Source organism: Mobula birostris, chromosome 7, assembly GCF_030028105.1.
Source record: "Mobula birostris isolate sMobBir1 chromosome 7, sMobBir1.hap1, whole genome shotgun sequence".
Taxonomy (NCBI): Eukaryota; Metazoa; Chordata; class Chondrichthyes; order Myliobatiformes; family Myliobatidae; genus Mobula; species Mobula birostris.
Genome location: NC_092376.1, coordinates 42437701 through 43591133, shown reverse-complemented (window position 1 = coordinate 43591133; position 1153433 = coordinate 42437701). Strand labels below are relative to the sequence as shown.

The 1153433-nt window shown below is 40.5% G+C and overlaps 7 protein-coding genes across 34 annotated transcripts; 4 read left to right on the top strand and 3 right to left on the bottom strand.

Annotated features, from left to right (window-relative positions):
* Positions 1–48266: 48266 nt before the first annotated feature.
* On the bottom strand, positions 48267–85221 carry mtmr6 (myotubularin related protein 6). Of its 4 annotated transcripts, XM_072263021.1 has the most exons (14): positions 85100–85221; positions 82173–82295; positions 79951–80113; positions 76655–76812; positions 75353–75481; positions 71508–71642; positions 71275–71407; positions 69917–70026; positions 66290–66415; positions 59399–59448; positions 55650–55850; positions 54442–54576; positions 54228–54354; positions 48267–52852 (listed from the first exon to the last, which is right to left on the bottom strand). In XM_072263021.1, the coding sequence occupies exons 1-14, from the start codon at positions 85121–85123 to the stop codon at positions 52592–52594; spliced, it is 1875 nt and encodes a 624-aa protein (XP_072119122.1). In that variant the 5' UTR covers positions 85124–85221; the 3' UTR covers positions 48267–52591. The 4 variants fall into 4 exon arrangements, with proteins under 4 accessions (XP_072119122.1, XP_072119125.1, XP_072119123.1 ...); XM_072263023.1 differs by lacking the exon at positions 48267–52852 and having other exon boundaries at positions 54228–54373; XM_072263024.1 differs by lacking the exons at positions 79951–80113; positions 82173–82295; positions 85100–85221 and adding an exon at positions 78314–78429.
* Positions 85222–97140: 11919 nt separating this feature from the next.
* On the top strand, positions 97141–167385 carry nup58 (nucleoporin 58). Of its 4 annotated transcripts, none has more exons than XM_072263017.1 (16): positions 97141–97479; positions 102162–102310; positions 105767–105802; positions 105982–106125; positions 113298–113432; positions 115132–115242; positions 116091–116121; positions 118376–118441; positions 118538–118712; positions 119721–119800; positions 122145–122263; positions 130890–130972; positions 133102–133300; positions 136479–136526; positions 149368–149463; positions 166580–167385. In XM_072263017.1, the coding sequence occupies exons 1-16, from the start codon at positions 97409–97411 to the stop codon at positions 166753–166755; spliced, it is 1719 nt and encodes a 572-aa protein (XP_072119118.1). In that variant the 5' UTR covers positions 97141–97408; the 3' UTR covers positions 166756–167385. The 4 variants fall into 4 exon arrangements, with proteins under 4 accessions (XP_072119118.1, XP_072119117.1, XP_072119121.1 ...); XM_072263016.1 differs by having other exon boundaries at positions 136479–136577; XM_072263020.1 differs by lacking the exon at positions 149368–149463.
* A 27056-nt stretch (positions 167386–194441) lies between these two features.
* On the top strand, positions 194442–220950 carry LOC140200721 (protein shisa-2 homolog). Its single transcript, XM_072264301.1, has 2 exons — positions 194442–195001; positions 218422–220950. The coding sequence occupies exons 1-2, from the start codon at positions 194680–194682 to the stop codon at positions 218982–218984; spliced, it is 885 nt and encodes a 294-aa protein (XP_072120402.1). The 5' UTR covers positions 194442–194679; the 3' UTR covers positions 218985–220950.
* A 21068-nt stretch (positions 220951–242018) lies between these two features.
* Positions 242019–752457, bottom strand: atp8a2 (ATPase phospholipid transporting 8A2). Of its 6 annotated transcripts, XR_011886570.1 has the most exons (40): positions 752271–752457; positions 751677–751722; positions 741654–741713; positions 635704–635836; positions 611908–612007; positions 608050–608148; positions 585006–585051; positions 582238–582278; positions 574233–574306; positions 569539–569608; positions 566946–567073; positions 565378–565489; positions 556256–556421; positions 551825–551952; positions 551409–551486; positions 547038–547126; positions 546279–546323; positions 540595–540667; positions 537161–537266; positions 532269–532351; positions 531522–531571; positions 530724–530793; positions 524373–524457; positions 521932–522071; positions 512749–512887; positions 505722–505786; positions 430967–431139; positions 364452–364635; positions 358983–359093; positions 333007–333081; positions 329320–329442; positions 318118–318196; positions 311353–311414; positions 308037–308093; positions 307454–307561; positions 269578–269666; positions 265931–266035; positions 250123–250211; positions 243886–244028; positions 243338–243409 (listed from the first exon to the last, which is right to left on the bottom strand). XR_011886570.1 is itself a non-coding variant. In XM_072263012.1 (39 exons), exons 2-39 carry the CDS (start codon positions 751714–751716, stop codon positions 243312–243314), a joined length of 3573 nt encoding a protein of 1190 aa, XP_072119113.1. In that variant the 5' UTR covers positions 751717–751722; positions 752206–752457; the 3' UTR covers positions 242019–243311. The 6 variants fall into 6 exon arrangements, 5 of the variants coding, with proteins under 5 accessions (XP_072119113.1, XP_072119112.1, XP_072119114.1 ...); XM_072263012.1 differs by lacking the exon at positions 243886–244028 and having other exon boundaries at positions 242019–243409; positions 752206–752457; XM_072263011.1 differs by lacking the exon at positions 243886–244028 and having other exon boundaries at positions 242019–243409.
* Positions 752458–775594: 23137 nt separating this feature from the next.
* On the bottom strand, positions 775595–827901 carry rnf6 (ring finger protein (C3H2C3 type) 6). Of its 6 annotated transcripts, XM_072263008.1 has the most exons (7): positions 827819–827885; positions 808331–808459; positions 808002–808087; positions 804540–804633; positions 791016–791229; positions 786906–787016; positions 775596–777909 (listed from the first exon to the last, which is right to left on the bottom strand). In XM_072263008.1, the coding sequence occupies exons 5-7, from the start codon at positions 791206–791208 to the stop codon at positions 776078–776080; spliced, it is 2136 nt and encodes a 711-aa protein (XP_072119109.1). In that variant the 5' UTR covers positions 791209–791229; positions 804540–804633; positions 808002–808087; positions 808331–808459; positions 827819–827885; the 3' UTR covers positions 775596–776077. The 6 variants fall into 6 exon arrangements, with proteins under 6 accessions (XP_072119106.1, XP_072119105.1, XP_072119108.1 ...); XM_072263005.1 differs by lacking the exon at positions 804540–804633 and having other exon boundaries at positions 775595–777909; positions 808331–808456; positions 827819–827888; XM_072263004.1 differs by lacking the exon at positions 804540–804633 and having other exon boundaries at positions 775595–777909.
* A 26544-nt stretch (positions 827902–854445) lies between these two features.
* cdk8 (cyclin dependent kinase 8) lies at positions 854446–970707 on the top strand. Of its 5 annotated transcripts, none has more exons than XM_072262998.1 (13): positions 854446–854826; positions 885957–886032; positions 891401–891511; positions 898927–899067; positions 938917–938974; positions 941822–941953; positions 946324–946467; positions 952791–952860; positions 962447–962519; positions 964348–964445; positions 965957–966035; positions 966385–966543; positions 968334–970707. In XM_072262998.1, exons 1-13 carry the CDS (start codon positions 854699–854701, stop codon positions 968457–968459), a joined length of 1395 nt encoding a protein of 464 aa, XP_072119099.1. In that variant the 5' UTR covers positions 854446–854698; the 3' UTR covers positions 968460–970707. The 5 variants fall into 5 exon arrangements, with proteins under 5 accessions (XP_072119099.1, XP_072119102.1, XP_072119101.1 ...); XM_072263000.1 differs by having other exon boundaries at positions 854447–854826; positions 966388–966543; XM_072263001.1 differs by lacking the exon at positions 898927–899067.
* A 48413-nt stretch (positions 970708–1019120) lies between these two features.
* On the top strand, positions 1019121–1131160 carry LOC140200147 (actin-binding protein WASF3-like). Of its 8 annotated transcripts, none has more exons than XM_072262992.1 (10): positions 1019121–1019220; positions 1043968–1044126; positions 1045391–1045549; positions 1082696–1082830; positions 1085397–1085556; positions 1090498–1090615; positions 1109672–1109838; positions 1115470–1115736; positions 1118544–1118905; positions 1129607–1131160. In XM_072262992.1, the coding sequence occupies exons 3-10, from the start codon at positions 1045417–1045419 to the stop codon at positions 1129762–1129764; spliced, it is 1500 nt and encodes a 499-aa protein (XP_072119093.1). In that variant the 5' UTR covers positions 1019121–1019220; positions 1043968–1044126; positions 1045391–1045416; the 3' UTR covers positions 1129765–1131160. The 8 variants fall into 8 exon arrangements, with proteins under 8 accessions (XP_072119093.1, XP_072119094.1, XP_072119092.1 ...); XM_072262993.1 differs by having other exon boundaries at positions 1045388–1045549; XM_072262991.1 differs by lacking the exon at positions 1043968–1044126.
* The last annotated feature ends 22273 nt before the right edge of the window (positions 1131161–1153433 follow it).

Here is a 1153433-nt window from a genome sequence, read left to right as displayed (position 1 = left end):
ATTTTTGCATGGTTTCCCCTGATGAGTTCTTTCTAGTTGCTTGGGTCCTTGAGCCAAAGGTCTTGACAGCTCAGAAGAATCTAAAGATTGTCACAACATACCCACTCTCTTTCCATTTGCCATCTGTTATTTATTGTCATGAGCTTTTGTTCGATGTTGATCTTTGGATACCTATGGATATGTTTTTCCCCACTGTGAGACTTGCTAATGTTTCCACTTCAAGACCACATGATTGCTGGTGAGATCACTCTGTTACCGAGAGAGAAAGGCCTGCCGCTGGGCCCGAAGAATGAAAACCCAGGTTTTCCGCATTTTCGATATGGACTTGGACTATAAGCTTTTTTTTCCAGTCTTACAGTTTTTTATATTCTGTGTTTTTCACCCAGTTTTTCTCATTTTTGTGCATGGGGGAGGGGGATTTGGTGTTCAATGTGCCTGTTCTGTTTTTGTTTGGTTTTTGAGCTGAAAGGATGGATTAGGGGGTTGATGATTTCGCTGTCATTCTTTTCCTTCTTGGTTTCATGACATCTGGAGAAGTAGAATTTCAGAGTTGTATACTTTAATAATAAAATTAACCTTGTACCTCGAGTTTACAATTAATTAATTCCAGGTTCATTCTCATCAAAACAGAAAGCTAGTTATGTTTGCATATAATAACACTTTTGCATGAAAATTGGGCTTAATTCTTATAAGGTCCAAATTCCAATCAGAGTAGGAACTTGCAGAGTAAACTCAGACTGGAAAGAGATTGAAAATTACACCAGATTCTAGCAATTCAGAATTGAGGAGGAGGCAATACTGACTTTTCTCCAGTTGAGCAAATGGGAAGTACACGCTACACACATGAGCTTTAATCAAAGAAGGAATTAATTGACCTGTGACATTCTTTATACATCAATAGCCTGTGCACATTTCATTGTTCAGGTTGCACAGAAATAATGAACATTTGGACAAGGAACAAGATGCTTGCTGGAGCCTGGAGCCTGGGATTGTGTCATCTAAAAGGCATGAAAAATTTAAAAAATGGGAAACACTGCCCCATTATTGGCTGTTAACAAATGTGAACACTGAAGAACATTCAAAAGGTTAATTCGTGCTTTTCCATTTCCTTATGAAGTACTAGTGAAAAAGAAATTGCAATTAAAATTTACAAAACCAGAGAAGTTTACAACACAGAATATTACTGATAAAATAAAGATAAGCATAGAATCTCAGTGCATAAATGATGTCCATTTATTACCACTTCTTTAAAGGAATTGTTTCACTGCACCTCCTTTCCACCCCCCACACTCCTGAAAACAATATCCATTCAAATTTAAAGCTGGTTCTCCTTAGAAGTTACTGTAGAAATGGATTTTACAACCCATTTCAGCAGTACATTTCAGATCATAACTCGTTGCATAAAAACACTTTCCTTCCCTGTGGTTATTTTGTTAAATCCATAATTCTTTTGGTGTTCTGTGGGATGTATGCACATTTCACTGGCAACGTCAGCTTTTATTGCCTCTGCCCGACTATTCTTGGAGGTGGTGGCGTTCGACTACCTTCTTCAACTACCAGTGAATTATGACCTGCTATTCCACGAGTTGAAGCTGCTCACTCTTCGTTTAATGAGTAGGGAGATCCAGGATGTTAGCCAACTGATAATATGAGATGGGTGATAAATTTTTGAGCTAAGAAGATGTTTTATTTAGAGCGGAATGTGTAGATGTGCCTTTTACCTTCCTCATGATAGAGAATCACAGAAATGGGAAGGACTGTAGAAGAAATCCAAGCGCTACTTTTAATTGTCTATTTTATTCTTACAGAAACATCTGCATGATGCTAAACTAGGGCACATCATCAGTGATGTTACCTGGGGTTGTCAGGTGTTTCAGGTCTTTCAACATCATACACCCTCGCCCAGGCGACCCGACCGGGGTTGATCAGACCCCAGCCTGTGCCTTAGCAGCAACCCATGGATCTGCCCTCTTTATCCAGAGCCATCCTGACGCTTTCTCTGCTGCATCTGTGGTGGTAGAAATGGCTCTCCTTCTTCTCTCTCCCGTGATTCCAAGTGCAGTGTATACTTTGCAGAGCGACTGGCCTCCAAAGCCACGACACCTGACCTCCACGGGCCAACACTTTGCTCTCCAGCCTCTTCTTTGGCTGTTGTTCTTCAGATCTTCATACTTGGCTCTTTTCCGCTCGTAGGCCTCCTCCATGCATTCTTCCCACGGCACGGTAAGCTCAAGCATAAGAACGTGCTTCAATGAGTCGGACTACAACACAATGTTGGGCCACAACGTAGTCTCTATTGTGGGGAGGAAACTGCAGCTGTTTTCCCAGGTCTGCTTTTAGCTTCCAGTTCCGCGCAATGAAGATCAACCCGGCTGGTCTTTCCCCCTCTTTGACAAAGCAGATGGTGTTCTTGACCGGACTTGTTTTCCGGCAGATGTTAACGGTGCTGCAGATTGTCTCAGCAATTGTCCGGAGGACCTGGTCATTCCGTCACCGATAACAGCCATCGGCAAGAGCTCTGGGGCAGCAGCTCAGAATATGCTCTAGTGTACCAGTCTTCTCACACAGGGGGCAAGCTGGTCGTTCTGCCTGCCTGATGGTAGGAATGTCTTCTCTGTGATGGTAGGAATTGGAATGTCCTCAATAGAGAAGTGAAATGTCTCCTGTACTCTCCCCTTCTTCAGCACGACAGATCTTGATTTTGAATGAAAGCCACGATGCAGAGTGGTGGAAAGAGTGTCAGTCAAAGGGCTGCTTTGTCCTTGATGATGCTGAGCTTCAAGAGTGTTATTACAGCTGTAGTCATCCAGACACGAAGAACAGTTAATGCCTTGTAAGTGGTGGAAAGACTTTGGAAACCTGAGATTTATATTTTTTTTAACTGACACTTTTCTGGTTATAGAGGCCAACTAGACTGGTCCACAACATGACATTCTACAGTTCAAGGAGAGGGCGGGTAGGTGACCCTACTTTTGATTGGGGTTAACTCTAAATTTTCTGAATCCAGGTCGTTTTCTTAACTTACTAGTCAAATCCATCGTTGCTGCAGAACATCCAGCCTCTGACTGACTTTACTGTGGCTGCTCCAGAAGTTAATGATGGCACTCCAGAACTTTCATCAAATTTCTCCCCGACATCTGTACGAAAGAGGGTAACCCCAGGTTCTTTAATCTCGCCACATAAATGGTATTCTGTACTCTCACTGAGGTCCTCATCTCATCTGTAAAGTGTGATGCACAAAACCTGACATAATTCACCAGATGAGGTCAATTATACCAGTGGATTAGCAAACCTCATAAATAGGAATGCAGTGCTCATGAAAAAAACATTGACTTGAAACACTAACTTTGTTTCTGATCAGAGGTGAAGCATGCTTGATTACTGAAATTCAGCAACTAATCATGGAACCATTCCTGCTCATTGAGTCACAGGGTGTGGAAACAGCCTTCGGTCTACCATGTCAATGCCAATATGAGATCCACCTAACTAGTTCTTTCTGAATGGATATAGCACCCACCTACACCAATACCAATTATCAGCACTTGGCCTATAGCCCTCTATCCTTGGCAATTCAAATGATCATCCAGGTACGTAATAATCAGAATCAGTTTTAATGTCACTGGCATAGGTCGTGAAATTTGTTGTTTTGCAGCACCAGTACAGTGTAACACATAATAAACAAAACCTATAAATTACAATAAGAAACCTATATATAAAATGGAATTAAAATAGTGCAGATAGCAAAATAAAATAGTGAGGTAGAGTACATAGATTCAATGTCCATTCAGAAATCTAATGGCAGAGGGGAAGAAGCAGTTCCTAAAAACGTTGAGTGTGTGCTGTCAGGCTCTTGTACCTGCTCCTTGGTAGTAGCAATGAGAAGACAGCATGTCCAGGGTGAGGGGCCTTAATGATGGACTGTTCTAGCTCCATGACCCCATTCCATTTTTAGTAGTGTTGCGAAGGAAGTTTTTTTTCACTGTTTAGATGCACGGCCAACAACAAGCAGTCTCCTGTCAGGCAATGATGGTTGAAATACCATTCAATCTCTTTTATTCAGGGATTTTGTAAAATGGTGAGTTGTTCGGTTTTGTAGTCACCCACCATCTTCTTTGCATGTTGCTTCACATGATGATGCACCATCATTTATAGAAAAGGCAAACTCAGTCAGCTCCATCATGGGCACTAGCCTCCTCATCATCGAGGACATCTTCCAGTTTTAGTAATTTACACATATAACAGATAAAGTAATATTGCCACAAATAATAGATGATACAGGTTTAGAAGTAAGCAGTATAGTGCTACTGGCTCTTCATATGTGATGAGACCTGGGTGGTCGCAGGGAGTCTCTTAGTCTTATGTTCTAGGGGAATAAATTATTTCCCATCCTAACAGTTCTTACCGTAATACCACGGTACCTTCTGCCTGATGGTAGGGATCAAAAGGTGATGCCTCAAAAAGGCAGTATCCATCATTAAGGACCCCTACCACCCAGGCCATGCCCTCTTCTCATTACTACCATCAGAGAGGAGGTACAGGAGCCTGCGAACACACACTCAACATTTTAGAAACAGCCTCTTCCCCTCTGCCATCAGATTTCTGAATGGACAATGAACACTTGAACACTGCCTGGCTAGTTTTGCTCTTTATGCAGCACTTATTTAATTTTTTTATATATTTCTTATTGTAATTTATAGTATATGTATTGCACTGTACTGCTGCTGCAAAACAACAAAGTTCACAACTTATGTCAGTGATGATAACCTAATCCCAATTCTGCTCTCTGTGCATTGTGACTTATCCATTGCTATTGTTTCTATAGCAAAAGGCCAACTGCCCATGAATAAAGTCGTTGCTATTGTGTCACTGATGGAATGTCTGGATGTGCTCAACTGTAGAGCAACTGCACTTACGCAAAGCTGAGTACTTAATATACTGCTCCCCACAATGACTGCTTCTTTTCCAGAAGGAAAGTGATCAAAGTATTTTAACTAACAAACAGTGCAACCTGGAGTACCCGTCACTTAAGTCAGGAGGTTCCCACATGTTCACCTTACAATGCAGTAAACTCAGGGACAGAATTTAGAAGTCTTTTAAGAAGCATACTAGAATATGTTGCATTTTTCAGTTTAATCAATTATGTGTTTATATCCCACGCAAAAACTAGCTATCTTTTACATTCCTATAGTGTGGTATTCACATTTAAAATAGGTGTTTCTGTGGTTTCCTGCTTAGGCTTTCAGAAATTTTATTCTCAACAAGTTAATCATGTTTTGCATTTACTGAAGATTGTTCATTATAGTCTGCTGCCCTTGTTGCTATATTTCTGTGATGAACTTTATTTTCTTTCTTTTACCATGCACGGTTGTTGCCGATAATAGGTTTGTTGCTAGCAGGCACAACTGGCATTCAGGAAGCCAATAACAGCATGTCATATGTAAAAAGAAGATGAGCTCATGGACAGAAAAAAATTAATTTCAGGCAAAGGAAAACACAACTGCATGCCCTCCTCCGACTCCAGCGACTTTTTTTTTGTGATTTGATTTGCTCTACCTTTTGCGGGAATGCTCCAGCTACTACAGAACTATGGAACTTCCCCTTAAGGCTATTCATCAGTTCTAATATACTGTTGACTCATTAATCCACAATCTTGATATTGTTTGTCGCTCAGCTGTCTGACCCAAATATTTTTAGCATTTTATTTTGATTTTGTTACCTCCTTATGAGAGACAGAAAAATATATAATAATGAGACTTGCAAAATGCCTTGGGAAATTTTACTTTCCTCAGATATCTTAAGTTATACTTATTTCTGTATTCTTGTGAAATATCAAAATGGAATTGTTCAAACTTTGCTAAAAGGATATGATAGTTAAAATAAAGAAAATATTGAACTTGACTGAAGCCAAATGGAAGAATCATAAATAATAACTTGAGATGAAAACAAAACAACCTTCATATAAAAATCATTTAAAACATTCAAATGTGATTTCCTTGAAAGCATTCATTAGGCTTACTACATTCACAACATAGAGGTTTTAAAAAGGTCAGTGATCTTAAAGTATGTTATGAAAGCTGATTCATACGATATTTCTATGATGCAAAGTATTTGATCCCCTGTTCTGGTGCATCCTTAATTTACTCATAATACTTTAGAACATTTCTTTTCTCTGGAGATACTAATTTAGATTTAAGAATGTTATTTGTTTGTTTTTTGTTTGAATGCTTTGTTATGTCAGGAGCCATCATACAGTCACAGCCCTAATAAGCAACAACAGGGTGCAGACAAAGAAGCTGCTTTGATTGCATTTCTCAGAAGTATAATTTCAATTTATTTTAGGATTAAAATGATTAAAATTATTGTTAGAATACAATATGTATATATAGTCATAGTCATACTTTATTGATCCCGGGGGAAATTGGTTTTCATTACAGTTGCTCCATAAATAATAAATAGTAATAGAACCATAAATAGTTAAGTAGTAATATGTAAATTATGCCAGTAAATTATGAAATAAGTCCAGGACCAGCCTATTGGCTCAGGATGTCTGACCCTCCAAGGGAGGAGTTGTAAAGTTTGATGGCCACAGGCAGGAATGACTTCCTATGATGCTCAGTGCTGCATCTCGGTGGAATGAGTCTCTGGCTGAATGTACTCCTGTGCCCAACCAGTACATTATGTAGTGGATGGGAGACATTGTCCAAGATGGCATGAAACTCAGACAGCATCCTCTTTTCAGACATCACCATGAGAGAGTCCAGTTCCATCCCCACAACATCACTGGCCTTACAAATGAGTTGTTGATTCTGTTGGTGTCTGCCACCCTCAGCCTGCTGCCCCAGCACACAACAGCAAACACGATAGCACTGGCCACCACAGACTTGTAGAACATCCTCAGCGTCGTCCAACAGATGTTAAAGGACCTCAGTCTCTTCAGGAAATAGAGATGGCTCTGACCCTTCTTGTAGACAGCCACAGTGTTCTTTGACCAGTCCAGTTTATTGTCACTTCGTATCCCCAGGTATTTGTAATCCTCCACCATGTCCACACTGACCCCCTGGATGGAAACAGGGGTCACAGGTACCTTAGCTCTCCTCAGGTCTACCACCAGCTCCTTAGTCTTTTTCACATTAAGCTCACACCATGTGACAAAGTTTCCTACCGTAGCCCTGTACTCAACCTCATCTCCCTTGCTGATGCATCCAACTATGGCAGAGTCATCCGAAAACTTCTGAAGATGACAAGACTCTGTGCAGTAGTTGAAGTCCGAGGTGTAAATGGTGAAGAGAAAGGGAGACAAGACAGTCCCCTGTGGAGCCCCAGTGCTGCTGATCACTCTGTCGGACACACAGTGTTGCAAGCACACGTCCTGTGGTCTGCCAGTCAGGTAATCAAGAATCCATGATACCAGGGAAGCATCCACCTGCATCGCTGTCAGCTTCTCCCCCAGCAGAGCAGGGCGGATGGTGTTGAATGCACTGGAGAAGTCAAAAAACATGACCCTCACAGTGCTCGCTGGCTTGTCCAGGTGGGCGTAGACACGGTTCAGCAGGAAGTCGATGGCATCCTCAACTCCTAGTCAGGGCTGGTAGGCGAACTGGAGGGGATCTAAGTTTGGCCTGACCATAGGCCGGAGCAGCTCCAGAACAAGCCTCTCCAGGGTCTTCATGATGTGGGAGGTCAATGCCACCAGTCTGTAGTCATTGAGGCCGCTGGGGCGCGGCGTCTTCGGCACAGGGTCGAGGCAGGACGTCTTCCACAATACAGGAACCCTCCGGAGCCTCAGGCTCAGGTTGAATACATGGCAAAATACTCCACATAGCTGAGGGGCACAGGCTTTGAGCACCCTGGTACTGACACCATTCGGTCCTGCAGCCTTGCTTGGGTTGAGACGTTTCAGCTGTCTTCTCACCTGGAGAGCTGTGAAGCCCACCGTGGTGGTTTCGTGGTGGTTTATATCAATATAAAGGTAACATTAAACAAATGTGCATACACAGTAATAACACAACTTGACATATTCATTCTGTTCTCACTTATTTATGTCAAAACTAGATTTGCAAAGAGTTACTTATAAGGATTGTATTGGTGAAATTTACAAAATTAATGAAAAAATCAGGACACTGATTTCTATTGATAAAAACAAATCTCATAAACAAGGAATTTCACTTCCCTTCAAGAAAATTGGATCAAACATGTAACAAATTATGGGAGGTTTGGTATGAAGGCAAAAGATTATTTCCATAAGATGTTCTGAAGATGAAAGTAATGCTAAGGAGGTTAGTTGAACATCAATTATATTGGAGTAATTTATCTAGCAAATTGCATGCATATTTGGGATTAAAGTGTGTTTGGGAAGCACAGACAGCCTTTGGCCTATGAGCACTTCATAATCTCATCATTCACCAGCACTTACTCCTAACAATTGTATTAAATAGAAGCAAAATTCAGTGCTGTATTATGTGATATCTCTGTTCTAAATCCTCAATTCAGTTTTAAAAATACATATCTGAAGAGAAAATGTCAAATTAAATGGCAATAGTTAGGGGGAGGAGAAGATGGCGGCGCGACGCAGCGCGCGCAGCCTCTCCAGTGAATGATATCTGTATTTGTTAAGTAGGGGCCGTGCACAATCCTGACTTGATAGGGACAGACGTGAGAAGCATGGAGGAACATCGGGAGAAACTTCTGAAATGCCTGCTTCGCTGCCGCTGCTACTGTGCAATTGAGAATCTCCGGAGGGGAAGGCCCCAAATCCTCGGCTTTGCCAGTTGCTTGGTGGTCAGGGTTGGGGTCGAAGCGCTCGGCAGAGATGGTGCTCGGTGCTTGGTGTTGGAGGGCTGGTCGGAGGCTCAAAGTTTTCAGACGGACTCAAGAGTCGGCTGTGGTCAGGTGCTTCCAGGGTGCTGCATCGGCAAGTTTGCGGCGCTGGAGATTCATGGCAGGAAGAGTTTTCTTCCTTCTACCATCTGCGTGAGATGATGGGACTTTCGAGACTTTGAGACTTTTTTTTACCGTGCCCATGGTCAGTTCTTTATCAAATTACGGTATTGCTTTGCACTGTTGTAACTATATGTTATAATTATGTGGTTTTTGTCAGTTTTTTAGTCTTGGTCTGTCTTGTGCTTCTGTGATATCATACTGGAGAACATTATATCATTTCTTAATGCATGCATTACTAAATGACAATAAACGAGGACTGCGTGTCCTCATAATCTAATCTAATCTAATCTAAATAGTCAAACCTACTTACAAAAGGATTATCAGATTGATATAATTATTGAGCACCTCAACACGATTATCCTGTTAACCTGATTTCATACTAAAGTATTAACAGCTCAGTCCAGACCCACATGTACTTTGCGTCAATTTAAGAAGTAAAAACTGTAATAAATTAAACTTTTTTTTAAACCAATGATGCTATTCTGAGAAGGAAAACAGAGCATTCTGCAACTTAGCTCAAAATATTACAGGTAGGTACATTTATTGAAATAAGAGTATGAGAACTAGAATAGTTATAACAACTAGAACTAGAATAGTTTCATAACTCTTACTCGAATAGTCCAGTCTGAAAGTAGAAACTTTAAGAATCAAAGATGCTGTTCTGGATACAGTCAGAGATCATTAGGCAGAAAAATTAGCAACGAATTGACAGTGAAAGATTTTTAATTCCAGACTAATTTAAAATGGGTGCATTCGGGTAAGATAAAAGAAGTTGAATCTTATTACTTGGATAAGTCCTAACAATAGTAAAGGGAGATAATAGTAAAACACATGGAAAGAAATGAATAATTAAAGTGGACACAGCTGTCCTGAATGGAGGGAAACACAGCTGCAGAATATGACAACAAGGCAACAATGTGGCAGTCAATATTTTGCATTTAATTTTTAAATGATTGTGGAAATGAAATGTAACTGTATCAGAGAATAACTTGGAAAAATTGTTAGTGACGTCTATAAAAACAAAGTTAATTTAAAAAATATTTACAGATTTGAAATGTAAAGTCATCATTCTCTGATGGTGGCCATTCCAACAAGTTGATGGACACAAACAACAGGAATTCTGCAGATGCTGGAAATTCAAGCAACACACATCAAAGTTGCTGGTGAACACAGCAGGCCAGGCAGCATCTGTAGGAAGAGGTACAGTCGACGTTTCAGGCTGAGACCCTTCGTCAGGACTAACTGAAGAAATTTTTACTAGCTCTTTCTTCAGTTAGTCCTGAGGAAGGGTCTTGGCCTGAAACGTCGACTGTACCTCTTCCTAGAGATGCTGCCTGGCCTGCTGCGTTCACCAGCAACTTTGATGTGTGTTGATGGACACGAGATGGAGGTTTATAAAATCAGGAGGAGTTTAGGTAATGTGGATGGTCACAGTCTATTTCCGAGAATAGGGAGTCTAAAACGAGAGGACGTAGGTTTAAAGTAAGATGAAGAAAATGATAAATGAACTGAGGGATAACCTTTCCCCAACACAGAGGGTGATGGGTATACAGAAGACGCTGTGGAGATGCATGCTATTACAATGTTTACACTCAAAAGATACACCTGGACGAAATCTGTTTAAGAGGGAGCTGCAATGCATGACAACAGCTTCCACTGCACTGCAGAGAACAAATGGCAGCTGCGAAAGGAGAGATTGAAAAACCAAAGACTCAACCGCTAACCACAGCTCACACTGCACCAGAATAAGTGGATCCCAGATCAGCCTCTGCATCCACCTGGGAACCCAGCAATAGACAACCCCTTAGGACAAAATCACACACAACTCAAGTGATCATGCTATTCCTACACTGTTTATTTTATACAGATACATGGATTAAAAAAAAATTAGAAAAATATATGGGCCAAATGCAGGTAAATGAGACTAGCTCAGCTGGACATCTTGGTCGGTAATGAGGAGTTGGGCCACAGACCTGTTTCCATGCTGTCTCTGCCAGCATCTTTTAATAAAGCAATTCTTCAAAAAAGTAGAGAGTGTAATGTACAAATCTATTTCTTTTAGCGCATCGACCCCCTCCCCCCTTAGCGCTACGTATTGATCTGTAGTCTGTGCATGCGCTGTTGCCGATGCATTATTCTCTCTCCCGCTGCAGTGTGAATATACCATTTAAAGCCATCTGCCATGTGCATGCTTTTATTTAATTGATATGTAGTTGTGCACAAGCACGACAAGTTGCCGAGGAGTATGAACATAAATGTCAGAAAATATCACAAACTGCACCAACAGTTGTAGGACGAAGCAGTGGGAGTTAGACAAGAAGGCCATCACAGACGCTAAAATAGGTGTGAGTACAGCATAATAACAGTGAAAGCCATGCTGAATTTAACACGAAAATAACGTGGTGATGGCTTCAATCAGGAAAGCTAATTTTTTTAAATTTCAAAATATACTTTATTCAAAAATAAAATTATATACAATAAACCATTCAACAACTTTCCATCCTTTACATACGTTTCCATTATACTCTGTACATATCCATACTTATGGCCACCCACGTGGCCCTCCAGTTGTTCACCTTACCACATCATTGTTGAGGGGTATACGCCCCGCCCACCGACCCCTCCCATTCCCATGGGTGGAGAAACCTATACTGTGGTCCTTCCCCACCGGGCCCTTGTGGAGGCTGCACCGAGTTTCAGTGCGTCCCTCAGCACGTACTCCTGCAGCCGAGAATGTGCCAGTTGGCAGCATTCTCCCACGGACATCTCCATGTGCTGGTAGATCATCAGGTTTCGGGCCGACCAAAGAGCGTCTTTCACCGAGTTGATGATCTGCCAGCAGCACCGGATGTTGGTCTCCGTGTGCGTCCCCGGGAACAGCCCGTAGATCAGAGAGTTCTCTGTTATGCAGCTGCTGGGGATGAAACGTGACACTAGCCCGTCCATCCTCCTCCTCTGCGAACTGAGAGTGTGCAAAGAGGTGGGTCACAGACTCCTCCTCACTGCAGTCCTCCCGTGGGCAGTGGGGTGCGGAGACGACTTTCCGGGTGTACAGGAGGGCTCTGACTGGGAGGGCCCCTCTCACCACCAGCCAGGCGAGGTCTTGGTGCCTGTTGGTGAGATCTGGAAAGCTAATGAATTTGATAGTGCTAATGAAGGCTGAGCTGAGAGGGTTGAGCTGTACGAATAACGTGGAGGAGCAAAAGAAAGCCCCTGCACTTCTTAGCTTAATGGGTGCAAGGACATACGGTCTCTTACACAACTTAGTAACCCCTGAAAAGCCTGCAGGCAAGACATTGGACAAAATTGTTAACAATTTTACATAATTACTTGAGCCCTAAACCGCTGGTAATAGCTGAGAGATATAGATTTTACAAGAGGAACCAATCAAAGGGAAGTGTCACAGACAAGGTCACATAGAGAGAATGTGCAGGGCAGACAAAAAGCACAACTGAGTGAAGAGTCTCAAACACAAAACTAAGCAAATGCATAAAGCTACTGGATGTAAAACAGAATCAGACAACATAGAGTCTGACAAAGGTGAACTGTCATGCTTAGAACTGCATAGTATAACTGAAGCAGATCACAAAATCATCTGGGTCACAATAGATCTGAATATGGAGATGGATATAGGGTCAGGTTTGTCCATAATTCCAGAGGCTGACTACAACAGACTGTTTTCTAAGATGCCATGAGAGAAGACCTTAGCGCTGCTAAAGACTTACACAGGTGAAAAAGTGTCTCCCAAAGGCAAGCTGAAAATAAATGTGATGTATGGAGGCCAAACACAACAGTTAGAGCTTTATGTATTGAAAAATGGAGAGCTAGCACTTTTTGGATGTGAATGGTTGGGAAAAATCCAACTAGACTAGCACTCAGTCAAAGCTCTCAGTATGACTTCAACAGACAAAGGCAGCTCGAGTGGTAGCACTAGCCAGAGACTGGTACAGCTGCTTAATGCTAATGAGGAAGTGTTTGAGAAGAGAATAGATAAACAGATTGAAAATTTGTCCAGAAGCTGTTCAGGATGCGTAAAAGTTCAAAATGCACCCCCACAGGGACTGTTACACCCCTGGGAGTGGCCGTCTTCACCATGGCAAGGAATACATATTGACTTTGCTGGGCCATTCATGGACTCCATGTTTCTGATTGCTGTGGATGCTCATTCAGTGGCCAGAGGTTATACCAATGAAGTCAACCACCTCAGCACAGACTGTCTCTGCTCTGAGGATTACCTTCGCCAGGAATGGCTTACCAGAACAAATTGTGGGTGACAATGGACCACAATACACGTCAGAAGAATTTAGACTGTTTACGAAGAAAAATGGCATGAAGCGTTTCAAGCCAGCTCCTCACCAGCCAGCAATGAATTGCTTAGATGAAAGGTTCATCCAAACCTTCAAGAAGTCCATTAAAACAATGGACAAAGAGCACATTCCTCTACAGCACAAGGTGGACAACTTACTTTTTGTGTATTGGAACTTTGTTCATGCGACAATAAATCAAACACCTGAAATGTTGTTCAAGAGCAGGAATCTGAGATCTCGCATAGACATCCTGAAACCAGATCTACAGAGGGAAGTGCAGAATAAACAGTTCAGCCAGTGGCCAAGTGAAGCAGCAAGGAGCTTCACAATTGGACAGGAAGTCCTGGTGTGTGATTACCAAGGAAACAAGTGGACATCCGGTAGGATAGCTACAAGAACTGGACCACTGATGTACACAGTGAATGTTGGAGATCAGACATGGAGACGTCATGTGGACCAGATACTGGATGCTCAACCGAAGAACACACCTGAGTCAACAGCATCCAACAAGACTGACACATTACAGTCACCAGACTTACCACTCGGTGATGATGTCATTGACAGCAACATGACACTGGAAACCAAGAACGTTATTGTTGACAAGACACCTAACAAATCTGATGCCACTCCATTGCTCTAAAAGAAATAGATCCATACATTACACTTCCTCCCCCTTTAGATTAATGCAACATAAAACTGTTTATGCACAAAACATTCAAGGTCTAGGGGCGCGATGAGAACATTATCGTTGACAAGAAACCTATCAAACCTGATGATACTCCACAGGTCCAGAGACATTATCCTCAAAGAAACAGAGCACCACCCAAAAGACTGAATCTTTAGAACTGTGAGCTTAATGATAGACTGTTACTGTGAAAGCGTGTTTATTTGGACTATGGGTTTATGAAAGGGAAATTGAATGTTTTGTGCATAAACAGTTTTATGTTGCATTAATCTAAAGGGGGAGGAAGTGTAATGTATGGATCTATTTCTTTTAGAGCAATGACCCCTCCCCCTTAGTATTACATATTGATCTGTTGTCTGTGCATGGGCATATCTCTCTCTCTCTCTCTCCCCCTCTCCCCCTCCCTCTCCCCCCATGTGAAAGCCATCTCCCGCATGCGTGCTTTCACTTAACTGATATGTAGTTGTGCACAGACAAAACAGAGACTTGAGAGGTTGTTTATGTCGGAATCTGGAGCAAACATTGTGGGCTGTGCAACATTTCTGGTGGAAAAATTGACTGTCTTGGGAGTTAAGTTTACATTAATTGTGCGTCAAATTAGAGACATTTCAAATTTATAAAACAATTATATTTGTTAAATTGAACTGGCAGTTTGAAGAAATTCTCCTTAGATATGCATTTATGTAGAACCCTAATCTCAAAGGGACTTGGGAGTCCTCATGCAGGATTCCCTAAAGGTTAACTTGCAGTTTGAGTTGGTGATAAGGAAGACAACTGGAATGATATTGCAGGGTAATGTAATGGGTGACAGATGACGCAAATTGTTCAGAATAGAAATTGTTTGATATAATTCACAAACACCGTCATTGAGTTCTTGTGTCACTTTAAGAGACAGTGTCTGACGTAATGTTGTCAGTGTAAGGCAACTGGTTTTGGTTTGTTCATAATGGAAGTAAAGGATTGCAGCTTTTGTTAAGCACGTAAAATGACTCTTGCATGCTTTATTTGCAAAATCCTACCTTAAAGACCCCAATGTTCTCGAATGATTCCTGAGTTACTCAATGACGTCACCTTGGAAGCTGCTGGGATTTTTGGAGCAGCACACTATCCCATGGTTTGGACAGATCAAAGCCCAGTTCATGCTGCAAGAAATCAGTGTGGACAATACCAAATTTTACTATGTTGTAGCATCACTAAGTGGCTCCACTGCAGCCAAAGTGGTGAGTCTACCTGCATGTGATAAATACCTCACTATGAAAACTCACCTATTGCAGACTGTTGGACTGTCTGAGTCTGAGCACGCCTAACAGTTGTTCTCCATGCCCGGCCTGCGTGATGCTAGGCCTTCAGAACTGATGGGCCAGATACTATCTCCCCTGGACAATCACCATCCTTGTTTTATTTTTAAGGAACTCTTTCTGCAACCAATGCCTGATCAAGTTTGCACATCCCTCCCTCATACACTTGTGAAGGACTATAGAGAGCTTGCTAAAATGGCTGACAGTCTACACTCAGCCAAGCAGAGGTGTATCATTCCTCATCCATTCATAGCCTCAATACGTCCTATCAGCAGAGCCGCCAGCAGACTCACACCCACAAATCCAAACCAGGCAATGTCGAGTCTATGATTTTACAACACACAGTTTGGCACAAACACCATCCGCCATGCAGTTTCAACAGCGCCAGCTCACTGGGACATTGGAGGTCTGTAAACACCATGGATTTCAGCTGCCAGGGTTGTCCATTGTTCGTTAGGGACACACCTTTAGGGTAACAGACCCTCACTGACTCTCAGTGGTAAAGAGATCTGGACTTATGGGACATGATGCGTAATGCTCTATTTCAGTGGACAATGCTACATGTGGGACTTTGTCTTGGCTAAAGTTGCTGGACCTCTTTTTGCCACAGATTTCCTGAGTGTCAAAGGTGTGATAGTAGATCTTAAGAGCAGCTGGCTTGCAGAAGCAAAGGTCTTTAGGTCATGACTCTGTGCCCCCAGTAATTTCCCCATGATGACTTTGTCTAGTGCATGCACCACCACGCGTGAACTCGCTCGCCTGGATGAATTCCCAAACCACACTAAGCTCACGTTTTTCACTACAGTCACAAAGCATGTGGTCAAGCAGCACGGTCCCACACCTGGCTCGCTGGTCCACGCCTGTGCGTGTAGACTGGACTCAGAAAAGCTGGCCAGTGCAAAGTCTGAGTTTGCTAACATGGGAATGCTTGGCATTGTACAAGGGTCAAATAGCCCTTGGGCATCACCTCTCCACATGGTCCTAAGCTCGATGGAGGTTACTATCCATGCAGAGGTTACTGCTACCTTAACACTCTACCACCCAAATCATTACCCAGTTCCACATAATCAAAACTTTTCAGCATATTTAGCCGGAAGGATAATTTTTTTCTAACGTGGACTTGGTCAGGGACTACCAGCAGGTGCCTGTGTGTGCTGAGGACATTCCCAAAACTGCTGTTAAAACCCCATTTGGCCTATCTGAGTTTCTGCACATACTATCTGGGCTGAAAAACACAGCACAGATTTTTCAGCAACTAATGGACCCTGCGTTAAAATACTTGGATTTTCTTTTAGTCAAGGCAGTAAGGCAGTGGGCCTGACATCAGTAGTGGAAAAATTATTGGAAGTACCTCAGCACAAGTAAAGATAAATAAAATTACCTTTATGACCAACAGTGGGTTGATGCTCTCCAAGTGCCAACAACGGCCATTTTCCTTCAGGAAGATGCAGAAAGTTCAGGTCCAACCACCAATTCTCCAGACATTTTATAAATGCTTCATTGAATCAATATTATTCTACAACAGCACAACATGGTTCAGAGCAAAGAGCACTACCAACCTCAACCCACTCAACAGAATTGTCAGAATAAGTAGTAAAATGATTGGCCAGGAACCAGAATCACTCAGCAGCTCCATAGGAGATGGACAATAAAGAAGGCTCGACAGTTAGTGGGGGATTTCACACATACTAGACTCTCATGCCATCCTGACGCTGCTACAGGTCCCTGCCCATCAGCACCAGCAGAGTCTTATCCAGTTTTGTGTCTTCCTCCATTCACCTCCTCAACATCCAATTTTGAATATATAGTATGCATAGCACCCTTTGGCAGTAAAAACAGTCCATTCTATTATGTACATTTGTATTTTAAATCACACATATTAATTCTTAGTATTTATTACCTATTGTGAGTATTTTATATTGTCTCTAATTATATGCTGTGTGGTGTTGTTTATCTTACACAAGATACACAAGAGGGGCAAGAGGGGGAGGTGTTGCATTGCTTGTCAGAGAAAATATAACAGTGGTGCTCTGGCAGGATAGATCAGTGGACTCATCTAGGGAGGCTATTTGGGTGGAATTGAGGAATGGGAAAGGTGTAGTGACACTTATAGGGGTGTATTATAGACCACCTAATGGGGACCGAGAACTGGAGGAGCAAATTTGTAAGGAGATAGCAGATATTTGTAGTAAGCACAAGGTTTTGATTGTGGGAGATTTTAATTTTCCACACATAGACTGGGAAGCCCATTCTGTAAAAGGGCTGGATGGTTTGGAGTTTGTCAAGTGTGTGCAAGATAGTTTTTTTGCAGCAATACATAGAGGTACCAACTAGCGAAGGGGCAGTGTTGGAGCTCCTGTTAGGGAATGAGATAGGTCAGGTGACGAAGGTTTATGTTGGGGTGCACTTCGGGTCCAGTGATCACAATACCATTAGTTTCAATATAATTATGGAGAAGGATAGGACTGGACCCAGGGTTGAGATTTTTGATTGGAGAAAGGCTAACTTTGAGGAGATGCGAAAGGATTTAGAAGGAATGGATTGGGACAATTTGTTTCAAGGGAAGGATGTAATAGAGAAATGGAGGTCATTTAAAGGTGAAATTTTGAGGGTACAGGATCTTCACGTTCCTGTTAGGTTGAAAGGAAAGGTTAAAAGTTTGAGAGAGCCATGGTTTTCAAGGGATATTGGAAACCTGGTTTGAAAAAAGAGAGGGATCTACAATAAATATAGGCAGCTTGGAGTTAATGAGGTGCTCAAGGAATATAAAGAATGTAAAAAGAATCTTAAGAAGATATGAGGCTGCTTTGGCAAGTAAGGTGAAAATGAATCCCAAGGGTTTCTACAGTATATTAATAGCAAAAGGATAGTGAGGGATAAAATTGGTCCCTTAGAGAAGCAGAGTGGACAGTTATGTGTGGAGCCAAAAGAGATGGGGGAGATTTTGAACAATTTCTTTTCTTTGGTATTCACTAAGGAGAAGGATATTGAATTGTGTAAGGTAAAGGAAACAAGAATGGTAGTTATGGAAAGTATGATGATTAAAGAGGAAATACTGGTGCTTTTAAGGAATATAAAAGTGGTTAAGTCTCTGGGTCCGGACAAGATATTCCCTAGGACCTTGAAGGAAGTTAGTTTGGAAATAGCAGGGGCTCTGACAGAAATATTTCAAATATCATTAGAAACAGGGATGGTGCTGGAGGATTGGTGTATTGTTCATGTGGTTCCATTGTTTAAAAAGGGTTCTAAGAGTAAACCTAGCAATTATCGGCCTGTGAGTTTGACATCAGTGGTGGGTAAATTGATGGAAAGTATTCTTAGAGATGGTATATATAATTATCTGGATAGACAGGGTCTGATTAGGAACAGTCAACATGGATTTGTGCATGGAAGTTCATGTTTGACAAACCTAATTGAATTTGTTGATGAGGTTACTAGGAAAGTTGACGAGGGTAAAGCGGTGGATGTTGTCTATATGGACTTCAGTAAGACCTTTGACAAGGTTCCACACGGAAGGTTAGTTAGGAAGGTTCAATCATTAGGCATTAATATCGAAGTAGTAAAATGGATTCAGCAGTGGCTGGATGGGAGACTCCAGAGAGTAGTGGTGGATAACTGCGTGTCAGATTGGAGGACATCGTGTAGCGGTGTGCCTCAGGGATCTGTACTGGGTCCAATGTTGTTTGTCATATATATTAATGATCTGGATGATGGGGTGATAAATTGGATGAGTAAGTATGCAGATGATACTAAGATAGGTGGTGTTGTGGATAATGAAGTAGGTTTTCAAAGCTTGCAGAGAGATTTAGACCAGTTAGAAGAGTGGGATGAAAGATGGCAGATGGAGTTTAATGCTGAAAAATGTGAGGTGCTACATTTTGGTAGAACTAATCAAAATAGGACGTACATGATAAATGGTAGGGCATTGAAGAATGCAGTAGAACAGAGGGATCTAGGAATAATGGTGCATAGTTCCCTGAAGGTGGAATCTCATGTGGATAGGGTGGTGAAGAAAGCTTTTGGTATGCTGTCCTTTATTAATCAGAGCATTGAGTATAGGAGTTGGGATGTAATGTTGAAATTGTGTAAGGCATTGGTAAGGCCAAATTTGGAGTATTGTGTACTGTTCTGGTCACCGAATTATAGGAAAGATGTCAATAAAATTGAGAGAGTACAGAGGAGATTTACTAAAATGTTGCCTGGGTTTCATCTCCTAAGTTACAGAGAAAGGTTGAACAAGTTAGGTCTTTATTCTATGGAGCGTAGAAGGTTGAGGGGGGACTTGATAGAGGTGTTTAAATTTATGAGGGGGATTGATAGAGTTGATGTGGATAGGCTTTTTCCTTTGAGAATGGGGGAGATTCAAACAAGAGGATTTGAGTTGAGAGTTAAAAGGCAAAAGTTTAGAGGTAACATGAGGGGGAACTTCTTTACTCAGAGAGTGGTAGCTGTGTGGAACGAGCTTCCAGCAGAAGTGGTTGAGGCAGGTTCGATGTCGTCGTTTAAAGTTAAATTGGACAGCTATATGGACAGGAAAGGAATGGAGAGTTATGGGCTGAGTGCAGGTCGGTGGGACTAGATGAGAGTAAAAGTTCGGCACGGACTAGAAGGGCCAAGATGGCCTGTTTCCGTGCTGTGATTGTTATATGGTTATATGGTTAGGTTCTGTGATGTTGTCCTTACCACCGCAGAAACAAAGTTCCTCTTGGAAAATAAAGTGAATTGTATTGGATTGAATTGAACGTATTCTAAGGAACTAGATTTTTGAGTAGTTGGATAGACATAGACTGATTAAGGGTAGTCAGCATGGCTTTGTGCATGGTGGGTCATGTCTAACCAATCTTATAGAGTTTTTCGATGAAGTTACCAGGAAAGTTGATGAAGGCAAGGCAGTGGATGTTAACTACATGGGCTTTAGCATGGAATGTTGGTCAAGGATATCCATTAGTGGTGGACCAATTGTTTCAAAGAGAGAGAGAACTTCACACAGGTTGGAGAGAAGAGTTTTAAAAAGGAGTATCTTGAAGGGGTTGGCACAGTAGAATAGTGGATGCGACTGCGAGGCCAGTTTTCTGTTCTGAGTGTCAGATGTGGGATGTCCAGGAGACTTTCAGCTTCCCTGATGGCCACATCTGCGCCAGGTGCAGCTCCTTAAAGACCGTGTTAGGGAACTGGAGCTGCAGCTCGATGACCTTCGGCTTGTCAGGGAGAGTGAGGAGTTAATAGACAGGAGGTACAGACAGGTAGTCACCCTGGGGCCACAGGACACAGCTAAGTGGGTGACCGTCAGGAGAGGGTAGGGAGGGTGTCAGGTAGTGGAGAGCACCCCCGTGGCTGTCCCCCTCAACAATAACTGCTCCAAAGGTAGTAATCTCAGGATTGCTGCCTGTGCCGTGTGACAGTGAGTATAGGAATAGAATGAGGTGGAATGTGCGGCTGAAGGATTGGAGCAGGGGGCAGGGATTGAGATTTTTTCATCATTAGGATCTCTTCTGGGGCAGGTGTGACCTGTGCAAAAAGGATGGGTTGCACTTGAATCTGAGTGGGACCAATATCCTGGTGGGGAGGCTTGCTAATGCTTTTGGGGAAGGTTTAAACTAGATTTGCAGTGGAGTGGGAAACGAAGTGAAGAGGCAGAGGATAGGGAGGTTGGAGCACAAGCAGAGACAGCTTGTAGGGAGTTTGTGAGGAAGGATAGGCAGATGTTAGAGCAAAGATGCACTCAGCCTGATGGTCTGAGATGTGTCTATTTTAATGCAAGGAGTATCATAAACAAGGTGGATGAACTTAGAGCGTGGATCAATATGTGGAACTATGACTTTGTGGCCATTACAGAGACTTGGGTGTCTCAGGAGCAGGAATGGGTGCTGAGTGTGCCAGGCTTTAGATGCTTCAAAAAGAACAGAGAAAGAGACAAAAGAGATGGGGCGTGGCATTGCTAATTAGGGATAGTGTCACGGCTGCAGAAAAGGAGGAAGTCATGTAGGAATGGTCTACTGAGTCAGTGTGGGTGGAAGTCAGAAACAGGAAAGAGGCAATAACTTTGCTGGGTGTTTTTTTATAGATCCTCCATAGTAACAGAGATATCGAGGAGCAGATAGGGTGGCAGATCCTGGAATGGTGCAATAATAAGGGTTGTTACAATGGGAGATTTTAACTTTCCTAATATTGATCGGCATCTCCTTAGAGCAAAGGGTTTAGCTGGAGTGGTGTTTGTTAGGTATATTCAGGAAGATTTATTGATGCTATATGGAGATAAGCCAACTAGAGGAGAGGCTATACTTGATCTGGTATTGGGAAATGAACCTGGTCAGGTGTCAGATCACTCAGTGGGAGAGCATTTTGGAGGTAGTGACCACAACTCTATCTCCTTCACCATAGCGCTGGAGAGGGATAGGAGCAGACAATTTGGGAAAACATTTAATTGGGGTGGGGGAAATATAATACTATTAGGCAGGAACTTGGGAGCATAAATTGGGAGCAGATGTTCTTAGGGAAATGCATGGCAGAAATGTGGAGTTCTGCATAGGCATGTTCCATTGAGGCAAGGAAAGAATGGTAGAGTTAAAGAAGCATGGCGTACAAAGTATGTAGAAAATCTAGTTAAGAAGAAAAGAAAATCATATGAAAGACTCAAGAAACTAGGTACTGCTAGAGCTCTAAAAAATTGCAAGGTTGCTAGGAAGGAGCATAAGAATGGATTTAGGACAGCCAGAAGAGACCATGAGAAGGCATTGGTGAGCAGGATTAAGGAAAACCCCAAGACATTGTACAAGTATGTGAAGAGCAAGAGGATGAGCCGTGTGAGAATAGGACCAATCAGGTGCAGTAATGGAAACATGTGCATGGAGTTGGAGGAGGTAGCAGAGGTACTTAATGAATACTTTGCTTCAGTATTCACCAGGGAAAAAGACGTTGGCAATTGTGGGGATGACTTACATGGACTGAAATGCTTGAACATACATTAAGAAAGAGGATCTGCTGAAGCTTTTGAAAAGCTTTAAATTAGATGTCACCGGGACCGGATGAGATGTACCCCAGGCTACTGTGGGAAGCGAGGGAGGAGATTGCTGAGTCTCTTGCGATGATCTTTGCGTCATCAATAGGGACAAGAGAAGTACTGGAAGATTGGAGGGTTGCAAATGTTTTTCCCTTGTTCAAGAAAGGGAGTAAAGATAATTCAGGAAATGATAGACCAATGAGTCTGACTTCAGTGGTAGGCAGGTTGTTGGAGAAGATCCTGAGAGACAGGATTTATGAGCATTTGGAGAGATATAACCTGATTAGGGATAGTCAGAATGGCTTTGTCAAAGGCAGGTCATGTCTTACTGGCCTGATTCAATTCTTTGAGGATGTAACAAAACACATTGATGAAGGTAGAGCAATGGATGTAGTATATGTGGATTTCAGTGGGACATTTGATAAGGTTCCCCATGCGAGGCTCCTTCAGAAAGTAAGGAGGCATTGGATCCAAGGAGACTTTGCTTTGTGGGTGCAGAACTGACTTGACCACAGAAGGCAAAGGGTGGTTGTATATGGTTCATATTCTGCATGGAGGTCGGTGAACAGTGGTGTTCCGCAGGGATCTGTTCTGGGACCCCTCGTCTTTGTGATTTTTATAAATGACCTGGATGAAGTAGAAGGGTGGGTTAGTAAGTTTGCTGATGACACAAAGGTTGGGGATTTTGTGGATAGTCTGGAGGGTTGTCAGAGGTTACAGTGGGACATCAATAGAATGCAGAACTGGGCTGAGAAGTGGCAGGTGGACTTCAACCCAGATAAGTGTGAAATGGTTCATTTTGGTAGGTCCAATTTAAAGACAGAATATAATATAAATGGTAAGACTCTTGGCAGTGTGGAGGATCTGAGAGATCTTTGGGTCCATGTGGATAGGATACTCAAAGCTGCTGCGCAGATTGACAGTGTTGTTAAGAGGCGTATGGTGTGTTGGCATTCATCAACCGTGGGATTGAGTTCAAGAGCCGTGAGTTAATGTTACAGCTATATAAGACCTTGGTCAGACCCCACTTGGAATACTGTGTTCAGTTCTGGTCACCTCACTACAGGAAGGATGTGGATACTATAGAGAGAGTGCAGAGGAGACTTACAAGGATATTTCCTGGATTGGAGGGCGTACCTTATGACAATAGGTTGATTGTACTAGGCCTTTTCTCCTTGGAGCAACGGAAGATGAGAGGGTACCTGATGAGGTGTATGAGATGATAAGGGGCATTGATTGTGTGGATAGCCAGAGGCTTTTCCCAGGGCTGAAATGGCCTACACGAGGGGGCATAGTTTTAAGGTGCTTGGAAATAGGTACCGAGGGAATGTCAGGGGTAAGTTTTTCACACAGATAGTGGTGGGTGCGTGAAATGCACTGCCGGTGGCGGTGGTGGAAGAGGATACAATAGGGTCTTTTAAGAGCCTCTTAGATAGGTACATGGAGCTCAGAAAAATAGAGGGCTAGGGAAATTCTTAGCAGTCTCTAGAGTAGGTTACATGGTCGGCACAACATAGTGGGCTGAAGAGCCTGTAATGTGCTGTAAATTTCCATGTTCTATGTAAGAAGGTTCAGTGATTCGGTGATGAGGTAGAAATATTGGATTAGACTTTGGCTTTGTCTGGGAGAAGGCAGAGAGTGGTAGTAGATGGTTGCCTCTCTTCCTGCAGTGCTATAGGGCTTGGTGTTGGCTCAGTTGTTGTTTGTCATCTCTATCAATGATCTGGATGATAATGTGGTTAACTGTATCAGCGACTTTGCAGATAACACCAAGAATGTGTGTCTAGTGGACAGTGAGGAAGACTATTGTGGCTTGCAGAGGGATCTGGACCAGCTGGAAAAATGGACTGAAAAATGTTAGATGGAATTTAATGCAGGCAAGTGTGAGGTGTTGCACTTTTGTTGGACCAACCAGAATAAGTCTTACACGGTGAACGGTAGGGCACTATTGAGTGCAGTTGAACAAAGGGATCTGGAAACACAGGCCCATAATTCATTGCAAGTGGTATCACAGGTAGAGTGGGTCTTAAAGAAAGCTTTTGGCACATTGGCCTTCATAACTCCAAGTACTGAGTAGAGGAAATGGGATGTTATGTTGAAGTTGTATAAGACGTTGGTGAGGCCTAATTTGGAGTAATGCTTGCAGTTTTAGTCACCTACCTATAGAAAAGATGTAAATAAGGTTGAAAGAGCTCAGAAAAAATTTACAAGGATATTGCCAGGTCTGGAGGACCAGAGTTAGAAGGGAGGATTGAATAGATTAGGACTTTATTCGTAGGAACATAGAAGATTGATAAAGGTATATAGAATTATGAGATAGGGGAAATGCAAGCAGGCTTTTTCCACTGAGGTTGGGTGGGACTACAACTAGAGGTCATGGGTTAAGGGTGAAAGGTGAGAAGTTTAAGGTGTACATGAGGGGAAACTTCTTCACTGTGAGAGTGTGTAATGAGCTACCAGCGCTGGAAGTGCACATGAGAACGATTTCAATGTTTACGAGAAGTTTGAATAGGTATATCGATGGTAAAAGTATGGAGGGCTACAGCATGGACTAGATGGGCTGAAATGCCTGTTTCTGTGCTATACTTTTCTATGGCTGTAGCTGGATGATATACTTGTCACCAGCACATCCAAAACCGCACACTTATCACATCCCCACACACTTTTCAAGTGCTTAAGCCAACATGGGCTAATTATTAATCCCACTAAATGCCATTTTGGGTTGTATTTCCTTTCTTGGCCACTGCATCTCCGCAAAAGGTGTAGCACCCCTTCTTTCAGAAGTCACTGCTATTATGGACTTCCCACTGCTAGAGTTTTACGGTATGGTGAATTTGTATCGCTGTTTCATTCTGTGAGCTGCTGAACTTATACTCCCCTGGTATAGTGTGCTTAATGTCGGTACCCCTAATCGCACACTTGAGTGGTCAGCAGACATGACCAGAGCATTTGTTGACACCAAATGAGCTCTAGCAAGTGTGGCCCTGCAGGTGCCACCTCTCCCCAGTGCACCTATAGCCGTCGCCACTGGTGCCCCCTCTCCCCAGTGCACCTACAGCCGTCGCCACTGGTGCCCGCTCTCCCCAGTGCACCTATAGCCGTCACCACTGGCCCGCCCCCTCCCCAATGCACCTTTAGCCGTCACCACAGGTGCCCCCTCTCCCCAGTGCACCTATAGCCGTCACCACTGGCCCGCCCCCTCCCCAATGCACCTTTAGCTGTCACCGCAGGTGCCCCCTCTCTCCAGTGCACCTATAGCCATCACCACTGGTGCCCCTCTCCCCAGTGCACCTATAGCCATCACCACTGGTGCCCCCTCTCCCCAGTGCACCTATAGCCGTCACCACTGGCCCGCCCCCTCCCCAGTGCACCTATAGCCGTCGCCACTGGTGCCCCCTCTCCCCAGTGCACCTATAGCCGTCACCACAGGTGCCCCCTCTCCCCAGTGCACCTATAGCCGTCACCACTGGTGCCCGCTCTCCCCAGTGCACCTATAGCCGTCGCCACTGGTGCCCCCTCTCCCCAGTGCACCTACAGCCGTCGCCACTGGTGCCCCCTCTCCCCAGTGCACCTATAGCCGTCACCACAGGTGCCCCCTCTCCCCAGAGCACCTATAGCCGTCGCCACTGGCCCCACCCTCCCCAGTGCACCTTTAGCTGTCACCACAGGTGCCCCCTCTCCCCAGTGCACCTATAGCCGTCACCACCGGTTCCCCCTCTCCCCAGTGCACCTATAGCCGTCACTACTGATGCCTCAGTTTATCCTGTGGGAGTTGGGAATGGGCAGTTGTTTGGAGGTGTGTGACTGCCACCTGCTTTCTTCAGCCAGCAGCTCTTCCCTCCCCGCACCCCCCCCCCCGAGAGGAAGTACAGCATGTTTGACCACAAGCTTCTCAGTCTCCACATGGCTGTCTGCAAATTGTATTTTCTACTGGAGAGATACCATTTCACGGCGTTCGTTGACCGCAAACCCCTCATGCATGCAAAGGCCGAAGCGTTAGACCCTTGGCCTGCATGGCAGCAGCACTACCTGGTCTGCATTTCGGAATTCACCACTGACGTACAAGACCTCGAAGGGAAAATAATAATGCTGCAGCTGATTGCCTCTCATGGCCTGCCACTGATGCCATGTATATCGGTGTTGTCTATGCCAGAATGGCATCTGCATGATATTCACAAGCGGCTCCTGGCCAGACTGGAGCAAGACCCCGATATGACTCTACAAGCTGTCACTGAAGAACGACAGTGTTTGATCAGCCTGAAACACCATTCCAATCTGGTCTAACAGATTCATGTCGATGCAGTTTCCAATAGCGCAGATATCATCATTCAGCAAGTCTCCAAGCAGCCTGTTGGAACTGTGGTGCGTGGCATTATACAAGAAACTGCCAATACAAGAAACACATTTGCAGCAAGTGCCAACGTCGTGGATGCAAAGAAGGCTTTAGCCATCCTTCATTGAATTCTAGGCCAGTGAAACACAAGGACAAGAAGTTTCAAAAGCCATCAAAATCTGGAAGAAATTTAATGGTCATGTTCGTTCAAAGTTGACTTCAGCCTCAGGAGAAAGTACGTCAACTTATTTATCAACCATTAGCTGGTCAAGCTGTAACTCAATGTGGCATTAGGCATCACCATTATCTCCAAATGCACACAGTGGGCACTTGGGTCCCTACCAGTCAAATCAGCTCATCATTCCCCCTGCAGTATATTGGGTGAAATATTCCAACTGATTGGCAAAACGCACTCCATGGTGAAGCTGAAAGGTAACCAAGTCAATAGTGAGTTACCTAACACACCAGCCAGATCTGAATGTCCTTAGCATTGACTGGATAGATAAGCTTGATCTCTGGAGCATCCCTCTGGACCAGGTCTATACAAGGACATTGGCCATTCAAATCATGGCAGTAGATGGCATACCGCCACCAGTACGTGAGTCTTTACAACAACGACCGAAACAATGCTATGCAACAGTGTTTCAAGAAGGTGTAGGCTGCTGGTACCGAACAGCAAGCAGAACTTCATCTCTGTCAGGATGCTAAGCAAGTCTTCCACAACCAAAAGACAGTACCACACACTACCTTGCCAGTCACGTAGAGAGAGCTAGATTATCTGCGACAAGTTAGTTGGCTCAACGCAGTTAACTACTCATTGTGGACACCTCCAAGACTAGTTATCAAGAAAGCCAACGGTACAGTGAGGTTGTGTGCTGACCTCTCGACTGGTCTCAACGTGACTCTGGAGGCACACCAGTACCCATTACTGGTACCAGCAGATGTCTTTGCAAAATTGAATGATGAAGGCTACCTTGCAAAGTTGGATTTGGCTGAAACCTCCATCCAAGGAGAACTGGTGGAAAATTCACAGCAGCTGTTTTCCTTCTTCTGCCTACCTTTCAGGGAAAAGGTGGCTCCTTCAATTTCCCAACAACTCTTGGATGCCATGCTGAGTGGTATTGATGATGTTGCTGCCTAGCTTGATGACATCATTGTGATGGGCACAGATCAGACAGAGCTCTACCAATGCCTGGACCATGTCTTGACAAACCACAAGACTTTGAATTGTGACTTCAGGCAGAAAGTGCAGCCTCCTGATGTCTTCAATCAAGTATCTGGGATCCATCACAGACGAGCATGGTTGTCGCCCAAATCTTGAAAAAATCATTACTACTGTCTTAAAGATGGCTCCACCATCAGATGTCAGCTCTTTATGATAATTTTTGAGCATGTTCAGTTATTATCCAGCATTTCTCCCAGTAATGCCCTGACAGAGGGAGCCAATCAAGGCCTTGCTCAACAAGGGTGCTGTGTGGAAATGGTCTAAGCAATGCCAAGATCAGCTGAAGAAAATGCTGTCATCCGACCTTCTTTTGACGCATTTCAACCCAGAGTGCCAATTGTCATCATGACAGATGCATCCAACTACTGAGTGGGAGTTGTCAGATTCCATATCTTCCCTGTTGGTTCCAAAAAAGCTGTCATGCATGTAACCAGCTTGTGAAGGTGCCTCCATGTTTTGACAGACAAAGTAAGCATAAAAGGCATTGTGCTCATTGGGGAACAAAATCTATGTCACTTGGTTTCATCTTGTAGGAGCTGATAGCATTCAAACCCCGTCACAGCTGTCGAGCATCCTTCAGTGATTCAAGTTTGGTCTGGAACTGTCACTTCACACGTAGGATGGCTTTCCGGAGGTCGTACCTGGACCTCTTGTACGATTGCCACTGATCGTGCCCTCATCAGATTGCAGATCTCTTGGTTCATCCAGAGCTTCTGGTTGGGGAAGGCTCTAGATGAATTTGTGAGGACACATTGGTCTACAACAGTTTTTATAAAGTCCGTGACAACTATGGTGTATTTGTTCAGATCCTTTGATAAGTCCTTGAATATGGCCCAGTCCACTGACTCGAAGCGATCCTGTAGCTGCTCTTCTGCATCCCACGTTCACCTTTTTGTTATCCTTATCCCTGGAGTCCTGCTCTTTAGCCTCAGCCTATATGCAGGTAGGAGGAGGACAGCCAGATGAGCAGATTTCTGGGAATGTGGACTAGATATGCAATGGTAGGGATTCCTAATCATAGTATAACAGTGGCCAAGTGTGTTGGAAACCATTGTGCTTCAGGCGATATGTTGATGATAATTGGACAGAAATGAAAGAGGAGCATTTTGATGGCTCTGTGCCTGTACTCACTGACATTTAAGAGAATGTGGGGGGAAGACTAATTGAAATGTATAGAGTATTGAAAGGACATGGAGAGAGTGTTTCCTGCAGCAGGAGAGTCTAGAACTGTATGGCACAACCTCAGATTAGAAGGACATCCCTTTAGAATAGAGATGAGGAGGAATTTCTTTAGCCTGAGGGTGGTGGATCTGTGCAATTTATGGCCACAAACAGCTGTGGCGTCCAAGTCACTAGGTGCATTTAAAGTGGAGGTTGACAGGTTCTTGATTAACAAGAGAGTCAAAGGCAGGAGAATGGGATTAAGAAGGATAATAAATCAGCCAATGAGATTAAGAGGGGTAATAAATCAGCCGATGGGATTAAGAGGGATAATAAATCAGCCAATGTTGGAGCAGACTAGATAGGCCACATGGCCTAATTCTGCTCCTATGCTCTATGGTGGGGTTCCTAGCCTTTTTTATGCCATGGACCAATACCATTAAGCAAGATGGATCCCAGGTTGGGAACCCCTGCCTTGTCTAAAATTTTGTTTCAAGCTGCTTTACTGCAACACATTATTTTATTTTATTTATTTAGAAATATGGCGTGGAACAGACCTTTCCAGCCCAATGAGCCTTATTGGCCAGTAATCCACCAATTTAACCCTGTCCTAATAATGGGACAACTTAAAATGACCAATTAGACTACTAGCCAGTACATCTTTGGACTGTGGGAAGAAACTGGAGCACGTGAAGGAAACCCACACACTCACTGGGAGAATGTACAAACTTCAACAGACGGCATTGAAATTGAACTCCGAGTTCCAGCTCGTACTAACCGCTGCACTGCCCTGGCACCCCGCTGCATCACGCAAACCACGACTGGTATACTGAAAGGGGCAACGAACACCCAGGGTTTAAATTGGTTTTTAATTTACAATTGCTAGTTGGAAGCTTTGATTTTAATTGCTTGGAATTCATAGCCAAGTCGCCTGGTTTCAATCTTCAGTAAGCTTTCAACTATCAAAGTCGAAGTTCAGTGACTTCTTGCTTTAATAATTTTAAATGCATTTGACTGTAATTTGAAACTGTGTTCAAAATTCCCTCAACCATGATTCTGGAATGAAGATGCTGCCAACTATTTAGTTCTCAATTTTGGTCAGCAACCTCTGAATCTGATTAACTGTGTTTCATCAAGAAATTAAAAGAGCATTAGGGACCAAACTGGAATTCAGAGTGATTGGCTGTAAGTTTTGATTGCTCTGTACAGTAAAAGCTCTATTTATTATCCAACATTTTACTAATCAGTTCTCTCCAGAAAAGGGTGCAGGGGAAGCTGGTTGGAAGGAGCTTGAACTTGAGCTGCCAATGTTTTGGGTTAAAACCAGGCACTAGGACTGAGAAAACTTAAAGCAGAGAGAAATGGTGAGACAGGGGCAGAGGTAATTGGACTGGGAAAGATGAAGGTTAATAAGCATATCAGCTAGAAAGGGAAGGGGGAAAAGTGGAATTGGGGTTAGAAATCAGATCTGAATTTTAGGATTCTGCCAAATTCCCTGAAATTCAAAGAAAAAAATTAGAAAAGAAATGGGCACCTTCCAATAGTTTTGATGAAAACAGGAGATACGGAACTCCAACTTAAAATAAAAAACAAAAGATGTTTAAAATCAGGTGGGAATAAAGTTTCAGATCAAAGCCCCTTCTTTAGAATGGGGAAAATGAGAAAACAAGTTTCTTTCAGGTTGTTGAAAATGTGGGTAAAGAATGGATAACACAAAGGGAAGACAGGGTGATGCCATGTGTACATCGAAACACATAGTGATGTGTCATTTGTGTTAACAACCAACACATCCAAGGGTGTGCCTAGGGCAGCCTACAAGTGTCGGCACCAACATAGCATCCAGTCCATGCTTGGCGGAACAAAACAGAACCTACCAAATGTCAGAGCTACAACAGGAAAATAAGCCCGTTCCTCCCACCCACCCACCCACGCACACACACAGTCCTCTAACGCTAGACAGGCTGTCTTCAGTCTCCAGCCTCCGGTTTACTCGTGGATTCAGATATTGGGCATGCAACTTCCCAGTACACTCAGAAGCTTCACAGACTTGGGGCTCCAGCTACTGGGCCTCGACTTCCAGACTTCCGATCAATCTTCGGTATTGACCCAGGATTCTCCAATGACGATAAACGAGGTCCCTGGATGTGGACCTGAACTCTAGGCCTCAAGCTCCAGACTTGCTGATGACAGGACACAGAACACTAGGCCTTGAACTCTGGTCTCACCAACTCACGTACTTAGGGGTCACTCGCCGTCATGTCTCCTGCCCGCATGGAAATTCGATCCTGGAAAATGCCAACGATTTGCTGACCTGGGAGCCCACCAACATCCTCGCCAGTCTGCGGGGCCAACATCCAACTGATCACTGGTTTTTGAATGTGGAGTGGTGGCTGAGACTCTATCTTGTCCTCTGATTCCCCCACATCCCTGTCCCTAAATCCTAACTCCCCTCTCTGTCCCCAAAACCATCCCTATAAGCCTAAAAAGAAACTATAAAAAGCAACTAAATTTGAGCTGCAACCTTGACAGAGACCGCATCATATTGATATCAACCTGGCTAATTGATTATTGAAGGCAGGTGCAAAGAGCTAGAAAACAGAAAAGGAACATGTAAAAGGTATGAAATGTAGATCAGAGATATAGAGAACTGAAAATAAAAGGAGAGTGTTTGAAATGCCCAGGAGATCAAGCTATATCTGAGAAGGGATAAAATCTGAGTTGATATCACAGATGGATAATCCTATCTATCAGTTCTTATACAGACAACAAACACGAGTTACAAGAAATTGTTGAGTTTGATATTGAGTCCTGGAGGTTGTAATGTGCCAAGACGGAGGATGATGGACCATGCCTTAAACTTACATTGGAACCCAGCTGGAAACCACTGACAGCTAGGTCAGATTGAGAGCAGGGCGATCTGCCCAAAATCAAAACCTGCCAATTTATACTTGTTACTATGGAGACACATTCAGGGAAGAGGTGGTAAAGAAACAGCTGAATTCTTTTTTCAAGAGGAACCTCTCTCCCCGGTCTGGCAGGGGGAACCTGCTGTCACATTGTTTTGAAGAAAAGAGGATCAGCTGGTGATTTTTTACATAATGAGCCACCAAATGGTAATCCAACTATTAAGCAGGGCAAGCTGGGGCCATGACGTCTACCACCTACAGAGACCTCTAATATTTCAGAAAAAGTTTCAGGAGTATAGTTTGTATTACCAATAAAATAACTGTGTTGTGCTTAAAAACAGATAAATGTCCCAATTACCTTATTTTGATTTGGGAGCTTTATCCCATCACTGTCTTGGACTGCCAGGCACCTAGTACAGCCAACAAACAAGCAAGTACCTTGTAGAGATGTAAAGTGGGGAGATAGACAAACACAGATCTTTGAATTACTATGCTTCAAAATACTTATTTAAGTATTGGGTAGATTTTTAAAAATAGCACAATAATATTTTACAATAATAAAAATGAATAATGAAACTCCTCCAATTAAAGAATGTTCCCACTCAAAAGGATTTCATTTGGATATAATGCATGGAAAAACATCAACTTGTTTTCTTCTGCCCTGTTACTGGGCAGTATTCAGAAACCTACATCCAATTCTTTTCTGAGTATACCTCGCATTATGAATTAACCAAAGATTCAAAAGTCAGAATGAAGTTTTCAAACGAATTCAAACACACAGTGAATAGTTTTTAAGAAGCTCACCACAAGCCCATATTAAATATATAGAAATATGCTTTCAATTTTCTGATTGGTAGCAATAATGAATATTAGTTTTCCTTTCTCTCTGTGTTTCTGTAGGTAATAGTGTAATGAGTCTTATTTGTGCAGAATTATACTCAGCATAACAATGTTAACAGGGGTGGCTAACATAAGACCAATTTACCATAATTATCATAAATCTATAAAAGACTCCTCTCCATCTGCAAGACAGCAAAATCAGGCATCAGCAATTGCTTTTATACTACAGCTGACACTACATGTATAGAACACAGTTGAATAGTTCTTTCATGTCTGGTATTCCTCTTGGAGAACTTGTGCACACAGGATTTGCTAATTACATCTTCACATTGGATTGAACTTTGACAGAGAGCGCCATGAATCAATAAGGATTAACGCCTAAACCTGCACGGTTTGAGTTTTGGAAGGAATGTTTGTTGCTATATTTCTATTGTAGCATCTTGGCAATGCAGTACTAATACTCAAAAGTTTTCAATACTGGTTGTTTGAGATTATGAACAATTTCTCAAAAATTGCTGCAATTTTTTTAGTTGCTTCCCTGTAAAGTCCAAAGTGTATGCTGCAGAAATACAGTGTAATGGCTGGGTTCATTGTGCAACTTTCTGGGTGGGAAACTGAACACTTTCTCAGACCCAGGAATTCAGCACAACATTCTAAGGACCTCTCCAGACAATTCACACAACACAGGGGTCAGTCAATTATATGACTTTGTACTTAAGGTCATAACCTTAAAGCCACAGTCATCCATTTTAAACACCCTGTACTAAATACAGAAGAATACAAGAGCAAATAAAGTAGCTCTCTTCTGCTTGTTCAGTATTCAATTAAATCACTGCTGAACTTCAGTGCCGCTGATCTTACTAAATCCCTGTCCTTTCCTTCCCTTTATATCTAGGAACAACTATGCCTCCACAGCCAAAGATTCTTCAACACTTATTTTGAGACTGTGACCTCTGGTTTTAGACATCAATTTTGCATTTATCCTTTCAGGCTTCTTCAATATATTGTATGTTTCAGGGAATCACACCTCATTCTTCCAGTTCAGCTAAAGCTCAGATAAGCTCTTCTTGGGCTTCCAGCCAGCTACAGATATCGATTATAACCAACGTTTCGAGGACAACCTCTGCCATCTTCATCGGGGATAATGCCTGGGCATATCTAGTCCAATTGTATTTATACCCCCATATTCCATCCCTCCTGATTGGTTAGTCCTCATCCAATCAGGTCTCCGATCTCCCACTTGCTTACAATCAAATTCCAGTTCTTAGTTAGAGTGAGACCTTCATCTTTGTTAAAATTCTTTTCCTCTAGTTTTATTTCAACAGCTTGCTTTACCGGGTGGCCCCAAAAGCCATTGGCGTGGCACAGTAGTTTTGTGCCAAAGTCATTCTATGGTCATTGCAAATGCAGTGTTCTGCTATCACCAATTTCTCCAGGAAACCCAAATGGATACTTCTCCTATGCTCCTTGAAACAGACCGTGCATCCCGTCTGGCCAATACACGCTGCTCCACATTCACAGGGAATCCTGTAAATGCCAGCCAACCTGAGTCCCAGGTCATCATTGACCCCCATAAGCTGTGACTTGAGCTTCCTTAGATGGGAGATCAGAAAGCTGATTGGTTGAGGAATAACCAATCAGGAGGGACGGAATATGAGAATATAAATACCACAGGACTAGATATGCCCAAGCACCATCCCTGAAGAAGGTGGCAGAGTTTGTCATCGAAACCTTGGTTATAATCGACACTTGTACCCAGCTGGAAGCCAGAGAAGAGCTTATTCGTGCCAGGAAAGCACTAGATCCTTTTTCCCATCAGAAAGTGTTTCAATGTATATGCGACAAATAAAGCCAAACTTTAGACAACAAACAGGCTAACCCAGGACTCAATCATAGGCAGGAAGACCTGAATTCCAAAGAATATTCCAAATATGATCTCATGTGGGGTCTATTTGGGGCAAGGCATTGCTAATCTTTTTTTCAAATCCACTTGTAGTAAAGGTCGACATACTTCTTGGTTTCCGAATTGCTGCTGAATTAACTTTTCAGTGATTTGGATACAAGGATACCCTGATCTCTCTAAATACCAACACCTTTCAATCTCATTGAAAACCTTCACTTTTTCTTTCCACCAAACTAGGTAACCTCATATTTTCCACATTATATTCCACCTATGATGTCCTTGTCCCTTCATTCAATCTACCTAAATCACCTCAAGTGTTCTCCTGGCATCCAACAATACCATCAAGTTTTATATCATCAACAAACGTCTACATTACACATAGCTATATCAGTAAGGATAGTGAACTGTTGAGGTCTCAGCACCAAACTCTGCTGAACCCCTCTGTTCACAGCCTCCCAACTCCAAATTGTCCTGTTCTTTCCTATTGTTTTTTGTTTGGTAATCAGTCCTCAATTCACACTGTGTATTTATTCAGGATATTCAGATGTCTCATTTTGTTTGATAATCTTCTCTGTAATGTCTAATCCAGAAAACCCAAATACAGCACATCCATTGGTTCCATTCATCTGTTCTGTCTGGTTCAACCAGTTATCCAAATGACTTCTGTATCTTATGTCAAGGTTGAATTTGCTCATTCCAGTTAACATTTTCTATATGTGCTTTTGCCACTTCTTCAGTTGCCTGTTGCCCTTAAGGCATTTATTTGTCTTTGTTGGGTCTATGTTTTAAATGATTTGTTTGTAACTAATTTCTAGTTAAAGTTAAAGGTTGATAATTAAGTTACAGTATAACAAAGGTAAATTCATTGTCTATGGTATATCGCGGCATGTGATGACATCACCCCCAGCTTCCCCGCATCTTGTGTGTAACCTCCGGTTCGGGAAGGTGCGAAGGTGGGTGCCATGCGTGCAGCATGATCATGAAGAGCTCTGTTTCTACCCACAAAGAAACATTATAGAAGAAACGCCTTACGTTCATGAGAAAGTATTTGGAGTAAAAATGTTAATGCGGTTTCTGTTAAGGAAGCGACGGTTCGGGCGGTGCGCGTGCCGGCTTTTCAATTTCAAATGCGGGGTGGGCTCAAGCCCGATGGTGGTTTGACAGGACCCCCCTCGCCCACTACTAGGGGCGGCTGGAGACACTCGCTAAAAGAAGAGAGAACGTGTGGTCTCCAGAATGAAACAGACGCTGTATATGTTTGTATTTTTTTATCAACAGTTTTCACCATACAATGTTAATGTGGAAGAGTGAACAGTAAATGGTTAACCTTACTACGACTCCGTCTTCATTGGCTCTGATTTAACTTGGTGTTCAGTCAGAGTTTCAACACACTGCACAAGAACACTACAAGTTGTTTCCAGCTTTTTCTCTGCTACAGACATCAGACCAACTGGGAATTTATTTCCAGTTTTTGCCTTCCTTTTCTCTTACATATTGGGACCTGTGCGCCCAACATATCATTATTTGCAACTTCCACAAACTCCAATAGGATTTTACCACCAGGTATACTTTCCCTCCCTTGCAACACACACACAAAATGCTGGAGGAACTCAGCAGGCCAGGCAATATCTATGGAAAAAAGCACAATCGATGTTTTGAAACATAGAAACATAGAATACCTACAGCACAATACAGGCCCTTCAGCCCACAAAGCTGTGCCGAACATGTCCTTACCTTAGAACTACCTAGGCTCTATTTTTCTAAGTTCCATGTACCTATCCAGGAGTATCTTAAAAGACCCTATCGTATCCGCCTCCACCAACGTCGCCGGCAGCCCATTCCACTCACTCACCACTCTCTGCGTAAAAAACTTACGCCTGACATCTCCTCTGTACCTACTTCCAAGCACCTTAAAACTGTGCGCTCTCATGCTAGCCATTTCAGCCCTGGGGAAAAGCCTCTAACTAGCCACACGATCAATGCCTCTCATTATCTTGTACACCTTTATCAGGTCACCTCTCATCCTCCATCACTCCAAGGAGAAAAGGCCGAGTTCACTCAACCTATTCTCATAAGGCATGCTGTCCAATTCCAGGCAACATCCTTGTAAGTCTCCTCTGCACCCTTCCTATGGTTTCCACATCCCTTCCTGTAGTGAGGCGACCAGAATTGAGTACAGTACTCCAAGTGGGGTCTGATCAGGGTCCTATATAGCTGCAGCATTACCTCTCAGCTCTTAAACTCAATTCCACGGTTGATGAAGGCCAATGCACCGTATGCCTTCTTAACCACAGAGTCAACCTGCGTAGCAGCTTTGAGTGTCCTATGGACTCAGACCCCAAGATCTCTCTGATCCTCCACACTGCCAAGAGTTTTACCATTAGTACTATATTCTGCCATCATATTTGACCACCAAAATGAACCACCTCACACTTATCTGGGTTGAACTTCATCTGCCCCTTCTCAGCCCAGTTTTGCATTCTATCAATGTCCCGCTATAACCTCTGACAGCCCTCCACACTATCCACAACACCCCCATCCTTTGTGTCATCAGCAATTTTACTAATCCAACCCTCCACTTTTTCATCCATGTCATTTATAAAAATCACGAAGAGTAGGGGTCCAAGAACAGATCCCTGAGGCACACCACTGGTCACCGACCTTCATGAAGAATATGACCCATCTACAACCACTCTTTGCCTTCTGTGGGCAAGCCAGTTCTGGGTCCACAAAGCAATTTCCCCTTGGATCCCATGCCTCCTTACTTTCTCAATAAGCCTTGCATGGGGTACCTTATCAAATGCCTTGCTGAAATCCATATACAGATTGCCCCCGCTACCCGAAGGTAGAGCGTTCCTATGAAACAGTTTTGTAAGTCGGAATGTTGTAAAGTGAATAAGCAATTACCATTTATTAATATGCGAAAAAATTTTGAGCATTCCCTGACCCAAAAAATAACCTACCAAATCATGCCAAATAACACATAAAACCTAAAATAACAGTAACATATAGTAAAGGCAGGAATGATATGATAAATTCACAGCCTATATAAACAGCAAAAATCTCACGGCAGTACTCTTGACGGAAGCGCTCTCAGCAGAAACACGGCGCAAGCGCTCTCAGCAGAAACACTCTCTCCAGTAACCTTTCAGCTATGAAGCTGCCAAATCATACCAAATAATGCATAAAAATACACAGCCTATATAAAGTAGAAATAATGTATGTACAGTAGCCAAACTCACAATTGCCATATTTACTGTTGATGGTTCGAAGCCTTTAAAATCGTTCACTGCCTCGGGACATAGTTTCCTCCAAACGCCATTTCTCATCGAGACTGTTAACTTATCGAGAGCATCTCCAACGTTGGCGATTGCCAATTTCATATTGTATTCTTTCCAGATCTCTCGCAAAGACACTTCGGCATTGCCCTCTCTGTCAAGGATACTTACAATAAAATGCATCACATTTTGCGTATAGTAAGCCTTTTGGATCGGGACAAGAAGAGCGGCGAGAGAGCTGAATTCTGAAGGAAGGTAGTTTTTTAAAAAACTTCTTTGATGAAAGAAGGACAAGACTGTGCAGGCGCGTGACGTAGACAGGACAGCGTGGAGAGTTTAAAAAGGAGACCACCCTATACAGCGGGCAGCAGAGTGAGTGGCAGCAGAGTGCAGGGCTTTGGCTCAACGGGCTTAGGCAGTAACGGGAAGAGGCAAGAGTGAGGCCCCAACTCTTTTTTCTCCCCCTTGGTGAATTGGCCCAGACAAACAGAGGAATAGCAGGGCTCACACAGCTAATGGTTGAAAAAGTTTGTGTCTTTGGCGAGGTAAGTGGGTAAGCAGACTTATTTTTCCTGTTTCATTCCTGTAGAATTAGGTAGCATGCCTGCAGGGTTAGTGTTTTGTTCAGGGTGTCAGATGTGGGAATCCTGGGAGACCTCCAGCCTCCCTGATGGCCACATCTGCGCCAGGTGCACCGAGATGCAGCTCCTCAGAGACCGTGTTAGGGATCTGGAGCTGCAGCTTGATGACCTACAGCTTAATAGAAAAAGTGAAGAGGTGATAAACAGGAGCTACAGGGAGGTAGTCATCCCTAGGCTAGAGGGGTCACAAAGCTGGGTGACTGTCAGGAGAGGGAAGGGAAATGCCCGGATAGTGGAGACCACCCCTGTGGCTGCCCCCTCAGCAACAAGTATCTTGTTTTGGATGCTGTTGAGGTGCATGATCTGACAGGGGACGCCCACGGTGACTGGGTCTCTGGCACTGAGCCTGGCGCTGTTGTGCAGGAGTGAAGGAGGGAGAAGAGAAATGTGGTAGTCATAGGGGATTCCATAGTCAGGGGAATGGACAGGAGACTCTGTGAGCCTGATAGAGATACCCACGTGATGTGTTGCCTCCCAGGTGCCAGGGTACAGGATGTCTCGGATCAGGTCCAAAATATTCTGAAGGGAGAGGGCGAGCAGCCAGATGTCTTGGTACAATGACATAGGTTGTCTTGTCAATGACATAGATAGGAAAAGGGAGGAGGTCCTGAAGAGAGATTTCCAGGAGTTAGGAAGGAAGCTGAGAAGCAGGACCTCCAGGGTAGTAATCTCGGGATTGCTACCTGTGCCACGTGCTAGCGAGGGCAAGAATAGTAGGATCAGGCGGATGAATGCGTGGCTGAGAGACTGGTGTAGGGGGCAGGGCTTCAGATTTTTGGATCATTGGGATCTCTTCTGGGGGAAGAATGACCTCTTCAAAAAGGATGGGTTACACCTGAACCCGAAGGGGACCAATATCCTGGCGGGAAGGTTTAATAGAGCTGTTAGGGAGGGTTTAAACTAACTTGGCAGGGGGATGGGAACCGGAATAAATCTAAGATAGTGAGCAGTAAAGATGTCAGGAAAGACAGGCAGGTGATGGGGCAAATTTGTAGCCATTGGGATGAGTTGCAGTGCAATAAAGTTGCAGTGAAATCAAAGCGAAAAGTACCAAGTACTGGTCTTAAGATGTTATACTTAAATGCACGCAGCATAAGGAATAAGGTGGATGATCTTGTCGTACAGCTACAGATTGGCAGGTATGATATTGTGGCCATCATTGAGACGTGGCTAAAGGATGCATGTCTCTGGGAGCTGAACGTCCAAGGATACACAGTGTATTAGACCGATAGGCAGGTAGGCAGAGGGGGTGGCATGGCTTTATTGGTAAGAAATGATATTAAATCATTAGAAAGAGGTGACATAGGATCAGAAGGCGCAGAATCTTTATGGGTTGAGCTAAGGAATAGCAGGGGTAAAAGGACCCTGATGGCAGTTATATACAGGCCTCCTAACAGCTGCAGTGATGTGGACTACAAATTACAACTGGAAATAGAAAAGGCTTGTCAGAAGGGCAGTGTTATGATAATTGTGGGGGATTTTAACATGCGAGTGGATTGGAAAAATCAGGTCGGCACTGGATCTCAAGAGAGAGAATTCGTAGAATGTCTGCGAGATGGCTTTTTAGAACAGCTTGTTGTTGAGCCCACTAGGGGATCGGCTGTACTGGATTGGGTATTGTGTAATGAACCGGAGATGATTAGAGAGAGATTGAGGTGAAGGAACCCTTAGGAGACAGTGATCATAACATGATTGAGTTCATTGAGAAATTCGAAAAAGAGAAGCCGAAATCTGATGTGTCAGTATTTCAGTGGAATAAAGGAAATTACAGTGGCATGAGAGAGGAACTGGCCAAAGTTGACTGGAAAGGGACACTGGTGGGAAGGACGGCAGAGCAGCAGTGGCTGGAGTTTATGTGAGAAGTGAGGAAGGTGCAAGACAGGTATATTCCAAAAAAGAAGAAATTTTCGAATGGAAAAAGGATGCAACCATGGCTGACAAGAGAAGTCAAAGCCAAAGTTAAAGCAAAGGAGAGGGCATACAAGGAGGCAAAAATTATTGGGAAGACAGAGGATTGGGAAGTTTTTAAAAGCTTACAAAAGGAAACCAAGAAGGTTATTAAGAGGGAAAAGATGAACTATGAAAGGAAGCTAGCAAATAATATAAAAGAGGATACTAAAAGCTTTTTCAAGTATATAAAGAGCAAAAGACAGGTGAGAGTAGATATAGGACTGATAGAAAATGATGCTGGAGAAATTGTAATGGGAGATAAGGAGATGGCAGAGGAACTGAACAAGTATTTTGCATCAGTCTTCACTGAGGAAGACATCAGCAGTATACTGGACACTCAAGGGTGGCAGGGAAGAGAACTGTGCGCAGTCACAATTACAACAGAGGAAGTACTCAGGAAGCTGAATAGTCTAAGGATAGATAAGTCTCCCGGACCAGATGGAATGCACCCGCGTGTTCTGAAGGAAGTAGCTGTGGAGATTGCAGAGGCATTAGCAATGATATTTCAAAAGTCAATAGATTCTGGCATGGTTCCAGACGACTGGAGGATTGCAAATGTCACTCTGCTATTTAAGAAGGGGGCAAGGAAACGAAAAGGAAATTATAGACCTGTTAGCTTGACATCGGTGGTTGGGAAGTTGTTGGAGTCGATTGTCAAGAATGAGGTTACAGAGTATCTGGAGGCATATGACAAGATAGGCAGAACTCAGCATGGATTCCTTAAAGGAAATTCCTGCCTGACAAACCTATTACAATTTTTTGAGGAAATTACAAGTAGGCTAGATAAGGGAGATGCAGTGGATGTTGTATATTTGGATTTTCAGAAAGGCCTTTGACAAGGTGCCACACATGAGGTTGCTTAACAATATAAGAGTCCATAGAATTACGGGAAAGTTACATACGTGGATAGAGCATTGGCCGATTGGCAGGAAACAGAGAGTGAGAATAAAGGGATCCTATTCTGGTTGGCTGCCGGTTAGCAGTGGTGTTCCACAGGGGTCTGTGTTGGGGGCACTTCTTTTTACATTGTACATCAATGATTTGGATTATGGAATAGATGGCTTTGTGGCTAAGTTTGCTGATGATACAAAGATAGATGGAGGAAACAGAGAGTCTGCAGAGAGACTTGGATAGCTTGGGAGAATGGGCAAAGAAGTGGCAAATGAAATACAATGTTGGAAAGTGTATGGTTATGCACTTTGGCAGAAGAAATAAACGGGCAGACTATTATTTAAATGGGGAGAGAATTCAAAGTTCTGAGATGCAACGGGACTTGGGAGTCCTCGTACAGGATATCCTTAACGTTAACCTCCAGGTTGAATCTGTGGTGAAGAAGGCGAACGCAATGTTGACATTCATTTCTAGAGTATAGGAGCAGGGATGTGACGTTGAGGCTCTATAAGGCACTGGTAAGACCTCACTTGGAGTACTGTGGGCAGTTTTGGGCTCCTTATTTAAGAAAGGATGTGCTGACGTTGGAAAGGGTTCAGAGAAGATTCACTAGAATGATTGCAGGAATGAGAGGGTTAACCAATGAGGAACGTTTGTTCGCTCTTGGACTGTATTCCTTGGAGTTTAGAAGAATGAAACATTCTCATAGAAACATTTCAAATATTGAAAGGTATGGACAGAGTGGATGTGGCAAAGTTGTTTCCCATGGTGGGGGAGTCTAGTACCAGAGGGCATGGATTAAGGATGAAGGGTGCCCATTCAGAACAGAGATGCGAAGAAATTTTTTTAGTCAGAGGGTGGTGAATCTACGGAATTTGTTGCCATGGGCGGCAGTGGAGGCCAAGTCATTGGGTGTATTTAAGGCAGAGATTGATAGGTATCTGAGTAGCCAGGGCATCAAAGGTTATGGTGAGAAGGCCGGGGAGTGGGACTAAATGGGCGAATGGATCAGCTCATGATAAAGTGGCAGAGCAGACTCAATGGGCCAAATGGCCGACTTCTGCTCCTTTGTCTTATGGTCTTAATTGTGGCTATTAGGCCTTCGTCGCACGGCTGCAGCAATGATGTCGTATTCGGCGGTAAGAACGAAACACAAATGTTACCGCCATACTCGGTAATGTCAGGTGGATGAGCAGCACAATTATCGACAATCACAAGACACCTATTATCAAGGTTATTTTCTCTACGGTATTTTTCAACAAAAGGACTAACGTATCCACTCATGTACTCAGAAAAAAACACTTTAGTATTCCAACCACTTGGATGTGAACAGAACACAACCGGAAGTGTTTTCTTATCAACGCCTTTAAGTGCCCTCGGATTTTCTGAATGGTACACTAGTAGAGGCTTAAGGTCAGTATCACCAGTGGTGTTAATAATAGGCATTAGGGTAAACCTGTCCTTCGATGCCTTGTGTCCCTTAGCCTGCTTTTCTTCTATCAAAATAAATGCCTTGCTCGGCAATTTTTTCCAATAAATTGCAGTTTCATCACAGTTAAACACTTGCTTATACGAATAACCACTTTCTGTAATTATTTTCTTCAGTTTTGCTGGGAACTTTTCGGCAGCTTCAGTATCAGCCGAAGCACTCTCTCCGGTAAATGTTAAACTATGAAGCTGCCCTCACCTCAGAAACTGATCAAACCACCCATGACTACCTTTAAATTTCACTTTCACTACACTTTCATCACCATCGTCCAGTGCTTTCCGTTTCAGCTTATTAAACAGACTGACTGATTTCTCCTTAAGTACAAGAAAACTTAATGGAACACCACGCTTTGTACACCCATCAATCCACTCAAGCAATAGACTTTCCATTTTATCCATTATTGGATGCTGACTAAGAGAGACCACTTTGCTACGAGCAGAACTAACAGTAACATCGGCAGCTTTCAAAATTCTTTCTCTCTGCGTATAAATAGTGTGAATGGTGGACGCAGGTAAGTTTTCGCACGGACAATGTCCTTACTTAGTGCACCAAGATCGAAACGCTTAATTATGTCTAGTTTTACACTAAGCGTAACACCCTTATGAGCTCTTTTAGGCTTTTCCAATACTTTAGAACTCATCTTGCTAATTGAAGCACAAAATAAATTGAGATAAAGCAAGTGTTTAAGCAATGGCGGCTAGAATGCAGTTCCTGGGGAGGAGCTTGACTGTTCAGGCGCATGCTGCCTTTTTTCATGCGCTGCCTTTTTTCATAAACACCTTCTGTTAGCGAAAACAGGTAACTAATGTAGGTCTTTCGTAACAGTGAGGTGTCGTAAAGTGAACATTCGGAAAACGCGGGCCACCTGTACACTACATCTACGGCTCTACCTTCATCAATATGTTTAGTCACATCCTCAAAAAATTCAATCAGGCTCATAAGGCATGACCTGTCTTTGAGAAAGCCATGTTGTCTATTCCCAATCATATTATGCCTCTCCAAATGCTCATAAATCCTGCCTCTTGGGATCTTGTCCATCAACTTACCAACCACTGAAGTAAGACTCACTGGTCTATAATTTCCTTTCTTGAATAAGGGAACAACATCTGCAACCCTCCAATCCTCCGGAACCTCTGCCGTCCTCATTGATGATGCAAAGATCATCGCTAGAGGCTCAGTAATGACCTCCCTCGCTTCCCACAGTTGCCTGGGGTACATCCCATCTGGTCCCAGTGACTTATCCAACTTGATGTTTTCCAAAATCACCAGCACCTCCTCTTCCGTAATATCTACATGCTCAAGCTTTTCAGTCCGCTGCAAGTCATCCCTACAATCACCAAGATCCTTTTCCATAGTGAATACTGAATACTGGGCCGAAACCCTTTGACAGGATTGGGGAAAAAAAGCTGAGGAGTAGATTTGAAAGGTGTGGGGAGGGAAGACAGAAACAACAGGCAATAGATGAAACTTGGAGGGGGAGAGATGAAACAATGAGCTAGGAAGTTGATTGGCAAAAGAGACAGAATGCCATGGAAGCAAGAGAAAAGGGGGGGAGGAGCACCAGATGGAGAGATGGAGGCAATGGACAGGCAAGGAGATGACATGAGAGGAGGAAAAGAGGATGGGAAATGGTGAGGGGGGAGGCATTACTGGAAGTTTGAGAAATCAACGTTCATGCCATCAGGTTGGAGGCTATCCAAATGGAATATAAGGTGTTGTTCCTCAAACCTAAGTGTGGCCTCATCGCAACAGTGGAGGAGATCACGGATGGACATACCAGAATAGGAATGGGAAGTGGAATTAAAATGGGTGGACATCGGGAGATTCCACTTGATCCCCAGCCCTCACTACTTCCCACATAAATCACACTCCAACAACTTTCTCGTCTGCTTATCCTCCCCAGTGACCCCTTTTCAGGTACTTTCCCCTATTTCTTCTTCACCTTTCCTGCCCATCACCTCCCAGCTTCCCCTCCCCCCCCCTTTATCTTTCCCCTTACTGGTTTTTCACCTAGCACCTACCAGCCTTCTCCTTCCCATCCTCCCCCACCTTCTTTATAGGGCCTCTGCCCCCTCCCTTTTCAGTCCTGACGAAGGGCTCCAGCCCGAAACATCGACCGATCATTTCCACGGATGCTGCCCGACCTGCTGAGTTCCTCCAGCGTGTTGTGAGTGTTGCTTTGACCCCACCATCTGCAGATTATTTTGTGTTTACCAGAGTGCTCTGGCTTCTTCACACGACACAATGACTTGTAGCTCAGTATGTTAATTAGATCCTGCGAATTAGTTTATGAGGAGGATATAGATTGATGGATTGATTGATTGACTGGCAACTCAGAGTTTAATGTAGGAAAGTACATGGTCATGCCTTTTTTTTTGTTGGAGGAATCTAAAAGCAGATTATTTAAATAGAGATAAGAGAAAATCTGCAGATGCTGGAATCCAAGCCCCACACACAAAATGCTGGAGGAGCTTGCTTCGAAGGGTCTCGGCCTGAAACGTCGACTGTTCTTTTTCCCCATAGATGCTACCTGGCCTCCTGAATTCCTCCAGAATTTTGTGTGTGTTGCTTAATTAAAAAAGAGAAAAGCTGCAAATAAGCAACATATGGACAGATCTTGGTGTTCTTGGTAACATATCACATAAAGTAGCAAGCTGGTGCAGGAAGTGGTTAGGAAAGCAAATGGCATATTGGGCTTTATTGCATTTTGAGAGTAATAAAAGTTTTCTTACAATTGTATGGAGAATTGAATTAAATTGATTTAAATCTTACATCCATCCCACAACGCGAGGGAGTAAAAATATTTGCGTCACAGACATATGAATTTATAGGTCTAATGGCTTGTAGAAAGAAGCTGTCCCATAGCCTGTTGGTCCTGGCTTTAATGCTGTGGTACCGTTTGCCAGACAGAAGCAGCTGAAACAGTTTATGATTGAAGTGACTGGTGTCCCTGATGATCTTCCAGGCCTTCTTTCTGCACCTACTGCTGTAATTGTCCTCAGTGGAGGGAAGTTCACATCCACAGATGTGCTGGGTTGTCGGTACCACTCTCTGCAGTGCCCAGCGATCAAGGGTGCCCCTTGAACCAGGTGGTGACACAGCCAGTCAGGATACTCTCAATGGTGCCCCTGTGGAAGGTCTTGAGGATTTCCGTGCTTATGCCGAACTTTTCCAGCCACCTGAGGTGGAAGAGACACTGTTTGCTTATTTTTGTCACAAAGCTGGTGTGTACATTCTAGGTGAGATCTTTGGTGAGGAACTTGAAACTACTCACCCTCTCAACTGCAGACCCGTTGATGTTGATCGGCTGAGCCTGTCTCCGTTCCTCCTGTAGTCCACAATCAGCTCTTTTGTTTTTTCACACATCGAGGGGGAGGTCGTTAGCTTGGCACCACTGTGTCAGGGTGTTAATCTCTCCTCTGTAGGCTGTCTCATCACCGCTAGAAATAAGGCCGATCAAAGTCGTGTCATCTGCGAATTTGATCAGCAGATTGGAGCTGTGTGTGGCAGCACAGTCATTGGTGTCAAAGGAGTAGAGGAGGGGACCCAGGACACTGACCCTGATACTAATGCATCATCAGTAGACCAGTTCTGTCGGTACGCGAATTGTAGGGGGTCCAGTATGGATGGTAGCACAGAAACATAGAAAACCTACAGCACAATACAGGCCCTTCGGCCCACAAAGCTGTGCCGAACATGTCCTTACCTTAGAAATTACCTAGGGTTACCCATAGCCCTCTACTTTTCTGAGCTCCATGTACCTGTCCAGGAGTCTCTTAAAAGACCCTATCGTATTCGCCTCCACCACCGTCGCCAGCAGCCCACTCCACATACTCACCACTCTCTGCGTAAAAAAACTTATCCCTGACATCTCCTCTGTACCTACTTCCAAGCACCTTAAAACTGTGTCCTCTAGTCATTTTAGCCCTGGGAAAAAGTCTCTGACTAACCACACGATCAATGCCTCTCATCCTCTGTCGCTCCAAAGAAAAAAGGCCGAGGTTGAGTTCACTCAAACTATTCTTGTAAGGCATGCTCCCCAGTCCGGGCAATATCCTTGTAAATCTCCTCTGCCCCCTTTCTATGGTTTCCACATGCTGCAGATGTCGTGTTTAACCAGCTTCTCAAAGCATTTGTTTATAATTGAGGGGAGTGCGATGAGGTATCACCCAGTTACTGCAGTTTTGGACTCCGCTAAGAAAGGATATATAGCAGGGGTTCCAACCTGGTGTCCATCGACCCCTCAGTTAATGATAGAAGTCCATAATATAAATAAGGTTGGGGACCCTGAGATATTGGCATTGGAGACAATCCAAATACACCATTTAATACCTGGGATGAGAGGGTCATCCTATCAAAAGCAGTTTATGTCATCTATATTACATTTAGATGAATAAGAAGTGATTTTATTGAGAAGTCAAAGATTCTCTAGCGGCACAATATGATATTAAGCTGTATTGATGACTTGGACAAAACTGAGGTACACAGGAATTTCACAAAGGCGGCCGTAAATCTTTGGAATTCTCTAACCTGGATGACTGGAGGCTATATCACAGAGTATTCGAGGAGAGAAATTACATTTTTGAAATGTCAGAGCAGAGAGCTATGAGAGAAGGCAAAGAGGTAAAGCCAATGGCAGATCAGCCTAGGGCAGGTTTCTGTGGGTGAGTGACCTCCTCATATTTCCTTACCTTATGAAAGTGGTACAACCTAAGAGGTATTGATCAATGTGGGGAGATTACGGACTGGCGTAAATGGGTGTTTGATGTCAATAAGGGCTCAGTGTGGCCCAAGTGCTTGTTATCTGAATATTGGATGCACAACATGCAAAAGTAATGGAATGAAGATCCCATTAGAACTTTCAAACACTTTAACACAATTTTTTGCAGAGTAATAAAGGCCCATGAAACAAATGGCTAATCTATTTGATAAAGAATTGTGACAGTGGAGCGGGTACAATGATTCATAATTATACCTGAAAAGTGAGGATGACAATAGAATTTTCTAAAGTCATGAAATGTTTGAATAGAGGATATGGAGAAATGATTGCACTTGTGGATAAGGTTATAGCTAGAAGCCATACATAATAAAGGCACCAAGAATTCCACATGAATATAGACGAATCTATCCCAAAAAATGCTGGGAATTCAGAACTTGCAATGATAAGGAATGGCTGAGGCAGGAAGTATGGGCACATTCAAGAGATGCTCAAGAATGGAATATTATGCTGAGAGATTTGATGAGCAGACAGAACATACTCTGAATGGAGTATTAACCCTTTTTCTGTGCCACATATACTTTGCAATTCTTGGGGAAGAGCAGCTGCTGAACCACTAACAGCTCTTTCAAAGAACTAGCATAGACAGAATGAGTAGAAAGATCTATTTACTATGAATCATAGCAAGATGCTATGATTCTATATTTTATTGTTTTTTTTAGAAATACAAGCAATACAAGGAAAATGACAGATTATTTTAATAGCTCAACATTTTGAGCCTTATTTTACAGAAAGTTTAAACAAAATAACATTCCAAATATATTTTGCTTGTTTTTAGACTTAAGGCAACAGTGTCCAGATTATGTAAAAGCCTGGAGTTTCTTTAGCTACAATGAATACTCAGACCACCTCACATTAAGCATTTCAAACAGCAATACAAAGGACTCCACCCCACACTATGAACTCACAGCAAGACTAGAGTTAATGATTAATCCTTGGGTCTAACAGTAAAACATCAAAGCTGAAATTTTAGTGCACTTTAAAAAATTAAAGGCAGTTGCTTCAAGCATTCCTACTGGCTTTAAGTGTTGTCAGCTCTCCCACCAGCCCTACCCTTTTGTACCTACCAACATTCATTATGTCCCAACCACCACACCTTTTACACACTCCCAAATAATCAGATGTATTTATGAACCAGGACAATCAGCAAAACTCTGTACAGCAGTACAGGTACACACAGTTGTACAGCATTTCTCCACAACTACAATTGGAACCATAATTTATTGATCAATATAGCAAACACAGATAGATACGCAATACCTAATTAGAGGTAGGATGATTATTTAGACTAAAAAGACACTTAAAAATGTATTTGATCCCAAGCTTTTGGATCTGTGTAATTTATTTTCTGAATATTACTTGGCATTCACCAAGTTCACTTCCAATCTTTTAACAAGATTTTTGTGTAAAAACTAGACTCTGACTTTGAAAACAGACTTGTGATGATACTATTTAAGCACGCTTCCATTAATATTTTTATTTCCACGTTAGGTCCCTGCAATACGTTACACCACATGGTGCCTTAAAATTTTTTAGAAATGTTTGTGTTTAAAACACAGGCAAGAAATATGAAATATTTTTAATAACTAAACTTTAACATATATAAAATACGACCAGAAAAAGAACACCACTAATGATTACTCACCATTGCCATTAAATGACCTGCACCAGTAGCTATAAAATCCAAAAGCTCAAACATGTCTTTTTGACCATTTTACTTTAACAGAAATATTTCCTACAATTTAAATGTCAGGTCATCTGTGCAAGCAGTTCTCTCATTACAGAACATAAGTTAGTGTAATGCAGTTATCAACTTCAAATCAGCAGCACTAAATGCCGGTCTGCATCTTGAAGGGATCATGGAGCAAAAGCAAAACCACATTTCATAATATTCAAATTAAAAACATAAAATAAAGCACCAAATCTTATTAAAGGCCATTATAGATCATAGTTGAACAAAAGATTTGAAGGCACCCACAGTGGGAAAACTTATCCCTTCTCAGTGACTATCCTAACTCCCCAAAGGAAAGTGGAATGCTTCCATAGGAAGGGTACTAGTGCATGCAAATATTTATGTACAAAAACACATTTATCAAACAGTTTTTCCTGTCCCTGGTGCACTAGATTTTATAAATTTATACATGAATTAATGAGTGAATGTTATTTAAACGAACAGTTGAATTAGTTTGTGAACCTTCAAGATTGCTTCCCCTTTGTTTAAAGCATCATTCTTGCCCAATGTTATTTTGAGCTTCTTCCCCATTACTCTGTCAATCAAGTCCTACTTAGTGATGGCCATCAATGTGTCAAAAGATAGAGAGGCAATGTTGGAGAGAACTCCAGAATTCTTTGCCTCAGATGGAATGGGGGCTGATTTAAATTAACTTAGTCTTCTCTCATTTCTCGTTCTCACATGACTATCCATGGGTAGTACCCATTAAAATCAAGGTCCCCTATTAACTCTGAAAATGCAACTTTCTACATTTTGTCACAACTTTTGTAACAAGTTTAGGTTGAAAGTAAATAATTTTCGGAATGTCTGTCAACACTGCAATGAAAGACAAAGAACTTGCATTTATCTTGTAAGTTAAAGTGCTGTACACACATTTGTCTTAAACATTCATCCCTTTGTAAGCTTAACTTGAAAAATCTACATTATTCGAAATAGAATTCACATAACTTTACCCGTTAGTGGCATGTTAACCATTTTAAAAAGAGAATCAAGCAGGTCGCTTTTGGGCTTCAGAAAGTACTAATAAGGCCAATTTTCTAAATGCTCACTTCCAATATGAAGCCCAGCTGCCCAAGTATGCATATTAAAAAGCTGCAGGCACAATCTACATAATTTAGTATCAATACAAGAAAACTGTATAGTGTCACCTGGATGAGAACTTCCTGTAAGATCCCTATTTAAGATTACATCTGAAAGAATGTATCCTGGTACACGTGTTAGTAAATTATTACAGTGAGTTCTCTCATGAATTGTAATTATTCTAAATTGTTAAATTAAATCTTCTACCATAATAAAGTGCAGATACCACATTAACAGAAAACACACAACAGAAATTCTAACACATCTCTCCAAGTTCTTTGTTACGGATTCTAACAAACTTCTATGCAGCACAGCTCTGCAGCCTCACCCCACATTGCAAAGTTTGTAATTTTGATAGAATTACTTCAGATTTCGATCAATAGATTTAAAATAATGACTTTTAAAGAGGCTTAAAGGTTGGTGGTCAATATTTTTAGTATTTGCACAGTGATCATATACAATAAAAAGCAATTTGAATAGCTTTCTAATTTTTCAAAACCTGTAACCTTCAAATGACACTTTCTGAAGATTGTGTTCAACTTCTGTAAACATATCAAGATCAATATTATTAGTGCAAGGAACAGCCATAAACCCTGAGGAATATGGAGATATTCTACTATGGAGATGATTTCCAAGAACAGTCTGCACATTTCATGAAGTTGAACTGCTATTCTGTTTTTGTATCTTATTTATAAGCTAAGTAAAAGGAAGTGTTTGTTGGACCTCAAAACTACACCATATAATCAAGTCCAAAATATTGCAAATAAATCAAACATTTTAGCTACGGTGAAGGAGCAGAAGAGAAATACTTTTATGCTGATTCTAGCTGTATGGAGCTCCTATGGCGGACAAAATTATTTTCAATGATTCAGCAGGCTTCAACCTAATAGGGAGCATGATGAGCTCAGCATTCAGTACATAGTTTCAATCCTTACAAGTAAATTTACCCCACCTACCAAAACATATTTACATATCATTTGCTTACAAGGGTCTTGGAATCCCAAGAGCCATTTTAAGAATGATGATTTTTTTTTTCTCCCGTTACACATTTATATGCCTCAGGCTAGGTAAGAGACAGAACAGTAACCAAGCTTATCCCTGAACTACATTACTAACAGTCAAGGTTGGTTAATACAGTTCACACATAGTTCCAATATTAAATTTACCCAATCTAGACAACAAATACAAGGAACAAAAGAAGTGGGTGACATTCAAAGAACAATCTGTCAAAGCCAGATCAATGCAAGTTTCCCTCTCACCCCCAGGGTCTAGATACCACAAAATACTGACTTAATTCTCAGATATCCTTGCTCAAGAATAAATAGCCTATGAGACAATATGGACAATGCAAAGTCAGCCTCCCGGAATGCATTACATAAAGTATTTGTTTTAAATATCAACGTAATAATCAACTCCAGAAGATTCAGGTTAATTCCCTTTTTCAAAAATCTGCTTTTCCAGGATGTCATCAAGTTTTCTGCAAGAATAGTGGATGAGACAAATGCAGGCCATTTTCTACAGTTGGTTCCATGGCCATGATTTGAAGAACACTATTGCTACACCTGCCACATTGGATCTAATACAATGCTAGTCTCACGGTTTTCATACTTTGGTAGCTGAACAGTAGCTGCACCATAACAGGATTGTTCTGCTGTATTTACAATATTATTCATTATATTCTAATAAACAATTATTTTCCCCATTATGTTGCAGAGATGCTAAAGTTTCACAAATTACTAACTTTCAAAGAACCAAGACTATTAATTGCACTACTCAAATTATTAAAGGTAATTTCTTTAGTAAACACACTGCAAAACATTTAGACTACAACAGTTGAATGAAAATTTTCTACAACTACTATATTCACAATTTTTAAGCAATGCAACCTCACTGATTTAGATCGGAATTAGATGAAAGATGGTATATATTTTAGATTGAAATTTTCAGATTTAGTCCATTCAAATTTTACATATCAGATAATGACGAGACATTTATACTTTTTGAAACAAAATCAAATAGTGCGTAATTGTGCCATTAACCACAGAACTGAAGGGTTTGTAGGCCAAGCATCTTTTTCCATACTACAGCACATTTCAGTTAACATTTTCTGAAAGCACTTCCCAAGATCGGTAAGTGAAGACTGTCTCTTTCTGACTTAGCAGGTCATCTTTGCCATGCCAAGTTCCAAATTAACCAATATGGGCTCAGCTTTGGAGAAACCAGACTTGAGTTCTTTACAACCATCTTCAGGAGCATTACCACCTTCCACTGTTCTAATCGGGTTATTTTCCATCATTGTTTGCTTTTCTTTACAAACATTTTCAGCCGTCTTTAGCATCCGTGATAATTGGCTAACTGAATGAAAATGTTCCCTTTTGATAACTGTACGTGGTTTTTCCCCCAAATTTATTATTTTCTGTAAAAGAACAAAGTAAACAAAAAACTCATCAATTAATTGGAATAACCTTTGGCTTCAACTAAACACTGGACAAAATACTATGGTCAAATGTCACACATTTAAAATAAGATATGCAGTAAGAGTATCATACATCCAGAATTCCTTTCATATCAGCAAACAGTGGATTCCGGATAATTGGGACAACTCTTAAAGAACAAAAACTAATCGAGGAGATTGCCAGAATTCCCCTTATTTATTTGAGATACTTTGCTGCTTAATTGGGACAGGAGACTGTTGCCGGACAAATTCTAACTAGTGTCAGTTGCATACACTTGTGTGGCTGTTAGACGCTACACTGCACTTCGAGCAAAGTTTTCAAATAGCGTCAGTAGTGCATGCTTGTGTTCAAAAAGCAGTGATTTTTGTCATTGATAGTAGGAGAGAAATAAGCAGTAAGACAATTCTGAACTTTGCTTACTGCAGTTTCAAGCTTTTAGGCTTGGAGATGCCAGAAATGATTGGGATCATGGATAGCATGTATGAAGGCAATCCATTATCTCTTCTAGGTGCCTGTGCTGATGTTGTTCATTGCATACACTGGATGAATTCCTCTGTTGATGACCATTAAGAATTAATATGCAGTTTTATAGTACTGTCATACTATTGGCAGCATTCTCATTTATTCTGTATTTTATTTAAATACATAAATTGTTACTTAAACTGTAGTTTATCATTTTTTTAATACCCTTTCAACAATTTCCATGAAACTTCACCTAATTGAGGTAGCTGATTAATTGGGCCAGAATGTACTGATCATGATGTGTCCCAATTAACTGAAATCTACTGTAGTTAAGACTAATCTCCTAGATATGATGGAGTAGCTCAGAAGTGAAACCAAAGTGGCATTAAAATAAGAGGTCTGACATTTGAATTACCTTTAAACAATTTTAGTGATAAAGGGACTGTGAGAACAAAATATTGTTCAGCTGGGCAGGAGGTCATGTGATAAAATCTCCAAGAGTATATTGGATTCCAGCTGGAAGCCCTAACATGCATTAATTTCTTTCCTCCTACTGGGCTTGGGATGACTTTTGTATATCAGGTGCCAGATAGGAAGATAAAGGTATAAAACTATCCTGTATTAATTTCATGCAAGACTGTACTTGCAGCAATAAGGAAAACCTTTGATTATGAGAAATTGTTGGGAACCTTCTTTTGCACCAATACCCCTGCTATCTTATTGTTAATTTTATTACTGCAAAGTAGAAGCCAATTTGTTCCTGGTCACTAAGTGAAATATGCAACATATTAATTTATGCAAATACATCATGCAAAGCACCAAGTGGAGCTACACTGTGGACCTTTGTGCCTAAGGCAGCTGGTATTAACTCACTTCCTCCAGCTTTTTGGCTTCAATCTCCAGTTGTTTATTCTGTTCACTGAGAGACAGAACTAGTCCAAGTTGTGATTGCCTGGGATGCATAACTTTATCAAACTGATGATACATACAGCGCCAAAACCTGTAAACATAATTGAGAACTGGAAATTAAAGAAATAAACAAAGTTGCATATTTTTGTACAGAATTTTAACAAATATTTAAGCTTACTTGAAGTTGAAGGAGACAGTGCTTGGTTCAAGCACCTCATGTACACAAGGAAGATTTGGATCATAGAGTGGGTTCAAATACTTATGTTGATCTTCCAAAAGATGTGACCATAAGGAATGGGTTTTGTGTTGAATTCTATGACAAAAAAAAACAATTATTACAAATATTGCTTCTCTAAGAAGTGTTTAAAAACCTTATCACACTCATAAAAATTCCATTAATATTTATCAAATTTTAAAGTTCTTATGTACATACCATCAATTCTCAATAACACTTAAAATGGAGCATGTTAATTGCATCCAGGATTAAATCACAGAACTTTAAGTAGCCACAATGAATTTATTGGTAATACTCCCATTACTAACATCAAGATACATGTCGTAAGGAAAGGGATCCATGGGAACTTGGTTGCCTGGATTCAGAACTGGCATGCCCACAGAGAGCAGAGGATGGTAATACATGGAGAGTATTCTGCCTGGAGGTCAGTAACTAGTGGTGTTCCACAGGGATCTGTTCTGTGACCCCTGGTATTTGTGATTTTTATAAATGACGTGGATGAGAAAGCGGTGCGGGATGCATTAGTAAGTTTGCAGATGATATGAAGATTGGTGGTGTTGTAGATGGTGTAAAAGGTTGACATAGGTTACAATGGAGTACAGATAGGATGCAAAGCCGGGCAGAGAAGTGGCAAATGGAGTTCAATCTGGATAACATGAAGTGATTCAATTTGGTAGATCGAACTTGAAGGCAGTACACAAGGTCAATGGCAGGATTCTATAATTTTCTAAGGCAATGTTTATGTCATAGATCTTCTGTTAAAGGTTCTGAAAAATTTGTTAAGGCAAGTCAAACATTTGTAAGAATTCATCATGCCTCAGGTATCCTTCTTTCATCACCAATTAATTAAAATGGTTCAAGCCTGTTCCAAACATTATTGATTTGCATTGTATACTTTGGGAAGTTGATTTGGGTAGTTATTCACTCTACTGTGTGATCATACCTCAATGTTCATAGCACAATTTCCCATTATGAATCCAATTACATTATACCATCTGTTAATTTGCAAATAAGAATTAACTATGCAATGTGCATACCATTTTGAATCTCAGATTTGCTTCATTAATCAGCACATTCCATGTGAATTGCAGACAACCATACGCTTCTGATACTTTACCAAATCTACCATACAGATGTGTAATAACACTTACTTCATGTCTTCTCGTTCTCTTTGGCAGTTTCCAATGAAGTTCCCAAACTGGCAGGAATGAATGTGTTCATGGATCTCAAGCAGGAAAGCTTCACTGTACTCAAAAGCGCGAGGAAACTGTTCCGTCAGATGCCAAACGCACTCAATAAACTGTGTAAACACCGGAGATATTTCTTTGGGGTCCCCATCGAGTTGGCCACATCTATAAAGTAAAAAAGGGTCAAGAAGGAAAAGCAGCATTAATATAATTCCCCGTTCTTAAACTTCTTGTTTTCTCACTAAAAACACTTTTCTGGTCTACAAGACGACGTGGTAGTACATGAGAGACGGGTCCTATAAAAGCAATAGTGAAATGAAAACTCTCAAAATGGTTAATATAACTTAGTGCGCCTGGCAGATTGAAGGGTCTGTGAGCTCATCCCCAACAAATCATGAGCACAAACACTGCAGAACTGCAAGGTACAGTTGCAGATAAAGTTTGTGAACTCTTTGCAGTTACCTAGTTTTTTACCTTAATTACTCTTTAAGATGTAATCTGATCTTCATCTAAGTCACAGTAACAGACAAATGTAATCTGCCTAAACTAATAACACACAATAATACTCTTCATGTCTTTAATTATTCACAATCAAAGCAGAAAAAATGTGAACCCTTGTATTTAATAACTGGTAAAATCTCTTTTAGCAGCGATAACCTCCACTAAATGTTTCCTGTAGCTGCTGATCAGACTTGCACAATGGCAAGAAGGAATGTTAGGCCATTCCTCCATATAAAACTGTTTCAGCCCATCAATATTTCTGGGATACCTTGCATGAACAGCCCTCTTCAGGTCATGCCATGGTATCTCAAATGGGTTAAGGTCTGAACTCTGACCCAGCCATTCCAAAATAGGAATTTTCTTCTTTTTAAACCATTCTGTTGTTGATTTATTCTTTTCTTGTTGCATCAACCAACTTCTATTAAGCTTCAGGTGACAGACCGCCACCCTGACATTCTCCTGTAAAATGTCTTGATATAATTTTGAATTCATTGTTCCCTTAACGATAGTAGATCCTGAGGCAGTAAAGCAGCCCCAAACCATGATGCTTCTTCCAACATGCCTCACAGATGGGATGAGGTTTTGGTGTTGGTGTGCATTTCTTTTCCTCCAAACATAGCGGTATGCATTTCTGTCAAAAAGTTCAACTTTTTTCTCATCTGTCCACAGAATTTTGTCCCAGAAGTGTTGTGGAACATGCAGGTGGTCTTTTGCAAACTTGAGACGTGCAGCATTTTTTTTGGCGAGCAATGGTTTCCCTCATAGTGTCCTTTCATGAACACTGTTCTTGTTCAGTGTTTTTCTTATAGTGGACTCATGAACAGAGACTTTAGAAAGTTCTAGAGATTTCTGCAGGTCTCTTGCTGTTACCCTTAGGTTCTTTTTCACCTCCTTCAGCATTGCACAAGGTTGTCAAGCTCCCACTACCTAAAAGTGCTCCTCACGGCATGTGCCTCAAATAGCCTCTGACAACCAAGTCCAACTCCTGGCCTTCTCATGTGGCTTCGCCTCTAAACCCAGCGGAACTGTTTCTACTAACAGGAGAAGGGGCGAAGGCGGGTCCTGCCACCTTAAAACCAGTGATTTGGGTAGATTGAGCTCGTCAGCCTGGGAAGGCAGTCCATCTAAGAGAGGGGAAACTCTGATTTCAAACCTCCGCTGCCTTGCGGCCATGCCCACTCATAAGAAAGGCTTCGGGAGTAAACTCTGAGGACAAATCCGGAGCTGGAGTCCCTAAGGCAGTCCAACGTTGCCTTCACCCTCGTTCTGGCAACTCCTGCGATGACACTGGTGCCAAGCAGTATTGGCCTTTGCCCTTCCCTTGGACAACAAAGGTGTCATGGAGAAGGGAGACTTGCAGCATGGGCAACTGCCAGTTTTCCATACATCCTTGCCCAAATCTGTGCCCTGGACAGGACACCCCAGTAGACTTTCCAGGCGCAGATCCATGGTCTCGCGAGACTAACGGATGCCACCACCAGCATTGCACAATGTGCTTTTGGTGTAATCTTTGCAGGACACCCACTCCTAGGGAAGAGCAGCGACAGTACTGAACTTCCTCCATTAATAGACAATATCTCTTACTGTTGTCTGATGAACACTCAGGTCTTTAGAAATGCTTTTATAGCACTTCCTGGCGTCATGCATCTCTACAATTCTTCTAAAGGTGCTCCGAAAGTTGTTTTGATCAAAGCACGTGAAATAAACAGATCTTTCTTGAGAAGAGCAGGCTCTATCAGTAACGTGACCTTGTGTGTCTCTTTTTTTTAAATATATAGGGCAGGGCACCTTTACAACCCACACCTCCAATCTCATTTCATTGATTGGAACACCTGACTCCAAGTAGCTTTTGTAGAAGGCATTACCCCAGAGTTTCACACACTTCTTTGAACCTAGACTGATTGTTTAAATGGTGTACTCAGTATTGACAAGAAGAAATGCAATTATTTGTGTGTTATTAGTGTACACATATTGTGTTTGCCTATTATTGTGACTTAGATATAGATCAGACCACATTTAATGAGCAATTAATGCAGAAAACCAGGTAACTGCAAAGGGTTCACAAACCTTTTCTTGCAATTTTGTTTCCACTGGGGTATAATGATACTATTCAACGCAATATATGCTCTCTGTGCATTAGTAAACTCTTACAAAATTGGATTTAATAGGATTCTTGCTCAATGTTGAAATAGTAATAAAATAGCTGGTAATTATATAGACTAGATAATATCTAAAAGATAAATGGGGCATTAGTTTTACAATTAGACATCATTTCTAAAATTAAAGTATTATGTATACATAGTTTTAAGAACAAATTAAGCATACTGAAAACTCAAAGTCTACAGGTAACATAAGGTGCCATTAGTAGAACATTGACTACAACACAAGTTTTTACCAACCAATATTACTTTTTGAGTAAATAAGCCATATGGTGTACAGCCCATACCCTTTCCAAAAACTTTGCTTTTAGTTGTTCAGCTTTTGGAATCTCGATAAAATATGTCAGATTGGTCACATTTTGGAAATTATACCCGTGCGTTATAAAATTCACTTACGATTCTGATTAAGTTTAATACAATGATTATGTTATGATGTCAGCATGCGATATCATACAAAATAAAACCTGAGCCTGTTCAAATGGACATAAAATATCCCAAAGCAGAGCAGAAAATTACAGTTCAACATTGGGAGCAAGATATTGATTTCTTATTTCTCCAACATTATTTTACAAGATGCTTGGATTCGATTATTTTCAAAGCTGTGGCATAAATCCAATGGCCAAACATTTCATATGAATAAAAAGTTTGTACGTGTCCTCAGGTCCCTGTATATTTTTAAAAGGACTATCTTCTATGTACCTCACCAAGTAATGTAGATCAAAGAACAGCAAAGGCAGTGAATCAGATTCTGCCATTGTTGGCCAAGGGGACACTGGGATATTATAATTGTCCGCTCCTCCTTGGGATACTGTATTTCTATTTGAAAGGCATGAGGGGGTATGGATAAAGTGAACGGTTATTTGGTTAGGTACATGGAGATGAGAGACTTGGAGGGTTGTGAGCCAAACATGGGTAACTGGGACCAGCAAGGTAGATGCTGTGGTCAGCAAGGACCAGTTGGGCTGAAGGGTCTGTTTCTGTGCCGTCACCCTATGACATTACACATTTTCCATTTGGTTAAAATCAATTTTCACACAAGTACTACTTGCTTACCTTTCAGCAAATTTATGACCAAATGAAATCCAGTCTTTTTCTATCAAAACCTAACAATAGAAAACAGATCAATTATGATTTCATGAAATATTTACTTAATACTTCATATTTACAGCACTATAGATAACCCATCAATAAGAGAAGCTATGTTTTAATGCTGGTGTAATATAATGAACTGAGTCACTATATTGATTACTAAGCTTTGCATTTGTTTTGTTTGGAAAACCGCCTTTACCACAATGTGCCCCAGGGATAGCAGCCAAGCTGGACTGAAGAAGCTGACATGATTAAGAGACAAGCTGCTCAGATCAAGGGCAGAGTCATGGCTGAGGAAATCTTTGAAGTAATCCTTCCAAGGGATGTTGACCTTGAAAAATTGAACTTTATTCTGAGTTCTCTATCAAAAGGGACTATGTAGAAGGCCTGACAGCACTGAAGAACCCATGCACATCATGGCTGTCAGCTTGTTACTGGGCCTTCTTCATTCTTTCCAAAGACCATCAGTTATTTAGGTCATGAGTTTCTGCTGGACCTTGGCATTCAGGTGCCCGCAGAGCTGTTTCGGTTCTCTCAACGCATGATGGAGATTTCAATCCAGTATTGGAAGCCTTGAGAGCAGAAATCATCCCTGATGAAGTTCTAAAATATAGTTGGGAGTATTTAATACAGGTCTCCCCCACTTTTCGAACGTTCGCTTTACAAAACCTCCCTGTTACGAAAGACCTACATTAGTTCCCTGTTTTCGCTAACAGAAGGTGTTTTCACTGTTACAAAAAAAAGCAGCGCGCGCCCCGAGCAGCCGCTCTCTCCCGGATTCCAAACTGCATTTTAGCCGGCATTGCTTAAACACGTGCCTGTGAGCAGCCGTTTGCAAGATGAGTTCTAAGGTATCGGAAAAGCCTAAAAGAGCTCGTAAGAGTGTTACACTTAGTGTAAAACTAGACATAATTAAGCATTTTGATCATGGTGAACGAAGTAAGGACAAAGTGAGTTTGGCTTGTGGAAGTTGCCGAAGATGATGTTGAAGAGGTTTAGACATCCCATGACCAAGAACTGATAGATGAAGAGCTGATAACAATCGAAACCGAATGCAGTAGCGAATGGACCGAAAGTGAAGTCGTCGAGGAACTGAATGTGAAGCAACTGCATGAGATTTTCGCTGCAATGATTGCAGAAAAGAACAACTTCAATTTTGAAAGGGTATGTCGGTTTAGGACATATTTGCAAGATGGTTTGAGTCCTTACAAAGAACTGTATGATAGAAAAATGCTCGAGGCTAAGCAGTCAAACATACTGTCGTTTTTCAAGCCTTCCACATCAGCCACAGCAGACAACGAACCTCAACCTTCGACATCGAGGCAGGCAGACATAGAAGATGACCTACCTGCCCTGATGGAAACAGACGGCGAGATGACACCCCAGACTGCCGATTGCGTCGCCTCTGATCTGGGCCAACATTTACGTGCCGGGCAGCACCTAATTAATTAGCTTGTTTATTTCAGCATTGTTCTTAAAGATGTGATGGGCGCGTTCCGGCCACCGCTGAACCGCTGCATACTTCACGGATCGGTATCGGTTCGCTGCCCGGAGGGTAGGGGCCACTGCACCACCCCAACCTCTGAAGACTCAGCCTAACACACCATCATCAGTGTGCTCGATGTCTTCCAGATTCCCGTGCTACTACATTGTACATACATTATTTCTACTTTATATAGGCTGTGTATTTTTATGTGTTATTTGGTATGATTTGGCAGCTTCATAGCTTAAAGATTACTGGAGAGAGAGTTTTTGCCGAGAGCGCTTGCGTGAGATTTTCACTACGAAGAACAGTGCGGCAATGATTGTAGGGAACCTACTTCTACTTTATATAGGCTGTGAATTTATCATATCATTCCTGTTTTTACTATATGTTACTGTTATTTTAGGTTTTATGTGTTACTTGGCATGATTTGGTAGGTTATTTTTTGGGTCTGCAAATGCTCACAAATTTTTCCCATATAAATAAATGGTAATTGCTTCTTGGCAATGGTAATTGCTTGGACATTCCGGCTTACGAACCGTTTCATAGGAACGCTCTACCTTCAGGATGGCGGGGGAAAACCTGTATACATCACAGGAGGCTATGCCAATGGATCTGAGAGACACAACAATTATAACCTTCAAGAAGGACAAAACCAGCTGTATTAGAGAGAGCTCTCCCTGCTGTCTACCACAGGAAGGATTATTGCCAGAGTCCTCCTCAACCACCTCCGCCCATTGTGCGCACAATTGCGCTTAGAGACACCACAGACCATACAACAAGTGAAAAGTAGGGAATATCACAACCACCATGCTTAGCAGTTTCAACCTTGCTAAAGCCTTCGACTCCATCAACCCTTCTCAAATCCTGCTGTCAGATGATTACCTTTCAACTTACATTTCATTCATGTTTGTATACAAGTGATAGTCCCAACAAATGAGTCCATAGCACAGGCAATCTTAGCAAAGACCAAAATTAATACTTGCACTCAGAACTGCAAAATTAAAGCCCAATTTGCCTCTGCAGCACCACAATCCTCACCAAAATAAATGTTTATGCCAGGACCTAGGAAAGCAACAACCAATTTCCTTACCTTAGCAGCCATTCTGCAAAGCCGTTGAAAATCACCAATACCTGCAATGTGCCCACAAAACCTTTGCTTAACTCAGGGAACAGGTATGTATGATCAGGAGCTCAGAACTGTCACAAATTTCTCCTGAGATCTGAACTAACTACAGCAGGCATCTCAAGGAATTCAAGGAAAAAAATAACAATCATGCCGTTTCCTCAAAATCCACCAAATTTATTGGCAAGACAAGTGAACCACTATCAGCACCATCTCTCAGAAGAACATCCCCAGCTGTGAGACCCTAATGACATTCTGTTAGCTATGTTGAGCAAACCTCATTCCACACATGGCTGGTGCCAGTCTCCCTCGACAAACAGTATTTTAAACTCTGTTACAGGAAGAGATTACAGCTGGACAGAGGAGATTTGCAAATGTACTTATAGCCTCCTTGAAAAAATGCAACAATCTGACTACTGGGAAACTCTGGCTCATCACTGCTCAAAATGGAAAAGAACCACTTAAGATGTTATGGAGAGCCTAAAGGTCACGAATCAGGTGAACACAGAGGCTCAGCATAAGTGACAAACCACTAACTCTTTCTCCTTGCAAGTCATCACATATCTCATCTGTGAAAGAGTTTGTGCTTCCCCACATCTTATTTGCCATCTCAGAAAGCAGAAAAGTGCACTGCACCTCCAGAAAAATACAAAAGCATATTGAAAAACCTGCTCAGTAACCTGTCACCAAAACCTATGCAACTACCATGCCAAACAGGCAAATTATCAGTAATTACTAACTTTTTTTTTATGCGGATGACATGTTCTGTTTGCGCAATGACAGGTCCCTTTCAATAGCCCTGTTCTGCCACCATTATTTCTAAGCAGACCTAGAAAGATTTATTAATTTTCCTTCTATCCAAATTCACTCAGCTTTTTACTGCCCATGTCCATTCTTATATGCTGCAATCATTTTAATGCATCATTTATTTTCATTAATGTGCTGTGGATATCACTGGCACATGCAGGATTTACTGCCCATGAAGAGTAGTTTGCAAGGCTATGCTAGATCTAGATAAAATAAACATATTATCCACCATTAATAGATTTTTATGGCAATATATTAATTTTGTTATTAGCATCAGCAATTAATAAGTTTATCTGTATTGAGAATTATTACATTTACAGTACATTTCCTAAACTGGGATTGGACTACTAGACCCATCACAAATTCATGATAAGCAGCACTCTCGTTTCATTCAAGTGGTTATTAATATGAACCTGGAGAATAAAATGTTGACAAGATATTAAACTGTGATGCAACTTTCCAGCTCTATCATATATTCTCTGACTCTTACCAACGCAGCTAATGGTCGATTCAGGAGTACACAGAGGCTCGGCATTAGCTCTGTCTGGATGCTTATGGCTCAGTATGCCAAATTGCTTTTCAAGTGACCTCAAGAAACTGCAAAGATGTGGACGCAGCTGAGCACATCACAGGAACCAGCCCGTCTCTACTTCTCACTATCACAGCAAAGGAGCTAGCATAATCAAAGACCCCACCCACCCACCCCATCCTCTCTTCTCCCCTCAGACATCAGACAAAAGCCAGGCTCAAGGACAGCTGCTATCCCACTGTTAAAAGACTATTGAACAGACTTCTTGTAGAATAAGATGGACACTTGTGATTTTGCACTTTATTATTTACTTGCATTGCATTCTTCTGGTAGCTTTCACACTTTAGAACATCGAACATTACAACACAGTACAGGCCATTTGGCCACGATGTGCTGACATTTCAACCTTCTCTAAAACCAATTGACCATTCCTACCTACATAACAATCTATTTTTCTGCCATTCATGTGAATATCCAAGAGGTTCTTAATTGCCCCTAATGCATCTGCCTCTGTCACTAGCCCTGGCAGGATATTCCACCCACTCACCATTCTCTGTAAAGAATATACTTCTAACATCCATACTTTCCTCCAATCACTTAAAACTATGACCCTTCTATTAGCCATTTCCACCCTGAGAAAATGTTTTTGGCTATCCACACTATCTATGCCCCTTATCATCTTGTACACCTCTATCAATTCAACTGTAATCATCCTTCACTCCAAAGAGAAAACCCAAGCTTTCTCAATCCATCTTCAATAGGTACATCCTCTAATCTAGGCAGCATCCTAGTAAATCTCTGCACCCTCTCTAAACTTCCTCACTCTTCCTATAATGAGGTGACCAGAACAATATCCAAGTCTGGTCTAACCAGGGTTTTATGGAGCTGCAAAATTACCTTGCGATTCTTGAACTCAATCCTGACTTTATTCTGCATTGCTATTGTTTTAACTCATTTTAGCTTAATGCACTGTATAATGAATAATTTGATCTGCATAAAAAATATGCAAGTCAAACTTTTCACTGCATGTTGGTCCATAACAATAATAAATCAATACCAATACTCCTTTAGTTACCTTGAGTACATTTCCCTCCATCTTACTTCCTCCAGGATTATTCCACTTTGAGTTCCTCCGTCTGATTCAATATAATCTAACAATATAATCCTCCACATCAATGCTTTAGACACCCACCAATTTCTCCAAACATTTCTCTACACAGTCACCGGATAGGCTCTTTTCAGTAGCTCTGTTCTCATCCTATTCCCTCTTTTCCAGGATGGTGACCCACCTTATGCTTCTCTTGTCACCTTTTCAGCTGCACCACAGTAAGGCAACATAGTTATTCTCTTACCTAATATAGACTTTTTGTTCTTTCCTCCCCACAAAAACAAATTCATGTGGTGCCTCTGAACTTAATCATTATTTTAGATCAAAATTTCTCTTTCTAATAAAAGGTATTTCACCTTAAATATCATCTGTTTCTCTCTCCAAAAATTCAGCATAACTTCAGTAAAATTATAAGCATTCTCACCAGAGTCAAAAGTGTAGCAGTGAAGGCCACTTTTACTCTCTCAAGCTTCACAGGACTTTCCAAAGTCGCCCTGCTTGCTTTCAAAGGAAACTGTATTTTGTATAATACATACAAAGAGGTACAATTGTTTGTTACATACAAAGGAGAAATATGCGCATGTACTGTAACAAAAAGTCAACAAAGGGAGGGTATCTCAGATGATAAGGCTTTTCATAATACACAAAGGTACATTGTCTTAAAAAATTTATCCGGCTCCTTCAACAATCTCCGGTATGGGCCTCCTGGTACTTAGGTAAATAGTGGTGAGATCAATCTGGGTCAGCAAAGAATTGCATCAACAAATGGCAACCAAATATAGAAAAGCATATTTGTGGGTGGAGTTGCAATCCTTTCTCCTTCAGTGAGCAACAATATCACTGAAATTTCCCCAAATCTGATAATCAATGGGATCAAAGGTGGCCTCTGTGACAAGGAAAAATAATTGACAATTGGTTTATTATTGTCATATGATCAGAGCTATAGTTAAAAGCTTTGTTGGCATGTCATACAGACAGATCATTTCAGGCACAAGTATGTTGAGGTAGCACAAAAAGAATAACAATGGAATTGAATAAAACACCCGAGATTTTGCAGATGCTGGAAATCTTAAGCCACACACACAAATCACTGGAGGAATTCAGCAAGTCAGGCAGCATCTATGGGAGGGAATAATAGTTGATGTTTCAAGTCCTGATGGCCTGATGGGTCAACTTGTTTATTCTCTTCCATTGTTGCTGCCTGACTTGCTGAGTTCCTCCATCATTATGAGTCAAAATACTAACTGCTATCTTAGGTGGGCAAGGCAAAATGACAAGACTAATTTAGTTTGCAGAGACGGGGTTAGATTTACTCCTTTCTAATCTGTTGTGAAATTATAGACTATGACAAATTAATTGCAATTGCCAGGTTGTCCCCGTATCTTCAATTATTTTGGATGAATCATAATTCAGCCTGGTGTTATGCATGAACTGCACTTGCCAAAGTGTTGGATGATAGCAATCAAAAAAGTGAAACACTTGCATTTAAATATCCTTTTCAGTGATAAGATCATGAATTTGAACCAAGTTAGAAATAAACTAATTTGTGGACTATACAAGAACAAATGGTATAAACTGTAATGCATTTTAGCCCCATCATTCAAGCAGCAGCAGGCACAGCAAGTACATTTAACAGGAATCTAAACAATTTGGTTGCCTACAAGGTGTACATTTGAGTGACTAATTAAAGCCACTTCAATTTATTAATCACTGTCAAATGGAAAAATAAACTCTGAATTCTTATTCATCAAATTGAATTCAATCTGCAGAGAGCTAAGATGATGAAGATTAGCCTTTCTTACCATAAATCCTTTCATTGTTCTGTAATATGGATCCAACAGCAAAGAACCCAAAGAACAGACCTGTGCTGTACGATCCCAACCATCAGAGCAATGGACTAAGACACTGGCACCATCATATCCAACAGCCTGCACAAATTAGAGAGATAGTCAGATCATGAAACCATTCAGGCAAACATTTCTTTATGATATAAAATGCAAAGGTTTATATATTTATTATTTTGCAAAGCCTTCGACTTTAATCATTTTAGCATTATTGGTATCAAAATTTTCGGGCTATTTCATGGAAGAGAGTAGTAATTTGATATCACAATTAAACCAAGAGCATGAGTATTCAGTTGCAGGGGCTTTTTACTCAAAAATGATACATAAAATCTCTAAGCACATGCCACCAAACCCACAAAAGCTAATAAAATAATAATATTCTGATTTTAAGATTTTATCTTTAAAACTTAACTCTTCTAACATCAAGTTTACCATCGTTTTCATCAACACCACTGGAGCCTATGCTAGTTCTTAAGTATTGATAGAGTGTTATGAACCCAAAACATCCAATTTCACACTGAAAACTTGCTCTACGTGAGTCACCTTGCTCTGAAGGCAGATAATGATGGTGAAATTCACTATCTTAGTGCTCACTATCCTTGACTGTCTGACAAAAAGGTAGTTTGAGGAACAAGAATCAAAAACAAAATTCATGGTATCGTTGCTGATAATAAAATAACTAAATAACCAGAGTCAGAACACACACACTCTTACAATCTCATGCATTCTTTTTATTTTACTTGTGCACAAGGAGAACTGCACGGGCTCCTATCATCCACATAGTTCTGAAGTCTGAACAAAAAATTGCTATTTTTATACTGAATTATCAGTTATGGATAATAATCACTGTAAATTGTATATGTTTGAATTCCTAACTAGCAAGAAAATTGCCATTCACAATAGAGGTATCAAAGTCAATTGAAACTTGAAGTAGACAGCAGATGATATTTTGAAGTAAGTAAAGACAATAGTCTTAGTTGTTAGTAGATATGTTTCACATCCTTCTGTTATTCTTTTCTCATCTGTCTCTCCAGCACCCCCTATTGTGTAAAGGGATGCAATGTTTTAAGAAGACCTTTCTGGAAAAGTCTCAGGGGACCCACTTGTCTGGCTTGAGCTCACAATGCAGCAGTCACCCCACCCTATCTTGTCTGTAGTAAGCAGAGGTGTCATTCACGGTCTCACTTCAAAAGCCTCACTTGACCACAACTGCCCCAGGCTATCTTTCTTTTATCCCTTGCGTTACCACAGCTTCCACATTGGTTTACTGGCTAACTGTGAGTGAATCTTTCCCTATGTGATCCCAAGGCTTAGCTTACTTGCAGCGGATACCTTAAGGCACTGGAGAGATACCACCAAAGATATCTTTATAAAATCCTAAACAACAGGAATTCTGCAGATGCTGGAAATTCAAGCAACACACATCAAAGTTGCTGGTAAACGCAGCAGGCCAAGCAGCATCTGTAGAAAGAGGTGCAGTCAACGTTTCAGGCCGAGACCCTTCGTCAGGACTAACTGAAGGAAGAGTGAGGAAGGGATTTGAAAGTTGGAGGGGGAGGGGGAGATCCAAAATGATAGGAGAAGACAGGAGGGGGAGGGATAGAGCCAAGAGCTGGACAGGTGATTGGCAAAAGGGGATACGAGAGGATCATGGGACAGGAAGTCCGGGAAGAAAGACGGGGTGGGGGGAGGGACCCAGAGGATGGGCAAGAGGTATATTCAGAGGGACAGAGGGAGAAAAAGGAGAGTGAGAGAAAGAATGTATGCATAAAAATGAGTAACAGATGGGGTACGAGGGGGAGGTGAGGCCTTAGTGGAAGTTAAGAGAAGTCAATGTTCATGCCATCAGGTTGGAGGCTTTATAAAATCCTCCTACTTCATGGGATGATAAACAAAACAGTATCAGTGCCTTCTCCCAGGCCATTTAAAAGAAAGAGGACTCCAGGGAAAAAAAAAAAACGGGAAGGTGGTGAAATCTGGGGAAATCTGCACAACTAATCTGTGCGAGACTTACTCCAACTATATAAAGGTTCAAAATCAATAAAATATTTCAGTTATGGCGGAAAACTTCTTTCTCACAATTATATTGAGTGGTTCTAAGCAGTTTCCCATTAAATTGATCCTTTCTTAAGGCAAATTACATGTAACATGAGAAACAAAGTAGGTACCCGATTAGAACAAATACTAAAAATCTGAAACACTCCAAAATATTAAACACCCAGTAGGTTAAGATGTGCATTTGAGTTGCACAAACAAGTTAACAATAAACTTCAAGGACCTGGATCTGAAGTATTTATTGTGTATATTCCTTGAGATCTGCTGGAAGTGTATTTCAACAAGTTTGCACCAGGGGACTTATTTATCTAGTTATAATTTTGTTGTAAAGCTGATTATTTTGCATCAACTTGGCTTGATAATATCTTTGTTCAAGAATTGTTTTTTTTAAAAACAGTACAGAATGGCTATGCAGCTTTTACTATCTTGTTTCAACAGTAATGATTCAAATTTAGAACTGGTTATTCCCGGCAGATTACTTTCAAAATCCATTAGAAACTCTATACAAAATAGAATGTGGTTTATTCTCATGCAGTTAATGGTAACGTCAAAGAATTAAAGCACTTACTTGGGCGTTTATAACCCTTATATGAATATCGACACGTAAACTGAGAGAGCACCTACCATATCATCCGTCTTTGTTCTGCAGAGATATTCTTTTCCAGAGATCAAATTTTAATCCATACTAAAGTGCATGCTTCAGAGAAGAAACCAAATGAATTGCAGAACTGATGGTTTGTCACATAAACCAAGTTTAGGGTGAGGCTCTAGTCTAAACAACCTTATGCTTCCTTAGGTCACTAATCATGGAAAGCAATAGCTCAGCCAAGATGCCAGAATCATTCAACATCCTATGCTGGGTCTCTTGACCTTTTCAAGAGTGGGGATGAGAGAAGGATGATACAAGTTCTTGCTCCTAATATTATTTTGTATATAGAAGTGTGGGAACAATTAGGGTAGGCTTCCTTGTGATGTTGCTACAGAAGCATGGTCCACCAACTTTCATGCGAAGCTTATTTTGTCAGCAGTGAGATGGGCAAAATCAATAAGGAAAGAAAAGTTTTAAGTCCACCGTGAACAGTCCCAAGCCCAGCTGCAAAAGGAGGAGGGTTGGGACTGGGACTCGCAACCCCATCCCATAAAAAAACCTAGAGCTACATAAACACCAACAGAAGCTCCAAGACCTCATTCCTGGAAGAGGAAAAATCTTTGCCTAGAAGACGTATAAAGTTGTGTAGTGAAAGCAGAAGCCACAGAGCGGATCAAATTTCTATCAGTCCATGACAGAGGACTCTGGCAAGCAACAGTTGGCAGCCTCTGCCTCAGTAGGGGTGATAGGCTTAAGAAGAAGAAGACAAAGAGGAAAAGATTTAAAATAGGAGAGAACTATTTTAGCTTTGGAAACTTTTGTGCACCCATTTACATTTTATCAGGTATTAGTTTTCCCTTTCACGCTAAATTAAAAGATTAAATTATTTCCTTTCTGCAAGAAAAATTGAAGTTAAAAATGTATAATGAAATAACACATACTTTAGCAAGCTGTACACCAGCATCCAATATAGCTTTTATGTGACGAAGCCATCCGGAGCTCTCCAAACCACTCAGGAAGTCACTTGAAGTTAAAGCTTTGGTTCCACACACTAAAAAAAAGTTTATATTCAGTACAATTCAGAATTTTCTTTTAAGCTTGCGCATTTGATAATAGCAACACATTTTTTGCTTTTTCAACTATAAGCTTTGCTTTATCCTTCACAACGCAACATAAGAGAATCTCCCTCAACATAAACTCTGCATTATATCAAGCTTACAAATCACTCTGCCTAAAATCTCATCCTAATCACTAATATACATGACAACACAGGACTGATGCCTGTGGCCAGTCACAGGTCTACAATGTGAAAAACAACCCTCCACCACTACCCTTTGCCTTTTACCACCAAGAAAATGTATCCAACTTACTAAATTGGTCTGGATCCCAAATGTTCTAACCTTTTGGACCAGCCTACAACCTCGTCAAATCCCTTGCTAAAATCTATGAGATAACGATTTCTCATGCACATTTCTCACGCTGACTACTCCTCATCAGTCTTTGCTTTGTCAAATGTAAATAAATCCCATTGTCCATAATGCCTTCCAACACTGATGAAGTGCTAAGTAACTTGGATGCAAAGATGACAAATATGCAGGAGCATCAAATGAGAAGATGTAGATGCAATACCTCATTCTATTTAGTACCAAGTCAAAGTTACACTAAAATGAACAAAGCTGAAGTTGTAACCGACTGGAGGAAAACTGAAAGAAAATATTCCGTCAGGGGAGTATCACATACTTTCCTGCATCTCCCTCAAATGACCAATTAACCAATGGCTTGAGGAAGAGCAGGTCATCCAAATAACAATGCAACAGCAAACTTATGAATATGATTCCCTGGAAAAGGAGAAATTTCGAGGAGAATTTAACATTACCTGAAATACCCAGTGGTGTTATTTTAAGGTGAGCAACTTTGTCATTCACAACCATGTCCCAGGTTGAGCTCAGCAAGAAAAACAGAATTTTTTTTTCAGATTGCCTAAGATTGGTTATGAAATTCAAAATATTGAACAAATAATTATGGTAAGCTCCAGAATGATGTCTGGTGGCCTTTGTTGGAAAACTAAATAGGTTGAATTCAAATAGCCTGCAGTTTGAATTCAACCTTGAATGAGTTTTTCAAGAAAATTTGAATTTGCCATTTTGTCTTGCCAGAAAGAATACTGAAAAACTTCAATGCTTTTGGAATAAAACTGCATAATTCATTATCTTCAAATGTAGAAGATAGGGGAAAAAAGTACGTACACTTACAGGATTCCATTTTGTCATGTTGATATGAGAAAGTTACTAAAACTTACCTTCACTGACTTTCTGCAAGCTCGCTCTCATTACATGAATATTCTCAATCCCAAAAAACTGGAACCTGATATTGGAATAATTATCTTCATTTTCATATCCTTTACCTGCAGCTCGATTTGCCATTGCATTCAGCTGTAAAATAAAATGTGACAGTTCATAAAACCTGCTGTAGATCTATGATAAACAAGGTCGTGCAACAAATGAGAAATGAAATTGTAAAATTGACACACACCTTTGGCCTTGTATCCATTACATACATGAAGTGACTGTTGGGGTTGGCTTTACTTATAGCTTGCAGCATGTTTTCATCTTCCAGACACCTAGCACTGAAGCCAGATAATGGCTGGCTGCATCTGCATATAGCAGCCTGAAAGAGAAAAAAAATGTATTATCAACTTGTTTAACATCTAACAATGTAGAAGACAAATTCAGACACTACTCTGTTAAGTGTCCCATCTCATTTACATACAGTATGTGACAAGTTTAGCAGATATAAGATGACTATTTTACTCGTAAAAGTCCTCCTCCAGTTCCGAACACCCGACTTATGGAAACCCATACATATGAACTAGCATTTTGGAGGGGGGGGAAGGTGGATCGGGATGGTTTTGCCAGTTGTTGCAAGGCATTTCCGCAGGACTTCTCACCCCACAGCTACTTCTGTGATTCCTTCCCGCACATTCATTTGTTTTCTGACTTATGAATAGTTCAGGTTACAAACAGTTCTCAAAGAACCTTCTTGTAAACCTGGACTTTGAATCAAACCTTGCTTCTAACAGTATCAATCTCTATTGCGTAAAGAAGTTTAAGAAAGCCCTTTATGTTGTGAACTTGAATGGATAACTAGTGGATAAGTTTATCATTTCTGTGAAAACTACTATAGAAACAGAAACAAGCTGTTTATTATGCTTCACTGGTGCAAAAGGGAAAGAATGGTAACCTAGAAGCTGTCAGATAAATTTATTTAATCCAATGTAAAAAGCAGCATGTCTGCCTTCCCACTGGGGAACGAACGACCTAAATCTGGGACATTCTTCAGGCAAAGCCATGGCCACGTGACTCTGTTTTAATTCTCAACCTGCTTTCCTGTTTCAAATTTGCTGAGAGACTAAGCCGAGGAGCTTGTATGCTATACAGTACATAGAATGAATTACTTTTTAAATACACAACTTCAAGAGCGACATGAGAACCAATTTGTACAGATGTCAGATGAGTTTACTAACTGATTTTTTTTGTGCTGTTTAAACAATAAATGCTATCAGGATACTACAGAATGACCCTTCTCCCCTTGGAAAAAGCATCATGCAATTCTGAAGACTGCCTTTTTAACATGGCAACAACAATATGCATTTATATGGCACTCTTAATGTAGCAAAAAATCTTAAATTAAAATGCAATTCTCCCCTCCCAAATATTCTAACAGCCTCACACAATGGATTTACTAGATCGCCGATAGTGCCAACGACCTTCTGCAAACAGCTCATGAAACTATTTCTCTGCTACTACTTCTAAATATGCTTCATCCCCTGAACAGCGATCAATTGTAACCTATAATGGTAATTTTGTTGATTTATTTTTGGACCAACTGAGTGATCTGGCACTTTTGCTATATCCTGGAGAATTTGGCAAGGTTGAGTTTAGACTGTGCAGCCATCGTTTCCATGATTGAATCCATTACTCCTCGCCGACTAAAACATTGAGAAAGATTGAAATTGACGAGGAGGAGATCTGAGGATGAGAGGGGTTCAGTGACATATGTCTGCGTTTGACCAGTCTTCCTTTTGCTGCTGCCAGAGGAAGGTGTAAGTTTGATTGACTTGGCAACCTGGCTTGTGGTTGAAGGACTTTTTTTTTCCTGGGGACTTCATGGTTTGATGTTTAATGTCCTCCAGCGCTGAACATGCTCTGTGGTTGTGAATTCATTTTTGGAAGACGCTGCATCTAATGTTCAATGTGTTTCTGGTTACCCCATTTTGCAGTTTGCAAAATTTAATCAAGGAGCTTCAGTGAAGAACTAACTCTGTGGCTGAGACATGCAGTCAATGACATAGCATTAAATTGAATTAACTTGATGGCTGTGGTTCTTGGAATGTTTTGGCGACTGTTTGGTTTGATGTTTAATATTCTGTGTGTATTTACACTCTTTTTGCTGTTTGCACAATTTATTCTTTTGTTTCTGTGCTTGTTGGCTGATTTGTTTATTTTAAATGGGTTCCATGGTGTTTCTTTGTTTTGTGGCTGCCCGGGAGACAATCTCAGGGTTGTATACATACTTTGATAATACATGTACATTGAATCTTTGATTTAGCTGAAAATACAAAATATCATCCGTTTGTTGATGATACTAAGCTATTTGGTTTGTAAATATGGAGTAGGGAAGATGGAAGCTTCAGGAGATACAGACAAGCTGTTGAATAGACAAAAACATGGCAGACTGCAACATAATTGAAAGACGTGAGATCATCTATTTGCTTCATAAACTAACATAGCAGAGGATTGTGTTAAAAAGGTGCGTGACCAAATAGGGTTTGTAGTTCATTGAGACCTCATAGTGCTTAAAACAAGTCAGTAGAAGCCAAAACATAGAGACCATAAATGATAAGCAAAGTAAATAGTAAGTTATTCCTTATTACAAAGGGATCTGAATATACAAGTAAGCAAGTTTTGCTGCAATTTTGTAAGGCCTTGATATGACAATACTAGGAAGTACTATATACCATTTTACCTAAAAAAGAACAAACATCCCATAGATTGAAACAAAGATTCATCAGCTGGTTTCAAGGATACCAGGTCTGTTGCAGGACAAGTGTTTGAATAGCTTCAGCTTGTACTCCCTTGAGATTAGAATGAGAAATCTCAGTGTAAATTACAAAATTCAAAAAGGCTGGATCCTTCCCCTGGCTGAAAGGTCTAGCATCAGTGATTAGTCACAGAATAGGGGATAAGGCAAGTGCAGAGAAATTCCTTTATGCAAACAGTGATAAATTCACTACCCTAGAAGAATGTGGAGGCTCAGCTGCTGTTGAATTTGTCCCAAAAAGATCAAAAGATTTCAGAATATAAAAAGAATTAAAGAAAATAGGGAGAAATGGTGTAGGACCAACAAGGATCTAAATGAATGGCAGATAATTGCTGTGGATAGATGGCCTGCTCTTGTTCTGGTTTTAAACATTCTCAAGTGGTCCTCTCATACCCTCTTTAGTAAGTACACTCAATTATTATTCGAAAGCCTCCTGTTCACATATAGAAACATAGAAACATAGAAAATAGGTGCAGGAGTAGGCCATTCGGCCCTTCGAGCCTGCACCGCCATTTATTATGATCATGGCTGATCATCCAACTCAGAACCCCGCCCCAGCCTTCCCTCCATACCCCCTGATCCCCATAGCCACAAGGGCCATATCTAACTCCTTCTTAAATATAGCCAATGTACTGGCCTCAACTGCTTCCTGCGGCAGAGAATTCCACAGATTCACCACTCTCTGAGTGAAGAAGTTTTTCCTAATCTCGGTCCTAAAAGGCTTCCCCTTTATCCTCAAACTGTGACCCCTTGTTCTGGACTTCCCCAACATCGGGAACAATCTTCCTGCATCTAGCCTGTCCAATCCCTTTAGGATTTTATACGTTTCAATCAGATCCCCCCTCAATCTTCTAAATTCCAACGAGTACAAGCCCAGTTCATCCAGTCTTTCTTCATATGAAAGTCCTGCCATCCCAGGAATCAATCTGGTGAACCTTCTTTGTACTCCCTCTATGGCAAGGATGTCTTTCCTCAGATTAGGGGACCAAAACTGCACACAATACTCCAGATGTTTTTAAATTCTTATTTGTCAACTATAGCTAAAGTTATTACTTTGTTCTTGCTAGTTTATTATTTTTTAGAGAAAAATAACTCCTGCAACACTAGTAATCATTTCATTCAATGTTCATTATCCTTTCTTGCTTTATTTTGTTATATAGCTTTGTCAATCTAATTTAAAACAGGTTCATTACCAAGGGAGAAAATATAAACAATGGGATCCTCCAATAAGTCTAACCTGAATGTGAATACACACCTCAATGTATTATAAATCATACCTGCTTTTGCTGGTAAAAATAGGACAATGTAGGGAATCTTCCTTTGCTCCTGAACTTGGAACTTCCAACTATAACAGGCTTGGTGACACTTTTGGGAACATACAGGTCTGTTGGGTATGTGTCACAAATCTATTGATGGGAAAACAAAGGCAATCATGAAACAAATTTTTTAAAAAAAATAACATTCAAGTTACTTTATAGTTTTGCCAACAATGGCTTTATGGTATAACATAAACATTAATTTGATGAGCAAATTGTAATAAACTAGAAAGAATGCTACTTCAGAGCAATTTTTAAATAATTCATTTTCGTCACACATTGCTATGCAAGCAATCGGGAAGGCAAACATTATTATGGAAGGATTGTGAGCATAGAAGTAAAGATGTTTTGTTGTATTTACATTAGACACTAAATCTCCATCAGAATAAGGCATCTGTTAGTCTTGCGAGACCATGGATCTGCGCCTGGAAAGTCTTCACTCTCCAGGGCACAGGCCTGGGCAAAGTTGTATGGAAGTTGCCCATGCTGCAAGTCTCCCCTCTCCACGACACCGATGTTGTCTAAGGGAAGGGCATTAGGACCCATACAGCTTGGCACCAGTGTTGTCGCAGAGCAATGTGTGATTAAGTGCCTTGCTCAAGGACACAACACGTTCCCTCAGCTGGGGCTCGAACTCACGACCTTCAGGTAGCTAGTCCAATGCCTTAACCACACATCAGAATATTGGGCATACTTTTGATTTCCTTACCCTAAAAATATGTGTATGCAGTGAGGGAAGATAGTAAAGATTCATGAACTGATTCTAAGAATGTTTGGTTTGCCATACCAGGAGAAATTTAACAGACTAAGCCCATATTCTCTAGAGCAGGGGTTCCCAATCTTTTTCATGCCACGGACCCCTACCATTAATCAACAGGTCCATGGATCCCAGGTTGGGAACCCCTACTCTAGAGTTTAGTAAAATGAAACATCTCATTGAATCTTATAAAATTGTTCTAGGGCTTCACAGGCAGCAAACACAGAAGACAATTCCCCTGCCCAAGTTGTCTAGAACCAGGGATCACTGTATCAATTTCTACAGACTGAGTAGTGAATCTTTGGAATCCTCTATCCAGAAGACTGTGGAGGTTCAGGCATTAAGTTTATTCGAAATAGAGATAGATTTCTGGATATAGGGAATCAAGAGAAATGATGATGGTGAAAGACAATGGCTAAAATTCCTGTTCCTATTCAAAGTTCTTATTAACACATGACTAAATATTCTTATTTAATAATTATTTTAAACTTTCAGTTCCCCTTTACCTTGTAACTCCGGTTTACATCTGTTAACTGCCAGATATCATTTGGAATCCCCATACGACGATATTCATCATTTAAGTTAATGACCTTCCAGCCTACTTCTCTTTCGTATTCAGTCTTCTTAGGATTGAACGAGAATGCATATAGGTCTTCATACCTTACTGAAATTGAAGAATATATTTAAATGCTTCAAGAACATTCTTGAAGATTTTTTGAAACAATGGGATTTTCTAACAAGCCTAACCTTAATTATCCTTCACAAAATAATGTTGAGCTAACTGCTGGGCTTCCATTTGGTAATAATTCCCATATTTAAACTCAAAGAAATAGCTATAGATATTCTTCCAAGCAACGGAGAAGAATTTACCATAAATTCCGGTGTATAAGCCGAGAATTTAGCCCTAAATTTTGGTCCTAAAATTAGGGGGTCGGCTTATACAGAGGGTGCCAATTTTGGAAAAACGAATACATGGAAGATAGGTCGCATTTATTGGTGGGTTTTTCAAATAAAATGGTGAAATAAGAGATGCTGCCTGGCCTGCTGCGTTCACCAGCAACTTTGATGTGTGTTGCAGGTCGTATTTATTGGCTGTTTTGAGTCAAAATTCGTTCCACTGTCGACGCATGAATTCTTTGAATGGTTTGTTTAAACTCACATCAGTGGCTGGAGCACGTACATCAAACCACCGGGGATGACTGCAATGTCCATATTTTCAGCTTTCAATGATGCTTTTGTCTCACCTGACAAGTGCGCTTTGAACACGACCCAGACAAGTGGCAACTTTTCATTCCTGAAACCTTCGGGACGTCGGCGCCACACTCCTTTAACCCACTTCAAGCAACCCGCTTCGTCCATCCAGCAGCGTTTTTGGATGTAAACAACACCTCGTGGGAATTTTCTGAGCAATCTTTGTTTTTTGGTCTCAATGCAAGATCACGTCTATTCATAAATCAGGCGCACCAACTTTGCATAGCTTTGAAATTTTCATTGACCTCCCGGTGTTTTTGGTCCCATTTCAATGCTTGAACTCGAATCATTTCTCTGGTAACAATGTATCCAGACGATCGCTGGTGATTCAGCCACTCTAAAACTTTTTCTTCCAGTTCTGGCCACTGGCACATTTTCCCAGTTTGCACATTTCGTCTTTGGCATTTCCTTCAGCGTGCCCTCTGCCTTTCTCCACTCTCTCACCTGTTTCTCATTTACACTAAACTTCTTAGCAGCTGCAGAATTATTCATTCCTTTAGCACAATCAACAACCTTCAGCTTGAAGCCAGCATCATATCGCATTCCTTTTAATCTTTTGTACATGGTGGTCGTAAACTCAATATTGAGTACACGTACTGATCCCGCCACCCCGTGTTATGTTTTAACAAGATTACAACGGGCGCTAAATGGTTTCACAGGGATTACATTCCAGAGGATTCTTTACCATTGGAGACCTAATCCAAAATTTCCCTCCCTAATTCGCTTATAACACCCTATAATGTGTAGGCCTGCTTTCTTAGCAGGTACTGGTTCACAAAATTTCCAGGTTCTGGATCTGGCAAAGCTGAGAACCGGCATGTGAGATCTTGATCTTTTCTGGTTAAATCAAAAACGTCTAAAAAAAAAAGAGGGTGGCTTATACAAAGGTAACATGAAAAAGTCACTTTTTTAACCTTGAAAATGGGTGGTCGGCTTATACTCTGGAATATACGGTATACTTGGAGGTCTGCTGCCTTCCTCTGTTTCAGTAGGAGTGATTGAGGGTTTGAGAAGAAGCCTTGACAGGATGCAGCAGTGCTTCTTTCAGTTGGTCTACTCAGCAGCCTTGCTGATCTGGGCGTGAGACTTAATGTTTAAGGTGACAGACTGGGTGTCTATCAGAGCCTGCTTTGACCTGCATGTTGTTGAGCTTCAAGAGTTGTTGGAGTTGCACCCATCCAGTATTCTATAACATTCTCAACATGACTTCCAGCTGAACAGAGCTGAACAAATTTAGTTGCTGGGAAAGATTGGAGGCTGATCTTGTTTTTGTTTGGATAACAAGAGTCTTGTCAGATAAAAGTCTGTAGAGGAAACATACCAGATGTTGGTTAGGACATAGTTGTTTAATTTTGAGGAGAGGCTGAGTTAGGTTTTCTTGGAATAGAGGAAGCCTAACCCAACCCAATACAGCAATACAAAATTTTGGGAGCTATCGATGGGCTGGATAGAAATAAACTTTCTTCCTTAACAGAAATATCTGATATCAATGGGCATAGGTTTAATGAGAGGAGATGGAAGGTTAAAGAGGATCTGAAGAAGGTTTCTTTCACCCAGAGGGTGGTTGTGGTTGCAATCTGGAACTCACTGCCTGAGAAGGTGATGAAGGCAAGTACTCCCACAACATTTAAAAAAATTATCTAGATGAACACTTGAAACACCAAGTCACAGAAGACTGTGGATCACGTACTGGGATTGGTACAAATGAATTCTTGAAGTTTGACATGGATCTGCTGGGCTTAAGTACCTCTTTTACTGCTGTATGTTTTCATCAAATGGAACCAAAATAGACAGAGAAAACCAGGATAAAACAATGACTAACTTTACAATGCTGTTTCAGATATAACTGGCGATGGTGCAAGTTCAGGCACAGAAGGGTAAGTTCTTATGTGCTCTTTGAGATGAGTGACTTTATAGATCTTCATTAAAATTCATGAGATAGGAAGATTTTCTCAGTGAACAGTGCATTTTTGAATTTAGAAACATGAATGACTGCAGTTCACTGAGTACCTATTCAGGCATGATCTTTTTTAGCTGGATCCCTTGTATTAACCTTATCCTTTTTTGGTTTGGACTTGCTTATTCAAAGCAGTCACTAAATTCAAATTACAAAATTATTATTCCAACCTATAAGGTTTATCACAATTAGCATACGAACCTTATATTGCGCAATGCCAAATTTAAAACTTAACACAACATATCCCCCAAATGGATATGTCTAATAAATAACAAGACTTATTTAACTTTAATAACTTTAAATGCTTTCCGAGTTTTAATTTTCAAACATTCATTCCTGAAAAATATCACAAAAATGTTGGAAATATTTTGCAGGTCAGGCAGTACTTATGAAGAGAGCAAAAAGAGTTACGTTTCAGGTCAATGACCTTATAGTTCTAATGAAAAGATATCAGCCCAAAGCATTAAGACAAAAGACACATTAATCCATCTTTCCACCCACTGATGCTACACGACGATGGCTATTTCATTTGCTTTCTCCTTTAATTCAAAGCTTTAGCATCTGAAGCAATTTGCTTTTGGGAAACATACATACCCGGTCGTGAGAGCTTAAGTAGAGAGTTGTAAATATCATGACAGTCCCTTTCTCTCGGAATGACGAAATAAATGACACGAAAATTCTTACACCGAATTGCCAGCGGGCACCCAACTGTTGTCAGAGGGAGTTTCTCCACTACAGCAATGTGATGATGCATTATCTGAAGAATAGAAATGAAAAGTAGAAATAAGAACACAAGAGAAGAGAAGCAGTGGTATGCCATCTGGCCCTTCAAGCCCTTCCCAATGCTTAGTATGTTCATGATTGACCTATGCTGGCCTTAACCCTTCTTCTGTGCCCCTCTATTCCTAAATTTATCAAGTATTTACCTGGTTCCACTTTAGAAACTTTGAACAATCCAGTTTCCTCCACCTCCCAAGATTGAGAGTTCCAAAGTTACCATCCCCAGCAAGAAGAAATTTCTACGCACCACTCTTTTAAGTAACTGCTCCTTATCTGTATTATGTCTCTTGTTCACGATTCCCTTGCATACTCTGTTCCTGAGAGCTATTCATGAAGGAGTGGGAGAAGAGCACAAGACTGGGAAAGACGTGGGAATGGTGGGAGCAGTGCTAGTTGAAATAATAGCAGTAGTGACCGTGAAAGGGGACAATGAGCAAAGGGGTTGGCCTCCAGGATTGTATCAAAGTCAGCAACTGCCGGTGGGTTGGAAAATTGTGAACACGGCAGACTGCCTGCAGGGGTTTTGGTAGAAGGTCAAGGCAGTTAATGGCACTTGTTCCAGGAATGGATTAAGCACCAGGATAGTCTATTCCCCCAGCCTGGATCTGCAAGTGACCAATGCAACCTCATTCTATAAATGTCACCCATTCACTCTGCAGTCCTGGATGATGGCCAAGGAGCCACGAGATATAATATAACATTTTTGGAAGCTTTAATAAAGTTTGCTCTTGTTCCTCCCAAAAACAAAGCTGCAGACTTGTGTCAATTACCATTACACTATTTACAAAAAGTCGAGGCAAGATTGCAAATTGGATCCAAAATTAGCTTTGCGACAGAAAGCAGAGGATAATGGAGGAGTATTGTTTCGTGATTAGAAGCCTATGACCAGTAACGGCTCACAGGTATCAGTTCGAGGATCCTTACAAAGTCATACATATTATTGATTTAGTTATAAATGATTATTAAGCACACAGATGTCGTGAAAGTAATGAGGCAAGCTTTAGGTTACAGAAAGATATTGATCGGTTGATCAAATATGCAAGCAATGGCAAATAGTACATATCCTGACAAATTCAAGATAATGCAAAATGGGGAGGACTAATAAGGGAAAGACATACACAACGAATTGTGGGCCCCGAGAGCGTATTGAGAAACTTCATCCTACAGGCCGAAGAAGCTTGTGAAAGTGGCAGCATAGATCACATGGTGAAGACATTGTACTGCATATAATGGAGGTTAAGAGTCAGCTTTATAAAACATTGGTTAGGGCAATGGAGTACTGCATGCTCTTCCGGTTATCACACTATAGTAAGGATATGGTTGCACTGGAGAAGGTGCAGATAAGATTTACAAGGATGTTGCCTGAGATGGGGTATTTCATTTATGAAGACAGACCACATATATTGGATTTGTTTTTCTTAAGAGTGGAACAGACCAATAGAGGACTTGTTGGGTTACAAAAATCATAGGGAACATAGATATAGTGGGAAACATCCCAATTATCAAAAACTAAGAAGAGGGTGGGGAGAAGATGTTTAGAAGTGACTCAAGGAAGAATTGTGTCATTCCGAGGATGGTTGCAATCTGAAAGCATTGCTGCCCAGAACATTTAAGGAGCATCAGGACAGGGCATGAAAGGTTACAAACCAAGAAAAAGAGATTAATATTGATGGGTACTTGAGAGCCGACATGAACACTGTGGACCAAAGGCCTTGTTTCTGTGCCATAACTCTGATTCAGTGAAACAGTCTATTGCATGGCACCCTAAAGGAGGGAGTGAAAAATTACGCAATGACAGACACATTGTTCAAAGAAAATTGTCTAAAAATATTTTTTTTTACAATACTGTGTTTACGCAAAATGTATTTCATCAGCTTACACTAACAAAAAGTGAAAAAATGTAGACTTATCATGTCACTTTGTACATATCTTCTACTTTACTCCACTGTTGCAATTTTCCTTAAAGTTTTAAAAAATTAGAAATTTTCTGACAAAAGTTAAAAACATCAAGCATATGCACATTTTAAGAACCATACCCAAATTTCCTTTGGATTGACTGTAGTTGACTCTCTATAAATTAAATGGCTTGCAGTCAGATACAAAGTTCCAATAACTGACTTATTACTTCCAAAGCGATCCAATAACTTCACCTGTTCCACCTAAAAAAAAATGCAAGAAAAAAAAATCTGACAAATAAAAGCAGTAATAGGTGAAGAATAAAAGGCATTGAATTCGTTGCATCTTTCTGGACACAGTATTTTATAGCCAATTAAACTATCATTAGGTAAAGTCACTGTTACAATGCTCTGCTGCAGGATAACGTAATGGACTTCAGAGATGTGAATACTTCTAACTTACAATGCAGACAAAAACACAATTACTCAATTAACAGGAGTGGCACCACTGGTATAATAGGGCAACTGAATGTTCTCAACAGCTTTTTCTAGAAGTGGCAACATTACAGTATGTAAATTTATATGCAAGGGGAAAAACAAGAATAAAAACTTTTGCTAGGTTGTAGCAGCAAGAAATGATGGAGCGTCAAGAATAGCCGCAGTTGAACGAGACTACACCAAGACTATGCACAAGCAATCCAGCCGGTCCCACTTCTCCCCCAGAGTTGTAGCAGCCAGGGTGGAAATCAGGATTGCTGCCATGAAATAAGGGAAGCCACGTATTCCAGGTGTGAGGAGTGACCTTTTGCTATTCATCACTGAGATTATTTTAAAATATCTAGTTCACTCCCATATTATGCAAAAAATATATTTTATTCAAATCACAATTGGTGCATTTGTTGTGAAATCCTTTTTAAGATTATTAGATCCACTGACATCCCAATAATTCCTATGCTGTGAACTAACTATAGACAACTCTGCCTACAGCCTGTAATGCCAGTTCCCCTTGCTCAAGCATTTTCTGCCTCTAACCTGCTAATATTAAAAAAAACAATGGTGCTAGGGTAGGGGTAACTTGGCAAAAGGAATCTAATTACAGCATAATCCTATATAACATAGATGCTCAGTCAGTGATTATTTCTATGTATTAATTGACAACTATGTTAAAAAATTAGCCCTTTGCACCCTCTTCATCAAATGTTTGGACAATCAGAAGACCGCCTGAGCCCAAGCCCAAATACCATCTATAAATTTGCTGCTGATACAACCTTTGTTGGTAGAATCTCAGATGGAGATGAAAGGGTGTACAGGCGTAAGATATACCAGCTACTTGAGTGGTGACACAGCAACAACCCTGCCCTCAATGTCAGTAAGACCAAAAAAGCTGATTGTGGACTTCAGAGAAGGTAGGATGAGGGAAGACAAACCAATCCTCATAAGTGGATCAGAAGTGGAGAAAGAGCAAACAATTTCAAGTTCCTGGGTGTCAAGATCTCTGAGGATCTAACCTGGTCCCAACATATCGATGCAGCTATAAAAAAGGCAAGTCAGCGGCTATATTTCATCAAGAGTTTGAGGAGATTTAGTTTGTCACCTAAAACACTTGGAAACTTCTACAGATGTACCATGGAGAGCATTCTGACAGGCTGCATCACTGTCTGGTGTGGGGGGGGGGGTGGCTACTGCACAAGATTGAAAGCAGCAACGAAAAGTTGTAAAATTAGACAGCTCCACTTTTAATTTTGATTATTTAATATACATATATACTGACTGTAATTGATTTATTTTTCTCTATATTTATCATGTATTGTGTTGTACTGCTGTCGCTAAGTTAACAAACTTCACAACATATGCTGGTGTTATTACACCTGATTCTGATAACGGCTCAAGGAGAGAATGATGCCCTTCAACAAGTTCTCAAATATGCCTAGTTCTACAGCCGTAGATATCCTCATTGTGCAGTGACCTCATAAAAAGGCTTGGTTCTTGATCACTGCTGCAAATCAGTGAATAAACATGATTTTCCTACATCACTATGAACACGATCTATAGCCACATTAGACTGATACTGCTGCCTTTTAGAAATCTAAAAGCAGTTTGTGCACTTCCAGTGCCAGGAATTTAATTTCGTTTTAATTTAATTTAATATCGTTTACAAACAAGAATATTGGTTTCTTTCCCAGCAAGTACTTTCTTTTTATAAAAAGGCAGGCTCATGACTATTGACTCTAATAAGGCTCTAAAGAGATTTATAGAAAAAAAATGTGGAATTAAAAGGTCTGTGACAGGTATGGAAGGCAATGTTCAAATTGCCTTTATGCACTCTGCTCATTTCATAACAGAACTAAACAGCTATTTGGAAGCAATTAACATATCAAATCTAACTAATAAATTACTGAGACCACTGAATTAAGCACAAAAATCTCGCCTTTTAGCAATTAATCAAAAGTGGAGTTAAAATGCCTGCGTCAATTTTCTTGCGACACGTTCTCAATATAAGTAGAATTGACCTGTCAAATCTAACTTCGATTTAACAAATAATAAAAGCTTAAGATATTTTAATAGGAGAATTGGAGCAGAATAAAAAAAATAGCTTCTCCCTTCTAAGAAGCAACGCAATTCTCATTGCGAAAATCCGGCTAGCCACACAAACCACCTGATTTCTGGTTTCTAAACGCTCCACTTTCCAATCTGGTAAAGATAACTTGAGCGACGCCTCGTTTTTGTGGAGTTTGTCACAGACCGATTAATAAATGTATGCCTAAAAATTCTTTATCTAGAATTACCCAGAGTGAAGGAACAGCCAGCGGTCTGGATGTAGTTTAGCATTTGACATAGCGAACCTGATAACCTCGAATCACGAAGTTGTAAGAACATGAAAGGTATTTATACTGAAGGATGTTTTACTTAAATGCTTCGCCCATCTAGGCACACATTTATAGCAGGTAGTTCTAGTACCGACCTAATTACCGATGCCTTGAGATTCAGCGGCTCTGCTAAGGCCCGAAATAACCATTAAATGAGAAAACAAATCCACACCAAAAAAAGTTTAGATTGATAACACCGACCTTCGGAGTTCTAATATGCTCCATATTCACTGAGGGAAATTACACACAACGAGGAAACGGATGTTATTTTCAATCCAACCTTCCCTGCACAAGGAACTGATAAGCCACCACTCCCACTGCACTGTCCCCACCTCCCAGAGCCGGAACTTCCCGCCTTCGCTTCCGGCTTCCTGCTGGCAGCCCCGGTTGTTCATACAGCGCCTCCTGTCCCGGAGGACCTTTCAGTTCCGACCCCATAAACTGAGGCTCCATCACTATGGAGACAGCGAGCAGGTTGGACAGCCACCTCAAGTCTACCTTCTTTCCCGTACTGATTCTGCGGTGGGGAAACAATCTTAAAATATTTTAGCAATTGTATTCAATTACTGAGCGGGTTTTTAAGCTACAAGTACGTGGTGAACACGATCTCACTAATTACAATTTTAGATAAGTGCGAATCATTGCACTTAACATAAAAATTGGATGATATAATAAAGAAATTGTTAGAATTCTTTAAAGTATATGAAAAGAAATTTATAGATACCACCAATCTTAGTATGTGAGGTTTCATATATTTTTTCCATATGACATAAAAGTTCAAAGCAAATTTATTATCGGGGATGTATATGTTACCTCGAGATCCATTTTCTTGCAAGTATTTACAGGGGAAAAGAAATACAACAGAATCCACAAAAACCTATACATAAGCAGACAAAAGACTGACAACCTATGTGAAAAAGACAAACTGTGCAAATAAAATTAATACTGAGCACGTGAGTTGTAAAGAGTCTTGACAGTGAGTCTGAAGGTCATAGAATCAGTTCAGTGTGTTGGTGATTGAAATTATTCACATCAGTTCAGGAGCCTGATGGTTGTAGGGTAATAACTGTTACTGAACCTGGTGATGGGGGCTCCAAGGCCACATACCTCCTGCCTGATGGTGGTAGTGAGAAGAGGGCATTACCTGCATGGTGATGGTCTTTGATGATGAATGCTGTTTTTTCATGGAAGTTCATCATTTAAACGTATTCAATAGTGGGCAGGGTTTTGCCTGTGATAGCTTAGGCAATGTCCACCACTTTCTATATAAATTCTATAAAAATTTGTCAAGATTTTGGGTGACATCTACACAAACTTGTAAGAAAGTAGAGGCACCCAGCACAATAAAATGAAGCCCTAGTGGCATTGATAAGGAATGATTTCCTCGGTTTAGAGGATTAAATATTAGAAAAAATGGGAAAATAAACTTTTAATCTTATGAAACAACCATAGAGATAACATTTATACCAAATGGTAGATAAAAATAAATCCCAATGAGAACCACACTTAAATTTTAAGATGGTACTTGGCTATGAGACCATAAGTCCAAAGTAATGTAAAACATATTCTGGATAATGACATTAAATTCTTAACCCAAAAATGATTAAAACTACAGATGAATTTCTTGACGAAGGGTCCCGGCCTGAAACGTCGACTGTACCTCTTCCTAGAGATGCTGCCTGGCCTGCTGCGTTCACCAGCAACTTTGATATGTGTTAGATGAATTTCTTGCTAGAATAATAGAAGTAAAACCCCATACACCATTGAAAAAAAATCAATACTGTTAAGCAGGAAGTTGTATGCATTCTAGATTCTTATTCTAATCCATAATTGCGTTGCCATAAAAGTAACACACTAATGCAAAATTTTGTTAGAGGTAGAAAGTCAGTGTGGAAATTGCAGACTTGTTTTGTTGCTTATTATAATTTATTTTTGTTGCTTCCTTTCCTCTAAAGGTTATACTTACTGTTGAGAGAAAACTTAGGTATGCAAACATCATGTTCTCATCAAATTAATTAAAATAATGGTTTAACTTTAATTAAGTTTTATAACATTGTGGACTATTTATGTCAATTCACAAACTTGAGAACAGTCAATCTTACAGTCAAACTACACCCCTCACAGTGTGGATATAGAAAGCTATGCACTAAGTTAAATACCTTCTGGAAAATCACCCGAGATGGAATGTTTCTTCAGGGTTTTTATTGAGATCGTACTTGTGAAAAGGTATTGCTGTTTCAAGGGCAAATAAAGAGTGAATGGAGATGGATGGCATTCCACTGTGTGCTTCAAGTTGAAATCCAGATTAGTCCACATGGGAAATAATATAAAAACAGCTTATATATAGGAAGTAGTGCTCATGCAAAACCAACTGCAGAGAAAATAAATTGCACCTCCAGAGACCAGAACACTCCTTGAGTGGCATTCATAGGATGTCAAACTTGACTACTGAAACTAAATGTCAAATGATCATCATTAAGTCATTGGCAAAAGAAGGATAGTCTCAGAGGCTAGTCTTGAAAGCAGGCTTACTACACTATCTTTAACTGTTCTCACTTTGAAAATGTGATCCTTGATGACAAACTTGCTCAAGGCAATGTCTAATTCAGGGGTTCCCAACCCCTCGTTTAATGGTAGCGATCTATGGCGTGAGAAAGGTTGGGAACCCCTGACCCTAATGAGGAGAGGTGAGATCTGGTTTCTGAGTAAGCTTTACCATGTCCAGGAAGAATCCAACTTCACTATGTCCAACAGCATCTGTTGCCTTCAGATACCTCTATGCTTCAGTCCTAAATTCCTTTTCTCCCTTGATAGTTGTCCTCGTAAGGCCATAGGTTACCACTGCTGGCAAGAGACAGTTACCAAATATATGAACTCTCATGCAGTACTCCAGAATCTCATTGCCCAGTTGATAGTCATGAAACTACAAGAATCTGAGGTAGTTTTGATGATTGTCTTCACTAGAAAGCTATGGGACATCTGTTCAGTGTCCACCATCACTGCAAAGGTCTCAGTTCTGAAGGACATGAGGACCCTGAGCAGACTGTTGTTGAGGTCTGGACGCTGAAAGAGCACATTGTTCAGTGAACTGCACACTTGAATCAAAAACAATTCGTATTTGTGCAGGTTTCTGAGGGTGGTTATACACTGAAGTTGGGCAAATACCAATTTTCTTTGTTGGGATCTGGTAGAGGCGCTAACTCAGCATGATTACTCCTGAAAAGTGTCTCCATGAACTCTACATAATAATCTTTTTTTTCTGATGTCCTTTTCAATAAGCTTCTGAGGGAAATGAGTTGACTAAGGGCCTGTCCTCTGTTATTTGGTAGGAGTTGTCATGGAGAGTGTAAAGTAAGTGGAGCTACCCAATTGTTTGACTCTTCTTTGCTAAACTGTTAGTTCACGATTCAAAGGAAGACCTCTTCTTCTATGGACGGTGCCAGTTTATAATCATCTTCTGTGTGACAGAAGATCAGCTTGCCTAAGTCTGGTTGAGCAGAGTTATGTATGTCAGTGTGCTTGGTTTGCTTACCTACAATCTTCTCTTTCACGTAGATTCTGTTCCCACAGGGTCTGAAACGGCTTGGGCACCCATTCTCTAGGACATTCGTCTTAAACTTGCTGACATTGTGCTGAGGAGCACCATTGAGGCAGACTTCATCCATTATGACCCAACCCAGGTTGAGTCATTGGGCATAAGGTGTGTCGTGCCAACCATTGCGCTGTTCATATATCTTATGTGTACGATGATGTCTCTGCCAACCCACAGGAGAACCTCAGCAGAAGAGTCAAGCGGGGGAACCTTATCTGCTATTTCCTTAGGATGTGAGCAATCGCATGCAGCTTCAGGAGTTGAGATTTCATCCCTGTTGTTGGAAATATGGTTGCACTTAATGAGGGTTGGCAAGGGGAGGAGACTGCCCCTCCTATTAACTCCACAACAAATCCGTTGGATTTTCTTCTGGCAATTTCTGATGTTCCAGAACATGTCTTTAGCGTGTCCAGGAAACAGAATCCTGAATACTGAATGTGTCCAAGAATGTTGACTTTGCCAATTACATAGTTCTCTGATCATCCAATATCACACATCCCTCTATTTCTTGATCAAGATGTCCTTTCGGGTAGATGCTGGCTAGCACGATTTGCACGATTTTAGAGCACAATTTTCCTTGGAAGCCTTTCCTGCATGCCTCTGTGCATGAGGAAGTAGCCATGTCTGATGAATGCTCAGCTGGCTCCCTGCTATGCTCTGCTGTAGGTTTACTGGAATTAGTTGTAGACTGAGATGGTGGCTCTGTATGAAGTACTGATGTGTGCTGGTCACTATTGCACTCAATGCAGTGAATGATAGCTCTTCAATCTTTTGCTTGGTGTGCTGTTAAAGTACAACATTTGAAACATATTAAGTGTTCTTTTAGAAAATGTCTCTGGTCTGCAAGAAGTTTTTCTCTGAATCCTCTGCATTTCCTTGAAGGGTGAGGTTTCTTATGGACAGGGCATTGTTTATCATGGCTCATGACAGAGTTTTCTACTTCAGTTTCATTGACTGTGATAGGCATTTTGTTGTTTGCTTTTGTTGGAGACCTCCCAGAAGCTGAGGGCATAAAACCGGGGTCATTTTGCATTTCTGCATGGTGGCAGACAAATTCCATAAAGAATGAAAATAACAATTAGTAGGCATGATGCTTCATTTTATGCCTAGGGCCTTTGGTTATCCCCTGTTCTTACATGTTGTTTGGCAGTTTCTCCACTATAGGGTTTATCCCACTGCTGTGTCCAAGAAACTCAGTTCTGCTAGGTAACCCTAGTTTTTTTTTTTGGTTTGTAGTTCCGACAACATATCTGCAAGGTCCAGTAGCTTCTGCAGTTCTTTGTGCGAGAGCTTTGGAAAGATTGAGTCTGCTGAAGAGATTCCTTGATTGCCTCTGGAGAGCCATAGCGTTTGTCTAGCCTCTTCCACAACATTTGTAACCCTGTTGCTGGATCATTAATATGAACTGCCCTAAGCCTTGCTGCGTGTTGCAGTGACTCCCCACTAAGTCACTTATAGAGAAGGTTTGTGACTTACTCCTTCAACTGCATTGTGAAAACTTGATTTCCAGGTCAGGTAACTGGCAGACTGGTTGTCAAACACTTTTAGTCCTGTTGTGACTAGGTCTCGACGAGTCAAATACCAAGCTAAATCTAATGCATCTGCACTCCTGAAGGAGGCATTGCAGAGGCTAGTTTGCCAAACATGTGTCCTGGGATGGATGGAAGTCCAGCCTGTGCAGATGGGGTTGGTATTGGTAGCAACTCTTGACTGAGGTTTTTGCTGTAATGAAACTGCAGAAGGGGTGTTGTGGGTCTTTGATGCCTATAGACCTTGACTGTCAATACCTGGACTATCTGAAGTCACGTTGGTTGTGTGGTGTGGACGGCTTCTCCCTGCAGAGCAAGAGTACTGTCTTTTTCCTAGCCAAAGTACGTTTGGACATATTCTTTAGTAAGCTGCATTGGCTGTTGTGATGGCAAAATGTGATTGATTCTGGTTGTAGACTTGCCACTGTATAAGTCCGCTGCTGTTCCATATACCTTTGCCTCTGCTAAGGCAGCTTTACACTCTTCCTTGAGTACACTTAGAGTAGCATTTACACACATTCTCTCCATGTCAACGTGAGCTCTCTCCATGTCTCTGAGAGCTTTCTCTGTATGCATCTCAACTTCTCGTTTCGCATAAGCTGCTCTCATTCTTGGGGCTTCAGCTCCTGTGTGGATTCATGCTGCAGCTATGCTAATCACAGATTTGTTCAAGCATAGTGAAAACATGATTGATGCATCACATTCTGACCTCACTTCCAGGTTTCAGCAATCGACATTGCTCGGATCAGAAACTGACATTGTCATGTTAAGATGTGTCTCTAGTCTGCAGACAATGCCTTTGAAGATGATTTACCTTTTCACTCTGTTGCCCTCGCAATGCAGTAATACAAAGCAATGGAGTTAAATACCTTATCAAAAATCACCTGAGATGGAAGCTTCCTTCAGGGTTTTTAGCGAGATCTTACTTGTGAAAATATATTGCGGTTTCAGGGGCAAATAAAGAGTGGATGAAGATAGATGTCTTTCCACTGTGTGCTTCAAGTTGAAATCCAAATTAATCCATACAGGACATAAAAAAACAGCTTATATATAGGAAGTGATGTTCATGTAAAACAAACTGTATAGAAAATAAACTGTACCTCCAGAGGTCACAACAGTGAAGAAAACAGAATTCTACATATCTCTGCTCTGTTCAGAATTTCCATAATGAAAATATGTATTTTAAATTTTTTTCACAATTGATTTGAGTCATGCAGAATGAACAGTGATGATTTTATGAAGGTTATTGTGATGAGAATCCATCACACACTTTGATGTGTAAATGAAGGGGAGGCTTTGGTGCATAGGGAGTACCCAATACTCACTGAGCTTCTTAGTTCATAGAAAGTAATTCTAGGACTAATCAGGATAAGCTGTGGTCAATGATACAGTTGATGGCAAGTGTTTCAACAATGATTGTGATGCTTTGGAAGGTTAGTAGAAAGTGGTTGTTTCATGATATGTAGGTTTATTAATTGGCACATACAGAATAAATATTACATCACTTCTCCAAGTCGTCTAGCCCATATCATTTCACTGTCAGAGGATGCATGGAGTTGAAACTAATTGTAATATAATATCAATAATAAATAATAAAACAACTGAAAAATATTGGGATATGGGTGCCAGGAACTTCATCATGAAGAAAGTTGGGTATGATTTCTACTAGTAGAGTTTGCATTTTATTATGTCCTTCAACATCAAAGCCTGTGAAAATATTGCATCTTTTCATATGTGAAGCAGGCTCTGATGAAAGCTGACACATGGACTTGATGGAACTAAACATATGTGAAATTATTGCTGAAGATATAAGAGACTGTAGATATCAGGAGGAACAAACAAGCTGTTAATGAAATTGACGAGCTCAATGTGAGAGCAGCATTTGTCAGGAAATGTAGATTAAGCTTGGCCCAAAAGTGGAGCAGTGGAGTCAATTTAGCAGTGAGCAATAACTTCAATAATGCACTGCAAAATAACAAGCTAAGGGGGCCACAAAACAAGAGAGAACAGATACTCAACAGGATGAGTCAACAAGGTAACTGAAGCCTAGGAGCAACTGGCTGAGGCCTGACAGGACCCCCCACCACCCTCCATGGCCAGCACCTTACTGCCCAGACCATCGGCATGAGTCCGATGGAACTCTGTGATCAGCGATGGATCCAAGATGTAATTGAGCATACCCAGGACCTCTCTTTCTGGCTGCGCCCTTCCCAGTTGACCAGGTACTGCACACCCCGTCTATGATGGTGTGAATCCATCGACTGGCAAACTGTGTACACTGGATCACCTTCCACCATCCTTGCTTCATAAGATGCAGGCTCAGGTAGGCTGTGTGGTCCATGGACAATGGGCTTGAGGCAGGACATGTGGAAACGGGCTGTGATCCTGAGAGACAATGGCAGCTGGGGCTGGTAAGTGGGTTGATGTTCTGGGTAATTCAAGTTCAAATTTAATTATCATTCAACCATACATGAATACCCATGAATACAAACAAACAAAACAGCATTAGTCTGGGCCAAGGTGCAAAATCACACTACCAACAGTCATACACAGCACAAAGCACATATTGTGAGAAATATATCAATAAAATAGATTTGCACAAAAGTATCATCTAAGACCTTGAGCCCATGAATGTTGCAGCAGTCTGTAGTCAAGCACAATACAACTTGTTTTCTAGTGAGTGAACACTGGGGGCAGCAGTGACTCCAACTTGGACTTTACACCACACCGCTTCTGGTGGAGTGTACCAACTCTGATGTCTCCTCCTGGGCAGTTGTGAACAGGCAACACTGCGGCTTGAGGCCTAGTCCTTGCTACCACTAAGGCTACACAGCTTCTCAGCCGTACATCAATAAACTAGTGAATCGGACTTGCAGCATTCCACATTAACAATGTCCAACAGGTCTTGCAATCACAAGAAAAGCAACTAAGACAATCACTCGTTGTTAGACTGCACACTGCTCCTCCAACACCTTTCTGATGCAGCCATGAGCATGATCTACACCAAGACCAGCTCCTTCAGTTTCTTCTACCAATGAGCAACTCGCTGATGGGGCAGACCTGCAGTACTCTAAGTTCTTAATGTCCAGCAGGGTCTTGCAATCATGAAAGAAACATTTAAAAAAGACAGTATCACCTTTAGTTGGCCCCATAGAAACCACTGTGACCAATCATGCTACCATCTTACCATGAAACAAGAACTTAAAGGGATCTTCTTAAAGGTCCCTTTAAAGAAATCTGAAAGGGACCAATGAACTGAGGTAAGAGTTTGAGGGACTTGGTGCATAGAGGCAGATCGGATGGACAGCCCGGCACAGTCTCTGGGCCAGAGTAGTCTGGCTAGGTGCCAATAGTGGTTAGCCTGGCGGCAGTAGGCACGGGTGGTAGCTAGGATGGCCCTCTGTGTCCTCTTCCAAGCATTCTGGCATCAGTGAACCAGGGCCCTGGCAGACAGGATCTCCACTGTTGACTCCTTTGTGGGGGACAACAGGAGTTGGTCGTCATGAAGCCCTTCAAAGGGTGACATACCGGTATCTGTGGTAGAGGATGTGTGTAGATTGTGCGACAGTTCAGCCAGATCAGATACTTCTTCAATGTGGTAGAGTTAAGAGTTGGCGAAGCAACGTAGAAACTTTTCCACTTGCTGACTGGCTCTTTCTAATTGACCACTGGTCTGTGGATGATATCCAGAGGACAAACTCACTGAGATGAGGAAGAGGGAGAAGCTGGCTCATTAGAAGCGGGAGAAGAATTGGGGGCCCCAGTCTGACACAATGTTCTTAGGGAAATCATGCGGGCAAACTGCATATTGCAGAACAAGGTCCATTGTCTCTGCCGGTGACAGAAGTTTGGTTAGGGCAGTGAAGTGGGTCACCTTGGAGAACCAGTCCACCACTGTCATGATCACTGTGGCCCCATTGGAAGGTGGCAAACCCCTGATGAAATCCATGGTAATGTGGGACAACGGGCTTGGGGTACTGGCAAAAGCCCAGGAAACCACTGGATGGAGGAATTGGGCTGTGCCCATTGAGGGCAGGCAGCAAAGAACTGATATCCATCTGTAATCATGGGGATCCACCAGAACCAGCGTTGCAGAAAATTGAGTGTCTGTCGAGTGCGTTAATGGCCAGGGCGGGGTGTGGAGAGGGCCCAATGGATAACGTTAATAATAAATTATAAAATAACAAGCCATGAGAGGCCACTGAGCAAGAGAGAACACATGCTTAACATGACAAGGTAACTGAAGACTATGAACAACTGGCTGAGGCTGGCTGGTTCGACGGTGAACAAGGGACTGTAGATGAGAGCTGGGTTTAAATAGGTTGCAGGTGATGAATTGGAAACAAGTGGCAGGTGACTCCAGTTAGCTGGGTTGATTGAGACTGGGAGGTGCCTGTCTGTGCTGGCCTGACAGCACCAATGCAATTGTCAGTCGAGCAGAGGAAAAGTTGGAGAGCAATACCAATATGATTTGGAATCTAGCCAATGAAAAGGCAGGCATAGTGGAAGGAGCCAAAAGACGAATTGTTGAGGGTTAACAACCCATGGACTCACTTTCAAGGACTCTACAACTCAGGTTCTCTATCTATCTATTTAGTATTTGCACAGTTTGGCTTCTTTTGCACGTTGGTTATCCATCTTTGTGTGTAGTTTTCATTGATTTTATTGTATTACTTTTTATCTACTGTGAATGCCCATGAGAAAATGAATTTATGGGTAGTATACAGTGACATGTACCTACTTTGAACTTTTTTCTCTGATGTATTCTTCTGAAAAGGGTGTATGTGGGTTAATTTGTGGAGCAGTAAGAAAGAAATGAAGCAAAAAATAAATTAAGGGTTGCAGGGAAGATAGAAAGTGGTGATTATTCTTGAATGAAAACTTGTAAATCCTTGTGATATTTTAGATATTCAAGGTTGCCTGCCTATGCCCCAGTATCAGCCATCTTTGACTGACCCTCCACAATCCAGCCTGATCCCTCTCAGGTACAACAATAAACCCCTATTATTCACCCTGTGAGCTTGTGTGCAAGCAATTAATTTCAGTGCGCACAGGTGTACATAACAATGATTAATCTAACAGTCTGTCTGGATTGGAAATAACATTTCCTCCTTGCTGACAATCGACACTGGTGCTTGTCAAGGATATGTGCTTAGCTCACTGCTTTATTCTCTCTAAATCCAAGACACTGTGGTTATGCAGAGCTCAAAAACCATCAACAAATTTGCCAATGACACATCTATTGTTGGCAGAATTTGAGATCATGATGAGGAGGCATACAGGAGTGAGATAGATCAGCTGGTTAAGTTGTGTTGCAACAACAACCTTGCAAACAACATCAGTAATACCAAGGGATTGATTGTGGATTTCAGGAAATGGAAATCAAGGGTACACACACTAGACTGCATTGAGATCAACAGTGGAAAGGGTGAGCATTTTCAAGTTCCTGTGTGTCAACATCTCTGAAGTTCTATCCTGGGTCCAACACATTGATGCAATTACAAAGAAAGCACAACAGTGGCTATATTCTAACTGGTTGCATCTCCATCTAGTACGGAGGGGCCACTATACAGGATTAGAATAAACTGCAGGAAGTTGAAAATCAGAGCACTAGCCTCCCCAGCATCGAGGACTTCAAAAGGTGATGCCTCAAAAAAAAAGCGGCTTCCAACATCGATGTCATGCCCTCTCTTCCCATTGCTCCCATTAAGGAGGAGGTATAGGAGCTTGAGGAGACACACTCAATGTTCAGGAACAGTTTCTTCCCCATCACCATCAGATTTCTGAACGTACAATGACAGACATCCCACCTCTCCTGGAAGTTCCGGGAGTCTCCCACATATTGATAGCGGCTACCTGATGCCCGCAAATTATATACAATATCCCAGAAATCGACTTTTTGAGAGCGAGAGAGGGGGAGAGCATCCTGATTGGGCTCTCTTTGTGCTACTTTACAGTCGACCTCTCTCTCTTTCATTGTCCATCAGTTCAGTTTAGTGTCCTGCAGCACCATGGCAGAGTGTTACAAAAAAAATATCAAAAATAATGAGAGTGTTGCTCACTGCACTGTTTGCAACAGTGACTTTTCTATTGCCCATGGTGGGTTAGGTACGTCGCATCCAGAGTCTCTCCGGTTAGCGGATGATTTCCCTCCTCCGATGTAGTGGGAAATTGCGTACGAGGTAAGTTTCAGCAGTGGTTTGCCATTGCCTTCTGCCGGGTGAGTTTCCAAAGAGATCACCAGCTTGTAACCCAGCACAGATGGAAAGCGCAGGGGAGCCGCCTGGCTGGATTTGAACCTGGAACCTTTCGTCCCGAAGTCCAATGCTCGTGCCACAACGCCACCAGCCCGGTCCCATGGTGGGTTAAATGACTGTAAAATACATGTTGAGGTGAGTTTAACGAATGTCATTTGTTCATTGGCGTAGCTAATGTTATTTAAACTAGCTGGCTGTAGACTTGCTTAAAGTTGTAATAGAATAAAAAAACGACTCCATGATAATATAATAAAACATAATTGTGAATCTTGTGAATCTGATGTCTTGCAAAATTAACAAGTTCATTGACGACTGCTATGAGGTTGAGTCTTCTGGCAAAATGCTCAAATCTGCCATGCAAGCCACATCACAGTAAAAGTAAAGTTTACAAAAGAAATAGGAAAGCTACTTGCATTAGCATTTAGCTATCAGCATTGAGACTGCCAACAAAATAGTCAACAAGGAACGTGTGTGTGTGTGTGTAAATAGTTTAAATACGTGATCAAGTAAATTTTTGTGTTCTTTCATAATCAAATGTCCTGTATCCATACACTCTTGGAGGTCGACCGGGTGGGAGGTGGTGCTGCTACCTCCCTGAACTTTGTTTTTGCAGGGTGGGATGTCTGCAATGAACCCATGAATACTACCTCACTATGCTTGCTCTCTTTTTGCACTATTTTAATTTATTGTTTAAAAAATTAATATTATGTAGTGCAATATACCGCTACGGCAAAATAACAAATTTCACTACATATGTCAGTGATTGTAAACCTGATTCTGACTCAAATCCAATCTTAAACCCACCTCCCAACTCTAACCAATTTGGTCCTCCAGTATCCCAGCAAACCCCATCGAAAGGACGGCGATTTCCGGAATTTTCTCCGCCTGTTCAGGCGAACGGCAGGAAACCCGCTGCATCAATGATTAATTTAAAAATAAACAACGGTAACTTGTATAGTAGATTCATTTCTCCTGAATCGAACCGGTTTTTTTGCAGACGTTTTACCCCTGGTCACGTCAGTTGTACTTTGTTCTCCATCTGCCGGTGGAAGGTTTGCGGAGAAAGCAGCGCCGTCCGATTTGCGCCGGACCGGCCGACGCAGTTGGGTTGTAAACCACCAGCAGATACAGAATGACAACTGGATTCGGATTCGGCACGGCGGGCACCACCACTGGTGGTGGCTTCAGCCTCGGAGCTTCCAGGTACCGCTCACCGCATGGTTCCGGTCTACGACTTGGGCCTCTCTTTCTCTTTAAGCGGCATCAGTTATTCTTAGTGATTAGCGGGTCAGACGTGTGGACAACTGTCTAAGGTGTGCATGAGTTAGTAAAAGATCACAGATAATTCCGGCCAATAAATACGTTTGTGCATTTAAGCAAGAAATGTTGGAAATATATAACACATCAGGCAACATCACTGGATGTTGAAACCGATTATCTTTTCAGGTCGTTGACCATTCTTTTTCTCTTTCCATAAATGTTGCCTGGCTTGCCGCAGTATTTCTTTTTGGTATAACACAAAAGTTATTGATGGCTGATTTGAAAACTATCTTCAAATGAAAAGTAAACATTTTAAAGTTCTTAGATCCTTTATGAATTAATACATCAAATATTCTGGCATGTTAAATCAGATTTTTCTAATTCGGTTGAAATGCAAATGATGGAACAAATATTATTTTAAATGAATAGATTTGTCATTTAAAGTTAATATATTCAGTTGTGCTTTTGTCAAAGTTGAAGTTATTGTCATAAGTACATAGAAACATAGAAAACCTACAGCACAATACAAGCCCTTCGGCTTACAATGCTGTGCCGAACATGTACTTACTTTAGAAATTACCTAGGGTTACCCATATGGAGATCGACCGATTATGAGTGAATTGACTTTGACTTGATATGTTTCTAAAACTTACAGTAATAATGTTTCGAAGGTATTCATTAATGACCGTATACAGTGTACTTTCCAGTAGTTTAATTATGGGTAGTGTTGACCCAAAATTACCTGCATCCAAGGGATTTAAAGGAAATAGAAGCAGAAAAAGCAGGATACTTCGATGAAAATTTTTGTAAGTAACCGAATTCCAGGAAGATATTAATGATTGAACTCCCTTGATCACAAAAGGAGAGAGACAAAAATTAGAAAATTATGAGGCATTTGGCATACCATCTGTTGTTCACAAGATAATTGAATTTACTATCAGGGAAAAAGTTAGTTATTTAGAAAAGCTGAATGTAATCAGACCAAGACAATATAATTTTATAAAAGGAAAATCACAAAATGGAGAAAATCTGTAGATGCTGGAAATCCAAGCAAAACACAGAAAAGCTGGAGGAACTCAGCAGACCAGGCAGCATCTATGGAAAAAAGTACAGTCAATGTTTTGGGCTGAGGGGTCCTGCTGAAGGTTCTCAGCCGGAAATGTCGACTGCACATTTTTTCCCATAGATGCTGCCTCGTCTGCTGAGTTCCTCAAGCATTTTGTGTGTGTTGCTTTTTTACGAAAGGAAAATCTTCTTTGACAGATTTGCTGGAATTCATTAAAAATGTAAGAAGCAGAGTCAATGGAAGGGAACCTGTAGTTATAGTACAGTTGAAAAGGTACCACCTAAACAGCTAGAACACAAGATAAGACCTTGTGATACTTGGAGAAGTGCGTTAACATTGCTTATCACTTAAATGACGAGTCAGAATAAATTGAATTTTTTTCACACAGGCTGGATGGATAGGAAGGCAAGGTGGCCCTACTAATAAAGCTGTTGCTTCACAGTTTTAGTGACCCCCCCCCCCCCCGGTCATTTCTGATTTTGTGTGCTGTCTGTGTGGAGGTTGTACGTTTTCACTGTGACAACATGGATTTCCCCGGATGCACTGGCTTCTTCTCATGTCCTGATGATGTGTGGGTTGATTGGTTCATTGTCAGTAGTAAATTGCCCCTATTTTACCTGAATGGTAGAATCTGGATGGGAAGAATAAAATGAATTAGTAAATAACTCATATTTTTGAGTTGTATTGCTATAGTATAATTAGTTGAGTGCCAAAATGATCAGTTCTTGGCCAATAAGTAATTTTTGAGGCCCTCTGTTGGTTAGGGTTGACGGTGAATGTTGCATCCTAGCTATCTACGTAATATGCAAGCCAGGACAGTACAATATGGAGAGCAGGCTCCCCCTCTTCACACAGCTAGTGAATTCAAAGGAACAGTAGAGTCTGATACAGTTTGAGATCAGTAGTCTCACAGGCGTTGCAAGTCAGCATTGAACTCTATGTCTTAGGGGCTCCAGCTCCAGGATTTTCCTCAGGGTTTACTCTTGAAGCCTTTCCCTTGTGTAGGTATAAGGCAGCAGAAATTTGAGATAAGAAGTTTCATTCTCCTAGATGAGCTGCCAACTATGGCTGACAAGCCCCATCTGCCCAAAGTGACTGGTTTAAAGATGCCAGTAACCTGCCTTTGCCCCTTCTCCTGTCAGTAGAAATGGGTTTTAATATCAAAGCCACACATGAAAGCCAGGAGCTGGACTTGGTTGTCAGAGGTTGTTTGAAACATGTGCCATTGGGAGCATTTAATAGGTAATGGGAGCTTATCCCCACTATCTCCCTTTAAAAATCCTGGAGGAACTCAGCATCTGTGAAGGGAATTGAACAGTGCTGACACCCTTCACTAGGACTGGAAAGAAAGAGGGCAGAAACCAGAATAAAATGGTGGGGGAGGGTGAAGAGCAAACTGGTGGGTGATGAGATGAATCCAGGTGAGGGGAATAAGGGGAATGTTGGGTAGGTGGGATAGGAATGATATGAAAAGCTGGGAGGTGATGGGCGGAACAGGATGAAGTCTGATGGGAGACCGTGTAATAAAAGGAAGGAGTTGAAAATTGAGGGAGTGCAGCGTAGGTTCACAAGGTTAATTTCTGGGATGGCAGGGCTGTCATATGTTGAAAGATTGGAGCAACTGGGGTTGTATACACTGGAATTTAGAAGGATGAGAGGGGATCTGATTGAAACATATAAGATTATTAAGAGATTGGACACGCTAGAGGCAGGAAACATGTTCCGGATGTTGGGGGAGTCCAGAACCAGAGGCCACAGTTTAAGAATAAAGGGTAGACAATTTAGAACGGAGTTGAGGAAAAACTTTTTCACACAGAGGGTTGTGGTTCTGTGGAATGCTCTGCCTGTGAAGGCAGTGGAGGCCAATTCTCTGGATTCTTTCAAGAAAGAGTTAGATGGAGGGATATGGGGAGAAGGCAGGAAAAGGGTACTGATTGTGGATGATCAGCCATGATCACAGTGAATGGTGGTGCTGGCTCGAAGGGCTGAATGACCTACTCCTGCACCTATTGTCTATTAAAACCAGAGGAAGGGTCGTGTGGGTAATGGGTAGGTCATGAAGGCGGGGAGGGAAAAGGGAAGGGCCCAGAGGAATAAGAAGACAAAGGAGAGTGATTATCAGAAGTTAGACAAAGGTGTTGTTCTTCTAATCTGAGTCTAGCTACAATTTGGCAGTGTTACTTCAGATTTCTAGCATCTGCACTCTTGTGTCTTCACTTGGTTGACTGGTTTGTAGTACTTTTGGGATACTTGGGTGGAATAAGGCTGTTCAAAGTCCATATGTAGATTGGTCGTTTGATTTCAGAGATGCTCTGCCACTTATGTGGTGTAATATTTATTTGTCATAAGGCAGTTTTAGATTGATTATTGTTAGGTCCTCTGCAATTATCGATAAATAGTCTCTCTTTTGATGTTATAAAAGTCAGTAATTTATATTTCTAATTTGTTTTGCAAAGTGCAAACCAGCAACTGATTTTTCTGAAGAAAAAATAACATTTTTAAAATAATTTAATGGATTTATCAGCAAGCTGATTGTATTCATTATATAATCACAGAAAAAGTAATTGTATTACTCATAGCTACTGGGAAGAGCATGTTAGGTTTTTCCAAACTACTTTTGAATGTATTTTCTGAGTTCTGTTAGGTGAAGGAATTTTCTTTTTTCACAAACAGAATGATCAAAGCAAACCTATGATGCCTAGATCCAGTCTGTCATTAGTCGCAAATGTTTAAGCATTTTTTGGTAGCATCTCTATGCTGGAACAGGTGTGACAAACGATGGGATGTTGTTTAGATGTAACGATGTTAAGAGAATGCACTAAATTACATTTCATTTTAGTGAAGAATTGGTGGTAGTGTACTTGATTAGAATGTGCTGTAGTTTCCTTGACTTACCCCAACCTTCATTTATACAACCACTGATTTTGTTCTGTGGTCACAGGTATGAGAGATTTTGCTTCTGGTGGAAATGATTTAAGGATTTAGACTTTATAATGTAGCTTTGTAAATTATTGTTATTAATGACTAAGACAAACAATGTTCATTTCTTTTTTAATTGATTCTAAGTTTTTAGTGCTTTTCCTGTTTGTAAGTGCTTATTATCTTACCTTTTCCCTAATTTGTTTTTCATATTTTCCTGCTGAGTACAGTAAAAGATTATTTTGCTTTTTAACAATGTGCTGATCAACTATTGATTTAATTTGTCTGGAACATCAGTTGGTTCTTACCTTTATTCTTGTACTTGTTTTTTTATTCTGCGGAAGTGTTCTCTTGAAATTAAACTTTCTTTTGAAATAGTGGTGAATTTCTAACATTTTTTCTATTTATTCCCAAAAATTGCAGATATTTGTAAATGCATGGTATTTTTCTTAAGTGCTCTATATCATCTGTATGAGGGACTAATGATTGTAGAATACATTCTCAGCAGCCATGTAGATTCTTGTTTCACTCAGAGTGTTCGTAAGATACAATGATGATTTTGGAGCAAGGTATGAATCAATGTTTGCAAAATAAATTTAGCCTTATGATTGCCAACCATTTGCCCTCAATTTTATTACAGTAATACTAGTGGTACTGGATTTAATTTTGGAAATCTCGGTACTACTGCTGCAACCACAACCACAACAGCATCTGCATTTGGAGGCCTTGGTGGTGGACTGTTTGGACAGAAGCAAACTACTGGATTCTCGTTTGGTGCCACCTCAACAGGTAGGCTATATTTCTAAATGCAGAGTTTACTTATTCTCTAAATTTATGTTCCTCTACACGTCTGCTTTTGTAGATGTGTGTTATAGAGCACAGTTTGTTCCTAATATAGGTGTTTTCATTCCCAATCATTCTGACCATCTTTTGTGGTTATGTTAACTCATTTATATTTATCTTTTTGGTTTGTCCATATTTGGCTTTCCACACTTGCTCACCTCGACCTGAAATTTGCTCAAATTCCATCATGATCCAACGAAGAATCTATGAAGATAGGATGTTGATCTTGCATGAGAATCCAGTAATGGAATAACAAAAGATTCTGATTTTCCGTGGTCCACAGAGAAATCTGGAGCAAAGATCTATTTGAAGACAGTCCCATTACTGTGATCCTAGAAGGAAAAGACTATTTGTTTTACCCCCCCCCCAACCCAACCCCTTCTGTGTCATTTTTCAACCATTTACAATAGCAGGTATTAGAATTCTGAAATAAAACAAAAATTGCTAAAAAAAAATTGTTAAATTAGGATTCATCTACTGTCATGAAAACTGCCACATGCACATTTTAAACTATTATTGTGGACTACTATGAGTGGTTACGTTCTGGGCAGTAGAATGGGAAGAAACGAAAGAGCAGGTTTTGTATTTCCTAGCATTGTATTGGATAGTAAGGAGATTACATGATAAAGGAAGTGATTATAGGATCACTTCATTCAGACTATAGGAGGAAAAGGGAGAGATGTACAGTAGGAATAATCAAGGTCCACAGTGGAGAAGAATGAAAACTGTGGGATAAGATGCACATTTCTGAAGTGTCGGTGTGATTGGTGTGGGCACGTGGCCAAGTGGTTAAGGCATTGGACTAGCAACCTGAAGGTTGTGAGTTTGAGCCCCAGCCAAGGCAGTGTGTTGTGTTCTTGAGCAAGGCACTTAATCCCACATTGCTCTGCGAATGACACTGGTGCCAAGCTGTATGGATCTTTATGCCCTTCCCTTGGACAACATTGTTGTCGCAGAGAGGGGAGACTTGCAGCATGGGCAACTACTGGTCTTCCATACAACCTTGCCCAGGCCTGCGCCTTGGAGAGTGAAGACTTTCCAGGCGCAGATCCATGGTCTTGCAAGACTAACGGATGCCTTTAAGGTGTGATTGGTGATTTTGTAAGAGTAGATACAACAGAACTAGAAACTAGTAGAAAGAAATGGCTCTGCATGTTCAAATGGAAAAATTCAGGTATGATATTATATCACTACATAGATCCACAAAGCACCCCTAAAACAAGTAGAAATACTTAGAAACCACTGTCAGGTATGTCCAGAGAAAGTTAGGGAAGATCTAAAAAAGTAAACTGAACAAATGACTGCAACAATTAATGAATACTCAGTAGCCTTTCATACAAGCGGACCTCCTACCAGTACTTTGCTACTGGTATCAGATTTGGATATTGTGCAGAGAAATTAGTGGCATCTGGATGAGGAGCGTGTTGAGAGTGACGGGGGATAAAAAAAAGCATTAGCAATGTTATTAGATAATACAAAATTGGAAGCCTTTCTGGATAAGTCTCAATTGGCTTTGCACAACATAATGGAGCACGATTTTCTCATTTGCTCAAGCTGTGCCAGGTTAGTTGGAGAACAGCGGTGGACAGCAATCTTGGTCATGCCAGAGATGTTCGATTGGGTTAAGTTCAGGACTCTGATTGGGCCACTCAAGAACATCAATTTTCTTCATTTGAAGCCACTCCGTGGTTACAGTGGCAGTATGCTTTGGGTCATTGTCTTGCTGAAAGACAATCTTCCTCCCCAGTTTTAGCTTTCTTCCAGAGGTTAGCAGTTTTTTTATTCAGGATCTCTCTGTTTTAAATAGAGTTCATCTTTCCATAAATCCTGTCTCCTGTTTGAGCCAAATTTTTAAAATTTTGATTTGTCAGTCCGGAGGACTTGCTGCTATTGTTCAGCACCCCAGTCCTTGTGATTTTTGTACATAGGTGAGTCTCTTGGCTTTGTTTCCAATTTGAAGGAACGTCTTTTTAGCAGCAACTCTTCCATGAAGACCATTTCTGAAAAGACTTCTCCGAACTGCAGAGGGGTGTACTTGGGTTCCAATGCGTTCAGAGCTGAATGCATTGGCTTCTGATTTAGAAGCGTCGCCAACTTGACGTATCTCGTCTGCTGCATTCAGTTTCCATGGCCGACCACTGCACTTCTGGTCCTCAACCTTGTCCACTTCTTCAGAAGAACTTGGACAGCATATCTTGAAATTCCTGTCTGTTGTGCAATTTCTGTTTGGGAGATACCTTGCTGATGTAGGATGACCACCTTGCGCCTTGCTGCTATGCTCACTCTTGCCATGGTGTAAGATGATTTAGATAGATATACTTTATTGATCCCGAGGGAAATTGGGTTTCGTTACAGCCGCACCAACCAAGAATAGAGCGTAAATATAGCAATACAAAAACCACAAACAATCAAACAACAAAATGCAAACTATGCCGAATGGAAATAAGTCCAGGACCAGCCTATTGGCTCAGGGTGTCTGACCCTCCACGAGAGAACCTGCAAAGTTCGATGGTCACAGGCAGGAACAACCTCCCGTGACGCCCAGTGTTGTATTTCGGTGGAATATGACCGGAGTTCAACAGCAAAAAGTTCAGTTTTTTTTTGCTGTTGGACTCCAGCTGTATTCCACCGAGATACAACACTGGACATCACAGGAGGTTGTTGTCACATCTGCCACACCTTCACCTTTTAGTTTAGTTGTTCTTTGCCCAGTTTGATTCTTTCTACACGCATTAGTGAAATGTTATAGTCAGAAGGTCTTATAGTGCAACAAGCAACTGTAAGGTAGGAGCACTGCAAAAGAGCAGTTTGACATATTGGACCAGTCTATTTGCATGGTGGTTAACACAGACAGGTCATTTGTCGATCAGCAATTAACGGTTTAAGTTCTGAAATCAGTTTGGGACTCTGATGGTGGAAGAGGGTTAGGAGCCAGATAAAACCCTGGCCTTAAAAATGATAGGTCATACTGCATGAACATTGAATTCTAAAATCTTTCATATGAGAATGAAAATCTTTAAAATCAAACTATTAAAATGAATAAACTAAAATAAAAAGAGTTTTGAGACTTATTTTTAAAATGTTGAATGAGATTGCTAAATCTGCAGGCAAGTATTTTAATACAATTTAGCCAACATATTGTAGAATATTCTCTTGTTTTGCATTTAGTGCCTATCTGTAGAAACATTTCTGTGAATTATTGTGTCTTGGAATTACAAGAAAAAAATAGCAAGTTCAGTCTTACTGATTGGTACTTGAAGACTTTGCATTTCATTCCTGACTTCTTGTGGATTATTGACTCTGGCCGTATAAAGATGTACTGATAATAATATGCTAAGATTTAGGAAAGAGAAGAATGCCTTTTTCTACTTGATTACTTCTGTCTTTTTCCCCTAAATACAGGAACTACAACAGCAGCAACTACAGGATTAACCTTGGGTAAGTCTGATTAAGTGGGAAAAAGTTTGACAATCTAATCAGTAAAGTGTAAGAAATACAATTCTTAAGTACATTTCATTATTTTATTCAAATATAGTTTGTCTATAAAATTATCAAGTCATCATTTATGTTGTAAATTATTATTTGTTCAATTTGACCAAACTAATTTCATTTCCTAGGAGCACCCACAACTACAACTTCAACTGGTTTTGGTTTAGGATTCAATAAACCAGCTGGTTCAGCAACACCTTTTGCAATGCCTGTTGTGCCTTCTGCAGCAGGAGGACTCTGCCTTTCATCTGCATTGCCAGCATCTACAGCAGGTAAAGGTTGGCAGGCTTTGTCCTTGTTTTCATCAGTTGTTCACACTCCATTTAAAAAAAACTTGTCTGTATTATGTATCTTGTTTGGCCATCTCAGAACGAGAGCTTTTTGTACTATCAATCTATCATGCTGAATCATAAGGCAGTGTTTTCCTGGAGTCAGGATATGCATCATGCATATTTTTTAAAAAAAAACAGAAATTGCTGGAATATTTAGGTCTGGCAACATCTGTTTTGGATTGTAAACCTTGTGACTTTGAACTGCAACTCTTCTGGTTTTCACAGATGATAATTCATCTGTGTGTTTTCAGCATTCTACTGAACATTGTGGGCATGCTATGTTGGCGCTGAAACGTGTAACAACACTTCTGGGACTCTCCCCAGCATACTGTTAGGTGTATTGGCTGTAAATGCAACCAACACATTTCACTATGTTTCACATATGATAAATAAATCTGAATCTGAATGATACCTATAATGCACATTTTTAAATATGTGAAAATGTTTCATATCAGGTTATCATGTTAAGATTTATTTCAGCATGAAAAAATACTTGACCGTAGAGGTTTAGTTTGAAGAGAAATTATAGGATCTCTTGTTGAACATTTCAGCTAATTTATTATGATTAGCTGAAATCTTGTGCTTTATAAATTAAGATATAATAGCAGCAAGCAATATTAACTTGAAGTAAGTCATTTTCAATATATGTTAATGAATTTTGCAGTGAGAAGGGTGTAACTTACAGAAATAAGCAATTCCACGACTTAATTAATTCACTTACTTGTGTACAAATTTTTTCACCGGTTTCAAAGAGACATGGTACTTTTCAACAGTATAAACACAGCACAAAATAAACTGATTTTGATTGTCTAGTACATAAGGTCATAAAATGATTTACGCAGCTGGTTTATGTGCATGGAATTCTTTCATCCTTAACAATCCAGCCATTCCAACTGGTGACCTCTTTTGCTGGGTAACTAGAAAACTACCAATAACTAGTCTGGTATCTTGCATAATTGTTGGATAGCAACTGGAGCAAGACAGATGGGGGAGTTTTCTATCACGATTCATGATTTTGTGCTGCTTTGAGTGGGATTCGTACATGCTTGTAGCTTGTCTTTAGGTAAGTACAAAGTATACTGTTTAGCCTGACATAAAAATGGGTGCAGCTGTGATGCATATTGCATGTACATTTAACTTAATTAAGGAAGCAAGGATTGTGGAAACCCTTTAAAATTAATTTACTTTGGGGTCATCAAGGGAATGGCGGCATAAGGAAAAGGTCTCTCGACAAAAAAGAAGGTAATCGAATTTAGACAAATACTTAATATTGCATAACTATATTAATAAAAGGGGCAAGGATGATGTCTAAGAACAAGATTAAAAAGTCCACTCCGAAGGCTGATAAACATAAAGAGACGCAGCAAGGCGACGGGCCTAGCTCCCCCACGGCAAGCCAGGATGGAGATAATGAGGGGGAATCGGTGACTCTGTCCTTGATTCTCGGAGAGATTCGCGAGTTCCGACAAGATAACAGCAAACAGCTGGAAGATATTAAAGGAGAAATAGTAAAAACTAACTCGCGGATAGATGAAGCTGAAGTGAGGATTGTTGGAATTGAAGAGAAGCTACAAAACGCAGAGGAGGTGATAGCAGAAATGCTGAAGCTGCAAGACCAGCTCCAGTGGAAACTAATAGATCAAGAAGGCCGCTCGAGAAGGGAAAATGTGAGGATTTACGGAGTTCCCGAAGGAACTGAAGGTAAACCCGGATTGATGATTCCCTTCGTGGAGAAGCTACTTAGAGAGAACTTTGATATACCGGCCGCAAAAGACCTACAGATAGAAAGAGCTCACTGCGCGTTGGCACCACAGCCTCCAGCAGGCGCCCAGCCCAGATCGATTCTGGTCAGATTTCTCAGTTACAGAACGAAGGAAGAGGTGCTTAAAAGGGCATGGCAAAAGAAAAGTTTCATGTGGAACAACTATAAAATCAGTTTAGACCACGACTACGCACTGGGGATTCTCGCCAGACGGAAGGAATATATGGAAACATGGAGAGTCCTGAAGGAAAACAACATCAGATTCCAGACCCTGTATCCAGCTCGGCTGAGAGTCTTTTACGATGAAGGGACAAAAACTTACGCTACGGTGGAGGAGGCAACATTGGACCTGGCGGACCGGGGACTACCTATTAAAGTTATCACCCAACCGGAGTCGCTACTGGAGAGGATTCGGCAGAAGTCGTGGCAGTTAGTGGGGCGAGGACGCTCCACTCGAACCAGAGTGTCAAACTACAAGGAAAAGCTGCAAATATTCAGACGCGAATGTACAGAGAACACAGATTAATTAAGAGAAATGACTGAAAAGAGTAAATCGGACTTAAAGGTAAAATGAAAACTGGTAACTGAAAATAAACTAGACGGAATAACTTGAATGATAGCAATATGGTCGAGACATAAATAGGAGAAAATTCTCTATGATTATTCAAACTGCTGAGGGCCCTCTAACACAGGGTGAAGATAGAGGTCGGTGCTCAGGCCTCACTGTGGGAAGTCGGGAAAGATTTTCAAATGTTGCACGTTCAAAAATGTCTAGGGTGTGGTTATATGTTTTGGTATACTGTTGAGAAGGGATTGCTTACTGTTTGGTTAGAAAAGGAGAGTTTTTTTTTCTACTAGAGAAAAATGCAAACTGAATTGGTAAAAATAATTTCCTATAATGTTAATGGGGTTTTGAATCCAATTAAAAGAAATAAGATTATGTCTAAATTGAAAAAAGAGAGGGCACAAATAGCTTTCCTCCAGGAAACACATATGAGCCAATCTGAACATGGAAAATTAAATAGAATGGGCTTTAAGCATGTATTTTATTCATCATATAAATTGAGTCACAAAAGAGGGGTAGCTACTTTAATATCAAGTACTCTTAATTATGAACATATCTCAGAGACTAGAGACAAAGAAGGACGGTTCATAAAAATCACAGGAAGAATAGAAGGTACAGAAATAACATTGCTGAATGTTTATACTCCTCCAGGTTGTGAATGGTCATTTTATAGACACATTTTTGACCTAATGGTCAGTTCTCAAGGGGTAGTAATTTGTGGAGGGGTTTTAATATTAGATTAAATCCTATATTAGATTCTTCAAGAATAGTTACTCAGAATAAACCTCTGACTCGGAAAGTGAATTCATTGATGGAGGAGTTGGGAATTATAGATGTCTGGAGGGAATTACACCCTACTAGTAAAGATTATACATATTACTCTTTCCCTCATTCAGCCTATTCAAGGATAGACTATTTCTTTATCTTTAATACAGATAGACTCAGGATAAAAAACTGTAATATTGCAACAATTGATCTGTCGGATCATAGCCCAGTCTCTATGTCTCTAATCCTGGAAAGGAAAATGAGGAAAACACTATGGAGGCTAAACTCACATATACACAATAACCCAAAAGTAATGGAGAGATTAAGGGGAGAAATCAAAGAATATCTAGACCTTAATGACGCGGGAGAAACATCACCAGTGATCTTATGGGATACATTGAAAGCTGTACTGAGAGGGAAAATTATTTCCATTACCACTCACATGAAAAAAATCAATGCACAAAAATTAGCAGACCTTCAAGGAAAATTAAAACAACTTCAAGTTGTAGATAGCAACAAAAGTAATTCAAATCGAAAACAGGAAATTAGGAAATTGCAAAGTGAAATTGACGATATTTATACGTTGGAAACTCAAAGAAATTTTCTTTACCGGAGACAAAAGAATTATGAAGTAGGAGGTAAATCAGCTAGATTATTAGCATATAAATTACGAAAACAACAAGCAGACAATACAATTCATAAAATAAAGAATCCAAACACAAAGCTTGTGGAGAGTACAATAGGGAAAATTCAAGAGAGTTTTGAAACATATTATCAAGAGCTGTACTCCCAACCCCGGGCCCCCAATGAGCCCTATATAGACTGTGTATTGAATTTTTTAGATCTACCTAAACTTACAGATTTACAAAATGAAAGTTTATTAGAACCAGTAACTGTCAAAGAACTGAACGTGGCCATCTCTAGGTTAAAGGCTGGAAAGTCCCCGGGTTCTGATGGGTTTACCTCAGAGTGGTACAAGTTCCTGAAGACACAGTTAGCCCCATTACTACTTAACACATTTAATTGGATCTTGCAGAGAGGAGAAATTCCACCTTCCTGGAGAGAAGCGATTATTTCAGTTTTTCCTAAAGAGGGTAAAGATAAACTAGAATGTGGCAATTATCGGCCAATTAGTGTTCTTAATTTAGATTACAAACTATTTACATCTATATTAGCGCGCAGATTGGAAAAGCTTTTACCTGGCCTAATCCACTTAGACCAGACTGGATTTATTCAACAAAGACAAACACAGGACAACATAAGGAGAACTCTGCACATATTAGAACAGGTTAATAAGAACGAGACAGAGACAATGGTAGTAGGATTGGACGCTGAGAAAGCTTTTGATTCGGTTAGTTGGGCATTCCTATACAGAGTGTTAGGAAGATTCGGCTTTCAAGAAAAGTTTATTAAAGTAATTCAGACTCTATATGACAGCCCTACAGCCCGAATTAAGATAAATGGGGACCTCTCTGACTCCTTCATCTTAGAGAGAGGCACTAGACAGGGATGCCCAATTTCTCCTCTCCTTTTTGCGCTATATATTGAACCGCTTGCCCAACGAATAAGACAGAGCGAAATCGTGAAAGGTATCAAGGTGGCAGGGATTGAACAGAAAGTGGCGTTATTCGCAGATGATGTTTTGGTCTATCTGAGTGAACCAGAAAAATCATTTATAGGATTGTTTACACTGTTGGATGACTTTGGGAAAATACCAGGTTATAAAATAAATGTAAAGAAAATGCAGGTTATGTCCCTAAATTATACACCATCCAAAAAATTGCAGGATACATATGATCTTAAGTGGGAAGCTAAATCATTAAAATATTTAGGAATAACCCTGCCAAAGGATCTTTCAACACTGTCACAGGTAAATTATGGGCCATTCATCTCAGAGATAAAAGCAGATATGCATAGATGGAATCTTATCCCCTTTTTAAGTTTAAATTCAAGGATAAATACTGTAAAAATGAATATTCTTCCTCGGTTATTGTATCTTTTCTGTACTTTACCGGTTGAGGTGGATGATAATCAATTCAGGGAATGGGACAAATGGATTCCCCGCTTCATTTGGCAAGGAAAGAAACCTAGAATTCGATATAACACCTTACAGTTAGGGAAGGAAGGAGGAGGTATGGTTCTTCCTTGCCTGAGAAATTATCTTTATGCCTCACAGATAACCCCTCTGTTATATTGGTGTAATAGGGAATATAAGGCTAGATGGAAGGAAATAGAATTTGGATTAGTTGACAGTTTTCCTCTTCAGGCCTCAATAGCTGACAAAGGATTGATGGCCCAGTTGGAAAAATTTAAAAACGCTTGGATAAATCTTACATTAAGAGTATGGCAGAAGGTGGTTAATTCATGTGGAATTAATAACATGTTAAAACTCTTTAGATGGTGTGCATATGATACCGAATTCCTTCCCAACAGAGGAGACAAAAGATTTGAGCTATGGATAAAGAAAGGTCTTACAACCTACCTCTCATTTATAGATAAAAGAGTATTACAAAGGTTCCAAATCCTGCAGGACAAACATGGCCTAGAACATAATGACTTTTTTAGGTACCTTCAAGTACGAAACTATCTTAACCAGAGTTGTAGATATACAGACCTATCAACAGTAGAATTAGAATTTTTCAAGATTCTGAATTCGGCTTGCGGTTCAATACCTAGTAAATCAGTTTCTCGATTATATAATGCACTCTCCCATGCTAAAAATGTAAATACACTATATATTAAAGAGAAGTGGGAGAAAGAAGCGGGGTTGGTACTTTCAGAGGAGGCTTGGGGGAAAATCTGCAGCTTTCAATGGTCCTCGGCTAATTCTTTGACTTGGAGAGAACATTGTTGGAAAAACATTATAAGATACTTCAAGACCCCATATCAGGAAAAATATAAAGATACAAATGTGATGTGTTGGAGAAGGTGCGGCTCCAAGGAGGCAAATCATTTTCATATTTTTTGGGATTGCCCTAAATTAAGTCTATTTTGGGAAGGTATTCATAGAACATTAGTTAAGGTACTTAGGTCCCAGATACCTCTGAACTTTGAGATGCTCTATTTGGGACATGTATTGTTTCTTGAACAGAAGGAAGATATAAAGTTGCTGCAGGCCCTCTTAGCGGCAAGTAAGAAATCAATCACTAGAAAATGGCTAAATCCAATACCACCTACATTAGAAGATTGGTACGAAATTATCTTGGAAATATTTAAAATGGAAAAGTTGACTTACTCCCTGAGAACTCAAAAAGAAAAATTTTATCAAATCTGGAATAAATGGATTGAATATATAACCCCAATGCGAGCAGACTTTAGATGACTCTCCTAATGATTTATACTGCTCTTCTCATCAACACAGTAATATTGCTAACGTAAGCACCCCTAGTCTAAATGTTTGTTTTTTTTGTTTTCTTTTGGAAAATAGAGAATTAATACAAGTAAAGGGAAAGATTTGGGAAAGGGATAAAAAAATGAAAAAATTAAGTAAATAAGTACATAGGGATTGGATAATTATGTCTGCGGGCAGGAGCAAGCATGAACAAATTAGGATATAAGCACCTACAATGGTTGATACATAGGCTTATATACAACATTTTGGACCAGTGGAAATGGTCCAGAAGGGTTATATGGAAACTATTATTACCATTTTTCTTAACAACTAATTCCATTACTTAGCCTAATAGGTTAGATTTACCACAGTACATAATTATCTATTTAAATGTTTATCTTCCTTTTATATCATCTCAATGGGTACTTAAGAATGTATAAATAATTGTAGTTTTATACATATAAAAAAATGGAAAAGGTTATATGTGTGAAAAAAGTACATGATATTTGTGAATTCCTTATCCAAATAAAAATAAAATTAAAAAAAAAATTAATTTACTTTATAGTTATCACATATGCTTGGATCAGGAATATACAGTATGGTGATGTTATCGGGTAAGACTTGTGAAAACCAAATGATTTATTTTTGAGATGGCTTTCTTCATAATTTATTTGCTTGGTTAAATGCAGGTTCGACAGCATTTGCATTAAATTTAGGCGGAACCCCTGCTTCCACTGCATCGGTACCCACAGGCCTGACTTTGGGAGGGGCGTTAACTGGTTTAGGTGGCAACCTCTTTCAGGGTACAAGTGCCTCAACTGCAGGTAGGTAAGGTGTTATTGACCGATGGCGTTCTTGTAATTTTGTTTATGCCCATCTATGTACGGAGATGTATATTAGCATGAAGATATGAGCGGTTTCCAGATCTGATTAGATACTGGCCATATTTATTATAACCTCCGAAAGATAGCAATGAAGAGTGATGTGATTTTAAAACTAATTTGATTGCACAATTTGGGATTCCATTTCTTTATAAAAAGTGAAATTTCAATGCTGTTATTTACTGACGCATCTTAATTACTGAAAATTTCATGTATCTCACTGGAGGTTCACTTTCCTCATGCTTCGCTTGGTAATATTCTTTTACCCTAAGAGAAGACTTGTTCCAGAACTTCATTCATTTGGGCACTAGCCTCCTCCATTGAGATTTCCATTTATTAGACAAAAGCCCTCAGGAACATTACAAGTGCACTGGGTGCAGCCTTTCCTCCACTGTTCATCTGGGTGCAACTGACCTTTCTTCATTTCATTTTTTGCTTAAGAAACATCAACAATGGTTTACTTTCCCATTGTCTTGTCTTATACATCCATATGCTTACTCTCTGACTGCATTAAAAACAATGTGTGATTTAATTTGCCAGCAGAACCAAATTTTTATTCATATCTCCATTGTCTGATACATTTCATCCATTTTTGGATTTGCAGAAATTTCCTGCAGTTAAGTATTGGGTGGATATTGTAATTGATACTGCTCTTCATCACTATTTTCTCAACTGAAAACTGAAAAAGAACTGCAGATGCCAGAAATAGAAAATAAAAGCAAAAAGTGCCTATAATACTCAATAGGAAAGGCTGGATCTTTGGAATGAGAAAAAGCTATCATTTCCAGACAAAGATCCTTCATCAAAGCTGGGAAGGACACAAATGCTTGTTAAGCTGAAGGGAAGGTGGGGAAGAGTAGGAAACAGTTTACAGGAGGGAACTTTTCCCCATAGCAGAAGTATTAAAAACTTCAGGACATTGGTTTAAGGTGAGGTGTAAGAGTTTCGAAGGAGATCTATGGAAGAACTTTCTCATCCAAAGGATGACTCAAATCTAGAAAATCCTGCTTGAGTGGGTGGTGGAGTCAGGTGTGCTCGGAACATTTAAGAAATAACAAAATGAGCACTTGAAATACAAACAATCTACTGGAGGAATTCAGTGAGTTGAGCAGCATCTGTTGGAAAAGGAAATGTTGAAATTTTGGTTTGAAGTGCACATGAATATGTAGGCATAAAAGTAATTGGACCAAGTGCTAATTAACAGTAGTTTAGGTACGTCTTGATGGTCAGCATAGATATGGTAGGCCAAAGCGTGTTTCTGTGCTGTATGATCCCGTGACTAATTTTTATATTTTCAATTCCCTTCTAATCCTACCAATTAACTGAAATCTGTTTTCTCTTGGTTACCAAGAGAAGCAAAAAAGTATGATCATGGTGGCTTTGAATGGGAGAGAAAAAGAGCATGTCTAGGGACAAAGATATTCAAAACAAGGGTTTGTTTGAAATTGAGTATTCTTTCTATATTTACTTCTTCATTGTGTTCAGTATTCTCATGGCTTTTTAATTATTGGAGTAATAGAAAGCAAACTATTTCATATTTTAATTTGTATATAATTAGTTTTATGCAGTTCATAGTTTGTGCAATGATTACAAATAAAATGAGTGCTTTATGATTATTAATTTTTTTTTCTCTCAACTTTAGGACTTGGACAGCCACTAGGTTTAAATCTTGGTGTATCTACAGTTGCTCCCACCACTACAGCTAGTGAAGGACTTGGTGGAATAGACTTCGGTGGATCTTCTGATAAGAAAAGTGAGTGTCTCAGAATTTCTTTGCATGAGCTTCCTGCTGAAGTAACAATTCCTATTCTAACGTACACATTTCATATTGTTTCTTGGACATCAGATCAAAGTTCCTCCACTTGGGTTATATTATATTGCTATGAAGTAAACTTTTGGAAAGGGGCTGTCAGTAACTTGCTGTCAAATTCTAACAAGATAAATTGAATACAATACAGTGGAATATTAAAAGAAGTTCTGTTTTCTATGAGACTAACCCTTAATCTGAGATTAAGCCAGAGGAAGCAATCTGTCATTCATGCTCAAAATTGTTTAATTAAGATTACTTACTTTTCTGCAATCCAGTAAGTATGGGTGATTCTGGTATCATTTGTATGAAAGTTTCCTCATTTTAGGAATCCAGCTGCCAAATCTGCACTGCCTGCAAAACAGATATGTTCTGCTTTGGTGCAATGATCAGAGCTACACAAAGTTGTCTCAGAGTAAACACCAAAGATCAGTACAATAGCAGTGAGACTTGTTACTGTTGTAGTTAATACAGCTATACAGTGAGAGAGAATGTATGATTTGCTTTGCCAGCTGCTTGCTGTATGTTCGGGATAACATTCTGCATTTCACATACTGGTGTATGAACTATTACTAATTTCTCAATAATCATGACTTTTCTAATTAGCTATTCAATCGAGCAAAATAAATAAATAACCGTATATTTTCACATGCTTAATATTCTACGCTATAGTTGATTCTTTTGTTGCGGTTCTTTTTGTTTTCCCTGACAATTTTGTAATTATTATTCATGTATAGCATTCATTTTTAAAATAGTATTGAGGCATTAATCTTTACCATATTTGTCCTTCACAGATGATAAATGTTCAACTGGAAATAGAACTGAGTAAGTAAGTGTTTAGGTTTATGTGTGTATTTTTAAGCAAAAATCTGGGGAGCTTTGGTTAGTTTTTAAGGACTATCAGTGCTTTTGATATTACAGTGGATTTTGGTTAATTGGGATACCTCAGGACCAGTACATTTTGGCTCAATTAAGTGGCTGTCCCAATTAGCTGAAGTTTCACAGAAATAATTAGAAAGCTATAAAAAAAGACAGACTACCATTTAACTGAGTAACAAATTGTGTATTTAAATGAATTACAGAACAAATTAGAATATTACTGGTGTTACTATAGTACTGTACAACTGTATTAGTTCCTAATAGTTATTGATAGAGGAATTCGTGCAGTGTATGTGCCATGTTCTTTCGATTAAATGAATAAGATCAGTGCAGACGCCTAGTGCAGGTAAAGGTCTGCCTTCACACGATGCATCCTCCTAACCTTCATTTTCATTGTAGCAGTCAAGATGATTGTTGATGCCTTCTTTATAGTTCCTAACTTATTGAAGTAGTGAAATTGTTTCATTTTCACTGCCAGCTATTTCTAGGTTCTCCAAGCCTGAATGCTTGAAATCACAATGATCAAAACTGTGGGGCATTGTCTTGCTGCTTATTTCACACCAACTATCAATGACTAAAATCGCTGTGTTTTGAACACAAACACAGCAACTGGCACTATTTAAAACCCGTTCACTCGAAGCACAATGCAGTGTCTAACTTCCATGCAAGTGTACGTGACTGATGCTAGTTAGAAACTGTTCAGCATTAGTCTCTTGTCCCAATTAGACGGCATAGTGTCTCAAATAAATGAAGAGAATCCCAGCTATTTTCAGGATTACTTTTTGTTCTTTAAGAGTTGTCCCAAATAAGCAACTGCCCTGACTAACTAATAGCTCAATTAACTAGAATTCACTGTATTAAGTTTTGGAAAAAGATTTCATTAAGCTAGTTTTTTCTTTCATTGTCTGTTATTAAGGTAATTAAAAAGTAGAGTTTTCTTGGAGTTAAAGCATTAATTAAAAGAGTACGGGTGCAGAGTTGTGAATATTTCCTGTAAATACAGCTATTATAGATGTCCATTTGCCTTGGTAAGCCAATGTTAAAAATAATAAGGAACTGAACTAAGGAGAAGATTTCACAAGAGTAAATGAAAGAGAATCAAAACTATTTTGACAGAAGTAGAACAAAGGATATGGTGAGTCTTTGCTGTTGAATTTTCAGAAACAAAATAAACATTCTGCATTAAAAGGCAGTGAGCATTACAACCTCAACCCAGTCCACAAAAGTAGTTTCTAATGTACCTGACTCCACATTATCATCAGCCGTTGTCTAAAGCCTGACTGTTTGTTACTAATTGAAGAGATCTTTATGTGGTTTGTATAGTGTGCGTGCACAATCTGCCACTTGAATCCAGTGGCATTGGAAGAATTCAAACCAACATCTAATAGATTGCTGTTATTATTGAGCTGCTATTATTATTCAGCCATGCAATTCAGTCGTGAATTGCCATATGCAAACATTCCATTAGACCTTGTAGCGGAAATTCCTCACCCATTGCTTATGTCCTATACAAAGCACAACCTTCTCCCTTCTTCAAGTTTGCCGTTACCAGTTCTTTGAGCCTGCTACCAAGTCTGCATCTTACTTAAATTGCAACTTAGCGATCTTCCTACTACTTTGAGTCCTGTTGGACTGTATCAATGTAAGTTGTCCCATTTGCACATCTTGAGAAGGCGGTGTGTCAAGAAGGCAGCATCCATCATTAAGGATCCTCGCCATCAAGAACATGCTGTCTTTTCATTACTGTAGTCAGGGAAGAGGAACAAGAGCCCCAAGACGCACGCTCGACATTTCAGGAAGAGCTTCTTGCCCTCCACCATCGGATTTCAGAATTGTTTGTGAACTCATGAATACTACTTTACTATTTCCCTTTTGCACTCTATTTATTTCATTTTTTATTGTAACTTATTTCTTATGTATTGCACTGTACTGCTGACATAAATAAGCACATTTCACAACATGTCAGAGACAATAAACCTGAGACATATAAGAAACACATTTAATACAGCAAAAAAATACAGCTGGTAAAAATATTGCAGATTTGTGAGAATCTGACATTTTAAAAAAAGGAAATTAAGTTTCAGTATTCATAATGTTAGATGATGATATTCAAATATTAATGCAAATATGTTCATAAATTGCAGTCATTGCAAAGGAGTTCTTGCAGCTGTGTTAATATTTTTCTTTTTTTGTCTTGCAGTGAAAGCAAAGCTCTTAAGGATGAAAACTTACCACCTGTTATCTGTCAAGATGTGGAAAACTTTCAGTGAGTTTGCTTCCTTAGGCTTACAAACAATCATTGACTCATTGTTTTATAGCATGAGAGCATTTAAAATTATGAATTTTCTTCACATGCCTACAGGAAATTTGTAAAAGAACAAAAACAGGTACAAGAAGAGATCAGCCGAATGTCTTTTAAAGCTATGCTGAAAGTACAAGAAGATATCAAAGCATTGAAACAGTTGCTGGCTGTTGTTGCCAGTGGACTTCAGAGGGATTCACTTGCCATTGACAAACTCAAGATAGAATCTGCACAGGTAATTTAAAAGTCCCAGTAGTTTCTAGCATTGAGTTGAAATAAGTACAGTGCGATCATGTATGTTATTTCACTTCAAACCCAACACATTTGTGACTTCAGATGTAAAAATTAGAGATTCATAATGCTTAACTTATATTGTAGAAAAAGTTTTAACTGATTTTTCTTGCAAAATATGGAAGAAATTGGAATGCAAGGAGAGAGGACAGTGTACTTCAAATCAATAAACTAAACATTTTTTCTATCTATTGATGACAATTTAGGGATTGAGATAGTATCATAAAATAATACCACATAAATGAAAATCATTATGCTCTCAACAGAAGTTGCATTTTTTTTCCCTCTTGAGTTGTGTTGGTTGTCTGAATAGGCTTTGGCTTCAAGGCCTTATTCATATCCTCCCAATAGATTCTACTCATTCACAGGATATGGATGCTGGTGGCAAGGCTGACATTTACTGTTCCTGTCTAATTATCCCTGACTTGAAGAATCAGTTAAGATTCAGCCATGTTGGCAGATCTGGAATCACACGTGACCAAACTGGGTGAGGGTATTTGATAATCTAAATGTTTATCCCAGGAAAATAATTGAATGGGAAATTCACAAATTGCATTTCTTTGTTCGCATTGGGAAGGAGCAGAAATCAGATACCTCATCCTGCTCCGGAATAAAAACTATCCCACTAAGCTGCTCTTTGAAGAATGGAAACCTTGCCAATGGAGTTCCCCCGATCCCTCTTCCACTTCTCTCCCCTTGAAAAATGGCCTAAAATAGCAGAACTTTTTTTGTGACACACACACACGAAATGCTGGGGGAACTCTGCAGGTCAGGCAGCATCTATGGAGAGGAATAAAGAAATGTTTCTGGTGCTTTTTAGGTGGGTGAAAGCTTCGGAGTTATCAGGCAGAGAAAAAATGGAGAAATAAAAACAGCTGACACTGACAAAATATTGGAGCAGTCTCAAAAGAAAGGCCCATTTAAATCTGATAATATTTTGCTTTTCACATAGGAGCTTAAAAATGCTGAAATAGCACTAAGAACGCAAAAGATTCCACCAGGACTTCAGCATGAAAATACAGCACCAACTGAGTAAGTCAGTGAATTTCTCTTAAACAGTTTATTTGCCAAATCATTCAATATATGAATGAAAGTTTTAAACTAAAATCATACTCTTCGTTAAAAAATGTTAGTGATACACTTGCATGTTTCCCGCACGAATTAAAAAATAAGATTTATTACAAAACAGGTACTTTGCAGACGAATCAGATGCTCAAATTGAAATTTGGCATTTTTATTATTGCTGTGTCTAGTTTCACAGTCGGTGGAAGGAATTGGTGCTATAATGTTAGCTGACCAGAAAGCAGAATGCCATTTATGAGAAATAGTATGACATAGTTTTCTGATTGTTGCATGCCTCCATCAAGGCTGGTACTACATCTGCATGGAGACACTTCAAGTAACCTTCTTCCTTTACATGCCCATACGGTATCTCACGTATACCACATATGACATGGCATAGTGTACTCGTGTAGATCTGGTGTCAGAAACCATCTCCTGGAGGAAGCACAAACCACTATGGGGAAAGAAAATCCATCCCTACGATGACATTGTATTATTCCTGACAAACCTGAATGATTTTGTTTTGATGTGGCAATTATATGTTGACAGAGAGATGTCATTGCTATTTATATAGCCACCTAGAAGCCTTTTAATGAACCTTTTAGCTGAAATTCGTGGAATTAAATACCAATTATTAAATTCATTAGAGGTACTTATGAATTAGAAGATGAGAGCTAATTGGTGGACACTTCGCAAGATGTGATCAGTTGTTATGCCTATAAAGGACTTGGATGATAGGATAGAAAACAATATCCAAGTTTGGCCTTAATTCAAAGATAGGTGGAGTAAGTAGAGTAGTTGGAAGCATTAAACTAAAGAAGTAGTAAGTGAATGGGCAGAACTGTGATAAATTGATTTCAGACACCCAACCTGAAAGGAGAGTTTAACCAAAATTTTGTACAGTTTTGTATATCTTCCCTCTTTTTCAATTCTACCCCTCTAGAAAAAATACATGGTGTTTAATTTTTCTTTTTATTTTATAACCTTAGTGACCAGAGTCACAACTCCTAGTGATATTTCCAGTAGCATGGCACTGTTCTGTTCTTCCTACCAAAATGGACTACCTTGCTCTTGTCTGTGTTGAACTTAGGTAGTTATTCATCCTTTCCAAAAGTTCACTTATATCCTCTTATGATCGGTTGTGCTCCTCGGAAATGGCAAACCAACACCTCTCAAATTTGGTATCATTACTGTGTTGAAATTTGGTGTTTTTTTATTTCAGAGTTCCTATTGCTGATCTTTGTAGAACACCATTTTGAACCTTTTCCCACTTATATTTGAATTATAGCAAATAACTACAATTTGCTCCCGCTGTATGCTTCTGAAAGATTAATGGAATGATAAAATTACGTGTATGATGTGACTAGGTGATGTCTGTAATTTTTCCAGTTAGCTTAATTTCACAAGTAGTCAACAGGATAAAATTAGCTTTCTTGTTTTTCTTTTGTTAGATTATGCATCTGTTTCACTGTCCATTATTAATGTCACAAAAATTGATCTTTAAATGTACTTAAATCAAAATTTTTACAATTTTTGTGTGAAGCATTGTGTATAAAAACAATAAATTCTGAATTTTGCTCTTAGTTTTTATATCTAGAGGTGAATTTGTGTGAATTGTTTTCAGAACTTTACAACATTATATTCAGTACAACGTACTAGATAACAAATGTAGTTATTGTTTAATATTATAAATTTGGTCAGTTGACATTAAGCAGCTAATCCTATTGACAAATAATTGATGTTTGATACTTTGATTTATATTAGTACTCTTATGGGATATAGTTATTTGAATTTTTATTTGTTGGTGATTTTGTTTTGGACGTGCAGGTATATAATGTAATGTTTAAGGTACTACTTACCAAATTTTGAAATTACAATATAAATGTGGTAGAAAGCTGTTTCACACCTTCAGTCTACATTATCTGGATATGTTGCAATGGCTCTGTGGGAATGAGGAATGAAGCTGGATCATGGCCTTGCCAAGGTCACCCACATTAAAAAGAAAAGTAAACCTCAACCTTATTAATAATTTTCTATGTACAGTTAATTATTTTTTGAAAAATTCTGAACATTCACCTTCCCTGTTCCCTCACCTTGTTTTACCTCTTTTCATTCTTAAATGACTCGGGAAGAGAGAGAGAGAGTTGGTGAAATCAACCATGGTTCTTCTTCATTTGCCACCTAAATAGTAATTTGGCATAGTTGACAAATCTGTCTTTCAAACTTCATTTAAAATGTTATGGCTATAATATTTATAGATGTTTATGAAATATTTAATTATCCTGCTCAGCTAGTTCTAATGTGTATTTGACAGCTATTTCAGGCAGCTGGTGGAACAGTTTGAGGTTCAGTTACAACAGTATCGACAGCAAATAGAGGAGCTGGAAAATCACCTTGCGACACAGGCTAACAGCTCTCATATGACTCCACAAGGTTCGTACTTCTAAGCAAAAGCTCAGGTGTTTTCTATTTGAAGTACCTAGGAAACAGACTAAAGTCATCTTTTATGAAATATGGGCTTCACTGATGAGTCCAGCAATTATTATCCATCACTAATTGACACCTTGAACTTTATTTCTAAGCCTGGATGTTGTATGATTTGTGGAGACAGAGTAGGGAGGGAAACCTTAATGGTAGCATTGCTATTTGCCTTCTGTCCTTATTGCTTTTGGGTATTGAGAGGTAATGGTTTGCAATGTACCTTTGGTAAATAACTGCAGCTTACTTGGTTCCTTGAATCCATACTACTATTCAGTGAGATCAGGATGATCTGTAACCTGACTATATCCTCCTTTTTATCCTGTTCATTAGCATCTATTGTTACTGAAATTCTATCAATTTTAAATATAATGTTTTGCGTTACTTCATTTGCCATTTTTTTTAGTGAATTCCAAATTTCTAATGTCTTTAGTGTGCAGAAATATTTAATAATGTATTCAGTCTAAATTTAGACTGTTGCCTAGATTTTGTGGGAAATTGCCTATGGGATCAATGGTGCTGCTCACTGACAGCAATCTCTGAATTTTGTCCAGAAGTTGATATAAGCAGTGCTTTTTACAACTGTGCACCAACCACTCTCTGCACTTATGTTGGAAAATCTGCTTGAGTAACTTGTAGCTGTTTGCTTCGAGCATAAAGAGCTTGTCATGGATTTTGTATAGCTATTAGAATAGATTCTATCCTTGGTGCATTAGTCATCTACATATAAAGACCAATATTCCATTAGCTACTTCAATTATTCTACTTAACTCTCCATGGCATGTATTGATCCTTATTAGTTTTGTCCAAACTTTAATTGATGTATCGTTTTCAGATCTGAACTTTATTTTTAGCATATTGAAATAAATTGTCATAGTTCACTCCATTTACTGTATCTCTTGTTGAATGTCCCATCTACAAAGATGTAACTCCCCAGCCAGTTACTTATGGCAATTGTAAATATGTGTGAACCAATCTTGTAGGTTATCACCAGCACACCTGCTAATTTGAATAGCTTCTCCTAAAGCATTCAATCACTTCTTGGCCAACTCTTGCCGTTTTAAACCCATCAGCATAGCATTTTGTTCATCTGCATTATTTTTAACTGTAACAGCCATAAATTCTTGACACAGTTGTTTAACATGTTAACTGTGATAATTTTCCATATTTTCTTTCACACTATTTTAAAAATTTTTCAAGTGTTAGGGAATGTTTACTAAATCACAAAATATTTTGAAAATTACATGAAAGACACTTCTACCTAGAGTACTGTGCGGAAGTCTTAGGCACGTTAGCTTTTTTAATGTAAATTTTGTTTTAGCTGTATATTTTTTTGCCTTCTACATTAGTGTGTCAGTAGAAAAGAGTAAATTTAGGTTTCCGAAAAAAATTGAATATCACAGGGAAAGTAACATTTTAAATAATAGACATGCTTTCAAATAAAAACTGGATTACTTTGTAGGTATATAACCCAGTGCATGATTAAACAAAGACAATAAACAGGATGCTAATGTTCAGTGACATGAGCTGAATGAACATCAGTTGCAAGAAAATGATAGTGAACCCTTTGCAATTACCTGGTTTTCTGCACTAATTACTCATAAAATGTGGTCTGATCAACTAAGTCACAATAATGGACTGATAAGCACTCAGGTCTTTAGAAATATTTTTGTAGCTTTTACCAGCTTCATGCATTTCTCAGTTCTCTTCTAAGGTCCTCTGAAAGTTGATTGAGGCATGGTGCACATCAATATATCTTTCTTGAGAAGAGCAGGCTCTGTCAGTAACCTGACTTTGTGTGTCTTTTTTGTAGGGTGGAAAACCTCTACAACCTACACCTCCAATCTCATCTCTTTGGTTGGAACACCTGACTCCAAATAGTTTTTGTAGATGGCAGTGCCCCAGAGATTCACATACTTTTTTTCAATTTAGATTGTGATTGTATACTCAGTCTTGACGAGAAGTACAATTGTTTGCTATTAGTTTAGGCAGATTGTTTGTCTTTTACTTTGACTTAGATGAAGATCACATTTTATGATTAATTAATACAGAAGACCAGGTAATTGCAAAGGGTTCACAAACTCTTCCTTGCAACTGTAAACTGATTAACTGAAACAAAAGCCAGTGTAGAAGGAATCAAACTGGGCGAGGGACAACCAAACTAAAGAGTGAGGGTCAGGCTGATGTGACAATTTAAATTATCAACTCTTACACCATGGCAAGAGTGAGCACAGCAACAAGACACAAGGTAGTCATCCTGCATCAGAAATTGCATGGCAGACAGGAGTTGCAAGATATGCTGAACAATTTCTTCTGAAGAAGTACAAAGAAATGGGCAAGGTTGAGGATCAGAAACACAGTGGTTCTGCAGATGAGAGATACATCAATCTGACGTCCCTTCTAAACTGGAAGAAGTCCAGCACTGTTCTCAGCTCTGAGCTCACAGAAACCACTGGAACCCAGATACACCACTCTGCAGTGCAGAGAAGTCTTGTCAGAAGTGGTCTTCATGGAAGAGTTTCTGCCAAAAAGCAATTCCTTCAAAGTGGAAATAAAGCCAAGAGACTCACCTGTGCACAACAACACAAGGATAGAAGCACTGAGTAATGGCAGCAAGAGCTCCAGACTGACAAGTCAAAATGTGAATTTCTTTGGGTCAAACAGGAGGCAGGTTGACCGTAGAGGAGCTGGAGAGTGCCATATTGAATAGTGTCTAGTCAACAGTGAAGCACGGCGGAGGCTTGGGGCTGAATCTCTGCAAATGGATTTGGTGATCTGTTGAGAATTGATGGAATCCTTAGTGCTCAGAAGTACATGCAGATCCTCATCCATTATGGAATGCCATCGAGGAAGCACCTGATTGTTCCCTACTTCATTCTGCAGCAAGGCAATGACCCCAAATATGTGGCCAAGGTCATAAAGAGCTATCTTCAGCGTAAAGAAGAATAAGGAGTTCTACAACAAATGGTTTGATCTCCACAGAGCCCTGATTTCAACAGCATTGAGGCTGTCTGGGATTGCCTGGAGAGAGAAGCAAGCGAGACAGCCAATGTCTGCAGAAGAACTGTAGCATGTTCTCCAAAATGCTTGGAGCGATCTACCAGCCAATTTTCTTATAAAATTGTACGACAGTGTACCTAAGAGAATTGATGCAGTTTTAAAGGTGGTCACACTAAATATTGATTTGATTTAATTTTTTTACTGTTTACTGCTCTTTGTAGTAATTTTTTTGATATTTAGTAACTTCATTTTTGAAAGCATCTTCACTCTACAGAATTTTTTTTACCTGTGCCTAGGACTTTTGCATGGTTCTGTACTTTATTTAAAATCTAAAGAAGGAAAGATTTGGCTCTAGATTTGTCAGTCTGCTGTTTTTTGGTGTTAATTTTGATGAGCTTCTACAGTTTGAACACAAGCAACCCCTGTGTTAGAACAATTTGGATTACAGAAATTTTCCCTTATGGAGTTCACATCACTATCCAAAAATTTGACATATAGGATATGATTCACTCTATTGGAATACATTGGGGTGTGTGTGAAGGGAAATAAATGTGAAAGAAATAATAGATTTTGTCAGTTTTTATTTTTCACCGATGAATATCATGGGGGCAAAAGGATTTAGATATGCCAACACTGTGTCAATTGGATAGCCATCATAGTCAAGTCCCTCCTTTAGGATGCAGAGCTACCGCATTCCTCGTCTGTGAGGCCTTTTTTCTGATAACCTGCATTTTGGGGAACCATAGTAGCCATGGTGTAATTCCTGGACTTTACACCACTTATACTGTCACCATATGTGAACACATTGCCTCCGGAATTTATTCTACACCTTTCTCCCAGTAATTCTGGTTCTCGAATCCAATTTCTTTCCCTGATATCCCCAGTTCTCAACCCTTTCCTAATTCACTAGCCATCTGAATCTGAAAAAATTGCCTTGTAGATAGAGAGCGCAATAGTACTGTACTCTGAGAAGTCTCTTCGCACATCCTTAGACTGGAGAGAGTGTACTGATAATTTTCTGGGAATGCGGCCCCTCTGATGTAGGGATCGCCTGTGTGTTAGGTTACCTTGGGATGTGTTGACTTCTTTTCCTCACTCATGTAAATACTGACGCAATGTAGTTTGAATGGTATAAAGGTGGAAGTAATAACTTACAAATGACAAATTCTAGGTTTAGCCACTTAGTACCTTAATAGGAAGTGCATTTTATAATATCGTCAATACTCATTTTTGTAAGGGACTCTAGTTTGTGCCTGGCTGTTTTGGTATTGGTTTATTATTGTCACATGTAGCAAGCACAAATAATTGCACAGCGCATTGATGTAGAATAAGGTAAACAATAACAAAGCAGAATGAAGTGTAAAAGCTACTGAAAAAGTGTAGTTAAACGGTGAAGTACAAGATTATATCAAGGTAGATTGTGAGGCCAAGAGTCCATCTTATTATGTAAGAGGTCTGATAACAGTAGGATAGAAGCTGTTTTCTAGCATGGTGTATTGATATGTGCTTTCAGGCTTCTGTATCTTCTGCCTGATGGGAAAGGGGAGAAGGGAATGTCTGCGGGGGAGGGGGGACGGGGTGGTGGTGAGACCTTTGATTATGCTGGCTGCTTTACTGAGGTATTGAATCGCATAGGCAGAGTCTGCAGAGGGAAGGCTGATTTCTGTGCTCAGCTGTGTCCACAAGTCTTTGTAGTTTCATGCAAAGCAGTTGCCATACCAAGCTGTTACACATCCAGACAATGCTTTCTATGCTGCATTAATAATAATTGACAAGTATCGACAAGGACATACTGAATTTCTTTAGCTATCTGTGGAAGTAGAGACATATACAACAGCATGCATGACGACCTTTTCACTGTATCTTGGTACATGTGGCAATAATAAACAAATAGCAATAATTAATGATACCTTTTTATTAGGTAATGGGGCACCAGAAGATACCTGATCACCCATGGTCTACTTGTACATTAGAGATTTGAAAAACTGAAGAGGTTATTTTGTTCATTTTTGACACATACCAACAGTTACATTAAAGTTTTTGTAGCATTTTTCAAAATCTCTGTGATCTCCTTTGGGTACCAAGTTGGATGGAGGATTTTCTGGATGTAGAAGTTACTTAGAAAAGATGTTTAATGAGAAACTTAGGAATAAATGAAAATCAACAGACTGCATGTGTGAAGAGAAACAGAGTTAGCATTTCCAGTCTGATGTCTTTGACTTGAAACATGAGCATTTTCAACATTTTATGTTACATATTACCTATAAGTAAATACAGGTTGAGTACCCCTTGTCTGAAATTCCAAAATCTGAAAAACCTTCAAAATCTAAACTGACAGACATGACGTCACAAATGGGAAATTCCACAAGGTGATGGGAAAGGTTCCCAGGCACTGCGCAGGTCTCTGTGCACCACAGAGTGTTCTGAGAAGTGACCTCACATATGCAATGAACAGATGTTAATGAAAAAATAGAAAAACACTGAATAAAGTGAATCTATAATGTATTGAAAGAATGGATCTGTCAACATTGGAGTGAACATATGCCGCTAAACTGTATGCTGCTTATGAAGCAAGCAAAGATCTATCATGATGAACTGAAAATTGAAGTTAATTGTAAATATTTTTCAGGCTGATTGCAGAAGTTTAAGAAAATGCATGGCATTAAATTTTTTAAGATTTGTGGTGATAAAGTGTCTGCTGATCACAAAGTTGCAGGGAAATTCATTGATGAGTTTGCCAGCATCGTCATTGATGAAAATCCAGCATGCTGAACGGCTGCATCAATGCAAATGTGTGATGAACAGGTGTCAGACGATCAGCATCAGGTTTAATATCACCAGCAAATATCATGAAATCTGTTGTCTTTGTAGCACGAGTACAACGCAATATATAATAATAAAACTGAATTACAGTTTCTATATACAAACGTATGTATATATTAAATAGATTAAATAATTAGTACAACAACAGAAATAAAAAGCATTGAGGTAATGTTCATGGGTTCATTGTCCATTGAGAAATTGGATAGCAGAGAGGAAGAAGCTGTTCCTGAATCATTGAGTGTGTGCCTTCAAGCTTCTGTTCCTCTTTCCTGATGGTACCAATGAGAACAAGGCATGACCTGGGTGATGGGGGTCCTTAATAATGGACACTGCCTTCTTGAGGCATTGCTCCTTGAAGATATCCTGATTACTACAGAGGCTGATGCCCATGATGGAGCTGACTAAGTTTACAACTCTCTGCAGCTTATTTCAATTCTGTGCAGTAGCCCCCCCATACCAGACAGTGATGCATACAGTTAGAATGCTCTTCACAGTACATCTGTAGAAATTTGCGAGTCTCTGGTGACATAACATTTCTCAAACTCCACATGAAATATAGCTGCTGCTGCCTTTGTTGCTGCATTGATATGTTGGATCCAGGTTAGATCCTCAGAGATATTGACACCCAGGAACTTGAAATTGTTCACTTTTTCACTTCTCATCTCCCTATGAGAACTGGTGTGTGTTCTCTCGTCTTACCCTTTCTGAAGTCCACAATCAGTTCTTTGGTCTTATTGACATTGAGTGCAAGGCTGTTGCTGCGACACCACTCAACTAGCTGATATATCTCACTCCTGTACGCCCTCTTGTCACTATCTGAAGTTCTGCCAACCATAGTGGTATCGTCAGCAAACTTATAGATGGCATTTGAGCTGTGCATAGCCACACGAGCATGGGTGTAGAGAGATTAGAGCAGTGGCATACACACACATCCTGAGGTGCACCAGTGTTGACTGTTACTAAGATGGTGATGTTATTTCCGATCTATACAGATTGTGGTCGTCTTGTTAGGAAGTTGAGAATCCAGTTGCAGAGGAAAGTACAAAGGCCTGGGTTCTAGAGCTTTTTGATCAGAAGTGTAGAAATGATTGTGTTAACTGCTGGGCTGTAGTCAATAAACAGCATCCTGCCATAGGCATTTGTATGTCCAGATGATCCAAGGCCACATGAAGAGACAATGAGATCCTATCCACCATAGACCTATTGCAGTGGTCTAGGTCCTTGCTGAGACAGGAGTTAATTCTAGCCATAACCAACTTCTCTCAGCACCTCACTGTAGATGTGAGTGATACTGGACGATAGTCACTAAAGCAGCTCACTCTGCTCTTCTTGGGCACTGCTATAATTGTTGCCCCTTTGAAACAGGTGGGAGCTTCTGACAATGGCATTGAGAGATTGAAAATGTCTTTGAACATCCTGGCCAGTTGGTTGGCACAGGTTTTCAGAGCCCTACCAAGTACTCCATCAGGACCTGCTTTCTGGCCAAGACTGCTTACCGGTAGCACATTAATTCCGAGTCGGGAATGATGGCGATTCCAAGCTAACTCATTATATATTCCAAAATCCAAAAAAACTTCCAGAGCATTCCAGTCCCAAGCATTTTGGATAAAGGGTACCCAACCTGTATCTGTAAAAATTAATTTAAAAAATTTTTGAAAACACGATGCATGTGATTGACTTTGGTGAAGAAATACTGTTTTTGATCGGTTTCGTCTCTCTGTATAACTATTAATATTATCAAGATGGGTCCAAAATGCATTTTGTACATTTTGGCAGGAACAGCAGAACTTGATTTTGTCTTCAGAAAAGTAATACTAAAGAAAAAGCTAGCATCCTGAACAGGACGATCTTGCTTATAGCTTAATTCACAAAGTAATATTATGTGACTTTCAAAGGAAAAGGCTCCCTTTTTGAAGGGAGTATGCGTAAGATGCTGGAGGATCTCAGCAAGTCAGGCAGCATATATGGAGAGGAGTAAGCAAATGATGTCTCAGGCCAAGACCTTCCATCAGGAATGGAAAAGGAAGGGGGAAGAAACTAGAATAAGAAGGTGGGGAGAGGTGCAGGGGAAGGTGGGTGGCAGAGGAGAGGTGAAGTACAAAACTAGGAGAGAATAGATGAAAAAACTAAAAGGTTGAAGAAGGAGGAATCTGATAAGAGAAAACAGTGGATTTCCCCCTTTATCCATTTACATTCTGCTTCACGTCTCACCCTTCCTCATTGGTTTATCACCTCCCTCTCGTTCTCTTCCTCTTTCCTTTTCTCCCATGGTCCATTGTCCTCTCCTAACAGTTTCCTCCTTCGGCCCGTCACTTCCTCTACACATCACTTCCCAGATTCTTACTACAGCCTCCCACCCACCCACCTTACCCTCCACCCCCATCTGATTTCACCTATCACCTTTCCAGTTTGTACTTCTACCTTTCCCCACCCATTTTATTCTAGCTTCTCCTCCCTTCCTTTCCAGTCTTGATGAAAGGGCTCAGCCCGAAACATTGACTGTTTATTTCTCTCCGTAGTTGCAGCCTGTCTTGTTGAGTTCCTTCAATGTTTTGTGTGTGTTGCTCAAGATTTCCAGCATCTGCAAAATCTCTTGTTTTTATGTTTTGAAGGGAATTATTGGAGCATATCCATTGGTCTATACCTCATGTAGAAATTGGCACAAAGGAGAGTGATAGGGAGAATGTGTAACAAAAACACTGCAGAATGGTAACAGAATTGTTATTTGCTATTCATTTATTTTTTATCATTTCTACAGACTTGTCTCTTGCAATGCAGAAAGTATACCAGACATTTGTAGCTCTGGCTGCTCAACTTCAGTCAATACATGAAAGTGCAAAGGTATGATAGAATCTCGTGTTTGCTTATTATCAAAAAATCCTTCAATTTAGTACATTGAATATTGTGTTTAATATTCAGTTCTCTGCATTCATGAATATAAAGAGGCAAGATTTAATACGAAATAACAGATTTTAAACACGTGAACAGTATCTCCACAGAAAATGCAACTAGGATTTTGTTTAATCATATTTTTATTTTAAAATCAAAAGTCCAATCAGTTTTTAATGCGTAAAATTGGTCCTGTAATGGTAGCAAAACACAAACTGTTAAGAGGAATTAAGCTGGTCAGGCAGCATCTGTGGAGGCAACTCGATAGCATTTTCTGTCGAGACTGCATCAGGTAGTTTTCATTAAGCTGCTAACAATATGCTCTAAAAGCAGGTTTTGTTTCAATTCTGCGGCAATAGTTTTTACTCCTTTTTCTGAGTATGATCTGATGTGTAAGCTATTTCAGAATTATTGTTTAGCGTTACCAGGGTTCCAGTCTTCTTAAAAAAAATAAATCCAGGCTCTTTCATTATGTGAAAGATGTTCTAACCTTTTTTCTCTTTAAAGGTCTGGATCTCCTATTAGCCTTTGGGAAAAATAAACTTTGTTGTGTAACACATCAAAGTCCCTCTATCCTTTCTAAGGCCTTATTAAAGCCAAATAATATTTCTAAAAAGCAATTATCAGAAACTTTCATTGCCAAGGATTTCCTTGCCATCTCAGAATAGGCATCTCAGTTATTTTGAATCGTGCTTGCCTTAAAGAAATAAATAATGTTATCAGCATGAGAAAGATGAGCAGTCAGAGAGATTTATGACTTGTTAGAAGAATCAGAAGTAATAGGAAGAAAATAATTATATACCCCAAGTTGTATTGCAGCAGTGTATAAAACTGGTCTACACTGCATTCAATTCATGAGATAATCAACTTCCTGTAAACTTGTACCTGACCAGTCAATATCAAATCAACAGGCTAACTATTTTGGTTGTGGTGAGATTGGCAGAAGAGAAGAGCAGTAAATGTGGGATGGCGGGAAAGAAGAAGTATTAAGTAGATAAGACAGAGCAAGATAAATAATTTCATCTCCTTTGCATCATGCTATTGCCTTCTGTTGCCCTCTTTTTTTCCAGTTGTCCTCTCTCCCTCTTCTCACCTCCTGTCTCTCACACTCTCTCACCTCTCTCCCTCTCTCTCGCAAACCTCTCTCTCGCGCACCCCACCTCTCTCCCACACCACTCTCTCTCTCACACCCTCTCCCCCCACCTTTTTCCTGCACCCCTCTCCCTCACACTCTCTCTCACCCCAGTCTCCCTCTATCTCACACCTCTCGCTCTCTTACACACAGCATTCTCTGTCTCTCACACCACCCTCTCTCTCACACCACCCTCTCTCTCTCACCCCTCTCTCCCCCTCTCTCTCACCCACCAGTCTCTCTCTCTCTCTCTCCCCACTCTCTCTCATACCTCCCCCTCCTCTCTCTCGCTCTCCTCTCTCTCACCTCTTCTCTCTTTTCTGCCACAGCATTGTTCCCTCTGCACTTTTAACTTTGCTAAATCCGCAGACACAATATTTTGCACTGGATGCTAAATTCAAAACCTCTACTGCGCTGTAAGAAAAGGTATTGAAAAGACTGATGTCTAAACTTAGGTGGAAAGTAAATCCTCAAGTTTCCTTTGAAGTTTTCTGCAGTTGGTATTCAGAAGTAATGTTCAGTAATGATTGTAAAATTATCTCAAGTGTTACAGGTGGCGTAATCTGTTTAAGATGAGAAAAAAGCTTTGATACACTTGTCCCTAATTCAATGCCAGTCTAGATGGGGGAAGGGTGAAAGCACTCAAATGTTGAAGCATAGGTAGCAACAACCTAAAATTGATTATTGTATGGAGTTTTTTCAAAGTCCACTGGTATTGGAAATAATTGATTTAGAATTGAATGAATTTTTAAACATATGTTTAAAAGTGATGTACAATACTTTTTGTTTGTGGGTACTTGCAACTTAATGGTGATTAAGTGAGTTGCATTCAGTGATTTAAAAGTATTTAACAGTTTTCATGGATATAGTTCATGTTATTAGCTTTTTACTTATTTTGGCTGTCATAGTTTGCCATTCTGCATAATGAAACTTGACTTTTTCTCTTCAGATTCTAAAAGAGCAGTATCTTAGCTATCGTAAGACATACTTTGGTGATACCACTGATGCCTTTGAAGCAAGGCGTGCTGAAGCTAAGAAGTGGCAGAATACTCCACGTATCACAACTGGACCAACTCCCTTCAGCATACCAAATGCAGCGGCAGTTGCCATGGCTGCAACATTAACACAGCAGCAACAGCCTGCTACAGGTCTGAATGTCTTCAAGTTATAGATGAATAGTGCTGAGACAAATATATGATTACGTTGGTCATATGTTAAAACCTATAAAGTATTCACAAATATTTCTCTCTTAATTTTGTCTTCCTAAATACATCTCAGTGGTCATACTGCTGTATTAGAAAGCAACCAAGACTTCCTTGTACCTTTTTGTCATTTTTTAAAATTAATGATACCTGCATAGAAAAGTACTTTCATGGTTATGCAGGATCCACATAGCAATAATCTTAAAGCTGTAAGATACCTAATTTCTTAAATTGGTAATTTAGAAAATGTGAAGTGACTTTTTATACTATGGTAAAGGTGACTAAGATTCTAGATAGAAGTGACCTTGTAAGGCTTTGAATGTTGTTGAATCACTAAATTCTGATAACTTGCAGAAAATGTGAAATATTTGTTAAAATTGATATGTTTTTGTTTAAAAAAAAGTTAAAAATTTTAAGAATGGATAATTGGGTAAATTTTAGGTGCACATAACCCTAAATATTGTTTTAGGTGAGGTTGCTTACAAACGATAACTACTGATGGATGATATAGATACCATATCCTTTATTCAGTGAGGTGTTTTTTCTTCATTTTATCATGGAAAACAGTATTGTATAATACACTGGTATAATAAAATGCGCTGCAAGAAATTGATTTATGCTAAGGTACCCAATGTGGCACATTCCTGATCTGAGTTAAAAGGTGAATAACAGGAGCTAGTCAGTTTTCCTGCAAGAATATAATTTAAAAAATCACTTAGTCCAAGTCATCTGTTTTTTCAACTCCTAGTATCTTTGAGAATTTGTTATAAGGCATGACCGATCATATATAACCTATCAGTCGCAGACTAGATTGACAGGGAAATTTTAAAATGACTTCTTATTTGAATAAAAACCCCCGCATTAAACAATAGCAGCTTTTTATCGTAGTTGCAATTCTCAATAAAGACAGGATGCCAGGGGTATAAATTTATTTTATAATTGAAGTTTCAGGGATATAAACAAATGTAATGAATTAAAATACCTTGATATATTTATGAAGGTATAATAAAGTTTACATTAAGGAAGTACTGCAACATTAATATGTGGTCGATTTTTTAAAATGAAATTTGACACAAAAGAAATTGTTTACAAGGAGTAGTTAATAAGTGTTAGCAAGCTGGAATTTCTTATACTTGCTCCATAATATTATATTTTACATATTCATGAACAGCATTTAGAATGCATGTCTTAATTAACATGTTCCAGAGCAGCGTTTATAATCTGAATCTTATTTGCTGATCTCAGCCACGAAACATTTCTGTTTTACACAGTAAATATTTATTGATGGCTTGCCTCTTAACTCTCCCACCCTTCCACCAGTATAACTGGTTCCAGTTAGGATGTGTAGAATTAAAAAGACATTTTAAAAGAATTTGAAATAAATGCCAGAGTATTTGCTATTATTAATCAATTAATAGCAGTGTAAACACTTAATTAAATTAAAGTTTGTAAGATATTCTCAAAACAAGGCTGCTAGAAAAAAAGTGCAGGTAAGTTTGTGCACTTTTCATGTGCTATATTTTATCTTTATAAAACAAATTTTCTAACTTTGCTTTCTGAAAGAGCAGCAATAGTATTGTTCCCTGAAAACAATTGCCAAAAAGTTTTATTATATCCCAATATTGTAAAATTCCAAATGCACTACACAAAATTATTTCTTTGAGTATACATAAATGTGCAGTGCCACAGTTGCCTTCCTTATTAACACTAGGTTACAACACTAGTTTGGTTGTGAAATCAATCTTTGTAAACTATATATTATATAATACTGCATTATCTGTAAAACTCATGTTACACTTATTTATGTATCTGTCTCTTTTCATTGTTCATTGAAATCTATGATAAAAAGGGACAGTGTCAATTAATTGGCCTACATGGGCTGAATTTTTCCATATGAATATTATCAAATATATTCAAAATTTTCTACTTAAACCATCTTTTAGTAAATGCTCCAACTAGATTTGCAAATTTTGCAATATCATACGCTAGCATTCCTTAATGCTATAAACTTTTGTGTATTCAAAAGTTAATAGCATTTTTTTAGTTCTTAATATTGTCTATAGTTGTGTGAGAATTGTGGAAAGTTTTGAAATGAAGCCTACGTAGGCGCACAAAATGGTACTGTCTCTTCAGGATTTGATCCATAATTTGATTAGATGTTTTTGGCATTTCGTTGGCATAATTATAATACTTTGCTTCCACCTTCCAAATTCCCTTTTGACAGTTAAGTCATCTATAACATCAGACTACCATAAGCAATAGCAAAATAAGTGGTGTGTTTGAACTGTGAAAGGATGGATGTGTTTAACCGACATTTGAAGTGTAAATTTAGTGGTGCCTTTTTAAAACTGCACACGCAAAGAAATTCACTTCTGGTTGTAACTGCCTTTAGAATTTGGATGATTTTTTTCCCTCCGTTTATTTAAAACGTTGCCTAATATCAAACTGTAGTGCACTAAAATCAAGAATATAGCATTTATGAACTAACAAAAATGAAAATTTTATTGTTGTGTTGACATGTAATTGAGATGTTTCAAAACTAAACAATAAATTGAGATGTGAAAGATCTTATTGTCTTCTTATGTATTTTTGTTCTTTAAGTATTACTAAATTGACTCATTTGAGCATGATGTACGTATAAAGTTTAAACATAAATCTGAGGCTTTGTAACAGGACGTAAGCTATTTGCTGACTTTTAAAAAGCAAAATTAGGGGCATGACATTGTGCTGGTTGTACAAATCATAGTGTGAGTTTATTTTCTGAAATTGAAGAAGAAAATACTGACCGAAGTAACAGTAAAGAAGGGATTTTGTAGGATTTTGCTCTGGGCGACTTTAGTGTTCTCCAATTGCTATTGAGTGGCTGAATTGGCAAAAAAAAAAGTGTTAAAAAAAGATTAAATAAATGTGGATCAATTATATTGTTAAGTTTTTTTTAAATGCTAAATTCTTTTTGGATCAGTTTAAGTCTAAATACGTACACTTGATGTCTTTGTCCATTATTTCAAGTGTAGTTGAAATAAAATTCTCATTGGAGAGTCATTTAATTAAAATATATACTTAAAGATATTTCTAAGTGTAATGGAAATTTTGTCTTTTTTTTTCTCAATTATTTCTATATCAGGACCACAACCAGCTTTGGGAGTTAACTTTGGAGCACCATTCGTCTCAGGTATTGGCACTGGCTTGCAGTCAAGTGGCTTAGGTTCTTCAACACTTGGAGGTACCATTTTATAAAAACCTTTTTCTAATGGCCAAGTTTTCATGGTTGATGCTTTATAAATAGTATTCAAATGTATTGTCAGTTAAAGTGACTATAAAATCAATCCAAAAATAATTGCAGGCTATTCCCCAATTCAAAATTTCCTTACATGTAATGTTTTATATTTTTAAATAGTTCTGTAAGGAAGATTTTTTGCTTGTGATTAGTAAGTTATTGTAATATTGACTTAAACCTGTCTAGACGCTTTGAAAATTTAGCAAATGCCATGCACCCTCAAGAAATATATCCTCAAATCTAGTATTTGGGTATGATACCTTTTTAAAAAAAAAATCTTATTGAGTCTTAATTATTTTCCCTAAACCCCTGACAGGTAGTGTTTCCTCTATAATGTGCATAAGCTAGTAAGGAAATGGCACCTTCACCCTTGTAGAACTTCCATATGTGAACACTTCACCTCAATTTACAAAATCTTTTTGTGTAACTTTTTGTTTTAGTTTCCAAGTTATAGCACAACTTCACATTTTTTTCAATTGATTTATGTGCTCTTCCACTACCAACCCTCTCACCCTCTCTTTCACCTGCCAGCCTATTACCCCTCTACTTGCTCTTGTAAAAACAAGAAACAGTAGAAACGTACAGTGGGTCTATCAGAATATAATTAGGTCTGCCAGAATCTAAAGTACAACAATTGTTGAGGTGCAGGCACAATTACTCCCTAGTGTATTAGCATTAATTAACATTGTTCATGCATCTACAGTGCGTCTCCAGTTGTCTGCTATCTGCAGCAAAATCGGAATAAGTAAAGCTGATAATTCGCTATCTGATTATTCTGAAATTCCAATAGCTTAGTATCTGGTTTATCAGATAATGTTTGTTTCACTCCCATACACTCACTGGGGCCACCTGGTTCCTGTGCTCCCTATAAATTTACCAGGGTCACTGGAAAATTTATTGTTCACCATGTAACATCTCAAAAGAGTGAATTGTGTTGGAATATTAATAGAATAACATTGAATAATTCAAAAATATTCTTGTCTAACACCATCAAAATACCTAGCATGTCAGATTAACGCAATTTTACTATACGTTCATCAGAAGATCTAGCATAAATGTTAGAACAGCAGAACACTGGGGATGCTGGAAATCAGAAACAAAAGAAAATGCTGGAACTACCAATAGGTTAGGCAACATTGATGTTTCAAGTTGATGATCTTTGATTTGAACTGGAACAGAGATTAAACAAATTTTAACTATGAAGACAGCAAAGAAAAAGGAATGTCTGGGATATTTATGAAATTAAATAATAGACAATGATAACAAAGGGAAATGATAATAAATGAAGCGAGAAGCAAAGAACATGGAAGTAGCAGACCCATTATCTGTAACATGAGAAAATCTGCAATGCTGGAAATCCAAAGCAATACACATAAAATGCTAGAGAATCTCAGCAGTCCAGGTAGCATCGATGGAAAAGAGTCATCAGTCGACGTTTTGGGCCAAAACCCTCCTTCAGGACTTGAGTCCTGATGTCTCAGCTCAAAACGTCGACTGTTCACTCTTTTCCACGGTTCTGCTGGCCTGCTGAGTTCCATGTGTGTGACCCGTTATCTATAATTGCTGAACACAATATTAAGTGGAAGGTTGTAGTGTGCCATAATGGAAACTGGGGTTCTTCTTCATAAGCCTTGAATTTCATTGGAACGAACAGTCTAGAATACAGATATGTGTTGGGGAATTTGACTGACAGACAACTAAATAAGCACATGTACTTCAAGACTGCATCCAAAGTGGAAATAGGGTGTGCTAAATTAAAATTGGTATAAATAAATCACACGTTCATTTGGAAGCTGTGCAGGATCCTGGATAATGGGAAGGTGAAGATAAAAAGGAAGGTGTTATATCATTTGGCAAAGGAAAATGTCATGGATAAAGGGAGGTGGCATTGATGAGGTGACCTAGGACATCTGAGAGGAATTGTTCCCCTGGGGAAAGAAAAATATTTGGTGGTGGTATTAAGAATAGGAAGTTGAGGAGACCCTGCTGACTAAGCTTTCTCTGCCATTCATCAAAATTACTGATCTACTTCATCACCGTTTTCCTGCACTATCCCCATATGCCTTCATTCCGTCAATAAACATATCCTCTTGACCTCTGTGTGGAATAAACTTAATGAATGGGTCTCCTGAGCCATCTGGGTACAGAACTTCAAAGGCTTGAAATGAAAATATTTCTCTTAATATCAGTTCTAAATGGCCTGTCTCTTATTCTGAGACTGACTCTAGACTCCTAAACCAGAGAAAATATACTTCCTAATCTAGCCTATTGAGTCTTGAATGGTTCGTATAGGGTTTGATGAGATGTAAACTCTGAAGAATGCAGGTCTATGCTGTACATACTACAAGGCTGCCTTCTCTGAAACTAGCTTCGCATATCTTTGTTGCATTTTGTCTATGGCAAGCACATCTTTCTTTCTAGGTAAGGAAAACTAATATGTACACATTCTATTTTCAGCGAGGCCCTATACATTTGTAAAACCTTTGCTGCTGTTTTCACTTACTCTCATAATAAAGGCCAGCATATTGTTTATCTTCATTTACGTTTGCTACACCTGCATCTGGCTTTCATTGACTTGCCTACAAATCTTCAGTCATCCTTGTAAATCAACATTTCCCAGTTTTGCTATTTTAAAAAGTACACCCTTTTCTGAATAGTGCACTAAAGTGGATAACTTCACATTTTTCTGCAGTACTTTGCATCCACTGTGTTCTTGCCCAATCATTCAGCTTGTCTTTGTACTGCTGAAGTCTCTTGAGATCCTCCTTACCACTGGAAATGGCAGAGATGAGCTGTTGAATATGGGAGGTGAGGACAGGAACAATCCTTTTCTAGGTCAGGGAGGGACACAGTAAATAAGGGCAAGAATATGAGCGGTGAAGACAATTTGTTTTGGGATATTGTCAGTCATGGTGGAAGGAAGTAATTGAGGAAATGGGATGATAGTAACATGGAGGATGATGGAATCAGAACAGATTAAACAAATATGCAGAAACTGGGAGTGTAGATTTAGAGTTGTTGTATTGGCTGGGGAGGGGTGCTCTTTTCCTTCAGTAGGAGTTACGGCCTGAGTACTGGAAAAACGAGATTTGTATAGGTACTTGACGGCTGCCAAGGGTAAAGTTTCCACAATTAGGGTAAAGTTTCTACAATTTAGTAAAGGTATGAGTTCCATGGGAGAGAAGCAGACCAAAACAAGACATACAAATGCAGACTTACTTGTGGATTATACTGTGGTGGCTGTATAAAATTTGGGGATTCAGGAAATGAGTTTTAAACCTTGGAGGCGATGAAGTCACTGATGATTTAGGAAAGAATGGATGGATGCTTAGTTGTGGAATTATGTTCTGCAAGGTATAGACTTATTCCACACACCATGTCCATTTACATACAAGTAGTGCAGTTTGAATTTGGTCATTGGTTTCAAATTTGTTTTTGTCCTTCCTACCTGAATCCATACCTTGTCCCTACCATCTAACTGACTATATTCCCTCAAAAAAAATAATCTAAATGTTCGAAATCTTGTACTTAATGTCTTGATTTTTCAGTTATTAACAATGCAATAGAATTTGCTGTTGGTATCAAAGAAAACTGCCCATAAAGATTTAGTGATCTCTGTGGTGTGAAACTTCCACTCATGTCATTTTTTTTAACCAACATTATAAGGAACACAAGCTTTTTAATTCTAATGACACTGCTAGTACGTTAAAATCCAAAATATTCTGAAGTATTTTTCTGCAGACAGGAAGTGTTTCTGCAGATATATAATACAATTTCTTGGTTATTCAGTATTTGAAGCAGTAATTAAAACTTGGTATGTCATTTAAAAATTCATTTTTACTGATGCAAGAAAGTTATCATCAGATTACTGATTTCTGAAGGTTGCACAGCAGTTTCCATAAGACCATAAGATATAGGAACAAAATTAGGCTATTTGGCCCATTAAGTGTGCTCTGTCATTTTATCATGGGTGATCCATTTTACGTCTGCGCTCCAATCTTCTGCTGCCTTCTCCTCATATGTCTTCATGCCCTGACTAATAAAGAATCTATCAGGCTTTACCTTAAAGGCTTGGCTTCCACAGACACACATGACAATGAATTCCACACGTTCACCACTCTGGCTAAAGAAATTCCTCCTCATCTCTGTTCTAAAGTGACATCCCCCTATTCTCAGGCTGTGTCCCCTGCTCTTAAAACTCCCCCACCATAACAAACATTCTCTCTATATCCACTCTAGCTTTCAATGAAATCACCCCTCATTCTTCTGAATTCTAGTGATTAGAAATGCAGAGCCATCAAACACTCCTCATATGACAAGCCTTTCAATTTTGGAATGATTTTTGTGAACGTCCTTTGAAATCTTTACAATGTCAGCACATCCTTCCTTAGATAAGGGACCCAAAACTGCTCACAATATTCCAAGTGAGGCCTCACCAGTGCTTTATAAAGCCTTGACATTACACCTTTGCTTTTATATTCTCGTCCTCTTGAAATTAATGCTAACATCACATTTGCCTTCCTCATCACCAACTCAACCTACAAATTAACCTTTAGGGAATCCTGCACCAGGACTCCCAAATCCCTTTGCACCTCGGATTTTCATATTTTCTCCATTTAGAAAATAGTCTGTGCTTTTACTTCTTCTACCAAACTGTATTACCATACACTTTCTGCCACTGTATTCTATCTGCCACTTATTTGCCCATTCTCTGAATCTGTCTAAATCCTTTTGTAGCCTCACTGCTTCCTTAAAAACTACTGGCCCTCCACCTATCTTTGTATCGTCTGCAAACCTGGCTACAAAGTCATCAATTCCGTCATCCAAGTCATTGACATATAATGTAAAAAGAAGCAGTCACAACACAGACTTTTGTGGAACACCACTAGTCACTGGCAACCAACCAGAAAAGGCTCCCTTTATTCCCACTCTTTACCTCCTGCCATTAGCCAATGCTCTATCCATGCTGGTATCTTCCCTGCAATATCATGGGGTCTTAACTTGTTAAGCAGCCTCGTGTGGCATCTTGTAAGAGACACTCTGAAAATCCAGGTACACAGCATTCATTGATTCTCCTTTGTTTATCCTGCTTTTTATTTCTTCAAAGAATTCCAACAGATTTGTCAGGCAAGATTTTCTCTTAGGAAACTATGCTGACTTTGGCCTCCAAGTACCCCAAAACCTCATTCTTAATAGTTGACATTTTCCAACCACTGAGGTCAGGCTAACTGTCATTTCCTTTCTTCTGCCTTTCCCGTCTTGAATAGTGGAGTGATATTTTTGATTTTACAGTCCTTCAGAACCAGGCCAGAGGCAATTGATTCTTGATAGATCATCACTAATGCCTCCACAGCTCTTCAGCCACCTCTTTCAAAATCCTTGTGTGCAAACCATCTGGTCCAGTTGACTTATCTACCTTCAGACCTTTCTGTTTGCCAAGAATTTGTCTCAAGTAAATGGCAATTTTACACACTGCTGCCCCCTGACATCCTCAAACTTCCAGCATACTGCTGGTGTCTTCCACAGTAAAAGATTTATTCAGTTGTCTGCTGTTTCCTTATCCACCATTACTATCTCTCCAGCATCATTTTCCAACAGTCCAGTATGTACTCTCACCTCTCTTTTACTCTTTGTATAGCTGAAGAAACTTTTAGTATCCTCTTTAATATTGGCAGGCTTTCATATTCCATCTTTTCCTTCATTATGACTTCTTTAGTTGCCTTCTGTTAATTTTTATAAGCTTCCCAATCCTCTAACTTCCCACTAATTTTTGCTCTATTTTATGCCCTGTCTTTGGCATTTATGTTGGCTTTGACTTTTCTTGTCAGGCACAGTTGCATAATCCTGCCTTTAGAATATTACTTCTTTGAGAGCAATATATCCTGCGTCTTCCGAATTGCTCCCAGAAATACCAGTCATTGCTATTCCGCCTTCATCCTTGCTAGTATTCCCTTCCAATCAACTATGGCCTCCTCTTTTCTCATGTCTCTGTGATTCCCTTTACTCGGCTATAATACTGATACGTCTAACTTTAGCTTCTATCATTTTATGATTACTGACCCCTAAGGGTTCCTTTACCTTAAGTTCTCTAATCAATTCTGGTTCATTGCACAACACCCAATCCAGAATAGCTGATCTCCTAGTGGGCTCAACCACAAGCTGCTCTAAAAAGCCATCTTGTAGGTATTCTAGAGGTTCCCTCTCTTGGGATCCAGCACCAACCTAATTTTCTCAATCTACCTGCGTATTGAAATCCCTCATGACTATTGTAACATTGCCGTTTTGACATGCATTTTCTAGCTCCTGTTGCAATTTGTAGACCACATTTTTACTGCTGTGGGGGGTCTATGTGACTCCTATCAGGTTCTTTTTACTCTTGCATTTTCTTAATTTTACCCATAATGATTCGACATCTTCCGATCCTATATCACCTCTTTCTAATGATTTGGTTTCATTTTTACCAAAGAGCCTCCCACCTCTTCTGCCTACCTGCTTGTCCTTTCAATGCAATGTGTATCCTTGGACGTTAAGTTCCCAGCTATATTCTTCTTTCAGCCACGATTCAGTGATGCCCACAATGTCATACATGTCAATCTGTAACAGTGCTACAAGTTCATCTACCTTTTCCGTATGCTGCACGAATTCAGATATAATATGTTCAATCCTGTATTCAACCTTTTCGATTTGTCCACTTTTTACATTGCAACTCATCCCATTGACAGCAATTTCGCCCTAGCATCAGTCTCTTCTTGCTAGCAGTCTCACTACATACTACCTCTGTAAACCAACTACCCCATCCTTAGCACTATCACTCTGGTTCCCATTCTCCTGCCAAATTAGTTTAAACCCTCTCGAGCAGCTCTAATAAACCTGCCTGCAAGGATATCGACCCCCCTTGGGTTCAGGTGTAACCCATCCCTTTTGTACAGGTCGTACCTTCCCCAGAAGAGATCCCAATGGTCCATAAATCTGAAACCCTGTCCCCAGCCACACATTCATCTGCGAAACCATCATATTCTTGCCTTCACTGGCACATGGCACAGGCAGCAATCCAGAGATTACTACCCTGTAGGCTCTGTTTTTTAGCTTTCAAACTAGCTCCCTAAAGCCTATCTTCAGGGCCTCATCACCTTTCCTACATGTTTTATTGGTGCCAATATGTACCAAGACTTCTGGCTGCTCATCCTCCCCTTGAGAATGCTGTGGACCTGAGCCGGGCACTTGGGAGGCAACGTACCATCCAGGTGTCTCTATCGTGCTGACAATCTCGTCTCTATTCCTCTGATTATGGAATCTCCAATCACCACTGCAATCTTCTTCACCTCTGTTCACTTCTGAGCCACAGCGCAGGACTCAGAGACCCAGTCGCTGCAGCTACCCCCACCCCGATAGGTCATTCCCTCAACAGTATAGTGGTATATTTATTATTGACAAGAATGGCCACAAGCGTACTCTGCACTGGCTGCCCATTTCCCTTCCTTTTCCTGACAGTCATCCAGTTACCTGCCTCCTGCAACCTAGGTGTGACTACCTCTCTGTAGCTCCTATCTATCACTTTCTCAGTCTCCCATGTGAGCTGAAGGTCATCAACCTGCTGTTCCAGTTCATTAACATGTTCTCTGAGGAGCTGACAAGGTGCACCTGATATAGATGTGGGTTTCCAGGAGGCTGGAGGTCTCCCAGAATTCGAATTCTCACACACACAACAAAACACAGCCCCAGGATCCGTTCTCACTGCACTTTGCCCTAACAGACATGGAATGAGAATACCAGATACCCACCATGCCAAAGCCTAATGAGCCAAAACCTCCACACTCTAACCCTGGTCCACTCACAACAATGGCCTCTCCACTTGCTGCCGCCTTATTTTTATTCGCTCTTTCTAATGAATCATGCTCACTGTCTGGGCACAGTCCAAATCTGAAAAACTGCTGCAAAGCACTTCCTTTTTGATCTTGAATGCAAACCTAAGTGAAAACGTAGCTCTCTTCTCTTGCTGCTGCTCACTGATTCGGTGCAGTCCAAATCTGAAAAACTGCCGCAAAACATTGCCTTTACAATCCTGAGTACAGAACTAAGTGAAAATGTAGCTTTCTTCTCATACTCCTGTTCACTATTGGGTGCAGTCCAAATCCGAAAAACTGCCACAAAATGCTGCCTTTGTAATCTTGAGTGCAAATCTAAGTGAAAGCATAGCTCTCTTCTCGTTCTCCTGCTCATTGACTGGGCACAGTCTAGCCTAATTTTCTTTTTGGAAGAGCAGGGTATCTCCGAGAGGAGCATCTACATTTTTGCAATTAACTATGCATATCTATATCCCAGAATTTCTTTTTAGTTCGCTGCTATAATGATGACAAATATTGATAGATTTGCTATCCCTTTTTTTGATAGCAAAATTCATTTCATGTGTGAGCCATCTATAGGCGTACAGAACATTTGCAAGGTGTTAAAAAATATTAATTTCAGATTAATTAAGCATTAAACTTTGTTTCATTTGTTATCATGCATTTCTCTAGGAAACTGATAATTCAAGATTCCTGAACTTTGAGAACAGTAAATTGTATACAGAATTAGATTGTTAGGATATAGAACAATACAGCACAGTGTGGGCAGATACTGTGCCGTCCTGTATAAACTGATCAATCTAACCCTTCCCTCCTATATAGCCCATGAAAACGTCATGTACCTGTCTAAAGGCTGATTTATACTTGTGTGTCAAATGTACGCCGTAGGTACTGCGTACCCTACACTGTAGGGTAACGTGCACCTCCCCAAAAATATAACTCATGCGTCACGGCGACGCAGACCGCAGCAACTGTGATTTTCCATTTGGTAGCATCGCATTTCCTCATACGCATTTCGGGTTGCTTTCCTCCGCCATGTCTGTACACTGATGTGAAATAAATGGTTGGAGACGATGAGCCAAATCGTCAAATCTACCTGCCGACATCTGAAAATATTTGAAGTACATTTTCTCGTCCATGTCTCTCACGAAGAAACTTAACACAGTGGCATAGAAACCACACCGTCAACTAGCGTTTTGGCGGTGAATTGCAGAGCGACGCAGACACAACTACGCATGCTCGCTACAGCGTAGGGCTACGCAAAAGTATAAATCAGGCCTACGGTGTAACCCATAAGCACAAGTATAAATCAGCCTTTAGGGTCTCTTAAATGTCCCTATTGTACCAGCCTCTATCACTCCCAGCTGTGCATTCCAAGCACTTATCACTTTATGTGGAAGAAAAACTACCTCTGAGATCTGCGCTAAACTTTCCTCCACTCACAAAACCCCCTCTGGTGCCTCTCATAATCTTATATACCTTTCGTCCTCCATCACATCAAAGAGAAAAGCACTGGCATGCTCAACCTTTCTCATAATTATTCTGTGGCAATTTTCCTATTTATCTAACTGTTGATATTCAATCTACTTTCAATTAAAAACCCTTAAATGCAATGTCGGTAATTTGATTTTCTACGTTATTATTCAGGTTGTTTAATTCGTATTCAGATCACGAGATAATCGTATAATATAGTTGTGAATATCAGTAGTAAACTTTATTTTATTAAAAACTACATATGATGACGTACTGTAGTCAACCTTCCTCACTCTATTTGGTGACCACACTACAGCAAATGCTGACTGACTCTAATTTTTGTTCAAACAATTTTGAGCAACTTTCTTTTCTTTGGAGAAGTAATCCTGGCTTTACCAGGAGAGGTTGTTGTAGTGTGTTTCTTCTGTTCTTGAAATAGACTGTTCTGTATTCTTACTTTAATTTTCTATGATAGTGTCTTCTGTATTTCTGCAATCAACTATGCATATCTATATCCCAGAAGTTTCTTTCAGTTCCATGCTATAATGATGCCAAGCACCAATAGTTTCACTCTCAGATTTCTCACTAAAGCTCTCAGGCAATATGTATAGAGAGACCTTTCATTAGAGCTGAGTAAAAGCTACAGAATTGACATATTGCTGCCAATTGTGCCCTATCTCCAATTCTTTGCCTGACACATTATTGTCAATAAATACTCTGCATTGAGTGCTAATGCTATTTCCACCAAGATGAATGATAAAGTGAATCCTTACTCAAGCATGAGTTTTTTAAACAGAATTTATACTGTTCTCCACTCATTGAGTTTATTTTTGGAGAAATTATTGTTCTCATTGGTGGAAGTTACTGTAGATAATGTTTGCTTCATTTTTTAAATAGATTCTTGAGTAAATTGAAATAAAAACACAAATTGTTAGAAATGCTTCGTAGCACAGGCAGTATTTGTGGAGTAAAAATAGTTAATATTTACAAGTCAATTAAGTTCTGTCAGACCGAGTTGCTAGATGACAGTATCCTGCATTTTCTGATTTTGTTTTACAAATTAGATTTCCAGCATCTACAGTGTTATGTCTTGATTAAATTAACTCTGTTGCTTTATTACTTGTGAGCCATAGACCCACTTCCAATTCTCTGGCTGACATAGTATTTTCAATTAATGCTATAGTAAAAATACCCCTGACCATACAAGATGTTCATCCTTTTTGTTTTTCTTCTTTTCATGGGAAGAATTATTAATAGCAAAGTAATTGTTCCTAATATCTATGTTATGAGATAACCTATTATTTTAAGTTTGCAATTGTAATCTTCTAATGAACTTATGAGCATGACTTTGCATAGTCAACTTATTTTGCTGCCTGAATGTGCTTGGATTGTTAGCCAGATTGTTACCTCTGAATATTAATATATGTGTTGGTAGTTAAATTAGCTATAAATACTATCAGAATAGTTTAAGAGATGATAAGAGGTGTCACCAGCACAAATATAAATTATCCTTGTTGAATTGTTGGCATGGAGTCATTTTTGGTTTCTCTTCTCCATGAGTACTTTAACAATGTGTGCAGCACTTCAGTCAGCAAGTTCCGTTTTGAAGTTTAATCTTGACCATTATCTGAATCATGTAGCTAGATGCATGAGCTGGAATGGATTAGTTAGCCTGTTACTGCCCAGCATTCTTGTATGGTCATAGTAGTCTTTTTCTGTAGCATGTGCCCAAAACCTCAGGCAGGTAAAGTGTAACATAGCTGTATAGCAGCAGCAGCAGCAGCAGCAGCAGCTGCTGCTGCTGCTGCTGCTGCTGCTGCTGCTGCTGCTGCTGCTGCTGCTGCTGCTGCTGCTGCTGCTGCTCCTCCTCCTCCTCCTCCTCCTCCTCCTCCTCCTCCTCCTCCTCCTCCTCCTCCTCCTCCTCCTCCTCCTCCTCCTCCTCCTCCTCCTCCTCCTCCTCCTCCTCCTCCTCCTCCTCCTCCTCCTCCTCCTCCTCCTCCTCCTCCTCCTCCTCCTCCTCCTCCTCCTCCTCCTCCTCCTCCTCCTCCTCCTCCTCCTCCTCCTCCTCCTCCTCCTCCTCCTCCTCCTCCTCCTCCCCCTCCTCCCCCTCCTCCCCCTCCTCCCCCTCCCCCCCTCCCCCCCCTCCCCCCCCTCCCCCCCTCCCCCCCTCCCCCCCCTCCCCCCCCTCCCCTCTCCCCCCCTCCTCCCCCTCCCCCTCCCCCTCCCCCTCCCCCTCCCCTCCCCCTCCCCCTCCCCCTCCCCCTCCCCCTCCCCCTCCCCCTCCCCCTCCCCTCCCCCTCCCCTCCCCCTCCCCCTCCCCTCCCCCTCCCCCTCCCCCTCCCCCTCCCCCTCTCTCTCTCTCTCTCTCTCTCTCTCTCTCTCTCTCTCTCTCTCTCCTCTCCCTCTCCTCTCCCTCTCCCTCTCCCTCTCCCTCTCCCTCTCCCTCTCCCTCTCTCTCTCTCTCTCTCTCTCTCTCTCTCTCCTCTCCCCTCTCCCCCTCCCCCCCCCCCCCCCTAGTTCACTGCTTATTATTTCCATTATTTAACACCAAGTGAAAATAGGACTAATGGATGTTTGAATGTCTGGATCTTTTTATCTCCCTATTTAAATATGGGCATCATATTATGTTAATTGATATTTCCTTGGAAGCTGAATAGCAATTACCAGTGATTCATATCAAACTAATTCCTCATGTCTACCCAGGGCTTTCATATGATTGTTTGTTTTCAGAAAGAATATTGTTTAGTGGTCTTTTTGAAAGAGTACTTGGAGAGGGTAATCTTTCACAGTATTTATATGATGTGCCAAATTCTGTTTCAAAGTTATTTGCATTTTTGCACCCACTCAAATCCATGATAGAAAAAAGTTATCACATTGAGAAAAAATACTTAATTACATTTTCTGTTCTTAATTCATCATCACATTGTCTGACAACATTAAAAGTGAAAATGGGGTATAAATTTAAAATTAAAATTATTCTTTCCAGTTTGAATTCCTGCTATGTTGTGCTATCATAACTTAATCTTTTTGATAGATTAAGTTTATTAAATTTGTATTGTTCTCTCTCACTTACTCTTCTCTGTTTCAGTAGAGCTCATGTTGTAATTCTTAAAGGTACAAATGCTTCATTAAGGCAATCAAATACCTAGTTCGTTTTGACCTACATTTTAGTGAATGTTGTGGTGTAGCAGATTTGTTGTGTATTGTGTTATAGGAGACTCCAAAGAAACTTACTGATCCTCTTTTTTTTCATTTTACTGGAAATTTTGCGATGAAAGATGTTGTTTGTTTGTGGCTGCAATTTTTAATGGAATCTTGAAGCAGAATTGATTCCCATTTAGTTGTATGATGGATTTTTTTTAAGGCTATAAAAATTTATAGCACACTGTATATTAAGTGTGCAGTACTTATTCTTGTAGGATTTGGAAGTACTTCTGGCTTTGGAAGTAATACTTCAGGCAACAGCTCATTTGGATTTGGATCAGCCACTAAACCCTCAGGAAGCCTCAGTGCAGGTTTGTTTGTAATTTTGTTTCTGTAAGTGGTTGTGCTGGTAAAGAAGTGATTTCAGATAACTGATTCTTACCTGGCATAACAGAAAGCATTTAGATTTACAGGTGTTTTAATGAAAGATGTCAAAATAAATACCTGAGATTCTCCTCTGATGTTCATCTGCAATTTTACTCTGCATTTTGAATTGTATTGTGTGTAGTTTGGAGTTACAAAACATATCAAAAGAAAAACACGGGAGCAATTTGTCTACTTTGTTTTCTTTAGTAAGCGTACACTTGTGGCATAATGACATATGTCATTCATATATTTCGTACAAATAAACCGTAATGATTTATGTAAGTAACAAAAAATGCTTAATCAAACAATATATTTTAAAAAATTACTCAAATATTAAATATGTAACACAACTATAAATTTCAACTCAATATAGAATACATCTCAACTTGTATATACACACACATATATATAGTAGACTACATAGTACAACTACTATATAGACACACACAACATAGTAAATTTTAAATTGTCCAATTTAAAGATTTAATTGCTATGGAGGATTTCTTACCCCTGACAAGGGAGGTCACTCTGCTTGGCAGGAGAGAATTGTGACTGTTGATTCTGAGGTTCTAACAGGTCTGAACACCTTCCTTCTCTAACAATTGTTATAGTAATGACAAATCCTTAAAAGGACCTCAACTGTGGCACGTTCTTTGGCCTTGGGGTATCCACCACTGCTTGAATTTTCTCAGCACGTTTGTGTAATCCTTGTGCACCAATGGTGTGACCACAGTAAGTTCAGAGATTTATTTACTATCAAAGCATGTATCCATATACAACTCTGAAATTTGTATTCTCCAGATAGCCACGAAACAAAGAAAAAACATGAAAGACGTTCAGAGAGAACATCAAACCTCCCATACAAAAAAAATGGCATCCCAATCATCAACTCCCCCTGCACAAAACGGAACAGAAATATTGACCCCCCCAAAAAAAAGACCGTCAGCCCCCAAACACCCTTCCCTTGTACAACAAAACAGAAAAGGAACGAGCGATTTTAAAAAAAAACACAATATAGAAACCATGTCTGAAAAAGCCCAGTACATAAATGCAATAGTCCAATCCATAAATGCAGAACCATGATACCATCCTACGATATCACTGCCATTCATCGAAAGAGAGGGATACCACATGAAGCAGAGGGGCCTACCCACCTGCCACAGTGAGCCACACCAATAGGCTGCTCACAGATTCCTCCTCTGGCAGCGATGAAAAGGCAGGCGTTCAGCACTGAAACTCTGACTCGCCTTCCAAGTGATGTTGGGTTTAAAGAATTCACACTTGTTGCATCATGCTCTGAGCCCATAATCTTCTAATCTTTTTAACACTGTCTTAGGAGTTTGGAGTTGTTCTTTGTCATCCTAAAATTGCTTCTAGGTAACACTGAATGCCTGGGCAGCCTTGCAGCACCTAGTCCATAGCTTTCTGCCAGAGTGCAGGTGCAGACGCTACTTCAAAAATAAGCCTATTATAGCGATAAGGCTTATGGTGAGAAACACTTTGGATGATTCTTCCATTTGTATCTGTAGATTGGGCTCAGCTAAGTCCACTTTGCTGAAGTAGTTTCCTCTAGTAAGTTTTGGAAAGATATCCTGTATCCTGGGCAGAAGGTATTGATCTACTTCAGTACTGGGTTGATGATGACCTTAGAATCAACACAGATCCTGACAGCCGATTCTTCTTGTCTTCTGGAACCACTGGCATTGCCCATGGGCTCCAGTCAGCCTTGGGAAGAATTCCTTCAGCCTCCATGCGATCTAGCTCACTGGCTACTCTATCATGGATGGTCTTTGCAAAATGTGGTTGTGGCATTTTTATTTAACATGATCTCATCCTTGATATGTTTGAGTTTACCAATACCATCCTTGAACATTGCGGTGGGACCATCCAGTACTTTTCTTAGTTCGCTTTCAGCTGACTCTCTATTGCAGGGGTTGTGGCATGCAAATGGTGGATGGATCTCCAATCAAGTTGTGGTTGTCTCAGCAATAAGCCCTACAATGCAGTCCCTCCTGTTTTTACCACATACAGGTCCAAAGTGGCCTGTTGGCTGTTGTGTTTCACTTATGAATATCATTCCCACAGGAGTTACCTTTTTTCCATTATAATTTCTTAGTTAGATATCTGCAGGCTTCAGTTTAATATCTTTGAAATGCCATTCTGTGGCATTCTGTAAAACAACTGAGCCAGTGCCCAATTCCATTTTAATTGATTTGCTGTTGTGACGAAAAACCAAGTTATCAGAAGATTGATGCTAATGAGAGAGAAAGAGAGAGATAAGGGAGACAATGGAGAAATGTTCAAAATGTTAATGAGAGAGGAGAGAGATTAACAAAAAGAGACACAATTCAGAATATTGACAGACCAGTTGCTTTGAACCTGAACTGTTTGAAATTGGATGGACAAGCGATACCCCAGCAGGGGGGATAAAAAGAACAGGTTCGCTAAGGCACGACACACACCACGAGATCATGAGATAACGAGACCCTGGAAGAGCGGTGTGCCCCACAAGTTGGTGGGAGTTTGGAGGTCTGGTTGGAGGGAACCGACCATAGACTCACAGGGTGAAAAGATACGATCGGCGGGAACCTGGTGTGTGTGTGTCTGCCCTTGCCTGGGTGCTGGGTTCACCGCGGAAGAACGGTCGTATCCGGAACGGAGGGGTCATAGTTGGTGACCACAGCGGGATAGAAGACATAAAAGGGTCCGCCCGAAAGCCAACTGCAAAGAACATAAAGGTCTGCTTGAATCAAAATTTGCATCTCTCTCTCTCTCTCTCTCTCTCTCTCTCTCTCTCTCTCTCTCTCTCTCTCTCTCTAACGGCACAACAGCGAACTGTACTAAGCTGAACTGAACTCTGCGTCACTTGAGACTTTTACCCCTAGACTGCAATAGAGCTTGATTGATTCCTATTACCCTAGTTCTGTGTACATGTGTGTTTTATCATTGCTAACCTGTTGCATTTATATCCTTACGATTAGAGTACTGTGTTACTTATTTCTTTAATAAAACTTTATTAGTTTCTAGTAATCCAGACTCCAACTAGTGGTCCATTTCTGCTGGTTTGGCAACCCAGTTACGGGGTACGTAACGCTGTCATTTCTGTCTGAGCCGTATTACTTGTTTCTAGTTAGTTTTCACATTGTAACTCTCAAGGTTACCGAGTTCTGTGTCACTCTCATCATTATCAGAATTTTCATCAACAGCATGCAGATTAGTGCTCTTTTTCAAAGTTTCAAAGTACCGTTATTATCAAAGAATGTATAAATTATACATCCGTGATTTGTTTACTTACAGGTAGCCACAAGGCAAGAAATCCAAAGAGCCCAATTAAAAAAAATAAAGACCAACACCCGACGTGCAAGGGAAATGGGGAAAATAAACAACAAATCATGCAAACAATAAAAACAACAACCATTCCAAACCAAAATGAGTCCTTAAATCTGAAACCCAGAGTAGGCCCAAAGCCTCGGTATTAGTCATCATATTAGCAGAGCATAGCAGCCAGGGCAGTCTTCATAGCCTCATGGAGAGAAGAGTGAACAAAATTCTGACACCCTGTCTTTCCAGTATATATGGTCAGCATTTAAATTGTCAAAATAGCGTATAGTACCTTGCACTAGGACCCAGGCACCACTGCGACGAAATACACTGGGCCTAGACCATGCTGGCCAACAACTTGCTCCGGGCCCAGATCTTGCCACCCAGCCCGAAGCTACTCTCGATTTCTCCAAATCGCTTGGCACTCTGGGTGTTCCAACCTTGCACCCCAGTCACAATTGACTTCATATTAGGTGTTAGTAGTGTTTTAGTCTATTTTCTTGCCTTTTGAACTACCAGTGAGCTGTTGCATATGTTCAGTAGCAGCATCTTAAACCAGAAGTTTTTGAAACTGCAACTTTTTCTTTTTTTCTCTTCCCTGTGCAGTCTGCTGAACATGCTTTTTGTATGTGTCCTACTTTGTTGCATTTTCTGCAAGTTTCTGCTTTAAACCTCCTTTGGTCCAGTGCATGTGAGCCCCCTCCGTAAGGGTAACACAATTTGATTGGCCAGGCAGGTTTCTGTTTGGAGGTTGCAATTTTTGTTCATGCTCACTCATTCCTGACTGCAACTCAATTGCATCTCTGTTGTTTCCATTGATACAGCAATTTAAACTGGTCTTTTAAATGTGAGTTGTGCTTCAGTTAGGAGCTGTTTTTTAATGCTTTCTTATCTTAACAATCACTTAGTGCATCTTCAAGCCTATTACTGAACTGACAGTGGTCAGACAATCTATTCAGTTCAGCAACATACACTGAAATGGACTCCCCTTCTTTTTGATTCTGCTTATGGGAAATAATTTACAAAAAAAAAAGCTTATCTTGGCACAAAATCATTCTGCTTATGGAACCTGAAAAATTCTGCAATCAACAATGGTTTAGCAAAGCTCATTTCGGCTGATCTGTTTGGAGCAGTCAAGCTTGTAAGCACACTGTATGCTCTTTCACCGATTACACGCAGCAAAGCTGGCGCTTATTTCTCATTGGCTATTCTATTTACTTCAAAGTACTGCTCAATTTATTCAGTATACATAACCCGATATCTGTTGCATGATCAAATGTGTCTATCTTTCCAATGTAGCTTGTCTTTTCTGCTTTTTAAAAATTTATTGTTATTATTATCACTCGGTACTCACTGTTTAAGAATCCACGGATTTCGTGCATTTTCTGCCTTTTTTTAAACTTGGAACATCTTTCAAGATGTTATTAAGAGGGGGAGGAGGAGTGATAAGAACTCCAACACCTTAACCAAAAGACCAATGGCAACTTACATTTGCTAAACCAGCATGACTACCCTGAAGCCTCCTTGAATTTCTTCCTTGTTTTATGTATTGTTGAACAGTGGTTAAGCAATGGCTTTTGGCAATCTAAGCATGAATATTCTGGGTTTAGGTAAATAATGTTTGTGTATATATATGTGTGTGTGTTTAAATTTGTGTATACAGTATATATGCCTCTCTCCCTCCCCTCCCCCTTCCTCTCATCAGTAATTCCACTTAATTAAGAATGTAAAAAACCCTTACTTACTTTGTATTAGAGAGTTACCTGGAATGTAATCATTATCCTGAGGTTATTTTTAAGTTTATTTTCATCTCATAATACGAGGGGTGATTGATAAGTTCGTGGCCCAAGGTAGAAGGAGTCAATTTTAGGAAACCTAGCACATTTATTTTTCAACATAGGCCTTTCCTACATGTACACACTTAGTCCAGTGGTCATGGAACATATGGATCCCTTCTTTGTAGAAGTGGTCCACAGCAGGGGTGATTGATAAGTTGGTGGCCTAAGGTAGAAGGAGATGAGTTATACAGCTCTCGTCACATGCAGTTCTACTCTTTGAGTGAAAATGCAGAAAGTTTGAAGTTTCTCCTCATCTCCTTCTACTTTAGGCCACAAACTTATCAATCACCCCTGCTGTGAACCACTTCTGGAGGTCCAAGACGCCAACTTCTACAAAGAAGGCATCCGTATGCTCCACGACCGCTGGACTAAGTGTGTAAATGTAGGGAAAATAAATGTAAACAACAGGAATTCTGCAGGTGCTGGAAATTCAAGCAACACATCAAAGTTGCTGGTGAATGCAGCAGGCCAGGCAGCATCTGTAGGAAGAGGTAGAAAAATAAGTAACAGATGGGGTACGAGGGGGAGGTGGGGCCTTAGTGGAAGTTAGAGAAGTCGATGTTCATGCCATCAGGTTGGAGGCTACCCAGACGGAATATGAGGTATTGTTCCTCCAACCTGAGTGTGGCTTCATCTTTACAGTAGAGGAGGCCGTGGATAGACATGTCAGAATGGGAATGGGACGTGGAATTAAAATGTGTGGCCACTGGGAGATCCTGCTTTCTCTGGCAGACAGAGTGTAGATGTTCAGCAAAGCGGTCTCCCAGTCTGCGTCAGGTCTCGCCAATATATAAAAGGCCACATCGGGAGCACCAGACGCAGTATATCACCCCAGCCGACTCACAGGTGAAGTGTTGCCTCACCTGGAAGGACTTTTTGGGGCCATGAATAGTGGTAAGGGAGGAAGTGTAAGGGCATGTGTAGCACTTGTTCCACTTACACAGATACCTCCTCTTATTTACCCCTCGATCGTGACCCCACTAAGGAGCACCAGGCCATTGTCTCCCACACCATCACCGACTTTATCCGCTCAGGGGCTCTCCCATCCACTGCTACCAACCTTATAGTTCCCACACCCCGCACTTCCCGTTTCTACCTCCGACCCAAGATCCACAAACCTGCCTGGCCTGGCCTGGCCGACCTATTGTCTCAGCTTGCTCCTGCCCCACCGAACTCGTTTCTGCATACCTCGACACGGTTTTATCACTCCTTGTGCAATCCCTTCCGACCTCTGTTCGTGACACTTCTCACGCTCTTAAACTTTTCAATGATTTTAAGTTCCCTGGCCCCCACCGCTTTATTTTCACCATGGATGTCCAGTCCTTATATACTTCCATCCCCCATCAGGAAGGTCTCAAAGCTCTACGCTTCTTTTTGGATTCCAGACCTAATCAGTTCCCCTCTACCACCACTCTGCTCCGTCTAGCGGAATTAGTCCTTACTCTTAATAATTTCTCCTTTGGCTCCTCCCACTTCCTCCAAACTAAAGGTGTAGCTATGGGCATCCGTATGGGTCCTAGCTATGCCTGCCTTTTTGTTGGGTTTGTGGAACAATCTATGTTCCGTGCCTATTCTGGTATCTGTCCCCCACTTTTCCTTCGCTACATCGACGACTGCATTGGCGCTGCTTCCTGCACGCGTGCAGAACTTGTTGACTTCATTAACTTTGCCTCCAACTTTCACCCTGCCCTCAAGTTTACCTGGTCCATTTCCGACACCTCCCTCCCCTTTCTAGATCTTTCTGTCTCTGTCTCTGGAGACAGCTTATCCACTGATGTCTACTATAAGCCTACTGACTCTCACAGCTATCTGGACTATTCCTCTTCTCACCCTGTCTCTTGCAAAAACGCCATCCCCTTCTCGCAATTCCTCCGTCTCCGCTGCATCTGCTCTCAGGATGAGGCTTTTCATTCTAGGATGAGGGAGATGTCTTCCTTCTTTAAAGAAAGGGGCTTCCCTTCCTCCACTATCAACTCTGCTCTTAAATGCATCTCCCCCATTTCACGTACATCTGCTCTCACTCCATCCTCCTGCCACCCCACTAGGAATAGGGTTCCCCTGGTCCTCACCTACCACCCCACCAGCCTCCGGGTCCAACATATTATTCTCCGTAACTTCCGCCACCTCCAACGGGATCCCACCACTAAGCACATCTTTCCCTCCCCCCCCCCCGCATTCCGCAGGGATCGCTCCCTACGCAACTCCCGTGTCCATTCGTCCCCCCCATCCCTCCCCACTGATCTCCCTCCTGGCACTTATCTGTGTAAGCGGAACAAGTGCTACACATGCCCTTACCACCATTCAGGGCCCCAAACAGTCCTTCCAGGTGAGGCAACACTTCACCTGTGAGTCGACTGGGGTGATATACTGCGTCCGGTGCTCCTGATGTGGCCTTTTATATATTGGCGAGACCCGATGCAGACTGGGAGACCGCTTTGCTGAACATCTACGCTCTGTCTGCCAGAAAAAGCAGGATCTCCCAGTGGCCACACATTTTAATTCCACATCCCATTCCCATTCTGACATGTCTATCCACGGCCTCCTCTACTGTAAAGATGAAGCCACACTCAGATTGGAGGAACAACACCTTATATTCTGTCTGGGTAGCCTCCAACCTGATGGCATGAACATCGACTTCTCTAACTTCCGCTAAGGCCCCACCTCCCCCTCGTACCCCATCTGTTACTTATTTTTATGCACACATTCTTTCTCTCACTCTCCTTTTTCTCCCTCTGTCCCTCTGAATATACCTCTTGCCCATCCTTTGGGTCCCCCTCCCCCCTTGTCTTTCTTCCCGGACCTCCTGTCCCATGATCCTCTCGTATCCCCTTTTGCCTATCACCTGTCCAGCTCTTGGCTCTATCCCTCCCCCTCCTGTCTTCTCCTATCATTTTGGATCTCCCCCTCCCCCTCCAACTTTCAAATCCCTTACTCACTCTTCCTTCAGTTAGTCCTGACGAAGGGTCTCGGCCTGAAACGTCGACTGCACCTCTTCCTACAGATGCTGCCTGGCCTGCTGCGTTCACCAGCAACTTTGATGTGTGTTGCTGGGAAAATAAATGTGCTAGGTTTTCTAAAATTGGCTCCTTATACCTTAGGCCACGAACTTATTAATCACCACTTGTACAAGTCTGAATCAAATGACAAATGTTGAAACAATGAAGTTGTCAAATGTTAGAAGTACCTATGTTGCTCTTCTATAACTCAGCTACCAACTATTCAAAATACAAATGGTGGTAATTCCTTAAATTCCATTTTTAACTATTTGCCTTCTTCTTGTATGCTCCCATTTAAGATGGGAAATAATTTACAAAAAAAAGCTTATCTTGACACAAAATCATCATTATGGCTGCTTCTAATTAATGAGAACTAAATTAAAGCTGTTAGACAATGAAGAATCAAGAACCGTTAAAATTTCTGTGTATTTTTAGGATAAAATTACTTGGTAGCTCCAATAAAAGCCAAGAAAAGTAGTGAAAAATAGTGCATTAAGTGCTAATTATAAATACGTGTGATGCTAGTGGTGTCGAAGGAAGAGTAAGAGGGGGAGATAAAGAGAACACATAAGAAAATTGTGTACTGCTTTATGTTGATGTTTATATGAGTGATCTGTGGCCCTTTATATTTTACCAGATTCACTTTTTCTTATTACTTCACCAGACCTTTTTTCTGTAAGGGGAGTAAGGGGCGACCGTGGATGACAAGGGAGGTCAAGGACAGTATAAAAATAAAAGTATAACATAGCAAGGATGAGTGGGAAGCCAGAGGATTGGGAGACTTTTAAGGAGCAACAGAAGATAACTAAAAAGACAATACGGGGAGAAAGATGAGGTACGAAGGTAAGTCAGCCAAAAATATAAAGGAGAATAGTAAAAGCTTCTTTTGGTATGTGAAGAGGAAAAAATTAGTTAAGACCAAAGTTGGGCCCTTGAAGACAGAAACGGGTGAAATTACTATGAGGAACAAGGAAATGGCAGACAAGCTGAACAGGTACTTTGGATATGTCTTCACTAGGGAAGACGTAAACAATCTCCCAGATGTAATAGTGGCCAGAGGACCTAGGGTAACAGAGGAACTGAAGGAAATTTGCATCAGGCACAAAATGGTGTTGGGTAAACTGATGAGACTGAAGGCTGATAAATCCCCAGTGCCTGATGGTCTGCATCTCAGGGTACTTAAGGAGGTGGCTCTAGAAATCGTGGACGCATTGGTAATAATTTTCCAATGTTCTATAGATTCAGGATCAGTTCCTGTGGATTGGAGGGTAGCTAATGTTATCCCACTTTTTAAGAAAGGAGGGAGAGAGAAAACAGGCAATTATAGACCAGTTAGTGGTGGGGAAGATGCTGGAATCAATTATAAAAGATGTAATAGCGGCATATTTGGATAGCAGTGGCAGGACAGGTCTGAGTCAGCATGGATTTACGAAGGGGAAATCATGCTTGACTAATCTTCTGGAATTTTTTGAGAATGTAACTATGAAAATGGACATGGGAAAGCCAGTGGATGTAGTGTACCTGGACCTTCAGAAAGTCTTTGATAAGTCCCACATAGGAGGTTAGTGTGCAAGATTAGAGCAAATGGTTTTGGGGGTAGGGTACTGATATGGATAGAAAATTGACTGGCAGACAGGAAACAAAGAGTAGGGATTAATGAGTCCTTTTCCGAATGGCAGACAGTGACTAGTGGGGTACCGCAAGGCTCGGTGCTGGGACCGCAGCTATTTACAATATACATTAATGATTTAGATGAAGGGATTAAAAGTAACTTTAGCACATTTGCAGATGACACAAAGCTGGGTGGCAGTGTGAAATGTGAGGAGGATGTTATGCGAATGCAGGGTGACTTGGACGGGTTGGGTGAGTGGGCAGATGCATAGCAGATGCAGTTTAATGTAGATAAATGTGAGGTTATCCACTTTGGTGACAAGAAAAGGAATGTAGATTACTATCTGAATGGTGTCAAGTTAGGAAAAGGGGAGTACAACGAGATCTAGGTGTCCTTGTTCATCAGTCACTGAAAGTAAGCATGTAGGTACAGCAGGCAGTGAAGAAAGCTAATGGCATGCTGGCCTTCATAACAAGGGGAATTGAGTATAGGAGCAAAGAGGTCCTCCTGCAGTTGTACAGGGCTCTGGTGAGACCACACCTGTAATACTATGTACAGTTTTGGTCTCCAAATTTGAGGAAGGACATTCTAGCTATTGAGGGAGTGCAGCGTAGATTCACGAAGTTAATTCCCGGGATGGCGGGACTGTCATATCTTGGAAGATTGGAGCGACTGGGGTTGTATACACTGGAATTTAGAAGGATGAGAGGAGATCTGATTGAAACATACAAGATTATTAAGGAATTGGACACGCTAGAGGCAGGAAACATGTTCCCGATGTTGGGGGAGTCCAGAACCAGAGGCCATAGTTTAAGAGTAAGGGGTAGACAATTTAGAATGGAGTTGAGGAAAAACTTTTTCACACAGAGGGTTGTGGTTCTGTGGAATGCTCTGCCTCAGAAGGCAGTGGAGGCCAATTCTCTGGATTCTTTCAAAAAAGAGTTAGATAGAGCTCTTAAAGATAGAGGAGTGAAGGGATATGGGGAGAAGGCAGGAAAAGGGTACTGATTGTGGATGATCAGTCATGATCACAGTGAATGGTGGTGCTGGCTCAAAGGGCTGAATGGCTTACTCCTACACCTATTGTCTATTGTTTTCATCTATAGAATTTTATGCATTAGCACCTGTTTGGGTTTCATATATTATTCAGCAATTTTCATGTTTTATTTCCTTTATTCTGCACATTATTCTTGATCACGTACCCAAGGAACATTTTAGCCACATACCTTTAGGCTAAAAAAAAATACATTATTTTTCAGATATATTTGTCAAATTAGCTCCATTTATTAGATAATTTTGATTTCACTTTCACTTTCACTATTTGTCAGATGTTATTAAGTGTACAGCATAATTTCTGGCACTAGAGATGTCTCTTTTGAGGTGCAGAACATGCTGTGGAAACATTTGTGTTCTATGTGGACCATTCATTGGAGTGCTTCAGGCTTTAAGAGCCATATCTCAGTGAATATAACTTATTGTTAAAACAGTACTTTTTTATGGGGTGGGAACACAATATTTGACATTGTGTTTGTGGTTAAGATCATACACTTTTTAATGGAAAACGTTTTCCTAGACACTTTGCCTATTGGCACAAAATTAAACCTTAGTTTCATGAGAGCCGTAAGATTACACCCTTAGAATTTAGGAAACGGAACTATTTATGACAGTTTTAACATTAGGGCCCCTTATGAAATTCAATAAATTCTTATTTATGACCAGCTTTTTCCCCCCATATAGAAGCAAAGCATTGTAGATGCTCAACTTGAGTTAAATCAGGTGGTTTTAGAAGTACTGCAGCACAACAGGAGTATCCCTGCATGTTAAAAATGTTTTGTTTATTTGGCAAATGTTAATCATATTCAAAAAACAGATTTTAAGACCAATTGAAGGAAATTGAATTTGCATTCATAATTCCTATTTGCTTTATTGTACCAAGAGACACTGGGTAAACTTTGTTTTACATACTATCCATTCAGATAATTCTGAACCATTAATACTGCTGGGTGGTGGAAAGGCAATAATAGAATGCAGAATATAGTGTCATCGTTCCTGTTACAAAGAACCTGTAGTGCAGGTAGACAAATAAGGTGCAAGGGCCATGACAAGGTAAAAATGAGTTCCTGATCTCTCATTCTACCATCCAAGAGGTCTGTTCAAGAGTCTTATCATAATGGAATAGAAGATTTACTTGAGCATGGTGGCAACACACACAAAATGATGGAGGATCTCAGCGGATCAGGTAGAATCTATGGAAAGGAATAAACAGTCAACATTTTGGGCCGAGACCCTTCATCAGAACTGGAAATGAGGTGGGGGAGGAGAAGAGGCCAGAATAAGAAGGTAGGGGTGTGTGAGAGAAAGGAGGACATGTTAGTAGGTGATAAGTGAAGCTAGGTGGGTTGGGTTGGGGAGATGAAGTAATAAGCTGGGCGGTGATGGATGGAAAAGAAGAAATCTGATAGGAGAGGAGTGTGGATCATGGGAGAAAGGGAAGGAGGATGGGCACCGTTGATAGGCAAGTGAGGAGAAGTGGTAAGAGGGGACCAAGAGCGGGAATGGAAGAAGAGGGAAGAGGAAGGAGGAAAATTATTGGAAGTTAGAGGAATCATTCATGCTCTCAAGTTGGAGGCTACTCATACAGATGTGGTGCTGCGTGCTTTCAAACTTTTGTATCTTCTATTCGATAAAAGGGGTTGGGGGAGTCTTTGAATTATGTTGGCTGCTTTCCTGAGTTGGGGAAGAGTGGACAGAATCCATGGAAGGGAGGCTTGATTTGGGATAGATTGAGCTGTGTGCTCAACACTTTGCAACTCCTTATGGTCTTGGGCAGAGTAATTACCATACAAAACTGTGATGCGTCTGGATGGGATGTTTTCTGTGGTGGTCTTATAATGAAGGATGTTGATGCTAAATTAAGAGATGAACAAGGAGGCTTCTGCAAGAACAGATCATGTAACTGACAAAATAGCCACACTGCACATTATAGTTGAGCAATCATTTGAGTGGAATTCATCTCTATACATCACCTTCATCAATTATGAAAAAGCTTTTGGTAGTGTACACAGAGACTCGGTAGAGAATCCCTGTGGCACTATGGAGTACCAAGCAAGATAGTCAGATCAAGAATTCATACAAGAGAAGGTCCTACAGCGTCAACTATGATGGGCAGCTCACCAGCAATTTTAAGGTGAAGAAAGGAGTCAGACAAGGGTGCCTGATGTCCCCTTTCCTGTTCTTTCTGGTCATAGACTGGATCATCAAGATAACTACAGCACAGAAAAGAAATGGGAGCCAGTCAAACCCAATGGAAACATCTGGACACCCAGGATTTTGTGCTGATATATCTGTCCTGTTCCATATCCACAGGCAGATGCAAGAAAAGGCAACACACCTGGCAACTACAGCATCACAAGTGGGCCTTACCATCCACAATGAGAAAACTAAAGACTTCAAGAGCAACTCAACCTGTATTGACCCAGTCATTCTCAAGGGACGTCCACTTGAGGAGATAGAAGTCTTCACCTACCAAGATGCAGGATGTTGGAGATCTTTTACCAGTCTGTTGTAGCAAGTGCAGTCTTCTTTGCAGCTTTATACTTGGGGAACAGCATCGGTGCTGGTGATGCAAAAAAAAAACCTAACTAAACTCATCAAAAAGGTTGCATCCATCCTTGGCTACAACCCAGACTCTTTTGAGTTAGTGGTGGAGAGGAGGCCACTAAACAAACTGTTATCCATTATGGACAATCTGGCACATCTTCTCCATGACCTATTGCATAAGCAGCGGGAGCATCCTTTCGAACAGACTCATTCAGCTCCTTTGTCACAAGAATCGTCACAGAAAATCCTTCTTACCAAATGCAATAAGCATATACAACACTTCATCTCTGTGTGTCAGGAGAACACACATTATAATACAATTGTCTCTTTTATTATTTCGTACATTATTGCACATTGGTAAATTGTTATTGTGTATATTATTATTCTGTACTTTATTAGTTAATGGTATTGTATTTATTATTATTGCTAGGTGTGTTTTTAAATGCTGCCAAAACAAAATAATTTCCGACTCTGGATCAATAAAGTACTTATTATTATTATTAATATTACCTAGCAGTGTCACTGACAGACAGGGTGGAACCGATCTGGATGTCAAGGATCGGCAAAGTTAGGGTAACCTTCATCCATTTCAAGAGCATCTGGCCTTCCAGGGAGCTGTCACAGGGCACTAAGATGAGGCTGTTCAACTCCATTGTGAAGTCAGTTCTTCTGTATGGGGCAGAGACTTGGAGGAGAACAAAGATTATAATTAGGAAATTGCAGCCCTATATTAATAGCAGTCTGAGAAAATCTGCCAGACCCGCTGGCCAGAAGTCATCAGCAACACCAATCTATGGCAGAGAACATACCAGCTAGCAGCAGAAGAATTAAGGGAAAGAAGATGGAGATGGATAGGACACACCATGTACCAACGTCACCAGGCAAGCGCTAACGTGAAATCCTCAGGGGAAAGCAGAAGAGAGGCCAGCCTAAGAACACCTAGCAACGTAACTTAAAGCTTGAAGTACTCTTATATTTGCACAGTTTTTGTCTTTTCTACATTAGTTGTTTGTCTGCGCTGTTGGGTGTGATCTTTATTTGATTCTGTTATGGTTCTTGGATTTATTGAGTATGCCTGTAAGTAAAGAAATCTCCAGGTTGTATATGCTGGCACACATGTACTTTGATAATAAATTTACTTTGAACTTCGAATTTTGAACTTTGAAGAGTGGGAATAAAGGGGTCCTTTTCTGGCGTGTTGCAGTGATGAGTAGTGTTCCACAGGGTCAGTATTGGGACCTCTTCTTTTCACATTATATGTCAATGATTTGGATGATGTAACTGGTGACTTTGTGGCTAAATTAGCAGAATATACAAAGATAGGTGGAGGGGCAGCTAGTATTACAGCAGGGAGTTTCAGAGAATGGGCAAATAAGCAGCATATGGAATATAGTGTAGGGAAGTGTATGGTCATACACTTTGGTAGAAGAAATAAAGGCATAGACTATTTTCCAAATAGGGAGAAAATTCAAAAATTAGAGCTGCAAAGGGACTTGGGAGTCCTTGTGCAGGATTCCCAAAAGGTTAACTTGCAGATTGAGTCAATGGTAAGGAAGGCAAATGCAATGTTAGCATTCATTTCAAGAGCACTCTAATATAAGAGCAAGGATGTAATGTTGAGGGTTTATAATACATTGGTCAGACCGCACTTGGAGGATTGTGAGCAGTTTTGGGCCCCTTATCTAAGAAAAGACGTGTTGTCATTAGAGAGGGTCAGAGGAGGTTCACGAAAATTATTCTGGAATGCAAGGATTAATGCACGAGGAGTGTTTGAAGGCCCTGGGCCTGTACTCGCTGGAATTTAGAAGAAATAGTGAAAATCTCATTGAAAACTATCAAATATTGAAAGGCCTAGATAGAATGGATGTGGAGAGCATGTTTCCTATAGTGGGTGAGTCTAGGACTAGAGGGCACAATCTCAAAATAGAGTGATTTGGATTTAGAACAGAGATGAGGTGGAATTTCTTTAGCCAAGAGGTGGTGAATCTGTTGAATTCTTTGCCATGGAAGTCATTGAGTATATTTAACGTGGAGTTTGATAGGTTCTCCATTAGTCAGGGTGTCAAAGGTTATGGGGAGAAGGCAGGAGATTGGGGTTGAGGGATATCCACTATGATGAAATGGTGGAGCAGATTCAATCAGCTGAATTGACTAATTCTGCTCCTATCTCTTATGATTTCATCGTCTCTTCATTTCTGTGGACTTTAGTCCATGTGGCTTTTATTAACATGTGAAACACCCAGCAATCTCTTTTGATTCTGAGATTCACAGATTCAAGTATTCTGTGGAGGGAACCTTAGCTAGTTGTCACCTCCTCAATGTGTGGATGTTGCATCCACTATGCTGTCCTTTCATGTAGATATAGTAATAGCATTATCCCAGTGCGCAAATTTGGGATGTCTGATCTGAATAAACAGTTGGATTGAGAAGGTGGTGATCTGAGGGGGGCAGGATACGTTTAATATTCTGGGAAGATGCAGCAGCATCTTTGGCATCTGTAAAGCGATCCTATCAGATCTTTGTGGCTTAGCTCTCTTTGTTAATGGATACAGTTTATCTGAAGCTGACTAGATACTACTAATGTTTTGATTTTAATTAGGATGTTTTTTGCATAATTTTATTTCTTACTACCTGTTGTACTTATTGGTCTCATTTTGAGGAGGCTTGCATGAACAGCATGAGCAATGAAATGTGAAAATTAACATGCAGGTATGCTTGTTTTGTAAGAATGATACACAACTCAAATGCATCAAATACTTCAACCTCAGTGTCATGGCTAAATCCTACTAAATGTCTTGTGAGCCATCTCTTTTACAGAAATGTCACTGATTATTTGCTGGTTTTAATTTTCATTTTTTAAAATACAATTATTTTTATTTAGGAAACTGCCATTGTGTATATTTTGATATTTATTTTTGTAAATTGATATAATGATTCCTAGAATAGTGTGCAATTTGATTGTCTGTTAGTTAGCTCTCTTCCCAAGCATTATCATCATAGTACTTGAAAATATTATTTTGCAGTACCAGTGCCATCCATTAATTATATTCATACATAACCTGATGAAACAGAACATTTAATTGCATAGTTAAATATTACTTTTGAAATATAATGCTTGAAATGGTACAAAATATTTGTTTTCTTACCATTTTAATACATATATTTAACCTATTTATATTTTGGGTGGATTTGAAAAAAAAAGGATAAATGCATTTAAATTCCTCAGCTTTTATTTGTAAATAAATGATTGGAAATTCAATCTTGAGTTTTGGTTCTAAATTTACCGTGTTGGGACATATCCAGTTTGCGATCTTCTGCTAAAAATATTTGATTCATATAATTAAACTGGACAAGATTGGATCATTTAAAGCTATATGATATTGTTTTGAAAACTACACAATTTATGTGTGCACAATTTGAACTGTTTGCAGTTCAAAAATGCCATTTTAGAGATTTAAACTCTGTAGTGTTCTTATGTTCTTATAATTAATTCTTATATTCTGTGCATTGAATGTAGAAAGAAAATATATGTCTTTCTTCTTGTTAAAAGAGTCTCACTAATTTGTAGTCCTAAACCAAGAGTCCATTCAACACAGTGATTTGCTTTTGCTACTTAACAAATGACTGCATTTTGAAAAAACAGAATGGATAGAAGAAAGTTCATGAGTTATTTTTGGTTTTTTTCATGTGCAAGGCTTTGGCAGCTCAACCACATCTGGATTTAACTTCAATAATCCTGGGATCACAGCGTCTGCTGGCCTGACCTTTGGTGCATCCAATCCTTCAACATCAGGCCTTAGCAGTAATCCTGGGGGACAGCTACTTCAATTGAAGAAACCACCAGCTGGCAACAAACGAGGCAAAAGATAGAGAATTATCAGTTTGGACAGGGGCACATATTTCTTAAAATAGGCATGACTCATGGTTCTGTGTCCCAAATATGTTTTTTTTAATAGCTGTAGATAGAAAACTACCAACAAATAGAATGTTTATATTTGACCAGGTGAGCTTTAATCAGAAATTCCTCATTTTCCAGAAGGAATCTGATATCAATGAGTTTTCACAGTGAAGATTATATTTTTGAAAGTAAGTTTGAGTTATCAAGGTACTTTGGGTGAGAGCTTTGGTAGTGGTGACTTTCCTTTAATATATAATGTCTATTTTTGTAATGTTAAAGGATACTCCAATTGTATGCCTTTATTAGTAAGGGAGGAAGTGAGATATGTTGAGTTGGATGAGATTGCAAGTGAATGTCATTGATGTCCTGAATTTCACCATGTGCATGAGGAGCTGCTTCGTGCAGACTTAATTTGGTATTCACTTTTCTGTAACTTTTCAAGGCCAGTTTTGTTTTCAAAATAATTTTCTTTGTGACTTCCAAGTTATTTATGTATGTTTGTTCCAAAACTGTAGTTAAATGGTCACATATGTGACAACGTATTTGAAAATTGTTGTGAAGTCTTGTATTTGGGGGGAAATTGTTAATTTTGTTAAAATAAAGCAACTTCTGCAAGTTTTGTTGTGCTGTATATTTCTATAAAAACCTACTTCTATGATTTGGATGCTGGTACCACTCCCTGACTATAGTAACATAACAATGGACTTGTGGAAATTGGCTATGTACTATTTTCTTTTTAAGGAAAAATAAATTTGGGTTATTTGTGTGTCAAAACTACAGTACATTTTCCAGTTTTGGAGAATGCCTTTAAAATGCTTGAGGATCAAATAATTGTCCTACAGAAAATTTCAATATTATTTCAGTTCTGTAAAATTAATCCTAGTTCAGTTCTAACTGCAAGACTATTTTTAACATGGAAATCCATTAAAATGTTGATATTTAAGATTTTTACTTTACAGAACTAGCACTAAGACTATTAAAGTTTCTGATTATAGTACTGCATTTGGATTTGAAATTTCAGTACAGAGGTTTACAAATGCTGTTGCTTCTAGTTTTCACAAGAATTTGAACACCATCTCATTTATACCATAAGATTTAGAAATGTTTGTATTTATGCAACTGAACAGAGTGCACCAAACTAAATACAGTGTAAGGACTGAGGAAGAGAAACTTCAAGTGTCATTACTGTATTTGTTCCACTGTTCAAAACCATCATAAGTTTTTCTCCAGCTGTAGCGTTATACTGTTGTGAGAAAGCAAAAGAAGCATTAAAGGTGGGGAAATTCAGTATTGTTATCATGGTTGCTATCAGTCATGTATTTATTGTAGTTGATAGTATAATGGAGAGGAGAAAAAAAAGGATTTGCACCAGCAGGAAATACTTGAAAATTTTAGACTTTGAGGTGAAATGTAATGTCACCAGAATAGAGATCTAGGGATCTAGATCTAGGGAATGTAGATCTAGGGATATGCCTTCTATGGAAGAGAAATCTCAACAAATTCCTAAAGAACTGGAAAGTCACACCACTTAGAAATTCTGAGATCCTTGCCCAAAAGTAGAGATGCCAGGATTGATCACTGTGGTATTCTGTTCTTTTGCGGATGGCACCTACTCTTAATTCCATTCATTTCTACATAAAATCTGTGATTTTCTAGGAGGCTTCTTATTACTTTGACTGTGGTTTTATTCTTTAACATTTTAGATAATTTCACTAGAAGGCCTCTGTGATTCACAGTGTCGTATGCTGCTGTTAAGTCAACAAATACTGCCCCTGTAATTTGTTGCATTTCAAAGAAATACTGAGTTAAGTTCAGGACTTGACCGCAGCAAGAGTGGCCTGGCCTGAACCCGGCTTGGTCTGGTGCTAGAAGATCTTTGACTAAGGGGGATATTCTTTTCAGTATGAGTCTCTCGTAGAGTTTATAGAAGGTGCAGAGCAAAGAAATCGGTCTGTAATTTTTAGCAATGTTGGGTTCTTTATTGGGTTTTAGGAGAGCAACAACTTTGGCTCTTCTCCACTTTTTAGGTACTTTTAATGCTCTTAGGCAACAGTTAAAAAGGGACAGAAGCCAGTGGAGTGCTTTAGGTCCATGATGTTTAAGGAATTCATTAAGAATCCCATCTATGCCAGCAGCTTTGTTGGATTTTAGCTGTGATACTTCATCCTTTAATTCTTCTAGAGTGAGAGGTGGGAAGTTGTTATTCCCGTTTGAGAAAGCTGACTCCATCTCCTGATGTTGCTTTTTCTTTTGCCTCTGTTCCTTGTTATTTGGTCGACCATTTAGTATTAGTTGGTGGGCAACCTGGATGGGTGTTACTGCAGCAATTCTCTGTGGTGGGCTATTGTCTGAGTTGAGTTTATGAACAGTTGCCCATGCCTTCTTACTGTTCTTGGTCATGTCTGTATTTTCTATCAGTTCCTGCAAATGCTGTTGTCTCTCTTGGCTCAGTAGGGATGGAACTGACTCTCCCATTTCAATTGTGTCTTGACCAAATGGGTCTTGGTCGTATAAGTTGACATACTCATCATAATTTTGCTTGATATCACTAGTCAATCCCTGAATATATTTGATTCTGCAGCCTCTAGGTATGTTCTGCTGTGCTACTTCCCAGATTAGTCGGACAAATTCATCATAATGATCAGGTTCTGGTGGTATGGTATCGATAAGTGATCAAGGGATTTTGCAAAAGATGTCCCATTCACTTTTCTCAGGTTAAATCTTGGTAGGTACTTTGATGGTACAGGTCTCAGAACTGGAAGGGATTCTACCTGGACTGGATGGTGTTGGGATTTGGGTATATGTTGGAGGACTGTTCGTGTGACGAGTTGGAGCTTGCCGAGGTAACAAAGGCAAGATCTAGGTTGTATCCTTTTCTACATCTGGCACTTCTGAAGGTAGGGGTGTCATTTGGCTCGTATAGTAGCTCAAGGCTGTTGTTTAGAGCCCATGGTACAACTTCTCCATTTGCATCGTCATCTTCGTATCCCCAGTTGGTGCAATGGCTATTAAAGTCACCAATAATGAGGTGCATTTTGTCCTGGAGATCTAGGTTAGGTGGCCACAAAAAAAGAAGACCGCCATATCCAGCGGGCAGCGGAGTGAGAGGCAGCAGAGTGATAGGGCTTTGGCTCAACGGGCTTAGGCAGTAACGGGACGAGGTGAGGTAGGTTTACCTCTGTTATTTGTGGAAAGGAGGAAGTATGTGTGTGTGGCCAGTTTTCTGTGCTCGTTGTCGGATGTGGGAAGTCCTGGAGTCTCCCAGCCTCTCGGACGGCCATATCTGCACCAGGTGTGTCGAGCTGCAGCTTCCTGGGGACCAAAGTTAGGGAACTAGATATGCAGCTTGATGACCTTCGCCTGGTCAGGGAGAGCGAGGAGGTGATAGACAGGAGTTACAGGCAGGTGGTCACACCGGGGCCATGGGAGACAGACAAGTGGGTCACAGTCAGGAGGGGGAAGCAGAAGAGTCAGGTACTAGAGAGTACCCCTGTGGCTGTACCCCTTGAAAATAAGTACTCCTGTTTGAGTACTGTTGGGGGGACAGCCTACCTGGGGGAAGTGACAGTGGCTGCACCTCTGGCCCAGAGTCTGGCCCTGTGGCTCAAAAGGGTAGGGAAAGGAAGAGGAAGGCAGTAGTGATAGATGACTCTATAGTTAGGGGGTCAGACAGGTGATTCTGTGGATGCAGGAAAGAAACTCATGGTAGTTTGCCTCCCAGGTGCCAGGGTCCGGGATGTTTCAGATCGCGTGCAAGATCGCCTCCCTGCAGTGGGAGGGAGAACAGCCAGAGGTCGTGGTTATATGGTTATATATATTGGTACCAATGACATAGGTAGGAAAAGGGAAGAGGTCCTGAAAAAAGACTACAGGGAGTTAGGAAGGAAGTTGAGAAGCAGGACCACAAAGGTAGTAATCTTGGGATTCCTGCCTGTGCCATGCAACAGTGAGGATAGGAATAGAATGAGGTGGAGGAGAAATGCGTGGCTGAGGGATTGGAGCAGGGGGAAGGGATTCAGATTTCTGGATCATTGGGACCTCTTTTGGGGGAGGTGTGACCTGTACTAAAAGAACGGGTTGCACTTGAATCCCAGGGGGACCAATATCCTGGTGGGGAGGTTTGCAAAGGCTACTGGGGAGAGTTTAAATTAGAATTGTTGGGGGGTGGGAACCGAACTGAAGAGACTGGGGAAGAGGAAGTCGGCTCACAAACAGAGAAAGCTTGTAGACAGTGCGAGAGGGAAGATAGGCAGGTGATAGAGAAGGGATGCTGTCAGATCGAAGGTTTGAGATGTGTCTATTTTAACGCAAGAAGTGTTGTGAACAAAACGTATGAGCTTAGAACGTGGATCAGTACTTGGGAGATATGATGTGGTGGCCATTACAGAGACTTGGATGGCTCAGGGACAGGAATGGTTACTTCAAGTGCCGGGTATTAGATGTTTTAGAAAGGACAGGGAGGGAGGCAAAAGAGATGGGTCGTGGCACTGTTGATCAGAGGTAGTGTCAGGGCTGCAGAAAAGGTGGATGCCATGGAGGGATTGTATATGGAGTCTTTGTGGGTGGAGGTTAGGAACAGGAAGGGGTCAATAACTTTACTGGGTGTTTTTTATAGGCTGCCCAATAGTAACAGGGATATCGAGGAGCAGATAGGGAAACAGATCCTGGAAAGGTGTAATAATAACAGGGTTGTGGTGATGGGAGATGTTAATTTCCCGAATATGGATTGGCATCCCAAAAGCGAGGGGTTTAGATGGGGTGGAGTTTGTTAGGTGTGTTCAGGAAGGTTTCTTGACACAATATGTAGATAAGCCTACAAGAGGAGAGGCTGTACTTGATTTGGTATTGGGAAATGAACCTGCTCAGGTGTCAGATCTCTCAGTGGGAGAGCATTTTGGAGATAGTGATCATAATTCTATCTCCTTTACAATAGCATTGGAGAGATAGGAACAGACAGATTAGAAAGGAAAGCGTTTAATTGGAGTAAGGGGAATTATGAGGCTATCAGGCAGGAAATTGGTAGCTTAAATTGGAAACAGATGTTCTCAGAGAAAAGTATGGAAGAAATGTGGCAAATGTGCAGGGGATATTTGTGTGGAGTTCTGCATGGGTACATTCCAATGAGACAGGGAAGTTATGGTAGGGTACAGGAACCGTGGTGTACCAAAGCTGTAATATATCTAGTCAAGAAGAAAAGAAAAGCTTACAAAAAGTTCAGAGACCTAGGTAATGTTAGAGATCTAGAAGATTATAAGGCTAATAGGAAGGAGCTTAAGAAGGAAATTAGGAGAGCCAGAAATTGCCATGAGAAGGCCTTGGTGGGCTGGATTAAAGAAAACCCCAAGGCATTCTACAAGTATGTGAAGAGCAAGAGGATAAGACGTGAAAGAATAGGGCCTATCAAGTGTGACAGTGGGAAAGTATGTATGGAACCAGAGGAAATAGTAGAGGTACTTAATGAATACTTTGTTTCAGTATTCACTGTGGAAAAGGATCTTGGTGATTGTAGTGATGACTTGGAGCAGACTGAAAAGCTTGAGCATGTAGATATTAAGAAAGAGGATGTGCTGGAGCTTTTGGAAGGCATCAGGTTGGATGAGATGTACCCCAGGCTACTGTGGAAGGTGAGGGAAGAGATTGCTGAGCCTCTGGCGATGATCTTTGCATCATCAATGGGGATGGGAGAGGTTCTGGAGGATTGGAGGGTTGCGGATGTTGTTCCTCTATTCAAGAAAGGGAGTAGAGATAGCCCAGGAAATATAAACCAGTGAGTCTTACTTCAGTGGTTGGTAAGTTGATGGAGAAGATCCTGTGAGACAGGATTTATGAACATTTGGAGAGGTATAATATGATTAGGAATAGTCAGCATGGCTTTGTCAAGGGCAGATCATGCCTTACGAGCCTGATCGATGTTTTTGAGGACATGATTAAACACATTGATGAAGGAAGAGGGGACATTGCTTTGTGGATCCAGAGCTGGCTTGCCCACAGAAGGCAAAGAGTGATTGTAGACGTATCATATTCTGCATGGAGGTCGTTCTCCAGTGGAGTGTCTCAGGGATCTGTCCTAGGACCCTTACTCTTCGTTCATTTTGGTAGGTCAAATATGATGGCAGAATATAGTATTAATGGTAAGACTCTTGGCAGTTTGGAGGATCAGAGGAATCTTGGGGTCCGAGTCCATAGGACGCTCAAAGCAGCTCCGCAGGTTGACTCTGTGGTTAAGAAGGCATACGGTGTATTGGCCTTCATCAATCGTGGAATTGAATTTAGGAGCCGAGAGGTAATGTTGCAGCTTATATAGACTCTGTTCAGACCCCACTTGGAGTACTTTTCTCAGTTCTGGTCACCTCACTACAGCAAGGATGTGGCAGCTATAGAAAGGGTGCAGAGGAGATTTACAAGGATGTTGCCTGGATTGGGGAGCATGCCTTATGAGAATAGGTTGACTGAACTCAGCCTTTTCTCCTTGGAGCGATGGAAGATGAGAGGTGACCTGATAGAGGTGTACAAGATGATGAGAGGCATTGATCATGTGGATAGTCAGAGGCTTTTTTCCAGGACTGAAATGGTTGCCACAAGAGGACACAGGTTTAAGGTGCTGGGGAGTAGGTACAGAGGAGATGTCAGGGGTAAGTTTTTTACTCAGAAAGTGGTGAGTGCGTGGAATGGGTTGCCGGCAACGGTTGTGGAGACGGACACGATAGGGTCTTTCAAGAGACTCCTGGATAGGTACATGGAGCTTAGAAAAATAGAGGGCTATAGGTAAGCCTAGTAATTTATAAGATAGGGACATGTTCGGCACAACTTTGTGGGCCGAAGGGCCTGTATTGTGCTGTAGGTTTTCTATGTTTCTATGAATGGTTCATTAGAGGGTTTACAGATATTTATGTGTTCTGTTTCAACTTTCAGAAGTTCCATTGAGCCAGCTTGGATGTTTGCTGTGCTCATTTCTATAGATTTATCTTTAACAAAGATTGCACTTCCATAAGTTTGGCTAGGGATGTCAAAGTCAAGTGCGTTCCTGCCACATAGGGCTGGTTGTTCAGCCTATGAGTTTCTTGCATGCACAAGATGTCCGGTTTTAAGTTTGCCAGGATTTCTGCTTTACTGTGGCTGAAGCCTTCGATGTTGTGGCTAATGATTTTCATGATTTCCAGTGAGCCAAGGTTTTATCCTTTTACCACCCACTGGATCACTTGGTCTGGCGCGTAACATCAGGATTGGTCTCCTTTCGGATTAACAGGGTCACGGCATGAATGTTCCTGACTCGACCCCATGAGAGCAGATGAAAGTTAGAATAGGTCTTGGGGGTGGGGGGGTGGGTACAAATGAAATTTATACATAAAACCATACCTTGGTTTAAGGTCAGTGTTTATTAAAGTACTTCATCTTTACTGGATTGCATTCTTGGTTCTGACCCATGCCAGGAAGAAGAAAGAAGTGTTGGAAATCTTTCAGGGCTCAAATCATGATTCAGGACCTTTATATATTAAATGAACATTTAGTGAATATTCAGATATAGAAACATAGAAAACCTACAGCACAATACAGGCCCTTCGGCCCACAAAGCTGTGCCGAACATGTCCTTACCTTAGAAATTACCTCGGGTTACTCATAGCCCTCTATTTTTCTGAGTTCCATGTATTGCATCCACCTCCACCACTGTCACCGGCAGCCCATTCCTCACACTCACCACTCTGCATAAAAAAACTTAACCCTGACATCTCCTCTGTACCTACTTCCAAGCACCTTAAAACTATACCCTCTCATGCTAGCCATTCCAGCCCTGGGAAAAAGCCTCTGACTATCCACACGATCAATGCCTGTCATCACCTTATATACCTCTATCAGGTCACCTCTCATCCTCTGTCGCTCCAACCTATTCTCATAAGGCATGCTCCCCAATCCAGACAACATCCTTGTACATCTCCTCTGCACCCTTTCTATGGTTTCCACATCCTTCATATAGTGAGGTGACCAGAACTGAGAACAGTACTTCAGGTGGGGTCTGACCAGGGTCCTATATAGCTGCAACGTTACTTTCGGCTCCTAAACTCAGTCCCACGATTGATGAAGGCCAATGTGCCATATGCTTTCTTAACCATAGAGTTAACCTGCGCAGCTGCTTTGAGTGTCCTAAGGACTCGGACCCCAAGATCCCTCTGATCCTCCACACTGCCAAGAGTCTTACCATTAATACTATATTCAGCCATCATATTTGACCTACCAAAATGAACCACCTCACACTTTTCTGGGTTGAACTCCATCTGCCACTTCTCAGCCCAGTTTTGCATCCCATCAATGTCCTGCTGTAACCTCTGACAGCCCTCCACACTATCCACAACACCCCAACCTTTGTGTCATCAGCAACTCTTCTTACCCATCCCTCCACTTCCTCATCCAGGTCATTTATAAAAATCACAAAGAGAAGGGGTCCCAGAACGGATCCCTGAGGCACACCACTGGTCACCAGCCTCCATGAAGAACATGACCCATCTACAACCACTGTTTGCCTTCTGTGGGCAAGCCAGTTCTGGATCCACAAAACAATGTCCCCTCAGATCCCATGCCTCCTTACTTTCTCAATGAGCCTTGCATGGGATACCTTATCAAATGCCTTGCTTAAATCCACATACACTACATCTACTGCTCCACTTTCATCAACGTGCTTAGTCGCATTCTCAAAAAATTCAATCGGGCTCGTAAGGCACGACCTGCCTTTGACAAAGCCATGCTGACTTTTCCTAATCATATTATGTCTCTCCAAATGTTCATAAATTCTGCTTCTCAGGATCTTCTCCATCAGCTTACCAACCACTGAAGTAAGACTCACTGGTCTATAATTTCCTGAGCTATCTCTACTCCCTTTCTTGAATAATGCAATAACATCTGCAACCCTCCAATCCTCTGGAACCTTTCCTGTCCCCATTGATGATGCAAAGATCATCGTCAGAGGCTCAGCAATCTCCTCCCTCTCCTCCCACAGTAGCCTGGGGTACATCTTATCCAGTCCCGGTACCCCAGATAATAATTGTCATTCAGATTGGTTCACAAAAATAAAGTTAATGTGTGTATTAGCATGTTACGATTAATAAAGACAATTAGTTCTGTGCTCTTCCTAATAGGACTAAGTCCCCAATAAGAAGTCTTTGATGTTTTCCATAAATGTCCTCTCGCAGAGGGTGAAACCACCTACCTGACTGACATCTGGCATGTAATACAGAAGCATCTTCCCCTTCTAAAGCATATTGCTTTGTTTCATATTCATAAAAGGACAATTTAAAGTTAATTATGCCTACTTTTAAAAGAGCCAAGATCCTGAATTTTAAATAATAGGTTCTGTACATTTCCTCTGTTAATTGTGGCTTTTGTATTAACAGCAGTAACCATGGATATTAGTAGCTTGTTTTTACTTTCTTGTTCAGGAACTGGATGATTGTGATTCAAACTACACAGTGGATTTGAATACTTAATGAAGACTGACATTTCACTGTGGTCAGGGAAAATTGTATTATCAAAAGAAGCTGCCTTTGGGTTACGCAGGAACTAAGTCTTTCTGCTCAAGGGGCTGTGAAAGAGTCCATCATACTGCTCTGACGCAGAGGCTGCTATAACGTATAGTTCCTGAAACTATACGTATTACTAAACTCTGTGCTGTTTATCATGCCATTATTATCTCTGTATGGTAAGTAAGATTAATTCAAGGCTTTATAATATTTTGACAGATGTCTTTAAACAGCAAACAGGGGTTGGGAGAATGTGGGCATTGGATGGCACATAAGAAAGGCCTATGATGAGGTTACCTAAGGCAGTTGGATTGACAAGACTAGTTGGCAATTATACTCACTTATCTGCGGGATGTGCTGCAATTTGCCCAGCTGGTCAGACTTACTAATGTATAGGGCCAAAATCATGTGTGGATAACTTGCAATGGCTGGTTCTGATTCAGACAAACCAAGTTATTTATAATAGAGTGTTATGGTATTGAATCCAGAAGCTACACCATTTCCCATAAAAGATTAAGTGTTTTCTTCAAGCTTAAATTGGGCCTAATTATAACAGTTCAGGAAGCCACAGATAGACTGGAGTTGGAGTAAGATGGAGAATTGAAGTGGCAGGCAACAGAAGTTGAAGATTGCTTCTACAAAGTGCTGGTGTCGTGCAAAGCAATTACCCAATCTATATTTGGTTTCTCCAATGTAGAGGGGACCTCAAGAAGAGAATTACAGATTCTCACCAGTTTAAAGTTTATCACCAATTCACTCCTTACATTCAATGCCACTTTATTATCTGACTCAAATTAATTCTCGCCATTCACCCTGACTGAAAATTTCATTTATACATTTTGGTTAAATCTGCTGTTGGCCTCCTTTGTCCTAGAGAGAACAACCTGACTGGAGAAAGCCTCCCCATAACTAAAACCCTCTAGCTCTAACTGCACTGTTCTATCTGCCAGTATTATTCAATTCACATAATTTAGTGCTGAACTAGCTGGAGCTTTGTACTCTCTTGCACAACCTTTCCTGTTCTAATGTCCAGTGCCTCAATCAGTAAGTGCAAATATCCCCCATTCCTTCTTAATCATCTTAACTGCCTGCTCTTCTACTTTAAGGACGTGTGCTCTTCGTCCCGCTACATTTCTGTGTAGCTTGTTCATATTTCCTAAATACATTAACTTGCACCGCTCAGAGTTGAATTCTATATGTCAACGTTTTGTACAGCTATTCAGTTTATTTTAATTTGGTATTAACCACACAGCTCATTTGATAGCACTGGCAGATGCCTTGGTTGCGGCTGTTGCATTCAGGTCCAATTTATGGAGAACCATCACAAAAAGCCAGGAACCTGTTGGTAAATTCCACAGTATCCACCTGCCTTCTTATTAGAGAAACATTGTCCTCGGCTTTCAACTTAGCCAATCCCTTTGATTCCAAGTTTTACTTTTTTGTATTAGTCTACCATTTGGGATATTGATTTTAAGATCTACATAGATTATTTCACATAAGCTAACCTCACCATGCATACTGAACGTTTGGTTGTACAAGACATTAATGAGGCCATTCTTTGAGTAATGTGTTCCATTTGGTTATTCTGCCGTAGCAAAGCTATCATTAAAAATATGGAAAGTGTGCAGATGATATTTGTAAAGATGTTGTTAGGACTCAAGATTGGGTTACAGAAAGAGGTTCTGCCGGCTCGCAGTTATTGCTTGAAGCATGGGTGACGGAGGGATGATTTCAGAGAGGTGTATAAAATAATGAAGGGCATAGAGAGCTTGAACGCACAGTCTTTTCCAAGGGTTAGGGAACCAAGAACTAGAGGGTATGGGTTTAAAATGAGGGGGAATATTTAAGCAGAACCTGAGGGGCAACTGCTTCACACAGAGGGTGGTAAGTGTATGGAATGAACAGCCAGATGAGGTGGTTGAGGCAAGTGCCTTTAACAACATTTACAAGACACATGGGCAAGTACATGAATAGGAAGGGTTTAGATGGATAAGGGTCAAATGCAGGCAAATGGGACTAGCTTAGATGGACATCTCAGTTGGCATAGACAAATTGGACAGATGGGCCTGTTTTTGTACTATATGACTCTATAAACCTTCTTACCGCCTCAAAATGTAAATGTCAAATAGATTTAGACATAAGACATTGGAGCAGAATTAGGTTATTCAGCCCATCAAATCTGTTCCACCATTTGATCATGTTAATCAATCTCCCTCTCATCCTCATTCTCTTGCCTTCTCCCCTTAACCTTTCACACACTGACTTATCAAGAATCTATCAACCACTGTCATAAATACTCTCAATGACCTGGCCTTCACAGCCGCCTCTGGCAATGATTTCCACAGATTCACCCACTGGAGAAAGAAATTCCTCTTCATCTTCATTCTAAGCGGATCTCTTTATTCTGAGGTTGTACCCTCAGGTCCTAGACTCCCCCACTACGGGAAACATCCACGCTTTCTAAGCCTTTCAACGTTTGATGCGTTTCAATGAGATACCCCCCACCGCCCCATTCTTCTAAATTCCAGCAAGTATAGGCTCAGAGCCATCAAACGTTCCTTATATGATAGCCTTTCAATCTCAGAATCATTTTTATGAACCTCATTTGAACCCTCTCTAATGTCAGCACATTCTTTCATAGATAAGAGGCCCAAAGCTGTTCACAATACTCCAAGTGAGGCCTCACCAGCACCTTAAAACCTCAGACTTTAGATTTAACACTGAGTCAGGTCATCTGCAGAAATTCTCTGATGCCTCAGCAATAGTTGGGTGTATAAAGGGAGGAAAGGAGGATGAATACAGGGTCAACTGGTGAGAGCTGAATCATGATCTGTTATAGGAGTCAAACTGGACACACTGGAGGCTGTGGGAGAACAAAGGACCCTACGGAACATCCTGGCGATTCTGGACAATGTTTCTCACCCTCTGCATGCCACCTTGGCTGAACAGAGCAGCACTTTAGTTATAAACTAAGACAACAGTGCTGCTCCAAAGAGCGCTATATGAGGTCATTCTTACCCTCGGCCATTAGGCTCTATAATGAGTCAATCTATAGCTGGGGAAGTGATGACCCCCTCCTGTTAAACTATTTAAGGTAACTTATTTTTTATTCTTTCTTACTTCTCTTCTAATATTTGTATATCTGTGCACTTGTAATGCTACTGTGACACTGTAATTTCCTTTGCGATCATTAAAGTATCTCATTTATTCTGCTTTTACATTCTAGTCTTCTCAAAATGAATGTGTACATTGCATTTGCCTTCCTCACCACCGACTCACCCTGCAAGTTAACTTTTAGGGAACTCTGCGCAAGGCCTCCCAAGTCCTTTTGCACCTCAGATTTTTTAATCTTCTTCCCGTTTAGAAAATAGCTTGCACCTTTATTTCTTCTACCAAAGTGCATGAACATACATTTCCACCTACCACTTTTTTGCCCACTCTTCTAATCTAAGTCCTGCAACCTCCCAGCTTCCTCAACATTACCTGCTCCTCCACCTATCTCCGTAGCGTCCGCAAACTTGGCCACAAAGCCATTAATTCCATCATGTAAATCATTGACCAACAATGTAAAAATGAAAGGTTCCAGCCCCTGTGGAACACCACTAGTCACCAGTAGCCAATCAGAAAAGGCTCCCTTTATTCCCACCCTTTGCCTCCTGCCAATCAGCCAATTTTCTACCCATGTGATACCATGGGCTCTTATCTTGATAAGCAGCCTCGTGTGTGGCAGCTTGTCAAGTGCCTTGTGAAAATCCAAGTACGCAACATCCATCAATTCTCCTTTGTCCTTCCTGCTTGTTATTTCCTCGAGGAATTCCAACAGATTTGTCAGGCAAATTTTTTTCTTAAGGAAACCATGCTGACTTTGGCCCATTTTCTCTAAGTCTTTGCCTCTAAGTATCCTGAAATCTCAGTGTTAACAATCGACTCCAACAGCTTCAAACCACTGGGGTCAGGCTAACTGCCCTATCATTTCCTTTCTTCTGCCTCTTTTCCTCTTTGAAGAATGGAGTGACATTTGCAATTTTCCATTCCTATGGAACTGTGCTAGGATCTATTGATTCTTGAAAAATCACTACCAATGTCTGCACAATCTCCCCAGCCAACTTTTTCAGAACTCTGGGGTGTAGTCCATCTGGTCCAGGTGACTTACCTTCAGACCTTTCAGCTTCTCAAGAACCTTCCCCCTAATGATGGCAACTTCATTCACTTCTGCCCCCTGGTACTCTCAAACTTCAAGTATACTGCTAGCATCTTCCACAGTGAAGATTGATGCAAAATACTTATTCAGTTTGTCTGCCATTTCTTTGTCCTCCATCACTACCCCTCCAGCATCATTTTCCAGTGGTCCGATACCACTCTCACCTCTGAAAAAACTTTTTGTATTCTCTTATATATTACCTAAGGGTGCATTATGTTATATACTATATTATAAATGCTCTTTCATTGAAGATGATTCCAGTGAGGTACTAAAATACCCTGGTTCTAAAATACATTCTCAACTTTTTCAGCAGTTGTAATGCCAAGGCATTATTCTTGCTTGAAATCCTGTGTCCAAACCCAACCTGTATTTGTCCATAAGGGGGCGAGCCTGTCATATACAATCACAGACAAGTTGCTTGAAGCAGATGGGGAAAAAACATTACCAGCTTCTTTCCTACACTAAAATTCTTTTGACAATAATTGCAAATCAGTATAGGTGTTGGAATTGGGGACTAATTTGATTGGAATTGATGAGAATTAAATGTTGAAATTAAGGGAAGGAGAAAATTCTAATTACAACATTCTTGTACAGTATTTCGTTTTGTCTCAGTGAAAGGACAAATTCCCACAGCCATCAAACAAAAAAAATACATTATTCACTTCAAAAGAAAGAAGGGATTTTGCTTAGCTACAAAATTAAGGCTTACCCAAGAAGTTTTGATTCAATAAAAGGCTTCAAGTGAGAAAAGTGCCAATGTATCACTCACTTAGTCTGCAAGGTAGCATTTCTCTTACAGAAGAGTCAAGTGAAATATGTGAGGGAGGTTGGAACAAAGGGGTGTGTGTGTGTGTGTGTGTGTGTGTGTGTGTGTGTGTATGTGTATGTGTGTGTGTCAAACCAAAAATTGTAGATGAGGTAAAACGTTGACATCCCAATGGAAAATGCTGCTATTGTTAAATTTAAATAAAATCAGATATAAAACCATCAGTCACAATATATCTGTGTATCAAAAACAAGCAAATAAAGTTTAATCTGCAATATAAAGCCACCTGTAATGATGTGCCTACAATACAAGTTTGCAAAATTCCAAGGTCACAACCAAAGCACAAAATTTAGTCAGTGTGATACAAAGTATGTCGATCCTATTTGAGATACCATCTTCCAGTTAACATTTTAAACCAACACACATCAAAGTTGCTGGTGAACGCAGCAGGCCAGGCAGCATCTCTAGGAAGAGGTGCAGTCGACGTTTCAGGCTGAGACCCTTCGTCAGGACTAACTGAAGGAAGAGTGAGTAAGAGATTTGAAAGTTGGAGGGGGAGGGGGAGATCCAAAATGATAGGAGAAGACAGGAGGGGAGGGATGGAGCCAAGAGCTGGACAGGTGATTGGCAAAAGGGGATACGAGAGGATCATGGGACAGGAGGTCCGGGAAGAAAGACAAGGGGGGGGGGGTCCCAGAGGATGGGCAAGAGGTATATTCAGAGGGACAGTGGGAGAAAAAGGAGAGTGAGAGAAAGAATGTGTGCATAAAAATAAGTAACAGATGGGGTACGAGGGGGAGGTGGGGCCTAGCGGAAGTTAGAGAAATCGATGTTCATGCCATCAAGTTGGAGGCTACCCAGACGGAATATAACATGTTGTGCCTCCAACCTGAGTGTGGCTTCATCTTTACAGTAGAGGAGGCCGTGCATAGACATGTCAGAATGGGAATGGGATGTGGAATTAAAATGTGTGGCCACTGGGAGATCCTGCTTTCTCTGGCAGACAGAGCGTAGATGTTCAGCAAAGCGGTCTCCCAGTCTGCGTCGGGTCTCGCCAATATATAAAAGGCCACATCGGGAGCACCACCGAACTCATTTCTGCATACCTCGACACTGTTTTATCACCCCTTGTTCAATCCCTTCCGACCTATGTTCGTGACACTTCTCACGCTCTTAAACTTTTCGATGATTTTAAGTTCCCTGGCCCTCACCGCTTTATTTTCACCATGGATGTCCAGTCCTTATATACTTCCATCCCCCATCAGGAAGGTCTCAAAGCTCTACGCTTCTTTTTGGATTCCAGACCTAATCAGTTCCCCTCTACCACCACTCTGCTCCGTCTAGCGGAATTAGTCCTTACTCTTAATAATTTCTCCTTTGGCTCCTCCCACTTCCTCCAAACTAAAGGTGTAGCTATGGGCACCCGTATGGGTCCTAGCTATGCCTGCCTTTTTGTTGGGTTTGTGGAACAATCTATGTTCCGTGCCTATTCTGGTATCTGTCCCCCACTTTTCCTTCGCTACATCGACGACTGCATTGGCGCTGCTTCCTGCACGCATGCAGAACTCGTTGACTTTATTAATTTTGCCTCCAACTTTCACCCTGCCCTCAAGTTTACCTGGTCCATTTCCGACACTTCCCTCCCCTTTCTAGATCTTTCTGTCTCTGTCTCTGGAGGCAACTGATGTCTACTATAAGCCTACTGACTCTCACAGCTATCTGGACTATTCCTCTTCTCACCCTGTCTCTTGCAAAAACGCCATCCCCTTCTCGCAATTCCTCCGTCTCCGCCGCATCTGCTCTCAGGATGAGGCTTTTCATTCTAGGACGAGGGAGATGTCTTCATTTTTTAAAGAAAGGGGCTTCCCTTCCTCCACTATCAACTCTGCTCTTAAACGCATCTCCCCCATTTCACGTACATCTGCTCTCACTCCATCCTCCCGCCACCCCACTAGGAATAGGGTTCCCCTGGTCCTCACCCACCACCCCACCAGCCTCCGGGTCCAACATATTATTCTCCGTAACTTCTGCCACCTCCAATGGGATCCCACCACTAAGCACATCTTTCCCTCCCCCCCTCTCTCTGCATTCCGCAGGGATCGCTCCCTACACAACTCCCTTGTCCATTCGTCCCCCCCATCCCTCCCCACTGATCTCCCTCCTGGCACTTATCCGTGTAAGTGGAACAAGTGCTACACATGCCCTTACACTTCCTCCCTTACCACCATTCAGGGCCCCAAACAGTCCTTCCAGGTGAGGCAACACTTCACCTGTGAGTCGACTGGGGTGATATACTGCGTCCGGTGCTCCCGATGTGGCCTTTTATATATTGGCGAGACCCGACGCAGACTGGGAGACCGCTTTGCTGAACATCTACGCTCTGTCCGCCAGAGAAAGCAGGATCTCCCAGTGGCCACACATTTTAATTCCACATCCCATTCCCATTCTGACATGTCTATGCACGGCCTCCTCTACTGTAAAGATGAAGCCACACTCAGGTTGGAGGAACAACACCTTATATTCCGTCTGGGTAGCCTCCAACCTGATGGCATGAACATCGACTTCTCTAACTTCCGCTAGGCCCCACCTCCCCCTCGTACCCCATCTGTTACTTATTTTTATGCACACATTCTTTCTCTCACTCTCCTTTTTCTCCCTCTGTCCCTCTGAATATACCTCTTGCCCATCCTCTGGGTCACCCTCCCCCCTTGTCTTTCTTCCCGGACCTCCTGTCCCATGATCCTCTCGTATCCCTTTTGCCAATCACCTGTCCAGCTCTTGGCTCCATCCCTCCCCCTCCTGTATTCTCCTATCATTTTAGATCTCCCCCTCCCCCTCCAACTTTCAAATCCCCTACTCACTCTTCCATCAGTTAGTCCTGACGAAGGGTCTCGGCCTGAAACGTCGACTGCACCTCTTCCTATAGATGCTGCCTGGCCTGCTGCGTTCACCAGCAACTTTGATGTGTGTTGCTTGAATTTCCAGCATCTGCAGAATTCCTGTTGTTAACATTTTAAACCAGTGCTTTGCTTACAGTTCATGGACGCAAAAGATCCCATGGCACAACTTGGAGCTGGCCAGGTATCTAGACCAGCATTTGTATCTCAATCATCATTATTGAAATGGTTTAACTGATCATTTACCTTATTACTATTTACATGACCTTGCTTTGCATAAGTTTGCTCCTGTTTCCTTACATTAAAATAATGGCAGCACTTGAAAACTAGTTAATTGGTTATGAAGTACTTTGGTTTGTCCAATAAATGTCAGGGTGCCCTTATAACAGTTCTAAGCTGTTTGGGAGAAGAAGGAAAGAGGCCACATTTACCACTTCTCAAATGCACTTGGACCTCAAAGTGTGTGTGAAAATTTCTGTTTGAAATGTTGCCTTTTACAGAAGTGAGTTTCACAATTTGAAAACGAATTTGAAGAAATACAGTCAATACTGAAATGTAACAGAACACTTAGAATGATAAAATCATTAATCTTTGTGATGTAGAGTGGTCCTTTTAAGCCGTCACTCTTTTGTTATTCTTTGAACGAGGTTGAACATTTTTCCCTCTCCAACTTTTCTATTTCTAAACTATTTTTCATAAATCCTCTGTTGACTTGTTTCAGGAATTGATGTTAGCAAACAAAATTAAACTTATTTATTAATTAGATGAACGCTTAGCTGTTTCAGGTAACATTGACTGAAGGAGGAGTACAAGGCAAGTAAAGGGGAGAGTTTTCTCCAATTTATACCAGGAGGCTTCTTTTTTAAAACATTTTCTTAAACCACAGATTTTTGAAGGTGATACTTCAGTTTGTTGCTTTATGAAAAGGACGGATCCTCCAGCACTCCAGTCCTCTCTCAGGGCTTGCAGATAAGCTTGCAAATGTGCTGAAATTTTAACATGTTGTTTGGAACAGCAACTTATGAACTCAGAAACAAGTGAACCAACTGAATCAAAACCTGAAATATGTACAGTATGCCTACAAATATCAATGTCTATCAAACTGGGGGAATCCCTTAAAATTTGTTATCGATTAAGAGTCTAACCAAATATTAAACAATTCCTGGGCTTCTTGTTCAAAATTCCTATCTTCCTGAAGAGGAGCTAAATAATGCATTAATGTGTCAAATGGTTATACAGGTTAAATTAATGACTAAAACAATCTGACCACAACTGAAGTTAATTTATCCAATTTACTCCTATTACAGGTAAATTAATGTGCTTTTAACCATACAAATTTATCACAAAAACTAAGGGTTTTGAGCTATAATTCTTGATCTTGTTATTCGTTCTTGAGCAAACCAAAATAAGAACACTTATCTTTTTTTCCCCTTATTACCACAGCTATCATTTTAGTATGCTTTAAATCAGGTGTCAAATGTGGATATTTTTCAAGATGCACAAAATACAGGAATAATCTGTTTTTCTAGGATTGACTTGAGACTTGAGCCCTCTGTATACATGTGTGTGCTGCCTTTTAGGGCAGAAAGTCAGCATCCTTATTTTTGATCTTTTTCACCTATATCTTCTCAAAGTGAGTCGACAGGCGCAGAAAAGCTTAAGTGTTTTGAAACATATCACTACTCTGTGTTTTATGTATGTACTCTCCTGTGGAATCTGTAACAAGAGAATAGTAAATGTTTTTAAGCAATAATTTAGGTTTAATACCAATTTCTTAATTGAGGTGTGATTAGGTTTAATTGCATTCTGAAATAAAGGGAAACAAGCACAACGTGGCATTACGTTCCCCTCACACTGTAGGAAATCCATAGGTGCTAGTGACACAGTTTCTCAAAATCTAACAGCAGCCAAGATGGTTTTGTATTGGATGTGCTAAAGAAAAACAAAATATTTTATTCACAATTTTTAATTCACAGCGGATTGGAAGGGTGAAAGCAGACTTTAATTATTGTTTTATTTTGTATTCAGATATCATTGCAAATATTTGGTAATTGTGCCAAAGAGCAACTCCCCTTTTAATGCACAATCTATTGAAGCAATAATGTTGATGGTGTTAATTTGCTGATACTGCAGGAAAGATCAAATAGCTGTGGGAATACAGGTTTTCAGTTCATTAGTGATGAGACACTCAGCAAATCATTCAGCAGGGCTCAATCCATGGCTGAATGGATCTTGCATGGTAGACAGTTTGTGAGTTCTTCCAGATGAGATCTATGAGCCATTGATCTCTGCCATGTTGGTCTGTCAAATGTCTTGTGTGAAGAAGATGATAAAAATTGAGATGACAACTAGGGAATTTGGTTCTTTGAACTCTGACACCTTCTAGATTATTATTCAACCTGAATGGGCCATTAATGCAAGTCAATTAATTGAATTACGTGAGGTAAGCTCTAAAGCTCATACAGAAGTGAAATAGTTCTCTTCTATGGAAAACAAAGACAGTATGAAACTTCAGTAAGCAGATTAATTGTAGCACTAAAAGCATGAATGATCAAACACATTATGTAAGAAATTCCACAAAAACTAAAAATATACTAATTAGAACATAATATATAAACTTTGCAAGTACCTGGGAGAGTACAATTCCATAAGAATTAGAAGAAATCACTGTAACAAATTTTGTCCAGAGGATTAAACCAGTCAAGAGTTTGAGATGTTGAATGTGATCTTTAATTTGAAAATATGTATTATTACAGTCTAAAATTCATATTCCTAAGAGGTATTTGTCAAAAAAATATTGTAATTTGCTGACTAATTTGAGAATACTGATCTCTATGTGGGAGGTTCAATGAATGTTCGGGATTTGGGATTAACATGGTTCATCAGCCAAAGCATTCTTTGAAGCCTTTACAAATGAAGTACTCAGTATGGTATAGTTTATTTTGACTTTCAGAGAGCTTTTGATAAAATTCAAGGTGGAAGTATTTTAACTAAAATAAATACAATCAGAATAATGCAAAAATAGAAATCTATTTAACATAATAGAATAATTATAAATAATACAACACATTGATTAGACTACACTGATGTGTAAAGTTCTAATTACAATGTGAGAAAAGCATTGATAGGAGTTGGAGCAGAGTAACTGTTCTGGAAAGGCAATGAGCTATTATACAATTATTGATCAGTTCCATGTGAAAATAAATATTATATAGTCAGTTAGCCAAGAGGCAAACATTAAATTAGTTTAAGTACTACCAAAGTAAATAAACTTAAATTGATGTAAAGCAAATTTAAACAAATAAAGCTATATGTCTGCTTAAGCATACAGGAAAAATGTTTATGCTTTTAGGCATAAGCTAACTTTTTCTATGTGTTTTGTAATAAGTGACTCCTACAATGTAGTACTAATATAAATTTTAACATTAGCAAAATTTTCAACTATCACATAAAGCCATTATTTACTGAAATTCAGAAATCTAGATTAAGTAATTTAGATTATATATTCTATACGTATCAATAACCTGGTGTAATTTCAACACTATCATTTGATAGACAAAGATTTTCTTTCCATTTTTGAACTCTGCAAATCATTACTCAGCTTGCACAGGAAATGATGTGAATGGGAAAATAGTATCTGACATAATAGTAGCATTTGTGGAAAGAAAAAAAAATTGATTTTCATTTTTCTCCTCTTGGAAGTTCATATGTTGTTAATATATAGTAAAATAATTTGCTGTTACATGTTCAGTTTATTAAAATGTCTTTTGTAAAATGCAATGTAGAACTACAATAAACTAATCATTGTTAATTAAACTAAATAAAACAAATCTTTATTAAAGAGTTGCATGTTTTTAAAATCTTAAATGTACAAATAAGCCGAAACTAGTGATTTACAAGGTGGAGGGTTTAATGACTTCTAATTCACGTTTTATTTGCTGGATGGCAAAATCATTAAAAGTTTTTCACAACTTGTGTGATCAAGGCAACACAGTACTAATTACGAAACTTTGAGGCTGATATCAAATTACTCAAGGTATGTGTTTTTTCAGCTTATGGGCTCTCCCTTTTAAGGTACTGCCACACAAAAAACTAGCAGGCATTGTGACCCCATGACTGTGGAGGTCAGACATGTTCTGTAAATAAGCAAGAAGCTAGTGTCTTGGGAACATGGAAGCCATAATCATTCAAGAATCTTGCTGGTGAAGTGTGGTTGTTGAAATCTGTTGTTGCATTTTGTTGAAATTCAACAGTTCTGATGTTACATTCTCTCTGTATTCCCAGAAAAAATTAACTGATATCATGCAACATCGGGTAGCAGCTACAGATCACTTCTTTAACATGCTAGTCTCAGTTAGGAATTTCATTTTTCATGTAGACAAAATCTTCTCCAACAAACTATGGCTTTCGTGCTTTCTCTGGTACTCCTAAGAATTATCTGTATATATATATTAAAGAATTGGTGTACACATTGTATCCTATTAATAATTTTCTGTTCAGTTGGTAAAGAACTAGTTACAACATGTAAAAAAAATCACCAACAACACAAATCATTTCAATGACAATAGGAAAATGATGTTGCACTTAAATAAGTGCAGGCTGAAAAATAGAAATTACTGGGAAGTTCCACCTAGTCTGATTTTCTACCCTGGTAGTCACATGATAAAATGATAGCATTTTTGATAATGATAGTAGTGATTAATCTCATTTAATTGCTAATTACAGTAGTTAGTTTCTATTAATTAGCCAAAAGCAGATCCATTTGAGTGCTGAATAAATTCCCAATGTTAGAGAGCTTTCACTGCTGAAAATGCAACATACAGGCTGGCAATAGCACAACAAGAAAATAGAAAAGAGTGATACTAATTGAACAAATAATAAATCAACCTGAGTTGAAATGCCCATACAGTAGTACTTTGAGTGGTCTTAGACGTGCAATATTCATTAAAATCACAGATGGTTAACTGTGAATTCAGCACATTCTTTGCATCCACTATCCGCTGAACAAACAAATATTATTTCAAAGATGTTTTGTAGTATATAAATTGAATGAGGAAAAATAGGTAAAATTCAGCAATACAAAACATTATTGTAACTTTGACACCGCCTTTGGCATTGAAGATGAGGTAGTAAACTGGATTAGACATTGGCTTCATGGGAGAAGCCAGAGAACTGTAGCAGATGCTTTCATTTCTGGCTGGAGGCCAGTGACTTTTAGTGTGCTGCAGGGATCAGCACTGGGTCAATTGTTGTCATCTATATCAACAATCTGGGTGATGATGTAGAAAACTGGATCTGCAGATTTGTGAATGACATCAAGATTGGGCATGTAGCAGACATCAAGGAAGACTATCAAAACTTGCAGCAGAATCTGGACCAGCTGGAAAAATGGGATGAAAATTGGCAGATGGGATTTAATGAAGACAAGTGTGAAGTGTTGCCTTTTGGAAGCACAAACCAAGGTATGACTTACACAGTGAGCGGTAGGGCACTGAGGAGTGCGGTAGAACAGAGGAATACAGATTCATAATTCCTTGAAAGTGGCATCACAGGTAGATAGGATTATAAAGAGATCTTTTGGCACAATGGCCTTCATAAATTAAAGTACTGAGTACAGGAGCTGAGATGTTATACTGAAGTTGTATAAGTCATTGTTGAGGCCTAATTTGGAACATTGTGTGCAGTTTTGGTCACCTACCTACAGAAAAGATGTTAATAAGATTAAATGAGTGTAGAGAACATTTAAAAGGAAGTTGCCAGGACTTGAGGACCTGAATTATAGGTAAGAGTTGAATAGATTAGGCCTTAATTCCCTAGAGCATAGAAGAATGAGGGGCGATTTGATAAAAATATATAAAATTATGAGAGATATAGATAGGCTAAATGCAAGGAGGCTTTTTCTACTGAAGTTGCATAAGTCTAGAACTAGAGGTCATGGGTTAAAGGTGAAAGGTGAAATGTTTAAAGGAACATGAGGGGGAACTTCACTCAGAGGGTGGTGAGAGTGGAATGAGCTGTCAGTGGAAGTAGTGAATGCGGGTTCAATTTCATCACTTATGAGTCATTTGGATAGGTACAGGAATGGGAGGGGTATGGAGGACTATAGCCAGGTGAAGGTTGATGGGGTTAGGCAGATTAATAGTTTGACATGGACTAGATGGGCCAAAGGGCCTGTTTCTGGGCTGTACTTTTCTATGACTCTGACCTCCAAATCCACGACTACTAAATGCCACACAAAAGATAAACACAAGAGATTCTGCAGATGTTCAAAATCTTGAACACAAAATGCTGGAGAAACTCAGCAAGTCAGGCAGCATCTATGGTGGGGAATAAACAGAATATTTCAAGCCAAGATCCTTCATCAGGGTCTTGGCCAGATACATTAGAATACAACATTCTGAGTTGGCAATGTAACACCATTTCCTCACTGGTCAAAATCCTAGACCTACTTATCCTAATGGCTCTGCAGGAATACTCTCACCATATGGAATGTGTCAATTCAAGAAGCAGCTCACTGCCAGCTTTTCAAAGGCAAGTAGGAAATGGCAATCGATTCTGGTTTTACCAGAGACTACAGCTGATGCACAAATAAAAATAATCACTTCTAACCCATTCATTCCTTGGAATGCAATTTTACAAGGGAACACTTGAAAATTTTGGTCTAGTTATTTTATTAAATATAATGTACAAAGACAAATTGGAAACATTAGTCTTAAGAGATGAAGTTTTTTCTCTCTCTCAGAAGGAGATGAAGCTTTGGAACTCTTCCTCAAAGAGCAGTGGAAACAAAAAATATTGAACATTTTTGAGGTGGGGATAAACAGATTCTTAACCAGCAAAAGAAGTTGAAAGGATACTAAGGAATGGTGGCTACGTGGTGTGAATGTCATTCAGCCATGGTTCTTACAGACTGGCAGAGCAGGATCAAGCGGCTGAGTCGTGCACCCTTGCTCTGAATTTGTATATTTACAACCGCATTATCCTTTTGTGAGTGCCTGCTTATCAGTGTGCTTGGGAAATCTCATATCTTTTTAAAATTATAGAGCTGTAGGCTTTGAATCCATGCTCCACCACAATGTAACACAGCATCAAAGTATTTCAGCATCACAACTCTTCTGACTAGAGCGAAAGGAAGGTTTTATTTTTTTTTATCAGGAAATAATCATTCTCCACTGTCTTGACTAATTGGCTATTCATTAAGTGGAAAATTTAAAAAAAAAATTCACATCTCCCGGTGCATGCTGTAAAAACACACTGGATATTATGCCCTAATACCACCAAGGTCGAGGCTTCCTGTCAGTTTCAATTACTAGGTGAAGTATGTCTGGTGAGAACTTAGGATAATCTTGGAAGGCTGCATGCACTGATCATAAATCAGGTATCTTAACTTAACCCAGACAACAGTTTATGTCATAAACATTTTAGAGAAAGTCAAGAAACCACTAAAACTGATACAGGAATAAAGGGTATTTTCTCAACAGAAATGTGTTTTCTTCTCTTCAGAGGGTATTATTATTTTAATCATGAATGAGGATTTTTTTAGTAGTTTGTCTAGCACACCTCAGCTCAGCTGGTCCCAACTCCCTATAGATTAGTTAGGATGACAGATGCAGGAGTGAATGTAATGTCTTTTTTCACTGTATGATCTCAGTGGAATATGCAAGTATAATCTTCTCTGTATGTAAATTCAAAATGCCAGCAGAATAGCAGCAATGTAATCTTGCTTAAATTACATAGGTGATAATGTCAGCTCTGGCTTAGCTGGGAGTACCCTCATTTATAAATTATAAAGTTTCACATTTAAGTCCCATCTCAGAATCTTGTGCACATAAATCCAGCCTGGTATTCCAAAGTGTGGGAGTCATGAACTCCATGGAGGTGCTTCCAATGACTTTGTTAAATGAGACCCTGTCAACTCCCTTCAGTGAATAAAAGATCCCATCAAAGAGGTAGGAGGCAGTTATCTCTCGATGTCCTGGGGAATTTATCCATCAATCAACACCTCTGAAGAAATTTGTAAACTTTCAGATTTCGTAAAGAAATCTGCTGAAGGCAAAAATGAGACTCAATGATTTAATCAGAGGGTAAAAGAAGCTTAATCAACAATTAGTTACATTTGTAATTATAATTATTAGGTCTAACTTTTTGTTGTGTTTATTGGGCAATTAACATGCAAGTCCAGCAAGTGAAAAAAAAACTCTGTTTCTACCACAACCCTCTACCTTCGCACCCCCTGCCTGGCTCTATCTGGCCCTTTTTTCTCTCATCTCTTTCTATCATCCTCCAGCCTATCTTCCAACTCCACTCCTCCACATTTGGCTCCATACGACCATCATCTACCAGCCCCTACCTCATCCATCCCTCTCACCTCTTTATGCTGGCCACCTCTCCTCTATGCTCCCAGTCCTGATGCAACCCAAATTTTTGACTATCCATAAGCACAAGAGATTCTGCATTTGTTGGAAATCCAGAGAAACACATACAAAATGCTGGATGAACTCAGCAGGTCAGGCAGCAGCTATGAAGACAAATTGATTATGGAGTCAATGTTTCAGCCTAAGACCAAGATCCCTTTCTCCCATATGCTGCCCACTGAGTTCCTCCAGCAGAAAGTTATTTGCTCCAGATTACAATATCTGCTGTCTCTAGCATCTCCATCAGTTCCAGAATAGAGAAACTGTTTCATAGATCTGCTAAAATGTCATCCACGGCACATTTTGCTGACCCGCTGAATAAGGATGGGCACTCCCAAGAAAGTTTCATTGAGAAGAAATTTGATCTTTCAATTTAATAAGTCATCAGTAAAATATAATTCTTGCAGAGAGCTACCTGTACGCCAGTTATGGTAATTCTGGAAAATTAACTCATTTTAAATCATTTTCACATTTGTGCATAAACAGTGAAAGGATCCGCCTGTCTACTCGGTCTGACTGATTTGATTGGTCTCGGAGGAGTTGTACAGTTTTTGATTTGATTGTCTCGAACCAATACCTTCCAACTTCATTGGGGAAAATCCGAGTTTTCTGGTGTGTGGCTGTCGCGCGGGCTCTGCTGCGACGTCATTCTAACAGAACACTGAGGTAATAACACTTCTCCAAGTGCATTATGTTATGAAATTAATCAGAAAGCAGGTCCTGTAGTCAGCATGACGGAGAAGTCTCCACTTTTTTGCTCAACAGGGATGTTGCCATAGCAACAAGGAAACGTACACCTGGGTCACATGTTTTGTAGGATTTCTTTAATTTCCAGCTTTGGTTCTCTGAAGCTTTAATTATTCCCACTGTGAGCATGTCCTCGTGATTATTTTTGTTAAATGTGTGTTCTAATGCTCTGTAAAGACCTAAATCGATCCTACACTGTGGAGAGAGTACTTACACTCCAGAGGCATAACCATGTTAAAGCGACACGGATTCGGTATTAGGATGGTTTGAGGACCTCAGATCAGCTCGACCATCCCGGTGGGTACAATCTGCAATGAAGGGACCCTCCACCAGGGCACCTCTGTAAAGGTGGAGCAAAGTTTGAGCCCTACCTGCCCATTCTGCAAGAGTTTAAAACTTTACACGTGTTTCTAGCGGATCCTTTGTTAGAAAGGTTTTCTACTTAATGAACACTAATCCCGCTGTGTGTATGGTTTAATTCGCGAGCAGCTGAGTTTGGCCATTGAATAGACTGCACTTCCCACGGGACGGGTGCGGGTTTTATCGCGCAGACTCAGAGCCCAGTACGAGTCTCCAGTATTATGGAGCGGAGGCGGCCGGAGGGGCAGTGAGCGGGAGTTCGGGAGCGGAGGTTTGGCGAGGGAGGGACAGGGAACGGGATTACTTGGTTGCAACAGCTGAGAAATTGACACTCCTCCCGCAGCGGCAGCTGTGCTACGCCAGTCAGCCTTGGCCAAACCCATGGACCGAAGAGACGCGAGAACCTCCCAGACTCCGGAGTACTGGACAGCCTTTTGTGGAGCAAAATAATATCGGCGTAGTTCAGAGACCCCGTGTAGAAGTGCACCGGTAATGTCGTCAGGTTTATAAGTTTGAGGATTGGGAAGGGGAAGAGTTGAAGACAAAAGTGCACGGAGCTCCCCAGAGGGAGAGAGAGAAGCAGCCACCGGGCGGGCGCCCGTGCTTGGAGAAGTGGATTGGAAGCTCGGTTAGTAAATGAAGCTGCTCACTTTGATGCTTCTTACTGCAATGGATTGATAAGAGCCAGGGAAATGTTTTCAAGGGGAAACATTTCACCTTGTTCTATGAAAACAAGAAACGATTGAACTCCTTTGCGAAATATGCGATCCCCGGTGTATAAGGATGGGGAGTGAAGTTGGTCTACCTGTTGTTTGGCTCGGTCTTTAAAGTCTTGTTTCTGACCAGGTTGTCTCTGCTCATCCCTGACGGATCTCAGAACTTTTGATGAAAATATTTCGGAAGCCGCCAGTCTGTGGTTTGGAGCTTTGTGCCTGTTTGCCGTCTCCCTGCATTTGCTTCCCTGTCCATTGTTTGGGCTGAGCTGGTAGCGTGGGACTGAACATGGAGAGGTGTGGGCTATCCGGCAGCGGCCTCCTCCTGGTCCTTGGCGCTTTCGTGTCGGCTCCAGCCCCCGCCAGTGCCAGCGGTGAGTATTGCCACGGATGGCTGGACTCCCAGGGGAGCTGGCACGGGGGCTTCCAGTGTCCGGAGCGCTTCGATTCCAGCTCGGCTACCATCTGCTGCGGCTCTTGTTCCTTGCGCTACTGCTGCTCCAGCACCGAAGCCAGGCTTGACCAGGGCCACTGTGACAACGACCAGCCGGTGGGCGGCCGCGATGACCAAAGTGGCAGTGAGGGCAGAGACAGCAGCAACTCCTCGGCAGGTAAGGGGCTGAAGGGAGGGCTCTATTACCACACGCAGGGGAAAGCGCTAGTGACACCGACTGAAGGTCGCTAAAGCGTCTAAGAGCAATTGGGCAAATGCACGAGGGAAATGGGATTTGAAGGAAATACTGGCAGGGTTTAATGGGAGCGTCAAAAGCAGTGTGGGGTTTTGTTTGGACCAAATGGCAATCCCTGTGGTATATATAGCGTTTGGTAGATCAGTATAGCGGGACAGATCTCCGAGTTTCCCAATTCCGCCTGTTCTCCAGGGTTGTAGCTGAACCAGGTCAGCTTTCAGCTTTCCCCCAAGAGCTGTTCTGCTACCCAGAAAATGCGGCACGGGTCGGACAATTATACTACGCGATGAGCGGGGACTGGGCACTGCTTCTACAGAAACTCCGAAAAAACTCAACCAGTCAAGCAGCGTCTGTGGAAGGAGAAAGCAGTTAACGTTTCGGGTCGGGGACCCGTCCACAGCACGGCGTTGCAGTTACATCAAGAGTGGACGCTCTCGGAAAAGTGCACCTTTGCAGTCTTTCGTTCGGACCCAGGCTCTGGAATAGCTTCCGAATTGCCCACATAGATTTTAACTCGAGCACGTGTGACATGCGGTTGCGTCCCCGGGTGCATCATCCCGTTTGTCAATCATCTGAACGGCATGCGGGGAGGTGCGGTGGGCCAGCCCGCGCGGAGGCTCGGTAATCGAGTGCGGCATTCACCTGACCCCTCTAAAGGGTGACTGAGGGTAGGATCAGAATTGATGCAAGTCATACCTCCGTATCGCGGTCACTAAGTCCTAGCTAAGTTAGTCAGCAAATTCCTATTTGTCAATATAGTTTTGTGGCAACTAATGAGAATTTTTGTGTTTGAGACAGATTCCGGTGTGTGATCTTAGGGTGTTAACGATATCCACATGTTTTTCTAAACCTTCTCGGTTTGAACTAATTTCAAACGTTTATAATCGGAAAGTAGGCGTTGCTCACCCATGCTAAAAGTGGCAATTATAAATATAATTACGTGTTTTTGGAAGTATTTAATGGTGCATTGCGATAAACTTAAAGACCACACAAGTGACTGAAAGCTAGCCGACCCTCAAAAACATCCAGACGAAAATACAACAAATAAAACAGACAAAATAAATAAGTTTCCCAGTGCTTCCAGCCCCAGTGGAGCGAAACAGTTGGATCAGTTTAACTCATTCGGGATCTGTTGTCCTCATTCCTTCCGCCTTAAACAGTGAACGAATGCGCCCAAATGACGCCGATTTCTATTTAATTCCGAGGGCTTGTTCCAGTATTATATTCATTCATTATATTAACCCCGCAGAGCCAGATGAGGTTCCTACTTTTGATATATGTACTAGGTGCTTGGGTTCTGTGCTTTCATTAATTTTCCCACTGTAATCCACCTGGTTTTCAATGGCTGAGGGCGCCAGAGACCTTACCTCGCACAGCTCTCAGTATTTCACTTGATTTAATATGAAGAAGGAGACTTTCGTTGTTATATTTTAGTCATTAAATATTGCTGTATATATTTACCCAGCACCTGCTGGTGTCTGAAAAGAGGAGTCTTTTGGGGACACTTTTACTGGATGGTGGGCGCGGGAAAAGCAAGAGAAGCCAATCGCTAATTAAATAATAAACATTATTATAACAGATAGGGATTACATTTCATTCTGGATTCAACTAGCAAGAATAACATGATTACATACCTTAATCTTTCTGGGATCCATTAGCTGTGGGATGATCCTCATCAAAACCTTTGCCGTCTGCTTGGAGACTACCAAGGTCCGGTGTGGCCTCATCTACATCGCTGAGTTGGGATCACTTCGTCTAGCACCTTCGCTTCACCAGCTGCAAGAGTCAGGATCTCCCGCTTTCCAGCCATTTTAATTCCACTTCCCAATCCCATACCGATATGTCTGTTCACGGCCTCTTCAATTGTCAAATTGGGGTTAAAAGCAGATTAGAGGAATAGCACCTCGTATTGTTTTGCTAGTCTCCAAGTTGTGAGCATCAACGTTGATTTCCCTAACTTCCTGTCACCACTGCCCTCTGTTCCCCCCCCACTACCTGCCCATCATCCAACGCCCATCATCCAACACCCCTCCCCCAGTTTTCAAAATCCTTTCCTCAATTCCTTAGTCTACTGTCCTCTCTTCAAATTTCATCTTGTCAGCCCTCTGTCTCTTTCACCTATCCCCTTCCAGCTTCTCACATCATCTCCACTTCCCCCTGCCCCAGCTATTTACCTTCTCCTTCTCACCTGGATTCACTGATCATCTGCTATTTCATTCACCTTCTCCTCCCTCCAGCCTTTTATTCTGGTTTCTGCCCTCTTTCTTTCCAGTACTGATGAAGGGTCCAAAGACACTGCCTGACCTGTTGAGTTTCTCTTGCATTCTATATGTGTTGATACAATTTTAACTGAATTCTTTTTAACTAAGTTCTAAGTAATTTTAAAAGAGATTAAGAATAATTTAATTAAGGTAATAGTAAAAGGATTGGACAATGAATCATGTTTATATTTTTACTTGTTGAGAACTGGTTCCAAGACCAGACCGACAAGTGGAATGAAAAGGCATTTCATCACTCACACTTTGCTAGGTTGAGATCATGCCAATTACCCATGTTGACTTGTTTAAAAAGACCCACCAACTGAAAAGAAGACTATGAAAAGTTTCTTTACCACTGAGGGAAGTACAAATCTGCCAATCGAATATGATTTGAACTAAATTAAATTCACGAGATGATAAAACCATAAGATATAGGAGCAGAATTAGGCCATTCAGCCCGTCGTGTCTGCTTTGCATTCCATCAAAAGAACATAAGTAATAGGAGCAGGAGTAGGCTATCTGACCTGCCGAGTTTGCTCCACCATTGAATAAGATCATGGCTGACCTGACTATGGACTTGCCTCCACCTACCTGCCTTTCCCCCGAAACCCTTAATTCCCCTACTATACAAAAATGTATCCAACCTTGTCTTAAATACAGACAAGGTAGCCTCCACTGCTTCATTGGGCAGAGAATTCCACAGATAATAACTCATGACTGATTTATTATCCCTGTCAATCCCATTCACCTGCCTTCTCCCCATAACCTTTGACTTCCTGGCTAATCAAGAACCTATCAACCTCCACTTTACGTATACCTAATGACTTCACAACCATCTGTGACAATGAATTCCACAGATTCACTACCCTATGGCTAAAGCAAATCATCCTCATCTGAGTTCTAAGTGGATGTTGCTCTATTCTGAGGCTGTGCCCTCTGGTCCTAAACTCTGACACTACAGGAAACATCCTGTCCACATCTACTCTATCCAGACCTTTCAATATTTGATAGGTTTTCAATAAAATCCCACCTCATTCTTCTAAACACCAGCAAGTACAGGCCCAGGACTATCAAATACTCCTTTCGTTCCTGGAATCATTCTTGTGAATCTCCTCTGGACCATCTCCAATGCCACTGTATCTTTTCTTAGATAAAGGGCCCAAAACTGCTCCTAGTCCTCCAAGTGTTGTCTAAAGCATAGGCGTTACATCCCCACTCTTATATTAGAATGCTCTTGAAATGAATGCTAACATTGCATTCCTTCCCAGTATGCATGTTAATCTTCAGGAAATTCTGCATGAAGATGCCCAAGTCACTTTGCACCTCTGATTTTTTAAAATTTCTCCCCATTTAGAAAGTAGTCTACGTCTTTATTTCTTCTACCATGAATGAAACACTTCCCTACACTATACTACATCTACCATTTCATTTCCCATTCTCCCATTCTAAGTCCTTTTGCAGACTCCCTGCTTCCTCAACAGTACCACCAAAATATATTGCTGATAAACTTGACCATGAAACCATCAAATCTTTTGTGCAAATCATTGACATATAATGTGGAAAGAAGTGGCTCCAATGCCAGTCCTTGTAGAACACCACTAGTTACTGGTAGCCAACCAGAAAAGGCTCCCTATATTCCCACTCTTTGCCTCCTGCCAGTTACCCAGTCTTCTATCCATGCTAGTAGTTTTCCTGTAATACCATGGGGTCTTGTCCATCCTGCCTGGTATTTCCTCAAAGAATTCCAACAGATTGTCAGGCAAGAAAACCATGCTGACCTTGGCCTATTTTATCATGTGCCTCCAAGTATCCCAAAACCACATCCTTAATACCAAAACTACTTCTGTTAAGATGGTGGAGCGCTTGAACACAGTAGCTTCTATGGGGTCAACCAAAGGTGTTACTGTATTCTTTATAAATATTTTTTATGATTACAAGACATTGCTTGACATTAAGAACTGTAGGTCTACCCTGTCAGTAAGTTGCTTGTTGGTGGAGAAACTGAAAGAGCTGGACTTGGTGCAGATCATGCTGCTGCCTGTGACAGAGGGGTCAGTGCATGGAAGAGGTGTGCGGCCAAACAGCGAGTGATGGCCTCAGTCACCTTCCTTGTGACTCTGTTGGACGTTGTTAATATGGAATGCTGCAAGTCTGATTCATTGGCGAAAGGCAGAGGAGCTGTGTTGCCTTGTTCATAGTGCGGACTGGGCCTCAAGCCTGGGTGTCACCTGTTTGCAGCTGCCCAAAGGAGAGGCATCAGAGTCAGTGCCAGAGGTGGTGTGGCACGGCATCCATGCTGGAGTCATTGCAGCCCTCCTGTGTTCGCTTGGCAGAAGACAAGATGTGTTGTGTTCAACTGCAGACTCCTGCAACATTCATGGACTCAGGGACTTTGACTGTATTATTTTTTGTGTGATTATATTTTACTGCTGTCTTGTATATGTTTGACTTGTGCTGTGTATGACTGTTCGTCCTGTGTTTTGTACCTTGGCCCCAGAGTAAAGCTTTTTTGTTTGGCTGTATTCATGGGTATTCATGTATGGTTGAATGACAATTAAACTTGAACTTAGTTAGTAATGGACTCCAACATCTTCCCAACCATTGAAGTCAGGCTAACTTGTCTATAGTTTCCTTTCTTTTGCCTTCCTCCCTTTTTAAAGAGTGGAGTGACATTTGCAATTTTTCAGTCCTCCTGAACCATTCCAGAATCTAATGATTCTTGAAAGAACATTACAAATGCCTCCACATTATCTCTTCAGCTACCTCGTTCAGAGCCCTGGGGTGCAGTCCATCTGGTCCAGGTGGCGGTTCTATCTTCAGACCTTTCAGATTCCCAAGCACCTTCTTAGTAATAGCAGTTACACTCAGTTCTTCCCCCTGACACCGTTGAATGTCTGGCATTCTACTAGTGTGTTCCACAGTGAAGACAGGCACAAAGTAATTAGTTAAGTTCATCTGTTATTTCTTTGTCTCTCATTACTACCTCTCCAGCATCTTTTTCCAGTGAGCGTGGTCCAATATCTAAACTAACTTCTCTCCTACACTTTAGATACAAGGAGTATCTAAAAAAAACTTTGCTATCCTCTTTGATATTATTGACTAGCTTATCTTCATATTTCATCTTTTTAGTTGGCTTCAGTTGGTTTTTAAAAGCTTCCCAATCCTCTTATGTTCCTCTAAGTTTTGCTATATGTTCTCTCTTTTCCTTTTATGCTGTCTTTGACTTCCCTTGTCAGCCACAGTTGTGTCATCCTCCCTTTAGAATACTTCTTTGGGATATATCAATTCTGCACTTCCCCAGTTGCTCCCAGAAACTCTAGTCACTGCATTTCTGCTCTTCATTTTCATTTCTCTATTGGTTATGATAGGCGAACCAACTTTGTTACAGAAACCTGTTCTTCAGCTTTATGGATGTTCTGTTAATGTTGAGCAGAGGCACAAACATCTCCAACGAAGCGGCATCACCCGGAGTATCTTGTAGCTTGTATATTCCTGTCACAAACCAGCTTATATTGACCAAAGGAGGAGTTTAATATTCACCATTCTTCTTTATAGGTAGTTGTTCAGAGTACTTCCTCATTTTTTTCTTTCTAGCAATGTAGCTTCATTGGCAAAATTGATCAAATTGTGCTTGAATTGTGATTGAGTGTTTAGATGAATAGACGTGAAAGTGAAATTAATGCCCATGGGATGAAAGACCTTATAGATACAGAATTGGTTAAGGAACAGAAGGTGGAGAGTAGTAGCTGAAATATAAATGCAAAGCATGCTGAAAATGCACAGCATGCCAGGAACCATTTGTGGAGGGAGAAAAGGGGTGTGCCAGGAATGGGATAGTTCTAGACATAGGCCTAGGAAATGGGGCTGGGCAAATGAGGAAATATCAATGGGTGAGCACCTGGGGGGTAATGACCGTGACTTTGCAAGTTTCAAATTAGTTATGAAGAGGGGTAGGCATAGTATAGAACTTGCATGTGAATTGGGGGAGGTCTATTTCAGACAGGACCTGACAAACAACAGAATGGGAGCAGCTACTTGTAAATATTGAGAATTGAGGGCCAATGTGTTCCTTGTAGAGTGAAGGGTAAGGGCAGCAAGTCTGCAGAACTGTGGATGTCAAGGAACACAGAGGAGTTGAATAAGAAATGAAGAACATATGATTGGAGTAGAACACTGAAAACAGGGGAGGCTCTTCAGAATTAGAGAGGGTATAAAGGACAGTTAAAAATAAATTAGGAGGGCAAAGAGGAGGCACAAACAGGTTTAGGAAAAACCCCAAGACATTCTATAAGTTTACTAAGGGCAAGATAGTAGCCGGGTAAACTATTAGGAGTCAAAGGGGTCACCTATGCATGGTGTCAGAATATATGGGTGTGGTCTTCAATGAATACTTTTCATCAGTATTCATCATAAAGAAAGACATTGTAGTTAGAAATTTCATTTGAGATTCTAAAGTATGTTAGGATGAAAAAGGAGAAAGCATATTGTGATCATAACAGAGAATAAATTCTCTGGGCCTGATGTGTATTCCAGACCTCTATGGGAGGCAAGGGAGGGGAATGCTGGGCCTTAATGATATTTATATCTTTGGTGGTCACAGGTAAGGTGCTCGGTGGGCAGCAGGAATAAGTTAGGTAATTATAAGCCGGTTTGTCTAAGGCATAGTCTACCGACCAAGTGCTAGTGATTGGAATTTGTAGGGACAGTGCTTGGTGGTCAGCATAGGCAGAGTGGGCCAAAGTACTAGCTGACCCCATGACTGCTCTGACTATGAAGAGTCAGTAGATTGTATTTATAAAGTTATAATGATGTAATGCCACTGAAACTATCAATGTTCAGATACCTTCAATCTGACTGAAATCAAGACGTTCCTGCCAGAGATTCCTTTCTCCTCCAGAGTGCATTGCTTTGCAGCTTTCTATAGAATAATGACCAGAAATCAGTGATGAAGATGTCACAGATTATGAACTATTCTCCTTACAACAGATCCTAAAAAATATTGTGTATTTTAAGTTTAAGTTCAGGTCAAGTTTAATTGTTATTCAACCATATATAAATACTCATGAATACAGGCAAACAAAACAGTGTTACTCCGGGACAAGGTGCAAAACAGAATACCAACAGTCATACACAACACAAGGCACATATAGCATATATAAGATAGAAAGTGCTTGAAAGTCACACAGAAAACATAATTCAAGACCGAGTGCAAGCATGTCGCAGCAGTGTGCAGATGAACACAATACATCTTGTCTTCTGCTGAGTGAACACTTGGGAGCAGCAGCTACTCCAGCTTGGACGCCACACCACACTGCCCCAGGCACTCCGGTGGAGTGCACCGACTCCAATGCCTTTCTCCTGGGCGGCTGCAAACAGGCGACACCGCAGCCCGGGGCCACACAGCTCCTCCGCCATCCTCCAATAAATCAATACATCAGACTTGCAGCATTCCACATCAACAATGTCCAACAGGGGCTTGCGATCACAGCAAAAGCCAGTAAGACAATTACCCACTGTTAGACTGCACACCACCTTTGTGCACTGACTGCTCCGTCGCCTTTCTGCTTTGTTTCCTGAGGTGAAGGGTTTTAGTGATTCCCTAGGAAACTATTTAAAAAAAATAAAACACCCTAATTACATTTTTGTTTTTAAGATTTAGGACATTTCAATTTCTTTCTTAATTTTATATGTGCTTTAATCCTTACAATCTGAAATTTTTTTGATTATTGGGTAAAACTTGTGCTTAATACTGCCTGTTGTAACTGATTGATGACACATGAGAGTTCAGCTTCAAAATGCTCTGATCCCTGGAGTGTGGTTTGTATTGCTGGGAAACTAGTGGGACAAACTGGGGAGATTGGTCATGCTTCAAGTGGAGGATTGCAGGTTTAGTTTGATGCAATACCTGTATTTTATTTATTTAGAGAAATAGCACAGTAAAAAGCATTTCTGGCCCAGTGAGCCCTTACTGCCCAATTACACCCATGTGAGCAATTAACCCTGTACTTCTTTGGAATGTGAGAAGAAACAAGGACCCAGAGGAAACCTATGCAGTCATGTGGAGAACGTACAAACTCCTTGCAGACAGCGGCAGAATTGAACCTGGGTTGCTAACGCTGTCATTTCCCATCAACCTCCTCTGCTTCAGAGAAAACAAATCTAGTCTCTTCTCATAAGAGAAGCACTCCATCCCAGGCAACATCCTGGTGAATTACTCTCCAGCACTTCTATCCTGTAATGTGGTGACCAGAACAGGATGCAGTGTTCTTGCTGAGGTATAAACAAAAGTTTATAAAGTTGGAATATAACTACCCTGCTCTTGTACTCAGTGCTGTGATTATTGAAATCCAGTATCCTATATGCCTTCTTAATCATGTTATCTACCTTCAAGGATCTTTGACCTTCCATAACAAAGTTCCTCTGATGGTCAGTGCTCCTCGGACCCTAGCATTTATGGTATATGTCCTAACCCTATTAGTACTCCCAAGATGTATCACCTCACATTTATCAGTATCAAACTCCATGTGTCATTGCTTAGCCCATTTCACCAACACATCTGTATCGCCCTGTACCTTGACTGCCCTCCATAATGTCAACAACTCTGCCAACCTTAGTGTCATCTTTAAACTTACTGATAATGCTTCTGGCATGCTTATCCAAATCATTCACGTATATTACAGAAAGGGTCACAGCACTAATCTCTAGTTACAGGTATGTCAAATTTAAAAAAATGCCTTTTACCTGCTCTGTCACCCTTTGCTTCTTAACACCAAGGCAATTGTAGATCCAATTTGTCAAGTAGTCTTGGACTCCAGGATTGCAAGGATTTTTGAAGGCATTAATGAAGTCCATGTAAACTGCATCTACTGCATTGCCTCCAATGATACACATTGTTACCTCCTCATAAAGTTCAGTTATATTGATCAGACAAGAGCTGCTCCTGACAAAGACATGTTGGCCTTTCCTGATTGGTTCCTGCCTTTCTAAGTTAATTATGTTAGTTCTGCACCAGAACATTTTTCCCCAATCGCTTCTCTCTTATCAACGTTAGACTCACTGATCTGTAATTCCCAGATGTTTTCCCTTTGCCTTCTTTAAAAGTGATCACATTAGTTCATGAATTGATCAGTCTAGATGCTATTCCTAAATTGAATCAAGAAAAATCAATGCATTTATGTAAATAAAATTTTAACTTAAGAACTCACCTCACCACAGCCATCTTGACTATGCTTCTGTAATCTGAAGCATGACATATGAGGGGCAAGGCTTAGAGGGATATGGGCTGAACACAGGAAATTTGGACCAGCTGTTTGGGCACCTTGGTCAACATGGACTTGTTGGGCCAAAGGGCTTGTATATGTGCTATATTGCTGTATGACTCTGAGGCTGCTGGATGCTGCATACAAGGTATTAACGGCAGAAAGACCATTTGATTAAAGTTTTGCAAACCCCTGTGATGCGTACCTAGTTTATATTTGAGTGTTGTAGGTCCAACAGAAAAATCCAATTTATGTGGGCAAAAGAGGAAATTGGTGCTGTGCAACCTGCAACATTGTGAGGAGAAGTAAGGGGAAAGCTCTACGCTACCCTGGTTAGTCATGGAGGGAGCAACTTAAATCAACTTACTAATTGGCAGGATTTCACCAGCAAATAGTTGCTTGTGTGCTAACCTGGCCAAAATAGCTTTTCTGTGTGAATTTTGCATGGAAAAGAATCTGCAAATTTATCCAATTTTGGTTGCTTCTCTTATCGAATTGTGGCAAGCTTATTGTTAGATGAACAGATTGTCTCATCTGTTTGTGGACCGTAGTATCAACAGTCCCTAGACGTACATTTTATTATGTGTGCAGTGCCAGATATGTCAATGTCATAAGATACTGAGTAAATGTAAGATAAGGAATTACTTGCAATGCATTTTGAAGACTGGACTTTGAGGGCATTTCCATTCCATTGTTTACGAGGAATTCTGATGGATGCATGAGAACTTGCATGAACTTCACTACCAACCTAGAACCGCTTTACTAATGGAGCATGAATATCTGGATTATAAAATGTTAAATCTAGTTTTTACAGTTTGATATGAACTAACTTCAAGGATTGAAGTTCATTGCTCCATAACTCCTGGAATTAACTTTATGTTAGAGAGATTAGGGCATCACTCAGTATAATAAATAAGTATATTATCTAAGTGAGAGGAAGCTCTTCTCTTCATTTGTGTGAAAGTCCTAGGTATTTCATAGAGACCTTTCTCACTCAAACATGCCATAATCTACAGCAGTAATAAAATGCTCTTCTTTATTTACAAACATTTGGCAATTAAGAACTGTACTATATCAGGGAGATGTGGGCCCAGAGTGAAGAATTGCATTTTAAAATTATCTATCTGAAAACTTGCTGGCTGTGACTTTTCTAAGCAGGCAAATAACAAATGACATTTTGTTGCACAGCAACAGAAACTTAGGTAACAGATTTCCTCACTTGCATAGCCCAGTGAGTTCTGATTGGCAACAACATCTCCTCCACAATGTCCGTCAGCAGAGGTGCACCACAAGGCTGTGTGCTTAGCCCCTGCTCTACTCACTTTACACTTAGGACTATGAGGTTAAGCACAGCTCCAATATCATATTCAAGTTTGCTGAAGACACCACTGTCATAGGCCAAATCAAATTTGGTATGAGTTAGCATATAAGTGGGAGATTGAAAATCTGGCTGAGTGGTGGAACAACAGCCTCTTACTCAACATCAGCAAGACCAACAAACTGATTATTGACGAGAGGAGGTGGAAACCAGAGGTCCCTGAGCCAGTCCTCATCAGGGGATCAGAACTGAAGAAGGTCAGCAACTTTAAATTCCTTGGTGTTATCACTTCAGAGGATTTTTTCCAGGGCCGAACACGTAATTACAATTATGAAGAGAGTTTGCAAAGATTCAGCATGACATCTATAACTTTGATAAACTGCTATAGATATGTGGTGGAGAGTATATTGACTGGCTGCATCACAGTCTGGTATGGAAACACTAATGCCCTTAAACAGAAAATCATAAGATATAGGAGCAGAAGTAGGCCATTCGGCCCATCAAGTCTGCTCCGCCATTCAATCATGGGCTGATCCCATTCTTCCAGTATTCCCCACTCCCCTGCCTTCACTCCATACCCTTTGGTGCCCTGGCTAATCAAGAACCTATCTATCTCTGCCTTAAATACACCCAATGACGTGGCCTCCACAGCCGCTCATGGCAACAAATTCCACAGATTTACCACCCCCTGACTAAAGTAATTTCTCCGCATCTCAGTTCTAAAAGGATGTCCTTCAATCCTGAAGTCATGCTTTCTTGTCCTAGAATCCCCTACCATGGGAAATAACTTTGCCATATCTAATCTGTTCAGGCCTTTTAACATTTGAAATGTTTCAATGAGATTTTCCTCATTCTCCTGAACTCCAGGGAATACAGCCTAAGAGCTGCCAGACGTTCCTCATACGATAACCCTTTCATTCCTGGAATCATTCTCATGAATCCTCTCTGAACCCTCTCCAATGTCAGCTTAACCCTTCTAAAATAAGGAACCCATAACTGCACACAATACTCCAAGTGTTGTCTCACGAGTGCCTTATAGAGCCTCAACATCACATCCCTGCTCTTATATTCTATATCTCTAGAAACAAATGCCAACATTGCATTTGCCTTCTTCACAATGGACTCAACCTGGAAGTTAACCTTTAGGGTATCTTGCAAAAGGACTCCCAAATCCATTTGCATTTCTGCATTTTGAATTCTCTCCCCATCTAAATAATAGTCTGCCCGTTTATTTCTTCCACCAAAGTGCATGACCATACACTTTCCAATATTGTATTTCATTTGCCACTTCTTTGCCCACTCCCCTAAACTATCTAAGTCTCTCTGCAGGCTCTCTGTTTCCTCAACACTACCGGTCCCTCCACCTATCTCTGTATCATCAGCAAATTTAGCCACAAATCCATTAATACCATAGTCCAAATCAGTGACATACATCATAAAAAGCAGCGGTCCCAACACCGACCCCTGTGGAACTCCACTGGTAACCAGCAGCCAGCCAGAATAGGATCAAAAAGCCCTGCAAAAAGTAGTGAATGCGGCCCAGTATGTAAACGGGTAAAGCCCTCCCCATCACTGAGCCCACCTTCACAGAGCGGTGTCGCAGAAAAGCAGCACACATCATCAGGGACCCCACCACCCAGCTCATGTTCTCCTGCTGCTGCCATCAGGAAGTGGTACAGGAGCCTCAGGACTCACACCAACAGGTCCAGGAACAGTTATTACTCCTCAGCCAACAGGCTCTCAAACCAGCAGTGGTCACTTCACTCACCCCATCACTGAACTGTTCCCACAACTTAAGGACTCACTTTCAAGGACTCTTCATCTCATGTTCTTAACATTTATTGCTTATTTATTATTATTATTAATTTTCTCTCTTTTTGTATTTGCACAGTTTCTTGTCTTTTGCATACTGGTTGTCCATCCAGTTGGTGCAGTCTTCATTGATTCATTATGGTTATTGGATTTATTGAGTAAACTCGCAAGAAAATTAATCTCAGGGTTGTATATGGAGACGTATATGTACTTTGATTATAAATTTACTTTGCACTTTGAACCACACGAAGAGATAGAAGGAGTACCAAGCATTTTCCCATTTTGTCTTTGTTTCTATAATGGACTGGACCCTGCCAGGGGAGTAGGTTTGCACAAACCTGTCAGATAGGCTCAACCATACCTTGGCTGATCTGTATGTACATCACCTGTTCCTTTTGTCGCCTGGTGGAAATTCCATATGGCTGATTCTTTACAACAGAGTTTGTGCTGTAATGTCAAACTGTTGATCAATTTACTGGTTCCAAAAAGACCAGTTCATTTGATCGCATTTGACAAAGTTTATCTTGTATGGCTGGCTGGGCCATACCTCTTTCTAAACTATCATTCCATGTTGCTAGGGGGAGTTCTTCCAGACTTTGTAATTACAATCAATCACAAGTTTTGTCTCTAAGCTATTTTGTCGTGTTAAAAATTAAAACCTTCAATTAGCTATGCCAGGAGGTCATTATGTGCAACAGCTTAGTGCATGATTTATAATAGTCTGTTTCTACACCACTGTCTAATGTAGCCTGAGGGTTTCTGTGATTTATCCCACTGCAAGGAGAGCACATCGTCTGTCCACTGGAGGTACCCCCAAACAACGTGTCCAACTGCAGGGAACCAGGCCTGAGTCTAAAAGTTACAATAATTTATTTTCCTTAAATAGACAGTGCCTCCAACATTAAACCATATGTGTAAGTACATTATCCATATGAGTAAATGTAATTATGATGTTAATTAGTTTATTAAATTCTAGAATTGCATGTGGCTTGGAAATATTGAACACCTTGAGCTTAAATATTAATGGATTATAGGAAGTGGTAGTTACTTTGTTAACGTTAAATGGTAGCCTGGAATACTCAATGACAAGAGGATGAGTGTTTTCATACCAAAGAACTAAGAGTTGACAGGGCCATATAAGTAATGCTAAATCTGTACAAGTCATTGTTACATTCTAGGTGAAATGTTTTATGTTCCACATTAAAATTATTCTAATTTATTTGTGGGATGTATGTGTCATAGGCAAGTCCATTACTTATTATGCATCTGCAATTACTCTTAGTCTGGTGGTGAGATGTCATCTTGTTTTTAGGTAGAATGTTCCAACACTTGTATCCAGTGACAAAGGTAGATTGATGGGATTGATGTGATTTGAAGTGGAATAGAGATGTCTCCCTGTACCCACTGGCCTGAGTTACAAAGATTACGCATTAATAATAATGATCAATTAGTCACGGAGAAGCTGTTTTTTGGCAAGTACCTTTATTGACCCAGTTCACAAACATGTGAATTTACACAACTGAATACCTGTGTGCACATCCACTCATTCTCCCTGATCCTTCATGAACAGTCAAAGAAGAGAAAATATAATAGGGGAAAAAGAGCCCATGTGACCTCCATGTGTCTGACATGGGGTCACCCACTTACACAATGGTTGGTCTCCGGACAGATATTGCTGTCTGTGGTCCTAAAATCCTTCATCCTTATTCCTTCCCTTATCAGATCAATCCCTTATGTTTTAATTTCATTGGTAATCTGACTGATTTGTGTCAGTGTCAGGTTGGATGTAGCCCAGGGCTACAAGCAGTATTGCTTTATGGCTGTCACTTTAGTATTGTGCCTTAGGTGATTTATTTTGTTCTGTCCAACTCAGAATGGTCTCAGATTTATCAGATCATTAGCACAAACTCCTTGTATCAATGTTCAACTGCCCTGATTAAGTTATCCCTGAGCAAGAGCTAGTTCACTAAACAGTTCACAAAAAGGCAGCTACCAGGACAGCCTTACAAAATGGCTGTCTCCATCCTGTCCACTGATTCATAGATTGCAGTTCCTTCTGGCCAAGACCTTGTTCTAAACTGTGGAGTTTATGCTTTTGAGAGGTTCTGTGAAAGAGTTGGAAGTTGCTGTGATGCAGCATGGTATCCATGGTATGATTCTGATTGTGGAAGTGAGTATTTAAAGTGCTCAACAGAAGTTGATTTGACCTGGATGTTTGAATTTCTGGACAGTTATTGAAACTGCTTCATTCCAGCAAGGAGAGTACTGCATTACATTCCTGAATCGTGCTTCATAGATAGTGGAAAGATTTGGGCAGTAAAGAGATGAATGGCTTGTGGAACATACTCAATCTCCAAAGTATTCTTATGGAGGGATTCAAAGGGCTGAAAGGTAATCTAACCTGATGAGTTTCAGGTCATTGCTGAATACCAAAATGCTGATGGTGAAGGACACAATGGGTTTTGCTATTTATGTTCTTTAGGTCTGGTTATTGTCTTATGAAACCATGACTTGCCCCTGATCAGTCAGCATTGAGTATTGTCTAGTATTGGTAAATGTGGGTACTGTTGTGTCTGTGCACAACATATATATTAAATTAAACTTATTCAATAAAATTCATCAAACACATCGATGAAGGTAGAGCAGTAGATGTAGTGTATATGGATTTCAGTAAGGCATTTGATAAGGTTCCCCATGCAAAGCTCATTCAGAAAGTAAGGAGGCATGGGATCCAAGGAGACCTTGCTTTGTGGATGCAGAATTGGCTTGCCCACAGAAGGCAAAGGGTGGTTGTAGATTGTTTGTATTCTGCAAGGAGGTCGGTGACCAGTGGTGTTCCGCAGGGATCTGGAACTCCACCTCTTTGTGATTTTTATAAATGACCTGGCTGGAGAAGTAGAAAGGTGGGCTAGTAAGTTTGCTGATGACACAAAGGTTGGGGGTGTTGTGGAATATCTGGAGGGTTGCCAGAGGTTGCAGTGGGACATCAATAGTATGCCGAACTGGGCTGAGAACTGGCAGATCGAGTTCACCACAGATACGTGTGAAGTGGTTCATTTTGGTAGGTCAAATTCGAAGACAGAATATGGTATTAATGGTAATGTGGAGTATGGAGGATCAGAGAGATCTTGGGGTCCATATCCATAGGACACTCAAAGCTACTGCACAGGTTGACGGGGTTGTTAAGAAGGTGTATTCACCAAGTTGGCATTCATCGACCATGGGATTGAGTTCAAGAGCAGTGAGGTAATGTTACAGCTGTATAAGACCTTGGTCAGACCCCACTTGGAGTACTGTGTTCAGTTCTGGTCACCTCACTACAGGAAGGACGTGGATAACGTGGAAAGAGTGCAGAGGATATTTTTAAGGATGTTGCCTAGATTGGAGAGAGTGCCTTATGAGAATAGGTTGAGTGAACTCGGCCTTTTCTCCTTGGAGCAACGGAGGATGAGAGGTGACCTGATAGAGGTGTACAAGATGATGAGAGGCATTGATTGTGTGAATAGCCAGAGGCTTTTTCCCGGGGCTGAAATGGCTAACGCAAGGGGGCATAGTTTTAAGGTGCTTGGAAGTAGGTACAGAGGGGATGTCAGGGGTAAGTTTTTCACACACAGTGTGGTGGGTGCGTGGAATGCACTGCCAGCAAAGGTGGTAGAGGCGGATACAATCGGGTTTTTCAAGAGACTCTCAGGTGGGTACATGGAGCTTAGAAAAATAGAGGGCAATGTGGTAGGCTAATTCTAGATAGTTCTTGAGTAGGTTGCATGGTTGGCACAATATTGTGGGCTGAAGGGCCTGTAATGTGCTGTAGATTCCTATGTTCTATGTTCCATATACTCATGTACAAACTGCTTTATTATTTAAGTGTAACCCTCTCACTGGGGCTCGTAAACAGACTTGATCTGTTATCTAACTGCTAACAGCCACATGACTCAGCGGTGAAAAGACCACCTTTCATAAACAATATACAGCGGGTCTGTGTGATTTGGAGTTCAACCGAACAGGAACGCTGTGACATTCTGATTAAAGGAACCTTGATTTGAAAAAAAATACTGTGTAAGTACTACCCACACAGAGTTATCGGTAGCCCAGAAATGAAAGATCGCACACCAGCAGAAGGTTATAAAGGAAGTATATTTACAAATTTTCAACTTTAACAAACAGTTACAGAAAAAAAGAAAAGGGCCCAGTACAGTTAAACCAGTCCAATGTGCACAAAATGTTGGAGTTCATACTGGAGTAGTCTGAGGTGTATCTCTTCACTCACACGCTGGACCTGCGGTCTGTGTGAAAGCACCCACCACTTTCTGAACCCCCCTCAAAGACCATCTCAAATGAACAGGCTCTCTCTCTCCCAGGAGTATTGGCCCTTCCTCCTTGGAGCCATTCGTCTGCACAAAGCACTTCTTGCAATGGGGACTCTCCTTCCAACAGCATTCTGCGGCATCTTCCCTTGTCCTCTGCTCCACAGTTCCCGCTAAAAAGACCCCAAAGTAGACTACTTCCTTCAGAAAACTCTTCTGCTCAGCTCTCCAGAACCTTCTCTCACATCCTGCAATCCTGATTGGCTGACACACATTTCTAAGTTGGACAACATGGCTCTTTTTCAAGGCTGAAGCCAAAACACACTTTCCAGCACGGCACACTCCTTTTTACAGAAAACTGTTAATATAAACTACCTCGCAGCATAGCAGTAGAAATCCTAACCAGGGTGTTATATAAGGAGATTAACACAGATATTTTCTGTGAGCATTTCCACTTGTGATCTTACAATGAGGGAATTATTGCCAAGGCAACTGAAAGTGGTTGAACTTAGGACTCTTGATTTGGGCTAAGATGATTGACCTCAGACAATCACTAACTTTTATTCTAGGGCTAATTCCAGAATTTCAGCTGATTTCTATTTTGCTAGTACTGTATTACCAACTCAATACAGTACACAACACGTACTTGTGTAATGTATTGATAATGACTTCGCTTAAAAACAGTACTTCTATTAATCACAACTGATTCAAACAACTGAAAGATTCAGCACGTAGTTTCAAACAATCACTTTACTCTTTAACTACTTTAGTTACTTGCAATTAGTTAATTCTCAGACTTACAAAATCCACTGCTTGTATTCAGATGTTACCTGTTATTGATGAACTTGGCCGGGGTTTGATCTGAGAGAGTTCTTCTCTGAATCTGAGTTGTCTTCTTTAGTGGTTGGATCCTAGAGTCACAGCTCCTGATCATCTCATAAGGCAAATTCTTATATATATCTCCCATACTTTGCTTCATTCTTTATTGTCTTTGCACAGCCCTAATTCTATGCCGTATGCATTGAGTACGTGTTTCCTTAACCTCTTCAAATTGTTGTTGGCTCCATCCTTCGATAATTTCAATCATTTTTTCCCTGATTTACTGGAGTATGTATCTGAGATTTGTAATGTATCTAATAGTATTTAACTACAAGCTGTCAGAGGTCCCAAATATCTTCATTTCCACTTGTCAAAATCAGGTGTAATATCACGGGCATATGTCATGAAATTTGTTGTTTTGTGGCAGCAGTACATTGCAATACATAACAAAAACTGTAAATTACAGTAAGTAGAGTTATATATATTTAAATTATTTAAGTTGTGCAGAAAGAGAGAAGAAGGACTGAGGTAGTGTTCCTGGGCTCATGGTTCATTCATAAATCTGATGGTGGAGTGGAAGAAGTTGTTCCTAAAGTGTTGAGTGTGGTTCTTCAGGCTCCTGTACCTCCTCGGTGAGAAGAGAACATGTCCTGGGTGATGGGTGTCTTAATGATGAATGCCACATTTTTGAGGTGTCACCTTTTGAAGGTGTGCTGGATGTTGGGGAGGCTAGTGCCCATGACATAGGGGGCTGAGTTTACAGTTTACTACAGTTTTTTCCAATCTTGTGCAGTGGCCCCCTCATACCAAACAGTGATGCAACTAGTTAGAACCACTAGAAATTTGTGAGTGTCTTTGGTGACATACCAATTCTCCTCAAACTCCTAATGAAATATTGCTGCTGTTGTGCCTTCTTTGTAACTGCATCAATATGTTAGGCCCAGGATAGATCCTCAGAGATGTTGACACCCAGGAACTTGAAACTGCTCACCCTTTCCACTTCTGATCCCTTGATTAGGATTGGTGTGTGTTCCCTTGGCTTCCCCTTCCTGAAGTCCACAATGACTTCCTTGGTCTTACTGGTGTTGAGTGCCAGGTTGTTGCTGCGACACCACTCACCCAGCTGATCTATCTGGTTCCTGTATGTCTCCTCATCACCATCTGAAATTCTGCCAGCAATGGTTGTGTCATTGAGCTGCACCTATCCACACAATCATGGATGTAGAGAGAGAACAGTGGGTTAGTGCGCATCCTTGAGGTGATGCTAGTGATGATTGTCAGTGAGGAGGAGATGTTACTTCCAATCCACACAGACTGTGGTCTCCTGGTGACAAAGTCAAGGATCCAGTTGCAGAGGGAGGTACAGAGGCCCAGGTTTTGGAGCTTGTTGATTGAAACTGAGGGTATGATTGTGTTGTATGCTGAACAGTAGTCAATAAACAGCAGCCTGACTTAGGTATTACTATTGTCCAGGTGATACAGGGCTGAGCAGAGAGCCAATGGGATTACATCCGTGGGTAAACCTATTTTGACGATAGTAAATTGCAGTGAATTCAGAAACTTGCTTAGGCAGGAGTTGATTCTAGCCATGACCAACCTTTCAGTGCACTTCATCAGAGTAGATGTGAATGCAGCTGGATGATAGTTATTGAAACAGCTCACCCTGCTCTTCTTGGGTACTGGTATGATTGTCACCCTTTTAAAGCAGTCGGGAACCTTCAGCTGCAGCAGTGAAAGATTGAAGATGTCTGTGAACAGCTCGCCGGTTGGTTGGCATGGGTTCTCAGAGCTCTGCCAGGTACAGCATCAGGGCCTGACGCCTTATGAAGGTTTAACCTCTCGAAAAATGTTCTGACATTGGTCTCCGAGACAGAGGTCACAGGGTTACCAGATACTGCAGGGATTTGCACAGGTGTAGTTTTATTCTCCTTTTCAAAGCATGCATAAAAGGCAATGAGTTCAGATAGCTCACGGTGGGATAGTCCACAGGGCTGTAAATTTGTCTCAGTAATATTCTGACATAAGACTGATGAGGTGTCCATGGCATGAACTTCCTTTACCAAAAATATTTCTTCCTCAGCAGCATAGTGTCCTCCCGAAATAGAATCGGATTTGTGTCATTGCTGTGGCTGCCGCGCAAGTCTATGGCTTAAAGATAGAGGCTTACTAAGGTGGTCGGAGGGATAAAGGCCTTAAGCTCTTTGAGGATGGAGTAATTAAGGAGCTGCGCTAGAGATTGAAGCTATTTAGGACACGGAGCCATTCAGAAATACGAGGGGTGATTGATAAGTTTGTGGCCTATGGTATAAGGAGATGAGTTATACAGCTCTCGTTATATGCATGTGCAGTTCAACTCTGTGAGTGATTATGCAGAAAGTTTGAAGTTAACAACTCATCTCCTTCTACCTTAGGCCATGAACTTATCAATCACCCCTGCTGTGGACCACTTTCTGGAGGTCCAAGACGCCAACTTCTACAAAGAAGGGATCCGTATGCTCCACGACTGCTGGACTAAATGTGTAAATGTAGGAAAAATAAATGTGCTAGGTTTTCTCAAATTGACTCCTTCTAACCTTAGACCACGAACTTATCAATCACCCCTTGTACAGCTTCAGGAGGAAAGAATCACTGGAATGGGCTCAGGGCATTGTGCAAAATGAAAATTGAGGAGTAAGAAATAAAATTTTTTGAGGAGAAAAAGGTGATGGAAGGAAGCATGTGTGTCTGAGGAGTAGACTTGCCACTAACTAATCATTTTTTAGGACTATGGTGAAAATATCGAAATAAGAAACCTTCAGTCGGGCTTAGGCTGCCACAGTGTATATGCCAAATTTCATTTAAAGTTAGCATGTTAGATCATTGTGTTGGCACGTGGCCAAGTGGTTAAGGCCTTCGTCTAGTGATTTGAAGGTCGCTAGTTCAAGCCTTGGTGTGTGTGTCCTTGAGCAAGGCACTTAACCACACATTGCTCTGCAACAACACCGGTGCCAAGCTGTATGGGTCCTAGTGCCCTTCCCTTGCACAACAGCGGTGGCGTGGAGAGGAGAGACTTGCAGCATGGGCAACTGCTGATCTTCCATACAACCTTGCCCAGGCCTGCTTCCTGGAAACCTTCCAAGGTGCAAATCCATGGTCTCACGAGACTAATGGATGCCTATATAGGTAAGGTGATCATTTACAGTGAAGGCAAGATCCACTGGGTGAAGAAAACCACATAATGGATTGGTTCAACTATGGCCATGGCGATGCTGAAGTGAGACGAGCAACAATGAAGGAGAACGCAACAGCTTGTGGTTGCAGCTTATTCGTAACCTCTATGGTCCCTTTAGCCTCATGTCAAAGAGACCTTTGGGTTCTTTGGTGTCATGGAGGAATTCCATTTGTGGGTTGACAGAAGGCTGTTAAATGGTGAGTATTTGCATCAAACGTGGAGGGAGTACACGGTATCATGAGGTAGAGAAGGGATGGGGTGGAGGGGGGCGTGACAGCAGAGAAAAGGTGGCAAGGCCAAGAGAGTACGGAAAGCAGTGGAGGAAAAAAAGGTCAAAATAATGGTTGCACTCTAAAGCACCATCTGCAATCAGCACAGAAATGAGCTCAAAGTTACAGATATCAGAGTGAATTTAATATCATCATCAGATCAAAGAATTCAAATGTAACCAGTGAAATGCATCCTCTACAGTGAAGTGCTGAAGTGGGACCAGTGTACACGTTACTTGCAGTGCACTGATATGATAGAGCCAGTTAATACATCCCTTGCAGCATAATGATTCAATGAATTAATGTAATGCGTTCTCCGCAGTACAATGATGCAATGGAACCAGTGCAGTGCATTATCGGCAGTGTAGTAATGCAATGTGCAGACCTTTTAAAAAACTTCTCATCAAACTTCTCACCACAGAGCTGTACATCCAGTTTTTCTTCAGTTTGGGCATTTGAATAATAACACTGTATAATTTTGAAATGATTCTTTTTGTAAAATCATTTTCATTTCTATGTTAACAAACCAGGCATAAAATGACAAGAAATATCACATCATCAATAAGCCTTTTATGTTATTGCATGTTTCAGATTTTAGATATATACAGGATATTTAGTTAACCAACATCTGGATGAATCTCCCCTTTCCCTTCCATCACCAGAACTATGGTAGCCAGTACTCTTTTCAGGAACTCGAGAGATGTTGTTTATGATGCCGAATCTGACACTATAAGGAAAGCTATGATAAACAACATAGATGTCGATGGAGGATTCCAGACAAACAACTCAGCATGAGAATCATAGGATTGGGTAGACAATGAGAGTAGGGGGAATGTTTGGAGCACCATCAGTATAGATTTGCTGGGCTCTTTTTGTGTTGTTTGCTGCCTGTATTGTGCGGTCTGTCAACAGAATGTCATGGCGTAAAACCACACTGTTCCGGGAGATGTCTCTCTCCCTGAGAACACTTCTGTTCCAGTGGGTGTCAGCAGGCCACTACATGCTGAATTTTGAGACCTCTCTTCTATCCCTGTGCTGGTCTTGGTGGATCCAATGTTATTTTCATAGTTGCTGCAGAGGTCATTGTTGTGTTTTGACTTTCCACTACTCCACTGTAATATTTTACAATGTTTTTAATCATCTGTATCCATATTGCTAGTTCTTTCACAAGTTCTTTTTGTTGATAAGCATTTAAATATGTGCCAGTAAAAGTTTCTGTTGATTTGCCTCCGTGTTGGCTATGTTACTAGCTCTATCCTGCCCAATGTTCTCATTCGCTCTCAGGAGCTGAACCGCACTCATTGCCACCTTAGTGTGATACTTGCCCTAAGATGAGTTTTGACCAACCATAATTTTCTAGACTCCTTCCACCTCTGCAACGTTGCCTGACTCATTTCCCCTGCGCCCAAGCCTCCCTTCTTTATCTTTGCACCCTCTGGCCTCAACTATTCCAACGCATACCTGCCCTGCCTCCTGAACTCTATCCATTGACCCACCCACCTACCTCCTCGCCTGGTCTCACCTCTCGCCTGTATACTTGTACTGCCTCCCTTGCCCCCATCCTCTTATTCTGGCTTCTGTCTCCTTTCTTTCCAGTCTTGATAAAGGCCTTGGCCTGAGAAGTTGACTGCTTCATTCCTTCTGCAGATGCTGCCTGACTTGCTGAGTTCCTCCAGCATTCTGGATGTGTTGCTGAAGATCTCCAGCAGTTGCAGAATCTCTTGTGCATCCGAAGCTCTGCTGCCTGATGTACAAATTCGGAATTAGCAGTCCCTCTATTGTCATGCCCCTTCCTCCGTTGTTCGTGCCCTCGGATCTTAGTCTCACATTATTCTAGTTCTCGTCCTTGATTTTAATGGCCGTTATGTTTTTGTCTGTGCCCTCAGCTCCAGGGTCCTACAGTTCAGTGGCTTCTCTACCTTCTATAATTTGCCATTGACCAAGATTTTGGACATTTGCCCTGACATTTCTTTTTATGATTCCCTTGAACTAGGGTGTGTATGCCATTGTGTTGAAGGCACAATTTAAAATGCAAGTTGTTTTTTACCTTTCTCATTAATAACCTGGTGTGTTTCTTTTCCTCTCTCTCCAGTGCCGATCTACGTGCCTTTCCTCATTGTTGGCTCTGTGTTTGTGGCCTTTATCATCATAGGCTCGTTCGTGGCAGCCTGCTGCTGCAAGTGCCTGAAACCCAAACAGGAGCCACAGCAGAGCCGAGCCCCGGCAGGAAGCCGCCTGATGGAATCTATCCCAATGATCTCAAGCTCTGGCAATCCCAGAGGCTCCTCATCCCGGCAATCCAGCACTGCTGCCAGCTCCAGCTCCAGTGCCAACTCTGGGGCCCGCGGTCCCCCTCCGAGAACGCAGACAAACTGCTGTCCACCAGCAGAAGGGGCAATGAATAACGTATACTTGAACATGCCACCCAATTTCTCAGTGATAAGTTGCCAGCAGGCTCCGCAGATGATGCCTCACCAAGCTCAGTTTTTACACCCTCAGTACCTGGGCTTTGCAGTTCAACATGACTCTTTAGCAATGACCCCCACACCTCCTTTCATGGATGGGCTGCAGAACAGTTACCGTCAAATGCAGACGCCCTTCCCTCATGGCAGCACTAATGCGGAACAGATGGTGTATACAACAGTAACTGTATAGAAAGATACTAATGTATTTTTTATATATACCTGCAATGTGGATGTTATCTATTTGAAATAGAACACGGGTTGAGACTTTTGTAAGCAATTTGTTTTATTCTCTCAGTTGAGACCTTAAAAAAATTCTTAAGAAGTGTGTGTGATAAAGGTGTTGTCGATTCCTCTTGATTCTCCTGGGTGCTTAAGGCAGCTAATTTGATACTTCTCACATTACCTGGTTGTTAGAGCTGCGACAGGCAATGATCCTTTAAGCTATCGATGGTTTCTGTTGCTCAAATGTCATTGTTGGAAGTAGTGGATGACCAGGACTATAGAATGCACCACATGTTGTGAATACAGACATATTGCCCACTGATAACTTCTATCCCACTGGAAATTGTAGATGTACATGGTCAATACTGTCTCATTGATAGTTACATAAGTTTATGTAGTCAATCCTGTTCCATTGATTTCTGCTGCGAGAATATGTGGCAGCTAGTGTTACTGCTTTGTTGATCACTAGGTAGAGTTTGGATTGTGTTTGGTCTGTAAGATATTATTCTGATGGGCATTACGTTAGGCAAGTGCTATGATAGATGCCCACTAAATGAAAACAAGTCTGTATCATAAAATTATGCACTTCTCATTTAGGATCTCCTACACAATCTGGTTACAACTGTGTTCTACTCAAAAATGAAGAAAAAACTATTCCTAATAAGAATAAAAATACAGCCAGGGTTCACTACATTTGTTGAACAGAAGCATGATTAATTCCAAAAAAACTGCAGGCAAAATTCAACGAATTGTGAGATGCCACAATTTTTACTGGGTAGTTTGTCAAAAGGTGGTCTCATAATTTATAAAATGGGGTCTTTGTTACAACAAAGGAAAATCACAGTAGTTATCGGGCAAATTTTGATAAATGCTATCTGTCTAGTGACAGTGGAAATTCCCATTATCTTTCATCAAAGTCCTCACCTAATAATCAGCGTAGTTTTTGAGGGTTCACAACTTTTCATTACATAAATATAGTCCAAAATTCTCATCAAATTATTTAGAACAATTCTAAAATCACCATCACAAATTTAAAAGAATTTGGAACTGCACTATAAGGGTTGTAACATGCATACACTTTGATGTTTGAGGGACATGTACAGTCTCTGTGAAGGAATATCTTGTTTGTTGCTTTGCCGTGCCATATAAATCGGAGGGTTGCTGGGCAGCACGGTTCCCGGGACCAGAAGGGCCCATTCCACACTGTACCTCAATAAATAAATAAACGATAACACATGCATATCTTCAAATTTGCAATTTCTTCCAGATTTTGCAACAAAATATTATTTAAATTTATTTAATGCTGAACCAATGTAGACTGTAGCTCAGTTCATAGCACTCTGTCCTGTGATTTAAAAGATTGTCAGCTCAAATCTTCCTCTAGAGACTTGAGCATATTTCACAGTCACAGTCCAGTGAGGCAACGCTGTTGTAAATGTTATCTTTTAGATGAGGCGAAGTGAAAGTATATATGGCATTATTTTAAAGTGCAGGGTAGTAATCTCCAGTGACTTGTTCAATATCTATTCCTCAATCAATATCTTGCTGATTTTAGGAACTTGCTGTGAGAAAATTGGCTGCTGAATTTCAAATGTTACAATGGTGACTATACATCAAAGTCAGAGTCAGAGCACAGACACAGGCCCTTCATCCCGATGAGTGCATGGTTCCAATGTCCTTCCTTCATCCTGATGGATCTGTGGTTCCTATTTCCTCCTTTCAGCCCGATGAATCCGTGGTTCCAATTTCCTCCCTTCAGCCCATGTCCCACTGAGTTCTGCACCTCCATCTATCCATCTAAGTGCTTCATAAATGAGCATTAGCTCATTGGTTTTCAATAGTTAATTGTTTTGAAAGACATTGGGACATCTGGAAATCCATACAACATTAGGCATCTTTTAGTTCCTTGAAGGATTGCATTTAGATATTAATGTCATTGATCAAAAGTTTTTTTTTAATAAAATTAATTCAGGGTTGTGAGATCAACTGTTGCTGTTTATGAAGGTGTATAATAAAATTCTTTTATACCCAAAAAGAATTCATAATTTTCATTGAAAGTGTGTGCACAGCAAGTAAAATCCATTCATAGCTACAAAAAGATGACCAAGTGAACATTGGAATATAACTGAATTTGTATACCTGAGTACATTGGTTCTCATTTAGATAAGGTTATATCACAAGTATTTGAGAATCAGTATTTGCTCAATACAGCTACTCTTTTATTGCATTTGATGGTGTACATAAATAGAGGGTTCTACTTCATGGCCAACATACACAAAATGCTGGGAACTCTCAGATCAGGCAGCAATTAAAAAGGGGAATAAACAGTCAATTTTTTGGGAAGGGTCTCGGCCTGAAACGTTGACTGTTTATTCCTCTCCATAGATGCAGCCTGACCTGCTGAGTTTTGTTTTGCCCAAGGTTTACAACACCCGCAGAATCTCTTGTGTCAGCTCACATGGTCATCTGTTTGAATGTGATAAGCCAAGACAGCCTACAGGTTGGTACTACCTTCCAAATGAAGCTGGTAAAATACCTCCCTAAAGCGGAAATGTCAGCAGAGAACATGAATTGGCACTCAAACTTAAAGAATCTCAGAAGATGCCCTTTTAAGTTTTTCTCAGGGTTATGTATTGTACTTCCTTCTCCCTGTGCATATACTGCATACAGTCAAGGCATTTATTAGCTCTGTCCTTTTGACAGTATTACATGAGCAGCTGCTGCAACGTGAACTGGGGAGGGGAGAGTGGAAGCCTTACTGTCTCACTTGGGTGGTGCGAGTCTGCAGCAATATTCCATCACACTGTAGAAATTGGGCTCTTTCTTGTGGGAACTTAAAAATTGACAGAAAAGTTAATGCTTAGCATGTTTCCTCCCAGGTGCCAGGGTTAGGGATGTCTGAACGCTGGTTGTGGTTGGGAGTTGACTGTCCAAGGTTACACATTGTATCAGAGGGATAGGAAGGTAGGTAGAGTGGGTGACATGGCACTACTGGTAAAGAATGGCATATCAGTAGAAAGATGTGACATATGACTGAAAGATGTTGGAACCTTGTGGGTTGAGTTGAGGCCAGTTCATTGGCTATATTTAAGAGGGAGTTAGATATGGCCCTTGTGGCTAAAGGGATCAGGGAGTATGGAGGAAGGCTGGTACAGGGTTCTGAGTTGGATGATCAGCCATGATCATACTGAATGGCGGTGCAGGCTCGAAGGGCCGAATGGCTACTCCTGCACCTATTTTTTATGTTTCTATGAGTTAAGAAACTGCAAGGGTAGAAGGACTCTGATTGCAGTTATGTACATGCCTCCGAACAATAGCTAGGATGTGGACTACAGATTACTATGGATATAGAAAAGGTGGGTCAAAAGGGCATAGGAGATAGTCATATGAGATTTTAACATGCAGATAGATTGGGAAAATCAAGTTGGTAATGGATCTCAAGAGAGGGAGTTTGTTGAATGAATATGAGATGGCTTTTTAAAGCAGATTGTCATTGAGCCTACTCGGGAATCAGCTATACTGGATTGGTTGTTATGTAATGAACCAGAGGTGATTAGGGAGCTTAAGGTAAAATAACCCTTAGGAGGCAGTGATCACAATATGATAGAGCTCAACTTGAAATTTGATAGGGAGAAAGTAAAGTCTGCTGTATCGGTATTTCAGTGGAGTAAAGGAAATTACAGTGGTATGAGAGAGGAGGTGGCCAAAGTAAACTGGGAGGAAATGCTGGCAGGAATGACAACAGAGCAGCAAATGGCTTGAGTTAATGGGAAAAATAAGGAAGGTGCAGGATAGATGTATTCCAAATACAAAGAAATACTCAAATGGCAAAATAGTACAACTGTGGCTGACAAGGGAAGTCAAAGCTAATGTGAAAACAAAAGAGAGGGCATACAACAAAGCAAACATTAGCGGGAAGATAGGGAGGGAATTGGGAAGCTTTTAAAAATCTACAGCAAACAACTGAAAGAGTCATTAGGAGAGAAAGGATTAGATATGAAAGCAAGCTAGGAAACAATATCAAGGTGGGTAGAAAAGGTGTTTTCAAGTATATAAAAGAAAGAGATTTGAGAGTAGATACAGGACCACTAGAAAATGAGGCCAGAGAAATAATAATGGGGAACAAGGAGATGGCAGAGGAATTAAATGAGTATTTTGCTTCAGTGTTTACTGTGGAAGACACTAGCTGTGTGCCAGGTGTTGAAGGGTGTGAGGAAAGGGAAGTGAGTGCAGTTGCTATTACAAGGGAGAAGATGCTCAAAAAGCTGAAAGACCTAAAGGTACGTAAGTCATCCAGATCAGATGAACTGCACCCTACAAACTGAAAGAGGTGGCAACAGAGATGGTGGAGTTATTAGTAATGATCTTTCAAGAATCATTGGATTCTGCCATGGTGCCAGAGGACTGGAAAATTGCAAATGTCACTCCACTCTTTAAGAAAGAAGGAAGGCAGCAGAACGGAAATTATAGACCAGTTAACCTGACTTCAGTGGTTGGGAAGATGTTGGAGTCAATTGTTAAGGATAAGGTTATGGAGTACTTGGTGACACAGGATAAGATCGGACAAAGTCAGCATGGTTTCCTTCAGGGAAAATCCTGCCTGACAAACCTGTTGGAATTCTTTGAGGAGATTACAAGTAGGATAGATAAAGGGGATGCAGTGGATGTTCTATATTTGGATTTTCAGAAGGCCTTTAACAAGGCGCCACACATGAGGCTGCTTACCAAGTTAAGAGCCCATAGTATTACAGGAAAGTTACTGGCATGATTAGAACATTAGCTGATTGGTAGGAGGCAGCAAGTGGGAATAAAATGATTCTTGTCTGGTTGGCTGCCAGTGACTAGTGGTTTTCCACAGGGATCGGTGTTGGGACCACTTCTTTATATGCTGTATATCAATGATTTAGATGATAGAATAGGTGGCTTTGCAGCCAGGTTTGCAGATGATACAAAGATTGGTGAAGGGGCAGGCGGTGTCGAAGAAGCACAAAGGATGCAGAAGGACTTGGACAGATTAGGAGAATGGGCAAGAAAGTGGCAAATGAAATGCAATGTTGGAAAATGCATGGTCATGCACTTTGGTAGAAGAAATAAATGTGTAGTGTATTTTCTAATCAGGGAGAAAATCCAAAAATCTGAGATGCAAAGGGACTTGTGAGTCCTTGTGCAGAACACCTTGGAGGTAAACTTGCAGATAGAGTCGGTGGTGAGGAAGACAAATGCAATGTTAGCATTCATTTCAAGAGGTCTAGAATAAGCACAGAGATGTAATGGTGAGACTTTATAAGGCACTGGTGAGGCCTCACCTTGAGTATTGTGAACAGTTTTGGGCTCCTCATCTAAGGAAAGATGTGCTGACATTGGAGAGGGTTCAGAGGAGGTTAACAAGGATGATTCTGGTAATGAATGGGTTATCATATGAGGAACATTTGATTGATTTGGGCCTGTGCTTGTTGGAATTTGGAAGGATGGTGGGATTTCACTGAAACCTTTTGGATGTTGAAAGGCCTAGACATAGTACATGTGGAAAGGATGTTTCCCATGGTGGGGGAGTCCAGGACAAGAGGGCACAGCCTCACTGTAGAGGGGCATCCATCTAAGACCAAGATGCAGACAAATTTCTTTAGCCAGAGGGTGGTGAATTTGTAGGAATTTATTACCACAGGCAGCTGTGGAGGCCAGGTCATTGGGTGTATTTAAGATGGAGATTGATAGGTTCTTGATTGGCCATGGCATCAGAGGTTATGGGGAGAAGGCTGGGGAGTGGGCTGAGAAGGGGGGAAAAAAAATCAGCCACGATTGAATGGTGGAGCAGACTTGATGGCCAAATGGCCTAATTCTGTTCTCATGTCTTATGGTCTTATTTTAGTGCAAGAATATCATCCTCTCATACTGTATGTTAATATACAGTGACTAAAATAGCTTGATTTAAACCAAATAGAACAGGAAATTCTTGGTATTGGAGACTGTAAACCTCCTGTTAGTCTTTGGAACTGTAACAACTGTCCTGGCTTTGAACCAACTTTCTGTTCAGAAGAGAAAATCAAATTTCATATGTACTTGCTGCAAAAGTAATGGGCCTCATGAACTATAGCGGTCAGTGTTCGTTTACACTATGGACAATAATTTCTCTGTGTACCCCTCCTCTCAGCTGAAGGGTTAGAAAACACGAAACTAAATGGTACAGATCAGTGATACACAGAGTGGTCGATATCGCCTCCCGCCCTCCAGGGAAGATGAGAGTTTCTAAGGGGGCGATAAAGGGGTTGGTGGGGGAGTGGTTGGTAGCAGTGGTAGAAACTGAGGGATTAGAGGCTTAATACAAGAAATTAATTACTTATAAATACACTTTTGATCCTCAGTGCCTCGTAATTAATTACAATGATCATGTAAACACCTCAAAGTGCTTTATAGTTGTTGAAAAGCAATGTGACACTTCTGTGTCTGGCATATCATGAGAAATCTGGTTTGAAGAAATTGTGTTATTTACCAGCCTGGTCCACGCACTATTGTGCTTCTCTACTCTTGTACAGTGCTGGCTAGTAAGATGCAATGATACAATTGCTATGAAAAAGGTATGGCATTCAAAGAATCTGCCCTTTGACTGGTCTTGACAATATAACTGAGATATCACTCCCCCACTTATGTACCTTCAGAAGTTCAGGTTTTTCCTATGATGACATTATAATTTTCCCTTTTATTGTTTGGGTTTAGCTAATAGTTGATTGACCATGTTCATTAATTCAGAACAGAAAAGGCCGAAGCAAACCAAATGAAAATGAAGTGTAGTCAGTCTGGTGTGGAGTATCTGAAATATGGATTTATACCAGCACCAAGCAACCAACAGCAGCCAATGTGTCTGCTGTGTTAAGAAGTTTTTCCAAATGAGCCAATGAAGCTGTCCAGTCTCCGTGAACACTTGAAGAGAATGGACTCTGATAAAGCAAACAACTACTTGGCTTGTTTTCAGACACTTAATAAAACTTTTAGAAAAAGAAAACACTTCAAAATGTTTCCCAGCACTTCACAACAAAACAGTGGTAGTTTGCGTGCTTCATACAACAATTCAATGCTCATTGATAAATCTGGAAAGCCCCATACAACTGGAGAAGAACTGATTCTGCCAACAGTAAGTGAGGTTCTGATTATGGTTTTGCATAAGTCACCAGACCAAATAATTAAAGAAACTCCATTCAACAACAACTCTGTTCAAAGATGAATAGATGAAATGTTTGAGAATGTGGAAAACACATTGTTCAACATAGAACATTAAAAAATGCTCTGCAGTTTGGTATGTTCACTTATAAAAGATGAAAGCATGGTTTAAGATTGTTATTTGCAAGAGTTCTAGAAATAGGTACGAAGGGCAAGTCAATATTTTAGGTTGTTGAGCAACTTTTCAAAGAGAAGGATATTCTGTCCACCAACATTCTTGCTTATGTAACACAAACACTCTTCTTTCTGTTAGTCCTGATGAAGGGTCTGGGCCCGAAACGTCGACTGTACCTCTTCCTATAGATGCTACCTGGCCTGCTGCGTTCCACCAGCATTTTTTTTTTGTGTGTGTTGCTTATGTAACAGATGGGACACCATCAATGACAGGACACCATCACAGGGTTTATTATTACTTCCTTGGGAAAAAAAGTGTGCGAACATATTTACCATTCTTTGTGCAATTCACAGATGACATCTTGTTGCATGAAAACCTAAATGATTGGCTGCACAAATCACTTTATCACAGCTGTAAATAAAACCAATTCCCATGCTCTTGATTCTCAACTATTTTGAGAGCTTTGTATTGAGAATGATGGACAATTTGAACGCTTGATGTTGCACACAGAAGTCAGCTGGCTCTCAAAAGGAAACTGCCTGAGATGTTTTATGGACTTCTTGAAACTATGATAAAATTCTTTGAAAACTAGAATTCTTCATTCAGTAACCAACTCAAGAATATTAGACATGACATCGCTTATTTGCAGAATTATTCACAAAGTTTAATGAAATCAATCTTCATTTGCAAGAAAATGATGTGAATCTTATCAGTAAAATCAGTCATCTCCAAATTTCTGTCCATGTTAACCCTATTTAAGTCCAACGTTGGCCATTACAAACTTTTCTGATTTCCAAGTCTCTCTAAGTTGGAAGAGAAAGAAAGAATACCAGATGATGATCTTCGAGTTTACTGTGTCCACCTGGTGAACTGCATAAAGACATGTCAGAGAGATTTCTCGATCCTAATTCTAGGTTGGGTAATAAATCCATTCCTGCACACTTGTAATGAGGAATTAACAGGAAAGATAGAGGAATAACTGATCTTGCAACAAAATGACTTTGAGCTGAAGCCGAAGTTCAAAACATCATATCAAGACTCTTGGTTGTAGAAATAAATCTCTGAATGCTATCCTTCACTATGGTAAATGATCAAGATGTTCGTTATTGTTTTTCCAACATTATAGTTAGTAGGGCGCAGTTTCAGTGCAGTTGTCCAACTTCTTTCAAAGTAATGAAACAGACTGCAAATTTGAACGTGAAGATCTGAGACTTCTGAGTGACATTCAGCCTGATGTTTAGAAGCTGATATTGCAGGAATTTGTGAATAAAACATCGGAAAGCCATTTTATGTGCGTAACTAAAGCCGCAGCCCTTGACTTCCATTAGGAACGACGTCATTATGTCAGACACCTCTTAAAATGAACACAACAACACAATGATGGTGTTTGTGAATTATGTAGAACAGTTTCTATTATGAACAATATGTTTCATCCGTCACCCAATATATTACCGTACACAGCTCCCCTACCCCCCAGCCCCCCAGAAACCATGTAACTGGCATTGTGAGTCTGTTTGGAGCTCGTATGAGCTGTCTGGCTTGTACCTTGGTTGGAGTAACAGCCATTACCTCTGGCTCATTCAGGGGCGCGCTGACACAAATATGGTCATGTCGCTTTTGCAGGGGATATAGTAGTGGAACAATCCAGCTCTTAGTGGGCCGGTTTAAATCTACAGAAATACATTCAGGTTTACCCTTCCTATCTACAATAAAAGTCTTTTTGCCCTGTCCAAAAATGCAGAATGGGCCACTGTAAGGGGGTTTATGGGGGTGTTGACGTCCATCATGGCGGACAAAAATAAATGACGTAGAACGTAGGACACCTGGAACCTGAGAGTGCATGATGGGAGGTAGGAGTAGCTGTAAAAGAATTAAGTTTACTGAGGAAGATGGAATGCTGTTGAGAAACTGAACTGAACTGAAAACTGAAACTGAATTTGGTCACGGCATCAGGAATAAAATCACACAGACCTGTAGTGGCTGCCCGTACACCAACTAAGCTGTGGGGGACTGCAGGTCCTCTTGGAGCCATTCTGAGCCCCAGCGGTACCTACAGGAGATTATTGTGCCAACTTTCATCCATCAGGGAGGCCCTCAGAGCAGCCTTCAAGGAATGCTGACAACACTCGCGCCAGCCTTGGACAGCGGTTGATATGCTGTGCTGTGGTGCAATTTAGTGCCCAGGTTCTGGGCCATTACTTTGGATTTCCAGAATCTGCAAGTTTTCTCGCATTTGTCCTAAAAACTCCTTCAGGGCTTTGCTAGTTTGAGGCAGTGGAAAGTCCAAAATAGCAGTGACTTTTGAAGCCTCTGCTGCTGCACCTTCTGCCGAGATGTGGAGGCTGAGAAAGGCAGTAGTAGAGAACCCGAGCCGGCATTAAGCAGCGTCAGTAATCAGCCCATGTTGGCTTAAGTCCTGAAGCGTGTGTGGAGATGTGATAAGTGATCAGCTCTGGATGCACTGGCAACAAGTATGTCATCCAAATCAACAAAAAGACACTCTTAAGTCCTTTAGCACAGAGTTCATTTGTGACAGGAAAACTTGTGCTGCGTTTTTCAGCCCAAACGGCATGGGCAGAAATTCAAATAAGCCAAATGGGGTTAAAACAGCAGCTTTGGGAATGTCCTCAGTGCATCCAGGCACCCGACGATAGACCCTGACAAAGTCCACTTCAGAAAAAATTATCTTTCTGGCTAAATGTGCTGAAAAGTCTTTAATATGTGGTGGTGCATGTACTAGACAAAGTCATCCTGGAGAACATACTGGGGGTACAGAGTCGTGACCATAATGGGGGTACAGGGTCTTTTGTATCCAGATGCTGGTAGTTCTTAAAACCTATTAACATTCCTTTGGCGCACAGGAAGTAGGCACAGAGCAGCGGTCTAGCAACTTCAGCCAAGACAAAGTCCCAGGTGTAGTGTCCTCCACTGAAGCAGAGTGTCACGCATCCTGTCCCGTAAATCCAGATTCTGCTGCTGTTTGTGGCCTCCAGTGAGGGTCCGTCCCTCTCAGCCTTATAATCGATGGGCAATGTTGACAGTACACTCACTTGAGTACCTGTGTCACAAAGGAAGTGTCACTCTGGAAAATTGTCCCTAATGAACAATGGACAACCCTGACAGCTGGAACACACTGTGTTCTCAGACCTCTGATATCCCAATGCGCTAGCCCTGTTCAAGCTGCATGGCAGTCAGCACTCTTGGCGATCGTGCCAAAGCGTGTGTGGTAAATCATAGGCTCGACATTGTCTGGTTTGGATTTGTGGGTGTGAGTCTGCTGGCGGCTCTGCTGATAGGACGTATTGAGGCTATGAATGGATGAGGAATGATGCACCTCTGCTTGGCTGAGTGTAGACTGTCGGCCATTTTAGCAAGCTCCCTATAGTTCTCCACGGGTGTATGAGGGAGGGATGTGCAAACTTGATCAGGCATTGGTTGCAGAAAGAGTTCCTTAAAAATAAAACAAGGATGGTGATCGTCCAGGGGAGATAGTTTGTGGCCCATCAGTTCTGAAGGCCTAGCATCATGCAGTCCAGGCAAGGACAGCAACTGTTAGGCGTGCTCAGACTCAGACAGTCCAACAGTCTGCAATAGGTGAGTTTTCATAGTGGCGTATTTATCACATGCAGGTAGACTCACCACTCTGGCTGCAGTGGAACTACTTAGTGTTGCTACGACATAGTAAAATTTGGTATTGTCCACGGTGATTTCTTGCAGCATGAACTGGGCTTCTGTCCGTGCAAACCATGGGTTACCACGCTGCTCCCAACACTCTAGCAACTTCAAAGCGACTGTGTTGGTCAACATGTTGAGTTTCTCTGGAATTGTCCGAGAGCGTTGGGGTCACCAATGTAGGATTTTGTGAATAAAACATGCAAGAGTTGTTTTACGTGTTTGACAAAAGCCGCAGCCTTTTACTTCCATTACAAGCAAACCGAAAGCAGTCGCCTTACACTCATGACATTACATCAGACGTTATCTCTTCAAGCGAACACAACAACTCAATGAGGTTGTTTGTGAATTATGTAGAACAGTTTCTATTATGAACAATATGTGTCATCCGTCACCCGTTACATTACCCTGCAATATCATTGCACCAAGCCCACCCATCTCATTGAAAATAATGGTGAATATTTGGACTACTACCCTATGCTCTAAAATTGTTGATGAAAATTGTTTTTACTGTAATTAAATAAAAAAATAACTTTATTTGTTGCTTTAAATGGATTTGAATAATTTTTGCAAGTACTTGTCACTGCTTTGAATTTGCAGCTCCTATTTTCTTTCACTGTGCACCGTAAATCAAAGTTCTTTATAGATTTAAGTAATGGCTGGAAAGGGAAAGAATCACTGGTGATGTGCTCTGGGAGCTGGGGGACAGTAAACCAAAAAAGTTTGGGAACCACAAGCTAATGTATGCATTTTGTATTTGAAAAATACATCAGAAACATCAATGATCTGTAATATTCTTTATATAAATGTTTTCATTTGTGGTGCATTTCCTGCCATCTGAATCACAAGGTTAGTCATCAGTGAAGATACATTAGAGAAAGTGCTGGAACCAAGAAAACAAAATGTGCGTAGTCAGGGTCCCATAAATGATATAATATGCAATGCTGCTCCTCATGAACTAGGCCTAGTACAACCTGCTTCATGAAATTACAGTTTCATCACTTCACAGTAATTTGAAAATAGCTTAAATTAAAAAGCCACTTCAGTTTAAACCTACCTGCCATGCATTTCCAGATTTTGACAGTATGCTTCAATAATTAAGGTGACAGACTTGTCTCTGCTAGCATTTACCAGTATTTTTTTTAGACTAAATTGAAAAGTTATTCACCAACTTATTGAATGCTACCTCCTTTCTGAATAAAAATGTTGACTAGTGAAATACTTAGTTTGTTTTTTGGACTCAGGATCAATCAAATACCTTAAACACATTGTTATCATCAGGTTCTCAGTGGGCCAGCTTTTCTAATGGCAGACATTGATATTTTCCACTGGGCATTCCTATTAGCCAACCATCCAAAAGGCACAACAACTGGTTGAAACAACTAGAGCAGTAGAGGCAAGGCTTGTTAGAACAGCTCCAGCATCCCAGATTCAATCCTGACCACTGGTGGTACCTGTGTGGAGATTTGTCCCTGTGACGGTGGAACAGGTGCTTCAGTTTCCTCCAGCGTATTAAAAATGAGATGGTTGAAAATGTACTCATCTTTTTTTCTCCAGTCCTGCAGAAGGGTCTCGGCCTGAAACATTGACTGTACCTTTTTCCATAGATGTTGCCTGGCCTGCTGAGTTCCTCCAGCATTTTGTGTGTGTAGGTTGGGAGGAGAATTGGCTTCTGTAAGTTAGATGAATGATAGAATCTGGCAGTGGTGTGATGGGGTCTCACTGGTGATATGGAAAGAAGAAAGTGGTTTGGGGTAATATTGATGTTAATAAACACACATCTTCAACAGCATGGATTCGATGGGCATCTTACATCCTAAGCTCTCTAAGTTTCAGGTAAACCATAAAATTTGTGAAATATTCTACACAAAACAAACATTGACTGTTGTAATAACATGGGCTGATCAAGAAGTTAAATAAATCTAAACTGACTGATTTAGTAAATATAATTAACTTGATACAGGAGTGAAATGTCATTTGAGTACATGACCTCAATGTTGGTGATGGGCCATAGGATTCAAAGTTTCAAGTTTGTGTCGTCCAGTGTCATATAATGACATGCTATTCTCTACATGAAATAGGGAGATTATGAAATTCTAACAAGTTTTATTTTCATCGATCCCTTCAGGCGGCATCAAATGTTTTATAAATTGTATTAAAAATTAATTTCAGAAACAATGTGGAATTTGTCACTGCTGCAACATGAGCACTGGATGAATTTCTAGTCATGTATTATGTAAATTTGCCTTTGACCAAAATATTAGAGTTTGTTCTGAACATTCACCTGGTTTCAATCACTTAAAAAGATACTGAACTCTGTGGCATTGAGTGAATGAGAATATTTAAAGGATTTCTTTGTGAGAACAAAAGCAGCAATGGTATGGATTTCAAGTGGTTTAGTTCTGCTGTTGGTTGAATGAAATGTGCAGTGTAGAGCTAACTAGGTACAGATCTCATTTCAGTAGTATTCTTAATTGACTTCAAAAAGAGAGTGCGGTAGGCATTTGGCTGAGAAACTCAGTGATAAAAGGAATCAGTGTATCTGTATCTCAGCAAATGGACACACCAAACTGGTGGCTAGGGATAACAGAGGGATGCACTTGTGGTGTAAAGAAGCGTCAGAGAAAATTGGTAAAGGTGAGAAATGGACTATTTGATGTGAATTAGGATCTGCCAGATTTTCCAGTACAGCACATTGCCCTGAGCAGCTTCTCATAGAATGCAAGTCCGTGGCCTCACATCACTAGTGTTTCCCTGGTCATAATGTTAAGCAGGAGGGGGTGAGGACAGGTATTTCTCTATAGTCACAAGAAATTTAGACACTGGCCACCTTCTCTTTCCCAGCACAGTCATTTGAAACAGTACAACTGAAGGAGTGATGAATCAGAAAGTGCAGCCACAATACACCTTGTGCATATGTTATAAATGGTGGCAACTGTAAACTGCAACAATCATTTATATTAATAATTCAATAAATACTCAAGAGTTAATAGTTGAATGGATTTTTAAAAAGTATGTTAAAGAACAAGCAGAATAGAATGCTGCAGCCATTTTATCAGAAGACTCTGGTGAGAAATTTTACTGCTCATGGATCCCAAAATAATCAGTCAGGTACATGATCAAAGGCCAGTCATCATTTGCACAGGGTATTGGAGATCAATAGCCACTGAGGACTGATGGTTAGACAGACAGGCTATTGGAGATTAATAACGCAAACAACAGGAATTCTGCAGATGCTGGAAATTCAAGCAACACACATCAAAGTTGCTGGTGAACGCAGCAGGCCAGGCAGCATCTCTAGGAAGAGGTACAGTCGATGTTTCAGGCCGAGACCCTTCGTCAGGACTAACTGAAGGAAGAGTGAGTAAGGGATTTGAAAATTGGAGGGGGAGGAGGAGATCCAAAATGATAGGAGAAGACAGGAGGGGGAGAGATGGACCCAAGAGCTGGACAGTTGATTGGCAAAAGGGATACGAGAGGATCATGGGACAGGAGGTCCGGGAAAAAAGACAAGTGGGGGGGGGGGGGGGGGGACCCAGAGGATGGGCAAGGGGTATATTCAGAGGGACAGAGGGAGAAAAAGGAGAGTGAGAGAAAGAATGTGTGTATAAAAATAAGTAACAGATGGGGTACGAGGTGGAGGTAGGGCATTAGCGGAAGTTAGAGAAGTCGATGTTCATGCCATCAGGTTGGAGGCTACCCAGACGGAATATAAGGTGTTGTTCCTCCAACCTGAGTATGGCTTCATCTTTACAGTAGAGGAGGCCGTGGATAGACATGTCAGAATGGGAATGGGATGTGGAATTAAAATGTGTGGCCACTGGGAGACCCTGCTTTCTCTGGCGGACAGAGCGTAGGTGTTCAGCAAAGTGGTCTCCCAGTCTGCGTCGGGTCTCGCCAATATATAAAAGGCCACATCGGGAGCACCGGACGCAGTATACCACCCCAGCCGACTCACAGGTGAAGTGTCACCTCACTTGGAAGGACTGTTTGGGGCCCTGAATGGTGGTAAGGGAGGAAGTGTAAGGGCATGTGTAGTACTTGTTCCGCTTACAAGGATAAGTGCCAGGAGGGAGATCAGTGGGGAGGGATGGGGGGGACGAATGGACAATGGAGTCGCGTATGGAGCGATCCCTGCGGAAAGCAGTGAGGGTGGGGAGGAAAAGATGTGCTTAGTGGTGGGATCCCGTTGGAGGTGGCGGAAGTTACGGAGAATAATATGTTGGACCCGGAGGCTGGTGGGGTGTTGGTGAGGACCAGGGGAACCCTATTCCTAGTGGGGTGGCGGGAGGATGGAGTGAGAGCAGATGTACGTGAAATGGGGGAGATGCGTTTGAGAGCAGAGTTGATGGTGGAGGAAGGGAAGCCCCTTTCTTTAAAAAAGGAGGTCATCTCCCTCGTCCTAGAATGAAAAGCCTCATCCTGAGAGCAGATGCGGCGGAGACGGAGGAATCGCGAGAAGGGGATGGCGTTTTTTGCAAGAGACAGGGTGAGAAGAGGAATAGTCCAGATAGCTGTGAGAGCTAGTAGGCTTATAGTAGACATCAGTGGATAAGCTGTCTCCAGAGACAGAGACAGAAAGATCTAGAAAGGGGAGGGAGGTGTCGGAAATGGACCAAGTAAACTTGAGGGCAGGGTGAAAGTTGGAGGCAAAGTTAATAAAGTCAACGAGTTCTGCCTGCGTGCAGGAAGCAGCGCCAATGCAGTCGTCGATGTAGCGAAGGAAAAGTGGGGGACAGATACCAGAATAGGCACGGAACATAGATTGTTCCACAAACCCAACAAAAAGGCAGGCATAGCCAGGACCCATACGGGTGCCCATAGCTACACCTTTAGTTTGGAGGAAGTGGGAGGAGCCAAATGAGAAATTATTAAGAGTAAGGACTAATTCCGCTAGACGGAGCAGAGTGGTGGTAGAGGGGAACTGATTAGGTCTGGAATCCAAAAAGAAGCGTAGAGCTTTGAGACCTTCCTGATGGGGGATGGAAGTATATAGGGACTGGACATCCATGGTGAAAATAAAGCGGTGGGGGCCAGGGAACTTAAAATCATCGAAAAGTTTAAGAGCGTGAGAAGTGTCACGAACATCGGTCGGAAGGGATTGAACAAGGGGGGATAAAACCGTGTCGAGGTATGCAGAAACGAGTTCGGTGGGGCAGAAGCAAGCTGAGACAATAGGTCGGCCAGGACAGGCAGGTTTGTGGATCTTGGGTAGGAGGTAGAAACGGGAAGTGCGGGGTGTGGGAACTATAAGGTTGGTAGCAGTAGATGGGAGATCCCCTGAGCGGATAAAGTCGGTGATGGTGTGGGAGACAATGGCCTGGTGCTCCTTAGTGGGGTCACGATCGAGGGGTAAATAAGAGGAGGTATCCGCGAGTTGTCGCTGTGCCTCGGCAAGGTAGAGGTCAGTACGCCAGACTACAACAGCACCCCCCTTATCGGGGGGTTTAATAATAAGGTTAGGATTAGTGCGGAGGGAGTGGAGAGCAGAGCGTTCCGAAGGAGTGAGGTTGGAATGGGAACAAGGTGCGGTGAAGTCAAGACGGTTGATGTCCCGTCGGCAGTTAGCAATAAAGAGATCCAGAGTGGGCAGAAGACCAGAGCGGGGTGTCCATGAAGAAGAGGAGGGTTGAAGACGGGAGAAGGGGTCATCGGTGGGGGTGGAAGAGCCCTTGCCGAAGAAGTAGGCTCCGAGATGGAGACGACGGAAGAAAAGTTCCGCATCGTGGCGAATGCGGAACTCGCTGAGGTGTGGGCGAAGGGGGACAAAGGTGAGGCCCTTACTCGCAATTCCTCCGTCTCCGCCGCATCTGCTCTCAGGATGAGGCTTTTCATTCTAGGACGAGGGAAATGTCCTTTTTTAAAGAAAGGGGCTTCCCTTCCTCCACTATCAACTCTGCTCTTAAACGCATCTCCCCCATTTCACGTACATCTGCTCTCACTCCATCCTCCCGCCACCCCACTAGGAATAGGGTTCCCCTGGTCCTCACCTACCACCCCACCAGCCTCCGGGTCCAACATATTATTCTCCGTAACTTCCGCCACCTCCAACGGGATCCCACCACTAAGCACATCTTTCCCTCCCCCCCTCTGCATTCCGCAGGGATCGCTCCCTACGCAACTCCCTTGTCCATTCGTCCCCCCCCCCCATCCCTCCCCACTGATCTCCCTCCTGGCACTTATCCGTGTAAGCGGAACAGGTGCTACACATGCCCTTACACTTCCTCCCTTACCACCATTCATGGCCCCAAACAGTCCTTCCAGGTGAGGCGACACTTCACCTGTGAGTCGGCTGGGGTGGTATACTGCGTCCGGTGCTCCCGATGTGGCCTTTTATATATTGGCGAGACCCGACGCAAACTGGGAGACCGCTTTGCTGAACAGTTACGCTCTGTCCGCCAGAGAAAGCAGGATCTCCCAGTGGCCACACATTTTAATTCCACATCCTATTCCCATTCCGACATGTCTATCCACGGTCTCCTCTACTGTAAAGATGAAGCCACACTCAGGTTGGGGGAACAACACCTTATATTCCGTCTGGGTAGCCTCCCACCTGATGGCATGAACATCGACTTCTCTAACTTCCGCTAATGCCCTACCTCCACCTCGTACCCCATCTGTTACTTATTTTTATACACACATTCTTTCTCTCACTCTCCTTTTTCTCCCTCTGTCCCTCTGAATATACCTCTTGCCCATCCTCTGGGTCCCCCCCCCTTTGTCTTTCTTCCCGGACCTCCTGTCCCATGATCCTCTCATATCCCTTTTGCTAATCACCTGTCCAGCTCTTGGCTCCATCCCTCCCCCTCCTGTCTTCTCCTACCATTTTAGATCTCCCCCTCCCCCTCCAACTTTCAAATCTCTTACTCACTCTTCCTTCAGTTAGTCCTGACGAAGGGTCTCGGCCTGAAACGTCGACTGCACCTCTTCCTAGAGATGCTGCCTGGCCTGCTGCATTCACCAGCAACTTTGATGTGTGTTGATTGGAGATTAATAGGTTGGTCATATAGCCCTTTGGAAATTGTTGGTTAGTGGACAAATCATTGAAGACCACTGAGGATGCGGAGGTTTGATCATTGAAGCAATTGCATGATGGGGTTAATTGGTCAGGTCAAAAGTGATGATAAGAAAATGGTTTAAAGGATGATCTACCTGGAAAATGATGAAACCTTTGGATCGCCACACAGTAAGTGAGATTATGTTGAGCCCACATTTACCAATACTGATGAAGATCGCAGCTTTCCTGTCAGCCCTTACTTTGTTGTGAAATTCCAGCTCTTCATGGGTCTTCTGAACACAGGATTTTGAATAAATGATTTTAAAATGTGCTGACTATACTGTTACATCACATGCATGAGCCTAGAAGCCTCTCCATGTACAACATGTATACTCAAGCCCTGGAACAAAAGTCCAGTTAAGTAGCCAATCGAAAGTTCAATCCCTAGCCCATGAAAGTGTTGTGCGACCCAACAGATTTTGTTATGACTCTCTATTTCTCACTAAGCAAAAATTCTCTTCAGTCCCCGTTTGAGAATTGATGAAAACTAGGTTAGGGATAGATATTATATTTATTTTGCAGCTTTTTATCCATGTAAGCAGATACCATAATACTGTACTTTGGAAGTGCTTAATTTGTTATCTATTATAATTAACACAGTCCCAAGCACCTAATAGCCAACAGGACCTTTTCCCCCCAAGAGTCAAAAGTATCTGTTGCTATTAATTAAAGTATTAAAAGGAAAAGAAAAGTTTATTAGCCAATGTAAACTGTAAAAATGCTGGATATGTTAGCAGGCCTACTGAAACCCAGCTGCTCTGCAGGGAGTAAATTAAATGTAGTTCCAAAGCATTCTTTCATTCTCTCTAGGGAACTGGTTGCACATACCAAAATGTTCTGAGATATGCCTCAGGATGGCATGAAGGTATTTCCTAAATATGTTCTTGCACTCTCCACTGACTTGTTCTCATTTACTGTTTGGTCGTACTGTGGCCATCTGGTAGTGAGGGGATACCCTCCTCTCTTAGTAGGAGTAATTCTATGTCGGAATTCTCTCCTTTTACAATCAAAGAACTGGTTGAAAGGTAGACCTGAGCAACAGGATGGTCACAGACTATCAAGTTGCCTTTCACTGTGGTCTGGCAGTCTGGCCACCTCTGTGAAATGTGTACGTGGAAAAAAGTGGTTGCAGGTCCACTTTGAGTATCTACTCTTCAAATTGTGGTTGCACTTTAGGGCATACTGTGGGCATCTAATGTGGTGGGGGGGGGGTGGTTAGCTCAGTTGATAGACATTCTCACTAGACATCTACGCTTGGCTAAGACAGCCATTCAATATCCAGATAGGAGCTGTTTGGACAGCTGAGGGTGAGCTGGGACATCTGCTCATGCTGACTATCTGACCCTCTTCCAAGGTTATATTAACGTCTGAAGAGGCAGCATGCAATGTCTGGGGCCAGCAGGTACTGCAAGGATTGAAGTGCATCCCAAATCCTGAGAAAAGCATTTAAAATGAAGTCATATAAAGAACAATGGGGCCTGTGAAATAAAGACAAAGAAAAGAAAGTGTCTCCAGAGTAAGATTACAAATTGGTGTCTTATGCAGCTCTAAATGACACAATGCAGTTCCACCTACTGATAAGCAGCAGACCCGGATGCTGCCCGTGGAACAGCTCCCAAATGTCTCCCATGTGCAGAATTTTAGGAAACTTTATTGAAGACAATTCTAAAAGATTATTCCGGTTTAAGATGTGTTGGGTGAAACACAGCAACGCCCTGCTGGCAGCAAACAAGATTATTAACCACTCTAGGAAGAGGTGCAGTCGACGTTTCAGGCCGAGACCCTCCTGACGAAGGGTCTCAGCCTGAAACGTTGACTGCACCTCTTCCTAGAGATGCTGCCTGGCCTGCTGCGTTCACCAGCAACTTTGATGTGTGTTGCTTGAATTTCCAGCATCTGCAGAATTCCTGTTGTTTACTAACCGCTCTATTAATCACACTTTTTATTGAAAACCATCACTGTAAGTAACTTGCTTTTTGGAGTTCAGCTTTTGAACTGCCCATACGACCTGGGATCTTTGCAGTGTAAACTGAAGTCTCAAAGGTGCAAGACGGTTGCGGTGTCGTGTGTGTGGCTCAAATCGAGGTGTTGGGGCCAGGACCTGGGCCTGGGCCTGAGAGCGGGGAACGAGCCAATGTTTGCCCAGTGCTGGAGTGGACCTGGAGCTGATTTGAAATGACAGATCTGAGGTGAGGCAAGGTGAGGCCAGCTGAGGCTAGGTAGAGGTGAGGCGATGGGGCCTGTGCCCCAGAGGGAGGAATGAGCTGACGTTTGACTGATTTAAGTGCCGGGCCAGATTGAAAAGTTAGGGTATGGGCAAAATCAAAGCAGCAGGGCCTGGGTCTGAGACCAAGGAACAAGCTAAGGTTTGGCTAATCTAAGCAGCAGGCACTGGCGCACCTGAGGGGTGTGTGCTTAGCCCACTGCCCTACCCTCTATATACACATGACTGTGTGGCTAGGCATAGGTCAAATACCATCTATAAATTTGCTGATGATGTAACCATTGTTGGTAGAATCTCAGGTGGTGCGAGAGAGCGTACAGGAGTGAGATATGCCAACTAGTGGAGTGGTGCCACAGCAACAACCTGGCACTCAACGTCAGTAAGACGAAAGAGCTGATTGTGGACTTCAGGAAGGGTAAGACGAAGGAACACATACCAATCCTCATAGAGGGATCAGAAGTAGAGAGAGTGAGCAGTTTCAAGTTCCTGGGTGTCAAGATCTCTGAGGATCTAACCTGGTCCCAACATATCGTTGCAGTTATAAAGAAGGCAAGACAGTGGCTATACTTCATAGGTCCTGGACTTATTTCCTGGCATAATTTACATATTACTATTTAACTATTTATGGTTTTATTACTATTTATTATTCATGGTGCAACTGTAATGAAAACCAATTTCCCCCGGGATCAATAAAGTATGACTATGACTATGATTAGGAATTTGAAGAGATTTGGCATATCAACAATAATACTCAAAAGCTTCTATAGATGTACCATGGAGAGCATTCTATCAGGCTGCATCATTGTCTGGTATGGCCGGGGGGGCGGGGGAACTACTGCACAGGACCAAAAGAAGCTGCAGAGGGTTGTAATTTGGTTGGCTACATCTTGGGTACTAGCCTACAAAGTACCCAGGGCATCTTCAAAGAGCCGTGTCTCAGAAAGGCAGCGTCCATTTTTAAGGACCTCCAGCACCCAGGACATGCCCTTTTCTCACTGTTACCATCAGGTAGGAGATACAGAAGCCTGAAGGTACACACTCAGTGATTCAGGAACAGCTTCTTCCCCTTTGCCATCCAATTCCTAACTGGACTTTGAAGCTTTGGATACCACCTCGCTTTTTTTTAATATACAGTATTTCTGTTTTTGCATATTTTTTAATAATCTATTCCAGTGGTCCCCAATCTCCGGGCCGCGAAGCATGCAGGGGTGCAGTGGTAGCCGGGATGCACCCAGCACATCTTTTTAAAAAAAGCCAAAATAAACAAGCTAATTAATTAGGTGCCGGGCAGCACCTAATTAATCAGCTTGTTTATTTCGGCTTTTTTCTTAAAGATGTGCTGGGTGCATCCCAGCTACCGCTGCACCACTGCATGCTTCGCAGTAATGTATCTGTCTGCAGCCCGGAGGTTGGGGACCACTGATCTATTCAATAGACGTAATTGATTTACTTGTTTATTTATTATGTTTTATTTTATTTTTTTTCCCTCTCTCTGCTAGATTATGTATTATATTGAACTGCTGCTGCTAAGTTAACAAATTTCACGTCACATGCCGGTGATAATAAACCTGATTCTGATGCTAGATTGAAAACCTCTGTGTTCGGGCTGGAGATGAGGAACCGGCCAGAGTTCATCTCACTGCTCAGCAAGATTTACTTGTCTTGGTGCTGAACTGAGGTTGTGGTCTGCAAGTAATGGACTCCAGGACTGGCTGCAACGATGACCGGCTTTGTGGCTGTGAATTCACTTTTTTGTTCTGAATGTTATTTGCTTACTTTTTATTGTTTATATGATTTGATTTTTTTTGCACATTGGGTGTTTGACGGTCTGTTTTAATGGGCTCTATTGGTTTTCTTTGTTTTGTGGCTGTAAGGAGACTAATCTCAAGGTAGTATATCGTATACATATTTTGATATCAATATACTTTAAACTTTGAGATACATAAAAGATCATTAACATCAAGAATATTCAACTAAGCGCACGCGCGGCCTCTCTAGTGAATGATATCTGTAATCTGTCAAGTAGGGGACCGTACACAATTCTGATTTGATGGAGACGGACGTCAGAGCACGGAGGAACATCTGGAAAACTTCTGAAATGCCCGCTTCACTGCCGCTGCAACTGTGTGGTAACCGGAATCTCCGGAGCAGAAGGCCCCGAATCCTCGGTTTTGCTCGTTTCAGCGGCCGGGGCTAGGTCGAAGGCGCTCGGGAGGCTGTATCGGAGGGGCTGGTCGGAGGCTCAAGGTTTTCGGATGGATGGACTCAGTGTCGGCTGTGGTCGGCTGCTTCCAAGGTATCAGCAAGTTGATGGTGCCTGGAGATTTATGGCAGGGAGTTTCTCCCTTTTGCCGCCTGCTATCGGGGACTTGGGAGTTGATCGACTCAGGGACTTTGAGACATTTTTTTACCGTGCCCATGGTTTGTTCTTCATCAAATTATGGTATTACTTTGCACTGCTGTAACTATATGTTATAATTATGTAATTCTGTCAGTGTTAGTATTTGGTGTGTCCTGTTTTCTGTGATATCACTCTGGAGAAACATTGTATCATTTCTTAATGCATGCATGTATTTCTAAATGACAATAAAAGAGGACTGAGTGTTCTCATAATCTAAACAAAAGTGCAATCATAACATTACTACATCTTAAATATTAAAAAGTGGTGAGAAGAAAACAACATTTAGCAGACAATGCAAGTGAAGTAATTTTTGTTGCTTTAATTCAATATTTATATATGGTAATTCTTATAGAAGGTACTGTATATTTAAAAAATGTAACTTGACTCTATGTCTGAATGCCCTTAGAATTAATTTAAAAAAGTAACTCTAACCATCAGCTGTGGCTCAGACAGGATTTATCATTGGACTTCAGTTGACTTCCAAACTATAAACATATTTAGTTTTTAAATGCATACTGGGGATAAATAATGGGGCATTAATTTTCTCCAGATATTCGTGAGCTACAGATTCAGCTCTGTTGAAATAGCAGCTACTGCAGTCTATTGCAAGATACCTAGCAAGGGGATAGAGGCCAGTAATAAGATGGGAACAACAGTTTCGGTTGGTGCTCATATCATACGGGAAAATCAGTTAGTTATTCCTTAGAAGGGGAGTCCAAGTCAGTTGTTCAGTAAGTTAGAGGCAGTGCGTATTGACTTTCATTATGCCTCACTATCTCAACAACCGAGCACACACGGATTAAGTCACATATGTGTGCCAAACCATCAAAGATTATATTTTCCCAAAAAGGCTAACATACCATGTATGATTTCTCTGCATTTGGTAATTAGATTGCTGCACAAAACATTGTTTGGGAATATTATAGTACATCAGAATATCACAAAAGCATTAAGCAGATCATCAGAAATCCCAGTGGTTTAAGTAGCAAGTCTGGGATATGAGCTCATTCTGATTGTCTATAGTTTTTTTTGAGATACAGCTAGGTTGCTCATATGTTACTATTGTATGACAAGTTGAACAGCTGTGTATGTACTTTTTATAACAAATACGAGATCTCAAAGGCATTCACCAACTTCCAATGGCAGGGCCAATGTGTCCCCATCCTCCCACTACCAAGAAATTGCAGTCAAAATTCAGATATTGTGGGCCAAGTGAATTAAATATACAAATACCTCACCCACTCCATCCTTCAGTTCCAGTACAGATAAAAGATGTTTTGAACCTGTGAGATTTTGAGGGGTTGGGAGGGAGGGTGCGGGGTAAGGAGTGGCAGTTTTGTTCCATTCCACCTAAAGGCACAGCACTCTTTTCAACAGTTACTTTTTATAAGCAGCTATATTTCATATATATAACATTATTTCAGTCTGACCAAAACAGCAACACAAAATACAGGATTAAATTTCAGAGAACCTACATAAATCCATCTTTTTGGCTAAGGCCACAAGTAAAAGGATTTTTTTCTCTTAGGTGTCACTGATTACGAACAGTACTGATGACCAGCACGCTCGGGAATTGCCAATCAGTCCAACACTTGAAGAAGGTAACTCTGATCAGTCTGCAGTTAATTTCACTTTGCGGGTCTCATATGAACGGATTAAGTCTCTTTGTGAAACCACACCATTTTCATCTTGAGAAAAAGCATATCCATCTGAAACAGAGAAAAATCACTACATATTACTAATGGCATATTGGTTCTGCTTCCACATCCTGTTAAACGAAGATTCTTACATTAAATATACTGTAACTCGTGGCAATCCAACACATGTGGTCATACTTGTTGCAGCTTGCTCCCCAGACTCGCTACTCAGAACTTCCACTCATCCAGACATAGTTATTCCAGATGCCAAGAGCTAACCCTATTCACCTGACTGGATCATGGGATGCCCAGCAAGTCCCAAGTACCAGTCTGAATCATGTGACGCATCCTGAGCTTCAACTGGCCCAGATTATTTTTGAAAGCTCACCCCAAAGGTTGTGAAACATTTTTAAGTGTCTGATAGAGAGAAGCATCTTACAAACTAGTCAAATAGGTACTACAAAAAAATGCAAAAATCAATAAAATTGTAAACACCAAAAGATGTCAATAAATAATTAAAATATTTTAAAAATAAATGGAACACTTACCTTTTGCCATAAAGTCAAAGAATTAGTAAGGCACCCTTCTACCAGTGTTCTGTGGTGTGAAACTAAGACTCAGATGTGAAGTTCACTGGGCCCTATGCTCACCATGTCTGTGCTCAGTGATAAGTACCGTTCATCTGAAACTCCTGTATTTGGTGGAACATGCAGAGAAGTCTGAGACAAACTTCGTTACAAAAGACTGATGACTATCAGCCAGCTTGACCCTGCCCAAATTAATACACAAGCTAGGAGAGTATGCTTTAACTATACAGGATAGTGGTGAGGCCACATCTGGAGTACTGCACACAATACGAGTCTCTTTCCTTCTTGATAGAGTGTTAACATGTTAGTTATCACTCAGAGGTTTACTAAAATAATACCCCACCTTATAACATAAGGTTCGATGGACTGTGCTTGTATCTGTCAGAGGATAATTGAGTGCTTGGGGACTTGATTGAAATGAACAAGATTGGTGGGAATGAGGGAGGGGGAGATATAAAAACTAGGGGTTAAATAGGAATAAATGTTTGGAACTCTTTTCTCCAAAAAGCAGCAACTATTTTTGAGGTAGAATTAGATAGCTTTTTGATAACAGAAGGCTGAAAGGTTACTGAGAACAGGCAGGAAACCTGAAAGGTTACGACCATATTGATTGGTGGAAAAGATTCTAAGTGCCTGCTCCTAATTAGTATAATGTCTGAGGTGGGGAAAACCACAAGGGAAAAGATGCTTTATGATATCAAAAATTTAAAATAAGTTAATGTATTTCTTTTCCGTCATGGTGGGGTCTGGAAGTGATCCATTTGAAACTTTCCAGATTAGTAAAAGGGAACTGCCAGTGACTAGTGGTGTTCTGCAAGAGTCGGTGTTGGGACGGCCTCTTTTCACATTATACGTCAGTGATCTGGATGACAGAATTGGTGGCTTTATGGTCAAGTTTGCAGACAATATAAAGATAGGTGGAAGGGCAGGTAGTGTTGAGGAAGCAGGGAGTTTGCAGAAAGATTTGGACAGATTATGAGAATGGACAAAGTAGCAGTTGAAATATAGTGTAGGGAAATTTATGGTCATGCACTTTGGTAGACAGAATAAAGGCATAGACTATTTTCTAAATGGGAAGAAAATTCAAAAATTAAAGCTGCAAAGGGACTTGGGAGTCCTTGTGCAGGAATCCCTGAAAGTTCTGACGATGGGTCTCGGCCTGAAACGTCGACTGTACCTCTTGCTATAGATGCTGCCTGGCTTGCTGCATTCACCAGCAATTTTTGTGTGTGTTGCTTGAGGTTAATTTACAAGTTGAGTTAGCAGTAAGGAAGGCAAATGCAATATTAGCATTAATCTCAAGAGGCCTAGAATATAAAAAGGATGTAATGCTGAGGCTTCACAAAGCATTGGTCAGACTGCTCTTGGATGGAGTACTGAGAGCAGATTTGGGGTCCTTATCTAAGAAAAGATGTGCTGATATTGGAGAGGCTCCAGAGGAGGTTCACTTGATAGTTCTGGGCCTGTACGTGCTTAAGTTTTGAAGAATGAAGGAAGAACTTATTGAAACCTATCAAAGGCCTAGATGAAGGGTTCTCAACCTGGAGTCCATGGACCCCTCGGTTAAATAGTAGGGATCCATGGCATAAAAAAGGTTGGGAACCCTTGGTCTAGGTAGAGTGGATGTGGAGAGGATGTGCTCTATAGTGTGGGAATTTAGGACCAGAGACCACTGCAACAGAATAGAGAGATGTCCCTTTACAACAGAGATGAGGAGGAATTTCTTTAGCCAGAGGGTGGTGAATTGGTGGAATTCATTGCCACAGATGGCCAACTCATTGGGTACATCTAAAGCAAAGACTGATAGGTTCTTGATTGGAAAGGGCATCAAAGATTATGGGGAGAAGACAAGAGAATGGCATTGAGAGGGTTAATAAATCACCCATCGTGGAATAGAGGAGCAGATTTGATGGGTTGAATAGCCTAATTCTGCTCCTGTGTCTTGTGGAATTGCCTGAATTGCACTGGACAATATTTGCTATGAGGAGGGATTCAGTTAACTAGGACACAAGTTAAATCTTAGGAAGATTAGAATTAGAAGCAGTCAGGCTGAACTATGAAAATGATTCATTTAAATATGTTCAACTAAATACAAGGTATTCAAGGAAAGGGGACAGATACTATTAGAAGCATCCTGCAATTTCAGTTCTCATGATGAAACTACCCAGTAGATACCAGTTCTATTCTTCTCACTGACCACTGCCTGAGGCTGAACATGACTGTTTGTAATCTTGGTATCCTCTCTGACCAAACTGATCTGTCAGCGTCCATTTCCTTCACCAACACTGCGTCCACTCACCTCTGAAACACTGCAACTCTCTGCCTCAACTTATCTGTGACTTCATTACCTCTGTCATTCTCCCTTCAAATACTCACCTGGCCATCTTCCAACCTGCACCCCAAAGTCTGCTGCCTATATCCTGATTCACAACATCCAGCTCTTCCATCTGGTCTGTATACTGGCATCCTGCAAATGCCTACATCTTTCAGTTTTCAAATTGACCCCTCCTTCTCCTTGCAATGATGCCTGATTTCCACACCACCACATGTATTCATTTCCTTAGACCCTACGTTTCAAGTTTTCCATCCCTCATCATACTCTCTCTTCCTTGTGCATCTTAAAACTTAGCTCTTTGACCAAGCTTTTTGACCTGTTCTAATAGCACTACTTTGTTGTTCTGAACAAAACTGTTGATAAACCTCTAGATGACAAGCCACGAGTCATTTTACTGTTTAAAAACTGTTTTATTCATGCAAATTGTTGCTGTGACATGGCACTGAAATCCAGCAGAGTGGGAAACTGTACCTTCTCCCTCTATACCCAAATTAGAGCTGCTGAATTAACCTAGCATTCATACTAAATGGCTAGGTGTCTGCAGACTTGGTGCCATGCCTAGAAACTTACTGATTTGAAAACCAAGTCTGAAATAAAAACAGAAAACACTGGAAACACTCAACCGGTCCAACAGCATCTGTGGTGTGGAGGATCTATTTCCGTTTTTATATCTGCTGCTGAGCCTGCCATTTTCTGTTTTATTCATAACTCTCTGAAGTTACTGGGTTAGTTCTGTACCACAAATACTTCTCCTCACTTTCTTCTTTAGGTTTTATGCAATTTACCTAAAGTGAACTAAGAACGGAGATAATATCGTCACAAGCTCCCACTTGTGAATAGCAATGCTATTCGTTCATTATGTACCATGTTGTATGGCATGGACAATCATTGTGTCTCCAGGACCGGCAAATTTTTGACAGCAGTGATTTGCCATTGCCTTCTGCTAGGCAGTGCCTTTACAAGATGGGTGCCCCCAGCCATTATCAATACTCTTCAGAGATTGTCTGTCTGTTTTTTGAGGTCTCATAACCAGTTGCTCATACGACCATCCACCACCTGCTCCCATGGCTTCAGGTGACCCTGATCGGCTAAGCAGGTGCTACACCTTGCCCAAGGGTAACCTGCAGACTAGCAGAGTGCCTTACATCTCCTTTGGTAGAGACGCATTTTCAACCTTGCCATCCAAACAACACCGGGTAATACAAAAGTGCAGCAAGGAATGTAGTACTATGCTGTATGTTTGATACCAGCTTCTCCATGAGCTGCATAAATTGAGATGTATGAAGTATCAAAGAGAAGGTACCCACCTCACAGTCCTTTGTACCCTATTGATAGTAGTCCCAGTTTTTCCACAATGTCATTCTATACATATGAAGACAATGAATGATCCATAATACATACACAACACCCCATATAACAAAACTAGGGAAAGGTCAGAGGGCAGACCTCACAGTGTGAATGCTAATCCCCAGTATGAAAATACAAGAAGATTTAAGAAAAACCTAAACATCAATGAAAAACCCATTCACACTCTTGGAAAAAAATAATTCATGCTTACAGTCAGTTTTTCTTCATTTTCATGAAATGTACTCATAAGAAACAAATATTGTTACACTTTGTATATAAAGGCTGCATTCTGTCAGTTCCAATACAGGGGATGTGATTGGGTAATTTTAATCTCAAGTATTCCTGATGACCAAACTTCTGTAACTGGCTAAAATTAAATTGAAATTAATAATTTGTGCATGATTTTGTATGAGAGTTAATAGTTCACTGAAGCAGTGTAAATGTAAAGATACATTCTGGAGAAATAATTTTTCTGATTATTTTATCAATTTCCATTTTTCTGACACAAAGGTTGTACCAAAATATAAATAATGTAAACACAGATGCTGCAAGGTAGTGAGGTTCTAATATCCACAACTCAGGATAACAAGGTTTCTGAGTAGCGAGATTTCATTCAAGTTTTAAAGTACAATTAAACTCCTCCCCTCTTTTTCCCCTTCCCTACACTATTTAACGTCCTTAACCAGTCAAAGAAAATCCTCAATTGATTTTAACTCTCATAAATCACACAGCACTCCCAGGCAAACATCAATCATTATCAGCAGGAACATGAGTGGATCAAAATAGTGACCCAAATACTCAGTTCCCTCATGCAAGTGGAGAATGCACTGTTTATATTAACATAACAGAATATTTGCATTTGTTTTATTCAAGTATTTATCTCTCCTTTGACCAGCAGCTATTTAGTAGTGTCAGTTTTACAGGTTAGGAACTTGCTAAAGTTTGGATTGGCCTGGCTCCTTGCCCTTAGACCTAACCAGGATGTAAACTGATATGCGCCATGCTGAGGTGCTACGGGTTACTTGCAATGGATATCCTGTATAGATGTGGAAGAAAGGGACATTATGCTACTTTAGCCTAGCGCTCATTACTTCAATGAAGTTAACCTCCAAACATCAGTAGTGAAGTCAGCAGGGAAAATCCATAAGAGCTACGGATTCCTTAGAAACCTTTATAGCGGAACTATGCAACTCTCTTCCCTTCCTGTATCCTGAATAACACGGTGCAAGCTTACAGCATTTAATATTTTATAATCAAGGATGAAGATAAATATCTAAATGGGCTGTATGCAAACAATTCTTGGTCCTGAATAGAAAGCGAGACCATTAAATGAAATAGAGGAAAAATAGAATAATTAACAGAAAGGCTACATTGGCAGTGTAATGGTACAGCTAATGAAGCTGCCGACTCACAGCTCCAGTAACCTGGGTTCAATCCTGACCATTGGTGTAGTTTGTGTGATATTTGGATGTTCTCTCTGTGATTGTGTGGGTTTCCTCAGATAATCTGCTTCCTCTTGCATCTCAAAGATGAAAGATGGGAGGTTAATGGACACTAAATCACCCCTGGTTTACAGTTATGTAGTAGAATTTAGAGGCGTCTGATAGGAATGTGGAGGGAACAGGTTACAGGGAAACTTGGCAGGAGATTGTGATTTCTCTGAGAGTTGATACTGACTTGAAGAGCTGAAACAGGCTCTTACTCTGTTGTAGGGAAAAAAATGGAAGAAAACCACATATATATACACAAACACACACATGATCACTTGTTAAGACTACAGAAAATATTGTATCTCAAAGGAGAAAAACACACCACAGACAAAGTTTTAGAGTGTTTAAACATATGATGAATGCGGCTGAAAGGACCTGTACAAAAAGGTTACACATCAAATAAACTAATATGACTGTGATGCATAAATTAAATATGATTGAAGTTTGCAGACTGGGAAGACAAAGGGGAGGGAGAAGGCTGATAATTTGGAAAATGTATGAATTGTTGGCCAAGGAACTGTGAAACAGCATGCTTGCTGCTGTCCTAAAGGGTCGTCCACAAAATCCTGAAAACACAAGAGATTGCAGATGCTGGAATCTGGAACCATAGACAATCTGCTGGAGGAACGCAGCATTTGCGGGAGGGAGAAAGCAATTGTTGACGTTTCAGGTTAGAACGGTTGATCAGTTATGCATAGTTTATCATTGAGGGCTGAGCAGGTAATCAAACTGAAGAATTCTCAGAGAAACAGGTTTTCTCATTTACTTTCTCCAGTTTTGCAGAGAGCAAAAAAAGTATAGGAAAACGCATTTAATTCAGTACACTTTTAACAATGATGTGCATACTTGACAGCAGTGAAAAATGTAACTTCTTAAGCACTGTGCAAAAGTAAACAAAATATTGATTAGGTAAGACATGTGATGAAAATTCTGTAAAATATTGCCAATACACATTCATAAAAAGGCCAAACATTTCTTTAGATGTAAAAATGTAAGTGCAAGAGTCTGAAGCAGAGGAATACCTACGTGACACACGATAACTGGGCTGGGCCCGAGCAAGGCTTGAAGAACTTCTCTTAAACACCCTCTTCAGCAAATAGGCACGCTCATTCAGGCTGTGGACAGAAACACACCATATGGAAGTGCAATGCTTTTAAATGGTAAGCCAGGTTTCTGGCATGTTTTGATATGTGCAGTGAAACAGGTTGTAAGCATTTGGCAAACGCATAGCATAAAATTCAGAACAATTAGTCATTTAACTGCAAGATCCAGTGACTCATTAGGATAGCAATTAAATAGAGGCAATTTCCTCAACCAATAATTAATATACCAAAAATGCTAATTGCAACTTGTTAACAATGAACAGGCTTGACTTAAAAACCAAACAAAACCTCTTAATTGCTTGGTGAGAGGCAAACTAAATCTTTAATTTAAAGACTCCTGAATACAGGTTTTGTAAGCGTCCTGGTGTTTGATTTAATTTGCTGCTAGAAAACAATTAAGGAAGTTTGCCATCTTTGTAGATTACTTATTAGAGAGGATATGTTTACAGTTACATATACTGAAAAAGAGGTATTTCAGATTTCAAGCAGTTTCTGCTTCATTCTATCAAAATATCATAATTATCGCTGCCTCTTACTCGTTTCTTTTGAAGATCAGTATTATCCCAACTGTACACATCACTCCCATGGTAGGAGTCGGATGGGGGGGGGGGGAAGAAGTGAAATGAGAGTGGGGAACAGTGGGGGTCAAGGTGGGGAAGAACCAAAGAAGGCAAGGGCAATGGAGTTCATGGGGGAGCAGGAAAGGTGAGTAGGTGTGAGGTATGAGGTACTGTACGTCAATAAAAATAGTGGAGGGGACAAAAATAGTTGTGGGCAGAAGAGGGAGGAGATAGAAAGGAAGGAGGTGAAAGGGTGGAAAAATGATATATGGCTCCTACTGCTGATTGCTAACCAGCAACTCATATTAGTAAATGTCCACGTATGACCTGAAGAATGCTGATAGAATTAGCAGCATTAGGCATAGCTATGTCTGCCTTAGTCTCATAGTCCTTTATCAAGGCTCAAAATGCATTACAACTGCTAGGATTAGACTGAAATGCACTTTGTAGATTTTCCATTGTGGACTACTACTTTCAGCTGAAGGCGAGAGAAAATTAGGAGGAAATAACAAAAATATACATGAGGCAGTGTTGTGATTTTTTTTTCTCCAAGGAAATTCCAGTTCACCAGGCATGGGACAGGGGCTGTATAATTAAGAATCACAGCTGCAGACCTGCATCTTGTCATTCTGTATAGGCTCCTGCCATATCAACACCATTGTCCTCTTGTTTCGTTAAAATTCATTTTGTGGCACTGGGTTTTGGTGTCTCAGATTGCACTGGAGAGGTCAAGTATAAATTGTTCAAAAACTGTGCTTCAGCATTAGAATTATTACCAATTTCCTGTTGCCAAATTCCATCAATTGTCTAATATTACAAGGAGAATTAAAAAAGTAATTGTATCTTGAGCAACCTAAATTCTTCAAAGTAAGTTTTTAATCTATATGCAGTGTCTAATAAGAATTTAGTCAGAACACAAAATTAGTCGTGGAGGGAGCAGGCTTTTTCATTGCAGCTTGTTAAAGCTAAGTAAAGGAGATAACTAGTATTTTTATTTTAATCTGAAGGTGATACCTCAAGAAAATGGCATTCATCAGCAAGAGCTCTCACCATCCAAGACATTCTCTCCTCTTGTAATTAGCATGGGGGGCGGTGGGAGGTACAGGAGCTTGAAGACTCACACTTAATGATTCAGAAACAGTTTCTTCCCCTTCCACCATTAGATCTCTGAACTGTCTGTGAATCCCTGAACACTGCCTCATTATTCCCATTTTTGTACTTCATATTGCAATTTATAGTCATTTTATGTGGGAATAAACGGGACCTTTTCAGAATGGCAGGCAGTGACTAGTGGGGTACTGCAAGGCTCAGTGCTGGGACCCCAGTTGTTTACAATATATATTAATGACTTAGATGAGGGAATTAAATGCAGCATCTCCAAGTTTGTGGATGACACGAAGCTGGACGGCAGTGTTAGCTGTGAGGAGGATGCTAAAAGGATGCAGGGTGACTTGGATAGGTTAGGTGATGGGCAAATTCATGGCAGATACAATTTAATGTGGATAAATGTGAGGTTATCCACTTTGGTGGCAAAAACAAGAAAACAGATTGTTATCTGAGAAGTGACAGATTAGGAAAAGGGGAGGTGCAACGAGACCTGGGTGTCATTATACACCAGTCATTGAAAGTGGGCATGCAGATACAGCAGGCGGTGAAAAAGGTGAATGGTATGCTAGCATTCATAGCAAGAGGATTCGAGTACAGGAGCAGGGAGGTACTACACAGTTGTACAAGGCCTTGGTGAGACCACACCTGGAGTATTGTGTGCAGTTTTAGTCCCCTAATCTGAGGAAAGACATTTTTGCCATAGAGGGAGTACAAAGAGGATTCACCAGATTGATTCCTGGGATGGCAGGACTTTCATATGATGAAAGATTGGATCGACTAGGCTGATACTCGCTGGAATTTAGAAGATTGAGGGGGGAGCTTATTGAAACGTATAAAATCCTAAAGGGATTGGACAGGCTAGATGCAGGAAGATTGTTCCCGATGTTGGGGAAGTCCAGCATGAGGGGTCACAGTTTGAGGATAAAAGGGAAGCCTTTTAGGACCGAGATTAGGAAAAACAACTTCACACAGAGAGTGGTGAATCTGTGGAATTCTCTGCCACAGGAAACCGTTGAGGCCAGTTCAATGGTTATATATAAGAGGGAGTTAGATAGGGCCCTTGTGGCTAAAGGGATCGGGGGGTATGTAGGGAAGGCTGGTACAGGGTTCTGAGTTGGATGATCAGCCATGATCATACTGAATGGTGGTGCAGGCTCGAAGGGCCGAATGGCCTACTCCTGCACCTATTTTCTATGTCTCTATGTTTCTATTTGTGTTGTACTGATGCAGCAATTCAACAAATTTCACTTTACATAAGAAAGTGATAATATATCTGAATCTGATTCTTGTGTCGGGGCTTGACCATAATTTTATTGTTATTTAGCAACACAGTGTGGAGCAGGGCTTCCGGTCCTGTGAGCCACACTGCCCCAGCAACCCCCAACAACCCCGATTAACCCTAACCTAATCATGAGGCAGTTTACAGTGACCAATTAACCTACTGAGGATATCTTTGGACTGTGGGAGGAAACCCTCGCAGCCCAGGAAAACCCATGGGTAGGACGTACAGATGACTCCTTACAGATGGCGCTGAAATTGAACTCCCTTTAATAGCATTGTGCTAACCCATGACACTACTGCGGTGCCCATTATTAATAATTGTTTATTTACATCACTTCATGAAGAATGTGCCCCCCTTCATTGAGAAAATTGCAGCCCTGAAACTTTGAACGAAAGAGAATTTCAAGAGTGGTATCAAAACCACTGCTTTGCATTGGCCTTGAGAAAAATGCTTGTGTAGTCAGTCCCCTATGCTCACAATGATGGCTTTGAGAAAATAGCACTTCGAGGGTATTCACAGTTGTGAATAGGTCATGGCTGGGGGTCAACCACTGAAATGGTGAGATACTGTTTTGGCATTCGTGAGAAGACTGACCAAGATTTATTTTCAGACCAGGAAGATTGGCATTTTTCATGGATTTGAAATGACAAAGCCCTAAACATGTACAAATTAAATTATTTAGAACTATCCAGTCTTAAGCAATGATGTTTTGAAAACACTAAAAACATATTAATGTTACTCAATGAGAATCTAATATTTTAAGTTACCACATTCTTTTAATGTTACAGAACCTGAGAAGATGAAATCAAACAACCCAGTTTCCAAGTGTTTGTGGAATGACTTAACTGATTAAAAACAAGTGAATTACAGTGACATACCATCAGAGAGAATACAATACACACAAAGTATCACAGCCAGCGGGGATACCCTGTAAGAGTATCGAGGGAAAAGAGGGCTGCATGTGGGACACGCACACAACACAAAACCAGACAATGCAGCCCATGTCCTTCCCTGACCACTGTGTCACTTAGAATTCAGATAATCTTCTAAATGAGGGCAAGAGAAAGCCCACAGAAGCCTATTTGAATTCTCCTTTAGCAGAGTATAAGCATGTGTGATGGAATTTTAGAAGAACAAAAGAAAGCGACATCACAATGATTAGAACCAGTTGGAGACCACTGAAGTACAAGTGAGAAAAAAAGACTTGAAAATCTTTGACAGATTTAGTCACACTATTATCTAGTTCACAGCTGGACCACCCAGAAAATTTGCAAGCAATTAGTGATATAAAAACAATACAGGGCAAAGCAGGGTATTAGAGGTGCAAATCTTACATGATCTTCATTTTGATTGTGAAGCACGTCTGTGCAGAAATATGCAGATGAAAACTTTTTAAAATGAATACATAACATAGCAATTAAAATATATCTATCTCCAACAGATGCAAGGAGTTGTCTTCAAACGTTCGTGAACATAAGAGGGATAAATTCTGCTTTTGACAACCGGTTTTCAATGTTCCGTTATTTCCTATTCCTGTGTTCACCATTCTCAGCATCAAATCAAAGCAAATGTCATCATAAAGAACAGTGAACATGTGCACCAGGGGTGGGATTTTTTCTTTGTTCCTGGAACTAATGGTCACTCATCCTGTTGCCCACTTTAGATATCAGCCGACTCCCCCTCATTAGTGCTACAGGCTCCCATTCAGTGTACATGTTGTAATTAGGTTTGATATTTTCTTTACCAACAATGCTTAGTTCTCTTCACCCAGTGTCAGAAATGATACTCTATTAGAATCTACATATTTGCATAAGGGAAATAAACAAATTGTAATGAGAAACTATCAGGTTCCAAAGAACACACAATTAACACTTTTTGAATGAACCATTGCAGAGACAAATTTGCTTTTATTTCATCTACAAGGTTATAAAATAACCTTCAAAATGGAGCTTTTCCACTTTACCTGATTTACTGTTTGATAATCTTTTATCGGCAAATGATTATGTCAACTTTATTCCTATTTAGAAGTCTGTAATTTCTAGGATTCTTGATTCCCCCTTTCTCAGTAAAATACAACGTACCAACAAAACATCTACAAACGTTTGTAATTCCAATTTAATCATTAGAAAACATTTTAAATGGAATTAATTCATGAAGCTTCCCCACACGTGTTCAGTTTCACATATATTATATAAAAATCACTTAACACTTTTGAGCATAGAAGGGAGATATTCTCCAAAATTACTACATTAATACTGTAACAATTACGACTTAATCTTTCACTTCTGATAATAATCTCTGAAGTCTCTTTAATTTTTAAAATTGTTGTAAAGAAGCTGACTTAGAAGCTGACCAAGGCACTTACACCATGCTTGCTTTCAAAAAGCAGACATAATCCCTATGATTGAAAATACTTGTGTGCGTGTCTGTTACATATCCTGCTGACCCCTCTGTTGGGCTATGTCCCACCTCAGAGACTGGGGGGATTATATTTTGTAGCTTTTAATGTCTGAGAAGGCTATTGAGTCATTAAAAAAATCAGACTGAAATACAAGTTAGAAAATTCATGGATGATTTCATCATTCATGGTACCATTAATTTCTTTTAATGTTGGAAGCTCCTCTCATGAAGGTTAAATGTTATCACTAATGATGATGGAAAAATCATTGATTAGCTTATGATAACTAAATATAATAAATTTGTTCAACAGCAGCAGCCATATCAATAACTTAACCTTGTTTAGTACCTTCAACAGGTTCATAGAAGATTATGTGATACCAGTAAATATTGTGATCAAGACTGACGGACATAAAATTACACAGATCTAGAGTTACTGAACTGTTAAAGAAATACATCAAAGCCAACCAACACTTTCAAGGGCTAGGCCCAATACTTCTAAGTCAGAAACTTGTCTAGCCACTGGGAAAAAGTAATCAGATGAGGATAACCGATGAACAATTCTTGTCTAGCCACGGGAAAAAAGTAATCAGATGAGGATAATCATCAGACTGTTACAACTATGGCACTGCCAATGAACAATTCTTGTGTCAGCATAGTTTTTGGTTGATCGGGGCAAGCACATTTGAAGATCACGACCTTAAACTTTCCAAGACCTGCACCAGACATGTTAAGGCACTGGACAAGTATTGTCCAAACAAAATTCTCCAAATTCGTTGGAACAATAAGTGTGCTAACACCATTGTCCTGTCCCAGGCCAACATCCTCAACACTGAGGCCCTAATTACTCTGAGTCACTTACACTGGCTTTGGTATGTTATTTGCATGCCACATTCCAAATTCCCGAAACAGACATTATATCCCAAGTTCTGTTCTGGAAGATAATTGCAAGCAGACACAAAAAAAGATTTTAAAGTACATTTAAAGTCTCCTTGAAGTAGTACAGCATCCACACTGACTCTAGGCAATGGCTGGCCCACAAGCACTTAAAGCAAAGAACATTTAGAACAGTATTGTCAACCCTCAGTTTGTGCAAAGGGAGCACAAAACACAGGAGTGTACAACCTCACAAACTACCCTCTGCCCACCTACTCCTGCCTTATCTGTAGAGGAATTGTAATACCTACACTGGGCACCACAACATCCTCAATACCTGAAGCAAGTCATTCTTGATCCTTCAATACCCTTGATGGACTATCGAAAAGGCAAGGATCACCTTAGTGCATGCCCTTCAAAGGCTCCTTCAGAAGTATCAAGACGCAAGTCTTTGTCAGCCCACATATGGAGTATTGTGAGCAATTTTGGGCCCCATATCTAAGAAAGGATAGAAACATAGAAACATAGAAAATAGGTGCAGGAGTAGGCCATTCGGCCCTTCGAGCCTGCACCACCATTTATTATGATCATGGCTGATCATCCAACTCAGAACCCCGCCCCAGCCTTCCCTCCATACCCCCTGACCCCCGTAGCCACAAGGGCCATATCTAACTCCCTCTTAAATATAGCCAATGAACTGGCCTCAACTGTTTCCTGTGGCAGAGAATTCCACAGATTCGCCACTCTCTGTGTGAAGAAGTTTTTCCTAATCTCGGTCCTAAAAGGCTTCCCCTCTATCCTCAAACTGTGGCCCCTCGTTCTGGACCTCCCCAACATCGGGAACAATCTTCCTGCATCTAGCCTGTCCAATCCCTTTAGGATCTTATACGTTTCAATCAGATCCCCCCTCAATCTTCTAAATTCCAAAGAGTACAAGCCCAGTTCATCCAGTCTTTCTTCATATGAAAGTCCTGCCATCCCAGGAATCAATCTGGTGAACCTTCTTTGTACTCGCTCTATGGCAAGAATGTCTTTCCTCAGATTAGGGGACCAAAACTGCACACAATACTCCAGGTGTGGTCTCACCAAGGCCTTGTACAACTGCAGTAGTACCTCCCTGCTCCTGTACTCGAATCCTCTTGCTATAAATGCCAGCATACCATTCGCCTTTTTCACCGCCTGCTGTACCTGCATGCCCACTTTCAATGACTGGTGTATAATGACACCCAGGTCTCGTTGCACCTCCCCTTTTCCTAATCAGCCACCATTCAGATAATAATCTGTTTTCCTATTTTTGCCACCAAAGTGGATAACTTCACATTTATCCACATTAATTTGCATCTGCCATGAATTTGCACACTCACCCAACCTATCCAAGTCACCCTGCATCCTCTTAGCATCCTCCTCACAGCTAACACTGCCACCCAGCTTCGTGTCATCCGCAAACTTGGAGATGCTGCATTTAATTCCCTCATCCAAGTCATTAATATATATTGTAAACAACTGGGGTCCCAGCACTGAGCCTTGCGGTACCCCACTAGTCACCGCCTGCCATTCTGAAAAGGTCCCGTTTATTCCCACGCTTTGCTTCCTGTCTGCTAACCAACTCTCCACCCACACCAATACCTTACCCCCAATACCGTGTGCTTTAAGTTTGCAAACTAATCTCCTGTGTGGGACCTTGTCAAAAGCCTTCTGAAAATCCAAATATACCACATCCACTGGCTCTCCCCTATCCACTCTACTAGTTACATCCTCAAAAAATTCTATGAGATTCGTCAGACATGATTTTCCTTTCACAAATCCATGCTGACTTTGTCCGATCATTTCACCGCTTTCCAAATGTGCTGTTATCACATCCTTGATAACTGACTCCAGCAGTTTCCCCACCACCGACGTTAGGCTAACCGGTCTATAATTCCCCGGTTTCTCTCTCCCTCCTTTTTTAAAAAGTGGAGTTACATTAGCCACCCTCCAATCCTCAGGAACTAGTCCAGAATCTAACGAGTTTTGAAAAATTATCACTAATGCATCCACTATTTCTTGGGCTACTTCCTTAAGCACTCTGGGATGCAGACCATCTGGCCCTGGGGATTTATCTGCCTTCAATCCCTTCAATTTACCTAACACTACTTCCCCACTAACATGTATTTCGCTCAGTTCCTCCATCTCACTGGACCCTCTGTCCCCTACTATTTCTGGAAGATTATTTATGTCCTCCTTAGTGAAGACAGAACCAAAGTAATTATTCAATTGGTCTGCCATGTCCTTGCTCCCCATAATCAATTCACCTGTTTCTGTCTGCAGGGGACCTACATTTGTCTTTACCAGTCTTTTCCTTTTTACATATCTATAAAAGCTTTTACAGTCCGTTTTTATGTTCCCTGCCAGTTTTCTCTCATAATCTTTTTTCCCCTTCCTAATTAAGCCCTTTGTCCTCCTCTGCTGAACTCTGAATTTCTCCCAGTCCTCAGGTGAGCCACTTTCTCTGGCTAATTTGTATGCTTCTTCTTTGGAATTGATACTATCCCTAATTTCTCTTGTCAGCCACAGGTGCACTACCTTCCTTGATTTATTCTTTTGCCAAACTGAGATGAACAATTGTTGTAGTTCATCCATGCAACCTTTAAATGCTTGCCATTGCATATCCACCGTCAATCCTTTAAGTGTCATTTGCCAGTCTATCTTAGCTAATTCACGTCTCATACCTTCAAAGTTACCCCTCTTTAAGTTCAGAACCTTTGTTTCTGAATTAACTATGTCACTCTCCATCTTAATGAAGAATTCCACCATATTATGGTCACTCTTACCCAAGGGGCCTCTCACGACAAGATTGCTAATTAACCCTTCCTCATTGCTCAAAACCCAGTCCAGAATAGCCTGCTCTCTAGTTGGTTCCTTGACATGTTGGTTCAAAAAACCATCCCGCATACATTCCAAGAAATCCTCTTCCTCAGCACTTTTACCAATTTGGTTCACCCAATCTACATGTAGATTGAAGTCACCCATTATAACTGCTGTTCCTTTATTGCACACATTTCTAATTTCCTGTTTAATACCATCTCCGACCTCACTACTACTGTTAGGTGGCCTGTACACAACTCCCACCAGCGTCTTCTGCCCCTTAGTGTTACGCAGCTCTACCCATATCGATTCTACATCTTCCCGGCTTATGTCCTTCCTTTCTATTGCGTTAATCTCTTCTTTAACCAGCAACGCCACCCCACCTCCCCTTCCTTCATGTCTATCCCTCCTGAATATTGAATATCCCTGAACGTTGAGCTCCCATCCCTGGTCACCCTGAAGCCATGTCTCTGTGATCCCAACTATATCATAATCATTAATAACAATCTGCACTTTCAATTCATCCACCTTATTACTGTCACTGGAGAGAGCACTGGATATGCTGTCACTGGAGAGAGTCCAGAGAAGGTTCACTGGAATAATATCGGGAATTAATGGGTTAATGTCTGAGAAGTGTTTGATGGCTCTGGGTCTGTAGACATTGCAGTTTAGAAGAACGAGAGGGGATCTTATTGAAACCTACTAAATACTGAGAGGCCTAAATAGAGTGGACATGCAGAGGATGTTTCCAAGAGTGACAGAGTCTGGGACCACAGTGCACAGCCTCAGAATAGAAGGAAGTCCCTTTAGAACAGAGAAGAGGAGGAATCTCTTTAGTCAGAGGGTGGTAAATCTGTGGAATCCATTGCCATAGGCAGCTATGGAGGTCAAGTCACTGGGCACATTTAAAGTGGAGGTTAATACGTTCTTGATTAGTATATCAAAGGTTACGGGGAGAAGGCAGGAGAATGGGTTTAAGAGGGAAATAAATTAGCCATATCGAATGGCAGAAGAGACTCATCAGAACAGATGAATGGCCGAATTCTGTTTCTATGTCTTTTGGTTTAAGAGTTACTTATCACTAAATGGTATACTCATCCATTGCCACTTGATACCATTGTGCTGATAATAACTGGTGACCATTTTGCTTATCAAGGTACAGCAACAGAGATGTATCTATTACACTGCTGGTCTGTTTAGCTTTTACTTGATGGTTACAAGAAATCTATGCAATGAAAGTTGCATTGGAACTTTAAAATAACACTAAAGCACTGCTGCATTTACTTCTGACGCTGAAAAATTCTAAATTGGGCTATGAAGGTCCAACAGCAAGGTCAGTCTATATCTGATGAATGAACAGCTGTTTTTGGTAAATAGCCCACAAACCTATGAAGTGTATTTATACATGTTTAAATTTAAAAAACACCAAAATTATAGCAATTTTCATATATCCCCAAATGTGACATCTTAAATTACTTAAAAAGAAAAAGGTTATTTACATTTTAAGTAAAATATTTCAACTATTAACCAATTTAATATAAACAAACCATACAAAAAGATATTTTATGTAGGGCAGGATGGTCTTTATAGTAAAATTGTCAATATCAGAAAACATGAAAATAACAAAATACTTGGATTTAGCAAGAAAATTTTAAAGAAAAAAAACATAATTTGTTTCAATTGTTATAAATTCAATTACTCAAACTCCCTTACTGAAACAAAAGTTAATTCCCCAAATCCTGGACTAATGTTCTGTCAAAATGAGTCTAAATTCTATCACAGAGGCTGGGGAATTTACACCCAGTTAATTAACTAAATCTTGGATTAAATTGAGGAAGAAACTATTGCATTGTCACAGAAAACACCTTAGGTTCACTAATATTTTCCATCTTTATCTAGTTTATTCTATATTTAACAGGTAAAAGATGTGGGGCTGTTGGAAAACATCCACATCAACAGCTGTACTGGCCAATATTTGATTTTAGACCGACCATAATTTGAATGCCTCTTAATTAGCTCCTGACATAGCCTAGCACAGTGCAAACAATCTATTAAAATATATGCATTGAATTATCCTTCCTAAATATTTTAACATTTACCTTTCAACTGCATATCTTGTTTCCTTCGATAGTGTTGGAATAAAATTAAGATTTTTCCCCCCTGACTGACAGAACTGAATTCTCCAACTAGACCACTTTGCAACTTAAAACCTGCTTGGTTTCTCCCTTTCCAGTTCCGATAAAGGGTTTTTGATCTGAAACGTTGACTCTTTTTATCCCCCACAGATGTTGTCTGACCTGCTGAGTAATTTCAGCAAATTTTTATTTTAGCTTTCCAGATCTGTACTTTTTTTTAAAATACACACTCCAAAAATGATGTTTTTTAAATTTATTTTTCTATGATTTTCAACAGGAATTTGTAATTTACTTTTAAGTATTTTGAATGTCTCAGAACTGATGCTTTCTTTTTCAAAGACTTAAGACTAGCAATTTCATCTTAAGTCGATGTAGCAGACTGCTGTTTTTCCCTCATTTTAAGTGCAGGAGCAGTTAAGGCCACCCAGCTGATACCGTTTGATTGCATGATGTGAAAAGCTTCACTACAGAGAATTCTTCCACGGTTTCCACGATTTACTGCTGCGAGATCACAAAATAACTATTTTGTGCTAATTTGCCTCCAAAATCCACACCATGAGGTCTCTCATAGTTTAAAAACTGCAGATGCAATTTATACTACACAACCTACATGAAATCCAATCAAAATCTGTAGCATTTCTTTATTTCCTTCTAATCCTTTTGCACATGCACAATGGTTTGCTGCAGGAGTATCTCATTAACATTCAGTTACTTGTTTAGCTACTTAAATGTTGAGTTGACTATTAACATTAAGCATTTAATTTAATGATGACCAGCCAGAATAAAACCTTCTGGAACTCAATTAAATCACATCTGTTTCATTAATTTAATCTCCTCTTTTCATCTTGAGCAGACTGGCTGAAGAGATTCAATTTCTGCCGCAGCTAATTCCTTACTTGCCCCCACACGACAGCTCTCTTAGCAAATCAATTGATGTGATCAATAAGCAACCTGACTTTGATTTTTTTAATAGGAAACACCACATATTCCTAAATATATAAAATACACTCTTCATTTGCAAAATTTAATTTAATTTTCACCTGGTTAGCAAGGACTGAAACCCTAATCAGCCAGTCTCTGTAAAAAAGCAACCATCCACAATTATTCTATGTTGCATAAATCCAGCTTAATTTTTTCAACTGTAGGGTAGTAAGACAATTCAGAAAAGTAATCATTTAACTCTAACAATGGAAATTATGCAGTAGTACCCAGACTTCAAATGATCTGCCTGTGCAGTGAGAAAGCTGACGATACCCGCGATAAAAATGGTATCAGCCATGCTGCTGTCAAACATTCTGCATTTACAATTGATTTATAATGCATCTGAGGATAGAAATGCCTTAGAGTTTGGAAGTACAAAGGTTAATAATTACTTTATAATCGATAAAGAGAAATGTATTAAAATACAAACTAAAAATTCCTGCTTAGAACAGTTAAGAGAACCTGAAATAAAGGAAGGAGTACAAAGCTATATCTCTTCCAAATTCTTAATGTGTCTTTTGTGTCATAAAACAGTTTGTTTTACCATTATCCAGAAATTTAGCAAGGAAACCTTTTGAATTATGGGATTATTCAGCACAAAAAAACAGCTCTTTCAATCCACTTCATCCATGCTAATGGTGATGCCTATGTGAATTAATCCCATTTGCCTGTATGAGGCATGTATCCCTCTATGCCTTTCCTAACCAAGTACCTGTCCAACATTGTAACTACATCTGCCTCCACCATCTCCTGTGGCAGTACATTCCAGAGATTCAGCATCCTCTGCATGAAAAACGTAACCCTCGGATCTCCTTCATTTTTTTCCCCCTCTCAACTTAAACCTATGCCGTCTTTTTCCAAATCCTCTACCCTGGGAAAATTATCCTGACTACCTTTCCTATCTATACCCCTCATAATTTTATAAAGCTACATAAAGTCAACCCTCAGCCTCCTATATTCTAGTGGGAATAAAACCAGCCTATCCAATTTCTCCTTATAACTATAGCCCTCCATTCCAGGCAACATAGGATGATTCTGTTTCTGCACTCTCCCTGTTGCTACTAAATCCTTCCTGCAATGTGGTGACGAGAGTTGTGCACAATACTCTAACCAATGTAGCTGATTTTCTCATCACGTTTGTGTGTAGCTATCTGGGTGCACCTGGTACAAAACAGTGTTCTGACACTCCATACAACAGTGGACTCAGTCAATTTTGACACAATATTCTTGAAACATTGTGAATTGTGAACAAAAAATTGTCTGAAGTGTAATTTTATGATGTGTGTAATAATGTACACACAGTGGCCACTTTATTAGGTACATTAATGTAAATATCTATTCAGCCAATCATGTAGCAGTAACTCAATACACAAAATCATGAAGACATAGTCAGGAGGTTCAGTTGTCGTTCAGACCAAACATAAGAATGGGGAAGAAATGTGATCTGAGTGACTTAGACCAAGGAATAATTGTTGGTGCTAGACAGGTCATTTGAGTACTTCAGAAACTGCTGATCTCCTGGAATTTTCACACACAACAGTCTGTAGAGTTTACAGAGATAGTGTGGGGGAAAAAAAAAATCGAGTGAGTGGCGCTTCTGTGGGTGAAAATGCCCTGTTAATGAGAGAGGTCAGAGCAGAATGGCAAGTCTAGTTCAAGCTGACAGGAAGGCGACGGTAACTCAAACAACACTGGTGGGCAGAAGAGTATCTCTGAATGCACATCACATTGAACCCTGAAGTGGATGGGCTACAGCAGCAGAAGACCACGAACGTACACTCAGTCATCACTGTATTAGGTACAGGAGATAATAAGTGTATAGTATAAGGAAACTCTCATTTATACACTCACAAAAACACCAATGTATGCAGATTTCTGCACATCACTACGTATAGCACATCACTACATTTATATTGAACAGGAACTCCTGACATGAAAAAATGCTATGGGAAGGAAAAGTAAAGCCTGATTTATACTTCTGCGTCAAATCTACGCCACAGGTACAGCATACCCTACAGTGTACCTACGCCGTAGGGTGACGTGCACCTCCCCAAAAAAGTAATTCATGCATCACGGTGACGCACACCGCAACAACTGTGATTGGTCCGCTTGGTAGCATCGCATTTCCTCCTACGCATTTCCGGTTGCTTTTCTCCGCCATGTCTGTACACTGATGCGAAATAAATGGTTGGAGACAATGAACCAAATGGTCAAATCTACCTGCCGACATCAGAAAATATTTGAAATGCACTTCCTTGTCCGTGTCTCTCACAAAGAAACTCAACACAGTGGCATAGAAACCCCACCACCAACTAGCGTCTTGGTGGTGAATTGCAGAGCGATGCAGACACAACACATGCTCACTACGGCATAGAGCTACGCATTAGTATAAATCGGCCTACGGCGTAGCCCGTATGCAGAAGTATAAATCAGGCTTAAAATAATGCAATGGCGTGTATACCTCAGATATATATTATGCGGAAATTTGTGACAAATATGGCTATATGATATATATGCAGACATCCCACCTCTCCCAGAAGTTCCGGGAGTCTCCCGCATATTAACAGTGGCTCCCTGATGCAATGTCCCGGAAATTGATTTTTTTGAGAGCAAGCGTGAGAGAACGCACGAGAAAGAGCGAGAGAGCGAGCGCAAGAGCAAGAAAGCGAGCGCGCGCGCAACAGAGAGAGCAAGAGCAAGAGCGAGAGTGTTCCAAAAAAAGAAAATATGAAATGTACATCACCCCAGACTACACTAAAATGTACCCCTGCCTAATACAGGTCAAAAATAATGACAGTGTTGCTCGCTGCACTGTTTGCAACAGTGACTTTTCTATTGCCTATGGTGGGTTAAGACTGTAAAAGACATATTGAGGTGAGTTTAACAGGTGTCATTCGTTCATTAGCACAGCTAACGTTATTTAAACTAGCTGGCTAGCTGCTAAGGAGCTACTCTATTGCAGACATCCCGCCTCTCCCGGAAGTCTCCCGCAAGTTGATGGTGCTACCTCCCTGAAATGAGTTTTTGCAGGGTGGGATGTCTGTATATGTACAGTATCTGAAATACATCTTATGGAAATGTTTGATGATGAATAAAAAATAAGTTACAAAAAAAAAGAAAAAAAAGGAAAGGGCATCTTGAAATTCAGGTATATACTGAACAAATTGATAATATTTAAGGATACCACACACAGGACCAAAGAATGTTCTAATTAAATGGGTGTAGAATGTGACAGAAAGACGGATTCTCCAATCTAAAGACTGAAGGTTGGGTTGTCCCAAGGAAGGCTATGGAGAAATATAGCACAAGATCTATGCAGTGCCATGCTTTCAGTATCATTGTTCATGCACAGTTCCCTTGTTTTCTTTTGGTGAAGGGATTGTTGCTAAGGAGAGCAGGGAATAAAATAGGGATAATTTTTGTGCCCTAAAGAGTCACAACAGAAGATTTTTAATCTACAATATCCACATTTTTCCTCTGAACAAACCTTTCACACAGAAGTGTTTATTCAACAACAGAGACAATATCACTTATTTACACTTGTCTTACCTCTTTGCACTGAAATCACGCAATACAGCCTTCGAAGGATCTTGGGATCGAGCCTCTAGCTCCTGAACCTCCTCCAACAAAGTCTTACGGTAATTATGCCAGCCTCTGGGTGATAGAAAATGATTTTCTCATTAACCAATTGATCAAAACTTTGAATATCCTGAACTTAATTAGAACAGCTTACCAGAAAATTGCACAACATTTATGCATTTTTTAAGAATTGTACACAATGAATAGATTTGAATACGGGAATGATGAAAGCTCATTGTTATTGAAGCAGATTTTAGTATCTGAAATCACATTTGGTGAATGCAATAACATGCAATACCGAAACAGCAGCATTCATAACAGTCTGCAGCTTTGTAGCAGTGCACATCGCCTTCTTGTGCAGTTAGGGATAGTCAGCAAGTGCTGGGATTGAAGGGAAACTTGCATCCTATGAAAATAATTTTATAACTTTCATGCACTGCCCTTGCACCTGATTCTAACTTCCCTCACCTGGCTTAAACTGGGCAAAGGTCAGTAAAAACAGAAAGGGTCAGCCACTCACAATAATCACACACTCATCTCCCACTGTATTGCTTTATTATGTCAATCTTTTGAGTGGATGAACTGGATACTCAAAAAGAAGCAGGTTCCTGCTTTATTCATGTTGAATAGAACCAAAGTTATCGTTCTGAAATAAATTTTCAACCTGAGGTTTGAGCAGTGCTGCAGGGATCACTTCCTCTGCTGACATGGTCTTCCAGGAAGGCCGTCCCCTCTTACCTCAGGCACAGTCAGTGCCCCACCTCACCATCTTCTAAACTAGGGGTTGCCAACCCGTCGATCGCGATCGACTGGTCGATCTTTGAGACTTTCCCAGTCGATCCCCAAGAAAAATCAAAAATAAATACACAAATACTGTTGTAATGTGAGCATTATAAAAGTAAGTAATACTAATTAGGATAATTGTAATATAGCAATATTTTCACTAAAAAGCTGTTTGTAAAGAGAGATTGTTTCCGGGTTGCGGGGGTTTAGTTCTATTCTTACTGCCCAGTGCTCATGCGTGTAGTTCCCCCACCATGCACCGCTTTTTTAGCGTAGCCTGTGCTGCATCAAAGTGACCGATCAGATTAGGTTACAGTACAGACTGTCGCAAACATCAATATACGGCAGTGTCCCCAACCTCCGGGCCGCGAGGCATGCAGGGGTGCAGCGGTAGTCAGGATGCACACAGCACATCTTTAAGAAAAAAAGCCAAACAAGCTAATTAATTAAGTGAACGTCGGCTCAGATCAGAGGCGACGCAATTGGCAATTGCTCATGATAGCCTGATAGCGTGGCGGAGGCTCCACAAAAGAAGGCGAAAACATACAAATTCCATCCAGAATGGGAAGAGGAATTTCTGTTTACCTTGGTGAGAGTCAAGTGTGTATGTATGTTGTGCCACCAAACACAAGCACTGACTAAAAGAGGGAATCTGGAGTGGCACCACAACACCAACCACCAGGAATTTAAAGACACCTATCCCCCAAAGAGCGCAATTCATGCCTGGAAAGTTGAGCTGAAATTGGGGTTGAAGGCCCAGCAATCGTTTTCCACAAAACGTGCTGCTCAAAATAAGAAAAACGCAAACAACAGGAATTCTGCAGATGCTGGAAATTCAAGCAACACACATCAAAGTTGCTGCTGAACGCAGCAGGCCAGACAGCACCTCTTCCTACAGATGCTGCCTGGCCTGCTGCGTTCACCAGCAACTTTGATGTGTGTTGCTCAAAATAAGGCTGCTACAGATGGTGATTTATTCAAGAAAGCAATGGTCATTACCGCAGAGACTGTTTTTAATGACTTTAAAAACAAAAACGGCATCACAACCGCAATACATAATATACTGCTTGGCTCTGCAACAGTGATAAGCAGGGTAGAATCACTGTCAGAGGACGTGGATCGACTTGTCACCCTGTGAATATTTTTTCACTACAGTTCGATGAATCCCTGGATGTAATGCAAACAGCTCAGCATGTTGTATTTGTCAGAATGGCTTTCCAGGATTTTACAACAAAGGAGGGCTTCCTCACCCTTTTGCAATTAAAGGAGAAAACGAGAGGTGAGGATATTTACAATGAGCTTAAAAAATATGTCCGTGAAAATGACATCCCTATTCATAAACTGGTGGCAATTACTACTGATGGGGCCGAGCAATGAGCGGTGTGTGCATTGGTTTTATACCAGTAAAAGTCAGTGCCTACTTCGGGTCAACTTATCTGTATGAAATTGCATTTTCACAGATGAAAATTATTAAATCTAAGTACAGGAGCTGACTTACTGACCGACACCTCTCTAGGATTGCCAACTTTCTCACTCCCAAATAACGGACAAAAGTAGCAGTCAAATCCCGAGACATTTGTGTTTACCCCGAGAAAGACTACAATGACCATGAAGCCTTGCGTGGGCACCTGTGTGCGCATGCGTGATGTGCCTATTTTTTTTACCCCATGAATCGGTTTTGGCTTAATTTTCATTATTTTATATGGGCTGTCTATTTATCATATCATTCCTGCTTTTACTATATGTTACTGTTATTTTAGGTTTTATGTGTTATTTGGTACGATTTGGTAGGTTTTTTTTTGGGTCTGGGAACGTTCAAAATTTTTTTCCATATAAATTAATGGTAATTGCTTCTTCGGCGTAAAGCATTTCGGCACGAACGGTTTCACAGGAACGTTCTACCTTATTGGGGGGAATACGGGACAGTTGGCAACCTTACACCTCACAGACTGTCTCAGACTGGCTGTCTGTAGTTATGAGCCAAATTTCAGGGAACTAGCAGGAAGTATTCAGCCACAGTCATCACACTGAGCGTAACGGTCAATTTTTATTCATTTATTTTTCGTGTTGAAATAAAATTAAATAATGAAACTTAGAATTAAAGGTGTGAAGTATTGTAATATTCTTAAAGAAGGACAGGTATGGCTTGTTTGATATGCTAGTTACAGTGTTTTCTTGTTTGAATTAATTTGAAAGTTTGACATGTATTTTGTGTAATTCAAATACAATTTGCCCAATTAAAAGGCCTCAAATTGGAAGTACAATCTGAGTTGTGTTTTCTCTAAATGATTTAGTAGGTAGATCTTGCCTTTGACTAAGGTCGAGGTAGATGATCTTGGGCTTAAAAAGGTTGGTGACCACTATAAACCAAGACCTGTGCTCCTTCTCCACGCCTTCAGCCACCGCCAATGTCGGATTACCCCTTCTCTGTGCCCATGACCTGCACTTTCCCCTTCCCATGCTCCATGCTTCCCCAATCCCCTCAACTAACCTAATCATGACCAGTTAACCTACCTGCTAGGTCTTTGGACTGTGGGAGGTTTGATTAGGTTAGGGTTAAATCGGGTTTGTTGGGAGTTGTGGGGATAGTGCGGCTTGAAGGGCTCAGAGGACCTATTCTTCACTGTGTCTGTAAATAAGTTTAAAAATTACCTGTAAACTGGCTCAAAACAACCATAGCCCTACTCACCAGCAAATCTTCAACACAAGAAACAAACTTAATAAAACATTATTTCCAACATTCGATGAATTTTAAGTTCGAACAAATCTGATATTTACACTCAAGATGTTGTAACAAAGACAAGTTTTTGCTATTGTGGTTCAGTTATACTTACGCTTTCCAAAATACATCTTTTAACAAACAGGCAATGGGCATAAGAATCAGTCCAAACCAGAATGCTGCACATTTCATGATCATCTCAGCCTACAAAACAGAATATAAAAGATATGCTTATCACCCACTATCAGAGAAATGTTCATTGGGAAGAATGGGGTATCACTGGAGTTAATAATGGGACTGATCACGCATAATGAGGGTGGCTGAGTTCAGCACTGTAAAATTAAACCATCTTATTTTGGTCTTCACAGAATGAGGTCATTGAACCTATCTGCTCTAAGCAAGAGAAACCTGGCAAATCCTGTTCCTCCGCCTTCTCTCCACTGGCCTGCAAATTGTTTCAAGTATTTATCTCCCTTTTGAAAGCCATAATTGAATTTTCTTTCACTATGACCCTGGCATTGTAGTCCAGACAACATTATTGTCATATAAATACAGTTTCTCCTCACAATTTCACACATACAGAAAAATAGGAGTCTTAAAACAAAACATATTAAGAATAAAACTAGACTGACCCCCTGACAGCAACGTAGGCCCTGGATTCAGTCATGACAAAGTCATATCCTTCTCAGTCAATTGTTAACAAACATAAGCGTATGATGCAAAAATGCCATTTCCTATGTCATAAGGTAAGAAATTGAATTGTTCTGGGTTGGGATGAATGTATTTGTTAGTCCTTAAGCTCTCATTTGTAGTATCTTCTGAACTAACTGTAGTGATCAAGTTTGATAAGAACTTAACCATTGCACCATTCATATACAAATGCTTCTTTTGCCAACAAACAGAAATGACAAGATATGGATAAGATAACTTGGTCACTGTCCTTAACAGGTTAATGTATGCCAAAGGAAAAAAAAACACACATCAAATTCAGTAGTCCTACCTCTGAAAAAGCCTTACATTAAAAATGTGACAATGTTGGCAGCTCAACAGTGTTCCCTTTGGGAGATTAAAGGTTTTAATAATAATGGTTGAATGGTGAACTTTGAGTACTTTTGCCCTCATTCTGTATCCTTTTAAATGCAAAGTGTTAAGTAATGTTGATTCTTCTGTGCTGCGCAATAATTTTCACTCTTCCATGCACAAAATAGGTATAAGTTTAATTTCAAATAGAAGAATATTGAAAAACACATCGGGTATTCAGTGTGTGGACACAAGAAGAATGTAGATGTCTCCACCCACAACTCCGTCTCTGCTGTAACTGTTCGCATGATGAGACTACCCATTGCAGGAAATACGAAATGTACTCTCTTTTCAGAAAATCAAATTTCCTCATGACTCCTGTCAAAGCAGTCCTCACCCACATCTCCTCCATTTGCTGCATGTCTGCCCTCACTCCATCACTCCCTTGACATAACAGGGTTAGGGATAATCCTGCCCTTACCACCACCTCATAAACCTCGGCATCCAATGTATCATTCTCTGCTAATTCCAATGGGGTCTCACCATCAGGCACATCATCCTCTCCTCTCCCCACAGGGATCGCTCTCTCCATGACTCCCTTGACTGCTCATCCCTTCTCACCAATGCCTCTCCTGGCACTTATCCTTGAAACTATGCTAAGTGTTAGATGCAGATTAAAGGAACAACAGCTCATATTCTCTCTTGGTAATCTTCAATTTAACAGCATCAACATTGAGTTTTTTTTACCTTCTGGTAACTACTGCCTTTTGTCCCCCTCTTTTTGTTTTCCCTCATTTCTCTGGCCCCCTCACCTCCATTCATGACCTGCCTATCACCCGCACATTCCTCCCCCTCCTTTCCTTTTCCATTGCTCACTGTTCTTTCCTATCATTTTTCATCGTTTCAGCCCTTTGCCTCTTCCTCATATTACCTCCCTGTTTTTCATATCATTCTCACCTCCTCCTCCTCCCTAACTTTCCTGCCTTCTCCTTCTCACCTAGATTAACCGATCATGCTCCTCCCCCTTCTCCCTTCATCCTATTTATTCTGGCTTCTGCCTTCTTTCTTTCCAGTCCTAATGAAGGGTCTTGGTCCAAAATGTTGACAGTTCATTCCCGCCCCCATAGATACTGTTTGACCTACTGAGCTCCTCCTGCAATTTGTGCATGTTGGTCCAGGTATTTACTATGTACTTTAATATTCTTAATACTTCACCAATCTGAATAATCCACCTTCTCTGCTGATTAAAATAGAACTGTGCATTTCTAAAATATGCATTATATTTTTGGTCTTCAAAACCTATTGGGAAGTAAGTTAGAATAACTTGGTCTAGTTAGGTTTTCTTTAAAAATATTTTTAAAAAATAGGTTCCAAAATAAACTTGATGATACAATTTGATGTTGTTATTACCCTGTCATTTTCTATTTTTTCTCATCCTACCCCATGTTATACATTTCATTTGTTTTAAATAGTTTTGTTCTGTAGAGCATCACGTAACTTCTGTGAATATAATTAAGGATAAAACCAAGAGTCATAGTATGGAAACAGGCCCTTAAGTCCACTAAGTCTGCATTGATCATCCAGGATCCACTTATACTAATCCTACACTAACCCATTGTTTTCTTCCACATTTGCCTCGAATCCCACCACTCACCTACAGATACAGAGCAAACAGAGAATGGCCAATTGACCTATCAATCGATACATTTGTGAAACATGGGAGGAATCCAGACCACTTGGAGAAAACCCACAGGATCACAGAGAGAATGTGTAAGCTCCACACAGATGGCACTAAAGGTCAGGACTAAACCCAAGCTGCTGGAACCATGAGGCTACTAGCAGCACCACCCTCTAGTTATTGGGTATAGATTTCAGTGGAAGGATTGTGCTATAATAAGAACAATCCAGATCTGCACTTATTGACTAACACTTGGACGCAAAATGTGGCAAACTATATTGTTGGACTGTCATTGTGGACCCTAATGATCTTTATTTCTGAATCCAGGGATGTTGGAGATAATTGTACATAAGATGCTAAATCCAAAGATTAAGTCTGAATCATTCTTGATCCATGGACCCAAGCACAGCACAATGCATAATTCAGATGCATTCTTCTTCAATTTCAAGAGTTAGGAAATGGTCATCTGAAAGTGCATATCTGGATATCCTCCAGGGCCACAAAGCAAGCAGCTTAAAAAATAATATATCAGTCAGTAAATGCGTTCTTCATATAATCTATAGGTGCGACTGACTAGACTAGTCTAGAATCTAAATCAACTGTTAGCATTAAACTTATGACACAAAACATGATAGGACCAGGAAGTAAAATAATGCTGGGGTACCATAGAGGTCTTACTAAATTTGAAAAAATAGACTATTCAATGTTTTAATTCCATTCTCACATGTCCAAAAAAACTCTTCCACCAATTAAGTACTGAAGTAGAATTCCCTGCCGTAGCTTAATATTACTGATTTCCAGTAATTACATTTCCAGCAATGCAACTGGAAATAAATAGATATACCATTATTCTACAATACTAGAGGAATGATGCGAAATAGTCCTGACGAAACATCCACTGTACTCTTATCCATAGGTGCTTCCTGGCCTGCTGAGTTCTTCCAGCATTTTGTGTGTGTTGCTTGAAACAGAGTTTTTTCTTTTCATTAAGGAATTATCAGAGTATGGTCAATTTTTAAGAACCCAGTTTGGATAATGTTACTTAATAATGTCTGGTCATTACTTGTTAAGGAACGGAAGAGATAACTGATAAAACTGAGAGAAGTAAGTAATATTACAAAAGCTAGTCTTTTAGCAAGTAATTGGTGCTTATTCCTCATGTTATCCAGTACCCTCAAATTTTAGTCTCCATTGGGATGATGTGCCTTCCGTCATTCATTTGGTACAGAATCAGATTACCTTCAATTTCCAATTAAATAATTACTGTAAGGTAAGGCAGTATTAGGAAAGCAGCATTCAAGGATTACATTCTGAACCAACAATTTTGACCATGCCCCAAGACAAACAATGAACTGTTTCAATATTGCCAGGCATCTCTGGGCAGTACCGGTGACCATTGTCAAGAAGTATGTGTGTGTGCAGCGATGGGATCAAATTGTGTCATTACATACTTTACAAAATGGTGAAGAATTAATTCTGGATGTTTTTTAAAACTATATCCATGAATAAAGCAAAATAAAATTCCAGAGAAGGTTACCTTCTACAAGAATAGTGCCTTCCAATTGTGCATTATAACGTAATTCTTTACTGGCAGTTGGTGTGTGCAAAGGAGATTAATGGATTTTTAAGAGTAAAATAATCTTTGATAGTTCTGATGAAACTGCTCTTGAAATATCAATTAGTAACAATATTGTTCCAAAGAAAAATCTCATTACAGATATTACGCAGTTTATATACGAATTATTCCTTCCCTGCAAAACTGGACATCCCTGAACTGTGAAGGTGGTCCTTCCCCAGGTCTCCTCTAAATCTCCTATCATTTACCCTAAAGGCAAAAGAATACACTCTAAATCTATATTCTCTAGATTTATCTATTTATGTCCCCTCAAACTCATCTACTCTGGGAAAGCAGATCCAGTCTCTCCTGATAACTAAAGTGATGCATGCTAACAACATCCTGGCAAATCTCCCTTGCACCCTTACCAGTACTATCACATCTATGCATTGGGATTAAAAGGTAAAGATTGGAAAGAATACCAAAAATAAAACCTGTCAGTAATCAGACAACATACTGGACCTTTTCCTCTTTGAACACTCACAAACAACATTAATACTCAAACTGCTCTTACATATATTGTGCTTTTGCTTTTTTAAGCTATATCAGAAATATTTTGATACTATTAAATGCTCGCTTTTTAAAATAGCTATACTTGAGATAGTTCTCACTTTTAAGACATTAAGAAAGAAGATGTGCTGGAGCTTTTGGAAAGCATCAAGTTGGATAAGTCACCAGGACCGGACAAGATATATCACAGGTTACTGTGGGAAGTGAGGGAGGAGATTGCTGAGCCTCTGGCAATGATCCTTGCATCACCAGTGGGGATGGGACAGGTTCCGGAGGATTGGAGGGTTGCAGATATTGTTCCCTTATTCAAGAAAGGGAGTAGAGATAGCCCAGGAAATTATATACCAGTGAGTCTTACTTCAGTGGTTGGTAAGGTGATGGAGAAGATGCTGAGAGGCAGGATTTATGAACATTTGGAGAGGTATAATATGATTAGGAACAGTCAGCATGGCTTTGTCAAAGGCAGGTCATGCCTTATGAGCCTGATTGAATTTTTTGAGGATGTGACTAACACATTGATGACGGTACAGCAGTAGATATAGTGTATATGGATTTCAGCAAGGCATTTGATAAGATACCCCATGCAGGCTTATTGAGAAAATAAGGAGGCATGGGATCCAAGGGCACACTGCTTTGTGGATCCAGAATTGGCTTGCACACAGAAGGTAAAGAGTGGTTGTAGATGGGCCATATTCTGCATGGAGATCGGTGACCAGTGGTGTGCCTCAGGGATCTGTTCTGGGACCCCTTCTCTTCGCGATTTTTATAAATGACCTGGATGAGGAAGTGGAGGGATGGGTTAGTAAATTTACTGATGACACAAAGGTTGGGGGTGTTGTGGATAGTGTGGAGAGCTGTCAGAGGTTACAGTGGGACATCGATAGGATGCAAAACTGGGCTGAGAAGTGGCAGATGGAGTTCAACCCAGATAAGTGTGAGGTGGTTCATTTTGGCAGGTCAAATATGATGACAGAATATAGTATTAATGGTAAGACTCTTGGCAGTGTGGAGGATCAGAGGGATCTTGGGGTCCGAGTCCATAGGACACTCAAAGCTGCTGTGCAGGTTGACTGTGTGGTTAAGAAGGCATACGGTGTATTGACCTTCATCAACCATGGGATTGAGTTCAAGAGCCAAGAAGTAATGTTACAGCTATATAAGAACCTGGTCAGACCCCACTTGGAGTACTGTGCTCAGTTCTGGTCACCTCACTGCAGGAAGGATGTGAAACCCATAGAAAGGGTGCAAATAGGTTGAACGAACTTGGCCTTTTCTCCTTGGAGCGACTGAGGATGAGAGGTGATCTGATAGAGGTATATAAGATGATGAGAGGCATTGATCATGTGGATAGTCAGAGGCTTTTTCCCAGGGACGAAATGGCTAACACAAGAGGACACAGTTTTAAGGTGCTTGGAAGTAGGTACAGAAGAGATGTCAGGGGTAGGTTTGTTTTTAAAAACACAGAGAGTGGTGAGTGTGTGGAATGGGCTGTCGGTGACAGTGGTGGAGGCAGATACAATAGGGTCTTTTAAGAGACTCCTGGATAGGTACATGGAGCTTAGAAAAATAGAGGGCTATGGGTAATCCGAGGTAATTTCTAAAGTAAGTACATGTTCATCACAGCATTGTGGGCCGATGGGCCAGTATTGTGTTGTAGGTTTTCTATGTTTTATGTTTCTGTCAGCTTTTTTGATTATTGGCAATATTTTCAAGTTATCAATGCTAAGAAATACAAGCCAAACTAGAAAAACATCAATATTTACAGATTGAAAAATACAGATGAGGATGATTTCAATCTGATGAGATATAAGTTTTTAAAAAGGAAATATCAATTTGTGGGAGAATGATGGCAGAATAATGGGAGGTGCTCAAAGGGATAATTAAAATATATAAACCATTGATAACTCTAGAAAGTGATTAAAGATCTGCCAAAAATAATCGTGCAACACTGCCGAAGTATGAGGCTACATATATATGTATAATCCATTCAAAATCATGATTGGGAGAAGTGTATATTACAAAAAGTGATAAAACATTAAGTATTTCTAATATAGCAGTAGTGTCTTAATCTGAAACATTAATCTCCAACAACCCTCACCCTGCCACACCCCAACCCGTTTATACTGTCTGACCCAATGGTTTACTACAGCAGTCCGGAATTCGCTGCACAGCATTAAGTACAAAAGACAGAATGGAAAAAAAAATTGCAAGGGATATCTGAAATAACAAAGATAATTCCTAATATATTACAGGGTCTTATATCTTTAAAAGTGTATAAGTTGCAAAAAGCCCAAATTATAAGTATTCCAGGCTCTCTAAAGCAGAAAGAAATAGTGGAAGCTCAGATAATAGTTTTCCATTCCTCTGCAGCAGTGATGTTAGAGATCTATGTGGTTTGTCTGTTTGAAAAGAAGTGCAAGGGCCAAGACCTAATAAATTCAGGCAGTCAGCCTAACATCAATCATGGAACTGTTGAAGGAAGTCTTTGTTCATCTAAGTTGATTCAGTTTTTTTTGAGGAGTTACCAGGGAAGGTGGATGAGATTGGTGCATTTCACGTAGCCTACATGGATTTCAGCAAGATACATGGTACTATCCCTGAGGGCCAAAGGATACAATGGAAAGCTGAAAGTTCGATCAGAATTATCCCAGTTGCATGAAGCGAAGGGTAATGATTGACTGAAGTTTTAGTGACAGAAAGACTGAAAGTAACATAAAGCAAAATCTTCTTTTTCCATTTATATCAGCGAGCTGTGCTTAAGTATATGCTGTGATTTTGTAGTTTGCCAATTAAATAAAAATTAGCTATGCAGTTGGAAGTGAAGAAGGGAATTGTGGACTATGAGAAGATATCAATGGACTGGACCAATGAACACTGAGCTAGAGAAATGGAAGGCAATGTAATTACAGTGGGCAAACAAAGCAAAAGAATACAGAAAGGTATCTATACAAATTCTACGGATTCCTGATGTTACCATGGATATCATCTGGTTTGTATAATTTCTTTTAATGGTTTTCTATAATTTAATACATTTTCTGTTTTTTACTGTGGATAACCTGGTTACAATGGTATCAAAGATATACACCTCTATGAAGAGATGGAATACAAGAGCTAAAGTACCAAGTACAATTATGGACATCACTTTGATAAAAGGCATTATAGAACCACAAAGAATGTAGAAAAGATTTATAACGCTCTTGCCTAGTTTGGTAAATTTTAGATATACGATTGGCAAGGATGGAGATACTTTCTTAGCAGTAGGGTGTGTTTTCATTGAGATGAATATGGTAATGACAGCACCAGATAGGGTGAAAAAGAAATGTCAATTTCTTTGGCAGAATTGTCAGTAACTAGAGAATATAGATTTAAGGTAACTAGTAGAAGAATTAGAAGGAATTGAGGAAATACTCATTGACCTACAGTAGTAAAGGTCTAAAACTTGTTGGTTGAAAGGATGATGGACCCAGAAGTTGTCATCACATTTAAAATGGATATGTACTTGAGATGCATACTTTATCAGTCCAGGCTAAGAGTCAAGAAATGTCATTTACCCAGGTAGTTCTTCTTGCCTGAGCTGAATGTTCTTTTTCAGAGCTTTCATGATTGGGAAGTCATCAACTGCACTAACTGAACAAGCATCTTACATCAGTCTTCACTCTGGAAGACACCAGGAACATTCCAGAAATTTGAGTGTGTCAGGGGGGATAAGTGAGTGTAGTCACTATTACAAAGAAGGTCACTGGGATGCTGAAAGGTCTGAAGGTAGATAAGTCACCTGGACCACATGGATTACACCCCAAGGTTCTGAAAGGGGTAGCTGAAAAGAATGTGGAGGTATTAGTAGTGATCTTTTAATAATAATTAAATTCTGGTGTGGTTCTGGAGGACTGGAAAATGTCACTCCATTCTTCAAGAAGGGAGGGAGGCAAAAGACAGGAATTTATAAGCCTGTTAGCCTGACTTCAGTGATTGGCAAGATGCTACAGGTTTGCAGATACTTGGAGACACATGATAAAAGAAGCTGAAGTCAGCATGGCTTCCTAAAGGACAATCTTGCCTGGCAAATATATTGGAATTCTTTGAGGAAGTAACAGGTAGGAAAGACAAAATGTTGACTGTTTATGGAAATGTTCATGCCATCAGATTGGAGGCTACTGATAATTCCCACCCAACCCAATCTCGCTTTTTCCATTCCCCTTCTCCTTTTTGGTCTACTCTTCTCTTCACCTGCCCATCACCTCCTTCTGGTACTCACTCTCTCCTCTGCCTTTCAACTCACAAGTGAGCACAGGCCATCAACAACCTCTTTTCAGATCAACCTGTCTTGTGCATACCTCCCCAGCTGTGATCATGTCATTCCTACTCTCCTGGCGTCGGTTAGCACTTCCCTCTTCCATGTGGACTTGGGCCTACCTCCATTTCGCTTGCCCTGAGGATTCCATGTGAGAGCTTGTCTGGTGATACTATTCGGGGGCTTCCCCAACGTGTGTCCTATCCAGCACCACTTCCTTCTCTCAATCTCTGCCTCAATTAGTGTCGGGTTGGTCCTTCGCCATAATTCTGTATTGTTCACATAATCTGTCCATGTTAGCCCCAAAATCTGACGCAAGCATTTGTTGATGAAGGTCTGAATTTTTCTGATTATTTTTGATGTCAGTCTCCAAGATTCAGAGCCATATAGGAGGACAGATTTGACATTTGAGTTGAAGATTCTCAATTTGGTTCTTTTGCCGTCCAAACTGGATGTAGTATTATGAAAGCTCCTCTGGATTTTTGGATATTGGTCTTTACATCCTCGTCTGTACCTCCTTTCTTGTTGACAATTCTTCCCAGATAGACAAATGACTCAACTTCTTCTAGAGGAGCATTTCTCAGGATAACTGTGTTGTTTCCTGCATTTACTTTTAGTAATTTTATTTTCCCTACATGGATGTGTAGCCCTATTTTCTGCGATGTGAAGTCTAGAAGATCTGTTTTTTCTTGATCTGGGCATGGCTGTGTGACAGTAGTGCCAAATCATCAGCAAAGTCAAGATCATCTAGCTGTCTGAACCATGTCCACTATATTCCATTCTTCTTGCCATCTGTTGTTTGCTTCATAATCCAGCCCACCGCTAGCAGGAAGAGAAAAGGGGACCGTAGGTATCCCTGTCGTACCCCAGTGTTCACCTTGAAAGTATCTGACAACTGACCTATATGGATTACTCTGCATTCCATATCTTCATAGATCTTCTTTACCGAGTTAGTTAACTTCTCTGGAATCCCAAAATACTTAATTAGTTTCCACAATGTCTCTCTGTCCAGGCTGTCAAATGCTTTTTCATAATCTACAAAATTAATATACAATGATGTGTTCCATTCCAGCGACTATTCAATGATAATCCTAAGAGTTGTAATCTGATCAGTGCAAGACCTGTTCTGTCGAAATCCTGCTTGTTCATCTCTAAGCTTCTCATCTACTGCATTTTTCAATCTAAAATGATTCTGCTCAGAACTTTCCTTGGCACTGAAAGCAACATTATTCTTCTGTAGTTTTTGCATTTCTGGAGATCTCCTTTCTCAGGGATTTTAACTGGATGTCCTGTTCTCCAGTCCTTGGGTACTTCTTCAGCTTCCCAGACCTTTTTTATGATGTTGAGCATCATTTCAATAGATATGTCTATACTGCTCTTGAGTGCCTCTGGAGGTATACCATCAGGTCCTGCAGCTTTACCATCCTTTAGGAGCTTGATTGCCATTCTGATCTCCTCTTTGGTAGGAGTGCCACAGTCTATCACTAAGTCGTTCTCTGCTTGTGGAATGACAGGTGGTTCTGGTGGTGATGGTCTGTTTAGAAGCTGTTCAAAGTGTTTGGCCCATCTTTTGGTCTGCTCCTCAACTCCTGTCAGAAGTTGTCCTCCTTTATCCTTAACTGGTCTTTCCACTGGTTGAAATTTGCCAGAGAGGTTCTTGGTTGTGTCGCACAGTCCTTTCATGTTCCCTTTTGATGCTTCCTGCTCTGTTTCTTTTGCTAGGTCTTCAATATGGTTTCTTTTGTCCATTCTGATGCTTGCTTTCACTTTCTTATTTGCTTCTGCATAGTTTTTCTGTGCAACAGTCTTTGGTGCTCTTGTTTTACTTGTGTTAAGTGCATCCTTTTTTGCTTTTCTTTGCTCTATTTTTCTGAGTGTTTCAGCAGAAATCCATGGTTTGTGTTGGTGGTCTTTCTTGCCTAAAACTTCTTCACATGTACTGGTCCAGACATCTTTGGCTTGTTCCCAGATCCCCTCTATACTTGATTCTTCATTTAGGTTCTCCAAGGCTTGAAATCTGTTCTGCAATACTAAGTTGAATTGTTGTCTTTTCCCCTGGTCCTTCAGAATTGTGTTGCACAGCTTTTCATTTTGCTTGTTGCAGCATAGTTCCTTTTAAGTTTGAGCTGAAGCTTACCAATAACAAGATGATGATCTAATGCCACATCCACACCTCTAAGGACTCTGACATCCTGCATGGATCTTCTGAACTTCTTACTAATATGGATATGGTCGATCTGGTTTCCTGTTCGATGATCTGGTGAAATCCATGTTGCCTTGTGAATCCGCTTGTGAGGGAATATGTTGCCACCGATTACCATTTTGTTGAATGCACAGAAGTCTACAAATAGCTCTCCATTTTCATTTTTGTTTTCAAGTCCATGCTGCCCCATTAATTCTTCAAATCCTGTGTTGTCATTTCCAATTTTAGCATTAAAGTATCCCATGAGGATGACGATGTCTCTTCTTTTCAGCTTCTCCAGGAGTACTTGCAGTCTGTTGTAGAGATCTTCCTTGACACTGGTATCCTTGTCATTTGTAGGGGCATAGGCTAACACAATGTTTAGCTTTATTCTCCTATTACTGGTGCGGAAGGATGCAGACATGATCCTGGGTCCTGATGTTCCCCAAGCCAAAAGTGATCCCTTTGCTTGTTTTGATAACATTAATCCTGCTCCCTCAGAGTGCGATGCATTCTCTTCCATGCATCCTGAATAGATGACAGTTTCCCCTGAAGTGAGTTGTACTTGCCCTGAATTTGTCCATCTAGTTTCACAGCGTCCCAAAATATCTAATTTATTGTTCTGGAATTTTTTTGCCACTTGTAGGGTTTTCCCAGCTTCATACATGGTCCTCACATTCCAGGTGCCAATTCTGGAGGTCTTCTTGGTTGACAGTAGGTTTTTCGGTGAAGGAGCTTCCTTTCGGCTTTCACCTCTCCACGTCATAAAGCTTTCCAAAAGAGGCCCTACCTCTCCCAAGACTGGCTGGCTTGGTTTTGATGCAGCTGGTGTTTCTGTAGCAATAATTATTTTTACAGGATAGGGCTGCTAACCCTATGCCCAACCCTCCTTAGTCACCTTTACAACATGCGCGGCAGGGTACAGCAGTTCTATTCTTTTAAAGTACCCGGAGACCACACGGCCTCTGGTACTAGGAAACTGAAAGTAATTGAAGTGTTGGAGAGCATGTGAAGTGTGATTACCTTGTCCACATCCTATTAGATTCATTCTTCTTTAGCCCTTTACCTCTTCCACCTATCCTCCCTTGGCTTTATACTTCATCCCCCTTCTCCCACCAACCCTCCTCCCCCATCACCTGGTCTAACCCATCATCTAACAGCTCATACTCCCACCACCCCCTCACCATCTTATTCTGGCTTCTTCCCCTTTCCTTTTCAATCCTGATGAAGAGTCTTGGCCTGAAACGTTGACTGTTTATTCCTCTCCATTGATGCTGCCCGACCTGCTGAGCTCCTCCAACATTTTGTGTGTGTACTCAGAATTTCCAGCATCAGCCGAATTTCTTGTACTTAAGAAAACTTTACCTAAAAAATGAAACACAAGGAACTGAAGGCAAAATATTGATTTGGAACAGGAGAAGCTGGGGAGTGGCATTGTCAGCCTGTGCTTTTTGACAGCAACAATTAACAAGGCATAAATGAGCGGAGGCTAAGCAAATGACACAAAGATGGGTGGAATTGTAAGCATTATGGATACATAAATTCTATTATAAAGTGATCACCAAATTAGTTGATAGAGCAAAACTATGGTAAACGTAATTTACTGAATATAAGCGAGGTTATCTACTTTGGGCCAATTAAAAGAAAGGGTAATTTTGAAAAGCAGAAGTACTACCAGTCTTTTCATTGAATGAAAGAACCTATACATATATAACAAAAATATATTAATTGATTCTCACACCGTGTTCTCTGTCAGGAAGGACACACAGTAGTGCCTTTCATTGCCTCAACAAATCTTGAATGCCAGAACAGGTTTGAAGGGCTACATGAACTTTTGAGGTCCTTATGAATTATATATTTAGCTAACCATTGGTGACTATTCTTTAAGATGAATGGGGTTCAGACCCTGGAATTTGTAAATCTCTTCAGTTCTTTGGTATTTGCTGCCCCTTTATGGCCCATTCTTCAGAGTTCTTTCTTTGTTCAATTTTTCAGTGTCTTCTAACTTCCTTCTCTGGTTTTGCACCTATATATATCTGATCAAGCCTCTGCAAATCATATTAGAGTATTTTATCCAATGAAATGTTCCATATCTACAAGTTACAAGTTAAAGAACTGAACAGATTCTAGAGTGTGTGTCCCACAGCCTCAAAATAGAAGGACATCCCTTCAGAACAGAGGTGAGGAGCAATTTCTTTAGACAGACGGTGATGAATCTGTGGAATTCATTATCACAGAAGGCTGTGGAGGCTAAGTCATTTAGTATATTTAAAGTAGAGGTTGATAGGTTCTTGATTAGTAAGGGTGTCAAAGGTTACTGGGAGAATGGGGTTGAGAGGGATAATAAATCAGTCATAATGGAGTCACAGTGCAGCAGACTCCATGAGCCGAATGGCCTACTTCTCCTCCTATTTTTTAAATTCTTATGGTCTGTGGTCGTATATTGCTACAGTGCTTTTTGTTATTAAGATAAATGTTCAGTATCTCTCGGCACTACTCAATGCAAAGTAAAGAAGTTCTCCCAGTGCCATAAAACATATGTTTTAGAAACCTTATTGTGTACAAATTTGGTACTGTGTTTTCTTATAATGCAATAATCCTAAAATAGACTTTAAACTATTTAATTGGCTAAAACACAGAATTAAACTATTTAATTTTAAAACATTTTAGATTTTTAAAATCCTAAGTACACTAATAAATAAAATGTATTTCTCTTTTAAAGATAAAACAAATTCAATTTGTATTTCTATGTACTTAGTTTCTGCTGCAAAGTACCTTATTGCATGAGCCATAAAATAATTTTATCAAAACTCCTCTAACGGGCCTGCTGCTATCACTTTCATGATTTTAAATGTTGTTAATATTTTTAAAGAAAATAGTTTGTGTCTCAATTGATCAGTTGTTGTTGATACCAAGAAGGGAAATGTCTGAGATCAACTTATCTAATGAAACCTGTACAGTTTATGACCCTCACACTCATTTAAACATCAGAAAGATCTTTCCCTGACATAAGAATGAATTACTTCCACAGCCATGGACCTAAAGCCTTCACAAATCAGCCCAATAATCCCTGCATCTGTTCTATGTCCAATGCTGGCAAACTGTGGGAATTTACAAATGCCTGCTGTCAGCATTCTCACAGATGAGTAAACATGCAATAGCCAGTATCCGTGTCTCAAGTGATTTCAGCTGGAAACTATGGACAGGAACCGTGCTCTGACTGGTAGGCCCCAGAATGTAGAGAAAGCAGCTGTTTCACGCCTGTTTGGCATAACCTGGCATAAATTCAAAAAAGTCTCTCCCTAGGCCAATTCTCTTTCTGTTACATTTTAGTATTTTGATTTTTCTTTTAGTTCTGACTCAATAATGGCCTAAGCTCTTATTCACAGTGAGGCTGCTGTTGTGCAATTTGCAAGATCATTCACAAACTGCTTTTTATTTGAATTGGACAGGATTTATTCCATCAGTCTTTTTCTCTCTTTAAGATCAAAGAATCTTTTACTCTAACTACTCTACATTCAACAGCTCTTGCCAGAAATTGGCAACACTCACTTTATCAATGAAGGCAACTGAAGACAACAGATGTCAAAGCTAGAAGAATTTATATCGTCATAGTTGAAACAGCACACTGCAATAAACTGGGCTGCCTGACTTCAGGATGTTCATTGATAGTTGTAATTTTTACTTGTTAAATGCTTACCTTATCAATATAGCAACAACTGCAATGCAAAATAAATATTCATAATAAAGAGCAAATTCTTGTATGTAAACTCTTGTATGCAAAAACTGTCATTCTTTACAAACACATAGCCTCACAACACAGTCACCTTGCTTAACAAGCAGCTGTTGTCTGATTCAATGTTTTTCTAAAGCTTGTCTATTCAGTAATGAGCACTCTGGGGGTAAAATTCAGGAAAAAACTGTAAGTAATAATCACCATCATTTTTTGTTTGCAGTTTCATTTTTCACAAGAATTTTAACTATCCGACATCAGAAAAAGAGGTGTACCACTAATCATTCTGGAGAATCTCATTGTGAATTATTATCGTTGATCAAATCACCCAATTACTTCAAAAGATTTGTCAGACTAGGTTTAAAAAAAAGGATTTTACTCAAAATAAAGGTCAGAGTCAAAGTGCTCATTGTGGATAACTGGATCAACAATAAAGATGAATAGGAACACATTGTAGTTGTGCGTTACAAAGAAAAAATGTTCTATTGAAAACTTTCAATAGACAGTAATTTCCAAAAACAAAGCACAAACTGTCAATGAAATCAGGTTCCAGGTGAAAACTGAAACATTTAATAAGCAAATTTGTTTTTGGTATAACACTTAGAAAGAAAATACTGTGGTATTACACTCTCGGTAGTTATTGAGCTTAATTATTATGCTGAGCAAAAGCTATGGAAATTTAGTGTGGGAAATTGGGATTTGGAATTGGTTATTCAAAGTGTTTCCCTTCAACATATCTTTCAATGTGACTGCCTAGCTGTCTGTCATGGACATATTCGAACCCCAAACAGCAATCCCCAGAACCCTAATATTCCTCAGCAGACAATCTTCCTGTTAAAATTTAGACTAATGGCAAATATGCTTTGTGTTAATGTGACTGCGATTCAACTAATTAATTTAATCAAGTGGCAGAAAAGTAGTCAAATATTTAACAATGAAAATTATTACATTATAGAATAAATAAATAAATGGCTAATGGCACTCAGCTAAAATATTTCCTTAAAAAAAATCAAAACACAATGTAATCTCCCAGACTAACTTAAAAAAGGAATTCCAGTAAATAGGTTGATCCAAAACTTCAAATGTACTTCATCTTTCCATATGCCTAATTTTCATCTTCAGTCTAGTTGGGAGCAATAACTTGATTGACAGGACTAGCTCTGATAATCTACCCCACTGGGATCACACCCATCTGCCAGCATTGGGTAGAAGTCACTTTGAATGTCTACAATATGCTAAACACTAATGAAAGCAATAGTTCCAACTGTACAGAAGGATTCTGCTTAACACAAAGGATTAGATGAAAACTTCTGCAAGATACTTCAGAGTAAAAGCTGCCAAACTAAATTACTTTGAAGAGTTATATACCGTACAAGGTGCTCAGAGTCTAACAACAAGGTTATAAAAATAGGGAGAATAAAGGGCTCTTCAAAAATGTTGTTCACTGGAGGTTTTTCCCCTACAGGTTGAAGAGAAATTCTAATTATTTGCAATGCCATATTTTTGATTGAAGCCCATTTTATCAGAACTTTCCCACTTTTTATGTGTACATCATTTTCCAAGTTATTTATCCCCCAAGTTCCTCCTCTCTCACACAAGGTGGTGGTGACTGCATGCCCATAAAGTTCTTTGGCTCATTTCACTGAGCAAGTACAAGCAAAAGGAAGATTTTGAATCTCCAACTTTCTGAAAATAACTTGGCTGAAAGAGGCTCTGGCACAGATGGACCACCAGTGTCAGCTTTCTCCATATTTGATGCTGTGAGGTGTCTTGGTGAAGACCAAGGATTCATCATTTGAAGAATGGTAGAGGAAGAACTCACATCCTATGAGTGAAATGGCACTGTTGATTGCATTACCTTTCAAGCATTCCAGCTGTGCAAAAGCAGAGCATACTGACATGCAGTTTTCAGTGTCATAACTTTAGTTCATATAATATAAAATATTACATGAACATTTATGAAAAATGAACATTTGTATTTTTCTACAGTGAAAACCCATTAGTATAGCCTCTAGAAAAGTTTATGAAAAGAAAATGTCCTAAATAAAAATTACTTAAACCACTGAAAACAAAAACAGAGATAACAATATATTATGAGCAGAAACATTACAGCTTACAAACTGTGAAGTTTTTTGTTCTTTTAATGAGATCCAAGGAAAAGCTAGCCAGAAATGCAAACTCTGCAAGGCTCTTTGGAACAATGCTCAAAAACCTAGAACAAGTCATCATACACTGCATAGATAACAAGCAGTGTGGATAACTGTCAAATCACAATGGTGGCAGGTGTCCCAACAGTAGTAAGTAGACTAATCATATGGTAACTATGTATACTCCCTGAAGGTGCTTCAGAGTCACAGAATGAGGACATAATCATATCATCAGTGATGTCAGATATAGCTGCTAGCTTTTGCCAGCCTCAGCTCATTGGTACTCCACTACTCAAAGTCTCCAAATTAAAAGCACCAGAATCCAGAGGATGTAATGCTAGCTGAGAAGTCAATGCTGGGCTAAGTGAGAGCTCCACCAAGGGGAATGTTTTTCAGAGGGATTGTTAAACTGAGGCATTCTGCATCCTTCTGTGAATGTAAAGATCCTGTAAAGATATCAGAAGAGAATGAGAGATCTTTAGTCTTCTTGCTAACCAACATCATTAAAACAGTTTATCTGTTCAGAAGATTGGCTGTCACAACTGCCCATTGTCATAACTATGACCTTGATAGTTATTTGATGTCAAGAAGCACAAAGTATGAGTGTTTGGGATGTCCTGTGCAAATTAACTACAGCATTCAGTTTTCAACTGTTTCCTTGCTCAAGAACCAAGCTATCTTTAGGGCAGGAAATCCTTCAAGCATCAGATGCCAGGAATGGTAGATGGAGCAGATGGATCAGAAATCACCGTACAATTGACTTTTGGGCTTGAGGCTAATACTTCTCCTCCTTGCCTATAAACAGTAAAATGAAGACACTGACCTCAAAGATTTCTTCAACTTCCCATAACTTAGGAATTCCATTTTCCACAAGTTAAAAATAAAAAAAAATCCAACTAAGATGAAAGCATGTCCATCTTAATAGATATCTCAGTGACTGATCTGGAAAATGAGCAAATTGGGTATGACCAACTTATTAAAGTAAATTCTTAAATAGGTGGGTTGGAGAAAATTTTTAAAAACTTCTCACTTGTCACACACAACCTCCTTGTGAAAGTTAAAACTCCCTCATAATATTCAAAAATGTTTAATTAAATAGAATTAAGAATATAAAATAATATATAATTGCAAACACAATAGAAACCCCCTAACAGAACAAAAGTACTTGGTGAATTTCATTTTGTTACATATAGGTTACAAGACCAAGTATCATTTTAGTTGAAGAATGCAAAAGGTTAGTAGCAAATGAAACTGTATAAAGAACAGCATAAGAAAGCAACAGAAATCATTAAAGGGATTGAAAATCAAAAAAAAGCAGATGTTGGAAGTCTGAAATAAAAAATCAGAAGGTCAGGCAGGACGTGTTGTATGACTGCACTGAAGTGCTTGCAGAGGGGATTCGCCAGGGAGTTGCTTTGCAGAGCATGAGATTCTGATTCAAATTCAAATTTATTTATCACCTGTAAAGTGAACATACAATGAAATGTGCTGTTTTCTTTAACACCCAGGGGAAACCTGCAAGTGTTGCCACACATTCCAGTGTTAACATAGCATGCTCATGATACTCTCAAAGATTAAAAGTTCAAAGTACATTTATTATCAAAATATGTGTATATATACACATATACAGTGCCTATAAAAAGTATTCACCCCCCTGGAGGTTTTCATGTTTAATTGTTTTACAACATTGAATCACAGTGGATCTAATTTGGCTTTTATTGACACTGATCAACAGAAAAAGACTCCTTCGTGTCAAAATGAAAACAGATCTCTACAAAGTGATCTAATTTAATTTCAAATACAGAACACCAAATAATTAATTGCATAATTACTCACCCCCTTCAAGTCAGTATTTAGTAAATGCACCTTTGACAGCAATTACAGCCTTGAGTCTGTGTGGATAGGTCTCTATCAGCTTTGCACAACAGGATACTGCAATTTTTCTCTATTCTTCTCTACAAACTGCTCAAACTCTGTCAGATTACATGGGAATCGTGAGTGAACAGCCCTTTTCAAGTCGAGCCACAAATTCTCAATTGGATTGAGGTCTGGACGCCAATTTGGCTACTCCAGGACATTAACTTTGTTGTTTTAAGCCATTCCTGTGAAGTTTAGGCTTTATGCTTGAGGCCATTTTCTTGCAGGAAAACAAATCTTCTCCCAAGTCGCAGATCTCTTGCAGACTGCTTCAGGTTTTCCTCCTGGATTTCCCTGCATTTTGCTGCACTCATTTTACCCTCTACCTTCACAAGCCTCTCAGGGCCTGCTGCAGTGAAGCATTCCCACAGCATGATGCAGCCACCACCATGCTTCATGGTAAGGATGGTGTGGTTTTGATTATGTGCATTTAGTCTGATGGCCAGAAAGCTCAATTTTGGAGCTTTTTTCCAGCTAACTTCAGAGTCTCCCACATGCCTTCTGGAAAACCCTAGCTGAGATTTCATATGCATTTGTTAAAACAATGGCTTTTCTCTTTGGCACTCTCCCGTAAAGCTGTGACTGGTGAAGCACCTGGGCAACAGTTGTATGCACAGTCTCTCCCATCTCAGCCACTGAAGCTTGTAACTCCTTCAGAGTAGTCACAGGTCATAGGGAATTGGGGGTGCAGGAATTCACATTAAAAGGGTTGCTGGGCATGGGTGAGAAAGCACAGGTCAGAGTATTTTTTAGCTTTCTTAAGGGGTACAGGGATATGATGAATAAGCAGGAATAGGGTACTAGGATGGCCAAAGATGGGAGGATAAAATGTAGGTTAGGGTATATATGTGTGTACGATTGGGTGAAGGAATTTGGAATCTAAGTCTATTGCACACTGCGGAGCAGAACGTGGCGGTAATGCACCATTAAGCTGGGTGCCAACCGCCGAAGAAGTCGTCATAGGTCTCTTGGTGGCCACCCTCACTAGTCCCTTCCATGCACAGTCACTCAGTTTTTGAGGACGGCCTGCTCTAGGCAGATTTTACAGCAGTGCCGTATTCTTTCAATTTCTTGATGATTGACTTAACAGTACTCCGAAGGATATTCAGTGACTTGGAAATTTTCTTTGTATCCATCTCCGGACTTAGGCTTTTCAATAACTTTTACGCAGAGTTGCATGGAGTGTTCTTTTGTCTTCATGGTGTAGTTTTTGCCAGGATACTGACTCACCAGCAATTGAACCTTCCAGATACAGATGTATTTTTACTACAATCAATTGAAGCACCTTGGCTGTTTGTCCAGGTTGCTGATCAGTCAGGACATCAAAGGTGATGGCGAGAAGGCAGGTGCATGGGGCTGAGAAGGATCCAGGAGCAGCTATGATGAATAGCAGAGCAGACTCGATGGGCTGAATGGCTTAACGTTGCTCTTTTGTCTTATGGTCTTATGGACTGCACACAATGGTGATCTCTATTTAAGTGACTATGTGACTTCTAAAATCAACTGGCTGCACCACTGATGATATGGTGCGCCATATTAAAGGTTTATGCAATCAATTACTTGGTGTTTTATATGTGTAATTAATTTAGATCACTTTGTAGAGATCTGTTTTCACGTTGGCACATGAGTCTTTTTATGTTGATCAGTGTTTTTAAAAAAGCCAAATTAAATCCACTGTGATTCAATGTCATAAAAAAATAAAACATGAACATTTCGGGGTGGGGGGGGAAGTGAATAATTTTTACAGGCACTGTATGTGACTATATACAACCCTGAGATTCATTTTCTTGCAGGCATACTCAATAAATCCATAACAGAATCCATGAAAGACCGCATCAACATGGGTGTCCAACCAGTGTGCAAAAGACAAATTGTGCAAAAACAGAATGAAATAATAATAATAAGCAATATACATTAGAGTCCTCGGAAGTGAGGCCATAGGTTATGGGAACATTTCAGTGATGGCCTGAATGCAACAGATATGAGGGGAGACTGGATAGGCTGCCCTTCTTTCTCTTGCAGTAAAGGCAGCCAAGGGAGAAACTGACTGAGGAACCAGGAACACAGTTAGCATAGATTTCCCTCAAAAGAGCTCTCAATAAAGAGGGAGCACAGATTTAAGGTAAGGGGGTAGGAGATTTAAGAGGGGATTTGTAGAACATTTTTTTCATCGATTAGATATCTGAAATTTGACACACAGCTTTAGGAAGTGCACTCATAACATTCAAGCAGTATTTGACTGAGCATTTGAAACACTAAGCCAAAAAGGACTTGGGCTGCTAGCTGGGAATTGGAGTTAGTATAGATAGGCACCCAATCACCAGCACAGAGAGAGTGGGCTGAAAGGCCCGTTTCTGTACCGTGAGTACGGAGAATTAAAGAACCAACTTTTGTTTAACACTCGTGTCAATGCTTTAAAATAGCCATTTGAAAATTGTATTCCTTAAGACAAAGTTTGCCTTTTTTTTTACAAAGTAATACATCTGTTGTTGCTTTCTGTGCTTCACTACTATAGCCATAGTAACAATTGGTTTTCGTTACAGTTACACCATAAATAATAAATAGTAATAAAACCATAAGTAGTTAAATAGTAATATGTAAATTATGCCAGTAAATTATGAAATAAGTCCAGGACCACCAGCCTATTGGCTCAGGGTGTCTGACTCTCCAAGGGAGGAGTTGTACAGTTTGATGACCATAGGCAGGAATGACTTCCTATGACGCTCAGTGCTGCATCTCAGTGGAATGAGCCTCTGGCTGAATGTACTCCTGTGCCCACCCAGTACATTATGTAGCGGATGGGAGACATTGACCAAGATGGCATGCAACTTAGACAGCATCCTCTTTTCAGACACCACCATGAGAGAGTCCAGTTCTATCCCCACAACATCACTGGCTTTACGAATGAGTTTGTTGATTCTGTTGGTGTCTGCTACCCTCAGCCTGCTGCCCCAGCACACAACAGCAAACATGATAGCACTGGCCACCACAGACTCGTAGAACATCCTCAGCATCGTCCGGCAGAAGTTAAAGGACCTCAGTCTCCTCAGGAAATAGAGACGGCTCTGGCCCTTCTTGTAGACAGCCTCAGTGTTCTTTGACCAGTCCAGTTTATTGTCAATTCGTATCCCCAGGTATTTGTAATCCTCCACCATGTCCACACTGACCCCCTGGATGGAAACAGGGGTCGCCGGTACCTTAGCTCTCCTCAGGTCTACCACCAGTTCCTTAGTCTTTTTCACATTAAGCTGCAGATAATTCTGCTCACACCATGTGACAATGTTTCCTACCGTAGCCCTGTACTCAGCCTCATCTCCCTTGCTGATGCATCCAACTATGGCAGAGTCATCCGAAAACTTCTGAAGATGACAAGACTCTGTGCAGTAGTTGAAGTCTGAGGTGTAAATGGTGAAGAGAAAGGGAGACAAGACAGTCCCCTGTAGAGCCCCAGTGCTGCTGATCACTCTGTCGGACACACAGTGTTGCAAGCACACGTACTGTGGTCTGCCAGTGAGGTAATCAAGAATCCATGACACCAGGGAAGCATCCACCTGCATCGTTGTCAGCTTCTCCCCCAACAGAGCAGGGCGGATGGTGTTGAACGCACTGGAGAAGCCAAAAAACATGACCCTCACAGTGCTCACTGGCTTGTCCAGGTGGGCGTAGACACGGTTTAGCAGGTAGACGATGGCATCCTCAACTCCTAGTCAGGGCTGGTAGGCGAACTGGAGGTTTAATCCAAGGAATTAACTGAATTTCTTCTCATTTAAAATCAGATCGTATTTTCTGAGTTAGGCACACAGTTTTGCAACAAGTTAAAACAAAGGTGATGATGCTAACTATTACAACTACCTTCCAGCAATACACAAAATGCTGGAGGAACTCTGCATCTGGTAGATTCTTTGAAGGGAAATGGACAGTCGATATTTCAGGTGACAACAAGTATAAAAGCTCGAGCTCCTCCCCCTTCCCCCACCCTCATGCCAGCTATCTGTCCTCTTTCTTTCTAGTCCTGAAGAAGGGTCTCAGCTCGAAACATTAACCATCCATTTCCCTCCTTAGAAACTACACAATCTATTGAGTTGCTCCAGCGTTTTTGTGTGCTGCTTCAGATTTCCAGCACTTGCAGTCTCTCTGGTGTCTCCAAATCACCTTATATTATACATGCTCCTTTAGCAGCCTGGTGTTGTTATTATTTTAACAATGCACTCCCTCTGCTTTGGGTCATTTAAAGCATTGTCTTCATCTTATGGTAATTGCAGTAATTATACATGGTACTTCCACAAGTTTTGCCTGGTGTTGAATGACACATTAGTCCTTTCGTTACATTAGGCAGATTTATTGTTCTTGACTAGGTTTAGCCAATTAGTTTTTTTTGCCAATTTCTGTCAGCTGGTACCCTTAAAGAATGAAAAGAGGTCAGTTAGATACTAATTTAGAAACCATTCTGATAGGGAATTTATGTATAAGTTCCTTAAAAACAGCAGCACGATTTAATGAAGGTAACAGCTTGGGCCTTGGCAGACCTACAGCAGTAATTAGAAAGCCAGATGTATGTTTCTAAACTAATTAGTTGAACGTCCAGGCAATCCCCTCCACTAGGATTGTTTGGGATTGAACAAATGTACGCACTAAAAAAAACAAAGAGGATCTCTAGACCCACCCTCAGCAATGAAAGGCTGACAAACCAGATCTAATGAGTGGCATTGTTTCATTCAGATAATATTGTAGATTTAATTTTTACACAAAGCTCTCACGTCAGTGTTTCTAATGGTTTCAATTCATATCTCATATAGCAAACTGCATCTGCTTGTGTACTAATTCATTAAAGGGGGAAAAAATTTTCCTAAAATTTCTAAATAATCTCATGCATTTTTCAAAATACATACAAGCTATCTCTAGCGCACTCATCTCTGCAGGTATAAACCCTGCTCCAGCACCCCTATTCTGGATTATCATTTGGGAATGCTAATCTGCCAGAGGTGCCGTTGTTAAAGTAATGCATTAAACTGAAGTTCTGAGCCTAATCACTTGATTGTAAAAACAAATCTCAAAAACTGTGTCAGCTTTTCTCCCCAAACCAAAATGGGTGCAGGTTAATTAATTATACTTCTTACTATTCTTTTCAGCTTCCTGTGCACATTGACCATTCCGACAGTGATTATGTTGTCAGTGGTTACAAACATACTGTATAAAAGCCTTTTCTTAAGTTATAAATTAACTAACTTGTTTGATAACATCAATGAAAAAGACTGAGCTTCAAAAATAATTAATTGCTTTGAAAGTGTATTGAAGCTTCTTAAAGACATGAAAGGGACTATTTTTTTCAGAGGAAATATGAATATCATTTTTAGTAGACCTAGAACGTTATGTGCCGACCTGGGGCTGATTTTGGAATTTGAGTAGAGAGAGGTGCGTAGAAAGTAGCATCTGTTATGACAGTCAAACCCTAAACACTCAGAAATCCTTATCTTCTCGATGCTGAGTACACCTCCCTCAGCTCTACAACTGGTTCTCTGGATCCCTATGCCCTCCCATTTCCCAGACACTGTTTCCAGCTGCAGCCTTCAGCTGCCGATTTTCACACCTGGCAGCTTGCCAACTGCTAGGAAGGAAAGCAGATAAGGATTACAATGAGATCTTGTCAGACTGTCCATAATCGAGACAAGTTTTCCCATGCTCCCACTTTCCATTCTCTTTTGACATATTAGAATCTGATTGGTCAAAAGAAAACTATTGATTTTCACTGCAGAGCAGATTTTAGCAAATTGGAAATTTATTAAGGAATACAACATAATCCATCTGGTTCACAATTTTGCTTTGCTCCTTGACAAAATGTGTGGAGGACTTCTGCAACTTTCCTCCGGCAAAGTAGTGTTTTCTGCTGCTGATCCACCCCCCAAAACTTCTGCCATTGATTCCTTTAGCTGGTTGCTTCTCCAGTCACTGCACTACTCATAAAACCAAGCAGTCACCAAGTACAGAAGTTAAATATTATATTTCTTTTATTTACTTACTTTCTCAGCTTTTTTTTGTTCTTTTTACACAGGTTAAGTTCCCTAACCAAGCTGCTCCACAGAATGCTTCACTGACCTTTGAGAGGTAGAATAGACACTGCATTCAGGTTCCAACGTTAGTTTGGATGGCTCAGTAATTAAACATATTTATTATTCCTTATAGCAATTGTGTACATTCTTTTCCTGCAAAATCTAAGCCCTCTGTTTTTGTTGCATTACACGTTCAGGTGCTATGAATATCAACACTGAAAAATGAGAGTATCAACTTTTTAGATTTTGTTACAAACTGTAGCATCTCTGATCATTGTCAGTACTGGTGTCCATCCCAGTTACCTATATCCTCTCAACCACATTTTTCTTCAGCACTAAGCATCGGAAAAAAAAGGCTTCACATGCTTCTGCAGTTTCTAAATTCCATCTGTCATGGGTTGGCCTTGTATTCAATACATTTTTGCAACCTTCAATCCGCTCAACTGCACTCTTACTTCTAACTTTGATGCTCAAATTCCCAATAAATTAGTGCTCCCTTACCCTGGCAGTATACCTGGTATGACCTTCATCTTCTCGTAAGTAATGCCTCTTGGAGTCACACAAATAGAAATGCACACAAGTGGTTTTGCCGGCCGGTGGGGTAGTGGAATCCGCATCAGACTTCAAGGCAAGTGGTCCCAGCTCCAAATCTGGCTGGCTCCTTACATGCTTTCCATCCGAGCTGGGTTGAACATTGAGCTGGCAACTCGGTCTCATCAAAAAAAAAAGATTAAAATGTTCTGGTCGCCTCACTATAGGAAGGATGTGGAAAACATAGAAAGGGTGCAGAGGAGGTTTACAAGGATGTTGCCAGGATTGGGGAGCATGCTTTATGAGAATAGGTTGAGTGAACTAGGCCTTTTCTCCTTGGAGCGATGGAGGATGAGAGGTGACCTGATAGAGGTGTACAAGATGATGAGAGGCATTGATTGTGTGGATAATCAGAGGCTTTTCCCCAGGGCTGGAATGACTAGCATGAGAGGGCACAGTTTTAAGGTGCTTGGAAGTAGGTACAGAGGAGATGTCAGAGGTAAGTTTTTTTATGCCAAGAGTGATGAGTGCATGGAATGGGCTGCCAGCGACGGTGGTGGAGGCGGATATGATAGGGTCTTTTAAGAGACTCCTGGACAGGTACATGGAGCTCAGAAAAATAGAGGGCTATGGGTAACCCTAGGTAATTTCTACAGTAAGGACATGTTCAGCACAGGTTTGTGGGCCGGAGGGCCTGTATTGCGCTGTAGGGTTTCAATGTTTCTATGAAAGAAATGGCAATGGTGCTGCCTGATGTACCACAATGTGAGGAAAGGAACAACAAGTGGTTTAGACATTCATTCCCAAACTTGTCTGATCCATACAGAAGCAATGACCACCATCAGGCATGTCCTTATCTGTAAATAAAAACTCATTATTTCAGGATCATTCTTGAATGCAAACATCACTCTCGACTTCTCAATTCTACTGTAAATTGCTTCCCTACCATTTTCTTTAGTTTCATCTCCAATAGAGGTCTAAGGAACACATATACATTGTACTGAATATTGAGATAACTTGACTAGTGGCCTCTCCTGCTTCTCTCTCTTCCATGTTCACCGACCAAACTACCTCTAAAGTTCCCCCAAAACAACTAACTTTGTTAACAATTTTCTTTCATCCATTCTTAAAGGCAGTGTTATTCTGTTAAAAATGATTTGTTAATAGCTCAAATATTTCTGAATGCCAGGGATGGCCAGAAATATTTGAAGTCCCTGACAAATTTGGCATTCTATGTCAAGCTGAAGGTGGGTCACTGCCGTTATAAAATCTGAAAGGAAAGGTTCAGGGGCAGGCTGCTCTAAAGCATCAGTAAAAGCCCCCACCACCAGTTAGGCCTTGCTTTTGACATCCAAGATTACTCTGGCAGCAAGAAAAGCTGTCCACAGGATAACCAGGTAAATTTTGATGTGGAGTCACCAGAGGTTCATTTAGATTTGCTCTGCGTAACAAATTAGTGTGAATGTTACAACTGAAAATTAGGAAGTCAATTCATTGGAAAAAATTGGGTATTCATTTTGTGTTATATATGTAATCAGCAATCTAAAATTTATGGGGATTAGGGATGCTCTTTAAAGATGACTCTCATTGTTCATCACTGCAAAGTTTCCTATTGGTTCATGTGAAAATCTGTGATAAGCCATCACTAAACAATTACAAGATGTTAAGTAACCTTGCTGTGATTGGCCTCTTGCGAACTTAGCCCTGATGTTCAATACCAGAGCAGTGTATGCACAACTCTTAAGATCATGCTTTAGAATTTTGATATGAGAAAATTGCGAACTTTATTCAATGTTATCTGATTTAGACTTTTTGGATCCGATTTACTTTACATGCCAATTGATACCATCACAGGAGAAGGAATAACAACAAAAATATTGGCATTTTGTTTACATTTGTATACCGTTGATACTGGAGTTTTAAAATCCTAACTGATCAGGTTCAGAAGCTTACTTAAGCTAATTTAAATTTCAAGAATTCTGTACAGGAATATTGAGAACATTTGGTCTCCTTAGTGGCAGCACAAGAAACAATATGCTACTTAAAACAAAATTCTCAGAAGTCTTGCAGCCAACAGACTCCAAACTTCACTACTCAGTAACTGTATTAGGCATGGGCTAGCTAGAATTTGTAACATGCAGTCAAGCTTTAATATGTGCCAGCTGTTCAGCATATCTCCTGACATGACACCAGCTTTTATTCAGGAGCAGGAAAGATTCTTGGAGCAAGCACCAGAGTTTCAATCCAGCAAGTCACCAGAAATTAATATTCCACTTTAGTAAATATATTTTTCTCCCTGTCTGTATAGCCAACGGGCAGTTCTGCATTATACAGTCAAATTTTACAATCTACTAGCCTCAATTCTTCTGTCAAAACCTTTTCACAATAAAACCAGCACAGCTGTCAGGATGCATTTATGTAGGTCACTGACAGAAACTGAATTAAGATCAGAAGAAATAGAAGCAGTAGTAGCTCATTTGGATTCACTTTGTGATCCAGTGTTTGTGCACTAACCCCATTTTCCGTAATTCTCCTAATATACAAAATTCTACCAATCTCCACCTTGAATGAGAATAATTTGATCTGGGAACGTTCCTTGCATCTGACGGTTTTTTGTTTTTATTCCATGTGGTAATTCCATCATCAGCCAAATAACTGATAATGAAACCGGGGAAGTGACTGGAAGTGGGAAAGACTTGCTGCAGTTTTATGGAATGCAGTAAAAGAAACAAGTCCGCTTCATAAGCCTACAAATGACTCGGTAAACTATCCCTAAGACAGAACAGCTGTCCTGGGGTGGGTAACTGAAGACAGGTGCACCGAATGTCTAAAATCTCAGCTGCATACATTTCACATTGTGAGCTGGCTCCTTCACCATTTTATGTCGCATGAGAGCATGCAGCAGCCAGAAGCAAACGGAAACTCGGACAGCAAAGATTTGCTTGAGGTAGTATTATAAGGTAGTGGAAAGTAGTTTTGTGAAGTTGACATACAAGGTTCCAAAAAGTGGGTAGGATAATCAGCAAGGATATGGCAAATGGTGTGAAATACAGGAAATGGAACTGTTCATTTCATTAGTTAAACTAAAGAAATAGCATAGCATTTAAATGAGATATCGTAGAGCTCTGAGATGCAGAGGGATCAAAATGTCCTAGTGCTTATTTGCAAATAATAATATGAAATAGCAAGTCATTACCAGTGCAGGATTTGTACTATGAATACTAGCGATTGTAATGAAACAGAGGGACCTAGGAGTGTAAGTATATGATTTGTTGTCAGGGTGGTGAAAAAGGCAGTTAGCACTCTGGCCTGCATCAGTCAGGGCACTGAATGTTGGAGTGGGGACATTATGTTGCAGTTGTACAAGTTGTTGGTGAGGCCACATTTTTGGAGTAGTGTGTACAGTTTCGGTCATGCTGTAACAGGAAAACTGTGGTTTAGCTGGAAGGACTCCAGAAAAGATGTAGAAGGATGTTGCTGGGTTTAGAGGGCCTGAAATACAGGGAGAAATTAGCCAGTCTGGAGGCTAGGTCTTGCGAGAAGGGGCAACTGAAATACAAGATCTTGATGAGTGTCAAGGGTGGATGTGAAGAGGAAGTTTCCTCTCATGGAAGAATCTAGAATGAGACACCACAGTTTGAAAATAAAGGGTCACTCATTTAAGCCAGATGATATTTTTCTCTTTCTCCAGGGATGAAAATGTTTGGAACTTTCTTCCTTAAGGGCAGTGGAAGCAAATTCAGTGATTCAGGAAAAGATGGATAGATTCTTGAAAAGCAAGAAAGTGAAAAGTAGGTATGAATTAATATAGTAAGTAAATAAATTGCAGAACAGGTTCAAAGGGCTGAGTGGCTCCTATTTAAAATGTTTTAATGTTTTATTTTTTGAAGGTTAATGACGACAGCTCCAGGATATCACTGTGGAAATTCTCAATGGAGGTGATCTAGGCTTGAACATCTTCAGCTGATTATCAATGACATTGCTAAAGTTTTAAACAAATTAAACATTTACTCATTCTATCACTCATGTACTTTGCTGTAGTGCGTACTAAATTCAAAATATACTGTAATTATTTGTCAAGGCTACAGTGATAGCAATTTCCAAACTTCAATCTACCACTAAGAACAACCACTGCAAGTAAAATAGAAATGCCATCATAAACATAAGAGATTCTGCAGATGCTGAATATCCAGATTAACACACACAAAATGCTGAAGGAACTCAACAGGTTAGGTAGCATCTATGGAAAGGAATAGACATATCCTGTCTAATCAGGACCAACCAGTACATGCCAATTCTTGTCCAAACTGCACACTTTCTAAATGAGAAAAACACTGTTGCAAGATTTAAACCCCGGATCTTCCTACCCAACAACAGCACAAAAGAACTGTGGGATATCAGGAAGGTGATGCATCACCTTTTCAAATGTACTTAGAAAAAGTCAATAACTGCTTTCTTGAAAATGGTAATCCTATTCCACAACAAAGTATAGTTTAAGCAATTTTTAGAAAATATTGTAGGCATTCATTTAAAAGCAAGAGACTCCATATTTATTGCACACCCAAATGTGTGGTGTTCAAAATTCACCCAATTTTGCTTTCATAATGGCAACATTCTCCAAATAAGATATATAATATTGGCTCAATACTTGGCTTTGGTTTCCTCTAAATAATCAGGCTAAGTTTTGGAAAAGAGACAGCTTCCTCTGCCTAGTTTAGACCACCTGCCTTGATGGTAACAGCTGCAAATAAAGTTAAGTGTCTGTGCGCCTGTTAGGGTGGGGAAGAAATGGGCATAGAAAGTGCCATCTGCAGCCAGCAGAGATCCCACAGCAGTTCTGTGGAACCTAGACTACTTCAGAGTATCAGACTAACATTAAAATGAGTTCTGTCTGACTTTATTTGGGACATGTCACCAGAAACTCGATTTGGTTTCTCCTCTGCCACTGAAGCCCAATGATCCCAATGATGATCTCAGTATAAATACCACCCCAAGGAAAGAACCTGGTTTAAGCAGCAAACATTAAGCCTGATAAAATGTCTGCTCCATATCAGAAGCAACTTTGTGATGCCTTTGGAACATTAGACACTCAACATAGCTTTAACACTTATGAATATTAGCAATGAGATATAACTCTAGAGTATAATTTAACTCAAGATTTGCTGACATGATTTTGTGCATGATTAGATGAACGGCACAGGAGACTCAAAAGCAGGTAAATCCTCTCCTTGGCTATTATATCAAGATAGCTTCAGCAAGAATTACAAAATCACTGTGGAAATGAGAACAATATAATCCAAAATAATTGAGAGAATAGATAAATGATGTTAAAAATTCTGAAAATCATATATTAAAATAAATAATTATGTGAAGTGACCGGATGTGCTGATATTTACCTGCCAGTTCCATAGTCTATGCACTACAGTATGTGGATCAACTCCTCTCTGACTTCTACACCTGTGAGTAAAGTCATAGAAGTGTTGAAGTTCAGATACCAGTGCCATTGGAGGCAAATGGTATGTTGATCTTCGTTGCAAGAGCTGTTGAATACAGGCATAATGGAGTCTTCCTACAACAGGACTTGGGAGTATTGTGAGTGGTGGTTATGGTCTCTTTACCCAAGAAAGAACATGCCGAAACATGCAGGATGTTATCCCGTGAAAGATTTAGCAGACTGACTCCTGGAATGCAGGGACTGCCCTACAATGTGAGATTAAGGTGACAGGGTTTAGAAGAATAAGAGGAGATGATCTTCAGAGGTACAGCAAGATGACAGGCCCTCCTGGCCCAACGAGTCAGTGGCGTGCAATTAACCGTGTGATCAGTTAACCTAACCTATACGTCTTTGGAGTGTGGTAGGAGTGCAACGCACCCAGAGAAAACCCATATGATCACAGGGAGGACGTACAAACTCCTTATAGACAGTAGTATAAATTTAACACAGGGTGCTGGCATTGTAACAGAGTTGCGCTAACCACTGCACGACTGTGCTGCCCGTTCAAAGAATTCAAAGATTCTTTAAAACACACAGAATTCTTATAGGACTAGGAATGCCAGATATTGGGAGGAGCTGAGGGATGTAGAACCAGGGATCTAAGTCTCAAGATACAACAGGGTGAAATGTTCAGGACTGAGAGAAGGAGAAATTTCTTCATTCAGTCTATGGAATTCACTGCCACAGAATGTTGGAGACCAAGGCAAAGAGGGAAATAGATTTTTAGATATAAAATGCATCAAGAAATAACGAGAAGAATCAATATATGATATTGCCATAGAAGATCAGCCATGTTCATACCAAATGGTGGAGAAGGATCAAAGGCTTGAATGGTCTACTCATGCTATTCACAATTAGTTGTTAAACTGTGATAGGAGATTCATATTGAAAACTACTTTCCGGCCTCTGGACTGCACATAAGGATACTGTTCATAAGTAGTAAAACGTATGCTGGATCAAAGTTTTTGGAGATAATTTACATCTCAACTAGGTAGAAATGTATACCATGTGATGTGGGTATTTGATATTGGTTAGTTTCTGGTTACTTTGTACTCTTGATGATAGGTTTAAGTACCATTCTGAGAGGCTGTGTTACAGCAGCAAATATATATTTAACCAAGGTCAGTAAGACTTGGTGAAAACTGATTTTCATTTTTTACAAACTAAGAACCCATGATACACAATAAATGTCTTAGGTGCAGTACATCTTTTTGTTTAAAATCACCATGCTCCACCTTCAGATTGTGTTTAAAAGAAACATGTACTGAACAGCAAAGGAAGGACTCCTCAGTGGTACGGATGCTGTTGTAAACTTGCTTTTCCAAGAACCATTCTTCATGCTATCCTACTCAAGGTAAGGACATTTGCCTAAACACATCTAGTAATGGACATGACATTAGTGACTCTTTAAAATGGACAGCAGCAAAATGCAATCCTTCGCTTATTCCTTGTTACATTTTGGCACTTAACACAGGCCTCCACTCCAACATGCTAATTAGGCAGGTTTACAGTTACCCTCTCATACAAGTTGTGAAGGAGAATGTGACACAGTTTTATTCATCCTGCCTAATTTTATATTTCCTTTGCTTACGTCAGTGTAAGATACAGTTCTAGATCTTCCTCACAGATGCACGTTGTGGGTACAGCAGGCTGTTCAGCCTTTAAAGAACTTTACAGTTGACTCCACTATTGTCCTCCTCTGACATCCACATTTCCCAATGAAGCTCACTGGATTGTATCCAAAAGGAAACCCTGACTTATTTTATAACTTTGTGATACAGAGGCATCATACCATTGGTGCTGCAGTTCTAGTCAGTTTACTTAGGCTGAGGACAAAACATGAAAAGTTCCTCATTTGTGTGGTAGAACATCCCATCAGACTGTGCATTAATGTATGAAACATTAGGGACTTGATAAACTTTTCTTTAATATCTAACATCTGTTTATTGATGTTTCAACTAGATGATAAGTTTGGCCCTAGGTATCACTGATAAGTTAAACTAAAGATGCACTTAAGAGGATCTGATATAGTATCCTCCTTATGATACTGCTGATAGGTACAGAATGAAATGACATTTATCAAGCATTCATTCCATATAGCCCCCCACCCAAAAAAAATTGAAAACGTTTCATTTTCAACCTGAAAATCACTGCTATGCCTGGAAAAGGACATTGCAAAATTGCACTGTAGTCCACTATGCCTGAAGGATATCTGCCATTATCAGCTTTTGTTTCATCAACGTTCTTATAGTGTATTTTAAGGCATTGTATTATGTCAAAGGCAAAGTTGTTGATAAAATGCTGGCAAATGGTGGTCTCTGTGGCCCAGTGATCTGAACTGCTGAAATATTTGTGAAGGAGAATTGTTTAATACTTCTGCTATGAAACATGATCAACACTCCTTGCATATTGTGAAGGCTGTACTGTAGTTAGTGACTCTTTAGTGGAATTTTCGAAACTTAGCTTCTTTTGTGCGGATATTTATTGTGGTGAAGCTCTGTGTAAATTGCTTCCAGCAGCTGTTTGAATTTGCTGGCAATAACTCACTTCTTCTGGTAGTTCTATGCAGAAAGGGATTAAAAGGTATCAAGAATGAAATGTTAATCTACTAATAAAAACAATCCATGGACTGTTGCTCCAGTTTTGTTCTTCTTTAAAAAGAAATATTTTGCACTACAACAAAATACATACTTGAAATCCTGAAGATGTTCAATTCTACACTGGGATTATTAAATAGGTGCAGGGTGCACAAAGTATTCAGCAGTGCTCGGTATGATTTATAATTTAGTTATTTAATTATGCCCCATAAAAGTATCTCTGCAACCAACGTGCCAAACCACTAGAAAATACTTTTTAGCTACAGTCCTAATCATGATAAATTTGTCAGTGTAATTTGCAAGTACTGTACAGAATATTACTTAGCATTTCAAAGACCCTGAGGCAATAGTTCTTGCCAGACTCCACAGTGGTATCAGAATCTGTATGACCCTGAAACCTTGTCACATTTCCAAAAATGACATGAATATATTTGATAGTTTCCACTCACTTAATTACTTGCTCCCAGTACTTTGCCAAATATACAGCTTCCACCATAAGAATTTTGTCAATGAGGATTAAAAGATAACCAGTGATTTTATAACAAGAATGATGGTTCAAATTTTGTGGTCGGCAATGTCTGAAAGTAATTTATGATTCACTATGCTTACAACTGTTGACAACATTTCTGCAGTTTTTAATCATTATGATTCTGATGAAGTATGGTGCCTATAAAACTGGAGAGTATTGGAGATATGTGACCAGGGTAGTAACGCCAAGGCTTAGATGTTCACTGAGACCTGCTGGTGTGTTTGTTGGTCATGGTACAACGATGGTTTTGGTTGTGCATTTTCCACTTGCATATTCAGTTAGTAGCCGAGGCTTTATCCACCGTTGAACTGGCCTAAAACACAAAGACAGGCCTTTCCTTTAGCGTATGCTGCACCACTGCAGAACATATTAAAGACAACACTTCTCCAAGGAGTCTTGACAGAGAGGTGCAGCATTTTGCAGAAGATGGTGAGATAGTGGGGGTGGGAGAGCAGTGGGAAAGGATGTCTGGCAAGTGGTGCGCTGGTCCTTGTGCAGAGAAGAGGAACTGTGAGGTAGGAATCTGCAATCACAGGTGATGAGCTGAGGCTGGCAACCTGTAGTGATTTATGCTGAGGTTGCTGACCGAACCCTGGGAGTCTGCAGATTGGTTGGTATGGGAGCTGCCAGACACTTCAAAGAGGCAAATGGAGTCAATACTGCAGGGACTGAGTAAATAAATTAAAAGAAGATTTTCCCAAATTGGGTTGCCAGGCTGGGACCTGTTCAGGGATGTCTCCAACATGTTGGTTCATGATCTCCTCACCTGCCAAGATGATGCCACACTCAGGATGGAGGAGTAACACCTCATATTCCGTCTAGGTAGCCTCCAATCTAATATCATGAACACTAATTTCTCTAGCTTCTGGTAATTCCCCCCACCTCTTTCATCCCCCATTCTGGCTGCCTCTTGCCTTTTCTGTTCTCCTCACCTGCCTACTACCTCTTTCTGATACCCCTTCTCTTTCTCCTTTTCCCCATCATCCTCTCTCCTCTCCTATCAGATTCCCTCTTCCTCAATCCTTCACCTTTTCCACTTATCACCTCTTATCTTCTTACTTCATCTCCACCCCCCCCCCCCCAAATACCTGGTCTCACCTACAGAACCACTTTCCAGCTGATACTCCTTCATCCTATTCTGACTTTTGCCCCCTTCCTTTCCAGTCCTGATCAAAGGTCTCAGCCCAAAATATTGACTATTTATTTCCCTCCACAGATTCTGCCTGACCTGCAGAGTTTCTCTAGCACTTTGTGTTGCTCAAGATTTTCAGCATCAGATTTCCTCCTCTATTAAACAATGTTGCGTGTTCAGCAACAGCACATTGAACTAAGAGTATTCCTATAGGCATGCCTCAGTATCATATGAACTGATTTTTCTCATCAGAGCTCCAAATGAGCACTTCATGGTGATTGACATCATTACTCGTGTAACCAACATGGAAGAGTTGATCAGTATGAACTTCTTAAAATGCTGTCATTCAACTTGAAAACCAGTGTAATCATTTTCTACTCTGGATAAAGAAAAGCACTTTTCATAAATATGGCTGAGTAAGACAAACAAATTTCTTGGTAAATGTCTTAAACCAGATTGAAAAATTCTTACAGAGGTATGTAGAGCCTAAACTAGGAAGTATGTTTGAAATAACAAAAGCATTGGAAATACCCTGTAGGTCAAGCAACCTGAAACTAAAAATCTTCTTACACTTGAGTAGATAAGCTCTGAACATTCTGATACTGTACGTTCTGTGGGTATTTTATTTTATCGAATCATCCAGGGGACCACCTCAAGTTCCAGGCAAATCTTCATATATCTCCTGATAGGATGCCACTGGACAAACCTGTGGAGGAGCTGGGCCGCTCTGAACTGGGACACCTGACGCCTACACACATGGATACCACAGACTGTTCACTGTACCTCTAACCTAATAAGTGTGAGTGCCATCAACTTCACTGTTACTGGAAACTCTGGACCATCATGCCAAAATAAATCACCTTTATTAAAACTCTTATATCATTGCCTTGAAGAGGAATTCATTAAAAAAATAATGTGAAGGTAAAAAATAGTTTTTCAATTTGCTAATCAGTCAACTGCCTCTTACTTTGTTGCGTATTTTATTGGGGTAAGAAGGTGAATCCATTCAAATAAATATTCATAAAGCAATATTATGTCTTGTTTCAGTATTCTGAATGGAAGAGAAGGATCAAAGGCCCCAAGTTCAGTTTCATCATCAACGATAAAAATTCCATTCTGGTTGTATATTAAATATTCTTCCACTATGATCCAGAGAGTTTGCTTGTGGGGTTTCCCCATTACACTTGCTGATGACAATAAAATTGTCACAACTTTTTTTTTGAACGACAAAGTAACAGCTTTGATAGAGGGATAATAGAGGGACTCATTCAATTTTCCAAGCTGAAATGTATGCCACCATCTTCTTCGTTCTGCAGGAAAGTCTCTGTATTGGTTCTAATGCTAATGATCAGGATTGAAATCACTGGTGCATGTAGAATGGAGATTGGGAAAGCAGGAGAATCGATGGCAATGAAAGAGGAAGAAGATATCAAAGGGAAGAAGGAATGAAGAATTAGAGAAAGGGAATGAAGAAGAAGCTACCTTTGGAAGAAAAGAGGAAAGAAGTAGAGAATCACACCCAAGGAAGAGACAAGAACTGAAAGAAAATTTTGGTATGTATGTGGTTGGAGATGAGAACTAGTGTTAACAGAGAGTTGGTATGAAGACAACAAGAAAACCAATAAAAAACAGAAAAAGTACAACTGGCAAGTGGATGGGGAATTGGATAGTGTTTTCACAGTACTCTAGCATTAAATGGGTACAGTATTCTCTATGAATTACATTTAGAGATCATTGTGTTGCATTGTATGGACTGGATTGTTGAATTAAAACTCGGATACATGATAGTCCAGTTATTTTGCCAGTCTTCAATGGCTCAATGTAAACTATCAATTGTGAAATATAAAACTGTTTAAAATGAACAAAAACATTTTAAGAAAAAAGCTAGAGAACATCTCCCTGATCTTCATAATCATCTGACAAAGTTATTCTCCAACATTAGGTGGTCATAAATTAGACTGCATATACAAGTGTTTCTAATGATGAGGAGAGTTATTTGATGGCTGGGTAAGGGAAGTTGCAGTGGTGCGTTCTCAGTCTAGTGGTCTGCACCTTCATGTTGACTGGCCTTTCCCTTCATGATCTTCTACTTTGCCAGTTCAACATGTTTCACATCACCAACTTAGCTAAAGAAGTAATTTATGCACAATGGATGTATGGATTATGAAAATTCACACTTACTGAATTCACAAATTGCTCCAAGAGTTTGAGATATGGAAAACATGCACTCTTACAGAATTTATGTGAAAAAAAATAATCACAACATTTACTTCTTTTCAACTTGTGTTTCTTGACTTGTGCAGATGACACACCTCTGCATTATGAAAAACCACGTTATGTACTATATTATAGGAATGCTGCTCCCTCACTCTCCTGTAACACAGGGTTTGCCTGTATTAGCACAGCAGTAACCTTTTAAAAATCTCCTAATAACTTTATAGCTCTTTGCTTTTCCGTTTTGCCTAAGTGGTTTATTGGCAAAAGTCTCCCTTTCAACAACTTTACAGTGTTTAAAGATTATCATATTTCATCAGCTAGAACAATTTTAGATGAAAAGACAAATCCTACCTGTCCAAGCATGTCTGGTGCTAGAGGTATGGTGGGCCAGAAAACAGAGTAGATAGCCAGAAAGATCAACCACAACAATATGCTGCCCCACACTGCCAAGTGACTGAACTAGATAAAAGAAATATATTAAAAAATAACATTACTGCACACTGCCTGGAGACATTTCTAGGTCTCAGTAAAGCACAACATTTATTTTTCCATCATTTGAGGCCAAATTAATTAGTGTACGTCCTGCCTGCAAAACGGTCAGTTGGAATTAAGCAATTTAGTTAAAAAAAGTACATTACCCACCTATTTTATCTAAATTGTTTTGTTGATGTACCAACATTTCAGTATAAACGTAGATACAGTAAAAGGCAAAACTATTTTTATGTATGTTTTGTACTTAATTGTCAATATTATTTCATATGGTATTCCAGTCAGAATAATTGTAAAACTTGATGAAGGAAAAGATTTACAACTACAGGACTCAGAATCCCTTGCATCCCCAAAGAGTTAAACTTCGGTAGAAGAGATTAACTGATATTTCCAACATGTACTTTATTATATGGGTTTTAAAATTTATAATAGTAATTATGCCTACCGTTGTCCATGCAGTTGTCTCAAAGCCAGCTTTCAAACATACAGTTACAACGACATACTGCAGAAAGAGATGGAAATATGTTAATAAATCACAATAGATGATAGTGATGCAATTTAGGAAATAAGGATGTAATAAATTTCAAAATTTAATGGACTTCAGCTGCTAAATTTGATTAAGTCTATGCATTGGTGGTTTTACAGAAGGGCTTATTACATTTTTAAAATAAAATCATAGTAATGAGGAATTTATGACTCGGAGAAAACCATTGTGTTCAGCCCCCGGACAAAGTAAGATCTCTGGTTAATTCAGCATTCTGGTTGTTCACTTGCAGCCTTGTAGGTTATAACTGGAAGTACTCGTTGGGGTAGTTCTTAAGCTACGAGATGATCCAAGACTCAAGATTGTTTAATATCATTCGTCATTACTCAAGTGGAAAGGAGAACAAATGATTGTTACTCTGGATTTAATGCAGCATTAAAAAACACGATTAGCATAAAGAACATAATAAATACATAAGATTAGCTTACATACATAAATCGATTGTATGTACATAAGGTGATGCTAGGTACAGAAGTATCTGTACATAAAATGATATAGTAGTGGTGGTGGTGGGTGGGTTAATAGGTGGAGATGTTGATCAGCCTGATGGCAAGGGGGAAGTAACTGTTTTTGAGTCTGGTGGTCCTGACATGGATGCCGTGTGGAAGAAACAGTCCATAAACAGGGTGAATGATATCCTTCATGATATTGCTGGCCTTTTTCCGGCACTATTCTGTACCTGTATCCTCAATGGTGGGTAGGGTGATCACAATGATGCACTGGGCAGTCTTAACTACCCATTGTAGAGCCCTCCTGTCCGCCCTAGTGCAATTTCTGCACTACATGGTGACGCAGCATGTCAGGATGTAGAAGGTTGTGAGTATGGATGTGCATAGTCCAGCTCTCTTCAGCCTCCTCGGGAAGTATAGACATTGTATGAAATGTACACTTCCAGGAGTTTGAAACTGCTCGCAGTTCCCATTGCTGTGAAGAGGGGTGTGAGTGATGCAAAATTAAATGGAGGCTTTAGCCTGCATCACTCTTTGGGCAGTAGGGCCCAGATCAACAGCACTCTGAAGGAACTCCCAACAATTATCTCAAATTACATTACTGGGCTCAATTAAGTTAACTTAATAACCAAGCCTTTTATAATTTTATTCACTTAACTGTATTTTCCTTAAGCTGCTGCTGTTTTCCAACAACAGCCAATCTCTGATCCTTGGTGAAGTTCATCAGCCTTGTAAATGTCTTTTACGCCAAGTCCTCACATAGTTTTCTGCTCTAGTCTAAATTACATTTTATACAGTTCCCACAGGAGCCCCATGCTTTTACATTCTATAACTTAGCCAAAAAAAACTCAATTTGTATTCTCACATCCAGTGAGGTCAAGGAATTTTTTTTTTGCATTGGTCCAGTGTCTTGATAGCATCACTTCTAATAGATTATCAGTGAACACTTCCTACTAGGTCCTGCCTGGAAAATGGCACAATTCACCTTCCTTCCTCTTTTCCACCTCTGATACAATGACGGAGATTGTGGTCTGAGTAATGGAAAGTGGAGAGGTCGTGTGTGGGGGATGTAGAGGAGCTGGGAGGCATCTTCATCTGCCATTTTGGCTACAAACATTTGCAAGTGCGGTGTAAACTTATGGAACCCTAACAAGATTTAACAGTGCAAAGTGCTGCTAGCCAAGTTCCACCATCTCCAATGGGATCCCACCACCAATTACATCTTTCCCACCCACCTACTTTCCACTTTCTGCAGGGATCACTCCCTATGCGAGTCCCTTGTCCATTCATCCCTCCCCACTGATCTCCCTCCTGGTACTTACCCTTGCAAGTGGAACGAGTTCCATACCTGCCCCTACACCACCTCCCTCACTACCATTCAGGGCCTCAAACAGTCCTTCCAGGTGAGGCAACACTTCACCTCTGAACCTGTTGGGGCCATCTACTGTATCCGGTGCTCCCTGTGTGGCTTCATGTATATCGGTGAGACCCGATGTAGATTGAGAGATCACTTTGTCGAGCAGCTACGTTCCGCCTGCCGAAAAAGTGGGATATCCTGTTGGCCACCCACTTCAATTCTACTTCCCATTCCCATTCCAACATGTCGGTCCATGGCCTCCTTTACTGTTGTGATAAGACCACACTCAGGCTGGAGGAGCAGCACACCTTATATTCCTTCTGGGTAGCCTCCTACCTAATGGCATGAACGCTGATTTCTTGAATTTCCGTTAATCCTCCCCTTCACCATTCCCATTCTCCTCTCACTTAACTCCTTTCCTGCCCATCACCTCCCTCTGATGCTCCTTCCCTTCCCTTTCTGGCATTATCTTCTACCCTGGCCTATCAGATTCCCCCTTCTCCAGTTCTTTATCTCTTTCATCTATTAGCTTCCCAGCCCTTTACTTCACCCCTTCCCCCCCTCCCAGATTCACCTATCACCTACCACCTAGTATTTCTTCCTCCCCTCCTCCCCACCTTCTTGCACTAATTTCTCATCTTTATTCCCAGTCCTGAAGAAGGGTCTTGGCCTGAAACATCGACTATTTACTCTTTTCCACAGATGCCACCTGGCCTGTTGAGTTCCTCCAGCATTTTGTGTGTTATCAGCCAAGTTAGATTTAATTATCTAGAAGGTATTTGCCCTTTTACACAATTGCCACCTAAAACCATATCTAAACTTCACCCACGTGAACACATGTAGATGAACTGCACAATGCTATATCAGTGCTCCAATTCAGGAGTAGCTAAAATTCTCAGGCAGATATCTTTTCTCTTCCAGATGTAAAAAGATTAGTTCTGGATTGACACAATTTTCTGCTTTGTTTTCAAAGAAGAGCCATTCTATATGGAACAAAGTTAGCCAGCTGAAGAATAACCTGACTGCTGTTCAAACTAAAAAAAAATACTGGCTCCAAAATTTATGTACAGATGTTGGATCGTAATGGCTATTTTAAGTACACCATTACTGGATAACAGGACAACTCTAGTTGAAATAGCAATGGCAACTTTAACGCTAGATGTATAAAGAGTAAAGGGCACCTTGTGGACTGATATTTATGATACTAGCTTAGGTTCAGCTAAAAAGGTCCATGTAAAACTTATAATTTACACTTGTCTTTTAAAAAGATAAGCATGTCACTATTTAATAAGATGTACTTCATCTAGAAATATTTGCCAACAGAAACAAACTTAATATATTATCAGACAATTGACAACATTGAAATTTTTAGCATTGCTTTTCATGATATTATGGGGATTGCTAAACTTACTGTATAAACAATGTTCCCAAGAACTAAGTAGTCCATAGCATATCCACTCATAAAAATTGTATCTGGAAAAAAAGGGATAGAAATATGACTACATTTATATACAGAAATTACTTTGTGGATTCTGCAATGATTGCTCTGTATATCACCACCATTTAAAAAATATTCATAATCATGTGTGGAACCATCTACTGTATATTCCTGAACTTAAAATATTGGAATTATTTCATATTACAATTTAAGCAATGCATACCTTACTTGGAAAAATGATACCTTAGAAGCTTCATGATTCTCCCAAACAGATTATTTTAGTACTGCAGTGTTGCAAATTGGGCCATTCAATGAGGAGCTTCAGGAGAAATAGTGGAAATTCAGCAGGTGCCTGGTCTTAAAATTTCAGTCATGAGGTTGCTTCTCAGGTACATTGCTGGAACTTTTGGAGAGGTTTTTGTTCTTTTGTATAAATGAGGGAATTTTGTTTAGTTCGGTCCAATTGAGATATTTTTCTCTTGCTGGGAATAATAATAATGACAGCAGCTCCTTCTTTAATACCTTAGTCTGGAACAAGTAGGATTCCGTAGGTATTGTGCAGAAGAACAAAATGTATAACGCACATTTGAAGGATTTATAGTTTAACCTTTTGATTACATGGGAAAAAGGAACTGATCTCTGATCTGCTTCACAGTGATATCAAAGGCCAGTCATTTGAACCAAGTAGCATCAGGCATAAGAACATAAAAAAATAGAAGCAGGGCTAGATTACTTGATCTCTTACACCCATAAGACAAAGGAGCAGAAGTAGGCCATTCGGCCCATCGAGTCTGCTCCGCCATTTTATCATGAGCTGATCCATTTTATCCTATTTAGTCCCACTGCCCTGCCTGCTCACCATAACCTTTGATGCCCTGGCTACTCAGATACCTATCAATCTCTGCCTTAAATGCACCCAATGACTTGACCTCCACTGCCGCCCGTGGCAACAAATTCCATAGATTCACCACCCTCTGACTAAAAAAATTTTTTCGCATTTCTGTTCTGAAAGGGCGCCCTTCAATCCTGAAGTCATGCCCTCTCGTACTAGACTCCCCCATCACGGGAAACAACTTTGCCACATCCACTCTGTCCATGCCTTTTAACATTCGAAATGTTTCTATGAGGTCTCCCCTCATTCTTCTAAACTCCAAGGAATACAGTCCAAGAGCGGACAAACGTTCCTCATATGTTAACCCTCTCATTCCCGGAATCATTCTAGTGAATCTTCTCTGTACCCTCTCCAACGTCAGCACATCCTTTCTTAAATAAGGAGACCAAAACTGCCCACAGTGCTCCGAGTGAGGTCTCACCAGCGCCTTATAGAGCCTCAACATCACATCCCTGCTCCTATACTCTATTCCTCTAGAAATGAATGCCAACATTGCATTCGCCTTCTTCACTACCGACTCAACCTGGAGGTTAACTTTAAGGGAATCCTGTACGAGGACTCCCAAGTCCCGTTGCATCTCAGAACCTTGAATTCTTTCCCAATTTAAATAATAGTCTGCCATTTATTTTTTCTGCCAAAGTGCATAACCATGCACTTTCCAACATTGTACTTCATTTGCCACTTCTCTGCCCATTCTTCCAATCTATCCAAGTCTCTCTGCAGACTCTCCGTTTCCTCAGCACTACCGGCCCCTCCACCTATCTTCGTATCGTCAGCAAACTTAGCCACAAAGCCATCTATTCCATAATCCAAATCATTGATGTACAATGTAAAAAGAAGCGGCCCCAACACTGATCCCTGCGGAACACCACTGGTAACCGGCAGCCAACCAGAATAGGATCCCTTTATTCCCACTCTCTGTCTCCTGCCAATCAGCCAACGCTCTATCCACGTATGTAACTTTCCTGTAATTCCATGGGCTCTTATCTTGTTAAGTAGCCTCATGTGTGGCACCTTGTCAAAGGCCTTCTGAAAATCCAAATATACAACATCCACTGCATCTCCCTTGTCTAGCCTACTGGTAATTTCCTCAAAAAATTGTAATAGGTTTGTCAGGCAGGATTTTCCTTTAAGGAATCCATGCTGAGTTCTGCCTATCTTGTCATATGCCTCCAGGTACTCTGTAACCTCATCCTTGACAATCGACTCCAACAACTTCCCAACCACCGACGTCAAGCTAACAGGTCTATAATTTCCTTTTTGCTTCCTTGCCCCCTTCTTAAATAGCGGAGTGACATTTGCAATCTTCCAGTCTTCCGGAACCATGCCAAAATCTATGGACTTTTGAAAGATCATCGCTAATGCCTCCGCAATCTCCACAGCTACTTCCTTCCGAACACGAGGGTGCATTCCATCTGGTCCAGGAGATTTATCGACCTTTAGCCTATTCAGCTTCCTGAGTACTTTCTCTGTCGTAATTGTGACTGCGCGCACTTCTCTTCCCTGCCACCCTTGAGTGTCCGGTATCCTGCTGTCTTCCTCAGTAAAGACTGATGCAAAATACTTGTTCAGTTCCTCTGCCATCTCCTCATCTCCCATTACAATTTCTCCAGCATCATTTTCTATCGGTCCTATATCTACTCTCACCTGTCTTTTACTCTTTATATACTTGAAAAAGCTTTTAGTATCCTCTTTGATATTATTTGCTAGTTTCCTTTCATAGTTAATCTTTTCTCTCTTAATGACCTTCTTGGTTTCCTTTTGTAAGGTTTTAAAGACTTCCCAATCCTCTGTCTTCCCACTAATTTTTGCTTCCTTGTATGCCCTCTCCTTAGCTTTCACTGTGGCTTTGACTTCTCTTGTCAGCCACGGTTGCATCCTTTTTCCACTCGAAAACTTCTTTTCTGGAATATACCTGTCTTGCACATTCCCATTGTACTATTCAGTAAGGTCATGGCAGATGTTGCTTTCATCATCCTGCACTGACCAAGGAATCTCATTTTGATCAAAACCTTCTCACACCTAACCTATTTCGCTGAGAAAGTTGCAAGTTACCTTACTTTATGTTTTAGTTTAGAGATAAATGGTAATGGGCTCTTCTGGCCCAACAAGCCCATGCTGCCCAGTTACACCCATGTGACCAATTAGTATGCTAACCCCTACACCTTTGGAACATGGGAGGAAACTGGAGCATCCAGAAGTAATGCATGTGCTTATGGGGGAACGTACAAACCTGACAGTCAGTGGCGGAACCGAACTTGGGTTGCTGGCGCTGTAATAGGATTACGCTAACTGCTACACTACCATGCTGCCCCAATGACTCGCTGCTTGCCCTCAAACATCACTGCTGCTACCACAAGGTAACACAAGTAATATTAGCCACAAGAATGGCACCTGTAGTTCAGATGGTAACACTCCAGACATTTGAGCACAGAAATAAAGACCAACTCTCCAGAGGAACTGCTCCACAATCAGTGGTATCAATATTTGGTAAGCTGTTAAGTTGAGAGTCTGACTGCTCTCCCATGTGTACTAATAAGACCATAACACTATTTCTAAGAAGAGAATGAGTGTTCAGGCAAATATTTATCTATCATTCAACATGAGTGAAAACAGGATATTTTCACACAGCTGTTTGTGGGATCTGTGTTTCCTGTACTATAATAGCAATTTAACTTCAAAATGTTTTTAATTAAGACCCAAAAAGGATGTGAAAGACTCCAAGAAAAATAAACATTTTATAATTTCCTATTGGATTACTCTAAAGGTTTAATGTTATTTTTATTGAAGGACACAATAGCCCAAATTAATACTCTGTTTATGCAAGTGGCTGGGTGAGAATTCCTCAAATTTCTCTTTTTGCAGAGGGTCAGAAACATCCAGAAGTGAGACCCAGAGGAAGAATCTGCAGGGGAGGGGTGGTAGTGAAGAATGAGACTTTGTTGGGTATTCAAGATCCAAAGCAACAACCATAATATTAAAAAAATTGATTCTTTTGAGCACCTCTATGTCCACTAAACATCAGCGTATAACTTTTGAAGGTGTTTCTTCTGTTGAAGATGAAGAAAATGGGATACATCTAAAAACCTAATTTACTAATAATGATTTTCCATCAGAACCCACAGAAATACTGATCAGTTCTAATCACGCATACTGAAATACTTAGGTAAGTTCAAGGTTCCAAAGGTGAACAGTAATGGGAAGAATAATTTAACACAAGAAGGAACTTAGTTGGAGCGTAAGTGTCTCCACAAGCAGTTGCTAGCAAAATGTTTCCTGATATATTGAATACTTAGAAGCACCAAGGACTTCAGTAGTCATCGAAGGCAGAACTAGCAAGTTTGAACATATGACTTCAGCTTGGGAGACGTTTACACAATGACATTAGATTAAAAGGAACAGGAGCCATTCATCCAGCATCTTGAACTTGATTTATTATTCAAAAAGATCACGGCTGATCATCTACAAATTACACCAGATCTCTAGTTCCCTTGCTACCTTTGGAATTCAAAACTAATGAATTATTATTATGATAATTTTAAGATCCATTTATTAATTAGGATTTGTAAGTGCTGACAAAGACAGCTTTATTGCCCATTCCTTATTTCCACTGAAAAAATGGAGGTGAGCCCACCCAGCTGTTAGTAGGGAGTTCCAACATTTAGACCTAGTGAAGGAATACTGATATATTTCTACATCAGGATAATGTGTGACTTAGAGAGCAGCCTGTTTCCATGACGTGTGGATCTTGGTGATGGATATGATGGGTTTGTGAGATGCTGTAGGAATAGCTAGGTGACTAATTGAGCTGCATTTGTAGATGGTATACACTGCAGCCATGGAAGGAACATAACACTGGGGCGGATGGCCTGAACAGTCTCAACTTTCTATTACTGGAGTTACACTCATCAGCTGGGTACAGATTATTTCATGACTGCACTAATATACCCTTAGAGACGGTGGAGAGATTTTATAATGTCAGGAGGGGAGTTATTTTCCACAAGTTTGACCTGTTCTTGGGGCAATAACATTTATGTGGCTGATTCACATGAGTTTCTGGTCAATGGGGAATCTTGGACTGCTCAATAATTCACACACATAAACCTCTTGGGCAGAGAACTAGAAGATTGTGATTCATTTTGGTGGAAATTTCTTCTCATCTTAGTCATAAATGGGCTGTCATGAAATTCAGAAATCTGAAAGGTATCAAGGCTTGAGATTCTCTGTTAATATTTCTAGCTTATAATACTGGAGTTCTACTCCTGAGTCAAACAATTCTTTAAAAAGCAGAGGTGGGCATTTTCTACAGCAAAGGGATTTCCTCAACATCACCATGCTGATCTACCCTAGGGAGTATTTCCAACAGCTTCTCCTTGACGACTATTGTCTTCTTCCCTACTCCACTAATCAAAGCAAATCCAGCAGTTAGATAGTGTTCAGGGTTATTGACTGGTTAATTCTAGGTTCATAGTTCCTTTGCATACTCGAACCATCCTGATCCTATCACAATGATTTCATCCACACCAATTTATTATTTCCATGATAAATTCTGCCCACATCAAATCTGTAGCATATATATATATAGTGATCTTTGTTCTCTGCATAGCCAAGTTTATAGTATTTGGATTACAAGAAGTTTAACAGTAATTAGAGAACAGGAGTGCTGAGAGCTGAGTGTACATGGAAAATTTTGGCTAAGGCATAGGAGACAGTTAGGTAGATTATATTTATGAAATTCAGGAATAGAATATTTTATATACTAATAAAATTTGTGGGTTGCATGCTTCCTTCTTCTCTCATTGAAGACAGGTAGACAACTAAAAAGTGCCTCCTGCATTCCAACTTCCTTTTTAAAAAATCGCTGATATAATAGTGGAGCATTTTCCTCCAATACGAAAATCTGCAGGTTTTATTTCTGCAGCACTGTCATGTCATTTACTAGCTGCAAGTATAATAGGATCCAAAATGTCAAATTACAGCTGAAATTTACATACACACAGTGGGAAGGCTATAGTCCTTATGAATTCCAAACTAACCAGGGGAATGCAGCAAAATAACATTTCTTTATTAACCACTCTAAGTTATTGCTTGATTTGTAATTTTTTGAGCAGTTTGGCATTTTTAAAAAAATCTCAGAACTTGGAAATAGAATATATTTTCTTCCTTCTTGCATCTAGTTTTGCACAAGATACCTCGAGCTCAAGTACTGCATAGGTTAGTCACAGTTAAAGCTGTTTCTACTATCCCCCAATGGCATGCCTTAACCTTAGTCTAAGATGCCAATACTTACTGTTCCTGTGTGACAGTTCCATTTCCCACATTAGCTATTCTTACAAACATATAAAAATGATACAGCCAATTCTGTGCAGACTGTTCACATCCACTGGGAGCTGAGACAGTCTAACTTACACCATTCTTTCAAGAAGACTTTCATCGTTTCAGGCTGGCTTGAATTTAAACCTATGTCTCAGAAGATAAATAGGAGATCTCCATCCCTCTGTATCAGCCCATCCCCTTTGAGTTATTTTCTTAATTGAAGGTGTTGACAATCAGGAGTATTTATGTAATTAGTGTACAGTGAAGCTTGTATCAAGTTAATGTTCTATAACATACTTTCACATAGCAACTTTAATAGCAACTTATTTCCAGCAGCAAAAACATAAAGTAAAAAATTTCAACCAAAAACTAAAATCTCCATTTCAAAAATACTATGCAACTTAAGAGTTCGTTTTTCTCATGCAAACTTTAAATGATACTCTGTTTAACTAACGCACTATATGTAAACGACATATTTTTATGACAGTATTTGCAACAGTTCCTAAAATCAATAATAATAGATTGACTACCTTGTTCAAGTGTTTTTAGTGGAATCCAGAAGAGAATGATGGAATGGATCAAAGCATTTATGCAGTGACCCCAGAAAACCTGTGGGGAAAACAAATTTCCAGTCAGCACTTAGTCTATTTACTCGTTTGCTTCCAGACACCCACACACAAAACATAAATCTACTCAACTTGTCTACAACTACTGTCTCAGCTAGTAGAAACATTTCAAAATATTCCAACATTACCAAGATCTAGCTGGCTGTGGCTAAATGCATCTCGAGAGAATGAACTTGAGTCAACATTAATTTTAATCTCAGTGTATTTCGCCATATCTTTACAAATAAGAATAATGAAAAGCTTCTATACCAAGAAAATGCAATCCACCTTTAAGTGAGTCACAAATATGCATGAGCAGTAGTATTATTGTTTAACATTATTGTTTTAAATTCACAATGTAATTATCTATTGGATGAGACTTGGCTCAAAATTTCCACTGGATCCCAGTAACTAAAATGTATGAAATGTTTTTTCAATGTATCTAATGTTAACTTAACCATAAAAACAAAACTGTAGTATTGCAGTGACTGAACAATGCTTTGGTAGGGCCACAGTTGCAGTACTACGCAGACATTCTAGCCTGGAGGCTGTGTATGAGGATTGATTTCTGCAATGATGGGACAACCTACAAGAAAAGATTGAGCAGATTTGGCCTTGCACTCAGGTTTAGAAGAAGCAGAGGTGATCTCAGTGAAACACACAAGATTAAGAATGGCTTGACTAAGTAGATTCTGTGAGAGTGCTTCCCCAGTGAGGGATACCAGAATTAGAAGAGACAGATCATCGGGTTTAGAGGTCACTTGTTGAGATGAAGAGGAAGTTCTTCTCCGAACGGACGTGCATCTTTGGAATACATATAGAGTAGACTTAAAGAGTTGGACATTTGGGCCACAGGGAATTTAAAGTTATGCACACTGGCAAAGATGCAGAGACGACAAGCAGAAACAGAAACAGGTTTATTATCACTGACATCTGTCACGAAAATTGTTGTTTTGTGGCAGCAGCACACTGCAAGACGCAAGAAAAATAAGTTACAATAATAAATAAATAAACAGGGCAAAAGAAGAATAGCAAGGTAGTGTTCATGAAACATTAAAAAATCAGACGGCAGCAGAGAAGAAGCTGTTCCGAAAACGTTGAGTGTGGGTCTTCAGGTTCCTCTGCCTGTGAGATAAAAGAGATCAGGAAGGCTAATGTCATGTTCGCCTTTATTACAAGAGCATACATGTACGTGTTTTATCACAATTAAGTAGAACTTGGTTACACTCCCGGCATTAGGAGGATATACTTACAATAGACACAGATTTGTCTATCTGTGACATAGATGACATAGGTGGTGCATTTGGCATAAAAGGGAAGACTGAACTGGAGTTCAGAAGAATGAGAAGGTATCTTATCAAAACTTAAAATATTCTCAAAAAGTCTAATAGTCTGGTTTCAGAGAGAACATTTTTTCAGAATGGAAGTGTAGAACCCTGAGTCAGATTCTTAGAATTAGGAATGAAATAGGGAGATACAACTTCACACTGATTTTGGTGAATTTTTAGAGTTCTCTATTTTGGAGGATATTCGGGCACTGAGTTAATTCAAAACAAAGATATTAATTTTTTTTGGATATGAAGGAAAATGGCACTGAGATAGATTAGCCTTGATCTTGATGAACAACAGAGAAGTCTCAAATAGACAAAAAGCCTTCTCTTCTTGCTGTTTCTTATATAGTGCAAGAGATATATAATCCATTAACTTTGTTTTTTTTTGTTCCATCCAAACAAATGAACTAGCTACCATCAAGAAATGCATGTACTCCTTCATGTGGCCATGCTGATTTTGCAGATCACTATAAATATCTCCACAAGTATAGTTATTAAAATAATCATCTTGTGGTAGCGGAGGAAAATCCTCCAGGAGAACCACAACCTTGTCATGGTTTGGAGGCTTGCGTGTCTGAATGACCCGGAGTGCTAGTGTACTGTGCAAAAGTCTTGGCCACATATATATAGCTAGGGTGCCTAAGACATTTGCACAGTACTGAAGCAATTTTATGCATTGCACTGTACTGCTTCTGCAAAAAAAACACGTGAGTAATGGCATACCTGATTCTGATATTGTAAACTGAGAGTGGGAAGAAGACAGGAAGAGGAGATGGTTTGGAAAAGAGGACGGGAGAAGAGAGGGAGCAGGAAGCACCATAAGGCATTTTGTAATGATCAATAAACCAACTGTTTGGAATTAAATGACCTTGCCTGGTGTCTCAGTGCGGTGCGTGTCTGCACCCACACCACAACCCGCCCCAGTACTCTTTCTCAGCCATCTGTCCCACACCCCTCCCAGAACACTCCAACTTTTCCATTCCCGACATCTTTTGCTCCCACTAGATTTACAAACTTGCTCTCTGCTCCACATTGACAAATACAGTACTAGGCACCCTAACTATATATATGAGCCTGAGACTCTCGCACAGTACTGAATGCTGGCTGGAGTCAGGGCCATAATCTTGTAGGGTCACATATTCCACCTAGGTCAAAGGGTAGAGGTCAGGTTAAGTGCGGTCCACTGGTCTGCCATGTTTGGGGGTTCAGCTCAGGGCTAACAAACCTGACCGGTCGAACAAACTGTTATGGAAATAGCAATGAAGAATCCTTCTACATCTGTGGGCAACAGTAACCAGAGGTCCATGAGCTGGTCTTCATTGGAGGATTGGAGGTGGAGAGGATTAGGAACATTAAAATCCTTGTTTTTTAAAAAATTTCGGAGGACCTGTCCTGGGCCCAGCTTGCAAGTGCAATTATGAAGAAAGCACGGCAGTACCCCTACTTCCTAAGGAATTTGCGAAGATTCGGCATGATATCTAAAACTTTGACAAGCTTCTATAGATGTGTAGTAGAGACTACATCGACTGGCTGCATCATTGTCTGGTATGGAAACAACAATGCCATTGAATGGAAAATCCTTCAAAAAGTTGTGGATATGACCTGTCCATCATGGGTAAAGCCCTTCCCACCATTGTGCACATCTACATGAAGTGTTGTTGCAGGAAAACGGCATCCATCATTGGAGACCTCACCATCCAGGACATGCAGGCTTCTCATTGTTACCGTCAAGAAGAAAGTACAGGAGCCTCAGGACTCAAACAACCAGGTTCAGGAACAGTTATTGCCCCTCAACCATCAGGCTCTTGAACCAAAGGGAATAACTTCACTCAATGTCACTTGCTGTTTCATTCTGAGCAAGACTCAGAATCATGAGGTTCAATATTCCTGCCCTGGACACTCGACACCATTAAAATGGCAACTAATGCAAACATCTTGCACTCATGGCAAATTTATATAGTGGTATCATAGTTTACATTCTTTCTTAAACACATGGATTGTATTTCAACCCAACATAAGATGAAAAAGTATTTTGAAAAGCATTTTTGTACACAGTAGTTTCAAAATTAATTGACTAAAGTACTGGGAAGGCCAGTAACTAGGACTGCCATTGATAACTTTGATCATGGTCTGTGGTTATCTGGGCATGAATCCAATTTGGGATCACTGTTATTGTAGGGTTAACTTCAATCGTGAGCCATGGTTGCTGAAGGAATGTTGGTTTCTAGACATTTGCATTATCCATCATTTAGTCCTACTACCACTTTATTGGGTTTCATTCTAGGAACTGGTAGAATACATTTTTAAAACCTTTCAGAAACCCAGAAGCAGTGATGCAGATTTTAGATCCTTATTAGGATGGAATGTGTAAACCTTTCCAATATTGGAGTTACCATGGTTACTGCTGGCATTCTCCCCTGCATGTTTTGTTGATGAATACCATCACTTCCCTCCGTTCAGCTAATTCTGCCACTTTCCCTCACTTCAACAGTGAAGTATTATTTCCAGCTTAATTATAGAGAACGACAACAGATGTGCCTGTCTATTATACAGTTCTTTTTTAGTCAGTGTCTTCAGAGACTCTGCTTAGAATGACCAAACTGTTCTCTTTGAAATATTGGACAAACATAATTTTAACTACCAAACTATAATCCTTCAAATTTACACGTTATTTCTCATCTACTTATGGTGCTGATTTGTGCTGTACTACGCCCATACGAATTCTGATAACTCTCAGTACCTCATCAAAAACATCATGGATGTTGATAAATTATATTTGTGTGGTGGAAGTTGGTAGTATGCTTGAAATGATAATCTACCTAAAGACTACATCAGCGAATACCTGCACAGCAATCAGGAGTAGGAATATTATTTCTTCTTCATCCTTGGGGGGGGGGGGGAGTTGAAACAGTTGCTTTGTATTAAAGTTGACCAAAAATTCTATTCTATATGATCTAGTTATATGATTTATATCACATATTACATTTGGTTTCCAGACAATGAGCAATTTAGGTAATCACCTGTCCTAATGCCATTGTAGCTTCGGCTTTTGCATAACCTGGGCAGAAATCTTTTAGCTAGCCCTACAAGTGAACTGATCTGATTCAGGAGAAATTCAGCATACAAGTAGGTATGCTAATGTGGAAAGAAGGATGGAATGAGAAAGATTCAGTAATGAAGGCAAAGGTCTTCCGGTCAAAGGTGAGTGAGGGAAGGAAATGACACCTCAGTACTGAGGTGGGAGGAAAACACCTGACTTAACTGAAAGGGAGGGAAATTACTGATATTCATCTCAGTAAGTGCAATAAAGTATGCCAGCATAGATGATAAGCGGATAAGACTTCCAACCTTTGATCAAAAGGGAGAAGGAAGGCTCAAGGAGTGTCAAATAGAACTAAAAAAAAGATTACTTCTGATTGTGGGGCACGGAAGTTATGTATCACCCTCATCAAGGTTAGAGCAGATTATTTTAGAACATGAGGTGGTATCTTCATGAACTAGAACTGTAGAGGACATAAAGTGAGTCTGTGTGAGCTGGGAGTGGTAGTTAAAAATAAGACCATAAGACACAGGAGCAGAATTAGGCCATTTGCCTATTGAATCTGCTCCGCCATTTGATCAAGGCTGATCCATTTCCCTCTCAACCCCATTCTCCCTATAATCTTTCATGCCCTGACTTATCAAGAATCCTCCGCCTTAAATACACCCAATGACCTTGCCTCCATAACCCCCTGTGGAAACGAATTCTACAGATTCAGTACCCTCTGGCAAAAGAAATTCCTTCTCATCTCCATTCTAAATACATCCCTCTATTCTGAGGCTATACCCTTTGGTCCTAGACTCCCCCACAGTAGGAAACATCCTCTCTACTTCCACTCCATCTAGGCCTTTCAATATTCAATAGGTTTCTATGAGATGAGATCCCCCCTCGTTCATCCAAATTCCAGCGAATACAGGTCCAGAGCCATCAAATACCTCTCATATGATAAGCCTTTCATTCCCTCCAATGTCAGCACAAATTGGTCCAAAACTGCTCACAATACTCCAACTGAGTCCTCACCAGGGCCTTATAAAGCCTCAGCATTACATTCCTGTCCTCTCAAAAAGATTGCTAACACTGCATTTGCCCTCCTCACTGCAGACTCAATCTTTAGGGAATCCTGCATGAGGACCTCCAAGTCCCTTTGCACCTCGGATTTTTGAAATTTTCTACCTGTTTAAAAATGTAGTCTAAACTTTTATTCCTTCTACCAAAGTGCATGACCATACATTACCAATACTATATTCAATCACCACTTCTTTGCCCATTCTCTTAATCTAAGTCCTTCTGCAGCCTCCCTGCTTCCTCAACATGACCTGCCCCTCCATCTATCTTCGTATCATCTGCAAACTTGGCCGCAAAACTATTAATTCATTGATGTACAACGTAAAAAGAAGCGGTCCTAACACTGACCCCTGTAGAACACCACTAGTCACCGGCAGCCAAACAGAAAGGCTCCCTTTATTCCCACTCTTTGCCTCCTTCCAATCAGCCACTGCTTTATCCATGCTAGAATCTTTCCTGTAATACCAAGGGCTCTTATCTTGCTAAGCAGCCTTGTACGGCACCTTGTCAAAGGCCTTCTGAAAATCCAAATACACATCATCTACCAATGCCCCTTTGTCTATCCTGCTTGTTATTTCCTCAAAGAATTCCAACAGATTTGTCAGGCAAGATTTTGGCCTATTTTGCCATGTACATCCAAATACCCCAAAATCTCACCTTTAACAATCGACTCCAACATCTTCCTAATCACCAAGCCTAGCCTAACTGGCCTATCACTTCTTATCTTCTGTCTCCCTCACCCCTTGAAGAGTGGAACTGCATTTTCAATTTTCCAGTTCTCCGGAACCATGCCAGAATCCAGTGATTCCTGAAAGATCATTACTAATGCCTCCTCAATCTCTTCAGCCACCTCATTCAGATCCATGGGGGTTAGTCTATCTGGTCCAGACCTTTCAGCTTTCCAAGCACCTTTTCCCCAGTAACAGTATCTATGCTTACTTCTGCCTCCTAAAAACCTTGAACTTCTGGCATACTGCTAGTGTCTTCCGCAGTGAAAACTGATGCAAAATACTTATTCAGTTCATCTGCAATTTCCGTGTCCCCCATTATGACCTCTCCAGCACCATTTTCCAGTGGTTCCATATCTACTCTCACTTCTCTTTTACTCCTGGTATATCTGGAAAAACTTTTGATATCCCCTTTGATATTATGGCTAGCTTACCTTCATATTTCATCTTTTCCCTCCTTATGGCTTTTGTAGTTGACTTTTGTTGGTTTTTAATAGCTTCCCAATCCTCTAACTTCCCATTAATATTTACTCTATTATATTCCTTCTCTTTTGCTTTTATGTTGGTTTTAACTTCTCTCGTCAGCCACCGTTGTGTCGTCCTGCCTTTAGAATACATCTTCTTCTTTGGGATGTTTCTGTCCTGTGCCTTCTGAATTGCTCCAGTCATTGCTGCTCTGCCACCATTCTTGCTAATGTCCCCTTCCAATCTTCTCTCATGCCTCAGCAATTCCCTTTACTCCACTGTAATACTGATACATTCGACTTCAGCTTCTCTCTCTCTCTCTCAAATTGCAGGGTGAATTCTATCATATTATGATTACTGCCTCCTAAGGGTTCCTTTACTTTAAGCTCCCTCATCCAATCCAGTTCATTACTCAACACCCAGTCCAGAATTGCCATTTCCCTAGTGGGCTCAACCACAAGATGCTATAAAAATCATCTCATAGGCATGCTACAAATTCTCTCTCTTGGGATCCAAAATTAGCACCAACCTGATTTTCCCATATCTACCTGCATATTGAGATCCCCCATGACTACTGTAACATTGTCTTTTTGATATGCATTTTCTACTTCCCACTGTAATTTGTGGCTCACTTCCTGGCTACTGTTTGGAGGCTGTATATACCGTATCAGAGTCTTTTTACCCTTGCAGTTCCTTAACTCTACCCACAACAATTCTACATCTTCTGATCCTATGTCACCTCTTTCTAATGATTTGATTTCATTTTTTACCTACACAGCCACACCACTGTTGGCCAGAAAGAACTATGATATGCAAATCAGTGAATTTGAATAAATCAAGAACAGTGGAAGCAGGCAGCCCAATTGCCTTTATTCTTGCCATCAGCGAGGAGATATTGGGTGCCGTTTTATGAAAAGACTGTTCTCCATTCGATCCTGCGCAGTGCTCCTCCACACCCATACCAGATGTTGATGCAGTCTGTTAGAATGACCTCCATGGTACATCTGAAGAAATTTGCGATGGTCTTTGGAGACATACCAAATCTCTTCAAACTTCTAATGAAATATAGCCATTGTCATGCCTTCTTTGTAATTGCATCAATATGTTGGGGCCAAGAAAGATCCTCAGAGATGTTGCTCACCCTTTCCACTTCTGATCCTTCAGTGAGGACTGGTATGTGTTCCCTTGTCTTATCCTTTCTAAAGTCCATAATCAATTCTTTGGTCTTACTGACGTTAAAAGAAAGATTGTGGGTGTGACACCACTCAACCAGTTGATCTATCTTGCTCCTGTATGCCTTCATGTCACCGTCTGAAATTCTGCCAACAATATTTGTATCATTGGCAAATTGATAGACGGCATTTGAGCTGTGCCTAGCCACATAGTCATGGCTGTAGAGAGAGTAGAGCAGTGGGCTAAGCACACATCCTTGAGGTGTGCCAGTGTTGATTATCAGCGAGGTAAAGATGTTATTTCCAATCAACACAGACTGGTCTTCCAGTGAGGAAGTCAGGGATCAAGTTGCAGAGGGAGGTATAGAGGCTTAGGTTTGGAGCTTTTTGATCAGAACTGTAGGAATGACTGTGTTATATGTCGAGCTGTAGTGAAAAAACAGCAGCCTGATGTAAGTATTAGTATTGTCTAGGTAATCCAGGGCTGTGTGAAGAGCCAATGAGACCACATCTGCTATAGACCTATTGTGGCTATAGACCAATTGCAATGGGTCCAGGTCTTCACAGGAGTTGGTTCTAGCCATAACTAACCTCTCAAAGCACTTCAATACTGTAGATGTGAATGCCACTGGACAATAGTTGTTAAGTCATCTCATCCTGCTCTTCTTGGGCATTGGTGTGATTGTTGCCCTTTTGAAGCAGATGGGAACTGAGCAGAGTCGATGGCTGGATCAGCCACAATCTTATTGAATGGTGGAGCAGGCTCAAGAGGACAGATGACCTACTCCTACTCCTTTTTCTTATCTTCTTACCACACAAACATGTCAAAACTGTTACACGCCAAGCAACAACTTTACAAACTCCCATCTGTGTAACCATGCACCTCTGTAATACTCCCCTTCTTAAGCTTTGTACAAATGTACATTCCTCTAGGTTTGCTTTCATCCTGTCTTATAAATCTCTAAAACTTGAAGAGTTTTGAGTATTATCCACAACTTACATCATGAAACCCGTAGCTAATTACATTATACAAGGATTGTTCCTGAATTGCCAACAATAGCAGGGAAGGCAGTTATTTTGAGTGGTTGATTGCCTTTCTCTAAGCAACTTTATTTTTCTAAAAGAGTCTTAAGATCAATGGTTTTGAGTTAACTATCACTGAAATCTGCGCTACAATGTGAGAATGAGAAGTGCAAGATTTTCTGAGCATTGCTTTAATAATTTGAAGATCAGTTTTCCAAGGCAACTGCATAATCATTCTAACCAGATTGACAATAAATACGTATTAAAGGATCAGTGTCTGAAGGCATCTGCATAACCATTCTAACCACAATGATGATATACAAGATAATAATTTAATAGGAAGGATGAGGGGAGGCCTTTTTAGGAATACAGTACTTGGTCAAAATTGAAACCACAGGAATTAGTAATATATTCATTCCTATTTGTTGATCATACCCATCCAATCAAATGAATTTTTAACATACTATTATGCAAGTCTCATGATTTTACAAATCAATCTTTTCACTTCTAATTTGTAAACTGTGAAGCTGTCTCCAGTCCATGTAATTGGTCGTCAGTCTTTTTTGGTTTACTGTACCTTCAAAGAAATGTCAAGATAGAATGGATGTGGAGAGGATGTTTCTTATAGTGGAATGTCTTGGACCTGAGGACACAGCCTCAGAATACAAAGATGTATCTTTAGAACAGAGATAAGGTGGAACTTCTTTAGCTAGAGGGTAGTGATTCTGTGGAATTCATTTCAACAGATGGCTGTGAAGGCCAATTAAATGGTTATCTTTCAAGCAGATGTTGATAGGTTCTTGATTAGTATGAGCACCAAAGGTTACAAGAGAATGTGGTTGAGAGGGATAAAAAATCAGCCATGATGGAATGGTGGAGCAAACTCAGTGAGAAGAATGCCCTAATTCTGCTCCTATATTATATGGTCTTTTGCCAGTATTGCAATCAAGTTGGTTGGAAGTGCAGCTTGTTTTAAAGAGCAAATACTATTAGGACAAATTTGTCACATTTCATCACCTTTGCTTTCATACCAGTGGGCTCAACCCTCTTTTGATATCACACAGAGTGGATAGGAGTGGCTACAGACTATATTTGAGGATGATGAAATCACAGGAAGAAGCAGAGGTGGATCACCTAATTGCCACTTTCAGCTAAATATAGTAGCAAATGATCTACCTTTCCTTCAACATTCAAATACTGGGCTCTGCTACTGTTGAGGATATGGATGCCCTTGGAACCCCTTTCTCCCATTAATTGATAAGCTGTTAATCGACTTTCACAAATAGATGCGGTAGGATTACAGAGCTTTGATCTTACATTTGAATGTGAGATCAAGCTAAGACTGATTGATTAAGTGTGATTGGTTGTGGAGGCCAAGTCATTGAATATATTTAAAGCAGAGGTTGAGAGGTTCTCGATTAGATGGAGCATCAAAGGTCACAGGGAGAAGGCAGGAGAATGGGGTTGAGAGGGATAATAAATCAGCCATAATGGAATGGCAGAACAGCCTAATCTTTCTCCTGTGTCTTCTGGTCTTACCACCTAGCTCTGACTTTTACTTGTTACTTCAATTGTTCTGCATGCAAATGTTCTTGTATAGTCCTTTCATTTGGACTGGAGTTTTGCAATACCTGGACTGGAGTTACAGAAGAAGGGTCTGAGAAGGGCCAGAGCTAAGTGATAAGACCAGAAGACACAGGAGCAGAAATAGACCATTTGGCCCATCTAGTCATTGTTGAGTTGCCCATGTTAAGCACTATGTTAATGCAAGTTACTGTTGAAAAGTTAGAGGTCAAGTCTCAAGGTTGGCTAAGTATTAAAGAGTTGGGCCAGAAGGGCCTGTTGCCTTCTGAATCTTTAAAGATAAAATAATAAGAGCCAGGGTTAGTAATAAGGAACAAAATGGTATGTGAAACATCTATGCAATAAGGCTGTCTCCTTAAATATAGATGGTGAGCTTTGCTATTTTACACATTATTAGGGGTTACACAAAAATAAGTTTCTCAAATATTTATCTTGCTTGCTTATACACAAAAAAAATCAGTTGTTGATTCATATTTGCCTACATGTCACTCAATCTATAAGTTTAGAAAGTGAGAGAAACAAACACTGAAATTGGAATTGGAATTGTTTTATACATGATGCACATTTTGGTTTCAGGAATTCATTTCACATCACAAGAGACTCTGAACCCAAAACAAATAGGAAGCCAACCCAAAATTTCTAAATAATCTTTTATTCTTTCCAATTACGGAAGTTGGCCTTTTGCAAATTATTTGTCACAGAGAAGCTATAACACTTACCTTTGTGTTGAAGCAATCAGCATTCTGGGAAATCTTGTAAAGTTGTGGGAATCGCAGCATGTTGTCTTGGCTACAAGTCCTTTCAAAAATGCCCATTGTGAAGGGAGGTAAGGCAGTGAAAATCTGGAAAGATTTAAATGAAAATTACTTTAATGAATAATTAAAAAAATATTCCTGCAATGGTGTTCAGTGACTTCTTAAATTATTATACCACACACTGCGCAGTAAAATAAATGAAAGATTTAAAAACTTTTACAATGAAATATGCATCTGAACGCTATAATATGCAATGGTGCACTACACATACTCCATTAAAGCCAAGTTGAAATCTAAGTCATATGTATGAAGTACTTATGATGTCATTGGATATCTAAGTACTTCATGAAGAAGTGGGATACAATCCAGGATGAGACCAACTAGGAAAAACATCCGAAAATAAAGTTGCAAACAAGTGACTGAGAATGTTTTTGTCGTTGAAGAGGTAGTGCTTCAGAGAAAATAGCAAACATCAATATTTGCAATAATAAAAATTTGAATGCACACAGTATACAGAATAAGGTAGATGATTCATGCAACACAATTAGCAATTGGCAACAATGAGTCATGGCTCATAACCGGAAGCTTAACATCCAAGGATGCCCATTGTATTAAAAGGAGGCAGGCAGAGGACATGATTGGTAAAAAATGAAATCAAGTGCTCCGAAAGAGGTGACCTAGGATTGGAAGATGCAGAATGCGGGTAGAGTTAAGAAACTGTAAGGGAAGTATATATAGGGATCCAAATAGTAGCCAGGATGTATGGAGATAAAAGAGGCAATAAAAAAAGGGCAATGGTATGATAATCATGGGGGATTTCAATATGCAGGCGGATTGGGAAAATTAGCTTGGAGTTGGATCCCAAGAGAAGGAAATTGTAGAATGCCTACAAGATGGATTTTTAGAGCACCTTGTGGTTGAGCCTACCAGCAAAAAGGCAATTCTAGATTGGGTGTTGTATAATGAACCAGATTTGAATAGAGAACTTAGGGTAAAGGTACATTTAGGAGACAGTGATCATAATATGACTGTATTCATCTTGCACTCTAGGAGGGAGAAACTAAAATTGGATGGACAGTAGTGCTAGTCAGTTTGTGAATCTTGTAGAATTTTCTCTATTTCTGCATAAATATGACCTAAAATGTGATCATGGAAGAGGTGACCCTATGTCACCTCTTTCTAAAGATGCATTTCCATCTCTTACCAACAGTGTCACACCACCATTTATGCCTTCCTGCCTGTCCTTTTGATATAAAGTATATACTTTGATGTTAAGCTCCTAACTATGGCCTTCTTTCAGCCACGACACAGTGATGCCCACAATGTCGTACCGGCCAATCTCTAATTGCGCCATGAGTTTGTCCACCTTATTCTGGATGCTAAGCGTATTTAAATACAGCACCTTCAGTCCTGCATCTTTTGTCCTTTTAAGTGTTGTCTCTGTGGTTCATTTTAACTCTTTGCTCTGTTTGGATTTGTACCCAATTACTGGCTTGACCTTCCTTACATTTATGTTACTCCCATCATCTACTTGTTGGCTGCTAGCACATCCTCAGCTCTATCATACTGGTTCCCATCCACCAGTCATATTAATTTAAATCCCTCCCAACATCTGGGATACAATGTTGGCATTTATTTCAAGGGGAATAGAATATAAAAACAAGGAGATAATGCTGAGCCTTTATGAGACACTGGTCAGGCTGCACTTGGAGAATTGTCAACAGTTTGGGCCCCATATCTTAGGAAGGATATGTTGTCATTGGAGAGAGTCCAGAGGAGGTTCACGGGGATGGTTCTAGGAATGAAGGAGTTAACATATAAGAAACTTTTGGCAGCTTACTGGAATTGAGAGGGACATGGGGGGATCTCATTGAAACCTACCGAATGTTGAAAGGACTAGATAGGGTGGATGTGGAGAGGATGCTTCTTATGATGATGGTATCCACAACTAGAAGGCACAGCCTCAAAATTTAGGGGTGGCCCTTTAGAACAGAGGTAAGGAGGAATTTTTTTTAGCCAAAGAGTAGTGAATCTGTGGAATGCTCTGCCACAGACTGCAGTGGAGGCCAAGTCCGTGGGTATATTTAAGGCGAAAGTTGATATAGTTTCCTGATCTGTCAAGACATCAAAGGATATGGCGAGAAGGCAGGTGTAAGCAGTTGAATGGGAAATGGAATCAGCCATGATGAAATGGCAGAGCAAACTCGATCGGCTGAATGGCCTAATTCTGCTCCATGTCTTATGGTCTTATAGACTCCACCCCAGGGTTCTGAAAGAAAAAGCTTACTCTGACTCCCATTTCTTATGGAGGTCCAGAGTGCTTCTTTCATTCCACTAGATAAATGTTATTTCAGGGTTGCTACACCCACTTCTTCAAATTTAAGTTTAAACACGCAAGTTATGTAAGTCTGATAAAGCAGAAGCTGCTTTTTCAGATTCTAATTCATTTATTTATGACATAAATATTGAAACATGCAGTGAAATGCTTCCTTTGTGTTAACAACCTAAAGATGTGCTGAGGTCAGCCGCAAATGTCACCACACTTTCCTAAGCCAACCTAGTATGCCCACAAGCAATAGCAACAAAATTAAACAAAAAAAACCTAGCAAAATATGCCACTTTCCTCTCTCCCACCCACCCATCCTCTCACATAGAAGACAGGCTTCTGCATCAGGACAGGCTACCTCTGGACCTCTAACCTCTGGACACAACAGCCCATGGGCTTCAACCATTAGGTTTTCACTTTAGAACTGGCCAACTTTGGTCTTCAACCTTCAGGGTTTGATGTTTGGCATTGACTTCTTCACACAGAGAGTGGTGAATCTGTGGAATTCTCTGCCACAGGAAACAGTTGAGGCCAGTTCATTGGCTACATTTAAGAGGGAGTTAGATATGGCCCTTGTGGCTACGGGGATCAGGGGGTATGGAGGGAAGGCTGGGGCAGGGGTCTGATTTGGATGATCAGCCATGATCATAATAAATGGCGGTGCAGGCTCGAAGGGCCGAATGGCCTACTCCTGCACCTATTTTCTATGTTTCTATGTTTCTATGACTGTAGGACTTCCCGATAACAGAACTTTGAAGTCTGGGCCTTTAACTCCAGAATACCATGGGCCTCCAACCCCGGGACTCACCAACCTGGGGGGGATTATCTATGGCCTGGACTTGCAAACATGGGGCTTCTGACTTCCAGACATGCCAACATTGGGCTTCAGTTTCTGGGCTCACCAACTTTGGTCTTTGACCTTCAGTATTGACCCCAAAACTTGCCAATGACAGGGCCTCAAACAATGGACTTGCATGGACCTTTAATCCCAGAACTCGTCACCCTCAGGGTGGGGGGTGGAGGTCACGGGGGGGTTAGATGGTCTTCATCTTCAGTGCTTGCCAACCCGACATCCATCCATGGGGTTCACTGGCTTTCTACTGTGGAGAGCTCCAACCTGCATTCTAGGTCCTTTCCCTGACTTTCCTTGATATCTAACTCGCCTTATCCCTGCTGCTAGCTCCCTGCACTACCACCCAAACCATCCCTACGAACCCAAGAAGCAACGACCTTGATGGACATCATAGCTCAGCGCTATCTTGACTGGAAATTTTTGAAACGATCCATAGTGAAGAAATAGGAATACTGAGTTCATATGTACTTACTACATTATAGAGGCTGATACACCATCGCTCAAAGAGAATCTGTCCTGAAAATCCATTGACAAATGCAAACCAAAGCTATAACATAAAAAGAAAGTCAACAGTTTATTCCTGAATGAACCATTCAGCATGAATGAGTTAACAGATGCGTACAAACAGAAACTTAGAAAACAGGACACGCTATTAGTTAAAACCTTCTTACCCATTGTTCGATAAAAGATTTCAATCCCAACTAAACACATGCACTTCCTTCTCTTTTTTTTTGTTTAAAAAGGAAAGTCACTAGCTACAGCAGGCATCTTTTCCTTTGTTGAAGAAAGGTAATAGGGATAATCTTGGTATTTATAGACCAGAGAGTCTTACATTACTGGTGGGCAAACTATTGGAGAGGATTTTTATCAACAGGATTTCTGAATATTTGGAGAAGGATAATCTGATTAAGGATAGTCAACAAGGCTCTGGTCAGATCTCACAAGCCTGTCGGAACTCTTTGAGGAAGTGATAAACATATTGATGAAGGCAGAGCAGTGATGTGGCGCACAGTACAAATTAAAACTGCAATTAATTTACTTGTACTCTGGAAAGCAGTGCAAACAAACAATTTTTTTTAATATCACTATTATGAATCCTGGATTGACGAGTGCAATCAGTGTTACATTTAATCCATTTAGTGTTGTGTATGTTAATAGCAGGATCTCCTTTAACATCCCTCATGTTGCATTGGTGTTGGTGCCATGTTTTGCATTTTCATTTTTAATTTAGCAAGTTCTGGGTACGAACTCATAGAAACATAGAAAACCTACAGCACAATACAGGGCTTTCAGCCCACAAAGTTGTGCCGAACATGTCCCTACCTTAGAAATTACTAGGCTTACCCATAGCCCTCTATTTCTCCAAGCACCATGTACCTATCCAAAATTCTCTTAAAAGACCTTCTCATATCCACCTCCACCACCGTTGCCTGCAGCCCATTCCACGGACTCACCACTCTCTGCGTAAAAAACTTACCCCTGACATCTCCTCTGTACTTACTCCCCAGCACCTTGTGTCCTCTTGTGGCAACCATTTCAGCCCTGGGAAAAAGCCTCTGACTATTCTCACTATCAATGCCTCTCATCATCTAAAACACCTCCATTAGGTCACTTCTCATCCTTCGTTGCTCCAAGGAGAAAAGGCCGAGTTCGCTCAACCTGTTTCCATAAGGCAAGCTCCCCAATCCAGGCAACATCCTTGTAAATCTCCTCTGCACCCTTTCTATGGCTGCCACATCCTTCCTGTAGTGAGGCGACCAGAACTGAGCACAGTATTCCAAGTGGGGTCTGACCGGGGTCCTATATAGCTGCAACATTACCTCTCAGCTCCTAAATTCAATTCCGCAATTAATGAAGCCCAATACACCATATGCCTACTTAACCACAGAGTCAACCTGCGCAGCTGTTTTGAGCATCCTATGGACTCAGACCCCAAGATCCCTCTGATCCTCCACACTGCCAAGAGTCTTACTATTAATAGTATATTCTGCCATCATACTTGACCTACCAAAATTAACCACTTCACACTTATCTGGGTTGAACTCCATCTGCCACTTCTCAGCCCAGTTTTGCATCCTATCAATGTCCCGCTGTAACCTCTGACAGCCCTCCACACTATCCACAACACCCCCAACCTTTGTGTCATCAGCAAACTTACTAACCAATCCCTCCATTTCCTCATCCAGGTCATTTATAAAAATCACGAAGAGTAAGGGTCCCAGAACAGATCCCTGAGGCACACCACTGGTCACCGACCTTCATGAAGAATATGACCCGTCTACAACCACTCTTTGCCTTCTGTGGGCAAGCCAGTTCTGGATCCACAAAGCAATGTCCCCTTGGATCCCATGCCTCCTTATTTTCTCAATAAGCCTTGCATGGGGTACCTTATCAAATGCCTTGCTGAAATCCATATACACTACATCTACTGCTCCACCTTCATCAATGTGTTTAGTTACATCCTCAAAAAATTCAATCAGGCTTGTAAGGCATGACCTGCCCTTGACAAAGTCATGCTGACTATTCCTAATCATATTATACCTCTCCAAATGTTCATAAATCCTGTCTCTCAGGATCTTCTCCATCAACTTACCAACCACTGAGCTAAGACTCACTGGTCTATAATTTCCAGGGCTATCTCTACTCCCTTTCTTGAATAAAGTAACAATATCCACAACCCTCCAATCCTCCGGAACCTCTCCTGTTCCCATTGATGATTCAAAGATCATTTGCCACATTTCTTCCATACTTTTCCCTGAGAACATCTGTTCCCAATTTAAGCTTCCAATTTCCTGCCTGATAGCCTCATAATTCCCCTTACTCCAATTAAACGCTTTTCTAACTTGTCTGTTCCTATCTCTCTCCAATGCTATTTGTAAAGGAGATAGAATTATGATCGCTATTGTAAAGGAGATAGAATTATGATCACTATCTCCAAAATGCTCTCCCTCTGAGAGATCTGACACCTGACCAGGTTCATTTCCCAGAACCAAATCAAGTATAGACTCTCTTCTTGTCGGCTTATCTACATATTGTGTCAAGAAACCTTCCTGAACACATCTAACAAACTCCACCCCATCTAAACCCCTTGCTCTAGGGAGATGCCAATCAATATTTGGGAAATTAAAATCTCCCATCACGACAACTCTGTTATTATTACACCTTTCCAGGCTCTGTTTCCCTAGCTGCTTCTCGATATCCCTGTTACTATTAGGCGGCCTATAAAGAACACCAAGTTTATTCACCCCTCTCTGTTCCTAACCTCCACTCACAGAGACTGTGTAGACAACTCCTCCATGGCGTCCACCTTTTCTGCAGCCATGACACTATCTCTGATCAACAGTGCCACGCCCCCACCTCTTTTGCTTCCCTCCTTGTCCTTTCTGAAACATCCAAGACCCGGCACTTGAAGTAACCATTCCTGTCCCTGAGCCATCCAAGTCTCTGTAATGGCCACCACATCATAGCTCCAAGTACTGATCCATGCTCAAAGCTCATCCGCTTTGTTCACAACACCCCTTGCGTTAAAATAGACACATCTCAAACCGTCCGTCTGAGCACATCCCTTCTCTATCACCTGCCTATCCCTCTCTCACTGTCTCCAAGTTTTCTCTATTTGTGAGCCGACCGCCTCTTCCCCAGTCTCTTCAGTTCTGTTCCACCCCCAACAACCCCCCACCTCCCCGATATTTCCTGCCTTAGCTCAAAGTAATCTCGTGGTTTAGTAGGGCTGCAAGGAATAGTTGCAGTGGCAGCAATACCAATACATTCATTCTATCATGGAGAGTGAATATCCCTTGACATAATCTGAAGAACACGACAAAAATTTTCCAGGGACTTGGTTAATGCTATTCCATCAATGAAAAACTATAAATTAATAAATGAACTCATGATTCATCACATAATTGATTGGTGAACACTACTATTGCAAAATGGCCACCATTTCTACCTTCACAAACACAGCCATAGGTCTTTAAGGCTTACGTGCAAGATTTGTGCTTCAATGTAACTGACCTCTATATCAATATAAGCAAAAACAATATCAATGTAAATATACAATGAACTCAAGACTCAAACTTCTGTATGAGTCTCAAGGTTAATATAGATGCCAATGAATGCATTTCAGAATCAGAATCAGGTTTATTAACACTGGCATGTGACATGAAATTTGTTTACTTAGGAGCAGCAGTTCAATGCAATAAATAATCTAGCAGAGAGAGAGAGAGAAAAAATAATAATAAAATAAAATAAAATATAATAAATAAACAAGTAAATAAATTACATATATTAAATAGATTATTAAAAAATGTGCAAAAACAGAAATACTGTATATTAAAATAAGTGAGGTAGTGTGCAAAGCTTCAAAGTCCATTTAGGAACCGGATGGCAGAGGGGAAGAAGCTGTTCCTGAATCGCCGAGTGTGTGCCTTCAGGCTTCTGTATCTCCTACCTGATGGTAACAGTGAGAAAAGGGCATGCCCTGGATGCTGGAGGTCTTTAATAATGGACACTGCCTTTCTGAGACACTGCTTCCTAAAGATGTCCTGGATACTTTTTAGGCTAGTACCCAAGATGGAGCTGACTAGATTTACAACCTTCTGCAGCTTCTTTCGGTCCTGTGCAGTACCAGACAGTTATGCAGCCTGTCAGAATGCTCTCCACAATGCAACCACAGAAGTTCTTGAGCGTACTTGTTGATATACCAAATCGCTTCAAACTTCTAATGAAGTATAGCTGCTGTCTTGCCTGCTTTATGACTACATCAATATGCTGGGACCAGGTTAGATCCTCAGAGATCTTGACACCCAGGAACTTGAAACTGCTCACTCTCTCTACTTCTGATCCCTCTATGAGGATTGGTATGTGTTCTTTCGTCTTACCCTTCCTGAAGTCCACAATCAGCTCTTTCGTCTTACTGACGTTGAGTGCCAGGTTGTTGCTGCGGCACCATTCCACTAGTTGGCATATCTCACTCCTGTACGTCTTCTCGTCACCACCTGAGATTCTACCAACAATGGTTGTATCGCCAGCAAATTTGTAGAAAATTTCACTTCTTAGGGTTACCATTAGTTCCTCTGCCCTTTTAATGGACCTCAAAAGGATTAAATCTGCTATGGAAATCTCAGAATGATATTTAAAGTCTGCTAAAATTAGCTACTTTGGACATAAGTTAAATAGTAATTTGGTCAGGGTGTATTTTTTCTATAAACCATATTTTTCAGTAATGGCAGGGTACAAGGAGAATTCCCTGTCCTGGAATTTTAAGGTTTACATTTTTGTACATTCACTTCAATTCAGCCAAGTAATTTGAACTGTTTTTATACACACTGGAAACAGTCTGCATGATCAGTACAAACTCACCATAACTCTATAAATAATGAGCAACAGATTTGACAGCTTGGGAAAAATCTAGCCAGCAGCTACTGCCTTTTGATTAATGCTGTTATTGGCATGCTTGACAGTGGACATCAGTTATATAGATGGGAGCTTTCACTCTGCTATATGTCACAAAATAGACTTGTCAAACATGCACATATTACTACAGAACAAAGAATCGCATCAGCCACTTCGAGGGTGAGAAACAAAAACAGGCAACAGCAATCAATCCTTAACAGTGAACTCAATTCATAGTAGCCAGGTTTTATGTAGCAGCCATCACCTCCAGCAAGTGACACATCTTTATGGGACTCCTGAAACTTAACTGTTGCAGAAGATTGAGAAAAGAGCCACCATATTCCCTTCCTCCAGCTCATTTCAATCTAAAGGCAGGTTTTTTGACTAAGCCAAGGTTGTGGCAAAGTTTATGCCATGTCCCCACTCAATATAATCTATGCAAAGTGCTCAGTGCATTAATGGGGCGTTAAAATTAGGCTGTTTCAGGTATGCAGATTGAAAAGAAATGATTCATGGCAGTATGTAGAGTTCACCTGTCAAATATTTCTGCTTCAATTTGTAGCTTTAAAAACTAATTAATTTACTCATCTGCAATTTACAAAGCATGTCAAATTGAAAATTATTGATTGTATATGCTGATCCAACATCAATGATCATATTTGAAACATTTTGTTGTAACTTGATTCTCTGTTGTGCAAAAATTACTCAGGTCAGATGGCATAAGAGAGTGAGCTCATATACAGAAAAGAGTTTTCATTTGTATTGTGTCTTAACTTACTGTCCATTATGCCACTGGCGTTTAGAATAGCAATGAAGGTCCTCCATCTCTGGTAGTGTTCAGGGATACCTTCATCATGTCAGTAGCTTCCTCTAAGTTTTCACTACTGTCAGTCATCCAAGTCCCAGGTGGAGACTCAGGAATACAATCACAAACAAATGTAGAGGATTCTTCATTGCTGTTTCTGTAACAGTTTTGTTTTACCAGTCAAGGTTGTTAGCCCTGAGCTGCACCCCTGAATCTGGAGACTGGTGGACACCAAATATTTTGACTTGAAATATAATTATTATTTTATGGTCAGCAGATGCATGAAACCCCAGCAAAACAGGACACTGCCATTGGATTCAATGCAAAGTTCAATGTCGTGCAGAATAAAAGTTGCATCAGTCACTCAGCAGTCACTGGTTTTAGAACAATGGGACTGTTCTACAGTCTAAGAGTGGCTTAATGCTGCCAGTTCAGCTCAGAAGCACAACCACATCCAGTGTAATTTAGCCCAATATAGAACATTTTCTGGGAGATGTTAATCCCAACAAAAATGAATGAGAGATCTCAAGACAATATGACTGCAAGATTAAGAACATGTGTGTATGGATTATATTGCGTGGATCGTTAGAGAGAAAGTCAAGGCATGGAAGAGAAGGGAGTAAGGGGAATGTTCAGATAGAGCCTTTGACTTTTGAGAGATGAGGAATTGCTCATCGCTGAAGTTGAAAGTGTTGGGACTAAGATGATGATGCTTGGAAGAGATCAAGATGGAAGTCATGATAGAGGATGAGTAAACATGAGGATAAGCAAACTGAGTGCACATGTCGGGCACTTTTATTTTGAGATCCTATTATATTTTGAAGTTTCCAACAATGAACATACTGAATGCATCACAATTAAAAGCAAGTATTTTTCACTTGAAATCCAATGAATGTTATATACTAATCATTTGTTAAAAAATCCATAAAACAATTAATTTTAAAAAAAGAGAAATGGAACTGCAAGGGAAAAGATAAAAGATGGAGGAAGTTACAAGTTCATCAAAGCTCATATGAATAAAGTAAAGTGTAACCATCTGACCTGATAGAAGCTTACATTCAATTCTTCCAAGCCCACCACTACTTTAAAAATTCGAACTTTAAAGTAAATACAAATTTAACTGGTGTAATCATGCCATGTTTTGACTGTTCCTTTGAATTCTGCAGCTCTGTTTGTTATTCACTGCTGCTAAAATATAAAATCAGAGGAGCAACATTTTAATATGGTGAAAGGAGATGGTTGGGTAGATTATTCAAAAAACCTTCAAAATGTCACAAGATCATGCATTTACTGTAGGTACTAAGTGCTTCTAGTAAAATAAATTCAAATTGCTCTTGTGGAAAATTAAGTGGTTATCCTTCAAAGTACAGAAATGCGATGCATTTTTTTTCTTACTAAGAAAGGTAAGTGAAGTCACAGTCAAGATCTAATGATGCAAACAATCCTGCCAAAGATTTGTAAACTTAACCTTGACCATTACTTCATTGACATTAAGTCTTCAGATAGCAGCTGAAAAATAATCCTAGTCTAACTACAGAGAAGCTTAAATACATCCGACATTAGACTTACTTCTGAAATGTGCTTTTAAATTTTTGTGGCTTATTTTTGGCCAAAGCAGACAAAATTACGATTTTTGTTTCTGGAATTTATAAAGGTGGATAAATGGGGAAAATATATGGTCTTAGTTTATGGAAAATGCTGACAAGGGAACATTTATTGCTCCTGTTCTGTTGTCATAAGGCATCAAGAGTCAATAGACCACAGTGTGGTACCGAAGCTCCATGTAGGCTACACTAATTGGGAGTGTGCTTGTTTCAATATCAAATGGGCATTGATGAAGCAGTTGGATTTTATGACAATCCACTAAATTTCATATTAGTAAAGCCCACTGCCTACCAGATTTATTAAATTCAAATCTGCAATTAACTTACGAATATAGCTAACAATAATTGATATTTTAACTTCTAGCAAAATCTGAACTTGAATATTGGAACGTACAATTTTTAAATTAGTATATTAGGACTGTGCCAAGATATAGGACTATATTAATAAACTTGCAGAATTGGTGCATTATAGACAAATTAACATCAACAAAAATAAGCTTCATAATTTTGATAAGTACAAGGTTGTCCTTAATAAGGGGCCAAATTTAAGCCCCAGAAATCGGTGGGATTGAGCAAGATGATTTACAAAATAAAAACCTAAGCTATCAATCAAACCCCTTCACATACTTCCAGTTTTAATGGAGGGAAGGCAATCGGCTTAGTCTCAGAAGATTATCCACAGAGTTTTTAAAATCAGCCTGCGTAGTACAAACTTGTATCATTGTCCAAATCTAATCCTAACCAACTCTGCTTCCAAGCCTTAGCATCTAAAGTGCAATGGTGAAAGCTGCTTCCTCAAAGTTCCTCAATCTAATCTGCTTCCCTTTCCGTGATCCGATTCCTCAAGATGTCACTGACTGTTCCCATAATCCAGCAATAAGCAACTACCTTCACGTCCTCCTATCACCCACACCAATCTCCTTTGTCTGACCTCAATGATAGGATGTACAGAGGCTTCCACAGGTGCTGCTGGGTGGTGGGGACAAAAAAAAAAACAATATATATCCAATAATATATCCAAGAGGTACAAGAAACTGCAGATACTGAAATCTGGAGCAAACAAAAACTGCTGGAGGAAGTCAGTGGCTCAAGCAACATCTGTTGGGGCAAAGAAACAGTCTACATTCTGGGTCAGAAATCTGTATTAGGGCACTGCATCAGGAGTAACATCTCCAAAGCCACTATGGAGAAATTCTCATCTCTTGAGATGTGGTTAAAGTGTGGAATCCTTAAGAAGAAGTTGAGATGAATAGCTCAATGTACTTAAGTGCAAGTTGGATAATCAATTGAGAGGGAACTAGGTAGAAGGCAACATTTCTTTGGGTGAAAATGAGGAGAAGCAGAAACAGGTTGGGACAGGTCACAAATACTGGCATAGACTTGTTAAACAAAATATCTTGTTTCCATTCCATAAAAAACAATGTATTATTTTGTAATTCTGGTTAAATGCAAAGCAGCCTTAGGACAGATCATAATTGCAGCTATACAACTCTGAAGTAAGTTTGACTCTATTTCTCAATTCTAGTCCTTTTGCTCATATCAAAAATGTCAATGCTACTGAGATATGATATCTATAAAGGGTTAGATTTAGATAATTTTCAACGTGCAAAGCAACAAGATGATTTTAACCAGATTATAGGTCTTCAATGATGCAATTTATCATCAATTGTCCTGTCAAAAGCTTTTCTTGATAGAGACAGCACATGTGAAACACTTTTTTTGGATGCATAATTGCATGAAAATCATTTTCAGAGACTTTCCTTTGACAAACATATTTCATACATGTGGGTATGACCAAAAGATTGCCTGACACACACTAAATAAGAAAAAATTGTCCATAAAAAGCATAAACTCTTGTCAAAGCATCAGAGCATCACAATCATCTGGACCTGCAGAACCATGAAAAGACAGTATTGTTTCATGAGGATAAATACGAGGTGAAAACAACGTTGAAGCCAATCCCACCCATTAAGAGCAAAGTAGGAATTCAAAATTGCACTGCACCAATGATCTTTAATGGGGAATAGTTCTTCATATGTTTTTTTTTAAAAAATGTGGAAAACAATAGCAGATGTAAGCATTAGCAAATTGTTTTCTGAATAAAACATTCCATAAGAATATTTTCAAGTAATAAAATCCAAAATACATGTCCTACAGCCTTTGTGACATGGTGGCAAAGTTTTCACTATTCCCTCTAAAATTCAAACTTCAGCGAATTCAATTACACTGAACAACAAAGGTTTTGCTCACTGAATACATTTGGGTGTACCTTATGCATTTTGGGCTGCTGATCATGAAAATCACAATGAAATTTCCCTATCATACACATTTTTTTTTAGAATTGCCTATAGTTGTTATTTTCATTCATAATTCAAGTCAATTAAAATGTTGCCCACAATGTAAGCTGAAAAGTTTTCTATTTTGTCCAGGCATGCCTGGGCAAGCTTTTGCAGGATGGATACGGAATAGCAGGACAGGTTTTAGAAAGGCTGTAAAAGCATCACGCACACACTGTTCTATGCATTGCATTTACACGTTTACAATCATGATGGTGTGCATGCTCTACATGCATAGCATATTGTGTGTACTCATAATTGTATTTTCATGAGTATTTGTGATAGCAAAATGTCTCAGCAATGTTGCAACAGACACGATATTTTCAGTTATATTTGTGGTGAGTATATGCTTAAATCTCAAAGACAGAGTATGACTCCTCTTATCAAGAAAGCCTATGAGCTTTATTTTGTGTGTAAAATTGGCAACCAAGACAAAGCCTGGGGTCCTCACAATTGTTGCACAATGTGCACTGTCAATCTTAGAGTTTGACTCAGACGTCAATGCCGTTCGCTGTCCTGATGATATGGCGAGAGTAGGAGGATCATGTGACAGACTGCCTGTCCTGATGAAGGGTCTCGGCCTGAAACGTCGGCTGTACCTCTTCCAATAGATGCTGCCTGGCCTGCTGCGTTCCACCAGCATTTGTGTGTGTTGCTACTTAGATTAGTATCTGGTTTCTCTGCTAAAACAAGAAACCATTGAATACCCCAATCTCCCTTCAATCACGAGACCTGTGCCACATGACGATAGTCTTCCAGTACTGAAGCCACCAGAGACATGGAGCCGAGAGGAGGCAGACAAAATTGCTATGATGAACGAGCCAGGAATGGAAAACAACACCAATAGTGATACAGCTTTCGAACCCTTTAAGCCTCACCTGATAACTCAATCTGAGTTAAATGACCTGGTCAGAGACTTGGGTTTGTCAAAAGCAAAAGCAGAATTACTAGGTTCAAGACTGCAAGGATGGAATCTACTGCCATCTGGTTAAAAAAAATTCCATGAAGGATTTTGATATTTGAGACTGATGTTTCCCAGCATAATTGATGCCAAGGTTAATGTAAGCATTTTTGTTGGTCCACAAATCAGACAGGTCATTAGAGGCAAGTTGAAGAACTTCTAGTGGGACTGGAGAAAATAGCATGAAAGTCATTCAAGGAAAATTTTCTTGGCAACTACAGAATACCAAGCTATGTGTAGCTGGTTGACAACATGTTTCAAGTACACAAAACCATGAAGTGCAACTTGCAACTAAAGATTCATTTTCTGCATTCCCATTTAGACTTTCTCCCTGCAAATCTTGGTGCTGTCAGTGACAAGCATGCTGAAAGGTTTCACCAGGACATTGCGGTCATGAAGAAACAGTATCAGGACAACTGGAATCCATCAGTGCTGGCTGATTATTGTTAGACACTTAAACAGTGAGCTGAATACAAACAAAAATCATCAACAAAACATTTCTGACTTAGTTAAACTTAGGCAAAGTGCCAGCAACATTATGCAATTAAATGCATTATATTCAATAAAAGCTAATTTTGTGTTCCTCCAAATTCCTACGTGATACAAGTAGTCTGAAATTATATTTGTGTTCAGCTTCAAGTGGTCTATCATAATCACAAAATATTAAAAAAATTAAAAGAATATTAAAAAAAATACAGCAGGATATAGATCAATTGGAAATTTAAGTGGAGAAAGAAGGGATAGGGAATGCTTGCAATCATTACTCACCAAGTAGAAAAGTTATTTCGCCAAAAACTGTGTATAAAACAGTTGATTAGGCCACATTTGTTGAATTATGTGCAGTTTTGGTCTCTGCACTATGGGAAGGAAGTAGAGTTTCTGAAGAGGATGCAGAAGAGATTCAACCAGGATGTTGCCTTACTTAGAGAATATTAACTACAAGGAATGGATTGTTTTCTCTGAAGCATCTAATTAACAGTTTATCTGCTGATAGAGGAACTATCACAAAAACGGGGCCATTTAAGAGAACAAAATTATACTAACAGCCATCTAACCAACCTGTTTAGAAATGCATTGCACTAAATTGTCAAAATATTTGAAAGTTCAGAAAGTAAGCAGAGAAATGACAGGAGTGTTGTAACATTTAACACAATCTCTAGGGAAAAGGTCCTACTAAAAATCATACCAATGAACATTAGACCTCTATTTCTGGGAGGGCACATCCTGCATTCTGAAAAATTATATCATTCAATCATTATATTTGCAGTGGTATGAATGAACAACCAATGTCCTTTGAAATATTTCACAAGAGTAGTGCGTTACCACAAAATACTTTTTCCTCCCTGTTGCATGCTACAGGGGCACAACACTGATTCAAGTTATTTTGAATGGAACCTGTAAACATCAACACTTAGAAGTGTAATTACTAGAGGACTACAGTATTTAATCTGCTCAAGACAAACAAAAACATGCTTGGATGATTAATAGGAGACTGAATTGCAATCAGCAGAGTTCTGTATAACATATTTTTAATAGTTTTGAAGTCATATTATGTTAAGCATCAAAAGCAGATGCTGCTGATTACTGAACTTTCACAAAGCATATAAATGTTTTATCTGTTTGTTTGCTGCAACACCTGAATTGGAGATTATCTGTTTCATCAGATCAATGCAATTTAAACTCCAAAGGCGTCAGGAGCATGAATTTACCATCAGACAAGGAACCAGACCATTATTTTCTTGGCAATGCTCTTACCTCAATCCATTGCTCACTTAAATTTCCTCTGATGAAATCAGGATTATATATTTGCAAAGTGCATACTGAGATAAAGGAAGGCCATAGACACTACGTATGCAAGTACAGATTTTTAATATGTACCAAACATTTTAAAGTGCATGCGACAGCGTCAATGTTATAAGATCATAGATCAGTACAGCACTAAACAGGCCCTTCAGTTCACAGTATTGTGTCAACATTTTAACGTACTCCATAATCAATGTAACACTTCTCTCTCACATAGTCCTTCATTTTTCTTTCATCCATGTGCCTATCTCTTAAATGTCAAAGTAGAATTCATTATCAAAGTACATATACCGCGTAAGATAAAGAAGCAGAATTAGGCCATTTGGCCCATCGAGTCTGCTCTGCCATTTCATCATGGTTGATCCAATTTTCCTCTCAGTACCAATCTCCTGCTTTCTCCCAGTACCCCTTCGTGCCCTGACCAATCAAGAACCTATCAACCTCTGCCTTAAGCATACATACAAACTTGGCCTCCACAGCTGCCTGTGGCACGAGTTCCACAGATTCACCACTCTCTGGCTAAAGAAATTCCTCCTCATCTCTGTTCTAAAAGGACATGCCTCTATCCTGAGGCTGTCCCCTCTGGTCTTAGATTCTTCTGCAAAAGGAAATATCCTCTCCACATTCACTCTATCAAGGCCTTTCACCGTTCGATAGGTTTCAATGATGTTACCCCTCATTCTTCTGAATTCTAGCAAATACAGGCTACAGTCATCAAAAGTTCACCATATGACAAGCCACTCAATCCGGGAATCATGTTCGTGAAGCTTCTTTAGATCCTCTCCAGTTTCAGCATACCCTTTCTCAGATAAGGGGCTCAAAACAGCTCACAATACACGAAGTGAGTCCTCACCAGTGCTTTATAAAGTCCCAACATTACATCCTCGCTTTTATATTCTAGTCCTCTTGAAATGAATGCTAACATTGCATTTGCCTTCCTCACCACAGACTCAACCTGCACATTAACCTTTAGGGAATCCTGCACAAGGACTCCAAGTCTCTTTGCACCTCAGTTTTTTTTTGTACGTTCTCTCCATTTAGAAAATAGTCAACCCTTTCATTTCTTCTATCAAAGTGCATGATCATACACTTCCTTACACAATATTCCATCTGCCATTTCTTTAGCCGTTCTCCTATTCTGTCTAAGTCCTTCATAATCCTCTCTAATCCTCAAAACTACCAGCCCCTCCACCGATCTTCATATTTTCTGCAAACTTTGCAACAAAGCCATCAATTCCATCATCCAAATCAACGACATATAACATAAAAAGAATCGATCCCAACACAAAACACCATTAGTCATCAGTAACCAAACAGAAAAGCCTCCCTTTATTCCCACTCTTCGCTTCCTGCCAATCTGCGACTGCTTTATCCATGCTAGAATCTTTCCTGTAACTCCAAGGGCTTGTAGCTTTCCTTTCGTTTGTCTCTCTGTCTTCTTGAAGAGGGGAGAGACATTCACAATTTTTCAGTCTTCTGGAAGCATTCCAGAACCTAGTGATTTCTGAAAGATTGTTTCTAATGCCTCCGCAATTTCTTCAGCCACATCTTTCAGAATTCTGGGGTGTACACACCATCTGGTCCAGGTGACTTATATACCTTCAGACCTTTCAGTTTCCCAAGAACATTCTCTCTAGTTACGGTAACTTCACACACTTCATGAACCCTGACACCTGGAACTTCCACCATACTGCTAAGTGTCTTCCACCATGAGGATTGATACAAAGTACTTTGTCAGTTTGTCCGCCATTTTGTTGTCCCCCATTACTACCTCTCCAGCCTCATTTTCCAGCAGTCCGATATCCACTCTCGCCTCTCTTTTACACTTTCGGTATCCTCCTTAATATAATTGGCCAGCCTACTTTCGTATTCCATCTTTACCTTCTGACTTTTTTAGTTGCCTTCTGTTGGTTTTTAAAAGCTTCTCAATCCTCTAACTTCCCACTGATTTTTGCTCTATTACATTTCCTCTCTTTGGCTTTTATGTTGGCTTTGACTTCTCTTGTTAGCCACAGTTGTGTCATCTTTCCTTTAAAATACTTTTTCCTCTTTTGGATGTATATATCCTGTGTCTTTCAAATTGCTTCCAGAAATTTCAGCCATTGCTGCCAGTGTTTTTATTTCCAATCATTTCTGGCCAACTCCTCTCTTGTGCCTAATTCCCTTTACTCCACTGTAATACTGATACATCTGACTTCAGCTTTTCCTTCTCAGATTTCAGGGTGAATTCAATCAAATTTTCTTTTTGTAAGCCACATCCTTACTACTGTTTGGGGATCTGTATACAACTTCCATCGAGGTCTTTTTACCCTTGCAGCTCCTTAGCTCTATCCACCGTACAAACCTATGTCACCACTAATGATTTGATTTCTTTTTTTTAACCAACTGAGCAACGCTGCCCCCTCTGCCTTCCTGCCTGTACTTTCGATACAATGTCTCCTTGGACATTAAGCTCCCAGCTGTAATCTTCTTTCAGCCATGATTCAGTGATGCCTACATCATATCTGCCAATCTGTAACTGTACTGCAAGTTCATCTACCCTATTCTGTAAACTGTCTACATTCAAATACAACACCTTCAGTCCTGTACACACTCTTTTCGATTTTGTCCACCTTTTACATTGCAACTCATCTTGTTGACTGCAATGTTACCCATCAACAGCCTCTCTCCCTCCACCTCGCCTCTGTTTGCAAACTAGCTACCTCATCTTCAGCACTATTATCCGTCTTTCCTACGATACTTCTTGCATTGAAATACACGTAACTCAAGACACTAGTCGCACCATGCTCAACCTTTTGATTCCTAACTTTGTCTGAAGTCTTTCTAACATCTGTCTCCACTAGCTGTTCATGCACTCTGGTTCCCATCCTCTTGCAGCTCTAGTTTAAACCCCACCTTGCAGCATAACATACCTTCCCGCTAGAATATTCGTCCCCCTTCAGCTCAGGTGTAAACCGTATCTTTTGTACAGGTCCCACTTTCCCGGGAAGGGAGATCTCCCTTCTACACCAATTCCTTAGCCACGTATTAAATGGTATAATTTTCTTAGTTTTGGCCTCACTAGCACATGACATAGGCAGCAATGCTGAGATCACAACCCTGGAGGTCCTGCACCTAACTCCCTGAACTCACTATGCAGAATCTCGTTACTCATCCTACCCATGTCATTGGTACCTACATGGACCACGACTTCTGGCTGTTCACCCTCCCACTTAGGAATGCTGAGGACTCGATCTGAGATATCCTGGACCCTGGCACCTGGGAGGCAACATAACATCCGGGAATCTCGTTCTCGCCCACAGAACCTGCTGTCTGTTCCCCTAACTAACGAATCCCCTATAACCACAGTGTGCTTCTTCTTCCTCCCTTCCCTTCTAAGCCACAGAGGCACACTCAGTGCCAGAGACCTGACCACTGCAACATTCCTCTGTTAGTTCGCACCCCCACCCTGACAGTATTGTTGTTGAGGGGGATGGCCACAGGGGTACTCTGCACTGGCTCCTTAACTCCTTTCCCCTTCCTGTCACTCAGTTTCCTGTGTCCTGCACGGGTGTAATTACCTCTCTATAAATCCTATCTATTACCCATTCAGCCTCCCGAGTGATCCAGAGTTCATCCAGTTCCAGCTCCAAACCCTTAACATGATTTGTTAGAGGCTGTAGCTGGATGCACTTCCGACAATTGCAGTTGTCAAGGACACTGGAGATCCCCCTGCCTTCCCACATCCCACACGAGGAGCATTTCAGTATCCTGCCTGTCATCCCTACAGTTCCAGCTGAGCAGATATACAGAAGAGAATGAAAAAAAAGCTTTCCTTTGCTTTCTCTGTGTGAAGCCTCTCTTTGCGGAAGCCTCGAAGAGCTAAAACCTTAAGATTACTACTCTGACTATGTTCACTCAAACAACAGCAGTTACGCTTCCCCCTGCCTTCCTTTAATTTGCTCACACTAATCAATCCCAAATGCCGAATGGTCACCAGTCAAAGCTCTATCATGCTGCTGTGACCCACTCCTGCCTTTTATCCTTGGACAGCGGACCTGATTGCTGTCTCTTCCTCTCCAAGCTTCTGATGTCCGGATTGGCTGCTGGTCAAAGCTCTATATGTTACCATATACTACCTCGAGATTAATTTTCTTACAGGCATTTATAGAAAAATGAAGAAATACAAAAGAATTTATGAGAAACTATACATAAAGACTAAAATTAACCAATGAGTGGCAAATTGTGCAAAAAAAATCCAATGACATGAGTTGCAGAGATATTGAAAGCAAGTCTTAAGATTCCAGAATCCATTCAGACTTGTCTAAGTTTACCTCCTTCCCTGTCCCTTTTGAAATGTCTAAATTCTGGAACATCCAGCAACCATTGCAGGTTGAGTCAGTGGTGAGGAAGGCAAATGCAATGTTAGCATTCATTTCGAGAGGACTAGAATATAAATCAAGGATGCAAGGTTGAGGCTTTATAAAGCACTGGTGATGCCTCACTTGATGGTGCTGAGATTGGAGAGGGTTCAAAGGAGGCTCACGACAATTATTCCAGGGTTGAAAGGCTTGTCATATGAGGACTGTTTGATGGTATTGGACCTCTACTCACTGGAATTCAGAAGAATGACGGGTGACCTCATTAAAATTGATTGAATGTTGAAATGTCTCAATAAACTGGATGTGAAGAGGATGTTTCCTGTGGTGTGGGAGTCCAAGACCAAAGAGGGCAGCCTCAGACTGGAGGGCCATCCTTTTAGAAAGGAGATGAGGAGGAATTTCTTCAGCCAGAGAGTGGAGAATTTGTGGAATTCTTTGCCACAGGTGGCTGTGGAGGCCGAGTCACTGGGTATATCTAAGGAAGAGGTTGATAGGTTCTTGATTAGTCAGGGCATGTAGAGCTACGGAGAAAAGGCAGGAGATTGGAGCTGCGAGGGAAAATAGGTCAGCCATGACAAAATAGCAGAGCAGTTTCAATGGGCCAACAGCCTAATTCTGCTCCAATGTCTTATGGTCTGCCCTTGTGACAGCCAAGGAAGGTTCTGTAATTGCTGCACTGTCATAGTTCCACATACTGATACATGTTTTACATTCATCACTGTTGTTCCTGATGCTTCATGTATTAAACCCTTCTAACTGACTGCATTTATGGACTATTCACTGTCTATCCTTCCTTACAGTCTCTCTACACAATAAACCTAGCTTTATACTAACTGTTCCATCCCCTGACCTAGTTCTCTGGTTCCCACCCCCCCCTACCAACATAGTCCAAACTCTCCCCTACAGCTCTCACAAACCTGCTCAAAAGGACATTGGCCTCTTGAGTTCAGATGTAACAATTTCCTTTTGTTCAGGCCACACCTTCTCCAGAAGAGATCACAATGATCCAGAAATCTGAAACCCTGCCCTCTGCATCATTTCATCAGCCATACAGTCACCTGCAAATCATTCTATTCTTATCCTCACTGGCACGTGGCACAGGCAGCAAGCCAGAGATTACTACCCTTGAGGTGCTGTTTCCTTCTTAATTCCCTATACTTGCTCTTTGGGAACTCATCCCTTTTCCAAACTATGTCTTTGGTACCACTATGTACCATGACTGCTGATTGCTCACCCTCAAGAATGCTGTGGACCCATTCTGAGAGGTCCCTGACCCTTGCTCCTGGGAGAGAGACAACATACCATCTTGGTGTCCTTTTCACACCCACAGAATCTCCTGTCTGTTCCCCTAACTACTGAATCCCCTATCATTACTTCTCTCCTCTTCAGCCCCTCCCCTTCTAAGCCATAGAGTCAGACTCAGTGCCAGAGACCCAGTCACTAGTAGGCCATTCTGCCCGCCCCCCCCCCCAACTGTATCAAAAGCCCTATACTTATACACTGTCAATGCCACAGGTATACTCTGCACTGTTCGTCCATTCCCTTTCCCTCACTGGGCAGTCACCTAACTAACTGCTTCCTGCAGCTTGGATGTGACTGCCTCCCTGTAGTCCGTCTATCAACCTCTCATTCTCTTGAATGATCCATACGTAGGTCATCCAGCTCCTGTTCCCAAACATGATCTACAAGGAGCTGCAGCCAGATGCACTTCTTCCACGTGTAGTCTCGGGAAGTCTGAAGGTCTTTATGCTTTTCATTTCGGGTTGGCTGCCAGTAACTAGAGATGTTTCACAGGGATCAGTGTTGGGATTGCTTCCCTCCCCCCCACATTATATGTCAATGATTTAGATGACTGAATTGATGGTTTTGTGGCTGTGTTTGCTGACAAAATGAAGATAGGTAGAGGGGCAGGTAATGCTGAGGAAGTAGGGAGTCTGCAGAAGGATTTAGATAGATTGGGAGAATGGGCAAAGAAGTGGCATGTGGAATATAGTGTAGGGAAGTGCATGGTCATGCATTTTGGTAGAAGGAATAAAGGTGTAAACTATTTTCTAAGTGGGGAGAAAATTCAAAAATCAGAAGTGAAAACATGTAGTACTGAGGCTTTATATGCACTTGAAATATTGTGAGCAGTTTTGGGTTCCTAATCTACGAAAAAGATGTGCTGGCATTGGAGAGGGTCAGGAAGGGGTTCACAGGAATGATTCTGGGAATGAAAGGTTTAATGTATAAGGAGTATTTATGTCTCTGGGTCTGTACTCGCTGGAGTTTAGAAGAATGGGGGTGGGGGGAAGGTCTCAATGAAATCTATCGAATATTGAAAGGCCTAGATAGAGTGGGCATAGACAGGATGGTTCCAGTAGTGGGGGAGGTTAGGACCAGATGGCACAACTTTAGAACACAAGGACGTCTCTTAAGAACATAGATGAGGAGGAATTTCAAATACAAGAAAATCTATAGATGCTGAAAATCCAAACAAAACACAGGAAATGCTGCAGGAACTCAGCAGGCCAGGCAACATCTGTGCAAAAGAGTAAACAGTCAATGTTTCATGCTGAGACCCTTCATCAGGACTGGAAAAAATGATGAGAACTCAGAGTAAGAAGGTGGGGTGAGGGGAGGGAGTAGTGCAAGGCGGCAGGTGATGGGTGAAACCAGGAGAAGGGAAGGGGTGAAGTAGATAAAGGGCTGGAGAAGGGGAAATCTGATAGAAGGTGGAAGATCATGGAAGAAAAGGAAAGGGAAGGTGCACCACAAGGAGGTGATGGGCAGATAGGGAGATAAGGTGAGAGAGGGAAACGAATGGAGGAACAGTGAGTGGGGAGGGCAATTACTGGAAGATTGACAGATTGCTGTTCATGACATCAGGTTGGAGGCTACCCAGATGGAATACCAGATGTTGTTCCTCCAATCTGAGTGTGGTCTATTTGTAGCAGTAGAGGAGGTCATGGACTGGCATATTGGAATGGGAATGGGAAGTAGAATTGTAATGGGTGGCCGCCGGGGGGATCCCGCTTTTTCTGCTTGGTGAAGCATTCTCCCAATCTATGCCAGGTCTCACCAATATTCAGGAGGCCACACCAGGAGCACCGGATACAGTATATGACCCCAACAGACTCACAGGTGAAGTGTCACCTCACCTAGAAGGACAGTTTGGGGCCCTGATTGGTAGTGAGAGCAGGTGTGGCACTTGTTCTGCTTGTAAGGATAAGTACCAGAAGGGAGATCCCTGGTGGGGTGGTGGGATGATGGGGTGAGGGCAGACATTCACAAAATGGAAGAGATGCAGGTGAGGGCAGCATCGATGGTGAAGGAAGGAAAGCCCCTGTCTTTGAAGGAGGAGGACATCACATTAGTTTTGGAGATGAAAAGTCTCATCCTGAGAGCTGTTGTGGTGGAGACAGAGGAACTGAGAGAAGGGGACGATGTTTTTACAAGTGACTTGGTGGGAAGGGTTATAGTCCAGGTAGTTGTGAGAATCACAGGGGGAATTTCTTAAGCCAGAGGATGGTGAGTCTTTGGTCATAGATGCTTGTGCAGGCCTAATTATTGGGTATATTTAAAGTGGAGATTGATAGGCTCATGATAAGCCAGAACATCAAAGGTTATGGGGAGAAGGGAGGAGAATGGGATTGAGAAGGATAATAAATCTTCCATGATGGAATGGGGGCACTGATTCGATGGACTGAATGGCCTAATTCTGCCCCTAAGTCTTATCATGCAAGAGGAGCACACCATTGCTCTGGGATCCATTCTCGTGACGAAAGGAAATAAAATGATAGAAACCAGACAGTATTCTCTGCTTCTCTCGCTGAAGCCTCTTGAGCCAAAGCCTCAGTTCCACACTCTAAACCTGTCAGCTCCTACAATGGCTGTTAACTTCTTTTTATAGGCACTTGCTAATTGCCTAATTACCTCATCAATTTACAACTGAACAAAAAGTCTGTTTTTGAATTTCCCACTTTGCACGACAAGTAATAGCTCCTGCTACCCAAAGCTAAACACTGACTGATTTTCCCAACCCCGCATATCATAACCACACACACAGGATGCTAGAGGATCCCAGCGGGTCAAGGCAACATCTATGAAGGCTTATTGAGGTTAATGAAGATTGCAACCAAATTATAGTTGGTGTCCTTTTCGTTCTCAGTGTTACTTCCAAATGGTGTTCATCATAAAGGAATGGAATAAATACAACAAAACAATTAAACAGAGAGATGAGATACTCCCTCCTCATGGACTGTACCCACTGCATTACCACCTCTGGTGGGGCTGTTTGTTAGTGATATTATGACATGGAAGTTTAAAAGTTTCTGTGATCATGACAATTCCAGGCTGCAGCCTAAATAATGTGGAGGGTAACTCATAAATTCTTGCTATGCTCCCAAATATGGGTAAGGAGGACTTCTCCAAGTAAATGTATATGATGCCTATATTAATTCTTGGTAATTCCTTTAGTTTTATTCTTTGTCAGAGCAATGGGTTCAACTGAGCGGCTTGTATCACTGGTGCATGTCAATCATAAATGTTTTGAGTCTGGAGTCAGGTTAGGATTGCACAGATGCACTCAGCACAAGGTGTTACTATATCATATAAGTTTTCACAATAATCTGGTGGCTTTGTGGTCAGCATTATCAACAACAGTTTTTCGTTCCAGTTTTTGCATTTTTGGTTGTTATTCCGAGACTTGCATCCATATTTCTAGATAAGCACTCCAGACCTCTGGAAAACAAGCCCAGTAATGTGACTAGAAAATTACCATACCATGCTAAAGTCAACCTGCTGTATTCAGTGAGACAAGTACAGTCATGTCAAATTAATTATAAGGTATTCAGGAATGAAAGAAACAAGATAATAACTTAGTGCAATCATCAGGTATCAGATTTCCGATCTAGGCCACAGATTGAACCAATGTTTGAGAAAGTGGAAATGAGCTGTGACAAGCTTTAAATTTATAGCCAAATTCCAGAAATCCTGACTATTTGACAGAGCAAGATATTTGGTATACAGTATATGGTAGGATTGAGGGAAGAGGAAGATGCAGTAGCCTCACTTCTGGAATGGTGAGTACCCCACAACAGGAGACCAGGGGGAGTATGTAGGGGTATTAAGAAAAGGACGTGTAGTGAAATGAATCAGTGAAGGGAGAGAGCAATGAGAACAGCAGAACAGAAACAGAGACTGGGAAGGCAGGGTGTCAGAGATCCCACTGTCAAGACCAAATAGTGGTACCTTGTGTTTATAGAATTAATACACAAATCTTCCACTCATCAAAACTGATGTGGAAACAAACTTCAGACCAAGAAATGGTATAAGAAGGTGCAAGAAGAGAGAGGAATCATTTTATAGAAGGATGCCACGCTCATATTTGACGATTGCCTCCACGAAAAAATGCAACATCACTGTTGATTCCTGTGCATTCTTGACCCATGACTAATTCAAGTGGAGAAGCCGCACTGGGGCAGTACTGAGTCCATGCTGCAAGACCACATAGAAACCCAAGGAGCAATGCACCATCTCAGTGTAGGCAACGTTCCACCGAGTCTAATCCATCACTTCAGAACCACAGTGGATGCAAGTCATCCTCAGTCTTGAGGAAGAGTAAGAGGTAGAAGACAAGGAGGATGGAGATTACAGGGATGATGTGGGGAGCACCTAATAATTGAAGTGTATTGTCCCACCTAACCCTGCACCCCAAACCCCTACTGCATTAGAGATATCTGTTCAATGCTGACACTAATCTAGAAATGTTTACTTAATTTGCACAGATTTTACAGCTGGTGGCAATAAAAAGGTGCTTAAAGACTCGGGTAAGTCTAATCAGAGCGCATAAATATCGAACAGTACAGCACAATACAGGCACTTTGGCCCTCTATGTAGTGCTGACCTACTCCATCATTAACTTAATGACTCACTCCTACACAGCACACAGCCTTCCATTTTTCTTACAACCATGTGCCTATCAAAGAGTCTCTTATTTGTCCCTATTGTATCAGACTCTATCACATGTCGTTCTTCTGTCAAAGCAGAAGTCAAACAGTCTGTATCGTTGCACCCACCCCATTTGCCATCTTTATTGTTGACAAGTTCACCTCATTAGCCAAGACCTGCCACAGGGAATCCTAATGGTATATAAAATGAACAACAGGCTTTTAAACTTCAGCTGGTTCAAGGCCAAGAACAAGGTCAGCACGATCACTATCATGGAGCTTCGGTATTTGGATGACATCATTGCAGCACACTCTAAAGAAGACCTCCAGTGTATCTTGAACTCCTTTGCCAAGGCGTATAGGACCTTGGGTCTTGTTTTGAATATAAAAAAAGACACAGGTCCTGTATCAGCCACAATCCAACCAGCCATGTATTCAGCCCTCCATAAAAGTTGACAATATCATCCCTGAAAAATTTCCCTACCTTGGCAGCATTCTCTCCTCAAAAGCAGACACTGATCCAGAGATCAACCACTGTCTGAGTAGTGCCAATGAAGCCTGTGCAAGACTAAGGAAAAGTGTCTTTGAAGACCACAAGTTACAGGTCCAAACGAAGCTTTTGGTCTATAGAGCAGTTCCTACATTACTCTATGGGGCTGAATCTTGGACCACTTACAGAAGGCAACTGAAAGCCCTGGAACAACACCACCAAAGAGCCTTTCAAAAGATTTAGAGGATCAGCTGGAAGGCTAGGTTCACTAAAACCAGTGTACAGAGAAGCATCTCATCTAAAGTCATTCAGATGCCAAACTTACGTCTACCCAAACAGATCCTTTACTCCCAGTTGAAGGGAGGTGAGCAAGCCCCTGTTGAGCAAAGGAAATGTTTCAAGAACAACATCAAAATTAGCCTGAAGAAATTCAACATTCCATCTAAAAACTGGGAAACTTTGCACTCAATAGATACACCTGGAGGAAATCTGTTCAAGAAGGAGTTGTGCTACATGACAGCGATCTCCACTGTGCTGCAGAGAACAAGCAGCAGCTATTAAAGGAGAGACTGAAACAACCAAGAGACCCAACCACTAAGCACAGCCATCACTTACTCTTGCCCACACTGCACCAGAATATGTGGATCCAGATCAGCCTCTGAAGGCCCGAAGGCCCACAAAAAGACAACACCTAAGGAGAACATTATATTTGACTCAAGAGATCGCACTATTACCAGTACCCCCGGCAGTATGTTCCAGTTACTCACCGATCTCTATGCAAGAAATCTACCTCTGACATCTCCCTTAAACTTTCCTCTACTCATTCCATATAGCCTTCCACTGGTACTGGCCACTGCCATCCTGGGAAAAGGTGTTTACCATACACTCTGTTTATGTCTCTCACAATCCTACATGCCTCTATCAAGTCACCCCTCAACTTTCTTCAATCCAAAGAAAAAAGCCCTAGCTTGATCAACCTATCCTCATAAAACATGCTCACTAATCCAGGCAGCATCTTGGTAAATCTCCTCTGCACCCTCTCTAAAGCTTCCACATCCTTCCTATAATGAGACAAACAGATCAGAACACAAGTGTGGTCTAACCAGAGAATTATAGAACGGTGAAATTGTCTTACGTCTCTTGAACTCAATATTCTGCTACGTCACATGTCTTCTTAACACCCTATCAACTTGCACAGCAGTTTTGAGGGATCGATGGACTTGATATAAAGTTGAGAAAATTACAGCTAATTTCAATCTCTTATTAAAGAAGTGGATGGCTGTTTTGTTAACTTGATGTTTTAAAGAAGATTAGCTTTATTTATCACAGTGAAAGGCACCATTTGTATCAATGATAAGCATAGGCTGAGGGTGTGCTGGGAGCAGACCACAAGTATCACCATGTTTCCGGTGGTGACACAGCATACCCACAACTTACCCGCATATCTTTTGGAAAGTGTGAGGAAATCAGAGCACCTGAGGAGTCACACGCGGTTATGGGGAAAATGTACAAACTCCTTACAGAGGGCGGGGGAAATTAAACCCCAATCACTGATCGCTGGCATTGTAAAGCATTACACTAACTGCAATGTTACCAACTGCCCTATATATCCATATCAACAGGTATCCGGATCCAAAGGATATCAGTCTTTGCACTTCTCTTCAATGCACACATAGGTTTATGACTCAATTAGGGGTTTGGTTTTACTTTGAATTAACTAATGTCTATCTGACTGAAAAATGCTGAGATATATAACTTAACTACCAAGAAATTTATCAATTGACCTGCTATCACACTACCTGCCTTTCCAGTCTCCATAACACACAGGACAAATGACCGTTAGACTTTGGTGTTGGTCCAGATACTGGACTGGCTGCAGCACAAAAGACAGTGAAAAAGATGAAACATGTTTATATCGTGGCTACAGCAACAGCTAGACTGCAGATTTAATCAGAACACCAACCTAATGATACACAGCTGGTCTATTAGTCGCTAATGATGCATGATTTAATGCTAGCTTAATACTTCAAACTAGGTAAAGTTTGAATTCAGTCACTAGTAAACAAGCCAAAGCCCCTGTCATGAATCCTTTGACCTTCACGTTTTAAACATAACAAAAAAGTAAATTATTGTGATCTTTTCCAGATGTTGAAATTTATTTCAATCAAAAGGAAATGTACAGTCCATCTGTACAATAATATAATTTCCACTTATGAATGTGGTGTGGATGGCTGGGAATAGTGATGATAATTCAGTGCAGTTATAATCCAATTAGAAAAGAAAATGAGAACACCAGATGGGACTTGGACAGGTTTTTAGCAAAATAACCAACTTATCCACGAAAGGAGGAAGCAGAGATTTGTAGCATAGCTGTACAGTCATGTCACATTTACCAAGAGGAAATATAAGGTTAATACAGAGATAAAGAACAATTCCACAAAATATCAAATAAAATCTTAGTCTTCACTAAAGAAGATATTCTAGAATATACAGATGGTTGACTTACTAATTTACAGAGGGTTGGACAATAACCTATATAATATGCATTTTTTAAAAAAAGACAGACAAAAACTAATCTGGATAATTGCAAATCAGGCTACTAAATAAATGTTTCCTTCTATTCTCATGTCACATGGGGAAAAAATCAATTTCTTCAATTCTATTCCTTCTTTTGAATCTTAGCAACAATTTCCAAATCATCATTCAATTCAATGATCCATTTAACATGAAATTACTAATATGAGGCATAGTTGATATTCCTTACCTCAATTATATATAGCACCACATTTTTGTAAAAACAGTAGAGGATGCACTTTGTCACTCGAATGTAACTCCAGGCTCCATGGACCAGTAAAAGTTTTTCTAAATACGAAAACTAAAATGAAAAGGAAAAAAGGCTTCAATAGTATCATGAGTATTTTTTAAACCACACAACAAGACAGTAAATTCAATTTGTAATCCAAGTTGCAAGAAAAGTTTCCTAAGTCAACATATAGAGGCCCCTGCTAGGGAGGGTGAAGTATTGGACCTCCTCTTAGGGAACGAGGCTGGGCAAATAACTGAAGTGGCAGTCAGGGAGCCTTTTGCCTTTAGTGTCCGTAATTGATTAGAAAAGTTTAAGTCAGATCCACAGGTTAAAGAAAATCCAAGTGGTTCTACAATTATACTAAGGGAAAAAGGGTGGCGAGGGAAGAGTACATCCTCCTGGAGATCAGCAGGCTTGCCTGTATTTTGAGCCACAGGAGATGGATGAGAGTTTTAACAAATACTCCTCCTCAGTATTTCCTGGTGAAAATCATGGTTGTTCAAGAGATAAGAAAAACAAGTGGAGGGGTTTTGGAGTACATTTATATTACCAGGAAGGGGGTTTTGCTGCCTTACAACACAATAAGGTGGAAAAATCTACAGGGCCTGACCAAGTGCTTTGTGAGAGACTAAGGAGCAAACTGTAGAAACCCTGCAAAGATATTTGCTGCATCGTTAGCCACTGAAGTCCTGAAGACTATATGGTGGCTAATGTTGTTCTGTTGTTTAAGAAAGACAAGCTATGGAACTATGGGCCAGTCAGCCTGACATCAGTAGTAGGGAAGTTACTGGAGGGAATTCTGAGGGACAGGATCTACCAGTATTTAGACAGAAAGGCTCTGATTAGAAGGAATCAGTTGAACAACTAACCATAAGGGTAGATGAACTTAGGGCAGTCAATGTTGTCTATTCGGACTTTAGCAAGACCTTCAGCAAGGCCCCTCATGGTAGGCTGGCTGGGAAGGTTAGGCCCCATGGGATCCAGCGAGGGCTAATTAAGTAGATTCAAAAGGAAGCAAAGGGTGGTGGTTGATGAAACCAAAATCAAGCTTTTTGGCTATTAGACTAAACGCTACGTTTTGCATAAGCCAAAAAAACACACCATCCTTACTGAGAAGCATGGTGGTGGATGCATCAAGCTTTGGGGATGCTTCACTGCAGCAGACCCTGAACGGCTTGTGAAGTTAGAGAGTAAAATGAATACAGCAAAAATATCAGGAAATCCTGAAGCAGTCTGCAAGAGAACTGCAACTTGGGGGGAGATTTGTTTTCCAGCACCACAATGACCCCAAGCAGAAAGCCAAAGCTACACTGGAATGGCTTAAAAACAGCAATGTTAATGTCGAGGAATGCTCAAGTCAGGGCCCAGACCTCAATCCAATTGAGAACTTGTGGCTGGACTTGAAAAGGGCTATACACTCATGATCTTCATGCAATCTGACAGAGCTTCAGCAGTTTTGTAAAGAAGAGTGGGGAAAAACTGCAGTGCCCAGATGTGCAAAGCTGATAGAGACCTATCTACACAGACTTCAGGTCGTAACTGCTGCCAAAGGTGCATCTACTAAATACTGACTTGCAAGGGGTGAATACTAATGCAATCAATTATTTTGTGCTTTATATTTGTAATTAATTTAGATCACTTTGTAGAGATCTGTTTTCACTTTGACATGAAAGAGTCATTTTCGGTTGAACAGTGTCAAAAAACTCAAATAAAATCCACTGTGATACAATGTTGTAAAACAATAAAATATGAAAACTTCCAGGGATGGGGGTAGGAGGGTGAATACTTTTTATAGGCACTGTAAGAGCCTTGTATTTGACACTCACCATAACTGAGAACTAGGATCTGCTGCTTCTTGGTTTTCTCATTCCTGTGGCAAAACTATTTACAACTGGATGTTGTGGAGTTGCATAAATGCATCGTTTGTCAACACTGTTTACAGGAACATGTTGTTCAGTAGCACAGACATTCTTCTCATAATGTGTCATCTCATATTTAGGAGCATTCTTTCTAGAGGTCCTCATGACAAAAAGTAGCTTTGACAGAGGTGGCTGAGCAACTACAAATTACACAGCTAAAATTACCTTACATTATACCACTTGCCACGTCTTCACTATATCAGAAAAACTGGCCTCGGTTTTCACCACAATTCTGCTGGTACCTCAATCAACTTCTATCTCTTTCTCAGGTCCTTCATGTCCCTTCAGGACCTGAAAAGTCCCTCATCTGAAATATTAGCTTTCCACATTTGGTGCTTGACCTCCTTACTTTCTGCAAAATTTTCCATTTTCTGTTTTTGGATCATTTTTTATCCTACTCACGCAAGTCTGGCCTTCTAAGCCAGTCCCGGTCCCACTCCCTTACCATTAACAACTCAGTACTTAAACCAAGAAGCCTAATGTGCTGGTAATTCCTGCCATTAAACTCACCCACATTTTGACTCAGTCTACCTCACACCTATGCTTTGTTCTGCACATCCGACCCCCAACTTCTCTCCTACTGGAAACCAACTTGCATATCTCTTTCTCATTCTCATACCCAGCCAGAGACGTGAAGTATTGTCTATTTCTCCTTCCACAGGTACTGCCTGATCTGTTGAGTTTTTCCAGCATTTTCTGTTTTTATTAACCTGAGTATTCATTTTAAATAGGAATAGGTTAATTGTTTTTTTAGCTTCGCCCTAAATTATCTTAGCAGGATAAAGGCCTCAGACTCATAAGATGACATTGTTATAAATATCCTCAGGTTTAGTAAGATTGGTACTATCGAAGTAGTTTTTGGTTCTGAGGGAGGATGTTGGTCAGTATTGAGAGTAAAGAATATAGTGGCATCTTCTGGCATTGGAAGGTAAAGATGCCTGGGCCGGCTGGTGGCACAATGACATTGGCGCCGGACCTGGGAGCGGAGGTTCCTGGGTTCGAAACCAATCGAGTCCGTTCCCGAGTACGCTATCCATCTGTGCCGGGTTGAGTGTCGAGATCGCAACTCGACCTCGTAAAATGGACGGGAAAATACTGCGAAAATGTCTGTGTGAGGAGTGGCGCACCACACAGCCTCTCTCTCGCTCGGTGTCTTGTAAAAAAAAAAAGCCATGAAAAAGACATCATCACGCACGCACACACACAGACTCGCACGCACGCAGGCACATACCAAAAAAAAAAGGAAGGTAAAGATGCCACAGTAGTGACGCGATTACAGCTCAGGCTCCTCCGGAGTTCGGAGTTCAATTTCATCGCCGTTTGTCCTCCCCATGGAATGCATGGATTTTCCCTGGGTACTCCGGTTTCATCCAATACACCAAAGGTGTACTGGATGGGTTAACTGGTCATTGTAAATTATCCCATGATTAGGTTAAAGTTAATCGGGGTTGTGGGGTTGCAGGGGCAGCATGGCTTGAAGGGTGCGAAGGGCCTACTCTGTGCTGTATCATTAAATAAATAAATAGAACTAAGTCACTGTGGTACAAGTCTTCTGGAATTAATCAAGTGGAATATATCTTAATAAGGAAGAGGCTGTACTATAATCAAGCAGCGATTACATAAATAGATTAATAAGGTATACAGGTGTCTCCCGCTTTTCGAACGTTCGCTTTACGAAACCTCACTGTTACAAAAGACCTACATTAGTACCCTGTTTTCGCTTTCAGAAGGTGTTTTCACTGTTACGGAAAAAAAGCAGCGTGCGCCCCAAGCAGCCGCTCTCCCCTGGATTCGGAATGGCATTCTCGTCGGCATTGCTTAAACACGTGTCTGTGAGCAGCCGTTTGCAAGATGAGTTTTATGGTGTCGGAAAAGCCTAAAAGAGCTCGTAAGGGTGTTACACTTAGCGTAAAACTAGACATAATTAAGCGTTTCGATCGTGGTGAACGAAGTAAGGACTAAGTGAGTTTGGCTTGTGGAAGCTGACGAACATGATGTTGAAGAGGTTTTGGCATCCCATGACCAAGAACTGATAGATGAAGAGCTGATGCAATTGGAAGAGGAAAGGATAACAATCAAAACTGAATGCAGTAGCGAAAGTGAAGCAACTACATGAGATTTTCGCTGCAATGATAAAGTACGACTTTAATTTTGAAAGGGTACGTAGGTTTAGGGGATATTTGCAGGATGGCTTGAGTCCTTACAAAGAACTGTATGATAGAAAAATGCGCGAGGTTCAGCAGTCAAGCAAGCCTTCCACATCAGCCACAGCAGACGCTGAACCTCGACCTTCGACATCCAGGCGGGCAGTCATAGGAGAAGATGAGCTGCCTGCTCTAATGGAAACAGACGACGAGATGACACCCCAGTGTCCCACCACCCCAACACCCAGGCCACAGACAGATACTGTACCGATTCATGGAGGATGCAGCAGTAGCTGGGAGGCACACAGCACATCTTTAAGGAAAAAGCCGAAATAAACAAGCTAATTAATTAGGTGCTGCCCGACACGTAATTGTCGGCCCAGATCATAGACGACGCAGTCGGAAATCGGCACTAATCTGGGCCGACAATTACGTGCCGGGCGGCACCTAATTAATTAGCATGTTTATTTCGACTTTTTTCTTAAAGATGTGCTGTGTGCCTCCCAGCAATCGCTGGACCCCTGCGTGCTTCGCGGCAATGTATAGGTCGGCGGCCTGGAGGGTGGGGACCACTGTACCAGCCAACCTGTGACGACTCAGTCTAACACAAATCAGTGTGCTCTGCGCTGTTTTCCCAATTCCAGTAAGTGATACTACACTGTACAAACATTATTTCTACTTTATATAGGCTGTGTATTTTTACATGTTACTTGGTATGATTTGGCAGCTTCATAGTTTAAAGGTTACTGGAGAGAGTGTTTCTGCCAACAGCGCTTGTGTGAGATTTTCTGCCGACAGCACTTGCGTGAGATTTTCGCTTTGGCGAACACTGCAGTAATGATTGTGGAAAAGTATTTCTAATTTATATAGGCTGTGTATTTATCATATCATTCCTGCTTTTCCTATGTGTTACTGTTATTTTAGGTTTTATGTGTTATTTGGCATGATTTGGTCGGTTATTTTTGGGTCTGTGAACGCTCACAAATTTTTCCCATCCAGATAAATGGTAATTGCTTCTTTGCTTTATGACATTTTGGCTTACGAACCGTTTCATAGGAATACTCTACCTTCGGATGGCGGGGGAAACCTGTACGTAGTGGATAGTGAACCATGGTAATGGGAATCAATTCCCTTAAACATCATTGTGAAGTGACAAGATGCACACGTTTCAAAATAAATTACAATTCCTTCTGCACTCAGAGCTCTCCACATGAACAAAACTTGTTTTGGCTTTCCTTTGTTTATGCGACTTGCTGTTAATAGATAGAAATAATTCCAAATCACCCTTTGAGCATTTGTGTTGCATATATTGGGAGAATTTCTGATCATTGTACAAAGACAAAGTGATGCTAAGTGCTTCCAACCTGTGCTATGGAGTAATCAGAGGAGTTGGTGGCTTGCAAGCCTTCGTTGCCATTAATTCCTATTCCAACATGCGCAGTCTGAATCATCCCCACATCATTGGCTCCATCTCCAACCGCTAGAGTGATGGCATTAACATTCTTTTTAACCATTTGCACAATTTCTGATTTCTGGAGAGGTGAGACTCTGAAAGAAGAAATAAGATGTTAATCAGTTTAATAGCTTTGGAATCTGAAAGTTCTTCTGTGTTAGAGTCCTGTGTTATAAAACAAACACCAACAGACTTCAACCTTTAACAGATGAATATTGTCATTGTATTGAACATCCAGTGATCAGCAGTTTAAGAGGCTAATATCCCAAAAGAGGTTGTTCTTGTATTGTGCATCGTTGATCTTTTCAGATGTAAATTGCTCATTTAATCTTTGTGTGATGTATTATTTGTGGGATAGGAGACAGCAGGAGAAGTAATTGGTGGTAGAAACAAATGAAAATCAAATGTCAGATTGAATATTTTATTAAAATTAGATTTGAGCTGGATTGCTTTAAAATTGACACACTGTAGAACAAAATGATGTTGTTGACCGTAAGTTTGATTAATTGTGGTCAAAAGAATCATAGGTGTCATTTAAAAATGCAGCAAATTTCTACAAAAACAATAGCTATCAATGTATAATATCTGATTTCTCCTAATCATCTTAAATTAGATTGAAATCCAAATTCCAGGTTGGGATTATCTTTGGTCTTCATAATGCCAAAGATACATCTGCATGGCAGTCCCAGAGTCCCCAGAATGAGATGTGCAATCATGGTCCTGTTAACAGACAGCAGGACCTACAACATGAGCATCAGACAGAAGACAATTTAAACTGGTTATAGCCATTGCAGTTAGCGTAAAGCTATTACAGTGCCAGTGACCCAGATTCAATTCTGCTGCTGTCTCTGAGGAGTTTCCTCCCGTGACCACTTAGGTTTCCTCCAACATTCCAAAGACACATGGGTTGGTAGGTTAATTGGTCATGAGTGCAATAGGGCAGTGCAGGCAGGTACATTGAGCTGGAAGGGCCTGGCACCAAGCTCTAAATAAAGAGAAATAAGAAGATATTCTTATCCCAAATGCATGTTTTAACATATTCAGATAGGATATCCTTTAACTGTCTCTGTTATCCCAGCATTAACAAACTGAAATAACTGTAAAAATCAGTTTAACCAAGTTAACTGTCATTGTGCATTCAGTACTTAGTAGGAAGGTGAAAAGTTATTTAACCAGTTTGAATTTTAGATCTGCTACAAAAATGTTAAAATGAGCCCAGGCTCACTTGTATACCCGTGTATAGAAATTGCTGGAACAATTCCGATGCAAGTTGAACCATGTAAAACATATAAAAGGGCATAACATTCAAATTATAAGAAGAAACAACAACTGGTCATTGCTTATTCCTTACTAACATCTCATCCTTGCCCTCCTCTACTACCAACTAAAAACAGCCCCCCACCCTTTCCACTCCCTCCCCACTAACTGCAAAATGGGCATGGGCAAAATACAGAAACAATCCACTCTGACTTAGTCCATAAATTATTGAGTTTCAGGACACCCTTCTTATCAAAAGACATTTTGCATAACATCCTGGTACTAATATTTAATAGAGCTTTGAACAGTGGCCAATTGGTGTTTGGGATTAATTAGGAGGAGCAAATTAAACCAAGGCAGGGACAAGCGCAGGGGCTGTCATCCGAGTGGATGCAGCCAGAGTAGTGATCTTAAGGCTTTAGCGCTTCGAGGCTTCAGTGAAGAGAGGCATCACTCAAAGAAAGCAAAGGAAAGAAAAGCTCAAGCTTTTTTTCCTTCTCTTCTTTATATCTGCTCACCAAGGTAGAGATGACAGGCAGGATAGTGAAATGCTCCTCTTATGGGATGTGGGAAGTCAGGGAGACCTCCAATGTCCCTGACCACTACAACTGCAAAAAGTGCATCCAGTTGCAGCTTCTAACAAACTGCATTAAGGAGTTGGAGCTGGAACTGGGTGAACTCCAGATCATTCAGGAGGCTTTAAGGGTGATAGATTGGACATATAGAAAGGTAGTTACACCCAAGGTGCAGGACACAGTAAACTAGATGACAGTCAGGAAAGGGAAAGGGTTTAAGGAGTCAGTGCAGACTACCCCTGTGGCTATCGTCCTCAACAACAGGTATATCACTTTGGACACTTGAATTCCCGGATGGGATGTTGCCTCACAGGTGCCAGGGTCCAGGATATCTTGGAATGAGTTCTCAGCGTTCTTAAGTGGGAGGGTGAACAGCCAGAAGTTATGGTCTGTGTAGCTACCAATGACATGGCTAAAACGAGTGATGAGGTTCTGCATTGGGACTTCAGGGAGTTAGATGCTAGGTTAAAGGGCAGGACCTCAAAGGTTGTGATCTCGGGATCGCTATCCATGACACATGCTAGAAAGATCAGAACTAGGAACATTATACAGTTTAATACGTAGTGAAGGAGTTGGTGTAGGAGGGAGGGCATAAGATTTTTGGATCATTGGGCTCTCTTTCAAGGAAGGTGGGATCTGTACAGAAGGGATAGTTTGCACCTGAACTGGAGAGGGACTAATATCCTAGTGGGAAGATTTGTTAATGCTGCAAGGTGGGGTTTAAACTAGAGTTACAGAGGAATGGGAAGCAGAATACCAGAACAGTTAGTGGAGAGGCTGTGGAGATAGCTGTTGGTAAGACCTCAGACAAATGTTGAGCATGGTACGACACAATCAAAAAGGGTGAATACAGGACTGGAGGCATTATATCTGAATGCACACAATATATGGAATAAGGTAGCTGAACTTGCAGCACAGTTCAGGTTGGCATGTATAATGTTGTAGGCATCAAGGAATCATGGCTGAAAGATTACAGCTGGGAGCTTAATGTCTAAGGATACACATTGTATCGGAAGGATAGGCAGGAAGGAAGAGGGGGCAGCATTGCTTTGTTGCTGAAAAATGAACTCAAATCATTAGAAAGGGGTGACATAGGGCTGGAAGGTGTTGAATCATTGGGGATAGAGGTAAGGAACTGCAAGGGTAAAAGGACCCTGACGGGAGTTGTATACACACTCCCAAACAGTAGTAAGGGTGTGGCCTACAATTTACAACGGGAGATAGAAAACACATGCCAAAAGGGCAACGTTACTATAGTCATAGATTACTTCAATATGCAGGTAAATTGGGAAATTAGGCTGGAGCCGGATTATAGGAGGGGGGATTCCTAGAGTGCCTATGAGATGACTTTTAGAGCAGCTTGTGACTGAGCCCACTAGAGGACTAGGCATGAGAGAGGAGTTAGCCAGATGGTGGCAGAGCAGTAATTGGCTGGAATTTCTGGAAGCAATTCAGAAAGCCCAGGATATATACATCCCAAAATGGAAGGACTATTCTAAAGGAAAGCTGACACATCCATGACTAACAAGAGAAATCAAAGTCAAAATAAAAGCCAAAGAGAGGACATATTATAGAGCAAAAATTAGAATCAGAATCAGGTTTATTATCACCAGCATGTGTCATGAAATTTGTTAACTTAGCAGCAGCAGTTTAATGCAATACATGATATAGAAGAAATAAATAAGTAAATCAATTACAGTATATGTATATTGAATAGATCAAAGATCGTGCAAAACAGAAATATAATATTAAAAAGTGAGGTATTGTTCACAGGTTCAATGTCCATTTAGGAATCGGATGGCAGAGAGGAAGAAGCTGTTCCTGAATCGCTGAGTGTGTGCCTTCAGGCTTCTGTACCTCCTGCCTGATGGTAACAGTGAGAAAAGGGCATGCTCTGGGTGCTGGAGGTCCTTAATAATGGATGCTGCCTTTCTGAGACACCGCTCCTTGAAGATGTCCTGGGTACTTTGCAGGCTAGTACCCAAGATGGAGCCGACTAAATTTACAACCTTCTGCAGCTTCTTTCGGTCCTGTGTAGTAGCCCCCACCTTACCAGACAGAATGCTCTCCACTGTACATCCATAGAAGTTTTTAAGTGTTTTTGTTGACATACCAAATCTCTTTAAACTCCTGATGAAGTATAGTCGCCTTCTTTATAGCTGCATCGATATGTCGAGATCCTCAGAGATCTTGACACCCAGGAACTTGAAACTGTTCACTCTCTCTACTTCTGATCCCTCTATGAGAATTGGTATGTGTTCCTTTTTTACCCTTCCTCAAGTCCACAATCAGCTTTTTCGTCTAACTGACATCGAGTGCCAGGTTGTTGCTGTGACACCACTCCACTAGCTTGTGTATCTCGCCCCTGTACGCCCTCTCGTCTCCACCTGAGATTCTACCAACAATGGTTGCATCATCAGCAAATTTACAGAAGACATTAGTGGAAAGTTAGAGGATTGGGAAGTTTTTAAAAATCAACGCAAGGCAATGACAAAAGTCGTTAAGGATCAAATACGAATATAAACTAGCCAATAATACAGGTTTCCTCCGCCATCCGAAGGTAGAGCATTCCTATGAAACGGTTCGTAAGCCGAAATGTCGTAAAGCGAAGAAGCAATTACCATTTATTTATATGGGAAAAATTTGTGAGCGTTCACAGACCCAAAAATAATCTACCAAATCATGCCAAATAACACATAAAACCTAAAATAACAGTAAAATATAGAAAAAGCAGGAATGATATGATAAATACACAGCCTATATAAAGTAGAAATACTTTTCCACAATCATTACTGAACTGTTCTCCGTAGCGAAAATCTCATGCAAGGCTGTTGGGAAAAACACTCTCTCCAGTAACCTTTAAGCTATGAAGCTGCCAAATCATACCAAATAACACGTAAAAATACACAGCCTATATGAAATAGAAATAATGTACGTACGGTGTAGTATCACTTACGGGAATCGGGAAGACAGCACCGAGCACACTGATGATGGTGTGTTAGACTGAGTCGTCACAGGTTAGGTGGTGCAGTGGCCCCCACCCTCCAGGCCGCCAACAGACATCGAACTGTGAAGCACGCAGGGGTCCAGTGGTAGCCGGGAGGCACACAGCACATCTTTAAGAAAAAAGCCGAAATAAACATGCTAATTAATTAGGTGTCTGGCAGCACCTAATGAATTAGCATGTTTATTTCAGCTTTTTTTCTTAAAGATGTACTGTGTGCCTCCCAGCTACCGCTGCATTCTCCGCGAATCACGGGGTAGTGGGACACTGGGGTGTCATCTCGTCGTCTGTTTCCATTACAGCAGGCAGCTCATCTTCTCCTATGACTGCTCGCCTCGATGTCGAAGGTCGAGGTTCGTCGTCTGCTGTGGCTGATGTGGAAGGCTGGCTTGACTGCTGAGCCTCGCACATTTTCTATCATACAGTTCTTTGTAAGGACTCAAACCATCCTGCAAATATCCCCTAAACCTACGTACCCTTTCAAAATTAAAGTCATACTTTATCATTGCAGTGGTTTCACGTTCATTTCCTGGATGGCTTCACGTTCATTTCCTGGACGACTTCACTTTCATTTCCTGGACGACTTCACTTTCATTTCCTGGACGACTTCACTTTCAGTCCGTTCGCTATCAATTCCGTCCGTTCAGTTTCAATTGTTATCCTTTCCTCTTCCAATTGCATCAGCTCTTCATTTATCAGTTCTTGGTCATGGGATGCCAAAACCTCTTCAACATCTTCGTCAGCTTCCACAAGCCAAACGCAGTTTGCCCTTACTTCGTTTACCACGATTGAAATGCTTCATTATGTCTAGTTTTACGCTAAGTGTAACACCCTTATGAGCTCTTTTAGGCTTTTCCAATACTTTGGAACTCACCTTACAAATGGCTGCTCACAGGCTCGTGTTTAAGCAATGCCGGTGAGAATCTGGGGGACAGCGGTTGCTCGGGGCGCGTGCTGCCTTTTATCACGTGCTGATTTTTTTTGTAACAGTGAAAACACCTTCTGAAAGTGAAAACAGGGTACTAATGTAGGTCTTTCGTAACAGTGAGGTTTCGTAAAGCGAACATTCGAAAAGCGGGGGACACCTGTATTGACAAGGATACCAAAAGTTTCTTGAGATACATAAAGTATAAAAGAGAGGCGAGAGTGGATATCAGACCACTGGAAAATGATGCTGGAGAGGTAGTGATGGGGGGAACAATGAAATAGCAGATGAACTGAATAAGTATTTTGCATCAGTATTCTGTGGAAGACATTAGCCGTATGGTGGAAGTTCCAGGTGTCAGTTGTCATGGAGTGTGTAAAATTACTATAACCAGAGAGAAGGTTTTTGGGAAATTGAAAGGGCTTAAGGTAGACAAGTCACCTGAACCAGATGGTGTACACCCCAGGGTTCTGAAAGAGGTGGCTAAAGAGATTGTGGAAGCATTAGAAATGATCTTTCAAGAATCACTAGATTCTGGAATGGTTCTGGAAAACTGGAAGATTGTAAATGTCACTCCACTCTTTAAGAAGGGAGGGAGACAGAAGAAAGGAAACCATAGGCCAGTTAGTCTGACCTCAGTGGTTGGAAAGATGTTGATGCCAGGGTACTGGGAGACATGATAGAATAGGCTGTAGCATGGTTTTCTCAAGGGAAAATCTTGCCTCACAAATCTGTTGGAATTCTTTGAGGATAGACAAAGGAGAATCTGTTGATGTTGTGAATTTGGATTTTCAGAAGGCCTTTGACAAGGTGCCATGCATGAGGCTGCTTACAAGTTATAAGCCCATAATATTACAGGAAAGATTTGAGCATGGACAAAGTAGTGGCTGATTGGCAGGAGGCAAAGAGTGGTAATAAAGGGAGCCTTTTCTGGTTGGCTGCCAGTGACTAATGGTGTTCCACATGGGTCTGTGTTGGGACTGATTTTTTAAAAATGTTATATGTCAATTATTCGGTCAACGGAATTGATGGCTTTGTCACAAAGTTTGCAGATGATATGAAGATAGGTGGAGGAACGGTAGTTTTGAGGAAGTAGAGAGGCTACAGAAGAATGTAGACAGATTACGAGAATGGACAAAGAAGTAGCAGACAGCATACAGTGTTGGGAAGTGTATGGTCATGCATTTCGGTAATAGAAACGAAAAAGCTGACCATTTTCTAAATGAGAAAAAATACAAAAAACTGAGATGCAAGGGGACTTGGGAGTCCTTGTGCAGAATTCCCTAAAGGTTAATCTGCAGGTTGATTCTGCGGTGAGGAAGGCAAATGCAATGTTAGTATTCATTACAAGAGGACTGGAATATAAAAGCAAGGATGTAAGGTTGAAACTTTATAAAGCACTGGTGATGCCTCACTTGGAGTATTGTGAGCAAGTTTGGGCACCTCATCTTTGAAAGAATTTACTGAAACTGGAGAGGGCTTAAAGGAGGTTCACAAAAATGATTCCAGGATTGGATAGCTTATCATATGAAGAATGTCAGAAGGCTCCGTACCTGCATTCATCAGAACTCAGAAGAACGAAGGGTGACCTCATTGAAACCTATGGAATAGTGAAAGGCCTTGATAGAGTGGATGTGGAGAGGATGTTTCCTATGGTGGGAGAGTCTAAGATGAGAGGACACAGCCTCAGAATAGAGAGGTGTCCTTTTAGAACAGAGATAAGGAGGAATTCCTTTATCCAGAGGGTGGTGAATCTGTGGAATTCTTTGCCACAGGCAGCTGTGGAGTCTTTATGTATATTTAAGGCAGAGATTGATAGATCCTTGATTGGTCAGGGCATGAAGGGATAAGGGGAGAAGGCAGGAGATTGGGGCAGAGAGGAAAATTGGATCAGCCACGATGAAATGATGGAGCAGACTTGATGGGCCAAAATGCCTAATTCTGCTCCTGTACCTTGTATCTGATCTTAAATGGGACTTCCAATGTAATTATAACCTGGTGCATCTAAAACCCTGCTATGTGCCTCTGGTGAAGAGCAAAACCTGCAACCTTGAGGACAGTGAGAAAATGGTCGGAGGAGGCTTGTGAGGCACTCCAGGGTTGTTTTGAGGTGACAGGCTGGCAGGCACTCTGTGAGCCACATGGAGAGGATATTGATGGGCTCACAGAGTGCATCACTGATTACATCAACTTCTGTGTGGACTGCAATGTTCCCACAAGAACTGTCCTTTGTTATTCAAATAACAAGCCACGGGTGACAAAGGACATTAAGGACATCCCCAACGCTAAAAAGATTTCAGAGATGGAAATAGGGAGGAGCTGAGGTCATTACAGAGGGACCTGAAAGCCAGAATCAGGGAGGCTAAAGACAGATACAGGAGGAAGCTTGAGTGGAAATTCCAGCAGAACAACATGAGAGAAGTCTGGAGGGGGATGAGGACCATCATCGGGTTCTGGCAAACTAGCAACAGAGGAGCAGAAGGCAGTGTGGATGGGGCCAATGAACTTAACCTGTTCTTTAACAGATTTGACAGTGTGGCCCCTGCCCATCCCTCACATGAGCCATCTGTTGTCGGCCCCCAACCAACACATATTCCACTCTCCCCTCCTACCCCTCCTCACAGTCCCCCACCCTGCTCTCATGACTATACCCCTTCCCCACACGAAACCACCACAGTGGGCTTCACAGCTGAACAGGTGAGAAGGCAGCTGAAACGTCTCAACCCAAGCAAGGCTGCAGGACCGGATGGTGTCAGTACCAGGGTGCTCAAAGCCTGTGCCCCTCAGCTATGTGGAGTACTTCGCCATGTATTCAATCTGAGCCTGAGACTCCGAAGGGTTCCTGTACTGTGGAAGATGTCCTGCCTCGTACCTGTGCCGAAGACGCCGCGCCTCAGCGGCCTCAATGACTACAGACCGGTGGCATCGACCTCTCACATCATGAAGACCCTGGAGAGACTTGTTCTGGAGCTGCTCCGGCCCATGGTCAGGCCACACTTAGATCCCCTCCAGTTCGCCTACCAGCCCCGACTAGGAGTTGAGGATGCCATCGTCTACCTGCTGAACCGTGTCTACGTCCACCTGGACAAGCCAGCGAGCACTGTGAGGGTCATGTTTTTTGACTTCTCCAGTGAGTTCAACACCATCCGCCCTGCTCTGCTGGGGCAGAAGCTGACAGCGATGCAGGTGGATGCTTCCCTGGTGTCATGGATTCTTGATTACCTGACTGGCAGACAACAGTACGTGTGCTTGCAACACTGTGTGTCCGACAGAGTGATCAGCAGCACTGAGGCTCCACAGGGGCCTGTCTTGTCTCCCTTTCTCTTCACCATTTACACCTCGGACTTCAACTACTGCACAGAGTCTTGTCATCTTCAGAAGTTTTCGGATGACTCTGCCATAGTTGGATGCATCAGCAAGGGAGATGAGGCTGAGTACGAGGTTACGGTAGGAAACTTTGTCACATGGTGTGAGCAGAATTATCTGCAGCTTAATGTGAAAAAGACTAAGGAGCTGGTGGTAGACCTGAGGAGAGCTAGGGTACCGGCGACCCCTGTTTCCATCCAGGGGGTCAGTGTGGACATGGTGGAGGATTACAAATACCTGGAGATACGAGTTGACAATAAACTGGACTTGTCAAAGAATACTGAGGTTGTCTACAAGAAGGGTCAGAGCCGTCTCTACTTCCTGAGGAGAATGAGGTCTTTTAACATCTGCCGGACAATGCTGAGGATGTTCTACGAGTCTGTGGTGGCCAGTGCTATCATGTTTGCTGTTGTGTGCTGGGACAGCAGGCTGAGGGTGGCAGACACCAACAAACTCATTCGTAAGGCCAGTGATGTTGTGGGGATGGAACTGGACTCTCTGACGGTGGTGTCTGAAAAGAGGATGCTGTCTAAGTTGCATGCCATCTTGGACAATGTCTCCCATCCACTACATAATGTACTGGGTGGGCACAGGAGTACATTCAGCCAGAGACTCATTCCACCGAGATGCAACACAGAGCGTCATAGGAAGTCATTCCTGCCTGTAGCCATCAAACTTTACAACTCTTCCCTTGGAGGGTCAGACTCCCTGAGCCAATAGGCTGGTCCTGGACGTATTTCCTGGCATAATTTACATATTACTATTTAACTATTTATGGTTTTATTACTATTTATTATTTATGGTGCAACTGTAACGAAAACCAATTTCCCCCGGGATCAATAAACTATGACTATGACTATAGTATCTACAAAAGAAAATGAGTTTGTTTTTGTGGGAATTTTTAAATGTGTCTATTGCCTGAATATTTGGGAATTATTTGATACCACTGTATTCTGTTAGACAGAAAATATAGAAAGCTTGAGGAAATACAATACCAGGCACAGGGAATGGTTCTATCCCACTGATATCAGACGCTTGAAAGGAATTTTCATACACCAGAACATAGAGTCATTGAGTCACAGAAAACTATAGCACAGAAACGGCCCTTCAGCCTATCTAGTCCGTGCCAAACAATTTGAAATGCCTAGTCCTATTGACCTCTACATGAACCATAGCACTCCATACTCCTCCCATCTCCATGTACCTATCCAAAACTCTCTTAAACGTTGAAGTCAAAATCACATCCACCACTTCTGCTGGCAATTCGCTCCACACTCACAACACCGTCTGTAAAGAAGTTTCCCCTCATGTTGCCCTTTACCCTCTAGCTGTAGTCTCACTCAGTGGGAAAAAAAAAACTGTTTGCAATCACCCTATCTATACCAGGCATAATCTTGTATGCCTCTATCAAATCTCCTTTCAATCTTCTACATTCTAGGGAATAAAGTTCTAACCTATTCAATCTTTTCTTATAACTCAGGTACTCCAGCCCTGGCAACATCCTTGTAAATTTTCTCTGTACTCTTTCAATTTATTTACATCTTTCCAAATGTAGGTGATTAAAACTGCACACAATACTCACAGTTAGGCATCACCAACATCTTATTCTAACTCCCATACTCAGTATTTTGATCAATGAGGGCCAAATGTACCAAAAGCTTTCTTTATGACGTTATCTATCTGTGATGTCACTTTCAATGAATTATGGACTTTTACTCCCAGATCCCTCTTTTCTGAACACTTATTCTTCAAATCTACTTTGTTGTGGCCCTTGCACTTTGTTGTTGATTTGCCTTCACCCCAAAACCTTTGACACTCTTACCAACCAAGAAATATCAAACTCCACTTTAAACACACCAAATGACTTGGCCTCAACAGCCACCAGTGGCAATGAATTCTACAGATTCACCACCTCTGGCTACAGAAATTACTTCTCACCTGCCTTCTGAAGGGACATTTTTTTCATTCTGAGTTTGTGCCTCTAGTCCTGGACTCTCCCACTATTAGAAACACCATCTCTACTTCTGCTCTAATTAGGCCTTTCAATATTTGGTAGGTTTTAATGAAATCCCCATTCATCCTTCCAAGCTGCGGTGAGTCCAGGCCTAGTGCCATCAAATGCTCCTCATACATTAACTATTCATGGCCAGGGCTATTTTCATATAACTACCCTGGATCCTCTCCTACGCCAGCACATTTGTCCTTAGATATGGGGCCCAAAACAGGCCGACTAGGGTGAATGCCATACTAGATCTAGAACTAGGTAATGAACCGGGTCAGGTCACAGATCTCTCAGTGGGTGAGCATCTGGGGGACAGTGACCACCGCTCCCTGGCCTTTAGCATTATCATGGAAAAGGATAGAATCAGAGAGGACAGGAAAATTTTTAATTGGGGAAGGGCAAATTATGAGGCTATAAGGCGAGAACTTGTGGGTGTGAATTGGGATGCTGTTTTTGCAGGGAAATGTACTATGGACATGTGGTCGATGTTTAGAGATCTCTTGCAGGATGTTAGGGATAAATTTGTCCCAGTGAGGAAGATAAAGAATGGTAGGGTGAAGGAACCATGGGTGACAAGTGAGGTGGAAAATCTAGTCAGGTGGAAGAAGGCAGCATACATGAGGTTTAGGAAGCAGGGATTAGGTGGGTCTATTGAGGAATATAGGGAAGCAAGAAAGGAGCTTAAGAAGGGGCTGACAAGAGCAAGAAGGGGGCATGAGAAGGCATTGGCGAGTAGGGTAAAGGAAAACCCCAAGGCATTCTTCAGTTATGTGAAGAACAAAAGGATGACAGGAGTGAAGATAGGACCGATTAGAGATAAAGGTGGGAAGATGTGCCTGGAGGCTGTGGAAGTGAGCGAGGTCCTCAAAGAATACTTCTCTTCGGTATTCACCAATGAGAGGGAACTTGATGAAGGTGAGGACAATATGAGTGAGGTTGATGTTCTGGAGCATGTTGATATTGAGGGACAGGATGTGTTGGAGTTGTTAAAATACATTAGGACGGATAAGTCCCCAGGGCCTGACGGAATATTCCCCAAGCTGCTCCACGAGGGGAGGGAAGAGATTCCTGAGCCTCTGGCTAGGATCTTTATGTCCTCGTTGTCCATGGGAATGGTACCGGAGGATTAGAGGGAGGTGAATGTTGTCCCCTTGTTCAAAAAAGGGTAGTAGGGATAGTCCAGGTAATTATAGACCAGTAAGCCTTACGTCTGTGGTGGGAAAGCTGTTGGAAAAGATTCTTAGAGATAGGATCTCTGGACATTTAGAGAATCATGGTCTGATCAGGGACAGTCAGCATGGCTTTGTGAAGGGCAGATCGTGTCTAACAAGCCTGATAGAGTTCTTTGAGGAGGTGACCAGGCATATAGATGAGGGTAGTGCAGTGGATGTGATCTATATGCATTTTAGTAAGGAATTTGACAAGGTTCCACACAGTAGGCTTATTCAGAAAGTCAGAAGGCATGGGATCCAGGGAAGTTTGGCCAGGTGGATTCAGAATTGGCTTGCCTGCAAAAGGCAGAGGGTCGTGGTGGAGGGGGTACATTCAGATTGGAGGATTGTGACTAGTGGTGTCCCACAAGGATCTGTTCTGGGACCTCTACTTTATGTGATTTTTATTAACAAACTGGATGTGGGGGTAGAGGGGTGGGTTGGCAAGTTTGCAGATGACACAAAGGTTGATGGTGTTGTAGATAGTGTAGAGGATTGTCAAAGATTGCAGAGAGACATCAATAGGATGCAGATGTGGGCTGAGAAGTGGCAGATGGAGTTCAACCCAGAGAAGTGTGAGGTGGTACATTTTGGAAGGATAAACTCCAAGGCAGAGTACAAAGTAAATGGCAGGATACTTGGTAGTGTGGAGGAGCAGAGGGATCTGGGGGTACATGTTCACAGATCCCTGAAAGTTGCCTTACAGGTGGATAGGGTAGTTAAGAAAGCTTATGGGGTGTTAGCTTTCATAAGTCGAGGGATAGAGTTTAAGAGTCATGATGTAATAATGCAGCTCTATAAAACTCTGGTTAGGCCACACTTGGAGTACTGTGTCCATTTCTGGTTGCCTCACTATAGGAAGGATGTGGAAGCATTGGAAAGGGTACAGAGGAGATTTACCAGGATGCTGCCTGGTTTAGAGAGTATGCATTATGATCAGAGATTAAGGGAGCTAGGGCTTTACTCTTTGGAGAGAAGGAGGATGAGAGGAGACATGATAGAGGTGTACAAGATAATAAGAGGAATAGATAGAGTGGTTAGCCAGCGCCTCTTCCCCAGGGCACCACTGCTCAATACAAGAGGACATTGCTTTAAGGTAAGGGGTGGAAAGTTCAAGGGGGATATTAGAGGAAGGTTTTTTCCTCAGAGAGTGGTTGGTGCTTGGAATGCACTGCCTGAGTCAGTGGTGGAGGCAGATACACTAGTGAAATTTAAGAGACTACTAGACAGGTATATGGAGGAATTTAAGGTGGGGGCTTATATGGGAGGCAGGGTTTGAGGGTCAGCACAACATTGTGGGCTGAAGGGCCTGTACTGTGCTGTACTATTCTATGTTCTATGTTAAATCTACTCGTAACACTCCAAAAATGGTCTGACTAATGGCTGATAAAGCTTCAATATTACATTCTTACTTTTATATTCTAGCCCTCTTGTAACGAATGCTGACTCAACCTGCAAGTTAACCTTCAGAGAATTGGTATTAACGTATTATTGTCACATGTACACAGTGGAAGTTTTTGTTACCATGCCATTCAGACAGATCAATACTATGTCACAGAGGAAAAATGAAACCAGAATGCAGAATATACAGTTGCGTTATATTTACAGAGAAAGCGGGAAAGTGAAAGGTTCTTGATAGGTAAGAGTATCAAAAGTTATGCGGAGAATGGAGTTGAGAAGGAATAATAACTTAGCCATGACCCCATCATCCAGGACATGTCCTTTTCTCAATGCTACTATCAGGAAGTAGGCACAGAATCCTGAAGGCACACACTCAATGATTCAGGAACAGCTTCTTCCCCTCTACCAGCCAATTTCTGAATGAACATTCAACCCATGAACAGTACCTCACTACTTTTTTTTGTACTATTATTATTTTTGTACTCTCTCTGACACAGTGGTGTCAAGAAAACAACCTCTCCTCAATGTCGCAAAAAGGAGCTGGTTGTGGATTACAGGAGGAATGGAGATGGGCTAACCCCTATTGACATCAATGGATCTGGGGTTGAGAGGGTAAACAGCTTCAAGTTCCTTGGCATCCACATCACGTGGTCTGTGCACACCAGCTGTGTGGTAAGAAAGGCACAATAGTGCCTCTTTCACCTCAGATGGTTGAGGAAGTTTGGTATGGGCCCCCAAATCCTAAGAACTTTCTACAGGGGCACAATTGAGAGCATCCTGACTGGCTGCATCACTGCCTGGTATGGGAACTGTACTTCCCTCAATCACAGGACTCTGCAGAGAGTGGTGTGGACAGCCCAGCCCAGCCCATCTGTAGTTGTGAACTTCCCATGATTCAGGACATTTACAAGGACAGGTGTGTAAAAAGGGTGCATAGGGACATTGGGGATCCAAGTCATCCCAACTACAATCTATTTCAGCTGTTACCATCCGGGAACTGGTACCGCAGCATAAAAGCCAGGACCAACAGGCTCTGGGACAGTTTCTTCCACCAGGCCATCAGACTGATGAACTCACGCTGATGTGAGTGTATTCTATATTACAGTGACTGTTCTATTTATTATAAATTAGTATAAATTACTGTGATTGCACATGGCACATTTAGATGGAGACGTAACACAAAGATTTTTACTCCTCATGTATGTGAAGGATGTAAGAAATAAGTCAATTCAATTAACTATTTATACATATTTTTTATACACACGCACACTTAGTGCAATTCAGTTTTTTTCCTCTATTATTATGTATTGCATTGTACTGCTGCAATGGTGGATCAGACTTGATGGACTGGATGGCCTAATTCTGCCTCTATGATTTATTGTCTTATAATTATTACACATAGTTGAATACACAAAATTGGTCTTTTCTGCACCCATAGCTGCAAGGTGAATTACTTTATAACAGGATTAATAACCTCTAACTTGAAAGGAGGATTCAAAACTAATTTGAATTGATCCCCAAAAAATTATAATTGCCCAAATGACAAGTTAAAAACTTTCTGTAAAGGTCAAATGTACGATAACTCTGGCAGGGTTTGCAAGACATTACTTCCTACAAAGCGAAACCTAAAAGCATGAATGACAGCAATGCTTCACTACCAGATGAACTCAATGCCTTCTATGCCCACTTTGAAAGGGAGAATATAACTACAACTGTGAATATTCCCGCTGCACCTGGTGACCCTGTGATCTCTGTCTCGGAGGCAGATACTAGGCTGTCTTTAAAGAGGGTGTACCCTCGCAAGGCGGATTGACCCGACGGAGTACCTGGTAAGGCTGTGAAAACTTGTGCCATCCAACTGTCGAGAGTATTCAAGGAAATTTTCAACCTCTCACTGCTATGGGCAACAATTATACCAGTGCCTAAGAAGAATAATGTGAATTGCTTTAATGACTACTGTATCGCCTAGTAGCACTTACATCTACAATGATAAAAAGCTTTGAGAGGTTGGTCATGACTAGACTGAAATCCTGCCTGCCTCAGCAAGGAGCTGGACCCACTGCTATTTGCCTTTTGCCACAATAGGTCAATGGCAGATGAAATCTCAATGGCTGTTCACATGGTCTTAGACCATATGGACAATACAAACACCCATGTCAGAACGCTGTTCATCTAATATAGCTCAGAATTTAACACCATCATTCCCACAATCCTGATTGATAAGTTACAGAACCTGAGTCTCTCTACTTTCCTCTGCAATTGGATCCCTGACTTCCTAACCTAAAGACCACAATCTGTGTGGATTGGTGATAATATCTCCTCCTCCTCACTGACAATCAACACTGGCGCACCTCAGGGGTATGGCCTAGCCCACCACTCTACTCTCTCTATACCTATGACTGTGTGGCCAGGTATAGCTCAAATACCATCTATAAATTTGCTAATGATACAACCATTGTTAGTAGAATCTCAAATGGAGTCGAGAGGGCATACAGGAGCGATATATAATAACTAGTGGAGCGGTGTCACAGCAACAACCTTGCACTCAATATCAGTAAGACAAAAGAGCTGATTGTGGACTTCAGGAAGGGTAAGATGAAGAAACACATACTGATCCTCATTGGGGGATCAGAAGTGGAGAGAGTGAGCAGTTTCAAGTTCCTGGGTGTCAAGATCTCTGATAACCTAACCTGGTCCCAACATATCAAAGCAGCTATAAAGAAGGCAAGACAGCGGCTATACTTCATCAGGAGTTTGAAGAGACTAGGTATGTCAAAAAATACACTCAAAAACTTCTATAGGTGTACCGTGGAAAGCATTCTGACAGGCTGCATCATTGTGTGGTATGGAGGGGCTACGGCACAGGACCGAAAGAAGCTGCAGAAGGTTGTAAATCTAGTCAGCTCCATCCTGGGTACTAGCCTACAAAGTACCCAGGACATCTTCAGGGAGCAGTGTCTCAGAAAGGCAGCATCCATTATTAAGGACCCCCAGTACCCAGGGCATGCCCTTTTCTCACTGTTACCATCAGGTAGGAGGTACAGAAGCCTGAAGATACACACTCAGTGATTCAGGAACAGCTTCTTCCACTCTGCCATCTGATTCCTAAATCGACATTGAATCCATGAATACCACCTCACTTTTTAAATATATATCATTTCTGTTTTTGCATGACTTTTAATCTATTCAACATACATATTTTTTAATTTATTTATTTTTTAATTTTTATTTTACTTCCTCTTCTATATCATGTATTGCATTGAACTGCTGCTGCTAAGTTAACAAATTTTATGACACATGCCAGTGATTGGTGCGTGGAATGCACTGCCTGAGTCAGTGGTGGAGACAGATACACTAGTGAAATTTAAGAGACTGCTAGACAGGTATATGGAGGAATTTAAGGTGGGGGGGGCGGTTATATGGGAGGTAGGGTTAAGGGTCGGCACAACATTGTGGGCTGAAGGGCCTGTACTGTGCTGTACTATTCTATGTTCTATAATAAACCTGATTATGATAATACATATTTACTTATGTAATGGATTATTTAAAAATATTGTTAAGAGTGCCTGATGCTGCATTCTTTCAATTAAGACAAAGATAAAAAACTAAGGACATGTATGTGAGTTTAGGATATAACATAGCTTACTCTTTCTGTTACTGAATTATAGAAAACTCACTATTCCCCAAAATTATAGAATGAGAATCAAGAGGCTTCAGTATGTGAATGAAAAGCTGGTCTGGTCATAAATTACGTAGATCATCTACCCCAGATATCGTTTGTACATATTGGCCGCTAGCCATAGTTGCTTAAAGTATTCTTGACTGGGCATGGCGGGAAGGTTGTGATGGAAAGAATAAAAACATTAATGATGACTTTTTGATTCCTGAACATAAACAGTACATTGACCTCTTTTTTATTTGTATCGTTTGTTGCCTTTTGCACATTGGTTATTTGTCTATCTTGTGTGTAGTTTTTCATTGATTCTATTGTGTTTCTTTGTATTTATTGTGAATACCCATAAGAAAATGAATCTCAGGGTTGTATGTGGTGACATATATGTACTTTGATAATAAATTTATTTTGAACCTTTAACTTAAGTTACACCAAGAAGATAAACAGTCACATTTGCATGAAGTACTGGAGGACAGCTGCACTTCAGCACGTAATAATAAAGAAAATGAAGAAAGTAAAGTTCTAAAATCAGCAACAAATGGAATAGATCAAATAATATCATAAAATGGTTTTCAAAAGGGTTTTATGATATTACACAATCATTGTTTTTTACAACTACCAGTATCGTTAGGTTGTTAAGGATTATAGCACAATCTTTATAAAGTTTAAGCATCAGTTATGCAGTTAAATGGTCTAATAAGCTGCATGTATGAAGTCAGATTTCATCAACAGTTGTTCTCCTAAAGACAAAAATAAAATGAAAACTGGCTCTGGCGCTGTAGTAAACCTATCTTTTATCTCACACCAAGTGCTGAGACGAAGGAATGATTGATTAGTACTGGTAACATAATATGTAATGGTAACATTTCATAATTTTTTTTCTCTTTCTATCTTTGAAGGTGGGAATTTGATGTGAAGAGGATCAGCTTCCCTTCAGAGCCACAGTTTTGCATTCCCACAACAGTGATAACTGCTGACTACCTGCCTTAGAATGCCAACAGAGACTTCAATTCAATATTTTACAGAAATGATTTCTATCAATGAAAGAATAGGGCACACTTTCTTGTGTATTTTTAGCTGATTTAACACCATTTTTGCATTTGTATCCTCTTTTTTTTTGTACTATTTTCGGTTGATATGACTCCATTTTTCCCAAAATCCTCCTCTCTTTTGACTAAAGCTTTATCAAAATGTACTTCTTTGTCCTAGACTTGTGGATAGATGCATTTCAGAATGGATAAATTCTGCGAATTTTTAATCCCAAAAGCCAGATATTTCTAATGGGAGAGAGGAGATTCAATGATTCGTAAATTGTTAATACAATTGTTATTTATGTAACCAGTGCAGGCTTCCTAGTTAAGATAGAAAACATGGAACATAGAAAAATAGAAAACCTACAGCACAATACAGGCCCTTTGGCCCACAAAGCTGTGCTGAACATGTCCCTACCTTAGAACTACCTGGGCTTACTCACAGCCCTCTGTTTTTCTAAACTCCATGTATCCATCCAGGAGTCTCTTAAAAGACTTTATCCTTTCCGCCTCCACCGCTGGCAGCCCATTCCACACACTCACCACTCTCTGTGTAAAAAAACTTAACCCCTGACATCTCCTCTGTACACAGACTAGGAACCAAACCTAAAAGTTAATGAATCAGTTACATGGAGCTTTGTAGGTCTGGTGTAAATACATCGCATAAATTCACTGACAATTAATTTACCATAATTTTTGTCAAGGACACCCTCTGTCCCAAATATATTAAAATTCACTTAAATATTAGTAATACCAAACATATTTTAAACCTGACTATATGCTAATCATTTTATAGCACATACAAAATTAAGCACACAAATTTTTAAAAAATTTACAGTTACAGCGCAGAAAAGGCCATTCCAGCCCTTTGAGCCACGCTGCTAGCAACCCACTCGATTTAACCCTAATCATGGGACAATTTATAGTGACCAATTAACCTACCAGCTGATATGTCTTTGGACTGTGGGAGGAAACTGGAGCACACAGAGAAAACCCACACATTCCAAATTAGTTCACTTGACTTAGACTTCATGATCCTTAGGTTATTCATGAAGCACCAACACCATGAATCTGTGCCTTCATACAATAAAAATTAAATGTTACGCACTGCAATAACTATTGATTTGTATACTTCCGTATACAATGGCACAAAGCTTTGGTCTCATTTCATCCTTAATACTTTAGTCATCGACTCTTCTTCATTCATTCAATAAAGTATGACTATGACTATGACTACGAATGTTTCCCAAGCTTTCAGTCAACTCAAACTGGTAGCCAATTTCCAAGATACAAATGTTTTGATTATTTTAATACAATTTTCACTTTTACACTATGTAAAACTGTAAGGTGTATAAAAAAAAAGAAACATGGATTTTTATTTTCTTCCACTCATGGTTTTAATTTAGTTATTTTATGTCATCATAGCACCAGAAAAGTTCAAGTGTCATTTTAGAGATTGGAGCACAAGATCCACATTCACAATGCTGCAAAGCACCAAGGGAATGAAGCGCTGTGGGAGGCTCCATCCTCCAGATGAGGCACTGAGCTAAGGTCCCACCTGGCCAGCAAAGAGAAAATCAAAGATCCCTTGGTGGTATTTCAAAGAATAGGAGACTTATCCATTGTGCACTGACGAACATTTATCCTTCAACCATTACCACTTGGAGATAATATCTGGCCCTGATTGTTTTGCACAAATTAGCTGGTCTGTACCATCGTAACAATGATTCATTTCATAATGTACTCCATTAGCTGAATAGCACTTTTTGCTGTGTTGTCTAGACAGGTGCTTTATAATTACCCGTCCTTCTTTCTGAGGGACATCCTCTCTCACCTTTGTACACTGATCACATAAACAGATATAACAGTTTCACAGGAAAGTAATTCTTGCTCCTAACATTCCACTTATTTAAACAATGTTTAAATCTGCAATGTCATCATTTAAAAAAAATAATACAGTTTTCCCTGTTTTGTACAAACATATGACACAATGCCTGTATAAATTATGCCTGTAAAAAATATATCAGATGTACATGATTTGCAGAATATGTTTTCACAAAAGCATAAACTTTAACTATTCTGGACAAGTAACCAAATGACCACTTTACTTTAAACTTTGTGGAAAGGGCATTAGTAAGAAGAAAGATACACATTTAAATCTACTATTCAGATGGACTCAGCCAAATCTTGGAAATATTTGGCTATTTTTGGTTATAAGCATTACCTCCATTTCTTGCAAATTAAGTAATGACTATTCATTTGCAATTTATTCTTAGGATTTTGTGCCTATAGGCATGAATATACACCTTTTTTGACAGTGTAGTTAATATACACAGCAAGAAAAAAGTGCTATATCTTCAAACTGGCACCACAGGAGTATTAATGCTGGAGAGCAAGAACTATTTATCTCTATTCTTATAGCACCTTAGAAATATATATGCAGGCGGAGTGCAATTATAATTGGCTCAGGGGCCAGTGACTAACAGAGACTGAAGCTTCAGATTGAAAATATGTGCTATAGACTCACAGGGTGAGTAGCACTGGGAGCAGAGGTAGCATTGAAACTATTATTCAAAGCAGCATTTTGTGACCTGTGAGAGCAAAAGCAAATGGAAAAATCTAGTTATGTACAAACTGGATTATAATTTTTAGTACCCTGTGGTCATGCATAATGCAAGACAGCATCATTAATTTATCGCAGTAAAAGCGAAATCTAAACAGCATGCGGTGCTATGCACATTTCATATGTACAAAAGGCATCTTAATATTAGATTTCAAAATGTAAAATAACTGCAAAATCCTCTTCTCAAAAAACAATTATTACAAGATATTGATGGCACACAAAGGAGCAACATTTAGGCTGGAGAATGAACTATTATCCCTTTTTATCCCAATGTAAACACCCATTTTTCAAAACTTAAAACTAGCACTATGAATAAAAGCATAAAATGAATATGAGTTTAAAGAGAATTACAGACTCCAAGTAATTTCCTATAACCACTAGATTTTGAACCTTATATTACATCCATCAATGGCTCAAAATTTGTTGGCATTCATGATGTGCTGGCACCCTGCATTGTGCCGTGCAATAGGTCAGTCCTAGTCCAAGCCCTGTATGAAGGGAGCTTCATCTGTTATGGCAAGACTCCATAGATTGATTGGATTTTTCCCATGACACAACACCATCATGTAGACTTTAAGCTTGGGCAAGCCCTGCCCAGGAAACAAATAAAAACCTGGATAGCAAGCAAAGCCATGTCCCTGTTCTAGGCATTTGTCAATGTTTCTAAATGTCAGTGAAATCTAGAAACAATCAAAATGCTCAAATAATGAAAATATCAAGTCTACAAAAATGTATTGAAACTATGAAACACTTAAAACTCCACACCTTACAAAACAAACACAAGGGATGTTACTATAGGTGGCAGAAGGCTATTATTCTTCAAAACATACTGTAGCTCAAAGTGCCCAAATCTAAGCAGGACACTATTGCAGCAACTTATTAATTATCAGCAGTATATAAAAACAAGCGTTTTAATGCCTCTTTGAGGTTTAGCTGTTAACCTTGAAAACCTGTAAGTTCACTAAGAGTCAAAGTAAACTGTCAATTTCACATGTGAACAATGAGACTTTACGTTGTTAATAATGAGGTAAGAGCACAAGAAAAAGAATCAAGAGGCAACCACCTGGTTCTTCGAGCCTGCTCTGCCAATCAATAAGATTGTGGCTTATCATGTGAATCACGGCCATATTCATGGCCAATCTCCGTATCCATCAATTCCTTAGTGTCCAAAAATCTATGCAGCACAGTTTTTAAAGACTCAATATCTGAATCCCCTGTGGCAGAGAAAGCAAAGCATTTGAAAAATCTCTGCAAGATATTTTCCCTCATCATCTCCATCATAAATTGCCTTTCAAGAGAATATATCCCTCAGCTTGACTCTCCAAATTTAAAAATAATCAGACTCTCAGCATCAAACCTATCAAACCTTCTTAGAATCTTAAATCTTTCCCAATAATATCTTCCCTCATTTATCTAAGGTTCAGTGACTATTCAAATTGCTTTCAATGGACAACCCACTCATTGCAGTGAATCATGTGACTGACAACATTGGAAAGGTAGCCAACATCAATGGCAGGGCAGATATTTAAAGAGCATTAGCACAAGGTTAACTGTTCTGACAATGTTAAAAAGTCTTATTAGTTTTGCCCAAAAAAGCATTAAAATGCTTAGAGAAAGAGACAAAAAAGCAATTCTAAAACTGAACTTCAGGTGTCAGTGATCAGAATTAAAGGCAAAAATAACTTAGTCGTATTTATCTCGTCAGTGGGGTTGGAGATGGGAATGGTGATTTTGTAGTTGGTTTACGTGGAAGAACAACAGTCCGTCAGTTCTTTGTTTCTGTTTCTAACCACTGAAAAGTTTCTAAATATCAAAAAAATAGAAAGAGCAGTAAACAGTAAAGTACTAAATCAAATCAATATTTGGAGTGATTGCCCTTTGCCGTTACAACTGCAACAGCAGCTGGCCAGAGGGAAACGCTCCAGGCTAGCTTGCTGTTGGGCAGATTTAGCATCAGCATCAGAATACAATTAGGACCCAGAGAGAAAGGAGAGAAGCACCGGAAAGATCAGTGATTGATACCTATATCCAAGGGACATCGGAAACTATTGTAAATGACTGGCAGCAAAGAATACAGGCTGAAGAAAACTGAAAGCTGAGGTTAGGAAAAACTAAAGGTGACAGGACATGATAAAAATGACCAGAGTACTGTGCTGTGCAAAATTCTTAGGCAAACATAAAAAACCTGTAAAGTGAAAATGCATGCAAAAATAATAAAATGAAGTTTCTAAATAACAAAAAATTACTATAAAGAGCAGTAAACAATAAAATACTAAATCAAATCAGTATTTGGTGTGTCCACCCTTTGCCTTTAAAACCATATCAATTCTTTTAGGTACACTGTTGTGCAGTTTTGTAAGAAAATCAGCTGGTGGGTTGCTCCAAGCACCTTGGAAAACTTGCTTCAGTTCTTCTGCAGATATTGGCAGTCTCACTTGCTTCTGTCTCTCCAGGTAATCCTAGACAGCCTTGATGATGTTGAGATCAGGGCTCTGGAGGCCATACCATCTGAAACCATATAAAAAACCTTGCGTGCCTAAGACTTTTGCACAGTTTTGTAAGTAACTCAGTCTCTCAAGCATGCCCTGCCAGTCAATATGATCATGGCTAATGTACATCAGGTTTCAACTCATCTTCTGTGCCAGTTCCCAAAGCCTTCAATTCCCTGATCTTTCAAAAATTTATCTTCTTCTTCTTTAAAACTGCCAATGATATGGGCTTCACAGCCCTTGGGAATAGAAAGAACTAAGGCAGTGGCCTCCAACCACCGGGCCGCAAAGCATGTGCCACCAGGCCGTGAGGAAACGATATGATTTGGCGATATGAGTCAGCTGCACCTTTCCTCATTCCCTGTCACGCACTGTTGAACTTGAACACCAACCCCCATTGCGCGGTCCGCAAGAATAATGTCAATATTAAACCGGTCCGCGGTGCAAAAAAGGTTGGGGACACCTGCGCAAAGAGATTAGAGAACATCAGAAAGTTCCAAAACAGGTGATCACAGGGAGGTAGGAGCTGAAAATCAGCTGTGGGTTATCAAGGAAGTGGAAAAAAAACTACTTCTGGAAGCAATAATTATTGCCCCCATTTATCTGCCAGACATACTGAGGCCCAGAGATTTCATCGCACCGGATTAAATCTAAGCTGTGGTTAAATAAGGTACAAGATGAAAATTAGAATAGTCACATGGAAAACTGGCTTGGCCACCTTTCCATAACTCTCCTTTGGTGAAAAACAGAAGCATGCAGATTTTAGACTTTTACATCTTTGTCTTAGACAAAGGGTCCCCAGCCATGGGTCTATGGACCTCTTGATTAATGGTAGGGGTCTATGGCATAAAAAAGTTTGGGAACTCCCATCTTAGACAGTCCTTTGTTGAGGATGTTCTTCTATGATTACAGTTCTGTGGGTTCCAAGGTAGTTGAGGGATCTACAGACCCTGCCATGTTGGATAGGATGAAGGCTGCTTGAAACACTGTATGCTCCTTTTGCTATTTCTCCATGCATTCCTCATAGCCATCAGTGTTAGAGTGAGTTTTTTTGGGTAGATGATTTGTTTACACTTAAATGACTTTGGCCACCAGACTTCTATTTGACAAAGTACTGTGGATTGAGTCCATAACAATGCGCTTCCTAAAAAGGTGTGAATACCAGATGCTTCTGGCGCCATAGTTTGACCTGATGCTGTAGTTTCGAAGACAGTATTATCTATAATAAATATTAATATTAATTGTCTTCTATGTTAGCACGTAAAATGCCAAATAAATGTATTGTGGATTTAATTGCATTCCTAAAGGCTGTGGATACCAACCCAAACATGTTGGCGTCGGAAGGAAAGGATGGAGTTAGGTGGTGTGATATTTTGTATGTAGCTTCAATAGGTAGCATTGTCTACGCATTGTCTATAACTTTTAAAGTAGCAATTGCCTTTGTGTTTAGCATGTAAATATCGAGCCCACATTGGGCTAGCAGACCTTTCTGCGGAAAGCGTCTCCATCCGTATGATGCCTGCTGTACTTTGTTGTGCCGAATAAAGAAGCTGCTTTGTATCTACCAGTGACTCTGTCTCTCCGGTGATTTCATCCATGCTACAACAATCAGCACCCAGCTGGATCCCTTTCCTCCATCTTAAGCAGCAATTCTAATGACTTGGTGACAATGGTCAAACATTTTCCAAGGAAATTAAGAATATTCTAAAGCCTCTTCTCAATCCCAAGCTTGTGGCAGTGTGTGGTTTAGAAGACTGGTGTCAGGTATGTGGATGGTGTCTCCCACCAAGCTACGCTCATTGAGCTTGACCAGAACATCAATGCTAGGAATACCAGCCTGAGAGGGGCCACAGATAAAGGATTGCCAACCACTTTTAGCTCAGAATATTTCATTTCATTGCACTTCTAAGGTACATTTAATCAAATAACTGGAAACATAAAGAAAAAATAAGATCAGTGGAAGAAAGTTAACTATGATGCATTTCCTACACTCATTGGCTCTGCAGCTTGAGGCTCAAAACTGATCAGAATTCAGTGAAAAGCCAAGATCAGCACGATGAGCAGGCTAAATATTCTGGAATGTGATTTCTACATGAGAGTATCAGATAAGCGGCTGAGAGTAACAGGGAAATGTGATTACGTATTTAAATGAAATACAGAATAACTCAGAACACCAACTAAACTACAGCAATACTAAAAAACCGTGTATTAGTTCCTCAAAGTTATTAACGGAGGAAGTAATCCAGTGTATGTTGCTGTGTTCTTTTGACTGACTGTAAACAAACAAAATCAATGCAGATACTGGACTGCCTTCAAACAATGCTTTTGATGATTGCATCCTCCAAATCTTCATTTCTATTGCAACATTCAAGATTATTGTCAATGCCATCAAATTCTTTGTAGTTCCTATCTTGAAGTAGTGAAATTGCCATTCCCGGGCCATTTCTGGCATCTCCAAGCTCGAATGATGCTTGAAACTGACAAAACAGTTCTTAAGTGTCTTACTGCCAATTATCAGTGATAAAAATCACTGATCTTTTAACACAAATGCAACTAATGCTATTTAAAAACTGTTCACTTCAAACATGAGTAGTGCCTAATGGCCACACGACATGCACGAGAAGGACGCTAGTTAGAAACTGTTTGTCAATAGTTTCCTGCCCCAATTAAGTTGCTTAGTGTCCCAAATTATCCAAGTAAATGCCATCTTTTTCTTGATTTGTTTTTGTTCTTTAAGAGTTGTCCCAAATAAGTGGTTGCCCCACTGTATTTTCTGGTTAAATTGGATTTGTCACATAGGAAAAGCATTTAGACAAGTCGCAGCAAGAAGTAGTAATACACAAGAATTTTGGTTCTAGTGTCATTTGGTAGCTGGCTGACAAAGTGAAGTATACACTACAAGTGTGGCATCAGTAACTTAACTGAGGTAACAGGATGTCATGACTATTTTAATCTCATTAAAAAAAAATTCAAGACTGGATCCCACATCTGAAAAAGGCTCTGATTACTGACAGCCAACACAAACAGTTGGGTCCAGAAGTCACCAGATACCTGATGTTATTTATTAACTTAGTCTTGTTCTGCAGGTAATACTTCAGGGAATGGCAACCTTAACACTTGCAGTTCAGACCCAGCGTTTTTCTTCTTTTACTCAAAAGGATCTATTTTAGCGTCCACTGTATGCCTTGAACATCCAAGTACCATGTATTTGCAAAGAACTCATGGATAAGATTTCACACAAGGTCAATCAGCAGATATTTCTACCATGTACTTCACTTTTGTTAAACTTTTATTTTCTTAAGTACAAAAAGCAAGGAGAGAAACAGTACATTTGGCAAAAGCAAGCTAGTACTTAGGATACATTTTCAATTTTCATACTTCATGTTAAATAAATCTGATTTGCACTGGGTTTTATAGATCTAAAAACCTGTGCAAATATGGGGATTAATATTACATTTTGAGCAAATGGAGGAATACACCACAGTTCTGTCTGCACTTTAGAGCCTTTTTGAAGCATATATATCTTTTAAGGGACCCAGACGATCTGAAATGACAGCCCCAAAACACACCATTAAATCAGGAAGTTCAGTGAGTGGAGACAACAATGACATTAATAACGCAAACACAAGGAAACCTGCAGATGCTGGAATTTCAAGTAACACACATAAAAGTTGCTGGTGAGCGCAGCAGGCCAGGCAGCATCACTAGGAAGAGGTACAGTCGACGTTTCGGGCCAAGACCCCTCGTCAGGACTAACTGAAAGAAGAGCTAGTAAGAGATTTGAAAGTGGGAGGGGGAGAGGGAGATCCAAAATGCTGTGAAAGCGAGTGTGAGTCAAAATGTGGTTGAAAAGTTGAAGAGCCGAAGAAATTACAGATGGGGAGCAGTGAGAGATGGTTTCACTGAACTCCCGTCAAAGAGAATATTTAAACTTCTTCAGTGTAGGCATCACCAGAACAGGCTTCGCAGTAGAGAATTTAAAAATGCAAACACAAGGAAATCTGCAGATGCTGGAATTTCAAACAACACACATAAAAGTTGCTGGTGAACGCAGCAGGCCAGGCAGAATCTCTAGGAAGAGGTACAGTCAACGTTTTGGGCCAAGACCCTTCGTCAGGACTAACTGAAAGAAGAGCTAGTAAGAGATTTGAAAGTGGGAGGGGGAGGGGGAGATCCAAAATGCTGTGATAGCGAGTCTGACATTAATATCTTAGATTATGTTACTGGTCTTGATTGTACATGGTATAAGTCACCAGGTGCTTCAATTATTCAGCAATAGACTTTCATAAGATGGTCGGAAACAGAGTGCTGTTATCTATGAGGCATTACAATCTGTTCTAAAAAAAAAATCCAAGAAAGGAGCTTCAACTTTAAACATTAACTCTGTTTCCCTTTTCACAGATGCTGCCAGACCGGCTGAACGTTTCCAGCATTTTTGAATTTTATGTTAAATGAATTGTTTCAACCAATCACAGAAGCTTGTCAAGTTCAAGTTGTTAAAAAGCAACAGAGCCAGTTTCCACCCTGCAACTCCCCCTCTCATCACACCCTTCTCTTTCAAGATATTTATTCAGTTACTCTTTAAATACTTCAAATGAAACTGTCTCTACTACCAACCCTACCATAATCAGTAGATAGTTGTTGAGATTAATTCTTTCTAAATAAAAATAAAAAATTAAGCTTTAACACCTTCAATTCTGAAGAATTTTAGCAATTTTAAGCTATTAAGCAACAATACTCTGGAGCTTCTAATTTCCATGACTACTTTTATTAGGATTTAGAGCCTGCTGCCGGATACTGAGTAGATAACTCAACGTAGGTAATATAACTAAATGTATTTAGTTGCCTGAAAAGAAGTTTAAGCTCGGAATAGGAACTTGTCACCTTTAGATCAGTTTTGCTGACTAATGATCCTACTGTTTGGCTGCACAGTACGCCAGAGAACTGACAAAGACTAATACCGAACAAAGTGATAAGATTAATATAAAAAGCAGCCATTACATTTCAGCAACTACTTCAAATAGAAATCGACAATAATCTTTCTTTTGAGGAAAAAAACATCAAATCAAAACCAATTCAGATAAAAGTTTCCTCATTTCATAGTGAAGTTACTTACAGATCTTTACCATGGTTTATTAGCAAGAGTAACAATGGCAACAACTCCCAAATAACTTAATTACATAGTGGCCTGTCACATTACATTTAGACCATTGAAGTTTTAATATTAATGTCATAATTACAAATACAGTTGAGTTACTTTATAATACATTGAACAATGCAAACAACAAATCAAGTCAAACTTCTATGCTCGGTTTGAGGTGGATAATGACGTGGCGGCGAGGAAGACCACCCTTCCTCCAAATGACCAGGTGCTATGTCTTACCGTGGCCGATGTGAGGAGAACCCTGCGCAGGGTCAACCCATGGAAGGCTGCTGGACCCGACAATATTCCTGGCAGAGTGCTCAGAGGATGTGCAGATCAGCTAGCTGAGATTCTCACTGACATCTTCAACATTTCCCTGAGCAGCGCCAACATTCCTACGTGCTTCAAGGCCGCCACCATCGTCCCCGTCCTGAAGAAGTCTTCAGTGTCATGCCTCAATGACTACCGTCCGGTCGCATTCACATACATCATCATGAAGTGTTTCGAGTGGCTCGTCATAAGGCACATCAAGACCCTGCTGCCCCCCTCACTGGACCCCCTGCAGATCGCGTACCATTCCAACCGTTCAACAGATGATGCCATTGCCATCACCCTCCACCTGGCCCTAACCCACCTGGACAAAAAAGATACGTACGTTTGAATGCTGCTCATAGACTTCAGTTCAGCATTCAACACAATCATTCCTCAGAAACTGATTGGAAAGTTGAGCCTACTGGGCCTCAACATCTCCCTCTGCAACTGGATCCTAGACTTCCTGACTGGGAGACCTCAGTCAGTCCGGATTGGAAGCAGCATCTCCAACACCATCACACTGAGCATGGGGGCCCCCCAGGGCTGTGTGCTCAGTCCACTGCTGTTCACTCTGCTGACCCACGACTGTGCTGCAACACACAGCTCGAACCACATCAAGCTCGCCGGTGGGTCTCATCAGCAAGAGTGATGAGTCAGCATACAGGGAGGAGGTACAGTGGCTAACCGACTGGTGCAGAGCCAACAACCTGTCTCTGAATGTGAACAAAACAAAGGAGATGATTGTTGACTTCAGGAGGACACGGAGCTACCACTCTCCACTGAACATCAACGACTCCTCTGTAGAGATCGTTAAGAGCACCAAATTTCTTAATTTCTTGGTGTCCACCTGGCGGAGAATCTCACCTGGTCCCTCAACACCAGCTCCATAGCAAAGAAAGGTCAGCAGCGTCTCTACTTTCTGCGAAGGCTGAGAAAAGTCCGTCTCCCACCCCCCAATCCTCACCACATTCTACAGAGGTTGTATTGAGAGCATCCTGAGCAGCTGCATCACGGCCTGGTTTGGAAATTGTACCATCTCAGATCGCAGGACCCTGCAGCGGATAGTCAATACCCAGAGCCTGGCTTGACACCAACCTACTATACCCTCTACTGTGCCTACTATCTTGTTTATTATTTATTGTAGTGCCTGCACTGTTTTGTGCACTTTATGCAGTCCTGGATAGGTCTGTAGTCTAGTGTAGTTTTTGTGTTTTTTCTTACGCAGTTCAGTGACGTTTTTGTATTGTTTCATGTAGCACCATGGTCCTAGAAAACGTTGTCTCATTTTTACTATGTTCTGTACCAGCAGTTATGGTTGAAATGACGATAAAAAGTGACCTGACTTGACTTGACTTGACTTGACAAATCAAAAGCTTTTAAATGCTACCACACTCTATAGGGATCAGGTGCTTAAAACATTTTCTGAATAGAACAGTTAATGAATAAATTGAATTACTCATTTCTTCAGTTCTATAGCTTTCACAGAACAGATGATTTGATTCTTATATTTATCACATTGTAATAAGATTGGACAATGGAAAGGAAATGCATGTGAAGATTCAAGATCAAGCACTGTACTTCAGGTTTAGTGGGTTTAGAGGGCAGATAAAAAATGGATGACAGATTGAGTCAAGATTTCCGATGTCACATCAAGCTGAAATTACAGAAAAATTTTTAAGTTTAAATCCCTTACAAAAGAGTGTAATAGCAACTATCTGCGACTTGATCATGAAAATCCCTTCAGGTATATCTGATAAAATAAAGAATGAATGGGAACGAGAACTTCAAGTAAGTATATCCATAGAAGAATGGGAAAAGATTCTTAAATTAGGTAATACTTCTTCAATGTGTGCTAGACATACTTTATACAATTTAAAGTGGTTCATAGAACATATGTCAAAAGACAAACTAGCCCGTTTTTATTCCCATATAAACCCTACGTGTGACAGATGTAACTCTGAGGTTGTTTCTTTAACCCATATGTTTTGGTCCTGTCCTCTTTTGAGAAAATACTGGAAAGACACCTTTGATATTGTTTCTAGGAAGAGGTACAGTTGACGTCTCGGCCTGAAATGTCGACTGTATCTCTTCCTAGAGATGCTGCCTGGTCTGCTGTGTTCACCAGCAACTTTTGAGTGTGTTGTTTGAAATTCCAGCAACTGCAGATTTCTTCGTGTTTGATATCGTTTCAGCAGTTTTACATATTGATTTACAACTCCATTCTATTACTGCAATTTTTGGATTACCAGTGATTGATTCTAGTTATTTATCATCCTCAGCCTGCTGTTTGATATTATTTGTTACGCTGATGGCCAGAAGATCCGTTTTATTTAAATGGAAAGATTCTGATCCCCCTACTGCACTTCAATAGTTTTCTCAGACTATAGCTTGTTTAAACCTAGAAAAAAATTAGGAGTGGCATGGGTAATTCCTCGATTAAGTTTGAGGAAACTTGGGAGTCTTTTATTCAATATTTCCATACATATGACTTAAGTTGATTTTCTAAAAATCCTTTTTCCTAATACTTAATCGTTTATGGAAAGAGGAACGGAGTCAAGGACTGAATAATTATAATTGACAAATTATGGCAGCCCAGTTTTTTTTGTTTTGTTTTGCTTTCTGTTTAGTTTAGGGGATTTTTGTTTTTTATTGTTCTTTTTCCTGGACAAATCCTTTGAATTTTTTCCTGTTTCAATTATCAAGAGATCGGGTGGACTTGTCTGGATATGATATTTGGAACTTACGTTTGTATGTATTATTGTTATTATTGTAATCCTGTTCTCTTGGTATTGCTATTATTGATGTTTTCATTTAACTGATTATAATGCAATAAAAAGGTTTGAAAAGAAAGATTGAGTCAAGATTCATAACGAATAGCACACCTGACTTGTGGTGAGGGCTGCATACCATCACAGACTTCAAAGCCAAACGTTGTGGTGCCACCAACATCATGGCTCAGTTCAATATCGCTAACTCTGAGCCTCTGAGAAAAGCCACCGCTACAACCTGCAACCTGGTCATCTCTGAGGCTGAGGTACACAGATGTTTCCAACGAGTGGACAGTCGCTAGGCTGCGGGACTGGACGGCATCCCAGGGCGAGTACTCAGGATGTGTGCAGTACAACTAGCAGGTGTGTTTACTGATATTTTTAATACCTCCCTCTCCCAGTATAGAGTGCCCTCCTGCTTCAAATTATCCACCATTATCCCTGTACCAAAAAAGACCAAGGTAACATGCCTGAACGACTGGCGTCCTGTCGCACTCACCTCAATAATAAGTAAAAGCTTTGAGAGGCTGGTCAAGGACTACATCTGCAGCTTACTGCCACCCAAACTGGACCCCCTACAATTCACCTACCGACACAACCAATCAACAGATGATACAATAGCCACAGCTCTACACACTGTCCTTACACATCTGGAGAAGAAGGATGCTTATGTGAGAATGCTATTTTTGGACTACAGTTCAGCATTCAACACTATAGTTCCATCCAGACTTGACAGGAAGCTCAGAGACCTCGGCCTTCACCCTGCCTTGTGCAGCCTAATCCAGGACTTACTGTCAGATTGCCAGCAGGTTGTAAGAGAGGGCTCCCTCACGTCCAACCCTCTGACTCTCAACACAGGAGCCCCTCAGGGCTGTGTACTGAGTCCCTTCCTTTACTCCCTGTATACCCATGACTGTATCGCCACCCACAACTCCAATCTGCTGAGTAAATTTGCTGATGACACTACATTGATTGGCCTTATCTCAAACAATAATGAGGTGGCCTACAGGGAAGAAGTCATCTCTCTGACACAGTGGTGTCAAAAAAACAACCCCTCCCTCAGTGTTGCAAAAACAAAGGAGCTGGTTGTGGATTACGGGAGAAATGGAGACAGGTTAACCCCTATTGACATCAATGGATCTGGGGTTGAGAGGGTAAACGGCTTCAAGTTCCTCAGCATACACATTACCAAGCACCTCACGTGGTCTGTACACACCAGCTGTGTGGTGAAAAAGGCACAACAGCACCTCTTTCACCTCAGACGGTTGAGGAAGTTTAGTATGGGCCCCCAAATCCTAAGAACTTTCTACAGGGGCACAATTGAGAGCATCCTGACTGGCTGCATCACTGCCTGGTATGGGAACTGTAGCTCCCTTAATTGCAGGACTCTGCAGAGAGTGGTGCAGACAGCCCAGCGCATCTGTAGTTGTGAACTTCCCATGATTCAGGACATTTACAAGGACAGGTGTGTAAAAAGGGCATGTAGGATCATTGGGGACCCAAGTCATCCCAATTATGATCTATTCCAGCTGTTACCATCCGGGAAACAGTACCGCAGCATAAAAGCCAGGACCAACAGGCTCCAGAACAGCTTCTTTCACCAGGCCATCAGACTGATGAGCTCACGCTGATTTGAGTGTACTCTGTATTACATTGACTGTTCTATTTATTATAAATTATTATAAATTACTATGACTGCACATGGCACATTTAGATGGAGACAAAGCAAAGATTTTTACTCCTCATGTATGTGAAGGATGTAAGAAATAAAGTCAATTCAATTCGATCTGCTATAGACCTGTTGCTTCAGTAGGGGAACTGGAGGTGATCCAAGTTGCCACTCAGTCAAGAGCTGATATGATTCAGCACCAGCCTTTCAAAGCACTTCATTACTGTGGATGTAGGTGCCACTCATTTATAATACAACTATTCATTTATAACACAATATTCTTCTTCTTCTTAAGCCCATCACCCCCACTGGGGCATAGGCTGCCAACAGAAGCTTGCCAGGGTCCTTTGTTCTGGGCCAGTCTTCAAATTGTCCCCAGAAGAAGCCCATCTTTGAAGATCCTTCCTCTCCCAGGGATGAGATATTTGGAGCTTCTGTTGGCATTTCTGTAGCTCTGGGTTTTTATGGGATGGGGCTGCTCATCCCATGCCCAATTCTCTTCCTTTCACAGTTGGGCTGGGACCATCCATTGTGGAGTTTTTATAATACAATCAGCCTATGTAAATATTTGATACTGCCTAGCTTCTAGAGATATTGTACCATCAATAAAAAACATTTAAATGATGTTTCAGTCGCTTGGAAGAAATATTAACTAAAAATGGATTTCTATGAAAGATTCCCTGAAAGCCCTTATAATTCTGGGTGGCAACTTCCAGTCCATAATATTATCTCTAGTGTAAATTTAGGCTGAATACTAATCAGAGCAAAGCCCAAATACCATTGCCATCCTAAATCCATATCCCAGTCAGGTCACAGAATAACAATCTGGAGCTGGAATTCCAATTATAATTCCCTCATCTCCTGGAGTTGAGGGCAGTTGTAGCTAATTAAATGTCACTTCAGCTCAAATCAGTCAACCCAACACTGGTCAGAAAGCAAACATTAAAAATCCCTGGCTTGGATTGCTCACAGGGTCATCAGAGTGCGAATTTAAGAATTAGGAATGACATTTAAAAGCATGTAGTAACTTGAAAGATTAAGAAAACACATTGATGTTACAATACTCAAAAGCTCAGAGGATGGATGTGAATCTAATTCAACTTAACAAACAAAGCATTAATACCTTAAGTAAAATAAAAAGCAAGTTATCATACTGTGCAATGTGTGCAAGTGATTTATAGTCTGCAGTTAATCCGTGCCAAAACAAATATTTTTCTAAATACTCCTGTGCAAAAGTTGGAACAGTTGATTCTAAGCAGAAGAAACTGTGGGCTATTGAAATTCTTTTCAGAATAAATTTACATTTCTCTGGGTTTCTATAGGTTAGAAGAATGGGACACTAGAGTAATTTTCTCAAAAGGTTCAATGTCTGTTAGGATGCGTGTGTGTATGTACATTTGTCTGTGTGTGTGAGGGAGGGAGGGAGGGGAGAGAGAGAGAAAGAGAGAGAGAGAAAGAAAGAAAATGTGTAAGAGAAAGAGTGAAAGAAGCAAGACAGCGAGTCTTCAGTAACTTTGGGATACACTTTACTTCCAGCAAAAACTACAGGGGCATGCACTGATTTTCTAAATATGCAGTGCGAAAATGTGGCTCTACCTGATTCAAGTATCCACAGAATCTCATTCGCATTGGCCTTACAATTAAAATCATTTTGAAGCAATCCCAGTGGATGAAATGAAGAAATCTCCAACTACCAGTTAGGCTATGAATTTCCACCTAGGGCATCAATGCCAACTGCAGGATAGGGCATTGCCAGAAACAAAAGAAATCAAAAGAAATATAATTCAGTTTTGGCTTGATGTAAAACTTGCATTGAAATCTACAAAAACTCCGTTACATTCTGAGACATCATCAATTGAATGGTACATGCTGCTATACCTAAACTAGATGGAATCTAGGAGAGAGCTAAGATAAAGTTGACCTTAGGGAAGAGAGGCAGGGTGGCTGAGTGGAGATCAAGGTTTGGATAAGACTGCTTGTGCTCATTTCAGTATGTAGATGACCAGAGTGCATTTGTGTGCCCCAATATACAGTACATAGATGCTAAGAGTCTGCAGCAGAACCTGCCTGTAGTCACCTTGGATCTCCTTGCCACTGAACCCCTCATTATCCAGTCTGTGCAGCAGCCATTGTATCATAACAACCTACATTAAAAGAATTCACACACAGGCATCTTCCATTCCTCAGGAACAGAATGGAAGCAAACATCTGATGAAAAGGAAGAATAATACAGCAAACTTGTTTTTAAAATGATTGTCATATTAACAACCCATTTTTCTTACCCATTTGTATCTGTCTTCATTTTGGAATCCTTTTTGCCTTCAAAGCAATAGATGGCTTTCTAATGAACCCTTTAATACATTTGGTTTCATTGGTATTTTCTGGTACAGGTTTCCCCCGCCATCCGAAGGCAGAGCGTTCCTATGAAATGGTTCATAAGCCGAAATGTTGTAAAGCGAAGAAGCAATTACCATTTATTTACATGGGAAAATTTTGTGAGCGTTTGCAGACTCAAAAATAACCTACCAAATCATGACAAATAACACATAAAACCTAAAATAACAGTAACATATAGTAAAAGCAGGAATCATATGATAAACACACAGTCTACATAAAGTAGAAATACTTTTCCACAATCATTGCCTGAACTGTTCTCCGTAGTGAAAATCTCATGCAAGCGCCGTCGGCAGAAAATCTCACGCAAGCGCTGTTGGCAGAAACACTCTCTCCAGTAACCTTTAAACTATGAAGCTGCCTAATCATACCAAATAACACGTAAAAATACACAGCCGATATAAAGTAGAAATAATGTATGTACAGTGTAGTATCACTTACTGGAATTGGGAAGGCAGCGCCAAGCACACTGATGATGGTGTGTTAGGCTGTGTCGTTGGAGGTTGGGTGGTGCAGTGGCCCCCACCCTCCAGGCTGCCGACAGATACATTGCCGCGAGGCACACAGGGGTCTAGCGGTAGCCGGGAGGCACACAGCACATCTTTAAGAAAAAAGCCGAAATATACATGCTAATTAATTAGGTGCCGCCTAGCATGTAACTGTCGGCCCAGATCAGTGCCGATTTCCGACTGCGTCATCTATGATCTGGGCCGACAATTACATGTCGGGCGGCACCTAATTAATTGCATGTTTATTTCGGCTTTTTTCTTAAAGATGTGCTGTGTGCCTCCTGGCTACTGCTGCATTCTCCGCGAATCGGTACAGTATCCGTCCGCCGCCTGGGTGTTGGGGTGGTGGGACACTGGGGTGTCATCTCGTCATCTGTTTCCATTAGAGCAGGCAGCTCATCTTCTCCTATGACTGCCCGGCTCGATGCCAAAGGTTGAGGTTCGTCGTCTGCTGTGGCTGATGTGGAAGGCTTGCTTGACTGCTGAGCCTCGTGCATTTTTCTATCATACAGTTCTTTGTAAGCACTCAAACCATCCTGCAAATATTCCCTAAACCGACGTACCCTTTCAAAATTAAATTCGTACTTTATCATTGCAGCGAAAATCTCATGTAGTTGCTTCACTTTCGCTACTGCATTCAGTTTCGATTGTTATCCTTTCCTCTTCCAATTGCATCAGCTCTTCATTTATCAGTTCTTGGTCATGGGATGCCAAAACCTCTTCAACATCATCTTCGTCAGCTTCCACAAGCTGAACTCACTTAGTCCTTACTTCATTCACCACGATCGAAATGCTTAATTATGTCTTGTTTTACGCTAAGTGTAACACCCTTACGAGCTCTTTTAGGCTTTTCTGACACCTTAGAACTCATCTTGCAAACGGCTGCTCACAGACACGTGTTTAAGCAATGCCGGCGAGAATGCAGTTCCGAATCCGGGGAATAGTGGCTGCTCTACTGATTTTTTTCACGCGCTGAATTTTTTTTTATCGCGCGCTGCTTTTTTTTCGTAACAGTGAAAACACCTTCTGAAAGTGAAAACAGGGTACTAATGTAGGTCCTTTGTAAAGCGAACATTCGAAAAGCAGGGGACACCTATAATTTATTTCAGTAATGCATTCCCCTATTGGGTGCAAAAAATGACTTTGCATACCAATCCTTCCAACTTAAAACTATATGAATTTAGTTTTTTTTGGTATTTTTGCAACTATTTATTAGGATACCAACTCACTTTGAATTAAATGTCATAAAGAGTTTTTGAAAATTTGAAAATACTCAATAAGAATTTAATAGCATGAATAAAAACAAAATCCCAATCTGTGAAGTCAAAAACTAAAATTAACATTTCAAGCCAATCACCGCTCATCAAAGAGATGTTGATTCATCTGCAGAGGGGTCATGGGTTTGAAACATAAACTGTTTTCATTCTCCACAGATGCTCAGCACAGAGTGCAGCTTTCATCAAACAGAAGACACAGCAATACAAGGGTAATTTCATCACAAAATTTAAATAACGTTTTACTTTTAGAAATGCTGAACTGAAGTCTGTTGTTACATTTGCTGTATGAGTAAACAAACTCATACCCATTACCACAACTAGTTAGGTGGTTGGCTGGAATTGTGTACTTGAAATTACAATCAGCAGAGTCAGAACTTGAGATCCAGGTAATAGAAGTCTATGTGAGTTCTGCTAAGGCAGAGTGCAGTTTCCATGGATTTGCAATGTCTATTGAGAGTATGAAGGTGGAGAAGGGTGCTATTTCATATTTTAGATAAGTATATAGATAGGGAAGGTTTAGAGAGATACGGACTAAATGCAGGGAAATGGGACTAAAACAAGTAGACAACTTGGTTGGCATGGACGAGTTGGGATGAAGGGCCTATTTTCCTGCTGTATAGCTCTGTGATTCGAAAAGGTTAAAAAGATTTTTTTTAAAAAAGTGATCACTTAAACCAGAGAAATAGTCCAGACTTAAGTAAATGTTGACTGGAGGATCTTAAAACATAATTACTTTTAACGTGCTTTGTTACAACATTAACAATTAAAAAAGCATCCATTACGTAAAATAGCATTAAGCACCACACCGAGTTTACAGATGTTTTCAAAATAATGTCATGAACAGAGGAAACACAAAATCTGAACTGCCCCCATCCTTTCACAGTTTAAGTTCTGTTAATAGTTTGGTTGAAAAGGACTGCAACTTCATTCATACAGATAACAATAATTTTTCAATGGCCATTGCTTAAGGAACATATATCATGGCCAGTGTTTTTCTGTTGCTTGTTGCTGCTGCATTTGTATGCATGCTGGTTGAGAATAAAAGATACTGAAGATCTGAAACTCTGCACACAAGCTGTGGGTGCATATCACTTGGAATATTTAATACTGTGATAGATAAGATGTTAGTATAAACAAAATGCTGCAGGAATCATGAAATAACAGTAGAAAATGTTGAAATTTCTGGGGCAAAAATTAAACCAGGTCAATAAGTTTTCCTCACAAATACATAGATTTCCGTTCAGCAAAGACAGTGGAGATAAGGCAAATAAGTTGATCTGCAACAGTGATCAATCATGATTTGATGTAGATATGGAAAACAGAAATGAAAGGTCAACTCCTGATTCCAAGGACAGATACAGTATTGAAAGTTATCTGGTGTTACTTGTGCAGCACAAAAACAAGAAGCCGAAGGGTTTATAAGAAAAAAAATGGAGGAAATTAGTTTTAGTGGAGGTTGCTGGAACATTTCTTTAAAAAAAAATACAAGAAAATGCAAGGAAATTTTTATGATAAATGAAAAAGTCAAAGATGCTTAATTGCTTCATGAAGACACTATTTCCACACATCCTCCTTAAGTTATAAATGGCAACAATTCAAGTTAAAGCTGCTTCAGCAAAGTTGCACTCACCATCCAACACAGAACTTGAAAAGAAAACATAACTTATGGAGCATGGATCTCATTTTAATAATTGGAATAACTTTTTGTACTGTTTATACACTACCAAAGTGAAATTGGAAGAAATCTAATACATTCCACTGATTCATAGTCATACATATGAATCTGTCATTAATCAGGAAATTATAGGCCTCATTACTCTGTACTACATCGCTGAACTTACTCTTCTAATTCAAATATGTTCCAACACTACTAATTACTATTTAATTCTAAAGGCACTTATGGCTAACATATTGCCTCTCTGATGAACTGAAAAATGCATCACTCTGGGCAACTGAATGAACTACAGGTCGACCTTCAGTAATCCGGCACCATTGGGACCTGAGGAGTGCTGGATTATTGAAGGAAATGGATTACAGGTAGTCGGATTAGTGAAGGTTGACCTGCATTAATCTTATACTTCACTTTTTTCCATTTAAGACATGAAAACTGAACAACTTTGAAAGATACAAGCATTGTGTTAAAAGTAAACTTGAATTTTATCCGCAAGTAGCTTACTATCACAGAAGAATAAAACACATTTCAAGTAACACAAATTGGTCATTGTAAATTGTCCTGTAAAGAGGCTAGGATTACACTGGGGGTCGCTGGGCAGCATGGTTCGAAGAATCGGAAGGGCCTATTCTGCACAGTATCTCAAATTAATCAATCAATAAATAAATATTTCGAAGTTTCCAAGATGTATTTTTCACTGGGCAGATAGTCCCCCACCCCCACACTTTGCAAAGACTATCAACCACTAATAATGGAGATCAGAATCAGAATCACAGTAAGTGGTGCAAAAACAAAAACAAAAACTTTTTAAGTAGTAGTGAGGTAGTGTTCAAAATCTAATGGCAGAGGGGAAGGAGCTGTTCCTGAATCACTGAGTGTGTGCTTTCAGGCTCCTGTACATCCTTCCTGATGGTAGCAATGAGAACAGGACATGTACTGGGTGATGGGGGTCCTTATTGATGGACACTGCCTTTTTGAGGCATCATTCCTTGAAGATACCCTGGGTATGACGGAGGGTGGTACTCATGATGGAGCCCACTAAGTTTACAAGTCTCTGCAGCTTATTTCCATCTTGTGCAACAGCACCCCCCCCCCCCCCATACCGGATGGTGATGTAGCCAGTTTTAAAACGCAGATTATGAATTTATTTCCTGATGAATGTTAACTGTGCAGAGAGCAGAAATAAAATCCAGCAAAGTGGTTTGTATGTTGGTAGCAGAACATATCTAACCTTCCTCCCACTGAAACCAATAGATCAAATAAATTCAGTGGCTTCAACAAAAGGTCTGCAATCTATAATGCTTTATTTTTCTTTCTCATGTTCTACTCATTCCCTATACTAGCAATACTTAAAGTACAGGCAGTAAAAACTAATCTTAAACAGCCTATTATTGTTCTAAATAGACAGAAAGTTTCATTTTGGTTTGATATATAGTCACTTAGCATCCATTTGTCACTCTTGTCTTGCACTTCCCCTATCCATTCCCCTGCCCTGCCCACTGAACTCTGAAAAATAATTCTTCTTTTTCTTCAGCTGTCCATCAATTTCAATGTTGACTGTGCTGAGTGTTTAGTCTCTGCAGGCACGTTTATGGGCCACAAGACCAGCATTGGATCGGCAATGTCTGCCACATCGGTTGCATTTATGATTTGACTGGTCTAGCACCGAATGTCTGCGTTCATAACCTGCCTCTTACTTCTTCTGCATTTTCTCCTTGATAGCTGGGATTGACTTCTTGACAATGCAGTGCCAACTTCTTCTGTCCAAGGCATCTCTCTCCCAGGTGTTGACATTCATGTTAGTGTTCTTCATATGGCGCCTGAGCACATCTTTGTAGTGCAGCTTCTGACCACCATGCTTCCTCGTTCCTTCATGTAGCTCGCCATAGAAAACAGCTTTGGGTAAACGATCATCGCTCATTCTTGTGACACGACCAGTCCAATGCAGGCCTGTCAATTAGTGCGAACACCTTCTTAGATATCAGGCTATACACTTAATTACCCTGAGCAATGCAGGCATGACTTTCAAGGTGCAGCATTCCACAGGGAGTATTTTGTTTAGTTGCTTGAAGGCTAGCTCAGTTTACTATTTCACAGATAAAATCCAATACCTTTGGGAATCTTCCAAAAAACATAGAATGCAAGCTCGAACCGGAGGATTGCAAATGGTCATTATTTTAGAAATGGAGACTTTGTTACATGAATTTGAAAGTCCTCACGTGTTGCCAATCAATATGCAAATAACTTTACTTGGAGTACTGTGCTCAGTTCTGGTCGCCTCACTACAGGAAGGACATGGAAACCATAGAAAGGGTGCAGAGGAGATTTACAAGGATTTTTTCTGGATTGGGGAGCATGCCTTATGAGAATAGGTTGAGTGAACTCGGCCTTTTCTCCTTGGAGCGATGGAGGATGAGAGGTGACTTGTTGATCGCGTGGATGGTCAGAGGCTTTTCCCCAGGACTGAAATTGCTAGCACGAGAGGGCATAGTTTTAAGGTGCTTGGAAGTAGGTACAGAGGAGATGTCAGAGGTAAGTTTTTTATGCAGAGATGGTGAGTGTGTGGAATGGGCTGCCAGCGGTGGTGGTGGAGGTGGAAATGATAGGGTCTTTTAAGAGACTCCTGGATGGCTACATGGAGCTTAAAAAAATAGAGGGCTATGGGTAAAGCTTAGGTAGTTCTAAGGTAGGGACTTGTTTGGCACAGCTTTGTGCTGTAGTTTTTCTATGTTTCTAAAATCAAGTTTTCTTCTACTGAATTAACTTTTCAGAATATTAAAAGGGAACTACTAGGGTGCACAGGGAGGAATCCAATTCTAAATTGAGGAGCTTAGCATTATGAGGATGTTCTAAAAATTAAAACTTGGTCTTTCAAGAATTGTTTGAAATATCTTTTCCACAAGCAGGGCATTGTAGAAACACAATTAATTTCATTCTGCACACAGCATTTAGTCTGATGTCAATTGTTAATTTTAGACTTGAAATTAAGAAGTACTTTGATAATCAAAGGAATTGAGGTCTTGCTGAATAACAGAACAGGTTCAAACAGCAGAAATGTTCAAAATTCTATTAAACTATCTGATTGGTCAACATCTAGTCCCAGATGTGCAGAGATATTTTCTCATACAATATAGTGGGTAAGCCAAATACAAATGCTTAAACTCAGTGCCTTAAACGGGACTCCAATCTACTCCCTGCCAACTGAATGAAATTGAACCAAATTATTCAAAAATTTACCATAACAATTATGACTTCAAGAAACATGAAGTGCTCTAGTGCCTGGTAATGGATCCTATGAATTTCCACCCTCCAGCTACATTAGACACTTTTTTACAGTTCACCTACCGCTCAAACTGATCCCACTGATGATGGATTGCCTCAGCCCTCCACTCTGACCTATCCCACCTAGAAAATAATGCTCATATGGCAAGATGTTGTTCATTGACTTCAGCTCAGTGTTTAACACGATCACCTCTCAGAGGCTGATGGGTAAACTGTCCCCACTAGGACTCAACACCCCTCTCTGTAACTGAAACTTGAACTTCTTGATGGAAAGCCCCTAGTCTGTCAGAGTTGATAGCAATATTTTAAGCTCCATCACACTGAGCACTGGGTCCTCCCAGAGCTGTGTGCTCAATCTGTTGCTGTTCATGCTGCTTACTCATGAATGCACTAGCAGATCAAGCTCATACAGCATCAAGTGGTGGTTAGCCTCATCAGCAACAATTATGTGTCGGCATACAGAGAGGAGGTGGAGAGGCAAGTCAAATGGTGTGAGAAGAACAACCCAAATCTCAATGTGGACAAGACAAAAGAGAGGAAAGTGAAGGTCAACCCCTCTTCATTGCTCACCAACAACTCTGCTATGGAGAGAGTGAAGAGCACAAAGTTTCATGGTGTAACGGACAGTCTAATCTGGACCCAAATACCTCCTCATAGTCAAGAAAACACATCAGCGCCTATACGAGGGGTGATTGATAAGTTCGTGGCTGAAGGTAGAAGAAGTCAATTTTAGAAAACCTAGCACATTTATTTTTCAACATAGTCCCCTCCTACATGTACACACTTAGTCCAGCGGTCATGGAGCATACAGATCCCTTCTTTGTAGAAGTGGTCCACAGAAGGGGTAATTGATAAGTTTGTGGCCTAAGGTAGAAGGAGATGAGTTATACAGCTCTTGTTACATGTACGTGCAGTTCAACTCTTTAAGTGAAAATGCAGAAAGTTTGAAGTTAATAACTCATCTCCTTCTACCTTAGGCCACAAACTTATCAATCACCCCTGCTGTGGACCACTTTCTGGAGGTCCAAGACACCAACTTCTACAAAGAAGGGATCCGTATGCTCCACGACCGCTGGTCTAAGTGTGTAAATGTAGGAAAAATAAATGTGCTAGGTTTTCTAAAATTGACTCATTCTACCTTAGGTCACAAACTTATCAATCACCCTTCCTACTTTCTGAGGAGATTGAGACGTGCAAGGCTGTCTGTCCCCATTCTACAACTTTCTACAGAAGCACCATTGAGAATGCCCTGTCTGGCTGCATCACTGTGTGGTACAGAATTTGCAAGGCATCAACTACAAGACCCTACAGAAGACAGTAAAAACCGGCAACAGGATCAATGGTGTCTCCCTCCTCCTTATTTGTGACATCTATTGATAGCATTGTATAAGAAGGGCCAAAGACTTTGTTGAAGATCCTTACCACAAATCCCACAGTCCCTTTGACCCACTACTGTCAGGAAGGAGATACAGAAGCATCTGGACTAGGATTGCAACAATGGAGAACAGCTTCTTCCCCCAGGCTGTGAGACTAATGAATACCCTGCCACCACTGAGGTCTTGTCACCTGGACAGCAAGCTGGTTACTGTTGCCCTGTGCTGTGCACTTCCCATGCAGTTAGCCTTATATGTTGTAAGATTGTTTTATGTATTGTGTGGGATGTATGTATTGTGGGTGCACTGAGGTCCATTTGGTTGTACATATGTACAGTCAGATGACAAAAAACTTGAACATTTGACCCTAACATGAAATTTTATTTCAATACAAGACTGGCTGACTTTCTACCTCCTATCTTACACAAAATAAGGTCAACCAAATGAGCTAAGTTTCAGCCACCCATAACCTCTGTTCCGGTTGAAATACCTTGGATCCCATTTAAGCAGCATGCCAACTTTAAAATTCTCACCCACATTTATATATCTCTTTTATGGTTTTGTTCCTAAACTTATTCAAATTTTTCCAGCTCCTCAGCTCTCAAGAGATGCACAAATCTGGCATTCTGTAAATGCCAGATTTTACTTATTCCACAAAATATTCTGCAGATGCTGGGGTCAAAGCTGTGGTAAACTATATAATGTTGTAACTGGGTTAACTGTCTGGACACTCCCCTCTGCTGACTGCCCCTGTGGCTCCTCCCACAGACTCCTGAATAAAGGTGATTTCGCCTTGCTCCTCCTCCTCAGTCCAGGGGCAGACACTCAGCATGCTGGAAGTCATATTTTACTGCGAATAAAATCCTTTCAGTATTTACCCTACTTCAGTCTTTTGGAGTAATTGAAGGTGCATCAATTTTATTCGCAGTAATTTTAAAGCATGGAACACACCCTCAGAGCCCTCAAAAGATGCCTGGGCTTCTTTTCATACTACGCCCAATGGGTCTCTAACTACGCAGCCAAGGCCCGCCCCCAGTCAAGTCCACCACATTCCCCCTCTCAACAGAGGCCCATGCGGCCTTCAGCCGCATAAAAGGGGACACTGCCAAAGCAACAATGCATGTGGTGGATGAGGCCATTCCCTTCCAAGTAGAGAGTGACGCCTCCAACTTTGCACTGGCTGTTACCCTTAATGAGGCGGGAAGACCGGTGGCGTTCTTCTCCCGTACCCTTCAAGGTCCTGAACTTCGGCACTCCGCGGTGCAGAAAGAGGCCCAGGCCATAGTAGAAGCTTTTAGGCACTGGAGGCACTATCTCGCCAGCAAAAAGTTCACTCTGCTGATTGACCAGCGCTCAGTCGCATTCATGTTTAGCAACCAACAGCGGGGCAAAATCAAAAATGATAAAATTCTGAGGTGGAGAATCGAACTCTCTACCTTCAACTATGACATCATGTACAGGCCTGAGAAGCTCAACGAGCCCTCCAATGCCCTATCCCGGGGAACGTGCACCAGCGCGCAGATAGACCGGCTATACGCCCTACATGTAGATCTTTGCCACCCGGGGGTCTCCCGGCTTTTCCACTTCATGAAAGCCTGGAACCTGCCTTACTCTCTTGAGGAGATCAGGACGATGACCAGGGACTGCCAAGTCTGTGCAGAGTGCAAACCGCACTACTACTGACCCGCAAAGGCACAACTAATCAAGGCCACCCGCCCCTTTGAGCGACTGAGTGTTGACTTTAAGGGCCCCCTTCCCTCCACCCACTGCAATGTGTACTTTCTTAACATTATCGACGAGTACTCGCGGTTCTCCTTCTCCATCCCCTGCCCCGACACCACTACCACGTTAGTTATAAAAGCCCTGCGCAAGTTCTTCACTCTGTTCGGATACCCATACTACATCCACAGTGACAGAGGGTCCTCGTTTATGAGTGACGAGCTGCGTCAATACCTGCTGGCTAGGGGAATTGCAACTAGTAGGACCACGAGCTATAATCCCCGGGGGAATGGACAGGTGGAGAAGGAGAATGCCACAGTGTGGAAGGCCACACTCTTAGCCCTCAGGTCAAAGGGACTGCCGGTCTCCCGCTGGCAGGAGGTCCTTCCCGAGGCACTCCACTCCATCCGCTCCCTGTTATGCATGTCCAACAATGCCACCCCTCATAAGCGACTCTTTTCTTTTCCCAGAAAGTTGACCACTGGGACCACCCTACCAACTTGGCTGACGTCCCCAGGGCCAGTGCTGCTCCAGAAACATGCGAGGAGTAATAAATACTCCCCGATGGTCGACAGGGTTCACTTCATACGAACCCCCAGTATGCCTATGTGGTTTTACCTGATGGGCGGGAGGACACAGTCTCCATCTGCGACTTGGCGCCTGCAGGAGCACCGGGCCCCTACCCTGAACACTCCGTGGTGACTATTAACCCCGTATCCACCGATATATATGCCCACCAGACACCGTGCACTCCAAGCCCTACACAGACACCACACGACACTTCCATACCGGGTGTGATGCACCCTCACGAGAAATTACTGACGCCTAATGTGCTGGCACCTCAAGTCAGGCCGGAGCCAGCACAACCACTGTCGCCAGTGCAATCACCACTGGTGCTATGTAGATCACAGCGACGGACTTGACCGCCTGATAGACTTGACCTGTAAATATTCTTGTTTTAAATATTGTCAGTTACTTCACCCCGTGAGACTCTTTGAAAAAAAAAGGAGGGGTGAGTGTGGTAAACCATATATATACGTTGTAACTGGGTTAACTGTCTGGACACGCCCCTCTGCTGACTGCCCCTATGGTTCCTCCCACAAAGCCCTGAATAAAGGTGATTTCGCCTTGCTCCTCCTCCTCAGTCCAGGGGCAGACACTCAGCATGCTGGAAGTTATACTTTACTGTGAATAAAAGCCTTTCAGTATTTACCCTACTTCAGTCTTTTGGAGTAATTGACGGTACATCAAAAGCAACATGCACAAAATGCTGGAGGAGCTCAGCAGGTTGGGCAGCATCTGTGGAAACCAGGATGAAGGGTCTCAGCCCAAAACTTTTGACTGTTCGTTTCCATGGATGCTGCCCAACCTGCTGAGTTCCTCCAGCGTTTTGTGCATGTTGCTTTACTTATTCCACCACTGATAGCCATGATTTCAGGATTTTCTGCCTTACATCTCTGAATTCCATGAAAATTGTGACCATTTCCCATAAAAATTAGAGGACAGACCGACTTTTGTCATTTGACCAGAATGACTTTGCTGTTGGGAACACCTTTGACAAAATCTAAGTACACATTGCCTGACCACAATCTGAACCTGGCAAATAATACTGAACTGACTGCAGGGAGCCGCCACAATGGCTTGACATCCTTGCAACATTTTTTTTAAAATCAGCATGAGCATTATTCTCTACTGTAGATATGTTATGAAGTTCTTTTTAAGTGCATAGAGCAAATAATGCATGAAATTTATGGACAAATGAAAAAATTTGTGCTGTCTTATCAAACAATCAGCAACAAAGTCAGGCCCCCTGTAATAAATAATTTTAAAATGCTAATTTTGGATCAAACTTAAAAAGATCTCAAGAAAGCACAAACCCCATTCCTGTAAAAGAAATTATGAATGGAAATCGAGGAAGCCTGCAATAAAAAAGCAAAACGAACACCTTTGCTGAACCACTCAACTACACAGATGTTTTTCTAATTTTAAAGAACTTGCGGCCTTTTTTTAATCAAGTATTGAAGCCAACCCATGCATCATTTACAAGCAGCACAAACCCAGCTTCCATGTAAATACTGACTTCCTGAACTTCAGGTTTCCAGCATCGCAAACGCAGAGACATCAAAAGCTGTTGAGTACCTCATCCGAGGAATGAATGTGCATTTGGGACAAGCAAGCAGGCATGCAGGTAACCAAGCTGCCAGATGTCAGAAACACCACCGAGGCCCCCAACTTCCACTTTTTTTGACAGATGCCAATCTGCATTGAACAATCAATGCTTGTGAGACTGGGACTCCAAAGTTTGCATGGAGTCATTACAACTGCTTTTTGCTTGAGATGGTGTTACATTTGCCATGAAAAATTGAAAAAAAAATTTCATAACATCCATACTTTTTAAATTACTTTACTTTATTGTCGCCAAACAATTGATACTAGAGCAATCATCACAGCGATATTTGATTCTGTGCTTCATGCTCCCTGGAGTACAAATCGATAGTAAATATTAAAAATTTAAATTATAAATCATAAATAGAAAATAGAAAAGGGAAAGTAAGGTAGTGCAAAAAAAAACGGAGAGGCAGGTCCGGATATTTGGAAGGTACAGCCCAGATCCGGGTCAGGATCCGTTCAGCAGTCTTATCAGAGTTGGAAAGAAGCTGTTCCCAAATCTGGCCGTACGAGTTTCAAGCTCCTGAGCCTTCTCCCAGAGGGAAGAGGGACGAAAAGTGTGTTGGCTGGGTGGGTCGTGTCCTTGATTATCCTGGCTGCACTCCTCCGACAGTGTACGATGTAAAGTGAGTCCAAGGACAGAAGATTGGTTTGTGTATTATAATAGATAAAATTATAATATATAATTATAATAGATAAAATCTTAACTTGGAAGAAACACTGAGCTACATATATATTTTTTAAACAATCTTTCTTCAAACAATATCTTTTTTCTGTGGCTTGTATTGATTTCAAACACAGTACAATTTCTTGGTCTACAACTGCATAAGTAGGACTGCAACTTGGTGACTCTTGATGTGAAAAAAATCTGGAAGTTCTAAAGTGCCTCCCCTCCATTGCTTTTGCTGATGACCACAACCTCATTTTTAAGATGTGTTCATCTATTCAGGGGAAACTAGAAAGACTTGCCTTTCTTCTGGGAAAGGTCTGACCTGTACAAAAAGGATGGATTACACCTGAACCCGATGGGGACCAATATCCTTGCAGGAAGGTTTGGTAGAGCTGTTGGGGAAGAATTAAACCAAGTTGGCAAGAGGATGGAAACCAGATTGATTGGGCTGAGGATGGGGCAGTTGGTATAAACGTTGATGCAGTGTGTAGTGAGACTGTGAGGAAGGACAGGCAGATGACAGGGCAAAATTCCTAAGTAATCTAGCAAGATAGGAAAATTGCTAAGATGGGACTTCCAGCCAGGATGACACCAGCAAACAACAGTTCCTCCAGATAATAAATCATTTAACTTATTCCAGTTTTTCTACAGCTTCTGTTTGTTCTTTTCGTATTGCTTGTGCTTTAGAAACTGTTGGTGCCCGTGGCGTACAGTTTGGATCTCAGTCGAATGACCCAGCGCTATGCTATGTCTGAAGAGCTGCCCTGTAGAGATCAGGTGATAAAGTTTAAGGGAATGGGGGATTCTCAGATCCCTGTAAACAATGAATTAAGTACTGACTATGTCTGTGACTGCAGTGTGTTTGAATAATGTCTCACAGCTGCTTTCTTTGGAGCAAGATAAGGATTAAAGTTCGCTCAGATCCACATAAGATGTCTCTCTGAGCTTTTCATACTTTTTGATTTTGACAAAAAGCAGTACCTGATGGAAATTAGATAGAACATTCCTTTCTTAATTCAAGCATAAATTTGACGGATGTTCTCATCTTTGTAATTAAGTTGTGGCTCCAGCAAACCAGGTAGGGCATTCCCTTTTTATTTAAGGTGGCTGGAGTGTCTAACAAATTGATTGTACTTCTGTACCAATAGCCCATTGACTTGGCTGGAATGGTTATCAAACTGATTGTTCTTTTGTATCGGTGGTCTTATAACTTCTGACAATTCTGACATCAGGCAGTGAACTTGTAGAACCGCCGGGGAGATGAGGAAGATTCTCTCCCTGATGTCGAGTCCAAGTTCACTTGCCGGCTGAGCTCGAAGAAATAAACAGGTGAAAAGATAAGTAACAATCTTTTTGTGCTGTCGTTATTTGATCCAGCAAAGTTACGTTTACACAGAGACAGAAGCAAAAAGGTATCAAGAACACAAGCTGACCTGTGGGAAAAAACAAAGACAAAAACAAAGCAGGGTCATGAGTGACTCCATCTTGAAGCGGTGAGGAAGATTGAAGCATCGAGGTGAAGGTGTTCGGACACAGTTAGCGATCACTTCCAACTGGCCAGAGGGTCAGTGATTACTTCCAAGGGAGGCTACCATCCAGACCAGGCACCAGCTCGGAGTCATAGAAGGACCATTCGATGCTCTGAGACTATCCAGGCCAGGCACCAGTTCTGAGTCACAGAAGGACCATTTGATATTCTGAGACCATCTGGACCAGGCATGAGTTCTGAGTCACAGAAGGACCATTTGATGTTCTGAGACCATCTGGATCAGGCACGAGTTCTGAGTCACAGAAGGACCATTTGATATTCTAAGACCATCTGGACCAGGCACGAGTTCTGAGTTGCAGAAGGACCATTCAATGTTCTGAGACCATTTGGCATTTTCTTTCTTGTGGCCAATTGGTGGGTGGGTGATCTGTAAGTTCTTTCCACATGGGTTGGGGGGTTGGGGAGTTAGGGGGTTAGGGGGTTTTTGGTGCTACTATCGCTGATCATTTTTTGTGAGTGAGGGGGTTGGTCACTTTTTTTCTGTGGGGAGGGGTTCAGAATGTGTTGCTACTGACACTATTTTTTTCTGTGGGAGAGGGGGGAGGGGATAGTTATTGTTGCTATTTTTTCCTATGGGGAGAGGTTGAGGATTGTTATCGTTGCTGGTCTTTTTATGAAGGGAAGGGAGGGGGATTCTGGGGTCTGCAAGATTTGCTTTTTTTACTTTTTCATATGTATTGCATGGCTATCTGGAGAAGACAAGTATCAGCGTTGTACTGTATATGCATACCTTGACAATAAAATGAGCATTGTACCTTGAAAATTACAAAGTTCAAAGTAAACTTTATTACCACAGTACATACATGCCACCATATACAACCCTGATATTCTTTCTCTGTTGATACTTAGCAAATCTATAGAATAGTAATTGTAAACTGTAAACATCAACTGTTACAGTAAACAAACTGTAAAACTGCAGATATAAATAACTAGCAATAAATAACAAGCATGAAATAATATAACATTTATCAATATAACAGGGTCATTAAATGAGTGCAATTTTCCCCTTTTGTTCAAGAGCCTGATGGTTGAGGGGTAGTAATTGTTCTTGAACCTGGTGGTGTGAGTCCTGAGGCACCTGCATCTTCTACCTGATGGTAGCAGCGAGAAAAGAAAATGGCCTGGGTGGTGAGGATCTTTGATTGTGGATTCTGCTTTTCTACCACAATGTTTCATGTAGGTGTACACAATGGTTGGGAGGGCTTTACTCGTGATATACTGGACTGAATCCACTACCTTATGTAGAATTTTCCAAAGGCATTGGTGTTTCCATACCAGGCCGTAATGCAGATAGTCAGCACACTTTCCACCACACATCTATAGAAGCTTGCCAAGGTTTTCAATGACATGTCAGAGCTCTGCAGAATCTGAGGAAGTACAGCCACTGTTGTGGTTTCTTCACAATTATATTTATATGATAGGTCCAGGATAGGTACTCTGAGATAGCAACACCTGGGAATTTAAAGTTAATGACCCTTTCCACCTCAGATCCTCTGATGATTACTGGCTGATGGACCTCTGGCTTCCCTCTCCTGAAGTCTACAATCAGTTCCTTGGTCTTATTGACACTGGGTGAGAGGTTGTTGTTATTACATCATTCAGCTAAGTTTTCAATGTCCCTCCTATATGCTGATTCATCACCCCCTTTGATACAGCCCACAACAGCGGTGTCAGTGGGATGAGGTGAAGTGTAACAAAGGGCAAAAATCGAGAAGGGTGATGCATAGAGGACTGAAGATTTTGTACTTGAATGTACGCAGTATACGGAATGAAATAAATGATCTTGTAGCGTAGTTAGAGATTCGCAGGTATGATGTTCAAGTCATCACTGAGACATGAGTGAAAGAAGATCATAGTTGGGAGTGTAACATCCAAGGATACACTTAGTGACAAAAAGACAGATAAGTAGGCAGAGGGGGTGGCGTAGCTCTGTTGGTAAAAAATGAAACTGGATCAGAAGATGTAGAATCCTTGTGGTGGGCAGAGTTAATAAACTACAAGGGTAAAAAGTCTCTAAAGGGAGTTATATGCTTCCAAACAGCAGCCAGGATGTGGGATATAAATTTTCAATGGGAAACAGGAAAAGTATGTAATAAGGACATTGCTATGATAGTGATAGGGGATTTGAATATGCAGGTAGTTTGGGAAAATCAGGATGGAGCTAGATCCCAAAAGAAGGAATTTGTAGAATGCCTACCTGTTGGGTTTTTTAAAAAATACCAGCTTGTGGATGACCCCACTAGAAAATAGACAGGAAAGGTTCAAAGAGATACTGGTTGAATGCAAGAAAACGGGACTAAATCAATTAGACAGCTTGGCTACCTGATAGACCAAAATCAGCACGGTTACATTGAGGGGTCATGTTGCCTGACAAACCTGTTGGAATTCTTTAAGGAAATAACAGGCAGGATAAACAAAGGAGAGTCAGTGGACGTTGTTTACTTGGATTTTCAATACGCTTTTGACAAGGCGCCGCACATGAGACTGCATAACAAGATAAGAGATAAGAGTCCAAGGGTTTATAGAAAAGATACTAGCATGGATAGAAGACTGGCTGATGCGAAGGAGGCGAAGTGTCAGAATAAAGGGGGCCTATTCTGATTAGCTGCCAGTGAAAAGTTCAAGTTCAGTTATCATTCAACCATACATGAATACAGCTAAATGAAGCAGTTCTCCTCTGGGGCCAAGGTGCAAATGTACACAGCACATTCAAGAGAGCAAGCAAACATACAGTCACACACACAAAATATGTAGCATCAACTCTGATGCTTTCAATGCTTTTATGTCGCAGGCAGCAACACGGTCTGCATCAAGACCAGTTCTTCCAGCTCCTCTGTCAACGAACAGCTTGCTGATGGGGTAAACTGCAGTACCTGAATTTCCTAAAGACCAGCATTGTTTTGTGATCATAAAAAGACATTTTAAAAAAGACAAAAACACCTTTGGTTTGCCCCAAAGAGGCCACTACGTCCGAGCTCACTGCCATCTTACAGGAAGTCCTGTTCCGCAGGGATTGGTACTGGGACCACTTCTTTTCACGTTATATGTCATCGATTTGGATGATGGAATTGACAGCTTCGTGCCAGGTTTACAGATAATACAAAGATAGTAGGAGAGGCAGGTTGTGCTGAGGAAGCAGGGAGTCTGCAGAAGAACTTGCACTGATTCAAAGATTGAGCAAGGAAGTGGTAGATGGAATATAGTGTAGGGAAGTGTACGGTCATGCTCTTTGGTAGACAGGATAAAGGCATAGACTATTTTCTAAACAAGGAGAAAATTCAAACGCAAGAGGTGCAAGGTGATTTGGGAATACTTGAGCAGAATTCCCTTAACGTTAACTTGCAGGTTGAGTCAGTGGTTAGGTAGGGTTGAGAAGGCTCGAATATAAGAGCAAGGATATAGAAGGATATACACTGAGGCTTTAGAAGGCAATGGTCAGACCACACTTGGAGGATTGTAAGCAGTTTTCGGCCCCTTTTCCTAGCCAGATCCATGTTTGGCAATCATTAGCAGAATTTTGGCAAAGAAAGGTAGTTCATCTTACTTGAATGAATGAAACAATTTTCTCTCTCAAAAGAATTTAGGAAAAAAGAAAAAGGTTTAAACAATTTAGTTGATTGAACCTTCAGAAGTTTAGTTTAACCCATGTAATTCCAGCAGCTCATTTTAATCCCCATTTCTTGCTCTATATCCATAGTGTTATATGTCTGCAGGCCTAAGACAAGACGGTGAAGGAATGGATTTCATTAGATTTCTCTAGCATAGAGTTGGCACAAACCTGATGGGTTGAATAATTAAATGCTGTAGTCTTTGTGCAATTCAGCATTCTTCCTTTAGAGAGACTAGCTTTATTTGTCACAAATACATCAGAGTGTACAGTGAAATGCATTGTTTTGCATCAATAAAATCAGCAAAGCAAGCGTCGCCTCACTTTCCCTCACTTTCCCTGCCAACAGTGTATGCCCAGAACTTACTAACCATAACTGCATATGTTTGGAACATGGGAGGAAACCACAGCACCCAGAAGAAACCCATATGGTTACGGGGAAAACATACAAACTCCTTATATACAGCAGCAGGAATTGAACCCCAATCTTACAGCTGGCTGCTGTAAAACATTGTACTAATTGCTATGCTACCATGCCGCATAGCTTTGCTGTTTAGAAACACATCACTCTTATATCCACGACCTCCTGAGGCAGCACATTTCACTTTGCTGCAAGGCCTAATGTGAAAAGCTATTTCCTGACTTTACTTTTAACCAGGTTGTCCAAGTTTGAAATGCAGTTATCTTACTCGAGAGTCTCCCGACTGAGAGGAAAAAATGTTCCCAATTTACCCTGTCAATACTTTGGCTATTTCAGCACCTTATAATCTGCTCATCTCTAGATATTGCTCTCACACAACCACAAAGAGTTGACAAAGGACCGCAGGCACGGTCTGGTATTCTGTCAATCTGCCGAGTAACACTGAAATAGCATCATATTGTTATAAATGGAAGACTGGACTTTGCACACATGCTGCAGGCTAGAGGTCACTGAATGTATGAAGACAAGAATATCAAATATCTAATTTTGTCTTCAGCCTCAGAAATAATGTTATGTGAACACACTGGGTTCTTCCAACATAAAACTCTGCTCTGGTTTGTCTGAAATGGTAAAATTCCATGAAACTCTAGCTTTTTTAAAAAACACATTCTTGCTTTATCCTTTACAGCAAACATTTGTCTTACAGTTTACTACTCAAAATAGAATTAGTAAATGTTAATGGAAAAACATGTATTAAATTCAATTAAAAACAGCACGATCAGGTTTGAAATGATGAATAAAATATTAAGCACTTATATATAAACAAAAAGATTTAGCGACACCACTGCATGCAGTCAAGGTGAAGTTACAGTGAAGATCTTTTCTGTACCTTAACTTAGTTGCAACTGCATTTCTCCAGAAGTCTAAGAAGTTTTACCAATTCTAGTGAATTATTAAAAACTACAAAGTGACTTCCTGGAGAATTAAGCAGGCTATATTTTACATAGAAAAGCCTCCGCACTGTCAACAGCTGTGTTATTTCAGACTGAGAATGAAGTAGCTTTCTGGGGCTAAACAGCAGGCCTCCCTGCTGAGAACTAGCAGCTGCAGTCATCACTGACAGAGCCAAAGTCTTCCTGGTGAATTAGGGGAATCACAGACAGAGGCAAAAGCCAGCTAGCTGAACAGGAATAGCTAGAAATACTGTTAGGTTTTCTAAATAACTGTTGCGATATCAGTTACATTGCCATGGAAGCAGGAATGTAAATGTATAATGTATCTACTATCTAAAAGCTCACATTTCACTTCTCCAGCAATTCCAAATTCACTAATGCAAATTATTTCAAGAATTGTATACACCTTTTACATATGTACTTAGTAGAAATTATAATAGATGGGATTTACAAAATAGGTTCTGAAATTATCTGTATATCCATTATGCTATCTTTCCCTCTTCTGAAGATACTAATTCCTTTCCAACTTCATGAGTCCCAGGAACCTTCCTTTATTATTTTCATAAAATACTGGTGGAACGCAGCAGGTCAGGTAGCATCTATAGGAAGAGGTACAGTCGACGTTTCGGGCCAAGACCCTTTCTCAGTCCTGACAAAGGGTCTCGGCCCGAAATGTCGACTGTACTTCTTCCTATAGATGCTGCCTGACCTGCTGCGTTCCACCAGTATTTTGTGTGTGTTGCTTTAATTTCCAGCATCTGCAGATTTCCTCGTGTTTGCATTTATTATTTTCACGCTTTTTTGTGAGAAGGAAGATCTTTATGATCCTGTGCTTAACTAATGTGTACGTAAATGTACATTCTAAAAAAGATCTCTATATGATTACCAAAATTACAGCCATTGGTGACTATTTCCCATTCTCAGTTAACGGGTACTGAATTAATTGCAATTCCCTATACTATCATCCTAGCTTAAATGAAGGTCAGCTGTAATGTGTGGCACAGTCAAACAGGTTCCTGCCAACCGCTGAATGTCCAAGATCACATTAGCTTAAAAGTACATCAGACGCAGAGCCAACCTTGCCAGTAGAAATTATAAATACGTTTCCCATCAAGTTTATTAGGAAGAGAGAAAAAATGAGAATGAAACTACTCAAAAACAAAATCTGTGTATGTCTTATAAGTGATGCAAATAATAACAAAAACTTTTCTAGGGAAGAGTCAGAGATATGTTTATAAATATAAAAGGTTCCAAACAGCAGAGACATACAGTACACTCAGTGGTCACTTTAATAGGTACCTCCTGCACCTAATTACGTGGCCACTGACTGTGTGTTCATGGTCTTCTGCTGCTGCAGCCAACCATTTCAAGGTTTGACGTGTTGTGCTTTCAGAGTTGCTCTTCTGCACACCACTGTAGTAACACACGGTTATTTGAGATACTGTCACCTTCCTGTCAGTTTGAACCAGCCTGGCCGTTCTCTCATTCTCTGACCTCTCTCATTAACAAGGCGTTTTCACCTGCAGAACTGCCGTTCACAGGATGATTTTTGTTTTTCGCACCATTCCCTGTAAACTCTAGAGATGGTTGTGTGTGACAATCGCAGGAGATCAGCACTTTCTGAGATGACCAAACCACCCCGTCTGACAACATCAATCATTCCACAAACAAAGTCAGTCAGATCACATTTCTTCCCCGTTCTAGCGTTTGGTCTGAACAACTGGAGACCTCAACCATGTTTGCATGCTTTTATACATTTTGCTGCTACTTGATTGGCTGAATAGATATTTGCATTAATGAGCAAGGGTATCTATTAAAGTGGCCACAGAGTGTAAAACAGGAGATAATGCCCAGGAAGAAAAGGAGCAGGAGAGAAAGAAAATAGTTAAAATGGGATAATAGGCATGTTTTCTTCTGCTATTTTGATATTTTAAAATGTCTAGGGGACAGTAAAATGTGCAAAATTCTTCCAAAATCTCCATAATCTAATCTAGCTTTATTTATATCACATCAGAAGATATCTGGTTGTCCTCTCAAGGTTACTGGTTCATTTACCGTTTTCACATTGACTTACACCACAAGCAGAAGTTCAGTTCAAAGACAAAGTATGCTCTCTCGCTACAGCTCTACTTATTTATTAAGATATATTTTCAGTCTCAGAAGTCAGGAAGATAAAATTAACTAATAAACTTAAATAACACAGCTCTCAAAGGAAAGGGAAACAAAATCCTCAAAAAAGCTTAACAACCAACACACCCAAGGATGGTCTGGGGACAGCCAGCACATGTTGCCACCCATTCTAGCATCAACATAATAACATGGTCATCGCATTCAGCAGAACACAAACAGCAACAACAAAAACAAAACTTAACTCACAGACTCGCAGATACTGGCTTCCAACCTCCATTCTCTGGCCAGGACGTGCAGACATCAGGCCTCTGACCACCAGACAAGTCAATCCAGGTACTTCGACCTTCGGGTCTCTATCTCTGGATTTGCTAACTTTAGTCTTAAGACATTCAGGCTTGTAGCTTTTGACTTACCAAGTTCTGGACTTTGACCTTTGGCACTGTCCTTTGAACTTCACTGATCTCTTGATATCGACCTCAGATCTTGTCAGTCATAGATCTGACCTTTAGGACTCGACCCCAGGGTTGACCTTTGGACCTCGACTTCCACACTCATATTGACTTCCAACTCTGGTTACTGGGAGGGGCACCATCCATCGCGATTCTCGCCTATGTAGACCACCGACCTTGGATTGTTGGCCTTCTCAGCGCTTGCAAACTGACCTCCAAGATTATTGATCTTCAATCGCAGAACGCTCAGACATGGACTCCGAACACTGGCTCCTGCCCTTGACTCTTCATTTATCGGCCCGATCTCTAAACCTCATCCTCATCCCTAAACACTAAACTGACTCCTAATTCCTCACTATGTCCCTAAAACCACCAGTACAAACCTAAAAGAAAATGAAGTCTGAGTCACTACATCAACAGAAATCACAGGTCTTTGCCATTATTTTACAATACATTGGGTCAACTTGTCTCAATTATTACAATTATGTGTTTAATTCTCAATTGCTAAACCGGCGCTCAATTATTCCAAAAATTATAGCACCAAACTCAGAGTGAAGCTATATTAGTATCACCTGTACACCAGTAATTCAGAACAACTAGCTGCTGAGATAAATCTGAGAAGCAAGGAGAAACAACAATGTGCAATATCAATATTGGTATGCATTACAATAAAAGTAATAAGACTCATTGCCCAAAGTTGCACCCAGTAAAATGAATGAAGAGGATGAAATGAGGAATATTAAAATATTGATAGGAGTAGGTCTTGAAACAGAAGTATGCTTTTGTTCTAAAAAACTGTATTCTTTGAGATACAGCATACATGAAAGAACATTGGAAAAACAAATCAGAAAGTCTCAACAAAAAGTAGTGAGGTTAAAACATGTACTGTTATTTATGATAAGCTGCACAAGAGTAGACAGGATGTAAAAAAGTGGAAATTGTCTGAAATGCTCTATCCTTGCAAAACTAGCATCACATTGCCCTATAATTCTATTGCACTTAAAGCATACTTACATATAGATAATAAACAGAAGCACCAGAAATGATTTGTTCATTTTTGTTACTTGTACTTTATTTTCACCCTGTATCACTTATACTAATCAGTGAAAGCAACATTAAAGGCGGGAGGAGAAGATGGCGGCGCGTCTGCGTGTGCGCAGCCCTCCGGTGAAAAATGATATCATATCTGTTAAATAGGAGCCGTGGACAATTCTAATTTGATGGAGAATGGACATGAAAGCACAGAGGAACATCTGGAGAAATTTCTGAAATGCCCATTCGCTGCTGTCGTTACTGTGTGGTTGGGAATCTTTCGGAGGGTAGGCCTCAAAATCCCTGGCCTTGTCTGCTTTTGGCGACCGAGAAGGAGGTCAAATCACTCAGGCAGAGATGGTGCTCAGTACTCGGTGTCGGAGAGCTGATCAGAGCTCAAAGTTTTTGGATGACTCAGAGTCGGATTGTGGTCGGCATGGCAGGCAGAGTTTTTCTTCCTTCTCCCGTCTGCGTGAGATGTGGGACATTTGAGAAACTTTGAACTTTACTGTGCTCATGGACCTCTTCATCAAGTTATGGTATTGTTGCACTGTTGTAACTATATGTTATAATTAGGTGGTTTTGTCAGTTTTTTCAGTCTTGGTCTGTCCTGTGTTTTGTGATATCACATCGGAGGAAATAATGTATCATTTCTTAATGCATGCATTACTAAATGATAATAAAAGAGGACTACGTGTCTTCATAATCTAAAGTCATACTTTAAAAATATTTCAGATGACCTAATATATTTTGAACTTTCTTAGAATTACAAAGTCACAGTGTTAAGTAGTGTCTAGTGGTATAAATACAGAAATTTCAATTGATTCAGACATGGAAAATGAGGGTTTAGAGAACACAATGAATTCAAATCAGAGGAACCCTGCCAATAATTGAAAAACAAATCACATCAGCTCCAACTGCATTATGACAATGGGAACAATGACAGCAAAGGAGCATGGCTTGAATTTCATCACTGAAAGAGCACCATCTACTGTTCCAAATAAAAACGGTATTACACATAATTAATACAGTTCTTTTATAAAAAGTTGAGTAGCAGATGAAATGCAGGGTATTAGTGTTATAAAATTAAGGCAAGAGTAGATAAAATGATAGTTTCTCTTTTCAACAACGCTGAAATTTTAGTTTATGCTACTAATAGGTCATAACATGTTATGAATATCTCACATAAGAGCAATTAATCAGAACAGTCAATATATTAAGATCATCTTATGGCTAAGACTTGCCCACTAGGATGGCATTTTCACAGGTTAAATATAGTTATAGAACAACTTTAGTTTGTACATGGAAATTGGTTTTTTAACCCAGCAATCTGTTGCTAGGGAAATTTTTTCCTTCACCCTAATTCCAGCCATTTCCCACATCCTTTGATAGTTGTTTCACCTCAACCATAACCCTAATATAAATTACGTTAAACAAATACATTTTCAACTCAAGAGCCACTAAAAAAAAACTCAATTGAAAAAGCTCTTCAACTTCCTGATTTTATTCTTGGTGTGATAGCCCTCATTTTACAGTACATCCCTCCAATGAATAGCAGAGTAAATCCTTCAAAGATCTACCCATTTGGTCAAATTCACTTCATGATGATCCAAAAATCAATATAGCTGCTGACACCAATTTGAAATAATAATTTCAAATGTGGCAATGATTAAATGTACCAAGTCTTGCGACACAAGGTCTTTTAAAACGTTTTGTGTCATCGTTATTTTCTACCATGGAAGAAAATATCATCTCATCATTATATCACTCCATGATCTTCAGTCAGTTCATCTCTAGCAATTACTTTTTCTATTTAGGTCCTTGGAGCTTGTTATGGCCTCAAATATAATCTCAGCTTTTCACTTTGTGTTTCTAATTTTATACCTCTCCCCAGTCCACAAATTGCCTCATAACCCTTGGATCTCAGAGGGTCAGGAAGAATCTACAGAGGAAATGAACAGTTGACATTTTAGGCCAAGATCTTTCATTTGGACTGAAGAGGAGCAGACACCAGAATCCGCATCTTTCCTTTCCAGACCTGATGAAGTGTTTTGGCTCAAAATGTTGACTCTTCACTTCCTCCTAAAGATGCTGCCTGATCTGCTGAGTTCCTTCAGCATTTTGCGTGTGTTGCTCAAGTTTTCCAGCATCTGCAGAACCTCGTGTATCTCATAACCTTTTCTTGGCAATCACCTTCTCCTCTCTATGCTGGCCATCTTGCCTCTCCACTCAGACTTGATGCAAGATTTCAACCAAAACTTTGACAATTCCTTGACTCCCACACATTCTACTTGACCTCCAGCAGATTGTTTGTTACTCCTTTCCCCCTAGTACTTGTGCAGCTGAAGTTTCGTCAGAAAACAACATTTTGGGTAACAGTGAATAAACATCTTAAGACATAATGCATCTTAATTAATCAAAGTGAGGCAAAAGTACTGTTTTTGGCTGGATGATTCCTACTAGAAAAAATAGTTTCATTTACATAGTAACTTTATTGTCTCTGGATACCACAAAGTGCTTAAAAGCCAGCGAAGAACAAACATTGTCTGGCTACTTCTGCAAACTACCGGTCTATCTTAATTCTCACTTTCTCCCAAAGCCCTTGATCATTTCACAACACCCCAAATACATGCCATTTTGCACCTCTGAAAGACAAAAGCAAATACAAGATGGAGTGGGACTTATGGGATTTTGCTGCTGCAAGCCTGCATGGGCTGAATGGCTCACATCCTCCCTGTAATAATCACTGGCATCAGTTTTACCTGCAAGCTGACTGCACTCAGCTCTTCTTCACTAGCATATCAAACCTCTACAGTCACTGGTGATGAACAAACAGCCAGCTGAAGGGATTGGGTGCCTCCATTCAGTGATGACTGAAGAGTGAGATAAGGCTGAAGCATTTGTGAGCACCTTCATTCAGAGGTGCTGTATAAATGATTCATCTGTACTTCTTCCTGAGGTTTACACCAGAAAGCAGCTTCCAATAATTCAAACACGAGGAAACCTGCAGATGCTAGAAATTCAAGCAACGCACATCAAAGTTGCTGGTGAATGCAGCAGGCCAGGCAGCATCTCTAGGATGAGGTACAGTCGACGTTTTGGGCCGAGACCCTTCAAGTCCTGACGAAGGGTCTCAGCCCAAAACATCGACTGTACCTCTTCCTAGAGATGCTGCCTGGCCTGCTGTGTTCACCAGCAACTTTGATGTGTGTTGTTCCAATAATTCAATTAATTCAACATGATATTAAGTAATGTCTGGGAGACTTCTGCTGCAGAATTAGCTATGATTCCAGCTACAATTACGGAACTGGCATCCACTTTACAATGTGGGAAAATTATCCAAACAGCCTGTCCACAAAATGCAGTACAAATCCAACCTGGCTGTGTATGACACAGTGAATCTGCAGTCAATAATCAGCCAAGTAAGGGAAAATTGCACTAAAAATGCTGTTTAGCAGAACTTACTAATTATCAGTTAATGATGCTTGGGTTTCACCTGGACCTCTTAGCTCCAGAACTCAAAACAACTTTAGCTCAGACACAAACAAAACAGCCAAACTCCAGATGTGAGGAGGGAATACAGCATCTGATTAAGTATCACTTCAAGGAGCTCTGATAAAACTGAAATCATTGGGAACCAAGGGGAAAGCTCCTCAAAGTCTGTAGTTATAGCCTCACACAAAGTAACAGGACAATGGGTGTTAGAGGTCATCAATACAGCCCCAGGACAAAGCTTCAAGAGCTCACAAGAACAGTGCTCTAAGCATTTCAGAGAATTATGGAAATAGGGTCTGTAGTCGAAAGCAGGACTCGGAAAAAATTACCACAATGAATAACAGAGCAGGAATGAATAGTAGTAGAGACACTTGTCGATGAATACAATATATTTTATTCTTTCAGGAGTTTCTCAGCATAACTTTAGATAACCTTCACATGGGGGCTGATGAATTGCAGGCAATATCTGTGTTGCACTGAGTCAGGCTATGATCTCACCATCTGAACAGGGAACTCAATAGCAAGTATGCCAACATTTAATATTCTGTTGATCACCACTGAAGAGAAACTCAAATGCAGCAACCACATAAATACTACGGCTCCAACAGCAGGTCAATAGCTGAGTATCATCTCGTGAATGGTTAATCAAATTCTTTCCACTATCCTGCAGACCATGTCACAACTGGGCTGGACCATTCTTCACTTAGCTTCATATTCAGAGCTCAACAACTATCCAAGATTAAGCAGCCCATTTGATGGGTATTCAATCCATCATCCTAAATGCTGGGCTGGTTTGAGGTCCAATGCAGACAGTAGCTCTATTGGAAACTGCTGCCCATTAGCCCACCCCACCCCCGTGCCCTCAAAGTTCTGAGCTCCAGACTTCCATAGCTGCATTCCAGTATTCTACAATAAGGAAATCAGAGACATTCTTAAGGCCAAATGCCAATTCATCTGAATTTCTGCTTCACCCAGTCCAGTGAAGCATACTGTCAGCGATGGCTGACATGTACTTTACTATAAATTATGTCAAACAAATAAAGTGATGCCTGATTTTGAATCTTTATTTATTCAATGCCAGTAACATTCAAAAGCAGAAAAGCACCAAATGACACAAATGAACTGTTAAAAGTTATCAGAATGTCATTGAGGCAGGGACTCAGGAGACATCCGTTCACAGGTGAGGAGTGGCATGACAACAGAGGCTGTTAATCTCATCAAGACTCCCATTAGACATCTACAGTTTTTAAAAAATTAACCATTATTTAATCCGTGCAATTTTGATATAAAAGTTACAAGGTACGTAGATACCGAAGATGTTCTATAACGTTTAACTATAATCTTCGGGAAATTTGGAAAATCAGAACAAACCCACGAAAGAAAATAATCTTATCAAACAGGTTTACTGCTGACCAATATCTCTGAAAGACTGACAGGGCTAAGTGGAGCTGCAAAATTGAGTTTTAAAAGCAAAGTATTAAAAGAAAGAATTGTTGGTCTCAACAACAAAAAGGTAATGAGCCATAATTCTATAAACTCACTCAACACAGCAAACGTCTCCTCCATCAGCAAATGGAGTAGCTAATACTTATTCAAACATTGCTAACAGCAAATGATAATGTTCCCAAAGACTAATGGGATTAGATTGGCTATGTCACTATGTCTACATTAGTATAATTAAAATGTTCATATACATGTGTAAAGGTAAATGAGAACTTTTGGATCATTATCACTTACTGCTGAATGCAAGCATATTGAATTACCAACTACTATGTACATAGGAGTTCAGCTTGTTTGCACTGAAAAATCCCAGTTAATCCTATCAATTCAAAGAATTGCACTGAAATGTCATATTAAAGGTAACTTATGCTAATAGGATATTAATTTGATGACGTTATTAAGTATAATAGAAAAAGTAATCTTTGGCCCTCATATTATTTAAATATTATTCATGTCCTTCTATATTTGCCACAGAATCAGTGCGCAAAACTTTGGGAACTGAACCTGGCAGTTACCTGGAAGCTCCCTTACATCTGAAAACTAAGAAATCAAAGTTCAACCCAATGTGCCCATTCAGACACCAGAATGATTTTCATATAATATAGATATATAAATAGACATGCAAATGTACAAATGTAGATATACAAAATCCCTTAGATATACAAACTTAGACCTGTGCCATAACTCAAAGCATTATTGGACTAATTGATTTAGATAATAAATGTACTTTCAATCTTTGAATGATACAGGTTCAATATCTTTTTAATATTGAAAGCATCTCTCTAGTCAACACTTGATATTGTGGAAATTTCATCTTGCAACCAATAAGGTTACAAGATATAATTACTTTGTACACAAGAATTTGCTCATCTTTCATTAATAAATGAGGAGAGCATGAAACTTCGATGAGTAATTCATTTTCTTGAAAAATACTGTGTAGAAATAGAAACATAGAAAATAGGTGCAGGAGTAGGCCATTCGGCCCTTTGAGCCTGCACCGCCATTCAGTATGATCATGGCTGATCATCCAACTCAGAACCCTATACCAGCCTTCCCTCCATACCCCCCGATCCCTTTGGCCACAAGGGCCATATCTAACTCTCTCTTAAATATAGCCAATGAACTGGCCTCAACTGTTTCCTGTGGCAGAGAATTCTACAGATTCACCACTCTCTGTGTGAAGAAGTTTTTCCTCATCTCGGTCCTAAAAGGCTTCCCCTTTTTCCTCAAACTGTGACCCCTCGTTCTGGACTTCCCCAACATCGGGAACAAACTTCCTGCATCTAGCCTGTCCAATCCCTTTAGGATTTTATACGCTTCAATAAGATCCCCCCTCAGTCTTCTAAATTCCAATGAGTATAAGCCTAGTCGATCCAGTCTTTCATCATATGAAAGTCCTGCCATCCCAGGAATCAATCTGGTGAACCTTCTTTGTACTCCTTCTATGGCAAGAATGTCTTTCCTCAGATTAGGGGACCAAAACTGCACACAATACTCCAGGTGTGCTCTCACCAAGGCCTTGTACGACTGCAGTAGTACCTCCCTGCTCCTGTACTCGAATCCTCTTGCTATGAATGCCAGCATACCATTCGCCTTTTTCACCGCCTGCTGTACCTGCATGCCCACTTTCAATGACTGGTGTATAATGACACCCAGGTCTCATTGCACCTCCCCTTTTCCTAATCAGCCACCATTCAGATAATAATCTGTTTTCCTGTTTTTGCCACCAAAGTGGATAACCTCACGTCTGTCCACATTAAATTGCATCTGCCATGAATTTGCCCACTCACCTAACCTATCCAAGTCACCCTGCATCCTTTTAGCATCCTCCTCACAGCTAACACTGCCGCCCAGCTTCGTGTCATCCGCAAACTTGGAGATGCTGCATTTAATTCCCTCATCTAAGTCATTAATATATATTGTAAACAACTGGGGTCCCAGCACTGAGCCTTGCGGTACCCCACTAGTCACTGCCTGCCATTCTGAAAAGGTCCCGTTTATTCCCACTCTTTGCTTCCTGTCTGCCAACCAATTCTCTATCCACATCAATACCTTACCCCCAATACCGTGTGCTTTAAGTTGGCACACTAATCTCCTGTGTGGGACCTTGTCAAAAGCCTTGAAAATCCAAATATACCACATCCACTGGTTCTCCCCTGTCCACTCTACTAGTTACATCCTCAAAAAATTCTATGAGATTCGTCAGACATGATTTTCCTTTCACAAATCCATGCTGACTTTGTCCGATGATTTCACCGCTTTCCAAATGTGCTGTTATCACATCTTTGGTAACTGACTCCAGCATTTTCCCCACCACCGATGTTAGGCTAACCGGTCTATAATTCCCTGGTTTCTCTCTCCCTCCTTTTTTAAAAAGTGGGGTTACATTAGCCACCCTGCAATCCTCAGGAACTAGTCCAGAATCTAAAGAGTTTTGAAAAATTATCACTAATGCATCCACTATTTCTTTTGCTACTTCCTAGGTGAATAAACAGGTGAGAACTTGCTTTTGAGAGAGAATCAGGAAGGAACAATGCCATGCTCATCGTAATATGGTCCAGTGCAAATGACATAACATAAACCATATAAACTTATTAGAACATGCACATGCTTGGAAGTGACAATTCAATCACTGAAGGTGAGACTTCCCTTACCATGCACTTTGTCCATTGATTCTTAATGGCTGAAGGAATCCACAATAAATATTGCTTTGCTGACAATTTTTTAAAAACTTACATCTAAGCAGCATCTTACCAATGTAGTCAATGTTCCTTACCTGCAGCAGATAACAGCTTTACAAGATAAAGCCAGATCTAAAAATGAATTTTGAACTTCATATGAAAGAGCATAGTTCAATGTATTTCCATCCAAGATAAGGGCAAGTTCATTCTCTTGCTTCAAGGATTCACCCAGGTCTTCACAGTGACGATTAATTGTGTCCCTAGTTTCCTGAAAACAAATAAACAAACAATTTTGAATAATGGTTTGCTGATGTTATTCTTGCTGCCACTTTCCAAAATGCAAGCAAGCTTCAAAACGTTAATGTTCCAGTACAAATTTCAGTCAGCCACTACCTGGAGATTTAATGTGCATTTAACAGTAAAAAGAGTGTACTAAATGTGTTGACTGAAGCAGTTCTTAAACACCAAATTTTCCAAATCTCCAAATCTCTGAATCATGTTCACTGTATAATCAAAAGTAGCTTGCATACTAATTTTTGTACTTTTGCTCCAATGCCATTTATTCTCAGGATCTTTTTGTTGCCAGGCAACAAAGGTAACAGAAGTGAGATGGAATGTATGGGTTAAACATTTCTGTTTTACTGGTTTTCATAAAAATTTGGCTTGATTGCATCATATTAATCTATATTCAGTAAAGACAGGTAGAATATTTGAAGTACTCGAAAAAAGAATCAGATTTTCAGCTAAAAAATGAAAAATTTAATTAACGATATCATCTTGTACCAGGACTATAAATTCTTAAATCTTGTCAAACAACTTATTCATATAGTGTCCAGAAAGATTTGGATCACATGTCTATTGCCAGGACCATATTACATGAAATTAGTCCAATACTCTAACAAAACACCAAACTATCACTGCATCAATCACTGATAGTAAAATAAAAAAGAAATACAAAATCTGTAAAACTGAAATAAAAGCAGAAAATATTGAAAACACTCAGAAGATCAGGCAGTTAACTTTCCAATTCAAACAACTTTATATGAATTGGTAGCTAAGTCATGGGGCTCCAACTGGAAGCTCAATGTCACTCGGATTCGCCGTCACTCCCTTATTCTGACTTTTGTCTGTGGCTTCGTGTACTGTTGCAACAAAACCCAATGCAAACTCACCTTATCTTTTATCTGGACACACAACACTGAATTCTCCAACATTTCATTACCTGTCCTTTGTTTACAAGGACTGGTCATCTTGAGTGCCATTCCTCTCTCCTTTTTCCTTTCATATGTATATTATATGTTGTATAACTATACATTTCTTAGGCTTCACATCAGCAACACAATATATAGACAAAGGAGCTGAACAACCTATTCTATGAACATTTTTTTCAACATTAAGACAAAAAATTTCACTTCATCTATCCACTGCTGTCAACCAATCTTCTCTGCTAGTAAACCTTAATCATTCCTTTTTTATTTGAAGACTCTTCAATTTGAAATATTAACCACTTCTCTTTCCACATGTACTGCCTAACCTGCTGAGTCTCTCCTGCATTTTCTGTTTCAACTGCATTATAAACTATGCCCAGGTTTCAGGCTATTGGTATGAACACTCAGAAAAAGATAGAAATCGGGTTCAGGGTGCCTCAGTGCCATTGAGTTCAACGTTCAAAATTCAAAGTAAATATTTTATCACAGTACACATTTTTGTCACCATATACTATCCTGAGATTCATTTTCTTGCAGACATTCACAGTAAATATAAAGAAACACAATAGAATTAATGTTGGGAGGAGAAGATAGCGGCGCGATACAGCTCGCAGCGGCCACTCCGGTGGTGATGTCTGTTATTTGTCAAGTAGGGTGCTGTGCACAATCCTGATTTGCTGGAGACGGACGTGAGAGCACGGAGGAACACCTGGTGAAACTTCTGAAATGCCTGCTTCGCTGCTTGCTGCTACTGCTACTGTTACTGTGTGGTCTGGAATCTCCAGAGAAGGCCCCGAGTCCTTGGCTTTGCTTGTTGCTCGGCGGCCAGGGTGGGGTCGAAGCTCTCGCAGAGGATGGTGCTCGGTGAGGCTGTATCGGAGGGGCTGGGCAGAGGTCGGTTTTCGGACGGACTCAAGAGTCGGCTGTGGTCGGGTGCTTCCAATGCATCGGCAAGTTTTCGGTGCTTGGAGGTTCATGGCAGGGAGTGTTTCTCCCTTCTGCTGCCTGCGTTAGATGATGAGTCAATCGGGACTTTGAGACTTTTTTTTTTTACCATGCCTATGATCTGCTCTTTATCAAATTACAGTATTGCTTTGCATTGTTGTAACTATATGCTATAATTATGTGGTTTTGTCAGTTTTAGTCTTGGTTTGTCCTTTTTTTTGTGATATCATTCTGGAGGAACATTGTATCACTCTTTAATGCATGTATTTCGAAATGACGATAAACAAGGACTGAGTGTCCTCATAATCTAAAAAAATCACACACAACAAGTAAGGACAAACAACCAGTATGCAGAAGACAACGAACTGTGCAAATACAAAAAAAAGAGAAAAAACGTAATTATAGTAATAAATAAGCAATACATATCAACAGCGTAGGTGGTTGAGCGGTAATAATTGTTCCTAAACCTGAACCTGGTGGTGTGGGAATTGAGGCCCCTTTGCCTCTTTCCTGATGGTAACAGTGAGAAAAGAGCATGCGTGGATGGTAGGGATCGTTCATGATGGATGCTGCTTTCCAGTCACAGTACTCCTTGTAGATGTGCTCAACAGTGGGGAACTGTGATGGACACTCCTTTTTGTAGGCTTTTCCATTTAAGGGCATTGGTATTCCCATACCAGGCTGTGATGCAACCAGTCAGTATACTTGCCATTCTGCATCTATAGAAATTTGTCAAAGTTTGAGGTGACATGTCAAATCTGCGCAAATTTCTAAGAAAGTGGAGGCACTGTTGTGCCTTCTTTGTATTGGCACTTACATGCTGGACCCTGGACAGAACCTTTGAAATTATAATGCTGCAAAATTTAAAGTTGCTGACCCTTTCCACTTCTGATCCCCTTATGAGGAGTGACTCATGGACTTCAAGTTTCCTCCACCTGTAGCCTATAATCAGCCTTTAGTTTTGCTGATATTATGAGGTTGTTGTTGTAGCACCATTCTGCCAGATTTTCAGTCTTCCTCCTAAATTGTGATTCGTCACCACCTTTCACTCAGCCAACAATAGCGGGTGTCATCAGCAAACTTAAATATGGTATTGGGAGCTGTAGTTAGCTCACAGCTGTAAGTATAAAGCAAGTAGTGCAGGGAGCTTTGTGGTGTATCTGTGCTGATGGAGATTGTGGAGGAAAGATGCTGATGCCAATCTGAAATAACTAGGGTCTGCAAATGAGGAAATTGAGGATCTGGTTGCTCAAGGAGATAATAGACAATAGGTGCAGGAGTAGGCCATTCGGCCCTTCAAGCCAGCACCACCATTCACTGTGATCATGACTGATCATCCACAATCAGCATCCAGTCCCTGCCTTATCCCCATAACCTTTGATTCCACTATCTTTAAGAGCTCTATCCATCTCTTTTTTGGAAGAATCCAGAGACTTGGCCTCCACAGCCTTCTGGGGTAGAGCATTCCATACATCCACCACTCTCTGGGTGAAAAAGTTTTTCCTCAACTCCGTTCTAAATGGCCTACCCCTTATTCTTAAACTGTGGCCTCTGGTTCTGGACTCACCCATCAGCGGGAACATGCTTCCTACCTGCAGCGTGTCCAATCCCTTAATAATCTTATATGTTTCAATAAGATCCCCTCTCAGCCTTCTAAACTCCAGAGTATACAAGCCCAGTCGCTCCAATCTTTCAACATATGACAGTCCTGCCATCCCGGGAATTAACCTTGTGAACCTACGCTGCACTCCCTCAATAGCAAGAATATCCTTCCTCAATTTTGGAGACCAAAACTGCACACAGTACTCCAGGTGTGGTCTCACCAGGGCCCTGTACAGCTGCAGAAGGACCTCTTTGCTCTTATACTCAATTCCCCTTGTTATGAAGGCCAGCATGCCATTAGCTTTCTTCACTGCCTGCTGTACTTGCATGCTTGCTTTCAGTGACTGATGTACAAGAACACCTAGATCTCATTGTGCTTCCCCTTTTCCTAACTTGACTCCATTTAGATAATAATCTGCCTTCCTGTTCTTACCACCAAAGTGGATAACCTCACAGTTATCCACATTAAACTGCATCTGCCCACTCACCCAGCCTGTCCAAGTCACCCTGCATTCCCATAACATCCTCCTCACATTTCACACTGCCACCCAGCTTTGTGTCATCGGCTAATTTGCTAATGTTACTTTTAATTCCCTCATCTAAATCATCAATATATATTGTAAACAGCTGCGGTCCCAGCACTGAACCCTGCAGTACCCCACTGGTCACCGCCTGCCATTCCGAAAGGGACCCGTTAATCGCTACTCTTTGTTTTCTGTCAGCCAGCCAATTTTCAATCCATGTCAGTACTCTGCCCCCAATACCATGTGCCCTAATTTTGCCCACTAATCTCCTATGTGGGACTTTATCAAAGGCTTTCTGAAAGTCCAGGTACACTACATCCACTGGCTCTCCCTTGTCCATTTTCATAGTTACATCCTCAAGAAATTCCAGAAGATTAGTCAAGCACGAATTCCCCTTCATAAATCCCTGCTGACTCGGACCGATCCTGTTACTACTATCCAGATGTGTCGTAATTTTATCTTTTATAATTGACTCCAGCATCTTTCCCACCACCAACGTCAGGCTAACCGGTCTATAATTCCCTGTTTTCTCTTTTCCTCTCTTCTTGAAGAGAGGGACAACAGTAGCCACCCTCCAATCCCCAGGAACTGATCCTGAATCTATAGAACATTGGAAAATGATTACCAATGCGTCCACGATTTCTAAAGCCACCTCCTTAAGTACCCTGGGATGCAGACCATCAGGTCCCGGGGACTTATCAGCCTTCAGATCCAACAGCCTATCCAACACCATTTCCTGCCTAATATAAATTTCCTTCTATTCATCCATTACCCTAGGTCCTTTGGCCATTATTACATCTGGGAGATTGTATGTGTCTTCCCTAGTGAAGACAGATCCAAAGTACCTGTTCAACTCATCTGCCATTTTCTTGTTCCCCATAATAAGTTCACCCGCTTCTGTCTTCAAGGGCCCAATTTTGGTCTTAACTATTTTTTTTTCCTTTTCACATACCTAAAGAAGCTTTTACTATCCTCCTTTATATTCTTGGCTAGTTTACCTTTGTACTCCATTTTTTCTCCACGTATTGCCCTTTTAGTTACCTTCTGTTGCTCTTTAAAAGTTTCCCAATCCTCCGGCTTCCCACTCGTCTTTGCTATGTTATACTTCTCTTTTATTTTTATATTGTCCATTACTTCCCTTTTCAGCCACGGCCTCCCCTTACTCCCCTTAGGATCTTTCTTCCTCTTTGGAACAAACTGATCCTGCACCTTCCGCATTATTCCCAGAAACACTTGCCATTGCTGTTCCACTGTCATCTCTGCTAGGGTATTGTTCCCTTGAACTTTGGCCAGCTCCTGCCTCATAGCACCATAGTTCCCTTTGTTCAACTGTAATACTGACACTTCCGAGTTTCCCTTCTCCCTCTCAAATTGTAGATTAAAACTTATCATATTATGGTCACTACCTCCTAATGGCTCCTTTACCTCAAGGTCCCTGATCAAATCTGGTTCATTGCACAACACTAAATCTAGAATTGCATTCTCTCTGGTAGGCTCCAGTACAAGCTCTTCTAAGAATCCATCTCGGAGGGACTCCACAAACTCCCTTTCTTGGGGTCCAGTACCAACCTGATTCCTCCAGTCTATCTGCATGTTGAAGTCCCCCATAACAACTGCAGCATTACCTTTGCAACATGCCAATTTTAACTCTTGATTCAACTTACACCCTACATCCAGACTACTGTTTGGGGGCCTGTAGATAACTCCCATTAGGGTCTTTCTACCCTTAGAATTTCTCAGTTCTATCCATACTGACTCTACGTCTCCTGATTCTATGTCCCCCCCCTCACAAGGGACTGAATATCATTCCTCACCAACTGGGCCACCCCACCCCCTCTGTCCATCAGTCCATCCTTTCAATAGGACGTATACCCTTGAATATTCATTTCCCAGGTCCTGTCCACTTGAAGCCATGTCTCTGTTATTCCCACAACATCATACTTACCAATTTCCAACTGTGCCTCAAGCTCATCCACTTTATTTCTTATACTCCGAGATATTGAGGTCCAAGCCTTGGAGCTTATTGATTAGTTATGAGAGAATGATAGTATTAAATGCCAAGCTGTAGTCAATGAAGAACATCTTGATGTCTGCAACTTGACTTTCCAGATATCCCAGGGTTAGACCATAAGACATAGGAGCAGAATTAGGCCACTCAGCCTATAGAGTCTGCTCTGCCATTCGATCACGGCTCATCCTGGATCCCACTCAACCCCAAACATCTACCTTCTTGCCAAATCCTTTGATGCCATGACCAATCAGGAAACTATCAACTTCCACCTTGAATATACACATGGACTTGGCCTCCACCACAGTCCATGGCAAAGCATTCCACAGATTTACTACTCTCTGGATGAAAAAAAAATTACTCCTTACCTCTGTGCTCAAGGGTCACCCCTCAATTTTGAGGCTATGCCCTTGAGTTCTGGATACCCCCACCATCCACCCTGTCTAGTCCTTTCAACAATCGGTAGGTTTCAATGAGATCCCCATGCATTCTTCTAAATTCCAGTGAGTACAGGTCCAAAGCTGCCAAACGCGCCTCATATGTTAACCCTTTCATTCCTGGATTCATCCTTGTGAACCTCCTCTGGACTCCAACGACATCACATCCTTTCTGAGATGTGGGGCCCAAAACTGTTGACAATACTTTAAGTGCGGCCTGACTAGTGTCTTATAAAGGCTCAGCATTAACTCCTTGCTTTTATATTCTATTCCCCTTGAAATAAATGCCAATGTTGCCTTTACCTTCTTTAGCACAGACTCAACCTGTAACTTAACCTTCTGGGAGTCGTGCATGAGGACTCCTAAGCCCTCTGCACCTCTGATGTTTGAACCATCCCCCCATTTAGATAATAGTCCGCACCATTGGTCCTTTTATCAAAATATATTATCATACATTTCCCAACACTGTATTCCATCTGCCACATTTTTGCCCATTCTTCCAATTAGCCTAAGTCCTGCTGCAATCGAATTACTTCCTCAGCATTACCTATCTATCTCCACCTACCTTCGAATCATCAGCAAACTTTGCCACAAAGCTATCAATTCCATTATCTAAGTCACTGATGAACCATGTGAAAAGCAGTGGTCCCAATCCTGACCACAGAGGAACACCAGTAGTCACTGGCAACCAACCAGAAAAGGCCCCATTTAATCCCACTTGGTGCCTTCTGCCTGTTAGCCATTCTGCTATCCATGCCAGCATCTTACCTGTAATGCCGTAGGATTTTGTCTTGTTAAGCAGCCTCATGCATGGCACCTTATCAAACACCTTCTGAAAATCCAAGTAAATGACATCCAGTGCCTCTCCCTTGTCTACCCTGCTTGTTACTTCCTCGAAGAACTCTAACTGATTCATCAGGCAAGATTTCCCTTTACAGAAACCATGCTGACTTTGACTTACTTTATCATTAGTCTCCAAGTACCTCGAAACCTCATCCAATCGATTCCCGCGGGACACGTCCACCTACCTCAAAGAGCTGACAACAACACACTGCATCGATGGAGACCTGGAAAGATACACTATTTACTGAGGAAGCGTGGGAAAAGAACTGGGCTGCTGGTCAGATTGAAGCTGAGGGATTTCAGGGTCCCTATGCCCACCATCCTACTAGCTAATGAGCAAGCCATAGAGAATAAGGTGGATGATCTTAAAGGGAGACTCACCTACTGCAGGGAGATGCAGAACTGCTGTGTACTCTGTTTCACCGAGACCTGGCTCTCCCCTGCCACCCCCGACTGTGCCATCCGACTGGAGGGATTTTCGATCCATCGGATGGAGCGCACAGCGTCTTCGGGCAAGACGAGGGGAGGTGGTGTCTGCCTACTGATCAACACTGGGTGGTGCTCGGACACAGTGGCACTGACAAGCTCCTGCAGCCCGGGCCTGGAACACCTGTCGGTGAAGTGTTGTCCCTACTATCTGCCATGGGAATTCACCTGGGTCATACTGACAGCAGTCTACATTCCTCCCCAGGCGGATGTGGAGTGTGCTCTGAACATACTGTATGCAAACATCAGTGAACTTGAGACCAGGTATCCGGAGGCTTTGCTCATTACAGCCGGAAACTTTAACCAGGCCAACCTCAGAAAGGCGCTGCCAAAGTTATACCAACATGTTTCCTGCCCCACTAGAGGCCCGAATATACTTGACCACTGCTACACAGCAGTCAAGGATGCCTACTGTTCCGTCCCACGACCTCACTTTGGAAAATGGGACCATCAGCCACTCCTCCTCCCGGCTTACAAACAGAAACTAAAGCAGGAGGTCACGGTGACAAAAGTAGTGTCGCATTGGATGGAGGAAACGGATGAGGTCCTCCATGACTGCTTTGAATCAGTGGACTGGTTAGTATTCAAGGACTCGGCAGCTAACCTCGATGAGTATGCCTCAGCTGTCACGGACTTTATTTGGAAATGCACGGAGGACTGTGTGTCTCACAAGACGATCCGGGTATTCCCTAACCAGAAACCTTGGATGAATTATGAGGTCAAGTCCCTTTTGAAGGCTAGGGCTGCGGCTTTTAGGTCCGGGGATACCAGTCGCTACACGGAATCCAGGCGTGAACTCCGGAAAGCCATTAAGGGTGCCAAGAGGTAATATTGAGCCAAGTTGGAAGCTAACCAAAGGGATGCCAGTAGACTATGGCAGGGTCTAAATGAGATCACTGGGCGCAAAGAAAAGGCTGGGAATATCAATAACTGTGGTGCTTCTCTTCCCGACGAACTTAACATATTCTACACAAGATTTGAACAGAAGAGAAGCGTCCCGCTCCCTCCGGATGAGTTGGACCTGCTGGCATCGAGGTTCATCATCACCAAGGAGGATGTTAGAAGGGCCTTCCTGAAGATAAATCCAACGAAGGCGACGGGCCCAGATGGCGTCCCAGGATGGGTTCTCCGAGCCTGTGCAAGCGAGCTAGCTGGAGTGTTTGCTGACATCTTCAACTGCTCCTTGCTTCAGTCTAAGATCCCCTTAAGAAGGCAACGATAATCCCAGTGCCGAAGAAGAGCAAGGTGGCATGCCCGAATGACTATCGACCTGTGGCTCTGACATCAATTGCTATGAAGTGCTTCAAGAGATTGGTTATGGCACACATCAACCACAGCCTACCGGTCAACCTCGATGCTTTGCAATTCGCCTACCGGAGCAACAGGTCAACGGCAGATGCCATCTCTCTGGCCCTACATTCCTCCTTAGAACACCTGGAGAATAAAGACGCATACATAAGGCTCCTTTTCATTGACTACAGCTCTGCCTTTAATACCATCACTCCAAATAAACTGATTCCTAAGCTCCAGAACTTGGGCCTTAGCACTCAGATCTGTAGTTGGATCTTCAACTTCCTCACAGACAGAACCCAGGCTGTAAAAATAGGGGAAAAGCTCTCCTCTACAGTCACTCTGAGCACCGGTGCCCCACAAGGCTGTGTACTCAGCGCCCTGCTGTACTCACTGTACACCCATGATTGTGTAGCCAAGTTTCCATCAAACTCAATATACAAGTTTGCTGATGACACAACAATTGTAGGCCGTATCTCGGGTAATGATGAGTTTGAGTACAGAGAGGAAATTAAGAACCTGGTGGCATGGTGCAAAGACAATACCTTATTCCTCAACGTCAGCAAGACGAAGGAATTGGATGTTGACTTTAGAAGGAGTAGCGGACCGCACAACCCAATTTACATCGGTGGTGTGCAAGTGGAACAGGTCAAAAGCTTTAAGTTCCTCGGGGTCAATATCACAAATGACCTGACTTGGTCCAACCCAAGAAGGCCCAGCAGAGCCTTTACTTCCTGAGAAAACTAAAGAAACTTGGCCTGTCCCCTAAAACCTTCACTAATTTTTATAGATGCACCGTAGAAAGCATTTTACTAGGGTGCATCACAACCTGTCCAAGGCTGAAAGAAGCTGCAGAAGATCGTGAACACGGCACAGCACATCACACAAATCAATCTTCCATCCGTGGACTCACTTTACACCGCACGCTGTCAGAGCAGTGCTGCCAGATAATCAAGGACACGACTCACCCAGCCAACACACTTTTCGTCCCTTTTCCCTCCGGGAGAAGGTTCAGGAGCTTGAAGACTTGTACGGCCAGATTTGGGAACAGCTTCTTTCCAACTGTGATAAGACTGCTGAATGGATCCTGACCCGGATCTGGGCCGTACCCTCCAAATATCCGGACCTGCCTCTTGGTTTTTTTGCACTACCTTACTTCCTATTTTTCTGTTTTCTATTTATGGTTTATAATTTAAATTTTTAATATTTACTAATTTTAACTATTTTTAATATTTAATATTTGTAATCCAGGGAGTGTGAAGCGCAGAATCAAATATCGCTGTGATGATTGTACGTTCTAGTACCAATTATTTGGCAACAATAAAGTATAAAGTATAATAATAGTCTCCAACATTTTCCCAACCACTGAGGTTAGGCGAACTGGCCTATAATTTCTTTTGTTTTGCCTTACTCCCTTCTTAAAGAGTGGAGTGACATTTTCAATCTTCCAGTCCTCCGGGATCATGCCAGAACCAAGTGATTCCTGAAAGATTATGACCAATGCATGCATTATCTCTTCAGCAACCTCTCTCCGGACTCTGGGATGCAGTCTAACTGGTCCAGGTGACTGATCCACGTTAAGACCTTTGAGTTTGCCTTGCACTCTTTCCTTTGTAATAGCAATGGTACTCACCCCTACTCCCTGATACTCGTGGACCACTAGCACACTGCTAGTGTCTTCCACAGTGAAGATAGATGCAAAGTACTCATTAAATTCATCTGCTTTTTCTTTGTCCCCCATTACTTGATCACCAGTATCATTTTACAGTGGTCCAATACCAACTCTCACCTCCCTTTTACTCTTTATATAACTGAGAAAACTTCTAGTATCCTGCTTTATATTATTGGTCAATTTACCCTCATAGTTCATCTTTTCCCTTCTTATAGCTTTTTTAGTTGCCTTTTGTTGGATTTTAAAAGCTTCCCAATCACCCAACTTCCCATTCACTTTAGCTACCTTATTTGCCCTGTCCATGGCTTTTATGTAGTCCTTAACTCCCTTTGTCAGCCATGGTTGCTTACGCCTGCCATTTGAGAACTTCTTCCTCTGTGAGACATACCTATCCTTTGCCTTGTGAACTATTCCCAGAAACTTCAGCCATCTCTGCCCTGTTGTCATCTCCAACAGAATCCTCCTCCAATCCACCTGGGCAAGCTCTTATCTTATGCCTCTGTAATTCCCTTTATTCCACTGTGATATAGATACATGTGAGTTCTGCTTCTCCCTCTCAAATTGCAGTGTGAATTTGAGTGAAAAGCCAATGAAATGGCATCCAACCTGTTGTGGTGGTAGGCAAACTAGAGCGGATCCAGGTCGCTCCTCAAACAGGATTTGATATATTTCATCACCAACCTCTCACAGCATTTCATCATAGTATATTTAAGTGCTACTGGACAATAGTCATCAAGGCAGGTTACCACGTTCTTCTTGGACACCGGTATAATTGAGGCCTACTTGAAGGATAAAGATATCAGTGAACACTTCAGCCAGTTGATCCGCTCAAGCCAGCTATGACCTCAGTGCCAGATGCTTTCCACAGGTTCACCCTTCTGAAGGAAGCTCTCACATCGGCCTCAGAAATTGAAATCACAGGGTTGTCGGGGGCTGTTGGAGTTTGTGAATGTGCCTCCATGTTTTGTCAGTAAAGGATATTGAGCTCATCTGGGAGTGAAACCCTGTTGTCACACACTGTATGTATGTTGCTTGGTTTCATTTTGTAAGAGGTGATAGTATGCAAGCCTTACCACAGCAGTCGAACATCCTTCTGCAATTCCATTTTGGTCCAGAATTGCCACTCCAGATGTGAGATGACTTCCCAGTGGTTATTCCTGGACCACTTGATCGTCAGACCTGAATGCCACTGATGTGGCCCTCAGCATAACGTGGATCCCTTGGTTCATCCATTTCTGGTCGCGGTAGATCTGAATGAATTTTTTGGGACGTACTTTTCCACAACTGTCTTTATAAAGTCTGTGACAACTGTGGCGTATTCGTTCAGGTCCTCTGATGAGTCCTTGAATATGGCCCAGTCCACCAACTTGAAGCAATCCTGTAGCCACTCCAAGACTCCCACAACCACCTCTTTGTTGTCCTACCTTCTGCCTGTATGCAGGTAGTAGGAGGACAGACAGATGATCAGATTTCCTGAAACAGAAGCCATACTATTACCACAGAATAACAGTGGTCAAGGGTGTTTGGACCCCTGGTGCTGCAGGTGGTACCTTGATGATAATTGAGCAGAGATATCTTCAGCAAACCTGAATGAAGGCTCCATTAATGATTTGAAAGGTGTCAGGTTAGGCTGTTTATTGTTTGCTAATTGTGACACTAAATACATTGAGTGCTTGCTTAACATCTGCCTTTGGCAGTATGTAAACTGCGGTCAGAATCATGGAAGAGTACTCGCTTGCTAAGCACAACAGACGGCACTTAATCAGCAGATGTTCAGGTCAGGGCAACAAGAGTGCAACAAGACCACTACGTCTCAGCACCACAGCTTATCATGAAACACAGATCCCCAACCTTTTGCCCTCTTCAAATTGCTGTCTGATCCATCTTGTGTGTTGAAAACTCCTCAGGCTTGACTGCCGTATCTGACTTGTCAGGGGTGAGCCATGTCTCTGTGAAAGAGGACATGGCGAACCCTCCGTTACCTCCAATAAAACAACCTTGCTTTCAGGTCCTTTATCTTGTTCTTCAGTGACTGTACATTTGCTAACAAGATACTGAGTAGAGGAACTTCAACACCCCATTGTTTTAGTCGAGCTTTAATGGTTGCAATCAGGGAGCTCTGTCAGAAGATTCTGTCCTTTATCAGTGTGGTTTTTCGAGGTGTTGATGAGAACTAGAGGCAAAGAAAATCCAAAAACAAGAGGTCATGTAGCCAGTTAAAGCAAGTCTCATTGAGGGTGAGTCAAGCTTTGAGTAGTCAGTTTGAGAGCAAGATCTTTGCAGAGCAGGAGCCATTTAAAAACAATGTCTTGATGGGAGTGAATTTTATTTGAGCCAAAAAAAGAAGCGAGGTACAAGCAGAGTGGCTATTAGTTGAGTGGGCAGTATTGGAGTGGTCAGATTTCAGCTCAAGAGGCTTAGACAAGAAGGGGCAAAGGATCTGGGTAAGTATCTGGTAGTTTTTAAAAATTTTTCTTCAGCGATTTGTAGAAAGCTAGTGCAATTAGAATGAGTCCGTGGTCGATGATACATTCTTCATGTGAGATGTGGGAAATCTGTGAGACCCCTTGGCTTGCTGATAACATCTGCAGAAGGTGCTTTCCGCCGCAGCTCCTTACAAACTGTGTGAAAGAACTGGGGCTGGATAACCTTCGACTCATATGGGAGAATGAGGTGGCGACAGATGGGGGCTATTGGGATATAGTCACCCCTAAGTTGCATGAGGCAGGTAGTTGGGTGACTGTCAGGAGAGGAGAAGGGAATAGGCAGCCAGTGTAGAGTACCTCTGTGGCCATTCTCCTAAATAAGAAATATACTGCTTTGGATAAACTCAATCAGTTTCTCTCTGCAAGGCTTCCCAATTATATACTCACAACATCAGGGTTCATCAATTTGTTAGGTAAAGGCACACTTCTGCCACTGATCAGATCTTAAAAGGCCAAAAGAATAGCACTACTTTGAAGGTAGAGGCAAGAACATGTGTAACTGAACATTCCAAGGTTTTCATGTGAACTCCCAGACTGGGATAAAAATGCATAAAATTCAATACATACAACATATACCTGGTACCAAATCCCAATTGCTCCTTATTAGGAAAAACACTAACAATATGTCAAAGTGCCAGCATAGCACAGTACGTGAGATGGAATTAATGGAAACAACTTCACTTTTTGTCTTCTCTAAGGTATGACTGCTTTTGCCCAGAACCTCTGTTAGTACTCAAGGACCTTTAGCTGCTAAAACAAGGAAAATCCCACATAAAACAACAAATATAAACCACTTTTTCATTGTTTCAGTTGCTGATTACTTTACACCTCCTTTTGTTAACTGAATTTAATAATTACAGTTTTTTAAAGCAATCATTGCAAATAAAATTGGCCCTTATATGTTAGGTAACTCATTTATTGAAGCATGATGTTATTGATCTACTGGTATTCTAGTGAAATAACTGGTTTCTTTACACACAGAATTTTAACAGCAGCATAACATCATGAGAAATGCTAATGGTTGCAAAACTTTCATTAGTTATAAAAGGAAGATGGAGAAATTAATTGAATTTCCATCAAGAACTGTCAGAAGCATGTTATTTCTTCAGTACATCTATTCAATTATAAACTTACAATAACTGAAAATATTTATAATCTGACAGAGCGAGCAAATGCAACTACTCTTTTATTTTTGGGGAGGTAGTGGGCATGTCATCAGTGGCAAGGCCAGTATTCATTGTCTATTACTATTGCCCCTTGTGAAAATGGGGTGAGGCACCTTCATGAACCACTGCTATCCTTCAGGACAGAATATGCTTACATTTTAGTTCAGGATTTGAAGTTTATGATAATAAAAGGATGAGAAGAATACTTAAACAAGAGAAAATCTGTAGATGCTGGAAATCAAAGTAATACACACAAAATGCTGGAGGAACTCAGCAGGCCAGGCAGCGTTTATGGAAGACAGTAAACAGTCAAAGCTTTGGGCCAAGACCCTTCATCAGGACTACAAAAAACAGATTGGAAGTCAGCATAGGACGGTGGGAGGGAGACGGGAGGGGGGGAAGAGAGGGAGACGTAGGTGATAGGTGAAACCGGGAGAGGGAGAGGGGAGGAAGCAAAGAGTGGGGGGCAAATAGTGGAAGTTCGAGAGTCGAATGTTCATGCCATCAGGTTGGAGGTCACCCAGATGGAATGTAAGCTGTTGGCCTTCCAATCTGTGCGTGGCAGTAGAGGACGCCATGGACTCACACGTAGAAATAGGAATGGGAATGGGCACTTACCCTTGCAAATGGAAAAAGTGCCACACCTGTCCCTACACCTCCTCCCTCACTACCATTCAGGGTCCCAAACAGTCCTTCCAGATGAGGCAACACATCACCTGTGAGTCGGTTAGAGTCATCTACTGTACCTGGTGCTCCTGGTGTGCTTTCCTGTATATTGGTGTAGAGAAGAATACTTCCAAGTCAGGATGGTGTGCGATTTTAGGTGGACATACAGAGGGTGTTCTCTTGTGGCTATTGGACCTGCCTTTCTTGATGGTAGCTGTGTTGAGTCTGAAAGACCTGCTGAGAATCCAGCTTGACTGATGGGTGTTTTATTTGGCTTCAAATTTGCCCGCAGTTTATTTTTTCTTAGTCATTAAATCACATTTGTAGCTCACCTTTAACACAATGAAGGGCTTTGAAACTGTGAGCTTTACAAGAAAGTGGAAGAAAGCTTTGGGGAGATGGGTCAAAGGTTGGGTCAAAGTGGATTTGTTTTGAAGCAGGTGTTAAAAGGTTAGACTTCAGAGAAGAGAGTGCGTGCAAGATGGTTAATAGGTCTAGTAGAGACAGAAAATGCAAGCGAGAGAAGGGCAGGAGACAAAACTTGAAAAATCAGAAACGAACAGCATGATTATATACTCAGTGACCACTTTATTAGAAATTCATTTACACCTGCTCGTTAATGCGAGTATCTAATCAGTCAATCATGTGGCAGCAGCTCAATGCACAAAAGCATGCAGACATGGTCAAGAGGTTCATTTGTTGTTCAGACCAAGCATCAGAATGCGATCGAAGCGAGTTTGACTGTGGAATGATTATTGGTGCCAGACAGGATGGTTTGAGTATCTCAGAAATTGCTGATCTCCAAGGTTTTCACACACAACAATCACTAGAGTTTACAGAGAATGGTGATAAAAACAAGAAGCATACAGTTCTGTGAGTGAAAATGCCTTGTTAACAAGAGAGAGAACAGACAGACTGATTCGAGCTGACAGGGAGGTGACAGTAAGTCAGATAACCACTCATTACAACAGTGTGGTGCTGAAGAGCATCTCTGATCATATAACACATCGAACCTTGAAGTGGATAGCAGAAGACCACACCAGGTTCCACTCCTGTACCTAATAAAGTGGCCTGTGTGTATTTCATATATTGTGTTCACACTGAAATATTTAGGCAGATTGACATTTGAAGCCCTGGTTTATACACCTGCAGATTAAGGCAATTGAAGTATTCATTCAGTAATCTGTACATGTAATGAGGGTTTCCACCTCCAACACCTCTGTTGTCATGCCCTAGTACATACAGATTATGTACAATTTAATCCAACGGAGCCAATTTGTAAAAGATAGAACTTCCAGTTCTATTTCCCTTTGACCTTTAAGTCATAGGCAGTGGTCTATGGTGAAGTGCCCTTGACTTCCTATTTTTCTGCTAATTGACATTTCTTAAATTATGGTCAAGTACTGCTCTAATGGGACAGAGGAGCAAAGCTGAATTTGAAGTACAATCTCACTCTGCCTGAAGCCATCTATTCGGGAGCACTATTGAGACTCATTTGGAAACAGATTAACCTGTCACTTTAGTTAACTTATGCAAGGAAAAGAGTCTAAACAGGAATGAAATACTTTTCACAAGTAATAAAATTAAAAAGTCAAATGACCAATTTAAAACGACGGTAACTATTCACTACCTCACATATCAATTTAATGATTTACATTTGAGACAAATAGTACAGATGTGGGGAATGGCATATCACTGTTAAAAAATGCATGGAGGACACATCTCATCACATCAATTCAAAAATAAACAAAGTCTTTTGTCAGCTTTATTAAATTATCTCAAAGGGCATTTCAGCAATTCAGTGAAACAGCTTTTCTTAAATCATAACAGCTGCCAGAAGTATTCACACGTTCAAGTCCTGTAAATCTCTACGTACTGTTCAAATAAATCAAATCCTTGTAGACAAGGTAGAAAGAAAAGACACAATAGAAACCATTGTGCATCTGCCCATTGGAACATGGCCCCGTAGCAAGAAAGCAGGGCTAATCAGTGCAGGCTACAGGCTCAGTGCCATGTGTGGTCTTAGCTGCAGGCTGCATCCTGAAGCTCTGTAAGAAGTCATGTAATGACATGCAGTTTACATTTTCTCACTTTCAAATCCCCTGGTTAAGGCAATCCTAGATTATCATAATTACAGTGTTTTACCATTGCTGTATATTAGCACCTACACATTGCCCTGACCATGAAAAAAAGTCCAGTGGTGGATGTCGGGATTAGTAACAATCAAACATCCTGTATATCTAGCACTTTTGCTTAATCTGTTCAGGGATTAAAGACCAGCTATTGTTGGCAGAATTTCAGATGGTGACAAGGAGTCGTACAGAGTGAAATAGATCAGCTGGTGAAGTGGTGTTGCAGTAACAACCTTACATTCAACACCAGTAAGCCCAAGGAACTGATTGTAGACTTCAGGAAGGGAAAGTTAAGGGAACACACACCAGTCCTCATAGAGGCATCAGAAGTGGAAAGGGTGAGCAGTTTCATGTTCCTGGGTGTCAACATCTCTGAGGATCTCTCCTGGGCCTAACATATTGATGCAATTACAAAGAAGGCACAAGAGTTTGAGAAGAATTGGTATGTCACCAAAGATACTCACAAATTTCTATAGATGTACCGTGGAGAGCATTCTAACTGACTGCATCACTGTCTGGTATGGAGGAGCCACTGCACAGGCCAGCTACATCATGGGCACTAGCCTCCCCAGCATCAACGACATCTTCAAAAGGCAATATCCATGATTAAGGATACCCATCACCCAGGACATGCCCCCATCTCATTGCTACCATCAACAGATTCAACATTCCAGGAACAGCTTCTTCCCCTCCACCATCAGATTTCCTAACGGACAATGAAACTACAAACACAATAATACCTCCTCAGCAAAATTTGTCTTAGTCTCTTTTTGCATTACTTATTCAATTTAATTTTTTTATACATACTTCTTATTGTGATTAACAGTTTTTATTATCTATTGCAATGCACTGCTGATACAAAACAAATTTCACAACATATGCCAGTGATATTAAGCCTGATTCTGATTCTAAATTTTAAAGTGGAAATTAATCTAGCAACTCTGCAATTTGCCACTTAGTAGTTTTGCGCTGTACAGTATCTGCATGCAGTGAGAACTGATGGACAAATTAATCTCAGTCCTGTGGCTGGTTCTGTTCATGAATGTAAAATTATGTTAATATCAAAATGTATATCCTGTATGAAGATCAGTGCTGGCTACAGCAGTGTCAAAATGTTTCACAATAATAATTAAAATGGGGTAAGGCACTGCCAGTTTAACATTCAAAATATTTAAACTATTTTCATATTGCTATCCTTTAACAAGTTGGAATAAATCAAAACAACAAATGCAATTTACTTTTCCTCTCTGCTGTCCTGCCAGTTCTGGCACTTAGATTAAGTTCCACAAGGCAAAATGGTGTCAAAAACAAAGGCCTAGAGCAAACTGAAATATTTACAGACAGTAAGCCATCAGCAAAGTTTAAAGCTTACATATTTCGTGAACCACTATTCACCCTGAATACTTGACTTTTGCAATTATTATCTATTTTTGAGTTATTTCTCCTAATGCAAATGTACAATCCATAAGCTAAATAAACAGAGTGCAATTTTTCTGAACAATTTACTGTCTTCCCACACTAACAAAAATGACATGCATTAAGTTCAATAGAACACACACAAGTTCAAATGGGTTTACCATCACTCTTGCACAGTTGACAGAATATCACTCATGAATTGGACAGCCGATTCCTTTAACTATCAATCAAACCAATGCACATCTGTGACATCAAAACAGAGAATCTCTGGCATTTTGAAAGCCACACCATTAATACCTTTTGTTTTATTTTTGACAACTGAAATGTAAACAATGTGCTAAACTCCTCAGAATATTGTCAAATGTCACAAACTACAGCAAGAATAAAAAATGATTACACTGAATTATACCAGAACTTAAAAAAACTGACTACTTATGCTGAATTATCAATACAAAACATAGTACATAGAACATAGAATAGTACAGCACAGTACAGGCCCTTCGGCCCACAATGTTGTGCCAACCCTCAAATCCTGCCTCCCATATAACCCCCCCACCTTAAATTCCTCCATATACCTGTCTAGTAGTCTCTTAGGTTTCACTAGTGTATCTGCCTCCACCACTGACTCAGGCAGTGTGTTCCACGCACCAACCACTCACTGAGTAAAAAACCTTCCTCTAATATCCCCCTTGAACTTCCCACCTCTTACCTTAAAGCCATGTCCTCTTGTATTGAGCAGTGGTGCCCTGGGGAAGAGGTGCTGGCTATCCACTCTATCTATTCCTCGTATTATCATGTACACCTCTATCATGTCTCCTCTCATCCTCCTTCTCTCCAAAGAGTAAAGCCCTAGTTTCCTTAATCTCTGATCATAATGCATACTCTCTAAACCAGGCAGCATCCTGGTAAATCTCCTCTGTACCCTTTCCAATGCTTCCACATCCTTCCTATAGTGAGGCGACCAGAACTGGACACAGTACTTCAAGTGTGGCCTAACCAGAGTTTTATAGAGCTGCATCATTACATCGCGATTCTTAAACTCTATTCCTCGACTTATTAAAGCTAACACCCCATAAGCTTTCTTAACTACCCTATCCACCTGTGAGGCAACTTTCAGGGATCTGTGGATATGTACCCCCAGATCCTTCTGCTCTTCCACACTACTAAATATCCTGCCATTTACTTTGTACTCTGCCTTGGAGTTCGTCCTTCCAAAGTGTATCACCTCACACTTCTCTGGGTCGAACTCCATCTGCCACTTCTCAGCCCACTTCTGCATCCTATCAATTTCTCTCTGTAATCTTTGACAATCCTCTACACTATCTACAACACCACCAACCTTTGTGTCATTTGCAAACTTGCCAACCCACCCTTCTACCCCAACATCCAGGCCGTTAATAAAAATCATGAAAAGTAGAGGTCCCAGAACAGATCCTTGTGGGACACCACTAGTCACAATCCTCCAATCTGAATGTACTGCTTCCGCAGGCAAGCCAATTCTGAATCCGCCTGGTCAAACTTCCCTGGATCCCATGCCTTCTGACTTTCTGAATAAGCCTACCGTGTGGAATCTTGTCAAATGCCTTACTAAAACCCATATAGATCACATCCACTGCACTACCCTCATCTATATGCCTTGTCACCTCCTCAAAGAACTCTATCTGGCTTGTTAGACACGATCTGCCCTTCATAAAGCCATGCTGACTGTCCCTGATCAGACCATGATTCTCGAAATGCCCAGAGATCTTATCTCTAAGAATCTTTTCCAACAGGTTTCCCACCACAGACGTAAGGCTGACATGTCTTACTTGAACTAAAAAAACTTGAAATAGCTAACGGAAGATGATCACCAGCACTGGACGCCTCAGTTTATCTCTGGTACACTGGTTCAATTTGTTAAAAAGTTATTAATTAGGGATAGTCAGTTGAGAACTTTGGTTGTAGTGTGATGAGGATAGGGTGCCATTTCAAGCAGAATATGGAAAGTAATGAAAGAAAGTGGGTGTGCAGATGTTAAAACAAGTAAATCTTGAGTGTAGTATTTAACTTATTGTAGTTCTAACTGAAAAAGGCTACCACAAGGAATTAATTTCATCACATACAAAATGGGATATAACTGAAAACAAGTTCTATTAACAGCTATGCTATTTGCCTATAAGGATCCCATTTAGCTTTCTACTTTAAAAACTTAATTTGTAGCTTCCATAAATGGCAATAACTGCAGATGTAACTTTCAAACTGTAATACTAAATCCTTAAAGTTTTTTTTTCTGTTACTTCAACAGTAGCAGTGCAGATCTATGACCTTTAGATGACAAATTTAGATGGCTGCTTTTTAGCTAGCTATATAATGCAAATTCTATGTATATTAGTCATGTGCATTAACGTCAGTCTCTTCTGCTGGCCACGCAAAGTCACGTCATGCTGATTCTTAGACAGAAAAGATGAGTAATTTCAAGTTATTGCTTTGGAGGTACCGAATTTCTTGCTAAGTATCAACATTGCATTTAAAGACACATGCTGCCGGAGCTTTAGTTTGACATTTTCAACTTGGTCACTGAAGGATAGTGGTATCATCCTGAAGGTTAACTTGAAAGTTGAGTTGGTGGTGAGGAAGGCAAATGCCATGTTAGCATTCATTTCAAGAGCAAAGATGTGATGCTGAGGCCTTTATAAGGAACTGGTGAGGCCTCACCTTGAGTATTGTGAATAGTTTTGGGCCCCTCAGCTTAGAAAAGATGTGCTGGCATTGGAGAGGGTCCACAGGATGTTCACAAGGATGATTCCAGGAATGAAAGGGTTATCATACGAGGAATGTTTGATGGCTCTGGGTCTGTATTCGCTGGAATTCAAAAGGTTGAGGGGGGATCTCACTGAAACCTTATGAATGTTGAGAGGCCTAGACAGAGGAGATGTGAAAAGGATGTTTCCCATAGTGGGAGAGTCTAGGACAAGAGGGCACAGCCTCAGGATAGAGGGGCACCCTTTCAAAACAGAGACACGGAGAAATTTCTTTAGCCAAAGGGTGGTGAATTTATGGAATTTGATGCCACGTGCAGCTGTGAAGGCCAGGTCATTGTGTGTATTTAAGGCAGAGATTGATAGGTTCTTGATTGGACATGGCATCAAAGGTTATCGGGAGAAGGCCGAGAACTGGGGTTGAGGAGGAGATAGAAAAAAGGATTAGCCATGATTGAATGGCGAAGCAGACTCGATGGGCCAAATGGTCTGAATCTGCTCCTATGTCTTATGGTCTTATCATAATCTCAGTTAACAATGAATCTGCAGTTCCACTGAATTAACCTAGTTAGGCAAAATTAGTTACCATCAATCCTTGATCACCAGTTTCAAAGAAGTAAGATCTTCCAGTTCCTAGTTTTTAACTTCAATTTCTTTTCCTTGTCTATCTTTCCTTCCTACCATCACAATTCCATGACTATAATGCATTAAAACAGAATAGTACGCAAAGCAATTATGATCAGCAACAATCAGTGAAATACTGACAGAAAATACTTGTCCAGTCAAAATATAAACTTCAGTTGAAAATAAGCAAACTTTTAAATAAATTACATTCCTCATCTTGAGATTTGTTAACCATTATTCATTACAGCTTCTCATATGTGGAATTAAGTTTAATTAAAAAGAACACGATTTTTGAAGAGAATTTACTCACTACTTCCTCCTCACAGATTAAGATTTAGACATTAGGCTTGGAAAATTCTTGCCGCTCTGCAAGATGGAGCACAGAAAATCTCAAACCATGATTAAAACAGGTTGAAATGTAAAGTTTGGAGAGAGAATTAGACTGCAGATGCTGGAATCTGGAGCAATTTACAAATTGCTACCTGACCTGTGGGAGGAATTCAGAAATGGACACGTTAGGTCTCTAACCAAAAGTTATGTCATTCTCATTGGAAATATGATTTCTCTTTTATGGTTCTTAACTTACTGTATCAACGTATGTGAACAATTACTTGCATCTGTCAGCTATTGTCTTATTTCTATATTTCACACTACAAAGCACCAATCTAGAAATTTTAATCATTATTATTAAAAGCCAGGAAAAAATGCAACACGATTCCTTTACAGAGAGGTTCAACAGGAATACATCAATACCTGTGAAGAATTTTTTGAGGATGATAATGTGAAATGGACTATATACACTCAATGGCTACTTTGTTCGATACACCTGCATTAACCTGTATCATTAACACAAATATCTGATCAGCCAATCATGTAAAAGCAACTCAATGCATAAAAGCATGCAGACATCGTCAAGAGGTTCAGACAATAGCGAAGACATCTGATCTAAGTGACACTGACTGTGGAAGGATTACTGGTGCCAGATAGGGTGGTTTAAGTATCTCAAAAACTGGTGATCTCCTGGTATTTTCATGCACAACACTCTCATCCACAGAATCTCCATTCTGTACCCCTAACTAACGAATCTCCTATCACCACAGCTCGCTTCTGCTCCTCTCTTCCCTTCTGAGTCACAGAGCCAGACTCAGTGTGGAGACAGGGAGAAATTGATTTTCCCAGAGAGCAGTGAATCTGACAAAGCAAGCAGTAGAAGTTACCTCAATAAATATATTTAAAGCACAGCTATTTCTGGGAATAATTTGATTGATTTGTAGGTATTAAGCATTATGGGGAAATGGCAGGAAGGTGAAACTGAATCCACAAGATCAATTATGATCTTATTGACTGGTGGAGCAGACTTGATGACCAAATGGCTTCCTCCTGCTTCTATTTCTCATGTTCTTATGTTCTGAAGATGAAGCGAACAAAGTAGTACAGGGGATTCCAGTTGATTAGACTAGATTATGAGGACACACAGTCCCCATTTATTGTCATTTAGTAATGCATGCATTAAGAAATGATACAATGTTTTTCCAGAATGAGATCACGGAAACACATGACAAACCAACTTAAAAACTAACAAAAACCACATAATTATAACATATAGTTACAACAGTGCAAACAATACTGTAATTTGATAAGAACAGACCATGGCACGGTAATAGTCTCAAAGTCTCTCGAAAGTCCCATCATCTCATGCAGACGGTAAACCCCCAGTGCTAACTTGCCGATGCAGCATACTGGAAGCATCCGACCACAGTCCGACTCTGAGTCCATCCGAAAACTCCGAGCCTCCGACCACCTTTCTGACACCAAGCACGGAGCACCATCTCTGCCAAACATTCCGACCCCGGCCCCGCCAACAGGCAATAGGCAAAGCCGAGGATTTGGGGCCTTCGTCTCCGGAGATTCTCGATCGCGCAGTAGCAGCGGCAGCGAAGCAGGCATTTCAGAAATTACTCCAGAAGTTACTCCAGGTGTTCCTCTGCGCTTCTCACGGCTGTCTCCATCAAATCCAGATTGTGCACGGCCCCTAGTTACATATAATCGATATCATTCGGAACGGCCATCTTCTCCTCCCTCCTCACCTTGGTTAAGCCATTGGTTAATCAGGGCACCTACTATTTGGGACAACTCTTAAAAAACAAAAAGCTAATCAAGAAAGTTGCCAGGATTCCCTTCATTTATTTGGGATATTATGCCACTTAATTAGGACAGGAAACTTGCTGAATAGGTTCTAACTAACGTCAGTCCTGTGCACATGTGTGGCCATTAGACACTACATCGTACATAAAGCCAAGTTTTTAAAATATTGTCAGTTACTGTAGATGTGTTTGTGTTCAAAAAGCAGTGATTTTTGTCACTGACAGTTGGTTAGAAATACGCAGTAACAATTCAGAACTGAGTTGCTCATGGCGGTTTGAAGAGATTTGGCATGTCAACAAATACACTCAAAAACTTCTATAGTGGTACTGTGGAGAACATTCTGACAGGCTGTGTCACTGTCTGGTATGGAGGGGTTACTGAACAGGACTGAAAGAAGCTGCAGAAGGTTGTAAATCTAGTTGACTCTATCTTGGGTACTAGCCTACAAAGCACCCAGGACATCTTTGGGGAGCGGTGTCTCAGAAAGGCAGTGACCATTATTAAAGTCCTCCAGCACCCAGGGTATGCCCTTTCCTCACTGTTACCATCAGGTGGGAGGTACAGAAGCCTGAAGGCACACACTCAGCGACTCAGGAACAGCTTCTTCCCCTCTGCCATCTGATTCCTAAATGGACTTTGAATCTTTGGACCCTATCTCACTTTTTAAAAAAAATATACAGTATTTCTGTTTTTGCACATTTTTAAAAATCTATTCAATAAATGTAATTGATTTACTTGTTTACTTATTATTTTTTATCTTATTTATTATTCTTTTCTCTGCTAGATTATGTATTGCATTGAACTGCTGCTGCTAAGTTAACAAATTTCACATCACATGCCCATGATAATAAACCTGATTCTGAAGCATTCAGGCTTAGAGATGACAAAACAGCTGGGAGTGAAAATGAAACAATATCACAATTTCAACAAGTTAGAAACTGTATAGACACACATCTTGAATACAACAATGCAAATAAAAATTTGAAAGATGCAATCATCAATAGAATTGTATAAAGGCATGTCATTATCTGCACTAGGTGTCTTCCCTGATCTTATTCATATGCCGTCAATCTGAAGAACACAGTGCATACACTGGATGTATCGCTCTGTTGATAACTATTACGAATTAATACCCAGCTTTGTAGTATTGGCTATGTTCTACCTTTTTAATTATTTGCATGAAATAATGGATAACTGAGGCAGCCGCTTAATTGGGCCAAAATGTACAGCTCCCAATATGTCCCAATTAATTGAAATCTATTGTACTTGAGGTAATACCTGATGTAACAAAATTATTGCCGATCCCAGGAAAAGATGAACCTTTCAGAAATCTGTTTTGGTAACTGGCAATGACAGTGTTGGCACGTGGCCAAGCGGTTGAGGCGTCAGTCTAGCGATCTGAAGGTCGCTAGTTCAAGCCTCAGCTGAGACTGCATGTTGTGTCCTTGAGCAAGGCACTTAACTACACATTGCTCTGCAATGACACCGATGCCAAGCTTTATCGGCCCTACCGCCCTTTCCTTGGACAACATTGGTGGCATGGAGAGGGGAGACTTGCAGCATGGGCAACTGCCGGTCTTCCATACAACCTTGCCCAGGCCTGCATCCTGGAAACCTTCCAAGGTGCAAATCCATGGTCTCATGAGACTAACGGATGCCTATAATACAAGCGTTTGTACAATGATAACATTGTTCATCTCAAAGATTTGCAAATACTTTTGGTTCGAAAGATGTTCTATTATGTTATTCTCCATTACTTCCGCCATCTCCAATGGGATCACACCCCCACCTCCCACTTTCTGCTTTCGCACAGGTCATTCCCCACACAACTCCCTTGTCCATTCATTCCTCCCCACTGACCTCCCTTCTAACACTATCCTTGCAGGTGGAACAAGTGCTACACCTGCCCCTATACCTCCTCCCTCACTACCATCCAGAGCCCCAAACAGTCCTTCCAGGTGATGTGACACTTCACCTGAGAGTCTGTTGGGGTCATCTACTGTATCTGGTGCTCCCCAAGGTGGCCTCCTGTATATCAGGGAGACCGTGTTGCCAGGCACCTATGCTCTGTTCACTAGAAAAATCACAATCTCCCAGTGGCCACCCATTTTAATAATTCCCATTCCAGCATGTCAGTCCATGGCCTCCTCTACTGCCATGCTCAGGATGAAGGAGTAACACCTTATATTCTGTCTGGGTAGCTCCAACCTGATAGCATGAACATCGATTTCTCAAAATTCCATTAATGACTCCCCAACTTCACCATTCCCCGTTCCCCCTCTCACCTTATTTCATTACCTGCCCATCACCTCCCTCTGGTGCTCTTCCCCCTTCCCTTTCTTCTATGGCCTTCTGTCCTCTCCTATCAGATTCCCCTTTCTTCAGCCCTTTATCTCTTTCACCCATCGATTTCCCAGCACCCCTCCCCCAGTTTCACCTTTCACCTAACACCATGTATTTCATCTTCCCCTCCTGCTCCTCCTAACACTGACTTCTCATTCTTTTTCTCCAGTCCAGATGAAGGGTCTTGGACTGAAACATCAACTGCTTACTTTTTTCCGTAGATGCAGCCTGGCCTACTGAGTTCTTCCTGCATTTTGCGTGTGTTGCTTGGATTTCCAGCATCTGCAGATTTTCTCATTTATTATTGATAAGGCAGTTATGATGCAGAGGCTGCTATATTGTTCTAGAAGTTCCAAGCTCCTGAACATAAAACACTGAACAATCAGAGCTCCAAGGAGGTAAGGTTTTCAACCTAGGTTTGAGTATGTGGTTGGATTTAGTTCTTGACGAACAAGTTCTGTAAATATACACTACAGAAACTCTCTAACCTTCCATCCTCTTCTTGCCAGTTTATGGTTAATTTAACAATGTCCATTACAATACTTCAAAATTACTAGAGGTTGCTGGGCGAGACAAAGACAATAAATTAAAGAGAAAGAAGGTCTCTGGACAGTGTACTGGGAAACTCAGTGCCTGGCTTAACAGCTTGGTTTCCCAGAGCTTTTTCTGTAACTAGAATACAAGGCCAAGCAGCATTCATATCAAGAGAAATGGAGTAATCATTTCAGGTTGATGACATTTCATCAGTAGAATTTTCATGCTCAGTTTTATTGGCAGTAGCAGCTCACTTTATTACAGATTGGGAGTTTCATTTAGTTGAACCGTAAATATAATAAGATACCAGAAAACAGTCATTAATCTTTTTACAAGCTCACCATACACATAGAACTTTAATCAAAAGCTTAATATGGAACCTGCCACATGATCATTCAACATTCAGCTCAAGTCAGAATACCCTGGAGTGCATCCTTGCAGCCTTTCCAACATTCATAATACACAAATCAGCAGTGAGCTGGATACTGCCCATTTAGTTGCACGAACACAGTGCTAACGAACTGAAGCTCCTTAATACAACTGAGACCTGAGCACTCAGTTCTCCAACCCAGCATGCACCACTTCCAGTGTGGCACACTGCCATTGCAGTGAATACCACCCATGGTTCCTTCAGCAGAATCACCCAAACTTGCAGTCTCTGTCTGGAGTGGCAAGACAAATGGAATCATTACCACCTGCATCTCCCCTCAGACCTGCTACTCCTTTGTCAATGCACTGGGCAAATTGCCACTTCCTCAAAGGCAATTAGAGATGGTTGTTGGCTGAGCAACCTACACTCCTAAAAGTTATTTTTTCTTTAAACTATGCCCAGAAATACTCTGGAGCCAGATAATTTTCCTTTTAAATTGCAGTCATCTGTCAGCATAAATCATTGAGGGAGCAACTGAGAGGAAAATCCAGCTGTTGACATTTTCAAGAATGAGAAAGAAATTTTTGAGCACTCCCAGGACACATACTGTACGTATGTAACCTTCTCCCCAGGCTTGGATGCAAACTTGGTTCGTTAGCTACCTCTCTTAACAGCCGTGACCCAGCAGTGAGAAGGCCACCTTTCATAAACGATACATGTCTAGGGTCGGTACGATTTGGGCTTCAACCAGACAGGAACATTGTGATGTTCCAATTAAATAAACCTCGATTTGAGCAAATGCTGTGTAAATACTGCCTGTACACAATTATCACATAAGATTAGAAAGTATACTTGCTAATTTTGGCTTTATTGAACAGTTATTAGGAAAAAGAAAATAAAAGGGCCCATTACAGCTAAACCAGTCCAATGTGCACATAACCGCTGGAGCTTAACTCTTCCAAAACTAGGTATTCAGGGGCATATCTCTTACTCATGCACTGGACCCATGGTCTGCATGAAAACATCAAGCATATTTTTGAGCTTCCCTCAAAGACCATCTTGAGCAAGTGTCAGTCTCTCTCTTCCTCCCCCTCTCTCTTACTGCCCTTCCTCCTAGGAGCCATTCATCTGCACAAAGCACTTCTTGCAATGAGGACTCTCCTTCCAAGGGCATTCTGCAGCATCTTCCCTTCTATCTCACTCTGCAGCTCCCACCAAAAGACCCCAAACCGGATGACTGCCTGTTATAAAACTCTCTCCGCTCCACTCTCTTTGGAACTTTCTCCAGATCCAACTATCCTGACTGGTTGACACCACATTCCTAAGTTGAACAGCAAGGCTTTTATCTTTAGCTGAAATTAAAACATTCTAACCAGCAGGACACACAGATTTTGCTGAAAACTGTTTAATCTGGGGGTGGGGCAAAGTCAAGATGATGCTAAATAGCGACTCCTTCGCTTGCATCTTCGGAAACAGCTCTATTTCTATCTTTGGTATCTCTTTTTTTCCTTTATAAGGTTCTTTTGAAAACCCTGATCTGGAGTACCCTCTGACTTTGGTTCTTTGCGTTAATGGGACCTGCTTCCAGGGCCTCATGATCGCCGCTTTTTGATATCCCAAGGACGTGGCCTGGAAGACGAGCGCATCTTCAGGGTTCTGGAATTTCGTGGCTCTGGGAATGTTCTGATTCTAGGCCGGTGCCCCTGACTGAAGTGTCGCGGGAACATCGGGAGTAGCGGGTTAGCTGCCAGGGTTGCGTGTCCGGACAGCTGCGCCTTTTTGGTGCCAGCCCTCTGGGCACAGAGCTCGGTAAAAGCACCGCAACAGACTTTTAACATCATAAATTAGTGAAATGTTTGTTTTCCCTCTCTCTTGCTGTGAAACAGGGACACCTCTTTTTCCCTTATTAGGGAGAGAGAGAGCCTGTAGTAAGTCAAATTACCAGGTGAACGAGTAGTTTTTTGGGTACTGCAAGTCTGTGTCTTTATTGATGCTTTGATGTATGGTTGAGTGCTCGGTGGAGGGTGCTGATGCTTTTTTTGCCAGTGGAGGTGGAGGGAGTCATTGTATTGCTGCTGCTTGTGCGTGGGAGGTGAGAGCTGGGGGAGGGCTTTGGGGTTCTAAAATTTTAACTGTCGTTCATTTTTTGGGGCACTTCTTTGCTTTTGTGGATGTCTGTGAAGTAAAAGAATTTCAGCATGTATATTGTATACATTTCTCTGACAATAAATGTACCTACTGAAACCTAATGAAATGAAATACCTACAGTAGCAGTAGAAATCTTAACAAGGACATTACATATGTGTAGAATAAAGCTTGACGAATAGCCATGATCTCTTTGAGTGACAGTATCTTGGAGATGCTGTCTGATTTAGTCCCACTCTTGCTTTTACCTTGGAAAGAACAATGCTCATTAGGTTTCAATATGTTGTTTGAGGCATACATGTTGATCAATGACTACTCCATAATACTGCTGTCTCCCAAATAGTCCCATGGCATGCTTAAGATCAGGCTGGTGTCCTGAGTAAACTATCTAGATTCTCTACATCCTTCCTTACAAGCCAACATTCTTCCAACTTGCATTCATGTTTGGTCAGAAAAAAAAATCTCAAGGCCTGCAAAGATCCTACATAGTACTGTCAAACATACACAGCACTATCTGCCAAATCTTAGTTTATGTATAACTTGCTAGTTTTTTTAAAAAAGGAGAGTAACATTTATTTGACCACTAAAACAGGAGACAAATCTTTATTGGGACAAATTTACTTGAACAAGCACCGTGGATAAGCACTGCCTGATAGCACCACCTCCTCCTGTACCAAAATCCTGGTTTTTAACCTCAATTCCGCTTTCAGATTGGGAAAGCATGCTAACTTTGACAAGGGGTCAGAGTTAAGCTGGTCAAATCTTTATCTTAATAAGACCATAAAACCATACGATATAGGAGCAGAATTAGTCCATTTGGCCCATCAAGTCTGCACTGCCACTTCATCATGGCTGAGCTCATTCTCCTGTCTTTCCACCATAACCTTTCAAGCCCCAACTTATCAAGAACCTATCAACTTCTAGCTTAAATACACCCAGTGACCTGGCTTCCACTGCTGCCTGTGAGAACAAATTCCATAGATTCACCACCATCTGGCTAAAGAAATTCCTTCTCATCTCCTTTCTAAATGAATGCTGCTCTATTCTTACCCTGTGCCCTCTGGTCTTAGACTCCCCCAACATAGGAAACATCCTCTTCACATTCATTCTAAGTTGTTCAACATTTGATAGACTTCAATGAGATCTCCCCTCAATCTTCTGAATTCCAGTGAGTACAGGCCCAGACCTATCAAATGCTCCTCATATGATAACTCTTTCATTCCCGGGATCATTCTCATGAACCTCTTATGAACTCTCTCCCGTATCAGCACATCCTTTATTAGATAAGGGGCCCAAAACTGCTCACAATACTCCAAGTGATGCCTCGACTGTGCCTTATGAAGCTTTAGCACTACATCCTTGCTTTTATATTCTAGTCCCCTTGAAATGAAGGCTAACATTGCATTTGCCTTCCTCACCACTGACTCAACCTGCAAGTTAACCATTAAAGAATCCTGCAAGAGGATTCCCAAGTCCTTTTACACCTCAGATTTTTAAATTTTCTCCTTGTATACAAAATAGTCTACGCTTTTATTCCTTCTGCCAAAGTACATGATGATACACTTCCTGACACTGTATTCCATCTGCCACTTCTTCGCCCATTCTGCTATTCTGTCTAAGTCCTTCTACAGCCTCCCTGCTTCCACAACACTGCTTGCCCCTCCACCTATTTTCATCCGCAAGCTTGGACACAAAGCTATCAATTTTGTCATCCAAATCATTGAATTACACCGTAAAAAGCAGCAATCCCAACACCGACCTCTGTAGAACATCACCAGTCTCCAGCAGCCAATCAGAAAAGGCTCCCCTTATTCCCACTTTGCCTCCTGTCAATCAGCCACTGCATTATCCATGTTAGTATGTTACGTGTCCACAGTTTCGTTTTCCTGGGGGTCCATAGTTTTGTTTACTGTGGGCGTCACGTGTCCCCAGTTTTGTTTCTGTGAGCGTTACCTTATGACATATGCTGACGGTATAAAAGAAATGTGGGCATAGGGCTGAGAGGGAGTCAAAGGAAAGAAAGAGAGTGAAGACTGCACTTCGAGCTATCCAGGAACAGTTCAAGATCAAGAAGGGCAAGGTCTAATGCTTACCCAAACCCAAAGGATTGGGTTAATCAGCGGCACACTGTGCATTGTGGAGATGTGTCAGTCCTTCGTATGATCCATGGGCGTGGTTTTCGTGAAATCGCTCTTTGTGGACTTCAGAACAGTATTCCTCGGCTGGGATCTTTGGTAACCGTTTCTTCGTTCGCTAGCCGTGGAATCTTTGGAATTCGTCATGATCGCCTTGTCGCTGCATTGTGAACCCACAAGTCTCTCTTCTCACCTATTTTGTGAATTACTGGGCTCTCTGAACTGTCACTTTAAGACTGTGCTTGAGTAAGATTGGTTAAGAACAGGTTCTAAGTTTGACTGTAAGGGAGCTATAGACCCATAACACTGTTAACTTCTGTTTAAGAAAGTAGTTTATTTTATTTTCTATATTTTTGAGTAGATGTAAATAAATATAGTGGTTTTAATATTAAAACCTGACTCAATTTGTCATCTCTTGCTGCTGGTACGTTACGAAATCGTAACAAGTATATTTCCTGTAATACCATGGGCTCGTATCTTGCTGAGCAGACTCGTGCGCAGTACCTTGTTGAAGGTCTTTTGAAAATCAAAGCACACAGCATCCACCAATTCTACTTTGTCTATCCTGCCTGTTATTTCCTCAAAGAATTCCAACAGATTGATCAGGAAGGGTTTTTCCTTAGGGAAACCAAGCTGACTTTGGCCTATTTTATCACATGCCCTCAAGTACCCTGAAACCTCATACTTAATAATTGATTCCAACATCTTCCCAACCACGGAGGTCAGGCTAACTGGCCTAGAATTTCCTTTCTCCTGCCTTCCTCCCTTCTTGAAGAGTGGAGCGACGTTTGCAATTTTCCAGTCTTCTGTAATCTATTGATTCTGAAAGATCATTACTAATGCCTCCACAATCCCTTCAGCCACCTCTTTCAGGACCCTAGGGTGTAGTCCACCCAGTCCAGATGACTTATCTATCTTCAGACTTTTCAGCTTCCCAAGCACCTCTGTATATCAATAGCAGCTGGACTCACTTCTGATCCCTGACACTCTTGAACGTCTGGTATACTACTAGTGTCTTCCACAGTGAAGACTGATCCATAACACTTATTCAGTTCTTCCGCCATTTCCTTCTTCCCTATTACTATCTCTCCGGCATCATTTTCCAGCAGTCCAATATCTACTCTCATGTCTCATTTACTCTTTATATATCTTAAAAGTCTTTTGGTATTGTCTTTGATATTACTGGCTGGCTTACCTTCTGTTAAACATCAAAGATCATCAACTCCACATATAATTGTGTCTAAATACTCGTTCAACAACAATTGCAAGTTCAATGAGATAACTTGTTCTTTGTTGCATTGCTAAAGCTAATCACAATGGAAACTTTGCAAGTGCAGAAATGAAGATGGTTACAGCCAAAATAACTACTTATGGGTTGAATAAATAAACAATAACTGAACCAGTGCCCAGATGTGAAAATAATATTCAAAATGTGGTCTCATCTGTCAGTTACATCAAGCTAACAAAAACACCTCTATGCTGGAATACTTTTCTTCAGTACACTGCCTTGTCTCCCAACACCCTGCCCTGCCACTCATATCCTTGTGAATTCCACAATGCTTCATCTGTTCCAGATTCCTTGTAAGTACTTCATGCTTTGATTTCCTTTACAACACGTGTTTTACTGACCTCTACATCTGTTGTATCTGTTGCCTGGATATGGAAATTTGCCCAAGGCCTTTATCTGCAAAGACTGAACTGCAGCATTTATTAAACACATTTGACATTTCCTGATCCTCTAGATTTCTGCCCATCCTGAATTCACCTTCAATCACAAGCTAATATTCTTTATACTTTCCAACACTTGATGCTGTGTTTTCTATTTCAGCTTTAGTACAATATTTAAAGCCCACAATTTTAAGTTTATTTTATCACTTAACAATCTAATGTAATGCATATAATTGGACCACTCAAACAAAATTTTTTTCAAAGTCCGATTAGATTGATCTTTAATAGAACAGTTTAATAGTTCTGATTGCTGCTTACTCAGTGACCAAAAGTGTTTCATTATTGAGGCCACTGAATTTTACATCAGTTATCAATAGTAGTGAGTACTCGATAGAGTAAGAGAACCTATCAAGTACTTTGTACTGAAAGCATTAATTTTTAATGCTGATAAATTATTTTAATTCACCTCTTCTAAATCAATCATGATATTCATCAGTAACATGCCCTTTGTATACACAAGGAAATTCACATGTTGTTTATAAATAACCGTTAACAAAACCCACCAGGTGTACTTCTATCATCCAAAAAGATATTGACCATCAGGACTAATGTGGTTGACTCCTAACAGCCCTCTGAACACTGAATAAATGAAGGAAAAAATACTACAAAAATTATCACTTAGAAAGAGTTGAAACAAAGCTGCTAGAATTATATTCATACCAACAGACCAGGGTTTCCCCAACTTTTTTTTAATGCCATGGAGCAATGCCATTAAGCAAGGGGTCCGTGGATCCCAGGCAGGGAACCCCTGAAGTCTGTGATTCAATAATTTCACATTTTTTTGATTAACGAACCTGCTGTATATGCTGCACCCAGGGATGCACACTGAGACAAATATCAACTACAATGGGAAAACCATTAAAATATGCCCTCTGATAAGCCTTAAATTTATCCAAATCAACATGCTGTCCACAATCAAGTGCTGCAGACTTGCATACTCTCAAGTAACAATCTATGTACTAAGATTCACACCGATGCTGTGTACAGTGTAATTCAAAACTTCTATGAGGAAGGGTCTCAGTTTACAGCCCTCCTGTAATACGTGGAGTATATGTAAAAGTCCCAGGAACTACTTACTCAAGGGTTTTATATAAATACTAATTAATGACATGTAAACATTATATATTGAAATGGGATGATTTGTGACAAAGGTGTCAATGGGAATACCCTGTATTATACAATTCTTTCATAAAATATATTTTGACGTTTAAAAAAAAGACAACTATCAGCTGACTACATAACCTGTAAACCACATTTGTTCTGCAGATGTTTGATGCAAAGCTCATTTTCCATACACATCAGTGAATGAGTCAACAAAGTTGGAGCTCAGTCTCATTACCAACACTAGAATGACCTTGGTTTTGGCGTGGAAGGTCACAGATTACCAGGTTTCCCACTTCCCTGTAGGTCAGCTGCACTCCGATAGGACACAAGCTTTGGTGTTGAGGCAAGAAAAGTCAGTAAAGTGTCAAGATGATGATGTAGACCTGCACATTGAGCTCTGGATAAGGCCACAGCTTGCATGCTATCAAGTAGCTAGTGCAGGATGCAGCCACATTAGATAGTACAATCCATAACCCCTCCTCGCCGACAGAGCCAAAATGGTCACACATTAGTTGAAACTGCTTTCTTGTAGTTGTCAAGTAGTGACCATGTCTATTCTGACTCTAGATGGATGAAATCTAGACTGCAATTCAGGAAGCAATTCTTGAACCACCTGGTTGAAGAGGACACCTGCGATGAAGTTCCCTGACATTCGGAATTTGTGGCATTAAATCTTTCCCACCGAGTCTTAGAACATCAACAGGGATAGTATCTGCTCCCAAAGCCTTGTTTTTACAATCACCATGTGCCTTTATTAAATTCTTGCTGTCGTTGGAGACAAGAATATTAATGTCAAGAAAGACTGATAGTTAATGAGGTTTTCTCAAAATGCTTCCTGCCGATTTTGACCTTGCAATCATTGGATGTCACTGGATGGGCTCTTGTATGTTTTGGCCACAATTAGTCATCAGATTTCTGAAGAATCTGTGCACAGTTATCTGCAAATTGTGGGGCCATGTGCACTCTTTCCACCCACCATCTATTCGTCAGATCATATGACTTCTATGGTATCTTTACTTTCAGACAGTTGTACAGTTGTTTATGAAGTATGGAGTTTCTAATCTAGGCACAACTTATGCTTGTGTTTTATCATCTTCAGCATCTCCTGGTTATTCTCATTCAATCAATCATGGTGTTCTCTGGTAGGGAACCCTCAGGACTGCTCACAGGTACTATTAAAGCAAACTTCAGAGTAGACAAGATTCTGTGAACACAGTCACTTGTGTTGATTGGGATTTATTAGATTTTCTGTGAAGTGCTTGCTGTCTGCACAGAGCTTTCGTTGGTAAGTCCATGATACCTTCAACATTGATTTTCTTGCTGAGTATTTCTATTTAAAGCACTGATTTTTTTAGCCAGGTCAATGAAAGGTATATATCTGCAATATCAAAACCACCTTTTTCTCTTTACAGATGCTGACTAACCTGGTTGTATTTCCACCATTTTGATTTTACTACTGACATCTTTTGGTTTCAGCTACAAAACAGAAACTACACAATAAATATTTCAGAGGGCACTGATATCTCACACATTAACCTTGACTAAAATGATACCCACAAGGTTCGCGTTTCAATCTGTAGCATTGCGTAAAATGCTTGAGTATTAAATGTGAAACAAAAGTAGCTGAATTTTTTTTATTTGGAAGCAAAATCTTCTACAATGTAAAACTCATTTAAACAGCTAAGAGATGTTGGCATCAGGATTTAAATGACCAATTTTTATTTTGTAATTCAAATCCAATTCAAAATATTACCATGAAGTTTTATTTTTATAAAACTTTTAACACAACAAAACACTCCAAGGCACTTCATAATAATTTTCAAACATAGTTTGGTCACATTAGGACATAGTAGGACCGGTGATTAAAAATGTCAGTCAAAAAGGATGCTTTGAAATATATCTTAAGGGAAGAAAAGCAAACTAATTTTAAGAAGGGATTTGGAAGTTTATATCCTTGGCATCAGTATGTAATAGAGGTGTAATTTTAGGAGGGCATTCTTAAAACTCACTTTTGGAGAGCATACAGAAGTTGGGACTGGAGAAGGTTATAATTACTGATATTGGAAGGGGCAATGTGTGCAGGGATTTGAAAATTTGAGGTCAAGATTTTACATGACAAACTTTTAGTTTGTTTTCTGCTCCCACACTCTGTTTGTATTTTCATTTCTTCTAGCACATTTAGTTGAACCAGTAAAAACTTTAGTTATCAGATTACCTTCTCCATTCTTCCCATCAATACAAAAGCAGAAATTGTAAATAGATTCAACAATTCTATTAACAGACTGCCAAGGGCTAATTGATAATAACAGAGTAAGATTCCACACAGTTCTTCCGGCTTCTGACCACCATCCAATTTCATTGAGGGTGAGGTTAGCCGACATATTGAAAGGATGGGAACAATGAGGATTGAATGGTGCGGTGAGGTTAGCCAGTGGACAAGATGAAGAGGGGGGAAAAGAACATTTTATTTTCCTGGCGTTTGAAAAGTTGGCTTTTTATTGGGTTGGGTCTCTGAAGTCCCTTTCATTCATGCAAGAGAGCAACTATTTCCAATTTAGAATTCTAATTTAAAAAAGCATTCCAAAAAAAATTAAAAAAACAAAGAACTTTGGGAGTGTTCACCCAACCAAAAACAAGCCAACTGTTAAAGCTCAATCAAAATTAAATGTCCCTTATCCCAGCAGGCCAGGCAGCATCTATGGAAAAAAGAACAGATGACGTTTTGGGCCGAAACCCTTTGGCAGGACTGGAGAGAAAATAAAAACAGCCGAGGAGTAGATTTGAAAGGTGGTCCCTGCCTTTCAAATCTACTCCTCAGCTGTTTTTTTCCCCCTGCAGTTCTGCCAAAGAGTCTCGGCCCAAAACGCCGACTGTGCCTTTTTCCATTGATGCTGCCTGGCCTGCTGAGTTCCTCCAGCATTTTGTGTGTGTTGCTTGGTTTTCCAGCATCTACAGATTTCTTTTGCTTGTCCCTTATCCCCCTCTTCATCTTACCCACTGACTAACCTCATTTCTCCACCCAAGCTTCACTCTTCCCACTCCTTTAAACCCAACTATCCACACAGGCTAACCTCCCTTTCATTTAGGTTTTTGCATGACGGTAGGAAAAGGAAAGTCATAGGAAGAAATGTGTGAAATCTTACACTGTTCTTATCAATTAGCACTTGGCAATTGATGTTCATAGATTTCATGGCATGAAATATGCTGTTTTGCATCAGCAGTACAATGCAGACAAAAAAATTACCAGAAATTACAAAATAAATAAATAGTCCAAAAGTAAAAAGCAATATTGAGTTAGTGTTCACAACAGAATAATAGAATAAGGGAAGACTCAATAGAAGTGTTCAAAAGGGTTTTGTTAGAATATTTATAAAGAAACTAGTTTCCAGTGTCAGAAACATTACCAGAATAAGCAGCTTAAAATTAAAAGGCTGAAGAAGCAAAGCAGAGTTCAACTTTTTTTCTTGATGCTCTGTGTTGTTTTAATCTGGAATGCACTGCTGAAAGTATGCTGGAAATACTTTCAATAGCAAGTTTCAAATGGGAATTGCAAATCCCTGAGCTGACAATTCAGAAAGAATAGATTCGGCACTTGGAATTATGAAATTAAACAGCACTGACTGACATAGCTGTTCTTCCCACTATATATTTCTCTTACACTGCAACATGGACTAGGTATCTACAATTTTAACAGTGTTCTGAAATGCATTAGGTCTCCTATCAGTACATACTCCTTACATTTGACCTTTCTATATATTAAATTGGTTCCATAATAAAGAGATAATTCACTGGCATAAATACTGAAAAAACACTCAGAAAAGCCAGCTTTACTCAACTCCACAAAATGACTGCAACAGTTCACTCAGCACTCTCTCAACAGAGTAGAGGACCCACAAAATATTTTTAAGATATTCCAACTTCAGTGTCCAATAATCCATTGTCAGTCATACAGCGGCTATAGTCAAGCACTCACTGCTGACTCCTATAACATTATAATCATTTCCAGATGCCCTTTAGGTGAATTGTGAGAGTGGGTGCACTAGTCTAATCAAAGGGCAACACCAGTAAGCCCATTATCACCCATTTTATTGTATTCAAATTTGTTTTAGTAAGGAAGCCCCATTTCATCTGGGCACAGAGCAAGGTAGTATCAATTCACTTACACCACTTCCATTTCCTTCATATTTTGTGCAGCTGTTTTCTGTAGCCTTCTGAACACTGCCTCTCTCTACATCTCAAATACCCAAGGGAATCCAAAGTGCTATTCTAATGTTTCCAAACTTAACATTTTCATTCCACATTTTACTGAACTGCCAATAAAGAGCTCGCTGGGAGTCAGCCTCCGCACCTTCTCAAACTTGAACCAATTTGTGTGTTAATTCAATGTGAAAATTTGCGACAGACCACACTCCCCAATATTTGGTTGATTATTATAAAGCTTCCGAACTGAAATATGTATTTAGTAACTTCTTCCTAATAAGCTTGGATGGCCTGATTTATTCCTTTGGTAGAAAGGAATATGCATCAAAACCTCTCGCCCTTTAGCTGGAAATTTTCTAACTTTTGTTTTTGTTTTTTGTTTTGATCCGTCTTTTCTGTTTTCTTTCAGCCTCTTTCCTGTGAACTGCTTTATTATTTAATAGCTGTGACAAGACTTGATTATGCTCTCTCCCCTCCTCATAATAGGTACTGCTCAAGGATTACCACTAGCTCTCCGATTAAATACCAAGAAGCCACAACTCTGTAGGTGGCCTCAACTGAATCCAGAAGTACTGTATACAAGTACCTCAAGCTAGCTACATCATAATTCAATTGATATTTAAAGTTCAAATTTCCTTTTACAACAGAGGCTAACAGGAGATAATTTGAGAGAAAAATGTCAAGTCAATAAGTTAAGCACATTCTAATTTCCAAATGCATCAAGGGAAAAAAACAGCTTTCTCCAAAGTAATGATATTCTCATGGGCCTCCCACATTCTCCCTACATAAACTTCAAAATGTCCAAAACAATGATCTCCTAATCCCCATTCATCCATCATTCCAGTCTTTGTTAAGTAACTCCATCTTAAATTTAGTGTGCTTATTTTGAAAGCCCTCTAGGGCAATTCCGAATTTTCTACAGCCTCCACGGGCACATAACTCACTTTGCTTTAACTCTAGCAAATTTGCATCATTTCTCAGTCTTTCATGAGGCATCCCTGCATCTGCAGAACTCCACATCCCGAGCTCTTTAGATTAATTTAAATTCTTCAAAACAACTAAAATTCTGATCAGCTTCTTAATCCCTCCCTTTCTGAATTTATGAACACTGATTGGAAATAGCTCCTGTGAAATGCAAGAATAAACCAGCTGTCAATCAACTTGTGGAACATCCCCTGGCAATTACACCAGGCAGTCTTGTTCAGTTGCATAAAGAAAATATTCACAGAAGATGATGGATATGCATGGGTTGTGGAAACCTTCAGGTGCTTTTCAGCCACAATGTGATTTCTACTCATGACAAATTTCAGAGAATTGGAGCAACTGAAAATCTGCAATTCTGATGTGAACACACATCAATTATTTTAAAATTAAAATGAAGAGAATCGCTGTCCAATATTTTATTTACAAGCATCAAAAGACAAAGGAGCAGAATTAGGCTATTTGACTCATTGAATCCTTCTACCATTCGATCATGATTGAATTATTATCCATCTCAACCCATTTTCTTGCTTTCTTCCCATAACTTTCGATGCCCATACTAACCAAGAACCTATCAAACTCCACTTTAAATAACCCCAGTGACTTAACCTTCACAGCTGTCCATAGCAATGAATTCCACAGATTCACTATCCACTGGCTCAATAAATTCCTTCTCATCTGTTCTAAAGGGATAACCACCATGAGGAAAATTACACCTACAGGGGGAAGGGAGAGAGTCAACTACAGGCGCTCCAGGCAGTTAGCTTTCTCTGCCCTCAAGCTCTTCTATCGCCACATAATCTAACGGTATACACCTTTGATCAGCTAGGGAGTGTGCTCATATCTGACAATGAAAACAAATTAACCTATTCATTTCATTGTTCATAGTCATAGTCAGACTTTATTAATCCCGGGGGAAATTGGTTTTCGTTACAGTTGCCCCATAAATAATAAATAGTAATAAAACCATAAATAGTTAAATAGTAATATGTAAATTATGCCAGGAAATAAGTCCAGGACCAGCCTATTGGCTCAGGGTGTCTGACCCTCCAAGGGAAGAGTTGTAAAGTTTGATGGCCACAGGCAGGAATGACTTCCTATGACACTCTGTGTTGCATCTCGGTGGAATGAGTCTCTGGCTGAATGTACTCCTGTGCCCACCCAGTACATTATGTAGTGGATGGGAGACATTGTCCAAGATGGCATGCAACTTGGACAGCATCCTCTTTTCAGACACCACCGTAAGAGAGTCCAGTTCCATCCCCACAACATCACTGGCCTTACGAATGAGTTTGCTGATTCTGTTGGTGTCTGCTACCCTCAGCCTGCTGTCCCAGCACACAACAGCAAACATGATAGCACTGGCCACCACAGGCTCGTAGGAGTTCTGATAGGAGTAAAGCATAGCAAACAGATATTGTACGATATATGCTCGTCAAAACCAAAGTTGACTTCAAGATATACGACACAATACAAAGTCCAAGAGAAGCACTGTGTACAGTATATAGACGAAGCACAGCTTGTGATTCATTCCCAAATAGTAGTTCAATTTATGGTCAGGTCATTTCTGAATACTATGCGACTGTCCCTTAAAGCAGTAATTCCCAATGGGGCGGTTACATGTCCTAAGGGGGCATTAGGCGAAATGGAAGTTGTCGGGGGTGCACTCAAGATTCTCTGGGGAGTGGTGGTAAGTGGCTCCCTAACTTGGCGGTGAAGCCTTGAGCTGTAACCCTGATTAAAAACAGAAATTACAGAAAGTGCTTCAATACAACGTTACATACCTGGAGTACGGTTTTATTCTGTTCCCGTCAGATCAGCAACGCCCCAAGTGTCTCGTTTGTAATACTGTACTGTCTAATGAAGCCATGAAACAATCAAGATTGCAGGAACACTTCCATAAAAGACAACCTGAAAAGGCTACTTATGGTATTACTCAGTTCCAGGAGATGAAAGAAGCATTTGAAAAGTGTTCCACACCCGAATCATTTGCCAAGGAAGCTAAAAAATAATCTTGATAGTGATTTCATTGCTTTTTATAACATTTCCAAAATAATAGCAAAGTGTGGAAAATGTCATACAATTGGTGAAATATGAATAAAGCTTGCTGTATCAGAAGTGCTCAGCAGTTATCAAAATGGACACCAGAATCTTAAAATCAATTCCTCTGAGTAATAACTCTGTAGCTCATTATATTGACAAAATGATTGAAGACATTGAGTATCAATTATGCACAGAGTTACAAAAATCAGAACTTGGGATACAACTGGATGACTCAACTATGCGAGACAATGAGGCATTGCTAATGGCATATGTATAGTTTATTAGAAATGGAAAAGTTTATGAAGAGATTCTCTTTCGTAAAAAGTTAAAAACAATTTTCAATGGGGAATCAATCTATAATGAGCTCAAAATATATACTGAGGATAAAAGTATTCCATTAGGAACATGATTTTTTGTGCAACAGATGGAGTTCCATGTATGACAGGTCACCATGCTGGTTTAGTGGCATTTATGAAAAAAGAAATTCCAAGTCTGTTTACAATCTATTGTGTAATTCATCATCAACAACTCGAGCCTAAAACCTCAGCCAGTGACATTTTTCAAGCATGACTCTTCTAATATCTGCTATGAACAAAGTTAAAGGTCATCCATTAAATAGCATAATATTTCACCAGTAGTGCCAAGGTAATGATGAAGAGTTAGAACACTTGCTTCTTCACACTGAAGTGCATTGGCTGTTTAAAAGCTACTGCTTAAAACATCCCTTTGATCTTTTTAACACCGTGGTTGAAGTTTTGCTCAAAATCGACAACAGCTTGGGTAACAAGATTGAGCTTCTATGTGGAGATGTGGCATACCTAACCGATCTGTATGACAAAAAGAACATTCTAAATATGAAACTGCAGAGTGAGAATTTCAATTTAATCCAGGCAAAAAGTGCAGAGTCCACTTTTATCAGAAAATTAGAAATCATATAGGAAAAACATTGGGAGAAGAATGTTCTCACAATTTCCCTGCATGGAAAATATGGCACACTCTGTCACAGACTGTGATTTGCAAGAGTACTGCTTATACTTGCAGTCACTAAAGAAGGAATTTCAGAATCAATTCAAGGATTTGAACAATTTGGAAATTCCAGACTGGGTAATTAATCCATTTCTTTGGAAGGTGGAAGAGTAGGAAGAGAGCTTGCAAGAAGAAATTATGAAAATTCAGAATGATGAAGAAGCAAAAATGCTTTTCAAAAATGTCTGATTTTGTGGTACGTGGTTACATAGTCATACAAAGTTTCCTGGACTTTGGAGAAGGTCCAAACTGCTCTTCGTTGCATTTCCATCCTCCTACCTTGTTGAAAGAGGCTTCAGTGCAGTGAACCACATATGCACAAAAAACAGAAACCACTTGGACATTGTTACATGTGGGGACTTAAGGCTTTTGCTGTCACAACTTGAACCAGATATTTCAACTCTTGCTGAAAATCATAAAGCTCAAGGACCACATTGATATCAAAACTGCTGTACAATGCACAGGTACTGTCCACATCAAAGACAAATAAAACTTAAAGCAGAATTATTTTTCTCATGTTAGCATATGGTAGACATGTTTTTACACTATGGGGTCGCTGGGAAGTATATTGTGCCTAACAGGGGTGTTGGCAAGTATGAAGGTGCTTGGGGGGGGGGGGCCGGGGGGAAGAGGTTGGGCTGAAAAAGAGGTTGGGAAACAATGCCTTAAAGTATTCCAGAATGCATACATATTTTCTTGAAATTATTGGCCTGGATACACAGACTGCAGCTGATAACAAATCAGAATTTTTCTTTCATATTTCAAAGAATAATATTCAGCATAAGTAGCATCAGCAATCATGAACTAGACTGCTATTAGTTCCTTCTGCTTGTTTTCAAACACTAGAAGCAGGAGGTGTGGGTGAACCTAAGAAGTGATGGAGCAAAGGTAAATGAGGCAATTAATGCCATAAAAGCTGCAGAAAGGGCAGAAACAAGAGCAAAATTCTGAAAATCTAAAATAAACAAAATACTAGAAATAGAAACTTTAAAATACAAAATTGATCCACAAGATCTGCATATAGCAAACTCCACCCACAATCTGGGCCTTAAACTTGGCATACAAAATAGGCATCCATTCTTTGGAGTGTGTGTAGTGAGTCAATCATCACAAATAGCCACGAGTTTCTTCTGCAGTGTCAGTATTTATGTTGAGAATGTTGGAGCACAAAAGTGATGAAAAGATGCTTCCATTACACACAATCCATTTGGAGAACTGTGTTTAATTTTGGACACCAAAACTCAGGGAAGTTAATGGGCCCGGAGTATGGGGTGAATAGCAAAGATATGTGTGGCATGACCGCTGAGCTCTAATTATGGTAAAACAGCATTAAAAATTACTTGGCCCTCATGGAGCCAAACTGGAGATACTCAGGGTAGGCAAGTGTGAGAGTGGTTCTTAAATGTGAATTATCCATGTTAATTTAAACATTTTCATTTGATTTCAAATGTGCTCACATTAAGTATTAAACTAGCACTTGAATTGACAAGGCATAGAATGCAATGGACGAAATGCAGTAAATGGAACTCGTACAGTATTCAGAAGAGGTATAGTATATTCAGCAGAGCCTATTTCTGTGCTGTATGATTCTATGACTCTCAATGAATCCATGACATACGTTTAAGAATATAGAATAGCACAGTATCACATCTAGCAGTGCAGCTACTTCACATCACCAGTGACCCAGGTTTTATGCTGAACAAGACATTGGTGGGACCAAACCTGGAAAATCTGTGTACAATTCTGGTTGCCAAACTATAGGAAGAATGTGATAGGACTAGAAAGGGCGTAGTAAAGATTTACAAGGAGGTAGCTGGGACTAAGGGGTGCCCTTACAAAGGTTTACAGAAGTGCTGAGAGACATAGAGAAGGAGAATGGTCAATCTTTTTCTTAGGGTGGGGAGCTTAAATCTAGAGAGGATACAGTACTGTGCAAAAGTATTAGGCACATATATAGAGCTAGGGTTACTAAGACTTTTCAACAGTACAGTGGTAATTTTATGTATTGCACTGTACTGCTGCCACTAAATAAAAACAGATTTCATGGCATACATGAGTGATGATAAACTTGAAGGGGGCAGGGAGCGGGGAATCGTGGTTAGGAAAAGGGGAAGGAATAGAGGAGGGAGCGGAAAGCACCGTAGAGTTATTCTGTAATGATCAATAAACCAATTGTTGGGAATCAAATGACCTTGCCTGGTGTCTGCACCCACGCTACCCCCCTCTGCTGGCACTCCTTCTCTGCCACTTGTCCCACATGCCTCCCCAGGAACTTCACCATTCCCAATATAATTACTAAATGACAATAAAAGAGGACTACGTGCCTTCATAATCATAATATCCTTTGATCCTGCCAAATTTACAAACTCACTCTTTACTCAACGTTGATAAATATTGTACTGTGCAAAAGTGTTAGACACCCTACTTATGTGCCTAAGACTTTTGCAGGGTACTGTAGGTTTTAGGTGAGAGGGCAAAGATTTAAAGAGACCAAAGGCAAGTTTCTCCACACAGAGGCTGGCCAGTTTATGGAACAAACTGCCAGAGGAAATGATAGACGAGGGTACAGTTACAATTTTTAAAAAGCATTTGGACAAGTACATGGATTGGAAAGGATTAGGTGGATATGGGTCAAATGCAGGAAAATGGGTCCAGCTCAGGAAGGCACCTTGGTTGGCACGGAAACATTGGGCCAAAGGGCCTCTTTCCATGGCGTATAACTCTATGACTAATCTTGACCTCTAGTTCTGCCTGTGTGGAGCTTACACATTCTCCAGTGATCAGGTAGCTTTCTTTCATATGCTCTTGTCTCCTCCTTCATCCCAGAAATGTTCAGGCTGGCAGATGAATTAGCCACTGGGAGTTACCCCAAGTGTCTGGATGAACACGAGAACCTAAGGGAGTTGATTGGAATACAATGGTCAGGGTAAGATGAGTATTAAAATGGTTGTTTGATAGTCAGTACAGCCTCAGTGAATCAAACTGCCTGTCTCCATAGGTTAAAGGATTTGTTTCCATGCTGTAACATTACAACTCGAGGCAAATATGACACCTGGTGCAGAAGTAAATTATGAGAAAAAGCTGCAGAAATGTGTTTTGCCTTTAGTTGTAAAGGTCAAGTTCAGAGCTAATTAGTTGAAATAATATAGCAAGTGATTATTACAAGACACCCAGTATAAGATTATTTCAAAACATTTCAAATTTATTTTTTTTTACAAAAATGTGGCTCAAGTAGAGATTCACACAATTTCCCAGTTTAGTTATATACACTTGCATTACTCACTCCCAAATATGCATAGATACTTACTGCTCGATATCTGTTAATGTCACCATGATATCAATAAGTATTAACTTTGCTAAAATGGGCGCTGTTTAATGGCTATTTAAAATGGTTGTTTCATCGAAAAATTATCTCCACTCCTTCTCAAAGGATTGTCTGCAAATATAAGGACATTTTTTTTCTAAATGAGAACTATAAACTATGTTACTTAGACTTTAGTATATCTCCAAATTTTAATGAGCTTCTTACTTAGAATATTTTGCAGGATAGAAAATAATCAATATAAGCAAGCTCATAATTTAATATAACCAAAGAAAGTCAACAATACCTTGACAGAATTGACAGGAGTCCAAAACCACATAACTCAACATTTCAGGAACAAATTCTTCCTCTCCTCTACCAGATTTCTGAATGGATAGTGAACCCGTGGATACTTCCTCAGTATTCATTGCCCTCTTTTTTGCACTACTTAATTTATTTTTATATATTTCTTATTGTAATTTATTGTTTTCATTACTATGTTTTGCCATATACTGCTGCCGCAAAACAAACTTTGCAACATATGCCAGCGATATTAACCCTGATTCTGATTTAAGTGCTACACTACTAAATGATTTGCAATTGGGGTCTTGTGTGTTGAAAGCACTTATATATTTTTCACAAAAGAAAAATGGAAAGTGACGAATTGTTCATTAAATTCTGCTTTCCACAGACCATGCATGATTTACTAAAGCTGTCATCAGTTTACTAATGTATCCACAGAGGAAGAATTCAACATTTTCATTTTAAATGTGAACTATTATCTACCCTATACTAAAATCTTCAGTGATAATTTAGCCCAATACCTAAAGAATGCTAACATGAGAAAATCTGCAGATGCTGGAAATTCAAGCAACACACACAAAATGCTGGTGAACGCAGCAGGCCAGGCAGCATCTCTAGGAAGAGGTACAGTCGACGTTTCGGGCTGAGACTCTTCGTCAGGACCAACTGAAGGAAGAGTTAGTAAGAGATTTGAAAGTGGGAGGGGGAGGGGGAGATCCGAAATGATAGGAGAAGACGGGAGGGGGAGGGATGAAGCCAAGAGCTGGGACATTGATTGGCAAAAGGGATACGAGGCTGAAGAAGGGGGAGTATCGTGGGATAGAACGCCTTGGAAGAAAGAAAGGGGGAGAGCAGCACCAGAGGAAGATGGAGAATAGGCAAGGAGTTATTGTGAGAGGGAAAAGGAAAAAATAAATAAATAAATTAGGGATGGGGTAAGAAGGGGAGGAGGGGCATTAATGCAAGTTACAGAAATCAATATTCATGCCATCAGGTTGCAGGCTACCCAGACGGAATATAAGATGGTGTTCCTCCAACCTGAGTGTGGCTTCATTTCAACAGTAGAGGAGGTCATGGATTGACCTAAAGAATGCTGTTTGTTTTCTGTATTCTCATTTATACATTTATAAATTTCATGCATTCTAATTATAACCAATAAATAGTTAAAAGAGAATCAGATGTTACATCAATCTTCAGAACCAAACCATGACATTACATTTCTTCATATGCAAACCACACATTTGGAAACTGCATCACAAAATACTGTATACATAAAAGTGAACAGTGGACTTCACTATCCCTTCAAATTAGCAGCTTAACATTGCACCCAAAAGAGCTACACACATTTGTGAAAACCTAGGTAGTTGCTATCTTTCTTTCTTTTCTTGGAATAATAGGCCATTGCTATGGTTTCCTGATGAGTTCGATTACAGTATTTGCAATCAATTTTCATTTTTAAGACTCTGGAAACTAGAAATCAAGCTGACAGCACAAAAATGTTTCAAGCTCTGAGAAATTGGTTCTCTACAAGTATCAGTAACTTGCAATCCCTTCAATTAAACCCATGCAGTTAGAATAAGTATATTTGAGTTGGCTCTAATGATTTTATCACACTGTCGTCTCCCTGCCACATATTTTTTATTATATTCATTCACTTGCACTGTATTATCCTATTCTTAAACATTAATTACATCCATTCCCACATAAGGACCCAATCGTAGCTCCCCATCTTTCTATAAAGATCTGCCAAAATAGTATGTATACCAAAGCCTTGTGAAATTCACCCAGCCAGTGTTTAGCTGTAGCTTCTTAAAGAGTTGTACAGCATGGAATTAGGACTTCAACCCAATTCATTCATCAGAGTTGGTCCCATTTACTAGTATTTGGCCCATATCACTACAAACCTTTTCTATCCATGAACACATCCAAATGTATTTTGTAGCCATGCAAGCCTCATTCCATTTACCCAGCATTCTCGGTGAGAAAAAGCTGTCTCTTAAACCTAGCTTTTAAATTTAGTTTAAATCTTTCCCCCCTCATTTTAAATCTATGACCTCTAAAAGCCTGAGATGAAGAATGTGACCATCCATCTTACTTATATCCCTTGTGTTTTTATATACATCTATAAAGTTACCCCTCAGCCTCCTATGAGCCAGAGGAAAAAAGCCACAGCCTATCCAAACTCTCCTTGTAGTTTAAACCCTTTAGTCCCAGTCACATCATTATGAATCGCTTTTGCACCCCTTCCAGCTTAACGACATCCTTCCTATAGCTGGGCAACTAGAACTGTGCACAATATTCCAAGTGTGGTCTCAACAACAACTTGTACAGTTGCAGCATGCATCCAAAATCCTGTAGTCAATGCATTGACAGACGAAGGCAAGCATGCCAACATCCTCTTCACCAACCTGTCTACAAGTGTCTCCACTTTCAGGAAACTGTGTACCTGCATGCCTAGAACTATTTTGCAAGAAGTTGTGTTCAAAAGGATTTAACTCAAAATCAGCTTGAAGTTCACTAATAATAAGTTTACATTGTTTTAAACACACAGAGTTCTGAACTAATATATATATAATATATAAGAGAGAGCAAGATAATAAATTCACTTTGAACTGTGATTTCTGAAAAACAGATACTGTCATATAAAAAAAATTCCAAAGTCCTTGAGTGGCATATCTGTAGATTGTCCTGGTCTAGCTTGTTCTTCCACCAAACAAACACTGGAGGGCAGCACTGAGTGAACACTGGAAGGCAACACTAAGACTACGTCCACACTAGACTGGATAAATCCGTAACCGAAGCTTTTTTTCTTCGTTTTGACCCTCCGTCCACACTGAAATGGCGTTTTCCTCCCCTGAAAACAGAGCTTTTCTAAAACGCTCGCCAGAGTGTGTAAATCTGAAAACGGCAGTTGGGTGGTGTAGTGGTACGGGGTAACCGGAGCTTTTTAAAAACGCTGTCATGATGTGCCAGAACAGATGGTGGCGGCAGCGTGGCATTTCATCGTTTTCTTGTAGTTGGTTTGGCACGACTCCCAGTCCATGTTCTCCACCGTTTTGCCGACTTTATAGTCGTTTGTAACTCACAGAAGCAGCTTGACTTCATCGTCTGTCCAAACGAAGAAGTCCGGTCTGTTTTTTCCAGCGGAGGTTTGCTTTGTATTCCTTGAAGACATGGTTGAAAACTTTCTTTCGCTGTTGTTGTAGGTACTCTAGTTTTTGACCAATGGAAATAGCACAACCCCGCTGCAGAAATGGAAATAGTATACCATTTCCTCTTTGCTTGTTTTCTGTAGATATGTCCTGCACATGCCCAATTGTAGGAGATTTGCCCAAATACCTGTTTTAATGTGGACGGAGGTATTTTTAAAAACACCTGGTGTGGTTGCCTATTGTTTTTATGTGAAACTGGCGTTTTCAAAATTATCCAGTCTAGTGTGGACGCAGTCTAAGTGAACACCACAGGGAAGCACGGACAGAAGGCCCCGATCCAGTATGGATTTCAGTATGGATTTCAGCCTGGCCAACAGAGGCCTCTACTGTCTCCTACAATGCCTCAGCTCTCCTCCCCTGGGCAACTAGAACAGGCCACTATGCCTGAGGTAACCCCATGGCCTGGCTCTAGTCCTCGCCAAAACCGAGGCAATGCAGCTCCTCCACCACCAGTCTTTCCAATGAACCAGTGAACCGGACTTGCAGTGTTCCATGTTACCAATATCCAACAGAGTCTTATGATCACAATAAAAACACCCAAGACAATCACTTGTTCAGGCAACATATAACCACAGTACGCAACAAGTTCAGCTCGATCATTATTAAGCAACTGATAGGATAGTCCTGTAGTATCCAGCAGTGACTTGTGATAATATAAAGAATGTACAATATGAACAAATGCACCTTTGATTGATTTCATCAGAGTGGCAGCTACGTCTGAGTGCACCACCATCCTACCAGAAGTATTTGCCATGTTCTCACGGGAAAACAAAATCTTTTAGCAAGGAACTGTCACTGCACCCATAAACTCTAAGCCAGCAGAAATCAGCTTTTCCTTTGGTGTTGGCATCAATCTTATATAACGGCATTAGCTTCCCACGGTTCACTGATATTCATTTATCATTCAGCATCATGTTTTCCTCATTAAATATCAAGATTAAGAAAAAGTGTGGTGCAAAAACATTGAATTATTTTTCTCACACATATCGAATGAATTTGTGGCTCCATTTCGTAAGCTTTATTGACAAACAAACGTCTTGCAAGACTTTAGTTGCAAATATGGTACCCTTAGCTACTTTTATTGCTAAGAAAGCAAATGATCAGCAAAAGGAAGGCAAACTGATCAGGCCTTTTAAGGGCCCATTGTTTAAAAAGTCTGTCAGCTGAATGGAAGGTAAACACACTGGATAGATAAACAGGGTTTTGCCCTATTGTTTTGAGGGAGGACAGCTGATGATGGATGCTGAAGGAATGCCAGTATTTCATTGCAAGTTAATGCTGTAAGGGCAAAACCCAAAGGAAAAGCCAAAAGCAACAAAATACACTTCCCTATAAATGTACGGAAGCAAGTGCAGAGCTCATTGATGTGACAGCAGATGAAAGCCTGAGCAACATTATTAATCATTCATGTGTTCCATTTTTCAAACTGTCTTCCCATAACAGGTCACTTACTGCCAATACAAACAAATGTCTAACTCAGCTGCTCAGATGCTTTTGGTACCTTCTCTGATCTTACACCACCTTGGTGGTAAGGTCAAAGATGTGCTATCTGGCTTGCAGATGTATGCCCACTTGTTTCATATTGATACAAAGTTGTCTTAACATAATCCTGTACAGGAATTAAAAAAAACTCAGCTGATGTGGTCACTTCGCCCACCAGCAGGCCCTAACCTACAGTTTGGTCAACACACAACAGCATTTCAGAAAACAGAATGTACTGTAGAACTTCATATTTTGTGTATTTAAACTAACAAATATTTAGTTTTTGTCACAAATAGTTCTTCAGAGAAGTATGTGGAGTACTCCAGGGTTCCAGATGAGGCCAACACTGTTCCTCATCTGCATATAAGTTTTGTATTCAGAAAGTCAAAATGCTATGATGATTTTTGGAGGCAATATCAGAAGTTAGGAATTAGGAGTAACTTTAGAATCAACTATTAAAACTGTAAAATGTCTGGAAGTTTGTATGGTAAAAATAAAAAATTAAAATGTAGACATTACAACTATTGCATGCAGGAAATTAATAAAAAGATTTACTCTTGGAATATCAGCTTGTTGTTGTTGTTCGTCCTTCGTAGTCGAAGATGACCATGGCTTCAAAGTCAAATGGGAGATTGGTGGCTGTGGGTCCAGAGGTGACTGATGAGGCCAATCCGGGTCCTGAAGGCTCGCCCACATGTGGGACACAAGTGGGTGGGTGCTGTCGTGGCAGTGGATGCTGCTCAGACCTTGCGCACAGCACGCTTTCGTTGCGCCTCGATGATGCGCCTGACTTCAGCTGCACGGGCTCCTGTGGTGATCTTGCTGCACCAAGCTGGACGGTCGAGGGCAAGCATCTCCCATATGTTGATGTCGACACCCAGGCCTTTGAGGGACGTTTTGAGGCAGTCTTTGTAACGTTTCTTCTGCCCCCCGACTGAGCGCTTGCCCTGACACAGTTCTCCGTACAGCAGCTGCTTAGGCAATTGGCTGTCTGGCATTCTGACCAGATGTCCAGCCCACCTGGCTTGGGCTTTCAGCAGGAGGGTGTAGACGCTGCAGAGCCCAGCTCGTTCCAGGATTTCCGTGTCGGGGACTTTGTCCTGCCACCTGATGTGGAGGAGTCTGCGGAGACAGCTCAGGTGAAAGTGGTTGAGCTGTTTGGCGTGTCTGCTGTAGACAGTCCAGGTCTCGCTGGCGTAAAGGAGGGTGGTAAGGACCACTGCACAGTAGACCTTCAGCTTGGTGGTAAGGCTGAGTCCTCTCCACTCCCAGACGTTCTCACGGAGTCTCCCAAGGGCGGGGCTGGCTTTGGCAATCTTGTTGTTGACCTCGGCGACTATGTTCACTGCGCGAGAGAGTATGCTGCCCAGGTAGGTGAAGTTGTCGACTGCCTGGAGGTTCTGGCCCTTCACCGTGATGCGCGGCTCCTGGTATGGCTTTCCTGGGGCAGGCTGGTACATAACTTCGGTCTTTTTGGTGCTGATAGTGAGACCGAAGTTGTCGCAGGCTTGTGAGAAGCAGTCCATTTCACGCTGCATCTCCTGCTCTGTGCTGGCGTTGAGTGCGCAGTCATCAGCAAACAACAAGTCTCTGATGACAGTCTCTCGCACCTTTGTAACTGCCTGCAGGCACCTAAGGTTGAACAACCTGCTGTCAGTCCTGTACCTGACGTGGATTCCTTCTTCGTAGTTACGGAAGGCATCTGTCAGCATGGCAGGGAATACCATACTGAACAGAGTCGGGGCAAGAACGCAGCCTTGTTTGACGCCATTTGTCACTGGGAAGGCCTCCGACTCGTCGCCGTCATCCAGAACTTTCACCATCATACCGTCGTGGAACTGCCGGACGATTGTGATGAACTTGCTGGGGCAGCCAAACTTCTCCATGATCTTCCACAAGCCTTCTCTGCTGACCGTATCGAAAGCCTTGGTTAGATCAACAAAGGTCATGAAGAGGTTGCTGTGTTGCTCCTGGCATTTTTCCTGGAGTTGGCGCGCAGCAAAAATCATGTCTGCGGTCCCACGTTCAGCACGGAAGCCGCACTGGCTTTCTGGGAGCAGACCTTGCTCAAGATGTTGGAGAAGGCGGTTGAGAAGGCGGTTGAGCAGGACGCGGGCCAGAATCTTCCCCGCAATGGACAAGAGGGAGATGCCTCGGTGGTTGTCGCAAGACTGGCGGTTGCCTTTCCTCTTGTAGATGTGGACTATGCTGGCATCTTTCAGCTGTTGCAGGACCTGTCCCTTTTTCCACATGGACTGGAAGAGTACAGTCAGCTTTTACATCATGACAGGGCCTCCTGCTTTGTATACCTCAGCAGGGATTGCATCGGGTCCTGGCGCTTTGCCACGGGAAAGTTGCTTCACTGCCTTCCTGACTTCATCTACTGTGGGGAGGGTGTCGAGGTTCTTGTTGATCTCTACCTGGGGCAGGCGCGCAATGCCCTCGTCGTTGATGTCGGCAGGGCGGTTAAGGATGTTGTTAAAGTGCTCAGCCCACCGATCCAGAATCTGCTTCTTCTGTCAGCAGCTGCGTCTCATCTGCGTTGAGGAGGGGTGAGGAGCCGGAGGACTGGGGTCCGTCTACAGCCTTAAGCGCATCGTAGCTTTATGTCGTGGCTGTCTGCATAGCCCTGGATTTCATCGGCCTTCTTGCTGAACCAGCTGTCCTGCATCTCACGAAGTTTTTTCTGCACCTTTCTTCTTGCGTTGGTAAAGGCAGCTTTCTTGGCTAGCGACATGGGGTCGTTCTGATGCGCTCTGTAATGTTGATGTTTCTCCGTTAGTAGCGTCTGCATTTCTTCATCATTCTCATCGAACCAGTCTTGGTTTCTTCGGGTTGCTGGTCCGAGATGTTCGAGGGCGGTAGTGTAGACAGCGTCTCTGAAGGCCGTCCACTGGTCCCGTCTTCCTGTGGTGTGTCTGGCAGTCTGCCTTCAAGATCATCGACGAATTCTTCTGCAACCCTGCTGCTTTTCAGCTTGGAGACATTCAGCCTCTTTGCAGTCTTCTGCCCTTGGGGTCTTCTCATGGGCAGAATGCAAAGCCTGAACTTGGACACAATGAGGCGGTGGTCAGTCCAGCAGTCGGCACCACACATAGCTCTCGTCACTCTGACATCCATCCTGTCCCTCTTCCTGGTGATGATGTAGTCAATCAGATGCCAGTGCTTCGAGCGTGGGTGCATCCATGACGTCTTCTCACGGGTGGGTAAGCGGAACAGGGTGTTGGTGATGACAAGGTCGTGTGTGGCACATGTCTTGAGGAGCAGAAGGCCGTTGCTGTTACACTTGCCAGTGCCGTGTCTTCCAATGATCCCTTTCCAGGTTTGGTAGTCTGTCCCTACTCTGGCATTGAAGTCCCCGAGAACGATGAGCTTCTCTGACTGTGGGATTGCTGAGATGAGGGCGTCGAGTTCTTCATAGAACTTGTCTTTAATGTCATCTGGGTTGGTCATGGTGGGAGTGTAGGCACTAATCAGCGTAGCACTCTTCTTGTTTGCAAGTGGGAGCTGAAGTGTCATCAGGCGGTCATTGATGCTCTCTGGGTGCTTGGTGAGTTTACGGGCGAGGTTAGAATTGATGGCAAATCCCACGCCTGTTTCTCGTCGTTCAGCGCTGCTGCGACCGCTCCAGAAGAACGTGTATCCACCACTACGTTCTGTCAGCTGGCCCTTGTCTGCTAGGTGCGTTTCGCTGAGAGCTGCTATGTCCATGTTGTAGCGAGCTAGCTCTTTTGCAACCAGTGCAGTTCTTCTCTCTGGTCTGTCAGCCTTGATGTTATCTCACAGAGTTCTCACGTTCCATGTGCCAAGGTTGAGCACCATCACTTTCTTCCGCGTTGGGTTTGAAGTCATGACTTGCGCTTGACTTGGATTAAAGTGAGGGAGAGTTGCGCAGGTCGTCAGCCTCACTCTCTCGTCCCGGCCTATCTGGACTCAGTGGCAAGACATAGTCGAGACGGCTGGAGATAGGTCAGGATGCAGTGGATGGCCAGCAGTGTTCTGTGTGTCTCACTGTGCCCTCTTAGCGCTCCACGACGCATTGCTGAGAATCGCCTTTCTGCCCGTTGAACCAGTAATGGTTTCTTCCACACAGTCCGCCGAATCCAGGCTTCACATGCTAGGTAGACAAGCCCTGAGTGTTGTGGATCTACGGCAGTTCTTGCGGCGTGCTCGCAAGCCTCCCTACCCATTGTTGGGCATCCTCATCCGCCTTTGCAGCCGTTGGGAGATGTCTCCTCTTCCGCCTGCTCCGCCGTTGGGATGATCACCTAGTGATGTAGTAATGACACCACCCCATAGGAAGCTTTTAAAATCCAACTAAAGGCAACTGGGCCAGACCCGGATAGACTTCATCCCAGAGTAAACTTAACACTCAACAAGTGAAGAAGTCCTCTTCAAGGTATCAAAAGTGGAAAGGGTAAACAGTTTCAAGTTTCTGAGTATTAACATCTCTGAAAACCTATCCTGGGCCCAACAAATTAGTGCAATTACAAAGAAGGCAAGGCAGTAGCTATATTGCGTTCGGAGTTTGAGAATTGTTATGTCACCAAAGACACTCGCAAATTTCTACAAGAGTACTGTGGATAATATTCTAACTGATTGCATCACCACCTGGGAACAAGAGGCAACTGTACAGGATCAGAAAAAGCTGCAAAGGGTTGCAAACTCAGCCAGCTCCATCACGGGCACTAGCCTCCCTGGAATCGAGGGCATCTTCAAAAGATGATGCCCCAAAAAGGTGGCATCCATCATTGAGGACATTATCACTCAGAACATGCCCTCTTCTCAATGCTCTCATGAGGGAGGAGGTACAGGAGCCTGAAAAAAATACATACACACATACACACACTTCTTATTGTAATTTATAGATTTTGTTTGTATTGCACTATACTGCTATTATAAAACAAATCAAACACATATCAGTGATATTAAACCTGATTCTGATTCTGAGTGCAATGAATGCACAAGATTAATCAACGAACAAATCTGATGAATTATATAGTCAAAACAATAAAATTCAAATCAGTCCAAGCCAATAATTGACAGCCAGGTCAGACAGCATCTGTGAAGACATTCAAATCCATGAACTTTCATGAAATATTAAATTAATTTTCCCTCTGTGCAGATGCTGCTCAATCTTGCGAGTTTCCAGCAATTTCTGTGTTAATTTCATAGTTTCAGTATATACTGTTTAAGACATGATAAAACTAAACAGTATTCTAGTTACTTTTAACCCCGAGTACAATGTTTAAGCCTGGCTATTAAATTACAAATTGCGACTATGTCAGACAACAGAGTAAAGGACCAAGGACTAATCTCTGAAGATCTTGAATATAAAAAAATCATGAAAAAGAGTATTTTTCAATTCTGTAAAAGTCATTAGCTCATCTTGTCAATCAAGAAATTTCCTTCACCAGTGAACAATACATGATACCAATTTCCAAGGTTAGTTGAGGCAAAAACCGTATTATCTCAGATGTCAGGATCCTTCTGGATATACTAAGATATTTATCATTCATTTTTTGATCAATAAATAAACCCTATGAATGACAACCAGAACTCAATGATCTAGAAACTGGTTCACAAAACTCCCGGAAAGGCTTCAGTTCAAAAACGAAACTCCTTGCTCATGGTGTGGTCTAATCTACATTGGAGAAATCAAGCAGATTATTGAATTTGAAAGAGTGAACCTGAAATTCCAATAGTCTGTTATGTTAATTCTTCATTTCACTCCCACTTTGACCTCTGTGGCTTTGGCCTGCTTCATTGATCCAACAATACCGAAACTGGAGAAACAGTACCTCATCTTCCTTTGGGGATGTTGAAGCCTTTGGAAACTAAACTTGAATTTAACAAATTCTGGTAACGGTTGCAATTTTTTCTTCTCTCCACGGATATGGTTATACATATCTGTTTCAAAGTGTTTTTCTTTTTCCTTTTCCATCTCCAATTACCAGATTTTAAAATAATTGTTACCTTCACAGATTTGGTTTGCACACTACCACAGGCATTCCTAATATGCTCTCCACCCTTTTTTCTCTCTGCAACCTGACACACCTGAAATAGAAACTCAGTCTCTCTGCCCACTGATATTGCATGACCTACTATGCGCTAACAGTATGTTCTGATTTTGTTCCAAAGAAAAATTTGTACAGTTGAATGTTAACTGAACATGTTGTACAGCAATGTTGCACATATTTCTGGGTACTTTAGCACCCAATGGAAAACTCATCTCCCTAGGTTTTGAATGGATTTTTTTCCTCGCATCTTTTCTTTGTGTAGAAGTTCCACAAACACTATCAGCAAGAGAGTAATATTCAAAGATTCTCTTCTTCTTGAAACACCACAGCGTTTATTTATCCTCCGAACAACTGAAAGGGTCAACATTCAAACTGCATTCTTTCTCCTCACTCAGATGTATCATCTCCTGTGGCCTTGAATGTCATCTCATACCCGTGCCTGGACTGCTTAGTTGCAGTCATTGTGTCAGGCTTATCCTCAGGATAACTAATCACTGCTGCATCCCAGTTTGCTGCTTACTCAAATAGAAGAGGCTTCATCTACTTTTTCCTTCCGTTAACATGAGAAGGGAGAACAAGCAGAAACATTTGTCAGCATGGCGCCACTAAACGCCTGAAATGAGAAACTATGCTCCAATCCTTACTGACATCATTCTAGCAACTTCTGTTGTGGGAGCACCAGGCTGTAGCTTCGAGAATGCACTAGCCACATGCATAGCGAATTTTTCTTCTTCAGGCATGGTGCCTCACCAGCTTGTCGAAGTGGCTTAAGCAAGGTTTCTATCCTACTGCGATGACTCTGGAACAGACCTCTTGTACATTGAAGATGAACTCTGAACCTCAATTTACCTAGTCATGGCTCTTGCAATGCACTTTCTCCACAAATGTAACACCATATCCTGCACAAATAAACCCTTCTCAAGCTTCCAGTCAAGTACAGGTATCAATTATAATCGACGCTTCAATGACAAACTCTGCCATCTCCATGCTGATGAAGATGGCACAGCTTATCATGGAAATGTCGGTTACCCGGGGGAAGCCCGAGTAGAGTTTATTCATCATGTAAGCTGGGAAAGCTCTGATCCTTTTTCACCCTATGCTGCATTCTGCTATTGCTTTTCCTTTGTATTACCTGAATATTTAAGATTGATCTGTACAGAAGTCCTGCAAAGCGGTGGCTGCATGGTACTATAGTGGTTAGCATAACGCATAACAGTACAGGTGGCCCAGGTTCATCTCCTGCTGTTCCCTGTCAGGAGTTTGTACATTCTCCCTGTAGGTTTCCTTCAGATTCTCTGGTTTCCTCCCACATTCCAAAGATGCACCGGTTGAAAGGTAAAATTGTAAACTGTCCCGTAATTAGGCTAGCGTTAAATCAGGCGCCATGGTTTGAAGGGTCATAACAGCCTATACTGCACTGTATCTCAATAAATTTTTCCACTATATCTTAGTACATGTGAGAATAATAAACCAATTCCAATGTCCTTCAAAGATCTTTGCCACCCCTTTCTCTTCGTTACAGCATGCATTCATTTAATAGCAGTTTCTCTGTGCAGAATGACAGTGGCTTGTAGTGCAGCCTACCTCTTTAACAACTACCTGCAAAATTCACATTTTTGGTCACTGCAAGAACCTACAACACATCAATAGGGAATTCTTCTGCTACAGATGGTATCAGTTTCAGTGAAGCTTTACAAATGAAAACTCGTCATGGTAATTTTTACTTTTTAAGGGATTTGAAAGTGAAGAATATTCAAATATTGAAGTTGCTCAAATCACTATTTTGGGATGTATTGCTTCTTTCAGAATAATGTCACCCATTATATTGGTTCTGATTTTTGCAGTATTCCAAACTAGAAGGACACTACAAATGAGAGAGAATAAGTTTTACCCATTAAACTGTTGCATCATGCAATTGGCTTGCCCATTGTTTAAGTTAACTCAACAATGAAAGTTTTGTATATTTCTGAAATGTGAAAACATGTAAAAACATTTTCAAATATTAAACAAATATAAATATTTAATATTCAAATAATTAAAAACAAATCAAACTGAAAAAGTTATAAAAATGAAAAAACAAAGTGCTTAAATGTTAAATTAAATAGGTAATTAAAATATAAATTAAACAAGACTTACTTTATCCATCACAGCATTGAAATTAATTGAGGTAACACATCAGCACCAGCTCTGGACTGATGTAGATTATCCAGAAAAATTCCCCTTGGCAAGTGTTGGGGAAAAGCAGCAATTACACAATCTGTCACTAGATTATATGAGGAATTCAACACTGGAAAATATCAGGAAAATATGAGCAAACAGCCATTGACAAGTTCAAGACTTCTGCATTCTTACACATAAATGCAGGGGTTTTGAATTTGTTGACACACAAATGGGAAAATTCCTGCAGTTACTTACAAAACTTGGTCAATTGGTGGTTGCAATTCCTAACAGCTCTGATTACATAAAAAAGAATGCTTCATGGAGCTCTTATTGGCAGGTGTCATTTAATCATCACTGTGGGGATATGGGGTAACAAAAGGCCAAAATTAATACTGCTTAGTTACTGGCTAGTTCTGGTGCATTGACTTTTGTGAGCTCATTTAACAGTTGCTTCCTCGTATTATTTGCAGGATGTATTTCCACAGGGCACAGTGCTGCAGGAGAGTACCTGACATGGCATACCTGCAGCACACTGCCTTAAGTCAGCATACCTCCTGATTTAACATTAGCAACAGCACGGATGATTCATCAGTTTAATCAGATCAAATTACCCTATAACTGTAGGCCTTTAGGCCCAAATGCATCCTTCCACATGTTGATATGTTCACCCTGATATTACTTTCATTATCATTTGTTTCGTTTTAATCAACCTTTAAGAAAGATGCATTTATTGTATGCATCTTCAACTATTCCATGTGATAGCCTGTTCTACATTCCAAATACTCCCCAATGAATGGAGTTTATCTTCATTTCCCTAATTGACCATTAGGTCCTTCGTTTTTGGATTCTTTTACTACAAACTGACAAATCAAATAACGAAACAATGAGCAAGTGCCACACCTGCCCCTACAACAACTCCCTCACTACCATTCAGGGCACCAAACAGTCCTTCTAGGTGAGGCAACACTTCATCTGTGAGCCTGCTGGAGTCATATACTATGTCCGGTAGGGCCTCCTATATATCGGTGAGACCCAATGTAGATTGGGAGACTGCTCCATTGAGTACCTTTGCTCCATCTGTCACAAAAAGCGAGTTTTCCCCATGGCCACTCAATTCAAGAAGTGAAAACAAGAGGTTGTACTGCTTTGAAGGGAAGCTACTTACAGTACATCAAATGGCATAAGAGTGTGAGAGTTCAGTGGGAAACGGGCCAAGGAAAACTTGGAAGCAACAAAGACAAGACACAAGCGGGTAGGGGGAGCTGCATACCTACAAACTTGTCTGTAATGTGAAAATGTGCTATCTGTACATGTGTCGAGAAGCACTAATTGTAAAAAGTAAATTTTGATTTTATTTACTTTTTGTTTCCACATTAATTCTATGAGGATAGACTTTATTCCATACCTCAAAATTCTGGGTAGTGATTTGTGAATTCTGTAAGGGGAAATTTCCATTACCTGAATGAACATTACAAGGGTGTACTGAGAGGATGGGTGGGGGGGGGGGTGGTCACTTGTAATAGCTTACCACAATCTCAGGCAACAAAGGAGGTTAGGAATCCCTTGCAATTATTTTAGCGATGAAGATCATGGCAGAAAATGGAGGAAGGAAACCAAGTTTTCTTTCCTGCCCAAGATAATCTCGGTAATGTAGGTGAGTTTGCAGGGTGAAGCTTGTCAGTGTTTTGTCCATTCTGCTAAAGTACACACAACTTTGACGATTCTATGGTTTTATTTGTTTTTTCAATTCCAATGTTGTTCCACTGTTTAAAAAAGGCTGTAAACATAAACCAGAAAATTATAGGCCGGTGAATCCGACATCAGTTGTGGGAAAGTTTTTGAAAGGAATTCTAAGGAACTGGATATATAAGTACTTGGATAGTCATGGACTAATTAAGGACAGTCAGCACGGCAGGAGGTCACGTCTAACCAATGTTATAAAGTTCTTCGAGGAAGTTATCAGGAAACCGGATGAAAACAAGGCACTGGATGTTGTTTATGTGGACTTTAGGGAGGCATTTGACAAGGTCCTGCATGGGAGGCTTGTCAAAAAGGTTCAGTTTCTCAGCATTTAGGATGAAGTAGTAAACTGGATTAGACATTGGCTTTGTGGGAGAAGTCAAAGAGTGGTAGTAGAGGTTACTGCTTTGACTAGAGGCCTGTGACTAGTGATGTGCCACAGGGATTGGTGCTGGGCTCTTTATTGTTTGCCATCTAAATCAATGATCTGGATGATAATATCGTTAACTGGATTAACAAATTTACGGACGACACCTAGACTCGGGGTATAATGGACAGAGAGGAAGACTGTCATGGCTTGCAGAGGGATCTGCATGAATTGGAAAAATGGCAAATGGAATTTAATGCAATCAAGTGCGAGGTTTTGCACTTCGGTAGGACCAACCAGGGTAGGTCTTACACAGTGAATGACAGGGCACTGAGGAGTGTGGTAGGACAAAGGGATCTGGAAATACAGGTCTATAATTCATTGAAAGAGGTGTCACAGGTAGATAGGGTCGCACATTAGCTTCATAAATCAATGTATTTTGTACAGGAAATAGGATGTCATGTTGAAGTTGTACAAGATGTTGGTGAGGCCTAATTTGGAGTATTGTGTGATTGTGTGCAGCTTTGGTTACCTACCTAAAGGAAAGATTTAATTAAGGTTGAAATATTACAGAGAAAATTTACAGGTCTGGAAGACCTGAATTATAAGGAAAGATTGAATAGTTTAGGACTGTATTCTTTAGAACATAGAAGATTGAGAGGAGATTTGATAGAGGTATACAAAATTATGAGGGGTATAGATAAGGTAAATGCAAGAAGACTTTTTCCATTGAGGTAGGGTGGGACTACAACTAGAGGTCATTGGTTAAGTGTGAAAGGTGAGACATTCAAGGGGAAAATGAGGGGAAACTTCTTCACTCAGAGGGTTGTAAGCACGTGGAATGAGCTGCCAGCACAAGTGGTGCATGCTAGCTCAGTTTCAATGTTTAAGAGAAGTTTGGATGGTAGGGGTATGGAGGTCTATGGTCTCAGTGCAGGTTGATGGAGTATGAATGGATTAGATAGGCCGAAGGGCCTGTTTCTATGCTGCACTTCCCCAAGACCCTATATCAGCAGCAAATGTGGCACTGGAGATATTAAAGATTTTTCTGTGGACAAGACCAAGTTGGATGCAAAGGAATTGCCAATCATTTGAACAAAATAATATTGCCTTATTGCAAACGAGAAGGCCATTGTTTACTCCCTTCATTCCCCTTCCAGCACTGAAGGGAAGTTACAGTGACAATTAACCAACTAACCAGCACACACACTTAGTAGCCACTTTATTAGGTACACCTGTACCCTAAATGAACATTGAACCCTTGAACACTACCTCACTTTTTAAATATATATTATTTTGGTTTTTGCATGATTTTTAGTCTTTGCAATATACATATACTGTAATTGATTTACTTATTATTTTATTTTTTTCTTCCATATTATGTGTTGCATTGAACTGCTCCTGCTAAGTTAACAAATATCACGACACACGCCAGTGATAATAAACCTGATTCTGCTTGTTAATCAGCCAATCATGTGGCACCAACTCAATCATGGTCAAAAGATTCAGTTGTTGTCCAGACCAAAGATGAGAATGGGGAAGAAATGTGATCTAAGTGATTTGGTGCCAGATAGGGTGGTTTGAATATCCCAGAAACTGTTGATCTGCTAGGATTTTCACACACAACAGACTCTAAAGTTTACAGAGAATGGTGCAAAAAAACCAAAAAAAAAATCCAGTAAGCAGCAGTTCTGTGGGCGTAAATGCCTTGTTAATGAGAGAAGTCAGAGGAGAATGGCCAGACTGGTTCAAGCTCACAAGAAGGTAACAGCAACTCAAATAACCACAAACTATAACCGTGGTGTGCAGAAGAACATCTCTGAATGCACAACACGTTGAACCTTGAAGCCAATGAACTACAGCAGCAGAAGACTATGACCATACACTGAGTGTATTTGGGATGTGGAACAAAACCCAAGCAGAATACATTAACACTGACAGCGCCTGCACAATCTGTCATGCCACTGTGTCATCCAAAAGTAGGGGAAATTATCACCTTCTGTTATAGGAAATGAAAATCCAAAGACAAGGTAATTGGTTTTGCAAGGGCATTTGCAAGCAGGAGGCACTTCTAGCAGTGGATGCAGAAAAAAAAAACTTACTACATGGAGCTGAGTGAAGGACCACCTACAGCAGACCCTGAAAGCCCTAGAACAATATCACCAAAGAACCTCATGAAAGATTTTGAAGATCATCTGGAAAGACAAACTCATGAACACCAGCATACTGGAAGAGACCAACATGAACAGCATTTCCACCGTGATAAAGCAACACCAACTCTGATGGATAGATCACGTCATTCAGATGGCTACCTCACATCTGCCCAAACAGATCCCTTACTCCCAGCTGAAGGAAGTTCAGTGACCCCTGACAGGCAAAGGAAACACTTCAAAGGTAACACTAAAATCAGCCCGAAGAAATTCAACATTACATTTTAAAAAATGAGAAGATATTGCACCTGGAGGAAATCTGTTCTAGAGGGAGCTGCACTAGATGAAAGCAACCTCCACTGTGCCGCAGAGAACAAATGGCAGCTGCGAAAGGAGAGAATGAAGAACCAAAAGACCCAACCACCAACAAATTACTCAAGTCCACACTGAACCAGAATATGTGGATCCCGGATCGGCCTCTAGGGTCACCTGGAGACCGACCAAGGTCACCAGCCCTTTAGGAGAACATCGAACTCGACTCAAGTGATCACTTCAACAATAATTGCCTTGGTATGGTATAGGGGACTTGATTTATAAGGAATAAAAAGAAATTAGAGATCACTTTATGCATCATTACATAAATCAAGAAGAACATGGGACAAATACAAATACAAGAGGAATGTTTAATACCTAGAGATGGAGACACAGAATCAGAGGTGAGAAACTGAAATTACTGTGTTTGGAAAACAAAGGAACAAAGATACCTCCTACAGATTAGAAACAGGTTAGAGATTAAAATACAAACAGAGGCACAAAAAATAGTCCTGGGAGCCAATTCAAAGAATTTAGAATACAACTGCACCACAAGTGCACATTATTAGCATTTAAAAATATTTGCATCACTATTCCATGGATTCTATGCAATGCATTCTATTCTTTTCTTTCTCAAAGTAGGTATGCTGCTTGTACTGTTAATTAGGATCTAAGTGTTCCAGCTGTTCAAATGCCACAATACTTTAAAAAAAACTTTAATTGGTGGTTAAGCTAGAGGTGCAGAAAGGTAGTGAAATTCTAGCCACCAGCCTCTCTGTGCACTGATCTGACAGAAACGTGTTCTCAAGCAGACTCAAATAAAGCTTACAAGAGATGAATGTAGAGGATTTGGATGTCAGAATCAATTCATGGTGGGATAATGGAAAGTCGTTAGTCAAACTACATGTCTGTATCCCTCTCATTCCAAGTAGCAGGAGGACTCATTAAATGTCAGCTGTAGAACCAACTATTCTCTGGGCAACAGGTGCAGCACCCATATTTCAAACTCCACTGAGCCATCTAATCAAATAATGCAGGTTTATAGGAGGATAAATCAGTTTTGTTAGACAACATGAAATGTGAACAATACAGCAGATAACTTACTAGAAAACCTAACACCATATCTATTTAACTCTGTGTGATTTTAACCTTACTGAATAACATGAAAATTACCTGAGTGCCCAAAGAAGTCAAATGCATTGCATCAATTTATCAATATGATAGAAACATTATCTGCAATTGCATGTAATTTCTGTAATATTAGAAGGTGGAAGGAAATTTTCATGTTAAGTATATACTTCAATTACAATATGACACTACTGGACACAATAGGTTTTCATGTTATTATACATTCTCTAATTGATATTATGAAGGGTTATCCAATTTCCTAAGTGGGCAGGGTAAAGTAAAGCAAATCCTGATTTCAGTTGGAAATCAAGTAATTGGCTTGGCTTCAATTTACAATGGAAAAGCACTACGGGTGTTTAAACGGGTGATTCCTTACAAAGGGGTTCATCAGTTATTATTTTACAACCATTATCAAATTCAAAAGCAATTTATTTTCTTATGTCATTTGTGAGATCTTATGGTGCTCATGGTGGCTGAATCTAATCTCAAACAGAAGTGACCACACTTTGAAAATCATCCATTAGTTATGAACTAGTTGGCAATGTACATGTAACACATTATACACACCAAGTTTTTCCTCATGACCAACAAATAAATATTTATAATATCCTTTACAATCAAAGTAAAATGCAAATTCTGAATGACTGTGTGAAATTATCATCAAATCCTAGATCATTTACGAGGATGTCGCCAGGACTTGAGGGCCTCACTTATAGGGCCAGTCTTCATTCCTTGAAACGGAGCAGAATGAGAGGCGATCTTGTATAACTTTGGATAAGGTAGATGGTAATTCATTCCACAGGGCAGGGGAGTTCAAAACTAGGGAGTATAGATTTAGAGTAAGAGGGGAACGATTTAAATGGGACCTGAGGGGTAATATTTTTTCCATGCAGAGGGAGATGAGTACATGGCACGAGGGGGAGGGGGAGAAGGAGAGGGGGTGGGAGGGAGGGAGAGAGGAAGGTTGTTTTGCTGTTGTTGCTGCGTGTGTACTGCAAACATGGTGGGCATGCTATGTTGGTACTGGAATGTGTGGTGACACTTGTGGACTGCACCAGGCACATCTTCAGGCTGTGTTGGCTATTAATGCAAAAACACATTTCACTGTATGTTTCGATGCACATGTGATAAATAAATTAATCTGAATCAATATGGCAATTGTCAAGCTACGGAACTATCTGAGAACTTTACCACCAGCTGGTCTGTCCAAATCTTACAAATAATCCCGCACTTCTATAATGCAGTTCTAGAAGTAATTCAAAGCAGAATAGATTCACTGTAATATCTTTGTGGCCAACAAGAAATGCAGGGCTTCAGACCTTTCTCCTGGAGCATACGAGCTGATGAAAGTAAATATAGGAAAGACCAAACAATATATACAATTCAAACATCCGTCATAGAAATAAAACACCCCATCTTTTTGCTATGTTCAAATGATGATTACCTCATATTTCTAGCAATAATTACCTCATATTTCTGGTATTCCATCCCTAAGAAGATACCATAATGGTTTAAGCATACCACATTTGAAACTAAGCATATATTCCCCAAGGGAAACCTGTCTGAAAATGTAGGAGAAACCATTAATTACCAGAGGCTCACTTCTCACATCCATGAAAATAGTTCAAGTCATTTCACAGCTCCTGGAAAGGCAAATGCTGAACAGTGAAAGATTCTAAAGTGTTTCCAGACTGTCTTCAAACTTGTGCACATTAATCAACATAAATTTGGCTACAATTCCTTTTGTAAGTAGAATTACCAGTAGTTTGAACCTGATGGCCTGTACATTTTAAAAAATCCATCATACCCAAAACTTTTTAAATCACTAAATAACTAAGATTCAAGTAATGTTTACCCAGATTAAAATGTCAGGATTACATTGATGGTTCATAATCAGTTGTCCCTGAAGGCACGATACATTACTGACTGCAGGTTGTATTCTCTTTCCAAGATGTTATTTTGTTGGTTTAAATGGAACCAAATTTCAGAAGTTAGGTACCTTGTGCAAACTCTATATACGTCTTTAGTGTCACAACCAGGTCAAATTTCTGAGCAACAACATCCCTCAAGGCTGAGCCTATATGAACAAGCACTGACTACCGCCCCCCCCCCCCCCCAAACAGGCGAGGTAAGCTGTACTTCTCATTTAACTCAAAGATCCCTGAAAATACAGGAAATAGGTGATGCTATAGGGAAATTTCTACTGAAATTCTATACTTAAATTTAGTCCCCATTTTTGATAATTTGTGGAATATTTCAAACGAGGAAATCCCTTTCTACTCATGCTTTCCAAATCTTAAGACTGAGGACCTCTGCTCTTATTCAAAAAATCCAACTTTAATTTTCTCTATTTTTTTTTTGCCCAGTTCATTGGGATCAAGGATGTTTTGATTCACCTCCAGATTTGTGGATGGACAATGATGATGTGGGGACCACAGATTTCTCCACACACATAAGGAAGGAAGTAATGCTGAGGCTTTATAAAGCACTGGTGAGGCCTCACTTGGAGTATTATGAGCAGTTTTATCTAAGAAAGCATGTGCTAACATCGGAGAAGGTACAAAAGAGATGCATGAAAACGATTCCGGGATTGAAGGGTTTGTCATGTAATGAGCACTGGATGGTTCTGGGCTTGTAATCACTGGAATTCAGAAGAATAAGGGGTGACCTTATTAAAAACTACTGAATAGTGAAAGGACTCAATAGAGTGGATGCGGAGAGGATGGTTCCTATGGTGGGAGAGTGCAGGACCAAAGGACACAGCCGCAGAATAGTGGGGCATCCTTTAGAATGGAGGTGAGGAGGAATTTGTTCAACTAGAGATTGGTGAATCTATGGAATTTATTGCCACAGATGGCTGTGGAGGCCACGTCACTGGGTACATTTAGGGCGGAAGTTGATAGATTTTTGATTGGTCAGAGCATGAAGGGATATGGGGAGAAGGCAGGAGATTGGGGCTGAGAGGGAAAATGGATCAGCCATGATGAAACGGCAGAGCAGATTCAATGGGCCAAACAGCCTAATTCTGCTCCTATATCTTTTGGTCTAATGGAAGTGCGTGACAGAGCAAGTGAGTCAACAGTATGTGGGGGTGATTCTTTCCCATCCTATTTTCAGGGCAATAAGACATAGGAACAGAACTAGGTCATTCAGTCCATTGAGTCTGCTCTGCCATCCCATCACGGCTAATTTATCATCCCTCTCAACCCCATTCTCCTGCCTTCTCCCTGTAACCGCTGATGCCCTGACTGATCATGAACCTATCAACCACTGTTATAAATATATTCAATGACATGGCCTCCAGAAACGTCAATGGCAATGAATTCCACAGATTCAGCACCCTCTGGCTAAAGAAATTTCTCACCTCTGTTCTAAGTGGACATCCCTCTGTTCTGCGGCTGTGCCCTTTGGTCCTGGACTCACCCACTTTAGGAAACATCGTCCCGATATCCACTCTGGCTAGGCCTTTCAATATCTGATAGGTTTTAATGAAACAACCCCCACCCCCAATTCTCATCAAATGCTCATCATACATTAACCCTTTCATTCCTGGAATCATTCTTGTGAAACTGCTCTAGACCCTCTCCAATGCCAGCACATCTTTTCTTACATAAGGACCTAAGGCTGCTCACAATATTCCGTGCGGTCTGACCAACTCCTTATATAGTCTCATCATTACATCATTGCTCCTATATTCTGGTCCTCTTGAAATGAATGCTAACATTGCATTTACCTTACTTACCACTGACCCAATCTGCAGGTTAACCTTTTGGGAATCCTGTACAAGAACTCCTAAGCTCCTTTGTACCTCTGACTTTAAAATGTTCTCCCTGTTTAGAGAATAATCTACCCCTTTATTCTTTCTACCAAAGTGCATCACTATACAATTCCCTACACTATGTTCCATCTGCCATTTTGCCCAATCTAAGTCCTTCTGCAGACTCTCTGCTTCCCAGATACAACCTGTCCCTCCATCTATCGTTGTATCTTCTGCATACTTGGCCACAAAGCCATCAATTAATGTGTAAAGAAGGGGAAACAACACTGACCCCTGCGTAATACACCACTAGTCAATGGCAGCCAATCAGAAAAAGCTCCCTTAGTTCCCATCCTTTGTCTTCTGCCAGTCAGCCAATCTTCTATCCATACTAGTATTTTTCCTGTAATATCATGGGGTCTTATCTTGTTAAGCAGCCTCATGCGCAGCATCTTGTCAAAGATCTGCTCAAAATCCAAGTAAACAATATCTACTGACTCTCCTTTGCCTGTTATTTCCTCAAAGAATTCCAACAGATTTGTCAGACAAGATGTCCCCATTAAGGAAAACCACGCTGACTACATCTACTTTATCATGTGCATCCAAGTAACCCAAACCCTCTCCCTTAATAATGGACTCCAACATTTTCCCAGCCACCAACTCATGCTAATTGACCTTTAATTTCCTTTCTTCTGCCTCCATCCCTTCTTAAAGAGTGGAATGACATTTGCAATTTTCCAGTCCCCCAGAACCATTCCAGAATCTCTTGTGATTGTTGAAAGATCATTACTAATGCCTCCACAATCTCTTCAGCTACCTCTTCCAGCACCTAGGGTTAGTCCATCTGGTCCAGGTGTCCCATCTACCTTCAGACCGTTCAGCTTCCCAAACACTTTCTCCTTAGAAATAAAAACTGCATTCACTTCTGCCCTGACACACTCAAATTTTCGGCATACTGCTCGAGTCTTCCAGTGAAGGCTGATGCAAAATACTTATTAGGTTTGACTGTCATTTCTTTGTCTCACATTACTACCTCTTCAGCATCATTTTCCAGCAGTCCAGTCTTACCCTTCTTTTACTCTTTATAAAACTGGAAAAAAAACTTTTGATATCTCCTTTTACATATTGGCTAGCTTACCTTCATATTTCATCTTTTCTCTCCTTATGTTTTCTGTAGTTGCCTTCTGTTGGTATCCCCCAACTCTGTACTAAATTTTGCTATTTCATATGCCCTCTCTTTTGCTTTTATGCTGTCTTTATTTTCCCTTGTCAGCCGTGGTCGTTTCATCCTCCCTTTAGAATAACTCTTCATCTTTGGAATGTATCTATCCTGTGCCTTCTGAATTACCCACAGAAATTCCAGCCATTCTTCTTCTGCCATCATCCCTGCTAATGTCCCTTTCCAATCAACTTTGGCCAGCTTCTCTCTCATGCCTCTGTAACTCACTTTACTCCACCGTATTACCGATATATCTGATTTTAGCCTTTCATTTACAAATTGCAGGGTGAATTCTATTATATTATGATCACTGCCTCCTAAGAGTTATTTACCTTAAACTCCCTCATCAAATCTGGTTCATTAAAAAACACTCAATCTAGAAATGCCTATCTGCCAATGGGGTCAACCATAAACTGCTCTAAAAAGACATCTGATAAGCATTCTGCAAATTCCCTTTTGGGATCCAGCGTCAATTTAATTTTCCCAATCTATCTGCATACTGAAATCACCCATGACTACCATAACAGTACTCTGTTTACATGCCTTTTCTATCTCTTATTGTAATTTATATCCCCCCATCCTAGCTACTATTCGGAGGCCTGCATATACTTTCCAATGGCGTCTTTTTACCCTTGCAGTTTCTTAATTCTACCTACGTAACTCTGCATCTTCCGATCCTGTGTGACCTCTTTCTAAGGATTTGATTCCAATTTTTACTAACACAGGAACTCCACCACCCCCCTTGCCCCCCTGCCTGTCCTGGGATGGGAACAGTGACTAATTGTTTGCCAGTTTACTTCATCTTTTCCCTTCATGTTCCTAGTTTATGAGATTGTGCAACAAACCTTGTTCTTCCCAGTTTTTGACTGTGCAAATAGGAAGCCATAATTCACATGAACAACATACATTGAATTATTAGTTCTGACATGTCACCCTTTTCAAACCCTCCAATATACACTCAGTAGCCACCTTATTAGGTACCTCCTGACACTGAGTGTACATTCGTGGTCTTCTGCTGCTGTAGCCCATCCACTTCAAGGTTCAATGTATTGTGCATTCAGAGATGCTCTTCTGCACACCATTGTTGTAACATGCGGTTGAGTAAGTGTCAGCTTGAACCACTCTGGCAATTCTCTTCTAACCTCTCTCATGTTATTCGAAAGAGAATATAATGTGATTTATCAAACAAATGTATAAGGAATTAAAGGCTTGAAGTATTACAAGTACATTTTTACATCTTTAGAAGATATTAAAACGTCAACTTTGTTACCACCATAATCAAATAGTAAAACAATTATATTGTATATATCACATAAATAATACAAAAAATACCTGAAAGTAGCTTGACTGTCAAAGTGCAAGAAGAAACTGGAGTGGTTTAGCATCATCCACAGAACTGTCATTCAGAACTCAAGAAATGACTTCCCAGTTTCTTAAAAACCTTTCAATTCTTAGCTCAATGATGAAGCACTGACTTGGAGAAATATTGATTCTGAAACTGGTGGAAGAGGAGTTGCAACCTCTCACCTTAATGAGTCCAAAAGTAAGTAATATTATAAGAAAAACTCAACAATTGACTCAGCAGCAAGGGTACAGATCCTATCTAATAGACCCAGGGAAAGAAAGTGAATGGGTGGCAAGTTCTAGGAACAGCCAACATGGAGAGCAAAAGACCTGGGATTGATGCGATAGAGGCCACATGGAAGACTGAAAACCTTGGGAATAAGTTAGTTATCTGACTCACTGCAATAGAGGTCTGATACTACAAAATATCCAATATTATAATTTAGCTAGAGTCTTAATGATCCATCAAAATGCGTTTTTTTCCAGAAATGGATTTACATTTTCTCTACAGTTGCAAAATGATAACAGTATAATTTACTGTTGAACGTATATATGCAGCTTATTTCTTTATTTCTCACCATTTCACCCACCAACAGAACACAAAGCCATATAACTTCAGAGTATAACTGCTTGCAATCTATCATTTCAATGTCATTTTTTGAGACGAATAAACAGGTGTCTTTTTTTTTTGCTCAGTCTTATTGCAACTCCTGACTGAAATAATCAATTTTCCTTTTAAAAAGGCCACTAGTTTATTTGAAAGACTCAACCATTTCCACGATTGGAAACCTTTTGTGGAAATATGGCTTCCATTCGCTCTTCTCACAGTGATGATTTTAACGATGAGCTCCAGCAATCAACTCCCCATCCAATATTTACAACCTATGCCAAATCCTCTATTATGTTAAATATTTGTCATGTCCAAGTTTGCTCTAATTTAGCCAAAATGTTCAGTGTCTTAAGTTTCTTCTAATACTTGTGCTTTATAAGACTTCGCCTAAATTCTGTTTTGGCAGAAATTGTGGATTCAAACTCCGCTCTAGATGTCCAGTATAGACAGCACAGAAAGAGACAATGGCAGTGGAGCAAAAGTATCAATGTGATTGGCTCTGGGTCAGCAACTGTTACCTATTTGGTTTATGTGATGGATTGCCTGCAGATGTTTTGGACAGCCAGTTTGCCCCACTAGTCAGTGGGATTTGCTTCTAGGGCTGTATTGGTCCAAGTCACGGAGCTGTGCATCCCCAAGCCTGGCTGCAAGAAGGAGCTCTGTAGGCGATAAGTGCTGTCCTACTCACTCCCTCAATTTTTATTTTGCAGAAGAATGAAGAGGGATGATAAACAACGATAGCAGATGGTTCCAGACAAGCGTAAAACAAAAGCACCCAGTAAAATGTTAAAAACAGGTATAAAGTTCAAATGTCTTCACCTTGAAAGATTAAGTTTCTTTTCATACATGCTCTCTAAATCTGAGTATTTCCAGCTTTTTCTGTTATTTTAATTTTAGATTTCCAACATCTGCAGTTGTTTTTTTTAATCACTTTCCAATTATGAAATATTTTTTGCTAAGAATAAAAAGCATTTCTGTTTTCTCAAACAAGTATATTTACTAATTATAGAAAATTGCCACTATTAATAAAATACATTACCTGTCCACAAAGCGAAGGTTATCCTGCAACTGAGATGGGGGTGGGGGGCTACTATATTTCCCATCGTTGATATCATCTAATCTATACTTAATTCCACTAAATCCAAAGTCCTCAGGACAAAGATGTTTCAAAAAAGCACATAATTGTAAACAAAGACTAACATATATACTGTATTAATTTAACAATTTTGCTTTAAGCATGCATCCTTTGCCATTTAGATATCACTTACATTTCCATATTACAAAACTCAGAAGTCAGCTAGGCTGATATTGGTTTAGTCTGCCTGCCTCTTTACTCATAACTGAACAAAACCTGTGGACAAGTTTTTCTACTGCTTCATTTTAAGCTCCTGCACAGAGTATTTCAATATATACTGCAACCTCAATGCCACATAGAACACTTTATCTTGAGAGGTATAGTTATAAATCAGAAACTATTAAGACTTGTGGTTGTGATATCCGTATTTCACACTATGGCATTTAATATGTTTTTCTTCAATCACTTAACTAGTATCAAAAAAACACCCAATATACAAGGAATTTACAATTTTGAAGTTGCTTTGTTTTAATCAGCATGTTTATGGGATAAGTCCTCTTTTCTTGTTCTTACCCACCAAAATCAAATGAAGTCTAGGTGACACTAAGGTATCTCCAATCTGCTGTAGTCTTCTGTTTGCCTGTTAGCAAAGGTAATCCAAAGGGAGATCTGGCTAAAGATGAAAGATAAAACTTTGGTTTTTGAACTAGCTTAAGTGTGGAAGCTTAGAAGGTTGTTTTTCCAGAAGAGACCCAATCAAGGTGTTGCAGCACTAGCTCCTAGTATTGTATTACCTGATGCCTAACTGGAAAAACTCTGATACATAATACCCTCATCCCTTTTCATCATTGAACCCCCCCCCCCCCCATTATTCTAACTCTCCAAGATCTTTGGACTCCTCCAGTTCTGATCTATTGTACAATCACATTTTTAATTGATCTATCCTTGGCAAGCATACTTTCAAATGTCCAGTGCCTAAGCACTCGAAATTCTTCCTTTCTTAAATGTGATTCTTAAAAACTGCCCCTCTGACCAATCTGTGTCTTTTCCTTTATCACAGTGTGAAATATTGATTAACAATGTTCTTACTAAGCTATCAAAGAAATATATGTCAGATTCAAATACTAAGCCAGAATCAGGCAGAATACTCAGCCACAAGTCTTTAAGGATGTTGATTGAGAGAGCGACTGATCATTTTAAGTGTTGATACTGTACTAAAGTCCATGATTAAAATAACTCTAAAGATGCTTTCATTGGTCATCTATAACTAAAAGAAAGTTCATCAAAAAAGATCATCACACAATCCAAACACCGATTTTATCAAGTAAATCCATGTGGAATCTGCATATCAAATCTTTATCAGCACCTGCCCTATCACTGCATGCTCACAGACAGCAATTATGCTAGTCAATTGCACAGGCTAGCGTGGTAGACAAAACATCATGATTGCATAGTGACACTTCAACCAACATTACAAAATAAGCAATTACAAAAACCAACTGGCAACTCCAGTTTTAATATTTCTGCTGGTACTTCGACGAGTGAGAAATGCTGTCATGACTGGATGATGGAAAGCATTTAGATGCCGAATGAAAGATTTCAGAGTTTGCACAAAGATAAATATTTAAAGGGTTATAACATATAGATGGTTTGGAAGGAATGGAATGACTTACATCCGAAGAATCTTCATTCACTATTAGCAGTGTCATACTTTGGCTTAAAAGCTTGCATGAATAACCTATCAAAAGAATAGAAAGAAGTGGCTGTTATGAAAAATAACAAAACTTCTTCTGAAACACAATACTGACAAACACAATGCCCACAGAATAATGCCTGGATTGGATTTCTTTTTAGCTCTAATTCTAGACATGGGGGATAATATTTTGAAGGCAGCTGAGGAAGGGAACTTTTCACCTTAGGGTCGTATAAAACACTTCTGGACAAGGTAAATGCAGGTCACCAAGATGTGAGAATTGATTATTCTGATCTTTCACAAATTTGGAAGACTTCAGACTCAGTATTGAAATCATTCTGAATAAAGTCATATTATTATGCTTGGGTGGTATGGTAAGGAAGAAGTAGTGATGAAAGAAAGGAAGGCCCAAACTTGAAATTCCTATTCCATTTTAATTCAAGGTTCAAAGTAAAGTAAATTTATTATTGAAGTACATATATGTCACCATATACAATCCTGAGATTCTTTTTTCTGAGGGCATACACAGTAAATCCAAGAAACATAATTGAATCAATGAAAGACCACACCCAGCTAATATGCAAAATACAACAAAATGTAAAAGTTAAAAAAAAATTAACAAATAAATAAGCATTAAGTATCAAGACCATGAGATAAGAGTCCTTGAACTGTTCCTGAACCTGGTGGTGTGGGTCCTGAGGCTCCCGTACCTTCTTCCTGAAGGCAGCAGTGAGAAGAGAGCATGGCCTGGGTGGTGGTGGGGGGGTTTCTGATGGTGGATGCTGCTTTCTTGCAACAATGCTCTGTGTAGATGCACTCAATGATGGGGAGAGCTTTACCTATGATAGACTAGGCCGTATCCACTACTTTTTGAAGGATTTTCCATTCAAGGGCATTGGTATTTCCATACCAGACTATGTTGTGATCAGTCCATATAGTGTCCACCACACATCAAAAGAAGTTTGTCGAAGTTTTAGATGTCATGACTCCTAAGGGCACTGCCATGCTTTCTTTGTAATTGCACTTACATGCTGGGCCAGGACAGATCCTCCGAAGAATCTAAAATTGCTGAGCTTCTCCACTTTTGATCCCCTGATGAGGACTGGCTCATGGACCTCCTCATTCCTCCTCCTAAAGTCAACAATTACCACCAAGGTCTTGCTGACATTGAGGTGATGTTGTTGTTCTGGCATCACCGAGCCAGATTTTGAATCTCCCTCCTATATGCTGATTCATCACCACCTTTGATTCGGCCAACGACAGTGGTGTCATCAGCAAACTTAAATATGACATTGGAGCTGTACTTAGCCTCACAGTCAGAAGTATGGAGTTAGTGTAAAAGTGTAAAATTGGGCATGATATAAGGATAGCATGTTCTGACATCTACCAAAGATATCTTCCAAATCCAAGCATCCAACAATCAAATTCACAAAGCAAACTTCGTTACTCTTTTAAAGTAAATGCCATCTTATTTTCCTTTAATTCAGCAACTAATCTTGATCTTCTCTCTTAACTATGAAAGTAATTTCTTTCCTCTTTCTAATCCATTCAAAAATGACACTCCATTATTCCAAAGAGTTCAAGATGATATTTCTCTCTCTCATTTCACGCTAGCACTGTTCTTCCAGTTTGGTTATATTCCTTATTCCCATCTCAATACATTGCTCCCAGAACCCTGTCAAAGTTCTCTGCATTATCATTCACCTTGACCCGTTACTAGCCTTCATTATAATTCATGCCTCTCACCAACACATGCTCCTTGTGGTTAATGCATAGGGTCAACATCTCATCCACCATCTATGTTACAATAGTCATGGGGGATTTCAATATGCAGATAGATTGGGAAAATCAGGTTGGTGCTGGATTCCAAGAGTGGGGATTTTTATAATGCCTACAAGATAGCTTTTTAGAGCAGCTTGTGGTTGAGCCCACTAGGGAATCAGCTATTCTGGATTGGCCGTTATGCAATGAACCAGAACTGATTAGAGAGTTTAAGGGAAAAGAACTCTTAGGGACATGTGATCATATGATTGAACTTGCCCTGAAATTTGAGAAGGAGAAGCTAAAATCAGATGCTCCAGTATTACAGCGGGTAAAGGGAATTACAGAGGCATGAGAGAGGAGTTGGCCAGAATTGATTGGAAAAGAACACTAGCAGAAATGATGGCAGAGTAGCAATGGCCGCAATACAGAAGGCACAGGCTAGATACATCCCAAGGAGGAAGAATTATTCTAAAAAGATGACACAAACATGGCTAACAAGAGGAGTCAAACTCAACACAGCCAAAAAAGCCAAAGAGAGGGCATATAATAGAGCAAAAAGTTAAAGGATTGGGAAGCATTCAAATACCAACAGAAGACAACTAAAAATGTCATTAAGGTAAAGATGGAATATGAAAGTAAGCTAACTAATAACATTAAAGAGGATACAAAACCCAAAAGTTTCTTCAGATATATAAAGTGTAAAAGAGAGAGGAGAGTGGATATTGGACTGGAAAATGATGCTAGAGAGGTAGTAATGGGGGATAAAGAAATAGCAGATGAACTGAATAAGTATTTTGCATCAGTCTTCACTGTGGAAGACACTAGCAGTATGGTGGAAGTTTCGGGTGTCAAGGGTCATGAAGTGTGTGAAATTACCATTACTAGGGAGAAGGTTCTTGTGAACCTGAAAGGTCTGAAGGGAGATAAGTCACCTGGACCAGATGGTGTACACCCCAGAGTTATGAAACAGGTGGCTGAAGAGATTGTGGAGGCATTAGTAATGATCTTTCAAGACTCACTAGATTCTGGAGTGGCTCTGGAAGACTGGAAGATTGCAAATGTCACTCCTCTCTTCAAGAAGAGAGAGAGGCAGAAGAAAGGAAATTATAGCCCAGTTAGTCTGACCTCAGTGGCTGAGAATCATTGTTAAGGATGTGGTTTTGGGGTACTTGGAGACACATGACAAAACAGGCCATAGTCATCATGGCTTCCTTGAGGGAAAATCTTGCCTTTTATAAAGACAAGTGTGTAAAAAGGGCCCAACTGATCATTGGGGACATGAGTCACCCCAATTACAATCTGTTCCAGCTGCTACCATCCGGGAAATGGTACTGCAGCATAAAAGCCAGGACCAGCAGGCTCCGGGACAGCTTCTTCCACTAGGCCATCAGACTGATTAACTCATGCTGATTGGAGTGTATTTCTATGTTACATTGACTGTTCTATTTATTGTAAATTATTATAAGTTACTATGATTGCACATTGCACATTTAGACAGAGGCATAACGTAAAGATTTTTACTCCTCACGTATGTGAAGGATGTAAGAAATAAAGTCAATTCAATTCAAAGACTGACAAATTTATTGGAATTCTTTGAAGAAATAAAAAGCAGGACAGACAAAGGAGAATCTGTTGATGTTGTGTACTTGAATTTTTCAAAAGCCTTTGACAAGGTGCCACATAGGAGGCTGCTCAACAAGCTAAGAGTATTACAGGGATGACTCTAGCAAGGATAAAGCAGTGGATGACTGGCAGGAGGCAAAGAGTGGGAATAAAGGGAGGCTTTTCTGGTTGGCTACCAGTGACTAGTGGTGTTCCACAGGGTCTGTGTTGGGACCAATTCTTTTTATGTTATATGTTAATGACTTGGATGATGGAATTGATGGATTTGTTGCAAAGTTTGCAGATAATATGAAGATAGGTGAGGAAGTTTTGATAGTTTTGAGGAAGTAGATAGTTTTGAGGAAGTAGAGAGGCTACAGAGGGCTCAGAAAGATTAGAAGAATGGGCAAAGAAGTGGCAGATGAAATACAGTGTCAGGAAGTACATGTTCATGCACTTCAGTAGAAGAAATGAAAGAGTTGGCTGTTTTCTCAAAAGAGAGAAAATTAAAAAAACTGAGACGTAAACCGAATTGGGAGCCCTCGTGCAGGATTCCCTAAAGATTCATTTGCAAGTTGAGTCTGCAGTGAGGAAGGCAAATGTGATGTTAGCATTCATTTCGAGAGGACTAGAATATAAAAGCAAGAATGTAATGTTGAAACTTTCTAAAAGACAGGTGAGGCCTCACTTGGAGTATTGTAAGCAGTTTTGACCCTTTACCTTAGAAAGGATGTGCTGAAACTGGAGAGGGTTCAAAGCAGGCTCATTAAAATGATTACAGATTTGAACGGCTTGTCATATGAAGTGCGTTTGATGGCTCTGGGCTTATATTCACTGGAATTCAGAAGAATGAAGGGTGACCTAATTGAAACCTATGGAATGGTGAAAGAACTTGATAGAGTGGACATGGAGAGGATGTTTCCTATGGTGGGAAAGTCTAAGACTGGAAGACACAGCCTCAGAATAGAGATGCCCTTTTAGAACGGAGATTAGTACTTCCCGACACTGTACTAGCCAGGTGGTGATGAATCTGTGGAATTCTTTGCCGCAGGCAGCTGTGGAAGCCAAGTCTGCATGTATATTTAAGGCAGAGGTTGACAGATTCTTGACTGGTCAGGGTATGAAGGGATACGAGGAGAAAGCAGGAGATTGAGGCTGAGCAGAAAAATCGATCAGCCATAATGAAATAGTGGAGCAGACTCAATGGGCCAAATGGCCTAATTCTGCTCCTATGTCTTATGGATCTCTGGAAAATTCTTGGCTACTTTAAAAGGAAACCATAATTCTGTTGTGTTGGATGTGAATGATGGCAAGAACTCGCATATCACCCATTTGACTCAGAACCGAAATATATATAGGGGTTCGTGGCATCGCTAATTTTTTTCAGTAATATGACTGGTATTTGAAACACTGACAGTATATAGTAGTATGATGCAGCATCATATTGTGATGTTGTGGGTGGTTGAAATCCAAAATATAAACATAAAATTCTAGAAATGTTCTGCATTTCAGACAGCAACTACCTAAATGAATCAAATATTTCAATGTCGATATTTCAAAATTCACACTAGAACGATGCAACAGCTCCTTCTTTTATTTTCTCAAAACACAGCTTAATAAAAAGAGGCTGAACAAATGTAGTTTCCATTCTGTTTAAGAAAGCTATACTATTTAGGCTGAAAACTAAGAACAATTCCATTGTCACGGAGAATTAACCCGCAAAATCAGAAGTCTTAATTTAGAATCAGATTTATAACCACTGAAATTTGTTTTGCAGCAGCAGTACAATCTTATGCACAAAAATTTTTGTAAGTTACAATAAGAAATATTTAATAAATTAATAAGTAGTGCAAAAAGTGGGCAAAATAATGTGCAACTCAAACAAAATGCTAGAGAAACTCAACAAGCAGAATTTCCTGGTGGCCAACAATTTTAATTCCAATTCCATTCCCATTCCAACATGTCGGCACATGGCTTCCTTCACTGCCACAATAAGGCCACTCTCGGGTGACAGAGCAACACTTTTTAATGAACCAGATTTGATTAATGAGCTTAAGGTAAAGAACCCTTTGGAGGCAATGACTATAATATGATAGTCACCCTGCAATCTGAAAGGGAAAAGCTAGACTCAGATGTATCAGTATTTCAGCGGAGTAAAGGAAATTACAGAAGCATGAGAGGGGAGCTAGCCAAAGTTAATTGAAGGCGACACTAGCAAGAATGACAGCAGAGCAGCAATGGCTGGAGTTTCTGGGGATAATTCAGAAGGCACAAAATAGATATATCCCAAAGACGAAAAAGTATTCTAAAAGGAGGGTGAAGCAACCATGGCAGATGAAGGAAGTCAAAGACTGCATAAAAGCAAAACAGAGGGCATATAATATAGCAAAAATTAGTGGGCGGTTAGAGGATTGAGAAGCTTTTAAAAATCAAAGGAGGCAACTAAAAAGCCATAAGGAAAGAAAAGATGAAATATGAAATAAGTTAGCCAATAATATAAAAGAGGATACCAAAAGTATTTTTCAGATATATAAAGAGTAAAAGAGATAAGAGAGTTAATATTGGACTGCTGGAAAATGATGCTGAAGAGGACAATGAGGACAAAGTAATGGCGCATGGATTTAATGAGTATTTTGCATCAGCCTTCACTATAGAAGACGTGAGCAGTATGCCAGAAATTCAACAGTGTCGGGGGCAGAATTGAGTGCAATTGTTATACTAAGGAGAAGTAGCGTAGAAAGCTGAAAGGTCTGAAGTAGATAGCCACCTGAACCACCAGAAGGAATACACCCCAGCTTATCCAACTTTCCTTCATTATAACTTCGCAGCAACAATGAAGTAACAACTTAGCAGTTTCTCTGCTGCAATCACATCTACTCTGAAAAGTGGTGACCAGAGCCATATGCACTTTACAAACAGAGATCTAACTAGTATTGGAATAGCACCACATATATTTTTGTAGATCATCTTATTTACCCATCTTGTTTCCATTAATGATCATTACAACATAAACTCGAGTCTCCCAGCTCCTTTACATAATATTCTTCCAACATTTTCATATTCCTTTGTTTAGTTGAATCTCCATGTGTATCACCTTGTACTTCTCCAGATTATATTCCATCACCACCTTTCTGCTGAAGTCACGAATATCCACAGCAGTCCAAAACTGTCCCCCTTATTGTCTACCAAGTCACTGTTTGTAACATCTCTAAATGCTGTTACTGTAACCCCTTCATTGGACTAAATACTTTTTATTACAAAAAATGTACTGACTACTGTGAAGCTCCACAGGTAACAGATCTTTAGTTAGGAATGTACCAATGTGTCACTGCTCTCTGATGACTGCCACGAAGCTAAATTTTTGATCCAGTGTGAAACTCTCCTTTGTATCACTGGGGCTTTTAAGTTTTTGACCCTGGAGACCCTGCTAAAGCCAAGCAAGAATCTATGTTAATGACAACTTAGGCTTCCCTCATTGAGCCTCATGCAAGTCAGAAAGGCCCTTACATTTAAGCTCAAATTTATGGATTTTCAAATAACAACTGCAGAAGATACAAGAATGCATATTTATTACAAATTTTACTGTTTACAAATTTTACTGTATACCAAGAAATGAAGTGCGCTGCAGTGCACAGACAGACCTATATTAATTGCAGTCTCTTGCTTATCACCAGTAAGGACCCATATTTTAATTCCAGCTTTCATTAACGTTGAGATGGTTTCAGGGACTCCATTCTGAAGACGATCTTCAATGGCAGTTGCTCCAAGTAGCAACATGTTCTGAAAAAAAAATCATATAATAAGAGTTGTGCCGACATTCAAGTTCACTTAATGTAAGCAATTTCCTTTCATGTTATTGAATGGAACAGAGATTAATGGGACTAGTTTTGTCGATGGTTATTTAATTACCCTCTATGCTTTGCTATGTTAAAAGTCTAGTTGAAGTGCAGAATGCTACCATCAGAGGAAACTGAGGCCAACTGATTTGTTACTACAGGCAATAATGAAACTGCTGGACAAACTCAGAGGTTCAGGCAGCATCTGCAGAGCAGAGAGATGGCTGACATTTTGGGGTGAGCTCCTGCATGAGGACTACCACTAATTCTGACCACTGAAATCAAACAACAACAGTGATGAAGGACCAAACCAAGATTCCACATTTCCAGCATTTACTGCTGTGCCAGCTAATGCAATTTCACAAGAAGGAACAGTATTCACAGCTCAAGTTTTAAACTTAATTATAGGTGGAGTCTAATTGTGAAGATGCTCTGCTATTTATTTATTTTGTTTATTTATCATAGAGTATTTCCCTTTTATTTGGCTTTCATACAGTTAAAAGTTATATATATTTTTAAAAAAACACAAATAATGATGGCTTTCAGTTTGAAATGTTTAACAGTGCTGCACTCTACTGGATATAATGCAGTTGCTTCATATTAAAATCACAGTGGGAAAGCAGATTATTTATCAACCACTGCATTTTGTCTTAATACTCTTACGTTTAACTTTACATCTATGTCTCTTCATTCCAGTCCCCCTATGTATTGGGAATTGCTAGCTTCATCCCATTATTCCTCTCTTTCATTTATTTCCTTGTTTTTGGTTTAAAAAACAGGCAAAATTATTCATCATTTTTGACTTTTTTTCCATAATACTCAAAAGTCTAGTGAACCCACTCAGGTCCCATCTCCCTAACTAACATTCTTTTCAATACAGAATTCAAAACTGCAAAACTTTCCATTTGCAATTTTAATATTCCATCAGCATACCAATACACCCTGTCAAGCATCATACAATGTTTTTCACCCTCATTTATGGAATGCACATCTCATCTCCATTTGGCTGTCCATTACATCCACAATTTTTGAGCAAAGAGCTTTTTTAAATTATTCAAACTACCAGATTGTTATAAGAACAGATAATGCTGCATTTCTGGGAAGAAAAACAAAGTTAACATTAGAGGTCAAAGACCCTTCATCAGAACTGTAAGTTAAGAGGAACTTGTTAATCTTCAGAGAAGGTGGAGGAGTGGGATGTCTCCAATATGGTTAAGTGAATGTATCACAGAAGTTAGAGAATGAGAACATAGACAAAAGAACATAAAAGAGCACACACAAAATACTGGAGGAACTCAGCAGATCAGACAGCATCTATGAAAATGAATAAACAATCTATGTTTTTGGCCGAGACCCTTCTTCAGGACAGGAAAGGAAAGGGGAAGACACCAGAATAAAAAGGCAGGGGGAGGGAAAGGAGGACAACCAGAAGGTATTAGATGAAGCCAGGTAGCCAGGAAGCAAAGCGCTGGAGAGGAAGGAATCTGATAGGAGAGGAGAGTGGAGTGAGCTACAGGAGAAAGGGAAGTGGGAGGAGACACAGAGGAGGTGATAGGCAAGTGAGAAGAGGTAAGAGGCCAGAATGGGGAATAGAGGGGAGGGGGAGGGAAAATTATTTTTACCAGAAGGAGAAATTGATATTCATGCCATGAGGTTGCAGCTTATCTCTCCCAACGGAATATAAGGTGTTGCTCCTTACCCTGAGGGTGTCCTCATCTTGGCACAAGAGGTCATGGGAATGGGAATCGGAATTAAAATGTTTGGTCACTGGGAAGTTCTGCTTTTGGCAGATGGAGCAGAGCTGCTCGACGAAGCAGTCCCCCAACTAACAACAGGTCTTGCCAATGTAAAGGAGTCTGCATCAGAAGCACCACAACAGACAACCCCAGGAGATTCTCAGGTTGTCTCACCTGGGAAGGCTATTTGGGGCTCTGAATGAAGGTGAGGGAGGAGGTGAATAGGCAGGTGTAGCACTTTGGCCACTTGGAGGGATAGGTGGTGGGAGGGAGATTCGTGGGGACGGATGAATGGATGAAGGAATCTAGAAGGGCAATCCCAGCAGAAAGCAGAGAGAGGGGAGGTAAAGATATGTTTGGTGGTTGGATCCCTTTGGAGATGACAGAAATTGTGGAGGATGATGTGTTGAATGCTGAGGCTCGTGGGGTGGTAGGTAAGAACAAGAGGAGCTCTATCACTGCTGAAGACGGTGGGAAGATGGGGTGAACACGGATGTCTGGGAAATGGAAGAGGTGAGAGTGAGGGCAGCATCAATGGTGTAGGAAGGGAAACCCCATTCTTAGAAAAAGGAGAACATCTCTGATGTCTTCGAAAGGAAAGCTGCATCCTGGGAACAGATGTGGCGGAGATGAAGGAACTGAGAAAAGGGAATAGTATTTTTATCGGAGACAGGGTGGGGAGACGTATAGTCAAGAAAGCTGTGGGAATTGGTAGGTTTATAAAAGATGTTAATCAACAGTTTGTCTCTAGAGATGGAGACAGAGATCGAGAAAGGGGAGAGAGGTGTCAGAAATAGACCAAGCGAACTTAAGGGCAGGGTGGAAGTTGGAGGCAAGGTTGATGAAATTGACAAGCTCAGCATGGGTGCATGAAGCTGCACCAATGCAGTAGTCAATGTAGTGGGGTAAGAGTAGGGAAGGCTTGGAATGTAGACTGTTCTACTTAGCCAATGAAAAGGCAGGCATAGCTGGGGTCCATGCAGGTTCCCAAAAGAACGTAGGAGAAGCGAAATGCAAAGTAGGGTTTCCTCCCACGCACAGGTTAGTAGGTTATTTGGTCACATGCGTGTAATTAGACAACGTGGGCTTGTTGTGCCAGAGAGGCCTGTTACTGTGGGGTATCTCTAAATTAAAAGAGATAAAAAGACAATTATCACAGATACAGACATAGAAATCAAGTCATTTGAACTTGTAGAATTTGATATTGAACCTAGAAAGCTGTAACGTGCCCAGATGAGATCCTGTTCCTGCAACTTGTATTGGGCTTCATTGTCACACTGCAGGAGGCCTCAAAAGATAGGTCATAAAATCCTTTGGTTCTCCAATGATCTTTAGGAAACGAAATTTGCCACCCTTTTCCAGTCTTGCCCATGTGCAACTCAAGATTCATTCTTAAAGACACAGAGAACAGAAACAGACCCTTCTGCCCATCTGGTTCGTGCTAAGATGCCCAACTAAACTAGTCCAATTTTTCAGGGTTTAGCCCATAACCCTCTAAACCTTTCCTGTTCCTGTACCTGTCCCTGTCCAACTATTTCTTTGTTAAAAACTTGTTATTGAACCTGCCTGAACCACATCCACTAGCAGCTGATTCCGCTTACATACGACTCTTCATGCAAAAAACATTGCTCCTTGAATTCCTATTTAATCTTTCTCTCCTCACCTTAAACCTTTGACCTCTGAAGGGCATAGACAGGAAGAATGGATTGTTTTAGAAAAAAAAGTCTATGCCTCTCATGATTATATACAACGCTATAAAATCACCCCTCAGTCTTAGTTTGTCTAACCTCTCCTTATAACTCAGTCCCTCAAGTCCTGGCAACATCCTCATAAAATCTGCAGCAATTCCAGTTTAATAGCATCTTTCCTACAGTAGGTGACTAAAACTGAACACAATACTTCCGGTCAAGTTGGCATCTGCCTACAACACTCCTTTGGTCAACATCTTCTGGATAGATATGAAACCATATATTTAACCTCTTATCTTATAGGTTTGTTTTTCATCATGGATGTGATTCTGAAACTGCTGGAGCCTGTGATATACAGTTTAGAGATCGTTTGGGTGTTCCAGCAGTCTGCAGTCTCCGAGAGGATTCTGTGTGGCAGAGGTGGTGAGCGCGAGCCGATGTTCGACTCCATTTCATTGATTAAAGCACCAAGGGAGAATGAAGCATTGAGGGGAGTGTGGAAGGTGAGTGCCGGCTGCCTGCCTGCCTTCTGATCTTTCTGCTACACACAGGGAAAGGTCTGCCACTGGGCCCGGAGAGTGTTTGCCCAGGTTTTCTGCGTTGTGTGGACTTGGACTATAGGCTTTTTTTCATTCTTAAAAGTTTTTTTATATTTTGTGTTTGCACCCGATCTTTCTTTTTTTTTGTGTGGGAAGGGGATTTAGGGTTCGAAGTGCCCATTCCTGTTTGTTTGTTTTTTTGTGCGAGGAGGGATTTGGGGGCTGATGTGCCTGTTACATTTTGTTTGTTTTTTTTGTGCAGAAGGGATTGGGGTTGATACGCCTGCTCCATGTTTGTCTGTCTTTTGTGCAGGGAGGGGGATTTGGGGGTTGATGATCATGCTGCCTTTTCTTTTCTTTCTTGGTTTCATGGCTACCCGGAGGATAATTCTAAGTTGTATGCTTTGATAATAAATGAACCTTTGAACAATACTCCAAGTGCAACCTCACCAGCATCCCGTAGAACCGCACTATGACCTCTCAACATTTACACAGTCCCCTGACTGATGAAGCTTCTTCACCATCCTGTCTACCTGTGACTCCACTTTCAGGGAACATGAACTAAGAGTCACTTTGCCCTGCAACACTCCCAAAGGCCTTACCTTGATTTGACTTTTCAAAATGCAACATCTTGTACTTAACTGAATTGAACATTTGTTATTCCTTGGCCCTCTTACTCAGCTGATCAAGATCCCCAAATGATTTTTGATAGCCTTCTTCATTGTTCACTATACCAACTATTCCATCATCTGCAAATTGTTAACTGTCCTTTATACATTCTGAGCCAAATCATTAACAAAGAACAATGGGCCCAGCACCAACCCAAGATACTACAAGTCATGGGCCTCCAATCCAAGTATTAACTTTCCATCATCACCCCTATCACCCTTTGATTCCTACCATGAAGCCAACCAGCCAATTAGCCAGATCTCTCTGGATTCCATGAACTCTAGCCTTCTAGAGCATCCTACCACAAGGGACCTTATCAAAACTCTTGCTAAAGTCCATGTAGACCACATCTATTCAACTTTCTTGGTGATATCATCAAAAAACACAAGAAAAGTCAAGTTTCTAAGCCATGATCTCCCACTCACAAAATCATGCTCGCTATCCATAATCAACCCATGTCTTTTCGGATGCATGTATAACTTACCCTCAGTATCCTTTCCTGCAATTTTTTCCTATCACTGAAGTTACACCTAATGGTCCATAGACCCCAGGATTTTCTTTGCAAACTTTTTAAAATAAAGGCACAACATTTGCTATCCTGCAGTATATCAGCATCTCAACAGTGGTCAACAATGCAAATATTTCAGCCAGGGCTTCTGCAATTTTTTCTCTAACCTCCACAGTGTTCTTAGATATATCTGGCCAGGCCTTGGAAACGCGTCTACCTTCATATATTTAAGATGTCCAGTACCGCCTCTATGATAATGTGGACTAAGTTCTCCTCAATAACTTTAACTTGCTCCAAAATATTCATCTATTTATCCCTGGTAAAAACAGAGTAGAAATATTAATTAAGGACCTTGCCCATCTCCTGAAGTTCCATACAAAGACATTCATTTTGGTCATGGAGGCTCTTTATGCTCTCTTTTTCCCCCAGAGTAAACTTACAAAATTTCTCTGGATTTTTCTTAATCTCTCTGCCAAAGCTGTCTCGTGCTCCTTTTTTGCCATCCTGATTTCCTTTTTGAGTATGTTACGTAAGCGTAACTGGGTTGCCAAACCAGCAGAAATGGACCACTCGTTGGAGTCTGGATTACTAGGAACTAATAAAGTACCTAATAAAGTTTTATTAAAGAAATAAGTAACACAGTACTCTAATCGTAAGGATATAAATGCTACAGGTTACCAATGATAATACACACATGTACACAGAACTAGGGTAATAGGAATCAAACCAAGCTGTATCGCAGTCTAGGGGTAAAATGATCAGTCTTAAGTGATGCAGGGTTCAGTTCAGCTTAGTACAGTTCGCAGTAATCGCTGTTGTGCCGTGGGGTGGGGAGGGGAGGGGAGAGAGGGGAGAGAGGGGAGAGAGGGGAGAGAGGGGAGAGAGGGGAGAGAGGGGAGAGAGGGGAGAGAGGGGAGAGAGGGGAGAGAGGGGAGAGAGGGGAGAGAGGGGAGAGAGGGGAGAGAGGGGAGAGAGGGGAGAGAGGGGAGAGAGGGGAGAGAGGGGAGAGAGGGGAGAGAGGGGAGAGAGGATGAATGCAGTTTGTATCAGGCAGACCTTTGATGTCTTCTATCCCGCTGTGGTCACCGACTGTGACCCCTCCATTCTGGATACCACTGTTCTTCCGCGGTGAACCTGGCACCCAGGCAAGGGCGGACACACACACCAGGTTCCCACCGATTGTACCTTTACACCTATGGTTGGTTCCCGCGAACCGGACCTCCAAACTCCCACCAACTTGTGGGGGCACACCGCTCTTTCCAGGGTCTCGTTATCTCGTGATCTCGTGGTGTGTCGCGTGCCTAGCGAACCTGCTCTTTTTATCCCCCTGCTGGGGTATTGCCTGTCCATCAAACTTCAAGCAGTTCAGGTTCAAAGCAACCGGTCTGTCAATATTCTGAATTGTGTTTCTTTTCCGTTAATCTTTCTCTTCTCTCATTAGCATTTTGAACGTTTCTCCATTGTCTCTCTTATCTCTCTCATTTGCATCAATCACCCGATAACTTGGTTTGGCGTCACAAGTACATTCCTGCATGTCCAAAACTCCATCATTTGATCGCAGCTGCCTGAACCTGACCAATGCCTCCATCTTTTTCCCCCCGAATAGAGCGTCAATATGTTTTGTCATTCAGGGCTAACTACTTCTACCAGCCTTGCCCTTCACTCTAACAGGAGCATGCAGATCTTTAGCTCTCATTATCTCAGCTTTAAAGGCCCCCACTTTTGCCACAGGCCCCTTTGCCTGCAAATAACCGACTCCAATCAACTTTTGCATGTCAAAATTCGCCTTGTCCTAATTTAGAACACAAACCCATTGCCCAGTTCTGTCCCGTTCCACAACTATTTAAAAAAATTAATATAACTGTGGTCACAATTACAAAAGTGCCCCACCACTGACATCTCAGTCACTTATCCTGTCAAACAGTACATCAAACTTCGCCCTCTCCCTAGCAGGGCCCTCTGTATATTGTCCAGGGAACCTTTCCTGAACAATCTTAAGTTCCATCCTTTATCACACTTTAACAACACAGCTGCTCCAGTATATGTTAGGAAAGTTAAAATTCTCACCATGACAACCTTCCTTTCCTTGTAACTCTCCAATCTTCCTCCGTATTAGTTCTTCTAACTCCCTTTGTCCATTTGAAGGCTTATACCACAAGCCCAGCAAGATGATCATCCCCTTATTTCCAGCTCCAATCAATGATCCTTCAGTAATTTCACATCGCGCTGCCATGATGTTCACCTTGATCAAAAATGTAACACTCCCCCCACCTCTACCCCACCTAAGGCACCTGTACTGCATAACATTAAGCTGCCAGTCCCCTTAGCCATGTTTCTGTAATAGTTATAGCATCCCAGTCTCATATAGCTATCCACGCCCTGAGTTTATCTGCCATACTTGTCAGATCTCCTGCACGGTAAGAAATGAAATTTAATCTGATAGGCATTCCTCGCCCCCTGCCCAGCTCTTGCTGTCTTGTCTTTTCTATTTGCTGTCACTGACTTCTGTATCACTTTCCAGCCTCTCATTTTCCTCCCTGCCACTGAAAATTCTACCTTGTCTGCAATTCCAAAGCAGATATTGATATTGAAGAGGGTAGAGAATGACAGACAGAATTTACGATGCATTTTTGGAAATGCACGGTTAGGACAAACACAATGAATCCCTTCAACCGAAGGGTGTTTGGAATCTGAATGCATGGTAAAGGGAAATATTCTCACATTTCTGATAGAACTGAATTCCCAAAGTATTTATGGCTGTGAATGTGATGATAAATAGGATTAGTATGGATGAGTCTGCTGGTCAGTATGAATATGGAAGACATGAGGGTCTGTTTCTATGCTGTGCAAGTCTAATCTTTTGTCTGAGGTACAATTCTAGCTGGTGCAGTTTTCTTCTTAATTTCCACTGTCTTTTACAAGACCATAAGACATAGGAGCAGATGAGGGTTCCATGATGCCATGCTTAGCCAAATACCGTTTTGATGACTTTTACCAGGTTTCTGGGATGTAGATCTGCTCTGTTTTTGGACCAAAGCTATAGTAAGCTCAGAAACTAAATGCTTTGGTAAAATCTAGATAATTGTCTACCACAACCCCACATAATAGCATTGTTCACAGTTGAAAGTAGAAAGACAGATGGCAATTCTGGATTTATCCTACACTTTGTGGGATGGGTATAACTACACAATTATACTGTAGAATAGATACCATGAGTTGCAGCTGCACTATCCAGCTCACGTGGTGGCATGGACAGTTTTAGAGCATCTCCAGCTATACACCTAGCATTAAGAGCTTGATGCAGATTGGTTATTTAAATATGGATATGATACAATGAATACACAATGAAATGTAGCAGTAAATGCTGACAAAATAATTCTTATATGTATTGTTTTTCCTCTCTAAGAATGAAAACCTCCACTCTAAGCCTCCTTTTTTCTCCAGTAAGAAAAATAGTGAGCCAGTCTTCCCTCAGGCTACTTACCTTCTTCTATTCTACTGCATTGAAAAACTATTTCAGCCACAGTAGCCCCCGAGGTCAGATTCAAATTGAAAGTAAACTCATTACCATTTGTCCATAAGTACCTACAACTGGAATAAAAGTACATTTCCCTGTGGCTGGTTAAAAACCTGGCAAACTTACGAAGTAGATTCAGCCAACAAAGCATGACAGGCCTATTGAGGCCTAGTGAAAGACTCCAGATAACAAATAAAAATCCCTGTGGGGATTACAGCAGGGCAGTATTAAGACAAATTCTTTTATGGCATCCCTACTTCCCTGTGTGGAAATACCATTGCTGCTACAACACAGGGCTAATTGCACAAATACAACAAAAGTCACCTCTCACCTTTTCAATGAGTTCATAGCATTCCTCAAGCTTGCTGGCTCTGTTCCGAAGAGATGTGCTGGCTTCATGATAAATTTGTGCCCACTGCTTATAATCATGAAATTCCAGGTCAGTATATGCAAAACACAATGTCCTTAAACCTGAAAAGTAGTTAAAGTTTCTTCAGCAAAAGAATCAGAATCAGGTTTATTATCACCGGCATATGTAATGAAATTTATTAATTTAGCAGCAGCAGTTCAATGCAATACATAATATAGAAAAAAATAATAAATCAATTACAGTACAGGGTATACATATAGTGAATAGATTAAAAAAATCATGCAAAAACAGAAATAATATATATTAAAAAGTGAGGTAGTGTTCATGGGTTCAATGTCCATTTAGGAATCAGATGGCAGAGGGGAAGAAGCTGTTCCTGAATCGCTGAGTGTGTGCCTTCAGGCTTCTGTACCTCCTACTTGATGGTAACAGTGAGAAAATGGCCCCCTGGGTGCTGGAGGTCCTTAATAATGGACGCTGCCTTTCTGAGACACTGCTTCTGGAAGGTGCCCTGGGTACTTTGTAGGTTAGTATCCAAGATGGAGCTGACTAAATTTACAACCCTCTGCAGCTTCTTTCAGTCTCGTGTCCCCCCCCCCCCACCCCCCATACCAGACCGTGATGCAGCCTGTCAGAATGCTCTCCACGGATACCATCTCCAGAATACATAAACCATGACCAGGAATCTCCTTACACTCATTCAAAGGGAGTGGATGAACAAGAACTTGAGGGTGTGAGAGTATGGGGTGGGGTGGGAGAGAGAGAGAGCAAGGGAGTGCAGTGAACAATCATATACAGGCTTGGCTTCCCGAAGAAAGGACAGAACTGTCGTATGAGGATTGTACTAAAGGCTCACTGGATTGATTCTTTTGAAAGGGGCACAGGGAGATGGGAGTTAATTAACCTATGAGGAGCAGTTAAGCATTAAGCAGTTTAGGTCATACAGTCCAGAATTGAGAGGTGAGCTCAGAATCAGAATCAGGTTTATTATCACTGGCATGTGACATGACATTTGTTAACATACCAGCAGCAGTTCAATGCAATAAATAATCTAGCAGAGAAAAAAAAGTTAAAAAAAATAATAAACAAATCAATTATGTATATTGAATATTTTTAAAATGTGCAAAAATAGAAATATTGTATATTAAAAAAGTGAGGTAGTGTCCAAAGATTCAATGTCCATTTAGGAATCAGACAGCAGAGGGGAAGAAGCTGTTCCTGAAACGCTGAGTGTGTGCCTTCAGGCTTCTGTATCTCCTACCTGATGGTAACAGTGAAAACAAAGCATGACCTGGGTGATGGAGGTCCTTAATAATGGATGCTGCCTTTCTGAGACACCACTCCCTGAAGTTGTCCTAGGTACTTTGTAGGCTACTACCAAGATGGAGCTGACTAGATCATTAAAATTAATATAATTCTTATAGATCTTGACACTGTGGATAGACGATTAATGTTTTCCCCTAGCTGTGAAGTTTAAAACCAGGGGTCACAGATTTGAAATTTGTGTTTAGCCATTCAGTATGACTAAGAATACTGTGGGTAATGAACTGAGTAAAGTTAAGAGAGAGGTTAGTAGGTTTTTGGATAGTAAGAGTATCAAGGGATATAGGGCTAGTGCCAACAATGAACATCCATATTTTCTTTGAATGGTAGAATAGTGTGGGAGGTCAAAATGACCTGCTGCTGTTACGATGTTATGCTCTTATATCTTAACCATGAGAGGGCTATGGTAAATATCAGAGAATACAATTAAATAAAGTGAAAGAGGAAAACGTTCCAAGAGGAAAGTTTTCACAACTTTGCATATCAGCATCTAATTGACAGACTCCACTTAGGTAATGACCTGATTAGTTAAGAGAAAATTATTGTTGACTTCCAGAATGGGGAAGGGTGAAGAAATCAGTTTTGTTTCGTTCCTTTACTTTTTCTGAATTGTAGCTTTTACACTCACACTCTCCACTCAGGGTATGTTGGAAAGGTCAAACTTGGAGCAAAACAATATATGGCAATTCCTCTCCCCTCTGTTTCCACTGTTTCTCAAAGCTCACCATATTACTTGGGCAAGAGCTTACAAAACATATGCTATAAAAAATTAAGAAAAGGTGAGAGGCAGGCAGCTTATTTAAGCAGTGCAATAGATTATCTGCTCAAATTAATGTTCTCTTACACCACAGATGTACAGCAAACATCAGAGAATGATAATGAGCAACATATCAATTCACTGAAGTTTGAAAGTTAAATACACTGATACTACTATTCATTTTTTAGCCTTGGTAAAAGGGGATGCACGTGGTGGCATGTGTTTTGCTGGCTATAGTAAGATTACTATAATTGTATTCATAGCAAGTTTCGATCTAAGTATCATCCATATCATAAAGTGCATCTTATTTCAGTTTCCTCACCTTCTGCAGCAAACTGATCAAGATGATTCAATGTCTGAACTCTGTAATTTGACAATTCAGAAAGTCTTTCAAAAATGACATTGTCCTGTTAATAGCAAGAAATTCATTAGTTCACCTTTCAAATACCTCGTACAAATTCTCAATTATGGTAAGATGATATTCTTTGAAAATTAAAATTTAATTGAGAACTATTATGTTATTAGATTGATAATTGGCATCATTGGAATATTAATCAAAAAGATTGTTCAAAATAAGGCCCAATGCAATGTCTTTTAATTAAAACATTCTTGCCAATAAAAGAGAACGGTATTTTCTCTGTGCAGCTTTCAGCTCTAACAGACAACAATTAACCCATTAGCTCCAAAGTTCTGAACATGTTGTATGGCCACCTGTGAACTTCTGACATTGAAGTCTGCATTTTCAGTACCAATATTCAGAGGTTCAAAGAAATAATAGAAACTATATGGCTCTCAGTTAGGAAGCCTTAGTCTAAACTATTTCTTTAAATCTTGCTTCTGATTAGAAGCTATTTTGATAAATAAAAATAAATGAAAGGAACTGAAATGAAGCAATCAGAAGTTGAATGAATTCTGTCTCCAATGCAAATTGAGACCAACCATCCATCTCACTACAACCATGGATGAAATATAAGGAGTTTCTGGATCTAAAAGTCTCAGGATGCCTGTGTTGAATGGAAATTCCTAGGGTCTGAAGTGATATCTGTCAGAGTGAACAGTGGAGCAGACTCGAAGGGCCAAATGGCCTAATTCTGCTCCTAAGTCATCTGGTCTATATTTGGAAGATATTTTTGGTCTCAGGAGTCAGACAGAATAGAAACTGTCTCTGAAGCCACTACGCTCAGTCTTAGCCACTGAAGCTCTCAACTCCTCTGGGGTTGTCATAGGCCTCTTGGTGACCTCCCTCACTAGGCCCCTTCTTGCAAGGTCACTCAATTTTTGAGGACAGCCTGCTCCAGGCAGATTTACAGCTGTGCTATCTTTCCATTTCTTGATCATTGACTTAACTACATTCCAAGGGATATTCAATGACTTGGAAATTTTCTTGTATTCAGACAGATGGTTTGAAATGTGTCTATTTTAATGCGAGGAGTATTATGAATATAGCGGATGAGCTTACAGCGTGGATCAGCACTTGGACCTATGATGTTGTGGTCATTACAGAGACTTGGATGGTGCAGGGGCAGGAATGGCTACTTCAAGTGCCAGGCTATAGATGTTTCAGAAAGGACAGGGAAGGAAGCAAAAGAGGTGGGGGCGTGGCACTGTTGATCAGAGATAGTGTCGCGGCTACAGAAAGGGAGGAAGTCATGCATGGATTGTCTATGGAGTCTCTGTGGGTGTTTTTTTTAATAGACCACTCAATAGTAACAGAGACATCAAGGAGCAGATAGAGAGACAGATTCTGGAAAGGAGTAACAATAATAGGGTTGTTGTGGTGGAGATTTTAATTTCCAAAATATTGATTGGCATTTCCCTAGAGTGAGGGGTTTAGATGGGGTGGAGTTTGTTAGTTGTGTTCAGGAAGGTTTCTTGACACAAGATGTAGATAAGCCTACAAGAGGAGAGGCTGTACTTGATCTGGTATTGGGAAATGAACTTGGTCAGTTGTCAGGTCTCTCAGTGGGACAGCATTTTGGAGATAGTGATCACAATTCTATCTCCTTTACCACGGCATCAGAGAGGGACAGGAACAGACAAGTTAGGGAAACATTTAATTGGAGTAAGGGGAAATATGAGACTATCAGGCAGGAACTTGGAAGCATAAACTGGAAACAGATGTTCTCAGGGAAACATATGGAAGAAATGTGGCAAATGTTCAGGGGATATTTGCATGGGGTTCTGTGTAGGTACGTTCCAATAAGACAGGGAAAGGATGGTAGGGTACAGGAACTGTGGTGTACAAAGGCTGCTGCAAATCTAGTCAAGAAGAGGAGCTTACAAAAAATTCAAAAAACTAGGTAAAGGTAGAGATCTGGAAGATTATAAGGCTAGCAGGAAGGAGCTTAAGAATGAAATTTGGAGAGCCAGAAGGGGCCATGAGAAGGGCTTGGCAGACAGGATTAAGGAAAACCCCAAAGCATTCTACAGGTATGTGAAGAGCAAGGCATGAGAGAATAGGACCAATCAAGTGTGACCGTGGAAAAGTGTGTATGGAACCAGAGGAGGTGGCAGAGGTACTTAATGAATACTTTGCATCAGTATTCATTACAGAAAAGGATATTGGTGACTGTAGGGATAACTTACAGTGGACTGAAAAGCTTGAGCATGTAGATATTAAGGAAGAGGATATGCTGGAGCTTTTGGAAAGCATCAAGTTGGATAAGTCACCAGGATCGGATGGGATGTACCCCAGGCTACTGTGGGAATCGAGGGAGAAGATTGCTGAGCCTCTGGAGATGATCTTTGCATCATCAATGAGGACAGGAGAGGTTCCGGAGGATTGGAGGGTTGTGGATGTTGTTCCCTTATTCAAGAAAGGGAGTAGAGAGAGCCCAGGAATATAGACCAGTGAGTCTCACTTCAGTGGTTGGTAAGTTGATGGAGAAGATCCTGAGAGGCAGTATTTATGAACATTTGGAGAGGCATAATATGATTAGGAATAGTCAAGCACGGCTTTGTCAAAGGCAGGTCATGCCTTATGAGCCTGAATGAATGTTTTGAGGATATGACTAAACACAATAATGAGGGTAGAGCCATAGATGTAGTGTATATGGATTTTAACAAGGTATTTGATAAGGTATCCCATGCAAGGCTTATTGAGAAAGTAAGGATGCATGGGATCCAAGGGGACATTGTTTTGTGGATCCAGAACTGGTTTGCCCACAGAAGGCAAAGAGTGGTTATAGACGGGTCATATTCTGCATGGAGGCCGGTGACCAAAGGTGTACCTCAAGGGACCCCTACTCTTCATGATTTTTATAAATGAAGCGGAGGGATGAGTTAGTAAATTTGCTGATGACGCAAAGGTCGGGGGTGCTGTGTATAGTGTGGAGGGCTGTCAGAGGTTACAGCGGAACACTGATAGGATGCAAAAAATGGGCTGAGAAGTGGCAGATGGAGTTCAACCCAGATAAGTGTGAGGTGGTTCATTTTGGTAGGTCAAATATGATGGCAGTATATAGTATTAATGGTAAGACTCTCGGCAGCTTGGAGGATCAGAGGGATCTTGGAGTCTGAGTCCATAGGATACTCAAAGCTGCTACACAGGTTGACTCTTTGTTAAGAAGGCATACAGAGCATTGGCCTTCATCAATCGTGGGATTGAGTTTAAGAGCCAAGAGGTAATGTTGCACCTATACAGGACCCTGGTCAGACCCCACCTGGAATACTGTACTCAATTCTGGTCGCCTCACTGCAGGAAGGACGTGGAAACCATAGAAAGTGTGCAGAGGAGATTTACAAGGATGTTGCCTGGATTAGGGCCATGCCTTATGAGAATAGGTTGAGTGACCTCGGCCTTTTCTCCTTGGAGCGGCGGAGGATGAGAGGTGGCCTAATAGAGGTGTACAAGATAATGAGAAGCACTGATTGTGTAGATAGCCAGAGAATTTTTCCCAGGGTTGAAATGGCTAGCATGAGAGGGCACAGTTTTAAGGTGCTTGGAAGTAAGTACAGAGGAGATGTCAGGGGTAAGTTTTTTTTATGCAGAGAGTGGTGAGTAATTGGAATGGGCTGCTGGCGGAGGCGGAAATGATAGGGTCTTCTAAGAGACTCCTGGATGGATACATGGAGCTTAGAAAAATAGAGGGCTATGAGTAAGCCTAGGTAGTTCTAAGGTAAGGACATGTTCAGCACAGCCTTGTGGGCCGAAGGGCCTGTATTGTGCCATAGGTTTTCTATGTTTCTACGTATTCATCTCCTGACTTGTGCTTTTCAATAACCTTTTCGCAGAGTTGCTTGGAGTGTTCCTTTGTCTTCATGGTGTAGTTTTTGCCAGGATACTGACTCACGAGCAGTTGGACTGTCCAGATACAGGTGTTTTTTACTACAATCAATTGAGCCAGCCTGACTGCACACAGGTGATCTCCATTTAACTAATTATGTGACTTCTAAAACCAATTGGCTGCACCAATGATGATTTGGTGTGTCAAATTAAAAGGGGTGAATAATTATGTAATCAATTCTTTTTTTGTTTTATATTTGTAAATAATTTAGATCACTTTGTAGAGATCTGTTTTCACTTTGACATGAAAGTGTTTTTTTCTGTTAGTGTCAAAAAAGCCAAATTAGATCCACTGTGATTCAATGTTGTAAAACAATAAAACATGACAACTTCTGGGGGGGGGGGCAATACCTTTTAAGTTCTATGAGTAGCAGCAGCTAGTTAATTCAACAGAAAGTTAGTCTCAAAAAAAAAACAACTCATCAATAAGTAACCTCCCATCAATAATTAAACAGATACATTGTGTTTAAGGATGTAGCTGGCAGTTCACAGTGGGAGAACACTGAAGCCATTTGCTTTGGAAACTGCCTAGGCAAGTCTCTTCCCTTGACTCTTGTAAAATCATTTAATCAAACAATGAAACATCTATTGATACTGAGAGGCTGTCAAACCAGCTAGTGGATGAGGGACATTCTGATTCTGTACCATCATAAGGGAAGCAATAAATAAATGTTCATGTTAATCAACTGTAATTGTTTATTTCTGCCACATAGGAACACAACATCAGTTTATGGACAGTAACCCAGGGACTGGCTGCACTCCTTAAATGATGCAAGTGTAACTGCTTCAGGCAGAGCGTTCCAGATTTAACACTCCTCTGGATGAAAGTGTTCTTTCTTCTCTCAACTGGGGCCTCTCATCTCTTATGCTAAACATCTGCCCTCTAGTTTAGATTCCTCTGCCATGGGGGGGGGGGGACCTCCTGCCATCTACTCTAGCCAAGCCACTCACAATTTTGTATATTTCTTGAAGGTCCTTGCTCCATCTGCTCTACTTCAAGGAAAACAAACACAGCATATTTCCACACGACACAGAAGCAGAATTAGGCCATTCAGCCCATCGAGCAGCCCATCGAGTCTGCTTCACCATTCTGTCATCACTGTTTTATTATCCCTGTCAATCTCATTCTCCTGCCTTCTTCCTGTTACCTTTGATGCCCTTAATACCATTAGGTGCCACAGTAACATAGCAGTTAGCATGACGCTATCACAGCTCAGGGCACTGCAGTTCGGAGTTCAATTTTGACGTCCCCTGTAAGAAAGTCTGTAGGTTTTTCCCGTGTGTGTGTGGGTGTCTTTCAAGTGCTCTGGTTTCCTCCCACATTCCAAAAATGTACCGGTTAATAGGTTAATTGGTTATTGTAAATTGTTCTGTGATTAGGCTAGGGTTAAAAAAAAAGTAAGTTGCTGGGTGGTGTAGTTCAGTTGGGCCAGAAGGGCCTGTTCCAAGCTGTATCTCTAAATAATCACTTTAAATATACCCAATGTCTTGGCTTCCACAGCCGTCTGTGGCAGTAAGTTCTACAGATTCACCACCCTCTGACTAAAAATATTCCTGCTCATCTCCATTCTAAATGGACATTCCCCTATTCTGAGGTTGTGCCCTCTGGTCCTAGACTCCCCCATTATAGGAAACATCCTCTCCACATCCAGTCTATCTACGTCTTTCAACATTCAATAGATTTCAAAGAGATTCCCCCTTCATTCTTCTAAATTCCAGTAGGTACAGGCCCATGGTCATCAAACGCTCCTCATACATTAACCCTTTTATTCCCAGAATCATTCTCATGAACCTCCTCTGGACCCTCTCCAACGTCAGCACATCTTTTTTCTTAGATAAGAGGCCCAAAACTGCTCACAATACTCCAAGTGCAGTCTGTCTTGCTTCATAATTGAATGTCCATTACAGGCATTAAATATTCTTGGCCTCTCCAGTATAATTGTACCCCTTCTATAGTATGGTGGCCAGAATTATACATGGTTGTACCATAACTTCTCCATCTTCCACTTGTTCACATTTAGAGTTGGGCAGCATGAATAGTAGCAGAGTTGGCTTGCTTTTTAAAAAATATGCATAAAAATAAATCAGATAAGCAAGGTTCTAGGAACATTTTGAACTTTAGTGGATTTAATCATTGGCTGTACTTACAAAGCAGTGATTGATGTTTCAGATTAGATTACATTGAACATAAACCAGAATTAAATCTAGGGTATAACTGGATCCACATAAAACATTGATAAAATGAGCTTCAGGTCCTGCATTTAAATTAGCCACAAATCCCTTAAAATCATTGTACATCAAATATTTTGAAATAAACTAACTTCTAAATATGTGTAATCAGGTTTGTGCTATTTGGTGCACCAGTGAAAACATTGTCCAGGTACTTACTGCTCCTTTACAGTATAGTCGGATCTTTCCAGATGGTATCCTAACAATCACTGACATTCGCTTCCTGTTGCTAGTGGACAGAAAGGAAATTCACAACAAGATTATGAATAATAAAAAATTACAACAGCTGAGCAATGTTATTTTATTTTTATATCAATGTACCTAGTTGCTGTGGATTACTTTTACTATTTCAAAGTTCAAGTGTTTTTAGGGAATTATTTATTTTCACACTACGCATCATCAGCCAGAGCTTACTCTGAGCAAGCTGTTGTTACCTGTACTCAAGCATCTAATCCAATTAACTGGACCATATTAAACCTATCTGCAGTTTTAAATAAAACCATCTTTAACAAACCAATACTTCTTTCATAAAAGAAATAAACAGAACATAAAACAAACATTTTCCTCAACTAATCCACACAATTTTACTGTTTACAAGTCACATATTTGATCATAACTTTGAATAGAGGATAGGTGACATGGAGGAGAACAGGACAGGAAAGGGAAGACACAAGGAGCGGCTGGGTCAGGAGGATGGGCGAGAATGTGGAGAGGGAGGGAGGAATGCAGCAGGGTTGATGGCAAGCTGCAACAGGGAAATAAGAAGATGAAGAACTGAGGTATGAAAGGAGGGACACAAGGTGGCAGAGGGTGGTGGTAGAGAATGGGGATTATGGTGGTGAGGGGGGCAGGGTGGTGGGATAGAAGAGAAGCAATAGAGAGGACATAAGGCACATATGATTTTTTTTTTTACTTTGTGACTGGACCTTTTAATGAATGAAATGATGGAAGCAGTACCTGGAAAATTCCAGAACATTCAAAAGCTCATATATCTGCTCCTTTCCCATCTGGTAAATAAGAAATAAAACAATCATTTTATCTGGATTACCTCTCATGCACTTATGGATTACATAGACTTCCCTCAGCAAATAATGCATACTCAAAAGAGGAACTATCAATACAAAATAACATTTTCCATGGATAGTTATAGAAAGCATATTTTTTGGGGAAAAAAAAAGCAAATTCTGAGCTGTTACCTGGAATCACTGCCTAATCTTTGTGACTGCAAACATTCACCTACACTGGGGCATTAGTGAGGTATCAGCAGTGATGTGCCCTCAGAGAGTGGAGCCACTTCTCCATAACAGCATAATGCTGAGGAATTCCACCAAGACTGGGCTTTGCTGTTGACTACACATTGGGTCCAGCAACATTGTGACAAATGTGACAGCATCTATCATAAAGTTTAGGGTCATACCGCAGCTCTGCACATATGCAAGTCTTCTTACACATAAAATGATTGAACACATGTAGTTTCTTTTAAGGCGACCGAGTGTTGTCATCAAGATTTTCCAGAATTAACATTTCAATGCCCAAAATAAAATGCCCCAAAAATAATTAAGAGGTACATGAATGCAGACAAGTCCAACCAGCATCAAACCTAACTACTGCTGGTATGGTTCCATCAAACTACCTCTACCCTTCCATACCCTACCCTCCTCTTTTACACCACCTCCAAAAGTAAAGATAAACAGGTTTACTCACAACATCTACAACGACAGAATCTGGCGTTCTTGCAGTGAAAACAAATCCGAGCTTCTTTGCCGCTTTTACCAATGAATTTTCATCTGCACAAAATTACATCTGTCAGCAACTACCCAAATAAATAGGAGGACCACTACCTCATGTAATTAAAAAAAAGCACTATCTAGTGACCGGTCACTGCTAGCCGCAATGCACCCTTGTCAACTGGATGCAGATGCTGAACAAGACATATTTGGATTGATGTCATTTCCCACGCAATACTCCTTCTGCTTTTGGAACATTACAGGCTGAATTAGAATAAAGTTTCAAAACCTTTCGCTTCACAACATAGTCCTTTGGAGCTTGTGAGGACTTGTTCACACAGCAACTCCACATGATACACCTCTGTCTTTTCTGGCCATAATAGATTCATTCTTAGGCTTGACAATTTCTGGTGGGCATCCCTGGGATTTTGAAGGGACCAAGAGGATTTCTGTGGATAACAGAGATCATGGGCAAGATCCTTTCTCTATTTGTCTCCTGCTATCAGCAGACAAATGACCTCCACTGACCTCCATCTGTGAAACATACCCTGCCTCAGTCTCAACTTCAAATTCACCCATATCCACACTTTAATCCTCATTTGTGTCTGCCTTGCCTCGTATGGCATTCTGACATCCACACAAAAGGCAGCATTTTACAGATCTGTTCCTGAAGCACAATCCAGCATGAAATTTCTGTGGATTCCTTTATTTGAAGATAACTTGACATACTATCTTAGTTCTCTTTCAGGTGAATATAAACAGAGCTGGAGAGATTTCCTGAAGTCTTGATGCATATTTATCTCACAATCAACACAAAAATAAATTCGTCTGGTAACCTAGATCATTACAGTCTGCTATACACCAGCTGGCTGCCCCTTTTTGCCTGCATCAGAACAATATACTACTGCTCATGTACAACACCAGACAAGTGTGAGGTGTTTTACTTTGGGAGGTTAATTGCAAAAGGAAAGTATAGAATAAATGGAAGGACCCTAAGTGGCAATGACACACAGAGGGATCTTGGGTGTAAGTCCATGGCTCTGTGAAAGTGGTAACACACAAGTAGATAAGGTGATAAAGAAGCGACGCAGTCAGTGTTGAGTCTAAATATCAGGAAGTAACTTTGCAGTTAGATGATGTTTCGGTTAGCCCACATTTGAAAAACTATGTGTAGTTCTGCTTGTCAATTTGCAAGAGGGATGTAAAAGCTTTAGAGTTATGCAAAAGAGGTTTACCAAACTATTGTATAGTTTTGAGAGTAATAATTATAAGCAGAGGTTATAACCTGGACTGGTTTTCTCTGAGCACTGGAAACTGAGGGACAAAATTACAGAAATATATAAAATTATGGGGGTGGGGGGGGGGCGTAGATAGGGTAGAAAATCAGAACTGTTTCCCCCCTGCCCCCAACATGGAAAGTCAAATACTGGAGAGCATAGCTTTAAGATGAGAGGGAGAAAGTTTAAAGGTGATTTACGAATCAAGTTATTTTTAATTTCTATTTCTTTATTTCATAGAGTGGTAGGTTCCTGCAATGCACTGAGAGAGGAAGTGGATACAATAGCAACTGTTAAGCGGCATTTAGACAGGCACATGGTCAGGGAATAGAGGGATATTGGCCATGTGTAGGCAGATGGGATTTGTTGGATTGGCATCATGGTCAGCACAGATATTGTGGGTCAAAGGGCCTCTTTGGGTGCCATACAGTTCCAATGTTAGAAACACAGAAAACTTACAGCACAATACAGGCCCTTTGGACCACAATGCTGTGCCGAACATGTACTTACTTTAATAATTACCTAGGGTTACCCATAGGCCTCTATTTTTTTAAGCTCCATGTATCTACTCAGGAGTCTCTTAAAAGATCCTATTGTATCCACCTCCACCACCGTCGCCAGCTACCCATTCCACGCACTCACCACCCTCTGCGTAAAAAACTTACCCCTGACATCTCCTCTGTACCTACTCCCAAGCACCTTAAAACTGTGCCCTCTTGTGTTAACCATTTCAGCCCTGGGAAAAAGCCTCTGACTATCCACACGATCAATGCCTCTCATCATCTTATACTGTACAGCTCTATCAGGTCACCTCTCATCCTCCGTCGCTCCAAGGAGAAAAGGCCGAGTTCACTCAACCTATTCCCAAAAGGCATCCAGGCAACATCCTTGTATATCTCCTCTGCACCCTTTCTATAGTTTCCATACCTTTCTTGTAGTAAGGTGACCAGCAGTGAGCACAGTACTCCAAGTGGGGTCTGACCAGGGTCCTATATAGCTGTAACATTACCTCTCGGCTCTTAAACTCAATCCTATGGTTCCATGCATATAAACCTAGAAATTTTAGTGCACGCTAAGAAATATCATAATCATAGCAGCACTTCCAATCATTTTGACCAGGTATTGCTGCTGAAAACATTATTAGTATCTGAGAAATTTAGGTAGTTGAAGATTAGCAATAAGAGTCAATCTACATAAGAGAAAGCTGGCAGCCATGGCAAGATCTATCAGGTAAGGTGGCCCCTGCAAGGCTGGACTGGGTTGTGTTGCAAACAGGGTGGAGGCCACTAATACTGAACCAGGCCTGACATGGTCTTTGCTCCCAGGCAAAGTGGGTGGGCCCCAAGGACTCAGACAGTCGGAAGGTGAAGAGTAGGGAGGAAGAATTGAAACTCACTTCCATTCTCTGGCCACAGTGCATCTGTTCCCTACATGCTTCTTCCACTTACAGCTATTTGAGAAGGCCTAGAAAGTATTGGCAAATAGCAAGGAGACACAAAGACTCCTATGAGGCTGTTGTGATAGCAAAGCCAAACAAGTCAGAAAGAACTAGCACAGTACCTGGCCCAATCACATTATGTTTGCAACTAAGTTCTAATTTTACCTGCAATGTGGCAAAAGCAGAATAGAAGCATTGCATGGGGAATCATATCATCCTAAGTCTGATTTGCATAGAAATCACATATAGCACACACAGAAAAATAACAAATGGAAACACTTCATTAATTTCAGAGAGAATCAATTCAATGTGGAAATAGTTACCATCAAATTTTGGGCAAGCTCTGATCAGAGGAGTCTCTACAAAATGCAGTTCTTTCTTCCTCTGGTGTGATGATTCTAACCATTCTTTATTACCCAGCCAAACCCAAACTTTTGCTGCCAGTAATATTTTTGATACTCCTTCAAAATTACATGGCTTTGTAAATGTATCACTGTGTACATACATCTATTGATGCTTCTGGACACATCTTCAGTGATGTTCCTGGAATCATCGGGTGTTTCGGGTCTTTCAACATCATATAACCTCCTCCAGGTGACCCAGTCGGGGCTGATCAGACCCCAGCTTGTGTCCAGATGGCTAGCTACTTATGACTCCATGGCTCCCCTCTTTTGAGCCACAGCCATCTTGAGGCCCTCTCTGCCGCATCAGTGGTACTGCGGATGGCTCTCCTCTTCCTCTCTCCCTCGATGCCCAAAATGCTGAAGGCCCTAACTAAAGAACGGGCTATGAATCCCCTACAACCAGCCTCCACTGGGAGACACCTCGCTCTATCATATTCTATTTTCCTATTCTTATTGTCTAGTCTACAAAATTCACATCATTTCCTGACCATTGCCCCTGCTGCTGCTGCATTAGCCAGAGACCTTCCAGCTCCAATGACATAATATTTTAGTTTCAAGTTTTTGCTAGAGCCCTCCATGTTTCCACAAAGTATTTTATTTTCCATTCTTTTCACCTTAACTTTGGATTTTTTTTTAGTCCACCTCCAATTCTCCTGTAAGTAGGACAAGCTCTTAAAAGATCCAGCCAAATACCATACAATGTAATTACACGTTAATTTTTTATTTATTCATTTTATTTCCTTACGAGATAGGAGGCCATTCAGCTAATCAGTCTACAATGGTTCTTAGAGCATTCTATTAATCTCATTCTCCTCTCATCTCCACTTATGTTCCTGTAGCTTATTCTTTTTCATAATCCTGATTATTTTGCCATGCATATAGAGAGTAATTTACAGCAGCCAATTAACCCACTAATCAGTACATCATCAGGATAAAGGAAGAAACCAGAGCACCTGAGTCACAGGGATAATGTGCAAACTCAATACTGGAGGCCAGGATTGACCATGATAACAGCCTCCCTCCCCCCCCACCCACACAACCTATCAATTAATACAAATTACAAATGTGGATGCTTTAACATGAGCACACATGGTCTGTAATGTAGTAACCAATGATGCAAAATTAAATGAAAATAGATACAACTGATATCAATGCCTTTTTCTATATAGGCATCAATATTCAACCACTGTTGTGTTTGCACTGGTGCCCAAATGAATGATAAACATCAGTATTCTTAACTTGGATATTATGCCTCACAATCAACTGACAATCAAAGATTTGTCAGAGCAACAAATTACAGAGAAATAGCAATCCTTTTAGCCCATCCTCTTCTAATTTGCAATTTGAACAGATCTACTTACCTGGAAATTTATCACCAACTATTTAAATTTATGCACAAGATCTAGACAAACACTACATTCAATTGAATTGATGGTTTCAACAAGCTTTTTATACATGAAAGTGATCTTAAAGGTTATAAATTATATATGCAACAAAGATATCAGGGTTTAAAATCAACCGAATAATCAATGAATGCACAAATGTAAGGACTATTTTCTGCAGCAGATGTGATAATGGTTGCTTGTTCCTCAGCAATTCTTGCCCAATAAGAACCAAATACTCTGAATCCAAGTTCAGTCCAATAACATATCTTACATCTGTGAGAAAGGAATCTGGTGCTTAAGAAATGTATATATGGGCTTAATTGTGCATTAATCCCAATTCTACAATTGCTTTTAAGTTATTTTACCTGGTGATGAGCCCTGGTACTTAACATCATTGCCATCTGTTTCAGGAACGACTGTATGACAAATTGCCATCATAATGAGAAATTCCTGGATTTCATTGGCAGTTGGCTGAAAAGAAGCATAGAGTGTGGAAATGAAGTGGTAATGGTAACAGATATTAAGTACTTTGACAAATGAGGTACCAGAAATGTAATCAGGTTTAATATCACTGACACATACAGTGAAATTTGTTGTTTTGTGGTGGCAGTACAGTACGGGTCACATCCACATTCACAAAATCTGATGCCGGGGGGCGGGGGGGCATGGGAACTGTTCCTAGAATGTTGAGGGAATATCTTTAGGCTCCTGTACCTCCTCCCTGCTAGCAGTAACGAGATGAAGTGTGACGATTGTCCTTATCAGAAATACACTAAGGTCTCATTATCATTAGGTACTCAAATTGCCTTTCAGCTAGAAGAAAATGGTGGATAGCATTACATTCTTCAATCAACATGAATGTGTTCTATAATGTTCTGAAGACATTAACAAGCACTAATAAACACAGGTGCCAAAAAATATTAACTAATAAATCACTTTTATTCAATTGACTGAGAGTTATGAACAATGATAGATTGTGAAATCACAAGCTGCAGCGGTCTCTATCAGAAAAGTACACCGCAGGGAGCCATGTGATAACTGGTCTGTAGCTCGGTAATCAAATTTATAGAGATAACAATTGATTCTTCAACTCATAGATAAGTATGTTATAAAATTCCAATAATCTGGCATGCTGGGGACTTTGGTCGTGCTGGACCTGCAACTTTACTAGACTATTGGATGAAATTCATATTAATATGCTTTCACAAATTTTAATTCACTTTGATATATTATTCAGTATTATAATAAATTTTCCAATGAACCTGGAAAGCCTAAAAGGAGCAAAGGAGAAAAGGCTCCAGTGAGCAGGACGGGTCTGCGGAAAACATCTCCTGCGAGACTAGATCCCGAACTATTAAGATTTCTAAATAGTTAGATAGCAGATTATGGGAGTCTTCCTGTGTGTTTGGGAAAATATTATGGAGTCTGACCTTAACCATGGGAATACATGGATCTGAGGATTACAGAGTGCAATGCAGAATTACAAACTATTGAAACAGATTCACATTTGGCCATCAATGTGGGCAATGTATATTAACCGCTTCGTTCTACATAACTAAACAGCACAATACAGAAGTGAAAATGGAATGGGTTTATTACTGTCACATGTACAAGGTACAGTGAAAAGCTTCTCCTCCATATAGTTCACACCGATCAAATTTTTGCACATTGAATTAAGATAGTACAAGGTAAAACAATAACAGGATTCAGAATAAAATGCAACAGCTATACAGAAAGTGTAGTCCAGATAGACAATAAAGTGCAAAATCATAACAATGTAGATTGTGAGGTCGAGTTTTTCTTATTATTATACTAGGATATTACAACAGAGGGTACAAGCTGTCCATGAGCCAGGTGGAGCATGCTTTCAGGTTTTTGTATCTTCTACCAAAAAGAAGAAAGTGAGAATGAGTGGAGTGGGAGGGGTATTTGATTATACTGCTGCATTACTGAGGCAGCAGGAAGTATAGACAAACTCCATAGAGGAGAGGCTAGTTTCCATAGTGTGCTAGACTGTGTCACAGACAGAGCATTTACCGCACCAACCTGTGATGCATCCGGATAGGATGCTTTCTATAGTTCATTAATAAAAATTGTTTAAAGGTCGACAGGGATATACACTAAATTTTTTCAGTCTTCTAGAGGATTTGGAGGTTTTGGTGAGCTTTCTTGGCCATGAAATGTATGTGGTTCGACCAGGACAGGGTATTGGTGATGTTCAGAGTATTGCTTTCTCAATCCCAGCACCGTGAATGAAGTCAGGAGCATGTGAACCATCTTCCTTACTGAGTTCTTTCATTTTGCAGATATTGAGGGAAAAGTTGGTGCCTTGACATCATGTTACTAAACTCACTGTTCCGTTTCTGCAAAAGCTTTTTGCCTTTGTCTGAACTTTCTTGCCATGTATTAAATGGTGCAATATTTAATGGTGTATATTTTTCAGCTAGAGAATAAAACTCAAACAGGAATGTTCAAGAGAAAGCAAGTACTGATTCTTGAGAACCTGGCTGTTAGAAATGCAATGTATTTCTCACTTATGATTACACTGAACAAGGTATAGATTTTAGAACACATTAGGTGCGTGCAAGTTTTTATCAAGTCCATGCAAGTTGGATTACTAATATGGTGTTGACAGGATAAGATTAACTCAATGTTCTTCAAACATAGTACTATCAGAGCAATATGAAGTGAACCATCAACCTGGCCCAGGTTCTATCCAAGAAATCGAGCATATTTTGAGGAGATCAGTAGGTCATTAAATATTCTTACACGTTTCTATTGATGGGAAGAGTATTGTGACTAGCTCCATCACAAGATCCTGCAGAGAGCTGTAGACTCAGTCAGCTCCATCACAGGCGCAACCCTTACCTTTAAGAGAAGTGCTTCAAGAAGATGGCATCCATCATTAAGGACCGTCAACCACCTGGTACATGCCCTCTTCTCATTACTTCCATGAAAGAGTTGGTAAGGGGTCTGAAGACACATTCAGTGGTTCAGAAACAGCTTCTTCCTCTCTGCCATCAAGCTTCTGAACGATCCATGAACGCTAGCTTGTTATTCTTTTATTTTGTTCTATTTTTGTACTTTATAGTAATTTTATGCGTTTGTACTGTACAGCTGCCACAAATAATAAACTTCCTGCATTAAAATCAGTGATAATAGATCCGATTCCATTTCTGCAGTTGGGCAATTTCATGATGCAGTGAAAACATTTTACCTAATTTAGTGAGGCAATGGAACACTACCATATGTCAACCCACTTTGCAAGTGCTGGGTAGTTATGGACATCAATCAAAATTATTATTGAACATAGAATTTTTCCCACATCACCTCAGAGGAAATACGTTAGTACCCAAGACAAATGGCTTCATAATCCATGTTCTACTACTACCAAATGAAAAGGACTTAATGATAAATTTTCCAAAGTCAAGAAAGAAACTTTTATTTGAAAATATGAAGTATATTCTACACAAAATGTAGAGTAACATTAAATACAATCAAACTGTCTCAAGAAGATAATTTCCCTTCAACACCAAAAAGATCTTCAAATGTTAATCAAAGTACTCAAATACCAATAATTCAGGAGTGATTAAGTGGCTGAGCCCAGAGAATTCTCTGATCGTAACATGCTATTTTGTAAAATCCAATTATTTAATCACTATTTACCACTTTTATTATTGACATACCAACCCATAGTTCAGTTTTACATTATTCATTTTAGATACTTGAGAAGGCTTCTCAGGATCAGATTAAATTATTGCATAAGTACACCTTAAGACATAGAATAACAAAAACTCACATGCCCATTGACAATGTTATCTATTAATGTTGGATCATCAAATTCAGCTGATTCTTTGGAAGTAAACATGTGTCTGCAAATCAAAAATATGGAAAATATAATCAAAAATCTTTTTCTTACTTAACACAAAATTGAATACTGTTCCCTCTATTTCATTCTTCCTCCAATCTAACTCTGTGATCATAAAGAATATTAAAAGCTCAAGTTTGCCTGACATGGAAATAACTTTTGATCTTTTATCACCTTAGTCCACAATACCTGCATCATTCAAAACTTGGGCGTCATTGAAATCGGTATTTCCAGCACATTATTAAATATCCTCAAATAGGTGGTAGCCAGTTGCCTCACTGGATTAACAAAAGCAATTTCAGAATCAGATTCAGAATTAACATCACTGGCATATGTCCTGAAACTTCTTGTTTGGCGGCAACAGTACTTTGTAATATATAATAATAATAATAATAATAAAAATCTCTAACTGACAATAAGAAATATAAAATTAAGTTAAACAAGTAGTGCAAAAACAGAACATACAAGAAATAGTGAGCTAGTGAAAGTGGGTTAATTGTCCATTCAGAAATCTGATAGTGCAGGTGAAGAAGCTGTTGAGTGTCTCTTCAGGCTCCTATACCTCCCCGTTGATGGTAGCAATGAGATTAGATTATGAGGCCACGCAGTCCTCTTTTATTGTCATTTAGTAATGCATGCATTAAGAAATGATACAATATTCCTCTGGTGTGATATCACAGAAACACAGGACAGACCAAGACTGAAAATCTAACAAAACCACATAACTATAACATAGAGTTATAGAAGAGGGTACGTTCTAGGTAATGAGGGCCCTTAATAAGATTCCACCCTTTTCAAGCATTGTTGTTGAAGGTGTCTTCAGTTCTGGTTATGATGGAGTTGGCTGTAGAAATTTGCTAGCATCTTTGATAACCAAGTCTCCTCAAACGCTTAATGCAATATAGCCATAGTCATGCTTTCTTTGTAATTATATCAATATGTTGGGCCCAGGACAGATCTTCCAAGGCTTTGACCACTAGGAACATGAAACTGCTCACCCTTTCCACTGCTGATCCCTCGATGAGGACTGGTGTGTGCTCCCTCACGTCAACAATCTATTCCTTCATCTTACTGACGTTGAGTGCAAGTTTGTTGTTGCAACACCACTCACCCAGCTGATCTATCTTGCTCCTGTATGCCTCATCAGCATCTGAAATTCTGCCAATAGTTGTGTCATTGGCAGATTTATAGAAGACTTTAAGTTATGCCCAGCCACACAGTCGTGGGTGTAGAGAGAGTAGAGCAGAGGGCTAAGTACACATACTTGAGGTGTGCCAGTGTTGAATGTCAGCGAGGAAGAGATGTTATTTCTGATAGCATTGACTGTGCTCCACTGATGAGGAACTCAAGGATCCAAAATTGCAGAGAGAGGTATTGAGGCCCAAGTTTTGGAGCTTGTTGATTAGAACGGAGGGTATGATTGTATTGAATGCTGAGCTGTAGTTAATAAAGAGCAGCTTGACGTAGGCATTGCTGTTGCCAGATGACCCAGTGAGATTGCATCCACTGTAGATGTGGACTTCTTGTGAAGCTCTGGATCAGCAGTCCTAAATGTCGCTGATCTAGCACTCAGCAGACTACAAATCTCCATAGCTTTTGATTTGGGTATGTCCAGTACATTCTCAGAGGCACACACTCATCCACACAGGTCTTGACTGAGTCAGTGACCAATGTGGTGTATTCATTCAGATTCAAAAATGAATCCCTGAATATTGCCCTATTCAGCAGTCCTGTAAGCATTCCTCTGCCTCCCATGACAAAACTTTCTTTGTCCTCACCACTGGTGCTGCAGCCTTTAGTCTCCACCTATACACTGGGAGTAAATGTGCAGCCAGATGATCAGACTTTCTGAAGTATAGACATAGGGGCAGCACGGTAAGCATTCTTGATGGTGGTATAATGGTGGTCAAGTGTGTTGACTCCTCAGGTTCCACAGGTGAAATGTTAGCAGTAACACTGGACAACAAAGATTTTGCTTCCTGAATACCTTTAGGTGTATCTTATGTATTTTGGGCTACTGATCATGAAAATCACCATGAAATTTCCCTATCACGCACCATTTTTTGAAATCACTTATGTTTATTATTTCAATTCATAATTCAAGTCAATTAAAATGTTGCCTACAATGTAAGCTGTTAAGTTTCTGATCTTGTCCAGGCATGCTTGGGCATGCTTAGGCGGCATGGCTGCTGCATGGCAGGACAGGTTTTAGTAATAATTATTGGGTTCAGGACTGTAAGGATGGAATTTGCTGTCACCAGGCACAAAAATTTCTATGAAGGATTTTGATATTTGAGACAGATGCTTCCCAGAATAACTGATGCCAAGATTAAGGAAAGCAATTTTGTTGGTCCACAAATCAAACAGGTCATCAATAACAGGCAATTTGAAGAGTTTCTAGTGGGACTGGAGAAAATCACATGTAAGGCATTCAAGGAAGCTGTTGAAATTTTTCTCAGTATCTACAGAGCACCAAACTACATGCAGCTGGTTGAAAGCATGTTTCAAGCATAGAAAACCATGAAATGCAACATGTCACTAAAGATTCATTTTCTGCATTCCCATTTAGACTTCTTCCCTGCAAATCTTGGCGCTGTTAGTGACGAGCATGGTGAAAGGTTTCATCAGGACATTGCGGTCATGGAGAAAAGATAGCAGGGGAACTGGAATCCATCAATGTTGGCGAATTATTGTTGGATACTTAAGCGAGAAGCCTCAGACACTGAGTACAAATGAAAATCATTAACAAAGTATTTTTAACTAAGTTGAACTATTGCATAGCATCAGCACCATTATGCAATTAAACACATTATGTTCAATAAAAGTTAATTTGTTTCTCCAAATTCCTATGTGATACAAGTAGTCTGAAATTATATTTGTGTTCATCTTCAAGCAGTCTATCATAAACAAAAAAAATTCTGAGGAAGCAACACTTTTGAAAAAATTTGTTGTCCAGTGTAATTGTTCAGAGACTTCAAGCTGGCCTGAGTGAAATCTCCCACAATGACGGGGGAGGCATCCAGGTGCGCTGTTTCATGAAATCGCGGGAGATCTACCTTGCACCCAACACATTGATGTAATCACACGGCAGTATGCCAGTGCCTCTACTCCATTAGGAGTCTGAGAAGATTCAGTATGTCACCGAAGGCTGTTGCAAATTTCTATAGACGTATCATGGACAGTACTCTGACTAGCTGCATCATTGCCTGGTTTCGAGGTTCCAATGTGCAGGATTGCAAGAAAGTGAAAAGGATTGTAGACTTAGCCAGCTCCATCACAGATACAACCTCCCCACTGCTGAGGGCATCTTCAAGAGGCGCTGCCTCGAAGAGACAATATCCATTAATGACCTTCACCACCAGGGACATGCCCTCTTCATTTTACAGCAGCCTGAATAGCTATACTCAATGCTTTAGGAACAGTCCCTGTCCTCCCCCATCAGATTTCTGAATGGTCCACAACATTTCCTTGTTATTTTTCTTTTGCACTATTTAGTTTTGGAACTTACAGAGTTCTTTATGTCTTTCACTGTACTGCTGCCACAAAATTAACAAGTTTCATGATACACATTAGTGATAATAATCCTAATTCTGATTTATCTGGGACAACCCCAATAGCTCAGCTTCCCACAGCACCAGAGATCCAAGTTCAACCCTGATCTCAGGTGCTGTCTGTGTGGACTTTGCAGATTTACCCTGTGATTGTGTGAACTTCCTCCAGGTGCTCCCAAACATATGTAAGTTGGGAGGTTAACATCCAAGGTAAATTGCCCAGAATTTGCAGCTGAGTGGTAGAACATGGAGCAGGGGATGAAAGAGTACATTAGGGAGTTGATGAGAATGGAAGGAGAATAAAAATAAATAGGACTCTTGAAGGATTAGTCTAACCAGGTGGCTGTTGGTCTCAAAATTTGGCAGGTCAAAGGACCTATTTCCATGCTGTATGACTCAGATTCTATCTGTATCCTCTTGCAGAAACGTAATATTAACACTACCTACCCTTCCACCTATTTTATATCTTTGGAAACTTGGAAACTTTGTACTTCATTCTCGTCTTCATTAAGGTAAATATAAACAATTGAATGCCCCAAGGATAGTCTATTGGCTACAACTATATCCATGATTTATGACTGCATAATTCACATAATTCTTGTATGTTGTGAGCTGAGAGATAGAAAATTGTTGTCCAAACACCAGCAGTTGATTTTTCATTCTTCTTCAAAATACAGTAAAACTACAATGTCCATAAATCCCAATGGTTCAGCATCTAGCTCACCAGCAGATGTTACCCTCTCTCTTTAAACTCAGCAGGACCAGTTTCTAGCATTCCATTTGAACTAGGGTCCAATTTCCCATTCTTCCTTTAAAATCACCAGGGCTCAAATCTGACACTCCCTTTAATGAGTTAATTGGAAAGCTTCTTAACCTTTGTGCTAGTTATGCAAGTGAAGTGATTTATTCATCCAACCTCTCCCCTATATTCCCATTGACCAGATTTAATGCCACTCTTGATCAAATGTTGTCTGGGGTCAGTTAAGTCATTCTCAACTTACCTCTGGAACTCATGACTTCCATTCATACCCGAACCAAGTTTCTAAAGAGGTCTGGAGCCAAGAGGAATTGATGAAATCCAAACTGAGCACTAATAAGATTTAATGGAAAGTAGGTGCTTCATGATACTACTGTCAATGATAATTTCCATCACTTTGATGGAAAGTGGTAATAAATAATTAGGATTGGAGCTACCCTGATTTTTGTCAATACAACATACTTGAACAATGGTCGACATTGTTGGGAAATTGCCAGTGTTTTTACAGCGCTGAGCAGCATCCTAACCAATTATGTATTTCCAAATTTATGGTACTAACTTCAAGATCCTAAAAAAATCATCAGTCCAATTGCAGTAGAATGCTAGATAAGCTAGAACATGAAGTTACAGAATGGTCTGGATCTTCGAAGTCTCTGCCTGTGGTCATCAATGCAACTGCTGGTATTTTCATTCTCAGAATGACGACTGTCAGTTTGTCAAAACCCTATTAAAATCTGTGAGACATCTAATGAGCCACATCTTGGCAAGCAAAACTCCTCACTGGTCCCTCACCACACTGCTGGGCATTTAATTTACCGGAATATGCTTTGGCAAGTGGTCAACCCTTACAGTGATCCAAAATTTTCTAGTGCAAATGGATGCCTGATAGGGGAGAAGGCTCTGTCTGAGGGAGATCCTGGGAAGGAACATAACCTCCACACAAAGGATAGGGAGAATTCCAAAGACAGTGGTGGGAGAGATTTTAATATCATAAAAAACTATTTTAAATTGCCCTTGATTATTTACTTTGGTCCATTAAGGATTGGGCAGATTGCTAAGTAAGCAACATTGAGCTCTGTGAATCCTCCATTAGGATTAGCGTTTACTCTAAGTGTAACCTTGCTCTCCTCAATAGTTCAATAGTTAACATGATGCTCAACATACAAAAAAACCTTCAACTTCTGCAGGATTGAATGTAGAGCAAAACTCCTTTTACTGTGGCAAATACAGCTACAATTTGAGAAGTACTATACACGCATAAAAATAAAATTCTCACATGAGCAGAGGTTACTAACAAAAAATCTTACCCCAAATCATCTGAAGACCGTTCTGCATCAGAGTCCACGATGTGACTGAGTAAAAAGAATCCCATTTTAAATTTAAAATACAAACTCCAGAAGCATAAGTAGTAAACAACTACAGTACATTCACAACGAAAATAATTAATTATATTAAGAGGCCTCTCATTCACAAAAAAATTCTAAGCATCTTTAGCTGGCAGAAAAGTAAAGACAATTAAACAAATCAGAAAATAAAAGAATAAAGATGACAGAGAGCTAACTTTTCCCTAATGCATTTTCTCTCACATTAAAGAGTATCCCATTTTAATATTATGATGGGAATACCATTATGGTCTACAGATCTTCAATATTACCAACCTGTATAAAATCCAAAATACTTCATTATTTCCCAATGCTATAACTAAATTTTCCTATTTTTCTGAACAATACATTTTAAATTTTGAGCACTTTCCAGATCACAGTATTGTTTTGTTATTTTGAAGTTAGTTGCATTGCAGGCACTTCCTTTTCACTGACACGAGTGACTAGTAATAATGATTGTATAAGGCAGCAAATGAGCAAGGCATGGACCAAATACAACAATAAACTGAGCATTTTCCAAGCACCTTTTCTACGATGTGGAAAAATTTGTGAACCATATTGGCATACTTCATCGTTGCTTTCCTCTCTCATCTCCAGGAAATGCTTTCCCTTTTCCACGATAATTAATTATAAATAAAAGTCTAAAATTAAGCACCTATCTCGACTACTCAGTTAGGTGCTTACCCATATGCAATTCCAGCAATGGAACATTTCTTAAATGCCATGACGTTGCAAGTTAATGTGCCAGTTTTATCTGAAAATAAGTATTTTACCTGGAAGAGAAAATTAAAAACAATTAAATCTAGTTATTTAAAATAACACAAGTGGCTATTTCACCTTTTGTTGCAAGAAATGGTTGCATATTAATTCCAAAGCATTGCAAATCTTGCCCTTTAGACTGAACTACAGTTATCAATGATTAGATAATGATAACCAATGCTTCTAGATTGAACAACAGGATTATATCGTGCTCTATCAAAGTGCAATTTGAGCCAATCATGTTAGACTTAATGCACAATATACATAATTCTGATCACCAAATACAGTGGGTTCCCGTTAATTAGGCTATCAGTCAATTGGGGCCGCTGCTTATTTCTGACGACTCTCAAAGAACAGCAACTGATCAAGAAAGTAGTTGAGAATCCCTTTGTTTATTTGGGACAGTATGCCATTAATTGGGACAGGACATTGTTGCCGAACAATTTCTAACTAGATCAGTTGTGTGGCCATTAGGTACTACACTGTGCTTAGAGTGAACAGTTTTTAAATAGTGTCAGTTGTGAATGTTTGTCTTCAAAAAGCAGTGATTTTTGCCACTGATAGTTGGTGAGAAAGAAGCAGTAAAACGATTCAGAACTGTTTTGCTCACTGCAGTTCCAAACATTCAGGCTTGGAGATGCTAGAATTGACCAGGAGTGACAATGAAATGATTTCACTACTTCAACAAGTTAAGAACTATGACAAATTTGAAAGTATTGACAATCATCTTCAATGTTACAATGAAAATGAAGATTTGGGGGATGCAATCATCTAAATTATGTACGAAAGCAGTCCATTTTCTGCAATAGGTGTCTGCGCTGATTTTGTTCATTTACACTGGATGAATTCCTCTGTCAATGGTGGTGGTTGTCTGTTGTATCCGACGATGACAGGAAACCTGTGCCAGAGTGCTTTTTTTTTTTAACGGAAGAGCCACTACACTGGGGCAGTTCCACTCCCTCGACCTAGGAAGTCCAGATCCAGTGGCATGAGTAGTCGTCACACCTAGGGTCTTCCTAGGTTGCAGTGACTTTATTTGTGCTTTGTCATGTCCTTCGCTCTCCAGCAAGCATTGCAGAACTGCCTTCCTAACCATTGGATCTCACTGTAGATTTCATCCACCCAGACCACTGGAGCTAGCTTCACATGATAGGACAGGTATGTATGTATGAATCTCACTGGGGTATGAGACCAGCTGGTTGTGCTTACTTGGTTTACCCTGCCTGTCAAAGTGGTGTACCAGGGTCTGGCTGCCATTGCATGCAAACAGCTATTTGGAGCAACAGGTGAGAGTTGAGTGTCCAATGGTGACCAAAGGTGAGTGAACTGCTCAGACTGGATATGAAAAGCCCTTCATCAAAGGCACTATCCCTCCCTGGGCACCCCATACACCCTCCATTGATAACTATGAGGAACTAATACACAGTTTTATAGTACTATAATAGCATCTAATATGCTAATATTTTCTGAATTTCATTTAAATATGTAATTTGTTACTCAGTTCAATGTTAGTTTGTCTTTTTTCTACCCTCTTAACTATTTACATGAAACTTCCGTTAACTAGGGCAACCACTTCTTTGGGCTTGGGCAAAATGTACTGGCCCTGATGTATCCCAATTAACTGGAATCCACTATATCCTTAATCACTGTATCTGACAGGCTAAATTCTAATCTCTGCAAATTGACTAGAAGCAGCAACATTTCATTTTCTTTCTCAAGTTATGCAAAACCAATGAGAACACATTTTTTTTTAAATGGGTGAAAGGTGGAAGTATTACCAAAAACAAAATACCTGACATTAAGCTAATTATGCACTTGCTATGGCAAATAACAAAAAGCCTGGTTATGTGATACATTCTGAGAAGTTGCAAGAGAAATAGATTGAGGAGGGTGGGTTTATTCGCTGAAATTTAGAGCATCAGATCTTGGTATTTAAATGCATAACTTCCAATGATGTAGACATTAAATTTGGGGATACTTATGAGACCAAAATTAAAGAAGGATATTACAGAGGAGGAAGGAAACACTCATGGTTTGAAAAGGGTGAGAATTTTAAAGTAAAGTTTCTGCACAAGCAAGAAGCAAAACAGATCACACCTATAAGAAAGGACATGAGCAGTAAAGCTTTGGATAACTGCAAGATGACGTGCAAGTGGAATTAGAGAAGCCAGAGAACAATATGTTGAAACAGGCAAACTGAAAAAGAATACAGTAAGAAATTAGGGGCTAAAACAGTTGAGGCACAGAAGATGCCTGGTATTAATGACAGATCAAATAAATAGTCTTAAATGTATCTTAGTGTCACATATGAAACAAGAATCATGAACAGCCCAGTTCACTTTCAGACATAGAGAAGGCAGAGAATCAATGGTTTAAGAATGAACCAACAAAGCGATATGTTTGGTCATTTCAGTATCTAACTCTAGAAGACTATTGGATATCCACTGATGCATGTCAGACAAATAACCTGATAATTTAGTGACAATAGAAATGTGTACAGTGGTGTTGTCAACATAAATCAGAATCAGGTTTATTATCACTGTTTTGTATGATGTGAAATTTGTTGTTTTGCAGTAACAGTACAATGCTAACGTGTTTCACAAGAATACTGGCAAACAAAATACATATGGAGCATTATAAAGAAATATCATGGCAGATGATCAAGGTTATAGAGATGGCTTTGAGAAGCATCTTAAAGAAGAAAGCAGATTCAGCGAAATACTGGGAAGTCCAGAGCTCAAGGCTTTGGATGCCAAATCTAATTATGCCAATGGTAGTATGATTAAATTTAGGGAACATCACTGTAATTTGTAAAAGTTTGGAGGTTTGCAGAGAAATGGAGGAATAAAAAAATGGACACTTTTGAATACAAGGATGCGAGTTTTAAAATGAAGGTTTGAATAACCAGAAATGCAGTAAATGCAGACCAGTAAGAAAAAGATAATAGTGAATGAAACTTAGTGCAAGACACATTCGCAACATTTCAGATGACTTTGTTAATAGAAAATTAGAATGAGGATCACTGTCCAAGAATTGATCTGAAGTGTACACTCTGACTATGCAGCCTACAGTATATCACTACTAAGTACTTTGGGTGTTCAGGCGGGGGTTGAACCCAAAGCCTTCCAACCTGGTGGCAAAAGTCCAACTAACTGCTTGTTGACAGTCACCATGAAGCATCATAAAGAATTAAGAAACATCAAACCACATCAACTAGAAATCAACACACACAAAATGCTGGAGGAACTCAGCAGGCCGGGCAGTATCTATGGAAAAAAATACAGTCGACGTTTCAGACTGTGACCCTTTGAAGGGTCTGGTTCGTCCAGCATTTTGTGTGTGTTGCTTGGATTTCCAGCATCTTCAGATTTTCTCTCGTTTAACAACTAGAAAACAACAAGTAGACACAAAATAATCTGCAGATGCTGGGATCAAAGCAACACTCACAACACGCTGGAGGAACTCAGCAGGTCAGGCAGCATCAGTGGAAACGTCAACTCATCATTTCCACTGATGCTGCCCCACTTGCTGAGTTCTTCCAGCTTGTTGTGAGTGTTGCAAACAACCACCTGGGTAGAGAAAACTAGAATTTAAAACTTTTGAGACTCAGGTGCTAAATTAGACAACAAAATGACAAATAATGGGTTGTGATAATGAGATTAACCCACTTTAGCCTCTGCAGGATGCATACAAAACGCCTGCTTTAATTTTTTACTATTACTTCAGTGACCACCCAGCATTAACCATGCTACAGTTTACAAGAGTGTAATCAAGGTGCCAGATCCTTTTGTTATCAACACTTAAAGCCAGTTAGCCTTCAGCTCTTAAACTTAATTAAACTTATTTATTCAGTAGACTTTTAAATTGTTTTAATTCATTTTTTCCCAAAAAAAATCACGAAGGTTTCACTGATCTTTTTAACCAGGGATTGAACATTTGTGAAAATCAAAAGAAAGTTTTTCTATCATCTTGATGATCACATGCCAGAACAGAGCCTGAGTGCCATTTGAGGAACCTGGGATTGCATTTGCAAATGATACAGCCTGCCCATCTAAGTGAGTGAAAATAAGGCCTTGATTTTAGGGTGGTTAGGTTGTTGATATTGTTTTACATATCCTCTTAAAGAACGCAGGAGATTTTATGGCGACAACATTGGTGACATCATAACAGATCTTTGACATTTTCATGGAAAAATACAAAGTAAATTACTTCTAATATTTGCAAAGCAATTTTGGAAATTCAATAATAATAATTTTGCCTAATATTGATTCTGTAAATTTTGTAGATGTTTCCCACCTGGCCAAGCTCCTCATTCAGATTAGAAGTTCTGGCCATTGCTGGTGTATCTGTTTCTGACAAATACATATCCATATCCTGTAATATCAGAGAAAATGAAACACAAACTTTATCTGTTGCTTTCACTGTGTTTAACAGAAACTTTAACACTGAATACTCAAAAAATAACATTTTGCTTTTATGCCCAAAACATTTTAATTTTCTCAAGTGACTATCAAACATTACATTACACAATTTTCAAGTCCAAGCAAAATATAGACAAATGTTAAATGATCCAAATGTACAATAAAAAAATTCAGATGTAATTACTTTACACTGGCTAGTCTGTGATTCTGTGATGTTTTAAATAAGCTCAGAGAATCATTAAGAGTGCTGGTATCACAATTTGAATGTATAGCAATACAACAAATACATACCCAGTTAATGAAAAGAGCCTGTGTAAACTTAACTACTTCCAAGGTTACCAACAAACTGATTGGAATAAGGTTGTTGTATAGAATGATGAAGGTGAGAAGGTTGTACCCAAAATTCGGTGTGGTACCACCTATGTAAAGAAAGGAAGATACATATAATTAAAAGCACAACCCTACCAACGGGGACCAGAACAAGCAAGATTTACATCACCTACTAATATGGGTTCCAGATTAAATTCAAATCTCTGGATTGTAATGCAAATTTAATTTTTTCAAAATGTTGATTTATGTCTCTAGCCCTTTGGTGAGCCACTGAATATATTGCAGTTAGTTTGCGTAATTTCAATTAAATTATTTTGGGGTACTACACTGATCAAGCAAGCTCTTATGCTATTATGTTACATTAGTTCACTGATAATTCCAAATCTACCAGTGCCCGTTTATTATGGGAACATTTACAAGAAGAGACTAATTTTAGACCCTTTTAAACATCAGCTGGATAATCAGGAGAACATTGACAAAGAGAATTTTAATATAAATACGCTTTTAAAAGTCTAAGAATAGTAGTTATTATTTAAATAGTCATTCTTTGAAACTGGCAAATGATACACGCTACATCACAATGACCTTCGACATGGTTCAAATTTTGCTATTATATAGACACAGACCAATCAATTATTTGAGAAACTAAAGACAAATCTTAAAATGGTATAATAATAAGTAAACACTCCACTTCTGACTTTACAATTAATGAAGGTCACTGATGAAACAACTGATATTGCCTTGAAGGACATTTTTAGAAATGTGCCAGAATTGAGGTAATTTTCCTGTCTTCTGGTATGATTCCAGTCTTCAGAGTTTTTTCTCTGACTAATGGTAATTTCTATTTCATCTTATGCCGCACTCCAACAAATGTACAAAAATGGTAAAGCCGCATCACCCCTCCAGAAGTCAGCTGTTTTCAGTATTACCTTGGTTTAAACATGAACTGAGTTAAATCTGTTATTTGTTAACTTTGAGATTATGTAAATTTCTCCAAAACTAAAAATTTCAAAGGTTTTCTTCTTTGTGTAAATATATAATAATTTATAAAAAATGTGTAATTTGTCTTCTTCTGAATCTGTTTTAATCCTTATGAATGTCAAGTGTGTAAGTTTTTCAGCTGACTGAATTTAACCAGCCGTCAAAGATCATGGTAAAGATAGTTCTGGCTACCCGGCCCACTAGGTGGTTTTAGTGTGCAGTTAATGCTCCTGTTGAACAAGGTCTTGCCATTTAGGTTCCAACAGCATTAGAGCATAACTCATTGCCAATGGAATCACACAATCAAAGAGCAGATTTCTGTTGCAAACTGTGTCTACTGCCCTCACAGTGCATTATGTATAAAACTATGCAGGGAGTTAAACACCTTTTTAAAAATCACCTGGGATGGAAGCTTCCTTCAGGGTTTTTAATGAGATCTTACTTGTGAAACTGCATAAACTTAAGTAAAATACATATTACACCTAATACAGAATTGTCACATGTCTGAATATACTAATACTGTTAATTATTCTTGCAATCGTTAAGCAAGGTAACACACAAACAAAACTATGGCGTGTAAACAAGGGTAAACGCGTGGTGCAATGATACTTAAAAATAAACATATTACTTCCTTCAAAATATATCTGCAAAATGTTTCCCAATATTGACAAAACTTAAGACTCACAGATACTGCTGTTTCAGAGGCAAATAAAGAAAGGATAGAGATGGATGTCTTTCCGCTATGTGCTTCAAATTGAATCCAAATTAACCCACACAGGAAATGATATAAAAAAGCAGCTTACATACATGAAGTGATGCTCATACAAGACGAACTGCATACAAAGCAAAGTGTGCCTCTAGAGACAAGAAGGTTGCGAACATCCCCACTTCTGACCACCTGCTGATGGAGGTCAGAAGTGAATGACGAAGCACGTGAAGAAGTTTAGGCCAGGACAATGTCCTAGAGAACTCCTACTATTATAGCCTGAGATTGGGATGATCGACAGCCATCTTTCTTTGTGCAAGGTACAATAGCAGTCGATGAACAATTTACCTCTTGATTCCCATCATCTTCAAGTTTATCAGAACACCTCAATGCCAAGCTCATACAACTGCTGCAGTTGAAAGGCAGTTGCTCTCAGCTCAGCTCTGGAAATCAGCATTTCATCTCGTGATTTGACAAAGGTTGCTGAATTGTTCATCATTATTCCCTATTAAATGAGACAGAGCATTGATCTGGTCTAGTGGTTACTGGATCACTTGGCTCTATCTACTATAATTTGCATTTACTGGAAACAAATGATCCTGCTAAAACCTAAACTGAGCATCAGTGAGCAGGTTTGCTTTATTGTTGATTGAAAGCTGATCATCAGAGCAGGATTCAGCCAGCGTGAATTTAAGTTGATCTTTAGAAAAACATACATGCTGAATTTTCCATACTGTTTGTGCTCTAACTATATTCAAACAGCTTAGCTAGAGACATAGATCATTCCAAGGCACCTGGGATAAACATACGTGGTTCACAGGGAGAACGTACCAGTTCCTAACAGGCAGCAACAAAAACTGAACCCCAATCGCTGTGGCGGGAATTAAACCTCATTTCACTGATCACTGTTGTTGTGAAGCATGCTTACCAGTACGCTTCTGTGCTGCCCTTTCAGAGCATTTATATAAAAGTTCTAAAGCTATTACAATAACATAAAATGTTTTAACAAAGCTAAACACTGCTTTAGTATATTAAAAACATTTAAATTAACAGTTACTCAATTGCATTTCACACAGCTATCTTCCTCCACTCAGAACACTTTCTACTCCTCTCTTTGGCCATAAAACTTCTGTTGAATTTTCCTTCTAAGTGACGGGGAATCAACACAGCTTTTCATTTTTACAATAGTCCCCTGTATCAGAGCAGAAATTATTGATTCGAACTTTTTAGGGCTTCTATTTAAGGGATTCACATAGCTAATATCAATTAAGAAAGCTACAAAGATTCTTCCACTTTGCCATCATTCTCCTGCAAATCCAGGCCTTAATTTCAGATTCATTATTTTCCATCAGAACAGATCATAGACCTGAAATGTTACCTTTGTTTCTTTCACCACTGATATGTCCAACTGCATGTGCCTAACATTTTCTTTATATTGTTATTCAGTTTCTGTATAGATTTGCTAAATGCTGGAAACCAGTTAATAATTCAACTTCTAATTTATAATGAATAATTAAAATACCCTACAGATTAATTATTCCTTATCCAAAATGCTTGGGGCTGGAAGTGTTTTGGATTTCACACTTTTTTTTGGATTTTGGAATATATAATAAGATACCTTAGGATTGCTATCATTTCTGACTCTGAATTTATGTGAATTTATGCAAACAGTCTTTGTCTTAAGCTTGTTCATCACTCATATATACTGATGGAGCCATTCAGTGGGTTAGAGTTTCCATCAGTGATGATCTTGACAAACTCATGAATAAATTCCTCTGCTCCTTCGTGATCAGCAGGTGCTTTAACACCACAAGTCTTTAAAAATTTAATGCTGTTCATTTTCTTAAATTTCTACAACCAGCCCGCAGAATATTCACAATTACCTTCAATTCTCAGTTCGCTGTGATAGATCTTTGCTTATTTCATGATCAGCATAACATTAAGCAGCATATGTTCACTCCAATGCTGACAATCCACCCTTTCAATACACATTCGAGATCTTCATTTTTTTGTTTTATGCAGTTTTTTCTATTTTTCATTAACACACGTGAAGTCACTTCTCAGAACTGTCTGTGGTACGCAGAGAGCTGCGCATCGCCTAGGAATCTTCCCAGCACCTTGTGGAATTTTCCATTTGTGTCGTCTTATCAGAGCTCAAACAACCTAAGATTTCAGAGTCTTTCGGATTTAGGAATTTCGGATGAGTATCAAGCTTTAAAAATCTAGAGTTACTGTGGTCTTTTGTTCACATTTGAAATAGAGGAAGCATTTATTGTGTGTGAGTGAAGTGCATTTAATGATATTGAAAGATTATGTTAGAATCAGAATCAAGTTTATTATCACTGGCATGTGATGTGAAATTTGTTAACTTAGCAGCAGCAGTTCAATGCAATACATAATCTAGTAGAGACAGAAACAAATAATAATAAATAAAATAAAACGTAATAATAAATAAGCAAATCAATTACACGTATTGAATAGATTTTTTTTAAATGTGCAAAAACAGAAATACTGTATATTAAAAAAAGTGAGGTGGTGTCCAAAGCTTCAATGCTCATTTAGGAATAGGATGGCATAGGGGAAGAAGCTGTTCCTGAATCACTGAGTGTGTAACTTCAGGCTTCTGTATCTTTAACAAATAATCATGAGCTTTCAAACAAATGCTTAAACAGTGGATGAAAATGTTGATAATTAATAATCCTTACTGCTCATGTTCAGGTACCAGTCAGAAGTATTGTGTTGTTTGTTCCAAATCTCAGCGCCCACAGCGCTCACCAGGGACATAACCAGTAAAATACAGAACAGAATCAGAATCTGCATATTTGTAACCTTTTCAACGTTGGATCTCTTCAATGGTGCCTTAGTTGAATTCTGTATATTAAGAAAACAAAGAGTCTGTTATCAAACTCTATAAGGCATTTTAGAATTCACACTCTGTGAATGACATATTACAAAAAAAGTTAGAAAGTTATTTAACCCCATATCATGTAATATCTAAGGAGTTAAACTGTTCAAAATAAACTTCAACCAACAGAAGTACTTAGTTTCTCTTGTTTAGATCGTTCAAATTAAATTTCTATAAATTTTCCAATACATTTCTGACATTATAAATTGATGATGTATGTTCCCATGCTATGATGCATTTGGTACCAAAAAAAATCATTCCTGAAGGATTTTATACTAAACTACAAAAATGGCTAATGGATTGAATATTTTGTGAATCCCAACCTTGCACATGATCAATAAAACTCAGGAGTTCAAAATTATAATAAAAATTCAGCACCATGTACACCGACATCTGCAACATGAACTTTTATTTTTTTTCTTTTTAAATCAGAATTTTGTTGTGGCAAGCTACTGGACTGAAAATAAATGTTGAAGATCCAAAATTGAAATGTTAAACCATATTAATATTTTCCGTGATTCCAGTTATACAACCACCATACTAAATAAAACGCCTTTAACTAAAAAGCTACATTTAAGTAACATCATGAATCATGATGTTTTTGAAATATTTTCATTTCAAGTCAGTGCTTATAAGACCTTTTCTCCAGTATTCTTTTTTTAAGGAAAGTGCCACATTAGTAATAACTCTGGCACCTAATGATAGTTAAAAGTATGTTCCATACATCATCACACATGAAGATGTTTAAAGGTCGACAACACTAGGTGTAGTTTTGTCTTAGGTTTTGACAACCAGAGAAACAAATCTGTACAGATTTTAAATCTCAATTTTCTATCATCAGTGATAAATTTCAAAAATAATATCCAAAGTGAACATGATACAATACCTATCTTTAAAACAGCTCTTTTAGCTAAACAAAGAAACATGGAATATCATATGAACAAATACTCATCCTAGTAACCAATATATAAACAAACATAAAATGCACTTTTTTGAAGCTATCAGCACATTTAGAAATTGTTAAGGTAATACTTCTTAAACTAAAGTGACAAGGAATTCTAGGACTTTACTTGGGCATAAATTTCCCCAAGACAGATTTGGGGTATTTTGTTTTGCAGCAAAGTAATAGATGTTTTCATAATTCCCCATTAATTAAACATATCAACAATAGAATACATTCCAATTACTGTTAGATCCTTCAAGATTTAGCCCAAGCTTGGACAAAAGGTTTATCCCAATTCAATTTACTTACATATGACATCAGAAAGATATATTATGTGACCTTCTACAAATTGTCTTTAAGTAGAATAATTTGCATGTCTCAACCCTTACATCAATCTAAGATCAAAATAAAAGCAAGATTTCCAAATGACTAAGTGATAATAGTAATGCAGATATTTTTAAAATCTTATACATAATAAGAATATTGTAATAGAATAATGTCAACCTTTGATGCCACAACATGAAATGACAAAATAACACTGCAAGCTTTTTCAGACCTATGATAGAAATTTATTCTGTTGGATAACATTAACAGCACTATTTATTTAATTTTTGCACTACTAATTTATTTTTATTTATATATGTTTATTATAATTTATGTTTTTTTATTATTATGTATTGCTTGGGTGGTGGGGTAGGAAACATGTCTCTACCAAAGGAGCTGTAAAGCGCTGCTTCCCTCTGCTAGCCTGCAGGTCATCCAGGCAAACAATCTCTGAAGAGTACTGACAATGACATGTGTCACCCATCTTATAAAGAAACTGCCTAGGAGGCAATGTCAAACCAATTCTGTGGAAAAATTTGCCAAGAACAGTCATGGTCATGGAAAGAGCATGATCGCCCATGATCCATCAAGCATGATTCTGATGGATGCTGATAATATGGTCTGGAATGATTGTAAGTTCTATAGTTAATGACAAAGGAAACACATTTTAAGTTGTTAACTATAATAGAATGAAAACTGGTTTATGAATATTACAAACTGCTATAATTATGATTTGGTAAGTGCATAAATTGATAAACTATCTCTCTCTCTCTCTCAGCAGAACAGCAGGTTTAAAAGCCAAAAATTTGAAAAGAGAAAATTAAAATTATGTATAATTAATGACTACTCTGCCATCAAAGGAGCCTCTCATCAGCATGGATATTCAAAACAAAACAAAAGGCAACTCTTTCAACTAGACCTTAATTAGAGAGAAAAAAATTTGAAAAAAAACCAAGAGTTTGAGTGAAATGACATGCTTAACCAAATTCAATGGTCAAACAGAAGGAAACAGTCAGAGAAGTTTCTTTGCATTAGAGATGAAACGTGATCAAGAAGATTGGTAACAGTACTATGAACATAAAACAGTGGACAGATATCAGAATTCTCAGGATATAATGTACAAACTTACAGAGAAGAGACAATATGATGTAGTTCATACTTTTCAGATTCATATCTAAAATGGCACCACAGTAAACAAAATGACTTGCTTGAGATATTTAGTACTATTACCATACTTTTAACCATGAAAACATGCATTTAATTACCACTTGTTCAGAAACTACTTGACATGTACCATTGTCTCACAGGATAGCATTACCACTGTGTACAAAATGGTACCCAACAATGTACCATAATTAAATATACCTTGATAGTGGAAAAAAACTTTACATGGGAATCTTGAACTTAATTAGTTTAGGTTAAGTGTGCAGAGGATTCAGGATTAAAGATTCTACATGGATATGTGATTAATTATCATTACATTTTAATGAAATATTTCATAAAGTCAGAATATTCATTCTTCCATTATCTGAGAACTATGGGGACGTAAGATTACGTGCTCAACTATCTTAATACAATGCTTCTGTTACTGCATGTACAGTGAAGCCATTCTTACATACTCAGTTGCTTAGGGCAGAATGATTAGAAGTCTAATTAATACTACAGTGCCACGCACAGTAAAGCAAAGAAGCGCCAATTCCATACAGAATATCCGAAAAATTAATCTATGTTCAAAACACAATTTTGGAAGCATTATTGCAGCCATCATTTGTTTCATAAAAGTAATCTGTTCATTTCAACTTTCTCAGATTAGTAATATTAGAATAATATGTAATTACTTGTCAGAGTTTAATTACGATATTGACTTCACAAAATGCTTTTATTTTCCACAATATGTTCAATAGATCTGTGTACTCTTATAGCATAATTTTTTCCTCATGTAGTAAATATCCTCTGAATATCTTGAAAACTGCAATCAAACTGGGTGCAGCAGAAGGCAAGCAGAGCACCACCAAATGTGGTGAGTTCTTTTTCCTTGCATAGGTGTTTTCTTATTTTTTTTAAACCCTAAAAGAGAGATAGGGTCTAGGGAACAGCCATTATTGGAGCAGCCATCGTCAAAGTGGGGGCTAGAGTCAGAGTGGGAACTTCAGAGGCTTTGACAAGAAGAGGCTGAGGCCAAAGAAACAGATAAGAAGGGTAGGTTTTAACTTTCGTTATTGTTGATTTGGTCTTGATTGTCCATAGTACAGTGCAAGCAAGATGGCAGATATTGGCAGTGGAATGGTCCTCCCGTAGGATGTGGGAGTTCATGGAACCTGGTGGTCTCCTTGTTGACTACACCTACAGGGGGTGCAGCCAACTCCAGGTCCTGAAAAACTGCATTAAAGAGCCGGATGAATTGAGGACCATCTGGGAGGCAGAGCAATTGATAGATAAGACTTTTAAGCAGATGGTTACACCCAGAGTGCAGAATTCAGGGAGTAGATGGGTGAACGCTGAGAGGTAAAGGGAAAAAGAAGACAGTACAGGGTCCCCCTGTGGCCACTCCCCTCAGCAACAAGTACACCCCTTTGGATACCGATGAGAAGGATGACTTATCTGGAGAAGAGAACAAAAACCAGACCAATAGCACTGTGGTTGGCTCTGAGTCTCAGAAGAGTAGGGTGAAGTCAGGTGGAGCAATAGTCATAGGGGACTCGATAGTTAGGGGGACAGACAGGAGATTCTGCGGCAGCAAAATAGATGAGAGGATATTGTGCTGCCTCAAGGGTGCCCAGGGCCCAGGATGTCTCTGAGCAGTTGCAGAATATTCTTGAAGGGAAGGGTGAGCAGCCAGAAGTCATGGTACATATTGGTACCAATGACATAGGCAGGAGAGGGGTAGAGGTCCTGTGCAGTAAATTTAGGGAGTTATGAAGGAGACTGAAGAGCAGGACCTCCAAGATGGTAATCTCCGGATTACTCTGTGTCACGAGCTAGGGAAGGTCAGAACAGGAAGATAGTACAGACAAATGAGTGGCTGAGAAGATGGTGCAGGGCACAGAGTTTCAAGTTCTTAGATCATTGGAATCTTCTCTGATAAGTGGTGACCTGTACAAGTGGGATGGGTTGCACCTGAACTGGAGGGGAACCACTAGCCTGGGAGGGAGGGAGGGAGGTTTGCTAATGCTGTTGGAGAGGGTTTAATCTAGATTTGCGGGGGGGGGGTTGTGGGAACCAAAGTGAAGAGGCAAAGGATGGCGTGGTAGGCGCACAAGTAGAGACAGCTTGTAGGGAGTTTCTGAGGAAGGATAGGCAGATGATAGAGTAAAGATGCACTCAGCCAGGTGATTTAAGATGTGTCTATTTTAATGTAAGGTATATCATAAACAAGGTGGATAAACTTAGAGCACGGATCAATCAATGGAACTATGACTTTGTGGCCATTACAGAGACTTGGATGTCTCAGGGACAGGAATGGCTGCTGAGTGTGCCAGGCTTTAGATGTTTCAAAAAGGACAGGGAGGGAGGTGAAAGAGATTTGAGTGTGGCATTGCTAATCAGGGATATAGCCCGTGAGCCAGGACCCCAAATTTGGGCCACAGGTACCATCTGGGGGGAATAATTCTTATAGTGAGTTTTGGCAAGGTATACATCCCTAGTGCTAGAAAATATGTGATAGCATTGCAGCGGTGGTAGCTTTCTGTGATGGGGACTGGGAGTTGCACCTCCATGCTATAAGAACCATGATCCCATGGTGCTTTGCCTATGATAAGATGAATTATGCCAGGTATCTATCCCCTTACCTTGCTCAGATGATGAACCTCCCAGAGAAGAATCCTTCTGTGTATGAGGTCTTCAAGACAGGCCAATTCTCAGTGCAGCTGTCAAGTAACAACTCCTTTGGGCAGATCCCTGTGGACCAGGCTATTAAAGCCACAGTGAACAAAGACACACAGACTCCTGGATGCACATCATGGCTCAGCCTGAATACTGGAGCTATCAAGTGTTACTACATAACAGCTGAGCACTGCAGTGCATTCCTGGGACAGTCAAGGGAGATGGTTCAAGGCAACAAATCAGAGCTTTGTCATGCAGAGCTACAGCTGCTAAGAATCCAGAAAGATGAGGAAGCAGTTTCAGCAGTGATTAGCCTCATACATGAATGGGTCAACCCATTTGCAGGGAAGCGGGACCTCATTAGCATCTCTACAGCAAAGGCAGCCCCCAAGGGCATTGCCTCCGACCTGATGAAGGCATATGAGATTGGTGAGCAATGTTATGCAACCTTCAAGGACAAGAGACTAGGGAAAGACCCACCAGCAAAGAAACTCCATGACCCAATGAAAACCAACAAGCTGAAAACATTCAGTGATATGTGCAAGAAGAGAGAAGTGAAATCAAATGGGAGGGTGATCATCTTGAAAGCAGACAGGTCTCTGTCTAGATGTATCATAGTGATGGCTCAAAGGCGCAGTCTACGTATGGAGGATATCCTTTCTCATCACCTTGGACCATTGCCCTGAGCCCTGTCCGTACCAGAAGGATTGCTGAGAAAGACAAACAAAGCTACTTTAGCCACAACCTTGCAGAAAATTGTAGCAGTAGAAGAACAACTCCCAGGAAACTCTGCTACAGTGGTTGATGAAATGAATTGGGTCCAAAAAGTGAAAGGTGATCAAGTTACTTTCAGAAACGTTGCCACAACAATTCTGGGTATCACAACTACAGAAAAGAAGGAAGTCGTAGAAGGATTGTCAGTGTGGGTGGAAGTCAAAAACAGAAAGGGACAATAGCTCTACTGGATGATTTTTATAGATTCCCCCCCCCCCCCACCCCATAGTAACAGAGACATTGAGGAGCAGATAGGGAGGCAGATTCTGGAACAATGCAATAATAATAGGGTTGTTATGATGGATGATTTTAATTTTCTAATATTGACTGGCATCTCCGTAGAGCAAGGGGTTTGGATGGGATGGAGTTTGTTAGGTGTGTTCAGGAAGGTTTCCCGACACAATATGTAGATAAGACAACTGGAGGAGAAGCTGTACTTGATCAAGTATTGAGAAATGAACCTGGTCAGGTGTCAGATCTCTCGGTGGGAGAGCACTTTGGAGGTAGTGATCACCACTCTATCTCCTTTCTGCAGTGCTGGAGAGGGATAGGAGCAGAAAATTTGGAAAAAAAACATTTAATTGGGGTAGGGAGAAATATGATGCTACTAGGCAGAAATTTGGGAGCAGTAGTTCTCAGCAAAATGCACAACAAAAATGTGGCAAATATTCAGGGAACATTTGCCTGGCATTCTGCATAGGTAAGTCCCATTGATGCAGGGAAAGGATGGTAGGGTAAAAGAACCATGATGCACAAAGAATGTGGAAAATCTAGTTAAAAAGAAAAGAAAAGCTTACGAAAGGTTCAAGAAACCAGGAACTGTTAGAGCTCTAGAAAATTACAAGGTTGCCAGGAAGGAGTTTAAAAATGAAATTGGGAGAGCCAGAAGGGGCCATGAGAAGGCCTCGGTGAGCAGGATTAAGGAAAACCTCAAGGCATTCTACAAGTATGTAAAGAGCAAGAGGATGAGCCGTGTGAGAATAGGACCAATCAGGTGCAGTAATGGAAACATGTGCATGGAGTCAGAGGAGGTAACGGAGGTACTTAATGAATACTTTGCTTCAGTATTCACCCAGGGAAAAGGACCTTGGCAATTATGGGGATGACTTACAGCAGACTGAAACACTTGAGCATATAGAAATTAAGAAAGAGGATGTGCTGGTGCTCATGAAAAACATTAAGTTAGATCAGTTGATGGGTCCAGATGAGATGTACCCCAGGCTACTGTGGGAAATGAGAGGGGAGATTTCTGAACCTCTGGCAATGATCTTTGCAATATCAATAGGGACGGGAGAAGTACCAGAGGATTGCAGGATTGCAAATGCTGTTCCCTTGTACAAGAAATTATAGACCAGTGAGCCTTACTTCAGTGGTGGGCAAGTCGTCGGAGATCCTGAAGGGCAAGATTTATGAGCAAATGGAGAGACATAATCTGATTAGGGACAGTCAGCATGACTTTGTCAAGGGCAGGTCTTGCCTTACGAGCCTGATTGAATTCTTTGATGATGTAACAAAACACATTGATAAAGGTAGAGCAGTGGATGTAGTGTATACAGATTTCAATAAGGCAATTGGTAAGGTTCCCCATGCAAGGCTCATTCAGAAAGCAAGGATGTATGGATCCAAGGAGAACTTGCTTTGTGGATCCAGAATTGGCTTGCTCATGAAAGGCAAAGGGTGGTTGTAGATGGTTCATATTCTGCATGGAGGTCAGTGACCAGTGGTGTTCCACAGGGATCTTTTCTGGGACCCCTCCTCTTTGTGATTTTTATAAATGATCTGGACGACGAAGTAGAAGCATGTGCTAGTAAGTTTGTTGATTAACACAAAAGTTGGGGGTGTTGTGGATAGTCTGGAGGGTTGTCAGAGGTTACAGCGGGTCATAGATAGGATGCAGAACTGGGCTGAGAAGTGGCAGATGGAATTCAGCCCAGATAAGTGTGAAGTGGTTCATTTTAGTAGGTCAAATCTGAAGACAGAATATATTAATGGTAAGGCTCTTGGCAGTGTGGAGGATCCGAGAGACCTTGGGGTCTGTGTCCATAGGACACTCAAAGCTGCTGCACGGGTTGACAGAGTTAAGGAGGTGTATAGAGTGTTGGCCTTCATCAACTATTGGATTGAGTTCAAAAGCTGTGAGATAATGTTACAGCGATATCAGACATTGGTCAGACCCCACTTGGAGTACTGTGTTCAGTTCTGGTCACCTCACTGCAGGAAGAATGGACATACTATAGAGAGAGTAGAGAGAGTGCAGAGGAGATTTACAAGGAGGTTGCCTGGATTGGACAGCATGCCTTATGAGAGTAAGTTGAGTGAACTTGGCCTTTTCTCCTTGGAGCAACAGAGGATGAAAGGTGACCTGATCGAGATGTATAAGATGATGAGAGGTATTGATCATGTGGATAGCCAGAGGCCTTTTTCCCCCGGGGCTGAAATGGCTAACATGAGCGGGTATCGTTTTAAGGTGGTTGGAAGTAGGTACAGGAGGCATGTCAAAGCTAAGTTTTTCACACAGAGTGGTGGTTGCATGAAATGCACTGCTGGCAACTGTGGTGGAGGCAGATAAAACAAGGCCTCTTAGATAAGTACACAGAGCTCAGAAAAATAGAGGGATATGCAGTAGGGAAATTCTAGGCAGCTTCCAGAGTAGGTTACGTGGTCAGCACAACATTGTGGGCCAAAATGCCTGTAACGTGCTGTAGATTTCTATGTTCCATACTCTATGTTCTAAATCCTGCTTTAACATTTAGGTTTAAGGAAACATAACCCTAGTTTCTGTAATCACCTTGTAATTTAATTCTTGAAGTCCAGACTGGTAAATCTACATTGGGTGTCCACAAAGGTCAATAATGATTTCCAAAATACAGTGCTGAAAACTATGCTTAGTATTCCAGCAGCAATCTTACTGAATTACTATAGCTGCGGCAAACATGAAAAGTACTGATTAGCTTTGGACAGATAATGCCAGCACTAAACCTATTATTAATTGAGGTATACAGTATAAACTAAGCAATTGAATGATTACCAAGATAAGGACAAGAAATTTCAATAACAACCTGCATCAGCTTTGTATCATGTCCGGTATATACTACAAGCCCATAAATCCACTGCGTGTTCTTCAGTTGCGCACCTCGCAACAAAATTTGGTCGGGTCCTACAGGAACAGGGCTGCAGGAGCATAATGACAAAATTAAAACCCATATCTGAACTGTGCATAATTAACACTGATCCTCTGATTCAAACAGCTGCAACAATACAAGTTCTTAGCCTCATGTTGTGAGAGGAAATTTGAAAAATAATACAAATGGATAGTCCTAAGCACATTATAAAATTAAACTACCCTGTAGACACTGTGGACAAATTCATGGCTTTGGAAAATGTTACCATAGAATTCCGGGTGAATTTTGTAGATAGGATGCACTACAGTCCCAGTATGCCAGTGTTGGAGGGAGTGGTACTTTAGTTGACAGACAAGGTGGTAATAAACCATACTTTGGTGGCACTAACATAAGCAAAGAAGAGCAGAACAGGGAAGGGCAAGACAAATATAAAAAAAAACATTTAGGGTATCATTTAAATTTACTTAAATTTATTTATGCATGAACTGGGAGAAATGAAGAAAGACAAATAGTATTCTTGTTCTTTACAACAGGTCTTGCAATATCTGACAGAATAAAAATTTCTTTCTATCACAAGATTACACAATTAACAATACAAAATTGAAGCCAAATATAAAAGACTATTTCTGTGGATGGCAACCACAATGCTTATTATTGTGATTAGCATGATTTATGGTATCGTAGCTAATAACATAAAACCTCAAAAAACTCAAATTAAGGCAACCCACCCAAGTAATTCTTTGTTGTTTAGGTTCTAAATAACACATTAGATTAGTACAATGGCACCCATCATTAAGGACAGCCACCATCTGAGCCATGCCCTCCTCTCATTGCTGCCATCTGGCAGTAGGTACAGATATCTGAAGGTCCACACCTCAAAGTTCAACAACAGCTTCTTCCCCATTGCCATAAGGCTCTTCAACCAGCCTAAAAGAACTAATATTACCTCAGACTATATTTTCCTCATTAAATAATTTATGTTAATTTAAAATTGCATAATTTTTCTGCAAGTGTACTGTGCTGTTGCTGAAAAAAAAACTAATTGCCATGGCTTTTATACCTGGCTAAGTATGCCCATGAAAATAAACAAAATGGATTTATTTAAGAGCTGGAGAATCTCAACAGACTCACAAATCAGGATACGTTTGAAGGAGAGCACCTTATATAAAACTAAGAATGAATGGTTCTGATTTTGTCTTTAAGGAAATTTCATAAATTACATTTGTTTCAACTAGTGAGTTGTTGTCCAATAATATCTGTTCCATTAACATACACTTCCAATGAATGGTCAGTAAAGAGTCTCATCCATTTCAGTTGAACCATCTGCTTATGGGGGCAGAAGGTAAAAAATTTAATTTAAATTGGTGAGCATTTCCTTGTGGCCAAGTCAAAAGTGATACTTGCATAATCCTATCAATCATACTTCTGCAGGCCTTCGAGAACAGGATCAGAAATGCTTAACCAAGAATATGGAGCAAAACAATGATTTTTTAAAAATACAATACCGATGGTCCCCAATTCGGAGATTGCCAGTGAAGTCATAGAGATGTCGATTGGGAGCATCACATTCCAAATTCCCAGACATTTTCATTAAATCCGCAGTGGATTGCACATTTGCAGTCGATGGCAAACCCTAACAGGAAAGGAAATTGGGAGTCAGAGAATATTATTTTGAAAAAACTCTAGAAGCACTGAAAATACTTATCACAACCTTAATCATCCAAACAAATTAGGCACACAAAAGGCCAAGTTATAATTTAGTGACCACAATTGCTTGTAGTGTGTTAGAATTGATTGCTGGTGCCAAGTAAAAGCATCATCTCTCTCCCTAAAACTCAAACATTACAAATAATAAAAGATTTCACTCTTCTGAGTTACAAATTATACCACAGAAGACAATGAATTTATGAGATAACCTTCAAGGGCAACCTCTTATGAAGCTCTCACTGGGTGTTCTTGTTCCCTATAGATCACTGCTTTGCTATTCTGCAGTTAACAAGCTCTGCTTTTGGTAGACTGCGCTCCACTGTATGGGAACGTCGAGGAATCAGTCCAGCAACAAAACTGAAGGTCTACAAAGCCGTGGTACTCACTGCCCTCCTGTATGCCTGTGAAACGTGGACTGTGTATCGAGGAGATGATCGTCGATTTCAGATGGTCTCAGCCTGAGCACACACCCCTCAGCATCAGCGGCTCCACAGTGGAGAGAGTGGAAAACATCAAGTTCCTTGGGGTGCAGATCTCGGACAATCTCACCTGGTCCAGGAACACCACTGGGATTGTGAAACGGGCCCAGCAGAGATTGCACTTTCTGAGGAAGCTTAAACAAGCATCACTCCCCACTAACATCTTAACTACATTCTATGGAGGTGTGGTTGAGAGTGTGCTGACCTTTTGCATCACAACCTGGTACTCCAGCTGCAGTGCTGTCGACAAAAAAGCCTTGCAGAGGGTGGTTAGGGGAGCAGAGAGGATTATTGGGGTCTCCCTACCTTCTGTCCAAGACCTCTTTCAGACTCGAGGCCTCCAGAAGACACGGTACATCATTAAAGATCCCTCGCACCCGCTCCATGAACTGTTCGTTCTTCTGCCATCAGGCAAACGTTACAGGAGCACCAAAACTAAAACCACAAGGCTACTAAACAGCTTCCTCCCACCGGCAGTCAGACTGCTAAATAGCTGCTCTACCTGACTCTGCTTTGGACACTTTTAACTTGCACTGGACACTTATAACTGATTTTAACTGACATGTGGCTGTTGTGTTTTACTATTTATTGTTATGTTTATTATTTAGTGTTGCATTTGTTATGTTATGATAGCACTGCTCCTGGGAAACACTGTCTCATTCTGCCCTGCAGAGCTGATGTACGGTTAGAATGACAATAAAGTTTTTGGAATCTTTTTTGGATCTTTGAAGGCATGCAAGGCAGCTCAACCATTTCCATCTGATGCCTAATATCCTGTGTCTTCGCAGCATATTAGGCATCAGATGGCAAGACAAAGTACCAGACACTGAAGTTCTCTCTAGAGCAAGTCTACCATCAGTCCACACACTGCTGATGAGAGCACGGACCTGATGGGCAGGTCATGTCATCCGCATGCCAGACGAGCGCATACCCAAGCAGCTCCTTTTTGGGGAACTCTCTGCTGGAAGATGCTCACATGGAGGGCAGAAAAAAACGTTACAAAGACACACTAAAGGCCTCCCTGAAGTCATTTGACATCGACACGACCTCCTGGGAAACGCTGGCACAAAACCACCCTACCTGGCACGGCCTCATCCACAAGGGCTGTCAAGCTTACGAAGCAAGGCACATTGCTGAAGCACAACATAAGCGCAAGCTGCGCAAGTCCAGACCCACCAGCACAACAACTGCAGTGCCTACACGTCTGCCCAACATGTGCCAGGACATTCCATGCCTGAATTGGCCTGACCAGTCATCTTCGGACACACCGCATCCAGTCTCAAAGTGACTAATGGTGTCGAGGTCTTCATCAATGACGATGGACGAACCACAAATCACTGCTTCAACAATCAGATCTTGTACTAATGTGGCAAAACAGCATTTAAAGTTGATACTGTAATCTGGAGGTTTAAGATAAAGAGGCAGCACTGGAAAATTTCCACTTTATTAGGGACTTAAGCTGTTTTAGGAGAATTCAATGAACTTTCTCTCTAAACCACTAAATTTAACAATTTCAGATAACTAGACTCTCAGATTTGTATCAGAACTGAATCAGTGTTTTGCTTTTCAGACTTATTTCTCAGACTGCCATTCCCTCCTCTGAATATAAAACACGTTTGATTTTTAAACATTTGCTCATTTTGATTAAAGGTACAGAACTGAAACAACTATTCCTGTTCCTCTCTCCACAGATGCTAACTGACAAGATGCTATTTCTTGCATTATTTTTATTGAATTTAACTTCCACAAGTTGAGGATATAATTGGTTTACAAATCTTACACATATTAACATTAGAAAAATATATCTCCAACTATCAAATCCATGCTTTCATTGTGCAAAACAATTGATCCCTATCAGAATAAAAATGCTGAAGCACTGCCGTAACTTGATTATATAATGAACCCCGTTCACCTGTCTTATTTTGAGGTTGGTTTCACCATCCAGATTTGACGTTTCAATGTAGCACATTGCCTGTGGCTCACTATATAGAAAGAATGAGAAAACAATCATTTATATATAAATGTATCAGAAACACCTTTACACTCTTTACTTAAAATTTTAGTATGCTAACAGACCATCTGGTCTGGGATGGTTCTACGAAGAGGAATTCAGTTGGTCCCTACTTCTCCACCCTCTCTCTTTTGTTCACGAGTTTTTTTTTATCCAGAATGCTTGAATATTACAACATGGAAGTGTTCAAGTTCCAGGTTTTGAGTAGTAGCAGGTGTTACTACAAGGCTCTGCATTTCATAGATAGCCTGATGCAGGAAGTAACCACCCCATAGTTCAAAAGAATACAGACAGACAGCAAGGAATGACTCTCAGAAAGACAAAGAAAAACAGGCAGATACTTCTGAAGAACCCCCGAGGGTTTCTTTTTCTCTAACCAGCAATCAATTCTAAGTATAGAAAGAGGATAATATTGACTTGGCATGTGTATTCAGAGCACCAGTTGTACAGCAGAAAAGGATAAAGGTCAATAGATTAATAATTATATGGGGTTCTCAGTCGGTGGAAATGACAGGTGTTTCCCCAGCCACGGATGTGATTCCAGGATGGAATGTTATCTGCCTCCTGCTAGAACCATGATATGACCAAGCAGCTTAAAAAAAAACGACTTGGGGAGGATGAATAACCAGAGTTTATGGTCTAGTTGGTACTATCAACATCTGCTAAGAGAATGACATCTGACAGAAAAATTTTTAAGGGCTAACAAAAGATTCAAGCAAATATTCTCTGAAGATATTAAATGAATACTTTACAGCAGCCTTTTTGAATCAGGATGATAAGAGATAGGCCATCTGGTGATTTGAGCATACTTCAGCATTCATCAATATCATGACTACATGTATACCACTTTGCCATTCGCCATTCGCCAGGGCTACCCCAATATCCCTCTATTTCTCTAATATCCAGAAATCCATCCATTCCTTTCCCCCCCACTAATCACCACATCAAAGCCTCAAAAGCCTCCCAGAATGACACTCAAACATCTCCCAATTTCTCCTCATCTCATTCCTAGAAGTCTAGCCCCTAATCCTCAAAACATGCTCCCCTGGTCTTCGACTCTGCATCAGAGAAAACGTCATATCGGCATCTCATCTGTCAAGGTTTAATGTTGGCTTTTATCCAACGTTGTATTTCCCCACCCTTTTCTATCTTGATGTACTTCTATCTATGGAGTGATCTCTCTGAATGGCATGCAAACGAAAGTAACAATAATAAACAATCACTAATTATAACAAGGCAGTGAGGCATTAAAAACAGGGCAGTTTTCATGAAATTTTACAGGGAAATGGTGTAACTGCGCCCAGAGTACTGCATAATGTTTTTTTGCCTCCACTTTTAAGCAAAGTTGTGCTTGCATTTTAAGTAGTCAGGAGCTTGATATCTTGGGCTAAAGGGTGAAGAAGGGCAATGATAAACTAACATATCCTTCCATGATCTTGATGTCCTCTATGTGTTTGGTAAATAGCAACACAAAGAATTAATTTAGTACCTTGCCCACTTCTTCTAGCTCTCAGCATAAATCTCCTTACATGGCCCTACCCTCTTCCTTGTTACCCTTGTTTTAAATATACATGCAAAATGTCATAGGATTTTATTTAATCTTACTCACCAAACACATTTCATAGCTCCCTTTAGCCTTCCTGATTCCATGTTTTAGATTCTGCTCCAATTCTTTTATATTCCTCAAAGGTCCTATCTGACCCTTTCAACTGAATTTGAAATTTATTTTACCCTTTCAACAAAATTTACAATATCTCACATCACCCAAGGTTTCTGAATTTTGCCATCCTTGTCTTTCTTCTTCACAGGAAGATGCTGATCCTGATTTCTGACCAGTTGACCTTTAACTAACTTCCACACATCAGATGTAGCCATAGACAGGCTAATCTATTCTCCCCAGCTCTTGCCTAATACCATTGTAATTAGCCTTTCCCCAATACCCAGTCTTATCCATAACTTAAAGAGTTTGATTTTTCTAGCCTAGACATTGTTTCAAGTCCCCCATGAATTTATTTTACTCATTACATGCATTTTTATTGTTAAGGTACAAAGAGGGAGAGAAGATTGGCTTATATTTATTGGCCTTTAGAAAGATGAGATAATCAAACTGAAACCTGAAAGACTCTTGAGGGGTATGTCAGAGTAGATGCTGAGAGCATGTTTCCCCAAGGAAAAGGAAGTGTCAAAATCTAAGCGGCATAGTTTGAGAAGTCAACTTCCACTAATGCCCCACCTCCCCCTCGTACCCCATCCGTTATTTATTTATATACACACACACACATTCTTTTTCTCTCTCTCCTTTTTCTCCCTCTGTCCCTCTGACTATACCCCTTGCCCATCCTCTGGGTTTTCCCCCCCTCCTCCTTTTCTTTCTCCCTAGGCCTACTGTCCCATGATCCTCTCATATCCCTTTTGCCAATCAACTATCCAGCTCTTGGCTCCATCCCTCCCCCTCCTGTCTTCTCCTATCATTTTGGATCTCCCCCTCCCCTTCCCACTTTCAAATCTCTTACTAGCTCTTCTTTCAGTTAGTCCTGACAAAGGGTCTCGGCCTGAAACATCGACTGTACCTCTTCCTAGAGATGCTGCCTGGCCTGCTGCGTTCACCAGCAACTTTGATGTGTGTTGCTTGAATTTCCAGCACCTGCAGATTTCCTCGTGTTTGCGTCTTCCACAGTAGTGGTTTTCTAGCCTTCCTACCTAATTTGTTGCTAAAATCCTCCACTCAAAAGGCAAGATAAAATCACAGCGGAAAGGCCATTACCTACCATTTTACTTTCAAAAGGAGTTTCTATGTGCTTTCTATGCTTCGATTGTTGCAAATGGTAAAATGTAGGAAGCCTTATAGCCTGGCCATTGTCATTTCCCATGCACCATCTCTCTGACAGGTGTAAATTTCCAGATGGTGTAATTTGACATAAGAAAGGAACACCAATGTCTTTTGCCTCCCCACGCCCTGCCTGAGATTGCCTAGATCAACAAAGAGCAAGGGCTGTACCTGGCATCTTCCCAGATCAGTTCGCCCTGAGTATGCCATGATGCTGAGCTGAGTCTGTAGAACCTTAATATTTTTTGCTTAGTGCCTTTCCTTCCTCAATTTTTATTCACATTTCTCATTTCCTGCTGTCCATTTGTCAGTTTTGCTGAAATCATAACCAACACCTCAACTCCCTCACAACATCAGTAAATCTCGCTGAACTACATACCATCATGGAGCTCAGGCAAATCTGTCTCGTACAGATTCCAACTCTCCCAGAACTGGCCCAAATACCCAGCAATATATCATGCACCGCACAAAAAAACTGAGCTACTTTGGTGTCACAGCTTAAATCATTAGTTTATAATAATGACCGAATATAGATTTTAGACAGCTAATGTAATATATCCTTTCAAATTTAATTCTTAATATTTAAATCTTTGCCTTAAGGTCAAAAGCCTGAACCAATCCAGGCAGCATCCTGGTAAACCTCTTTTGCATCCTTTCTAAAGCCTCCACATCCTTGCTGTAATAGGGCGAAAATTACAAAATATTTCTTAAAACAATTCACTATTCACATAATTTTCCAAAACGCTGCTCAATTTGCCCCTCACACCAACATAACTGGCTTCTTATTTAAAAGTTCAAGTCACATGATTCCAGTTTCAAAGCATTCAAAGTACATTTATCATCAAACTATGTATACAGTATACCATCCTGAGATTCCTCTTCCCACAGACAGCTATGAAACAAGGAAGAACCATGGAACCCGTTCAAAGAAAAAACATCCAGTAACCAGAAACTAGAACATATCATAAATGTAAATCAGAGTCCACAATCCACAAACCGTGTCAATTAAACCTTGCTCCAGCATGATCCTCTGACAGCATTGAGGAAGACAAATCACTTAACACAAGGATCTTCCTTTAGCAGCTTTGCTTTCAAACTAATTTTAATTCAGCTTTAAAACAGTCTGCTCCACTTTGCTCCCTCTGCAAAGTCCACTTATCTTCCTTTGCAGCCTCTGTCCTATGTTTCTCATTTTGTCCTCTCACTCTTTTCCATCACAAGGGGAAGAATTACTTCTTAAAACATGTTCCTTCCAAATTTGAAGCCAACTTTCATCACCCTGGGCACTATGCATCAGTTTCTCTTTCTGCAGAAGTCTTGGGATGTATATGAATACGTTGTTGCTACAGCTGTAGCCAGTTATATCTCACTCTGTACAATAGGTGGTGCTCATTCACAGGTAACATGCAAGTGAGGAGATTTTGACCAATGCATTATATGTGACTCAACATTCAACACTGTACCTGAGTGACAATGGTGTCCATTTTATCTCTAACAGTAGTACTACTCAAAATGACAAGCTCAAATCCAGAAGTATCATAATCCTCTCTGGTTAAATTCAAAGCCAGAAATGTTTGAAAGTGGTTCAGAGCTATTTTGTACCCTTTAAAAGGTTCTATTTTATGGCAGAAATTCTGCTTAGTTCCACTTTGTGCTGCTGAAAAAAATTCATTTAATAATAATGCCCAAAATAATTACAGCATTTGAATTGTTGCTTTTTAAAACTCCATTTTAAATAATCTATGATCAACCTCAAAAAATGCCCAACCTGGTGGAGACAATGAGAATGTCAGCTGGAAGACGTTGTCCACTGGTGACCATTACAAAATCCCCCACCACAACCTGCAAAAAAAGTTAAAGAAATTGGCCATTTGTAAAAGTAGCTGGCAGTAGAAAACAACCAGGCCACAGATATCAATGGTGTTGCCATTAACAGCAGGCTTTATCTTAGTACTTCATATTGTCCAGTGATTTAGACATTTATGAAAGACCAATCAGAACCTTCAATAGTTGCTTAAAATACTATATTTCCCAATTTTGCATTTCCTAAAATATATATAACATCAAAATTAATGGTGCTCAATGTTTGGGAGATCGTAACATTTAAAGCTCAACAATATTTCCAAACCAATTAAGTGCATTCAAAAAGTTGTGAAGACTGATGGCCTCATTAGTTATGTTATAATGAAGTTTAACAACATGATGCTGTTTGTGATTGCTATATCATATCTCTGCCAACTCACTTCCATTGTGAAGTATTAGAACACTAGTTACTTTTCACATTATTCATCTAGAATGAAATTAATTTTCAGCTATACTGGCAAAAATTTTCTTGACAGCTTTTAAAGACAACTTTAAAATTTGGCCTGACGGTGATATTTCAAAATGAAAGACAATGTTTTGTTTTAACCCAAATGAACCCCAAATCAATAATCATTTTTTTTTCTCTTTCCCAGAACCAATTTTGGAAAGAATTGTCTCTAAGAAACTAAATTGTTTACTGGTCTTCATTTCCACATCACTCTCTAGATCATCCAGGATTTCTCTGAACCCTAGAGTTTCGCGACAGGTCATGGATTAAAAAAATAAGCATTTTTTGAACTTTGCACGCATGTGAGCAAGCTTCTTCTTGTTTAACAAGCATCAAGAACAAGGATAGAAATCATCTCATTTCAGTTGAAGGTAATATCCATGTGTGCTTATCTCAGGTTCAACCCAGAATTGAGTATTTGCACAGAAAACAAACAAGCACAGGTTTCACATGCTAGGCCCGTATTTGAGCCTGATCATGTCACTTAGTACGAAAATGTTTTTTTCAAAGTCTTGTATAAAATTGTGTCTTAGGCTATATTTTTATTCATATTGTTCTGGCTTATGGTTTTTAGTAACTCTACTATTCAACATTGTTAAAAATTTTCATGTTGTAAATAGCATTAATTAAATCAATATACAACCTTCATTTAAATTAATCTACCAAGCCTACCATTTGAAAAATTAAATCCCAGTTATTTATCAAAAATTTATTATGTTTCCCTTATGAGTTCTTAAAATTTATGAAAGGGGAAAAAAAAGATTAATTTCAAGAAAAGCAAGCTAAGCTTAACTACCTGTTCCTTTTCAAGAAAGGTTGGCTAAAAATTCATTCTCAACTCAAAAGAGCATTGAAACTTCTTTTTGGATTACATCTACAACTTACTGATCATGTTAATGTACCGTGCGCTGTAGATATAATACTTTTTTACATAGGGTATCCCTAAGACCTGAAAATTATTTCAAGGGTTCCTCCAAGGCAAAAAGATTGAGGAAGGCTGATCTAGATAGACTGAATGTTGAATAGTTTCGAATATTTTCTGTGTTAAGTCTTATTTGCAGATTCTGCCACATTTCTTGCTCTTTGCCACTCCTTTCTTTTGCCACCACTGCAAAGATGTTATTTACGGACAGCATTTTCTTCAGTGGCAATTTCTTGCATAAGTTTGATTCTTTATTACAAGTAAACTAAGCCAACCGCTGGTATAGTGGCATCCGCACCAGACTTTGAGATATGTCTTAGCGCTCATCGCCCTCAGTAGGAGAGAGAGACAAGGGCTGTCAGTAGTTCACACTGGACAAGTATGGAACTACTATTGTGTTTTTTGTAGATACCATTTTGTAAATATTGGCATTTTTCTTTTCACTAATTTTCATAAGTTTAATCTTTGATGCACCTAATAAACACCCTTATACTAAAGTGCTAGGCGACTCCAGCCATTTACGTGGTCGTAACCCACATATTTAACAATTGTCCTACACTATATTCTATCTGACCCTTCTTTGCCCATTCTCCTAAACTGTCCAAGTCATTCTGCAGACTCCCTGCTTCTTCAACACTACCAGCCCCTGCACCTATCTTCACATCGCCTGCAAAGCTAGGCACAAAATTATTAATTCTATCATCCAAATCATTGACATAACATGATAAAAACTGGTCCCAACACCAACCCCTGCAGAACACCAGTAATCACCGGCAGCCAACTAGAATAGGCCCCCTTTATTCCCATTCTTTGCCTCCTGTTAGACAGCTAATCTTCTATCCATGCTTGTATCTTTCTTATAATACCATGGGCTCTTAGCTTGTTAAGCAGCTTCATGTATGGAATCTTATCAAAAGCATTCTGACAATCCAACTACAGAACATCTATCAATTCTCCTTTGTCTATCCTGCTTGTTATTTCTTCAAAGAGTTCCAACAGATTAGTCACGCAAGATTTTCACTTAAGGAAACGATGCTAACATTGGCCTATTTTATCAAGTGCTTCCAAGTACCCCAAAAGCACATACTTATCAATCGATTCCAACGTCTTCCCAACCACTGAGGTCAGTCTAAATGGTCTACGATCTTCCTTCTTCTTCCTCCCTCCCTCCCTTCTTAAAGAGTGGAATGACATTTGCAATTTCCAGTCCTCTGGAATCATTCCAAAATCTATTGGAAGGTCATTACTAATGCCTCCACCGTGTCTGCAACTACCTCTTTCAAAACCCTGGAGTGCATTCCATCTGGCCCAGGTGACTTATCTACATTCAGACCTTTCAGCTTCCTAAGCATCTTCTCCTTATTAATAGCAACTACATTCACTTCTGCCATCTGACACACTCAAATTTCTGGCTTACTGCTTGTGTCTTCCACAATGAAGATTGATGCAAAATACTTATCAAGTTTATCCGCTATTTCTTTGTTCCCCCATTTCTACCTCCCCAGCATCATTTTCGAGTCATCCAATATCCACTCTTGCATCTACTGTACTCTTTACCATATCTGAAAAAACCTTTGGTACTCTCCTTTATTTATACTATACCCTGTGAAAAATTCTGGCAATCCTGGACAATGTTTCTCACCCGCTACATGCCACCTAGGCTGAACAGAGGAGCACTTTTTGTAATAAACTAAGACAACTGTGCTGCTCCAAAGAGCGCTATATGAGGTCATTTTTACCCTCAGCCATCAGGCTCTATATTGAGTCAACCTATAGCCAGGGAAGTGATGACCCCCTCCTGTTAGACTGCTTGTGGTAACTTGTTTTTTCATTCTTTCTACTTCTCTTCTAATATTCATATCTGTGCACTTATAATGCTACTATAACACTAATTTCCTTTGGAATCAATAAAGTACCTATCTATTGAATAGCTTATCTTCATATTTCATCTTTTCTCTCCTTATGATTTTTTTTTTTTAGTTGCCTTCTCGTGTTTTAAAAGTTTCCGAATCCTCAAATTTTCAACTAATTTTTGCTATATTATATACCCTCTCTTTTGCTTTTATGCTGTTTTTGACTTCCCTTGTCAGCCACAGTTGCCTTATCCTCCCTTTAGAATACTTCTTCAACTTCGGCATGTATCAGTCTGGCACCCTCCAAATTGCCCCCGAAAACTCCAGCCATTGCTGTTCTGCCATCATCCTTGCTAATGTTTTCTTCCAATCAGCTTTGGCCATTTCCCCTCCCATGCCTCTGTAATTCCCTTTACTCCACTGTAATACTGATGCATTTGACTTTATCTTCTCCCTCTCAAACTTCAGGTTAAATTCTATCATATTATGATTACTGCATCTTAAGGATCCCTTTACCTTAAAGCTCCCTAGTCAAATCTGGTTCATTACACATCACTCAATCCAGAATTCCCCTTCCCCTGGTGGGCTCAAGCACAATCCACTCTAAAAAGCTATCTCAGGGACTCTACAAATTCCCTCTCTTAGGATCCAGCACCGACCTGATTTTTCCAATCTACCTGCATTTGAAATCCCCTATGGCTATTGTAACATTGCCCTTATTACATGCCTTTTCTATTTCCCATTGTAATTTATATCCTATATCCTGCCTACTGTTCACAGCCCTGTGTACAACTCTCATCAGGGTCTTTCTATCCTTGCAGTTTCTTAAGTCTACCCAAAAGGATTCTTCACCTTCCAATCTTATACCACCTCTTCCAAAGGATTTAATTTCATTTTTTACCAACACAGAGACCCCATCCCCTCGGCCTACCTGCTTGACCTTTTGATCAGAGTCATCAAACACCTTTCATGTTAACCATTTAATCCCCAGAATTATTCTCGTAAACCTCTTCTGGACCCTCTCCCATGCCAGTATATATTTTCTTAGATAAGAGGCCCAAAACTGATCACAATACTCCAAATATGGTCTGACCAATGCATTATAAAGTCTCAGCATTACATCTTTGCTCTTAAATTCTAGCAATGAATGTCAACATTGCATTTGCCTTCCTTACTTCCAACTCAACCTGTAAGTTAACCCTCAGGGAATCCTGCACTAGGACTCCCAAGTCCCCTTGAACCTCTGATTTCTGAATCCAATCACTTTTAAAAATTGTCTACACATTTATTAGTTCTATTAAAGTGCATGACCAGACAGTACACTTCCCTGCACTGAATTCCATCTGCCACTTCTTTGTCCATTCTCCTAATCTGTCCAAGTCCTTCTGCACACTCCCTGCCTCCTCAACATTACCTGTCTTTCTATCATCCCATCACTATTCTATCACTCTCACTCCACCTGTCTTCTTATGATCCACAAACTTGGTCACAAAACCATCAATTCCAAGTCATTAAAATAAAATGTGGAAACTCAGCAGCAGGAAACCACTGGTCACAGACAACAGACCAGAAAAGACCCCTTTTATTCCCACTCTTTGCCTTCTGTCCATTCTAGTTAACCAATCTTCTGTCCATACTATACCTTTCCTGTAATACCATGGGCTCTTTTCTTGTATAGCATCCTCACATATGGCACATGTCAAAGGTCTTCTGAAAATCCAAGTTAACAACACCTCCTTTGTCCATCATGGCTCAAAGAATTGGAACAGATTTTTCCAGCCAAGATCTCCCCTTAAGGAAACCATACTGACTTCCGCCTATTTTATCCTGTACCTCCAAGTACCCTGAAACTTCATCCTTAATATTGACATAACTTTTTTTCTCCCACACTTCTTGACGAGTAGAGTAGTATCTGCAGTTTCCAGTGTTCCAGAACCATTCCAGAATGTAGTGATTCTTGAAGAACACTAATAATGTTTCCACAATCTCTACAGCTATCCCTTTCAAAACCCTGGGATGTTGTCCATGAGGTCCAGCTGGATTATCTACTTTTGCTCCTTTCGGCTGGGTTCCAACCATGTTCTCCTTAGAACAACTATACTCATTTCTGCACCCTTACACTCTTGAATTTCTGGCTTACTGTTGGTGTCCTCCACAGTGAAGACAAAATATGTTTTCAGTTCATCCACCATATCCTTGATCCTCATTACTACCTCTGCAGTGTCAATTTCCAGTGGTCTGATGTCCACTCTTCCATCTCTTTATATATCTGAAATCTTTATATGTGAAAAAACTTTTGGTATCCTCTTTTACATTATTGAACAGCTTACCTTCATATTTCAGGTTTTCTCTTCTCATTGCTTTTTTATTTGCCTTCTGTTGGTTTTTAAGAGCTTCCCAATTTTCTGGCTTCCCACTAATTTTTGCCAAATATATGGTCTCTCTTTGGTTTTTATGCTATCTTTGACTTCTTGTCAGCCACAGCTGCCTCATCCTCCCTTTGGAATGCTTCTTTTTGTTTAGGATGAACTAATCCCATGTCTACCAACCATCAACTGTTGTTAAGCATTGCATAACTGATCTACCCAAACAACTAGGTCTTTTATACTTTTTCTTAGAAATGCCAGTATTTGTAAAGGGCTGCAAAGCAAAAACTGTATACTAATATATTACTTACAGTGCCTTGTATTCAGTCCCCAACCCTCTGTTCACATAAATGAGTATTACAATTAGCAATTTTTGATCAATTTAACTGAGTATTTTTATTTGCGAATCACATGTTCTTTCTTCATAGCAGAGCCCCAAAACAGGGAAAATTGTACAGCATGAAACAGTAGAAAATTCAGAAACTGAAATATCAGTAGCTCAGAAGTACTCATGCCCCCTTTGCGTAATGCTTAGTTGAACCACCTCTCAAAGCTATTATAGTCTTTTTGGACAAGTCTCTATTAGCTTTCCACAATATGATGGAGCAAAATTTGCCCATTCCTCCTTGCAAAATTGTTCAAGCTGTGCCAGGAAAGTTAGAGAATGGTGGTGGACAGCAATCTTGAGGTCTTGCCAGAGATATTCAATCGGGTTAAGGTCAGGACTCCAACTGAGCCACTCAAGGACATCAATTTTCTTCATTTGAAGCCACTCCATGGTTGCTCTGACAGTGTGCTTTGTATCATTGTTCTGCTGAAAGACAAACTTCCTCCCCAGTTTAAACTTTCTGGGAGAGGGTAGCAGGTGTTCATCCAGGATCTCTGTGTTCATCAGCATTCATCTTCTCAACAATCCTGACCAAATTTCCAGTCCATGCTGCTGAAAAGCATCCCATAGCATGATGCTACCTCCACTATACTTTACAGTAGGGATGGTGTTACCTGGCTAGATTTACAGTACTAGATTTATACCACATGCACCACTGTGTTGAGGCTAAAATGTTCCACTGTAGTCTCATCCAACCACAACACCTTCCACATCTTTACAGTGATACTTTGTCTAGTCTTTACAGGCAAGGATATGCTCCTTTTTTCCAGTGAGGGCTTCTTCCTTGCCACTCTTCCATAAATGCCCTTTTTTTTTGTAAGGCCTTAGAGATTGTACAGCCATGAACTTCACCTCCAGTTGCAGCCATTAACTTCTGCAGCTCATTCAGAGTGACTGTTGGCATCACAGTGGCCAGTTTTACAAGTGACATTCTTCTCCAGCAACTATGTTTAGAGGGGTGGTCTGGCCTAAGCAATGTGGCTGTGGTTTCATATTTTTTCCACCTTCTAACAATGGACTACACAGAACTCCAAGGCATGTTCAGTTCCTTTGAGGTGGTCTCGTACCCTTCCCCAGCTTTGTCCTTCTCTATTATCTTCCTTAACTGGTCTTGAATGCTCTTTTACCATCATTTTGGTTTGGTCTGTTGAAAATCTACCATACTGTCGGACCTTGCAGAGACAGGGGTACTTATTAAGGAGATCCTCCAATTTTCTACATCAACAGACTGGGTTAGTCGGTAAGATAATGTAGAGTATTGCACCTGAGGAAGGTTAGCATAGTATTTACAAAGGGGATGGATACTTTTTTCAGCCTCAATTTTGGTTTTTAACTGTCAGTAAACTGTTGACAAGTTTTGGAAAATTTCTTTAGATTTGATATGATGCACAATGTTTTGTAGATTCGCTCAAAAAATCCTACTTCAATATATCTTACATTTTGAAAATGAGACAGTAAAATATGGAAATATTTGTGGTGGCTGAATACTTTTTCATGGCACTGTATAATCTTGACACAGGCTGACAGTATCCTAGTCAACTGTTGCAATATGATTAAATTTCTCCAAGTAGAATATTATGAAGTAGAAAAGTTAGTTACAAGTTAAATAATACTGGCTTGTAATGTAGCCTTAAGCTGAACCTTGGGTCTGACTTCATGTTCAATTAATCTGACTGATAATCATTTGAAATTTCTATTGCACTTATGAAGAAATCAATCACTAACCAGCAGACCAACCTCCTTCTCAATATAAAAAATAATATTAGGCAATAACTGCTTTAAATATTGGTGAGATGACGACAAAAGTCACAATACTTTGTATAAATTCTGAAATAATTTAATTGCCAGGTCTGAAAGTCCAAATTAAAATTATAAGATAAATCAGATTTCTGTAACAATCTTTGAGAATATTTTGCACATCTGATACACATACCTCTTTCCAAATAACCGTCTCCCACTTGCCATCTTTTAAAACTGGAAAAAGAAATCATCCGTGTAATAGCAACTCAGGTAGAAAACTTAAAACTTTACTTCTTGTTTTATCTATTTAAACATTCACATTTTGTTACAATTCACATGAAATCTTGCAAGATAACTTTTCAACTAAAAGTACATTTTAAAAAGTAAATAGAATAATGGATTTCTATTAGGGTATTGGGAATATTTTCGTCAGTTCACTTATGATCGAGCTGCAAAATTATCTCTATTAGAATGATTTTTATCCAACATTATCTAGTCAAAGTGGGAGGAATGACTGGTTGCTGATACTTCAACAGATTATGTGCCTCCCTGCCTGCTTTCCATTATTAGTGATCAAAGTTTTCTACACATTTTGAAGATAATAATAGCTTAGGAGATACACCAATTCTAACTCAAGTTAGTTTAATTACTCTAAATGCAAGTACAATAACAGTTGGCTAAAGGACATCCTGATGAAAGGTCTCAGCCCAAAACATTAAAATTAATTTCCTCCCACATATAGTGCGTGATCTGGTGAGTTCCTCCAGCATTTTGTGTGTCGCTCAAAGTTCCCAACATCTGCAGAATCTTTTATGAAGGTGGAATAACAGGAAACACATTAGCTTTTAAGTTAATGATTTTTTCACATCAAGTCAAAAATGATCAGATAAAAATTCAAACTTTCTGCTCTGAGTGTATAGAACAGTGGAATTATGCATCATCTAGTTCAGTCAATGATACCATGATATCTTGGTACTATTTACAGGAAGTTATTGTCACCAATGGTGAAAAATTATCCTTTATGTTATTCACTACACTTGAAGCAATCCTCTCGTGCAGACAAATTTGCAAATACAAAAAAAAATTGGGCTCATCCTTTCTTTTTATCCTAAAGCTAGCAGCAAAAGGTCTTGAAAGTCATCTGTTTAATTAGGGCATTCAATTTAATTCTCACCCAAAGGACACATCTCCCTAAATTCATGACTAAGTTATTTTTTCATATTATCAAAACAAATGGAAAATTAGTAAACAGAGAATACTTCAATTGGCCAGTCATTGTTTGAGTTCTCTCATTGTCTACTCCAATAAAAATCTGAAAACAAGAATATTCTCCACTAGACAGTTTTCTTCTAATTAAAAATAAAATTTAGGGCAGGATAGCACACGCAGGCAGTCCACATAACAGAAACTTTTAACAGTTTCATTCAAAAAAATATTTGTTCATCAGACTGCACAACGTATTAAGTGCAATTTTTGTATTGACTTTAACTTCGGTATTGACTTCAGTAAGGCCTTTGACAAGGTCCCGCTTGGGAGGTTAGTAAGGAAAATTCAGTCGCTAGGTATACATGGAGAGGTGGTTAATTGGATCAGACATTGGCTCAATGGAAGAAGCCAAAGAGTGGTAGTAGAGAATTGCTTCTCTGAGTGGAGGCCTGTGACTAGTGGTGTGCCACAGGGATCAGTGCTGGGTCCATTGTTATTTGTCATCTATATCAATGATCTGGATGATAATGTGGTAAATTGGATCGGCAAATTTGCTGATGATACGAAGATTGGAGGTGTAGTAGACAGCGAGGAAGGTTTTCAGAGCCTGCAGAGGGACTTGGACCAGCTGGAAAAATGGGCTGAAAAATGGCAGATGGAGTTTAATGCAGACAAGTGTGAGGTATTGCACGTTGGAAGGACAAACCAAGGTAGAACATACAGGGTTAATGGTAAGGCACTGAGGAGTGCAGTGGAACAGAGGGATCTGGGAATACAGATACAAAATTCCCTAAAAGTGGCGTCACAGGTAGATAGGGTCGTAAAGAGAGCTTTTGGTACATTGGCCTTTATTAATCGAAGTATTGAGTATAAGAGCTGGAATGTTATGATGAGGCATTGGTGAGGCCGAATCTGGAGTATTGTGTTCAGTTTTGGTCACCAAATTACAGGAAGGATATAAATAAGGTTGAAAGAGTGCAGAGAAGATTTACAAGGATGTTGCCGGGACTTGAGAAACTCAGTTACAGAGAAAGGTTGAATAGGTTAGGACTTTATTCCCTGGAGCGTAGAAGAATGAGGGGAGATTTGATAGAGGTATATAAAATTATGATGGGTATAGATAGAGTGAATGCAAGCAGGCTTTTTCCACTTGAGGCAAGGGGAGAAAAAAACCAGAGGACATGGGTTAAGGGTGAGGGGGGAAAAGTTTAAAGGGAACATTAGAGGGGGCTTCTTCACACAGAGAGTGGTGGGAGTATGGAATGAGCTGCCAGACGAGGTGGTAAATGCGGGTTCCTTTTTAACATTTAAGAATAAATTGGACAGATACATGGATGGGAGGTGTATGGAGGGATATGGTCCGTGTGCAGGTCAGTGGGAGTAGGCAGAATATGGTTCGGCACTGCCAAGAAGGGCCAAAAGGCCTGTTTCTGTGCTGTAGGTTCTATGGCTCTATGACTGTTAGCTATATCTCAAAATTTATTATGGAATAAATAGAATAAATTTTCATGGTTCATCGCCATGCTATATGGTTTATAGTTGAACTTTAAATTGAAAACAAAAACCTCTTGGTAAATACTCCATAGTGTCAGACATCCAAATTGACTGAATCTGACGATGATGATCTTTGTGATCTGCATTATCTATTCATTTTGTTTAAATGAGAATTTCATGTTTGGCCTGACAATATAACATAAATAAGAACAGTGTTCCTCCAGCATTCTGATTCCAGTGTTTGACTACATAGGCACTCACCTTTTATTTTCTTCTTGTTGACATGATTATCAGCTTTATGTCTTTTCTATAACAAAGCAAATAGAATTCAATGTTTCAAAAGTTATATAAAGAATTGTAACCAAGACTCTCTTGTGACATCAGACTGCTCATGAAATAACTATATCTAGTTATTTACACAATGAACATGGAAGAGTACAACACAGGAACAGGTCACCTGGCCGAAGATATCTATGCCAAACATGATGCCAAATTAATTTAACATTCCCTACATACTCAGGTGCCTACCTAAAAACACCACTATCATACTCCTGACAGAATTAAGAATTCTGGGCACTTACTACTCTGTATAAAGGAAAATTTGTCCTTCACATCTCCTTTAAACTTACCCATTCTCACCCTAAACCAATGTCCTCCAGTATTTCACATCCCTACCATAGGAAACCAATTTTGACCATCTAACTACCATTCCTCTCAGAAGTTCATATATTTCTATCCCGTTAGCTCTTAGCCTCCAAAAATAAAGGTTCAACTCCAAGCATCAAGGCCAAGCCCAAAATTATAACCCCTCAGATCGTTTCCTGATCGCTTCCTGAGTAACTAGTCATCACTGCTCCACATGATACCATCTGAAGTAGACAGGTACAAAGTTTATGGAAAAACATGCCAGCATTTTGCCCCAAGTTAACTATGGCCAATGGTGAAGGCAGATCTGTAATTCTTAAAATCAAGTAGTATGTATGTTGCTAGCTCATCACTAAACACAAAATCTGAACCAGTGGAAAAGAGATACGAACTAAAAAATGTAAGTTAAAAATAAGTCAAACACTAAGTAACACACATAAAAGTTGCTGGTGAACGCAGCAGGTCAGGTAGCATCTCTAGGAAGAGGTACAGTCGATGTTTCGGGCTGAGACCCTTTGTCAGGACTAAATGAAATAAGAACTAGTAACAGATTTGAAAGTGGAAGGGGGAGGGGGAGATCCAAAATGATAGGAGAAGACAGGAGGGGGAGGGATGGAGTCAAGAGCTGGACAGTTGATTGGCAAAAGGGATATGAGAGGATCATGGGACAGGAGGCCTAGGGAGACAGAAAGGGGGAGGGGGGAAGCCCAGATGATGGGCAAGGGGTATAGTGAGAGGGTCAGAGGGAGAAAAGGAGAGAGAGAAAAAAAATGTGTGTATATAAATAAATAACAGATGGGGTACGAGGGGGAGGTGGGGCATTAGCGGAAGTTTGAGAAGTCAATGTTCATGCCATCAAGTTGGAGGCTACCCAGACGGAATATAAGCTGTTGTTCCTCCAACCTGAGTGTGAATTCACCTTTACAGTAGAGGAGGCCGTGCATAGACATATCAAGAATGGGAATGGGACGAGGAATTAAAATGTGTGGCCGCTGGGAGATCCAGTTTTCTCTGGCGGACAGAGCGTAGGTGTTCAGCGAAATGATCTCCCAGTCTGCGTCGGGTCTCGCCAATATATAGAAGGCCACATCGGGAGCATCGGATGCAGTATATCACCCCAGCCGACTCACGGTGAAGTGTCGTCTCACCTGAAAGGACTGTCTGGGGCCTGAATGGTAGTGAGGGAGGAAGTGTAAGGGCATGTGTAGCATTTGTCTGCTTACAAGGATAAGTGCCAGGAGGGAGATCAGTGGGGAGGGATTTGGGGGGGGGGGGGAACGAATGGACAAGAGAGTCGCGTAGGGAGCGATTCCTGCGGAAAGCAGGGGGAGGGAAAGATGTGCTTGGTGGAGGGATCCCGTTGGAGGTGGCGGAAGTTACGGAGAATTATATGTTGGACCCGGAGGCTGGTCGGGTGGTAGGTGAGGACAAGAGGAACCCTATTCCTAGTGGGGCGGCGGAAGGATGGAGTGAGAGCAGATGTACGTGAAATGGGGGAGATGTGTTTGAGAGCAGAGTTGATGGTGGAAGAAGGAAAGCCCCTTTCTTTAAAAAAGGACATCTCCCTCGTCCTGGAATGAAAAACCTCATTCTGAGAACAGATGCAGCAGAGACGGAGGAATTGCAAAAAAGGGATGGCATTTTTGCAAGAGACAGGGTGAGAAGAGGAATAGTCCAGATAGCTGAGAGAGTCAGTAGGCTTATAGTAGACATCAGTGTATAAGCTGTCTCCAGAGACAGAAAGATCTAGAAAGGGGAGGGAGGTGTCGGAAATGGACCAGGTAAACTTGAGGGCAGGGTGAAAGTTGGAGGCAAAATTACTGAAGTCAACGAGCTCAGCATGCGTGCAGGAAGCAGCGCCAATGCAGTCGTCGATGTAGTGAAGGAAAAGTGGGGGCAGATATCAGAATAGGTTTGGAACGTAGATTGTTCCACAAAGTCAACAAAAAGGCAGGCATACCTGGGACCCATACAGGTGCCCACGGCTACATCTTTGATTTGGAAGAAGTGGGAGGAGCCAAAGGAGAAATTATTAAGAGTAAGGACTAATTCCGCTAGACGGAGCAGAGGGGTGGTAGAGGGGAACTGGTTAGGTCTGAAATCCAAAAAGAAGCGGAGAGCTTTGAGACCTTCCTGATGGGGGTGTGGAAGTATATAGGGACTGAACATCCATGGTGAAAATAAAGCAGTTGAGGCCAGGGAACTTAAGATCATCAAAAAGTTTCAGAGCGTGAGAAGGGGATCCCACCACTAAACACATATTTCCCTCCCCTCCCTCTGCTTTCCGCAGGAATTGCTCCCTATGCAACTCCCTTGTCAATTTGACCCCCCCATCCCTCCCCACTGATCTCCCTCCTGGCACTTATCCTTGTAAGCGGAACAAGTGCTACACATGCCCTTACACTTCCTCCCTCACTACCATTCAGGGCCCCAGACAGTACTTCCAGGTGAGGCAACACTTCACCTGTGAGTTGCCTGGGGTGATATACTGCATCCGGTGCTCCCGATGCGGCCTTCTATATATTGGTGAGACCCGATGCAGACTGGGAGATCACTTCGCTGAACACCTACACTCTGTCCGCCAGAGAAGGCAGGATCTCCCAGCGGCCACATATTTTAATTCCACATCCCATTCCCATTCTGATACGTCTATCCACGGCCTCCTCTACTGTAAAGATGAAGCCACACTCAGGTTGGAGGAACAACAGCTTATATTCCGTCTGCGTAGCCTCCAACCTGATGGCATGGACATCGACTTCTCAAACTTCTGCTAATGCCCCACCTCATCCGTTACTTATTTATTTATATACACACATTCTTTCTCTCTCTCTCCTTTTTCTCCCTCTGTCCCTGTCACTACACCCCTTGCCCATCCTCTGGGCTTCTCCCTCCCTCTTTTTGTCTCCCTAGGCCTCCTGTCCCATGATCCTCTCATATCCCTTTTGCCAGTCAACTGTCCAGCTCTTGGCTCCATTCCTCCCCCTCCTGTCTTCTCCTATCATTTTGGATCTCCCCCTCCCACTTTCAAATCTCTTACTAGCTTTTCTTTCCGTTAGTCGACGAAGGGTCTTGGCCCAAAACATCGACTGTACCTCTTCCTAGAGATGCTGCCTGACCTGCTGCGTTCACCAGCAACTTTTATGTGTGTTGCTTGAAATTCCAGCATCTGCAGATTTCCTCGTGTTTGCATTTTCACACACTAAGTAAATGGTTTTCGATAGATATTGAAGCCCTGGTTAAGGAAAAAAGGTGTATAGCTGGTATAAACAGACAACCAACTTGGAGAATAAGAAATGAAAGAAAACACTTAAAGAAATCAGGAGGGCTAAAAGGCGTGACATTGCTATAGCAAACAAGGTGAAGGAGAATCCTAAGGGGTTGTACAGATGTTAAGAGCAAAAGGATTGCAAAGAGGAAGAGCAGAATGGTAATATATGCATGGAGCCAAAAGAGATGGGGGAGATCTTAAAGTTATTTTTTCCATCTGCATTTACTCAGGAGATGACTGAGTCTACAGAAGTGAGGCATAGCAGCAGCGAGATCATGGACCTAAACAGATTACAGAGGAGGCCAAAGGGCCTGTTTTTGTGCAGTAGTTTTTTATAACTCTATAACTGTGTGACCAGAGTTCAAGCTTTTCAGCTTCTTTCATCACATTTAGTTCTGTAGAATAAAAACTGAAAATGTTCTCAGCTTTCAGGAGGCCAAGCAGCCTACATGAATAGAGAAACGCTTAATGTTTTGGGTTGACGAAAGAGGGAAAAATGTTAGATTCAAGTTATAGAGATGGAAGGGGAGGAATGAATATGTCAAAGGGAATATTTTTGAAAAGATAAAGATATGGTTTCTAAGGTGATCATACTACTTAGGGGGTCCTCCTAGGGCGGTAGGGTGGAGATACATTTCTATCAAAGGAGATGTAAGGCGTTCCTTCCCTCTGCTAGTTTGCAGATCACCCTTGGGCAAGGTGTAGCACCCCAATCAGAGTCACATGAAGCCATGGGAGTAGGTGGCGGATGGTCGTATGAGCAGCTGGTGCATATCACAAGTCCTGGTTATGTGACCACTGACACCAGGCAGACAATCTATGAAGAGTATTGATAATGGCTCGGTCACCTGTCTTGTAAAGATACTGACCAGAAGAAAGCCATGACAAACCACTTCTGTAGAAAAATTTGCCAAGAACAATTATTGTCATGGAAAGACCATGATCGCCCACATCATACGACACAGCACATAACGAACTTGCAATCCCCTTTCAACATTAAAGACTATTCCCTTTGTGAATTCCTGGTTCCTCTTCCACTTCCACAATTGTAGAAAATGCAAATATCTGCTCTATTAATTCTTCCCTCCACCTCCTAAGAACTCAAACAGGCTTATCAGGTGATGTGGAAACTCGTGTACATTTCCTCAAATCTAGTATATTGCATTCAGTGCTTACAACACAGTCTTCACGGCTTGGAAGAACCCAAATGCATATTGGTTGAGTACATTGCAGAGCACTTCCCATCAGTATATTGAACTCTCTGTTATTTTAACTTGCCATCACGCTTTAAATATGACCGGTTCTCTCTGGCACTGTTCAAACACAACCTAGTACAGGCTTGAGGAACAGCACCCCCGCTCCATCTGACTCTAAGATCATTATAGAATTCAATAATTTCAAAGATTATGATTATTTCCCTTTACATCAGAACTGCCTAGTTCTGCTATATGTGCATCCCTCTGTTATTTCAATTTTTTTTCCCTCTCCACAGGCACTGCTCACATACTCACTACATTATCACCCTTACACCCCCACTACTACCCCTAACCCACCTCCTGCCCAAACACACACAGATGGCTTCACACACAGTGGAAGTACCTCAGGAAGCCTGCTCCCCCTCCAAAGATATTCTGTATCTCCCAACACCCTCACTCATCTTCTATGTAAAACCAACCTGTTTTCTCATTTTCCCAGTTCTGATGAGAGATTTTGCGCCTGCAACGTTAACTCCCTTTTCTTTCCATAAATGCTGCCCAACCTGCTCAGTGTTTCATCATTTTTTCCCTGCTTCTATTTCAGATCTCTAACATCTGCAGTGAGTTAGAACTACTCACTATGGCCTAATGCTGAAACAGTGAAATACGAACCGAATAACATATTACATCCAACACAAAATTACCAAAAATCTTTGGTCTCAAGCAACTTCCCATAGCATTTACATTGCTTTAAATTTTCATGTAGAAACAGATTCAGACATGTGAAACATAGTACACCAGTTCTCTTCTAACATTTCAAAGTCTGTCATCTTCCAGGTTTGGGAAATATCTTTCACATTTTATTCCAGTCTCTATCTTATCTCCTGATGAAGTGTCTTGTCCCAACACATTACTGTTAATTTCTCTCCATACTGTAGATGCTGCCTGACCTGCAAAGGTCCACCAGCATTTTGTATGTGTTGCTCTGGAATTCTAGCATTTATAGACTCACATATGTCTATCTTATCTCTTCTTTTTCTCTGCTTGGGTCTTTAAAAGGACGCTGAAGAATTAAATTTCTTTCTCTCTCAAATCCCAATTAATTACTACACAATTCAAGTTGAATATCATTGAATAGTGGTTAATAGGCATGCATCATTAATCTCTGATGCATTAAAAAAATTCTTGGCATGTCAAAGATAAACAAGTTAGGAAAGTGTTTAATTGGAGTAAGGATAAATATGAGGCTATCAGGCAGGAACTTGGAAGCATAAATTGGAAACAGATGTTTTCAGGGAAACGTACAGAAGAAATGTGGCAAACGTTCCAATGAGACAGGGAAAGGATGGTAGGGTACAGGAACTGTGGTATACAAAGGCTGTTGTAAATCTAGTCAAGAAAAGAAGAGCTTACAAAAAGTTCAAAAAACTAGGTAATGATAGAGATCTAGAAGATTATAAGGTTAGCAGGAAGGAGCTTAAAGAATGAAAACACAAGGAAATCTGCAGACGCTGGAAATTCAAGCAACACACACAAAATGCTGGTGGAACGCAGCAGGCCAGGCACCTATAGGAAGAAGTATAGTCGATGTTTCTCGGCCTGAAATGGGTTCTCTGCACACAGAAGGTTAAGTCGCTTGACATTCAATATGAAGTAATCAACTGGATTCAATACTGGCTCAGTGGGTGAAGCCAGAGAACAGTAGTAGATGGCTGTTTCTCTGACTGGAGGCCTGTGACTATTGATGTGAACAAGGTCCATTATTGTATGTCATCTATATTAATGATTTGGATGACAATGTGGTAAACTGGATCAGCAAGTTTACCGATGACACTAAGAATGAAGGCACAGTAGACCGTGAGGAAGGCTATCTAAGTTTGCAAAGTCATGTGGACCAGCTGGGAAAATGGGCTGAAAAATAGGAGATAGGACTTAATGCAGGCAAGGTGCAAGATACTCCACTTTTGGAGAACAAACCAGGGTAAAACATATACAGTGAACGGTTAATGGACTGAGGTGGAACCAAGTACGTGGTAGCACTGTGCAATAGAACAAAGGGATCTGAGAATCCAGATCTATTATTCCTTGAAAGTGGTATTACATAAAGACAAGGTTGTAAAGAGAGCTTTTGCCACATTGGCCTTCATAAATCAGGGCAACGAGTACAAGAGTTTGGATGTTATATTAAAGTTGTGTCAGATGTTGGTGAGACCAAATTTGAAGCATTGTATGCTGTTCTGGTCACCTATCTGTAGGAAAGGTAACAATACACCTGAAAAAAAATCAGCCAGAACTTACAAGGGCATTGCCAGGACTTCAGCACCTGAGTTATAGGCTGACTAGGTTAGGATTTACTTCCCTGGGTAAAAGCACACAGACTTTTACCCCCACAAGTTGGGTGAGACTAGAACTAGAGATCATATGTTTAGGGTGAAAGGTAAAACATTTAAGGGGAATCTAAGGAGGAATTTCTTCATTTAGACAGCATTTTGACTGTGGAACAAGTTGCCTGCGGAAGTGGTAGATATAGTTTTAATTGCAACATTTAAGAGAAGTTTTGGATAGGCAGATGGATGACAGAGGTATGGAGGGCTATGATCCGGGTGCAGGTACATGGGACTGGGCAGAAGAACAGGCTGCTAAAAACTAAATGAACCAAAGGGGCTTTTTTTCTGTGCTGTAATCCAATGTAATTATGCAGAGTTAGCAGGAATACAGTATTCCCGTAAAGTAGTTTACAATGCAGATGATCTTTATCTTTACAAGACTTTAAGAAACAAATTTGGGAAAAGCTGCACCGCAATAAGACAAAACTAATGATACTATATCAAAATGCAAGCAGCAGTCGCAAAAGGAATATGACTAACATGATTACTGGTAAAGCAGGCTTGGAGGGACAAGTGGTCTCCTTCTGCTCTAATTCTTACATTTATATCTTTCTGCATCTCACTTAACCCTCTTCCAAAAAAATCCCCTACAAAATCTTCCAATGTACAAGACATAAATACATATGTACCACTTATGCCTTCTCTCCTGCAGTATAATTCCAGGAAAGAGAATCAGAGTTTCAAATTTGTAAATACTTCTACATATAGGGTAAACACATGAAAACATATCGTAATTTATTGTGAAACAATTTAAAGTTTAAAGTTCAAAGTAAATTTATTATGAAAGTGGATATATGTCACCATATACAACCCTAAATTAATTTTCTTGTTGGCATTCCAGTAAATACAAGAAACACAATAGAATGAAAGTCCGCACCCAGCAGGAGGGACAAACAACCAATGTGCAAAAGACAACAAATGATGAAAATACAAAAAGAAAACAATAATAAAAATAATAATAATAGATGGATAAGCAATAAATCTGGCTGAGTGAGACACGAGGTGAAGAGTCCTTGAAAGTGAGTCCATAGATGGTGAGAACAGTTCAGTGACGGAAAGAGTGAAGTTGAGTGAAGTTATCCCCTCTGCTTCAAAAATCTGGTAGTTGAGGGGTTAATAACTGTTCCTGAACCTAGTGGTGTTGGTCCTAATGCTCCTGTACCTTCTGCCTGATGGCAGCAACAAGAACAGAGCATAGCCTAGATGGTGGGGGTCCTTGATGATGGATGCTACTTTCCTATGACAGCGCTCCATGCAGATGTGGTCAGTGGTGTGGAGGGTTTTATCTGCGATGGACTGGGCTGTCTCCACTACTTTATGTGGGCTTTTCCATTTAACAGTTTTGGTGCTTCCACACCAGGCTGCGATGCAACCAATCAAAATACCCTTAATCACACATCTATGGAAGTTTGTCAGAGTTTTAGATGACATGCCAAATCTTTGCAAACTTCTAAATAGAAGTGCTGTTGTGCTGTCTTCATAATGGCACTTATGTGCTGGACCCAGAACAGACCCTCTGAAATGATAATGGCAAGAAATTTAAAATTGCTGACCTCTCCACTTCTGATCCCCTGATGAAGACTGGCTCATGGACTTCCTGCTTCCTCCTTCTGAAGTCAATAATCATCTCCTTGGTCTTGCTGACACTCAGTGAGAGGTTGTTGTTGTGGCACCACTCAGCCAGATTTGTGATCTCCTTCCTACATGCTGCTTCATCACCACCTTTCATTCTGCCAACTACAGCGGTGTCATCAGCAAACTTAAATTTAAAGCTCCCAGTGTGATTTTTTTTTCCCAAACACTGGACAACAAATATTTTTGCTTCCTACATATTTTTGGGTGTATCTGATGGATTTTGGGCTGTTAATCATGAAAATTACCATGACATTTCCTTATCACGCACCATTATTTTGAAATAGCCTGTATTTGTTATTTCAATTCATAATCCAAGTGTATTAAAATGTTTTCCACAATGTAAGCTGAATAGTTTTCTATTCTTGTCCAGGTATGCCTGGGCATGCTTAGGGAGGGTGGATGAGTTTACGAAAGGTAATAAAAGCACACACACTGTTCTATGCCTTGTGTTTACATGTATATCAGATTGCAATTACATTGATGCACATGCTTTACACGTATAGCATATTGTGTGTCCTTATTATAATAAAGTAAATATATTTTCAGGAGTACTTGTGACAGCAAAGTACCTTGCCACTATTGCAAACCCCTTGATATTTTCTGTTATATTTGTGGCGAGTATATGCTTAAATCTCAAAGACAGAGCAGGACTCCTCTCATTAAGAAGGCCTATAAGCTCTACAATGGGTGTACATTTGGCAACCAACACAAAGCCTCAGCTCCTCACATTTGTTGAGCAACATGCACTGTCGATCTTAGAGCTTGGCTCAGAGGTACTCAGAGGTTTATGCCATTCACTATCCCAATGATTTGGTGAGAGTAGAAGGATCATGTGACAGACTGCTACTTATGTCTGACCAGTGTATGTGGTTTCTCTGCGAAAAACAAGAAATCGCTCTTCACCTGTGCTACATGACGATAGTCTTCCAGTACTGAAGCCACCAGAAACAGAGTCTAGAGGCAGATGAAGATGCCATGATGCATGAACCAAGAGTGGAAAATGTCGCTGATACTGTTACAGATTTTGAACCCTTTACGTCGAGTGAGCCTCATCTGATAACTCAATCTGAGTTAAATGATCTGGTCAGAGACTTGGATTTGTCAAAGGTAAAAACAGAATTACTAGGTTCAAGACTACAAGGATAGAATCTGCTGTCACTGTGCTAAAGAAGCTTAATACATTAAAAAAGATTGGCCACTCCATAAGCAGTTAGTTGCAGGGAACAAAGGAGTGGCATGTAAGCCACCTGCAGTCTCAGAGATACTTTTGCCTCCTCTTTATACAAAACTGGGTCTTGTGAAAAATGTTGTGCAAGGTGAACAAGGTGAAAGATTCTGATATTTGTGACAGATGTTTCCCAAAATAACTGATGCCAAGGTTGAGGAAAGCATTTTATTGCTCCACAAATCAAACAGGCCATCAATGACAGGACGTTCGAAGAACTTCTTGTGGAACCGAAGAAAATAACATGGAAGGCATTCAAGGATGCTGCTGAAAATTTTCATGGCAACTACAGAGCACCAAACTACATGCAGCTGGTTGACAAATGCTTTAAGCATACAAAACCATGAAGTGCAATATGTCACCAAAGATTTACTTTCTACATTCTCATTTAGACTTCTTCCCTGCGAACCTTGGTGCTGACAGTGACAATCATGGTGTAAGGTTTCACTAGGACATTGCAGGGAGAAACTGTACCAGGGCAACCGGAACCCATGAATGCTAGCTGATTATTGTTGGACATTTAAGTGAGAAGCCTCAGACAGCAAGTACAAATGGAAATCGTCAACAAAACATTTATAGCTTAATTAAACTACTGCTAAGCACCAGCAATGTTATGCAATTAAATGCATTATATTCAATAAAAGTTAATTTCTTGTTTCTCCAAATTCCTACGTGACACGAGTAGTCTGAAGTTATATTCACGTTCGACTTCAAGCATTCTATCAAAACCACAATTCCTGAAGGAACACATTTGAAGATAATTGCTGTCCAGTGAAACAATTTAAAGAATCAACACACATAAACATATTGATATTCAATTTGAAAATGTGAAAAAGCTTAGACTACTCTTCATTGTGCTATTTCTAGTATTTGTTGTTAAATCCATGGGTAAACATTCATTTCCATCATGAGACCATGCCTGATCTCAGCTATTCAAATTACTATCCTGTGCAGAAGATAATATCTCCAGGGTCAGCAAATGGCTCTCAATTATGGTAAATCATTTGCTAATGCACAGGAAGTCTGACATGCTCCACTATAAATTTTGAAGCTATATATTGTCAATACAAGGAAGAATACAACTACTCTTGTATAGACAAGTGGAAGTAGCACACCAAGATATTAAGGAGCACATAATTTGAAATTATAACAAGACGACAGTATACCAGTGTTTTTACTGAAAACATTTGGTCAATACTCCAAATCTGGCTCTCCATACACCTCAGCCTGCAGTTCCCTCCACTTACATAAGCTGCAGATAGAAAGTCAATCTCACTGTCCCACTGGATCCTGGCATTCAAAGATTAGACAGTGATATGGGCACACATGGCTCAGCAAGGTAGCTTTCTCCCTATTGTCAATTGTAAAAAATAAACATATGATTTTTTAAAAACACACTTATTTTAATAGCTGTTTAAAAGAAAACTAAAACCACATGATTTTCAAAAAAAAACCTATCCTCTTTGCGTCTGGAATCTTAGCCTGACCACTCCACTGAAATCAGTGAGGTCTCTAATACAGATCCAGATCCAGAAAAACAATTGGCTCCACTGATAGTTAAACAGCAGTGAACTAATAGACTCAGTCCTCTGAATCTGCAAGTCCTGGAACCACTGGCAATAGTCAGCAGGATCCAGCCCAAAATCTGGATTCAGTTGCTGACATGAACTTTGTTTTTTTCCCCTGCATGCTCTTCAACAACCAGAGCACTTCTGGCATTTTTCATTTTAACTTTAAGCTTTCTTGCAACTGTAGAGTTTTGCTTTTGGAAAAAATACACTTTAATGTTTGCTGTTGGTCCAAGTTAAAATTCAAATATTCATAAAAGAACCCAAAAAAATCCTATGATTCTCTTACTGAGATAATGATGTCAATGAACAGTTGAGCAGGGACATTAACAGAAAGTGCTAATGGACAATTACTCATAACATAATCTAATTTCTGAATGCCCACTAATGTCAGATTGTGTACAATTCAATTTATAACTGTCATAATTTATATTTATTATTTTAATGGTTTTCCAAATCCAAGAATCTTGTTTGGTTTCCTTATGCAAGCTGCTTTCAGTCACTTACTTTGGACCCTGCAGGATGGCTACTTCCACTTTAACTGTTTAAAAAGAAACCAAGAAATAAGGAGTGAGATTTCCTATTGATCACTAAAACAGATATTCCTAATTTACAGTCCTGTAGGTATACACAGACTGAGATTGCAGAATAAAATTAATAAGTAGATGAGAATATTTCTGGCACTGAAAATGAGAAAGAAATGGACATAATCAATTAACTGCTTTGCAGTGTCTATGAAACATGAATTATCTCTCAAGGTTTCTAAACGGTGGCAAGAAAAGCTGGTGAATGCAGAAGTCACAAAACTTTTAATGCTAGCAGGCATCAAATACCTTTGACAAATCTATTCGAAATCCTTATAGCCCCCTCATAAATTTGGAAATTAATTTAATAAATCCTGATTCACCACAATGAAACAGCAGACAGAATCTGGCGTTAATTGTGCTTAGGCAGCATTAGTATGGGATTTTTAAAAAACAGTTTGTGCAATAACCTTAGTCAGATTAAAATCCACTTTTACAATGACGATTATCTTTCATGGTAAAATCCAGATGAGGAGCTTGCACTGAATGTGGTAGAGAGCATTCAATGTCATAGGCCAATGTAGCAAATCAACATACAGGTGACCACCACTTATGACCATTTTGGTAGGAGAAATTCCCCATTAATAAATTCACTTTTGACAGATCTATTCAAAATCCCTAAAGCCTGCTCAAATCACTGGTTAAAAATCTGTGATAACAAATAAAATTTACTCTTGTGGAACGTGTGTTAATTTTGAATCTACTTTCAGTTCACGTTTCTTGGCTCATGCAGATGATGGAAAATCATCATATTGATGGTTTTCTTGGAAACAAAACTATCCCCCCCCAACTAACACAAAGGTCAACTGCATGTGACAGCTAATACTACAGAAGAATTGCAGTCACAATAAAATGAGAAATGCTTTGATAAACACATTCTCATTACATTGTTTAGTTTCCTATTCTAATATCCATCCACCTAACCCATAACTAAGATTTAACTCAATTTATATCGTACTTTAGTAAAGCAGATCATGGATGTTAGATTCAATGCGTACGGCTTTTGAACCAGTTACACATGACATTTAAGTTCCATTTCTATTTTCTTTATCCTATTTTTTGTCATCTGAATTAAAGATTTGGATAATCATGGAGTAACTGGATTAGCAAATGCAGACAACATCAAGATTGGGGGCACAGCGGACAGTGAGGAAGACTATCAAGGCTTGCGGCTGAATCTGGACCAGCTGAGGAAAAAGAATCGTCTGGAAAATAGTCAATAAAATGTAATGCAGATCAATGAGAGGTGTTGCACTTTGGGAGGACAAACCAGGGTAGGACTTCGCAATGAACAATAAGGCACTGAGGAGTGCAGTGGAACAAAGGGATCTGGGAAAACAGGTCCAAACTTCCTTGTTTGGAATATAGGTGGATAGGGTATAATAAGAGCTGTTGGCACATTTGCCTTCGTAAATCGGATTACTGAGTACAGGAGTTGGGATATTAAGTTGAAGTTGTACAAGATGTTGATGAGGCCTAATGAATCAGAATCAGGTTTATTATCACTGGCATGTGTCGTGACTTTTGTTAACTTAGCAGCAGCAGTATAATGCAATACATGATAAATATAGAAAAAATTATATCAATTACAGTAAGTATATGTATATTAAAGTTAGATTACAATAGAGCAAAACAGAAATAATATTAAAGTGAAGGAGTGTTCACGGGTTCAATTTCGAATTTGGATGGCAGAGGGGAAGAAGCTCTTTCTGAATCGCTGAATGTATGTCTTCAGGCTTCTGTAACTCCTTCCTGATGGTAATAATGAGAAGAGAGCATGTCCTGGGTGATGGGGTTCTTAATAATAATGGGCGCTACCTTTCTGAGGCACTGCTCCTTGAAGATGTCTTCTACGAAGCTAGTAGCCATGATGGAGCTGACTAATTTTACAACTTTCTGTAACTTCTTTTGGTCCTGTGCAGTAGCCCACCCACCCCCATAACAAGCAGTGATGCAGCCTGTCAGAATGTTCTCTATGGTACAACTACAGAAGTTTGAGTGCAGATTTAGCAACACTCATGAAGATTGACACCATCAAGAACAACACGGCCCAGTTGCCTAGTATTAGACTTACACGGTACAGAAAAATGCACTTTGACCCAAATAGACCATAACTTGCTTTTGTAGTTACTTTTACTCAACTGTAATACAGGTACATCTGATTTTAGCTTCTCCCACTCAAACTACAAGGTGACTTCTATCAAATCACAATCACTGGAGCTGCACTGTGAATATATTTTGCTTGTCCAAAGATTTGTAGAGAGCCATACTTAGTGTATCCACCATTTGCTTTTCAAGATTTTGCAGTTCTTCTGCATAAAGATCTTGTGGATTTTCCTTTACTTTCTACCATTGTACACTGCTATTATTCTTGTGGCTAATCCCCGGATCCTCTATAATGATTTATGAATGAATATATAACTGTGACCCACTGGTAGCTCTCAGTGCCATCTTCCACTATCTTTGTGTTCTATCTTTTAATTTTTTGTAATTTATTTTTCATTGAAGTTCATCATCAAACAAAACTTTCCATAAGCGGTATTTCAGATACTGTACATATATAATCATATAGTCATATTTGCCACAAATCTCCACATAATATTTATCTGAGGTAAACACTTATAGAATGGAGAGGAAAGAAAGAACAATCAAAAGAAGAAAACTATGTATAAAGTAGGGAGTGATTTTTTTTTACAACATATTCATTGACTTGTGAGGATAAAATCAGGCCTATGAGGTGTTATGTAGTTAAACCATTTTTCCCAGTTTGAATCACGTTGTTCCAACTTATGATTAACAGATGCTGTTATCTTCTCCATTTTGTAAATGTCCATTGTAATTTCCATCCATACATTTAAAGTTGGGCTCTCCTGTGATAACCACTTCCTGATAAGGGTCTTTTTACCAGCCACCAGCAGTATATTCATTAAATATTTATCTCTTTTCAACCATTTTTGAGGTATATATACCCAAAATATATGGTCTTACTTTCTAAGGGTATTTCACATTTAAAGATGTCTTGTAGGGCAATGTGTATCCCACTCCAATAGTCTTTGATAATGGGACATTCCCAGAAAATACGATAATGGTTTGCATTTTGATTTCCACAATTTCTCCAGCAAACAGGGAGGTTACTATCATAATGGGATTTCTGAGAGGGTGTAATAAAATATCTTATCAAGTTTTTCCCACCTGAACTCCCTCCATTTCTGTGAACTGGTACACTTCCATTGGATACCTCAATATTATTGTCCATTCTTCCTCAGATATTATTATCCCTCCTTCCTTCTTCTATGTTGTTTTAATGTATGAAGTAGAATGTGTTTTAAGATTTGACAAACCCTTACACACGCTTGAAATTATTCTACTACCATTGTCTGAATAGTATGCTTTTCTAAATAGTTCTATCAAACATGGACTTGCCTTTGTTACATTTTTAACCATCCTATTAACATACTGTAGCTTCTGTAAATATTGATAAAAGTCGTGTTTCTCTTTGAGAATTTCAAAACTGAACAGTGTTCCTTCTTTCATTACATTGCAAATAGCTGTAATTCCTTTAGCTGTCCAGTCCTTAATTCTAGCGTCCAGTTTGTTCGGCGTAAAATCTGAGTTATATGCACACCATTTAAGAATAATGCCTTTCCCCAGCTTATATTCTTTTGTAATAATTTTCCATATTTTAAGAGTCCATTTCACCCATGGATTATCAATAGTATTTATGTAACTTCGTAGGTTGTTATCAGCCAAAATTGCCTGTATGGGGATGGAAAGTATCCTTTCCTCAATGTTTTTCCATTGAGCATCATACAATGGATTGCACCAGCGTATCACAGCTCTCAACTGTGCTGCAAAATAGTAATTGCTAAGGGAAGACAGGTCCCATCCCCCCTTTTCCTTGGCTAATTGCAAAGTTTTGAGACGAACTCTAGGCCTTTTTACCTTGCCATATATATCTTGATAGCATCTTGTTCTATTCATTGAATTGATTTTGGTTAGTCTCTACTGGTAGGGTCTGAAAGAGATATAGTAGTCTGGGCAGTATATTCATTTTAATAGATTCAATCCTTCAACTGAGACAAAGAAAAGAAATCAGGTTCCATCTTGTTAGATCTTGATTAATTTTTTTTAATATATAGGCTGATAATTGTACTCTGATAATTTTGCCAAATCTTTTGGCATAATGATGCCCAAATATTTGACAGACTCTGTTTGCCATGCCCAAGGATATCTACTTTCAATTTCTCTTGGTGGGTTATAGTTATATGAAAGTAGATGAGTTTTATCTGTGTTAATCTTGTATCCTGATAATTGGCCATATTGTTCAAAGGATTGCATCAATTTAGGTAAAGAGTATGTTGGTTGCCCTAGATAGATCAAAATGTCATCCGCATAACAGGCCAATTTATGTTCTGTCCCTTTAAGAGTAATTCCCCTGATATCTTCATTTTGTCTGATGTGTTGAGCTAATGGTTCCAGATATAATGTGAAGAGTAGAGCTGACTATGCACAACCCTGTCTCATGCCCCTTTCTAGGGTAAAACTATTAGATAAATATCCATTGATTTTAATCCTAGTAGTAGGATTGTCATATAGTGCCTGTATAGTTTTAATAATTGTGTCATGTAGACCAAATCTATGTAAAACTCTGTAAAGAAAATTCCAATTAACCGAATCAAATGCCTTTTCAGCATCCACACTTATCTCTATTGCTTCAATTTCATTTTTTTTATATGATCCATAATGTGAAGTGTCCTTTGTATATTGCCTTGTGTTTGGCGTTGTTTTATAAAACCTGTCTGATCATTATGTATCAGTATGGGTAGAAACTCTTCTAATCGTTTGGCCATGATGGAGGTAAATAATCAATAATCCACATTAAGAACAGATATTGGTCTAAATGACCCACATTCCATTTTATCCTTGCCTTCTTTCGGTATAGCTGAGATTATCACCTCCTTCCAGCTGGGTGGCATTTGCGCCCTTCTTAGAGCCCAGTTCAGTGTGTGAAGCAAAACAGGAATTAACTCATTTCTAAGTTCCTTATACCACTCTGCTGTATATCCATCTGATCCTGGTGACTTGCTTAATTTAAGCCTACTAATTGCAGTTTTTAGTTCAGCTTCAGTTATGTCAGCAGTCATTGTTCTATTTGTTCTTTGCTTAAAGTGGGTAACTCTAAAGAATTCAGAAAGGTGTCAATCTGGGCTATACTTCCCCCTGGAGCTTTGGAATATAGAGTTTTGTAAAACATTTCAAAAGCTTCTTGAATTTCACTTAGCTTATTTTTTTAAATCACTTTTGTTCTTGGATCCCTAATTCTATGAATTGTATTTTCTGCTATCTTTTTTTTTGTTCTATCTTTAGTCTCCGTCCACCACCTAACAGTAAAAGAGAACTGTTTCAGCATTTTGTCTATTATCATTCACGGCCAGAGACAGTAAAGAATGCAGGAACACTAAACTCTTTGCATTCTTTACTAAAAATCACTAATTCGGCTTTCCAAACCCATCTTTCTGGTTTTGTTTTGAATTTTATTGTATTGCTCATGATATAACAATTGGAGAATGTGTTCACATACTAAACCAAAATACAAGATCCGAAATAAGATGGCACCGGTAACTGGCGACTCTGCGCGTGCTCTCCTGAGCAAACTGCCCTTTACTCCATCCTATACCCAAGAAACCCTTCTAAACCTTCAATCTGCTACATCTAGCAAGATCAACAACACCCTGGCAAAGCTACTGACCCAGCTGGAGACCACCACGCCAGGACTGCTTCTTAAACTCCGGACTGCACCTGGACCCCATCAGTGAGGCCTGGTCCAAGGCCCACCACATTCCCGGAGACCCACGGTCTGCTACCGTGCCAGAGTGCTTGGAGACACGGCCCATTCCGACCAGCACCTCTCCGGAGCAGACGACCACAAAGAAGTGATGTCGGAGACCTCAAGGTGCCCCAGATGCTTCCCCGGAGCGACCACCGTAAAGCCCCATTGGTGGACATCCACAGCTGCCGGAAATGAGGCCTCTGCCGCTGACCTCGGAAATCAAGCCCAAGGCTCGGCTGGAGCGGAGGCCTCCGCAACTGTGACTCAGTTTACGGACTTATTTCAGCCAGGAGCCCGGCCCTCCGGGATTAAGTGTCGGCTTCGGGGCCCGACCCAATCGACAGCCCGGGCCCCCGGCAGCTGGAAGTGGCAGCGGAGCCTCCCCTGTCACTTGGCCTGATCCGGAGCGCCCGACGACGCGACCCACTGATCGATCCCCGCGGGACACGTCCACCAACCTCAAAGAGCTGACAACAACACACTGCATCGATGGAAACCCGGAAAGATGCACTATTTACTGAGGAAGCATGGGAAAAGAGCTGGGCTGCTGGTCAGATTGAAGCTGAGGGGCTTCAGGGTCTCTATGCCCACCATCCTACTAGCTAATGTGCAAGCCATAGAGCAGAGGTCCCCAAGCTTTCATGCACTGCGACCCAGTTTAATATTGACAATATTCTTGCGGACTGGCCGACCTGGGGGTGGGGGGGGGGGGGTAGGGTTGCCAACGGACAAGTGTAGCAGTCAAATATGTTGTGTTTACCCCAAGAAAGATTGCAATGACCATGAAGCCTTGCGCAGGCACCAGTACGCATGCATGTACGTGCCAATTTTTTCTCTACAAATCATTTTTGGCGATTCTGTTCGGGGGGGAGGGGCTAATCAAGACCGGATATAGGTGGTAAGTAGCTAATACACTCAATTTCGTTTCTAAAAGGGTTTATCTAACGAATTTAATATTAAACACACAGTGCATATTTTCCTCACATGAATATAGTGATAAGTCAATTATCAGCGGAGGACAGGGGAGCTTGAAATAAGTGTTGAACGAACTTCCAGTAGAAGTGGTGGAGGCAGGTTCAATATTATCATTTAAAGAAAAATTAGATAGTTATACGGACAGGAAAGGAGTGGAGGGTAATGGGCTGAGTGCAGGTCGGTGGGACTAGGTGAGAGGAGCGTTCGTCACGGACTAGAAGAGCAGAGATGGCCTGTTTCCTTGTTATAATTGTTATATGGTTATATAAGTCAATAGCATCATAACATTTTAAGTAACGTTTCGAGATTAAACACACAGCACATATTTTCCCCGTATGAACATATAAAATCATTGTAACGCACCAATATCACTGAATCAGTGGGAGCCCTGGGCTGAATACTTATTTTCCTGCAACAAGACGGTACCATCCAGGGGTGATAGGAAACAGCGATTCTCGAAGGGGGTTCCTTATGTCCAGTCTATTCCGCAATTTAGTTTTCGTTGCATTCATTGCAGAGATATGTTGGAAATGGAAGCAACGTTTTCAGTGCTTCCGTGGCTATCTAAGGATATTTAGCCTTGACTTTGATCCAGAATGCCAGCAGAGATGTTATGTCAAACGTACTTTTCAGCCCGCCGTCATTTGCAAGCTCGAGGAGTTGATCTCCTTCCTGCGCTGACATGGATGACGCGCGGGTAATGACCTTGCGTGCGTTCAAGCTCAACAGTGGGCGTGACAGGGAATGAGGAAAGATGCAGCTGACTCGTATCGCCAAATCATATTGTTTGCTCACGGCCCGGTAGCACATGCTTTGCAGCCCGGTACTGGTCCACAGCCCAGTGGTTGGGGACCGCTGCCATAGAGAACAAGGTGGATGATCTTAAAGGGAGACTCATCTACTGCAGGGAGATGCAGAACTGCTGTGTATTCTGTTTCACCGAGACCTGGCTCTCCCCTGCCACCCCCAACTGTGCCATCCGACTGGAGGGATTTTCGATCCATCGGGTGGACTGCATGGCGTCTTCGGGCAAGACGAGGGGAGGTGGTGTCTGCCTACTGATCAACACTGAGTGGTGCTCGGACACAGTGGCACTGACAAGCTCCTGCAGCCTGGACCTGGAACACCTGTCGCTGAAGTGTTGTCCCTACTATCTGCCATGGGAATTCACCTCGGTCATATTGACAGTGGTCTACATTCCCACACCCCGCCCCCCCACCCCCCAGGCGGACGTGGAGTGTGCTCTGAACATACTGAATGCCAACATCAGTGAACTTGAGACCAGGTATCTGGAGGCTTTGCTCATTACAGCCAGGGACTTTAACCAGGCCAACCTCAGAAAGGTGCTGCCAAAGTTATACCAACATGTCTCCTGCCCCACTAGAGGCCCGAATATACTTGACCACTGCTACACAGCAGTCAAGGATGCCTACCGTTCCGTCCCATGACCTCACTTCAGAAAATCGGACCATCACACCGTACTCCTCCTCCTGACTTACAAACAGAAACTGAAGCGGGAGGTCACGGTGTCAAAAGTAGTGTCGCGTTGGATGGAGGAAATGGATGAGGTCCTCCGTGACTGCTTTGAATCGGTGGACTGGTAAGTATTCAAGGACTTGGCAGCTAACATCGATGAGTATGCCTCAGCTGTCACAGACTTCATTTGGAAATGCATGGAGGATTGTGTGTCTCGCAAGACGATCCAGGTATTCCCTAACCAGAAACCTTGGATGAATTATGAGGTCAAGTCCCTTTTGTAGGCTAGAGCTGCAGCTTTTAGGCCCGGGGATACCAGTCGCTACACGGAATCCAGGCGTGAACTCCGGAAAGCCATTAAGGGCGCCAAGAGGCAATATCGAGCCAAGTTGGAAGCTCAGGCTAACCAGAGGGATGCCAGTAGACTATGGCAGGGTCTAAATGAAATCACTGGGCACAAAGAAAAGGCTGGGAATATCAATAACTGTGGCGCTTCTCTTCCTGACGAACTTAACATATCTACGCAGGATTCCAACAGAAGAGGAGCGTCCCGCTCCCTCCGGATGAACCGGACCTGGTGGCATCCAGATTCATCGTCACCAAGGAGGACGTTAGAAGGGCCTTCCTGAAGATAAATCTAACGAAGGCGACAGGCCCAGATGGTGTTCCAGGACGGGTTCTCTGGGCCTGTGCACGCAAGCTAGCTGGGGTGTTTGCTGATATCCTCAACTGCTCCTTGCTTCAGTCTAAGATCCCTTTGTGTTTTAAGAAGGCAACGATAATCCCAGTGCCAAAGAAGAGCAAGGTGGCATGCCTGAATGACTATCGACCTGTGGCTCTGACATCAATTGCTATGAAGTGCTTCGAGCAATTGGTTATGGCACGCATCAACCACAGCCTACCGGTCAACCTCGACGCTTTGCAATTCGCCTACCAGAGCAACAGGTCAACGGCAGATGCCATCCCTCTGGCCCTACATTCCTCCTTAGAACACCTGGAGAATAAAGACACATACATAAGGCTCCTTTTCATTGACTACAGTTCTGCCTTTAATACCATCACTCCAAATAAACTGATTCCTAAGCTCCAGAACCTGGGCCTTAGCACTCAGATCTGCAGTTGGATCTTCAACTTCCTCACAGATAGGGCCCATGCTGTAAAAATAGGGGACAAGCTCTCCTCTACAATCACTCTGAGCACTGATGCCCCATAAGGCTGTGTACTCACTGTACACCCATGATTGTGTAGCCAAGTTTCCATCAAACTCAATATATAAGTTTGCTGATGATACAATTGTAGGCCGTATCTTGGGTAATGATGAGTTTGAGTACAGAGAGGAAATTAAGAACCTGGTGGCATGGTGCGAAGACAATTACCTATCCCTCAACATCAGCAAGACGAAGGAATTGGTTGTTGACTTCAGAAGGAGTAGCGGACCGCACGACCCCATCTACATCAGTGGTGCGCAAGTGGAACAGGTCAAAAGCTTTAAGTTCCTCGGGGTCAATATCACAAATGACCTGACTTGGTCCAACCAAGCAGAGTCCACTGCCAAGAAGACCCACCAGGACCTTTACTTCCTGAGAAAACTAAAGAAATTTGGCCTGTCCCCTAAAACCCTCACTAATTTTTATAGATGCACCATAGAAAACATTCTTCTAGGGTGCATCACAACCTAGTATGAAAGTTGTCCTGTCCAAGACCGGAAGAAGCTGCAGAAGATCGTGAACACGGTGCAGCACATCACACAAACCAATATTCCGTCCTTGGACTCACTTTACACCGCACGCTGTCAGAGCAATGCTGCCAGGATAATTAAGGACACGACCCACCCAACCAACACACTTCTCGTCCCTCTTCCCTCCAGGAGAAGGCTCAGGAGCTTGAAGACTCATACAGCCAGATTTGGGAACAGCTTCTTTCCAACTGTGATAAGACTGCTGAATGGATCCTGACCCAGATCTGGGCCGTACCCTCCAAATATCCGGACCTGCCTCTCGGTTTTTTTGTACTACCTTACTTTCCATTTTTCTAATTTTTCTATTTATGATTTATAATTTAAATTTTTAATATTTACTATTGATTTGTAATCCAGGGAGTGGGAAGCGCAGAAGCAAATATCACTATGATGATTGTACATTCTAGTATCAATTGTTTGGCGACAATAAAGTATAAAGATCTTCCTTAGCATTATATAGCTCAAGTACAGATTCTGTTATATTCAGATTCTAACAAGCACTGGATTTTTAAATTGTATTACAATTCATGAAAAATCATGCAAATTACATTTACAGCACAACTGAGGAAACCACCGCTGAGATTCATTCATTACTTTCCAGAATTGAACAGCAGCGTTATTTTTATGCAGTAATGTAATTAATATAAGTCTCAAAAAATCACAGACTAGTGGATTCCAGTCATCTCAAATAATGGATTTCCTTTCAGTATTCAAAAAAAGAGGTCATCTGATAGATATTGTCTCACATAAATAAATGTGACATGTCTATTGTACTTACATAATCTTCAATGATTTCTTTGATGGCAGCAACTGAGAGAATGAAGATAAGTGGCATCAAAGTTGTATATCTTCCTGTGGGAGACACATCTGGAATTTGCTAAAACAAAAGAATTCTTTACTTTAAAATATTTTATTCATTGTTTTATAAATATTTATATAAGCTACTTAGGAAGAACACGAACAATAACAAGAATGAGATATGACCTAATTGACCTGGTTGTTCTCATCACTCTCCTTGGCCTTGGTTTTTCCAGCCTCAGTTATTTTTAAAGCCCTATCAAAGACTTAGACAAAGGGAGATTCCACATTGGCTAACTATACAAATGATGGCAGAATAAGCAGAGTGGGGCAGTCTTAGCCATTGACTTGGGTCAGGTCATCAGTCAAAACACTAAAACAAGGAGAAATGTCTTTACTTATTTCATATATTTTAACTTACTATTTAATAGACTTACATAATTCAGTTTTTTCCTCTATGATGTAATTCATTGTACTGTTACAGTAAAGTTAACAAATTTCATGACATATGCTGGTGATATTAAACTTGACTTGAATGGTGAATTTTTGGAAATGGTAGCATTTGAGCCAATAAAGTATATTCAGTACCAGAAAAAGCCCATCCTCATTTGAAGATTGGAGGTGGAGGAGGTCAGAAACTTTAAATTCCCTGGTGTTATCAGTTCAGAGGATCTGTCCTGGGACCAGCGTGCAAGTGCCATTACAAAGAAGGCACGGCAACACCTCTGATTTCTTAGAATTTTGTGCATTTTGAACTTTAAGATCCTTTAACTAAGAAAATCCAAGAATCTGGGAAAGTTGAAGTGGTGAAGAAGCCATAGTCATGCTGAATGGCAGAGCAGATGAGTGAACATGACATTCTCCTGTTCCTTTTTTTCATGCTTTTACACCAACTTTCATCATGGCTGACCTAAAACAACTAAAGTCCCTTTCTATTACACTATGCAAACACATTTACCAGACAGAGTGTAATGTGAATAAGTGGTTCGTCACCCATCAACAGATTTTTTTTTTTTTTTGCAAGAAATTCCCTATCCTGGAACTAATGTAATCTTTCTAAAAAAAAATCTCAGATTCAGTTTCATTTATTTATCTCATAACATTGAAATATACAGTGAAATATATGCAGAGAACACAGCCTCAGAATAGAGGGGCGTCCTTTTAGAATGGAGATGAGGAATTTCTTTAGCCAGAGAGTAATGAATCTGTGGAATTCGTCAGTGCAGACAGCTGTAGAGGTCAAGTCTGTACTTAAAGCAGAGGTTGCTCGATTCTTGATTGACATGAAGGGATACGGGGTGGGGGAGGAGCAAGGCAGGAGATTGGGGCTGAGACGCAAAATTGGATCAGCCACGATGAAAAGGCAGAGCAGACATGACGGGCCAAACAACCAACACAGCCTAAGGATGTGCTTGTGACAGGGGCAGCTTGGAGGTGTTGCCAACATAGCACTAGTATACAAGAAAGTGACACTTCAGAGAGAAAAAGGGCACTGGGTGAGTAATATACCTATTTGGTTAATTATATAACTGAAAGAACTACCAAAATCTCTCCCAGAAAATGAACATCATAACTGTAGCATTTAAACAGACTAATGGAATACCAAGGGTAAGCAAAAGAGAACCTATTAATATTAAAATCCATGGTACATCTATATTGGGTCTTGTAAGATGATCAACTACTTTGATTTCCAAATTTGGGGTTATAGAGATTGATAAATTATTTTAAAGCAGTGAACTCATTGGCCCACATTATTCATTAACAAGGGACTGGGGTCTTATTAAAATATATTTATCATTGAAAAGATCAATGTATTTAACCATCCATTTAAATAATTTTTTATTTAAGCCAGGAACCAACATTTCATGATTACAAACTGTGACACAAACAACACGCTTAGAAGTGTGAAATTATTCGCCAATTATGAGACAGAAAATCTGAGGGGCCCAGCATTAAGTTTCAGTGGACATCATGGGATAGTCATACAAAAAATATTTTCTCCACTAACAATTCTGGCTTAGATAACAAGACAGATAGGTAAAGATAGGTATAGATTTGAAAAGAGTGGGGTTAGGAAAAAAAAAGGATAGGAAAAGGAACATGTCCAGGAAACAACTTGCTAAAAGATAGCACTTTTACCAGTTATCTTCGAAATCATAATGGAAAGATGAGGCGTAATGAGATTTGTTTTCAGTTTTGCTAAGAAACAGATGGGCACTTCAACAAATCATCATTGAAGCCATCAGAAGGGAGACTACAGTTTGAAAGGTGCTTCAATGACAAAAAACAAAATTCTGCTGAGTATACTGTAATGTTGAAGACAATAACTCAAAGCAACAATAATAAAATCAAGAGCAAATTTTTGTTAAAAGGCAATTCAAGGCAGTATCAGGAACAAATTAGGTTATCAAGAAATTCTATCATAAATTGATAAATTAAATGACAAGAGTTCATGCGGGAAATCAGCACAGAAAAAAATTATAAAACAAGGAACACACATCAAAGTTGCTGGTGAATGCAGCAGGCCAGGCAGCATCTCTAGGAAGAGGTACAGTCGACGTTTCAGGCCGAGACCCTTCCTCAGAACTAACTGAAGGAAGAGTGAGTAAGAGATTTGAAAGTGGGAGGGGGAGGGGGAGATCCAAAATGATAGGAGAAGACAGGAGGGGGAGGGATGGAGCCAAGAGCTGGACAGGTGATAGGCAAAAGGGGATATGAGAGGATCATGGGACAGGAGGCCTAGGGAGAAAGACAAGGGGAGGGAGGAAAACCTAGAGGATGGGCAAGGGGTATAGTCAGAGGGACAGAAGGAGAAAAAGGAGAGAGAGAGAAAGAATGTGTGTATATAAATAAATAACAGATGGGGTACGAGGGGGAGGTGGGGCATTAGCAGAAGTTAGAGAAATCAATGTTCATGCTATCAGGTTGGAGGCTACCCAGACGGAATATAAGGTGTTGTTCCTCCAACCTGAGTGTGGCTTCATCTTTACAGTAGAGGAGGCCGTGGAAAGACATATCAGAATGGGAATGGGATGTGGAATTAAAATGTGTGGCCACTGGGAGATCCTGCTTTCTCTGGCGGACAGAGCGTAGGTGTTCAGCAAAACGACCTCCCAGCCTGCGTCGGGTCTTGCCAATACATAAAAGGCCACATCGGGAGCACCGGACACAGTATACCACCCCAGCCGACTCACAGGTGAAGTGTCGCCTCACCTGGAGGGACTGTCTGGGGCCCTGAATGGTGGTAAGGGAGGAAGTATAAGGGCATGTGTAGCACTTGTTCCGCTTACAAGGATAACAAGGTGAAGCTCATTCAAGCTCATGAATCATTAGTCTGGACTTCTATCCATTTATCCTATAACTTAACTCCTAAATTACTTTCTCCTACAAATGCAACTTCAAATGTTGTTCTTATTGAAAAAAGAAAAATGAAAACTGGTCTATCAGTACACACAATTACTATAGCTAATAAATTCACCTCAATTTTTATTCCTTCTTTGAGTATTTTAAATTCTACCCTCTAATGCATCATTGATCTCAGGTAGAGAGAAGATAGGATGTCCCATTATTTGCCTCAATCTTAGGGCTGCTGCAGAGAGGTGTATGGTAATTGGGGCAGGACTGATTTGGGAAGAATCTTGAAGGTGCCCTAAGCTAACCCGTATGGATAAATAATAAATATAAAAGTAATCATAAATGGAAAGTTGACAGCACTATTTCACAAACATCACTTGTTGTAACCATTAATACAAAAGTAGGAGGATAAGCCCAAAAATACCAGAGAAATAGTTTAAAATTAGAATGGAATCTCACCCAAACACATCCAAGTTAAACTTACTTGTAATAAGGCTATAAAGAGAAAGAATGCATTTGCAGCTCTTCTGATCTGTTCATACAAGAAGCGAGGCAGGAATGTTATCACGCTGTATTTTGCTGTGCTGTTAATATGAAAAGTGAACATTATTACTTAAGAGTAAAAACAACATCAAATCAAAAAATATCTCTAACAATCATTTCCCAAGAAAGGAAACAATTCTACAACTAAAGATTCATTGCTTTCGAAACAGAAGTACTTTAACAGTAAGTAGAAATCAGGAAGGCAATAGGTGAAGCCAGATGAGGGGGAAGGTAGGTAGGTGAGATAAAGTGGAACTTTGGAGGAGATGGTGTGTACCTGGGCATGGTATTTAAGAACCATGCAGAAATCAAGGCCTTTAGCAGCAGGTAAAGCTGGGGAAGAGTTTATTTATTTAATTTTAATTTAGAGATTCAGCACGGAATAGGCTTTCCGCCACCCAACAACCTCTGACTTAACCCCAGCCTAATCATGGGGCAATTTACAACGACCAATTTAACCTACTAACCGGTACATCTTTGGACTGTGGGCGGAAGCCAGAGCACTCAGAGAAAATCCACGCATTACATGGGGAGGACATGTAGAAGACGCCAGGATTGAACTGTGAATTTCAACGCCCAGTTCCTGCTAATTGTATGAAGAGTATTTGATGACTCTGGGCCAATACTTGCTGGAAATTAGAAGAATGAGGCGGGATCCTATTGAAACTTATCAAATGTTGAAAGGACTTGACAGAGTGAATGTGGAGAGGATGTTCCCTATAGTGGAGGAGCCTAGGATCAGAAGGCATAGCCTCAGAATAGAGGGATGTCCATTGAGAATGGAGATGAGGAGGAATTTCTTTAACCAGAGGGTGGTGAATCTGCATAATTTGTTGCAGTTTGTTGCCATTTGTTGCCTGAGGATGCCTGGTCTTTCGGTGTTTTTAAGGCAGTGGTTGATAGATTCTTGATTTATCAGGCATGAAAGGTTATGAGGAGAAGATAGGAGAATGGGGTTGAGAGGGAAAATGGATCAGCCATGATGAAATAGCAGAGCAGACTCAATGGGCCCAATGGCCCAATTCTGTTCCTACCTCTTATGGTCTAATATTGATGTAGTCGTATCAAACACACAGTCAATTACATGTTTGCAGAATACCACTGACAGTTTATAAAACAAATGTAAATTTCAGAACATACAGTAATCTCTCTTGATCTCCAACACTTATCCTTACGATTATGAACTTTACAGCCAGCTCTTAAAGCAGCATGCTGCTACACAACCAACATTCCTGAACCTAGCCGCAGAGGTGTTGCCACTGAATGACTGGGTGAGTGGAGGAGGGAGGCAGCAAAGTGCTCTCATGGGTCAGAGAGACCTGTTCAAGCCAGTGAAGAAAATGGCAAAAGGCATTGTTTTGCACAAGAGGACTCCAGGGATAAAACTAAGTCCTCCAAGATGGAGAGTGCAAAGAGTTGTCAAGGACTTGCGCATTGCCTTAATGACTGAACTTTGCGCAGTCTCTAGAGGCAATAAACCAGCAGTACTGGCAAATCTCCATGTCTATTCCTGAGGAATGAAAAAAAAATGAGCTAAAGCCTTTCCTCGCAGATGCGCAAAACACAGCCAGCTGAATGTTTATCTTTTTGTTTATCCCACTATGTTCTGAATTGAAACCTGTAGATCTGCTCTGGGCTCTGTTATGTTCTAAATGCTATTTTCTTACTTTTATTGTTTGCATAAATTTATTTTTTTCCTCCCTATCTCTGCACATTTGGTGTTTATCGTTTTTCTTTTTAAGTGGGTTCTTTCGGGCTTCTTATTTTGTGGCTGCACACAAGGAAATGAATCTCAAGGTTGCATAATGTGTACGTACTTTGATAATAAATGCATGTTGAATAACCATGATTTTCTTTGCAAAGTACCAAACTTTGAAAGCTTGTAAATACTTAAAAATTTAAAATAGGATCAAAAGCACTAAATTATTGAGCCTTGGGGACAGCTAAGGCTATAAAAGCAAGTTTCAAGTAAATATGCTGTCAAATCATTAACACCCAATTTTAATGTGGCCACTATCTCTGATATTGTTGTTTGATAGAAATCTGAATATAAACTAGATCATTAGTCAAGTTTATTTATTATTTAGAGATACAATGCCACACTGTCCCACCTATAAATGGACAATTAGCCTAATCACAGGACAATTTAAAAAGACTTACTAACCTTAACATTTTTGGAACGTAGAAGGAAACTGGAGCACTTAGTGGAAACCCACAAGCTCAAGGGAAGGACGTACAAACTTCTTACAGACGGCATCAGAATTAAACTCTGAATTCCAACACCCCAAGCAGTAACAGCAACTGCTTTCAGTCTTTCAGCAGAATCACGTTACCAGTGGTTAATGTAATAAACTGTTGCATACAAATGCCCACTCTCATTTTACCCCTAATCCTGCAACAGAAAGATTTGTTTAACACTGGCATGAAATTTGGGCAAGTTCCCTCATGCAGCAATGAGCAGCAAATTAGGAGATGTGGCAGAGATCAGCTACAGTAGATTGTAAAGACACTGGGGATAGCAAGACAGGTTAGTAACTTGGCTTCCACAGGCAAAGCAGACTGGACAGAAGCTGCATTGTGTCTTGTATCTGTGAGCACAGGAAATTACCAATCAGAGTGAAGGCAAAATATGAGGTCTAAGTGTTGACTTTTCAGAAAGCACAATTTCAATGGCCAAAATTTTACAAGAGCTACCATCTTATTGAACAGTGAGGCTGAAAATCTCACTGGAAATAAGTCTCACATACTCATATGCTTCAATTCAGTTGATGAGCTCTGGGGGAGTCTCTAATCAAGAAAAAAAGTTCCAGCGTAAAAGAAATTTCCATCTTAAACCAAAAGTCCAAATTTCAAGGCCATTATCTTCTGAATTTGTTGAATTCAATGCAGAAATAGTCCATAGTAAACTGTATCCCCAAGTTTCAATCCAAATATCTAGCAGTCCAAATGTAGCACCCAGAATACTGTACTGCACTTTGAAAGATGTTCCCATGTGAAGAAGATCTTAAACCAATGTCACGTTTCAGATCAAAAAAGTTCAATAGCACTATTCAGAAGAAAAGCAGCAACTAATTTATTCAAAGGAAGGGGCTTCCTTTCCTCCACCATCAATGCTGCCCTCACCTGCCTCTCTTCCATTTCGTGCACATCTGCCCTCACCCTATCCTCCCGCCGCCACACCAGGGATAGGGATCCTCTTGTCCTCACCTACCACCCCACTAGCCTTTGTATCCATTGCATAATTCACCGTAACTGCCACCTCCAATGGAATTCCACCACCAAGCACATCTTTCACTCCTCCCCTGCCCAACATGGATCACTCCCAGTGCAGCCTCTGGCATATCGGTGAGACCCAACGTAGACTGGGGGACTGCTTCATTGAGCACCTTCACTCCGTCCCCCACAAAAAGTGGGATGTCCCGGAGGCCACCCATTTCAATTCTAATTCACATTCTGACATGTTAGTCCACGGCCTCTTCCACTGCCATGATGAGATGATGACGCTACATTCAGGTTGGAGGAGCAACACCTTATATTCTGTCTGGGCAGCTCCAACCTGATAGCATGAACATCGATTCCTCAAACTTCTAGTGATTGCCCCCCCTTCACCATTCCCCATTCCTATTTCCTTCTCTCGCCTCATCTCCTTACCTGCCCATTACCTCCCTCTGGTGCGCTCCCCCCTTCCCTTTCTTCCGAGGTCTTCTGTTCTCTCTTATCAGATTCCCCCTTCTCCAGCGCTTTATCTCTTTCACCAATCAACTTCCCAGCTCTTTACTTCATCCCCTTCCCCAAATTTCACCTATCAATTACCACCTTGTTCTTCTTCCTCCCCTCCCCTGCCCTCTTTCTCTGACTTCTCCTCTTTCCTTCCCAAAACGTCAACTGTTTACTCTTTTCTATAAATGCTAGCTGACTGGCCCGCTGAGTTTCTCCAGCATTTTGCGTGTGTTGCAATGTGAAAAAAATCTTAAACCAAGGTCACATTTCAGATTTTTGAAAATCCAGCAGTATTATTCAGAAGAAAAGTAGCAACTGATTTAGTTAATACTTGATCTCAATCATGATCACTAAAACCGATTATCTGGTCATTGCTGTAGGTGTGAAGCAGCTATTTCAGAAATAAGTTGCCACATTATCTATGTTACAACAATGGTTACATTTTAGGAGTTTCCAAGTACTTTACAAAATTTGAGGGTGCCAAAAGGCATTTTATAAATGCAAATCTTCTGATATCACACCGCCCCCCCCCACCGAAACTCTTTTCAATAAAATAACATTCAGCCCCTCATAACTGAATAATGAAATTCCTTTACAACTGTCAATGGGACATAGTCACTAATTTTAATAAATAGACCATAAGACAAAGGAGCAGAAGTAGGCCATTTGGCCCGTCAAGTCTGCTCCTCCATTTTATCATGAGCTGATCCATTTTATCCTATTTAGTCCCACTGCCCCGCCTTCTCACCATAACCTTTGATGCCCTGGCTACTCAGATACCTATCAATCTCTGCCTTAAATACACCCAATGACTTGGCCTCCACTGCTGCCCGTAGCAACAAATTCCATAGATTCACCACCCTCTGACTAAAAAAATTTCTTCGCATTTCTGTTCTGAAAGGGTGCCCTTCATTCCTGAAGTCATGCCCTCTTGTACTAGACTCCCCCATCACGGGAAACAACTTTGCCACATCCACTCTGTCCATGCCTTTTAACATTCGAAATGTTTCTATGAGGTCTCCCCTCATAAATGTCATGGTTATGACAACACATCACAGCAGAAACAGCAGGCAGGACAACATATTATTTTGATAACAATTACTATTACAAGGCAACATGCAGGAAGTCTCTAAAGAGCAATACAAAACCTTCAGCATATAAATAACTCAAGACTGTGTCGTCATCAGGATACCATTACCAGTAAGTTGGCACTAACATATCTGTTCTTTCCTTCCCTTCTTAGCCTCCCCTGACATTTGATACACAAATTGAACTGTAAACAGAGATCTCACTTCTACATTCACATGCATCTTCTTTGTCCTCAGGAGCAGGTGCGAGTGAGCTCACTGTTGTAACACGGCACAGATATAATCCATACCTCATTCTCATACTGCAACATTCACCCAGGTCAAAAATGTATAAACACAAACAACTTTGAGAAAAATAGTAGGGGAAATGCTCCCAAAGTGGTTCACCCAGATGGAGTGGGTGGGGTGGTTTCTGGAGGTGTGAGAAAGTTTCACGCCATGCATCAAACTCAGATTCACAAAAAGGAAAAAGATGATGATCTTAAACCCATCTTAGTTGCCTCATGAGTCACATGTGGTGGTGCTGAGACACCATTCTTTGAGCAGCATCTAAAGGAAAGGCTGAGGTCTTATCTGTCTCCAGTATAAGGAGCTGTCTACAAACAAATTCTGCACTTATAGGCTTCAATTAGAGTCAAAGAGCAAAAAAATTGTGAAGCTGTTGACAGCAGGGAAAATAGTCTTAGGCTACAGATAAAATTTACTCTTCATGAGTGCAACCTGATGCACTCTAGGATAAGCATAGGGCATACAGAGGGATGTGTTGGCGCGTGGCCAAGTGGTTAAGGCGTCGGTCTAATGATCTGAAGGTCGTTAGTTCGAGATTCAGCTGAGGCAGCGTGTTGTGTCCTTGAGCAAGGCACTTAACCACATATTGCCCTGCGACGACACCAGTGCCAAGCCGTATCGGCCCTAGTGCCCTTCCCTTGGACAACATCAGTGGCACGGAGAGGGGAGACTTGCAGCATGGGCAACTGCTGGTCTTCCATACAACCTTGCCCAGGTCTGCGCCCTGGAAACCTTCCAAGGCGCAAACCCATAGTTTCATGAGACTAACGGATGCCTATTATTATTATACATAGGAATAAAAGAGCCTTGATATACAAGTTCAAGATGCCTGAATAGAGCGGCACAGCTAGCGAAGATGGTGAAGGCAACACAGTGCTTCCATTAGCCAGAGCATGGATGCCAAGCACAAGAATGTCATAAAATGTCATAAACAACAGGAATTCTGCAGATGCTGGAAATTCAAGCAACACACATCAAAGTTGCTGGTGAACGCAGCAGGCCAGCAGCATCTGTAGGAAGAGGTGCAGTCGACGTTTCAGGCCGAGACCCTTCGTCAGGACTAACTGAAGGAAGAGTGAGTAAGGGATTTGAAAGTTGGAGGGGGAGGGGGAGATCCAAAATGATAGGAGAAGACAGGAGGGGGAGGGATGGAGCCAAGAGCTGGACAGGTGATAGGCAAAAGGGGATACGAGAGGATCATGGGACAGGAGGTCCGGGAAGAAAGACAAAGGGGGGGGGACCCAGAGGATGGGCAAGAGGTATACTCAGAGGGACAGAGGGAAAAAAAGGAGAGGGAAAAAAAGGAGAGGGAGAAAAAGGAGAGTGAGAGAAAGAATGTGTGCATAAAAATAAGTAACAGATGGGGTACGAGGGGGAGGTGGGGCCTTAGCGGAAGTTAGAGGAGTCGAACAGGTTAGGCACACAGCTTGAATCAGAATCAGGTTTAGTATTACTGACACATTTGTCAAATGTGTTGTTTTGCAATAGATCAAAATATTATAAAATATTAAAAGTAAATTAACTTTTGCAAATAGTGAGGTAGTGTCTATGCATTGGTTCACTGCCTGTTCAGAAATCTGATGGCAGAGGGGAAGAAGCTGCTCCTAAAATGTTGAGTGTGTGTCTTCTGGCTCCTATACCTCCTCCCTTATAGTAGTAGTAAGAAGAAAGCACATCCTGTGTTGAACGCTGAGCTGGACTCAATAAACAGCAGCCTGACATAAGTATTGCTACTGTCCAGGTGATCCAAGGCCGAGTGGAGAGCCAGTGAGATTGCATCCGTTGTAAACCTATTGTGTTGCTAGGCAAATTGCAGCGGATCCAGGTCCTTGCTTAGGCAGGAGTTGATTCAAGCCACGACCAATCTCTCAAAGCATTTCATCATAGTAGAAAGTGGAGCAACTGAGCAACCGTCATTGAGGCAACTCATCCACGTAGTTCTGATGGTCACACCAGAGCAGGCGTTCCTAACCATTTTTTAATGCAATGGACCAATACCATTAAGCAAGGGGTTCGTGAACCACAGGCTGGGACCCCATGCACAAGAGGAAGAATGAAATAGCGCTGGAAAGGGTGCTGAGGCGACTGACCAGGCTGAAAAGTTTCAGTCATGAGGAGAAATTTTCCTCAGAATGGAGAGGCAGAGGGGTAACCTAATTGAATTATACAAAGTTATGAGGGGCACAGATAGGCTAGGTAGTAGGCATCTTTACCCCAGAGCAGAGGTGTGAACACTAGAGAAAGATAAGTATTTAGGAAGGATCCAAGAAACGTATTTTTCCCCAATCCAGAGGGAGTTGGAATCTGGAACACACTGCCTAAGGAGGCAGTGGAGGCCAGTAGTCTCACAACAAATCTAGAGTTCAGATAAACACTTAAATTGCCAAACATGGAAAGCAGTGGACAATCTGCAGGCAAACTGGATTGACTGAGATCATTACTCGATGGTCAGCACAGACATAATAGGTACTAAGCTGACCACTCCTCCACATACAATGCTCCTCCATGCAGAAAGTTGGGAGCACCAAGTTTCTAGGAGCTCACATAATTTTAACTGCACTCTCAGAAGCACCACTTCCTTGGTCAAAAAAATACAGCAGCACCTCCATTTCCTAAGGAGACTGAGGCAAGTAAGGTTCCCCCCCACCCCCAGTATGAGAATTGCAAGGCATCTGACCACAAGTCCTTACAAGGGATTATGAAGACTGCTGAGAGGATCGTCAGAGTCTCCCTCCCACCCATTAGAGATACTTATCAGGAGTGTTGCATATGCACAACCCTCAGCATTGTCAATAATCCTTCACCTATCCAACAATCTTTTTGACCCCCCCCCCCCCCCCATCCTCAGGCAGGAGGTACTGTAGTGTTAAAACAAGAACTGTTAGAATGGGAAGGTTTCTTCATCCAAGCTGTAAACCTACTGAACTTCCTGTCACCACCCAGGTCTCACCACACATGAAGCGCCAGTAGTGTATTACTGATCATTTTTTAAACTTGTATCGTATATGCACCTTATTATTTGTTAATTTATTTGTGGTAATATTACTTTGTATGTTATGTGTGCGAGTTATATGTACTGTGTTATGCACCTTGATCCACAGAACCCTTATTTTGTTTGACGGTATTCATATGTACAATTGAATGGCAATAAACTTGAAACTGAACTTGAAAAGATCAGTATCTGAGATACATGACTTAACAACATGTTACAAATTGGCACATTTCATATTACAGGAGTTTGAGCTCAGAAACACTGGGTCATAAGAAAGCCACCACATAGAGAAACACCACATTTTACAACCTCCTACTACTGCATACTGGAGGTGCAGGAATCCATGTAAAAAATCTCCTTGATTTGTCAGTCATAAGCAAATACATCATCTTCTTCGGTTGTCCATCGAAATCCAATGACGATGTCCACTCCTTTAACGGTGAGACCTTTGATGATTATACAGTTCTATCCTGGATCCACAAGCTCTATTGTAGGTGGGACATGTATATGTAGTAGTGGTGGTGGTACTGGTGGCAACCATGGCTACATTTCTCCTGGCTCTCTTCTGCTGTCTTCTGATGGTTCTTTTCATCTCCAGAATATGAACCCTGTCCCTACACAGCTGTCACCAAGTGACATGGTCAGCAGCAACCTCCTCCAGGTCCTCAGGTCTGATCTTGCACTTGCTTAAAGCATTCTTCATGTGATCCTTATAGCGCTTCTTCGGCCTTCCAGCTGAGCTTCAACCATGATGTAGCTGGCTGTATAACACTCTGCGGGGTAGCTGACATGGGGGCATCCTTATCACGTGTCCCAGCCACTGCAGCTGACGCTGGGTGATCATGGCCTCAATACTCCTGCAGTTAGTCTTTACAAGTACTTCAGTGTGAGGCACCCGCTCACGCCAGGTGATTCCCAGGGTGCGCTGGAGGCAGCTTATGTGGAAGTGCTCCAAGGACTCGATGTGACGGCTGTAGGTTACCCAAGCTTCACAGCTATAAAGGAGGATGGAGACACAGACCACTTGGTATATGGCGACCTTTGTGGAGGGACAAAGGCTCCTGTTCTGAAAGACTCAACGCCGATGTCTCCCAAAGGCAGATGATGCCTGTTTAATGCGGCTCTGGATGTCGTTGTCAATGCCGCTATCCTCAGAGAATGCTCCCCAGATATTTGAAAGATGGCACTACTGACAGCTTTTCATCACCAACAGTGAAGGCAGAGTAGATGGGACACTGGTACTCCACTGGCAAACCACTTCTGTCTTGGTGGTATTGATAGTCAGCCCCCTCCTGCTGTACACTCTCACCGCCACAGCAAGGACAGTCTGAAGATCCTCCGGAGTATGGGCCACAAGAGCACAGTCGTCTGCATACTGCAGCTCCAGGACCCGCTCTCTGCGGAGTTTGGTGGTTGTGTGGAGCCTCTTGATGTCAAAGAGGTTGCCATCTAATCTGACGTCCACTGCCACACTGCTGCAGTCTTCAATCTCGTTGTGGAGAAGCTTGGTAACACACAAGAGGAAGATGTTAAAGAGCACTGGCGCTGGCACACACCCCTGCCTCACTCCTGTGCATAGAAGGAAGGGCTCGGACTCTTGTTCTCCTAAGGTCACCCGAGCAGTCATCCCATCGTGGAATATTGTATACTTAGAATGACAACATATGAATGCCATATTTTCAAAATTTATAAATGTATACTCTAGAAAACACAAAGTGACTTGCATAATTCCTTAACAATCAAAGCCATCAGTTATCAACACAGAACAGCAATTTAATTGAAATCATTCATATACTGTATAACTGAAATTGTTCCTAGAAAGCTGAAATCAGGAATACCTATATAATATTTTACTTCCTTCAGTCAGTCCCTTTGACAGATTTATTTACATCTGCACCACACTGCAACATTTACAAGTGTGTCAAATATGACGAGGATATTCAATATGCAGATCTATTACATATATGCTACCTATCAAATCATTCACGATGCTATCAGTTATTTTAAGATGCTGTATTGTATGCATTTCCGCCCTCAATGATTGCCCTTTATCAAAAGGGTAACAGCAGGACGAGATTGAGCATGATATAAAAATAATAAAAGAGAAAGGGGAGGGAGAGGAAAAAATATCAGCAATGGAGGGGGAAGATGTATACAGAGACATATAGGAAAAGTAACATGATCTGAATGAAGACAGAGAATAACCAAAGGGAAGCCAAACAAGAAATAATGACAAGCTTCAATAAAGCCAGGAGGAGTTGTGTGGCGGGTAGATAGATGCCACAGAAATGTCTGAAGACTAGAAAATCTCTTCCACTGTCGTCAAGTTATCCACTGACCTCCTTTCAGAAAAATAGCTCACCATGGGATTTTACTGATCAAATGTTACCAATATCATTACAAAAATAATTCACATGCTGCCCAATTCATGCCTCCTGTTGAAACTATTTTTTGATATGCTGCATTACAAGAAACTGTGCTGTACTTGCCATCGGAGACTGCCAGCACGCAAGAGGAAAGCAAGAAAATAGAAGTGAAATGAATTTTCAGTCAAAGAACTGAAACAAATTTAAAAGCACATCTCTTTCAGGTAACTGCAAGCAAGAGCTTTGTCTATTTTTCTTTTCTCTTAATATTTATTATTTTCATACTTTTAATTCATTTTGAATGTCTCCATTTGCTGCAATGAATTGTCAAAAAGTCTTCAATGAATTCCAGAGTGGGACCTCAGGATCCAACACCTGTGGCTTAGCTGCTACCTGCAGTTTGCTCAGCTGAAGCTGCCAGGATGAACCCATTGATTGTGAATGCCAACATGAGAAAAAGGTTGGAGATTAATTGTTGAGGACAAGTCAGGTCCATTATATGCCAAGATGATCCTACATCACACTGAAGTTAATATTAACACCAAAAGCCACCTTCATTTTATCAAAGGAATGAAGCGAATAAATGCAATCTAGAGCAGAAAGTGAGGGTAGTGAAAGTATATTGACCATCACAGAAATATATGATGTAATTGGTAGCTATTCAGCCCAGTGTTTCAGTGCTGGTGAAAGAAAAATTCTAGTGCACCCTAATTAGTACCTCAGACTACTGCAGCAGCGGTATGGTAAAATTTTGATCATTTTGATAAATGATCATCAGCGCTTTAGTGAAATCAGTAAAGGGGAAGAACCTAGATGAGATAGCCTATATCCTGTGGCATACACAGGTTAAGTACCTATTATCCGAAATGCTTGGGGCCAGAAGTATTTTTATTTCAGGTTTTTCCAGATTTTGGTATATAGAACGAGATAGCTTGGGATCACCATCATTTCCGACTATGAGTTTACAGTATGTGCTACTAGTAAGCAGTCTTTGTCTTAACAGTAAAAATGATTATTTTCTATAAATGTACTGAAAATAGAATGTGTGCAGGGTAACAAAAACAGCACAGCAGCACTGGGAGAATACCTGAATCAGCTGTTGAACAACAATAGGCTTTCACTCTCCACCTACAATTGAATTCAAATTTAATTGTCATTCAACCATACACGAATACTTATGAATACCTCCAAACAAGACAGCATTACTCCAGGGTCAAGGTGCAAAACACACAACCAACAGTCATACACAGCACAAAGCACACACAAGATAGCAAGCACAAACGGTATCACAATAGTGCAATAAAAGAATCCCAAACACACACCATCAAGAGAGTCCATCTCCTGCCGGGTGAACACTGAGGGGGCAACACCAGCCTGGATACCGTGCCACACCAACCTCGACACCCCTCCCAGGTGAAACCATGGCTTGAGGCTCAGTCCACGCAAATACAAGACAACAAGCACACGTAGAACATCAATAAAATACAACAACATAGAATATATAAATGCATATGGTTCAGAAGCCCCAGCCCATTGAAATCATCAGTCGACCACAATAGCACTTCCAGCCTAGATGCTGTGCTATGCCACCCCCAGTGGAGCACACCAGTCCAGATGCCCCCCAGGCGACACCTCGGCTTGAGACTCAGTCCTCGCATATACAAGCACACATATAGAATATTAATAAAATACAACCACGTAAAAGATATATATCTATACAGTCCAGACCTTTCAGTTGACCACAACAGTGCCACACCATCCCTGGTGGAGTGCACCGGCTCAGACACCTCTCGCTCCGTGGCTGAAAAGCAGGCAACCCTACACTTGAGGCCCTAAGCCCATGGACAGCTGATAAAATCTGCAGTCTTTCACAACAAAGATTGTCTTCTGCCAAGCGAAACTCTGGGAGGGCAGCACCAACTCCGTCCTGGACACTGCACCGCACTGCCCCCAGTGGAGCACAGTGGCTTCGTCTCCTCACTCCTCGTGGCTGCATAAAGGCAACACCGTGGCAATGTCATGTTTTGATTACAAAGTTGCAGTACATTGTATTTGTATTCTACTTCTTTTTAGTTTTTATGTAAGGTATAAAAGCAATCAGCATTGTAGACTTATTCTGGTGTTAGATTTTCATCAGCGATAATCTTGGCAAACACATCAGCAAATTTCTCTGCTACTTCCAGATCAGCAGGTGTTTTAAAAAATTTAAAGCCATGCCTGTTCTTAAATTTCTGCAACCAGTCTGCTGAATATTCACAATTACTTTTCGATTTTCAGTTTGTCACAATAGATCTTTGCTTGTTGCACGATCAGCATACTGTTAAGTGGCATAAATCCACTGACACTGACAAATCCACTCTTTCAATTTGCATTCAAGATCTTTATTTTTCCACTTTATGCAGTGTTTTTCTATTTTACATCAAGTTCTGTTGATTAGATATGCAAGGTCACTTCTCACAACTGTCTGTGCCACAGGGACCTGCACATCACCAGGGAACCTTCCCAGCAGCTTGTGGAATTTTTCATTTGTGACGTCATGTCAGCACTCAAAAGAATTTTGGATTTCCGAGGTTTTCAATTTTCTGATATGCAATAGACAACTTTTCCAAAAAAAATGGCTGCTGAGACATCAGATACCTTTCTGTTTGTTGATGTAACTAGTGTTGTAAATGAAAGGAACCAGTGGATGAATATAAACATTGAGTGAGAAAGGGAGCAATGCTAGTGAGGGAAAGATCCAAAAACACAAATGTGGGGTGAGGGGGTTGAATTCTCTTACTGTTAATAATTCTGTTGTAAAAGGTAATGAAATTGTGCACCAACTTTATAGGATTATGTTAATCACATTTTTGTTGAATCATCGCAAATTACTCAAAGTCAATAGAATCACAAGTGGTTTATTATTTTAACCTTCGTCCTGTATTTTTTGTTTGATGCATAAATGTTTTTCATCTCACTATAAAACAAAAGTTCAGTATTTTACTTGGCAATGAAAATTAGGTATCGTGTTATTTGTAAATTGTAACGATCATTTGTACTCATCCCTCACAAGTAATGTCATCTGATTGAATAAATCAAATGACAAATACCAAATACAGTGGCATGCAAAAGTTTGGGCATCTGTGGTCAAAATTTCTGTTACTGTGAATAGCTAAGTGGGTAAAAGATGAACTGATTTCCAAAAGGCATAAAGTTAAAGATGACACATTTCTTTAATATTTTAAGCAAGAAAACTTTTACGTTTCCATCTTTTACAGTTTCAAAATAACAAAAAAGGAAAAGGGCCTGAAGAAAAAGTTTGGGCACCCTGCATGGCAGTACTTCATAACACCCCTTTTGGCAAGTATCACAGCTTGTAAACGCTTTTTGTAGCCAGCTAAGGGTCTTTCATTTCTTGTCTGGGGGATTTTCGCCGATTCTTCCTGCAAAAGCTTCTAGTTCTGTGAGATTCTTGGGCCAGCTTGCATACACTGCTCTTTTGAGGTCTATTCACAGATTCTTGATGATGTTTAGGTCAGGGGACTGTGAGGGCCATGGAAAAACCTTCAGCTTGTGCCTCTTGAGGTAGTCCATTGTGGATTTTGAGGTGTGTTTAGGTTCATTATCCTGTTGTAGAAGCCATTCTCTTTTCATTTGCGGCTTTTTTTAAAAACAGATGGTGTGATGTTTGCTTCCAGAATTTGCTGGTATTTAATTGAATTCATTCTACCCTCTACCAGTGAAATGTTCCCCGTGCCACTGGCTGCAACACAAGCCCAAAGCATGATCGATCCACCCCCGTGCTTAACAGTTGGAGAGGGGTTCTTTTCATGAAATTCTGCACCCTTTTTTCTCCAAACATACCTTTGCTCATTGCGGCCAAAAAGTTCTATTCAAAAGGTTCAAAGGAACGTCTAAACAAACCTGATGTATTTTGGAAACAAGTCCTGTGGACTGCTGAAGTTAAAATAGAACTTTCTGGCCGTCTGTTTGGAGAAAAAATTCTCAAATTCAGAGCTGCTTTGACAGCCTTATCAGATTCTCAGAACAAGAAGTAGAAAATTAAAACTATTTAGAAAGAAATATAAAAAATATTTATTCTGGAGCAGGTATAGTCAAAGGCAAAACTTTACAAGAATTCATCATCTACATATATCATACAAAAACATTAAATTTCAGATATGTGCTCATAACCATCAATCCTATTACTTTGAAGATCTCTGTTGTCGCAGTAATTCGCCATGGATAAACTGCTCTAAGCCCTCGGAAGATCAAATCATTAGCATTGGGTCCTCATACCTCATCTTTCTCTGGCAACCCAAACACCATCTCCACTCACTGAGGTTGGTTTGCAGGTGCACAGGCTATCAAGAAGGCAAATGAAATGTTGGCCTTCATTGTTAGAGGGATTGAATTTAAGAGCAAATACAAACGTACATAGTTGGGTTATGGTGAGGCCACACCTGGAGTGCTCCATGCAGTTCTGGTCTCCTTACTTGAGGAAGGATATACTGGCCTTGGAGGCGATGCAGAGGAGGCTCACCAGGTTGATTTCAGAGATAAGGGGGTTAGACTATATGGAGAAGTTGAGTTGCCTGGGACTATACCTGCTGGGATTCAGAAGGATGAGAGGAGATCTTATAGAACCATAAAATTATGAAAGGAATAGATAAGATCGAAGCAGGAAAGTTGTTTCCACTGTAGGTGAGACTCAAATTAGGGGCCATAGCCTCAAGATTTGGGGGAGTAAATTTAGGATGGAGATGAGGAGAAACTGCTTTTCCCCCAAAAAGTATGGAATTCTCTGCCCAATGAAGCAGTGGAAGCAACCTCAGTAAATATAGTTAAGACTATAGCGAGCACTGTGAGGGTCATGTTTTTTGTCTTCTCCAGTGCATTCAACACCATCCGCCCTGCTCTGCTGGGGGAGAAGCTGACAGCGATGCAGGTAGATGCTTCCCTGATATCATAGATTCTTGATTACCTGACTGGCAGACCACAGTACCTGTGCTTGCAACACTGTGTGTCCGACAGAGTGATCAGCAGCACTGGGGCTCCACAGGGGACTGTGTTGTCTCCCTTTCTCTTCACCATTTACACCTCGGACTTCAACTACTGCATCGAGTCTTGTCATCTTAATAAGTTTTCGGATGACTCTGCCATAGTTGGATGCATCAGCAAGGGAGATGAGGTTGAGTACAGGGCTACGGTAGGAAACTTTGTCACACGGTGTGAGCAGAATTATCAGCAGCTTAATGTGAAAAAGATTAAGGAGCTGGTGGTAGACCTGAGGAGAGCTAAGGTACCGGTGACCTGTTTCCATCCAGGGGGTCAGTGTGGACATGGTGAGGATTACAAATACCTGGGGATATGAATTGACAATAAATTGGACTGGTCAAAGAACACTGAGGCTGTCTACAAGAAGAGTCAGAGCCGTCTCTATTTCCTGAGGAGACTGAGGTCCTTTAACATCTGCCAGACGATGCTGAGGATGTTCTATGAGTCTGTGGTGGCCAGTGCTATCGTATTTGCTGTTGTGTGCTGGGGCAACAGGCTGAGGGTAGCAGACACCAACAGAATCAACAAACTCATTCGTAAGGCCAGTGATGTTGTAGGGATGGAACTGGACTCTCTCATGGTGGTGCCTGAAAAGAGGATGCTGTCTGAGTTGCATGCCATCTTGGTCAATGTCTCCCATCCACTACATAATGTACTGGGTGGGCACAGGAGTACATTCAGCCAGAGACTCATTCCACCGAGATGCAGCACAGAGCAGCATAGGAAGTCATTCCTGCCTGTGGCCATCAAACTTTACAACTCTTCCCTTGGAGGGTCAGACACCCTGAGCCAATAGGCTGGTCCTGGACTAATTTCATAATTTACTGGCATAATTTACATATTGCTATTTAACTCTTTATGGTTCTATTACTATTTATTATTTATGGTGCAATTGTAACGAAAACCAGTTTCCCCCGGGATCAATAACGTATGACTATGACTAGGTTGGATAGATTTTTGCACAGTAAGTGAATTAAGAGTTATGGGGAAAAGCAGGTAGGTGGAGATGAGCCCATGGTCAGATCAGCCATGATCTGACTGAATGGCAGGATAGGCTCAACAGGCCAGATTGCCTACTCCTGCTCCTATTTCTTATGTTCTTTTGAGCCCCGTCTCAGATTAATCTAGACTGCTTCCAATCTTGAAATCTATACAAATACCCAAGAGGGCTTCCCACTCCAGCAACATCACAAAAGCAGCATTCTTCCACCTCATTAACATCACATCCTTTCACTGCACCTTAAACCCAAACCAATATTCAGTCACACAATCCCTCACCTGGCTAGCCCCTAGCTCAATCTTTAATAAACTTCTAACTCATCTCTTTGCCTCAACTGAACATTAGTTAAGAATTTCCCTACTGTGAATCCTGCTCACTCAGTCCACCTCATTCCCATTAAACCACTTGCTGTCTACTTCTTTCCCCCCTTCAAGACCATAAATATAGCTTAAGGTGGTCTTTCTGGTGGAAAGAAGCAAGTGGGGAGGAGCGAAATATGTGCCTGGTGGTGGAATCCCGTTGGAGATACTGGAAGTTTTGGAGAACTAGATGCTGGATACAGAACCTATTAGGTTGAGGACAAGAGGAACCCTATCCCTGCTGTGGCAGTGGGAGGATGGGGTGAGGACAGATGTGCATGAAATGGGAGCGATGCGGGTGAGGGCAGCATTGATGGTGGAGGAAGGGAAGCCAATTTCTTTGAGGAAGTAGGACATCTCAGTAGTTCTGGAATGAATAGCCTCATCCTGAGAGCAGATGCAGTGGAGAGAGGTGTGGCTGAGAGAAGGGTGGGAAGAGCTATAGTCCAGATAGTTGTGATAGTCAGTGAATTTATTAAAGATATCAGTAGATAGTCCGTCTCCGGAGATGAAGAAAGAGAGATCAATGAAGGGATAATAATAAATCAATTTCCACACTCTGTAACACTAAAGATGAAAAAACATAGAAAACTGGAATTCCTAGTTGATGTTAATACAATCCCTTGAAAAAGTATTTAAACCCACAACTACTTTCACACTTTACTGTCTCATTTTCTAAATATAAAATATATTGAAGTAGGATTTTTTAGCCAAACTACAAAACATTGTGTATCATGTCGAATCATGGCCTTTAGCATTATCATGGAAGAGGATAGAATCAAGAGAGGACAGGAAAATTTTTAATTGGGGAAGGGCAAATTATGAGGCAATAAGGCTAGAACTTGCAGCTGTGAATTGGGATGATGTTTTTGCAAGGAAATGTACTATGGACATGTGGTCAATGTTTAGGGATCTCTTGCAGGATGTTAGGGATAAATTTGTCCCAGTGAGGAAGATAAAGAATGGTAGGGTGAAGGAACCATGGGTGACAAGTGAGGTGGAAAATCTAGTCAAGTGGAAGAAGGCAGCATACATGAGGTTTAGGAAGCAAGGATCAGATGGGTCTATTGAGGAATATAGGGAAGCAAGAAAGGAGTTTAAGAAGGGGCTGAGAAGAGCAAGAAGGGGGCATGAGAAGGCCTTGGCGAGTAGGGTAAAGGAAAACCCCAAGGCATTCTTCAGTTATGTGAAGAACAAAAGGATGACAGGAGTGAAGGTAGGACAGATTAGAGATAAAGGTGGGAAGATGTGCCTGGAGGCTGTGGAAGTGAGCAAGGTCCTCAATGAATACTCCTCTTCGGTATTCACCAATGAGAGGGAACTTGACGATGGTGAGGACAATATGGGTGCCGTTGATGTTCTGGAGCATGTTGATATTAAGGGAGAGGAGGTGTTGGAGTTATTAAAATACATTAGGACAGATAAGTCCCCAGGGCCTGATGGAATATTCCCCAGGCTGCTCCATGAGGCGAGGGAAGAGATTATTGAGCCTCTGGCTAGGATCTTTATGTCCTCATTGTCCACTGGAATGGTACCGGAGGATTGGAGGGAAGCGAATGTTGTCCCCTTGTTCAAAAAAGGTAGTAGGGATAGTCCGGGTAATTATAGACCAGTAAGCCTTACGTCTGTGGTGGGAAAGCTGTTGGAAAAGATTCTTAGAGATAGGATCTATGGGCATTTAGAGAATCATGGTCTGAGCAGGGACAGACAGCATGGCTCTGTGAAGGGCAGATCACGTCTAACAAGCCTGATAGAATTCTTTGAGGAGGTGACCAGGCATATAGATGAGGGTAGTGCAGTGGATGTGATCTATATGGATTTTAGTAAGGCATTTGACAAGGTTCCACATGGTAGGCTTATTCAGAAAGTCAGAAGGCATGGGATCCAGGGAAGTTTGGCCAGGTGGGTTCAGAATTGGCTTGCCTGCAGAAGGTAGAGGGTTGTGGTGGAGGGAGTACATTCAGACTAGAGGATTGTGACTAGTGGTGTCCCACAAGGATCTGTTCTGGGACCTCTACTTTTCGTGATTTTTATTAACGACTGGATGTTGGGGTAGAAGGGTGGGTTGGCAAGTTTGCAGACGACACAAAGGTTGGTGGTGTTGTAGATGGTGTAGAGGATTGTTAAAGATTGCAGAGAGACATTGATAGGATGCAGAAGTAGGCTGAGAAGTGGCAGATGGAGTTCAACACGGAGAAGTGTGAGGTGGTACACTTTGGAAGGACAAACTCCAAGGCAGAGTACAAAGTAAATGGCAGGATACTTGGTTGTGTGGAGGAGCAGAGGGATCTGGGGGTACATGTCCACAGATCCCTGAAAGTTCCCTCACAGGTAGATAGGGTAGTTAAGAAAGCTTATGGGGTGCTAGCTTTCATAAGTCGAGGGATAGAGTTTAAGAGTCGCGAGGTAATGATGCAGCTCTATAAAACTCTGGTTAGGCCACACTTGGAGTACTGTGTCCAGTTCTAGTCGCCTCACTATAGGAAGGATGTGGAAAGATTTACCAGGATGTTGCCTGGTTTAGAGAGTATGCATTATGATCAGAGATTAAGGGAGCTAGGGCTTTACTCTTTGGAGAGGAGGAGGATGAGAGGAGACATGATAGAGGTGTACAAGATAATAAGAGGAATAGATAGGGTGGATAGCCAGCGCCTCTTCCCCAGGGCACCACTGCTCAATACAAGAGGACACGGTGGGAAGTTCAAGGGGGATATTACAAGAAGGATTTTTACTCAGGGAGTGGTTGGTGCGTGGAATGCACTGCCTGAGTCAGAGGTGGAGACAAGTACACTAGTGAAGTTTAAGAGACTACTAGACAGGTCTATGGAGGAAATTAAGGTAGGGGGTTATATGGGAGGCAGGGTTTGAGGGTCAGCACAGCATTGTGGGTCGAAGGGCCTGTAATGTGCTGTACTATTCTATGATTCTATGAAAAGAAAATTTCCAACCTGTCAACAATTTACCAAAAATTTAAAACCAAAATTGAGAGGCTGAAGTATTCATCCCCTTTGTATGTACTATATTAACTTTCCACAGTTGCAATTACCTTAACCAACTCACCCAATTCATTTGAGATTGGAAGATCGCCTGAATAAATACCCTTCTCTCTGTATAGTCCAACAGTATGGTAGATTTTCAACAGACCAAAGCAAACTGAAGACAAAAGAACATTCCCGACAAATCAGGGAATTCATAATAGAGAAGCACAAATCAGTGGAAGGGTACATCTCAAAGGTACTTAACATACCTCAGAGCTCAGTGCAGTCCATCATGAAGACGTGGAAAAAAATGAAACTGCAGCCAGACTGCCTAGGTAAACTTAATCACCGGAGAAGAATGGCACTTGTAAGAGAAACTACTGTGTTGCCAACAGTGACTCTGAATGAGCTGCAGAAGCTAGTGGATACAACTGGAGACGAAGTTCACCCAAGTACTGAGCAAACGGGATGAATACTTTTGAACTGCCGACGTATCTGTTTTGGAATTTTTAGCTCTTCATGCTTTACAATTTTCCCTGGCTTTTGGGCTCTACTGTGAAAAAATGACCATGCAATTTACAAATACAAATTCTAAGCTAGATTAATCAAACTTCCTGGTTGTAATACTCATTTATGTGAACAAAAGTGATGCAATAGCCATAGCTCTACACGCCATCTTTACACAACTGGAGAAGAGTGCTGCTAGTTTGAGAATGCTGGTCTTCGACTACAGTTCAGCATCCAACACCACAATTCCCTCCAGGCTTGACAAGAAGCTCAGCGACCTTGGCCTTGACCCTGCCTTGTGCAGCTGGATCCTGGACTTCCTATCAGATCGCCGGCACCCTCACCTCTACCCCTCAACACGGGTGCCCCTCGGAACTGCGTACTGAGCCCCCTCCTTTGCCCTCTGTATACCCATGACTGTGTTGCCACCCACAGTGCCAATCTACTAATTAAATTTACCGACAACACTACACTGATTGGCCTAATCTCAAACCTACAGAAAGGAAGTCATCACCCTGACACAGTGGCGTCGAGAAAACAACCTCTCCCTCAATGTCGCAAAAACAAAGGAGTTGGTTGTGGATTACAGGAGGAATGGAGACGGACTAACCCCTATTGACACGAATGGATCTGGGGTTGAGAGGGTGAACAGCTTCAAGCTCCTTGGCATAAACATCACTGAGGATCTCATGTGGTCTGTATATACCGGCTGTGTGGTGAAAAAGGCACAACAGGGCTTCTTTCACCTCAGACAGTTGAAGACGTTTGGTATGTGCCCCCAAATTCTAAGAACTTTCTATAGGAGCACAATTGAGAGCACCTGACCAGCTGCATCACTGCCTGGTATGGGAACTGTACTTTCCTCAATCACAGGACACAGCAGAGTGTGGTGTGGACAACCCAGCATTCAGGACATTTACAAAGACAGGTGTGTAAAAAGGGCCTGAAAGGTCATTGGGGACTTGAGTCACCCCAACCACAAACTGTTCCAGCTGCTATAATCCGGGAAATGATACTGCAGCATAAAAGCCAGGACTAACTGGCTCCAAGACAGCTTCTTCCACCAGGCCATCAGACTGATTAATTCATGCAGATGCAACTGTTGTTCTATGTTACATTGACTATCCTGTTGTACATAATATCTATTATAAAACACTATAATTGCACATTGCATATTTAGACAGAGATGTAACAAAGATTTTTACTCCTCATGTATATGAGGGATGTAAGTAATAAAGTCAAATCAATTCAAAGAGTTGTGGGTCGAATACTTTAATAAGGCACTGTAAATGGTGGCTTTAGTTTTCTCATTCATTGTCCACTGTTGTTAAGTTACATTTTTAAGAATTTTTTTCCAGATCTTACGTTTTGATATTTCTGCTACTTCTCATTACGACAACATTGATAAATATAAATCAGTACATTATCCAAATCCTGACTCCATTTTATCTACCCTCAGGAAATAAAACTAACCCTGGTATGCCACTCACTGTGGGTTGCTCTTGCCACCTCAGCAATCAGCACACCACCTCTTCCACATCAAGCTTCTCTCAATGTTTGATCTACTGTTACTGCAGAAAATTAGAGATACACTTCCTGATCTTTTAGTTACTCATTTTACAAGACTTCAAGATATTTTGTAGTTTAGACAGAAGTCATCTCTAGTGCTAGGACCAACAGTGTCATGGACCAGCTTTGTAACTATACCAACAGGATAATGTGTTCATTACAGTATGGAAACTACACAGGGTCTGCCTGCTGAACTTGAATTTTGGCAATGCTTGTGTACTTAAGCCAAAAAGGTTTTTAAGTTCTAGTGTTCAATGTTTAGTCTTATTTCCACCAGATAATTATCAGCTTCATTTTCAAAGCTGTGTTGCAATTCCTTTAAAAAGGAACAAAAATCTTGACAATGCTACTACTAAATAAACAAGTTTCATTGGCATCCTGAGAGATTCGTAGAGCTTTGCAGGGTACTAATAACAAAATATTCGACCATTGGAAATTACAGGAATCTTTCATACTGATTTCAACTACTTTGCATTTGCAGAATCTTTCAGTCATTGCAAGAAAACCAGGTAACATTTCTCACATTACAAACTGCACAAGAATCACAGTTTGCTGAAGATATCAAGCAATAGTAGGTGGTTTGGCTTATAATGAAAGATTGCACACACTAGATTTGTATTTCCCAGGATTTATACGAGTATGATTAGTTGAAACATCTGAGATTGAGGGGTCCTGAATAGCTGGATGTGAAGGGGATGCTTCCTCTTATGGGAGAATCTAGAACTTGGGGGTCACTGTTTAAAAATCAATCATAACTCTTTGCACGGCAAAGTAAGATCAAAGGGCTAAGTACTCCTGTTCCTCATTCATAATCAGATATAAGCATTGATACAATTTGTAAACAGTGGTGTATTTCAAATGGTGATATACACCATTAACTGTACTTTCCTACTTATGAGTTTAGAAGCTACAAATGTCACCAACTAACACACATAAATGTTGCTGGCGAACGCAGCAGGCCAGGCAGCATCTCTAGGAAGAGGTACAGTTGACGTTTCGGGCTGAGACCCTTTGTCAGGACTAACTGAAAGAAGAGCTAGTAAGAGATTTGAAAGTGGATGGGGAGGGGGAGATCCAAAATCACCAACTGTCACCAACTTGTAATTTCAGATACCCTAAGTAGCCCGATGTCCTCATGTCCTCATTTAGCAAATTTAATGCTAAAATATCTCCTTCATAATTTAGGCATAATTATACATCCTGAGCTATACAACAGAAACTGCCATTCTAAAATAATCTTCCATAATCGATTTATAATAAAAGTACCATCCTAATAATTAAGACAATTCTCAAAAATGGATGCGTATAGTACATTTTGCTCTGAAAAGAACCTCCTGATACAATTCAAACCCTGCAGTCTAAATAAAGAGTAACACACCCCTTTTTTCCCCCCACATAAATGCTGCAAGTTCTAGCAAAAATTAATTGAATCCAAAGTGCAGCACCACTGATCTGAAATATCTGATTTTTAGGGACTTTATGGATTTGGACCACTATTTAAAGATCACAGGCTAGCAAGAGAATTGCTAATACAAAAAATCTCTATCTTTCAAAACAGTGCAAACTCTGAGCAGATATTTCATCAGTTACCATGAAATATATTTACTCAGTTTTGAGTTTCATTTATTAAGGCTAATAAACCGTTTTTTTGAAGAAATTTCCTACAAATTGTTTTATTTCTTTCTATGAACAAGGCATTTTGAAACAAGTGACGCAAACATAAATAAATAATTCGAAGCATACATTCGTGTAAAAAAAACCTTCCTCAACAATACATTTTGATAAACATTCCAGCCCACAAATAAATGTTACAAATTTGCAAGGCTTTCTTACCTGATATGATTATCACAAAATTTAGTTATCTGAGGTAGGTTAATGTTAATAACTCTGGCTGCTTGATCCGACTCTGTATTTGCAGTGTTAGACATCTCATCATCAGCTTTCTCGTAGTCCAAGGATGAACAGCCTGGTGTTCAAATAAGAAAGAACCTGCTCAGTAATTTGAAGTGAACAGAGTCTTTTTCACTGATACCACATGATAAAAGTTTGATAAAAGATCAGGGCTGTACTTGCAGTAAATTAAGCTGCTGAGAGCACCACAATGCTCAGTGCACAATGAGTGATCGGCATGTATTGTTTATTGCTTCTGGGCACCCACACATAGCTATCAGCAGTCTTTCAGGTTTACAAAATAAATAACCTTCAGAGCAACAAAATGACTATTAGTACAGAGAGAATTATTTTTTAGACCAATGAGAAGACACGGACATGCATTGATGGAAGTGCAAGCTGCTCCAGTGAATTGCCAATATCCCTGACAGATAAATGACTGCAATGTAAGCGCATGGCTGACCAAGTACTTTTCCATTCAACCAGTGTTATAAATTATGCAAGCTGATAAGGGATACTTAAGTGGAAACTAATGTAATATTAAGGATTTCCCTTTCCAATATGCTGGGATCCACCAATCTTTGTTGCAGTATATGCAATAAGCCCATTTGTCAGTGTATTAGCAAGTTATGGATTAGTTTTGTTATTCATTTTTACTGTCTGACAATGTGACGGATCTGCACCTTCAACTGTAAACACTTCAACATATCTCAGTAGTCAAGCTATTGCAATTCTATTCAAAATGTTACCCAAGTATTGCTTCAAGCAAAACTGCTTTTCAAAAAGAAAACGGTAAAGGTGTCATTGAGACTATTCTATATCAATTCCTAGCATCAAAGCTCAGCTCAGCTGAGAGTGGGAAAACTTAGTGCAGAGGAAATGCGTGGAGAAATCTGAAGAGAGTCAACACAGGTAATTGCTCCATTACTTTATGTGAAGTGGGCATAGCTGAAACTCAGTACTGTAATAGTTTGAATTCTCTTGATTAGAGATGCCGCATGGTATCAGGGAAAAAAATGTTTTGGTTGTGCATCCTACAATTTTGGAAGGGTTGAGAGGGAAATTGCAGGGGTCCGACAATTAGCAGAGTATGTTGATTCTCCATTACTTAGAGAAAAAAAAGAGTCACAGATATTGATAATACTATGTTAAATGCTGCAACAAGTAGCCTGGATGGGAGGAAGAAAGTTTACTGAAGAAATATATTAATGGAAGTTTCATCCACTTCTACCCAGAGTATTTAAGCCAGGAGGTGTAACTGGGAGAGACACAAAGTCTAATATTGCTGATATCTCAAGCATTTGATCAAGTTGATCTAAGCAAAATCTGATTAGACCACATCCGTTGGAGTGAAGTAAATTAAAAGCTTCAACACCAACCGATAAATAGGTTTCTGCTATTATTATTATTGAGAGATCATGCAGCACGAGCAGTATTTAATTTTTATATAATTCTCTATAACTGTTGAATATTGTTTTATGTTGCACGGTGCACCACAGCAAATTCCTGATACATGTAAATGTATATGGTGAATAAAGTTGATCCTTTGTTACCGCTTGACACAGATAAACAGGTGAGCATGCGAAGCAGGTTCCAGGCACAGTCGTAAATAGAATGTCCAATCTTCGTCACATTGGATGTGAAATAACATTTTTTTCAAGTTAATTCAAGTCTGATTGTTACAGAATCTGTATCAGTGGAGAATGTCTGATGAATCTTAATAAACTTAAGAATATGCATGTAATGCCAAAACAGAAAATTTCTTCTCATTTTCAGAGTTTTGTTAAGGCATCCAAATCATATGCATATACAAGTTTCTGACAAAAAGTGCATTTACTTATCTGAAGCAGAAAGATTTGCTGCTACAGCAGTTTTTATTTTGACTCGAACTACACATACGTTCAAAATAATGTCATAACATATCACATATGCCCATCAAAATTTCCAAAACAATGGCCAGACAGTTTATGCCCCTTGAGTTTCCAAGATACAATCAGGATCTGAGTTCCATAGGTCTGTGTTAAATATATTCATACACGCTTTGTATATTGCAACCACAGTTTCCATTCACGTGGCACACTGCTTCATGTTCTCACAATACACTGATACCTCACTTCACTATCAGACTGTCAGGAAGTAAAAGTAAAAGCTCTACTACCTCTCTACTTCTCAGTACTGCTGTAACAAGAATCTGGAAATTAGTGTGCAGCCCTATTTGCTGTACGTTGTTGTAATTGGAACCTGAGGGCAAGGAACCTAGTGCGAGTGTCTACTGCCTTGCTGCTCCTGCAGTAACAAATTGCCCAGTGTGGAGAGAGTACTTGGGAGAACTGATATTAGGCTGGCTATGCTGAGTGAAATGTAGGGCTTGGGATGGTACCCTGACCAAAATGACACGTGGAAGAAAATAAAAGAGACTAGATTGCTGGAATCTAGAAGAAAAGCAAAAAGCTAGAAGAATGCAGTGAGTCAGACATCATATGAAAGCAAAAAAAGTGGAGGCTGATACTTCAGATCAAGACCCTGCAAATTAGTGAGGACACTGCTAGAACTCTACAGCAGCTTTTCATGTGTTGACCGACAACCTAGATGTTAGTTTCTTTCATTGCCCCCTATTGGATATGATGGAAGTTCCTCTCTCCTGCTCAGCCAGAAGATTTCTCCATGGTAATGAATTCAATGGCCAGTAAACTGTTGTGAAGCTTTGCTAAGGCATTCATTCCAACATTTGTGTTACTTTTATCATGAAATAAAATTATCAAATCTTGGCAATAGGTCCCTTTCCCCCTAGATTCCATAGACTAATTCCCCAAATTACACAGTTGCAATTTAAGTTTTTTTCCCCCAGGACATTCCCTACATAACTCTACTGAAAACCACAAGTGGGGGGAGAGAAAAAGGAAACTAAACCATGTATTGTCAACAATTTTTCTTTAGATATCTCTCAGGTAGAAAGTGATGATTACTGAAATATGTGTATTACAAAGGAGCAAGATTTAAGGTGGGTTAATTTAAAGGGGGACAAAAACTACAGTAATCTTGCAAACAATGGTTACATATAAACATGTCCTAGAAGTAACTTCTAGATAGGCTAATCCCGTCCTACTTTTTTTCTAATCAATTCTATATAATAATATGTAGAGCTACAGCTAGAAGTTTTTCTGTATTTTTCTCTTAAATGCTATTAGCACCACTAATCAGAACATAATTGTGCTGTAGTTGATTTCATAAATCAGGAATCTGATATCAGAACTACAGGAAAATGTGCCAACTATAATCCTAATTGAATACCTTCCCTCTTAAGCGGTTCACATGGTTGTTAATGACATGCTTCCATTCCAATCTGAAGCCAACAGGAATGTGCAAATTCTGTCTTGTGGCACAGGAGCTGCTTCATGGGTGAGTAGGTAATTTGGGAGGTGATGGGTCTCTTCTGCCATCTTCCTTGGGCCCCTCTGTGCTCTCAATAAATAAACTCAAGGTTCCCAATTCTATTCCTAATCCTTCTCCTCTGCATTGCTGAGACATGAATTGGGTATTCTCAATGTCAGTGTAGATGTTAGTTTGTAAATGACACTTTCAAAACATCCTTTAATCTTTTGTAATTTGATAGCGGTCAGCAAGGGCCAAGTGGTCAACATGGCACCAACAACACAACCAGTGACGTCCTGTTAGTTCTTCACAAAACCACTTCTTTTACTACTTCTTTCAAATATGATTCTTCTACTAAGCTGCGTGTGATTGGAACCTGTGGTTTACATTTCGATGGTGTACTTTGCTTTCTCCAAAGGAGTTCAGTGAGATCTGGAAGCCAGGAGATAGGGCTCACGATTAATTCCAATGCTTCTTTCTGACTGAGGCATCAAGGGCACGAGGCCATGATCAACTCCATTGCTTCTCTTCACATGAGGTGTTGAGCAAGGTTGAAGTTGACAAGGACCAGAGCGAAGGACTGGTGGGTATTTGGTGCCATTTGCCTGCGTCTAAGCAATCTGCCTCTTCCTCTCGCTAGTCCTATTGAAAGGACAGATTGATGGGCAGAGGGGGTGGGGTGGCTCTGTTGGTGAGTAATGATAGTCCCTTGCGAGGGGGGACATAGAATCATGAGACATAGAGTCAGTATGGATAAAACTGAGAAATTGTAAGGGTAGGAAGACCCTAATGGGAGTTATCTACAGGCCCCCAAACAGTAGTCTGGATATAGGGTGTAAGTTGAATCAAGAGTTAAAATTGGCATGTCACAAAGGTAATGCTACAGTTGTTATGGGGGATTTCAACATGCAGGTAGACTGGAGGAATCAGGTTGGTACTGGACTCCAAGAAAGAGTTTGTGGAGTCCCTCCGAGATGGATTCTTAGAACAGCTTGTACTGGAGCCTACCAGAGAGAATGCAATTCTAGATTTAGTGTTGTGCAATGAACCAGATTTGATCAGGGACCTCGAGGTGAAGGAGCCATTAGGAGGTAGTGACCATAGTATGATAAGTGTTAATCTCCAATTTGAGAGGGAGAAGGGAAACTCAGAAGTGTCATTATTACAGTTGAACAAAGGGAACTATGGTGCTATGAGGGAGGGGCTGGCCAGAGTTCAATGGAACAATACCCTAGCAGGGATGATAGTTGAACAGCAATGGCAAGTGTTTCTGTGAATAATGCGGAAGGTGCAGGATCAGTTCGTTCCAAAGAGGAAGAAAGATCCTAAGGGGAGTAAGGGGAGGCCATGGCTGACAAGGGAGGTAATGGACAGTATAAAAATAAAAGAGAAGTATAACATAGCAAAGACGAGTGGGAAGCCAGAGGATTGGGAAACTTTTAAAGAGCAACAGAAGGTAACTAAAAAGGCAATACGCAGAGAAAAAATGAGGTACACAGGTAAACTAGCCAAGAATATAAAGGAGGATAGTAAAAGCTTCTTTAGGTATGGGAAAAAGGAAAAAAAAATAGTTAAGACCAAAATTGGGCCCTTGAAGACAGAAATGGGTGAATCTATTATGGGGAACAAGGAAATGGCAGACGAGTTGAACAGGTACTTTGGATCTGTCCTCACTAGGGAAGACACAAACAATCTCCCAGATATAATAGTGGCCAAAGGACCTAGGGTAATGGATGAACTGAAGGAAATTTATATTAGGCAGGAAATGGTGATGGATAGACTGTTGGGGCTGAAGGCTGGTAAGTCCCCGGGACCTGATGGTCTGCATCCCAGGGTACTTAAGGAGGTGGCTTTAGAAATCGTGGACACATTGGTAATCATTTTCCAATGTTCTATAGATCCAGGATCTGTTCCTGTGGATTGGAGGGTGGCTAATGTTGTAACTCTCTTCAAGAAGGGAGGAAGAGAGAAAACAGGGAATTATAGACCGGTTAGCCTGACGTTGGTGGTGGGAAAGATGCTGGAGTCAATTATAAAAGATGAAATTACGACACATCTGGATAGCAGTAACAGGATTGGTCCACGTCAGCATGGATTTACGAAGGGGAAATCATGCTTGACTAATCTTCTGGAATTTTTTTTGAGTATGTAACTATGAAAATGGACAAGGGAGAGCCAGTGGATGTAGTGTACCTGGACTTTCAGAAAGCCTTTGATAAAGTCCCACATAGGAGATTAGTGGGCAAAATTAGGGCACATGGTATTGGGGGCAGAGTACTGACATGGATTGAAAATTGGCTGGCTGACAGAAAACAAAGAGTAGCGATTAACGGGTCCCTTTCGGAATGGCAGGCGGTGACCAGTGGGGTACCGCAGGGTTCAGTGCTGGGACCGCAGCTGTTTACAATATATATTAATGATTTAGATGAGGGAATTAAAAGTAACATTAGCAAATTAGCCGATGACACAAAGCTGGGTGGCAGTGTGAAATGTGAGGAGGATGTTACGAGAATGCAGGGTGACTTGGACAGGCTGGGTGAGTGGGCAGATGCATGGCAGATGCAGTTTAATGTGGATAAATGTGAGGTTATCCACTTTGGTGGTAAGAACAGGAAGGCAGTCTATTTTCTAAATGGAGTCAAGTTAGAAAAAGGGGAAGCACAACGAGATCTAGGTGTTCTTGTACATCAGTCACTGAAAGTAAGCATGCAAGTACAGCAGGCAGTGAAGAAAGCTAATGGCATGCTGGCCTTCATAACAAGGGGAATTGAGTATAAGAGCAAAGAGGTCTTCCTGCAGCTGTAGAGGGCCCTGGTGAGACCACACCTGGAGTACTGTGTGCAGTTTTGGTCTCCAAATTTGAGGAAGGATATTCTTGCTATTGAGGGAGTGCAGCGTAGGTTCACAAGGTTAATTCCCGGGATGGCGGGACTGTCATATGTTGAAAGATTGGAGCGACTGGGCTTGTATACTCTGGAATTTAGAAGGCTGAGAGGGGATCTTATTGAAACATATAAGATTATTAAGGGATTAGACATGCTGCAGGCAGGAAGCATGTTCCCGCTGATGGGCGAGTCCAGAACCAGAGGCCACAGTTTAAGTATTAGGGGTAGGTCATTTAGAACGGAGTTGAGGAAAAACTTTTTCACCCAGAGAGTGGTGGATATATAGAATGCTCTGCCCCAGAAGGCTGTGGAGGCCAAGTCTCTGGATGCTTTCAAGAAAGAGATGGATAGAGCTCTTAAAGATAGCAGAATCAAAGGTTATGGGGATAAGGCAGGAACTGGATACTGATTGTGGATGATCAGCCATGATCACAGTGAATGGCGGTGCTGGCTCAAAGGGCCGAACGACCTACTCCTGCACCTATTGTCTATTGAATAAACTTTTGTTTCTGTCTTAACGTGGGGGTTCATGGCTTCTCCGCACCTGAGTTTAGTCATCTGTCAGCGCACAATGTTGACATGGGGTGGGGTGGGTGGGGTGGACTGACCTAGCAGAGGAAAGTCACAGTGGTCAGGTCCCTGACACCGAGTATAGCTCTGTGACTCAGAAGGGAAGGGTGGGGAGAAGAGGAGAGCTGTGGTGATAGGGAATTCGTTAGTCAGGGGAACAGAAAGGAGGTTCTGTCGGCAAGAATGAGATTCCCAGTTGGTATGTTGCCTCCTGGATGCTAGGGCCAGGGACATCTCAGATTCAGTCTTCAGCATTCCTAAATGCGAGTGTGAGCAACCAGAAGTCGTGGTCCACATGGGTAGTAAGAGTGATGAGGTTCTGCAAAGTGAGTTCAGGGAGTTAGGCACTAAGGTACACGGCAGGATGACAAGATTGTGATCTAAAGATTGCTACCTGTGCCACATGCTTGTGAATCCAGAAATAGAAAGATCATATAGTTTAACATGTGGTTAAGGAGTTGGTGTAGTTGAGAGGGCTTCAGAGTTTTGGATCATTGGGCTCTCTTCCAGGGAAGGTAGAACCTGTACAGAAGAGACAGTTTACACCCAAACTGGAGGGGAACTAATATCCTAGCAGGAAGGTTTGCTCATGCTGCACGGGGCAGGTTTTTACTGGAGTTGCAGGGAGAGGGGAACTAGAGTACCAGAACAGATAAGGGGGATATTATGGAGACAGATGTTAAGCCCTCAGACAAAGTTAGGAACCAAAAGGTTGAGCGTGGTGCAACTAATGTCCTGAGCTGTGTGTATTCCAATGCAAGTATTTTTAGGAAAGGCAGATGAGCTCGGGGAGCTCATTGAATTATGATATTGTAGCCATTAGTGAGACTAAGTTGCAGAAGAGGCAGGCCTAGCAGCTCAATATTCCAGAATTCCATTAAGATGTGACAGAGCAGGAGGACTGGCGTTACTAGGCTGGGAAAATATCATGGCAGTGCTCAGTCAGGACAGACTGGAGAGCTCATCTACTGAGACTTTACGGGTTGAACTGAGGAATAAGAAAGGAATGTTATGGGGCTATATTATAGACCACCCAACAGTCCACGGGATTTAGATGAACAAATTTGTAGAGATTGCAGACTGTTGCAAAAAACATAAATTTGTTACAGTAGGTGATTTTAACTTTCTACAAATTGATTGGGAAGCCCATATTGTAAAAGAATGAGTTTGGATAGAGTTTGTCAAATATGTTCAGAAAAATATGTGCAGTTTTGGTCACCTACAAGAAAAATGTAAATAAGGTTGAAAGAGTGCAGAGAAAATTTACAAGGATGTTGACAGGACTGGAGGATCTGAGTTATAAGGAAATTATGAAAAGATTGACTTTATTCCTTGGAACATGGAAGATTGAGTGGAGATTTGATAGAGGTATACAAAATTATGAGGGGTTAGATATGGTTAATCCAAACAGGCTTTTTCCACTGAGATTGAGTGGGACTACAAATAGAGTTCATGGGTTAAGGGTGAAAGGCAAAAAGTTTAAGAGGAATATGAAGGGAAACTTTTTCGCTCAGAGGGTCATGAGAGTGTGGAATGAGCTGCCAGCATAAGTGATGCACGTGAGCTCAATTTCAACATTTACGAGATACATGGATGGTAGATGTATGGAGGGCTATGGTCCTGGTGCAGGCATAGGCATTTTAAATGGTACGGCACAGACTAGATGGGCCAAATGGCCTGTTTCTTTGCTGCATTTTTCAATGTCTCTTTGACTAACTGCTGTCGAGAAAGTGAAGGAGTCTTGGGATCTACCTTACCAGGAATGATCAGCGAGGCTCTGGACTCGTTTTGGGGGGGCGTTGAGGTTGATGTTGTACACGTCCATGGATTCTGATTACTCTATTTTTTTTGCTGGTTTTGAGTGGCCGTCGCGGACTTGGGCGCTTCGTTTGGAGAGGAACGGCTCCGTGGCCGTCGCGGACTTGGGCGCTTCGTTCGGAGAGGAATGGCTCCGTGGCCGTCGCGGACTTGGGCGCTTCGTTCGGAGAAGCATGGCTCCGTGGCCGTTGCACTGGTTAGTGGCATGGCCCCAAACTTAACTCAACTGAATACTACTGGACTCTGGTTTGATGCTTGATATTCCTTGTGTAGTTCACTCACTTTTTGCTGTTTGCACATTTTATTCTTTATTTTGTGCATTGTGTATTCAATGTTCTCTTGAATGGGTTTAATGGTGTTTTTTTTGTTTTGTGGCTGCCTAGAAGAGGGCGAATCTCAGAGTTGTATTCTAGATACATACTTTGATAATGTGTACTTTACAATTTGAATCTCTGAATTCACTTAGTGTCAACATAACCTTCCAGCTCCATGTTGTCCAGGACCAATGAGAACTAAACTTGATCCCTTAACTACTCCCCATTCAATCCTGTAATATTCAACAACAATCTATATTACTTTTTAAATCAAATCAATTGATCAGGTTTTTCCAAAGTTCAAAGTAAATTTATATTCAAAGTATGAGGGGTGATTGATAAGTTCGTGGCCTGAGGCAGAAGGACTCAATTTCAGAAAACCTAGCACATTTATTTTTTCAACATAGTCCCCTCCTACATTTTACACACTTAATCCAGCGGTCATGCAGCATACGGATCTTTGACCTTCAGAAAGTGTCCACAGCAAGGGTGATTGATAAGTTCATCACCTCAGGTTGAAGGAGATGAGTTACACAGCTCTTGTTACATGCACATGCAGTTCAACATTTTGAGTGATTATGCAGAAAGTTTGAAGTTAGTAACTCATCAGGGGTGATTGATAAGTTTGTGGCCTAAGAGAGGAGGAGATGAGGTATTAACTTCAAACCCCTGCCGTGGACACTTTCTGGAGGTCCAAGATCCGTATGCTCCACAACCGCTGGACTAAGTGTGTAAGGGGACTATGTTGAAAAATAAATATGCTAGGTTTTCTAAAATTGACTCCCCCTACCTTAGGCCACGAACTTATCAATCACCCCTCATACATACATGTCACCATATACAGCCATAATATTCATTTTGTTGTGGGCATACTCAATAAATCCATTATAGAATAATAACCATAATAGAATCAAAGAAAGACCACAACACCTTGGGCATTCAACCAGTCTAGCAAGATCCCAATTTGCAATCACCTTTTAGATCTTTTACAACAGGATGGAATTCACTCAAGTCATACTTCACATTATAACATTACTTCAATGTGTAACTGTGTGCTTTTCGTATCCCAAGTCCAAAGAAAGATCCCAGAATTGTGGTCCTTGCACAAGGCAGTAATAAGAGAATTTAACAAATAGAAATGTTAAAAGCATTTCAACACTTCATAATCAAAAGAGACAAACCAGATAGACAATTCTTCATTTAACAGAGAAAAATTGGCATAAGTGCCACACTATATATTTCACTAAATGACAGAAATGCAGAAAGACCAGTAACTTCAAGACACATCTTTACAGGATGGAAAAATAATCATAAGTACACTACTGGAGGAACTCAGCAGGTCAGGCAACATCTATGGAGAGGAATGAACAGTCAATGTTCCAGCCTAAGATCCTTCATGTCCTGCTCTTAACTTAATTGTTCACATTTGCTTTTGTGCATGAGCAACAGATAATTAATACATTTTAAGGTGCAAACTTGTTTTTTTAAATGACCTCAGAGCTTCCCCTAGAATTCATTCTTATAGATACAGTACCTAGGTCAAAATATATCAAGAGATACACCAGCTCAAAACCTATTTATTTAACCTTGCTTTTAACTAACATAGTTCACCTTTAATTTTTATGTTTGCATTTTATTCCATTGTAAAGCACCTTGAACTACATAGTTTGTATAAAAAGTACTCTATAAATAAGTTATTATTATTGAATTTCATTTTAGATATAGTCAATATTGGGCATATAGCCGAAGTTCCAAAATCAACAATGAAGCATTAACCAAAATCTGTATTAGTGAAGATACATTAAGGGACATGGAAGAGAGCTGACATGCATGCCTATAAATAAAGCAATAGAATAATCCAATTTAAAAGACAGTAGTCCAACATTGCAGTATTTCTTCATTTAGATCCCATTCTAAATTCTGCTCTCCTTGACAGAATGGGATTCAAGCCCTAGCATTTTGACCCTTTGAAGCCAAGATGAAAGTCCGCAAAAGTATAGAACAGTATACACACACACAAAAATCACTATATCTCTAATAATTTTATAAACTTCAAGAAAAAAAAACATTGGCTGAGAAATTATAAGACAAGAGCAGAATTAGGTCATCTGGCCCATTGAGTTTGCTCCACCATTCAATCATAGCTGATTATTTTCCCTCTCATCACCTTCCTCCTGCCTTTGCCCCATAAGCTTTGATGCCTTTACTAAACAAGAACCTATCAATTTCCATTTTGTATACCCATTAACTTGGCCTCCACAGCAATCTTTGGCAATGAATTCCACAAAGCCAATGTCTCACCCAATTTACTACCTCATCTTGAATGCTAAGCGACTGAACTATCCTGACCAACCTCCCATGCAGGACCTTGTTAAATGCCTTGCTAAAGTACACTTAGACAACATCCACTGCGCTGCCATCTCAACTTTCCCGGTAACTTCCTCGAAAAACTATAAGATCGGTTAGACACAACCTACCACGCACAAAGCCATGCTGACTATCCCCAATCAGTCCCTGTCGATCCATGTACTCGTAAGGTCCCTTAGAACACCTTCCAATAACTTTCCCACTACTTATGTGAGGCTCACTAGCCTTTAACTTCCTGGATTATTTTTAGAACCTTTTCTTAAACAACAGAACAACATTAGCTTTCCTCCGATCCTCTAGTATCTCACCTGTCGCTAATGATGATTTATGTATCTCTGCTAGGGCCTCTGAAATTTCTGCACTTGCCTCCCAATGGATCTGAAGAAATACCTTGTCAGGCCCTGGGAATTTATCCACCCTAATTTGCCTCACGACAGCAAACACCTCCTCCTCTGTAATATGTATATACTCCATGACCTCACTGCTGCTTTGCCTCGCTTCTTTAGATTGTGTCCATCACCTGACTAAATACAGATACAAAAAAATCCATTTAAGACTATAAGACATAAGAACAGAATTAGGCCATTTGGCCCATTGAGTCTGCTCTGCCATTCAGTCTTGGCTGATCCTTTTTTCTCCTCAACTCCATTTCCCGGCCCTCTCCCCGTAACCTTTGATGCCCTGGCTACTCCGATACCTATCAATCTATGCCTTAAATACACCCAATGACCTGGCCTCCACAGGTGCACATGGCAACAAATTCCACAAATTCATCATCCTCTAGCTAAAAAATTTCTCCACATCTGTTTTGAAAGGGCACCCCTCTATCCTGAGGCTGTGCCCTCTTGTCCTAGACTCTCCCACTATGGAAAACATCCTTTCCACAACTACTCTGTCTAGGCCTTTCAACATTCAAAAGGATACAATGAGATCTCCCCTCATCCTTCTGAATTCCATCCAGTGAGTACAGACCCAGAGCCATCAAATATTCCTCGTATGATAACCTTTTCATTCCTGGAAACATCCTGGTGAACCTCCTCCGGACCCTATCCAATGCCAGTACATCCTTTCCAAGGTGAGGGGCCCCAAACTGTTCACAGTACTCAAGGTGAGGCCTCACCAGTGCCTTATAAAGCCTCAGCATCACATCCTTGCTCTTGTATTGTAGACCTCTTGAAATGAATGCTAACATGTATTTGCCTTCCTCACCACCTACTCAACCTGCAAGTTAACCTTTAGGGTGTTCTGCAGAAGGACTCCCAAGTCCCTCTGCATCTCAGATTCCTGGATTTTCTCTCCATTTAGAAAATAGTCTGCACATTTATTTCTACTATCAAAATGCATGACCATGCACTTCCCAACATTGTATTTCATTTGCCATTTTCTTGTCCATTCTCCTAATCTGTCCAAGTCCTTCTGCATCTGACCTGTTTCCTCAACGCTATCTGCCCCTCCAGCACTCTTTGTATCATCTGCAAACTTGGCAACAAAGCCATCTATTCCATCATCTAAATCATTTACATACAGTATAAAAAGAAGTGACCCCAACACCGACCCTTGCAGAACACGACTAGTCACTGGCAGCCAACAAGGATCCTTTTATTTCCATTTGCTGCCTCCTACCAATCAGCCAATGTTCTAATCATGTTAGTAACTTTCCTGTAATACCATGGGCTCTTAACTTGGTAAGCAGCCTCATGTGTGGCACCTTGTCAAAGGCCTTCTGAAAGTCCAAATATGCAACATCCACTGCATCCCCTTTATCTATCCTACTTGTAATCTGCTCAAAGAATTCCAACAGGTTTGTCAGGCAGGATTTTCCCTGAAGGAAACCATGCTGACTTTGTCCAATCTTGTCCTGTGTCACCAAGTACTTCATAACCTCATCCTTAACAATTGACTCTAACATCTTCCTAACCACTGAGGTCAGGTTAACCGGTCTATAATTTCCTTCTGCTGCCTTCCTTCTTTCTTAGAGTGGAGTGACATCTGCAAATTTCCAGTCCTCTGGCACCATGCCAGAGACCAATAACTTTTGGAAGATTATTTCTAATGCCGCCACAATCTCTAATGCTACCTCTTTCAGAGCCCTGGGGTACAGTTCATCTGGTCCAGGTGACTTATGTACTTTTAGGTCTTTCAGCTCTTTGAGCTCCTTCTCCAATGTAATAGTAAATGCACCCACTTCTCTTCCTTCACACACTACAACATCTGGAATACTGCTAGTGTCTTCCACAGTGAAGACTGATGCAAAATACTCATTCAGTTCATCTGCCATCTCCTTGTTCCCTGTTATTACCTCATTTTCTAGCTGTCCTATAACCACTCTCATTTTTTTTTAAAACATACTTGTAAGAGCTTTTACTATCCACTTTGGTACTATTTGCTAGCTTGCTTTCATATTTCATCCTTTCCCTTCTAATGATTCTCTTAGTTGCTCCCTGTAGGTTTTTTTTTTTTTTTTTTTTTTTTTTTTAAACTTCCCAATCCTCTATCTTCCCACTAATTTTTGCTTTGTTATATGCCCTCTTCTGTTTTTACGTTTAAGATCTACCCCATCTCTTTTGGCTGCATGCACAGATTACCATTTTACCAATTCTGTCCCTTGCAATTCTTTTAGATATAGTTGAGATGCATTCCATATTGAATTGGAGTTTATAGTTAAGCAGAGATGAGGTGTGTATTTAATATTTCAGTAATATTTGAGTAACATTGTAAATCTGTTGTTGGATTAAGCATTTTTTGTTATTTACATAATGCATTGCAGGTTATACATAAAAGTATGTGAATAGCACCCGTCACTATGCCACCATGGTACAAGGGTGCACCTTGCTAAAAGACATAAATAAAGTTTACATGCATCTTTGGGCTCCCTTGTTTTTCTTTTTGAAAGTTGTATGTCTTGGAGTTACAAAACATAACAGTTCCCCGTTAGAAGAGTCCAGTCCTTTATTCCTTCTACCAAAGTGTATGTTAAGATTTATTTCTGGAAAAAAAAATCTATTCAATGAAAATAAATAAATAATACCTCAGCAATTTATAAATCATAGTTACTAAAAAGTCAATTACATAATAGAAGATGGGGGAAGACAGAGGCACAGAGAGACAGAATGAATGGAAACAGTCTCCTTGGCCCAACTCACCCATGCCAACCAAGATGTTTATCTGAGTTAGTTCTTTCTCAATCTTTTGCAAGCAATTTTTATTATGAACAGTTGGGATTGGCCTGAGTAAATGGACCTCAGTTCTATTAAAGGAGCAAATACAACAGTTTGGACTAAAGGGACCTTTTATAATGTTCTGGCAGTTCCACTGGATCCCTGCATTTTTTTTGATTTATGATACACAAGGTTCATTTTGACCTAGGAACTAACCAGTATATTCATAGTTGGTGGCATACAATAGTAAGCAAAACGTCAGATAGGAATTATTGTTGGACATTAGAACACGCAAATATTCACCAGTGGGTCACTAATACACAGTCATGTAAAAGCTATCCTGAGACCAACACAGTTTCAGTTCAAAAACCAGTCACAATTTTTAGAGATTTAATTTGAAGGATGATCTCTTTTCAGCATTAATTCCTAATTGGTTTATTCTCTAAAATAAAGATGTGCTGAAATAATTCACTTTGGAAAGCTTTGGCAATATATTTCCCGTTTTAATAACTTAACAGCAAAGCTGTAAGAGTTACCTTCCCGAGGAAAAAGTGTTACAGCAGCATGAACATTGTTAAGCAACACACATAAAAATTGCTGGTGAACGCAGCAGGCCAGGCAGCATCTATAGGAAGAGGTACAGTCGACGTTTCGGGCCAAGACCCTTCAGATGAGACCCTATAGATGCTGCCTGGTCTGCTGCGTTCACTAGCAAATTTTTATCTGTGTTGCTTGAAATTCCAGCATCTGCAGATTTCTTCGTGTTTGCATGAATATGGTTATATCACTGTGTTCTTGGAGGAGTTATGAATTATAAAAACAAAAAGAGTTCTTCTATACATGTTTAACTGATATTTCAAAAAAGAGTTTTTTTTAAAAAAAAGAACATTTTCATTGACATGAAGCTATTTGTTAAGGATTATCTAGCTGCCTTTTGTTGCAAGTTAAATTAAAATAAACTCAACTCTTGCATAACTATTATTTATTCAGGCTAAGAGGAAAACTTATTAAATACAGGAAAACTTATTAAATACAGGTTAAAATGCATTATTTGCCCATTACAGTGGATTCCAGTTAATTGACCCATTGGTTAATTGGGGAAACTACTTATTTGGGACATCTCTTAAATAACAAAAAATAATTGAGAATATAGCCAGGATTTTCTTTGTTTATTTGGGACACCATGCTGCTTACATGATTCCAGGATTGAATGGCTTGTCATATGATCAGGATTTGATGGCTCTGGGCATGTATTCACTAGAATTCAGAAGAATGAGGGGTGACCTCATTGAAACCTAGCGAATGGTGAAAGGGCTTGATAGAGTGGATGTGGAGAGGATGTTCCCTATGGTGGGGGAGTCTAAGTCCAGAGGACACAGCCTCAGTATAGAGGGGTGTCCTTTTAGAATAGAGATGAGGAGGAAGTTTCTCTGGAGTGGTGAATCTGTGGAATTCGTTGCCACAAGCAACTGCAGAGTTCAAGTCTGTATGTCTATTTAAGGCAGAGGTTGATATATTCTTGATTGGTCAGGGCATGAAGGGATACAGGGAGAAGGCAGAAGATTGGGGCTGAGAGGAAAGTAGGATCAGCCATGATGAAATAACCAAAAAGCCTAATTCTGCTCCGATACCTTATGGTCTTAATTGGGAAGGGAAACTATTGCTGAACAGCTTCTAACTAGCATCAGTCATGAACTTATGTGGACATTATTCACTACACTGAGCGTAAGAGTGAACAGTTTTTAAAATAGCACCAGTTGTATGTGTTCAAAAAGTTGTGGTTTTTGTCACTAATAGTTATGAGAAAGAAGTAGTAGGACCATTTAAAATTATTTTGCTCACTGCAGTTTCAATGATTTCACTACTTCAAGGACTATGAAGAATCTGAAAGCATCAATCATCTTGAATGTAACAGGAAAATGAAGATTTGGAAGATGCAATCAAAGCACTGTATGAAGATAGGCCATTATCTGCACTAGGCATCTCTGCTAATTTTGCTCATTAACAGTCAATCAAAAGAACACGGCAACATGTTGGTTGCCCGTTGTTTCTGATGATGACAGTGAAGCTTGTACAGGAGAGTTTTAAAATAGAAAAGCTGTTGGGACAGCTCCACTCTCTTGACCTTGGAAGTCTTGGTCCAGTGGTACAAGTAGACATCACAAACTGGTTGCAGTGGATAACCATGACTTCTGTGCCTTATCATGCCCTTCACCCTCCACAAAGCATTGCAGAACAGCCTTCTTGGCCACTGGATCTCGCTGTTGATCTCATCCGCCCAGTCCACCAGAGCTGACTTCACATGTTACATCAGTCATGTTCACTGGGTTATGAGGCCAATTAACTGGGCCAAAACATACTGGTCCCAATGTGTTCCGATTAACTGGAATCCATTGTATTTCCATACTGCTAATGCTTTCTTTTTATTTCTTCATGGATTACTTTTACTTTGCTGCTTTCTGCCTCTTATAGATTTTACACTGTTTCAGTAATCGATGCGTGCTCTTTAATATCGATAAAAAGCACTCTTAAAAAATCAGTATTTTTATTTTGCGTTAATGATAAAGTCAATATAGCACTTTCAGTAACCAAAGTTTAAAAATAAAAACTAGTCTTTGTAATATACAAAAGCATCATCTTAAATCATGTTTTTTTACTCAGACTTAATAGAAGAAGAGCATCATAAAACCAGCTCAAGTTTCAAAAAGTTGAGTCTGCTTTTTAAACTGTATAATACAGCTAGCAGTGTACAGCTGAGCCATTGAAAAGCTGACTGCAGAATGAAGTCAAAATACCAGGTCTCCACATCTTTCCTAATTTACTCATTTATTTTCCTAATCCTTTACGTTATCACTATTTCTTAATATGTTTCGTCCACTCAATCCAACTGTCAGGAAGGCAGTCTCTGCAAGCGTCCTGGAACACGTAGGGCACAACAAGACACAGATGATGTCCTGGTCACCCACTGTGCCTAGTCCCATCTCCAGCCGTCTCAACTCTTGTCTTGCTACTGGATCCAGATGGGAATTGGGAAGAGAGAGTGAGGCTGACGCTGCGCAACTCTCCCTCACTTAAATCTAAATCAAGCGCTAGTCTCGACATCATCATAATCAAAGTGACTAATGGTGTCGAGGCCTTCATCGACGACGATGGGTGAACAACAACATTTCTTAATATGTACATAAAATAAAATTACACCCACACCTATCAATCCCTCACATCTGCTCTAGTACTCAATGATATAATGGGAGGTTATTAACTTTAGTGCTACTTTCATACACTTAACCCACATCCGTTATTTGCCCTCAATATCCAAACCTGTCCCCATATTGAATAGACAAAACAACTGAGCCACCATAGTCACCTTTGGCAGAGTGTTCCAAAAATTCATTACAATCCTGGTGAAGAAGTTTCATCTTACCTCAATTATAATTGGCAAACCTTTTACTTTGAGCAAAACCAGAAGTCGAAGTTCAGAGGCAAAAAGCCTGAGGTTGAAGACTTAAGTCAGTGAGTCCAGAGGGAGGGGTTGAGTTTTTGAGAGTGGGCCAGGGACTAAAGGTAGGAGGCCTGATATCTGTGAGCCCAGAGCCAAGGACTGGAAGCCCAGGGGTGGCCTGTCCTAGGGCTGAAGGCTGTCTGTGCATCTGAGGGGATGGTATCAGGGCTTGTTTTGTTCTACTGTCAATGCTTGTGTTGTGTTGCATTGTGGGCATGCTATGTTGGTGCTGGAATGCGTAATGAACTTGTGGCCTGCCCTGAATACATCCTAGCTTGTGTCGGTTGTTAACAAAAATGACAATTTTCCCTGTATGTTTTGATGTACATGTGATAAATAAATCTGAATTGGGGAAACATCATCCCTGTTAAACCTTTATAAAAATGTATTTTCTCACAAGATCAGTTCTCACTCCTTTGACTTGACATGATATAGGTCCATAAACATAACAGATTTTGCAGATGATGGAAATCTTGAGCAACACACAAAAATACTAGAGGAACTCAGCAAGTCAGACAGCACCTCGTAGAAGAGAATAAACAGTCATTGGGCCGAGACCATTAATCAGGAGTGCTGATGAAGGATCTCAGCCTAAAACATCAACTGTTTATTTCCCTCCATAGATGCTGCCATAGTTCCTCCAGCATTTTGAGAAAGTAAGTTGAATCTGCTTAATGGTATCTTTCAAAATGATCCTTACTGCATTCCCTCTATGGTAAATATGATCTTTCCAGAGAGGAAAATCAGACCTTTACACCATCTACAGGTGGTGTCACAAGACCCTTAACTTGACATAAAGTATCCCTCAATATTAATTTCAACAACTGCAGATGGGTTAAACTACTGCAATTTCATTTCACTTGTCCATATACCATTCAGCTAGGTCTTCTAATATATAGAAACAAGCTATCACAAATTCAGAGTGGATCATTTTGTTAATGTATTTATTATTTTACTTGCATGGAAAGTAAACTATTGTCTATTGAAAGGTATATTTCCAGCCAATATCGTCCAAAAAAAGATTTGATCTTATGTTTCAACAAAGCACTTTTATAATTTATTTTTTAAAAAAGAGAACTGTAATTAGATTGCTCCATTCCATAAAATCTTGTTCTTATATTTGTTCTTTAGAAGCCCTATCCTGTCTACCTCTGTTGTCAAAAGATCCTCCGGCCATAAAATACATTGCTTGTCATAAATAAAACAGCTTTCTTCCATAAAGCACACAAAGTTGTAAGTTTATCCATCCAAACCAGCAAAATATTTTGGGATTTCAAAGACTCCATTTTGTCATTTTACAAAAGTTACAAATTCATAAAGATCTTAAGGGTTACAGATATTATTTCCACACACTGATGTACAGACTAAGGCCAGATAAAAAGACATTTTCTCCTACAATTCCATACTGGTATGTTACCTGTTCTGTCTTATGTGTACGGTTTACGATTCACTGAATGAATAAAAATACAAATGAATATTCCAGGGATTCATAGCCATTTAATATATTGGGAGCCTTATTCAAGGGATGAAATGCAGTTTCTGTAACTTAATTTTACTCCAGAAAGGAACTTCAGCAAATTACAAACTTATCAGTAGTTCAATTCAAAGAAATGAATTTGTGCTGGAACAAGAGGAAGTCGATAATTAATAAATTGAATTATTATTGTCACATGAGCCCAGGTATAGTGAAAAAAAACTTGTCATGCATATGGTTTGGATTATTTATCTATACAGTATATTTATTGAGATGTAGCATGCAGTAGGCCCCTTGGGCCCTGTTTCACAGCAACCCACCAATTTAACACTAGACTCTTTACAATGTCCAATTAACCTACCAACCGCTAGGTCTTTGGACTGTGGGAGGAAACTGGAGTACCCAGAGGAAACCCACACACTCACAGGGAGAACGTACAAACTCCTTACAGGCAGCATTAGGAATTGAACCCGGGCTGTCTGTAGTGTAAAGAGTTGTGCTAACCACTACACTACCGTGCCATCCTAATGGAAAGGTACAACTCCATGTTCATTCTTCTAGTGATAATATGTAGATGCTGCCCCTTTGTCATTAAAACTGGGGACTCATACTATATACACGCTATTTCTCATTAATTAAGGCACCCATTGATCTGACCTCTGCAGCCCCCTGTGGCAATGAATTCCACAGATTCACCACCTTCTGGTTATAGAAATTCCTCATCTCCATTCTAAATGAATACCACTATTTTGAGGCTGTGCCCTCTGGTGCTAGACTCCTCCACTTTAGGATACATCCTCTCCACATCCACACTCTCCAAGCCTTTCAACATTCTCTCCGGTTTCAACAAGATCCCTCATTATTTTTCTAAAGTCCAGGAAGCATAGGCCCAGAGTCAAACTTTTCTCATATGATAACCCTTTTATTCCCAGAATTATTTTTGTGAACCTCCTTTGAACCCTCTCTAACGTCAGCACGTCATTTCTTAAATAACGGGCCAAAAACTGCTCACAATAAATACTCCAAGTGAGACCTCACCAGTGCCTTATAAAGCCTCAGCATTACATCCTTATTTTTATAAGCAAGTCCTCTCGAAATGAATGCTCACATTTCATTTGTCTTCCTCACCAATGATTCAACCTGCAACCTGTCTTGCTTTCTTTAGGTACCAGGATGATAGTGGTTATTTGAAGCAGTGGTCCCCAACCACCGGGCTGCAGAGCATGTGCTACCAGGCTGCGAGGAAACAATATGAGTCAGCTGCACCTTTCCTCATTCCCTGTCACGCACTGTTGAACTTGAACATAGGGTTGCCAACTGTCTTGTATTTGCCGGGACATCCAGTATACTGGGCTAAATTGGTTTGTCCCATACGAGACCGCCCTTGTCCTGTATTTCCCCCGCTAAGGTAGAGTGTTCCTATGAAACCTTTCGTGCCGAAATGGCACAAAGCGCAGAAGCAATTACCATTAATTTATATGGGAAAAATTTTTAAGCATTCCCAGACCCAAAAAGTAATCTAACAAATCATACCAAATAACACAAAAATAAATAACACTAACATATAGTAAAAGCAGGAATATGATAAATACACAGCCTGTATAAAGTAGAAATAACGTATGTACAGTATAGTTGGGAAGATGAAGGCAAACCCGATTTGTGGGGGGGTGGAAACATCGGCACACATGCGCACACAGGTACCCATGCAAGGCTTCATGGTCATGGTAGTCTTTCTTGGGGTAAGGTGTCCCGGGATTTGACTGCTACTTTTGTCCCTTATTTGGGAGTGAGAAAGTTCGCAACCCTAACTGTAAAAGACATGTTGAGGTGAGTTTAACCCTACTTGAACACCCCCCCCCCACCCCCGGTCGGCCGGTCCATAAGAATATTGTCAATATTAAACCGGTCCACGGTGCAAAAAAGGTTGGGGACCCCTGATTTAAAGCAGATGGGAAGCTTCACGTTGAATCAGGGAGAGGTTTAAAATATCTGAAAAAACTGCACAAGCTGATATGTGTAGGATCAAGAACAACCACCATTGACACCATCCAAGCCAGATGCTGTTCCTGGGTTGTTCTTCTGAAGACTAATCTTACGTGCATAATGGTGACTGTGGATTCAGATGTATTAAAGACTGCTGGAGTGGGTGGTGATATTTGAAAGATCAAACCTTAAGACAAAAAATACACGGTTCATGGCAGAATTCTTAGCAGTGTGGAGGAACAGAAGGATCTTGGGGTCCACATCTATACATCCCTCAGAGTTGTAATGTAAATTGATAGGGTGATATGTTGTAACTCTATAAAACACCAGCTAGACTGTATTTAAATACTGAGCTCATTTCTAGTCACCTGATTATAGGAAGGAGATAGAAGCTTGACAAAGGGTACAGAAGAGATTTACCAAGATGATGCCTGGATTAGAGACTATGCCTTATTTGGAAAGGTTGAGTAAGCTAGGACTTTACTCCTTGGAGTGAAGGAGCAAGAGGTTACTTGATAGAGATGTATAAGCTAAGAGACATAAGAACCAGTGCCTTTTTCACCAGGGCAGCAATGACTAATATGTGAGGGCAATACTTCAAGATATTTGGAGGAAAGCATGGTGGGAGGGGGAAATGATGGTCAGAGGTAGGTTTTTTTTCCATTTTTACAGAGAGTAAGTATGTGGAACACACTGCCAGGGGTGGCTGTGGTGGAGGCAGATGCATTCGGGAAAGTAACTTTTAAATAGGCACATGAATGATAGAAAAATGACGACTGTGGGAGAGAAGGGTGAGATGGATAGATTGATGTGGTACTGATCTTTTAATCAATTTTGAGATCATAGGCCAAAGGGCCTCCAACAGGAGGTAGGTGAAAGTAATATTTAAGTAGCATAAAATTTTAAGTATAGATAGAGTAGGGAGGAATGGGGGATAGAACATTTCCTTTAACAGAAGTCAATCACCAGGAAGGCTCTGATTTAGACAACCTACTAGAAAGATTAGGAGGGAACTTGCAAAGAAAAATGTTGTCACAAAGGGTGGCAAAGCTTTGGAACCTGACAACTCAAGAGGGTGGTAGAGGCAAAAACCATACAAAAAGCACAATATACACATCAGAAATACTATTATCCACAAGGTCAAGCTCCCTTTAGGCCAACAAAGTCAAAAAGACCAAACAACTATTTTCCACTTTGAAAATTTCTATGATTCAATTTTATACTTTGTTTGTTTTTCAACTTTTTTAACAACTGCACAGAGAGGGGCAAGCATACCAAGACATGTTCAATTTCAGTTTAACATTTATTCATATATATTATCTATGTGAAATTTACACATTCCCCAATGAAAGCATGGGTTTCTCCTGAGCACTCCAGTTTCCTCCATCGCAAAAACCTGATGGTTGGTAGGGTTTTGTTACTGTAAATTACCCTACTTCAGTGACTGGTAGGGTGCAACTGATGGGCATGAAAAATAGAATTGGTTATGAGGAAATAAGTGAGGGGAGTAGTACTGCTCCAAGTGCTGGCATTGACTTAACTGACTAGATGGCATCTGAATATTGTGAGAAATATGCATAACATGGGAAATGATCTGGTGAAGCTTCGCGAATGTCCTCTAGAGTCTAGCAAAGTTTCCCATTTTGTACTATTTCTGCTATGTATTAGAAGGCCAAGATTCTATTTGCTTTCCTACCTTGTTTTTGTACCTACACACTAACTCCGTTTCACTATGAAACTCGCATCACAAGTCTCTTGTCTCCATCTATTTGAATGTTTTGCTTGTCAGTTGTTTCAATTTAAGTGAGCTCGTGAGATACTATCCCTCAATCACACTTATAGACTATGCAACAATAGGCATCTGTTAGTCTCCTGAGACCATGGATTTGCGCCTTGGAAACCTTCCAAGGCGCAGGCCTGGGCAAGGTTGTATGGAAGACCAGCAGTTGCCCATGCTGCAAGTCTCCCCTCTCCACACCACCGATGTTGTCCAAGGAAAGGGCACTAGGGCCGATACAGCTTGGCACCGGTGTCATCGCAGAGCAATGTGTGGTTAAGTGCCTTGCTCAAGGACACAACACGCTGCCTCAGCTGAAGCTCGAAACCTTCAGATCACTAGACCAACACCTTAACCACTTGGCCACGCGCCAACAATAGAATATATTTAAATCATTACAAATATGAACATTGGAACAGGGACAGAAATGAAAGTCATAAAATGTCTATAAAATTGTACTACTGGATGGACAACAACTCTGTAGAGTTCAGTTAAAATAGAAGAAAAGCTCTTAAATGAACAAGCTCTATGTTATACCATAAACACACAATAAATGTTACTGACCAATTGTGGAAATTCTCATCATAATTGAGCCCACATTCATGACAGTTTCGGGAACCTTGCACCAAAATCATCGATTTATCAAAAATTACCAAGTTGTGTGCCAAATTGATGCTAAATACCATTTCCTGAAATAAATGATCTAATTTTTTATTGAATGAAGATTGTATGCTTTCCTTGTGTCCCTTAGAAACCTATTTGAAAGATACAGCACTCACCCAAAGAAACAATGATTTTGCATATTGTGCTTCTGTTTGACAAAGGTGAAAAATTTTATTGTGCGCTCTGACTGCAGGTTTACATGTGATGATTTACAGACCCCTTATCTCCTATATTCAGCAAGAGGATTTGTACTTGATGATTCCAGACAACAATGTGGAAGTGATGAGTAATTCAAAGCTCATTCACCCCAACAGTGCTCAGTTCCTTTGACAAAGCAAACAATGAGCTGAAAACAATATAATTCCTTGCAGAGCAGCGCTAATGTACGGCTAACAGTTGACATCCCAAGGGATAATCACATTCATTAATCACTTATAATATAAAGTACAACCACAAGTACAAATATCACACTGTGCAAATGTAATAACTGTTGTAGTTATTCAATGCAGAATATGAATGTTAATTCAAGAAGAAATAACATCTATTTTAGACTGATTAGCAAGCCAATGAAAGATGATGTCATCAGCAACCCAACAGATTTGTCACAGCCAGCCCCACTACATTTTCCATGTCATTGTTATCACCACTGACAAGCAAAATAATGATAAGTGATTACTTCTTTTCACTACTAAGAAGCATATAAACGAGAATGTGGCAACATAAAATACACAGGTCAGTGGCAATTTTGAACACTGCCATACTCGGGGGATTCATGGGTGTCAGTGTAAAGATGCATTACCTTCATCTGTGTTAGGTTGCAATGATTAATGAGGGAACATAACACAGAATCCCTAACCTTTTTAATTACATCAAGAGTAGACAGCATACACAATAATTCCTTGCAGCAATTATATACTTGGTGCTTTCAAAAAACTTTCCCATGCCAAATAGGGTGTTATAATTATATAATCGGTGCTTACAAAAACAAATCTAAAGCCAATATTTTTTCATGGTTTAAAGTGTGTAGTTATGTTTTTAAATATCTTATTTAAGAAAGAAAATCCACAACAGGATCAATACACATCAGGCAGTTTCTTTTAACATACCATGAACTCCATATAATGAATACTTGTTGTGGTAAAGGTTTATCAAATGAGATTTCATTTAATATTCGGCACATCAACACTGCACTGCAAGAAATTAAAGTGCCATGTGCTTATTGTTTGCTTTCTCAACTTTTGCTATCTGAATTCTCCTAAATACCGAAGTTATGGAGATTATATTTAGGTAACGTGGATTTATTCACAAAACCAAATGGTCTCAGTTGTTGCTGCAGTGGAGGAGTGGATGCATGAACGTTCAAAAGTATTCTTGATTTGTTATTGTGGAATTAGTTTGCACTTGCTTAATGAAGAAGTGGGTTTGGAGAGGAAGCTGATGAAGCATGATGAGGTGCCATGAGTATGGTAGTAACTGTCAAGAAACTTTAAAAAAAAATAGAAACTGCACTGGTAATATTATCTTTCAAAATTACACATTGACGCAATCAGATTTTGCAAAGGACCCGAATCTTATTAACAAAATACTTTAACAAAATACTCAACTGCATTCAAGTAACCATATTGTAAACAGTTCTAGTGCAAGAAGATGCTGAAATCCTCATTTAGTGGGTGAAATACATCCAAAACCTTTCTACAGATTGGCTGCATCAACTCCAGCATTACCTCTATTGTTTTGGCAGTCCAGCCAAACTCAACAGGGTAAAGTACAACAACATTACATCAGTGAGATAGCTTTTGCATGGGGGAGGGGGAGGGGGAAACAGGGTAGGATAAAGAGAGAAGTTGGAGAGGTGGGGAAAAAATCAAGTGAGAAAGAAAAACAGCAGGATTGAAATTGGAGCAACACGCACAAAATGCTGGAGGAATTCAGCAAGTCAGGCAACATTCATGAATGGAATAAGCAGTCCATGTTTCAGGCTAAGAGCCCTCATCTTGAGCAACACGCATTCAGTGGTGCTGTTCAACATTTCCAGCATCTGCCAAATCTCTTGTATGTCTGGGATTGAAAATGATGCAGTTTGCCAGTAGTCGGAAGCAGCAGTGGCTCACTGCTCCTGGCATTCCTATCAAAACAAATTGAAAAGGTAGAGCATTGGATGTGATGTGTAAGGCATTTGACAAGCTTCTCCAAGACAGGTCCATTTAGAAAGTCAAAAGGCATGGAATCCAGGGAAACTCAGCCGTGTGGATTCAGAATTGGCAGAGGGCAGTAATAGATGGAGAGATTGCCTAGGGATCTGTCTGGGCCTCCCCACTCTTGGTGATTTTTATAACGACCTAGAAGAGGAAGTGGAAGGGTGGGTTAGGGATTTCACAGATGACACAAAGGTTGGTGGTGTTGTGGATAGTATAGGAGACTATCATAGATTACAATGGGACACAGAGCTGGGGGTGAGAAGTCAAAAATCGAGTTTAATCCAGAAAAGTGTGAAGTGATACACTTTGGAAGGTCGAATTTAGTGGCAGAAAGCAAAGTTAATAATAGAATTCTTAGCAGTGGGGAGGAACAGAGGAATTTTGGTGTCTACATCCACTCATTCTTCAAAGTTGCCATGCATATTGACAGGGTGGTAAGAAGGCTACAAAATGTTGACATTCTTTAGTTGGGCGATTGAGTTCAAAAGCTGCGAGATACTGTTGTGACTCTATAAAACTCTGGTTAGACCACACGGAGTATTGTGTTCAGTTCTGCCTGCTTTGTTATAAGAAGAATGTGGAAGCTTCAGACAGGGTACATGGGAGATTTACCAGGATGCAGCCTGGATTACAGAGCACATCTTAAGGCTACATTGAGTGAAATAGTGTCATTCTCTTTGGAGCGAAGGAGAATGAGAGGTGACGATAGAGGTGTACAAGATTATAAGAGCATAGATAGAGTGGACAACCAAAGAATTTCCCCCAGGGCAGAAATAGCTTAATACAGGGACATCATTTTAAGGTGATCAGAGGAAAATATAGTGGGGTTATCAGAGGTAGATTTAGTATACAGAGTTATAGGTATGTGAAACCCACTGCCAGGGCTGGTTGTAGAGAGAGGAATGCAAGAGAATCTTAGATAGGCATATAGATGAAAAAAAGTGGAGGGCTACAGGTTGAGGGTTACATTAATCATAGAGTAGGTTAAAAGGTCGTCACAACATCCTGAGTCGAAGGGCTTATACTGTGCTGTACTGCTCCATGTTCTAAAATGTGTTAAAAATGTTAATATACATGACAAACAATAAGTTGTCTGCAAACTTCCGTAAAATGAGCTGGTAAATGATTTCTATTTTCATTTAGTCGTAATTTGCTATGATTTTGCAATTTTATTCTATTTTTTATTTTCTATTTGATTCAGACTCATGTACCTTGAAGTTGGAACCAAACTTTAATATTTTCCACGTTTCCATATAGAATTTGGAAGTGAAGCTGACAAAAGGAAACCATATGATACAAGAGCATAACTAGGCCATTCAGTCCATCAAGACTGCTCTGGACATTCAATCATGGCTGATTTTTCCCGCATCCTCATTGCCTTCTCTCCATTACTATGAGTCCCTTTACCAAACAAGAATCTTTCAAAATAAATTATGAGAGCAGTTTAAAGAGATTATTGCCTGTACATGAAGGCAGTCAGAAATGAAACTTGTTTTCTATTATTATTCCTAAGTATCTGCAAGAAAACTGAGCCATCAAAAGCATTCAAGGAATTAATGACTGTTTTACAGCAAAGTAGTTATAGGTTCGTCACAAATGTAAAGCTCCAGTTTTCTCATATACATGAGCCATTAGCAGCATCTTAAATTTATACTGCCTTCCTAGTATAGCAAAGAGCTTTCAATAAGCTAAATAGAATTGAGATTGGACAATAATTTAATATACATAGTCAGAGACACAGTCAAAATAAATAACTCAGAATTTGTGGCTGTTAAACCAGTTACATTAAAGCAATTTCTAGTCTTCACCTTGTGTGGTGAGGTGGAGATACGTCCCGACCAAAAGAGGTGTAAAGTGTTCCTTCCCTCCGCTAGCCTGCAGGTCACCCTTGGGAAAGTGTAGCATATGCTTAGTCCCCCAGTCATGGTCCCATAAAGCCACAGGAGCAAGTGGTGGATGATCATATGAGCAGCTAGTGCATATCACAAGTTCTGGTTATGCAACCACTGATGCCGAGCAGACAATCTCTGATGAGTATTGATAATGGCTGGAGTCACGTCTCGTAAAGACACTGCCTAGGAGGAGGAAATGAGAACCATTTCTATAGAAAAATTTGCCAAGAACAATCGTGGTTATGGAAAGATCATGATCACTCACGTTATATGACATGGCACATAATGAACCATCAAGTCTTCACTCACAGTCACACATGAAATCCTAAAAGCTGCTACTAACGGGATACAACTTCCCCAGTGTGTGCTTCTGCAATTTTTGCAAATCCAATCAGCACAGTCAGAAATTTGACATGAACTTCAACTTCTTGCAAATAATGTTATAAAACAAACTCAAATTACTAACATTTTTTAAAACAAGTTGCATGTTTATAACTAAATCAATACTACTGAACAACTTCAGCATTACTATAAAAAAACTAATAGCATGAATGTGGGATCTCATTCCCTCAGAATTAAATTTGAAGCTTCCATGATTTTTAAAAGAATCAATTTGCACTTCTTTGAATTTAAAAATTTTCCCAGAATTCGACATGCTCTCTTGATTTTTACTTTGCTTTTTTGCAAAACAATTAAAAAGTTATTTATAACCACTGCTTTTTTTTAAACTGGTTTGCCACCTAGGAATTCTGAAAGCCAATAACACTCAGCATCTTGATAACAAAGATATACTGTTACCATCTACATATAATGTACAAAGGCTGGCTCCCCAATTCCCTGCCTTCAAGTCTTCAAACCTTCTTAGGTGCCAAATTTATAAACCATCAAATTAAAAAATGTTTGGATTGCACTACAAATCCCATGTCAAACTGAAGAAGCTTCTATGATCTTCTAAGACCCAAGCTAGGTACCAATGCAAAATAATGACCAATTCTTCCCCTCAATATTTTAGTTTTGTTTGATGGATTAATGTAGAAATATTCAGATAATTAACTGTACTGTTTTATTATATATTCTTGCCACTTTCTAAAAGTGAGTGAGGCTTCCACTGGTCAGGGTCGACAATGGATGTTGCGTCCTAGCTGTCTAGATACACAAGCCTGGGCAGTACGATATGGAGAGCAAGCTGTTTCCCATGTAGTAAGCTCCCCCTATCCACACATCTGATGAACTTAAAAGGAACGGCAGAGACCGATACAGTTTGGAACCAGCAGCATCACAGGAGCTGCCAGTCAGTGTTGAACTCAACATAGGACTGCCTTAGGGACTCCAGCTCCATATTTTTCCCCCTTAGCCTTCCCCATGAGTGAGTAAAGCTGCAAGGCAGCAGAGGTTTGAGATCAGAGTTTCTTTTCTCCAAGATGAGCTGCTAACCACAGTTGACAAGCACCATCTGCCCAAACAACCTTCTAAAACAATCACAGAAACCCAGGGGTACACTTTGATGAAAGTTGCATAGATTATAGAGCATTACAGCACAGGATCTTCATCCTATGTTGTGCTACCTTTACATCTACTCCAGATCAATTTAACCCTTCCCTTCCACAGCTCTCCATTTTTCTTTCATCCATGTGCTTATCAAAGAGTCTTTTAAATGTCCCTCATGTACCTGCCCCTATCACCACTCCTGGCAGTGCATTCCTTGCACTTACACTTTGTGTAAAAAAACTTCTGACATCCTCACAATATTTTCCTCCGATCACTGCAAAATTATGCACTCTCATATTATTAAAGTTTTACTTAAATTAGTGAAATAAAAATCTTGCTGCTAAAACAGTCATTGAATAACAAATTCCATGCCTTGCAACAACTTGACAGTACATTTAATAATCTAACAAGATTGTTCACAGTCACTTGCCCGGGAGGTTCAAACATATACAACAGGAATTCTGCAGATGCTGGAAATTCAAGCAACACACATCAAAGTTGCTGGTGAACGCAGCAGGCCAGGCAGCATCTGTAGGAAGAGGTGCAGTCGACGTTTCAGGCCGAGACCCTTCGTCAGGACTAACTGAAGGAAGAGTTAGTAAGAGATTTGAAAGTTGGAGGGGGACGGGGAGATCCAAAATGATAGGAGAAGACAGGAGGGGGAGGGATGGAGCCAAGAGCTGGACAGGTGATTGGCAAAAGGGATATGAGAGGATCATGGGACAGGAGGCCCGGGGAGAAAGACAAGGGGGAGGGGGAAAAAACCCAGAGGATGGGCAAGGGGTATAGTGAGAGGGACAGAGGGAGAAAAAGGAGAGAGAGAGAAAGAATGTGTGTATAAAATAAGTAACAGATGGGGTACGAGGGGGAGGTGGGACTTCTCTAACTTCCGCTTATGCCCCACCTCCCCCTCGTACCCCATCTGTTACTTATACACACATTCTTTCTCTCATTCTCCTTTTTCTTCCTCTGTCCCTCTGAATATACCCCTTGCCCATCCTCTGGGTTCCCCCCCACCGCTGTCTTTCTTCCCGGACCTCCTGTCCCATGATCCTCTCATCCCTTTTGCCAATCACCTGTCCAGCTCTTGGCTCCATCCCTCCCCATCCTGTCTTCTCCTATCATTTTGGATCTCCCCGTCCCCCTCCAACTTTCAAATCCCATACTCACTCTTCCTTCAGTTAGTCCTGACGAAGGGTCTCGGCCTGAAACGTCGACTGCACCTCTTCCTACAGATGCTGCCTGGCCTGCTGCGTTCACCAGCAACTTTGATGTGTGTTGCTTGTAGGTTCAAACATATATTGGCTAAGACCACAAGATATAGGAGCAGAATTAGGCCACTCAGCTCACTAATCTTTTCCACCATTCCATCATTACTGATATACTCTATTATCCCTCTCAATCGCACTCCCCCGTCTTCTCCACATAACTTTTGACACCCTGACTAACCAAGAATCTATCAACCTTCACTTGAAATATATTCAATGACTTGGCCTCCACAACCAGTGGCATGAATTCAACAGATTCTCCCCTCTCTAGCTAAAGAAATTCCTTCTCATTGCTGTTCTAAATGGACATCCTGCATTCTGAGGCTGACCTACAGTCACCCACTATAGAAAACATCCTCTCCACGTCCATTCTATCTGAGCCTTTCAATGTTTGATAGGTTTCAGTGAGATCCCCCCCTCATTCTTCTAAACTCCAGCGAGTACAGACCCATCAAATGCTCATGTTAACCCTTTCATTCCCAAAAATCATACCTGTGAACCTCCTCTGGACGCACTCCAATGCTAGCACCTCTCTTCTTAGATAAGACCATAAAACCATAAAACATAGGAGCAGAATTAGGCCATTCAGCCCATCAAGTCTGCTCCTGCATTCCATCATGCCTGATCCCGGATCTAACTCTGCCTTCTCGCCATATCCTTCGACGCCCAGATCGATCAGGAAACAATCGACTTCCACCTTAAATATACCCATGGACTTGGCCTCTACTGCAGTTTGTGGTAGGGCATTTCACGGATTCACTACTCCCTGACTAAAAAATACCCCTCCTTACCCCTTTTCTAAAAGTTCACCCTCAATTTTGAGGCTGTGTCCTCAAGTTCTGAAGACCCCCATCATAGAAAACATCCTCTCCACATCCACCTTGTCTAGTCCTTTCAACACTTAATAGTTTTGAATGAGATGCCCCCACATTCTTCTAAATTCTAGTGAGTACAGGCCCAAAGCTGCCAAATGCTCCTATGTTAACCCCTTCATTCCCAGAATCATCTCATGAACTTCCTCTGGACTCTCTCCAATGACAACACATCCTTTCTGAGATATGGGGCCCAAAATTGCTGATAATACTCCAAATACAGCCTGAGTAGTGTCTTATAAAGCCTCAGCATTATCTCCTTGCTTTTATATTCCCCTTGAAATAAATGCCAACATTGTATTTGCCTTCTTTACCACAGACTCAACCTGTAAATTCACCTCTTGGGAATCTTGCTCTAGGAACTCCCAAGTCCCTCTGCACTTCTGATGTTTGAAGCTTCTCCCCATTTAGATAATAGTCCGCACTATTGTTCCTTTTACCAAAATGCATTATCATACATTTCCCAACACCGCATTCCACCTGCCACTTTTTTGCCCATTCTTCCAATTTGTCTGAGCCCTGCTGCAATTGCACTGCTTCCTCAGCACTACCGACCCCTCCACCTGTCTTCGTATCATCCACAAACTTTGCCACAAACCCATCCATTCCATTATCTAAATCATTGACAAACAATGTGAAAAGTAGCAGTCACAATACTGACCCAAGGAATATCACTAGCCACTGGCCAACCAGAAAAGACCCCTTTTAATCTCACTCGCTGCCTCCTACCTGCCATTCCTCTATCCATGCCAGTATCTTTCCTGCAACACCACAGGATTTTATCTTGTTAAGCAGCCTCATGTGTGGCACCTTGTCAAATGTCTTCTGAAAATCCAAGTAGATGACGTCCACTGCCTCTCCTTTGTCCACCCTGCTTGTTACTTCCTCAAAGAACTAACAGATTCGGTCAGGCAAGATTTGCCTTTAAGGAAATCATGCTGACTTTGACTTATTTTATCAGTAGTCTCCAAGTACACCAAAACCTCATCCTTAATAATAGATTCCAACATTTTCCCAACCACTGAGGCTAGGCTAATTGGCCTATAATTTCCTTTCTTTTGCCTTCCTCCCTTCTTAAAGAGTGGAGTGACATTTACAATCTTCCAGTCCTCCAGGACCATGCCAGAATCAAGCGATTCTTGAAAGATCATGACCAATGCTTTTGTTACTTCTTCATCAACCTCTCTCAGGATTCTGGGATGTAGTCCATCTGGTCCAGCTGATTTAACCACCTCAAGACCTTTCAGTTTGCCTCACACTTTTTCCTTTGTAATAGCAATGGCACTCACTTCTGCTCCCTGACAGTCACAGACCTCTGGCATACCACTAGAATCTTCCACAGTAAGGACAGATGAAAAGTATCCATTCAGGTCATTTACCATTAGTTTGTCCCCCATTACTACTTCACCAGCATAATTTTCCAGTGGTCCAATATCAACTTTCACCTCCCTTTTAATATATGTATATGAAAATATAGTATCCTCCTTTATGTTATTAGCCAATTTGCCCTCATAATTCATCTTTTCCCTTCTTATAGATTTCGTAGTTGCCTTTTATTGGATTTTGAAAGCTTCCCAATCATCCAACTTCCCACTCACTTTTACTACTTTATAGGCCCTTTCCTTGGCTTTTATGCAGTCCTTAACTTCCCTTGTCAGCCACGGCTGCGAACCCCTGCCATTTGCAAACAACTTCTTCTGTGGGACATATCCACCCTGCGTCTTGTGAACTATTCCCAGAAACTTCAGACACCTCTGCTCTGCCAACATCCCTAACAGTATCCTCCTCCAATCCACTTGGGCAAGCTCCTCTCTCATGCCTCTGAAACTAGCCTTATTCCATTGTGATATTGATACATGTGACTTGTGCTTCTCCCTCTCAAATTTGACCCCAAAAAAAAAGCAGATAACAGACCCAAATCTACTCACAATACTCCAAGAGCAGTCTGACAAATTCTTTATAAAGACTCCACATCACATCCTTGCATTTATATTCTAGACTTCTCAAAATTAATGTGAACATTGCATTTGCCTTACTTACCACCAACTCAACCTGCAAGTTAGCCTTCAGGTAATCCTGCACAAGGTCGTGCAAATCCCTTTGCACCTCTAATTTTTGAATTTTCTCCCTGTTTAGAAAATAGTTTATGCCTTCATTCCTTCTACCAAAGTGCATAACCACACATTTCTCGACACAGTATTCCATCTGACACATCTTTGCCCATTCTCCCAATCTGTCTAGGGCCTTCTGCAGACTGCCTGTTTCTTCAATACTATGTGCCCCTCCATCTACTGTAACTTCTACAAACTCACCCACAAAGCCAGGAATTCCCTCAAGCAAATCATCGGCATGCAACTTAAAAAGAAACAGTTCCATTACCAACCCCTGTGGAACAGCACTAGACATCAACAGCCAACCAAAATTGGCCCCTTATTCCGACTCTTTGTCTCCTACCAGTCAGCCAATCTTTCATCCATGCTAGCATCTTTCCTGCAATTCCATTGGCTCTTAAATTGTTAAGCAGTCTCACAGTAGCACCTTATCAAAGGCCTTCTGAAAATCCAAGTAAACAACATCCACTGACTCTTCGTCTATCCTGCCTGTTATTTCCACAAAGACTTCCAACAGATTTGTCAGGCAAAATTTTCCCTTTAGAAAACCATGCTGATTTTGGCCTAATTTTATCATGTGCCTCCAAGTACCTTAAAACCTCATCCTGAATAATTGACTCCAACATCTTCCTCTCCACTGACATCAGGTTAATTGGCCTCCCTCCCTTCTTAAAGAGTGGAGTGCAGTTTTCAAGTCCTCCAGAACCCAGCAATTCTTCAAAGATCATTACCTTTGCCTCCACAATCTCTTCAACTACCTCATTCAGTACCCTGGGGTATGGTCCATCTGGTCCAGGTGACTTACCTGCTGTACCTTCAGACCTTTTGGTTTTCCTAGCACCTTCTCCTTAGTAACAGCAGCTAGACTCACTTATGCCCCCTGACACACTCAAATTTCTGACATACAGATAGTGTCTTCCAAAGTGAAGACTGATGCAAGATATTTAAGTTCACCTGACATTTCTTTTCCTCCATTACTGTCTCTTCAGCATCATTTCCCAGCCGTCCAATATTCACTCTTGACTCTCTTTTACTCTTTACATCTCTAACAATAACTTTCTTTATATTATTGGCTAGCTTACTTTCATATTTTATCTTTACTCTTTTTTTAAAAAACGGGCCTTCTGTTGGTTTTTAAAAGCTTCCTAATCCTCCAACTTCCCACCAATTTTCTGCTATATTATATGCTCTTTCTTTTGCTTTTATGTTGTCTTTGACTTCCCTTCTTAGCCTTGTTTGCCACAACTTCCCTTTAGCATACTTCATCTTTGGGATGCATCTATCCTGTACCTTCCAAATTGCTCCTAGAAACTCCAATCTTGCTGTCCTTTTGTCATCCCTCATTGCGTCCCCTTTCAATCAACTTTGGCCAGCTCTTCTCTCATGCCTGTGTGATTCCCTTTACTCCACTGTAATCTGACTTTATTTTCTCTCTCTCAAACTGCAGTGTGAATTCTATCATATAATGATCACTGCCTCTTAAGGATTCCTTTAACTTAAGCTCCATAATCAATTCTGGTCATTACACAACACCCAGTCCAGAATTCCCTTTCCCCTAATGGGCAAAACCACAAACCCGTGACTAGTAATACTGCCCTTATTACATGTCTTTTCCATCTCCCGTTTTAATTTATATCCCACATCCTGGCTACATAAATGAATAGCATGCATAAAGCTCCCATCAGGGTCTTTTTACCCTTGTAGTTTCTGAACTGTATCAACAAGGATTCTATATCCTCTAATCCTATGTCAACTCTAGGAAATTAAATTTTTTTACCGACACAGCCACCCCACCCATCTGCTTACCTGTCCGTCCTTTCAATACAAGGTGCATCCTTGGATGTTAAGAACCCAACTATGATCTTCTTTCACCCACAACTTAGTGATGCCCACATCATACCTGCAATGTCAATCTCTAACTGTGCTACAAGATCATCTACCTTATACTGCATGCAGTTAAATATAACACCTTAAGTCCTGTATGCATCACCCTTTTCCATTTTGCCCCCAAATATCACTTCAACTTATCCCACTGACTGCAATTTTGTCCTATCATGTCCTTCCTCCCAGTCTCACTACATTGACATGTATACTAACTGCCCCATCCTCAGCCCTATTACACTGGTTCTCATCCTCCTGGCAAATTAGTTTAAACCCTCCCCAGCAGTTCTAGCGAACTTACTACAAGGATATTGGTCTCCCTCAAGTTCAGGTGTAACCTGACCTTTTTGTACAGGTCTTCTCTCTCCCAGAAGAGATCCCAATGATCCAGAAATCTATAACCCTGACTCTGCATCACTTCCTCAGCCACGCATTCATCTTTGCTGTCATCCTTTTCCTGCCCTGACTACTACATGACACTGGAAGTAATCTAGAGATTACTGCCTTGGAGGTTCTGGCCTTCAGCTTCTTCCCTAACTCTCTATACTCACTGCACAAGAACTCTTTCCCCTTTCTACCCACATCACTGGTGTCAATGTGCACCATGACCTCTGGCTACTCACTCCTTGAGAATCTTCTGCAGCCGCTCTGAGACATCTTGGACCTTAACACCGAGGAGGCAAAACACCAATATGGCTTCCCTTTCATCACTACAGAATCTGCTGTCCGTCACATAACTACTGAGTATCCTATCACTATCGCACTGCCTGACTTTACCCTTCCCTACTGAGCCTCAGAGCTAGCCACAGTGCCATTGGCCTGGCTGCTACTGCTATGCTCTGATAGGTCATCTCCCCCAGTATGTTGCTGAGAGGAATGGTCTCAGAAGAAACCTACACTGATTAGTTACTCCCCTTACTTTTCCTGGTGGTCACCCATCTACTATATGAAGCCTGTACTCTGGGTGTGACCATCTCAGTAAAAGTTTCAACTATGCAGTTTTCAGTCTCCTAACAGTCCAGAGTGCACCCAGCTCCATATCCAGTTCCTTGACCTTGTGAGTCAGGAGCTGAAATTAAATTGGATATTTTGCATAGAAGGACAGACTCATTAGATAGACTGCATCACAGGAAGATGTCATAATTTCATAGGATATTTTTCCTTCATTAACAATGCATGAGGGGAAAATTCTGCCCGTGATGTTCTTGCAAGGTATATCAATAGCTTCTGTGGAAAATACAATAATTCTAAGAGGGTCAGGTCATGTCATATCAAAGGAAATAATTATTCACATAAAAACACAAAAGGAAATGCATTTTAAAAAAAATTAGAACATTTGTTACATATGCCTGCCAATATTTAAGTCACAACATAAAGTTATGTCCATGTAGCATCAGCATGTCAGATTTTTATATTTAAAAAAATGTGAAATGAAGCACAAATAGATTACTACACCTTTAAAAGTAATGCATTAGATGTTTTAAAATTCATTATCTGTTGATAAAAGACCTCAAAAAATGATTGAAAATTATATTTTCAAAAATTAAAATATGACATTAAATAAGATGCCAAACCTGCTATATAAAGCCAAAATATTTTAAATAGGTGATACTGCTTGGCTATTAACCAAATACTTGCCGCTACTTCTGCTGCTTCAAGAGCCTTGTTATACTATTTACTAGATGTCATATACTGTACCACTATTTTTAAATACAAATTACAAGACCTTTTATAGTTACAGTACTATGCAAAAGTCTTTAGCATATATAGCTAGGGTACAAGACTTTTGCACAATACTGTCATAATTTTACATATTGCATATGTTGTATGTGCTCTCTACTGCAGCAGCAAAAAAAAAATTCATGAGTTATGCAAGTTCAAAATTCGAAGATCAAACTAAATTTGGTATGAAAGTACATCTATGTCACCACATACAACCTTGAGATTCATTTTCTTGCAGACATACTCAATTCATTAATAGAAGTAATAACCATAATAGAACAAACCAACTTCAGTGTTCAACCAGTGTGTAAAAGACAACAGACTGTGTAAATACAAAAATGAATACTACTACATATAATAAATAAACAAGTAAAAATATTGAGAGCCTGCGATGAAGAGTCCTTGAAGGTGAATCCATAGGTTGCGGAAACAGTTCAGTGAAGCTGTCCCCTCTAGTTCAAGAGCCTGATGGTTGAGGGGTAATAACTGTCCATGAACCTGAATATGGTGCAAGTCATGACGCTCATGTACCACCTTCCTGATGACAGCACCGAGAATTCATCATGACCTGGATGGTGGGGCACGCTGATGACTGATGTTGCTTTCCTGTGACAATGCTCCATGTAGACATGGTGGGGAGGACTTTACCTGTGATGGACTGGGCTGTATCCACTACTTCTTGTGGGATTTTCCATTCAAGGGCATTGGTATTTCCATACCAGCTGAGATGCAGCCAGTCAATATACTCTCCACCACACATCTATAGAAGTTTGTCAAAGTTTTAGCTGTCATGCCAAATCTTCATAAACTTCTAGGGAAGTAGAAGCACTGCCATGTTTTCTTCGTAATTGCCCTTACTTGCTGGTGCCAGGACAGTTCCTTTGAAATTATAACACCAAAGAATTTAACACTGCTGACCCTCTCCACCTCTAATGAGGACTGGCTCATGGACCTCCTGAAGTCAATTATCAGCTCCATGGTCTTGCTGACATTGAATAAGAGGCTTTGTGACACTAATCAGCCAGAACTCCAATCTCCCTATATGCTGATAAATCACCACCTTTGATTCGACTTACAACAGTGGTGTCGGCAGCAAACTTGAACATGGCATTGGAATGCTTAGCCATGCAGTCACAAGTGTAAAGCGCGTATAGCAGGGGGCTAAGCACACAGCCTTATGGTGCAGCTGTGCTGATGGAGATTATGGAGGAGATGTTGTTTCCAATCCAAACTGACTGAGGTCTGCAAGTAAGGAAATTGAGGATCCTACTGCACAGAGAGATACTGAGACCAAGGTTTTGAAGTGTATTCATTAGCTTTGAGTGATGATAAACCTGATTCTGAGATGGCCCCATATTGTGCACTGAGAATGTGAAGGGGGTGGGGAGAGAGGAATCATGGTTGAAAACAGCAGAAGGGAGGGGAGGGAGTGGGAAGCACCAGAAAGACATTTTGTAATGATCAATAAACCAATTGTTTGGAATCAGATGGCCTTGCCTGGTGTCTCAGGGCTGGGTGCGTCTTCACCCGCGCTATTCGCCACCCTAGCACCTGTCCCACATCCTTCCTGCAGCACTCCACCCTCACCATTCCCAGCATCCTTTGCTTCTGCCAGATTTACAAACTCGCTATCCACTCCACGTTGACAAATATAGTACTTTGCAAAAGTCTTAGGCGTCCCATATATATAGCCAAGACATTTGCACAGTACTATGCAAAAATAGCACCAGTGAACAGCATAGCCGTTATTATTCCATGAAGCTGACATGAACTTCTGGATAATATCACGGAAAACCTAAAAGTTGCTATCATCAACTGCGAGCTCCTTCATTGAATGTGCATGCAAGTCTTCAATACCATTTTTAGCAAATTCATGTGAAGTTTGTTTCTAAAGAAAAATTATTGTATGAATTATTTCAACCATGATTCCTCTCTCCCCACCCCCTTCACATTCTCAGTGCACAATATGGGCCCATCTTCTGATGCCCAGGTAGATTTTGTTATTAGTTTAAGCCATAATTACACCTAGGCATACATTTGTGCCAATTAAAAGTACTCTATACTTCTATGTTCATTTTCTCAAATACTTCAAAACAGTTTCTAAACCTTTTACTTTCTATCCTAACCACACAATTTCCTAATCTTAGTTTCATTTCCTGTAAAATTATTAGAAAACTACTTGTTACCTCCTGATTAGCATTGAGAATTCTTCAATATGGCTAACTACTCAGCCAGCTTGAGGATATTACTGTTGCTTGATGCCAGGGCTTACTTCAGAGTAACAATAAACTTTATGAGCAAGGTCACTGGATCATTGCAGGTAGCCATCATGTCAAACTCTGTTGCTTTACCAAAAGCCACAAAATCTGGGCTGCAGGAGTGGTACTCCAATACACGTGGTCAAAACCACCTCACAAATTTCTTACTTTAAAACAATTACCAACTTCTTTTTATAGAATACAGGATTCTTAATATTACTAAGTATGGTTTAGGGTTATTTACCCATCTTAATCTTATGCTAATCATACCATTCACCAACACAAAAACGCTGGAGGAACTCAGCAAATCAGGCATCTGAGGGGAATAAACATCTGACGTTTCGGGCAGAGCCCCTTCATAAGGACTGAAAAGGGTGCAGAATCTCTTGTGTCTAGACCATTCGTCATCTGCAGTAAGTTCAAGAGCATAAGAGCAATAGATGCAGGAGCAGAATTAGGCCATTCAGCCCATCAAGTGTGCTCCACCATTCCACCATAGCTGACTTATTATCCCTCTTAATCCCATTCTCCTGCCTTCTCCCTGTAATCTTTGACATTCCTACTAATCAAGAACCTAACAACTTCCATTTTAAATGTACCCAATGACTTGGCCTCAACAGCCATCTTTGGCAATCAACCTCTCACTCCAGCAGTGCATGGTACCCACCTGCTTCAGTCAGGTTTCAAACATACCAGTGCCCAAGATGAGCGTGGCAACCTGTCTCAATGACTGTCACCCAGTGGCAAGTGGCACCTGAAAGGCTGGTACTGAAGCATATCAGCTCTTGTCTGGAACATCTGGACAGCAAAGATGCATATACCACAATGCTCTACATCGATTACAGCTCAGCATTTAATACTGTCATCCCCTCAAAACTACTTAGTTAACTCCAAGACCCGGCCCTCAATACCCCCTTGCGCAATTGGATCCTGGATATCCTTACTTGCAGACCCCAGTCAGATCGGATTAGCAAAAACATCTCCTCCACAACTTCCATCAGCACAGGAGCACCACAGGAAAGTGTGCTTTGCCCCTGCTCTACTTGCTTTACACCTATCACTGTGTGGCAGGAGGGTACCACCCACAGCCAGAGTACAGTGCCAACACCATATACAAGTTGTGGGCTGTATCAAAGCTGGAGATGAATCAGTATACAGGAGGGACATTGAAAACTTGGCTGAGTGGTATAATAACAACAACCTCTCACTCAATGTCAATAAGACCAAGGAACTGATTGTAGACTTCAGGAGAGAGAAGCCAGAGGTGCATGAGCTAGTAATCATCAGAGGATCAGAGGTGAAGAGGATCAGTAACCTGAAATTCCTGGGTATCACTATCTCAGAGGCCATGTCTTGCACTCATCACATAAATACAATTGCAAAGAAAGCACGACAGTGCCTCTACTTCCTCAGAAGTCTGCAGAGATTCGGCATGTCATCAAAAACCTTGGCAAACTTCTACAGTTGTGTGGTGCAAAGTGTGCTGACTGGCTGCATTATGGCCTGATATGGGAACACCAATGCCTTTGAGCAGAAATATCCATAAAAGGTAGTGGATTCAGCCCAGGACATCATGGGTAAAACCCTCCCAACCATTGTGTGTATCTACATGAAGTGTTGTTGTAGAAAAGTAGCATCCATCAAAGATTCTCACCAACCAGGCCATGCTCTTTTCTTACTGCTGCCATCAGGTAGAAGGTACAGGTGCCTCAGGACTTGCACCACCAGGTTCAAGAACAGTTACTACCCCTTAACCATTAGGCTCTTAAACAAAAGGGGATAACTACACTTTTTCTACTTCTGGTGTTCCCACAACCAGTGGTCTCACTTTAAGGACTCTTATCTTGTCATTTCATGCTCATTATTTATTTATATTTACATTTGCAAATTTTTTGTCCATTGTTCCTGTTTACAGTTACTGTTCTATAGATTTGCTAAGTATGCCTGCAGAAGAATAACCTCAGGATTGTACGTGGTGACGTGCATGTACTCTGAGAATAAACTTTACTTCAAACTCCACAGATTCACTACCCTCTGTCTAAAGAAATTCTTCCCCATCTCTATTCTAAAGGGACATCCCTCTATTCTGTGGCTGTGCCCTCTGGTCCTACACTCCCCCACTATAGGAAACATACTCTCCACATCCACTCCTTACAATATTCAATAGGTTTCAAAGAGATTCCCCCCACCCTTTAGTCTTCTAAACTCCAGTGAGTACAGACCAAGAGTCACCAAACACTCCATGTACGTTACCTTACATTCCCAGAATCATTCTTGTAAACCTCCTCTGGACCTACTCCAATGCCAGCACATCCTTTCTCAGGTAAGGGACCCAAAACTGCTGACTAAACTCCAATTGTGGCCTAACCAGTGCTTCATAAAACCTCAGCATTACATCCTTACTTTTATAATCCAGTCCTTTTGAAACTAATGCTGACGATGTCTTCCTTATAACTGACTCAACATGCAAGTTAGCCTTCAGGGAATCCCGCAACAAGGTCTCCCAAGTCCCGTTGCACCTCTGGCTTCTGAATTTTCTCCCCGCTTACAAAATAGTCTACACCTTTACTTTTTCTACCACAGTGCATGACCATGCGCCTCCCTATGTTCCATCTGCCAATTCTTTGCCCCTCTTCATAATCCAACTGAGGTCTTCTACTGACTCCCTGATTCTTCAATACTATCTACCCCTCCACCTCTCTGTCTTATCTGTAAACATGGCCACAAAGTCATCAATTCTGTATCCAGATCAATGACATGACAATGTAAAAAGAAGCATTCCCAACACTGTCCCCTGCAAAACACCACTAGCCACAGGCAGCCAACCAAGTTGAATTGTTAAACTGCTTTTAACTTAAAATATCTAAGATGACAAAAGAAGGTGCAATAGCACAAGATAAAACAGGTGATGATAAGGCACGTTTAAATGCAGGATACTTACATGAAATTACATGTTGGGAGGCAGAATGAATGTCGAAAATGCTAGCACTTACTGCCCCATTCCAAATTGACCCAAACCAAGAAGCTAATTATAACTGGATGTTGGATCCAGGCATGCATGTGAGAAAGACAAAGGTTACAGATTTCCTTTCCTGAAGAATTCAATGAAACTGATAAGATTTTAAAACAATGTTACTGCAAGATCACCATTAATGCCAACTTCTTTTAGATCAGGCTTTATTTAAAAATGCGAATTTATATGTTCTGTTTGCTAGAGTGGAAGTGCAATTCATTTACTATGATGAATGGATTAGTAATATATCCACTGTGCTTCTGTGCCCACTGAACCACTTCAGCAGAACAGTTTACGTAACAAAAAACATACAAATTAAAGCAGGAATAGATCTCCTGGTCCTTCAAGTCTGTTCTGCCATTTCATAAAATCATGGCTGATCAGATTGTAATCCCGGTCCTACATTCTGGAATCCCAATGTTAACCTTTACTTCCTTGTCTATTTCAAAATTATTCTACCTCAGCCTTAAAATTGTTCTCATTCTACTTCCATGAACCATTGAGAAAAAAAATTTCAAATATTTGTGAACTTCTGAAAGAATGAATTTTACCTCAAACCTGTCTTCAATAGACGATTCTTTCTGATTAACAGCAAATCCTTATTCCCATTCTCTCACAAAAGGAAATATGCTTTTCCATTCACTCCCCCACAAGGCTCTTCTGTCGACTCTTACTCTAAATTCCAGCATATACACACCAAGTCAGTCCAACTTTACCTCAAAGCAAACTGCTCATTCCAAGAATTAGTATTGTCTGGGGCCTGATGCAGCATCACCTAACTGAAACCTTAGCTCAAGTTTCTCCTTCCACAGATGCTGCCCAGTATGCTAAGTATTTTCTGTTTTTTTACAGATTTCAAGTTTCTGTAGTTTTCCAACTTCTAATTTCCTCCCGTTCTTTGTATTAACAGTAAGTGCAATATGCAAGACAGATATATTCCAAATAAGAAATTTTCAAAGGGAAGAAGGACACCACCGTGGCTAACAAGTGAAGTCAGAGATAAAGTAAGAGCAAAAGAGAGGGCATACAAGGAAGCCAGAGCAAGTGGGAAGATAGAGGATTGGGGTGCTTTTAAAAGCTTGCAGAAGGAAACTAAGAAAGTCATTCGGAAGGAACGAGAGGAAGCTGGCGACTAACATCAAAGAAGATATGAAAAGTTTTAAGTATATAAAGGGTAAAAGAGAGTCGAGGGTAGATATAGGACCAATACAAAATTATGCTGGAGATATTGTACTGAGAGACACAGAGGGCAGAGGAATTGAATGCATATTTTGCATCAGTCTTCACAGTAGAAGATGTCTGCAGTATACTGGACATTCAAGAGTCACAGGGAAATGAAGTTTGTGCAGTGAAAATTACAACTGAGAAGGTGCTCAGGAAGCTTAATGGTCTGAGGGTGGATACCTCTCCTGGATCTGATGGAATTCACCCTCGGGTTCTGAAGGAAGTAGCTGGAGAGATTACAAAGATATAAACGATGATCTTTCAAGAATCAATAGATTCTGGCATTGTACTGAATGACTGGAAAATTGCAAATGTTACTCCGCTATTTAAGAAAGGTGGGAGGCAGCAGAAAGGAAACTATAGACCTATTAGCCTGACATCAATGGTTGGGAAGCTGTTGGAATCGATCGTTAGGGATGAGATTACAGAGTACCTGGAGGAATATGACAAGATAGGCCAAATCCAGCATGGCTTCCTGAAAGGAAAGTCCTGCCTGACAAACCTACTGCAATTCTTTGAGGAAATTACAAGCAGGGTAGACAAAGGAGATGCAGTAGACGGGTGTACTTGGATTTTCAGAAGGCCTTTAACAAGGTGCCACACATGATGGCTGCTTAGCAAGATAACAGCCTATAGAATTACAGGGAAGTTACTAGCATGGATGGCCGGCCGGTGGCGTAGTGTCATCAGTACCGGACTGAGGAGCGAAGGCTCCTGAGTCTGAATCCAGCTGGTTCTCTTGCACGCTTTCCATCCGTGCTGGATGGAGGCCGAGCTAGCAACTTGGCCTCGTAAAAATAAGAGAAGTCTGCTAAAAAAAACGCCATCATGACGGCATCCCGATGACTCCACTTGGAGTTAAGGGCTTTCTTCTTCTTCTACTAGCATGGGTGGAGCATTGGCTGGTCGGCAGAAAACAGCAAGTGGGAATAAAGGGATCCTATTCCTGGCTGGCTGCTGGTTACCAGTGGTCGGTGTTGGGATCGCTGCTTTTTACAAAGTATGTCAATGATTTGGATTATGGTATTAATGGATTTGTGGCTAAATTTACCGATGATACAAAGATAGGTGGAGGAGTGGGTAGTGTTGAGGAAACAGAGAGCCTGCAGAGAGACTTAGATAGCTTAGGGGAATGGGCAAACAAGTGGCAAATGAAATACAATGTTGGAAAGCGTATGGTCATGCACTTTGGTGGAAGAAATAAACAGGCAGACTATTATTTAGATGGGGAGAGAACTCAAAATGCAGAGATGCAAAGGGACTTGGGAGTCCTTGTGCAAGATACCCTAAAGGTTAACCTCCAGGTTGAGTTGGTTGTGAAGACGGCAAATGCAATGTTGCATTCACTTCCTAGAGGTATAGAGTATAAGAGCAGGGATGTGATGTTGAGGCTCTATAAGGCACTTATGAGACCACACTTGGAGTATTGTGCGCAGTTTTGGGCTCCTTATTTTAGAAAGGATATACTGACATTGTGTTGGCGCGTGGCCAAGTGGTTAAGGCATTGGTCTAGTGATCTGAAGGTCGCTAGTTCGAGCTTCGGCTGAGGCAGCATGTTGTGTTCTCGAGCAAGGCACTTAACAACACATTGCTCTGCAATGACACCGGTGCCAAGCTGTATCGGCCCTCGTGCCCTTCGCTTGGACAACATTGGTGGCGTGGAGAGGGGAGACATGCAGCATGGGCAACTGCCGGTCTTCCATACAACCTTCCCCTGGCCTGCGCCCTGGAAACCTTCCAAGGCGATGGATGGATGGATGGATGGACAGACGGACTTTAACCTATTCTAAAATTAATCTGTCCCTCCTACATAGCCCTCCATTTATCTTTCATCTATGTGACTATCCAAGAGTCTCATAAACGTCTCATAAACATCCCTTCCAGCAGCCTCAACCTCCAGCCCTGGCAGCACATTCTATGCACCTACCACTCTGCATAAAAAAAATACCTATGACATTCCACCTATACTTTGCGCCAAACACCTTAAAACCTGTGCCCCTTCGTATTAGCCATTTCTGCCCTGGAAAAATATCTCTGGCTGTCCACTCTATCTATGCCTCTTATCATCCTGTAAACCTCTATCAGCTCACCTCTCAGCCTCTTTCTCTCCAAAGAGAAAAGCCCTAGCTCACTGAATGTATCATCATACAAAATGCTCCTTAATCCAGGCAGCAATCTGGTAAATCTCCTTTGCGCCCTCTCTAAAGCTTCCATATTTCTCTTGCATATGAGGCACCCAGAACTGAACGTAATACTCCACGAGTTGTCTAACTAGAGTTTTACAGAGCTGCAACATTACTTGAGGGATCTAAAGATAAGGACCCCAAGATGTCTCTGGTCCTCCATACTGTGAAGAATCCTGCATTGAACCCTGTGCTCTGCCTTCAAGTTCAACCTTCCAAAGTGAATCACTTCACACTTTTACTGGTTGAACTCCATCTACCACTTCTCAGCCCAGCTCTGCATCCCATCAATGTCTCTTTGTAACCTACAACCAAACTTCTGAACTATCACAAAACCACTGACCTTCACATCATCTGCAAACTTAGCAACCTACCCTTCCACTTCATTTTCCAAGTAGTTTATAAAAATCACCAAACGCAGGAGTCCCAGAATGGTTACCTGCAGATCACCACTGGTCACCATCTTCCAAGCAGAATACACCCCATCATTGCCACGGTCTGCTTTCGGTGGGCAAGTCAATTCTGAATCTACACAGCCAAGTTTCCCTGGATCCCATGCCTCCCGGGATCTCATGCCTCCTGACATTCTAAATGAGCTTATCATGGGGAACCTTAATCAAATCCCTTACTAAAATTCATATGCACCATATCCATTGCTCTGCCTTCATCAATTTGTTTTCTCACATTCTCAAAGAATTCAATCAGGCTCATGAGGCACAACCTGCCACTCACAAAGCCATGTTAACTATCCTTAAAGTGACTATGCTCATACAATCTGTCTCTAAGAATTCTCTCCAATAGTTTGCCTACCACTGTCTTACAGGATTATCCCTATTACCTTCCTTGAAGAAAGGAATTACATTTACCACCCTCTGGACATGTGGTACTACTGTAGCTAATGAGACCTCAAAGATCATTGCCAAAGGTGCACCAATCTCTTCCATCACTTTTCATAGTAACCTGGGGTATATCCCATCCCAATCTGAGGACTTATGTTTTTCATAAGTTCCAGTACACCCTCTTTCATAATGTTGATGTGCTTGCATATAATAGCCTGTTCTACACTGTCCTCACAGTTGTCAAGGTCCCTCTCACTAATGAATACAGTATTGAAGCAAAGTCAGGACCTCCCCTATCTCCACCAACTCTAAGTACGTTTCCTCTTTTATCCCCGATTAAACCTAACCTAATTCGAGTCATCCTCCTGTTCTTCACTGCCATGAAGAATGCCTTGAGGATTTTCCTTAGAACACTACAGCACAGAAACAGGCCTTTCAGCCCAACTAGTCCATGGCAAACTATTAACCTGCCTCGTCCCATCAACCTTTATACACCTATAGATATGCTCTTGATTAATCGAGCATTTCAAATTACTATCAAAGCAATGCAAAGTCAATGTTTACAAACTGTCAAAAGAAACAGCTACATCATCGTGATACTATGGACTTTTTATGATTTACCACTTTTCACAAGAACTACTTTTCACATTTCAAGAAATTTTTGATATTTGAATTGACACAAGTTGTTTCACTCAACATCTACAGTTGCAAGAAAAAGTCCGCGAACCCTGCAACCACCTGGTTCTCTGCACCAACCACCCACAAAATTCCTTCATCCTACTCACCATGGCCTTTTCATGTTTCTTTCAAACTCCAAGTTCATTCTTAACCTCCTTCCTGGCATCCTTGTAAGATCCTTGCTTCCTAAACCTTAAGTACACTTCTTTCTTTCTCAAGTAGATATTCCACATCTCTTGTCAAGCAGGGTTTCTTCACCCTACCATCCTTTCCCTGCATCAATAGAACAAAACTATCCAGAACCCCATGCAAGTGCTCTCTAAACAACCTCCATATTTTCGTTGTGCATTTCTCTGAATATCTGTTCCCAATTTACGTTCCCAAGTGACTGCCAGACAGCATCATAATTTGCCCTCCCCAATTAAATACTTTCCTATACTGTCTGTTCCTACAAAGTACCTGAGGTGAAAAATTAGAGAAGCATAATCTGCAGGATGTAGATGAAGAGATAAGAATTGGGAAGAATATTTGTCAGTTTTTAGCCCACATGATCATGAGTGAAGGATCCCCTTTTGGATAGCAAATTGCAATGTTGCGAACTTAGGAATGTACATCTGCCAAAACAACATGTTATCATAGTTCATAGTCATAGTTTATTGATCCCGGGGGAAACTGGTTTTCGTTACAGTTGCACCATAAATAACAAATAGTAATAGAACCATAAATAGTAGTATGTAAATTCTGCCAGTAAATTATGAAATAAGTCCAGGACCAGCCTATTCGCTCAGGGTGTCTGACCCTCCAAGGGAGGTGTTGTAAAGTTTGATGGCCACAGGCAGGAATGACTTCCTATGACGCTCTGTGCTGCATCTCAGGGGAATGAGTCTCTGGCTGAATGTACTCCTGTGCCCAACCAGTACATTATGTAGTGGATGGGAAACATTGACCAAGATGGCATGCAACTTAGACAGCATCCTCTTTTCAGACACCACCGTCAGAGAGTCCAGTTCCATCCCCACATCACTGCTCTTACGGATGAGTTTATTGATTCTGTTGGTGTCTGCTACCCTCAGCCTGCTGCCCCAGCACACAACAGTAAACATGATAGCACTGGCCACCACAGACTCGTAGAACATCCTCAGTATCATCCGGCAGATGTTAAAGGACCTCAGTCTCCTCAGGAAATAGAGACGACTCTGACCCTTCTTGTAGACAGCCTCAGTGTTCTTTGACCAGTCCAATTTATTGTCAATTTGTATCCCCAGGTATTTGTAATCCTCCACCATGTCCACACTGACCCCCTGGATGGAAACAGGGGTCACCGGTACCTTAGCTCTCCTCAGGTCTACCACCAGCTTCTTAGTCTTTTTCATATTAAGCTGCAGATGATTCTGCTCACACCATGTGACAAAGTTTCCTACTGTAGCCCTGTACTCAGCCTCATCTCACTTGATGCATCCAACTATGGCAGAATCATCCGAAAACTTCTGAAGATGACAAGACTCGATGCAGTAGTTGAAGTCCGAGGTGTAAATGGTGAAGAGGAAGGGAGACAAGACAGTCCCCTGTGGAGCCCCAGTGTTGCTGATACTCTGTCGGACACACAGTGTTGCAAGCACACGTACTGTGGTCTGCCAGTCAGGTAATCAAGGATCCATGATACCAGGGAAGCATCCACCTGTATCGCTGTCAGCTTCTCCCCCAGCAGAGCAGGGCAGATGGTGTTGAACGCACTAGAGAAGTCAAAAAACATGACCCTCACAGTGCTCGCTGGCTTGTCCAGGTGGGCGTAGACACGGTTTAGCAGGTAGACGATGGCATCCTCAACTCCTAGTCGGGGCTGGTAAGCGAACTGGAGGGGATCTAAGTGTGGCCTGACCATGGGCTGGAGCAGCTCCAGAACAAGTCTCTCCAGAGTCTTCATGATGTGGGAGGCCAATGCCACCGGTCTGTAGTCATTGAGGCCGCTAGGGCGCGGTGTCTTTGGCACAGGGACGAGGCAGGACGTCTTCCACAGTACAGGAACCCTCCGGAGCCTCAGGCTCAGGTTGAATACATGGCAAAGTACTCCACATAGCTGAGGGGCACAGGTATTGCTATTCCCACAACTTTCACTGATAGAGGCCATAAAGTAGAGAAATGCCAAGAAATTAACAGCGAGTTTCAGCAATGCATCTTTGTATATTTTACAAAGCCATTAGTGTTGGATGGAGTAGATGTGTCTAGTGGCAAGGGCAGCTGAAGTCATACAATTTGCTCTCCAAATCATTGCTACTCTTGGTAAGTAGGATTGTTATAATTATTTTTATTATATATAAAAAATTGGATTCAGAGGCTCCTTAAAATTAAGACACCAAATTCCACAAGTCAAAGATTAGTAGATATTGTAACTTGCAGCTATTAATAGTTTACAGGATTAAATGGTATCATTACTACAGCTGCTAAGACACAGATGTTGATCACAGATGAGTTTATGGGACACTACCCACCAATATTTAAAAATCACATGCTAGACAAGAAAAAAGAATGCAAAATTAGTTGACCCTTGCTGAAAGAACAAAAATAAAATCCCTTCACGCTACACTTGTACACCCTAGTAAATAGTTGTATCTGTGCAGGAAATTAGTTTTTGTTTAATTTCATCTGTTATCACAGGACACAAAAGCTGCAGGACTTTTCAGTGTCTATCATTAAACATGTGCCAGTGGGAAACTAAAACACAGTTTAAATTACAGGCTGCATTCACCAAATATTAATATCAATGCATATAAAATGAGAAAACACTTACAGTACCTCATCTAGTTTGTGTTTTTCTCGTAAATTTCACAACACTCATTTCAGAAAAACTGAAAATGATGGGTGATCATTTCCTGATGCTGGATCATCTCCATTTTTGTTTAAATTTCATTTACCACATTTTCAGACAAAAGAAATTGATCAACAGTCAGCCTCATTTAGTTTACAGAAGGCTCTTGATTAACATCTACATTACCTGGTAGCAATCGACCATATCTTGAAATAAAGGACGATTTTCCATTTGTACTATTATCTAAACCTTTGTTACAAATGAAAGGGTGGAAAATTCATAGATGTGGAATTGATTAGAATAACCATTGGGGAATTTCTTCCCCAACAGTGATCAAGCAAGCATATTCTATATGTTAATCTGAAATTATAACTTCCATTGTTTAAGCGTGGCTTCTTTAATTTACAAATGTTGCTAGTTTAACTCAAATTTATTAGCAATAATGGATCATTTCTGCCCATAAAATAAATGTCTACAGTCAGTAGTTCAATCCTTATTGAAAATCTCTATTTTTAAGTTACTCCTTCACTGAAGAATCAACTGAGCTTTGTTATATACTCATTACCATAACAAAATTGGAAACGTTAAATATGTCATTTGAGAAGTAAATCAAGAAGGCAACACAACCAATATAAATAGCATTAATGTACAAATTTCACCTTGACTGCAAGAATAATATGAAAGCCTTAAATCCTCCATCTTAACCCACTTTCATGGTCTCTTTCCATTGGGGTCTGAAATAAATCTAGGAATATAATACAGTAACCGGCTTTCACTATCCTTTTCACTACCTCATAACCAGCCAATTATTCACCACCACTGCCATGCCCTGTGGTTATCTCTGTTTTTTACCCAGCAAATAGCTACTGTTTTAAAAAAGACATCAGTTTCATACCATCAGTTTTATGTTTTTCTTTACATCCCTGCAAAACAAAAACATTTCCCTTTATCCCTTCTACCCAACAGTCGCCTCTTAAAATTTCACAATATTTTATTTGACCTGTTGTTATCTGAAAACCTGATCTGTGGCACTGAGTTCAAAGTAGAGTACATGTTATTGCAGAGGGAAAGAAAACTTTTGTAGCAATAAAATCAAGTCGGATGATAACCCAAACTTCTAAAATGTCTTCAATGGCCAGAAGTCAATTCAGTCAGTTAGTATCAGTTTTTGGACCAGATTGACTGCGTAGACTTTCCCAATCCTAGACATCCCATACAAAAGGTTAAACAAGTATTAAAAATCCATCTATATAATAATAATACATAAATTTAGAGAACAAATAACACATTGTACTTTTTGTACTTACAAATATGGCTGGAAAAATTGTGAGTAGAAAGATCAAATTCAGTTCTTCTAACTGTAACCAACTTATAAAGAAATATTGAAGGAGCTATGCTGCTTCTGATTGGACAAAAATAAGTACCACTTTGAACATTTTTAAACTCTGAAGGCAACTGATAAAATACTTGCAAGATCATTACTACTCCTCCAATAGAAAATAAAAGGAGATATAATTGCCAACTAAATAAACCACATACTAAATATAAAATTCTTCGAGATGAAAGGCTTACCCATTATTTAATTAATGGACTGAAATGCAACATCATGTGTACTTCAGCAGAAGCATTACATTAGCAAACAGGTTAACTCCAGATATTTAATTCAATTAAGAGATGTGGGTGTTGCTGGCAAAGCCAATATTTGTTGCTCATCCCCAAGTGCCTTTGAAAAGGTGGCAATGACCTTAAACTACTCCCACCAAAGAGATGCCATTCCCCCAGTGTTACTGAGCTTCAAGATTTTGACTGAGAGGATATATAGTGGATTTCAGTTAATTGGTCATTGTAAATTTTTTCTGGGATTAGGTTAGGGTTGAACCAGGTTGCTGGGGCGGCATGGCTTGAGGGGCTGGAATGGCCGACTCTGTGCTGTATTCCTAAATTAAATTACTTCATTTTAATAGCAGTTCTTCTCATACTTCTTTTAGTAACATCCTTGTTGCTCCTGTTCTATTTATGCTCCGGCTAAATATATCTTCCTTTAATTTAGTCTGTTATAAACAGAACAGAAAAGCAGAGCCTGAATTTTGTCTTGATTAAACTTCTCCGTGATTTCTCTCACCATCTGAACAATTTAAAGCCTATTTACCCAATCCAAGGAACAGTGTACCATTTCCAGCTCAGGCAGAGCTACATTCATTGGTACAGCTCCTTTCCTATCGCAGTTCCTATTGATGTCTGTTTTCAATTGAAAAAGATTTACTTGACTAACTGACCATATTGACCATTATGCCAAACTACTTGCAGTTCTTGCAATAATCCAGACATCGTTACACTCTGGGACTTGTAATTAACCTTGTAAAACCTGGTGAACAGTTTATTATGTCACAGATCACTCTTTTTTGGGTTGATTGTACAAGGCCACTCTAAACCACACAGATTCAAGTTGAACTCTACCACTAGGTACAGTATTAAACAAGTTCAGAAACTACTTTAGGATATTTTAGCACAGGAATTCTACTACTCACAGTAGCTGTACTAAGTTTGCTAATTATAAAATTAGTTTCTTAATCAAGTATGAAATTCTAAATTTTTGCTGCATATAGTATACAATTTAACTGTTTTACCTTTGAAGTATAAAACTTAGGTTACAATCAAAACATCTGAAACAGAACCTGCCTTCACGGACATGTCAATTATTCTGGACACTTAATAATTTTATTTCCCAAATATTGAAAAACACCCAAAATTTAAAAGTGAAATCAGATTTCTGGCCTCTGATTTAAACACACTCTTCTCTAGGGAGCTGCTTAATCAGCCCCAACTCAGCAATGTCACAATTTCTACAATCATTCTCAATTTTAATTGCTTCATTGCTGGTATCAAGGCCTTCAATTCCCTGAAATAGTCTAGAAAGTTATTTATTTCCAGGTCACTTAGAGATGAACAAAAAAGACTGGCCTTTCCAGGCAATGCCCAGATCTAAACTAAGATCACCAAGCCTTCAGCTCCAAGTTCCCGCATGTTTCTGTGCCTTTCTAGCTCCCTCTTCTGTTTTACAATGCACTTTTAAATCTACTGCTTTGATCAAGTTCTTTCACATACACTATGCATTATTCAGCATCATTCTTGGTAATGCTTTTATGAAGTATTGGAATGTTTTACTATATTAAGACACTTAGTACTTGTAGTTATATCATTTCAACAATAGTTTCAATGAACAACTGCTCACAAAGCTTAAGATGATTAGTCAAGGGTAAAAATGTGCAAAACATTAAGAGAAGATTTGACTCAGAGGATTGGCAGATTTAATCAGATCAGTTTGACCTCTATTCTGATCCAAATCCAAGAGATACCTCCTTGTAAAGCATTAAAATGTTCATCAACATAGGCTCCTGCTTAAGGCCTCCAAACAATACTTTCTTCTTCCAACTCACAAATGAAAGTATTAAAAGATACACAGAACAAAATTCTAGCTTCAGTGTCTTCACACACTGTGACAGCTTGGTGCATGCCTATCACCTTTCTGAGTGAACATCTCATTTATGACTCCAGTCACACTTAAACAAGGCTTCACCTTTCTTTAAAAAAAAACCCTCCAAAGGCATCTCCATTGCTTTACCATTTAAAAAAAAAACGACAAAAAGAAAACCCCATTTAACCTGCATTGTGGCATTCAGCAATCTGAAGTCTGCTCAGGTTTTAAACTAGATCTGAGCCTAGATTTAAGCATGTGCTTGTGGCATTTTCCATTCCTGATCCAACTGATGCCGCGGCTGTTGCAGCCTCAGGACTGCAGTTCATATAGTGAAGATAAATTGACCATTCCGACCCGGGTGCAGTGCTGGGCCAGCCCCATCAGACCCCAAATGTTTTGGCAGAGAATACATCTAACCTGGCCAAGCCCAACACAGTCAGGTCCCATCATGCTTGGGTTTGGTAATCAGGCTCTAACTTGTATATCAGATCTGTGTGTGCCTCTACTCCAGTTAACATTTATTCCCTTCTCTACTTTGGCCTTCTCATTTCTCCTGCTGAAATGCATTAGATCATATTCATTATGCAGAACTTTATCTGCCCATTTTATCATTAGTCTGGAGGTTTATTTATCTTATTAATACATTTGTCACATTCATTATGATTCACTAATTTTGGATGACTCACTAATTGTCTAAGTTAATAGTAAATAACAGTGTGCAATCATCAGCAATCAGTCCTATTTTTGACCAAATGATTGAAGGAAGTTCACTGATTAAGCAGCTAAAGATGATTGAATCTCAGAGACTATCCTGAAGTTCTGCAGATGAGATGATTAACCTCCAACCACCACAACCATATTCCTTTGTGTTAGGTACAATTCAATTCTACTCTAGTTAACATGGAGAGTTCATCTACCCAGATTCCCACTGACTCCAGTTTGGTGTCCTTGATGCCATACTCAAGCAAATGCTACCTTGATGTTGATCAATACTCACACTTCCATCTCTGGAGTTCAGCTCCTTCGTTCACGCTTGGATGACACCTATAATGAGGTCAGCAGCTAAGAAACTGTCTGAACCCAAACGGACAAAGCTTCTGTGAGCAGTTTGCTGCTAAGCAAGAGTTGCTTGATAATGCTGTTGATTATTCCATTCATCGCCTTACAGATGACTGGAAGTAGACAATGGGGCAATAATTGACCAGCTAGTATTTCTCATCCTTCTTGTGCACAGGACATATTTGAGCAATTTTCCATGTTCTCGGGTAAATATCACAGTTGTAGCTGTACAAGAACAACTTGCCAAGGTCTCAAATTAGGGAGCGTTGCCTTTAATATTATTACTGGAATGCTGTCAGGGCCTAAAACCTTTACTGCTCCCAAGCCATAAACTTTTTTTAAAGTTACGTGGAGTGAATCAAATTGCCTGAAGGTTGGCATTAAACATGCCTGTGACCAATAGGGGAGGATGAGATGGATCAGAGGGAGGATGAAATGGACCATCCACTTGTATTTTATAATTTCTACAGTATTTTGTCATTCCCATGCCTCCCAGAAACACATAGGATACATGATGGTAGTGCATCTAAGAAAAGGAAAACCATTACATTGGAAGCTATCATTATAATTAACCACTTTGAAAAGGAAGCATTGTTTTGTAACACCAAAAAAACTAAACAAAACAAAAAACAAAAAAAAACACACAGGAGCTGGGAGATGTGTGTCTACTTTTTAAATTAGTAACGTGTTGCTGAGTGACATATGCCATTCATGTACTTTTATATATAATCCACAATTATGCAAACAAAAGCTTAATCAAATATGTTCACAACATTACTGAAATACTAAATACACAACATTCTTCCCAACTTATCTATAAATTCCAGCTCAATATAGAATGCACCTCAACTATATAGAGTATATTATATAATACAACCATTGCACATTGTACAACAACTCAATCCCATCATAAGGCAACCCCCATCAAGCGCATGTTCATTCCGGCACTGGGAAAAATGGGTGAATGGAATTTCTGCCGAACATTCCAGCCATTTTAGGTTGCCATGTAGACCTCAGACAGCATGGGGTCTTTTCCGATTTCCCTTCAGATCATCTCTGCCATAATATGGAGATTTGTATTAGGGAGAATATATTAAACATTAGGAAAAATATTTTAAGAAGAGCATCCTGTCCTGTAAAATTTTCAGGTATTTTCATTCCCAAGGGCAAACAGAACAATCCATCAGCATTTTCATGATTAGTTGGACTCTTGAACTTGATCTTGTGGTTGTATCCTCTAAGAAATAGAGTCCACCCCTGCATTTGTGCTTGCTGCTGGTAGTGGAACACCCCTCTGTGGACTGAAAATGGACACTAGTGGTTGATGATCAGTAATAAGGGTAAACTCTCTCCCATACAAGTACTGGTTGAAATATTTTACACCCCAAACCAGATTCAAGGCCTCTCTGCCAATCTGTGTGTAATTTTTCTCTGCAGCAGTCAGGGAACATGATGCAAAGGCTATGAGGTGCTCACTTCCATCACTCATGTGACATGACTGCACCTATACCATAAAGCAAGGCATTACGGGTAAGCTTCACGAGACAATATTGACCATAATGTGTGAGTAGTGTCTGACATCACCATTCCCTTTGTCTTTTGGAAAGCCACCTCACAATGCTTTCTTCATTGTCTTTTCTTCCTGATCTGCAGTAATAGGTTCAAGGGGTGCAGCACAATGGCCAGGTTTAGCAGGAACATGTCATAGTAACTGATAAATCCTAAAAAGAATCGCAACTGTGTCCTGTCTTTTGGCCTTGGGGCATCCACCACTGCTTGAATTTTCTCAGCACACATGTATAATCCTTGGGCATCAGAGCACAACACAGCAAGTGTGAGTGTGAATTCATTAAACTAAGCGTCACTCAATGTGACCACATTAACAGATGCTTAGGTTAAAGAATTCACACTTCCTGTATTGTGCACTGAGCCCATAATCTTCTAATGTTTTTAGCACTGTCATAAGATTTTGGAGATGCTCCTTACCATTCTTGCCAATAACAATGAGATCATCCAGGTAACTGAGTGCCTGGGAAACCTTGCAGCTCCTGGTCCTTGGCTTTCTGCCAGAGAACCTTTGCAGATGCTACTCCTAAAATAAACCTATTATAGTAATAATGTCCTTTGTGAGTGCTTATGATGAGAAACACTTCGGACTCTTCTTCCATCTCCATCTGTAGGTAGGACTCAGCTAAGTCCACTTTTCTGAAGTGATTTCCTTTAGAAAGGTTTGCAAAGATATCCACTAGCCTGGCCTGTGGGTATTGATCTACTTTCAGTACTGGGTTGATGGTGACCTTAAGATAACCACAGATCTTGACAGACCTATCCTTCTTGGTGACTGGAACCACTGGTGTTGCCCATAGACTCCATTCAACCTTGGAAAGAATTCTTTCAGCTAAGTGATCTAGCTCACAGGCTACTTTATCACAGACGGTATACCGAACTGGATGGGCTCTGTAAAACTTGGGCATGACATTTTCATTTAACACTTCTATCCTTGATATGTTTGAGTTTTCCACTGTTATCCTGAACACCTCTGAGGCATCATCCTCTACCTTTCTTAATTCACTTGCAGTTGACTGTTGCAGGGTAAGTGGCATGCAAATGGTGGATGGATCTCCAATCAAGCTGTCGATGTCTCAGCTGATCACAACCCCACAATTCTGGCCCTATTTTTACCACATACAAGCCTGATGTGGCTTACTGGTTGTTTCTTTAACACTGTTAAGAATGTCATTCCCACAGGAATAATATTTTCTCCACTAAGTTCTTCAGATCAATATCTTTGAAATGTCATTCACACTCATTTGTGAAATAAATGAAACAGCTGAACCAGTATCCAACTGCATTTTAATTCATTTAATTTATTTGCTATTCACTTCTGGTGTAAGACATATTGTACACTCAGGTTGGAGGAACAACACCTTATATTCCATCTGGGTAGCCTCCAGCCTGATGGCATGAACATCGACTTCTCTAACTTCCGCTAGGCCCCACCTCCCCCTCGTACCCCATCTGTTACTTATTTTTATGCACACATTCTTTTTCTCACTCTCCTTTTTCTCCCTCAGTCCCTGTCAATATACCTCTTGCCCATCCTCTGGGTCCCCCCCCCCCCGCCTGTCTTTCTTCCCGGACCTCCTGTCCCATGATCCTCTCGTATCCCCTTTTGCCAATCACCTGTCCAGCTCTTGGCTCCATCCCTCCCCCTCCTGTCTTCTCCTATCATTTTGGATCTCCCCCTCCCCCTCCAACTTTCAAATCCCATACTCACTCTTCCTTCAGTTAGTCCTGACGAAGGGTCTCGGCCTGAAACGTCGACTGCACCTCTTCCTACAGATGCTGCCTGGCCTGCTGCGTTCACCAGCAACTTTGATGTGTGTTGCTTGAATTTCCAGCATCTGCAGAATTCCTGTTGTTTGTACATCTGTTGATTTTCACATTGTAAATGTCAAGCCTAGCCAGTCCTGTGTCACTCTTATCAATATCAAACGTTTCCATCAACAGCATGCAAATTAGTGCTTTTTGAAACAGCAACTTGACTTTTTATTATTAACTCTTTCCTCTGCAGTCCATTTATTGTTGTCCACCCGACATGCTCTTTGTATGTGTCCTGTTTTGTTGCATTTTCTGTACATATCGCCTTTAAACTTGCATTGGTCTGGTGTATGTGAGCCCCTGCCACAAAGTAACACAATTTGTTCAGCCAAGCAGGTTTCTGTTTAAATGTTGCAATTTTGTTGACACTCATTTTCATTCCTGACTGGAACTCAATTGCATCTCTGGTCGCTGTTTCCATTGATACAGTGATTTCAACTGCTCTTTTAAAATGTGAGTTGGGCTTTTAGGAGCCATTCTTGAATGTTTAGTTTGTAGAATCCTATAAGAAAGCAATCTCTCAGTGCATTATTAAGCCCATCACTGAACTGGCAATGCTTGTACAAGCTCTTCAATTCAGCCACATAAAATTAAATGGACTCCTTTCTTTTGATTCCACTTGTGAAATCCAGTGTTCTGCAATCAATGATGGTTTTGCTTATAAATGTTCCTGCATTACATTCACAATATCAGCAAAGCTCATTTCGGCTGGCTTGGCTGGAGCAGTTCAACTTCTAAGCAAATTGTATGCCTTTCCATCTATTACAGTCAGCAAAACTGGCACTCATTTTTCATTGGGTATTTCATTTGCTTCAAAATACTGCTCAATTCACACAGTATACAAAATCGACTTAATTGTTGTGCAATCGAACACGTCTATCTTTCCACAGTAGCCAGACATTTCTGATTTTTTTTTTATTATTAGCACCTGATATTCACTGTTTATAAATCCATGAATTTTGTCTGTTTTCTGACATTGTTTTTTTTCAACTCAACCATCTTCTCCTCCTGCAAAGAAAAAAAAACTGTTTTTTTTTAAAAACTTGAACACCTTGCTATACTTCAAAGTGTAGGTAGTCATCTTGGATGCTTTTTAAAACTTACTCGTCATCACGAACTGAACTCAAAGAAGGGTAACTTTGAAGGTATGAGACTTGAATTAGCTAAGATAGACTGGCAAATGATACTTAAAGAGTTGACGGTGGATATGCAATGGCAAGCATTTAAAGATCACATGGATGAACTACAGCAATTGTTCATCCCAGTTTGGCAAAAGAATAAATCAGGGAAGGTAGTGCACCCGTGGCTTACAAGGGAAATTAGGGATAATATCAATTCCAAAGAAGAAGCATACAAATTAGCCAGAAAAAGCAGCTCACCTGAGGACAGGGAGAAAGTCAGAGTCCAGCAGAGGAGAACAAAGGGCTTAATTAGGAAAGGGAAAAAAGATCACAAGAGAAAACTGGCAGGGAACATAAAAACTGACTGTAAAAGCTTTTATAGATATGTGAAAAGAAAAAGATTGGTTAAGACAAATGTAGGTCCCCTACAGACAGAAACAGGTGAATTGATTATGGGGAACAAGGACATGGCAGACCAATTGAACAACTACTTTGGTTCTGTTTTTACTAAGGAGGACATAAATAATCTTCCAGAAATAGTAGGGGACAGAGGGTCTAGTGAGATGGAGGAACTGAGGGAAATACATGTTAGTAGGGAAGTAGTGTTAGGTAAATTGAAGGGATTAAAGGCAGATAAATCTCCAGGGCCAGATGGTCTGCATCCCAGAGTGCTTAAGGAAGTAGCCCAAGAAATAGTGGATGCATTAGTGATAATTTTTCAAAACTCTTTAGATTCTGGACTAGTTCCTGAGGATCGGAGGGTGGCTAATGTAACCCCGCTTTTTAAAATAGGAGGGAGAGAGAAACCAGGGAATTATAGACCAGTTAGCCTAACATCGGTGGTGGGGAAAATGCTAGAGTCAGTTATCAAAGATGTGATAACAGCACATTTGGAAAGCGGTGAAATCATCAGACAAAGTCAGCATGGATTTGTGAAAGGAAAATCATGTCTGACAAATCTCATAGAATTTTTTGAGGATGTAACTAGTAGAGTGGATAGGGGAGAACCAGTGGATGTGGTATATTTGGATTTTCAAAAGGCTTTTGACAAGGTCCCACACAGGAGATCAGTGTGCCAACTTAAAGCACACGGTATTGGGGGTAAGGTATTGATGTGGATAGAGAATTGATTGGCAGACTGGAAGCCAAGAGTGGGAATAAACAGGACCTTTTCAGAATGGCAGGCAGTGACTAGTGGGGTACCGCAAGGCTCAGTGCTGGGACCCCAGTTGTTTACAATATATATTAATGACTTAGATGAGGGAATTAAATGCAGCATCTCCAAGTTTGCGGATGACACGAAGCTGGGCAGCAGCGTTAGCTGTGAGGAGGATGCTAAGGGGATGCAGGGCGACTTGGATAGGTTAGGTGAGTGGGCAAATTCATGGCAGATGCAATTTAATGTGGATAAATGAGAGGTTATCCACTTTGGTGGCAAAAACAGGAAAAGGCCTTGGTGAGACCACACCTGGAGTATTGTGTGCAGTTTTGGTCCCCTAGTCTGAGGAAAGACATTCTTGCCATAGAGGGAGTACAAAGAAGGTTCACCAGATTGATTCCTGGGATAGCAGGACTTTCATATGATGAAAGACTGGATCGACTAGGCTTATACTTGTTGGAATTTAGAAGATTGAGGGGGGATCTTATTGAAATATATAAAATCCTAAAGGGATTCGACAGGTTAGATGCAAGAAGATTGTTCCCGATGTTGGGGAAGTCCGGAACGAGGGGTTACAGTTTGAGGATAAAGGGGAAGCCTTTTGGGACCGAGATTAGGAAGAACTTCACACAGAGAGTGGTGAATCTGTGAAATTCTCTGCCACAGGAAGCAGTTGAGGCCAGTTCATTGGCTATATTTAAGAGGGAGTTAGATATGGCCCTTGTGGCTAAAGGGATCTGGGGGTATGGAGGGAAGGCTGGTACAGGGTTCTGAGTTGGATGATCAGCCATGATCAGACTGAATGGCGGTGCAGGCTCAAAGGGCAGAATGGCCTACTCCTGCACCTATTTTCTATGTTTCTATGTCACTGTTATACTTCGTAACTCCACAATATAAAGCTAATTGAAAAAAAAACAGAGCTGGGGATAAGTGAGTATGCTTTGTTTTTGCTTTAGTGAGGCCCACAATTGGCACACAACACCAACCAATGCAGAACACCACTAGACTCCAGCAGCCAACCAGTATAGACCCCCTTTATTCCCACTCTTTCCCTCCTGCCAGTCAGCCAATCCTCTATCCATGCTAGTATCTTTCCTCTAATACCATGGGCTCTTATCTTGTGAAGCAACCTCATGTGCAGATCTTGTCAAAGGCCTTTTAAAAGTTCTAGTAAACAACATAAACAGATTCTCCCTTACCTATCCTGGTTGTTGTTTCCTCAAAGGATTCCAGAAGATTTGTCTGACAAGATTTCCCTTAAGGAAACCATGCAGACTTCGGCCTATTTTATGATGTGTCTCAAAGTACCCCCAAACCTCATCTTTAATAATGGACTTGAATTACAATTAAACTTCAACTTAATAATGGACTCCAACAGCTTCCCAACCACTGAAGTCAGGCAAACAGGCCTATGAATTCCTTTCTTCTGTCTTCCTCCCTCATTAAACAGTGGAGTAACATTTCCAGTCCTCCAGATCCATTCCAAAGTCCAGTGATTCTTGGAGGATCATTACTAATGCCTCCACAATCTCTTCAGCAACCTCAGAACCACATCCTTAACAAATGACTCCAACATCTTCACAACCACTGAGGTCAAACTAACTGGCCTATAATTTCCTTTATTTCGCTTCTCTCCCTTCTTGAAGAGCAGAGTGACACTTGCAACTTCATCTTCTGGAACCATTCCAGAATCAAGTGATTCTTGAAAGATATAATATTACCTCCACAATCTCTTTAGCTACCTCTTTCAGAATCCTAGTGCGTACATCATTTGGTCCAGGTGATTTATTTAACTTAAGACCTTTTAGCTTCCCAAGAACTTTCTCCCTAGTAACGGAAGTGCCACACACTTCATAAGCCCTAACACCTGGAACTTCCACTATACTGCTAGTGTCTTCCAAAGTGAAGACTGATGCAAAATACCTATTCAGTTGATTCGCCATTTCCTTGTCCCCCATTACTACCTCTCTAGCATTGTTTTCCAGTGGTCTGATATCCACTCTCACCTCTCTTTTCCACTTTATATATCTGAAGAAACTTTTGGGTTTGCTATCCTCTTTAATATTAACGGTTATCTTACTTTCATGTTCCATCTTTACATTCTTAATGATTTTTGTTAGTTGCCTTCTGTTGGTATTTGAAAGCTTCACAATCCTCTAACTTCCCACAAATTTTTGTTCTATTATATGCCCACTCTTTGGCTTTTATGTTGGCTTTGACTTCTCTTCTTAGCCACGGTTGTGTCATCTTGCCTTCAGAATATTTTTTCCTCTTCGGATGTATATATCCTGTGCTTTTCAAATTGCTTCCAGGAATTCCAGCCATTGCTGCTCTGCCGTTATCCCTGCCAATGCTCTTTTCCAATCAATTCTGGCCAAATCCTCTCTCATGCCTCTGTAATTCCCTTTACTCCACTGTAATACTGATACACCTGACTTTAGCTTCTCTTTCTCAAACTTCAGGGTGAATTCAATCATATTATGATCACTTTCCCCCAAGGGTTCATTTACCTTAAGCTCTCTAATCAATTCTGGATCACTGCACAATACCCAAATCAGAATAGCTGATCACCTAGTGGGCTTAACCATGAGCTACTCTAAAAAGCCATCTTGTCTGCAATCTAGAAATTACCCCTCTTGGGAGACAGCACTAACCTGATTTTCCCAACCTTCCAGCATATTGAAATCCCCCATGCCTATTGTAACATTGCCCTTCTGATATGCATTTTCTATCTCCTATTGTAATTTGTAGACCACATCCTTACTACTGTTTGGAGCTCTGCATACAACTCCCATCAGGGAGTTTTTACAATTGCTGTTCCTTAGTTCCATCCACAATGATTCAACATCTTCTGACTCCATGTCACCTCTTTCTAATGAGTTGATTTCACTTTTTAAAAGAATAGAGCAACACCACCCTCTGCCTTCCCATCTGTCCTTTCGATACAATGTGTATCCATGGATATTAAGTTCCCAGCTGTAATCTTCTTTCAGCCATAATTCAGTAATGCCTACAGAATCATACATGCTAACCTATAACTGTGCTACAATTTCATCTACCTTATTCCATATACTGTGCTCATTCAAATATAACACTATCAGTCCTATATTCACCCTTTTCAATTTTGCCCACCTTTTATGTTGCAGCTCAGCCTGTTGACTGCAGTTTTGTCCTATCATCAGCCTCTCCTTCCTAAGAGTCTCACTACAAATTGCCTCTGTTTGTAAACCAACCACCTCTTCTTCAGCATTATCATTCTGCTTCCCATCCCCTTGCCAAATTAGTTTAAACCAACCTGTACAACTCTAGCCAACCTGCTCATAACGATATTGGCCCATCGGGTTCAGGTGTAACCCGTCCCTTTTGTACAGGTCACACCTTCCCCGGAAGAAATCCTAATGATTCACAAATCTGAACCCTTGCCCCCTGCACCAGTTCCTCAGCCATGCAGTCATCTTCCAAATAATTCTAGTCTTACCCTCACTAGCACATAGCACAGAGATTACTACCCTGGTAGTCCTGTTTCTCAGCTTTCTATCTAGCTCCTTAAAATTCTCTCTTCAAGACCTCCTCACTTCTGTCATTGGTGCCAATATGCACCAAGACTTCCAGCTGCTCACCCTCGCCCTTCAGAATGCCACAGACCCGATCAGAGACATCCCTGATCCTAGCACCAGGGAGGCAATGTACCATGCAGATGTCTCTAACAGGCCACAGAACCTCATCTCTGTTCCTCTGACTCAGGTATCTCCTATCACCACTGCAGTCCTCTTCACCTCTCTGCTCTTCTGAGCCACAGCACCAGACCTGATCACTGTGGCTCCCCCACCTGGTCATCCCTCTGGTAGGTCATCCCCCTCTAAAGTTGTATACTTATTATTGAGAACAACAGCCACAGGTTCACTCTGCACTGGCTGTGCATTTCCCCTTCTTCCCCTGACAGTCACCCAGTTACCTGTCTCCTGCAACTCAGGGGCAACCCTGTCGCTCCTGTCTATCACGTCATTCTCCCATATGAGTTGAAGGTCATCGAGCTGCAGCTCCAGCTCCTTAATACGTTCTCTCAAGTGCTGCAACTCTGTGCACCTGGTGCAGATGTATTTATATAGGAGGATAGACATCTTCCAGATTTCCCATATGTAGTACAGAACACTGTCCCGGAGCCATTCTCACTAATCTACGAGAGACAGAGAGAGACAGAGAACCTCACCCAGGCCTGCTGAGCCAAAGCTACCTCTAAAGACCTGGCGCTCTCTATTCCTTTACTGAATCAGTCTCTTTCATTTCTTCCACAAGGAAGAAATCATATGGACAAGAATGATGAGAACATTGAGCTGACTTCCCAAAATAGCTTAACTTTTGTTCATCAGAATGACATGCAACAAACATACTTGGCAAATTAACTCAAGCAGCAAAAAAAAAAAAAAAATTCAAAAAAGATAAATATTACCCAAAACATAAGATACAGAAAATACAATGATCAAGAGAAAGACAAACACCAACCAGGCTGATGCAATGATACTGCATGTAAATTATCAAGGAGAAAACAAACCAAGCAAAACTGGAAAATCCTTTCATCTACCCAAGACCATGAACCAATGAATGTAGGAGCAAAAATTTCTAGCATATAAGTTCAAGGAAGAAAATCAAACACTAATTACTTGAACACCTGGAACTTTAATTCACTGGCCACCAAGAACTGATGGAAGTTATCGTGGCCATCACCGAATCATGGCTGAAAGATGATTGCAGTTCGGAGCAGAATGTCCAAGGTTACACATTGTATCGGAAGTGTTGTGAGGTAGGCAAAGGGGGTGGTGTGGCTCTGCTGGTAAAGAATGGCATCAAATCAAAAGAAAGATGTTACATAGCATGAGAAGATGTTGAATCCTTATTGGTTGAGTTAAGAAACTACAAAGGTAAATGGACCCTGATGACAGTTATATGCAGGCCTCAGAACAGTAGCTGGGATGTGGACCACAGATTGTAACGGGAAACAGAAAAGGCATATCAAAAGGGCAATGTTATGATAATTATGGGACAGTTCAACATGCAAGCAGGTTGGGAAAATCAGGTTGGCAATGGATCTTAAGAGAGTGAGTTTGTTGAATGCCTATGTGATGGCTTTTTAGAGCAGTTTGTCATTGAGCCTACTAGGGATCAGCTATACTAGATTAGGTGCTATGTAATGAACCGGAGGTGATTAGAGGGCTTAAAGGTAAAAGAACCCTTAGGAGGCAGTGATCACAATATGATTGAGTTCAGCTTGAAATCTGATAGGGAGAAAGTAAATGATTGGACTCTGGCATGATACCAGAGGACTAGAAAATTGCAAATGTCACTTCACTCTTTAAGAAAGGAGGCAGGCAACAGGACGGAAATTAAAGGGCACTTAGCCTGACCTCAGGGGTTGGGAAGATGTCGGAGTCAATTGTTAAGGACAAGGTCATGGAGTACTTGGTAACACAGGACAAAATAGGACAAAGTCAGCAAGGTTTCCTTAAGGGAAAATCCTGTCTGACGAACCTGCTGTATTGATAGGTTCTTGATTGGACATGACATCAAAGGTTACATGGAGAAGGCTGGGGAGTGGGGCTGAGGAGGGAAATAAAAAGGATCAGCCATGATTGAATGGTGGAGCAGACTTGATGGGCCAAATGGCTTAATTCTGCTCTTATGTCTTATTAAAAGTTTACATAAATACATGTCCTGTCTTTAAAAAAAACCTCCATATGCTATTTTAAAAATGCAACCAACTGTATCCAATCTGGTACATGTAAAATTAAATACAGTGAATTCTAGTTAATTGGGATACATAGAGACCAGTACATTTTGGCCCAATTGAGTGGATGACCCATTTAGCCAAAGTTTCATGTAATTAAAGCATAAAAAGTACAAACTACCATTCAATTGAGTAACAAAATATGTATTTAAATGAAATAAGGAATAAATTAAAACACTACCAATAACACAGCACTATAAAAACATGTACTAGTTCCCAAAAGTTACCAATGGAGGAATTCATCTACTGTAATGTACTGTGTTCTTTTGATTGACTGTGAATGAACAAAATCAGTGCAGAAACCCAGTGCAGCTAATGGACTGCCTTCATCCAATTTTCAACGATTGCATCCTGCAAGCTTTCATTTCCATTGCAACACTTAAAATCATTGTCAATACCTACAAATTCTTCATTGTTCCTACCTTGAAGTAGCAAAATTGTTTCATTTTCATTCCCACCCATTTCTCCAAGCCTGAATGCTTGAAACTACAGTGAGCAAAACAGTTCTAAACTGTCTAACTGCTTATTTCTTGCCAACTATCAGTAACAAAAATAACTATTTTTGAATATAAGCACACACAGCTGACACTATTCTAAAACTGCTTACTCTAACCACAGTGCAGTATGTAACAGTCACACAACTGATGCTAGTTACGAACTGCTCAGCAACAGTACGCTGCCCCAATAAAGCTGTATAGTGCCCCAAATAAACAAAGAGAATTCTGGCTATATTCTCAATTAGTTTTTGTTCTTTCAGAGTTGTCCCAAAACAAGCGGCTGCCTCAATTAAAAAATAGCCCAATTAACTAGAATCTACTGTGTTTTGCATGCTACATATACAAACAGAATTTAAAAACATACGAAATTATTATTTTCAGGTTTTGCTACCAGCATTGCACAAGGAACTCAATGAAATCCAACTAAAATCTACATGCAGAAATTTAAATCAGTTACCTTTAAACCAGTTTTTGTTGTTGCTTGTAAAATGTCCATTAAATTAGAATTGCAAGTTCTTTCCTTGTTATTTTGTCCCTCTTAATACATTCTGTATTCATAAATATGGGTGTCTAGGATCTTTCCCATAACCTCAATGGATTGTAAACTATTATGCATTTTTTATTTAAAATAACATAACACGCATGGGCATGTTTATACCTGTTTGAGTACGCAGCTCCATTTTCTTTTCCAGGGAAATGTACAAAGCTATTTTTGCTTTGAGTGAGATCACATTCTACTTATTTCTGATTTCATAGTAAATAATCACCTTAAATAAAATCAATAGCAAAATATACATGTCATATCTGAGTCAGCATTTGCACAATGCACATTTCAAAATATGCAAGCAAAACATTTTATGCTCAGATTTCATGTTTCATTCCATGTGAATCAAACGAAACTAAAATCATTTTAGCCAACTGAAAAATCAAAGTACATTTACATTTTTATAACATCACAAGCCATTTATCTCTGAAGAAAAAAAGCTTGAAGCAGAAAATTAACATGTTAACAGAGAATATTTAAAAAGTGCAGTAGGACTTGCAACCAAAAGGTTAACCCTTTAGGTCTGTGACCTTTGCTCAGACTGTAAAAGGTTACAGATATAACAGGTTTTAATCAAGTAGTGTAGCAAGTGATTAGGCAAGAACAACAAAGAAAAAGGCAAGGAGATTTTAAATTGCTGAACCTAATGTGCCCAAAACAAAAATATGAAGCATAGAAAAAAAAAAATCAAAAACAGACACCAGTCAAGTTTTGTCAGTCATCAATGCGCCTACACAGGGGTTGGATTTATATAACAAAATGGGAGGAGTAAGAAATTTTTAAAAAACAGTAAGCATCTCAACTTATGGTATGCTCATGAACCAAGTACAAAAAGCATTACAATCTGTTTGTTCCTCATATGTGCAAATTGTGTTGCAAATAGTTATTTCCATGTACCAAGTTATGAGTACAGGTGCAAGAAATTAATATTCCTCTTTTTGATTCTAACCACTACTTCCTCTCTGACAATGGGGAGACAGCAGGGTGAGTCAGAAGCTGGTGATTGATATCATTACTGTTGCTTTTTGTCATGAGCCATCACCCTTCTTTTCTTCATCACTTTGCACCCTATTGTTCTGTCCTCACCAACAACCAGCTGTTCTTTCCTACTTTGATAGCTGTATAAATTTTGTCACCTGTAGCATTTTCCACTTCTGATCAAAAGTTCATGGAAATGAAATACTCTTTCCTTCAACACACCTGTCTCAGCCAAATTATTTCTGTTTCCCTCACATTATTCTTTTATTTATTATTTCCATGTCTGTAACTAGACAGGCACCACCAGCATCTGCTGTCCAAACAAAAATAAAAGCAGCCTGCTTAGTGAAGGTAATCTCATAATATTCTCGGGTAGGTATTTCCAGAATTCAGGCACAGTAACAATGCAGTACAGGTTTCCCCCGCCATCCGAATGTAGAGCATTCCTATGAAACGGTTCGTAAGCCAAAATGTTGTAAAGCGAAGAAACAATTACCATTTATTTATATGGGAAAAACTTGTGAGCGTTCGCAGACCCAAAAATAACCTACCAACTCATGCCAAATAACACATAAAACCTAAAATAACAGTAACATATAGTAAAAGCAGGAATGATATGCTAAATACAAAGCCTATATAAAGTAGAAATACTTCTCTACAACGATTGCCTGCACAGATCTCCGTAGCGAAAATCTCACGCAAGCGCTCTCGGCAGAAAATCTCACGCAAGCGCTGTTGGCATAAACGCGCTCTTCAGTAACCTTTAAACTATGAAGCTGCCAAATCTACTAAATAACATGTAAAAATACACAGCCTATATAAATTAGAAATAATGTATGTACAGTGTAGTATCACTTACGGGAATTGGGAAGACAGCGCCAAGCACACTGATGATGGTGTGTTAGAATGATTCGTCGCAGGCTGGGTGGTGTAGTGGCCCCCACCCTCCAGGCTGCCGACTGATACATTGCCGCGAAGTACGCAGGGATAGCCGGGAGCCACACAGCACATCTTTAAGAAAAAAGTCGAAATAAACATGCTAATTAATCAGGTGCTGCCCAGCACATAAATGTCGGCGCAGATCAGAGGCCATTGCCGATTGCATCAGCACTGATCTGGGCCGAAAATTACATGTCGGCGGCACCTAATTAATTAGCATGTTTATTTCAGCTTTTTTCTTAAGATGTGGTGTGTGCCTCCCGGCTACCACTGCATTTTCCGCGAATCGGTACAGTATCTACCCAGGGCCCGAGGGTTGGGCTGGTGGGACACGGGGGTGTCATCTCATCGTCGATCAGGGCAGGCAGCTCATCCTCTCCTATGACTGCCTGCCTCGATGTCGAAGGTCGAGTTTCGTCGTCTGCTGTGGAAGGCTTGCTTGACTGCTGAGCCTCGAGCATTTTTCTATCACACAGTTCTTTGTAAGGACTCAAAACATCCTGCAAATATCCCCTAAACCTACGTACCCTTTCAAAATTAAAGTCATACTTTATCATTGCAGCAAAAATCTCACGCAGTTGCTTCACTTTCTGCATTCGGTTTCGATTGTTATCCTTTCATCTTCCAATTGCATCAGCTCTTCATCTATCAGTTCTTGGTCATGGGATGCCAAAACCTCTTCAACATCATCTTCGTCAGCTTCCACTTTGTCCTTGCTTCGTTCACCACGATCGAAACGCTTAATTATGTCTAGTTTTACGCTAAGTGTAACACCCTTACTCTTTCAGGCTTTTCCAACACCTTAGAACGGCTGCTCAATGCAACTTGTTTAAGCAATGCCGTTCCGAATCCGGGGGAGAGCGGCTGCTCGGGGTGCGCTCTGCCTTTTATCGCGCGCTGCATTTCTTCGTAACAGTGAAAACACCTTCTGAAAGCGAAAACAGGGTACTGATGTAGGTCTTTCGTAACAGTGAGGTTTCATAAAGCGAACGTTCGAAAAGCGGGAGACACCTGTATTGCTGAAGCAGTACCAAGTTGCTAAAGAATGCAACATTGAGGAGAGAATGCATCATGGCCCTATGCATGAGAACCAATTATCCTTTGCAAGACAGTACAAGTATGGGAGGCTGGTGCAGTTGGAATAAACAAAGTAACTGTACATTTTGAAGACAGTACACCGCAGCCACTGTATATTGATGAAGGAACTGAATGTTCAGGCTGGCAAATGTGATGAAAAAAAAATCAAGTTAGTTGCTGTATCCTGACTGTCATCAAGGTTCCTGAGTGTTATTGGAGCTGTACTCGTCCAGTTAAGTGAATTATATCATAACTACATTTCAGATTCTTGCCTCATAAATTTTGGAACTTGAGAGTGTCAGGAAGCAAGTTATTCACCACAGAATCTCCAGCCTCGAGTTTGGAAAACCTTCATTGGAACAATAAGGGGAATAGTTTAGACACAGGAGGTCAAAATGGGAAATATGCAATAATTAAATTGCAAGCAACCCCAAATTTGCAGTTACGTTTGTGACACAAGTGAGACACACAGCAAAACAGTCGTCAACAAAAATCTGCTTGGTCTCCAAATATAATCCAATGCATACAACAAATTCAATGTTCTTAGCCATGGTGTTTTATGCAACTGACTCAGATGAGTTGTGGATGGTGTGGATTCAGTGACAGCAATGACACTGAATATTAAGATAAGCATTTAGACGGTTGCTGTGGATGTTCATTGCAGTTACCTGTACTTACTGTGTCCCATGCCCAAATGCCGACTATGCCTTGCCGCATTCAGGCACAGACTTCTTCATTTGCCACAGATTTACAGATGGACTTGAAAGCTACACTATCAATAAACATCTTGAATTTGAACTTTATGATGGATGCAAAGTCATTGATCGTTGACCCGAGGCTGCACTCTGCAGAACCCTTGTAGTAATGTCCTCAGGCTAGCTAAATTGCTAACAACCATAACCACCTCCTTAGAGGACATTTGTTTTTATCTTAAAATTCACTACTGGGTGCCAATGCTAGCGAAGCAGTTACGCAATGCTATTACAGCTCAGAATTTAATCATGGCATACTCTGTAAGGATTTTATATGTCCTCCCGATGGAATGTGTGGGTTTTCTCCAGCGCATTCCTCTGCTTTCCTCCCACAGTCCGAAGACGTACAAACGAGTACATTAATTGGTCATTGTAAATTGCTGCATGCAAAGGCTAAGGTTAAATCGAGAGTTGCTGGGTGGCGTGGCTCGAAGGGCTATTCCACACAGTATCTCTAAATAAATAATAAAAAATTCAAAAGAAATTAGTTCATTCTATTGCAGATGGTGATTCTGATATGTATCTGTTAATAATCATGATGGAGTCTGATCAGTGCTATATAGCCATTAGCAGATTCCTTTGCGCAACATATGAGTACAGCTGTTAGTGAGCTGTAGTTTAACTTGGGTTCCTGATGCCACTATATGTTAATGGCTTACTTTGATGTATGTCTATTGATCATTGCAAATCAACATGTAATCTCAATCTGCAAAGGACTGAATACTGTGATTTAAACATTTTTAACATTCATTAAGAAACAAGATCTAAAAATCATATTGATGGACAGGATGTGGAAGTTCCAAAACAAATGATAAATCATTGCTTAATGGCTATGGTGTTAGTACATCTCTCAACATAGATTTTAATGGAAAACATGAAAACTCTTTGTGGTATTATCATTCTTGATTTAAAACATGGAATTGCAAAGTAACAACAAAAAATATCCAAAACAATCTTCATAATTATCACAGAAGAGCAACATTTCAAAACAGCAATCTGAAAGGAAATCCTCAATATAATTTTCCCATCTTAGCTCAAAACCACCAAGTTTTTTTAAAATCCTCTATTACTGCAAGAACATTAATTGTTGTTAGATTGAAAATAGTACACAATCACCAGTGTATTCATTTTATCCCATCTCCAAGATGTTCAAAGAGCTTATTTAATTAACTTTTTATAAAGTTCTTGACAAATTTCAAACAGCCGAAGTTCCTCCAATCTATTCTCACAGATGTGTTGTCCAAACACTAGGATTCAGCACCAACTATCTTTGTTGTTGAGGACACAATGCAAACTGATGTTTCATGTCAAAAAGCATCATAAAACAAGTAGGTTTAAAGATTTGAAAACACTTGTTGCTGGCCAAGTCGGATGTCAGGACTGAGCGGTGGAAAGCCCAGAAGAAAGATGACCTGCAGGGGAGGAGTGGGACATAAACTGGCTGGTGATCAGTGGAACCAGATTTTTTCTGGGGGGTAGGGTAGGGTGCAAAAGAATAAAAAACCCGGTAATTGGGGAACAAAGCATTAGTTGTGTGCAACTGTATCCATTAGACACTATATCATGCTTAGGGTGAATAATTTTTTTTAAATAACATTAGCTTCACATTTAAAAAATAAAATGATTTTTCTCACTGATAGTTGGCAAGAAATAATCAGTAAGGCAATTCAAAATTGTTTTGCTCACTGCGGTTTCAAGCACTCAGGCTTGGAGACAAGAGAAACAGCCAGGAGTGAAAAGGAAACGATTTCACTACTTCAAACAAGTTAGGAACTACGAAGAACAATCATCTTGAATGTTACAGTGAAAATGAAGATTTGGAGGATGCAACTGTTGAAAGCATTGTATGAAGGTAGGCCACTATCTGCACTGATTTTGTTCACTTATGGTCAGTCAAGAGAACACAGCAGCATACATTGGATGAATTTCTCTGCTAATAGCTATTAGGAAATAACACATGTCTATGAAGACTCTCAGTCATCCAGGTCATTGTATATGAAGCAGAAGTAAATCAAAGCAACTGGACATGCTGTGTTGTCTAAGCGATTTTTGCCACTCATCCGAGAGGCTTCTTCAGTTCTGATTCATGATGGGTAGTTTTCTAGCTTATTAACTCTGAGTTGTTTAAAGGTATAGCAATCACATGAGGGTTGTTAAGAGTCATAGGGGTAATGACATTAGTCTTATCTTTGCATGAATGGAGGTGTGAACTGTTGTGGAGATGCTGGGGCAGAGATGTTACGATTACTTTGCAAGTAGCTGATAGGTGGTGTCGTATCCCACCACCTCTATTCAGAGATGGGTTCTCCAGTTTGACAAAGATAGCTTTTTTAACCCCTATTTCAAACCACACATTGTTATCAACAGCACAAACTCGAGGAAATCTGCAGATGCTGGAATTTCAAGCAACACACATAAAAGTTGTTGGTGAACGCAGCAGGCCAGGCAGCATCTCTAGGAAGAGGTACAGTCAACGTTTCGGGCCGAGACCCTTCGTCAGGACTAACTGAAAGAAGAGCTAGTAAGAGATTTGAAAGTGGGAGGGGGAGGGGAGATCCAAAATGATAGAAGACAGGGGGGAGGGATGGAGCTAAGAGCTGGACAGGTGATTGGCAAAAGGAATATGAGAGGATCATGGGACAGGAGGCCTAGGGAGAAAGAAAAGGGGGAGGGTGGGAAGCTCAGAGGATAGGCAAGGGATATAGTAAGGGAGACGGAAGAAGAAAAAGGAAAGAGAGAAAAGGAATGTGTGTATATAAATAACAGATGGGGTTGAGAAGTCAATGTTCATGCCATCAGGTTGGAGGCTACCCAAACGGAATACAAGGTGTTGTTCCTCTGACCTGAGTGTGGCTTCACCTTTACAGTAGAGGAGGCCGTGGATAGACATGTCAGAATGGGAATGGGACATGGAATTACAAAGTAAAATGTGTGGCCACTGGGAGATCCTGCTTTCTCTGGCAGACAGAGCATAGGTGTTCAGCAAAACGATCTCCCAGTCTGCATCGGGTCTCCCCAATATATAGAAGGCCACATCGGGAGCACCAGACACAGTATATCACCCCAGCCGACTCACAGGTGAAGTGTCGCCTCACCTGGAAGGACTGTCTGGGGCCCTGAATGGTAGTGAGGGAGGAAGTGTAAGGACATGTGTAGCACTTGTTCCGCTTACAAGGATAAGTGCCAGGAGGGAGATCGGTGGGGAGGGATGGGGGGGGGGGAACAAATGGACAAGGGAATCGTGTAGGGAGCGATCCCTGCAGAAAGCACGGGGGGGGGGGAAGAAGAGGGAAAGATGTGCTGAGTGGTGGGATCCCGTTGGAGGTGGTGGAAGTTACGGAGAGTTATCAAGAGTGTCCCTTGTCCTTTAGGTGTAGATATACAGGCAAGTCTTGACCAGAGGTGTTAGCTCTCCTCTGTTGGGCCATATGTTTGTGAAGCAGTTGTCTTGTCTCGCCAATACACAGATTTGTGTAGTTCTCATCCCTGAACAGAGGGGGTGGGGTATGACACCGCCTATCAGCTACTTACAACACAGTCCTAACTTCTCTGCCCCAGCAACACACATCAAAGTTGCTGGTGAACGCAGCAGGCCAGGCCCAAAACGTCGACTGTACCTCTTCCTAGAGATGCTGCCTGGCCTGCTGCGTTCACCAAAGATAAGGCTAATGACCCTCTCATAACCTCTATGCTTGATGACTCTCATGTGATTGCTATACCTTTAAACAACTCAGTTTATAAACCGGGAAACTACCCACCATGAACTCCAGGCTGGGTCTTTATGTGCTGCTGTTGTGACTCCCGTCTCCCCTTCCCCCACCACCACTCCGCAGCCCCGTCTTCCTCAGATCCCACCGTCAACTCCTGGGCCCTCAGAGGCTCCATCTTCCTCTCACCCCAACCCTCCCCTCTCCACTGACACCCCCCTCTGATCCCAGCTCTCATCCGTGCCGGGTCTTCCCCATCCCCTCCGACCTTCAACTGTCGGAGGCAGAACGCTCTGTCCTCAGTAAGGGCCTCACCTTTGTCCCCCTTCGCCCACACCTCAGCGAGTTCCGTGTTCGCCATGATGCGGAACTTTTCTTCCGCCGTCTCCGTCTCCGAGCCTACTTCTTCGGCAAGGACTCTTCCACCCCCACCGATGACCCCTTCTCCCGTCTTCAACCCTCCTCTTCTTCATGGACACCCCGCTCTGGTCTTCTGCCTGCCCTGGATCTCTTTATTGCTAACTGCCGACGGGACATCAACCGTCTCGACTTCAGCGCACCTTGTCCCCATTCCAACCTCACTCCTTCGGAACGCTCTGCTCTCCACTCCCTCCGCACTAATCCTAACCTTATTATTAAACCCGCCGATAAGGGGGGTGCTGCTGTAGCCTGGTGTACTGACCTCTACCTTGCCGAGGCACAGCGACAACTCGCGGATACCTCCTCTTATTTACCCCTCGATCGTGACCCCACTAAGGAGCACCAGGCCATTGTCTCCCACACCATCACCGACTTTATCCGCTCAGGGGATCTCCCATCCACTGCTACCAACCTTATAGTTCCCACACCCCGCACTTCCCGTTTCTACCTCCTACCCAAGATCCACAAACCTGCCTGTCCTGGCCGACCTATTGTCTCAGCTTGCTCCTGCCCCACCGAACTCATTTCTGCATACCTCGACACTGTTTTATCACCCCTTGTTCAATCCCTTCCGACCTATGTTCGTGACACTTCTCACGCTCTTAAACTTTTCGATGATTTTAAGTTCCCTGGCCCTCACCGCTTTATTTTCACCATGGATGTCCAGTCCTTATATACTTCCATCCCCCATCAGGAAGGTCTCAAAGCTCTACGCTTCTTTTTGGATTCCAGACCTAATCAGTTCCCCTCTACCACCACTCTGCTCCGGCTAGCGGAATTAGTCCGTACTCTTAATAATTTCTCCTTTGGCTCCTCCCACTTACTCCAAACTAAAGGTGTAGCTATGGGCACCCGTATGGGTCCAAGCTATGCCTGCCTTTTTGTTGGGTTTGTGGAACAATCTATGTTCCGTGCCTATTCTGGTATCTGTCCCCCACTTTTCCTTCGCTACATCGACGACTGCATTGGCGCTGCTTCCTGCACGCATGCAGAACTCGTTGACTTTATTAACTTTGCCTCCAACTTTCACCCTGCCCTCAAGTTTACCTGGTCCATTTCCGACACCTCCCTCCCCTTTCTAGATCTTTCTGTCTCTGTCTCTGGAGACAGCTTATCCACTGATGTCTACTATAAGCCTACTGACTCTCACAGCTATCTGGACTATTCCTCTTCTCACCCTGTCTCTTGCAAAAACGCCATCCCCTTCTCGCAATTCCTCCGTCTCCACCGCATCTGCTCTCCGGATGAGGCTTTTCATTCTAGGACAAGGGAGATGTCTTCCTTTTTTAAAGAAAGGGGCTTCCCTTCCTCCACTATCAACTCTGCTCTTAAACGCATCTCCCCCATTTCACGTGCATCTGCTCTCACTCCACCCTCCCGCCATCCCACTAGGAATAGGGTTCCCCTGGTCCTCACCTACCACCCCACCAGCCTCCGGGTCCAACATATTATTCTCCGTAACTTCCGCCACCTCCAACGGGATCCCACCACTAAGCACATCTTTCCCTCCCCCCCCCCCCTGCATTCCACAGGGATCGCTCCCTACACAACTCCCTTGCCCATTTGTCCCCCCCCATCCCTCCCCACTGATCTCCCTCCTGGCACTTATCCATGTAAGCGGAACAAGTGCTACATATGCCCTTACACTTCCTCCCTTACCACCATTCAGGGCCCCAAACAGTCTCTTCCAGGTGAGGCAACACTTCACCTGTGAGTCGACTGGGGTGATATACTGCGTCCGGTGCTCCCAATGTGGCCTTTTATATATTGGCGAGACCCGACGCAGACTGGGAGACCGCTTTGCTGAAGATCTACGCTCTGTCCGCCAGAGAAAGCAGGGTCTCCCAGTGGCCACACATTTTAATTCCACATCCCATTCCCATTCTGACATGTCTATCCACAGCCTCCTCTACTGTAAAGATGAAGCCACACTCAGCTTGGAGCAACAACACCTTATATTCCGTCTGGGTAGCCTCCAACCTGATGGCATGAACATTGACTTCTCTAACTTCCGCTAAGGCCCCACCTCCCCCTTGTACCCCATCTGTTACTCATTTTTATGCACACATTCTTTCTCTCACTCTCCTTTTTCTCCCTCTGTCCCTCTGAATATACCTCTTGCCCATCCTCTGGGTTCCCCCCCCCCCGTCTTTCTTCCCGGACCTCTTGTCCCATGATCCTCTCGTATCCCCTTTTGCCTATCACCCGTCCAGCTCTTGGCTCTATCCCTCCCCCTCCTGTCTTCTCCTATCATTTTGGATCTCCCCCTCCAACTTTCAAATCCCATACTCACTCTTCCTTCAGTTAGTCCTGACGAAGGGTCTCGGCCTGAAACGTCGACTGCACCTCTTCCTACAGATGCTGTTTGGCCTGCTGCGTTCACCAGCAACTTTGATGTGTGTTGCTTGAATTTCCAGCATCTGCAGAATTCCTGTTGTTTTGCGTTAAAAAAACTACCCACCATGGATTAGAACTGAAGAAGCCTCTAGAATGAAATGTCTTCCAGACAACACAGCAAGTCCAGTTGCCTTGATTTTCTGCTACTTGATAAACTAACTCATAGTATTATGGTACCATAGTAGTATTGGTAATTTTTCTGTATTTCACTTAAATACTTAATTTGTCACTCAGATAAACCGTAGTTTCTCTTTTTTTCTTAAATACCTTTTTAACTATTTTCTTGAAACTTTAACAAATTAAGACAGCTGTTTAACAAAATGGGCCAAAATATACTGGTCCTAATGTGTCCAAATGAACACGAATCCACTGATGCATATCAGAGAGAGGGAGAGAGAGGTGAAGATTTGACTGGTGGTGGGATCCTGTTAGAGCTAGTGGAAATGATGAAGGATGGTGTGCTAGATGTGGAGGCTAGTTGAGTCATAGGTGATTACCAAAAGAGCTCTATTCTCTGTTCTCTCTGGAAAGGGGAGGGGGACAGAAATGGAGGAAATGCCTGCGAGGATTCCATCATTTACTGCACACACAATGCCATATGTTTCCAAAACACGTTTGTTTTTAATCAAAATATAAACACTGCCACGCAGATATCGAAGAATTTGAGTACTGTACTAAACGCGCACGGTGGGAGCCGAGGTCTCGTAAGAAAGTGGCGTATCAAGGCTTTATCTTGTTACGAGGCTCTCCGCTGCTATGATTCACAATTTGCACCATCTCAGAGCACAGAAGGGAGTACTGTACACAGTCTAGACAGGACTTGGGCTGGCTGACGATCTCTACGCCCGCACCCTGCCCAAACCCTGACAAAGTGATCGGCACCAATAACATTTCCAGGACACGCGGCAGGGCGACACTGCTCGGCCTTTTCCATGAAAGCTAATATTGAAAAGGAGACAGGTAGAAGGCAAAGCACTGGGACTGAACCGATTCCTGCGCCGTCCAACAAAATATGCCCCACCTTCTTCGCTATCCCTACTCACCTACTGAGTGGACTTTTTTTGATTTCCTCGGGAACGGCATCTTTCTGGGAAAGCACCAGCCGTCAGAGTCATGCCCGTGTCCTCCAGCAGCAGGTTCTTTGCGGCACTCGCTCTCGGCGGCGAATGGCTGGATCCCTGTCACCAAGCAGCCGCGCCATGGCCCCGGTAGATCGGGAGTGTCATTATCGGAGAGCGCAGAGAAAGTGCATTTAGCACGACAAGCAATTAACAGGATTATCAATGGCACACTGATTTCCGTCGTTCACCCAATACAATACACTGCTTTCAACAAGAGCAGCTTAAATCAATGCACACGTTTGATCACCTTAATCTAGTTAATTAATTACAGACCAGTTTCTTTGCTCTCACAGTTTTCCAAAATATTGGAAAAATATTTGTAAGAAGGTTAAATGATTTCATAACAAAATATACTCTGAGAACAGTAATATGGTTTCAGAAAAAAACAGAAGCACTACAATAGCATTAATAGATTTTGTAAAAGAAATATTAAACGCTATAGGAGGAAATGAATACAACAGTGAGGATATTCCTTGATCTAAAACAAAAGCATTTGACACCACTGACCATAAATTACCATTAACAAAATTATAAAGATATGGTATCAGAGGGGTGGCACATGACTGGTCAAGTAGTTATTTGGAAGACAGGTATCAGTATGTACATATAAACAACTCGAATTCCAAACTTTTGAGGATAACTTGGGTTCCACAAGGTTCAGTACTTGGTCCATTGCTGTTCATTTTGTATATAAACGATATATGTATGGTCTCTCAGACATTAAAATGTATATTATTTGCTGATGATACAACTATATTTTGTAGTGGGGAACATTTGAAACAACCTTTGGATATTGGATACAGTGGAGAAAGAACTAAAATTATAAAGAAATGGTTTGATACTAACAAATTATCACTGAATTTAAGTAAAACTAAGTTCATAATATTTGGAAACCGAGTACCAAACTCATATAGTAAACTTAGAATAAATGATGTTGAAATTGATAAGGTATCTGAAACAAAATTTTTAGGAGTGGTAATAAATTAAGCTGGAAACCACATATAAATTATGTCAAAACAAAAATGTCAAAATCTATTGCAATACTGTACAAAGAACAAGATTTCTTAAATTAGGAATCTTTGTATACATTCACTTATAATCCCATACATGACTTGCTGTGTAGAGGTATGGGGAAATACACGCAAAATAAATACAAACTCTATTTTTCTACTCCAAAAGAAAGTCATACGAATTGTAAATAAGACAAGTTATTATGAGCCAACCAATCCACTATTTATTCAACTAAACACTTTAAAATTCAGAGATTTCGTAGATTTTAAAATAATACAAATTATGTATAAAGTAAAAAATGGACAGCTATCACAAAGTATCCAAAGTTTGTTTAAAATAAGAGAAAGTCAACATGATTTGAGAGGAACAAGTATATTTCAAAAACAAAGGATAAGAACAAATGTAAAAAATCATTGTATTTCATTCAGAGGGGTGAATCTATGAAACAGTTGTAGTGAGAATTTAAAAACATGCACCACACCTAACAAGTTTAAAAATTATTTAAAAATAACTTAATGAACAAATATAAAACACATGATTTAAAATGAATGGAAGTAATGTAAATAAATGATACTTGGAATTGGATTTTGTGTTAAAAGATTATGAAATTTTTGTTTTGATGTGATGATTGACACCAAATATGTTGTTGTATAAGTAAGAGGGGTAGGCGTAATAAGCTGTAGCTTCAGCCTACACCCTTTTGGTCTGTTTTAAAGAATATCTATGTTTTTTGTTGTAATTTTGTCCTATGAAATCACTGAAAATGATACTTTTTATTATGTTTGTACTGACCGAAATAAATTTCATTCGTTCATTCATTAGCACCGTTTCTTAAAGAGTTTAGAAAAAATGCCGAAGGTGGCTCCTTATCTGTGAGGTATTGGCCATAGTTTAAAATTTGTAAATATCTTGTTCGTCGCGATTTATTTTCATCAAAAATATGCATTTCAAATAACACTCAAATCAAGTTAGATTTTTCATGGCATTCCTCCAGATTTGCTACTACTAATCTACAATCTCTTCGTGTCAATTTCCTAAATCTCTGAGTCCCAGTTTCCCATTTGTCTGCTGTCCTCCTTTTTGGATTGGTCTCCCAAACACTTCATTTTATGCATGTTTATATTATCTACTCGATTTATAAATTTTACAATTGGCACCCATCACCAGGTGATGGGCATATGACCAGGCCAGGTAAATTGGTTTCATAAAAGTAACATTAATGCATACTATGAAATAAAATATACTATATTAAAGGTAGCTAGGCCTTGAATTCAAGGAACAAGGAGCAAATCACTTGATGCTGCAATGAGAGGTGGAACCAAATAAGACCTGAGAATCTCAGACCAGATAAACGGACTTGTCAAGACAAATCTAATACTCCAATATCCATGATTGAATGGGGGAGTTAATTTGATGGGTTGAATAGGCCTATTTTGCTCCTATGTCTATGGTCTTACAGTAAAATCAAAAGACTGAAACAGCTCTCAAGTGTTTTTAACTTGTTAATGTGAACATGATCTGAGGTGAAAAGTTAATTTTTGTCAAATTTTGACAGACACAGCAAGACAAATCATCTTGTCAACACCACCAGTATTTCAAAATACAAAAGCCTACACTACATAATTATGCATGTATACCCTTGTGGCCCTTTGACGAGGGGTGATTGATAAGTTCATGGTCTAAAGTAGAAGGAGTCAATTTTAGAAAACCTAGCACATTTATTTTTCAACATAGTCCCCTCCTACATTTACACACTTAGTCCAGCGGTCGTGGAGCATACGGATGCCTTCTTTATAGAAGTCCGCGTCTTGGACCTCCAGAAATGGTCCACAGCAGGGGTGATTGATAAGTTCGTGCCCTAAGGTGGAAGGAGATGAGTTATTAACTTCAAACTTTTATGCATAATCACTCAAAGAGTTGAACTGCACGTGCATGTAACAAGAGCTGTATAACTCATCTCCTTCTACCTTAGGACACAAACTTCTATAAAGAAGGGATCTGTATGCTCCATGACCGCTGGACTAAGTGTGTAAATGTAAGAGGGGACTATGTTGAAAAATAAATGTGCTACGTTTTCTAAAATTGACTCTTTCTACCTTAGACCACGAACTTATCAATCACCCCTCGTAAAATTAGAGCTCTGATTTAGATTGCCTCATCCCATTTTTGCTTGCAAAATCAGATAATTTTCATTTGCCACCTATCTGCCCACTCCACATACCTGTATATACTTGTTTCAAGTCTACTGTCTTCCTTAAATTGGACATCATCTGAAAGTTTTGCTTCATGGACCCAAGTTTTGGGTGATTTTAACCAGGCCAGTCTGAAAAAAAATCACTTAGCAACTACCATCAACAGATCACTTGCAATACCAGAGGAAACACCACATTGGTCAATTGTTACACCACCATCAAGGATGCCTACCATGCTATTCCATGCCCTCACTCCAGGAAGTCTAGTCACCTGACTGTACTCCTACTCCATGAGTATAGGCAGAGACTGAAGACTTCAGCACCAGTAGTGAGGACAAAGAAAGTTTAGACAAGGGAAGCACAGAAGCGCCTACAGGACTGTTTTCAGTCGGTGGACTGGACAGTATTCAGGGATTCATCTTTGAACCTGGATGAGTATGCTGCAGTTGTTACTGACTTCATTAAAACCCGTGTGGATAAGTGCGTGCCTACGCAGACTTACTGTACATTTCCAAACCAAAAGCCATGGATGAACCAGGAGGTGTGTCGTCTGCTAAAGGCTAGATCTGTGGCATTCAAGTCTGGTGACCCAGGCCAGTACCAGAAAACCAGGAATGATTTGCGGAGGGCTATTTCAAGGGCGAGGGGATAATTTCAAATGAAGTTGGAGGCAACATCAGATGCACAGCAACTCTGGCAGGGTCTGCAAGACATTACTCCCTACAAAGCTAAACCCAATAGCATGAATGGCAGCAATACTTCACTACCAGATGAACTCAACGCCTTCTATGCATGCTTTGAAAGGGAGAACACAACTACAGCAGTGAAGATCCCTGCTGCACCTGATGACTTCGTGATCTCCGTCTCAGAGTCCGATGTTCCGCTGTCTTTAAAGAGAGTGAACCCTCACAAGGCAAAATATCAGATGGAGTACCTGGTAAGGCTCTGAAAACTTGTGCCAACCAACTAGCAGGAGTATTTAAGGATATCTTCAACCTCTCACTGCTACAGCGGAAGTTCCCACTTGCTTCAAAAAGGCAACAATTATACCAGTGCCTAAGAAGAATAATGTGAGCTGCCTTAATGACTATTGCCCAGTAGCACTCACGTCTACAGTGATGAAATGTTTTGAGAGATTGGTCATGACTAGACTGTACTCCTGCCTCAGCAAGGACCTGTACCCATTGCAATTTGCTTATCGCCACAATAGGTCAACAGCAGACACAATCTCAATGGCTCTCCACATGGCTTTAGAGCACCTGGACAAGACAAACACCTATGTCAAGATGCCTTTCATCAACTATAGCTCAGCATTTAATATCATCATTCCCACAATCCTGATTGAGAGGTTGCAGAACCTGGGCCTCTGTACCTCCCTTTGCAATTGGATCCTCGACTTCTTAATCGGAAGATCAGAATCTGTGCAGATTGGTGATAACATATCCTCCTCACTGACAATCAACACTGGCGCACTTCAGGGATGTGTGCTTAGCCCACTGCTCTACTCTCTATATACACTCACAACTGTGTGGCTAGGCATAGCTCAAATACCATCTATAAATTTGCTGATGATACAACCATTGTTGGTAGAATCTCAGGTGGTGACGAGACGGCGTACAGGAGTGAGATATGCCAACGAGTGGAGTGGTGTCACAGCAACAACCTGGCATTCAACGTCAGTAAGACGAAAGAGCTGATTGTGGACTTCAGGAAGGGTAAGATGAAGGAACACATACCAATCCTCAGAGGGTTCATAAGTGGAGAGAGTGAGTAGTTTCAAGTTCCTGGGTGTCAAGATCTCTGAGGATCTAACGTGGTCCCAACATATTGATGTAGTGATAAAGAAGGCAAGACAGCGGCTATACTTCATTAGGAGTTTGAAGAGATTTGGCATGTCAACAAACACACTCAAAAACTTCTATAGATGTACCTTGGAGAGCACTCTGACAGGCTGCATCGTGGTCTGGTATGGGGGGGGGGGCGCTACTGCACAGGACCAAAAGAAGCTGCAGAGGGTTGTAAATCTAGTCAGCTTCATCTTGGGTACTAGCATACAAAATACGCAGGACATCTTCAGGGAGCAGTGTCTCAGAAAGGCAGTGTCCATTATTAAGGACCTCCAGCACCCAGGGCATGCCCTTTTCAGAATCAGAATCAGAATCAGGTTTATTATCATTGGCATGTGACGTGAAATTTGTTAACTTAGCAGCAGCAGCAGTTCAATGCCATATATAATTAGCAGAGAGAAAAAAATAAAAAATAAAATAAAACATAATAAACAAGTAAATCAATTATGTATATTGAATAATTATTCTAAAAAAGTGCAAAACCAGAAATACTGTATATTAAAAAAAGTGAGGGAGTGTCCAAAGCTTGAAAGTCTATTTAGGAATCGGATGGCAGAGGGGAAGAAGCTGTTACTGAATCGCCGAGTGTGTGCCTTCAGGCTTCTGTATCTCCGACCTGATGGTAACAGTGAGAAAAGGGCATGCCCTGGGTCCTGGAGGTCTTTAATAATGGACGCTGCCTTTCTGAGACACCGCTTCCTAAAGACGTCCTGGGTACTTTGTAGGCTCGTACCCAAGATGGAGCTGACTAGATTTACAACCTTCTGCAGCTTCTTTCAGTCCTGTTCAGTAGCCTCTCCGTACGAGACAGTGATGCAGCCTGTCAAAATGCTCTCCACCATGCAACTATAGAAGTTTTTGAGCATATTTGCTGACATGCCAAATCGCTTCAAACTCATAATAAAGTATAGCCACTGTCTTGCGTTCTTTATGACTGCATCAATATGCTGGGACCAGCTTAGATCCTCAGAGATCTTGACACCCAGGAACTTGAAGCTGCTCACTCTCTCCACTTCTGATCTCTCTATGAGGATTGGTACGTGTTCCTTCGTCTTACCCTTCCTGAAGTCCCCAATCAGCTCTTTTGTCTTACTGACGTTGAGTGCCAGGTTGTTGCTGTGGCACCATTCCACTAGTTGGCATATCTCACTCCTGTACGCCCTCTCGTCACCACCTGAGATTCTACCAACAATGGTTGTATAGTCAGCAAATTTGTAGATGGTGTTTGAGCTATGCCTAGCCACACAGTCATGTGTATATAGAGAGTAGAGCAGTGGGCTAAGCACACACCCCTGAGGTGCACCAGTGTTAATCATCAGCAAAGAGGATACGTTGTTATCAATCCGCACAGACTGTGGCCTTCCAGTTAGGAAGTCGAGGATCCAATTACAGAGGGATGTACAAAGGCCCAGGTTCTGCAACTTCTCAATTAGGATTGTGGGAATGATGGTATTAAATGCTGAACTGTATTCGATGAACAGCATCCTGACATAGGTGTTTGTTTAGTCTAGGTGGTCTAAAGCCGTATGAAGAGCCATGGAGATTGCATCTGCCATTGACCTATTGTGACGATAGGCAAATTGCAATGGGTCCAGGTCCTTGCTGAGGCATGAGTTCAGACTAGTCATAACCAACCTCTCAAAGCATTTCTCACTGTTACCGTCAGGTAGGAGGTACAGAAGCCTGAAGGCACACACTCAGCAATTCAGGAACAGCTTCTTCCCCTCTGCCATCCGATTCCTAAAAGGACATTGAACCCGTGAAAACTACCTCACTTTTTTAATACACAGTATTTCTGTTTTTGCATGTTTTTAATCTATTCAACATACGTATACTGTAAATGATTTACTTTATTTTTTTTCTCTTCTATATTATTTACTGCATTGAAATGCTACTGCTAAGTTAACAAATTTCACGTCACATGCTGGTGGATAATAAACCTGATTCTGATTCCAAAACCATTATAAGTATTAAGAAAAGCAGTGTTCTTAGTACCAGTATCTGGAGAACTCCATTGAACACCTGCCTGTCCAACCTTTCTTCATAAGTCAATTCTAGATTTTAGTCAACAACTACAACAATGTTAAATTGGATATCATATTCAGCAACTGTTAACAGGGCATGTACATGATACTGTGTTTCTGAAGCAGCAGATTACTTTGTAAATCTATGCACGAGAGCAGTCAGCCATCACATTTGTAACCCCTAGCATCAGTAGCGTACCCGTTCTGCCTTTTATGCAGAGCTTCTGTATGCCCCCAGTGCATGGACAAAGTTTATCAATACTATTCCAAATAATCGCCCTTTATGGTCCAGGGATTCCCAAGAGTCACTGGGGATGTTACCTTATCCTTCCCCAGCAGTGTATTATGGATTTTTTTTACCTCTGTCCTGCATGGTAAGTGTTTTTTTGTGACAGTGCTCAGAATGCAAATGTATGTTTTGGGAAATTCAGGGCCTGTCAATAGAGTCAACAAGTGTAACTAGGACCTCAGTGTTGATCTGGAAGAGGACACCCATGCTGACTCATTTATTGTTCTGGAGTGAATTTCAGGGACTTAAGAGCATTATCTGTCCAGGACATCAAAGTGCCTGCTGAAGGATGCCCAGGTCTCAGAAGCAATTAGGAGGGCACTGATTACAGGTGCCCAACCAACCTCAAGTTCTGTGCCAGGTCCAACACAGAGATCAGACCATTTTCCTCAATCAACTAAAGTCCTGCAGGCACATAATCCGCCTCACTGTGAATCTAAAATCAGAGGATAGTATCCTGCAGGGGAGATCAATAGAAGAGCTCAGTCTTGCAAATATTGGGTAAGAGGCCTTCCTCTTAGTATTCTTCAGTGTACAAGTTGATGATGGCTTGGAATTTAGACTTAGAGTGAGAGCAAAATGCAAATGTTAGAGTGCATTCTGTAGAGCGAATACTGAGATCTGGGCAACCTTGGTTCTGCAGTATAGTCCACATAAATCAAAAGATTTCCTATTAGTTCTGTAGATCTACTTTCAAGAAGTGTGTCACAGATAAGTTGCAACAGTACAGGGAGAAAGATTGCACAGTGTCAGGGTAAAAACACAGTTTGACACTAGTCTTCACTGGAGATCAACAGTTGCATTTCTTGGCTTGTTTGCCTTGAATAACGGAAGTGAATTTCTGTGGGCAACTGAACCTATGGAGTGCTGTTTACGGAGCCAAAGGAATTCACAAGTTTGAAAACACCTTGTATTGCAGTTGGTGCTGTTCTCTGCATTCATTTCAAAGATGTTGCATGGTGAAGATTATGTCTGGATAATTCAAAGTAAACTTATTATCAAAGTACATATATGTCACCATTAAAACCCTGAGATTCATTTTCCTACAGGCAAACTCAATAAATCCAATAACCTTAATAGATTCAATGAAAGACAGCACCAACAGGGTGGACAATCAGTGTGCAAAAGCTAACAAACTGAAGAAAGAAAGAAAGAAAGAATGGGCTGAAAAATGGCAGTGGAATTTAAAGCAGAGAGTTGTGAAGTGTTGCACTTTGGGAAGACCAACCAGGGTAGTCTTAGGTGGTGAGAGGTAGAACAGAGGGGTTTGAGAATATAGTGTATAATTTCTTGAAAGTGGCGTCACATGTAAATGGTTGTAAAAAAAGCTTTTGGCACATTAGCCTTCATAAATAAATAATATTGATTTATGAGGAGTTGGGATGTTATGTTGAAGTTGTGTAAGATGTTGGTGAGGCGTTATTTGGAGTATTGAGTCCAGTTTTGGTCACTTACCTACAGGAAAGATGTAAGGAAGATTGTAAGAGTGCTGAGAAAATTTACAAAGATGTTGCTGGGACTTGAGGAACTGAGTTAATGGGAAAGGTTGAATAGGTTAGAACTTTATTCCGAAGAACGTAGAAGATTTGAGGGGATAGTTAATAGAAGTATACAAAATTATGAGTGGTAAGATAGGGTAGGTGCAAGCAGGATTTTTCCACGGAGGTTGGGTGGGACTACAACTAAAGGTCATGGGTTAAGGATAAAAGGTTGAAATGTTTAAAAGGAATATGAGAGGGAACTTCTTTACTCAGACTGGTGAGAGTGTAGATTGAGCTGCCTGTGCAAGTGGTGGATGTGGGACCAATTTCAATATTTAAGGGAAATTTAGATGGGTATATGGATGGGAGGGGTATGGAGGGCTATGGTCCAGGAGCAGGTCGATAGGACTAGGCATATTTTTTTAAAATACTTTATTTTCAAAATTTTCAAAAAAGAACAATGAAATCAGCAAGAACATAACAGCTCGGACATGTATCAAAGTGAAATAAGCAAAAAAAAAGGGACATAACATTTGAGGGATACCTATTGTACAAAGTGCTCAAAAAATACTAAACATTAGATCTCAAATGAGGGCTGTGAGAAATCAGCTGGGGGGAAATTGTTCATCTGCTCCTGGCCTCGTCCAAGTAGGCAAGAAATGGATCCCAGATAGCTGAAAATTTTTTAATTGAATTGGTTCTCAAGAACCTAAGTTTCTCCATCTGTATGACTGAGATCATATGAGCCATCCATCTCCGAAAGGAAGGGGGAGAAGGTGATTTCCATTCCCTCAAGATGAGTCTTTTGGTAACAATCATTCCCAGCATCAGAGACTGTTGTATGGCTGCAGGGAAACGAATACTGTAGTAGATTGCGAGCAGCCAAATATAGCAAGATCAGCTTCCAAGGGGAAGATTTTTTATAGGCCTTTGAGTACCAGTCGAATATTTTGGACCAAAATCCAGTCAGTAATGGGCAAAGCCAAAAGGTGTGTGACAACGTGGCCTCCGTCCCTTGGCATCTATCACACATTGGCGAGACAGAAGGGTAAATCCTGTGCAATCTAAGTTTAGAGTAATGGAGACGGTGGACAACTTTAAGCTGGATCAGTTGGTGACTGCTGTTAACAGAGCAAGCCTGTATCATAGACAAACACTTGTGCCAGGCAACTTCAGATAATTCAATGCCCAACTCCTCTCTCCAGGCGTCTCTAATCTTCACAGTAGATGCTACAGTGCAATTATCAAGCAAATGCACAAACTTAGAAACAAGATGCCTGGAGTCAGGAGGGTTCTTTAAAATATCAAAAAATATGTTTCCCTGGAAGGATTTCAAAATTACAAATCTTAGATTGAATGTTGTGTCTAATTTGTAAGTAGCAAAAAAAGTACGAATGAGGCAGCTCAAATTTCTCTTTCAGCAGACTAAATGTTGCAAACTGTCTCTCTATGTACAGGTCTTCAATAGAAACTAGACCCTCCTCTCTCCAAGCGTGGTAGGTTTTATCTGACTATGAGGGTAGAAAGGAGTGATTGAAACAGATTGGTGTTTGTACAGAGGTCTCTGGTAAATTCAGAATGCTCCTAATCTGATTTACAATTCTGATGGAATTTTTCAAAACAAAACTCAAACTTTTTGAAGTCCCAGGCTTCTCTAACTTAGAGAAGAACATGGCTGGCAAGGAGGAATTGACAACAGAGTTAGACTCCATACGTAGCCACAAGGGAGCCCCAGGGGCTAGGTTATCCAGAGCCCTCTGTTGCCAAAACATTAAAGCCCTAGCATTGGCAGCCCAATAATAGTGTCTAAATACAGGTAATCCCAGCCCTCCTTCAGACTTGGGCTTTTGTAAATGAATCTTCAAAATCCTGTGATTCTTATAATTCCAGATATAAGGCAATATTATGGAGTCCAATTCTTTAAAGGAGGCTGATATAAGAAAAATGGGGAGATTTTGACAAAGATAGAGAAACCTAGGAAGGGAAACCATTATAATTGAATTTATACGACCAATCATTGACAAAGGTTTTTTCCAACTTTCTATATCCGTTTGTTTTGAAATAAACTAGACAAAGTTTAATTTGAATATTCATTTGGGAAAAGCAATGGAGACAATCATGGGCTTGATAGATTATCTATCTATCTATCTATCTATCTTTTAGCTCTTAACATATCTGTACAAGCCTTTAGGATTCTCCTTCATCTTGTCTGTTCAAGCAACTTTGCATCTTCTTTTAGCCTTCCTGATTTTCTTCTGAAATGTTCTCTTGCATTTCTTATATGCAAGTACATCATTTGTTCCTGTCAGTCCCAAATGCAGGCATTGAGCAAGGTTGAAGCTGATGAGGACGAGAGCGGAGGACAGATGGGTGTTCGACGCTGTGTGCCTTCTTTGACTGGTCTTCCTCTCCCACTTGCTAGCTGCTGTCGGAGGAAAGTGCAAAAGTCTTGGGATCCACGTTGCAAGGATTGATCAGGCCAAAGTTGTGCACTCATTTTGGGGAACTTTGAGGTTCATGTTACAAGTATTTCTGGATTCTAGTTACTTTTTTTTTGGCTATTTTTGCACGGTTTGATCAGGGCGATAAATTGGACTGGGGCACTTCAGCAAAGAATGGCCCTGCGGCCTGCAGTGTTTTGGTGGCGTGCTGCTGAACTGAATACTGCTGGACGCCTGATTTAATATTCAATATTCTATGTTGATCAACTTATTGATCAACAGCGCAATTTGTTCTTTTTTCACGCGTTGAGTGTTTGATATCTTCGTGAATGGAGTTTGGGTGTTTCTTTCGTGGCTGCCTGCAGGAGGACAAATCTCAGAGGTGTATTCTGTATACATACTTTGATAATAAGTGTACTTTGGATCTCTGAAGCAGACAGTCAATATACTCTCCACCACATATCTATAGAAGTTTGCCAAAGTTTTAGATGTCATGGCAAACCTTCACAAACTTCTAAGGAAGTAGAGGTACTGTTGTGATTTCTTTGTAATTGCACTTATGTGCTGGGCCCAGAACAAGTCCTCTGAAATGATAACACTGAGGAATTTAAATCCTCTCCACCTCTGATCCCCTGATGAGGACTGGCTCATGGACCTCCAGTTTCCTCCTCCTGTCGTCAATAATCAGCTCCTTGGTCTTGCTGACATTGAGTCAGAGGTTGTTGTTGTGGCGCCACTCAGCCAGATTTTAAACATCCCTCCTTTCTGCTGATTCGTCACCACCTTTGATTCGGCCTATGACAGTGGTGTAGTCAGCAAACTTGAATATAGCATTGGAGTGTGCTTAGCCACACAGTCACAAGTGTAAAGCGAGTAGAGCTAAGCACACAACCTTGTGATACACCTGTGCTGATGAAGATTGTGGAGGAGATGTTGTTGCCAGTATGAACTGACTGGGGTCTGCAAGTGAGGAAATCGAGGATCCAACTGCACAAAGAGGTATTAAGGCCAAGGTCTTGATGCTTATTGATTAGTTTTGAAAGGATGAGCATATGGAATGCTGAGCTGTAGTCAATAAAGAGCATCCTGATGTACTGTATGCATCTTCGCTGTCCAAATGTTCCAGGATTGAGTGAAGAGCCAACGAAATGGCATCTGCTGTGGACCTGTGTGCTGGAAGGCAAACTGGAGCAGACCCAAGACACTTTTCAGGCAGGAGTTGATATGTTTCATCAACAACCTCTCAAAACACTTCATCACTGTGAATGTAAGAGCAACTGGATGACAGTCATTGATGCAGGATATCTGTGAAGCTACCACACAAAATTACATATACAACAGAAACTTCCTGGCTGTTTTGTTGAAGATGTATGTTCTTAAATTAACTGCAGTTTTTTTGCCAAGCTGCTGTTGCTATAATATTGGCATCTACCCAACAAAAGAAAATTGCCATCTATCTCTTATCTCTTAAAAGAGAACAAATCTAATCTAGCTGATTAGTTCCACATCATTCTACTTAGTCATCAGCTAAGAGCTGGAAGGAAGTGCTGTGCTAAGTTTGGGCTTTGCCAGGTTTACATCTCCAGACTACATTACAGTCTTGGTTCACAGATGAACAAAAGTGCAAAATTGTAGAGATAATGTAACCATCAAACTACCATGAAAAATTGAAGGCAATGAAAATCATAAAAAGGGTAAGATTTCCATTGACTGGCAACATACCCAACAAAAAGAAACATGGAGATCATACAAATCCAAGTTCATAAATCAAGGAACTCTTTGAAATTCTTTAGCCATTTTAGTGATCTTTCTTCCATCCTTAGAGTGGAAGTGGAGATGCGTGCACAATATTCAATTTCATGAATCAGACTAGTCTTGCATCCCAGCAAGAATGGGAATTTTCTTCAACCATGAGCTAGTAAGATTCAATTTTCATTATAGATTATGAACTTACATTACTGCTTCCGACTCAGCCTCCACATGATGCAACTCGTAGATGACAGGACAACTGGAAGTGTAGTCAACCCTGCATGAGCTGGTGTTGGTCTTATTTTGAGCTATCACTTTGCCCACACTATCATACCCTCATTCCTCCTTGCCAGGATATGGAATTCTAGATTTACAATGTTTTGTATAGAAATTAAATTTAGCTCTCAACTAGAGACATAGAACACTACAGCACAGAAAAAGGCCCTTAAGCCCATCTATACTGTGCTGAAACATTAATATTGCCTTACATGTTTGAGTCACTGTACAGGTTTGGGTTCGAGAGTCATTTGTATCTTAGGTAAAACTGATATACACCAGCCCAATGTGTTCTATTATAACTAATGGTGACAAGTCAACTCTGCTTCCCCTACACGGTTCAGTCCAGCAGGGGGCCTCTCTCGTCGGCCCTTTGTGCCGTCGCAGTAGAGCCCCTTGGCCTAAAAATAAGAAGTCACCCAAATATTCTGGGTTTGAAAGTGGGAGGTATTGAAACACTTATTAGTTTATATGCTGATGATGTGATACTCTACTTACAAAACTCAGAAAAGTCAGTCCCTCTTCTTCTAGATTTAATCACCTCTTTTGGCAGACTATCGGGATACTCAATCAATTGGACAAAAAGTGACTTTGTGCCCCTCTCCACTGACTACACGCGGGGTTTTTTGGGAAGTGTCCCATTCAAAGTAGTTAAAGTTCACTTTACTTATCTTGGCTTGGCAATCCCCAAAGATCCTAAATGAATATTCAAATTAAACTTTGTGGAGTTTATTTCAAAACAAACGGATATAGAAAGTTGGAAAAAACCTTTGTCAATGATTGGTCGTATAAATTCAATTATAATGGTTTCCCTTCCTAGGTTTCTCTATCTTTGTCAAAATCTCCCCATTTTTCTTATATCAGCCTCCTTTAAAGAATTGGACTCCATAATATTGCCTTATATCTGGAATTATAAGAATCACAGGATTTTGAAGATTCATTTACAAAAGCCCAAGTCTGAAGGAGGGCTGGGATTACCTGTATTTAGACACTATTATTGGGCTGCCAATGCTAGGGCTTTAATGTTTTGGCAACAGAGGGCTCTGGATAACCTAGCTCCTGGGGCTCCCTTGTGGCTACGTATGGAGTCTAACTCTGTTGTCAATTCCTCCTTGCCAGCCATGTTCTTCTCTAAGTTAGAGAAGCCTGGGACTTCAAAAAGTTTGAGTTTTGTTTTGAAAAATTCCATCAGAATTGTAAATCAGATTAGGAGCATTCTGAATTTACCAGAGACCTCTGTACAAACACCAATCTGTTTCAATCACTCCTTTCTACCCTCATAGTCAGATAAAACCTACCACGCTTGGAGAGAGGAGGGTCTAGTTTCTATTGAAGACCTGTACATAGAGAGACAGTTTGCAACATTTAGTCTGCTGAAAGAGAAATTTGAGCTGCCTCATTCGTACTTTTTTTGCTACTTACAAATTAGACACAACATTCAATCTAAGATTTGTAATTTTGAAATCCTTCCAGGGAAACATATTTTTTGATATTTTAAAGAACCCTCCTGACTCCAGGCATCTTGTTTCTAAGTTTGTGCATTTGCTTGATAATTGCACTGTAGCATCTACTGTGAAGATTAGAGACGCCTGGAGAGAGGAGTTGGGCATTGAATTATCTGAAGTTGCCTGGCACAAGTGTTTGTCTATGATACAGGCTTGCTCTGTTAACAGCAGTCACCAACTGATCCAGCTTAAAGTTGTCCACCGTCTCCATTACTCTAAACTTAGATTGCACAGGATTTACCCTTCTGTCTCGCCAATGTGTGATAGATGCCAAGGGACGGAGGCCACGTTGTCACACACCTTTTGGCTTTGCCCATTACTGACTGGATTTTGGTCCAAAATATTCGACTGGTACTCAAAGGCCTATAAAAAATCTTCCCCTTGGAAGCTGATCTTGCTATATTTGGCTGCTCGCAATCTACTACAGTATTCGTTTCCCTGCAGCCATACAACAGTCTCTGATGCTGGGAATGATTGTTACCAAAAGACTCATCTTGAGGGAATGGAAATCACCTTCTCCCCCTTCCTTTCGGAGATGGATGGCTCATATGATCTCAGTCATACAGATGGAGAAACTTAGGTTCTTGAGAACCAATTCAATTAAAAAATTTTCAGCTATCTGGGATCCATTTCTTGCCTACTTGGACGAGGCCAGGAGCAGATAAACAATTTCCCCCCAGCTGATTTCTCACAGCCCTCATTTGAGATCTAATGTTTAGTATTTTTTGAGCACTTTGTACAATAGGTATCCCTCAAATGTTATGTCCCTTTTTTTTTGCTTATTTCACTTTGATACATGTCCGAGCTGTTATGTTCTTGCTGATTTCATTGTTCTTTTTTGAAAATTTTGAAAATAAAGTATTTTAAAAAAATATGCCTAGTCCTATCGACCTGCTCCTGGACCATAGCCCTCCATACCCCTCCCATCCATATACCCATCTAAATTTCCCTTAAATATTGAAATTGGTCCCACATCCACCACTTGCACAGGCAGCTCAATCTACACTCTCACCAGTCTGAGTAAAGAAGTTCCCTCTCATATTCCTTTTAAACATTTCAACCTTTTATCCTTAACCCATGACCTTTAGTTGTAGTCCCACCCAACCTCCGTGGAAAAATCCTGCTTGCACCTACCCTATCTTACCACTCATAATTTTGTATACTTCTATTAACTATCCCCTCAAATCTTCTACGTTCTTCGGAATAAAGTTCTAACCTATTCAACCTTTCCCATTAACTCAGTTCCTCAAGTCCCAGCAACATCTTTGTAAATTTTCTCAGCACTCTTACAATCTTCCTTACATCTTTCCTGTAGGTAAGTGACCAAAACTGGACTCAATACTCCAAATAACGCCTCACCAACATCTTACACAACTTCAACATAACATCCCAACTCCTCATAAATCAATATTATTTATTTATGAAGGCTAATGTTCCAAAAGCTTTTTTTACAACCATTTACATGCGACACCACTTTCAAGGAATTATGCACTATACTCTCAAACCCCTCTGTTCTACCTCTTACCACCTAAGACTACCCTGGTTGGTCTTCCCAAAGTGCAACACTTCACAACTCTCTGTATTAAATTCCACTGCCATTTTTCAGCCCATTTTTCCAGCTGGTCCAGATCTCGCCGCATTTTGACAGTCTTCCTCAATGTCCACTACACCTCCAAGCTTGGTGTAGTCTGCAAATTTGTTGATCCAGTTTACCACATTATCATCCAGATCGCTGATACAGACGACAAGCAACAACAGTCCCAGCACCGATCCCTGCGGCACACCACTAGTCACAGGCCACCAAAGAGACAACCATCAACTACCACATCCCTCAAAGCTAATGTCTAATCCAATATACTATCTCATCTTGAATGCACAGCAAGTAAACCTTCTTCACCAACCTTCCATGCAAGACCTTGACAACATCCACTGCCTTGCCTTTATCAATTCTCTTGAAAATTTCCCCCAAAAAATCCATAAGATAGGTTAGACATGATTTACCATGCACAAAGCAACGTTAGCTCCTAATCATTCGCTGTCTATCCAAATAACCATTTATCCTGTCTCTTAGAATATCTTCCAATAACTTCCCCGCCACAGACTTCAGGCTCACCAACCTATAATTTCCTGGCTTATTTTTAGAGTATTTCTTAAACAACAGAACAACATTAGCCATCCTCCAATCCTTCAGCATCTCACCCGTGGTTAATGATGTTTTAAATATCTCTGCTCGAGCCCCTGCAACTTCTGCATTAGCCTCCCACAGGGTCTCAGGGTCTCTGCTATGCACCTCCTTCTTTTTCTAACTTGGGCCTGAATACCTCTGAAAAACTAAAGTTCCATAAACCTGTTATCCTTGTCTTTTATTCTGACAGGAACATAGAAACTCTGTACTCTCTAAGTTTCACTATTGAAGGCCTCCCACTTACCCAGTACACCTTTGCCAAAAAGCAACCTCTCCCTATCCACACTTGCCAGATCTTTTCTGATAACATCAAAATTGGTCTTTCTCCAATTTAGAATCTCAAACCGAGGGCCAGACCTATCCTTTTCCATAATTACCTTGAAACTCATATCATTATGATCACTAGATGCAAAGTGTTCCCCAACACAAACTTCTGTCACCCATCCTGTCTCATTCCCTGATAAGAGTCCTAGTATCGCACTCACTCTAGCTGGAACTTTGATGCACTGATTATGGAAACTTTCATGAACACATTTGACAAACTTTTTCCCAATACAGCTCTTTTATAGTATGGGAGTCCCAGTCAATAGGTGGAAACTTAAAAATCACCTACGATCACAACCTTATGTTTTCTGCAACAGTCTGCAATCTCTCTACAAATTTGCTCCTCTAAATCCTGCGGACTGTTAGGAGGTCTATAAAATAATCCCATTAACATGGTCATACCTTTATTATTCATCAGTTCTACTCATAAAGCCTCACAAGACAAGCTCTCCAGTCTGTCCTGACCAATGCAATGACATTTTCCCTGACTAGTAATGTTAACTCCAAGCAACATACATAAAAGTTGCTGGTGAACGCAGCAGGCCAGGCAGCATCTATAGGAAGAGGTACAGTTGACGTTTCGGGCCAAGACCCTTTGTCAGGACTAACTGAAAGAAGAGATAGTAAGAGATTTGAAAGTGGGAGGGGGAGGGGGAGATCCAAAATGATAGGAGAAGACAGGAGGGGGAGGGATGGAGCCAACAGCTGGAAAGTTGATTGGCAAAAGGGATATGAGAGGATCATGGGATGGGAGGCCTAGGGAGAAAGAAAGGGGGAGGGGGGAATCCCAGAGGATGGGCAAGGAGTATAGTGAGAGGGACAGAGGGAGAAAAAGAGAGAGAAAAAGAAATTATATATATAATAATAATAAGTAAATAACGAATGGGGTACAAAGGGGAGGTGGGGCATTAACGGAAGTCAGAGAAGTCAATGTTCATGCCATCAGGTTGGAGGCTACCCAGACGGAATATAAGGTGTGGTTCCTCCAACCTGAGTGTGGCTTCATCTTGACAGTAGAGGAGGCCGTGGATAGACATATCAGAATGAGAATGGGACGTGGAATTAAAATGTGTGGCCACTGGGAGATCCTGCTTTCTCTGGCAGACAGAGCGTAGGTGTTCAGTGAAATAGTCTCCCAGCCTGCGTCGGGACTCGCTAAAATATAGAAGGCCGCATCGGGTGCACTGGACATAGTATATCACCCCAGCCGACTCACAGGTGAAGTGTCGCCTCACCTAGAAGGACTGTCTGGGGCCCTGATGGTGGTGAGGGAGGAAGTGTAAGGGCATGTGTAGCACTTGTTCCGCTTACAAGAATAAGTGCCGGGAAGGAGATCAGTGGGAAGGGATGGGGGGGACGAATGGACAAGGGAGTCGCGTAGGGAGCGATTCCTGCGGAAAGCAGAGGGGGTGAGGGAAAGATGTGCTTAGTGGTGGGATCCCGTTGGAGGTGGCGGAAGTTACAGAGAATTATATGTTGGACCCGGAGGCTGGTGGGGTGGTAGGTGAGGACAAGGGGAACCCTATTCCTAGTGGGGTGGCAGGAAGATGGGGTGAGAGCAGCTGTGCGTGAAATGGGAGAGATACGTTTGAGAGCAGAGTTGATGGTGGAGGAAGGGAAGCCCCTTTCTTTAAAAAAGGAGGACATCTCCTTAGTCCTGGAAAGAAAACCCTCATCCTGAGAGCAGATGCGGCATAGACAGAGGAACTGCGAGAAGGGGATGGCATTTTTGCAAGAGACAGGGTGAGAAGAGGAATAGTCCAGGTCGCTGTGAGAGTCCGCAGGCTTATAGTAGACATCAGCAGATAAGCTGTCTCCAGAGATAGAGACAGAAAGATCTGGAAAGGGGAGGGAGGTGTCAGAAATGGATAAGGTAAACTTGAGAGCAGGGTGAAAGTTGGAGGCAAAGTTGATGAAGTCAACGAGCTCAGCACGCGTGCAGGAAGCAGCGCCAATGCAGTCATCGATGTAGCGAAGGAAAATTGGGGGACAGTTCCCCTCTACCACCACTATTCCAGACCTAACCAGTTCCCCTCTACCACTGCTCTCCTCCATCTAGCGGAATTGGTCCTTACTCTTAATAATTTCTCCTTTGGCTCCTCTCACTTCCTCCAAACTAAAGATGTAGCCATGGGCACCCATATGGGTCCCAGCTATGCCTGCCTTTTTGTTGGCTTTGTGGAACAATCCATGTTCCAAGCCTATACTGGTATCTGTCCCCCACTTTTCCTTCGCTACATCGACGACTGCATTGGCGCTGCTTCCTGCATGCATGCTGAGCTCGTTGACTTTATTAACTTTGCCTCCAACTTTCACCCTGCCCTCAAGTTTACCTGGTCCATTTCTGACACCCCCCTCCCCTTTCTGGATCTTTCTGTCTCTATCTCTGGAGACAGCTTATCTACTGATGTCTACTATAAGCCTACGGACTCTCACAGCTACCTGGACTATTCCTCTTCTCACCCTGTCTCTTGCAAAAATGCCATCCCCTTCTCGCAATTCCTCCATCTCCGCCGCATCTGCTCTCAGGATGAGGCTTTTCTTTCCAGGATGTAGGAGATGTCCTCCTTTTTTAAAGAAAGGGGCTTCCCTTCCTCCACCATCAACTCTGCTCTCAAACGTATCTCTCCCATTTCACGCACGGCTGCTCTCACCCCATCCTCCCGCCACCCCACTAGGAATAGGGTTCCCCTTGTCCTCACCTACCACCCCACCAGCCTCCGGGTCCAACATATAATTCTCTGTAACTTCCGCCACCTCCAACGGGATCCCACTACTAAGCACATCTTTCCTCCCCCCCCCCGCTTTCTGCAGGGATCACTCCCTACGCAACTCCCTTGTCTATTTGTCCCTCCAATCCCTTCCCACCGATCTCCCTCACGCACTTATCCTTGTAAGTGGAACAAGTGCTACACATGCCCTTACACTTCCTCCCTCACCACCATTCAGGACCCCAGACAGTCCTTCCAGGTGAGGCAACACTTCATTTGTGAGTTGGCTGGGGTAATATACTGCGTCCAGTGCTCCCGATGTGGCCTTTTATATATTGGCGAGACCCGACGCAGGCTGGGAGACCGTTTCGCTGAACACCTATTCTTTGTCCACCAGAGAAAGCAGGATCTCCCAGTGGCCACACATTTTAATTCCACGTCCCACTCCCATTCTGATATGTCTATCCACTGCCTCCTCTACTGTAAAGATGAAGCCACACTCAGGTTGGAGCAACAACACCTTATATTCCATCTGGGTAGCCTCCAACCTGATGGCATGAACATCGACTTCTCTAACTTCCGTTAATGCCCTACCTCCCCTTCGTACCCCATCTGTTATTTATTTTTTATAATTTTTTTCTCTCTCTCTTTTTCTCCCTCTGTCCCTCTCACTATACTCCTTGCCCATCCTCTGGGATTCCCCCCTCCCCCTTTCTTTCTCCCTCGGCCTCCCATCCCACGATCCTTTCATATCCCTTTTGCTAATCAACTTTGCAGCTCTTAGCTTCATCCCTCCCCCTTCTGTCTTCTCCTATCATTTTGGATCTCCCCCCCCACTTCCAAATCTCTTACTAGCTCTTCCTTCAGTTAGTCCTGACGAAGGGTCTCAGTCCGAAACGTCGACTGTACCTCTTCCTAGAGATGATGCCTGGCCTGCTGCCTTCACCAGCAATTTTTATGTGTGTTGCTTGAAATCCCAGCATCTGCAGATTTCCTCGTGTTTGAGTAATATTACCCTTCTCCTTTTAATTCCTCCTGCTCCGTCATGTCTAAAACAATGGAACCCTGGAACATTGAGCTTCCAATCCTGCAACCAAGAATCAATAATGGCTACAATGTCATGATTGCACATGGTGATCTGTGCCCAAATCTCAACTGCCTTTCCTACAATGCTCCTTGCATTGAAATGCACACAGCTCAGAACATTAGTGTCACCATGCTCAACTTTTTGATTCTTGGCCTTGTATGTAGGCTTAACAACATCTTTCTCCACAACCACTCCACTATCTGTTCTGGCACCCTGTTCCCATCCCCCTGAAAATATAGTTTACACAACCCCGCCCCCCCCACGCCCCCTGTGCAGCATTAGCAAACCTTCCCAATAGGATAAATGTCACTGTCCTGATCAGGTGCAAACTACCTCTTCTCTACAAGTCTTTCCATCCTTGGAAGAGAGCACAATGATCTAAAAATCTGAAGCCCTTCCTCCTGCACCAAGTCCTTAGCTACGTGTTAAACTGTATGATCTTCCTATTTCTGGCCTCGTTCACACACAGCAAGAGTAGCAATCATGAGATTGCAATCATGAGATCACAACCCTGAAGATCCTGTCCTTTAATTCAGCACCCAATTCCCCAAACTCACTTCGAAGAACCTTGTCACCCATCCTATCCATGTCAATGGTACCGACATGAACTATGGCCCCTGGCTGCTCAACCTCCTCTTCCACTTAAAAATGCTGTGGACTTGATCTGAGAGGTCCCAGACCCTGGTACCCGGGAGGCAACAATCCGTCCAGGGATTCATGTTCTCATCCACAGAACCTCCTTTCTGTTTCTCTAACCTATGAATCCCCTATCTAAGAAACTGCTACTTTATAATTCTCTTTCAACTCCCTCAACCTTCTAAGGCTAGGAACCTTAACACAACTAATGTAGGCAGGATCACGTATACCATACCCCTTCCTGAAGTCAATGCTTTGCTGACATTGTGGGAAGGGTTGTTGACATGACAGTATGTTACTGAGTTCTCTACCTGCCCCGTTATTATTTGGGATATAGCTCACTACGATGGTATCGTTTGCAAACTTGCAGATGGAGTTAGAGCAGAATCTAACCATGCAGCCTTCAATGTACAGGAAGTAGGCTAGGGAGCTGAGGATGCAATCTTGTGGAGCACCAGTGTTTAGAATAATTATGGAGGTGGAGCTGCTGCCTACCCTTACTGATTGTGGTTTTCTGGTCAGCAAGTTGAGGACGTGTGTTTTTTTATTTACAGACACAGCATAGTGTGAGGGATCCCTGAATTACCCCTATGAACTGTGCTCATTTACCCCTATTAACTGTGCTTTTGAAAAGAGAGAGAGAGAGAGAGAGAGAGAGAAAGAGAGAGAGAGAGAGAAAGAGAGAGAGAGAGAGAAAGAGAGAGAGAGAGAAAGAGAGAAAGAAAGAAAGAAAGAAAGAAAGAAAAACTAACTGTGGGACTGTCACTTTAAGGCACAAGAAGGAACTGGTTAACTTTTGGATTCCTACTGAGTTTGGAGTTGGAGACAGCACCGAGCAGCTCGAAAGTTGCTATGGTGACCGAAGGCAGGTTGTTGATATTTTCTTCAAGGATTTTTGCCTGCTTGCATTTCTTACACAGACAAAGGAAGGAGGGATTATTTGAATGACAGTTGATGCTCAGCACAGGAAGATAAAATAGGAGGTCAGATGATACAGACCTCAGACACATGTTTGGACACTGAATGAGCATTGTTGTGCCCGCAGAAAAAGTGGGTTTTGGAGGATCGATCCGGTGGATCGATCCATCGCCCTAACAGTGGAAAGAGGAAAAGGGTTGACTGGTGGGGAGTTGTCCATGTGTCCACCCTTGCCTGGGAGATAGCTCCACCACAGAAAACCGGTCCCTTTTGTTAAAGTCACAGTCGGTGACTTTTAAAGGATTTTGAAGGACAACGAGAAGATCGATGGCGTCAGCTCACCTGAAGACTCAAATCTCTCCCTCTCTCTCTCCATCACTACTCAACTCAATACATCGAACTGAACTGAACTTTACTCGTCATCATAAGACTGTATTTTTTTACCCCTAGACTTAAAGAAGCTTGGTTTTCATACATATATTTCCAAACTTACTGATATACTTACTTTTATATATATAATCATTGCTAACCTGTTTGATTTATTTACATTTATATTACTGTATTGCGTAGTTACTAATAAATATTATTAGTTTATAGCAATACTGGACTCCAAAGTGTTTTCCATCTCTGCTGGTTCTTTATTCCCGTCACAGGATACGTGACAATAGCAACAGGTCTAGATACTCTAGATAGCATTTGCTGTAGGCCTGTTTTGGCAGTAGGTGAATTGCAGTGGGTTGAGGTTGTCTGGGTGTTAAAGTTGAATCTGAATAAAACTCAGGAGACCAGCTTCTTATCATCACCACAGTTTATTGCACACTCTCCTACAGGAGTTTGAGACCCAGTTGTCAAAGGGAAGGCATGTAAGCACTGCCACCTTCTGACAAGTGGACTGATTTAGTCAGGTTACAGCCGTATATTTATACATAGTAAGCACCATACATTACTATTGCAAGATGTTATTTGAACTGGTACACCAACCAAGTCTGTGGGTGCAAAACTTAATTACTTAGATAAGAGAGTCCACTAAATCAAGGTTTTAATTACGGATGGATGTACTGCCCAGTCCTTATGAGTTATTCTCTTTGCAAGGCCTGACTTAGTTACAGACAGATGTTCATTCCTGTCCTTATCGGCTAGTCCTCCTTCCCCAATCAAACAAGGGTACAATGTATAATGTATAATGTTATCAACCTCCCAATGTCTCTCTGAAAGCGGAAAAGAATTGATAACACAAGACAACAAAGAATTTGCTTCCTGAATACTTTTGGGTGTATCTTATGGATTTTGGGCTGCTGATCATGAAAATCACTAATGACATTTCCCCATCACTTACTATTTTCTTGAAATTGCCTATAATTGTTATTTTGATTCATAATACAAGTTAATTAAAATGTTGCCCACAATATAAGCTGAAGAGTTTTCTATCTTGTCCGAGCATACCTGGGCACGCCTACGCAGGGCAGATGCTGCATGAAGGACAGGTTTTAGAAAAACAGGACATGGAGTTTAGAGGAGGTAGACAAAGATGCCATGATGCACAAGCCAGGAATGGAACATGACACTGATATTGATACAGATTTTGAACCCATTATGTTGAGTGAGCCTGATGTGATAACTCAGTCTGAATTAAATGACCCGGTCAGAGACTTGGTTTTGTCAAAGGCAAAAGCAGAATTACTGGTTTCAAGACTGCAAGGATGGAATCTGCTGTCACCAGGCACAAAGATTTCTGAGAAGGATTTTGATATTTGAGACAGATGTTTCCCAGAACAACTGATGCCAAGATTGAGGAAAGAATTTTTACTGGTCCGTAAATTAAATAGGTCATCAATGACAGGCAATTTGAAGAGCTTCTAGTGGGACCAGAGAAAATCCCCTGGAAGGCATTCATTGCACATTTTTTTGGCAACTACAGAGCACCAAACTATGTGCAGCTGGTTGACAACATGCTTCAAGCTTACAAAACCATGAAGTGCAACATGTCACTAAAGAATCATTTTCTGCATTTTCATTTAGACACCTTTCCTGCAAATCTTGGCACTGTCAGTGACAAGCATGGTGAAAGGTTTCACCAGGACATTGGGGTCATGGAGAAACTGTATCAGGGCAACTGGAATCTATCAATGCTGGCTGATTATTGTTGGTCACCTAAGTGAGAAGCCTCAGACACTGAGTACAAATGAAAATCATCAACAAAACATTTTTGAACTATTGCAAAGCATCAGCACTGTAATGCAATTAACAGCATTATAGTCAATTAAAGTCTATTTCTTGTTTCTCCAAATTCCTACGTTATACAAGTAGTCTGAAATTATATTTGTGTTCAGCTTCAAGTGGTCTATCATAAAGGAAAAAAAAATTCCGAGGAAGCAACACTTTTGAAAAAATTTGTTGTCCAGTGTAATGAACCTGTCTTATCTAACCGCTGAAGACAAGAGTTTACTTCAGTTCAAAAGTTCCTATTCAGTCCCAATTATTCTTTTAGCCAGAGGTTACATAGGTTCAAAATGATTTTTTATATATCCTCAATTCTTCATGGGAAGCTGGAGTTAATGTGTGGCATTACGAGCCTTTCAAAGCATTTCATGATGGTAGATTTCAGAGTCACTAGGTAGTGGTTATTAAGGAAACCTACTTTGTTTTCCATACTTTTAATAAAATACACAATTATCTGCCCTTCTATCAACAATTGACATCTCATTATTTCAGCTATAAGCATCAAGATAAACTTCTACTATAGCATTGTGTTCTTAACTTCTTTAGTTTTTTCTTTCTACCTAAACTATTGTTTTACCTCAGCTCCTCTTCTTTCTCATCTACCCTTCCAACTTGTTTTAAATAAAAGTACAGTTTATATGATTGTCTATTTTTTATTTTATTGGAAAATATTTTAATTTTATTAATTAAGATGGAACATAATTTAGATAAATAAGACTGAAACAGCCTTTCCTAAAAAAAAATTGATCCTGTGAGAGTTCAGTAACTTTGTCAAAATGCAACAAAGCATAGGCTTTAGGTAGTTGAAATTACATTAAACAAAATGCTAGTTTCAAAAGATCAAGAAATGGTTTACAGAGCCACATGTGGAGATCAATTACAAAACTCTCAGAAAATCCCCCCTTGTGATAGAATATTCCAGGGTGCTGCATTTTAAAGTGAATCACAAGCTTGCTGCAGTTAAAAAAATATTTTTGTATAAAATGTAATCTAGAATTTCCAGAAGACATCATTGGAGAAATAACTGCAATTAACTAAGTTTCTAAAATCTGAAAAGTTTACCTAAAATAGACCAAAAACGTTTTGTACTTATAATGCCCAGTGCATTGCTTTAAAATGTTAATAAATCTGTCAATGAAAACTGCAGTAATTTGCTCATAGATCTTCTTTCTATTATTATTTATTCATGCCATAGTTCCTCAACAAGCTTTTAAGATCAGAAAGCAACTTGTGAATCACCAAAATGCTAACGTGCAGTTCCAAATGCATTATCATTCTATCTTCATGTAAACCTACACTCAGTGGCCACTTGATTAGTTACAACTGTACACCTACTCATTAATGCAAATATTTAATCAGACAATCATGTGCAGCAACTCTATACATAAAAGCACAGAGAGACAGTCAACAGGTTCAGTGGTTGTTCACACCAAACATCAGAAAGGGGAAGAAATGTAATAAATTAGTTGCTGTCAAATGCGCAAAATGACAGTGGCTGGGAAAAACATACCATACTTTTCCAGAAATCGTTCCACATTTACAGTTATTGTGGCTATGAATAAGATCATTGCTTTGCAATTTTTGCATGAGGAAAAAAATAAATTTAGAAATTGATAGTAGTCCTTGAAAATAATATACAATGGTACAGACATGTTTCATCTAATTAGAGACTAATTATAAACTGAAATTAAGAGTCTACAAAATATAGGAAAGATCTTGTACAGTAATGTTGTAATTTTATTTTCTTAATCCTATAAATCAATGAACCAGATTAGCAACAGTAATTCATCTCTGTAATTACATCCATGGCAACAGCTTCATCAAAAGGACCATCCCATTTCGGTGAATCACTGTCACTCCCTTACCCATTGCAAATTAATCAGGGAGACTGAGGTGGGGGGGATTAACAATAGACAAAGGCCTGCTGTACAATGGATGCTCCTGAACAGCTCTATATTTAACTAATTTATTCAATTAATTCAAAAATAAACAAACCACATTAATGTTGGCCACTTGCTGATGTCTAACTATGTGCATTTAGATATATATGCCAACATTAATAATGACTTGTAACTTGTTATAAATGTTATGACTTACTCACATTTCACTTGAATTTACTTAATTTTTGAAACAACGTTCTACCAAAAATGTCAAATGCTCTACAGAAAAAGTACACCACAATTACAGAAAATTAACAATTTGTCAATTGACTAAAGCCAGAGATGGAAAGGCAGAAGACTAATGTGCTAATCAATCACAGCTCAGAACTTACCAAGATGATTAGTACAATTCTTCCAACATCTTCTCCATTTATCTATGTAACCATTCAGCTCTATGAAAAAAAATCAACGTTAGAGGAAATGTTGAGGCTATCAATCAATATGTTTATACTTCAAAAATTTAAAGAGTATTTGTAGCCATATATAAACTATAGTAGAAAGAACATAAACACAAGAAATTCTGCGGATGCTGGAAATTCAAAGCAACACATAAAAAATGCTGGAGGAGATCAGGTGGTTGGGCAGCATATATTATTCCTCTCCATAGATGCTGCCTGACCTGCTGAGTTCCTCCAGCATGTGTATGTGTAACTCTGAGTAGAAAGACCATATCCTTCCTATACACTCTCATTATACCAAACTTCATTGTTCATTCCAAGCCACCATCAAAAATAGCACTGACAATGCTTCTTGCTGACATGATTTTAAAATACTCTCAACAATGATTTAACAGCCTCTGTACTGAGTACTTCAACTTTCCTAATACTTACTGCTGTCAAGTTTCTGTTAAAAAGGATACCTTGTGTGCATCTTCAAGATGAACAACCAATTCTCACAGACTGAAAACCCCCAGGAAACAATTCAATTAACCTTTTAAGTATATATGATTCAAGTGGAAGCTGAAATTTAAAAATATAAAAGTTTGGGGAATTTACACAAATTCGAAGCCTGATAGTTTAAGAAAAAGATAGTTTGCAATTACCTTGGTAAGCCATTCAAAACCTAAATTTAAACTTATGAACAAGATAATTTTAAAGCATTTTAAATGTGATTGGTTTGCAAAAAGCTTAAATTCAAATCAGTTCAAGTGATTTCAGATTGACTATGTGGAGCACCATTTGTGAAGGTGCACTTGGCATTACTGTCAACCAGCTTGGCACTTCCAATTTTAACCATACTTGTGTAGAAATCGTAAGGTTGATGTCAGTCGCACAGAATAATGACTGGTTCAAAATCCTGACCAATAAAACAAGCCATCTCATTCTCTGCTTCTGAAAACCTAACACCTTCACTCCTCTCTGTGCAAGAAAGATCAAATTCTACAAAAAGTGTACCCTAGAATCTTCTACTATCATGACCAACAGCTGACTCACATAAACAAGAGAAAATCTGTAGATGCTGCAAATCCACACAGCCTTGCACACATCACTTTTAAAAACTTAGCTGTGATATTTTAAAGTCACTTGGCAGCACTACTACATAATTCCCTTCAAAATGCAGTACTATATGTGTGTCAGGATGACCTTTAACATTTCAAACCAATGACCATTCTTCATGAAGCAGGCTAGACAAAATATTGGTAGAAACGGTTGCATCGGAGGGAAATTGAAACTTAGTAGTTCAATCAAAGTCTTGTGTAGTAATTTTGTTGACTCGGTCTGAAATCAATAAACCACATTAGGAGCAGTAACCCAAAATTTTATCAGTGGAAACTGTTTCATAAAAAGAAATGGCCCATTCTTATCTCCTACCAGGCAGGAGGTACAGAAGTCTGAAGCCCCACACCATGGACTCAAGAACAGCTAATACCCCATAGTTCTTAAGCCAATCACTAAAACCCTAATCACTACAGTTTAGCAAAACTATGACTATTTTGAAATAAAATAGACTTTTTTGTTCTGATTGTGCTTGTTCTTTTAAAAATTGTTTATAATTTATGTTTTTTATGAGAATGCAGTTTCTGTGATGCTCTGTGTCAGCAATGTTACTTTAACTGTTTTTCATTGCACCTGTGCTTATGACAATAAACTTCACTTTGATTAAATTCCATCTGCCCATGCTGTACCCGATTTTCTATCTGACTCATATTCTACTATAGCCTTAACCAACCTTCTTCGCTATTCACAATGCCAACAACTGCAGATTTACTAATCATACATTCCTACATCCAGATGCAAAGTCATTTACACAAGCAATGAGGGTCCCAGGACCGATCTCTGTGGTACACCATAATTTACAGACTTTCAACTAGAAAAGCATCCTTTCGCTACTCTCAGGTTGGAGAAGCAACACCTCATATTCTCTCTGGGTAACCTCCAACCAGATGGCATGAACATCAATTTCTCACATTTCCAGTAATTTTCCCCCTCGCCTTTCCTCTTCTTCCATTCCCCACTCTAGCTCCACTCTCACCTCTCCTCTTCCCCTCACCTGCCTATCACCTCCCCCTGGTCCCCTCCTCCTTTCCTTTCGCCCATGGTCTTTTCTCCTCTCCTTCTTCTCCAGCCATTTAGCTTTTCCACCAATCACTTCCCCGCTTCTTACTTCCTCCATAGTCACTTGGCTTCACCTATCACTTTCAAGAGAAAATGTGCAGATGCTGGAAATCCGAGCAACACACGCAAAATGCTGGAGGAACTCAGCAAGTCAGGCAGCATCTATGGAAAAGAGTACAGTCAAAGTTTCGGGTTGAAACCCTTCCAGTCAGAGAGCAGCAGGGATCACAGAGGGGAAGCAGTGAGACAGGGCTTCACAGAACTCCCGTCGAAGGGAAGATTTAAACTTCTTCAGGGTAGGCATCCCTGGAAGAGACTTCGCAGTGTAGAAATCCAATTTTCAGCATCTGCAGAATCTCTTGTCTTTCTGATACTACCCTTTACTTCCTATCACACTGCCAGTTTTGGATTCAATTAGCAGCTCATGTGTTTCAACAATCTGGACTTGCCTACCATGTACAAACTTTCAAATGCCTTAATAAAGTCCACTTAGATGATGTCTATCATCTGCCTTTAATCTTTTCATTTGTTGCCACAAAATACTGAATCAAATTAGTGAGGCAGTATTTCCTCCACACAATGCCAAACTGTCTAATCATCCTGTCTTTCCAAAATGTTTATGTAAATTCCATATTAAGGGGAACCAAGACATAAATGAACACAAAATGTTATAACCTTCACCTCCACACTACCACCTACCATTTCACCTCCTTATGTATTGTGCTCAACTTTGTGCCATCAGCAAATTTAGCAAATATACTATCTGTCTTTCATTTACACAAACTGTAGGAAATTTACCAATCCATGTGACACACTGTTCATTAAATCCCTCCAACTGGAAAAAGATACATTTATGCCTACTTGATTACCTGAATCATGAGTTTTATTTTCCACAATAAGCTTTGATGCACCACCTCATCAAATGTCTTCTGGAAATCAAGTACAAGGGATTCACCGGTTTCCTCTTTGTCCACCACACAAGTTCCTTCTTCAAACAACTCAATTAGTTTCGTCAAACTGGATCTCCCTTTCGTAAAACCACATTAACTTTGCTCAATTACTTTGAACTTTTCCCAATTGCTTTGCTGCCATTTCTTTAGCAATAGCTTCTTACATTTCCCAATGACAGATATTAAACTATATGGTCTGAAATTTCCTGCTATCTCTTCCCCTTATGAATAAAAAGGAAGGGACATATACTATTTTGGAATTTCATGGCACTTTCCAAGAATCTAGGGCATTAACAATGTACTAGCGGCTCTTTTTAAAACATGAGGATGAAATCCATCTGGACCCAGAGGCTTCAATCCACAAAATAACATTTGACTCAGCAGCACTACTAAGACAGTCATAAGTTTTGAAGTTCCTTCCTCCCATCCTATTTATAGCCCTTTCTGCGACAAAATGAGTGTTTAATTTATTTGCAAACTGGTTTTCCCCTTTATTAATTCCTCAGACTCACTTTCAATAGACCCATTATTAACTTTATTCATTTTGCATATTTTACATGTATTTTATACATATTTCTAGTTAGTTATTTCTCATACTGTTTCTCTTCTTAATTGTTTAATCATTCATTGCAAAATAATTTATCTAATATTCAAACCTGACATCCACTTTTACACAATGATGAGCTGTAACAGAGTTTTCCGCTATCTTTAACAGCTTTCAGTTAACCACAGATGCTAAGTTCTCTCCCTAAGCTTTTTTTTGCTGTAAAGAATCCATTCTATGGGTCTGAGTAATACCTTTAAATGACTACTATTCCTTAATTAACTGATCCTTTAACCTTATTGCCAATTCACTTTAGCTCTACAAGCTAAATTAGTATTGGAAAAAGAGGGTAAACATAATACAGCAAAACACTTTAGAGTGTTTAGTTCAGCAATTTACCATATATGGTTGCCATCTTGACTGTGCCGTTAAGATTAGCACCAAAGGAAAGGCTTATCTGGAAGAATTACTAACAGCAATGAGTGTTAGCCTGAGATACTAACATCAAACTCCTGATGAAATTAGCATAATTGTCTATTAAGCATCATCTCATCCACCAGATGATTTGAACCTGAAGCAAAGCTTAGACAGAAAAATAACTTAAACCAGGAGTTCCAATTTCAAGCAAAACCTTTATTTAGCTCCTCTGCTCTTTTGCTGAGGGAACACCACCAAATGTAGCAACATCATATAAAATTAAGAGGAAAGATTTATTCAATCTATAGAAATATATGTGATGTATGATTTTAAGAATATAGTATATCACTGCACAGCTGCAGAGCATCTTTAGAGTAGAGGATGAAGAGTCAGAAGTTGTGAACTTCATTGGTCCCAACAATCTAGGATAATAAAAAAGGAATAAGATCTGGCAAATGGGTTTTAAGGCAGTAGGAAAGAGATTAAAAAGCAGAACTTCAGATGTACTAATCTCCAGACTAATCTTTGTGCCACATGGCAACAAACAGAGCAAGAGCAGAGATCAAATGGATGTGTGATGGGAGGGATGGTGTTTAGATTTCTGGACAGATTACAGCTCAACAGGACTAGTATATATACTTGCAGTGGAGTTTGCTGTTACTATTGTAAACAAACTTGGCAGGAGTCCAGGATCCCAAAAGGATATTCAGCAATGACCAGAAACAAAACAGTAGGAAGAAGTTGGGAAGCAAACAGTGAAATAAATAGGAATTTAGCACCAGGGCCTCAGGGAAAAAATAGGTGAGGGTAGCATACAGTGGTAGGAAAAGCTCCAAGATAGGAAAACAGTCCTCTTAGGTGGCGCCATCCAATATTGGGTAAGGAAGGCCAGCATTGTCCAGGTTCTCTTGAAGGTTCCATAAACACCATCCTTTGAGCTTCAGCAGTGGAGTTTAAGGTGGTGCTGTGAGACATGGCGACGCATTGATGACAACAAACAAATCTACTAACTATTCTATTAATCACATTTTTTCTGGACAATGATCATTAGTCTATAACTTCCTTTTCAGAGTTGTTCTTTTGAACCACCTGTAAAATCTGGCATTTTTGTGGTGTTCTGGAAGGATTCAGTGAAATGGAGTCTCGAAGAAGCAGTACAGTTGTAGTGGTGCTGTGGGCATGGGCCAAATTGAGCCGGCAGCGGAGCCCAGGCCCAAGAGTGAGGAGCGGGCCAGCGTTTCACTAAATTCGGCGCCGGGCTAGATTGAAAAGGTTGGGTATGAGCCGAATTGATATGGTGGGACCTGGGCCTGACAGTGAGGAAGGAGCTGATGTTTGGCCATAGCTGGAGTGGACTTGGAGTCAAATCGAAGCACCAGGGCCCCGCCCCAAGAACAAGGAATGAGCTGATGTTCGGCTGATTTAAATGCCAAGCCAGACTGAAAAGGTTGAGGTGTCGGGCCGGAGGCGAGGGACACACCGGTGTTTGGCTCACTGCTTTGCAAGGTTTACTCGTCTCTGCACTGAACTGAGGCTGTGGCCTGCAACTAATGGGCTCCTGAGCTGGCTGCAGCGGTGAACTGGCTTTGTAGCTGTGGACTCACTTTTGTGAACTTTAGTGCTGAGCCTTATTTGTTTATTTTATTGTTTGCATGATTCGTTCCTTGTTTTTTGCACATTGGGTGTTGAATAGTCTTTTTCAAGAGGTTCCTTTGGGTTTCTTTGTTCTTGTGGCTGCCTGTAAGTATACAAATTTCAAGGTTGTATGTAGTATACATGCATTGATAATGAATGTCCTTTGAACTTTGAGATTGCAGCAGATATGCCAGGGTGACTGATACCCAGAAATACTGGCTGGATTTCCCAAACGATGCTAAATAACCCAACGTTTTATAGGACAACACAGTTGCTTGCCTGTTAGAGCTGCTGCCTCAAAGTACCAGGGGCCTGTGTCTGTTCCTGACCTCAACTGCCAACTATGTGGAGTTTGTATATTCTTCCTGAGACCACATCAGTTTCTCCAGGGTGCTCCGCTTCCCTCCCACATCCTCAAGAAGAGCAGGCTGATTTAGTACATGGCCACTGTCATTTTCCCTCAGTGGTAAGTGAGGGGTGGAATCAGGGGGGGAGTTGGGGAGAATATGTAAAGAAAGTGATTAATGTAAGAGTACTGCAACGTGTAGACTTTGTGGGGAAATAGCCTGATTCTCTATCAATATAGAAATGATCATTAACACATTCCATTCTAAAATAAATTTTTAATCATATATTGCTGAAAGGAAAATTTATGCAACTGAATTTCTGATAAATTATTTTTTTTATCTGCTATGTATCAAGAATTAGCTTATGCTGGTTAAATCCTCTGATTAACTCTAGCGGAAGCAATTAATATTATGACATCATCTGAGATCAAATTAATGTTCAGTTAATATTTCTTCGGCATGATTTGTCACAATACATTTTTTAAAATAAATTTTATTCATAAAATTATTTACAAGAAAAAACTGTTCAATGCCTTTTCATTCTTTATATTGATAGTGATTGCTTTCTGTACTGCTTCATTGCATTCATACACATCAACAGCACTGCTGTTACTCGTGTGGCCCTCAGGAATGGTTTACTACTCCTACAATTGAGAGACCCATCATCTCCTATAGCAAATGAACTTTACACTGTGGTCCTTCCCAGCGAGCCCTGCCAGTGGTTGCACCAACCTTCAGTGCATCCCTCAGCATGTACTCCTGAAGCCTGGACTGTGCTAGTCGGCAGCATCTCTGCTGAACATCGACGACGCCTCCATAGAGATTGTTAAGAGCACCAAATTTCTTGGTGTTCACCTGGCGGAGAATCTCACCTGGTCCCTCAACACCAGTTCTATAGCAAAGAAAGCCCAGCAGCGTCTCTACTTTCCGCGAAGGCTGAGAAAAGTCTGTCTCCCACCCTCCCATCCTCACCACATTCTACAGGGGTTGTACTGAGAGCACCCTGAGCAGCTGCATCATGGCCTGGTTCAGAAATTGTACCATCTCGGATCGCAGGACCCTGCAGCGGATAGTGAGGTCAGCTGAGAAGATCATCGGGGTCTCTCGTCCCGCCATCACAGACATTTACACCACACGCTGCATCCGCAAAGCAAACAGCATTATGAAGGACCCCACACACCCCTCATACAAACTCTTCTCCCTCCTGCCATCTGGAAAAAGGAACCGAAGCATTCGGGCTCTCACAACCAGACTATGTAACAGTTTCTTCCCCCAAGCCATCAGACTCCTCAATACCCAGAGCCTGGCTTGACACCAACCTACTGCCCTCTACTGTGCCCACTGTCTTGTTTATTATTTATTATTATTTATTGTAGTGCCTGCACTGTTTTGTGCACTATATGCAGTCCTGGATAGGTCTGTAGTCTAGTGTAGTTTTTGTGATTTTTTCTTACGTAGTTCAGTGTAGTTTTTGTATTGTTTCATGTAGCACCATGGTCCTGGAAAACATTGTCTCATTTTTACTATGTTCTGTACCAGCAGTTATGGATGAAATGACAATAAAAAGTGACTTGACTTGACGTGACAGCAGGCCAACAATTTCTGGGCAGACCAAAGGGCATCTGTCAATCTGCCAGCAGCACTTGATGTTTGTCTCCGTGAGTGTCCCTGGGAACAGCCTGTAGATCAGAGAGTCCTGTGACACACAACTGCTCAGAATGAACCGTGACACAGAACCTTTCATCTTTCTCCACATGCTTTTTATCAACCCACAGTCGGCAAAGAGGTGTGTTACCATCTCTCCCCCACTAAAGTCATCCCACAGGCAGCTCGCTGTGGCAAAGTAATGTTCCAGGTATGCAAGGAAGATCTGACTGGGAGGACTCCTCCCATTGCCAGCCAGGCAAGATCTTGATGCCCCTTGGTGAGGTCTGGCATTAAGGCATTCTGCCAGAAGGTCTGGACGGTCTGCTCAGGAAACCACCCCACTGTATCCATGAGCCTTTTTCCTGCAGTGTCTCCAAGCTGACCAGTGCATGATGGACATGGTCAAAGGTGTTGGTCCAGCAGAATTTTTCACAAAGGACAGGTAGTGTGGCAACATCCAACTGACTGGGACGTTGCACAGCAATGGGGCTAAAACTATCCTTCACAACACCGGAAAGAGACAGAACCTTGGCACGTAGTGGTACTTGGTGTCCACGTAGTCAGGTTCCACTCACAGCCTGATGCAGCCACACATGAAGGTAGTTATCAGGGTGAGGGGAACATTGGGTATGCTTTTGCCTGTTGGCCAGGGGCGTGCATTTGACCTGTCTGACCCACTCCATCTTGGATCGCCAGATGAAACCTGAAGACAGCTCCGGAGATCCCCAAGCTGGAAGAGTCGGGGTACGGGCCACACCTGCGCCAAGTACAGCAACCCTGAGAGCACCTCACACCTTATGACCAGGTTCCTCTCAGTTATCAATAGGGAGTATCCTCCCCACAGTCCCAATTTCTGTTTTACCGCTCCGGCCAATTCTTGTTGCCTCAGCCCCTCCGAACCAGATGCCCAACACCTTCATATGCTCAGATCTGATGATGAAGGGGACACTGGATCAGTTGAGCCAGTTGCCAAAGAGCATGGCCCATTCTTGGCAAGTTAAGCATGGGCCCTGAAGCCAACTCAAACTGGTCACAGATGCTGATCAATCTGCACACTGACTTTGGAATTGTGTAGACGATGGAGATGTTGTCTATGTACAGGGAGGTTTTTACTTGGATTCCTCTACTACCCAGAGGTGTCACTCCTCTTATGCTCTCATCCTTCCTGATGGCTATACAGCACACAAACAAGACAGGGTACGTATGTTGGCGGATAGTTTTATAAATGTTGAAGAGAAATTTTAAACAAGCTTAAATATAATCTCTTCAATCACCTTTAACCCAGGAAGAGAATTCAAGAGCTAGATTGAGTAAGCTTTAACAGGATACCTGTCAAAGGAAGGCAGTAATTGTTGGAACACATATAAACATGAGAAACTGTGAAAAAACTGAAGATTACATAATACATAAATGAAATAAGTAAATAGAGCAGAATGAGCCTCAAAAATACAGTTACCAAGGCAATATATTGATTGCTAATTTTGCCCACCGTGGCTCAACTCTAATATGAAGTCTCAGGAAAAAGTTTGTGAAATTAACCTTGAAAAACGTTAATGGTGCTGTAACAACTGATGATTCAATGCAGGAAGTGGCTATTGACCTTAATGTGCAAATGCTGGCTCTCAGAAATTTTCCTTTTAGTGTCTCACACATGAACATTTTACTTTTCATTTTATCTTTTAAAGCCTTTTCCTTCTGCCATAATTTGTGTAATTCTTTTCCTAACCTTTTCCAATAAGAAAAATCTTGACAATGTTTTATTCTCTCAATTATGAACCTGTTCATAGTCTGATTTACTGTTTCTAATTTATATAAATTTTCTTTTGACATTCAGAGCCTCAACCTGCAGCATCATAATAATGGTTACTAAATGAATACAGATAAACTTAAATACTGGCATACATTACAATAAAAAAAAATGTAAGATCACCTCTGATACAAACCTCTCAATGATAAGTTTCGTTATTGTTTCCATCTGGTACAGGTGACAGTACTTCACTCAATACTACTATTAAGTACAATTAGCATCTACACCACAAAAGCTTCAGCATACTACAAGATTGCGAGAGCTTCTCTGTAATAGTTTAATGGAGCATAGTTGACATCAGATAATATGGCTAAATCTATTATTAAGCACTAACATTACATTGGCCACATTAGCACATGATCATTACAGTACTGCATGAAAACTTGTTTTACTGCTGATTTCCCCCCAGGAAGAATGGCAATTAAAATTATGCAGGGATTTGGACACACTCACCCCTCTCCTCCTCTTCATAATCTTCTGACAGTTCTTCCATTTATGACTGAAAAGATAAATACCAAGCTGTCAGTGGCAATTCTATTTATAAATTGATCAAATATTACTCCATTTTTGATATGTTGAATGATACAGTATTCATCAACTGAAATGTACAGTACATTTGTGGTGTTCTGCTCCTAGGATTAGGATTCTTTTCATGCCATATTTAAACAAAATGTAAATTCAGGTATACCGTACAATACAATTTATTCAGCTGAAGCACCTGCTGGAAGTGTTCAGATTACAGAATAAATTTAAAGTCTGCAGAGAAACAAACCTGCAAAATTAAAATTGATAATATACTTTCAATGATTGCAGTATCTCAAAATGAACCTCTTTCTGATCTATTGTCCCATGAAATTATCTTCATATGGCGGATGTGTCTATTTTATTTCTCACATGGCATCATTTTACATAATTTGTCCATGACTGAATGGAAGTCTCATCAACAACCCCTTTCCTGTATTTCTGATAGTCATTAACTCACTCCATTGCACTTCGATATAGCAAATGCTTTCCAACCAAACTTATTCCTCGAGTAGTCTTCAGTACCTTCTTTCCCTGCCACCAGGCATCACAGTCTTAGGAAAGATGTCTGAATCGCACCAACAATGAACTTAAAACATTTAAACAGATCCCTGAAATCTGTAGTGGGAATCTGTGAGAAGAAGAACAGGTCTTACAATATCTGTTAACGAAAGAACCACTCCTATTTAGCAAGAAAAAAATCAAGCTCTCCTTCCCTTATTTTCACACAATTTTAATGAAGAAATGGCTAAGAGGAAATAAATTTCACAGCTATAAGGCAATTGGATAACATCCAATTGAAAATGGGTTGGTTTTTATTATGAACATTGACATAGAACTTGAATACGAAACGTCTTCTATTTATGTTGCACCTTTCAAAGAGTCTCTCAGAGTATTTTACAGCTGATAAAGGACTTTGGAATTGCTGTCACTCCAAAGCTCCACTTGGAACACCCACTGCCAGTTATCTGCACTCGAGTCAAAGAAGGGATGCATCTGCCAAGGAATGACACAGATCTCCTCGCTACCAATTCATTGATTGAGCTGATAACAAACAGCCTATGTGCAAAAGAAGATAAACCATGCAAATAATTAAAAAAGTAAATAAGTAAGAGTTATAAGAGTTATAGAGTCATTAAAAGTGAGGTAATGGGGTCAGTTCAGCATTGAAGTGGGTGAAGTTATCCACGCTAGTTCAGGAGCCTGATGGTTGAAGTGTAATAGCTGTTACTGAACCTGGTGTGTGGGACCTAACCCTGTATAACTCCTGCCCGATGGTAGTAGAGAGAAGAAAGCATGGCCTGGATGATGGCGGTCCTTAATGATGGATGCTGCCGTCTTGTGACGTCATTGTAAATGTGCTCGTTGATGGGAAGGTTTTGCCTGTGATGGACTGGGCTGACCACTTTTTGTAGGCTTTTCCATTCATGGGCACTGGCATTTCCATACCAGGCCACGCCATACCATTTGTATACGTATACACACATATACAACTAACAATTAACCACCAGTTTTCAGTTGCTAATATATGTAACCAAGGAGCAGTAAGATTTAACCAAAACAAAGACCACCTGAAGACTTAAAGGTTTTACTTTAATATCCAATAGCTCACAGGTGAGCAAAAGCATAATATTAGATCAATAAAACAGAAACATCAAAACTTTTTAACATACAACAACTTTTCCTCAAGTTTCTGGCTGGGAAAAAGGAATACATATGAAAGATGGCACACACATATCATTTTGGAAAATTTTTGCAATCAACCATGTTGTGTTCATGAAAATATTTGCATGGATTGTAAAATACTCTGCAATCCTCTAAGATTATATTTTTGTTATCTAATTGTGATAAATTAAAATATACCATTGAATCAATACAGTAATAAGACTATTATGCTTTGTTTCATGGTTGACAGATAATCCAGTTTGCTCAATCACATCTTATGTGTAGCCAATAGATGGGACAATTTCATGATTTTATGCAATAAAAATTATACCAGTAATGTGTAAAGACTGGCCACATGACCTTCTACACACCCATGCAAATATGTCTATCCCACGGTCGAAGGGATGCCAAACTCCACTGGTAGTCAGTATGATCTGCAAGGGTTTGCAAAACAGTGCGTACTGTGGCCGGGGATGCAAGGTAAAAAGCTGGCTTATGTGGGTTGGATTTTCCAGCACATTATGTAAGAAATCTAATTTGCTCATTGCAAGATCCTATAAATAGCAATGCCATAATGACCAGATAATCTGTTTTCATGTCTTGAAGGATAAATGTTCCTGTATTTTCCCATGAGAATAAAAGGCAAGGCTAAAAGGTTTAGGGAACCATGGTTTTCAAGGGATATTGAGGCCCTGATTAAGGAGGAGGTGCATAGAAGTTATAAGCTGCAAGGAACAAATATGGTGCTTGACGAGTACAAGAAATATAGTATTAGTATAAAATAATATAAATTATATATAAAACAGTATACAGTAATACAAATAGAAGTACAAGAAATAAAATATACCACAACAAACTAAACCATTTAGCTGTACCCTACAGTGTCTGTCAGTGGATTATGAACTTCCTGACAGGAAGGAATCAGTATGTAAAGCTGGGCTCCTACTCGTCCAATCCAATGTCTATAAGCACAGGCTCTCCCCAGGGGCGTGTTCTTTCACCCCATCCTATTCTCACTTCATACAAGACAGTGGAAATTAAGATAGACTTCCGCCGACAATCCCCTACTGCCCACACCCTCCTTGGAAATTAATGGTCAGTCTGCATCTGCGGTGAGTCAATCAAATTCCTGGGGACTCCTATTACCGATACATTGAAGCGGAACAAGCACATAACACTCATCACTAAAAGCAGTAGACATTGTTCTTCCTACACCAGCTGAGGAAACTTAACATCTCAGCGCTTACCCTGATAAGCCTTTACTCAGCCATCATTGAGAGTGTTGCGACCACCTCTATCACCGTTCGGTTTCCCACTGCCTCCTCTCTCTCCAAGTCCAGGGTGCAGCAAGTGGTCCAAACAGAGAGCACAGGTCTATCGAACTGAGGCAAAACAGTACTGAGATCATGGGCCATATCCATATTACAGAAGAGGAGGCGTTTACTGACTTGATGGTGCTAAGTCCCCAGGCCTGCTAAGGCATCTCCTCAAACGGGCATGGGAATGGTGAAGGTGGGGGGGGGGCAACTACCATCAGTTCGAGCAATCAATGTTCATGCCATTAGGCTGGAGGCTAACCAAACGGAATACAAGTCTTGCTCCTCCAACCTGAGTGTGGCCTCATCGCGGCAGCCGAGGAACAGGAGTTGGGATGTTATACTGAAGTTGTATAAGATGCCAGATTTGGAGGAATGTGTGCAGTTCCGGTCACTTAATGACAGGAAATAAATCAATCAAATTGAAAGAGTGTAGAGAAAATTTACAAGGACACTCAAGATTTGAAGACCTGAGTTATAGAGTAAGGTTGAATTGGTTAGGACTTCATTTCCTGGAATGTACGAGAATGAGAGGAGATTTGATAGAGGTATACAAAATTATGAGGGTATGGATAGGATAAGTACAACAAGACTTTTTCCACTGAGCTTGTGTGAGACTAGAGGTCTTAGGTTAAGGGTGAAGGGTGAAATATTTAAGGAAAACTTTGGGGTAGGGAGAGGGCCAGGATCTTCTTCATTCAGAGTGTGAAATGGGCTTCCAGTAGAAGTGGTGGAATCAGGTTTGATAACAACATTTAAGTACATGGATGGGAGGATTATAGTCCAGGAATGGATCAATATGACTAAACAGAATAACAGTTCAGCACAGACTAGACACCAAAGGACCTGTTTCTGAGCTGAAGGGCTCTTTGACTCCAATACCATAAATAATTGTAAGGACACTGGAGATAACAAATAATGCACAGTAAGTATATGGAACTTCAGTTCAACATGTTCGATGAAAGACATTACCTCTGGCAAAACAGCACCCTTCAGGAAGGACTCAGCAAACCAGGCAATCCATTCAATTTTCTAGCACTAACCTTCATCTCTGGATTTTCTCACCCAGAACTCTATCAATTTTTAACTTGGATAACTTAGCAACTGAGCCTCCATAAGCACACTTGGGAAGAGAATGCCAAAGAATCAGTACCCTCAGGGTGAAGAAATTTATTCTTGTCTCTGTCCTGAAACACCTTATTTTGAGATTGGTTCAGGCTTTCCTTTTGCTCTTCAATTTTATTCACTCGTCCCCTCTAAAAATACAAAAGGATAATCCAAATAAATCCTATTACCTGAGTTCCAGCAAAGAAAAGTGAGATTTTTCATGTCATTAACATAAAATTGTTGAGGATTCACTTACGATAAATAATGTTTCAAAATTAGTTTCAAGGGGGAAGGGTGGTTGGTTGGTATGGGCTGTAAGGAGAGGCTAGATGGGCTATGATTGTCTTGCCTGGAGTACAGGAGGCTGAAGGGTGACCTTTAGAGGTTTATAAAATCATGAGGGGCACAGGTAAAGTGAATGGTTACAATCTTTTCTCAAGGGCAGAAGAGTCAAAAACTAGAGGGCTTACTTTTAAAGTGAGAGGGGCAAGATTTAAAAGTGACTTGACAGACAACTTTTTCCACACAGAGACTGGTGCATATATGGAAGGAGATGCTAGGGACAAGTACAATTTGACATTTAAAAGACAATTTGGTAGGTACAAGCATAGGAAATGTTTGGAGTGATAAGGACTAATAGCAGACAAACAGAACTAACGCAGTTAGACAACTTGATAGGCATGGACAAGTTGGGCCAAAGGGCTTGTGTCGCATAATGTTCTATGACTCTATTAATTCTTAGAATGCACTGACAATCTATTTATACTTATTACCAGTCTACTGGCAACCAAACATTTTCATCTCACCATTTCTCAAATTCTGAAGTAGTCAACTACTCAAAAAAATGTCTGGAATTTCCTTTTAGTGTGCACTTTGAAAACCCTCAAACTTGTTCCGAATGAACTGACATGTTATATCGAGAGTTGTATTTCTAGTCATGTTTTATTTCCCCATGGATGGCAGATGTATTTTCTTCCAGTTGTTTCTCTGTTAAACCTCGTTAGTGATTATAGTGAGAAGAAACTACCACAAATTCACCCATCAACCTTTAATGTTTACAAATATACCCCCTTGGAAAAATATAACACTTAATTTTTAAGCTTTTATTGGTATCTGCAGTATCTCTAAACAAATAAATAAAATAAAATACTTGGGCCTAAATTTATTTGTTGTGGATAATGACATCTTGCAGCAATTTTCAGAAAAGATTTTGCTTTTTGGGAGAAAAGCACTTGGCAAAGTCTTTAGTATTTTAAAGGCATTATATAAGTGAAGCAGTTTCTAAGAAATGGTGCTGTTTGCCAAATGATTCATGAGATCAATTATTATTTTTCCACTTTAGTTCAAATTCAAGGAGAGAATCACAAGTACTTCTCCATTACATATTTGTTCTAAACAAGGGAACAAACGAAACCTGCCATTTACATATACAGTATATTTTTAAATCATTTGAAGGTATTTTCGGTAAAAAAAAAATACTTCTAAGTTCCTTTAAATTTTACATGTGGGATGATGGTGCTCATGTTGCTAATCCAAATACTTACAATATTCAAATCCAATTCAGCTCATAAGGTACAACAGAACCTGCTTCAGAGACAATGAGGTTAAATGACGAACCTCCTGGTTAACAAACCTATTTGGTGGTACTGTACCAACGTTTGATGCTCGGCCTCTCTCCTACCCACCTCAGCATCATCTCACAATTCACTTTACATCAAAGGGGTAAATGTTCTATTAATGCGTTATTAATCTAATGAAATCTGGTGACAGCACAACATAAATTTAACAAAAGGAAACTCACAACTAGTACTGTATTGACCGCAGAAAACTCCGCCCCAACCTAACAACTGATATTTACCGAGGAGCTCGTCTCCTTGACCGGAGATCACAAGGGATGAACGGCGGCACAGCTCCTCTCGCATCATCGTCCCTGCGCCATCTGGTGGCCGGATTGAGGATCAATTCGGACCGCTGCGTTATGGTCGTAGGTCCCTTGATTGTAATCCCGAGTCCTGGTCACATACCGCTACCAACGCAGACTGTGACTTTTTAAAAATCCAATTCAAAGTGAAATAATTAAATAAAAATCCTTCATTAGCAAAAATGACCATGAAATTTCAACTACACAATACGATCAATGATATCCTGGACAGATGCATCGATAACAGTGCGAGATTTATTTCCTCAAGTTTGGGATAAGAACTGAACATTTTTGGTCTCGGACGTGGTAGGAATTCCTCAGGAAAATGTCTATAACAGTGACCATAATACAATATGAATTACGATATTTGCCGATGATTGGACAGAATCCGGATACATTTTAAATCTTTTAAAATACTGTACAAAGAGGTTCACTTCCGTCTGCAGCAGAACCGAAATGACATCCAATCGATAACTGGAAAGCATACAACATGATGATAATCATCACTGACAGAAAACTTACCTACCTCCATGCCAATGCATTGCTGAATCCTTGCCTTGGAGATCAATGTTGACCAGAAACTTAATTAGAATAGTTACTGAAGTTATGTGGCTACAAGAGTAGATAAAATATATTTTTAAGCAAGTGACTCATCTCCTAATTCATTAGTTTTTCTATGACCAAAAGGTAGAGTATAATTATCATATTTCCTTCTACAACCTATTGCACGAAATGTGCCTGGACAATTGGGCATTACATCATAAAATAGGAATAGTGTAGGATTGGTGTAAATAGGTGGTTGGCATGAATTCAGCAGACCAAATGGTCTATTTCTGTAATGTATAATTTTATGACTAGTGTTTTGTAACACCAAAATTAATCAAAAGAAAAATGCAGAGGAGATTTACAAGGATGTCGCCTGTTTTGGGGGGTGTTCGTTATGAGAATAGTTTGAGTGTACTTGGCCTTTTCTCCTTGGAGTGACAGAGGATGAGAAGTAACCTGAGAGAGGCGTACAAGATGATGAGGGGCATTGATTGTGTGGATAACCTGAGGCTTTTTCCCCAGGGCTGAAATGGCTAACACGAGGAGGCATAGTTTTAAGGTGCTTGGAAATAGGTACTGAGGGGATGTCAGGGGTACATTTTTCACACAGAGAGTGGTGGGTGCGTGGAATGCACTGCCAGCATCGGTGGTGGAGGCTGATACAATAGGGTCTTTTAAGAGCCTGTTAGATCTGCTTGATCTGCTGATGTATCCCAGGCCACCAGACAAAGCTTCAAGTCAATACTTTCATTTAAACCATGCCTAAATGTCCAGCATGCAGTTTCTCCAACACCTTAGCTCTCAGCTTGGATGGTACAACAACTCTGAATCCCCCCATCAAGGTCAAGTTCATCCCATCATTGGTAAAAATGTGGAAACTGGGATTTCTGCTGCACATTCTAGCCATTTTGGGTTATCATGTAGACCCAACACAGTATGGAGTCTTTTCTGGTTTCCTTTTGGATCATCTCTACCGTAATAGGGAGACTTTCGATTTTGATTAGGGAGATATGTTTGAGTTTTCCAATGACATCCTTGAACACTGCTGTGGCATCTTCCAGTACCTTCCCTAATTGGATTGCAGTTGACTCTATTGTAGAGGATGTGGCATGCCCATGGTGGATGGATCTCCAATCAAGTTGTATTTGTCTCAGCCAATTGCGGCCCCATAATTCTGACCCTACTGTTTTTTTTTACCACGTACAAGCCCAATGTGGCTTGTTGGTTGTTGTATTTGGACTCAATAGTAAGAGGGTCAGATAGGCAATTCTGTGGATGCAGTCCAGAGACCCGGATGGTAGTTTGCCTCCCTGGTGCCAGGGTCCGGGATATTTCTGATCACGTCCAAGATATCCTGAAGTGGGAGGGTGAGGTGCCAGGTGTCGTGGTACATATAGGTACCAATGACATAGATAGGAAAAGGGAAGAGGTCCTGAAGGGAGAATAAAGGGAGTTAGGAAGGGAGTTGAGATAAAGGACTGCAAAGGTAGTAATCTCGGGATTACTGCCTTTGCTACACGACAGTGAGAGAAGGAATGCAATGAGGTGGAAGATAAATGCGTGGCTGAGGGATTGGAGCGGGGGGCGGGGATTCAAGTTTTTGGATCATTGGGACCTCTTTTGGCGCAGGTGTGACCTGTACAAAAAGGACGGGTTACACTTGAAACCTAGGGGGACCAATATCCTGGCGGGGAGATTTGCAAGGGCTATTGAGGTGACTTTAAACTAGAATGGTTGGGGGTTGGGAATCAAATTAAAGAGACTAGGAGAGAGGAGGTTAGTTCACAACAGGGGGATGGGAACAAGTGCAGAGAGATAGAGGGGTGTAAAATGAGGGTAGAAGCAAAAAGTAGTAAGGTGAAAAGTAAAAGTGGCAGGCCGGCAAATCCAGGGCAAAAATCGAAAAGGGCCACTTTTCAACATAATTGTATAAGGGCTAAGAGTGTTGTAAAAGCAAGCCTAAAGGCTTTGTGTGTCAATGCAAGGAGCATTCGTAACAAGGCAGATGAATTAAAAGTGCAAATTGTTATTAATGAATATGATATAGTTGGGATCACAGAGACATGGCTCCAGGGTGACCAAGGATGGGAGCTCAACATTCAAGGATATTCAATATTCAGGAGGGATAGACATGAAAGAAAAGGATGTGGGGTAGCATTGCTGGTTAGAGAGGAGATTAACCAAATAGAAAGGAAGGACATTAGCTGGGAGGATGTGGAATCGATATGGGTAGAGCTGCATAACACTAAGGGGCAGAAAATGCTGGTGGGAGTTGTGCACAGGCCACCTAACAGTAGTAGTGAGGTTGGGAATGGCATTAAAGAGGAAATTAGAAATGCGTGCGATAAAAGAACAGCAGTTATAATGGGTGACATCAATCTACATATAGATTGGGTGAACCAAATTGGTAAGGGTGCTGAGGAAGAGGATTTCTTGGAATGTATGCGGGATGGTTTTTTGAACCAACATGTCAAGGAACCAACTAGAGAGCAGGCCATTCTAGACTGGGTATTGAGCAATGAGGAAGGGTTAATTAGCAATCTTGTCGTGAGAGACCCCTTGGGTAAGAGTGACCATAATATGGTGGAATTCATCATTAAGATGGAGAGTGACATAGTTAATTCAGAAACAAAGGTTCTGAACTTAAAGAAGGGTAACTTTGGGTATGAGACGTGAATTAGCTAAGATAGACTGGCAAATGATACTTAAAGGGTTGACGGTGGATATGCAATGGCAAGCATTTAAAGATCGCATGGATGAACTACAACAATTGTTCATCCCAGTTTGGCAAGAGTCAATCAGGGAAGGTAGTGCACCCGTGGCTGACAAGGGAAATTAGGGATAGTATCAATTCCAAAGAAGAAACATACAAATTAGCCAGAAAAAGCAGCTCACCTGAGGACTGGGAGAAATTCAGAGTCTAGCAGAGGAGGACAAAGGGCTTAATTAGGAAAGGGAAAAAAGATTATAAGAGAAACTGGCAGGGAACATAAAAACTGACTGTAAAAGCTTTTATAGATATGTGAAAAGAAAAAGATTGATTAAGACAAATGTAGGTCCCTTACAGACAGAAACAGGTGAATTGATCATGGGGAACAAGGACATGGCAGACCAATTGAATAACTGCTTTGGTTCTGTCTTCACTAAGGAGGACACAAGTAATCCTTCGGAAATAGTAGGGGACAGAGGGTCTAGTGAGATGGAGGAACTGAGGGAAATACTTGTTAGTAGGGAAGTGGTGTTAGGTAAATTGAAGGGATTAAAGGCAGATAAATCCCCAGGGCCAGGTGGTCTGCATCCCAGAGTGCTTAAGGAAGTAGCCCAAGAAATAGTGGATGCATTAGTGATAATTTTTCAAAGCTCTTTAGATTCTGGACTAGTTCCTGAGGATTGGAGGGTGGCTGATGTAACCCCACTTTTTAAAAAAGGAAGGAGAGAGAAACTGGGGAACTATAGACCGGTTAGCCTAACATTGGTGGTGGGGGAAATGCTAGAGTCAGTTATCAAAGATGTGATAACAGTACATTTGGAAAGCGGTGAAATCATCAGACAAAGTCAGCATGGATTTGTGAAAGGAAAATCATGTCTGACAAATCTCATAGAATTTTTTGAGGATGTAACTAGTAGAGTGGATAGGGGAGAACCAGTGGATGTGGTATATTTGGATTTTCAAAAGGCTTTTGACAAGGTCCCACACAGGAGATTAGTGTGCCAACTTAAAGCACACGGTATTGGGGGTATGGTATTGATGTGGATAGAGAATTGGTTGGCAGACAGGAAGGAAAGAGTGGGAATAAACGGGACCTTTTCAGAATGGCAGGCAGTGACTAGTGGGTACCGCAAGGCTCAGTGCTGGGACCCCAGTTGTTTACAATATATATTAATGACTTAGATGAGGGAATTAAATGCAGCATCTCCAAGTTAGCGGATGACACGAAGCTGGGCAGCAGTGTTAGCTGTGAGGAGGATGCTAAGAGGATGCAGGGTGACTTGGATAGGTTAGGTGAGTGGGCAAATTCATGGCAGATGCATTTTAATTGGATAAATGTGAGGTTATCCACTTTGGTGGCAAAAACAGGAAAACAGATTATTATCTGAATGGTGGCTGATTAGGAAAAGGGGAGGGGGTGCAACGAGACCTGGGTGTCATTATACACCAGTCATTGAAAGTGGGCATGCAGGTACAGCAGGCGGTGAAAAAGGCAAATGGTATGCTGGCATTTATAGCGAGAGGATTCGAGTACAGGAGCAGGGAGGTACTGCTGCAGTTGTACAAGGCCTTGGTGAGACCACACCTGGAGTATTGTGTGCAGTTTTGGTCCCCTAATCTGAGGAAAGACATCCTTGCCATAGAGGGAGTACAAAGAAGGTTCACCAGATTGATTCCTGAGATGGCAGGACTTTCATATGATGAAAGACTGGATTGACTAGGCTTATACTCGTTGGAATTTAGAAGACTGAGGGGGAATCTTATTGAAACATATAAAATCCTAAAGGGATTGGACAGACTAGATGCAGGAAGATTGTTCCCGATGTTGGGGAAGTCCAGAATGAGGGGTCACAGTCTGAGGATAAAGGGGAAGCCTTTTTAGGACCGAGATTAGGAAAAACTTCTTCTCACAGAGAGTGGTGAATCTGTGGAATTCTCTGCCACAGGAAACAGTTGAGGTCAGTTCATTGGCTATATTTAAGAGGGAGTTTGATATGGCCCTTGTGGCTAAAGGGATCAGGGGGTATGGAGAGGAGGCAGGTACAGGGTTCTGAGTTGGATGATCAGCCATGATCATACTGAATGGCAGTGCAGGCTCGAAGGGCAGAATGGCCTACTCCTGCACCTATTTTCTATGTATTTCACTGCTATAAATGTCATTCCCACAGGAGTTACCTTTTCTCCAGTAAATTGGATATCTGCAGGCTTCAGTTTAGTACCTTTGAAATGTCGTTCAAACATATTTTGTGGAATAGCTGCAATAGCTGAGCCAGTGTCCAATACCATTTTAATAAATTTTCCATTCAGCTCTGGTGTAAGCCATATTGTTTTTCTATTGTTAGTTTTCACACTGTAGATGTCAAGGCTACCTAGTCCTGTGTCACTTTCATCATTATCAGATTTTTCATCAATAACATGCAGATTGGTGCTCTTCTTGGAACTGTAATTTGACTTTTTCTCTTTTTCTCTTCCCTGTTGCAGTCCATTCATTGTTGTGTGTCTGACATGCTCTTTGTACGTGTCCTACTTGGTTGCATTTTCTGCAAGATTCACCTTCAAACCTGCATTGGTCTGGTGTATGTGAGCCCCTGCCACAACAATAACATAATTTGTTCAGCCAGGCAGGTTTCTGTCCAGACATTGCAATTTTGTTCACACTCACTTTCATTCCTGACTTCAACTCCCTTGCGTCTGGCTGCTGTTTCCATTGAGAAAGGCATTTCACCTGCTCTTTTAAGTATGACTTGTGCTTCAGTTCAGTTATTTTTGAATGCTTTCTTGTAAGGTTCCACAAAGTAAATGATGTCTACTTGGAGTATTGTCAACAGTTTTTGGCCCCATATCTCAGAAAGAATGTGTTGTCATTGGAGACAGTCCAGAGGAGGTTCACAAGGATGATTCCAGAAATGAAGCGGTTAACATATGAAGGGTGTTTGGCAGCTTTGGGTCTGTACTCACTGGAATTTAGAAGAATGCATTAGAATCTCATTAAAACCTACTAAATGTTGAAAGAATTAGATAGAGGGGATGTGGGGAGGATGTTTCCTATGGCAGGAGTATCCAGAACCAGAGGGTACAGCCTCAAAATTGAGGGGTGACCTTTTAGAACAGAGGTAAGGAGGATTTTTTTTAGCCAGAGAGTAGCAAATCTGTGGAATGCTCTGCCAGACTGTGGTGGAGGCCAAGTCTGTGCGTATATTTAAGGTGGAAGGTGATTATTTCCTGACCAGCCAGGATATCAAAGGAAATAGCAAGAAAGCAAGTGTATGGGGTTGAGTGCGATCTGGGATCAGCCATGATGGAATGGCAGAGCAGACTCAATGGGCTAATGTACTAATTCTGCTCCTGTGTTTTATGGTCTCATGACTCAGTACATCATTGAGCCAACAATGCTTGGACAATTAAGTTCAGCCACATAAGCTGAAATGAACTCCCCTTCTTTTTGGTTCTGCTTATGAAACCTGAAGCATTCTGCAATCAGCAATGATTTCAGTTCTAAACGTGCCTGCATTGCTTTCATAGTATCAGTAAAGTTCATTTCACCTGGTTTAGTTGGAGCAGTTAAACTTTGAGGGAAACTGAATGCTTTTCCACCTGTTGCACTCAGTAACATTGGCTCTAACTTTTCATTGCTTGTTTTATTTGCTTCAAAATACTGCTTAATTCATTCAGTATACATAATCCAGTTATCTGTTGTGCAGACAAAATATCTATATTTCGGAAGTAGCCAGCTATGTTTTTAAAAATTCTTATTGTTATTGTCACCTGATAGTCACTGTTTTTCCCTTCTTTCTCCCCTTCCAAAAAAACAGAACATGTTGCACTTTTTAAAAAAAAACTCAAACATCTCACTGCGCTTCAACAGGTAGAAGTCATCTCAGGTTCATTTTAAAACTTACCTGTTGCCAGTGTTATGTTTTCTAACTCCAGAAATTAACTGAAAAAATAAAACGGGAACTCAAAGATAACTGGTGTTAGTTTAGTTTTTACTTCAATGAGGCGCACACTTATGATGTAGTGGCGTAATAACTTATGCCATTCATGTACTTCTTACGTATAATCCATAATGAATTATGTAAACAAACAATATACTTACAATATTATTCAAATATTACTGAAACAAATACACAACTAGGACTGAAACAACAATTCAATATAATACTCCCTGTAATTTCACAAAGCTACTGCTTCATTTGTGTGATTTGCCTGTTTGACTTCATCAAATTAAAATTGACTTCAACAAATGAATGCAATATTACATTCTCTTATAGGGCCGTCGTCAGAGGTTGAGATTGCAATTGCACAAGCTGTTGCTTCTGGTGAGTAAGCATGAGATTCAAAAAGTGGGTGGGACCTATCAGGACTTTCAACGGAGCTTAAGATCATTTGGGTTATTGGGCACTTGGCAAGGGCCATTTAAAAGAAGTTAAATTTAAGCAGTGAGACCATTCTGTGAGTGGTCCAGTGTGGGGAGCTGAGGCTTTGGCTTAAGAAGCTTCCGATGAGGCTAAGTAAACTTCTGGTAAGTTTCTTTCTTTCTTATTGCATAGTTAGAGCAACGGGAATTACTGCCAGGACAGTGGAGTGCTCCTCCTGTGGGATGTGGGAAGACAAGGAGACCTACAATATCCCTGATGACGACACCTGCAAGAAGTGCAAGCAGCTGCAGCTTCTTGCAGACTGTGTTGGGGAACTGGAGCTGAATAAACTCTGGACCATACAGAAGGCTGAGGGACTGATTCACAGGACATACAGGGAAGTAGTTACACCTAAGGTACAGGACACTGGTAACTTGGAGACCGTCAGGAGGAAAGGGGACAGGCAGCCAGTGCAGGGTACCCTTGTGGCCATTCCCCCTCAATAAAAAGTATTGGAAATGATGGGGGGAAGGGGGGAGAGGGGGAAGGAGGGGAGAGACAACTCAGCAGAGGAGAAGAAGAAGCATACAAATTAGCCAGAAAAAGTGGCTCACCTGAGGACTGGGAGAAATTCAGAGTTCAGCAGAGGAGGACAAAGGGCTTAATTAGGAAGGGAAAAAAAGATTATGAGAGAAAACTGGCGGGGAACATAAAAACTGACTGTAAAAGCTTTTATAGATATATGAAAAGAAAAAGATTGGTTAAGACAAATGTAGGTCCCCTACAGACAGAAACAGGTGAATTGATTATGGGGAGCAGGGACATGGCAGACCAATTGAATAATTACTTTGGTTCTGTCTTCACTAAGGAGGACATAAATAATCTTCCAGAAATAGTAGGGGACAGAGGGTCCAATGAGATGGAGGAACTGAGGGAAATACATGTTAGTAGGGAAGTGGTGTTAAGTAAATAGAAGGGATTAAAGGCAGATAAATCCCCAGGGCCAGATGGTCTGCATCCCAGAGTGCTTAAGGAAGTAGCCCAAGAAATAGTGGATGCATTAGTGATAATTTTTCAAAGCTCTTTAGATTCTGGACTAGTTCCTGAGGATTGGAGGGTGGCTAATGTAACCCCACTTTTTAAAAAAGGAGGGAGAGAGAAACCAGGGAATTATAGACCGGTTAGCCTAACATCAGTGGTGGGGAAACTGCTAGAGTCAGTTATCAAAGATGTGATAACAGCACATTTGGAAAGCGGTGAAATCATCGGACAAAGTCAGCATGGATTTGTGAAAGGAAAATCATGTCTGACGAATCTCATAGGATTTTTTGAGGATGTAACTAGTAGAGTGGATAGGGGAGAACAAGTGGATGTGGTATATTTGGATTTTCAAAAGGCTTTTGACAAGGTCCCACACAGGAGATTAGTGTGCCAACTTAAAGCACACGGTATTGGGGGTAAGGTATTGATGTGGATAGAGAATTGGTTGGCAGACAGGAAGCAAAGAGTGGGAATGAACGGGACCTTTTCAGAATGGCAGGCAGTGACTAGTGCGGTACCGCAAGGCTCGGTGCTGGGACCCCAGTTGTTTACAATATATATTAATGACTTGGATGAGGGAATTAAATGCAGCATCTCCAAGTTTGCAGATGACACGAATCTGGGCGGCAGTGTTAGCTGTGAGGAGGATGCTAAGAGGATGCAGGGTGACTTGGATAGGTTAGGTGAGTGGGCAAATTCATGGCAGATGCAATTTAATGTGGATAAATGTGAAGTTATCCACTTTGGTGGCAAAAACAGGAAAACAGATTATTATCTGAATGGTGGCCGATTAGGAAAAGGGGAGGTGCAACGAGACCTGGGTGTCATTATACACCAGTCATTGAAAGTGGGCATGCAGGTACAGCAGGCGGTGAAAAAGGTGAATGGTATGCTGTTATTCATAGCAAGAGGATTCGAGTACAGGAGCAGGGAGGTACTACTGCAGTCCACTACTTGGTGAGACCACACCTGGAGTATTGTATGCAGTTTTGGTCCCCTAATCTGAGGAAAGACATCCTTGCCATAGAGGGAGTACAAAGAAGGTTCACCAGATTGATTCCTGGGATGGCAGGACTTTCATATGATGAAAGACTGAATGAACTAGGCTTATACTCGTTGGAATTTAGAAGATTGAGGGGGGTTCTGATTGAAACATATAAAATCCTAAAGAGATTGGACAGGCTAGATGCAGGAAGATTGTTCCCAATGTTGGGGAAGTCCAGAATGAGGGGTCACAGTTGGAGGATAAAGGGGAAGCCTTTTAGGACCGAGATTAGGAAAAACTTCTTCACGCAGAGAGTGGTGAATCTGTGGAATTCTCTGCCACAGGAAACAGTTGAGGCCAGTTCATTGGCTATATTTAAGAGGGAGTTAGATATGGCCCTTGTGGCTCAAGGGATCAGGGGGTATGGAGGGAAGACTGGTGCAGGGTTCTGAGTTGGATGATCAGCCATGATCATACTGAATGGCGGTGCAGACTCGAAGGGCCGAATGGCCTACTCCTGCACCTATTTTCTATGAGAGCTACGGCAGTCAGGTCCCTGACAATGAGTCTGGTTTTGTTACTCAGAAGGGAAGGGGGAAGAGGTGGACAGTGGTGGTAAGGGATTCTTTGGTTAGGGGAACAGGCGGGAGGTTCTGTGGATGTGAACAAGGTTCCCCAATGAACATAGAACAGTTCAACACAGCTCAAATCCTCTCAATGCACAAATTTCTCAAGTTAAACTCCTCATATGAGTATAATCCTCTGGGGCCAAGGGGCAAAACACAGTACCAACTGTCACACACTGCACATATAGTACATACCGTATAGTTATGACAGCAGTAAAATATGCAATCACACAAAAAAATATATATATACACCCCAAGTCCAAATGTCACAGCCTGTAGATTGATGGTGCAGCAGGTCCTCTTCATGGTACAGACGACACAAAGGTTGGTGGTGTTATAGATAGTGTAGAGGATTGTCAAAGATTGCAGAGAGACATTGATAAGATGCAGAAGTGGGCTGAGAAGTGGCAGATGGAGTTCAACCCGGGGAAGTGTGAGGTGGTACACTTTGGAAGGACAAACTCCAAGGCAGAGTACAAAGTAAATGGCTGGATACTTGGTAGTGTGGAGGAGCAGAGGGATCTCAGGGTACATGTCCACAGATCCCTGAAAGTTGCCTCACAGGTGGATAGGGTAGTTAAGAAAGCTTATGGGGTGTTAGCTTTCATAAGTCGAGGGATAGAGTTTAAGAGTCGCGATGTAATGATGCAGCTCTATAAAACTCTGGCTAGGCCACACTTGGAGTATTGTGTCCAGTTCTGGTCACCTCACTATAGGAATGATGTGGAAGCATTGGAAAGGGTACAGAGGAGATTTACCAGGATGCTGTCTGGTTTAGAGAGTATGGATTATGATCAGAGATTAAGGGAGCTAGGGCTTCACTCTTTGGAGAGGAGGAGGATGAGAGGAGACATGATAGAGGTGTACAAGATAATAAGAGGAATAGATAGAGTGGATAGCCAGCGCCTCTTCCCCAAGGCACCACTGCTCAATACAAGAGGACATGGCTTTAAGATAAGGGGTGGGAAGTTCAAGGGGGATATTAGAGGAAGGTTTTTTACTCAGAGTGGTTGGTGCTTGGAATGCACTGCCTGAGTCAGTGGTGGAGGCAGATACACTAGTGAAGTTTAAGAGACTACTAGGCAGGTATATGGAGGAATATAAGATGGGGGGCTTATATGGGAGGCAGGGTTTGAGGGTCGGCACAACATTGTGGGCCGAAGGGCCTGTACTGTGCTGTACTGTTCTATGTTCTAAGACTTACACCACTAGGTTCAAGAACAGTCATTACCCCTCAAACATCAGGCTCTTGAAACAAAAGGGATAAATACACTCACTTGCCCCATCAAAGAAATGTTCCTACAACCAATGATCATACTTTAAGGATTCTTTATCTAATCATCTCACGTTCTCATTATATTTTGCTATTTATACCTGCATTTGCACAATTTGCTGTCTTCTGCACTCTGGTTGATCTTTCATTGATCCTGTTATAGTTACTATTCTATAGATTTGCTGAATATGCCCACAAGGAAATGAATCTCAGAGTTACATGGTGACATATGTACTTCAATAATAAATTTAATTTGTACTTCGTAAAAGATGCCAATTTTTTTTCAGTTATATAATAGAATAAGAGAGGCAAGAGTGGACATCTGACCACTGGAAAATTACCCGGATTAATGGGGAACAATGAAATGGTGGGTGAACTGAATAAGTATTTCAAACTTCAAAGTACATTCATTATCAGAGAATGCATAAATTATATAACTTTGAGATTTGTTTGCTTATTTTGCATAAATCTTCACTGTGGATGACACTGGCAGCTTGCCAGAAATTTGAAAATGTCAGGGGCAGAAGTGAGTGTAGTCACCTTCAAGAAGGTGCTTGAGAAGCTGAAAGCTCAAAGTCAATACGGAATCCTTGCCTGACTAATCTGTTGAAATCCTGTGAGGAAATTACAGGCAGTACAGACAGAGGAGAGTCGGTGACTTCAATTACTTCGATTTTCAGAAGGCATTCGACAAAGTGCCACAAGAGGCTGCCAAGCAGGATAAGAACTCATGGTATTACAGGAAAGAACTAGCATGGATGGGTATTGGCTGACTGGCAGAAGGGGAAAAAGTGGCAATCACGGGGGCATTTCTAATTGGCCTGTAGGTGACTTGCAGTGTTTTGTACAAGTCAGTGTTGGGTCTGATACTTTTCACGTTTGCTGTTCATAATCTGGATGATGGAATTGATAGTGGAGTAGCAGGTAATATTGAGGAAACAGAGTTTGTAGGATGGCCAGATAAGGAGAAAGGTCAAAGAAGTGGCAGATAGAATACTCTGAAGGGAAGTGTATGGGCATGTACTTTAGTAGAAAGAATAAAGGCATAGACTATTTTCTAAATAGAGAGACATTTCAGAAATCAGAGGTGCAAAGGGATTTGGGAGTCTTTGTACAGGATTTGCTGAAGGTTAACTTGCATGTTGAATCAGTAGTAAGGAAGAAAAATGCACTGTTAACATTAATTTCAAGAGGACATACATAAAAACAAGGATGCATTGCTGAGGCTTTATAAGGAACTGGTCAGATGATATTTGGCGAGTTATGAGCAGCTGTGGGCCTCACATCTCGGAAAGGATGTACTGTCATTGGAGAAGATCCAGAGGACGATCACTAGAATGATCCCAGTAAATCAAAGTTTAGAGTATGAGGAGCATTTGGTGGCTCTGGACCTGTACTCACTGGAGTCTAGAAGAATGAGGAAGCTCATTGACACCTCCTGAATACTGAAAGGCCTGGATAGTGGACATAAAAAAAAATGTCAAATAGTGGGACAATCTAGGACCAGAAAGCATAGCCTCAGAATAAGATAGCTCTTTAGAAGAGAGATGAAGAGGACTTTCTTTAGCCACAGGGTGGTGAATCTGTGGAATTCATTGTCAGAGAAGGCTGTGAAGGCCGTGTCATTGGGAATACTTAAAGCAGAGAGGTTGACATGTTCTTGAATTGCAAGCATGTCAAAGGTTATGGGAGAAGACAGGCAAATGCGGTTGAGGGGGAAAATAAATTAGCCACAATTTGGACAGAGCAGATTCTTTGGGCCAAATAGCCAATATCTACTCCTATGTCTTAAGGTCTTACATCCACCCTGCATACTGCCACAATGTTTTTCCTAATTAATATTGCTATGCTGCTCTGCTCCTTTTACATGCCACCACTATTACAGATGGGGAGGAATTTCTTTACTCAGAAAATTGTCAGCTTGCAGATAACACCATGATAGTGGGCTTTATCTCAAATAACAATGTATCAAGAGTTCAGGAAGGAGACTAGAGCCTTGTGACATGGTGTTAAGACAATAACCTTTTCCTCAGTGTCTGCAAAAACACAGCTGGTCATTAACTTCAAGAAGGGGGTGGGGTGGATGTGCACATCACGTGCTCGTGATTATGTCAACGGTGCTGGGGTTGAAAGGACTGAAAGCTTTAAGTTCCAAGGAGTGGACATCAGTCCTGGTCCAACAATATAGACATCACAGACAAGAAAGCTCACCAACACGTTTACTTTCTCAGGAGGCTAAATAACTTTGGCATGCCCTCTTTGACCCTCACCAATCTCTGTAAATACCCCGAAGAAAGCACCCTATGTTGGTATGGCATCTGCTCTGCCCAAGGCTGCAGCAATCTGCAGCGAATTGTGGACGCACTTCAGCACATCATTGAAACCAGCCTACCCTCCATGGAATCTAACTACTTGCCACCTTGGTAAAGTAGCCATAAGACCTTAAAACAGAGGTGCAGAATTAGGCCTTCTGAAAATCCAAGTAGCATCCACTGACTCTCCTTTGTCTATCCAGCCTATTATTTCCACAAAGGATTCCAACAGGTTTGTCAGGCAAGATTTCCTCTTAAGGAAACCATGTAGACTTTGGCCTATTTTAAGTACCCTGAAACCTCATTCTTATTGATAGACTCCAACACCTTCCCAACCACTGTCAGGCTAACTGGCCTGTAATTTCCTGTCTTTTTCTCCCTCCCTTCTTGAAGAGTGGAGTGACATACCCAACATAAAAGACAACCCCACCCCACCCTCCCAAAATCAGGCCTGAAAGCACGTAATACCAGACTCAAGCACAATTACTATCAAGACTACTGAACAATGACCTTTGTGTGAGGAGATGGACTCTTGACTTCACAGTCCATCTTGCTTTCATCGTGAACTTTGTTTACCTGTACTGCACTTTCTGTGTAACTGCAACACTTTATTCTGCTTTGTTATTATTTTCATTGTCTTACCTTAATGCACTGTTGTAATGAAATCACTTGCACAGATGCTATGCAAGACATGTTTTTCACTGTTCATCAGTACATTTGATAATAATAAATTGATTTGAGGAAAATCTTGTTAACAGTTGCAGTTTAAGTTACAGCAGATCAAAAGAATCAAGTGCATGAAGTATTGAAGGCATTACATTTATAGACATTACTACAAGATTTTGTCACCTGGAGACCAATTGGTGACATTAATGTCATCTGCCTGTTCAATATATTTTCATCCACTAGATGTTAAATTACTGACTTTAGGTTAAGGACAAAGGGAAAGGAAAAATACTGTGTATTTAACTGTATTGAGTTGTGAAGTTAAACTAAAAGGAAATTAGAAAAATAATTTAGATTGTGTTAACTGAAAATGCTGGAAATATACAGCAGGTCAGGCAGTACCTGTAAAAAGAGAACACAGTCAACATTTCAAGTTGTAGACTGTTCATTAAAACTGGAAGAGAAAATAAGTTTTAAGCACCAGAAAAGCTGGTGAAGGGGCTGACATGATGAGGCCAGAGTTGCTATGAGAATATATTGTAGAAGTCATCCAGTTGAAGGGTTAATGAGAAAACTAGAGATTAGCCAAAAATAAGAAAGTCAATATTCTTACTGTAACTGTAAGTAATCTGTCTGTGATATTGGCTCGATTTCTCTGTCAGAACAGTCTGACCAATTGTGCATGCACTGCTGCTTTTCCCACATTTTCACACTCCTTTGTGTTGTCGTTCCTCAACTGTCCACGTCATAGCTTGTTTCCATTCTCTGACTGCACCCATTAATCTGCCTATGATCTCATCAACTTTTTCCTCTGCTAACCCTGCCCTTCATTTGCCAATATTCCTTTTGTCCTGCCCTTCCCTCTCTGAAATTTAAAACTTGTTTTCTTTCTTTCCCAATTCTGATGAAGGGTCTTTGACTTAGATTTACATGGTTTCACTTTTCATAGATCCTGGCTGACCTGCTGTATGCTTCCAGTGTTTCCACATTTTTTTAATGAAATTAGGATCAATTAAATGGATTGTCTAGTTAATGACAAAGCAATAATTACTTATTCCTGACATTGATGGAAGTTTTCCATAAAATGCCTTAATCCCTGCTATGGATTTCTCCATTTCTGACATCAATTTCATTCTGAATGCAAGAGATCTCCGACTTCGAGAAGTGCAAATAAATGATCAGCCAATTACGCTGAAATAACCAAGATAGAAAACCAGAAAACAAAAGGCTCCAATTTTTAACCTGGCATATGACTATAAATATATGATTGAAAGTAAAATAAAATATACAGTATATTTTTTTGAATAAGAAAACTGTGGAATTTTATTCTGAAATAATTCCACATAAAATTAGATGTTCCAGCATAGAGTGAATTCAGCAGCAACTATGCCATGTGCAATTAAAAACTTAAGTTAGAAGGCAACAGAATACAATATTCTCAAGTGATTTTAGTAAATATAGTTTGTGAGATATTCAAGTTCTTGTTAAATATTTTATTCTTGTAGTTTCAAAAGGAATCCTTATTTTTTTCACTGACTGTATGCTGACTGCTGGCTCTCAGCACATTCCCATTCCTCCACATTCCTCCCTGTAATCCATTCTCTCACATGCCACTCAATTCCCTAGCCCTCCATCTTCCCTCTCTTGCCACATGAAAACACTAGAAACAACTTGCCCATTGCCAGTTAAGCTACCAGCACATCTCTGGGAGGTGGGAGGAAGTCGGAGTACCCGGGGGAATCCTACACTGTTGAAAGGACAACCTATCCACTCCACACTGACAGCATTTGAGATCAGAATCAAAAGTGATTCACTGCAGCTGTCTGCAACACCTCCCAATGTTCCATTGCTGTCAATTCAGTGAAATCACGAGGTGCTCATGCAATAGAAGAGTAGAATATCATTAACATCAACAACTGGAATTTGTTATTTTATTGATGTAATAACTACTGAACTGGTGTCAATTTAACATGCCTACACCACCAAATAGTAAAAATATTGCCTTTAAAACACCTGCAAAATCCAAGCCAATAGCATTTAAACAGGTACTTTTAACAGAGAAAAATATTGAAATAGTTAAATATTAAAGCAGAAGTTCACTTAAATTTGCACATACTACAATGCCTGAGAATATCTGAGAGTCGTATCCAATATTTAAATGTGAAATACACAAGGCTTCCTGCAATAACCTAATTATGCAAATTATTTTTAATATCCAGCATACTGAAAAAAATGGCATGGCTTTATCCTTTGGTATTAAATAGACTACTGATGTAAAGAATTTTTTTTTTTTTTTATAGAAAAAACACCTTCGGGGATGGGTGGTGGCTGGAAGAATTTGTAGTTATTCTAAGTTCTGCAGTAGTCCGGCTCCTTTTGCTCTCCACCCACCAAAAACTAATTGGAAATGTATCTTTTCAGGGTCTCTGTCATATTCATATTACCAATGAAGCTGGATAGTGTGTGAATAATACATGATATAGTTTATCTAAAATCTCGTAACAAGTAAACAGCTGGCACGTAAGAAAGGGCAAATCTACCAATTCCATTTTGAAATCATTACTGTTCCACCTTGGCAAGAACTGTTAATTCAATTATTGCACTCCTTTGTAGATAAAGAACCCAGCACCAAGTCCGAAAACAAATCAGGGATGTATCACACCATTCTAATAATGGAGGTTGTCAAATGGGAGACCACTAGTAGTAAAATAATGTTGCATATTGTTTATAAAATGCCAAAACCTTGGCCCCCATATGCCTTGGACAAATAACACAAAGTTTTTTTAAAAAAAACTATTGCAAGGTTCTGGAATGAGAATATCAAGTGCTCAAATTCTGTACTTCCTGATGCAGAATATAGTTTTCCAAGCTCCTAAACAATATAACTCTTCCATCAGGCTTTTCTCTATCCCTCAAACCTTACAAAATATATCACTAACAAGGGAAAGTTCTCTTTCCTACTGTTGTCTATGTTGGGAAGAGTACTTTGTGGAACAAATCCACCAATCAGAAGCTATGAAGGCATAAATGGCAAGTTTACCAAGTAAATTTAGATTGAATAAACAAGGAAACATAAGAAAATCTGACACGACATAGAAACTCATTTTCAGCAAAGCCAGTTTGAATTACCTTGTTGGCATAACCTGTGTTAATACCAAATTAAACAAAAGACTTGTTTTTAAGAGTGAAGTGGGTTGGTCGAAGAAGACAGGAAATATTTGTACATAATCTCATTGAGTTCATACCACACAATTGCTTTCAAATCCAAAATTTATGGCAACTATCTTGAAATTTAGTGGAAAACTTAGACAATTCCATTGTAAATGTTTGCAGTATTTTTATTTGCAGAAAATCAAGCTTATTTTCCGTGTGTAAATTTTTATTTTATTTATCATATTCAAAGATTATGAGCAATTTAATTCTGCTCGCCAGATACTTTATACTATTAGTCAGACTGAATGACAAATGTTTTGTTAGTCTGCACTATTATCTTGTAACACAAAAAGAGCACACCATGAATCATAATTGCATCTACAATACAATGTATTACATATATGATTAATCATGTCCAATAATATACTTCAGGTTGGCTCATTTCCTTCAGTTCCAATCATTCCAATGACAAAGTGCTCAGCTCAACAAAAAAAAATCTAAAAAAATAAAGCTTCAGCAAGAAGCAATAAGAATGTATTTCATGGTTCTATAATAGAATCTATAACCTTTGTTTTATAAATTCCCATAAGTCAGATTCCTAGTGCTTTGAAGTTTCCAAAATGAACAAGCAGCTTGAGTAAAGCGCTCCTTAATCAATTACTGGACCCCAAAATTGGCTGTCGACAAATTGGACAAGTGGAGTTTTCAGAAAGCCAGCGGTCAATACAATGAATATGAAATTCATGTGCACATGGTAGTCTTCGAAGCTTGTTCCCAACTGCATAGTCATTAATACAAACACTGCAGGTTTTACTGACTTCATTCTCTGCGCTAATGTTTCCGTAATTCCGAGTCATAAGATTGTCAATTTGTTCTTTGGTCAGACCCCTCTGGCGCTCCTCTTCATCGTCATCATTCAACAAGAAGAAGTGAGCAAGCCGTAATATTGGCAAGGTACCATTTTCTACCAAACTATTTGTATCTCGAATTTGCCTGGTCTCAATGCTTTCAGCAGCACGGTCAAGATTCTCATTCTGCATATTTTCATTCATTTGAACCCTTGCAGCCTGGTCTCCAGCTAATCTGTCATTTGATTCATTTCTTGAATTAGAGAGATTTAGGTTTGAACTGGTCTGTGAGCTAACCGAATCAAAGCTATCAGATGGGTTCTGCTGAACTCTTTGGTTAAGTTCAGAATCTGAATCATTCTCCATTAGGGAGCTTAGCTCACCAAATCCTGTCATAATCTGACGTAGTATTGACCTCAAGGCTATAGATGATGGCTCACCAAGCCCAGTCTCAGATATCCTGCGCAGAGGTATACGGATGGTGCTGACATAAGTCCTAATTCCGGCAAGTTCTGATCGTGAGATAGTACGGCGGAAACCACCACTATCACTTTCAAAAGTCACTGTATTTTCTGCCATTCGGACACGGGAACGAGTTCTATTCGCAATACTATCACGATCTCGATTTTCTCCAGGACGTATCCTTCTAACTTGAAGATCCAACATAATAGTTGGATGCCTTCGAATACCAGAAGACCCATTGGAATGATTTCTCTCTCTTTCATCTATGGCCTCTTGTCTAAGTATGCCACCAGCTGACGATGGCACAGTAGTACTCCCACTAACAGTCTGGATTTCCTCTGTGGTCATGGTGGATTGATCCACAGTCCGTTGCCTTCTTGTACCCTGTCTCCGCTCAACATGGTCCTCCCGCCGCAACGGAGCCCAATCTGAAGAATTTACCATGGCACTCTCTCTACGCAAGGGGGATCGACTACGTCTGTTCTGTGAATTCCTGTAAGATCTGCGTGGTTCCATTTGCCCATGTAGGTCATTTCCACTCACAGAGTTTTGTATGCTGTGCCTCTCTAATACAGCAACTTCAGTCTGACTGTGCTGTTCCTCTTCATGTGTTCTTCTAACACTCTGCCATTCTGCTCTTCGTCTGCTGATTCGCCGTTGACCAACTACACTTAAAGCTGTTTGCTCATTAGCGTTTTGTCTTCTTGACCTTTGTCGACCAGTTGTTATTTCAAAAGTTCCATTTGTGATACTTCTTTGGGCCACAGGTGGAGTAACTTCCATGCTTTCTACTTCGTCAGCCCTGATTGCAGTTCCCAGGTTATATTCAGAATTTGTCCGCTCAGCAGTCAGTTGGACATGGGCCCGAGTTCGACTTCTGGTACGACTAGCGACAGGAGCAAAACTTTGTTGCTGGACATTTTCTACGTTCCTATTAGTGTTACCTTCCAGTATAGATGTATCCAAAGTTTGGCTATTGACAGTTTCATGTTCGTGATTAATATTGATTTCTAGACTGAAGCGGAACTCGCCACTATTGGGATTTGTTCGACTCACAGCTCTCCATGTCTGGTTCCCACTCTGTCCACTACGGGTGGCATTTCCTGTACGTCTAAATGTGTTAAGCCATTCAAGGAGGGAATCACTATTCGAACTTTCTCCTAGTAAGTCAGAGCCTAAAAACAAAGGGGAAAAATGTATCATATTAAAATCATGTCAAAGATCTACAAATCCTTTTGTTTAGAATTACTTCCCATTAAACAGAAATTTAAACTAGAAAGAGATGAAGTGCAAAAACACCAGACGAAACCCGTGAACTGTGGTGCTAAAAACACAAATACAGCTAATCTGCAACAAAGGGCTTGCAGGTCATGAATTAAATAATGTAATTATTACATTAATGCAAATTTTTTGTAATAATTAAAACTCAAAATTTGAGAAGGTTAAAAACATGGTACTTTAATCCATGACAAATTCAAATACAAATTCAAAGGAGAGATCAACAAAGAACTGACTAGTGATCATTTCCAAATAAGCTTGCACATACCAAACGGTTGATAAAACAAGATGCAGAACTGAAAATCTTGAAATGTGTTTTGCCTCAAACATATGATATGCAAATTATGAAGATACCCCATCTTAGCTGGAAACATCACACAATTATGAAAGCTTCATTACATGTTACTACAATAAAGTTTTTTTTTTCTGTAGAGACATTAATCCTGCTTTGAAAGCATTTAACAATTTTTAATATAGCCAATGTAATGTAAAAATCAGTACTAATCAGTAAAGCATATGACCAGTGCATTGCTGAGTCCATTCTTTATTGAATATATAATTCTATGCCACGTTTTGTGACTTGTTCAAATTAGCAACAATACATTGAGATGCTTTAAAACTGAGAAAATATACCCCCAGAATGCAAGTTAAATATATTTGATTATCTGTCCAATTTTCCCTACACTTGCATAAAAATGGAATAATTAAATTTGGTAGTGTGCTATTTAATGTAAGGAACAAAAAAATTGACACAGTGCAGTGGGTCACGTCCTGGGCATACAGAGGAACCATTTCTAGTGCTATTTATCTGCCTCAAATGTAATTTTATACACCTTATCTTCGTTATGTGCGTCTTCAGACAATACAGATTCACAGTTATGCGAGGAACCTATTTTTACCAACTTCTCATTATATGCATCCAAAACTGTTATGTGAGGAGCATTGTTTTCCCGCCAATACAAGTCACGTGCGCACGCCTCACAGTCTCACTCCTGCCAGTCTCGCATTGGTTTTGGCACGTATGGACGCGTGACCTTGTGCTCTTAAATTTTTGTGTTTTTACCTACGGTGCAGTGATTTTGTGCTTGAAATATTTAACTGTGCCTCCTAAACGTCTGATCTCAAGTCCTGGGCCATCCGCCAAGCGGCAGAGAACCGCTTTAACACTTGGGGAAAAAAAGTTGGAAATTATAAACAGGGCGGTGTCAGGTGAAGGTAACACAGCTCTGGGACGCAACCCTGCGCAGTTGCAGGCTATGATAGCTGAGTTAGGCATCACACAAAAGCAGGTGTTTAATGCAGATGAGGTCGGGCTTTTTTGGAAGCATATGCCGAAACACACTTACATAAGTAAGGATGGAAAGACTGCGTCAGGTTTCAAGGCAGCAAAGGATAGATTTTGCTTATGAGTTCCAATGCCGAAAGAGACTGTAAGATGAAGCCGCTCGTAGTTTACCATTCACTGAACCCCTGTGCTCTTAAGGTTTGAGTAAGAATATGCTTCCTGTTCACTGGGCAGCTAACAAGAAAGCATGGGTCACTGGTCAAATCTTTGAAGATTTGTTTGCTAATCATTTTGCTGTTGAGGCTGAACGCTACTGCCGGGAACAGAATCTTGCCTTTAAAGTTCTTTTAACAATGCGCCAGCCCGTCCTAAACATTTGGACAGCATTCATCCTAACATAACAGTGCGTTTCCTGCCGCCTAACACAACATCGCTGATTCAACCACTCGACCAAAGTGTGATATCCGCATTCAAGGTGTATTTTTTTACTGCGACCTGTCTCTCAGATGCTGCAAGCAACAGACGATTTTGAAAATCCCAGGAGTTTACCAACGGTGAGAGAATGGTGGAAGTCCTTTAACATCGGACATGCCATCAACAACATTGATGAATCCTGGAAAGAGGTCAGGTCTTCCACTCCGAAGCAACTGGCAGAATTTTTTAAGGCTGCGGAACACTTGGCACAAATGGCGATGAACATGGACCCAAGTTTAGAACGGAGTCAGCATTTCAGTCATTCCCTGCAGTCAAGACTTCTTCCCAACAAGCAAACACTGCCAAACAAACAATCCTCACCACTTTCTTCAAACCGGTGTCATCTCCTGCTGCTGGCAGTACTGAGAGTTTTGTGAGTCTTCCTTCACCCTTTGCTGCTCCTGATGATCCTGACAACACACAACCATCCACCTCATCCATGTAAAGCTGCCCGACACCATAACAACCACTCATCTCCCGAAGCAAACACACCTGCCACTGTTGGTGAATACTGTACACCCTAGTATGTTAACGTTCTATGATTTATTACGTTGAATATTATCTTAAATTGATTAAATATAATACTAATGTTGCCTTGTGGTACTGCTTTTGTGTCATATTGGTATGAAAATGTAAATAAATTACAGATAAAACATACTTAGGAAACCCTCAAGAACGCATCCCTATTCTCTCCATTTAAATAATTATTCACATCATGCGTTGATTTCGAGAAACGTATCCCCCGCATATAACGAGGATAGGGTGTAATTGTGCTCATAAATCTGTTAACTGTAGTGACATTTCACTTGCTTGGAAGATGGAATTTTTTTTTTAATCTGGAAGGCTCTAATTTATTTTTCAAAGTAAAACACATGCATAGATGTTGGAATATGTAGAAGTACAACTAAGTTGACACCTTTCATCATAAGAGAGTACAAAGGTAAATTTATGGTCATATGAATTTGCTACTATGTATACTTAGTATTTTCTCACTTTTTAAAAATTAATCAGAGCATTAATGAACAGATTAGAAAGTAACATACAAAAGTTACAAAAATTAAAACTATTACATATCAATTTTAACGCTAAATACTGTCAATGTAAAGCTGATTTATATATTCTTTGGCAGATTCTTCCATGAGTTGCCAATTAATGATATTCTGTCAGACATGAGTGCAAATAAATAATTATAATGACGGTTGCATGCAAGTTGTGTTCAGGAAGTGATCTATATATTGAGGGACTGAACAAATAGATTCTACTATCCATACTTCCCAAGCATCATCAACCCAACTGTTCACCTCCAAAAGCTGTTTCTTATATGCAATATTTCTCAGTGGAAAGTTCTGATAAACCTCTCGCATTATAGACAAATTGTTAAAAAAACTGTAAAGATACGTATACTGTGCTAAAGTAGCAAATAAAAACTGACACTTGCTTTTGAAGAATTATTATACAAAATTCAAAGAAGAAGGGGAAATCCTGGGAATAGAATGATATAGAATTGATTTTCTTGGGTCAATTAAGTCATTTCTTCGCAAGTTTGAACGGGGCACGACTGCGCAAGCAGATGAAAATTGGCCCATGAGACAGCGGGAGAGTTTAAAAAGTGAGCAGATTAACGGAGCGGGCGATGGAGCAGTGGGACAGAGTAGGAATGCTTTGGCTCGAGAGGCTTTGGCAAGCAGAGGCTGAGGGCAAGCCTGCTCCCAGTGAGGTAAGGCCGGGTAAGTTCCTTTAATTACTCTAATCAACTTAGGAGTAAGTAATGGAGGCAGCAGTTAGGGCAGTCGAGTGCTCCGTTTGCAGTATGTGGGAAGTCAGGGTGAGCACAATTGTCCCTGATGACTACACCTGTAAAAAGTGCATCCAGCTGCGGTTCCTGACAAACCGAGTGCGGGAACTGGAGCTGGAGCTGGATGAACTTCGGATCATTTGAGAGGCACAGGCAGAAATAAACAGGAGTTACAGGGAGACAGTCACCCCTAAAACTCAGGAGGCAGGTAGCTGGGTGACTGTCGGGAGAAGGAAGGGGAATAGACAGAATGAGCAGAGCACCCATGTGGCCATTCCCATCAATAATAAGTACACCGTTTTGGATACTGTTGGTGGGGACGACCTACCAGGGACAAGTAGCAGTGGTTGTGTCTCTGGCACCGAGACTGGACCCTCAGCTCAGAAGGGAAGGAGGGAAAAGAGGAGAGCAATCATGATAGGGGATTCGATAGTTAGGGGGACAGATAGGAAGTTCTGTGGAAGAGATTACGAATACCGGATGGTCTGCTGCCTCCCTGGTGCCAGGGTCCACGATATCTCAGATCGAGTTCTCAGTATTCTCAAGAGGGAGGGTGAGCAACCAGATGTCGTGATCCATGTGGGGACCAATTACAAGGATAGGAAGAAGGAGGAGGTCCTGCAAAGAGAATTTAGGGAGTTAGGTGCAAAGTTGAAGGACAGGACCTCCAAGGTTGAAATCTCAGGATTGAAAAAGGAAGATAATGCAGCTAAATACGTGGCTAAGGAGTTGGTGCAGGAGGGAGGGCTTCCTGTTTCTGGACAATTGGGCCTTGATCCAGGGAAGGTGGGACCTGTTCCAACAGGACGGGTTGCACCTGAACTGGAGGGGGATTAATATCCTTGTGGGAAGGTTTGCTAGTGCTGCTCTAGGGGGTTTAAACTAGATTTGCAGGGGGAGGGGAACCAGAGTGTTAGAGCAGATAGTGAGGTGGAGGAGGATAAAGGTCATGCGAGAACTGCAAGTATAGTGCATGGAGTAAAGCCAGATCTAACATATAAAGAGGCTTTGAGGAAAGAGAAACACAATAAAGGTTGTAAAGGTAGTAGGGTAGAAGGGCTGAAGTGCATGTAGTTCAATGCAAGAAGCATCAGGAAGAAAGGTGATGAACTGAGAGCTTGGATACATACATGGAATTATGATGTAGTGGCCATTACAGACTTGGCTGGCACTAGGACAGGAATGGATTCTCAATATTCCTGGATTTCACTGCTTTAAAAGGGATAGAGCGGGTGGAAAAAGGGGAGGAGGGGTGGCATTACTGGTCAGGGATGCTATTACAGATACAGAAAGGGTGGGTAATGTAGCAGGATCCTCTTTTGAGTCAGTATGGGTAGAAGTCAGGAACAGGAAGGGAGCAGTTACTCTATTGGGGGTATTCTATAGGCCTCCTGGTAGCAGCAGAGGAGCAGATTGGGAGGCAGATTTTGGAAAGGTGCAAAAATAACAGGGTTGTTATCATGGGTGACTTTAACTTCCCTAATATTGATTGGCACCTGATTAGTTCCAAGGGTTTAGATGGGGCAGAGTTTATTAAGTGTGTCCAGGATGGATTCCTGTCACAGTATGTCGACAGGCCGACTAGGGAGAATGCCATACTAGATCTAGTATTAGGTAACAAACCGGGTCAGGTCACAGATCTCTCAGTGGGTGAGCATCTGGGGGACAGTGACCACTGCTCCCTGACCTGTAACATTATCATGGAAAAGGATAGAATCAGAGAGGACAGGAAAATTTTTAATTGGGGAAGGGCAAATTATGAGGTTATAAGGCTGGAAATTGCGGGTGTGAATTGGGATGATGTTTTTGCAGGGAAATGTACTATGGACATGTGGTCGATTTGTAGGGATCTCTTGCAGGATGTTAGGGATAAATTTGTCCTGGTGAGGAAGATAAAAGAATGGTCGGGTGAAGGAATTGTGGGTGACAAGTGAGGTGGAAAATCTAGTCAGGTGGAAGAAGCCAGCACATGAGGTTTAGGAAGCAAGGATCAGATGGGTCTATTGAGGAATATAGGATAGCAAGAAAGGAGCTTAAGAAGGGGCTGAGGAGAGCAAGAAGGGGGCATGAGAAGGCCTTGACGAGTAGGGTAAAGGAAAACCCCAAGGCATTCTTCAATTATGTGAAGAACAAAAGGATGACAGGAGTGAAGATAGGGCCGATTAGAGATACAGATGGGAAGATGTGCCTGGAGGCTGTGGAAGTGAGCGAAGTCCTTAATACAACACACATCAAAGTTGCTGGTGAATGCAGCAGGCCAGGCAGCATCTTGAGGAAGAGGAACAGTTGACGTTTTGGGCTGAGACCCTTCGTCAGGACCAACCAAAAGAAGAGCTAGTGAAGAGATTTGAAAGTGGGAGGGGGAGGGGGAGATCCAAAATGATAGGAGAAGACAGGAGGGGGAAGGATGGAGCCAAGAGCTGGAAAGTTGATTGGCAAAAGGGATATGAGAGGATCATGGTACAGGAGGCCTAGGGAGAAAGAAAAGGGGGAGGGGGGAAAACCAGAGGATGGGCAAGGGGTATAGTGAGGGGGACAGAGGGAGAAAAAGGAGAGAGAGAGAAAAAGAATGTGTGTATAGAAATAAATAACAGATAGGGTACAAGAGGGAGATGGGGCATTAGTGGAAGTTTGAGAAGTCAATGTTCATGCCATCAGGTTGGAGGCTACCCAGACGGAATATAAGGTGTTGTTCCTCCAACCTGAGTGTGGCTTCATCTTTCCAGCAGAGGAGGCCATGGACAGACATGTCAGAATGGGAATGGGACGTGGAATTAAAATGTGTGGCCACTGGAAGATCCTGCTTTCTCTGGCGGACAAAGTGCAGGTGTTCAGCGAAACGATCTCCCAGTCTGCATCGGGTCTCGCCAATATATAGAAAGCCATATTGGGAGCACCGGACGCAGTATATCACCCCAGCCAACTCACAGGTGAAGTGTCGCCTCACCTGGAAGGACTGTCTGGGGCCCTGAATGGTAGTGAGGGAGGAAGCGTAAGGGTATGTGTAGCACTTGTTCCGCTTACACGGTTAAGTGCCAGGAGGGAGATCAGTGGGGAGGGATGGGGGGGACGAATGGACAAGGGAGCGATCCCTGCGGAAAGCGGGGGGGGGGGGGAGGAAAAGATGTGTTTAGTGGTGGGATCCTGTTGGAGATGGCGGAAGTTACGGAGAATTATATGTTGGACCCGGAGGCTGGTGGGGTGGTAGGTGAGGACAAGGGAACCCTATGCCTAGTGGGGTGGCGGAAGGATGGAGTGAGAGCAGATGTGCGCGAAATGGGGGAGATGCGTTTGAGAGCAGAGTTGATGGTGGAGGGTGTGCTGCGTTCACCAGCAACTTTTATGTGTGTTGCTTGAAATTCCAGCATCTGCAGGTTTCCTCGTATTTGAGGTCCTCAATAAATACTTCTCTTCGGTATTCACCAATGAGAGGGAACTTGATGATGGCGAGGACAATATGAGTGAGGTTGATGTTCTGGAGCATGTTGATATTAAGGGAGAGGAGGTGTTGGAGTTGTTAAAATACATTAGGACGGATAGGACCCTGGAGCCTGACAGAATATTCCCCAGGCTGCTCCACAAGGCGAGGGAAGAGATTGCTGAACCTCTGGCTAGGATCTTTATGTCCTCATTCTCCACGGGAATGGTACTGGAGGACCAGAGGGAGGCAAATGTTGTCCCCTTGTTCAAAAAAGGTAATAGGGATAATTTGGGTAATTATAGATCAGTGAGCCTTACGACTGTGGTGGGAAAGCTGTTGGAAAAGATTCTTAGAGATAGGATCTATGGGCATTTAGAGAATCATGGTCTGATCAGGGACAGTCAGCATGGCTTTGTGACGGGCAGATCGTGTCTAACAAGCCTGATAGAGTTCTTTGAGGAGGTGACCAGGCATATAGATGAGGGTAGTGCAGTGGATGTGATTTACATGGATTTCAGTAAGGCATTTGACAAGGTTCCACACGGTAGGCTTATTCAGAAAGTCAGAAGGCATAGGATCCAGGGAAGTTTGGCCAGGTGGATTCAGAATTGGTTTGCCTGCAGAAGGCAGAGGGTCGTGGTGGAGGGAGTACATTCAGATTGGAGGGTTGTGACTAGTGGTGTCCCACAAGGATCAGTTCTGGGACCTCTACTTTTCATGATTTTTATTAACGAACTGGATGTGGGGGTAGAAGGGTGGGTTGGCAAGTTTGCAGACGACACAAAGGTTGATGGTGTTGTGGATAGTGTAGAGGATTGTCGAAGATTGCAGAGAGACATTCATAAGATGCAGAAGTGGCAGATGGAGTTCAAACTGGAGAAGTGTGAGGTGGTACACTTTGGAAGGACAAACTCCAAGGCAGAGTACAAAGTAAATGGCAGGATACCTGGAAGTGTGGGGGAGCAGAGGGACCTGGGGGTACATGTCAACAGATCCCTGAAAGTTGCCTCACAGGTAGATAGGGTAGTTAAGAAAGCTTATGGAGTGTTAGTTTTCATAAGTCAAGGGATAAAGTTTAAGAGTCGCAGGGTAATGATGCAGCTCTATAAAACTCTGGTTAGGCCACACTTGGAGTACTGTGTCCAGTTCTGGTCGCCTCACTATAAGAAGGATGTGGAAGCATTGGAAAGGGTACAGAGGAGATTTACCAGGACGCTGCCTGGTTTAGAGAGTATCCATTACGATCAGAGATTAAGGGAGCTAGGGCTTTACTCTTTGGAGAGGAGGAGGATGAGAGGAGACATGATAGAGGTATACAAGATATTAAGAGGAATAGATAGAGTGGACAGCCAGCGCCCCTTCCCCAGGGCACCACTGCTCAATACAAGAGGACATGGCTTTAAGGTAGGGGGTGGGAAGTTCAAGGGGAATATTAGAGCAAGGTTTTTTACTCAGAGAGTGGTTGGTGCGTGGAATGCACTGCCTGAGTCAGTGATGGAGGCAGGTACACTAGTGAAATTTAAGAGACTGCTAGACAGGTATATGGAGGAATTTAAGGTGGGGGGTTATATGGGAGGCAGGGTTTGAAGATCGGCACAACATTATGGGCCGAAGGGCCTGTATTGTGCTGTACTGTTCTATGTTCTTACACAATATTTTCTTTGTTATTTAGGGGAAATCGTATACTCTTTTGAAAAAAAATTGCAGAAATTCCTTTAGTATTTTGACAGGAACCTCTTTGCAGTTGCCAGTTTCTACAGTAGCAAATAAACACACTGTTACCAAAAACATCAAGGTCTTGGCTTCCTCAAGTGATAAGAAACTCAAAGTGAAGATGCAATTGAAGATTCATACACCACTGTCAATTCTAAGTAAAACATTCCAAGGTCACAACTATAACAATAGGTTTAACACTCACCTTGATTTTCAGTACTTTGTTCATATTCATTGCTTTCAACATTGCTCTGTGTCATTAATTGTTCCTTAGCACCATTGAGTCGCTGTTGCAATTCTTCAGCTGTAATTTCACCTGAACTCAGGAAAACAGGATAAAAGTTATACCTAACCTGGGATACTTGCATCGAAATTGTCACAATATAGCCAAATTAAGTTAAATTTTGGCATTGTTCAATAAATTGCATTTTCATCTTTTGAAAGATTATAATGAACAAAGTTATATTTAATGAGAGTTACTCAAATTCAATTTGGAACAGCCATGCCAAGAGATTTCTTCAAACTTTGTATTAGTATACACTAACAATTCTGGATAAATACTAACTTGTTGCTCTATTGAACCAGAGTAAATTTTAATATGAATCAGCTTAATTTAATGTCATAAAGTTAAAATGCTTTTGAAGAATTTCATTCCTTTATGTCACAATCCAATAATTACTCTAAAGTAGATAAATATAAAGCAGCATAAATGTCTGAAAAGGAATCATGTCATATAAAACCAAGTTGGGAAAACAGCCATGAGGGAATACTTAAGATTGGGCACTATTGAAGAAAGAAATGTTAAAGCATTTTATCTAAGTTGAATGCAATCTTCTCTTAATAATACCAGAAAAACAAGAGTCCCAAGAAAGAAACCCAAAACAAAACAAAAAATTCTCTGCAAACTAATGAGGCTAAAAGCTGACAAATACCCATGTCCATATGGATTTCTATTCCAGCTTCCTCTCAAATTGTAAGGATGGCGAGATAGGTTAGGAAAATCATGTGTGAAAAAAAATTTGAGAACCAATAAATTGAAAAAAAAAATCAAGAGAACATGAGTTGTTAAGAGTTCTTGCAGAAAAATAAGGAGTGGGACAATGGAACTATTGGAATTGCTCCTTTATGATATAGTGTAAACCCAAAGGGTGGAATAACTGCCTTATGTGTTAATGATAAAGTAATAGATGGATAAATGAGAACTAGTATATGAACTTAAATTTCCAAATAGCATTTGGTAAGGTGATGCACACAGCATTGCAAGCAGTTCAGAAAGTTCACTATGTTAACTCCTGGGAAGAAGGGGTTATCTCGTAGGGATAGGTTGAACCTACTAGATCTACACCCATCAGAATTTTGAAAAATGAGAGGTGAACATATTAAAAGATGGAAGGGAATTTATGTTACAACGCTAATAACATTTCACTGAAAGAAATGGGACATGTTAATGAAGTGGTTATGGGCAAATCATGCAAGAACCATCCAAGGTAGTGATAAGACCACAGAATACTAGAGTATTAGATAATACTAAAAACAAGTTTAGAGAAATTAACAGGAATATCATCGATGTTGGAAAATCATAGTCAAGAGAAGAGACTGATTAAGCTGGAGTTATTTTCATTGAAAACTGTTCAAAATAAATTACCAAAGTACATGTGTTAACATTTACTACTGTAAGATTCATTTTCTTGCAGACATTTACAGGAAAAAAGCTATAGAATTTACAAAAAAAAACATCAACAGAGACAACCAGGAAATTGAAAAAAAATCAAGAGAACATGAGTTGTGAAGAGTTCCTGAAAGCAAGTCTGTCGGTCATGGAATCTGCTCAGAGTAGTGGTATTTGAACCTATCTGTGCCAGAAATTCAGGAGACTGATGGTTGTAGGGTAATAACTTTTCCTGTACTTGAACCTGGTGGTGTGGGACTTGAGGCTTCTGTACCTCTTTTCCATGGTAGCAGCGAGGTGAGTGCGTGGCCTGGTTGGGAGGCGGGGGGGGGGGGGGGGGTGTCCTTGATGACAAGTTGTTTTCTTGCAGCAGCACTTCATATAAATTTTGCTCAATGGTGGGGAGGGTTTACCTGTGATGGACTGGACTGTATCATCACTTTTCCATGCCTGGGCATTGGCATTTCCTTGCCAAGCCACGATGCAACCAGTTAGGATACTCTCCCCTGTTCATCTATAGAAGTTCGTCAAGGTTTTTGGTGACATGCCGAATCTCAGACAAACGTCTAACTCTGACTTCTAAGAAATTCTAACTCCTAAGAAATTTCTAAGAGAACAAAGGAGATTGAACTGAAGTTTATAAAATTATGGTTGAGACAGAGTAAACAATGAAAGCCAATTTCCCATGACTACTTTATCTATCACTCTTATGTATCAGTCTAATTACAGAAGCATGCAAGAATGCAGAAGTTCGGAGCTCTGAACTTATAAATCAATTCAATTCTCTGCCTCAAAAGGCAATAAAGGCAGAAATCCTCAATAACATTTTAAAAATTACCTTGATAATCATGTGAAGAACCATAATCTACAAAGCTAAGAAATTTAAGCTGGAAAGCCAAAGTACTTTATCTTTGGTTGGCAGAAACAAAATGAACTAAATCAACATTTCCACAGCACCTTGAATTAGGTAGTGTACCCAAAATAGTAAAAACATAAATCTCCTTCTTCAACATGAATATGATGCTAATCACTCAATGACCATGGTGTATGCTGGGGCAGCAGGCTGAGGGTAGCAGACACCAACAGAATCAACAAACTTATTCGTAAGGCCAGTGATGTTGTGGGGATGAAACTGGACTCTCTCACGGTGGTGTCTGAAAAGAGGATGCTGTCTAAGTTGCATGCCATCTTGGTCAATGTCTCCCATTCACTACATAATGTACTGGGTGGGCACAGGAGTACATTCAGCCAGAGACTCATTCCTCCAAGCTGCAGCACAGAGCGTCGTAGGATGTCATTCCTGCCTGTGGTCATCAAACTTTACAACTGCCGATAGGCTGGTCCTGGACTTATTTCATAATTTACTGGCATTATTTACATATTACTATTTAACTATTTATGGTTCTATGACTATTTATTATTTGAGGTGCAACTGTAACGAAAACCAATTTCCCCCTGGGATCAATAAAGTATTACTAAGACTATGACTAAAACCAACTACTGAGTTATTTATTTAACGAGTTGACATCAATGGTTCAGATTTCAAAATATATTAGCATTTTAAAAAGAGCAACTTGCTGAATCAATGTTAAACCTCCAAGCAGCTTGTAGTAAGATTGGTTAAATCTTGAAAACATGATGAAAGGTTGTCATGGACACAGTGGGCTGTTTCTGTACTATACAAATGTATGACTCAAAGTAACAATTCAATAGTAAATACTGAATTTATTTCCAACACAAAATTACAACTATTTCCAATGTTGAATTTACAGGACTGCAAAGAACTGCACCGTAACTAATGGGAGAACATAATGCAGATAAATCACTGAATGTCAGCAAAACACACAACAGTACAGCACTAAACCAGCTGTTAAGCCCACAATGCTGTGCCAATCTTGACTACAATTTATACTAAATATCCTCCTCCTGTGTATCACCCATATCCCTTTATTCCCTTTTTGTTCATGAGTCTATGAAAAATCCTCGTAAGCTCCACCAAATTAACTGAATCCACGACTACCCTGGTAACCCTTTCCAGGTGCCTATTATTCTGTGTAAAAAAAAACACCTTGGCCCACACATCATCTTTAAACTCACTCCCCCAACCTTAAAAGCATGCCCTCTAAAGTTTGACATTTCTACCCAGGGAATGAATTCTGTCTACCCTATATATGCCTCTCATAATTTTAAAAACAAGTTGTCAAGTTTCCTCTCAGCCTCAGATGCACTTTGGAGAACAAGTCTGTTCACCCTCTAATCCAGGCAGTAGTCTGGTAAACCACTTCTGCACCTTTTCCACAATCATTCCTATAATGGGGCAACCAAAACTGCAAATAATACTGCATGTGCTGCCTGATTAACTTGTCATATAGTTGCAGCATTAATTCCTTACTCTTATGCTCAGCACCCCTGCCAATGAAGGGCAGATTCCATAATGCAAGACACCAAAATTGAAGCGAACAAATAAATCAGGAAACAAATTACACATCTTATTAGAATGAGGTTTAAAACATAAATGATCATTTGAATGGGTTGCGTGAAACTACCCTTACAACAAGAAACCATCTTTTATCCACATGGGTAGAGGATACTACTAATTAAGATCTACCACTTTTAGTGTAAATTTGTCAATATACTCGATCTTACCTGGAGTGCCAAGAAGGTTGCTGTCTCTCATTAGTCGGTAGTCTTCTTCACTCAGATCATTGATAAACTGATAGTATGCTTCCTCTCGACTCAAACGCTCCAACTGTCGGCTGCGCTCATCTTCACTATGACTGACACTTTCTGTGGGTGACTGTTGATTGCCTCTGCGATTGGCTGGGTTAGATGAGTCCATGGTGTTGGGAATTCCAACTAACTGCTCAAAAACCAATAAAATAGTGACCCTTTTGAGATGCAATGGATCTTCAGAGTAGGTAATTCAACAAGTTGCACTTTATGAACAAAAATGGTTTATATACTCTTACTTTTTTATTTACAGTTAAATTTTCTGCTGTGCACACAAAGTAAATCACCCTTTCATGTTCAAAATGTAATATGATGTTTCCAACAACTCATTCTATTAATTTGTACTTGAACACACCAATTATTTTAAATTTTTTTTGGTTATTTGTAACCTGCTTATTTCAAAACCTTAACTTTTCAACATAATGTTGCGGTAAAATGCAATTTCTATCCGTACCCCCCTGTTTTTTTACAGACTAAATTTTGCAGGTTATTTAATGAAGCCAAATTACATTTTTCTTGCTGACATCTCTTAAAATGTTTGCTGCACATAGAATAAATACTGAGGAATATGGAAAAGTAATCTAAATTTAGGGCATTGAGTATAATTTAGCATTGAGACTGGTTCAATGCTGTGGGCCAAATGGCCTGCCCAATGCTGTACTGTTCGATGCTAAATTACAACTCCATGGTCACCATGTCATATTGAATGAGTTAAGAGAGTACAAAAGCCACAAAGAGAAAACTTTGTTATTCTGTACTCAAGAAACATTGAGGACATAAGATCCAAGAAAGAATATAGCAAATTCTCCAACAGTTGCAGAGGAAATACTCTTCATACTCTTAAAGGATAAAAAAAAGATGCAAGTCTCTATGTTAATTCTAAAATTCTCTGTAATATCCAAAAATTGAAAGGCTGTGAGAAAGCTAATGTGATTTGAAAAGTAGTTTCTCTTTAATTGGAGAATATTCAGGGATATTTGAGATTTTCAAGTCATTAAATTTGTTTCAGGAAAAGTACTTAGGTACTCAGATTTTTGGAGCTTGAAAAAACAAACGTAATCAAGAAACATATGCAAGCGACACCTAAATTTCAATGCAGATTAAAACAAGGTCTAAAATCAAAACAAAAAAAAATCCAAAGATCCAAGCATTGTTTTTAAATGGCAAGAAGTTTGAAAGTATGTAGATCCAAAAAGACTTAAAGATCATATATACAGATTTTTAAAGTGAATTAGTGGGGCTACAAATAAAAATCAGAAAGTCTAACTAGAAGGCCTAGAATACTTACCTAGAATGACTGTTTAAACACAAGAGATCATTTAACTTATGCTGCTGCTTCCTTCCATCACATATGTTTCATCCTTGCCTTATCGTTCTTTACTCTTCTCATATCTTTTATTCTTTGTAAACCCAAATTTTGTTTCAATAAAGATATTAATACCAGAAGCCTCAAAATATGCCAGATATTAGCATGTTTCATTTTCGAATCACTTAATTTTAAAAAAATTCTCCCAAGTTTCCCAATGACTGTATTAGTAAAGATAATAAAGATGCCTTGCTTTAGTGAAGATTTTAGATTTTCTTCATATTTACCCTGCTTCACTTGAACATAATATTCATAGCATTATCAAATCACACTTATCTCTTAGCTTCCCTCAACTACTCAATTTTTTTCTATAACTGAAAAAGCTGGGGCAAAAGCACAAATTTTTGCTTCATCCCACTGGTTACAGCCTCCCAATTAAAAAAATATCTAATTTTACCTGTCCCAGTTCTCCATCCACACTAACATACTATCACCTCCTGGCAATTTCATGTGCTTTAATTATATTTAGCAGGCCAGTGTTCAAGCCTGAAGTCTTTCCAAAAGTCCAGACACACCACATGTTCACTGGACCCTCTTCATCCATTTTGTATCTCTTTCCACAGATGCTACTTGACCTGCTTTGCATTATGGAAAATCCAAATTTTGATAGAAATGCACACACACCCCAGCTCCATAACCAAAGTATGCCTGTATTCCATTACACTCTGAAATTGTAACTTTTAGGTACAATAGGATTCAGTTAACTCCGTGGAACCCCTGAGCAAATCTTATTAATGTTGTTTTTTTTTAAACTGCCATACAACTAGAAGCCAGAAAATTACATATCACACAACAAAAAGTGTTCACCAGTTTACTAGTTAGTCTTGGTACATATTAGGCTGTTCAAGTACAATTGCTAAAACTTGCAATATCATGGACATTGTGTCTACAGCAAATGCAATATTTACGTAACACAACTGGATAACTGGACAAAAGCAGTTAAATAACCAAGAGCATCAAGAATCTAAACTTCAAAAAATTGGAAAAAATTGTTACCAATTCATAAGATGCAGATTTGGCTTTCCTGCCATCACAATCTAAGGAAACATCAGGCATTATAGATGCCATCCAGTGGTGAGAATGTGTTGCTACATATACATTCAAAAAGCATTATGCACTGTACAACACATATTTTGCTTTAATATACAACATGGTGTGGGCAAAAGATTAACAACTGAGATTTTGCAAACTTATAACATATTACCTTCCGTACAATGTTATAAACATTGCACTAGTTTGTTTGACACAAACCATACAAAAACACGCATGTTTTTCACGTCTAATATACAGAATTAAGAACACGCCCTTGAGCTGGTTCTGTCACGCAAAAAGACTGCAGAATAAAAAAGGACTTGAAATTTCTTTTTCAGTTCAGATATGGTCTGGTTTTGCACTCCAAGAGTAATCTGATGGATATGTTATTGTGACCTAATATTTATTTTCATGAAGCTGTACCAAAAACCTGCAGATGCTGGACATGGAAAACAAATTCATTGAATGCAAGAAGCATTCAGGTTTGAACCAGTGGCTGTTGTGATAGAAGAGGAGTCCATGGGCTGACAAGTCAGAACAGGATAGGAATTGAAGTGGATGGCAACTGGGAAATTCCACCTTTTGCGGATGGAGCTGAGGTGCTCGGCAAAGCAGTCCCCAATCAACATCAGGTCTCACCAATGTAAGAGAAAGGGGCAGTTGAAGAGATTGTGGAGGTTTTAGTAATGATCTTTCAAGAATCACAAGATTGTGACATGGTTCCGGAGGACGAGAACATTGCAAATGTCACTGCACTCTTATAGAAGGGAGGGAGGCAGAAGGAAAGAAATTATAGGCCAGCTAGCCTGATCTCAGTGGTTGGGAAGATGCTGAAGTCCATTATAAAGGATGAGGTTTCAGGATACTTGGAGGCCCATGGTAAAATAAGCCAAACTCAGCATGGTTTCCTTAAAGGAAAATCTTTCCTGACGAATTTATTGTAATTATTTGTAGAAATAACAAACAGGATAGACAAAGGAGAATCAGTTGATATGTGTACTTGGATTTTCAGACGATCTCTGACAAAGTACCACACGAGGGTTCTTAGCAAGAGCCCATGGTATTACAGGCAAGATACTTGCATGAACAGAGCATTGGCTGATTGGTAACAGGCAAAGAGTGGGAATAAACAGAGCCTTTTCTGATTTGCTGCCAGTGACTAGTGATGATCCGCAGGGTTCAATGTTGGGACCACTTCTTTATACATCCCCAAAGGAGCTCCTTCTCTCCACCAGCCTGCAGGTTACCCTCAGGCAAAGTGTAAGCATCTGCTTAGCAACCTCCCACATCCCAAATCTGGGTTATATGAAGCCATGGGAGCAGGTTATGGATGGTCATATGAGCAGCTGGTGCTCATATGACCATCTCAAGTCCTGGTCATGCATCCACCAACACCAGGCAGACAATCTCTGAAGGGTATTGACAATGGCTGGGGTCACCAATCTTGTAAAGACACTGCCCAGAAGGCAATGGCAAACTATCTCTGCAGAAAAATCTACCAAGAACAATCATGGTCAAAGACCATGATCAACTACATAATACGACATGATACATAATGATGATGTCAATTATTTAGATGATAGAATTTGGGGCCAAGTTTGCAGATGATACAAAGGTAGGTCAAGGGACAGGTAGTGTTGAGGAAGCAGAGAAGCTGCAGAAGGACTTAGACAGATTAGGACAATGGGCAAAGAAGAGGCAGATGGAATAGACTCAGGAAGCGTATGGTCATGCACTTTGGTAGAAGGAATGAAAGTATAGGTTATTTTCTAAACAGGGAGAAAATTCAAAAATCCCAAATGTGAAAGGACTTGGGTGTTAACTTGCAAGTTGAGTCGGTGGTGAAGAAAACAAATGCAATGTTAGCACTCATTTTGAGAGGACTAGAATATAAAAACAACAATGTAATGCCGAGGCTTGCTCAGGCACTGGTGAGACCTCACATGGATTACTGTGAGCAGCTTTGGACCCCTCATCTAAGAAAGGATGTGCTAATATTGGAGAGGGCTCAAAAGAGTTTCCCGAAAATGATTATGGGAATTAAAGGCTTATCATATGAGGAGAGTTTGATGGCTCTGGGTATGGACTCGCTGGAGTTCTGAAGAATGAGGAGATTCTCATTAAATCTATCGAATGTTGAAAGGCCTAGATAGAGTGGATGTGGAGCAGACGTTTCCTATAGTGGGCACCAGAGGGAACAACCTCATAATAGGGGGATAGCCATTTAGAACAGATGAGGAGGAATTTTTTTCACCTGAGGGTGGTGAAACTGTGGAATTCATTGTCATAGGCTGCTGTGGAGGCCAGGTCATTGGGCGTATTTAAGGCGGATGCTGGCAGATTCCTGATAAGTCAGGGCGTGAAAGATTATGAGATGAAGGCAGGAGAATGGGGTTCAGAGCTAAATGGATCAGCCATGATCAAATGGCGGAGCACTTGATGGGCCATATGGCCAATTTGTGCTCCTATGTCTTATGTAGAGGAGGCCACATCAGAGACTGGTACAGCTGAAGATCCCATCAGATTCACCATTGAAGGACCATTTGGAGCCCTGAATGGAGGCAATAGAGGTGGGGAATGGGCAAATGTGTAGCACTTCTGCCGCTTTCAGGGGTAAGATCAGGAGGGAGATTAGGGGGAGGGACGAATGGACAAGGGAGTCACAGAGGGAGCAATTCCTGCAGAAGGTGAAGAATGTGGGGGGGGGGTGTGTAAAGATGCGTTTTGTGGCAGGGTCCCACTGAAGATGGCGGAGGTTGCGGAGGATGATGTGTTGGATGCAGAGGCTCGAGGTGTAGTGTATGTGAGGACATGAGGAGCTCTATCGCTGATAAGGCTGTGGGCAAATGGGGTGAGCGCAGATGTCCAGGAAATGGAGCAGGTGCAAGTGAGGGCAGTATCAATGGTGAAGGAAGAGAAACCCCATTCTTTGAAGGAGGAGGGCATCTCTGATGTCTCGGAAAGGAAAGCCTCATCCTCGGAACAGATGCAGCGGAGATGAATGAACTGAGAAGGCAATGGCACTTTTACAGCAGATTGTGGGAAGAGGTATAATCAAGACAGCTGCTGAAATCAATCAGTACATAGTTTGTCTCCAGTGATATAGACAGAGAGACCGAGAGAGGGTAGAGGTATCAGATATGGACCAAGTGAATGTGGGTGCCTATAGTGACATCCTGAGTTTAGAGAATGTGAGTGGAGCTGAAAGAGAAATTATTGAGAATGAGGACCAGTTCTGCCAGAGGAGGATGGGGGTAGATGGGAACTGGTTGGGTCTGTTATCAATAATTCAGAGAACTGCTTTGTAACACAGAATGCTGCAGGAACTCAGGAGGTCAGGCAATATTTATGGCGAGGAACAAACATTTGATGTTTCGGGCCAAGACCCTTCAAAAAGAAACTTCAAAGGGTTGTCATGGGCATTCACATGGGCCCCAGGTATACCTGCCATTTTGTTGGCAACATAGAACAGTCCATGTTCCAAGCCTTCCCTGGTAATGCTTCCTAACTCTTCCTCTAACTTCCACCCTACCCATAAATTCAGTTAGTCCATTTCTGACACCACCATCCCCTTTCTTGATCTCTGTCTCCATCTCCAGAGATAAACTGTCAACTGATATCTTTTATAAACTTACTGATTCCCACTGTTATCCTGACTACACCTCTTTCCACCCTATCTCCTGTAAAAATACTATTCCCCTTTCTCAGTCCCTTTGTCTCTGCCACATCTGTTCTCAGGATACAGCTTTCCTTTCCAGGACATCAGAGATATCCTCCTTCGTCAAGGAACAGGGTTTCCCTTCCTCCACCATCTCACTCACATCTCCTCCATTTTCCGAACATCCGCCCTCTCTCCAGGTTCCTGCTAGTGATAAAGTTCCTCTTCTCCTTAACTAACACTCCATTAGCCTCCGCATCTCACATCATTCTCCACAACTTCTGCCATCTCCACAGATTCACCACTCTCTGGGAAAAGCAGTTCCTCCTCTTCTCCGTCCTAAATCTATACCGCCGAATCTTGAGGATATGTCTCCTAGTTCTAGTCTCACCCATCAGTGGAAACAACTTCCTTGCCTCTATCTTATCTATCTCTTTCAAAATTTTATATATTTCTATAAGATCTCCTTTCATTCTTCTGAATTCCAGTGAGTACAGTCCCAGGCGACTCCATCTCTCCTCATAGTCTAACTCCCTCATCTTTGGAATCAACCTGGTGAACCTCCTCTGCACTGCCTCCAAAGCCAGTATATCCTTCCTCAAATAAGGAGACCAGAACTGCACACAGTACTCCAGGTACAGTCTCATCAGTACCCTGTACAGTTGTAGCAAAACCTCCCTGCTCTTAAATTCAATCCCTTTAGCAATGAAGGCCAACATTCCATTTGCCTTCTTGATAGCCTGCTGCACCTGTAAACCAACCTTTTGCGATTTAAGCACAAACACTCCCAAGTCCCTCTGCACAGCAGCATGCTGCAATTTTTTTACCATTTAATAATCTGACCTTCCATTTTTCCTTCCAAAGTGTATAATCTCGCATTTCCCAACATTGTACTCCATCTGCCAGACTCTTGCCCACTCACTCATCTATATCCCTCTGCAGGCTCTCCGTATTTCCTGCACAAATTGCTTTTCCAATCAATTTTGTGTCATCAGCAAGCTTAGATACACTACACCCAGTTCCCTCTTTCAGATCATTAATGTGTATCATGAACTGTTGTGCACCTAGCACCAATCCCTGTGGCACACCGCTCGCCACTGATTGCCAACCACAGTAACATCCATGTATCCCAACTCTCTGCTTTCTATTAGTTAACTAATCCTCTATCCATGCTAATACATCACCCCCAACTCCATGCATCCTTATCTTGTGGATAAGTGTTTTATGCGTCACCTTATTGAACACCACCTGGAAATCCTAGTAAATAACATCCATCTGCTCCCCTCTATCCACTGCGCTTGTTATATCCTCAAAGAACTCCAGTAAGTTTGTCAAACAGGATCTGTCTCTGCTGAATCCATGCTGCATCTGCCTGATGGATCCATTTCTTTCTAGATGCCTCGCTGTTTCTTCTTTAATGATAGCTAAGCATTTTCCCCAACTACAAATGTTAAACTAACTGGCCTATAGTTACCTGCCTTTTGCCTGCATCCTTTTTTGAACAGTAACATGACATTCGCTGTCTTCCAATTCACTGGGACCTGCCCAGAGTCCAGAGAATTTTGGTAAATCATCACCAAAGCCTCTACTATAACTTCTGCCATTTCTTTCAGTACCCAGGCCCACAGTTTGCTCAGCAGTACCTCTTTAGTGATAGATATTGCATCAAGGTCCTCACCTCCCATCGCATCCATAACATCTCTCTTTGGCATGTTAGATATGTCCTCCACCATGAAGACCAACGCAAAACAGTCATTCAAAGCTTCACCCATTTCCTCATTACCCATTACTAATTCTCCCTTCTCATTCTCCAAGGGACCTACATTCACTTTAGCCACCCTTTTCCGCTTTATATAATAATAGAAAATTTTACTATCCATTTTTATATTTTGTGCTAGTTTATTTTCAGAATCTAGCTTCCCTTTCTTTATTGCTCATTGAGTGATTCTTTGTTGCTTTTTAAAGTTTTCCCACTCTTCCAATTTCCCACTACTCTTTGTATGCATGAGCTTTTAGTCTGATGCTTTCTTTACTTCCTTAATTATTCAAAGCTGGCTCTCCCCACCCTTACTGTCCTGGCTTTTAACTGAAATATACTTTTGTTAAGCACCATGAAAAATCTCTTTGAAAGTCTTCCACTGTTCCTCAACCATCAACAACATATAGCCTGTGTACCCAGTCTACAGTAGCCAAATCCTCTCTCATCCCATAGTTTAGGCATAGTACACTGGCTTTAGATTGAACTATTGCACCCTCCATTTGTATGAGAAACTCAATCATATTGTCATCACTCTTTGCAAGAGGATCCCTAACTTCAAGATCACTAATTTTACCTATTTCATTGCACAGGACCAGATCTAAGATATCACATTCCCTTGAAGGTTCAGTAACATGTGGTTCAAGAAAGCCCTCACAGATGCATAGTCTTCCACAAAACTACCTCGGCCAACTTGATTCACCCAATCTATGTGCAACTTAAGGTCTCCCACAAAACTGCTGTTCCATTCTTACATGCCTCAGATATTTCTGTTTATTGCCTGTGCCACTGTAATATTGTTATTCAGTGGTTGATAGACAACTCCCACCAGTAATTTTTCCCTTTACTATTTCTAATCTCTACCCAAATGAATTCAACATTCTGCTCCTTAGATCTTATATTGTCTTCACTATTGCCCTGATCTTACCTTTAATAAAGAGTGCCACCCCACCTTCCTTACCTTCCTGATTATCCTTCCGTATTACCTGATATCCTTGGATATTTATTTCCCAATCCTCTCCACCCTGCAACCACATCTCCGTAATGGCCACTAAATCATACCCGCTTTTATTGATTTGAGTGTCAAGTTCACCGACCTTGTTTCGAATACTATGGGCATTCAAATAATGTGCCCTTACATTCATGGTGCTTTTAAAATCTTGCAACCTTTTACTCTTTTGCACTTGACTTTTCTTCACCCCTCTCTTACTTTTCTCATTTTTATCTTTCGTGTTTTCTTTATCTTTATCCACACTTTTCTCTTTTACTTTATCCATCCTTCTTCAATCTATCAAACCCACTCCCCTACTATTTAGATTAGAGCCCTATGAGATTTGCTATGATCCAGGTCCCATCACGGTTCAGGTGGAGCCCGTCCCATTGGAACAGCTCCCTCCTTCCCCAATACTGGTGCCAATTTCCCATGAATTCAAACCAATTTTTCCTAAACCAATCCTTGAACCATGCATTTAACTCTCTAATCTTCTTGACTCTATGCCAATTTGCATGTGGCTCAGCTAGTAATCCAGAGATTACTACCTTTTTGGTTCTTTTTAATTTAGTCCCCAGCTGCTCTAATTCCCTCAGCAGAACCTCTTTCCTCATTCTACTTATATCGTAGGTACCCACATGGACCACAACAACCTGATCTTTCCCCTCCCACTGCAAATTCCTCGGCAGGTCAAATAAGATGCCCCAAACCTGGGCACTTGGCAGGCAACACAGCCTTTGGGACGCTCTATCCTCACGACAGAGAACTCTGTCTATACCCCTGACTATACTATCCCCAATCACCACTACACTGCTCTTCTTTCCCCCCTCTTGAATGGCTCCCTGAACTATGGTGCCACAGTTAGGTTGCTCATCCTTCCTACAGCCCCCACTGTCATCCACACAGGGAGCAAAAATTTCAGGCCTGTTGGGCAAGCTCAAGGGTTGAGGCTCCTCCAGCACTGTCTCTTGGATCACACTTCCTGCCTCACTCGTAGTCACACCCTCTTATCCTTGACCACAGACCGAATTTGAGGCAGCTAATCTAATGACTGTGACTACCTCCTGAAACAGAGAATCCAGTTAACTCTCCCCCTCCATGATGTGCTGCAGTGTTTGAAGCTCAGATTCCAGGTCATCAACTTTGAGCCCGAGTTACTCAAGCAGCCAACACTTGCTGCAGACGTGGTCACCAGGGATCACAATGGGGTCCACCAGTTCCCACATCATGCAGCTATAGCACATTACCTGACCCTGCATCATCCCTTTATTTAATTAGCTGTAATTTAGTGACTTTTAATTCAACAACTACAAAAGCCTTACCAGCTACTCACCTGGGCCTCCTTGCCAAAGCCTCAAGTTCCCACTCCTGCACTGGTCCCCTCACACAATGGCCGCTCTGCTTTGACCCTGCTTTACTTTTATTTGCTCCTGCTAATGAATTGCAAATTGATTGGTCTGCTGCTAATGTGCCGAGCCCCACGAAATGCTCCATTTTTAAACTCTGCTCCCCTACCTCTGTGCAAAGCAAATGGTCCACTGCTAACCAGATGCTTTGCACTGGTAGGACAGGAAATAGGAATATGCATGGGGTACCAATGAAGTAGACTGCTTTGTTTTGCATGATGCTAGGCTTCTTAAGTGTGGTCAGAAATACACTCATCCAGACCAGAGCAGAGTATTCCATCATGCTCTTGACTTGCGCATTGCAGACAATTAAAGTGCAAGGATGTGACTCACTTGTCACAGGATACCTAGCCTCCTGAATGCTCTTATACTCACATTATCAGTGGGGCTAGGTCCAAGTTTCTTCTTAATGGTGAGCCCCAGAACATTAATGGCATGCAATTTAACACATTTCTGCTCTGAATGTCAGAGATAGCCAATTAAATTTTCTGTTGTTGGAGACGGTTATTGTCTGTTAGCTTTGTGTAATTAGCATGGCTGAGTTTCGTCTAGGTCTCACTGCATACAGGACGTTTGCCCAGGATTTATCAGCAGCACTACAGGAATACCTTCATAAGAAGGACTTCAGTGATTTTAGCTGCTGGGTCACCACTACCTTCTCAAGGTCACTAAATGCTGACCTTGCCAGTGACACCCAGAATGAATGAATTTGAAAAAAGAAATCAGAGAAAGATAATATACAGTAACTGGAAAACTATCCAACTTTGAACCATTTTACTTTTGATTGAATTTAGTCAATATAATCCAAAATGATTGAAGGGAAGTTGATAAGATTTTTAGAATTTGCTTTAGCTAATATGTTTATATGTTTGTTAAAAGAGAAAGCTAATGAGTATTGGCTGGTCATCTCATATAGAAGAATATGTTTTGATGTTAAAAGCATTTTTTTCAAATGATGTTTCAGTTTTTTTTATTTTTGTCACTGTAAAAAAGATTCATGACAGTATTTTTGCTGTTCCATCAATTCTTTAAATAAGGGAATTTTGCTCCATCCTAAATTTCACATACAAGTCAGAAAATATATATTTTTGACAGAAGGCTACCATAAATAATGTAGATGCAAAATATTTCAAATTAAAATAGAAGTACAGAACTTGGAAGCTCCAAGCAAGACAGGTGTATTATGATTTTTGCGCAAAAGTACAAAAAAGGTGCAACTGATCAATTTTCAATATCCCAGCTCACTCCTCTTTCATTTCCAAAGTCAAAATGCTGAACACGTGGGGGAAGAAACAAAAAGTCTAAATCACTCTTGCTGCAATTTGAATTTGAGCTCTTTAAGAGCCCAGAATATGCACTTATGAACAGATATTATTTCAATCATTTATGCCAGATATTCTGCACATTGTAAAGCAAAAATTTTATCTCCTATGATCGGGGGATCAGAGGTGGAGAGGGTCAACAACTTTAAATTCCTCAGTGTCATTGTTTCAGAAAACCAATCCTGGGCCCAGCAAATAAATGCCATTAGGAAGAAAGCATGGCAACACCTCTACTTCCTTAGACGCTTGTTGAAGATTCAATATTACATCTAAAACTTTAACAAACTATAATAGATGAGTGGTGGAGAGTATACTGACTGGCTGCATCACAGCCTGGTATGGAAAAACCAATGCCCTTAAACAGAAAATCCTCCAAGAAGTAGTGGATACAGCCTAGTCCATCACTGAGAGCCCTCCCCACCATTGAGCACATCAACACGGAACACTGTCACAAGAAAGCAGCATCCATCATAAAGGACCTCCATCACCTCGGTCATGCTCTCTTCTCACTGCTGCCATCAGGAAGAAGTTACAGCAGCCTCAAGACTCACACCATAGTCAGGTTCAGGAACAGTTATTACCCCTTTTATATATATATATATATATATACACACACACACACACACGTATATATATATATATATATATATATATATATATATATACACACACACACACACTTTAATAATAAATTTACTTTGAACTTTAAACAATACTCTATAATTCTGTACTAATGTGTGACAAAAAAAACTTCTTTGTACCAAATTTAGGATTATACATAGCACTGCAAGCCAGGAGAAGGAAATAGTATTATAACTAATATGTAAAAGGTACACCACAGTCTAAATCTAGTTGTATGTTCACTTCTAGAATGCTAGAAAATGGTTTTGAGTAACTGGTGCATTAATGTACAACTCAATATTAAGCCACAATTTCGCTCTAGAATATGCTAAAACTGGCCCAAATAAAGGTTAAACTCCAGTTTACATCAGCTTTAAATAGCACAGAACAAGAAGCATTTGGCTTCTTAAAGGCAAAGTTATACAAAGCTGGTACTGAATTAAATCAAATTCAAAACTGAAGATCTGAGAAAGATTATGTAGAGTTAGAGTTTGCTTCATTTAATAAAGAAAACACAAAACAAAGAGATAAAGTAACAGAATGCATTTAAAAAATTAGCTTCACAGTTAAAATTCTGCATTCTGGGATATCATTTAGGCAACATCTTCAGAAGCTGGTAAATCTGTATACCAATTAAATGTATATATTTTTGAATTAAACATTTATGTTTTATATATGCATCATGAAAGACTGATATATACAATGAGTTGACTCAATGTGGCCCACCACCCATACTAATCTGGCCCAGACACAAAGCTGATCTGCTCCATCCCAGAGTCCTCTTATGAGGTAAAGGAAGCAATAAACAACAACTAACTTGGTCATAGACAACAAGTCCTTAGGCTCTGACCCATCTGGCTAATGTCCTTGTTACAGAAAATTCAACTAACAATCACAATAAAAAGGCAACTCAAATCAGTTTAAGTAATTAAAAAGAAACTTTGTGCTTTAAAGTACAGTATAAGGTATCTCTAAACACAAGGCAAAATAAAGAAGAATGCATAACCCATGTACATTTTTAAGCTGGCAGCTCCATTCTGTTGAATGGGGTTGTGGAACTTATAGGAGGATGCACAATACAACTGGCACCTCAGCACAGTACATTATGCACTGTGCTGGATATTTGACCTTCAGATCATCTGAATTCCACATTTCAATGCACATATCTGGAAATCAAATGAGCCAACTCTAAAGGAGGACATGACTGGCAGTTCTCCAATGAACTGCTCCACAGTATTAAGTACTATTTATTTCAATATGAGAAATGGGTTCACAAGAAGCAACTTACCCTGCCAAATGCATCCAGTTAAATTACATTTTAATATAAAATGGAGTCAATGCAGGAATCACAAAGATTTTTCCTGGTCAAGCAGCCAATTACCCTACAATAACAAAGTGAATACATAATTAATTGTGGAAGCAGTCCATTGTACCCCATATGTTCAATGGTGCAATAACAAAAGTGTTGCTTGATTACACCTTTCCTGAACAGTGCCCTTAGACATTACAGTGAATAACAGATTGTCATGGATGACTCCAAAGCTGTCAACACAACTGAGCAACAGGCACTTTGAAACAAGTTTCCATTATAGCCTGCCTAGTTTCAACTAAAAGCTATGTACAGCTCCTTTTCATTTTCTCCTATCATTGCTCTCTGCCCTTTCATTGCTGGATTGTCTTATTCAGTTAAATGGGTTTGGGGCTTCCCTTTCATTTCTTCTTTGTATTGATAAAACTGTTCACCTACTTCTGTGCTAACTTCCTTCTACTTTCCATCTTCTTTGGAACGGATGCCCTTGGTGCTTTGTGACTGGTCCTCATGCAGAGATCATAACATATTGATCTCTGGGGCCACCAAAAGATTTATTTCTTAAGAGATTACAATTGAAAATTCCACAATTGGTCAGTCATGCCACAGGTCTCAGCTTTGCTCTGATTAAAATATCAGACTGTCTCCACTGCTTGCAATCTTCACTCTGGATCAAAAATCAATGGTTCAAATCCCATAATGTACTTAATCACGTGTAGTTTATAGTATTACTTCAATGCAATTCCAAAGTGCTATTTTGTCAGAGATATCATTAGGTATGAAAAAATTATTTTTCAGTAAACTCTTTAAAACAAGATACTAAAAAGATGAAACAAAGATCAAAATAGAAATACAAAATTCTAGAGACACTCTGTAGATAAGGCACTATCTATGAAACTAGAAATCGATCTTTTGAGAAGTCATTGACCCAAAACGTTAACTCTCTCCCTCTGTAAATATCGCCTGATCTATTGAGTATCTCTGGCATTTGCTAGTTTTATTTCAGATTTCCAGTATCTGCAAGTTTTTGATTCTCATTTGAAAAGAAATTCTCCTCAGTCCTGATGCAGACACTTGACCTAAAATGTCCGTTACCCTCTTGCTCTACAGATGCTGTTTGACCCACTGAGTTCCTTCAGCAATTTGTATTTTGCTCCAGATCCCTGCATCTGCAGACTTGTGGCTCCATAACTGCGAATTCTCTTCAAGGAATGCTAATACTGAAGAAGTCTGCTTCCACTCTTCAATGGGAGCTCTGTGGATCCCTCGCTCACTGTTCCGCCACTGTTGTTTCTCCTGCTTGAATTCTGATGGAGGGTTTCAACCTGAAACATGGAACATCTCCTTTGCCTCTGCAGATGCAAAGTTCTTCCAGCAATTTGTGTTTAGCTTCAAATTTCAGCATCTGCTGTTTCTTGTTTCTCCATTATTCTCCTGGTGTTCTTATGAAACTTAATTTTTTTTTAATACCAAATACATTAATCTTGAAACTTTGGCACAACAGTAACATGATCAACATTCCATTATTTTTATAAGAAAAATATTGTGAAATTGATTTATGCTTTATCTGCAGTAAATCTTCATTGCTCGTGAATTTCCTTGATCAATTATGCCATTTCCAATATAACTATCAGCATCCTCTAATATTTATTCATATGTATTTTCCATGGCAAATAAAGTGCACTAGAATTGATTTGTATCTCATAGTTCAGTCTTAGCCTGACTCTAAGTTACCTAAAAGTGTGTAATAGTTCTTAAAAGACGAGCAATACATTTGGAGAAATCTGACTGTCTCAGCATACACAAAACACTTCATGATGAAACAGTTACTTTTATCTTCTCACTAACCATTTAGCCATAAAGCATAATAAAAGGAAGAACAACAAATGTTTCTTAATAGCTTAGCAGCCTGTCATAAGTACAGTAATACAATATTAGTCTAAAGTGACACTAGATCTGGAGAGGAAATTTATTATCAAACACAATTCTCAAAGGATCTTGGTAATATTAATGACAACTTTTTGACACTCGTGGAGTCATGCCAACTTGACATAGATGAATCTGCACAAATTTATTTTTATTCTAAACCAGTGGAAAGAAGAAACAAGTGACTAAATCAAAAAAGGCTGTTCTGCAGAAATCCTGGTGTTATAATGTTAGTGATCTCACCTGGACAACTCAATACAAAGTTAGGTTTAACTGTCACTCTAATTATGCAACTTTGGGTGTTTATTGTCAGAGCAGGAACAATTCAGTACTGTCACAGTGAAGTACATGAAACTGGTATGCTAATTGAAAACAGATGTGGCTAATAGCAGAACTGATTGGTAAATAAGGAATAAATAATAGACACCTAATGCATGGGTATAATTTTATGTGTTCATCAGGAAAAGGCAAGATGAAAGGCAGCATACATTGCATTAGCGTTATAATCTTACTAATGTTTTTAGATACCAGGAAAAATGTGCTGGACTAAAATGGATTTGCCACATTGACATCAATAATGAAGTTAACAATTTCTATACACAATTCTCCATTTCATTCCTTATCCATAAAATTTTCATCTGGAAGAAGTCAACTAAACACCAACAAAAACACATTAAGTCTTTATTTTTAAAGGGAATACAGCATTTTAAAAATGCTTAAGATTTGGGTTAGAACACAAATAGGTGACAAATGGAAATGTGTGTTTTATGTTCACCTTTACTTCCAAAAGTAAATCAACTCTGCTCAAAGTAATGAACACAAGTTCTCACACACAAAATTTGGCAGAAACCTGCATTAATTTCATGATAATAACTGCTTAATAGCATTCCAAAGGCAACAATTTCCTACATTTACTTGCTTGTGAGAGCCTGTTATGTACAAATTGACTACCATGTGTGAACCCTTGAACAAGAAAAACATACTGTGAAGTATTTTAGGATTTTCTGGGGGGACATGATATGGCACTGTATATGTATACCATTTCCTCTTACAGCTCTGGAAAAGAAACGATAAATTGCTTGCTCTCTGAAAGGTAAAACTAATCACACTATCTATCTCTTTCTTTCAAATTACACCTATGCCTTTGCGTTTTGGTCCTCTCAAATCTCCCAACTACACTTCAGCAATGATGAAATCAAGACATGACCAACATTGTCATCCTTTTTGGACTGCTAGAAGAGTCACATAACATAATTTGTTGTTTCAAGCCTGGAAGTGTTTAAGATTACAATTGGTTTTCAGTTTTTAAATTTTATTTAAAAGTTTTAAACCTCGGTGTTTTTGAGTTTTGTTGAAATTTGGGGGGGGGGGGGGGAGGGGGAAGAAAAACTATCAGTTTCCACCAAAACAACCAAAAAAAGCCTGTGGCGATTTCCCCTACTGAGGACATGCTTCTCTTACTACTCAATAGGCAAACTGCCTATTTGAATTTTTCGTGCTATAGTTGATCATCACCTGTAAGGAGACTTCAACATCGGTGTTTGAAGTGTCCTCCATACTTTCGAACACGATGTTACTCTTACGTGGATCCAGAGATGAATCTGTGAAAAGGAAACATTATGATTTTAATACAGGTTATAAACAGTGAACAAATTTAAATTATTACAGTAAAATTATTGTAAATGACAAAAGATCACTTACAAATCAGCAGGAATAAAATGTATGACATTGGAGGATTTGCAATACTTTCCACCTACACTTGCATGCTTGTTATAGTGGACAATGAGCTTTACAATAATATACATTATATTTGGAAAACACATGGAAATTATACTATGACTTACCAGATCTCTGAGCAGTTGCAGAAGAGTAGATGGTGTTGTCTTTATACTTCGGTCTGTAGAGATGAATTATGATATCTCACAAAAGATTTTATAGGTGGCCAGCTGGTGCTACTTTCACCCTGAATTCTGCTGATTTTTGAGATTAATATTTTTTATTAAAATCAAAATCTGATATATTCAGAGGCTTAAAAAAGTTAACTTGTCAAATGATGTTAAATAGTATTTCATATCACTATTAAAAAAAAACAGGGTTTCTTAATAGTTTACCTGATGTTCAGAAGTTCATCCCTAGATTAAAAGGGTCACTTTTACATCAACCTGGAATCATTTTAATAAAGCTATTTCAATTTATTTACACTACTACACCTAGCCACGGTTTTTATATCCATACTGACACCATATCTCCTCCAATGCTTTCAAAATGTCAACTAGCCAAAGGGACACCTTTCACCGAGTTCTATTCTAATCTCTCAAACCGGGAAGGTCATTGTATGATTCACTTCTCACACTTGCACCACTGCTTCTAGTATTCCATGCTCCAAGTGGTTTACATGGACTTTAGTAAGCTGGTCAAAATGGTTGGGACACCTGGGCATATACAGGAAATGGATAAGAATGTAGATGGACTAATTAGTCGTTTTACTGATGAAACAATAATTGGTGGAAGAGAGGAATATTGTGAAAATATAGAAAGGGATATGGATCAGTTGGAAAGTTAGGTGGAGAAATGGTATACAGAATTAGGAGGAGAAATTGCACACTCAGACAAGTGTGAGGTAAGATACTCTTAGTGGCCATTTCATTAGGTACACCTGCTCACTAATGCAAATATCTAATCAGCCAATCATGGTAGCAACTCAGTGCATAAAAGCATGTAGACATGGTCAAGAGGTTCAGTTGTTGTTCAAACCAAAGAGCAGAATGTGATCTAAGTGACTTTGATTGTGGAATAATTGTTGGTTCCAGATGGAGTCCTTGGAGTATCGCAGAAACTGCTGATCGCCTGAGATTTCCTTGTACAGCAATCTCTAAAGCAGAGGTCGGCAACCTTTTTGCCTCTATGGGCCGGATCGCGTATTAATGAGCGGACGGTAGGCCAGATAAATGCCATAAAAAACTTGAAAATGGGAATTATCCATTTAAGTACATCTAGTTATGTTTTGCCTCAAATTAATGAATAACACATGCTAGAAAATCATTTTTGCTTAAGGTTGCCTACCCCTGTTCTAAAATTTACAGAAAATGGTGTGAAAATCAAAACACATCCGTGAGTGAAAACACTTTGTTAATGAGAAAGGTCAGAGGAGAATGGCCAGACTGGTTCAAGCTGATAGGAAGATGACAATAACTCAAAAAACCATGCATTACAACAGAGGTCTGCGAAGAACATTTCTGAATGCACACCACATCAAACCTTGAAGTAAATCAGCACCAGAGGACAATAAGTATATACTTGATGTTCACTTTATTAAGTCAGAAGATATCTAATAAAGTGGCCACTGAGAATATTTTGGGACATCAAATATGAACAGGATAATAAATGGCACCGACCTGAAAAACACTGATGTGCAAAACGCCGTGTGGTGCAATTTCATAGCACGCTGAAACTGGGAATGCAGGTAGCATTAGAAAGAGTGCATAAGATAATTCACCAGGATATTGTCTCAACTGGAGAGCTTTATGTAGGGAGAGACTGGACACGCTGGGTTTACTTTCTCTGGAACTTTGAAAGATGACCGATGACCAGAGGTTTATAAAAGTATGAAAGACATAGGTTTAAGATTAAAAAGGAGAAATCTAAAGGAGATCTGAGGGACAAGATTTCCCACAGAGAGTGGTGGCTGTAAGGAATGAGTTGCAGAAATGGTAGAAAGCAGACACTATCACAACGTTTAAAAGGCATTTATTTGGGTTGGTACTTGGAAAGAAAATGAGGGATACAAGCCTAACACTAACAAATGGGTTTAGTGCAGATATATATCTCAGTTTGCATAGATGAGCGTAGGGCTAAAGAGTTCAATTCTGTACTGTGTACCTTTCTATATTTGGCTGTATCCCATTTTTCCTTCCTGATTATGTGCCTGAGCAATATCATCCAAAACAACAGAAATTTCCACTCACATATTGAATACACCCCACTTTGACTCAGTCATTTCCCTTAACCCTCCTTTATCTCCAAAGGGTTGCAGTAGTTCTACAATAAACAGTAGTATATGAGCAAGAAATTCCTTTTAACTAAACGTGGTAATTAAAGCAATTGTCTTTTAACCTATCATAAATTCTAATTCTTAGCCACTAGCACCATCCACTTTCGTCTGCAAAACAAATGCATAGAATAGGTGACTATGGTAATATGGATACAAAATTGGCTTAGTTACAATTTTGAGCTGGGGGTAGGTATGCAATGGCATACTAGAAGCATTGATTTTTCTTATACCGTATTAAAATACTTTGACATGCAGTGCATTTTTCATCACTTGATGAGAAACTATGTAATAAGTAGGGTATGCGATGAAACAAACAAGAGAAGAATGCAGCTAGTGGTATGAGCAAGCAGAACACAAAGTATAAATTGAGACACTTTGACAACATGGATTAGCAAACGTGTTAAAATAGAGAGGATATAATTCTAACGGGTGCTGCAGAAACAGGGACTCTAGTAAATAGATCACAACACACAGGAGCAGAATTAGGTCCTTAGGCCTATCGTGTCTGCTCCACTATTAGATTAAGACTGATTTCTTTCATCCCCTCAACTCCATTCTCCTGTGTTCTCCCCGTAACCTTTGATGCCTTACTAATCAAGAACCTATCAACCTTTGCTTCAAATATACCCAATGACTTGGCCTCCATAGCTATCCATGGCAATTAACTCCACAGACCCACCATCTTAGAAGTTTGTAAAGATGACAACACACAAAGCAAATAAAAAAAGGAGACTCTCATCTTTATAAATAAGCACATATGATATAAAAGCAACAAAGTACGTTGAAAGCAGAAAGTAAAAGTACAGTGCGTAAAAAGAGCCCAAAGGATCATTGGGGACCCAAGTCACCCCAACCACAAACTGTTCCAGCTGCTACCATCCGGGACAGCTTCTTCCACCAGGCAATCAGACTGATTAATTCACACCGACACAACTGTATTTCTAAGCTATATTGACTGTTCTGTTGTACATCTTACTGTACTTACTATTTCAAATTACTATAATTTGCACATTGCGCATTCAGACAGAGATGTAACGTAAAGATTTTTACTCATGTATGTGAAGGATGCAAGAAATAAAGTCAATTCAATTATAAAATAAGCTGTTTGGTCTTAACTAATATTGCATTGAATTCTGGTCACAGTGCTATATTAAGGACATGAAGGGACCCTACAAAGGTTGCTGAGAAGATACATCAGAATAATCTTAGTTGAGAATGTGCAGTTATATGGCTATATTACAGAAATGTGATAGTTCTTCTTGGAATACCAGATGTCACAAAAGGAATTTGATAGAAGTGTTCGGAATATATGTCTAGGTAAAACAGAATAAAGGGAATCTTTATACATTTCCACTGTCAGACAGGTAGACAACCAGAGGGCACCGGTTTGCCCATGATTGGCAAAATAAACAGGGTGAATTAATGAACAACTACTGCATGTTTTCAACACTCAGAATTTGGAAGTACTTACTTTTAAGGGGAGTAAAAGCAGATTCAGCTATTTTCAAAAGGGAACTGTATAGATCAGGGGTCGGCAACCTTTTTGCCTCTGTGGGCCGGATCGCGTATTGATGAGCAAATGGTGGGCCAGATAAATGCCATAGAAAACTTGAAATATGGGAATTATCCATTTAAATACATCTAATTATGTCTTGCCTCATATTAATGAATAACGCATGCTAGAAAATCATTTGTGCTTAAGGTTGCCTACCCCTGATATAGAAAGTAGAACTTTCAAAACTACTGGGTAAAATAAGGGGAATGGAACTGATTGGGTGACTCTTGCAGGCAACTTGCGTGAGCCCAATAGACCAAATGATCTTCTGCAGTGCAAAACCAACTCAATCCACCTCCCTGGCATTATATTGACACTGAAGCAGATCATGTGCTTGTCATATCATTTGTGACTGACAAAAGTTTCAGATGACATCACCTACTGACCACATCCACCTCTGCAACATCTAACTCTACCCCTGCTTTGAGTACAGCTGAAGCTCCTATCCTGTCTTCTCTATTGCATACTTGGCTAGCCCTCCTGAGTTAACCATTCATAAATATCCTAACTCATACCTGCTCACAGTCACTCCCAGGTTTCCAAGGACAGATTCATATAATGGTTATAGCACAGAAGACTATTCATCTCATGAAGTCCACACTAGTTCTCTGTCAGTGTAACTCACAAGTTCCACCCAAATTCTTCCACCTTAGCTTGCAAATATTTCTTCACCACGTTAATCAATTCCTTCATGAAGGCACTAATAAAATCTGCCTCCACTCCATTTGTGGCCAGTCTTTCCCAAAATTCACACAGGAGAAATTAATTCCTCAAGTTCTCAACCCTTCCATCAAAAGGAACAAGCTCCCACTATCCCCTCTCTGCAAACCACTGATTTTATTTAGCCTTTTCTTTAAAGCTTCTCTATCTGTCCTTCCAAACGTAGTATAGTACCTCATTCCAGGAATGTCTCACAATTCTTGAATCTAACAGCATCATATCCTTCCCATGATGTGATGATTGGAATTTAATACCAAACTCTAGTTGAAAATGGGTCATTGTTTTATAAAGGGTCAGCACAATTTCTTTGCTTTATACTCTATACTCCCACAGATAAAACCTAGAATTGGCTACATCTTATTAATTACTTTCTCAACTTGACTTGCCACTTCAATGTTTTGAACATAGTTCCAAGTCCAAGTAGACCTACAATCTATAAAACAGAATAATATATTCTTCTTTCCAAAATGCATCATTTCCTGCATTCTTCTTCATTTCCCATGCACCCACCATTTTCCCCAGCCTATTATCCTTCAACGTCCACAATACAGCCAATCTCTATGTAATCTGCAACTCTAGATATTGTGGCTTGTACCATAAACTAAATCACAAGTATAGATTGTCAAGAAAAATAACTACATCACCAATTCTTGAGGGAGTGTCACTGTTTGCCTCCCTCAAGTTTGTGGAAAACAACGAACTATATACCACCTTTTGTGGACTGTTATTTAGCAAAGTTGGGAGTCATGGTGTCAATGTCCTTTATATTGAGTGCTTCAACTTCAGCAACAAGTCTATTGTGTGGCCACATATACCACATCAACCATTTTATCCTCATAGCTCTATTTGTTACCTTATCCAAATATTTTGTCATTGGTTAAATATCTTTCCTATTGCTTTAAATAACAAACTCATGCTGGCTTGCCTCATTAAATCTATTTTCCTAATTGTGATATTAACCACATCCAAAATAACATTTCGAAATGTTATTCAACCATTGGAGGTTAAATTACAGGGATTATCCTTAATCCTGTTTTGGACAAGTGAGTAACATTTGCAATGCTGTAGCCATTTGGCACCATCCTCCCCACACCAACCCAGAGTCATCAAGGAAAACAGGAAGATTATGTTTAGTACCCTCACTCCAATTTCCTCCCATTCTTTGCTCAGAATCCTACAATGTATTCTGTTTCATCTAGGTATAGAGACATAGAATAAAACACTAAGAACAGAAACAGGCCCTTTGGCCAATCTAGTGTGTGCTAAACTATTATTCTGCTGAGTCCCATCAAGCTGCTCCTGCACTCCATAAACCTTCTGGTGTACCTATCCAAATTTTTTAGATACTGAAATCAAACTGCATGCACCACTTCCACGGACATCTCGCTCACACTCTCACCACCCTCTGAGTAAAGAAGTTCCCCCTTATATTCCCCTTAATTAACCTTTCACCCTTAACCAATGATCTCTAGTTCCAGTCTCACCCAAATTTAATGGAAAAAGTCTGGTTGCATTTACCCTATCTATACCCCTCAATTTTGTATACCTCCATCAAGTCTCCCTTCATTCTCCTACATTCTAGGTAATAAGAGCCTCACCTATTCATGCTTTCCCTAACACTTAGGTTCTCAAGTACTGGCAACATCCTTGTAATTTTCTCTGCACTCTATGAATCTTATTGATATGTTTCCTGCAGGGTGGCGACCTGAACTGTATACAATGCCTCCAAGTTTGGCTTCAACAACGTCATAAACATCAATACTCCAATTCCTGTACTCAGTACTCTGATTTACGAAGGGCAAAGTGCCAAAAGCTACAATCCTATCTACCTGTGACACCACTTTCAAAGAATTATGAATCTGTATTCCCAGATCTCTCTGTCCTACCATACTCCACAGTATCCTACCACTCACTGTTTAAGTCCTACCCTGGTTTGTCCTCCCAAAGTGCAACACCTCGCACTTACCTGCTTAAATTCCATCTGCCATTTTTCAGTACATTTTTCCAACTGGTCCAGATCCCATTGCAAGCTTTGACAGCCTTCCTTGCTGTCCACTACACCCCCAATCTTGGTGTTATCTGCAAATTTGCTCATCATATTTACTGCATGATCATCCAGATTTTGAATATAGATGGCAAACAATGGACCCAGCACCAATTCCTGTGGCACCATACTAGTCACAGGCCCCTAGTCAAAGGCAATCATCTACTACATCTCCCTGTTTCTCCCACAAAGCTAATGTCTCATCCAATTTATTACCTCATCCAGAATGCCAAGTGACTTAACCTTCTTGACCAACCCACCATGCGGGACATTGTCAAAGACCTTGCTAAAGTCCATGCAGACAATGTCTACTGCCTTTTGTTCGTCAACTTTCCTGGTAATTTCCGTGAAAAACTCTATAGGACTGGTTAGACACAACAGACCACACAGAAATCCATGTTGACTTATCTACTTTAAGTTCACTAACATTCCTAATACAGTACTGCTATGCTATTAATTTTTTACTTGTGTCCTTCTTTCACTAACACTTTCTCTATTACTCTCTTCCCTCATGAAGACTGATGTTAAGTACTCATTTAGAATTTAACAGTGCCTTCAGCATCCACATGCAAGTTCTGATTTTTACCCTCAATTATGTATTTCACTTTTACGATTTATTTGCTAATAGAAAACTTCTGGAATATAGATAAGAAAATCCTTGACTTAAAATTCTCATCACTATTTTCAAGTTATTCGAGGGTTTCACTACTACTGACTTCTCTACCAAAGTAGCCCTCCATGGTCTCAACTTGTCCTTGATTTTAGACTCTTGATCATCCCATATTTAGTTACCCAGTAATTTGCAACCCTACTTACAGTTGCCAAGACCTTAAACTCTCACATTCTCCCCTCAAAATTCCACTTCTATTTATTAAGATTCTTACAATTTCCATCACTGATTAAGCTCCTGGTCATCCTTATTTATTTCACACTGTGACTCAGTATCAAACTTAGTTTGCAAACACCTTTGTGATCCTGTTTGGCATCCTAAAGGTGCCACTATAACAACTCTATTATTCTTGCTTGTTGATATGTAACAAATCACAAACTGTAATTAACAGCTATCACTATTTTGTTGATTGACTTACATTTATTCCAAATGTGCAAAAATCTGCAAAATTAAACTAGGACATCAATGATCTATTGTCAACTACTGCAGTCAGCATCTTAAGTGTAAAAATGTCCTATTTTTCAGTTTCTAATATTAAAACTTAATCTTACTTCTATCTAACTCCACCATGAGCAGTCCCAAGCCCGGTGCGAAAGGAGGGTTGGGTATGGGGCTAGGAACCTCATCCCATAAAAACCCAGAGTTACAGAAATGCCAACAGAAGGATCCAAGATGATGGGCTGTATCTGGGGACAACGAAAGACTGGCCCAGGACCGAAGACTCTAACAAGCTGCTGTCAGCAGCCAATGTCCACTAGGGGTGAAGGGCTTAAGAAGAATACTTATAACTTGATCTATGACAGTTGCAACTCAAAGCCCAATCATAAGAGTTGAAGAGAAAATGTAAAGTTACACAATTAGCAAGTATACAGCATTTGCCAGGCTGGAAATGGTAGGAAAATTAAGAATAATAATAACAACTTTATTTATTGGGCATTTTCATATATATGATGTAATTCAAAGTACTTTAGAATATAGGAATACAAATATGAAAATAAAATAAAAATAAACATGAAAATCAAGGAAAAAAAGATGTTAATTAAAAGCAAGGCAAAAAATAACATTTACAGAATATCAGGAATGTTCCAAAACAGTTACAATCCAATGAATAACAGGGTACAAATATAACTGTCACAAAAGGATGACACATTGAATACATCTACATCAACAGGTCTTAAATAGTAAACTGAATAATGGCTACATTTCGGTTCATGTTTGGCTGCAGAATGATGAGAAAATCACTACTCTTCTTCAAATAATGCCAGGAGAACCAATAGATAGGTCTTCTATTTACTATCTCAATGCAAAGTACTTCCCTCAGCATTGCATCAAAATACTAATATTTCAAGTTTAATATTTCAAGTGCTTTAATGGGACTTGCATTAAAAATCTGAGAAGTTCTCTTGACTTTCAACATCCATTACAGCAAAACATAAGCAGCAATACATACAAAATGCTGGAGGAACTAAGCAGGTCAGGCAACATCTATGGAAAAGAGTAAACAGTTGACATTTCAGGCACAACTTGCCCTTCTTCAGGACTGAGAGACAAAGTTTCCTGTTCAAGAGCATTTCCAATAGAATGTACGTTCTACTTTTGTGAAGTTACAACGCAAGACTGCACAAACGCCAAACAGAATATCATTCTATAGATGGTTCTAAGCAATTTTGTAACTAAAATCAGATCCAAGTTTTCTCACATACGTAAATGGTGACAACAGTTAATATTCTCAACCTCAACAATGGCATAGCCCTGCAAGCAAATGTGAAAGACATGGATGAAGAGTCTGCAATTACTTGCAGGCAGACATGCACACTAGATGACATACCTTAGCTTCCATTTGAGATCTCCACATTTAAGAAACCAATCCTTAGCCAAAATGGCTAAATTAACACACCTCAAAAATAAAAGGCTGAGAGTTCCAGACACTGCAAAGCCTAGATTTCAGCTTCAGAGGATCATAGAATATTATAGCACAGGAATGGGCCTTATAAACCCACTTCAGCCTTTCCTGTCTAAGTACCTATCCAAATACATTTAAAACTTTGTAATTGTATCTAGATTTACCAACTCCTCTGGCAACTCACTCCAGATGATCACCAGTCTTTGTGTGGAAAAGGTTGCCTCTTGGATCTCCTTTAAATGTCTGTTACCTTAAACCTGTGGCCTCTTGTTCTAGACCACCATACCATGGAAAAAAGACTGTGACCATCCACCCTTCGTGTTTATAACAAGGTCATGCCTCAGCTTCCCATGTTCCACTGGAAACAAGCCCAGTCTATCCAATCTTTCCTTATAACAACTAGTCCTTCATTCCACGCAATATCCTGCTGAATCCTTCCTACAGTGTGGTGACTAGAACTATACACAATACACCAAATGCTTTCACCAACATTTTGTATAGCTGCAACTCTTATACTCAATGTCTCAGCTTAGGAAACAAAATATAGTCAAAACCTAATTATAAACATAACAGATTCTGCAGCTTCTCAAAATAAAAAGCAAAGAGAGAAAGTGGGTGGTTGGAGGAGGGGGTATGAAGTGAGGAGCTGGGAAGTGGTTGGTAGGAGAAAGTGATTTCTCTAACTTCTCCTAATTTCTCTCCCCTTCCACTTTCTCTCTTTTTCCAGTCCCCATTCTGTTTCTCCTCTTACCCCTTCGCTTTTCCTCACTGGCCCATCACCTCCCTCTGGTGTCCCTCCTCCTTCCCTTTCTCCCATAGTCCATTGTCCTCTCCCAGCTGATACCTTCTTCTGCCCTTTACCTTTTCCTCTCATCACCTCCCAGCTTCTCACTCATCCCCTCATTCTCCACCCATGCACAATGAGATCTCATAAAGGTCACTTATATAAATTACTCAGGTCTGAGCAGTGGGCACGTGGCCAAGTGGTTAAGACAATGGACTACCGACCTGAAGGTCGTGAGTTCGAGCCCCAGCCGAGGGAATGTGTTGTGTCCTTGAGCAAGGCAGTTAATCACACATTGCTCTGTGACAACACTGGTGCCAAGTGCATGGGTCCTAATGCCCTTCCCTTAGACAACATTGGAGAGAGGAGATTTGCAGCATGGGCAACTGCTGGTCTTCCATACAACGTTGCCCAGACTTTCCAGGCGCAGATCCATGGTCTCGCAAGACTAACGGATGCCAGAGAAGGTCTGAGCACCAATCCCTGTCATAGATCACTTGTTACAGACCTTGTCAAAAAAACACCCATCCCCTTACCATCCTCTGCCTCATATCATCACTCAATTTTGGATCCAGTTTCTCAGTATACCTCAGATCCCCATGTGGCATATCATTTTGGACAAACCTAGGATCTTGTCAAAAAGTTTTAATGAAGTGTAAACCATGTAGACTTCGTTACCTCATCAGAAAACTCAAGTTTGCGAGACATGATCACTCCTGCCATGCTCACTCCTAATCAATCCCTACCTTTACAAGTGAACATTAATCTGATCCTTCAGTTTTTTTCCCCCCAACAACTTCCATATCAGTGATGCAAAGCTCACTGGCCTGTACTTTCCAGACTTATCACTTTTAAATAAGGAAGAAAACATCAGCTCTCCTGTAATTTTGGTACCCCACACAAGGCTAATATGGACACAAAAATACCAGAGCCCAACCCTGGCAGCCTTTCCTCCTTTGTTTGCCTGAGCATCCAAGGAAAGATAACATACGGCTTCAGGGAGTTATCCACCTTAAAGTGTGCTAATATTTCTAACACTTCCTCCTTCCTGATATAGACATGTTCCAGAACATCAGCACAGGCCTCACTTAACCACATCCTACCCATGAGAAATACTTTGTACATATCTCCTGGCTTCGTACATTAACCCTTTGGTTGCAGAGTAGACCTACTCTTTCATTAGCTAACTTTTTTTCTTTTGTGATATTTTACAAGGTTTAGAATTCTCCTCAATGCTACTTGCTAAAGTAATTTCCTGGCTTATTGCTGCCTTCCTAATTTCTTTCTTACTACTCTCCTATATCCCCTATAAACCTCAAAGGAATCATTTGGCATTAATTTCCCATGAATAACTTTGGCTGCTGCATTTTCCTGATCAAAAGTCACTGATCAACAGCAAGGTTCCTCCATCTTACTATCTTAGCTTCCTACCCTTACGCTGACACTGAATTCCTTCCATCTCACTTTTAAATGCCTTCCACCCTGTTAGCTCACCCTTCTGGTATAATCACATCAAAGTAAAAGATTCCTTTTTATTCAAATAAATAGGCTATGTTGCATGCCAGCCCTAGTCTGACTAAGACTCAATGGATAGATGTCACAGTACATGGTAGCCAAATAAGCACATGTAGCGCAAACAAAAGAAAATCTGCAGATGCTGGAAATCTGAGCAATGCACACAAGATGCTGGAGGAACTCAGCAGGCCAGGCAGCATCTAGAAAAAAGAGTACAATCAACATTTTGGGCCAAAACCCTTTGGCAGGACTGGAGAAAAATGCTGAGGAGTAGATTTAAAAGGTGGGGGGAAGGGAAGAGAGAAACACAGGGTGATAGGTAAAACCTGGAGGGGGAAGGAGGAAGTAAAGAGCTGGGAAGTTGATTGGTAAAAGAGCAAGGCCATGGAAGAAAGAAAAGGGGGGAGAGGAGCACCAGAGGAAGCAATGGGCGGGCAAGGAGATAACGTGAGAGAAAGAAAAAGGTTATGGGAAATGGTGAAGGAAGGGACCGTGTGGAGGGCATTACTCAGTCAGAGAAATCAATCTTCATCCCATCAGGTTGGAGGATACCCAAACAGAATATAAGTTGTTGTTCCTCCAACCCAAGCGTGGCCTCATCACAACAGTTGTGGAGGCAATGGATGGACATATTGGAATGGGAATAGGAAGTGGAATTAAAATGGGTGGCCACTGGGAAATCCCACTTTTTCTGGTGGATGGAGCACAGGTGCTCGGTGAAGCCATCTCCCAATCTACAGCAGGTATCACCGATATACAGGAGGCCACACCAGGAGCACTGAACACAGTATATGGCCCCAAAAGACTCACAGGTGAAGTGTTACCTCATCTGGAAGGACTGTTTAGGGCCCTGAATGTTAGTGAGGGAGGTGGTGTCAGGGCAGGTGTATCATTTGTTCCGCTTGCCAGGTCGGAGATCAGCGAGGAGGGAGGAATGGACAAGGGAGTTGCATAGGGAGCAAACCCTGTGGAAAGCAGAATGTGTGGGGCGGGGGGAGCGAAAAATTTGCCAGGTGGTGGGATCCCATTTGAGATGGTAGAAGTTTCGGAGAATTACTTGTTGGACGCAGAGGCTGGTGGGGTGGTAGGTGAAGACAAGAGGAACCCTGTCCTTGGCAAGGTGGTGGGAGGATGGGTTAGGAGCAGACGTGCACGAGATGGAATGTATGTCATTGAGGGCAGCATTGATGGTGGAGGAAGGTAAGCCCCCTTCTTTGAAAAAGAAGGATATCTGTTCTTCAGATGGGAATTTGTGGAAGGCAATGTCACTGAATGCCATGAGAAGTCCCAAGTCGGAGAAGAGACAGAAAATCTTTGGCAAGCTGTGTAGAACTTCAGGTTTCCTTGTTTAGCGGGAGTCCTAAACTTGGACATATATGGAAGGAAATGCAAACAAGTGGTCAGTTTCATATCAGATAGACATAATAAATCTAACTGATTTTAACCACATTGAGTTGGAAATGGATATGTAATGTGGTGTCAGTTATTACAGGACTGAGCTCTTACGTAGGCACACCAAAGTGCGTCAGTTATCTCTTGCATTACTGTCATAAACTGATGCTAATCTGACTCTTTCTTTGACAGAATCAGGCACAATATCAAGTTCAACAGACTTTGCGTTTGACCCATTTTCTTACTATGCAGTATCCTCAGAATCATATTCTGCGGAGATGTTTCCAGCGGTTGAACTTATGTGGATTTTGCATTGTGCTTTCACCTCCTTGTTCTCTTCTGCGGAGACATCCTCAACAAATACAAAGAACCCCAGCCTAATGCAATGTGGACATGTAAAAAAGAAAACTGACATCTATTTCTACCATAAACAGTTACCAGGGTCTGGAGGCACAAAAGCTTTTAAAGATGTTAAGAGGATGTGAAATTGACCATGTGTACTGGAAACATAATTTGCATTATTCTATTTCACAGAAACCACAGGCTGTTACTAGATTTAGGTGAAATTTACTGTCTTAATCAACAGTTAACCATTAGATGCAAGTTTCCCTAAGTACATGTCCTTTTGCAATTAATGTAGGAAATACAATATTTGTGTGAGACAACTGATTAAAGGTTTCACAAGGAGAACAGAACATTGAGCCATCAAATGATCTCAAATTAAGTTGTAATCTGGTTGATACAGACCTGAGACAATTTGATAACTCCATCAGTTTTCTCAGTACAATGCACCCAGTGATTTGGACCTCCAAATGTACATACTTCACACTTTGACTAGATCATTTGATTTTTAAATACAATCAGTTCAAGCATCACAGGAGCTCAAGAAAATTGGATTAAATCATCAGGCCTTTCAAGCCTGATGTGGAATTCAACATAATCATGGGTGATCTAAATAGGTGAACCTTAGGCTCACTATTTCTTCCACAAACACAGATCTAACCAGTTTCCATCTACCACACTCTCCTCTGCCAGGAAAAACCTGTTCTTGCACTGAACTAGTCTTTTGATTGCTTTCACATTTTACAAATCAAAGGCGTTGAAAAGGACGTTTGCATGGCTTGCCTTTGTTCCAAACTTTGGCACCAATTCCCATACCTTTAGCTGCTACCTTGATGACTATATCAGTGCTGCCTCCTGCCCCCATGCAGAACTACTCAATTTTATCAACTTTAAATTTCCAACACCTATCTTCCTTTTCTGGATCTCTGTGCCTCCATCTTAGGAGACAAACTATCTACTGACATTTACCATAATCCAATGACATCGCACTCTGCCGAGACTACACCTTCTGCCATCCTTTCACTTCAGAGAACGTTATCTTTTTCTCTCAGTTTTTCAGTCTCTGTTGCACTTGTTCTCAAGATTGAGCCTTTCCACTTCAAAATATTTGAAATGTATTCCTTTTTCAGGAAAGATGGCCTCCCCTTTGTTGTGGTTAATGGAGTCCTCACTGGCACCTTCTTCATTTCCCTCACGCATGCTCTCACTCAGCCTCCTGCCCAGACAGAACATGAATGACATTCCCTCGGTCTTTATCTTTCACCACAGCAATACCATACAAATCTACATCTGATATTAATTCAGAGCCACCTTAATAGCCTCTGATATACAAGATTCCTTAACCCTTTCAAATTTTGCTGAGGTCTACGTTACAAATAGAAATCACAGCTGCATGCCATAACACAAGCCATGCATGCCTCAACAAGCTCCTCATCATTAGAATGACAGTTCCAGAGAGAGAAAAAATGAAATCAAGGCCACTTTGTTTCTTCCACATTCCTGAAGCTATTTTTTTTTAAATTGAGCACAAACTTGGCAATTATGTGAAACTACTTCCTTCAAGCAATCAAATCTACTCAAGTTTTCTAACAGCACAATTCATACCTTTTTTTAAAAAATGCCCCTGCAAAGGAGTCTTTATTGCAACCTGCTGCATGTAAGGATAGCAACATAAAACTCTTAAATTCACAAGGATAGTATATTTGGTTATAAACTTGTTAATCATCTACACTAGCCCAGAATTAACATTTTGATCAAGATTAACCATACATTTAGAAGTAATCGCAACTACATTTTGTATTATTGTGCACCAATGCAGATGTATACCCTTCAGTTTTAAGCATAACTTTCAAAAAAACACTTGCTTTTCTCCAACAAGTCTCCAGCCTTTCAATAATCAAAATAGCATTCAGTTTAGCAGATGTGCAGATAACACACTACTGTTTACTTATGACTTCACTGCGAAGAAATCATTGACCACTTGAATCTGCTACCGCGTCTCCCCTGTTGGCAGTCACACAGATAGGATCACTCACTATAATATCCTGATTACTTAAAGTTGCCCAGCAGCCATTCCTATTTGAACATTTTTTAATATAAACGTAAGACAGCACTTTCCTCAATAATGAAAAGCTGCACTTTTGACTACAGAAATATGTAGCAGTATCTTTGGTAAATTAAAGACTTGCAACTGACAATGAAATGTTAATGGCCACAATAAAATAAAAACTAGTCATGGATGCACAATACCACAATTATAGCTATAAATTGTCTGCCAATCGAAGCACTGTTGCACCACCAGTGGTAGATGTGCTAATAATATACCATACCCAGGATACACAAGCACTTACATTAGTGTCCCATATGGGAATTGATAATGGAAATTTAAAAAATGAGGACAAGGTATACGGCTATAGAATGAAGAATGAATCAAGTTAACCTGCCTTGGTCCAATTATTAATTAGCCTCTCACCCTACCTTTACCCTCAATGCTTCCAAATATTTAAATTTACCAATTATTTTCTTAAAGCTACACAACTATAGAAAGTTTAATATTTTTCCATCGATGTGCTCTCTAATTGAGAATACACTGTTTTTTCCTGTTACAACCTGGAAAATGGAAAGAGTTCAATTTATTATTATCCCTCTGCTTCTCCTCTGTCTGTGACCCTGGAGTACAATAGACAAAGTAATAGATGACAAGTTATAATTAAACCAATTTTAAATTTAAGGAAAATAAACACATTGAAATAATGTGTGATAAATTTTTAACTGTGTCCAAGGCAATGGAGCAAATATGTTTCCTCCTAGCAGCCAGCATGGTCTCAATGAGCCACAAAGCCCATTTCTGGGTTATTATTATTAAGTTAAAAAAATCATTACAAAAGGACATATAACAAAATTAAAATATTTTAATCCAACTACTTAGAACCATTATTGCCTATAACATCATTTAAAACATTAAATTCCAAAACATATTACAAAATAAATTAAACAGAATTATGTTGTGATATACTATCCATGCTGTTCAATGTCATGATTGAGAGGAACAAGAATTCTAAGTAATTTACACTGAAGCCAATAGAGAATATGAACATTAAAAATGCAGATTTGTAACTAGAAGAGATTTGAACACTTCTTTCATTATACCCCCTAGAAAAAACATTTTATCTGTAAACGGAAGTCTACTGATAAATTCCATGAAAAGTCACAGAATACAATAAGTATGCACTGTCATCCAAAACAAAATGGTAGCTATATCACCATCACAGATACAGCACATTTTTTAAGTAAATCTGAAAAATACCATTTAGAACAGAGTTTATTCAGTAGATTTTGCAGTATTGAGCACACAGTGAGAGATTTATTATAAATTGGAAACCAATGCATTTACTACTATTTGAAATCTCAATAGTATGAAGTCATAATACCATTAAACAAAGTGAGTGATAAATTAGGAATAAATATTACAAAGAATACAGCACATCAACCTAACTGAAGGGAAAAATATCAAATTGTTAAGATAGTAAATTGGGTAATAATATTATCAATCAAAAATTGTCCTCTGCAAATCACCTACCAACACAACAGGTCTACAGCAGAAACAATCTCACTGGCTCTCCACTATACTTTGGAACACCTCAAAAACAGCGAAGTATACAACAGACTGCTGTTATCAATTACAGCTCTCTATTCAATACCATCATCCCTCAGTATTAGTCACCAAGCATCAGAACCTGGGTCTCTGTACCTTCCTCTGCAAATGGATCCTTATCTTCCTCATCGCAGATTGGTACTAACATCTGTTCCTTGGTGACAATCAACACAAGCACACTTCAAGGATGTGTGCTTAGCCACTACTCTACTCTCTCTATGCTCACTGTGTGGCTAGGCACAATTCAAACATCATCTATAAATTTGTAGATTATACCAACGTTATTGGTAAAATCACAGATGCGATGAAGAGGCATATAGGAATGAGATGGACCAGCTGTTTAAATGGTATCACAACAACGTCACACTCAATGTCAGCAAGACCAAGGAAGATTGTGGACTTCAGGAAGAGGAAGTCAGGAAATCAAACACAGTACTCACTGAGGAATCAGCAACGGAAAGGGTGAGCAGGGTGTCAACATCTCAGAGGACCTGCCCTGGCCCCAAATTATTGATACAATCACAATAAAGGCACACCAAAGACTTTTGCAAATGTCTGTAGATGGAGAACATTCTGACTAGTTGCATTACAACCTGGCATGCAGCCTCCAACGCACATGATCACAAGAGGCTACAGAGGGTTGTAGGCTCAGCCAGCTACATTAAGCACACAACACACCCTACCATCAAGGGCATATTCAAGGCACAGTATTTCAAGATGACAGCATTCATCATTTAAGACCCTCATCAGCTGAGACATAGCTTCTTCTTGTTACTACCATTAGGGAGGAGATACAGGAGCTGAAGGCCCACACAATGATTTAGAAACAGCTTCTTCAGGTTTCTGAATGGTCCAATCACACCATCTCACCATTCATTTGTTTGTACTATTTATTCTGTAACTTACAGTAATTTTGCCTTTGCACTGTACTGCTACTGCAAAACAATAAATTGCACATAAGACAGCAAAAGAAAACTGATTGGGATTCTAAAATTAAAATAAACAACTGAGTTCATTATGTGCTAAATAATTAACTATAAATGCATATCTTATATAATTCAAAGTAAAAAGTACATTTATCAAAATATCTATACAATATATAACCTTGAGGTTCATCTTCTTGTGGGCAGTCACAAGACAAAGAAACACAATAGAACCAATTTAAAGAAAATCCCGCACAGCAATACCAGACACTCAATGTGTGGGGGGAAAAAAGAACAAATCATGCAAACAATAAAAAGTACACAAATAATATTAATCGCAGAGTCCCCGTAAGTGAGCCTACAGCCACGGAGCCGGTGAGGCAAGTGAAGCCAGTCCAGGGGCCTGATTGCTGCAGGCCACAACCACAAATTCAGTTCTATGCTGTGCAGGCCACAGCTGCACTCAGTTCAGCTCTATAGCACCCTGCTCCAATCGCACAAATAATTAAAAAAAAGTCAACAAAAAACACCACCAACTTGCAGAGTCCCCAGTTGCTGAGTGCATTCTGTGCTGAGTGAGTAAAGCCTGTCCCATGGCCCGATGGCTGCTGGGCAACAACTGCTCCCGAACCTGACGGCATGGGACCCAAGGCTCCTGCACCTTCCGCCCGCCAGCAGCAATGAGAACAGACCAGTCAAATGCACTAGACACCTGTTCCTTTTCTGCTCTTGTCCTTGACGATATTAATCTTGCTCGACACTCGACTAATCACCGCAGAGTTAATAGAGCGGACCACAGGTTTGTGTTCCAGATTAGGAGTCACCTCAGCGTACACCCCCAGTAATGGTCTTAGCTGCACTCTCTGTCTCATGAATACCAAACCTTCCAGAAGATGACAGAAGCACCAGGTTGTTTTATTAGTTACTTAGGTTTTGATCAGTTTACCTGATGACACCAGAGATGCCAAATTGTTAACAATCTAATGTAAAATAATGTAACAATGCAAAAAATTGTTAAGAATGTATGATCTGAAAGTGTCAGGGGAATTTCTGTCTGGAATATAAATTGAATTGCCCTAGATTGCTTGGTTCAAAGTTCAAAGTAAATTTTATTATCAGAGTACATATATGTCACCACATACAACCCTGAGATTATTTTTCCTGCGGGCATACTGAGGTTATTCGGCAGACACAGATACCTAGGGAACACTACATCACTAAAAATTAAAAGGAGAGCATCCTCATTCGGGAACACATTTACACATAATTCCTTTCAAAACAATTAATAGTAGTATTAATGCCATGAATCACATTTTGTCTTTTCAGGCAAGAAAGACTCAAGGTTAGCCAGGAAATTTTAAAGACGCAAAGTTAATCAAGAAGAAATAAATTCTTTAATAAGCAATGCTTCCAGAAATCAAAGAGAAGCTTTAAAACCCCAGTTTAGGCCCCAGCGCAGCAAGCCAAAATACAACCTAACATGATTGCAAGCGTCAACTCAGCTATAGACATCTAAACTAACCACACGGAATTCAAATAATCTCTGACGCCATTTTCTGCGACAACAGCGATCCAATCAATACTTAACAGGGGCGGGTCTGGGTCATCACGTTAGCTTGATCCGCAACGGATCGCTCTACAAAACCATTTAATGGTAAAGAAAGAATAAAAAAAGGAGTAGATGATCTTCCGTGTTTTAAAATGAATTCTGGCAATTGTGCTTTTCATTACTCTTTAAAGAAACTCACGACAGCCAGTGTATTAGAAAAAGGTAATACCTCAGAGTCGACACTCCGTCGGCAACGCCAATTTTGTTTCACAGCCGCAGATCTCAGCGTCAACCCGGCAACAGCGCGTGCGGCTCTCAGCACTGACGTAGGGCCGGACGCATGAGCGCGCAACAACACGGCATGCTGGGTATAGGATCACCCCCGACAAGCACGCTGGCGCTCGTGCCCGTGTCCACAGCGTCGCGCTTGTTTAGACCGTTCTTTAAGTGAAAGTCTTCAACCTCTGTATTCATTTGCCCCGTTCTACTGAAAACGTTCTAGGTGATGAGGAAATCATTACTAGGAGACTAGAGAGGGTAGACGCTAATGCTGGAGAAAACAATCCAATTTTTCCAACCTCTCCATAAAGCTAATATTAATACAGGCAACATCCTGGTGAATCTCTTCTGCACTACTCTCCAAAGTCTCTACATTCATCATATTATGTGTGTCTCCACCATAATACCCCAAATGTGGATCAGCCAAAGTGGAATCAACTACAGCAAGGAGCATCTTGGTATCTTGTCTCTATGTGTAAAGTTCTTTATAGTCCTTAACTGCGCCAAACCCTCTATGAATTACGATTTATTTGTCCGTGGGAGACTTTCAGATTCTCTTTCCGTTAGCAGCTAGGCAACCGCCATACTCCCTCTTTGCCCCTTTTATTTCTTATTCACTTTCTCCGATCTTTCTATTTCAGATTCAGCCATATTCTTATCTGTATTAACACACTGATAACCATTATACACCATTTACAGATATATTTAGAACAAAGGATAATGAGGGACAAAAATTGGTTCTCTGGAACAGTGGTTTTCAACGTGGGCCATATGACACCTCAAAGGCTATGCCAGATTTTGCATAAGAAACTGGGAACCACAGGAGTTTCTGAATGGGCCAAGATGTTTACTGTTTTAACGAAGTATTACTAAAATATAATAAAAAAGTAATAAATTATGTAATTTCATTGGAACCCTGAATGAAATGAATGAGAAATATGCTAGATTATGCAAATGAGGCAACAAAACCGTTTATCCTGTGTCTGTGGGCAGGGGGAGGGGTGCGGCACATCAACCACTATCTCTGCTCCTGCTTGACTACGCACAAATCACCATTCACACCCTGCAGGATGGCTCAATGAGACCCACACCACTTCCATCCCCAAGTCCCAAACTGCAGATTGGGCGGGACTGTGTCCAGCAAGGCCAATCAGCAAGTATGCAGCAGAAACCTGGCTCTGTTTGCCATGCATGTCATAATATTTTTTAAAATGTGGCAAGAAGGGTGCTGTTACCGCAGTGGGGTCACCTGCCATAAACAGCTAAACCGTAGAGAGACGAGGATGTGGAAAGTCTACGAGTACAACTTCCATTAAATCCCAAATATCAGGTTTTGAATGGAAGAAAGTAGTTGACACGGCCCAGTCCTTCACGAGTACCATTGAGCACATCTACACGGAGTGTTGTCGCAGGAAAGCAGAATCCATCATCAGGAACCCCACCACCAAGGTCTTGCTCTCTTCTTGCTGCTGCCATCAGGAGAAGGCACAGGAACCTCAGGACTCACTCCACCAGATTCAGGAACATTCATTACCCCTCAGCCATCAGACTCTTGAACCAGTGGGGATAACTTCATTCAACTTCACTTGCCCCATCATTGAACTGTTTCCACAATCTATAGACTAATTTTAAAGGACTCTTCATCTCATGTTTTCAACATTTATTGCTTATTTGTTTATTATTATTACTTCTTTTGTATTTACACAGCTTGTTATCTTTTGTACACTGGTTGTCTGCCCTGTTGGGTGCAGTCATCCATGGATTCTATTAGTTTCTTGGATTTACTGTGTATGCCCACAAGAAAACAAATCTCAGGGTGGTATACAATAACCAAGAAGTACTATGATAATACATTTAATTTGAACTTTGAATTTGCTTTTCTTGGTAAGTACACACTCTTTATTGCCACGCGGAATTTGGATATATAATAGCATATTTAAAAATATTTGACTGAAAAATTAAATTATTTTTTAAAAAACTACCTAGAAAGCTAGTTTTATTTTTACATGTATATTCAATACTGATAATTTTCCACATGAGATGATACTTACTACAATTCTTCAACCTTTACTAATTTTCTCTAGAGCCTACTCACACAATTGTATTGTTGTTACTGATATATATAAAATTTTTCTCACCCTTTACGGGTGGTGCATGTGAATATCTCGGCTCCTCTGCCAGAAGCCTGGGAGTTTGAGGGTTCGGCGCACTACCCTTGCTGTCCCTAGTACTGTAATGCGCTCTTCTGCACTGAGATCTCAGACGTTGTTCTTGGGATTTGTTGGAGCCACTCTCCCAGCCCAGGTGTCACAGCTCCACATGCTCCTATCACCACCAGAATTACTCTGGCTTTAACCTTCCACATCCTTCCTATCTGCTCATTCAAGCCCTGGTATTTCTCCAGCTTCTCATATTCTTTCTTTATGATGTTACTGTCATTTGTGATTGCCACATCTATTACTATTGCTTTCTTTTGTTGCTTATCCAATATTACTACATCTCGTTGGTTGGCCAGTACCTGCTTATCAGTCTGTATTTAGAAGTCCCATGGGATCTTAGCTCTGTCACTCTCCACTACCTTCTCGGGTGTTTCCACTTGGACTGAGGAGTGTCCAGTCCATACTCAGCGCAGATGTTTCTGTACACATTTCCTGCAACATTGTTGTGCAATTCAGTGTATGCTGTCCCTGCCTGCATCTTGCACCCTGCTACTATGTGCTACTATGATGGTTTCAGCGGATTCCTTGCAGAGTCTGCAGTGTGGGTCTTGTCTGGTGTGGTAGACCCCTGCTTCTATTGCTTTTGTGCTCAGTGCCTGTTCTTGTGCAGCCGTGAGAAGCACCTCTGTGGTGTCCCTCAGCCCTGCCATCTCCAGCCATCAGTCGGACTTTCTTATGTCAGCCACCTCTGATATCAGGCGATGGTACATCACGAGGAGCGGGCTGTCCTGCCATGGCCTCTGGCTCTGCTTCACCCACTTCCATTTCCTTGAACCCTGCCTGGTGTCTGGTGTATTCTCCTAGCAGGTCATCCTTAGGGGCCAATTTCCTGACATACTCATGGATGTTTCACTTTGGCCTTGACACTTCCAAGTCCCCATTCTCCTTTATTCCGGCCAGTGTACAGTCACTTGACATTGGACTTAGGGTGGAATCCTCCTTGTATTGTTAGTAGTTTCTGGGTTTTGATATGTCAGCAGCTTCCAGTTTGTTCCTTGGCCAGCACACTATTGAGGGTGGGTATCTGATGACTGGTAGGTGAATGTGTTGATGGCTCTGATCTTGTTTTTCCCATTCAGCTGGCTTTTTAGGACCTGTCTCACTCTTTGGAGGTACTTGGATGTTGCAGCCTTCTTTGTGTCCCCATCATGGTTTCCATGCACCTGCAGGATCCCCAGTATTTGTAGCTGTCCTGTACACCTGGTATGTGGCCTTCAAGTAACTTGATTCCTTCAGTCTTGATGCATTTGCCTCTTTTCATTACTATCCGGCTGCACTTTTCCAGTCCAAATGACTTCCTGATATCTCTGCTGTACACTCTTGTGAGGTGGATTAGTGAGTTAATGTCTCTTGCATTCTTGGCATTCAGCTTGATGTCTTCCATGTACAGGAGGTGGCTGATGGCCACTCCACTCTTGAACCTGTACCCATATTCACTTGTTGAGATGATCTGGCTGAGGGGGTTTAAGCCTATGCAGAACAGCAGTGGGGATAGTGCTTCACCCTGGTACATTCCACATCTGATTGTTGCTTGTGATATTGGCTTTGAATTAACTTCTAGCATTGTCTTCCAACAGCCCATTGTGTTCTTGGTGAAGGTCCTTGGTGTCTTGTTGATCTTGTACAGAGACAGGCATTCCAGGATCCATGTGTGGGCCATTGAGTCGTATGCTTTCTGCTGGGAGCCAGGCTGTGCTTAAACTGGATTGCCTGGTCTTGGATTCTCACATGACTGTCTACTTGTAGCCTCTGGCTGAATTACCAATCCCCCTCTGAGCAGGGCTCAGGAATTTACACACGTTCCTTTAGCTTGGTGGCTATGATGCCTGACTGGAGCTTCCATGTTGTTGGCAGGCAGGTTATAGGCTGGTAGTTTCATAGTGTTGCTCCTTTGTGAGGCTCCTTCATTACGAATACTGTCCCTCCTTGAATTAGCCAATCAGGGCAGGAGCCTGCATCAAGTAGCTGGTTCATTTGAGCTGCTAGCTGTGTATGTAATGCTGTTAGTTTCTTCAGCCAATAAGCATGGATCATATGATGTCCATTTCTTCATACTAGCTATCCATTGCTGGACATCTGCTGCAGTGATGGTGACTGGTTCTTCCCCTGGGAGATTGCAGAGGCTTGCTTGTGCATCTTTCAGCCACTGGGCACTGGTGTTATGTGAAGCTTCTTTCTCCCATATACTCCTCCAGAACTCCTCAGTTGCTGTTTTGGTTAGTTCAGGTACTGGCATGTTGTTGCTCTGGAAATGTGTGAATACTTCTCCTGGTTCTTTGCGGAAGAGTGCATTTATTTGCTTGGCCTCTGCATCCTTAGTGTATCTCTGCAGTCTGGTAGAACTGTTAACTGTTGCTTGGCAGATTCCAGGGCTTCAGCTATGGAATACTTCTGTACTTTCTTAGTAACTGAGATGAATCTTTGATCTTCACACCTTTCTGCAGCTCAGTTAGTCTGATGACCTCCACCCATGTGGTTTTTATCTTGGCTTCCAATCATCATCTCCAAGAGTGGTTATGACAGTACTCTCCTCTGTAGTTCATTTTGTAGCCCTGCATTTCTAAGACTGCTGTTGCCGATGCATGTATCATTTTATTGGTCTCAGTTATGTTGGAAGTTGCAATTGTGAGTGGTGTTTCATTGGCTGCTTCTTGCATGTTGTCTGCTGGAATTTTATCACTAAGTCTGCGGAGCCTAGTTGATTGATTGACAGTTGCTAGTTTAGCCATGATCTTCTCTCTGATTGCAACAGCCAGCGTCAATATGCCCCAAGGTGAGGTTTGAACTTGTATTTCCCATGTACAAGGCGACGCTATTACCTTTGCACCATCTGCGAGTTGTGGAGGTGGGGTTTGAACTCGTGTTTCGATCAGCTTGGTTCTGTGGTGATGTTGCTGTGGTGCATCGTGCTTGTACATCCAATTCAAGGTGTGATGGCAATCCTCTGTTGACAATGTTTGATTACAAGGTAACCAGTTATTTTTCTGTGAATGTGGACGATGGTCTTTGTGGTTGCCAGAGTCCTCACATGTGCTTGATGCATCTTCTTTCATGTGGGTTGCTGTTGAAGTAGCATTCCATTAATGCCATGTTGTCCAGTCTCGTCCATGTATGGTTTGTTCCAATAGCCGGATGATCCCGGTGCCCCTACCATTGGAGAGGACACTGTTAGTCCAAGCGACATCTGAGCTGGCATGACTGTTATTGTTTTTGCCATTCTCATCCAGAGGTTTTTGTTGGCAGATGTAGCATGAGCAAGGAGGGTCCAGCCTAGTACCCCTACCGGGCCACCACCCCCGGGACCCTCACACAGCGGCAGACAGCAGGGCAGAGCCCAATGGTTCCCAATACCAGCCTCCACTCCTGGCGGCATCCTGCGGATTCTTGTACCCAGCGTCCTTGCAGTGGCCCGTGCTACCCGGTAGCTCTGCTCTCTGCTGTTCCTGTTCTGAGCAGCAGATTGCAGGCCCAGCCAGGCCAGGTAGGACAAAGCAGCGGGTGCCTGAGAGAAGCTCGGACTCAGGCTGAGGCTGAGAGCAGCTGTCACTCTAAGTACACACCAATGTATATTTTTCAAAATTTTTCTTTATTTTTTATGTCAGATTAGCAGCTTGGAAAACAAATTGTCACCGCTAAGTCTGACATGCAGTCAGATGTATTTGAAAAACTGAATTTATTAAATAAACAGTTACAAGGGAAAAACTGCAATCTCATACCAGGCAAAGAGGCTATTACCGGTTTCCTTGGAAAACTCAAACTTTTCAGCAGCAACATTGGACGTTGCAAGTTTATGCAAATTTCTTTACCGGCCACACTTAAAATAGAATTACAAGATATACAATGATCTGATTGTATATCTTGATCATTTTGAAATAACTGCACACTAATATGGAATTTTGATTCAGAAACCTGCAGGAGATCAGCTTCTGTCATCTCCAATGGGATCCCACCACCAAGTACATCTTTCCATCACCCTCCCCACTTCCTGCTTTCTGCTGGTTTTCGGGACACCCTTCTCCATTTGTCCCTCCCCACTAATCTCCCTCCTGGTACCTATCCTTGCTACACCTGCTCCTATACCACCTCCCTCACTACCATTCAGGGCCCAAAACAGTCCTTCCAGGTGAGGCAATACTTCACCTCTGAGCCTTTTGGGGTCATCTACTGTTTCCAGTGCTCCCAGTTTTGCCTCCTGTATTATCAGTGACACCCGACATAGATTAGGAGACTGCTTCACTGAGCACCTACCCTCCATCCACCAGAAAAAGCGGGATCTCCCAGTGGCCATCCATTTTAATTCTACTTCCCATTCCCATATGTTAGTCCATGACCTCCTCTACTGCTGCAATTAGGCCACACTCAGGTTGGAGGAGCAATACCTTATATTCCTTCTGGGGTAGTCTTCAACCTGTTGGCATGAACATCGATTTCTTGAACCTCTGATATTTGCCACCTCCCCCCCCCTTACCATTCACCATTCCCATTTCTCTCTCTTACCTTATTTCCTTACTTGCCCATCACCTCCCTCTGGTGCTCCCTCCTCTTCCCTTCCCTTTCTCCCATGGTTTTCTATCCTCTCCTATCAGATTCTCCCTTCTCCCGCCCTTTATCTCTTTCACCAATCTATTTCCCAAACCTTTACTTCACCCCTCCCCCTCTCACAGCTTCCCCTATCACCTACCACTTTTTGTTCCCTTCACCCCACCTTCTTAGTCTGACTTCTCATCCTTTTTTCCAGTCCTGATAAAGGGTCTCGGGCTGAAACGTCAACTGTTTACTCTTTTCCATAGATCCTGCCTGGCCTGCTGAGTTCATCTGGCATTTTGTGTGTGTTGCTTGGATGAAATTATAGGTGGTCTGATTGGCAAGTTTGCATACTATACAAAAATTGGTGAAGTTGTGGATGGTGAGGACCAAAAGATATGGCAGCATGTTGATCAGTGGGAAATTTGAGTGGAGAAATGGCAAACGGAGGTCATATGCAAGTATCCAGTAAATGGCAAGACCTTTCAGAGCATTAATGTATAGAGGGTCTTGGAACTATAAAATACAAACGTGAAAGGGTTATCTTAGGGGTGCCACGGTAGTGTAGCAGTTAGCACTGTTGTGGTGTGTACAAAGTCAACGGAGAGAAAAATTGAAGCTACTAGATACAGAAGTGGTTTATTCAATAAAACCAAGCAGTAGGCAACATATTGAGACCCTTTCGGAGGAAGAGGCCTGTTCAACCCAACATTACATGACATTTTATATACTAAGGATTGGAGGACTGTTCTATGTTTACAACATATCTACAATGCTTCCTTTGAATTACATATAACTTTCACACCACCTTTGCACCCACACTCCAGGCAATGTTGATCAACATTGTCTGGTTTTTAAATTAACTGCTGTTCACAGCTCTAGGAACCCATTGTCCAGAACTGCATTTTAAATTTAATGTTCAAGTCTAAATATTTGTTACTTGAAGTTAATATCTTGCTATACACTAAGTCCAGAATATGCCTCAAGAAGCATGGGCGCTAACACAGCTCGGAGCGTCAGAGTTTGGGGTTCAGTTCCAGTGTGCTCTGTCAGGAGTTTGTATGTCCTTCCCATGAGCATGTGGATTTCCTCCAAGGTCCATAGCTTAATTGGTCATTGCAAATTACCCTATGATTAGGCTAGAGTTAGACACGTGGGTTGTTGTGCAGCATGGCTCATTGGGCCGGAAGGGTATCTCCAAAATAAAAAATATAAAGTGCTGGTTCAACAGCATCTGGAAATCTTTTATCCATTTCTGTACAACACAGCTGCCAGAATGCTTGAGAACTACTGCAAAGACATTTGCAAAATGACCAAATATAATATGAAGAAATCTTTTTAACATTCTGGGTAGTTTTTAAATGGGATTTACTACTGCTTGAAAAAGTAATGGATAAAGAGTCATAGAGCACTACAGCACAGAAAGAGACCTTTTGGCCCATCTAGTCCATGCCAAAATGTTATTCTGCCTCGTCCTATCAAAACAAACCTGGACCTTCATCCTCCACAACCTACCCACATGTTTCTGGGCACTCCTTTTTTTGTTGCTATTTTGTGCGATTTTGGTTGGGGCAGCCTGAAGATAATGACCAACACAACACTATATTGAACTGAACTGAATATGCCTGGACTCTTTTGATTTTGTGTTTTATATTCTGTTTCTCGCTCATTTTTTTGCCCTTTTCGCAATTTGTTTCTTTTTGCACATGGGGATTGATGTTTTTCTTTGAATGGGTTCCATAGTTTTCCTTGCTTTGTGTGTCTGTGGGAAGGCGAATCTCAGAGTTCTATGCTGCATACATATTTTGATAATACATGTACTTTGAAACTGGAATCTTTGAATCCACCACTTACGCTAGCAGCTCATTCCACTCACACCATCTTCTGAGCGAACAAATTCCCCTTAAGTATTTAACCTTTCAACCTTAACCTATGACCTCTAGTTCTAGTCTCACCCAAACTCTGTGGAAAAAGCCTGCTTGCATTAACCCTATCTGCACAGCATCCTAATTTTGTATCTATCAAATCTATTCTCATTCTCCTACTGTCCGGGGAATAAATTCATAATCCAGTCAAATTTTCCCTAAAACTCAGGTCCTCAAGTCACAGCAACATCCTTGTAAATCTTCTCTGTACTCTTTCAATCTTATTGATATCTTCCCCATTGGAAAGTAGCTGGAAGTGCATAAAATGCTCCAAATTTGGCCTCACCAATGTCTTATACAATTTCAACATAACATCCCAACTCTGTACTCTGATTTACAAAGGCCAATATGCCAAAAGGTCTCTTTCTGGCCCTATCTATCTGTGATGCCACTTTAAAGGAATTAAATCCCAGATCCACCCTTCTACCACCATTCACTGTGTAAATACCACCCAGGTTTGTCCTCCCAAAGTGCAACACCTCACATTTGTCTGCAGATGTATTCAAGCTGAACTTAAAAGAAGAAAACTATCAGCAGGGATAGTAGCAGTGAGATGAACTAAATTGCTTGAGCAAAAGCATATGGATCTGATGGAGCCAATGATTTCTTCTGCACTGTAATGACTCTTTTATTCCATGATTCTAAAAATGTGATGACTGAAATCTTAATATTCTTGGCCACAATACATTCAAGAAAAGAATCAAAGTAGTGGTTTGGTGGTATTGATCAAAGAAACTTTCAGGTTTGGAATGGAATAATGCATCTACTCGTGCTTTGAATTACAGAATAGTCACAGAGGTATAGAATTTAGAATTTATTTAAATCCATTCCACAATGTGAGTGAATAAAAATCTTTGCGTTATGACTGTTGCAATGTACAGACATGTGGGTTTTAAAGTCTAATGACTTCTAGAAAGAAGCTGTTTCGTTGTCTGTTGGCCCTGGGTTTCATTCTGCGGTAGTGGTTGCCAGACAGAAGCAGCTGTAAGTTTATGGTTGGGGTGACTAGTGTCCCTGATGATCTTCCAGACTTTCTTTCTGCACCTACCGCTGTAATTGTCCTCAGTGGAGAGAAGTTCACATCCACAGATGTGCTGGGTTGTCTGTACCACTCTCTGCAGTGCCCAGCGATCACGGTTGGTGTAGTTCCCATACCAAGCAGTGATACAGCCAGTCAGGATGCTCTCAGAGATGCCCCTGTAGAAGATCTTGAGGATTTGGGGGCCCATGCCGAACTTCTTCAGTCACCTGAGGTGGAAGATATGCTGTTGTGCTTTTTTTTTGCCACAAAGCTGGTGTGTACAGTCCAGGTGAGATCATCAGTGACGTGTACACCGAGGAACTTGAAACTACTCACTCTCTCAACTGCAGACCCATTGATGTTGATTGGGCTGAGCTTGTCTCTGTTCCTCCTGTAGTCCACAATCAGCTCTTTTGTTTTTTGGAAATTGAGGGAAAGGTTGTTATCCTGGCACCACTGTGTCAGGGTGTCACCCTCTCCTCTGTAGGCTGTCTCATTACTGCTAGAACTAAGGCCGATCAAAGTCGCGTCAACTGCAAATTTGATCAGCAGATTGGAGCTGTGTGTGGCAGTACAGTTGTGGGTGTAAAGGGAGTAGAGAAGGGGATTCAGGACACATCCCTAGGGGGCAACTGTGTTGAGGGTCAGAGGGGCAGAGGTGAGGGAGCCCGTCCTTACGACCTGTCAACAATCCAATAGGAAGTCTAAGATTCAGCTGCACAAGGTGGGGTGCAGGCTGAGGTCTCTGAGCTTCCTGTCAAGTTTGGAGGGAATTATGGTGTTGAATGCTGAACTGTAGTCCAGGAACAGTATCCTAATGTAAGCATCCCTCTTTTCCAGGTGAGTGAGGGCGGTGTGTAGTGCTGTGGCTGTGGCGTCATCGGTAGACTGGTTCTGTCGGTAGGTGAATTGTAGGGGGTCCAGTGTGGGTGGCAGCATACTCTAGATGAAGTCTTTAAGCAGCCTCTCAAAGCATTTGCTTATTATTGAGGTGTGACAGGGCGCCAATCATTCAGGCATGCTACCTTGGTTTTCTTCGGTACAGGGACAATGATGGACGATTTGAAACAGGAGTGCACTACGCACTGGGAGAGAAACAGATTAAAAATGTCTGTAAACACACCAGCCAGCTGTTCAGCACACACTTTAAGGATGCACCCCGGGATGCTCTCTGGCCCTGCTGCCTTGCGACTGTTAGTAGAAGAAAAGATCTGGAAGGAGAAGGAAAAGAAAACTATCAAGCATTTAGCAAATATCCAAAGACCAAATCTGCTTCCCACATGAAAATCCATTTTTAAAATTGTTTTCCTTTTACTAAGGTTGATGTAATTATGTGTGGCATAATTGGACTGGGTCCTCCAAGAGGACTACAACCTTGCTTGCCTCAATGACCTGAAGAGCTATATTGGTTGGAGTCAGGGTATTATGCTTTGGCTCTTGGTAGGGTCACCCATGCCAGACAGGTCAAAGAGTAGATGCTAGATCAAGAGTGGTCCACTGGTCATCCAGATTCAGGGGTGCAGCTCAGGGCTTACAACCCTGACTGGTAAAACAAAATTGTTACAGAAACAGCAATGAAGAATCCTTCTACATCTGTGTGTGACGGTATTCCCGAGTCTCCATCTGGGACTTGCATGATGACAGTACTGAAAACCGAGAGGAAGCTACTGACATGGTGAAACCCTGAATACTACCAGAGATGGAGGACCTTCAATGCTGCCTGAGATGCCAGTGGGGTAACAGGCAGTAAATTGGTAGGTCTGATGAGAACTTTTCATTGTATCTTGGTGCATGGTACAATAATAAACCAATTCCAATTATTCAGTCACAGCATGTGTGTATTTGCTGCTAAGGCTAACATTATTGATCCATTGTTAATTGCCCTAAAGAAAATATCGGCAAGCAGCCTTCCAAAACAACGGCATCCTGTACACTAGTTCTAGTGAAATAAGTGTGGTAAGTGGAAAGTATTTCAGTCAGGAGGCCTTTAGGAACACCAATAATAAAATGAAGATTTCAATATTCTAGAGGAAAAAAAGGAGAAAGCATACGAATAGTTAGCTAGAGGAGAAATAATTTAAATGAGTCAAAAGTAATTCTAGGTGGATTAAAAGAAAAACTGTAAATGTTGCCTTTTTTTCCAAGAAGGCTTTGAAATGTTTTTGAATCATTTTTCTCTATCCACCAGGTAATCTCTTGGCATAATAAAACTTGGAATAGAATATCAGTTTCGGAAGACTGGAACTGGGCACATGAATGATATCGCCTGGCCATTGGACTGAAATTAGGGCCTCAACACAGTGATATTGGACTGGAAGAGGATGCTGATGCTGGTTTCCTTAACCTGTATTTGGAGAAAGTTACAGAAACATCAATTGAGAAAACAACATCAGGGCAATGATGCAGACTTGCTCCACAACATTCTGCACTTAAATTGCTTTAGATTGAGAACCAAGTGGTCAGGACTACAACTTAAGTGCCCTATAAGATAAAAGTATGATGGAATTGAATTTCTCTGAGCAGCTGGACTTCAGGAGAACACTTCATAGTCCATTACATTTAATGGAGCCAGAGGCTTTATTGCAGTCAGAATGGCTTTTTAAAATTTTGATGCTGCTCTCCATATTTCTCTTAGAATTGCTACATGGTGAATAATATGTGCATTATGCAGCTAGATGAACAGAATCGACTCTGCCATTTAAGCAGCATTATTTCAGTAGAGTGCTAGTTGGAGCTAGTGCTCAAAAGAAAATAAGAACAAATATCTTAGTCCAAGAAAAATATTCATCACTCCCTGCCAATCAGCAACAACCCTCTGCCTCTTTAATGTAGAAAAGCAAAAAAAACTACAGAACTGAAAATCTGAAATAAAAACTAAAAATGCTGGAAATATTCAGCAGGGCAGGAAGCATCTCATTGATAATTAACATTTCATTAAGATGAAAGGTCATGAATGAAATGCTGAGTATTTTCTAAATATTTTGCTTATATTTCTGATTAACATAGGCAAGGATGACAAATGGCAAATTACATATGAAACCCCTTTCTGCTGGGCATCTCTGGAAATGTGGCTCGTTAGTCCCTCGCTAACAGCCACTGGATTCCGTGGTGAAAACCCACCATGGGTGCCAGTCACAGAACGACTTCCCCAGCCTTCACCTTCTCCCTGTTCCACTCTCCTGATTGGATGGCCCACATTCCTCATTTCCAACAGTAACCCAAACACCATTTCCTCTGAAAGACCATTACATGAAGTACCATGCAATATTAACAGTAAAACCTTTACCAGGGCATTATACACAAGTTCCAGGTAATGATGAGAAATCCAAGATAACTCCATTTGCCCTTCATCAGCAGTTGTGTTGGTGAGCTTGCACTATTAAAATCTTATATAACCCTAAGGACCTAGATTTGAACTAGACTAACATGCCAAGGCTGGACTGCTCCACAGAATGTGGATCACTTTCTGACTCCTTAAAACCTTGCCAGCTTCACTTTATGGCTCAAGTCTGAAAAATCAATACTTACTGCAACAGAGAATTTTCATTGATCAGTGGTTCTGCATCATTCAACCCCATTACTGGCATTTAGTTCCTGTTGTTTTTCTGATTTATAGAATACACTTCAGAAATTCACCAATGTTACATTGATACAACTTCACTCCTTTTCAAGCTTTATTGCCAAGAATAGCACAAAGGACAACAGAAATAATGTAAGCTTTAAGTGTCAGTTCCATTCCATTCTAGTTTGAATATATATTGTGATTCCCTTATTGCCATGGTCAGTAATTCAATACCTCACGGATCATTGAACTATACATACCTACAATGCAAAAGGAAGCTTTTATGATTTCTAAAGTGGCGAGAAATAAAGTACATACATTTATTCCATATTTCCTACGATTGTAAGAACAGATTCACGACTGGGTAAAATTATGTACATATTTTTACTGCCATGTAAGATTATAAACACTGTGTACTTGAGTGTTAGTTAAAAGTAGTTGCCATCTTCTAAAATGTAGATTATTCAATAATTATTAAACCTGATTCCATTTTTGAATGACATCATCTAACTACTATGCTGTTAACTTTATTTGTTTTTTATTTATATGTTGTGTAAAGGAAACAGAAACAGAAGTAATGGGAAGCACAGTGAACATATCCAAACACACTGCATCTGGGTAGAGGTTAAATCATTACCTCATCTAACTACTGACAATATTTCTCCAACTCATTTTAACCCACCCCGCTCCTAATCCAGGCATTTACCTCAATTTACAAATAAATCAATAGCAATTGAAAAAAAAAGTTGCAGTGAAATGGGAGAATCACAAAATAAAATGTTTCAGCATGAGATGGGATCTGGCAATGGCTCCTATTATCAGTGCACAAGAATACAGAATATTATTTACTATAGATGTTAATGGAATGAGAAATGAATCGTTATCAAGTTATGGAGTTATACAGCACAGAAGCACACCAGCCATGTTTCCCACCTGAGCTATTCACATTTTCCCATATACCTCTAAATCTTTCCCATCCATGTACATACCTAAGTGCCTCTACCTGCCCCAACCACTTTCTCGGGCTGCTGTTTACTGATTACAGCTCACTGTACAAGCCCATCACTCTCTTATTTCTAATCAAGAAGCTTCAAAACCTGGACCTCTGTGCCTCATTCTGCAACTGGATCAGAATGCATTGGTAATAACATCTCCTCATCACTGACAATCAACACAGGCTCACCTCAAGGATGCATGATTAGCCAGCCCACTGCACTTTTCTTTCTACAGTCATAACTGCGTAGCTAGGCATAGCATAAATGCCATCCACAAATCACTGATGACACCCCTGTTGTTGGCAGAATATCAGATGGCAGCGAGGAGACATACGGGGATGAGTCAGATCAGCTGTTTGAGTGGTGTCGCAACAACAATCCTGCATTCAATGTTAGCAAGACCTAGGAAATGATTGTCGACTACAGGAGGGGGAAGTCAGGAGAATACACACCAATCCTTATTGAAGGCTCAGCGATTGAAAAGGTGAGGGGTTTCAAGTTCCAGGGCATCAACATCTTAGAGGATTTATCCTGATTCACCACATTGATACTTTATCAAAGAAGGCACATCAGCAGCTTTACTTTGAGGAGATTTGATATGTCACCAAATACTCCAGAAAATGTATAGTGGACAGCATTGTGACTGGTTGCACCACTGCTTTGTATGGAAGCTCCAAAGTACTCCTGGTCAGAATTTTTCTTTCAAAGATTTCAGTTTGATGTTGGAAACTTTGGTTTATCAGCAGAGGGCAGCAAAGTGCAGGAAACAACAATTAATGTTGTATAGTAACCAAAGATGGTAAAATCTAATAAAACGCTTTAAATCTGAATATGGAATATGAACGAAAAACAGAGCATTTGGTAGCTTCTTCAGACAGGGAGAAAAGTTTTTTTATGCAATGAGAACTGCAAGCTGAAAGGAAAAGCAAATCATTTAACGGAAGTGACAAAAAAGATGAAGACACAAGAGACTGCAGATGCTGGAATCTGGAGCAATAAAAATCGGTGTTCTGAGCAGCATCGGTGAGAGGAAATGAATTGTTGGCATGAGAACTGACCCCAGTATATACAGTTATCCATTAGAGCCATGCAATATCATAATTATAATCTCTTGTTTTTCCTAGAATTCCCCTGCCCAGTTTATGTGCTCTACATACATGGACTTATTTTGAATAAAGCTCCTTACCATTACGCAACCATTAAACATTAAAAGTTTTCAAAATGGAATAAAGAGTATACCTATCTCTAAATAATTAACTATACTCCAAATAATTTAAAAGGAGCTAAGATGTACAAAGAAACCTTGAGTATTCATAAGTTATCAGCAGAGTACTACTGTATGCTGTGTAAAACCGTATAGTTAGCCTACATTCTCCATCGTGGGGTCTGATGCTATTTCCCCAAATTGGCTTCCTTCTACCAGCGTTGACAGGGTATCAACCATGTCAGTTCCATTTCCTGCACTTCCTTTCTAGTCACTTCTCACTGAGACCAAGGCTAAGAGTTGCTCTTGTTGTCATTTTCGACTCCATCAGCCTTCACATTCAAGAGGCCATCACGGTAATTTCAAATACCTTTACCAAGATGTCTGAAGGAGGAGTAAGTAAACCACTAAGAGATACAATTACCTTCCCCTTCTTTTCTCAAATTCCACTCCCTTCCAACCTTCCAACTTCTTGATTCACTCTTCCACCTGTACTGACATGGATTCCTCTTTTCTCAGCAGCTTCCTATGCAATTACAGAAGATTCAACACTTGCTTTTTGCTTTCTCCATTCCAACTATTTAGATTTCAATACTTCCAAGTGAGTCAGCAAATTTTATGCTCCTCTTTCCATTGAATGTAATATATTTGGTATCATGAAGTCATTTTCTCTACCCATGAAAACAAATCCAGTTTTGGTGACCTTTGCAGAACTTCTCCATTCAGTCCACATGATTACCTTGAACGTCAGAGGAATATTGGAAACTTGGCAGATATTTTGAACACAGGCAGCATTGAGATGGTGATAGCCATCAGCAATTAAATTCTTGTGGTTTGTAAGTTGAAAATTGAAGTTGATACATACTCTTTACCATATTCAAGCAATCTGTACAGAAATTCTTTTAAAGGTGTTTTTGTTGAGGTTGGAGTTACTGTCTATCTCAAATCTGATCCCTGATATTTGTTTTGTATGCAAGGGTACTTTTCTATACGGAAAGGGAAATCACATGGACTGGATCCACAATCCATGGTAAACTAAAACAGCCAGAGAAAGTATCAAAGATGGGTGATAACTTAGAAGAATGGGCAAAGTGTAGAGAAAAGTACTGACAAATGGATGGAAAAATAGAATACAAGATAAAGGTATAAACAAGAGAAATCCTGCAGATACTGTAAATCCAAACAGCATCACACAAAATGCTGGAGGAACTCAGCAGGCCAGGCAGCATCTATGGAGAAGATCTTCAACTGTACTTTCTTCCAGAGGCTGCCTGGCCTGCTGAGTTCCTCCAGCTTGTGTGTGTTGACAAGGTAAATGTAGCTGGAAATGTAAAAGAAATGTAGTAAAAAAGCCTTGTTAATTATTAAAGGGAAATTAGGAAGTGGAAGAAGAATTAAGCAGATTTTTTGATTCACACTTCATTGTACAGAATACAAGTAATATCCCAGAAATAGCTGACTCTCAGGCCGAAACCTTGGCGTGCCGAACAACGGCCAGTTATGGAACCCCAAGAGCGGGTCCCATTCCCGCAAAGAACCAAAGTCAGCGTGTAACTCCAGGTTAAGGTCTTCAAAAGAACCCTGAAGGGGAAAAATAAAAGATATTAAAGATGGAAATAAAGCTGTTTCCGAGGGCTTTAGCTTTAGTTTGAGAGTTTAGATAATGACCCTACAAGCCAAGTGTTTATTACTTTTCCTTTGTGTACTGCACAGTTCTTATTAAAATTCAATGAACTGTTCAATCTGCTTCAGTATCTCTCCCTTTGCACTTGGGTCATCTTTGTCAGCTGGAAGAGAGGTAGGAATTCAGAAAAATTACAATAATCAGTGACGTCGCTTTGCAAACTATTGTAGCTGCAAACTGATAAATCTGATAGACTTCATTCTGGTGTGTTTGAAAAAGTGGCGAGTAAGATAATGCAAATGTAACTGCTGTTGAACATGTGAGGGAGACTGAAAGCAGGGAACTAAAGTGCAGGAAATTGCTTGAAGCTATTTGTTATGCTTTGTAACTTCAAAACATTAAACTAATTCAAAGGAATACACGGGAGTCCAGGACTATGGGTCTAACTTTGTGTTTACTTTAAGCGAGGCACGCACATATCACGTGGTAGCATGATGACATATGCAATTCACGAACTTATACACGTAACCATAATGAATTATTTAAATGAACAAGAATGCTTAATCAAACAATCAGAATCAGAATTAGGTTTATTATCACTGGCGTGTGTCGTGAAATTTGTTAACTTAGCAGCAGCAGTTCAATGCAATACATAATATAGAAGAAAAAATATAATATTAACAAGTAAATCAATTACATTATACCTATATTGAATAGATTAAAAATTGTTCAAGAAAACAGAAATAATATATATTAGAAAGGTAAGGTAGTGTTCAAGGGTTCAATGTCCATTCAGAAATCAGATGGCAGAGGGGAAAAAGCTGTTCCTGAATCGCTGAATGTGTGCCTTCAGGCTTCTGTACCTCCTACCTGATGGTAACAGTGAGAAAAGGGCATACCCTGGGTGCTGGAGGTCCTTCATAATGGATGCTGCTTTTCTGAGACACCACTCCCTAAAGATGTCCTGGGTACTTTGTAGGCTAGTACCCAAGATGGAGCTGACTAGATTTACAACCCTCTACAGCTTCTTTCAGTCCTGTGCAGTAGTTCCCCCCCCCATACCAGACAGTGATGCAGCCTGTCAGAATGCTCTCCACGGTATATCTATAGAAGTTTTTGAGTGTATTTGTTGACATACCAAATCTCTTCAAACTCCTAATGAAGTATAGTCGCTGCCTTGCCTTTATAGCTGCATCGATATGTTGGGACCAGGTTAGGTCCTCAGAGATCTTGACACCCAGGAACGTGAAACTGCTCATTCACTCCACTTCTGATTCCTCTATGAGGATTGGTATGTGTTCCTTCATCTTACCCTTCCTGAAATCCACAATCGGCTTTTTCGTCGTACTGACATTGAGTGCCAGGTTGATGCTGCGACACCACTCCACTAGTTGGCATATCTTGCTCCAGTACACCCTCTCGTCGCCATTTGAGATTCTACCAACAATGGTTGTATCATCAGCAAATTTATAGATGGCATTTGAGCTACGCCTAGCCGCACAGACATGGGTATAGAAAGCATAGAGCAATGGGCTAAGCACACACCCCTGAGGTGCACCAGTGTTGATCATCAGTGAGGAGGAGACGTTATCACCAACCCACATAGATTGTGGTCTTCCGGTTAGGAAGTCGAGGATCCAATTGCAGAGGGAGGTACAGAGGCCCAGGTTCTATAACTTCTCAATCAGGATTGTGGGAATGATGGTCTTAAATGCGGAGCTATAGTCGATGAACAACATCCTGACATAGATGTTTGTGTTGTCCAGGTGGTCTAAAGCCGTGTGAGGAGCCATTGAGATTGTATCTGTCGTTGACCTATTGTGGTGATAGACAAATTGCAATGGGTCCAGATCCCTGCTGAGGCATGAGTTCAGTCTCGTCATGATCAACGTCTCAAAGCATTTCATCACTGTAGACGTGAGTGCTACCGGATGATAGTCATTAAGGCAGCTCACATTTTTCTTCTTTAGCACTAGTATTGTTGTTGCCTTTTTGAAGCAAGTGGGAACTTCTGCCCGTAGCAGTGAGAGGTTGAAAATGTCCTTGAATACTCCCGCCAGTTGGTTGGCACAGGTTTTCAGAGCCTTACCAGGTACTCTATCGGGACCTTCTGCCTTGTGAGGGGTCACCCTCTTTAGAGACAGCTTAATGTCAACCTCTGAGACAGAGATCACAGGGTCATCAGGTGCAACAGGGATCTTCACAGCTGTAGTTGTGTTCTCTCTTTTAAAAGCAGGCATAGAAGGCGTTGAGTTCATCTGGTAGTGAAGCATTGCTGCCATTCATGCTATTGAGTTTCGCTTTGTACGAAGTAATGTCTTGCAAACCCTGCCAGAGCTGCATACATCTGATGTTCCTTCCAACCTCATTCGGAATTGTCTCTTCGCCCTTGAAATAGCACTCCACAAATCATATCTGGTTTTATGGTACAGGCCTGGGTCGCTAAACTTGAATTCCACAGATGTAGCCTTCAGCAGACAACGTATCTGCTGGTTCATCCACGGCTTTTGGTTTGGGAATGTACAGTAAACCTTTGTAGGCACACACTCATCCACACAGGTTTTAATGAAGTTGGTAACAACTGCAGCATACTCATCCAGATACAAAGATGAATCCCTGAATACAGTCCAGTCCAGTCCACTGATTCAAAGCAGTCCTGAAAGCACTCTTGTGCTTTCCTTGACCATAACTTCTTGGCCTCACGACTGGTACTGCAGTTTTCAGTCTCTGCTTATACTCAGGGAGTAGAAGTACAGCCAGGTGATCAGACTTCCCAAAGTGAGGGCATGGAATAAGACAGTAGGCATTCTTGATGGCGGTGTAACAATGGTCCAGTGTGTTATTTCCTCTAGTATTGCAAGTTATCTGTTGATGGTAATTGCTTAGTGATTTTTTTCCCAGACTGGCCTGGTTAAAATCCCCCAGAACGATAGTGAAGGCATTAGGGTGCACTGTTTCGTGCATGTTGATCCCATTGCTCAGATCATCTAAGCCTCACTGACATTGGCCTAAGGTGGAATGTGTACTGCTACCAAAATGATCCCGGAAATCTCACACAGTAGATATAAAGGACAGTACTTAACTGCCAGATATTCCAGGTCTGATGAGCAGAATTGGGACAGCACTGATATATTTGTGCACCAAGAAGAGTTGATCATGAGGCATATTCCTCCACCTCTGCTTTTGAGATACTCTATATAATCTATAGACTCTAGAGAATATATATGTATACATCACTCAAATATTATTGAAATATTAAATACACATCACTCCTTCCTGCTTAGCTATCAATTCCAACTCAATAGAGAATGCATCTCAACCATATACCTAGTATATGATACGATACAACTACTCTATACAGACATCCACAGCATAGAAAATTTTTAATTGTCCCATTCAGGCCTAAAAATTTAATTGCTGTAAGAAATTTCTTGCTCAAGGAATAATGTCTCTCCTGACAAGGGGGAAATCACTCTGCTTGGTATGTGAGACTAGTAGTTGTGAAGCAATCTCAGGTTCTAGGGCCTCCTCCGTGGTAGTTGTAGGAGTTAACTCTGGGACTGCAGGAAGTGGTTCTAATAGAAGTAGCCAACTTTCCTCTCTAACAATTGACTCTGCTCCCCTCAACTGATCGATGTGTCGTCTCCAGATGATATCAGATGCAATCTCCGCTGTGTAGGAGAGTGGTCCAGTTCTGCCCTAAATCTTTCCAAGTAGCCAGTTTTCATCACCTCTGTAGTCCCTCGCCAGGACTGCTTGCCCAGGAGAGAAACATCAAACCCTCTTGTTTGAGGAGCCTTAAATTTATCTCTGTTGTTTGTCCCACATACAGTACTCCTTCGGAGATTGGGTTTGAGGAGACCCAAGTAAGAATGCAAGGGATGACTGAAGAACAGCATGGCTGGTGAGTTGTTGGTTGTGGAATGTGTTGCATTGCAACATGCACAGAGGAAATTGACAAGTTTCTGGATCAGTGTTGGTTTAATGTGTTCTGCTGAAATTGCTTGCAGTACGTTCTTTAGACTCTGGACCAACCTTTCTGCCAAGCCACTTGCAGCTGGGTGGTATGGTGTAGATGGCCTTATTCCATACAGTTTCAGGAATGACTGAAACAGTTTCCCCACAATCTGTGGTCCATTGTCACTGACTAAGTGTTCTGGAACATCAGTCCCTGCAAAGAGGCTTCTAAGTACATCAACAGTGTGCGAGGCTATAGTGGAGGCTACAGGGAACACTTCTTGTCACTTTATAGTTGCATTCACGACCAAGAAATTTGTGTCCATGAATGGTCTGGCAAAATCCACCTGAATTCTCTGAGAGGGCAATGCAGGCCATTCTCAGGGATGGAGAGGTGCTGCTTTTGCCATCTTCTGGACATGTTGGCATCCTGTACAGTGCATGGCAAGCTACTTGATCTGCTGATCTATCCTAGGCCACCAGACAAAGCATTAAGCCAGTGATGACCGACATGTAGCTCCTCCAACACCTGAACTCTCAGCTTCGATGGTACAACTCTCAAACCCCACAAAAAAACCACCTCTGTTATGGGCGTTCATCTCGGCGCTAGTAAAAATGGGGGGGGGGGGGGGGGGACTGGAGTTTCTGCTGCACATTCCAGCCATTTTGGGTAGCCATGTAGACCTGAGACAGCGTGGAGACTTTTTCTGGTTTCCACTTAAATCATCTCTGCTGTAACAGGGAGATTTTAAGTTTGCATATGTTAAGAGGAGTGTCATTCAACCAACAGCATGCAGACCAGTGCTCTTCTTGAAACTGGAACTTGATGTTTTTAGCTTTTTCTCTTCCCCGAGCAGCCCATTTATTTTTGTCTGCCTGACGTGCTCTTTGTACATGTCCTACTTTGACGCATTTTAATCAAGTTTCACTTTTAAACCTGCATTTGCTTGGTGAAGGTGAGCCCCTGCAACACGATGACACAATTTGTTCAGCCAGGTCAGTTTCTGTTCAGACTGTTCAATCTCGTTGATGCTCTTTTTCATTTCTGACTGCAACTCAACTGCATCTCTGTCTGCCGTTTCCATCAAAACAGCGATTTCAACTGCTCTTTTAAGTGTAAGTTGTGCATTAGTTAGGAGCTGTTTTCGAATGCTTTCTTCTAAGATTCCACAAACTGAACAATCTCTCAGTGCATCATTAAGCCCATTACTGAACTGACAATGCTCAATCTCTTCAATTCAGCTACATCAGCTGAAATGGATTCCCCTTCCTTTTGATTCCGCTTCTGAAACCTAAAATGTTGTGCAATCAACAATGGCTTTGGTTCTTAAAGTTCTTGCATTACTTTGACAATATCAGCAAAGCTAATTTCTGCTGGTTTGGTTAGAGCAGATAAAGTTCGAAGCCAAACTATATGCCTTTAAACCTAACAAAGTCAGCAAAATGGTACTTGTTTCTCATTGGCGATTTCATTTGCTTCAAATTATTGTTGAATTAGTTCAGTATGCATGAGGCAGTTACCTGTTATGTGATCAAATTCGCCAATCCTTCCAACGTAGCCAGCATTTCTGCTCTTTTTAAAATTTGATTATTATCACCCCATAAGCCGTGAATTCTTCCGTTCTCTTATTTTAAAAAAAAACTCGATTGTGTCTTCCCTTCCAAAGAACACATGTTGGGCTGCTTTTTTCCCCAACTCGACTGTCTCCTCGATGCGCTTTTTTTTAGTTTTAATGTCTTGCTGCACTTGAATGGGTTGGTAGCCATCTTAGGTTCATTTTAAAAATACATCATCGCCAATGTTATGCTTTTTAACTTCAAAACATTAAACTAATTCAAAGGAAGACACTGGAGTCCAAAATGGTAGCATGATGACGTATGCAATTCATGCATTTACACATACACAATAACCTGTAATGAACTGTTTAAATGAACAAGAATGCTTAACCAAACATACTGTGTATATATAAGATTACTCAAATGTTACTGAAATGTTAAAAACACAACATATTGGCAGGATGTAATGAATTGTATGTCATTACATTCAGCCTGAGGATCTCAACTTTTTATAACTTATATAAATACCTAGGATGAAGGCACTAAGGATATGTTTGCTAAATTTCTTGATAGCCATCGATGAGCTGCCAAATTAAGAAACATACTTAAGCTGCAGAGGGATATAAGTTTCATGTGGGCAGAGCATAATGTGCAAAAATGGCATTTTGGCAAGGAAATAATATAAAAAATAAAAATAAAGAGTGTCAAACAATCTGCGAGACGAACTTAACAAGTTGAGAGGTATCTTTCGGGGAGGAGGGAGCAAATATCAATGTTTCAGATCGAAGTCCAGTATTGGGAATAAGAATGGAGAGGAAAAAAGGGAGGTGTGAGACAGGAGCCAGGTGGACTGAAGGAAGGTGAGCATTAAGGATGACAAGCAGACCTATGTACATTAATGATCTTCACATTTGCAGAGGGATGTAATACGAATGGAAGCAGATCGGAGGTTTACTAGGTTGACATCAGGAACGTCGGTTGTCTTATGAGAAAAGATTGGAGAGGTTATGCCAGTGTTCACTGGAGTCAACACTGATTAAGGGAAGTGATTGAAACATACAAGATTCTGAATAGCGTGGACAGGGTGGATGTGAAGAGGATGTTCTCTTATGAGAAAAAACTAGATTGATGGGTTATTGCACAAAAACACACCGTGTAAAATACTTTATGAAAGCACATTGCCAGTCCTCACTGAGGGGACAGTGGTGGAAAAGGTGAGCAGATTCAAGCTCCTAAGAGTCAACATCTCAGAGGATTTATCTTGGGCCCAACACATTGATGCAATTACAAAGGCGGCTAGCAACTTTAATCCATTATGAGTTTTAGATTTGTTATATCACCAAAGACTGTTGCAAATTTATAGAGATACACAGTGAAGAACATTCTGACTGGTTGCATCACGGCCTGATAGGGACATGATTGCAAGAGACTGCAGAGGACTAGACTCAGCCAGTTCCACCAGGGGCATAACCCTTCCACCACCAAGGGCATCTTCAAGAGATGGTGACTCACGAAGACAGCATCCATCATTAAGGACCTCACCTTCTGGGGACATGCCCTCTTCATGTTACTATCATTGGGGGATAAAGTGAAAATCTAAGAACAGTCTCCCCCCCCCCCACGAATACTGCCTCATTATTTGTCTTTAATTTTCATATCTTGCACTGTATATGTCAGTGATACTGTTGGGGGAGATGTCTCATCAGGGGAAGGCAGCAGCAGCCAAGTTCATGGCACTATGGGTGGCTCTGTGGTATAGGAGGGAAGGAAAAGGAGTGGAAGAGCTATAGTGATAGGGGATTCGATTGTAAGGGGAATAGATAGGCGTTTCTGCAGCTGCAAAAGAGACTCCAGGAGGGTATGTTGCTTTCCTGGTGCAAGGGTCAAGGATATCTCTGAGCAGCTGCAGGACATTCTGGAGTGGGAGGGTGAACAGTCAGTGGTTGTCGTGCACATAGGTACCAACGATATAGGTAAAAAAAACAAGATGCGGTCCTACAAGGTGAATTTAGGGAGTTAGGAGATAATCTAAAAAGTAGGACCACAAAGGTAATAATCTCTGGATTACTACCAGTGCCACGTGCTAGTCAGAGTAGAAATAGGAGGATATATCAGATGAAATCGTGGCTTGAAAAATGGTGCAAGGGGGAGGGATTCAAATTTCTGGGGCATTGGAACCAGTTCTGGAGGAGATGGGACCAGTACAAACAGGATGGTCTGCACCTGGGCTGGACTGGAACCAATGTCCTAGGGGGAGCATTTACTAATGTTGTTCAGGAGGATTTAAACTAATGTGGCAGGGGGATGGGAACAAGTGCAGAGAGACAGAGGGGTGTAAAATGAGGGTAGAAGCAAAAAGTAGTAAGGTGAAAAGTAAAAGTGGCAGGCAGGCAAATCCAAGGCAAAAACCAAAAAGGGCCACTTTTCAACATAATTGTACAAGGGCTAAGAGTGTTGTAAAAACAAGCCTGAAGGCTCTGTGTGTCAATGCAAGGAGCATTTGTAACACGGTGGATGAATTGAACGTACAGGTAGTTATTAATGAATATGATATAGTTGGGATCACAGAGACATGGCTCCAGGATGACCAAGGATGGGAGCTCAACATTCAGGGATATTCAATATTCAGGAGGGATAGACATGAAAGAAAAGGAGGTGGGGTAGCATTGCTGGTTAGAAGGGAGATTAACACAATAGAAAGGAAGGACGTTAGCCTGGAGGATGTGGAATTGATATGGGTAGAGCTGCATAACACTAAGGGGCAGAAAACACTGGTAGGAGTTATGTACAGGCCACCTAACAGTAGTATGAGATTGGGGATGGCATTAAACAGGAAATTAGAAATGCATGCAATAAAGGATCAGCAGTTATAATGGGTGACTTCAATCTACATATAGATTGGGTGAACCAAATTGGTAAGAGTGCTGAGGAGGAGGATTTCTTGGAATGTATGCAGTTGTACAAGGCCTTGGTGAGACCACACCTGGAGTATTGTGTGCAGTTTTGGTCCCCTAATCTGAGGAAAGACAATCTTGCCATAGAGGGAGTACAAAGAAAGTTCACCAGATTGATTCCTGGGATGGTAGGACTTTTCATATGATGAAAGACTGGATCAACTAGGTTTATACTCTCTGGAATTTAGAAGATTGAGAGGGGATCTTATTCAAACATATAAAATTCTAAAGGGATTGGACAGGCTAGATCCAGGAAGATTGTTCCTGATGTTGGGGAAGTCTAGAACGAGGGGTCACAGATTAAGGATAAAGGGGAAGTCTTTTAGGATCGAGATGAGGAAAAACTTCTTCAGAGAGTGGTGAATCTGTGGAATTCTCTGCCACAGGAAACAGTTGGGGCCAGTTCATTGGCTACATTTCAGAGCGAGTTAGATATGGCCCTTGTGGCTAAAGGGATCAGGGGGTATGGAGAGAAGGCAGGTACAGGGTTCTGAGTTGGATGATCAGCCATGATCATACTGAATGGCAGTGCAGGCTTGAAGGACCGAATGGCACCTATTTTCTATGTTTCTATAATAGACACAATTTTGAATCGAAAAATATAGGCCGTCTATTTACTTAGGGCAGATAGATTAATACTTATTCTTCGTACTGTTCCTCAAAGTGCAGTTGAAGACGAGTCTTTGCACATTTTTAAGATAGAGATTTATAAATTCTTGACGTGCAAGGAGATGGAAGAAAACGAGATGTAGAAATTCAGAACCTTAATGTTGTAGCAGAGTGCAGGGGCCGAGTGGCCCACCTCGACTCCTAACTGGTGCTCATCTGATCGCCCTTAGAGTCAGGGAAGGTTTTTGTATTTTGTCTTCTCCTTTGACGACCACAGGCCATTCGATTCAGGGAGCGCCTTATACAACTCGACCGCATTCACCTGTTTACTTTCCGACGAGCTGAGCGAGTCCGAGCGGGCGCACGTACACGTACGGCAAACGACAAGCATGCGTAGTGTGGGTTGAGCTTGCGACAGTGTGCAGCAATGTCGTACGTGGTATTGCAGTGTGATACCGGCGTTGTGTGAAGGGACTGGGGAAGAGCGGCGGTACGACACAAGGTAACAGTGGCCACTTCAGCAGCTTCCCAAAACCACAGGCCGGCACATCGACCGGCGGCTTTTATGGTGCCTTCGTGTGACACTCTGCAATACCGTTTACGGAGGGGAAGAGCCGACTGCCTTTAGTTGAACAATACTATTAATAACGAAATAAGAATCTAATCGAAAACTTCGAAAATGGACTATGATTTCAAGATGAAGCTAACAACAGAGCGTGAGCGAGTAGAGGACCTGTTTGAATATGAGGGTTGCAAAGTTGGAAGAGGCACTTATGGTCACGTATACAAAGCCAAAAGGAAAGACGGGTAGGTACAGGGCCCAACACAGATCGGAGAATGTCTAGGCCACGCTAGTCGTTGCTCGGTTTTTAACTGGCGAGGGAGCTGCCTTTTTCCCCCCCTTAATAACTTTATCGGATGTAATCCAGAATTGAAGTCAGCGTTGGTTTGATGCAGCGGTCGAGTCTTCGTAGTTATATAAATGACTACTTCATTGAGTATAACAATTTCTATATCGAAAGAATCGTGCGTAGGAAAATTTCCCGTGTTTTGAAGTGTCAGTTAAATAGTCAAAAATTAGGAGTTTGAATTTGTTCTCTCCGGTTGTGCTTATAAATTATTTCAACGAACGTGAAATTAATTGAAATACATTCATTCAATTAGTGTGCAAAACCAAATAGGCTTTTATCGTTTGGGATTTCTATTTAGCTGACGACATTTGAAGTTTAATGCATCAAGTATGTTATACCCATTTCATTTGATTAATGTTTTGAATACGTTTCCTAAGCAGTCCAAGATATTTCAAATGTTTCAGACGTATAATAATTATTAGTCATTTTAAAATTATAGGCTTTAGAATATATTTTGGACAATGCTATTTACAGTGTGAAGAAAACTAATCAACAAAAGAGGGACGAAAAGCCTATTTTCATCAGAATTTCTCATTAATTGTTTTGGCTTTATAAGTATTGTATTCAACAAATTTTAGTTTTCTGTGGGATGTGATTTACAATAATTATTTTCAATTAACCATTTCTCGTTCAACACTTTTACGTCAGCTTTTTTCCCCTGTCCTATGACCAACTTATATTTTGTAGAATATTGGTATTGATAATGACGGCATTTTAATTGTTTGCCTGTGTCATTAGGAAATGTGGATTATTAGCATAAATTTAAAGAGGATTGGTGGGGGGGGAGAGAGAAAAAAATTGTTGAAGCAATATTCCTCTTGCCATTGTCATTGTATTCAAATTGTCAAATGATGATGCTGACCTGGGGATATTGTTATTGTTTCTTCTGCACCATTTTTATTCACAACAATTTCAATATTAATATAAAAGAACACCTGGTAGTATCTTAATAGTCTGTTAATGTCCTTGGAGAGAAAGTTGTATCTATATAAACCTCTGTGGCTTGCTTTAACTGAGATAATTTAATCGATGAAAATAAAGAGAAACAGCTTGCTAAAAGAGTCACGTGATAACCCACGACTATCATTATTATTGGGGGACCCTAACTGATGAAAAAAAAATCGAGTTACAAGTAAATTGCTGAATTCCCTTACTGTAGTGTAGTTTTTTAATATGCTGTTATTGACTGATAACCATTGTTCAGGGTAGCACAGTAGTATAGCAGTTAGCGCAATGCTTTACAGCGTTACTGTAAGATCAGAGTTCAATTCCTACTGCTATCTGTAAGGAATTCCTTCGTTCTCCCCGTGACAGCTTTCCTCTGAGTGCTCTGGTTTCCTCCCACATGCCAAAGGTGTATGGTTAGTGAGTTGCAACCATGCGATGTTGGCGCTGCAGCACTTCCGGGCTGCGCAGTACAATCCTGGTTGATTTGATTCGACACAATGACGCATTTTACTGTAGGTGTCTACAAACGTGATAAATAAAGCTAACCTAACCTTTAAAAATGTTTTTTTTTTATTGCCTAACTCAACAGTTGGTTGCAGCTGATTTTGCTTGAGGTGATGTTGGTATTACTATCTCTGAATCAGGTTTAATATCACTGGCATATGTTGTGAAATTTGTTTGCGGCTCCAGTACATTGCAGTGCATAATAATAAACTGTAAATTATATCAAGTTGTATATGTATAAAATTAAGTAGTGTAAAAAGTGAACAAAAATAGGGAGTTAGTGTATATGTATTCATTGTCCATTCAGAAATCTGATAGTGGAGGAGAAGAAGCTGTTCTTGGGACATTGGATGTGTGTCTTCAGGCTTCTGTAGTTCCTCCAAATTAACTTCATCAATTGGTTTAAAAAAAATTGCCTGACCAGTTTTGGCTTTTAGCTGCATTCCACCCTTGGGCAAGGTAGAGGTGACAATAGAGTTTGGAATTTTAAGGGATGTTCAAGTGTGAAACTGAAGATACTTATTTCAAGAAGATCAGGATGTTCTTGTAGTATCATATGCAATATTCATCATAACCGAAGCATGTCAAATGATTATTGATTTGATTGTCTGTTCTTAGTCTTCACACATGATATTTATCTACAAAATAACAATGTCTAGACTTAAAATGTTTGAAAAAGATGTTGGATCTGTACATGACACATATGGCAAAAATGAATGTTGATGAAATTTGTGGTCAGCCATATGATTTCACTGGCTATTTAACCAATTCATTAACATTTATCTTATTTATTTATTGTTTTCTTCAAGGTTTGTGGTTAAATAAATATAAAGTATCCTTATAGTAGTAGTCCCTCTTTCTCTCTTCCCCCCCACCCCCTGCCAATGTCATCTCGATGTCTGAATAATGCACTTTTTCTATTAGTTTTATTTTCTTCCCATAATAATGATATGGCTGCTACCTGATTAAAGGTACTTTGTGAAGAGTCAGCCCTTTGGTTTTATATTTTAGTCATCTGAAGCACCCATTTCTTCTTGAAGTATGGTAATTGCATTTAAATTCTGATCTGAAGTTAGTTTCAGCTGGTAAATGCTTTGTTCTTTTGGCCTTCCTGAGGGATTTTTTTTTAGGAGTAATTGAAGGACAGGCTCTGAGTGCCTTTGATGCATCATAAGACTAGTTATGACTAGCCAATTTTTCAAAATGGGATAAGATATTTTTGCCAAATGTGATTCTCACAAGGTTTTTGAAAAGGTGGTTCATGACATACACCAGTAAGAACAGACGTTTCCAGTTAACTGCACCAATTTTTGTATGGGTCTGTCTGCAGCAAGATTGAGCAAGCAGAAAAATTGATGAGCTGTAGATATAGGCCATATCATTCTCAATGCAACCTACTGTCTGTGCTCAGACTCTGCACAAACAGCAAGTTGCATTGAGAATGAAATGTCCTATATCTGCAGTTCATCAAACTTTTGTGGGAAGTGTCCCTAGTGACCTTAGCTCCATTTCATGGCTGTCTCAGCAATGGATTAGGCCACACAATTCTGTCCTGAGGCCCTTAGCCAAGAATAGCCCTTTTGGCCTTTGACCGATTTAATGCTTTATATGTGGTAGAAACAAGGCCATTTTACTAAATCATCACTCACATCATTATGTGACGTGCCATGTGACGTGCAATCATGGTCCCATTACTGTGATTATTCTTGGCAAACCTTTCTACAAAAAATGATTTGGTATTGCCTCCTTCTGGGCAGTATCTTTACAAACTGGGTGACCCTAGCCATTATTAATTCCCTACAGAGATTGTCATCCTGTTGTCAGTGGTTGCATCACCACAACTTGTGATATACACCAGCTGCTCCCGTAGCTTTACGTGACCCTGATCGGGGGATAAGCAGGTGCTACACCTTGCCCAAGGCTGAGCAAGTATTTATGAAATATTCCATTGAAACATAATTGAAAATGAACTCCCCAAGCTTTAAAAGTTAAAGTTGCATCCTGCGTTAAAATGAGCAGGGCTGTGCTTGATCCACCAGATGTGGCCAGAGGTAAGCTGAAGGTCCAAATACAAATTGTATCTGACACTCATAGATCAATAAGTTCTGGATTGCTCCATACTCATTTGTGAGTCCAAGGATGGAACAAGAGAAATGTCTGCACAGCATGTCACACTTTTGTGCTGCAGTGAGCAGATGTAAAAGCCTGAAATGCACTGGTGCTCATACACACTAAAGCTAGCTTGTAGCTCATTTCAGAAGTTCCATCTAGCCATCTGTGCAAGACAATAGACAATAGGTGCAGGAGTAGCCCATTCGGCCCTTCGAGCCAGCACCGCCATTCACTGTGGCTGATCATCCACAATCAGTACCCTGTTCCTGCCTTCTCCCCATATCCCTTGACTCCACTATCTTTAAGAGCTCTATCTAACTCTTTCTTGAAAGAATCCAGAAAATTGGCCTCCACTGCCTTCTCAGGCAGAGCATTCCACAGATCCACAACCCTCTGTGTGAAAACGTTTTTCCTCAACTCCATTCTAAATGGTCTATCCCTTATTCTTAAACTGTGGCCTCTAGTTCTGGACTCCCCCAACATCGGGAACATGTTTCCTGTCTCTAGCGTGTCCAATCCCTTAATAATCTTATATGTTTCAATCAGATCCCCTCTCATCCTTCTAAATTCCAGTGTATACAAGCCCAGTCACTCCAATCTTCCAACATGTGACATTCCCACCATCCCTGGAATTAACCCAGTGAACCTACGCTGCACTCCCTTCATAGCAAGAATGTCCTTCCTCGAGTTTGGAGACCAAAACTGCACACAATACTCCAGGTGGGGTCTCACCAGGGCTCTGTACAACTGCAGAAGGACCTCTTTGCTGCTATACTCAACTCCTCTTGTTAGGAATGCCAACATGCCATTAGCTTTCTTCACTGTCTGCTGTACCTGTATGCTTACTTTCAGTGACTGATGAACAAGGACACCCAGATCTCGTTGTATGTCTCCTTTTCCTAACTTGACACCATTTAGATAGTAATCTGCCTTTCTGTTCTCGCCACCAAAGTGGATAACCTCGCATTTATCCACATTAAACTGCATCTGCCCACTCACCCAACCTGTCCAAGTCACCCTGTATTCTCATAACACCCTCCTCACATTTCACACTGTTACCCAGTTTTGTGTAATCTGCAAATTTGCTAATGTTACTTTTAACCCCTTCATCTAAATCATTAATGTATATTGGAAATAGCTGTGGTCCCAGCACCGAGCCTTGCAGTACCCCACTAGTCACTGCCTGCCGTTCCGAAAAGGACCCGTTAATCCCTACTCTTTGTTTCCTGTCTGCCAACCAATTTTCTATCCATGTCAGTACCCTACCCCCAATACCATGTGCTCTAATTTTGCCCACTAACCTCCTAAGACCAGCTTATTAAACAAGTGAAATGACCATAAGTTCTAGCAACTGAAACAAATTGTGCAGTATTTTGTGGTTTCAGTTGCAATGTCTTGGTCAATACAAAAAGTGTTGAGTGCTTGGGTCTACAGTACAGTGTAACAGTTTTACGCACATGTGTAGCTAGGGTGCCGTAGACCTTTGCACAGTACTGTATTTGTCAAAGTGAAGCAGAGAGCAAGTTTGTAAATCTGGGAGGAGCAAAGGATGTTGGGAATGGCAACAGTGGAGTGCTCCAGGAGTGGTGTGGGACATGTCACAGTGAAGGAATGCCAGGGGGTGGGGAGGTGGGTGCAGACCCACCTGTCCTGAGACACCAGGCAAGGTCACTTGATTCCAAACAATTGGCTTATTGATCATAACAGAATGTCCCTCTGGTGCTTCCCATTCCCTCACCTCTCCCTTTCCATTTTCCCAACCATGATTCCCCTCTCTGCAGTCTCTTCTCACTCTGTCCACAATAGAGACCCTTATCAGAATCACTTAATGATTTATTTAATGTGTACAGTGAAACAATATTACAAAAAATAAGAGACATCTTGGGAATCAAAGTTGGCGGTGAAAACATCAATAATTTCAGATATGCGGATGACAATGTGTTAATTGCAAGAATGGAGGAAGAACCACAAAACTTAATTGATATAATTGTTGAAGAAAGTGCAAAAATGGGTCTATCTATCAATTGCAAAAAGACAGAATGCATGGTGATATCCAAAAAGAAGGAGAATCCTATCTGCAGGCTGAGAATAAACGGGGAAGGCATAAAACATTTACAGAACTTTTGCTGTTTAGGAAGCTGGGTGACATCAGATGGCAGGTGTGACATGGACATCAAAAGAAGAATAGGGATGGCAAAAGACACCTTTACGAGAATGAGGAGTATACTGACCAATACTAAACTAGGCATGACAACCTGCCTCAGAGTACTGAAATGTTGTTTGTTAAGTTATGTTATATGGCTCAGAATGTTGGACAATATCTAGTAACATGAGGAAACGAATTGAAGCAGCAGAGATGTGGTTTTTGAGGAGGATGCAAAGAATATCATGGATGAAACGAATATCCAACGAGGATGTCATTAACAGAGAAAACACAAAAAGAGAAATAATTTATGAGATCATGAAAAGGCAACGTAACTTCATTGGACATGTGATTAGGAAAGAAGAGTTAGAATGCACGGTAATTATGGGAAAGATTGAAGGGAAGAAAGAAAGAGGAAGACGAAGACAAATGATGATGGAGACAGCAGCCAGAGAACCAGAAATGAATACCAATGAATTGATCTACTTGACCCGAAACAGGAGTGTGTGGGCGATGGCAGTCAAAGCTCAAGCTGCATGGCACCTGATGATGACGATGATGATCAGAATCAGGTTTATCATCACTCACATTTGTCATGAATTTTGTTTCTTCTTGTGTGGCAACAGCACAGAGCAATAATAAAATTACAGTACTGTGCCAAAGTCTCAGACAGCCTAGCTATTTACTTATGTGTGCCCAAAAATAGCACAGTATTGTATATTTCCTCCAGTCAATTTGAAAGCCCGAAAGACCTGCTGTTTTTGCCATTTCAAGTGTTAAGAAAAGAATATTAGTTTCTGCCATTGTTGATTACCAAGTTTAGGTCTGTGAAGGAACTGTTGCCTATAAAGTGTTCAGATATCAAGTGATTTGTGGTTCTTGCAAGAATATAATCCAAAAATGTATTAATACATTTTGGTGTGATTAAATGTGTCCTGATCCTAAACAATTATCACAACTTGTTAGACCCTATGTTTGTACACCATAGTTTTATTTTCTTAGAACATATGGCCCATTTACTTTATAGTGCTTTTCTAATTTTCCCATCTATTTCCCTGTAACCACTTCCCTCAGTCTATCGCTTTCTCCCTCCCTCGCCCGACCCTTTCTCTCTCCCATCCATCCCGCCCTCTCTCTCCCCCTCTGTCCACTTGCACCCACGTGCCCTCCCTCCTCCCCTCTTGCTCTCCCACCTCATTTCCTCCACCCGTTCTCTCTCTCTCTCCCCCCACCTCTCTCTCTCCCCCCACCTCTCTCTCTCCCCCCACCTCTCTCTCTCCCCCCACCTCTCTCTCTCCCCCCACCTCTCTCTCTCCCCCCACCTCTCTCTCTCCCCCCACCTCTCTCTCTCCCCCCACCTCTCTCTCTCCCCCCACCTCTCTCTCTCCCCCCACCTCTCTCTCTCCCCCCACCTCTCTCTCTCCCCCCACCTCTCTCTCTCCCCCCACCTCTCTCTCTCCCCCCACCTCTCTCTCTCCCCCCACCTCTCTCTCTCCCCCCACCTCTCTCTCTCCCCCCACCTCTCTCTCTCCCCCCACCTCTCTCTCTCCCCCCACCTCTCTCTCTCCCCCCACCTCTCTCTCTCCCCCCACCTCTCTCTCTCCCCCCACCTCTCTCTCTCCCCCCACCTCTCTCTCTCCCCCCACCTCTCTCTCTCCCCCCACCTCTCTCTCTCCCCCCACCTCTCTCTCTCCCCCCACCTCTCTCTCTCCCCCCACCTCTCTCTCTCCCCCCACCTCTCTCTCTCCCCCCACCTCTCTCTCTCCCCCCACCTCTCTCTCTCCCCCCACCTCTCTCTCTCCCCCCACCTCTCTCTCTCCCCCCACCTCTCTCTCTCCCCCCACCTCTCTCTCTCCCCCCACCTCTCTCTCTCCCCCCACCTCTCTCTCTCCCCCCACCTCTCTCTCTCCCCCACCTCTCTCTCTCCCCCACCTCTCTCTCTCCCCCACCTCTCTCTCTCCCCCCACCTCTCTCTCTCCCCCCACCTCTCTCTCTCCCCCCACCCCTCTCTCTCTCCCCCCACCCCTCTCTCTCTCCCCCACCCCTCTCTCTCCCCCCCCACCTCTCTCTCTCTCCCCCCACCCCTCCCCCTCTCTCTCCCTCCCTCCCCCTCCTTCTCCCTCCCCCTCCCCATCTCTGCCTCCACCCCACACCCCTCTTCTCCTACCCCCTCTCTCCTACTCTCTCTCGCACCTACCTCTCTCTCTCCCTCTCACCTACCCTCTCTCTCCTACCTCTCTCCTCATCATCCCCTCTCCCCTCTCTCTTGCCTTCCTGCCCTGCTCTCCCTTGCCCCCCTGCGCTCTCGCCCTCTGAAGCCCCCCCCTCCCTCAACATGCCCACACTGACGCTCACTCTCCTGCAACACACCTGCCCCATCTCGATATTTATCCAGCTGAAAGTCGGGAGCAATTTAACAATTGCCAATGAACTTGCCATTTCTTGGAGGGAGGAAGCCAGAGCAGATGGAGAAAATGTGCAAGCTCCACGCAGATGGCATCTGAGGTTGGGATCAAACCAAGATCATTACAACTGTGTAACAACAGCTTTAACTGCCGCAACCTCTGTACTTCCTCTATAAGAGCAAAACTTTTGCACGATGTTTTCCAGTATGAAGAATATGTGCCAAAGGACAAATACTTCTAGTCTAATGTTGACTAAGATCCACATCGGTGGCACATGACAAGCTGCCACTGCAGTCTTCAAGTGAAGATATTTGTAAATTGCTATGTCGTAGTCATTTCCCAAGTCCTAAACAACATGGTTGGCTGGAGGGGGTGGGGAAAGTGAAGCATTCCACATATCATTGTTGATATACCACATACCATATTGTATGTGGTATATCAAGGAATTTGAACAGCTTGTGTTCTGATGTGCTCGATTTTCTTGAACTTGATGGTAAGAACTGGTGTGTTCAGGAGAGATTATTTCAAAAGCCCCAATGAGATCTTGCATTGCATTTTGCAGATGGTACATAGTGTAGCGCTTGGTGGAAAAGATGAATGTTTTTGATGGTAGACAGTGTGTGAATCAAGTCAGTTTGTAACTGCGGTGTCAAGCTTCTTGATGTTTGTTGGACCAGCACGGGGTGTACTTGTGGCAGTTGGTAAAATTACGTCTTTCCCAGAACATGCAGGTGCAATTCCATACTGCCATCATAGAGAGCATCCTCATGTCAGCCATTACTGTCTGGTTTGCTGCAGTGTACTGTCACAATATACGGAAATTACAGCAAACTGTCAGGTCAGCTGAAAAGATCAGTGGCCCTGTCTGCCTTCACTTGTATGTGCTCAGGACATAGAATTAAGTATGAAGATCATTGTGGACACCACTCACCCTGCAAACTGCTGTTTCTAAAAGCTCAAGCACCATAGCATAAAGCATAAGCTTCATGCCGCCTTAATATGCATTTTTGCACATTTTAATCTGTATTTTAACCTCTAACTTTATATAATTGTTTTTATAATTGTTGAATGTTGTATTTTTTTGCACCTCATGCCCTGATCAACGCATCACAGCAAATTTATAATACATGCAAATATGTGGTGAATAAAGTTGATCCCAATCTTTGATTTGTCACTCAAAATATGCCTTCAAGATGGGAAATCAGGAGATGAGTCATTTTCCATGATATCCTTACTTTTAACTGGGTTCTGCGCAGCTGTAGCGTCTGGAGTGGCAAACTAATAGCATACAATAAGATTGCACACACACAAAAATTGTGTGCACGCAGCATGCATTATCACCTCCAGATTCTTTAAACCCCACCCATAGTAAAGAAACATAATAGTCATTTTTACTACAGTGAATTATTTTTACAATTTGAGAGCAGTAAGATGTTTTCACAGGAAATGTCTCCCGCTGACTTGGTGTCAGCTAGATTGTTACAACACGTGATGTCGGATGATAATGTTTTGAAATCTTTGCAGAACTGATGTACACATCAGTATTTGGATAGTAAGCGGTTGGGCCAGTTAGCATTGGCTTTGCTTACACTTTTCTGCTGTTGTTTGTAAGTGAAGGAGTTGTTTGTTCAGTGATAATAACTAGTAGTTTAGTGCCTCAATTTATTTTTAATTGCTTTTTAAAAGATTAATATATTTTTTGAAAAGGTTTTTAAAATGCTTCATTTATTTCAAGCTCAATTTCATTTAAATAAGCAACAGAACATAGTTTTTCCTTAAAATGTCCATAATTATTGTACTAATTCATTAATCAGTGATAATCTCTGTTCAAGGTTATTGTGGCACACAGGATTTTTTAGATTATCGCCAATTTGGGCACACACTCTCAAAAAAGGTTTGCCACTTCTGGCTTAGGTAATTTGTCCCATTAAGTTTCTGGTCAGTGGTGGGAAATTCAATAATGACTAGCAGAGATGTTTTGGAGAACTTTTGTTGAAGATGACCATTGTCTATGTTGGGAATTAACGCCGTATGCCTGGTTGCTGTCCAGTTGATGTTGCACGATGGGACATGGATAAAGTTATTGGAGGCATTGTGAATGGAACCGAATCAGCAGGAGCCATCTCCCGATTTTAATTTTATGGAGAAATTATTATGATCAAAGCAGTCAAAGATAGCTAAGGATAGAATTTTCCAGCAAAAGCAACTTACAATCCAATTGATAACCTCTCAACAACTGCACCATGTCATTTTCCACTTGGCTGTCTAGATTTTCCTCTGTGATTCTTGTTGAATTTTCTGGGCCACATCATTTGTTTCAAGGACTGTTATATTAACTTGACTCATTTGTTTTGTCCAAAATTGGATACCTACAGTAATGACAGCTGGCAGAACCTAACTGAGGACTAGCAAAATGGGTAATTAATCAGTGTGTGGTTTGCTCGTGCTGATCCTGTCCATTACTTATCTGATGATCTGGAGTAGGCTGATGTAGTGGTAGTTGGTTACATTAGAAATGTCTTTTTCTGTTTAGGACATACCCAGGCAGTTTCCACATTGTCCAGTAGAGGCCAGTCTTGTAGCTGTACTGCATCAGTCTGGCTAGACATTTGGCTCGTTTCCAACTCAGTATTAGAGCTGGAAGTTGACGGGTCCAATTGCCTTTGATGCATTCGGTGCATCCGTATTCACTCAATGGTCGCTTTATTAGGCACACCTGTTAGGTACAACAGCATCTGCTGCTGTGGCCCATCCACTTCAGGGTTCGAAATGTGCACAAAAATCCCAGAAGATCATCAATATCTGAGATACTCAAACTACCATGTCTGGCACCAGCAATCATTCTATAGTCAAAGTCACTTGGATCACATTTCTTCTCAATTCTGATGTTTGGTCTGAATCACAGTTGAACCTCTTGACTATGTCTGCATGCTTTTATTTATTAATTTGCTGCCACATGACTGGCTGATTCGTAGTTATTTGCATTAATGAACAGGCGTACAGTTGTACCTAATAACGAGGCCACTGAGTGTATATTGTGCATGGAATTAAGTTGATTACACTGATTACTACCACAGGATTAAATCTTTAGAGGTCACAATGAATCATAAATCCAGCATTATATAAAAAGATGAACAAAGATTCTTCAGCTTGTCTTTTCATATTCTTGGTCACCATCATGGGAAACCTAAAAGATTTAATTGTAAAACAAAGAATTAGCAGTAGGAGTAGGCCATCATGCCTTTACAAACTGCTCTGCCATTCACCAAGATTTCAGCATTTCCAGCATTCACTTGATTTCCATATAATTCATCAACTTGTTTTAAACAAACTCTACCTCTGATTTCATACCTCCTGCCTTTGAAAGTTTTTCCCCTGCATCCACTTTGAGCTATCTAAGAATTTTAAATGTTTCAGAGAGATCTGTCATTCTTCTAAATGCTAAAGAATACAAACCTAATCTACTTGACCTGTGCCCATAGAGCAAACCTATTTCAGGGACCAGTGTTGATAGTTCTTCGCTGTGCTCCCTTGATGACTTTTTTTTTTGAATAAGGAAACCAAAGCAGTACCTATGAGTCTTGGCATGTCCCTTTGTGATAAAGGCCAATGTATGACTTTTGCCCTGCTAATTGCTTGCCGCCCATACTTGCAAGCTTTCATTGGCTGGTGGGCAAGGATACCCAGGTCCCTTAAGCATCAACATTTCCTAGTCTTCTGCCATTTAAAACAAATTCTGATTTTCTCTTTTGTCCACCCAAGAGGATGATGGAGACAGCAGCCAGAGAATTAGAAATGAATACCAATGAACTGATCCACTTGACTGAAATAGGAGTGTGTGGGCCATGGCAGTCAAAGCTCAAACTGGGCATGGCACCTGATGATGATGACACCCAAGAGGATGATCACCTTTTCCCATATTATATTCTGTATATCATGTTTTAACCTATTTACTTGTTTTTCCATCTGTCCTTCATGCCTCTTTAAATGGGTCTTCTTACCCGCAATCCCATTTTTAGTGTTAACACAAACCTTGGAACTATGACATTTTGTACCTCTGGCCATTTCAATCATTAAGTGTTGATTCTGGTGGTATCCTGCAAGCCACAGCTTTCCAATCCGAGAAAAATCTGTTCCCTTTCTTTGCTTTCTGTCTGTTAATCAGTTCTCAGTTCATTCCAATATTTCCATCTTGACCAAGTTTTTTCACCAACTTCTGTTAAATGTACCAAGAATTCACACATCTATCATAAATAAAACAACTGTAGATGCTGGCAATCTGAAGAAAACAGAAAATGCTCGATAAATTAAAGCACTAAATGCAAAGATTGTTGTCAAGCAGCTTCTGTGGAAGAGTAGATAACATTAATGGTTTGTGTTGAAAGAGAGAAAACGATGCTGAGGAAAGGAAAGAAGATATGAGAAGTAAGAGTACAGACACTTCACCTTCTCTGTTTCCATGGCATTGATGAAGTTTTCTTGAGGTTAGGAGGAAAGAGAGAACATGAAAGACATAAGAACTGTCTTGCAGCTTAGGTGTTTGATCCATTGTTACAGAGGCAAAACTGATCTAGTGTTGCAGATGACCTGCAGTAGAACTGACCAGTTCCAATAGAAGCATTGAAAGTGGGTGAATTGAAGTCATTTCATTTGATATCTGGTCTACATGGCTACAACTGTGCTCAGGTAAAAGATGTAATGCAGCTTCTTTGGGTTAAGTTGAACTTCAGTATAATAATGCAAACGACCACTCACAGATCACAGTGTAAGAGAGGATTAAAATGGTTGGCAACTGGAAATTTAATGTTGCCTGCAGGCTGAATGTAATCTACAAACAAAGCACCCCGTCTTAAGTTTGGTTTCATCAAATGCCACACTGTAAGCATGGAATGTAGTACATTAATTTGGCCAGGAGTCATAGAATAAACAGTCCCTTTGGAATGCCAAGAGGAAAGAGGAGTGCACCTCTGCTGGTGGAACCTTGTTGATGTCAGAAATGACTGAGTAATTTGTTGAATGTAGAAGTTGGTGAAATAGCAAATGAGGATGAAAAAACTATCCTTCCTCTTTTCGGGAGGAGAAGTGGTAAGAGTGGAGGACGTGGAAAAGTAGGTAATAAATTATTTCTATGATGTTACAATAAAGAGAATTACATTCCAAATATTGAGAGAATTACTCTTTCAAAAAGTGAAATTATTCAGGGATTGGCTAAATAATATTTGAACTTTGAGAATTTTATTTGAAGTACAACTAGCATGATTAGAATAGTTGAACAGTATTTTATAATGCCACGGGTCATTTGACAACATGGCAACTACTGAGTCAAGGGGAGTGTTTCAGCAGTTGTTGTAGCCATAGTAGTAGTGATTAGGAAATGTCCTGTACTGCAGCGGAGGTGTCCGACAAAGCATTCCCTCCCCCCAATTTAGTTGGGTCTCACCAATGGAAAGGAGACTGTGTCAGGAACACTGGTTTCACAAAGTGTTTCAAGAGACTTGTCATGACACACATCAAGACCTTGCTGCCCCCCTCACTAGACCCCTGCAGTTCGCATACCGTCCCAACCACTCAACAGACGACGCCATTGCCATCACCCTCCACCTGGCCCTAACCCACCTGGACAATAAAGACACGTACGTTTGAATGCTGTTCATAGACTTCAGTTCAGCATTCAACACAATCATTCCTCAGAAACTGATTGGAAAGCTGAGCCTACTGGGCCTGAACACCTCCATCTGCAACTGGATCCTAGACTTCCTGACTGGGAGACCTCAGTCAGTCTGGATTGAAAGCAGCATCTCCAGCACCATCACACTGAGCACGGGAGCCCCCCCCCCCAGGGCTATGTGCTCAGTCCACTGCTGTTCACTCTGCTGACCCAGGACTGTGCTGCAACACACAGCTCGAACCACATCATCAAGTTTGCCGATGACACGACCATGGTGGGTCTCATCAGCAAGAATGATGAGTCAGCATACAGAGAGGAGGTGCAGCGGCTAACGGACTGGTGCAAAGCCAACAATCTGTCTCTGAATGTGAACAAAACAAAAGAGATGGTTGTTGACTTCAGGAGGACATGGAGCGACCACTCTCCGCTGAACATCGACAACTCCTCTGTAGAGATCATTAAGAGCACCAAATTTCTTGGTGTTCATCTGGCAGAGAATCTCACCTGGTCCCTCAACACCAGCTCCGTAGCAAAGAAAGCCCAGCAGCGTCTCTACTTTCTGCGAAGGCTGAGAAAAGTCCATCTCCCACCCCCCCAAATTCACCACATTCTGCAGAAGTTGTATTGAGAGCATCCTGAACAGCTGCATTGCTGCCTGGTTCGGAAATTGCACCGTCTCGGATCGCAAGACCCTGCAGCGGATAGTGAGGTCAGCTGAGAAGATCATCGGGGTCTCTCTTTCCACCATTACAAACATTTACACCATGCTGCACCTGCAAGCAAACAGCATTATGAAGGACCCCTCATACAAACTCTTCTCCTTCTTGCCATCAGACTCCTCAATACCCAGAGCCTGGACTGAAACCAACCTACTACCCTCTACTGTGCCTGTTGTCTTGTTTATTATTTATTGTAATGGATTTGCAAGTTTTTCCTTAAAATCCTAAATGTTAGTATTAGGATTCAAAGGAAAGTGAGAATTTAAGGTAAGAACATAAGATATAAGAGCAGAATTAGGCCATTCAGCCCATTGAGTTGACCCCTCCATTCCATCATCGCTGATCCTGAATCCCACCATATCCTTTGATACCCTGACCGATCAGGAAACAATCAGCTTCCGCCTTAAATATACTCATGGACTTGGCTTCCACCCCAGTCTGTGGTAGAGCATTCCACAGATTCATTACTCTGGCTTTAAAAAAAGTTCCTCCTTGCCTCTGTTCTAAAAGGTTACGCCTCAGTTTTGAGGCTGTGCCCCCCCCAGTTCGGGATACCCACACCAGAAGAAACTTCTTCTCCACACCCTTCTCTCTTTCTTTTTCAATCTTTTTATTAAGTTTCAAATTAATAAACATAGCAATAATAATAATGATACAGAGAGATCGGGGTTACATTACTGACAGTTAATATGTACAAGCACAGATTCCAAATAACAAATGTAGTTTAGCCTCCCAATCTCTTAGTAACTAGCTATGAAAAAGATATTTTATAAAGAGAAAAAAAACCGTAAACTAAAAAAAACTAAACTTAAAAAAAACGAAGATTGGGCTGCCATATTTCATCGGCTAAAATTATTATTTGTTGTTAACTCCGCTCCTCTATACATGAACAAAAAGGTTACTAAAAAGGATTCAGAAAGAGTCAACTTGCATCTTATGAAAATATTGAATAAATGGCCTCCAAGTTTCTTCAAATTTAACCGAAGGATCCATAGTACCTCTCCTAATTTTTTCCAAGTTTAAACATGCTATCATTTGGGAAAACCAATGAAAGGTATGGGGGATTGGAATCTTTCTATTTAAGTGAAATGGATCTCCTGGCTATTACTGTAACGAATGCAATTAGACGACAAGCTGATGAGGATAAATGGCTGGAGTCTATCACTGGTAGTCCAAAGATTGCAGTAATAGGATGAGTTTGTAAGTCGATACGCAGAACAACTGAAATAATATCAAAAATATCTTTCCAATATTTTTCTGGAAGAGGGCAAGACCAAAACATATGTGTCAAGGAAGCTACCTCAGAGTTACATCTATCCGAAACAAGATTTATATGGCTGTAAAATTGAGCTAACTTATCCTTGGACATACGAGCCCTATGAACCACCTGAAATTGTTTCAAAGCATGTCTAGCACACATTGAAGAAGTATTAACCAGTTGAAGAATTTTCTCCCATTCCTTTGTGGGTAAAGTTCTCTTTCCCACTCATTCTTAATTTTTTTGGAAGTACCTAAGCTTATTTTAATAATTAAATCATAAATAAATGCTATTAAACTCTTCTGAAAGGGATTTAAACTTAAAAGTTTTTCTGTAACTTCAATTTGATGTGATATCGGAAAGGTAGGTAAAATGACATTCAGATATTCTGTAAGTATCTAAAAAAGTGTGCTCTAGGCAAATTATATTTATTAGACAACTGTTCAAAGGACATAAAACAAACATCCATGAATAAATCACGGAAACATGTTATTCCCTTTGTTTTCCATAAAAGAAAAGCTTGATCAATTCTTGATGGTTAAAAGAAAAAATTAGATGTAATAGAACTTGACAGGATAAATTTATTCAATCCAAAAAAATTTACGAAATTGAAACCATATTCGTATTGTATGTTTAATTACTGGATTTATCATTTGATTATTCAGTTTAGTAAGTGCAAAGGGAAGTGCAGCCCCTAAAATAGAAGCCAATGAAGACCCCTGAACAGACTCACGCTCGAGGTTCATCCATAGTGGACATTGAATTTCATCCAACTCTTGTGTCCAAAACGTTAAATATCAAATATTAATTGCCCAATAATAGAATCTAAGATTTGGCAAAGCCAAACTACCTTCCTTTTTTGATTTCTGTAAATATTTCTTAATTAACCTAGGACTTCTATTCTGCCATATATATGAAGAAACTTTAGAATCAATAATATCAAAAAAAGATTTAGGGATGAAAATTGATACTGCCTGAAATAGGTACAGAAATATAGGTAAAATAATCACCTTAATAGCATTAATTTGACCAATCAAAGATAAGGACAATGGGGACCATTTAGTAATCAGTTGTTTAACATGATCAATTAAGGGTAAAAAATTATCTTTAAGTAGATCCTTATGCTTCTTAGTAATTTTAACACCCAAGTAAATAAAATAATCAGTAACTAATCTAAATAGTGATCATCTATAAATTGGAACTTGCATATTTAATGGGAAAAGCACACTCTTATTAAGATTCAGTTTATAACCAGAAAAACTACTAAACTCTGCAAGTAGTGTTATTACTGCATGCAACACACATAAAAGTTGCTGGTGAACGCAGCAGGCCAGGCAGCATCTCTAGGAAGAGGAGCAGTCGACGTTTTGGGCCGAAACCCTTCGTCAGGACTAACTGAAAGAAGAGCTAGTAAGAGATTTGAAAGTGGGGGGTGGGGAGATCTAAAATGATAGGAGAAGACAGGAGGGGGAGGGATGACTCCAGCCTCCAACCTGATGGCATGTTATCCACGGCCTCCTCTACTGTAAAGATGAAGCCACACTCAGTTTGGAGGAACAACACCTAATATTCCGTCTGGGTAGCCTCCAACCTGATGGCATGAACATTGACTTCTCAAACTTCCGCTAATGCCCCACCTCCCCCTCATACCCCATCTGTTATTTATTTATATACACACATTCTTTTTCTCTCTTTTTTTTACTCTCCTTTTTCTCCCTGTCTCTCTCACTATACCCCTTGCCCATCCTCTGGGTTTTCCCCCCTCCCCCTTTTCTTTCTTCCTAGGCCTCCTGTCCCATGATCCTCTCATCCCTTTTGCCAATCAACTGTCCAGCTCTTGGCTGCATCCCTCCCCCTCCTGTCTTCTCCTATCATTTTGGATCTCCCCCTTCCCCTCCCACTTTCAGATCTCTTACTAGCTCTTCTTTCAGTTAGTCCTGACGAAGGGTCTCGGCCTGAAACGTCGAATGTACTTCTTCCTAGAGATGCTGCCTGGCCTGCTGCGTTCACCAGCAACTTTTATGTGTGTTGCTTGAATTTCCAGCATCTGCAGATTTCCTCGTATTTGCATTATTACTGCAGGAATGGATTTCTCTGAGTTAGAGATATATAGTAACAGGTCATCTGCATATAGTGATACTTTATGCGTCCCATTCCCACGAATAATGCCAAATATATCAGGTGAATCACGAAAAGCGATTGCCAAGGGCTCCAGGGTAATATCAAATAGTTAAAGGGCTTAAAGGACAGCCCAGTTTAGTACCTCGAAAAAGCCTAAAATAAGGGAATCTCTGATTATTAGTAAATACAGAAGCCAAAGGTGTATGATATATCAGTTGGATCCAAGGTATAAATTTTGGGCTAAAATTAAATTTCTCAAGTATATTAAATAAATATTCCCATTCAAGTCTGTCAAAAGCCTTCTCGGTGTCAAGCGAAATAACACGTTCTGGAGTTTTAGATGAAGTAGTGTATACAATGTTCATTAACCTCCTAACATTAAAATATGAATAGCGATTTTTAATAAATCCTGTCTGATCCTCGGAGACAATTTGTGGCAATACATTCTCCAATCTAATTGCTAATATTTTGGAAAAGATTTTAGAATCCACATTCAACAAAGATATGGGTCTGTATGATGCACATTCAGTGGGATCTTTATCTTTTTTTAGGAATTAAAGAAATAGATGCTTCATAAAAGGATTGTGGTAATTTACCTACAAATAAGGCATCTTTAAAAATTCTACATAACCAGGGAGAAAGTAAATCCGAAAAAAATTTTAAAAATTCAGCTGTATACCCATCCGGACCAGGTGCTTTACCAGAGTTCGTCGAAAAAATTGCTTTCTTTATTTCCTCTTCAGTAATAGGTGCCTCTAATACTAAACGTTCATCAACTGATAATTTTGGAATATTCAATTTCCTTAAAAATTCATGCATTATGGTAGAATCATCAGGAAATTCTAACTGGTAAAAATTGGTATAAAATTCTTGAAAAGATTTGTTAATTTCTTCATGGTCAACCATCAAAATACCATCCCGTTTACAAATTTTATTAATCTGACATTTCACCAAAGCAGCTTTCAATTGGTTAGCCAATAATTTACCCAATTTATCACCATGTACATAAAATTGACTCTTAGTTTTAAGTAATTGATTTTCAATCGGGGATGTTAATAACAAACTATGTTGCATCTGAAGTTCAACTCTCCTTTTATAAAGCTCCAGATTGGGAGCAATAGAATATTTTTAATCAATTTTTTAAAATCTTATCAACCAATGTACCTAATTCACTATTAACTTGTCTTTTCAATCCAGCAGAATATGCAATAATTTGACCACGGATATATACTTTAAAGGTATCCCATAATATTCCACTGGAAATTTCTTCCGTTGAGTTAGCTGAAAAGAAAAATACAATCTGTTCTTTAATGAAGTTAACAAAATTTAAATTTTGAAACAAAATAGAGTTGAACCGCCATTGTCTAGTACTAAAGGTTACATCAATTAATTTAATTGATAATTTAAAAAGCGCACAATCAGAAATGGTGATTGCATCATACTCACAGGCAGTGACAGACAAAACTGATTGAGAATCAATAAAGAAGCAATCAATTCTAGAGTAATTATGTCATACATGAGAAAAGAAAGAGAACTCTTTATCATTAGGATGTGAAAACCTCCAAACATCTAAAATTCAGGAGTCAACCAAAAAGGAATTAATAAAAATAGCAGATTTGTTTGGAGGTACCTGATTGGGCACAGACCTGTCCATAATAGGATTCAGACAACAATTAAAATCTCCACCCACTATTAACATATATTCATTTAAATTGGGAAGAGATACAAATAAAAAATCAGGATGGTCAGTATTTGGTGCATAAATATTAACTGAAATTATTTTTTGATTATAAAGTAAACCAGTAATTAATAGAAATCTACCATATGGGTCTGAGATTGTATCATAGTGAACAAATAAGATCAAGGAGTCTATAAAAATAGAAACGCCTTTCACCTTAGTCGATGAGTTAGAATGAAATTGCTGTTCTTTCCAAAACCTGAAAAAATGCTGATTATCCTCCTTCCTCACATGAGTCTCCTGCACAAAGATAATCTGAGCATTCAATCTATGAAAAACTTTAAAAACCTTCTTCCGTTTAATTGGATGATTCAAACCGTTCATATTCCATAAAAACAAAGTTAATATTATCCATGTTCCTTAAATAAGCCATATAGTCTTTAAAGGGTTAACCATATTTCAGAGGAAACTAATGAATCAGGAAGAGGGAAAAAGATTGAAAGAGGAACCGGAAGTTACGACAATACAGACATTTTTGTAGTTTCAAATCAGCCCAAATGAAATATACTAAACTAAAAATAGCTCCACCCCCATCCACAGATACCCGAAACCTGGTCAACAGACAGCCAGAGAACTATCTAAGAACCTCCCTACCCCCACCTCTCTTGAGGGCAAGTTTCCAAATTTAAAAAAAAATTTAAAAAACCACCCATAGTCAAAACATTGCGAAAGGAATGCCAAGCACATGTTTAAAAAAAACTGCCATTTGCAGAACATTTTAAAAGACAAGGTCTTAAGAAATGAAATGAATACAATCTTTAATAATATTTCAAGAGAAAACGATTAATCACCAAGTCAGAATCTTAATAATTTTCAAAAGTGAACATTTAAAAATAAAAAAGTAAAGTAATAAAGGAAAAAGAAAGGAACCTTAACATAGAAGCATAATAAACACCCATACGCCAAAACAAAGTACGAGTAGAATCAACCCAGGGGCAAAGTTCTACAAAGTTAAAATGTCCAAATTTATGAGGTGGTTATTAACTAATAAACCGGATATATACGAACATAAAGGAATGGTAAATTTATTAGACATCCGAGCTCAAACATTGATCCTCAAGAAATTGTGCTTCATCCACGAGTTTAAGTCATTTAAAAGATTTATCAGGCAGAACAACCCTTAGACGAGCAGGGTATAGCAAAGCCGGTTGGAAATTCCTTTGATATAATTCCCACATAACTGATTTAAAATGCGATATTTCTTGCATTACCTCAGGGCAATAATGTACCACCAGATGAAACTTAAGATTTTGTTGCTCGATAATTCCTTTCCGACGAGCAATTCGAATTAAATGCTCCTTAGTATTCACATAGTGAAATCGAAGAATCACAGGACACGTCTTTAACTCTTTTGGCTGTTTGGGTTTCAGCGCCCGATGAGCACAGTCGAGTATCGGAGGAGAAGAAAAACCTCAGAGCCAAAGACCTCCATTAAGAATTGAGAAAAAAATTTAGTGAGATCCCCGCTCTCAACGTCTTCACTGAGTCCTATTATTGGCAAATTTTGTCTGCGATTACGACTCTCCAAATCAATAATCTTGACTTTATACTGCTCCAGTGGTCAAAGTTGATTTCTTTTCCAAAGATTAATCTGCCGTCTCTGTTTCCCAGCCTCGATAAGTTCTGAAATTTGCCGTTGCTGTTTTTCGTTCTCCTCTTTAAGTCCTGCCAATCTTCCTTTGTTCTCCTTTAACAATACTTCCAAAGTAGAAACTCTTTTATCGAGTTTTTCATCCAAGAGCTTCGAGATAGCCTCCAAAGTAAGTTGAGACTGTTTAGGCTGTTCAAAGACACCTTCTTTCTTTCCATTTCCATTACCGGTTTCCTTGCCTTTGGCTAATGCCTTTTTTCCTCTGGTAGTCATTTCCATCGATTTAAATTCAGAATTCAAGCATATAAAAGTGTTATAAACACTTTGATGTAGATAGTAAAAGGGTGGTAAAGAAATTGAAAAATGAATGGAGCAAAGCCAAAATGCGACCTACTCCATCTAGCGCCCCCAAGAGAGTCCATCCACTCTATCTTCTAGTCTATTCAATATTTGGTGGGTTTCAATGAGATCATCCCCCTCTTCTCTTTACCCCTCCCCCCCCAATTTTTCTAACTTCTAGTGAGTATGGGCCCAGAGCTGCTAAAACCCTTTATTCCTGGAATCATCCTCGTGGACCCCCTCCAATGACAACATATCGTTTCTGAGATATGGGGCCCAAAATTGTTGACGATACTCCAAGTGCGGGCTGACTAGTGTTTTATAAAGTCTCAACACTATTTTCTTGTTTTTGTATTCTATTCTTGAAATAAATACCAACATTGCATTTTCTGCCTTTACCACATACTCAACCTGTAAATTAACCTTTTGGGTGTCTTGCACAAGGTTTCCTGAGTTCCTCTACACTGCTGATGTTTGAACTTCTTCCCATGTTAGATAATAGTCTGCACTATTGTTCTTTTTACCAAAATGCAATATTAATTTCCCAACACTATTCCATCTGCCACTTTTTTGCCCATTCTTCCAATTTGTCTTAATTCCTGCTGGAAACTAGAACCTAGATAGGAAACTAGAACCTATCTAGTTATTTATAAAAGTCTAATTTGTATATACAGTCAACCTTCACTAATCCGACTACCTGTAATCCGGTTCCTTCGATAATCCGACACTGATTATGTTTAATGTGATCCTTCTGTAATTCAGCATTTTCACTAATCTGGCACTCCTCAGGTCCCAATGGTGCTGGATTAGTGAAGGTCGACCTGTACCATTAACCTCAGTATTTTGTGTTTTAGTACTGCAGAATTCTCTGCATCTCTACGCCACCAACTTTTCCAAGATAAATGTGGCTTCTTTTCCCTTCCAGCCGGAATGTTCCATTCACAGTTAAATTCATTTGACAGGTATTTAGTTAGTTTACAAATTTACTCAGAAGTTACTATATATTTGTTTTTATAGTAGATCTCTACATACAGTTGCAAGAAGAAGTTTGTGAACCCTTTGCAATTATCTGGTTTTCTGCATTAATTACTCATAAGATGTAAACTGATCTTCATCTAAGTCACAATAATAGACACACTGCCTAAACAAATAACACACAAACAGTTGTATTTTTCATGTCTTTATTGAACACATTGTTTAGTCATTCACAGTCCATGCTGGAAAAAGTATGTGAACCCTTATATTTAATAACTGGTAGACTTGCATAATGGGGAGGAGGAATTTTAGACCATTCCTTCATACAAAACTGTTTTAGTTCATCAATATTTCTGGAATACCTTGCATGAACAGCCCTTATCAAGACATGCAACAGCATCTCAATTGATTAAGGATTCTGGCTTGGCCATTCCAAAACACAAATTTTCTTCTTTTTAAACTATTCTGTTGTTGATTTACTCTCATGTTTCTTGTCATTGTCTGGTTGCATCATCCAATTTCTATTAAGTGTCAGGTGACAGATTGCTACCCTGATATTCTCCTGTAAGTGTCTTGATACAATTTTGAATTCATTGTTCCCTCAACGATTGCAAGCTATCCAGGCCTTGAGAAAGCAATGCAGTCCCAAGCCATGATGAATCTTCCACCATGCTTCACAGAATGAGGTTTTGGTGTTAGTGTGTAGTGCCGTTTTTCCTCTAAACATTTCTGCCAAAAAGTTCAACTTTTGTCTTATCTGTCCACAGAACATTGTCCTATGAGCATTGTGGAGCATCCAGGTGGTCTTTTGCAAACTTGAGACGTGCAGTAATGATTTTTTTGGAGAACTATGGTTTCCTCTGCGGTGTCCTTCTATGAAGACCATTCTTGTTCAGTGCTTTTCTTACAGTGGACACATGAACAGAGACTTTTGCAAGTTCTAGAGATTTCTGCAGGTCTTTTGCAGTTACGCTTGTGATCTTTTTCACCTCTTTCTGCATTCATTGAGTGGAACACCTGACCCCAAATAGCTTTTCTAGAAGGCATTACCCCAGATGTTCACATACTTTTTTGAACCTAGAATGTGATTGTTTAAATGGTGTACTCAGTATTGACAAAAAGAAGTACAATTGTTTGTGTGTTATTAGTTTATTAATAACAGACAGATTGTGTTTGTCTATTATTTTGACTTGGGTGAAGATCAGACCACATTTTATGAGTAATTAATGTTGAAAAACAGGTAATTGCTAAGGGTTCGCAAACTTTTTCTGCAACTGTAACTCCATCTGCCACTACATAAATTGTGTTGTTTGTAAATTTTAAAATTAATTTCTAATTCCAATCTCCAAATAGTTCATGTAAATGGTGAACAGTCACCCCATCAATAAGTCTTTGCAAAAAATTATTATTATAAAAACAGAAATTGGTGAACACAGCAATCAAGTAGCGACTGTGGAAAGAGAAACAGAACCAACAAGTTGGATTTAAGGACCTTTGTCAGAATGTTAATTCATTTTTGACTGTGCATCACTATTATTTAACCTTTAGAGCCTACCATTTTATGCTGTAAGAAACAGCTCACAACCCATCCAGATACAGATCCCCTAATTTTATCTTCATAAGTATTATCAAAAGTCATTGGAAATTGGAAATACGGTGTTCCTACCTCATTAGTCTTGCTTGCCATTTCGTCAAAAATTTAGATGTTCGTTCTTTTGACTGGAAAGATATTTCCTGTTCTAAATGTCTTGTATTACGTATTGAATAACAGTTCTACTGTATTTTGTTTTACTTATCTACAGCTTGCAGTACTTGTCTTACTGCCTGTACTCAATACTTTCCCTTTTTCATAACATTTTATAGGTGCAGTGTACTCCAGTTAATTGGGCCATCAAGGCAGTTGTTTATTTGGGACAGCTCTTAAAGAACAAAAACTAAATTGAGAAAATAGTGGATATTCCCTTTGTTTATTTTGGAAACTATGCTGCTTAATTGGAGCAGGAGACGGTTGGCAAAAAGTTTCCAACTAGTGTCAATCACGATTTGTTTGTGTTCAAAAATCAGTGATTCTTGTCGCTGGTAGTTAATGAGAAATAAGCAGTAAGACAATTCAGAACTGTTTTGCTCACTGTGGTTTCAAGCGTTCAGGCTTGGAGATGCCAGAAAAGGCTGGGAGTGAAAATGAAACAATTTCACTACTTCAACAAGTTAGGAATTACAAAGAATTTGAAGGTATCTTGAATGTTGCAATGAAAATGAAGATTTGAAGGATGCAATTGTTATAAGCATTGCATGAAGACAGTCCTTTATCTGCACTAGGTGTCTGCATTGATTTTCTTCATTTATAGTCAATCATTCGAACACGACAGATGAATTCTTCCGTCGATAACTATTAGGAACTAATACAGTTTTATGGTATTGTAGTATTGTTAGTGTTCTAATTTATTTTGTATTTTGTTTAAGTACATAATTTGTTACTCATTTAAATGGTAGTTTGTCTTTTTTATACCTTAAATATTTCCATGAAACTTTGCCTAATTGGGGCAGCTGCTTTAATTGGGCCAAGATGTATATCTAGTAGCATCTGTGCTTTATTTCTGCAGTCCAAAGTGTAGTTTCAAAATAATTTGTTATCAAGAGATCTCAGAGATGAGTTTTCTCAAAGGTTAATTTAGCTTCCTGTCTCTTCTTTCCTCACGCCCCATCTGTTCTCCTTTCTTTTACTTTTGCCTATGAGTGAATAACCAGTTGAACAGTTGACTAGGTGGAACAATGAAGGTGCAATTGTTTGGAGCAGAGGTTTCCAGCCTTTTTTACGCCTTAGACCAATACCATTCAGCAAGGGATGTGTGGACCCCAGGTTGGGAACCCCTGATCTAGAGAGACAATCTGGAGCAAATTCAGTGAAGTTAATGATTGGAAACAAACCTCTTTTAGAGCTTAGTGATATAATGAACTAGTGATTTCATGATCTTCTGAAGGACTTGGCACACTTAACTCTCAATCATACAGCTCCGGCACCTTAAGCAGATGAAAGTACATAGCTACAGCTGAAAGGGAAGTGGAGGACTCCAATCCAAACTGAAATGCTGGGGAATGAATCTTCCTCTGCCTATAATCTTGTTAACAAATGTACAGTCACTGGTGAATAAGATTGAGGACCTAAAGGCAAGATTGTTGTATCAAAGGAAAATGAGGAATTCCTGTGTTCTGTGTTTCATGGAGACGTAGCTCACTCTAGACACACTGCATACATTGGCAAAGTCCAAGGGCTTCACAATACACTGATTCGAATGGACTGCTGATTTGGAGAAGCCACAAGGCTTATGTGTTTCATGATAAGCTCTTGGTGCCTGGACAGAGCGGCCTTGTCACACTCTTGTTCCTCTGACCGGTAACATCTGTTGGTTAAGTACTGACCATTCTACTTACCAAGAGTTTTCCTCTGTAATCCTGACAGCAGTTTACATACCGCCAAAAGCTTATGTTAAGCCACCATCAGCAAACAAAAAAACGGTTTATCCCGAAACTTTTCAAATTATTGTCAGGGATTTCAGTCAATCTTGTTTGAAGAAATATCTGCCCACTTATCATTACCATATCTCCTATAGCACCAGGGGACCCAACACACTTGACCACTGCTGTACTATGAATAGGAATGCCTACTGTTCCATGCCTAGACTGCATTTTGAATAACTTGATCACTTGGCTGTCCTCCTCCTATCTGCATACAAGCAGAGACTAAAGAGCAAGGCTGCAGAGATCAGAACAACAAAAAGGAGCTCAAGGGAGGCCCAGGAGTGGTTGTGAGATAGCTTTGAGTCAGAGGATTGAGCCGTGTTCAAGGACTTGTCATCCGATCTGAATGAATACATCACTGTTGCCATGGACTTTAGCAAAAGAGTAGTAGACAAGTGAGTCCGCACAAAATCACCTTGAGTCTTCCCCAACCAGAAGTCTTGGATGAACCAAGAGATCCACAATCTGCTGAGGGCCAGTTTAGTGGCATTCAGATCTGTTGACCAAGCAAAATACAGGAGGTCCTGGTATGATATCCAGAAAGCAATCTCGCATGCAAAGTGGCAATTCTGGACCAAACTTCAGTCACTGAAGGATGCCTGACTGCTGTGGCAGAGTTTGAATGCTATCATCTCCTACAAAGTAAAACCAAGGAACATAGGTGACAATAAGGTTTTACTCTCAGATGAGCTCGGCGCCTCCTATGCTCGCTTTGAGCATCAAAACATGACGCATCTTCACGAACTCCCACATCACCCGATGACCCTGTGATTTCAAGCTCTGAGGCTGACGAGAGCATCCTTCAGGAGGGTGAACCCATGGAAAGCATCCAGCCCAGACAGGGTACCTGGCTGAGTACTAAAGACCTGTATTGATCAACTGGCTGGATTGTTCACCGATATCCTTAACCTCTCGCTTCAGCAGTCTGAGGTCCTACTGGGCATGTGCAGGACACGTCGACAGAATTCACCTGCTTCGACAAGTATGCCCAACTCCGACAGTTTGGGCCAAGCAACAGGTGACGGCTGCGACATGTTTGGTGTGGAATCTCACTGTGAAAGACTTGGTGCACGTTGTCCAGTTACAGACTAGAAAAATTCTTAAAAGGAAATTGCCGAACAATGGACAGCTGTTGGCTCTCGCGCAGGAGGACTTAAAACTAAAATAACAAATACTGGAGCGTAAGGAGGCAACCGACAGGGAGTTCAGGGACAGTATGACCCAGCTGATGACGAACATTGAAAAACTGACCGACTCTGTTGCAGAGAGATTTGCAATGATGAGAAATATGATGGCTCCCCCTCAGTACTTTTCACCGCTACAATATCAGCCTCACAGCTACTACAATAGCTACACATACGGACACACAGACCCTCAGATGGCCCCACCAACATCTTCCCCACTCCTACAGAGGGGTCAGCCCGGAAACATTTCCTACAGCCATAGTCTCTTCACCGATGAAAGGGACAACAGCTGCAACTAAATGCAATAAGGCTTGTTACTGGGCAAAAGTGAAACTTGCTGTTACCTCATTTGTTTGCCTTTACTTTTGCCATGTCTTTCTGAATTATTTTGCTGTATTTAACATGTGCAATAAAATGAGTTACTGGGCAAAAGTGATTTTATTTTTACCTGAGTAAAAGTGAAACTTACAATTTTCCTTTTTTGGCCTTAACATTTTCATGTCTATGCCAAACATAAGCTACTACTTAAAAATGACATTTTGGAAGTAGTGACAATTGCATCTATTGAATGTTTGCACAAGCAATACATTAATAAAGCACCTTGTTAAATGTGTAAAACATGTCTGCATCAGTGTTACCTTGTATTTCCATACAGGGTTGCATTAGGCTGTTACACATCTATTGTCAGAGAAGTACTTGCATAAATGGGTAACACACATCAAAGTTGCTGGTGAACGCAGCAGGCCAGGCAGCATCTGTAAGAAGAGGTGCAGTCGACGTTTCAGGCCGAGACCCTTCATCAGGGTCTCGGCCTGAAACGTCGACTGCACCTCTTCCTACAGATGCTGCCTGGCCTGCTGCGTTCACCAGCAACTTTGATGTGTGTTGCTTGAATTTCCAGCATCTGCAGTATTCCTGTTGTTTGCATAAATAGGTAAACCACCTCCATACAAGCAAGGACAGAAAATAGACCAAAGTGAGTATACTTATTTAGTATTCAGTAAGTTATGGGTCAAAGTATTTGGTGAGTACATTTCTAACTCTTCTGGTTTCAGTCTCATTGCTGTCTGTTCTGAAATTGATAAGTTGTGTGGGGGGGTTGAAATTAACGTAGACAATAAAGTAAACAACACACGCATGAAGCTGTCTGCCATTGTTGTTGTAGTGTTGGAGGTTGCGTTCAAGAAAACAATGAAATGCTGTGCTGCCGCCACCATCTGTTCCGGCACATCATGACAGCGTTTTTGAAAAGAGCCGGTTACCTGGTACACACTACACTGGCCATTAGGCGTTTTCAGATTTATTCACTCTGGAGAGCATTTTTGAAAAGCTCCATTTTCAGGGGAGGAAAACGCCATTTCAGTGTGGACGGAGGGTCAAAACGAAGAGAAAAAGCTTCGGTTACGGATTTATCCGGTGTAATGTGGACGTAGCCTAAGGAGAATGTGGTAATCTGACTCAATGACTATAACGCGTTAGGACTACATCCATTACAATGAAGTGCCTTGAGAGATTGTTGATGAAATATATCAACTCCTGCCTAAGAGGCAACTTGGATCTGCTTCAATTCGCCTATTGTCACAACAGGTTAACCACTATATTATTGGCTCTTCACAACTGTAGAACAGCTGGACAGCAAAGATACATATATCAGAATGCTCTTCATTGACAACAGCTCAGCATTCAATACTATCATTCCCCAAAATCTTCTGTTTCTCCCAACTGTTAATAAGTTGCCTATTTTTAATTGGAAATTTATATTGTAAGCACAATAGGTATTTATGATTTGGCAACAGCAAAGATTTTATTAAAGAAACCAAATGTCTCCAAATCCGAGAGAGTTCACCAATTTGTGCAACTGTATAAAAAGAATACCCAGTGTGTCACAGATTACAGGTAGCAGTCTAATTCTAGAGTGTTAGGTGAGTCTTGATATCATCTAATGAAGAACCGGCTTAGAATATTAGTGACATAGCAGTGGGTAAGTGCAGGTTGCACTGAGAAAATTTCCAAATGCACGAACAATGATATCTTTTTATGTGGTGTAAAGTAAGAATATTCTAAACACAACAAATGTGATTTAAGATATCCTTTCCATCTTGAAATTATGTAGTGAGAGGACAGATTTTTAAAACAGGAGTGTCCTCTAATGGCATTTATTGTAATGGTCTTTGATGTAATTGCACTAGAAAGCTAAACAAATTTGCTTAAGTGTTTCTGCTAATTTATAAAAAAGTTTCACAGAAACGTGCAATACCACAGTATAAGAATAGCAATAAAGTTTTTTAGGAATCTGAACAGTATTGTTTTAATCTTTTATGACTAGATCTGATACATTATTATCAATGAAGTGGGCTCTTTCTATGGATTTCAGGGTTTGGTATCTTAATACGTTTGTGGTGCTGCACTGGTTTGTGTTCCTTATTTCATCAGATGTTTGAACAATTATTGGGGTGCTATTTATCAGCATTATTCTGACTCAACTATTTCAATTTACAGCAGGAGTTTTATAATATACAGTACATATGCATGGTTCTGTGTATGCACTTGTCTGCCCAGTGTTGCCAAGAGAAGCTATTCTGGAGACGATCATGGAAATGTCGTTCTGCCTTTTCTTATTGTTTCATGATCAGATTTGGAACTTACTCATTTTAGTGATATCTTTTTCAATCAGCAGAAGAGGGAAAGCAGCGACTTTTGCAGTGATGCTATTGTTCTTTTCAGTTACATTGCTTTAGTTCAAAGCAGGCGATCTCGCTGGTCTTTTTTAAATATTAAAAGGAACAGGAAATAAAGAAAATATATTAACCTGTGGAAGAGGAAGCCTAGAAAAATGGAAATAAGATTCTAGCATAGAAAGAGACTTGATGAATGGACATATTCCCACATATATAATTTTTGTTTTTATTTTAGTATTTAATATCTGTTACAATATAATTGATGTACTAAAAAACTCTTGGATTTTGGCTGGTAACATGACAATAGCATGTATGTATGAGAAATTTTATTTCTTGGATTACCACTTATGAACATGGAAGTGCTGACACTCTTGAGAGATGCAGCTTCTTCGTGTCCTTACTGTACTTTTCTATAGCATTCATTGTGGAGTTCTGTAGTGAAGGTTCAAATTTCTGCTAGTACGATTGGGGTGTAATTTAGTTGACCAATGCACTGTAAATGATATGACGACCTATCCAAAATATTCGACTACTTACACTTAAGCTTAGGTGCAGAAAGTATTAATTGTGTCCCAATACTGGAGTAGAAACTTGGAGCTCTGTGCTTTTACTTCCTTGACTTGTGGTTTCAATATCCAAAATAACTTTGAACTAATCTATCCTTTATAGTATTACAATGCATGATTATTCATTCTTGATGTGAAGACATCACTGAAAGAAATCTGGTGAGGTGTTGTGTCCCACACTTAGTTCTAAATACTACTGTTAAGAATAATAAATTAAAACAGCAAAGGTTAACCTGGCATACAAATTGAAAAAAATTGCCATTTTTCAACATACATTGTGCCCAGTAATCTCAGCTTTATTTCATAGCTAAGGATGAAACTCAGATGTTGAGTAGACAATAATTAAATGTGGTTCAAAATTTACATATGTGGTTATGTACTTTGCTTACATGGAAACTTTTCTGAAACTTTTCTAAAGCAAAAGTCAAATGCAGGAAAATTGTAGCTTTCTGATTGATAAAGCAGTTTTTAATAAGGACACAAGAATTCTTTACTGAGTTCTTGCCAACAAAAAACCCTTTTTTGCAATAATTGTTTTTTTATTTTTGTTTTGCATAGGAAAGATGACAAAGACTACGCTTTAAAACAAATAGAGGGTACTGGAATTTCTATGTCTGCTTGCAGAGAAATAGCAGTAAGTAAACACCATAGTTCTTATTTTTTAAAGGAAATGCTGTGGCAAAATGATATTTCATCTGGTTGCGGCTAAATATCCCTTGAAAACTTAATGAAATTACTATTAAATATCAGAATGAAAATAAAATTTTGACATGAATAAATATAGCTCAGTAACACTGCATTGCCAGAAATTGTTGGGGATGCAAACAAGTAATTGGTCCATGGACCACAGCAATAGCATATGAATATAGAATGCATACTGGACATAGAATTTCCTGATAATTAATGGGCATTTATGAAGGAAGTAGTTAAGCTCTTTGTTCTGTTTTGTGAGCGAGGGCATGAGAGTACAGTTGGAATTTGTTCTGATAAATCACTGCTGCCACAAAACTTGAAAGATGGAAAACAATCCTAGAAAACCTCAAGTTGAACTATTTATTATTCTGAATGAAAGTAAGTATGAGCATTAGCACACTCTGTTTCCTGTTCCATGATTATTAACCAGGTTAAAGTAATCTTGAGTTTCTGACAGTTAGTTCTGTTAACATATGCTTATTTAAGCTTGCTACAGTTTGTTCTTTAAATTGATTTTACTCGAATTCAACAGATGTCTGTTTGCACATTTAACTAAAGGAATTCCTTGAGATGGTTAGTTCTAAGTACCGAATTAGGTTAATGCAGCAGCACAAAGGTTTAGTTGAATTAGTTATGTTCTCGTTGCTGTTTTTGAGATCTTTCTGTATATAGTTCTTAGACATAATCTAACTGAACAGCAGTTGTTAGCTTCTCACAGCAATATCATTAGAGTTTATTCCCCACTCCAGGAACCATTTAGTCTAGGACGTTGATGGTGCTGCTTTAAATGAGATGTTAAACCGAGGATTCCCCTAGTTCAAAGTAACTTTATTATCAAAATGCATATATGTCGTCATATAGAACTCAGAGATACATTTTCTTGCGGGCATACTCAATAAGTCCAAAATGGAGTAATATCATATTGAATTAATGAAAGACTGCACCAACTTGTGCAATCAGCTAATGTGTCAAAGACAACAAACTGCAAATACAAAAGAAAAATAAATAAATAAGCAATACAATAAATATCAAGAATGAGATGAACAGTCCTTGAAAGTGAGTCCATTGGTTGTGGGAGAATTTCAATGATGAGGCAAATGAAGTTGAGTGAAGTTATCCCCCTCTTGGTTCAAGAGCCTGGTGGTTGGGGGGTACTAACTGTTACTGAACCTGTTGGCGTGAGTCCTGAGGCTTCTGTACCACCTTCCTGATGGCAGCAGTGAGAGAGAGCATGACCTGGGTGGTGGGGTTCCCGATGATGGATGCTGCTTTCCTGTGATAATGCTTTGTGTAGATGTGCTCAATGGTGGGGAGAGCTTTAACTGTGATAGACTGGGCTGTATCCACTACTCTTTGAAGGATTTTCTGTTCAAGGGCTTTTGTGTTTCCATACCAGGCTGTAATACGCCAGATAATATACTCTCCACCACACATCGATAGAAGTTTGTGAAAGTATTAGATGTCATGACGAATCTTCCTCAGGAGACCATTGTGGAAATCCTAGCACTATTTGAATATGATAAGTGTTGTTTTCCCCTCCCCCCCCCCCCCCCCCCCCAGTTTGCTGGCATTTATCTCAACTGCTATAAAATAGTTATTGAACGTTACCATATTGCTGTGTGTGTGCACTTTCTCATTTCAATTTGAAGGATTTTTTCTCAGATTTACTGGTACATTTCATTTCAGTTTAACATTTACTCTGGAGTGTGTTGAGACATCTTAGGTTGTGAAAGGTGCTTTTAAATTCACAACCTTTTATTCCCATTCAGAGTAATAAAATTTGTTCCACATATTTTGATTTGTTTTTGAGTAATATTGGGCCAGGTTGTTCCAAGTGTGATGTTTGTCACGTGTGATGTTTGTGATTAAGGTCAGGGACTCAAATTCTTGACTCAATTTGGATCCCTGTGGGTGCTTTGACAAATGTGCTGCTAATGATGTGCTACATTTCAAGTTTGCTTGGAAACTCTTGGTGGATATTTCTGACTGTGTTCTTTTTGGGGCAAGATTTTCTCCATACCCCGTTAAAGGTGACAAATGAGAAATGTTACCTGCATTTCTGTGTTAATTACAATGAGAGTTTGAAAACTAAGGACAAGTAAAAGAAAAAGTATATGTCTTCACCTGTTTGTAGCAAATATTGAAGCCTTGTTGACTGGCATTTTGGGCACTTTTCACCAACTCACACTTGTGGTCATACCCTCTTCCCCCACCCGGGCTGGATCTTATTCAGCTGGAGTCCTCTTGCTAATTACTTGTCCAGCAGTATCAAAAAATTCAGTGCACTTGGATCGCTGAATGGTGGGATCTCCCAACAACTTGGAAGACTGAAAAATTCTGTCTCCCATTTGAACAGTAAGGGATAGAATTTAACAGCAAGGGGACAGTTGGAAAGCGGACATTGGTCAATTGGGAAGTTGCTCTGACAATCCAGCTACCTTCTGACTGGAAATGGGGGCCAATGTTGTCATTTCCTGGAGTCAGCTTGTCAGGTGATCAAAGGTACAAATATCCAAACTTGCTGAAGTAGATACAAAAAAAAGTTACAGAAGTGCAGCACAAGAATACATTTCCTTGCAGTCTTTTTTCCTTGAGATATTGCTTATGTCATTTTACCCTGAAATTGATGTTGTATACATGTAAAATAGCATAATTGTGAAATATTGTTAATGTGGTTGCTGTTGAGCAACTTTTCAACTTTTAATTGCACTGCAGTTATTTTTATGATCCATTTTACAGCTTTGCAATTAAAAAAAAATCCCAGAAAGTCACAAGCTGTAGGCATCATAAATCTTGTTGTATTGTGGAATATAGTGTTAACCAATGACAAGATTGGTGGTACCTTATGGCTCTTGTTTCTCCTGTTATAGAACCAAATTTTCCTATTATTTCATGAGCACCCTAGTTTGCATTTTCTCATGGACAGAATCTTTTGTGTACCTGTTTCATCAAAACTTTTTAAGAACTTTGACTTGTTCTTCAGCCTGCTTCTCCTCCCCCTCCCCCCACGATAATCTTGCTGTTCTTGGAAAGTACATAATACAACTGTACCCTTTACAAATCTGGTATAGCATTTTACAGGTTTGGGATTTTGGTGCCAGACCAGCAGTTTCTTTGGACCAGTATCTGTTATGTCTATTAGCACTCTTACTTATAGCTTTAAAAATTATTTCCACTGAATCTGTTAATTTTAAGAAGAATGCAGGAACCAGAACACTGAATTGAAAAGGAGCATGGTATACATCATTCAGTGAGCCAGATGATGAAACATCAAGTTTTTGTGCTGGACAGCTGGATGTTGTACAGTGCAATTCTGTGTTTTAGCCGAATCCTGCACTGTTGCCTCCTGGTGGATCTGTCCTTTCAGTGGGACAAGGTGTAGCCAGTGATTGTGTTTGAAGAATCTGTCTTTAGTAAATTTACTCTCAGGCAATTATTAAATTGTATGTGGGTTTTATTACTTAAATTCCAAATTCAAATTGCACCTATTGTCCATTTTCCCTGCACTCCCCCTGTAGTTGTTGTACTTCACTCTGTATTTAATTATTGTTTTACCTTATACTGCCTTGATGTACTGTGTAATGAATTGATCTGTATGAACAGCATCGAAGTCGAGCTTTTCACTGTACTTCGGTACATGGGACAATGATAATCCGATGCACTTGTCAGTGGGGGCTTTGAACTTGTGTCTCTGGATTGTTAGCGTAGGCTTCTGTGTTGCTAGTTCTATAACTTCTATGCTACTACTGTACCACATAGAGTAATCTCCTGATAATTCATTATCCAAAATGTTTGGAAATTCTGATGTTTCATCAACTAGCTCATGAAATTCTGTTTCCAACACTCCCATTAAACTCACTGAGGCCCTGATTCTCATTCCCCATTTTAACTTTACAGGGGTACAGTTCCAGTGCCTCTTTTAAATTCACCGGGCCATAAGAAAATTAATTGCACTAATCGAAAGCTTTTTATTAAAGAAATGTTAAGGTATTAATGGGAGTAATAACCAGTAGTTCTGAAAATGTGGCAGACTCGTACCACTGAATTTTGGAAGGGGGCGGTTTATCAGAGTTTTACTGATTTACTGCACGTGAGTTCATGCAACTGAACAACACACTTGTAAGGATAGAATATTGGTATACCGAAAATAAAGTGTTGACTTACACATTTCACTTTGAAGTTGTCAGGCTGTAAAATGCAGTACCTTGCAGATCAATGCAGGAATATTGGCTAGTTAAAATAGTTATTGGTATCTTAAATAAAAGTTTGCTGATGACAGTAAGGTTCATGGGAAGGCAAGTTACTTACTGCAAATACAGTGCAATCTTGGCATAATGTTGGTTTAAGGAGACAACTCCCATACACAGTCAGTTTCAACGAATCTCAACACTGTTCATTCACCTCTGAACCTGTATGTTTTATTCCTAATATTGATCTCTTTACTTAAGTTTTTTAAGTTCCAGTCCGTGATTCATAGTATGGAAGGTGTACAGACCTGAAAACACTAAATGCAGTATGTGCTGAAATTAGGAGAAATTGTGTATTTATAGTATTAGTACCCAGTTTTAATGACAAAGGGGCAGCATCTACATATTATCACTGGAAGAATGACCATGGAGTTGTACTTCTCCATTAGGGCAGCATGGTAGTGTAGTGGTTAGCACAATGCCTTACAATACCCAGATTCAATTCCTGCTATTGCCTGTAAGGAGTTTATACATTCTCCCTGTGACAGCCTGGTTTTCCACCCACAGTCCAAAGACATATTGGTTGGTAGGTTAATTTGTCATTCGAAATTGTTCAGGGATTAAATTGGGGGATTGCTGGGCAGCATAGCTCACAGGGCCTACTCTGCGCTGTATCCCAATAAATAAATAGATAGATAGATAGATAAAGACCAGTTTTGTGGAATGTATAATTTCAAATTGCACCTAAAGTGTGGATGATATTATGTTTTCAAGACAATTGGTTATATGGTTAAAGGCTCTAAGTGACCAGACAGTTGGATTGCTTTGGAAAATTCACAGCTAAAGGTTCAGTGGATGTGTATTTTTTTTAAGATTATTTTGTATGCAGCTTGTAATATTTGTTGTTGTTTTAGAAAGATTTCATATTTTATAACAGCTTTTTCCTTTTCCGTTTTAATCATTTTAATGTGAAAGAAATATGCAAATAATCGCAAAGTTGGTGTATAGCATGATTATAAAACTACCTGACTTAAAAGTAGTAAAATTTCTAAAGGTTTGAACTTGATTTGAATTGAAAAGTCAATTATAATTCTAATGTAGCACGTCTTTTTTTTCTCACAGTTGCTGCGGGAGTTGAAACACCCAAATGTCATTGCACTTCAGAAGGTATTTTTGTCACATGCAGACAGGAAAGTGTGGCTTTTATTTGACTATGCTGAACATGACCTCTGGGTAAGGTCTACCTTTTTGGATGAAAATATGCTTTGTGTAATATATTATTTTATTGCTTATACTTACTGAACTTGAAGTATTTCTACTGTTGCATTTAGTTACAAAGGAAATGTGTAACAAATCTTTTAAAATAGATAGTTATATCAAATTAGGAATGATACAAGACCGTAAGACATATGAGCAGAATTAAGCCATTTGGCCTATCAAGTCTGCTCCACTGTTCAATCAGGCTGATCCTTTTTTCGCTTCCTCAGCCCCACTACCCTGGCCTTCTCCCTGTAACCTTCGATGCCGTAGCCAGTCAAGAACCTATCAATCTCCGCCTTAAATACACCCACCTGAAATGAAGGCTTCCACAGCTGCCTGTAATAACACATTCCACAACTTCACCACCCTCTGGCTAAAGAATGATATGCTGAAATGTGTATTATTTGGGTATCTGACATTGAATGAGTTACTTTCACAATTTTTCAGAATGGCATGAATGGTAATTAATAAAATGACAAAATTCGCTTGTTTTCATCAAACACGCCTGGTTGTTTGGCAAGAATCATTTACTGGTTTAATCTTGCCTTATTTTATTTGACCATTAAATTTATATTGGTGTTTTGAATACAAATTGTGAAAATAACTACTATCGATTTTTTTAAGGACAACGTTCTTAGAAAATGCTTTCCTGCTCTTTTCAATCAACATTGACTTGCATAAGAATTTGTGTAATAAATGCTAGTTTAGTAGTTTATTTACATATTTGCAGATGTTGAAAAGATTGTCATCAAAATATACCCTGCATTATTCAATACAGTACAATTTTATTCTTTCCAGTATCTGAACTTTCTGTAATGTTACAGTATAATAGATTCCATTTTTCAGGAAGAATGTCACATCTTTCAACAAAGAATAATGATAATTCCTGGCATGTGTTCAGTAGAAATAAACATTCTGGTGGGAGTCTTCAAGACTTCATAAAAGATCAATTTGACTTTTGAGATGACTCTAGATAAGAAATAGAAGCAGATGTAAGCCAGTTGTCTGCTCATACTGACCCTACCATTCAGTACTATACTCTAATATACTAAATTTATATCACTAATTTTCCTTTGATACCTAAAAATCTATTGATCTCTGCTTTAGATCTTCGGAATCTTTGTTTCGAACATATCTGAACTGAGATTCCAAAGAATTGCTGCCAAGGTGAGGAAATTTCAACCAATCTCTCCTGTAGGACCCATCTCTTATTTTGAGACTTTTTATTTAGTGATACAGAGTGGAGTAGGCTCTTCCAGTCTTTGAGCCATGCTGCCCAGCAACCCTTGACAAACCTGATTAATCCTAACCTGATCACGGGATAATTTACAATGACCAATTAGCCTACCCAGTATGTCTTTGTACTGTGGAAGGAAACCTTCACATTCTCTGGGGAAGAAGTAGAGTGGCACCAGGATTGAACTCTGAATGATGGAATGCCCTGAGCTGTAATAGTCTCATGCTCATTCCTTGAAAAATATCAACTCTATAGTTACCCTGTTAAACCTTATATGAATTTTATATATTTCAGTAAGATTTGTCTATTATTCCTCTCAACTTGAGAGTACAGACTTGTTCAACTTAATCTTTGCTACACTCCTTATCAAGTGCATTTTTCTCTTAAGTACACAATTTTCCAGATGCAGTCTCAGTAGAACTGTATATAATGGACCAAGATGTCTTCATTTTTGTGCTGAGATCCTCATGCAGCAAGGGCCACTATACTATCTGTCTTCCTAATTACTTGCTGATTCTGCATACTGTCTTTCATGTACAACACCAAGATTCTGAACAGCAAAACCCTTTTAATCTCTCAACTTTTAAACAAAGTCACTACCTTTCCACATTAGGATTTCATTTGTTATGTTTTTGTCTGAGTTTACCCACCTATTTTAACACAGAAAGCTGTTCATTAAGAATAAAACATCATTTGCTTCAAAATAAGTTTACATGTAATTCCTTGTAGGTGAACTAAGATAGTGAATGCAGAATGATGAAAGGCCATTTATTTCTTTTCAGCTTTTAACATTCTTTCTTTGGAAAATGATGGTGATTATGTAGGCACTTGTTAGTATGTATCAAATATAACATTTAAACCCGTAACTGCTTCTTGCTGAGATAGTTTCATTTCGCTAATTGTAAAATTGTGAAAGACTCTGTGTAGTATCTGGCAGTGTACGTTATTTATTTGAAAATTGCATGTTTTGTTTCATTATTTATTTTGCACTTGTCTCTGCATAACCTATGTGTTCCTGACAGTATGTAAAAGTAAATTTTCTGAATGTTCTTAATTATAATTAATCTATATAACATATTAATAGAGTAAAATATCTAGTTAACTATCATTATGAATGTCACTCACAAGCAGAAATTATTTTGCATTCAGCTGAAAGTTCAAGAATTTAATCATCTGCAATGATAAATTATATCAGGGTTATCAGACACCTTTCTATTTTAGTAATTGTAGTTGTACATTTATGCAAATTTGTGTAATTTTTTAAAAACACATTGAACACCTATTCAATTAAAATTTTTTACCACTTTCATACAGTAATCAAATTGCAGACTTATCCATCTTTGACAAAATACAAGTCAAAATAAGATATTGCTTATTATTGATTTTTCTTGTTTAGAAAATGAGCCTCATTTGGTTCCTTTGAGGGCATGTGTGTTCGCTATAGCAGGAATTCAGAAATCTTAAGGTTAATGACTTGATGCACTTGGCCATTTCAAAGAAGAGTTTAGCCAATTAATATTGCTTGTGTTTGGAATCACATTTGGGCTGGACCAGGTCGGGATTTTAGATTTCCTGCACAAACTAATGTCAAAACCATACGGGGTTTCATGTTAATCCAGTGGCTTCATGCACACCTTACTGACACACATTTAAAAACGTGCTGAATTATTTGTAATTGACAAGTTAATTTCCCTTTATGCTTTAGATTACTAATTCAATTTTTTTAAAAGGACTGATTTTGAATGTTGTTGGAATTTAATTGTATTAAAAACACTTGTGATAGAAAAGCTTTAGAAACAGTTTGCTGAATTTTCATGAAAGTTGCATAAGATGTATTCTACAAAATAAACACAGTAGCCTAATAAAGTGAAACTTTAACAATGAAGATGGAGTGAAACTACAGTTGGCAATGTAATTTTTGGTTTTCTGTGATAACTTTTTTTTGTTCTGATTTTTTTTCTTCCAACCAAGTCTTTATTGTGAGAGGCCCTTTGCCATTTAGGTGTATGGTGATTTCTGTATGATAGTTCATTGCAATTTTTGAGCGCAGGTCTAAAAGTCTTACTGCAAATCTTCCTGTTCAACTTGATTTAACAATCTTGGAAATGTGTATGCTCTGGACAAACTAGCGGTTCTTGGTTCACTTGTAGGCTTGCTTCAATAACTTCTCAACTGCTGTCATTAAATTCCCCAACTCCTTTCTTACGTTAAAAACATAAGAAATAGGAGCAGGAGTAGGCCATTTGACCTGTCGAGCCTGCTCCGCCATTCAAAAAGATCATGGCTGATCTGGCCATGGACTCATCTCCACCTACTCGCTTTTTCCCCATAACCCTTGATACCCCTACTATGCAAAAATCTATCCAACCTTGTCTTAAATATATTTAGTGAGGTAGCCTCACTGCTTCATTGGGCAGAGAATTCCACAGATTCACCACTCTCTGGGAAAAGCAGTTCCTTCTCTTCTCCGTCCTAAATCGACACCGCCGAATCTTGAGGATATGTCCCCTAGTTCTAGTTTCACTTATCAGTGGAAGCAACTTTCCTGCCTCTATCTTATCTATCCCTTTCATAATTTTATATGTTTCTATAAGATCTCCTCTCATTCTTCTGAATTCCAGTGCATACAGTCCCAGGCGACTCAATCTCTCCTCATAGTCTAATCCTCTCATCTCTGGAATCAACCTGGTGAACCTCCTCTACACTGCCTCCAAAGCCAGTATATCCTTCCTCAAATAAGAAGACCAGAACTGCACGCAGTACTCCAGGTACAGTCTCACCAGTACCCTGTACAGTTGTAGCAAGACCTCCCTGCTCTTAAATTCAATCCTTTTAGCAATGAAGGCCAACATTCCATTTGCCGCCTTGGTAGCCTGCTGCACCTGCAAACCAACCTTTTGTGATTTATGCACAAACACTCCCAAGTCCCTCTGCAGAGCAGTATGCTGCAATTTTTTACCATTTAAATAATAATCTGATCTTCTACTCTTCCTTCCAAAGCGTATGATCTCGCATTTCCCAACATTGTACTCCATCTGCCAGACTCTTGCTCGCTCACTTAACTTATCTATATCCCTCTGCAGACTGTCCGTATCTTCTGCACAATTTCTTTTTCCACTCAATTTAGTGTCATCAGCAAGCTTAGATACACTACACTCGGTTCCCTCTTTCAGATCATTAATGTATATCATGAACTGTTGTGCACCTAGCACCAATCCCTGTGGCACACCACTCACCACTGATTGCCAACCAGAGTAACACCCATGTATCCCAACTCTCTGCCTTCTATTAGTTAACTAATCCTCTATCCATGCTAATACATCACCCCCAACTCCATGCATCCTTATCTTGTGGATAAGTGTTTTAACACCACCTGGAAATCCTAGTAAATAGCGTCCATCTGCTTCCCTCCGTGCTTGTTATTATCCTCAAAGAACTCCAGTAAGTTTGTCAAACAGGATCTGCTTTTGCTGAATCCATGCTGCGTCTGCCTCTGGGATCCATTTCTTTCCAAATGCCTCGCTGTTTCTTCTCCAATAACAGCTTCAAGCATTTTCCCAACTACAAATGTTAAGCTAACTAGCCTATAGTTATCTGCCTTTTGCCTACACACTTCTCTGAACAGTGGCATGACATTCACTGTCTTCTAATCCACTGGGACCTGCCCAGAGTCCAGAGAATTTTGGTAAATTATCACCAAAGCCTCTACTATAACTTCTGCCATTTCTTTTAGTACCCTGGGATGCATTCCATCAGAACCAGGGGACTTGTATATCTTCAGGCCCACAAGTTTGCTCAGCAGTACTTCTTTGGTGATAGCTATTGTATCAAGGTCCTCACCTCTCATCGCATCCATAACATCTGTGTTTAGCATGTTAGATGCGTCCTCCACTGTGAAGACTGACACAAGATAGTCATTCAGAGCTTCACCCATTTCCTCATTATCCAATGTCAATTTCCCCTTCTCGTCCTCCAACTTTAGCTACCCTTTTCCACTTTATATAATTATAGAAACTTTTACTATTCATTTTTTAATTTTTGCTAATTTATTTTCATAATCTATCTTCCCTTTCTTTTTTGTTTACTTAGTGGTTCTTTGTTACTTTTTAAAGTTTTCCCAATCTTCTAATTTCCCACTACTTTTGGCGACTTCGTATGCATGAGCTTTTAACTTGATACCTTCCTTTATTTTCTTAGTTATCCAAGGCTGGCTCTCCCCACCCTTACTGTCTTTGCTTTTAACTGGAATATACTTTTGTTGAGCACTGTGAAAAATCTCTTTGTAAGTGTTCCACTGTTCCTCAACCGTCCCACTCTATAACCCGTGTTCCCAGTCTACACTAGCCAAATCCTCCCTCATCTCATTGTAGTTTTCATTGTTTAGGCATAATATACTGGTTTTAAATCAAACTATTGCACCCTCCATTTGTATGAGAAACTCAGTCATATTGTGATCACTCTTTCCAAGAGGATCCCTAACTTCAAGATCACTAATTTTACCTGTCTCATTGCGCAGGACCAGATCTAAGATGACACATTCCCGTGAAGGTTCAGTAACATGCTGTTCAAGAAAGCCCTCGCAGATTTATTCTATGAAGTCCTCCTCAAGACTGCCTCAACCAACTTGATTCACCCAATCTATGTGCAAGTTAAAGTACCCCACAATATCTGCTGTTCCATTCTTACATGCCTCAGATATTTCTTTGTTTATATTGCCTCTGCCACTGTAATGTTATTATTCGGTAGTTGATAGACAGCTCCTACCAGTGATTTTTTTTCCCTTTACTATTTCTAATCTCTACCCAAATGAATTCAGCATTCTGCTCCTTAGATCTTGTATTGTCTTTCACTATCACCCTGATCTTATCTTTAACTAAGAGGGCTACCCCACCTCCCTTACCTTCTTGCCTATCCTTCTGTATTACCTGATATCCTTGGATATTTAATTCCCAATCCTCTCCACCCTGCAACCAGATCTCTGTAATGACCACTAAATCATATCCTTTTTTTTACTGATTTGAGCCTCATGTTCACTGACCTTGTTTCGAATACTGCGGGAATTCAAATAAAGTGCCCTTACACTCATTGTGCTTTTAAAATCTTGTAATCTTTTTCTCTTTTGCACTTGGCTTTTCTTCACTCCACTCTTACTTTTGTCTTTTGCTTTTATTTTATCTTTATCCACACTTTCTCTTTTACTTTATCCTTGCGTCTCCAATATGTTGAACCCACTCTCCTACTATTTAGTTTAAAGCCACATCCATAGCCCTAGTTATGAGATTCACTAGGATCCAGGTCCCATCACGGTTCAGGTGGAGCCTGTCCCATTGGAACAGCTTCCAATGGAGCTGTTGAAAGCAGTATGTTTGGAGAATGTCTGGAACAGTCTTTCTCATGTCTCTGCTGCCTTTACTTTATGATCTTTCGCTATTTTTCACTATTTTTGTTTACATGACATTTTGTTCATATTCTCAAATGTATTCATTTGTGTGCTGTTGGATTCATTTGGCAGAAAGAGATTTGTATCATTAGGTGCTGCTGCTGCTTGTGCGCAACAATCTGTTTTCCAGATTAAGTTGTTATTTATATTAAAAAAAATCCTTGGGCATTGTGTTTCTGGATATCAGCAAATTTGAACAAATCTTTTGCACATCATTCCAGTGTCTACCATTGTTACATTATTGGACCTATTTCCTCATCTGAATGTTCTTTATTACATGACTTGCCTAAGCATTTACTCATTCAACCTTTGAATCACAATGTGATAATCAGTATTGATCCAAATATATTTTAAATGTAACCCCTAGGTTTCTGTATTTTCCCTAATACACTTTTAGGAGCAGAACAACTCAGACATTTTCTAATGGTGCATTCTTTCATCCGTACACACATTTTAGTCAAGGCATAAGCTTCCTTGATAGGACTTCAACCAAGGTTAATTCAGGTAGAAATAATTTTTGATGTATGCAGACTTGTTGGGAGAGGTAAGTAGGGGGATGCATGAAAAATATTTTCAATTGAGAGCTGAGAATGAGAAGGTAAAAGAGTTTAAATGTGCCACTTCACAGCCAAGAATTTACTCTCTGGAATGCAGATCACTAATAATCTGGACCCAGTCTCTGACTCTCCGTTTATTAATTTCTTCTTTCAGCACATAATCAAATTTCACAGAGCTTCTAAAGCAAACAAGAAACCAGTTCAATTACCTCGAGGGATGGTGAAGTCCCTATTATATCAGATTCTAGATGGCATTCACTACCTGCATGCTAACTGGGTGTTACACAGAGATCTGGTGAGTGATTTACTGAGGGTACTTGAAAGGAATAACTGCTTGAATAGTTAACTGAAAGATAAAAGCTACTTTCATTGCTAGCTGCTTTAGTTCCAGATTGGACATCTTAATTGCAATGATGCAATAAGGCTTTAGCTGGAGTAAATGCTGAATAACATGTTGGAATTGTTTTGTACCTTGCCCTATATTTCTTCATACTATGTATACGGCTGTTATTAAAAAAAGGAATTATTCTTCCTTTTTCATCTCCAATTTCTTCCATAACTCACTTTCTTTGCCTCAGTCATTGCACTTTTCATTGTGTTTTCTCCTATGAGAAAAGCAATATATCCCCAGTTGTACAAATAATTAATTATGTAAGACTCATTTCAAAAAGAAAGATGAAATAGGGAGAATAGTTTCTGTTAAGTTTAGATAAAATCTAATTTAACATTATGAGTTCAAAAGAACAAGTTTTTTAAAAAAGATTTTAGTCTTCTTGCCTCTACATGTTTATTAATAAATTTGCAGAGGTCTGCCATGTGGCTACATTGGCTAACACTTCAGTGCGCTACTGAGGAAGTGCTGAACAGCTGAAAGTGCCACCTTTTTAAATGAGAATTAAAGTGAGGCTTCAATTGCCATCAAGAGGTTGTTTAAAATAAATGGAACAATTTTTAAGAAAGTAGAAATTATGGCCTTATTCAAACCTCAATCTTAATATTACATCATGATTTTATTATCCTTTGCTGTCTGAAGCTACTGCACTGTTAGGCTGACTACACTTCAGAAGTATTTCGTTGGCTGTAGAGCTCTGAAGATTGTGAAAAGAATATAAATATAATTTCATTTTTTCCTTTAAAGAAAGCTGGCATTTCAGAATGATTTGATACTGCTGAATTTGCTTCTTTTGGGGTTTCGTTTGCCATATTAACAATTTGGTGCAGTCTACATTCTTTCTAGTGAACTGAATTATTTCATCAAATATAACATTTTATGTTGTGTATATGTATGACCATGAGTTAATTTACAATCAATACATAATTTAAAGAAAATTCCTGTGCCAAAATTTTGTGATGCTGCCTACTCTTTCAAAGTCAACCAGTGTAGAATGCATTGCAGTTACCAACATTACTTATTAGTTATTATAATGAAATTGATGTTTCATTCTAACCATAATATGAAAACCTATTTGTATGAGTGAAGGTAACAGATCTGACATATTAGTTATTCATTTTTATCTTTTTTTTAGCATAACAATGTCACAAAATAAGTTACCTGGATGTTGCCCAAATTTATCATTTGTACCATAAGTTGAAAAATACTAATATAAGGTTAGTGGGCAGTATTAAATTTGATGCCTTGAGTTCTAGATTTAAAATAGATTTTTATTGGTTTCTGAAAAAGGTGATTGTTTTACTTAAGTTCTAGACAGAATATTTTAATATAATAAGAATAACCATATCCATGGATTCTGCAGATATATTGAAACCTGAGAAATGATAAACATATAAAATGGCACTTATTTATAATTGGAGCAGGTGGAATTGGAAACCAAGATTAGAAAATAAATCTATTGGTTGGGCTGTATTGGTTCAACTTCACCTCTTTTCTCCTTTCTCGATCTCTCTGTCTCCATTTATGGAGACAGTTATAGTTGGAGACCAATATATTTTATAAACCTACTGACTCCCAGGTATATCTGACTATACCTCTTCTCGCCCTGTCTCCTGTAAAAAATGAAATCTCCTTTTCTGAGTACCTTTTGTCTCCACTGCATTTGGCATCATTTTCCAGAACATCAGGGGTGTAGTTGTCGTCCTCCAAAGAATGGGGTTTCCCTTCACCACCGTTAATTCTGCCTGTACCTGCATTTCCTCCATTTCTTGGACAGCCATACTCAACCCTGCTGCATTTACAAGGATTGAGTTCCTCTTGACCTAACCTGACATTCCGGAGCCTCCCCATCTTGCACGTCATTCTTCACAAATTCTGCCACCTTCAATGGGATCCTAACACTAAATACATCTTTACCCTCGCCCTCCCTACTCTCTGCTTTCCATAGGGATCATTCTCTCTGTAATTCCCTTATCCATTTCTAAATGGACAGTGAGCCCACCTACACTACCTCACTGTTTTCTTTTTCTTTCCTCTCTTTTTGCATGACTTATTTAATTTTTATATATGCAGTGGGTGTTGGTGCGTGGCCAAGTGGTTAAGGCGTTCGTCTAGTGATCTGAAGGTCACTAGTTCGAGCCTTGGCTGAGGTAGTGTGTTGTGTCCTTGAGCAAGGCACTTAACCACACATTGCTCTGCAATGACACCGATGCCAAGCTGTATGGGTCCTAATGCCCTTCCCTTGGACAACATCGGTGGTGTGGAGAGGGGAGACTTGCAGCATGGGCAACTGCTGGTCTTCCATACAACTTTGCCCAGGCCTGCGCCCTGGAAACCTTCCAAGGCGCAAATCCATGGTCTCACGAGACTAACGGATGCCTATAAGTATGCAGTGGATTCCGGTTAATTGGGGTATCAGTTAGTCAGGGTAGCTGCTTACTTGGGACCACTTACAGAACAGAAACTAATTGGGAAAATAGCTGGGATTCCCTTCATTCATTTGAGCCACTAAGCTACTTAATTGGGGCAAGAGATTGTTGTCAAACAGTAGCTAGCATCAGATGCATGCACGTGTGGCTGAGACCCAACACTGTGCTTAGAGTGAACAGTTTCAAATAGCATTAGTTGTGTGTTTGTGTTCAAAAGCACTGACTTTTGTCACTGATGGTTGGTGTGAAAGAAGCAGGAAGACACCTCAGAACTGCTTTGCTCACTGTGGTTTCAAGCATTCAGGCTTGGAGATACCAGAAATGGCAGGAAGTGAAAGTGAAACTATTTCACTACTTTAACAAGTTAGGATTTGAAGGTATTGACAATCATCTTGAATGTTACAATGAAAATGATGATTTGGAGGATGCAGTCATTGATAGCATTGTGTGAAGATAGTCCATTATTTACACTAGGTTTTGTTCATTACAGTCAGTGAAAGGAATGCGACATCGTACACTGGATGAATTCCTCTGCAGGAATTCAATAGGAACTAATACAGTTGTATAGTATTGTAGCGGTATTGATAGCATTTAATTTATTTCATTTAAGTATATAATTTGTCCCTCAGTTAAATGGTAGTTTAACATTTTTCTGCCTTTTTAACTATTTCCATGAAACTTTGTTTAATTGGGGCAGCTGCTTAAATGGGCCAAAATGTACTGGTCCCTATGTGTCCTATTTAATTGAACTTCACTGTAGTTTGAATTGTAACTTGGGTATTTTTTATTCCTATGTATTGCAATGTACTTCTATGGCAAAACAACAAATTTCATGACATATGCCAGGGATATTAAACCTGATTCTGATTGTGATTTCCCCATTAATCTTCTTCCTGGCACATATCCCTCCAAACAGAAGTGCCACACCTGCCCATTCAGTCTCTTCCCTCATCTCCATTTTGGACCACAAACAGTCCTTCCAGGTAAGACATCACTTTACCTGTGATTCTTTTAAGGCTGTATACTGTACTCAGTGCTCCTGATGCAGCCTCTTCTACATTGGTGAAGATTGGCGGGGTGGGGGGAGTCATTTTGTCAAGCACCTTTGCTCCATTCACAAAATGCACAATTTCCCGGTAACCATCGATTTCAATTCCAATCCCTATTCCCATTCCGACATGTTGGTCCATAGCCTCCTCTTCTGCCATAATGAGGCCACTTTCAGGCTGGAGGAGCAACACCTCATATTCCGTCTGGGTAGCCTCCAACCAGATGGCATGAACATTGATTCCTATAACTTCCAGTAATCTTTTGCCCTCTCCCTTCCCTCTTCTTGACTTCCCCACTCTGGATCCCCTCTCACTTCTTCTCTTCACTCATGGTCGACTCTCCTTTCCTATCAGGTTCCTTCTTCAGCCCTTCTCCTTTTCTACCTATCACCTCCCTACTTCTTAGTTCATTCCCCCCCGCCCCCCCACAATCTTCCACCTACCTGGTTTCACCTATCATCTTCTAGTTTGTTCTCCTTTTCCTTCCCCCATCTTATTCTGGCATCCACCCGTTTCCTTTCAGTCCTGATGAAGGGTCTCGGCCCGAAATGTTGACTGATTATTCATTTCTCTAGCTGCTGCTGACCTGCTGAGATTCTCTGGTATTTTGTGTGTTTTGTATAGTTGCACTGACCAGTCTTTTACCTTGCCAGCATTGTCAGTTGTTTTGCTGGGTTCTCTTAATGTTTCTTGAGTTTTTTATTTATATGTAAAACAGTCACTTGGAATATTGTGCTAATTTGTAGTCTTGTGTTATACTGTAAGGTATAAAGCATTACAAAGCTTTAATTCTTTGAGGAGTATTTTTCTTGGGTTGAAGTAGACTGAGATTGGGAAGAACCGAATGGGGTGAATTGCGAAAGAAATTCCTAAACCTGAAAAATTGTTTGAATTAATCAGTTTTCTGGAAAAATATCATAAATTACAAATGCATACATGACAGCCAACTGTCAAAATATGTTGATTAACCTTTTTGTTTACAATCTAAATTTAGAAGAATAAGGAATTTTTACTTATGGTGGAATGATTTATATTCTGTTCCATTCTTGTTCACTTGTGTATAAATTGAAATGCTGGTTATGAATTTGACCATGTAGACCTATTTTATTATCTTGCCTTTTATTTTTGGTTGAATTTTATAACTTTCCTCTAATTTAGGTGACACTTCAAGAAGGTATGACTGTGTTAATGGGGCCATATTACAGACCACCCTAGGGATCTAGAGGAACACATTTGTAAAGAGATCATAGACTCTTGCGAAAAATATAAAGTTGTTGGGTAATTTTAACTTTCCACATATTGACTGGGAACCTTATGTTGTAAAAGAATTAGATGGGATAGAGTTTGTCAAATGTGTTCAGGAAAGTTCCCTTCATCAGTATGCAGAGGTTCCAATGAGAGAGTGTGCGGTACTAGATCTGCTGTTAAATGAGACAGGGCAGGTGTTCGAAGTTTGTGTAGGGGAACACTTTGCATCCAGTGACCACAATGCCACTAGCTTCAAAGTAAATGTGCAAAAATATAGGTCTGGTCTGTGGGTTGAGGTTCCAAATTGGAGGAAGGCCAGTTTTGATGGAATTAGAAATAACCTGGCAGGCGTGGATTGGGATAGGCTTTTTTCTGGCAAAGGTGTATTTGGTAATTAGGAGGCTTTCAAAAGTGAAATTTTGAGAGTACAAAATTTATTTATGCCTGTCAGAATAAAAGGTAAGGACAACAGGTTTTCAAGAAATATTGAGGCTCTGATAAAGAAGGAAAGAGATGCATAGCAGGTAGAGGCAAGTAGGAACAAATGAGATCCTTATGGAACACAAGAAATGCAAGAAAACACTTAAAGAAATCAGGGCTAAAAGAAGACATGAAGTTGCACTAGCAGATAAGGTGAAGGAGAATCCTGAGAGATTCTACAGATATGTTAAGAGCAAAAGGATTGCACGGGACAAAATTGGTCCTCTGGAAGACAGAATGGTAATCCATGCGTGGAGCCAGACAGATGGGGGAGATCTGAAATTAATTCTATATCTGTATTGACTCAGGAGATGGGCACAGAGTGTTTAGAAGTGAGGCAAAACAGCATCAGCTTCATGGACACTGTACAGATTACAGAGAAGGAGGTGTTTGCTACCCCGAGGTAATTTAGGGTGGGATAAATCCCCAGGGCCTCTCAGGGTGTTTCCTTGGACCCTATGAGAGCAAGTGCAGAAGTTGCTGGGGCCCTAGCAGAGATATTTAAAACATCCTTAGTGAAAGGAGAGGCACCATAGGAATGAAGGATGGCCAATGTTGTTCTGCTGTTTAAAAAAGGCTCTAAACATAAACCTTGAAATTATAGGCCATTAAGTCTGATATCAGTTGTGGGAAAGTTATTGTAAGGTGTTCTAAGAGACTGGATATATAAGTATTTGGATAGACATGGACTGATTAACAATAGTCAGCATGGCTTCGTGTGCAGGAGGTCATGTCTAACCAATTTTAGAGTTTTTCAAAGTTACCAGGAAAGGGGATGAAGGTAATGTAATGGATGTTGTCTACATGGACTTCAGCAAGGCATTTGAGAAGTTCCCATGTAGGAGGCTGGTCAAGAAGATTCAGTTGTTGGCATTCAGGATGAGATAATGAATTGGATTGGACATTGGCTTCGTGGAAGAAGCCAGAGAGTGGTAGTAGATGATTGCCTCTCTGACTGGAGGCTTGTGACTAGTGGTGTACCACAGGGATTGGTGCTGGGTCCTTTGCTGTTTGTTATCTATATCAATGATCTGGATGATAATGTGGTAAACCGGATCAGCAGATTTGTGGATGACACCAAGATTGGGGGTGTAGTGGACAGTGAGGAAGGCTATCATGACTTGCAGAGGGGTCTGCATTAGCTGGAAAATTGGTCTGAAAAATGGCTGACGGAATTTAATGCAGACAAGTATGAGGTTTTGCATTTTTGTAGGACTAACTAGGGGAGGTGTTGTACAGTAAACAATAGGGCATTGAGTGTGGTACAGCAAAGTGATCTGGGAATACAGACCCATAATTTGTTGAAAGTAGCATCATAGGTAGATAGGGTTATAAAGAAAGCTTTTGGCACCTTAGTTTTCATGAATCAAAGTATTGAGTACTGGAGGTGGAATGCTATGTTGAAGTTGTATAAGATGTTGGTGAGGTCTAAACAAAGTTGAATGTACAGAAAAAATTCACAAGGATGTTGCTGAATTTTAAGGATAACCTGAATTATAAAGAAAGATTGAATAGATTAGGACTGTATTCTTTAGAATGTAGAAGATTGAGAGGAGATATGATGGAGGTATACAAAATTTAGAGGGGTATAGATGGGGTAAATGCAAGCAGGCTTTTCCCACTGATGTTGGGTAGAACTACAACCAGAGGTCATGGGTTAAGGGTGAAAGGTAGTTTAACACAGCGGTCCCCAACCACCGGGCCGCGAGGAAACGATATGAGTCAGCTGCACCTTTCCTCATTCCTTGTCACGCACTGTTGAACTTGAACATTGGGTTGCCAACTGTCTTGCCAGGACATCCCGTATATTGGGCTAAATTGGTTTCTCCCATTCTGGGACCACCCTTGTCCTGTATTTCCCCCGCTAAGGTAGAGCATTCCTATGAAACCTTTCGTGCCGAAATGGCGTAAAGCGAAGAAGCAATTACCATTCATTTATATGGGAAAAAATTTTGAGCGTTCCCAGACCCAAAAAATAACCTACCAAATCATACCAAATAACACAAAAAACCTAAAATAACACTAGCATATAGTAAAAGCACGAATAATATGATTAATATACAGCCTATATAAAGTAGAAATAATGTATGTACAGTATAGTCAGGAAGATTAAGCCAAAACTGATTTGAGGGAAAAAATCAGCACACATGCGCATGCGCGCAGAGGTGCCCATGCAAGGCTTCATGGTCATGGTAGTCTTTCTCAGGGTAAACCCAAGTGTTCCGTATTTGACTGCTACTTTTGTCCCTTATTTGGGAGTGAGCAAGTTGGCAACCCTAATTGTAAAAGACATGCTGAGGTGAGCTTAACCCTACTTGAACACCCCCGCCCCTCCCCCACCCCAGCTGGTCGGCTGGTCCGCAAGAATATTGTCAATATTAAACCGGTCTGCAGTGCAAAAAAGGTTGGGGACCCCTGGTTTAACAGGAATATGAGCGGAACTTCTTCATTCAGAGGGTCATGAGAGTGTGGAATGAGCTGCCAGCATAAGTGGTGCATGTGAGTTCGATTTCAATGGTTTAGAGTAGTTTGGATAGGTACATGGATAGTAGGGACACAGAGGGCTGTGGTCCCGGAGCAGGTCGATGTGAGTAGGCAGCTTAAATGATTTTGGCCTGCACTAGATAGGCCGAAGGGCTTGTTTCTGTGCTGTACCCTGACTCTAAGGGTGACATTTTATAAATGCTTGTAAAATGTGAAATTTCCTGAATTGATTTTGGCAGAGTTTAATGCATAACAGTGCCAACTGAGTGAATTTTAAATTGAAAAACAGTTTTTCAGTAGCATCTATTAAAGATGATGTCCTGCTGTTGTTGCTGCATGAATAAAAATGTGCATTTTAATAAACTATACCCACTTGAATGAATATCATAAAGGTTAAATCGACAAAATGACATAATTACTTGTATGTTTTCCTTATTATTACAACACATGTTCCAAACATTTCATTACAAATTCAAACTTTGAATGGGCACCATTCTGCTTTGTTTTTATAATATAGTCCTTAGCTGATAATTTCCTCAAGGTTCCACACACAGGTTTACTATTAGAACTTACTGATAATCACTACACATCAGTATTTATTTGTGCTTCCAAGTTTTCCTTATTATTGTTATTTGGCCAAAGCAACCTTTGAGAGTCATTGGTAGATGTATGCATGCAAATAATATACCTGAAAGAATTTGGGATTAGTGAAAATATTTTATTTGAATGCTTGCTGAATTAAAGCGGGCTTTCACAGTGAAGGAAACCTACTTGTTTAATTAACTGCGTGGAATTGAGTAAATGTTTACAATGAAAATTTTGAAGTATTTTACCATTATTGAGGAAAAATCCTAATTTAGGCTGTTAAAATTATTTGATTATTTAATGAAAATAAATTTAAAACTTGAATAGCAAAAGCTAGTGACCTGTTGTTAGCTGCTTATTTGTTTAAGTTAACTATGTTGTCTTTGAAAACGCTTGTTTCATATGGCGGTCTGAGGTAGTAGACTGCATTTGACATGAAGGATAGACTGAAATCCACAGTGACTGGTTTATTTCATAAACTGGAATGGTTATTTTTACTTGATCCTCCACTCTCCCAGCTATTTTTCTTATCAGTTTATCACACATCACAAAGTTAAAGAAAATTTATTGACAAAGTATATACAAGTCGACCTTCACTAATCCGGCACTATTGGGACCTGAGGAGTGCCGGATTAGTGAAAATGCCGAATTACAGAAGGATCACATTAAGCATAATCTGTGCTGGATTATCAAAGGAACCGGATTACAGGCAGTCAGATTAGTGAAGGTCGACCTGTGTATGTCACCATCTACAACCCTGAGATTCATTTTCTTGCAGGGATACTCAGTAAGTCTGAGAACTATAATACAATTTGAAAGACTGCACCCAACAAGGCAGACAAACAAATAATGTGCAAGATTCAACAAACTGTGCAAATGCAATAGAGAAAGTAATATTAAACAAATAAGCAATAAATATTGAGAACATGAGATGAAAAGTCCCTGAAAGTGAGTCCATGGGTTGTGGGAACAGTTTAGTGATGCGGCAAGTGAAGTTGAATGAATTTCTCCCCTTTGGTTCAAGAGCATGATGGTTGAGGGTTAATAACAGTTCCTGAACCTGGTAGCGTGAGTCCTGAGGCTCCTGTATCTTCTTCCTGATGGCAGCAGTGAGAAGAGAGCATCGTGTGGGTGATAGGGGTCCTTGATGATGGATGGGTGGTGGGGTTCCCTGATGATGGATACTGCTTTCCTGCAACAGAATTCCATGTAGATGTGCTAAGTAGTGGGGAGATTTTCCATTTAAGGGCATTGGTGTTTCCATACCAGGCTGTGATGCAGCCTGTCAATATATTCTCCACTACACATCTGTAGAGGTTTGCCGAAGTCTTAGATGTCATGCCGAATCTTTGCAGACTTCTGGGGAAGTAGAGGCACTGCCAGGCTTTCTTTGTAATTGCACTTATTTGCTGGTCCCAGAACAGATCCTCTGAAATGATAGCACTGAGGAATTTGAAGTTGCTGAACCTTCCATTTCTAATACCCTGATGAGGACTGGCTCATGGACCTTTGGTTTTCTTCTGCTCAAGTCAATAATCAGCTTCTTAGTCCTGCTGTCGTTGAGTGAGAGGGTGTTGTGGCACTACTCAGCCAGATTTTCAGTCTCCCTCCTTTCTGCTGATTTGTCACCAACTTTGAATTGGCCAACAGCAGTGGTGTCGTCAGCAAACTTAAATATGGCATTGGAGCCATGCCTAGCCACAGTCAAAAGTGTAAATGGGTAGAGCAGCCTTGTGATGCACCTGTGCTGATGGAGATGTTGTTGCCAATTGGAACTGACTGGAGTCTAGAAGTGAGGAAATCGAGTATCCAATTGTACAAGAAAGTATTGAGGCCAAGATCTTGAAGCTTATTGATTAGTTTTGAGGGGATGATAGTGTTGAACGCAGAGCTGTAGTTGATAAAGAGCATCCTGATGTTAGCTTCTTTGGTGTCCAGATGTTCCTGGGTTGAGTGAAGAGCCAATGAAATGGTATCTGCTGTTGACCTTTTGTGCCAATAGGCAAATTGGAGAGGTTCCAAGTCACATCTCAGGGAAAAAGTTGATGTGTTTCATCACCAACCTCTCAAAATACTTCATTACTGTGGATGTAATGACGATTGTCATTGAGGCAGGTTACCACATTCTTCTTCAGCACCGGTGTGACTGAAGCCAGTTTGAAGCAGGTGGGTACCTCAGACTGCTAAAGTGAGAGGTTAAAGATATTGCTGAATACTCCAGCCAGTTGATCAGCACAGGTCTTTAGTGCTCGGCCAGGTACCCTGTGTGGGCTGGATATTTTCTATAGGTTCACCATCCTGAAGGATGATCTCACGTCGATTTCAGAGACTGAAATCATAGGGTCATTGGGGTCTGTGGAAGTTTGTGAAGCTTCCTCCATGTTTTGATGGTCAAAATGAGCACAGAAAGCACTGAGCTCATCAGGAAGTTCAGCCTTGTTGACACTTGATTTCACTTTCTAAGAGGTGATACCTTCAATCCCTGCCACAGCTGTTGAGCACCCTTCAGTGGTTCAAGTTTAGTCAGGAATTGCCACTTTGCCTGTGAGATGGCTTTCTGGAGATCGTACCTGGATCTCTTGTATCTTACTTGGTTGCTAGATCTGAATGACTCCAATCTGGCCCTTAGCAGATTGCAGATCTCTTGATTGGGGGAGACTGATTTTATGGGGACACACTTGTCTGTGACTGTCTTTATAAAGTCCGTGACAACTGTTGTGTATTCATTCAGATCCATTTCTGAGTCATTGAACATGCCCAGTTTACTGACTCAAGGCAATCCCATAGTTACTGCTCTGCCTGTCGTGACTACCTCTTCGTTGTTCTTATCTTTGGAGCCTTGTTCTTTAGTCTCTGCCTATGCGCAGTTAGAAGTCAGCCAAGTGATCAGTTTTCCTAAAATGCAGTCTAGCCATGGAACAGTTGGTATTCCATATCATAGTATAGCATTGTTCTAGTTGGGACCTCTGGTGCTACAGGTTATAAGCTGATGGTAATTGAGTGTAGATTTCTTCAGATTCCCAAAGCAGATGTTTTTAAGTTGTATTGTTAGATGCTTTCACTTTGAAATGAAATAATCAGTTCTTAAAATTTCAATCATGTACTAGTTAAGAAATCTTTCACTCACTTTGTGATATGCCCACAAGAAGAGTCTGTTGTTTTTGGCTTCTAATGTCTATTATTTCACGGGTGGTCAGAAAGAAAATCGAGGTCAAGTAGTCACGTCCCTTTTTCAAGAACACAATAGTGCTTTATCTCTTTTTCAAATATTCACCATCCTGTTTTGACTACCAGAATTTTTCTTACAGCAAGTAGTTTACTCAAGATGTCATCTCATCACATCAACCATGAAATCAAATATCTGTAGGTGTCATCCTGTTGGTTTGTACAAATTTTATTTTATGACATGAATGTATAAGCTATGCTGATGCTAAATAACAGAAGGAGAGCTGCATTATCAGCAGTGTCAATTTTCAAACATGCCTTGAGCAAGACACTTGTTTCCCGGCTGCTTATCCAAAGAGAAGGATTGCCGAAAAGAGGATATCATTGGTAATGCAAATTTTTAAAAAAATTATATATACATAGCCAAACTAGGTATTGGTTTTGTAGGTGCAAGAGAAAATGTCTGTTTCCAATGTTTTCATTTTATGACTTTAATTGTGAAACTATACTGTATAGGCAGAGGAGAGTAAATAAAAATGTTGGTAATCTCTAATCTCACAATGTTTGAGGGAGTTTGAATCATAGAATCTAACAGAGAAGACTGTCCTTGATTTTAACCTATATCCTATCTTTTAAATTAGTGTTTTAAATGCTTTTAAACCTCCTCCTCCACCTCTTGTTCCAGAAGACACATTTCTTCAAGACTGGGTACATAATTAAATATTTCTTTTAATCATGATCACTTATGTATGTCCACATGGCCATGACAAATGGAAGTAATTTTCCCTATTATTACTTCAGTAAAAATATTCATAAAATGCTTGTAATGCTGCTTGAGGAAAACCATTATTTAACATCCCAACTTTCCTCTTTAACTATTTGACGTTGTGCGCCCAATTGCATGCATCTTTCTTTTCTTAATAATATTTTAAGTAGCACTGTACCAGTGTCTTAAAATTACTTACACAAAACATCCATCGGCCTTTTATTTCTTCATAGAATTATAGATTTCATATTTGGCTGTCCTTTGTTAAACACTGTTGTAAATCAATATTAATGCTACACGATGTTGTGGCATTTGGAAGCTTTTGCATTTGAATGAGCTTAGACTTAAGCCTGACTTTACTAAAATTGCACACTTAATCATTTTGGCCCTTAATATTCTATCAGAAACTTATGATTAATTGCAAATTAAGTGAAGATATAAAACAAAATGTTAGGTAAGGATGATTTGACCCTTACTTTGAAAATCTGTCTCCGGATAAGACCTCATCAAAAGGTCAGAAATAGGTCAGGAGTAATGGAGCAAGGGCATATTAAAGTACTGTTTCATTATTGTGGGAAAACTATCTTGTTCAAATTATAGTGTAGATGATAGGTGTTTCTGGGTAGACCAAAATTGTTGCTATATCACCTTTTCTCAGATCTCTGCTTGTATTTAGACAAATGAAAATGTTCAAGTCAATAACAGTTTTCCGCTAGGTAAACTGCCCTATTTTAGCACAAAAAATAATGTGAAAATCAAGTTCATATACTTCAATAAGTATTTACACAAAGGTCAGCTACACAGAAGGGAAGACTTTGCATGTAGCTTATCCGGACTATCCTTGTGAATGGTAATTTGTTAGGTTGGTTCAAAGTGTGCGGGTAAAATGGATGAAGGTCATTTTATTTAATGAAAAGATCAGCAGTAAGGGATACAGATTGAAGGTGACTGCCAATTAACCAATGATAAGTGTGAATAGTTGTGATCGGCAATTCACAATCTGAAAGATAAAATGTTGTCTTCCAAGGTGGTATTAGATAAAGGATGGAAGGTGTGTGGTGAAATACAGAGCTTCGGGAAAAGGAACTGTGATTGAAATAACTATTGTTCTTATGAAAATTCAGTGCAGACCGTGTGACCATGTCCTGTAATTGGATATATAATTGTAAATCAAGGACTTGATCGTATATATTCAGTGGTCACTTTATTAGGTACAGGAGTGGAGCCCAGTGTGGTCTTCTGCTGCTGTAGCCCATCCACTTCAAGGTTCGATATGTTGTGCATTCAGAGATGCTTTTCAGCGCACCTATGTTGTAATGCGTGATTATTTGTGTTACTGTGTCATTCCTGTCAGCTTGAACCAGTCTGGCAATTCACCCATCTCTCTCATTAAGGAGGCATTTTCACCCACAGGTCTGCATTCACTGTATTTTTTCCCCCCGCATCATTCTTGTAACGCCTTGAGACTGTTGCACATGAAAATCCTTAGAGATCGGCAGTTTCTGAGATACTCAAATCATCCTGTCTGGCACCAACAATCATTCCATGGTCAAAGTTACTTAAATAACATTTCTTCCCCATTTTGATGTTTGGTCTGAATAACAACTGACGTCTTGACCATGTCTGTGTGCTTTTATGCATTGAGTTGCTGCCATGTGATTGGCTAATTAGATAATTGCATTAATGAACAGGTGTACCAAATAAAGTGGCCACTTTACGTGCACACTTTCTTTCCCCCTGCTCTCTAACTCCACTTAACCTAAAGAATAAATTTAATTACGATACCTGTGCATATCTGCACAAGACTGCTAAATAAAACATTTATGCATTTCTCCTAATTAGATAGAAACACCAGTTATAATTGCAGTTGAATATTATGATACTATGGTGTCTTTTGAAGAACAAAAAAAATTTCCTGGTGAACTCATTAAAATGTATGTCTGTTTGTTAATCTTGATGCTTTTTGTGAATTTCACTATCCACATTTGGATGTCATGTTTTGCAGAATGTGACACTAAACTTTTTCAAAAGTAAATTGGCAGCTTTTAGGAGTTTTTGTATATCCCAGAACCTTGAAGTGCTGTACAAAATGCACATTTCTTAAAATGTTGCAGAATAAATTTAAATTTCAATTATTTGGCCAAATTAAGTAGTTAGCTCTACTGTTGCAATAGGCTTTGCATATTTTTGAAATCACCTTGTCTTTCCTAGTTTTCCTTTGGCATGCTTCTCTGAGAAATTGCTTTATTTATAAGATAAATTTCATTTCTATTGCACTTTTTGTTTTCTGCCAGAGAGTGCATCTATTAGCTATTTTGCTGAATTGAAACAAAATCACAAGAGTGTTATCTAACAAAAAAAACAAAGATTTCAGAACTGTCATAGGTCATGTCCATCATCCTGGCTGTTGGAAGGACTAAAATTTCCATTGTGCTTTCAATCATTTCATGAAGTTTAAGTGGATAACTAGCATCTGAAGGAGCTTAACTAATTTTCTTAATCAAAATTGATTATCCTTGGTTTGCAAAGTATACATGCTTCAATTAATTTTACTTTGGAATGACTGGGTGGAGAGGATAACATAAGTGAATGCCTGAGTCAAATTTCTTTTAGAAGCAGCAAATTGACCTGATTTTAAGTTCTCCATAATGAGGAAAGTTTATTTGCGAGAGAAACTGAAACTTCTCAATGAAGATGGAAAGGTGAAAATATTTTTGATGACTTAAGGTGCAAATTTGATCACATTATTGCTCCCAAGGAGCAAATCCTACATGTGATTTAGTTGGATTTTACAGAAAAGTGCTGTGCAATCTTTCCTCAAACATTCATGAGATATCAGAATCATTACTGATGTGCAAGGGGACAGATCCAAGTCATAATTTGCCAGAACAACTGCTCTTACCATTTATTAACCAGATTTGATATCTGAATATTCGTTAACTTCATTCGAAAATGTTGATGACACTTAATGTTCTATATGATGAACTGATCAAAAAGTAAATGTCCCAAGAATTCAAATGAAGTGGCAAGTAGGCTCCATGAGATGGAGGGTAATGATCATCATGTGTTTGTTGACTGGAAACTGGATTTCTGTCAGCCTCAGGGCCAGATTCCATGCACTTTATGGTGTCACCAATGTGTGTTTAGAAATAACACAATGGATCATCACCACCACCACACATGGCTAGGATTACAAATACCAAAGATTCACCAGCTTCTGAGTAATAATGTTCATATGTCAATCCCTAATAGCCTATCCCTATTCTGAAGTAATTCTGACCAACCTGTGAATTGCTTAATGAAATTTTATATCTTGGTGCAATTACCCCTCATTTTACTAAACTCTAGAGAATATTATCCCAGATTATTCAGTATCTCCTTGTATGACAAACCAGCTACAGTATTCTTTGAACCATAAATCTTCACTATATTCCCTCTATGGCAATTGTTCTTTTGGGTAAGACTTGTATAGTCCTGCATTTAAATCCTCTCATAATAAAGGAAAACATACTCATTTGCTTCACCTCTGTCTCTGTGTTGTCCTTCAACAGCTTATGCACAAATACAACTAAGTTCCTTTGAATATTACTACCACTCAATCACTTAACATTTAAAAAGTGCTCTGCATTTTTATCATGTTCACCAAAGTGGATAAATCTGTCATTTTTCCACATTATAGTCCATCTGCTATGCTCTCATTTACTGACTTGTATCTCCTTCTCTGCATTCTCAGTCACACCTTTGCTGCTTTTCACTTTACAGGAACAGTTCCAGAACCAATAGAACTGGAGAGATGATGCTCAGATCATCCATTATTTCTGACACCACCCCTCCCAAAATTCTGGGAAATACTTTGGGATTTATCAGGTTTAACGTTCACTAATTTACATAGTTTCTCAATTCTTCATTGTCACCCTCAAAGGAACAATAAATATTGGGATAGTAAGAAATGTTGAGGAATATAGGGAATCTGTGCATTGATCTCCAAAAGAGGTTAATGTAACTTGTTAAAGTGGTTAAGAAAGCATGTGGAATAGCTTTTTTTTTAATCAGTCATAGTGCAGTACAGCATGATACAAGCCCTTTGGCCCCACCAGCGCATGCCAACTGTGGTGCCCACCATGGGTCCAGCAAATCAGTTTTCTGAATTCAGTCCATATCCCTTTAAGCCCCGCCCCTCCATGTATTTATCCAAGTACTTCTTAAATTGTAATACAGCTTCAACCACTTATTCTGGCAACTCATTCCATATACTAACCACCCTCTGAAAAAGTTTTTTGTTTTTAATATAATCTAAAATATGATTAGATATTTACATAAATTATAAAACTAGATAGAGAACTCAATTAAATAAATAACACAAAAAACATTAAACTTAATTTACTTATTGAGAAAAATGAACCAATATCACATGTATTTGTTGGAAAAAGTATGTGAACCTCTGGGGTAATGCCTTCTGCAAAAGCTATTTGGAGTCATGTGTTCCAATCAATGAGCTGAGATTGGAGGTGTGGGTTGTAGAGGTGCCCTGCACTATTTAAAAAAAAAAGACACATAAAGTCAGGTTACTGACGGAGCCAGCTCTTCTCAAGAAAGATCTGCTTATGTGCGCCATGCCTCAATCAAAAACAGATGAGATAAGAATTGAACTTTTTGGCAGAAATGCACATGGCTTTGAATGGAGGAAAAAGGGCACTGCACACCAACACCAAAACCTCATCTCAACTGTGAAGCATAGTGGAAGGAGCATCATGGGTTGGGGCTGCTTTGTTGCCTCAAGGCCTGGACAGCTCGCAATCGTTGATGGAACAATGAATTCAAAATTGTATCAAGACATTTTACAGGTGAATGTCAGGGTAGCAGTCCGTCACCTGAAGCTTAATAGAAGTCGGATAATGCAACAAGGCAATGATCTGAATGACGAGTAAATCAACAGAATGGTTTAAAAAGAAGAAAATGCCTGTTTTGGCTGAGTCAAAGTCCTGACCTTAATCCTGTAGAAATGTTGTTGAAGCAAGCAGTTCATGCAAGGAAGCCCACGAACATCCCAGAGTTGAAGCAGTTTTGTAAAGACGAATGGCCTAAAATTCCTCCAAGCTAATGTGCAGGACTGATCAACAGTTACCGGAAGCGTTTGATTGGAGTTATTGCTGTACAAATGGGTCACATCAGTTACTGAAAGCAAAGGTGCACATACTTTTTCCAATAAATACAAGTGATGTTGGATCATTTTTCTCAATAAATAGATGAACCAGTATAATGGTTTTTGTGTTATTTATTTAATTCTGTTCCCTTTATCTAGTTTTAGGGCTTGCATGAAGATCTGATCCCATTTTAGGTCATATTTATGCAGAAATGGAGAAAATTTTACAGGGTTTATACAAACTTTCTAGCACCATTGTATTTAACATTAGCTTAATCACAGGATAATTTACAATGACCTATTCCTACTAACCAGTACATCTTTGGACTGAGTGATGAAACCGGAGCATCTGGAGGAAATCCACACTGTCAGGGGAAGAATGTACAAAGACCTTACAGATAGTGCCCGAGCTCTAATAGTGTCGCACTAACCACTCCTTAGATTCCTTTTAAAACTTTTCCCTCTCATTCTAAACTTATACCCTCTAGTTTTAGTTTCCCTTATGTTGTGAAAAAAGCTGTTACTGTCTACTTTATCAATGCCTTTCATGATTTTCATTATTTCTATGAAGAAATTCTCCTATGTTCTAATCAATAAAGATCTTGTCTGACGAGCCTCTGCTATACATAGGCTCTCTAGTACCATTCTTGTAAATAAATCTTTTTTTATACTCGTTCCAATTATCACATCTTTCCTATCATATGATGACCAAAACTACATGGTACTCCAAGTGTGGCCTCACCAACAACTTGCACATCTGCACCATAATGTTCCAACTCCAAAAATCAATGCCATGACTAATAATGACCAGCATACTAAACACTTTTTTTTGACACCCTGTCTACCTTAGACATCACTTTGAATGAATAATACACTTGTACACCTCAGTCCCACTGCTACATTACACTCCCTAGTGTCTACTGCTCATGGTAAAAGTCTTAGGCTGGTTTCACTTTCCAAAATGCATCATCTCACAATCAACTGGACCCACTTCCTTAACTAATAAAGATCCTCTTGTAATTTATGATAACCTTCACTATCAACAACACCTAATATTGTGTTATTTGCAAACTTGCTGATCAATCCTTATGCATTCACATCCAAATCAGTAAGGAAGGCAAATGCAATGTTAGCATTCATTCTGAGAGGACCAGAGTGTAAAACAAGGATGTAATGCTGATAAGGCATTAGCCAGACCATATTTGCACTATTTTGAGCAGTTTTGGGCCCTTGATATAGGAGAGAATGTGCTGACATTGGAGAGGTACCAAAGGAGGATCACAAGAATCCCAGGAATGAAATATTTAACATACAAGGAGCTTTTAATGGCTCTGAGTCTATACTTACTGGAGTTTAGGAATATAGGGGAAGGGTGGGTATTTAATTGAAACCTATTGAATATTGAAAGGACTAGATATAATGGATGTGGAATGTTTGTAAAATAGTGAGTCGTCTAAATGTAGGCTGCATTTAGAGGGATTGATTAACTGGAGATTCAGATGTAAATGTACGAAATGGGTAACTGGGTGACCATCAGGAGAGGAAAAGGAGATAGGCAACCTTTGTGATAACTTTCCTCAATGACAAGTATATTGTTTCAGATACTGTTGGGCAGATCACCGAGCAAAGGAAAGCCACAGTAGTCAAGTCTCTAGCACTGAGTCTGGCTCTGCAACTCAAGGGAAGGGTACAGGGTGGGGGGGGGAGGGTAGCGTGGGGAGAGAAGAGACAAACGGTAGTCATAAGGCATTCCTTGGTTAGGGGAACAGACGGAAGGTTTTAAGGTTCCAAGAAAAAAATTCCCAGATGATATGTTGTCTCCCAGGTGCCATTATCAGGTTATGGACCGTATTTGGATTACAGAGAGGAGGTGTTTGCTGACTTGAGACAAATTAGCATGGATCAGTCCCTATCGGCCTAACAGATGTCCCCTCAGACCATGTGAAAAGCTAGTGTAGAAATTGCAGAGGTATTTAAAACATGCTTGGCTGCGGGTGAGTTGTCAGAGGAATGGAGAATAGCTAATGTTCTTCCTTTGCTCAAGAAAGACTTTTAAGAATAAGCTACTAAATTATAGGCTGGTGAGCCTGAAGCCGGTAGTAGGTAAATTATTGCAGGATATTAGAAGTTACATAGTCTAAGTATTTGGATAGGCTGGACCTGATTTGGGATAATCAATGTGGCTTTATGCATGGTAGGTTATAACTAACCAATCTCAGAGTTTTTTTAGATAGTTACCAGGAAAGTTCATGAATGAAAGGTAGTGGATGTTGTCTTCTTGGACGTTAGAAGGCTTTTGACAAAGTTGCACATGGAAGGCCGGTCTAGAGGTTCAGTCGCTTGGCATTCAGGATGAAGTAGTAAATTAGATACAATATCAGCTTAGTGGGAGAGGCCAGAGAGTTATAGTAGATGATTGCCTCTCTGACTGAAGGAGTGTAACTGGTAGTGTGCCACAGGGACCAGTGCTGGGTCCATTGTTGCTTGTCATTTATATTAATGATTTGGATGGGGTCGTAAAGAAAGCTTTTGGCACAGTGGCCTTCATAAATCAAAGTACTGAGTACAGGAGTTGGAAGGTTATGATGAAGTTGTATAAGATAGTGGTGAGGCCAAATTTGGAGGATTGTGTACAGTTCTGGTCACCTATCTACAGGAAGGATATCAATAGCATTGAAAGAGTGTAAAGAAAATTTCCAAGGATGTTGCCAGAGCTTGTGGACCTGAATTACAGGGAAAGCCTAAATAGGTTAGGACCTTTTCCCATGGAGTGTAGGAGAATGAGGGTGATTTAATAGAGGTATACAAAATTATGAGGGTAAGTACTAATAGGCTTTTTCCACTGAAGATGGGTGAGACTAGAACTAGAGGTTCTAGGTTAAGGGTGAAAGCTGAAATTTTAGGGAGAACTACTTCACTTTGAGGGTGGTATGTGTTTAGAACGAGTTGCCAGAAGAAGCGATGGATACGGGTTCAATCACAACATATAAGAGAAATTTAGATGTATATGGATGGAAGCAGGATGGTGGGCTATGGTGCAGGTGTAGGTTGTAGGCAGATTAAAAGGTTGGAATGGACTGGACGGGCTGAAGAGCCTGTTTTTGTGCTGTAGTACTTTATGACATTATGACTCATGATGAATAGGAAAGGCCAATCTCCATTATTGAACAAAAAGGGGTTAGTGAACAAAAATTAAAAGGATCAGTTGAGAGTTCTTTTCATACAGAGATGCTACGGAACTTCCTGCTCAAAAGTTTCAGAAATCACTTTTTTAAATTAATTTACAAAATATATTCTTGGCAGAGCATGTATTCCTTGCCATTGCAAAACTGAGCATGAATCTCCTAGAACTACCTCTACCTTTCAGCAGTACCTAGATGAACACCTGGTGTGTCATTATTTACAAGGGAACAGACCTATAACAGGGAAGTTGTATCAACAAGACCTTTTCAAAATAATTTTTTTATTCAAGTATGTATACTTTATACAACCTTCAGATCTTTTCAGCTGGCATTGGCACTTTGAGTCACATGGCTGCCTCCTATGACATGTTTTTATGTTCGGTATACAGTAATTCCTTGGTGTGATGAGAAAATATTTTTTTTAATGTAACTCCTGTGCAATTAAAAAAAAATTCCTTTTGCGGTTTAAAAAAAACAACTGAACATTGTAACCCTAAGATTGATGGCTCTTGAATGTAAACAGTAATGGCCTTTACTATATGCAGGGCTACATACAATTTTTTAAGTATTGGATTTATGTTGAGAGTTATTCAGCATATTACTCCATACGCTGGCATTGAACATGGGTTTATTCTGAACACCATAAGGTGCTTATTAAGAGTATTATTTACTCAGAACATTTTCAGCATCAAGAGAAAAATGCGTATTCTGTGTTTCTGAGTAAATAATTGTTTTTGGCCTCAATTCCATCTCCAAGCAATAGTTAAGTTTTGAAGATAGTATGTAAATTTCTATTCAATATAAGCGTGAAAAGTAAACTATATAACTCACCATTACAGGCTGGCTATGAGGATTTAAGTGAAAAGCCTGCATAACTAATCTGAGTCTGGTGCTTCTGAGTTCTGGCTCTCGGACAAATGAAAGAACATCCATATGTGTGCAGTGGTAAATTCTATCTTCTCTTTTCTGTCTTAAGTTATAATACTGTGTGCCCATGTTATACCCATCACATAAATAATTTATAATATACAAATTGGCTGTGACTTTTAAGTATTTAGCCTTTCTTTAATGTCTGTCATTTACTGATGTAAATCAATTGGTATTGTTGAAGTTTGTCCTCTATTAATCACATCATCACCCGATTATTTTAACCTAGCTCATGGGAAGTCTTGGCACGCATGATACTATTTGATAGTGGGGCTAGATGAAATTATTAATAATAGAATAAATTGTTTTTTAAAAAACAACATTCTCTGTGCGCTAAAGTAACTGTATCCTATTTTGATGGTGTATAACATTGGGTGACTATTTAGAAATCAGTCTGAGAAGTTGTACATAACTTTGATCATCTTTGTGCCGTGTTTTATTTATCACTAATCTGTATCTGTACTCAGGAACATTAGTATTATCGATGTTTTAAAGCTTCAGTTAATTACTCTGTCCCTGAACTGATCTATTAAAAATTATACTGTTGCACTTTTTGCTGAATTAGCAAAGATACCTACTCATGTCGTTTTTTACTTAGCTTCTACAGTCTATTTTGCCATTCAGTGAGATAATGTCTGATATGACATGGTTGCTTCAAGTTCCTTAGTACACTTGTTAATAAGTTAATCGATCTCTGATTAAAATTAACTGTTGTCCCAGAATTAACTGCTGTTTGTGCAAGTGAGTTATAGATGTTAGGCGATATGAGGAAAGATTTCCAACTTCCCTCTTGACTAGCCTGACTCTAATTTTTAGACTACATTTTCTGGTTCTAGAACCTCTAACCAACAGAAATAATTTATCTCTCCGTACCCAATCAAGTTCTCATTAATATGTTGAAGCCTTCTATCAGTCAACCTCAATTCTCTAAAGTACAGACAGTACAATATACATCTTATGTAATATTTCCTTTCTTAAACCTTGGACAGGCACAAGTCCAAATCAGTGTACCACTTTAGATATTGTTGTTGGGGGGTGGGGGGTGGAAGAAGGAACCATGAAGTCGAGCAGAGTGATAGTGAAAGGGAATTTGATAGTAAGGAGTGCAGTTTCTAAGCGTCTAGGATGGTGTATTTCCATTCTGGTGCCAGGCCAAGGATGTTTTGTAGCAGGCACTGGACATTTTGAGAGGGGAGGGTGAGGTTCATAAAGGTTGTAAGGATATAGGCAAGAGCAGCGGTGAAGTCTTTCAGAGGGATTTTAAGGAGCCTGGTAGAAAGCTATAAAGCAGGATTTCCAGGGTTGTAATCTCAGGATTACTACTCGTGTCATGTGCTGGTGCAGTAAGAAACAGATACCTGATGCAGTTCAATATGTGCAGGAAGGAGTGCTTCAGATTTATGGATTATTGGGCTCTCATTGAAAGCAGGTGGGATCTGTACTAGCAAGACAATTTGCATATAAACTGGAGGAGAGCCAACATCTTGCTGGAAGATTTGATAGTGCTACTTACGAGGGTTTAAATAGACTGATAGGTAGTGGGAACCACAGCAGCAGGACAACAGGTGGTAGGGTTGAACACAAGAAAGTATAACAAAAGATACTGAAAGGAAGGACTTCAAGGGCCAGGTTAATAAACGTGGTGGTACTGATGGGTTGAAATATGCTTATTTCAATGCTGAATTATTATGGATAAGGAGGGACAACTTAGAGCAGGGGTGTCAAACTCATTTTAGGTCACGGGCTGGATTGGGCAAAATGCGACTTCATGCAGGCCGGATCAGTTGTCGTGCGTGCTCCCACATCTTTCGTTGCCTTCATTTTTTCAACCTGCTCTCGTGTCTCAGTCTTTGCTATAACTACAAAGTGTTTCATTTTACGAATTTTGTTTCTTATGAAGAAGATTGCCTAGCAAGCATTATTTTTATCATTGGTATTAATTTACAGTCGTAGGCTACAAGAAGATTGTGAGAAAAAACAATGCTATTTTGGCTAAGATTATTTTGGGAGCCACACCCTTTCCATTAATAAACCTTCTGAAATCCAACATTAGCAGACACAAATGTAGACATAATGAAACAAATTGTAAATGTAGGCTACACAACTGCACCTAATTTTTATTAGCTTGCTTCCAGCAATCAAACTCAGACAATGAACACAGTTAGCCTCTAAGTTTTATTGAAGTGATCACATTTACAATAATAGCATAGTCAGAAAATGAATGAATCACAATATTATGACACTCAATATTTCATAATGCATTTTGCTTATATGTTGCAGTGCATCAAACAGTGTCATTTATTTTCCACTTGCTGCTTCCAAACACCTGACATCTCTTGGCTTTAACCAGCCTGTCAACATCAGGAACCAGTTTCTGGGCAGTTGTGATTTTCATAATGTCACTTAGATGTCTGTGTGTCAGCTGTGAGCGCAGTTTGGATTTGTTAATGTTCGTTATGGAGAATGCCTGCTCACAGAGATATGTTGTCTGCAACATGCAAAGGACCTTTGAGGCAAAGTCTGTCACCTTGGAGTACATCGGTCCCAGGTATTGATAGAATGAGTCTAGACCCACAGTCTCAAATTTATATTTCAAAGCCGAGTTACACTGAATTTCAATTAGTTCCATTTGGCGTTCCTCCGGCACATCTGATGCTGCATTGATGGCAAACTGCAAGCAAAATAGTGAGAGTTCCTTCTCGAGCTGAGTGAAGACTTGGAAGCAATTCCGAAACTCACTTTTCAGCTGTGATATTTTGTCCTTGTACCTGTCCATGTTGTCATTATTCCCATGAGCGACACGCACTGACTGCAAAGAGGGGAAATGAGCTGGGTTGCTCCAGGATAGTTGCATCTCCCACAGGCCTAATCTACTTTGTAATTTGAAAGGCACAAATGCTATCGTAGTATTCCGTAACAAGTTTGTTACGGCCTTACATGTTAACATTAAGCACATTTAAGTACTCTGTACCACCAAAAATGCAAGAGCATGAAGCCAGTCTGGGTCATCCAACTCTGCCATTGGCTTCTCTTTCTCGTTCATGAATAGTCCAATTTCCGCACGTAATTGAAAAAAAAACGTTTGAGCACAACCCCGCCACTCAACCGGTGGACTTCAGTGTGGTAGGGTCGGCCGTGTCCAATATTACTTTCGGACAAAAGGGTGTAAAATTGCCAATAGTTGAGTCCCATGGCTGTAATAAAATTAACCGTTTTGATTACTACATTCATGACATTGTCCATTTTCAGGCTCCTGCTACATCACGCCTCTTGGTGTATAATACAATGAAAATTCCAGAATTCCTGCTGTGGATTCTCTGTCTGAACTTTCTCTCTGAGCTTCGCAACAACACCCGCCTTTTTCCCGACCATGGACGGTGCGCCATCTGTGGCCACGCTGACAGCGTGACTCCAGTCAACCCCCAGTCTGTCCAAAGCCTTGACGAGGCTGGAGGAAACGTCGTTTGCCATTGTGGTGTTTGTCATGGGCACCATCTCCACAAAATCCTCAGTGACGGTCAAAGATGCATCAACACCACAAATAAATATTACCAATTGAGCTACATCAGTCACGTCGGTGCTCTCATCAGTTGCAATAGAGAAGGCAATAAGTAACTTCACTTTGTCTTTTAGTTGACTGTTCAAATCTCCTGCAAGGTTCCTGATTCTCTCTGCCACAGTATTTCTTGACAAGCTGATATTACCAAAAGCCTGTCTCTTCTCAGGGCACACCAGCTCAGCCGCCGTCAGCATGCATGCTTTGGTGAATTCCCCCTCTCAGTATGGCTTCAACACAGCAGCTACTTTGTTGGCACTAATATAGCTGGCCTTGACAGCTCCATCATGAGTCTTTTGACTTTTGGTGAACACTGATTGCTGTTTTTTCGGAGCTGCTTCAAGCTCGTTTACCTTTTGCGTTCTGAGTCGTATTTGTCATACTTTTCTCCGTGTGACATCTCATACTGTCGTTTGATATTGTACTCTTTTGCCGTAGCCACTTGTTGCGAGCATATCAGACACACAGGTTTGCCATTGACCTCACAGAAGAAAAAACGATCTTTCCAATTATTGTTGAATATCCAACCTTCAATGTCAACTTTTCTTTTCTTGGAAAGCATTTTGAACCACAGCAGCAAACAGTCTCAGCCTTGCTACAGGTGTTACTTACCTGAGCACTCTTTGCGTTTATACTGTGTCTTACGACGTAAGTGGGGCCCTAGTGGTCTTCAGTGCAGGGTGGTAGGTGCTTATGCACAGTGGGTGGTTATCTGCCACCTATTGCTTTCTAAGTATACACAACAAGCTGCCGGCGCAGCAGGCAGTACAGACAGCGGTGGGAGAGAGAGCGGCTCCCGTACAGATACATAATAAATGGTCGTGAATATATTTTTTTTTCCAAATCATCTGGTGCGCCAGATTGGACCCCTTTGCAGGCCGGTAGTTTGACACCCCTGACTTAGAGCCTGGATTAGTACATGAAGTTACTATGTTGCTGCCATTATGGAAACCTAGCTGTGTGAGGGACAAGACTGGCAAATTGATAAATAAAATTGGTTTATCATTGTCACGTGGAAAAACTCACATGCACTTCATACAGATAAATTCATTACAATGCATTAAGGTGGTACAATGTAAAACAGTTAAACAAAAGGGGTCAGGGAATACAGATCCACAAGTCTTTGAAAGCGGCATCATAGTTTGTAAAGGGAACTTTTGGCACATAGGCCTTCTTAAGTCAGGGTACTGAGCACAGCAGTTGAAATATTATGATGAATTTGTATAGTCTTTGGTGAAGCTAAATTTGAGCCAATTTTGATGGCATCAGAAAGGATCTGTCAGGTGTTGAATGGGATAGGTATTTCACTGCAAAGGGATGCTCACTGCCAAAGTGGGAAGCCTTCAAAAGGGAAATATTGAGAGTGCAGAGTGTGTACTCCCATTGGCTGTGTGCCACTGGATTGCATGTTGTGTGGGAGGCTGGTCCCTCCTGTTGGTGCTGCTCTCCAGTGTTCGCTCGGCGCGAGACAAGCTGGATTGTGCTCAGCTGTGGCTGTACTGCATGATATGAGCAACTGCTACAGGCTGTTCTTTTATTTTGGCAACTGCTTTTTTGCTATCATAATTATATGTGCTATACATGATGTGTGCTGTGTGTGACTGTGGTTCTGTGTTTTGCACCTTGGCCCCAGAGGAACTCTGTTTCATTTGGTTGTATTCATGTGTATGGTTGAATGACAATTCAACTTGAACTTGAATAAAAGGCAAAGCTGACAAGGTAAGGGAACCTTGGCTCTCCGGGGATATTGAAGCTGTGGTTAAGAAGGTTCAGTTGCTTGGTATTCAAGATGAAGTAGTAAATTGGATGGCATCGAGACTGGGAGATATTTAAGCGAAATCTGAGAGAGGACTTCACTCAGAGGGTGTTGCAAGTGTGGAATGAGCTGCCATTAGTAATGGTGTAGGTGGGGTTGATTGCAACATTTAAAAGAAATATAGTTAAGTACGTGGATAGGAAGGGTATAGAGGGCTATGGTTTACGTGTGGGTCAATGAGACAAGGCAGAATAACAGTTCTGTGTGGGCTAGATGGACCAAAGGGCCTCTTTCTATGCTATAGTGCTATATGAACCCATGAAAGTGCTTACGCAGACTAAAAGGACCATAAAATGTCTTTGGCAAGCAGGATCAAGGAGAATCCCTCGGGAAGGGAGGGAATTTGTGCTTGAAGTCAGGATGTGGCAGAAGTAGTAAGTAAGTTGTGTCTGTATTTACCAAGGGTAAGGATCTGCTGGGACATTTGTGATTGAGGCGGGAATAGTTCTGGATCTTCTGTAAAGCATTAAGATGGATAAGTTTCCAGCGTCTGTTCGCATATATCCAATAATATTGAAAGAATCGAATGAGATTGCTAAGGCTTTGACAAAGATCTCTCTGTCCGTACTAGCAGCAGGTAAGGTCCCAGAGAACTGGAGAACAGCAAATGGTGTGCCTTTGTTCAAGAAAGGAAATGGGGATAATCCACTTAATTATAGGACAGTGAGCCTCATATCAATGGTAGGGAAGGATTTGAAAGCTGTAGAATGATTTTCTTTATGAAGAGCCTGAGAGAGCACAAAGTTAAAGGATTTCCAATAATTCAAATGAACATTTCCAATAAGTTGAGATATTTAATATGTACCGATGTTTCACACGTTTTCCTGTAATTACTGGAAGAACTGTAATGAAATGCTCAAAAGGTCAGGTTGCAATTCTAGAAGGAAACAGAGTATTTTTCCCAGATTTTCCTACATAAGGCCAACTGCCTGGCTCTTACTGCCCATGTTCCCCGTTCTTTCCAATTTAAATCTCTGAACCAATTACTAGCTGAGAAGGTCTGAAAACTAAACCTGAAAATGCTGAATTTTGACAGGGCAGTGATCAGCATTATTGGTGATTTAATTGGGCCAGATTAAGCCCCACCATGAAGCAACTCTTTAAAAGAACTTCAGATGGCAACCTCACATTCCTAGTGTTACTATCTGTCATGTAGTTGGGATTTATCAGTGCTTTTAAGTATCCCTGATATTCAAAGACCTTTAAATCCTTTTAAGAATGAACTAAATAAAATATTTTGTTATTAACATTTAAATTGCCTGGAATATTTTAAGTTGATAAAAATTCAGAGCAAACAAGATAATTTAAGAAAAATGTTACGCCTCATCCAAGTGTTTAATAGTCGCGTCAGATGCAGTTGTTCAAGATGGTGCCTCACCCAAGGTTAATTAGGGATGGATAATAATTATTGGCTTTGCCAGTGATGTGCTTGCATTTATAAATTTATAAGGTTCATCAGCTTACATCAGAGTGAGACTGGGAAAGTGGAAATTAACTTGAGAGTTCAGTCACATTTGCAGACTGTGTTCAGCAAAGTGATTATCTAATCTTCCTGTGGTGTCACCCTTGTAGAGGAGAACGCTGGTCAGTATTGAGTATGGTCTATCAATTTGGAGAAAATGTTAAAACAGACATGTTTTGTTATCTGTATACTAGGTGGAAGTGAATGTTACATACGGGTTTGTTGCTGTGAGGTTGTTTTCTTCAACTCTGCTGGCATAGTCATTTATTGCAATTCATTTTATACTCGGGACAGTAGCAAGGGTATCTGGTACCGGTAAATTATTTTAAGTGGCTGCTTCAAATTACCAGTGGGGTGTAGATAACCCCTTGAGCTGATCTGATTTCTAAGCCTCAGTTTAAATCTCGTATTACAATTGTGGCTATATGAGGAAGTATATATATGGTTGCATGCAGAAGTTTGGGCGCCCCTGGTCAAAATTTCTGTTACTGTGAATAGCTAAGTGAGTAAAAGATGACCTGATTTCCAAAAGGCATGAAGTTAAAGATGAAACATTTCTTTAATATTTTAAGCAAGATTACTTTTTCATTTCCATCTTTTACAGTTTCAAAATAACAAAAAAGGAAAAGGGCCTGAAGCAAAGTTTGGGCACCCTGCATGGTCAGTACTTAGTAACACCCCCTTTGGCAAGTATCACAGCTTGTAAGCACTTTCCGTAGCCAGCTAAGAGTCTTTCAATTCTTGTTTGGGAGATTTTCGCTGATTCTTCCTGCAAAAGGCTTCTAGTTCTGTGAGGTTCTTGGGCCGTCTTGCATGCACTGCTCTTTTGAGGTCTATCCACAGATTTTCGATGACGTTTAGGTTGGGGGACTGTGAGGGCCATGGCAAAACCTTCAGCTTGCGCCTCTTGAGGTAGTGCATTGTGGATTTTGAGGTGTGTTTAGGATCATTATCCTGTTGTAGAAGCCATCCTCTTTTCATCTTCAGCTTTTTTTACAGATGGTGTGATGATTGCTTCCAGAATTTGCTGGTAATTAATTGAATTCATTCTTCCCTCTACCAGTAAAATGTTCCCCGTGCTACTGACTGCAACACAAGCCCAAAGCATGATCGATCCACCCCCGTGCTTAACAGTTGGAGAGGGGTTCTTTTCATGAAATTCTGCACCCTTTTTTCTCCAAACATACCTTTGCTCATTGCGGCCAAAAAGTTCTATTTTAACTTCATCAGTCCACAGGACTTGTTTCCAAAATGCATCAGGCTTGTTTAGATGTTCCTTTGCAAACTTCTGATGCTGATTTTTGTGGTGAGGACGCAGGAAAGGTTTTCTTCTGATGACTCTTCCATGAAGGTCATATTTGTGCAGGTGTCGCTGCACAGTAGAACAGTGCACCACCACTCCAGAGTCTGCTAAATCTTCCTGAAGGTCTTTTGCAATCAAATGGGGGGTTTTGATTTGTCTTTCTAGCAACCCTACGAGCAGTTCTCTTGGAAAGCTTTCTTGGTCTTCCAGACCTCAACTTGACCTCCACCATTCTTGTTAACTGCCATTTCTTAATTATATTACGAACTGATGAAATGGCTACCTGAAAATGCTTTGCTATCTTCTTATAGCCTTCTCCTGCCTTGTGGGCATCATTTATTTTAATTTTCAGAGTGCTGGGCAGCTGCTTAGAGAAGCCCATGGCTGCATTGTTGGGACAAGGTTTGAGGAGTGAGGGTATTTATAAAGCTTTGAAATTTGCATCACCTGGCCTTTCCTAACGATGACAGTGAACAAGCCATAGCCCTAACAAGCTAATTAAGGTCTGAGACCTTGGTAAAGGTTATCTGAGAGCTCAAATCTCTTGGGGTGCCCAAACCTTTGCATGGTGCTCCTTTCCTTTTTTCCCCACTCTAAAATTGTACAAAACAAAAATAATACACTAATCTTGCTTAAAATGTTGAAAAGAATGTTTCTTCTTTAACCTTATGACTTTTGGAGATCAGTTCATCTTCTACTCACTTAACTATTCACAGTTACAGAAATTTTGACCAGGGGTGCCCAAACTTTTGCATGCCACTGTATAACTGAAAACTTTTTGGGATCTACTTAAGTTGTAAATCCTGTTGTTTAATTTTTATATCTTGCACTCTGTTATAGTTTCTGCAGATGTACAGGACTTTAGTGAAAAACTAGGCTTAAGGTGAGAGGAGAATAATTTAACAAGGACCTGTGGGGAAAAAACTTTTCTTAGAGGGTGGAATAAGTTGCCAGAGAAATAATTCAGGCGTGTGCAATAAAAACATTTAAAAGACATTTAGCTAAGTACATGGACAGGAACTGTTAAGAAGTATATAGTCCAAATGCAGGCAAATCGGACTAGCTGGGTTGAAGGGCCTGTTTCTTTGCTGAATGATTTGCCCTGGATATTAAGATTATTCAGTAAGCAGTGTGTGCTATTTACAATGTTTTATTTCTTTCTTGGAATTGGAATAAGTTTATTATTGTCACATGCTGAGACAGTGGAAAGCTTGTCCTGAATACTGTTTATACAGATCAAATCATTACACAGTGCATCGAGGTAGAACAAGGTAAAATAAAACCAATGCAAAATAGTGCAACAGCTGCGGAGAATCTACAGCACAAGTAAATAATAAAGTGTACGGTCATAAAGAGGTAGATTGTGAGTTCAAGAGTCCATCCTATCGTAATACGGAAGCTTTCAGTAGTTTTATCACAGTGGGGTAGGAGCTGTCCGTGAGCCATGCAGTGCATGTTTTCGCAGTTTTGCATTTTCTGCCAAAAGTAGATAGAAAAGCCTGTACAAGGTGTGTGGGGCTTTTGATTATGCTTGTTTCTTTACTGAGACAGCAATAAATATAGATAGAGTCTAGGGCAGGTTAGCTTCCATGATGTGCTTAGTCATGTTACTTGAGATATGGCCCACTACAGTGGTATCATCTGCAAACTTGTAGATGGAATTAAAGCAGAATCTGGTCACACAGTCTTGAGTGTACAGGGAGTAGAGTAGGGGACTGAAGGCACAAACTTGCAGAGCACCAATCTTTGCCTACAAAACAGGTTTGAAAAATAGATGTTTAGCTGCAGTTTTTAGAGTTTAATTGTCAATCCATATTATTGAACACTCGAAACTATATTTACTGAATGTGTTTAAAAATTCATTTGAATCTTTGGCCATCTGTGATTCAGTGTTAGCACCCATTAAGGTCAATCTTTTGTTTACATTGTATGAAATTAGTATGGTTATTAGTTTATGGGATTGTTTGGACCATATTCTGCTAACCATTTGTTATCCCATTGTCAGTCTGATTTGATTTGTTTGTAATTCTGAAAAGCGAATTGATCTTGGACTGTTTGCATGGTCTACACTTGTGATGATGCTTATAAAAAATATATCTTAGAAAATGAATTGGTTAGCACTGTTTATTTCAGGACCATGCATTTGAAAATATGCTTTCTGTGAAGTGAAATATGCTAACAATTACTTCTTGGTTTATTTGAGTTACTGTGAAAATTTGACCCAGTGCTTCCTCTGTCCTTCTACCTACACAACCCAAAACCCCCCAAAATCCATTTACTGATTTCCCCACAACCCTCTAAGCCCTACAGGACCTCCAACATCCTAACATTTATTTTAATTCCAGACAAAACCATGGTCCTCGAACCTTTCTTCCCTCCCCCACCCCCCAACATCCACTCTAGGCTTTGTACATTTTGTTGGAAAAAAGTCATTTTAGCATTTAATTTCAGTACTGATTCTAATAACTGCCACAAATAATTTGTAAGTGACAATGAAGTTTAGCATATTTTTCTGAAAAGATTTTCTATGTTTTATATTGTAATAGCGGGATTTAAAAAGAAACTAACTTCATTTGTGCCCCAGACTACCTGATCTACAGCATTTTAATTTTTTCCCTAATGATCTTGCTGACATATGAAATAGAAATACTATATTACTGTTTTCCAGGCTGAACCAATGAAAATGGACAGCAGCCTAAGTGTTCTTAAGAATAAAGGCACTGAGTTGGGCTTGAATTGAAGAAAAGTAGTTGCCATGGTGATCCGGCTTACTGATCTCTTACCTTTTAAGATCTGAGTTTGAATCATCTAATCTGATGAATGAGCTTCCTTTCTTGGTTAGTTATAAGAATGTAACAGGAAATTAGTTTTAGCGGTCTTCTGTATTTTCTGGCCCATCTCTTCTACAGTTCTCTAATTCTATACTTTGTCATCAACACTGAAATTGCAGTACTTTGCAGGATGCCCCATACATTTTGAAATTCAGTGCCAAAATGTGGGGAAGAGCTGAATATTTGCATTTTATAGGTACTTTTTGCAGATTGCTAATGGTGAAGTTGTCCTTGTCTTACCCTTTCACATTTCTCAAAACACACCACTGAAATGCATTTGTGGTTACAGAATGGGGCTGTAATGAGCCAATGTTTACCTAATTCTGTATTATCTTTTATCCTGACGTGTTCTTCCATCTGAATAGATTCTAGACTTCCTTACAGTACGAACCTGTGGTCAATTGCAGCAAGACATTCTGACGCCAGCAGTCAAATTTATCAGTAAAGCTTATTCTACCATTTTCAAGTTCAAGTTTATTGTCAAAACAAACACACACGCGCGCACACACACACACACCAAACAAAATAACGTTCTTCTGGGTCACATTGCACCTAGACAACATATATCACACACAGCATATAAACCAAAATATTATACCTTATAGCAGTTAACAAAATATAGTTCAAACTACGTGTACGTAGTAAGGCGCGGCACCCGTAAGCGGTACAGTAAACAGCTCACTGTCCTAGTGATGATACCACGGTGGTGGCTGTGTATTCATTAGTCTCGCAACCTGATGGAAGAAGCCCTAGTCCTGATGTTTCTGTACCACCTTCTTGATGGTATTGGGCCAAAAAGATTGTGGGATGGGTGGTAGGGATCCTCAACAATGCTTAGGATCCTTTGTCTGCAATGTTCCTAGTAAATGTCACAAATAGAGGAGACCCCATTGATCCTCTTGGCAGACTTCACTGTCCTTTGTAAGGTCTTGCGGTCTGATGCCTTGTAAATTCCATACCACACAATGATGCAGCTAAACAGCTCAATGGTGCTCATGTAGAAAGTTGTTCGGGATGGGAGTGGAGAGCCTTGCACGCCTCATTCTCCTCAGAAAGTTTAGATGTAGCTGTGCTTTGTTGACTAGTGAGGAGGTGTTGTGAGTCCAGATTAGATCGTCCATTATGTACACACCAAGGACCTTTGTGCTCTTCTGTCTCTCCATGGCAGAGCCTTTTATGTGCAATGGAGAGTAGTCAACATTTGCCTTCCTAAAGTCCACAATGATCTCTTTTGTGTTATTTATGTTAGGGCTCAGGTTGTTGTTCTCACTCCATTTGACAAGTCTCTCTATGTCCTTTCTGTATGCCAACTCATCGTTGTTGCTGATGAGGCCAATCAGTGTAGTATCATCAGTGAACTTGATGGTGCAGTTTGAGCTGAATCTGGTGGTGCACCCTTCCTTTCTTGAGAGTGGAAATGGAAGATAGCTGGTGTGAAAAGGAAGAGGGAGAGTTAAGACGGAGGTTGAGAGATGATAGGTGATGGAGTGAAGGGTGATGGGCAAAAGGAGCCAGATCCTCTACATCATGAATTCAAGTGCAGTCTAGGTGACCCTTTTGCAGAGCGCCTAAGCTCACCTGGCAGTGTGCAACCTAATGGTATGAACGTGGAATTTTCCAATTTCAGGTAATCCTTACATCCTTCTTTCACTTTTGCTCTCCTTCCAATTCACCATTTGTACTCCCATTATTTTTCCTCTCCTTGTTTTATTACCTACAGTCCACACACATAGTAACCCTGGCCTATCTTTCCTCAGTTTCCCTAATGGTTCCCATTATCACTTTCCTAACTTATTAGAAGCTGGTACTTGTCTCCTTTGTCCCCCAGCGCATTACCCTGCAGCTTCTGTCTCCTCTTCCCCCTTCTGGCTCTTTTTTTTCACTTTTTTCTGCTTCCACTCATCTCTTGACTCCACCATTTGCCCTTCCCTGCCTGATTCTTTCTGCCTTTCATCCATCACTTCTCTGGCCACCTATCACCTACTGACCCTTGTCTCACCTCTTTCCTTTTTTTTCTTTATACCAGTCATCTTCCCCTTCCACTCTCCATCCTGATGCAAAGTGTTAACCTGGGGCACCAGCAATTTCAGATGCTGTTTGACCTGCTGAGTTCCTCCAACTGTTTTTATTTTATTAAAATCTTAGCCTCTGTTTTTTTCTTTTACAATTCTTCACCCATGATCATATAATTCCCTCAACCCAGTGATAGATCTTAAGTAATAATTTTTTTCCATACTTCATTAAATGCCTTTTGAAAATACAGATTATAATCAATCTATGAAAAAAAAGTACAGTCGACGTTTTGGGCCGAAATCCTTCGGCAGGACTGAACACACGCTCACACGCTCTTGATCTTTTCAAGGATTTCAGGTTCCCTGGCCCCCAGCATCCCATTTTTACTATGGATGTCCAGTCCCTGTACACCTCCAACCCCATCAGGAATGCCTCAAAGCTCTCTGTCTCTTTCTGGACTCCAGACCCAACCAGTTCCCCTCCACCCCCACACTCCCCCCAGTTGGGTCTGGTGTCCAGAAAGAGACGGAGAACTTTGAGACCTTCCTGGTAGGGGTGGAGGTGTGCAGGGACTGGACATCCATAGTAAAAATGGGATGATAGGGGCCAGGGAACCTGCAATCTTTGAAAAGATCAAGAGCGTGTGAGTGTGTGTCCAGTCCTGCCAAAGGGTTTCGGCCCGAAACGTTGACTGTACTTTTTTCCATAGATGCTGCCTGACCTGCTGAGTTCCTCCTGCATTTTGTGTGTGTTGCTCAGATTTCCAGCATCTGCAGATTTTCTCTTGCTTATAACCTATTTACTCATTTTTATCCATCTTGTTACATCTTCAAAAAAACTCGGTCTTAACAAATATTATTTCCCTTTTATGAAAACATTCATTTTAACTCAACTTGATCATTCTATGATTTCGTGATTGTCCTGTTACAGTAAGTTCTAGCATTTTCTAGATGACTTTCACGTTAATTGTCCTAGGGTTGTCAGTTTTCTCTTTCCTTTCTTTTCTTTAATAGGAATTTCATTATCCTACAACCTACTGGGATCGTCTGGGATAACTCCAGAATGTAAAAAGTTTAGTGAGATCACATAGAAACAGAATGCTGTAGAAGAATATTAGAAGTATTTTTAAAGATATCTTACAGTAGAAAAGTTCAAAGTAATCAAGCAACATCAACAATGGCTTTGAGAAAGAGCAATCAAGTTTGACCAATTTATTTGAGTTTATTGGAGGATGAAGGCACTAAAAGAATGATTGACTAAATCTCATGACGCAAAGAAAAAATTCTGAAGAGGATATAGAGTACAGAGGGATACTAATTGAGTAGACAAAGATATGACAAATAGAATGTAATGGCAGGGAAAGTATGAAATTATCCTTCATGGCAGGAAAAATAAATGAAACGACCAGTAATGTAGAGGTTAATATAATACTAATACAGCACCAGCGACTGGGTTTAATTTTGCTCTCTGTAAGGGGTTTGTACATTATCCCTGTGACTGCATGTTTTTCTGCGTGCTGTGGTTTCCAATGACGTACAGGCTAATTGGGTGGTGAGAAGTTGTTGGGCAGGAGCAGTCTGTTACTGTGCTGTATCTCTAAATAAAATAAATTAATGTAAATGCTGAGTTTTTAGAACTCTACAAGACAAAGGAATCTGGATATCTTACTTCATGAATGACAGAAGTTAGAATACTGGGACAGCAAGTAAATGGGAAGGCCAACAGAATGTTATTGTTTATTGCTTGAGGAACTGATAGATGAAAGTTTGCTTCAATTATGTAGTACATTGGTGAGGCTACATTTGGAGTACTTGGTCTTTTTGCTTGAGATTTGTTAATGCGTGAGGAGCAGTCCAGTAAAGCTTCCCTGAACTAATACCTGTAATGGACAAGATTTCTTATGAGCAAAGGTTGGTCAAACTAGACTTGTACTTGGTTTAGTTTAGAAGTGGACTTATTAAAACATTTAAGATTCTCTGGGCCCTTGCAAGGATAGATGTGAAGAGGATGATTTGAGGGGGACGTGAATATTTGGAACTGTTCGAAAGGTTTCAAAGTTTAAAGTACACTTTAGTGAAATCAGAAAAGTCAGAGAAATGTATACAATATACATCCTGAAATGCTTTTTCTTCGCAACCATCCATGAAAACAGAGTGCTCCCAAAGAGTGAATGACAGTTAAGAGTTAGAACCCCAAAGTCCCCCCCCAGCTCCCCTCTTTCCCGCGCGTAAGTGGCAGCAAGCAACGATCCCCCCCTCCCCCCACCGACAAAGAAAATAGCATCGGCCAATGAGCACTCAAGTGTGCAACAAAAGCAACAGCAAAGACACGGACTTGCAGTACTCCAAAGACTACGCGTTCACCTGGTATTTGACATACCACAGGTTCTCTCTCTCCCTAATAAGGGAGAAAGAGATGTCTCCGTTTCACAGCGAGAGGGGAGACAAACAACTCACTGGTTTACGATGTTAAAAGTCCATTGCGTTGCTTTTTCCAAGCTCTGTGCCCAAAGATCTCAGGTCTCTGGGCATACAGCCAAAGATCTTCCAGCTCCCACAACACTCCAGTCTGGGACACCGATCTTCGATCCATCCGTCTCCAGAGCCCTGAGATCCTGGGCCTCCAAAGGCGAACCGAACTCTTAGGCCGCGCTCTTAGCATGTCGGTTAATGGACAGTCGTGACACCATGAGAGCAGGTCCCATTCCTGCAAAGAACCAAAATCGTATTGATGAAAGTAGAGCTTATGAATATTTTTAAGGCAGAGGCTGGCGGTGGTGGTGAGATAGAATTGCAGAGTTGAATTTACAGTTAGAAAAGCTACAGTCTCAGAACAGCAGAACAGGCTGGCTGGAGTGGCCTGCATCTGTTTTTAATTTGGAGGCCAGGAGAAAAAGGAAGGGTATTGGAATTTTTAGAATCTATGGAGAAGAAAGCGATATATGAAGTTTTCAGTAACAGTTATACTGAGGCAGGCAGACATGAATGATAGTGTACTTAATAATGGAGCGTAATCAAAATTTCAATTTCTTTTGATTTTGCACCTTTAATGAATTGTCAATCATTATTTATGTCAGTATTTGGAATTCCTTGCCTTAATGTCAAATATGCTTGTAACTTCTAAACTCTAAATGTGTAATATGTAACCCATTTGGTCACATCACAGGACATTTCTGCACATGGCCTGCAATCCACTGGAATGTTTTAACTTAGCTTCTTCAATGTCAGAAGTTAATTAATTATGCCCATATCATTTTCATCATAAAAACATGGAATGGCAATGTTAAATGGTATTTGTAGAGACCATAATCAGATCCAGATCCATCAATTAAAAATGCTCCACATATGTACAAAAATCTAAATTATAAACACTAATAATTATAAATGCAGTGAACATTTAACCATTATGCTGTATCTGCATGCAGTGAAAGCTAAAAAAAACTTAAAGCTATAAATAAATTTTTAATTAGAAGTATTGTTGATTGATCGTGGACCAGAAGTGTTAACTCTGTTCATGAATGCTGCTTGACCTTTATTTCTACTATCTTCTGACTTTTAGTTCAGATTTCTAGTACTTGCAATTTTCCCACCTAAAGCTTTGAATTTATTTTAACAGGTTATTTAATGTTAGCAGCTTTAATGTAATCCACATTCAATACTTCAGGCTTTATGCTAGGACTTTCACTCCTAAAGTCAAGCTGTTACTTTTTAAACTACAGAATTTCCCAATTGATTACTAATCATATCTAGTAAACATTTTTACAATAATCTCCTTAAACCACTGTTACATTAGTACTAAAAAGCAACATTTAAAGTTTACTCTCCAAAACAAAGGCAGAACATTAGTATATTAGCATCTTAAAAGAAAAGAAATGCATTTGGAGCCTGGCTCTTTCAATAAAATCTACTTTCTGGGATGATTATAGCTGTTGTGTTAAATGCAGCAATCCATTTGTAAAAAGCTGCGGATACTTGTAATTCTGCAATTTTGTTTTGTATTTAACTTGTAAATATTATAATTCTGAGTTTTTAATCACCCAGTTACACAGTTAATAGTCATCCCACGAGTTACTTGATAGCTTCTGGCCACGCTGTCGGTGAGATTGTACTGCAGCTGCAGTCGAACCCTAGGGCAATCTCATCTCAATGTCATGGTGAATCAAAAACACAGGATTAATGCTAGTAGGATTAAATAAATCCTTTTTGATTTTTGCCTGATTTTAAATTTCTAACTCTGTTAAAATTTTTAGCTATTTAAACAGATGTTTATTTCTAGAACAATAAAGATAGATTTGATAAGTTAAATAAACTTGTATTGCTTATTTAGTGAGTTGGAATACCGTGTACCAATTAGTAACCGTTTCAGATTGCCTGACTATTAAATGGTTTCAGACGCATAGGAGAGGGCACAAAGGTAGTTTACAAGGATGATGTCAAAACATTGGGAAAGGTGAAGTGACTTGGTCTGTTTCGAAGGAGAAAATCACAGAGTGAGCTACAAGTCACAAAATAGGAAATACTGTAGATATTTCCAGTTATGTTTCCAGTCAATATAAAATGGATTCCAAAATAAATGAAATGGGAAATAATGAAAGATGCCTCTTTTTCAAGAGAATGAAAAGAATCTGGAACAGTAGGGTAGAGAGTCATTGCTAAAAGCATTTTATGAGGAAGAATAGAAAGTAGTTTGAACAGAGCATAAATGGTGGCATGCATTAGCAATGTACAATGACCTCTTTCCAGACCGAATACAATTTTTGGGACAGCTAGGTGAGGCATGATCCTTTTATGCTTGAACCACACACTTCACCCACAGTTCATTGTACACTTCACATTATGTATGGTTTATCAGCAAAAATATCATCTTCGATTCTAGACTGTTGCCTCATGAACTTCTGTTTATATGAATAAACTGGTTAATGCCTTATCTTGTTTTGTGTTGCTTAGAGTAAAGAATTTTTGACATTATACGGAAGCTGAAATTAATGCAATCTATCAATCGTTGTCTCACTGTTTAGTCTATTGCTTGGCTCCAGCAACATCCTGAAACTGATTCACTGTGAATAGAGGCCTAGGGGAAAGCCTAACTGCTTAAGATGAAGGAAAGGTGGGAAGTGGTGGTTCAAGCTACTTTCCAAATTATCTGTTAATATAACTACAATCTTAAATGAAAACCTTAAATCAAAACTAGATATATGTCCTTATTATTAAGCCTAGTTCATAAAAGTATTTAACAAATGTATTTTTTTGATATTTGGAACTAATTTATTTAAATAAAGCATGGCAGTTGACCCAAATTATTCTTTTTCTTCCAGAAACCTGCAAACATTTTAGTTATGGGTGAAGGACCAGAACGAGGGAGAGTCAAAATAGGTATAATGTGTTATGATTTTTTTTCCGTTTATGAAATGTTACTATATTCCGTGTGGTAACTAACTTGGAAGTGGTTGCTGTAACCAAGACCAAAGGTTATTTAAAAACTTAAAATGTCAGAAGTTTGATTGTATTGGCTCATTTTGTTTCCTATGTAAAGAATTGTATCTCAAGCCACAGATCAGCCAACTTCAGTTCTCATACGTAGGTAGCTCAATGGGAAAATAAAATGCGTTTGCCTCCTTTCCTGTCCTGGATGGCATCCAAGCTGTGGAATTTCCTGATTTTGATGATTCATAATTGCATTCAAAATAGGAGAGAACGTTGATCTGTTAGGTTTGTTTGGAGCTATTTACTTTTGCTAAAGCAAATCCCTTCTGAGTGAATATCCACTACAGAATGAAATTCAAATCTCAATTTTGTGATTTAATCAAGTACTTCAACCTTTCAAAGATTAACAGTTAGAAGTATTTCCTCAGCCCTGATGTATGCACACATTTTGATACCAACACCTAACTAGGGGAATACTTGACAATTTAAAACAAAATTAAACCAATTAGTTTATCTTGTGATGCCATTTTGTAGTTTATTTTGGCATTTTTAAAAGCTATTTTCCAGAAGTTGCACACACAGCTGTGGAGGCCCGATCATTGAGGGTGTTTAAGGTGGAGATTGACAGTTATCTAATTAGTCAGGGTATCAAGGGATATGGGGAAAAAGCTGGAAATTGGAACTAGATGGGTGAATAGTTTAGCTCATGGGGGAGCTGCGGAGCAGACTCAATGGGCCGAATGGCCTACTTCTGCTCCTTTGTCTTGTGATCTTGTGAAGTTACATTCCTAGAACAATTAGACTCAGAATCCAGTTTAGTATCACTGGATACATATGAAATATGTTGTGAAATTTGTTGTTATGTAGCAGCAGTACAGTGTAATATGTAAGAATAAAAATGGTAAATTACATTAAGTATATATTAAAAAAAGTTAAGTAGTGCAAAAAGAAGTAGTGAGGTAGTGTTCATGGGTTCAATGTCAATTCAGAAATCTGATAGCAGAGGGGAAGAAGCTATTCCATGTGTGGCTTCAGGCCTCCCTGATGCTAGCAATGAGAAGAGGGCATGTCTTGGGTGAAGGGGTCCTTCACGATGGATGCTGCCGTTTTTAGGCATCACTGCTTGAAGATGTCCTGGATGCTGGGGAAAGACATTGGTTTTAACTACAAGCCCAGTATTTAATTTTTGATAATCCTCAATCATTGTGGCTTAAAAGAGGGATCATGTATTTGCCTATGTCCCGTTAAACTAGGGAGGGTTGAGTCAGCCCAGAATAGTTTGTGCTATCATCTTGATATTTCAAAATTTTATTAGCTATTTGTAAATAATAATCAGACAAAAGTTTGTTAACTACTTCTGTAAGTACATTTTATGAATGTTATAAGAGTAATTTGAAAAACAAGCTGTCATATTTATTGTTTGCATGTATTTTTAGATTATCTCCTGATCAATTAGAAGCTGCTACTAGTATTTTATCAGATTAATACATAATAATTCAATGAAACTATTTTGAAAGTTATATTTTTGCCACTTTACAATCAAAGATTTTAAATATTTAATTCTGGGCTTAATTCAGTGATTTATTTTAAATTCTTCATTGCTCCTCAACTTGTTTCAGACCAAATGGTGCAAGAAAAACGTATTCTTAGCTAGTATCTGAAACTGGTTACTGGAAATCTTTCATCAATTGAGTTCCAAAGTATATTTCTATAGTTTACACATTGTATTCTCTCGAAAATGAATTCTCACCATTGCTTGTTTTCCCAGTTTCATTGACATTGATGTGTGAATAATCTCTCCAAATTGAGAAAAATCATGGGTTGGAAATCAACCTGAAAATTATAAATAATCCATATCTTAAATTTGTTAGGAAAGAAAATCTGTTGACTTTCTGAGCTACTATAATTGTGTACTTCCCAGTTACTACAGTTCATTGCACAACAATTTGGTTAATCATCCGTGGATCCTGAGGGCATAATCAGAATGTATGATCGTACCAATCTTACTTATTTTCTTATTTTCTCTTATTTTCCATGAAAATTTTGTTTGAATAATATTAGTGGATAAAACTAAATATTTCTATATTTAAGCTGCTCTACTCTTCTAAACAACCATGTGCTAGCGGTTTCACAATGTTCCTGCTTAATTATTCTTAAATAGAAATGCTGCAAACACTTAGCATGTCAGGCAGCGTCTGTGGAAAGAGAAACAATTAATACTGTCAGTCTGGAAGGCTGCAGGCCAACAAATGATAACAGATCCATAGTCTGAAGAATTTTCTGGTTTCATTTCAGCAGTCCTTCATCTGTAGCTTTTTTATTTTAATAATTCTTTCCAACTTTTTTGATAATTGGATGGAGATGTTTAGAATTATCATATATTCCTATCCAATCCTTGATCATCCTAGCTGCCTGTTGCTAGTTAAATCCTTTATTTTATTAGTTGTTCCTTTCTTTGTTATAACCGGCTGTGTTCCTTCAATTTCTGCCTGCTTGCCTTCCTTTGGGTTTCAAAAGGTACTTTTATTATCTGCACAATTGAAAATTGATTAAGAAATCCAGCTCAAGCAACGCAATGTGAATAAAAACTAAATGAAAAGCAAAATGGTAGCAGAGAAAAAAAAAATGACTGCTCCTGATTTTCACTGTGAGATCTCTGTAAAAGAATGATGTACGTGAATCAGGAGCAAAATTGTCTTTAGAGCAGCATATTTTCGAGGTGCTGTTACATATTTGTTCATTTTGCCCTCTGCATGCTGTACTGAAACATGTTCCATATTTGTATCATTCATACAGCGGACATGGGCTTTGCTCGATTGTTTAATTCACCCCTGAAACCTTTAGCGGACTTGGATCCAGTAGTGGTTACATTTTGGTATCGTGCACCAGAGTTGTTACTTGGTGCAAGGCATTATACTAAAGCCATAGGTGAGTATTGGAACAAGGTGGAGGATATTAAAGTTTTAGAACCTCCTTTTCCTTGATGAGAAAAACACAATAAAGTATTGGTCTATTGTAAGATTTGAAGGTTTACATGTGTACTTTACCAAATGTAATATTAAATTAATTTGAATGATAGTTTATTAGAGTCAAAGAAAAGTACAGCACAGAAACAGTCCTTTTAGCCCATCTAGTCTGTGCCAAACTGCCTAGTCTCATCAAGCTGCACCTAGACTATAGCCCTCTATACCCCTACCACCCATATACCCATCCAAACTTATTCTAAATGTTGAAATTGAGCTCGGTTGCATTACTTGAGCTGGCAGCTCGTTCCACACTCTCAGCGAAGAAGTTTCCCCTTTTTACCTTTAAGCTTTTTACCTTTCACCCTGAACCCATGACCTCTAGTTGTAGTCCCACCCAACCTCAGTGGAAAAAGCCTGTTTGCATTTAACCTATCTCTACCCCTCATAATTTTGCATACTTCTATCAAATCTCCTGTCAATCTTCTATGTTCCAAGGAATTAAGTCCTAACCCATTAAATCCGTTAAATTTTTGCATCAGTCGTCATTGTGGAAGACACTAGCAGTATGGTGGAAGTTTCAGGTATCAGGGCATGAAGTGTGTGAAGTTAAATAACTAGAGAGGAAGGTTCTTGGGAAACTGGTAGGCTTGAAGGTAGATAAGTCACCTGGACCAGATGGTGTACACCCCAAAGTTCTGAAGGAGGTGGCTGAAGAGATCATGGAAGCATTAGTAATGATCTTGCAAGAATCTCTAGATTCTGGAATGTTACTGGAAGACTGGAAAGTTACAAATGTCACTCCAAGAAGGGAGAGAGGCAGAAGAAACGAAACAAAGGCTGTTAGACTATCGAAGAATGAGGGGTGACCTCAATGGAACCTATAGAATGGTGAAAGGCCTTGATAGAGTGGATGTGGAGAGGATATTTCCTATTGTGGGAGAGTCTAAGACCAGAAGATACAGCCTCAGAATAGAGGGACGTTCTTTTAGAACAGAGATGAGGAGGAATTTCTTCAGCCAGAGGGTGGTGAATCTGTGGAATTCTTTGCCACAGGCAGCTCTGGAGACAAGTCGTTATGTATAATTATTGCAGAGGTTGATAGATTCTTGATTGGTCAGGGCATGAAGGGATATGAGGAGAAGGCAGGAGATTGAAATGATGGAGCAGACTCGATGGGCCTAATTCAGCTCCTATATCTTTTCTTTCTTCCAGTCCCAGCAACATCCTTGTAAATTTTCTCTTTAACTTTATTTACATCTTTTCTGTAGGTAGGTGACCAAAATTGCATACGATATTTCCAATTAGGCCTCACCAACATCTTGTACAACTTTAACATTCTGGACTCAATATTTTGATTTATGAAGCTGAATGTACCAAATGCTTTCTTTATGGCCTATCTACTTATACCACCACTTTCAATGAACTATGGACCTGTATTCCCAGATCCCTTTGTTCTACCGCACTCCTCAGTGCCCTATTATTCACTGTGTAAGACCTCCCTTGGTTGGTCCTAACAAAGTGCAACACTTCACACTTCCTTCTGCCATTTTTCAGCTTGTTTTTCCAGCTGCTCCAGATCCCGCTGCAAGTTCTGATAGTATTCCTCATTGCCCACTACACTGTTAATCTTGGTGTCATCTGCAAATTTGCTGATCCAGTTAACCACATGATCATCTAGATCATTGATATAGATGACAAACAACAGTGGATTTAGTCCTGATCCTTGTGGCACTCCACTAGTCATAGGACCCCAGTCACAGAGGCAACCATCTACTACCACTCTCTGGCTTCTCCCACAATATACTACCTCATCTTGAATGCCAAGTGACTGAACCTTCTAGACCAACCTCCCACGTGAGACCTTGTAAGATACCTTGTCGAAGTCCATGTAGACAACATCCACTACCTTGCCTTCTTCCACTTCCCTGGTAACTTCCTCAAAAAACTCTATATAAGATTGGTTAGACAAAACCTACCTTGCACAAAGCCTTGCTGACTATTCCTAATCAGTTCCTGTCCATCCAAGCACTCATATATCTGGCCCCTTAGAATACCTTCCAATAACTTTCTCACTACTGATGCCAGATTCACGAACCTATAACTTCCTGGTTTAATTTTAGAACCTTCCTTTAACAGCTGAACAACATTAGCTATCCTCCAATCCTCTGGTACCTGAGCTGCACTAAGGATGATTTAAATCTCTCTGGTAGGACCCTGCAATTTCTGCACTTGCCTCCCACAGTGTCTGAGGCAGCAAACAATCCCTCCTCTGTAATCTGTATAGGGTCCATGAACTTGCTGCTGTTTTGCCTCACATCTAAGCTTTCTGTGTCTGTTTCCCAAAGAAATACTAATGCAAAAAAAATCCATTTAAGGTCTCCCCGGTCACTTTTAGCTTCATGCATAGATTACCATTCTGAGCTTTCAGAGGACTAATTTTGTCCCTTGCAATCCTTTTGCTTTTAACATATCTGTAGAATTCCTTAGGATTCTTTTTCACCTTGTCTGCTAGGGCAACCTCATGCCTTCTTTTAGCCATCCCAACTTCTTTATTAAGTGTTCTCTTACATTTCTTATAGTCCGGAAGTACCTAATTTGTTCCTTCCTGCCTGTACCTGCTCTGCATCTCCTTTTTTTTCATAACTAGGCCCTCAATATATCTTGAAAACCAAGGTTCCTTAAACCTGTTACCTTCACCAATTATTCTGACAGGCACATGCAAGCTTTGTACTCTCAAAATTTCACTTTTGAAGGCCTCACAATTATCAAATTCACCTTTGCCAGAAAACAGCCTGACCCATTCCACACTAGCCAGATCCTTTCTGATACCATCAAAATTGGCCTTTCTCCAATTTAGAATCTCAACCTGCAGACCAGACCTAGCCTTTTCCATATTTACTTTGAAACTAATGGCATTATGATCACTAGGTGCAAAGTATTTCCCTACACAAGCTCCTATCACCTGTCCTGTCTCATCCCCTAATAGGAGATCAAGTTTTGCAGACTTCCTCACTGGGACTTCTATGTACTGATGAAGGAAACTTTCATGAACACTTTTGACAAACTGTATCCCATCTAGTCCTTTTACAATATGGGAGTCCAAGTCAATGTACGGAAAGTTAAAATCACTTACTATCACAACCTTATATTTCCTGCAGCACTCTGCATCTTTCTACAAATTTGCTCCTTTAAATCCTGCCGCCTGTTAGTGGTCTATAATATAGCCCCATTTATGCGGTGATAACTTTCTTATTCCTCAGTTCCATCAATAAAGCCTCACTAGACAAGTTCTCCAGTCTGTCCTGACTGAGCACTGCTGTGGCATTTTCCTTGACTAGTTCCACCGCCCCTCGCCTTTTAATCCTCGGTCATGTCAAAAATAACAGAACCCCAGAATGCTGAGCTGCCAGTCTTGCCCCTCCTGGAACCAAGCCTCAGTAATGGCTACAATATCATATTTCCATGCTGTGAATTCATCTGCCTTTCCTACAATACTTGCATTGAAATGTACACAGCTCAGAACATTAGTGACACTGTGCTGAGTGTTTTGATTCCTGACCTTCTTGCTCAACGGTCAAGTATTACATTATATTGTTAATACTTATTAAAATTTTGTTTAGATATAATATAATGAACTCTTAAAATATATAATGATTTAATTTGAATTTCGATCTTTTTTTACAGTTGATTTTAACAAATTGCTATCAAGATATAGTAATATTTTAAGAAACTGCCGAAATGTGTCAAATTTAATTTAAGACTATTTCCTGCGTATTTAACAGGCATTTTCTTAATCTTCATACAACTTGTAATATAATACTACCGTAGGCACCACAGTAGCATAGTGGTTAGCACAACGAGGAGTTGTACATCCTCCCCATGAACGCATGGGTTTCCTCCGGGTGCTCCTGTTTCCTCCCGCGGTCCAAAGCTGTACGGGGTAGGTTAATTGGTCATTGTATTGTAAATTGTCCTATGCTGGGGTTAAATAGGTGGGTTGCTGGGCAGTGTGGCTCTTTAGGCTGGAAGAGCCTGTTTCATACTGCATCTCCGAAGGAACAAACAAATAAATAAGTAAATAGTTACACTGCTTTGATGAATTATGCATAATTTGCTTTATAATTTGCAATCCTTCACAGTTTAAATACGTAATTAGGCAAAGCAAGATTGCCACACGAAAAAGAATGAAAATGATTTGACTTGTTGGATTTCAGTTATGTGCATTTACATTAAATATATCAGAAGCAAAGGAAAGAGTAATCTGACATGCATTGGAAAATGAAAAATGTTGAACTTTGTACCACTAACTTGTCTTTACTTCTATTTTATTAGATATTTGGGCTATTGGTTGTATATTTGCTGAGCTATTAACATCTGAGCCTATTTTTCACTGTCGTCAAGAAGATATCAAGACTAGTAATCCTTATCATCATGATCAACTGGATAGAATATTCAATGTCATGGGATTTCCAGCAGGTGAGTCTTGAATCACTGAACTGATCTCCCCATGTTAATATGCTTTTATTTATTATTCTGTAATCTCCATATAGAAGTAGTTGTGGATTAGCAGAATTATTATGATTGCTCCACATTTTTAAAAAACACCATTTTGTAGTTTGTGTTATGATAGGTATCACTTAGTTGACTAAACCAGCAACAGTGAAGGGAAAAGTAAATGTCCTATCTTAAATTATAACACCTGAAAAGTAGAAACCTAATTTTTTTAAGGAAATAATGTGAATTTGCTACAGAATAACCTGGTGTTCTGTTGCAAGAAAGCATAAAACATTGTTTTGTAGTAATTCTTCAGTGTGAATGGCCACCCATTATTTGTTTTATTTTGTGCTATACAAGAACATGAGTGCAGTGGTCATGACAAATATGCTGGGACATCTGCCATAACTGAATAAATTGTTGGTGCAAAGTGCACTGCTCTTTGCCTTAATTGATGTGGTCATCACATGATTAAATCTCATTCATGCATTTTGAATGTTTCCTTTATTTCATTATTTAGTGACATACAGCATCTTTGTGATAGCAGGGTCTCCCTTTTAGATTGGCAGTGGTGAATGGCTTTAACCTTGCATCTCCACCAGAAAAGACAGCTATGAAATATCTGAACATTTCCATATTAATTACACTGGACAACAAAGATTTTGCTTCCTCAGTATTTTTTGGTGTTTCTTATGGATTTTGGGCTGCTGATCATGAAAATCACCATGAAATTTCCCTGTCATGCACTTTTTTAAGAAGTCGCTTATGTTTGTTATTTCAATTCATAACTTAATTCAAAATAACTGATGCCAAGATTAAGGAAGGCATTTTTGTTGGTCCACAAATCTAACAAGTTATCAATGATGAGCATTTCAAAGAACTTCTAGTGAGGGGGTTGGTCACTTGTTTCCCCTGCAGGGGAGGGATTGGGAAGGTGTTGATATTGTCACTGTATTTTTTTTCTGCGGGGGAGGGGTCAGAGATTGTAATGCTGTTTTTTTCTGCGGGGAGTGGGCCAGGGATTATATTGTTGCTGTTTTTTTCTACAGGGAGGGGGGTCGAGGATTGTATTGTTGCTGCTTTTTTCTGCAGTGGAGGGGAATTGAGGATAGTTGTCGCTGTACATTTTCTGCGGAGGGGTGAGATCGGATGCTATTGTCGCTGTTTTTTCTGTAGGGGATTCTGGGTTCTGCGAGTTGTGTTTCTTTTAGTTTTTCATGTGTATTTCATGGCTATCTGAAGAAGACAAATATGAGAGTTGTATTGTTCATGCATACTTTAATAATAAAATGAACCTTGAACCTTGGCACCGGAGAAAATCACGTGGAAGGCATTCAAGGACGTTGAAAAATTTCTTGGCAATTACAGAGCACCAAACTATATACAGTTGGTTGACAACATGCTTCAAGCATACAAAATCATGAACTGCATTCCCATTTAGACCTTCCCTGCAAATCTTGGTACTGTCAGTGATGAGCATGGTGAAAGGACATTGCAGTCATGGAGAAGAAGTATCAGACCAACTACAATCCATCAATGCTGGCTGATTATTGTTGGACACTTAAACGAGAAGCCTCAGACACTGAGACAAACAAAAATCAACAAAACATTTTTAGCTTAATTGAAGTATTTCAAAGTATCAGTACCCTTTATGCAATTAAATGCATTGTATTCAATAAAAGCTAAATTTTTGTTTCTCCAAATTCCTGTATGATACTAGTAGTCTGAAATTATATGAGGGGTGATTGATAAGTTCGTGGCCTAAGGTAGAAGGAGTCAATTTTAGAAAACCTAGTAATTTATTTTTCAACATAGTCCCCTCCTACATTTACACACTTATTCCAGCAGTCGTGGAACATACGGATCTTGGACCTCCAGAAAGTGTCCACAGATGGGTGATTGATAAGTTTGTGGCCTAAGGTAGGAGGAGATGAGTTATACAGCTTTCTTTACATGCACATGCAGGTCAACTCTTCGGGTGATTATGCAGAAAGTTTGAAGTTAATAACTCATCTCCTTCTACCTTAGGTCACGAACGTATCAATCACCCCGATGAGTTATTAACTGATGAGTTTAATAGAGCAGACTCGATGGGCCTAATTCTGCTCCTATATCTTTTCTTTCCTCCAGTCCCAGCAACATCCTTGTAAATTTTCTTTAAAGCTGGCTGCTTTACTGAGGAAGTGAGAAGTATAGGCAGCGTTGACAGAGGGCAGGCTAGTTCCTATGATGTGCTGATCTGTGTCCACAACTTATTGCAGTTTTTTTTAATGGTCATTTGCAATCCAGTTGCAATACCACGCCTTTATGCATGCAGACAAAATGCATTTTATGGTACATTGATAAATATTGGTAAAGGTTGACTGGATCATGCCAAATTTATTTAGCCTCCTGAGGAAGTAGAGGCATTGGTGAGCTTTCTTGGCTGTTGGTGAAGTTCACTCCTAGGAATTTGAAGCTTTCAACACTTTCAACCTTAACACCGTTGATACAGGCAGTAGCAAGTGCTCGCCACCCACCTCCCCTCCTTCCTGAAGTCAGTGACCAGCTGTTTTGTTGACGTTAAGGGAAAGGTTGTTGTTATGCTACCATGTCAGTAGCTCTCTATTTCCTTCTTGTACTCTGACTCATTGTTGTTTGAGACTTATTTTACACATGATTGTGTGGCTAAGCACAGCTCCATTGCCATATTTAAGTTTGCTGATGACACCACTGTCGTTGGCTGAATCAAAGGTGGTGATGAAGGAGATTAAAAATCTGGCTGAGTGGTCCCACAACAACAACCTCTTACCAATGTCTGCAAGACCAAGGAGATAATTATTAACTGGAGGACCATGAGCCAGTACACAATGGGGAATCAGAGGTGGAGAGGGTCAGCAGCTTTAACTCCCTTGGTGTTACAATTTCAGAGGACCTGTCTTGGGCCCAGCATGTAAATGCAATTATGAAGAAAGCACAGCAATGCCTCTACTTCCTTAGGAGTTTGTGAAGGTTTGGCATCTATAACTTTGACTAACTTCTATAGATACGTGATGGAGAGTATATTGACTGGCTTTATTACATCTCTGTTGTGGAAACATCAATGCCCTTGAACTGAAAATCCTGCAAAAGGTAATGGATACAGCCCAGTCCATCACAGGTAATGCCCTCCCCATCATTGAGCTCATCTACACAGAACATTGTTGCAGGAAAGGAGCATCCATCATAAGAACCTCCATTACCCAGGTCATGCTCTCTTCTCACTACTATTATCGGGAAGAAGCTACAAGAGCCTCAGGACTCACACCACCAAGTTCAGGAGTAATTATCACCCCTCAGCTATCAGGCTCTTGAACCAAAGGAATAACTTTATTCAGCTTTACTTGCCTCATCACTGAACTGTTCCCACAACTCACTTTCAAGAACTCTTTATCTCATATTCTTGATATTTATTGTTTGTTTATGCATTTATTTTCTTTATTTTTGTATTTGCACAGTTTATTGTCTGTTGCACATTGGTTATCCGCCCTATTGGTTCAGCCTTCCATAGATTCTATTATGGTTATTTAATTTATTGAGTATGCCTGCAAGAAAATGAATCTCAGAATTGTATACGGTGACATAAATATACTTTGATAATGGATTTACTTTGAACTCTGAATGTTTGAGATGAGACCCACTACTTAGTATCTTCTGCCAACTTGTAGATGGAGTTAGAGCAGAATCTCGCCACAGACATGAGTGTACAGGGAGTAGAGTAGGGTGCTACGGACACACAGTGAACACCGGTGTATAGAATAGTCATGGCAGAGCTTTTGCTGCCTATCCTTGCTGATTGCAGTCTGTTGGTCGGGAAGTTGAGGACCTAGTTGCAGAGGAAGGAGAGGATCCAGTTGCAGAAGAAGGCCTTTACTGTCAGGGTCTGGAGTTTAGCAATGGGTTTGCTCGTAATAATAGTATTGAAGGCAGAATTGTAGTCAAATAAACAATAGTCTGGTGAAAGTGTCTTTATTGTCCGGATGTTCCAGGAATTGGCATCGGACCAGGGAGATGGTGTCCCTGTTTCAACGATAAGATTTACTGATGTGAGCTGCACTTAGTTCACTACTGTACTCTGAGTACTCCTGACTTCCTATGCAGACATTCTACTTCAAGTATTTTCAGACAGGAATTTAACAGATGGATATGGGGAACACATTGGTTTATTTCATTCACCATGCATCCTAGCTCAATTCTCTTTAGAAACCCCTCCACTATTTTTCATTATAAATTATGCATATGGAAAACAATTTTATAACAATATTGAATCATAAAATAGACTCTGGACTTGCAGTATTCCCAACAATTTTGTCAGTGCAATATACTTGAATCCATCCGAAGATTAAAAAAATTGAGAAGTAATTTACTGCCTAATTTTGAATGCTTTCACAATGTTCTTCTTCTTAAACCATTCTGTTGTTGATTTATTCTTGTCTTTCGGATCATTGTTTTGTTGCATCATCCAACTTCTCTTCAGCTTCAGGTGACGGACTGCTACCCTGACATTCTCCTGTAAAATGTTATGGTACAATTTTGAATTCATTGTTCCCTCAGCGAATGCAAGCTGTCCAGGCAACAAAACAGCCCCAAACCATGGTGCTCCTTCCACCATGCTTCACAGTTGGGATGAGGTTTTGGTGTTGCTGTGCAGTGCCCTTTTCTCTCTAAGCAAAGCATTGTGCATTTCTGCCAAAAAGTTCAACTTTTGTCTTATCTGGCCACAGAACATTATCCTAGAAATATTGTAAAACATCCAGTAGTCTTTTGCAAATATGAGACATGCAGCCATGTCTTTTGGAGAGCAGTGGTATCGTCCATGGTTTCCTTCCAAGAATACCATTCTCGTTCAGTGTTTTTATTATAGTGGACACACGAATAGAGACTTCAGCGAGTTCTAGAGATTTCTGCAAGTCTTTTGCTGTGACCCTTGGGTTCTTTTTCACCTCCTTCAGCATTGCACATTGTGCTTTTGGTGTGATCTTTGCAGGATGCCCACTCCTCAGGAGGGTAGCAACAGTACTGAGTTCTTCCATTTGTAGACAATTTCTCTTACTGTGGACTGATGAATACTCAGGTCTTTAGAAGTGCTTTTGTAGCCTTTTCCAGCTTCGTGTATCTCTACAATTCATTTTCTAAGGTCCTCTAAAAGTTGTTTTGATTGAGGCATGGTACACATAAACAGATCTTTCTTGAGAAGAGCAGACTCTGTCAGTAACTTGAATTTGTGTGTCTTTTTTTATATAGGGTAGGGCACTTCTACAACCCACACCTCCACTCTCATCTCATTGATTGGAACACCTGACTCCAAATAGCTTTTGTAGAAGGCATTACCCCAGAGGTTCATATACTTTTTATAACAAATACATATAATACTGGATCACTTCTCTCAATAAATAAAATTAGCAAATATAATGTTTTGGTGTCATTTATTTAACTGGGTTCTCTTTATCTAGTTTTAGAACTTGCATGAAGATCTGGTCACATTTTAGGTCATATTCATGCAAAAATAGAGAAAATTCTACAGGGTTCACAAACTTCCTAGCACCACTATATTACAATCTAGCCCAAATTATGATAAGATTTTGAGTAGATTGTGAATTGTCTGTGGATTGTTTTCTGGTTCCAAAAGGAGGCAAATAGTTTGGTGATATGGAAGTGTAGAGGAAGTTTAGTTGCAACTAGTTTGCTGTAATGTCATTTCTTGATATCAATATTAAATGCTAAAATGAAACAATATTTCATTGTTCATCCCAACATAGATCAAACAAACATACTGTTTAGGTCCTTCACCTTAAATGTTATAATAGTAAAGAATTGAAGCTTAAAGATTAGCCTTATTTGTCTGATGTACATTGAAGCATGCAGTGAAATGAGATATCTCTGTCAATGACCAACACTGTCTAAGGATTTGCTGGGAGCAGTCCACAAATATCACCATGCTTCCAGCACCAATATAGCATGCCAACAACGACTAACTCTAATCCGTATATCTTTGAAATGTGGGAGGAAACCGGAGCAGCTGAAGGAAACCTAGTGGTCATGGGGAGAAATTACAAACTCACAGACAGCAGTGGGAATTGAATCCCAAATGTGATTGCCGGCACTGTAAAGCAATTGTGCTAACCACTTCACTACAGTGTCGCCCAGATGCTACCATGCCACACATATATTACAATGCTGTCCATGTGTTTCAAGCACTTTTCTAGATGGAATATATGAGAAATGTATTGAACACTTCCAAAAGCTATTCAGCAATGCAATTTAACTTCCATTTTATCTTTTTCCAGATAAAGATTGGGAAGATATTAAAAAGATGCCAGAACATTCAACGTTAATGAAAGATTTCAGAAGAAATACGTGAGTCTTAAATTTGCTTCTTCTGATTAATATGCATACAAAAATAGCATACTATAAAATTAGGTACTGTTCTGAAATTGTCTTTCATAATGAGACTTCATACCAGACATAAACCATTGTGTCTTTTGGAGCCACTTTCTGTTGGATGTGATTAATAACAGGGTGTTACATTGAGCACTAGGACTAAAGGACAGAAAGGAAATTCTGGCAGAACTGTGCTCTCCATCTCTTAAAGGGATTAATCCAAGCAAATGTGAGGTTTACACTTTGGAAGGTCAAACATAAGAGAAAAGTATATGGTTAATGGCAGGGTCCTTAGCCTTGATGTACAGAGGAATTTGAGGTTGGGATGGGGAGGTTCAAGTCCATAGCTTCCTGAAAGTGACCATGCAGGTTTATAAGGTGATTATTGGCACGATTGCCTTCATTGGTCAGGGCATTGAGTATACAAGTAAGTCATACTGCACAAAGAGTGCTGGGTGCAATTCTGCTCATCTCATTACTGAAGAATATGGAGGCTTTGGAAAGGGTACAAAAGAAGTTTACCAGGACACTGCTTGGATTAGAATGTGTGAGCTATAAGGAGAAGCTGGAAAAAACTTGGCTGAGGGGAAACCGTCTTGAAGTTTATCAAATTATGAGAGGCATAGATAGGGCAGATAGTGAGAATCTCTTTCACAGGGTAGTAATGTCAAATACTGGGGGACATGCACTTAAGGTGAGAAGTGAGAAGTTTAAAGGAGATGTGTGGGGTAAGTTTTTTTATACCGAGAGTGATGTGTCTAGAACAGGCTGTCAGGTTAGTGGTAGAAACAGATAACAATAGTGGCATTTAAGAGGCTATTAGATAGATGCATAAGTATGCAGGGAATGAAAGAATTTGGATCACGTGCAGGAGGAAGGGATTTAGTTACATTTGGCATTCTGTTTGACACAGACATCGTGGGTCAATGGGCCTGTTCCTGTGCTGCTGCATTCTGTGTAACCCATAATATTTTGTAGGCCCACAACGTCCATGCCAAACGTGATGCCAGTTAAAACCACACATCTACCTGCAGGTAGTTCATTGCCTCTTCATGTGCTTGTCTAACTGCTGCTTAAGTATTGCTATCATATTTGTATCCACTTCCTCCCTTGGCAGTCAAGTTTATTGTCTCATACACAAGTAATGTATGCAGGGGTGCAAAGAAGAACTTGTACGCGGACACATTAACATTCTCTATGTATATTTAAAAAATCTTGCCACAGTCTTTAAACTTTCCCCTCTCATCTTAAATCTATGACTTGTGGTACTTGACATTTCCATCTTGAGAAAAAGTATCTATCTACCCTGTCCATCCCTTTCTTAACTTTATATAGTTTTTGGACACTCCAGAAGACAAACTTCGAAGTTTGTCCAATCTCAACGTTTAAGGTTCAAAGTGAATTTATTATCAAAGTACATATATGTTACCATATACTACCCCAAGAGTTATTTACTTGTGGGCATTCACTGCTGAAATTTCTCTGTACAGCTAATACTGGCAACAACCTGGTGAACGTTTTCTGTGTCACTTCATAGCCTGCATATCCAATAAGTCAAATTTAATGTGATCAATCTTTTATACAGCTGCAGCATGACTTCCTGACTTTTATACTCAACATCCCAACTTATAAAAGCAAGTATGCTATATAGCATGATTACCACCCTATCTCCTTGTGTCTGCTACTTTTAGAGAGCTTTAAACTTGCACACCAAGACTCTTCTGGACATCGGTGGTTCTTAGGGTCTTGCCATTTACTAACAATTTCCTCTTGTGTTGACCTTCAAGAGCACACCTCAGACTTAAACTCCATTTGCCAGTTTTCTGCCTACATTACCAACTGGTCTATATCCTTATACACCCTTTGATAATCCTCTATACTTCTAATTTTTGCATCGTCTGCAAATTTACTCATCAGCCCACCTACATTTTCATCCGAATGATTTACATATATCACAAACAATAGAAGTCCCGGCACTGACCCTCACTGAGTGCCACTGTTCACACACCTCCACAAAGAATAGTAAATAATTTCATTAATTCCATTCTTTCATTAATTTCCATAAAATCAGCTGATTTTGCAAACATCTTCTAGGGAAGTTTCTATTTCTCACATAACCCAACAAGTCAGAGTCACAATCAAACAACGAGGCAACTGCACTTCAGCCTCAAGTGTCTGTGGCAGCCATTAAATATGCATATTAATCTTATTTTGTAATACCTGGCCTGCAGCCTTCTATGGCATGGCATTTTAAGTGCTCACTTAAAGATATTGAGAGTCTTCAATATTGAGAGACTAATTACCTCCATTCAGAGAGTGCATTCCAGATTCCAACAGCCTTGGTGAAAAATTCTTCCTCCAATTCCCTTTAAATCTCCTATCCCCGTTCTCTAGTCGTTGTCATCTTTGGTTATAGGAAATGTTTCTTACTAACTACACTATCTATGCTGTTCGTAATTTTGTATACTTGTTAGGCCATACCTTGGTCTTCTCCATTGCAAGGAAAACAAATCCACCTTACTCGGCCCCTCAAATTTTCCACCCAGGTAATACATTTGTGAGTTTTCTCTGCACCCAGTATAGAGGAGTAATTCTTCCTCTGGTGTGCTGACATGCGTGGTCAGCAGCATGTACATCCCATAAAGAAAATAAAGACCAAGTAGTAAAGGAAAACATAGTCCATGAATCTCTGTATTTTTAGTAATAACCTTATCATTGAATTTTAATACTATCTCTGTTTAACACACCGTTATGTTAATCCTGGATGGATTGCTTTTGGTCAATAAATAATTTTAGTTTGATTTTAAATGACAAATTCATGGCAATAAACTATAAAGGTGGAAAGGTTAATGTTTTCATTATCTAGACTGGTTTCATTGCCTGTAAGGGAGATTATGCCAGTTGCAGAAGATAAATATGTACCCTTTTGTTGATTTTGATATCGCTGCAGTATAAAATGGCGCTTTCCTGAGTATCAATAAAGGGGACTGAGAAAAGTTGAATAAAGCATGATTTAATTGTTTTAGATTGATTTATTGACATAAGGTAATGAGCATTTTGGTGTACTCAAGAAGAATTTATCAATTAATAGATCGTGTTTTTATTATCACTGACATAAAGTCATAAAATTTTTTGTTTTGTGGTAGCAATAAAGTGCAAGACATAAAAGTTACTATAAGTAATGTAAAAAAGGAATAATGAGGCAATTTTGGTGCACCATTCAGAAATCTCATGGTGGAGGGGAAGAAGCTGTTCCTAAAACATAGTTTGGTTCTTCGTGCTCCAGCATGTTCACCCAATGGTGGTAATGCGAAGAGGGCTCTATAGTGGGGACGGTCGTGCTTGTGATAAAGTTGGCTGAGTGTGCAACCCCTGGCAGTCTCTTGTGATCCTGCACTTTGGAGCCTCCATACCAGGTGGCAAAGCAACAAGTCATAATTTCTCCAGCTGTAGAAATTTGTTAGTCTTTAGTGAGATACCATATCGCATCAAACTTCTAATGAAGTAGAGCTGCTGGTGTGACTTCTTCATGATTAATCAATGTGTTGAGCCCAGGATGGTTCCTCTTAGGTGTTGATGCCCAGATACTTGGAGCTGATCATCCTTTCCACTACTGTCCCTCAATGAAGACTGGTGTGTGTTCTGCTGACTTCCTCTTCCTGAAGTCCATGATCAATTCATTGGCCCTTGCAACACTACTCAACAGCCAATCTTTCTCATGTCTCCTTGTCACCATCAGACCATACTGGTCACCTTTGGCACCTCTTTCCCAAGTGGATATTATTGCTCTGTCATACTTGAGAATTTGTCTTACTTCCTGAACAAATTTGACTTGGACTCAAACAACAGGAATTCTGCAGATGCTGGAAATTCAAACAACACATCACACATCACACACATCAAAGTTGCTGGTGAACGCAGCAGGCCAGGCAGCATCTCTAGGACTTTGACTTGGACTTGCTGTTTCTCTTTATTCTTCCAGGCGTCTTTGGATTAAGAGTTTTTAATATGAAAGTAGAGTGAGCAGAGGGCATTAAATCTTTGGTACTTAATTTAAGGATCTGCAAACAAACTCATTTTGTGCAGTTGATTTTTGAAATTCTTTACTATATGTGCATTATTTTGTGATAACAAAATAACAGGTTAAGTATCAAGTCATTAGGGATACCGATTCAGAAAGGCTAGCAAATATGGTACTCAAGCTGTTGTATCTAAATGCGTGTAGTATAAGAAATAAGGTGGATGATCTTGTTGCACTATTACAGATTGCCAGATATGATGTTGTGGCCATCACTGAATTGTGGCTGAAGGATGGTTGTAGTTGGGAGCTGAATGTCCAAGGTTACACATTATATCGGAGGAATAGGGAAGTAGGCAGAGGGGGTGGTGTGGCTCTACTGGTAAAGAATGGCATCAAATCAGTAGAGAGATGTGACATAGGATCAGAAGATGTTGAATCCTTGTGGGTTGAGTTAAGAAATTGGAAGGGTAAAAGGACGTTGATGGCAGTTATATACAGGCCTCCCAACAGTGGCTGGAAAATGGACCACAGGTTACAACAGGAAGTAGAAAAGACGAATCAAAAGGGCAATGTTATGGTAGTTATGGGAGATTTTAACATGTAGATCGATTGGGAAGATCAGGTTGGTAATGGATCTCAAGAGAGTGAGTATGTTGAATACCTAAGAGATTGCTTTGTAGAACAGTTTGTCGTTGAGCCTACTAGGGGATCAGCTGTACTGGATTGGATGTTATGTAATGTAACAAAATGGGAGGTGAGGACCTTGATAAAATCACTGTCACTAAAAAGATAGTGATGAGCAAACTAGAGGGCTTGAAGGTAGATAAGTCCCCTGGCTCTGATGGGATGCATCCCAAGGTTTTGGCGACGGTTATAGTAGACGCATTGGTAATCATTTACCAAAACTCTCTGGACTCTGGGCAGGTCCCGGTGGATTGGTAGACAGTAAATGTCATGCCACTATTTAAAAAAAAAGGATGTAGGCAAAAGACGGGCAACTATAGGCCAGTTAGCTTAACAACTGTAGTCAGAAAATGCTTGAAGCTGTCATTAAGGAAGAAATAGCGAAACATTTAGAAAGGAGTGGTTCCATTAGACAGACGCAGCATGGATTCAGAAAGGACAGGTCCTGTTTGACAAACTTACTGGAGTTCTTTGAGGACATAATGAGTGCAGTGGATAGAGGAGAACAAGTGGATGTCGTATACTTGGATTTCCAGAAGGCGCTCGATAAGATGCCACACAAGAGACTTATAAATAAGACAGGGATGCATGGAGTTGGAGGAAGTGTATTGGCATTGATAGTGAATTGGTTAACCAGTAGAAGGCAGAGAGTTGGTGTAAATGGGTATTTCTCCGGTTGGCAGTCAATGGTGAGTGGGGTGCCGCAGGGGTGGGTGCTGGGCCCACAGCTGTTTACCATTTACATTGATCATTTGGAAGAGGGGACTGAGTGTAGTGTAGCAAAATTTGCTGATGACTCTAAACTAAGTGGAAAAGCAAATTGTACAGAGGATGTGGAGAGTCTGCAGAGGGATATAGATAGGTTAAGTGAGTGGGCCAAAGTCTGGCAGATGGAATACAATGTTGGTAAATGCAAGATCATCCACGTTGGAAGGAATAACAGATCAGCAGATTATTATTTAAATGGTGAAAGATTGCAGCATGCTGTTGTGCAGAGGGACTTGAGAGTGCTTGTTCATGAATCACAAAAAGTTGGCTTGCAAGTACAACAGGTTATTAAGAAAGCAAACAGAATGTTGGCCTTCATTGCTAGAGGGATTGAATTCAAGAGCGGGGAGGTCATGCTGCAACTATACAAGGTACTGGTGAGGCCGCACCTGGAGTACTGTGTGCAGTTCTGGTCTCCATACTTGAGGAAGGATATACTGGCTTTAGAGGCAGTGCAGAGGAGGTTCACCAGGTTGATTCCAAGGACGAGGAGGTTAACGTATGAGGAGAGATTGAGTCGCCTGAGACTATACTCTCTGGAGTTCAGAAGAATGAGAGGGGATCTTATAGAAACATACAGAATTTTGAAAGGGGTAGATAAGATAGAAGTAGGAAAGTTGTTTCCATTGGTAGGTGAGACTAGAACTAGGGGACATTGCCTCAAGATTCAGGGGAGAAGATTTAGGATGGAGATGAGGAGAAACTGTTTTTCCCAGAGAGTGGTGAATCTGTGGAATTCTCTGCCCAGGGAAGCAGTTGAGGCTTCTTCACTAAATATATTTAAGATACAGTTAGATAGATTTTTACATAGTAGGGGAATTAAGGGTCATGGGGAAAAGGCAGGTAGATGAAGCTGAGTTTATGGACAGATCAGCCATGATCTTATTGAATGGTGGGGCAGGCTCGATGGGCCGCATGGCCTACTCCTGCTCCTATTTCTTATGCTCTTATGTTCTTATGAAGGCGATTCTTACGGAGGCAATTAGGGTGTGTAAGGTAAAAGAACCCTTTGGAACCAGTGATCACAATATGATTTGAGTTCAACTTGAAATTTGATAGGGAGAAAGTAAAGCCTGATATAACAGTATTTCAGTGGAGTAAGGGGATTACAGTGGTATGAGAGAGGAGTTGGCCAAAGTAAATTGGAAAGAGATGCTGGCAGGGATGTCAGCAGAGCGGCAATGGTGTGTGTTTCGGGGGAAAATGATCAAGGCGCAGGACGCAATTATTCCAAAAATGAAGAAATACTCAAATGGTAAAGTAGTACAACTGTGGCTGACAAGGGAAGTCAAAGCTATTGTAAAAGCAAAAGAAAGGGCATACAACAAAGTAAAAATTATTGGGAAGTTAGAGGATTGGGAACTTTTTAAAAACCTACTGCAGGCAACTGAAAGAATCATTAGGAGGGAAAAGATGAATATGAAAGCAAGCTAGCAAACAATATCAAAGTGGATGGTAAAAGCTTTTTCAAGAGATGAGAGTGGACATAGGACCACCAGAAAATGATGCCAGAGAAATAATAACGAGGAACAAGGAGATGGCCAATGAACTTACTGAGTATTTTGCATCAGTCTTCACTGTGGAAGACACTAGCAGTGTGCCTGATGTTGAAAGGTGTGAGGGAAGAGAAGTGAGTGCAGTTACTATTACAAGGGAGAGGGTGCTCAAAAAGCTGAAAGTCCTAAGAGTACATAAGTCACTCGGACCAGATAAACTTCACCCTAGGATTCTAAAAGAGGTAGCAATAGAGATTGGGAAGGCATTAGTAATGATCTTTCAAAAATCATTGGACTCTAGCATGGTGCCAGAGGAGTAGAAAATTGCAAATTTCATTCCACTCTTTAAGAAAGAAGGAAGGCAGCAGGGAGGAAATTATAGTCCAGTTAATCTGATTTCAGTGATTGGGAAGGTATTGAAGTCAATTTTTAAGGATGAGATTTTGGAGTACTTGGACTTGGAGACACAGGATAAGATAGGACAAAGTCAGCATGGTTTCCTTCAGGGAGAATCCTGCCTGACGAACCTGCTGGAATTCTTTGAGGAGATTACAAGTAGGATAGATAAAGGGGATGCAGTGAATGTTGTATATTTGGACTTTCAGAAGGCCTTTGACAAGGTGCCACGCATGAGGCTGCTTACCAAGTTAAGAGCCCATGGTATAACAGGAAAGTTACTAAGATGGTTAGAGCACTGGCTGATTGGTAGGAGGCAGTGAATGGGAATAAAAGGAACCTGGTCTGGTTGGCTGCCAGTGATTAGTGGTGTTCTGCAGGGGTCGGTGTTGGGACCACTTTATTTATGCTGTAGTTAAATGATTTAGATGATGGAATAGATGGCTTTGTTGCCAAGTTTGCAGAAGATATGAAGATTGGTGAAGGGGCAGGTAGTGTTGAGGAAACAGATGGGATACAGAAGGACTTAGACAGATTAGGAGAATAGGCAAGAAAGTGGCAAATGAAATGCAATGTTGGAAAAGGCATGGCCATGCACTTTGGTAGTAGAAATAAATGTGTGACTATTTTCTAAATGGAGAAATCCAGGAATCTGAGATGCAGGGGGACTTGGGAGTCCTTGTGCAGAACACCCTGAAGGTTAACTTGCAGGTTGAGTCAGTGGTGATGAAGGCAAATGCCATGTTAGCATTCATTTCAAGAGGTCTAGAATACAAGAGCAAGGATGTGATGCTGAGGCTTTATAAGGCATTGATGAGGCCTCACCTTGAGTATTGTGAACAGTTTTTGGCCCCTCATCTTAGAAAAGATGTGCTGGCATTGGAGATGGTCCAGAAGAGGTTCAGAAGGATGATTCCAGGAATGAAAGGGTTATCATACGAGTGATACATTTGATGGCTCTGGGTCTGTACTTGCTGGAATTCAGAAGGATGAGGGGGTATCTCATTGAAACCTTTTGAATGCTGAAAGGCCTAGATGAGTAGTTGTGGAAAGGATGTTTCCCGTGGCGGGAGAGTCTAGGACAAGAGGGCACAGCCTCAGAGGGGCGCCCTTTGAAAACAGAGATGTGGAAAAATATCTTTAGCCAAAGTGTGGTGAATTTGTGGAATTTGTTGCCACATGCAGCTATGGAGGCCAGGTCATTGGTGTATTTAAGGCAGAGATTGATAGGTTTTTTTGATTGGACATGACATCTAAGATTATGGGGAGAAGGCTGGGAACTGGGGCTGAGGAGGAGAAGAAAAAAAGGGATCAGCCATGATTGAATGGTGGAGTAGACGCAATGGGTCAGATGATCTAATTCTGCTCCTATGTCTTATGGTCTTATAACATGCAAAGTTTAAACCATAAAAGAAAGGTTATAGACAGAGTGATTGAAGTGCAGTAGACAAGATGCATTGATATATTTCTATTTGTGGAGGTGAAAGTGGTAAGAAACAGCATTATCTGAACTGAGGTGTGGTTATGTTCATAAACCATGGTTGCTTCCTGCAGAATTTAAATGTGTGGAGGTGAGATTCATTGGCAGAGAGAGAGAGATTCGGAGTGATACAAAAAGAAATAGACAAGTCAGCCACGTAAGACTGCAGCACTAGTTTTCTTCATAATAGAATCTCATTCAAACCATTCAAATAACTACATTTCAAGATTATTTGTGGCTAAGAATTCTTATTAAAAACCATATTCCTCTCTCTATTTATTAGAACGTTAAAATTGCATCATATTCTAGCAGTTTCATTGAACTGGGGAACATACAGCAAAACTGTGATGATCCATGATCTGACCATTCAGAAATCCGAACCATTTGGCATCTGGATCACAAGAAACTATATGCAACACACTCCCTCTCCATTTACTGGAGCCCCTGTTCTGGTTATCACTTTCCAATCACCAGGGTTCCTGTTCCCAGCATCCCTTCTAAAAGAGCCCTTTTAATTTTTCACTTCTGACCAAATTTCTTGATTCATTGGCCTATGAAGAATTTCACTAATTCCTGAAAACCACTGAACCCATTATGGTGGATACAAATGTGAGGAAAACTAATGCTAACTTCCCATAGAAAAAAAGGACTTTTTTTTTCTTTGTGTAACTCAGTGTTTCAAAGTGGTAATGATTTGTGTTTTTTTTTTGTTTCCAGTTATACTAACTGCAGCCTTATCAAATATATGGAGAAACATAAAGTAAAGCCAGATAGCAAAGCTTTTCATTTGGTAAGTCTCCAATTTAACTTTTTATACTCATTGTATGCACAGTTGTAGAAAGAAATTCAAGATGCAAAACAAATTAATTACGTGCCTATGTTACCTATAAAGGTACAACATAATGTAAACTTATTACGCACCATAATTTTACTCTCTTTATAGTACATCCAACATATTAAATAACCAAATAAAAATAAACAAGCAGAGTAATGATTTGGAGTAAATCATTATTCATTAATGAGGTGCAGAATAATCTAAAATATTTGCAGAGTGTGCATTTTCCAGTAGTGTTGAATAAAAATCAGGATGCAGCATGGCTTCAGATGATTATCCTGCCATGCTGCCATGTGCGATAAGGAAAAGGTGGTCATTAAGAATAAAAAGTAATTTTAAAGAACATAGAGTGTATATTTGTGGTCTTCTGCTGCTGTAGCCCATCCACTTCAAGGTTCAATGTGTTGTGCATTCAGAGATGTTCTTTTGTACACCACTGTTGTAACATGTAGTTATTTGAGTTACCGTCACTTTCCTGTCATCTTGAACCAGTTTTCCCCTCAGCTCCTCATTAACAAGACTTCTTCGCCCACAGAACTACTGCTCACTGGATATTTTGTTTTTCACGCCATTCTCTTTAAACTCCAGAGAAGGTTGTGTGTGAAAGTCCCAGGCAATCGGTAGTGTCTGAGATACTCAAACCACCCTGTTAGGCACCAACAATCATTCCATGGTCAAAGCCACTTCGATCACGTGTTTCCCATTCTAATGCGTGATCTGAATAACAGCTGAAATTCTTGACCATGTCTGCATGCTTTTATGCATTGTGGTGTTGCCACATGATTAGCTAATTGGATACTTGCATTTACGACCAGATATATCTAATAAAGTGGCCACTGAGTGTGTAAGTTCTTCCAGTTTTGCCCTCAAGAACATCCCTGATTTAAATCATAATACACATTGAACAATTACTTACAGCTGCAAGGGCCAAAGGCTTTGGAAAGCCTTTCCTCAGTCTCTTCGCTTTTCTTCCTTTAATACATTTGTTTGATCCAACTCATTTCTTTTTCTGTCACCTCCACTTGCATCTCCTTATGTGGCTCAATGTCAAATAATCACATTATGATATTTTACTGCATTAAAGGTGCCACATGATTAAGTTGTTGTTGAGATTCTATTATTTGTTTTGTTAATATTAAAAGGAGCTTTGGCTAAAACAAAAAAAAAAAATCACTTTCTGGCAGATTCTCATTTAAGAACCATAATGGATTAACCATTTTAATGTTTAACAAACAAATAAAGAAATTGGAGTTTCTGAAAATTGTAAACAAGTCAAACAAATACATCGGAGAAAATAATGGAAACAGTCAGCAGGTCTAAGCTAAACCTTGTACAAGAATGTTGAACTGCATTGTTGACGTAATTGTAGTAGATCATGGATTTAAATGCAGACCCTGTCTAACATCTCAAGATATTTTAATCACTTGGAGAACTCTACTTAAATAATAATTCATTGTCATATAAATGGTACTTTTGATAGCAACTTTAATTTTAATATAATTTCCATATGTTGTCTTTAAATATTTGACAACTGATCTTTTTTAAAAAACTAGACTCTATTGCATTACAATTGCACTTTTCTCCATATGTCAATTTGAATGTCCGAAAAATATCAAGCAATCCACCTGCTTTTCTGGCTATATGATTCCCAAATGTAATGATTTGAACTGGCTGTAGTGAGAGGGGAGGGAGGTGGTATGAAAAATGATGCCATAGTCATCATTAATTTTGGTGACTACCATCACAATTAATAGTTTTTCTTGTAATCTCTACTCAATTTCAGCTTCAGAAGTTACTCACAATGGACCCAACCAAGAGAATTACCTCAGAACAGGCTATGCAGGACCCCTACTTCCTTGAAGACCCACTCCCAAAATCAGAGTATGTTGACTCCATTTGTTACAAAAACCTTTTAACAACAACTTATACTTGTATACACCTTTAATGTAGATTAACTTCCCAAGATGCTTAATAGAGGTATAATCAGAATAAATGGACGCTGAGCCAAAGAAATGGATGGAAATATGGCCAAAAGCTTTCGCCAATGGTTTTTTTAATGAAAATTTGGGGGGGGGGGAATGGACCAAGTTAGGTGCCACTAAAGTGTAGCAGTTAGCGCGACGCCATTACAGCCTGGAGTGTTGGAGCTCAAAGTTCAATCCCAGCATCCTCTGTAAGGAGCTTATACTTCTCCCCGTGGAAAGCATTGGTTTTCTTTGACTACTCCAGTTTCCTCCCATAGTCCAAAGACGTACAAGTTAATTGGTCATTGTAAATTGTCCCGTGATTAGGCTAGTGGTTGCTAGGGAAGTATAGTTCAAAGGGCCAAAGGGCCCATTCTACACTGTATCTCTAAATAAATAAAAAGGTGGTGGTGAGCAAGTTGATCAAGGAATTCTGTAGCTCGGGGCCTAAATGCCAGGGGTAGAGTAGATTAGAAATGGGGAGAGATGAGGATCTTTTAAATTGGAGGCATTGATAGAAATAAGTCAACACAGGTCAACAAAGACATAAAAGATATCTGAGCAGGTGGGAAATGGAATAGACGCAGCAGAGTTGGAGCTGAAATCTGTACACAGCAGAGATGGTAGGCCGGCTAGAAGAGCATCAAGTTGCAGGTTCAGAGATGGCAATCTGAATAAAGACTCTGATCGTAGATGTCCTTAAAATATGGAAGTGCTCATTCTACCCAAACAATGCATCCAAACCCATTTAATGAAATAAATGTCTACACCATTCTATTAACACACATCAAAGTTGCTGGTGAACGCAGCAGGCCAGGCAGCATCTCTAGGAAGAGGTACAGTCGACGTTTCAGGCCGAGACCCTTCGTCAGGACTGGGCCTGAAACGTCGACTGTACCTCTTCCTAGAGATGCTGCCTGGCCTGCTGCGTTCACCAGCAACTTTGATGTGTGTTGCTTGAATTTCCAGCATCTGCAGAATTCCTGTTGTTTACGCCATTCTATTGTCGGTTTGGTGTATCGGTTAACTTACATAATTAATATAGATCATATAGGTAATTTTCTGAAGTGATGAAAAATATTCATCAACATAAGGTTTTATTCCTAGCCTTTTAATATTTACAAAACATACTCTTTTTGGAGTACTAATTTCCACAGCCAACATTTATATATAACAATACCGCAGCTCTCTATTGCCTTGCCAATAAAAAAAACTTAATTTGCATTAAGTGACCAGTTTGCTTTGCCTCCTCATCAATCGGTTTGTACTGACATACAGTATCAGTTCTCCAGTAGAAAATTCTATTATGGGATTGGAAATAATATTTTCTTGTCTTCCTTTCCCTGTAGATATAAAAAAAAACACATTGAGATAAGTTGCTGGGTATAATTATGAACCTCAGTGTATTTTGTCTGTTCAATTTTGCAGTGTATTTGCTGGTTGTCAGATTCCCTATCCAAAAAGAGAATTTCTTACAGAAGATGAACCTGATGATAAAGGGGAAAAGGTAGGTGTAAAGAACAAAACATTTTAATAAGTTTCTGTATATCATGGGTTCCTTGAAATGAAACAGAATTAGATTGATGTATTGATGTATTTGCAGTTCAACGAATAAAATTGCACTGTGACAGTATGTAGTATCGTAGATATTATTTAGCTCTGATATAAAGGCAACTTAAGGTAATTGCCTTTTTTTGACTGAATATTTATTTTTGGTACAGCAAAGAAGCTTGCATTAATGTCCAATAAATTGTAAAATTTTCTACTTAAGATTTTGCTCAGCAAATAGAATCATAATTGTGAATATTAGAATATGCTGGTTCAGATTTCTCTTTATTTTATCTTCATAAATTGAGAAGAACCAACAGCAACAACAAGGCAATAATCACACTAATGGAGGTGGCCATCCAGGGAACCAAGACAACAGTCACACACAAGGACCCCCTCTCAAGAAAGTCCGAGTTGTCCCCCCTACCACTACCTCAGGTGGACTTATCATGACCTCAGATTACCAGGTACAGAACTCACTATTGCTTTTAAAAGCTTTGGTTGTTTATAGCAACACACATTACACGTCGGTGGATTTCAGCAAATCGGGCAGCATCTATGCAAGGAAATAAACAGTCAACATTTCAGTCCGATCCCATTCATAAGGACTAGAAAGGTCTCATTTCAAAATGTCGACTGTTTATTCCCCTCCGTAGATGCTGCTTTGCGGAATTCCTCCAGCATTTTGGGTCTGTTACTGAACATTTCTAGCATCTATAGAATTTCTTGTGCCTCTGCTTGTTTATAGTCACTTGTTCTCTTTTTTTCCTAAAACTAGTAAATCTGGCTATTTTTTAAAAATCAAACTTGAGCATTGTAAAGGAGTACTTAATGTAAAATTTTAAGCGCATATTTCCATATTTCTTTAATATTTTGTTTTTGACATACTTAACTGAAATAAAACTAAAAGAGTAACAACTTTCAAAATAAGGTGAAGAATTTTTTTAATACTTCAACAAAATTAGATTTCACTGTCTTGTTAAGAATAGTTTTATAGTCATAGAACACTGCAGTACAGAAAAAGGCTTTTCAGCCCATCTAGTCTGTGCCAATCTATTAATCTGCCTTGTCCTATCAACCTGTACCTGAACCATAGTCCTCCATACCCCTCCTATCCATATATCAATCTAGATTTCTCTTCAATGTTGAAATCAAACCCCCATCCACCACTTCTAGCAGCTCATTCCACACTCTCACCACCTTGAGTGAAGAAGTTCTCCCCAATGTTCCCTTTAAACATTTCACCTTCTAGTCTCACCCAACCTCAGTAGAGAAAGCCTGCTTGTATTAACCCTATCTGTACAGTTCACAATTTTGTATATCTCTACTCAATCTCTCCTCACTCCAGGGAATGAAGTCCTAACTGATTCAGCCTTTCCCTAACTCAGGTTCTCAAGTCCCAGAAATATCCTTGTAAATTTTCTCTGTGCTCTTTCAATTTGTCCACTATTACTGTAATTTGTTCTCCAAAAGTGCATTATGTCATGTTTGTCTGCATTAAATTTCATCTGCCATTTTTCATCCCATTTTCCCAGCTGGTGCAGATCCCACTGCAGCTTTCATCGCCTTCCTCACAGTCCATTGCACCCCCAATCTTGGTGTCTCCACTTGTGTTCTTTCATAGATTTTAAAAGTCTGAATGTACTTCTTTAAAGCAAGATCCTTAAAGATACATGATATAAAAAGTTGTAAAAATATCACTTTTTTTGTATACTTCCTTTTATACTTCCAAATTGTTAATTTTTAGTATGTTTTTTTTCCCAATTCAGGAGTTTCATCAGATAAGATTGACAATGATTTATTCCCATGCAAATTTTATTAATCTCTCATTGTTAGTTTTCCATTGAACATGCGATATCTGCTTTGCTTTAAAAAATGTGAGTAGATGGAGTGATGTACAGGTTCCCAGAATAGGCCAGGGTTCTGTTCCTGTGAACATTTCATAACTTTAACAGTTCGCAACTTGGAAATGCAGCCATGAATCCAGTTCCCATATGGCAGAAGAGGTACAGTCAGCAAATCCAAAATGCTCATTTATATTTATGAGCTATACACAAGTCAAGTGGTTGTAAGCTGAGACGAACCTGTATTTTAAATAAAATTTCTGTGCAGTAAGACATGGATTTAGTTGAGATAATATTTGTCAATCTGTTAGATCATTTAAGCAGTTCAAATTGATCTGTTTTTCACTATAGTACTTAATTCTGCTTTTTTCCCCTAAGTATTAAAACATATTTTGTTATTTTTCTTTTTAAAGCGATCCAATCCACATGCTGCATATCAGAATCCTGGACCAAGCACATCACAACCACAAAGCAGCATGGGATATTCAACTACCTCCCAGCAGCCTCCACAGTACTCACACCAGGCACACCGGTACTGAGCTGTAGTTATTCCCAAGATCATGGCCCTCGCTGTGGCTATAGACTGAACATATGGCTGGCAGCCTTGGTGTGGCTCAGATCCCAAGAATGTACTGTATAACCACATTAGCCAACTCCTTTTGTTTCCACAGATGGAGTAGTGTATCCACAATGTAAAGTACTTGGGATAGACTTGAAAGGAGAGCTCTAGCACAGTTTGTGTTTATTGACATGCTGCTTCTATAGTTTACTTGACCTGCTTTTTAAGACCAATTACTTTTTCTCCCTTTATGGTTACAAATTGTAGCAGTTAAAACAGTGAATGTACAACAATGATTTCTAACTTTGGTGGTGAATGTTCTTGCTGCTTATCAATGTTCTACCATAGCAAGAAAAAATTCTTCTAAAATGGTACTTGAAGAGCAGTTACGTTTGATGGTCAAGGTATTCATTATGCATAATGTACTTTATATGGTACAAATTTCACATCTGGCTGTATTTTGTGGTTGGTTCACGTCTTTCAGTGTTTTACCTTTTTAATGTGTTTGCAGCACCAAACTGCAGTATGTAAGCTTCATAATTTATCAACTGATTGTAACCTCCAAAGGACTCCAGCCTGGCAGTTTATGAACTTTGCATTTACATTGTTCAAACATACCTTCACCTGATTCTACCCCCATATTTACAAACTGACTTTGACTTAAAACAGCTGCTACCCTTAATTTTACCAACAGTAGATGAACTGTACTGAGTATTGCATCTGTGATGTTTATCCAGATTTTCAAGGGAGAATTACCTTGGACAGTGTTTATTTTTTTTGTATGTGTTGCTGACTTGTGAGCAAACAAAAAGCATGTGGTGTCTCCATGTTTTCAGCTTCAGCTCAAATATTTTGTCATGAGTTTATAAAGCTGGGTTTGTGTAGTGGATTTTCTTTTTGTTGGGTCAATTTTTAAAAATAATGTAAATGCTTTTATTGAGTGCCCTTAAGATGAGTGTGAGATGTAGAAGAGCCTTAGAATTCATTTAAAAATGTAACAATTGTATTGTACCATTTTACATGAAGCAAGTATTCTGAAAATAAATTTTGAAAATTATGGTAGTAACTTTACTACTAAAATTTTATTAAGTACTTTGGACGGTGTTATGTTTTGAATGAAAATTCCATAGATACCAGCTTACAAAAGTAAAATATTATGATGGAATTCTGACTTGGAAACAAAAGAGAATACTGGAAAAATTTGAATCTAGCTTGCTGCATATCTGTTTACATGGATAGCTGGAACTTTAAGCTGGATAGTTGTACTGTATAGTTTTCATTACATTTTGCACTGCTGTTGGTTTTCCCAGCTGTTTAAAAATGTGAAAACTTTCCATTCGTCACTTCAACAAATACATTTGATTGGTTTACATATCTCAGCAGTCATAAGTAATTTTGTGAATACTCTCATTTGGTGGATAATATTTTTAAGCATTAGTTTCAGTATTCCAGACTGATTTCTGATGTCCCCTTTTTATAGCTATTGCCTTAATCATGAGTTTGCTTATAACATAGCTTGCCTAAGCACTTTACTTTTTTATTCTAAATTGGGATTTCCAGTTTAATTATGTAGCCAGGCAGCCATATTCTGCTTTAAAAAGGCCTATTTCTGTAATGTTATGCTTTCACAGTTTTCTTACTACCACAATGATTTAAAAAAAAACAAATTGAAGGGATAGTGAATAGATGAGATGCAGAATGTACACTAACCCTGAAAGTTTGTCTTAGATTCACCTGTGGGTAGCTCAAGGGTGCCTCTTAGTGGATCAATGAAGGAACAGCATTGATGCTGTCTGGGTTGAAGATGGCTTGAATGTGCAAATTTTAAGTGTTAAAATATTTATTAAAAATCATTTGTGAACTAAATAAAATTGTATCAACATTTTTCATTTTTCTCACGGATTTTCCGTCTTCTCTCATTCCCTCTTCCCGCCTGCCCTCCCCTCCCGCTCCTGCACCCTTTAATTGCTAATGTTGTGCTTTTGGTTGAGAACTTTATTGACTTCAGCAAGGCCTTTGACAAGGTGAGATTCCAGTCTGGAAGATTAGATGACATGGGATCCAAGAGAAGCTAGCCAATTGAATAGCAAATTGGCTTGGTGGACAGAGACAGAGGGTGATAATAAAGGGTTATGAGATTGGAGGCCCATGATCAGTTGTGTATCACAGGGATTGGTACTGCATCAACTGTTTGTTATCTGTATTAATGATGTGGATGATGATATTAACATGGTAAATAAATTTGCAGATGGCACCTAAATTGGACAATGAAGGTGGTTTTCTAAGGTTACAACAGGATCCAGAATGGCAGTTTGAATTTAACTTGGACAATTATGACACATTACATTTTTACCATCACAACAGACATCTCAGTCCATGGTCAGAAACCTTAGACGGTGCAGCAGTTGAAATATCTGGGGGCAATCATCAGTGATGATGGATCAAGACCAGAAGTCATGGCAAGAACAGCACAGACAATAACTGCACTATCCAAACTCAAGACAATATGGAGGGACAGCAACGTCACCATGAAGTACAAGATCGGACTCCTGTGTGCATAGGTATTCTCCATCTTCCTGTACGCATGCGAGACATGGACCCTCACAGCAGAGCTACAGAGGAAGGTACAGGCATTGGAAATGAGATGCTATCGCAACATCTTGGGCATCTCATACTCGGACCACATCACAAATGAGCAGGTCCGCAAGACCATTCAGCACCACATTGGCCCCCATGAAGACATTCTCACAACAGTGATGAAAAGAAAGCTGAGATGGTACGGCCCCGTAACAAGATCCAGTGGCCTTGCAAAGACCGTTCTACAAGGAACTGTGGAGAGGAAAAGAAGAGGTAGACAGAGGAAAAGATGGACAGACAACATTAAAGAATGGACAGGGAAAACATTTGCGGTGACCCAGGCTCTGACACACAACCGCGACAGATGGAACAGACTGGTGCAAAGCTTGTCATGATGGCACCCTGGGGACTCCACCAGGAGTTAGGGTGCAAGGAAGGAAGGATGGATCTTGGGCAGTTCATTGTCAGGTTTAATATCACCTGGCATTTTTTTGTGAAATTAGGACAGATCATGCTCAGTAAAAGTGGGGTCCAGGGGAGTTTTGTAGAACTGAGACACCAAGGGGTTACGGTATAGTTTTTTTGAAAGTGGCAATACAGGTAGGCAGAATAGTAAAGAGACATTTGGTACACTTACCTTCATTGGTCAGCATTGAGTGCAGGAGTTGGGACGTCACTACTTAGTGAGACTACTTGGAGTACAGTACACAGTTCTAGTTGGGAGGATGTCACTTAGAGAGACTACTTGGAGTACAGTACACAGTTCTAGTTGGGAGGATGTCACTTAGAGAGACTACTTGGAGTACAGTACACAGTTGTAGTTGGGAGGATGTGATTTAGCTGGAAAGGGTACAGAAGACATTCATGAGGTTGTTACTGGGTCTGGGGGATTGAGTTAAAAGGAGAGATCGGATAAACCTGCGCTGTTGTCCATAGAACAATTGAGGTTGAGGGGAGACTTCAGAGGTTTATAAAACCATGATGGGTATGAACAAGGTTTTTCACCACCACAGGGTAGTCTGAAATTAGAGGATTTTCAGATGAAAAAAGGGGAAAGATTTAGAGGGCTTTCTCACACAGTGTGGTGGGTATGTGGAACAGTATCAGAGGAAGTGGTAGATGCTGGTACAGCTACAACATTTAAAAGACACTTTAACAGGTTCTTGAATAGAAAAAGGTTTAGAGGGATATGGGCCAAATGTAGGCAAAAGACATCTTGGTCAGCATGAACGAGTTGGGCTAAAGGGCCTGTTTCTGTGCTATGTAACTCCATGACTCTATAACCGTTCTGGTCGCCGCATTACTTGAAAGATGTGGCTACACCAGAGAGGGTGCTGAGGAAATCTGTAGAGATGTTGCCAAGACTGAGAAAGTTTTGCTCTGTGGAGCAATTGGCCAGTGTTTTTTTAATTGAGAGGGACAGTCAGCTCACTGAAGACTTTATTGAGGAACCCCTGTAAAGTAAATAGGGAAGATATATTGCCCATTGCTGATAGTGTCAAAAACCAGGGGGCACTGACATAAAGTAATTGATGGAAGGGAGATGATGAAATGAGTTTTCAGCTAGAGGGGCCTGGAACATTCTACATGACATAAGTGGAAACCATAATGATATTTAAAAGTACTTGGATGTGTACTGAGCTGTGATTGGCAGGTCCATGAACTTAGTGCTGGAAGGTGGGATTAGACTGGCTAGCTCCTTTTCATTTGATACAGACATGATGGGACTAAATGGCTTCCTACATAATACATTTTCTATGACGCTTACAGTTCCATTTCAGTTAAATTGCATTAGCTGATTTGACCTTTTTCTCTGGAACCAAATGATGCATGTCCATTTTTACTGATCCTATTGTAAATCTTGTTCTTTTTCCCAATTTATGGGGTAAATACACTGAGTCTTAAAATGTATTTATTTTCACTAATAGGATTAAGACCTGCAGCAGGTACAGCGTTGGTACAGGAAATCTGTTGCATGCATTTTACAGTACTGTTAATTAACAGCTTAATCCCTTGTACATTAAACTAAAAGCAATGTTCTTTTTTAATGGGCAGCAGTAGATAAGCATAATTTTAAAGTCAAAATTAAAGTGGAAAATACAGTTTACTTAAGAAATTATTTTTTTACAAATTGATACAATTAACACTTAGTGGAGGCAGTGTATCAGATTAATTCTACCTGCAAATTATCAATTTTTAGGCATTCAGTCAGCATTAATTGTGCAGCTGATTGTCTTAGCTCATCAGCAAGAAGCCAGGTTTTGTAAATAGCTGGCACCACATTCAGCTGCCTTCCATTACTCAAAATCAATCCGTACTTGAAAAGAAAGTGCTTTGTGGATAAGCAGATGGTGGACACAGTACCTAGAAGAGTGTGGACTTCAACCTTAAGTAGATGCTGCAGGTAGCCTTGGTGGGGAAGAGGGAAGTAATGTTGTTTTGCACAATGGCTAGAGGCTCTTCACACACTAAGTGAGACAGCTGCTGACTGATGTTATCTTCTACTTGACCTGCACATTTCCAATGCATCATAATGTAGCATACTTAAGAATCCATTTCAAGGTGCCATTTGATGGATCTCACATTACTAATATGCACCAGCCAGGTTGAACAACAATTGGAAGCAAATGATCACCTATAGCAGTAAACAACAAGGATTTTGCAGCCAAATTTGACAGACCAGAACCCCTCAAAGCATGTGCAGGGGGACCAAGGTTCTATTGAATGTTAACACAACTTCTATAAATGTCAGTAGTATCCCCCTAGGAATTAACCCAAGAGCTTTTCTTATATTGTATTTGAATTTATAATCTGCTAAATAATCCTTGATAATGCTCAAAAAGCTTAATAAGCAAGGGTTTCCTTTATAATGTAGGTTTTATGGTACTATTAAATAATCTGTAATCTATCTTGAGAAATATAAATACATCCTCTTCCTTGTTTGAAGATGAAAAACAGGAAAGAGCAGGGAATAAAACAATAGCACTGTAGGTTAATCCTTTATTAGACCATTTTATCATTAGGCTTTTACTGCAACAGTTTACTCTGCAGGTATAACATTCCTGTTATGCTTAAGTGTTTTCATCGATCAAGGCATCTGAAGATTTTTTAAAAATCAAATGTTGGTACCATAATACCATTTGAAAAAGTTTCGTATAATGGAGGCCAGTTTTCTATTGATTTCGATGCGCATCAGTAAGTGAAAGTACTTCAAGAGCAGTGTAAATGTATTGAAATGTAGTACAAAATGGGATTAAACAAATAGGAGACTTTAATTATTTAGATTCTTAGAACAGATGTATCTGCCTTAGGCCAATAGATGGTGGAAAGGAAACCAAACATCTGATTTGAGGAAAATTGTTCATTTGTACCAAAAGTAAAGAAACCAACACCTAGAAACCAGATTTCAAATAAAAATTAAACTGAAAGGGCAAGAACTTACCGATGCACATAATAGTAAAGCTGCTTCAAGCATTCTAAAATATAATGCGATTTATTTCATATATGTTTTACACCCTGTTGGGTTTAAAGAATTCTAGTTAGCCACAGTATTTAAAATGTATCTCAACCTTTCAATTCTTCTATACATGTGATTAGCTTTATAAATAGCCATACAAGCATATTAGGCTGTTGAACACTCCTGGCTTTATGTTAATCACTTAATCCCAGCATCATCTGTATCTCATGTATTCATTCATATAGTGTCTCTGCCATGCATTTGTATTTGATTTCACTTTGGAAAAATATTCTTGATGTTTTTAATAAGCAGGTAAGTGGTTGGCAAAGTGAATTCCTTAAATGTAGTGTGGATATTAAATGTCACAGAAGTATTAACAATTTTTATAATACAAGTGGTTTTGAAATTGTTAAAATGTAAAACTTCATATTTCTTTGTCCGTTGTGAAGTATCCCTAAATAGGAGATATTCATAATTTGATCCATGGCATGTAGAAATATAATTGCTCTAGCACTTCAGCAAATCCTACTGATGAAATATTCACTGCTGTATTCCTGTTTTTACTGTTTTGGCAAATTCAATGATTCATTAATCTCTTTATAATGTCAAGTATAGTACAAATAAATACACATCTTCAGAGGCTGTAGTGCAATGGCAGTGCCATAACATCTTAGCTACTTAAAGTTCAATTCTTCCTTAACTGTGAAGTGGATCAAGGTAAATAATTCCCTGCCCCAACACATGTACATCCTACTGTAATAGGAAAGTCATGTTGTCCTGATAGTGCCTGATGACATCGTACCTGTGAATATATATCCAAGAGCCTTTTGTTATCTCAAGAAGCTGTTAAAACCATGCCACAAATAATAAAAGCTCACCTGTTCTGTTTCAAGTTTGTTCACAGAACATGGCCACCACATGGCAGTGCCAGCATCTAATGTCCATCCCCAATAGTCTTTGGACTGAAAAGGCATTTAAAAGTCAAATACATTAGTAAAGCTGGAATCATGTTTAGGTCAGACTGATGATAGCAAATTAGTAAACCAGGTGGGTTATTATGATAATGTGGTAGCTTCATTGTTGCTAATAGTGAGACTATCCTTTATTTTAAAAGATGATCCTGATTTTTATAATCTTTGTTTGAATTTAAATTTACACAGCTGCCATGTCTCAAGATGCAAGGTCCTGAAGTCTGGGACTGGTTGTCTATTAAGTTAACCATGCTATCACTAAAATCATTTGTATTGTTCAAATGTTAAATCCAGATTTTCACTTTAGAACCTTGTACTGAAAAATACATTTTTTGTAAAATAAATTACTATTTAGCAACCAGTTTTGCTCCATTTTGCTTTGGAATCATAGGTTGGAGATGCTTATAAACAAATCTCTGGTTTTGAAGTAGTAAGGTATGAGGACAGGATGTAGCACAGTTATTCTCACCTATGTGCTACAGAGTAACCACCAAACATTGCAATAGCTCACTTCATAGGCTCCTAAGCGTATCCAGGCAAAAAAAAAAATTAAAATCAGATGGATAGAATACAGAGAAAAATTAATTTTATACCTGAAATTATCCAATTTATCAACAATTAAGGTAACACTGTGGTTCAGAACAGCATATATAATTACTTGTTGCTATACTATTGGAAGATGTGATTAAGTTAGTGAAGGGATTGTTAGAAATTCGCAAGGATGTGCAATAATTGAAGGTTTGAGTTATAGGTAGAGGCTTGAAAAGCTGTGACGGTTTCCTAGAACAGAGCCTGCTAAGGGGTGATCTATAGAGGTCTATAAAATCAAGAGGGACATTGATAAGATGGATAGTCGCAGACACTTTCCCTAGGGTAAGGGAACCTAAACTGGAGTGATTAGGTTTAAGGTGAGGGGAGAGACTTGGAGACCTGAGATCACATTTTTCTGCACCAAAGGAGGTGGGTTTGTGGAATGAGTTGCTAGAGGAAGTGGTAAAGTAGCTACGATGTTTAAAAGACTGATAGGAAACATTGATATGGACAAGTGAGACAAGCTCAGGAGGCATTTGGTTAGCATAGACTAGATGGGCCAAAGACTTGTTTCTGTGCTGTATAATTATGACTGAATTAGAATTCTACTAATCCAGCATTTTAGAAAGTTGGAAGAAAGAATATAGGGATCTATTGATCTGCTAGTTTAACAGCTAAAAGGCTGCATCCATCGTTAAGGACTCAGATCACCCAAGAATCTCATTGCTACCAGCAAGGTGGTGCTAGAGAAGCCTGAAGACACACATTCAATGTTTTAGGAACAGCTTCCTCCCCTCCGCTGTCAGATTACCAAATGGACAAGGACCTCATGTACACTGCCTAAATATCGTATTTCTTTTATTTTGCTCTCACTTTGCACTACTTATTTTTTAAATATACTTAAATTATAGTCTTATAGATACATATTTAGAGTTTCTTAATGATGTATTGCTATGTACTGCTGCCACAAATCAACAAATATCAAACAAGTCAGTGACATGAAATCTGATTCTGACCGGTAGCAGAGAAAATGTGGCAATCTATAGGAAGTATGCAATAACAATGATAAAGGGAAGGAGCAGTTGGTTGGCATGGAGGTATGAAAGAGAAATCAATTTGTCTAAGAATCTGGACTGCTTGAATCTAAGGGAGAACCAGTGGATGTGATGTACTTGGACGAGGTCTCACACTGGAGGTTGGTTGATATTGGTTATGTAATGCCCTGGTTAAAATTTCCACTGCTATGCTGTGAGGTAGCTTATACTAGTTTTCTGTAAAAGCAGTGTGCCATGCTGGAAAATGCATTTTGACCCATGTTGCCCATCTTAGGAATGCAAGTCAGCCAATCAGGATTGTGGCATGCGAGAGAAGTTTCTAGAGAGCAGTGGCAAAGAGTTTTTTGAAGGACAGTGTGGCGGCTTGGAGTCTTTTGGCGGGAGCTGTGGAGCAGAACAGAAGGAAAAATGCCACAGAATGCCGTGGGAAGGGGAGTCTCCATTGCAAGAAGTGCTTTGTGCAGATGAATGGCTCCAAGGAGTTGAGGGATAGATGAGCTGCTGGAGGAAATGGTAAAGTAGCACACACAACTTACAATATTTAAAAATTGTTCACTCTAAGCACAGCCACACAAATGTGTGTGTCTGATGCTGATTAGAAACTGGCAACAGTCTTCTGGCCCAATTAAGCAGCATAGTGTCCCAGATAAACAAAGGGAATCCAAACTATTTTCCCCAATTAGATTTTGTTCTTTAAGAGTCATCCCAAATAATAAGCAGCCCCAATTAAATGGAATCCACTGTATTTACTCGGGGAGAAAATGTGTCGACATTTCAGGTCAAAAATCCTAACACAGAATAGGAAGTGAGAGAAAATAGATATGTTCAAGAGGGAAATGAGTGGTGAAAACGGGGGAAAATGCTTGTGCCTTTAGGATTTTTAAATCTTTTTACCATGGCTTCCTCTATGGTAGTTGACAGGGCTCCCCATCTTCTTGTACATTTGCTCACATCCTTCTCAGCCAGAACAAAGATAGTTTTGCTGCTATCCTCACCTTCCACCTCACCAGCCACATTTAACCAATCATCTTCCATAGTTTCTGTCACCTCTAAAGGTAATCCACCATATTTTCATCCCTTCCCTTTTCAGCAATTGAAAGGGAGATTTCTCTGTGGAATTCTCAAATTCACTCTTCCAAATCTACCAGTTCCTTGCAGCACTAACCCATGTAACCGGTAGAAATGCAACACCCTATTTCCACTATCCAGATAACCTAAACAGTCCTACCAAGTGAAGCAGCAGTTCACCTGTACTTCCTTCCAGTTTAGTGAGATGCATTCAGTACTCAGAATGAGAACTATTCTACATTGTTGGAACCAAGTACAGACTGGGTAACTGCTTTGCATAACACCTCAGTCCAATCCCCAAGGGTAAGCTTCCAGTTGCTTGTTACTTTAAGTGCACATCCCATCTCACACTGATCTCTCCACAGTCATCCATCTTCACTGTGCCAATGTTTCTCAATGAAGGAACACACCTGGATTTGTTTCTCTGGATACACTGAAATTCTCTGCAGTTAACACTGAATTTAACAATTTGTTACTGTAACACCCTCTTTACACAAATTACTACTTTATTTCAATTTTTCATATTTTGTCTCCAATGGCACTGTTTACAGTAGTTACCTTCGGTCTGCACTGTATCACAGACATTCCCTCTTCTCTACATTCAACCTGACTTAAACTTACATGAATTCTCACTTCTCCCGTTCTGATATTGGGTGTTGAAGATCTGAACCTTTGACTCGGTTTCTGTCCCCCACTAATGCTGTCTGACTCACTGATTACTTCCAGCACTCCATGCTTTTGTTTCAGATTTAGAGATCCAGGGATTTTCTCTGCGTTATTTACAGTCTGTCATAGTGGCCCTATGGCTGATTCATCTGTTGGGATATTTCAGAGTTACATCAAGAACAAATCACTTTGCTATAGTCTAAATTCAAAGCAGTGAGTGAGATCAATAGATTTTATTCCCTAAGGGAACAAGTTTATACCAATTATAATCACTATGGATTATTTTAGATTTTTAATTATAGATAACATTTCTGAATTTAAACACTCTCAATATCTTGAAACCCAAGAAAGACAACTTATCATCAAACTTCAATATCCCAAGTTCAAATCTCACCAAAGTCAAAGTCATGGGAAAAGTCCCAGCTTTAAATTCCTGGGCATATTTGATAAGCTGTCCTGGACCCAGCACATACAGTAGATTCAAATACAAGAAATATATGCTGGCAATTTTACTTTCTTAGAAGATTAAGGCAACTTAACATGTCACTGAATACTTTCAACGAACTTTGACAGGGACTGTGCATTTGATGCAACAATGAAAAACAAAAGTTGCAGAGAGTACTGGATCCAGCCCAATAAGTCATGGGTTTGCCTCAGAAAACCAGCACCCATCAAAGAACCCCAGCAAGGAAGCTATGCTATCTTCTCACTGCTATCATCAAGCAGAAAATACAGAAGCCTGAAGTCCCACACCATAAGTTCAAGAACTTCCGTTCAACTATTTGGTTCACAAACAAACTTGTACAACCCTATTCACCATCTCAGTACAGGAACATTATGGTCATTTTGCACTACAATGGATTGTTTCCCCCTCCCTCCCCCTGTTGGATCCTTACTTGTATAATTTATGTTTTTTTCTGTGAAGATTGCGTCTCTAAGGCTATATGCCTGTGAAATAGAAACAATACTCAACAAATAACTCGTGGCTGTACGGTGGAAAAAGTGGTTGAGAAAGTACAACTTTAGGAGATACATTGACTCTGGACTTCATGAAGTGTCATGGCATCAGGTCAAACATAGGGAAGATCGCCTTCTGCCCAGCAGAATCAGCATCTTCTATGTCCTGGCACATATTCGCCAGTAACACTATCACTGCTGTAAGTGCAGAGATTGGTAGCAGCACTCAACAGGTTAGGCAGTATCTGTGGAAAGAGAAATGGAGTTAACATTTCAGATTGAAGACCTTTTGTTAGAATTAGGAAACAGCGAAACCAAGTCTAAGACCCAAGATGTTAAGTTTGTGTCATTCTGTGGATTGCACCTGACCTGGTAAGTGTTACCAGCATTTTCTGCTTTTGTTTCAGATTTGCAGCATCTTCAGTTGTTTTATTTTCATTTGCCAGCAGATCATTGATGCTCAGATTGGGTTCTGCCTGGAATAATTGGCTTTCAATCTCACTACATTGTTGCTCCAAACACGGATAAAAGGACCGAATTTCAGAAGTAATATGTCAGTGACATCAAGGGAACCTTTGGACAAGCTGTAGCTAGATTTGAACAACATTCAATTAGTATTGATAAAACAGTAAATACTCTGCCATACAAAAAACATGAGGCAATGACCATATCTAAATAGAGAAAGTCAAGCCATATCTCCTTGAATTTTACTAGTATGTTGTTATTGAATACACAGTGATTAATATTCAGGGATGGAGGGATACTCAGAGGTTGAATATCTTTGAACATAGTTCACCCCAAAACCTTCTCCACACTTAAACAGCAGAGCCTAGAATGTGATTGGATTCTCATCACTTACTTAGATGACAATCTCTCCAACAAAGTTTAACAGCATCCAGTTCAGAAAAGCCCACTTTATGTGCAACCAAATATCTAATTAAACATTCAATCACTCAATCAAATGGGCAACTTGGCTGTAGGTTGTACCATTAACAAGCATAGGAATTTTCTCATCGTTTTCAACACCACCATCCAAACCACAAAGCTCATGTATCTCAAAGGAAGTGGCCTCAAAAGAACATCATCACTTTCAAGTTCCTTCCAAATTACACATCATCGTGACATGTCAATGTACCGTCATCATCACGAGGTCAAAATCTCAGAACTTCTACCTCCCAGCAAGGAAGTATATTCACCGTACAAGTGGTTGATAACCACCACTACATCAAGAGCAATTAAGATGAGATAAAAAGATTTTCTTCCCATTTGCTTCCACAATCCTGGAATGAATAAATTAAACTGTGGGTTTAATCTGATCTGGATTTTATTCTATATGTTTGTATGTTCTTTTTGTTTGTTTTCAAATCTAATTGTTTTGAGCTAGTCACATGTCTAAACTTTCTAATAATTTTGAAATTTAGATACAATGGAGGACAAATGGTCTTCACAGTTAAGCAACACACAAAAAATGCAGGTGAACGCAGCAGGTCAAGCAGCATCTATAGGAAGAGGTACAGTTGACGTTTTGGGCCGGGACCCTTCGTCAGGACTAAAAGGGTCCTGGCCCGATACGTCGACTGTGGGTTTAATCTGATCTGGATTTTATTCTATATGTTTGTATGTTCTTTTTGTTTGTTTTCAAATCTAATTGTTTTGAGCTAGTCACATGTCTAAACTTTCTAATAATTTTGAAATTTAGATACAATGGAGGACAAATGGTCTTCACAGTTAAGCAACACACAAAAAATGCAGGTGAACGCAGCAGGTCAAGCAGCATCTATAGGAAGAGGTACAGTTGACGTTTTGGGCCGGGACCCTTCGTCAGGACTAAAAGGGTCCTGGCCCGATACGTCGACTGTCCCCCTTCCTATAGATGCTGCCTGACCTGCTGTGTTCACCAGCATTTTCTGTCTATGTTGCTTGAATTTCTAGCATCTGCAGATTTCCTCATGTTCACAGTTAAGACTTGGCATAAATATTGAAAGTTGCAGGAAAAACCAGTAATCAAATCCTTGTGCAGTAATTAAAAAGGAATATTCAAATGTTCACTTGCTGGAGTCAGTAACAGCATGTCCTAATGCAGGATCTCAACAAGAAACATCAGCCATCACTTTGCTTTGACAATTGCTGCCTAACCCACTGACTTCCTCCAGCAGTTTAATTTTTACTCCAGATTCCACCATCTGCAATCTATTGTCTCCTTGGTTACAGATGATACAATTACAAAATCATAATTTAAATTGAATGTTCAGGAAGAACATGAAATGGACTGGCAGGTTTCTTTTAATACGGCACCTTATTTATCTTTTATGCTTAAGATAAAAAAATACCTGTTAGCACAGTTTTAAACAATAACCAAAGAACATATTGCATTGCATTTACTGTCCATAAGTCTGATTTGACACCAGTTTTTTTTTTAAAAAAAAGAGATATACAGCAAAAGTCCAATGACTGGTTTAAGGGAAGGAACATACAATAATTCGAGTTTGGAGTCATAGAGAAGTACAGCACAGAAACAGGCCCTTCAGCCCATTCAGTTCATGCCAAAACCATTTAAACTGCCTACTCCCATTGACTTGCACTGGGACCATTACCCTTCATATCCCAACTATCCATGTACCTATCCAAACCACTTGTGTTGGCAGCTTGTTTCACACTCTCACAACCCTCTGTATGAAGACATTTTCCCCTCATGTTACCCTTGACCTTTCACCCTTAACCCATGACACCTGGTTGTAGTCCCACCCAACCTCAGTGCTTGCATTTACCCAATCGAAACCACTCATGATTTTGTATACCTCTATCAAATCTCTTCTCAAAATTCTATGTTCAAAGAAATACAGTCCTATATTCAATCTTACTTTATAACTCAGGTCCTCCAGACCCAGCAACATATCTGCAGACAATACTCCAAATTAGGCCTCACTGGCTTGTACAACCTTCAACAAAACATCCCATCTTGTACTCAATACTTTGATTTATGAAGGCCAATGTATCAAAAGCTTTCTTTACAACTCTATCTACCTGTGACAACACTTTCAATGAATTGTGGACTTGTATTCCCAGATCTCTTTGTCCTACCACACTCCTCAGTGCCCTACTGTTCACTGTGCAAGACCTACCCTGGTTAGTCCTACCAAAGTGGAAAACCTCGCATTTGTCCGCGTCAAATTCCATCTGCCATTTTTCAGCCCATTTTTCCAACTGATGCAGATCTTTCTGCAAGTCATGATAGCCTTCCACACTGTCCACTACACCCCCAATCTTGGTGTCATCTGTAAATGTGCTGATCCAGTTAACCACATTATCATCTAGATCATTGATACAAACGACAAACAACAAAGGACACAGCACTGATCCCTACAGCACATCATTAGTCACAGTGACAATCATCTGCTATCACTCTCTGGCTTCTCCCACAAAGCCAATGTCTATTCCGATTTACTACCTCATTCTTGAATCCTGAAAGACTGAACCTTCTCAACCAACCTCCCATGCGGGACTTTGTCAAGTGCCTTGCTAAAGTCCGTGTAGACAACATCTACTTTCCTGGCAACTTCTTCGAAAAGCTCTACAAGATTGGTTAGACATGATTTACCACATATAAAGCTGACTATCTAGATCTACCCAAATAGTTATATATCTGGTCCCTTAGAATACCTTCCAATAACTTGCCCATAACTGATGTCAGACTCACTGACCTAGTTTCCTAGTTTATATTTAAAGCCTCTTTTAAGCAGCAGAACAATCCTCTGCTGTCACTAAGGATGATTTAAATTCAGTGCCTGTAAAAAGTAGTCACCCCCCTCCCAGGAAGTGCTCACGTTATGTTGTTTTACAACATTGAATCACAGTGGATTAATTTGGCTTTTTTTGACACTCATCAGCAGAAGATTCTTTCTTGTAAAAGTGCTTGGGGTCATTGTCTTGTTGGAAAACAAATCTTCTCCCAAGTCACGGTTCTCTTGTAGACTGCATTAGTTTTTCTCCAGGATTTCCCACTGCATTTATTTTACCCTCTGCCTTCACAAGCCTTCCAGAGCTGCTGCAGTGAAGCACCCCACAACATGATACAGTCACCACTATGCTTCACAGTAGGGGTGGTGTTTGGCTTATGACAAACATAGCATTTAGTCTGTTGACCTAAAAAGTCAATTTTGGTTTCATCAGACCATAGAACTTTCTTCCAGCTGACTTCAGGGTCTTCCACATGCCTTCTGGCAAACTCTAACCAAGGTTTCACATGAGTTTTTTTTCCCAACAGCAGCTTTCTCTTCGCCACTCTCCCATAAAACTGCGATTGGTGAAGCACCTGGGGAACGGTTGTTGTATACGGCTTCTCCCTTCTAAGCCACTGAACCTTGTAACTCCTCCAGAGTTGTCATAGTTCTCTCGGTTACCTCCCTCACTAGTCACCTTCTTGCACAGGGACTCAGCTTTTGAGGACAGCCTGCTCTAGGCAGTTTTACAGCTCTCCCATTTTATTTCCATTTCTTGATGATTGTCTTAACTGTAGTCCAAAGGATATTCAGTGCCTTGGAAATTTTCCAGTATCCATCTCCTGACTTGTGATTTTCAATAACCTTTTCATGGAGTTGCTTGGAGTGTTCTTTTGTCTTCATGGTGTAGTTTTTGCCAGGATACTGACTCACCAGCAATTAGACCTTCCCAATACAAGTGTATTTTTACTACAATCAATTTAAACACCTTGACTGCACACAGGTGATCTCTATTTAACTAATTATGTGACTTCTAAAACCAATTGGCTGCACCAGTGAGGTGTGAAGACTTGGGCAATCAATTATTTTGTGTTTTATATTTGTAATTAATTTAGATCACTCTGTAGAGATCTGTTTTCATTTTGACACAGAAGAGTCTTTTTCTGTTGATCAGTATCAAAAAAAGCCAGATTAAATCCACAATGATTCAATGTGAAAACATGAAAGCTTCCAAGAGTCGGGGGGGGGGGTGAATATTTTTTATAGGCACTGAATCTCTGCTAGAGTACCAGCAATTTGTGCACTTGCCTCCCATAGAGGCTGAGGGAACACCTAGGCAGGCCCTGGGGATTTATTCACCCTGATTTGCCTCAGCATAGCAAACACCTCCTCCTCTGTAATCTATACAGGGTGAATGAAGTTGATGGTGCTTTGCCTCACTTCTATAGACTGTGTCCTCAAAATGTCAAATTTTGAGAAGCACTGATTAACAGAGGAAACTTAAATTCAAGTCGCAGATCCCTGAAGGTAACTGGACAGGGAGATAAATTGAGTAAGTAAATGGGATATTTTATCAATTGCATTGCAGAATATAAGAGGATTGAATGTATGATTGAATTCTTTTAAATACAATTGGACCATAGCTGGAGGATTACTTGCAGGTTTGATCACATCATTGGAAGAATGTGATTGCATAAGAGTTGTTTACTTGGAGGAGAATTGACTTAATAGGACAGTTTGTGTTAATTGATCATACTTGATACTGAGGAGAGACTGCCTCAGCCATGTTTTTCACAAGAACAGGATCTATTTCTCTTAAGAAGTATAGGAACTGTCTAGGAGGGATTGATTTGAAGTAGTTAGCTGAAAATTCAGTGAAGTTGAGGAAGGAACAGTCATTTTAGCCAGAGCGGCAGGATCTCTAATTGATTGTCTGAAAGAATGGCAAAGACAGAAACCTCCATTACATTTTAAAAAGCTTGTGAGCCTGTAGATGAGGTGTCATCATCTGCAAATGTTTGGACCTAAAGTTGTGAAGTGGGATCTTTCTGAGCTACAATGAATAAAGTGCAAGCAAAGGAAACTGCACGGCAATACCAACACACCACCAAGGTTAGATCAAGATAAATTACAATTGTAATGAAGTTATTACACTGTTTACATATGTATTGGATGTGCCTGGTATGTTTTCCTATATACCCATTGTTCTGCAAGATGGACTTAATACATTGTTTGAACAAGCTGTACTGGCTGTCCTTGCACTAGATAGAAAAAATTGAAATCACTGGATCAGATTCAAGAAAATTATTGGAAGGAAATATAATATTGAAGTTGTCCTTTTAGTTTAGAAGTTGCCTAAATGTATGAATCAGCTGGAATGCAAATTACAAGCCTCCAAATGCAATGAGTGCACACTGGTTGTCCACTCTGTCGGTGCCATCTTTCATTGATTCTATTGTGGTTGTGGATTTATTGAGAATGCCCACAAGAAGCCAAATCTCAGGGTTGTATATAGTGACATTTATGTATCTTCGGCTAAGAGATAAAGTGAATTAAAATTCCTCAGCTTTCACTTTCTTTCTACTAATTCTTTGTGACAGTGCACAAAGTGAGGGTAGGTGGGTCTCTAGTCTGAACATCTCCTGAAATCAAATCAGTAGTTTGGCTGATATACCAAACATTGATTGGGTGAAGTAAGGAGGTAGTGAGGTGATGTTTCCAAGGTAGTTTCTAAAGCATCCATGAATATTTTGGCATAAGAATCAGGAAAAATCAGATAATTGCTGCAAATAGTTTTCCTCCATTATAACTGGGCATGGTTTTCTGAAGAGCAGATCTCTGATCTGATTCACTGCTGTAAATGGTAAGTGTTTTCAAGAAATAGACAAAAGGAAAGAAAACAGAAGGAACCACAGAATTAAGAGATGGGTGGGGCATTCACCAAAGAGTGTATTTTATATGAGGGGCATAAGTAGGGTAATATTAGGCCAAAAGTAGTTTCTTCTTTCATATTTTATGTTGTAGTTGAAGACCCACCTATCCTCACTTTGTGCACTGTCACAAAGAATTAGTAGAAAGAAAGTGAAAGCTGAGGAATTTTAATTTTCAAACTCAGAGATGGAAAATAGAGATAGTATGATCTTTGTTATTTACAATCTTGCCTTCACTTACACTCGAGGGAAAAAATCTGGTCCTGCTTGACATCTCTTCCTGTCTCAACCACTCACTAAATCATTCATGATGAGGAACTTTGGAGAATTATTGAATCAATCCAGCAGCCACATTAATGAGTAGTCATACTGTATATAGGTCATGTTATGGAATCAATTCTTCAGCCACATTAGAAAAAGTATTAATGCCAGACAATAAATTATCATTTAGTATTTTCAACTGAGTTATTTTGCAATTATGATGTTCTCTGGAAAACTATATTCTGAAACAGAAGAATAAAGTGAAGAAAATTTAAAGGGAGCAATCAATTTCAAGGCACATATGAATTATAACAAAATTCAAAACGGTGTGAAGTCAATGTTTGGACTGCTGCACCTTTACTAAGTAACATTGACGTGATCATTTTTGAAGTCAAGGTTGTGTTCAAGGAAGGAAACAAAATTTTTGAACACCATTGCTAAACTTAATAAAAGAAAAATAACCATACATAATTGAAGATAATATTAACATTGCAATGAAGGATTTTTCTGAAATTATTGTGCACATGAGAAAGTACTAAATCACAGAATAAAACAATGAGCAACAATAAATAGTGCATCTTTAACAGAATATTCTGTCATTTAAATTATTAATTTGACATTTCTAATTCACATTAGTCACCCATGCAGAACAAAATATTCAGTTGTTAGTAAAAATAAATTCCCTACTGAATGGTTATTCCCTACTAAATGTCTGTAATTTATTCACAGCATAACCTCAGAGTCACAGAATTATAGAAAAATACAGCATAGAAATAGTCCCTTCAGCCCAGAGATTTCACCAACCATTAACTATTCATTTGAAATATCCTACATTAATCTCAGTTTTTATTCTCATCGCATTCCCCTCAGCTCTGCCCTGATACTGAAATTTCTATGATTTGCATTATATGCAAATTTCACTTATTAACTTGCCATTATACAAGAAAATTTATAAAAGGCAAAAACGTAGATTCTGCTCTGGTTGTCTACAAGTTTACAGTGATACTACCGATGTGGGCCATGTCTCAAATAATGATGCATTGGGATAATGATGCAGTGGTAGGTCATGTTTGACCAATCTGTTGGAGCTTTTCGAGGTGGTTACCAGGAAAGTGGATGAAGGGAAGGTGGTGGATATTGTCTACATGGACTTCAGTAAGGCCTTTGACAAGATCCCGCATGGGAGGTTAGTTAGGAAAATTCAGTCGCTAGGTATACATGGAGAGGTGGTAAATTGGATCAGACATTGGCTCAATGGAAGAAGCCAAAGAGTGGTAGTAGAGAATTACTTCTCCGAGTGGAGGCCTGTGACTAGTGGTATACCACAGGGATCAGTGCTGGGTCCATTGTTATTTGTCATCTATATCAATGATCTGGATGATAATGTGGTAAATTGGATCAGCAAATTTGCTGATGATACAAAGATTGGAGGTTTAGTAGACAGTGAGGAAGGTTTTCAGAGCCTGCAGAGGGACTTGGACAGTTGGAAAAAGGGGCTGAAAAATGGCAGATGGAGTTTAATACAGACAAGTGTGAGGTATTGCACGTTGGAAGGACAAACCAAAGTAGAACATACAGGGTTAATGGTAAGGCACTGAGGAGTGCAGTGGAACAGAGGGATCTGGGAATACAGATACAAAATTCCCTAAAAGTGGCGTCATAAGTAGATAGGGTCATAAAGAGAGCTTTTGGTACATTGGCCTTTATTAATCAAAGTATTGAATATAAGATCTGGAATGTTATGATGAGGTTGTATAAGGCATTGGTGAGGCCAAATCTGGAGTATTGTGTTCAGTTTTGGTCACCAAATTGCAGGAAGGATATAAATAAGGTTGAAAGAGTGCAGAGAAGGTTTACAAGGATGTTGCTGGGACTTGAGAAACTCAGTTACAGAGAAAGGTTGAATAGGTTAGGACTTCATTCCCTAGAGTGTAGAAGAATGAGGGGAGATTTGATAGAGGTATATAAAATTGTGATGGGTATAGATAGAATGAATGCAAGCAGGCTTTTTCCACTGAGGCAAGGGGAGGAAAAAACCAGAGGACATGGGTTAAGGGTGAGGGGGGAAAAGTTTAAAGGGAATATTAGGGGGGGCTTCTTCACACAGAGAGTGGTGGGAGTATGGAATGAGCTGCCAGACGAGGTGGTAAATGCGGGTTCTTTTTTAACATTTAAGAATACGTTGGACAGATACATGGATGGGAGGTGTATGGAGGGATATGGTCCGTGTGCAGGTCAGTGGGACTAGGCAGAAAATGGTTCGGCACAGCCAAGAAGGGCCAAAAGGCCTGTTTCTGTGCTGTAGTTTCTATGGTTTCTATGGGACATAGGAAGAAGATAATGAACCTAGTAACATAGGGTTATGACAACAACTTTACTCTCAAAATCAGCAAAACAAAAGAGTTGGTCATTGACTTTGGGAGGGAGGGAGCCATGGTGTATGTGTTCTATTTTCATCAATGGTGCTGGGGTTGAGAGTTTCAAGTTCTGAGGAGTGAACATCACCAATGCTTGTCCTAGTCCAACCATGTAGACTTCACAGCTAAGAAAGTTCAACACCCCTCTACTTCATCATGAGGCTAAAGAAACTTGGCACATCCAACTAATATTTTTTAATGTTGCACCATAGAAAGCATCCTATCAGATGCATCATGGCTTCATATGGTAACTGCTCTGCAGAGGGTTGTGGACACAGCACATCATGGAAACAAGTCCTCTCTTCCATGGAGTCTGTCCATTCTTGCTGCCTCAGTAAAACAGTCAACATAAGCAAAGACCACACTTACCCTGGATACTCTTTCCGCTCCCTTCTCCCATCAGACAGAAGATACAAAAGCCTGAAAGACTGTACCACCAGGCTTATGAACATGTCGCTATAATTGAATGACTCCCCAGCACAATAAGATGGACTCTTGACTTTATGACCTTGTATCTTATTGCCCATCTGTTCTGCATTTACCCTGTAGCAGTTTCATTTTATTCTGCATTCTGTTATTGTGTTTACAATATTTTCTGTGTTGTACCAGCTCAGTGCACTTTTGAACAGTATGCTAGGCGAGAATTTTCACTGTATCTTGGTACATGTGACAATAGTAAACCAATTCCAATTCCAATGCAAATACTGGCCACTCAAATGAGACTCTAAATAGTAAGCTGTAATTTCTACCAAAAGAGGCAAGTACATCATTTCAATAATTCAGTACTGATTTATATCAGCTTGCTTCCCATGGTTCCTGTTTGCTTGCCAACTCTTAATTGGATTAGATCCACTGACATGACCTCCTGCAAAAAAGCCAGCTCTGAGCTGACTGGGAAATGTTATTCTCACTCATGGACAGTTCCACAAAAATATGTGTGATCTTTCAAAAACACTCAAGAATTATTACAAATTAAACCAACTATTAAGATTTTTGTACATATTTAAAACATTTGAATTAAGTATATTTAAATTACCTCAATTAAGTAGAAAATAAATTACCTGTAACTTACTTCTTTCCCTCACAGCCAATCCTCTTAATAGAGTCACTGAATTGGTGCCAGGCCTAACTTGTGCCGGGAAACTACCCTGCAGATATTAGCTGGTGAACCTCCAATGCAGAGCGACACGCATGATAAATAGTATAGAATATGGGTGGATTCCCTTAATGGAGAACAGCTGTGTGTGACTTTGTTTAATGTGGGGAGACCATTGCATGGGCAGCCACCTCACCACCCTTGTCAGATGGGGGTCACAGCCCATTGGCATGGGGTGCAAGATGACTGGGGACCCCTCACTGCTGAAGCCTTCCTCCGCCTTCACTGCCATTGTTATGTGTCATCATCTGCCAGCTTCAGTGTTGAGGTCTTGGTTGGAATCGCTTTCTGCCTGGAACCTCCCCCTTGACCTTACCACCTTAGGTTACCCTACCAGGACCTAAGTGCCAGGAGGCTAAACTCCAGACTGCATTGCTCTTGGGATCTCAGGAACTCACGAGCCTCTCAATTACAATAAGGTGACAATCCTCAGAGAAGGATAAATCATAAAAGCAGCAAACAATTGGCAGAGCTAAACAATCTCATTAACAACAGATTAAATCCAAGCTCTACACTCTGTCACACCTAATCATTGATGATAGTGGACAATTAAACAGAAACTGGGAGGAGGAAGAAGCTCCAGGAACATCCTCATCCCCAATAATGTCCAACTCACTAATCAGCTGCTCATTGATGCCCCTTTGGGGTTTCATGAGAACCATGCTACACCAAATATAGAGCAAAAATATGTAAGTGTGGCATTAAAGAACCCTGGTGAGATGGAAGTCAATGGGCATCAATAGAAAAATACTCTAATATTGGAGTCCTACCTTGTACAAAAGATGACAGTTGTGGTTTTTGGAGTTTAGATATCCTAGGCTCAGTACATAGTTCCAGGAGTTGCTCATTCCAGCATCCAGAGCCCACCCATTTTTAAATTCTTCATCGTTGCCCTTCGTTCCATCATAGTCAGAAGAAGGAATATTGACTGATGATGGCATCATGTTCTACTGTAATCACAATTCCTCAGCAAATAAAGCAGTTCATGCCCACACGCAGCAAAACCTACAAAACATGCAGGCATGTGCTGATATAAATATAGACATAAAAATGGGACTAATGTGGGATTAATATAAGCAGGTAGTAGATAGTCAGCATGGACTTGATGGGTCAAAGGGCCTACTTCTATACTGCATCTGGCAATGACACTCTGATAGGTGACAGTAACATCTGTGCCACAGAAGTATCAGGCATTGATATCAGGCATCATCAACAAGGCTGTGTCTCCAATTTGCAAATCATCTCAATTTGAAAAGATATTGCTGGTTCTTCATTATCACGGGGTCTAAACCCTGAAACACAACCTGCAACAGCACTTTAGGAGTAGTTTCACTGTTAGGTGTTCTGCAGTACAAGGAATGGCTCATCCCCATTCAGGGATGGGAAATAACGCTGACCTTGATGGAACTCAAGATCTCAATAAAATGAATAAATGAAGAGATCCTCCATCAAAACACAAGTGGTTTGACAGCATCAACCAATTATAGAAATTCACCTCTCATTTGTGCACAGTCTCAAGGCTTAATATTCTGCAAGGAATTTAAAGCTTCTCAACGGAAGGATTCCTTAGTGACTGCTGTTGAACAATTGGTGGCTTGTGTTCTCTGCATGTTCTGCTGTGAGATTTTTCTTAATATGGCATTTCTTTGGTGACCTCAGTATGAGAACCAAAACTTACAGATGCTGCTCAAGTCTAAGCATGATAGGAGTGTGAGCTCTGAAGCAAGATTAACTCATTCATTGAAACATTTGACAGGACAGGCCTTATACTCAACCAGATGAAGGTCTGAGACCATAAGACATAGGAGCAAAATTAGGCCAATCAGCCCACTGAGTCTGCTCCACCATTTCATCATGGCTGATCCTAGATCCCACTCAACCCATGCACCTGCCTTCTCACCATACACTCTGATGCCCTGACCAATCAGAAAACTATCAACTTCTGCTTTAAATATACCCACGGACTTGGCCTCCACCACAGTTTGTGGCACAGCATTCCACAGATTCATCTCTCTTTGGCTAGAAAACTTCCTCCTTACTTCTGTTCCAAAAGGTAGACCCTCAATTTTGAGGGTGTGCCCTCTAGTTCTGGATACCCCCAGCAGAGGAAACATCCTCTCCACATCCACCTTATCTAGTCCTTTCAACATTCGGTAGATTTCAATGAATCCCCCAAATTCCAGTGAGTACTGGCCCAAAGCTGCCTGTCACTGCTGATATGTTAACCCTTCATTCTCAGAATAATTACTGTGAACCTCCTCTGGACTCTCTCCAATGACAATACATCCTTTCTGAGATAAGGGGCCCAAAACTGTTGACGATACTCCAAGTCTTCTACCAACCTGCCCTTGCTGCACTACTCTGCCCTTAAACAGTGGTCAAAACCTGCCCCAATCTCTTGATTCCTGCTTCCTTTTATGCTTATGAGCCCTGGACTACTTATAAGATGCATATGAAAAAATAACACTAATACTTTCACTTTGAATTTATTGGAAGAATAATTGAACTGATCTCAATGCCCTCTGCCATGCCAGTATCAAAGTGATGATACCCTAATTACACTAAGTTAGCTGTGTATAATAGGCTACAACATTTGCATACCTGACATTGGACATCCAAAAGAGACTTTCTTTTCTGAGCACTACCACTTGAGGAGATTACCAGGAAGATAATGAAGAAGATTTAAAGGTGTGCTCAAAGCTTCCTGAAAAGAAATGCAATACCCCCACTGAATTTTCAGAATCCATGGACTATGACTGTTCAAAGTGGAGAAGGGCATTCAGTATCTTATTGAGAATCTTGAATCCATATATCAAGAGCACACACAAGCCCTGTGAAAACAGCAAAAGGAGCGCACCACCTCACATACTACCGATGCACCTGTCTCATCAGGCACTTCTTGCCCCATATGTGGAGAATCCTTGATTCTTATACGGCCTCATCATTTACCTCAGAACCCACAAAACTGGAGTGGAAGCAAGTCATCCTCAATCCTAAGGGACTGCTTAAGATGAGGATAGTCCTTCAAAAGTGAATAATTATCTTTGCTCTTTAAATTTTCTGCAGCAAGTCCTAAGTATCTCTACTGTTGGTCAACACCATGTGCATGGCCCCACAAAGATCGATTGCTCCAATGAACCACACTGCGTACTTATTCTGTGTTCAAATCAGCCAGTACCCTGCCCTTCGAATCTCCAGGGCTGGTATTGGGTAGCGTGAGGTATCTGCGCACGATGACAGATATATAATTAATTTTTAATTTTGTACCTTTTTTTGGCATTTTTAAAAGCTGGTAATTTTTAATTTCCATAATTGCTGAGAAAAGTCCTATGATTATGTAAATACTAACACCAAGTATGAGCAAGAACATAATATGTCCATTATATGTTATGGCATATATTTAGTGTCAATACCTCATCTTGATAAATAACTTTTTCCACTTATATTATGTCAAAGTCAATGTCAGTGTTGAGTTTATCATACGCTAAAGTACACGTACAGAATGCACAGCTGCAATGAAAAGGTTACTTGCAGCAACATCACAGGCACATAGTATTACATAAACAGCACTCACAAGAGAAACATAAGTTAAACAAATTATACACAATTTTTACAAGAAAGAACACAATTAGACCAAAAAGTATTGAGTATTTAATATTTCAGTAGTATTTGAGTAATCTTGTATATATTCTTTTGATTACGCATTCTTGTTCCATTAAATAGTTCATTATAAGTCTTATGTAAAAATACATTCACCAGTAGGTGAATCAGCCGGATTTTTAAGTGTAATCTGGCAGCATCATAAACGTGCTGATGTTTTTGTTTTACCATGCCCAGATTTTCATGGAGTAAAGCTCTCATGCACCTGCATAGCTTCCAGGATCTATTGTGGAAAGTGGCCAGTGAGTGAGTGAGTGGGCCAGTGAAGGAGTGGAGCTTTGAGGCTTTGACTCGAGAGATTCTGGCAGTTTTGGCAGTTGGTCTGTGCAATCAAGTCGATCAAGATTTGAATAGATCAGCAGAAAGCCGTTGATTAGACAATCAAGATTTGAATAGCGCAGACTCATCAGAAAGCAGCTGATTGGGCAATGGAGGTCAGGTGACCAAGCATTTTGAAAAGCTCAAAGAGATAAATAGAGGGATAGCTCAAGCAAAGTGGCCTAGGGAAAGCGGCCAGTGGGTGAGTGGGCCAGTGAAGGAATCGAGCTTTGAGGCTTCGATGAGAAGAGGCAGAGGACGAGCTAGCTCGCAGTTAGTTTTTACAATGTCTCCTGAGACCGTGATGTGACTCTCATGTGAGATGTGGCAGTCTTGGGGGAACGCCCCTCTCCCGCAGAGTCCCATCTGCCAGAAGTGCATGCGGCTGGGTGATCTGGAAGACCGTGTAAGAAATCTGGAGCAGCAGCTGGATGACCTTCGACTCATAAGGGAGAATGAGGCAGTCATAGATGAGAGCTACAGGGAGGTAGTCACACCTAGGCTGTTGGAAGCAGGTCGTTGGGTGACAGTCAGAGGGGGGAAAGCGAAGGTGAGCAGACAGGTAGTGCAGAGCACCCCTGTAGCCATTCCCCTGAATAATGTTTACCGCCCTGGATACTGTTGGCGGGGACGACCGACCAGGTGTGAGCCACGGTGGCAGGGCCTCCGGCACTGAGTCTGACCCTGTGGTGCAGAAGGGTGGGACGGAGAAGAGGAGAGCTGTCGTCATTGGAGACTCTATAGTCAGGGGAGCAGGCAGGAGATTTTGTGGATGTGAGAAGGACACCTACATGGTTTGTTGCCTCCCGGGTGCCAGGGTCCGGGATGTCTCTGACCGGGTGCACGACATCCTGGTATGAGAGAGAAAGCAACCAGAAGTCGTGATACATGTTGGGACCAATGATATAGGCAGGAAGAGGGATGAGGTCCTGAAGTGTGAGATTTGGGAACTAGGCAGAAGGCTGAAGAACAGGACCTCAAGGGTGGCGTTCTCAGGATTGCTGCCAGTGCTACGTGACAGTGATGGTAAGAATTGGAGGAGATGGCAGTTGAATGCGTGGCTGAGGAGTTGGTTCAGGGAGCAGGGTTTTAGATTTTTAGATCATTTGGATCTCTTCTGGGGAAGGTGGGACCTGTACAGATTGGATGGGTTGCACCTGAACTCGAGGGGGAGCAATGTCCTTGCAGGTAGGTTTGCTAGCATGGTTCGGGAGGGTTTAAACTAATTTTCAAGGGGGATGGGACCCAGAGCGATAGAGCAGTGAAAGAAGTGCATGGAGTAAAGCCAGATCTAACATATAGAGAGGCTTTGAGGAAAGAGAAGCAGAATAAACGGTGTAAAGACAGTAAGGTAGAAGGGCTGAAATGTGTGTACCTCAACGCAAGAAGCATCAAGAACAAAGGTGATGAACTGAGAGGTTGGATACATACATGGAATTATGATGTCGTGGCCATTACAGAGACTTGGCTGGCACCAGGGCAGGAATGGATTCTCAACATTCCTGGATTTCAGTGCTTTAAAAGGGATAGAGAGGGTGGAAAAAGGGGAGGAGGGGTGGCATTACTGGTCAGGGATACTATTACAGATACAGAAAGGGTGGGTAATGTAGCAGGATCCTCTTTTGAGTCAGTATGGGTAGAAGTCAGGAACAGGAAGGGAGCTGTTATTCTATTGGGGGTATTGTATAGGCCCCCTGGTAGCAGCAGAGATACAGAGGAGCAGATTGGGAGGCAGATTTTGGAAAGGTGCAAAAATAACAGGGTTGTTATCATGGGTGACTTTAACTTCCCTAATATTGATTGGCACCTGATTACTTCCAAGGGTTTAGATGGGGCAGAGTTTGTTAAGTGTGTCCAGGACGGATTCCTGTCACAGTATGTTGACTGGCTGACTAGGGGGAATGCCATACTAGATCTACTATTAGGTAATGAACCGGTTAGGTCACAGATCTCTCTGTGGGTGAGCATCTGGGGGACAGTGACCACCACTCCCTGGCCTTTAGCATTATCATGGAAAAGGATAGAATCAGAGAGGACAGGAAAATTTTTAATTGGGGAAGGGCAAATTATGAGGCTATAAGGCTAGAACTTGCGGGTGTGAATTGGGATGATGTTTTTACACGGAAATGTACTATGGACATGTGGTCGATGTTTAAAGGTCTCTTGCAGGATGCTAGGGATAAATTTGTCCCGGTGAGGAAGGTAAAGAATGGTAGGGTGAAGGAACCATGGGTGACAAGTGAGGTGGAAAATCCAGTCAGGTGGAAGAAGGCAGCATACATGAGGTTTAGGGATCAGATGGGTCTATTGAAGAATATAGGGAAGCAAGAAAGGAGCTTAAGAAGGGGCTGAGAAGAGCAAGAAGGGGGCATGAGAAGGCCTTGGCGACTAGGGTAAAGGAAAACCCCAAGGCATTCTTCAATTATGTGAAGAAAAAAAGGATGACAGGAGTGAAGGTAGGACCGATTAGAGATAAAGGTGGGAAGGTATGCCTGGAGGCTGTGGAAGTGAGCGAGGTCCTCAATAAATACTTCTCTTCGGTATTCACCAATGAGAGGGAACTTGATGATGGCGAGGACAATATGAGTGAGGTTGATGTTCTGGAGCATGTTGATATTAAGGGAGAGGAGGTGTTGGAGCTGTTAAAATACATTAGGATGGATAAGTCCCTGGGGCCTGACGGAATATTCCCCAGGCTGTTCCACGAGGCGAGGGAAGAGATTGCTGAGCCTCTGGCTAGGATCTTTATGTCCTCGTTGTCCACGGGAATGGTACCGGAGGATTGGAGGGAGGCGAATGTTGTCCCCTTGTTCAAAAAAGGTAGTAGGGATAGTCTGGGTAATTATAGACCAGTGAGCCTTACGTCTGTGGTGAGAAAGCTGTTGGAAAAGATTCTTAGAGATAGGATCTCTGGGCATTTAGAGAATCATGGTCTGATCAGGGACAGTCAGCATGGCTTTGTGAAGGGCAGATCGTGTCTAACAAGCCTGATATAATTCTCTGAGGAGGTGACCAGGCATATAGATGAGGGTAGTGCAGTGGATGTGATCTATATGGATTTTAGTAAGGCATTTGACAAGGTTCCACACAGTAGGCTTATTCAGAAAGTCAGAAGGCATGGGATCCAGGGAAGTTTGGCCAGCTGGATTCAGAATTGGCTTGCCTGCAGAAGGCAGAGGGTCATGGTGGAGGGAGTACATTCAGATTGGAGGATTGTGACTAGTGGTGTCCCACAAGGATCTGTTCTGGGACCTCTACTTTTCGTGATTTTTATTAACGACCTGGATGTCGGGGTTGGAGGGTGGTTTGGCAAGTTTGCAGATGACACAAAGGTTGGTGGTGTTGTAGATAGTGTAGAGGATTGTCAAAGATTGCAGAGAGACATTGATAGGATGCAGAAATGGGCTGGGAAGTGGCAGATGGAGTTCAACCCGGAGAAGTGTGAGGTGGTACACTTTGGAAGGACAAACTCCAAGGCAGAGTACAAAGTAAATGGCAGGATACTTGGTAGTCTGGAGGAGCAGAGGGATCTGGGGGTACATGTCCACAGATCCCTGAAAGTTGCCTCACAGGTGGATAGGGTAGTTAAGAAAGCTTATGGGGTGTTAGCTTTCATAAGTCGAGGGATAGAGTTTAAGAGTCGTGATGTAATGATGCAGCTGTATAAAGCTCTGGTTAGGCCACACTTGGAGTACTGTGTCCAGTTCTGGTCACCTCACTATAGGAAGGATGTGGAAGCATTGGAAAGGGTACAGAGGAGATTTACCAGGATGCTGCCTGGTTTAGAGAGTATGCATTATGATCAGAGATTAAGGGAGCTAGGGCTTTACTCTTTGGAGGGAAGGAGGATGAGAGGAGACATGATAGAGGTGTACAAGATAATAAGAGGAATAGATAGAGTGGATAGCCAGCGCCTCTTCCCCAGGGCACCACTGCTCAATACAAGAGGACATGGCTTTAAGGTATGGGGTGGGAAGTTCAAGGGGGATATTAGAGGAAGGTTTTTTACTCAGAGAGTGGTTGGTGCGTGGAATGCACTGCCTGAGTCAGTGGTGGAGGCAGATACACTAGTGAAGTTTAAGAGACTACTAGACAGGTATATGGAGGAACTTTAGGTGGGGGCTTATATGGGAGGCAGGGTTTGAGGGTCAGTACAACATTGTGGGCTGAAGGGCCTGTACTGTGCTGTACTATTCTATGTTCTATGTTCTATACCTGAATTACATACATTATCATGTACCACCTGATGCATGCCTGCCCTGCTTAAAGTAAACTTGAAGATTGACTCACATTTCAGTCTCCTGTGACTTCCTTTGAATTAGCTTAATGTTTTGAAGTTACAAAACATACCAGTGGTGACGAGGTATTTTTAAAATGAACCCTGAGATTGGCTACCGATCTGTTGAAGCACAGTGAGCAAAATATGCAGCCCAGCACTGAGCTTGTATGTGGTATAAACAGGAGGGCCAGCATTGTGGGGATCTGATTGGCTGAGACAACTACAACTTGATTGGAGATCCATCCACCATTTGCATGCCACATCCCCTGCAATACAGCCAACTGAAGGTGAATTGAGAAAGGTATTGGATGATGCCACAGCAGTGTTGAAGGACGGCACTGGAAAATTCAAACATATCATGGGCAAAATAGTGTTAAATGAGAATGCTGCACCCAAGTTTTGCAAAGCTGCCCGGTTCCTTTTGCCATCTGTGTTAAAGTAGCCTGCAATCTAGATTGTACGGAGGCTGAAGGTTGAGTGGAGGCTGTAGGCAATGCCAGTGGTCCCATTAGCCAAAAAGAATGGGTCAGGATCTGTGGTGATTTTAAGATCACCATCAACCCAGTACTGAAAGTAGAATTGCTTGTGTCATCCCTCTACCCGTGATACATGCATGCCTCACTTAAGGCATACATGAACTTTAAGTCACATTTCAAGATTCTTATACCTTCCTTTGGATTAGTTTAATGTTTTGAAGTTACAAAACCTAACAAAAAGGTCCATTTCAGTGCAGAATGATTAAAGTATCCAACTGAAGTGATTGGAGTTGTGCCAGTTGGCTCAAGAACCAAAATGTTTACTTTTACTTGATTTAGGGATAGATCGTGGAACAGGCCCTTCTGGCCCAATGAGCCACGTTGCTTAGCAACCACCTAGGTAACCCTAGCCTAAATGCCGGAGAATTCACAATGGCTAATTAACCTGACTGGCGTGTCTTTGGAATGTGGGGGGAAAACTGGAGCCCGGGGCCCCCAGAGGAAACCCATGCATATCAGACTCTTTACAGGCAGCATCAGAAATGAACTCCGGGGCCCTGAGCTGTAACTGTGTTGCACTAACCGCTACACTACCTGGCATGGTTGAATGGAAGTAGCTGTTCTTGAACCTGGTGTGGGACTTCAGGCTTCTGTACTTCCTGCCTGATGGTAGCTGCGAAAAGATGGCATGGCCTGGATGGCATCCTCCTTTTTCAAAGAAAGGGACTTCCCTTCCCCCACCATCAACACTGCCCTCAACCGCATCTCCTCCACTTCACGCATATCTGCTCCTACCCCATCCTCCCACCACCCTACCAGGGACAGGGTTCCTCTCGTCCTCACCTACCACCCCACCACCCTCCACGTCCAGCACATAATTCTCCAAAGCTCCGGACACCTCCAACAAGATCCCCCCACTTTCTGCTTTCTGCAGGGATCGCTCCTTATGAAATTCCCTTGTCCATTCATCCCTCCCCACTGATCTCCCTCCTGGCACATATCCTTGCAAGCAGGACAAGTGCTACATCTCCTCCCTCACTACCATTCAGGCCCTTAATCAGTGCTTCCAGGTGAGGCGACACTTCATCTGTGAGTCTGTTGGGGTTATTTACTATATTTAGTGCTCCTGGTATGGCCTCCTGTAAATCGGTGAGATCCAACGTAGACTAGGAGACCGCTTTGTCAACCACCCACGCTCCATCCACCAGAAAAAGTGGGATCCCCCAGTAGCTACCCATTCCCATTCCAATATGTCCATCCATGGCCTCCTTCACTGTTGTGATGAGGCCACACTTAGGTTAAAGGAACAACACCTTATATTCCGTTTGGGTAGCCTCTAACTCAATGGCATGAACATCATTTTCTCTAACTTCGAGTAATGCTCCCCACCCCTCCCCTTCCTTCACTATTTCCCACCCCCCCTTTTCCCTCTCAACTTATCTCCTTGCCCGCCCATTGCCTCCCTCTGGTGCTCCTCCCTCCTTTTCTTTCTTCCATGGCCTTCTGTCTCTTTCACCAATCAACTTCCCAGCTCTTTGCTTCAACCCTCCCCTCCAGGTTTCACCTATCACCCTGTGTTTCTATCTCGCCTCCCCCCAACTTATAACTCTACTCCTCTGTGTTTTTCTCCAGTCCTGCTGAAGGGTTTTGGCCCAAAACATTGAATGTACTCTTTTCCTAGATGCTGTCTGGCCTGCTGAGTTCCTCCAGCATTTTGTGTGTGATGGCCTGGATGGTGGGACTTTTTGAAGATGTATATTAACTTCTTGACTGTACTTACTGTAAATAAAGAGAACAAGGTGGCTCACAACAATGTACAAGATGCTTGAGGGATTGAAGAAATATACAATAGGAAGATTGCTCAGAGATAGACACTCAAGACTACACTCTCCTAACTCTTGTGGATTCTCAATCTGATCACCTCACTACTGGTAACTGCATCAGGAAGTGCTCCTTACTTTGCCTTTGACTATTCCCTTCTAATATAAGATAAGGATAAATTAATTTCACGGTGATTTTCTCATAAAAATGATGGAATGTTCATCATGTCATTGTTATGCCAAACTTTCAAGATCAGTGTACCTGGTGGAAAAAATTATGTTTGATAAGAACACCAGGAGAATAATGGAGAAACAAGAAACAGCAGGTGCTGAAATTTGAAGCTAAACACAAATTGCTGGAAGAACTTTGCATCTGCAGAGGCAAAGGAGATGTTCCATGTTTCAGGTTGAAACCCTCCATCAGAATTCAAGCAGGAGAAACAACAGTGGCGGAACAGTGAGCGAGGGATCCACAGAGCTCCCATTGAAGAGTGGAAGCAGACTTCTTCAGTATTAGCATTCCTTGAAGAGAATATGCAGTTATGGAGCCACAAGTCTGCAGATGCAGGGACCTGGAGCAAAATACAAATTGCTGAAGGAACTCAGTGGGTCAAACAGCATCTGTAGAGCAAGAGGGTAACGGACATTTTAGGTCAAGTGTCTGCATCAGGACTAAGGAGAATTTCTTTTCAAATGAGAATCAAAAACTTGCAGATACTGGAAATCTGAAATAAAATTAGCAAATGCCAGAGATACTCAATAGATCAGGCGATATTTACAGAGGGAGAGAGTTAACGTTTTGGGTCAGTGACTTCTCAATAGATCGATTTCTAGTTCCATAGATAGTGCCTTATCTACAGAGTGTCTCTAGAATTTTGTATTTCTATTTTGATCTTTGTTTCATCTTTTCAGTATCTTGTTTTAAAGAGTTTACTGAAAAATAATTTTTTCATACGAATGATAATAATTATATGTACTCTATTGATCCTGAGTGGGAGATTCTTTCATTACAACAAAAACATTTAAAAACACACTTACCAGTGTCAGACTTAACTAATAATGATATAATATACACAATAATAATGAACCAATGTGCAATAATAATGTATGAAATAATAAAACAGAGGAAATTGTACTATGATGTGTGTACTCCGGTTGCACAGAGATGAACTGTTGTATATGTCTATTGCATTTGGTAGGACAGATTTTCTGTAATGATCCTTGTTACAGCAGAGCTGAATGAGTCTGTTTGAAAAGGTGCTCCACTGCTTATTCAGTAGATCAGATGTGCCTGATTGTCCAAAATGCATAACAGTTTGTTTAGTGACCCTCTCTCCACCACTAACTCCAAAGGAGTCTGGATTGTAGCCAAGTATGGATTCAGCCTTTTTGATGAATTTATTTAGTCTTTTCGCATCGCCAAAACCAATGCTGCCCTTCCCCCAACATAAAGCCACAAAGAATACAGATATCTCTAACAAAGCAGCACTTCAGAATTGCAATGAAGTAATACTGTAAACTACACGTGATTAAGTACATTATGGGATTTGAACCATTAATTTTTGATCCAGAGTGAAGATTGCAAGCAATGGAGACAGTCTGATATTTTAATTAGAGCAAAGCTGAGACCTGTGGCATGACTGACCAATTGTGGAATTTTCAATTGTAATCATTAGGATCTCTTAAGAAATAAATCTTTTGGTAGCCCCAGAGATCAGTATGTTACGATCTCTGCATGAGGACCAGTCACAAAGCACCAAGGGCATCCGTTCCAAAGAAGATGGAAAGTAGAAGGAAGTTAGCACAGAAGTAGGTGAACAGTTTTATCAATACAAAGAAGAAATGAAAGGGAAGCCCCAAACCCATTTAACTGAATAAGACAATCCAGCAATGAATGGGCAGAGAGCAATGATAGGAGAAAATAAAAAGAAGCTGTACATAGCTTTTAGTTGAAACTAGGCAGGCTATAATGGAAACTTGTTTCAAAGTGCCTGTTGCTCAGTTGTGTTGACAGCTTTGGAGTCATCCATGACAATCTGTTATTCACTGTAATGTCTAAGGGCACTGTTCAAGAAAGGTGTAATCAAGCAACACTTTTGTTATTGCACCATTGAACATATAGGGTACAATGGACTGCTTCCACAATTAATTATGTATTCACTTTGTTATTGTGGGGTAATTGGCTGTTTGACCAGGAAAAATCTTTGTGATTCCTGCATTGACTCCATTTTATATTAAAATGTAATTTAACTGGATGCATTTGGCAGGGTAAGTTGCTTCTTGTGAACCCATTTCTCATATTGAAATAAATAGTACTTACTACTGTGGAGCAGTTCATTGGAGAACTGCCAGTCATGTCCTCCTTTAGAGTTGGCTCATTTGATTTCCAGATATGTGCATTGAAATGTGGAATTCAGATGATCTGAAGGTCAAATGTCCAGCACAGTGCATAATGTACTGTGCTGAGGGGCCAGTTGTGTTGTGCATCCTCCCTTGTACCAGGCGTGACAAGGGTAAGTTCCACAACCCCATCCATCGAAATGGAGTTGCCAGCTTAAAGTAAAAATGTCATGGGTTATTTTGCCTTGTGTTTGGTTCTTTAAAGTATCTTTTGTTTCTTTTTAATTAGAAACATAGAAACATAGAAAATCTACTGCACAATACAGGCCCTTCAGCCCACAAAGCTGTGCCGAATACATCCTTACCTTAGAAATTACCTAGGGTTACCCATAGCCAAATATTTTCCTAAGCTCCATGTACCTTTCCAGGAGTCTCTTAAAAGACCCTATCGTATCCGCCTCCACCACCGTCGCCATTTCACACACATTAATTACTTAAGCCGATTTGAGATGCCTTTTAATTGTGACTGTTAATTAATGTTCTGTAATCAGGACATCAGGCAAATGGGTCAGAGTAAGAATCCTTGAAAGTGAATTGGTTGTGGGAACATTTCAATGATTGGGCAAGTGAAGTTGAGTGTAGTTATCCCCTTTGTTTCAAAAGCCTATTGGTTCAGGATTAGTAATTGTTCCAGAGCCTTGTGGTGTGAATCCCGAGGCTCCTGTACCTTCTTCCTGGTGGCAGCAGTGAGAAGAGAACATATCCTGGTTAAGTGGGGGTTACTGAAAATGGATGCTGCTTTCCTGTGACAGCGTTTCATGTAGGTGTGCTCGATGGTGGGGGGGGGGGCTTTACCCATGATGGACTGGGCCGTATCCACTACTTTTTGTAGGATTTTTGTGGTGTCAACAGCAAACTTGAATATGGCATTGGAGCTGTGCTTTGCCACACTGAAACATGATTTGAAAGTAATTATTTTAACATCAAAACAGATTCCTCTATGTGAGGTGTTCAGTCAATTTTCATTAACCGTCTCTTTTTAAAAACAAACCTTAATATGTTAGTTAAAGCAAATTCTTAATATCTTAAACACAAGAGATTTTGCAGATGCTGGAAATCAAGAGAAAGACACGCAAAGTGTTGGAGGAACTCAGCAGGTCAGGCAGCATCAATGGAAATGAACAAGCAGTCGATGTTTCAGGGCTGGAAAGGAAGAGGGAAGATGCCAGATTAAAAAGGTGGGGGAGGGGAAGAAAGATAGCTGGAAGGTTTATAGGTGAAGCCAGGTGGGTGGGAAAGGTAAAGAGCTGGAGATGAAGGAATCTGATAGGAGAGGAGAGTGGACCATGGGAGAAAGGGAAGAAGGAGGTGCACTTGGTGGAGGTAATAGGCAGGTGAGGAGAAGAGGTAAGCGGAACGAGTTGGAGTCTACCTAGGCGGAATATGAGGCATTGATCCTCCACCCTGAGAGTGGCCTCATTGTGACAAAAGAGGAGGCCATGGACTGACATGCTGGAATAGGAATGGGGATAGGAATTCAAATACTTGGCTGCTGAGAAATTACACTTTTGGCGGATGGAGCAGAGATGGCTGACAAAGCGGTCCCCCAATTTACATTGGGTCTCACTAATATCAGGGAGGCTGCACCAGGTACAATAGATGACCCCAACAAATTTGCAGGTGAAGTGTTGCTCACCTGGAAGGAGTACTTAGGGCCCCTCAATGGATGTAAAGAGGGAGTTGAATGGGCTTGTTAACTTCTCTTCAATCACTGTCTATTACGTTGAATAATTTCAATCAAAATAAATACGGTTCCAAGTTGGGCAGTGTTCCAATTATATGCCCAATATTACCTGACTCTGATTATTTTTTTAATTAATTCATTCTACATGATCTGGGTGTCACTAGCAAGGTCAGCATTTATTGACCTTGAGAAGACATTGGTGTCCCAGCAGCTAAAAACCATTGCTCATGATATTGATAACTGTTCTACTAATGCCATTCTACCGTTGGATTTTCCTTCTGCTGGAAGCATTATAGTGCATAAATGGAATTTGATTACTTCAATTTGGAACCAAAACAGGTTCAAAAGTTAGTCCAAAAAGTTGGGTGCAAAATTGGACTTTCTTTCTACTATTATCTACTGCAACTTTATTAGGAATAATTGATTGCTTGCTTAAATTACGTTATATTCAGGATTTAGACAGTTGACAATATCAAGAATCAAGGCAAAAGCCAAGCTGAAAATTTACTGACAAAAATTGCATTTGGCAAAAAAGCAACTAATTTAAACCAGTCCATCATCCTCGTGTTTTCTTTTAAAATTATTGATAAGTATTATTCAATGATCGGACATATAAATGAAAATGAACCATAAGTGCTTAAAAGATTCAAAAGCACTCATTGAGGGTATGTACTTGATGAGTGAATTCTTTTCAAAGTTTATGCTAACAATGATCTCTTTCACACACTGACAGAAGGGGAAAATACTATACTGATAATATGAGAAAATAGTATCTCCTGCCTCTTCTAAAAACAGTTCTTCCTTGGAAATCAATACACTGGATTGGGTAATATGTCTCCATATTTTTGAAATTGGAATTTACACAATTGTAGCTGCTTACAAAACCCATTTGTCATTTTCCAAAATCGTAGGTAGTTAGAATTCATTTCTTTAATAGTCCAAACACATTAGTATCAGCAACTTGCAAAATTTTTAATTGCAGCTGAAGCAACTATTATTTTCTCTGGGAAATGATTACTAACACATTAGGGAACATATACAAATGCCACTCATATCCTACATATCTCTAAACAACAAGTCCTGATGCTCATCAAATATTTCTTCACAGGAATATTTCATCAATTGTGGGATTGAGTTTAGGAGCTGAGAGGTAATGTTGCAGCTATATAAGGACCCTGGTCAGACCCCACTCCTGGTTGCCTCACTACAGGAAGGATGTGGAAACCATGGAAGGGGTGCAGAGGAGATTTATAAGGATGTTGCCTGGATTGGGGAGCATGCCTTATGAAAATAGGTTGAGTGAACTTGGCCTTTTCTCCTTGGAGCAACAGAGGATAAAAGGTGACCTGATAGAGGTGTATAAGATGATGAGAGGCATTGATCATAGGCTTTTTTTCAGGGCTGAAATGGCTAGCACAAGAAAACACAGTCTTAAGGTGTTTGGAAGTAGGTACAAAGGAGTTGTCAGGGGTACATTCTTTATGCAGAGAGTAGTGAGTGCATGGAATGGGCTGCCAGCGGTGGTGGTAGAGGCGGAGGTGGAAACGATAAGGTCTTTTAAGAGTCTCCTGGATAGGTATATGGAGCTTAGAAAAATAGAGGGCTATGGGTAACCCTAGGTAATTTCTAAGATAAGGACATGTTCGGCACAGCTTTGTGCGCCGAGGGGCCTGTATTGTGCTGTAGGTTTTCTACGTTTCTATGAATACAAAAAAAAATAGGAACAGGAGTAGGCCACCAGGCTCCTCATGCCTGCCCCACCATTCAATATGATCATGGCTAATCATGTTGACATCAATTCTTCACTGTGCCAGCTCACCATAACCCTCAATTCCTTGATCTTTCAAATATTAACTATCCCTCCTTTATATATTTCTAATGATCCAGTCTCTATACCCTCTGTTCAATTCCAAAGATCAAAAAACCTTCTGTGAAAATTATTTTTACACCTCCATTTGAAAGAACCTGCCATTTATCGTGTCTCCTTATTTGTGGCCTTCCACTAGTGAAAACATTCCGACATCTACCTTATCATACTCCCTTAAGACCTTGTATGTTTCAGATTCCAAATAATATAGATTCAACCTGTTTGATCTCTCCTGATAGATCTTCCAACCAGAGGACTTAGCCTGAAGAATCACTTCTGAACTGCTCCAAGACTACTCTTTTGGGAAAGAGGAACAGTACTCCAGATGTAGCTTCACCAGCTTCCTGAACAATTGAAACACAACTTCCCTACTTGTAAACTGCCGATCCGTTACAGTAAAGGTCAAAATACTGTTGGCCCTCTTAACTACTTGCTGCCTTGCCTGCTGATTTTTTGAGATTTATGCACTAGATCTCTTTGTGCTTCGCTCAAGATGGAATCCTTTTCTGCTTGCCCTTCATTCTTCATCATAGAAGCGTTATTTAGATTTATATTTGCAACATTCAATAGTTCCAAATGCTAGAGCTGCATCGTGCATTATGTGACACCACATGACAAACATTACTTAAGGCTTGCCTGTGTGAAGATTGATCATACCTATACCTGAAGGGTTGAAAAGAATGCATTTGTTAAGTAGATGGCCTTAGTGCTTTTGGATCCCTTATGCAATTCAGTGTAAAATAGTACTCTAGACACCTAGATGCTCTCTTACCTAATAAAATATACAGTTCTAATTCCAAGAAATTGGGTTTATTGATTTTTGGCATTTTAGGGTCAATACTAACTTATAGGTGGAGTATTCCATGCATTTTCTATTAATAATTGACACATTTCAATGCTTGATTTACAAAACTGTGTTGAAGTGACCTTGATTAGTAGATATCCAGTAGGAATTAATTTACAATTAATTGTTAATTTTCCCATGGGAAACAGTAGCAATTCAAGGAAGCATTGCATTTTTTTGTTTGTTATGAATTTCTCCAAAGTGCAGGATATTACTGACATCAAGATTTCAGTAGATGTCAGATTGGGGGTGGGGGTGGGGGGAGTCGATGTGCATGATCTGTTCTGCTCTTTTTTTTTGGTGCGGGAGAACAAATTTGGGAGCTTGATGAGCCTGATTTGTTTTGCTCAGTTTTTGTGGGAGGAGGGGTATTGGGGGTTGATGTCCTGTTCCGTTTTTGTTTTTTTTTGCAGGGAGGTTGGATTTGGAGGTTGATGATCGCACTGCCTTTCTTTTTTTATTAGTTTCATGGCTGCCCAGAGAATCGAAGAATTTCAGAGTTGTATACTTTGATAATAAATGAACCTTTGAACATCATGCATATGGGTTATTTCAGCACTTGCTAGCAACATTGCCTGGTGTCATGAATAGAGTGGGTCAACTGTCTTTTAATGGGCAGTGAGAATGTTAAGATTGTGTGTGTGAATACTTGGTTTCCTGCAATAACCAAGACTATTTCTATTTATGACAATTTTAGGTTCTGCAATAATTTGAAAGAAGCAGGAAAAGTGAATAGAACCCTCTTCTAGTAATACACAAAATGAATTAGAAATTCAACAGAGAGGAATATCTAAACTAAATTCAATTTTAGCATGAATTCAGTCACCTTAAATGAAAGTAGAATAAAACATTGTTTTAATTTGAGATTCACAAACTTCCAAAGCATGGAAATCACTTACTTTTAAATGTTATAAGTTTCCCACCCAAAAACTCCCACTAACAGTGTGATTTCAACTAAAATGGAAGTGTAATCTGGGCAAGACCACATCATAGTACTTGGATGAAACAACAAGCAAACATGAATCACTGTTACAGGTACATTTCAACTAACATGTACTTGTACAGGGCCTTTTATATAACAAAAACACTTTAAGACATGTCTCACAAGTTATCAAATTAGAAACTTACTTGAAGAAGCAGATGTAGGCGACTGTCATACAAAAAGGAAAGAAACGTTAAGAGGTAAAAATGTTTAAGCAGGGAATTCCACAACACAGGGTCTGGACAGCTGATTGTAAAGCAATTAAATATAGGCTAGGATTAGACATCTTGCTATATTAAAGGATTGTGGGAGATTACAGAGATACTGACGGACAGGCATTGGAGAATTCTAGAAACTGGAACATAATGTTTTAAAAATCAAGGTGTTATTTGACTGGGAGCTACTGTAGATCAGCAGGCATTGAGGAGATCAGACTCCCACAAGATAGTTCCTCATGGACTTTATCTGTCATCTCCCAACCAGCAGGAGCAGCAGAATGCCCAGTGCATGTGAATTCCCTGATGTCCTACATAACTGACTATGAAAGGCCTCTTGGTTTCACTTCCAGGGATAGTCACTACCAAGATTCCCTTCAAGATTTAACTGTTTTTGAGGCTGAAGGTCCGGGTATAGATGCTATGTAGCCTCCTTCCTGATGGGAGTGGGGCAAACAGTCTATGAGCATGGTGGGTAGCGTGATGTTACCGGCTCTTTTCAGGCACCTTTCTGTATATATATCCTTGATGGCAGGTAGCTTGGTGCTGGTGATGCGTTGGGCAGTTTGACTACCCTTTGCACAGCCTTTGTGGTGCAGTAGTGAAGTTTCCATATCATGCAGACATGCAGCTTGTTAGGAGGCTCTCAGCTGTACATCTGTAGAATGACATCAGTGTAGCTGTGCATAGTCCTGCTCTCTTCAGCTTCCTCAGAAAGCAGAGGCATTAGTGAGCTTTCCTGAATCTGTAGAATCTGTTTTAGGGCCATCAGATCTTGGGCGAAATGTGCACTCCAAGGAGCTTGAAACTGGGCCAATGCAGGAGTTTCCACTGATGTCAAGACAGGTGCGAGTGGTGCGAGTTCTTCTGAAGACGATGACTATCTCCTTTATCTTGTTGACTATAAGACCATAAGGTATAGGAGCAGAATTAGGCCATTTGCCCAGCACGTCTGCTCCACCATTTCATTATGGCTACATTTACTCTCCTCTCAGCCCCAGACTCCTGCCTTCTCCTTGTATCCCTTCATATCCTGACTAATCAAAAATTTATCACCCTCTGCCTTAAATATACCCAATGACTTGTCTTCCATACCCACAGCCACCTGTGGCAACAAGTTCCACAGATTCACCACTTTCTGACTAAATAAATTACTCCTCATCTCCATTCTAAAAGGCTGCCCCTCTGTTCTGAGGTTGTGTCCTCTGGCCTTAGACTCCTCCCACCCTAGGAAACTTCCTCTCCATATCCACTCTTTTGAGGCCTTTCGACATTCAATAGGTTTCAATGAGGTCACCCCATTTCTTCTGAATTCCAGTGACTAGAGGCCCAGAGCCATTAAACGCCTCTCATTTGACAAGCCTTTCAATCCCAGAATCATTTTCGTGAACTTCCTTTGAACCCTCTCCAATGTCAGCAAATCCCCTCTTAGATAAGGGGCCCAAAACGGCTCTCAATACTCCAAGTGAGGCCTCGCCAAGGCTTTATAAAGCTTCAACATTACATCCTTGCTTTTACATCCTAATCCTCCAAAATGAATGCTAACATCACATTTGTCTTCCTCACTATCGACTCAACCTGCACGTCAACCTTTAGGGAATCCAGCACATGGACTCCCAAGTTCCAAGTGGGCAGTCGCAAGGCTGCAGAACCGGACTGCATCCCAGGGCCGGTACTCAGAGCATGGCACAACTGGCAGGTGTGTTTACAGACATTTTTAATCTCTCCCTCTCCCAGTGTAGAGTGCCCTCCTGCTTCAAAAAAACCCACCATTGTTCCTGTAACTAAAAAGACCAAGGTAACATGTCTAAATGACTGGCGTCCTGCGCAATCACTTCAATAATAAGCAAATGCTTTGAGAGGCTGGTCAAGGACTATATCTGCAGCATGCTACCATTCACACTGGATCCCCTACAATTCGCCTACCAACACAAACGATTGACAGATGATGCAATAGCCACAGCCCTACATACTGTCCTTACACATCCGGAGAAGAGGGATGCTTATGTGAGAATGCTGTTCTTGGACTACAGTTCAGCATTCAACACCATAATTCCCTCCAGGCACGACAAGAATCTCAGAGACCTTGGCCTTCATCCTGCCTTGTGCAACTAGATTCTGGACTTCCTGTCAGATCGCCGGCAGGTGGTAAGCTTGGGCTCCCTCACCTCTGCCCCTCTGACCCTCAACACAGGTGCCCCTCAGGGCTATGCCCTAAGCCCCCTCCTTTACTCTCTGTATACTCATGATTGTGTTGCCACCCACAGCTCCAATCTGCTAATTAAATTTGCTAATGATACTACACTGATTGATCTAATCTCAAATAATAATGAGGCAACCTACAGAGAAAAAGTCATCACCTTGACACAGTGGTGTCAAGAAAACAACCTCACCTTCAATGTCACAAAACCAAAGGAGCTGTTTGTGGGCTACAGGAGGAATGGAGACAGGCTAACCCCTATTGACATGAATGGATCTGGGGTTGAGAGGGTGAACAGCTTTAAGTTCCTCGGCATAAACATCACCGAGGAGCTCACGTGGTCTGTACATACCGGCTGTGTGATGAAAAAGGCACAACAGCGCCTCTTTCACCTGAGATGGTTGAAGAAGTTTGGTGTGGGCCCCCAAATCCTAAGAACTTTCTATAGGGGCATGACTGAGGGCGTCCTGACTGGCTACATCACTGCCTGGTATGGGAACTGTACTTCCCTCAATTGCAGGACTCTGCAGAGAGTGGTGCGGACAGCCCAGCACATCTGTAGATGTGAATTTCCCACTATTCAGGATGTTTATAAAGACAGGTGTGTGAAAAGGGCCCGCAGGATCATTGGGGACCAGAGTTACCCCAACCACAAACTGTTCCAGCTGCTACCATCTGGGAAACAGTACTGCAGCATGAAAGCCAGGACCAAGACACTCCGAGACAGCTTCTTCCACCAGATTGTCAAACTGCTTAACTCATGATGACACAACTGTACTTCTATGTTATATTGACTATCTTGCTATACATACTATTTATTATAAATTACTACAAATTGCACACTGCACATTTAGATGGAGACATAACGTAAATATTTCTCCTCCTCATGTATATGAAGGATGTAAGTAATAAAGTCAATTCAATTCTTTGCACCTCAGTTTTTTGAATTTTCTCTCCAGTTATAAAATAGTATTAGCTTTTATTTCTTCTACCAAAGTGAATGACCATATACTTCCTGACACTGGTCACTTCTTTGCCCATTCTCCTAATCAGTCTAAGTTCTTCTGCAGCCTCTCAACATCCTCAAAACTACCTGCCCTCCACCTATCTTCATATCATTGCAAACTTGGACACAAAGTCACCAATTCCGCCATCCAAATCATTGACATATGACGTATAAAGAAGTGGTCCCAACACAGATACCTGTGAAACACCACTAGTCACGAGCGTCCAGCCAGGAAACATAGAAGCATAGAAAACATAGAATAAAGGCTCCCTTTATTCCCAATCTTTGCCACCTGCCAATCAGCCAATGCTCTATCTATGCTAGTATCTTTCTTGTAATCTTGGGCTCTTAACTTGTTAAGCAGCCTCAGGTGTGACATATTGTCAGAGGGCTTCTGAAAATCCAACTACACAACATCCACTGATTCTCCTTTGTCTATCCTGCTTGTTATTTCTTCAAGGAATTCCAACAGCCTTCTCATGAAAGACCTTCCCTTAAGGAAACCATGCTCACTATGGCTTATTTTATCATGTGCCTCCAAATACCCCAAAATCGCACCTTTAACAATCGACTCCAACGTCTTCCAAACCACCGAGATCAGACTAACTGGCCCATAATTTTGTTTCTTCTGCCCTTCTCCCTTCTTGGAGAGTGGAGTGACATTTGCAATTTTCCAGTCCACTGGAACTACGCCAGAATCAACTGATTTTGAAAGATTATTACTAATGCTTCCACAATCCCTTCAGTCACCTCTTTCAGAACATGGGGTGTATACCATCTGGTCTGGGTGACTTACCTACTTTCAGACATTTCAGTTTCCCAAGAACCTTCTCTCTAGCAATAGCAACTTCACACACTTCTGCCCTCTGACACTCTTGAACTTCCAGCATAGTGTTAGTGCCTTTTACAGTGAAGACTGGGGCAAAATAGTTATTCTGTTTGTCTGTTATTTCCTTGTCCCCCATTACTACCTCTCTAGCATCATTTTCCAGCAGTGTGATATCTACTCTCGCATCTCTTTTACACTTTATGTATCTGAAGAAACTTTTGGTATACTCTTTACTATTATTGGATAGCTTACCTTCATATTCTATCTTTTCCTTCTTTATTACTTTTTAGTTGCCCTCTTTTGGTTTTTAAAAGCTTCCAAATGCTCTAACTAACCATTGATTTTTGCTCTATTATATGCTCTCTCTTTGGCTTTGTTGGCTTTGACTTCTCTTCTCAGTCATGGTTGTAACATTCTGGCTTTAGAATTTCTTCCACTTTGGGATGTATATATTTTGTGCCTTCTGAATTGCTCCCAAAAATTCCAGCCACTGCTGCTCTGCTGTCATCTCTACAGTGTTCTTTTCCAATTAATTCTTCCCTTTACTCCACTGGAATACTGATCTGATTTTAGCTTCTGCTTTTCAAATTGCAGGATAAATTCTTTCATATTATGATCACTGGCCCTTAAGAGTTCCTTTACCTCAAGTGCTCTAATCAGTTCCGGTTCATTGCATAACACCCAATCCAGAATAGCTGATCCCCTAGTGGGTGCAATCATGAACTGATCTAAAAAGCCATCTTGTAGGCATTCTAGAAATTCCTTCTCCTGAGATCCAGCACCAACCTGATTTTCCCAATCTACCACCAATCCCCCATGACTAATGTAACATTGCCTCTTTGATGGACATTTTCCTATTGTAATTTGTAGACCACATCTTTACTACTGTTTGAGGGTCTCTATATAACTCCTATCAGGGACTTTTTCCCCCGAGCAGTTCCTTAGCTCTACCCACAATGACTCAACACCTTCTGATCCTATGTCACCTCTTTCCAATGATTTGACTTCATTGTTTTTTACCAACAGAGCCACACTATCCTTTCTTCCTACCTGTCTGTCCTTGCAATACAATGTGGATCCTTGGGCATTAAGCTCCCTGTTAAATATCCTTCAGTGATGCCCATAATGTCATACATGCCAATCTGTAACTGTGCTACAAATTAATCTACCTTATTCAGTATACTGCATGTATTCAAATCTAATACCTTCAGTCCTGTCATCACCCTTTTCAATTTTGTCTGCCTTTTACATTGCAACTCATCCTGTTGACTGCACTTTTGCCCTATCATCAGCCTCTCATTGTTATCGGTCTCACTACACACTGCCTCTATTTGTAAACCAACTACTTCATGCTCAGCACTATCACTCCGTTTCTCATCCCCCTGCCAAATTAGTTTAAACCCTCTGGAATAGCTCTAGCAAACCTGCCTGCAAGGATATTGGTCCACCTCAGGTTCAGGTGTAGCCCATCCCTTTTGTACAGGTTGTACCTTCCCCAGGAGATCTCAATGATCCATAAATCTGAACCCCCTACCCCTGAACAAGTTCCTCAGCAATGCATTTATCTGCCAAACCATGCTATTCTTACCCTCACTGATGCGTGGCACAGACAGCAATCCAGAGATTACTTGCTTGGAGGTCCTGTTTTTCAGCTTTCTACCTAGCTCCCTAATCTCCCTCTTCTGGACCTCCTCATCTTTCCTGCCTCTGCTGTTGGTGCCAATATGTAACAAGACTTCTGGCTGCTCACCCTCCCCCTTTAGAATACCATCGACCTGATCTGAGACCATCGCTGGCCCTGGCGCCTGGGAGGAAACGTATATCCAGGTGTTTCTATCACACCTACAGAATCTCGTCTCTGTTCTTCCGACTATGGAATCTCCTGTCACCACTGCAGTCCACTTCACCTTGCTTCACTTGAGCCACAGCACCAGATTCAGTGCGAGAGACCCAGTCACAGACCCCGGTAGATCATAACCCCCCCTAAAGGTATCCAAAGTGGTGGGAATGGCCACTGGGGTACTCTGCACAGTCTTCCCGTTTCCCTTCTTTCTCCTGACAATCACCCAATTACCTGCCTCCTGAAACCTCGGGGTGACTATCTCCTCATTCTCCCATATGAGCTGAAGGTCACCAAGCTGTAACTTCAGCTCCTTGATACATTCTCTGAGGAACTGCAGCTCAGTGCACCTGGTGCAGATGTCATTATCCAGGAGGCTGTAAGTCTCCCAGAATTGACATTGAGGAAGAGGTTATTTGCCTGGCACCAGGTCTCGAACTCTTCCACCTTCTCTTTGGAGGCCATCTCATTGTTGTTGGGGATGAGCCCCACCACTGTCCTGTCAGCGGTGAACTTGACAATGTGGTTGCTCGGGTGTTTAGCCATACATAGAAACATAGAAAATAGGTGCAGGAGTAGACCATTCGACCCTTCAAGCCTGCACCGCCATTTATTATGATCATGGCTGATCATCCAACTCAGAACACCGCCCCAGCCTTCCCTCCATACCCTCTGATCCCCGTAGCCACAAGGGCCATATCTAACTCCCTCTTAAATATAGCCAATGAACTGGCCTCAACTGTTTCCTGTAGCAGAGAATTCCACAGATTCACCACTCTCTGTGTGAAGAAGTTTTTCCTCATCTCGGTCCTAAAAGGCTTCCCCTTTATCCTCAAACTGTGACCCCTCGTTCTGGACTTCCCCAACATCGGGAACAATCTTCCTGCATCAAGCCTGTCCAATCCGTTTAGGATTTTATACGTTTCAATCAGATCCCCCCTCAATCTTCTAAATTCCAACGAGTACAAGCCCAGTTCATCCAGTCTTTCTTCATATGAAAGTCCTGCCATCCCAGGAATCAATCTGGTGAACCTTCTTTGTACTCCCTCTATGGCAAGGATGTCTTTCCTCAGATTAGGGGACCAAAACTGCACACAATACTCCAGGTGTGGTCTCACCAAGGCCTTGTACAACTGCAGTAGTACCTCCCTGCTCCTGTACTCGAATCCTCTCGCTATAAATGCCAGCATACCATTCGCCTTTTTCACCGCCTGCTGTACCTGCATGCCTACTTTCAATGACTGGTGTATAATGACACCCAGGTCTCGTTGCACCTCCCCTTTTCCTAATCGGCCACATTCAGATAATAATCTGTTTTCCTATTTTTGCCACCAAAGTGGATAACTTCACATTTATCCACATTAAATTGCATCTGCCATGAATTTGCCCACTCACCCAACCTATCCAAGTCACCCTGCATCCTCTTAGCATCCTCCTCACAGCTAACACTGCTGTCCAGCTTCGTGTCATCTGCAAACTTGGAGATGCTGCATTTAATTCCCTCATCCAAGTCATTAATATATATTGTAAACAACTGGGGTCCCAGCACTGAGCCTTGCGGTACCCCACTAGTCACCACCTGCCATCCTGAAAAGGTCCCGTTTATTCCCACTCTTTGCTTCCTGTCTGCTAACCAATTCTCCATCCACATCAATACCTTACCCCCAATACTGTGTGCTTTAAGTTTGCACACTAATCTCCTGTGTGGGACCTTGTCAAAAGCCTTTTGAAAATCCAAATATACCACATCCACTGGTTCTCCCCTATCCACTCTACTAGTTACATCCTCAAAAAATTCTATGAGATTCGTCAGACATGACTTTCCTTTCACAAATCCATGCTGACTTTGTCCGATGATTTCACCGCTTTCCAAAAGTGCTGTTATCACATCTTTGATAACTGACTCCAGCAGTTTCCCCACCACCGACCTTAGGCTAACTGGTCTATAATTCCCCGGTTTCGCTCTCCCTCCTTTTTTAAAAAGTGGGGTTACATTAGCCACCCTCCAATCCTCAGGAACTAGTCCAGAATCTAACGAGTTTTGAAAAATTATCACTAATGCATCCACTATTTCTTGGGCTACTTCCTTATGCACTCTAGGATGCAGACCATCTGGCCCTGGGGATTTATCTGCCTTCAATCCCTTCAATTTACCTAACACCACTTCCCTACTAACATGTATTTCACTCAGTTCCTCCATCTCACTGGACCCTCTGTCCCCTACTATTTCTGGAAGATTATTTATGTCCTCCTTAGTGAAGACAGAACCAAAGTAATTATTCAATTGGTCTGCCATGTCCTTGCTCCCCATAATCAATTCACCTGTTTCTGTCTGTAGGGGACCTACATTTGTCTTTACCAGTCTTTTCCTTTTTACATATCTATAAAAGCTTTTACAGTCAGTTTTTATGTTCCCTGCCAGTTTTCTCTCATAATCTTTTTTCCCCTTCCTAATTAAGCCCTTTGTCCTCCTCTGCTGAGCTCTGAATTTCTCCCAGTCCTCAGGTGAGCCACTTTCTCTGGCTAATTTGTATGCTTCTTCTTTGGAATTGATACTATCCCTAATTTCTCTTGTCAGCCATGGGTGCACTACCTTCCTTGATTTATTCTTTTGCCAAACTGGGATGAACAATTGTTGTAGTTCATCCATGCAACCTTTAAATGCTTGCCATTGCATATCCACCGTCAATCCTTTAAGTGTCATTTGCCAGTCTATCTTAGCTAATTCACGTCTCATACCTTCAAAGTTACCCCTCTTTAAGTTCAGAACCTTTGTTTCTGAATTAACTATGTCACTCTCATACAGTTCTGTATGAGCAGAGTGTACAGCAATGGATTCAGCATACAGCCCTGGGAGGAAACCGGGTTGAGGATGGTAGGGAGGGAGGAGCGGTTGTGTATTCTGATTATCTGAGGTCTGTTGGTTTGGAAGTCCAACACCCAGTGTGGTGACACTTGCATTAGCTTGTGTTGGTTGATAATGCAAATGATAAATTTTACTGTCTGTTTTGATGTACGTGTGATAAATAAACGCATCTAAATCTGAAAACCCTCCTTAAAAGAAATGCAAAAAACACACACTCCTGTGAATCTTTAGCTCACGATTGCTCAAAGTGGAGAAGAAGCTTTCAGGATGATGTTGAAAACAAGATTTTCTGATGTCTACAGTAAAAATGACAGGACAACCCCAACTCACAAATTACCCATCTCCAACTCAACAGGGCATATCCTACCCCATCAATGGAATGAACCTGTCCCACCACAGAACTGGACCTGAGTTAGGTTATCTCAGTCTTAAAGGATTGTCTCAGAAGATCAATGGATGCAATTTACTGTCAGTTAAGCCATGGGCAGCAGAATTTTGGATGACATCATATGGACAACTGGCTCAAAGTTACTTGTAATAATTAAGTCTAGATATAACAAAGGGATAGGTTTCACCCCTGAAGAGTTGAGACAAGTATAGAATCCAGTAATATTACTTTGGAAGTGGAAATTCTAAATGTCACAAGCCTACTTGTGGAAATTTTTAGTATAATATTAAGGGACAACATGTAGATAAAAAACGGTAACTCAAAATTGATAAGGCACATTCAGGTTGGTACTCAAATTTCTTTGTCCAATATACAAAAAGGTCCAGTGTAAGTGATGAAAAGACTACACCGTTTCGTAAACGAGCTGCTTGTTCACCTCATCAAGCACATCCTGCTCCATCGTTAGGAAAGTCTTCAGGTTCACAGAGCCGCAATCAGCTACCTCAGGACAGGAGTGTAAGTCCCCATCTCCCCTCCATGATTGCAGAAGAGATGAGGAGGTGGAAAATGATTGGTGCTGGTAGACATCTTGGAAGTCACCAGTGTTACTATGGTTGAGGGTTTTTTTTTCTCAGATTAAGCGTGCAACAGTAATATTCGAGGAAGAAATTGAAACCGGCGATATAATTTGGCGAAATTCAAGCATAATAACAGAAGTTCAAAGAACGCTATTTGCAACACGCTAATCACCAGAGATGTATTTTATGCAGGCTATTTTAACTAAGTTAAACTACATTTACCATTACAGTAAATAACGGGCTCGCGCAGTTTCAAGGCTTCGCCATGAATTTTATCACAGTGCTGGATATTTTTGCAAGCACGCAAAACTTAGTACTTTTTGAAGAAAACATTTTTCCTTTTCAATACATAAAGCACTTAGATTTAAATGACTTTAGAGAAACTAAAGTGAGACTAAATCTCAGCTAATCGCAACCACAGCATGCGCCTCGACTCCTACCCATCACACTAACGTGATAGCTCAGGCTGACCTTGGAGTAGCGCTCATTTCATTGGACAGTGCCGACGTCCCTGGGCCGGCGGAATTTCAGAGCGGGCGCGCCGAATGGCTAAGGCGCACGTCAATCAGTACGTGCCCGTGATCAGGTTAGGTTAACCCGGCGCGCTCCGTGTTTGGTGGGCACGCTGCTATTTTAACGGGACTCCGCGTCCGACAGTCGGCACAGGGGGTAGCGAGATACGCGAGAATATTTGTTCCTCAGCCGTGTGACTAATCCAACCGAGGTTAGTGCGGAGCGAGGGAGGGTGCGATCGGGACTGGCCGGGTGGTGCTGGGTTTATAATAATTGTACCGCAGTTTTGAGCAGACGGCTGTCCCCTGAAAATCAGAGGTTAAATGCATTTTAATCGTAAATAGATTATTTATTGATGGCCATGTGAACCGGCAGCTATGGTGACTACCTTTTAAATCCGATATTGCGGTCTTTTAGTCATTGTTATGCGGGTGCTTGAAGATAGAAGCAGGCGATCGATGAAGCGGATTGCCTCCCTGTTCAACAGGACAGCTCCCTTCGGGTGGGTGAGGAAGAGGGGCGGACCCGTCTCTCCCTTTATAACCGTTATAATTTGCAGCGCATTTGTACAATTCATTTACACTTTCGTTTAGACATCGATTTTTTAAAATTAAATTGCACAATTTTATATACAAGGCGTTCGAAAATCATTTATAGACATTATTAACTGATAGTATGCGTGTGTGAAGATTAGTTCTGGGAAATTAAAGTTTTGGAAATAAAGTTAAAGATTTAAATCTGGTGTTTACAGGAACAGTAATTACGGTAATAATGCCAAGAGCATGATCACCGCTTGAATAGGAGCCAGCGAAATCGCTTGTAATTTAGGATCATGGCCAAATGAAGTTTCTTGATGAACCACTACAAGACCCTGGCTGATGCTTGGTCTTGAAATTGAAGAAGAGTATTATTTTTATAAGTTACAAGAAATAATACATTAGTAATCAACGTAAGATAGCGACTGATGGAAAAATTAAAAACCTCGAGGACCCCTCACGAATCTTGCTTGAAAACCCATTTATTGAGTACGTACAGTTCTAAAGACCTAGTTACAACACTTTAACACCTTTTTCCCGTGTTTTAATGGATGTTTCTTCGTCGTCATTAATTGCCCCTTTACTGTAGCAGTCCTTGTGTTGGTGTTATCGCAGTTTTATGGCCAGGGAGTTCCAAGATTTAGTTCTAGATTATTTACAAATTCAGTGATATGTGGTTTGGGGGTGGGGGTGGGGGTGGGGGTGGGGGTGGGAGGGGGGTTGGAGGCACCCATACATGGTGGTGCTCCCATGTGCAGAAGCATTCCTTAGTAGTAAATGTCAGGGGTATGTGAAGTGCTTTAGAAGTAGTCCACACAATTTTCTGCAGTGTATTTTGCAGATGGTACACACTTCAGGCAGGGCGGTACAGTAATAGATGGTGATGTGTTCAGAGATAGTCACTTGATTGTTTTGTCCTGATGGGGATCAGGCTGTTAACTTCTTATTGGAGCGACACTCAACCAGGGAAATAAAATGTGAGACTTTATGACATTGTAGCCGTTAGTGAAACCTGACGGTAGGAGGGGGCAGGACTGGTTGCTCAATGTTCCGGGATTCCGTTATTTTAAAAATGATAAGAGTCGGGGTGGGGTCCTTAAGATTGTTATAGCCGTTAGTGGTGGTAGTAGTGAGGATAAGCTCCCACTAACTATACATGTTCCCATTAAGTGTTTGTCACAAATAGTCTCTGACAACCAAATCCAGCTCCTGGCCTTCACGTGTGGCCTAGGTATTAAGCCCGGCTGGACCGTTTCTACTGACAGAAGGGGCAAGGTGGGTTCTTGGCGCCTTAAGCCAGTCTCTTCGGGCATTCGGGGCTCGTCGGCCTGGTTGGCAGCTCATCTAGGAGAAGGAAAACTCAAAGCTCAGCTGCCTTGTGATTACACCCACTCATGGGGGTTTCGCGAGTAAAGGCCGAGAAAAAAAATCCGAGATCTGGAATCCCTAAAGCAGTCACTGGCAACCCCTGTAACGTCGTTGGTGCCAGACTATCGCTCTCTGCCGTTCTGTTGGATTTATCAGATGCGTGAAGAGCTGGAGCCTGCTACATGGACTACAGCTTGCTGTCCATATTGTACTGCCCTGGCTTGCGTATCTGGGTGTCTGTGGTCGACCCTGACCAACTGAAGGTCTCAGAGTGGGGGAGGAGGGGTGACATTACTAGTCAGGAAAAATGTCACGGCAGTGCTCAGGTAGGACAGACTGGAGAGCTCAAGCACTGAGTCTGCTGAGAACTGAGCAATAAGAAAGTGATGATCGCGTTAATGAGATTATATTATAACCACCCAATTGTCAGCAGGGTTTAGAGGAGCAAATTTGTAAAGATATTGCAGACAGTTGCAAGAAAAATAAGGCTGTAATAGTTGGCGATTTTAACTTTCCACATATTGACAACATCCTGGTGAGCCTCTTTTGCCGTCTCTCCAAAGCCTCCACATGCTTCCTGCAATGCAGTGACCAGAACTGCACACAATACTCCTAATGTTGCCTAACCTAAGTTTGATACAGCTGCAACTTGCCAACATTTACACGCAGTCAGGAGATCTGTGAGACAACTGCTTTTACAGGTGGTTAATGGTAGTGGTCCATTGCATAAAAAAGGTTGGGAACCCCAGAATTAGATAGATATAAACAGGCAGGAGGGAGTATGGACCATGAGCAGGCAGATGGGATTAGTTTAGATTGGCATCATGGTCAATGCGGATATGGTAGACCAAAGTTTGGCAGCATTTCTTGCATGGGGTGTGGAACAGTTGTCACTCTTTCACAGAAAAAAACAGTAATTGTTAGCCGGCAACACACATAAAAGTTGCTGGTGAATGCAGCAGGCCAGGCAGCATCTATAGGAAGAGGTACAGTCAACGTTTCGGGCCGAGACCCTTTGTCAGGACTAACTGAAAGAAGAGCTAGTAAGAGATTTGAGAGGGGGAGGGGCAGATCCGAAATGATAGGAGAAGATAGGAGGGGGAGGGATGGAGCCAAGAGCTGGACAGGTCATTGGCAAAAGGGATATGAGAGTATCATGGGACAGGAGGCCTAGGGAGAAAGAAAAGGGGGAGGGGGGAAGCCCAGAGGATGCGCAAGGGGTATAGTGAGAGGGACAGAGGGAGAAAAAGGAGAGAGAGAGAAAGAATGTGTGTGTATATAAATAAATAAATAACGGATGGGGTACGAGGGAGAGGTGGGGCATTAGCGGAAGTTTGAGAAGTCAATGTTCATGCCATCAGGTTGGAGGCTACCCAGACGGAATATAAGGTGTTGTTTCTCCAACCTGAGTGTGGCTTCATCTTTACAGTAGAGGAAGCCGTGGATAGACATATCAGAATGGGAATGGGACGTGGAATTAAAATGTGTGGCCACCAGTCCAGCTCTTGGCTCCATCCCTCCCCTCCTGTCTTCTATTATTTCGGATCTCCCCCTCCCAGTTTTAAATCTCTTACTAGCTCTTCTTTCAGTTAGTTCTGACGAAGGGTCTTGGCCCGAAATGTCGACTGTACCTCTTCCTAGAGATGCTGCCTGGCCTGCTGCGTTCACCAGCAACTTTTCTGTGTGTTGCTTGAATTTCCAGCATCTGCAGATTTCCTCGTGTTTGCATGAATTGTTAACTGGATTATGTTTTGTCTCTGATAAATTTTCAAAGACAAAGGAATAAAATTGTGAAAGGCATCTTGCTGTACTGTTCTGTATGCTATACACCTGCAACATAACTTTTAAACTCAATTAGCTTTTATAATTAGTGCCTTGACTGATAAAGCAAACATGCCATACACCTTCTTTACCACTCTATCCACTTGTGTCGCCAATTTCAGGAAGCTATGGACAAGCAACAATGACCCTAAGTGTCCTGATTTTTACTGTATGACTTCAAGCTGCATTTGGCCTGCTGAAATGCAACACTCCACGTTTATCCAGATTAAACTCCATCTGCAATCTCTCTGGTCAAAGCAGACCACAAACATTTTCATCCGAATTAAATATATATAAATATAAACAAGAGAAGTCCCGGCACTTAACCTTGCTGAACATACTTGTCACAAACCTCTAGTCAGAAAAAAAATCATTGTATATCTAAAGCAACACAAACAAGATGCTCGAGGAACTCAGCAAGTCGGGCAGCATCTGTGGAAGTTAATGAACAGTCAATATTTTGGGCCAAGACCCTTCAGGACTGGGAAGGAAGGGGGAAGATGCTAGAATAAAAAGTTGGAGAGAGGGGAAAGAGGCTAGCTGGAAAGTGATAGGTAAAGCCAGATGGGTGGAAAAGGTCAAGGGCTGGAGAAGAAAGAATCTGATAGAGAGGAGAGTGGACCATAGGAGAAAGGGAAGGAGGAAGTGACCTGGGGGAAGTAATAGGCAGGTGAGAAGTAAAAGGTCAGATTGGGGAATAAAAGAATGTGTTGGGGAAATTTGTTTACCAGAAGAAGAAATCAATATTCATGCCATCAGGTTGAGGGTATCCAGATGGAATACAAAGTGTTGCTCCTCCACCCTGAGAGTGGTCTCATCTTGGCACAAAAGGAGGCCATGGACTGACACGTTGGAAGGGGAATGAGAATCGAAATGTTTGGCCTCCGAGAAGACCTGCTATGGTGGATGGTGTGGAGGTGCTTGACAAAGCGGTCCCCCAATTTACAGCAGGCCTCACAAATGTAGAGGAGGCTGCATTGGGAGCACCAGACACAATAGATGACCCCAGCAGATTTTCAGGTGAAGTGTTGCCTTGCCTAAAAGACTTTTTGGGACCCTGAATGGAGGTGAAGGAGGAGGTTTATAGGCTGGTGTATCACTTAGGCCACTTGCAAGAATAAGTGTCAGGAGTGAAATTAGTGGGGAGGGACAAGCGGACAAAGGAACTGTGGAGGGAGCAATCACTGCAGGAAGCAGAGGGGGAAGGCAAAGATATGTCTAGTGGTAGGATCCCTTTGGAGATGGTGGAAGTTGCAGAGGATAATGTTTTGGATGTGGAGGCTGACAGGGTGGTAGGTAAGGACAAGAGGAACTCTATTACTATTAAGGTGGCAGGAAGATGGGGTATCTAACCCTGTGTCTTCTATGATCAAAAGAATTTTGGATCCAATTTACAATCTCACTGTGGATCCCATCTGATCTGATCTTCTTAATGAGTCTACTGTGGGCTACCTTGTCAAATGCTTTACTAAAGTTCACAAAGATGACATCAACTGCCCTACCCTCATCAATTATTTTCTTAATTTCTTCAAAAAACCCAAGTCAAATTTGTGATATAAGACCTCCATTGCACTAAGCGATGTTGGCTACCTCTAATAATCCAAATGCGAATAAATCGTATCCCTAAGGATCTTAGCAAATAATTTCCAAACCTTTGATTTAAAGCTCACTGGCTTATCATTTCCTACTTTGACCCTGTTATCCTTCTTAAACAAAGGAACAGAACTGTCTATTTGCCAGTCTCCTGCCATCTTGGTCATGGGTAAAGAGGATATAAAGATTGAAGCTAAGGCTGCTTGCTTTCCTCAGTATCTTGGAATAGCTTACCCACCTGAATGTTTTTCCAAGATCCTCAACACCTCCCCTTTAGTATCGACATGCCCTTTCTAATCTCGCCATCATATCCATGTCCTTATCTGTAGTGAATACCAGTGTAAAGTACTGGTTAAATACCTCACTTTGTTACCCTGGCTCTGTGCATAGGTCTCAAGTGGACCTATGTATTCCCCAACTATCCCCTTGCTCCTATTGTATATAATAAAATGTCTTGGGGTTCTCCTTAATCCTACTTGCCAACAGTATTTTAAAATCCCTTTAGTCCTCCTAATTTATTGTTTCCTTTATATTCCCCAGGGACCTTTTACTGATTTCAGTTTCCTTTTTTCTTTTCAACGAAACTTATCATATCTGTTTACCTCCAAAGTCCATGAACCTTGCTGCCCTTATCGTTTATCCTCACATGAACATACTGATCATTCTAATAAAGCAGCCCATGTCAGATTTGGATTTGCCATTAAACAGCTGCTCACAATATTCTTTCTTCAGTGCCTGTGTAATTCCCCTTATCAAATGGCAAGGCTCTGACTTCATGTTTCTACACTGCACCACCAGAACGAAAATGTTTTCATCTTTCTTAATTTTTTCCAAAATCTTCAAACTTTGCAGTATTGTCTGTACTCACTCGAACACACTCTAATTATAATAGCTTTCATAAGTTAAGTTTGAACTAGTTCTACGGATACTAATAAGAAGAAATCATTTGGCACAATGCAAGTCCTTCAAAGATGTCATAGGTTAAGGAGAACTGAACAATCCACAGTAGAGTTGGAACAATAGGTACTTCTAAATTCCCAGTGTTTAGGTTACCACTTGTCATCAAATTTCTCTGAAATGCTGAAATTGAATGCACATAGACATTTCCACTGGCTGTCCATTCAAAACTCTCACAACTCTTTGAGCGAAGAAGATCCCCATCACGTTCCACCTAAACATTTCACCTTTCACCCTTAACCCATAATCTCCAGTTCTAGTCTCACCCAACCTCAGAGGAAAATGGCTGCTTATATTTACCCTTTTGATACTACTCATAATTTTTTATATTTCTATCAAATCTTCCCACATTCTCCTATGCACCAAGGAATAAAGTCCTAACCTATTCAACCTCTGCCTATAACTCAAGTCCTCAAGTCCTGGCAACATCCTTGTAAGTTTTCTCTGGCACTCTCACTTATTGATATCTTTCCTGTGGGCAGGTGAACAGGACTGTACACAATACTCCAAATTAGCCTCACCAATCAATGTCTTAGACAACTTCAACAGAACATCCCACTCTTGTACTCAATACTTTAATTTTTAAAGGCCAATATGCCAAAAACTCTCTTCATGACCCTGTCTAGCTGTAATGCTACTTTCAAGGAATTATGGATCTGTATTTCCAGAGCCCTCTGTTCTACACCACTCCTCAGTGCCTTACTGTTCACCTTGTAAGATCTACCCTGGTTTGTCCTCTCAAAGAGCAACATTTCACACTTGTCTGCATTAAATTCCATCTGCCATTTTCAGCCCATTTTTCCAGCTGGTCCAGATCCTTCCTGTATGCCCATTATACCCTCAATCTTGGGGTCTTCCACAAATTTGCTGATACCACATTGTCATCCAGATCTGTGATATAGATGACAAATAACAGCGGACCCAGCACCGATCCATGTGACATACCACCAGTCATAAGCCTCCAGATATGAGAGAACACTTTGTCAGGCCCTGTGGATTTATCCACCCTAATTTGCCTCAAGATAGCAATAAACTTCTCTGTAATCCGTATGTGGTCCATGATCTCACTGCTGCTTTGCCTCAGTTCTATAGACTGTGTTCATCCACTGATTAAACAAAATGCAAAAAAAAAATCAATTTAAGATCCACTCCAGCTCTTTCAGTTCCATGCATAGATGATCATGCTGATCTTCAAGTGGACCAATTTTGTCCCGTGCTATCGTTTTGCTCTTAATATATCTTCAGAAGCCCTTGAGATTCTCCTTTCCTTTGTCTGCTAGAACAACTTTGTGCCTTCTTTTACCCCTCCTGATTTCCTCCTCCGTGTTCTCTTGCATTTCTTATTCTACTCAAGTACCTTATTTTTTTCTTGCTGTGTAAACTACTATGCACTTCTTTAATCTTAACCAGGACCTCAATATCTCTCAAAAAACAAGCTTCCCTTGCCTTGCCTTTTTTCCCTAACACAAACATCAAACTCTGAACCCTCAATATTTCACTTTTGAAGACCTCCCACTTACCAAGCACACCTTTGCCCAAAAACAACCTGTCCCAATCCACACTTGCCAGGTCCTTTCTGACACCATGAAAATTAGCCTTTCTCCAATTTAGAATCTGAACCCGAGGATTAGATCTATCCTTCCCCATAATTAGCTTGAAACTAATGGGATAATGATCATTAGATCCAGATCACCTGCCCTGTCTCATTCCCTAATAGGAGATCCAGAATCACACTCTTTACTTGGGACCTCAACTTTCCTGAACACATTTGACAAACTCTATCCCATCCAGCCCTTTTACAGTATGGGAGTCTCAGTGAAGAGTCAAGAATATTGGAATTAGATACCCAAATTCAAATGTAGTTCTTTTTCTTTGTCAGTCTCTCAGGATTCATGATGACTTGATTTTGGTTTTATGTGATCTGAGGTTACTGATGAGCCCAATATGGATTCAGCAGATTCTTGTACAGATGAGGTAGGAGGTGGCTGACAGGGCAGACAGATGGATAGTTTGTCGTATGATGCATTCATTTTGCTATTTATGCAGGACTTCTGTGTGCTCATTATGCATGAATTCTCACTCTCAGTACCGTTCCATGTGCTCGTCCTTTTATATAGGCAGTTATATACCAGGATTTCTGAGGACTCTATGGGGTGGATGCATTTTCCAAGGAGACTTTGAGGATGTTCTTGAATCATTTCCTTTGTCTACTGTTTCTTTCCACAGAAAAGGTTGGAATAAATTGTCTTTTTCGGGGATCTGATGTTGTGCATATGAACTATATGGTCTGCAGAGTGCAGCCAAATGTATGTAACCAGGACCTCATTTCATGATGTTCGTCTGCTTATCAGAAGATGTGGAAAGAGTGAAGCAGGTTCAGCAGCTCACTGGAAGTGATAATTCTTCAGTGATGAACAGGCTCTCCATTCTCCAATCACCATGTGTCCCATCCTACAGCGGTGAACTCATCAAGGACAGAGAGGCAGACAGCACACACTAGAAGGAACACTACAAAGTTCCCTTCTACTGCAACTCCCTGACTCTTTGCCACGTAGCCTATTTGGTTAGAATCAGAATCAGAATCTGGTTTAAGGTCACTGACATATGTCATGAAATTTGTTAACTTAGGGCAGCAGTACAATGCAATACATGATAAATATAGGGAAAAATGAATTGCAGTAAGTAAATATAGAGCAAAAACAAAAATAATAATAGAGTGAGATAATGTCCATTTAGAAATTGGATGGCAGAGGGGAAGAAGCTGTTCCTGAATCCTGAGTGTGAGCCTTCAGGCTTCCGTACCTCCTTCCTGATGGTAACAATGAGAAGAGGGCATGTCCTGGGTGACGGGGTTCCTTAATAATGGATGTTACCTTTCTGAGGAATCGCTCCTTGAAGATGTCTTAGATACTGCGGAACTAGTACCCATGATGGAGCAGACTAATTTTACAACTTTCTGTAGCTGCTTTCGGTCCTGTGCAGTGGCATTCCCCCCCCCCCCCCCCCACCACCTCCTCCATACCAGAGAGTAATGCAGCCTGACAGAATGCACCTCTTTAGAATTTTTTGCGTGTTTTAGGTGACGAACCAAATCGCCTCAAACTCCTGATAAGATATAATTGCTGTGTTGCCTTTTTTATAACTGCATCAATATGTTGGGACTAGGTCAGATATTGACACCCTGGAACTTAAAATTGCTCACTCTCTCCACTTCTGATCCTTCTATGAGGACTGGTGTGTGTTCCCTCGTCTTACCCTCTCTTCCAGCTTCTCCTGATTAACATCTAGGATACTTGGTTGAGTGGTGCCGCAACAACTTCTTGCTGTCAGAACTGAAGAGCGTTTCTGGATGTTGACACTTCACATGACCTATCCTGAGTCCAGCTCATAGATGCAATCATGAGGAAGATATGCCAGCAACTTCACTTGCTTTGGGGGTTAAGGAAGTTCAGCTTGTCACCGAACATTCCAGGCTGTTGAAAGTATTCTGACTGGTTGCTTTATGGCCTAATACAGGAATTTGAAAGTGCAAGAATATAAGAAGCTGCTGAAGGTAGTCCACTCAGCCCAGTACACTGGAGGCATAACCCTCCCCACCATCCAAAGTATACACATGACATACTGCTTCATGAAGGCAACATCTGTCATCAAAGATCTCCACTATTTGAGCCATGCCGTCTTCTCACAGCTACCATTGGGCAGGAGGTATATGAGTCTGAAGTTCCATGCCACCACTTTCTAGAACAGTTTAAAAAAAAGCCCTTCAACCATTTAGTTCTTGAATCATCTAGCACAACCCTAATCACTACAGTTTAGCAAATCTATGACCACTTTGATCACCCTGCACTGAAATAGACTTTGGTTTCTATTGTGTTATTATAAAAGGGGAGAGAAAGAGGGAGGTCCTGGGAGCCAGACAAGTATTCATGCAACTTTCTATCCAGTTCAATCACCCCATTTCCCATTTCCATTCCATGCCAAATGCCTAGAGGCTTCAAGGCTTACCATGGCCTCGTTTTATCTATATCGCTCAAAGGCTTTGTTTGCTTAAATCACTCAATTTAAGAAAATAGCTAAATGAAATTAGCACACCCTCTGTGGTATTATCACTAGTGTACATTTTGCTTTGTATTAATTCATTAAAATAGAATCCCTTTCCCAGTGTTAAGGAATTAACAATTGTTTTTCCACCTGCTGATAAAATATAATGGATAATTAATATCTTTAAATTCTATTATTTTCAAAATAGATGGAAATATTACACAATCTCTTGTTCCAGCCTGTAACTCCTTTATTTCTCCACTGTTTCCCCTAAGCTTACACTTTGAAATTTTATAAAGCATTGCTACTAATCAAAAGTTCTATTTTTAAAAACATTTTCAAACATTAACACATTCATTATTCATTAGTTTGCCCTCTAATTAATGTAGCAGAATGTGAAATAGTATAGATGACTGATTCTCGGTTGGGGAGTACTAATTATCAGAGCTGCAAACATAAGCACCACTGTACATCCTGTGACTTGGGTATCAAAGTTTATTCACTGTCGTAGTTCTGGACACAAGTACCACATACCCAAAACAAGTTTTTTAGGAGTAAGTTTTAATCTTTAGTTTAGTTTAAACTGTAATAGAAACATAGAAGCATAGAAAATAGGTGCAGGAGTAGGCCATTCGGCCCTTCGAGCCTGCACCGCCATTTATTATGATCATGGCTGATCATCCAACTCAGAACACCGCCCCAGCCTTCCCTCTATACCCCCTGACCCCCGTAGCCACAAGGGCCATATCTAACTCCCTCTTAAATATAGCCAATGAACTGGCCTCAACTGTTTCCTGTGGCAGAGAATTCCACAGATTCACCACTCTCTGTGTGAAGAAGTTTTTCCTAATCTCGGTCCTAAAAGGCTTCCCCTCTATCCTCAAACTGTGACCCCTCGTTCTGGACTTCCCCAACATCGGGAACAATCTTCCTGCATTTAGCCTGTCCAATCCCTTTAGGACCTTATACGTTTCAATCAGATCCCCCCTCAATCTTCTAAATTCCAACGAGTACAAGCCCAGTTCATCCATTCTTTCTTCATATGAAAGTCCTGCCATCCCAGGAATCAATCTGGTGAACCTTCTCTGTACTCCCTCTATGGCAAGGATGTCTTTCCTCAGATTGGCGGACCAAAACTGCACACAATACTCCAGGTGCGGTCTCACCAAGGCCTTGTACAACTGCAGTAGTACCTCCCTGCTCCTGTAATTAGGATGTTAAAAGATCCAGGATAGTTGTCTTGCTGATAGCAGGAAATAAATTTCATTAAAGTGAGCCTAGTAGACTTAGGAGTCTGTTACTAGCTCTTCCGCTAGGTGCTGCTTTTACAAGAGCTTTTCACTACATGATTGAAAATGCCTGACTGTTCAGCTGGGCTATTTTATTATTCCCATTGGAGCCCTAAAACAGAGATTGGATCCTAATTTCTAGATTTAGAAATGGGGTAGGTGTGGCATTAACAATTATTGCAAGAAGGGTGAGAAAAGGTAGATTTTAAATGAACATCAGAGATCCTGTAGATGTTAGGAATTCACAGCAACGGGCTCAAAATGTTGGAGGAACTCAGCCAGTCAGGCAGCATCTATGGAAAGGAATAAAGACGATATTTTGGGCCGAGACCCTTTCCCCTTAATTTCTTCCCCCTTCTTTTCCAGTTCTGATGAAGGATCTTGGATCGACTCTTCGTTCCTATCCATATATGCTGCCTGACCTGTTGAGATTTTAAACAAATTTTGACTAGAAATTGTGTTTGATCTGTCACTGTTGTGCCACTGATGCTGGGACAGTATTATCTGTGTATTTGTGTAAAATATGTATGTATCTGTGTAAATTATGCACACAGATTTGGATCCTTTTCCTATTGCAAATGATTTTGCTGCAAAATGATTGCAAACATAATTCTAACCAAACTAAAATTGCTTTTATATAAAATTTGCATGGGAAAAAGATACATACTTGGATTAAGTTTCAAGGCTTAAGGTTTTAATTGTTCTGCCAGAACTTTTTGGTAAGGTATCTAACTTTTGGCCATTTAACGATAGTACTGCTCTGCAGTTGATTGCAGTTGGAGATGACTCGCCTCCTCTCCATTTCCATGTGTTCTCTTGTGCATACAGACATCCCACCTCTCCCGGAAGTTCCAGGAGTCTCCCGCATATTAATAGTGGTTCCCTGATGCCTGCAAATTATATATAATGTCCTGGAAATCAGTTTTTTTGAGTGAGCGAGCGCGAAAGAGACCACGAGAGAAAGAGAGAGAGAAAGCGAGCGCGCGCACCATGGCAGAGTGTTCCAAAAAAAGAAAATATAAAATGTACATCACCCCAGACTACACTAAAGTGTACCCCTGCCTCATAGGGGTCAAAAATAATGATAGTGTTGCTCGCTGCACTGTTTGCAACAATGACTTTTCTATTGCCCGTGGTGGGCTAAGACTGTAAAAGACATGTTGAGGTGAGTTTAACAGGTGTCATTCATTCATTAGCATAGCTAACGCTATTTAAACTAGCTGGCTAGCTGCTAAGGAGCTACTCTATTGCAGATATCCCACCTCTCCCGGAAGTTCCGGGAGTCTCCCGCAAATTGATGGTGCTACCTCCCTGAAATGTGTTTTTGCAGGGTGGAAGTCTGTGCATATGAGGCTTAACTCTGCTGCTGTTGGGACAGAAGGTGATTGGTAAGGGGAATGCATGAGAAATATGGGAGGTGGCATGCTCCATCTTTGCTTTTGCTGGACTACCATAGCCTCTTGATGTAAAAACTCAGTTCTCAGTGCTTTCCTGAATTTTCCTCTGTTTTATTTGGTGACAGACTATTGATAAATTGGTAAAGATGATCTTTTCACAGGGAGACATTGCAATGAGCTTGGAGTCACGTGCACATTTTAGGGGCCTGGTGCTGGGAATGTAAACTGTTGGCTTCTAGGTCTCTTAGAGACAGATTTGATGAGAATGACTGTGTTTTTCTTGTAATAAGAGCAGAAGTCTGAACACAGGCAGGAAATATAGCACAGAGTAAGTCCTTAAGCCATGCTGCCCCAGCAACCTTCGACAAACTTGATTTACCCTAACCTAACCACAGGACTACTTACAATGACCGGTTAAACTACCTGGTACATCTTTGGACTGTGGGAGGAAATGGGAGCACCCGGGAAAACCCACACATTCCACAGAGAAGGCAATCAGATTCGTCACAGAATGGCACTGGGATTGAACTCCGGATTCCAGAACATCCCTAGCTGTAATAGTGTCGCACTAACCATTACACTAACATGGTGCCCACGGCACCACGGTAAGGTATGGTAAACTTCAGGGCAGTTCAGGCATTGTGGACACTGGCTTCTCTTGGTTGAGAGTCACCAGGTTGCTAGAGACACTGAAATTCTGAATTCCACATGACTTTCTACATTGATTTTCTTGCGGCAGCGTTTCTTTTGCTATTATTTCTCTTGGGACAAATTGATAGAAGTAACTGAGCAGATAGGAGGTAGTCTTGGACTGAGGTTGTTAATGTTTGTTGCTCTTACATAAGTAGAGCGTTGTCTATAGCAAAGTCATGTACAAGCATTTCATAAAGGGCAGGACTCCACTGGATAATACTTTTACTTGCCTAGGAAGATCATTCTGTTTTCCTCAAGGACAGGGGTTCTCAACTTTTTTTTATACCATGGAGCCTTACTATTAACTGAGGGGTCTGTGTACTCCAGGTTGAAAACCCCTGCTCTAGAATGTTGGCCTTGGAAGCAGTTTTCTCAAGATTGAAACGAGCTGATGTTTCACCATTACTGGAGCGGACTTGGGGCCAAATTAAATCGCCAGGGTCAGGCTTAAGAGCGAAGTTACTAGCCGATATTTGGCTGATTTAAGCACCGGGCCGGATTGAAAAGGGTCAGGTGTTGGGGCTGGAGGTGAGGGATAGGCTGATCTTCAGCTCACTGCTCTGCGAGGTTGTACTCAGCTCTGCGTTGAACTGAGGCTGTGCCCTCCAGCTAATGTTCTCCTGGACCGGCTGTAGCAATGAACTGGCTTTGTGACTGTAGACCCACTTTCGTGATCTTTAGTTCTGAGTGTTATTTTTATTGTTTACACACTTTGTTCGTACATTGGGTTTTTAACAGCTTTTTTTAATGGGTTCTATTAGATTTCTTTGTTTTTGAGACTGTCTGTAAGATAATGAATTTCAAGGCTGGAAATAGTATACATACTTCCATAATAAATGTACCTTGAAATTAAAAAATAAGTTCCACCTTGAGTTTTTTCCTAGCTTCCGTAGTTGAGGTATATGCACTGTTGATGCAACCAGTCAGGATTTTAGATAACATGCTGAACCTTCGCAAACTCCTATGGAAGTAGGGGCTTTGCAGTGCCTTCTGTGTAGTAGCACTTACATGCTGGTCCCAGGGCAGATCCTCTGAAATGATAATGCCAAGGAAGTTAAAATTACCGACCCACTCCACCTCCGATCCCTTGAGAAGTACGGGCACGTGGACCTCTGGTCTCCTCTTCCTGTAGTCAATAATCAGCTCTTTGGTTTTGCTGACATTGAGTGAGAGGTTGTTGTTGTGGTACCATTCAGCCAGATTTTCAGTCTCCTTGCTATATGCTGATTCATCACCATCTTTGATTCAGCCATCAGTAGTGGTGTCGTCAGCAAACTTAAATATGGCATTGGAGCTGTGCTTAGACTCTCAATCACAAGTATAAAGTGGGTAGAGCAGAGGGCTAAGCACACAGACTTGCGGTGCACCTGTACTGATGTTGATTGTAGAGGAGGTATTGTTACCATTCTGAACCGACTGGGAAATTGAGGATCCAGTTGCACAAAGAGGTATCGAGGCTTAGGTCTTGGAGTTTTTTGAGTAGTTTTGGGGGATGATAGTATTGAATGTCGATAAAGAGCATCCTGATGTATGCATCTTCACTGTCCAGATGCTCCAGGGCTGAGTGAAGAGCCAGTGAAATGGCATCTGTTGTTGACCTGATGTGACAGTAGGGAAATTGGAGCGGATCCAAGTTAGTCCTCAAGCAGGAGTTGGTATGTTTCATGAACAACCTTTCAAAGCTCTTTTAAGTGCTACTGGACAATAGTCACTGAAACAGGTTACCTCGTTCTTCCTGGACACTGGTATGATTGCAACCAGATCGAAGCAGTTGGGTACCTCAGACTGCTGAAGCGATGTACTGAAGACTTGCATAATGTCCATACAGGGTTCATTGTAATAGTGCATTGAGGTACTAAAAAGTAAATCAATTACTGAGTGCAGCATAAAATTTTACAATTAAAGGGGGTGCAGTGCAGGTAAACAGTAAAGTGCGAGGTAAATTGTGAGGTTACGAGTCCGCTTTATCATACTGGTGACTGTTCAGTAGTTTTATCACAGTGGGAAGGAAATTGTCCTTAAGCCTAATGATATGTTCCTTCAAGCTTTTTTATCAACTGCCTCTTGGGAGGAGGCAGAAGAGAGAATAACCAGTGTGAGTTGGTCTTTGATTATGTTAGCTGCTTTACTGAGGCAACGAGAAGTGTAGACAGAGTCCACTGGTTTCTGTGATGTGTCATACACACTGCAGTTTCTTGTGGTCACAGACAGAGCAGTTGCCATAGTGATGCATCCAGAAAGGATGCTTTCTATAGTACATTGACAAAATTTGTTAATGGTTAAGGGGAACATCCTTCAAGAGGACCACAGCCTTTTCGTGGTTTGGGGACTTGTGTGCCTCAATGACCTGGAGTGCTATGTTGGCTGGAGTCACGGCTTTATGCTTTAGCTCTTGGTAAGGTCACCCATGTCAACAGGTCAAAGGGTAGAGGACAAACTAAGGTCCTCCAGTTAGGTGGGGTTCAGCTCAGGGTTAAGAACTCTGACTAGTAAAGCAAAATTTGTTACGGAAACAGCAGTGAAGAATTCTTCTACATCTGAGTGCGACAGTATTCCCAAGTCTTCACTGGGAACTTGCATGACTGACAGTAGTGAAAACCAAGCAGAAGCTACTGACATGATGAAGCAAACCCTGAACACTGCAAGAGATGGAGGACCTTCATTGATGCCACAAACGCTAGCGGCGTAACAGGCAGTATCTAAGTAAAGGGGGCAAGCCAAATTTCTTCAGTTGCCTGAGGAATTAGAGGTGCTGGTGAGCTTTCTTGGCTGTGGCACCTACATGGTTGGACAGGACAGGCTATTGGTGATGGTCACTCCAAAGAACTTTAAGCTTTTAACCCTCTAGACCTCTGCACCATTGATGCTAAAAGGAGTGTGAGTATGTAGAGGTTGTTATGAGGTTCCTGATGTTCCACACACTACACTTTATATTGAAAAGTCGGAGATCCTAATTTATGATATACAGCGGATTCTGGTTCATTGGGACACATCAAGACCAGTACAATTTGCCCCAATTAAGCTGTTGCCTCAATTAGCCAAAGTTTCATGGAAATAGTTAAAAAAAAGGTATAAAATGACAAACTACAATTTAACCAAGTAATAAATTATGTATTTAAATGAAATCCAGAATAAATTAGAACTCTACCAAAATTACTACAGTACTATAAAACTGTGTATTAGTTCATAATAGTTATTGATGGAAGAATTCATTCAGTTTACATTGACATGTTCTTTTGATTGACTGTAAATGAACAAAATCAGCGCAGACACCTGGTGTAGATAGTGGACTGCCTCCAAACAGTGCTTTTGACTATTGCATTCTCCAAATCTTCATTTTAATTGCAACATTGAAGATGATTGTCGATAACTTTTTAAATTTTTCATAGCTCCTAATTTGCTGAAGTAGTGAAATTGTTTCATTTTCACTCCCATCCATTTCTGGCATCTCCGAGCCTGAATGCTTGAAACCGCAGTGAGCAAAATAGTTCTAAATTGCCTTGCTGTTTATTAATCATCACTATCAGTGACAAAAATCATTGCTTCTTGAACACAAACACACAAGTGTCACTATTTAAAAATTGTTCGCTCTAAGCATGAACAATGGCCACATGATATGCATGTGACCCACACTAGTTAGAAAATATTTAGCAGTAGTCACCTGCTCCAATTAGGCGGCATAGTTTCCCAAATAAACTGGGGGAACCCTAGCTGTTTTCTCGATTTATTTTTTTTTCTTGCCAAATAAGAAGCTGCCCTGATTAACCGCTGGCCCAATCAACTGGAATCCACTGTATTTTAATGTTCAGTGGTTGTAACAGAGTGGCTTTCACACTAATTTGACAGTGTGAAGTGTTTACCCTATAGTAAGAGAGCTAATAGACTGGTTTCTGTTACACAGACCTGAGCACATTTATCTTGTCATTCATGCATGTCTTTGCCTGTCAGATGGACTGGTGGGCTCAGACACACCTGCCCTTGCCTCTTGCTTCCTCCTAAGTCTTTTGACAAAGTAGTCCGGAGAGCTATGCAAATTATGGGTTTATGGAATTAGTCAGATTACATCTGTACAATTAGGGGTTTGTTTCAAGGACAGAAAACAGATAGAGAGAATTAAAGGATTGTTTTCACATTGCCTGGCTGTTTCTTGGCTCCCACAAGAATCGATAAAGAAGTCTCAGCTGCTTGAAATCAACTTAATCACTCGTGTTAAAAGCTAGTGCAATACTCGGCTTTCTGATGAAAGCTCATGGGAAATACTGAAGCGAAGGTAAGTACTAACTAAATAATCTATGTAGAAATAAGGTGTTAAATGTAGTAATAACATGACAAAATATATCAGATGGCCGGAGCAGTAGACTTGTATAGAAATTTATTTGCATAATGCTTTTGTTTTCAGTACGATACAACAAAAAATCTTTTTTTTCTTTCTCTTGGTGGTCTTGTTTTGGAAATTGACCATATACTTCCTGATATGAGTCATACTGGTACCATTGACTTGAAAACTTTGTCAGAGGCCCATGGACTGCGTCATACCCTCTGTAATCCTAATTGCAGTTTGATTCACCGTTCACCACTAATGACTGCACACATTTTGCTTTCCTGATTCAGTCTTCTGTTCCCATTTCTCTTTCCTTCAAGTCCATGAATCTCACAAGATTGGTGTATCGAAAGATCTGTTTGTGCTGCTATATCAATTACAGAAAGATAAAGTGCAGATTTTGAGCAATTCAGAAGGCTAATAGTGTGTCAATCATTACTGAAAGGTGGTTGGAGTGGAAGAGTAAGGATGAACCTTACAGGACTTTATTGAAACCAAACCTGTGGGAACATATAGTTAAACCTTACTGAAGTAAAAATAGATAGATTCATCAAACTGATTACTGGGGTACTTCAGGTGAACCTGAATAGAATTGGCATAAGCTCACTGGAGTTCAGGGTAACAAGAGGTACCATCAGTGAGATGCATCACATTTTGTAAAGGATTAAGGAGGATGATGCTAAGAGATCATTTGCCCATGCTGGGATAATGTAGTATTAGAGGGCTTTTTTTCAGTATTGAGTTTGGCCATAATCAAAACAGGGAAATTTTCTTTGATCTTAGAGTGATGAATTTCTGAGAAATGTGAACAATAAAGCAGCAAGTTGGAATGTAATTTGAGTGGAGCAGTATTAGAGAGCTTTCCATTTCTTATGATGGGACAGACTCAAAGGGTGTACACCTGCCCTTTGTTTTTATTAGATAGCCAATCGTTTATATTAATAAACAAACTAGATTTTTGTAAACTTTTTGTTCAAAAGATTTTATGAAATCATCCACTCTTGAATGTTAATATTGAATTGTATTGAATGAAATTACCTGTCAGAAACTAGTCCTGAGCTTTCTTGCATTGTATTATAACGTGCTCATGGTAATTTGAAGAATACAGCATGATAAATATGCTGTAGTCTTCATATTATGCAGCTGTATGAATGTTGGCCATTCTTAAATCTTAAAGAAGAATTGCATCTCAGTGATAATTTCAAGGTGTAAGTGACACAGAAACGATCTGAATTTAATATTTCTAAGTTTATAAGTTTGCACTTTGAATAATGGAAATTTTATTTTGGTCTGTGGCGGCAGCCACTGCACAGGTAGAGGTGGCGGTTTTTTAGATGATAATTTTTTTAATCACCTTGAAGAATCTATGAAAATTACTGTATAAAGTGATATCTGCTTCTCTGGAGGCTGTGAATGTCTGCAGACTTGTGACAGCTCAATGTAGTTTAATGTTACCATTTCAGAGGATCTGTCCTGGGGCCAGCACATTAAGTACCATTTTCTAAGGGACTTCTAATTCCTTAGAGGTTTGTAAAGATTTGGCATGACATCTAAAACTTTGACAAAGTTCTGTGGGTGTTGTAGAGAATATCGACTGGTTGCATTACGGCCTGTTATGGAAACACCAATGCTCTTGAACAGAAAATCCTACAGAATGTAGTGGGTACAGCCAAGTCCATCATGGGTAAAGGCCTTCCCACCACTGAACACATTTACACAGGGTGCTGTTGCAGGAAAACAGCATACATCATTAAGGGCCTCCACTACCCTGGCCATCTCTCTTCTCACTGCTGCCATCAGGAAGGAGGTACAGGAGCCTCAGGACCCACATCACCAGGTTCAGGAACAGTTGTTACCCCCCAACAATCAGGCTCTTGAACCAGAGGGGATAACTTCGCTTGCCACAAACTATGGATGCACTTCCAAGGATTTTTCATCTCGTATTCTCTAATTATTATTTATTTATTATTAATATTGTTTCTTCTTCTGTTGTATTTGCACAGTTTGTTGTCTTTTGCACACTGATGGCTTGTCTGTCTTTTTGGGTGCAGACTAGCATCGATTCTATTTTGGTTCTTGAATTTACTGCCCACAAAAAAATTATTCTCTGGGTTACGAAATTTAGTTTGTAATGTATGCCAATTTACACCAAAACAGAAATACATAACTTTTACATGGTTAGAAGTGCAGTTGAGCTCTCTATGAGCCATGCTGCATTGTATTTAATAAATTGGTATTCATATTTGCCAATCAAAGTTCCAGTCTAAATATTAGTTTTATATACTGTAGGTATGAGATATAATTATGTTTAAATGTATGAGGACTGATATAGGAAATTCATTTGAGGTTATAGTGTGATATCTCAGACCAGGTGAGCTTTATTATGACTTAATAGAAAATATGCCATTCCCCATCAGTGGCATAACCTCTCTTGAGCTTAAGAATTAGATGAATCTTGAAACTGAATTTGTGAAATATTCACCTTTGTCAGAAATTACACTTATGACATAAAAACTAAATGAATGGCATTCTTGGTAAAAGCCAAACTGCAAATTATGAATCGTATTCCAGATTTCTGTAAGAGAAAATTAACTTATCCTTTGACAAGGGTGATCTATTGGCAACCAGTCATGTGCAAAGTGCAAACAAGTTATTTAAGCTGTAAAACTTGATTTGCCTTATGTTTAGGAAGGGAATTATTTCTTTTAATGGTGCTTCTAATTTGGCAGTAACTGAATGAGTGTGTAAGTTCCTGCGAAGATGGCTGGGTTTACCAAGGAACATCAGCAGCATCGCTCTGTACGGGAATAACTGCAAACTGAGGCTCCCCTGAAATCCATCGAGGAGGAGTTCAAGGTTTTGTGAGCAAGAGAGGTGCTGCAGTTCCGGGAATCTTCAGATCCAAAGGCTGCTGGAGCAGGAGTGGTGGTGAGAGCTGGAAGAAAGTGGAGAGCAAGAGCTGCAGTGGAAGAAGCTGAGGCGCGACTGCGCCACAAAGTGCTGGTGGGGGCCGTCGCCAAGGGAAGAGTTGGACTTGGAAGCCTTGAAGTCCCTCATTTTGATAAAGTACAAGGGAAAGAGCGACGAGATCTGGTCCAGAATGAAGTAAGGACAGCTGTGGAGGAGGAGGGGACCAGCAGAGCAGTGGCAATGAAACAACAAGGAGCCTGGACCAAATGGGAGCAGGTGATCAAGCGAAAGATCATGTGGAACGATCTCTGGAAGGTGGATCCACCCCACATCAAGTTCCTTATCCAGGCTGTTTATGATGTCTTTCCTAGCCCATCCAACCTGCACTGCTGGGGCTTCGTAGAATGACCAGCTTGCCCCCCCGTGAGAAGACTGGTACACTAGAGCATATTCTGAGCTGCTGCCCCAGAGCTCTTGCCGATGGCCATTATCGATGATGGAATGACCAGGTCCTCCGGACAATTGCTGAGACAATCTGCAGCACCCTTAACATCTGCCGGAAAACAAGTCCGGTCAAAAGTACCATCTGCTTTGTCAAAGGGGGGAAAGACCCACAGAACACCAGAAAGCAACCGGGTTGCTCTTCACTGCACAGGACTGGAAGCTAAAAGCAGACCTGGGAAAACAGCTGCAGTTTCTTCCCCACATCACAGAGACTACATTGCAGCCCGACATTGTGTTGTAGTCCGACTCATTGAAGCACGTTCTTATGCTTGAGCTTACCGTGCCGTGGGAAGAACGCATGGAGGAGGCCTACGAGCGGAAAAGAGCCAAGTATGAAGATCTGAAGAGCAATCGCCAAAGAAGAGGCTGGAGAGCAAAGTGTTGGCCCGTGGAGGTCGGGTGTCATGGCTTTGCAGGCCAGTCGCTCTGCAAAGTATACACTGCACTTGGAATCACAGGAGAGAGAAGAAGGAGAGCCATTTCTACCACCACAGATGCAGCAGAGAAAGCGTCAGGATGGCTCTGGTTAAAGAGGGCAGATCCATGGGTTGCTGCTAAGGCACAGGCCGGGGTCTGATCAACCCCGGTCGGGTCGCCTGGGCGAGGGTGTATGATGTTGAATGACCTGAAACACCTGACAACCCCAGGTAACATCACTGATGATGTGCCCTAGTTTAGCATCATGCAGACGTTTCTGTAAGAAATTGAGTTTCCACATAACCAGCAGCAATTCAATGATATTTTAAAAAACAGTTTCTTTTGAGATAACGTTTGAGTGATTGCGAACATTTCAGTAAGTTAATTTACACAATACAAAATATGTGGAATACAATCTATTGCCTTTTTAACCAGTTTTATATGTATTGTTATTGATACAGTTAAGATAAATGGCCAGTTTTTATCTTTTTCTGCAAAGGAGATAAAACTTTTATGTAACTGTCACAGAATAAACTGAAATTAATGTTTCTGCAGTGTTAATCTGGCTAAATCTTGAGGACCATAATCACATATTAACTAATTTTATATATTACGTTAGCATTGAATAAACAATAGTTCTAAATTGTGCTATTTTATGTTTGAGTTATTTTTAACAGGCTACCATTTTAAGTTGAAAATTCCAGCTGACTTCCTGTTATTGTGCCCCATTATTGTTTGTGCTTTGTAGCAGATAAACACTTGTCCAAGTTCGACTTCAAATTTAATTGTCATTCAAACATAAATGAGAACTCATGAATACAGCCAAAAGAAACGGTGTTTCTCTGGTGCCAAGGTGCAAAACACAGTACCGACAGTCATACCCAACATAAAGCACATGTACTGTAGCACATATAAGATAGCAGTAAACATGCCGTCACACAAAAAATACAATATAGCCCAAGTCCCTGTCCATAGACAATCCTGTAGCAGTCTGCAGCCAAACGCAATCCAGCTTGTCTTCCACCAAGTGGGCACTGGAGAGCAGCACTGATGCCAGCGTGGATGCCATGTCACACCACCTTGGGATCACCTCTCCTGAGTGGCTGCAACAGGTGACACCGTGGCATGAGGCCTTGCCCGCGCTATAATCGAGGCCACACAGCTCTCCCCCCTGTCAGTCCCACCAATAAACCAGTGAACCAGTCTTGCAGTATTCCACATTACCAACGTCCAACAGGATCTTACTATCACAAGAAAAATGACTAAGACAATCACTCGCTATTTGACTGCACACTGTCTTCATGCACAGACGCTGGTACATCGTTTTAAGCAGGCAGCAACACAGTCCATATCAAGTCCAGCTGCTTTGCCAACGAACAACTAGCTGATGGGGTAGATCTGCAGTGCTTGAACTTTGTAACGTCCAGCAGTATCTTGCGATCATAAAAAGAACATTTAAAAAAGACAATAACATCTTTGGTTGGCCCCGTAGAGGCCACTGCATCTGAGTATGCTGTCATCTTTCAGAAAAATGGTGGCGTGCAAATGGTCTACCATTTCTGGTGATGACCTGAAATTGTTTTTGTGGGAAACATTTTTAGTTTCTAAAATTAAGAAAATATTTGATTTTTCGGGTGTACTAATTTCATCATGCGCTGCCTTTGTCAGGTTCCAAGTATTGATGAAATTTCCTGAACTTTGTGATGATTAAGAATCAAATGGTGTAATAAGTTCACCTAATAAATACTATGAATGTTAACTTCATAGTCTTGCTGTTCATAATTCTGAGTTCTTCTTAACACAATGATTTAAAGAGCATATTGCACTGCATCATATCAATAAAATAGTGCTGTATTTCTCTTACTGGCAACTGCTTTGATCTTTATGGGCTTGAAAGTTTGAAAATATCTAGTTTTAGCAATGCTACCTCAGTAGTAAATAAATGCTGAATAAGTACAGCAAGGTGACATCAGCGAAAAGACATATAAAGAATTTTTGAAGTTTTGAAGTTTTATGCTAATACATTGTATATGGATTAACTAATGACATACAGGATCAATATAAATATCTAGATTAGTATTGATCACATGAGGAAATTGATATAGAAGTTTCCATTCCCCAATCACAACATTTTGCCTCAATTATTTGCTGCATTGTGAAGAGGAGGAATGAAGAGTTATTCAGGAAGTATCAAGTATGAGATCATGAAAAGACAACATAACTTCATTGGACATGTGATTAGGAAAGGTGAGTTAGAATGCATGGTAATTATGGGAAAGATTGAAGGGAAGAAAGCAAGAGGAAGACAAAGACAAATGATGATGGAGACAGTAGCCAGAGAACTGGAAATGAATACCAATGAATTGATCCACTTGACCCGAAACAAGAGTGTGTGGGCCATGGCAGTCAAAGCTTAAACTGGGCACAGCACCCGATGATGATGATGATGATGATGATGATGATCAAGTCATAATTGCATAGCTATGTATGGCACAAGCTTGATAGACTATCTGGCCTTTCACTGACCATTATTTTCACAGATTAATAATGCTACAGCGATGGAAGTGCATGTTCGTTGACCTAGAGAGTATGTAGTTTTATCAGCTCGCTTGAGAATCTGAAGGGTTCAGCTTGTGGACAGTTTGGCATTATCCATGATAGAAGCTGAAGTGAACGATCAATGGGAATGTGTGGAATTGTTGTAAGGGATGAGGACAAATGCTTTAATTTATAGTTTTCAACAGAAGTTTAAATGCTCAACAAGCTATCTGACTTAGTCAGGATGGGTATTGATAAGGGTGTTAGAGATAAGGGGGAGAGAGAGAAAGAGATAATGTATATTTTGGATGGTCACTATACACGTGGAAACTGACAATTTGCATGTGATACCACCAACAGGAAGAGTGTAGAAACATAAAGACAAAGATACGAGGGAGAGATGGACTTGCTTGCAGATGGCTGCCTTCACATGCTGCCATCTTGCCTGCACTTGGTTGCAAAAGCAAGCTCCTGGTCAGCGAGATTCTGCAATATCCATCGGTCTGGGGACGCCTGTAGGACATGCCTTCCAGATGCAGTGATCTCATTTTTGTTTGCTATATGCTGTACCAGGTAGTTTCAAAGGAGCCTGAGGTCATGAGGTCAGACTGAAGAACAGCAGGAGCAAGATAAGGAAGATAGCTAATGGAGGTCTAAGCAGAACACTACTGCCCTTTTCACACGTGAAAGAGGGAAGCATCAATTGCTCAAGCTATAATGGGATCTTAAAAGGTATTTTTCATGGAGCCTGCTAAATAAAGAGACATTGTATATGCCATAAATTACAATGTAGTTAATCGGCAGTCCTACCACAAAGCCCAGATGACATATAATTATCCTTCCACAAACAAGAGAAAATCTGCAGATGCTGGAAATCCGAGCAACACCTACAAAATGCTAGAGGAACTCAGGCAGCATCTATGGAAAAGAGTACAGTCGCTGTTTTGGGCGAAACCCTTTGGCAGAACTAGAGAAATAAAGCTGAGGAGTAGATTTAAAAGTGTGGGGAGGGGAGAGAAAAAAAACACAAGGTGAAACCTAGAGAGGGAGGGATGAAGTAAAGAGCTGGGAAGTTGATTGGTGAAAGAGACAGAAGGCCATGGAAGAAAGAAGAAAGGGGAGGAGCACCAGAGGGAGGTGATGGGCAGGCAAGGAGATAAGGTGAGAGAGGGAAAAGGGGATGGGAAATAGTGAAGGAAGGGGGTGTGGAGGTATTACTGGAAGTCTGAGAAATTGATGTTCATGCCATCAGATTGGGGGCTACCTAAACAGGAATATAAGGTATTGTTCCTTCAACCTAAGTGTGGCCTCATCACAACAGTGGAGGAAGCCATGTATGGATATATTGGAATGGGAAGTGGAATTAAAATGGGTGGCCACTGGGAGATCCCGCTTTTTCTGGCAGGCGGAGGATATAATTATCCTTCCTATTTTTCTTTCCAGGACCTCTTTCGCTGTTTACCTCAAGAAATGGATCCCTGATCAATTTTTTAAATAGTACTGTATGACTTTATTCTGTGCAGCTCACCTTAATGTATTTTGTGAAGACGTGATTTTTTTACATTTGCTTATATCACATTATTTGTCTGTTGGTCAGACTTTCTTTCCCAGGCAAGCCTTTATCAATTGTTGAGAATAGTCCTAGCCAGATATGATTAGCTTTAGCAGTGAGATTGGGTTTTTTCTCCCTGTAATACTTTAATCCAGCAGCCATTTGTTTTAAAAACAACAGTAACTTAATGGTTGAAATCAAAATAGTTGTTCCTTTAACTGTATATTTATTTTTATTGGTAAATCTCTCAATTACAATATTAAAATTGATACAGTTCACATTTGAGAAATGATGGTTTTATATCACATGTTCTAAGTTTTAGTAATTTTATTTTTCTTGACTTTATATCTATTTGCAGTTGTAAGCTGGTGGGCAAATGAAATTAATTTGAAATTAGCTTAATACTATGTGCCCTTGTTAAATAATGCATGTTGTTTTTAGCAGGTAGTTTTCTATGCTCACAAGAAAACATGCCATTAGTAAAGAGGAACATTGAACCCAGGCACCTCTGTCATGGTGCTTTGCCTGAAGGAATTAGCAATGAACTGGAATGTGTCACAAACAATACACTAGCGGCTATCATTCGTCAGCTCAGCAGTCTCAGTAAGTGTAGAAGCCTGTTCATTTTTAAAAAATGTTGACTTTAGTCTTTTCGATTACATTTATTGATTATATTTAACATTTGCTTATGTCTCAGAGTATTTTTATATAAATATTTATTTATATAAAATCCATTTAAATCTCAATTAACAAATGTTTTCTCTTTTGATTGTCAGGTGTCACTAATATCTGTTGGTAGATTTTATTGTCTGAAACAAAATAGATCAATCTATAATGAAAGTAAAACTCTAAGTTGATTTGAATGAATTGTAGTAAATACATATGTTGAATTATGTTGGTATTAAGATTAGAGTATGGAAACGTATGTTTTCTCTAGATTGTGGTGAATACATTTGCTTTTAAATTGTATTGATCACATCAGATGATTTGTAATTAAATCTACATAAAATCCATATTGCAGTTCTCCAAGCAGTGAAGATGTGTTACTTTGACCTCATTTAAAATTGTATAGCCACATTTTGTTCATTTTAAAGAAAGAAAGATTAGGTTCATTTGACACACATACATTGAAACATAAGATGAAATGCATCATTTGTGTCAATGGCCAACACAGTCTGAGGATGTGCTTGGGTGTCAGCTTCCAGCTACAACATAGCATACCCACACTAACTAACCCTAACCCATACATCTTTGGAATTTGGGAGGAAACCAGAGCATCCGAAGAAACCCATGCAGTCATGGGGAGAACATTCAAACTTACAGCACGAACAGTGGTGGAATTGAACCTGGGTTACTGGTGCTGTAAAGCGTTATGCTGACCGCTACGCTACCATACCACCTACTGGAAAAGAGGAATGTGAAAAATAAAAATGTTAAAAGAGGAATGTGAAAAATAAGAATATCTGATTTCAAACTCCACTACCAGATTGGAATCAACTTAAAATATTTGTAGCGATCAAAAATGCTAAAAATTTATTTGCCTGGATATTGGATTTCAGTTGTTAGTACACTAAGTCATTGTCATTATCTGTCTGACTTTTCCAAAAATCAATCATAAAATTGACAAACAAGATATCTGAGATTGTGTTTGGGTGGTGTGCACCCACTAAAACTACATGCTTATTTAATTTTGTGCACCTCCCTCTGTGCAGTCAGTGAAATGTTGTAGCCATTAAAGTCATATTTACCTGCTAGCTAGATATTCTATACAACCCACACCATTGGTGCCATAGTGGGGCTGTAAGGAAGAAAAAGAGAGAAGCCTGAGATTTATTGGCAGATGCTTAGATATTCGGATCAATGAAGTTAATGTGAGATGGAATGACCTGTGTGACATGCTAGGCAAACATAAATTGAGCCTGGCAAGAAGTGGTTCTGTCTGCCTGTTCGGCTCCAAGAATCCCACTGCTTGGAGTAATGTACAGATATACTGCTTATCACATTTTCTCAAGAATTGCATTCCACTGAAAATAGTTGTAGTGAGCCTTTTCAGTAATTGTAAAAGAGCTTCCTTAATTGTTGCATTTTGATTTGTGCAGATCTTCCTGCAGAAGAAGATGTGATGGATTTTTACATGTCATCTTGCTAATTACAAGTGAATTATGTTGGTATTAAAATTCGAGTGTGGAAACGTATACTTTCTCTAGATTGGAGCCACTTATGAAAAAAGTGTTTTCATTGAGGCAATCTACATTATTGCAATTTTTTTCTCCACTTCCACTTTTTGGAAGACAAAGCAGATGGTGTTTCACTGACTTTCTCCTGCTTGTCTTGATGTCTTTTTTCTCCTGTTGTTCTTCAGCCCGTGCCTCATATTGTTTGGCCTTTGTGTCTGCTTACGGTATTCACCATAGGGAAAATCTGATAAACTATAACCATCCTGAACATTGAGAGAATAGAATTTTTCCTGAAGATGTTAGTTATTAAGGTGGGCCTTCATATTTGCTTGAGCATAATTGTGATATTTTAGCAGTGAGACAAATCCAATTGCCTGAGATACCACTTAGGTCTCACTGATATCAAAATCTGTCAATACAGTGGAGTAAACAGTCCCTTCATTGGTCTCAGCCCGAAATGTTGTCTGATTACTTCCCCTCCATAGATGCTGCCTGACTTTATGTGTGCTGCTCGAGATTTCCAGCATCTGCAGAATTGCTTGTGTTTATGATTTATGGCTGTCAGTGCAGTGCCTGGATAATCACTCTGATAAAGAGATAAGCATCAAATTGCAAGAAATTGCATATATCTCCTGTGACTATTTGGTAAACATCTTGGTGTGGAAATTGAAGCTTGAAGTAGTCTGATCACAACATAGAGGCAATCCAGAAACTAATTTGTGGCTGAAGAACCAGAAGCAATCACATATATACTTATATAGTCACAGAGCACTACAGTACAGAAACAGGCTCTTTGGCCCATCCAGTCCATACCAACCATCTTCTGTCTACTCCAATTTACTTCCACCCAGACCATATTGCTCCAAATCCCTCCTATCCATGTGTCTATCCAAACTTCTCTGAAATGCAGACATCCCATCTCTCCCAGAAGTTCCGGGAGTCTCTGGCATATTGATAGCAGCTCCCTGATGCCCACAAATTATATACAATATCCCGGAAAACAATTTTTTTGAGAGTGAGCGAGAAGGAGAGAGAGAGAGACAGACAGAGCGAGTGACAGATGTAGCGAGAGAGTGACAGAGAGAGCATCCTGATTGGTCTCTCTATGTGCTAAGTAGACCTATCAGTTTTCTCTGTGGGCGGGCTTTACAGTCAACCTCTCTCTCTCTTTCATTGTCCATCAGTTCAGTTTAGTGTCCTGCAGCGCCATGGCAGAGTGTTTAAAAAAAAAAGAAAATACAAAACGCACTTCACCCCAGACTACACTAAAGTGTACCCCTGCCTAATAGGGGTCAAAAATAGTGACAGTGTTACTCGCTGCGCTGTTTGCAACAGTGACTTTTCTATTGCCCATGGTGGGTTAAATGACTGTAAAAGACATGTTGGCATGAGTCCTGGATTATGTCTCAACTAACCTTGAAGGACTGGTGCCAAACTACAGAAGTTTGCCAGTTGATAAGTTCTGGGGGAAGCTGTCCAAAGTAAAATCTGTGAGCACAGGGCAGTTGAGATTCAAAGAGCTCTGAAGCTGCTTTTGGTGCTGCCAAATCCTAATTGTGATGTAGAAAGGGCATTCGGCATGGTGCGTCACATTAAGACAGAATTCAGAAGTCAGCTATCTCATAAAACACTTGTGAATCTGATGTCTTGCAAAATGGACAACTTGATTGACACAGACTGCTATGAGATTGAGACTTCCAGTTGAGACTTCCCTGAAATGAGTTTTTACAGGATGGGATGTCTGGAAATGTTACAATTGAACTCGAATCTACTACTTCCGCAACAGCTTGTTCCAGACTCACACCACCCTCTGAGAAGTAATTCATGTGATGACAATCTTGAGCCTGTTTATACATCATACTCTTCATAGCAGTCTACTTAAGATATGATGCTTTTATAGACTCTGTGGACGTTGGCTCTTCACAGATGGGTATGTCTTGTCTTCTGCCTCAAAATCCCTGACTCGCCCCAGTCATTGCCAAACACATTGGTTGTTCAAATTAATGTTGTCACTGAGGCACTTGTATCATGGATTTACCAGGAGTGAAATGATGGGAAAAAAAGCACTGTGAACTTTAGAAAGTGTTTGTGTAGCCATACACTGTGTTCTTACGCTGGCAAGGAAGCAATGTCTGGCAGCAAATTGCTTAAAAAATTAGATTAGATTAGATTCAACTTTATTGTCATTGTGCTGAGTACAGATACAAAGCCAATGAAATGCAGTTAGCATCTAACCAGAAATGCAAAGAATAGTGTTATTTACAAAATAACTGCAAATAAAAAGTAAGTGCTACAGCACACAAATATAAAAGAACTGAGACAGTACAATACGGATGCAATACTGCTTAGTGCTGTGATGTGAGGTTCAGCAGGGTCACAGCCTCAGGGAAGAAGCTCTTCCTGTGTCTGCTGGTGCTGGAGTGGAGGCTCCTGTAGCGCCTACTGGATGGGAGGAGAGTAAAAAGTCCATGGTTAGGGTGAGATGCATCCTTGATAATGCTTTTCGCTCTGCCCAGGCAGTATTTATGCACAAAAATATTATGCATGTTAAGGTCATTTGTGCATGGAATTGCCCGTCCAAATTCCTGATTGCTACCTACTATCTAAACAAATTAAGTCTCTTTTATGTGTGATTTGCATCAATGGATCCAATTTCTATTCCACTGTCTTAAATTAATCCCAAAAATGGTTGATAAATACATAGATTTAGAGTTGCTGCTGTTGGTTTAATCATGTATACATTACTGGTGAAATGCTCATGCATCTAATGAGAAACCATAAGTACAAATAATTTGTTGTTTCTTAATGTTTTCAAGTTTAACTGAGAAGATCAAGTATAAAAGATAATTTTTAAGGTGTTTCCATTGCATTTTTTCTACAATAGTACAATGCAGTTTATTACTTTGAGCATACTCCAATGATTTTAATAGGTAGAAAATCAAATTATGCACTTTTAATGGTTCCACATCAGGAAGTCTAAAAACTTCTGAATTCTTGCCACTGCCCTATAGTGTTTCTACAAATACGATTTAGCTAACATGCTATGATAGATGCTATATGAGCAGGAGTAAGTCTCTGCACTCTTCAAGTCTACTTCACCACTCAGTAACCTCATAGCTGACCTGACTAACCTCAGCTCCATATTTTTCTCTAGCTCCAGCAACCTTTTTACTTTTGTCTTAAAAATATTCAGATATATGTTCCACTGACTTCTGAGAAAATGAGTTCTAAAGGTTAATGGTTTTGTGTGAGGGGGAAAATATCATCTCATCTGTCTTAAATGAGTTGACTTTTTTTTTTAATCTGACCTCTCATTCCTAATTTTTGTACAAGAGTCAATCCTCTGTCCACATTCACTCTGCAAGGATGTTTCAGTCAAATCACCTGTCGTTTTTCAAAATGTCGGTGCATACAAGCCAAGTGTGGCCGTAAGACAACCCACCCGCCAATGCAAATTTTGTATTTGGAGCAAAAAAAAATCTACACGTTCAGGAATCTTAAACAAAATTGTTGAAAGTGCTCAGTTGGACAAGTAACTTCAAAGGGGAGAGAAACATTGCTGATATTTTGGGTCAAGGGCTTTTCATCAGAACCAGAAACATGAGGAAATGCAAATTATATCATGGAAGGGGGCAAGATGGAATGAACAAATGGAATGTTTGTGATCAAAATTTAAAGTAAATTTATTCTCAAAGTACTGTATGTGCAAATACATTACTATTTACTACCTTGAGATTAATTTTCTTGCAAGTATTTGCAGGAAAAAAGACCATAAGACATGAGCTAAATGACCTATTTCTGTTCCTATCAAGTCTGCTCTGCCATTTGATCATGGTTGATTTAATGTCCCTTGAAGCCCCATTCCCCATCCTTCTCCACCATTACCTTTGACTCCTTTACTAACCAAGAACCTATCAACTTCAGCTTTAAATATTCCTGATGACTTGGCCTCCACAGCCTTCTGGCAATGGATTCCACAGATTCACCACCCTTCGGCTAAAGAAATTCTTCCTCATCTCAGTTTTAAAGGCAGATCCTTGTAGTCTGAGGCTGTGCTGTCTGATGCTAGACTCTCCCTCTATTGGAAATGTCCTCAATATAGATTCTATCTAGGCCTTTCAATATTTGATAGGTTTCAATGAAATTTCCCCCTCATTCTTCTAAACTCCAGCAAGTACAGGCCCAGAATCATCAAACGCTTCTCATACATTAACCTTTTCTTTCCTGGGATTTTTCTTGTAAACCTCCTATGTACCTTCTCCAACACCAGCACATCCTTTCTTAGATAAGGGGCCCAAAACTGGTCAGAATACTCCAAATGCAGTTTGGCCTATGTTTATAAGGTTTAAAGTTTGGATCTAACAAGCAGTTAGGGAGGTAAACAGCTTGTTGGCCTTTATCATGAAGGAGGTGGAGTTTAAGAATGGGGATGCTTGATTACAGTTGTACAGGATACACCTGTAATACTGGCCGTCTTGGTCCCTTTAAAAAGGATATTGTACCTTTGGAGCCAGTGCAAAGGAGATTCACTAGATTAATACACAAGATGAGTGGGCTGTCCTTTTTAGACGGGTAGTTTAGTATCAGAATTCTTTGGAGTTTCTAAGATTGAAGAGTAATGCTAAAATAGCTTGATAGGGTGAATGCTGTTTTGACTAATAGAACATAGAATATTACAGCATAGTACAAGCCTTTCAGCCCATGATGCTGTGCCAACCTTTTAACCTACTTTATGATCAATTTAGCACACCCCTCCCCCCCCCGTTACATAGATCTCCATTTTTCTTTCATCCCTGCGCCTAAGAGTTACTAAATGTCCTAATTTATTTGCCTCTAATATCACCACTGGCAGCATGTACCACACAGCCATCATTGTGTGTTTTTTAAAAAAAAATCTGCCTCTGATATCCCCCCCCCCCATAATTATTACAGCAGAATTTTACGTAAAGCTGTACATAAGCAGATAAAGATTGACAAACAATCAATATGCAAAAGAAGACAAACTGTGGAAATAAAAATAATACTAGATCATGAATTGTAAAGAGTCCTTGAAAGTGAGTCTTTAGGTTGTGTAATCAGTTCAGAGTATTGGTGAATGAATTGTTATCGATTACTTCAAAATAGCTGAACAAAAAGGAAAGAAAGGATTGAAATAGAAAGATATAGCTACAGCTGTGTGTGTGTGTGAGAGAGAGAAATAAAAAAGTGGTTGTTTGAAAAATTAAATTCAGTATTAATTCCCTAGGGGCTGCAATGTACATGGACAAAAGATGCTAAGGTTTTGCTCTTTGAGCTTAAATTGACTTTATTAGATTAATATAGGAGGCCAAATGCTGAGAGGTTAGAATGGGAGTGAAGTAGAATTAAAGTGATTAGTGGCCTGGAGAGCAGGGTCACTCTTACAGATGAAATGGAGGTGTTCTATAAAATTAAATTACTGCGTCACTTGGCATGACTGTTTCAGTCCCTGGATTGTGGGAAGGGAAGAGCAAATAGGATTAGCTTGGCCTAGGCCAATTGGTTCAAAGTGCCTGTTTCCGTGCTGAACGACTTTATGATCTATGTTCTTGAGGTAAAAGACAGACATGCATCTCTTGCATTTACATGGAGATGTGTCATGAGAATGGGAATGGTTGATGGAGATGGAAGGGTGGATCAGGGAATCATGGAGTAAATGGTTCCTTCAACATACTAATGGGATGGGAAGGAGAAGATCTGGTGATGGAATCCTGCTGGAGGTGGCAGAAATTATGTAGGCTGATCTTTTGAATGTGTTATCTGGTAAGTGTCTGCATACGATGGTTCTTAGGGTTAGGGTTTAATCACATTTGGAAAAGTACGCATTTAAAATTCAGAGTCACATAGCACGGAAACCAGCCCTTTGTCCCACCAAGTCCACTTCAACCATCAACCACCCATTTACACATTGCATTTTTTTCCTATTTCAACCCCCTCCTCAACACCCCCATCAATTCTCCTCCATCTCTACCACTCAGCTACATAGTAGGGACGATTTAAAGTGATCAGTCACCTCTTGGTGACAGGAAGAATGTACAAACTCCACACAGACTGCATCTGAGGTTGCCAGAGCTGTACAGTTAGTTCAAGAGGTTATGCCACCATGCTGCTCCAACTCTTGAAATGCTGGATATATTTTGTGAATTTGTCTTTCACTGAAGGTGGCATCAACAGATGGCACCTTTTGTTATTGTGCAATTGCAGTTTTAATCTTCTGCACCGGAGTAAAGTTAGCATTGACTGATATCAGAATCAAGATGAATGGTTGGGATGGTAATAGTCTTGACTTTGAGAGACACCCTGTCGTTCTCCTCCTCAACTGCTCTTATAATAAGCAATGATGTTAATGCTAACTTCCTTCAAGATGTGGAATCTATTATGATCGAGCTTTCTTCCACTTTCTGAATCTTTTGTATGTATGTACGAGGGGTGATTGATAAGTTCATGGCCTAAGGTAGAAGGAGTCAATTTTAGAAAACTTAGCATGTTTATTTTTCCTACATTTACACACTTAGTCCAGCGGTCTTGGAGCATACGGGATCCCTTCTTTGTAGTAGTCGGCGTCTTGGATCTCCAGAAAGTGGTCCACAGCAGGGGTGATTGATACGTTCGTGGCCTAAGGTAGAAGGAGATGAGTTATTAACTTCAAACTTTCTGCATTTTCACTCAGAGTTGAATTGCATGTGCATCTATCAAGAGCTGTATAACTCAGCTCCTTCTACCTTAGGCCACAAACTTATCAATCATCCCTGTTGCAGATCACTTCTACTAAAGAGATCAGTATGCTCCATGACCACTGGACTAAGTGTGTAAATGTAGGAGGGGACCATGTTGAAAAATAAAAGTGCTAGGTTTCCTAAAATTGACTCCTTCTACCTTAAGCCACGAACTTATCAATCACCCCTTGTAAGTTACCTTAGGATGTATGGAATAAAGACTCCTTTGCTGGATGCATTTTGAAGGAACATATACACTTATGACTGACTTCATTCTTTATCTCATATTTCAGGTCGGTTTGCTTTCATGATAAGCTATGAAATATTTCTAAGATATGAGTGTACCAAAGTTTTCATGTGTAAGTTGCAGCTTCTGTGCATGCCTTACAAGGGTCCAAATGGATATAGTTAGATTTTGGACTGCTCTAGATACTGGAAACTTGGAACATGAGTCAGAAATTTCCAGAGATGCTCCGAAGGCCAGGCAGCACTTGTGGAGAGAAAAAACGGAATAATTTTTCATATCAATGATTGATTCTGATGAAATCTCATTGCCATGACTGTTGATAACCCTTCTGTCTCTTTAGATATTGCTTTCTCTTCGGAGTGTCTCTGGTATATTATGCTTTTTCCTTATTTATATGTTGGATATTTAAGGCTTCCTAAAAACATTCATCCACATTTTTTCTATATGTTTCTAATCATGATATCTTCCAAAGAAATATTAATGAATAAACATTAGGGATAATTAACATGCCTTGTGCAAGGGAGGTCATGTCTTATAAACTTAATTTAGTTTTGTTTGAATAGGTGACTAAGATGATTAATTGTGGGTAGAGTTCTGGGTTTTATCTACATGGACTTTAGTAAAGTATTCAACGGGATTCCTCAAAGTGGACTGGTCCAAAAGATTAAGGCACATGAGATACATAAGAATTTGGTAACTGGATTCAAATTTGGCTTGGCCATAGAAGATAGATAATTGTAGGTGAAACAAGAAAGAAATTTATTAAATTTATGATGAATTGAGGTTTCTCTTGATAAGTTTATTGACCTAATATTAATTTCCTGATTTCTAAACCTATGTATATTGTAGGTCTCACATCTGGCACCCTTTGATGAAATAAATGTCAATTTTTTTTGCTATCATTTTGGGTATCACCTTAAGAATGTCAGCTTTAGCAAACTCTGCAGGCAGGCTATGAAGTGAAATCAACAAGAGGTTTAATTTTTCCTACATAAGAAGAATACGTAAAAGATGTCTCATAGCACAATACAAAATCAAGAACAAAAACTGCGAGGGGAAATACGAAAAAACATTAAATTGAGGAACCAAGTATGAGTACATTAAAGTTCAAATTAAGTTTATTGCAAAGTACATATATGTCACCATATACAACCCTGAGATTAATTTTCTTGCGGTAAGCATAATAGAATCAATGAAAGACTGCACCAACTTGGTCATTCAATCAGTGTGAAAACTTTGCAAATACAAAAAGAAATTAAAAAAAAATACTAATAATAAATAAATAAGCAATAAATATCGAGAAGAAGAGATGAAAAGTCCTTGAAAGTGGATTCCAGGGCTTGTGGGAATAGCTTAGTGTTGGGGCAAGTGAGGTTGAGAGAAGTCATTCCCTTTGTTCAAGGGCCTGATGGTTGAGGGTAATAACTGTTCCTGAACATGGTGGTGTGAGTTTTGAGCCTCCTCTACCTTTCTGCTGGCAGCAGCGAGTAGAGAGCATGTGGTGGGTGGTGGGGGTCCCTGATGATGTGACAATGCTCCATGTAGATGTGCTCAGTGGAGGGGAGGGCCTTACCTGTGATGGACTGGGCTGTATCCACTCCTTTTTCTGGGATTTTCCATTCAAGGGCATTGCTGTTTCCGTACCATGCAGCCAGTCAATATAATCTCCACCAAACATCTATAGAATTCTGTCAGAGTTTTAGGAGTCATGCCGAATCTTCGCAAACTCCTAAGGAAGTAGAGGTCCTGTTGTGCTTTTGTTGTAATTGCACTTAGGTGCTGGGCCCAGGACAGTTTCTTTCAAATGATAACACTGAGGAATTTAAAGTTGCTGATGCTCTCCACCATTGATCCTCCAAGGAGGACTGGCTCATGGACCTCCGGCTCCAGCTCCTTGGTCTTGCTGACATTGAGCGAGAGATTGTTGTTGTGGCACCACTCAGCCAGATTTTCACTCTCCCTCTTGCATGCGGATTCTTTACCTTTGATTCGACTTACAACAGTAGTGTTGTCAGCAAACTTGAATATGGCATTGGAGCTGTGCTTAGCCACACAGTCATAAGTGTAAGATAAGTAGAGCAGGGGACTAAACACACAGCTTTGAGAAACAGAAATACGCTTTGATTTTGCCCGCAGTCACATCTATCTCTCCCATTTGTACAGATCTATGAACAATACTGAAGCCTTTGAGCCACAATGGCTCCTTATCAGTAATCATTCCTGCTCTTGATGAACTCTTTTAATCGGCTTGAAGGATGTAGAGATTGTATAGGATCAAGCAGTGTGTTTAAAAATTTGGATTTTGCAAGTCAGAAAATTGAATCAATAATTTGAAAAAATGGAACATTTTAGTTAGTTTTCAGAGTTTTATTGATAGTATTTTTCACTGATAAGACATCTCAAAGGTGGTTATAAAATTCTTTTCAAAGTGTTGTAAGATGAGAAATATGGTGGCCTGCATATGCACTGCAAACTCCTATTGATATAAGAAAGGGGACTGAGCACAGGCTCAAGCAGCAGACCAAAATAATTCAACTTTGAACTCGCTGAGATACCAACCATGATTTGTTGGCAATGAACAAAGGTGAGGGTGTTAGAATTTGTTTGACAATATTAATTAATGTTAATCAGGTTAAATATTTTGTTTGTGATGCTGGAAGGATTTTTTTTTTGGAAAATTCAGGTTAATCAGAAAAATCTGAAATGTGAAGTTGAAAGTTGGTTGCATAGTGTATATATGCAACCTAACAATAAGGCAGTTACTTGATAGCTATGAAAAGTTCTTAGCTGAAAACCATAAAACTAATAATAGTAATAGAAGTCTTTAAATGGAACTATACTTCTTCTTTTTAAATATATTACTCTCACAATTCAATGCTTGATATCTACCTAAAAGGAACCGAAAGTGTGTGGCGATATTTATTGAAGTTTCTTCAGAAACCTACACACTTGGTTTACCACAGCCCTATATTGCCCATGTGAGGCATTTGGTGGTTTTTGATGAAAATGATTGGTTTGGGAGATTGGTGTTTCTTCTGGGCTTCAATTTTTCAAATCAGGCTTGGTGGCTCTGACAAAGCTTTAACAATTGTAAACGGTGGCCCAGAAATTTAGATGTGGGATGCTGATTTATTTATTTTATTTGTTTTTAAAATTTTTGTAGATACAGTGAGGAATAGGCCCTTCTGGCCCTTCAAGCCTGGCAACCCCGACAACCCCCGTTTTAACCCTAACTTAATCACGGAACAATTTACAATGATCAATTAACCTACTAAGCAGTACGTCTTTGGACTGTGGTGGGAAACCGGAGCACCTGGAGAAAACCCAGGTGTTCCACAGGGAGAATGTACAAATTCCTTACAGAGGACGCTGGGATTGTACTCCAAACTCTGATGCCCCAATCTGTAATAGCATCGTGCTAACCGGTACGCTACCGTGACGCCCTGGTTCATTTTGTGGGCTATGTAAATAAAAATCTTTTTCTGAAATAGAATGATGATAATGACTTTCCAAGTTGAATCACGCCAAGCTGGCAGTTTTTAGACATTAGATTGTGAATTACATTTGCGTCAATTATATATTTTCACGTCAGATTTACACCAAATGACATGCGATTTATCTTCGAGTGCAGTTGTAGAAATTGGTGAATGTGGTTGGACATGTACACAACTAAAGATTTCTGTGAAAACTTCAGAATAAGATGAGCATGGACTGGACTGTGAGTGAGAGATAAGAATATAGATCAAGGTTGTTTTGAGAAAATGTGAGTTGTTGCTGCTGAAGAACATTTAAATGTTAGTACATGGTTTTTGATTGTGGATCAAGAGCCATGAACTAAGAAATACTAAGTGAAGGGATCTGTAATAGTGCAGGGAATCCTTTATGAAAACTGTTCAAAGAATGTGGCAGAGAGTTTACATCACTTCATTCCATGGTATATTATGTTGGAGTTTAGTGCATCTGTTTCATTTGGGTTTCCTTCAAGCAGGAACACTTCAGTACAATAAATCATGGAAGGAATACTGAAATTCCATAAAATTTGAATTAAAACCACAAAATATTAAAAATATTCAGCAGGACAAGTAACATCTGTGTGAGGAAAGTGTTAGTTGAAATCAGGGCCACAGAATCATTCAGCATGGAAACTGTCCCACGGGCACTCATTTATGTTAATCCTATCATCTTATCTTCCTCAAATTCTGATCAATTCTCCCTGGATTCTGCCAATCACCTCCACGCTTGTGGCATGCAACAGTTGTCAATTAACCAAGCAACAGATTCGCCATTGATATGTAGGATGAAAGTGGAACACAGAGAGGAAAACCATCCAGTTACAGGAGAGCTTACGAACACTACACAGGAAGATTTGCTCAGCTTGAAATCGGGTGACTAGACGCCTGACCATAAGAGATAATTAGGCCACCTGGCCCATCGAGTCCGCTCTGCCATTCCTTCAAGGCTAATTTACTACAGCTACTACATACCTTATGACCGACTGAAATAGGCCCTTTGAGTGGCACTGCTTAGCAAATCCCCAGATTTAATCCTAGGTAATCACAAGACAATTTACAATGATCAATTAACCTACTCATCAGAACATCTTTGGGCTATGAGAGGAAACTGGAGCACCCACAGAAAACCCATGTGGTCACGGACAGAACGTACAAATTCCTTTCAAGCAGCAGTGGGAATACTTCTCAGTCTTATTCTTCTGCCTTCCTCTTGTAACGTTGGACACCCTGACTAATTAAAAACCTATCAACCACTGCTTTAAATATACTCAACGATTTGGCAGTTAATTCCACAGATTCACCACCCTCTGGCTAAAGAAGTACCTCCTCCTCTGTGTTCTAAATGGATGTCTCTGTTCAGAGACTGTGCCCTCTGGTCATAGACTCCCACACTATAGGGAATTAGAATCAGGTTTAATATCACCGACATATATCGTGAAATTTGTTGTTTTTGCAGCAGCAGTACCTGTACAATGCAGTACATAATAAAACCTGTGAATTACAGTGTGAGTAGTTAAAATAAATAAATAGTGCAAGAAAGGTAATGAGGTAGTGTTCGTAGGTTCAATGTCCATTCAGATATCTGATTGTAGAGGGAAGAAGCTGTTCCTGAATCTTTAAGTGTGTGCCTTCAGGCTCCTATATTTCCTTCCTGATGGTAGCAACCAGAAGAGGGCATGTCCTGCATGATGGGGGTCTTTAATGATAGTAATAATACAGTAAGTAATCGTAGCTCTTCTAATGCCTCCACAATGTATTTCTTTTAGAACCCTTGGGTGTAGTTCATCTGATCCAAGTGACTTGTCTACTTTCAAACTTTTCAGCTTCCAACTACCTTCTCCCTAGTAATAGCAACTATATTCCCTTCTGCCCCTTGACACTCTCAAATTACTGGCCTACCCCCAACCTCCTGCCTATCTGCTGTTCTTTCAATATAATGTGTATCCTTGGATGTTAAGATCCTAGCTCTAATCTTCTTTCACCCGAGACTCTGTGATGCCCACAACATCATACCTGTCAATCTCTAACTGTGCTACAAAATCATTTACCTTATTCTGTATATTGCATGCTTTCAATCTTGTTTCCATCATCCTTTTCAATTTTGCCCCCATGTTACACTTGAATTCATCCCATTGACTGCAATTTTGCCCTGTTATATGTCCTTCCTCACAGTACACTACACACTGCATCTACTTGTAAGTCCACAACCCTACCACTTCACTGTACATCCCCCGCCAAATTAGTTTGAACCTTCCCCAGCAGCTCTAACAAAGCTACCCGCAAGGATATCGGTTCCCCTTGAGTTCTTTTTGTACAGGTCACATGGCTTCTCCAGAAGGGATCCCAATGATCCATAAGTCTGAAACCCTGTCCCCTGCACCAATTCCTCAGCCACCCATTCATCTGCAAAATCATCCTATTCTTACCCACGCTGGCACATGGCCCAGGCAGTAATCCAGAAATTACTACCTTTGAGGTCCTGCTTTAAATCTTTCTACCTAACTCCCTATATTTTCTTTTCAGGACCTCTTCCTATCTATGTTGTTGGTACAATTTGTACCACAACTTCCGGCTGTTCACCATCCCTCTTTAGAATGTTCTGGACCCAATCTGAGCCATCCCTGACCCTGGCACCTGGGAGGCAACATACCATCCGAGTGTCTCTTTCACATCTACAGAATCTTCTGTCTCTAACTATGGAATCTGCTATCACTACTGCATTCTGCTTCTCCCCTCCACCCCGCCGAGCCGAAGAGCCAAACAATGGCAGAGACCTGTTGCTGTGGCTCCCCCACCTCTAGGTCATCCACTCCAACAGTATAGGGAACAGCCACAGAGGTACTCTGCACTGGCTGCCTATCCCTTTTCCCTCTCCTGACAGTCACCCCGGTACCTACCTCCTGCAACTTAGGGGTGACTGACTGCCTCCCTGTAGCTCCGATCTATCATCTTCTTAGTCTCCTGTGTGAGCCAAAGGTTATTGAGCTGCAGCTCCAGTTTCTTAACATGGTCTCTAAGGAGATGCAACTCAATGCACTACGTGCAGCTGTAGTTATTGGGGAGACTGGAGGTTTCCTGGTGTTCCCAATTCTCACACAGAGAACATACCACTAAGCCTGGATCCATTCTCAATGCACTAGCTATGTACTAATAGATGAAGAAAGATAGAATCTTACTTAGAACCTCTGCCTGTTCTTGCCAAAGCCTGTTGAGCCAATGCCTCCCACTCTAGCCCTGGCCCACTCACATACTGGCAGCTCCCACAATAGCCGTTCTGCTTACACCTCACTTCTTTTTATTGGCTATTGCTAAGTTATTAATAACCCAAGCAATCTCCCATTTTGTAGCCAAGTACCAACAGGCCCTGCTTGTTTTTAAAACTGTCTCCAACTCTCTCTGCAATCCCCTGCTCCACAGACAAAGGCAGCAGTTCTATTAGTTGTACCTCTCTGCTGCTCTTAGTGTTTACTTTTTTTCTCCTTTGAGATTGCATGACCCAAATATTTCCAGAACTTTTGTTTTCATTAAAATATAATTGTTAATTTTTATATTACAAATCTTGTAGATGTGATCAGTTCCCTGCAAAATGCCATTACCAATTACTACAGTAATTCATTTACCCCAGATAAATGTAATAAAATTTTCCTATGGAGACTTGCTTTTTTGGCATTTTGATTTTGTTCCCCAGTAAATCAAATTTGAATTATTCAAAACATGTTCATAATACAGAAGTGCTAATTTATTCAAGGATATATCTGTCATCAGCTTGAACTTCAACTGGATGTTTTTACCTTGTAATGTCTGTACATTCTGAACATATGCTGTTTGCAGATTTCCCTGGCATTTGATCCACTAATGTGAAGAGAAGGGTGTTCCCTCATCCTGTGAGGATTTGAGAGTTTCGTTGTTTTTGTTTTCTGAAATAAATTGAGAGAAGATTCTTAATAATGCTATTTCAGAGAAGCTATTACCTTTGGTAAATATTAATTGTAGTGATTATTTGAACTTCAGAACTGCATCAATTAATTTTGATAGTGTAGAATTGTACCTCAAAAATTGTGCACCACAACCTTTGATTTTTGATCCTTTCATATCAAGAAGGAAACAAATTACATCTAAAATCTTCATCAGGAACATTACATGGTTTCAGTAATATTCCAGACCATATATCCTGAGGTCCCCAAGTCTGGAGTTGCTGATGTTCTATGAGTTAAGAAAATATCCAAGAATTTTTTGTATCCGTCTTGAAAATCAAGATCAGTTTGGTGGATGAAAGAAGATGAATGAGAATGTGGGAAGAAGGTCTTTATATTACTGGAAAATCATGTCTTTTTGATGCAAATGAGTCTGGTTTCTATTTACAAATTGTATTTCTAAGGGAATTAAAGTTGATGTTTTGGGAAGGGAAAAAAATGGCTAGAAGGAAGATGATAAGTAGCAGGTCCTTGGGATGAGATATTTTGAGGAAGAGTGAGAGGGACAAGAGATGGTTGAAAATAAAGGGGTAAAAGCTAGGTAGTTCAGGCAGAAAGTTGCAGAAATCTGGCCTGAATGACATTGGACTAGGAATAGTATAAGGGAGTAGGAGTATTAAATTCTACAGGCATAGATTTAGAGATGTCTCCTTTGTTTCAATCGTATGCTGTCTCAAAGTCACAAGAAATTTACTTATATGGACTTTAAATGTACTCAAAGCCATGTGATAGTTTTAGGAGACAGGTTGTGTTTGATTAAACAACCACCTTGACTCCGGGTCCAACATATTATTCTCCGTCCTCACCTACCACCCCACCAGCCTCTGGGTCCAACATATTATTCTCCGTAACTTCCGCCACCTCCAACGGGATCCTACCACTAAGCACATCTTTCCCTCCCCCCCCCCCCCGCTTTCCGCAGAGATAGCTCCCTACGCGACTCACTTGTCCGTTCATCCCCTGCATCCCTCCCCACTGATCTCCCTCCTGGCACTTATCCTTGTAAGCGGAACAAGTGCTACACATGCCCTTACACTTCCTCCCTTACCACCATTCAGGGCTCCAGGCAGTCCTTCCAGGTGAGGCGACACTTCACCTGTGAGTCGGCTGGGGTGATATACTGTGCCCGGTGCTCCCGATGTGGCCTTCTATATATTGGCAAGACCCGACGCAGACTGGGAGATCGTTTTGCTAAACACCTACGCTCTGTCCGCCAGAGAAAGCAAGATCTCCCAGTGGCCACACATTTTAATTCTACATCCCATTCCCATTCTGATATGTCTATCCATAGCCTCCTCTACTGTAAAGATGAAGCCACACTCAGGTTGGAGGAACAACACCTTATATTCCGTCTGGGTAGCCTCCAACCTGATGGCATGAACATTGACTTCTCTAACTTCCGCTAATTCCCCACCTCCCCCTCGTACCCCATCCGTTATTTATTTATATACACACATTCTTTCTCTCTCTCTCTCTTTTTTCTCCCTCTGTCCCTCTGACTATACCCCTTACCCATCCTCTGGGTTTTTCCCCCCCTCCCCCTTTTCCTTCTCCCTGGGCCTCCTGTCCCATGATCCTCTCATAACCATTTTGCCAATCACCTGTCCAGCTCCTGGCTCCATCCCTCCCCCTCCTGTCTTCTCCTATCATTTTGGATCTCCCCCTCCCCCTCCCACTTTCAAATCTCTTACTAGCTCTTCCTTCAGTTAGTCCTGACGAAGGGTCTCGGCCCGAAAAGTCGACTATACCTCTTCCTAGAGATGCTGCCTGGCCTGCTGCGTTCACCAGCAACTTTGATGTGTGCACCTTGATTTATTTGCAGTTTAGTGTCAAGCCTGTTCTGTCTGCTATGCTTTGCAAATGCATGTCTTGATCTCCAGTATGTATGTAGAGCCATTTTCTTTCTGGAGTTCTTTCTGTTACCAAGTGTATACAATTGTCTTAGAAAAGTTACCTTGTAAGGGTTTTAAACATTTGTCACTTGAGTGTGGAGTTGGATGTGAGAGCGGACTTAGTTGCCTTCATGTGAGCATCAGGTCTTTGGTATTTATTTAGTCTGCAGCTCATAGAGCACAATAAATTACTTTTCTGTGTTGAGCCAGATGAGTATGTCTTTGAGTTATAGTGTGACATGTGTTTAGAAGTGATAGTGTCTAAAATATAAGACCAAAAGACACAGGAGCAGAAATAGGCCATTCAGCCCATCGAGTCCACTCTGCCATTTCATCATGGTTGATCCCGGATCCCATTCAACCCCATTTACCTGCCCTCTCACTATATCCCTTGATGCCCCGACCAATCAGGAATCTATCAACTTCCACTTTGAACATACCCATGGATTTCGCCTTCACCACAGTCTGTGGTAGAGCATTCCACAGATTCACCACTCTTTGGCTGAAAAAATTCCTCCTTACTTCTGTTCTAAAAGGTTGCCCCTTAATTTTGAGGTTGTGCTCTTGAGTTCTGGATACCTCCGCCAGAAGAAACATCCTCTCCACATCCACCTTATCTAGTCCTTTCAACATTCAGTAGGTTTCAATGAGATCCCCCCTCCCACATTCTTCTAAATTCCAGTGAGTACAGGCCTAAGCTGCCAAACAATCCTCATATGTTAACCCTTTCATTTCCTGAATCATCTTTGTGAACCTCCTGTGGACTGTCTCCAATGACAATACATCCTTTCTGAGATAAGGGGCCCAAAACTGTTAACAGTACTCCAAGTATGGCCTGAATAGTGTCTTATAAAGCTTCAGCATTATCTCCTTGTTTTTATATTCTATTCTCCTTGAAATAAATGTCAACATTGCATTTGCCTTCTTTACCACAGACTCAACCTGTGAATTAACCTTCCAGTAATGTTGCACAAGGACATACCTAAAAGACGCCTTGTGAGCTATTTCCAGAAACTTCAGCCACCTCTGCTATGCCATCATCCCCACCAATATCCCCCTCCAATCCACTTGGGCAAGCTCCTCTCTCATGCCTCTGTAATTCTCTTTATACCATTGCGATACTGATGTGATTTATGCTTCTCCTTTTCAAATTGCAGTATGAAGTCAATTATATCATGATCACTACCTCCTGAGGGTTCCTTTACATTAAGCTGACTAATAAAATCTAGGTTATTACCAACACCCAATCTAAGATGGCCTTTCTGCGAGTAGGCTCGAGCACAAGCTGCTCTAAAAAGCTATCTCATAGGCATTCAACAAATTCCCTCTCCTACGATCTGAGACCAACCTGATTTTCCCAATCTCCTTACATATTGAAGTCCCCCATTACAATTGTGACATTACCCTTATTACATGCCCTTTCCAACTCCCTTTGCAATCTCAACCCCACATCTTGGCTATTATTTGGAGGCCTATATATGAATCCCATAATGGTTTTCTTTTTTTACCCTTGCAGCTTCTTAACTCTACCCACAAAGATTCGACGTTCTTTGACCCTATGTCACCTCTTTCTAAAGATGTAATTCCATCCCTTACCAAGAGAGCCACATCACCGCTTATGCCTTCCTGCCTGTCCTTCTAATACCAAGTGTATCCTTTGATGTTATACTCCCAACTAATGACCTTCTTTCTGCCATGACTCAGTGATGCCCACAACGTCATACCAACCAATCTCTAATTGCACCACGATTACCTTATTCCAAATGCTACGTACATTTAAATACAGCACCTTCAGTCCTGCATTCTTCGCCCTTTTGAATTTTGCCTCTGTGGTACAATTTAACTCTTTGCTCTGTCTGCATTTGTACCCAGTCATTGGTTTGTTCTTCCTTACATTCACGTTCTACCCATCATGTACTTGTAAACCTACTGGCTCATCCTCAGCTCTGTCATTCCAGTTCCCATCCCCGTGCCATATTTGTTTAAACCATTTCCAGTATCTCTAGCAAACCTGCCTACAATAATATTGGTCCCCCTCGGATTCAATTGCAACCCATCCCTTTTGTACAGGTTGCATCAGCCCCGGAAGAGGTCCCAATGATCCAGAAATCTGAATCCCTGCCCCTGCTCCAATTCTTCAGTTACGTATTTATACATCACCTAATTCTATTCCTATACTCATTGTTGTGTGGCACAGGCAGCAATGCTGAGATTACTACCCTTGAAGTTCGTGTTCTCAGCTTCCTTCCTAACTCCCTATATTTTTTCAGGACTCCTTTTTTCTTTCTATGTTGTTGGTACCAATATGTACCATGACTCCTGGCTGCTCACCCTCACTTTTCGGGATATTGTGGACATGTTCCGAAACATCACAGACCCCGGCACCTGGGAGGCAAACTACCATCCGTGTTTCCTTTTTGCATCCACAGTATCACCTACACGTCCCCCTAACTAAAGAGTCCCCTATTACTGCTGCCATCTGCTTCAGTTTCCTGCCCTTCTGAGCCACAGAGCCAGACTCAGTGCCGGAGCACAGCCACTGTTACTTCCACCAGGTCTAGTTCGTTTCTGCGCTCCCCCACAACAGTACTCAAAATGGAGTACTTATTGTTCAGGGGTATGGCCACAGGTGTGCTTTCCACTATCTGATGTTCCCCCTTCCCTCTGCTGACAGTCACCCATTTATCTATCTCCTGTAGCCTTGGGGTGACTACCTCCCTGTAGCTCCTGTCTATCACTGCCTCACTTTCCCTAACAAGGTGAGGGTCATCAGGCTGCAACTCCAGTTGTCTAACACGGTCTCTAAGGAGCTGCATTTCATGCCTGCCATCATGCTAAGTTTGATAGATTTCTCTGATGAATCCTTAGTGGGAAGGGGAGTTATTTTGACCTTTTACATTATTGATACATTTTTTTGTGTTGCACAATCCCTTCTTGTTCCTATGGAGGATATAGTGTACTGTAAATTTGAGGAAATATTTACTAGGGGTTGTTCATGCTTCTGTACCAATGTCAGTCTTGGTTTTCATACACTACAATATTCCACTTCCATAATTAGTTGCTAATCACTATATTTTGCACTCTGGTTTGGTTCATTGCTATGCTTGGCAGACAATTTTAATGCTCAGCCTGTGGACTACCAGACATTTAATTCTGAATTAGGATGATGGTATGAAATGAGCTGTCAATTGTCCATGAAAGATATTTTAAAAATGCAGATGCTTGAACTCTGAAATAAAACCAGAAAATGCTGGAAATTCTTAGCAGGTCAGGCACCATATGTGGAAGGAGAAGCAGAATTTTGTCTGGAGGTCAGAGGTCGGAGATCTGATTTGGGACCCCCGCTGTTCGAGAATTTTATAAATGACTTGGGTGAGGGAGTGGAAGGGTGGATTAGTAAATTTGCAGATGATACAAAGGTTGGTGGTGTTATGGATCACGGAGGAGGCTGTCATAGGTTACAACGGGACATTGATAGGATGCAGAGCAGGGCTGAGAAGTGGCAGATGGAATTCAATCTGGGAAAGCAGGAAGACATGCACTTTGGAAGGTCAAACTTGAAGGCAGAATATAGGCAGGATTCTTAGCAGTGAGGAGGAACAGAGGGATCTTGAGGTCCACAACCATAGATCCTTCAAAGTTACCACGCAAGTTGATAGGATGGTTAAGGAGGTATATGGAGTGTTGGCTTTCATTAGTTGGGGGACTGAGTTCAAGAGCTGTGAGGTAATGTTGCAGCTCTATAAAACTCTTGCTAGACCACACATATGTTCAGTTCCAGTCGCCTCATTATAGAAAGAATGTGGAAGCTTTCGAGTGCAGAGGAGGTTGACCATTATGCTCGCAAACACGACGAAATCTGCAGATGCTGGAATTTCAAGCAACACATATAAAAAATGCTGGTGAATGCAGCAGACCAGGCAGTATCTATAGGAAGAGGTACAGTCAACGTTTCGGGCAGAAACCCTTCGTCAGGACTAACTGAAAGAGAGATAGTAAGAGATTTGACCATTATGCTGCCTGGATTAGAGAGTGTATCTTATGAGGATACGTTGAGTAAGCTAGGACTATTCTGTTTGGAGCAATGGAGGATGAGAGGTGGGTTGGTAAAGGTATACAAGGTGTTAAGAGTCATAGACGGAGTGGACAGCCAGATATTTTTTTCCAAGGCTGAAATGGCTATTAGGAGGGGGCACAATTTAAAGGTGATTAGAGGAAACTGGGGAGGATGTCAGAGGTAGGTTTTGTACACAGATAGTGGTGAGTGAGTGAAACTGCTGGGGGTGGGGAGGTGATGGAGGCAGATAGTTTAGAGACATTTAAGAGACTCTTAGCTAGGCACATGGATGAAAGAAAAATGGAGGGCTACGGGGGAAGCAAGGGTTAGATTGATCTTAAGGTAGGTTAAAAGGTTGGCACAACGCTGTTGCCAAAGGGCCTTGTTATGTTTTCTTACTAATTGGAAGAAAATCAAGCGAGTCTGAAATGTAAAGTAAAACTTTGTGTTTTACTTTAAGCGAAGCACACACATATCATGTGGTAATGTCATTATGTATGCAATTTACATACCTTTACATATAGGTATAATAAATTATATAAACAACAAAGAATGCTTAAACAATTATATTTACAAGATTACTCAAGTATTACTAAAGTACTAAATACACAACAGTCCTCCCTGGTTAGCTATAAACTCCAATTCTATATAGAATTCATCTCACTATACACACAGTATACTACATAATACAACTACTGTATATGGACATCCACAGCATAGTAAATTTTAAATGTCCCATTCAGGCCTAAAGATTTAATTGCTGTGGAGGATTCCTTACTCATGTGGGATAACGTCTTTCCTGATAAGGTGAGGGTCATTCTGTTTGGCAGGTGAGACTTGCAGCTGTGAAACAATCTCAGGTTCTGGGGGCTCCTCTGTTGTGGTTGCAGAGTTGACTCTAGGACTGCAGGAAGTGATTCTTGACAGGTCTGGAGACTTTCCTTCTCCTTCCATTTTCTTCTTGTAGTTTATGTATCTTGATCTTGGGAAGGTCCATTAAGTTCACTGTAGTATTCTCTTATTAATCATTCTATGTTCCCTTTATGATCTGATCTCTCCTGGCTTCTTCATCCTCAAAATCATTTGACAAATCCTCTTCTTTTCATACCTCCATTGACTCCTTTCCTTTTGGCCTTCCATTCATCCTGCTGGGCTTTGGTCTTTGCATCTACTTTTACAAGCAACTTTTTGTCTTCCAATTGAAGTTCATGAAATAAACTTAATACATGCAGAGTAGATTCTCGTTCTTTATACTCACAAAAGCTGAATGCTTGCAACTTTCCTGAGGCTTCTTGAACTCTCTTCCAGCTTAAAATCAGGCCTCATTTTACAAGTAACTGGCTGTTTAAAATATCAGAAGCTTTCTCAGATACGTTGTTGAAAAAAGCTGCAGTTGTCAGACCACTGCTTTTGTCACTTTCATGATTCCCTTGAGCAGTGTAAACCTTTCGTCGTCCAGTATGCTTTCTAACCAGAGGCACAGAGGTTGGTACCAGCACCTGTTTGTCCCCTGTTGGCTGACAGCTCATGCTATACAGCATGGACAGTTGTGGCATCATCCAGTACTTCTCTAAATTTACTTGCTGTTGACTGTATTGCAGGAGACGTGGCATGCAAATGGTGGATGGATCTCCAATCAAGTGTTAGTTGTCCTCAGCCTCTCCTGACCCCACAATACTGACCCTCCCATTTTTACCACATACAAGCCTTGTTGGGTGTGGTGTTTCATGTTACGAATGTCATTCCCACGAGTTATCTTTTCTCCAGTACAAGTTCTTCGATGGATATCTGTAGGCTTCAGTTCAATATATTTGAAACGCCATTCAAACTTATTTTGTTAAGTGACTGAAATAGTGGAGCCAGTGTCCAATTCCACTTTAATACATTTGCTCACAAGCAAGAGAAAATCTGCAGATGCTGGAAATCTGAGCAACACATACAAAATGCTGGAGGAACTCAGCAGGCCAGGCAGCATCGATGGAAAAAAGTACAGTCAGCATTTCAGACTCAAACCCCTTGGCAGGACTGGAGAAAGAATGCTGAGGAGTAGATTTGAAAGGTGGAGGGGGGAGGGGAGAGAGAAACGCCAGGCAATAGGTGAAACTTGGAGCGGGAGGGATGTAGTAAAGAGCTAGGAAGTTGATTGGTGAAACAGACAGAAGGCCATGGAAGGAAGAAGAAAAACCATCCATGGCTGTCACTTTCGGGATAAGGCCACACTTGGGTTGGAGGAACAACACCTTGTATTCCGTTTGGGTAGCCTCCAACCTGATGGCGTGAACATTGATTTCTCAAACTTCCAGGAATTCCTCCACCCCCCACGCCCCCCCTTCACCATTTCCCATCTACTTTCCCTCTCTCATGTTATCTCCTTGCCTGCCCATCGCCTCCCTCTGGTGCTCCTCCCCCTTTTCTGGGCTGTCCACTTCTGGTGTAAGCCATGTTGCTTGACTATTGTTAATTTTCACGTTGTAAATCTTGCGGCTAGTCAGTCCTGTGTCACTCACATCACTATCAGATTTTTCATCAACAGTATGCAGATTAGTGCTCTTTTAGAAACTGCAACTTGACTTTTTATCTTTTTCTCTTCTCTGCGCAGTCCATTTATTTTTGTCTGCCCAACGTGCTCTGTGTGGGTGACCTACTTTGTTACATTTTCTGCAAGTTTTGTCTTTAAATCTGCATTGCTGTTGCGTATGTGAGCCCTTGCCACAACGGTAACAGAATTTATTTGTCCAGGCAGGTTTCTGTTTAGACATTGCAATTTTGTTCACACTCACTTCCATTTCTGTCTGTAACTCAATTGTGTCTCTGTCTGCTGTTTCCATTCATTCAGCAATCTCAACTTCTCTTTCAAATGTAACTTGTGCTTCATGTAGGACCTTTTTTTGAATGCTTTCTTGTAAGATTCCACAAGCTAAATGATCTTAGTGCATCACTAATCCCATTACCCAACTGACGATGCTCAGACAGTCTCTACAATTCAGCCACATTTGCTGAAATGAGCTTCCCTTCCTTTTGATTCTGCTTATGAAACCTAAAGTGTTCTGCAATCAACAATGGCTTTGGTTGTAAATGTTCCTGCACTACTTTTACGATATCAGCAAGCTCATTTTGGCTGGTTTGGTTGAAACAACAAAACTTCTAAGCAGATTCCCTGCCTTTTAAATCCAATGCACTCCACAAAATTTGTACTTATTTCTCACTGGCTATTCCATTTGCTTTAAAATACTGCTCAATCCATTCAGTATATAAAATCCAGTTATCTGTTGTGTAATCAAGCACATAAATCTTTCTGACGTAGCCAACCATTTCTGCTCTTTTTAAAATAATTATTGTCACCCGATACTCCCTGTTTATGACCGAGTGAATTTTTCCCATTTTCTCCCTTTTTTTTAACTTGTCTATTTCTGCACTTGCTGCGCTGCTTTTTAACTGACCTGTTCCTTGCTGTCCTTCCACAGATCGTTAGCTGTCTGGGTTTTTTAAAAAATACCTCATTCCCACTGTTATGCTTTGTATCTCCAAAGCATAAAACTAATTTTTGCTGGTGGGGGAAGGGGGGGGATCGTTGCTTGCTGCTGCTTAGGTGCGGGAGGGAGGGGAGCTGGGGGAGACTTTGGGGTTCTAACATTCAACTGTCATTCATTCTTTGAGGGCACTGCTGTTTTTTTGTGGATGGTTGTGAAGTAAATGCATTTCTTTGACATTAAATGTACCTTTGAATCCTAATCAGAAGGAAAACAAGGGAGTCTGAAGCGTGATTCTAACTCTGTGTTTTATTTTAAGCGACCTTAAAGTAGCATCATAACGTGCGCAATTCACATATTTTTACAAAAAACCATAATGATTTATATAATCAACGAAGTATGCTTAATCAAACAATATATTTACAAGATTACTCAAATATTACAAAAGTATTAAATACACAATAGGCCTGTACTTTGCTGTACTGTACTATTTTAATTAATGCTTCAGCTTGAATTCTCCATAGGTGTTTTAGGCCATACTTTTTAGGCTGTTCCACACCCAGGCTTTGTGTGATTTATTGTCATTTATTATATATACTTGTGTTTTATGTGGTATACAGATCCATATGGTAATTTTGATCAGTACTTTTTATATTAATTGATACTGGATCAGAATGAATCACTACTGTTGGATACTGGATTAAGGTCTTGTAACTCCATAGATAATATTTGTTGCAGGAACAATAAAAATGATCTGAAATTGTGGGAAGCAGGGCTTTTGGAATGCAGGTCAGTGGCTAATTGAATGATGAGCCACTTGATCCTCCTTGTTTTTTTTTACCATAATACCAAAGGCCAAGGACCAATGATTTAAAATGGGAGTGAGACAGAAATAGCAAGAGACAGGAAACGCAGGGCTACCTTCTCCTTCAGCTTCTCATCAAGATATATAGTAGATTCCGGTTAATTGGGACACTTTGGGACTGGTACATTTTGGCTCATTTAAATAGTTGTCCCAATTAGCTGAAGTTTCATGGAAATAGTTTAAAAGGTATAAAACAAAACAAACTACCATTTAACTGAGTAACAAATGATGTATTTAAATGAAATACAGAATAAATTAAAACAATACCAAAAACTACTATAGTATTATAAAACTGTATTAGTTCCTAATAGTTACCGATGGAGAAATTCATCTGCCGTGTTTTTTTGATTGACTGTAAATGAACAAAATCAACGCAGATTCCTAGTGCAGATAATGGACTGCCTTCATACCATGTTTTAGATGATTGCATCCTCCAAATCTTCATTCTCATTGTAACAGTCAAGATGATTGTTGATACCTTCATAACTCCTAACTTGTTGAAGTAGTGAAGTTGCTTCATTTTCACTCCTGCCCATTTCTGGCATCTCCAAGCCTTGTTGCTTGAAACCTTAGTGAGCAACAGGGTTCCAAATTGTGTTTCTACTGATTTCTCACCAACTATCACTGACAAAAATCACTGCTTTTTGAACACAAACACACACTACTGATGCTATTTAAAAACTGCTTGTTCTGAGCACGAGGTAGTGTATAACAGCCATGCAAATGCATGTGACGGACGCTAGTTAGAAACTGTTCGGCAACAGACTCCTGCCCCAATTAAATGGCATAGTGTCCTAAATAAACAAAGGTAATCCTGGCTATTTTCTTGATTTAGTTTTTGTTCTTTAAGAGTTGTCCCAAATAAATGGCTGTCTTGATTAACCAATGGCCCAGTTAACCAGAATTCACTGTATAAATACTTGAGTGGTAGTGGTAGACAATTATCATAACTTTAAATCCTGAACTGCGTCTATCGTATAAACATGACTGTATAAGGTATTTGGTTTTGATACACAGGTTACTCAGCAGAATGGCACTAAATGAATTTAGTGATATGATCCTAGAGGGTATCTTTTCACCGAATGTTAAAACATTTTAAAGATTATTTCATTTATTCTCAGTTGTTCCAAGTTGTAGACTATTTGGAACAATTGAGAATAAACTTGAAACCATTTTTAAAATGCTTTAAGTTTTAAAAACATGACAGGATTATTTATTTATATAAAACTAAAATCATAAATGAAATCATAACTGCAATATTTGCAACATTGAATTGATATCCAATCTTGCTTATGGGGATACGCGTATTCTGTTCAAAATGCGAAATTGTGGTGGACTTCTGGCATCCCACAACCCAACTGGAATTTTACCTACACTACTTTTCAATTCCTATCCTCCCCATGTTTGCTAATAGTGCTGCATAGTGATGGTGGTCAGTCAGAGCTTGGAATTGCAAAGGATTTTTTGCTACCATTATTTCCTAGTGTTGCTATATGAAAGTTAATACTATCAAGGTAAAATTGTGATAAATACTGGAAATAATGCAGTGGTATTCTTAATGTCCAACTGGCACCCGAGTTTTACCTTGCTTGGTCTTAAATAAAGGCTTCAATGAAATTCATATTTTCAACTTTCTATCCACTCTGCTCATTTTAAGGTTCCTTATACAATCTAATGTCAGTTTTGTTTGGGGATGGGCTTTTTTGGTAAAATTACATTATTTCAGAAGCTTGCTGTTGTAAAGTTATTAATTAAGATGAGTAATAATTCTTTTCTACTACTGACATCCTTGTTTTAAAATTACATATTGAATCAACTAAAGTCAGGAATACAATCCGTTTGAAAGTTTTTAAATGTGATTAACCGATAAATAGATAATTCGCTTCAATATATCTACAGTAGAAAATAGTTCAGTTCAGCAAAGAAAACTTGTTTTCAAGTTTTTGTTTACTTACAAGTTTGTTTATATTTAATACTGAAACAATTCTACAATTTGATCTTCATCTCGTTTCTCATCTTCTGTTCCTCAATTATGTGTTACAATTACACTATAGTTTTTTATTACTTAATTCTATTTATAATTTTGTTTATTTTATGTGAACTTCTGGTGATGTTTTGATGTTTTTAACTTAATTTTATTCATCTCTCATTTCCCTTTGTTTCTGTCAAGTAGAAATAATTCTAATTGCATGAACCAAAATACCTATTTCCCTTTTCAGCTTGCCCTACATTTTTTAAAAAAAGAAATTATTTTCAATTCTTTGACAAAGTTCTAAATAAGGTTGAAAGAGTACAGAGAAAATTCAGAAGGATGTTGCCAGGACTGGAGGACATGAGTTATAAGGAAAAATTGAATAGGTTGGGACTTTATTCCTTGGAATGTAGAAGCTTGAGGGGAGATTTGATAGAGGTATACAAATCATGAGGGGTATAGATAGGGTAAATGTGAGCAGACTTTTTCACACTGAGGTTTGATGGAACTACAACTAGATGTCATGGGTTAAGTGTGAAAGATAAAATATTTAAGAGGAACATGAGGGGAAACTTCACTCAGAGGGCCGTGAGAGTTGTCAGCGCAAATGGTGCATACGAATTCAATTTCAACATTTAAGAGAAGTTTGGATAGGTACATAGATGGAGAGCTATGGTCCCAGTGCATGTCGATTGGAGTAGGCAGATTAAATGGTTTGGCATGGACTAGATGGGCCAAAGGGCCTGTTTCTGTGCTGTATTTTTCTATTTCTCTATGACAGTATTTTCTTGCATTGTTAAAATGTTCAAAGTAAAAACTATTATCAGAGTATATACCTGTCACCATGTACAACGATGAGGTTCTTTTCCTGTGGGCATGTAGATGTAAGTAAATAGCAATAAATAATGAGCATGAAAGAACAATATAAAAGTGTCCTTAAACGAGTGTAGTTATCCCCTTTTGTTCATAAGCCTGATGGTTGAGGGGTAGTAACTGCTCTTGAATCTGGTGGTATGAGTCCAAAGGCACTTACATCTTCTACCTGGGTGGCAGCAGCGAGAAAAGAGCATGGCTTGGGTGGTGAAGGGCTTTGATGACAGATGCTGCTTTTCTACGGCAACATTTCATATAGCTGTGTTCAATGGTTTGGAAGGTTTTACCATGATGTACTGGGCCGAATCCACTACCTACTGTAGGGTTTTCTGCTCAAAGGCACTGGTGTTCCCATACCAGGCAGCACACTTTCCACCACACATCTATAGAAGTTTGCCAAAGTTTTTGATGACATGCCAAATCTCCACAGACTCCTAAGGAAGTAGAGGCACTGTCGTGCTATCTTTGCAATTCTATTTATATGATGCGTCCAGGACAGGTCCTCTGAGATAGTGACACCCAGGAATTTAAAGTTACTGACCCTCTCCATCTCTGACCTTCCAATGATTACTGGCTTATGGACTTCTGATTTTCCTCTTCTGAAGTCTGCAATCAGTTCCTTGGTATCTAACATTGAGTGAGAGGTTGTTGTTATTACACCATTCAGCCAAATTTTCATTCTTTCTCCTGTATGCTGATTCATCACACCCTTTGATACAGCCCACAGCAGTGGTGTCATCAGCAAACTGTATATGGTGTAGGAGCTGTACTTAGCCACACAGTCACAGGTGTAAAGCAAGTAGAGCAGGGGGCTAAGTACACAGCCCTGCGGTGCTCCTGTGCTGATGGAGATTGTGGAGGAGATGTTTTTGCCAATCCGAACTGACAAGTGAGGACATCCAATTGCACAAGGGGGTATTGAGGCCCAGGTCTTGAGGGTTAATGATTAACTTTGAGGGGATGATAGTGTTAAATGCTAAGCTGTAATCAATAAAGAGCATCTTGATGTATGCACCTTTGCTGTCCAGATATTCCAGGGTTGTGTGAAGAGCCAACGAGATAGCATCTGGTAGGTGAATTGGAGTGGATCCAAGTTGCCTCTCAGACAGGAGCTGATATGCTTTAACACCAACGTCACGAAACTCTTCATCACTATGGATATAAGTGCCACTGGGTGATAGTCATCGAGGCAGGTTACCATGCTCTCCTTGGGGATTGGTATGATTGAAGCCTCCTTGAAGCAGGTCGGTACCACACACTGCTGGAGTGAGAAGTTGAAGATATCTGTGAATAGATGTGAAAGGATTTAAATTGAAACTTTGCAGGTTTCTGTTTTCAAATTCTGGAATCTTGGCCAACAGGCTTGCTTGTTCCGCCTACCAACAACCAATTGACAGATATCGCAGTAGCCACAGCTCTACACACCGTCCTTACACATCTGGAGAAGAAGGATGCTTATGTGAGAATGCTGTTCTTGGACTACAGTTCAGCATTCAACACCATAATTCCCTTCAGGCTGAACAGGAAGCTCAGAGTCTTTGGCCTTTACCCTGCCTGATGTAGCTGGTACTTGGACTTCCTGTCAGTTTGCCGGCAGGTGGTAAAAGTGGGCTCCCTCACCTCTGCCCCTCTGACTCTCAACACAAGTGCTCCTCAGGGCTGTGTCCTAAGCCCCCCTCCTTTACTCTCTGTATACCCATGACTATGTCGCCACCCACAGCTCCAATCCACTAATTAAATTTGCTTTTGACACTACACTGATTGACCTAATCTCAAATAATAATATGGCAGTCTACAGAGAAGAAGTCATCACTCTGACACAGTGGTGTCAAGAAAACACCCTCTCCATCAATGTCACAAAAACAACGGAGCTGGTTGTGGACTACAGGAGGAATGGAGACATGCCCTATTGACATGAGTGGATCTGGGGTTGACAGGGTGAACAGCTTGAAGTTCCTCGGCATAAACATCACCGAGGATCTCACGTGGTCTGTACATACCAGCTATGTGGTGAGAAAGGCACAACAGCACCTCCTTCACCTCAGACAGTTGAAGAAGTTTGGTATATGCCCCCAAATCCTAAGAACTTTCTACAGGGGCACAAATGACAGCATCCTGACTGGCTGGATCACTGCCTGGTATTGGAACTGTACTTCCCTCAATCGCAGGGCTCTACAGAGAGTGGTGCGGACAGCCCAGCACATCTGTAGATGTGAATTTCCCACTATTCAGGACACTTACAAAGACAGGTGTGTAAAAAGGGTCCGAAGGATCATTGTGGACCGAGTCACCCCAACCACAAACTGTTCCAGCTGCTACCATCCGGGAAACGTACTGTGGCATAAAAGCCAGGAGACAACAGGCTCCGGGACAGCTTCTCCAACCAGGCCATCAGACTGATTAATTCATGCTGACAGAACTGTATTCTGTTATATTGACTGTCCTATTGTACATACTATTTATTATACATTACTATGAATTGCACATTGCACATTTAGATGGAGGTGTAAAGATTTTTACTCAGGTGTATGAAGGATATAAGTAATAAAGCCAATTCAATTCAAATATAATCACTGTATTCAAATTCTTCAGTGATATAAATAACATCAGATATGCTGATGACATTGTACTAATAGCTGGCTCAGAAACAAAACTTCAAGAACTACTCACTATAGTGGCAGCAGAAAGTAATTGCAGAGGCCTCTCAATCAACACCAAGAAGACAGAAAGCATGGTCGTCTCCAGAAAGACAAACATCCCACAATGTGTGATCAAGATCAGAAATACAAACATTAAACAAGTCAACAAATTCAGATATCTTGGCAGCCTAATAACAAGTAGTGGCAGGTGCGACACAGATATCAAATACAGAATAGCAATGGCGAAAGAAGCTTTCCAAAAAATGAAGACCATATTAACAGACAGAAAGATGAGCACATACACTAAAAACAGAATACCGCAGTGCTGCATTTATTCTATCCTGACTTATGGAAGTGAATGCTGGACCATTCCTCCAGCAATGGAAAAGAGACTAGAAGCAGCTGAATTATGGTTCTACAGGAGAATGTTAAAAATATCATGGACCACACACACATCAAATGAAGAAGTTCTCAGAAGAGCCCAAGCAGTTCGATCACTCATACCAACAATAAGAGAAAGGCAGCTCAGATTCCTAGGACACATCATGCGGAAAGATGAACTAGAAAAACTCATACTCTCTGGAAAGATTGAGGGGAGAAAACCTAGAGGAAGACCTCGGCTTATGTACATCAAAAGCATAGCCAGGTGGCTACACATCAAGGAAATGGAAGTCATCCAAAAAATGAAGGATAGATCTATATAGAAAACCACAGTCACCAACGTCCGCATCGGATATGGAACCTAGACAGACAGTGTGTTTCTTGCTCATCTTTATTGATTAATGAAAAAATCATTAATTATACCTGAATTCCCAATTAGTAGTGTGATTGGCAATATTGGATTTGTTAATATGCATACAGTATAAATATCAGCCCTCTTTGTGAGATTATGTATGTAGATTAAATTTTCACAGAGGATCACATTCTTATCAACTCCACCCCCACCCTCATAGATCCTTCCAATCATTGACACAATATTGAATAATCTTCTCACTGTTTTTTGAGATAATAGAAATATTACTTGCTGGATACTATTTAATCTTTTCCTTGACATGTCACGTTAGACTACGACTTATTGCTTTAGTCAACGTTGTCAATTACCCTGGAAAATTGAGAGTGACACAGCAGAGGAACAGGGTATTTGGCTCACCAAGTTTACAATAATCACCAAGCAACTATTTACAGTATGGAACAATCTTCCCCTGCTTGAGAGTCTCCCTGTTTCCTTAAGCTAGGCAGGTAGATAAACTGCGGTCCCGGCACAGTTGCAGTTTGAAGGTGGTTATTGTTCGCCAACATGTTGCAGTGCACAAGGAGCTGATGTAAAAAGACCGTACTTCTCGGTGTTCTCACAAAAGGTAGATTCAAATATTGATTGAGATTCTGACTTCTAATAAGTTGCTTCTAACTACTAGTGAATAAATGAAATGTACAAACAATATAAAGTGGCCAACCTGATGATGAAAGCTAATTGCTTAACAACATGATAATAAGTAATCAACAATAGCTGTGAACTTACAAGTAAGCAGTGAGATCTGGTAATGAGAAATAAAATAACAAACCACATCAGGAAGGACATAATATGGAATAATCAACTTATTTCAAGATCATAGAAATATTGCTTGTGGAATGTAATAGATCCAAAGTAATTTAAAGTTATTTCACGTTTAAGGAGTTTTAATGTGAGGGCTTTTTGCTTGATTGCGTTTGGTTGTTGGGGGGGGGATGCCTTTTTTATTTGGACTTACTGTTTCTTAAATTTTCTCAGATGATTAATCAATATTTACAGTGCTTGTGACTGCTGTTGTTACAATATCAATCAGCTGATTAGACAGACTAATTACTTTATACAACACACGTCTACAGATCTGGCCTATTTTTAATATCTTTCCTCTTTTCATTTTAATCAGAGGATTGGTATATCATTGCCACTTTTTGGTAGTTCTATATTATGTGAAGCTTGTGTCAGCGTTGCTTGGAAAAAGAAAATCCTTGAACAGATTATATAAGATTAAAAGACACTGGAAGGATTTAGACTGGTTAATTTAACTCTAGGGTTGTGTTTTACCATGAAAATTTTCAGAGAAATATGTTCATATAGGTTGAGTACCCCTTATCCAAAATGCTTGGGGCTGTTTTGGATTTTGAATTTTTTTTTGGATTTTGGAGTATATAATGAAATAGCTTGGGATCGTCTTTATTTTCAACTCTGAAATAGTGTGTCACTGGTAAGCAGTCTTTGTCTCACACTTGTTCATCACATATATGTACATAACAGTGTCAATTATTCCATACCATTGATATAATGAAAATATAATGAGTGCAAAGTAACAAAAGCAGCAACATGAGAATACCTGAATCAGCTGTCAAACAACAAACAACGGCAGGCTTTCGGTCTCCACCTACAATGTCATGTTTTGATTAAAAGGTTACAGTACACTATTTGTATTTTACTTTTTTATGTTTTATGTAAGGTATAAGTCAATCTGCATTGTAGATTTCTTCTGGTGCTGGATTTTCGTGATCAGCAGACAATTTAAAAAATTAATACCATGCCTTTTCTTAAATGTCTTAACCAGCCTGCTGAATCTTCACAATTACCTTCAATTTTCAGTTTATTGTCATTGCTCTGTGTGTGTGTCATGATCAGCATACCGTTCAGCGGCATATGTTCACTTTGACACTGACATGATATGTGATTGAGAGCTTCGTTTTTTGTTTGATGCAGTTTTTCTAGTTTTCATTATTTTCTGTTTGTTATGTATGTGAGGTTACTTCTCATAACTGTCTGTGATGCGTAGAGACATGTACATCCCCTGGGAACCATCCCAGCAGCTTGTGGAATTTTCCATTTGTGATAAAATGTCAGCGCTCAAAAAAATACAGATTTTGTAGTTTTTCGGATTTTGAAATTTCAGATAAGGGGTACTCAACCTGTATGAGATTATAGTGCTTAATGTGGATAATATGATCAGTGCTTTGTGCTTTCAAATTTCTGCCTCTTTCAAACCTGACATAAAATTGGAGGATCCGGCATCACTGGAAATCAGTGGAGGTACTCAAATCACCTCGACAGCCTCCAACAATGATTCCATGCTCAAGGTCACTTAGATCATATTTCTTCCCCCTTCTGATGTTTGGTCTGAACAACAACTGAGCCTCTTGACCATGTCTGCATGCTTTTACGCATTGAGTTGGTGCCACCTGTTGGCTGATTAGATATTTGCGTTAACGAACAGAAGTATAGATGTACCTCATAAACTGGCCACTGAGTGCACGTTAATTCATTAATCTCATCTTCAGGAATTCCTATTTTGAGCTTGCATTGATTGCTGCAAATTCCTTTAGAATTTTAGACTTATTTCAGCATAACTTTCTTTGGTTTCACAAATTCCATTTTAATTCTATTTAAAGTTCAAAGTTTAAGGTAACTTTATTATCAAAGTACATATATGTCACCATATCCAACCCTGTGGTTCATTTTCTTGTGGGCATATTCAATTAATCCAATACAGTATCGATAATAGAATCAATGAAGACTGCACCAACAGGGCAGGCAACCAGTGTGCAAAAGACAACAAACTGTGCAAATGCAGAAAGAAAAAAATAATAGTAATCAATAAATCTTAAGAATGTGAAATGAAGAGTTCTTGAAAGTGAGTCCATTGGTTGTGGGGACAGTTCAGTGATGGGGCAAGTGAAGTTATCCCCTCTGGTTCAGGAACCTGATGGTTGAGGGGTAGTAACTGTTTCGGAACTGGATGGTGTGAGTCCTGAGGCTCCTGTACCTTCTTCCTGATGGCAGCAGCGAGAAGAGAGCATGACTTGGGTGGTATAAAGGTGTAAAGTCTACAGTGAAATTTGTTGAAATTTCAACAAGATTCATCATTTTCCCTGAGTAATATCCCATGGGATAAAAGAAAAGAACATTTTTTTTCATATTTTTATATGGAGCACCTTTTCAAAGCATTTGATATGAAATGTGTTTCAGACTAATGCATGGCAGAGCAATATTTTGTCCTCCTGGTTATATTCAAATACAGTTATTTCCCCCTTATAGCTGTTCCATCAGCAGCCAAGGTCTTAAGCTCTGAACTTCTTCCTAAGGGCCTCTTGCTTACCTGATTTTTAAGCACTCCTTAAAACCAAGATGTGAACAACCATGGGTAATCTGGCCTTAAGTAATTTGATGCCAAATTTTGATTTCTTTAATATTTTTATGAACTCTTTTAAGATAATTTGCTGCACTAAGTATGCTGTATAAATACAAGTTGTTATTTTTGTTAGCAAGCCTGATGTGTGTATCATAATAGTAACTATTGTTAAGCTTGGAGTATAAAATCTAATTTCAGTTTTTGGCATTTATTTTAACTGTTGAATAACTGATACTGTAGTTCTGCTCATTGCATGAATACTTTGGCATTTTCTCTGTTCTAAAATTAAGATATAAAATTCCACAGAAATTTGCTGCACATATTTAATGATAAGTGAGAAATAATGTTGAAAATATTTCATCAAACCAGCTTTTTGGTAGCGTGTTGAAAGGGAACTAAAGTATTCATAAAATATATATTCGCTCCATCCACCACAACAGACATGATTTACTGTTGTCCATTCATTTTAATTCTGCTTCCCATTCTCACTCCAAAATGTCAACCCATGGCTTCCTCAGCTGCTTCAATGAAGCCACACTCAAGCTGGAGCAGCAGCAGCTCATATTCAGTCTGGGTAGCCTCCAACTTGACGGCATGAACTTCCAGTAATTCTCGCCACCCCACCCTTTTTCCATTCCCCATTCTGGCTCCCCTCTTACCTCTTCACTTCTCCTCACCTGCCCAACAGCTCCCTCTAGTTTCCCTCTTCCATCCCCTGGCCCACTCACCTCTCCTGTCAGATTCCTTCTTTTTCATCCCTTTACCTGTTTCATCTATCACCTCCCAGCTTCTCACTTCAACCTCTTCCCCAGCCACCTACCTTTACTTCACCTGGCTTCGCCTATCAACTGCCAGCTTGTACTCCTTTCTCTTCCTTCACCATCTTATTCTGGCTTCTTCCACCTTACTTTCCAGTCCTGATGAAGGATCTTAGGCCAAAATGTTGATTGTTTATTCCTCTTCATAGATGCTACCTGATCTGCTGAGTTTCTCCTGCATTTTGTGTGTTGTTCTTAAAATATACATAATATTCAATTTAATATGAATTTGTATATTACTGTTCCTTGTTATCTTTGTGATGTAATAGTTAGATTGCATCTAATTCAGATTTTGATTTTAGTACTGGGAAAATATTGAAGATTGATCTTCTTTTAAAATTATTCTGTACCTTAAACTTATTCAGGCAAACATGCGGAAGATATATTTGGTGAACTGTTTAATGAAGCCAATAACTTCCATATTCGAGCAAACTCTCTTCAAGATAGAATCGATCGTTTGGCTGTCAAAGTTACACAGCTGGACTCAACAGTGGAGGAAGGTAAGTAGCTACTCTGTGTGCTGAAATTGGGTTAATTATTATGTTACCTTGTTATGTGGGCACGTGGCCAAGTGGTTAAGGCGTTTGTCTAGTGATCTGAAGGTCACTAGTTCGAGCCTCAGCTGTGGCTGTGACAGCGTGTTTGTGTCCTTGAGCAAGGCACTTAGTGCTCTAGTGTCTGTGCGAGGAGTGGCGCCCCACACAGACTTCCAATCTGCGCCTTGTAAGGCATGAAAATGCCCAACGCAGGCCTCTCATGATCTGACTCGACGTTCCCTCCCCTCCCTACCTTAAGAACTAATTTATTTTCCCATTAGTTTACTTGAAAATATGTATGTTTTTCTGCTTATATTTTAAATAATGATTATTAAATGTCTAAGTTACAATACAGAAAGAAAACAGATTCATGCAAATTAATGATGCACAGCTTTCTGGTACCATGAAATTGAAAGCTAATCCATCTAAATCTTTCCTAAAACATATATCTCTTTTCTTTAAAAGAGAACATTAAATTTAATTTAGTCAAACTTTAAATTATAAGTAGATGTGAATTGAAGAGTAAAACAATATAGTTATCCAACTTAATTTGTTTTAAACAGGCTGAAAAAATTGTCTACTACATTGGTTCATTTTCCATTAAAATTAGACCATAAACAAAAATCAGGAGTATATAGAATGATTCGTGAGGTCTGTGATTCTTGTTCCAGGTTCCACCTAGTTTCTATTGCATAATATGTAGCGGGGCTGAACATAGCACTGGTGTCCATCATCTGCCACTTCTGAGATCTTTATTTGTCTTGGAATGAGCCATGCAGTCCATAAGACAATTCTGCAATAGTAGCCTTTCAGAGTGCCTGTGAGTCTTATTTTCACGCATCTTAAAAGGGACATCCTTGAACCTAGCACTCGGAACCTGATATGGTAGGCCCTTTGTAAGTTATTTATTTATCTCTCCTTTGTGACCTGCCCAACCCAAAAGCTTATAGCCTATAAACCCTACTAGCACCTACTAAATCCTTGCCTATTCTACCCACAGATTCTCTTATTCCCAACAATTATCCAATCCTCCCTCCCCAGTCAGCAAATACTAATAGCTGCCTCTCTACACCCCAACATTTGAGTCTCTTGTTCCCATGATTTCCCTACACCTCAAGCTTTGGGTCTCATTGTCCTGCATAAAAATACATTTGGTCTTAACTTTGCTACTTACTGTCTCTTGGATTAGGTATAGTATAGAGTGCTTATGTGACCTATGCTGAATTCATTATAGTGTAAAGGAAAACTATTAGTTTCAGAGATGCTTGTGGTATTACATTAGCAGTGAAACCTTACAGCATGTTACACAGGTAATATAGTATACTCAGTATTCTGCTGTTGATGCTTAGTTTCAATGACTTAGATGACCGGACAACAAAACAATGTTTCAATACTACAGCAATAATTTAGTGCTTCTGATCAAAGCTGATTTTTTATTTGTGTCTCTTCTGAACTGTAAATTGTGCATTTACAGTTCAGAAGAGACACAAGTAAAAAAATCAGCTTTGATCAGAAGCACTAAGTTATTGCTGTAGTATTGAAACTCATTGTTTTGTTGTCCAGTCATCTAAGTCATTGAAACTAAGCATCAACAGCAGAATACAGAGGATACTATATTACCTGTGTAACATGCTGTAAGGTTTCACTGCTAATGTAATGGCCTCTCTGTAATGTTTCACTGCTAAGGCTAAGGTAATGGTTTCTCTGTAGCAGCAATGTTTGGGTTATGATTAGAGATAACAGGGCATGCTAGCCAATGAGCGGGGTGTTGTTTCTTGTGGGTCTGGGAGAAGGGATTTCACGGTCTTTTGTCGGGGAGAGATGAAGAGAGAGGACGTGAATGGAGAGAGTTGGTAGACCACCGAACAGAGTGGACTGAGGAGCGAGAGTCCAAGGGTCGGCTATGCTTGGAGGAGGACTACGGGAACAAATGGCTGACACTGTGAGCTCCAACGTTTGTGCATTAGACAGTTTCAGGAGAATGGGCCCTTTTTTTGTTTCATTATTAACCATATAGTCAAATTAAGAATTATAAAGCTCAATCACTTAATCGCATATTATGTACTATTTGTTATTTCATGGTACTGACTTGTAACGAGGGACACATTGCACAGCATCCACCCAAACGAGATTTCTTAAGTTTGGCTGGGCCAGGGGCTATCACCCCTTAGATTAAGCCACTAGCCAAACCAAGGGTTGCACCTGTAATGTTAGTGATCAAAGAAGATTTTTCCCCAGATACCGCCTTAAGGAATTGTGTATTATGTTGGAGCATAGGAATTGGTAAAAGGCCAGTGGAAGAATAATGATAAAAATAGAAGATTGTGAAGTTCAAAAAATCCTTTGAATCTGGTTTCTTATTGCAATAAATCAATTTTAAAAAATGTATTGCTGAAATTGATATATCTATATCTAATATATATACATTTTGAAAACTTATAAGGTTTTATTTAGTATGCCAATGATTACTGTACTATGTAAGAAATAATCTTAAAGAGAATACAGGATTTTAACATGAAATGTTATGCAGTTTCCTTGCAGGATATTAACATGAGGAAAGCTTTCAAGAGCTCTACAATGCAAGACCAACAAGTTGTTTCAAAGGGTTCAACTCCAAACCCAGTGTTGGAAATGTATAATAAGAGTGATAAGCCACCACCACTGAACATTCTGTCACAGTACAGGTATAGGTATAATCAGAAAGCTGATATATCTTGTTTTTGGAGCTTGGAATATCTTCTCCCTGCTACCATGCTTTCAACTGATTTCAATTCTCAGTTGCCTTGTAGTTTTGACATGTATCCTAGATCCCCATTGTCCTTCGATTGCTTTCTATTTGTTCCTTGTTGTAACACCAAGGCTGCTCTCTTGGCTGCATCAATATCAACAATCTGAGGCACACCCACTGGAGCAGGTGGAATTCCAGTCAGCTCAAATGTATCTAGCAAATTGTTATCTTCAGTCATGGCTCTCTCACGCTCAAATATCTGAATGAGCACATCTGGCTTGTGTCAGAGTAGGTGGTGAATGTCTGTGTTTGCTTTGTTGGGATGGTGGTGTTGCGTTTGGTCAAAATGGTCTTCACATCACCAGCTATCTCAAAGCCCAAGGATAGAGGAATGACATCCAGTAACAAGATCCTGTACATTTTCTGACATATCACCAGCCAATTTAGCAGCCCTCGTGTTATAGTATTAAAATTGGAAGCCGAGCAGAATGCTATACATCTTATTGTATTTATTGCTGTTGCTGTCCTTAAATGATATCAGTCAACCACTGCACTGCTGAAAGTGTATGTGGTACATACAGTTCAGCATGTAAGAGAGTTAATACAATGGAGAATGCTTGCCACCCTGCTTCACTGCATAAACTCATATGGATGAGGTTGTCTAGAAGAGACAACTGCTCAATGCCAGGGAGTGAGTACGAAGATGAAAAAGGTGTAACAAGAGGTACAAGAGTAGCAAAAGGACTCACTTCCAGTCTCCCTGCACCTGCGAGTAATGTGTGCAGAATTTCATGAATTGAGCATCGCAAACGTTGATCAGAAAACGTTAGTGATGTACATTAGGAAAGGCAAAGAGCATATGTAGACTCAATTCAAAGGGTTAAAGAGGTTGGTGACCCATCTCCTCCCAGAGAATAAGGTCACAAATAATTTCTTTCCTAGAGAGATTGGGATATGATGTACTTAAGGGGAACTTAACTGGGGACTGTGATCTTCTACAAATGGAAATGCTTGCCCCACAGTCTGGCCTGCCTTTGGAAAGGTACTAAGGAGTTCAGGTAAATACACCTCCAACCTCTTGCAGGATTTTCTATTAAGACAAAATACACATCATAAACGCGAGATTCTCTAAACCCACTAGCACCTCCACCCTCTTGCAACAACACACACAAAATGCAGGAGGAACTCTGAAAGTCAGGTGGCATCTGTGGCGTGGAATACACAACAGAGATTTTAGGCCGAGATCCTTCATCAAGACTGGAAAAAAAGGGGGCCAAAGCTAGAATAAAAAGGTGGGAGGAGGGGAGGAGTACAAGCTGCCACAGGACAGTTGAGACCAGGTGAGGGGTAAGGTGGATGTTATGGGGTGGGGGGGGGGGATGAAGTAAGAAGCTGAAAGGGAATAAGTGGAAAAGGTAAAAGACTAAAGAAGGAATTTAAAGGGAAGAACAGTGGACCCTTGAAGAAAGGGAAAGAGGAAGGAAGTGATGAGCAGGTGAGGAGAAGAGAAGTGTAAGAGGATAACTAGAAAAGGGAATTGAAAAAGAGAAAAGGGGGGAGATTGTGAAGAAAGGAGGAGAGGATGGCGGCGTGACAGCAGCGTGCACGGCCTCTCCGGTGAATGATATCTGTTATCTGTCAAGTAGGGGACCGTGCACAATTCTGATTTGATGGAGACAGACGTGAGAGTGCGGAGGAACATCTGGAAAACTTCTGAAATGCCTGCTTCGCTGCCGCTGCTACTGTGTGGTAACCGGAATCTCCGGAGCAGAAGGCCCTGAAATCCTCGGCTTTGCTTGTTTCAGCGCCCGGGGCGAGGTCGAAGGCGCTTGGCAAAGGATGGCGCTCGGGAGGCTGTATTGGAGGGCTGGTCAGAGGCTCGAAGTTTTCGGACAGATGGACTCAGTGTCGATTGTGGTCGGCTGCTTCCAAGGCATCGGCAAGTTGACGGTGCCTGGAGGTTTATGGCAGGGAGTTTCTCCCTTTTGCCGCCTGCTATCGGGGACTCGGGGACTTTTGAGACTTTTTTTTACTGTGCCCATGGTTTGTTCTTCATCAAATTATGGTATTGCTTTGCACTGCTGTAACTATATAATTATGTGGTTCTGTCAGTGTTAGTCTTTGGTTTGACCTGTTTTCTGTGATATCACTCTGGAGAAACATTGTATCATTTCTTAATGCATGTGTGGGGGAACATGTCGCGTCCTTTTTAGGGCGGTTAGTCCACCTTTGGACCCCACCTGGCACTCAGCTCTCACCTGTGGCTCCCCGTAGCTGTTTGCATGTGACAGCGGCCACACCCCGGGCAACGGCTTCGACAAGCTGGCTAAACCAGATGAGGGTAGCCGACGGGTCTCACACCCTCGGTGAGATAGGGAGTTGTCTATCCCAGCATGTGAAGACAGACTCCGGCGGATTGAGCGGACGAGACCAGTGGAAGGTCCAATGGTCAAGGTGGCGGTCTCTGCAAGCGTCGTGGAACGTGTAGAGCAGGACTAGACACAGAAGACGTCCTGGTCATCCACTGCGCCTAGTCCCATCTCCAGCCGTCTAGACTCTGTCTTCCCACTGGATCCAGATGGGAATTGGGAAGAGAGAGTGAGGCTGACGCTGCGCAACTCTCCCTCACTTAAATCCAAATCACACGGTAGTCTTGACGTCATCATCTCGAGGTCCTCATCGACGTCAACGATGGACGAACAACATGCATTTCTAAATGACAATAAAAGAGGACTGAGTGTTCTCATAATCTAATCTAAATCTAAAAAAATTACTGGAAGGTAGAGAAATCAATGTTCATCTTCCTCAAGTTGGAGGCTACCCAGATGGAATATGAGGTGTTACTCCTCCAACCTGAGTTTGGCCTCATCATGGTGTTAGAGGAAGCCATTGGGCCAGGGACAGACATATCAAAATGGGAATGGGATGTCAAATTGAAATGAATAGCCAACGGAAGATCTTGCTTTTTGCAGTGGACAGACCGAAGATATTCACCAAAGTAGTTGCCCCAATCTGCTTCATGTCTCGTGAGTGGGGAGAGGAGACAGATATGCTTAGTGATAGGATCTCATTGGAGATGTTAGAAGTTACAGTAAATGATGTTTTTGGATCTATACATTGAATGCTGAATATAGACAGTATTCATAATTAAAGCTGAGAGGCCTTGAAATTTCGGAATCAAAATCAGGCTTCTTATCACTCACATATGTTGTGAAATTTGTTGTTTTGCAGCAGCAGTACAGTGCAAAACTTAATAAACACTATAAGTTACAAAAATAAATAATGCAAAAGATGAATAATGAGGTAGTGTTCATGGATTTATGGAATGTTCGGAAATCTGATGGCAAAGGGCAAGAAGCTGTTCTTAAGACATAGTGTGGGTCTTCAGGCTTCTGTAATTCCTCCCCAATGGTAGAAGGCCAAGATGTCTCGGAAGATGAGGTTCCTTAATGATGGATGCTGCTTTCTTGAGGCACTGCCTTTTGAAGCTGCCCTCAGTGATAGGGATAGTAGTGTCCACGATGGAACTAGCTGAATCTACAACCCTCTGTTGTATTGATCAATAGACCAATTGTTTGGATCAAATTACCTTGCCTGGTGCCTCAGGGTTGGGTGTGTCTGCATCCATGCCATTCCCTGCCCCGGCACTCCTCCTCTGCCACCTGTCCCACACCCCTCCCGCAGTGTTCCACCCTTGCCATTCAGGACATTCCTTACTCCCATCAGATTTACAAACTCTCTCTTCACTCCATGTTGACAAATACAGTACCTAAGCACAGTACTGTATGTTCTCATAATTTACTTCTCTGATAACAAATTGCTCAGGATTGAATCCTGCACCTTTACAGCAATACAAGTAGCATCACAGTGGAGATACAGGAGACTGCAGATGCTGGAATCTGGAACAACAAACTTCTGTGGGAATTCTGCAGGCCGTGCAGCGTTTGTGGGAGGAAAGAAATTGTTGATGTTTCAGGTTGAAACCTGTGACAGGGCCCTCCACTTTCACTCCTGATGCAGGTCTTGGCACAAAATACCAACAGTTTCTTTCCTCCCACAGATGTTGCATGACTTGCTGAGTTCTAGCACATTATTTGTTGCCCCGCATAGTATGACAGTATCGTTGCTCTGAGGATGATTCAGAGAATGAAAGGGTTATCATATATGGAATGTTTGATGGCTCTGGATCTGTACTCGCTGGAATTTAGAAGGATTTGGGAGGGGGGTGGAGTTCGCATTCAAACATTTCAATATTGAAAGGCCTAGACAAAGTAGATGTGGAAAGGATGTTTCCTATGACGGGGGAGTCTAGGACAAGAGGCACAACCTCAAGATAGAGGGGCGTCTATGTTAAAACAAGGGTGGATAAATTTCTTCAACCAGAGGGTGGTGAATTTGTGAAATTTGTTGCCACAGGCAGCTGTGGAGGCCAGGTTGCTGGGTGTACTTAAGGCAGAGTTTGATAGGTTCTTGATTGGAAATTGCATCAAATGTTATGGGGAGAAGGCTGGGGAGTGGGGCTGAGGAGAGGGAAAAAAAGATCAGCTGTAATTGAATGGCAGAGCAGACTCAATGGGGCAAATGGCCTATTTCTGATCCTATGTCTTATGGTATAATGTGCTAAGAAATTATCACAAATATAGCTGCTGAGGACAAATCTATTTGTTTTCTTTTCTATCTTGTTGAATCATCTGGAATGTTTAGCTGATTAAGGCAGGGAATACTGTTCAAAGTAATGAAGTGATGCTTGTCTACTGTTCAGATCCATTGTGGTGTGTCCTTTAATGAAATTTTAAACAGCAGTCATAGACAATCATCTATGTTAATGACAAACTTCAGGACAAAATTTACTCCTCTGTACTGTTAATAAGGAAGAGCTTGAATGATTTTTTTTTAATTGCAGAGATGACAAAAAAGATGGACTTAAATTTTATACGGATCCATCTTATTTCTTTGACTTATGGAAAGAGAAGATGCTGCAGGATACTGAAGATAAGAGGAAAGAGAAAAGAAGACAGAAGGTACAAGATATGGCAAGGGGTGGTGGATTTTTAGAACTGCAATATGCCCAATATGCCCCAGAAATACCATGCACTGTCTTTCTATGGTAAAACATCACAAAGTAATTTGATTAAGGTCCTTAAAAATAAATTAACCTGGAATTAACTTGCTGCATTGCTAAATTTGGATATACTTTTATCTTAACCCAAGCCAATGCTAACTGTTAAAAATAGACTACTTTTCTGCTCAGTGTTGCAAATTAATTCTATTCCATGGTTTTAATGCTTTGCACATTAAAATACATGCAGGCTGCTTTTCAAAGAAGGAGACCTAAATGTAGCATTTTTGATTGCACATCTAAGAAAATGCTTTTAAGCATTTTGACTTTTGATCAAGCAATTCTAGTAATATTATAACGGCCTCATTTTAGCATCTTATTATTTATGCTTCACTGCATATGTCATGAAGCTCGCACCTTTGATGTTTCACTAAGTTTTGTCAACTTCTGTGATCATCAGAAAGAATCAGCTATTTTATGCACTTGGAGACTAGTCATTGACAGAGCCTAGAAAAGGCTAGTCATTGTCTTTAGAATAGTATTTGGTTGCAGTGAATCAGAGTCAGAATCAGGTTTGGTATTCACTGAAATTTGTTCGTTTGCAGCAGCAGTAGCTTGCAGTACATAATTATTACAAAAAACTATAAATTAACAATAAGAAATATACAGTATGGTACTTAAATAGTGTGAAAAGAGAGCAAAAGTTCAGAAAAATATAATGACGTAGTATACATGGGTTCATAGTCCATTCAGAAACCTGATGGCAGCTGTTCCTAATACGTTGAGTGTGTGTCTTCAGGCTCCTGTACCTCGTCATTGATGGAAGCAATGAGAAGAGGGCATGACCTAAGGGATGGGATTCCTTAAAGATAGATGCCTCCGGTTTGAGGCATTGCTTTTTGAAGATGTCTGCACATTGGGAGGCCTGTGCCCACAGTGGAGATGGTCCAGTTTACAGCTTTCTGCAGCTTTTTCTGATCCTGTGCAGTGGCCCCTCCATACCAGTTAGAATGTTCTCCACGATACATCTGTAGAAATTTTCGAGACTCTTTGGTGATACTCGAAGTCATTTCAAACTTCTAATGAAATATACTGTAGTTGCTGTTGTGCCTTCTTTATAATTGTATCAATATCAAAAACACAAAATAATCTGCAGATGCTAGGGTCAAAGCAACACTCACAACACGCTGGAGGAACTCAGCAGGTCGGGCAGCATCCGTGGAAACAATAAATCAACGTTTCGGGCCAGAACGTTGACTCATTGTTTCCATGGATGCTGCCCGACCTGATGAGTTCCTCCAGTGTGTTGTGAGAATTGTATCAATATGTTGGGCCCAGGATGGATCTTCAGAGATGTTCACGCCCAGGAATTTGAAACTGCTCAACCTTTCCACTGTTAATCCCTTGAGGAGGGCTGGTGTATCTTTCCTCAACTTCCCCTTCCTGAAGTACAAAATCAATTCCTTGGTCTTACTGACGTTGAGTGCAAGGTTGTTGTTGTGACACCATTCAACTTGCTGATCCGTCTCATTCCTCTATGCCTCCAGGTCACCATCTGAAATTCTGCCAATACTAGTTGTGTCATCAGCAAATTTATAGATGGTGTTTGAGCTGTGCCTAGCTCACACGGTCATGGGCATAGAGAGAGTAGAGCAGTGGGCTAAGTGCACATCGTTGAGGTACACCAGTGTTGATTGCCAGCGAGGAGGAGATGTTATTTCTGATCTGCACTGACTATGGTCTCCCGGTGAAGAAGTCAGGGGTCTAGTTACAGACGGAGGTACGGTGGCCAGGTTTTGGAGCTTGTTGATTAGAACTGAGGGTATGATAGCCTTAAACACTGAGCTGTAATCAATTATTGCTGTTGATCCAAGGCTGAGTGGGGAGCCAGTGAGATTGCATCTCACTAGACCTGTTGTGGCAATAGGCAAATTGTAGCAGGTCTTGGTCCTTGATTTAGGCAGCAGAAGTTGATCCTGGCCATGACCAACCTCTCAAAGCACTTTATCACAGCAGATGTTAGTGCAACTGAGTGATAGTCGTTGAGGCAGCTTACCCTGCTCTTCTTGGGCACTGGTATAATCGTTCTTTTGACTGCAGTAGTGAGAGATTGAAGAAGTCCTTGATCACTCTTGCCAGTTGGTTGCCATGGGTTTTCAGTGCCCTACCAGCTACACTATCAGGGCCTGATGCCTTGTGAGTGTTCACCCTCTTGAAATGTGTTCTGACCTCGGCCTCTGAGACAGAGATCACAGGATCATCAGATGCTGCTGCGATTTGCACAAGTGTAGTATTATTCTCCTATCAAAGCATGCATAAAAGGTATTGAGCTCATCTGGGAGTGAAACATCAAAGCCATTTATGATATTAGGTTTCACCTTGTAGGAAGCAATGGCCTGCAAACCCTGCCTGAGCTAAAGTGCATCCAATTCTACCTCTACCTTGGCAGATAAAACAGATGACACTTGACCACTAGATGTTCCAATTGGGTGAATAGGATTGAGACAGAACCACCACGTCTGTGCACCATGATGAGTTAGTAATAAAGCATACCTCACCTCTACCTTTAAAAGACTCACTCATCCTGTCTTTGTGGATGATAGTGAAAAGATTGGTCTGCAGCTGTGTCTGAAATATTAGGGGTGAGCCATGTTTCCATGAAGCAAAATAGACAGCAGTCTCTGGTACGGCAGACTTGCTCTGAGATCTTCAATTTTATTTTCCAGAGATTGTACATTTGCCAGTAGCATCGTCAGGAGTAGAGTCTAAGGCCTCTGCATTTCAATCATACTTGCAGACTGGCTTGTGTTCCATGCTTCCATTTTCTTAAAGAGGAGCTACTCTTATAAACCAATTCTGTAGTCTGGGATCTGCCGATTTTCACTATCAATAGATTTTTTAAATGTCTTAAAATTCTGTTGCTTACTGAATTGTAAACATTTGAGAGGAGAGTTTGTAGCTCTCAGCTGCATCTGGAAACCTATGATTCTAAGTACTTCTAAAATATTTGCAAAATTCAAAGACAAAATTTCACAATTATGGAAAACCCTTTTTAAAAGAATTTACTAAACTAAAATAGGCTAATAATCATAATTGGAACTTACTGGCTTGGCATTCATGTTAATGGAATGAATTTGAGCTAATCAATAGAGAAATATTCATTATTAATAAGACAAGGTGGAATAAATTAAATAGTCACAGGCCAGGTTGTTTAATTTCGTAGGAAGACAGGTTATTGGAATCAATTCTGAGGGATAGAATACATATTAATCAAGGAAAGTTAGATTTGTCACAGGGAGGTTAAGTGTGATTAAACTGATAGAATTTTTTGAAGACGTAACAAGGAGTGTGTTTTAAGTAGTAGGAACAGAATTCATAAGAAATTCTGCAGATGCTGGAAATCCAGAGCAACACACACGTAGTGCTGGAGGAAGTCAGCAGATCAGACAGCATCTATGGAAATGAATATTGTGGGCTCAGGTCCTTCTTCAGGACTGGAAAGGAAGGGAGAAGATGCCAGAATAAAAAGATGGGGGAGGTGAAGGAGGATAGCTGGAAGGTGATAGGTGAAGCTAGGTGGGTGGGTAAGGTAAAGGGCTGGAGAAGAAGGAGTCTGATAGGAGAGGAGAATGGACCATGGGAGAAAGGGAAGAAGGAGGGGCACCAGGGGAATATAATAGGCAAATCGCCATTCATCAGGTTGGAGGCTACCTCGATGGAATATGAGGTATTGTTCCTCCAACCTGAAAGTGTCCTCATTGTGTTTTCCCTTCTTCCATTATTGATGCTACCCTCACCTGCATCTCCTTCGTTAACCAGACATCTACACTCACCCCATCTTCCCGCTGTTTTAACAGAGATAGAGTTTCTCTCGTTCTTATGTACCACTCCATGACCACTGGATTCAACACATCATTTTTTGCAAATTCTGTCATCTTCAGCAGGATCCTCGCACCAAACTCATCTTTAGTTACCCCTCCACTCTCTGCTTTCTGCAGGGATCTCTCTCTCTGTGACTCCTTTGTCCACTTGTCCCTTTCCACTAATTTCCCTCCTGTCACATATCCCTGCAAGTGACAGAAATGCTACACCTGTCCATTGGCCTCCTCTCTTACCTCCATTCAGAGCCAAACAGTTCTTCCAGATGAGGTAACATTTCACCTTCGAATCTTTTGGGGTCATCTACTGTTTCCAGTACACCTGATGCAGCTTGGTGAGACCCAGTGTAAGTTAAGGGACCACTTTGTCAAGCACCTCCACACTATCTGCCAAAAAAGGAACTTCCCCATGGCTAAACTGTTTTAATTTCTACCCCATTCCCGTTCTGACATGTTGGGCCATAGCCTCCTCTTTTTGCCACAATGAGGTCACTCCCAGGGTAGAGTCATATTCTGTCTAGGTAACCTCTAACCTGATGGCATGAACATAGATTTCTCCGCCGGTATTTTTTTTTCCCCTCTCCTTTCCTTCTGCTTCTGTTCCCCACTCTAGCCTTTTACCTCTTCTCCGCACCTGCCTATTACCTCCCTCTGGTGCCCCTCCTTCTGTCCTTTCTTCCATGTTCCACTCGCTCCTGTCAGATTCCTTCCTCTCCAGGCCCTTTACCTTTCCCACCCACCTAGCTTCAACTAACACCTTCCAGCTAGTTCTCCTTCCCCTCCCTCATCTTTTTATCCTGGCATCTTCCCCCTTTCTTTCCAGTGCTGAATAAGGATCTCGGCCCAAAATGTTGAATGTTTATTCATTTCCATAGTTGCAGCCTGACCTACTGAGTTCCTCCAGCATTTAGTGTATGTTGCTGTAAACAGAATTCAGCAAGGTCTTTTTAATAAGGTCTGCATGTCAGGTTGGTCAAAAAAAGTAGCAGAGGCATATGGGATTTAAGGGAGAGTGGCAAACTGAATTTAAAATGGTTCAGAGGCAGGAAACAGTAATGACTGATGAGTGCTTTTGTGACTACAATCCTGTATTGAATGGGTTTCTATGAGGCCCCTTGCTTTTTTATTGTAATGATTTAGATTTTGATGCATGTTTTAATGAAATACATAGTTAAGAAGGCACACGATTCTTTCCTTTATTAGCTGAGGCATACATTATAACAGGAAGGTTATGCTATAATTATTTACTCTGTTTGACTATTGTATCCAGCTCTGATTATCACATTAACAGATGTGATTGTACTGGAGAAGGTACAAAAATTTATTAACATGCTGCCAGGACATAATTTTTTTTTTAACCAAGGGAGGATTTGAAAGGCGGGGTTGTTATCTTGGGGGATAAAGTATTTCATCAAGAAATGTGAAAATAATGAGGACCCAAGTGAATAGGAGAGACCTATTTTCCTTAATTAAGGGGTCACAGACCAGGGAGCATAAATTTAAATCAACTGTTGAAAGATGAGAAAGAATATTTACATCTAAAGGGTGTTGCTGGTCTGGAACCTACTGGTTGAAAATGTGATAGGGACAGAAACCCTGATGTACTTGAGCTATGACTGACAAGGCTATGGGATTGGATCAGTAACTTCTTTATAATTGTCATCATGGTCTCTGCTGTAAATTGTCAATTATTCTTTGTGATCGACACAATAACCTCAATAAGATTCCAATTCAGAATGTCATGCAATAGCATTCAGTAATCTATGATCCTTTGTTCTAACCACTACCACCCTCTGACCTCTGACCCCACCAACCATCAGAAGACACACACACACACCTCCTAAGGTTTCACATTTTGACCAATTTGAAGATCATTTTTATTTTTTATTAAAGGGATGAATCATTACTGGGTTCTGTTGCTGAGAGTGGTTCGTAATGCAAACGGTTCATAAGATAGAAATGATGAACAACAAAATATGTTCCTGCCTGACAACATATGAATTAGAACCTTCAGAGTGCAAGAGGTTTAGATGGGGCAGAACTTGTTAGGTACATCCAGGAAGTTTTCTTAATTTAATATGTAGATGATCCAGCAACTGGTTTTGGGTTTGGTTTTGTGATCACTGTTCCCCAACCTTTCAGTGGATAAGTGGTTAGGGAACAGTGATCACAACTCCTTAAGTTTTAAGATAGCTATAGAAGATAGAAATAATCATGAAACTTGTGGGCATATATTAAATTGGAGCAGTGCAAATCATGTGAGCATTAGGCAGGAACTAGGGAGTGTTAATAGGGAACAGCTGTTTTTGGCCAAGTCCACATTTGACATGTGGTGGTTGTTCAAAGACCAACTACACAGAGTACAGAACAGGTATTTTCCAGTCAGAAGGAAGGACAAGGATGGCAAGTTAAGAGAATCTTGGATGTCGAGAGAGAGATAATTTAGTCAAGAAGAAAAAGGAAAAGGATGTAAAGCTTAGAGAGCTAGAATCAAACAGAGCCCTTGAGGATTATTTAAAAAAAAGGCCATAAAGAGCTCAAGAATGCAGGAGGAGACATAAATAGTCCTTGACAAGTAGGATTAAAGAAAATCCCAAGGCATTCTATACATACATCAAGAGCAAGAGGATAACTAGGGAGAGGGTAGGACCACTCAAGGATAAAGGGGGGAACATCTGCTTGGATGCGGAGGACGTGGGTGAGGTCTCATGAGTACTTTACATAGTATTTATCAAGGAAAAAGACGTGGAGGATAGGGAGATCGGTACTGAGCGTATTAACATGCTAGAATATTTCAAAGGAGGAGGCTGAGTTGGGTCACAAAGAGTATTAAGGTTCTCAGGGCCTGATGGGATATACTTCAGGTTATGGAGAGGGGCAAGACAAAAGATTGCAGGGGCCTTGACTGATACCTTCGTATCCTCTCTAGACACAGGGAAGGTCCCAGAGGTCTGGCAAGCAGTTAATTTTCTTCCATTTTTCAAGAAGGGAACTAGGGTTAATGCCAATAGAGAATTACTAGATTACTGGAGAGTACTGGAGAGAATTCTTATGGATAGGATTTTTGAGCATTTGGAGAACAATGGTTGAATGAAGGAGAGCTAGCTTGGCTCTGTGGGAGGCAGGTCATGTCTTAACAACTTGATTGAGTTTTTTGACGAGGGTGATTGATGAAGGTAGAGCTGTGGATGTTGTTTACAAGGATGTTAGTAAGGTGTTTGACAAGGTCCCTCAAGGGAGGCTCATCCAGAACATTAAGATGCATGGGATCCTTGGTAAATTGTCCATTTGAATTCAGAAATGGCTTGCCCGTAGAAGACAGGGTAGTGGTCGAAGGGACTTATTCTAATTGGAGATCTGTGATTAGTGGAGTTCTGCAGGGATCTGTGCTGGGACCTCTGCTGTTTGTGATGTATATAAGTGGCCTGGATGAACAACACACACAAAATGAGGAACTCAGCAGGCCATGCAGCATCTATGGCAATGAATAAACAAATCAACATTTCAGGGCAGGACCCTTCATCAGGACTGGAAAGAAAGGGGGAAGATGCCAGAATAAGAACATGGGGCAAGGGTAGGGGAGAGGGATGAAGTAGGAAGCTGGGAGGTAATAAGTGGAAACAACAAAGGACTGGAGTAGAAGAAACCTCATAGGAGAGGAGAGTGGACCATGGGAGCAAAGGAAGAAGGAGGTCACCAGGGGGAGTTGATAGGCAGGTAAGGAGATGAGTCAGAGAGGGTAATTGAAGAAGAGGGGAAAATTATGCTGGAAGTCGGAGAAATTGATGTTCATGCCTTCAGATTGGAGGCTACCTAGATGGAATATGAGATGTTGCTCCTCCAACCTGAGAGTGGCCTCGGATGGCAGTAGAAAAGGCCATAAGATATAGGAGCAGAATTAGGCCATTTGGCCCACCAAGTCTGCTCTGCCATTTCATCATGGCTGATCCATTTTCCCTCTCGGCCCAATCTCCCGCCTTCTCCCCGTACCCTTCATGCCCTGACTAATCGAGAATCTGTCAACCTCTGCATTAAATATACCTAAAGGTTTGGCCTCCACAGCCACCTTTAGCAATGAATTCCACAGATTCATCTCTCTCCTGCTAAAGAAATTCCTCTTCATCTCTGTTCTAAAAGGATGCCCCTCTATTCTGAGGCTGTGTCTTCTGGTCTTAGACTCTCCCACCATAAGAAACATCCTCTCCACATCCACTTTATCGAAGCCTTTCAACATTCGATAGGCTAGGTTACCCCTCATTCTTCTGAATTTGAGAGAGTACAGGCCTAGATGCTCTCCATATGACAAGCCTTTCAGTCCAGGATTATTAGAACCTTCTCCAATATCAGCACATCCTTTCTAAGATATGGGGCCCAAAACTGCTCACAATACTCAGTGAGGCCTTGCCAGTGCTTTATAAAGCCTCAACATTACACTTTTGCTTTTATATTCTAGGCCTTTTGAAATGAATACTAACATCACATTTGCTTTCCTCACCACTGACTCAACCTGCAAGTTAGACCTGCCAGAGCCAACGTGTTAGAATGGAAATTGGGAAAGGAATTAAAATGGTTGGCCACTAGGAAATTCTACTTTTGGTGGATACAGGGGAGGTGTTTGACAAATCGGTCCCCCAGTCTATGTTGGGTCTGACTAATGTGGAGGATGCTACATTGGAAGCACTGGATACAGTAGATGGCCACAACAGATTTGCAGGTGAGCTGTTGCCTCACCTGGAAGGACTGTTTGGGTCCTGAATGGAGGTGAGGGAGGAGGAGAATGGACAGTCATAGCACTTCTGCCAGTTGCAGGAAATAGTGCCAGGTGGGAGATTAGTGGGGAGAGACAAATGGATAAGGTGATCGAGGTGGGAGTGATTTCTGCAGAAAGTGGAGAGTGAGGGGGCAGATAAAGATGTGTTTATTGGTAGGATCCCATTGAAAATGGTGAAAGTTGTGAGAATGATGTGTTGGATGCAGAAGCTCATGGAGTGAAAGTTGACAACAGGTGGATCTTTATCCCTGTTAAGGATGTGGGAAGATTCGGTAAGCAGGGATGGCCAGGAAATGAAGGAGTTGTGGGTGAGGACAGCATCAATGGTGGAGGAAGGGAAACGCTGTACTTTGAAGAAGAAAGACATCCCTGATGTCCTGGGAAGGAAAACCGTATCCTGGGAACAGATGCAGCAGAGACAAAGGAACTGAGAAAAGGGAATGATATTTTTTTCAGGAGACTTGGTGGAAATAGGTTTAGTTTTGATAGATGTAGGAATCAGTGGGTTTATAAAAGATATTGGTAGGCAGTTTGTCTCCAGAGATGAAGATGGAGATTGAGAAAGGGGAGAGAAGTATCAGAAATAGACCAAGTGAATTTAAGGGCGGGGGAAGTTGAAGACAAATTTGATGAAATTGTCGAGCCAGGCATGGGTGCATGATGCATCACCAGTGTAGTTGTCAATGTAGCACAGAAAGAGCTAGGGAGCATTACCAGTGAAGACTTGGAACATGGACTATTCCATGTAGCCAACAAAAAGGCAGGCATAACAGCAGCCCATGTGAGTGTCCATGGCTACACCTTGGGTTTAGAGAAAGTGTGAGGAGCTGAAGGAAATTGTTGAGTGTGAGGACCAGTTCTGCCAGATTGAGGAAGGTGGTGGTGGAGGGAAAGCAGGTCTGTTGTAAGTAAAAAAGCAGAGAGCTTTAAGGCCTTCGTGATGGGGAATAGAAGTGCTTATAGACTGGACATCCATGATGAAATTGAGGCATTCAGGGGCTGTAAATTGAAAGTTACTGAGGAGATTGAGAGCAGGTGAATTGTCGCAGATGTAGGTGGGAAGTGACTGAACCAAGGGGGATAAAATTGTTGAGTTATGCGGACACAGGTTCAGTGGGGCAGCAGCAGGCAGAAATAATGGGCCTACCCAGACAGTCAGGCTTGAGATAGAAATGAGTAGTGCAGGTAAGGGAACTGTGAGGCTGGTGGCAGTGGATTGGATATCTCCTGAGTTGGTGAGGTTGGTGATGGTGTCTGAGACAATGTCCTGATGGTCCTGAATGGAGTCCTTTTCAAGGAGTAAGTAAGAGGAGGCCTCTGAGAGTTGCCGCCTGGCTTTCGCAAGGTAGAGGTTAGTCCACCACACAACAACACCCCCTTTGTCTGCGGGTTTGATGGTGAGGTTGGGATTGGTATAGAGAGAGTGGAGGGCAGTGCATTCAGAGGAGGTAAGGTTTGAGGAGGAGAGAGAAGTGCTGAAGTAGAGCTGATTGATATCTCATTGGGAGTGAGAGATGAAAAGATCCAGATCAGGCAGAGAGCCAGAGTGGGGTGTCCAAGAAGAGGAGGAGGGTTGGAGGCAGGAGAAGAGGTCATTTGTGTGAGTTAGAGAATACTTGTCAAAGAAGTGGACTTGGATACACAGGTGATGGAAGAAGAGCTTGGCATCTTGATGGGCGTGGAACTCACTGAGGTGTGGATGAAGGGGTCAAAGGTAAAGCCCTTGCTGAGGATGGAACTTTCCACCTCAGAGAAGGGAAGTTCAGAGGGAATGGTGAGGACCCGGCAGAGATTATGGGGAGGGAAGAGAGTTGGTGGTGCCAAAGGAGAGAGGATGTTGGGGTGTTCAGGAAAGGGAGGGTGATGCAGGCACTGAGGACCTAAGAGCTGACAGGGGGGCTTGAGAGACTCCCAGGATCTTCTGGAGTTGGGAGTAGTGGTGGGAGGTGGGAAGCCCATGGGCCCAGGTGGGTTACTAAGTTTACAGATGATACAAAGGTTGGTGGTGGTATGTATAACATAGAAGACTGGCAAAGAATACAACAGGATATAGATCAGTTACAGATGTGGGCGGAGAAATGGCAGATGAAGTTTAACCGAGACAAATATGAAGTGTTGCACTTTGGTATGTAAAATGTAAAGAGTCAGTACCCTATTAAGGGCAAGACTCTTAGCAGTGTTGATGAGCGGAGGGATCTTGGAGTCCAAGTTTATAACTCCCTGAAAGTGGCTGTATGGGTTGACAGGCTGGTTTAGAAGGTAGATGACATACTTGCCTTTATTAGTCGCAGCATTGAGCTCAAAAGACAGGAAGTTATGTTGCACCTTTATGAAACTCTAGCCCACATCTGGAGTATTGCATACAGTTGTGATCACCCCATAATAGGAAGGATGTCGAGGCCTTGGAGAGGGTGCAGAAGAGGTTTACCAGGATGCTGCCGGGATTAGAGGGTGTGCTGCAACTTGGGTAGTTTCCCCTGGAGCAGGGGAGGCTGAGGGGAGATCTGATAGAGGTTTATAAGATTATGAGAGGAATAGATAGAGTAGACAGACAGTATCTTCTTTCGCAGGATTGAAATGTCTAATATCAGAGGGCATGCATTTAAGCTGAGAGGGTAATTTCAAAGAAGGCATGAGGGGCAAGTTTTTTTTCCACAGAGAGCAATGGGTCCCTGGAAGAGCCTCCTGGAGCGGTGGTAGAGACAGATATATTAGAGACTTTTCAGAGGTGTTTAGATAGGCACATGAATGTGAGGGAAATGGACTTTGCGTATGCAGAGGGGAATAGTTGGGTTGCCATTTGATTGATAATTTATTTGGATCGGCATAACATTGTAGGCAGAAGGGCCTATTCCTGTGCTGTACTGTTCTGTCTTCTATGTTAACAGCTTGTGGGTGAGGGTTGCAGAAATAACTGTGAGGAAATAGTAAGCAGGCACAGAAGAGCAGCCGCAACTGGCATCAGTGAACGAGTCTGCTCAGTGCCCCCAGCTCTGCTTGGCTTAGCTTTTTCATCTTGGGGAGGGGTGTATAGGGAAGGCGTGTGGAAATGCCCCATGCACAGTCGGCAGAAGACGGCTGCAGCACAGCAGCAGTTGGATAACCTATCCTTATGGTCTCCCATGCACTCATTTGTATGTGCAAGCTGCTCAGTGAGTCAAGCATTCCTAATGCAGGAAAACCTTTCAATAAATTCCAGATATCCTAAATCCATTGATTCTCTGTTATTTACCCAGTTGGTGACATCTTCACAACACTCTATTCAATCACTTGAACAGTTTTCCTATCATAAACTCATAATGACTCTGCTTAATCATATTATGATTTTCTAAATTATATCTTATCAAATCCTTAATGATATTTCCAGCATTTTGCGAGTTGAAGCTAATGGCATTGGTTAAGTCCTGATGAAGGGTCTTAGCCTGAAATGTCGACTGTTTACTTTTTTCCATAAATGCTGCCTGGCCTGCTGAGTTCCGCCAGCATTCTGAGTGGTCAAGTTATTGTGTTACATATCCTATTCTCCAATCTACTGAATTATTTCAGAAGTGAGGAGATGTAGAAAGATCTAAATAAAACTTCTTTGCAGCCACTTCTTGTACACCTTCTGGGTGCAAGCTATCAGACTCAATTTTAAACCCATTAAATATTATAATATTTCCTCAGGTAAGCTAATGACAGATTCCTCACTATCTTTAGATCCTTAGTTCTCTTACATTTTTTCATTTCTGTACTGAAGGCAGATATAGAATAATTATTCAAATTCTCAGTCCACATTATTATTTCCCCCATAATTGACTTTTTTGGACCCACATTTTTGTATATTTTATGCTAATTTTGTCTCTTCCCTCCTTACCTTCTCCCTCGATGAACATTTTTTTTCATTGTTGTTTCCTAAATTTCTTCCAGTGTGCACCCTGGCAGCATGGTCATGGAAATCCTTGCCCTCTTGAAACTTCCGTAAGAGCTACCATTTTTCCATGGGCAGAATACTTCCTGTTAATGCTTGCTAACTGATTTGATGCAGAGCTCGTTTCTGGGCTGAATTCCATTTAAAGTACCAGGATCAAAGCTGCTAGATGAAAATAGCAGATGTACGAACAGGATTTCATTTGGATTTCCTCAAATCATCAAAAGGATATTTGGGAATAATGCCCAATATATCTGAAATCTAATATATGTATATCCTGTTTCATTTTAAATATACTCATTTCATTACTCATCCCATCATCCAGTGTCAATTCAATGTGTTCCATTTTGTACCTTGGGAAATGCTAAAGCCAATAATATTGCCTCCCATTACCTGTAGTCATTGTGCTGCCATTCCACTAATGGCACTATTCCCAATTTTTAAAAATATTGATACGTCTTTAAAATATTTGACTATATTGTTTTATGTTCATATTTCCCCTTTGCCTTCCTCATTGTATTTGAACTACACTCCCAACTCCTGCATATTTTCTCTTAACAGGTACTCCTGTACTGGGAACTCCTGTTAAGGGAATAGCCCCTGATCTATAGATGATCTCTTTATGAATTTTGCTATTAATGCATGTGCCTTCTGTATAGCTCTTGAAAACTATAACAAAACATTCTTAATGGCATTTAAAATCCTAGTCAAACAGAAGGGTTAGGATGCTGGAAGGATGCAGTAGAATTAGTGAGTGGGGCACAGGGGTTGCAGTAGGGAAGAAGGTGGTGACAGTCAATGAGACAGCCAGATAATGCTGGGGTTCGGCACATTGAAAGTTTGTGAGAGTTAGAGCGTTGAGAAATGGCTGACCTACGGGCAAGAGGGGTTGATGAGAGTGAGAGTGTACAGGTGGCTGGCTGAGGAGAGGACAAAAGTAGAGAGATCAAAAAAGAGAAAGATTCGTGAGTATCTTGGAAAAAAATGCTTTCACCAAACTTCTGCCCTTGCGTATTACCTTTCTAAAACACATTGTGTTATGTTATGGTAATTGCTACCTTGATATTTCCCTAATTTTACTTAATCTGCTTTCAGCTGCCTCTAATCACTTGCATCACTGTGGGACATTTGCTTTTGAGTGGTAGGTCAGGTTGTGAGGCTGACTATAATTCCCTGATATACAAATCTTGGATCGTCATAGAAGGACTGCTGAGATAGAGGTCATAATCTTCAAGGCCTCCTGCTAAAGCAATCAATTTACTTACCTAGTTAACTTAAAATGGCTAATCATGGAACTTTACACTTTTGAGTGAAGAAGGCTGAGAAGTGACTTGATAGAGGTCTACAAGATGACAAATGGATAGCCAGAGAATTCTTCCCAGAGCGGAAATGGCTAATACGAGGGGGGATACATTTAAGGTGACTGGAGAGAAATACAGGGGACATCAGAGGTAATTTTTTTACACAGGGAGTGGTGAGTATGTGGAAGGTGCAGCCAGGGGTAGTGGTAGAGGCAGATACATAGAGACATTTAAGAAACTCTTAGATAATCACATGGATGATAGAAAAATTCAGGGCTATGTTGGAGGGAAGAGTACATTATAAGTTTGGGACAACATTGTGGGCTGAAGGGTCTGTACTGTGCCGTAGTGTTCAAAGGTCTATATTCTGTGGAACACTTATTGATGCTGTTGATTTTCCACTTTGACTCAGGTCTTCAGGTGAGGTAAGAACAGGTATTAAAAATAACACTGGAACGTTTAAACCCTCTAGCTCAAGCCTGCCTTATTATTTAATGTACAGACTATATATAATCTAAATTAAAATCAGTATGCACATTAAGTATAAGAATTCCTGGGCCAGTCTGAAGGTCTGTAAATAGGAACAAAATAAACCATACGTGTATTCCACCAAAAATTGTGCTTTCAACACAATAATTGCAATCAATTATCATTCTTTAATTGTATATAACAAATGATCAATACTTGTCATGTACTTTATCAGTAATCAGAAAACGAGTTTTGCTTCTTTTGGTCATGATCAGGAAATAAACCTTCATACATTAGAATAGTCATAAATATAAATGACGTTAATTAATATTCAGTATGATATTAAGCAAATTTATATATTTTGTTAGAAACGGATCATTTGAAATTATTGTTTGATCGAGGAACCTGGAACTAAGTGGTGACAATATTACTTGTCATTTATTTATATATAATTTCTGTGTATGCATTTCAGTGGAAACTTTAACTTAAAATGAATAATGTAGAAGTACCTAAAATGGCAGCCAAGGGTTTGCCATACAACTCTGATAAAGATACGAGAATCTGTGTTAACGGTCGATCCATTGAATGGCACCAGCAATAATTTCTTTGTTCAGATCTTAACAAAAAATGTTGTGATTCCTGAAAGCAGGTTTAACTTTATAATATGAAAGCAAAAAATTATGTTTCATAGCAAAAATAAGAAATAAAACACAAATGCATCACCAAGCATTTTAAAATTGATTCTGTTACACTCATTCTCTTCTGATATATACTTTCTTTCTACTGCATTTGAGTTTTATTTTTTCAGCTTTTAATCATATAGCTTTAACTTTGACTTTAGATAATCTACACCAAATCACCAGAGCTTTAACTATTTAATTCCTCCAATGAAGTGAAAGTTACTGTATATAAAACAATTAAGTGTTCAGCAAAATCTTAATAAATTTAAATTGGAATTTATAAAAAATAATACTCCATATTTGTAGTCCAAAAATGGAATTTCACATAATGTGCAAGTTTCCTTCTTTGAAAGATTGCACTTTCTTTGTGTTATGTTAACAACTTTTACCCACTATATGTCTCGTCTTTCCTATCTCTTGGCATGCTTTCTTCATATCATAGGAGCAGAAACGTGTAGATGGCACAACCCGTGAGGTGAAAAAAGTTAGAAAAGCCAAGAACAGGCGACAGGAGTGGAATATGATGGCGTATGACAAAGAACTTAGACCTGACAACAGGTTATCTCAAAATCTGTGCCATGGAATATCTTCAGAGGGATCAGTTTCCCCAAGCAATAGGTCTGTGTATATATAACCTCCCTGGTCTATAAGAATGTGGAAAAGTAATCCCGTTTCCAGAATTCTTTGCTTATCACATGAGGAAAAATCAGTAATTGTACAATGAGCAAGAGTTGTATACTGAAGTATTGTACTGCTGAAAAAAATTCAATTGGAATATAATTATATATCAACTTTTTAATTTAAAAATTCCAGCACTTGTAAATAAAGATTAAAATCAAGAGCAAGTAACAGCAATGACAATATTAGGATAGAGGTTGAAACTGCAGCCAAAATTACTAGAAGCGCAAAGATCACCTGCAGTGGGTCATGTGGATTGAGGCTGTCCCAGATTTGAACTTAATTTAAGTTGCACCAATGACCTGCAAGTTCTAAACAGATTCTATAATTGGGAATATGTGAAATCACGGCTCAAGATCTGTGTTTAGAAGGCGAGTGAGAAGGGAATTGAATTGTTCCTGGAATTGTATAAGATTGACAATAGGTTGGTGGCAGTTACATGGTAGCGGCTAGCAGGTGAATTTTTTTCCTGTGGATTCTGCTGAATCTAAATAAATAAAATTGGTATTTAGTTTGAAAAATGCTATTACAAAACGACCCAGTTAGATATAACTACTACAGTTCAAACTCTGCTTATTTTAAACTAGGTTTTAGTCACAAGATCCAAAAACAGCTGTTGAACAGAGCTTAACTCCTGTTTGGGAAAGACGCATGATTAAAAAGTATCTAGAATGTCTTTATGACAATTGGAGCACTTTATGCCAAGAATAATGCAGATCATAATTTGAAATTTGACGACAGAGCAGTGAGTTTCGCTCCCTATTGTTTAAGGTGAATGCTCTTGCTATCTCATTACTTTCTCTTTATCTGAGTTCTGTCACTAAATTTTGACTGTAAAGAAATGAACATAATCAATAGTCCAAATTCTAATGACTGAAATTCTAATTATCAAAGGATGCACCTCCGGTAGTCTAATGATTGGTTGTGTATGACTATCCCAGCTCTCCGACCAACTGTCCTTCCTCTCTTTTCCTAATCAGTGATGGTAGAGTGATGTTGCTTTGTCTGAGGTCTGCTAACTCCTCAGAGTCTGAGGATAAAACTTGTGATCTTTCTGAGCCATGTAGCTTTAATGTTCTCTAAATATCAAGGGAATCCCTAGCAATATTTTAGCAACTAATTGGTAATTTTGAAATTCAGAATTTAATGGTGAGAAGATAATTAAAACTTTCTAAAGTAGATTAGTGCCACAACTGTGTTATTCAGTGTCAATGTAGATACTTCTGGTATTTTCATTTAACTTTGCAAAGGATTCTGTTGAAACAATAATTTAAATGATAATACGTAAGAATAGCTCTATGGTGTTTCTTATATTTCAGTTATTTCTTATTGCAACATGAAAACATAATGGCAACTTGTATAGCTAAATGTAATTCAAATGAGAATCCAGTTCTTTCATGATATGCTTTCTTTCAGGAAGTTATGGACTTACAGGAAATCATCCTACAAAATTAAGAACTGGCAGTTACACAATAAGTTAAATGAGATATGAAATGTACTGTTTTGGTAGTGCCGTACTGATAAATTTTCAGAAATGTTGGATATTACTACTCTTAATTCCCTAATGCACTTTTAAATTGCTTTTCTTCTGGCTTTTCAAAAAGTCTAGATTCAAAGTGCATTTATTATCAAAGAATGTATAGATTATTCAACCTGGAGATTTGTTTGCTTAACGGGCAGTCAAAAAGCAAGGACCTGAAAGAACATAATTTTAAAAAAAGACCAACCCCCAGTGCCCACAGAGAAAGCAAACAAATAATCAGAACAAATCATGCAAAAAATAAGAGGCTAGCAACAACAGCAGCATTCCGAACCAAATTGAGTCCTTGGATCCAAATCTCTGGAGCAGCTCTGCGTGGGCCCAGAGCCTTGGTATTCATTACTTGGTATTTGCACAGTAGTATGATATATTTTCAATGGACCAGATGGGTTTCTAAGAATTGTAGGAATTGGGTCCGTCTGGGTTTTTCAGGAACATGGGAATGAGGCTCCTGGGAGTTTCTGAGGGTATGGGATTGGGGTCCTTGAGAGTTTCTTAGAATCGTGAAACTGGTACTTCATTAAATCTCTAAGGAGTTTAGGAAAGGGTGAGTTTAATTGTAGACATTGCCTAGTGTGTGCTAGATGACAAACTATCAGGATTTCTGATCAATTGGATGGCAGACTATAGCTGAGCATTGCAATATTGCTCATAAATATATTAGCTCATTTAGAAATGTGGTACTGTTTGTTTTTCAGCACCATTCGGCTGAAATCAGCTAAATCATTGTGAAGGATCAAAGAACTTCAAACCCAGCTTATGTTCAAATTGAATTTCTGTAGGAGTTTTACATTAGTAGAATCTAACAGAAAAAGCCTTTAATAATCATCAGAGTAAGAATTTGGTGAAATGCAAATGACTAAGTCAAAGTGTCAGCAAAAGAGCATTTATCAAGATGAATTCAATTTGCACTTTCTATTGACAATTGTACACAAACGAAAGCTATTGACACGTTCAAAGACATTTTTTTTTAGCTCTAGTCTTCTCAGTGGCAGAATAAAGCAATTTCCTCTTGTGCATATTGCTGTTTCTGTTTGGTAATAGCATGCTCTGACTTCCAGATTAAAAATTTGAGCACTCCTGTTTAGCTAGATGCAGAGCTCCCGCTGCCATGTCATACACACAGATGAACATTTCTTACTGCACCTTTCGTCCATGCACCTGTTTGATATCATTGTAAATTCATGTCAATTTTTTCCACTGGGCACTGAATTGAGATTGTTATTGAAACTCATTTCATACCGAACTCATTCATTTCTCGTTTGCATTTTGTCTTTCAATTAGTATAGTCTGCTGCAGCTATAAGACAGCTATTAAAAAATTACAAACCAGATTAAATTCACGATACCTTGAGTTGTAATGCTGTAGATATATTATAAATTAGACATTGCTGTTTTATATTTTAAGCTTATTTTGGATCCTTAGTAATAGAATACATTTGATAGACGTGAAGTGAACATGCTACAATATTACCATCAGTTATAATCATGAAATTTAATTAGCACATTTCAAAAATTACTGATAGTAACATTTTGAGCCATATTTGATCATATTGTTATTGTTAAGCATGATGTTAATCATATAATTATTGTAAAATATGAATTTGGAGATCATTTTTAAAATAGGACTGTTGCTTTTCAACAGAAGTTGAGACTGTTTTGAGATTGGTACCCATATTATTGTTTGATAAATTTGCACCTTAGTTTGAACTGAGGTTTCCTCCGGACCTTAGTTTAAGTAGCTGCTTTTGGTCATTTGTTTATTTCCCATATTGGTATGGTTTTCCCTCCAGAGAGAGAAACATAAATTGAATTCAAACAGAAATCACCAAGTTAATGTGAGAAAAGTCAAAACAAGAAAAGAAGAATGGGAAAGAATGAAAATGGGCAAAGAGTTCATGACAGACGCAAAGGAAATGGAGCAGGCCGAGGTCATGAAAGAGGAGAAAATGTCTAAAGGGTTTGTTAGTTTTATTATCAAAGCCTTGACTGCTTTGGTACCAATCCTGCTGCTGGTCTTGTTTTGTGATTTGTTTTTTTGTTGCATGAGAACAGCAGTATTCTAATTGCCTTTTAATTGGTGTTTTGCTCAGATCAGTGGCTTACTGGGTAACATGTGTTTACATATTAATAACGCATCTTCATGCAGTAAAATAATATTTCTGAATTTTCTGATCCTTTCTATCTAATGAACTCTCTGCTCAACTAATTTATAATCATAATTTTTTTTTACTTACTTTTGTACCTAAAGCTTTTTCATAAGTACTCTGTAACATTTTCAGTGCAGTTAATCAATCTTTTCCATTTATCCGCATTGCCACTTTTAAGGTTTTATAATCAATTGTTTAATATTTGTATTTGAAAGTCATATTTTAATTTATGTTAAAGAATAATCAGTATTAATGAAAGGAAAATGAAATTTAAGTTTTAAGCATATTTTAAATAGTACATTATTTCTCAGCCAAATGCAAATATTTTATATTAAAATATACATTGCTTATCTTCTTAATTTGTAGGTCTTGGGATATAAATGCTCAAATTATATACAAATTTGCTTTTAAATATCAATGTATTCAGTTTATAGGTTCTGTGGGATAGAATTAAAGGCTCTCGCATCGTGGTCAGTGTCACACCTGAGGAGGTTTTTGAAATGCTTCTTCTCTTATTGGCTTCCTCTCTCTGTCTTTAACGACTAATGTTTTGGCTCTCGGTGGGATAAGACTTGATTATATAAGCCATAAATTATCTGTTACAGCTCTGAAGAATCTGTACAAGTCATGCCTTTTTAGCGATTCCTGTTCTTTAGATCATTGGTTTTCTTTCAGGTGCCTGTAGAGCTGATCTTTACTCTTTGAGGAAAGGTGGAGCTTCCAATCCAAGAACATCTCCTGCATTCAGTTAATTATCTCCTCAACAACCTAAACATTCTCATCAGACCAGTCCAGATCCTTCTTGAGAAGCGAAAAGGTGTTTTTTTGGTGCCAATTATGATAGACGTCAGTGCATCACCTGTGGTCAATTTGTGGCTCCTGTACGCTTGGAATAACAGGTTGCTTGTGAAGTATAGGCTGAATTGAGCTGCCTTTCTCGTGTCCTTGAACACTTTGATGTTTATTTTCTTGCAGTAATACTTCTATTGATGCTGATATCCTGGAGCCAGGTTGATGGAGATAACAAGGCACAGAACTAATGGGAAACTATTCAATACTTTTCAGAACCAAGATGTCATGAACCTCAGTAATCAAGCTGTAATTTGACAACTTGATACTTATTTTTGCACACACTTGGAAGTAAAACTCCAAGTATGTTACAGGATAGGCCTTACACTCAATATCGACAAGACAAACATCCCCTACCAACCTGCTTCTATTGCACAACACTGCCTTCTGACAATAGAGGTTCATGGTGAGATTCTGGAAAGCCATATCTCAGGAACTATTTGGTGATGAAATTGATACTACCTTCAATGAGTTAGCACAGCTTTGATTGATAGAATATTTAAAGATCAAGTCCTTAGACCTTGCCCAAAACTCCTGATCTACTGAACAACAATGATATATAGTTCTGAGACCAAAACTAGTGATGTCCCTGGAAAATCAACAGCTTAAAATTTGATGTGCAAAATCCTCCAAATGCACTGGAAGAATAAGTGACCCAGTGTCAGTGCCCTCTCCCAGGCCAACGTCCAGCATTAAGGCCCTAGTTACACTCAGTCAGTTACATTAGGAAATTATGATTTTCCCTTGCCTGATACCAGCCCCCAAACAGATATTATCATGGGAAGAGATCATTAGGTGGACAAAGGAAATGATTCAAGTATGTGCCCAAAGCCTCCTTGAACTAGAGCATTGCCACCAATTCCTGTATCTAATCCATGACAAGTCAAAATAGAGAAGGAACTTTCTGGGTGTATTGAGAATAATAACCCATGCCTTCGAGAGCATACAGAATCCCTGTTTAAGCATGGAGGGAGATCATTACCTCTCAGATTATTAGATCATTACCACTCATACCATTAGGCATATCCTGTGCCATTTGCGAGAGAGCCTGCAGTTCCCATGTTGGTCTCATTGGTTGCATCAAAGTTCAACAAACGGAGCGAAAGAAAATCATCCTCAATTCTGAAGATTGCTTTCGAGCGGGGGTTCCCAACCTTTTTTATGCCACGGAGCCTTACCATTAACCGAGGGGACTGTGGACCCCGCGTGGGGAACTCCTGTGTTAGAGGAACTAGGTATAGAAAGTAACATGTCTACTTTTGCTGGTGATGTCATGAGATGAAAACATAAATTAGCAGGTCTTGTATTCTGTGCCACTATGCCAGTATTGTTTGTTGTCTATTCTCTGCCGCTTTTTCAACTTGTACCCAAAACTGCAATTCTTATGGCACTTTCATTTATTTTGTATTTATCTGTTTAGATAAAATACAAAGGATTGTATATATCGCCTTGTTTATACACCATTTGGAAAGCTCCATTTATTTTTGGGTTATCAGGCAATTTTAAGTACTACCCACCTTTATTTCTGCAGGCAGGTGTTGAGGGATGATATAATTTAGCTGTTTAAGATGATAAAGGAATTCAGTAGGATTAACTCCTAACTATTTTCCCTGATAGAAAATAAAACAATGAGTTAGATCTAATGTGGGTGAACAGAATTGAGGCTCTGATGAGCTGTGATATTTTAGATTGGTGGAACAAGGGTAAATGACTGAATTACCCAGTTCTGTTCTTATATTCTTTTAAAGTGAAGGCAGATATACTCTATATATCTGTGACATTGTATAGGAATTCCAACTACCTCTTTTTTGTGGCAAATATGAAACTTCCCTACTTTTGACTTGCAGAGGCCTTTCTTAGATATTAGTTAGTTCCTGTAACTTTTTCCTCCTCCACTAATCTAAATAATTTAATTGATATTACTCTTTGGCAGTTTAACAGATACCCTTCCTAACCAATCCCTCTTCTCCCACTCTCTCCCTCCTTACTAACATGCCTATCTGTAACAAGCATACAGACTGCTGCAAAACATTTATTTATCCTGTGTAAGATTCTATTTCTTCTCAGCTTTTCTGTCTTCGTTATGTATTTGCTGAGACATTTACTTTCCTTACTAGCACTTTTGATTTAATCTTTCTTCACAGTTGGCAATTTCTGTATTCCATAGTTTATTATCCAGTATGATCGCACCAGCAAAACCTTTCTCGATTACTTAACATTTCTTTCCAGTTAATACCTTTTGCCTTCTTTAATTTATTGAGAGGTACAGCTCAGTAACAGACCCTAACAGCCCAATGAGCCCACACCATCCAGTTACACCCGTGTGACCAATTATCCCAGTAACTCATGTGTCTTTGGTCTGGGAGAAAACTCACGTAGTCGTGGGGAGAACCTACAACCTCCTTACAGACAGCAGCAGGAATTGAACTCGGGTTAATGGCACTGTCATAGTGTTACTCTACTGCTATGCTAGCTTCTCCTGCAATACATCTACACATCTTTCTTTCCATGTTATCCAAGTCCTTAACATTTATATCCTGCAGAACCGCAATTTTCATGTACTTCTAATAATCCCATATACTGCATCTGCCATTTATCATAGAACATAGAAAAGTCCAGCATGTTACAGCCTCTTCAGCCCACAATGTTATACCAGTGTTTAAACCTACTTTAAGATCAATCTAACCCTTACCACCCTCAGAGCCATTTTTCTTTCATCAGTGTCCCTATCTAAAAATCTCATTAATTTCCCTAATGTGCCTACCTCTACCACCACTCCTAGCAGTACGTTACACACACCTATCTCTCTGCATTAAAAAAAACTACCACGGACATTTCCCTTTACTTTCCTCCATTCTCCTTAAAATTATGCCCTCTCGTATTGACCACTTCCACCTGGGAAAATTTCTCTGGCTGTCCACTTTATCAATGCCTCTTATCATCTTGTACATTAATGTATAATATCCTATTGTAACCTACGACGATCTTCTACTCTATCCACAACACCACCAACCTTCATGTCATCTACAAACTTATTAATGCACTTTTCCATTTCATCATCCAAGTCATTTATAAAAATCACAAAGAGAATGGGTGCTTGAACAGATCCCTGTGGAAGACTACTGGTTACCAGACTCCAGGCAGAATACTCTCCATCTACTACCACCTTCTGCCTTCTGTGCCTCTGTATTAATTCATGAAATGTGGATTAGATAACTGCATTGATAAGCATATCCATTTTGCTTTCAGAATGGTTGTGACTTTTTATGATTTGTTGCATTAGTCCTCCTTTCTCATTTTGAACGTCCTATTGTTTGGTTTTGATACTATTCCAATTAAAGGTAATGTAAGCTTCTAAGAATTTTGAATCTTCTTATCCACATATTGTTTTACTTCTCCCCATGTTGGTGCTTTTATTTGTCGTTTTGTGACTCGATTGAAGTCATCCTTGCCAATATTTCAGTATTGACAGGAATCAGAGAACTTAGGGACATTTCTTTCTCCCATCCATTCACATTGTTCAGTTTTATAAAGGGCATCTCTTATCCATTTCAATCTGACACAGTTGACCGCACCATCCTTCAACGTGTCTGGGTCTGTCCTTTATTCTTAGTCGCAGTTTTGACCAGAGAAGCTCCTACAATGCCATTTCCAGCCTCCACACAGTTACTTAAAAGGTGCTCAAGGATGTATCATTGGTTGTCACTTCTGTTACTCCCCCTGGGTAACATCTTCCAAAGACACAGTTACAGGTTCCACACATAAACTGACAACACCTAGGGACATCTCCAAATCACACCTGCGAAGCATATTAGTATGTTTACTGTATTGTTGGTGCTATATAAATACATTGTTGTTGTTGTTAACATAAAATCTTAGTGTCTCTTTTCAGAAGTTTGTGATATACGTGGTATTCATCTTCAGTAGTTACATCTTTTCTTCTTCCATCCTAAATCTTTTCTTCTTCCATTCTAAATCCTACAGATTTAGAGAAGTCGGAGTTGGAAACTACAAAAAAAAACACTTGCATCTCAGAATAAAAAGCATCATTCTATTTACATAATTAAAGGTTTTAAATTGATCTTTTCTTCCTAGAGTGGGATTAATGTCCTGCATTGGTGGGGAAAGGCTGGGAAAACTCACATACTGAATAAAGCTCGCTGTTATCTGGGTTTATAGGATTATCTTTCATTCTTCCTCAGCTTTCGGATATGTCAAAGAAAATGTTAGTCACACATTTTTAGTTTTATTACATAATTCTATAACATTACAAATTTTAATAGAATATCAACATGGCATTTTTACTCAATGGATTACACAGTTTAAGTACTGTTTCTGAAAATAATATATTTTGGGATGTATGTGTTAAGTTGTGTATTTGAATGCCACATACAGTACTTTGTGAAAATGTAAAAATTAACCAGATTTAATAGAAATACAGAAGTAAACTTCATAAATTATGTTTGTAATATGGATAATTGATTGCTGGCTTTGATACTGTGCTTTGAAACCTAATTGTGGAATACCTCTCTGGCATAATTACCTTTGTATCTGTTGATTATTAAATGTTTAATTTCTGCTTTTGATACCAGATCCCATGGATCAGATCTCACTGATTATTCATACCCTGCTACCCCAAGCCATCATTCACAGCAGCAACAAATGCCAGCTTCACACTTGCCAAATGCTAACCAACAACAAATGGTGACTGGGAATCAAGTTCAGGAACATGATTGCAAATCCTCTGCGCCAGGGTTTAGACATGCTACTTTGAATAGACCTCAACAACCCCCACCACCTCCACCACCAACTACTCTAAATGATGCCCGTCCACCAGCACAACAACCAGTAGACCACAGGTAATTGCTTGTATCTTATTAGTTGTTAAATTAGTGAATCCTGAACAATAAACCAGCTCTTTTAACCAAACTTTATTTTATAGCCTTTGGAGTAATTTTTTTTTAGTATGTGATAGAATTTAAACTATACTTATATTGTAATTCTGTATAATCTTCCAATATTGACAGAACTATATTAGAGATAGGAATTTACAGCATTTTGTTCCTCATATTAATATAAGTAGTGCATCTGTAGTGTTGGTATGTTGAAAAACCCTACAGGAAATCTACAACCACTTGTAGATTTGTCTGACATGGGTGGAGTTTAAAGTGAAGTGGTCCCCACCAGATTCTGGCAAATTTCCCTCTTGTCATCTGAAAAGAAAAAATTAAAATTGTAAACTGCTGGTTGATAATAGTTAAACTGTATATCACAAATATGACTTTTAATCAGTAAGATTTAATATTTTTGAAGAGCATCCATTATTTTGAAGGAGTCAACTAAGATGTTAGAGATATTCAAATAAAATCATTATTTTAAGAAAGAAAGTGATGTATCCTGAAGTAGTTCCAAAGTACTTATTGTCTTGTGTCATAGGAGAAAAGAGCATAATGCTGAAAATATGCAGGGTGTAATAGCAAATATGAAAGTAACTGAAACTATTATAGCTCTTTGCTCCTTTTGGATCTGAATGCATATTTTCTTGATGTAATGCTAAAGAAAAGGCTCTTTACATTATCTGTTCTAGAACTGTGGGAAGAAATTATTCTGCTTATTTTTACCATTGAACATATACCCTTAAAACAGCACCTTGTAGCACAACATGGTGCAAGATCAAAAATGCAGTTCAAATTAAACTAACAGGCAGCTGTTTTGGACACACTAACAAGTTAGACTTCACTGGAAGTCTAGCATTCCAACTCCGCATTGGAATGGAGCTAAACATCAGGATTAATGGGAAAGAGTTCAACTTTTAGTGACTACATTACAAAACTAAGATTTCAGTTGTCGAGCTACAATATGCAGACAACAGCACATGCTCAGAATCTGGGCGTGCGAGAGGATGGGCACTACATGCAATATATTTAAGACAAAGGTCTACCAATTTTACCCCACTGTTCAATAGTGCCCTCCAACAGTAAAGGTTCCAGGTGAGACCATAGGCAGTGTTGAGAGGTGCCAGGGAGAAGAGCCATCTTTCCACAGAGAGGCACATTGCTAATGAAATTCACAACCACCTTCAGTGCATCAGCATAGTCTCTGGTCAATTCAGGAGAAAAAGTATTTGAGGACTGTGACAGCACAAAACTTATAGTCTGCTGGGTAGCAGGGATCCCTCTCCACATGTATTCTTCTGAGACTTGGAATACCTATAGCTGGTATCTGTAGGCTTTCAACAAATAGTACCAATTATGCCACCACAAAATACGCCACAAAGGTAGGCAAACCAACATCAGTGTCCTCACCCAGGGCAATATTCCCAGCAATGAGATCCGAAGAACATCAAGTCAGCTATGTTGGGCAAGCCACTTTGTATACCCCACATCAGTCCCAAAATAGTAATTTTATCCTGAGATTCTCATAGGAAGAAATTATGAGATTGGCAGCGGAACATATTCAAGGATATCTCTTTGAAGAAATGCAACTTCACCACCCACTCCTGAGAATGTTTGACCATGATCACTCTGTCTGGAGAAGGATCATTTGAGATGCTATTGTAAGCCTGGAGTCCATGCTCTGGGAGTATAGAGAAGTCCCTGTGAATGCAATGGAGGGAGGGCAGCAGCTCATGAGTTTTCCACCTGTTTGCCCCCTCAGGCACTTCCTATTCCAGTTGTGGAAGAGTCTGTAGTTCCCATGTTGTCCTCATTTGGACCCACAGAATAGAAACAAGTCATCCTCAGTCCTGAGGGGCTATTTAAGAAGAAGTATGTATTGACAAAACCATTTTGCTTATGATCTGGCCTCATTCTTTAAAATTGAATTTTAGATACTTACTTTAGTTATTTTTCTCAGTCATAAGGCTAACTGTTCTCAAATAAAAAGAATTTCCAGACCCTCCACATCTCATTGATGATTTCTACTTCCTGTTGTCCCTGCTTGTCAAAGGTAGTCACACCGATACAATAATGAACATATCTGGCAACAAATATATTGCCAGGATTATGATGTTAATGATACCAATGGTCAACTTCCTCAAGTATTCTGTTATAAAGTAAACAATTTTTAAATTAAGGAGTCAGAATCAGTGCCTTATATGATGTAAAATTTGTTATTTTGTGACAGCAGTGCAGTGCAAAGCCAAGACTACTATAAATTACAAAATAAGTAATTTGTTGTCATGTTACTAGATGGTCACTTAGAGCATAATAATGTGAATGAAGTGAATTTAAGATTTTCAGCAGCAAAATCATAAAACTTAGTAAGTAGAAGTATTTGTAAATAATTACTTAATTGCAAGGCATAAAAACATTCTAGATTTTTTTCTGATGAACATAACATACCATTTTAAATTAGGTTTACATTTAGCACTCTTTCTGTGATCAGGTATGTGAAAACTCAATTTAACTCTTCCTTGGTTGCATATTCAGCTCTCATGACTGAGAGTTGGATAAAAAGTAAACCTTTAATTTATGTTGGTGGGGATGAATGATCTAGTTCTGTGTGTGTAAGTCACCAGGATGCTAATATATTTTGAGATTCTAGAATATCAGAATTTAGTTATTGAAAGGTTTAAAATATGAGAAAAGCAAATGTATACGCAATGAAATTATTGAAATGTACATGTTGCATTCTCGTTAATCTAAATAAATATTATTTATTGCAGTGTGCCACCTCCTCCTCAGATGATGGAATATTACAATTCAACAGGCCCTGCTGCGCTTCCCCCTGACCCAGTCATTCCATCAGCACAAACAGCCTTTGTCAGTCCACTCCAAGTGCCTACTCCTCCAGCTTCCCAGCCTGGGTCAGTGGTAGGAGTTGCGCCCCCAATGCCACCTGGGGCAGCCTCTCCACTTGGGCCTCCCGTACCTCCTCCACCTCCTCCTCCTGCTCTGCCTGCACCACCTTCCTCCCTTGCATCCTCTCCAATGCACTCTCAACTTGTAGTTGAAAACAAACGGCTTGAACCAACAAGTACTCCCCTCAATGATGCCAGAAGTGATCTCCTTGCTGCTATTCGTGTGGGTAAGTAATAATAGTGCAGAATTTTACTGGTTTGCAAATCTCTTTGTGGAAATCTCATTGAGTGGAGGAACGGTGGTGCAGGTGGTGCACGTTTGCACTGAAGCTCTCATCCGTTGTTAAAATCTGTAATCTTATTGGAAGAACTAAAGAAATCCTAGCACATTGCATTTAACTGAATGAAACTGTACCTGTGATTAATGTTTCTTGTTTTTCACTATTTTGCCCATAATTAACTCTTAGAGAGAAATAATCCTGCACTCCACATTTTAAAATGAACAAAGGTCACAGTGGTCCGGCTCTGGCCCTTGAGTCTGTTTCTATAACTCAGAAGGTTTCAGGATTGCTACCCATGCCACATGCTAAGGAGGCCAGAACTAGGAAGATTATACAGTTTAACACATGCTAAGGAGTTGGTGTAGGAGGGAGGGCATAAGATTTTTGGTTCATTGGGCTCTCTTCCAAGGAAGGGACGGTCTGATCTAGAAGGAGATTACAATCCTAGTGGGAAGGTTTCCTAATGTTGCGCAGTTGGGATTAAACTAGAGTTGCAGGGGGATGGGAGCCAGAGTGCCAGAACAGTTAGTGGCGAGATTGTGGAGCTATATGTTGGTAAGACCTCAGACAAAATCAGGAATCAATAGGCTGAGCATGTTGCGACTAGTGTCCTAAGCTGCATATATTTGAATGTATTGTAGGAAGGCGGGTGAGCTCAATGCACGGAACAACACGAGGAATTATGACACTGTAGCCATTAGTGAGACTTGGTTGCAGGAGGGGCAGGACTGGCAGCTCAATATTCCAGGGTTACATTGTTTTAGACGTCACAGAGCAGGAGGGATTAAAGGAGTAGGGGTGCCGTTACTAATCAGGTAAAATGACACGGGAGTGCTCAGTCGGGACACACTGGAGAACTCGTCTAGTTGTGGGTGGATCAGTGAAATAAGAAAAGCCTTACCACGTTAATGGGGCTGAATTACAGACCACCCCACATTCCGAGGGATTTAGAGGAACACATTTGTACAGAGATCACAGACTGTCGGAAGAAACATAAGATTGTTATCGTAACACACATCAAAGTTGCTGGTGAACGCAGCAGGCCAGGCAGCATCTCTAGGAAGAGGTACAGTCGACGTTTCAGGCCGAGACCCTTCGTCAGGACTAACTGAAGGAAGAGTGAGTAAGAGATTTGAAAGTTGGAGGGGGGGGGGGGAGATCCAAAATGATAGGAGAAGACAGGAGGGGGAGGGATGGAGCCAAGAGCTGGACAGTTGATTGGCAAAGGGGATATGAGAGGATCATGGGACGGGTGGCCAAGGGAGAAAGACAAGGGGAGGGAGGAAAACCCAGAGGATGGGCAAGGGGTATAGTCAGAGGGACAGAGGGAGAAAAAGGAGAGTGAGAGAAAGAATGTGTGTATAAAAATAAATAACGGATGGGGTACGAGGGGGAGGTGGGACATTAGCGGAAGTTAGAGAAGTCAATGTTCATGCCATCAGGTTGGAGGCTACCCAGACGGAATATAAGGTGATGTTCCTCCAACCTGAGTGTGGCTTCATCTTTACAGTAGAGGAGGCCGTGGATAGACATGTCAGAATGGGAATGGGATGTGGAATTAAAATGTGTGGCCACTGGGAGATCCTGCTTTCTCTGGCGGACAGAGCATAGGTGTTCAGCAAAGCGGTCTCCCAGTCTGCGTCGGGTCTCACCAATATATAGAAGGCCACATCGGGAGCACCGGACGCAGTATATCACCCCAGCTGACTCACAGGTGAAGTGTCGCCTCACCTGGAAGGACTGTTTGGGGCCTTGAATGGTGGTAAGGGAGAAAGTGTAAGGGCATGTGTGGCACTTGTTCTGCTTACAAGGATAAGTGCCAGGAGGGAGATCAGTGGGGAGGGATGGGGGGGACGAATGGACAAGGGAGTCGCGTAGGGAGCGATCCCTGCGGAAAGCAGAGGGAGGGGGGAGGGAAAGATGTGCTTAGTGGTGGGATCCCGTTGGAGGTGGCAGAAGTTACGGGGAATAATACATTGGACCCGGAGGCTGGTGGGGTGGTAGGTGAGGACCAGGGGAACTCTATTCCTAGTGGGGTGGCGGGAGGATGGAGTGAGAGCAGATGTGCGTGAAATGGGGGAGATGCGTTTGAGAGCAGAGTTGATGGTGGAGGAAGGGAAGCCCCTTTCTTTAAAAAAGGAGGACATCTCCCTCGTCCTGGAATGAAAAGCCTCATCCTGAGAGCAGATGCGGCGGAGACGGAGGAATTGCGAGAAGTGGATAGCATTTTTGCAAGAGACAGGGTGAGAAGAAGAATAGTCCAGATAGCTGTGAGAATCAGTGGGCTTATTGTAGAAATCAGTGGATAAGCTGTCTCCAGAGATAGAGACAGAAAGATCTAGAAAGGGAAGGGAGGTGTTGGAAATGGACCAGGTAAACTTGAGGGCAGGGTGAAAGTTGGAGGCAAAGTTAATAAAGTCAATGAGCTCAGCATGCGTGCAGGAAGCAGCGCCAATGCAGTCGTTAATGTAGCGGAGGAAAAGTGGGGGGCAGATACTTTAACTTTCCATGTATTGACTGGGAATCCCATACTGTAAAAGGACTGGATGGTATAGCGTTTCTCAAATGTGTTCAGGAAAGTTTCCTTCATCAGTGTGTAGAAGTCCCAGTGAGAGAGTGCAATACTGGATCTGCTGTTGAGGAATGAGGCAGGACAGGTGACAGAAGTTTGTGTAGGGGAACACTTGCCTCTAGTGACCACAATGCCATTAGTTTCAAAGTAAATATGCAAAAAGATTGGTCTGGTCCGCAGGTTGAGATTCTAAATCAGAGAAAGGCCAGTTTTAATGGTATCAGAAATGATCTGGCAAGTATGGATTGGGACAGGCTTTTTTTCTGGTGAAGGTGTACTTGGTAAGTAGGAGGCCTTCAAAAATGAAATTTTTAGAGTCGAAACTTGTTTGTGCCTGTCAGAATAAAAGGTAAAGATAACAAGTATAGGGAACCGTGGTTTTTCAAGAAATACTGAGGCCCTCATTAAGAGAAAAAATGAGATGCGCAGCACATATAGGCAGATCGGTACAAATGAGGTGCCTGTGGAGTATAAGAAATGTAAGAGAACACTTAAGAAAGAAATCAAGAGGTCTAAAAGAAGGTGTGAAGTTGCTCTAGCAGACAAGGTGAAGGGGTTCTAAGGGATTCTACAGATATGAAAAGAACAAAAGGATTGCAGAGGACAAATTGGTCCTCTGGAAGACCAGAATGGTAATCCATGCCTGGAGCCAAAACAAATAGGAGAGACCTTAAATAATTTTTTTGCATCTGTATTTACTCAGGAAATGGATACAGAGTCTACAGAAGTGGGACAAAGTGGCATCAACTTCATGGGCCCTGTACAGATTACAGAGGAGGGGGTGTTTGCTATCCTGAGGCAAAACCTGGTGGATAAATCCCCAGGGCCTGACAAGGTGTTCCTTAGGAGGCAAGTGCAGAAATTGCTGGGGCCCTAGCAGAGATACTTAAATTATCCCTAGCAACAGGAGAGGTACCAGTAGATTGGAGGATATCCAACATTGTTCCGCTGTTTAAAAAAGGCTCTAAACATAAACCTGGGAATTGTAGGGCACTAAGTCTGATATCAGTTGTGGGAAAGTTATTGGAAGGTATTCCAAGGGACCAGATATATGAGTATTTGGGTAGACATGGACTGATTAAAGATAGTCTTGATGCACCATCAATAACTCCAAAAGACTGGAAGTAGAGTAAATACTGAAAGGCTTTTATTAGCAGTAAAATGTGACCTCCACCATGCTGAGTATTTGCCCCTGGACTGAGAGGAGGAGCCATGGCCCAATCGCCTTTATTCAGGCGTCTGTGGGAGGAGCCACAGGGGCAGTCAGCAGAGGGGTGTGTCCAGACAGTTAACCTAGTTACAACATATATATATGGTTTACCACACTCACCCCTCCTTTTTTAAAAAGAGTCCCGCGGGGTGAAGTGACAATATTTAAAACAAGTTTATTTACAGGTCAAATCTATCAGGCGGTCGAGTCCGTCGCTGTGATCTACGTAGCACCGGTGGTGATTGCATCGGCGACGGTGGTTGTGCTGGCTCCGGCCTGACTTGAGGTGCCAGCACGTTAGGCGTCAGTAATTTATCGTGAGGGTGCATCACACCCGGTATGGGAGTGTCGTGTGGTGTCTATGCAGGGCTTGGAGTGCACGGTGTCTCGTGGGTATATACATTGGTGGATACGGGGTTAATAGTCACCACGGAGTGTTCAGGGCAGGGGCCCGGTGCTCCTGTGGGCGCCAGGTCGCGGATGGAGACCGTGTCCTCCCGCCCATCAGGTAAAACCACATAGGCATACTGGGGGTTCACATGAAGTAAGTGAACCTTCTCAACCATCGGGGAGTATTTATTGCTCCTCGCATGTTTCCGGAGCAACACTGGCCCCGGGGACATCAGCCAAGTTGGTAGGGTGGTCCCAGTGGTTGACTTCCTGGGAAAAGAAAAGAGACGCTTATGAGGGGTGGCATTGGTGGCTGTGCATAACAGGGAGCGGATGGAGTGGAGTGCCTCGGGAAGGACCTCCTGCCGGCGGGAGACCAGCAGTCCCTTTGACCTGAGGGCTAAGAGTGTGACCTTCCACACCGTGCCATTCTCCTTCTCCACTGTCCATTCCCCCAGGGATTATAGCTCGTGGTCCTACTAGTTGCAATTCCCCTAGCCAGCAGGTATTGGCGCAGCTCGTCACTCATAAATGAGGACCCTCTGTCACTGTGGATATAGCATGGGTATCTGAACAGAGTGAAGAGCTTGCGCAGGGCTTTTATAACTGACGTGGTAGTGGTGTCGGGGCAGGGGATGGAGAAGGGGAACCGCGAGTACTCGTCGATAATGTTAAGAAAGTACACATTGCGGTCGGTGGAGGGAAGGGGGCCCTTGAAGTCAACACTCAGTCGCTCAAAGGGGCGGGTGGCCTTGATTAGTTGTGCCTTTTCGGGTCAGTAGAAGTGCGGTTTGCACTCTGCACAGATTTGGCAGTCCCTGGTCATCGTCCTGATTTCCTCAAGGGAGTAAGGCGGGTTCTGGGCTTTCACGAAGTGGAAAAGCCGGGAGACCCCCGGGTGGCAAAGATCTACATGTAGGGCGTATAGTTGGTCGATCTGCGCGCTGGCGCACGTTCCCCGGGATAGGGCATCGGAGGGCTCGTTGAGCTTCCCAGGCCTGTACATGATGTCATAGTTGAAGGTAGAGAGTTCGATTCTCCACCTCAGAATTTTATCGTTTTTGATTTTGCCCTGCTGTTAGTTACTAAACATGAATGCGACTGAGCGCTGGTCAGTTAGCAGGGTGAACTTTTTGCCGGCGAGATAGTGCCTCCAGTGCCTAACAGCTTCCACTATGGCCTGGGCCTCTTCCTCCACCGCGGAGTGCCGAAGTTCAGGGCCTTGAAGGGTACGAAGACGAACGCCACCGGCCTTCCTGCCTGGTTGAGGGTAGCAGTCAGCGCGAAGTCGGAGGCGTCACTCTCTACTTGGAAGGGAATGGCCTCGTCCACCGCATGCATTGCTGCTTTGGCAATGTCCCCTTTAATGCAGCTGAAGGCCACGCGGGCCTCGGCTGAGAGGGGGAATGTGGTGGACTTGACCAGGGGGCGGGCCTTGTCTGCGTAGTTAGAGACTCATTGGGCATAATATGAAAAGAAGCCCAGGCAGCTTTTGAGGGCTTTGAGGGTGTTGAGAAGAGGGAATTCCAACAGGGGGCGCATATGGTCGGGGTCAGGGTCAATGACTCTGTTCTCTATGACACACCCAAGGATAGCAAGTCGGGTGATTCCGAACACACACTTTTCCTTGTTACAGGTGAGATTGAAAGCTTTGGCCGCTTGGAAAAATTTTTGTCATGATCCTGCCGGTCGTGACCACAGATGATGATGTTATCCAGATACGGGAATGTAGCTTTCAGTTGGCACTGGTCCACCATCCGGTCCATCGCCCTCTGGAAGACAGATACACCATTTGTGACACCGAAGGGGACGCGCAGGAAGGGTAAAGCCTGCCGTCCACCTCGAAGGCAGTATAAGGGCAGTCCTCCCGATGGATGGGGAGCTGATGGTAAGTGGATTTTAGGTCTGTGGTTGAGTACACCTTGTACTGTGCTATCTGATTGACCGTATCTGCGATGCGGGGTAGAGGGTACGCGTCGAGCTGCGTGAACCTATTGATGGTCTGGCTATAGTCGGCGACCATCTTATTTTTCTCCCTGTTCCGAACAACGACCACCTGCGCCCTCCAAGGACTTGTGCTTGCCTCAAAGACCCCCTCCCTGAGCAGCCGCTGCACCTCCGACTTAATGAAGGCTCTGCCCCCTGCGCTGTACCTCCTGCTTTTAGTTGCCACAGGTTTACAGTCGGGGGTCAGGTTGGTGAACAGCGGTGGTGGAGGGATCTTGAGGGTGGAGAGGCCGCAATTGGTGTCGGTAGTGCGGCAGTTGGCATGGTGCTGGGTGGGATGTGTGGGTCGGTGTGTGTGGGTGGTCAGTAGCGGGGTATGTGACATATCCCTACAAAACTGGGGATTTATGACAGTGATTGGTGGGAGGGGCCCGTCATACTCCATTGTCACGCTTTTCAGGTGGCTCTGGAAGTGGAGCCCCAATAGCACAGGGGCACACAGTTGAGGCATAACCAGTAATGTAAAGTCTTGATATTCTGTGCCCTGAACCATTAGCGTCGCTACACAACCCCCCCGGATGTCTGTTGTATGCAACCTGGAAGCCATGGCAACCCTCTGACTTACCGGCCGTATCGTGAGTCCACAATTCTGCACCGTGTCCGGGTGGATAAAACTCTCGGTGCTGCCTGTGTCAACCAGGCAGCTTGTCCTGTGCCCCTCCACCAGGATGTCCATCATTGACCCTGCGAGCTGGTGGGGAGCGCTTTGGTCAAGGGTCACGGAGGCCAGAGTTGAGTCGCTGTCTTGGTCCGGCGTGGTGGGATGCCTCGTGAGCACTTGTGGGTCGTAGGCGGTGGGAGGTGGCGCCAACCAAGATGCCCGCCCCCATGTCTCGCAATGGCGGCAAGCAAGATGGCGACCCCCATGTCTCGCACGCGGTGCTGCTCAATCCCTCTTGTGGTTTGGACTTATAGGCCTTGGCGAAGTGGCCCTTCTTTCCGCAGCTGGAGCAGGTAGCTTCTCGGGCCGGGCAGCGTTTCCGAGGGTGCTTCTCGAGTCAGCAGAAGTAGCACTTCGCGGACTCATGACTGGCAGCAGCCGAGGTCGATTCACTGGTGGGTTGCGGAGTCTGTGGTGTACACGAGGCCGTCAGGAGATCGCGTGCCTGGAGAGCACCAGAGTTGTGCAGAGTGGCCTCCAACATGTCGGCCAGCTCAATCGCCGAACGTAAGGGAAGATCAGCTTGTTCCAGCAGCCGCTGGCGCACATACACTGACCTGACCCCCGTGACGAAGGCGTCTCTCACTAGGAACTCCGCATGCTCTTCGGCTGTCAGTTCTCGGCAGCCGCAGGTCCGCACGAGTGTCTGTAGGGCCCGGACAAACTCAGCGCTCGACTCCCTGGGCCGCTGCTGCCACATCGCTAAGCGATGGCGTGCATAGACGGTGTTTACCGGCTGCAGGTATTGTCTTTTGAGGGCGCTGATCGCGCCGTCGTAGCTCGGCTGGTCTCTGATCATCTTGTAGAGTTTTTTGAGGAAGTTACCAGGAAAGTGGATGAAGGCAAAGGAGTGGATGTTATCTACATGGACTTTAGCAGGCATTTGACAGGTCCCACATGGGAGATTGGTTAGAAAGGTTCGGTTGCTCACCGTTCAAGATGAGGCATTAAATTGGATTAGATATTGGCTTTGTGGGTGAAGCCAGAGGGTGGTAGTAGATGGTTGCCTCTCTGACTGGAGGCCTGTGACTAGTGGAGTGCCGCAGGGATCGGCTCTGTGTTCTTTGTTGTTTGTCATCTATATCAGTGATCTGGATGATAATGTTGTTAACTGGATCAGAAAATTTGTGGATGACACCTGGAGGAAGAATCTACATCAGCTGGAAAAATGTGCTGAAAATGGCAGATAGAATTTAGAGCAGACAAGTGTGAGGTTTTCCACTTCGGTAGGACCTACCAGGGTAGGTCTTAACAGTGAATGTTAAGGCACTGAGGAGTGTGGTAGAACAAAGGGATCTGGGAATACAGGTCCGTTGAAAGTGGTGTGACAGCTAGATAGTGTCATAAAGAAAGTTTTTGGCACTGTCATGTGACCGGCAACAATGAATATAGAATCGACTCAGGCTTTATAAAAACAAACAAACATTTATTAAACTCTACTCAAAAATATAGTGAAATATATTTAAACGACTGACTTAACAGAAAGTTAACTGCTATGCGGCAACTCTGGAACAGTTCTTAAAAGGGTAAATGCGAAAACAGTTCTTAAAGTGGTAAATTTGAACACAGTTCTTAGAATGGTAAATTCGAAAGTCCAAGAGATTTATACAGTCTATTAGGAGAGACTTTCCTGAAGTAAAGAATTCCTCAAAGACGTGTCGTTACTGCTGATCTCAGCTGGAACCTGCCTTGTCCGCAGGAATCACAACAACGGAAGTAAAACGGTTTAAAGGAGTTGACCTGTTCCTCTGGAGAACAGACACTGCACTATCCTTCCTACTTTAGGGGGGGATATCTCAGTTGCAGGTCACTGTTACTTGAATGAAGATTCAATAAAGGTCGATCCTCTCCAAAACCGCCAAACGATATCAGCTTTACTCGACTCGACGAATTCCTGTATTTTGGTAAGGACTTCACTCTCCAATACTACTTACAATAGAAAGTAGCACTCCACTTTAAAAGGAAACTGCGTCATAAGACAAATACGCAACAATATGGAGTAACCAACACAAAACTAAACTGAAAACTAACTACGACACGTCAGGGGTCTCTTTTATATACCTGTTGAGAACAGGTCATCATGTGACCTCACTGGTGGGAAAATTACATCATATGACCTCCGCAAGTCCATTACATCATCCTCATAAGACAGTCACAAGATATCCATGAAGTATGTAACAGCACATTGGCCTTCATAAATCAATGTATTGAACACAGAAGATGAGATGTTACGTTGAAGTTGTATAAGACGCTGGTGAGACATAATTTGGAGTATTGTGTGGAGTTTGGTCATCTACCTACAGGAAAGATGTAAACACGGTTGAAAGAGTAGAGAGAAAATTTACAAGGATGTTGCTGGGTATGGAGGACCTGGATTAAGGAAGGATTGGACAAGTTAGGACCATATTCCTTAGAACGCAGAAGACTGAAGAGGAGATTTGATAGAGATATGCAAAATTATGAGGCGTATAGATAGGCTTTTTAAACTGAGGTTGGGTGAGACTACAACCAGAGATCATGGGTTAAGGGTGGAAAGTGAAAACTTTAAAGGGAACATGAGGGGAAACTTCTTCACTCAAAGGAGCATGGGAGTGTGGAATGAGCCGCCAGCACAGGTAATGCATGTAAGCTTTATTTCAGTGTTTGGATAGATACATGGATGGGAGGGGTTTGGAGGGATATGGGAGGGGTATGGAGGGATATGGTCCCGGTGCAGATCGATGGGAGTAGGCAGTTGAAATGGTTTTGACATGGACTTGATGGGCCTAAGGGCCAGTTTCTGTGCTGTACTTCTCTATGACTCTAACTCTAATGTCTGGAAATAGTTTCCAGTTTTGATGTTGACATTGACCACTCTCTGAAGTTTCTTTAGAACATGGGAATAGAGTTAGAAATGAGAATTAACACTGCTTCAGAAGTGTGACTGTCTTGTTACTATTTTATCCCTTGTTTTAAGACTATTGAACAGTTCCATAGTACAGAATGAACTCATGACCTCACAGTCTAGCTCATTATGACCTTGCACCTTGCTGTTTGCCTGCATTGCACATTCCCTATAACTTTAACATTTCATTCCGCACTCTGTTATTGCTTTACCTTGTAAATGCCTCAATTCGTTGTTATAATGAATTGATCTGTAGAAATGGTATGCAAGATAAATTTTTCAGTGTACCTTGGTACATAATTAAACAGTTTACCAATTTATTTGTACAGTATTTCTAGAGAGCTGGTTAAATTGTTTATTGTCAATTGCCAATGTTTCCAATCTTTTATGAGGAATGGTAGAAAAAATTTCTTTTTGAATATTTCCATTCTTGCTTTATTTATTTTTCTTCCTTGAGATCCCAATCCAAGACTTCTTAGAAATCAATTCGTGCAAATTAATGAATCATGTACAATTCCGTAATGATTACAGTGTAATTTGTGCAGGTTGGGATATGAATGTTGTTTTTAAGCTGATGATTTAATTGATTTAATTCTGTTTTAATTGTTTTCAGCCAGAATTACCATTGATAATAGTATTTCTATGTGTAAAAATGACTTTAGTTTAAATTAATTATCAGTAGCAATATTCATTATTGTTAATATGATTTATAACCAACATTGGCAGTTTACTCAGTCATAACAGTAAAAGGTAAAATATGTTCTATAGTGCTTTTTATTTTTGATTTAGCAATTTTGACTTTCTTGCATAAGGGAGAAATTCAGGCTTATCACATTCTGATGCCTCATTCTAAGCAAAAGATGTATTTTCTATAGTTCAGTGGGTTCTGCCTAGCTTACTGGAGTCAACTTCCTTTGTTTTAGGAATTCAACTGAAGAAAGTTCAAGAGCAACGTGAGCAAGAAGCTAAGCGAGAACCAGTTGGGAATGATGTGGCAACTATTCTGTCAAGACGTATTGCTGTAGAATATAGTGATTCAGATGACGATTCAGAGTTTGATGAGAATGATTGGTCTGACTAACATGAGTGCTGCAATAGTTTTATTAAATATCACTTCATAAATTATTATGAAAAGTAATAGAGATCAAATCTGAAACTATATAGTTATTTAAATTGATTTTGAATGAGGTGAGAAAGAATGCTGGGATGTTGTGATTGTTTCTCTAGCTAGTGAACCAGAATTATTCATAATTTGAATTATTTAAACACACCACCCAAGAGTGTGATCCATGACTTCTTTTGTTTAGATTGTAGAAGTACAATTGTTGATTTACAATGAACACATTTTGTAGGAACAAATTAAGAAACTTGGAATCAAATACCAATTAGTATGTCACTTTGTTATCAACGTCAGTGTTATTAAAAATGCTTGATTGATGTATTAATGAAACATAGAAATTGAGCATTATATTTTTGATTTTCGACAAGTGAAACTTAGCCCCAGTGTCCTGGCAAATATTTGCCACCTAAGTTACTGAATCCAGTAGTTATTGTTTCCATAAACAACAACAGGTTACTATCATGTTACTATTTATGAAAATGATATATACATTAACTGCTGGATTCTTTTTGGTACAATAGTGGTTTCACTTGTAAGCAAATCCTGGGCAACAGACAACATTCAGTTTTCTTTAAGAGGGATGTGAATAGTGTTATGTATCTAAATTCAAGCCTGCCACTGAAGTAGCTTCACGGATTAAGAATGAATGGATCGTTGGGCAAAATGAATCCGTTTAGCACAGAAATTGGAATACTGACACAGTAATATGGATTCAATAACTTTTCAACAGTGCTATCAACCTGAACTTGCAGGACCCCACATATTCCCCTTCACAAAGTCACTAGTTGGGCTAGCTAAACTAAAGTTAAATTTTCATTAAACTTAAAGAAATATTTACCAGTATAATATAAACTTTGAGAATAACAACTGCAAAATAGCTCGGTACAATATTATTTTGCAGTTAAGATTTGCAACTCTTTCATTCTCAATCTACAAATTTTATTTTGATATTTTAATGATTACCTCTCTAATTACCATGTTAAATTGAAACAAATTAGAATATTGCATTGAAATGTTATACTGTTCTACTGATGTATAATATTTATGAGGTAGACGTCAGATATAGCCAATAGTGAAAGCTTTATTTTAATTCCTGTATGCAATGTCATCGATCTTGTATGTAATTCAAATGAGTACCATTTCTTTGGAATTACTGTTCTTGTTTCGTATATTTGCAGTATTAACAATTTTAAAGAATAACATATCAAAACCACTTTGTAAACATAAGTTATGCTTGATTTGTTTCATACTGAATTTTAATTTACATTTTATTTTCTAATCTTATAGATGTGTAAAATTACAATGGCTGAAATTACGAAATTGAAGTCAAATAAACTAAACAGCAAAATAAAATATGTTGCCCCCAGTTTTCTTGTGTTTTATTAAACATTCCTAATATTGTAGAGAATGCACCTTACTTTCATAAGTGCAGTCTGTAACCTTTGGAATCATAATTCCTTTGGGTCCATTTACGCTGTTGGAAATTAGACGTGTAGAATTTCTATCTTCCTGGCTGTGTTTCTTTCATTCCATCCAAAATTCCAGTGAAGAAAAGTTACTCAAAGTGCCCACATATATGTTGGAACTGATCAAGTAACCGTCAGTATCCTCTTTGGGAGTTCATAGTAACAATTTGCTAATGTATTCTGGATAGGATGATCTTCTGAGATGGGGTTGAAAGTCATGCAGTGCATATTCCCAACAGGCAGCTCTTGACGCAGTGATGATTCGTTCTCCACTGCCACCTCCTACTCCCCTTCCCACTCCCTTTTAATCTAATTCAAAAGTCGTACTGTTCCTCCAAATAAATCAGAAGGGTGTAACTGCATGTACAATGCCCAAGTAATATAAATACCATAACTTTCCTGCTTCATTCAGCTGAACATTTGCAATTCATCAGGAGCAGATCCTGTTGTTAGTGTTAGTGTATAAAATCATGCTGCTCCAGGTTCAAAGTTCAAAGTAAATTTATTATCAAAATACATGTATGTCACCATATACAACTCTTAACAATTTGTTTTCTTGCAGGCAGATGCAATAAATCCAAGAAATAAAATAGAATTGATGAAAGACTGCACCCGACAATTTGGACAAATGACCAATGTGCAAAAGACAACATACTATGCAAATAAAAAAAAGGAATAAATAAATAAGCAATAAGTATCAAAAACATGAGATAACAAGTCCTTGAAAGTGGGTCCATAGGTTGTGGGAACAGTTCAGTAATGGGGTGAATGAAATTATCCCCTCTAGTTCAAGAGCATGATAGCTGAGGGATAACTGTTCCTGAACCTAGTGGTGTGGGTCCTGAGGTTCCTGTACCTGCTTTCTGATGCAGCAGTGAAAAGAGAGCATGGTTTGGGTGGTGGAGGTCCTAGATGACGGATGCTGCTTTCCTGCAACAGTGCTCTGTGGGGAGGTGCTCAATGGTGGGGAGGGCTTTACCCGCAATGAGGGAGTGCATGTTTTCTGTCCAATATCTAAACAAGTTCAAAGTAAATTTATTATCAAAATACATATATGTCACCAAATACAAACCTGAGATTAATTTTCTAGTGGGCATACTCAATAAATCTATAGAATAATGACCATAATAAAGTCAATGGAAGACTGCCCAACTTTGGCATTCAACTAGAGTGCAGAAGACAATAAATCTGTGCAAATACAAAAAATAATAATAATCAATAAATAAACAATAAATATTGAGAACATGAGATGAAGATTCCTTGAAAGTGAGTCCATAGATTGTGGGAACATTTCAATGGTGGGGCAAGACAAGTTACTCCCTTGGTTCAAGAGCCTGATGGTTGAGGGGTAATAACTGGTTTTGAACCTGGTGGTGTGTGTCCTGGTTTATGTACCTTCTTCCTGATGGCAATGTGAGAAGAGAGCATAGCCTGGGTGGTGTGGTTCCCTGATGATGGATGCTGCTTTCCTTTAGATTAAACTCTATTTAATCTCTCAGATAGAATTAAAATATTCCATGCTACCTTTGATAAGTGATTCCCTATGTTTTGGCCAAATCTTATCCCTCTGCCAAAGCTGTGTATTGACTAAGTATTTTATTATTGTTTGTAACTTATTAGAATACACACATTGCTGTTTCTCCCTACTTTATAACAGTGTTTACCAGTTTACCAATTAGTTGAGTGCTGTCATAGAACATAGAAATCTACAACACATTACAGACCCTTCAGCCCACAATGTTGTGCCAACCATATAACCTACTCTAAAAAATGCCTAGAATTTCCCTAGTGTATAGCCCTCTATTTTTCTAAGCTCCATGTACCTATCTAAGAGGCTCTTAAAAGACCCTATTGTATCTGCTTCCACCAGTGCTGCCGGCAGTGCATTCCACACATCCACTATTCTCTGTGTGAAAAACTTAACCCCGACATCCCTTCGGTACCTATTTCCAAGCATCTTAAAACTATGCCCTCTCGTGTTAGCCATTTCACCCCAGGGAAAAAGCTTCCACACAATCAATGCCCCTTATCATCTTATACATCTCTATCAGGTCACCTCTCATCCTCTGTCATTCCAAGGAGAAAAGGCCAAGTTCACTCAACCTATTCTTATGAGGTATGCCATCCAATCCAGGCAGCATCCTTGTAGATCTCCTCTGCACTCTCTCTATAGTATCCACATCCTTCCTGTAGTGAAGTGACCAGAACTGAGCACAGTACTCCAAGTGGGGTCTGACCAAGGTCTTGTATAGCTGGAACATTACCTCATTGCTCTTGAACTCAGTCCCATGGTTGATTAATGCCTGGACACCTTAGGCCTTCTGAACAACACTGTCAACCTGCACAGCAGCTTTGAGTGTCCTATGGACACAGACCCCAAGAGACTTGCCATTAATATTATATTCAAGGTTGTTGCAGCAACAGTCTCGCACTCATCTTGAAATCAGCAAGACCAAAGAGCTGGTTGTGGACGTCAGGAAGGGTAAGAGGAGGGAACACAAACCAATCCTCATAGAGGGATCAGGAGTGGTGAGAGTGAGACATTTCAAGTTCCTGGGTGTCAATATCTCTGAGGACTTAACCTGGACGCAATATATTGATGCAGTTATAAAGAAGGGAAGACAGTGGCTCTATTTCATTGGGAGTTTGAGGAGGTTTGGTTTGTCAACTAAAACACTCGAAAACTTCTACAAATGTACCCGTGAACAGCATTCTGGCTGGCTGTCTGGTATGGGGAGGCTACTGCACAAAGTTGAAATAAATTGCAGAAACTTGTAAAATTAGTCACCTCCATCACAGGTACTAGCCTCTGTAGTATCCAAGACATCTTCAAGGAGCAGTGCCTTAGGAAGGTGGTGTCCATCATTAAGGACCCCCATCACCTATGACCTCCCTACTTCACACTGTTACTGTTGGCAATGAGGTACAGAAGCCGGAAGGCAAGTACTCTGTGATTCAGGAACAGCTTCTTCCCTTCTGCCATCCGTTTTCTAAATGGACAATGTACTCATGAACACTGGCTCACTACTGTTTATTGCTGTTATTTTGCATTGCTTGTTTTAACTTAACTATTTAATAGACATATATATACTTAATGTAACTCAGTTTTTTCTATATATTATTTATCATGTATTTAATTGTACTTCTGCCATAAATTTAACAATGACATATGCTAGTGATATTAAACCTGATTCTGATTCTGTTTTATTGACTGCAAAATACTTGATATTTTAAAGTTGAAAGAAGGACTATGTAAATGTAAGTTCTTTATTTGCCGCTCAGGCCTTAACTATTATTGTGGTATACCCCAGGTAATGTCCCAAATCCCTATAATCTCATCTACTGGGTTTACTGTGCTAGAAAATGCTTAATCCACCACATGAAAAGTAAGTTTAAAGTTTGATGCTCAAAAACAGGGTGGAGATCACGTAGTGTTGAAAATATTTAGACTGCAAAAATTATGTGGGTTGAATGATTCAGCAAAAACTTGTCATATGGAGTTCCGTGTGAGGTTTTTTTTCACTTCAGTGAAAGGAATCTAAATTTAGATTTATCTAAATGGAGAAAGATTTCAGACAAGTGAAGTACAGAGCAATCAAGCTGCATGCAGTGAGTGGTTAGAAAGATAAATTGAATATTGGCCTTTAGTAAAGGTGGGTTGGAATTTAGAAATGGTGAAATACTGTTAAAATTCATGAGACCACAACTGTGGCAGGGTTGGTCTCCTTATTTAAGAAAACATATAGTGGCACTGGAAGTAGAATAAAACAAAATCATAAACAGGAGTTTGAGACGAGCAGGTTTGCTATCATGACTCACCGAAGAAGTTAGATCTATAAATTCTGTGAGTTTTGAAGAATGCTTTTGCTGAAGCAGATGTGGCCCTGAGGGACAAGCAAGTGAGGGACACAAAGAAAACATGTTGAGATGTTTCCACTAATGAGAGAATCTTGAAGGAAGGTATATATTTACAAAATAGAGTATGATCTTATAACATTAAGTTGCATAAGAACTTCTCATAGAGGGTGATGAATCTGGAATTCTTTAACCAGAGGATTGCAGAGGCTAGATCACTGGGAGTATTTAAGAAGAAAGTAGATAACTTTTTGAAAGATTAGGGAATTGATGACCTCAAGAAATTGGCACAAAAAGGAGATGAGGCTTGGGGCAGATCAGCACCTCTCATATCGATAGTTGTCAGGTTTAAGAGATGAATGGCCTAATCCTGCTCCAATTACATTCTTATGTTCCACCTGAAGCAATCCATGACAAATCCAGTAATGAATGGTAATAAAATAGAGCAATATTTTCATCAACCCTAATCCTCCTTCCTCTTTCATAACCCTTCTTGTGCCTGTCTCATTTTCTTACATGTCCCTCCTGAGCTATATGTTAGATGCATTAAAAAAGTGTTTCAAGTACTAAACCTTTGATGACGATGAGCTCATCAAATGACCTAGCTCTATGTGCGTCTGTAAAGCTGGAATTGGAATGAGTACATTATATGCATGAAGATTACATACTGCAACTTCTAGTGTCTTCCCCCTTTCTTTTCAGTCCTGAAGAAGGGTCGCGGCCCGAAATGTCACCTGTTTATTCATTTCAATTGATGTTGCTTGGCGTGCTGAGTTCCTCCAGCATTTTGTATGTGCTGCTCTGGATGTCCAGCATCTGCAGACTTACTTGTGTTTAAGATATTTCAAATACAGCTAGAAACCATGAAAGAATATAAGTTGCTGTTCTGAGGCAGCCGATAATGGTAAATGATGGGCACATGGATACTGGAACATTAGAAACAGCACCTGGAGCAATCTGTGCCTGGTCAAAAGAAATTTGGCATGTCCCTGTCGATGTTTACCAATTTTTAATCGATGCACCATAGAAAGCATTCCATCTGGATGCATATCAGCTTGGTGTTGTAACTTCTTTCAGGAAACCGCGGAGAGCTGTGGATACAGCTCCGCATGTCATGGGAACCAGCTATACTTCTCGCTTTCTCAGTGAAGAAACAAGCATAATCAAAGACCACACCCACCTTGGACATTCTCTCTTCTTCCTTCTCCGATCAGGCACATGTGATTAGTGTCTGCAAAATGATCGATGGCAGTGGAGAGTATGAAATAGAGACAGACAGTGAGAGCAGTAAAAGTAAAGCCTGCTAGAAATGTGAGATGCCAAGCACAGCAGATGCCTCAAATCTGCTGAACATCTGAAATAAAGGTGAATACTAGGGAATGCCAGCAGTCAGTTCGCAATTTAGTGAAGAGAGAGAGAAAAAAAAAGGTTTAAAACTTTCTTTCTCTCTCTCTGTCAACACCAAGTTGTGTCAACCATCCCTTCTTGATCTCTAGTCCTTCACAGGCACTCTCATTGTTCTTCCTAGTCCTTTCCCTTGTTTGCCACTTTAAAGTTTCCTCATTTTTACGAGAACTCTGAAACGTTGTTTGTTTTTTTTTTCTATATACATGGAAACAAGCAATCTCTCAATCAATCTCTCTCCCCCTCACTCCTCTCCTTCCCCCTGTCTTCCTCCTCCTCCTTCCTTACCCCCTGCCATTGCTGCCGACCGGCTGAGTATTTCTAGTATTTTCTGTTGTTACTTACAATTATTCCTAGCTTCCTGATGTACATCCAGGAGTCCCGTAAAGGCAACTTCTTTCATCCTTTTATTTTACCCTAACAGGTTACACTGGGAAATCCCAGTTAGCACACTTGGGGTTTGTCAGCTGATGTCACTGCACAGTGATCAGGAACAGGGCCAGGAAGACTGGGGTCTGTAATTGCCACTGCAGCAAGAATGACCAGGTACATTATCTCCAAGCAGACCAGCAACAAATTTATATCTGCTTCAGTGCATAGCCTCATTAGCCCTTTCACATTGTCACCCACTTGAATAATCCCCATTTAAACATAATACCTCACTGGTATAATTCAGTGATGTTGCTGAGTTATTTTTATACTGACACGTAATTTTACATTTTGGATTCGAAAGCTCTTTGTTTGATTTAGTGCCAGCAACATCTCGAACACAGGAAGATTCACTATTTCTAATAATGATACATAATTACCTTGGAAGTTCCTTTAAAATGATAATAATTGTCAAAAAAAAATTGAATTACTTAAGACACCTGCCTTATGCTGGATTTCTGCCGAAGAATTTTAGGAGGAGTTCCAGGTTTCAGTCAAAGTCTTTTTTATTGTCAGAATGTGACGAAGTTGAATAAAGTGGGAATTGTAAAGAACAAATGGTTTCTACTTTAGACCATTGTACAGTCCTTATGGCAACATATTGTAAGCTTCAATTATGTTTTAAATTTAATCACATCACTAATTTATGTCAATGTTCCACATAATTTTGTACTGACCTCTTAGTTATTAAACCATGCCACTGTTTCTTTTAAGCAACACACATCAAAGTTGCTGGTGAACGCAGCAGGCCAGGCAGCATCTGTAGGAAGAGGTGCAGTCGATGTTTCAGACAAAGGGTCTCGGCCTGAAACGTCGACTGCACCTCTTCCTACAGATGCTGCCTGGCCTGCTGTGTTCAGCAGCAACTTTGATGTGTGTTGCTTGAATTTCCAGCATCTGCAGAATTCCTGTTGTTCACTGTTTCTTTTATCTAACTTTAAATTAATAATATTTTAAATTTAAGCCATTCAAACAATGCTGAGTTTCAATTAGGAGCCTCACACCCCACACAAAATGTTGGTGTCTTGACTAATGCAAGTTCTCATAATTAACGGGTTAAGCTGTCTCAATCAAACAAAAAGGAACATTTAGTTTCTGGATTATGTTTACAGAATGAAGCGTAATGATTGGTTTTAATTGGTTAAGCAATGCCATCTAGAGGCAAACTAGATAATAACATGCAAATATTAATGTTAATATCAATGTGTTGAGATTTAGTAAGGCAGGATTGAAGAAAATAGGCCAATTTTTTTCAATTGGTTGTTAAGACTGGGAAAGTGCCAAAACAGGAATAAGGGTAGTAGTTATAGATCAGATATTTTTAATGATTCTTCATGAATAGGCTAGTGGCAATACCACTGAAGCATAGCTTTGTGATTAATTCAAGTATGACTTTTGCATAAAATTGTTTCTCTAATTTGGAGTGGAGGAAGGGTGAGGTGAGGTGCAAGGAAACTTGAACAAGAGTGGAAGAACTCTCTATAGGGAGGGTTGCACATTCAAAGCTCTCAGTTGCTACCCCTCAACCATCAGGTTCTTGAACCAAAGGGGATAATTTCACTCAACTTCACTTGCTCCATCATTGCCATGTTCCCACAACCAATGGACTCACTTTCAAGCATTCAACATACAATATTCTCAATATTCATCACTTATTTATTTATTTATTTATTTATTATTAATTATTCTTTCTTTGCTTTTGTATTTGCACAATTTGTTTTCTTCTGCTTTCTGGTTGGGCGCCCAAGTTTGGTAGTCTTTCATTGATTATTATTAGTCATTATTCTATAGATTTATTGAGTATGCCCACAAGAAAATGAATCTCAGGGTTGTATATGGTGACATACAGTATATGTACTTCAATAATAGTCATAGTCATAGTAATACTTTATTGATCTCAGGGGAAATTGGTTTTCATTACAGTTGCACCATAAATAATTAAATAGTAATAAAACCATAAATAGTTAAATAGTAATATGTAAATTATGCCAGAAAGTAAGTCCAGGACCAGCCTATTGGCTCAGGGTGTCTGACCCTCCAAGGGAGGAGTTGTAAAGTTTGATGGCCACAGGCAGGAATGACTTCCTATGACGCTCTGTGTTGCATCTCGGCTGAATGCACTCTTGTGCCCAACCAGTACATTATGTAGTAGATGGGAGACATTGTCCAAGATGGCATGCAACTTGGACAGCATCCTCTTTTCAGACACCACCGTCAGAGAGTCCAGTTCCATCCCCACAACATCACTGGCCTTAGGTATGAGTTTGTTGATTCTGTTGGTGTCTGCTACCCTCAGCCTGCTGCCCCAGCACACAACAGCAAACATGATAGCACTGGCCACCACAGACTCGTAGAACATCCTCAGCATCGTCCGGCAGATGTTAAGTAATAAATTTACTTTGAACTTTTCAAGGCTTTTAATAAGCCGTAATGGGCTGAAACCACATTGTAAACTCACCCACTACCTAGTCTCAGCTCTTATCCTATGGACACCATTGCTCGATTGCTTCGGTCAGATGTTTGTGACGGTTCCGGTGTGGTTTGAATCTGTTTCTCCTCCTTTTTCTGCTCCTTCAAGCTGGGTCTCTTAGTTGGAAACCCCTCAAGCAAGGACAGGCTTTTCTTATTCTTACCACTGCCTGGACAGCAAATGAAAGGCTCATCTAGGGCATATTTTTCGATATGGCTCCTGATATTCCAGCAATCTAATGGTCTCGTTCACCTTGCCAGTAGCATGGACTACCTGCTGACACATGCCACTGGGGGACTGAGCTTCACAGCAATGGAGACACCTGCTGAATTAAAGAATAGCAGATAAAATCAGTGACATGGGGTCCTGATATTTTTATGACTTGAAGGTTCTTTGGAAGTCAAGAATGAGGCATAAAACCTATTGCTAAGCAATTTTATTAAGTGTTAGAAGAATGAAGAACAAACAGGGAAAGTGGAGCCGAGAGAGCAATGTAAAGAAAAAGCCAAAGCTGTCATGGTCATCTCATATTCAGAGTAGAGATAACTAAATTTTGTGTTAACAATTAACCTATAAAATAGCCAGATTCGACAGGCCTGACACCCTGCTATTGAAAACTAAGAGGGTTTTAGGAAAATACAGAAGCCACTGTATCATAATTACTGTAAGATTCACTGACCAATCACATGTAAGTGGGTGATTATATAAAAATACAAGCAAGCATCGTCTTTGACCTTGGGCCCCTAGCTCCTAAGTAGAGCATAGGCCATGGGTAACCTCCCTTCTCCATCATCTCCTGAAGTTAATAGTATGGTTGGAGTTCTTCAACATTTTTTGCAATCAACTGCATGCACTGTACAGGGGATTGGCTGATACAGCTTTACCAGATCACTATTGGCTGGATTTAACCACTTCCACCTTTCATGATGGGGACGTAGGGTTGGATTTTGAGAGGCAACAAGCAAGCATAGGAACGTTGAACTACAAGAAAAATAACAATTCCAACCCCTCTCCAACAGTGGATTTACCTTCTGGGAAGCGAAGCCTTCAGAAGATTTAGCCTGAAATGGCCATCTATTTCTGCAAATGTTAGATCGAGACCATATTACAGAATGTGCCTATTATAGTCAGAGTTTGAGTATTTCAGCCATATTTTGCAATGAAAACAACATTTGTTCTGGGATCTAGATTTAATATATTTTTTCAGAACAGAGGGCTTGTGGGCTACGTTATTTCAATCAACGTAAACGTACAGGTAGACTCACTGATCACTTTATTTTGGCACCGCCTGTACCTAATAAAGTGGCCGCTGAGTATAGGTTCATAGTCTTCTGCTGTTGCAGCCCATCCACTTCAAGGTTCGACATATTGTGCATTCAGAGAAGCTCATCTGCACACCACTGTTGTAGCATATGATTATTTGAGTTACTGTCGCCTTCCTGTCAGCTTGAACCAGTCTGGCCATTCTCCTCTGACTTCTCCCATTAACAAGATGTTTCTGCCCACAGAGCTGCTGCTCACTGGATGTTTTATTTTGTTTTTTTTTTCACACCATTCTGTGTAAAATAGAGACTGGTGTGTGTGAAAATCCCAGGAGATCAGCAATTTCTGAAATGCTCAAACCACCCCATCTGGCACCAGAAATCATTCCATGGTCAAAGTCACTTAGATCGCATTTGGCTGTTTGAGTATTTTCATTAATGAGCAGGTGTACAAATGTTCCTAATAAAGTAGCCACTGAGTGTAGATATAAAACTTATAGAGTGAGTCAGAAATAGAAAGCTGATGTTTCTGCTAACATCATCCAAATTAATTATTATTATGATTAAGACCAACATTTTCATGCATAGGTTACAATACTATTATATATTTTTAGCATTTACCCAACACAAATCATACAAAGGTAATTCATAAAATCAAAATTATTCAATGTACATTTGAAATAGTTATGCAAACTTAATGAATGGAAGAATAATAAGATTGGGAGAGTACGGAGTTTAGTTAAGCATTGAGAATAACTGATTTTAGTTAATTCAACTGAAGGAAGTGTAACGGTCAGGCTGAAGGGTTTACCTGCGGAATCTCGGGGTGAGAGAAGGTGTACCTGTCAGTAGTACAGGAGTTAAATGGCACCAAAAATGGAAGAGAAAACATCTGTCATTGAGATGTAGGGTTGAAAGTGAATACAGAATGTAGGAGGATAAAAGCATGAAAAAAAAAACTAAAGCAAGTCTGAGAATTTTTAATCTGAGGTATTTTTAACCAGGAGTCAATGAAGATCAGCAGGCACAGTGTTTATGGATGATTGGAAGCTTTTGGGAACTATGACACAGACAACAAAGTTTCAGATAATCTTATATTTACTGAAGTTGTGATGGGATAATCAGCTCTAGAAATAACAAAGGCACAAGTCAAAATTTCACATGAAAATGAGCTAAGGCAAGGAGGGGAGGGCATAATCAGGCAATGTTGCTGAGGTGGAAACAATGGCTTAACATTGTGGACAGCTTTGTTTATTCCAGTTGCAGAGAAAGGGATGGATTGTGTTCCAGAGAGCAGAATTCATGTTTGGAGCTTAATGCAATTGCTTTGATCTTCCCAATTTTCAGTCAGAGAAAACATCTCATTAATTACTGGATGTCAAGATGTAGTCTGACATTTTATAAATGGTGGGTGACTCAAGTAGTGGGGAGAATTAGTGAAGGACTATTAAAATTTGGTACTATTAAAGGAAGCACATTACTTATGCTTTGAACTGTTAATCCTAGCAGCAACTGTGTTCCAGTGAATTGTGTCTCACTAACTGTAGGTTCAACAGCTCAAAGAACAAAAAGGACCTTTACTAATACTTTGTTCTTTGAACTGCAGAAGCAATTCTATCAAAATTCAAACTTAACTTGTCACGAACAATGATTAGCTGATTTTATTCATTGCAGAAGTTGCTGAACAATGTTTCAACTTGATAAATGTGCAACAAACAGTGAGAAAATTCATCCCAAATGTCCTTCTTATTCAGTCCTGCTTCCCCTCCAGTTCCGTTGGTTCTATGGAGACTAACGAAGCCAATATGGGACCACCAGATTTTATCAAAAGTGGAACGGGAGATGCTTGGCAAGGTCCAGCACTCCTTACACCAGTTATAATGGTCCTCTGTGCATCTAGCAAATGGACTTTAAGTTCTCAAAACCATTCTCAAAGCTTCTTCTCCAACTTGAACATTGATGGGACAGGGATTCCTATGAGGTATATCTTGACAAGGAGGCTTCCAAAATATCTTTAAGTCTTTTGTTCTATGTGCCAAGCAATCTCTTCTTGTGATAAAGCTTCAAATATCCACACAAAATCTACAGTAGTAGCACTAATCCCAGCTTGGTTTCATCCAAAAAGGTGATAACTGTTATCAATTGGAGAGATTCACACAACACTTCGTTGTCATTTTAATTTTTTTTATTGCCAAGAAATTCCTTTAAAAGGTATGTAATGCAGAGATCCTTTATTTCCTGAACCAAACTTGTTGTAAAAATGTAATGGTCTATGTGACCTTAGTTAATTTTTGTAGCACTTTCTGTATGCTTAGCAGTCACTAGATGACACGTAAGTAAAAAGTTGTTGTTCCTTTCCACGCCTTGTGGCACATTGGGCAGCAACCTTGTCATTTCATTAGTATTTGTCTGTTTTTACAAGGCCGAGTTGCCAGCTTGATGCTCAACCCAGCACGGATGGAAAACGTCATAAACCGGCCGGATTCAGACCTGGGACCACTTGCTTCGAAGTCCAGTGCGGATGCCACCACACCACCGGCCGGCTAAATAAAAAGCTGGTGTCAGAGAAAATTTTCTCTGTCACCAAACGTAACCTAGCTTGAGAGTCAAGTTCCATTTGATATACCCCTCAACCCTAAGATTTGAGCCATAGAAATGCTTAACGTAGAGTTGGCACTTTTTGCCAAAAAAGGAGAAGGAATGGCATTTGTACAGTATTTCATGACCTCATCAAGTGACAAAGCACTTTCTAGTCAACAAGTACATTTTGAAGTATAGTTAAGTCCCTGAGGAAATTTTACTCCCTTTGTAGATGTCACTCATTTACTAAACAAGATAAGACTTATATGAATCAAACACTTGTTACACTGCATGCCAAGTCAAATTGTGGTCTGGAAAGGCCACTCACTTTACAATGTTAATGAGATCTATAACCTTCTGGATTGATTTAAACCATTTCATTTTGATCTGATGGGAATTTCTTTGGAAATCACAAACCTTTTGGAGGAAAAGGGCTGCATCCAAATTTCTTCTCTGAGGTTATTTCGCATAACTTTGTAACTGGCTTTATTTCTTACATACGGTGGATTGTTGACACATTCAAAAAAGGACAGTGGTTAGCACAACACCTTATAGTATGTACCAGAGACCAGGATCAATTCCCGCTACTGTCTGTAAGGAGTTGATACGTTTTCCCATGACTGTGTGGGTTTCCTCCGGATGCCCCGGTTTCCTCCCACAGTCCAAAGATACCAGTTGGGAGATTAATTGCTCATTGTAAAGTGTTCCATGGTTAGGCTAAGGTCAAATCAGGGGTCACTGGGCAGCTCAAAGGGCTGAAAGGGCTTAGTCGATGCTGTATCTTAATAATAAACAAATAAATAAAGACAGGTAGGTAGATAGATAGAAATGCCGGAGGAACTAAGCAGTTCTGGCAGCATCTATGGAGAGAAATAAACAACTGATATTTTGTGCTAAGTTCTTTCACTAGGATGGAAATGGAAGGGGGAAGAAGTCTGGCTTCTTTTCCCTTCCTTTCCAGCCCCGATGAACGGTCTTAGCCTGAAACAACTGAATGTTTATTCATCGCCATAGATGCTGCCTGACCTGCGGAGTTCCTCCAGCATCTTGTGTGTGCTTCCCTGGATTTCCAGCATCCACAGAATTTCTTGTGTTCATCTTGTAGACTGTTAACTTACGTTAAAAGACATGACTGAAAACAAACAATGGCTGGTGCATAAAGAACCTGTACATTAATTGCAACTAATTACAAGTTTTAACACTCATAAAACCTATCAGCAAAAATGATCTGGTAGTGGCAAAACTGGAAGCTAGAGATTGTTTTAGATTTAAGGAAAACGTTTGTAATGTTGCCATAAAGAGCAAAGAGCCAGAGGTTGGAATTCAGCAGAGTAGGACTAGACATGGATAAGGAAAGAGAAAGATAAGCATAAAAACAAGTTACAAAAATTGTAACTAAATTGTACAGTATGTGAAACGGTAAAAAAGAATAGCAAAGGTTAATCTGTGTCACTTTCAGATTGAGCCAGAAAATGAGACAAATAAATTACAGAAATTTTTTGCATTGGTTATCATGGAGGCAGATCAGGGAAGCTCCCAGAAATAAAGGAGAACCGGTCTAAAGGGAATGAGGAACCAAGAGAAAAAATACTGAGAAGAGGAATGGGAAAAATGAATGGAATTGAAAGACACTTAATCTCCAGAATTTGGTGACCTGGATCGGAAGGTTATGAAATGGGTGTGTATAGAGATGCTACTTACACACATTGTCATCTTCCAAGATACTCTTGATTCTCAAGTTACTCCCATAAATTGGCAAACAGCAAGTGAAACTCCAGTGGTTAAGAAAGAATGAAGGGAGAACCAGCTGGATGGACATCGGTAGTAGAGGAAATACTTGAATTCATCAAATGAAGTAGTAACAAGGCACATCCAAAATAAAGGAAGCTCTCAGTTCTGGGCGGGATGTCTAAAACCAGGTATCACAGTCCCAAACTAATCAGCCCCTTCAGGACCAAGAATGAGAAGACATTTCTTCACCCTGTGTGAATCTTCAGAATTTTCTAACCAAGAGGGTTATCGAGAATTGGTTGCAAGTAGCTCTTGGAATATTAAGGGAATCAAAAGATATATGGTGCTTGTGTCTGATCTCAACAAGGGGGTGTTTTTGTTGGTTAAAAAAAGAATAGCAATGCTCACTGAGGGGCAGGTCATGCCTCATGAGCCTTGAGTGAATCCTTGAAAGCACATTGATGAATGTAGAGCAGCGGATGTGGTGTATATGGATTTTAGTAAGGCATTTGATAAGGTTCCCCATGGTGTGATCATTCAGAAAGACAGGAGGCATGGGATTCAAGGAAAACTGGCTGTGTGGATACAGAATTGGCTTGCCCATAGAAAGCAGCATGTGGCAGTAGCTGGAAAGTATTCTGCCTGGAGGTCGGAGACCAGTGGTATTCCACAGGGATCTGGTATGGGACCTTTGCTCTTTGTGACTTTTATAAATGACTTGGATGTGGAAACTTTAGAGAGGATGCAGAGGAGCTGCCTGAATTAGAGAATATGCCTTATGAAGATAGGTTGAGCAAGCTAGGACTTTTCTCTTTGGAGTGAAGGAGGATGAGATGTGACTTGATAGATGCATACAAGATGATAAGAAGCGTATATAGAGAGAATAACCCACTTTTTCCAAGGGTGGAAATGGCTAATAAAAGGGGGCTTAATTTAAAGTGATTGGAGGAAAGTATAGGGGGATATTACAGATAAGTTCTTATCACAGAGAGGTGGATGTGTGGAACACCCTGCGAGGGTGGTGGTAGAGGCAGATACATTAGGGGCATTTAAGAAACTCTTAGATTAGCACATGGATGGCAGAAAAATGAAGAGTTATGCAGGAGGGAAGGGTTAGTCTGATCTTCAGGAAGATTATAAGGTCAACACAACATCATGGGCTGAAGGTCCTAAACTTTGCTGTAATGTTCTATGTGCTGTTGTTTGGCCATTGCTGGAGCAGACTTGGAGGTGATTCGAAGCGGCAGAACTGACGCAAGCCAGAGTGAAGGCGCTGGGCCTGGGCCTGGGCCTGAGAGCAGGGAACCAGCCGATGCTTGACTGATTTAAGTGCTGGGCCAAACTGGAAAGGTCGAGTATGGTGGTCCTGGATCTGAGAGCATATCTAAACAGCCGATTTAAGCACCAGGCCAGATTAAAAAGGTCAGGGTGTCAGGGCCACAGGAGAGAGACAGGCCAGTGTTCAGCTCACTGCTCACAAGTTTAACTCATCTCTGCACTGAACCAAGGCTGTGGCCTGCATCTAACAGGGTTCTGGAGCGGCTTTGACAACAGACTATAGACAATAGGCGATAGGTGCAGGAGTAGGCCATTCGGCCCTTCGAGCCAGCACCGCCATTCACTGTGATCGTGGCTGATCATCCACAATCAGTATCCAGTTCCTGCCTTATCCCCATAACCTTTGATTGGATTCGTGGCTGTGGACTCACTTTTGTGAACTTCAATTCTGAATTTTATTTGTTTATTTTTATTGTTTGCACGATTTGATTTTTTTCTGCACATTGGGTGTTAGATGGTTTTTTTCAATGGGTTCCATTGGGTTTCTTTGTTTGTGGCTTCCTGTAAGGAGACAAATCTCAAGGTTGTTTATAGCATACAAACTTTAATAATAAATGTACTTTGAACTTCCTATGTTCTAACTCAGCAAGTCAGGTCACATCTATGGAGGAGAATAAGCAGTTGATGTTCCAGACCTTCAGTATGACTGGAAGGAAAGGGGACAGAAACCAGAATAAGAAAGTGGAGGAAGGGGAATGAGTACAAGCCAGTAGGTGACAGGTGAGACCTGGTGATGGGAAGGACTGTGGTTAGGGGAGTGGAGATGAAATAAGAATCTGGGAGGTGATAGGTGGAAGGTGAAGAAGCTAATAGCAGAGGACAGTGGTTAAGGAAAAGAATTAGAATCAGATTTATTATTACCAACATATCTCTTGAAATTTGTTGTTTTATGGCAGCAGTACAGTGCAATACATTAAAAAATTACTGTAAGTTACAATAAGAAGTATCAAAAAGTAATGCAAAATAGTCAGGTAGGGCCCTTGGGTTTGTGGACTGTTCAGAAATCTGAGGACTGAGGGGAAGGAGCTGTTCCTGAAACATTGAGCTTGTGTCTTCAGGTTCCAGTACCTCTCCCTGATGGTAGAAATGAGAAGAGGGCATGTCCTAGGAGATGAGGATCTTAATGATGGGTGCGTCACTTTTTGAAGATGTCCTCAATCATGGGAAGTACAGTGCCAATATAGAACTTGCAGAATTTACTAACTACTACTTTATTCCAATCCTGTGCATTACTGAGCTCCTGAAGAGAGCTGCTGAAGCAACCAATAGCTTTATCATGTATGAGGCCGAAGTACACAGGTGTTTCCAACGAGCGGACAGTTGCAAGGCTGCGGGACTGGATGGCATCCCAGGGCGGGTACTCAGAGCATGGCACAACTGGCAGGTGCGTTTACAGACACTTTTAATCTCTCCCTCCCCCAGTGTAGAGTGCCCTCCTGCTTCAAAACATCCACCATTGTTCGTGTACATAAAAAGACCAAAGTAACATGTCTGGATGACTGGCGTCCTGTCGCACTCACCTCAATAATAAGCAAACGTTTTGAGAGGCTCGTCAAGGACTACATCTGCAGCTTACTGCCACCCATCTGGACCCCCTACCATTCACCTACCAACACAACCAATCAACAGATGATACAATAGCCACAGCTCTACACACCGTCCTTACACATCTGGAGAAGAAGGATGCTTATATGAGAATGATGTTCTTGGACTACAGTTCAGCATTCAACACCATAATTCCCTCCAAGCTTGACAAGAAGCTCTGAGACCTTGGCTTTCATCCTGCCTTGTGCAGCTGGATCCTGGACTTCCTGTCAGATCCTGGCAGGTGGTAAGAATGGGCTCCCTCACCTCTACCCCTCTGACTCTCAACACAGGTGTCCCTCAGGGCTTTGTCCTTAGCCCCCTCCTTTACTCTCTGTATACCCATGACTATGTCGCCACCCACAGCTCCAATCTGCTAATTAAATTTGCTGATGACACTACATTGATTGACCTAATCTCAAATAATAATGAAGCAACCTACAGAGAAGAAGTCACCACCCTGACATAGTGGTGCCAAGAAAACAACCTCGCCCTCAATGTCGCAAAAACAAGGGAGCCGGTCATGGACTACAGGACGAATGGAGACAGGCTAACCCCGATGAACATCAATGGATCTGGGGTTGAGAGGGTGAACAGCTTTAAGTTTCTTGGCATAAACATCACTGAGGATCTCACGTGGTCTGTACATTCCAGCTGTGTGATGAAAAAGGCACAAAGGGGCCTCTTTCATCTCAGACAGTTAAAGAATCCCCAAATGAGTCCCCAAATCCTGAGAACTTTCTACTGGGACACAATTGAGAGCACCCTTACTGGCTGCATCACTGCCTGGTATGGAAACTGTACCTCTGTCAATCACAGGACTCTGCAGAGAGTGGTGCAGACAGCCCAGCACATCTGTAGATGTGAATTTCCCACTATGCAGAACATTTACAAAGACAGGTGTGTGAAAAGGGCCCGAAGGATCATTGGGGACCTGAGTCACCCCAGCCACAAACTGTTCCAGCTGCTTCCATCTGGGAAACGATACCACAGCATAAAAGCCAGGACCAACAAGCTCCGGGACAGCTTCTTCCATCAGGCCATCAGACAGCTTAATTCATGCTGATACAATTGTATTTCTATGTTATATTGACTGTCCTGTTGTACATACTACTAATTATAAATTACTATAAATTGCACATTGCACATTTTGACAGAGATGTAACGTAAAGACTTTTGCTCCTTGTGTATGTAAAGGATGTAAGTAATAAAGTTAATTCAATTCAATTCAATTCACTGGCGCCTCCAAAGCAGACAGTGCTGTAACCAGTCAGAATGCTCTCCATGGTACACTTGTAGGAATTGGCTAGAATCTTTGATGACCTATCAAATCTCCTCAAGCTCCTAATGAAATATGGCCATCAACATGCCTCTTTTGTAATTGCATCAATATGTTGGACTCAAGACAGATCTTCAGGAATGTTGACAGCCACTGCTGACCTCTCGATAAGGACTGTTGTGTGTTCACCTGACTTCCTCTTCTTGAAGTTCACAGTCAGTTCCTTGGTCTTGCTGATGTTAAGTGCAAGGTTGTAGTTACAACACCACTCAACCAGCTGATCTGTCTCACTCCTGTATGCCTCCTCAGCACTATTTGGAATTCTGTTAAAAACAGTGTGTCATTGGTGAATTTGTAGATGGTATTTGAGCTGTTCCTAGCCATACAATCATGAGTGTAGAGATGTAGCTCCTTGAGATGTGCCTGCACTGATTATCAGTGAGGAGAAGATGGAATTTTTGATAAAAAATGTGATTTCAATGATGAAGTCAAGGATCTACTTGCAGAGGAAGGCACAGAGGCCCTGGTTTTGAGGCTTGTTGATTAGTATTGAGGGTATGATGGTGTTGGCCACTGAGCTATAATTAATAAAAGCAGCCTGATGTAGGTATTGCTGTTATCCAGATAGATCAAGGTTGAGTAGAAAACCAGTTGGAATGTATCAGCTGTAGACCAACTGCAGTAGGAGGAAAATCGCAGCAGGTCCAGGTCCTTGATTAAACATGAGCTAATTCCAGCCATGACCTGCCTCTGAAAGGAGTTTACCACGGTCGATGTGAGTGCAAGTGGGTGATGGTTATTGAAGCAGTTCATCGTACTCTTCTTTGGGACCATGAACAAAAGGGAAGGAGAAGGGGAATCAGAGGGAGAAGGTAACAGGTGAGAAGAAGAGATGGGGTAAGGAGAGAACCAGAATGGGGAATGGAAAAAGAGAGAATGGGAGGGGGAGTTTATTACCAGAAGTTAGAGAGGTCGCTGTTCATGCCATCAGGTAGAGGATATCCAAACAGAGTAGAAGGTGTTGCTCCTCCAACCTGAGTATGGATACATCATGGCAGTAGAGGAGGCCATGGACCAACATATTGGAATGGGAATGGGAAGTCAAATTCAAATTGGCAGCACCGGAGATAATGCTTTTTGTGGCAGATAGAGCCAAAGTGCTTGTTGATACGGTTCCTCCAAACTACCAATGTTGAGGAGCCACACCATATACAATAGATGACCCTAATAAATTTGCAGGTGAAATGTCACCTCACCTGGAAGCCCACGGGTGAATGTTGCCTTGGTTGAAGTTTGTTGATTGTGAAGGAGGCTCAAGGGGGTATCTGATAGAGGTATACAAAATTAAGAGAGGACTGGATAGTGTAGATCGTGGAAAACTTCTCCCTGTATGTAGAGGTATCAACAATTAGAGGGTATAGCTTTAGAGCAAGGAGAAAAGAGTTGGTGGAATCTGAGGAAAATCTTTTTCATCCTGAAATATGGAATGCACTCTATGAGGAGACAGTGGAAGCAGATACAGTACTCTGACAACATTTAAGAAGTATTGGCACATACAATGCCAAGCATAGAAGTTACAGATCCAGGTGTGGTTGGCAGGATTAGTATATATGGGTATTTGATGGTCTACATGGACATGGTGAGACAAAGAGCCTGTTTCTGTGATTTTTATTCTATGAGTCTGAATCAAAACAGAGGTTGAAAAATCTGTTTCCCCCTATAGCCGAGTAATGAAGAAAGTAACTACTTTTTTCTTTGGCTATTGCCTTTTGAATGGGTCTTAATTTATGGATTACATTGGCATGGTTCACTTACGACATTTTTATAACAGATGATGGAAATCTAGTCCTTATTTGGATCTTTAACCGAGTAAAACAAGTTTTCCATTGGTTAAAAAGTATTAGTTTTTATATTCTTCACAGCCCAAAATGCATGTTGACTCTGTCTTTAAACTAATCTATACAGAAAGCACTTACTTTTAATCATGTATTTGTCATTTAATAAGCATTAGAATAACTTATGAGGCCAACATTAATCTAATGGGTGCATTGATTTTTTATTAACGTATGACTTTACAGCACTTCCAGCTTCTGGTGCCACGTCTAAGTGACTATTATTGACATATGAGTGCCATCGAGCTATTTATATACGTCGACTTTTCAGCCAAGGTTATTCACAAGGACAATGCTGGGTTTCTGTTGGGTTGAGTCATAGACATTGCCAGTGATGTCTACAAGTGACAAAATAGATGATGTTTATTGGCACGGCCAACCAGGAGGCAGGTGCTTCATGCTCCAGAAGTGGAGATTTTGAGGTATAGGTAGGATTTATTTTCTGGAGGAGGTTACAAGCAAAGGACTTCATACGACTATCAGCTATACAGCTACTTTCTTATTTATCTCATGTCCCACCAATTAACAACCTATTTTTCTGTAACTCCTTACTAAATTGCTTCCAATAAACTGCAAGCCCCACTTCCAGTGCATTACAATTTGTCATTTCCTTAAAAATGCCAATTTAATTGAGATAGATATGTTTTATGATGAATTTGCCCATATGTACCTGGCACTCCTTAATTTCACAGAAACTCAAGTACTTTCCAAGCTGGCTCTCCTCACTTGTTGAAATCATCAAAACTATCACATACTTGCTGTACCATTTGGAAACTCTGAAAAGTTACGGCAATAAAAGAAAATCCTAAATTTGCTAACCTGTTATCCCAGGGTATTTATTTTAAACCAAATTTGCATTCTTCGCTTGAATGATAAAATATGAAACTTTGAAAGTAAATACTTTTGGATTTATTTCTCACTTTGAATTCGCAAAGTCTTCCGTGTAAACCAGAAGGGTGGGAAACAACTTAGATTTGAGTGTAAATTGAAACCTTTCATTAAGAAATTCTATTCATTATTCGTGACATACTCAAGCAGTAGTATTCCACATAGACTACTTAGAAACTATTTTTGTAATCTCTTTGGACTTGTGGTACTTCTGTGTAATCAGCCTGTTGAAATTTCAGTAAGGCAGTAACCTTGGGCTGCTTGCCCAAAGTATCAGAGCACTATTAATGGAATTCAGCTCCAGAGGTTTTTGGATCCTTGAAAACTAAAGCAAGGTGACAGTAGTGGTACTGGTAACTGACTCTGTTTCTAGATATAATTTTACCTGTGTTATAGTGAAGGACAGTTTACTGCATATACTATTTATGCACTTGAATTACCTATTAAATATACATGTTTCTTGATAGAGTGCTTTAAGAGAGTCAGTTATTAAGGAAACCTAGGGATATGGAATTAGTACAGCAAGATGCACAGAGATTAAAAGATTAGCCCTTATTGAATGTGATATTGAATATTCTATCCTTGCTTCTGTTCACGTTTCTTACTTCAGAATTTTAGTGTTCATTTAAATACTTATTGTTACATTTTGTTACTCCAAAACAACAAACTAATTGAAAGGAAAAAAGGGTGCTGAACGGTAACGTGTCTTAGTTTTGTTGTTACTACAAATGGGGCGTGCGTATATGACATGGTGGTGTGATGACATATGGCATTCACATAATATACAAATAACCCACAATGAATTATTATTTAAACAAACAAAAATGCACCCTGCCCAAATAACAGACAATACACGGTTTATAGATATTACTGGAACTATATAATTAATAGAGAATAAAATATAAAAGGAAAATCAAGGGCGCCACACTTATCAAAGTTCAATCTCTTCGTGCACAAACAGTTGGAGCTCAGGACCCTTCTTCTTCACCCTGTGACCCCTCGGACCACCTCGACCGGCCACCTGGGACCAACACTGGTGGTCAACCAGACGCTCCACACAAGTCTGTCTCCGTCTCCTCTCCTTGCCGAACGTCCCGCTTGGGGTCCGACCCCGTTAGCGGACTCACAGCACCTGGTCCATCCTCTGTCTCTCTCTCCTGCCTTCTCCCCCCAAAACCCCGTGCATACAATATCTTACAGACACATCAAAAACATAACAGCTATCCCAATTGGTTCATAACATCTTCTTATCAGTAACGTGATTCAAACAAACTGCTAGCGGGAGGACATTCTCAGCAGTTAACATAACAAAGAAGCCCTTTCAATTATAACATAACAAAGAAGCCATTTTAATTAGACTACGCAGTGACATAAAAAAAAGAAACCCCTTACATATATAGTATAACTACATCTTGTCTATCTTTCTCTGGCCTTCATTTTTCTTTTTCTGGA

Bases quoted from the DNA above. Each gene is read 5' to 3' on its own strand.
- cdk8 (XM_072262998.1), top strand. From the start codon at position 854,699: ATGGACTATGATTTCAAGATGAAGCTAACAACAGAGCGTGAGCGAGTA. The intron at 891,512-898,926 runs GTAAGGTCTACC...TTCTTCTTTCAG, and splicing joins ATGCTGAACATGACCTCTGG to CACATAATCAAATTTCACAG. The intron at 899,068-938,916 runs GTGAGTGATTTA...TTTTTCTTCCAG, and splicing joins GGGTGTTACACAGAGATCTG to AAACCTGCAAACATTTTAGT.
- LOC140200147 (XM_072262991.1), top strand. From the start codon at position 1,045,417: ATGCCATTAGTAAAGAGGAACATTGAACCCAGGCACCTCTGTCATGGT. The intron at 1,085,557-1,090,497 runs GTATAATCAGAA...TTTTAATTGCAG, and splicing joins CTGTCACAGTACAGGTATAG to AGATGACAAAAAAGATGGAC. The intron at 1,109,839-1,115,469 runs GTTTGTTAGTTT...TTTTGATACCAG, and splicing joins GAGGAGAAAATGTCTAAAGG to ATCCCATGGATCAGATCTCA.
- mtmr6 (XM_072263021.1), bottom strand. From the start codon at position 85,123: ATGGAGCATATTAGAACTCCGAAG. The intron at 66,416-69,916 runs GTATGTGTTATT...TAATTTGTGCAG, and splicing joins CTGGTGTACAGCTTGCTAAA to GCTGTTGGATATGATGGTGC. The intron at 59,449-66,289 runs GTAAGAAAGGCT...TTCTATTGTTAG, and splicing joins GAACAATGAAAGGATTTATG to GTTTTGATAGAAAAAGACTG.
- LOC140200721 (XM_072264301.1), top strand. From the start codon at position 194,680: ATGGAGAGGTGTGGGCTATCCGGCAGCGGCCTCCTCCTGGTCCTTGGC. The intron at 195,002-218,421 runs GTAAGGGGCTGA...CTCTCTCTCCAG, and splicing joins CAGCAGCAACTCCTCGGCAG to TGCCGATCTACGTGCCTTTC.
- rnf6 (XM_072263006.1), bottom strand. From the start codon at position 808,043: ATGGAGGACACTTCAAACACCGATGTTGAAGTCTCCTTACAG. The intron at 787,017-791,015 runs GTAAGATCGAGT...TCCTGAGTTCAG, and splicing joins CAACCTTCTTGGCACTCCAG to GTGAAATTACAGCTGAAGAA. The intron at 777,910-786,905 runs GTGAGTGTTAAA...CTTTGTTTTTAG, and splicing joins ACAAAGTACTGAAAATCAAG to GCTCTGACTTACTAGGAGAA.
- nup58 (XM_072263016.1), top strand. From the start codon at position 97,409: ATGACAACTGGATTCGGATTCGGCACGGCGGGCACCACCACTGGTGGT. The intron at 136,578-149,367 runs GTACCATTTTAT...TTATTCTTGTAG, and splicing joins AGGTTCTTCAACACTTGGAG to GATTTGGAAGTACTTCTGGC. The intron at 149,464-166,579 runs GTTTGTTTGTAA...TTCATGTGCAAG, and splicing joins CTCAGGAAGCCTCAGTGCAG to GCTTTGGCAGCTCAACCACA.
- atp8a2 (XM_072263012.1), bottom strand. From the start codon at position 751,716: ATGGAAGAACTGTCAGAAGATTATGAAGAGGAGGAGAGGG. The intron at 359,094-364,451 runs GTTGGAAGCACT...TTTTCATTTTAG, and splicing joins CTGATTACTCCATAGCACAG to TTTTCGTATTTAGAAAAACT. The intron at 329,443-333,006 runs GTAAGTACATAT...AAATCTTTCCAG, and splicing joins GTATCAGCCTCTATAATGTA to ATTTTCACTGCCTTACCTCC.